Source organism: Scatophagus argus, chromosome 8 (genome assembly GCF_020382885.2).
Source record: "Scatophagus argus isolate fScaArg1 chromosome 8, fScaArg1.pri, whole genome shotgun sequence".
In the NCBI taxonomy this organism is placed as follows: domain Eukaryota; kingdom Metazoa; phylum Chordata; class Actinopteri; family Scatophagidae; genus Scatophagus; species Scatophagus argus.
In genome coordinates this window covers 15578567-16618558 of record NC_058500.1, presented here as the reverse complement: position 1 = coordinate 16618558, position 1039992 = coordinate 15578567, and the positions used below count along the sequence as shown (strand labels likewise).

The 1039992-nt window shown below is 40.5% G+C and overlaps 42 protein-coding genes and 3 long non-coding RNA genes across 108 annotated transcripts; 19 read left to right on the top strand and 26 right to left on the bottom strand.

Annotated features, from left to right (window-relative positions):
* Positions 1-11130: 11130 nt before the first annotated feature.
* Positions 11131-12768, top strand: LOC124063526 (transcription factor HES-2-like). Its single transcript, XM_046397268.1, has 3 exons — positions 11131-11562; positions 11675-11858; positions 11973-12768. The coding sequence occupies exons 1-3, from the start codon at positions 11335-11337 to the stop codon at positions 12302-12304; spliced, it is 744 nt and encodes a 247-aa protein (XP_046253224.1). The 5' UTR covers positions 11131-11334; the 3' UTR covers positions 12305-12768.
* Positions 12769-19655: 6887 nt separating this feature from the next.
* On the top strand, positions 19656-21432 carry LOC124063472 (transcription factor HES-2-like). The gene is made up of 4 exons (XM_046397162.1): positions 19656-20131; positions 20223-20318; positions 20430-20517; positions 20627-21432. The coding sequence occupies exons 1-4, from the start codon at positions 20042-20044 to the stop codon at positions 20956-20958; spliced, it is 606 nt and encodes a 201-aa protein (XP_046253118.1). The 5' UTR covers positions 19656-20041; the 3' UTR covers positions 20959-21432.
* A 476-nt stretch (positions 21433-21908) lies between these two features.
* On the top strand, positions 21909-72081 carry acot7 (acyl-CoA thioesterase 7). Of its 4 annotated transcripts, none has more exons than XM_046397186.1 (10): positions 21910-22271; positions 28715-28832; positions 31044-31200; positions 40104-40195; positions 40838-40952; positions 41437-41451; positions 41561-41647; positions 54869-54985; positions 61197-61381; positions 71612-72081. In XM_046397186.1, exons 1-10 carry the CDS (start codon positions 22222-22224, stop codon positions 71708-71710), a joined length of 1035 nt encoding a protein of 344 aa, XP_046253142.1. In that variant the 5' UTR covers positions 21910-22221; the 3' UTR covers positions 71711-72081. The 4 variants fall into 4 exon arrangements, with proteins under 4 accessions (XP_046253143.1, XP_046253142.1, XP_046253141.1 ...); XM_046397184.1 differs by lacking the exon at positions 21910-22271 and adding an exon at positions 26963-27270; XM_046397187.1 differs by lacking the exon at positions 41437-41451 and having other exon boundaries at positions 21909-22271.
* Positions 72082-76606: 4525 nt separating this feature from the next.
* On the top strand, positions 76607-110723 carry LOC124063322 (probable G-protein coupled receptor 153). The gene is made up of 6 exons (XM_046396864.1): positions 76607-77080; positions 92099-92729; positions 96073-96502; positions 101600-101789; positions 105103-105287; positions 107755-110723. Exons 2-6 carry the CDS (start codon positions 92356-92358, stop codon positions 108604-108606), a joined length of 2031 nt encoding a protein of 676 aa, XP_046252820.1. The 5' UTR covers positions 76607-77080; positions 92099-92355; the 3' UTR covers positions 108607-110723.
* A 4349-nt stretch (positions 110724-115072) lies between these two features.
* On the bottom strand, positions 115073-116455 carry her3 (hairy-related 3). Its single transcript, XM_046397817.1, has 4 exons — positions 116232-116455; positions 116034-116129; positions 115821-115902; positions 115073-115686 (listed from the first exon to the last, which is right to left on the bottom strand). Exons 1-4 carry the CDS (start codon positions 116283-116285, stop codon positions 115208-115210), a joined length of 711 nt encoding a protein of 236 aa, XP_046253773.1. The 5' UTR covers positions 116286-116455; the 3' UTR covers positions 115073-115207.
* Positions 116456-123203: 6748 nt separating this feature from the next.
* LOC124063789 (taste receptor type 1 member 1-like) lies at positions 123204-127807 on the bottom strand. Its single transcript, XM_046397802.1, has 6 exons — positions 127529-127807; positions 126919-127216; positions 126081-126806; positions 125752-125958; positions 125263-125383; positions 123204-124696 (listed from the first exon to the last, which is right to left on the bottom strand). The coding sequence occupies exons 1-6, from the start codon at positions 127708-127710 to the stop codon at positions 123768-123770; spliced, it is 2463 nt and encodes an 820-aa protein (XP_046253758.1). The 5' UTR covers positions 127711-127807; the 3' UTR covers positions 123204-123767.
* A 3150-nt stretch (positions 127808-130957) lies between these two features.
* Positions 130958-135719, bottom strand: LOC124063788 (taste receptor type 1 member 1-like). Its single transcript, XM_046397801.1, has 6 exons — positions 135538-135719; positions 134851-135157; positions 134026-134751; positions 133336-133542; positions 132889-133009; positions 130958-132471 (listed from the first exon to the last, which is right to left on the bottom strand). Exons 1-6 carry the CDS (start codon positions 135717-135719, stop codon positions 131543-131545), a joined length of 2472 nt encoding a protein of 823 aa, XP_046253757.1. The 3' UTR covers positions 130958-131542.
* Positions 135720-140402: 4683 nt separating this feature from the next.
* Positions 140403-144600, bottom strand: LOC124063790 (taste receptor type 1 member 1-like). The gene is made up of 6 exons (XM_046397803.1): positions 144419-144600; positions 143835-144132; positions 142965-143690; positions 142328-142534; positions 141833-141953; positions 140403-141376 (listed from the first exon to the last, which is right to left on the bottom strand). Exons 1-6 carry the CDS (start codon positions 144598-144600, stop codon positions 140448-140450), a joined length of 2463 nt encoding a protein of 820 aa, XP_046253759.1. The 3' UTR covers positions 140403-140447.
* A 4516-nt stretch (positions 144601-149116) lies between these two features.
* On the bottom strand, positions 149117-153086 carry LOC124063792 (taste receptor type 1 member 1-like). Its single transcript, XM_046397810.1, is given in 7 exon segments — positions 149117-149389; positions 149392-149769; positions 150614-150734; positions 150932-151138; positions 151446-152171; positions 152267-152564; positions 152864-153086. Coding segments are annotated over 7 exon segments (2043 nt in total). The 5' UTR covers positions 153046-153086; the 3' UTR covers positions 149117-149258.
* A 2197-nt stretch (positions 153087-155283) lies between these two features.
* Positions 155284-161750, bottom strand: rer1 (retention in endoplasmic reticulum sorting receptor 1). 3 transcript variants are annotated; one of them, XM_046397816.1, is made up of 8 exons: positions 161595-161750; positions 159897-159978; positions 159393-159497; positions 158901-158997; positions 158416-158494; positions 157472-157607; positions 157284-157338; positions 155284-155834 (listed from the first exon to the last, which is right to left on the bottom strand). In XM_046397816.1, the coding sequence occupies exons 2-8, from the start codon at positions 159975-159977 to the stop codon at positions 155824-155826; spliced, it is 564 nt and encodes a 187-aa protein (XP_046253772.1). In that variant the 5' UTR covers position 159978; positions 161595-161750; the 3' UTR covers positions 155284-155823. The 3 variants fall into 3 exon arrangements, with proteins under 3 accessions (XP_046253772.1, XP_046253770.1, XP_046253771.1); XM_046397814.1 differs by having other exon boundaries at positions 155284-157338; XM_046397815.1 differs by lacking the exon at positions 161595-161750 and adding an exon at positions 161103-161516 and having other exon boundaries at positions 155284-157338.
* Positions 161751-161949: 199 nt separating this feature from the next.
* tp73 (tumor protein p73) lies at positions 161950-188783 on the bottom strand. Of its 5 annotated transcripts, none has more exons than XM_046397804.1 (14): positions 188625-188783; positions 183008-183103; positions 182062-182218; positions 176573-176821; positions 168765-168951; positions 168441-168556; positions 167675-167784; positions 167060-167202; positions 166737-166825; positions 166459-166586; positions 165996-166150; positions 165672-165804; positions 164332-164425; positions 161950-164050 (listed from the first exon to the last, which is right to left on the bottom strand). In XM_046397804.1, the coding sequence occupies exons 1-14, from the start codon at positions 188654-188656 to the stop codon at positions 163652-163654; spliced, it is 2088 nt and encodes a 695-aa protein (XP_046253760.1). In that variant the 5' UTR covers positions 188657-188783; the 3' UTR covers positions 161950-163651. The 5 variants fall into 5 exon arrangements, with proteins under 5 accessions (XP_046253760.1, XP_046253762.1, XP_046253761.1 ...); XM_046397806.1 differs by lacking the exon at positions 188625-188783 and adding an exon at positions 185906-186175; XM_046397805.1 differs by lacking the exon at positions 188625-188783 and adding an exon at positions 183728-184744.
* wrap73 (WD repeat containing, antisense to TP73) lies at positions 186636-200268 on the top strand. The gene is made up of 13 exons (XM_046397811.1): positions 186636-186825; positions 187432-187519; positions 187728-187880; positions 188766-188882; positions 195610-195682; positions 196283-196386; positions 196730-196816; positions 197278-197412; positions 197954-198031; positions 198107-198209; positions 198309-198434; positions 198593-198784; positions 199289-200268. The coding sequence occupies exons 2-13, from the start codon at positions 187451-187453 to the stop codon at positions 199390-199392; spliced, it is 1341 nt and encodes a 446-aa protein (XP_046253767.1). The 5' UTR covers positions 186636-186825; positions 187432-187450; the 3' UTR covers positions 199393-200268.
* On the bottom strand, positions 196172-205841 carry tprg1l (tumor protein p63 regulated 1-like). 4 transcript variants are annotated; one of them, XR_006844155.1, is made up of 8 exons: positions 205454-205841; positions 205154-205245; positions 204961-205011; positions 203707-203832; positions 203335-203488; positions 202540-202735; positions 201788-201900; positions 196172-199052 (listed from the first exon to the last, which is right to left on the bottom strand). XR_006844155.1 is itself a non-coding variant. In XM_046397813.1 (7 exons), exons 1-6 carry the CDS (start codon positions 205679-205681, stop codon positions 202541-202543), a joined length of 846 nt encoding a protein of 281 aa, XP_046253769.1. In that variant the 5' UTR covers positions 205682-205841; the 3' UTR covers positions 200430-201900; position 202540. The 4 variants fall into 4 exon arrangements, 2 of the variants coding, with proteins under 2 accessions (XP_046253769.1, XP_046253768.1); XR_006844154.1 differs by having other exon boundaries at positions 201788-202735; positions 205454-205840; XM_046397813.1 differs by lacking the exon at positions 196172-199052 and having other exon boundaries at positions 200430-201900.
* A 3855-nt stretch (positions 205842-209696) lies between these two features.
* prdm16 (PR domain containing 16) lies at positions 209697-395549 on the bottom strand. Of its 8 annotated transcripts, XM_046397932.1 has the most exons (18): positions 395436-395549; positions 394824-394994; positions 324923-325389; positions 291139-291189; positions 233792-233932; positions 228075-228177; positions 223946-224147; positions 223660-223825; positions 223290-223443; positions 221147-222791; positions 220894-220981; positions 218797-218969; positions 218592-218669; positions 217398-217567; positions 215763-215934; positions 212542-212799; positions 211843-212023; positions 209697-211281 (listed from the first exon to the last, which is right to left on the bottom strand). In XM_046397932.1, the coding sequence occupies exons 2-18, from the start codon at positions 394849-394851 to the stop codon at positions 211147-211149; spliced, it is 4212 nt and encodes a 1403-aa protein (XP_046253888.1). In that variant the 5' UTR covers positions 394852-394994; positions 395436-395549; the 3' UTR covers positions 209697-211146. The 8 variants fall into 8 exon arrangements, with proteins under 8 accessions (XP_046253888.1, XP_046253885.1, XP_046253886.1 ...); XM_046397929.1 differs by lacking the exons at positions 394824-394994; positions 395436-395549 and adding an exon at positions 382162-382426; XM_046397930.1 differs by lacking the exons at positions 394824-394994; positions 395436-395549 and adding an exon at positions 382162-382426 and having other exon boundaries at positions 220894-220978.
* A 2170-nt stretch (positions 395550-397719) lies between these two features.
* Positions 397720-453107, bottom strand: LOC124063715. Of its 3 annotated transcripts, none has more exons than XR_006844136.1 (4): positions 452985-453107; positions 452773-452814; positions 426216-426380; positions 397720-397841 (listed from the first exon to the last, which is right to left on the bottom strand). It is a non-coding gene; the product is annotated as an uncharacterized LOC124063715 (long non-coding RNA). The 3 variants fall into 3 exon arrangements; XR_006844135.1 differs by lacking the exon at positions 397720-397841 and adding an exon at positions 420940-421407; XR_006844137.1 differs by lacking the exon at positions 397720-397841 and adding an exon at positions 423036-423348.
* A 2322-nt stretch (positions 453108-455429) lies between these two features.
* LOC124063312 (chymotrypsin-like elastase family member 2A) lies at positions 455430-458140 on the bottom strand. The gene is made up of 8 exons (XM_046396835.1): positions 457987-458140; positions 457713-457801; positions 457530-457627; positions 456937-457056; positions 456613-456749; positions 456136-456281; positions 455893-456045; positions 455430-455509 (listed from the first exon to the last, which is right to left on the bottom strand). Exons 1-8 carry the CDS (start codon positions 458021-458023, stop codon positions 455492-455494), a joined length of 798 nt encoding a protein of 265 aa, XP_046252791.1. The 5' UTR covers positions 458024-458140; the 3' UTR covers positions 455430-455491.
* A 1485-nt stretch (positions 458141-459625) lies between these two features.
* LOC124063311 (chymotrypsin-C-like) lies at positions 459626-462437 on the top strand. The gene is made up of 8 exons (XM_046396834.1): positions 459626-459672; positions 459777-459865; positions 460279-460376; positions 460720-460842; positions 460974-461110; positions 461482-461627; positions 461995-462147; positions 462331-462437. Exons 1-8 carry the CDS (start codon positions 459633-459635, stop codon positions 462346-462348), a joined length of 804 nt encoding a protein of 267 aa, XP_046252790.1. The 5' UTR covers positions 459626-459632; the 3' UTR covers positions 462349-462437.
* Positions 462438-462815: 378 nt separating this feature from the next.
* LOC124063995 (chymotrypsin-like elastase family member 2A) lies at positions 462816-466117 on the top strand. Its single transcript, XM_046398167.1, has 8 exons — positions 462816-462845; positions 463030-463161; positions 463403-463500; positions 464082-464204; positions 464433-464569; positions 465433-465578; positions 465820-465972; positions 466100-466117. Exons 1-8 carry the CDS (start codon positions 462816-462818, stop codon positions 466115-466117), a joined length of 837 nt encoding a protein of 278 aa, XP_046254123.1.
* A 2345-nt stretch (positions 466118-468462) lies between these two features.
* Positions 468463-472640, bottom strand: tmem51a (transmembrane protein 51a). 2 transcript variants are annotated; one of them, XM_046396836.1, is made up of 3 exons: positions 472417-472640; positions 470376-470828; positions 468463-469668 (listed from the first exon to the last, which is right to left on the bottom strand). In XM_046396836.1, exons 2-3 carry the CDS (start codon positions 470777-470779, stop codon positions 469281-469283), a joined length of 792 nt encoding a protein of 263 aa, XP_046252792.1. In that variant the 5' UTR covers positions 470780-470828; positions 472417-472640; the 3' UTR covers positions 468463-469280. The 2 variants fall into 2 exon arrangements, with proteins under 2 accessions (XP_046252792.1, XP_046252793.1); XM_046396837.1 differs by lacking the exon at positions 472417-472640 and adding an exon at positions 471010-471492.
* A 2059-nt stretch (positions 472641-474699) lies between these two features.
* Positions 474700-483055, bottom strand: LOC124063991 (kazrin-A-like). The gene is made up of 8 exons (XM_046398163.1): positions 483048-483055; positions 478907-479270; positions 478648-478766; positions 477698-477929; positions 477491-477592; positions 476649-476815; positions 476340-476481; positions 474700-476065 (listed from the first exon to the last, which is right to left on the bottom strand). The coding sequence occupies exons 1-8, from the start codon at positions 483053-483055 to the stop codon at positions 475907-475909; spliced, it is 1293 nt and encodes a 430-aa protein (XP_046254119.1). The 3' UTR covers positions 474700-475906.
* On the bottom strand, positions 482185-634435 carry LOC124063310 (kazrin-like). Of its 6 annotated transcripts, none has more exons than XM_046396829.1 (11): positions 634069-634435; positions 615421-615578; positions 581838-582024; positions 523227-523334; positions 498957-499148; positions 488699-488835; positions 488113-488280; positions 487737-487820; positions 486496-486685; positions 485002-485138; positions 482185-484617 (listed from the first exon to the last, which is right to left on the bottom strand). In XM_046396829.1, the coding sequence occupies exons 1-11, from the start codon at positions 634142-634144 to the stop codon at positions 484447-484449; spliced, it is 1608 nt and encodes a 535-aa protein (XP_046252785.1). In that variant the 5' UTR covers positions 634145-634435; the 3' UTR covers positions 482185-484446. The 6 variants fall into 6 exon arrangements, with proteins under 6 accessions (XP_046252785.1, XP_046252784.1, XP_046252787.1 ...); XM_046396828.1 differs by having other exon boundaries at positions 488113-488283; positions 634069-634083; XM_046396831.1 differs by lacking the exon at positions 634069-634435 and adding an exon at positions 626977-627251 and having other exon boundaries at positions 488113-488283.
* Positions 634436-641080: 6645 nt separating this feature from the next.
* prdm2a (PR domain containing 2, with ZNF domain a) lies at positions 641081-649669 on the bottom strand. Of its 10 annotated transcripts, none has more exons than XM_046396868.1 (5): positions 649195-649656; positions 648559-648620; positions 648080-648142; positions 643237-647540; positions 641081-643042 (listed from the first exon to the last, which is right to left on the bottom strand). In XM_046396868.1, exon 4 carries the CDS (start codon positions 647472-647474, stop codon positions 643269-643271), a length of 4206 nt encoding a protein of 1401 aa, XP_046252824.1. In that variant the 5' UTR covers positions 647475-647540; positions 648080-648142; positions 648559-648620; positions 649195-649656; the 3' UTR covers positions 641081-643042; positions 643237-643268. The 10 variants fall into 10 exon arrangements, with proteins under 10 accessions (XP_046252824.1, XP_046252828.1, XP_046252823.1 ...); XM_046396872.1 differs by having other exon boundaries at positions 649559-649629; XM_046396867.1 differs by lacking the exon at positions 648559-648620 and having other exon boundaries at positions 649559-649669.
* Positions 649670-655296: 5627 nt separating this feature from the next.
* Positions 655297-665080, bottom strand: si:ch211-156j16.1 (uncharacterized protein LOC564557 homolog). The gene is made up of 4 exons (XM_046397532.1): positions 664649-665080; positions 658471-658863; positions 658143-658257; positions 655297-656885 (listed from the first exon to the last, which is right to left on the bottom strand). Exons 1-4 carry the CDS (start codon positions 664710-664712, stop codon positions 656879-656881), a joined length of 579 nt encoding a protein of 192 aa, XP_046253488.1. The 5' UTR covers positions 664713-665080; the 3' UTR covers positions 655297-656878.
* A 1003-nt stretch (positions 665081-666083) lies between these two features.
* On the bottom strand, positions 666084-723251 carry LOC124063365 (forkhead box protein J3-like). Of its 4 annotated transcripts, none has more exons than XM_046396954.1 (14): positions 722938-723251; positions 712586-712709; positions 711814-712288; positions 694420-694494; positions 691586-691669; positions 686196-686276; positions 684161-684262; positions 680337-680495; positions 676312-676525; positions 673463-673720; positions 671157-671258; positions 669614-669886; positions 668873-668974; positions 666084-668145 (listed from the first exon to the last, which is right to left on the bottom strand). In XM_046396954.1, the coding sequence occupies exons 3-14, from the start codon at positions 712171-712173 to the stop codon at positions 668021-668023; spliced, it is 1935 nt and encodes a 644-aa protein (XP_046252910.1). In that variant the 5' UTR covers positions 712174-712288; positions 712586-712709; positions 722938-723251; the 3' UTR covers positions 666084-668020. The 4 variants fall into 4 exon arrangements, with proteins under 4 accessions (XP_046252910.1, XP_046252911.1, XP_046252912.1 ...); XM_046396955.1 differs by having other exon boundaries at positions 712586-712706; XM_046396956.1 differs by lacking the exon at positions 722938-723251 and adding an exon at positions 722792-722884.
* Positions 723252-728667: 5416 nt separating this feature from the next.
* On the top strand, positions 728668-746402 carry rimkla (ribosomal modification protein rimK-like family member A). 2 transcript variants are annotated; one of them, XM_046398199.1, is made up of 5 exons: positions 728668-729054; positions 740113-740343; positions 741830-741916; positions 743116-743319; positions 744171-746402. In XM_046398199.1, exons 1-5 carry the CDS (start codon positions 728892-728894, stop codon positions 744680-744682), a joined length of 1197 nt encoding a protein of 398 aa, XP_046254155.1. In that variant the 5' UTR covers positions 728668-728891; the 3' UTR covers positions 744683-746402. The 2 variants fall into 2 exon arrangements, with proteins under 2 accessions (XP_046254155.1, XP_046254154.1); XM_046398198.1 differs by lacking the exon at positions 728668-729054 and adding an exon at positions 731158-732520.
* A 2079-nt stretch (positions 746403-748481) lies between these two features.
* On the bottom strand, positions 748482-754116 carry zmynd12 (zinc finger, MYND-type containing 12). 2 transcript variants are annotated; one of them, XM_046398201.1, is made up of 8 exons: positions 753835-754116; positions 752248-752377; positions 751593-751764; positions 751317-751486; positions 750928-751050; positions 750747-750840; positions 750024-750169; positions 748482-748864 (listed from the first exon to the last, which is right to left on the bottom strand). In XM_046398201.1, the coding sequence occupies exons 1-8, from the start codon at positions 753966-753968 to the stop codon at positions 748733-748735; spliced, it is 1101 nt and encodes a 366-aa protein (XP_046254157.1). In that variant the 5' UTR covers positions 753969-754116; the 3' UTR covers positions 748482-748732. The 2 variants fall into 2 exon arrangements, with proteins under 2 accessions (XP_046254157.1, XP_046254156.1); XM_046398200.1 differs by lacking the exon at positions 753835-754116 and adding an exon at positions 753452-753609.
* Positions 754117-754199: 83 nt separating this feature from the next.
* On the bottom strand, positions 754200-757470 carry LOC124064020 (epithelial membrane protein 3-like). Its single transcript, XM_046398202.1, has 5 exons — positions 757060-757470; positions 755959-756046; positions 755765-755867; positions 755543-755683; positions 754200-754839 (listed from the first exon to the last, which is right to left on the bottom strand). The coding sequence occupies exons 2-5, from the start codon at positions 756034-756036 to the stop codon at positions 754664-754666; spliced, it is 498 nt and encodes a 165-aa protein (XP_046254158.1). The 5' UTR covers positions 756037-756046; positions 757060-757470; the 3' UTR covers positions 754200-754663.
* A 302-nt stretch (positions 757471-757772) lies between these two features.
* Positions 757773-772663, top strand: ccdc30 (coiled-coil domain containing 30). 3 transcript variants are annotated; one of them, XM_046398189.1, is made up of 27 exons: positions 757773-758108; positions 758906-759135; positions 760184-760366; positions 760535-760655; positions 760952-761142; positions 761607-761681; positions 762144-762300; positions 762812-762883; positions 763721-763836; positions 763923-764017; positions 764113-764305; positions 764540-764638; positions 765511-765639; positions 765724-765861; positions 766188-766366; positions 766571-766838; positions 767146-767268; positions 767523-767693; positions 767961-768170; positions 768560-768717; positions 768836-769001; positions 769463-769584; positions 769730-769871; positions 769987-770123; positions 770405-770522; positions 770795-770862; positions 771028-772663. In XM_046398189.1, exons 2-27 carry the CDS (start codon positions 759115-759117, stop codon positions 771233-771235), a joined length of 3660 nt encoding a protein of 1219 aa, XP_046254145.1. In that variant the 5' UTR covers positions 757773-758108; positions 758906-759114; the 3' UTR covers positions 771236-772663. The 3 variants fall into 3 exon arrangements, with proteins under 3 accessions (XP_046254145.1, XP_046254146.1, XP_046254147.1); XM_046398190.1 differs by having other exon boundaries at positions 757774-758108; positions 770798-770862; XM_046398191.1 differs by lacking the exon at positions 761607-761681 and having other exon boundaries at positions 757775-758108.
* An 84-nt stretch (positions 772664-772747) lies between these two features.
* Positions 772748-780598, bottom strand: znf362b (zinc finger protein 362b). 6 transcript variants are annotated; one of them, XM_046398195.1, is made up of 9 exons: positions 780363-780598; positions 778458-778521; positions 777919-778153; positions 777628-777732; positions 777129-777447; positions 776164-776388; positions 775740-775818; positions 775403-775561; positions 772748-774926 (listed from the first exon to the last, which is right to left on the bottom strand). In XM_046398195.1, the coding sequence occupies exons 2-9, from the start codon at positions 778518-778520 to the stop codon at positions 774810-774812; spliced, it is 1302 nt and encodes a 433-aa protein (XP_046254151.1). In that variant the 5' UTR covers position 778521; positions 780363-780598; the 3' UTR covers positions 772748-774809. The 6 variants fall into 6 exon arrangements, with proteins under 6 accessions (XP_046254151.1, XP_046254148.1, XP_046254152.1 ...); XM_046398192.1 differs by having other exon boundaries at positions 777919-778180; positions 780363-780595; XM_046398196.1 differs by lacking the exon at positions 780363-780598 and adding an exon at positions 779718-780327.
* Positions 780599-782866: 2268 nt separating this feature from the next.
* On the top strand, positions 782867-792935 carry si:ch211-112c15.8 (tumor necrosis factor receptor superfamily member 1A). Of its 3 annotated transcripts, none has more exons than XM_046397613.1 (10): positions 782867-783142; positions 785043-785130; positions 785233-785338; positions 785762-785893; positions 786021-786042; positions 786957-787120; positions 787961-788125; positions 788387-788424; positions 788737-788845; positions 791152-792935. In XM_046397613.1, the coding sequence occupies exons 2-10, from the start codon at positions 785104-785106 to the stop codon at positions 791472-791474; spliced, it is 1086 nt and encodes a 361-aa protein (XP_046253569.1). In that variant the 5' UTR covers positions 782867-783142; positions 785043-785103; the 3' UTR covers positions 791475-792935. The 3 variants fall into 3 exon arrangements, with proteins under 3 accessions (XP_046253569.1, XP_046253568.1, XP_046253570.1); XM_046397612.1 differs by having other exon boundaries at positions 785233-785355; XM_046397614.1 differs by lacking the exon at positions 782867-783142 and having other exon boundaries at positions 783831-785130.
* Positions 792936-793370: 435 nt separating this feature from the next.
* On the top strand, positions 793371-800687 carry ttc34 (tetratricopeptide repeat domain 34). The gene is made up of 8 exons (XM_046397109.1): positions 793371-794006; positions 794576-796344; positions 796713-796935; positions 797516-797708; positions 797924-798090; positions 798394-798667; positions 798856-799070; positions 800019-800687. Exons 2-8 carry the CDS (start codon positions 794630-794632, stop codon positions 800562-800564), a joined length of 3333 nt encoding a protein of 1110 aa, XP_046253065.1. The 5' UTR covers positions 793371-794006; positions 794576-794629; the 3' UTR covers positions 800565-800687.
* A 143-nt stretch (positions 800688-800830) lies between these two features.
* On the bottom strand, positions 800831-808048 carry alas2 (aminolevulinate, delta-, synthase 2). Of its 2 annotated transcripts, XM_046397111.1 has the most exons (11): positions 807901-808048; positions 806621-806755; positions 806415-806563; positions 806233-806328; positions 805888-806110; positions 805047-805231; positions 804735-804914; positions 803707-803871; positions 802382-802650; positions 801667-801829; positions 800831-801336 (listed from the first exon to the last, which is right to left on the bottom strand). In XM_046397111.1, exons 2-11 carry the CDS (start codon positions 806743-806745, stop codon positions 801173-801175), a joined length of 1719 nt encoding a protein of 572 aa, XP_046253067.1. In that variant the 5' UTR covers positions 806746-806755; positions 807901-808048; the 3' UTR covers positions 800831-801172. The 2 variants fall into 2 exon arrangements, with proteins under 2 accessions (XP_046253067.1, XP_046253066.1); XM_046397110.1 differs by having other exon boundaries at positions 806415-806755.
* A 940-nt stretch (positions 808049-808988) lies between these two features.
* On the top strand, positions 808989-827570 carry LOC124063836 (N-terminal EF-hand calcium-binding protein 1-like). Its single transcript, XM_046397900.1, has 12 exons — positions 808989-809462; positions 813432-813456; positions 818011-818119; positions 818934-818959; positions 819282-819379; positions 822562-822820; positions 822961-823040; positions 824239-824292; positions 824568-824680; positions 824851-824928; positions 825104-825195; positions 825949-827570. Exons 1-12 carry the CDS (start codon positions 809346-809348, stop codon positions 825975-825977), a joined length of 1080 nt encoding a protein of 359 aa, XP_046253856.1. The 5' UTR covers positions 808989-809345; the 3' UTR covers positions 825978-827570.
* Positions 827571-833709: 6139 nt separating this feature from the next.
* Positions 833710-844089, top strand: LOC124062826 (large neutral amino acids transporter small subunit 1-like). 2 transcript variants are annotated; one of them, XM_046395827.1, is made up of 11 exons: positions 833710-835008; positions 835589-836119; positions 836259-836384; positions 838235-838340; positions 838498-838542; positions 839007-839130; positions 839230-839333; positions 839523-839619; positions 840175-840324; positions 841404-841578; positions 841844-844089. In XM_046395827.1, the coding sequence occupies exons 1-11, from the start codon at positions 834933-834935 to the stop codon at positions 841918-841920; spliced, it is 1611 nt and encodes a 536-aa protein (XP_046251783.1). In that variant the 5' UTR covers positions 833710-834932; the 3' UTR covers positions 841921-844089. The 2 variants fall into 2 exon arrangements, with proteins under 2 accessions (XP_046251783.1, XP_046251781.1); XM_046395825.1 differs by having other exon boundaries at positions 835586-836119.
* A 3109-nt stretch (positions 844090-847198) lies between these two features.
* Positions 847199-920444, bottom strand: LOC124062827 (TOX high mobility group box family member 2-like). Of its 4 annotated transcripts, XM_046395831.1 has the most exons (10): positions 919593-919696; positions 918395-918491; positions 892441-892533; positions 884008-884067; positions 871233-871490; positions 854851-855081; positions 852350-852430; positions 849839-850237; positions 849294-849433; positions 847199-848356 (listed from the first exon to the last, which is right to left on the bottom strand). In XM_046395831.1, the coding sequence occupies exons 4-10, from the start codon at positions 884050-884052 to the stop codon at positions 848314-848316; spliced, it is 1197 nt and encodes a 398-aa protein (XP_046251787.1). In that variant the 5' UTR covers positions 884053-884067; positions 892441-892533; positions 918395-918491; positions 919593-919696; the 3' UTR covers positions 847199-848313. The 4 variants fall into 4 exon arrangements, with proteins under 4 accessions (XP_046251787.1, XP_046251785.1, XP_046251784.1 ...); XM_046395829.1 differs by lacking the exon at positions 918395-918491 and having other exon boundaries at positions 847199-848353; positions 919593-920444; XM_046395828.1 differs by lacking the exon at positions 918395-918491 and having other exon boundaries at positions 919593-920443.
* LOC124062829 lies at positions 861941-866863 on the top strand. Its single transcript, XR_006844011.1, has 3 exons — positions 861941-862004; positions 864456-864523; positions 864683-866863. It is a non-coding gene; the product is annotated as an uncharacterized LOC124062829 (long non-coding RNA).
* On the top strand, positions 918287-941128 carry LOC124062828. 2 transcript variants are annotated; one of them, XR_006844009.1, is made up of 4 exons: positions 918287-918518; positions 919539-919542; positions 937883-938117; positions 940068-941128. It is a non-coding gene; the product is annotated as an uncharacterized LOC124062828 (long non-coding RNA). The 2 variants fall into 2 exon arrangements; XR_006844010.1 differs by lacking the exon at positions 919539-919542.
* Positions 941129-954435: 13307 nt separating this feature from the next.
* Positions 954436-955872, top strand: wfdc2 (WAP four-disulfide core domain 2). Of its 2 annotated transcripts, XM_046397305.1 has the most exons (4): positions 954436-954596; positions 954773-954916; positions 955038-955175; positions 955281-955872. In XM_046397305.1, the coding sequence occupies exons 1-4, from the start codon at positions 954497-954499 to the stop codon at positions 955412-955414; spliced, it is 516 nt and encodes a 171-aa protein (XP_046253261.1). In that variant the 5' UTR covers positions 954436-954496; the 3' UTR covers positions 955415-955872. The 2 variants fall into 2 exon arrangements, with proteins under 2 accessions (XP_046253261.1, XP_046253262.1); XM_046397306.1 differs by lacking the exon at positions 954773-954916 and having other exon boundaries at positions 954440-954596.
* Positions 955873-956675: 803 nt separating this feature from the next.
* Positions 956676-964311, bottom strand: pigt (phosphatidylinositol glycan anchor biosynthesis, class T). Its single transcript, XM_046397303.1, has 11 exons — positions 963891-964311; positions 963007-963184; positions 962321-962448; positions 962098-962198; positions 961653-961827; positions 961422-961519; positions 960980-961136; positions 959905-960105; positions 958979-959144; positions 958753-958836; positions 956676-958641 (listed from the first exon to the last, which is right to left on the bottom strand). The coding sequence occupies exons 1-11, from the start codon at positions 964294-964296 to the stop codon at positions 958392-958394; spliced, it is 1944 nt and encodes a 647-aa protein (XP_046253259.1). The 5' UTR covers positions 964297-964311; the 3' UTR covers positions 956676-958391.
* An 828-nt stretch (positions 964312-965139) lies between these two features.
* On the top strand, positions 965140-995849 carry phactr3a (phosphatase and actin regulator 3a). Of its 2 annotated transcripts, none has more exons than XM_046397363.1 (12): positions 965140-965461; positions 984103-984267; positions 985157-985324; positions 986103-986315; positions 987071-987299; positions 987625-987875; positions 988777-988930; positions 993491-993546; positions 993971-994032; positions 994183-994323; positions 994688-994764; positions 995217-995849. In XM_046397363.1, the coding sequence occupies exons 1-12, from the start codon at positions 965359-965361 to the stop codon at positions 995230-995232; spliced, it is 1635 nt and encodes a 544-aa protein (XP_046253319.1). In that variant the 5' UTR covers positions 965140-965358; the 3' UTR covers positions 995233-995849. The 2 variants fall into 2 exon arrangements, with proteins under 2 accessions (XP_046253319.1, XP_046253318.1); XM_046397362.1 differs by having other exon boundaries at positions 965141-965461; positions 986100-986315.
* Positions 995850-996011: 162 nt separating this feature from the next.
* On the bottom strand, positions 996012-1013527 carry LOC124063576 (synaptonemal complex protein 2-like). The gene is given in 46 exon segments (XM_046397364.1): positions 996012-996382; positions 996612-996668; positions 996977-997055; positions 998111-998169; positions 998375-998474; positions 998793-998887; positions 998977-999161; positions 999853-999981; positions 1000125-1000173; positions 1000334-1000606; positions 1001393-1001685; positions 1002351-1002504; positions 1002997-1003149; positions 1003729-1003890; positions 1003984-1004157; positions 1004241-1004305; positions 1004435-1004594; positions 1004860-1004920; positions 1005035-1005217; positions 1005308-1005378; positions 1005457-1005493; positions 1005612-1005727; positions 1005820-1006196; positions 1006357-1006430; positions 1006565-1006610; positions 1006718-1006781; positions 1007088-1007138; positions 1007230-1007387; positions 1008141-1008249; positions 1008687-1008755; positions 1009176-1009250; positions 1009376-1009524; positions 1009779-1009839; positions 1009953-1010057; positions 1010316-1010361; positions 1010646-1010698; positions 1010843-1010985; positions 1011072-1011106; positions 1011206-1011300; positions 1011392-1011477; positions 1011957-1011981; positions 1012099-1012203; positions 1012296-1012427; positions 1012514-1012654; positions 1012759-1012848; positions 1013371-1013527. Coding segments are annotated over 45 exon segments (4935 nt in total). The 5' UTR covers positions 1012783-1012848; positions 1013371-1013527; the 3' UTR covers positions 996012-996325.
* Positions 1013528-1013802: 275 nt separating this feature from the next.
* ppp1r3da (protein phosphatase 1, regulatory subunit 3Da) lies at positions 1013803-1015959 on the bottom strand. Of its 3 annotated transcripts, none has more exons than XM_046397144.1 (2): positions 1015599-1015959; positions 1013803-1015328 (listed from the first exon to the last, which is right to left on the bottom strand). In XM_046397144.1, exon 2 carries the CDS (start codon positions 1015282-1015284, stop codon positions 1014361-1014363), a length of 924 nt encoding a protein of 307 aa, XP_046253100.1. In that variant the 5' UTR covers positions 1015285-1015328; positions 1015599-1015959; the 3' UTR covers positions 1013803-1014360. The 3 variants fall into 3 exon arrangements, with proteins under 3 accessions (XP_046253100.1, XP_046253099.1, XP_046253101.1); XM_046397143.1 differs by having other exon boundaries at positions 1013803-1015312; XM_046397145.1 differs by having other exon boundaries at positions 1013803-1015312; positions 1015781-1015959.
* A 159-nt stretch (positions 1015960-1016118) lies between these two features.
* fam217ba (family with sequence similarity 217 member Ba) lies at positions 1016119-1019882 on the top strand. Of its 3 annotated transcripts, XM_046397142.1 has the most exons (5): positions 1016119-1016594; positions 1016704-1016803; positions 1016905-1016969; positions 1017076-1018231; positions 1019125-1019882. In XM_046397142.1, exons 1-5 carry the CDS (start codon positions 1016488-1016490, stop codon positions 1019137-1019139), a joined length of 1443 nt encoding a protein of 480 aa, XP_046253098.1. In that variant the 5' UTR covers positions 1016119-1016487; the 3' UTR covers positions 1019140-1019882. The 3 variants fall into 3 exon arrangements, with proteins under 3 accessions (XP_046253098.1, XP_046253097.1, XP_046253096.1); XM_046397141.1 differs by having other exon boundaries at positions 1016119-1016559; positions 1016657-1016803; positions 1017076-1019882; XM_046397140.1 differs by having other exon boundaries at positions 1016120-1016594; positions 1017076-1019882.
* Positions 1019883-1019935: 53 nt separating this feature from the next.
* On the bottom strand, positions 1019936-1024241 carry ttll9 (tubulin tyrosine ligase-like family, member 9). The gene is made up of 14 exons (XM_046397147.1): positions 1024062-1024241; positions 1023703-1023749; positions 1023523-1023615; positions 1023210-1023321; positions 1022900-1023085; positions 1022709-1022777; positions 1022514-1022601; positions 1022320-1022360; positions 1022127-1022214; positions 1021840-1021898; positions 1021503-1021699; positions 1020933-1021046; positions 1020475-1020599; positions 1019936-1020293 (listed from the first exon to the last, which is right to left on the bottom strand). Exons 1-14 carry the CDS (start codon positions 1024074-1024076, stop codon positions 1020223-1020225), a joined length of 1305 nt encoding a protein of 434 aa, XP_046253103.1. The 5' UTR covers positions 1024077-1024241; the 3' UTR covers positions 1019936-1020222.
* A 6557-nt stretch (positions 1024242-1030798) lies between these two features.
* Positions 1030799-1039281, top strand: edn3b (endothelin 3b). 2 transcript variants are annotated; one of them, XM_046397693.1, is made up of 5 exons: positions 1030805-1030917; positions 1031095-1031192; positions 1031402-1031612; positions 1035989-1036147; positions 1037250-1039281. In XM_046397693.1, exons 2-5 carry the CDS (start codon positions 1031123-1031125, stop codon positions 1037302-1037304), a joined length of 495 nt encoding a protein of 164 aa, XP_046253649.1. In that variant the 5' UTR covers positions 1030805-1030917; positions 1031095-1031122; the 3' UTR covers positions 1037305-1039281. The 2 variants fall into 2 exon arrangements, with proteins under 2 accessions (XP_046253648.1, XP_046253649.1); XM_046397692.1 differs by having other exon boundaries at positions 1030799-1031192.
* The last annotated feature ends 711 nt before the right edge of the window (positions 1039282-1039992 follow it).

Genomic DNA, 1039992 nt, shown 5'->3' with positions numbered 1-1039992 from the left:
GTCTTGTAATTATTATAATTATGTCTTACGATGTCAATGCCAGGACCCTGATGAGAAGGTTTGATGTTGCAGCTTACCACCAGCTTTTTCTTATTATTGTTGTTTCTGAAAATTCAGTAAAAATTTAAAGGGCAAAATATGACAGTTGGATTACTTAACAGTTTGTTCTTTTTCCAAGGATGCTTAATTATAAATTATGTAGGCCTGTTACCAAGTTTATTCAATGAAGTTCCGACAGTATGTGCGATAGGTGCAGCTGCAGCCTAAACGTGCCTGTATTGAAGGTGTAACACTGGGTTTAATCGTGTGTAGGTGACCTGGAGTCTTTTCCCAGGGTTTGTTAAAGACACGCCCGCTACTTCAAGCACCGAGAAGCAACATCCCTATTGAAGTGGAAAGGGCCTGCCAACGGTTTTCCTACAACGCCTGGGAAAGCTGGGATATTTCTTGCACGCGTCAGACGTGCGACAGTTATTCAAATTGGGCTCAATTATTCAGGCGTGGGGCCCGTCTATTGTGTGGTCACATCTGCTGCTGCGCGGGAACATTCAAATTAGGACATTTTCTGCACAAGTTCAATCTGCTCATAACCTGAGACACTGTCTGCTGGCAGGGGTAAACAGCCCCGAAACACCTCAGAATACGACCATGAGGAAATCACCAAATCCGGAGATACAAGTGAACAATTCAATAGTATGCTCCTTAAAACTGTTCACAGCCGACCGTGCAGGTCACAGAAATAATAGATAAATATAATATATATATAATATATACATATATTATATTATTATATAATAATATACTTCACAACCAACTTACTAAGAGGAAAAATGTGACCACTAGAAAATTTGAGCTCGAGTTTCAATTTTCCGATGAGTCAGTAGGAACAACAATAATAACACCACTGATAATATTAATATAAAATAATATTGATATCAACTCATTGTTTAAATCTTAGTTTATCAAGAAGCGTCACGATTTTTAAACCTTTAAAACGAGGTTAAAATTAAAGTAGTAGACCTGTGTTTATATCGAGCAGATCCTCGCGCATCACTCTGCGACGGCCCAGCTGGTTGGCGCGTGCCATCAACTAATTGCTTTCGCTTGAGTAAACCAGGGCGCGTGCAGGGAGGATGCCTTCAGTGTATGTTGAACCGCAGACAGAGACGTGTCTTCACTTTAATACATGGGCCAAAATACTAAAAGGCCTCCAAACAACAATGGTAGTAATGAATCAGGCGCATATTGTGTAATAATAATAATATAAAGACTAAAATTCATACAACTGTTGTCCACCGTGACAGATAATAAGACCCATAATGCTTAGAAATGATGAGACCAGACAAGTTAAACTTTATTAAGCAGCTGAAAGAAGACCAAAGCACACCATGAGAAAAATGACTTTATTTCATCTTTTCCACCCTCCCATCCCCGATTTCTTTCTTTCTTTCTTTGTCCTTCCTTTCAGCATTACAGTACAGTCTTTTCTCTCTCTCTCTCTCTCTCTCTAGCAAATTTAAACCATCAGGGAAACACCTGAAAGCAGCGTCCTGCATGTGAGGACCTTAAAAACAGCTCGTTTTAAATTCAGATTCTTGGTGGTTATGTTGACCACAGTAAATCACTTTGGTTCTGATCTCCAGTGATTTTGCCATTATTTGGAATAGCCTTTAATCACTCCAAAGCCTGTCTTAACTAACATGAAAACCCTATACAAGCCTCCATCTTTTATGGCTCAGTGGTTATTTAAAGCTACAAACATCTTTCATATTACTGTGTAAATTTCTGTCATGTCCCTTAATGAAGATTGTTCCAATCTTTGCATTGCTGTATTTAACAGTTTCCTTCTGTTTTTAGACAGACATACAGTATATCTCTTTCATGTAATTGCCATAGATAGATTTATACATTTTCTGTATAAACTTTGATCATATACTTCTGTTAACTTACATTTTGTAGTTGTTTCCCTCACGATAATCTCTATACTTGTATTCTACACAAATTTCTAGAGAGATCCACCAGCATTATAATAAAAGTAGGAGTTAAACATGCTCGTTTAATAAAGTAACAGGTGTCTATGTGTGCTCGCATTTTCTGAAGTCCATCTTGATCCTTCTGTCTCTCTCACAGCCTTGAGACATACGTGTAGATGTTTTGTGTCCCCTTGAACTCACCCTGCAGGCGTGATGTGTGTCCCACAGAGACCCGGTCAACCGTGAGCTGCGCTGAGAATTTCTGCGCTCAGACTTTCTCACACTCGGCCTCATTAGTGACTGACAGAAACAGGACACGTAATTTGACAAGACGTGCGTTTCAACAATGCAGCGTTTACAGTGTAATGTCAAAACAGTTTTAGACCACTCTGGCGTTCCTGGAAGGAGCTAATGTGTGGAGTTTAATGGTTTCTCTTTGTTTGTAAGTTAATTTGACTGTAGTCTACAACAACAAGGCAGCCGAACACCCCCGTACAAGTGATGTAAAGAAGATTATATGCATGTCACAGCGTTATAAAATCCAATTCACACAGTCACAGTCACATGTTACCCTTTAAACAGCCTGGTTATGAATGTCACTTTCAATTTGTTGGATAAATCCCATTATTTTAGAGCGGACAGAATTACATCAAACAGGCTGCTGATGCAATAATATATTCCATATGAAGTCATAATTATGTATCAAATTAAAACAGCAAACTGAGGTAGGATATGTAGCTGACATATGTAAATCACGGTGTCTTGAGATTAAATTAAGTCCTACGTACTGATGTGACATGTTCAAAACCACAGCAGGTGTGGATAAAATATTATCCATAACATTTTTAACATGAAATAAATAACATACCTGGGTGTGACTTGCTTGTCCCTCATGCCGTGGAACAGTGCGTGCAGGCCGTCGCTGATTGAAGACTGCAGTTGTATTGAGCGCCCTTTTGCCAACACGAGCTCAGTGGCTCAGTGACGGGGACGCGTGCTGGCTGTGGGCGGACACCTCGTGTAGGCCACGCCCATCTGTGGCTTGGTTGGACTCCACGGCTGTAGGACTGTGCAGAAGCAAGCAAAAAAAAAAAAAAAAAACAGACCGAAAAGTATATAAAATATATAATAATATTAAGATTTCCAATTCAATCAAAGGCTGATTTTTAAAGACTGCATCTGGGACTCTTTGCAAAGAGACCAGAAGAAGAGCAATTTAAATGTTTATTTAATGTTTATCAGATTCCTTTTCGATTCAAAATGTAATCAAAAGCATCAATTTCCTCCAGAAAGATGAAAATAGCCATACATCCATCATTTTCTTCATCCACACATTATTCAGCTACATATTGAATAGCCTGCCTAAATCGCCTGCTTCACCGCTTTTTTTGTTGTTGTTGTTTTTTGTTTTTGTGGTGCCTCTATTTTTATTGTTATAAGCCTTTACAACAATGAAATGAGAAATAGGTAACTTCTGAAACATAACAACTAAAAAATCTATTTTAGCATCAGCAGCACACTGTGAGAATATTTTCTCTAAACTGAACATAGCTCTGCTATAGACTATCTTAGTGTTAGATTAAATGCATTTTCGTGATTAACACCCCTCACACACACACACACACACACACACTCCCTCTCTCTTTAATATCCCCAGGACAACTCTTAATGGCCCCTGTGTCTCTGTAACCTCAAAATAATTCATCGGAGCAGGAAAGCCATCTGCTGCCTTTGTTCGTCTGGCTCGTGCTGTTCTCGTGCCTGATATGGCAGCACAATGGATTCCCCTCAGAAACCCAGTGTTCAAAAAAACCCGCCAACGAGCCACATGTCCTGCCTGTGCAATACCTCGCCTGTCGCTGGGGCAGCTCCAGTCCCAAACATCCTCTGTTCTGTCTGGCATGCTATCATTCACGCATGATCCATAAACTTTAGTTCAACAGAGTGTCAGACTGCTGGCTGCACATGAACGAGAGGAGCGTGAGGAGAAGTCTGTCGGAGCTGGAAACGACAGCTATTGGTGGAGAAGCCTGCGTGACGCCATAAGTTTACCTTTTGTTAACTTTAAAGAGCAAAACAAATTTGCGCCACCAGATGCGAGCCCTGTGTTCCAGCTTGGCTTTTGGCTTGGTTATGGCTTGGTTGGATATTCAGATCCTGTCTCTCGAGCCATCACTCTGATTTATGCAACGTACAATTAGGAAAAAGTAGATGAAAACGACGCCAGGCGATGCTCTGCACCGTAATAGACTGTGTTGTCAAAGCGGAAGAATGACAGCGTTATAAGAGCACATTTAGTGTTTGCACAACATCCTCAAAACCTCTCCAGTCTTTATGTCTTTCGGACACTCTTTACGTAGACAGTCATAATTTAATAATCTTTGAGCTTTCATTTAATATTTCTGTGATTATCTTTGTCTGCCTTTCACAGCATTTTTGTTTATTGATGTTTCTAACTGTATAGGATGCTGGATTTCTACCATTTGTTTCAATAGGTCCAGTAACAAGCTATAAACATTTATCTTTTAAAACAAATAACCTCCAGAGAGCACAACACCTGAGGAAATCACTGTTCAGACGATGTAAAGCATCGGAAATAAGCTTGTTTAAGACTCTTGGATCTGAAAGGCCTTTTTACCAAGTTAATAAAGAGGTATTAATGCATCATTTGGACTGCTTAATTAATGATGTTTGTACTTACAGATTACTATAATTCATCAGTAGGCTCTCTGTTGTTAGCGTCTCATGAGGCACGTGACCTGTATGGTTGCTGACGCAGATTTTGAGACAGAATCAGTGACGTCAAATGGACTTCGTGCAGGGGAAAAAAAAGTTCACATTTTCGTCATTGGCGCGGCAGATGCTTTATGAAAACGGCGTTGGTTTACGCGTGCAGAAGCTTTTTGGCAAATTTTGATAGGTCTTCTTTTTGCATCCCCAGGGAGACAGTGACAGTGTCGCATCAGTGCTTGGACAGAACAAACAGCACAAAACAACGCGATGCAAAAACATTTGCAAACTAATATTTCACTGTTAAGGTAAAATGAAACATTTTTATATATCTAGAAAGAAGCCTTTACGTCCTTCTTTGATACCTCCACCCACCTACACCTGCCATAGAAACAGTAAGGAGGTGGACAAATGGTCAAAGCAGACAGAAATATACTCTCATTGAACACTTTGTACTATTTGATATGATGCAATACAGTACAATAGTTCTGCCATGAATTCCACTTTTATGAAGTTTATTTTCAGTTCACATACATCAGGATGCAAAACATTAGAAACACCTTTCAGTGTAATGCACTGATGTACAACAGCATCAGCCTCTACAACCTCCATTATAAACATAAAGAGGAATTATCACCTTTCCATCTTCAGGGTCCTGTTGCCGAATGGTTAATAGCACTTTGTTGCACATCATTCAGGATAAGATACTCAGCACATGACCAAAGTAAGACTTACTAAGAGGTGTTTTTTTTTTTTATTTGAGTGTTTCCTAATGAAATCCAACTTGAAAGGTGTCCCTTATATACTGATAATAGAGCTGATGTGTTGGTGTTGGAGAGTTCATTCATTCAGACAGGGTGTTATTTAGTCCCATCCGGTCCAAACACAGAAATTCCTTCTCCATTTCATTGAAATACATCTGAAATGCAAAATACATGCAAATTTTCAGGTAGGTAAGAAGTAATTCTGAGCATCTAAACAAGAGAAAAAGCAGTTAGCCCCAGTCCCTCACAGCTTTTGTTATCCTGAGCCTACCAAAACAAAACAGCATGTACTGTTAAGTTTGAACATATGACTTTAGAGCCAGAATCTAGCAGCACAAATGGCTTTCATCAAACACCCTGTCCCTCTTCTGTGACTGTGGTCACCTTTAAAAAGCATCACCACATGGAAAAAAGTGTCAGCCAGTCACCTACACCTGACACCTCTTGATCAGAGATGCGACGGTCCTTAAGACAGAGCCAGAGAAAGAAATGTATAACTGTACAACAGCTTCCTTAATATACATATAACATTTATTTAACCAGAAAGTCACACTTGGATTTAAAATGTCTTGCAAGTCAGACTTGGTCATGACAGGATCAAGCAGTGGCATCAAGCACCCGACAAGACAACAACCTCAAGTCATAATAGCAACAATAATTACAGCCAAAATACATTTCATAATGCAGTGCAAAACAACACAAAATAGACACATGTGAAACAAACAGCTTTCAGTGGCCACTTCCATTATTTTAAGTTTAAATTCATTTAATGAGACAAAAGTCTCCAGTCTGAGGTTGCCCTGCAGGTTGTTTCAGGACCAAGAACGATACTAGAATGGCTTTGTTATCTCAACCCCTAATCTAACACTAACTGAAGCTATTTGTGTGATGTAAGATTATGATTGCTTTGCAACACTAAAGACTTTTGGTTTAAGTAAATAGGAAATTTGCTTAAGCCATTAGGTTAATATGTACCAGTATTGCAGTCTACGTAAAGTGAGGAATGTGATGCTTTCTAAAACTAGAATTAGTCACATTACTTCGAACTGAGTGACACAGGGGGTCAAGCTTGTACAAGGTGTAACCTTGTACCTGTAAATAGTACAGCTGTGATTGATCAGAAAGACCCAGCGACTACTTCGACTATTCCTTAATGGCATGGAAACACATTACTTCAGCCTATACAGAAAGTCAAATGTGCATATTACTTTCTCTGCAAGATATTTGACAAAATATTTAAAATTTAAACTTTTGTCCAACCGAATTCCCAGGTATTCTTAGTTTTCGACTGACTGAATAGGAATACCATCAAGAATATTGATGGAGAGGATTTTAACCTTTGTTTGCTCAGGGAGAAAAAGTCATGTTTTAAGTTTTGAATGTAAAAGCAATTTCACAGTGACCACATTGTGTGCTGAAATCAGTCTGCAGATCTAAAAAAAAACCAAAATCCATCTACATGACTGTGTCATCTACAGATGGTACTTGCAGAATTTGAACTTATCACAAATATTGTTAATATAAACTATAAAAAGAATGGAGTCCTAAGTCGGATCTTTGTGGAACACCCTTTGTAACAACGACTGGATCGGACGAGACACTGCCATGTTTAACAATCTGAGAGTGCTTAGTCAGAAATCTATAAGGAAAAACTTTGCATCTAATACTAACATTCAGACAGAATCACAACACGTTTGTTACTGCACAAGCATGATATCAGTGCACATGTAGCATCCTGTCATATTAATGGAGAAGAAGAGAAGAATGAAGATGCTCATGAAGCTCTCTTTGCTCATGGTCCTCAATATTATAGTCACGTGACTCATCGACTCATCAGAAATTTCATATCCTTCAATAATTAATAAACAAAAATTATTAGAGATTCTAAAGGGAAAGGAAAGAAATTATTTAATTGAATCCTCTCCACTGTCTGTGTTTTTGTCAGAACCAAAAATAAGTGCAACACAATCATCCAGCTGGTTTTAAAGTACAGCTGTACACTATGGTTTGAGCTGAAAGGGCATTAGTTCTGGCTATACAACAAGTAGAGAGATGTGCCCAAGAGTCAAGAGAAAGCTGTTGTCTAAAGCACTCAGCACACTCTCCTGAGCTGTCTAGCTTCATGTTGCTTAAGTGTTAGTGCAGGGGGCTAAGCTGTTAACATTGGAGCTGGAGCAGCAAGTACAACAACAACAAACTAAAAGTGCAGATGTATGCAGATGTAGTTTTCAATCCACTAACAATAAAGGATAATTTGTGAGAAAAGGCTTATATCAACAGTCTAAGTATAACTGTGAATTAGTGATGTACTCATTGGTACCACAGCCTTTTAGAAAACCATCAGTCCTGCTAACAGTCCAGGGATTAGCCCAGACCAAACCAGCCATGTGTGTTATGAGGTGAAAAGCAGCACATCCTCCTCCTCTGGTGATTCTGAGAACGGGGACAGCAACCTTCAGAGGATAATAAAAACATTTGAAAACCTGGATTGTCCCAGCGTTGTAGTCAAGTCACCAAACTTCGAGTCTGAGTCCAGTTTTCAAATTCCTAGTGTTCAAGTCCAAGCCATTAAAGAAAAATCTGAGTCGTGTCCAATCCAAATATATTATTGTATAATTGTTATATATATTGAACTTAACGTAGATGTTATCTTATGCCAAATCACTATGGCATATTACATAAAATGAAATAAAAATCTGAGGACTTGTCTCCGATTTACTGAGTCCGAATGCAGTTAATGCACAAGTCCGAGTCAAGTCACAAGTCCTTAACATTAAAAAAAGCTATTAAATTGTTTGTAAAAGTTATTTTTTATATTTTAGCTATTATAATGTGAGACTGTTTCAAACCTCAATCTCAATATGATTATTTTAAGAAAATACCATTCTGCTCTTCACTGTATGTCAGAGTCATTTATAAGTTATAACATTTTAGGATTGTGACTGTGGTAACAATGTAATATTCTACCCTACAGATATTAAAATGCAGTTTACTCACAGACCTGTACTAATGAGCTTTTCTAAGGAAATGAAGGAACAGATGTGAGTGTTACTCTTATTTCTTTAAATAAGTTAACACATTTTAATAAACTGACACAGAAAAGAAGTCTCTCACTGCAGCCTTTCATTGGATGTTGTTTCCAGATGTCAAACTTGGTTCAAGGATATGAGGAAATGTCCTCCTCGTTATTTAAAACAAAACAGAAGTGACAGTTATGGAACTGCATCTAAACACACCTTGCACAATGTGGAACCAATTCTGAAATCATACACTGTTAACTTCTTTTAGTAATTTAGGTGAAAACAGTAATGCCATTATATTAGGGGTTCAATGCCCGGCGTAATGCTGAAATGTTTCATTTTTTTAAATAAACAACTGGGAACAACAGGATTTTTGATGAAACTTGTACTTGTTTTGTCTCAGTGCTGTACTCAAACACCAGCCAGCAGGCCCATACTAATGCTTCAGTAAATAATGTTGGCGTAGATTTTAGCTTGGGATGCCAGACATCTTTTCAGTCCCGGTGACAAGTCGAAGGCTGGAAAACCTGTATGTCTGGAAGCGTCCGTGAAGCCGTGATGGAGACGATCACCTTCAGCAAGGCAGAGTCCGTCGACGCTTTTGGTTTCACGCATCAATAAAGTTGCGCAGGCTCCATCTGTCTGAGCTCTCTGGCTCGTGTCAGTCTCATGCCGTTTATACCACCAAAATGTCACCCATCAGGATTTTATTCTCGGTCTCACAGATAAAGATGTAGGATGTTATCGGGGGGGAAATACAAAAGAAACCTTTTTCACCTTTTGCTCCGCACACACACACACACACACACACACACACACTGTGGTGTGGTGTGGTAATGTTGTTAGGTGAGTAATCCTTCATAATCTAAACATGCAGCTTGATAAAACATTTTTAGAGTTTTTCCTTCTATCTGATCTGACTGACATGTAACATGACATTAACAGTCAGGCAATGAGTTCAGTGGTCTGTAGTTTTACTTGAAGAAAACAATGAAACTAATCATATCTCTTTCCATAGACTTGCTGGAAAATTCTTCTCGATCCACTTTCAGCCTGCGTCTTTCAACAAAGGATCACTGTGCTCTCAGCTTGCACAGATGGATACCCACGCCGAGACTAGGACAAAAAAGGGTCCCAACCGAAGCCTCTCCTGGACTTTTTTTGTCTTATCTGTAAGGGCCGGTTCCCATACTGGACTTGATGGCAGTTATTTAGGGCCCCATGGGGCAGGACGCGTGCAAAACCGCGCATCTTTAATGCTTTGAAAAAAACAAAGCAAAACCCTGAGGCCACAGCACAGCTTGCAGCTGAGGAGCAGCGTTAGCTTCACCAAAAAGCTGAACTAGCTGCTAAATAAATAAACTTAACATGTTGAACATTTCCTGCTCTTCATTATTCCCCTTCAGTCATAAGGTTAGGAGCGCTTCAGCAAACCTTTTCTTGCTTAAAGCCGGTATTTGCCATATCTGTAATGTATTCTTTAATCATTTTCAGCACAAACACAATTAGTTTCATTTGACATTTTTCCTGTGGACTTAGGCCTGTGGTTTTAGAACTCCCTTATCCTATTGTGCAGTTTTGTTATACGAACCGCATTAACATAGCATTACTATAACTGCGCCTTTGTGTTTATGCGCTGACCCAAGCCTCCCCGTTTTTTAAAAAAAAAAATGTTCATGGGGCACAAGAACTGGAGCGGGAGCCGGGATGCTGATGGGAGCAGAGAGTGGGAGACAGGGGGCGGGTGTGGTGTGTAGAGATGGAAGATGAGAGGAAAGGGGGGAGGGGGTCCCATCTGTTGCGCGGCCGTGGCGCGTGCCGAACGCGTGAATCCCATGGCAGTTCAGTGCATTGCAAAGTGGTCAGCAGCGGAGATAGAAACACGCTGAGTAAAATAAACTATAAACAAATCCACAATGTTATATTTGATATAGTGTTTACAGAAGTTTTAAGGAGGTGTCACTTTCAAAGGGTTCCAGTCTTTTACTGAATTAAAAGCCTGGTCCTCGTTGTGTTATCCAAGCAGTTTAAGAGCAGAGGTGGTGGCTGTCCTGTTTATAGTCTTATATCCGTGTGTGTATCTTCGTGCTCCACAGATGCACACATCTCTCTGCTTGTGTTGCAGGTTGTCCACATCACTCTCAATCAGTCTCCTCCCCCATACTCCAGGTAGACATCGTGTTGTTGGTATTGGAAACAAGCTGCTGAGGCTCCACAAGCAGATGTTAATCCATACATAGCGTGGCTTGGGTATCTGCGTTATTAATTATAGGAATAGATTAGTCCTGTCACCTCAGAATCACTTATCTGGTTCTGTATTGCTGTTGTCGTGGCGCGTAGGCAAGTCCAGACAAAACGCAGAAATAAACTCCCCGAATTTAAATTTATTGTTATTTTTATTGTTTTGATTCAACTTTTTAAGTGTTTATTCAAACCAGTGCAACATACGGGTGTTCATCAAACTAAAATGGTCTTTTGCGGATTTGGTCACTCATTTGTGGGGATTTTTTGATGCAAAATAAATAATAGATCACAAAAATATATATACATATACTGATGTAATAACAAAGCCAGGCGAAATAAAAGAAGCAAGCCTTAGTGTGGGAACTTACGAAAGAGCAGCTATCCGAGCCTACACGTGAATGAAAGCAGCAGCTTTATGTGTTTTGTGTGCGTAATTCGATCCTGGATGAACGTTAAAGTCTTAAATTTTAAACGCAATAAAGCGCAACATCATCACGGAAACTCTGCATACCAGCGGTAGACCCAGTGGGACCAGATGGCCCAGACAGTGGCACCTCTCATCTCCCAAAGGCAACGCCCTCCTGTGTCAAATCCCCAAGCAGGATGGCTTGTGTTCCCTCCCCTTTGACGCGCCGGACTCCCATAAAGAGGAGGCTCTTCAGCTCTGCGGCACACTCGAGCTCAGCCGCTCCAAGAGCAAGTATCTCCCTTCAAAAAGCACAACAACAAGCAGCAAACAACATGAGTCCCAGCATCACTACTGAGGCCAACCAGCCTGTCACTGCAAGGTCCACTGTGGCACAGAGAAAACAAGCCAACGAACTGAGAAAGGTAAGGGAAAGAGAGACAGTGCATATCTGTTTTGTCACTGGAAATGTTATTTTTTCCTGATTTGACTCTATCAAAGCACAGCCGAATAACCGGTTTTCATGTTTTCTTCTAGACTCTTAAGCCCTTGCTGGAGAAGAGAAGACGTGCTCGTATCAACGACAGTCTTGCTCATTTGAAAAACCTGATTCTTCCTCTTGTTGGCAAAGACAACGCGCGCTACTCCAAGCTGGAGAAAGCTGACATTCTGGAAATGACCGTCCGTTTCCTCCGAGACCTCCCTGCCTCTCCTGTCAAAGGTGAGCATCTTCTCTTAAACTATGAAATGTGTTGCACACACAATCTGTCTGATTGATGAGATTCTGGACTACACATGAAATTCAAATCACTAATCAAATCTATTTTTCGTCCAGATTCCGCAGACAGTTACAGAGAAGGCTACAAAGCCTGCCTCCAGCGCGTCTCCGCTCTGCTTCCCCAAACGAGCCTGGATCAAGACGCGTGCCAGCGGGTGAAAGACTTCATCCAGCAATCCTCGTCCTCCACCGTCACCCCAACCTGCCTGAACTGCTGCGCTCAAAGCTCCAGGACTTTCCCTGCGATCCAACAGAGACTCCTGAGCCTCAAATCCAGCTTCAGCTCCAGGCTGGATAGCCAGTCCCGCAGCAGCAGCGGCGCAGTGGCTCCCGTCCGAGAGCAGCCATTCCCACAGGCAGTGAACGCTGCCATGTGGAGACCTTGGTAGATTAGATGGACATTTATCTCATGTGTGTTATTTATTTTTGTGATGTTATTTATCTTACTTGTATTTCAATAACCGTATAGCCTTAGAGATGAAGAACCGTTGGAGTTGCTGTGTAATAATCTAATTCAGTATTTGGCTCATTTGCTTTTAATGCCAGAGAGCACGCGAGCACAGATCTCAAAGAAACTGAAGTCTATGAACGTTTATAAATGCAATCCTCTTTGGGGTTTCAGAGATATGGGTTGTAGACAACACTTTTGTAAAACCCCAAGGGTTATTTTGTTTGAGGTTTGCACGATGGACTTAAAAGTATTTTGGTCTGTGCAAAAGAATAGTCTGTAAACACTATGTGTTAAGTAGGATTATTATTATTATTCACTGACATTATGTAATTAAAAAAAACACACGCGTTGTGACACCTTCACATGTTTTGTCATTGACAAAAGCTCGTCAATAAATGTACTCCTGACGAAGATGGTTGTGTTGTTTGATCTCTTTATTTGCGGTGGGCTAAGGATCTCAAGTCAAACCCAGACGTCTCCATGACGGGAACGTCAGTGATGTGAAGGGAATGAAAAAAGGCGCGCAAACGCACAAAGCCACGGGTCGGCCTGAGCCCATTGATGCCGATGAGCAGCTGCTCCATTGTTGCTGATGTGAGGCGCCTCTATAGTTGCCGCCAAAGTGGTGGGAAGAAGTTAGGCTGGTTGTGTGATGGGACACACACTGAGATGACTGCTGTCCTGAATCAAAATGGCAGAGTCGACCCCAAAAATACACACTTGTTGTAATTTTACCAATAGCGGGCCCAAACATAAGTTTACAGACACTCTGCTAGTCAGACTATCTTACATAAACCCATTCCTCTAAGCTTTGAAACTGAATATTCTGAATTTTGATCATTTATGAAATAATATTAGAAGTTAGTGCTTCTCTTTCCAGTGTGTTTACTCTTTATCTTAGCATACGGGATGTAGTTGATGCTTCTTATTGCAGCCCTTTGGTATATGAGTCACATTCAAAAGCCTCTTTCAGTTAAGGCACACAGTTATGACGAGCTCTGAGTCTCACATAGAAGTCTGTTTAACAACAAAATAGTTCGCCACATAACAGAAAATGAGGTGTGTTTACCAACAACATTCTCCAGTGATAAATATGTCACATCACTTTCAATATTTCAGTGAACATGGACTAACACCATTTAACTTTGTAACACACTATAAACCATATAAACATGTTGTGACAGGATGTGAACTTGTTGTAAAGAGTGACATGGGGTTTGATTTCTTAGCTTTTAAGTAGCCATTAGTTTAATCACTTTAAAATTGATATGAAAATAAACTTGCGTAGCCCTCAAATACATCTGACACATTATTTAATTAATTTTAGTTTGAATTTTACTCAGCCTGATACTCCTCTGGTGCTGCAGGACCCATTGTTGGTGCAACCACAGCTTTTTAAAGGTAACAAACAAATTCAGATTTTCCTTTTTACAATATTCAGGATCTTCTGATGATGTGGTTGTTTATGTCTTTAGGCAGACAAGTTAGGTGGACCAGCAGAAGAACAGACAGATTCTTTAATAGATTGTGTCTGAACACACATACGCATGCGCATTTTGTTTCTCTCCAGGTTTCACTGTCCAAGTGTGCTGCAATAAAGCTATCTGAAAACAATACTTGCACACATCCTTGATGCAATACAGATGTGAAGAGACCTATTCTTGTAAGTGCTGAAGCTTTATACATATGAAACTTCCTCTCTGTGGTCCTACACAGTGTGGTGGAGGGACAGTAGCACCACACGTCATTTATATGACTTACAGACTGCTGAATCTTCATGTTAACTTTCACTTAAAAATTTATTTTTTTCACAGGATGAGGTACTGTCCCTCATCTCTTATATTAACATCACTCCAGGACGGGATCTCTTGACCAGTATGACCAGGAGCAATGATTATAGTGACCAGTAATTCTTTCTTTGTACATATGGGGATGTGAGTAATGGAGTAATGTGTTAAGACTCTGAGAAAATATGAACCTTTAAAAATAGTTAATCCTCCATGGCTGTTTTAAATTTGAGTCACTTTGGGCAAAAGTGTCAGTCCAAACATGATATCCACTCAGTTCATTAGGCACACTAACTGCAAACTAATGTAACATAATACAACAGAAATATAAATATGCATTCTTCATGGAAGTTAAAAAGGTCTTTGTAAATATTTTTAGAGAGGTCTTGACTCTGCTTAATGATCATTTTTGAGGCTGGAGTTTGTGGTGTACTGGGTGTTCTGGGTTATAATGTCACGTTCTTCCAATATTTAGTCTTCCCTCAGTGATATAAAGGCAAAATGCAAAAGACAAAGATGAAAAAGACAGAATATACTTCTCTTTATAATGCACAAGAACTTGGCAGCACCACAAAATGACTGTGGAAGTCAATCAGCACCTTTTGAATACTGCTTCAACAAAACTTGACATTATATTCTTACTGAAGATTTACTGCAGGACATTTATAGATATGGTACAATATATATATGTATATATAGATGTAGCGATCCCAAGCGACAGCAGCATCAAGAAGAGCTTGAAAAATACCAACAGCTGAAAGAGGAGCCAGACAAGATGTGGCAAGTAAAAGCAACAGTGGTCCCAGTGGAAGTCTGGAAGGGCAGATTCCAGGTCTCTGTCCAGGAGAGCGCAGTCCTAGGAACAGCTGAGATACTGCTGCACAGAACCCTCAAACTTCCAGGCCTCTGGTAGAGAACCTGAGCTTGAGGAAGACACACACCACCCCAGAGAGGATGAGAGGGGGATTTAAATATAAATCCCTAACTCTAGATATAATGTTTTTGCCCCTTTAACTGGGCAAAAATGGAAGAAAACCTCAAAAAGAAGAAGACAGATCTCTCTCCCAGGATGAACAGCATTAAAGATATATAACAAAACATACTTAAACAATATGGATCTGGGAGGTTGATTAGCAACTACACACACAAGAGAGAAAATTCAAGCTTGCAGGACAACATGCACACAAATGAGAGAGAGAATGTGAAGAGGGATGTTGAATCTCCTTGAGGATGAAGATCCAGATTTAAAACATCTGGACCGAGGCACTGACAGCCAGCAGAGAAAGAGAGAGAGAGAGAGGTCAGTGGATAGCAGAGAGAGAAAGAGCTGTGCATGTAGGTTAACACAGGCCTACAGGGATGTAGCATTTTCAGAAAGTTTGCTGTATTCTTGTAAACAGAACAAACGTGGGCTAAAAGTTCCAGGCTTAATAGGTTCATTGAGAATGAGACCGACCTGACATGGTAGCAGGTACAAAGATATCAAAAACAAAACATAAGCTGAAAGTTAAGGTGAAAACAGCTCAACAGAACTGAGCTGATGTTAATCCTGAAAGGGAATGATAGTAAAAGACCTCGCAGGCAGCTGACTGTTTTTCACCCCTGTGGACAGACAGGAGCTCCCTGTTCTGAGAGCGAGAGCATGGGATGAAACAAGGTTTAAGGAGATCAGACAGGTATGAAAGGACATGTCCATTTGCATTGAAATCAAGACAAGCTCCTTAAAGCCTGAAGTTGGGAACCAGTGAAGAGAAGCCAAAATTGTTGCCATGTGGTCAAACTTCTTGATAAGTTTAAATTCCATCTGCAGCATTTTGAATCATTTGAAGACTTTTAGTGCTGGCATGTAGCAGACAAAATACACACACAGTAACTGAGTCTGGGTGAAACAAAGATGTGACTATGGCCTGACATCTCAGGTCCATCAGTATATATGAGGAACAAATTAGGTGACATGTAGTTTTTCACAAGCAGACAAGCTGGCCTCTAATCATTAGTGAATGGTCATGTGCCTTTACAGGCGCATGCAGCTGAGGATCATCAGCACAGCAGTGAGTCGAGAAGGGGGCCCTGTGGAACCTCATGTTTCAAATCAGAAAATTCTGATGTAGCATAAATGTGAAACACACTGTGTTCTATCAGGTAAGTAGGACTTTAACCATGCAAGAGCCAGGGCAGAAACACCAAATTGATTTTCTATTTGCAACACTTAGAAGCACTGAGGCTGAATCTGAATCCATAGTATTATTTACCTCTTTAGTGACTGTGTTTTAGTGAAGTGGTAGACCCTGTAGGCAGATTTCAGTGGTTGCTGAAGGTTGTTTATTAAGTAAAAGTCTTACCACAACAGTTTTAAAGCCATAGTGGACTTTGACAAATGAACAATATTCGGCACCATAGGTTTCAGAAATGTCCACAGATCAATGAGAAGGTTAGCTGATGGGGGTGGGTTTTGAGGCTAACACCAGCTTGGACAATATTTTGAGAGAGTCTAGCCTGAAGTTTCATAAGAACCAAGAGCCTAACCAGGATTCAACATGTGAATACTGTAGGGTCAGTTTTACAGAGTAGCTGGAGATGAGGAGTTTATTTTGTACATAATCTCATCTATTTTTATGCTAACAGAGTCTAAAAACCAAGAATCACAAAGTGTGAACAGTTTAACAGATGGCTTGATTGTCCACAGTGTCAGAGAGAAATTAATTTTGTATTTGTTACTGATAAAGAAAGACAAGTAAGCTGCTTTGGCAGCAGACAGAATGTGCTTGTAATTTAATCCATTTGAGATACATATCCAGATCCAGCTTGCTTCCTCCTGACAAAGTAAGGGCTTGAAGGCTTTGTTCCGTACACGCTTTGGCATAGTCATTCAACTCTTGCAGTTGTTGTGTATGCATTTCCTTTCCAGTTTTCTGACAAACATCAATATTTTTATTCTATTTTTGTTTTGATAGGACAAGTCTCACATAAAAACACAAAAATAATAATATCAGTGATGCACAACATTTATATACAAACGGCTCCATGTTAACCACAAAGATAAAATCAAAGTATCAAGAGTAATAAGTTTGACCTGAGAAGACCACTTGCGAGGACATTCACCTGAAAAACACTAGTCTTATTAACGTTACATTTCACTATAAATGGGATAGTTACTTAATTCGACCTGTTTTACTCCCTTAAGAGCAGTGATGTCCATACCTAAAATAAAATAATCCATTGTCCCACAGTGGAGAGTGGTGCTCAGACTTGCTTTCATTACATGTTGAGAAAAATAAGGGGCATCCTGTATACATCACATCAGTACATTCTCTTTCATTTAACTGAAGTGAACCTGTTTAGACCTGCTGATGGTCACACGTTCGGGATCAGGCGTCGTTTACAGCTGTTACAGTTGGATGTATGGTGTTATCTACTCAGACCCAGGATAAACCCGGTTTTCTCTCAGCTCTCATCACCCTGCGGCAAAAGTCAGGTGCAGTCCCGTTCGCTGTTGCTCCCCCATCTCACAGCCCACATGTGACTCTTAATTCCCATGAAGTGTTGGAACATTTTCAAACAAAGGCTCCCTGTTATCCGGCCGGCACAGATGGGTTACCGACGCCGAATTTGCTTGAAAAGACAAAAGAAGACTCTAACCGTAAGAGCAAAGCTGAGGAGAAGTGTACCTCCCGCCCCAACCCCCCCCCCCTCTTCATCAACATCAGCCCTCCGTCCCTGTGGGCCGGTGAGGGGCGCGTGCAGCAAGTGTGCCTCTCAGTTTCAGGGCAGCGCGGGGCATTGTGGGAGCAGCAACACGAAGATCACGTCGACATGGTGATGACCTTCACATGTCGATTCTGTACACGTTGTTTTCATTTCAAGTAGTGGAAATACTCGAAGATATGCGTTGCTGAACGGCCGCAAAATTGCATTAAACGTTCATATCCTATTGCGCAATGAAATGTGAAATCATGTGAATCAAACTGCATTGAGTTGCGCAAGCTGAAAAACAAGTTAAAGCTTAAATTGGCGCATATGGAGTCACTTTGCAGGGCCTTTTGTGTCAAAATAAAACTCTTTCAAAAAGAATCGTCATGCAATCTGCTCTTCCAGACAGGCAGCTTTCATCGCCATCTGAGCTTTGTGTTTAGTCGTCACCATATAATATTGATAAACAAGCATCTCGTGGTAGCTTGGACGCTGAAATATCCAGGAGTCAAGCCGGAGGAGACAATTGCTTTGCAAACAGGGGGGTGAGAATGGTTTGTTTCAACTGAACACTAACAACATGGACCCATAAGAAGCATGCAGATGGGGTACCCACGCCAAAACTGCGTGGAGATCATGTGTCGTGCGTGTAAAGTTTATAGAAAAAGCTTGAATGTGTGTGTGTGTGTGTGTGTGTGTGTGTGTGTGTGTGTGTGTGTGTGTGTGTGAGATAAAGTGTGTGAGTACGGACAAATGGATGAGAGGGAGGTTGGTTCTTCAGAACGCTGCTGGTGCCGGAGGAGTATGGGGGTGGGGAGGTCGGTAAAGGGAGGTTTCGGGGGTGGGGTGGGGTAGGCTCGGTAACAGACAGCCATCTGGTCGCCGTGGCGCGTGCTGAGCGCGTGGGTCCCCTGAGTGCAGTGGTATTTGATGGGTCGTCATGTCTCTCCAGTTTTTATTTAAAATCTGAAAGTATTCAAGATATAAGTCAAAGTTTGATTCATACCTCGCAGGGAGTGATGCTTCACTATTAAACCAAATCCACAGGTAAATAACCGAAATATTTATAACACCTAGTGAAACCCAGGCTCATTTTTTATTCGCTGTTGTGACAGAAGTACATGCTCCCCCACTTCCCACCCTCTGCTTTTCAGCCCCCCCTGCCCTGCATGAGGCGTTAACAGCAGCGGTAAACCCTACAGGTAGGGACTCCCCCGGGCAGAAAAAGCAAAAAAAAAAAAAAAAAAAACCAAAAGAAAAAACGTCATATGCAAAATTATTGTTGTCAAAATCTGCGAGCAGATGTCATTTGAAAGTAGCGTGGCTTGGGTATGAGATTGGACTAAGAGTCTGGTGTATCCCTGTGGACACTTTTCCTTACACGCAAGCCTGACCCCTGTGCCAGCAAAGTATGTATTACACCCTGTTGTTGTAAGTGTGCGTATATTTGTTTAAAAACTATATATTTAATCTCAACGATATGTGAGCAAACTTGGGGCGAATTACACACGATAAAGTACAATAAAACCTAATAAAAACGAATCTCAGTCATGCGACCTGAAAAACTGCTGCGGATAAAATATTTTTACTGTATTGGGTTATATTTATAGTTAAAATCACAAAATGAATGAATGTTCTATACAACCTGCATTTTGTACTGCACCTTTTGTATAACATTGCGTAATTATTCACCAATACCTCCATATGTATGCTGTACATATTTGTGTTTGTGTGCGCTTATTTTACAAACAACATTCCATCTATATATAAAATAATGAAGCTTATTTTGCGCTTTTTAATATTTTCTAAATTGGACAGTTTGTCGAACTTTTATTCTGAAAATAGGCATTTGGTGCATCCAGACTTTAAGCTTCTTTACGCACATAATTCTTCAGGTTTTTGACGCAAATTTGGTTTGATTTGGTCGATTCATCACAACGCAGACACGCACTGCAGTTGTTACCCATGGATTAGAGAAGAAGACAGATGGTTATCTTACTATTTTCTGATAGTTTTGTGTTGTTTTCATCGAATACGAGGCCGGGTCGAATTGTTTGGTGTTGGCTTGGGGGCGTACCCTTGACGCACGGAAACCGACGCCACGGACCTGGATATATACCGCAGCCCTTGGCCGTTACAGACACATCTTCTCCGATTTCTGTCTCGGACACTTCTCTGGCACAAAGACGACGCTGAAAATGTCTCCAAACATGGCTTGTGAAGCTCTGCAGTCTTTTTCTCCGAGGCTAACTATGGCCAAAAGAAAAGAGGCTCTTGAGCTCAGAAAGGTAAGCGAAACCACTGATTTTCCCTTCATTATTTTCTCTGCAATGCCCTCCATTTAACGAATGAATGCTAAATGTCATGTGTTCTCTTCAGACTATGAAGCCTTTGATGGAAAAAAGAAGGCGCGCCCGTATCAACGACAGCCTGAACCGTTTGAAAAATCTCATCCTTCCCCTCACAGGCAGAGATGTAAGTTATTATATACATCCCAATGTAAATGGAAACACTTTTAAGATATAATAAAGTCAAGACAACCTTTATGCTCATATGTTTAACAATTATTTTGATTGTTTTCTCTAGAAGACTCGCTACTCCAAGCTTGAGAAAGCCGACATCCTGGAGATGACAGTGAGGTTCCTCAGTGATGCTCCCCCAGTGAACACTAAAAGTGAGTTATGTTTCTACTTGTTTTCGTTTGTTTGTTTTGTTTTTGTATAAATAAATACGTGTAAACGGGCTGTTACCACTACAAAGCTAACGTTTCACTTCCTTTTTAGATTCCGCAGACAGTTACAGAGAAGGCTACAAAGCCTGCCTCCAGCGCGTCTCCGCTCTGCTTCCCCAAACGAGCCTGGATCAAGACGCGTGCCAGCGGGTGAAAGACTTCATCCAGCAATCCTTGTCCTCCACCGTCACCCCAACCTGCCTGAACTGCTGCGCTCAAAGCTCTAGGACTTTCCCTGCGATCCAACAGAGACTCCTGAGCCTCAAATCCAGCTTCAGCTCCAGACTGGAGAGCCAGTCCCGCAGCAGCAGCGGCGCAGTGGCTCCCATCCGAGAGCAGCCATTCCCACAGGCGGTGAACGCTGCCATGTGGAGACCTTGGTAGATTTGCTATGTTGAATTTGCCGAATCTATCAAAAGCTTGTGAGAAGACTGTAAGGTGTTTCATATGTACACAACATATCTTGAAAACGTCACTTGTAAATATGCACAGTGATTCACTGCTGATGAAAAGCCAGAGTTCATCGTTTAAATCGTACTGATTGAGTATTATATACTTACGTTTTGCGCACGAGTCTGTTGTCCTGTATAAGTTGACAAGTTTAGACAGTCGTATTTTTTTAAATCTGCATGTATGTATCCGTTAAATATTTAGTCCTCTTTGCGGACTAAGTGATTAAGGGCTATTGAAACAGCCCAGTAAGACCCAAAGGGTCAGTGTGTATGCATTTGCACGATAGACTTCAATGTGCTGAGTCTGTGCAGATGAACTTTGTAGACACATTTTGTGTCAGTGCAAGTATATCTGTTGGGATGTGTTTTATCTTTGCTATTTACAGCAAATGGTGTATATATGTTATATAACAACAAATAAAAACTGCGATGTCGTGGTTAAATCTTGTTTTCTTGATTTGATCTTTTTTTAAGAATATTGGTCTTTACTCTTTAACCCATCTATAAAAGGTCATATGATGGCCCCACTATAGAAAAGAAAAAAGAAAAAGTTATTTAGTTGACACACACAACTCAGTGTGCTTTGCATTAAAATGAGAAAAATCACAACCAATAGCACACAGCCAAGTGCATAAATACCATACGCTCAGATATTTCTGCCTCCTTCCAACAACAGCAGCACGTAACTCGTTTCATCAGACTTAGAAGTGAACCCTGACGCAGCAAAGAACAAAAACCGTTGGACAGCGTGGCTCCGGGGTGGATGTTGTGGTCAAACGCGACCACAACAGGCAACATGGAGTACTGCCTCTGCGTCCCCTGTGGTCTCTGCTGCCCCCGCCCGACTCTTCTCTTTAATGACACGGTTTTGGTGCCGTTTCTCTTCTACCTCTTCCCGGAAAGACACCGATCATCACATGAGCTAAATCCCTGCTGTTTGGTTTTCTTCACCTTGTATTAATTAAGCTTAGTGTAAAAGTAAATCTTAATGAAGTATTATTATTTATTTATTTTTGCCGAACAAAACCCTTCTCGGTTTTCCATGAAGTAGTTTTCCTCCACATTTCTCAAAGAGGCTGTGACCGGAGCAGCCGGAGGACATAGCCTGATTTCCCCTCACATCACACAGATCTCGCTGCACCACGAGACCTACAAACCCCGAGACCTTCTCATCATCATCATCATCATCATCACCATGTCGGTACCGCAGCAGCGCGAGGCAGTGTCCTCCCTCCAGTTATGCAGGTAGGACGTATGATACGACACATTAACACATGTGTGAGCAGCCTTCACATGCTAACAACGCGCTGTCGATCATCAGATGACGAGAAACGAGCGCGGCTACCGGCGTCGTCGCTCTCAGGACGGATAACCCTGATAATCCGCTTCATGTCGCGGTGTAATGCACAGGACGCTACCGTCTGTACGGAGTCGGACTGCGTCCTGCCGGTGCTTGTTTGTTTCATGTTTCATTTCAACCAGTGTGTGACAGATCAAACGACGCGGTCTCAGGCTGTTTAGCCGGCGAGGTCCCGGCGGAGGTGCAGACCGCCTGTGCCGCATGGCGTCTGTGATGACCTCAACGCCGGTAGAAGGACATATTAATTTCGCCACCATTTACCGAAACTCCATTGAAAGTTTTATCTGATAGCGTGAGCTTGAATAATGCAGCGTCATAGTTTGTCTGGTGTGTGACAGTAAACCTTTATTTAATTTAATCCCTTGTTTATTTCAACCAAATATAATAACCAGAGGAAGAACACCCAAAGTAAACAGTCAGCAGTGTGCACAAAGGTAATGACTGCTATTAAAATACCTTTGGGATGAATTGGTTTTGCCAGCAGCATGCTGAGCTTGTTATACTCGTGGTCGCCTATGGGTGGCGCTATATCTCAGCACAACAGCTTAGCTCTCACTGAGCCGCTTCAGTTTAGGTGAAAATAACTGAAACATGTAGTGTTATCATAGTCCACTAAATGTCTGTACTGGTTAGTATATTTGAATGTGTTTAACAACAAATGTCTAAACATAATTCCCCCCATATCCACCAGGGTCACGCTTTGCTGGCCTACAAGCTTTAAAGAATTTCCCTTTGGGGATAAATAAAAGAATTCTGATTCTGATTCTGAAGCTGCATGACAGCTAAAAGTTACTGCTTTCTCCACATATTAGACTGTTCAACACAAGTAAAATGAGCAGTGAAAATATCCACCTGTTCAGTTGTCTATGCAGACAACTTGACTAACTAAAAGTTAGAATACAAAGCTGAGAAGCCTTCTTGACTTGATGTGGTTTGGCTGTACAAGTCTTTAAATGACGTGACAGTTTCTGTGTTGCGTTAAGGTTCCATATTTGAGTCATGCGACAGTATGGTGTGGACAACTCTTAAGCCCAGATGCTATCTGAGTGGAAATCTATTTCTTTCAAGCTGCCTTGACTACATTGGAAATGAATTACCACACTTCCCACAGTGACACTTACCTTCATGTTCACACAATGTGAACAGTTAAGGGTGTGTGTGTGTGTGTGTGTGTGTATGCAAATAGAGTGAGATTGTTTGATTTCAGAATGTGAAATGGTGTACCTGACAGCTGAAACCAAACTTAACAGGACATTTCTGTGCTTCTGCTCTCCAACTCTCCTCCACTCTACCTTGTTGAGACAAAAATATGACTTTCCTAATCTGGGACTTTGCAGATCTAATTGCCAGTGATACACTTCCTGCACCATTGTAGCTTCCTCCCATAAACATTCATTCACTTACACACTCTTTCTCTTGGATAGCCATTCAAATAAATTCAAACATCCTGCCACTTAAGCCACCCTGGGATATATAGCCCTCCAGTTCCTGTTGCCTTTTCTGGACTCTCCTTCACTCCAACTCCCTGTGATGAAATACCTCTGCTGCACTTCCCTGGAAAAAAAAACGAGTGATGTCGTGTCTTCTCTTCTTAAGAAAAACCCGATTATGCAAACTTTAATGTTGTCCACTCTTCCTGACTATAATTACTATGTCCCTTTTGTTTTTCCAATGCAGAAATATTTCAGAGATGCATGTGTTGTCCATGTGATTTCTTATCTTCCTCTCAGGACCACACACACCTTCAGCTACTATATTGTTTCATCGGTAGTGATGAACAGAGCAGACCAACTGTGCTGTAAATAAACTGGATTTATCATGTCTAAACCTTGAGAAATGCCATCTTCATTTGTTTTCAGTGCATTCGGAAATGCTGTAGGCTCTTTATTGTTTTGGTCTGGGATATAACTTGATTAGGGCTCTGCACTGTAGGTAACACAAGTGAAGCATCCAGTACATGATCCTCATTCTGGAAAGTCTACACTATATAGACAAAAGTATTGGAACACCTGACCAGTACATCAACAGGGACTTTAATGACATCATGTTCTAAGTACATAGACAGCTTTGCAGCTGTAACAGCTGGGAAGGCTTTACACAACATTTTGGTATTTCTGTCAGAATTTTTACTCATTCTCCATTCCAGTTCACCCCAAAGGTGTTGGATGGGGTTGAGGTCAGGGTTTTGTGCGTACCAGTCAAGTTCTTCCACACCAAGCTCATCCAGCCATGTCTTTATGGACTTTGCTTAGTCATGCTGGAATAGAAAAGGACCTTCCCCAAACTGTTGCCACAAAGTGGGAAGCCCAGCATTGCCCAAAATGTCTTGGTATGCTGAAGCATTAAGATTTCCCTTCACTGACAGCAAGTGTCCTAGTCCAACCCCTGAAAAACAACTTCATACAACACCTGAATTCTGTAATAACAAGGTTTATCTGAATACTTTTGTCTTTATAGTGTAACTTGATTTTAAGTTGCACAGTGGTGCAGTGGTTAACAGTGAGGGTTTTAGGTTTGAATCCCAGTCTGGGCCCTTCTGTGTGGAGTTTGCACGTTCTCCCTGTGCCTGTGTGGGTTTTCTGTGGTTACTCCAACTTCCTATCACAGTCCCCAGAACATACACATCAGTGTAACTGGCTACTCTTCTGCACACCTTTGACCACTTGCGCATTATGCGTTGTGGTACCTTTGCTTACTACTGCTTGCTTCCAAAAAAAGGTAATTGCAGTTTGAATTCACTCTGCTCAATTGCAAGTCTCTTTGTGTGCTCCATTCATGTGCAAACATTCATTAATACAAATGTGGGCTCGAGGTGTGTGTTTTTACGTCTGTGTTTATACAGTTGTGAGTGTTTGATAAATGCTTGCTTTGCCTGGTAGTGTAAGATTGCCCGTGTAAAATGAATTCAAGCCTGATTACGATGTGCTGAGCTCCCTCCACCCCAGTCAGTTGTTTGTGCTTTGCTGTGTTTTTACACTGTTGGGACTTGAGACAGAAATGACACCAAGGCTAAAGACCAAGCTAATTCACAGTTTTCGCCAGCATTCTTCTTGGCACAGGTAAATGTGATTTTGTGGTTTATATGCTTGTTCATAGAAATATGGGGCTTTTTCAGTTAGTCGTTTGCTATATTTTAATGCTGCAGCTTTTCCAACCAGTGAGCTTTAATGTGAAAAAATTTGTCCAGCCTTCAAATGAAGCTTGCACATATAAAAGCCAGAAAAGTCTGTATATCTGTCAGAAAATATGTGCATTGTATATTGTTATATGTATATTGATATAAATGTACATAGTTGTGTACATTGACATCTTTTTAACACTAACAACTTTCTCATCTGTCTCTGCTAATTATGTCTAGCTCACATGTTGCTGGGTTCTTTTATCAACCCAGACCTCTAATTCTCAGTGATAAATTACTTTATGTTGTCAGGGCTTTGCAAAACAGCACACAAACGCTGTGGATTTATGTTGTGCTGCACTGTAGGTAACAGAAGTGAACCATCCAGTGTGTGATCCTCATTCTGGAGGGCCTGTGTGAACAAGATTAAAGAGCAGAAGGATTTTCAGACTAGCAGGCACCACTGTAACCCTTCTTCATCAGTTTATTTGGACATTATTGTGTGTCTGTTAGGGGAGTGTTTCTAAAAAAACGTATGACTAGATATATGTGGATTAAGTTTAACAGTCAGATCTTGTTGATATATAGTTGTTTTGGCTGTGGTCTTAGGCTGGTATTTTTTCACTCTTCACATTCTGGACACTGTTAAAGAAAAATCCCATGCTTTCATAAATTTCAAATTTCAAAAATATATACGCTCTATGTTTTGTGGAAGGGATTTGAATCAGTGGGTGGATACACAAACTACATGAGTAGGCAAGGTGGCTCCTCCTCAAGAGGTGGCTGAGAGATCTAGACAGTGAATGAAGAGAGGGAACAGCTTTAGTGACAATAAAACATTATTTTCCATACTTCAGCACACCAAGACATTTTGGACAATACTATGCTTCCAACTTTGTGGCAACAGTTTGAAGGCCCTTTTCTATTCTAGCATGACTGTGTCCCAGTGCACAAAGCAAAGCTCCATAAAGACATGGTTGGATGAGTTTGGTGTGGAAGAGCTTGACTGGCTCACATGGAGCCCTGACCTCAACCCCACTGAACACCTTTGAGGTGAACCGGAACAGAGACTGTGAACCAGGACTTCATCAGTGTCTGACCTCACAAATGCTGTACTGCATGAATTCCTACAGAAACACTCCAAAATGTTGTGGAAAGGCTTCCCACAAGCTGTTATAGCTGCAAAGCTGTCTATGTATTTCTAATACAATATCATTTAAGTCCCTGTTGGTGTAATGATCAGGTGCCCCAATACTTTTGTCTATATAGCGTATATTGAAAGGACACTCTGATATTAATATGTCATTTACATACATAAAGAAATATATGAAACAGTTTATATTGCTATTCAATCAACTGCACCACACACTACAGACTCAGAGACACCTGGGTGTGATGACGACAGACTATTGGCTGAATGCTGTCTGTTTATGTATCAGCAGGTGTGTTGTGATCCAGTTTGGCCAGTGCCTGACGCCTAAGGCGGGTTCAACTGCATGACGTCACTCACTGCAGCAATGTCAGGGCCCAAAATCTTGGCTGATGTGAATGAGGAGATCATAATGAAGAAAAGTGGCTTAGAGAGAGAGACTAAGAGCCAGTCAGAGTGCGAAGATGCGTTGCTTTAGGCCTCGGAGCAGCAGGGCAGCAGATGATAAGACAGCTGCAGTGGTGGAGCAGCGCCAGGCGAGTCAGCAAGTGAGCAGACATGTCAGGGAAGATGGGGAGACAGGAGCTCAGCAGGGCTCTAAATATCAACTCAGCAGGTAGTTCATCTCTGACACACACACACACACACACAGCCTTATTTCCATCACTTTTGGGGACATTATATAAGGTTACATTCATTTCCTGGTGGTTCAACCACCACCTAAGCATGACAGTAAACATTACTTGCCTAATCCTAACTCTTAACTAACCCTCAACCTAACCTTACAGCAAGTCTTCACCCTAATATTTAATGATTTACATTGTAGGGACATTTTGTAAGGTCATAATTAAGGTGTTGCCTCACAGCGACTGTGTAAACACATTTTTGTCTCCACAACTACAGAAATATGCGTACACACACACACACACAACCAGTGATGCTGAACAAACAGGCGACGAGTTTACTCCACAAAATTTGTGTTTTTTGAAAAGCTAAAGTCATTGGAAGAATGCTATTTTTGTAAAATGTTTTGTTTTGATATCAGTATCAGAGTGTCCTTTCAATATACTGTATACTACATGTCATATATGCTGTTCAACACAAGGGTAAGCTCTGACACTACACATTTCACAGCAACAGTGTCCTTTTGAGTGAAGTGCCAAGTGTAGAGCTCCTACTCTGTTCCTAATGTTGATGAACTGTCAGAGTTGCAGTTGTAAAGTCCCTCACACGGTTAAGCTCTAACTCAAACTGTTTGTAGAAGAAGTCACCCAAAGAAGCAAACAGTTCATCCTGTTAAGAATGGGGATTGTTAATGATGTCAAGATGTCTATTCTCTTGCTTCCTCTTGCCCTCATAGCCCCCCCCCCGCCCCCACACACACACAAACACACACACACACACACACACACACACACACACACACACACACACACACACACACACACACACACACACACACACACACACACACACACACACACACACACACACATTGTACTCAGACACTCCTTACTGTCTGATTCACATGGTTAGTTGGATCTCAAAATGCATTCCTTCTGTGTTTGTGAAAGCAGATTAGATTCTAACTGGAAAGACTGGTTTAATCCACACATGAAAGAATAGGAAACAGCTGATGTACATGACAGCATACTGTGCTGTCAGTTATGGTGATGCAGTATGTTGTCATCAGATAGACATATCAACTCTCCACAGCAGACGTTCACCTGATGAGTCACTATCCAGGATCTAACCATAGATTCTTTTCACAGATATTGTTTCAACAAACAATTTGTCACACATCAAAGCCTTGCTTCAACTAAATATCAACTCATTTGACTGAGCACATTATGTAACTAGTATATTATATATATGTCAGAAATAATTTCTGAACGATATGTCTGCTTCCCACTCAAAATTGTGTAAAAAATAAAAAATAAATAAATAAATAAAAAATTTGCATTTCCAACAGGATGCCAAAAGTCTTATGACCCAAGATGCTAGTTATAGTGTAGTAAGGACATTTACAGTCATGCTAACTAATATTCTTTTATCTGCAGGATCATGCGGCCAGACGACGCCAACATTGTGGGCAACGTCCACGGCGGCATAATCCTCAAGATGATTGAGGAAGCTGGATGCATTGTTGGCACACGACACTGCAACACACAGAATGGGGTAAGAAACCAGAACTACATCCTGACCCTTTTATTATCCCACCGTGGGTCCATAGAGATTACAAGAGAGGAGAGGAGACTCCTTATGTTGTTGTAAGGTTCTTTTGTAGTAACAAAATATGTGAAGTCAAAGATTTGTCTTGTTTTCGTCTTTCAACACAGGAATGAACAGACTAACGTATAATCTATGTAATAGTACAGTGCAGAAATTGTCTGCATAGTAAATTAAATGTGAATTGTATTGCAGATATTATCACGATTTTCATTAATATGGAAAATATGAAAAAATAGGAAAAAGTGAAATGTAGGCAAATGAAGAACTTGAAAGGGAAACATGATTTTTTTTTTTTTGCTGCTTCTTTCTCTAGAATCTGTTTAGTGTTTCAGAACACTACTTCAGAGAACATCAACTGTTTCAGTTTTTCCAGCGTTAAAAATAGTTGATTTCTTTAATCTGAGACAGAGGTCTTCCAGATATGAGAGGCACGGCACACAGTTCCACAGTTCATCTTGTTTATTGAGAGGGAATAGCAGATTTGAAGTGTCGTTATGCAGTAATCTTGTTTTTATTCAGTATTGCCTCACCAGTCTTGGTTCTACCTTTCACCTGGTGAACTTTAACCGACTTTTGATTTGAATCATTCTCACCTGCTTGTGCTGCTGTCCTATATTTCACTGATAAGACATAAAGACAAACACATTTGTCACACACAGTGTGTTTCCTTTTGCATATTCTACAGCAGTATAATCAATATTGTAGCGCTTTTCGTGACAAGGTTACAAAGTGTTTCACACAGACATGTTGAACTACTGTAAAAAAGAATGAAAGCAGTACATTCTTGAAGTGATGTAAAACATTAAAATCAGGTGAAATTCAGAAGTGACCTTTAAGCTCATACCAGTCAGAGATACCCTCACAATCAGTCAGACTTTATTTTTTATCACACCTTTCACAGTAAATAAAACAGTAAAAATCAAATTTCGGAATACCATCATATAAGAGAAATGAAATTTAAAAATAAATAAATAAAATTGTGCCAGGATAATTTTGTTCTGGTGCTTGCTATTAACCTATGTTGAAGCATTTAAAATTTCTGACCGCTCAAGTTGACACATAAAGAACTAATTCACCTTAAATGTTTTGAACAATTGTTTCATTAAGTACACTTCTTCATAAGCAATCATCATAATCAAGTACTGACTGGCACATCTGTGCTCAACGTTCCTACTCTTATTTACACTGATTGCAAAAGTTGCACATATTTTCTGTGTGTGTTTTGTATTTATCTTTTGTAGACATCATGGTTCCTAAAAACTGATCAACATCTCTGTAGTGTGGAGACATGACGGTCAAATGTTTATGTCTCTTCTCCTGGCTTTTAATTAAAGGTGTAAAAATGCCCAATTAAAATTAAGTGATTTTAGTCCAGATTAAAACATCTAATAAATCACTGAATTGCCATGAGGTTTTGTACAGTCTTTTATATTTCCCCAGTGATGTCTCTGGATGATTTTGGTTGTCACCTGAATTTCCTCTGTCACCACCATGAAGTTGGTTATGAGTAAAATGGTTCTCTAGAATCGATTGCAATGGCATTTGGTGCAGATATTCATGGTCTGCAGAAGATGAATCTCAGTGACTTTGGGTGATACTCTAACTTTTCACTTGGCACCCTCAACAGGTTACAAATGAAATTATTGGATAATAAAATGCTAATGCAAATGCCAATTACAGGCCTGTAATGTCAGAGCATTTGATTTAGTGATAACTGTCAAGATTTTAAGAGATTTTCTAGAAAAATAACAAAAAATATTTTTAAAACAGCTTACCAACCCTAAGTCAGTCATAGCACATAGTCTGCCCTACATAATCCGTACTCTAATCCACATTCAAAGCAAGTCAGACTAGATCTTACATCTAAATATGAAATGATCTCATTTACTTAGAAATACAGCTTTTGTAGAGCTACTGTTGTAGAAATCATTAGTTCCAGTGGGCCTAAATATTTTCAATGGGTATTAAGTTTAAATTTGTTATTAGATTTTTATTTGCCCTGCAACCACATTACACCGGTAGTGGATTCACACCAATGACTGATTTCCTTTTGGAACAAACAGAAGCTTGTTAATGTTGATTGTTTCCTTAAAGGCGTGTTTTTCTTTCTTAAATGTGTGTTTGATATTTGTTTTGGGTTTGCTGTCTCCTCTGCAGGACCGCTGTTTGGCAGCTCTGGTTCGGGTGGAAAAGACGGAGTTCCTGTCCCCTGCGTTCATTGGCGAGGTCGCCCACGTCTCTGCTGAGATCACTTACGCCTCCAAGCACTCCCTGGAGGTGCAGGTCAAAGTCTTGACCGAGAACATCCTCACAGGTGATTTGGTTTGATGCTTGACACTTTTACAACAGGCTCATACACATAGTAACATTCAGGCTCTCTCTAACTCTTCAGTAGTATGTTTAAGTAAATTTTGTTCAAGGCAAACATCATAATGCATGATGATGTTGATGTATAATGCTGGTTAGAATTTTAATGAGACTTTGCTTTGTTCTGTTTGAATCTGCCTGCTCACCTGTGCAGCACTGTTCACCTTTAGCCTCATTTTCACCCCCATCACTGCAGAATAGCAAAAAGAATGACAGATATTCAGGTGCATGGGTGTTCACAGACATACACAGACTCAGTGATATAATGAATGAACAACAAGAACTGAAGAAGAAAAAAAAAACCCTCCAGCATTGAGATCCCAAACTGATTTGAAATTTGATTTTCTTAAGGTGAAATCTTCACTGTAGCTGCTGAGCTAAAAGCAATAACATACACCTTATCTGAAGTGGGCAGACAAGCTCGAATGAATGTACATTCTCTGCTAGATGAGATCAACAAGAACTCAAAAAATCTACCTCATTGTTTACCTGCCTGTTATGTGGAAGCTTGCGTCACCCACAATAGAGTGTAGATCTGATTTGTACCAACAGCACAGCACAATGGATTACCTGCAAAAGTGCAAAACTTGCTCAAAATCTTAAGCTTTTCATAAAAGTGAATATTCATGTCAATAATCATATTTATGCCTTCACAGTGACCAGTACTTGTTTCATTGTTTACAGACAAGATAGCTGAACTGCTTAGACATTTTGTCAGTGCTGCATTGTGCTGTAAGTGTTTTCTGCTGTAAACAATGCCTCAGGCTTTGATGGCAATGGTTGAAAAACCTCAAGGCTGCACTTTCTCTGTATGGCGTATATCAGTTTCAACAGTACAAAGGTGCACGTTTCTGTATGTATTTTTGAATTATAATTTGTTGACAGACAACATCATTTGATACAGAGGCTTGCGTAATCCTAACCCTAAGGCAAGTGTTCACCCTAATATTTAATGATTTACGTTGGGGGAACTTGCATTTTGTCCCCATAAGTAAGACAGGTCCTCACAATGTGACTGTGTAAACCCATTCTTGTCCCCACAACTACAGGAATACCCCCCCCCCCCCACTCACATGCACAAATATTGAATGAAATCTAGAAAGTCTCAACCCTGAGGTTCACTGCATTCAGTCTTTCATGCTGAAACACGGAGTACATTTGCTGTAAAAGTGCTGCAATCATTAATCTAACTCTTATTGTCACTGTACACCATAGATTTTTCATTTTTATTTTAAGTTAACTAATCACTTTATCTATTATCCCATTGTCATTTCTTTGTGTTTCTGGTCAGAGGTTTTTAAATTAAGGAAAGTGTGCTTGCCAGGAGAAAAACAAACCCTCCTGTAATGTTCTGCTGTTTGTTCAGAAGAGGGCAGCACATAATAAGCAACACAGCCCCGAGACACATGGAAGATTAAACAAAGCTTTTATGAGGTGCTGCATTACAAGCTGTGACAGGGGAACAGAAACTAGAGCTCTTGGTTTCCAGTTTTAGAAGATTTACCAAGTGATGCAGTCTGTAATACTGAGATATGTGCACATTTAATGTGTGCTGTGTACGCATAAAAGCATGCACATGCATATACTGCATGTATGAAGGCTTACACGCGTGCACGCACACACACACGTGCACCCATGCATACACACGCATGCACACACACTGCCCAGAGTCCCTTGAGTAAAGACACAGGGAGGATCACATTGGGCTGACCTAGCATTATCTCTGAACCTTTAAATGCTAGTGGCAGCAGCGATGCCCGTAACAACTAAATGTAATGTGCTGACCGTACAGTAACTGCATGAAATGAAGACACACAATATATCACAGTAGTGCTGGTTGTAAATGAATATCAGTAACATAGAGTTTCTAAGTAATAAAAGAAACTTCACTTTGCATTTTTTAATGAATTTAGTAGTTTGAAGACACTGTAGCATGAGTGAGAAAGAGTAAGAGAGACAGAGAAAGATGCAGAGTATGGGAGAAAAATGGAGTGAGACAGATGTGAGGAGAGAGACAGACAGACATATCGATGGGCAAGAAGACAGCAGAGAAGAGCAAGAAAGAGTGAGAGTAGGAAAGAGATAGAAAGAAGGATGAAGGAAATGAGGTGTGAGAAACAAAAGAAGTATCCCCTAGACAGCCGTTGCCCTAGCAACAAGCTTGTACTGGTTGGTTGGCTGGTTGCTGGGCTGGAAGCTGGTTGACGGAGGCGGAGGCAGAGATATGAGATGACAGGTGGAGAGCAGTGTACGAGCATACAGGCGTCTGCACGGGCAACCCAATACAATACATGGCCTGTCAAGAAGGACCCTGAAGATGGGAGATCAGGAAGAACGAACACTCTCAGTGCGCTGTTTGGCTTGGTGTACTGTATATTGCAGGATAATATAATATAGAAGACATATTTGCTCCTTTGTGTCTTTTGGAAGCATATTTTAACAGTTTTTTTTTTTACTAATTTAGCATAAGTAAAATACAAACCTCAGCTCCACATTTCATGAATATGTTTTAGCATCAGAAAATGAACATTTTCAGTGCTGTGCATATATGAACTAAAAAATTGTGCGGTCTAAAGGTAGGTTTAGTGTCAGGGCTGTGTACTTTTCTGTATATGTCATCCCGATTCACAGTATGTAACAGCATATATTAACCATTACCTCAAGCTAGGAATGAATGAATGAATGAATGAATTAGAATGACAGTTTATAATAAGGATTATTTTCCAGTACTGTGTAGTAGAAAAGTTTATGTCCTGATATGAGAAATACAAGCAGCCTCAACATTAAAAGAAGAGTGAGCAGAGAGGCAGCCACTCAACCTACTAGGACACACTGTAGCTAAAGGAAGTAGGCCTCATTCGTGTAAGTGTATGGGTGTGTGTTGGAGTTGACATCACAGTTAATCATCTAAACGTCTGGATGCCTGTGTGTTTTAATGGATTTATTTTTATGCAACCCTCAAAGAAAATGTCAGTATGTGAGGCCGTGTAAATAAATGACTGCATGCATGTTTTGGTTTATGTGCATGTACAGATGATTTGTGCAGAGGCCCACTCATATGTCAAAAACTGTGGGAAAAGTCACGTTAGATATGTGTGTTTCTCTTTGCATCTTGCAGTTAGATGCGTAAGTTGATGTATGTTTATTTGCATGGAGCACACATGTGACACAGTATGTATATGCACAGCGAGTGTGCACGTACATACTGTATACGTGTGTGTGTGTGTGCATGTGAGATTTCATCAGTGTTTGGCCCTTTAAAAGGTTCCTGCGGGGCCGAGGGGGAAGAGAAGATAACGGGAGCAGACATTATTTGCTTCTGTCATGTCGGCTTAGCGTCAGGCCTCACACACTGTGGCCCAGTCAGACACAGATGCCAAGTGGATGTACCTGCACACATGCTCCTACAAGAAGCACACACATACCCAAGATAGACCGTCACACACATGCAACTTGTGCGCATAGAGTCTGATAAGCACATGCTGACACATTCTGCATAGAAAAAGTCACACACCTACTCATTCTCACACCCACACAGACGCACAGTGTGCATACACACTTCCCTTCTTTCTAAAAGAAGTCTCATACTGAGGCACGAGTGGCAGGCTTTTAATGATTCCTGGCTAAATTTTTTTGCCAGGCAAGAAACTGAAGGATGACATGAACTGAAACACAGAAGAAGGGATGTTAGTGTTTGGTTGTAGACTTGCAGACTTGGTTTCTGTTAATATTTTTGTATGCATTAAAGAGTCTGTGCAGTTTGTGCAGCACTGCATGCTTTTGCAGCTTTGCCTATGTGTAAACGTGCATACCCCTTATACTTTACTGCAACAGTATTTATAATACGTTCTGCATGTATCTTAGTATTTATGCATTCATGTTTGTTCCATTTGTGTGCATGCATGGGTGTGAGATTGTGTGCATGTGTGCATGTGTGTGTGCGTGTGTGTGTGTGTGTGTGTTGGGAGGAAGAAAGGATCCAGGTTCCACAGTCAGTCAGGCAGCATCTCGTCAGGCAGGCCTCAGTCATGGCCCCCCAGGGGAAAGCTGCCTACTGTGGGCACGAGCCGTGATGATTGTCCCTGCTGGGGGGATTGCACATGCGCACTCACATACACACATGCGCACTCACACATAGACCCACACACATGGGCACGCACAGATTTGCATATTCCCATGTTTGTGCAAATATGCATGAAGATACCCGTACATACCGAGAAAACTGCACATGTAAACTCTACATGCACTCTCATACACAAATTGTAAACTACACAATCACACTCACACACGCATAGCTTCTACATGACTGTGCACGCATGCTGACATACAGTCACACACACACACACACACACACACACACAGTCACAAAGCTCTGTAGTTACACTTGGGACAAATACACACATACACAAAAGTCCAACAGAGGTAATAATGCTTGTATTGCATGCACACTCAGACACATATTTGTATAATCACAGCATACACAGATTGTTCCCCCTCACCACGCACACACACAAACACACACACACACACACACACACACACACACACACACACACACTTGCATAGACTGAGCTGAGAACATTGCATTGTGGGTTGAGGCTTAAGCATCCTGGTGGGTCACAGAACTGTGTGAACAGAAAGAGTGCTATATTAACATACACATACACAAATGCAAGTGCACTGTTTTGGGTTTATGTTAAGCTCACTGCACACAACTTTGTCACTTTTATGATGTCTGATGTATCAAATCTAATTTGAACATCTTAATTTAAACACACACAGATATGCATGGATAGGATATACTGTTACATAAAATCTTAATATTGTGTCCATGTCTAAGTCCTGAATTGACTTGAATAAAAGATGTAAAAACAAACTACTTTAAGACCTTTAACATTAAGTATGAGGCTGGCTTGACTTTTGGAGCACAGAAGAATTTCTTGAGGGCATAACTGAGATCCGTAACAGGACAGAAAACTGTGGAATGGCTTTTTCTTTTACAGACAGATGAGTTTTCTCGAAGAAGAGATGCTCAGAATAACAATATTACGTCACAGTACGTCTGGAGCAGTAGAAATATACTGTAATGCTTAAACTGAACATTGGTTATACCTTTTCTGTCAAAATGCTTCATCCCAAAGCTCTACTCGTGGCATGATTACATCTATTCCTCACATCCCACAGTGGGGCTATAGTGTAGTTAAATGTAATGGAGCCTTGGCTCAGCGCAATGGAAAATCTGTGGTTTTCATCATAGAGATCAAGCACTAAGAATGACCCTCACTGCACTGTCTCTGAGTCTGGAAAAGGCCGTTCAGCGAGGAGAGAGGAAAACAAGGAAGGTTTTTCTGCTCAGAGGAAGAATGAAGAGTAGTGGGCAATGGGTGCAAGGGGAGCAAAGGGGTGAACGAGTAAGATACAGCAATAAATCAAGTGAAACTGCTTGAGGTGAAAGAAATGGATGGGCGGAACAAGAAAGAAATTGGGGAGAAAGAGAGAATAAAAGAGAAGGGGAACAAGATGAGAGATGACAGTTTTTGGGATGGTGCAGACTGGGACCTTAAGAACAGAAAATGTGCATTTAGGAAATTTTAAGAATGGTATGAAGTAATGATTGATGCCTTAAACTTAGATTAAAGGGGATTGGATGATGCGTAAGTAGTGCTGGAGGGATGTTTCCACACTTAAGCACCCATGTGAATACTCAAATCAGTGCCATAAAAGGCTCTTATTTATAATTAAAAATGACAGAGCAGAGTGTTTGGGAATTCTGCTGCCTATCAAACAGTTAAAAAGCTCAGTCTGCCTGTGTGCCCGCTCCATAACAGCTACTGGTGCTGTATGATATGCTGGATTTTGGTCTTGAAAGTTGAAAGTTTTGGGCTAGACACACCATGATGGATGGATTTTGGTTTGCATTGTTTTTGCTCGTGACACGGCAGATGGCCACACTCTGAGGCTGCGTCTTCCATTGTTGCTATGCTTACATCAGTATGTTTTATTACTGCTTATGCTAAATCGTGTTCTGTTTGCTGTTGTTATGTGACTCTGTAAAATCATCCAAGTGATGTTAGTTTGTCTGCTGTGCAATATCCTTCCACACACAGTCATGCAGTTGTCCTCTTGCATATTGGTGCGCTCACTGCACTGCTGCACCAATAGTCAGGTGCCATTTGTCTCAGCTGTCATTGTAGCTGCTAGTGTGTCCCTTTACCTTCATGGAGCTCCTTGTTCTAAAACTGCAACCAAATAGACTTGGAAAACCACATTGTGCCATCATGTGTGGAAATTCGAGTGAGCAAAAGAAGCCAAAGCCTTCTTATTCACTAATTCATTAATGCTAACTAAGTATGCCAGCTGTCCCTGCTGCTATCTGAGAACCCTCCTTTGCGACTGAATTCACTTCCTTCTAATCACACAGAATCCAGCACAAAAAGGAACCCATTCCTCAGTATTGATCACATTTTACAATTCAAACAAAACAAATTAAATGGAGATAGATATTCGATATTTAATAGTGAGCTGGATGTTTTGGCTGTAGTCTGTTATATGTGCCGCTCTTGTAGACGTGCTGTGAGGTTAGTTGGGTGCAGTCCAGGCAAGGACATGGTCAAACATTGACATTGTCTTCAATTGATGCAGAGGGATTTGAAATTCAAAGCCAGTTCCCTGGTTACATTCTGGTCATAAAGGTCATCAGTCGGACCGGGAATGGTTCTTAGCCAGCCGGTTCATTCCAGCACTTTACCCTCCGTCCCTCTCCTCCTCCTCATCCTCCTCCTTGTCCTCCCTCCATCCTAAACACAGTTCACTTGAAAGGTCCAGCAGGAGCTAATAATAGACTGGAGTCACTCAGTCTTGGTAGAGTCAAGGATATGTAAATATGCCTCCTATGGGCAACTTCCTGGTTGCTGGCATGGGTGGGAGCCAATGAGAGGAGGAGGATAGAAGCGCGGTCGACATGGCAACGCGGCCTGGCTGTCAGCATGGTTTTAATTCGGGTGTAGAATGCAAATGTTATTCCCCAAGAGTCGCCTGCCATAAGCCGCTGCTCCCACTCTCTTCTCATAGCTTCACATTTCCTTCTGCAAAGTCTCAGTCTGGCTTTACAGTGGATAACAGTGCACACTGTGGTGTCACAGTTCTTCATTTTCACCAAGTTTTTAACTTACAGATGACCTATTTTTATGTCCACGTAGATGCAGTGCACACTTATACAGCTACATGTGTCTGTACATCTAAGACAAGCAAGTACAATAAAAATATGGGCAAAGGAACAATTAAAGCAGCACACAGCAATTCCACAGCAATAAATAAATCAATCTGAATGTAAGCACCATCGGTCCAAATGAAACACATTAACCCACTGAGTTCATCAGATGGTGAAGCCACATGTAATAACCATTAACGTGTCAAGACTGTGATTTCATCTGACCCTGCTGTCCCTGTGCTCTCTTTAATCTGCTAGTCTCCCTTGTCTTGTGTGCCATAACCACACAACCTCAAAATAGACCCCCCCCCCCCCCCACCACCACCACCCTGTTAGTGAATTAAGAGGAAAAGTGTAGGCAGAATAGAACAGATATCTCTATGGCAACCTCTCCGTCTGATTGCTATGAGATGTGATTTCCACGAGTTTTATCTTCTGTTCTTCTGCTTCTTAACTTTCTGTAGGAAGGCAGAGCTCTGCTTTACATGGAAGTACAGGGAAATATCAGACACTGTATTTATTTACAGGAAGACTTGTGCATGTTTCAGTGATGAACTACTCAAATAACTGTACATTATTTTAAAAGGAGTACCAGACCGTTTCAACAATGAGCACTATTTGCATTATCAGTAAATGGCCCCTTTTCCCCAAAGGATTGGCTTAGACATGACTATGGCTGCCACTAATGATTATTTCCTTGATTAATTAGTCATTTACTCCATAAAATGTCAATAAATTGTGAAAGTTTCTCATCACAGTTTCCCAGTACTCAAAGTGACATCTTCAGACTGCTGCTTTTCTCCAGCAAACAGCCCAAAGCCCAAAGACTCTTGATTTACTATCATAAAACAGCAAATCCGTATGTTCAAGAAGCTGAAGCCATTTGACGTTTTTGTTTGAAAAATGAAATCAGTTGATAAAGTTTCTCAGTTAATTTTCTAATTAGTCAACTAATTGATTAACTGACTAATCATGGCAGCTCTAGAAATGACCTGTAGAAATTACTCAGGATTTCAGTAGTTTTATTCAGTGCTTATGCAATCAAACTAATCACTGATCCATAGCTGTCATAAACAACATGATTAACACCCAATATGTTATGGCCATATTGTGATAGATGGTGCACTGAAATGATAATTTTGTCAGAAGACTGACAAAAACTCAGTGAATATTTGTTCATGAGGGAGATGACTATGTGCATCCATTTTATAATTACACGAAAAATGCAAAAAGTTCAGGATTTAGGCTTTATGCTAACTTTGTACTAACTGAGGAGTTGGGTTTAGCCAATGTGAGCGCGTGTTGTTCTGAAGAGACAAGACTGATTGTCTCTGAACAAAGACCGTGTTTGTTTTTGGTTCCTTTGTTTGCAGAAAAAAGACTAATCTTCAGGCAGCGCCTCTAGATTTGTTAAAAACTGGATGAGCTTTTATTGGGGTGGTAATAAAAGCGTCTGTTTTGACAACAGCTATTTCAAAAGTGTTTGCTCCATTGTTGTTTTAAGAACGTGTCAAAACTTCTTGCTTGTCGATCAATAGTCACGAAACTCAGTGTCAGTTTATATGGTGGAAGAAAGCTTTAAAATTCCTGACTGACATTTTCCTCAGTGGAAAAATTCAACCTTTTCTCTTTGACTGCAGGTGCCAAAAAGCTGGCCAACAAAGCAGCGCTGTGGTACGTCCCCTGTTCTCTGCAGAATGTCGACAAGATCATGGAGGTGCCGCCCATCAAGGTACATGGAAACTTGGTTGCTCTGACCTTCATGGTCTGAAGTTTGGCATTTCACCTGTCAGCTTCTCTCTGTCTCTATCTGGCTCTGTCCCTCCCCATCAGAAATGACAGAGGAGAGGGAATCCATGAGAGAGGCCATCTGGTCAAGATAAAAATATTCACATTTAACAGTATAATAAGTACATTTCATGTGCTTTGTTTGAGCTGAATGTCAATTTGATAAAAAAAAAACTCTCTGCTTACACTGTGTGCATGAATACAGGGACAGGTATATCTGTGCATATGTTCATTAGGACTGCAGTGAACATTTACATTTGCTGTTGATTCCTTTGTTGATCACTTTGTTCCTTAATCTGTTAGCTGTTGTGTTCATAAAATGTCAGAAAATGTTGATTACTTCTTTCCAAAGCTCAAGGTGACTTTTTAAAATTATCTCGTTTTGTCCACAAACCAAAGACAATCAGTTTATTGCCATACTAAAGTACTAAAGAAACCAGAAAACATTAAAAGAATATGGATATTTATTTTCTAAGAAAAGAAAATTCAAAACAATTTATTGATTATCAAAATATTTAGCTGTTAATTTAATAGTTGACAACTAATCAGTTAATCATTCTAATGTTCATATTGTATCTGTCTGTAGTACATCAGTTCAGAGCAGGAGGAGGAGGGCAGAAAGCGCTACGAGGCTCAGAAGATGGAAAGACTTGAGACCAAAGCGAGGACTGAAGAGGTGGTGTCACCTCCACCCAACCCAGGTAATACAGCCAACATATGCATAACAGAAATCTGAGGTGCAGATAATGTCCTTCCCCCAATGTGGATTAAGAGATGGTGCAAATACCAGCTGATGTTCTTTCTGATGTCTGTTATTGATGCTAATATTTTAACTGAAAATGTCATTATGGTGCCTGCAAATACGTTAACACCTCCAGTTAACACCGAGACACTGCACAGATCTGTTTGAGCTCAAATGACTAAGTTTTTCTAATATCAGGAGAGCATTGACGTAACACAGAGCGCCATGTTCTATCCAAAGCTAATCTTCTTCTCTGATTGTTGTTAAAAATGCCTAAATGGTTTGGAAATTCATACAAATGAGATTTTTCTGAGAACAAACAATTATTTATGTTGACCTACTGTTGTTAAATACAGAGGTAAAATACAGGGTTTCTTGATGAATGCATTCATAGCAACGCTGATGACTGTTTCTCTTATTTTGTCATGCTTACTCAACCGCAGAGGATCTACCAAAAGGTATGTTAGCTTGACTGGCAGGCTACATGTCATACAGGAGCATACGGGAGCAAATTAGCATTTTTTTCACATTTCTATTGTTGTGGGTGTGTGTTTGTTTGCATTGCAGAGCAACACACAGTTGGCTTCAGCCAGTCCAGCCTGATCCATTTGGTGGGCCCTTCTGACTGCACACTACACAACTACGTTCATGGAGGTGATTCTTTCTTCCTTTCTTCCTTTTCCAGATTGTATGTCAGCAGGTCATTAAGTGGATGATTGAATTTCTGTCTTAATACCAAAAAGCTGTAAAGTCGGTTCCATAACATCTATCTGTAACATGTAGCTGAGACAAAGGAATCTTCAGGACATCAAAGTGTGTTCTACCTGCAATGTGAGACGGGTTATTTTACAGTAACACAGTCAAACCCTTGAAGAACTCACACCCAGCTAGCTCATTGTTTTGGTGCTTCTACCACAGGCTGTCTGGTGTACTCTCACAGTTTCCTTTTCAGCTGTAGGCAGTTGTTATGAGAAAACAAGCTCAGAGAAGCTGAAGCTGAAGGGCCACTGAATACTTGACAGCTGCAAGCTCATGTTCTGTCCGTTCCTGCTGGATGTGAAAGTTGCTAACCGATTAACACATGGGAAGTATCTCAGGGCTGTTGCTGTGTTTGTACTCGTATGTTGTCAACTCTGGACTCGGAGTGACATCACATCCATTAAAAACCGAGAGGAATGCGTTCTATTTGCCACAACACAAGACAGCTCATTTGCAACGTTATTCAGACATTGTGTTTATATTGACTGGTTACAAGCAGCACCAGTTGATAAACAACACATTACGCAGTATTTCACGCCTAACCAGACCACAGCTATTTGCCTATATATAAGACAGCATTGTGTATACGGCTTACTAAATTGGACACAAAAAAGACAAAAGCACTAAAAACATGCAAAACCACAGCTTTTATTTACAGTCGATGCTCTGTGCAGCCATCTTGGTTTGTGAACCCGGTTTCCTCTGAGGACGACCAAGTTGACGAGTTGGAATTCCGGGTGGCGTTCCTTTTGTCACCTCTGGCTTCAGAAGTCAGAAAACAACTTGGAAAGTGACTTACGAGTTCAAATCGAACGCAGCATGTGATTCTGAGAGCATGTTTTTTTAGTTTTTTAGTTTTTATGCCCCCTGGTGGTAGTAAGTCAGCTATGAATGGTGAACAAAGTGCTCCAATGCAAGAGGAGATACGATGCGAGACGAATCTAAGAAACTCAAAACGCACTGAAGTGTAGACCGGAGAACATAAATTTATTTGATACTCTTAGTATTCAGATTGGTGCACATGCTACTGCTTTCTGTTATTTTTTACAGACTATATTTATTTTAAATATTTTATTTATTATATTCAAAGTTCAAATGTACAACTGCACTGTGACTGATCAAGTATTAATAGCCGCTGACAAGCTGCTTCAGAGTTCAGTGTTTCCAAATGGCCCACTGCCACTGAGATTCCAGTATGTGTCAGATTTCCTTGTCATTCTCACACGTGAAACAAGAAGAACTCATGTACAGCATCAGGTTGTTTGGTATTCAAGGCAGGGATAGATGTGACAATCCATGGCCTCGGTACAGTATGGAAGTCCTGCAGAGAAGAGGATCAAACAAAGACACCTACAGCAGAGAACAAACAGAAAGGAGCTGAACGACACAGACAGCTGGGTGGAGGGAGAGACATAAAGGGGAGGAGATGAAGAAATATATTTCATTCATGTCACAGTCACATATACAGTCTATTCATGTATGTTTACTATATCCACCTTATTCCGTCTATTCTGCTCTACACCAGAAAGGTTTTTCTCAGTCTTTTAACCTTTTGCATAGGATGTTCTGTGGCAGCACTGCAGAGGCACAGAAGAAGAAATACTGCTTAACATAATCCAAAGTGAAACGTCCTTCAGAGACAGTTTTATGGATTTTTGCATTTTTGTTCTCCTAAATGAATTCATGAAGGATGTAAAAGTAAAAATGTGTGTCAGTTTCTGTAATGTCTCATAGTTTTTGGAGTAATTACTTGTAGTGAGTGATTGTTGTGTGTGTGTGTGCGTGCGTTTGTGCGAGTGTGCGTGTACTGTGTACTGCGTTGGTGAAGTAACTGCTTGGCTTGCTGTACTTATGTGTTACTTGCAATGACAGCACTCTGTGCTGTTATGAGCATGGCAGTAATGGTCAAGAACCGAATGACAAGGACGAGGCAGGAAATAGAACAACAAATGGAAAATAGAGAAATAAATGGGAAAGTTATGGTGCTGCTGCTGTTCCAGTGCTGCGCTCTGCTGACAAACTAGATGACTAAGGGGCTTAAATTGTCCCTCTGTGTCTTGACCTTGTTAAAATTTCCAACCAGAACTATTCAATCATCTTTAAGTAGAAAGACTAGTTTTATCATTAGGATGCACATATTCACACAGCCCTTTAGTTGAACCACATATATATATAAGATAAGATAAGATAAGATAAGAACTTTATTGATCCCGCAGGAAATTGTTGTGCCAGGGTTGCAATACAAAGAAACATACAAAAGTAGCAAGTAATTTTTCACATAAAATATAAAAATAACAGAGTAATATATTAAAAAAAATAACAGGGTACTATAAAAAATAACAGAGTATATACATGAGGTTTAGATAGATAACGGCAGATAAGGTGCAGAATGGCAACGGATAAAGTGTGGATACAATCTTAAAGTGTTGTAGTATTGTAGTGCAGGATAAATTGTTTTTGTCCTATGTGGAGAAAGGGGATCAGTTGAAGAGTGTGATAGCCACATGGAGGAAGGACTTCCTGTGGCATTCTGTGGAGCACCTCAGTGGTCTCAGTTTACGACTGAAGGTGCTGCAGTGGGATTCCAGTGTGGCATGCAGGGTGTGTGACTTGTTGTTTAGGATCCTCTGCTTAGACACCTATGCCAGAGACTGCACTTCCACTCCCAGGATAGAGCCAGCTCTCCTGATGAGCTTATCGAGCCTGTTGGCATCAGCTGTCTTCACCCTGCTGCCCCAGCACACCGCAGCGTAGAAAATGACACTGGAGACCACTGAGTGGTAAAACATCTGCAGCATTGTCCTGCAGACATTAAAAGACCTGAGTCTCCTCAGGAGGAAAAAGCGACTCTGCCCTTTCTTGTAGAGGGCATTGGTGTTGACTGTCCAGTCCAGTTTATTGTCTATGTGGACCCCTAGATACGTGTAGCAGTCCACAATGTCCACCTCAGTACCCCTGATGTTGATAGGGTTGTGGGGGGTACTCATCTTCCTGAAGTCCACCCGCAGCTCTTTAGTTTATATATATATTCCTCTCTGGTGTGTTTCTTCCTCAAGCTCGGGTTCTCTACCAGAGGCCTGGGAGTTTGAGGGTTCTGTGCAGCAGTATCTCAACTGTTCCTAGGACTGTGCTCTTCTGGACAGAGACCACCGATGTTGTGCCTGGAATCTGCTGAAGCCGCTCTTCCAGCCTTCCACTGGCACCCCTGTTGCTTTTACTTGCCACATCTTGCCTGGTATTTCATGGCACCTCATGTTCCTTCTTCTTGATGTTGCTGTCTCTTGGGATTGATGCATCCATCACCACTGCCTTCTTCTGGTGTTTGTCAACCACCACAGTGTCAGCCTGGCTTGTGATCACCATTTTCATCAATATATTATACATGTCTCTGGGCCCTTTCTTCTAGCTGGATTTAATCCAGATACCTAAAAACAAAATTTATGAAGTACTTTTGAAAAATGACACAGCACACAACAAACAGTACAGAAAGCAGCAAACTAAGATTAAAAGCTAGATAAACAATTTAATGAGTGTACATCCAGATTTGATGATTTAGCCAACTGAACCAAAAAACTGGTCATCTTATGTTCCAAGAGACATAAGAAAGCAAACCCTCAATGGAAACCTTCCTGGCTGCATCTGTAACAAATGCAACATTTTATCAGCACTAAACAGACGCTTTTTATCAGTTGAGGTATATTGTTTCTGGCAAGATATCTCTGTCTCATGCTGCCATTTATATTGAGGTCAGCTATGTAAAGAGGCCATCAGAGAGACACCAGATAGTAAGGAAGAGCAGAAGAGAGATGTCGACTTAGAAGGAGAGGCAATGAAAAGGAGACAGGACAGGACAGGATGGGAGGAGGAGGAAGGAGCAGGGCGGGACAGGTAAGTGCTGCACATGTCATGGCTGCCTTTCTAATTTGGTGAATTCGCAGAGAAATCTGTCCAATTAAAAACCAAATGTGGAACAAGCATGAGGGCCATTTAGTGCATACAAACACACTGCTGCTCTGGCTCCCTTTACGTGCCATTGCTCATTAGGCAATGTTCCCTGTTGTTCGCTGCTGCTGCTTTCACTACATTTATTTTGTTTACATAACGGTCAGGTCAGGCAGCCAGCGTGCTCTCTCTCTCTCTCTCTCTCTCTCTCTCTCTCTCTCTCTCTCTCTCTCTCTCTCACTCGCTGTGTCTTACTCTCTCTTGCTCCCTCATTCTTAATCTACTTTAGTTGAAGAAAAGCGCACTGACTTCCACATGACAATGCCAGGCTATTAATTTACTGTATGTCTTCCCTTTCATGGTGTGGAAATGTGATGTACTTAGTTTTAAGACGTGGATGCATGTTCAGATTATGAATGGACACAGTGAATGCATATGCGCTGTGCCAACGATTCTTTACTTCCTGTTTAAAACATCATCACATCTCATTAAATACTTCTCATCACTACTCATTGACCAGTCATCGACTGACAGCAGATGTAATATCAGAGCGAGAATGTGATATCATATCCATCCACTCAGAGACTTGATGATTGTTACTGATGCTAAAACAAGCTAATACAACTGTGTCAATGGAATACCATCTATGTGGTCAGGAGGGATGTGACAGTTGTTCTGGATCCCATTCTGTGTTGTGCGGGCATCCCATTACTTCCCATGGAAGTAAGAACAGGTGTGCAGTTAGATGTGGCATTCAGGAAAGGAGGGAAAGTCTGGCGAAAAAGGGGAGAAAGGCATTGAATGTGTCTCAAGATGTAGGAATGTGGCTGGAGGGACAGAGAGACAGACCGTGATGCATTCTTTATTTCTCTTACTTTCCTTTTCTCTGTTGCTTATTCTGTACCATGTGCCCACTTGTCCTCATTATCTCATGCACTCTCTTCCTTCTCTCCCTACTCGCTCCCTTCCTTCCTCCGTGTTCTAAGGAAGCGTACCACCTGTTTCCATGGAAACAGCAGTTGATTGCCACAGGTGGACAGCACTCAGGTCTTATTAAAACAAATAGACCAACAAATGAAAAATTACTTCATAAAATGTCATAAAATGTTTTGATCGGTCCAGTCTTTTTTTGTTTTCATCTGTGCACAAAAAATAACTGGCTTAGCTGTGAATGTGTGTGTTAAGCTTTATTTGTGTGTGTGTGTGTGTGTGTGTGTGTGTGTGTGTGTGTGTATGTGAGAGAGAGAGAGAAAGAGAGAGAGAGAGAGAGAGATGGATGGATGTGTGCCTATAAGGTGTTTGGTGTGCATAGATTCCATGCAGGATGAGTGTGTGTGTGTGTGTGTGTGTGTGTGTGTGTATGGGAGACAGAGCCTGAGTGCAGGAACACATTCATCATTGTGGCCCTATATTATGTGTCCTCTGCTCTGATCTGTGCTCAGTGGGTATATAAACATGTCACTGCCTGAGACACAGGAATTCAGAGAGACATGGATATGTCCACTGGAGCTTGTGTGATCGACCTTTCTGGGGTGTGTGGAGGGTGTGTGTTTGTGTGTGTGTGCGTGTGTGTGTGTGTATTGCTTCCACTACATCTACCGCTATCCTCTCTCTCCTCCAAAGTTAACATTGGTTTGGAAATAAAGTACTTTTATTTTCTAAATCAAGTCTTCAAATATCAAGACATCCAGGTGGGTCTTTCTACCCTGTTAAATTGAATATTAATTGACAGATTGACAGATCTGTTGTCTGTAACTGTCACTGCACTGTACTAAGCTGAGCTGAAGAACGAGGCAGTGCACGTTCGTGTGTTTTGATTGAGTGGCTTTGTAAGATGCCTGAAGGCATGGGGCGGGATTTTTTTTTTTTCTCAGCTGGATAAAATCTAGCTTACTCTTGCTGGTTTCTCCAATGTTACCAGCTGGAGCTGTACCTACCTCTAGTATACACCTACGTTTACAGTATATTGTCATGGCATATGGTGCAGAGGCCTGGCTGACGAACAACAGATATCAGGGCTTAAAAGATACCTCCAGATATACCTATAAATATATATCGTCAAACGTTGAAGTGTGGCTGTTGAACTGCACAATCTGGTTTATTGCTCATACACGAGTATTGATGTCAAGTTTGCTTTAAAGCAGCTTGCTAAACATAACCTTATCTATGGCATCAGTTTTTTCCTCGGCCCATAACGTGAATATGGTGTATAGAAAGTGTGGAATCATACTTTCATTTTTTTTCTTTTTCGAATTAATGAAATGGCCCTGATTTGACTCCAGTATTTTTATACACTCAGAGCCTCTCCAGTCTAAATTTTGACAATTGGAAGGCAAGAGGAGACTTTTAGAGACAATTTTTGAAAAGGGGTGGTGACTTTACCTGCTACCAGTTTTACCTACTAACTATATATAATTATATATAACTATAACATGCTGACATTAGCCAGACACAAAATGGACCTAATATTTTAGTGGTGAAATGAACATCACCCGGTTAAGAAGAGAATGGAAATCAACCATACATATTACTATTATGAAGGCTAAGATCATTTAATCTGAAAGTCCTTTATCTGACAGAATTTCCATTACAGGAATTACATATATTATATGATTTTCCCTGGCCTGTGGAGTGCATTGAATTGATATTTTAACAGTAACCACAATAGTGTTCAATTTGCAGAACTTAAGACCACACACAAATTTGTTTAGTACAACTCAACACAGCTGGAATGGTAAAATAAGAGACAAAAAATGCAGCCTATAGGACTTTCTTAGGGGATGTGGGTGGATTGCTGCTCGCCAGTAATACTAACAGGAGCTGTTTCTATAGTAACAGCTCATTAGAAGTCAGTTTGTGCCGTTTGATACTGTCCATGATTAAAGCACTTGTTGGGGAGGGGATGAGAAGGACAGAAAGAGATAGGGTATTGTCAGTAGTGAGAAAAGGTGAGCAAAAACAGGAAAGAGAGGGAAGAAATATAAACACAAAGATGAAAGGAGAAAGTTTCACAAGGGATACGAGAATATGTGAACGAGGCAGAGGTTACACATGCTTTGCTGTTAATATCTGTTGATATCCACACTCTCTCCTCCTTACATCAGTGGGTGTCTTGTGCAGTGTGCTTTGTCTGAGCTGGTTCTAATTAAAAGGGCTTGAAGTTAGTGGACAGAGTTGATGGGCAATGAGACCTGCCTGGAAGACTACCTTTATTGTTGTCATCCCTGTTGCTGATGAATGGCATTATGCGTGAAGATTTGGGGAAATCGTCAGAAGGAATCTAATCACAGATGTATTCCGCCCCGAGGCCAACTGGGCTGCACTAGGGACTTGGTTACTAATTGCCCTTTTTTCCCCATTTGGAGTGAGCTGTCTTTCCTTTTCATACACAGCAACTCCGAAACCCCACTCCTCCCCCCACCTTTCGAGTTCCCACCCTACGGCGAAGGGAGAGTCATAGTGTGCCATGTCACCCTGTGAATGTGTAACACCATGCCCAGGGCTGTCTTGGCCTTGCTTGTCCTCATTTGCAGTCTCACATTGCCACACTTCAGCCTTTTACATTGCCTGTACAAGAGGAGTTGCATTAGTAGTTCCACTGATGGAAGTGATTAGTAAAGACAAGCATCTTTGGTACTTAAAGACAGTGCAGTCCTCTGCTTGGTTTGGCTCAACATTTTAATACGTGCCCTGCATCTGCAAGATGAATATAGCACATGAAACATGGGGGCAGTATATAAGCAAGGTCAGAAACAGTACTGAAAAGAAACTAATAGAGCTTTCCCACAGTTATTTGCATGTATGGGATATCACTCCAATTTTAACAACCTTAACGATATTTCAGTTAGAGTTTTATCGTCTTTAGTTTTATTGATACAGAATCAGATGGTGTCAAGACAGTTGTGTCAGGTGTTGGCTATGAACAATGTGTCTCTTATCTCCCTCCTGGTAGATGTACCTTATAATGTTTCAGGTGCACACAAAGTATGAGAGTAAGCCTATGAGCAGTGCTGCTGCCATTGCAGACGCCTGTTTACACAAAAGTGTTGTTGGAAAGCGACTATGTAAAAGCTCTTAACTAAGTACTTACAGGTGAAGACAATTAAAATGCTATTTAGAAGGGTTATTTGTCAGCAGATGTCTTGTATGTGCAGTATGTTTACATTACATATTGCATTTTGTGTATAAATAACAAGGAAAAACAAGGAAAGTTTTTCCAAATGTGACAACTCCATAACAAACAGCCTGACATATAATTGCTTTCTAAAGTTGTTATAGCTATTGTTGACAAACAGTTGTGTGTATGGTCACCTCATGAAAATCAGTCTTTTGTTCTTCTAGATCTGGTTTGTGCCAACTCATTAGAAAAATGTTTGTCTCTTAAACTACTATATGTTTCACTTTCTATGCCAGTTTGGGACTTGAGCCAAGGAGTCTGTGGATCACATCTACCTTTGTCCTTCATTTCCTCTTAAGCTCTTAATGAAATGATAATATTCCCCTGAAATGAAGAGATATCTATCTATACTTGTACAGTCATTTTGCTACCGCCAATGGGGAATGCTAATGAACCATTTTGGGGAATGAAAGTGAAGCTTTCTCCCACAAAGTGACAACTGTGCAGTGAGGAAAGGTAAGCAACAAAATTCCAACAATTTAGATAATGTAGACCTTTATCAATGACATGCGTTACTGCCTGCTAGCGCTATACCATCAGAACTACTAACTAGCTAAACAGCAGTGGCTTCAAACACCCACACTTTCTACTACTTATAGCTCTTCATAGACTGTGGGAAGTCTCCCAGGGCATGAACATGAGCAAACTGGGGTAATCATTTCCCATATTCCCATCAGCCTTGTTTTCTCAAGGCATCTGGAGAGCTGCTAATGCTGGAGAGCAGGAGATCAATGGAAGCCATGGAAGCCCACTCTCGCTCCTTTGCTCCATCTCAAAATCCCTCAGAAATACACTGTCCAGTCCACAAATAACCACATCCTTAGTCCATTTCTATTTTTGCTTTTCTGACAAAGATACAGAGTTCATGTCATGTCATATAATGATACTCTTGACTGCTCCAGTCTAGCCATGTAGCACATTAGCATTCACTTCATACCATAGCGTGTTGAGCAGGGCTTTTTCTCCGTCCCTTATGATTGCTTTATTTACTCCAAAATGACCTAAAGATAATTTAATTCTGATGAGAGCCCTCATGCTATTACAGATAAAAAGAATGAAAACGGCATCTAATTTTTACTATGTGATATTTGCAAATGTAAGATCAAATAGGATGAAATGTCAAAAACGCAGGGTCAGTTGTTTCAAGTATAAATATCAGTGGATGCATGACTGATGTTCCCAGAACTGCGTTTTTGCACCACAGCTGTGAGGTTAAGACAGAAAACAGATGGAAAAAAGGTCACAGTAATACATTGTTTAGTATAGTTCACATGTCTCAGATTATCTGACTGAAAGCTACTTTTAGATTTAATTTGAAATTGTCACTTGTTGTTGTGTCATGACAAAATTCATAGTCTTAAAATGTACTTTTCTCCTCATATTATCAGCTTTTAAGTTGTTACAGAGAAAATGTTAGCAAACTTGAGATTTTTTTTTACACATCCAACAGATACAGTGCAACATTAACATTAATTTGGATTTGTGTGTCTGTCCACCAAGCAAATGTGAGTCCAATATTCACTCTCTTTTAGCTGTGTTTTGGTGTCTATCAACTCCTGAGGGAAATGTCTGACTCTAATGCTGCTAAAAGTTGCCTTGTGTTCACCACTCATTTTTCTGTCTGTCATTTGGTGCTGAGAAAATAGGAGATGGACACAGTGCTGATAATGGTCTGACTGAACCAAGACAACTGGCTAAAATTTGCTATAAAGTTCTGTAGAGTTGAGAGGAAGCACAGAGTTGGCTGATAACTCCTGTCACATATAGATAATCACATTGATTATTGCTAATTTAAGTCATACTTAGCTTATTGTCAATGTTTTGAAGTCAACGCAGTTTAAATATAACTTTAAATAATTGTGTCATTGAGTTGTGAAACAATTTCAGGCAGGAGTAACTATAACAAGTTCAAGCAGCATGCCTTTAAATGTAATCAAAATGCTTAGACTCAGTTTAGTGTAGTTCATTGTTTATGTTCAACTTCATCATCTTGTCAGGTCATGATCCATCTCCATTAAGTATTGCATGCTCAGACACGACCATTTAGGGCTTTGAATAGCAGCAGCCTGCTGTGCCTTTTACTCAGGGGAAATTTTCAATCTTAGGTGAGATCCCATCAATTTTCACAACATAGCAGAGATGCAGGGGAAAAAACATGATGGGTTTTGGAAAATACCTCACAACAAGCTTTAGGAAGGGAGTGATATATTTCCTTGCTCACACACATACTTTAAGTTTGAGATGCTGTTGTCACCTCTCTGACTATTGGTCACATCATCATCCTTAATCAGAGAGCGATTTTGATGGTTATGCTTCCCCGATCAACAGGGTTTTGGTTTGGAGCCTTTCATCTCACATCAAAGTCAGAGCTTAATTCAATTTCTCTAGCATAGAGTCAGTTTCTATTTTGAAACATCCTGTTGCCTTTTTCATTTTTGTCTTTCTTACCCCTGGATGAGCCTGGACAAAAAAAACATGAGTTTTCTTTCCAAAACAAACCTTTGTATACATCACTATTATCAGCAAAATGAAGTGGAAGTGATGCTCCAGCCATTTGGGATAAGACGATGTCAAAGTAATGGCATGTTTAATTCTTAATCAACTCAGTGGGCCCACTTTTACAGTGAATGCTGCATTTGGGAGCAAGCAGCACATTCTGTTTGTACTCCCACACATTTGGCTGTCATAAATAGAGCCACACAGTGCAGATGGTAGGAGCCTTTTGGAGCCAAACCAGCCATCAGCAAGAAGAATTATTGATTTTCTGTAGCATGGGAGGTACAAAAAAGCAACTCAGGGGGAGTGACTGGGGCAACTGGAGTGTCTAGTGAACATTTGAATGTCTTTAAATGAGCATGCGTTCACAAACATACGCACATCGCACATGCACGCACATTTTCGCACAGATGAGAAACAGATGCCACCCTCTTCCTCTCTTTTCTCGTCTCAAACCCACCCACTCCATCCGAGATGCTCCACTTTCTGCGAGAAACCCACAAACAACTGTTTCCTTCACACGACATGAGCTACAAAGGCTGTATGTATGGCACACACCGAGAAAAAAACTCTGTAAACTCTGCTGCTGTATAAATAATGGGCTTCAAGCCCTACTGTAATCTGCAGCTTTGATTTTAGGCTTAAAGTGTTTCTTTGCTCTTCAGCTCATTTGCAAGCTTTTAGTGTGTCAATTGGCAAAGTGTTCCATAAACTTTTTAAAGATGGATTATTTGATCTGTGCTCATATTTTAACAATGACATTGCACCCAAAGTGTATCTATTCATTTTCACATTCTCACTTACTGTAGGATTGAAAGATGGCTTTCATCTCTCCAACAGAAAAGCTTGGATTCATTTCATTCACAGTGAATTCATATCGTGATAAGTTTTTATGACAGTATAAATTGTCAAATAACCATTAAAATCTAGAAAGAAGGCCTTAATAATATGCAGTAACTAACTTCAGATGCAGGGCATGTGCTTCAGACCTCATCTGCTGAGAATCCTTCCCAGGACTCTCCTGCATTATGTTTTCTAGTGCACTTACATGTGCACTAATTTTATTCAGATTAGACTCAACATGCTGGTGAAACACAAGTGTTTAACTAATTGTGACTAACTAACTGACACATTTATTATTCCGACATGTTCATATACTTTTTTTTTTTTTTTTGCGAGAGTTAGATGAAAAAATTGATAAAGATTGACACCACTCATGTGCTAGACAATTTTTTTGGCCAGAAGCAGTGACATCCTGGACTCTGTGCTGGTTGCCTGCCAACCTCACTTTGATCACAGTCTGTCAGGAAGTTACTGAGGAAATTACTATCACATTGTGATGTTTTTACACTTTGTTTTTGTCCTCTCCCCTCAGACTCTTGACAAGACATCAAATAAGCAAACTCCTTGAAATTTTGAAATATTATTTCATAATAATATTCCTTTAAAAGAAACCAACGGGGACACTGGCTTCTTTTTGTGCAGGTGTAGCAACATCACGCTGCTTTCGTCTTTGCTGCATAGAGAGGACGGTTATCATTCACATGAGCACAACAGGTTGCTTTTAAGGAAAAAAATAATGAGGTCATTTTAAACATTAAAATAAATTACTAATGCTGTTGATGTTCTGATGGGAACACTTTTAATGGACAGTAAATAGCTGATATATTATGCACAAGGTTTGAAGCATTTAAATGTTGTCGGTTTGTCAGTCTGTTGAAACACTTCTGGTTGGCAGCCAGTTGATACTCTATCAACATTGGACTAATGACTTGTGAAGCTAATGTTGAGGAAATGGCAAGGAGACTCATTCATAATTTAGCTTCAGGTGGATAGTTTTCTAATTGCACCAGGAAATCCATTAGGTTTGATTTCAAACATTCTCATCTCAGTGAAATAGTGTGTCAAACATAATGACTACATTTACCCATAAAGGCTTGTTCTGACTTAAAGAGAAATGTGATGTTTTATTGGTGATGACAGGAGTGCAGAAAGCCAAATGTTTCTGTTGGTTGTAAATTCAACAATGTGAAGGCAATACAATTGTTTCATCAGACAGACCTAAAAGCTCAGTTTCATCTCTAGTCCCTGTGTGGAGGTCACTGTTTTTCACCAGATCGTATTCCCTCAAAAGTCATGGATCTGTACATGTATATGTTCACATTTTAAAATGATAATTTGATGACTGATAACATACTGTAATGGTATTTTATTAATAAGAAGACAGAAAATTGTATGAAGTTACATTGAAGCTTTTGTGTTTGTCTGCTGTGTCAGGGCTACTTTTTCAGTTGTCAGCCAACCAAAATACTTGAGGCTGTTTTGTGACATTATGTGTGTGTGATGTACATGACAGATTCTGTGTTGAGGTAACCTGCTCTTTATAATGTTGTGAAATCAAGGAACAAAGCAGAAATAAATAAGTAGAAAATCTATCCATTAATCTTCCAGTATATATCCCGAGTATGTCTTATATAAGGTAAACTGTGTCTCTGCAACAGGTGTGACCATGAAGCTGATGGATGAGGTCGCTGGCATTGTGGCAGCTCGGCACTGCAACACCAACATTGTCACTGCCTCTGTGGAAGCCATCAACTTCCATCGCAAGATCAAGAAAGGTGAGGATGATGTTTAAAAGACACTTTTTAAGCTTCAAACCACTCATACATAAAGATATTCACAGGCTGAAGGATACATTCCTCCAAAACATGTACTGCAGTGTTGCTAATAGGCTGGAGGAGGCTGCCTCTCCACCTTTCATGATGCTGCTTTTCTTATACTTTTGCCTCTTGCCCATTAATGAACATCACTCTCTCAAAACCCAATTACACTGTGATATGGAACAAGCTCAGCAGTGTACCATCTGAGCCTCAGATAGTGTTGTTTTAAATTGGGCTAGCTGATGTTAACAGTTTGTCACACTGTTGCTTATCAAGAGCAGTTGTGTTCTGTGGGGCTACTGCAGCATCTGGAAAAACACATCATTGTTATGACTGAACTATTTTCCATTACCAAGCTTTTCCTCTGAGCTGTTTCCCCGCTGTTAAAGTGAGGATTCATTTATACTGCGTTTACCACAAGACATCTTGGTCTGTGAGGTCCAGATTTCCATGTGGACAAATTCTAAGCCTCTTATTTTAAAATTCATTCAAGGATTTGGGGTTAATGAGTGGAAAAAGTTGGGGTTAAAGGCTTTATTGGCGGCACAATTTGGACAAAAAAGTTAATCCAAAGTTCTTGTCAGGACACTTAGTTACAAAGATAAAGTGCATCAGTCCAAGAAGGAACAAACTACAGATACACATCTACAGACAAAATGGGTCAAAGCAAGAGGTGTGTTAGAGATACAAGACATCCCAAGCACATTTCTTAAGTGATTAGTAATGCAATGAGGAATTAAATACTGCTCTCCTAGTGGGCATACGCAAATGCAGATAATTTTGTTTGCTCATTGCTGAAGTATTTTTCTCTAGAAGGACTGAGGATGGAATGAGTGGCTGACGAGGAAACCATGTAAAATGCACCTTTCTGGGAGTTTCAGGACCAGAAAACTGAACAGTACAGACTGGTTGAAATCCATGTCCACATCTTTCAGCTGCTTCTAGTCGTTTCAGCTGCTGCCTCTGTCTGTCCTCTGAGTTTAGGAGGTGTTGACATGATTTCCCCAGGCTTCCACAGTGGCTTAGGTGTTATGTCACCAGTAGATTTCCCATTTTGCTTAAGGTGGTCATGCAAAAAACTCAGAAGGTATGCTTAGGAAAATAAGGGTTAAGGCTCATAGCTAAAAGGCACCGAAAAACAGCTGGTGGCAATTTAGGCTGCACCTTTGGATTTATATTTTCAATTTATGTTTTATGTTTCATCATTTTCTACAGCTGGCCTACTATCAGTGGGAAGCATCAGGCTTTGGATGGAAAACTAAACTTTAGTTGTTCATGATAAAGTTGTTGATATCTGGTGGATGGCGAAACAAAACAGGAAATTTTACTTTAAGTGCCCATCGATGCTTTGCCATAAACAGTGAAGAGTATGAGAATGTTTGACTCATACATTTGCCATGCAAACATGTGAAGCTAGAAGACCACACAGCAGCAAACACACAGACTAAAAGAATAATAAAAAATAAAAATGAAGAGATGTGAAGTTAAGAGCCAGGAAGTTAAACAGCTCTGAGGTCTGTGTCTATACATGGCTCATGCTGAGGACGTTCAGATGATTTGTTTATGAATTTTTTCTGAGCTTGAACAGTCCACTTCACCAGTTGGACAGAATTTTGGTCACATGGGGGTTCAGCAGAAGAAAAATCACTGTAGAACAGGGAAGGTTAACAATGTAAACACACACCAGCAGTGAGGAAAACCACACAAGCTGTGCATTTAAAGAAAAGTAAAGTAAAGCAGATTTTCAGAATGAAAGTTTCTTGTTTTCAGAGATGAAAAAATATCCCAGATTTTAACTTGCCATTCTTGACGTGGCCCAGACTTGACCAATACAATATATGTACCGGATACAGCGAAATGCAGAGAAAGATGGCACCATGGCTCGAAACATTTGCTTTCATGCATTACTGACACAGAAACAGAATAAGTTAATGAAGTTCATTAATTCAGGAATGTATCTCTTAAGTAAATAACTAAACAAATTGGTGAGCGCAGTGTGACTGAAGGGTTAGTGTGAAGCATCACACTATGGCAGCGTGCCAACTTCGAGGAGGGTTTAATGAATTGATCCATTAACTGATACATTTCAAGACAATTTAGAAATTGATTGCATTTTCAATCAATGTATGCAATTGAAAACATTATCAAAAGCCTTCAGCATTAAATTCAGCATTGAATTAAGCTGTTATGATGTGTTGTAATTTTTCTTTATTCACTAATGTGTCTTCCTATCATATTCCATGTACCACCTCATTTGTCACTTAATTTACTGCTTACACTTTCTGTTTTGTCAGCACTTGAAGCTGTCCAGTGACTTGTTATACTTCATCACGTTTCTTTTTTATGTGCAGTAAAAACATGCAGACTGAGCGTGCAGACATGCTGTTTTGATTTGCTGTTGAAGACAGTGAAGGTTTTCCAAGATTAAGTCTGTGTGTTTGCACATTATCCTGTTGGCAACACTTTTCTTGTGCATGTTTTGAGATAAAATGCAGTCTCTGGCATAGATTAGATGTTCTATAATAATGCTTGGAGTGAAACTCTCAGCGTGAGAGCTAAAGCACCAGTGTCATACTGAAATGACACAAAAATGACATCTACGTTGAGTGGTTTTGATTTTCCTTTGCAGGCACATTTGAGTAGTTAACCTCAGTGTGTAACTTCAGCCCAGGTGGAGTCGAGACACTTCATTGTCTTTTAAAGATCAGAAAATGGCCACACTTGTGTCATAGTCACTTGTGTCTTCTCTTTTTCTTAGCCTACACTGTTTCATTTCTTCCCCCTCAACCACAGGCTTTGTGAAAAAGTAAAGCTGCCATGTCATACTGAACACTAATGTGAATTATTTGAACATAAGTCAGCGAGGTGCTGCCCATTGATGTACCAAAGCAGTGTTCAATCACTGCTCTTCTCCATTATGTATGCCCAGAGGTTTAAAGAATGAGAAGAAAGGCTTCAAAAGGTGAATATTGGATGAAAGAAGATTTTAGGGAGAGAGATGGGAGCGCTAAAGGTGAGAAAGAAAGTTACAGAGATAAAAAAGGGAACCATACTGCATAATGAATACACAGCACTGATTTTCACGTTCATTTCAAATTTAATTTAACTGATCAAGCACAATTTGCTCAAATAAGTAAAGACAGTAGATGGAAGGAATGATGTGTGATCCCTTGGTTTTGTTTCAGGGCTTGAACATTTCGGTTTTCTGTGTTTTCTGTGTTTCATCAGTGAATTATTTCTTTGAGTATTCAGTCATTGTGAGTATGTTTCCCACCTTCAGTTGTCAGGTGGTCTGCATCTCTTTCCTAGTCCTGCGTTTGTCACTTGTGTTCCTCACCTCACCTTGGTGCGGAGCAAATGTACAGTACAGTGTGTGTCTGAATATGAGACACTTTCTTTGATTCCCAGCAACAAAAGAAACAATCTTGTCTGTGTAATGTGTTTCTGAAGAAGTTGTCTGAAGTGGGGGCTGTTATTTCTGCCTGCATATTGCCATGTTTCCTTCCACTGTGTCCTCCTCTGGCCACTTGTTAATTCAAAAATGTGATTTCCAGGAATAGAAAAGAGAAGTATAAGACTTTACTCATGCAGACTGTAGCTAAAATGGTGAAACTTTGTCTCAAAGGTACAATCCCAGCTTAGTGCATACATCATGAAGCTCTGGCATAGACTCTGCTCCCAGCAGATTGGCTACTCAGAGATTGGATTCAGTGGCTGACCTTCAGTCCAACATCTACTTACAGCATAAATCAATTATTAATCACGAAGGTCTTTAAAAAAATCGCCCAGTTTCCTCAAGGCTCATTTTTTGTGTAATGCCAGTGAGCGTAGCATGCTTCACTGAGCCTAATACATGCGTGCCGGAGGTAGTTTACTTTAATGAGACTGGACTCAGCCCTGACAGTAACACGCAAAAACACTCAATGGACCAACAACAAGGAAAAGAATAAATACTTTCAGTGTGTGCTTGGGTTTTGAAAGCTGTATGGAAACAAATGGGCAGTTACTTTGCTGTAACCTGATTTCTAATGCAATTATTAGCTTTAATCACCTTGTCACACCACTTCACTCAGTGGAATTTCTATGTGTAAGCTCTTTCATCATGGTGATGTATTTTCATAGAATCTATCTGAAGGGTAGTAATAAGGTTAGTCATGTTAGATATTTTTTCTTGTTTCTTTCTAACCAACCAATCTGATTTGCAGCTGTCATGTTTTCCCCAGTGCACGCAATATATAAAGAGGAAAGGCAGCTGGGTGGAGTCAGGAATAGAAAGCACAGCTTTATTCCTGTTGATGGTCAGACGTATCCTCACAGTGTGGTTTTTAAAAGGTGCTAAAGGAAGTCTGCTGAAAATGAATTTTAAGAGCAGTAGCCAAGAGGATCAACACAAATTAATTACCACAAACAAATTTAGTAACAGTTTTTGTTACATCTGCTAACATTCGGTGATCACCACCTCACACTTGAAGAATGTGTGAAAGATGACGGAGGATTTTCAGTAATTATTGAGATACTATTGTGCACTGTCATAATTTCTCTCAAATTAGTATTTATTTCTTTTTATTCGCTCACAGCATTTTGCAAAACATGCACAAATGCAGTCACACGAAATAACTTTAGATAATGAGTTGCCTGCACGAGTACATTTCAAGCATAATTCTCACTGAAATTGTTTGCAGCATGTACTTTGATAAGAGCTCTCATTCCATTTCCCATGTATATCTTTTACTACTTATGACTGGCTGTTTTATAAGATCTCAGCCCCAGACTCCAGATGTGTCACTGCAGGGATAACACCTTCGCTCCTTGTCTCTATGGCAGCAGCAGTAAGAATACAGTACATACACATCAAAGAGAATAAAGAAACACATTGGCACTGTCCAGCACTATTGGCTGACTGTTTTTATTTTTTTTAACATCTTCCCTGCAGTGACAAAAGGACAGGAGCACAAATTTTCACATTAGATGGATTAGATGGGGCTCAGGTTAAAAATCAGAAACGGGATAGCAAATGCTCTGTAGCAGTGGAGATGATGGTCATAAACAATAAATATTTACAAATATTAACATCTAAAGCAAACACTAATAAAAACATCTCTATTCTTTCTGTCTTTAAACGCAAACAAGCTTTGTTTTCAGATGTGCCGATTAGCAGGAACCTCCTCTTCGGCCCGTCTCACTCCGCTGACCCTCTCAGTGAAACAGACTTCATGAAGCTCATGATGCAACAAAGTGAAGCAGACTGCAATAGCACATTCAATGTTTTCCTCGGCTGACTACGTCAATAGACCTGCTTGTTTTATGTTGTTCGGGTTCAAACTGTACGGTAGTTTGATTTTAGCTTTCGTTATTTAAAGTGAATACTGAATAACAACTGTGTTAATTCAGAGTTCTAACAAGATTTGAAACTTTTGGTGCAAGATAGATACAATGCAACACGTCTGGTTTTTATAACTCTCAAAACCTCTTTTTTATCCTTTTAAAAACTTTACCTTGAACTTTTTGAAATTTCCCCCAGTCATCACTTTTGACCCTCTAGAAGTGTGTGGTTCTGTCTGTAGCTGCCCTTTTCCTGTATTTCCTTATTTTATTCGTACTCTGTTGCATTGGAACGCTTCTGGGTGTCAGCCTTTGTGTAGTGGTGTGCAGCCCAAAGCCAGTAACTCTATGAAACCTTGCGACCAGGTTTCGGCTGTCTCCATTTCTCAGAGAGGCAGGATGAAGCCTACGCTGTGTATATTCACACAAAACCTAGAGGGTTGTGCTGAGGTTTGGGTGTGTTTATTTATCTCAATAAGAGTTCAACCACTGTGAAACAATGGGACATTTTATTTCTCTGATTCACTTCTCTACATTTTCTCTGTAGCTCACATAACCACCACATCTCTCTCTATATATATTCTGTTTATTGTGACTTTAAATAACAACAAAATGGATATTCTGTGAAGGACAAAAGGACAGAGTAGATTGAATCAAACAAGAGAGTTTAAGTTGGGAGATGATACTGAATCACAATGAGTTTTGATTTGATTGTTTTTCTGTTTTTTTTCTGTTTTGTTGCTGAATTGAAAATGTCCTTTATGGCAGCATACTTACGTGCTCTTAAGAACGCCAGTATCTGAACCAACAAACATATTTTTGTCTTCTTTTTCCTCTTCTCCCCAAGGCTGTGTGGTGACGGTGACTGGGCGGCTCACGTTTGTCAGCAACAAGTCCATGGAAATTGAAGTGTTGGTAGATGCTTGTTCGCTGGTGGAACCAGAGCAAGGGAAATATCGTGCTGTCTCTGCCTTCTTCACCTTCATCTCGCTGGACAAGGACAATAAGCCTCTGCCTGTACCTCCTCTTAAGGTTGGTGCCACCCTGTCTCCACTTTTAGAAGTCCCTCAGTTTATTTAAAACCTGAATTTAGAACTAATTTTATCCTATACATCACTCTATATCCACATAAGGCTGAATTGACTTACACAGTTTGAAAGGTCTCGCACAGACTGTTTAAATGAACTTTTTTGAGCACAGGTTTATTTAAACAGAGGTTTGTAGTTCCTTGTTTTTGTATGGTGAAAAAATCAGGCCATGGATTTTAAGCATTCCTTTTCTGCTGAGCCTTTACCTTTAAATTCTGTACAGTGTTTTCGGGTTTGTTTTGAAGAAGCGCAGATAAAGATTTAGCTGGAAACTTGTCCTTAGGCGACTTACTGAATAAAAAAACATGAAGAAACAAAAAATTACCTTCACAGACCAGACGTTATTTTGACTAGTCTGTATTTTTACCAAAAAGACACAAGAAAGAATTTTCACAGGCTATCAAAAATAAACTTTATATAAAAAGATTATCATTGTACTCACAGCAGCTTTATTATACTGAACTAAGATGAATGCAATTCATTGACTCATGATTTTATTGTCCAGTTAGTTTGCGGTGAAAGTGTTGAAGTCTTCATCCCACTTCAACATTCACAGACCCTGATATTAACATTCCTTCAGTTGGTGACACCCGTGACTTTTGGAAAGCTCACAGCGTGAGAGAACATTGTCTATTATTGTGTGCATTAAATTCTTTGCTGTGTCTGCATATTATCTGTAAGCACTGAGGGCCAGTTGCTAATATCTCTACAACATCCCCGGACATCAAAGTCCACTTGACTCAGCACTTATTGTCAGGATATGAAGCGTGTTTACCTGCAGACTGGAGAGAGACGCCTGCTGTTTGTTCTATCTCAGCAGTACACAGTGATCCAAACCCTGTTTATATGCAAACACTGTGCACACAGGCCATCTGTTTAACTCAGCATTTAAATTATTTCCTGGCACCATCCACACGCCCTGATTGTCTCTGTGATGACTGCCTCAAAAACTCATCCAACTTTGGTGTGGGAGTTGGATTTAGACAATTGAACACATTCAGAGCGCCAAGTAAGGCATTCAGAGGAGCATTCAAATAAGTTTTAACTTGAACATTTGTTTAATTTTATTTTATTTAATTTTAATTTATTTAATTTGGGGACAGCCGTGGCCTAAAGGTTGGAGAAGTCGCTTATGATCGGAAGATCACCGGTTTGATTATCCCACCGGACGGGCAGGAAAAATTTGGGTGTGGTTGAGTGATTAATGGGAAAAATGCTCACCCTCTCCATTAGCCAGCTGATGTGCCCTTTAGCAAGGCACTTAACCCCCAATTTGCTTCCTGGGCACTTGATGCAGCCCACTGCTCCTATGTGTTTCACTGCATGTTGCATGTGTGTGTGTTTCAATCAGTGATGGGTTAAATGCAGAGAAGTAATTTCCCAGCTTGGGATTAATAAAGTCAATAAAATTAAAAAAAATTTAAAAATTAAAGGTTATCACTTGGGACAATTCATATTGTATTTGATGTCGCTGGCCACATCTTGTTTGTGGTTGTGATGGTGCCTCGCACGACACGGTGTAAACCAGCAGACAGCACTGACTTTGCTTTTTAGCTGAGCAAAGTTCATAGGCTGGCAAAAGGCTGAGTGGGCAGCTTCAGTGAAATTTTACAGACCAACAGCAGGTCATTATTCTCTCAAGTGCACACTTGTACAAAATTCAGAGAGTTTGCACCTGAGCTAATCATTAAACTTGTGTGGAATACTTAGTAAGCTAGGAAAATGCATTAAAAGACCAAGCAGCAATATTTAAAGTAACACAAGTCAAGTCAAGCACAGTTATTTTCTGTATTAACCTGCTTCTAATCTCCTGCTTAAACCAAAATAACGAAACTGAAAGCTTGTAGAATAATGATATAGTGTTGGTTAAAGTACAAATAGCTGTCTAACTCACCACGAGATCTTAAAAATAGAAAATGTGGTGTCTAACAACATGTCCTGTCGTGCTTCAAGTCACACAAGCGTGTAATAAGAAATTTTCAAGAAGAAAGCCAAGCTCGGCAGTGTGGAGGGAAGCATGGAAAAGGGTTGTCATAGGTGTGTTGTCATGCCGCCAGGTGCCTCATTGACCCGTCTTGCCGCAAATATTCACACAACACTTAAAGCTGCAGCATCAGCCTTTAACACTGCAATATGACTGTTTGAAAAAAAGACGTCTCTGCTTCCGCCCCTGCCAGACAGCAATGTACATCGAATGTGTGTCTCGGCTTTTTAAAAGCGCCCGTCAGTCCCCCCAATTTCCATTTCACAAAACCCCACATTTGGTTTGCCCATTGTCTATCTCCCTCCATGAATTTATTACCTGGTTTTCCATCTCGCTCAGGCTGCTTGTGGCTTTTGTTTTAATGGCAGGGAATTGCAGCTATGATTATAGACATTATAATTTCTCTGCTCACCTTAATTTTATGAAAAGAAAGGCTAAAAAAAATCTCCCATTGATTTTAATAATTCATGCTCAACATTATAAATAGAAATCTAAATGGAGTCTGGGCTGCCAGGGATCTGATGTAGCATGTCAGATAAACAAGGGGAGGAATAAGGAAATTTGTGTGTGTGCATGCGTTAGCGAGACAGTGTTGGACAGAGATGCAACATAGACAGACCTCATGTGTTTGTGTGTGACAGAAAGAGAAGTAAAGCTCTATTGCATGTGTAGGTTTGTGAGAGAGTTGGCTTTGCATGTGGACATGCACATGCTTGAACAGATCACTGAACACAATTGCATTTGACGGAGCAACAGAAGGAGGGTGAGGCTCAATCATGGCTTTTTCTGCCTTTATAACTATTCACTGTTCTCTTGAATGAAGGTGGTGCCCATCCTAACTCTCGTTGAGTGGTGAACCTATTCATAGACACCAGTCCCTTGGTGGATCAAAGAGATGCATCACATCCAGGAAATAAGGTTTAACACGTCAATCCAATTAACACCTGAATTTCTCCTAACAGTGGGGATGGGACTGTGAGGGATGGAGGTGCAACGATGACATTAATTAGTCTACTAAGCCAGATAACACAGAGTTGAGCCAAGCGTGACAAACATTTGGCCTTCCTATCCTTCCATTTGAGTTCACCTGGTGCCACTACTGCCATCTATCATTGTAGTCATATCAAGTTGCATTTATACACAGGCTTGTTGTGATAAGCTGAAAAGACAACCAAACAAAAAATAAAAAAGTAAAAATCATAAAATGAATTAGCCTGTACTTCCATATATTTCTGTATCATGATGTGGTTGGATATTATTTTTGGCCAGCATGATTCGCTTATCCCTGAGGTATACTATGGTAGTGATTTCAGTGCTTTATTTTAAACTCTTCTTCTCATGTCTTGTCAAAGAAATAATTTCACTTGTGTAGTTAGTTAGAGTTAGATGAGACAAGACAAGACAACTTTATTAGTATAGCCCATTTTTACAAGCAGTTTGTCTCAAAGGGCTTTACATATGCGATTGAGATACAGATGAGAAGACTGATGTCACTCTGGGTAACAAAATGTGCCTGCTAGCACCTTTTAAAGAAGGTTATGTGTGTGACTAAAATTACTACACCTGCCCAAGAAATTGGTTATTCTCACACATCACCCCCATAAAACCAAAATTTGAATTTGTTGTCTTCAGTTTTTTTAGGGATTAAACAAACAAGATGTTAACTGTTTATCTGCGATTTTATAGATGCTGGTAGTCGGGTTTTACTGTGTTGGGACTTGGCGAAGTTAGCTGTTTCAAGTCTTTTTGCTAAGCTAAGTTAACTGGTTGTTGGCTGTAGCTTCATATTTACTGTACAGGCATAATAGTGGTATCAGTCTTTTCATCTAACTCTCACTGGCATCTGCCAGCAAATTAAAATTAACATATTTCCTTACACAGTGCCGAATTATCATGCTAAGCTATCTTGAAAGATTTTCTGGAAATAAATCTGCATTCATGCCCTTTCCTGCTCCCTCATCGCCCTTAGCCAAAAAGCCCTCCCCTCTTCCTCATATCATCTTCATCTGCTTGTGTTGAAAATCCTCATGTCTTACGATCAACCAAAAGTGTGTTTTTCTACTTTTTAATCCAGGTGTATCCTCTTTACCCAGGTGTGATTCTAGTGAGGAGGGTTTTCAACATGGAAGCCCTGACGTTTTCTTTGGTATTTCTCTCAGTTCTGCAGCAGAGGCTTCATGTTTGTTCCTGGATCCTCCATATAAAGCTCACATGAACCAAACCATTCAACTGAAAGATAAAAACACCCCCCATGTCTAATGTTCACTAATGAAATTTTCATGACATTGTGGCAGATTTGTGCAGTTTTGGTCTATAAATAGTCTGACTGAAAGGACAGCTTCTGCTATTTTTACTGCAGGTGCTTTTCCCCCTCATTCTCCCATCTTTGCTTTCTCTTGAGTGAGCCCATTGCATTCACTATTTTTAGATTTTCCTGATTTAGCTCAGTGGGGGGTTAGGGGCTCTGTGTAGGGGGTTGTAGTTGGGCTGTCACTAACGTTAGTGTACTGTGGGTAATGCTGAAGTAGGGAAAGAGGACAGCATGAGCACAAGGGAGGATGTCAGGGGGATGCCTTGCCTCTCTGCAGCAGTACCCTTGGAACGTACTGAAATAATATATGTGCACACTGGGGCATGTAGCATAGGAATAATCGAAAATGCCTTGAAGCACATTTGAGCAGCGTATGTCTTTGTTGCATTTCTGATGATTTTAATGGGATAGCAGTTTCCTGAAGGTTAGAAAAACTGGCTCGTTACCAGAATGTCAGCACTCTGAATCCTCAGCCAGTGGACAGTGTACTGAACACCAGCTGGTAGTGCAAGGATGTGGTTGTATTGTGGTCACACTGAGGTCTCTGCCAAGTGTGGATACAGTATAATGAAAAGGTGGTTGTGGTTTAAAACTCTGTGCACATTCAGCAACCCTTCTGCAGAGAAATGAAGGTTAAATTAAGTTAGTTAATAAGTGAATGTATACCCAATGACCATACAGTAGGTTTCATCCTTGTTCCGTTTTGCTTTCTCTTGATGTCTCTTCCTCTTTGCTCTTTGTTTCATCGCATCTCTCCTTCCTGCCCTCTCCTATTCCACCTCTCCCTTAATCTCTCATTCCATCCCTCCTTTCACCCCCCCCTTCCTCATCTCTCCCTCCTGCCTTCTACATCTCCCTCCCTCCTCGCTGGCAGAGACTCAGCTGGCCTCCTGTGACACAAAAACAAGCATGGTTGTCATGGCAACGTGCTGTAGTCCACATGAAGTAATGCACATTTATTTTTAGATGCCTCTCATTCAAGACAATCAGCAACGGGTTAACGGGTATACTCGTGCCAGAGTTGCAGATATTTCTGACTCTGTGCTAATCCAAGGCACAGCATGGAGAACATACCGATGACTTCTCTCATCACGTCTCACTTCATGAATTTCTAAACGATGGTTTATAATGAATTTTATGAGTTTTTCATCACATTTCTCATGAGTTTCCATACAAGGATATAATGTTATACATCTGTCACCCATAGGAAATTTCAGCTAGTTCTCAGTCTGCTTTGTGAGGAAACACAATATGGCACAATCCATTTGTAAGAGTGCCATTTGTAGTACACATAGAGCAAATACTGTTCTTTTTCACTACAGACAGACAAAGCATGAGAGGTGATGTAAGTTTTTGGTATACTGAATCTCTTCCTTTTCTAGGTCCGTTTTTAATTTCTTGCACAGCTTTGGGTGACCCTAAGCAGTGCCAGAGCAGGAAAGTGTCACTTTTAGGCAAACAACCGGAGTGAGCTAGTATTTGTACTCATTTATAACACAAAGTTCGATACAGAGTACAACATATACGATGCTGAAGAAGATTTTTCAGGTTATTATTAATTTTTGAAAATCAACTTTGAGCTGGGTAATTTAGTTCTTTGAGTATTGATAGCTGATCGCTGCCTGGATTCTGGCTTATTGTGCATTTACTTACTGCTTTGCATACCATGATGTCAGAAAAAAACAAAACCAAACTCTGTTATCACTTAAGCATCACTTCCACTGCTGAAACTGTGATGAAGACCTGATTATTAAACATGTGAAATGACTGCTGCAGCCTGAACTACAGACAGAAATAAAAAGCATAAAATATTAATGTGTTCTGAAGAGACAGATCCATGGACAGCACGGATCCTTTCAGCTTCCAGGAAAAGCCAGCATAGATTGTTCCAAATCATTCATTTTATGTCTACCAGTGAAACACCTTTCAGCATTGTCTAAAATGTCATCTTTTGTGTGAGTCTCTCTCTCTTTCTTGCTCTCTCTGTCACACACTAACATACAGGTTACACCCACGCCAGTACAGATGGCTATTATTTTTCTTGAGCCATTTTATGCTTACAGCTTAGTGCTACTTTTAAGACACTGGCATTTGGCAGTGGCACTGATGCCCCGTGCCCACTCTAATAACAGCTTGTGCCAACACAAAGGAACCCCTCTGGCATTTTGCTGGCATTGTCCGAGCAGTCCCTTTTACAAGCTTTGTCCCTGTTCTAGGTTTACACCATTTGTTTTGTCACACTTCATTCAACTTTCCACCTGATGGTCAACCAGCACATCAGGTGAAACAGCTGTTTTTCCTGGCTGTTAGCTCAGCCAAAGCTCTGAGGTCTGACTTGGTTCCCTGTAGACAACATTTGAATGGTTAATTTCAAGTATTCGAGGGCAATCTGTTGCAACGAACACTTCAAATATATATTTTTGTATTGTAACAAATGTGGGGAGGGTTTATTAGCCAAGCCAACATGGCTCTAGGGATACAAACATCAGTCTGTAGGTCTATAGGTCAGTCAGAAAACTTGGTGCACACATTGATAACTTTGGATTTATGAATATACACATGGTACAGATGGTGTTTGTTGTTACAAGAATGCCAAATTTGCAAGTTAAAGCAGAGTACAGAATTTTCATGTTGCCTGGAATGTAAATAGCAATGAGATTGGAGACAAATCATTCGGAAGACATTATAATACATGCATGGCTTCTTTTTGCAAAGTTGGTTCAGAGTCACCAGTCATAGTTGATAATTCTGAATAATCATAGCTACTATACTGGAGCCACTGTGGGAATACTAATTAAACGGGGACACCAAAAGGACATTTTGAGCCTATCACGGAATTGTCTCATTGAGTTATGCAAATGTTATTCGCATGAGCATTAACATATGCATGCACACGTGCAGCCTAGCAGGAATGCACACACAGTATAAGCAGGACAAATAATGTGTATGCATAGACAGACACGTGGCCAAAAAAAAGTAAAAACACTAGCATTTTGTAGACCTGATAGTTCTGATGTTACGGTTCCCTTGAAAGATAATCTTCTAATGTAAAAGAGTGAAGAAGCCACTTTAAAAGCTAAGCAATATTAACTATTTGTATTTTTTATTCATTTATACATATACTTTGTGTTTAAGCCAGCAGCTGGAAGTTATAGTGACAGACTGAATCCCCTCAGTGTCAGCACTATTTTTTCTGTATAACTTGGAATAAAAAATAGTCATAGGAAGATTAAGGCCTTTACTTTTGTTTGGCCAGTTTTATGAGTGAAGACTGATTTAATTTTAACTGCAGAAAAACAGTGTCTGGAAATATCTTCTTGGAAACCAGTTAACTGCAAATGAAAATGCAGCTTGAGCCAATCAGTAGAAATAAAGTCAATACCACAGAGAGGAAAAAGTTTGAAATATAATAGAGTAACTCCAGTATATTAATAGTCATAGCTTACATGAAACTGTCCTTCACTCAAACACACATTTCACTCCTGACCGACTCATCTGTGTCCTTTGCCTTGAAACTTTATATCACATTGTTATTAACAGTCATTCTTCATTAGCAGTAGTCAGGTGTCCCTTTTAATTGGCGCATTCATTAAACCATATCAGTTGAAGCTCACTGTGGCTTTAAAATGTGTAATTAAATCATGTTCAGGTCCTCAAGGGTTTAACCAAGAGGGAGGAAGAAAGTGAGGAATATGAGGGGTTTGACGCAGAGAAAGAATGGGAATAAAAAGTATAAAGAGCCTGACAGACATGTTAATAACTATACCATAAAGGTCAAAATGGCTGCTTTTTACAGTACAGTATGTATATTACAAATCCATAGCTACTCTAATGGCTTTGTTGCTTGTTATCATGTTATTCGGTGACACCTTGTGTCAAATGGATGTTTGTGGTGACTGCAGAGAAATGCAATAAACCAGTAACATTTTTAGCACGATTTCACTGTTTCCACCAGTCAAATGTAATCTCACCAGCTGACCATTTTTGTTTTATTATATATTTTTTTTCTTTATTATTACAGGCCCAGTCCTTCTTAACTATATTTGGGCTTGTAATGAAATACTTTCACCTCAGTGTTTTGTGTTAAATGATGGATGACTTGGGTGCGTGCAGCAGTCCTGCTGAAGTAGGATGATTAATAAACCTCTCTTTGGTATCAGGGCACCAAATCACCTTGCCTGGGCTTATTTTAATAATACTGTAATGACCAGCTCCCCGTACGTTTTGCTGTCTGCTTTCCACCTAGAAACTCATAGCCTAATATTCCTGTCTAATTACTATATTTTGTGAATAAAAATAAACATTGTAAAATTAATGTTATAATAATAGACGTCTTGTTTGTGTAGCCCTCTGCCTTCCAACATGGCCATGGGTTGGCAACCATTTCCAAAGAAAATACATTTTTGTGTGCAGTGATGAAGTAGGAAGTGTATGATGATTCCTCACAACATACAGAACATGAAATCTCTTTAATATGCCGCTTGAATATGTTAATATATTTGCCGTATATGAATAAAGGGCAAAACAAACTTCCAACACCATAAAGGAATACAACTTCTTTTCCTCAATACACCATTTGTAATTTGATTCCATACTTTAATTAGGTGTGTGACTTTACACATTTGATTTTTTTTTTTACAAAAATAGATAGAGTGGCACTTCTATTTAAAATGTACTGTGGCAAAACTTTCTTTATTTCCTTTCTTTCTTTCTTTCTTTTGGAAGTCAATGAACTGGAATTATCCATTACTTTCAGTTGAACGGCAAAAGTAAAATTGACTGAGCAGTATGTTGACTGTTATATAACCAGTACTACAGCCAAGCCTGCTTCCCTACAGAGAAGATATTATGACCTGTGCTGTGTTTGTGGCTGGGCATCACTATTTTAATATCCTCATCACATTAGAGTCGTGACCCCTGGGCTTGGCCCTGCCATGATGTTTTGTCATATCTTTTACCACCCTGCTCTCGCCGTTAAGTTAAGGCGCCATGTGTTAGCTTTGCACCCTGGTGTGGTGCTGAGTGGCAGGTGCTCTTGAATCTGTCCACCACCTGGTGTGTGCACAAAGAGCCTCCATCTGAACATGTCATTAGTGCTACATTTTACATACAAAAACAGAAACACATATATGTACATGTTTACATGCAACATACTCCCCTGCTCCCTTACAAGAGCATGCAGATGAGGGAGTGGGAGAGCGGGGAGCACCATAACAGTAAAAGACACTGGGGATGGGGGTGTTGACACTGTCTCTGGTGTTGGTATTATTGCTTAAGTCACGAGGTTGCCAGGCAATCAAATTAAACTGTGCAGGTTAGCAAGAGCTTCCTCCCACGAATCAGCGTGCAAACCGAACTAAGTGAAGGAGAGAGAGAAGAATTGTTCTTCACAGACTGGAAGGTGCTGCTCTGAATGAAAAGAGCTGCAAATTCAACCACAATTCCTGGATGTTGAAACCAATGGATTTTGTATACAGTATGATAAAACTGATTGAGACTACGATACGACGTTATAGAAGCAGAACAATACGGTACAGTGGCACAGCTGAAAATATTGGGATTCATTCAGCTGGGAAATGTGAATATTCTCATCCATTTTGATAGAAACATGCAAATTAAGAGTGATGAAAGTCCAGCAGTCACCAAAAACTTTTCCTAAATGCAGTCTACTGCATACTTATTGTATGCAATATATGTACTGCAATATTCAATCATTAATGGCAATTACAGTAGAGCAGACTGTTAAATTAGATCAGAGCTTCAAGCTCACGGTTATTAAAATAACAGCATGGGGAAACATTCCAGTGCACAATACATGTAAGTGATGAACGTGTCTGAAAACAAATCTTTTGTCCTTTTTCTTTTTTCGTTTCCTTCAGCTCAACGGAGAGGAGGAGCAGAGACGTTTCGAGGAGGGAAAAGCGCGTTACCTCCAGAATAAAGCAAAGAGACTGGCTGATAAGGAGCGCCAGCAGTGATGCCACTGCTCACCAGAGTTTAACGCCTGCAACAACAGTATATCAACCCCACAGAACACATTCAGCCTCCTGTTAAATCTAAACCCGTGATTATTTGTTCCCTGTGCTATGCACCAAAGTGTCCACATCTACCTGCATATGTATGTAAAAGTAAGAGTAGATATTTTTATTGATGTAACAAGACTATTTATGATCACTGTGCAAAGTGACAGTCTGACTGTATCTAGAAGTAAGAGTACCATTATATTTTAAGAAGATTTTTAAGTATGAAGACTTCATGATCAGCGTCAGTGTGAAGTGATCTGAGTCTGAGCTCAACAAAAATGATGAATAAGTGAGTGAATAATAATGAATAAAAGATCCAAGTGTGAGTCTGGGGCTCTTGCCTCGTGTCCTTGTGAGTTTTGATGATGGTGATGTCATTGTCTTGGGCATGCCTTGGCAGAGAGGGCACACGCTATCTATCTTTTCAGCACTGTGTCTTTCACAGGGAAATCAGGGGAGCTCGGGGGCTTTGACTCAACTTGCAGCTCTCCCACGCCTCCATCCCCCTTCCTCTCCTCCTCCTCCTCCTCTGCCTGTCTGTCTGTCACACTGACTCCAGTGTTGGCTCTGCCTTAACGTGCTCTCCTTTCCCTCTCCTGCTTAATGCCATGTCCTCATCTGTCTCCATTCTCTTGCAATGTCACTTTTCTTCCTCCTCTCATTCACTCCATTTGTCCCTCTGTCTCACCCAATCTTCTCACTGTCTCACTTCCCTTGTCTCCAGATGCGATCTGAGGACTCATAGGAACCAGAACTGTAAAGGGCATCTTTCTCTTTGCCTGTCTCCTGTGTTTGTGCATGCGTGCACAAAGAAAGATGAGAAATATGAATTGAGGTCAGCAGCATGCAGCGAGAAATCAATATCCATATGGCCATGTACGGACTGAAAAGGCTGTGATTATTAACCAGCCATAAAAAACTACTGTTCAAATATTTAGCAGGATTGGTTTTTCATTTGGGTTTTGACAACAGTCTAAGACTTAAACCTCATCAAGAGGAGCAGATAGGTAGGGTTCGGTCCTGTGCAACAGATGGAAACAACTATTTTGAGATCAAAACCAAAGTGAAATGAAAAGATTAAAGCCCAGTGAGTGAGCTCTATGAAGAACAGAGAGCCACATGGGTCTAAACCAACAAAATGCCTTTTTGTTTGAACCTTTGCTGCCCCTTGTATTGTTTCCTTACGCAGGCTGAAACTGATTTGTCATTGGCTCTTGAAGGTTATTGTTTTTTCCGTCAGTCCCTCCAGTGTGTGTGCTTTTCATTTCCCCCATGAAAATAAAGTTAGGCTCAAACTGCTCTGGGGGGATATGTCTATTTTTAACCCCAGTGAAGTCGAAGCATCTCGTGGGAGGAGAGAGAGGATAGGAAAAACACAGTACAAGGAGACAAAATCCATCTAAGATGGTAAGACAAGACTTTGGGAAAATATTAGCTTATTGAAAAGCATCTGACTAATGTACATCATGTGCGCAGGCATGCCTGACTGTTCCTGTCCTGAAATTATTCAAAAACAATATCATTTGTCATCATTCACAGCAATGATCATTACCGTCTGTGGCCATTTCAGCTGGTAGCAGCTGGCTTTTATACATAGCGATACAATATGGTAACCATGGTTACTTAATGTGGAAGAACAGACTTGAAATGGAAGAAATGGCATTATCAGAGATAGATGTTTCTCTTCAAGGTAGAGAGAAAAATGTTGAAATCTTTAAATTGCATAATTCAAGGCTCTCATGTACGTAAATTTTGTACCCGCCGGGAACTGCACTGTAGAGGCTATTCAGTACAAAGACTAACTGTTTTTTTCCCCATCAGAGAATATTGAAATGAAGGTATAAAGTTGATCTCAAATTTCCTCTCATGTCTTTGCATCTAAATTAGGGGACTAGCTGTCCTCTCACTGCTGTATTCCAGTGTAGAGACTGACAAGGCTACTGAGAAGATGAATGATCCCCTGCTGCAGGAGAAAAACCATTAAGGATTCTGACGGGAGGATAAACGATAAAGCGAGCCGGTGTTCAGAAAACTCGGCTTTTATTACGCTTCGAATTTTCTCCTTGTCTCCGTCGTCAGTCATTTTCTGACAGAGGGGGGCTTTACTTCCACACGTGAAACTAGACACAGAAACCTGAACCATGTTCCAAGGTCATTCCTGACAATATGTATGCCAATATTTGTATGAGACATCGATTCTGTGAAGTGAGTCGACCGAAGTTGCCGATGCTCAAATACTTGATCCTCACCCAGACAGCGGTTAGGCAATTCAACATTTCCCTTTCTTTTTTGTAAACGCTGTTTTGTTTGTGCTTCCTGGAACACCTTCACAGATACAAATCCTACATTCAGCCCTCCTCTGTTATCTGGGCTTGGAGCCAGCAGGGCTTTCCTTGCAGAGGAGTAGGTGATGGGCCGTTACTTTGTCTGGCCTGGAACCTCCCTTTCTTTCAGCCACAGGGGACCTTACTGAGAGTACTACTGAATTAGGCTACCTCTGACTGTAAGGCACACAAACCTGTCCACACAGAGAGGTGGCAATGCTGAGAGCACTGTCAGAGAGCACATCGGCAGGACATTCATGTTAAGTATTTAAGGACTGCTGTAAGTGTGTGTGTGTGAGAGAGTGAGAGAGATGTGGTATGGTGTGTGGTCGTGGAGGGGCAGCCCGGTGCCAGTGGAGCCAGTGGGCGGGAATGCCTTCTGTTGCTTTTTACTTCCAGGTCACCTAGCATCACACAGGAGAGGCTAGAGACGGACAGTCTCATTCTTTTAACAAACTCTCCTGCCATGCCCACTTCTAATGATGGTCTCATTTAAATCTGAAATAAATAAATATATAAGCACCCATAACAGACAGCACCACTTGTCTTAATCCATGCACCATCATACCCATGAAAGAATCTCTGCTCATTTTGTTACTAAGCCATTCATTAAGCATAGGAGGCCAGAATTAAATGATGCTCATTGAGATTTTGTAAATGAATTGCTAATTCATGCAGCCGATTTGCTGAAGCGGTCCTGACTCACTTTACTCTGATGGCTTAATAATGAAAATCAGTACGAGTCTCAGACATAAAGGTAGATTAGACTCCTGCAGAGTCATGCACATGTAAATGTAATACTGCTGATCACTGAAATGATGCTTTGAACACATTTGTGAATCAAATTGCATTATTTCCTTAAAGAAAAACCTCAAACATATTAAATCTGACATCATGTAGGGAAGATTTGTACTGATTTGCCTTTCTGCCTTTTGTTCTCTTTGTCACACACACACACACACACACACACACACACACACACACACACACACACACACACCCTATTCATTGCACACAAAATCAGCTTCTGTCTTTTCATCTTTTTTTCAGTCTCTCAGGTTCGGTTGCATCAAAAGGGTCTTTCCCTTAGCTTTGAATCCTCAAGGAACCCTAACAAAATGAGGGAAGTCTCTTTAAATATCAAACTGGGCCCTTACAAAATAAAACACAAAGGCTGTGCATTGCGGCAGTGTTAATAACACAATTGTAAATGATCTGGTTTTATGAGCTAAAAAAAGGATAAAAGCATCAACATGCTTTACCTCTGAAAAAGGTAAATCATCTTTAACTAAAGTGAGAATTGGAATAAGAAAAATTGTACCTGAGAGTAGATGACGCAGTGACAGCATTAGACATCACAGCCTTACAATAAAGTCTAGTAGGTCAAGCATCAAGACACAAATTGGAGTTTTACCTCTATTTTACCAAACTTATTTAAGCAACTTATTTTGAATGGAAAACAAAATTCTGACACTTGGAAAGCTGTGTGATGTAGCCGTCCATTGCGCACAATACCTGTAGGTAAGTTCAGTTCAGTTCACCAGAAGTGCTGTGGTAGATATGACAGCATTTGGTAACACTGGAAACATCAGTTTTTACACCTCAACATCTTTTTCACGCAGTTTTGTCTTTCTATCAACCGTCCCCAGCTTTTCCTCACTCAAAACATGGGTCTAGAAAAGGGGACAAAACTATGGGCCTAACTGAAACCTGTCCGAGGATTTTTAATGGCCGCTTTTGTAAATCTCATCAGTAAAGTTAACTGAGTGTAACCATGACTTAGGACCAGAGCAGCTTTTATTTTTAAGACACTTCAGTACTGTCCAGCCTGGCTGTTTTTTTTCTGCATGGTCAGCTCCAAGGTGCGGTGTGTGTATCTGTTTTAATGAATGGGAAGCACAAAGAGTGTGCACTGCACACTGTCCACCAAGTAAATGAAAATAATCCTTATAATAGTTGAAAAATAAAAAACAAGGCACCAGGGATCTCTGTGTGTCTGTGCTCTCATAGGGCCTATTAGTTTTCTCAGTGGGTACAATCTAAGCCCTGAGGGAGGAAAGCCGCTCTTACAGAATCATCCAGGGAAGTCTTACATAACAAGTCGTATAATGTCAATGAAAAAGGGCCCATTTAAAGGAGCATGAATAACATGAGAAAATAACGTGCGTTGGTGCGATTGACAAATATGAGAGAGGTTCATTGCAGAAGTCATTTTAAAAAAATGTAAAACAAAAACAAAAATACACATAAAAATAAAAATGAACACGGATGCTATGTCGCAAATTACATTCAGTGCAATTTAGAGACTACATTATCCTCTTATCAAGGCATTAAGTCAGTTTATAATCAACTCTTAGACCTTTGATGAAAAATGTGCCCTCGTGTTTATCAGATGACTGCGGGAATCAAACGGTTTTTATTATTCAAAGCAAATGTGCAACATGCAGGATCAGTTCTCGCTCTGTCAAAATGCCGACCTCTTTTCCATGAATTATTTCTTACTGCGGTTCACTCCCACGGCCACGGAGCGTCTGACCCGCGAACGAGCCTGTGCTGTCGTGAGCGCGCGGCAATCATGCCTCATCCGTTGCTCGCCTCGCCAGTATCGGAGAATAGAAGAAGAAATTGGTCTTTTACCTACAATTAGCGCGTCTTTTCGCGCTCATGCTGTCGCGCGACTGGCCGCTTCGTTGTGAAGAAGACATTTTTTTAAATATCCAGATTCGTCGGTAATTTGTCATTTTCTCCCTCCCCGTCAATGAGTCAAAGAGGGTAGAAGATAGGAGTAGCTACAGCTGTGGTGATGTGGTGTTTCGGGGCTCACCCTTCATTTCGCAGGTCATTCTTTTAAGTCGACGCTGTCGACACTTCCGACGCTGTTCAGTTTGGGGATGTAAACGCCGGGAAGCCACTTTACCGGAGCTGAACTGATGTGACTCAACGAGTGTTTTCACCCACCCAGCAACAATGAGCCGCTACGAGCCTAAGCGTGCTGTGAGAGGTAAGATAAAGACTCACACAGCTGATTATTAAAACGTCACACTCACTGGTGATTAGTTCATTTTGATTAGAAAACAACATCAAGGTTTCTGACAAAACAGGTGGTGTCCTGCAGCGCCGGCAGCTCAACTAACGAGAGGGGAAAACTATGTACATTTGAATTAAAACGTGAAATTGCCGTGGACCTAACGTGCACATCCGACCTGTTTTGATGATTAGAATCAAAATGCGCGCAAGACAAATGCGGACGAGGAAGTGGTCTGCTTGAAAAGACACACACACTCACACACTGTAGGCTCCGTTATAGCTACACTAATTTAACCGAGTGAGGAGGTAAATTTGAGGTTACATCACATCTGTGTGCGGGATTAAGAAAGGTAATTACAGAGAGCTGCAGAGTGTGGGATTAAAGATGGCCATGATTAGTCACTGAGTGACTTACCAGTGTTGGTAATGCATAGAAAAACGCATCACTTAATTGGAACAAACCTCACAGATAGTGTACTTTTACTGATTATAGGCAGTTGGTGTCATAAGAATACTCAGTATGATACAAGTGTATAACACATAAACAAAAACTTATGCAGATAATTCCTGTGAGCAAAACTTTACACCTCCACTTTTGTTTTAAGAAATACAGCGCATGTGTTCCTTGTTTCTTCATTTCTGCTTTGTTCTGATTGAATAGAGAATCTGATGTTTTAATTTGGAATATTAGAATGTGATTGGCCAATAATCCAAATGAAGCTGCTGCTAAAGTGAATTTCCCCACTGCGGGATCAATAAAGTTCATCTTATCTTATCTTAAAAAGAAATAAAAAAATAGACTACACTCTAAGTGTTGAGTATAGCTGCATATTGACACCTGCTCTTACATAGCACTTACAGTAATGGTGGACATAACCAGCCATAATTCACACTGATTAGGACATTTACAACTCCCACACGAGGCCAAATGAGTTACCCATTCAGTTCCAACGAACCAAATGACTGGTTCAGAGTCAGTGAAGTCCCGGTTTAAGTTCATTTACATTGTGTGCCTTAGATGTGTACTCGAATCAATAGCATTTTTTTTCTTTTACTGAAGCTCATATATTTTTAAAAATACTGTTTTGATAAATATCTCATTAGAGACATTGTGGTAGAACAGGACATGCCGTCACAGGTCAGAAAGTGGCAATGCAAGCCAATGATCGCATTCACTGCTCGGACAAAATGCTGTGGCCTACATGTGACAGTTGCTGCTACACCACAAACCCTCACAACAGATCTCAGTGTTTCGCAGGGCATATGTGACATTTTGTTTGTCACACGTTTGGCTCTGTCATTTTGTGACCGCGTTAGCCTGTCTTCGCACTATTCTATTTTTCACTCACACACAACACATTGCTGCCATCCCTTAGACAGTATCAGCATGACAATAATAAAGATTCTAATTCTGGGTGCTTTAAGTCACTGGAACCAGTTGAATTTAATATTCAGTTTTTTAAAAATGACACTATTCTACAACCTTAATTTACTTAAACTGTAGGCCTGTTTCCAAAACAAACTCTCAGCCCTCTGCCATATGGTGCCCAGTGATCCAGCTACAGTCATAGCTGGAGGTAGCTTAACATAAACAGGAAGAGAGCCTCTAGGGTTACATTTGTGATGGAAAATTCAGCTACTTACTCATGTGACATGTTGCTCAGCTAAGAAAAGTGCTGAAATTGTGCCTTAGGAACATCAAACAGCATGTTGAATTCTGGCGTGTGACCTTTTAAAACCTTTTTTAGTAAATTTCTGGCATCTTATTTACACTGATTTCACCAGTACGGCTGTTTATTTTAGGTAGTTACTGCAGCTTTGTGTGACTGCAAAATCAAGTGCAGGGAGGGAGTTATGGAAATCACAGGAGATATGACATGTCAGTGCTATGAACTCGCTTTTCAATGCAGTATTTAAGGAAATTATGTCACGCTTCCTTTGTTTGTCAATGCATTCTCACAGGCCCAACATAATAATAGTCCCTTTTGATGTTGATCGATCAAAGTCTTCTGAAACTACTTAGTTTTCTTCATACCAGCAAATTACAAATAATTCCCTAATTACCTGCACTATAGATTTTAGAAGTTTTACCCCTGGAAGCGAATACACACTGATGAGGTCTTGGTAAAAGAATGCAACAGACTCCATTTCACTGCGCTATGAAAGCCAATTCGAGCTGGACTATTTCATTTCCTATGTATGATTACGACTCCTACCATGGTGAAAGCACCTCAGTGTACACTACTATTGATAGTATCTGCTGGGTATTCAATCAGTGATATGTAACCTAATGCTCTTTGATATATTAAAAGGCATGCAGCATCGGTGTGATTGTGCTTGAATCGATGGTTGCAGCCTTAAGACAGTTTTCCTCAGAGGCTCTGACATCCCCTCCTAATCAAACCTGATTCATTAATGGTGATTTGGTGTTTTAATCAGCTTCCTGTTGTAAAGTAACAGGCTGGTGTTTTACTGTGTTTTGATACTGGTCCCATTATGATACTGAAATGGCTTTCAAAATGGATACAAAAAATGTTTTACTTATTTTACAGGATATTAACATGTTTCTTTTTCAAAAGTGTGCCATTTAAGATTGACCAAAAAAAAAGGATGTAAAGTACATTTACTCAACTGTATGTAAGTCTTAATTTCAGACACACTTCTACTTCTACTCCACTACAATTCAAGTCTTAATTATATGACGGTGATAGTTATTAATTGCTATACAAGTAATCTAATAGTGTTCTATACAATAATAAATAAATAGGCATATTATATATACTCTGATACCCTGATTTCTCTGCATTCTTTGCAGTACTTTAACTTCTTGATATTTTAGGAACATTTTCCTGATGACTCTTTTTTTCTCTTACATAAAGAAACATTTTCTTTTACTTTTACTAACAATATTTTTACAGTGTAGTATTAGATCTTAAGTAAAGAATCTGGATACGCTGGTTGGTTCTGGGGAGAATTTAAGTCATACTCAGAAAGTGTTGAGTTTAGTCAGCCTTTTGGCATGTTGATCAGGGAGGTTTCCTAGCATCTGATTGCTTACGGGTTTGATGTTGACGCTATAGTAGGAGGATACTGATTCAGAAGAGAAATTGTCTAAGCTTACCTCTCTTGACAGGAGGGTCAGAGGTCCAGGTCACTTGAGCACCTCTAGAGCTTATTATTTTCTGATGACTGGAGCTGATAGTGTTTCACTGGCTCAGTTTAGAGACTTCAGGGGGAGCAGAGCTGACACAGGCGCTTGAATCTATGTCCTCTGGTTGTAGAGCAGGCTGCCAACTCACTCTGCCTTCCTGCTGTGCCTTAGTGAAATACTGTGATTAAACAAAAGGTGCATTTGCTCACAACATGTTATTGCTTTAGTTCTTGAGTATAAGTGCTTGTCCGTATTTGCTGCTGGGTATCATATTCTGTAAGTGGATACTTTACAATGTTACTGACTAGGAAGATCATTATACAGATGTATAAAATGTAAGCTCTCGTTTCTCATGAAGATTCAGAAGTGTGACTTAACTACTCATATAAACTGTGTTTCCAAGACAATGTTTCATTCCTGCTTGAAAATGCAGAAGCTATTGCAAACTGACCCTTTAAGCAAAGCAGAATGATGCGGACCCAAAGCTGTGAGAAAATGGATTTGAGCAGCTTTTATCTTTCCCAGCATGCAACTGATGAATGTTTTTACCCATTCATCAAGTTTGAAAGACCAGACAGGATGTCAAAAGACTTACTGTTGTTATAGATGTAATTGAACTTTCATTGTGACGCAGGTTTGGGCTGTTCTGGGGCAAGTGAACCCCCCCTGAAGTGCAGTTCAAGATTCCTAACTGTGAGAGAAAACAAAAAAAAAAGTGATTGTAGTGATTTGATTTGGTACAGTATGTGGAAGTAGTGTCTCAAACAATATTGGGCAATCCTCTGTATAATTGAATCCAGGTGTGTTTTTTTTTTTTTTTTTTTTTGGTTGTACTGGGCTCTTTACCCCTTTACTTCTTGTGAAGGGAAATTTTACTGCTTCAGCATACCAAGACATTCTGAACAATGCTGGGCTTCCAACTTTGTGGCAACAGTTTGAGGAAGGTCCTTTTCTATTCCAGCATGACTGTGTCCCAGTGCACAAAGCAAAGCTCCGTAAAGACGTGGTTGGATGAGTTTGGTGTGGAAGAAATTGACTGGCCTGCACAAAACCCTGACCTCACCCTCACTGAACACATTTGGCATGAACTGGAATGGAGATTGCAAGCCAGGCCTTTTGGGCCAACATCAGTGCCTGACCTCACAAATGCTCTACTGCATAAAGGGGCAAAAATTCTTGCAGAAACACAGCCTTTCCAGAAGGATGGAAGCAGTTGTAGCTGTAAAGCTGTCTGTATGTTTAGAATGTAGTGTCATCAAAGTCCCTGTTGGTGTAATGGTGAGGTGCCCCAATACTTTTGTCTATACAGTATATTGACTGCGGTAAATTACACATACCAGCAAAGTAATGAAGTTGAAATTAAATCATGCTATATTTGAACAGAAAATATATAGAATCAACCAACTTCAAAAACAGCCTAAAATATGAATGATTTGTTGTTGAACATATTTTTTGCGATGAGAACTGTTTAGGCTGAACTCCAAACTACATCTTTGTTCATGCATCAAAAGAAGGAAACTTGGCTGTTTTGTTGTTGTTTGACTAGAGCTTTGTGAAAGTCAGTTGCCTAATGATGATGTCATTATTGTAAAGAAACTGACTCAGGGATCTTGGGAAATGTAGGGAAATGCAATGTGTTGTTATCCTGTAATTACCACATTGTGATATTTTGAAGTTACACTGACTTGATTTAGGAAGTAACACATGAGAGGGAGTGCTAGTAGACCAGCACAACAGTTCCAGTTTAACAGTTTAACATTGAGATACTATTTCACAATAAAACCTTAATTAAGGATTTATTTTAAACTTCTGTCCAACAGAGTGTAACAAGTTGACAATTCAGTCTGACAAATTTTACGATCCATATTTTTTTTTATGAATGTCTTTTTTGCCAAGACTGATGCAGTTGCTATGCAACATGCACAATAAGACATTCAGTCTGGTTCCAGTACAGCAGAGCCGTGTGCCTAATGTTATAGTAGTTTACTGGTGGCTGATCTTGTGAATAGATCATAAGAACATGTCAGTTAATGGTGACACAATAAGCCCCCTGACTGTCAGGTAAATGAAGACAGTGTTGCTGTGAAGGATGTTGACTGTGGTGGGAAGATCATATTTTTGCTTGAAAGTCGAGCTGGTCACTTGTGGTTGCTTTATAAAGTTTGTAATATTGACTGTGCTCACTCCTTTGGGTATAGAGCCCAGTCTGAGCACACTGAGAGAGGACAGACAGAAGAGGACAGACTTTAATTAAGCATCAGCCCATTTTGGGCTTTCATACGTGTGTATTCTTAATGGAACTACATATAATAACTTAAGGAGACAGATAAGTTAATTAATTGAGACCATAGAGTAGCTAGGCGATCCTGGATGACTCCAGCAACAGGGGTGAAAGACTTTTTTATTGTTTGTGTTAAACCCTGTGTTAAACCCGCCAATGCGCTGTTACCTGTTTTTCATTTTTCCAAGGAGCATTTTATGTTTAAAAATCTAAACAATCTATTTTTTGGGGGTCGCAAATATCAGCCTCCTGGCTGCTGAAGTGTTTAATCACCTTTGTTGTCAGAGAAATCACTTTCTGCAGGATAGTGGGTTAAAGCTGGTCATGCTGATGATTTGTCATGCAAGGAAGAACCTCTCTTGGACTCTTATTGATAACTAGATAATGAGCACTCACTGGAGATGAGTAAGATTGATAGTGTTTGGCCCCTGAGGGCCATTGTAATCCCTCATGGGGTAAAGGAGAGCTCTTCACTGCACCATGTGTAAACTGATAGCAACTATAATAACAGACTTAAAATATAATAAAGTAGTTGTAAGACTGTTTTATATTATATATACATTTTTATTGCTTTAAATTATTTTATTATTTTTTGAGTTGTTTTCCTTTTATTCATATAGAACAGCTTAAGATATGACAGGAAAGGGGGGCAGAGAGAGGGGATAACACACAGCAAATGAGCCATAGGCAGCAGTCGAACCTGTGGTCACCCCAGAGGACAGTCATCCTCAGTACATGGGTTGCATACTCAACCAACTGAGCTACAGGGGCACCCCTGCTTCTGTAAATAATTGAACAATATTGTTATTCCAAAATTAAAATGAAATATACATTTGGTTCTGTAAACCTTTATAAGTCGTTATCAATATGTGTTATAATTCTAATGATCTAAATGATAATCAATAATTAATTGTCATATCCTTTTTTTTATCATTTCCTTCTCACACTTGCATAACCTCAATTTGCTCTCAGCAGGAGGCTGAGACTGAATATTTTTTATAAAATTTAACAACCCCCTTTAAAAACAGAAAAGTCCCTCTGGTCAATCATCTCCATTCCTGAATGATCCTTCGATACATACAGCGAGTAAATGCAAAGCCTGCGGACTAAAACGTTTGCTTAACATAAAAGGCTTTGTGAAGGAGTAGAACTTCAGCAAGTAGGATATACTGTATGTATGTGGCATTTCTCCAGGCTAGTCGTTCAAGCCCACCACCAGCAGCGTGAATGACTGACGTCCAGTGGCACTTATATCTGTTGTCATGAAGTGCTTCGAGAAACTGGTCTGGAGTCACATCATCTCAGCCTCCCACCCACTTTGTACACACACCAGTGTGCCTACACAGCTAACAGGTTCACAGGGGACACCATTGCCGTGACTCTCCACACTGCTCTGACCCACCCAGAGCAGCAGGGGAAACTACATGATGTTCTTCATAGATTTTAGCTCTGCTTTTAATACCATCCTTCCCCCATGGACTGGTGACCAAATTGGCAGAACTATTCATCTACAGGACAATCAAAATATGGACTAAGATGATTGCCTTTCGGTAAGTATCAAACAAGTATGTATGTATTTTAATCGTAAATTATTGATACATGGACTTACAGGCAAAAGCCAAATAGAAGTAGCCAAGAGTCCACAGGTTACGAAAAGTTAGGCAGGGAAAAGGTGCAGGCAGAGGAGGTTGGGAAACAAAGGCACTACACAACATTGACAATCTGACAACCGAGGAATAAACACTGACAGGGTGAGGAGAATGAGACACAGGTGAGCAGGTGGATGTATGAGTCAGATGACTGGGACAGGTGAGAAAGTATGAGGGCATCTGGTGGAAAGAGGGAGAATGGCAATGACTACAAAACTCCATTGAAATGCAGGAACCTGGGCAAATGGAAATGTGGCTGAACAGAGGGACTGGGAGACAGAATGAACAAAACCGGCCTGAGGAAGTCAGGCTACAGTTCTGATCGCATTGGTCAATGATGGTCATCTGATCAACACTTGGACAGAAGAGTAACCAAGATATGTTATAGATAGGTTTGTGAAAAGAAATTTGTCTTTTTTAATCTATGGATAAGGTTTATTCACTTTTTTTAAGTATTAGCCTCCGTGATTTAGGAACATACTGTAAATCCACAATAATTCTAGAGATAGGCCAACATACGTAAGCAAAATGTAAACATGATGTTTACAGACAATAAAAAATATTTATGTAACTGTAAATCAGACAGCACTGCAGAACCTCTAGACATTTTAGATATTTTGTAACTGCTATTAAGCGGGATGGGGAGATAAATGGCCGCCCCTGACATTTCCTGTATTGGACACTTAACCCTCAAAGCTGCAGAGGGCTGTACTTGTACTGGGTAGCTTCCTAGCATTAATATTTGTAACTGTGTAAGTGTGGAGCAGGTTGCTACTGCAAAAAGCATACCTGCTGACTCGACTTTCAAAGTAAAGCACCTGTCAAATGTAAGCATCAGAGATGTAATATTAAACACTGGGGCTGTGCTCAGGGGAAATCTGTGCAGTCTCCACGGGCACTTCGTCACTATTTTCCTCTCTGACAGCGCCAGGGACGAGTGGCTCGTTGGGCAATAAGACCCCATGCATCACACCTGTCAACAGGGAGCTTATAAAGAGTCCAATCCCTTCGCCTACTCCAGCTCCTGCCAATTTGAAGCTCAGAGATGTGGACCGCACCACACACATGTGCCAGTTTTCACTTTGTACCACACCCAACACACTGACTGACATTATGCCTCTGAGCATGGTTACACTGAGCCTTAAAAATCGTCTTGCTCCTTGGAACAGGTCTCCATGTAATTACTGGTCTGATCTCACTCAGACATACTGTCATCCAGTTTGGCCTTTGTTGTAACAGATAAATCCATGTTGATGCCTGCCAAAATCTGTCGGGGCATACACAGAGGGCATACCTCTCTGTATCTCAGCAGAATATAGTTAGAGGTGGAGAATGAGCAAGTTTTTGATATCTTTTTTTTCAGCAATCCAGCAATTTATGTTACATAGACAGAAACATGATGGTAGAAAGTAACTTATGCTGTGTGTAGAAATGATAAAAGCAAAGCTGAGTAGTTGAACAAACTAAAGATAATATACTTTGACAACAGGGTAAAAAGTATTTGGTATACACAGGTAAGCCATTAGGAGTTCTTTTGGTGGTTTTTAATATTTTCTATAGCTTGATGTGGAAAGTTAGCTAAGAGAACTAATAGAAAAACAAAACACAAAACCATATATTACTTTTATCTTTAGTCAGTTCTCACTATAATGTGGTAAAACATTAGTGGTATACAATATTAAGAAGAGAAATTGGAACCACAACTTGTTACACCCAAAAGCATAATTCCTTTCATTTAGAATTTCAAACAAAAGCTCTTAGGTCTTTCGGTGGTTATAGGTAAAGAAACAAGCATTTTTGGTGGCAGAGGTTTAATAGGTCAAAATATAAATTCTAACTTAGTTTTGCTCTGAACTGATTCTTCAGGTTTGAATGCATGTGAACAGTTAGGCAAAGTGCAAAATATGTAAGCTTACATGACACGTTCCTGTTTCTCGATCCTCCTTGTATCAACACCTCAGTAAATCTGTGCTTCAGTATCTTGGTGTTAGAGAGAGAAAGTCTTGTGTGTATGTGTGTGTGTGTATGTGTAATTGTCAGGGCTGATTTGCCCTGTGTAGAGGACAAATTTGGCTTGGAGGCCCAGGGGATTGTGGGTGGTTGAGCTGTTAGTTCCACTATGGTTAGAAAGCCCGTCAGTCAAGTGTTTAAATAAAACCAGTGCTACAACTACTACCACTGCTATTCCTGTTACTATCACTAATACTCTGACGACAACCCCTGCTTCTACTTCTACGACTACTGTACTCTTAGTACTACTCATGTATTACTACTATCACAGCAAATAACAGCTTTGTCCTGCTTCCAAACGAGCCTGGAAAGCTTTCTCTTGTAGGGTGAAAGCAAATCAATCAACAACTAATCAATACATCTGCTGGTTGTGAAACTGGTTCAGGAAGCGATCTTATAAGTGATCTGTATGAGTCTTGTGTGTATTTATGCAGATCATTTTGTATTCCGTGTACTTTTTCAGTTCATGCCTTTTAAAAAGTGTGTGTGACAGCAGTCCCACAGTAATTAGCCCTGAATCAATAGTGTACAAGACACCTTGTTTTTTCATCCTGTCTGTACGTGTCTGTAGTCATTATTCATAACTGTTGATTGGCAGTTAAAGAATACTGATGATGCACTGGTGAATTGCCAAAACAGTCCAATCAACAAGTTACCTGTCAATCTGTGTAATTTAATTTTAATATTGTTGGGAAAACACCTCTGTCCTCTGCCAGCATTTTCTAATTTTCTTATTATTTTTGTAGTGTTTGGGGTGTTTATTTGTGTCAATGATTTTGTGGAAAGATAGTTGATAATGGAGTCCATACTGAAGTTTTGGGTTGGTGGCTATTTTACCTGGAAATGAGATTCAGCAGTCAGTAACCTTTCTTGTTTTCGGCTGTGTTTACAAAGAGCAGCTGACAAATTCTGCATAGTATACCTTGATACAACAGTGTTGGCACCACATATTTAAAGATTTACTAATGAGAGTGAGAGAGTTAATGTGCAGCCAAATCCTTCTTGACCTTTCATTTTCTGAGTCTTGTTTTTCTCAACTGTTTCATGTTTCCTTCAGTCTGCTTTCCAAGCAGAAGATAAGTTTTTATCTCAGCCTAATCCTCCCCTATGCTTTCTCCTCAGTACAGTAGGCCTAGTTGTTAACAATAGCAATAACTAATTGGGTAAATACATAAGTAAACATTATCACTGGTTTTCCCTCTGATGTTCTAATGCTGTTCTGCACTCTCTACTCTTGGTGATTTACAGAGTTTAAAAGAGTACAAAAGCTGTCAATCAAGCTTCAGAAAGGGTGTGCAAATGAGTATTCCTAAGAGGACGAGTCCATACCTCTTGATCTAATTCGCTGTCTAAGCAGGTGTTGTATATTTTTTATTTTTTATTCTATTCTATTCTATTCTATTTTTTAACTTTTTATCTTTTATCTCATGTAAATTGTATTTTTATTATTTTGCACAGTTGTAAAAAGGAGTGTTGTTTTTTTCATTTCACTGTGGATGCACATCCACATGTGACAAATAAAGAATTCTGATTCTGATTCTCAGGTTGTATTACAGAGTTTGCCCAATACATCGTGGTAGACTTAACAGACTGTGTCTGCATTTTCCAGTTCTGATATCTGAGTTTGTGTTGTGGAAACATCATTTTGAAGGCAGTGCAGCACAGCACAGTGATTTGATGCATTTCAATCAACTTTTCCTGCATGTTTTGGGGTTAATTTTAGTCAGAATGATGTTGAGTGTAAATGTGTACAAATAGGACTGATAAGATGCAGGAGACTTGTGCTCTGTATCAACAGTGATGTTAATAGGCTCACAAACAATCATGAAGTCTTCTGTGTGAGTTCTGAATCTTGCACTGTAACACTCCTACCCCCAATACCCGTAAACAAATCTTATTTCTGAATATGTGAACAAAAGGTGCATGTTAACTAACTCAGTCCGAGGTAGAGAGAAATCTACACAGAGGCTGGAATGATCAAAATGAGAAAAAGACACAAACGGGATCAAAGTTCACATTACCGGTTAAAAGTACAATCCATGTATCTTCACAGTACCTCCAGCAGTTCTCAGAAGAAGGAACACTGCAGTTCCTTGCAAACGTCCTGGAATAACATTGTTAGACCTTATTGCAATTTCTTGTATTAATTGAAAGCTGCCATTGCTCCCCTGGAGCCTCATGAGTCACCCAAGCAGAAGGGCTCTCACTGTATTTTCTGCTGCTCTCTGCCTGCACTGGCAAATTACAAACACAGCTGTACAGATAGAAAGGGAGCTGGTTTTGTTTTGCCTATGCTGAAACGTGACTTGGAGTGTGCACCCTGTTCATTAAGCGGTCCTCTCTGTAGTGTCTGGCAGCAAAAGGTATTATGTGACATTTTTTGAGCAATTTCAGAACAATAGACATGAAAGTCAGTAGCACAGCTTCTGATTGGTCGACAGACTCAACCAAGGCATCGTAAGCTGGCCAGTGGACGCCTAACATGCTAACAATGACAATAACTGTTTTCAGCACAGAAAATGGATAATTGATTGTTTCAGCTGTACTATGAAATAATTCCTTAAAGAGTGGGCTTCCAGTGCAGAAGTTGGTATAAAGCCTGTGGAGTTGAGGTGAGCTTATAATTCTGTGTTGGTTTGTCGCTGTGAACATACAACAAGTCATGTGATAACTACTTTATACATTATGTGTCCCAATGTACTCATGTTGAGGGTTTTAATGGAAAAAATGTTGAAAGGGTTGGGTACATTGAGCTTGAATGTATGTAGTGCTTTTCTGGGGCTCAGTGAATCTATTTCATGCTGTTCACTAAACAGTTACCTGGACTGAAGATAATACTGCACATGCATTAGGAGAAAAGGGTCAGGGTGACACGTCATCCTCCCACTGTGGGGAATGGAGAAGAGGAGTGGGTGGGGTAAACGACTGAGAAAACCCAGGCGCTGCAATACTGGCAGCAGCTGTCTGGTTGCAAGAAATATGAAAAGGTGAAATTATGTTTTATCAAATAATACCAAAGGCTGTGATGAAGCTAATGATCCACTCCAGGTCTAAGATCTAAAAAGACTGAGAGTCACACAAATACTTCCCAATAGCTTCACAGTTTGTTAGTTTACCTACACTAATTTGTCTATCAATCAACTTCCTATTCTGAAATAAAATTCAGATAATGAAAAACATTTCTGAATTTTTGGTGTTTGTGACAGTGTATTAAAAACAGAAATATAGCTGTTTGTTTATTGAGTTTGGGCCTCAGAAAAGGATTTATGTTGTTTCCTAGTAGCATATCATTAGTAGTAGTAATCATTTCATATTATGAGTCAAATAAAAAAGAGGACCCGTTCGTGACCTGTGCTTATTTACAGACTGATCACAGCCTAACATGTAACTCAAATATTTGTAGAATTTCAAGCCTTTTCCTTTAAATTCCATATTTTGATTTTTATTTGTCATTTCAGAATAGGAAATTGAGATCAGAGGAAAGCAGATGAAGGTACACAGATTTACACTCTGTTGTACTACTTGAACAGATTCCCTGTGTTTGTCTTTTAGATCCAGTTAAGGTGTACTTGGGAGAGATTTGGTTCAAGCTGTGGTGGGTTGTGTGGTACTGTTGTGTTTTGTGTTTGACTCAACTAGGGTTTCAGTCCACGGTCAACAGACAGACTGCAGCTCGGTCCATCCCAGCCACCCGGGGATTCCTGGATCAAAGCTGTGAATCGTTCCTTTCATACCCCAGCTTGGTTTAATGTGTTTTTTATGGTTTTTCAAAAGTGTGATAATGCTTCTTAACACAGTGTGTTTTCTCTTTTTGATTGTCCCCATAGTCAGAAGTTGCTTTATTATTTGGTTTGTACAGTTGAACATTTGAATATTACAGTTGGACAACTAGTTAACAAAAGTCACATGGACCAAAAGTAGCTTGTTTATAAGACAGAGCTGGTAACCTGTTTTTGGTTCAGGTTAGGTTCTGGTTTGGACGTAATGAAATAAGACCAGAAATTAGATATTATGTGTATCATTTGGCAGACTGGCAGTCCGACCAGCAGCCATAATTAAGTTTTACGTTTTTGTTCAGTAGTACTGCTCTGTTAACTAAAAGTTGTCTAGTTGACGATTATGATGAGGATGAACCTATAGACCGTTTACTTTCAAAATGCCAGAGGTCCAAGGATGTGTGGAGGAAAATGACAGGTGATGGTCTTAATATTAATGTGAATTATAAAGCAGCGATATATAGTGTTTTTCAAGGAAATGGAAAATTAAAGTTGCATGGAAACTTTCACTGGATGACAATATGCCTTGTTGTCTCAAATATATGGAAGATGAGGTGTGCAGTGACTGTTCTGAATATTGAGTGATGCCTGTTTATTTTGTGGTTTTCAAATTTTCAAAAATGAGACACTACTGACTGTCACATGTCTTTTTGACCTCATTTTCAATAGAAGGCCTGATGGTGCACAACTGTTTTTCACTTCAAGCAAACTGTGCCATACCCAGACAGACAGTGTGTAGGGTTTAGAGGGATTTGTTGACAGAAATGGAATACATTATTCATAATTATGTTTTTGTTACCTTAGAATGAACCTTTTATATCTACAGGTATGGTGGAATCTGACATGTTACACCTCCGTATTTCTATTGTAGCCCACAACAGACAAACCAAACGCTGTCTCTAGTCTTTTGTTTTTTATATGGTGCCTGAAGGCCACCATAGGTTCTCATACACACTGTGAAAGGAAGGGTTGAAGGGAAGGGTATTCCTTTGCTTGCAGTCCACTAAATCGTCCATACTGGACCTTTTATTGAAGCAGCTCCCCCTTTGCCAAACACTGTTGTAAAGTTGGCGTCAGATGCTTTGTATGAACGTGCAATATTTTTTCAGTGATTTATAACTGCCTGCACTAGCAGGTCTGTATCGGACTGGCTGACAGGGTTTTTCGGGTGCAGTCGGAGGGGAGAGATTTAGAGAGGAGGATCAGATCAGTGGAAGTGAGAGCAGGGTGATGATGATGTGGTTCTTGTCATTTCCACTGTCCCCTCTCAGGGGTCTTGCCTTCAGCACATCAGTGTTTGGACAAGCCAAAAGACAGGAAATAGATGTGACAACACGCTTCAGCTGTGCCAAGCATTTTTCACTCCTCAGTGGGGGAACTAAAGTCATCCTCTTCTGACGATTCTCTGGCTGGAGCTGTGTTGTGCTGGAAGTGGCCTTAAAAAAAAGAGAAAGAAAAAAAAAGACCAGAATTGTAGCTCTCTATTTTTTATTCTTTTTGATGTCTCCTTGTAACAAGATTGTGTAAGAGGTGATTTAAAAGCAGCAAATGTTTACATTCCAGGAGCTGGAAACAGATCATGTTTTACATTTTGGGAGGTTTCTTGATGAATGACTTAAGTAACGAATTGATTGTCAACATTTTTGTAACTTGCTGTTTTTAACTGATTAATTGACTAATTGTTTCACCCCTACAGATCCTATAGGACTGCAATTTATGGTTTCTGTTATTTTGTCCAACTCCGGTAGTCTATTGGTTCCCATCATTCAGTATTTCTTTCTTCTGGCACAGTTGTGGCTATTAGCAGCAGTGTCTGTAACATAGCAGTTGCATGTAACTGTAGCTTTGTGCTATTCTCTTTAATATTGCTTGCAGTATGTTTAAAATAAGTCCTGCTGACCGATTACTGTTCTGCCTTCCCTTAATCACATGAAATGGATGACTTTCAGTATTACAGTAATTGTTCAACTGTTGTGATAACATAACCCTATTAGTTCACTGGAATGAGGGATTATGTATGATGAAGGATTATTTTGAATTGGACTGACTCATAATTTTCTTTACATTCTCTATCCCTCTGTCTCTGATCACTGTGCCTCCCTCTTCTCTCTCTCCCCCTCTCCAGCCTCAGGCTTGTAAGGGATCTGGCTCGGCTCTTCCATCGTCCCCCTCTAACATCCCACTGTGTCACATCACTGCCATGTCCTTTCCCTGCTGTGCCCATCCCATGGAGAGTGCACGCTCACCCAGATAGGATGCCTGCCTTGCCCGACGCCCTGCATCCCCTCCTGCCCATCACCACCTCCTCCTTCTCCTTGTGTGTACCTGCTTTTACCGACAGTTCCTTGCGGCCCCCCAGGCTCCGCCCTGCCCCACTCCAACATGGGGGATGAGGTAACTACCATGAAGGATGATGTCATCAACGCCAACACGCTGGCTTGGCTGGTCTGCTCGGGCGTGTCCATCTTGGCCAACACTTGGAGCATCCTTAGCGTCAGCGCCAAGCAGAAAAAGTGGAAACCACTGGAGTTCCTCATCTGCACGCTGGCAGGCACGCACATCCTCAACATGGCCATCCCCATCACCATGTACTGTGTCATAACGCTGCGCCGTCAGCACTCCAACTACGAGTGGAACGAGGGTCTGTGCAAGGTGTTTGTCTCCACCTTCTACACTCTTACGTTGGTCACCTGCTTCTCCGTGACTTCGCTCTCTTATCACCGCATGTGGATGGTACGCTGGCCTGTAAACTACAGGTAAGACAGCTGAGTCTGGTGTCTGTTAATTGTTCTGTAATCGCCTGTTCAGATTATGCTTAATTTAGGTGGTACAGTTTCTTGAAGGGTAATTTCACCTATAGTGCACTTTTAAGCCAGGTATCATACCACTAGTGATAATTTTGCTTATGTTCAGGTTTTGAGATATATGTGTCTTGTATTTTGAGATTTCTGTCTCCACTGCAGTACAATAAAAGTGAATGTCAGTGAATGCAGTTTTTTTAGTGGTGCCCAAAGCATTAAACTGGAATTTAGAAGATTCTACAGAAGTAAAATCAGTCTGTGTACTAATCTAGATACTGATGTACTGTAAATGAAATACCTTTTTGTAGATTCAAATCAGGCTACTGTACTTTTGCCTTTTTTACCTTCAGTACCTTCATTGGCAGGAGAATAAATTTAATCTGCCACCATCTGCCAAAGTTCCTTCAAAGACAGCAGTCTGACATTTAAGCTGCAAATCTTGAGCCCCTTGCTGTGTTTCTGAGCAGGTCCCTCACATGGGATGGGGATGGTGTTTATATTGGTGTCACTTGTCAGCCTGTTTACACTGGTTTTCTAGAACGAAGCTCTGCATCAGGTGAAATCTCTTTCTGCTGCCAACACATCTGCTGGTTGCAGTTATTTGGGGTAACACCATGTAAAACCCTCCAGACTGAGCATCTGCCAGCTCCAGCTTCCAGCTTCATTTGGCTCCTCACAGCAAGTGATATATATCACTAAGTAACACTGAATAATAAAGATTGTGTTCACCTCATATTACCAGTCAGCATCCTGCTGCAGTAACACCATTTTGGTCTCGTTAGACTCTCAAGACATCTGCTGTTCACACTTAATCAGATGTTCTGAGGAACATTGCTGCTTCCTTTGAAACAAGATTTTGATGCTCTTCCTGTCTGTTTTTATGTATGTTCAAGTGCCGATATATCGTTCCCTTTTTTATGATTATTGTTAACAAACAGCTATTATTTTGTTCTTATGAGATCCCATGCTTTTTGCTACTCTATGATTTAAAAATTACATTTAATAACAAAATAATACTATCATGTTGGCATTTATCTTGCATCATTCTCATGAAGGAAGATGAAACTATTTCTATTGCTTAGATTTCAAAATTTTTGCATTCATTTCTCATTTTAGAGCCAGAAATTTGCTATTGTCTTTGATTCAAGCTTGGAAAAATTAGAACAGTAGTTGTACAGCAACCACCCTAAAAGCATACTGATCATACAGTGTTAAGAGATTAAATACCAGTTGGTGATGTGGGCATCTCACCTTGAAGCACACCTTAGGGGTCTTGGCTTTGCTATTTTCTGGTCAGAACAATCATTTGCAGATGAATGCATTTTTAGGGCAACTACTGTGGCAAATACAGATGGGGCGCAAATGAAACCTGCTTTCATTTTTGCACAACAGAAACACAATGCTATGTGAGCTATTGAAATGATTCAGAAACTGGCACTGTGGTATATGTGGTGAGGATCAGTAGTGTGTTGCCTCGGTTTTCTTCCCCTGCAGAAAAACAAAGAGTTGTTACTCTTTCAAGAGTTGTTAGTTGCCTGCATCAGGCCTACAGATGAACAGCCAGCAGCCAGCTTGGCCAGTTTTGCAGATAAGCAGATGTTCAAATAGATATGCAAACTTCCATTTAAATCTCTTCTCAGTCTTGCTATCTGTATTGATTGCACATCTGCCATTATTGGCTGATTCCCTCACAGAGATATCAGGCTTTACACCAATGCTTTTATCTTCCTTGTCTGTTCTCTCACCCATCTGATTGTATTCTTTCCCGTCTGGAAACAGAGACTTTCCTCTCAGCATCTTCTCTTCTTTTTTTTTTTAGTCACTTTTAACAATGATATGGTGAAGTGATAGCTCAGGCGATGCACCATGTAATTGCTGTTCATCTTTCATTTAAATCGTTCCACGTTTGCCCTGCTGAGGTAGCATGGCTGCCTTGTCTCTGACATTAACACACACCGAAGGCCTGAATTATGAATTCCAGCCTTGTACTTCGGCAGCTGCTCTCATCACCCTGCGCTCACTATCTCTTAGGAGCTTTTTCCCTCACAACATTCTCTCTCTCTCTCTCTCTCTCTCTCTCTCTGGTAATAGATTCAAGCAGTTTGGTGACGTAACCTCCCCATCATATGTACCCCAAGCACATTCAGGAAAGGCTAGCATAATTACTCACAGTGACAACAAGACCTACTTGTCTTTGCACGAAACCATAGTGCAAAGAGAGAGATGAGGCTAGAGAGAGGGAGGCTACTGCTGCCCCCTTTGTGCCACTCATATTGTTTCAGCACATGTAAACTAATGCATTACTAGTTACAAAATGATTCAAAAATAATATTTATATGTGAGGGGATATGTCCTATATCAAGCCAGGGCTCCAGAAGATTTTAATGAGTAGAAGAAGAGGATAGCTGACATATCCTCTGGCTCTCTTGAGGAAGACAGATTGAGTTTCCTGCCAAAACTGCTAATGGACAACTGATGCTTAACAGAGAATTTACTGTATTCATTTCCAGCACAAGTGAAGGAGGAGAAGTACATTTATGTAAACTGTAGCTTTCTGTCTCCATTTTCCATAACATTATGTCACCTCTTGAAGGAGGCATGTTTATAGATTCTGGACTGAAGTGATCCAATTAAAAAGTTTCAAAAGTCATTCAATGGACCATATCTAGATGTTCTCTCTATGTATGATTTGTTGCTGATGCCTTGGAAAGTTCAGCACGAATTGAAGTGCAAATGTTTTAGCAGGATATCACAGTCGTTTGTCAAGTTTGAGAACACCCGAATCTGCCTGCCATATTTTTAGATGTACGTGTGCTGTGGAAAACCTTGAAAAGTGCCGCACCGCCAGAGGACACAAACGCATCCAGCAAATTGCTCGACTGTAACAATTACTTGGAAGTGAGAAGAAATAGAAATCCCTTCCTCCTGAAATAGGTCTTGCTGACAAATAGTCCAAGGGACATGAAAAGCAGTCTATTGCCATCAGCAAAACATTGGGTTCCGACCATTCAACTCCAGTTTACCTAAGTAATGACTATGTGAGATTGTAGGAGTGCTTTTTTCACCTCATAGGTGCAGGTCTGCCATTTTGTGTCATTTACAGCATTTTGTCATAGCTGAGGTGTGTAGTTTTGTTTCCATTCTTTCCACTGACTTTCTTGGTCGGATGCATTTTTTACTCAGTCTGTTTATAAAATATGACTATACTGCCAGAGTTGTCATTAGTGCCTATTTGCACTGATTTGATTTGGAAGCTATTCAGCTTACTTTATGCTAAAATCCGTGGTTATCTTTCCAGGTTGAGTAACACCAAGAAGCAGGCAGTACATACAGTGATGGGCATCTGGATGGTCTCCTTCATCCTGTCCACTCTCCCAGCAGTGGGATGGCACGACACCATTGACCGCTTCTATACCTCCGACTGCCGGTTTATTGTGACTGAGATTGGTCTGGGCTTCGGAGTGTGCTTTCTCCTGCTGATCGGAGGCAGCGTTGCCATGGGCGTGATCTGCATCGGCATCGCTCTTTTCCAGACCTTCTCCATTCAGGCGGGCCACAATGCAGACAAGAACAAGTTCAACGTCCCCACCATAGTGGTGGAAGATGCCCAGGGGAAACGCAGGTCATCCATCGATGGATCGGAGCCTCTCAAGACATCCCTGCAGATCACCTACCTGATCAGTGGTATCGTTTTCATCTACGACTTCCTGACTGGCTTCCCCATACTGGTGAGTTCACTGACTGAATATGATTACAATTAATAATGAAGATGATCGAAGAACCAGGTAGTTAAAAGGTCTGGTTGATGAAGCAAAAATTCTGAATGGCTCCTTCATACCGGCTAACAGGTCAAAATAAAGACCAGGATTAAACTGTTGGATCAATCATGAAGCTTCTGATTGTCCCTATCATGTTTCCTCATGACATTTAATTCTCAGAGCTGCTTCTGTTTTTTTCTAAAACACTAATCCTTAGTGATCTTTCAAAAATCCAGAAGATTGTCTAACAACACTGCCTGCTGGTTTGGAGGTATTTACAGAACTCTGAGATTCCTCTGCAAGATAATGTGCACTTACCCTCCAAATCAACATGATGGCTGCAAGAAAAGATACCTCCTTGCTTGTTTCATTATCCTGAAAAAAAATGATAAATGCAATACATCCAAGATGAATTAATTTTAGCACACCTATAGACTAAGTTAAGTTAGGACAGCTTGTGTTATGATTATGACTTACCGCTACTCACAGTAAGAACTTCTGTGTACTGCATTTTCATGTTAGTTTTTCAGATATTGTGTGGATCAAATTGTTGCCATCCTTTAAGAAAACAAGAAACACTAACATACAGCGAGGTCAGGGTGATGGCAGCCTTTTTTGTGACCTCTTCATCTCTCAAACTTGTTAGGGTGAGGAAGGTACTGCAGAGAGGAACAGGATGGCTTGGGGTAAAAATTAAAAATTAAGGTGAAAATAGCAGTTTTAGGGTATAGTTTATCCACTGTAGCTCCTGTAACCATGCCATGCTGTTTTATTATTTATATGAACTTAAATATTTCTGCTCATCTGGGGATGTAAGTAGGTCAGGCTAAGCATGTGCAGTGTGACTGGTATATGTGTGTGTGTGTGTGTGTCTTTATATTCAGTCTATAGTACGTGATTATTGGAGGAGGGGTAAGGGGTGCTTCTTGCATTCTGTCTATGATAATAACAGAAGAATATGTTGGCAAACACAATTAGAAAAAGCCTCAACACTCTCATGTATATAGGGTACAGATCTGGCCCGGCTGTTCCAAGTACATATTACAGCTAAGAATCATCCTCCCTCAGTTGTCTTTTGCCGAAATCCAGACTTTAACAACAGAGTGTAACTTCTCCCTCTACTCCCTTCAAGTGCATTATCAATGGGTGAAGGAGTGAGCTCTGTTTCAGTGTGATGCCATTTGGTTTGCAAATTCCACCCCCAGGTTCTCATCCATTTTTAAACAATTCATTGGTTTTCTGTGCAGACTTGAGAGGCTGTAGAAAGCTCAAGGCTTATTGCTTGTAATGCAGCCAAATCAACCGTCCTGTCATCTTAAAAGCAAGTCACTTTGGGAGAGCTTTTTCCGTAAGGAAAATGTCCTTTTGACAGCTTGTGTTTATGTTAAAGAAAGTACCCTCTGCTTATGTTTAAGCCACATGTCTGTCCACAGTCTGAACCCTTTTGTTCCAAGTGTGTTTTAATGGTAGAGGTTCTGTTAAATGAGATTTGACTAGTATTTTGAATCACTCTATTACATCTAAGTGGGAGAACATTATGTGTGACAAAGTGCCTCAGTGTCAGTTTATCTATAATACATTGCCTCAGTTCTGTTATCATTTGTACAAGCCATCTGTTAGTAGTCATTTTCACATTAGACAAACCTTTTTAATTAAGAGTTGCACACCTCAGGCAGGCCAAACAAAAACTTCTGCACAAAGCATCACAATCTGCACAAGCCTTTAATACTGAAACATGAAGCACACAGCAAGATATCTAGTGCTTTGCTGCATAATCATAGGATATATATGCAAAGTGCAAAGAAACACCTCACATCCTGCTGTGGGAACTAATCACAGACCTCCAAGCAATGTGGCCATTTGAGTTTCACACAACAACTGCTTCAAAGATACACAGATGATTGTATTGTTATTTGTGTTTTGTTGCCTGAATGAGAACAGGAGTGCTGGAGAATCCATAACCATAATATCTTATTCACAAGCAAATTCATGTAATTCATTGTTTTATATTGAAATAAAGTGTTACACTTTCTCTCAAAAGCCTCCAGTGAGATTCTGATGTTACTGATACATGAATTCTCACTAAGAAACTATTTTGGCTTTAAAACTGATCTGAAATTATGCCTTAAAGTCATACCTTCTGTTTTCTGTAGAAATATGCAGATCTGTTGCCATCTGCCCCACAAGAGATGACCTATAACAAACCTTCCCAAAAACTCAAGAATGATCTCTCTTTTAATAAAGTGACGAGTCGACTGCTTTTTCCATGTCTTTACTTCTACCGCAAACCTCGTTGTCTCTTAGTCTTACCAATGTAGTCATCCCCAAAAAGAGGCTTCCGAGAAAGAATGAACTCCATTATTAAATGCAAAGAGCAAATTATGCAACACTGATGAGCTCACGGGCACCACAGCTGCTGTTTGCTGTTCAGAAAGAATCAGAACACTGGGACATGCTTTTTATGAATTAGTGAATTTAAGCGTGAGATGAAACATGAGTAGTAGAAATTCATAGGTCGCCGTGCGCTACTTAATTAATGCGTGTCAGATTTTTACCTGTAAGCTTTAGCAACAGCATGCCTCCATACTGAGATGTTTGAATTCAAGATCAGAGGTGAAATTGCATTCACTCTGCACAGTGGGGTATCACTTTCATAACAACATCCTATTGGTTTTGGTATGTGTGTACATAGAGAGAGGGTATTATAGTACTAGCAAAAGATCACATTTAGAGTGTTGTGGCAGAAACAGCAAAAGGACTGCTAGCAATCTTTATGACATGATGTAATGAGCTATTTAAATGCATGGAAAGCTTTAACACACAAACAAATGTATGGTATTACACAGAGAAATACTGAAGAATAGATATATATGAAATGGACATAATAAAATCACCAACATGGAAAAACCATATAGATGCTAAAAAACAAAACAAAAGAAGAACTGTTTACATGAACATATACTCAAGCACTGGTCAGTGAGTTGCTGTACTAATTCTCCCAACATTTTCCTATACAAGTGAAAGTCATCTTTAAGCAAAATGGTGGCCACCATATATGTGTTTATCTAAGAAGTTACAATTATGCAACACTCATTACATAACTCAGAGAAGTAGTAGTAGTTACGTCATTAACTCTGCAAATAGTCTCATATTAAAGTTCATACAGGTCACTTTGGCTTTGCACTGATAAGAGCGTAAGGATTTGTCATTGAAAAAGTAACAGCTAATGTAATGTTGTTTTTCCAGAAGCGTAATGTGTTGTAATACGTTCCGAGATTTCCGTCATAAAACTGATGTGTTGTAACTCTAATGTTCATTTATTCTGAAAACAAAATCTGTGTTGACCAGCAACGTCTTTTGTAGTCTCCACTATCCATGGTTTGCCTGGCAGTTTTCAGATCGGGTCTGTTCAGTGGTCAAACTGAGATCAGTTTTAGGGTGAGATTTCATGGCTGGTGTTTGCGTTAAGGATGTGACTAGAGGAGATGACACAGTGAGACTGAGTTAATCAATCTGATCAGTGTGCTGGATCAGTGCATTAGAGCTGAGGATTTGTCAACTGTAATGACCAGATAATGCACTCTATTAATTCACTGAGGTGAAGAATCCACGTCCACTCTAATGCTAAAACAGGTTATGCCAAAAACAAGGTCACCTTTCCTTACACGTGCGGTGAAAATGAACGAACCTGATACTTAGTCGCAACTACTTTCAGATAAAATCCAGCGGTGTCCTGAATGCATCTGTACCACTTATGAGAATTGTTAGAAAGCACAATCACAAAGCATCTGAATTTTGTATTACTCATTTCAGTGGAGGCCTGTACATAAAGCTTTCAGCTGAGACCTTGCTGTTTCTAATCAGTATTCCCTGAGCTCTATGAATAGGACATGAGTTTGCTTTTCGATACACAATATGAAACCTATAATTCCTCATAATTGGTTCAAATCATATATTTTGATTGGGAGTTTACATGCAGCTTAGTATTCATTAGGTAATTAGGTTACATAGTCAGTGGTGGAGCTCAGTCGTGATGTGAATATATATTGCATCTCACGTTTAGTCAAATTTCCAACTTGCTACTGAGGGCTGAAATGATTAGTCAATTAATCAATTAGTCAGTTGTTAGAAAAATATTCACTGACTGTTGTTGACTGTTTTGATAGTTGATTATTTGTTGAAATCTTTGCTTTGCCAGCTTATCACATCTGAGAAGTGTGATGCTTTAATCCACTGCAAGTAAAATTTTGTGACATTGTCAGTGACATTTGATATTTTGTTGACATTTTGTAGACCTAATGATTAATCCATTTATTGAAACATTAATGACCAGATAAACAGTAAGTAAGTAAGTAAGTTGTTAGTGCTCTTGCCTTTACATTGTCATATTTGCTGTAACACAGATCTGAGGGATTCTCTCAATTGGACCATGAGCCACTTTGCTGAGTAGAAAAGTTATTAGATGCCCTAAGTAAAGTAGCAGGAGTAGGTAATTAGTTTTGCTTATGATCTATTAATGTACAGAACGTTGCTTTGCTGTGGTTCAGTCTCTGACCTTCTCAGTGGGCTCTTTCACACAGTGAATGACCTAACTGATATATGGATGCTCTTACACTTTGCTTATTTAACCTTATCAGTGATATGATCTGGTGATCCCAAAGACTGACTCTAGTGCAAAGTCACCACTTTATTATAGTGTGTTATTGTCCTCAAGTCTGATGTCTGATTTTTCTGTTCTCTACCACGTCTGTACTAAATTACAACCTACTCAACTACATGCAGCAGGGAGTTTTGGAAAGTCATCGTTAGGGTCATCACTGAAATAACATGATCCATTAAAATGAAATAATGCAATCCATTTCAATGCAGTCTTTTTGCTTGTCGATGAGATTTATTATTGCTTAACTTTTAAACAGAACATGCGAGTTTTTCTTAGAGCATCAATCGGTGTATTAACTGTGTTAGACTGCCTGATTGTAGAACAGATTTTAATGAGGCTGCATTTTAGTTGTCATACAGTGTAATAGCTGATTGTATTTTTTATAACTCCTCGCTGACCCTGTGCAGGTGGTCAGCTTTGCCAGTCTGAAGTTTGACCGTTCCTACAACTGGATGGTGTTGTGTGTGCTGTGGTGCTCCATTGCCCAGTCCATCCTGCTGCCCATGTTTCTCTGGGCTTGTGACCGCTATCGGGCTGACATCCGCATGGTGTGGGAGAAGTGCGTCGCCATCATGTCCAACGACGACGTGGATGAGGGTAAGCAGCATTCAGGTGTCTTCCTCCTGTCCTTCCTGCCTCATTTTCCCTCCTCTTCACCTGATGATGTGAATGTGGATGTTTATTCCTATTTCCCAAGACAGCTGAAAATTTATATAATTAGCAAAGGTGGTTCCAAAGATAATTTTGTATATTTTTGCAGACACACCCTGAAGTAAATTGCCTGAGTTTACAAAATTCAAATGACAGTTAAAGACTTGCCATAACACTGTAAATTGAGGGTTTGAAGACCCAAACTCGTTTGTTTGGAGAAGTGTCCCGAACTGTCTTTGGCCATAGGAATGACGGTGTCAAATGTGATTTATCAACCTAAATAGTTTGTCTCTTAGCCTAGGGAGTAATAGTACTGGGGAAATAGAGGGCAGCAATATTGCAGGAAGGGAATAGAGGTGAGTATCAATCGCAAAAATCTTTTGTTTATAGCCTAATGTGTGTTAAAGCTCTTCACCGCTGGTTCTTGAGGTATAGTAAGGTGTCAGAAGCAAATTTATTCACACCACATTTGTTCATTAGCAGCCAAGACCAGCTTTACAATAGCAATTTCCACATAACTTATGGTTGAGAATCCAGTGGTCATGATGAGGCATGTGAAAAAGTAACCTCATAAAATCATCGGACCTCCGAGTAAGCCAGTTGACATCAAAGATTTATGACGAGAAAAGCAAACTTTTCTGAATGTTGTGAGAAAAGGTGCAGTGCTGTGCCTTTCTCAGTGTGTTTGAAGATAACTGAGATATCGCAATGTAACTTTGAGAACAAGATGTATGTCAGCCAATCACAAGCACATTATGTACAAATCTGGATGTACTTTGAACCAAGTTGTTCTTTTGACAGCTGAAGAATGGTTTTAGGGAGTTTCTATTAATGTTTTGGCACTATTTTTTGTCTCTGTCCCTCTTTCTAGTCTACAGAGGGCAGCAGATGGTGGTCTTGTAATAGCTGACTGACTAAATATAAGCTAGGATTCTCAAAATCAGAGGTTTAAAATCTCAGTTTAATTCAGATTTAGAAACTGAGATATTAGAAGGAAGATGGAAGTTGGAAGTGAAGGAAGATAATGCATTCTCAGCTTCTGCCTCATGATACGGATTTAAATTGCTCCTTGACTCTGAAGCACCCAAGATTACTGCAGCTCCACATCTTCACTCTAACACAGTATTAAACTGTGCAATTAGACTCTGTTGCCGCTATTTTCTGACAGATCAATCAAGCCGTGAATTGACTGATGCTACATAATTATTGTTGTGAAAACTTTAAACTGGCTGTGTTAGTGTTATTGATCTTAGCTTGTCCCCAGTCTTTGATCTGAACTGGCTTTAGCATCACACAGCATGACCTCAGTATATCATATACCTAGAAAAATGCTACAAATCTCTACATTGCAAAATACTGAAATTAGTTTTTGAAGTGTTTTTTTTTTAAGTGATTGAGTGACTGTATTTATATATATTTATAATACAGAGGCTGAAAATAACAGATAATTATGAATAATATTTTATAATAACGATAAAAGATAAAAATAATCACAAAATGACATTTATTACATTTCCAGCCATTTGGTTAAATATTATGGATCTTTTTACCAAAGCAATCATGATTTTGGCTGATACATACGTAGTTTCTTCTCATTACTTATGATGTTTGGTTGTAGTTTGAGGTCTGAAATCGGTGGTCGAATGTTATCATGTGACCTATCATGTGACCTTTGTTGTCAGGAGATGAAACTGAAATGACAAGTGTCTGTGTAACAACTTTCTATATATGAAAATATATTTTTTTGTGTTTATGTTCATGTGTGTGGTTTATAAAATGCTTTACCTGCTATGAGATTGATGTCATTTCAAAAGTATATATATTTATTTATTGCTGGACAAAGGACTCTTGCAGCAGTTTTTTTTTTCTTGGTCACTCCAATGCATTTAAACTGTGCAATCTTCCTCTAGAATTTCCCGGTGTGAGAGAACCATAAAATAAATGGCTCCTCATTTATTTGTAAGGATGAACTGAAATGATTGCATTAAAGCTGAAAAGCATTTTCATGTCACTATGATGGTCATATTTCCCTCAAGTCACAATGGATGCCCCAGTTTTTTTTTGACTGGAAACACAACTGAAATAGAGATATAATTAATTATTTTCACATATGTTTATTTTGATTTGTTTTTTCTTTTGTTGATTTGTTTTAATTTCCTTTAATTTGTGTGATGTGGGCTCACACCTAAAGGTCAGATTATAGGGACTTAAGGAAAATTATGGTCTATTTTAAGGCAGAGGTCTTAATGAAACTGCATGTAGTAAATATCTCACCAATAGGCTGAAGAGGAAGAAAGTGGTCCAAGACTTGCGACTTCCAAATAAAAATGAATTCCAAGGGGGATGAAAATGAAACATTTCGCCAAAGAATCACAGACACTTCAACAAAATTTGGTCCCAAAATTAGGTCACATGATAATCAGAAAGGCTTATGGACTGCATCCATGACCAGATCTCCACAATTCATGTGAACTGTTGAGAGTATGAACAATCTGTCTTTATTTTCTATTGGCACTGTTTAAACTCAACCCGGTCTGAACCCCTTTTCTCCCATTTCTAACCCTCCAAGCCTTTTGATCCTCTCCCTTTGACACCCTCCCTGATAACTGCTCGTTGTCCAGCAGGAGCCATAAAACAACACAGGGCTGTCCATATTCTGTGTGATATTAACACTGCCAGTTCTCTGCTTTTTTCCAGAGGGCTTGCCATGTATAACTCATCTCAGTTGTATGTATAAGGATTGTTTCCTGTTTTTCCAAAGCTACTGACCTGCATGTCAAGCTGCCTGTGCAAACAGCCACTTTCATCTTTCATTTTTTTTGGCCAACATTTTCCACAAGACCAGCATTTTACACCCATCTCCAATTGATCTTTTATGAGCATGAATGCAGTAATTGGAAAAATTATTTTGGTAGATGGGTATTTATATACCAAGAATACTTGTATTATTTTGTTGTTCAGAAAGTAAGCCCTGCACATTCAAAGATTTTTTATGCAATATTTGGCATAGTTTCTGAATTCAGAACCAGTTGGGAGCTTTTTTCTATCCCTTGTTTAAACTTTTAAATTACTGGTCATTTTTCTAGCCAAACATTTTGATCTAGAACTCATATTACTGAGCAAAACCATTGGAAAATTCAACAAATCAGAGAACAATTGAACTTGTCTCTCTTATCTATTCGTCTGTCTGTCTGTCTGTCTTGTGTATTGAGTTCATTGCACTCTAATCCTGACGCTCGTGCTTTTCTGCACTTTGCAGAAAACAGCCAAGATGGAGGAATTCATGCCGACTTAATATATGACAGACCATATGACTATAGCTCGGCGCCTGAAATCGTGACGGTAGACCGTAATGCCAAGTATGAGTTCTCAACCTTAGAAAGGGGGGTTCTGCAAGGGTATCCATTGAGGGAACAACAGGAAGATAAAATGCAGTATTTGCAGGTATATTTTCATTGATTTTCTTCATTTCTTTTACTTGATCAGTTGAACTATTTTGACACTTCATTGCTTATGTGCATGATGAAATGGCCTCGTGGGCCTTGACAGTATCTTGTTTGAATTCTCTGGACTCAGCAGACATTTTGTGAAACTATCTTTCCCGATATGGCACAAATTTTTTGTCTTTTTTTACGTGAATCAAAAATATACTCCTGCTGACTAATGTTTGGTAAATATGACCATCGGCAGATCCATCAACATATTAGATGTGCTTCATTTATTGACTAGTGTGTCCTAGCCATGCAATTGATGACTTTTTTTGTAAGAAGGTAACAGTTTAATAACTGACTTACCTTCTACATTTCAGGAATCCCTCAAGGTTTCAGGAAAGCATTATACACATGTGCTCATGTTCTATGCAGAAGCATTGTGTCCATGTATCCAGCATCCATCCCTGTCAGATGCAGAGCTATGAAATGCTCCTTTTCATTCTGCATTAACACAACAGTCTGTTCTAACAATGCAGCCTTCTAGGGCAAATCAACAAAGTCTTATTTTCTGCTTTGGTTACAATACTGACTTAACTCTGTAAAGTAAAGTAAAATTCTGGACCAGAATCAGATATTGAATCAATACTGATAAACTTTATTGATTAAAGCAGTGGTGATGATAAAAATCATGCTGGACTTGGCCTGGAAGACTGTGGTGAGGATATGTAACTTTAGAGTCAACCGATGCAACCTACACAACATTAACTTTTACAAACACTGTGTCATCTTTGTCAGAAACAACTTAACAAGGGCTTCAGTTTTCTCAATACGACCTGCAGCCCAAACAGTTTGCATTTACTGGAATAATTTGCTTTGTAGATGTCCAGCATTATAATGGACATTTCAAAGACCAAAGTTTATACAGGATTGGCTCTGTATTCCGTATGACTTGTTAAGAAGCCTAGAAACAGAGATGTATACAGTAGCTATCACCTCAAGACACCGAACCATTTTCCACCCATTGTTTTGTGTCCGATATCCCTCTCCACATGATACCCATGATAGTATACTAATTTGATTGTAAAGTAATATTTAGCTGTGTTCTTCCTGGCTGTGTATGGGTAATGGTGAAATGAATAAGGTGTGTTTTTGATTTCAGTTACAGGAAGACTGGCTGAGATATGATACAGTCACACTATTTGTGTTGCTGCTAGAAGGGTTAAGGTCCAATTAGACCATGAATCAACAAAACCCTTCAAATTATTATCAAGTAGCACCACTATTTGTGAAGTGCTGTGTCACTTCTCAAATGGTTTGATTGTAGAATAAAGTCTCTTTGGCTTTATGAGTTTGTTGTGTGTTTGTCACTATGTGTTTGTCTCTCGCACACACACACACACACACACATACACATTTATGTTTTCATGCCCTATGGGGACATTACATAGATTTACATTTCAAGGAGAATTACTCTAACCATAACCATGACCATTACTTGCCTAGCCCTAATATTTACCCTAACATTAACCTAAACCTAACCCTAAAATAATGAAAATTGTTTGAAAATTAATAATTTTCTTATGGGGACTTGCATTTTGACCCCAAAAGGCAGGTGAGTTATCACATGTAACTGTGTAAACAGGTGTTTGTCCCCGCAAGGTAAGAAAAACACAAGTACACACACACACAAACACACACACACACACACACACACACGCTCCCTGCCAAGTCTGTCCTGCATCTTAATTCATTGTAATGCTTGTGCTGCCCTCTGCTGTTAAGTCCTCTCACTTAACTCACTCAATGCTACTGTATCATCTGCTGTCTCATTTTTCTGCATTTACTAAAACCCACCACAGGGGGGCAGGCTGATATCAGTCTTGTGGCTCTTGACCTCACCTTGACAAACCCTCTCTCTCTTGCATAGTTGTCAGAACAGAATGGAATGTGAGTATAACATATAGCATAACATGCTGTTTTGATCTCCAAGTAATGGAGGTGAATAATAGTTAAGTCATGTATGTTATCATGGTAAAAGTTTCATGTTTGAGGAATTAACTAGAAAAAATAAGTTTACATCTTGGACAAACAACTTAAATAAACAACATGTAGGATTTTCCCCAATGTTACAGAAGAATTAGGGAACCATAAACAGAATGAATTCTGAAACTGTGCAGACATTGTAAAAAGAAAAACTGAATCTAAATATTAACACAAAACAGTTGATTGGGATCAGTGCAAATTATTGTTAGTGCTAAAATTGCACTGTATCGCAGTGGCATTTACAGCCACGTAACCTTGAAGAATCCTACATGTAATATCATATTATAATGTAGGTGTAGTAAAACCTGTAATGATGTTATATGGCCAAACGTGCAGTGCCACAATGCTTATTGATTCTGTGTTGCTGTAGAATTCTAGGTGAATGAAAGCCAAATTTATTGATAGACTGAAGGGCTTGGTCTGTGTGTTGCCTCCAGGTGCCCCCTACAAGAAGATACTCCCACGACGAAACCGACATGTGGACCAGCGACCGGATCCCCTCATATCTTCACAGATGGGGCTCCACCGAGGACATGATAGTGAGTGCCCACTACAGCTCCACCTTACCGCGCCACGAGAGGCGCAGGAGCAGCCTGGTCTCCTACCACGAGGAGAGCCATCATCACCATCATCCACACCGCAAGCGGCGACGCTCTGAGGACAGCATGCACTCCCTCAAGCATCTGCCACGTGTGGTCTGTGGTGGGGAGTGCTATGAGGATGAGCTGCGGTGTTTCAGCCGCGATGAGGTGATTAACTTTATAGATGAGACGCCACTGCCAAGCCCTAGGAAGAGTCCGCGGCGCACATCCACCATCTCACTTATCCCCAATGTGTATGAACAGCAGACAGTCATCCTTCCTCACTTCCCGCTCACAGACTTTGAACGTGAGCCTCAGGCGCTCAGGCGACTCTCAGAGCACAAAAGGAGCAGTAGTCGGGGCAACACGCCTGAGGGTTCCCCCAAACCAGACAGACCTGGTGGAAAGAAGAGCCCCGGGGCTTGTGGCTCTGGTAAAGGCTCCCGGGAGCGCTTGCAAGATCTGAAACAACAGCGTGAAGTGGGCTCACCTGGGCGCAGACAGCAGACTCCAGGACACTCGAGGCCAAGGACAAGTGGTGGAGACGGGGCTGGTGCTGGGGGTGGAGCTGGAGCTGACTGGGGGCATCACAAGCACCTGAGCAAAGCTGAGAGTAAAGGAAGCACAAACAGTTTTGTAAGCACACCTTCTGTATCATCCTCGGGATATATCACCTTTCACTCTGATTCTGTCGGCTCCACAACCTAAATGCAAGTTTCCCCTTGTTAATATCAACATTATACTAAAGTTATTATCTTAATGAAAACCACTGGAATATTTGCCGTTATGAGAAAGTGACAGACTTGATTATTTGGCCTTTTTACGTGTGCCACTTTTGCGTTTTATTATATATACCACCAATAGCTGTTATGCTAAATGGCCTTTGGAGTTTTCAACTTACCAGGCCTAACTGCAGGATGGTGAAAAGGTTGAGTGGTCCTGTTATTCAGTTTTCACAGCACAGAATATCCACTGAGGATACTTTTTCCAGCACTGGCACAAATAAGCATTATAAATGGCGTGAACATTCCCACACCTTGTTTTTGTTGTTTGATGTTGTTTCTTAAGAAATGCTGAAAGAATTGGAGGAGGTAGTTTTTAGGGAGGTGTTTCTTTATTTTTTTTCACTTAAGAACTTGAACTTAATTTGCATTTTATTTGACATGTAATGGATGTTTGTTTTGTTGTATGGACACATTTGCTTTCAAACTAGATCTTCCTGAAAACTGCCCATTTACCTTTAGACTGACTTAAGGATATCACACGATGCATATTTCTTTTATTTGATCATGACGTACAACTTTTTTTATTCAAAACACATTGAACGCTTTTTTCAAACACCCTGTGCTGGAGTAAACTGAAAGTGGTTAATCCAAACTCTTTCCAGATGTAATGCCTAATAGTTTTACAGTTAGTGTGAGAGATATTGAGATATAACATGAAGGCCCCTAAATTCTTAATGAAAATGTGAAGTTAATTTTGAAGGATTGACATGTATATATGAAGGATATTGGGTGTATGGTTTTGGTGTTCTTTTTTGTTTAATGAAAATTTTGCTTCTAACATAGTTCACAGTCCTTAATATTCCAGTGTTTGTGTTCCCTTAGAAGATCATGAGGCACAACAGTCACTCAGCACAACGGATATTTACATACAGGACATCAGAAATGAAATTATTCTCTGTCTTGCCCAACTGAGTGTGTCAGCCTGACCTCCTCTTATTTGTTTCGGCAGCACCAATAGCGATTTTCTTTAAAAGAACCAACTAAGAGAAACCTTCAAAAGATGTTAAAATGCCTGATAGTCTAATAATTACAGACTTCAGACTGACTACATGTAGCTTAACTGAAATGCTGATGTTGCACCTAAATAAAATTAGGAACAAATTAAGGGACATTGAGAACTGAATGGAATTTGATTAGAATTGCACATTGTATGTACAGCCATGTTAACCAAATTTAAGCATTCCTATAGCCCTGAGGGAATGCTGTTTGGAAAATTAAGGTTTAGTTTCTATAAATGCAGCCTATATTTGGAGAGAGAATGTGATTACTTCACATCATAGCAAGACATAAAAGATCATGGACAAAAATAGTACTACTAAATTATGAGTGAAATGCCCTCCATTGCCACATAAATGCCTCATAATTTTGAGAAATTCTCGCTTAACACACACTAACAATGGGCACTGGAGTGAACGTTACAATATCTTTACACAGCACACTTTTAAATTGACAAATTACTTATATTTACCAAATGTGACAATTTGCTGGCTAAAAGAGGAAAATTCTTATTGAGATGTAACAGCAGTAATAGCTTTGGGCTTTGACCTCTCATAGACAGTAACTGCTAACATGAATGTATTTGCACCAATTAGGTGTATGTTTTCAAAGAACTTTTTAAGACTACAAGAACAACATGAAAGGAAAATATCCCCTTTGACAGTTTTATTAGTTGTGAATCCTCTCTGCTATTACCATTCAAGTCATAAAGTTGCATATACATTTTTGCTCATCTATGGTCATTTAAATTTTTTAAGTTTAAATTTTCATGTATTAGTGTACCTCGCACTCATTGCAGCCCTTTTCAGTTGTACAAATGAGTTGAACTGTATGTTTCTGTGGAGGCAAAACATCACATTCCCCTGTCAAACTTTGCTATGGCTGAGATTTTTGCATTTTGTTGTGTTTACAATATTAAAATATAATTTTGTAACATATTCAAAGATTTACAACTCAAATATGAATGATGTTAAATATTATGATTTTCTTGTTCCAATGATGACTTTGTTAAAAGATGTGACTGATTAAATTCACAAGATGATGCTTCAGAGTGTGTTTTTAAAATTTTACAGCAGATGCGCTTTATTTGTTACTGTCAAATGCTTGTTGAGGAGAAGTAGCATGAAGCAATCTGAGAGTCTGTCTTTGCTTTATGCTGATTTCGTAGCAGCAGTCTGCGCTCACCATGACTGACAGAATGAACGTTCTTCTACTTGTGGCCACATGAAAGTGAAGCCCAGCGATGTCCCCAGAAGAGACCAAGGTTTGCTGTCTTCCTAAACGCAATATGATCGATCAACCTCCATTTTGGTAATACAATGCTTTCAGTAGGATAGGACAAATTTTCTGCATTTACCTTTAAACATTTAGGATAAACTCTAAAACCCTAGTATATTTTCTCTTATTTGTCCCCAATTTCCATGGCAACACTGAAGAAAATGAATGAATGAAACAACAATGAAAATTTAATTATTACTAAAGTTTCCCATAAAACTTCTAAACACCAAGATAGATAGATAGATGCACTATGCTGATCAGCCACCAGACCATTACACCAACAGGGACTTTAATGGCATTGCCTTCTAAATACACAGACAGCTTTGCAGCTATAACAGCTTTCACTCTTCTGGGAAGGCTTTCCACAAGATTTTGGAGTGTTTCTGTGGGAATTTTTTGCCCATTCTTGCAGTAGAGCATTTGTGAGGTCAGGCACTGATGTTGGACGAAAAGTCCTGCCTCACAATCTCTGTTCCAGTTCATCCCAAAGGTGTTTGATGAGTTTGAGGTCAGGGCTCCGTGTGGGCCAGTCAAATTCTTCCACACCAAACTCATCCAACCATGTCTTTATGGACTTTGCTTTGGGCACCGGAGTGCAGTCGTGCTGGAATAGAAAATGTCTTGGTATGCCCAAGTATTAAGATTTCAATTCACTGGAACCCCTGAAAAGCAGCCCCATTCCAAAACTTTTGTCTTTATAGTGTAGATACTATCTATACATAGTCTCTTATCTTTGTCACATGAGCAAGGTAGAGACACTCGGGCAATTGACAACAAGTGTTGTGGCGCCCCCTGCAGTAAGTTGAGTCCAGATTGTAGCATTCCTGGATAGATTCCAGCCCGGGCACTTTGGAGCATGACATCTCCAGTCTCTCTCTCCTGTCTTCATGTCTGTCTTCAACTGCCTTAAGCTCATCTAAATAAAGCAGAAATACCTAAATAAAAACTAGTGTTTTGGCCTTCGCTACATCACAGTTATGATCCCCCATAAACATTTTTCACAGAAAAGGAGTGTCGGTTGCTCTTAACAAGCTGTTAATTACTGACAGGTGGAGGTTATTTGTTCCCTGGTGTGTTAACAAGTAGGTTAGCTATGTTACAGCGTTTCACGTCGTTGTTCTCCCTGCACACCGAGGGAGAATGTTTTGTGTTTGTTAAGTTTATGTATCATTAGTCTTTATTTTGCTTCAGAACACACGAAGTACAATTCAGGTCAGCTCCGTTATTTAATGTGTTTTTACTTGAAGTGTATGTGAAGTACTGTGAAGTACAAATACTGTGAATGGATAGCGTCATCACGCTAGCTAATGGTAACGTTTCAGTAAAAGGCTAACATTCTGTATAGGGTAATGATGCTTTAACATAACTTATAAGACTGACATTAGCTATATAAAGAACTGCTTGACCAGTTATACTGTTAACCTGTTTATTTTTAAATGGAGTTCCCGTCATCACACAAAAACACCTGCGAAGATTAACGATATTCATATCCGTTTTTACCAATAACTTCTTAGTTATGTTATGAACATGAAGCAACACGTGTTTCTCTTGTCAGTAGGCTATGTTTTATGCTTGCAGACACGGGCAATAAAAATCCAATGGATAAAGTCATGAAATTCAATGGACCGCTTTTCAGGGTGTTTAAGTGATACTGGGAAGGTGAAGAGAGAGCAGGTGTGCAGCAGAGTGGCGCAGAGGAAGCGTGCTGGGCCCATAACCCAGAGGTCGATGGATCGAAACCATCCTCTGCTATAAACGAATGGTGGCTTTTGCGTTTCATCCGGATAAATTACAATACGTTTACCAGTTCATCCCTAAACTAACGTTGACCTGTCTGCACGCCTGGGAATATTTGTAGGAGTCCATTGGATTTCCCCCCCAAGAACTCAATTAGTTGCTGCTAAGGTGGTTACTAGTGATTTAAACCTGTAGCTGTTTTTTGAATTATGAAAAGTGAATGGTGAATACCTAAATTCAGTTACGTGATCTGTTCTTGTCGTAGGCACTTTGGACTACTGTTTGCAAAACACAAGATGAATGTTTCAATTTGGTGTAAGGATAATATTATTCACGTTTAAAGGAAGAGCACAGTGCTATGTCTTCTGTTGTTGGTGTCTCTAATCAGTGCAGCCCCTAGAGCTTTGTATGGCTTCAGTGAGCACGGACACGGTTCTTTCTGCGTGCCAAAAGGTAATTCCACGGTGTGCTGTAGGTCTAGCTGGAAACGTCACGGAACCAAAGCTCTTTTGCGCAAGAGTCACTCGTAACCTAGTGAGAGCTGCTGTATGTTTCAGTTGCACAAGTCACTGAGTGATGGTAACACTGTATGCAGCTGCGGCAGAGGGTGTTCAGCAATTGTGCTCAATCTGTCTTGGCAAGGACACACCAGCAAAATAAGCAGGGAACGAAATAGTCTGCAGCGCACTCCATCCACGTCTGCTCTCTTAAGAACGCCTGGCTGATCCCACTCTGATGCTAATAACTTATTCTCTTCCTCCCTTCGCTTCTCAGCTCTGATATGTGTCGCTACAATAGTAGCAAACCAAACAATGTTGAGAAGAGTTCATAGAGATTCCTAGAAAAGGTTTAAGGGCATTCAGTGTCGAAGTCACGTGGCATTTTCTTTCTTGGACAAAACAAACTTTTCTTTTGCCACAGAACTCTGTTGGTCACATCAAAAGAGTAGCTTTGACTTTGCGGGAAGAGGTTATTAAAAAGATTTACAGGCGCAGTTGATGAGCTGAGCAGACTAAACGAAAAAGTTGCAGTAACAAATACTCCGCATAAGGAGGGGTTGGAGCTGTGACTTTATTTGTTACTTTGAGGGTAAAAAAACTTGAACCAGTACTGTTTTGTCCTTTTGCACTGCACAGGAGCCCCGGTCCTCCACGGGACAGCAGTGTCTCTTCAGCATGTACCATCTGAAAGAGCTGTGGGCGTTTCAGCGATTCTCCTCGCTGCAAGGTGCCATCCTTTCCAGCGTTGCTCCTTAAGAATGGAGAAAGCACTTTATGACAGCCCTGCCAAAGCAGCGGAAGAAAACTATAGGGCACTTCAAAAGAGCTGAATGACAGACAGGTTTGCTGTCTTGCGCATATGGCCCATGTAGTGTATAACTGCCGTACAAAGACGTACAAATGCTATCACTATTATACTGCTACACAAAAATATAAGTCGGCTATGGTTTTATCCAACAAGTTGTTCCTTGTAGGCCTACTCCAAGTTCTCATTTATTAGTTAAGTTAGTTACCCTGGTTCTGGGGCTGCAAAGTAGTTTACTGTGGACTGATATCTATGCGCTTTTGCTTTAATTTAAACAAACATTACATGACATGAAACCTATTTACTCCTACTTGATAGGAAGAACAATAGTTAATGAGGACTTGGGTCTTGCGCGCCATGCAGGGAGTAGGCTTAATATGCGGTTAATACGAGGTTGCTTTTGTCACGAGTGTGGTAGGCTACGTGGGCCCATAGATGCTGAGCTGTTATAAACGACGTTCCAGACAAGCCTAACATTGGCATAAATGCATTCAGGTTCAACTTCAAGCTGAAATTTTAACTGCATTTAACAACCCGTCTTTTCTTAAATTATAGCCTATACGGCGTGCAGTCGTCTCCAAGTCCAGAGGAGACAGAGAAGACAGACACGGTGTGTCGTTGGCAGGGGGAAATTGTGCTGTCCGGCAAGGATCGGATTTTCCCGCTACTCTTGCGGAATTTATGCGCGAAAACAGGGACGAATAGTGGAAAAGACAGCCAACCAATCTTCCGAATATTTTTTTTCCTCATAACTCAAAAAATGATGGAGTTTATATAACGAATTCATGAAAACACATTTTGAGAAACATCAGATAGAATTAAAGTCCATACCCACACGTCTACTTTGGTTCTACAAAATACGAAAATGCACACATAGTCTTTTGAGACAGGTTTTGTTTCAGTTTGACTGATTCAGTAAATCAGATTAGTTTCTGAGGCCTATATAACGGGTACCCAACGATAATGACTTGCTATCAAACTACCACATGTTGTATCAAACATGCCATTTTCACAGGATACAGGAACAATACACAGCTGAATAAACAGACAACGTGTTCTTTCTTTCGCCATAATTTTATTAAGAAAATAAAACATATACAGTGTTTATAGGTAATAGCATATTGTGGAAATGTATAGGCTACAGTGCAATTGTAAACATTCAGTCAAGCTATGACTTAGGATATCTACATGTTTTCATCAGCTCCAGGCTACCAAGGTCGCCACACGTTGTTCTGAGCGTTTGCGGCTTCATTTCTGTGACTGACCGAGTGAAACTTCTTGTGACTGGAACTCTTGTCCTGACTATTTTGTGTGGGGGCCACAACAAGGACAGCCTGTTTGTTTCCAGTAGGCTGCCGTGTGTCTTCACTCGGTGAAGAAGGAGACGTGTTGGGGCAACTGAGTTTCAGAGCTTTAGATGTGGCCGTTTTTCTCTCCTCAGGTGCCACTGCCGATGGAAAGAGATCCCGCTCCTCCTCCTGTGTGTCCGCCTGGCACTGGCCGCTGTCCGTGGTGCTGAAGACTTCCTCCCGTCCCCGGGAGCGGTGGAGTTTATTAGAAAGCTGCGATAACGTCCAGCGGTCGCTCCCGTTCAGGTTATCCGCCATCAGCAGATACTGGTTGACATTCGCCAGGCAGCGGCGGAAGCCACTTTGGTAATCAGAAAACTCGGAAGCAGCGGCAGTGCCTGAAAGCAAGGGAAACACATCACGAGGTGAGAAAAACTCAGGATATGTCCATTAAGTTGTCTTTGAAGTATTCATACAGTAATCTTGAGTCAGACGAGTTGGTACATTTTACGGCTCTGGGGTTATAACTCACAGCTGTGGATCTTTTGGAGGTTCCTTAGGTGGTTCACGGTGAGCTCCAAGATGTCGGCCTTTTCCAGTTTGCGCTTTCGAATCTGAGTAAAGAAAATCAAACTTGTTTTGAGATATTTTCTCTAGATCTAGAAGCATCAAAAGTGATAAGTCTGGTCAGTATAAAATGTTTATGTTGTGATCGAAATTCGAGAGTTACGGCCCACACGCTTACACTGGTGCTGTAGTAGCTCTCCAGAAGAGATTTTAACTGGTCCAAACTCTTGTTTATGCGTGCTCTTCGTTTCTTTTCCATGACTGGTTTGGACACCTGTAGGAAGAGGGTAAAATTAATATTGCGAAACACTTCAACACGTCATTTTGTCGTATTTAATGTCCTACCCAGTTCCTCCTATTGCGGTATTGTACTTACCTTGTTTCCAGCGAAGGGTTTGGATTTTTCTGCGCAGTCTGTCGTCGCCACCATTCTGTTTTCCTGAGTTCCTTGAAGTTAATCTCTTTCTCCCCTTCTGGCGCACAAGTGAAGGAGTTGACCCTGAGTGGATTTATATAGAGACAGCCCACTTAACATCTCAATGCAAACAGTCCCGCCTGTCTCTTGCGCTCAAATGAGCAACACTGGCGTCATTTGACAGCCAGAACCATCCAAAGGCTTGGGAGCGCCATAGGAAAGTGAAAAATGCTGTTTTAAAAAAGATTTGAAAATTGCTAAATGTTTTGTAATGTGTAACCTTCATTACCTGGAAGGTTTTTTTTTCTGAATTTCTTCAGTTGTTTATTTTTTTCCAGCTAAACACAACCTGTAACTTGTAACCCCTGCAGACTGACATCACAGTTTGCATGCACAAAAATGTAGTTTTCCCTTTGGTATCTATCTATCTATCTGTATTGCTTCAGATTTTAAAGCACAAAACATACACAGACTACAGTATTTGGCCTAGTGCCTAATAGATAGGACCTATAGGGTACCCAATAAACAACGTGTGGGGCAAAAAACTGGAAAAAGAAGCGTAAAAATCATAAACAGAATGTGTAATCATAATGGTTCTGCTTGGTAAGCATGGTGTGGGCACTATTGACTCCTGTATTCAATCTTTTATATGTGAGTTTCACGCCACCAGGGCGAAGGCAGCACCGTGATAATTCCCTACGTGTCCCCACAACATTTCGATTTTCTGGTGGCCACTTGTGGTAAAAGTGTCACACCTGCAAAATGTCAACTCATCGGCTAACCTACACTCTTTAGGCAAAGGGTGCAGCTACGCTTATGTTTATACACATCAAACACCAAACGTGTAAAGCACGAAAACCAAAGGAGATTTTGAAAAACTGTTAAAACTTTGGGATTCTTTGACTATTGTGCGTCCCCAGTTTTTTGTCTTCATACCAGGCGCGGTGAGGCACCGAGGAGAATCGCGGGCCGCCCCTTGTCCTTGGTCCCTCGCCTCCCGATTTTCCACACTGCTTCCTCAAAGGAGTGAAGGCTTGGGAAAGTCATACCAACTGAAACAATGTATTGACTATAGGCAGTCCGCGGCGCATCTTGTGCTCACACACAGACCTTCTGAAAATACTGAATGGAGGTCAATTAAAGCTGTAGACACTTAACTCCACATATGTGTTATTTAGAAGTGGAGAATGAAAGTTGCTTTAAATTACGCGTTTTGGAAGACACACAACAACGCCGAGAAACGTTTTCTTAAATTGTCCAAGTCTTCTTGTTTGAGCCGGTCCTCAAAGCGTGTGTGAAAATGATCGAGGCTCTGCGTAAAGGAGGCGCATTTGGACTCGGCCTGGGCGAGCGCGCATTAGAGGCCGGTGCATGGTCTTTTCTTTTCGTCTACTTTGTGACCGCAAACGTGTGGGCATCAAAAGATCCCCTCAACAAAGTAAACCAACGTAACAACTGTAGCTCAAATTGATAATTCTCTTTATTAAATGGTAGATGATTGTTCTAACATTCATATGTTTTTCTAATATTAAATATTGATTAGCCCCGAGCACAGTTTCACTTCGAGGCTATGATAATTCAACACTACAACAACAACAACTACAATTGAAGCCCAGACATGGCAGGCTTTTGTCAGAAAACACTAATTGCGTAAAATGTACCGAAAACCTGCCGTGCACAATTGTGGTGCTATATACTGAAGAATTTAATTGGTATGAAATTTGGCCGATGTGCTGTGGTGTAAGTGAGCTTTCTGGTGTCTTTTGTCCTCTATGGACGCCACATTATCTGCCTTTTCACGCTTGGTTTTAACACAAGACCGTGGAAGGCTGATTCCAGCATGGAGTCGTGGCATCACAACAGTCGCCTGTCTTGTTATTCTGTGCCACAGAGTAGAGATTTCACCGTTGATTATTCGCTATAATTCCAATTAGTGTTTGCTCTCTGAGGTCAAAAACGGCAACGGAGATTTTCAAAATGAAAGGAGGGGTTGGTGTCTCTTTCTGGTCTGACGAAATGCAGCCACGCTTTAAAATTGTTTCCCTCCAAAGCCACCTCACTTCTCACAGAAGTTGTTATGTCATCATCTATCCATAAGAATGGCGCAACGAGAAACTTGTGTCCCAAGTGAACATGATAATACAAGTGCCATTAAAGAACAAGTTAAATGTATGTTTATAAAAGGGCTCGGGCTCTCGCTCCACTTTCACTTTTCAGCCCCAGGTCATTCATTAACCCTATCGGACCTTTGTCATGGATGCCTGCCGGCGGAGACCTGACAATGCTGTTGTAATAATTGGACTATTGGGGAACTTGTTAACAACAATTAGTGAAGCAATTATGCAATTACTGCAATAAACTATTTTCTCTTTAGAGGGAAACAGATTCATTTGCAAGCCAATGGTCTACACCCAAATGGTATAATACAAGTATAAATACAGAGGTTACCTACATCTTCAATTTAGGATACTTCTGAAGAAAACTATTCTTCAAGACCATGCAAATTCCCCTCACTGTAATCACTGGCTATAAAATATTATGCATTCTGAAGGCATCCATCTAAATATCAAATAAGAAATATGTATGAGTTGTAGGCTGCAGGTCTCATTTTGCAAAGCATATTTTAAATTGACAAGTGTTGTAAGGAGTTTATACCATGTCTGCAGGCCGTAGCAGAACGCGCTTCAAATATGCAAACGCAGTGCCATAATTTGGCACACCGTGAGCGGAGCAAATCGATGTACCGCCTTCCATTCAGACGGACCTGAGGCAGCACTGGTGTGACCAAAACGCTCATTGTGAGTAACAAGGTCACAGTAACAAAAAGAGCAGGTACATGGACAGATGCGCACTGGAAAAATATTAGAAATATAGACAGGATTTTCTGAAAAGCCACGCGACGGACCTGTTGACGAAGCTCTGATCAAACATCAAAAAGAAATCGCATCATGAATTTCTATAGACTGGTCCTCGGGTTATTTAAAGCCTTCTTACTTTGGTTAGAGGACACAAAGGCCGCTGTTGGCCTGTGTGTGCCGGGGTTACCGCATGAAAAGACTAGAGGTGCACATTAACATCGCTTAGGGTTTTCTCAAGGGTCGAAATGAACTGACTGGAAAGTAACTTTATAACTCGCTGGAGGATGAAGCCTTTGTCGAGCTCTGAACTGAAAGACACAAGTGCCTAACAAAAGGGGAGCGCCATTGTTAAACACTAAAGCGCATGGGTATTGATGCGCCTTGAATTGCAAAACATCTGCCATTTACTCTGAACCACTCGAGCAAGATTTGAATGAGAATAACCAAGTACTCTTTAGCAGTAAGTAAAACAACAGACAGTCTACCAGACATATGATCAACGTGGAAATGAAACGTTTGATATGAGATTAAGAGCATATCAACCTAAGAGGAAACTATCTAGTCTTTTCCCCATATTGCCACATTACCTCAGTGCTGACTGTGGCTCCAGATGGATGGACGGACGCCGTTCTTCCTAAATTGCTTGGTTGCAATATCAGCGTTTACGTGTTCTGGAAAAGTTATATTGTCAAATGTATTTTATTTTCGGTTTGGTGGATTTATGACTATGAACTATACAGATATCGCTCTGTTGTGGTGAGATCCATCCCTACGCACAACGCCAGCCTCTGTAGATAAAACCCACCTTTAGCTTTGAACAAAAGCACTGGACTAAAAATTAACTCCATCTGATTGTCATTGCTGAAAGAAGTCCGACTGTATTGACAGTGAGTATATGCAAAGATACTCAGGCCCACTTAAACATGAATTTATCTGATCATTATCCGTTCTCTCTGTTAATAATTACACAGATGTTTTCTCAAAGGGAGGGCCAGTGCTTTAGTAGTGTTTCAAATAAATTGGGCCTAAAAATTATGTTTCACAATTACTGATCATTAAATGTGGAGATGGGAGCAATAGAGGCTATTTGAATTGTAGCGATAGGAGGCCAGATCTGTCAACATCATCTTCTCTGACCGGCGAAGGACCTGTTAGCCCATTTTACTGATTGAAAAGAAGCCCATTTTTAAGGCGAATCCCGTATGGCAACCAAACGCAAATGGCCTCCACTTAAAGTGCGTTTTGTTTTTGCTTTGGACCCAAAAGGAGGACCAGTTGCCGGGCAAGATTTCCCAGGGTTTTCTCTTTATCTGACCAAAGTGGAAAATTGAAAGGTACAAGTGAAAAGCCATGGGGCGTTCCTCCGATTTTCCTCGCTCCATATTTTGTTAAACAGAAATATGTGTCCCCTCAACAGAAATGCTGCCTCCCTCGACTTGAACAGAATAACAAATTCTCAAAAAATAAAACTATTCGTTTTATTTAAGATACGTTGGCCGTTATAAAACACAAAATTACAGTGTTGTAAGTCTCAACAATATATGAGCAGATACTATTATTTCGCATGTTTTGAGTCTTATAAAGTCTGAACTATCTATCATCACGTAACTTTAAATAGCTTATGTTGTTTTAATTACGCCATTGCGGGCTTCACACAAGTGGATACACCAAAATCCTGCGTGACAACGTGTGTGGCGAATGTAACACTGAAATTGGTATGAAATTGTCAATTTGTTGGTGTCAGCGTTCAGCTCTCCAAACGTGCCATATGCCATGCTAAGTGGCACTATTTACCAATTCGTTCCTAGTTTCACGGTCCATCCTCCCCTTCTCCCTGCCAGGAAACTGAATAGCCACAACAAAATGGCAATTTACCCTCTGGAATTGTCACATACCCCCTGCGGTAAGGCTCTTTCCGTTTCACTTTGTGGGGCACACCAGCCCAACTGAGCGTCACGGCGTGAAACTTTCACTTTCAAATGGAGACAGAAAATGGTCGACTTAGGTCAGCGTTTATGACGCTTTCATTTTGCCTCCGTGGCCTGCTGTCAGCCAGCGTTAACTTCATCTCATTAGATACACGAATTAAAGCGAGGAAAATGTGGCAAGGTCGACATAATATAATATAACAAAAAAATTTGAAAAATGAATTTTATGTCAATGTGACAGGAAGCCCCTGACACTTATTTGAGGTAAAACATTTTCCTATTGGAATCAGTAAAGGGGGTCACTATCTTTAAGGTCACTCAGATGAACACAAAATAAATGACAATTTCAGTTCAGCATTCAAAACTTTTTTGTCATATGCACAGTAAGGAAACGGGCTTCCCTGTACAATGAAATTATTACTTTGCCATCCACACTGAATGCCATAGAAGTTTAAGGTATATTAAAAAATAGAATAATTTAACAAAATAGGCAATTTGAAAAGAGCATGCAAAAGTAAACCTAAAAAAATAAACTATTAGTAAGTAAGGTAAATGTGCATGTGTGCTACATCAGCTGTTGTGCAAAATTCAGCAGGGAATGCATGCTTGTGCAAAAACTGTCAGGAGGTGAATAGCATGGTACATGTGCAGTTATTGAATATTAAGGTGCATGAACAGTAGACAATATTGCAGTTGCTGTGTTACTGGATGTAAACAGTCAGTGTGTGCAAGCGTACAGTCCATTGTTACAGACTCCTGTCAGTTGTTGAGGAGTCTGATGGCAGAGGGAAGGAAATAGTTCCTGAGTCTGGTGGTCTCCTGTACCCCCGGCCCGAGGGGAGGAGAGTGAGCAGACCTTGCTGGGAGTGGGTGCGCTCCTTGATGATGGAGGCAGCTCTCCTGCGGACTCTGCGCTGGTAGAAGACATAGTCTTCACCACTCTCTGCAGGCGTTTGCCGTCCGTGACTGTAGATCTGCTGTACCACAGGGTGATGCAGCTGGTCAGGATAGACTCAACAATGCAGCTGTAGAAGTTGCTGAGGATTTTTGTTGACATGCCAAACTTCCTCAGCCCTCTCAGGAAGTACAGCCTGCTGAGCTTTCTTCATAAGCCGTGTGGTGTTGAGAGTCCAGGTGAGGTTCTCGCTGATGTGGACCTCCAGATATTTAAAGCTGCTCACCCTTTCCACTTTCAGTCCCTGGATAAGCAGTGGCTGATGAGGGCTCCTCTCCTTCCTCATGTCCACTATGATCTCCTTGGTCTTATCTGTGTTGAGGGTGAGGTTGTTGTCCTCACAACATGTCACTAGAGTGGCCACCTCCCTCCTGTAGGCCGCCTCGCCTCCACTTCAGGATGATGTTGTCCTTGTGGGAGGCCAAACAGTCGTGGGTGAGCAGGTTTCACTGATTGCAGAGGTATTTGATGCTCTAGAGATGTATTTCACATGTTTTCACTTTACTATATTTAGCATTACTGCTCCTGTGGCTTATACCAATGATATCTGTGACAGGTGGTATAGTTACCTGGTAGCTTGTTATGTCGGACATCATTTGTAATTTACTGAGAAGAGTCAGAAGAAATCTGTTCCAACAGTGAAATGACAGGTAATAAACTCGGATAACTGCACTTAGCAAAGGAGGTTCATCATCACTTCAGGCTTCCACAAATGGAGATTTAATCTGTCCTTAAGGGTACCTCACCACCACACTAACTTGAACCTCAATACAGCAGTTCTTCACTGAGTGGTGTTAGAACTGATTTCTCTTCAGCGTTTAATTTACATCATCCAATTTGATGTATTTTAAACATTTTCTTTGTCAAAGCAATGCCCTCACAGAGAGTATGGCTTAAAGGTAAAGAGGTGAAAATAAAACTATATGTTCATTATTAGGCTTTAACTTTGGTGGATACTGACAGAGGAAAATTAAGTCATACAAGTGTGTGTGTGGAAGTGTAGTCCAGCCCGTAGAAAGCATCAATACGAAGTGGTGCCCTCATGTGGTGATAGTGGTGTAACAGCAATCTCAAAAACCAATTGAACAGATAAAAACACATTCCATTTATGTTTTTATTGCATCAGTCTCACTGTTACATAACTACTGAACATGTGCATGTGCAAAGAATTGTTCTGCTTGACACAGAATTTATTTTAGCATTGACGTCAGTGAAAGGTATAGCATGAGGAGACATAAAATGGTTGTTTCATCTTCATTTAGTTTGTTAAAACTGTCTAAACAATGTGGAGGGAAACCATTAGAGTTCATATTCCTCCTATAGCAACATAACTATATCTATAATACAGCCTGTCTACTTTGTAATGATACCCAAACAGTTAGGCAGTATCATCAAATATGACTTATTTCATCTTGATTAATGTCTCTTCTTGATTAATGTCACTTACTGAGTACAGATTTCAGCAATATACAGGCTATTGAAAAGGCTACTGGATTAATCATAAGGACCTACCAACTATCTCTGAAACAGTAATTTTATTTATTTATTTTTTTTACAATTCTTTTTTTCAGTTGTTTGTGGCTAAGTTAAAGATTTTGTCATTGTCAACACATTCTTTGTAAGTCAACAAGATAAATGTTCAGGACTATTTATTTAAAAAACAAAACAAAAACAATTAGCAGTGTACTGAAAATTTTCAAGAGTTCCAAGGCACCGCACCATTCTCTCTGTAGAGACAAATATCTACTGGTGGCAGCTACTGGCCAATTGTTTTGGTATAATTCTGAATGAGACCTTGGAAGTACTGCTTTGTGTTTTTGTGGGGTTGAAAAATGATGATGTAACATTTTGGGAGGAAATACCACAACAGAAAGGAGTAGAGACTGCAGAGTATTGCCAGGGCGTTAAGAGTTTGGATGTGCTTTCCATGGTAAAGTGCATATACAGTGGCAAACATGATCCAGGTGAGGATCAGCAGGAGCAGACAGAAGGTGATTGTTTTGGCCTCATTGTAATTTTTTGGGAGGTCTTTTCCCATGTAGGAGAAAATGAAGCAAAGGGTACACAAAGACACAAGAAAAACCACAGAAGTAGAGGTTGCTTTAAGATTAATGTCACAACCAAGTATGATTTTGTCTGGGTACCAAACTGTTCCGTTGTAGGGCTTGGGAGGGTCATAAGAATAACCAATAACAAGTAAAAGTGCCTGAGTAACAAATGCAACAGTGATGACCAGCCACTGGCCGTGATATTTCAACCACCAACTGTGGAGCCCGGGGAACTTGGCAGCTATTTTGAAAATGCAAACAATTTGAAAAGAGCGAACAACAAAACATGTGACACACACGGTGTAGAACAAAACAAATGGCAAGAACCTTAAGATACAAAAGGAAACTGTTGGCTTGTCAAAGTAAAAGAACACACTCAGACTACTCAGACTGAGGCAGCCTAAAATTAGGAAGCACATTGGTCCCCCAGCAGATCTGACAACAGGTGTGTTGTAGTTGATGGCAAAGAGAACAGACGTGATTAGTGTGAGTCCCACCAAAGCCCAGGCCCCAACCATGATCAGTATAGCTCCGCTGTCTGTGAATGGGATGTACTCCACCACCCGTAGTTTACATGATGTACTTCCTACTGCAGACCACTCTGTTTCCTTACAGTTGATGCACTTGTAGGGATCTTCTGTTTTACGTGAGAGATCGGCAAGTTAGTAATTTTAACTTAATTAAAGTTAAAATTTTGAGAAAATATCATATCGCTGAGACAGCAGTGTTTTAGTCCTTGATAGTATATGTTCTCTTAAGGTAAGTTTTTAATTTTAATAAAAAACAGAGGACAAAATCTTGAGTTTATTTATTCATTTAGTCTGTAATATAGACATGAAAGCAGACAGATAGGGTGCCAGGCTACCAGTCTGACTGGATCGCAGGTCAGCTTTCATTTTCTAACCGGCTTTCTAGATTTTCTACCTGTTGGCAGACAAAATTGCAAAGTGAAAGTGAGCATCCCTGTTTGCGTGCTCCTTCTCTCACCCCTGCCCCCAACCAGACAAGGCAGATGGCTGCCCACCTGGAGCCGGGCCAAAATTTAATCAAAGAGTTTGGTCTACACCTGCTCTAATTGATCATTGCCATGAGATAACTTTGAATTGGCGCTATGTAAATAAACTAAGTTGAATTGAATTTAGTTTTGTAGCTGTGCCCAGTAAACATGAAATGGCTGTTACTCATTTTCTTGTAATAGTTTACCTGTGCTGTTGACATACGTTCCATTTGGACAGATTTCGCAATTGAAGCAGCATTTGTGGATTCCATTTTGCTTTTTTGCATGTCCTACAGGACACTCTGGGGAACACACTGAAGTAGGCACCTGTACAAAACAATTATTTACCAACAAATCAATTATCAATAAAGCCAAAAGGAATACTGTGCAGGGTGGAGAAAAAAGACAGAGAAGTGTCAATAAGCAGGCCTGCATAGAATTTAAAAACTCGGAAGACATCTTTTAGAATGTAACTATATTATTAGACATTGAGTATTATATTTGGATGCCCCTGCTCACTACACTATTAACAAGCACCATTGGCTTCCTGCTATTGCAATTTAACCCTGTCACAGTTCATTACTAAACAAACATGCATATCTTTGGGCATATGTACAACTCACACACACATAGTCACAGATCTCTTCATATACTGTATTATACTATACATAATTTAGCAGGGAAAAACAACTTACATCTCCTTTCATATGCCACTTAATTTTGCTGTTGTTGATGAAGAAACTGATTGATGGATGAAAATGATAAAAGCCAATGTCCTCTGCATCACCACTGTGGTTCCAGAAAACTATAGAATAGGATCCAAACTTGGGGTCACCATTTTCATCAAACTGAATACTCTGGTTTAAAAGTGTAAAGTTGGACTTCTTCAGCTCTGCTAGAACCTGATGTGGGTACACAAATTTCAAAAACAAAAACAAACAAAAAAATCCCTTAGTGCTGAAGGCTGAAAATTGTCATTTTGTCAGGATTTGTCAGGGCTTTGTTACATTATTTAAGTACTTACCACATGTGGGTACACTGTAATGTTGCTGTTACAGCTGCCAGTTCCACATTTTAAGGCATTGTGTAAGGCATGTGCGATAGCATACACAGCAGAATAAACTGGAAATGCGTAAGTTGGGTCTGCAGCAATGACATCTTCTGCACTCAGGTTACTGCAGTTGCAAATCTGGTCACAAAACTTCTGTTGTTCTGCATTTTCATCATGACTCTGGCTTTCGGTAGAATAAATGAAATCACTGTAACCAGGTATTGTCACTCCGGGTTGAGACACCCCAAGTACGGTTCCAATATTTTTTATTCCTTTCTCCTTGGGAAGCCTCTTGTTTAAGGACCATGATTCTCCTGCTATCCACACTTTGTTTGTGATATGCAGTTGCATTGCTGAGTCAATGAGAGCTTCAACAATCTTTTCAGCAGCAAAAACAATAATGATACTTATCCTCTGTGCCTCGATCTGTTTGAACATTTGAGGGTAATTTGTATCATCATCAAGACCTTTGGTATATGCCAGGCAGATGTCAGTATCCTTAATCCTCTTTATGAACAATTCCTGTCCGTCAGTGCCAAAATCATTATCACTGTTAAGGAAAGCGACCCAGCGCCAGTTGAAGTGCTGCAAGATCTTAACAATCACTTCTACGCTGTTTTTATTCGGGTTTACTGTTCGTAGGAAAGAGGGGAATGTTGTTTTTTTTGAAAAGACAGAGCTAGAAGCCCCATAACTGACCTGTTAAAATAATCAGAGATAAATTCACTGTCGATAAATAATAAAAACTGTTTCAAATCAAAGAAATGCTAATGACATAAAATGATAAAATAAGACTGAAAAAAAAATGTACCATCGGAATGAGATCCACCATGAATAATGGAGCTACAGTCAGGGTGCTAGTAGTTGTAAAAGGACCGACTACTGCTTTCACTTTGGACAGTTTTTTGTCTGGTTCACTCCAAGGCTGGATCAAATGATTGACTGAGATGAGGTTTAAAATTCCAGGAAAACCCCGTGTATCTGAGCAGTGGTCAAAAATTTCATAGCCAAGAGACACATTTGGCAGTAGATTGGTAGAGTTATTGATTTCCTCTACAGAGAATCTCATCAACTGAAACCTCCGATAATTTGACAGCATGAAGGATTGACTGAGGACCGAGAATGACAACAAGAGAGATTATTAACTTTAAGAATTTGAAGTGTAGTTTCAAATCCTCTTCATTGCAAGTGTTGGTTCAGTGCTTTATGCATTAATAAGATTGAAATAGCACTATCATTTTAGGAACTCCTGTAGAGAAACATGTTATGCAAGGTGAATTTAATGAACAAATAGTCAGATTACACTTAATGTTGCTTGTGTAGCAATTAATTGGGTTGATTTAAATACTATTTAAAGTACTGTATTATTTTAATGTTCTTAACTTCATAAGATATCAACCAAGATTTATCTTAAGACTTACCTGGAGCACTCGATGGCTTCTGGCCTGTCATGAAAAACAGTTTCACTGACTTGATGAATATCAAAAAGTCCACCGATTATATAATCTCCTTCCAGCTGAAACTGTGATGCTGGGACAGTGTATGGAGCCAGGGCTTGTAGAAGACATCCCAGGAAGCAAAGAAAAGAAAGACATTGTTTCATTGTTGTAGTTATTGTTTGCTGATGTGAACTTTAATGTGATTTGACTCTTCCTTTAGTAGTTTATGAGACGTTGGTGATGACAAAGCCTCGGTGATCATTTCCATGCATGTGAGAATGTGATAAATACATCCCTATGGTTGGAGGAGAATTCACAAATCAGTATGCAAAAGCATGTAAACAGCTGCTGCATAATCTCCGTGTGATGACTGCACTGAGTTTAACAGCCATAATGAGCAAGCAAGTCAAATACTTTGGTCAGTAATAAATCTTTTAATTCTTGTAAACAATATAGATGTTCCTTCCTTCAGTAACAATTACAAATTCACTTGAGTTTTTCAGTTCACTGTGTGACAGATATGAGGATGACAAAAAAAGAGAGAAAACACAGAAAATACATGTATATTTAAAAATTCTGGAGACATGGCTCCTTTGCTACAACATTTGTGTCAGGAAAATGCGTCACTGATGCAGAGGGCTGAACCCCGATGCAGAGTCACAGAGAGGCTGGCAGGCAGTGCTTCAAAATAATAGTCTTTTAATAATAAAAAACTCAAAATCACACACTTACTGTGGCAAAAGGATTAAGAAAAACTGTGGTGACGAAAAACTTTGACATGACGTGGCAAGACAAAACATGGTATGACAAAAAGCATAGCATCCAGACGAAAGAAAAAGCAATCAGGATAAACTAAAGCAAAGCTACATGAAACTGACACACAGGGGAAGTGACACTTTCAAAATAAAACAGGACATGACAAAAACCTGGAACATAATACATTAAACATGACATGAGGATTAGAAAGCAAAAGACAAAGCATAACCAAAACTAACACAGTGTGACAGTTTGGTATACAACTGAACTTCCTTTGATATAGTCCCCTAGTTTGAAGAAGTAATTAATTTCAGAAACAAAAAAATAGTAACAATATGTCATTAGGCACTTGACCAAAGAGCAAAGTATATGAATAACTAATAGTTACTAAATAATAACTAACCAGTTTTAACCTGTGCATATCATAGTGCAGAACAAATAGCAGCTGTTATATTATTTAGAGAACATTAAAAATATTATCGCATTTTGACATAACGAACAGACTCAAAGGAAATAGACTATAAAGATATAAAGGCATTAAAATAACAAAATCTGTTGCATCTCAAATCATGAGATGCAATGATGTCCAATCCAAAGGCACAACAAATTAAAAAATGTTTATAAAGAAGGGTTTCTATTTCAAAAAAAATAAATACAGCTGTTTTCTAACACATTGGTACATTGTTTTTCCTTTATCCTCATTTCACATTCATCAAACTGTTTTTATCTTGATATGTCAGTTTTATAATAACTAAAACATTTTAAGGCTCTTAACCAACAACTTTTGCTGTTGCAAGGAATGTTTCATACTTGAATGGCCTTCTAGAATTAAGTTATACAGTAAGAACAATGTCACAATAACAAATGAGCCTATAAGATCAGTCACAACCAAATACACACAGATTAAAATAATTCAACCCATAACTTTGGCTGAGGCTAAAATGTCACCTCCTCTTACAAATGATCCCTGCACAGCTGAACCACAGAGGAAATTGAAATAGGAAAATTTGTAGTCACTCTGCAGATGAAAGTGATAAATGGCTACAACTCACCAGAATTTGAATTCAGGCAACCTGAAAGGGCGGAACTGGCATGTGTTGTTCTGCATGAAGGGATAGGCCTTCATTAAGTAAGACAAATTGAGACACTGAAGTTAGTAAAAATGTGAATCAGCTATGAGCTTTAATTCATTTGATTCAACATGAAGTAAAAAAAAAAACACTAAAAGTTCACAAAAGAGTGTCTCCTAAAAAGTAAACAAGATCATGTTTTAATTTTTATAAAGGTCCCAATTACTGTATAACTGACATTATTCTGAAAAATGGTCACAATCTGCACCAATAGGTTATGTTATTAAGAAAGTTAAATGGACAGTACCAAATGGATCATTTAACTCTAGCCAGGGTGCAGAGAACCTGGTTAGGTTATCCCATGTTTCACTGAAGCAACAATTATAGGCAGTTCAGGCTTGAATGAAGCAACAGGCTTCAGCAAATCAGACTGTTTCTGGTTGTGTGGCAGCTCTGCTCTCAAAATGGCTAGCTCTCACAGTACCTCGCAGCATACACACTCACTAATGTCTAACAGCTGCATTGCTACTAATTGTTTGGCAAAGAGTGCAAATTTAAAATAAAATACATGAAATTCATAAAATTTTGAATGAATGAATGAATATATAGTATTAATTTAATATTATAAAATTACCAGTTTTGCTCTGAGTGTGTCATGTGTCCCATGAGCTGGTGTAATGGATTTGATTTAATCTACAGACTGCAAACATAGATTAAAAAGGAAGATACTACAAGGATTTTAGTAATGAAGTTCACTGGAGCACATTCCTGCAGTGCACTGAGTTTCCTTTGGAGAAAATGTTGAGCCCTCATGATTGTCATTGTATAAATCACACTCTGTGAGAGACGTTATATTTGAGTAAAACAATGCTTAGGTCTTGTGCCAAATAGTGTGTTATCATTTTTGCAACCCACACAGGAATCTAAATCAAACCTAGACCTAATGTAGACCAAAGGTGCATTTAGAAATGTAATTTTAAACTGTCAAAAAGATGTGTTTTTTTTGTTTTTTTTGCATGAACTTATAACTTTGAATTAAGTGTTGATGGCATGGATTTCACCATTCAGTTCTGTTTGCGATTAGGTATGCAACCTCCACTGCGTATGTAAACTACCTGAATTTTTCATGTTAGATACCAGCAGTACAGTTGTAGAATGATGTTACTGGATCACCAGACTGGCACAGCAGATGATCAGTTTACTTGTTCATATGAAAATCAACAAACAGAAAATAAGTTCTCACTGTTCCAACATAAAATACTGTAATATGATAGCATCCACAATTCATTTTACTCAACATACACCAACAAACTTCTAAATGCTTTCGTGTCTGTCTCTGTTATAAACTAGATAGCCCAACCTAGTAAGTAATACAATTATTGATATTAAAGTAAATATGAGCCATTCAAGTATATCAGGTATGCTTGTTGTCAAGCCTGGAGACAGTCAAGTGGTGCCATCATGTGGTGAGATCTGGCAGTACAGCAATCTCACTAAACAGGTGAACAAAGAGAAACACACACATCCCATTTTATATCTTTATTGAATCACTATTAAGTACTATATTTAAAGTATAGTGTACATTTAATCTTACAGTTTAAAAAAGTTTATCCATACGCCAACAAATTTACAAGCACGGGTTGTCTCGGGTTTAGTTATTCGTGAACCGATGAAGTAGTTCAGTAATGTAGAACTTTCAAGTAACGGTGCAGGAGTGCAGAGATTTATTTTTCTCACCAAGAATTTACATGAATGATTCAGTCTATTAAGGTCTGAAAGTTTTGGCATGAGGACACATGCAAGTGTATCCACTATAGTGTATCAGCTTTATCTATATCTGTTTGATTATTAATTTGGTAAAATACTTGGCAGTTCCCTGTTTCAGGAGACTTTGGACATCCATTTTTGACATTTCAGAACATGTGCTTACTAGAATGTTTGTTATTGTGTACAAGATCGTGTTATTGTTGCTTATTATTGCTTATTGATGTATAACTTAGAAAATATATAGCAACAGTCAAAAACATGCTTCAGATTTATATCTTGAGGAAGAAAAGGACAAAAGTGACAAAAATTCAAACTACTTTGTGTATAGAATTGCATTGTAGATATTCAGAGGGCCTAAAGCACAACAGTTCTTCTGTCAGTAGAGTATATTTTCTGAAGGCAGCTATTGGCTAATTGTTTTGGTATAATTCTGAATGAGACCTTGGAAGTACTGCTGTGTGTTTTTGTGGGGTTGAAAAATGATGATGTAACATTTTGGGAGGAAATACCACAACAGAAAGGAGTAGAGACTGGAGAGTACTGCCAGAGCGTTAAGAGTTTGGATGTGCTTTCCATGGTAAAGTGCATATACAGTGGCAAACATGATCCAGGTGAGGATCAGCAGGAGCAGACAGAAGGTGATTGTTTTGGCCTCATTGTAATTTTTTGGGAGGTCTTTTCCCATGTAGGAGAAAATGAAGCAAAGGGTACACAAAGACGCAAGAAAAACCATCGAAGTAGAGGTTGCTTTAAGATTAATGTCACAACCAAGTATGATTTTGTCTGGGTACCAAACTGTTTCATTGTAGAGCTTGGGTGGGTCATAAGAATAACCAATAACAAGTAAAAGTGCCTGAGTAACAAATGCAACAGTGATGACCAGCCACTGGCCGTGATATTTCAACCACCAACTGTGGAGCCCGGGGAACTTGGCAGCTATTTTGAAAATGCAAACAATTTGAAAAGAGCGAACAACAAAACATGTGACACACACAGTGTAGAACAAAACAAATGGCAAGAACCTTAAGATACAAAAGGAAACTGTTGGCTTGTCAAAGTAAAAGAACACACTCAGACTACTCAGACTGAGGCAGCCTAAAATTAGGAAGCACATTGGTCCCCCAGCAGATCTGACAACAGGTGTGTTGTAGTTGATGGCAAAGAGAACAGACGTGATTAGTGTGAGTCCCACCAAAGCCCAGGCCCCAACCATGATCAGTATAGCTCCGCTGTCTGTGAATGGGATGTACTCCACCACCCGTAGTTTACATGATGTACTTCCTACTGCAGACCACTCTGTTTTCTTACAGTTGATGCACTTGTAGGGATCCTCTGTTTTACATAGGCAATAGGCAATTTGTCAGTAAAGTTAAAGTTAAAGTTAAAATGTTTACTGGTGAGACAGTAATGCTTTAATCCTTTATAATGTATGTTCTTTTAAGATTAAAAAAAAATAAATAATAATAATGTTCTTAGAGGCAATTTTATAACGTCAGCAATGATAACAGGAAGCTGGTTCAATGTTAATTTGAAGAGAGCATTATATACATGGCAGATTTATTTAATAACCACTGTTGACTCAACAAGCTCAGGATTCATTGGCATATTCCGTCATCAGAGTGCAAACAGCAATCTATAGGTGTGTGCATTTTACTTCTTTTTAGCCATCAGAAAAAGTCATTCAGCAGCAAGTAAAGAATGACAGCACTGCTTTTATTTATTTTCCGCCACTTTTATACAATAATTTACCTGTGCTGTTGACATATGTTCCATTTGGACAGATTTCACAATTGAAGCAGCATTTATGGATTCCAATATGGTTTTTTGCATGTCCTGCTGGACACTCTGGGGAACACAGTGAAGTAGGCACCTGTACAAAACAAGTGCAACATGTAAGCACTGTGAAGCACTGAAAATAATGTAGACAATACCTTCTTGTGCTGCAAAAAGGAGGAACGTGCATTTTAAATCTATGAACAGGTTTTGGAACCAACCTAACAAATGCTTTGTGTTTAGACATCCCTGCAAACGGAACCATAAAGAATCAACTGATTTGGTCTTTTAAACTAAACAAATGTAACTTTCTACATGTCTTCACCGAACATAAACAAAACATTTTTGGTCAAAATATATTGTAGAAACAGTTGATGTAGTATATTATACTGCACATATTATAATCAGGAAAAAATAACTCACCTCTCCTATTGTGTACCACTGAATTTTGCTGTTGTTGATGTAGAAATTGACTGATGGGTGAAAATGATAAAAGCCAACCTCCTCTGCATCACCACTGTGGTTCCAGAAAACTATAGAATAGGATCCAAAGGTGGGATCACCATTCTCATCAAACTGAATACTCTGGTTTAAAAGTGTAAAGTTGGACTTCTTCAGCTCTGCTAGAACCTGATGTGAGCACACAAGTTCAGATGATCTTTAGGCTACTTATATGTGTCCACAATGGACATACGATGTATTTATCAAATAGTTTTTTTTTAATCTGTAGGGAGTTACTGCGATGTCATTAGACCCACTTTAGAAGTTTTGGGAAGACGTTTATCAGATGATAAATTGAGGTGAACACAGCATTGAATGCAGACATCCAAAGATCTTTTGCAGATTTACAAGTACTGGATCAATTAACTGGACTGGTGGAAATGTTTGCACATTGTGGTTTTAGCTTTCGATAAAGTAAATTTTAACTGTAGCATGTTAATCTGTTACCTGAAAAATTAAAAATATTTAAGATAAAAATATGCTTCAAATGTTATGTTTACATCTATTATAACATAGCTTAAGAAAATAACATTACCTTCTGAAAGACTTATCTTTAAGTTAAACAGCCAGAAACATAAATAATCAAATTAAGAAAATTCTCTGTATACTTACCATATGTGGGTACACAGTAATATTGCTGTTACAGCTGCCAGTTCCACATTTCAAGGCATTGTGTAAGGCATGAGCTATGGCATATACAGCAGAATAAACAGAAAAAGAGAAAGTTGGGTCTGCAGTAATGACATCTTCTGCACTCAGGCTACTGCAGTTGCAAATCTGGTCACAAAACCTCTGCTGTTCTGCATTTTCACAATGCCTCTGGCTTTTGGCAGAATAGATGAAATCATTAAAACCAGGTATTGTCACTAGTGGTTGAGACACCCCAATTACAGTTCCAATATTTTTTATTCCTTTCTCCTTGGGAAGCCTCTTGTTTAAGGACCATCCATCATCTGCTATCCATACCTTGTTTGTGATATTTAGTTGTATTGCTGAGTCAATGAGAGCTTCGACATTCACTTTTGTAGCAAAAACAATAATGGTGCGTACTTTCTGAGCCTCGATCTGTTTGAACAATTGATAATAATTTGTTTTTTCATTAAGATCTTCTGTGTACGCTAGGCAAATATCTGTATCCTGAATCCTCTTTTTGAAAAATTCCCGTCCATCAGTGCCAAAATCATTATCACTGTTAAGGAAAGCGACCCAGCGCCAGTTGAAGTGCTGCACAATGTTAACAATCACTTCTATGACATCTTTATTGGGATGGACTGTTCGTAGGAAAGAGGGAAAATTTTGTTTTCTTGAAAAGACAGAACTAGAAGCTCCATAACTGACCTGTTAAAACAACAGAAGAGAAATTAATAATTTTAAGTGACAAAAAATTGTAAAAGTTGTCTGAAAAAATCACTAAAATACAGTGATTAGCAAATTTACCATAGAAATAAAATCCACCATGAACAATGGGGCTGCACTCAAACTCTGAGTGCTTGTAAAAGGACCGACCACTGCTATCACTTTGGACACCTTGGACAGATTCTTGTCTAGTTCACTCCAAGGCTGGATCAAGCCATTGACTGAGACAAGGTTTAAAATTCCAGGAAAACTCTGTGTATCTGAGCAGTGGTCAAATATTTCATAGCCGAGAGACACATTTGGTAATAGGTTGGTAGAGTTATTGATTTCCTCTACAGAGAATCTCATCAACTGAAAGTTCCGATAACTTGGGAAAAGGAAGGGTTGACTGAGGACAGAGAAAGGACAACAGGGGAAAAATGTATTTGCAAGTTTTACCACATTGCTTTCAGCATTACTGTTAGGTAATTGTAAAGGTTTAAATAATATATTTCTTGAGACCACTATGAACAGGTATGGATTGCATGCTTAATTTGTCAGGCTTAACATCATACAGCAACATTAGGGATTAGGTTAGGGGGGGAAATGTAAAGTAAACTGCCACATACTTAGCTCATGTTTGTGGCAGTTTTTAATGTACATCAGATATGTTACACTAGTCTCCTTAGTTTTAACTTCAGAAGATACCCATTCATATTTGTTATATGACTCACCTAAAGTATTCAAAAACTTGAGACTTAAGTTATTCAAACTTGTTATCAGACTTACCTGGAGCAGTCGGTGGCTTTTGGTTTGTCATGATAAACAGGGGAATTAACATGATGAATATCAAAAAGTCCACCTATCATATAATCTCCTTCCAGATGAAACTCTGAAACTGGGACAGTGTACAGAGCCAAGGCATGTAGAAGAAGTCCCAGGAGACAAAGAAAAGCAAGAAAATGTTCCATTTTTGCAGTTGCCCTTTACCAATCTGATGTGAACTCTAATGGGATTTGCTTGGTAATGACTAAGCCTCAGTGATCATTTCCATGTATGTGGGAATTATATACATATCTTCAAATGGTTGGAGGAGAATTCACAAATTAGTATGCAAAAGCTGCTGCTGCACAGACTCTTTGCAATGTATATATGGAGGGTTTAACATCATCATGAGCAAATTGTAATGCTTCAAACAGCAATGAATTTAGTAATTGAGCCACCACCGTTTTCAGTGGCTGCTAAAAAATATTATAATTAGATGAATATTAATAACAGATACTAACATAGAATGAGAAAAAAAGGAAAAGAAAACAAGAGACAGAGGAACAGAAAGAATGGACACAACAGTAAAAGGAGACACTTAGAGGAGGGGAAATACCTGCTCAATATTTTGTGGGTACCCTTTTTGCTGCAAAAACAGCCCTGACCTGTTAGGGGAAGGGAAACAGGATCAGATACAGTGGCTTGCAAAAGTATTCATATCCCTGGAACTTTTCCACATTTCTACATTTTTTTCGCAAATAAAAAACTGCAAAGTGTGGCATGCAAAGGTATTTAGTCCCCCGAGTCAATACTTTGTGGAACCACCTTTCGCTGCAATTACAGCTGCAAGTCTTTTGGGGTATGTCTCTACCAGCTTTGCACATGTACAGACTGAAATTTTTGCCCATTCTTCTTTGTAAGACAGCTCAAGCTCAGTCAGATTAGCTGGAGAGCATTTGTGAACAGCAGTTTCAGATCTTCAGATTCTTGATTGGATTTAGGTCTGGACTTTGGCTAGGCCATTCTAACACATGAATATATTTTGTTTTAAACCATTCCATTGTAGCTCTGGCTTTATGTTTTTATGTTTTTTACGTCGACGGGTTTTCTTCCCAGATTGCCCTGTATTTGGCTCTATCCATCTTCTCATCAGCTCTGACCACCTTTCCTGTGCCTGCTGAAGAAAAGCACCCCCACAGCATGATGCTGCCACCACCATGTTTGACAGTGGGGATGGTGTGTTCAGAGTGAGTGTTAGTTTTCTGACACTCATAGCGTTTTGCTTTTAGGCCAAAAATTTCAATTTTGGTCTCATCAGACCAGAACACCTTCTTCCACATGTTTGCTTTGTCCCCCACGTGGCTTCTGGCAAACTGCAAACAAGACTTCTTATGACTTTTTTTTCAACAATGACCTTCTTCTTGCTACTCTTCCAAAAAGGCCAGATTTGTGTAGTGCACGACTAATAGTTGTCCTGTGGACAGATTCCCCCACCTGAGCTGTGCGTCTCTGCAGCTCCTCCAGAGTTACTGTGGGCCTCTTGGCTGCATCGCTGATCAATGCTCTCCTTGTTCAGCCTGTAAGTTTAGATGGACAGCCATGTCTTGGTAGGTTTGTAGTTGTGCCATACTCTTTTCATTTCTGGATGATGGATTGAACAGTGCTCTGTGAGATGTTCAAAGCTTGGGTGGTCTTTTTATAACCTAACCCTGCTTTAATCTTCTCCACAACTTTATCCCTGACCTGTCTGGTGTGTTCCTTGGACTTCATGGTGCTGTTTTGCTCCCCAACATTCTCTTGACAAACGTCTGTGGCCTTCACAGAATAGCTGTATTTATACTGAGATTAGATTGCACACAGGTAGACTATTTAATCATTAGGTCAATATTTGAACATTCAGCAATCATCAGGCAACTTCAGACGGCTATTGGTTTCACTCAGGGAAAAGGGACCTGAATACTTTTGCACGCCACACTTTTCAGTTTTTTATTTGTAAATAAATTTGGAAATCGTATATAATTTTCCTTCTAGTTCACAATTGTGTGCCACTTTGTGTTGGTCTTTCAAATAAAATGCCAATAAAATTTATTTATGTTTGTGGTCGTGACATGACAATATGTGGAAAAGTTCCAGGGGTATGAATACTTTTACAAGCCACTGTAGTAGAAGAAAACAGAAGTATAGTAATAAGTGATGAAGGTAAAATTTACAATAGAAACAAAATATGTAGACATACATAGAGTATGGCTGTGATGTATTAAATACTAAATAAAAACAAAACAAACAAAATAAATCCCAAGCACAAGCTGAATTGCATTTAAGGTGGAGTGATTCTGCAGAAAGATAGGTGGTTGTCCAGTTCATCAAAAACTGGCACACTGCAGTGGTGATTAATGGCATGTGTGGTCTCAGTGAATCGTTTTTAAACACACATGATATTTGACTGGAGTTTCTTACCTTTGTCCAGAATAGATATGTCTAGTCTCGTGGACTGGCACAAGCGTTTTCTAATGGACACTTTACTATAGACCTCTTGCACTTTGGATCCTTGTATCAATCATATTTAGGGGCAGTCCTAGCCCTAGAGGAGATTTCTGAGGAGTGGAAGCAACCACGGCCTTACCGCCAGCAGAGTAATTTTCGTTCCATACCATAACCCTGCTGACACACTCACCCATGTAGCCTTCATTCTGTCACAAGGTTGGTTATGCATGAAGAGTGAATTGGTTCAGGTAAGAATATCAGAGTAAGTCAATCAGAGGGAGAGTAGATGCATGAAAAATAAGTTCAACTGTTTTCTGCACCAGCACATTGATGCGTTAATGTCTCTTCACCTTGAAAAGACAATTCTTGCCGTTGCAGGTAATGTTTCATAATTGAATGACTCGTATACTGTAAGAACAATCTCATTAAGTACAGATTAATTTGTAAGATCACACAGGATGTCACAAGCAAATACCCAAAAACATTAATTCTGTGGTTAAGGCTAAGAGGCCACCTCCTCTTACAAATGATCCCTGCACAATTGAACATTGGACCACACCGGTAAATTGAAAAAGGAAAATTTGCAATTGCTCAGCAGGTGAATTGGACTCTCCGCAGAATTTGAATTCAGGCAACCTGCTGGTGGGAGGGCGGAACTTGTCGTTATGGTTGGTCGAAAGGGATAGGCCTTCATCAAGTGAGACAAACTGAGACACAGTGACTTTAATAAAACAGGTGAATCAGCTTTAAACTTTAACCATGACTGAGCATTAGTACCAAAATCCTCACTAAAGCACATTAGGACTACAAAACAATATACATAAGTTTAAGTCAAATTTTCTCTCTTTGTAAGACTCAGTTATGATAAAACATACATTTGTCTGGAAAATGAACAAGAATTCCATTACTTTCTCTGTCATATCATGCTCTTTCCAACCATTCATCCATACAATAACGGCATAATATGCAGAGTATTTTGGTTGCTGTTTAAAAAACAATTCAACGAGTTTGCCACTCGTGCATGGCCAAATGGTCGAAAAAGAGAGAGCAGAGGTGATCAAGTGAGCGACAGAGTGAATGAAAAGAGAGAGCAGTTATTATTATGAACAGAGCAGTGAATTAGAGAAATAAAACATTGTATAACCTCTCTGCTTCTGACTGTGTGCAGTTCACACAGACAGACCCAATTGTTGCCTCATAGTTTTACAATTGATTTTAAGTTTTTACAATTTTATTTCTGACTTTTAAGCTAGTAAGACTGTATAACTAGCCAACGAACAAAAATACCAAAAGAAATGTAGAAGTGAAAAAGACAGGTGCCCTGAGCAAGAAGGGCACCTGAGGAACCTCATGAATGCAGGACACAGCACTCATGAGGTTCCTCATATGCCCTTCTTGCTCAGGGTCGACTCTGGATAAAACAAGTAGCCCGACAAACTATTAGTAAGTTGCAGCACATTGTTATCTGTTGTAGCCATGTTTCTCCTGTGCTCTCCGGTTCCTTTGGAAGCCGGAAGCTGTACTCGCATAGGCACACCTCCCGGCTTATTAGCATTTAAGGTGACGGCGCTCAAAACTACTTTTTTAGAGGGTGTAAAAGGGAGGCTGTTTCTCAAGGGTAAATACATTTTTGATCTGGTAGTAGTCATGAACTGATAAGTAGTACAATATCGCAGATTGTTATTCTTCACTAAAAAATATATTTTTCATATGAACATTGTGGATGATTCAGTACTTGTCAAGTAAGGCCACAATAGTCAATATCTGTAATTTGCTTTCTAATTTAGCTAAATTGGCTAAACACTTACTATTCACTCCATCTATCAAGAAAAATTTCAACAGAAGATTGATAAAACCACTATCTGTTTATTAAGAGAAACTTAGCATATAGACTGGAAGTATTGGGAAACAGCTAACATGGCTCTGTCCAAAGGTCACTACCCCGAAAGCTCACTACTGAATATATTTCAAATAAAATTAAGTATGAACATGACTGTTGTAGCTTCATATTAAAAAAAAAAAATATGAGAGAGTTGTATAGAGCTCAATAAGCAAACAAAGTTTACGATACCTGTCCCAAAATACTGAAATATTCCTTAAATGAACATGATTGAGCTGTGTCATTAAAAGTGACTTATCCTTTCACAGTAATTGTTACAATCACAGAGAGGCAACCTTCCCCATTACTGATTAAAAGCCCTATGCATAAAGGCTGATAGTCACAGCAAAATGTTCTGTTTAGCAATGGGAAATGCTGTTTTTTTTAATAATGGTGTATTCATTAGTTGATTCATTAGTGAACAAACTGGAATACACATGGACATAAAACATTAGCATTAGCTTGGATAAAAACACAAAAAGTTTAATACACTTTTGAAAGCAGAGTTATCGGCAGAAGATCTCAGCCACATTGTCTTTTCAATCGTCAGAAATACAACAACTGAAGGCAGCTACTGGCTAATTGTTTTGGTATAATTCTGAATGAGACCTTGGAAGTACTGCTGTGTGTTTTTGTGGGGTTGAAAAATGATGATGTAACATTTTGGGAGGAAATACCACAACAGAAAGAAGTAGAGACTGCAGAGTATTGACAGGGCGTTAAGAGTTTGGATGTGCTTTCCATGGTAAAGTGCATATACAGTGGCAAACATGATCCAGGTGAGGATCAGCAGGAGCAGACAGAAGGTGATTGTTTTGGCCTCATTGTAATTTTTTGGGAGGTCTTTTCCCATGTAGGAGAAAATGAAGCAAAGGGTACACAAAGACACAAGGAAAACCACAGAAGTAGAGGTTGCTTTAAGATTAATGTCACAACCAAGTATGATTTTGTCTGGGTACCAAACTGTTTCATTGTAGAGCTTGGGTGGGTCATAAGAATAACCAATAACAAGTAAAAGTGCCTGAGTAACAAATGCAACAGTGATGACCAGCCACTGGCCATGATATTTCAGCCACCAACTGTGGAGCCCGGGGAACTTGGCAGCTATTTTGAAAATGCAAACAATTTGAAAAGAGCGAACAACAAAACATGTGAGACACACAGTGTAGAACAAAACAAATGGCAAGAACCTTAAGATACAAAAGGAAACTGTTGGCTTGTCAAAGTAAAAGAACACACTCAGACTACTCAGACTGAGGCAGCCTAAAATTAGGAAGCACATTGGTCCCCCAGCAGATCTGACAACAGGTGTGTTGTAGTTGATGGCAAAGAGAACAGACGTGGTTAGTGTGAGTCCCACCAAAGCCCAGGCCCCAACCATGATCAGTATAGCTCCGCTGTCTGTGAATGGGATGTACTCCACCACCCGTAGTTTACATGATGTACTTCCTACTGCAGACCACTCTGTTTCCTTACAGTTGATGCACTTGTAGGGATCCTCTGTTTTACATAAGAGATAAACAGTTTGTCAGTAAAGTTAAAGTTATATATATATAAAAAAAAGATCACACAGCTGAGAAATCAGTGTTAAAGTTTTACATGAGAAAGGGATGAATTCATTAAACTGACATATGATGAATGCTCTTGGGGGGAGTTGTACTTTGATGAATAACCAGTCTAGTTCATTTTTACAAGAGAAGAACACATCGTATGCAATCATGCATGTGATGCAGAAGAAAATATATATATATATATTTAAATCTTTTACTGAATAAGCTCACAATTTATCGTAAATTCACAAAAGACTGGACATTAAAGCATAAACAGCTCTGTCCAGTTAACACAAAAACTGTTAAACTCTGCACAATGTAAAAATCCTTTAAAACCGTCTAAAATGAGATATGAATGGTAGCCATGCTTTTACTTATTTTCTTCCTTTCATGTATAATAATTTACCTGTGCTGTTGACATAAGTTCCATTTGGACAGATTTCACAGTTGAAGCAGCATTTATGGATTCCTTTTTGGTTTTTTGCATGTCCTACAGGACATTCTGGGGAGCACAGTGAAGTAGGCACCTGTACAAAACAATTATTTACAAACAAGCAAAATATAAATGAAACATTGACAATGAGGTGAAGGATTGAGGCAAAGAACAGAGAAGTCACTACTTCTTACGCCACTGAAATTTGTAAAATTTGTATAATATGAACATCTTATTAGACGCTGAGTAATATGTTTAGATAACCCCTGAAATTTCACCAGTGAACAACTATCATCTGATAATGTGTGATAATGTAATTAGCCACTGCCACTGCTATTACCAAGCCAGTGTGTATTTGTGTACACATGCAAAGATCTCTGTGGAAGAAGGAGGAAGGAAAACATTTTCAATCACAATATACTTGATATACTGTATTACACTGCATATAATAATGAAAAGACAACTTACTTCTTCCTGTGTGTACCACTGAATTTTGGTGATGTTAATGAAAACATTTGCTGACTGGTGAGAGTCATAGAAGCCAATCTCCTCTGCATCACCATTATGGTTCCAAAAAACTATAGAATAAGATCCAAACTTGGGGTCACCGTTCTCATCAAACTGGATACTCTGGTTTAACAGTGTGAATTTGGACTTCTTCAGCTCTGCTAGAACCTGATATGAGTACATGAAGTTCAGATGGCCATTATTTCTTTTGCTTTCATACTAATGAAATAGATTGTTAAAATATTTGTGAGCATAGAAATCATCTTCATTTTTCTTTCTCTTTCAGAGGTGGTTTTGAACAGAATAGATTTTTCTATTTTGGAAATGTCTTGTCTGAGACTTCAATGCCAAGTCATCATTTGACAAGAAATATAACTTTTTATTGGACTTTGAGGGTATGAAGTTTAATATGATATGTTATATTCAGTATTTATGTGATGACAGAACAAACTTTAGACCAATATTTTGTGTTATGATGGACTTATTTTCAGATCAGTAGACATTCATAGACATAACTACTTGTCAACTTATTTGCTGTCATAATTATACATTTGAATTGTTTAGTTGGTTAAATTAACTGAATTATCTGTATACTTACCATGTGTGGGTACACGGTAATGTTGTCATTACATTTATCCACTCCACATTGCAAGGCATTGTGTAAGGCATGAGCTATAGCGTACACAGCAGAATAAACTGGAAAAGAGAAAGATGGGTCCATAGCAAGGATGTCTTCTGCACTCAGGTTACTGCAATTGCAAACCTGGTTACAAAACGTCTGTTGTTCTGCATTTTCACAATGCCTCTGGCTTTTGGCAGAATAGATAAAATCAGTGAAACCAGGTATTGTCATTCCTGGTTGAGACACCCCAATTACAGTTCCAATGTTTTTGATTCCTTTCTCCTTGGGGAGCCTCTTGTTTAAGGACCAGGTGTCCCCTGCTATCCACACCTTGTCTGAGACATTTAGTTGTATTGCCGAGTCGATAACAGCTTCAGCAGTCATTTTTGGAGTGAAAACAATAATGACATGTATGTTCTGGGTCTCGATCTGTTTGAACATCTGGAAACAATCTGTGTTGATGTTGACGTCTTTCGAGTACGCAAGGCAGATCTCAGTATCCTGAATCCTCTTTATGAACAGATCCAGGCCATCTTTGCCAAAATCATTATCACTGTTAAGGAAAGCGACCCAGCGCCAGTTAAAGTGCAGTATGATCTGAACAATCACTTCTATGATGTCTTTATTGGAATGGACTGTTCGTAGGAAAGAAGGAAATCTCACTTTCTCTGTAAAGGCAGAGGCAGCAGATCCATAACTGACCTGATAATTGAGTAATAGAGGGAAAGTCATCATCAAAACATCAAAACTCAAATGTCAATTTAAAAGATCAATTTTAAAAAGTTTAAAAATGTCAGTACTTATATTCAGTATGGTGTTTAAAACCCACACAACTGGCAAACTTACCATAGGAATGAGATCCATCATGAACAGTGGGGCTACAGTCAGTGAGTCAGTGCTTGAAAAAGAGCCGACCACTGCTATCATTTTGGACAAATTCTTGTGTGGTTCATCCCAAAGTTGGATCAAGCCATCAGTTGAGATGAGTTTCAAAATTCCTGGAAAAATATCTGTATTTGAGCAGTGATCAAATATTTCATAGCCGAGAGACACATTTGGCAATAGTTTGGTAGAGTTATTGATTTCCTCGACAGAGAATCTCATTAACTGAAACCTTCGATAACTTGATGGAATGAAGATTTGACTGTGAACAGACAAAGAACAGTAGGAGAATAGGATTACATTTCCATCAACAGTATCAACATTCAGAGCTTTACACAGATATGGATGTTAGAAATGGGGATTTCATTCAGCAAGCACTGGAGTTATTTGAAGTTGAACAGGGACTTGAAAAATCAGCAATCAAGTGGATCAAAATAATCTTCAGTGTGCTACTGAGCAGTCGGTACTTTGCATTTAGATAAAATTCTGAAGTGTTTAAAAATGTAAGACTTAAGTAGGTATTTATTGAAATTAATTATGAAACTTACCTGGAGCACTCGATGGCTTCTGGTCTGTCATGATAAACAGGGGAATTGACATGATGAATATCAAAAAGTCCACCTATCATATAATCTCCTTCCAGCTGAAACTCAGAGGCTGGGACAGTGTATTCAGCCAAGGCATGTAGAAAACATCCCAGCTGACAAAGAAAAGCAAGGAAATATGTCATTGTTGTACTAACCATTTCCCAGTCTGATGAGAATTTTAATTGGATTAGCCTGTACCTTTAATAAGCAATGCAGAGCGTGAAACAGCAGAGCCCCAGTTTTCATTTTCATGTTCACTGGAATGCATGACTTCAAAAGATCAAATACATATTTGTAAATGGTTGGGGAGAACAAACAAATCAGTATGCAAAAAACATCTAAGCTGCACTCATTCTTCGTGGTTAGTTTAGCAATATATTATTATGTACCATGAAAAAAATCTTATTGTGAAATGATATATTTTAGAAGTACTGTAGAATTTTGGTCTTTTGTCCATATTTGAGTACCTGCAGAACACTGTTTAAACTAAATGGGTGTTAAGATAACAAAGTTGATGTCATTGTTTAATTAACAGTACAGTCTCTATAGAAAGAATGCACTGAGTCACCATTCATTCATTCATTTATTTGCAGGCCAGAAAAAAATATCTTTCAGTGCTTTATACTGGGTGTACATCAGGGTTCCTTCAGAACTTCCTCAGCGGTTTGACATCATACTTGATCAAAACTGTTCTGTTGAGAAATCAGTCTAGAAAGAATTATTATCATATCCCACTGACAATTTGAGATGCGGTTTTCAGTTCAATTTGATGGCTGAAATGAAACCTTTTAATTAGATCGTTCTTGTGCTTTGGCAAGATCTCTGAAAAGGAATTCTAATTCTAATTCCTCTACCATCTCCTCCATCTTGTCCACTGTAGGATTTATTGTTTCAGCAGCAGTAGATGTCACCTCTGGTCCAGTTCTGGAGTTTGGTATTTGGCTGCCTGCCAAGTGGTGTTCATGGATGATATCATAGTAACAACTTAAAACATATGGGACGATGTTGCACAGATAGATATGCATTGCAACAGCGATAATAAAAGAGTACTCGAACTATAAAGAAACAGTAATATTAATAATGATGATAGTAGTAGTAATAGTAATAGTAGTAATAATAACAATGTAGAATATAAGAGGTGGTATTAACAATCGCTGGTGTCAAGCAGGAATACAGCAAGAGGTCTAGACATGATCCATGGGAACCTGTGAAACAAGAATATAAATGTCTGGAAAGCACAATATATCTATTCATACCCCAGGAGAATGCCAGCGATATGTTAACTAATGCCAAATCAAATTTTATTTGTAACAAGTAAAGCTCTGAAACAATAACTCATGGTTGTCAGAGTGAAAGTTTCAAATGTCTAATAAAATGTTTTAAAATTGTATCAATGTATACTATAGCATTGTATTTGCTATAGAGATGATCTATGGATGACAGGGAAGAAGTAAAAATAAAGTACAAATGACGTGCAAGATTAGATTGGGTCATAAACAAATACACACAAATTAATTAATTAATTCAACCAGGTTTTTACTATGCTTCTTTGGTGTGCTATGCTAAAATGCAACATCCTCTTACAAATGTGCTCTGCATGACTTGTCCTTTGACCACACAGTCCATTTGGAAGGAGATGATTTGCAAACACTGCGGATGAAAGTAATACCCACACCATGAGCTGGATTCATACAAAAGTTTGAATCCAGTAACCTTTGGATGAAAGGACAGAATGTCATTGCTGTGAAAGGTTTGCACTGTGCTTCTAAGAGATCCCTCATTCATTAGTAGTTTAACCTGTAGTGTGGCATTTTGCATGTTAAAGGTGTAATTTGTACGATCTGTTCAGAATTTTTGTTTGAAATTATCAAAATTGAAACAAACATTGTCAACAGAATATGGAGAAGCAACATTGTCGATGTTACCATGTTTGAAAAAGTATTGGGACACCTGAACATTACACCAGCAGTCACTTTAATGACATTTCCCACTCTTCCGGGAAGGCTTTCCTTCTTTTTGTTTTTGTGCAATTTTTTGCCTATTTATGCAGTAGAGCATTTGTGAGGTCAGGCACTGATTCGCACTCTGCGTTCCAGCTTTTCACAAATGTGTTCAATGGGATTGAGGTCAGGACTCCCCATCAAACTCATCCAACCATGTCTTTATGAACCTTAGTTTGTGCACTGGGGCACAGTCATGCTGGAACAGAGAAGGACTTTCCCCATGTCGAACATGTTTATGTTTTGTCTTGCGGAGACAGAGGCGGTAGTCCAATAGCCCACCGTTGTTTCAGATGGGAAATATATACAAGCAGCAAGATGGCCAAGTTTCACAAGCTTTCTTATCGTCAGTCTAATAAGTAAGCCTAACTAAACAAAAAATACAACCAAAACCCACCCTCTGAATTCAAGTTTCTCTCTTTTATTAAACTAAGACAAGTTTAATTGCCTTGTTAACTAATTGTGAAATACAATTCAGATATAGTGATATAAATGAAATAAAACTCAATTATAATGGGGTGAATTCAGATGGGGAGCTGCACTGTCTGTATCTGTAAGGTACACAAACAGGCAGTGCACAGAGAGACCAGAGTGATATCCACGCAGGCTACAGACATGGTTGCAAAGGGCCAGAGAACAAAAAGGACTGGGTTAATTAGTATGTCAAGTGGCTACAACTAGGTGATCAGAATGAGATACATGGTTGAAATACTGTTAACAGGCCTGCATTATGTAAATGAAAACACAAAAGGGAATATAAGTACAGATTCAAAAATATGTTTAAAAAATGTATGTATGTATATGTAAAAGAAAACATCTAAAACCATGCAGGCATATTTTACAAGAAGCATGACTTTGACCAATGTTGCTTTTTTTTCATGTGGTGACATACTGTTATGGCACACTCAAAAAATTGTTCAACAGAAAAGAAATCACACACATTCCATTTTATGTCTTTATTGAATCACTCGTCCTTGTATATGATGTATATATAAATTAGTACTGGGCTTAACAGAATAAACCATGTGGATTATGACTAAATGTCCAGAGGCCATCTAATAACATAAGCCCTATTAAGATTTTAAAGTGTATGTTTAAAGCATAGTGTACACTGAATTTAACTGTTGTAGAAGTTTTAAATCTACGTGCGCCACTTTCTCTTTGATGTAGTTATAAGTGCAGAGGTACTTTCTCATATACAAATACATTTGTGACCTGTTATGATTTGAAGTAAATGAATGGAGATACTGTTTTTCCTCCCCATAGTATGGATGATGATACTCTAGAGGGTCATAACTTCATAAATTACCATGTTAAAATATGCTATATAATATCCACCTTCTCTTTAAAGAAGCCTGTACACAGAGAGTCCTAATGCTAGCAGCTCTGAGAGGTTATACGTATGTACAGGGCTGTTTTCCATTGAAATTCTGAAGTTAGCATGTTACATGGTAACAGTGACATTAACATTAGAAAATGTTGCCTTTCTTAAAAATTACTATTTATGAAGTATAGTATAGTATTATAAACTACTAAACTTATTGTTAGTTTTTGATTTTTATGATTATACAAAAGGTGATATCAGTAGTATTTAACTTAAAGGGAGGCACTTTTCTACACTACTTATACTAGAGCCAGTAAAATATCTCAACATCTTCTAGATGGATTAGCATAATATTTTGTACAGGTGTTCATTGTTCCCACAGGATGTACCCCAGAGACTAAGCATTCACAGTTGTGGTTTAGAGCAAAATGTCTCAACTACTGATTACACTGTATATCAATGTTCACCTCAGAAAGAATTTTAATTACTTTCATTTTCCTTACAACTTTCTATGTAATGCTAACACTGGTCAAAATTTCTTGGTGCATGACTCAGTTGCTCTAATGACATTCCTATCAGCCTTGGTGCCTTTTAGCAGATATTAGCATGATAACAGGCTGAACCAAGATGGTGGCAAAGTAAACATTATACCTGCTTACCATCAGCATGTAAGCATTGTAATTGTGGGCAATTTAACATACTGATGTTAGAATTGAGTTCAAAGCACTGCTGACCAGATACTGTAAGTATCACAGAGCCACAAGCAGGGCTGTAGCTGTAGCTGTCCTTTTTAGTAATGTTAATCACAGTATATCACAGTATATTCTTATAGCAATATCAAGCTTATTAATGCATCCTTAAGTAAAACAAGCTAATAACCAATAAAAAGTGTTTTAACATGATTAGGTTACAACAAAAAAAGACAAAAATTACAGTACTGTGCACTTTTTTGAGCGTCTACTCTAAAAAGCCAAATTATTATCCTCTCATTGAAAATATTCTGAAAACCTAAAGCACATCAGTTCTTCCTTATACTATATATACTGTATACTGTAACAGCTACTGGCTAATTGTTTTGGTATAATTCTGAATGAGACCTTGGAAGTACTGCTGTGTGTTTTTATATGATTGAAAAATAATGATGTAACATTTTGGGAGGAAATAAAATAACAGAAAGGAGTAGAGACTGCAGAGTATTGCCAGAGCGTTAAGAGTTTGGATGTATTTTCCATGGTAAAGCAAGTACACGGTGGAAAACATGGTCCAGGTGAGGATCAGCAGGAGCAGACAGAAGGTGATTGCTTTGGCTTCATTGTAATTTTTTGGGAGGTCTTTTCCCATGTAGGAGAAAATGAAGCAAAGGGAACACAAAGACACAAGAAAAACCACAGAAGTCAAGTTTGATTTAAGATTAATGTCACAACCAAGTATGATTTTGTCTGGGTACCAAACTGTTCCATTGTAGGGCTTGGGTGGGTCATAAGAATAACCAATAACAAGTAATAGTGCCTGAGTAACAAATGCAACAGTGATGACCAGCCACTGGCCGTGATATTTCAACCACCAACTGTGGAGCCCGGGGAACTTGGCAGCTATTTTGAAAATGCAAACAATTTGAAAAGAGCGAACAACAAAACATGTGAGACACACAGTGTAGAACAAAACAAATGGCAAGAACCTTAAGATACAAAAGGAAACTGTTGGCTTGTCAAAGTAAAAGAACACACTCAGACTACTCAGACTGAGGCAGCCTAAAATTAGGAAGCACATTGGTCCCCCAGCAGATCTGACAACAGGTGTGTTGTAGTTGATGGCAAAGAGAACAGATGTGGTTAGTGTGAGTCCCACCAAAGCCCAGGCCCCAACCATGATCAGTATAGCTCCGCTGTCTGTGAATGGGATGTACTCCACCACCCGTAGTTTACATGATGTACTTCCTACTGCAGACCACTCTGTTTTCTTACAGTTGATGCACTTGTAGGGATCCTCTGTTTTACATAAAAGCAGGACCAATTGTCAATAAAGTTAACTTTAGAAAAATGCTGTATGGGAAAATACAGATCAGGTTAGGAAGCAGTATTAGATGTTCAATCTGTGTAATCTGTGTACGTTCTCCTAAGATAAACTTTTTGTCAGACTTGATTTGTACTTCAGAGTGGTATACCCTTGAGGTAACCGTAACAAGATGAACAACTTGCTCTAGATCATCTCAGTTGCTTTGGCTTTTTTCCACTGGTGTTCCTTATGTATTCAGATTCAAATATCCAAATATGTATGTTTTAGCATCATGTGACTTCACAAGTTTCTGATGATGACATTGCCTTTTGTGCACAGCAGGTATGAGTCTATTTGAACATGGCTGGATGCATGGTTTAATTACAAGCACAGACACTTGAGCCATCCACACACAGTGGACAGGATAAAATGTGCACTTTGGCTGAATTCACACAGGACCCGGCAATCTAGCGCCTTCCCACAAGATTGCTTTTGTGCTTTAGAATATAATAATGTTGTTTTAATTTCACTAATATTAATGGTTCATTTCTCTCCCTCCCTCCATTCACTCTATAACTCAGTTAACCAGTTCTGTTGTCTGCCTCTCTGTCTCCCTTGTTGAGCCTTGTTTAAACTGTCAGTAAACTTCTGTGTGCATAAAATCCTGGAATAACATGTATGGATTCGCACTGTAATTGACATATGCAGTATTCACAGTAAAAATGTATAGCTGTGTCCAGTCAACATGAAATGACTGTTAAACCCTCTTAGTCATAATAAATGCTGAGAAAATTAATGAGCAGCTCTCATCAAGGCCTCTCAGGTATAACAATTTACCTGTGTTGTTGACATAAGTTCCATTTGGACAGATTTCACAAGTGAAGCAACATTTGTGGATTCCATCTTGCTTCTTTTTATATCCTGCGGAGCATTCTTCAGAACATAGTGAAGTAGGTACCTGCACAAGGCAATTATTAATTATATTATTATTATTGTTAAGTATTAATTTATCAGAATAGTAAAAGTAAGTGGAAGATTATGCTGTAGATGCAAGTAATAGAAAAGTAACAGCAATTAGGCCTATGCAACTTTTGTACCTTTTTAAACTTTTGTAACTTTTGTATATGAACTCTTGGTATGAAAAAAACAACTCACTGTGTCATTTGTGTACCACTGAATTTTGCTGTTGTTGATGAAGAAATGGAAAGATGGGCGAAAATTATTAAAGCCCACCTCCTCTGCATCACCACTGTGGTTCCAGAAAACTATAGCGTATGATCCGTACTTGGGGTCACCGTTCTCATCAAACTGAATAGTCCGGTTTAAAAGTGTAAAGTTGGACTTCTTCAGCTCTGCTAGAACCTGATGTGGGTACACAAAGTTCAAATTATTTCCGTGTGTTTACAATGAAAATATCAAGTGTTGATTAAATAGGTTGATTAAATAGAGATTTTGATACCAAAGTAGAATTTACAAGGTCATAAGAGTAGAGATAAAACATTTGCACACTGTGCTGGTAGCTCCAGTTAAATTACATTTGATACAGCAATGTTTCAAATAGGCAAAAAGGCTTATATGTAAGATAAACTTGCCGCAGACACAAATAGCAAAGAATGAGATTGTGAGAATCAATTAAATAATTTCTAATAATAATTTGTTGTATACTTACCACATGTGGGTGAACTGTAATGTTGCTGTTACATCTGCCAGTTCCACATTTCAGGGTGTTGTGTAAGGCATAAGCTATGGCATATACAGCAGAATAAACTGGAAATGAGAAAGATGGGTCTGCAGCAATGACATCTTCTGCACTCAGGCTACTGCAGTTGCAAGCCTGGTTACAAAACTTCTGTTGTTCTGCATTTTCACCATGACTCTGGCTTTTGGCAGAATAGATAAAATCAGTGAAACCAGGTATTGTCGCAACTTGCTCAGCAACCCCAAGTACGGTTCCAATACTTTTGATTCCTTTCTCCTTCGGGAGCCTCTTGTTTAAGGACCATGCATCTCCTGCTATCCACACCTTGTTAGTGATATTTAATTGTATTGCCGACTTAATGAGAGCTTCAGCAGTCCATTCAGGAGCAAAAACAATAATGATACGTATCCTCTGTGCCTTGATCTGGTTAAATACTGCTGAATAATCTGTATAATAATTGAGGCTTTTGGTGTATGCCAGGCAGATCTCAGTGTCTTTAATCCCCTTTATGAACAAAGTCAGTCCATCATTGCCATAATCATCATCGATGTTAAGGAAAGCGACCCAGCGCCAGTTGAAGTGCTGCACAATGTTAACAATCACTTCTATGACATCTTTATTGGGATGGACTGTTCGTAGGAAAGAGGGAAAATTTTGTTTTCTTGAAAAGACAGAACTAGCAGCTCCATAACTGACCTGTTAAAATAGTCATAGAGAAATTAATGCTTTCAGTGACAATAAATTCTCAAATTGAAAAGCTTTTATATATCTAACTTTATAACAATAGTTACCATGGGAATAAGATTCATCATGAGCAGTGGGGCTACAGTTCGTGTCGCAGTGCTCGTGTAAGTGCCGACCACTGCTATCACTTTGGACAGATTCTTTTGTGGTTCATCCCAAGGTTGGATCAAGCCGTCGACTGAGATGAATTTCAAAATTCCAGGAAAACTCTGTGTATCTGAGCAGTGGTCAAATATTTCATAGCCGAGAGACACATTTGGCAGTAGGTTGGTAGAGTTATTGATTTCCTCTACAGAGAATCTCATCAGCTGAAACCTCCGATAACTTGACAAAATGAAGGGTTTACTGTGGACAGATATGGTGTAAGAATTAGTTTAATCGTCAAAGTATTACTGTTTGTGAAGGCTGTAGATATTCAGAAGGATTTCATGGAAAAAGGACTGAAGCTGATAATTTATCTTCTTCAAATTACTCTTCAAGTTTGATAATAGGGCAATTAATTAAATTGGTTTGGGGAAAGCTATGCATGAGCAACATTCAGCATCCACTGAATGAAATTTGAAGCAAAACTTGATGTTATAATGTGGTACCCTTCATTAGTTAAATCTTTAGAAGGTCTCCATAGGATTAATTGTAAGACTCACCTGGAGCACTTGATGGCTTCTGGCCTGTCGTGAGAAACATTTGCACTAACATGATGAATATCAAAAAGTCCACCTATCAAATAATCTCCTTCCAGCTGAAACTCTGATGCTGGGACAGTGTATGGAGCCAGGGCTTGTAGAAGACATCCCAGGAAACAAAGAGAAGCAAGACGGTGTTTCATTGCTGTAGTTATTGTTTATCAGTCTCATATGAACTTTTAAGTCACCTCTGAGTCTAAGAGACACAATTGATGACTGAGCTCCAGTGATCATTTCCATGAATTTGGAAGTGCATAGAGGGAGAGCTGGCTGGAGGAGAATACACAAATGAGTATGCAAAAAACATCTAAACTGTTTCTACAGTATTATCGGTGTTGTGAGCAAACAAGTTTATTTTATTTCAAATTTATTTATTACAAACCTGGTAATCCTGGAAATTACACATTCCTTCTTCCTCAAATAACCAACCCAAGTTTTAAACTTATGTATGACAAGTATTAAAGTTAGAAATATGTTTAACAAGCACAAGAGACACTTTCAAAACAAGTTGAGTTCGGCATTTAGATTCCAATATTTATCCAACATTTAAACCCAGAGAAATCCATATTTTAATTTAAGGTAAGGGTGTGCTTCATTCGGCTGCTTGTTGCCAGGACTTCCAAGAGAGAGCCAGAGAGTGAGGAAGGGAGTTGGCCAAGGTGACTAAAAGTAACAAAAATTCCACTTTAAAACATTACCTTGTCCATAGGCATTTCAGCCTTAATCATGTCAGAGAGATTTTCACTGGCAATGGTGGTTGTTCTCTGATGAAAACAAGAACTCCCACAATCCCTCACACCTTTGCTGTCATCAAACTGCGTCTTTTGGTGGCAGAAATTACATACTGTGTGTTTAATGACTTTTGTCAGTAGAAACAGGAGGATGTTGGCTAAACTTAATATATTTTGATTTTTCAAATTGAGTTGACACATTAATGGCATATTCAGACAGAATGCGAAGCGCAATTTCTCCTAATGTTAAACATTCTCATTTCATGTGAATAGTGTGGATAAAGTGAATCTTGCATAATTTGCATTGTGCTGTCATTCGCGTCACCCAGCATGAAAGATGCACATTCACTTCCCAATAGATCATTACATTAACTTTGTATGCAATCTAGACAAGTGAAAATTTAAGTTGCTTTTTGCGTGGACACACCATAAATCTTACAACAATTGATGAATAAACTGTTTGGTACCATTACAGTTATCTCACAGTTTTTGAAAACGACATGATCATGTCTTTGACAGTGCAAAGATGAACCATATGTAAAGAGGAACCAAAGATTATCTTAAAATAACACCAGGCAAATGTCATCTGTGTGGTGACTGATGCAGAACCACTGTTCTATCTTCCTGCTTTTAGCACACAGGAATACACAGAGTTTGCATAAACACCTGACAGACAGGAAAAAGCTTTTGGTCCAGACCTCCTGGAGAGATAGGTTATAGGGTGATGTTGTGGTTGATAAACAGTATAGAGTTTCATGAAAGCCACACGAGGAGGGTAAATTTCTTTACAATGTTTGCATTTTACTTGGGCAAGATGCATTGCTAATCAATAGTGTGGCAGACCCTGTGACGTGTTTCCCTGTACATTAAGTTTAAGTTTGCCTTTCTAAATGCAGTGCTCTTTTCTTTGTTTGTGTCTCATGACCTTTATTCTGTATTCTAAATAAAAGATCAAGATCAAATTATATTCTACTTCACTTGTCCTCTGCCTAACTGACAAGTGGAGTTGGACAATCTGATGGTCAACTTCCCACTTTTTTTCAGTGCCAAAGCAAACACAGAGTACAACAATAAGTGAAATTTTCATAGAACAGAAGAATATTACTTCTAGGAAACTGAAACAAACAAAAAAAATGACTACACTTGCATTACACTGGTGTTGTCCTGAGCTAGACATGTAAACATTCACTTCACATTTGTAGTGGTCGTTTTCAGCTTTCATATTAAAGTACCAAATTCCCTAAGATTCTGGTAAAAAGGAAATACATAAACCAGATAACTAGATCTCCAAAGTGTAAACATAAAGGAAGGAGAGATGACATGAACGTCTCTGTCTGGGCAGCATCAACATGATCAATTTATTCAGAAATTCAAAATGAAGGTACCAAGACATAATCCATCCAAAAACAACCATTAAACACTGAATGTTGTCTTCACAGCTGTATCAGTGTACAATGACAACATAATCAGTATCAGTATTATATCAGTTATCCAGGGTCACCCTAGTAGAGAATGTTGAGTGAATGATGAACTCTATCAAAAGGGAGCCAACTATAAGGAAAGGTGTCATAACACCCTGGACCCTAATCAAATTGTTTGTCTTCTAACTCTCTGTGAGTACTTACAAATCATGAAGCAGAGACACCTATGTACTGTTTGGAGGAACACGGCCTTTTTAATAGCATTTGGAGTGAAAAAATTACACTTAAGTTATTAAAATCATGTTTTTGTTGATATCTGTAGCACAAGAAAACAATGACATGCAAATCCATGGGAAACAATATTTAATCCATCAAATCTAGAACCCAGTTAACCAGTTCTGCTTTCACCAATTTCAACAGAAGTGGATTTAAACACTTGGAAACAGTATGGTGGCTGGAAGAAAAACAAAAAATAAAAATAATCTAAAAAAACAAAAAAAAAAAAACAAAAATCATTTTAAAATATATATATATATATATATATGTATATATACACAAATCCTCCAGACAGTCTTTTGAAACACAAACTTTTTACAGGAAAATGTTTTGATCCCTTACTGCAGTGCTGATCAAAGTTTTGTAATGACAGATAATCCTCAGCATGACAAAAATGGAGGAAAAAAAAAATCAACAAGTTAATAGTAAAGAAAATGTGATCACCACCCACTTCATCCATTTGTTTTAATAAAAGCTCTCAATCTCTGTTTTCTTATGTCTCCTCTGCAAAAGAAAGAGAACAAAGGTTTGCTTGGAATGACTATATTTACTATGACTTTTTTCAAAGTAAACACAAATTAGAGTACAACAGATGGTCTACACAAATCAAGTGGACCCCAGGCCTTGAAACACAGATGGTTAGATATTTCAAAGTCAGAAGGTCATTGTGGTAAATGTGTGATTGCTTTACTATTATCTCAGATTAGACCACATTATGACTTGGCCTTGAATACTGGTTGTGCAGTTTGAAGAAACATTACATCTTGAATAATTATCCACATAATGGTGTGAAAATCTGAGGTAAAGCAAAGTCATTTATTTGCCATTGCAAGCTAAATCCCCCCTAAAAGAATGAAGAAGAAGCCTGGTTTATATGGGAGTTCAATGACACAGTATCCTGTCTGTAAAATATAACAAAGGCGCAACAGTGGAAAGAACAGATTTAAAGTTAGACTACAGGCTATAGGAGACTAAATAGGGTTAGGGTTAGTAACACTCATTCTAAATTATGCACTGTGATGTGGTGGGTGGCTGAAGATTCAAACAAAGTCACTGAAAATCAATGATACTGATCTTATTGTAGTCAGAATCACGTAATACATAGGGACGCAGTTGCCAATTCAAGATAAACATTGATTAAATATTATTTGTGCTGAGTTTAATCATTCAAGAGATGAATTATGATAGACATTTTTTTTGACTATCATGAATGTATATTGAAGTGAAATGTGATTAATTTATGTGTCTGCATTTAGGACAACTGACTGAGACATTTGTAAGTCAGTGCAGCCACACACTTTTATCACAAAAGATGAAATGATTCAACTTGAAGACTGTTGCATTTCCTTCATTTCTTCTTACACATCTAATCATGTTATTTTGCTGCTAACACTACTGACTTTCAATGTTTATTATTATTTTTTTTTTTTTTTACAAATAAATCAGTACCAATATATTAAATCAAAGGTTGGCAGATTTATCTCACTTGTGTACTGGGATCAGAAGAAAAAAAAATTATACTGCATTTTTTTTTTTTCCCCCAGTGTGGTTCATTCTTGATGACTTTATACTTACCCCATGGGGTTAAAAAGGCAAAAGGCAGCACTGAGTCTCACCTACTACAGAACAAATCCAGACCAATCCTAAAATGAGGATAGTGGTCCTCACAAAAAAAAAGAAAAAAAAAAGAAAAGAAAACTACCCTAACAGACAAAGGCAATATTCCCCGATCAATTTGATCCGTGCTGCTCCTCAACCTTCACTGTGAACCACGGATCAAAAGTTGTATTTTTCAAGTTATGTTTTCATGTAACTGTCCGGCTTACAAAAAAAGAAAATAAAACTCTAACCCTGGTCACTCCTCACTAGCTGTGACAGATAAATTTCAAATGAGAAGGAGGGGGAGGTTATGTGGTTTTTAACTAGCAAAAGCTTTCCCTGTGTCTTCCTTGCCTTTGTATGTCCTCTTCCCATGTGTGAAGGGCAGGTATCTGTACTTGATCATGTGCTAGAGACAATGGGGAAGAAAAAGAGGACAAATTAACAACAGCTATTTCTATGGTATGCTCAAATATTGAGTCATCTCTACTTTAATTCCTGTATTGCATTATATGGTCTGGTGTTATTGTAGACTTTTTTACCTTGATCTGCCTCTTCATGGTGATGCAGAAGAGCATGATGAAGTACATGACAAGTATAGGCCAGAACACTGGCACATTGAAGGCATCAAAAAATGTGCAAATCATGGCGATGACGATGCCTTTTGTCGCCGAATGCCTGCCAAGGAAAGTGATGTAACCTCAGTTAAAACAGTGTAACCATCTTTGTGATGTTGTTTACGCATAAATTAACAACATCCTCAACTCTAAAAAAAGTAATTTCCAGGATGTCTCATGTCTAGACCGATAGCAGATTTTCAAAGGCCCACATAATAACAACAGGTTTTAGCAAGAAAAAGGGGATAACCAATTTATCAACCGATATCACCCGCCAACCCCAATGAAAAAATTTGATACTGATGGAAAAATCTTTGACTTAATCAGAAATTGAAAAACTGTTGAACTGAACATTTAAGTCAAAGTGTTCAATATGTAAATCATATTTTTTTGAGCTGCTGTTTTCCCTCAAAGTCAGCAAAGCCAGTTGAGAAGTTGATTGGTGGAGGCCGTGCAGCCTTTAACAACTACTAAAACCAAGTTCCACTGATACTGATTGTACTGTTTGTAAAATGTTCTATCTGTGTTGTTTAATTGGTCAACATCAAGACAAGACTAAAGGATATTTAATTTTTCAATCAATGTGGCAGTGAGTAATTTGAGGAAGTTAATACATAAACCCATATAGGAAAATGCAAGAAAGTACAAATGGAAAACAAATTTAACTAGCTAAATAGTGGAGATTAAGATGACATGAGGATGTAAGATCACATACGGTCACAATTAAATACGAACAGATTAATTCGATCCAGTATCTTTGGTTTAAGATAAAATGCTACCTTCCTTTTAGAAATGAGCTCTGTATGACCTAGACTTTCAAATGAATGTGGATGAAAGTCTTAGATATCCGGGGCAAAAGGTGGACTCACCAGAATTTGAATTCAGGCAACCTCCTGATGAAAGGGCGGAACTCCTCGTTCTGCTTGGTAGGAAGGGATGGGCCCTCATCTGCAGGAGAGAGATTAGTTGTAGGGTAATGTAGAAGTAACTCAATTGAGGAATCAGCATTATCAATCAAATCACCAACAATTTCTGGGCCAAAACACACACACACAAAAAAGATCTGATCTTAATTCTAAAACGTTTTCACAATATAACAATTTATGTTCTAATGCCACGTAAGGTGAACAAACTGTTTACTAATAGGTTTTGGAACAAAACAATCATTGCTGTGATATATTTGTACTTTCATTTCAAATGATCACTTTCTAAACATGGACATTTAATTATTATTGATATTGAACTCAACTGCAAATTGTCAAAACCATAAATGAAATGTAACCTACTGACAAGTACACAACACTTACGAAACACTTACACAAATAACGAATCTGATTTAATTGTGTCAACTCACCTTCTTCAAGCAGTGAAGGATCCACTTTTGGCGATAGAAAAGCAATGAACAGGTTGAGATGGTAGATTCCCAAAGCATATGTTACTATATACCAACCCTGAAAAGAAGCATAGCAGAAACATCACCACATTAAAAGGCTATAAGTGCACCTTTGTTTGTAAAAGTTCCCTTTTGTAGCAAAATGCATCTAGATGTAACTGTATTATACAGTCAGTTTGATTTCATTAAAGCTGCTTTGTAAAGGCTTGCAATTACATACATACATACATACAATACATTCCTAACAACCATGGCTGGTGCCATAATGAAGAACTGGCTGTATAGAAATACTGTCTATATAAAATACAACTGGAGAAAGACATTACCTGGAAAGGCTCACTCAGACGGTCTCAAAAACTTGGACATGGAAATGCTTTTATTGCGACTACTGACATTCTCTGATTTCCGTGAACAAAGAAGAATATTGTAAATTGGAAAAACAATATAATTTACCTGTAGTATGTACACTCTGATCATGTAGACAGCAGTGAGTAGTAGAGTTGCTGCCCATCGCACTGCATAGAATGGCGTTGACTTGTCTAGCCATGACTGATAGATCTGTCACACAAAATAAAGGAAACCTCTGAAAAACACTTTGTTGAGAGACAGTGATACTTTACACTATCAGTGCCATGATTACAACTGATAGAAAATGAATATTTGAAGATGGGCACTGTGATAACAGGCAGAGCAGCACTGGCCTTGTAACATTGCAGTGCAGAAGCATTTCTGAAAGTAAAATGCCACTGGCATAACTAATACATTCCATAGAAATGACTTTCACCAACACCAGTTTAATTGATACTCTTTAAAACTTTAGCAGCAAAACCCCTTATTTAAAGCTTTGCCTTGTTATGCATATAAGTGGTTTGGTTGCTTAATGGTCATGCGATACACAATTCAGTGTTTAGGTAATAGACACCTCCCTTATGATGAGTGATGTGACAGAGATATTACCTGTCCAATCCGTGTGAAAAAGACAGCGACTACAGATGGTTTCCCATGGATTGACTCTCCAACACTGTCCCCTTCTGACATTCTGCCAATAAAGATGAGGAAAAGACATTTTGTTTAGTGCTATATTAATATATGCTACATGACTAATCTAATTGAAACATACTAAAAAGCTGAGGCTTACTTCATGTTTGTAGAAACTGCATAGAGCTGTTTCCAGCAAACACAGTTTTGGTGAAGAAACACTTCACACATATCAACAATCACTTCATTTGTTAGTCATTATCCTTTTATATTACTGTTTGACTTCTTATCATGTCTAAGAGTGTAAAGCCAGTCCTTTTAAATATTTGTTTTTCCCTGAATTTGAGCTATAAATTACACTAAACTGCCCTAAAATATAATGGTATGTTATCCTGAAACTGTAAAGTCTGAAACATGTATCATTTCTGGCCTCATCTATAACTTTCTGTATGCACTAGCATACTGGGTGTTTTCTAAATTTCAAATATACTTTCTTTTGTTTGCTTTTTACTGAAAGTAATGTCAATTAGCCTGCAGTAAGACTGGTTAAGAATGGAATGTGTCTATTAAAATAGCGATCTGCTTTAAAAAAAAGAACCAGTTATTTGCAGCTGTAAAGAGCAGTCTCTATATGATGTGCTCTTTCAGACGCGATGAAGTAAATCAGTACACATGGCCAGCGGACGGGGACATCAGAATGATGTTCATGTAACATTATATTGTTTATATGGGGTAAATGGCCAAATCTGGTCGTCTTTCAGGAGAAAATTAACATACTTGATAACGTCTTTCCAGAGATACACTGGCTTCGTAGCGAGTAGTTCATGGATGATTTAGGTAACGTAAGGTGGTTGTTCACCTATACCATGATAGTTTGGGATAATTTTTCAGATATTTAATTACCAGCTTTCACGGTGTTACTGTAACAATAAAATGGCATTTTAGTTAGTCGTTCTGATACTCATCGTTAGCTAAAAAAGACGGTCTACAACTGTTTGAGGTTATGGCTAACACTAGCTACATAACTAGCCAACAGGCTTAAGTTAGCCGTTGGTGAGGCTGCTAGTATATCATATTTACCAAAACAGGTTCTCTGTGAAAACCACAATATGGCTACGGTAAAAACAAATGTTGTAGTGACGATCATTAATGTTTCGTCAGTGATCTTATTTGGGAATTACTCACGTTAGCTTACAAATTAGCCCTCAGAGTAGCTAACAAGTCAACCTTTGGCCCAAATTACCGCTTCTATGGGTTATGTAGTTTTATTGAAGCTTCAGTTAACCTGCAGCGGCCCTAGCATGAATTTATGTAACTACATTTCCCACAACTCAAGCGAAGCGCGCCTTAAATCCTGTCATAAGAAAATGTAGTTCATGACTCAAGCTCTTTCTATTACAATCATAGTTTAACAGGAAAACGTTGAACTACAAATACCAGCAAGAATTGGCTAATGTGACAACTCACTTCCGGAGATACAGTACTACTACGATGCCAACGGCTACATGGCTAGTCAGCTAGCCCAGTTACAAATGAAACTATTCTCTAATAACCATATACTTACTAACTGAATAATACAGTTATTTTGAAATGTGCTTCCTACTTTCAATATCTGACAGCACCTCTGCATTATGCTTACGATTACACTGAAAATAATTAATGGCAGTCCTTTCTTACCTGATACAGCCGCTGTGTCACTAACCCGGCACTACCTAGCTAGCTAAACTAGCCACTTCTCATGAAATCTGGTATGAACACGTCAGTACTTCCGCGAGGATTCGAACATACGACAGGCAGAGCAGTCGATCCCCGAAAACGAAACTGTGTAGCTGATATGACTGAAGGCTAGAGAAAAGAGCCCACCAAACCACACGAGCGAATGTACTTCCCTGTTCGAGTAAAACAAATATGTTTTAGTGCATGTCTTATTAAGTAAAAATATCTAGATGCAGGCCTTTCCCTAGACTTAACTGTTGATTTAATTAAAACTCAGACTGGTATAACCTTTACTGAATTTGACAAAGAGACAACAAAGAAAGGCAAATGTTTTAATCTCCATGATCCATGAAAAAACACAACTTTACAACCTTAGAAACTAATGGATTCTGATGAACAGCAATAGTTATACAAGAACACATCTTAATAATCTTGACAAAACCGATAACAAAAAGCTCACCAGTAACATCAAAACAAGCACGATTTCTATTTACATCGTGGTAATGCATAATACTGATCCTAAGCACAAATAACCCTAAATTATTTTACTTTTAAAGCATTAAAGTGCTTTTTCTTTGACCAGTTGTTATTTTCTAGGTGAAAGTATGTATGTCTTTGTAAGTAAGAAGGCCTTTATAAAAAAAAGATCGCTGCAAGTTAAGCACAAATTATTATCATGGTACAAAGTCATGTAGTTACTACAAACAGTTTTGACACATTACTAGAACTGCACCATGGTTAATCATGCTGGATGATAATCTAGAAATTAAACTGGAATGTCATTAAATATACACAGACAAGTGCCATGAAGATAGGCTACATACTAAGTACATCACTAACTATAATCAATATATGAGAACCTTGCCCTGCAAGGTTTTTCAAAATGCAAAGAGGAAGAAAATGCTACTGTATTGTCTTGTGTCTTGGTAAACAGGGATGTGATTCTCAATTTATTATTCACTATTCTGATTAGATCCCTGCTATTAACTTATAATACTGATTTTGATATTTTGTCTCTCTACTGTTTTGCAATGTGCATCTATACAAGAAGTAACACAGTATTTCTGTGACTTAATAAAAAAGTAATGGATGCAATGTCTTACATATGATATTGCATGTGCATGACTGTGATTTCCATTAGGAGTTTTTATGATTACACACTATTAATACCAAAACCCACTGAACAATTTTTTTAACAATGAAATGATGAAGGCATACTGAACTAGAGGTCATCACATTATCGAAGTCATTAAAAATATACAGAACTATATGTTCCCTTAGCTGTGAGTTTGTGTTACCATTCAATTCTATACATTTGGGTCAATTGGGAGATACACCGTTTTGAATATGAATACCCCTTTTCAACCACATCTATTCCAAAACATTTACAAGATATAGTATATACATTTTTACAAGTAAAGGAGAACGGGGAGAACAATAAATAAGTCAGCTGAGTACCTATTTTGTAATCAAACACAAAATTGCAATTAGTGAGTTATGAAATGGTGATCTACATCTATTGTGACATTTGTGCGATTGTGCAGTTGCTACATTTTATTTCCACTATAAATGTAATTAGAGGCTGAAAATGTGTCATGTATTATTGCACAGTGCAACCAAACAAAATCCTGTTAAATGTATTTCCCTGTTTAACACGCACTTATCGGAGTCCCCAAAGGTATAGTCCATGCCATTTGTGTTTAGCACTGCCTTGACAATGCTAATGTCATAGTGGTGTTTAGGATTGAGAACTCCTTTCATTTTCAATATTCTGCATGGAGCAAGTGTTGAAGCACAAAATAAAGACAGCACACGAAAGTGCATCAATATACTGAGAATGTGCCACACTCAAAACTAAGTTTGATTCTCTGCAAAATCAGTGAAATTTCATTCACGACTGAAATATAACAGCAACACTTAAAAGCACATTTAAAGACCCTATCCACATGCTTTTACTGAGTAAATAGGCTGATGCTGACAATAATATTGGCAAAACAGTCCAAAGATTCCTTTCGGGCTCAGTGAACATCACTTTCCATGAACTCCTCTTTGATGGAGTGCTTGCTCCGTGACAGCTTGCAGTCGGGCATATCAAAACCAAAATCAGCCCACTCATCAGTAGCAGCCGCCATCCCTGATGTCCCAACAACACCTGACCTGTTGGGGATGGTGATGGTGTGGCGGACACGAAAGTGCACAGCCTCCATGACACGCTGGCGTTGCAGTTCCCCGCCTGCTCCAATGGCTGCCATGGCAGAGGCAGCCATGTTGCTGCTGGAGCGAAGAAGCTGCTGGCCATGATAGTCATGGTGATGAGTAGAGGCAGGCAGTTGAAGGGAAGCACTTTGTTTCATGTCCTGCAGTCCTCGCCAGATGGCAAGACGGGACTGCTCGGGTATCTTCATTGCACCTAAATCCTGGTGAAGGCACAGTTAGATATTAGAGGAGTATAAATGCGTTCGCTTATAGATGCAAAAATATGGAAGAAGCACCAGAAAGACTAGACGGAATAACTTTACGTCTTGTTTTGATAGTTTTCTGTTTAATATTCACTATTTGTTGTTCTTGTTTTGTTTTTATTGTTCAATTTCCTATTTTTCCCCTGTTTTTTATGCAGTTCTAAACACATACTAAACAATTTGTTATTCTAATTATCATTTTCATTGTAAGATTGTGAGTGCAGGAACAGGGTGGTTACCTCCATGGAGAGAGTCTGGAGATGGTAGATAGACTGGAGGCCTTGGGAGGTGAAGTACTCAATGAAGTTCTGACAGCCCAGACTGGTTAGAAAACTGCATGGGGAAAAAAGCAGGGCTGCTTAGACTGCCATTAGACCACAGCTACAAAGCTTAAAGTAGGACTATAATATAAAAAACAACTTCGTTAACACTGATGAAAGAGTAGAATAAAGTATATTTTAACTTGATAAACAGATTTTTTAATCACTTATTTTTAGACAGAACTGAATGGAAAAGCACCTCTTTCTATTATGTTACATCATTATCTCACTATCTGCTAAAGCTATTATGAGTCAAAACTCAGTGAAAGAATTAGGACACAGATCACGTCTAAGTGTACGTAAACTATATTTCTTGATGGGTGCAGAGGTAGTAAAATCATAAACATGCATTTTTATTAATGATTCATAAGGCCATGCTTGCTTTGATGAAGAACCTTTATTATAAATACATGAAATGTTAAAGTTTTGTCAACATACAGTGTGATCAAAAAATAGGCTAACTGTGGAGTTTAACTGCACAATAAATTTAACAGTGTAAAAATATGTCAAAAAATTTCAAAAGTATTAAAATGACTGCTTGACACATTATCAAAAAATATGAAAAACAATTTCAAATTAAAATTGAACAGAACTTAAACAATGGAAATTTCTTTCGAAGAAATTCTATGTAGTGCATTGCAAAGGCTGGCTGTATACACAGTGACAATGTGAATGATTTTAGATGCAAGTGTGTGACACACATTTGGGCTTTTGGGTGACATAAGAAACCCTCTGGCAGCCATAGTGGAACACTACAATTCTGGAGCAGCTTGGCTGTATGACCAGAGTAAATAACATGATTAATGTGCTCTTTTGAGGGGGGGGGGGTTTACTTAACCCCCCTGTTATGTTACAGGTCAAACTGACCCTGTTATAACAGGAGGGTTAAAACATCACTGAATTAACTCCCATACCACAGCCTTTCCAGGTAATGTCTTTCTCCAGTTGTATTCTATATAGACAGCATTTCCATGCAGCCAGTTCTCCAGTGGACCTTCATTATGGCACCAGCCATGGTTGTTAGGAATTGATTGCAAGCATTTACAAAGCAGCTTTAATCAAATCAAACTGTATAATACAGTTACATCTAGATGCATTTTGCTACAAAAGGAACTTTCCCAAAAAGCTGTTTGTGAAAAAGTTTCTACATTTTGGCCTCAACATGACACCCACTCGTATTTAACCCAAAAAGTGCATCTGATTGTCTGCTGGCCCTTTACAGGAGAATAAAGAAGGAGTGTCATTGGAGGGTGAGGTACCTGACAAGGCTGGGGTCAGGATTATACGGAGGGGGCGGGCTGCAGTGGGGAGCAGACACTATAGTCTGACTGCTGTGGCCACCATTCATATCACCATTGGCCTGCATGTGGTGGCTGTTGAGCATGTTTGAACCTGTGAGAAAGACAAGGACGATCAGTAAAATAACGAGCAGCAAAATAGCACAAAGAACTGCAGAGCAATGGCACCAGCAAGTTTTGTTAGTGTTGATATTTTTTAATCTCTTTTTTTTTTTTTTTTTGACAAACTGGTTGGTTGGAAGCAAATTATGACTATATCTGATTTGGTCTGACCTAGAAACTCACCCATATGAGCTATAGAGGTGGGGGCAGTAGGGTGTTGCTGGGACTGCTGCCCCACCAGCTGGTTGACTGAGGGCGGTTTGCTGAGGCCTCCATGGACATGAAGCTTGTTCATGTTGGACAGTGGAGAGTAAGAGGAGGGGGATGCTATATGGCTCCTAGAGAAAAGAGGAGAATGTGGCTGAGGTCAGAGGTTGTTTGAACACTTCGATAAAGTCAGCAAATTTAGCTTTTCATAAGGCTTATTGTGTTCTATTGTGAAGTTATAACTTTACCTTTTTAAGCACAGATTTCATCTGAAAGTTAGTCTGAATGAAAGGGGCATTTGTGTGTTTTTATGTGCCTTTTTGTGTGTGTGTTTGAGTTAATCATTTCTTTTCACTCTCCCATTTATGTACAGTGTGGATGTGTGTGTAGCAACAGCTATCTGTGCGCTTGTACACATGTCAGTATTGGGGTAACTCACGGTCTCTGCAGAAGTTGCTGCTGTGTTTGTTGTCTGTAGGAGTCCACCAGTTGTTGTGGTACCAGATCCACCAGCTCCAAGCTGTCTTTAATCTTCATCAGCAGCTCAAAATTCTCCCGACCACGAACCTACGCACAAACACAACACATGCAATTTCATAACATATTTTCCCAGTCGAGGACTGACTTGTGACCCCCCCCCCCAAACAGTGGTAGTGGTAGACCATTTAAATATTTATATTTAAGTCTGAATTATCCAACTGTGTGAAATGCTCTTACAGGAATATAGTAAACCTCTTCTTCTCCATGACGCCTCTTCCTCGTGTTAATATTTGGGCTGGGAATATTTGGCGGACTCTGTTTGAAGTCTGCAGATGACAGGAAAACAATTCTAATTAATCAGATTTGTAACACATTTCACAATCTCATTATTTTTTAGGACCTAGATCTGTCGGACCTCTTTGGTCAGTGTTGATAAATGAATGCATGCCAACAGCTAGACAGCTGGACAAATATCATAATATATGAAAAAATCATTGATCTTTATCAGTTGAACTAGATGTAGTTAACGTGAATGTGTTATTCACTTGAGTTCAACTCACTGCGCTTGTTGGCACTGCCATTTTTGGACACACTTTCATTCAGGGCCTGTTGTTCCCTGAAGTGGTCCTCATCTGCTTTTCGGTCTCGGCCAGGACATGCACATATCCGACCTTCAAACGACCTTCTGCCCAACACTTGACCACTGCAGAGATGACAGGGGACAGAAAATATATTCATCAAGTTAAGTTTAAGAAAACCTGGTAAATGCAGGTTCTCTAACAATCCAAATGCAGTCAAAGTATGTTTTTGCTATTCAGTGTTGGTTAAATTGGTTTTGGTATTGTATTATTGGTATTGTTTGCACTATACTTTACATTCTGCTATCTGTATTGTATTTTATACTTCCTGTCCAAAGACATTGTAAGCTTGTTTAGGAAGGTGTTATATAAATAATAATAATATTTTTTATTAGTAGTAGTATTAATAGTAGTAGTAGTATACTTTACATTTGTAAATTCACAAAATGGAAGCACCTAGTGCCAGAAAGAACAAAGATAGCTTTAGTCCATTTGACAAGAGCTGGATTGAATTGTAGGACAGAATTGTTGGTTGAATTCAAAAGAAGCACCTTGTCTTAAGTGTCTTTGTGTATGAATTGTGAATTCCTGACTTACTCTCTGGTTTCCAAGGTGATGATGATGAGGATAGGTCTCCTGTTCATTCCGCCCACACAGCTGCTGTTGCACATGAAGTTATAGAGGATGGTTGTAAACTCAGTCCCCACCTGAAAACAGAAAGCAAAGAATCAAACTAATAAGTGGATGCTGAGGGATTTAAAGGTCATTGGTTCAGTTGTTTGGTTTCTGACACTTATAAAGGAATTCCACTATCTTTTTTTGGCTCAAACAATTTCTTTCAATCTGCACACAGGCAAACCTCTCAGAATAAATGTGACCAACCCACCATCAGAGGGCAGTGTTGTGGCACATGTTAAATCTGCTTTTCATTAACCTCCTCAGGTGCAGTCACACTCATGATGATTTCTCACTCTGGTGCCTGTTTGGACATGCCTGGTATCTGTATTCAGAGATGCGCTTTCTATGAACTACCTTACCGGAATGGACTGTTTCTTTGGTATAAAATTGACTCATCTATCGTGCGTCTTGAATAACATTTGACCTTAATGTACAAAATATTTGGAAAAATATTTTATATAATGAGATTTGTAAACATTTGCACAATTTAACAATTTTTAATTTCTGTTTTTATATAACATCAGCCCCATTTTTAATAATATCAACCTCACTGGTATGATTCATAACATGAAGGTATAAATATCTATATATATTTACTTTAGACCATAATTCTTGAGGTGTAAAATCACGAATCCTGTCTCCAAGGGACCTAACATAAAGCTGTGATGCAGACTGAAGCACCAACCTGTGGAGCCTCATAGGGCACAAATACACTCTGTCGACCAGTGACGGGATCATCCACGTACTGACTGAGGTTATTCCCCTCCACTCGGATCAGGTGACTGGCTGGGGCTGCTTGGCCTGTGGAGAGAATGATGGAACAAAGATGAGGACTCTAGTGAAGTGCAAAATTCACATCATAGCTATGATTATGTATTATGTAGTGCTTCCCCTCTGCTTTCACAGTCACTGACACCATAATTCACAGTTATGGGTTTATTTTTTTAAAGTTTGAAAGTATAAAATAACCCAGTGCAGTCAGTTCAAGTCAAAGAACCAGGCCTCATACCATCATTGAAGTCTCGTCCTAGTTCATGGTTGGGGCAGCGTTTGACTACTTCTGTGACGTGCTCTGCCTTCTTGTAGATGGGCATGGCTCTGATGATGCTGCCATGTGGAGGAGAGGAGGACACTTTGATTTGGATTGGACACGTCTTGGCAATCTGACAGTAGAGCTTCTTCAGCAACGGAGAGTACTGGGTGGGAAAAAAAACATAGACACAGGGCCGGAGGGGTTCGAGTCAGAGATTTGGATCTGCATGTATGTATGTTAGAAAGTGTCGTCTGCCTCGGGTATTCTCCCAACATCACAATCAGTCCCTTACATGAGAGTGTGAACTAATGTCGACTGTAGGACGGTTTTCTTTACCCTTTCAATTTAACTTCCAGTTTACAGTTCAGATACAGTTTTTGGAATAATCTACTGCAAATCAAACTTAGGACATTAAATACACACAAATGGAGTGCTGTGTCATCTCAGTTTCACATAAACAATTTGTCGCTAAGGATAAATGTAAGGAGGAAAAGAATCTGTGGCTGTGCACTGACATCACAACAAAAATCATATTTCAGGACTTGGAATTGCTGAAATAACAATTTGCTTTGATTCATTAAGTCACCTATCAGCACGGCAGCTAAAAGAGTATCTTAAACAGTAGATGACAAGGTGGACCAATGGAGAGCTGGGTGATAATATGATGATAAAATAATGGGGTGTTACCACAGGACATTGTAATTATCACATAAAATCATGACTGCATAACAAAGAGAGAGTATGAAAGGAATGTGAAAGGGAAAATACAAGAGGGCTGTAAAACAGCCAGCAGTAAAATTACGTTTGTGTAGTAATTACTGTGTTATTAGAATGAACAAATGATTATTATCCAGCAGACTGGGTTTGTGGGTAGAACAGTGTGGTGCTGGCTTGTGAGATATGACAGCCGGCAGAGGAGAATAATACGTTTAAGAAGACAGATTTGGAAAAATGGTGTCAGATAAACAAACCACAAAAAAACAAAAATATTTTTCACTACTGTCAATCAGCTTTTTCAATCATTGTTCATTGAGTTCATTGAGAATTTGTCGAGCTGTCTGCAATGATTCCTCAGTTTAAAAGCATTTCAACATGCGTGTAAACACCAGTACAGATGCATCCAAAGACATCGGAACAAGGGACGGAAAAAGCCTTAACATGCCCCAACACAATCACGAAATCTCAAAAATCTTCCCTGTGAAATCAAACAGGGACGTTCCAGAAAAAACTAAGAAGACAATTGTCCTGTGTGGACTTGCTATAATGGGCCTGAATACAAATGTAACAGTGCATCCTATGGCAGATATACAGTGCATGCACCTTAAAGTCTGTTTTGCTGCATATGATCATATTTGACTGGCATTCAGGTGAGATTTCAAGCTCTGAGTTTTTATCTGGAAGAATTCATCAGATAATATACCATTTGGTGAATGCTTTTATGTAAGGAAAAAAATCATAGATGAGTATGCTTTTAGCATTGGAGCTAAATCCTGAAGCCTACTAACACCTAGATCTCAGCAAAGTATTAATTATCTGCTGTCATCACTGATTTTTATTACAAGATAAACATGTTATCTTGGAAGTATTTACATCAAAATCCATCAAAAGTTCAGTTTATTAAATTCAGTTCATTTAAGATTCTATTGCAATAACATTGGTTAAATTATTAAAAATTAAATGTAATAACTTTTAAAAATTTTCCACTGACTATCCACACTCCGATTAGACTGTCCCACCAGACTGCCTCTGGCCCAGTGATGGCTGGGAGTCAGTCCAACACCAAAAACCACTTGGATTCCTTGTTGTGACACCGTTACTAAGCCCCTCATGTGCACACACACACACACACACACACACATACACACACACCCTTAGTCATGAATGAGCACTCCCTTGAGGCTAATGGAAATACCTGTGCACAACATTACCTATTCCCACCTAGATTTCCCTGACAAGTCTCAACAGCCCGTCCATACCATGAATAAATAATTTCTCTGAGATTAACAGCCAGACAGTCACTGGAATCTGTTCATGATGGTGGTTTAATGTGTTTGTGTAGAAGATCCAGGCAGCACACTGAGTTTCTGATTTAGTATCTTTACCCTGCATCACCAATGCAATGCTTTTCGGCAACTTACTGGCAAATGTCAGATGTGGAGACAACATGAAGAGCTTGTAAAGTATCATGGACATGTTCAGTCCTGTGAGGCAATTAGTCATTTACAAAGACCAGAAACCTTTTCTGCCAGTTAACTGAGTAACTGGGTACTCAGGGTCAAAGACTAAAGTGTAAAGACAAGACCTGTGTCCTGGTTCATACAAACACCACTCTACACTAACCATTTACCCTTACCTGGAACACTGTTAACTGACTCACACTCACGCAACCACAACTCATAAGTACTGTGTCTTATATGCAGACACAGTACTATGATTTGTGGTAAATAATTCATCCAGTCTAAAGTCTTGATGGTCCAGTTTTAAAAGGCACCACTGCAAAAAAACCAAAAAAAAACCCAAAAATGTTTGGTTCTTTATCCACAAAAAGGGTTGATAATGTTGATGATCAGTTGGGATCAGCATTTGTTTTTGAACACCTCGGACTACATGAAAAAGTCATAAATTACATTTTATGTTGTCAGTCTTCCCATGGGATGCCATGGGAGAAGTCTCAACTCGTCCACCACGCAGACTAGTGTGCACATGCACCGATGACACATTTGCGAATCTGTGAGTCCAGAAGTGAAGTGCAGCATTAAAAAAAGAATTACAGTATCTGACGTCTGTCTTCTTGTACAAACCATGAGCGATGGATAAACTGGACTTTGTTTGAGGGCATAGAGAAGGGTGAGGAATGGAGAGGAAGGACAAAAGATGGCGAGAGAGCAAATACAATTAGAAACTAATGTGATTATTTGTCGATGATGTGGAAAAAATATCCAAGGTGAGAAGGAGGAACTAAGAAACTGAGAAAAAAAATTTATATTAAAAAAGACAAAAACTGCACCACAAACCATTGCCAGTAGCCTCACTTTTCACCTATTTTAAATGAAATCTGTAAACAAATTTGTGACTACCTGTCACAAACACGTGTTGCAAAGACTATGCTTTTTATTACTAAGCATTGTGGACTGCAGACTCCCAGGTCATAAGTCTAGGGCAGACTGTGATGTCGACTTTATTTAATTTGCATGCTGGACTTCCAGAGGCTATCAGGTTTTGTGGTTAAGTTATTCTACAACAAAAAGTCTACAACTACAGTCCAATTTGAGCGACAAAGGTATGCTGGTCGTCTGAACAAAGATGTCCAGCAGTTTATCCCAAAATGTGGTGTGGCGATCAGGATTTAACAAGAGTGGTGTATAATCTTCCAACAAGCTATTTGCTTGTCAATTTTCATTGCAGTCCCATTGATCAGTCCATCAATTCAGCCATCTATCAATCCATCCATCCCTGCCTCTACATAGTGGACCAGTGGAGACAGGCCCAGACAGGCTCCTGAAGACAGGGTGATAATTGCCAGACCGTCATCCACATACACAAGCAAGAGCTTGCCCATGGCAAATTTGCTTAACTGTCCAAATATCGAATACGTTTGAGTACACACAGAGGCACACAGTATGCATGTTGTACAGTCTGTAATTATACTGGATTCAAATCAGTATAGAAAATTGGAGAATCTCCTTCACTCTCTTTGACGTCATGGTAATTGCTGTTTTCTGACTATTAAGGAAATAAAGAAAGGTGCAATGACCTTTTTTTTAACCACAGGTATTATTTAAACTCTGTTGTGTGTAGTTACAGATTTAAACCTGAAATAATTGATGAGTCATTCAAACCTATTATTTTTCTGGAAAAGAAAATCTTCAGAGAGCAGCAAATTGAAAGGTTCACTGAGAAGTGTTGAGGGAACCATTTGAGACACTTGTGATCTGAAAATAAGAATTCTGACACATATAACTTGTTGACAGATCACATAGTTCAACTTGACTTATATTCATTGTACTCTCAAGGATACATTTACAGTACTGACACAGTACATGGATAATGAAGTACAGTCTTCTTGACATGATGGCGGACACACACTGTTACACAATGTGTTAAGGGAGACACAGCAGAATAGAGCAAATAGTGTATTAGTTTCCTGGTTGATGGCATCCGACATACAGAACATTTCCTGACTGATGTTGATGCTGGATCGGGTACAATGTAGAAAACAATCCAGGAGGTCTGTACTTCATCTGCTACTTCAAAAATCATTTGCATTTGCAGTGAAAATTGTTCTGAATCACACAAACCCATGTGCGAGCAACATTATGTATCTTCTTGTGTATTTCCGAGATCCGTTGCTCGGCCAGAGGTGATGTGGCTGCAGATGATGCATAGAGAAATGAAGGGAAGGATGTACTGTGCAGGGCGTGTTGGGACTTGTGTCCTAACGGAGAGAGGCTAATAGCTGGGAAGAGCAGCTTCTGACAAGCCGCCTTGCAGTGCATGCTCGAGCCCGCAGCCACCGCATCACACCCCCCTCCCTCTCCTGACACATACTGTACACACACACGCACAAACTTAAGTCTGACTGTATGGAAAGAAGTCTTATTATCTGACAAGACTGGGGTGTTAGATCACATTTCCAGCCCCAGTGCATCCAAGCCAAGAATCATCCTCAAGAGGCAAGAGACTGGCAGAGTTTCAGAGTTATTATCACTAATGTATGGTATCTTGACGAGACAGGAGGGGGACTGGAGGATTACCAGACTAGCTTAACATGGGCTTGAATGGGCTTACTGTATGAGGAAACATTATGATTGTGTTTTTTGTTCCCATCAGTTTCATGCTGGTTTCTCTTCTCTTCTCTTCTCTTCTCTTCTCTTCTCTTCTCTTCTCTTCTCTTCTCTTCTCTTTCACTCTCACACTATCTTTCTCTAGTTGTGTACAGACACAAACCTAGCCTCTTGTCAGTCATTCATTTGACAGCTTGAGAAGGTGGGATTTGACGAGAAATGCTTGATGCAACAGGAATTTCTCGTAATCTCCTAAAGCACTGCGAGTCACCCCAGTGGGAGGCGGAGGGGTTGTGATGGGGGGCAGCTACTGATTATAGTCAATATGCCCCTATGGCACATGGCATTCCCCAACTGCCTGAGGCCACAAGAAATCAGCCAGAAAGCCAGTTTACTCCTTCACTCAAACAAGGAGGCTCATTCTGGTCCACAGTCATCCTTTTTTCAAGCATGTTCAAACCTGGGCCTTGCGCTGAATTTTGAATAAATGTATACACCCAGATGTGCATGCATATTACAAAGCAGAAACACAAATATCCTTATGCACCCCCTGCGTTATTTTTGGGAAATTCCCTGCCATTCACAGAAAGACATTCATTCTGAGAGAACTAGCGATAATCTCTTTTCTTTTCAACACTGACACCTCTAAAATAAGTTGCTGACATGATCTGAGCCCTCAAAAACATTTTGCCACTGAGCTCAAATCTAGAATAGAAAACCGTTATGTACACTGGGTTTGTTTTATCTGTGAAACATGAACCAACTCCTGCCTTGGAGTGATTCTCTTTTTTGCATTTCAAGAAAATGTTTTAAAGAAAAAAACCTTTTTAACATTTGTTAGGCTTCCTGGAAGTCCATCAATGATATCGTACGTTATGTCCTACAGGATCACACATGCATCGTTTCACACATCAAAAATGTTGTTGTTCCGTATCTGCTGTATAATAACACTTTAGTACATCCTCTGATACTTTGCCAATCTTCTAATCAGGAGTGCAAGATAAAAACAAAGCATTACAGTAAACTCTATAACAGCTAAGAGCAATCACCCTGTCTTTCTCTTTTTCTAATCTCTCCAGTTTAATGGCAGCAGAGGCATCTGAATAATCACAGGTTTCCTCACAATCCTTTTTCTGCTGCACCATCATCTATATCTTAAGTCGTGTGCCAGTCAAAAACGCCTTTGTCTCTCCTCCCGCTGGTAAAAAAAACTGCTGGCAGGTGAATTCAAAGCTGTCTTCTTTGTTCATAAAATTGGGATCATTTTCAAACTATTATCCCTGCAAACCAAAGCCGATAAGAGGAGTTTATTTTGTTGCAAATGGGGTAGGAGGGACTGCAGCAGGGTGGTGTAATGAGAGAAGATATCTGTTGGCAAGAGCCTTTCAATTCAAAGGAAAAAAAATATGATTTGATTTGATTTATTTCCTTACGTTATTAGAAAAATTTGAAACTTAAAACTAATGGGATGTCAGGGACAGTAAACTGAGTTAATCTGAAGAGCAGATTAGCATGTATCATGCTTAACCTAACAGGTTGAAACACGCTTCTGTCATATTTCATTTCATTGCAGTAATTTTTCTCAGGTAAAACAAACTCATAATTTTGGTCCATGTTTTCCTTTGTTTCTGGCACTGCGGTTTTGCCGTGTGAAAGCCCTGAGTCAGAGAATGGAAGTGAGAGAGAGGAGATGATGGACATATGAGAGGACAGGACGAAACTTTAGGCGCCAGAAGTGACAGCTATAAGTGTGTGTTAAAAGCGGAGGAAGAAAGAGACAGAGGAAGAAAAGCAGCAGGTCAAAGACCACCGCTCTAATGTCCAGAGGGGATCTTCTTACATCACTGAGGGCTGAGTAAAGAAGCACACCACGCATGGTTACTTTCAGCAAACACAGCCGCGGAGGAGCCCCTCAGTCGATCACACAGGGACATTCACAGGCCTGAACGCTTACCCACACACACGCAGTTTGTCTCTTGGATCTCTTGTTCCAGGGAGGTCAACTGTGTGACACTCAGAGGTGACACCTCTCTAGCAGGAGACCTCTCATTGGGTCATGACAAATTATACAGCTTCCATTTCGCTTGTCTGTCACCACCATCACAATACAAAGTAGAGGTGTGGTTTGTTGAAGTGTTGACTTAAGCTCCCATGTTCTTTTTTTTTAATTTATTTTGTTTATTATCTATGAAATGAAACTACTGTACTGCTGCTAATACTACTGCTGCTATCATGTAGTAAGAGCAACAATTTTCTGACCTTTATGCTTGTTATATTAATATGTGTTATATACAGTCCAACATGTGGAGGACACGTGAGACTCATGTCCTAAAAGTTCAAATCAAATACTAGATAGTGACTGATATAATATCATTACAATGTATTGTAACTGCACTGATCTCTGCACTGTGCAGCAACACATGATGCAACAATTCCTAGATTTATATTACTCTCACTGTAGGGGAATCTATTAATAGCTTCTTACATTATATTGAACCACGTACTTTACAAGACAAAATGCTCTCTAACAACAGCCTCAGAAACCAAAATGTTGTTATTGACAAAAACTTGTCAAAAACAGCAACAAAGACTCAAACATTGTTCTCTTTTAACAGAGTGAGTGCTAAAACTGTCTAAAAAGACAAACACGCACAGATGAAAAACTGTCTCGACCACATGCCAAACTTTCCCTGTTGCGCTCATCACGTTATATTTGACTACAGGAGGTGAGCAGAGGACAAGATGAATCACTGAATGATGCACTGCTTTCTCTTGCATGCGACACGCCCGCACATGTGCTGGCTTGAGTGAACGTGTGTACATACAGTGTGTAAAATTATGTCTTTGTGTTCTTGTTTATGTGTGAGCGTAAGATAGTCACTGGGTAAAAGAAAGGGTCCAAAAGAAAGAAAGAAAAAAGAAGCAGAAAGACAGACAGATAGAGAGAGAGAGGGAGAGAGAGAGTGACAGAGACCATGCCAAGAAAGTGTGTGTACTCACGGTCCATGTGGCTGACTTGGCGGTGCTAGACTGTTGGAAGGACACCTGGAAGGTGTGCGGTCCCGGGTAGTCGGTGTTGGAGGGGATGGCCGGGGCAGGCGACAGGCCCTCGAAGGTGGAGTTGGGCTGGGAGTAGGGTGAGGGGGTGGGCACGGCCGACGAGGAGGCGTTCTCGGAGCTGTAGGGGCTGGCGGACGTTGCACGGCTCCCCAGGCTCTCCATGCTGCTGCTCAGCAAGTTGTATTGGGACTGGAGAGAAAAGAAAAGATAAGAGAATAAGGGAGGCGAAGAGGGAGGGAGGAAAGAAACGAAGGGAGGGCACAGGTAGAGGTGCTGGAGAGACACGGGCTTGGAGGCTTTGAGGGAGGTCAGATTACACTGGGATGAGAGAGTTGCACGAAGTGTGTGTGTGTGCGTGTGTGTGTGTGTGTGGGAGCGAGAGAGAGAGAGAAAGAGAGAGAGACTGCATATGTCCCACACATATGCAGTCTCTCTCTCTTTCATGCATGTGTAACTATCCATAACCAACAATGAGCACATTTTGTGTGATTTATAAATGAAAAATGAGATTTGGTGTTAAAGTCATGCAAAGCTAAGGAAGACTTGTGTGTGTGTGTGTGGGTTTGTGTGTGTGTGTGTGTGTGTGTGTGTGTGTTGGGGGGGTGAGTTATGGTTGCAGTGAGGTCCCAACAGTAGCCTCCTTGGGGCTACATGAAGCAAGTTGTAAAACACAGGCGTAATCTGCCTAATTGCCTGCCATTCCCCTCTTGTCCTTTCTGCTGTGTTTGAACAGAGGGAAGATTTGTTGCACTGTCACAGTTGACACACTCTGTGAGGCCCGTATATAGTTAGCTCAGAAGTTACTGAAGAAGGAAAACTCATGCATGTTCATTTGTTGATTTCTTCTCACACTACTTGAACAAACACAAAGACAAGTCAAACAGCCAACTAGAGTTCTTGGAAGAAATATGAGTCAATTATCCCATCAATTTAACATCACTTGATTCAGATTCAACAAGACAAACCAACCGCTAAATGAACACACAAATAATTTAAATCATGAATTCAAAAAATGATATTCTCAGATTTATCCCTGCTGTTTGTACTGTACATATATGTGTCAAATAGCTGACACTGATGCCATGCTCACATTTAAAGAGTCACAGCTTTGCACACCACACACCCACACACACACACACACACAGACCCCTCAATTATTGCAGAAAAAGCAGAGCAGAAAAAAATATTTTTTACCTTCTTTTTCACGTAGTACATCCTCTAGAGCTTTAGTCTCATTTGTCAGGTCTTCAGTCAGAAAAGAACAAACACAGCAAAGCAAAGAGAGCGAGAGACCACAGCCTAACCAGAAAGTTCAAGCAAGGTGTGCATCAGTGGACACACTGCGCACACACTCACACACACACAGACACATGTGCAGTCAGGGACAGACAGGGAAAAAGGTGAGGACTGGTGTGGAGAGAGAGAAACTGTAGACTGAGAGGAGGAGAGAGAATGAGAGAGAGAAAGAGAGGGATGGGAACCCAAAAAATGGTACGACGTTCTAATTATGGCATGCCCGGACATAGACGGCAATGCTGGGACGCATGTACACACACGCTCCAAAACACCTTGTGAAGGCCTGCACTGAGTAAACACTGTCTGGTCTAACGGAGAGTCAAAGAGACAGAGAGAGACAGACAAAGAGAGAGAGAGAGAAAACACATGAAAGAACAAGAGTTCAAGGGTCAGACTCCCTCACTTAGTATTGTACATCAATACAGCATTAAATCAGCTTTCAGGTCTGAATATATTTAAAGACAGGGACTCTTAAACACTTAAAACACCTTGGAACAAATCATTGATACTGGATAGAAGTTATGTTTGTAAATGATCTATTTTAACTGTACATATTATGGATGTTTTAAATCCAAACTGAAGACTTTCCTGTTTCCTTTTTTACTCCACCTTTAGCCAGAATCCAAACTATAATACTAAAGTACAATATAGTATGAATATTATTTAGCAAATTACTGCCCTATTTGGGGTATTAATATTTAGTTTGTATGCAAAAAATGTCACCAGTCCAAAAATGCATCTTATGCTTAAACCTTGTCAGTGTGGACTAATGAGATTCTGACATGCCCTCCTCACCTGTGATTGTAAGCAAAATGATTACAAAATCATGACATTTAACAGAAAATGACCTTGGTCCTGGTGACCTGTTAGTCACTTGGTTGTTCAAAAAGCACAGACAGTACAACAGATAATAAGAGTATGTCAGGTGAAAACAGTACTGTCCCCTCACTGCACACCTCATGTCCATTTAGACTCTGGATGCTGGATCATTTCCTCATTATTTTTTCTTGTCATATTCACTTACACTTGACTTAAAGTTATAAATCTCCTGTCTGAAGCACAACACTTCTCCTTGCAGTACTGCTCCTCCGCTCTGCTTTGTGTTTTTTACCTCAGACACTGACAAAGAGCACAGACACAAAACCGAGACAAAGTTACACAAGATGTATTGTATGCCAACTTGTGTTTCAATGCCATGGTTCATCAGATGACATCAAAGCAGCGGGTCAATGTCCTAGACCTAATACAAACTCTATAGGTTAAATGAGGAAACACACATGCGTGGATGTATGGATCTATATGTTGACTCTAACTCAGGTGCATGCAGGACAACACCTTATGGGGCACAGCTGGGTTCAAAACACCCAATGCTGTATAGTGGAGATGTTCACTTGTTTACATTCTGGGTGGGCAGCCTCACATATGTGGCAACATTTCCTATTTAATCATGTACTGTATATCGAATGTCAAACCGAAATCATTAATCACTCTATTGCTCAGTTGATAGAGAGTTAGTTGGAAACAATTTTGAGAAACTATTAATCCTTCCAGTTATTATTTTTAAGCAAAAATGCCTCAAGTTCACTGCTTTTCAAATGTGTTTTGGTTTTCTTTCTCATATGGGATAACTAACTGAATATCTTTGGGGTTTGGAATGTAGGTTTGGATCAAAAATTAAATTTGAAGATGTCACCTTGAGCATTTTTTTTTTTACTATTAACAGAGAAAATAATTATTTGTTAGTGGCAAAGTATAATTTGCTGAGATACACGTGCTCACCCTCATGAAAAGTATGAAGGTAACTAGCTGGGCTTTACCACCTTTGAAACCTTCCTCTAACAGGTATTGCCAAAGGTCCAGTGAGAGGTGTATGTGAAAAAAAAAAAAAAAAAAAAAAAAAAAACACTTCACATACACACACCTACTGTCACACAGACACATGTGCTCACAGGTGTGCTCACTCTTAATACCTGAACTTGATCCGCAACAAGTTGAAACAGAGCTAAAACCTCCGCCCCCACTGTGTAAGCAAGAGTGTGTGTGTGTTCGCTGTGCCTAAGTGTTTGAGCCTCTCATCCCGACAGCATCTTATGTCCCCTATGGGCAGCCATAGAGGTAGCTGCCACTCAAAGCCAAACTTTAAAGGCTTAAATCATTTAGAAATGTAGATAAGCTGGCCACAACATCCGTTGCTTGTCAAGATGAGTGAAAAACACAAGAGGCTGAGGATAAGGAGAGGTTCACCCTGCTAGTGACCTCTGTTTACAGCCGCTCATTAACTGAACTTTATTAAACAGCACACTCAGTTAACAACACGGACTCACACTTTGTCATGCGGCCCTGCTGAAGTTAGGAAACAACATGATCAAAATGAAAAGTTAGGCTATGTAAATGAATGGCACAGTATCATATGAAAAGTGGAGCATGTCTCGACGAGGTCAGTTATGTTACACGGAGGTGATGATGAGAGGATTTAAAACGTGCACTGATGTGCAAGAAGGCTGCCCTCTGTTGGGAATGTTTGGCAAATACTGGATATATCATTCATTCTCAAGAGGTCCACATTCACAACTACCTGTAGAATACTTGTAGATATACAACACATTTCAAGTAGTAATAGATTTCTATAACATCTTCAGAGTTAATTCCTAAACACTTCACGATACTTCAAAGTTGAAACAGCAAGCCATTGCATCATGTGGTTGCATCAGTGTTTCTGGTGCCTGTGTCATCCATCTGTGCAAACGAATCCATCTTGTCGTGTGATGTAATGATAACCAAACCAGTCTAACCATAGTAGCATACATATCGGTCTATTAAGCACACAAATTCAAATTCAATTAGCCATGGCCACTTAGCCATGAGTGAAAAAAACAAGAGAGCGCTGGTCTGCCAAGCAGCCTGATGAGTCATGAGCATATAGTCTGTGACGTATTCGACTGCCACCAACCTGAACTGAAGTAATGCTAGAACTTCCACACCTCAAAACACCAAGCACCTCCAAAAGAGCAGTCAGATGCTATTTTCACAATATTTTAAATCAAAGTTCTGAATATGCCCGAACATAAACAGCTCACTCGTCCACTTACCACACCCCACAGCATCTTAAGGCTCCTGAAAGATAAGATGGGGGAGTTTCTATGATGTCCCTGTTTCCCGGCTCTCATTGGACTTACACTTTGCTGTGGTCAAGTGTGACTGTAAGAGTCGAATCCTCCATGGCCAACTGACCCTTCTGTGGAGCAAGACATGATGGAGGATGCAGGAGACGTCCTACTTCTCCTCTCCTCCACTTGTTTCCCTTGCCTGACTGGGCCTCACAACTTGCTTTGCATCTAACAACAAATCATCGCTCCGCCCCCCTTTTTCTGTCATGACTATTCATTAACTGGCCAGGCAGGTCCAGGCTTGCCCGCTTAGATTAGATCCTACCAATATTCCAGATAAGATGGGGATGGAAACATAGGTGTGTTTAAGAATGACTTCATATTTGGAGGACAAAAATGGAACAGAGTGAACAAATGTGCAAGATGACCCTGCAAACACTGACAATCAGTAAAAGACGGTGGCATTGGTCTCTGTAGGCCCATTAATTCTTTTTAAATGTAATGTTCTTCATGGTGGTCAAGCTGAAAACTGGACTGTTTGTCTTTATTCATAAAAAGTAAAAAGTTACATACTTCCTGTGCATACGAAAAATATGCAGGTGCATACACCTGCAAGCATATGTGCATGTTTGTTAATGCACAGAGACACACCCCTGCCTACAGATGGCTCTACAGCAAGGGGTCCTGGCTTGGGGTTTAATTAGCCCTCCCTCAACACACACTCACACACACTCACACACACACAGTCCCTGCAGACCGCTCAGCAGGGAGACAGAGAGAGGGAAACGGCTGCAGAGGAGAGGGAAACTACATAGGAGGGAATCTCCTCAACACTGGAGGGAAACTGTGAAAGGGTACAACAAACAAAATGGGATCCTGGGAATCTGTGTGTGTGTGTTTGTGTGTGTGTGTGTGTGTGTGTGTGTGTCTGTCTGACACAGAAGAGAAAAACACCCAACAGATTAATAAGCAGCAGATTTCCAAAAGAAAAAGTAAACACTGACCGCAAAGCTACAAAGTCCCTACCATCACATTATCATTATCGTTCATGTCCCTCAGGTAGTAGACTTCCATGGAGCCCTCAGCAGTGCTGCGATGGCTGCCCGGGGTGCTGGTAGAAGGCAGTGGACGCTCACCTGGCTGGCTGCCCGGGGGAAGCTCAAAGTAGGTGCTATCTGGCTCCCTGTGAACATACAACACCATGGACACAAGTTGATGAGGGATGAGTTTTCAGAAAATAATGAAAAATTAACAGCACAGCAATGTCTTGTAAAGTACAGACAGGCAGACATTTAAAGTCATCCGAATAATTTTCAAGTATTAGCCAATTGGTGTTGAGGTAAAGCATTTTTTTTGTAGATTAAAAATAGAGTATTTTGGTGCTGCTTGTCTCATTACAGGGAAGCAAAGTGTTATTTCCAAGTATAGAAAAGCTGTAGTATACTACCAGCTTTACCCCAACATTAGACTCACGTGATACTGTTTAAAGACTTTTAATGCACTGAGAAAGGTTGGCTCCAGTCCCAACATACAAGCAACATTTAGAAAGAAATGAAAGCACCTTGGCTGAAGAATGAAAGGATTTATTATATATTATGTCATGTGAAGAAATCATTTAAGTGGCAGAAAACCCAGACAACTGTTGGTCTTTGACTCCTCGATTATCTCTGCACACCAGAAGTTATCTACATATTTTCATTTTTTTTCAAAATGTTCTGACATTGCTTCCGTCACAAGCCTCTACAGACTGCTGGTACCAACATAAAACTCACTCTGGGTTAGTAAATTGCAATAAATCCTACCCTGCTTCGCTCTTAAAATAATTCAGCAAATGCCGGAATCATCTGTGTTTTGTGTTCATTTTCAAATGCATTTTAATTTTTTTAATAAAACCATTACGTCATTTGGAAAAAATGAGTATTACAGTCTTGGGAAAGTAAACCAGTTGTCAGCAGGTGTTGTTGACACTCACAGGGAGCTCCACAGGTGCTCGAAGGTGCCTCCTTCTTCGGTAGCAGTGGACTGGGACATCTTAGAGGATGGATAGTCTGGTGAGGGGCAGATCACTCTGCAGAACCCCCCCACCCACACACACACGTACAAACACACACACACACACAAACAATCCTTTAGAACAGCATCATTGCGTGAAACAATACTGAATGAAATAATTACAGTCACAGAATTTTAACATGTTAAAAAGGATACACAAGTGGAAACAAACTGCACATGTCATCATTTTAGGATTTTATCAGTGAAAGGAGATGAAGCGGTTCAAAACACACACACACACACACACACACACACACACACACACACACTCATCCAGGTGTGATCACACCAATGTAATTCCAGTGAGGTGGCACGAGGTGTCAGGGGGCCTGGGCGGGCCCAGACCTGCCCGCCTCATCACCGTCTCACTCCGAAGGGAAACGTCCTTCCCTTCTGCAAAGTCTGAGCATCACCGCCTCCGCCTCTGTCTCAAAATAACACAGCCTGCTCTCTGCTTCTTTAAAATGTGTTCACACATTATGGAACTATTATGTCAAATATACAGTGGAGCTACTGCGGATTGCGTTTCAGTGTACCACGTCTTACTCCGGTTGTCAAAACACAGTGCCTGAAAACTCTGTGCCACAGTTTGACAGAGCAGAGGATGAAAGACTTTGGAGAGTTTGAAAATGTAAGCTACCTGCGAGGAGGACATCCGGGCCTCTCTGTGGTGGTTTAAGTCAAAACACTCGGGGATTGTCAGATAAATCCGTGCTTGTCATGAGCGCAAACTGAAAGTCAAATGGACTGCAGGTCTGTCGCGTAAAGCAGACAAAGACAGGTCTCCATCTTCCAGTTCGATGTGGCAATGATCACATCTAGCACAAAACCCCGTCGAGCATATTTGTTCGTACCAAAGTTTACTATGTTCACAGTGTCGCACCACAGCAGCGTCATATCTCCTTAGTAACCCCCTCTGTAGGACTGCACAAGAAAAATGTGTGGCAAGGGTGCAAGGCTTTAAAGATGCACGACGCAATAAATCACCATAAATGCAAACTATTTTTCTGAAATTAATGGCTTTTAACTGAACTGATTGTTGCGGCCCTGTCCATTTTCTCCGCACTCATGTGACCCTTTTCACTTTGCTCTGCACGGAATCGATTGGAGATTCGGCTCAGTAAACATCTGAAGTGATGTCATGACTGTTGAACAAAGGCCGATTTTTATCTTTTCTCCAAAGCTGATCCTGTGGCTTTTACCACGATTCTTCTAATAGGCCGACAGTTTAGATTCATGCGAAATGATCCAATGGACTGACACAAAAAAGAAATGGAACACAGGCGACATGCAGGCCTGCAGCGGCGTGGCTGCACTTTCCCGCTGCCCCAGAGGTGTGTGCCGCCGCAGAAACCACATCCCAGAGCAGGGGATCTAAGAAGACGCCTCTGCGGGATGACCAGAGGAAGCTGGCCTTAAGAGCTCTGCTGTGCAATTTAATTGCGATTCCACCTGGACACAGACGACTTTTTTTATTTACTTAGCCTGCAGCTTCTTTTCCCGACCAGAAATAACCGCAGAAAACCTCCTGTCCAACAACGCTTACACTGATTATTCATTAGCCTTTATGTTCTAAGGTAAAGTGTATGTACACGTCATGGTTACCTCAAAGGTGGGGAAATAGGAATACTCTACGATTTGCAGGTAAAGAAAACATAACCTACGATATCCAGTATTAGGCCTATTGCATCTGAAGGCATATAGAACAAACATTGTGCGTGCCTAAGAAACGTTGAAGAGAGACACAGAGTCTGGCATAGAAGACTCCTATGATAAAATATATAATTTGTAATTTGAACAAAAACATCGCGTATTTGGTTAAAATATTTAATAATATGGCTTGCACTTATAAGCAACATTTTTATTTTAACATTCCAAACAACACGCCTGTGTTATTTCTGTAAAGCACGGCCTCTGCTGGTTCTCTGTCCAAATGTCACTCCGTCCATTTAGGACTGACAGTACACTTCACCTGTCTCTACGGTGCGTCTCCACACCCGGGTTACGGCACCCATGACAACACACTCCGACATACACACAGTGCTTTCCCAAGGGCCATTTTATGCAAGAAAATCCACAGTCCCAACTGAGAAGAAATTAATTTTAAAATTGTTTTAGATTCGATCCTCCACAGCCCCAAGTGAAATATTTCTTATGCCATGAGGATTCAAAGGACGAGCTCGTCCCTATTGAGTTCATTGGGTGTCGCTCGTTATCAAAGCTATGAAATTTACTGAAATAACAGCAAGTAGTCTATAAAAATAAGTAAATGCTAAATATCTCAGCCTTTTGTGAATATGATACTGAACTATAGTCATGATACATTAAAAATGACCAACACCTTTTCGACTTTTCCAAATGCAGCATACATGTGTTGTCTAATGTGAATACAAAAATCCAAGGGACACTAATATTAAAACTGCATATGTCTGTTGTTGGTGTTATTTCCAAGGCCTATTTATATTAAGATTTTTATTATTAGGCCTGTTTACTGCACTGTCCCAAGAATACGCAGCCAAACGCACACCTTTAAAAAACAATCACCCAAACCACGATCATCTGCACAATCAGCCCAGCGAAACAACCTGAAAGATTGCAACCGTTTAATTATTTGGAGTCACATCCAGCTTTAGCAAATTCTCAAGACAGCTGGGCCTTTTATTTGTCTGTAAGCTACATTTTTCGAAAATTGTTTGGATGTTTATCACATTTCGCAAAACAAAAAGCCGACAAACTGATAGATAAAAACACGAATTAAGAATCCAAATCACTGCTCATTAATCTATTCTATATAGCTCATTAAAATAAACCAACGTACCTGAAGGTTATTATTATTCCAATCCAAACACCCAAGAATTATGTTGCGCCGAGCACCTGCCAGTTTATTATCAAACATGCCAAAAGAGTGACCCTCCATAAAAACAGCAACAACAAAAAACAAAAAAAAATATCGACCGAGTTTACATTATGATAATAACAGCTGGAGATGATTGATTTTTCGAAGAAACAAAATTAACTGCGAGGAAACAGGAGGAAAGCTGATTTGCATGCTGTTCAGGGAAGTGTGAGCTTTGCTGAGGGAGACCAAGGAGGAGTTGAAGCGTTTTTTGCGCTGGGTGAAGCAGGGAGGCGGTAGCGCGGTTTGGGCGCACATAAGCGGGAAACCGTTTCCACCTCAGCAGGGACAGTATTGGGTAATATAGCTGATAGATGTTCCGAACTTAAAGTACAACACAACTTTGTGTGAATAAAACATAAGCCATAGACTAGAACCATTAAGAATGAAATAAAAATTAAATTAAAACATGGTGGGAAATACAAAAATGGGCCTGTTTCAAATATATGAGCCTACACAATGCAAACTTCCAAGTTGACTAGCTTGTAATACAAAATTATATTGTCAATTATACGTGCCTTCTATATTAATTTGATACACGCATACACGCACACACGCTCACAAACAGGAAAAAAGGAGAAATTAGAATAATGGACTACGTTTCCCAGAAGGCAAAAGGTAAAAGCCCGATGATGATTGGACAATAGCGTTGTGTCGTCATTCGCTCATACAAACAAACTATTAACAGTTAGACGTACAGCCTGTGCCCCGAAGACAATCATGTGAAGAAAAAACGTTTTCTAAACTAACTGTGGGACATTTAGCATTTCTCGTCTCATCGACGACAGCAACACAATTGCTAGTAGAGTTAAGTTTCACCTTTGAGTGGGAAGATAGTGAAGGTAAGCTACCTGCTAAGTTGTTAGTAGCGTTAACTTTACTTGCTAACGTTATTGTTGAATGAGTCCGTTGACATTTATGGTAACGACCAGGAACGTCAAGTTAACAGCTAACTCAGCGTGTAGTTTTCGCTTCTGTCCATCTACTGGCCTATATAACTTAAAACATAGTGATAGCAAGACGATAGAGTGACAACAACCTCTCTATTTAGACCGGGCCTATGTGGTATTGTTTTGCTTTCAGGCGTTCTTAATTGCGAGCCAGCTAGCATTAGCTATGCTAACTTAACTACCTGTTAATGTAAGCCAACTCTTTCTGCTTAGGTCGTATTTTGAAACTAACTTCAATGTTTGCGTCGGGAAGCATATGCCTTTTGATATGTTTTGTCTTGCATGGACAAAGATCTGTTTCTCTATGTGCATGTTTACAACGTAAAGTGTGTTTATTTATTGGATTTGTGGCGCCATCTTGTGGTAGCAGAAGGAAACAACAACCATTTATTCGTGATAATATACCAAAACCACCAATTTCATAAGCATTTAAAGTTTTGAAGAGACTGAGATGTGTGTATGTTAATGTAATTTTATGTTATTATGTCTCTTGTGTAGGAACAGTTGTGATTGTAAGATGAATTTCTCTGAGGTCTTCAAGCAATCCAACCAACTTTGTAAAGTTTCCCCAGATGGGAAATACTTGGTGAGTGGCTGAGATATCTTTTTTGTTTTATAATAGTTGCTAATTTTTAGTTTTGTCGTGTTTTGTAAGTGTAATGCAGTAGAAATAATACTTTTAACTCTGATTTAACTGGTTAGGTTTCTAGTTACGCATGACTGTGAGTATGTTAGAAGTCTTGTGGTTTTTATGAATTCTAATATATTGGAATGTATTTGGCTGTATTCCTCAGGCTACCTGTGTGCAATACAGGCTGGTGGTGCGAGACATGAGCACCCTACAGATCTTGCAGCTTTACACCTGCCTGGACCAGATATCCCACATGGACTGGTCGTCTGACTCTCTTTTTATCCTCTGTGCTATGTACAAGAGAGGACTGGTGCAGGTAGGCTGTTAGAAAGGAACAATAATGTTTGTATATCACTCAGCATGTAGTGTACATGCTGGTGATACTTGATAGTTCAAAGTCAGTCTTATTTGTTACTGGTGCTATAATTAATTAGTTGCTATTGTTTGTACTAGTTAGATTAACCAACAACTAAAACAGTTTATCGCATCCTCGAAAAGAAAACACAAAGCAGATTTCCATTGCTTGCAGTATAAATTAAAAAAAAATTGCTATGGTTTTCAAACAAGTTGAATAGTACAGAGAGATATGATTATCAAAGTGAAGGTGTATTTGATTGTTTTGAGTTTGACTACTTTTGTACATACTTAAATACTGCGCAGTCACTTCACGCATGGTGTATATTATGCCATAGTTGATTGTCATTTTGAAAATGGCTTTTCTGTAAAATTACAGTTCACTTTACTGAAAACTACACAGCACTGCACATCACTTTAGATTAAAAATATTCACATGTATCTATAAGTTTACAACATTTTTTTGGATTTTATCTGTAGAAATCTCACATTGTACTTCAGTGTGTGTACTACTTAATTAGACATGTTGCTAAGTAGTGTTTCAGCATTACACCGTTTCAACATGAAGACCAAACGTAAGATATAATTTAACTCAAGTAAAAATGATTTCTGACCGGTTTTTAACATTAACACTAATTACTCTTTCTTTAAATTAGTTGCAGTGTTTAAAACAATTTTCATGTTCATCACAGGGTAAGTAGTTTACCTTTGAAGGGGTATCCAGCGCCAGTCTTTCATGGTTTGTGATGCTCAAATCTATCTTCTGTCGGAATTCAAGTTCAGGGAGGGATGTCATCAGTGATGGCTGATTGCTGTCCTTCTGTAACTCTGTGTCTTTTCTCTTCAGGTGTGGTCTCTCGAACAACCAGACTGGCACTGTAAGATTGATGAGGGCTCAATAGGACTACTCTCCTCACGCTGGAGTCCAGATGGACGTCACATTCTGAACACCACCGAGTTCCACGTAAGTGTGAAGTCGGAGCGTGCATGGGTGCATGCTTTCACGCGCACAGAAGTGTGTTTATGCATATGCTTGTCTGGTTTCAACTGTTGCTGGCTCGCAAGGAAGAGGGACCTGAAAATAGACAGACACCAGAGCCTTTCTTGACTGCCCCTACACCCCCCAGCCACCCGATGCATGTATTCAGCCTGATTTCATAGCTCCCCTTCTGTTAGCATCCTGTCATACATGGGTCTCAAGTACCTCGGGAACATGGGTGCAATGTGTATGTTCCCTCTCAATATAGCTCTGGTATTTTCTTTGGCGGCAAGTCCTACTAATTATGTTCTGTTGCCCAAATCCTAATTGTAAACTCAGTTCAATCACAGTGAAAAAAAAAACACTCAAATAAAATAAGTTGTCATATAAAGAGAGGATAAAATACTAATTTAAAGATCAGCGGAAAAGTTTAAAAATTATTTCTAAAGCAGTGATTGATCAGCCAACCTGAACACCCAAAATGCCCATGTTTTGTCCTTACATTCAGTGTAAGCACAGTGATTACAAAACCACAGGTCACACAAGCAAAGGATGAAAAGGAGTTCATTCTGATCTTTCTCACACAAGGAAGCAAGACCACATGACTTAATTTATTCATTTAAACAGAAATGCTGTTAAAATTTCACTTCTTGGTACACAGTTTGACTTAATACTAGGGCCATATTAAACAAGGGCCAATATGCAGTGGGGACGTTTGAAACCGAACTTGACTTGAGTTGGACTTGGCTCTTTTCTCCAGTGTAATGAAAAGCCACACTTTGATAGTAAGTGTGGCTAGTGGAAACTTTTTCATACTTCGGTATGAACTTAGGTACACATAGTCATATTTGCCACCAGAAAACATTCATTTCTTTAAGTTAAGTGCTTGAAAGCTGCGTCATGCAAAAGTTTCTGCTTGTATTGCAATAAAATGACTACTGATCGCTCCTACCAAAGACAGGCTCATGAAGAAAGAGTCAGGCAGTGTTGAGTGTTGTTAATGACAGTCTGCAGAATGAAACCCAGACTAATAAAGATGCATTTAGTACCATTCTGTACCTCTTGACTCCTGTTTTAAATTCACTCCCTAGTAAGCACGTGTTGCGAGGGGTGAGAAGCTATAGCAGCTACCCTGTGGCCATGTGGAAAACGACGGGGGCCACTGTGGTGGCCTGTGTCTGTCATGCCGAAGCTGACTCCAGGAATCCCTTGACAGGTGTTGCGGCCTGTCACACAACTGTGTCTGGTCTGGAGAAGGGTGCAGGGAGTTCAAGTGTCTGTGGCTTGTCTGCTTTCTTTGTGTCTGTCTGCATCTTCAAAAAAAAACAGAAGTAGGATAGAAATGAAGGGAGGCTCATTTCCTGAAGAGATACTGCATGTCATCTGCATAGAACAATGTAGTTTGGGTCTTAGAACATCTGAGTGTGTTTTGCTGTCATCTTGGCAAGTATGTAAAGAATCTGTGTCAAATGATTCGTGGTTATAGCCATCAGATCACTTCATAACACTTTTGAACTGCTTACTGTCATTCGTTTCCTTCTGTGATGTTTTCGTGAAAGAGAGAAGAGAAAATAGCAGCAAATATGATATTTGTTCATTTGTTTCAAAGTCATATTTCCAGTAAAAATGATTTTTTTTCAGCTCAGTTGTGAATGTTCAATTCAATTCAGTTTATTTATATAGCGCCAATTCACAACAAAAGTTATCTCATGACACTTTCCAATTAGAGCAGGTCTAGACCAAACTCTTTAATTAAACTGTAATACAGAGAGCCCAACATTCCCACTTGAGCAAGCACTTGGCGACAGTGGCGAGGAAAAACTGCCTTGTAGTCAAGTGGAGTTTGATGGCAGTTCTATGAGAAAATGATAAGCAGATTAATCAATAACAAGGATAATTGTTACCTCTGTTACCCTAAAGCACCTCTTCAGATGTTTTGTGGGGCTTGTTTTTTTCCCTACCTTTGAGGCAACAGTTTATTTCCTGTTAATTATATGTTAGGTGATCCAGTACTGGAAAATGACACAGGTCAGACAATTATACATTGAACATTTACTTTAACACAAGTATGACCTATAAGTCTCACTGGGAATGGCAGTTAAATTCTGTTTAAGCAAGCCAATCCAAAGTTTCTAGGTTTGAAGACCTGACACTGTGCCTTTCATGTTACATCATCACTGTCATAGCCAGATTTTTCAGAAATTAGTGACAGGTATTTTATTGTTTAACAATGACAGGCTTTTCAAGGGAGTGCATGTCGCAGCATCCTCTCACATGTGGTGTTCCGCATTCAAAATCCTGTTACTCACTGCTGTTATCACCTGGCCACATGTGAGCAGTCAAGTACTACTTACTGTTACTGAGCATCCTTTGGTAGTTGAGGTTACAAGACTACTATACCAGATGCAAAGTGGGCACTGGCTACCACGTTGCCAAGGGGCCCACTGAACTTACCTTCACCCCAGCCCAAGATTTCATTAAGGCTGTGCCAGACGGGTGTTGGTTTCGGGCTTGAATTTCATCCCTACTCATAAACAGCCTGCTATATTAACTTGTTTAGGGACAGCTGTCTGTGTGTGTGTCTGGATGTCTCTTTGTAGCTGTTGCAGAGTCTTTTTCTTTTTTAACCCCAAACACAGTATCATCAGGCCTTCCTGATTTGCAATTTATTAGCTCACAGCTAACATTGTAACAGGAGCAGAATGGCTAAGGATGTCATTTTCTAGTGGTAACAAGAATTTCACTGGCAGCCCTAAACAGACTACAGGTGAGCACCTCTTTTTCTGTTCTTGAGCTATTCCTTAAAGGCTTGAAGGCAGAATATTTTTGGAGGTAGACATTAAGAAAGAAAAAAATAAAACACCTGTTTTCACATAATGGGTTGGCGCCATGCCACAGACTTAGCAGAATTTCACATTTCTGAAACCTAGCCTATGTATTATGAGACTTCATGCAAGTCATCTCCTGTTTGAATTCACATCGTTTATCTTAGGACCTCACAAAATGCCACTCACACATCCATGTTAATCCACCTTTACCAACTGAGGGGTGATAAACTGAGGGTGGAAAAACTCCAGCCAAGGACATCATTGAGCTTGACTTCTCTAATGGTTTTTACATTGTTGGGATCAGATTAGCAGTAGCGTTCTTGGCCAGTACGGCTGGAGCCTTGCTAACGTGCGGCACTGTTGGCAACAACGCTACCGGACTCAGCTGTAAACTTAGGCAGCTGCTGCACTGCAACGTGGGACAATAGCTCAGCCATACCTATGTGTGGGCTGCTAGAGGCTCCAGTTCCTTGGTAGAATCATGAGGCTGTAACAGGAGAAATAGGCTATATTGGTTTGAGATGGCTTCCTATGTGGAATGCCTGCAGTGTAATCCTCTGCTGACAGATAGGCCCATAAGGCATCAAATACACTCGCCCATTCTCTCGTACCGGCCAAGGCGCGCAACAAGAATGGCTGATCGTTAGGTTTGTATTCCAGGTTGCTGTCAGTAACTTTGGCCTACAACTGATCATGGTCATCATGTTTCCCCACAGGCTGTCCTGTTGGGAATGTTCCCTAATTTTGTGGTTTTCTTGTTATGAATACTTGCTAATAGGTGTGGATGATGGTCAAAATTAACGCACTTGTCCCATTTGGCAGTATCTTAAGAAGATTGTCTTGTCAGGCCAAGTAAAGTTTATTTGTACAGCTCTTAATTATAGTTACATTCTCAAAGGGTTTCACAATGGCTCTATTATGAAACAGTTAATTGTAGCCCCTCCACTGTTCTTGTCAAAAGCCTCCCAATAACAGTATTTGGTGAAAACGTGAACATTAGGAAGCATCTCCTGTTGAGCAGTCCTTGTACACGTAGTGACCACACCAATGCTAAAATAAAAAGATGTCTGTAATTACAGCCTGTACAGATCAGCAGTTGCAGTTATGCTAACCCCAGGCACATACGTGAATTTTTCCATCTCTGATGGATAAACAGCAGCTGCAGTAGTGGACTTTTGCCTTTTCACACCACCTTCAAGCCCCTTGCCACATCTCTGAGCTGAGCTGCTGTTCACCTTTGGTGAGGATACTTCTTCTAAAGTGTAGCTTTACCAACTAAGGATCTCATTGCATAGCACCCCACATGGAAAAGCATTTCCCACCTATTTTCTTCATGCTACCCTTCCTCCACACCGTTTAAAGTTACACTGCCTTTCGGGTCTTGATCTCCCTGCATCCCCTGTGTCGTGGGTTCAGGGCATCTAAGAAGTTTAAGTGTGTTTGTGTTTGAGCACTGTTGCTATTGGTTGCCATGGCACCATGTCTGAGGGGATGTCCAGGAAGCGTGTACTGAGGTGATATTACAGGGTCTCCACAGCTGGATGTCTTGACCAAACAGGAGGGTTGACACTTCAACCCAGTTAGGTGACAGACTTGTCCCAGTTCAAATGTCTGTCTGGACATTATGATGAAAACTATGTCACTTCAGAAGTTTCAGTTTTAAACATTCAAAGCATGATCAGACAGGGCTACATGAACCTAGACTATATAAGCAAAAATATTGGGACACCTGACCTTTACACCAACGGGGACATTAATGACATTATGTTCTAAAGGTGGTGTTTCTGTGGGAATTTTTTGCCCATTCATGCAATACAGCATTTGTGTGTCAGGCACTGATGCTGGACTAAAAAGCCTGGTTCACAATCTCCGTTCCAGTTCATCCCAAAGGTGTTCGATGAGGTTAAGGTCTCTGTGTGGGCCGGTCAAGTTCTTCCACACCAGACTCATTCAGTCATGTCTTTATGGACTTTGCTTTGTGCACTGGGGCACAGTCATGCTGGAATAGAAAAAGGCCTTCACCAAACTGTTGCCACAAAGTTGGAGGCATAGCATTGTCCAGAATGTCTTGGTATGCTGAAGCATTAAAATTTCCCCTCACTTGAAGTTACCATATTTATAACCATATTTATTTCAATTTGAAAAATCAGGTCTCCATACTTTAAGGGCAAGATGCCACCTGTCATACTGGTCTTTGGTTCAAAATATGCAGCACTGTTGGCTGAGTGCCACCTGCTTTTGTTGGCATCAGTCTTGTTGAAGTGAGACCGGTGGGTATTTGAGTGACTGCTGTCAAAACTGAACATTAACACATGTGGTCTGCCTGTTATGCCGACTTGTGGCCAGACAGTTTTTCTTTAGTGCTGCTTCTCATTTGTGGGACACATCCTGCTGGCTATGCAACTTGCTGTTAATTTGTCACATTTGGAGCAAACATGTCTAGCATTACATTATGGCTACTAAATGGATCGGTCCTACTTTCCCTGCTATGTGTCAAATGTTGCTGTGGATCTGTTAATTTAATACATGCTCAAGTCCTAATTTTATCGCTTTAACCTTTTTATATCCCTGACTGCAATCCTTAAACATATGTGTTCATGTAGAAATCCACTGACAGACAACACTCTACACACTCCATCCATCTAGTGATTTCATTAGGATTCCATGTCAGTGTCTTATATCCCTTACAGAGCTCCATCATAGACCCCTTCAAAGACATAAGGCACTCTGTCCACAGCCATTAAAGGGCATGATGGATTGTGCTACCCTTAACTGTAGTCTGGATTTCCCCAGATGATGGAAAAATTGTTAGGTATAGAGGCCTCACTGAGATATTGGCCTCCATGATTGAGCTCTTGCTAGGTTGCTGTTGACATGCAGTCCCCATATGCAACATTTATTAGATAACAGTCACAGTTACAATTTTTCCCCATGTAGATTTAAGTGTAGTAGAAAGGATGTCTGGTCAAAATGTCTCAAAGTGGCTTGTGAAACCACTGTTTGATCTTTAGTTTAGTCTGATGAAGGTATGTTTGAGGACATTTAGAGCATGGTTACAATTGCACATTTGATCCTTCTTTTGATACCACAGCAAAAAGAAAAGAAAAAGTGTTAGACCCATAAAATAGGGGAAAAAATTCTGTACCTACTCACAGTGCTGGTGCAGACACTTAAGTCACTGAACACATACCAACATGTGCAATAATGTTAACATCTGTGCAGCCTTGGATTGAAAATCTGATTGCAGATCTGTTTTTCTTTTTTCTTTGATTCTTTCGACACTATCAAATGGTGATATTGTATCATTTTAAACACATGATATAAAGAAAGTATTGAATTGTTTATACTTTTGACCAGGGATGCACAATATTTATCAGACAGATAAACTGTTGACTCGATAATAAGAAATTTTATGTTGTCAAATATCGGCTGATAATGAAATTATAACCAATAAATAGAACTGATAATGTGAATGCAAATTGCTTTCATTAATTTCATAAGAACAGCATCTACTCACACTGATACAGTGAGTGGCGATATGCACATTTAAAGGAGAAGAATAGATGTTTCACAAGGGTTCATAGAGGATAGAAAAGATAGAAAAGTCTGGTTTAAGTCTTATTCTTACTTACCTATTCTTACTGCGAAATTATTGGTTATCTTGAAAAACAGATGATTATTGGTTGAAAAAAATTACATATTGTGCATCCCTGCTTTTGACAGCCTCAATAGAAGGCAGTGAAAGTTTTCTCTGGCACTAACTCGGGTATGTTTATTCTCTTTGCGTTGCCTGGCAGTGTAGTGTGCTTGTCATACTTTCACTTGGAGATAATCCACAGTATTTTGTTGTGTCCCCCCCCCCCTTTCCTCTGGCTCCTTGACAGGTGAGAATCACCATATGGTCCCTGTGCACCAAAGCTGTATCTTACATCAAGTATCCCAAAGCATGTCAGAAGGGTCAGTATGAGAATAACATTGTTTTGTTTGTTTTCTTGTGGCTTATGAGTGTACATGTAACACCAGGAGTACCTGAGGACAGGGCCAGTGGTCCGGGTGCCTTGGCACGTCCCATGAATCACATACCGTTCTCTACCTTGTGGCACGACCCAGGGTATGTAGCCAAACTATGGTCCTCTTTGCTGACAGCTGTGTCCCTCTTAAATGGGGCATGCTCCTCATAACAGGCCTGTCAGCAGCCTGAGGAAAAATGATTGTCTATGACTCTCCCCATTTTCCACATGCAATACTGTGCCCTCCTGTAACCCCTGTATCCTTCCAGCCGTCGTATAAATAATATGACCATGATAGTTACATACCACCGACCTAATGGTGCCAGAGTGCCACATAATTACAGTCGATGAAAAACACACAGAGTCACAAAGTTACAAATTCACTTTCATGGTGGATTTCTTCTTCTTTTTTAACGTGCTATATTTTTCAGTTCTGTGATTTTTTTTTTTGTGTGAAATAACTTTTTTATGATACTTGTAACTAGTTGCCATAACTTGTGATTGCCTGTAAAATCTTAGCTGTCATCCTGTCATCTTTCTCCCACAGGTATGGATTTCAGCAGAGATGGCTGCTATATGGCTTTGGCTGAACGCCGTGATTGCAAAGACTATGTTAGTGTATTTGTATGTGACGACTGGCATTTACTCAGGGTAAGGATGACATTAGAATTTGACTTGAGTTTTATGACAGTGATTACACATTTATATTTAAGTTAAATAAGTAAGAAACGGTGGAAGAAGCCAGAAAGATGTGCAGTAAGAATGTAATTTAATAAAACTGATCAAGATGGACAGTAAGCTTTTATCATTTGAGATGCCATGCAAATGTTTTCAGAGACGCATTGAGGACAAACAAAATACTTTTTTATTCCTTGACAGCATGAACATGTTCATTATTTGTTACTCCGTCTTTTGAGGCACATGTTTATGTTTTATTTAGTTTTTGTAAATGTATATTATAAATTCATTGTGGTTTAACTTAAATCTGTCACAGCATTTTGAGACTGAGACTCAGGACTTGGCAGGGTTGGAGTGGTCTCCTAATGGCTGTGTGCTGGCAGTGTGGGATAGCTGTCTGGAGGTGAGTCAGTTGTCTTATAACCTCAAAGTACAACAAGAAAACGTGATAGATTACTTCAGCCATCATTAGTCAAACCACATTTCAACAGTTTGAATTTGAGGTCTGTTTGTTATGTGCAACGTCCTTTTTTGCATCATATTATACTTATTAACAAATACACGTAAAGTGCAGATGACTGACAGCAGTAGATGTTTGTTCTTATCATCAGTGTATAGTACATTTACAAAGTGTGCATATTTATAAGGTTGTTGAGAATATACTACACATAGAAGCAGCAACAGAAAAAAACCTTGACATCCTGTCAAATCCTCCTGTAATGTAAGTGTGAAGTAAGTGACACATTTTGAAGAAATCACCTGTTAATGTTGTGATCCATCCTTATTGTCAAAGCACTGCAATATTCCGCTTGACAAAGCCTCGTGGGGACATAATGGTTTCATGTGTGTGTATCATCTGCACAGTACAAGGTGGTACTGTATTCTTTGGACGGCCGGTTACTGTCAACCTACAGTGCCTATGAGTGGTCGCTGGGTGTCAAGTCTGTGACCTGGAGCCCCAGCAGCCAGTTCCTGGCCATTGGCAGCTACGATGAAAAAGTATGGAGAAACTTCTTAAAAAATTATGTCTGTCTGATGACAGTGAGATATAAAATATCACTTTATAGCTTGATAAAATGTAACTAACACAACGTACAAGCACTGCAAAGCCACATCTTAAAAGAGTACTCCACTCATTTAACACTGTCTGACTAAAGTCAAAACCTGATACCTTCATTACCCACAGTGAAACTTGACCGCCAACAGTTCATGCAGTGATCTGCATGTGTTAAGGTAATAGTAGCTAATGTAGCCTTGAGCTGTTAGCCTCAAGCAGCAATGGAGGAATGGGCTACAGAGGTCTGATAAACTTGCATTTTTCATCTTTCTGACTCCACAACCACAGATTGTTTTCAATCTGATTTTTCAAGAATAGGTTAATAAATAAATAAATACTTAAATTGGTGGAGTTCCCCTTTAAGAAATGGATTCACTCATTTCTGTAACAAATGAATAGTATAAACTTAAAAGTGTCAATCATGTTTCTGTGGTTTGTAATTTGTTGTGTGCATTCGTTAATATTTTACTTCCCTCTTGTCAGGTGCGCATCCTCAATCATATCACATGGAAGAAAGTCACACAGTTTGAGCACCCAGCAGCCATCAACAACACAAAAGCTGTGAGTATTTTCAACTTTTATGAAGAGCCTTGAGGACATTGCAGTTTAATTGCTTACGGTTTGTTGTGTCTCTAGGTTGTGTATAAGGAAGTGGAGAGAAGGCCAGCTGTTGGCAGCGATGACCTGTCTCTGCACAACATCACAATTGGCACCACCCTCTTCAATACCCAAAGCAAATGTATGTCAGCGTTTGCAATTAATAAATTACAGTATTGGACTTGGAGTAACCAACTTTGTCGAATCATAAACACTCATTCGTTGTGGTTGCCTTCTCCAGATGAGATCTGCTCGCTGCCAGTTCAAATTCCTGTGGTCAAACCAGACCCAGACCGTGCCAACCCCAAGATTGGTGTCTCTACTTTGGCATTCAGCTCAGACAGTCGTTATCTGGCCACCAAAAACGGTAAGACTTCACAGCTGCTCATTTTACATTCATTGCAAACCCAACTTTTCTTTGGGTGGGGTGGGGGGTGACTTTGTTTCTTTTTTTACTTTGGAGGTGACTTCTTTTGCCGCAAAGTTAGTGGCTTTATGTGTGCCTCTGTGTTTCTGTGACTGTAGACAACATGGCCAGTGTTGTCTGGGTATGGGACATGCAGAAGATGAGCCTGGAGGCTGTGCTTGAACAGACATCAGCTGTGCGTTGCTTCCAGTGGGACCCCAGACGCCCCCGGCTGGCATTGTGTACTGGCAACAGCAAACTCTATTTGTGGTCCCCAGCGGGCTGCGTATCTGTCCAGGTTCCAACTGAAGGTAACATGCTTGCTCACCGAGAGTTGGAACCCTCACACAGCTGGGATACACAGCTCCTTTATTTTGTTCTCAGATGTAGCACAGGACCAGCACACTGTAGTGTTTTTATCATCAGGTTTATTTAGGTTTCACAAGGCAACATTTACATGTTGGCAGCAGGAGGTCACTGTTTCAGCTGTAAAGGTGAACGAACCTGGAGCTCATGTGTTATGATACTGCCTTGATCACAAGGGTTGGGCTCAGGTATTTATTTTCCAATCATTTCTTCCTGGGCAAAGGGAAGATGCCATCATTAGTGGTTCAGCGTCAGCAATTAAAATGCTAAAAGTCTCAGTTTATAACCTATGTGACTCTCATTTGTGTTGCATTCTGTAAAGGTTGAGGTTTGTAAAGGGTTTATAAACAGAAGAAAGTTGAACATGGATTCTTAAAATGCATGATGTTTTTTCACTGTGTGTACAGCTGTATTTATCATCACACTTGTCCCTCTCTCTACACTGCCAGGTGGTTTCCAGGTGCAGTCACTAAACTGGCACTGCAGTGGGGACTCTCTGATCCTGCTTGGAAAGGAGCAGCTTTGTTTGTGCTACATGGAGACTGACCAGTAAAACACACAAACACACAAAAAGTGGGGAATGTTTTAAGATGATGACCGAACGTCTGGTGGGATGACTCCTCGAAATCTCAATTTACACATGCTGAACTGTAGCTGCTCGTAGCTGAAGGCCCTCAGTGCAGGTTACTGGGATGCTCCTTTTCTCGTCAAGTTGAAAACATTTGAAACACTTGACATGACATTCCTCCTGAGAGATGTTGAATGAATTTCTAAATGCATATTGAAGCATTAGTTTCAAGCACTGTGAGATGATAGATGTTTACAGTTTTTATACATTTCACTACTCTTTTAGTTTTAAGTATTTTGTATGTGTTTTACCTTGAAATTTTGAAATGACTGTGAATAAATTTAGTTCAAAGTAATGCAGCATAAAGTGTATTAATTAAACTTTTTCATGTAAATCTTTCATTTATCAAAACAGTTTATGTAACTACATTAAATAGTGTATTTTCCCCACAGATGATTTTACCTCAAATTTGGAAATGCAGTTAACCACCCTGTATTCCTAAAATTAATCTGATCTCACATGGGCACTAAGTGTGTTTTAGCAACAGTACATTTGTAGCTTATTGTCCCTCTTGATGCTGCAAAAGGTTCCAACTGCTGACTGTTTGACTCCACAAAGCTTTAACATTTGTGGTGATGAATCTCCTCAGTGGAACAAAGACACATTTAAAACAATGTACAGTGTGGTATTCTTAAAGTGCTCTTATCTTTAAACTGGAAATATGGCATCATTACTATTAAGATTTAATGTTATTACCTGCCATGACCAAACCGAAATGCCAGTAAGAATTCCAGCAACAAACAGGCAGTACTAAATACATCAGGACCATATTATAGGGCCAGAAGCCAGCATTTGTCTGTATGTTGTCCCATTTATAAAAGCATTTGTATCATGAGAATTGTATCATTGTACAATTGTATCATTGTACAGGAACCTCAACTGTAACTTCATCACTTTGTTGCAGTCCTTGGCAGTACAAACGCAATGTAAATGCACTTCAAAACAATGACCTGAGCCAAAGCTTCGACAAGAACATGTAGTTATTTATTATTATCCATTGTGGCTACTGTGCTACAGATATGTATCTAGAACAAAAAGTAAACCTTTACATCCTTTGTATTAAGTTGATGTCTTTTAAAACCACAAAGTAAAAATATTTAAGACCTGGCAATGAAATATTCATTTTCTAGAACCATTCATGAGTTAGCCGCATCAAAATAACAGCAAATAAATATAACCTAATTAGTGTTTCAAATCCAAGTAGGGTCTTCTTTTAAAAAACATCTGTCATGCAAACTCAACGTGCAGGAAACATGCACAAGTTACGACCAGAAAAAGGCATTTTAGGACACAATAATCACTTGCATTATTGAGCATGAAAAAGGCCTGTTACCTTTGGTAGCACAATGATTTACAAAAAAAAAAAAAAATCACCTAAATCTTGTTCATATGATACATCCAGTATGTAGTTAATGAACTGATGCAAATCTTTGTTTGCATATGTATAATTCTATAACCCAAGCCAGTGCAAAACTGCCTAAAACAAATGCAGGACCTTTAAGGCAACTAGCAAACAAACATAAAGCCATGGTTTGCACGCTCATGTTGCATAAAACATCTGTAACATACAAGAACATTTTAGCTGTGATGTGGCTAATGCTCCAAATGGTACATCAGCTCACTACTCTGAGCAATGACATAATTATTAAGGGCGAATGTAAGCTTATAGAGCACAGCATTGGCCCGTGAGAGCGGAAGGTAACAACATAATTTACTGAACAAGTCTCATGGATGCTGAATAATGTTACATAGCTGAGTAACACAGCTGAGCCTAGAGCTTTTCACTGTAGGAGTGCACATCCTGGAACAGCGTCCTTATTCGTAACATTTCTTACAACTAGAGCAGTGCCATTCAAAAAGTACCTGTACAGAATGGCTGCTTGCTGCAATACAACTGACCTGCAGGGCCGGAGAGCTCCCACACTTCACACAGACACAACACTTCCAGACCCATGGTTTTATTTTTTTCCCCTTTTTTAAAGACTTAATTACCAACACAGTGATGTTACGATACGCTACAGGTTTTAGACAGTTTGAGGTGAACCTTACCCCTAAATTCTTCTTAATATTCATTGTTGTATTTTCTGTTTCTTGATATTTAATTGACTGAGTATATACGCTAAAGACACACGGCACACTCTAAACGCAAATCGTAAAATCATTTAATGCAGCATAAGCTAAGCACTGCTGTGCAGGGTTATCATAAAGTTAACATTAAAACTCAAATGATCAATGATCAAAAAACAACAGTGTGGCGAGAGAGGGTTAACCCCCAACTCTCTTTAATGACAGTCACTGACTGTCATTTAAACTTGCCTACCTAGAAAAGTGTCGGTGTAGAACTGCAGGGGCTCTCTCTCCAGCTCTGCAGGGTGACGTTCTTCTTTGCAGCTTCCTCGAGAACCACTCATCCAAACTGCTTCACACTCAACACTGGTCCTCGGAAATAAAATAAAAGTGGGTCACTGAACATTTGATCTGAATAGTGCAATCCTTCTTTTCATACCATATTAATTAAGCAAATGTGGTACATATTCTCAGCAGATGTTAAAGCATCAATGCTCTCCTGTGAATGGCATTCTTTCCTGCAGAAAAGCACATCTTTAAACCAGAAATGACAACCTTTAAGCTTGCATTCCACCACCAAATCTAAACATTACATTAGCATTGATAGTGGTTAAACAAGGAGCATTTGACAATAAAGATTTCAATAAAGAATAAGTACAGAGGTGATAAACTGATGCAAATGCTGTGTCATTTCTCATCAATTTATGTCACATGGGCATACACTCCTGAGGGCCCTTGTGTGTTTGCAGATCTGGGAGCAGCTCTTGGAAGGAAATGGACTGGGGACACAAAAACAAGTACACGGTCCATGCAATGCTGTGCATCATTTACCTCCAGCAGGCTGACCACTTGTCTGCAACACCAATCTCTGGAGTTGTAGACTTCTCATGAGCTGAAGATTGGTTGCACATTAGACTGTAGTGGACTGACAGCTTCCCTCACACAGCACAGTGTTAACACAGACACATGGGTTAAACTCTGTTGTAAGGTGGAGGAACAGTTCACCTTAGAAGCCGATCTTCCCACGGGTCATGGAGTAGCCCAGCTTGGCCTCATTATTGATGAAGGACATGATGCCCAGATAGGTCTCGATGAGCAGGGGTCTCTCCAGGATCAGGACACCATTAGCTCGACCGGGGATGGGGTGCTCCTTATGGGCTTTCTTAACTGCCTGCACCAGCTGAGTCCTGAAGTTGTCCAACTATGCAAGTCAAAGAAAAAAGAACATGAAACCAGAACACCTCTTGAAAAGCTTCCAAGTACTGATAGTTGCTTTTTTTTCACACAGTAAACAATTTATCTGTATATAAAACTAGCACTCAATTTCTGGAATAAAATGGACAGCTCCTGTGGCTGCTACAAAGTGTAGAATAATGGTGACGATTGAGTCTTTACACCATTTAAATCCCCAGAAAACTGCCCCAGGTCCTGTTGTTGCCCTGCCAATAAGAACTAAACAAACAGCTTTGAAAATAACTGATCAGACACAAAGTCGTGACTACACACTTATATGAAAGACTGGCTTTCTCTCAAGGGATGAATGTCATTTCTAAGGCCGCAGTCTGTCTTTTGTTTTCAGTTGGACTGTGACTGCAAGGGCTGTTTCTGCTGCCTGCTGTGCATGAATGACCTGCTACACCACTGGACACCACTGTTTGTGAAATAAGGGAGCCAAGAAAGAAAATGTTAAACCATCTTATATTTAATGTCTGGAATCCTCAAATGTTTTCAAAACGTCCAAGCCATTAAATTATTAACTTAAAATGCACTTCTAGCCTTATTAAGTTAAAGGGATTATACCTGGCAGAGAGAGGCCACCTTCTCATCAGCGTGGGCCATGGGGTGCTCTGTGAAGGTGGCGTAGGGCATGTCCGTCGACCAGGGGTTCCAGCGGTTTAAAAACGAGGCCCGTGGACGTTTGTCCCATTGGACACGTATCCCGTAGCCTTCTCTTCTGTAAGAAAACATGACATCATAAGAGCAAAGATCAACCAGTTACAAGCAGTACACCAAAACACCTCTGCCACATAATCACAATTAATTTGATTGTGTAAGATTTATTTTTAATCCTTTCCAATTCTAAAATAACAACAAGATGACCAATAATATGTTACTTGAGAGATACTGTAATGATTACTAATGTTCTGCTGTCAGATTAAATATACGGCGTACTTGTTTAGGGATTTGGGTGGGAACTCAAACTCGCCCACTGAGATGGTGTCCACAGCGTTGAGGGAGACCCTGACGACCTGCTGACACAACAGGTTGATGAAGTCGTACTTGCACACCAGCAGCGACCTGCACACACACACACAATCAAAAGCATGTCAAATGTTCAATAAACCACCCTTTAAAAGTTTGGAATCATCTGTTTCATCAGTGTTTTTCTTCTTTGATTCAATAATGGCTATTCCAGCAAGAACACATCAGTATTATTCAGACACCAAATGTATTGTCTACATTTGAATACTTTTGTCCTCCTAAAAACAGTCAGTGTTCCCACAGTGTTGCACGACAGGGAAAACACTGTTGTGACCATTTTTCCACCAAGAGAAAAAAAAGACAACTTCATTAACTTCCAAGACTGTTTGTGCTAATGAAACAACAAACAACAGCATGGAGCCTGTGAATATTCTCATTCATCCAGGTCATGGTTATCTCAAGGAAATTCAATCGAACGCAACTGGACGTAGTTATTTGTCTTTGAAGACGTTTCACCTCTCATCCAAAAGGCTTCATCAGTTCATGCTCGCTTGACTAAAATAAATAATAATAATAATAATAAAATAACTTAAATAAGTCTAGTTGCGTTCGATTGAATTTCCTTGAGATAAACAACAGCATGGACATACATGACTGCACGTTCAGAAATGGAGAGCTGATCCCGGTCCCGATCACCTCCCCCTGTACCGGGTCGCTCACCTGCCATATATGTCTTCCTGCACCACCTCCGCCCACTGTTTCAAAAGTGAATTATAAAAAACTAAACTGATAATCCATCCCTGCATAATGATTTGTCAGGTCTTAGTATCTTCAGCTGATATTCTGTGGTCATATTGCAGCAGTGCTAAACCTGCTACAGACTGTTCTTCTATTCTTGTTGCTGATGCAGTATGTCTGTTATTTCCTCTGATGCCAGGGTTCCAGGCTGTTTTACCAGTAACTGAAGAGCTTTTACACTCTTGCTTAGGTATCTTTGTCTGTCTCTTTAGTTGTCAGTCTGATTGAACTATTTTACAGCCTTTTGATCTCCATGTACAAAACATGATCTTTTTTTTTTTTTTGAAATACATGAACGACCATTCAGAAGTACAGAGAAGTCCCCTCAGCCACCTGACAAATCAAGGTAATGCAGTGTGTAAACAGTGTGTGTTGTGCAGTGTTTTACCTTGCAAATATACAGTAAGTCAAGTCTTTTTGACTTACCTATCAGTTATGAGCACAAGTCTCTCCCTCTCATTGTTCCAGTGGTCGATTCTGTAGAAACAGAAGAGAAACAGGAGAAACTACCAGCTACATTGTTACAGTCATAAGGCACAATGAAAACGCTGGCCTTTAACATTTGTCCTTTACCCAGCTGTGTGTGTGTGTGTGTGTGTGTGTGTGCTGAGAGACTCACTCTGCCAGCAGCCACACGCTGAGCACCTCTCCATCCTCAGAGGGCAGCGCCACCGTCCTGATGTCGCTCACCGCCTGCTCGATGGTACCTGGCTGAGATCAGCATCACACAGCCGTCAGTCATCAGCACCATCCCTGCGATGTGCTGCTGTAGCTGTGGCCTGGCTGGCTGCAACTACGTGTTAAAAGCGTGCGAGTACTGAAGGAGGTTATTTTGAGGAAAACATTATGGTCAAATTCTAAACAAACCGCGCCTGGGTGCCGATTAACGCGAGTCGTTTTCTGTTACGGAGCAACTTACCCTGAACACGAAGTAGTCCTTCACTTTCGCTTGGATTGTGGGGTTGTGCACATGAAAAGGCGTCAGCGTTTGTAACGGAGGGCAGCAGGCCACGGAGGCTCCGTGTCCGAGGCTTCGTCCGGCCTCCGGCGGCGTGAAGGCGACCTCGACCCCCTCCTCCGTTTCTGCGGTGTGGAGAATCGCAGCGCCCGGACTGTCCGGCTCCACCGTGTCGTTCAGCTGAAGCATGGTGCAGTGGTGCTCCCCGACAATGTGCGCCAAGTGTTAGATGAGAAAATGTCCTTTCGGGGATGCAGACTCACCCATTGCGCACGAATATTGTTTTGGTTGTGGGAGCTACGAGGAAGTAGGCTCGTACCCTCTTACTTCACTTCCCCCCTTCGGTTCTTTCCTCTTAAAGGGACACGTTGTGTCCTCAGCCTTGCAAATTACGAAACTGGTGCTCAGAGAGGATGAACCACCAAGCAGGGTGTCCGTTTTATTTTCAATAAAAGTTAGGTTGTTCTGTTTGATAGACAAAAGAGAGAGACAGAAGGAGGGAAAGCAGCTGGTCAGTAGAGGCGACACGCTTAGAGTTAGATTGAAAAGCTGATTATAAAGTGTCAGAGTGCAGATTCTCATATCAGTTTATACTCTTAAACTTAGGCCAGGATGACAACTTTATCGATCTAGTGCTGTTTTGATAATCCAAATTGTAATTGTACACTATTGAGAATAAATACACTTTTGGTAGACTTAATATTCAAGGATTTCAAGCTGCATTTCATTGTAGAGGTACTAATACATAACATCATAAAATAACACAGTACTCACTGACGCCAAACCTTTGACTTTTCATACTTTATGCCTTAGTACTTGTGTGCCAGTGGATGTTTTTGTAACTTTGTGTTATTGCTCCTCAAAAGCGGGACTTGTCCTGTGCCAGAGAGGAAAAAAATATTGTTCATTGGTCTTCATGGTCTATAGTCCTGTTTTATCTCAATGACCAGCCTAAAGTCACCATATCTAACTGAGTGGTGAGATTTCCTTGGCATATGCACTTAAAATAATTATTATATAATAATAATTTGGGGATTGGGAGCTACATTCAAACATACGGGTACTCATAGATCCTTTGATGTTTGTGTGCTGCGTTTTCAGTTTTGTTTTCTAGGTGATCAAGTGAAGTGTTACCAGTCACATCCCACTGAAATTCCTGGTAATGATTGATCACCCTCAGACACTATTTAAAGCTGAGATTAACAGAGAAACCACAAAGTTAAGCTGCACAGACTTTCAGTTTGAGAATGGAGATGACAGTGTGTATTCCTCTGCTGCTGCTGCTGGTCGGCCGAGCTACAAACAGAGACTGACAATGAAATTGTTCCACTTGGGAAGCAAACTCAGCCAGAGAGAAGAGGAACAACAGATGCCTCTGACCGCCAACAGACCTGCACACAAGACATCCATGCTGTGCTGAGAGAGATGAGCGCCTCGCTGGCTGAGCAGAGGGTGCAGATCGGACACTTACAGAGAGGGAATGAAGGTACACACCTGCAGTATGTAAGGTAGTGAGGGAAGCAAGATCAAGTAGAGCAGCTACATTGTTACTGATAAAAACAGAAACATTGTTTTCAAAGAATATGTCACATCTTTTAATCCCTATACAAAATACTCACATTTTGGATCCAAGTTTTTCAGGAGTTGTGTTCCTTTTTATTTGAATAAAGGGATTATTAATATATTATTCCAGCACTACTTGTAGACATTTCTTTAACACACACTCATTTTTGTCTTACAATCAAACATCCATCTCTTAACAGAAAACTAAATGAAATTATCCTAACTATTCAAGATATATTGAGTTATTAGTATTTTTGATCAATGATGATACTCACTATCTTATCTCAACATACTGTGTACTTTTTATGTGAGTAACTATTAAATTTAGTGTTTAAACTGGCTGTATGACTATAATGACATGATATGGACCATATTATTGGTCTTCACACTCTCATAATAAGTACATACTGTACCTGATGTAATCTGTGTACCTGTAATCTGATGTTGTAGACATTTTCATACAATATTTTCAGTGGACACATTGACAAAACAAAAAGAGCAGGAAGTAAAAAGAAATAGTTTTAGTATTGTGAGCTATTCATGGCAAGAGGTTTATTTATTGATTTATTTATTTGGCCACTTGGGGCCAGAAACACATTGTGAATACAATGTTGACGTATCACATATTACTGTGTCTGAGATATACTGGAGTAGAAGTATAAAGTTGCATAAAATGTAAATACACAAGAAACAACAAGTAGCTGAGGTACTTACCGGAGGTACTTACATACAGTATTGGAGTACATGTACATGTACTGTGCCACACAGATGCGTGTCATAATCGTGATCGCTGGTCACTGTCATAGGTCACAAATACACGGTGGACATCCAGTTTAAAAAGCACACAGGTTTTATTGCATATCAATTTCATGTATAAATTCTTCATAGCATTGGAAAGATTACATTTGGTATACATTGCTATTCTACAGAATTAACATCAGAGTCATATCTTTTCAATGAAATTTCTCTAAAGTACATCTTCAATAATCACAAGCATCAAAAGAACTGCAATTTCAGAATTGTTCAATATTATTCTAAAATCCTTTATTGTTTTTCATTATGTCTTGTCCCACAAGTCTTTTCTATGTCTTTCAGAGCCACCTGTAAGGCAGTCAAAAACTTGAAGTCAAACCTACTAACCTAACCACATGTACAATAAGTGCATCTACGGATTTATTTTTTCTTTTCTTTTTTTTTTTCTTCATTTTTTGATTTGATACACATTTCACAAATGGACATCATTATGACTGCTAAACACGTCATGCACAATATCTTTTTTTTTTGTTTGTTTTCAATAAACATAACAGAGGCGATATACAACTCAGATCCAAACAAAACAAGCACCATCCATTTAAACCCATATTTTTCAATGATTTTTTTTTCTTCAGACAAATGCATCAATGTTTTTCATTCTTTAAAATACTATACAGTTAAAAAGAAACAATATGTATATTTTTACTTTCTCCTGTAACAGTGGGGGGAAAAACAGCAACCATGTTCTCTTACGCTGAAACATATCTCAGCAACCATCTGCCAGAATACTTTCTGAACTTGGCAAAATGGAATACTTCAATGCCTTCAATTGCTTTGCTTTACACAGCGCGTACTTATTACAGTAGTCCATGACATGAATTACTACATATAGTCAACCTAAAGACTTAGCAACCCAAGTCTTTACATTTTATAACCACGAGTTGGAAAACAATGCGTTTACCATGAATGAGATCTCATTCAGTAGAATTATTTAAAAAAAAAAGACTTCTGTCTTTAGAAAAATGAGATGATGCATCAGTCCTCGCATCACACCACCACCTGCTGTGGTGAAGAGAAATTACAGTGCTTCTGTTTCAGATTTTTCTTCTCTCTCCCTGTTGAGCACAAGTTGCTCATCTACTGAAAATGAGCCTAGTCTGAAAATCTGTGTTTTATGTTCTGGAGACCTAAGCCTGGTCAATCTGTGGCTTGGACCCATACGGTTTAAGTACTAGTTTGAAAATACAGCATTAGGTCTAGTTCTGAAATTCCCAGTACGCAGAGAGGATCAAGGCAACAATGATCAACAATGCCCCCCACCCCCCCCTTCCTACAGCTATCTACAGTTATCTACAGTAAATGACTCATGCCCTCCATGGCACAGCTACCTTGTAGACCACATGGAATGAGTTTTCAGCATGATCTCGCAAGAAGAACAGGGAATAATATAAGGTTCAACTCATGATCAAGTGTTTCTGTTTTCACTGTTCAGAATCAAGTACATATTTTGTACGTGTGTTGGAAAAGACCCACCAGCAGAATTATGATGTCCATTTTGACACTTTCTCTAGTTGAGTTTACTCTCTCTCTCTTTTTGGTTTCATGAGTTTTTGCCTTTCTTCTTGCATGACCAGCGATTTTGTGACTCAAATGCAGCAGAAACCGGATGTTAATGCAGACATGACTGTGTGTTTTAGACGTTGGGACCATGTAACACAGGAGAACTTATTGTAAAAAGAATGTTATGTAAAACAGAAGGAAAAGGGAGCTTTATGTGGTAGGAACTAGTCAGAGTCAATAGCGTGACAACGTAATGCCCTTTTTCTGACATTCATAGTGAAAGTTGTCCGTGTACCCTCCCTCCCTCCCTCCCCCAATAACACTTGAGCCAATTTGAACAAGACACATTCAGCATACTGGGTAAAACGGTTGAACTGAAACAAGAAAAAAAAAAACCCTAAACACTGCAAGATGTTACAATGCCAAATAGGACCTAAAACTAACTACAACTAACTTTCACTATAAATAAAAACAATTAATTTCATGGGTTCTTTCCATTTTGGCACACTAACGCATCAAAACCAGAGATTAAGAATCTCCCTCATGCTCTGATAGGCGTTCATTCCTTCAGCAACAAGAAGAGGGATAAAATGACTTTTCTTCATTTTCACTCCTCCAGTCATGACAAAACAACCAAAAAAATAAATACATACACACTTCTGAAATCAAATTTATAATAAGAGTAATACGAAAAAACAAACAAACTATGAGAGCAAAGGCAAGCCTCTTGGAAATGAAATGATTGTCAGAGAACAAAACATTTTCTATGGGTTATTTGGCACATACCACTCTTGCTATGAACATCTAGGTTATTTTGTACATCATATGACAATATCATACAATTTTGGTCCTTCTCTAAAATAATTATATTAACAATTTAGCACTGTGGTGCCTACAAAGAAACAATACTGTTGTATCTAAGAAGAAAGTAAATAAAATTAACAAATGAAGATGAAATAAACAAGCAGAGAAAGACTTTCCTCATTTTTTGAGTATGATTTAAGTTCATTATCAGCATGATCAAACTGGGCGACCAACTGTGATGGCTAGCGTCCCAGATAGCTCATTCAAATCGCCACTTGCTGTGCACATTTGAACATCATTCTCCATGTAATCATTCAAAAATCAACAGTCTACTGGAACTGTCATTTCCTCAAGTAACATTTAGCGTGGTGCTACTGTTGATTCTGCAGTTATAACTGAAACAAGATCAGTAAATGAGTCGCCCGTGAATGATGGGGGAAACCTGGAGACAAACAGCGCACGCGCCCACTATGTTCCTAGTGAAACAGCACCACCTTGTGGACATGCAGTGCTAATGCAGTGCTGATGTTGCAGTGCTTGTAGTAGGCGGTGTACACAGACTTTAGAGACATACAAGTCATTAAGTGTCTTTATGAGAGCCTTACATAGGGTCTCTGTGGTGCTGGGGTGAGCCTTGTGGACTTTGGGAGGATCAGAGTAATGCAGAGTTTCAATGCTGCTGAGAAGCATTCATCGTGTCCTTCACATCAACAGGAGCTTAGCAGTGCTTTCTCTTTGACAGAGTCTTGCGAGACGCCTCAACATGGACAGTCTCTTCCTCCTTTCTCTCAGTCACTCACACACACAAACACACACAAATGAACACACACATATCCACACGAACATATCCTTCCTATCTTGAATGTACGTGACACTGAATTCTTCTCCAGTCTCCACGTCTTCTCACTACTCATGTCCACTCAGTCTCTTGCTTCCATACTCGTCCTCCCACTTCCTCTCTATCTCTTTCTTGTCTAGATGTGGTTGAGCGGGTGAAAGCTGCTCGTCTCAGACGGTCCACCTCCCATGCTCAGCCAAGCATCCAGAGAGTTCTGGGAGGGCCCGTGCAAAGGGTTGTTTTCCGAGAGAGACAGCATCATTGCATAAGCCTGTGGGAGAAGACAAGTGACTTTTAACTCAAGGAAACTGCATGATTTCTCTTTTTAGCAACATTTCTCTCTCTCCAATAACCTGTCAAGATATTAAAGGACAGTTTTGGTTTATTACATCTTGAGATTCGTGAACGTGACAACATCGGTACAAAATTAGTCCAATGATCCAACGGTTTCTTGCACCATTGGACTAATTTTGTACCAATGTTGTCACGTTCATGAATCTCAAGATGTAATGAACTGTAATTATCCTTTAATTTCTTGACATTATACTATATAGTTATGTTTAATTAGACAGTTTTAAGACTGAAGACAAGAAAGGTAAGAGTATAAAGGTAATATGTTAGTACGTTCAGTGAGCAGAAAAGACGTGAAGGATCAGGACAAGAGTCACTTTTAACTACAGTTTCAGCCAGTGTTAACTTGATGAAAAACTTTTTCTTTATCAAGCAACTGAACATGTGAATGGATCCCTCTCATACTTCATCTCTGTGTCAGTTTTTTATGCCTTTCCTGTCCCTCCCTCTTTTGGTTGACATCCAAAAGCCAGTCACATACCTGGGTTTTAGCCTGCCTGTACAATGTCTCTTTCAATGCCTCCGACTCTAGTGAAGTATTAAATATGTCTTTAACATCAAATGGTTGCTGGCCACTGGCTGCTTTACGTAACCCCTCCAGGCTCTTGGGAAAGCTCGGCAGACCCTCCAGGTCCAAGAGAGAACCCTCCTCCTCTATACACCTGCACACCGAGGGACGGACGGATAGCACAAGAAGGGTAGCATGGACAGGACGGTTGGTGGACGGATGAATGGGTAAATGGATTGAGAGGTAAACACAGGGAAGGGATAGATGTATAATCAATGCGATGGAGGTGGGAAGGAAAATTAATGAGGGAAGTAGATGAAAGAAAGCATGAAGAGAAGAGAAGAGATGTACAATTAATAAAAGGACAGGTAGGGGGAATAAACTGGAGTAAGAAAAAGGAGAGAAGAGGAGGAGCAGAAGCTGACCTCACATCAGCTGAACTGATACACTGACTCATAAGCCTCTGTGAAGGGAATCTACACATTCAATCTGTCCTTTCACTATGTAGTGTTATTTCATATTGACATTAGTTAGGATGAAAGAAGATATAACAGGTGGTTTCTATCATTAGATACACTACATGTTGGATATTTGCGGTGGTTGTTCGCTGTAGATTCAGGCAAAGAGTGTTCAAGAATCCTGACTTTTCTCTTAAGTTAACAAAATGAATACCTGCGAGTGTGTTCATAGCTCATAGCTAATGGAGCCGTCTCCGTCTCTTCCTCCTCCTCGTCCTCCTCATACACTCCGGTTGTGATGGGAGATGGGGACTCGGGCGCCTCATCGTGAGACTTCTCTGTCAGGCTGCCTTCCTCTTCCTCCTCATCATCGCCCTCCACTTCCTCTTCCTCCTCCTCCAGCCCCTGGAGCCCTAGCTTAGAGTTGGACAAACTGTGGCTGGGTGGGTGCTCCTCCTCAGTCTGGTCTGACCTGTAGAGGGTTCAAAGGTCAAAGCAGAGAGGAAGTGTTACTAATGTTGGCAACTGTTTGTGAAACCACTGCCTCGTTCTAGTGTCCTAGTGACATTTCAGTGCAAGAAACAGGCATTTTTAGCTCATGTAAACTTATGTTTACCCACTCTGTGGAGCTGCGAGTTCTCAAACATTGTTACAAAAGCCAAAAAAAAAAAGAATAAACGTTTCTAAAATTGTGAAAGGCAAAAAATATAAACCGTGTGAAGCTGTTTTTCACTCAAAGAACAACTTTTAGCCAAGTCTGTTAGCTCTGGAACAAGTGGACACGAGTATGGGTAGTCAGGGAGAGTCTAAAGAAAAACACAATAAATCTAAATCATGGGTAGTGTAGCAGCCAGGGTTTTCAGAGCAATCTGCATTGAGGAACCAACAGGGAGCATATTTTTGGTTCTACATTGATATTTTCTACAAACTGTCTGGGAGTGTTTCAACCTTATTTCCAAATTTATATCAAAGAGTGCTATTTAATAGTTTGCAATCGATAATTTAAAGTGAGAAGGGCTTATTTTAGCTTGTTCTCTGAGCAGCTTGTCCAGTCTGTGGCTGGGTGGCTGTTACCATTTCCGGACAGTCTAAAGACATGACTCATCACAGGCAGAGACAGAAACATAAATACTCTGTTGACAGCATGCACAGTCCAACTCCAGTGTCCACACAAACAACATGGGTGCTGACAGTCTGCTCAGAGTGCTTTTCAAACGGCCTGCACATGATTAATTTGCCATCTCCTCAGACACGGAGCAGGAGATGCCCCGCTTCAGACTGGTTCCCCTACACCCTGCAATGATGGAACATACTTTGTGTGACTGAAGGAAGACGATGGCTGATCTGCAAACAGACTATCAGCACACCACCATTACGACCTGCCATCTGTACATTTTCCAGCCAGTATCCCAACTCCCCTCTCCATCACCCCTAGACCACGATGTCATGGCTCATGATATCATTTCCTTTGGGACGGCAAATTTACCCTTTCCATTTTTTGCCACATAGTGGACATTTATCAAATCAGACAGGATTACCTCAGGGAAGGGGTGCACAGGGACAGGATTGGGTCACACACAGTGGGTGGGTAAATGCGGGCAGGGGGACTTTGGGGGGAGAAAAAAAGTTCTCCTCTTTCAATCTAGATTAAATATCACCATAATCAAATTGCAGAGCTAGTTGGCGGGGAAAAAGTCCATGTCTGTGTACGGAGAAAGAAGCGTAGCTCTGACACAGGGGGCCCTGGGTTTTGTCATTTAGTCTAAACACGTCAGTTGGGTGTTTGTGTTAGCGGGCTGGGGGTATGGATATAGCGGGTGGATGGGGGAAGAGCTCCATCATCAGTGGATCTCCTAGATAAATGCCTTAACCTGAGTCCCCCTCAGGGTCCAAACTGCCAGGCATTGTAGCCCAGTCCCAGACAAGGAGCCAGCTCCATCTGATGTTTTACCCAAACCATACAGCTCAAGCCATGGCCTGGGTATGGCCAGGATTGTGGTCCAGAGGAGACAGAAACCTCTTAGTCCTTCATCACTGCAGTGCTGGAAATATCTGTGTACATCTAAACCCTCTAACTTTTTTGTTTGAAATTCCCACCCTCAGAGCAGCAGTGCTGCCTCAGCATCTACAGCATCCCCGGCATGGAAACTGGTCAAACAAAGTTTTTATGTCAAAACAAGAGCTACCAGGGACTTTTATTTTGACTGGCTATGATACTGAAAAAGAAGTTCTAAAGGGGGAGAAACTATGTTGCAAGAGCGGTTAAGAGCGATTACAGATAGTCGTCCCTGAATGTGTGTTTGCGCTCGGCATTTCACTTCAGTCACTCAGAGGGAGAATAAACAGTGGGCTGTCTGGTGGGAGGACAGAAAGCACAATACTTAGTCTGAATTACAGATATTAAAATGTCAGGCCAGCCTGTTGTGGATGAGACTCACTATTGATCCCAGATGGCAGAGGGGCTAAATTGCCACTGGGTCTGCTGGCCATAATGCATGTTGACAAGAGGGAGGGGGGATGATGGAAGAAGAGACAGACAGAAAGTGAGACTACTAGAAAGGAATTCACTTTGAGAATGAGAGAGAGAGAGAGAGAGAGAGAGAGAGGACAGAGAGTCAAGGAAAGAGGCAAACCACTGACTGAAAGAGAAAACATTTTTTATTTCTTGTCTTTTCCGATACCCTCTTCTTGCCTGAAACCTCTGAAGCTTCCCAACAACTGAGAAACTACCACTGAAAACCTTTCAGGACTTAAAGCAGGGAGCATGTGTCTAACTGGAAAAACTTTGTTGGTTGAGATGGACTCAGACTGCGTTCCAACTCCAATTCCATAAACTATTGTCCCATAATGCAATGGACAAAACAGAATTAGAAGTAACAAAAAGCCGCAAACGTTAAAACAAATTGTCGATTTTATCAAAAAAACTGCAGACAGATCTTAGAAAACAAACAAGAACAAATAAAATAAAAGCATTAGATCTTAGAAAAAAACATTTTAGTTTTGTCAAAAGCAATGAGTGGGTTGGCTTTTGGTTGGTAGTTAAATTATCTGTCAGTAACTAACTGTTATTTGAACCAATGGCAAGTACAGTGTGTTAGTGCACAATATGAAACTGGGATTTAGCTGTGACTATTGCTATACAGATTTATGCCACTAGAGAGCACTGTGCACCAAGTGTTGAGTACAGGGAAAGGGAAGAAGAACTATGAGCAGGACTACATGCCACGATGAGATGAGAGATATAAAAAATGTCTTAAAGTCCAAAAGGACTGCTAAAATGTCCTCAGTACATATGGATATAGTATAAGGTTGGGGCAAGAATTAGAGCGTGGCAAGAAGAGTGGAGGGCTGGACTCACGGCTCAAATGCAATCACTGAAGGTCTTTGCAAAAATCTAAGTTAGGTGTGGACCGTGCAAGCCGGTTTTCTTGTTACCTCTTATCCGTGGAGCTGGAGGCCTGGTTCATCTCACTGTTGGAAATGAAGTTGCGGATTTCTGAGAAGTATGAGTCCTCCTTCTCATCTAAAAGTGCATGATTGTCTGGCTCGGAATTTGGGGAGGAGATGGTGGTTCCTAGGTTGGAAAGCATCCCGGACTGTTGGCTCACTGTTGGGAAAAAGCGTGCAGACATGCACATCGACACACATAAACACACATGGACAGACACCGGTCACACATGCACACACAACCAAATACACAAGCATTAGTTTGATGATCATCAGGCATACATAAAAGACAAGTTTGAGAAAAAAAGTGTTGAACATCACGAGGGTTATTATGCACATTTAAATATTTAATATTTCCACATCTTAAATAGCTGAGATTGTGCAATTTTTTGTTTGTTTTTTTGACAAAACGTTTTGACAGACAGGTTTTTACATAATTTGTGTTGTTGTATTTTCCTCTTTTCAGTAAAGAGGAACACCACAGCTACATGCTATATGCCAGTCTGAGGAAATGTATTTCTTTAGCTTATTTGCAATTTCAGCACTTTGAGAAAATCAAACACTTAAATTTTGCCAAAAACAAAAAAAAAAAAAAAAAAAAATCCAATCAAATAAATAACCCACAAACAGCAGTTTTTTGCTGTATTTTGGGGATATGTTTATGTCTTTATTAGATAGAAAGATGACTGGGAGAAGTTTCTTGGACAGCTTTTTAAACTCAAACCACCAAAGCAGCCATAATTTTGTCTGTTTTTTTTTTTTGTTTTTCATCAAGGAACACAAAGGGAGGATGTGACACTGTCCTGGAAGAACCAAACTAAACTGCACTGGTTATTTTTTCCTGTGAAAGACACGTTTGACTCGTAGAATGTCAGATTCCCATTAGCTTTGCTCCTGCTGTCTTGCTCCTGTGTATACACTGGGCCATGCCTCTTGTGTACAGTAGTCAGAGCCAGTCATGTTCTTTACTGGCAGCATCCAGCTGAACATTCAGACACAGTCACACACAGGAGATGGCCATTTCAACCACAGTCTTCTACTCCAGGCTCTAATATGTAGTCAAACCTAACTTCATATTTAGAAGGCATTTAGTTCAGAAAAGTTCAGAAAAATATTTTCCCTACATGCTGTTTTATTTCTGCTCTCTTTGTCTATAACACTGCTCTAGGATGAATCACAGTGGTAGTCAAAGGGAAAAGATGGTGTAATTTACAAAATATAATAAAACCTGTGCTTTGTGTTAAGGATGGTGCTGAAGTGCACGTAATATTTTGAATAAAGGATAATATTCTGCAAATATGTCATGTCAGCAGGAGCCACTAAGTATTTGTATCTAATTTGACTCAGAATAAAGGTACATCAGGAAGCAAATGTGGTCACTCTTCCACAAGGAACTTGCCAATGAATTGCCTCTTATTATCATACATAGTGAGTGAGTTCCATGTAGAAGGAAAATCAAATGTTAATTCTTTTACTTGGTTTTCCTACTTCAAATAATTCATAGCACAAAGTAAAACATTCATTGAGGTGAAGATTTAAAATGTCCCAGTTTTATAACTACATTCACAACATACGTACACAAGTTCTCACTTTTCTCACAGAAAACAGATATTGCGGACTGACCAGGAATGTTCTCGTGTTCATGCTTCTTGAGATGACGGTCGAGGTTGGTTTGCTGACCAAAGCAGCGGTTGCACAAGTGACACTTGAAGGGTTTCTCCTTGTTATGGATGTTGCGAACGTGGCGTTGAAGATTGGATGAGATGCTGAATGAGCGGTCACAGTATTTACACCTGACAAAGGAGAACAGAAAGGTGTGAATGTGGGTTAAAAAAAAAAAACAGCACAGATGCATAGTTGACCAGGGGCTGCCCTCCCACCACACATCAAGGTGAGGTTCATTGTAACTTTAAGTAAGCAAATGGTCTGTTTATTGGTTAAAAAATAATTGGAATTTTAAGAAAATTGCAAATCGGTTCGAATCCCGGTCTGGGCCCTTCTCTGTGGAGTTCTCCCTGTGCCTGCATGGGTTTTCTCTGGGTACTCCAGCTTCCTCCCAGCCTCAAAAATCAGGCACATTAGGTTAACTGGCTACTCTACATTGCCCCTCTGTGTGAGTGTGTGGTTGTCTGTCTTTCTGTTTCAGCCCTGGGATTGACTGGCGACCAGTCCAGGTTGTTTCCCCCGCCTCTCGCCCACAGTCAGCTGGGATGGGCTCCAGCACATTTTCATTTATTCCAAAAAGAAGCAGTAGGAATAGGTACCATTTCAAATATTTTAATGTGGTAAACTTTTATAATTTTTTAAAATATAAAATTCATGTCAAACACGCATTAGAGTATTGTTATGCGAGATCACTGATTACTTTGCCCAGTGTCAGTATGTATGCCTTAATACATACCTTTAATGAATGTAACTGATAGAGGACACAGTGAATTTAAAGATATGCAGATTGCTCATATTTGGCTGATACCTTACCATCTTAATAAGACCAGCACTGCCCCGTGAATACCCAAGTGGCAGATCGTATAGGTACAGCCCTTTATTTTGCACCTTGTTTAGAACAAAACACAGATACATTCCTGGATATTTTAGAATGAATAGAAAACAACAAGACCTTTGTCTCCTGTTGATTCAGCCTCAGGACAAACAAAATAAAACCTCAGAAAAAGTAGTGCCAAACAAAGGGATGTCAAGAGTAGCGAATAGCAGTAAGATATGCAGACAAAAGGAAATACATCAACAACAGCATCTGCGGGAGCAAAGAGCCTTTCACAAAGATTAAAGACCAGACCGAACTTGAATATAATAGAATACCTGTAGGGTTGTTCCCCTGTGTGTGTCCGCAAGTGTCTGGTGAGGTTTGCCGAACGAGGGAAGATTTTCCCACAGTACCTGGAGGGCAGAATATACAGAAAGGGAGGAGAAAAGAAGTTTTAACATTATACGTAACATAATGCAGGTTCATGCATGTAAAAGATGATCAACAAAGGAAATAACACGCTGCACCACAAACTCTTACCTGCAAGCGTAACGCTCCTTGCCCTTGCGGAGGATGGCGTCTGAGAGGGAAGGCGGTGGCGAGCGAAAATTGAACAGTGGATGAGCAGAGTGTTGCAGTGAATTGGGCGGCGCATCCAGTTTTAGAGCACCAAAGCTCTCCAGCTTCTCTGTCATGTTCTCCATGGCCGACATCTTTGAAGGTGGGTAAGTGAGATAGCAAACAGATGAGATTAAATATTGGATGAGAATCAAGAGACCCCATTTTTTTGTTTAATAAAGTAGATTGCTTTCACTTAGCCAGATTTTGGTATTATGTGTGTATTAAGTGTTTAAATAGAAAACTTGTAGTGAGAACTTCAGTGTAGCTGTTCTGCAATGACACCTTAAGAGAAGTTCAGTGGAAATGGGTTGGTATATACAGTACATATTATGTATTCTTGTGTGTGTGTGTGTGTGTGTGTGTGCACGCGTGTGTGTCTGTGTGTGAGTAAGTGTTAAAAGAGAAAAGGAAGCATTGAAAACAAAGGCACAATGTCAGAAACAAGGAGTGAGGGAAAGAGACAGAGAGCGGAAGCAGTATATCAGAGGTAAGCCTTGTTTTTTGTGCTAAAGGCGAGTCACCTCCATGACCTATAACACATTCACGAATGCTCAAGTACCATTGCTCCAGTGCCCCCCTCCATTCACCCTCACCTCCAACTTCAGCAAGGGCTTTGTTTTCCACCTTTTGCCTTCATCTGCTGAAGCTCCTATTGCAGGCTGGCAAACTGGCCAAATGAGGCATTCAAGAGCCCGGACTGGAGCTGTACAATATAGTCTGAGATACCCCCAACTGATAGCTACTTCCCCTCCCATAGAAGCTTGTGAACAAAGGAGTCCGATTATGTAGGAGTTTATTTGCCAAAAACAGCTTACATCCTTCCTTTTTTAGTGAATACGGGATGGGAGAGACAGAGGGACAGACACTCCGTCTCAATGTGTTTATTCGCAGTCTGAGAACGGTTGGGTGGGGGGATTCCATCATGAGACTGAATTAGAGGTCGCATTGTGTTTGGATCACTGGGAGTATCACAGCTGAGACACTCTGAGATCAGAAGTTTTCAAGAGGAAGACAGTGAAAATATTTCATTCTGGGAATATTAATCAGTAACAACTGGATGCCTACAAAAAGCTGGCAAAGAGAAAATTGTAGCTGAAGTCATTGTGTTTTCATCCACTGATGAATAATGTCATATTCAGTTATACAACAAATAATTTGTTAAGGACAACTACACACGTATGAGTAATGTGATATATGTTAATGCATGTTTAGATGTAAATTTATCTGTGTGCATATGTACCAAATAAGTGTATTGCAAAGTCACTTTTGATAATCGACACAGATTTCCAGGTCAGATTAAACCGTTTCCCCAACGAGAGCCCCCCATTCTCCTGGAGACAAACACAGGATGTCCTTGATGGACACGGTGCTATTATCTAGCCAGCCAGCCAGCCACAGAGAAAAAAACTTGGAGGGGGTTGACTTATTAGCTGGCCTGTGGGCTTCCAGTACATGAAACAATGCCACAACTAAGATTAGCATGGCCAAGAGAGGCAGTTTGTTATAATTCAAACGGTTATTATTCTCTCTTTTATTAATACTATCATTCCTTGTAATCAAGAATTGCAGAGGTAGGGAGGGTCTGGGGACAGTCAAACAATGTGACTGATTATCAAAGGGGCTGCGATAACAGACTGTGTCTTCTGAAAAAGGTAGAAGTGACGAGGTACACAGGCGCCATTCAGTAAACAAAGGAAGAAATCATACAGAACCCTTGAGAAAATAACATCAACACTGTGGAATGATGGTGCATAGGGCCCTATCAATTCAGGCTGAAGCGGCGTGGGAGGCAGCAGTGAGGTATTTTCACATAATACATGGTTTGAAAATAATAGTCGATAGCATCTGGGAATAATCAGCCTGCATGCAATACCTGGCGGTCAGTTCCCCTGTTTGCGGTAGTGCTTTGCGGTAGTTTTTGTTTAAAGTACATGTACCATTTAGTGTTTATACCTAATATTAAACCAAGTGTTTTCCTGGTTTTAAAATCTACATGTGTGTGTGCTGTAAGCCCACCTGTGGATGGAAGAGTGGTGGTGAGGGCCGAAGGAACTTTTCCTTCAGAGCTCCTACAGGGTCAAGTAACTTCCTCTTCTCCACCCTGCTGGACCAATGACAAGGTAGAGGGTTACGTACCAAGGTCAGAGTTCACCTACAAACTCCAACCATGCACTAAACATCAACCTCTTGTCAGTGCGTCAACACAGAAGCACCGATGTTGCTCATGTAAAAAAAAAAGCAGTTTCTGGTCTAATCGGGGCTGAAATACCTGTATATGGGGTCCATGAAGAATGCTGAGGGCTTGGCGTAGTGCAAGGGTGGCGGCTGGTGTGGCTGTGTCTGAGGCTGCTGGTGCTGGGCAATGGAGGATTGGTGCAATAACTGGGAATGAGGGTGTGGAAAACCAGCTGGGGTTTCGTCTTTGATGGAGACCCCCTTTCCAACACCAAAGATGTGGTTTTTTCTATTCTGTGGCTCAGCTGCCACACCATTCTGACCACCTCGACTCCGGCTGCCAATGCTGAGGTCTAATGGCTGTTCTTCACTGCTAGATATTGCTAAATTTCCACCACTGCTCTCAGTACTACTGTTGGGGTTAGAGGGCTTTGTTGGTGTTGGAGGAGCCAACTTTGTCTCCTTGGGCTTTATGGTAAGATCAAATGGTGAATCAGCTGTTGAAGCAGGAGCTCCTGGGGTACCAGAAACCATTTTGTGCAGCTGCTCACGTGGTGACTTGGGCTCCGCCTTAAAGAACATGCTAGGATTGAGGGCACCTCGATCAGCGCTGAAGGGATAGAGCGAGTTGTGGAAGTTGGGCAGGAACTGGAAGGGAAACATGGAATGGTAGGGCAATGGACCCATCTTCTTCTCCTGATGGAGACCAATCAAACCTGGACCAAAATATTTCTCAGCAATAGAGGCTATGGCTTTGATGGAATCTGTGGTGGCAGCATTGGCATTTGTGGTAGTAGGTGGGAGGGCTTGTTCATCAGGCGGTGGGAAGAAGGAGTGCTGGGATGATACAGGAGAAAGAAAGGAACGATCAACAGCGAGGTTCCCCGAACTAGACACACCTGATATCAATGCACTGTTTGTGTCTTCTAACTGGTGGCCTTCTTGATTTGATACGGCCCCAGATGGCTTCCTTCTTTTACCACTTCGTTCACGTTCACTATCTCCATCGCTGTCCAGGTCTGAACCATCACCTGAAGCAGTACCAGTGGTGGTGTCCAAATCTGTCCCACTTGTGGTATTAACATCTTCAAGGTCACTACCGTCAGACATGTCGGCCATCTTGGATTTTGTTTTCATTTCTCCACTTGAAGACAAATCCAGTTTGTTCTCTTTTTCTTTATCTTCTGGCTGACTGAAACTGTTTCCTCCATTGCTGTTTGTGGAGCTGACCAAGGACAGTGGAGGGGCATCAAGTGGACTCCGAGGAAGTTTCACTTCCTGACTGCTGCTCAGCGGGCTCTTTATCAACGGACTTGCCGGCAATAAAGGTGGTCGTGGATACAGTGATGGGGGGAATATACCTGGGAAGCCATGTGGTAGGGATGGGAAGCCATGGGGTCCTGGGGAGAAGGGCAAGCCAGCATGAGGGTTAGGTCGGGAGGGAAAGTATTCAGTGAAGCCTAAACCTGACTGGTTTAGACCTGCAAGGTGGGGATGGTGGGACTTGGCCTTGGCCATGATGGGGCTGGAGCTCATGGGGATGCCAGGGTTGAACATTCCTGCGGGAGAACCATAATGGTTTTTTCCCTCACAGAATCGACGATGCTTGTTGAGGGAGGAGGTAGTGCTGAACAACTGCCCACAGTCCTTACACTTGATCTGGGTGCGGCAGTCAGCATGCATACGCTTGTGACGGCAGAGGTTGGAGAACTGGGTGTAGGATTTGTGGCACACTTCGCCTGGGGGAGCAAAAAGACGCAGCCCATCAGGGCCTGGTTAAACCCATTTTAACACTGTCTCTTACTTTGTAAACCAATTCAATAGTAGCACATACATCTGAATGGAAACTGACGATTTAGCAGTTCTAGAAAGAGTTTGTTTTCTGTTTTCTAGGAGAGAAACCAATCCTTTATTCTGCAAACTGAAACTGTCAAATCATTCATTATTTACTATATCTGCATTGTATGTATTTCCTTCCAAATATTTACTGAACATATGTAATAAAATCCATGAAATGCTTTTGTATTTGATTACTGTAAAGAGCAAGAGAAAAATAAAACAAATATATTATTTACAGTATATCATCAAATCGATAACAATACAAGTATGATCCCTGAACCTGTGTGATTTGTCCAGAAGACGTAAACAGGATAAAAAATTTGGTGTGTGATGGAGAAGAAGATGAGATGCGAAGAAAAAAAGGGATTAAGTCATTAACTACCAAAGCTGTCACTTACAGATAAAGGGTTTGACACTGCTGTGGATGTGCTTATGCTGCTTGAGGCCTGACGAAGTGGCAAAGGTCTTGCCACACTCAGGACATGTGTGAGCGCGTGCCCCCACGTGCTGAGAGCGGATGTGGCGCTGAAGGTTGCTGGGATCTGTGAACACCTGAAATTTGAAAAAAGCAGGGAAAAATACAATGTTTGTCAAAGAAAACAAAATAAATAATTTCCCCTATGTCTATTATTTATATATATGTATATGTATATTTTTGTTTTATCAAAAAATCTTTTTAAAAAAGTATTAAGTAAAACCGATGCTTAAAAACAAGACCAGCAGAATTTCTGAAGCAGATAAAGCCTGTGTGTCCAGTGCACAACTTACGTGCTGGGTATGCTGTACCTTATCACAGTTTTCACACTCAAAGCGCTTGCCACTGTCATGTGACATCTGGTGACGGATGAGGTTGGACTTCCAGTTGAAGGCTTTGGGGCACTGGTCACACTTGTACTCTCTCTCCTCGGTATGGACTATCATGTGTTGGCCCAGACTTGTTAAAGAAAGCACAAACTCATCACTGCATTCAGTCAGTAATACAATTCACATTTGTTACCCACAGGATGAGTGGACTGTATGTGTTGCATGTGTATATCTTCATGTGTCTGTGTACCTGTACTCATTTGGGAAGATCTTCTCACAGTCTTTACACTCGTGGACAGGCTCGTCGCTGTCCTCGCGTTCCTGTTTGAAGTCTTCTCTCAGTGTGTCAAAGATGGAGCCGGTGCTGGAGCACGAATACTTCTGGTGCCGCCGCAGCTCAAGTGTTGACGAGAACAGTTCATCGCAGTCTTCACAGCGATACATCTGCTCGTCTGAACATACGCACACAAACACACACACATTTGTTTAGCGTCACACAGTGGAGCTCCCTGAAGTAGGCAGTATCCATTGAAATCCATCCTAAATGCTTGATGAAAACTCTTACAAATTTTTGACATGAATAGTTTAACATCAGACTTTAAGTGATATAGTAGACATCAGGAATCTGCCTAAAACTTATATGTTCCTTTTATCAAACCTGTATTTTGCAGTTTCACCATTTCTCATTCTTTAAAAAAAAAAAAAACCTTTCATAAATATCATCCTTTAAAAATATTTTAAATTAAAAAGTGAAGCAGTTTTATTTTCCCATTAAAATATATGAAAGTAAAATATCAGTATCATCTCGAAGTAAAATTCTTCAATTTTATTTTCACACATACCAACTTTAATTTTTATTTTTTTTATACTTTAAGATTGTGCACATTGTAGACAGCAAATGAGACAATGATGTTAATGGAGGACCTTTTTTTTTTTTTTCCCCAAATGTGTTTTAATGTCTGCAAACATACAGTTCATTGGAGTGAAAATAAAACCAGCTATTCTGTGCACAAGCCAACAGTTATGCACTAGTATGCATTGTGCTATTTACTCACTCCTGTTGGTTGCATCATCCTGAAGATGCAGAAACAAGTATCCAATTGTATTAAAAAAAACTGTAGATACTAAAGAACAAAATCGATCTGTGCGTTAATTACAGTTAAATAGACTCCCATTCAAGTGTTAAAAGAAACAATCTTGCAATTGACATTTACATAAAACGGAGATCAATTAGCAGTGAAATGTGGCCTTCATTAACACAGTTAATTGCTTGTTGAAGCAAGTGTTTGCTTGAGACTTTGGGTGTAATAGCACACAGGGGAAACAATAGGGGCTGGTCTTCCTCTTCCATGTTGATAACCTTTACAATACTTCTCACCACCAAGGTCAAATGCATAAAACTCGGGACAGCTTTTTCAATAGCGAGTTCCTGATTCAGAAGCCAAGTTCAACAGATCAGGGGAAAGCCCAGCGGAGTCTCTTTGTGCGTGGGCATATACGTGTGTGTATGTGTGTATGAGTGCATGTGTTTATGTGAACGTTTTCCAAAAGGAACAGAGGTGAGCAGGGGCACAGTGGCGCCAACCCCATGGTGATTTCAGCGCCAACCTGCCATACCCTCTTTGCCATGACCCAAGCAGCCAGTGCCTGAGCCGGCCCCCCAGGTGTCCCGACACGCCATACACAGCCATCCATCATTTCAAGCTGCACTAAATGAGTTTATCCAAAATGACTTACAGTGCATGGCTCACCTGTTTTCTACTTCATATGACCGTTTATCCAGCTGGAACTTCTTGGACACATTAAAAGGGCATTAGTGTAGCAACATCAATGTGTCTAACCTTGGGGAGAAGGATAAATGACCTTCTGGTCAATGGGCCATTACACTGAGCTCATATGCTAAACTAACTCGCTCACTTTGACACCAGAGTGCACACATTTCATGGAGAGTGAGTGTTTTACTGTGAGAGTGTTGGTTATCATTTGCTCAAACATCTCAACACTCCGCTACTTTTTTGTCTGACACTGTTAAGAGTGGAAAATATTTTTGGAAAAAAAGATGGGTCATGCACAACTAAAATAAACTTTGTTGATTATAAAAACATGGAAATACGTGTGTGTATGGCAAAAATACTTAAACGCTTCTCTTGAAAAGGAAAGAGAAAATCTGAGTGGACACTCAGGCGCACATGTGTGTTTCAGTGACGATCCATATAAATAAAGGTGCTGGCGTGTGTGCATCAGCATCCCTGTGTTTTTTCAGTTAGTCTGGTCTGGGTGAGTGGGGTGGGGTAGTGGGTGAGTGAGGGGGGTAGTTATAAAGGGGAGACTAATAGCTCTCTGGGAGACGAAGGGAAGCACAATTATGTGCAGTTTAGCAGCTAATCTGGGAGCATGGGTGAGGTCTCAGGGGACTCCTCAAGTCCTCTACTTCAAATTCCTTCTCCGATAAGCCAGGCACACAGAGCAGGGCTGCACTGCCAAGCTCCCACTCAGCTCTGCTACCTTTCTCTGTCTCACACACACAGACACACACAAATACATTGAGACAGGCACACAAAACAGACACCCTTATCCCTACAGCAGGCTGAGCGTCTCTTTCTGTCCTCTTCTCTTTCTGCCTTTCTGCCTCTCTCACTCGCAAATAAACATGTTAAAACAGCAGATGAATGTTGTGCTTATTATTTCTGCTTTTCTCCCTCTCTCACACCAATACTTTGGCTCTGAGATACTCGTTCTGGCAGGTGAAGAGTCTCTCTGTCTGCTTCCATTCCTCTAAATTTCACATACATGCACACAGAGGAATTGAACAAATCATTTACAAGTCTGCTTCATCTTTAATGCACTCCTACAACATGCCAATCTGCTTCTTTTCAATAATCAAGCTTGCTTTGAGCTCCTGTTTCCTCCCATTCCTTTGGAATGGAGATCTGTGCATCACGCAGGGGGAAAAACCTGGTGAACTGCAGAACATCTCACGAACATCTTGTTCTCCCCTGGACCATTTTATAATCAATGACAAGTAACAGTAATCAGATTTTTTTTTTCATCCATGGTTCCAGAAAGACTGGAAACACAACAAAACAATGTTACCTGACAACAGCAGTTCAGCACAATAAGTCCAAGATGTTTAAAGAAAAACAACGGATCTACGGCCCCTTTTCCGCTTAAGTGAACTTTGAAAGAGAAGTTCAGATTGACAGCGAACAGCTGTCCAAGTTAGATTAAGAGATAAAATATTGGACATATTCAGTCTGACGTATGGAGGCACAGTTGAAAGGTAGTGAGCACAGTGAATCAGGTTACCCACGCAGAAGACGGGCGGGTGAGAGCACCTAAAAACATGACTCCCTTTGAAATGTGAGCCAATTTGCAGACAAGAGTGTACAGCAAGGTGCAACGGAGCACTCAACACACACCATCTCTCAGATGTTGGTGTTAAATCTCAAAAGAAAATATAAAGAAATTTATCTAGAAGAAAGATATAACTAAACTGACCAGACAGCCAGTGTTAGGGGGTCTTACCCCCCCTCCATCATCAGGTTTAATTTGCATAATCTTGAACACGTCTAACTCAAAAGGGGGCTAAAAAAACAATGGAATAAATAGAAAAAGAGCTAACAAGATTTCAGGGTGCCATCCGGTTAAATCAACTTGCAGCTTTTCAATAACTGAAAAATGCTTGATCTCATGTGCCGCTTCTGTTTCTATTGTCGAAGAGAGATATTAAACGCTCCACTAAACACAACTTAAATAGAGTCTGATACGCTGTAGGCCTTAATGGTCACAGGCTGAATTTCTGGAGACAAACTGCAACACTGATTTAAGAACAATAGTATATTTTTATCGTTATTCTTTGGTCGATGCGATGAACAGAATTCCAGATTCTCGGCTTAAATATCTTAAGTGCTCCCATGTAACGTGTTCTGAGGGATATGGCTTCCTAATAATTTCTGTTTGATCCTGGCTTTCCGTTCACAGAAAATTTCTACTCACTTTGGATGGAATATGACAAGTGCCAATTGACGCCCTAATACAGTATTTCAGGCAAAGGGGCCCATTACATCGCAGCCTTCACTGTAAGCGCACAATTCAGACCAGACTCAACGAGTAGCCTTCATTATTGGCAGGCCTATTTTAAATGACAGGTCCAAAACGGTTTTCAAGCAGATGCTTTAATGCGGGATTTAATTCTATTCTGGAAATTTATGATTCGAATAATTCACATTTCTTTGAGGGGGAAAAAAAAACTTGGAGGGAGATGGTGTCTTTTTCTCGCCCGATTAGCGAGGTTATGGAGTGTGTTGGCCGCGAAAGCAGCACAGGATGCAGGTTGGAGTTTGTTTAAAATGTGCGCTAATGACGCGCATTAATCTTACCTTGTAGGTTGGGTGCCATGGATCCCTCGGGGAAAATACCGTCCTTCATATACACTAAAAGCTCCTCCCCTGCTTCAATGTCCCGGACAGCTTTATAATAAACCTGAGGAGACAGAGAAAGAAAGAGGGAGACTTTAACTTAAGGTCAAGATTGAATTAATAAGTCTGAACGCCCACATCGTCATTATCGGGTCTAACGTTGTTGTGATATTATTAGCATATTAATATGGCTGTTATTAAGAAAATGAAACATCATGTATGCCTAAAACGGGCCTTTATGGCCTCTTATATAGCTATATATATCGGATGCAGCAGAGATATGGAAAATTTTGTTCATAAATAAGCTATTTTAATTTATTTGTAGCCTACTAATTAAAGTCCGGGCCGTCAGGTGTTATTTAAATAGCTACGTGCTGCACACACAATGATTTGTTTTATTCCACATTTACTGAGACTTTCTAAAATAAACAAAACGAACACAATCCCCCCCCCTCGTTCAATTTACATCAGAGACAGCAAAACAGGTCTGCGTTCCTTCACGAAGAATTACTCAAACATTCAAAGAAAAGAAAAGAAAATGCAGAACAAACCCAAAGGACACAAATACTGCTGAAATAAGTCTAAACAGTCTGAAAGAAAAGTGGTGAGTGAAACGAAAATAAACACCAAACCGCTCAGCTGCTCATTTACGGCTGCAGCAAACCGGGGAAAGTCGGGTCTTTATCCGCATACAACGATTCGTTTGATTGAGGTAATTTGGCTTATTTGATCCGGCATAAATTACTGCTAGACGGTCGAGGGTTTTTTCAGCAAGAAGTACAGTCAGGGAAAACTGAGAAAACAGGAATGATGGCAATATTCGAGAACATTAATATATAAGAGCTTAGGCCTTATCAAGACTCCGTCCAACATACAGAAACTTTGCGCACCAAACTGGCATTACACACACATGCACGCACACATACGCGCGCACACATATACGCACACACATGCGTAGTCTAAAGAAAACTCGCTCACAGCTAACGTGAAAAGTTTCCCAATAACAATGCCGTATCACAGCTTCTCTGTGCATCACAATACACCACAGCGCAAAACTGCCACTTCAAGCTGGAAGCCGAAGGTGTGATCTGTGAACGCATGGGGGCGCTCTACACCAATTCAACGATGTCACCACAACCAGGGAGGCTGACCACACTCATTCACACACACCGAATCATACACACACACAAAGGCCGGCGAGACTTCCAAGACTTAGTGCTCTTAAGACGAAACAAGGAGCAAAGATTTAATTTATTAAATTATTATTAATATTGTTAATATTCTTATTATTATCATTATTGTAGGCTATTTGCGACAGTTACGCAGGACGCGACGACCTGACCTTTCTTTTCTCCGTGAGACGAAAGAGTTGAGAAAGTTGCGCGGCGCTGCGCAGAGCCTCCAGCTGCAGTAGCACTTCAGTCCCGGCGGAGTCGGCGACACAACCCATAGTAGGTCTACCGGAGAGGGAGCGGGGCGCTGGGGCGGACAGGGCCGGAGAGAAGAGGTCGCAGAGCGGACAGGCGCGCTGCGGACGGGCGCTGATCGTTCCCTCTGGCTGGATGAAGCCCGACGCTCCTCAGCTGAGCTACTCTCTAATCTAGTCAGTGAGCGCGTCTTTGATGATGATGATGATGATGATGATGATCTCTCTCTCTCTCTTTCTCTCTCTCTTTCTGACTCTCTCTCTCTCATTAGTGATTCCCTATTGCCCCTTGGTGCTCTCTCGGTTACCCGTCGGCCACTCCTCCTCGTCTTATCTCCAGCCAAAAGGATTGAGGGATCTGCGGCGCAGACCCCTCCCCGCATCTCCGATCCCAGCCGCCGCTTTGGTAGCTTGATAAATCTATTATTGATGTAAATAATGGATGAAGCAGCCGGACTGACTTGCACTCGCCCTGTCAGTCACTCGATCACTCTCAAACACACCCATGCAGCTAAGCACGGACACGCTCACGAATACAGACTATAGATAAGCAGAGAATATCCAAGACTTTCATTAATTCATATTACTTAAGTTTTCTTCAAAATGCACGAACATTATTTCGTTCCTTTTTCCCAGTCTGGCTTAAACGTAACTATACGATAACGAGTGGGATAAAATAGTAACTTGATAAACTGGAATGTTTTAAGATTATATTTTAATACAGTTTATTAAAAATATACATGTCGCTTTTTATGCATTCATATTCGAATATGTATTAAAAAACGGTATTAATTATTAACATCATTATCTGATTGCCTCTCGATTATTTTAATTTTATTTACAGCTGGAAAAAAAATGGCCAACACACAAGACACGCAAATGCTCGCCTTTGAAAAACACTTGTTATAAATTATAAAGGATCGACAACGTTTGAATACCTTATTTAAATACTTCGATGATTTTTATACATTATGCAGCTTAAGATAAATTCATTTGCGATATTAATGACATATTTATCATTATTATGTCAGGATTATTAGTAGAAGTTATATATTTTATTCTTTTTAATTAATACAGCCATTTGATAAGAAAAATTTAATCAAAATAATATTTATATTGTCTGCAGCATGTGTGTGTGTGTGTGTGTGTGTGTGTGTGTGTATTCTACAGTAAGGCCTGTACACTCAGGCCTGTCTTGACCTTTTCCCATCTCTGTCCAGCATTCAGGGGACAGATGCCTCATCGATCATTGCCAGCCGCAGGGCCCGGCATAATCCCCCACTGTGGCCTCATACATACTCTCTCTCTCTCTCTCTCTGTCCCTCTCTCTCTCACACACACACCCCAGTGTCTATTTATTGATGGATCCATCGTGGGGTAGAAGGGCAGATCAAACAGTGTTAGAAAGGCCTCCACTCCAAAACACAAAAGATGAAGGACTGACAAGAAGGTGGACAAGGTTCATCTTCTCTTCAAACCAGCATACCCCCCCTACACACACACATACACGCACACACACACGCACACACACACACTCACACACACACACACACACACACACACAAAACAACACCCCCTGCACTCTTTCTGCCATTTCATTCACTAGATGCAACTTGGCCTTAGAAACACTCAATGGTTTTACTAACACACTAGTTTTGGGCGATTGTTGGCATTCTAAATGAATGGAAACTATTTCATTTGTGTGCACACACACGCACACGCGCGCACACACACACACACACACACACACACACACACACACACACACACACACAGGAAACTGTTGATTTGCCTTGTTTTGTTGGGCCATAATTTAAGGTGCTTGAATATTGCATTGGGATGAAATTGCAAACAATGTGTGTGTGTATGAAGGGAGTGAAAAAAAGTGCATCTTTCTGACACACATTTCTCCACAGATAGAAAAAGTCACAACCCAACAGCATTGCTGCAAAGTGTGTACAGAGCACATTTACTGTATGCACCTGATGTGGAAACAAATATATAAAATAATAACAACTTACTGCATGACCATGAATATCTGAATTATGCATGAACATGAACACATTTGTTCACCTTACATCATTAATGGCAAACAAATAAACAAATAAATTATCCACTTGCTTTTTAAAAGGTTACTGCCTGCATTTGAATTTGCCCCGTGTGCACATATTTCCATAAACTCATGCATTGTGCAAAAGAAAAGAAAAATCACTGAATAGTCTGTTAAATTATACATTTTAGCATTGAGTGGCCTTGTACATTTGTACATATATGTGTGTGTGTGTGTGTGTGTGTGTGGTGTTTGTAAATAAATGATAGGGTCATACTTGTGAGTCACTACAACAAGCAACTGGTCTGGCAAACACAAGCAATGGCAAAACGCATCAGAAAACAATTGTGCATGTGGCCTTTTCTGGGTCTAATAATTCTACACAATTTTTGCCGGTGCCCTGATTCTTTTTTGACATTGTGTGGCAGTGGCAGGGGGCACTGATGTGAAAATCTTAAAAGGATTAGACGGGTTGGTGTTGCCAGCCAATTGGTGCTTGTCAATCTCGGAGGCCCCTGTGTGTTCCCTCTCTTACTTGGTCCAAGCCCCTTTTCTCTCTATCGGTCAGGCTTAATGTCTGAAGCTTAAATGGACACACCAGCCTGTCCCCTCGATGTGACAGAGTGACAGGTGGCAGATCAAGACTTGAGGACAGAGAAAGGAGACAAAGACAGCACAAAACAGGCGGCTAGAGACCGAGACAGGCGGGGGAGAGAGCCATGTAGGCAGGGATTAGGAAACAAATAAGAGCAGAGTGACAGGAATGTGGAAACACACGGGCAAGTCATATGGATGCATTTGCCTACTGTCATACTGCCATCATGTTTTCAGGGTTATTTCTTTGCGTTTGAGTTGACAAGCTTTCATTCTCATTACTCATTTGGATGCATTTTTGGGGCCTTTTTTTGGCGGTAGCAGCATTAATATTTAATTTAAAGAAACTGAGACAAAAAATAGCTTCTACAGGATAAACAGAAACAGAGAAATTGCTACTATATTGCAGCAGTAAGCTGTGGCACACACATTGCATGGGGTTGGGGTTAGGGAATAGTTAAGCAGTTGGGGTTTTTATGGGCACTGGCTGGGCATCTTTCCAAAAGTATCTGATGCCTTCCCCAGGCTTTTTTTCAGAGGGAGAGAGAGATGGGACGTAAGAACCAAAAACAAGTAGAAACTGCTGCCTCCACAGAAGAGGACTGTGCCTTGGATAACGGTTATTATGGGACTCCAGAGTGTCAGGCCATTCTTCATCCTCTTTACATGGGTCATTTCCTAACAGCACTGGCAACTGGCCCAGCCACAGACACACAATAGAGCCATTCCTTAGTCATTACCAGTGCACACATTTTGCTACCTCAATGGTAAACACACACACACACACACACACACACACACACACAGATTCACAGAGTTAAACCCAGCATCTCCCCATGGCACCCTTGTCTCTGCCTCTTGCTGACCACACTGTGCCGTTTGTCTCATATCTGGACTACATCTCTATCATGTTTACATTATTTGTGTGTTTGTACCATTCCTTATGCCAAAGCTGTGATTGATTGAATCTGCCATGTGGTAATATATGCAATTGCCACTGACGAAGGGAAATTTCTCAAACGTTCTCCCACCTCCAGAGTGGACCCCACTATGTTATGATGAGGATGATTTTGTTTGAATAGTTGACTTCTTTTTCTGATATGACCTGCTGGAATTAGATGAAATTAGGCCTTTGCTGATTCTGAACACCATTATGCTAATGACAATGATTAGGGATTATGATTATTATGATACTTAAAAAAAATGTTTTTTTTGGTAGGCACAGTCTTCTCAAAGGAGAAAAACATAATGGAAATGCCTGCGTGTGCAGATGCTTTGATGTGTTTATACTTTGGTGTGCTGTCCAAGTTAGAGACAGGAAGTGTGAACAACTCTGTGAAGCAAGAGGCTGCCAAGGCCTCACTCAGTGTCCAAGGACAGGACAAGATAAAGCAGTTAGGTTTGCTCTGTTATATCACCGAAGAAGCTGTTTCTCACCAGTCAGAGATAATGAGTAAGTCATGCCTTGTTTGAAGTTAGTACAAAAGAACTGGTATCCCCTGTGTTCAGGGCTCAGCCCACGTGTTTGACCGAGTAGCGGATCCATCTGAAGATGTTGGAGTCTCGGTTTGATGTGTTTCATTTAACAGAAATTGCCATCACACTCACCTGGTCTCCAGTGAGGTGACAGGCTGCAAGATTCTGCTCCTCAAATGACGGGGCAGAGCGGACATATTTGAGCCAGCTGTTGCTGTTGGTGTCCGGGCCTGTGTCCAGTGCAAACTTGATGTTGCCCATGTCATCTACCACCTGTTGGACGCAGAGGCAAAATAGAAGCTAAATAATAGAAGAGGGACAAAAAACACATTTACAAACAATGGGCTATCTTCAACTGCCAAATCACTTGGAATATTTCTACAGTTACATTTTCTATGGAGATTCAGTTGAAAATGCAACAGTTTCAGGGTATTCAAAGGCTGTGCCAGGAGTTTGATGTCAGTCAACTTTGAGTCACAAAGAGGCAACATGTCAGTGGGTGTTAGGGCCACCTAACCCTGTCAATCCGGACAACAAGAAGAGGAAAGAGGAAAAGGAGGAGAAAGGAGGAGGGAGTAGACAAACTGTGGCTTCTTTCACTTGTCTAAAGACTTTCTCTGGCACGTATTGATCACCCTTTGTAACCCCCATGCCCCCCTGAGACACAGAGAGCAGGTTTCATGTTACCCGCTTTCACAGCGAATAGAGGAACGTGGAGGTAGAGGCGAAGGAGGGAGAGGAGGAGGAGGAGGAGCAGAGAAGAGGGGCTCATGGTGGAGCAAAGGGGAAAACCACAAAGGGGTATCAATGACTTAAGTATGTATATAAAAATGGGAGATCATCCTTTAAAAAAATGTTAATTATGACACATTTTGAATGGTACTGAATGAGGAAAAAGTCCTTAATCCCTCCTGCTCTTGGCTCCTTTGACTGCGTTTCAGTGTATGTGTGTCTCTTTCTTTCTTTCTGTCTGCGTGTGTTTGTGGTGGAGTTTGGTGGTGCTGCGGAATCTGGGGGTGGCTGGACTGAAACCCCTACACTCACCCTATGCACCAAGTTGAGGTCGAAGCTCCGATTTCTCCCCAGCGCTGCATGTGATACTGAGCCTGTGCGAATCCTCTGGGGAGAACTGGCTTGAGACAGAGCAACCCCTCTAATTACAACTCCCAATCAGGCTGGCCTGAGTTCAGCGCTGACCTCTAGCTTGACTCTCTGCACTCCTAATCACAGTCAAATGTCTGCTGAAGGAAACTGAGGTGTGATGGAGAAGAACCAACAAACCATCTGACGTTTTTAGATTTGCAAAGTTCGTGAACCTCTAACCGGCTGCTTTTCTGAAGGCATGTTAGTGTTTTTTCCCCAGCTCGTAAAGTGTGAATGGTCATGTTCTTGTTGTCTTGTGAACGCATGCAGAAGGTGTATTTTCGTGGGTGGGGGTGCAGGTGCCAAGTTTGGTGAGTAAATATGTAAAGGGTCTGGCTGGAGGTGTGGAAGAACTGCCATGTGCTTGTTTGTATAAATACGGCAACTGCTTTTGGTGAATGCATGTGCGCATGGTGGAGTTAACAGCTTGAGGTAACAGAAATGTTGTGCTACATTTGAGCCAAGGTGTGAGTTTACCCTCTTCACTAAATGTGCCTGCTTTAGAATAAGAATGCCTGTTAGTGCCTTGGCTAAAAATAATCAAAACCTTGGCCTATGTTTAAAAAACCTGTTCCACAAGCCTGAAATAAAAACTGTGGCTACTGCTTATGTAAATATATTTGCTGATTGTGAGAGTGGGAAAAAAGACCGTTTATGCAAATAAGTTCCTGTTATGTAGTTTTCTGTAATTCACACTGAGATACTCACAAGAAAATAATGTGCTAATGTCAACTGGAAGAGGATATAAATAAAAAGCTGTATCTTATCCTTTCCCCACACACTCCTCTAACATCTACGGCTACTGCCTCTTCTGCTTCCAGTTTACAATAACCGGCTTGATCGAGTCCAGGCCTTTATTTTATGTGTGAAAGCAGTCACTAAAAACTAACCAGGCGTACCCCCATCCTACGCACCCACTATTCCACCCAATATCTTTTCTGCAGGCAGAGGCGTGCACTTGTCATGAGGTTGCCGCAGAGTGACAGGTATCATACATGTTTCATGAACACATGGAGAAAAGCTGGGATCCAGGTGCAGTCAAGGTGGGATTATTTTGAAAGGGGGATAGGTGTTTGAAGGGAGGTGGGGAACTGCACATACTGACACACATCTATGAATACTGCCAGGCCTACATAGTGGGCACACACACACACACACAGAAATTTTGGTTCCCCCTAAACAGAAACTCAGAGGGTCTGATCATGAGCCTAATGAGCAGCAGACCTGTGTGTGTTGTGTGTTTTTGTGTGAGCATGTGTGTGTGTGTGTTGCCGAGGAGGCCTGCTAACACCCTGTCTCCGGGTGGAAGCCTGATTTATAAGGCTTCAAATGAGGTGCAACAGAGAGGGAGAGCCAGAACAAGCCGGTGGCTGATTGTTTGTTTATTTACCTTTCTTTTCCATTCTTCCCTCCTCCCTACGTCACATGTGGAGGAGGACCTGGGTGAAAATCATCAGCTTCACGAGCAAAAGGGTTTCAACAAAAAGCAAACCAAGCTTCTCAAAGTTCCCCTCCTACTTGAGATTCAGAGGCCAGAAACTATGACACTTAAGATTCCAAGAATACTGTTTTTACATTTTTATATATCAAGGATTTTATTCACACTTTCATGCCTTTTCATAGTACTGCCATAGTTCATATCCATTTCTTATTAACATCAAGTAAATTGTATTCACTGCATAAACTTGCTGAAACACCAGCAGACACACAATCAAAGAAATACCCAGGTTAAGCTTATTTGGAAGAGAAAATAAAGGCAAACAGCAAATTTATTACCCAAGCTGCCCATTGTAAACATCCATCCCTCTATCCAAGTTTAGAGATCTATTTGCTAGCTCAACTTTGACCTACAAATTTGCTGTGATCACGCACTACCCCTTTGTAATGAGGGATTACTGTTGACATCTCAGGGTTTGACAAGTGGTTTAGACAATGAGGCTAAAATGTTTGCTTGTTTACAACTTGTCTGATGATGGACTGCTTGCTTTTGTTGCTTGTCAAACTTCATCATGATAATTTTGCTGTCTTTCTTATCTCAGTGAGTAAAAGGTTGAAACCGATGAAAATAAGATCAGAGTTGTAATAATTATCCTTTAAGGCTATAAGGAGAATAAAACACTGACCCTTATGTTTATTACTGTCCCTGCCCCAAGCTAGATGACCTATCATTTTAATTGATTGAACATCAAGCATCCAAAAATGATTCATATGATAGCACATGTACAAACACACACACACACTCACACATATGTACTGACCCATAAATGTGCACAAAGACACAATGAGACTTCAGTGAAAGAGAAGCAGTTCTGAGTGGACAGGATGCAGAGCAACTCCACAGGAAGCCCCGATAAGAGCACGACACTTATATCGCTCCTCACAACACAAAGGGGAACCTTTGACAGCTAGGAACCTTTAATGGATGTCTCGGCATGCCCTCTCCTCCACCAGTTATATCTGACGGATGTGTGTGGCATGCAGGGCTGAATTAGAAGAGGAAAGTTGCTTGTATGTGTAGACACTGGTGACAAGGTACATATTATTTTCTGTTTGACGGAGAGTAGAAAATGGAAATGGCAGCTCAGAGCGCAGTGGTGATTATGATTTTGATGTGAGATGGAGATAGAAGCAGACTTACAGTATGTGAAATATAACTGTTAGGTTATTGTGCGTCTCTAAGGGAATATTTTTATGAAGTGTGATCTTAGTGCTTTGTTGCACTCCCCCGGGGTTTCAATGTGTGAACACACCCTAGTTTGCATGCATTTGTATGTGTGGCTGTGATAAAGAGTAGTTGTTTTCATAGCATCACTTCAAATTTAAAAAAAAAAAATGCAACTTCATTCTGACTTGTTCAGAGAAAACAGGTATTGGAAATAAGTTTTTTATAAATGAAATGCTTCAGGAAATTTAAAGATCTGTGATCAATTGTGCCTTATTTCACATCAACGTTTAACAAGCCATGGCCATCCACCTACCGGTACATTAAAATTGAACAAACATCTTTTGGTTTCAGGTAGTCAAGTAATAATCACACAAAGACACACACACACAAAGGTTGATGCTTTTTTCAACAAAGATAAAAGATAGCTGAAAGATGTCTCTAAACTGAGGGTTTTTCCACCTGTGGAAAACAGGAAAACAGCACTTTGAACATGCAAGAGAAGGCTGACCCTCCTCTGTTTCACTGGTTCATATCCTGAGGAAGTGGCTAACAAATGAAAAAAGGCTGTTTGAAAGAGAAAGAGCAAAGAACATGTGTGTGTGTTCGATATGGATCTTGATTTTAATCTGTCTAGATCAAGAATATGTGAAAATGTGGAGAGAGAGACAATTGGAGGGAGCCGAGGAATAAAAAGAAGGGGATGCAGGATAGCATGCACTTCTTCTTGAAGCAGCTAGGGGGCAGCGTGGAATGAAATGTCTCCAGGTAGAAGAGCAGAAGTGGAAATGAAACTTCCCTCCTCTCTCTGCAGCTGCACACACACATATATACAAAATTACAGGGTAAGAACTGCATGCACACACACAAACACAAACACCCACATGCACACTGTTACACCGATGAGAGGGCCAGTCATGGAAACAGACCAGTGACAGTGACAGATTGAGTGGCTGTGAAGTGGGCTGCGGAGCTGGTTGTTAGAGGTGTTGCAAATTAAGGTGCAGGACGACTAACAAGAAATAAAGAAGTGTGTGTGAGAGTGTGTATCCTTTCTGGAGAAGGGTCTGTTTCCAGTTGGGAGGCCCCTTAATATACACACGCACACACACACACACACACAGACTAATAAAGCGTCTGACAGAGTGCAGATCCACACTGTGTGTGTGTGTGTGTGTGTGTGTGTGTGTGTGTGTGTGTGTGTGTGTGCATGATGGATGGGGGCCTGCAGAGATGACCCTACCCTGCCACATCACTCAACAGTCTAAATGAGTGTGCCTGTCCACATTTGTGTGTGTGTGTGTGTGTGTGGAGGTGAGAGGTGGACAGGAACACAAGGGGTCCTGTCAATAAACCTTCTTATAGAGCAGGAAGGAAAAACACGGAGAATAAAGGACAGAAAGAAGTAGAGAGAATGAGAAATTATTCATATTTATTAACTTCATTGGACTCTCAGTGAAGATGATGTGACTCTGGAGGCAGTGAAGGATGAAGGGTAAAACGAAGGAGGAAAGACGTGTACACAAACTGATCTACTGTATCTATCTCTTAATTCTGTTGTTATTATGTTAGTAAACTTGGTGGGAAGGAGTTTCCAAAACTTCATATACAACCAAAAGTTAGAGATTATTTATGACAATAATTTCACAGGCTAAAAATTTTACCAAGCTTTATTTGAGTCCATAGAAAACACTACATTGTTTCAACATAGTGAAACAACATCCTTGTTTCACTATGTCAAAAAATGCAAAATTGATTTGGAGGTAACCAATCATCAGAGCAGGTATCGGAAGTCTCCAGTCCTTGATAATGTTTCATTTAATTTCATTTAATTCAAAATCAAATTTCCATCAGAGTATAACATTTATCAGTTGAGGGAAATTTGCTCTTTTCAGCGCTGCTCTGATCGTGACGTCGACAGCATTTGTCAAACATGACTCATTAATATTCTTATCCAAATTTCCCCAGCCAGACCAAAGACTTAAACAAACACAATGAGCTGGTGTTAATGCTGCACATTCTCCTATGAGGGTCTTTCTTTTGAAAGTTTAAATGTTCTTTTTCTTCTCTTCCTTATAGCATCTTCTCATTCCTTATTTTTGATGCTTTTACTGTATGTACACAAAACACATCAAACCACCTTCATTCTACAGCAACAAAACACAAAAGTCACAAATGTCAAAGCCAAGAATTAGTGTGCTCAGCTTAAGTTAGATTACATCCAAATATTTTTCAAACATGTTCTTCAAGCAGCTTAAATCTGAGAAGACATATGCACTTCAACCATCTTCTTTATTAATACACAGGTTTAAGAATTTAAACCAAATCAAAGATTTAGCTGCCACTTACACATGCTTGTATTAAAATTAAAGATTTAAAATATTACCAGTCAAAATATGTGAGTCCAAATAAAGAAAATGAGCAGCAGAACCAAAGTGTTTCGTCAGGAGGAGCCATACTGTGAGTATAGATTGGGCCTTTAAACGTGTATTTGTGTGTGCCAATTACTGATGCTTGTAATAGTACACCTGTGTAGCCATGTCTGGCAGCCTAATGACAGCTAAAGAGGAAACAAGCCGTAAATCTGCACACACACACACACACACACACACATACACACACACACACACACCTTTATTGAGGTTAGAGCTCTTGTGTTGAATATCACATATTTACTGTGTGTCTCGGTCAAAGACACAAGTGAATATCACTGTAAAAATTGTGGACATCAGTTGCATCAGTACTCTGTATCAAAGGTGGTGGAGTGTGTGTTTGCAGTGTTTGCAGTATGTGAGTCTATGTGTGGTGTGTGTGTGTGTGTGTGTGTGAAGGTGAGTGAAGGCGTGTTAAATGTGACCCATTTTATCTGGGCCGGGCAGCCATCGACATAATTAAAAACCAGGCAGGCAGGCCGGGCAGGGCCTGGGGCCTTGTAAAAGCCATCTGGGTTGTAGTGTGTGTGTGTTTCATTGTGAGTGTCACTATGTAGCCCAGCTCACTAATGACCCAACTTGCTTCTCTTAAATCAGCATCTCCACAGCCAGCATCACACAGCTATCATTTGTGGTGAGTGTGCATGTGCTGCTCTGCAAACGGCATGTGAAAAGTTCTGATTTCTATGTCCCACGCGCAAAATCACTGTAAAGTCAAACCTCGTTTTGTTTGAGTTCGACCCACCCAACTTCTCCCTTTAAGTGAGACAACAGCTCCCATGCAGGTGGGAGTACAAGGCTAAATGTGGTGATTTATGATAACAGTTCAACTTCAGAACTGCTCACTGTAGTAGATGAACACAAAGAAACAGACAGGATGACAGGATAAATATTAAAAAAATATTTCCGATAATTGTTTTGTTGTATCTGGTAACATAATAATCCTCTGATAATGTAATAGCATTTTGTTTACCTTCTGGATCAAGTGATAATAAAACATAAACATAATAAAACACAAGGTCATAATATCAGGTTTTAGTACATTTTGTCTTATTAGTCAGTTAGGGTTCCCAGCAGTCATGACCTTGTCAATAGATTTACATTATATAGTCTGCAACTACATAGGATTTTTAGTGGCCGCTTACTTCAACAGACTAAGACCACTTAGCTTGTATAGACGGTAAACTTATTGACGCGTGTCTCACCATAGTATGGTCAATTCCAAAGGACTTAGAACTGTGCAGGTATCTTGAGTGAACGTTTATTGATCATTCCTCAGTTACAGCAGCAAGTCCACATTAATGTCTCAGCCTGATCCAGTACTGAACGGATGACATATCCGCACCTGGTTAACCTCCTAAAACACAGTCATTTTAAATGACTCTTCACACGGTCAAAAACTTGTACCTTCCACTCTATGCAAGCTGCCATGTTAATCACAAAGCATTGTGTTGCTCTCAGTAGTACAATGTCAGTCACATCGTACGGCACCATTCGTTAAAGTTAACTGCAATACTCTAAGGCATGATAATGCAAACAAAAATATAATCTTAGCACAGAACAAAATATTAATTTCTGTATATGAATTCAAATATACCATAGCCTTACATACAAAATGTTCTTAAATGGCTCTTACAGGAATTATGACCTCTGCTACGCTTTTTCTTAACAGCAGGAGGTCAGACATCAATTGTTCAAAATGTACTAATAACCCTTTTTCAATGATTTGCTAATATGTCTAATTGAAACAGGACAGGCGCCTTTCATGTGTGCAGCTAGTGATTACATTTCTGCAGCCACGGCTGTGTTATTTTTAGCATCACGCCACCATGTCAACCTCCGCACCCCTGCAGCTCATCTGAATGAACAGGTTGCCATGTGCGGGGTTGCCAGGTTAGGGTAACTTTAAACAGGAAGTGTGCAGGCTTTAAAAGAAGAGAGGCAGTGAGTTTTCAGGCTGGACCTCGTTAATGAAATGGCTTTGTGTTATTTACAACCCCTTGTTAAAAGGCTGGATGTGTGTGTGTGTGTATGCTCGCTCATGCTTGTATATGCCACCATATTTATGTTGTGTGTAATGTGCAGGTGTATGCGTTAAGATGCATGATTTTTTTGCCTGTGTACATGTGTGTTTTTATATATGTGTGATGTGTTTAGTGTATATGTGTGCGTGTGTGTGTGCAGAGGTTACCATCATGCCATGTCTGTTTTACTGTAGGACAGCCTTTCACAGACCAGGCTTTATGATATGTATTTAGGGCAATTAGTGGGCAGATATATTGGCTCATTATAGTAAGGCAGGTGCAGTGTAAATGGAGAAATATATGAACAGTACATCAGGGTCACACACTCTGTCTGTGGTGTTTGAAAGCTGACAGCAAGACTTATGTCTGTGAAAAATATGAGCACACACACACACATTCACTCACACACACACACACGCACGAAGCCAGACTGAGGAAACATTTTCTCATACTAGCCTCTGTCAAAGAAATCATAAAAGCATTTATCATATTTTAAAATGAGAAAAATAATTGTTAACAGGCTCAAGAGGAGAACAAAGTGAGTAAAACTGGTTGAATATTAACTGAGAGGGAGGCAGAGTTAGTAAAGTATGTGTTTATTGGCTGGAAAGAATGCACAGAGAGCAAAGCGGTTGTTTATTGGTGACAGGGACAAATGTTTGGTGGTGCTGCTGTGCTTATTTTCAAGATGAGTTCACACACACACACACACACACACACACACACACGTAATGAATTTCTACATGCATATGCTGCCACTATGTGTGGGATTCATAAGAGATTTTTTTTTCTCCAGATGTTCTAATGTCCTGAGTTTTTTTTAAAAAACAATTTATTTATTAATCAGTTTATTAATTTTTAAGGAATCTATCCCAATGAAACACATTAATGTAAAAAACTCCACATCAGTGTTGCCACAGTTTATAATTCTTAAATTTTACATTCAGTATTTTCCAGAGCAAAAGCACCTGAGTGTATGTGTGTGTGTGTGTGTGTGTGTGTTTTCATGTCACTGTACTGCACAGTTTTTAAGCTTGCACAGTTTGCAAAAGCTGGAAAGAAATGCTGGTTATGTGCTGCAAAGAATCTATATATTCCTGCAAGCCACTCTGGTGAATTCTAAAACCTGAAATATGTACTTAATGAAAGATCAAAATCAGAAGGTTAAAATGTGGAGCTCCAAAAAAAAAAAAAAAAAAGAACATAAAATGCACATCAGCAATCATAAGTTTTTCTATTATGTGTTCTCTAATAGAGCTGATGTAAAATAAAATTTCCTGAGCTCAAGCACAGCATCTAAATCAATCAAGCCCAATGCATCTATGCCAAGAATAATGGGAAATAATAAGGCGAGGAAGCTTGCATTCAACACCGACACAACTTGACCTCCACTCTATCGACTGACATCGGAAGTGAAACACAAAATGGGACAATTCCTGGAACTGTGCAAACACAAATAGGGAAGTGGTGCTCAGTATAAATTTGTAGAGCATGTAACACTATCAATTATTTATTAACACCAATAAAGGAATACTTCCTTCAATAACATTTGCTTTTGTGATACAATGGGGAATGATAGAAGCAAAGACTAAGAGACACAGAAACGCAATGACACTATTCATTGACAATCAGATTTCAAGTGATCTAAGCCAGACAACAGGGGTTTCCAATATGAACTGAAAGAAAATTTTTTCCTTTGCATGTAAGTTTCTGCTCAGTATCAAATCAACGCTGGCCTCAACATTTATCCCTTTGACTACGTCAGTCCTTGAATCTCAGAGAAGACACAAAACAGAAGATGTTATGTCTGTTTCTAACCATCACCTTTAAATTTTATTATCTTGCAGAATGTCATTTGGCCCTTTGGTTGTAGACAGCTGCAGCATCCATTTGAGTTGCAAAATCAATCAGTTGGCACAGACAGCAGAGAGCTGAGAAAGGGTAAACATAAACTCCATGAGGTACACAACATTCAAACTGAAGAAAGCCTGCAAGAGAATGAGACATTCAAACACTCCTCCTCCATCTAGCTTTGAAGTCTTTCTCACCTCATCGTCTTCCATACTCTACCTGGGTTTACGCAGGAGGTTTGAATTTGAGTTAGCTCAAATTGCCAAAAATGCATTGTGCAGTAAATTTGTGCCCAAAAACTTAAAAAAAAGCATTTTCAGCAGCTGGCCAGAACAGCATGTGGCAGAAGCCCTGTGCGGCGGCAGGCCTGGGACTTATTGGAACCATCTGAGCAGATCAGTTCATCTACTGTAACAACCAAACTCCACCTTGTCCTCTCACCAACTCCTCTCTCATCCTCCTCACCTGTAGCAAGTAGCCAGGCTCTTGCCCCTTAGCAACAGAAAATTTCTGCATGTTAAAACATGACAATCTGACAGTTTTTGGGATCACAAACTGTAGACAAACAGGTAGAAACCCGCTAGCGCAGGGTAGAAACAACCATAATACAATCCTGTTAGTACACAGGCCAACTCTAGTCCTTGCATATAATGAAAACCCAACTTTTTTGTGAGAAGTCCAGAGAAAAAAATACAGTGCTGACATTCAGGCCAAATGGTATCCATTAACATGGATATGAGAGATATGAAAAGATAAAGCTATTTTTCTAAAAGACACAACCTCATTGACTTGATGTTGCACATCATTATTGTTACCAGAGCAAAGTAACTAAAGCCAGTTACATATATCTTAAAAGCCCACCCCTCCTCTCCTTTTTTTGTAAAAGATTAAAGTAAAGAGAAAAAATAAAGCACATCCTGACTCTGTCTGGTGGTTGTGAGGAGAGGTGCTCTGCCCACAAGGATTAGCTGTAGCCATGGAAGGATATGTGATGCTATGAGACGTGTTACTCTCCTCGAACAGGATTAGAAGAATATCTGGCTATTCTCATTTCTACCAAAGGATAATTAGATGTGTGCGTTCTCATCTGTGCTCTGTGTGTGGCTGCTGAACATAGGTCTGCCTGTCAGAGTGCTTCTCAGTCCAACACTAGCCTCTATGTCTGTCCACACACACGTCGGCCCGACCGAGGCCTCCCCTCCTCTGCCTTACCAGGGGCTGAAACTAGCCAGGACAGGAGGGCCAATAAAGCTTATTCTCTGAGTGTTGGGCCTGCTGGCGAGAAGCAGAGGAAAAGACCTATTTCACTGTTGTGTAAACCATTGTTTCATTTCCACACTTCTCTCTCCTTCTCTCTGCACTGATATTTCACAGGGTTTTTGGCCCCTGTTCAAGTGTGAACACAATACAGCTATTGAGATCATGACTCACACCTCCTGGTCTGAGCCAGGACCGGCACTAGCTTTTGCGCTCACAGCTACCACCTCGTGCTCAATAAACCGCCTTAAGTACGTCTTCCTCTTCCTTTCCTATCTGCAGTTTTTGCTTTGACTCAGACAGACTCACCACTCCCCCCCATGCTTCATCCCCCATCTCGTCATCTTCAGCCTTCAAGTCTGGCTCGGGCCCCAATGTGCAGGTAATGGATCCTGCTTGAGCACCTCCACCCAGAGGACCATATATCCAACTTTTAATTAAGAACGCTCATCCGCTGTCCTGAGAGAGAGAGGCAAACGGTAGAATAGGCTGGGGTTGCAGAGTGTGAGTGAGTGTATGTGTGTGTGTGTGTGTGTGTGTTGCAGAAGAGCCCTGCAACCATCTGGTTTGTGTTAGACACAATATTAAGAGTGTGTCAGTGGCCAAGACCTGGCTGATGGCTATCAATCTGCCCTTTAATGTATGACGGGATATATGGAGGGATGGATGGATATGGGCCCCCCTCAGAGAAGCTAATGGCTAAACAGACGCATTAAGGTGATGGGGCCCAGATTGGAGCTGTACGAGGAGGCTTGAGGGCCTTCTTATGTCCTATAGCCTTAAAGCTACTGGAAACTGAAAAGATGGAGGGAGGAAGACACAGAGTGGAGATAGATAGGCAAACCGTAACATTAAAACAACAGGAAATCTATGCAGAAATGAATAATCAGTTAAAAAAACTGACTGATTAATCAATTTTGAAAATTATTACCTAAAAAAAAGTTCTTTTATTTGTTAACTGCTTAACAGGCAAACAAAAAGTAATCAGCAAATCAGCAATCACGCATGATGATAGGCAAACACTGCATGAGCTTTTCATTTGGGAGAAAGAAGGTAGGAAGAAAGGACAGAGAGATAAATGTGGAGGAGGAGCAGCTGTTGACACAGACCCTCTCCTCTCTGTCAGATAAGAGATAACTGGGCTGCCAGTGTTTAGACACACTGTTAGTAGTGTCATCAATCACACACACACACACATGCACACACAGAGTGAGGTGAGTGGGGAGGTGGGGGTGATGATACAACATACTGCTCTATTACTGCTTCAGCCTTGTTGGAATCCTTTTCTTTTAAGCTCATCTCTCTCTCTGAAACACGCACGCACACGCACACACACACACACACACACACACTCCTTCAATCCCGTTCACAGTAAGCCAGCCAGCCAGCCAGCCTTGGAGACTTGGTGTTGGCAGCATATTCAAAATTCAAAGCATTTATTTTCAAATGCACTGTAAAGAAACATGTTCTCTGCGCAATGAAATTCTTCCTTTGCTTTATGAATGCTGCCAGAGGTAGAAAATTAAAGCAAGAAAACAGAATAATTTAAGGATAAAGATGAAAGATATTATATATATATATATATATATATATATATATTATTATAAAGAGAAGCCAATGCAATGCAGAATGTTTAATATCAGTACCAAATGTGCAACATTCACTCCAGTGGTAAGTATATACAATGTCCGGTTTTATATAATATTAGATATTATATAGTGTAATATTGCTCCTGATATACTGCATTGTTAATTTTAGGGTAAGAGAATTAATCGACACCAGAGTTCCAGCATGCAATCAGAGTTACGTGTACAGAGAAAGGGCTGAGGACACAGGGGTCATGAAGGACAGAGAAAGGGCACAGATCCAACTTTAACTCCCACCTGGAAACCTCTCATTATGGCTCAAACGGCCCACGGCATCCAGGTCGCCATTAAAGTCACACTAGCAAATAACAATGACTTTCAAACTATCCTTTGACTAATAACGCTGTCACTACAAGTTACTCATGGCTTTGCAAAGACCAAAAAACTTTTTTGGAGTGGTCCTGGCCTCCCCATGGTCACATAAAAGCTAAGGCATAATTTGTCCGTTCACTAACAACTCTTAGAGAATGCTTCCCTCAAGGAACACAATCAGGCATAATTGGCCAATCAACATTGGGAACAAACAATATACAACAATATACCTCACACAGTGAGGCTGTTGGGTACAGTCATGTGGACAAGACTTCAAACTCAAAAATAAGTGCAGTACTACTGCTATTCCCTTGAGAATACACTGTTTTGTTTGAAGAATGACTGACTGAAAATATGATCGACACAATCTATTTTGTTCTTGAAGCAGGGAGAGGTAGAGGTCAGTAGAGAGATATTAGAAAAAAGCCATAACTTTTCAGTGCTTTCATTGCTTCCTCACTTGATTTCCAATATGTTGTGGTCCACGCTGAGCCATCAGGCACAGGTCAAATCAATAATATTTATGACCACAGAAATTACAGATATGGTGACATATGTGCAATGTGCAAAGTTGCACATTTGGAGAAATGAGGCTTTCACCCAACAACAGGGACATGAATAAAAGTGATGCCAGTAAAGAGAGGCTGATCTATGAGGTTGTTTGAGTATGATCAATAACACTGAGGACGCTTAAGATGCCGTGTCTCATCGCTCAGCACTTAGACATCATTATCTGTTATTGACCAGCTATCGATTAGTTCAGCTAAAAGAAGTCAATAGCAGACTTAATTTGATAGACTTGGTAAAGTCGATAGAAAATATTTTCATTAGATGACAGAAGAAGGTTAACTCAAACCCTCTGCATTTGTCTGGGCAGTGTTTTAGTACTTCAAGTCTTCCTAAACATACATTAGTTTGTATATATTATATGTATGTATTGCAGCTTCTATAAAAATAAACAAAGTGTAATGCATTTATGTGAATCACGTCTATATGAGTTGTATGCAAGTACGTGTGTGTGTGTGTGTGTGTGTATGTACAGTATATATCTTAATGTGGGCTTGAGCTTGTTAGTTGTACTAATTATTCCAAACAACAAAATGGGTCTTTTTGGCCTGAGGGGCGTATTCACTATGACCTCCTCGCGTGCTGGAGCTCAGTGGTCCTGGGGGGTATTTAGGAGGTAAACATGTTGACTGCACCTCTACCCCACTGTACCACCATCCACTTACTTCCCCACACATCCAATTAATGAGCCACTAGCTAATTTGGGGTTGGTGCGTGTATGTAAATGAAAGGCAAACAAAAGGATTGGGTGATGGATGACAAGAAAGCGGGCTTGGGAAAGATCCATGTAGGACACTTAGCACTGCAACACTAATTAAAAAGCCATAGCACTGAGAACACTGAGGTGACTCATTAGCCGCAACCTGCTTCCGAGCCACACGGCACACTGTGCTAATGCTACCTAGCTGTGAAAGACGGAAGGCCACAAAGAGAAAGAGAGGAAAAAAGCAGTAAGGGAATGATGGACGTGGGCATTGTGCTAGACTGAGGTGTCCATGTGGGCATATAAGCCCAGACAAATTAGCTTGGTTGCATTAGCCCTCCTGTGCCATTACCCATTAGTTTAGTGCAGGGGGTAGCAAGCTGAAGAAAGGTTACCATAAGCATGGCAATTAGGGCTATAATAGGATAAACAACAAGCTGGCTGATGGAGGGAGTGAAGCAGAACACAGTGTAGGGAATGATTACAGAGGCCAAGTGCGTGGAGGTTGGGGACTTTAGCTATATTGATCAGTGGCACTGCTGTGGAGGGAGCTCAAAGTGGCACCCACTGAGCCTGCACGGCCTCTCTACTCAGTGGAGACAGTGCCAACAGTGTATCCACATGAAAACACAGGCACAAACAGATGTGCACAGGCTATCATTCTTTCCTGCCTGCTGGCATGTAAGTACACACACACACACACACACACAGTGCATGTACATGATTTGTGTGTGTACAGTATGCAACATGCCTTGTATGAATGACCCCTCTCCACCAGTGTCTAGGCCCGTGGTGTGTTTCTCCTCTGGCAATTCATTTCATCTCAGTATGAATCGTCACGGTCTTTCCCCTGCTGCTCTTTATAAAGCGCAGCCATCTCCTAACATTTACTTCATCGTTTAACAACAAAACCTCCAGAAAAAAACATTTTCATAGAAGAAAACCAGGAGGAAGAAAAAAAAAACAGAGGGGAGAAACGAGTGCTGTGGGATCAATGGTGCAAAAAATTGTTTTTATTGAATGCTGTGTGGTTCACATTTCCTGCAGAAACAGATAAGAGATAAGAATGGGAGTGAGCAGACAATAGTATGTGTGTGTGTGTGTGTGTGTGTGTGTATGTGTTAGTTGGGTGAGTGAAAAAGGGGGGCAAGAAAATAAATGAGATTATTGATGTTACATGTCAAATATAATTGCTAAGATTTGAGCAGAGAGGAGAGGAGGGTAGGCTGATGGGCTCACTGATCCGTGGAATGCTTCATTTGGAAGAAGGGCCAACAAGTCACAGAATTTGGATTGTGACCTCGGGTGCATACATGTGGGGTTTTTTGTGTGATGCTGTCTGGGAATGAGAACGCTTAGCCTCAAAACTGAGTTGTTAACTTTTAAACTTTAACACTAACTCACCCACACACATATCTATTGCCTATAATCCCAAAACAAGGCATCAGAGTCACAGTCTGTCAGATGTAATTATGCTCCAATGTCTGCATGTGCAGACTCGTGCTCTTGATTTTTCACCTCTAAAGTCAGACTTTTTGGAAAGACCAACCATATTTGATTCTCTCAGGTCCAAAAACATGCATGTTTTATTTCTCCTGTGGATCAAGCTTAAATCAGAGAAGAGCTGAATGATAACCTGTGTTTGCCGACACACTGTTTCAAAGCAGTACAGGATCTATATATGTGATGAAAAAATCATCTTACAGAATACTGGAACTGGGGAATTTGTAAACTGGGAAATAAAATCTGGTTAGACTTTCAAGAAGACTTGATCAGATACAGTGACATGTTGCTACATTATATCAACTTTTAAATCCATTACCAGAAATACAGAAATATGTTCATTACATCAGATTTCAATCCATCAGGCCTTTTCATAGTGAGATTCAAAACTACTCAATTATATGAGATGAAAAAGACTACAGCAAAAGTTTAGCTAAAGATGGATTAATAGATGGATGAATGGATATGTGTGTGTGTGTGTGTGTGTGTGTGTGTGTGTGTGTGTGTGTGTGTGTGTGTGTGTGTGTGTGTGTGTGTGCGTGCGCGCGCGCGCTTTGGATAGTGGCTGCAACCCCAAAGAGAGAGAGATGTTCAGAAACTGTATGAAATTACAGATCATTTAGAAGGCCAAGTGGACATCGTGCCCTGGTGTGTGTGTGTGTGTGTGTGTGTCCACTCACAAAGACACATTCAGAGGCTCTATGGCTCCAGAGAGGTTTTGGGCTTCGTGATGGAGTCAGAAATCTCATCTCATTCACAAAGCAAACATTCCAACTTTGCACCGCTTTTCAACACTTTCCACTAATTCTGCTCATTTCCAGGGTACATCATCTTCATGAGTAAACAGCTGCTTTCTCCTGAAGGAAAATCTTAAATCCTAACTTATCCCTCTTAAAAGGTAACATTTTCCAGCTCAGTGGCCAAGATGGCCCTCTGGCTCGATCATTATTTAAATGTCAAATGTGAGCATTGGCTTCAGGACAACTTGTTCCTTTAAACAGAGAGATGTGTTTGTGGCAACAGAGAAAAATTACAAAAAGACGTGAGAGAATAAGAGCTCCACCTGATGTCGTGATTTAGCTTGAACTACCCATGGCCACATTGCATTCGTTATGAACTGTCATATTACGATGTTGTAGCTGCATTGTGGTGCTATTACGACGCACAAATATCAAAACACAAACACACTTATTTAAAAAATAATTAAAAATGAAAGATATAATTTATTAAATGTGTCCTTCGATCTTTCCACTTCTTATGCCAATGTACAGCTTTCAATGAGCTTGTGGTCTGGTTATGTGTTTATTTTATTTATTTATTATCTCTTTGAAGAACATCCTGTCCATCCCCAGTTAAAGCAGACCAATTTGCAATAGGATCCCAAAGGTAGTGGGTTTCCCCCTGCCATGTCTCTCATATTTTCAAGCTGACCGTTTTATGGCAAGATCTGTAAGACAAGCCCTCCACTTTGGCCTTGGGTTCACACCACCTACATAAATACTGAGCTTAGGACAACAAGGGACAAGGGTCAGGCCAGATTGAGAGTGGTAGCTGTCAGAGAGCATCTTCAAGCCAAATGCTTTTGTTAGATTTCTTACATTTTTTTGTTGCAATTTAATTCCTGATTTACTTCCCCTTCACAGCACACTTTTCAAAAAAATGGATGATCACAAATGTGTTCATAGTGATTTGCAGTTGTAAGCCAGCAATCACTTTATGGTCTGAAGTGTTGCATTTTAAACTTGGCAGATGTGTATTTCACCATGCTGCCTCTCTTCACTGTGCTCCCATCTCTTTCTGTCCGTAAACACTGCACGCTCTTTCCTGTTTGTGTTTTTGTGTGTATTCAGATGCTGTTTGAGAATGTACCTAATGACTCCAGCACTGCCCTATCCATCAACGGCCTTATGTGGACAGTGAAAATCAATGGTTCCACACAGAGCTACCTGAGGTCCCACACACTTCCTTTGTCATAACCGCTCAATAAGTCAATGAGCAGAAACTACAACACATTTAAGTCAGGAGGCTTTTGGCAAGCGTAGTGGGTGTAAATCTTTTTGGTGTTTTCCAATGATTGTGAACTTCTCCATTTCAAAGCAGCATTGTGTTGTGTCAAAGATCACCTATTCAAGTCTGCGACTGTAGTCTTTCTTTCATTGATAATTCATTCTTCCGTACTCTTTGTTCCCCACAGCCTCTCATGCTTTGCGTGCATGATCTTTCTTTTGATGGATTCAATTTATTCTCTCTTTCCTGTCTAAATTTCTCCCTCGAATGCTCTCCTTCCAGCTCCTAACTCTCTTCTCTCTGGGCGCTTATTGACATTTCCCTGCTAACCTTCTCTTTTACGCTCACCTTAATGTGGGTTGGCTTATCAGATGCGCAGGTGGTTTGGAGTTTCATTCGACCTCACTCCCTACTCTCCTCCTTTCCTCTGGGTTATTCATCCCTCCTTCCTGTGCTCTGAAAGTCAAGCTTTCCTTTACAAAACCCCTGCGGTCTTATCTGGGAGACCCCGCGACCCCACAGTCATTGCAGCAGCCAGGGAGAGAATAGAGACCACAGCTCCCCTGGGAAGAGGAAAACGGGACCAAAGTGTGTGTGTGTGTGTGTGTGTGTGTGTGTGTGTGTGTGAGAGAGAGAGAGAGAGAGAGAGAGAGAGAGAGAGAGAGAGTTCAGTGCCATTAGAGCAGTCTATTTACTGTCCAACTGTCTAAACACTTGTGATAACACACAGTGGTGCAGCAGCAGACTACAGCACTCCAGGGATAGTGTTGATGCTTCTCAGTATGGAGTGAAAACAAAAATTATGGCTGCAGCTTAGAGTTATTTTCAATATTGATTAATCCATTGATTGATTATTTTTTTTATTAACTGATTTATTGGATTGTCTAGAAAATGTTGCAGGTTACCAGAGCCCAAGGTGCGAGCCCAACTGCGGGTTCAAAACAGTCCAAAACCCAAAGCATTTTTTTTTAAAATATACTGATACAAAGATGCTGGCATTTATATTTTCACATTAATTTTCTGTTGATCTGTCAATTCAATTGATTGGTCATTTCAGGACTAATAAACCATTTGCCACGGTTAACAAAGATGCAAAAATCTGTTTCTGCAGATTTTTTTTCTGCAGAACCAAGCTGCTAAATAAAACCATGTTGTTATTTCTTTTCTTACTGAGTAACAGAGAGAGAGAGATAGTGACCAAATTAAAGAGGAGCTGCCAGGATTTCACAACACTGACACCTTGATAACGTGCTGTCACGTTGTTTTTTGACCATTTGTCAAAGAGTCAATAAAATCCAGTGATATGTGCGACAGAATTTCACATTACCTCCCAGTGTCGTTCATTTGTGTGTGTGTTCATGCTTGTGTTTGTGTGTGCATGTCTGGTCTTTTTCATGGTTTGTACAGGTGCAACACAGTGCACATATCCTATAGTTATATTTATATCCCTATTCTATTCTGACCAAGAGTGGTTCCCAAGGAGAGCACCTGCCACACACACACACACACACACACACACACACACAAACACAGATCTTGATTAATGGAGAGAACAATGGAGAAAATATGCATGGAAGAGCAGGAAAGAAACCAACACCAGAGGGAATATAGAGGAACCAGAATGATATGAATGGGTATTGAAAATACAATGAACCCTCAAGTTCAACAAAGAAGGCTGCTCAAGCAAGTTAAGAAGTGATCAATTACCAAATAACGATCAAATGAAATCACAGGAACAGAAAACTCAAGCTTTAAAAGCATAACACATTCTAAGAATTGTTGACTTATAAGTCAAAGAGTGTTACATTTTTTATTTTACACAAAGACTATGTAACAGTGTCTTCATATATGACTATTTAAGGTCATACATTCCAAAATGGTGAGATGGGTAGAGATAGACAGACAAGGCTTGGCTGCTGCTGCTGCTGCTGCTGCTACGTGTATTTATAGGCATTATCATCCAGCCTGTAATGCTGGCCATCTATGCTGAAGCCATGCTATTAGGTTACAACGGGAGAATGACATCACATCAAAACGAGAAGGACAGATGATCAAGACATTACGGCTGCTCACAAAACTTTAGCTCAATTGCCCTTTTTGGAAAAAAAAAGCTTCCTCGCATGAGATCAGATGCCAGATCTTTTCTGAAAACTGAACATGGGAAACAGTCATGAGCTCATTGTTACAGATGCAACAAACCAGTTCCTTTATAGCTTCCTACAAAGGTTTTAGTTTTTTGACAAACTGATTACAGAGTGTGGCAACATGTTGTTTTCACCCAGTGTCAGCAAAGTACACAATGAAAAATGGTAGAGTGGGGACAGGAAGGAGCAGGGTTGCAGGAGGTCCGTTGCAAAAGGAAAAATAAAAGCACTAACACTGACCTGAAGTGAGACATGGGGGAGTTTTTGCTAACAGAGCCCAGAGAAACACCACAAGATCACTGCAATTCACTCTGTGTAAACTCAATGTAATTCACTCTAACTAAAAGAATATTATTAATACCATATTAGAGGTGGCATATATGCCTGCAATAATGTCACAAAACTTAAGACAACTTGTCACAAATACACTGCACACTTGCCTTTTTGGACCTTCCACTTCAGTTATAGCGTACTACAAAACATGTCATTTGCACCATATTAAGGACAATGCAAACTTTTCTAAATGTCACAAATATTTTAAATAGTAGTTCTGTCCCACTTTGTCATGGATTATGAAATGCATTACTGTATACGTGGAACTATTTCAGATGCGACTGTAATATAATATATATCTAGTCACTGGTCATTTGGGCAAAGTACCATGTTATAAGAATGCCAAACTGTGACATACTGAGGTATCAGGAGGGTGTTTTTATCTGTTTTAAAAGGACATGCTGTTTACAATGTTGAATCAATAGTGTATAGTGTAAAAAGAGTAAATCTCAGTAACATGCAACATGAGACTGATACTTTTCACTACTATATGAACTTTGAAAATCATGTTGAAAACAATATTTTTTAGCATTAATACAATTTATGCCACGGGGCAGCCGTGGCCTAGGGGTCCAAGAAGCGGCTTGTGATCAGAGGGTCGCCGGTTCGATTCCCCCACCGGATGGGCAGGAAAAATTTGGGTGTGGTGGAGTGATTAATGCAAAAAAAAAAAGCGCCCCCCCCCTTCATTAGCCGGCTGATATGCCCTTGAGCAAGGCACTTAACCCCCCAATATGCTCCCCGGGCGCTTGATGCTGCCCACTGCTCCTGTGTGTGTTTCACTGCATGTAATTTGCCGTGTGTTGCATGTGTGTGTTCAACTAAGGATGGGATAAATGCAGTAGTCAAATTCAATATGTGTGTACGTAAAAAAATATATATATACTGCCAATAAAAGTTGATTCTTCTTCTTCTTCTTCTTTTGTAGAATAGAGCAGCAACTGCCTACATCTATAGCTTGAGCATGATAAGGGTCACATAAAGAAAGAAAGAGGAATATGAATATAAATTAGAAAGTACAGAGAGAGTGGGAGAGCACTATTTGAAGCTGAAGGCAGGAGGTGAGAGCCTGAAGCAGCATAATGCAGGAAGTGACAATTTGGTTGTCACAGAGCGCTCTATAATCTACACCTCAATCTGCTACTATGCTCTGCCTGTTGGACACTGCCCAAGGTCTGTGTGTGTGTGTGTGTGTGTGTGCACGCCAACATTGCATGTCCAGTTTGTAATAGGGGATAGTGTTTCAGTGCATATAAAATATAAGCTTATTTCTCTGGAGGTTAACGGTTGACTTTGTTTGTGTGTGTGTCATATAGCTACAGTACATGTCTGACACAAAACAGAAGATAAAACATTTCTCACAAGCGAACACTCATCGTGCTCTATTCTGTTTATATATTTTTTAAAGACATTACCTAGGATGTCTCACCTTCTTCACTCCTTGTTTCTCCCCATTTTATCCCCTACTAGCTGTCCTTCTCTCATTTTTTTCTTTACCTTCCTAGACTACATCCGTCACCTTTTGTCATGATGACACCCTGTGTAATATATTTATCCTATTGTGTAAAGTTTCTGAATAGAGCTGATAACTGTAAACTGTGCACAGTACTGCTTCTTGTCTATCCACTCTCACATTAATTAAACTCAACTGTAATCCAGCTGTTGTACTTATCCTCACAATGCAGATTTCATCTGCTACACCATATACCATTACTTCACTTCTCTAATGCTTGTGCAAGCTTTTATATGCACTTCATACATTGTGCTTATACACGTCCATGTTTTTGTTTAAGTTCATGTGAACACAAAGCCTCTCTGTATCAAATAAAGATTAATATGTGAGGCTCAGTGTATGATAACCAGCAATCTAGCGAGACAGTTTGTTACTGAGACCTGGGGATCTGTGAAACTGCCGAGACGCCAGCATGGATTAAGTTGACATGTTTGCAGAGTGGTACTAAGAGTCCACATGTGCACACACGTGCACACTCACGCCGGTGACATCATAATCCAGACAGTCAAAAGTTTGATGACAAACTAAGGCCAAAGGCACTACGAAGAGGAATGTGTGTGAAATGAGGATGTTTTTTGTATTAGTTGACACATATATATTATATATCACACACACACATATGTGTCTGTCACACCTAAACACCCTCTATACACTGAACAACCAGCTGAAGGATACAGTAGCTAAACTCCCAGACAGAAGAGAAGTCTTGCCTTTCACCTAAACACTAAAGGTTCTCTGTCTTTTCAACTATTAGCCCAGGGGCCAACAGATATGTTGTTAATGGCTAAAATAAATGGTTCTCCAATCATGGAGGGTGAGCGGTGGAGGTTATCATCCTCGATGTAGGGAGAGCGAGAGAGAGACGGCTTAATTCCTTCCAGCTGTAAGGCTGTGTGTGTATGTGAGTGAGTGAGTGACTGAATGTTCAGGGGCTAAAATGACAGATTTACTTGGCCCCTTAAACGCACCAGACAGGCCTGGCTTCAGATACTGCAAGAGAGGCCTTGTTAGAAAAAGAGGAGGCCCCTCAGACCAGACTGTGCGCATGTGTGTGTATGTGTGCTTATGTTTAAGTGATCAAATGAAGTGATTCTACTCTAATTAATTTAGTGCTGCTGTTTTGTGAGAATCTTGCAGCGCTGAGATATTTTCTCCACTCAAACCAATGAGTGTGTGTGTTTAATTTGAATAAAGCAGGCACCTGCACACATACACCGTTTACACACACCTCTCCCATGTCCACTTAATTCATTTCCTCACTTATGTAGTTACAGTAGTGAGACCACCACAACCTCTCCTGCAAAGCCCACCTTGTGGCGAGAGGCACCTGGTTCACAGCCTCACACAAACACATAAACACACACACACACACACTAAGTGGATTTCCCAGACCTATACGTTGCTCTTGGCTAGTGCCTTGCGAAACACATACTGTACGAGCGAGGTTGGCTGCACTCACACTGTAAGTACGCCACACATTTGAAGAGGGAGAGGAAGGAAGTGTGTGTGTGTGTGTGTGTAGGAGAAAAGGAAAAGTCCCATCTTTCCTCTCATTTGTGGTTTGAAGAGATGGTCCTGTGTTTGTCCCCAAGGTGACATCTTCAACTAGCTTATTCTGTCAGACCAATAGTCTAAACCCCAAAAATATTCAATTGTTCAACAATAATATAAATCAGTGAAAAACAGAAAAGACCCACATTTGACATGCTGGAACCAGAGAATGACCTGTCTCCTTAAACATCTACTAAAATAGTAACTGATTAATTTTCTTTTGCTGAACCATCTCAGTATTTCTGCAGATATTCTCAAAATTCATATCTAACTCTGGTACTTCCATAACTCTACTATCATGTAAGTATAGCTTAGATGCAGTTAATTAATCCAGGAATGCAAAATATATGCAGTACACAGACAGACACACACAGCAAAGGTGCATGGATGCTGGACTTCCACACACACATTCCACATGAATGCATTCAGGCACACGGCCAAAAGCACACATTAAGACACACAGTGTACATTTGGTCCCTTGACATGTTAGCATATGTACAGACACAAAGAGAAAGAAAAAAAAGACAGAGGGGGAGCACAGAAGAAAATGCAAAGGGTATAATTTTCCACAATCAGCCTCTGCTTGAAACAAGTAATTAGGGGAATGTGCAGAGCATCCCCATGTTCTGGGGGAGGCTCACTATGTGTGTGTGTGTGTGAGTGTGTGTGTCCATGTTTGTGTAGGCCTTTCGTCTCCTCCTCTGGGCCTTTCTTGTGGTCGGGTAGGCTGGTTCAGGGGCAGTGCACAGCAAATTCGATAATTCCACCACCAAATGGGCCAGAGCGTGCCCTCATATCACAGCTATCCCACACAGCATCGCAATACGGTTTATCTGTTATAGTCCCGCCAAAGTACAAACAATATTCATGTATTAAACAGGTTCTAGAGCATGTTAAATAAATACCCCAGAAAACTGTTTTGGCTGCCTACCCAGGATGCTTATTATAAGATAAATAGTTACATTTCTCTGATAGTTTTATTACTATTATGGAATAATATACTTGATTAATAGCTGAAATATACAATAAAGAAAAAATACGATAAAAAACGACCTCAATATCTAAGAATAGTGTCATATTTCTGCTTTACTGTAAATTCTACAAACACTCTCTTTTAGACTCACAAAAAAACTCACATAGTAGGACATAATAATATATTGCACATCATAAATGGATAATACCTATTAGGGTTCGTCTTGCTGATGAAGAGAAGAGAAGCAATGATACAAGACAAGCAGAACAGAAATATATTGTTGGAGACAGCCATGGCAGTAAATTGGGGAAACACAAGCCTTAATCCCAAAGGTGGAGTTTCCTCCTTCAGGTTCCTTCAGGAGGAAAAAGAACAGAGCACGCTCTTTTATCTGTGTGGTCCACCGGCTCAGCTTTCTTTCTCTCTGTCTGTCTCTGTCCCTCTTTTCCCTCCTGTTATGCCTCGTTCACAGTTCACAGATACGGTTTGTTCTCTGTTCAGGTATTGTGTGTGTGTACATGTGCAGTCTGATCTGCTTCCCCGAGATGCCTTTGTACCCCTCAAGTCACCTGTATGACCTGCCCTTCCTATTAGTTTTAACTATCTAAAAAAAACCAAACAAAACAAAACATATTTTAACCCTAAATTTCTAATAAAAACCATGTTCCACATCTGAGTTCCTTCAACCTTTATTTTGTCTCGTGACCTTTAACCTTTCCGCCCACCAGAGTCCATCTCATGCTATCGCAGAACATGTGAAGTAACCAGATATGAGGTGGCTGCTATCACCTTGCAGCCTTGACTGTCTACAGAACAGACACCAGTGTTTGTCCTCCAGATCGCTTCGATACATGTTCCCATCCAAAGTACACAGTAGCGGTAGGATATTACATCCCTTAAAACCCGCATTCTATGGCATAATTATTTTTCTACAGAGCACTTCTGCCTAACACATGTGTATGTGTGACGCTGTATGTTATTCTTAGATTAATTACCAAGACCTGTTTGTCTGCAGAAAGAAGTGAGTGTGCATATATGTGTGCGCATGTGTGAATATGTGTGTGTGCAGCGTCCAGGGGTCAGGTTTATTGAAAGCCGCCGTCCCTCAGATAAACATACAAGCACCGACAAGATTCTCCAAAGAGGAACAAGGTGTCATGGGAGATGCAGGGAAAATAATCGGCTGAGTTCAGAGGTGGAGAAAAGAAAAGTGCGGAGGAGAGAAGAGCATGAAAACAACATGAGAGAAAAATAAACGGCAGGTGTTTGAGAGGATTTAGTGTAGCACTTGTGAAAACGGGAAACGAGTTCATGAGGAGGAGGTGGAGGAGGAATTCCACATTGTTGGGAAAAGACTAGTGTCTGGGGTACTTTGGAGTAGCAAAGCAGGCGGGGAGACTAAACGCAAACCTTTCTCTATTGTTATGCTACACTCCCCGTCTTGCTTGGAAAAACACAAGGTAATTCAATAAACATTTATTGCTTGAACAGGAGGGGGCTCACTCCTACTGCAATCTGCAGACTGGAGGAGAATTGTGCACCCAAATGGCAGCTGGATTGAGGCTGGCCGGGTTTTGCTCTACGGGCCGGTATTAAAATGAAGTGCTTGTGGCTGGTGTGCAGAGAGTGAGGCATCTGATATGGGGTCTGTAAATGGGAGCAGTAAAGGATGGAGACTCATTCCACCTCCTCATTTGGGGGAATTACAGTGACAGAGAGCAGGCCTAGCAAAACCAGCACCATCCTGCCTGCACACGCATGCGCGCACATACACACATGCACACATATGTGAGAAATAAAAACAGACGCACACCACACTGAAGAATTCTCAAGCATCTCTGTTTAAAAGTGTCACTCATTGACTGCATTCTCCACTGTGAGTGAAGGAAAAAAAAAAAAACTGTGCCACGATTCAATAAAAACTTTGTAGTTCAGTCCTAGCAGGAACACAGATTGAAATAGGAACACCTCACAAACCATAGACCTGCTTTGTTGGAGAGAAATTCTCAGAAACTCCCAGAGGGGGAACAACAGGGCAACGCATGGAGAAGACAGAGAAAGAAAACCTCAAAAACAGTTGCCTTACTTAAGAGGTTCTTCCTTGCCGCCATGGCAGCAAAAGCCACAAAGCAAAGGCAGTACCTGCTTCCCAGGACTGGAAATACGAGCACTCCTAAAATAAACCTTTAACTCTTGCCACCAGGCAAAAAATGGGCACTCAATAGGGTTTTCAAAACAGCAACAGCTAAAAATACAATATTGGTGGAGTGTGAGGCCCAGCAGCTGTGCATGTGTGTGTGTAAGAGAGAAAGAGAGGCTGGCATTTCTGTGGTGGGCCACGAAGCATGAGCCAAAGGACCCGAGGCAGGCTAGCCACTGGAATGCTCGGGCCAACCACCGGTTTCCTCCTAACAGTTATTGACAAGTCGCTGCTGGCACCTGCTAGGGACAGCAAGAACCCTCTCTCCTCCCCTTTTCTCTGTTCTCAGAGCAAGATGGCAAATGAACGTCATGTTCAATCATGGGGCATCTTTTCTGTATTACTAAATATAACCTGTTTATTATATAACACAGGGAAGCATAACAGAAGCATTATTTCATTCAAAGGGCTTTATGGTTCATCAGGTGTAGACGTAATCAACCTCAAATTAAATCTGAGAGTCAGGGCTGTGATCTCTCAGACATTGTTTTATTTTACTTTAAATGTTTTGAGATTAAATTATTTTTAAGTGTTTAATCAGTACAGAATGTGATTATTACTTGCAATCTAATACCCCAAAAATATAATATGCAGAGATCATGCAAAGGCACAATGTGTGTTGATATTTCCCCACTTCAGTGAAACAATATTTAATGTTAGTCAATGGAAAAAAACAGAGTTGTCACTTTCCCTCCTGATGCTGACTTGGTCTATAGCTATGGACAGGGAGATTGAATCAGGGAAAAGATTTGTGGAGCATGCCAGGTAAAATATGAGTCATGTTTCTTTTGGCCAAATGGAGGCTAATGGGGAGGATTTGGAGGTTTAATGGGGGGGCGATGGCCGGAGCATCTGCAAGCTCTGTCAGCGTCTGGCATAACATCTTCCCTTGTTTTAGGAGGCCAGGAGAAATCATTGTGTGCCTTTGAGTGTGTGTGTGCTCTGGGCCCATCTCCAGAACCAATGTATTACAAGTGTTCCCACTGTAAGATTATATTTGGATTCTGCAGGCCCGCTTCCAATTATTACTGGCACTTAATACTTTTCGCACCATTCACAGATCCCCTTACCTCACCAGTCATCATCTCTCTCTCTCTCTCTCTCTCTGGCTGTCTCTCTCTCGCTCCCTCACACACACACACACACACACCTGATCTGCAGCTTTTGAACTTTTCATCGTTTTAGGAAAACATGCATAGGGGCAAAAGATTGAATAAGGAGCCTAATTGAATGATTTAGGCGGAGACACAAATGTTACATGAAAAGCATTTGGGAAAATAGATCATACAGTTCTAGCTGGTGAGTTCATTCACAAGAGAATTCAATGTGGAAACAACATTTCACTAGAGACAGACAGCATCTTCTGTTAAGCTTTAAAGGAAAGAGATTATAGTCTGTTTAAGATCTGACTTTAAGATCTGTTTGACATACACAAACAATGACATTAAGTAGTGCAGTTCCACTGAGAAAAGAGGAAAACAGAGGAAGAGACTCTCCGGCTAGAAAGTGAGACAGCAGGGGTGAAAGAATGAAAGAGGAGAGGCACAGACTCTTCTGGATGAGAGTGAATGGCAGGCTGTAACAGAATGTGGACTGTTTCAGCGCTGATCTGTTTTTCATTACACTGGAGGTGTGTGTATGTGTTTGTGTGTGTGAGTGTGGAAAAGGGAAGGCTATCAAAGACAACATTAGTTTTACCATCTTTCATATTACACGCAATGTGTGCGTGTAAACTTGTGCATTAATAACTGAAGAGGTGTGAAATAAACAGCTGTGAGTGCAAGGTTCATCACACACATTTGCAAAAAATGTGCGTATTTTCAGAAAAACATCCAAAAGCAGCATATTATTATCCAAAGTGTTCATTCCATCATCATCATCCCAAAGCAATGATGAGACATTCTTTTCAGTCCAGTAAAACATTTTAAGAAGTTGTTTTGCCATTAGGAAAACCCTGAGCTGGGAAAAGACAGAAACTGTAATGATGTTATTTTTCTTTCCTAGCGTGCAACTGTGCCAAATGCAGTCTCTTTTAACAGTGCTTGTTTGGATTTTATTACATTAACAATAGAACAGCACAGCTAAAGGGACATAACTAGGTGAAAGCCTGTGGAAATTCAGCCTTTTTCAAGTGCAACGTCTACTCCATAAATCAAACTCAGTTTTATTTAACTATATAAATGTGTGTGGTAGCTGTTATAAGCTATTGTTAACGTGTTGACTTGGCAAAAATCCAGTCAGGATAAGAACATTGTTTTACCTTTTATATCAAACTGTGGACAGAACTTGGTACGCAGGCAATACTCTTGATGAATCTTTTTATCTTCAACCATAAGCACCCATTAACTCTCAAAGGTACTTGACAGGCTATAAATTAGACTGCTTGTCTGTAAGTGCAAGTAAGGTATTATGATTATTTCCACTGCAGATGAGAGAGAAAGTGAGAATGCACCACCAGGGAGACCTAATATCTGGTCAGTACTCATTTTGCTATGGATATTTTTCTATTATATCATTAATATGACAGTGGTGATTGAAATGATGTCATGCAAATAGAATCCATAGCCTGCTTCTGTTATTACTACTATGCCGTAGAGGGACAGGTGTTTCACACAGTCGTAGCAGTAAAGGCTTTGATTAGGTTGAGCACCAAGATGCAGGAGCTACCAAAGTGTGCTTGGTCGGCAGAACACTGAAGCTCCGTCTTTGAAGTTCAACCAAGTTGTATTTCATGGGACAGTAAGACACGCTCTGACTTCTGCAAGGTCTGCTTGGTATCCAGCAGCACACCTGGTGGGATCAAAGCTTTGTGTTCTCATCCTTAGAGAGCGGGGCTTTGTTCTTATTTATTCAACAAGCCTGAAAATAAATGCACAATCGAGCAACATGACATGTGCATTAAGGAGTTATTACAAAGAGGTATAAGGTATACTTCAGTTCACAGATGCTCAAACACTCATACCAATCAATTGGCCATGCCCCCTGAGAGCACACCTTTCTTGGAGGGGGAAAAAGAATTATAATAATTCAATAAATAAAGAGGTGTATTTCCCAAGTCAGCAGAAATAGTATATTCCTTTGTGTGTGTGTGTGTGTGTGTGTGTGTGCAAGATTCCTTTTAGCTCACAAAGGTAAAACATCCCCTGCACCAACAAACACACACACATACACACACACAAACAGCCTGTGTCTCATCATCTGTGAAGAAATAATGGAATTATATATATTTTTTCCCCTGCGCGCGGCGAAGCATCAAAGTTCAGTGCTGTGATAAGTTGCCTGTGTGCTTTGCCCCTGGCCATAACGGTGTGTGGTGTTTTCCTATTACTGGCATGTCCTGTTTCATAGATGGATGGACCTCAGGCTGACGTCTGCCACTGCCTCTGCTCTGCTCTCCGTGTTATTACCAAAATCGATGTCCATGTCTGCCACCATTTATTATCCCCCCACCACCCCAAAAAACAACCACACACACACACACACACACACTGAAACAAGATGAAGGGGGAATATTGGGAAGTTCTATAGAATGGAAATTCTGCTGGGCTTGTGAATCTCTGAGTGTGTGAGTGTGTGTGTGTGTGTGTGTGTGTGTGTGTGTGTGTGTGTGTGTGTCTGCGCGTGCGTCAGAGCACACTTGTGCCCCAAGATAAGCAATGGTTTGCAGATTCTGAAAAGTAAGTAATGTTGTTTGTCTCACAGCGCCTGTTTCTTCCTTCCAGTTTAACTTGCTCCGTACTCATAGCCCATAATTTACTTTTTCTATTGTTTCTCATAACATGAGATCATCGTAACGAGGCCAAAGGTACACATCTTAATGAGTAGAACTAATGAAAACCAAATTTATTAAGTTAATGTGCAGTTTTATGAATACAGAGATCAGATGACATCTTCACTGATCATAAACATATTATAAATTCAACTGCACTGACACAAAGTCTTTTGTGGGGCAAGTAGGCAAGAAAGCCTTTGTAATATATATATTTTATATATATAACTGGATATTTGTTTTACCTTTATATGTACAATTTTACAGAGTCCACTATCATTTCACCAGCACTGATAATACTCATATTTCAGCACTGTTTTTTGTGCACATTCTTTACAGGCACTGTGGGCAGAGTGATGCACCATGTGTAGTATTGGCATGTAGTAACGGTACTTCAAAACTCCATCTATACATAAAGTTGGACTCTTTACTGTCACATTAACAGAAAAACCCCTACACCTGCACCCTACACAGTGGCAGAATAATCTGACATTTTCAGCTCCCTTTGAGTCATACAGTAACAGAAGGTCGAGTTAAAAAAAACTGGGATGTTTTAAGCTCCATCGGGACATATGCATGAGTCGTTGTGTTTGCTTATATGTACATGTACAGACTGTGTGGGTCAGTTTGAATGCACGTGTCCTTGTCCATGTGTGTTATGTGAAGGTAGCGTCTCAGCAGAGCCCCTGCGGTTCTCTGGCCCTTCTGTCCTCCCCTCATAACCCCACAAAGACACTAATAAGCCCCCCGATGATGGACGCTTATGGATTTCTGCACCGCTAATTTCCGTAACTATCACTGTTTGAAAGATAGCTGAGGGATTTAGCAGAGGGGGCCTAGAGAAGGCCCCCTTGTATTCTGTGGGAACACAAGAGCTTTATTATGTGATATAAAAAAATGGAACGTCCCCCCTTTTCTCTCCCTCAGGCTAAGTCCATGATATTTATCTACACACGGTCACATGAGACCATTATGTTTATGGAATATCAAATGGAGCCCAACACTGTTGTATTGAGTCGAGTCTATGTAATTACCAGGGGGATGCACAGGTTTTCTACCACAAACCACTCATTCAGAGGTGATATTTGAACTTTGGCTAATAGTCTGAGATAAATTTGTCTGGCCCTCTGAGTGCAAAGTGCAACAGCTTACTAATATTACAGTTAAACATATCAGCAATATACACTTGGATGGCAACAACGGTGTCTCCTAATAAACACACACAGAAGAACAGGCCAATGTAAATCAAATCTTTCAAAAGCAACAACCCGTAAGGTGGCTGCAAAATGAATTAAGTTTCCACAATTGATTTGCTAATAGATTTCCTATCAAGCGCCTAGTTCTCCAAGCAAGAGGAGTTAGTCATTCTGAGGCCGTAGGCCCCAAAAATCCCTTAATTACATTGTAAAGACAAATGCAGGTGAACTCCTGTAACCCTATCCCATGCAGCTGAACCAAACACTGGCCAGAGACTGCACTGCCTGACAAAGGCAATGAGCCAGAGAACAACTTTTCTTTCACGTGCACCACAAAACAAAATGTCCTATTTCCAACTTTGTGTTTAATGTTAAATAGCTGTTTACATTTCCACTTTAAGAGAGATTAAATCTTGCTTATTTGTGCTGTTTCTAATTTCCACTAATGTGACCATGTTCACGTTCTTTTCTCAAGCTTTCACAGAGATTCAGACAAGATACAGTCTTTAGAAAGTGAATGTGGAACTGGTTTGCCCCCACATCCCCACTTACTGCTAAACACCATCCATCACTGCCTGTCATATCAACATGCTACAGAGCTCACTGGATACATCAGTCGAGGTAAGTCAGACCACATGCACAGTAGTTACACACACCAAGTGTATGTCAGTGTATGGGTGTGTGTGTGTGTTTTCTCTTCCACTTGCATTAATTATTTTGTCATCGCCAGTTATCCCTCCCCCGCTTGCACAGTGGATGGATCCTCCCTGTGCTCCAGTTGTGCTATGGTGAGTTTTGCTACCTGGGCCTTTTGCAGGGGTGGTCAGGGGCCAACTTTCTGTCAGTGAGGAATGTAATTAGGGAGAATTAAGCGGCATGAGGCTACAAGGGAGGTCAGGAAGAGCTGGCAGGGTCGAGGCGGGTCACTACCAAGCATTCTCTCTCTTTCTGCCTTTCTCTCTCTCTCTTACTGTTCTCTTGTAAGAGAGGGTCAGGGTGAAGAGGTGTCATATTTAGTCCTTCGCTGCACTGTGGGAGGCTGAAACAATAGGCCATGGATCTTTTCTCTCTTCTTCTTCTTAGTTCCACCAGGTCTACTGTCCCCTGCACTCATGTGTTCCCTTGGCTTTAAGATATGACTCTTGACTCTCATTGTGTCCAGGTCAGCTACAAAATTCCTGAATGTTTACTGACTGAAGGTCACAGATGATTCTGATAGTCATGTCAGGTTTCTTTGTATAGTACCGTATCTAGTTAAATTACAATGTCATAGGATTTACATTCTCACAACAGTGGGATCATATTCAGATCTTTGTGGTCACTTGGTCTTCCCACCCCAGGTCCATTCACACATAATCCAGTTCACCAAATCTGGCATCTTTTGCTATAATAACAAGCAAAGAGGGCATGACTGTTGAACCCATGGATGTATCAAGAAACCTGGATACTACATCTTCCAAGATGGTGCCACATTCATTTGTACGAAAGAGCATACTGAGCTTACTGAGCATACACAGTACGGAATAAGGCCAAGCTGGTTCCTTTTACCAAAATATTCTGTTGGTTCCCCAGCAAAATTAAACAAGTTAATCATTTGGCTCTCCTACGATTAGGTATACTAGGTCTAGTAGACTTTTTAAAATTTTACAGGACACAACGGATTCAATTCTGATCTTAAATTATAGTATTTTACAGCAGTTTTACAAAGATGCATTTTCTTATCATTATGCATGGAAAGTGCAGTATCAGTGAAAATTTTACTGATACTGCACTACCAAGTGTGACTCTACATACCATATGTCTCATAGCCCAGAGCTGCAACTGGGGGCCAGAAAAAAAATCAATATCCAAGTATCAAAGCATCCCCTCAAAGGCCTGTCAATGACGCCACACTTGCTAGATCCATATTTTTGTACAGTCTATGCATCTGGCACAAGTTAAAATATTTTCCAACCAGAAAATTATCTACAAAGAGAAACAAAAAACGAATATGAGTTTTGGTGTCCAATATAAAGTCATGTACAAATGCACTAGTAAATTATACTTCTACAATATTCCAGTTCTTTTGGACATCTGCAGTACAATCCCAGGAGGGTAGGTGTGTATGCAAGGATGCAAGTGTGTGTGTTTGTGTGTAAGACATAAAAACCACATGTGTGTTAAGGCCATCAGATACAGTGTGGAACAATATTAAGACAAAATCAGGCAGGAAGCCCCAGCCTGAATACATCCAAACGAACAGAACCGCTCCCGGCAATCTGACAGAGTGGGAGGCCTATATGACTCTGAATATATTAGGGTCTGTGTGTGTGTGTGTGTGTGTGTGTGTGTGTGTGTGTGTGTGTGTGTGAGAGAGAGAGAGAGAGAGAGAGAGAGAGAGTGAGAGAGAGAGAGGGAGCATCTGTGTGTTCCAGCAGAAGGTCTGTATAAGTGCTTTGGATGACATAATATAGACAGGGAGTCCTCAGGGTAGAATGCACTGTATAAACTGAATACACCCCTCTGACTGTCTCAATTACACTGCACACACACACACACACACGCACACACACACACACACAGTGCAGCTGGGTGATTTTATTGAATGTGTGCACAGAGGGGATTTCCCCACTCATCTCCGGTTCAGTCTGTCTGTCATTGGGCTACTCACTCGCTAACTCACCCTACCCTCCTCTCTCTCGGGACGTCTCCTCTTGCGCTGCCTCTGCATCTCCTTGTCTCCTTCCTTCCTTGATTTTGGCTCTCACTCTTTTTCTTTCTTTTGGCTCAGTCTGTATTTTCCTTCTTGTTCTCTCTCTCTCTCTCTCTCTTGCTTGTCCTAGAGCTCCACTCCTGATCTGCTGCTTCACCTGCACTTTGGTTCTCTTCTGTCATCTTTGCCCCAGTTCGGTCTCTCGTTGTCAGCATGTGCTCTTCTTGACTAATAAAGGACTGTTTCTCGTCTGTTCTTTGAAATAATTTGATAATCTTAAGGCCAGCTTTTGAGGACCTTAGAACAACTGGATAGTTCTAAATTTGATGACTAAACACTTTTGAAATTCTGGAATTTGTTTTGCATAGAATCAGCCCGGTTTCCTCACTGATGGCTCAACTGAGCCAATCAGAGCTGAATAGGTGGAATTAAGACAGATGATGTCTTCCCCCTGTGCCAAAACCACAAAAAATGGCTCCAAGAATCGATAACTTTGACACAACTATAAAGGTTGCTTAAAGCCAAGTTACATTAGTAAAAGCCTGTTTCCAGCCTATTTGTTTAAGCAGTATGACGTTAACTGTGCAAAGCAACCACTACTGTAGCTTCTGCGTCAACTGAAAATGGCATCTAAAGGGATGAATACATTAGTCACCACTAATCTGTTAGGGTAAAACACGCAGTCCCACACTGAAAATGAAGACTAAGGGATGAAGGGAAAATGAAATGGCAATTCAGGACTTCAGTGGTTTTGAATAGGATTCACAGCTTCACCTATGACACACACTAACTGTCAACTCAAATAAAAACATGTAAAATAACGTGCTTAAAGTCTGTTCTGTGACAGGAGGGGGAATTCCTTTGTGATCTAACCAGGGCTTTACAACATAGCAGTGAAAACAAATACCCCTTTCCCTTCCTTTCTCCTCCCAACAACTCCTTCTCCCCCTTGCTTTCTAAAAGCTGATGAGACTGACAGGCCGCAGTGTGTGTTTTGCACTCTTCTCCTTCTTTGGCTTATGGCAACTGCCAAATCCTCTGAGGTAAAAGTGGAGGGGGTGATTGAAGGAGAGGGAGGAGAGAGAAGGAAAAGTCCTCAAGTTTGTGTTGTGTCTGCTGGATCCAATGAGAGCATAGATGGGAAGAGACAAGGACTGGCTAGACTGACAGTGAAAAAGTAGATGGAGGGATATTTCATGAAGTTCAAATCATGCCAGGTTCCATGTCAAAATGAAGGAATTGGCGACTATTTGAAAAAGAATGAATCTTAGTACACTGCATGAGAAATTCCAAGTGGTTTCTAACTGAAACTAGACAGTAGTTTGGCCATTTATATCATATCAGTGTAGCTTTTAGAATAATGGTTGTATTGTATTTTACATTTATAACACAAAGTCAAAAACAATTTCAGTAGCCAGGTGCTGTATTTGTGTGGGCAAAGAAACAATAAATATCTCTATCTTGGTCAAATTGGCTTTGAGTGAGTCTATACTCAACGCCTCCTGTCCTCCATATGTTTTATACAGCTGGAGAGAATTACAACTATGTAAGGTCTTGGAAAACGATTCAGAGGTTTTGAAGAGACAAGCCAGATTTAGGACAAACATACAGTGTTTTAGACCATAATTACATATGTATAGTATAATGGTCCAAAATAGAAAAGCATAATTAGGAAGAAGTGCTGCTGTTGGTGACATAGTCTGGGGCTGGAGCTTGTGGTACCAAAAGGTGACTGTGATTTATTGGTGGTGGTTACTGGATAATTTCTGAAATTACTTTCTAAACTACAAAAATAAAAAAAGCCATGTGAAAATCTGAAAATCACTCCTGAGAAAGGACTGAGAACAATTGCTTCATTATATAGGTACAAATCATCGTGCTTCTTTATCATGAGAATGATGTACTGCATTGTAGCATCCAGCTTGTAAGAGATATGTCACGTCTGAGTATAACAATTGTTTTACAGTTTCAGTAAAATTAACAAGTTTAGTTCAGGTTTTATCTTTCGATTTCGGTACTGAAGACAGATATATTGCCCAGGTCTTCAACTCTCAACTTCCTGTTTCTGTAGTAAAACCTGAGGTTGCCAATCATGTTTTTGCAATTCAATCTTGCTGCTGAAGTTGAGGCAATAACACACAGGGACACACACACACATATACATAAACACACGCTAACAAGTATCATTACGCGACGGATGGTTCTATGGGATGGTGTTTCTGTAGAAACAGTGGGGGGAAATTGGAGCCAGACGTGTGGAGCTGTCAGGGTCTAGTGATAGGAGAAGGTGTCAGTCACATCCCAGGGGTCCACACACACACACACACACACACACACAGATGAGTGTGATTTGATGTGCTGTAGCAGATGTAAGTGGACACCCTCATTCTCTTTAATGAAGATATATTCCTGGCCAAGGGTGGATGTGGGGCTCTGACTCTGCACCTTTACCATGCAGGTCTCGGTGCACATCTGCTTCCCATCAGCCACAAGGCTTACCTTTTTAAGGCAGAGGCGAGGGCGGGCGGGGAAATGAAGCAGCGTTTGGTTGTGGCTTGATTCAATTACTAGCACCATCGTGAGAGAACATTCCCCCTCGGATGTCTAACTCTGTGCATGTGTGCATGTGTATGCATGTGTCTGCGCTGAAAGCAGACGAGGTATCAGTCTTAGATTGCGTGTGTGTGCAGTGGTTGACAAAACAGAGTAATTGACATGTTGGCTGGTCAGTCAGTGACCCACTAAGGCCCATGAAAATGTTTCTGGTCTTTTTACTATTTCTCACATAGTAATATGCCTGATATTTCACTGGCTCAGTGGCTTTCAGTGGCTCGGTCGTCTCTCTGACAAATCAGGATGGATGTTTCTTCCGAATTAGTGTAGAAAAAGAGTGGATCTGGTTTGCGGAATTAGTGGAGAAAAGACTATTACTTTATTTATGGAAGCATTTTATTTGTGTTGGGAAAAAAAGGGATAAATCCCAATTCGTACCAACTTTTGGGCATTTAATAACAGTTAAAAACTGGCATAGGCTTTTAAGAGTGCTGGCAGTTACCACAAATATTCTCTCAGTACCCATGATAACAGCCAGCAGCACATGGCCTGTGTGTTGGCAAAAGAAGGTAGCTGACAACTACTCATCAGGCCCCTTTAAAATAAAGTGGATGAATACAGACCAGACAGAGTCCTCCTTCTGGATTATGTTATTTTCATGTTACTGCTGCATACAATTACAGAAAAGGCTGAGCTAGTTATGAGGGCTCATCTATGACCACAATGTTGGCAAAGGAGCCACTTCATTATTTATCTAACTGTTGTCAGGAGCTATACATTTGGAATTTGTCCACATTTCATCCATTAATTATATTCCTTGTGGACAGGCAACTGTGTCATAATTAGCACAACCACCACAGGTTACACACTGTCACATTTTGTAATGATCCATCACCTAAATGTGTGAAAAAGTGGTTACTTTCATCTTCGTTGTGATTGTGTAACACACACATTTACAAAAAGAGCCCCCCCACCACCACCACACACACACACACACACACACACACACACACACACACAAATATGTGACATTTTCCTTTTCATTAATGTCATACTGATAAGGAGTAAAGGTTAGCCATCTATGGGCTGGGATAGATTGCAGAACTGTTGCACCGCTACCTCCTGTATATATATGTATGAATGAGTGATGACAAAGGTGCCGTCTCGACATCTTTTATGGAGGCTATATGCATATAGCTAAGTTATACTAGCCTGCAACCAACCCCCATGGCAAACATTGGTAGATATAATGTGTATCTACACTAATCACCAAAACATGCAAGACTACTTCTATTTGTGGCACCTCAACAGATCTCAAGTACAGATAGAATTGCAAGGGTGTACAACTTCCATCAATCATCACAGCAATTAATAGATGTTTTTATGCTGCTCTACAGACTCCATATGGAACACGTACAGAAATGCAAACTCTCCATATACACCATGAAGCATATAAAATCTAACTGCAACATTAACCTATTGTAGCATGTCCTTCTATATCTCACAGATACACACACACTCTTCTCTCTGTTTCTCCACTGTGGCATGCATGAGTTTCAGAGAGCGGTTGCCTGATGGGTTCCACTTTTTTTTTCTTTTCTTTTTTTTGAAGGGGGGGTGCCGGTGTCTGAGATGGTGAACAATGGCCAAACTGTTGAGCAGCGACTTGACTCAGCCCAGAGGATTTCCTCCTCAACCCTGGACAACCTAATACTATATGACACGCTACATCATGTGGAGAGGAGACACGCATTAAAAAAACACAGGCAAGGAGAAAGTGAGATACATTCTATGTTGTTTTGTCTTTTTTGCTTTATTTGGGGACTGGAAACTATCCCAGCTGACAAGCAGCGATAGATAATGAATGGATGAATGACAAAAAATAAATCTTTAATACTCAAATTTTCTTATTCCTCTGAAAAACACTGATTTTGGCCATTGGTATTAACTGAGAAGACACGTGTAACTTTAAAGAAGTAGTAAACAGACAGACAAACTGTTAGAACTCTCACTACACAAACACACACACACACACACACACTTACCTTCTCTGCACACATCATCATCAAACAGACTATTTGACTCACACATGGGTTCTCTTCTATTGCTTCCCCAGCCCAAACGCTTTTACATCATAAATCAGTAGTAAAAACATCGCTCTGTGTAGCAGCTCCACTCGTCACATGACTAGCTTTGACCTTCTCCATCAAATATCTCCCACCTCAGCCTACTGTAGCCTTTAGCAGCACTGCTAACCAGACACAGATGTATATTTACAACAGACAGCAGATGGAAAGAACTTCACACTCTTGCATCTCAGCCTCTAAGCCGTAGCTTCACATTTGTGTTAGGCCCAGTTTTTACATTCATGTGTCCTGTGTGTGGCTAAAATCCAAAACCTCTTGGGTATACAGCTCATGGATTATTATTAGCTGATATAACTAATAAGAAGTTTGCATTAATACATCTAATGGCAGTTTATAATCAAAGATCTTAAAAATCTGTTTGCATTTCTCAGCTCATTGACGGTGTACTTTACCTGTGACGACAATGAGGTATTTCTATGAAACATGAACTTATTATCTTATTTACTCAAGTTCGTAATTCAAAGCTTGAGTGTCATTATGTACACTTCATCTGCAGTTCAGCAGCATCATCATGTCCATTATTTTGCCTTTTCTCTCCACTCCACACTCTCCTGTCTCCTTGTAAGCCCACCTACCCTAAACACACCCAGGGCTGTCCTTCGGTGGGCAGACAGAGCTTAGGACCAGGGATAAGAGAAAGTGCTTGGTAGACAACGTGGGCTAATTTGTAAAAGATACAGCGGCTGCATGGCTTTCCAAGACGCTGTGGGGGAACCAAAACATTCAGCAGTTGTCCAAACAGATTCCTCGCTCTACTCCGCAGTGGACGATACAGCACTGCTATAATTTACACACTTACACACACACACGCACACACACACAGAGGCTCTCTTTTTCCTCCAGCGCAGGAATTTATTTTGCTTGGGGTGATTGCTGTGTCTGCAAGTTTTGAAGCCTTGTTAATGAATTTGAAACGGGGTCACGCTGGGATTGATGGGTGAGAATTAAGTGTGTGTGTGTGTGTGTGTTTGTGCTGCGGGAAACGATAGTGATGTGTGGAGCTATTATGAGACCACGCAAGCTAAGCACCTTTGTTTCACTATAAAGTCTGGCTCTATTGTGATAAGGATGATCCCTGTGGCAGATAACATGACTGTTGCTGCATGCATTTATGTAAACGTTCTGTGCGTTCACATGTGTAACTTTTCACTTGTTTGTTTTCTGCAGAGAGGAAAGTGAAAGGTACTAAGCAACAGGGGGCGCCTGCACACAGCTGGACATTCAAGTAATGCCACTGCATCCACACACAGGACAGACAGACAGACACACGCACATATACACGCGCGCGCACACACACACTGTGACAAGAGAAAATAGTCTTTGAACCCTTTGTTTCCCAAGTCACTCATTATCTTTGATTAAATATATATTCAAACATTAATAGTAAATATCCTGGTTGAGTAATGTTTTTCAACATTAATAACTTAGGCATAATGTTGGATCTGTTCTTTGTGCACAAGCTGTGCCAGTGTGTGTGTTTCTGTGTGTATGTGTGCGTGACCACCGCTGCCCTTCTCATATCTGTCTCCCATCGCTCTGTCTTATCACAGCACACATACCTCAGCATTGCCTCCTGTGATTGTGTAAAAAGCCTGGAGCTTTTTTTCCACGCCACAGAGACAAGGAGAGGAAAAGTGAGCCTAGTTATTTGTGACAATACCAGGGTGAACGGGCGCTGCGGTGCTTGAGAGATTCTGTTGTTATAGGGACAAAACAAATAAAGTGTCAGCCATTCAAAAGATGGCTCGGCTCAAGAGGGTCAGGCCAAGCTAATTCCTTTAGAAAACAATCAGCTGCCATCTCGTTCTCACCCTCAGCTGCTGTCTTGAATCTTTTTCTTAGAGAAAGTGATGGACCCTTTAGAAAACTCTCCAGTAGTTGTACCAAGGTCAGTCATTGCGTTACAAGCTAATAAATACAATGAAACTAGACGTTAAAAGGTAATTTCATCCAGATTTTGAGATATCTGTTAGATTTCTGAGACCCCTCACATGTGATGATCACACCTTTAAAAATGACATTGAAAAAATCACCAGGAACGTATATTCACAGCATCACTGTCCCCATTACTTTGGGTATTCTACATATGCCTCTGTGAACAGTGTTAATTGGGACCACAGAAGAAATATAAAACTACTGATGATGTGCTCTGTGGACTGGTAGAATCTGTGGAAAGTTGTTTCTAAAAATACACTTAACTTGGGTAAACTATTATTTAAAAAAAAACAAGAACATTTTTGTTTGGCAAAAAGGTTTGTGCACACTGCACAGTTGTTAAGCGGACTGTGCCACTTTAAAATTTCCAACATTTGCTCGAACATTTGATGCCAGGTTAGGCAGGTTGCCAGTTCATCCTCAGCCTGCCATGTTGTTTGCAGGCAACAGGCCAGAATCTCTCTTTACCTCTCAGTGAGAGCCAGTGCTTTTAACTTGTGTTAGCACTGGAAATGACTGTGGTAGCAGGCTCAATACATAGGTCAGCCAGGATAACCCCCATATCCTGATTACTGACACAGAGTGCCCTCTGGAACACAGGCCAGCAATAAAAAAGGCTTCAGTGAGCTGCTGCAAACCCGCCTGCATGGCTTGTAGCCTATGGCTGACTGAGACAGAAGCTGTAACTATGAAGAGAGGGATTTATTTACTGTGGAGAAAAATATGATGCTGTGCTATGTGCTCAGCTACTGACAGCAGACTCATAAAACCCCCCCCAAAACCCCCCAAAAAACTTAAAACTGAATATGTATGTGCGTAGAAATCAACAGGATGTCAAGCCAAAGAGGGACTAGTCACAGTGGTTATGTGGCCAGGACATCGAAGTGCTTTTTGTTTCCCCTGCCTTCACTTTGACTAAGCAGGCTGAAAAACTGATGGTGAGAAAAGGAGTAAAAAAAAACAAAAAAACAAAAACAAAAAAAAACCCAGAGGCACACAGAAAGAGTGTGACAGGCTGTGTTTAAGGAGAAATAAACAGGGCTTTTATATCTTCACCTGATATACAGCAGAGGGAGAGCCCCCCCCCCCCCCCCCCAACACACACACATGTCTATGAATATCTCTTTTATTACTATTGACCTCTATGCCTTAAAGAACAGCAGGGGCTCTGCATTACTCAAGTCACAGAATTACTCTGCTACTACAAAAGGGCAGCGGTCTGACGAACACACAAACAAATACACACTGCTGCATACACTTCATTGTACCCACTGACATCAAACTCCTCTCACAGTTACAATATTGGTTTGCGTTAATTCATTACAATGATTCAAAAGACTAACACATACAAATGTACAGAGTACAGCCAAAACTCTTCACACCTGTAACACATAAAATAAATAACGTTTTTGAGTTTAAAATTTAAAATTGCTTACAAACATTAATTTGGACATTAAAAATGTAACAATAACACACTATGTTCATACTATTCAGAACAATTCCTCTGAAAGATTGTACATGATAATAACAGTGAGCGACAAAGCTTCATGTTCAACAGGAAGAGAAATATGCGAAGATTCAAAGTTGGAGTAGACGCATTGTACTACAAGCGAACAGCATTTTCCAGCACTTAGACAATACTCTGGCACAGTTCCTCTATGTGTGTGTGTGTGTGTGTGTGTGTGTGTGCGTGTGTGTGCATGCATGTACTGGGGGGGACACTTTGATAAATGGCCAGTTTATGGTGCTGTCACATTGAGGATGTCTATGGGGAAATACTTCCCCACAAGCACTAGTGTGTGTGTGTGTGTGTGTGTGTGTGTGTCTCTGTGTGTGTGTGTGTGTGTGTGTTTATGTGTGGAGTGAGGTACAATGCTCTGGTCATCTGATTGCAAGACTGTGGTCTGGCCCATGATTAATCAAACTGATTGGATAGGGCAAATATGGTTTGTGATAGCACAAAGAGAGAGAGGGTCAGAGAGAGAAATGGATTACTCTGTTGTATGTGAAGATGTATGCCTGGGTGTGTTTGTGGTTGTGTGTGTGTGTGTGTTTGTATGACGATGCAGAGGTGTGTGTGAAAGGGGCTGAAGTGAAGCTGCAGTGTGTTTGAGGGTCAGGGGTCGAATAAATGGAACATGAAAGACTAGAAACACAACGCGGCGCTGCTGACACAGCCATAACCCTGTTAATATCTCACAGGGGCTGCACTCTCGCTGTGAGTACACAGACTTTTTTCGTGTGCGCACACACATTCACACACGCACACACACACACTCACAAACACATGTATTCCAACGTGGTACACAGCAATGCTTTAGTAATTGAGCTGTGCCATTACTGGGTAGTAGTTGCTGACATGTCTTTACATAGCTTTTGTGCTTGAACAATTCAGTGTCTGGACTAAGTTGTCGCTAGACACAGGAAAGGAGAAGAGAGAGAGAGAGAGAGAGAGAGAGAGGGAGAGAGAGAGAGAGAGAGAGAGAGAGAGAGAGAGAGAGGGAGAGAGAGAGCAAACAAGCAGCTTGGTCTGCATGTATGGGTGCCACCTGGTCTTAGATCAATGCACTGACACATAGGTCATTTTTAATATGCTTTGATCTGTCACCCCAGCTGGGTCGTGTGTGTGTGTGTGTGTGTGGGTGTGTTTAAAAGGGGGGGGGTCCTGGATGTGCTCTATCAAGCACATCTTGTTTCACGATGCCAGACATGGTGTGTGAACTATTAAATTGTCCCTTTAATAGCCTCATTCTTCTTCGCTCATTATCTCTCTAACTGCCTCCCTGGAGATGTGGAGGGGCAGAATGAGATGGACTAACAATTTGAAGAAGCAGTGTCATGGGAGTAATTTTATGTAGTTATTAATAGGAAATTAATTCTGTTCATTAGTGAAATATTTCTAAACATATACATATTTGTGATTTGACAACCAGGCCACAAAAGTTATCGGAGCTTGTTTTTCAATTACTACAGACTTTCTGTCATATTTTAAGGCCCATAAAATCATTTATGTTAGCTAAGTCAAAACACAGCACTTATCACAGCTCTTAAAAAAATTAAAACTGAAGCTCAGATAAACATCTTTTTATGTTTCTACGGTTTTCCACATTTCCACAAACACAAACCGGAAACAAAGTCCATCTTATTTCTTTCATCCTCACATTGTTCTCCCCTTGTACCACAGCACCCTTGTCAATCATGAGCCATATGTGAGAAAAACAGCTCATAATTGTGAGAAAGAGGTGGTGGCACATAAGAGCATCCCTCGGTTTACTGATTCATTGCACCCAATCAGCAAGACATGAAGATAATAATACACATTCTCCGTCTTTCTTTACTTCTCACTTGCTTTCATTTTCTTGTCTCTTTCTCTCTGTCTCTTTCCTCCTTTCTCTCATTAAATCTGTTCCACCCTTTAACCCTGTGGGCAGGTGCTACTGTAATTAGCCATTATTTGACTATCAAAAGTCAGGAGTTGATTAAATGGCCGCGAAGCAGCACGCAGAGCACTTTCCCTCTGAGCCCAGCCCCATAATTTCAAAAGCTTCTTGCTACCTGCTGAGGGCCTTTCAGGTCTGTGAGACGCCGCTTCCGACCGCTGGTAAGAGCCTGTTGCCGGTGGTAATCAAAACTGATAATCTTACAGGAGAGAAAAGGGGGGGTGTGGGGAGAGGGGTGTGGGTGGAGGAGAGAAAAGAGAGCGAAAGAAAGAAATGGTTGGGGGCTTTCGGGAGGTTGGAGCTCAAGCAGAGAGCCTTCCATTAGAAATGTGTTGTGGCTCTGAGGGGGCCGGTGGCCAGCAAGCGGTGAAAAATGCTGCCTTCTTAAGGCAAGTGAATGGCATCTCTTTAGTGATTAGGAGCCGTAATAATGGGCACCCCTGCCTCTTACCCCTAAGTCCATTTTATTGCTAATTCATTTACCTGTTATTTCAGACAAACTTGACAGGAGTCACCTGCTAAGAAGTCATGTTTGTCAGGCAGGTATGCCCATTAGCTGGGGATCTTAAATCAGCCTCACAATGGTGCCGGTAGGGGAGTAGAAAGGCTGGCCCTGTTGTTAGCAGATAACACCACACCACAGTTATCCTGACCAACATGGAAATTTTTTTCTGCTCCAAAAATAATTAGACTTCACACCCGGAGCGATTCTTAATTAATGCTTTTTTTTCCATTGTAAGTGGATTTTAAGCCAAGCTGATCTGCTTTTGTGCTGTGAAAATCCTGTACACTGGAGGAAAAATATTACAACTTAGCCGGTGCATTAAGAAAAAACAGCTGACTGAAAATGAGTTATGAAAACAGGTAATAATCTCTTTTTATGTGAAATTTAATGTAGCTTTTGGACCTTAAAGAACAGATTTCTTATTTGATATAGTTTCTGTTGAGGACCGACCTTTTTGCATTTTCATGGCAGAATCCCGTTTCACTGAGCAAAGCCATTAACATCCAAATAAATATTTGACTAGATATAGTTTATATTAGAATAAATCATGTCATATACATGCTATTATATTCCCCAAGGAGAATTGGGGCAAAATAATCACTCCCTGGTTAATGTTCTGGATAATTCTCCCCATGGAAACACTCTCTATGATAATATCCTGATATGAGCATCTCAATCTGAAATGTCACAGCTGAGAGTAGAGTGGGGTTGACTCCCACTGTATTCCCATGTAGTGTGGAAAAAATGAAATATGCTTTGGTATTAACATAGCGGAGTGAAGAAGCACAACAAAATATGTAAATGTCTACAAAGATTTGATTAGATTATTACATTTAGGTATAGAATTTTTCTGTTAAAGTTTGAGACAATCATCACCACTGAAAAAAGAAGTGGGTGTAATTGCATTTAAATGAAGTCCCCACCAACATCTCAGTATTGAGTCTTAAATGGCCCTCTCCTTCAGTGCCCAGGCCACAGTCATTGTCTGTGAAGGTTTGTATCAGCAGAGTTTCAGGTCACTCTCTCTGACCGCACCGTTTCAATGTTGTTAGCTGAATAAAAGGATTATCCACTATGAATTAGTACTAAGACACAGAGAACCCCTCTCTCGGGATGATGCTCTGTGTATGTGTGTGTGTGTGTGTGCGCCTGCCTCTCCCGGGATCCCCCACTCGGCCTAATCATTGTTTCTCTAACAGATAATTCTCCATGTCCTCACACGTGTCTGTGTGTGTGTTTGTGTATGTGTTAATTAGCACTGCGCCGGCTGAGTGTGCTCTTCCTTGTAATCACTTAATTAGGGGTGACGGCCCTGATGCTTGTTTACTCAATTAGCCATCCTCTTTAATTATCTAATTCACAGCAAGTCAACTGTCCTTGTTAGCGAGCTCGGCGAAGGAGCGATACAATGTGTTTGCTTAAAAATGTACTGAGCATGACCGTGTGTGCACAGATGTGTATGAGAGAAATTTTTTGATGGTCAAGCCATGGGACAATTAAACCCAAAATGCAAAAAAAAGGAAGCTGAAGCCATGTAAAATAGTCTCTGTGTCACCTTCCTCTCAAGAGAACGCATCATCAGACACTAGGTTATGCTCACGGCCTGCCTATGAGCGCTGAGCCACATGCCTCAGATTACTGTCGCTCTGACTCCCTGAATGTGGTCATTAATGATAAAAATCTATGTCAAAAAAGAAAGAAAGTGAAATCTCATGGTGGGTATGATTGATGGTTGCTTTAAATGGAGGGGTCCAGAGCCAGCTCTATTGTTTCTCCTGACCAGCCTTACCACCTACTCCAACACTTCCACCCCCGCTCCTTCATGTGGATTAAGGCCCGCCGTTTATTTAACAGTTCATTTGAGCGAAGGGGTGACCAAGGTGAAGCCCGTGGGGTGAGGGGGGGGGGGGGTTGGCAGGGGTGTCTGCGCTGTGCCTTTGCGGGACGTCCCTTGCGGGACAGTGCCAGGCTGCGCTGTGGGGAGACGAGACAGGGCCTCCCCAGTGGACTAATGCCCTGTAATGAAGATTAAGACTCAGTCAAAGACCATACTGTTCAGTGGAGATTGGAGGGACGGAGAGAGGGATGGAAGGAGGGGGAGAGAGAAGGAAGTGAGGATAAAGGATAAAGGAGGGATAGAGAGGACAGAAATCCTGGTTTTCAGAATGTGTTTGGGGGGGGGATTATCCTAATTTGCAGCAACAGGTACACATACCGCCAAGTATAGAAAAAAATGAATGGATAAAATGCTGTGATTAATGAAAGGAAGTATGTCTTCTAGTGCACACTTAATCAGAACTGGTGAACCTACAAACAAAAGTAGATTTTCATCACCATTACAGTGATTGAATTACGGGATATTAGAAGTTATCACCTTCATCACTGGAGGCACAAACCATCAAAGAAAAATTCTATGACACAAAAACCGTTTGTGCAAACTAGGAACAACAAAAACTTTCATTTGGATAAGAATGGTGATGTTATTTGAGCCATGCTTCAATTGCACATTTCCATACTAAAAATATACTAAGCTACTAAAAAACATATATATGCGGAAGTAGTGGGAGAACTGAGCTGAGCTAAGAGCAGAAGGAATTTTATTAACTCATAAACACATTTTTGTCAAGTAAAAGCACTCACATCAAGACTCACACTATAGGCCTGATATATTAGTAGTGTTAAAAGTTGTTACAGCTAATGTGCTGTTTACCTGCTCATCTAGTACAGCATCACTATCCTCCCACAATAATGTGAAAATCCTTTTTCACTGTCCTTTTAGCTTGGGTCCTCAGGTAAAACTGCTAGATGTTCAACAGACACATGAAGCCTCTAACTGTTGGCTGTGCTGCTTAGTGCAAGCAGGTGTATTGCTGAGCTATAAGACTAAATCATATAGGAACATTGCATAAAACCAAGACCACACAGCTGGCTGATAATTCTTCTTTAAAGTCATTACATATTTGACTCAGTGCTACCTTAAAAGTATTTGTTAATGCAGGTTTAAGTAGAAGGAAATGACTTAAAAGCTTAGTTTTATTTTGTAAAGAATGGTTTCCTTGCAATAGCTATTTTGGGAGCATCTGCGATCTTGAGGAGCAACTCGTGTTCTAGATCACACTGTGTGAGAAACTGACTGATTCTAATTTTAAGGTCTCATTCTAAAAATGAACCTGGGTGTGATTTTGGTGAGAGTAGCTGCTGAATTTTGAAAATTTCCCATCCCTACAGTCTAAAAACAAACTGTACATTTTCTGGCCTGTCTCGGAGCAGATACTAAAACACATGAGCAGCATTATGCACACATGTGTCTGTGTCTGTGGCTCTCATTCCAAGTATGAAGACAGTTAACCAGAGCGGCCTCAACACACAGCGCGCTTCACTTACCACTCTGTGGCTAAAAGCTCCCCTAAGACCTGTTAGGTCCAGACACACTTCCACTGTCTCCCGCCATCTCCTCATTGAGTCTGCTCTCTCCACTCCTATCCTCGTCTTTTCTTTTTTCCTGAACAATTTTCAAATGTTTTGTCTACCTAAAATATTCAAGGGGGCAGAGTGATGTGTGGACATAGGAATGGACGGCTGGATGGATGGGTAGGTGGGTGGGTGGAGGAAGGGGGATCCTTTTTCACATGACCTTGTGTTGGTGAGGCCAGCCTCTAACCCCCACTGTCTCTCTCCTCCAGACGGGCCGTGTCTGTGACTGGGTTGGCAGTTCTTGCCTCTCTTGGGCATTCTGGCATTCCTCCGCGTCGGGCCTCCCCCCGCATCCCCTGCCTCCGGCTGTCTCTTACCCTCTGAGGGTTTCCATCTTTTTTGATGCTCACTCTCCTGCTTGAGCTCCATCTGTGCCCATCTATATATAGACATGTGTTGTGTCAGCATCTTGCCATCTCTGTTTCTCTGGCAGTTTTTCGTCTTTCCAGCGTTTGGACTGATTAATAAGTGAGTGAGAAGTGAGAAATAACAACAAAGATGAGCATTACAGAAACGTAAATGCATGTAGCTATACATGTGATCCTTTATAAATCTTTCAGAGATCACATGCACGGCTTCCCTCAAAGCACACAATGCTAAGTATATTGTGAGACATTGAGGTTGACGTGTCTGCAGTGTGTGACAGAGGACTTTTCTAACACAGAAGAAGATTACCCTTGCGATTGAATTTCAGTTGTTCTCACGCATGGATAAACTTTTATCAGAATACTTTATCTCTTTATCTCCCTTTTCTGACATGTGAAAATATTTTTGACAAGCAGGACCACACAACTCTCTGTTCTCCACCTCCCCCTTGCTCCTCGGTCTCCATGGCAACGCCATGTGGGTCCTCACGTTATTATCACCAGTGCTTGACCAGCCGGCCCTCTGCTTTCACTCCATCTGCCTTAATGGACTCTGCTTTTTTGACAGACAAGACAGGGTTTTGTGTGTGTGTCTCTATGTGTGTTTTTGTGTCCTTTTTGAAGTTATTAGCACTGAAAATGACATCCTCAAATGACAATCCTCCAAAGTGGGGATATTTCTACCAATAAGTGGGTAGAGATGCCAAGTAAAGTTTTTTTTTTAATTTTAGAATAACTCAGCTTTTAAAATACCCATTTATTCACAACTCAAAATATGAGTAGTTTATAGAAGTGCAAGGGTTAAAGGATGTTTAAAAGATCCCCGGAGGAATGAAGTGTTGAAATGTGACTGTGGTTTATTGAATCTACTGTTTGTGCCTCTGTGGATATACATCACGGCTGAGTATAATCAAAAATTGTGAGGCCAGACACCACCCTTTCTGGACAGATCTCTGCTGTAAAACACCTTTCCAGCTGCAAAACACTTACACATGACAGTAGTGAGAGCCGGTGGTTGACATTGTGTCCACAGGAACAGAAAAGAAAAATTAAATGATACATCAAAACGTATGGCACTTTAACAACAAAATAAAAATATTTCTCAAGGATTTCAGAGGGCTGAACTTTGCATCCTTACATTTGTAGTGGGTGATAATTAGGGAGTAAAATGTCCTCATATGGATAGTAAAAACAAATGTGCAAAAACTTGCGTGTGCGTGTACGAGTGTGTGAGGAAACTCATATGACAGCCCCCACAACTGTCAGACTATTGCCCTCCTCCTTTTGTTGGGTGACCCTGGAGAATGTGGTGGGAATGGCCACTGGGAGAGAGATTATGGAGTGACAAAGACAGCAAGAAAGGGAATGAGAGAAGGACAGAAAGAGTGAAAGGCGAAAGAACAGGCAGAGAGGGAGAGAAAGAGAAAAGAGAGAGAGGGAGAGAGGTCGGAGCCAGCTGATGTGAAAGTGCCTCTGATCACCTCGTGCTTCTCCTCCACCCCCTCGTTCTGTCTCTCTCTATCTGTTCCACTCTTTCTTTCTTTCATTCCCACTTGAATTCCTCTCCCAGCGCTTCACTCCATTGTGACACTGGGTTTCGATCGGCGATAACAACAGAGATGCGTCAGTCAGGGCCCACACACACACACACACACACACACGCACGCACTAACACACACACAAGTTAAAAGTGCAACTGCAAGTTAAAAAGTGGCCCTCACACACACATCCACACTCACACACATACATGAACACAGTGACACACAGCAGTGGCCTTTGAGTGAATGCTCCTCACAAGGCATAATGACAGCATTCTGCAATAACCATAGCTGGGACAGTTCCCACAGACAACACAGGCAGAGAGAGAGTGAAAAGCCATTTCTTTCTGTTTTCACCTCTCCTCCTACTCTCCACCTCCTCCCTAACAACCCTGACTTTGTCCAGACCATGTGACCTTCTACAGATCAACCCTACTGGTTTACAAAGTCTGAAAAGATAAATCTTCTAATGCAATCAGGGATTACAGACATATTAAAGGAATACTCCACCAAAAATATTTTGAGTTTCAAATACTCTCCTCTTGTGAGCTTGAAAAATTCAAACCACATGTACAGCATAAACAGTGCATATTCAATTATTACTCAGCAAATAGCTCAATATGATACCTCTGGCTGGGTTTTCAAGCAAGTGGGAGACATTAGCAGGACACAAAAGGAATGCATTTAGCTTCATTGTGTGCAAATTTTGAATGTTTGGACCGTCTGAAATAGAGAGCAACAGCAGAGCACTGTCGTGATGTTGATTTTGCTGCAGATGTTGTTTGAGATGGATCTTTGTAAACAGTGAGATCCATGCATCCTCTGCAAAGGAGCAAGATATGAGCTCCCCCTTTTAAACTTCCATGCAGTGAGTTCATTATTCCTTCAGCTAACGTTTATTGTCAATTTAACCTTCTCTACACACAGAACAATGTTGGGAGGCAAATGATCTGCTGAGAAAGCTTGTCCTGCCTTGGGATCCAAACACTCCCAGCATACATGTTTTCCACCAAGTGAGCTCAGCCTCTGCATATTTGTCTGTCTGTCCGCCATGGACCATTCTCCATCCCCTACCACACCAACACTACATGGAAGCTCAGTTCTGACTGCATCCGGTTTCAAACCACATCTTTTTTCTCATTTGACCTGACAGTGCAGGATTTGGCAGTGTATATTTTGAAGCGGGGATGGGGATGAACGTGGTGAGGGTGGTGCCGGTGGTGGTGCTGGATGGGGGGGCAGGTTACGGAGCCAAATGAAAACATGTCACTCAGGGCCCATTAAAATGTAACCCTGCCCAGCAGAAGAAAGGGACCCATATCATCATTAAGTCATCTCGGGGCGAAGTGAAAACCACAAATATTATTCCTGCACCCCCTCACCATACCCAATACACACATGCTCACACACTTCTCCCCTTATTTTCCTTCAAATGACAGAGAAGACGGGATGATTGGATCCACGATGTGTTTGCTTACTGCCTGAGAATGACAGGAAGATGTTTGGGAGATCAGGGAAAGTTTGTATGATTTCTAGAACAGACATGAAGTTATTCATACAGGTAAAGCCTGTTTTTCTCGCTTTGTGCAGACAAACCTATCTATCTATCTATCATAGATAATGAATCCATTAATTATTTAATTTAGTCAATTAAATGTCTGAAAAAAATTGAAAATCCACTTACAGTCCAAAAAACATATTCTAACAAACACATATTCAGCTTATAACAATATAAAACAAAGAAACAGAATAGCATCAAAAACCTACATTTTAAAAGCAGGAACCAGCCAATGATTGGCAGTCTTTCATAATAAATGTCATAACGACCATTGAAATCTGCATTGATTAGTTTTCTGTTGATCAACTTAAAACTGCAGTGCCGAACTTCTGCCTGCCCTTTTTGCCAGTGAAAGTAATTATACAAACAATGCTGACGTGCTTGTAGTGCTGTGGGCTTTGCCGTACTGCTATTTTCTGTATCCCACTTTGTCACTACAGTTGCTCCTCCTTTAAGTTGAGACAAAACAAAGTTGTTGGTTGAAGTGAAATGCGGAGTGACCAGCGTGACACTGTGGAAAAGTTGTCACTGAGGCTTAATCAGCACTGTGTGAACTCATTTGGCAAGGGCTTGAATGTAACAGATGTTTGTTTACATGAAAAAAGTCCCGCACTCCAGGTTTGATTAGCTCTACATCCATCCATGCTTCCCTCTGCAGTCTCTAGGCCACACCGAGTGGAATTCACACTGATGTTTAACAGAGACATTTTGGTAAAATCCAACTTTCTAGGCTGACACGATAGGCTTTGTAATTATGTGTGTGTGTGTGTGTGTGCATGTGTGTGCGCGTGTCTGTGTCTGTGTTCAGGCTATTTCCTGCTCTTTGGGCTCATCACTCCACAGTCAAGTCATGGCCCTGGGGAGCCTACTGCCAAGCCCTGGGCATTCATACCCCCACAAATAGATAAACACACACATACACAAAGAACCACCCCTGTGACCAGGGGGCATTTGTGACGTTCAGCGGTATGAAAAATGACTTGCCCCCGTGGCACACCAGGGTGGCAGTGATTATAATATCCAGATAATCATTTCAAACAAATTATCATAATTATCAATCAATCATGAGCCTATTTAAGCAGGGGGAGGGATGGGGGAGTGTGGTGCTCTTGGCAGGGGGTAAACTATGGCCCAGAGCGCTGGATCACTTCTGTGACCCATGAGCCTCCCTCTGTCCACATAATAGCCCTCATACATTTAGGGTCATTTAGCTAGCATATTTAGAGACTCAATTCCCCAGCTTGATATTGGAAAAAAAAATTCACACACAACTGCTGACTCTATTGGTCACATACGCGCCAACAGAGTCACAGCTGCAGCTGACCCCCATTTGGTGCTCTAGTCTTTCAACATGGAGTGGGAAAACCTACTTATGGGTCAGAGTTCATATCTAACCCTCTCATTATCCCATTTACTGTTGTATCTAAAACACACATTTACTAAATGTTTTGCATCATGAAGCAGATGGAACAATATCTAGTTCTAAAAGAACATGAAAGGACATCTCTGTCAAGTGAAGACAAAGACATTTATTATTATCTGGAAATCTTCTGTTCTCAAGAGAAACATGTTCACTCAGACAAATAAGAGAATGACACAAACTTGATCATCTTAAAGAGATATTCCACTGTATCTTTTCACAGTAAATCCTCTATGAAAAGCAGCATGAATTGATTCAATCTCAGTGGTCCTGAGAGGTGAATGAATGGGACTCAGTGAGAAAGAGTGAGAGAGAGAAAGAGAGATAAAAGGAGAGATAGATAGATAGTAGCCTTCAGGGGGAGATGATCGTCTTGGGAAAAAAGCAATCAGTGCTCATTGATTTTCTCCGCTGGTTGAATGGAGGGTGTCTATCTGGAAGTCATTATCTGCCATCTGATCTGCTGGAGTGTTTACACACGTAGGGATGGACAGCGTTGCTCCTCTGAAGATGAGGATTAACACACGCACACACACAGACACACACACACACACACACACATACAAACAAACACACAGAGCGTAGCCTTCTTTCCACTTGCTTCCTACCCAGCTACCACTTTTAAATCCAAGGAATCCAAAAAAGTAACACAAGTCGTCCAATACCCTATTAACTTGCGTGCACACACACACACACACACATACACATACGTAAGCAGGGCCTAGACAGCTAAACAGACAGATAGTCCTATTTTGTATTGCCGGACCAGACCAAACCAAACAATCCCTGATCCTATCACCAATAGCCACTGATAGCAATCTATACGTCCAATAACACCATGCTGTCTGCTGAGAGAAAGCGGGAGATGAAATGAGTTGAAGGGGGTGGATGAAATAAGCAGAGAAGGGATTCAGATAACACATCTTTTTATTTTCTGTCTGTGGGTGAGGCGTGAAGATGCATATGTGTAAGCCAATACGGCTCAATCCACGTCTAAGCAAGCGCAGGATATGAATCCAAGGCCTTAAACCCCTCTGTCTCCATCACACACATCCACACACACACACACACACACAGTTGTAAGCTCTGTGCAGCTTTCAATAAGTGGGCTTGTGAAGCTACAATAACATCTTTGCTTCTGTTTTATCCATCGCCTTAACCCTGACTCTACCAGTGCCCCTGCTTGCAGCGTGGAATGAGCCTGTGTTTGTGTTGGATGGGGACAGGTTTCGATATTAAGTATCTCATTACTGTAAGATTATTAAAAATTATTTGATCAGAGAGAATATGACTTTTTTTTTCCTCTTTTTATTTCTGTCATTATGTTTATTCAAATTTTATTTTCTTTCATTTCAGATGACTAGAATTAGTGTAATTTGGTTCATCATAAAGGTAATGATTTTATATTTGCTTCATTGAATCACTTTCTCTCTTAGTTTGGTAGTAGCATATGTAGCTTAGGTTATAATACAATAATTAATACTTACTTAATTATAATAATTAAGTTTGACAATGAACTCCACCAACTCCAAAAATCGTTCTTTCTAGTATGTCAGCAGGTTTGTGTGGAAGGTGTAGTAAAGTTGCCACATACTAAATACTGTATTATATTAAATACTAAATACCAATATTAATAGTTACTAAATATTGCATTGCTTATCAAATATTTAAGACAGCGTCTCTGGAGTTAACTAACAGAGAAGCCATAAGTAAATCCTCTTCATGCCCTCCAGTGCTTATACATCTGTTGTCACCCATTAATCCATCCATTTACTCTGCCTGTTTTGTGCAAGTGCTGACAGCCTGCCTTTATAAAATTAACCTGTGACTAAAAAAGCGGATAAAATGCCTCTCAATAAAGCTTCCTGGAGTCGCATGTGTATAAACAGAGCTACTTCTCTGCTTTACTGTAAGGTAAAGCTTAGCAATCAACAAAAACTATTAACATACACAGTTATGCACACACACACACACAGACACACACACACACCCCTTTCAGCAGTGAACTAGTTTATTCACAAGCTACAACTCAATTAACATTTTGCCTTAATCAAGCATAGCAATGGTAATGACATGGTGGAGGCAGGAGAAGTCAATGTTTACGTGTGTGTGCATTTGTGTGCGTGACCATGCCCTGTGTTGTGTGTGTATGTGTGTGCATGTGTGTGTGACTGCATGATGTAGATGAATGAGTCATGTCATAAGGAATGGCTCATGCATAATTTCATTCATATTCATAACAGGCCTGTGGTCTGCCACCGCCCGATGAGGGCCCACCGCAACTCACACTCTGCATAATGAGACATGGCCAGAGTATGTGTATCTGTGTGTGTGCCTGTATTTTATGCACAGTAGGTAAGTGCACTGTATGTCTGTATTCTGTCATCTGTGTGTGTGCAATGACTTTATGCACCGATCAGTGCATGGATATGTGTATGCATGTCATTGCACTTGCGGGTGTGTGAATGAGTGTGCGTGCGGAGCGGAGTACATGGATCACTCGTGTGGAAGGTGGTTAGGTAGTTTATAAAACCGTCTAGGTTTTTCCACATTGTACGAACATGTGGAGAACAGGGAACAGCCCAAACCACCTGCGGTCAACTCCTAAAATAAGCTCATTGACTAATGTAGGATTTCAAATCAACCAAGCAGTGTGTGATTTGCATGCCTGCCTGTTCATAGAGGGCACAGCAACAAGACCCTTGACCTGAGATACAAATGAGGGAACTCAAGTGATTTTGTATTTCGAAGGGCCAAATTGGTCATAGTCATAAATTAGGCCAAAAGAGATCTGAGGTGAAATACGTATTGTAAAGCACACGAAGCAGCACTGTATGACCTACATGTTCTCTCCTCTCATACACTGCTTTCATTAAGAGGTAGCTGAATTTGGTATAAAACGTCCACCATTTTTTCTTCTTCTTGTTTTGACAACCGTGTCATGTAAGATTAGACGAAGGCGCTTGCAGATTTTGGAGACTAGGCCTAAATCTCAGTTTTAATTTCTCTGATCGCTAAATCAACGATGAAAACATTTCACTCATGTGACAATGACTGTTTTTAGCTCTGTTTTGTCAACATTAATCACCTCACATAAGAACTGCAAACAAATGTTTATTTCATTTTTGGAAAATCCCATACTCATGGCTATTGTATTGCAATGTCAGCCAATCAATTTTGAAGTGAAGAAGAAAGAAAAATCAAATCAAGACAATACCATGAGTGGAATTTGGATCAAATATGGATTGGTCCTCTAAAATTCAAATCTGATAAAAACCCCACATAATATAAAGCTGTCCAATTTTCAACCATTGATTTGGGTTTCAATTGCCCTGCCATTGACTTGAGCTGTGCTTCCATGGCTTCAGTTATTCTTAGAAAAAGGGGCCACTTTGCTGCAGCCATTGTTCTTTCATGGACCATTAGATGGACATGAACTCTCTCACTGTCCCGTCTTGACCCGCTGACACTGACAAAAAAAAACAGACTGCCCCAGCTCTTCAATAAATTTATCACCTCATGAAATGGTCAGTGACTGGTCAGTGGAACATATCAGTCACAGTGTGTATGAGTTACTGATGCCCTTACCAATGAATCCAATGTAAATGATTTATGCATCCAAGCCTTAATCTATAATTTTCATCATATGTTTTGCAGAAGGAGCAGCAAATTTAATACCAATAAAAATATTTCATGATGCTAATGTAACCATCATAGCCAAGTCAAATCATGCTGATGATCTTTTTCTGTGCACCCAATAGATGTTTTATTTAGTTCGATATGCTGCATTTATTCAGGAAATCTCACTGACATCATCATCTCTTTTGGAAGAGAAACCTGAGAAAATGATACAAGATCAAGACAAGACAATTCTACTAAAGCTTCAAAATCTGTCAAAGTTGGTATCAGGAACCTTTAAAGCCAAGCTGACCTGTGATGTGGTGTCATGGCTATAGTTTTTAATTTACCCTTATGGTAACCAGGGGGGCAGTTATCTTGCAGGTAGAGGTACAGAGACAAGACTCATAAAACTAGGTGGAACTAAAACCAGGTAGAACTGTCCTACCTTTTTGATGCAACTGTCGGGGGAGGCTTCTTCATGGTCATTCATCATCTGCTAAGAAAAACAAAAAATATAAAAATTCAAATTCACACCTATATTCGATTTCGAATCTATAATCTGTTGATTAAAACATTAAAGGAGAGTATTGAGCCCTGCTCTTCATAGCGCCTAGGCCATGGGTTGTGACCGTCACCACTTGATGACATGAGCACAGGGTGTTCACAGTTCACCACACAGACCCTCTGGGCTACAAATGTGACCATATAATAATGGACTGAGAGGTCACAAAAACACACAGAAGCAAACATAACACTACACACACACCCACTCTGATGAATGAATGCCCCACAGATTTGACGTTAATTCTCCGCATCAGCGTTGCAGGAAATTTTCGCTGAGACTGTGTCTGTGTGTGTGTGTGTGTATAATTAAGCCTTCAAGCAATATTTACTGGGGGCAGATGGGTGGTAGAATGCTCTCAGTGTCTGCCAGAGGAAATGAAGGAAGTGGGGGAATGATGAAGAGATGGGGCTGCTTTGGTGCAATGAGGGGGCATTTCACATATAATGGCATCCCAGAGTCTCTCCATCTTTCTCTCCCTCTCTGAAGCCCATTGATGGCAACTGAGGATCAAAGACGAGATGCAGACTGTTTTCAGAGCAGTTTTAGGTGGGTGGGGGATCAGCATGGTACTTTACAGAGCTGAAGTGAAATTAGGCCTATAAAACTTCCTCAAGCACAGACATATGGCATATCTGAGCCTCCCTTTTCCTGCTCCCTATCCTCCCCATCTGCCCTTGAACAGTAGGTGTGTTGTTTGGGTGTTGTGTGACAAGACTGGCTGCCTTTATATTAGAGCTGACATATTAAAGTTTGTATTTCCTAAACCAATGTGGCCCACCATGATTGGGAAAGAGACATTTATCTGTTGTGGAATCTGCCATGGAAACTGTGGGGCTTTTCTTTGGCATACAGCAACTTCTTTTATGCACCTTTCTATACAAGGCCTCAATTCACAGGAAGTAATTATAAATTGTGTGTATGAGCTTGCGTTTACATTTGCCACAAGATAACGGTGCCCATAGGTTTGTTGATAAGAGTTTGATTCATCATTAAATATAAGCAGTTATCTGTAAACATAGTAACACATAGAAGTTCATTCCCTCTTCCTTCTTCTCACTAAGCAGTGAACCAGATGGGCCATATGTGCGTTGATGTACCATACGCCATGGTTTCCTACATTAAGCTGTCAAGGGATCTGTTTCTCAGTCTCACAAATGGGAGCAATTACACCAAAGATACTTACAGCAGTGTTCTCAGCCTACTTACACATCATCTAAACCTTTACAGAAGCATCCTGTTCCTGAAATCAAACAGTAAACATGTCATCCCCCACAAGAGTTGCAGTCTCCCTCATGGCCAATGTAATTTGTCACATTGTATTGACTTGTAAATGTTGCGTCTTTATTTGAGTGGCAAAGCGAATGAAAGATTCATCAAAATTTGATGTGTATGCCCATGATCAACAAACAAATAAATCAATAAAGAGTCTGGTCTATAGTTTCTTCTCAGTTTTTCAGGACCTTCTTATTTATTTCAGCAATGCCACAACTGAGTTGAGTAAAGTACAAGAAATATTTAATAGAAAGAAATATAAATTACGGTTAATGCATCTGCTCTGTCAATAAAAAATGTGCATGTAAATTTTAAACATGGCAATGGAGTAGACAGTGAAATAGGAAGAGAGAGAGAGAGAGAGAGAGAGAGAGAGAGAGAGAGAGAGAGGGAGAGAGGACTTCCCCTTTCTTGTAATGCAGAAGACCAGCTGCAACAGTTTACAAAACCAACAGCTTGGCTGGGTCGTCTAAAATGCTACCAGGCGTTCAACAACTACAGGACAATTTCTGGACTTTCCCCCTGCTCTGTTCAGCTACATGCCAAGTGTAAATATGTGTGTGTATCCAATTGTGCAAGAGAAACCTAAAACTGTAGGAGACATGCAAGCAGACATGAGTGGTTTTACTGATGCCTTAATGTGTTTCAGCTTCAGGTGGGGGGCCGGGACGCTGTGGGCTTTCTATCTTCCAAACCTCATTTTTGGATCCAGAAACACTAAACTGACTGTCAGGAAAATGCTAATTATAAAACTTCCTGGCTTTGAATTCTATGTCACTTTAATCCAAATTGTTTGTCTGTTGAAAAGTTAGTAACCCAATGATGTTTTTGTTTTGTTTTTATTTTGTTAAAACATAACATTTAAGATTGTAGTTAACAGGGTTTCCAGTGGTAAAAGCAAAGGCTTGTGCAATGATGACAATAACTGCAACACAAAGGCAGGTGGAGATGCTCTTTCAACGCTGCCATACACACATATATACTGACACACATACCAGACAAGCACACACACAGACAAAAACACACAGAGAATAACTTAAGTCTTGCAGCAGGACCCCGCCAAGCAAATAAATAAGCTATTAATTAGGGAAGGAAAATGTGATTGGCCACTGACTAGAGGGGCTATGATTTATTGCACGTGTCACCGTCATCTCAAAGTGACTTTTACTCTGGGTTAGTGAGACAGGTCCAAATAGAGACTGGCCTATGCAGAGAGGCATAGATTTTCCACTACACAGAGAGAGGTAAAATTCTCCATTTGTTCTGTATCTAGCCTCCTGAATGCTGACATGTCAATATGTCTTATGGAAAAGAGAAAACACTGAAGCAAGGGTAATTAGAAAGTGTGTGTAAGTGTGTGTCTGGGCACACAAACTTCTCTCTCTGGCCCATATGACCTCAAACATAAACAAACCCAGTCGTGGCTTGATGAAAGTGCAGCCACCTGCAGAATCCTTCCACCAAGAGCTGTCCAGACCCTCAGTACAGTTATGCTTAAATGTGTGTGTTCCCGTATGTGCGAATGTGTGCGTGTGTATGTGTCTCTCACCATGTCTGTGGTGTGTGCTTTCACACTAGGTAGGAGGGAAAACCTCACCATTATTAGTGTTTCATAGCACAGCTTTTGTTATTGGACAGGGTCAGGCATTTTTCAACACCACTTTAGCACCATTCGTATTGACATGTCATGATGACCAAGCAGACAAAAGAAAACACAACGTGGGGAGAGACACTCAGTGAGTAGACTGCCTCATTGTTTTTACAAGACCTGTCACATCCTAAAACCCATGATGGAGCGAAAGGCTCAATTTATTTCCAGAACACATTTATATATACAACAAAAAACAACAACAACAAAAAAAAACCCTGGAGAAATGCCCAAACGGTGAGGGGGTTCTGTATGCAACCCATAAAGCATATCTGGTTTTGCATGTACATTTCAAGTCAAACCTTGACAGAATGATCCGTCCAGTAATCTTCTGGTCACACAATTTACCAACTAGAAGACAGGGTATGTAGCTATAGCAACCAAATGAAGGACCTTTCAAAGTTTGCTCATCATCGTGCTCTTGGGGGGGTGGGAAGAGGGCCCCACTTGGAGGTTTGCGTCGTAGGAAAATGTTAGCGTTCTGTTGCCAAAAACAATTCTCCTCAACTCCGGATAATATGAGGCAATACAGTAACATGGCCCAATGGATGGCTGCGGATGTCACAAAGCCACAAGTTTCCAAAAAGAACCAGCAGCAAACAAACCTCAGGGCTTTTTGAACCAGGGCCCTGACTGACAATCCATTGGCTGCAAGAGCCACACCAAGAAAGCCACAAATTTAAAGTTTTGTTATGCATTTATTGAGAAGTTTTGCAGCTTCTTGGCACGCTGACAGGATTTCATTGTGGTGGCAATGCCCTAGACAGGTTATCGATCTTTTAGATGTATAGATGGGCGAGGAAGCAGTCTGTTATTGTGGCCAGTATTGAATAATAAACTGCAGAGAAAGTGTATTTCTGTCACACAGCAAGGAAGAAAAAGAGAGAAAAAGACTGTTTTTCATTGCTGGACATTTAAAATAGGAGCTAACTATCATGTCAAACATGATCTCAACAAATGGATCTGACTCCTGTGACTCCAAGATACAAGCAGTTCTGATCGGAACACCACAATCAATGAAACGTCATGACTGCCCCAAAAAAGGAAGAAAAATAAGTGGAGATATCAGGTCTGCAGTATTTTTTCTCTGGGGTCTCTTGCTATCATATTATTAACTCTATGATAACAAACCTTTTACACGTTCCTGCCAGAATCTGCTAGATTGTTTGACTAAGGATACATGTCTGGTTCAGTCTGCTTTTTAGCATCAAGTCAAATGGTGCCTGGTTGTGGTTCCAAGTCCTTTCTCTAGCTTGTACTTTAAAAGGGTGTAAATGGGGCTATTTTGGGACTTCCCAGAGATAGAGGCCTTGACAGCTGACCCAAAACAAGACCAGAGCTGTGACTTCTTAAAAACATGCCTCAACAATGAGGTTGCTCACAGAGCTTAAGTAGGGAGCTGAGAAGACTAAGGCAGGAGAGGAGGAATGAGGGTATAAATGTGCACTGCTAAATACCAGGAAGCTGGGCGTCCATCAGATAGAATATATTTATGAAGACTTTAATAAGCGGAAGACTTGAGGTGCTTGAGGCCAAGGCAAACATAAAGGGGAGTGCTGATAGTAAACTTTCCCTCTCTTTCTCTGTCGTAGTTGATAAAGAAGGTAATTATGAATGTAATCACAGTTTAGTTCCTTATCTCCATCTCCACTTTGCTGTGAAGCTTAATGTGAGAAAATTATACAGTTCATTGGCAAAACCAAAAGAAACTGATGCCAAAGGAATGCATGTGATGCCATTGTCTGAGAGAAAGAGGAGAGGCAGACACTTATCACACCACGCTAAAGCTAACACTGTTACCCAACCCTACATCCAGATGGGTCTATGCAGGGTGCGGTCTATGACGGTACTAAGAACTGTTGGTGAGATAGAGCTTAGCACACAAAGGTTAGCTTTGGAAGGCAAACACTCAGAACTATTGTGCGACTCTGGAAAGTCACAGCCACTTGTCAAATACAAACGGCTGTTATTTACAGAACGAACATTGACCCCATATGTCCTAAGAGTCGTTGTGTGATTTATGAAGAAAATGTCATAGTGAAATATCCTGGCAGGGTTTACATTGACTTCGGACAGGCTTGCCTCATCATTTCAATGTCCTGTATGATTCACAGGTCTTGCACAGACATGTGCGGCCTAGGTACCACACACTGCGCGCCTGGTACAAATGAGCGATTCAAATATTTGCATTCATACATCTGACGGTGTGACAGCGTTTGAAGTCATTTCTCTGTAAGAAAGTGATGTCTCAAGGCGAGGTTTGCACTTAGTCAGCAAACAAACCTCGGGAAAGAAGCTCACTTTCATGGAAAAAAAAAAATGTGAGAAGAATGCAAAGGGAGGTGGAGGGAGGAGAAAGAGAGCAGGATTCTGCAAATTTATTAAAAGGGTCATATTTTCACGGTGGCCTTGTACAACCATCCATCACGCAATGGCCAAGGCCCCTTATCCTTTTAAGGCCGTTGACTCTGAACTTGATATCGACAGAACCATACAGATAAATTATCTGCTTGGCCTCCGCTTTATTGATAAGTCATTTGGGCAGATGATCAGTAATAATCATAAGTGAATAAGGGGGTGCCAATAGATCTTCTGCCAGCAGATGCTGTGACAGCCGCAGGGTTGAGACCCAATAAATAACCCTACCTTTTGGTCTAAGAGGATTGCCTACACAGCATCGGCAGCCGCTGTGGCATGCCTTTCAGATAATGATATATCACATCCTCCCTCTTCATTTTGATAAAGGTTGCAGTTTATCAATACATGGCAGCAGGAAGAAAAATAATATCACCTTATTTTTAATGATCTTCTATTCTTCCCATGACACATATTGCCTCTTAGCAAGCAGGGGGTTATGGAAGTAAGATTTAGGGTCTTGACTTGGGGGCATATAGATCGAATCAAAGGTCATGCCATGGATACTTTTCATTTCACATACCTCAGTTGTGTGAGATGCCTATGCAGCCTATACATAGATGAATGTTTACATTTATGTACTACATAAATCTGATATTGGCTTTTCAGCTGAGCAATGTCATATGTTTCATATCTCCATTTCCCCTTGCGAGCTGAATTTGTGTATTTAGAAACATACACCAGACCACACTGTCTGTTCCTCTGTCTAGCTCCAATATGAATCCTAATTCAAACCAGGAATTCCTTTAGGTAGGTAGAAAAAGACACGGAAACACAGAGAGGGGGATCTCTCATCACATCGGGGGATTTTCTGGACAGCAGCCACTGAGATATTGTCACGTGACGATGGATAACTGGCGAGTAAATTGCATATCGTTTGTCGGGGTCCGGCTAAATATTTACAGCGATCGCATATTTCAACATAAACAAAGGGGTTTTGGTAGCTTTTCATTCCTCTTCTCTCTTACTTCAAATCCAATGTATGTACTGGAAAGACAAGCTGGCTTAAACAAGGGAGCTAGCAAGAGAAGCAAGACAAGATGGAAGATCAAAGGAAATGAGAGGACAGGAAGACATTTTGAGAAGTTTGAGTTTTTGCTTCACAGAGTGCATTTCTTTTTTTTATCTGTATTTGCGTGTATTAGTTGGTCAGGCATCTTCCTGCAAATCCATCCAGTGGCTTTTCTGCATTTTTGGACCACACACAAACACACTTATACACAAGGAGCTTGGGTGCAAGCCCAAACATAGAAGTGAAAAGTCTCTAGTGACTTGGAAGCTAAGTGCAGAGGGTGCCTGGTACAAGCAAGGGCTTTCTTCGGGGCTCCAAGGGTTTATACCGAGGTCAAGCCCTATACACAGTGATGATGATAATCATGGTGATGCTTGAGAAGGCCGAAGCCATGCCAAGTGACTCGTTGATGAGATTTCTCTAGCAGATAAATAAACAAGGCCTAACCGTGGATTTCCTGCTCAGGGGTATGAACGTGTTTTCGTTTGTCTGCAACAGCAGGGCACTTGGATATATGAGTTTGATCTGATGCACTAAACAGAGACAAATTATACACATACTGAAAGCATTACATAATTACAGTCGTAACAGCTATGCAGATCAGTTATCAAACACCTCCCACAGGTCCTGTTTTCTGTACGCTTGAAGTATCCAGTTAGTTGTTGAGCCTGTCTTCACTCTTTCAAAGGTCTTTTTGTCCTGCTATGGCCTCTGTGCTTACAGGGAAGAGTTTAGAACTTAGGTCATCAGTAGGACAGAGGTGAATAGTGTGGCATGTGCTGAGGAAAGAGTAAACAGATCCTGGTGTTCATAACACGCTCTTTGTTTGATAGCCTGTGTTTTTTTTTTTTTAACTTGCTTTTATTGCACTAATACACTTAAACACACTCTTTTTCATATGTTTTATTAACCACAACAAACATTAAACCAAAATGACTGTGCATCTGTAAGGCATGACGCTGTCTTCACTTTAACTGAAACTGATCCACGGAAAAAAAAGAGCGTGTCTCTGCATTTTATTATTGATTTGATATTCTACAATGCTAGATCAAAACATTTTTTTTAAGGTTTACTTCAAACGCAATTACCACTGACTGAAGCACGTACGCGATATAAATACCAACAATAATAACAGCAGCTTAGAAGTAATGGCTGCCATTAGTATGTGTATTATTTTGAGTATGATGTGGAGATAAAACACAAAAAGCGTTTGTGTATAACAAATGGACCCTAACTACTGCACTGTTTATCCTTGTGATTTCTTCTGGTGGCCAATCAGATTATTTACATGGTGGAAACATATAAAAGCCAGAGCAGTTAGGGGAGCTGCTACTGCCAAAAGATACTGTCTGGAGATACTGCCTAAAAATGGTTTCTTTCACTGTGTTGGTCAATGAGGTTGCATGAGGTTTATGCAAAAAAAACAAAACACCTCCCTCCCTTGAAAAAAAAAAAAAACTTGATTGCTAAATACATATAACGGCCCATAAATCATGAAGACTGGTTAATTTTCAAATTGTGTTCTTCCACCAGTCGTTAAGAGCATGAACAATTACATACGTCCCAAACAATGGCATAAAAGCTTCCACAGTCTCTCAGACTATAACTGAATAACCAACAATATAATTGTAACCCTCTTTAAATTATTTTCTGACAGATCTTATTACAACTAATAATTTTGTAAAATCCACATGTAAAAAAAAAAACAAAAAAAAAAAAACAAAAACTGCTACAAAATGACACATTCTAAAGTACTGAAAAATACACTACCTGGAAACATCAAGGTGACAGAAATAAATGACTGAGTGAACCCACTGTGCAAATGAACCATCCACCATTGTGCACTCATTGATTCGCTCAGTGTAACATTTGTTGCTGCACAGCAACCTCTTTGGGGCTCTCGTGCTCCGTGTCCAGTTTTTCTTTATTTCCAACCCTCCCTCTGTCTTTCCGAACACACACTCTATTTATCCTTGCTCTCAAGAGATAGCAACATTTATCACCATGAGAGCTGTCTCCAAGTCCACAGGATCAACCCATCACCTCCACAATAAATGTCAAGCTGTCATGATTTATGCAGCTAATGAAATTGATTAGATGGCTGCAGAACATTGTAATCGCATGATTCACTACTGTCCTGTTTACACAACTTGCATGAAGGACAAGTGTGTGTCCTGATGAAACCAGCACTGGGTTGTAACAGCAAGTTTTGGGATGTCTTGTCATCCACAGCTTGGTAGTGTACAGCTACATTTTTGGAGCCTCAGCCATCAGTCTTTATGATTTGGCCTTGAGGACTCGACGAAGAAGATATAATTGAGTGGAGATAATGTGGCGGGCCCACTCCCTCGTACAAAGGCCATTGTCTGATGTTTTTGCCATCAAAACCCAAGATGAGTTGAAGTGTTACTGACACTGATAATTTCAGGGATGGTCTCAGACTTCAAAAGACTGCGTGGTAATGATGTTGCAAAAGCGATGATATGATGCTGTTGGCTATCCTCGGGCACTGAATGGAAAAACTGTGAGTGGACTTTGTGGTGTAAGACACTGCCAAGTAGGATCTTAATATCTGACAGATATCAATCCAAAGTTCAATCTTTCTTATGACCTACAAACTGAAATCTGTCATCAATACCCAAGATCACAATTTTGAGCACTCCATCACAATTGGCTGTCTGATTCTATGTCAGGCTGACAGACACTCTTTACTTTTTAAAGACAAGACCTCTAATATGCAGGTGAATATCCAGTCAGTTGACCTTCGGGCTCATCACAAATGAGTTTATTAGCCGGGCCATATACGGTGAAGGCCCTTTACAACCATATTAGTGCAAAGCAGAGACTATCTCTGTCACAAAGATTGATGTTCCCCCTCTTATCGAGCGCTTCCGTTATCAGCACAAACCTTCAGCAAGGGATACTAAGTCCCATTTGCACACCTCAGACTTGAGACTCATCAAACCTCAAAGGTCTTTATCACTGGCATCAACTGTTAAAAACTCTTATCGTTCTTTCATTGGTGTCACTGATACCATTTTTATTTTTTAATGTAGATCTATCATCACCATACTATCTATTAGAATAACATACGTATAGATAGGATGCTCTGCCGTGGTCTCTGAACCCTGGTTTATAGCTGTCTGTCTGGCCACTCCATGGGATGATGACAGATGACTTTATTGGGGGAGTTGCATGGTCACAACTTGCAGCTGGGACTTTCCATTAGTCATCTAACTAGAGCAATCAGCATGGAAAATGTTTGCGAACACCCTCTTGACCTTTTTTTTGTTGTTTTTATATCTGCAAAGCCAGAACGTAAGCTATTCTTCGCCCACGTCCTTGGTCAACTTCAGTGAAAACAAAGAAAAAATGACCAAACAAACAAGGAGCAGGGAAGAAACTGATTTTAATTTCATCTCATTTTCCCTGCGGTTGTAATACATGACTTAAGGAGAGAGTTATTGGACAAAGGAGAAGGGAGGGCGAGGGGTGAGTTTGGTGAGAGGAAACTTATCTGTCCTTGGGCTGTGGGACAGAACACAGTGCCGGCTTTATTCAGCGTCTCGGCCCTGTCATTAAGGAACGATGACACACTCCTCCAGGCCCACATTAATCTTTAACAGTGTGATTTCTAAAATAACACCAATGTTTTCCCTACGGCACGTGGGGAAAGAGAAAGCCCAGTTCATTCCTGCTGAGCTCAGTCAAGTTTTGTTTTGTTTTTTTCCCCCCACAGTTAGCATCGGCAAAGCAGAGAACACGGGAGGGGCTGAGAAAACTCAAAAGATGGACAAGAGTTTGAACTGGGGGGAAGAAGAGCCACATTAAATGGGAGAACAGGGAGCATAAAATGAAACTGGAGCAGATTTGATGCAACGTCACTGGATGTTAAAAGCCCTTGACCTCACTTATTCACCCTGAGAGTGGCAGCTCCAGTGGCTCCCTCACACCACACATTACTGTTGTTAACAGTGTTATCACAGGGCTGCCCTGGGCAAGATAAAGACTGTAGCCGTTGATTGGCCTTAAGTGAATGAGGGACTGGCTGCGGACACATACATGGAGAGGGGAGTGTCAGTCAGCCTGCCTCTGCTTAATGACAGTGGAGAGATAGAAGCTGAAACAACAACATTTTGTGGGGAACTGTGTGTGCTTAACAGCAAGCTGGAAAAGGGAGCACTGGAGAAATAGGACGGTGCCACTAATGTTGTTTGGGTTGGGGAGCCAGACAGGAATCTCTCTTTCTCTATTCCTATCGGGGCCTCGAGAGGTAGCGTGGTCCCTTGCTAGTGACCGTTACACAGCATGATAGCGCTGCAGCTTTGAGGTTTCCCATCAGGACACGCTGGGGGCCTCATAAGGCACAAAGAAAAAGATGGAAGATCCAGTGAGCTGATTTTGACAGATAACTACAGCCAAAACCACTAGCTTATGACGCCAACGTATTCTTGCAAATGTCTTACAAAATAGCATCTCACTCCCTTTATCTCTCTCCTTCTCACCCGCTGTCTAAATACAGCATATCTTGTTTCACAGCATTTTTAATTCAGTAGATGCAAGAGTGATAGGAGTTTCCCCTTTATGAGACTTTTTAAGACGATTTCAAAGCTGTTAAGCTGTCGGATAGGCTTATCCTTTCTGTAACTTTCAATAACTTCCATGTGCATTTAATTTTTCATCTCCTCCCTCCTTCCTCTGTCTCCTTTCCACTGAGTGCTCCACACAGTATACATAAGGTTGCGCCAAGGCTAACATGTATCTGTAATGTGTTCGTCTCAGGCAGCCCCCTGAGGAGTGGAGCGCTGCTTCGGCTCCTTGGCACAGCGGACAATGTGGGTGTTGTGTGAGGGAGCTGACTGGCTGTAGGCTCACAGATGAGTCAGTCTGGGGCCACTTCTGAACTGCTGCCTGTCCTGCAGCTCTAATGCCTCAATAAGACCCCTCTTCTCTGATTTCTTTTTTTAAACGTGCTTCCCTTATTTGTTTTGTGTATTTCTTTTTAAAAAATGACTTAACATTTTATTCTGCTCCTCATGCTGGATTTGATCTGTTCTCACCCCTCACACTCAGTGCAGCATGTTTTCTTTTATGGGCTTGTGTGTCTCCATAAGCGTGTGTGTGTGTGTGTGTGTGCTTACATGAGAGTACTCCTTTTCACAGTGCTGACACCCGGCAGATTGAGACATCAGGCGCCTGCTCGCTGTGGTAAATTAGCCATTCTTCTCAGGGGCTAATTGGAAATCTAAATGTTTTGCAGGGGGAGAGAGGAGCTGTGAAGGAATGTGGTCTGCCTGGGAGCGGAAAATCAGATTACAGACTTTTTTTTGAATATATTTTTTTCAGTGATATTTGATATAAATTTACTATGCTCATCGCTATGTTGAGGGAAGTCCCAAAGAACAAAACATATTTAACAAAAAGTGTAGTGGAACGCAGCAAACAATGCTTGAAACCCTTTGTGGAGATGTATTCCCATATTGGGACCCTTGACACTGTTAATGAGTACTCCAAGCTCTGAATTAGAGGGAAATGCATTTCCATGCATAATGACCCAACCAACAAAAGAAAAAAAAGAAGCATTAATTATAGAGCCTCCATCTACATAATTCAGAATAAAATATGAAACAAAAAATGCCACTAACACTAATTGACTAATTCATCACGGGACCTTGTTGGTAAATGTTCTTCCCTGCTTGAGTAGTTTCGGCAAAATGAAAACATTTGCATAAAGTTACAGTTTAGGCTTGGCCGTAAACACTGAAAAGTACGACAAAATATTGTTAAACAATTTAGCATTTCATGATGTAGTAATTATGAATACCATTTTCTTAACTCGGTGGTAATGAGTTGAATTAAGCATTAAAAAAATAAATGTATCTCTTCAAGAAAATTGTGCAGTTAATTTCATATTGCATAGCTGCAATATGCGGAGAATGCAAAAAAGGAGCAGATGTATACATTTCATTTATTCAAATTTATATTAAAAAAATTTGTTTGCAATGATTTCCTGGCAGGCATCATCTTCAAAGTTTCTTGACAAGTCAAAGTTCTCCATCTTTGTTCATTATGAACAGACAGTCCTGTGAATGCGGCCTAAGGCTGGCCCGTGCACAGTCATGGGCGGTACTCCCCGTTGTTGGGGGTGAGTTTGAGGTGCTGGGAAAAAGGGCTGTGCATTCACAGTAAATGAAGCCTTGTGAGTAACCGTGGAGAGTGTTTCTTAACTGATGAGTCCAGAGACAACTTCCCAGATCTTCTCTGCCACATGGAGACACCCACAATGCTAAAGACCTACTGCCATCTTTAGAGCAAGCCGCAGAGAACCTCTGAATAGCTTAGTTATAGCCTCGGCCATGAAAACAAATCTAAACACTGTGAACTGAGTTTTGTGTCATTCTTCTTAATTGGCAGCAACAGGTTTTTGCCTCTTTTTCTTCTCCGTTCAATATGAATAAATGCAACAAGCTTCTGATCCCGGCTTTTCAGCCTCTGACTGTTTATTTATCTATTTCAACTACACCCAAGGGAACAAAAGGCATGCAGAATGGCCACTGACAGCCATGTCGAATATCTCTTTCTGCCAAAACTGGCTGTTTTCTCTCACTGCTGTCACTTGATGTCTTTATGCAAGGCTGAGAGTTCGCCACTATGAAAAGGGTGGGGGCGAGCTGAGTGAGTGACCCCCACAGGAGGGGAGTATTAAAAGTAAAAAAGAGAGCGAAAGCAAGGGATGGATGAACCATAAGGCGAGAGAAAAGTGGAAGGGGGAGAGGGGGCACCCCTGCCGGGTCCCAGGCATCTCGGCTGGCAGTCCCCATCTTGGCTTCAGACGGCTTTTGTCAAAGAGGGGAAAAGAGGGTCTCTTCTTCACTTGGGCATGGGAGAATAGATGTTTTGTCAGTCAGGGAGGGGGTGTCAGTGGGGGAGATGGAAGGATGCTGAAAGAGGAATAAAGCCAAAGACCCATCTTCACAAGGGGTGGGGTGGTGGCGGTGGGCAGCCCTTTAGGAGTGGGCAGATGTTGAAATGAGGATGATTTATTAGCCTTAGTGTCCTTGGTGGCACTTGGCCACCATCCCAGATTTAGGAGTGAGAGAGGGACTGAGAGTACGAGACATGGGGAACAGGAGGAGGAGGAGGAGGAGGAGAGCAGCTATGTATCAGAGACATCTTAATACCTTCTATGGGCATGGGGCACTTCTTGCTCTCCGACCGTCATGGTATTTTTGTCCAATTCTCTCGTAGAAAAATAACTTGGTTGGGAGTCATCTGCATCACTGAGCTGGACTTTGTCACCCAGAATTACCCTCTCTCTCCACCTCCACCAACAAATCCAAACACACAAACTGTGTGTGCTGCACCACCACAATCACCACCATCCCAACCCTACCTCTAAAAAACAACAAATTACCAAATTAACATTCCCAACAGTCTTCACTCTCCACCCTCAAACTTGCCAGAAAACAAGTATAAAAGAGAAAATGTTGGTTATGGTTACATGTGGCTGCATGTATGTGTGTGTGTATGCACTATACATGTTTCGCATGTCTGTATGGGAAAGAAATAGTTGCTCCTGATGCTTAAGAAAGCAAAAAATATAAGAACGATGTGTGTAATTATGTGTTATATGTATTTCTGAGTGTCTTAGATTTAGCCCTGAAGCGTGCTGTACTTGAGAGGTGTCACATGGTTTAAGTCACAGCATGTCACCTAGTCATGCCACCCATGAAGACCCATGAGTCTACTTGTGTTGGTGCCTGTGTGTGTGTCAGGAGGTACTGAACCTAAAGTGAGAAGAAATATTACACATTCCTCAGTGCAAGCCTTCCTTAACAGTTTTCCATTTTTTGTATGAGTGCCCCTTGCCATCCCCAGCACATCTCTGCTGTTCTTTAATCCAAACTCCGCTGCCCACTCCTCTCACACATACAAACATTTTTCCCCAAACTTGACCTCCCAATTTCTGTCCCTGCTTCCTACGATCTTCTCTTGTTATTTTGTACTCTCCTTTCCTCTTTCCTCCCAGCAACATTTAATCTTGCGACTTGTTTGTCCACCCTACTTCCCAGCCCTCTGCTGACAAATTGTAGGAGGGTTACTTAAAGTAGTGGGGGAAAGTTTGGACAGCTTTCATCATGGGTACCCAGGGGGAAGATTGATTGGCAAAGTAATTTACTGCCCAGTGTCCATTCCGCACTCCTCTACCTCTCTCCCCCTTTCTCCTGATCCGTCTATCCCTCCATTCATTGGTCTCCAATTCTTTACAAATCCATATCTGCTGCCTGGAGGTAAAGGTCTCAGTGGAAGTGACAATGAGTGTGCGTGTCTGTATGTGTGTGTGTGTATCTGTGACAAGTTTTTCAGGTGTACATGTAAGGGTGAGAGGTTGGAGTCTCGGTAACCACTGGCAAAGATGAAAAAGACTGATTGTCTTTGGGTTGACGAGTAGATTGACTGGACAGCTGCAATAGTGTGTGTACGTGGCGTGCCCATGCATGTGTGTATGTGTGCATGTAGACAATAGACATGTGACTTTGGAGGTCTGAGAGGGCAAGAGCTTTTGACATGAATGAGAGGGAGGGTCATCTATCATCTACAGAGTAGGGTTGAGGAGGGGCTGGGGTTAAAGGAAAGAGAAAGGAGGGAAGAGGTTGCAGGGTCAAGTCTCCATCACTCTCACTGTCTTCTGTTCTCTCACTGTCAACCTCATGGCGGCTGACCACTCAGTGGTCCCCACTTGAGACTTGCTTCATCTGTTCTCCTTAACAGCCTGTTCCCTACTTCCACAGGGCCCCCGGAAACTTTTGTTCCGTTCATTAGTACAACAAATACATACAGATGCTTGGGAAGGAGGATGCGTAGAGAGAAAGGATCTCTAAGCACATGTCCCCCATTCAAATGACTCCTGACTTGGAGACAATCTGCTTCTTTGTAAACAAACGGCATACTGAGGAGTTCATGTGAGAAGCGGTGTCATTATTTAATGTAAACGTGAACAGTTAAGAGTTTAAAAAGGGTATTAGTGATAGGATGGTCTGTGGTTTTCTTTACTTATTTTCAGGTTAAGGAACTGCAGTATGAGAAAAAAATAGCAAATGTGGCGTGTGACAGTAAAAGACACCCACAAGTAATGATAAACTGGCAAGTGCTCATGGGACTTCTACAAGTGCTGGAGGTGCTGGTTTTATGTGTTTGTGAGGGTCTTACATGTGTGAATATCACTTGAACATGCCTGAGAATGAGTCTTTATGGCTAACATCAGCATCACATCACCATAATCAAGTTTAATTTCATCTAAGAAAAGCACTGCCTCTCCCCTCCTCTGCTTTGACAGCTACAGTACGTTCAGGTTAATGACTTTTGCCTCTGAGGTGTCCATCATGTCTATATCAGCAAAAAAAAAAGGATATGAAACATCCATTTCCCTGGTTTGCCAAGACATGATGAAATGATTTCTTTCCCATGGAGAAATGTCTTGATAGGAAGAGAGGCGGCTGACTTAGACCAGAGGTTAATGACGAACATGGGACAATGACTGTGTGTGTGGGGAGTGGTGATGAATGGAGAGAAGCAGGGAAGATGGGTCCAAGGGCACAAAGACTGGCATACATATCCCTCCACCCCCTGTGACCGCTCCATCCAAACTTTTTTTTTTTTTTTACCACTCAATGGCCCGTTTTCTCCTGTGTGTCCCATGAATTATGTAAACGACTATAGAATCCCTTTCTTCCCTTGGCTGGAGGAAGGCAGGAAAAGGGAGAAAGAAAAGACAGAAGTGAGAGAAATGCCTCCTCCTCACTTTTTTTCTCTTCCTTACGCTGCCTCTGAACAACCTTTCATGTTGGCAGTGTGGGCCTGGTTTTCAGCTCCGCGGCCATGTGAAAGGATGATGGTGGCCGCTGAGCTGGTGGAGGGGGAGGGTCAGGGCACAATGACATATACGAGGAACTGAGGAGGCAGGCAGGGAAAGAATGCCGGCCTTGTTGTTGGACGGCTTGACATTGATTAATGAGAGAGAGAGAAAGACACAGAGAGAGGAGAGAAAATAAGAAGAGAGGGGTGGCACTGGTATAGTAGGCCAGATGGGGGGGGGCGGGGGTTTGGTCTCTGGTAGGGGTGAGAGACTCCGGAAGAGCCCCGGGCTGCACTGCTGATCAGGAAGAGGGTAGCTGCAGTGTAACACCACCCATCAGAAAATGTGCGCTTGGTGATACCCTGACTATTTAGCCTGAGGGATTGTCTGTATTCTCTCATACACAAAAACACATGTATGCACACAAAATTCAGCATAGGTCACATCAATCCTCATCCATCAAAGTACTCCTAAAAGACTGCCATCATTATCATTATCATTAGGAGTTGCTTTGCTGTCAGTTTGTCCCACGCACTTAAGAAGCTCAGCTGCTCCCCGGAGAGGAAAAACAGCAGTAATCGGAGCTTTACAGTGCATGGATGTTTGTTTTTAAATTACATGTACATACTTGCAGTGAAACAGTTAGCAGCATCAACTAAATTCTGAGAATGGAATATAATAAGGTGCATTTGCAAAGACAGTTGGAAGAGAATGAAATTCAGAATCATTTTGATCCCGACTGAGCATGTAAGTTGATTAATAAAGTGTAACATTAGGCATTGAAAGTTACATCTGCAACTTTGTTGTTATAACAACAACCTTTTAGAAGCAATTTAAAATAAGCAAATAGCCCACAGGGCATAGGAAAAGGGCATTAACAGTGCCAGCAGTTTGTAGTTAAAGTGGTGAGCAAAAAGTGGTTTATGGTGGCGTGGAAAGCTTCTGAATGTTTTGATACTTTTTTCCTCAGTCAAATTGTATCAGTTCAAGCTGACTACAGCAAGGAAATGAAAACTTTAATCAGCCACTTTTCAAAGATACAGTTAATATCTGATACTAAAAAGACAGGTTTGGCAATGGAGTATCACTTTAGAAATTTGCTATAACACATATTAAAAGCACCATAACTAACAGGCTTTTAGTAAAGTAACGTAACTCTTTGTTGATTCTGAGTTCCAGTCACTCTTTTTGGAAATACAATTTTTTAAAATCCATTTCTAATCTGTCTGATCTTTTCCAACCTTCCAAATTCTCAAGTTAAATCTCTTCTATTCAGTGTCTGTGCAGACTGAGTACTGTTGACCTTTTCTACACCAGGAGCTACTCCAGGCTGCCTCCATCTCCAGCCAAGAGGGATTTCAAAGCCTCTCCTGGATGTCCCAGGATCCTTTGTGTCCACTCTCATCTATAGGTAAGCAGAGTGTGCACCCCCTTCCCCACCACCAGCCTCTTCAAAACTCTGCACAATAGCCAGATTTCCTCCCAATTTGCTCGTAAAGAATAGGAGGCTCAGGAACTCCTTTCAGTAGCTTTGAATGGTGGGCCTAATTCAGACTCAATCTTTGGGTTTGCCAGGCCTCATCCCAACCTTAGCTGGCCTTACTTTGGAGCTCCTGACTTTGGCTAATGCTAGGGCAAGCCCACTGTTGAGGCACATTTTGCCTCTTTGGCAAAACACACCGGCTTGCATTTATACTTTTGTGTATGCCAAGTGATATTTTAAATCTTACTCACCAAGGGTAACCTTACCAAGGGCAATGTTATGCTTCACATGCTTACACTCATTTCCATGTAGGTTCTACTCATTAGAACCTCAGGCCTCTGTTGTTGGCTCTGACTGGGGAGAACTAGCAACTTCTTTTTCCATCACAGCTTCACTTGTCAAACCTCAAAATGACCAGTGTCCTTAAACATACATATATATGTAGTGAGTGTTTGTGTGTTTTTTTAATAGACTTTGAGTTCACTTGGCTGACCATTTGTTCTACTTGACCTCACTGCACTCCACTCTGCCCCAATTATGCAAGCACACACATCCACTTTGCATATTTGTACTTCTTTTTCTCCTGACACTCTTGAGGTCAGTTCTAATCAACCACCCTTAGGTCGTGCACACAATGCACATACACACACACACACACATACACACACACCATTCTCACCAGAGTTCCTTAAAGACGCCCACCTTCCAGGTCCAAGGACTACCATTAAAGCAATCAGGAGCTTTCTATGCTAGGTCAAGAGCAAGGTGCTCACATGGGGATTCTGATTTGAATTATGCAAAGGGGAATAGGAGGAGAAGGAGGAAAAGAAAAAGAAAGCCACGGAGAGAAAAAGGAGAAAGAAAACAACCAAGCCTTTTGTAGTCACACAGAGGTGAAATCTTGCTAACAAAAGAAACAGTAGAAGTGAAAGCGATAAAGGTGAGCAAGTGACTTCTGATGAGACAAAAGGGACTGAAACAGTGAGGAATTTAAAAGATTAGTCTTAAGTCCAAGATGCTGACCTTCAGACCTGATGAAGTATTAGAAACACAGTGAAGACTGAAATGGTAGGACCACACGCGGTTGTGTGTGTGTGTATGTATGAATGTGCTTACTTGTGTGTGAATATGTCTCTGAGAGCTCAGCTTTCCCTGTGGTCCATTCAGTGTCTAGTGGCTCAGGATACTGAGACAAGAAGAGCGAGAGGAGAGAGAATTATCTTGAAATACGACTGCATCCTGTGTGTGTGTGTGTGTGTGTGTGTGTGTATGTGTATGTGTGTGTGTGCCCACAGAAGAGACAGTAAGAGAAAGAGAGTAAGTGAAAGGAGACAGTAAACATGGTAACTGTAGAACTGATAAAGTGGCGAGTAGCAAAATGGGACAAGCAGGCTAAGTGTGCCTACTTTGTGTGAACCTGACATTATGTGTGTGTATGTGCATGTATGCATATGTGCGTGCTTAGGCATGTTCATCAATTAAAATCAGTGTGAGTGTGAAAGGCTGACTTCACCCTTTACAAAAACAATATGCTGATTAAAAAAAATATTGAAATACTTCTCAAAGCTGTGAGAACCACAAAAATGAATCTACCTTCAGTGAAAATACAGGTTTACTAGTAGTAGTAGTTCTCTGTGGGTGTTTGACAAAAACAAGTGACAATGATACATCATTGGAATGCATCACGACAATGAAACTGAAATTAAATTACAATAAGAAAAATCTGTCACCAAAAAACTAACCGCAAACTTGGCAGTCTTGGCAAGAGACTGAAAATGTAACTAACTTGTGGAAAATATAGGCCTATAATTTCCCTGGTGTCAACATATGTCATCGTATGAGTATCCCTTTGTGTGTATAGTTGAGTGTCCTCTGGCCAAGCCTACCCTGCGGTGAACATAATCATGGCCCTGTCGTCCCCAGGTTAAAGGCTCACTGCTGGGTCTTCTGGCACTAATGCAGTGCCAAACTATAGGGGTCGCATTAGCCAGGGCTACTTCAGCATGCATTACAGTAGAAAGAACTCCATTCCCCATTAAAAGCCACCAGCAGGCTATGATGTGGGCCTAAATGTGATGGCCTAAATGAGTCACTTAATGATAGCTGTGCTGCAGGGAAGGAGTGCTCAGACAAAGAAATACTGATTGGATACTGATTTAGAGCGAGGGTCAGAAAAATATGACCCAGTGTATCATATCAGTTCTGTCACTTTTGTCACTTCATGAATAGCAGGGGTCCAAGGTTTGAGTGAATATTATTAAAGATCACATACTTTACATACTTTTTGTTACTTTTAGACACAATAATACACTGTGCAGGCAACTGTATGTGCTGCTAAACTGTAAGTGCTTTTAAATTCTGACCAGAACTTTCATAATGTGGCTGTTAGACCGAAGGTATAACCGCTTGACACTGTGGCTACAACTAGCAGTTATTTGCATTATCAGTTAATCAACCGGATCTTTTCTGATGTATCGATTAGTCAGTGGGTTGCGGTGGCTCAAGAGGTAGAGCAGGTTATCTACTAACCGGGTTGGCAGCTTAAGTGCAATGGTGTGGGCGAATGGGTGAACGAGGCCAATTATAACGCACTTTGTTACAATTTGCACTCTGTTAGTAAGTGGAAATGCAATACAAGTGCAGTTTGTTTACCATTCAATTGTTTAATCTACAAAATGTCAGAAATTTTTAGATAGGCAATCTTCAGATTTGCCAGACCAACAGCTGAATACTCAAAAGGTTTTGAGTTTACAATCAGAGAGCAGCAGAAATTCCCAACATTTGAGCAGCTTGAACCACTAAATGTTTGGCACTTATTTCTTGGTGAATTACTTTCATTCATTCATTCATTTTCTATACCACTTATCTGTCAGGGTCGCGAGGGTGAATTGCTTAAACAATTAATCCATTATCAGAATTGTTGATTGTTTTCTATCAATCAACTGATCAACAAAAAATTTCTGTACTATTTGACACTGATACCAGCACTCAAATACATCATTATTGGTGAATACAGTTTCTTTTATTTCTCCACTGGACTTCTGCTGTGTATCTTGGTCTTTCTTTATGTTGAAAACATAAACCACCTGTGAGTCATTGTAAGATCATTGGAGTCCTGTTCATCTTTCTATGAGTTTGTCTATTTGTCCAGTAAACCAGGAAGAAGGCCCACAACATCGTGGAGGACAGAAATAAAGTCTTGAATTCCCCAGGGTCCATCAGCAAGGTCAAGTGCACAGCAAATAGGTTCAGATCCTCCTTGGAGTCTGGGGCCATATGGTAGTAAGCAGCATGATTAATGAGAAATCTGTGCTGATGTTAGGTTTAATTGACTGTTAGTCACCTCTCAGTTACTAAACAGATGTAGTGTTTTTAGATGATAATAATGACTGTTTGCATTCATGCCTTCATATTACCTTTTTCAACTTAAGCAGTCAAGCAAACCATAGGTGTTTCAAATGTGCTGTCTTATGCCTGTGGCCTTGTACAAAGCTTTCTCCTCTAATTCCATCAATCTTTCTTCCTTTTGTTGTCTATATACTTTTCTTTTCACATCTGTTGTCTTATTCTCACTTGAAGTCCTTTTATTGTGCAAGAAAGCAAATACATCATGGAAATTAATGACACCGAGCTCTGAAAACAGTAGATTAAATACCTGACCTAGGGTTTGTTTATTTGAAATTGATTAGCATTCACACTGGATTTGGTTCATCTCAGAGGACCTTTAGAGAGAAATTGGGTGTAAACATCAATGAAAACTTTCTCAATGGATGTTTGTTTCCTAGGTGAGTGGTGTGGGAAGAGAGAGTGAGTGTGTCCCTGCAGCAGAGATGAGAAAAGGGTAAGTGAGCCATGTGGAGGAAGCCAGAGGGTGAGTGGTGATCTGTAAGACAATACCCTGCTACCTTCCCTGACCCCCCTGTCGGGCCACTCTGTTACCTGGACAAGATGGGAGGTATTAAGTGGCCTGCTGTCCCGCTAGGTTGAGTTGCTGATCCGTTAGCCAGAGAGGAAAGCCAACCCCTACTCCCATCTTCACTTCAGTGGGAGCGTTTGTTTTGATTTTTGTCCTCTGTTTCTCACAGACAAACCTGAGAGGCCCAATTTATCTGGGATAGAGTGAGGGGAAATAGGGCGCCTTGCCACTTGAACACTAGAACTTTAAGCCGGCAACGGTTCGCCGACTCTCTCTGCCAATGTCTTCTTTGACTGAAATGCAATGCTGACATACACAGAACAACAGATTTTTTGGTAATACATCAGTGATATATTAATAAATAATAAATCATAAAATAATCATAAAATTGTAGAAAACTGGAACCAGTGACTGAATCTTGTGGTACTTTGATGGATCTGGCATCCAAACACCAAAAAGCAGATTTTTTTTCTTTTAAACAAGAGGACATCTCTGGGTTTCCTGTGAGGAGTCAACAGTGTGTGCTGGTGCCCACCCACATCTTTAGGCTGGGCAACACCGGGACTGCCGAGAGAACAGGAGGAACAATTTGCTCATTCTCAACCAAGACATGGGGGCTTTGGGCAAAGAAAAAAAAGACACCCAATATCCAAAATCCCTCTCTCAGGGCCATCATGTGAAGAATTCCCCCTCTTCTCCTCCTCCTGCCCTCCCTCCCCCCATCCCTCCTTTCCTCTTCTCTTCTTTTCTTTTTTAATCAAGCCGTCTGGGGTTGTCAGGTCTTTTGAGACGAGGACTCCCAGCCATGTGAAAAGTTAATCCCTTGTGGGCCTTCTTCTCCGTGGCGCTCATCTCCCTGGGAACACTGGTGGTGGCTTGCAGGCAGGTGGTGGTGGGTGGGGGGGAAGTGGAAAGGAGGAGGGATGGATGGAGGGATGAAGGGTGGGATAAACATAAGGCCAGCCTGACCAACAGATCAAGAGGTGCAGATTCTCTCCCATCCATCATTAACTCTGAAGCCCACACCTGAACTTAGGGTCCTGTTATCCCCCCCTCCCCAACGCGCTACCCCGACTCTACACTAACTACACTTCTTTCCTCCCCTCTTCTCCACATCCACCCACTCTGCCTCAATCCCCAGCTCCAAGACCTTTTGATGAGGTTCCCTGCCTGACCGACAGACGGCGGGAATAGAGTGCAGAGAGGATTTACGGCATGGAGAGCTAGTTGAGTGGCTTCTGAAGGATGACAGTGGTTCACAGTGGAGAGGGTAACTCCTGTTGCATTGTGCGCCAAACCTCCCTAGCACAGAATCGACCCCCACCCCATTCACCCCACAGCCACTTGGCTTAAACTGTTCCTCTCTAGCCGTTTCACTGTGTGTCAAAGCAACAATCCTGACAGACTCCTCTTGGGCCTTCTGCCAAGGAATGGAGGACATGATAGATAACAATGGAGGTAAGACAAGGGTTCAGCAGTGCTTTTGTAAGGATTCTCTCAATGAGCCATTTCAGGGACATGAACAGCAAGTGTGAAGAACAAGGCTTCAAGCTGTCTTTTACTGTTATGACAAAGAAATCATATTTCTGGTTGAACATTGAAGGCAGGAAGGTCAGAGAATGTGACACACAAAAGCCTTCTCTAGCAGCCTGAAGGAGCCAGAAAAATGCACACTTGAATGCTTTGCTTGCAGTGCACTTTTTCCCTCCTCGACCTCCCTCTCAGAGCAAAGTGCCATTGGAAATATAGACAGGCTCAGTCAGCCATCTTAATCCCTCTCCCCTGTCCATCTTACGCTCACTCACTCAATCCACCCTGACCCCACACACTCTCCCCTCTTTCACACACACATGCACACACAGTCATCTGCCTTCTCCCTCCCACTTGATGCCCCCCACCCCAAGGAAAGAGCCTTAGGCAGAGAGAATCTCTGTTGGAGGGGCGCACAGAGCGAGATTTGAGAGTTTGTAAAGGTCAGCGCGGACTTTGTTCAATCTGAAGGTTTATCTCAGCAACAGCAGGGCTGGACAATGGGGCCGCTCGCCGTGCAACAGAAACCCAAGCTGTGGCAGCTAAATTACTTCACTGATAAGGCCGAATTAGAAGCACTGGGACCCCAGAGGCCAGGAAAAGAGGAGGAGGGAGCAAAAAGAAAAAAGGAAAGGGGAAATATAAAGGGAGGGCACACATGATTGAGAAAGGGGGTTGAAAATCAATGGATCACAAAAAAAAATTCTGTGTCTGTCGTTTAACGCACGTGCCCTGTATTTTGTCATAAAAGCACATCACATCTACTGCACAGATGCCAACATTTGACATTACATTCATATGCAAAAAGAAAGAAAGTTTGCTGTCTACAAATATAATGGGACATTAAGATGTTTGTATATGTATGTAGCTGAACACAAGTCTCTGTGAGGGAAGCATAGAAGGAACTGTGATGAACCGTCATGTGTCATGTGTATACATAGATAGATAGATATGCAAGTGAACAGGGCAAAAAAGATTTTTTTAATAAAGCAGTGTAAAGACAGAAAGTGACTCTGGTCATCCCCCACTGCACTGGAGAGGAAGAAGAAAAAAGGCTGGAAAAAAGCTGACTTGTACTTCTTGAGTGGTTTGGTAGGCACCATGCTTTAAGTGTGAGTGTGTGCACTTTGTGTTTGCTGGCATGCTCTTATACTGTACGCTTTCTACAGTTGTACTAGAATATCTGCCTCTCTCTCTCCCTGCCTGAATAAACAATGTCGGCCACACAGCTTTCGAAGTACTTAGAACTTGTTCAGAAAGTGGCATTTTGAGCCCTTGGCCAGCAGAGGGGAGCAGGCTTTGTCACCAGAAACGCTCGAGCCCAATAAAATAACAGCAGACAAAATGACTTTCATTATACACCAGGGTGTCCAGTATTTTGTCTCGACTATTAAATAATGAAGACTAGTATGTAACATATAGACATGGTAGGGAAAAAAAGGAGGGTGGACATAATCACAAGATGATAATTAGATTTTGCAACCATCATGTGATGCAACAGATTCATTTTAAAAACTAATATTATCTCGGGTAAGGGTGGGGTCATGTGTGGATACAGTCACACTCTCACACAGTGTGACAATGCTTTTGTTCTGTTGTTTGGCATAACTTCTGTATCACATGGCTCAAGCTTTAGAGGCTCACATTACTTGAATATTTTTTTGTTATTAATATTTTTCCACCCTTCCGTGATACAGGGTGGCATGCTGGGTACCGCTGTGTACCAGCTGCACCAACTTCAGCTCACCTGCTCTCCAGAAAGGGACACAGAGTAGAATCTTAAGCCACTTACAGAGGACAGAATGACTGAGAGGTTGTAGTGCACTGTTCTGAGCATTAAGAAGACTTGCAGAAATCAACTTAGTCTCTCTCACCTTTCACTTTTCTCTAGGCACCCGATTTGATAGCCAGGTAATTGTTCTCCAAGGTGAGGACAAAGTTAGGACTAGACTGATATGTGTTCGCTTGCTTATTCATTTGTTCACCGTCTATCAGGTATTAGTGTATTGACAGTGTGTCAAGTATTGACAGTGACTGCATATCAACCCCTTTGAAGGGTTCTGAAGCAGTACTCCAGTAAATAGCCATTTTACTGGACTAGTAAAAAGTGATTTCCTCACAAACAAAAGGCTACATGGAAAAATATTTGTCATCAGAGTCTGTTTCACAGCTACATGTAAAGAAAAAACCAGTCTTTGTGACAGCTGTTTTGTAAGTAAGTAAGAAAAAACTGCTGACGTCATCAATTAATATATTAAATAAATTCTTAAGATATGATTAAAGAATAAACTTACACAGTGTCACACAGTTATTTTTAAAGAATTTCATTCTGACATTATTCTAAAAAATAAAAATTAAATAAAATAAATATGTCAGTAAACATTATTAGTATAATGCTTACAAAATGAATAAGGGAATGATATCTAATTTATGAAATGATTGGAAAATATATATTTAAACTTTTATTTATCATCTTGACATCAGCACTTTGGGAAATTTGACAGATCTAGGATTATGTGGTAGGTGAAGCAAGGTGATTAAAAGACAGAAATGTGAAAAAGTGTTTCTGTGTGCATGGAGACACACACACAAGTGCACCTCTACAAATCTCAACTCTGTCAAACCCTCCTTGTTGTCTCATGCAAACAAGACTCCCAATGACAGCTGTGGAGAAAATGAGCGAGAATCACTCGAGTGAATCCGGAGACTTTCCAAAGTAAAGATGTCCCGGTGTGTTCGACACTTCAACGATTCAGCACTGTTTTTAGATCTAATGTCGTCATCGTGCTTAGCTTCTCACTCTACCCTGTTATTATAAATGACCGAGTGGAGGAAAGAATAACATGGGAGAATGTCTTTTGCTTGCCTGTCTGTGACTCTTTATATTTGTGAGGACATCTGCGTGTGTGGCAATGCACTGTTTATATGTCTGTACATTTTTGCATTGAACCACATTAGCATATACACATACATACCCAGAAATACAGTACATTAATATCAAGCTTTTAAAATAAGATTAACTCTGATAATAGGAACGTTACCTGAACATTTACATTATTATATAAGATGACTGGCTGGTGAGAGTCCTCCATCTCTTTTTACCAATCATATGCTTATGAGGACCCTTTATACTCTCTGCTCTATTCCATAACTGTTTGACTCTGACACACACTGTGCCGAAATGTTAGTCCTTTAACCCAATAAAGATTAATTAAAAGTCACAGCTGTGTGTTCCAGTTTCCTCCTGGGCGCACTACTCATGGACTGAACTCTACAATACAGCACAAGATCTGCAAGGAGTTAAAGAAAAGAAGTATTTCTACAGCCAAGGCTTTTGGGCCATGTTGTGTATCTGATTATGGAAAATGGCAACCACAACAGCCACGGGAACCTGATTAATAGGTCACCACCTCCTGCTTGAGTCACAGAAATGTTAAGCAGCACAGGGGATTGAGATTTAAAGTGAAGGAGAAAGGTAAAATGGAGTGAAAATGGAAGAAAGTGTGAGCGATCTGTGACTAACACAGCTCTAACATTGGACAGCTTGCATCTACACATTTATAGACACAAAGAACACGTGCACAGATACTTGGTAACATTTGAAAAGTAAGATGAGCCTCATTTTATGACTAATTTATAAATGTCAGCCGAGTAGCAAAAGCTAGGAAAGCAGAAAAGAGTATGTTTACATAACAGCATAAATCTAATAATCACTATAAACAGCGTTTGACAAATGTCATCATCTTCCACTGTGGCAAAGAACAGTGTCATTGTCTGCTCCTGCCCTGAGGTCCAAATTGATGGGACTATTCATCAGGGTAATGAAGAACAATGGGGTTTCACGAGACATGTAGTGAAAGATAGGAGGGAGAGGGGGATTGGAGAAGAGTTACCTGCGTTTCACCACAGAGGACTGATGGGCCAGTGTAAAGGTTTTTAACTTAACGTTTAAAGCACCTCTGCAAAGAAAAACCTCATGCAATAAAGGACAGCATTGTGGTGGTGATGCGTGAGGAGACTGTGGAGGGGTTATTCAGTCAAACAAGAGGTTCCATTGAGAATGCTTGGCTGGAGTGGCTGAGGTCTGAAACCAATGACCAAGTAATAACAGCCCAAATCCCAGGGACAATATTTGTTGAGTTCCACTCTCTTCAAAGATGGATGACTTTGCCCGATGTACTTCCTTGGGAGCCTGTGCACCTTTCATCTGAGCCCTGCAGATTAATTTATTAACTAATTAACAGATGTTGGTAACGAGTTATGAACAAATGATAAGGTATCAGGCTTCTAATCAAATCTGACATTTAATTTGCTGCCCTGCTTCCTCGTTATCAATTATCGTGTTCATTGAAGATAATTGACAATGGTTTGCACTGGGACACAGGAGGCTTGTCTTTAACAGCTTTCTTAAAAAAACAGACTGCCGTGGTGTTTCTAGGGGCAACGACGACCATATGTTTAATATTAGATGGAATCTGTTCCACTGGAGTGCTCCGAAAGCTGGGAAAATTGGATTAAATTGACTAATGGCATGTTTAAAACCTACATAAAATGAACGTGAATGGAAGATATTACAGCACCCAGGCCCAAGACTTGTGGTGTTACGCTCTCTCTCTGATGTTTTTGCTCCGTGTGTAAACTTGGGGTTTCTGTCAAAGTCAAATAATGATGACAGAAAACCGCACACTATTGGTCAATACTGTTATTAGAGACCACAGGTTTGATATCCTTTTCATTACAATGTGGGACTAAAAGCCCATGTGCCAAAGCAACTCCTTATATTAACACATAATTTCATTTAACTAATTATGAAAAATCTGCACATAGTTGAAAATATATACCATGAAGTATGTATCATAACTTTCAAAAGATTTTCATCACAGCACACAACACAAAATCAGAATACTTCACATATTCATTCACACCGTATGACCACCCTGCCTGTTTGTACTTAAATACATCATTAAATGTTGTAGCTTAAACATCAACCTCATGTTATTAAAATTAAAATAGTGGATATTTTGTGCAAAATGTTAAAGGAACTGTCCCTGGAATTATAAAAACATTTTTGTGTTAATCCCTGGTATTTGATAGCCAATCTTAGTATTGGCTCAGAAACATTGGCTCATCAATCAAAATGTGTTTTCTCGGTGTGTGAATTTGGTGAACTGACCCTTTAATATTTATACATTTATGCAATGAAACTAGATCTGAGGAGGTAAAACTACAGAGGCCTACTGTTTTACGTGTTATGGTTTTCAGAAGTACTCTCAGCTTAAGGCCATGCTCATCAGAGCATGGTCCTGATTTGATTACTAAAAGACATGATAATGACTCCATTTACTTAAAGAGCGTCATTCCTGCTATACAATAGTCTAAACAGCAGGGGTTCAAGTTAAGTACGGGTAATGTTAGGTCTGATTGTCTAAAAATGGATGATGATGATGAACAAATGGATTCCTGCGTTTTGGTTGGTGAATACTTACTTTCTCTGACCTTAACCAACACTCATAATTGAAGCAACAGAACATAACTGTCATTGTGAGAACACTGGAAAGCACATTAGTCAAATCAAGCAGGAAACAACTCATTCTCTCTTTATCTCAATCCCACTCTTTTTTTACTCTGTCACTTAACTTACCATTCACTTGGTGTGACTACTGTCTCCTGGCAGTCCCAGGGACTTTCTGCCTTATCAGTTTGGTACCAGTCACCTTAAGGGCCAAACATCAAGATAAGGAACACCTTTCTGTGGAGGGCAAACAGATCAGACAAGTTCCAAGCTGCACCTTGAATTCCCTGTAGGGATATCATGCAGCATAAGAACTTGGCCATCCGCCCTCCTCAGGCAAAACACAAAAGGTGAGCAAATACTTAAGGAGGCGAGAGCTGGGTCAGGACAGATAAGTGTGAGGGTGCGCCAGGACTTCTTCGCCCTAAAGTTTGGTGACAAGGACGTTAGGTCAGCGACTGAGTAGAGAACAAAAAGAGCACAGCGTCAACATGAAAAGCGACCTGTCAAGGTGGAGATTAAGCATCTGACACAGGGCGAGGGAGATGCATGATGCCATGATCGGAAGATATCTGTCACACTGAACCTTGGCCACACGAGAGAACCCGCCAGATGTCTTAACCTATCACTAAGTCAATAACAGGGTAAACAGAAGAGCTAGCATACTTTTCTCCTATTTCCACACATCGCTGGATGAATGATAATGATACTGATATGGAAAATCACCCCACAAAAAGTAAACAGAGAAAGAATGAGGGACAGAGAAAAAGAAGTTTGCCTGGCAATAAAGTCATCCCAAGGTCCACTGCTGCAAAGAGACAAATGTGGCTGCGGGGCTGACACAGAGTCTGTGATACATGTTTTTGTGTATGAAAGCATTTGTGTTGACCTTGTGTAAGGGGTCTACATCCGTGCACATCTCTAAAATAAAAACACAAAATGTGTCCTTCTCATTTCCTCATATGATGCCACAGAGTATACCCTGAAGGTACTGCTCTTTCTACCATTTATATTCTACAAATTGACAATGGCAGAGCACCAAGATTGGTAATTAAGTTAAACAGGTAGTAAACTGTCCAAAACTGACTCCATCTTCTCACATCCAAGTGACTCCGTCTTCTCACAGTTGGTGAGTTTGTACTGCCACACCTCTTGTGCGTTGAACTTCAAGCGAAAACTTTGTGAGACAGCAAACACTCAAGCTGCAGAAACAAAAGATAGCGAGAAAAGACAAAGCTAACAGGTGATCGAGGAGTTACGATAGCATTGATTCAAACGTACAAGGACACGCCCAGTGGTCATATGGTGTGAAGTGAGAGTAAACACCATATCATATCGCTTCAAGAGAGCTTGCCCATATCCTCTGTGTCCACTTCATGAATGTTCTGAATATAGACACGACTTAAGAGATCAAAGTCAAGTTACTGTAGGAAGGATTTAATGTCGCTCATAGGTCCTATAGCTGTTTGTCTGCAGTTTCTTATCATGCACTGCTTCCTCCCTAAATCTGGTGTGTACTTTCCTGCCATCTGAACACATAAGGGAGGGAGATCAGCGAGTCCTTTCATCACCAGTCAGTGAAGAGCACAATACCTCCAGCCATTGTATGGTGACACGACTCTATCAATAGGCAAGTCAGGTCAATCTACTGGCCAGATAATAGCAGCAGTCGCCCTGACAGTAGATCCCCACAGAGGACTCTCTGAGGGCCTTGCCTCCCTCTGCTTGCTCAGGCCTTCCTACCCTCAGGGGTTGGCAGCCCTACACACACACACACACACACACACACACACACATACTAAGAGAGAGACACACACACATACGGTAGACCTGGGGCCCTGGCGTTCTATCATGTTGTGCTAAAGGGGGAGCATAATGGTTTTTAAATGGATGACTCGGTGCTGGCCCAGAGAGGGAGGCTGAGACAGAAGAGAATGGCCATGGCCTGCAGCGAAGCAGCTCTTAGATTGAGCTGTCCGTCTCACTGAAATGAGTCTGAGTTAACACCTCTTCCAGTCCCCGGTGCCCCAGGACAGACAATAGTAGGCTTCCTCTTTCTTCTTTCTCTCACTCTGACTCTTTCACTCTCTCTTTCCATTACTCCCTCTGTTAGAGCTGTTTGGCTTCGTTGGTAGACCGCGGTGCTCGCAAAGCCAACATAATGAGTTATTGCCAGTCTTAGTAAAAAATCCACAAAAATGCAATCAATGTCATTCAACTGTTCTGAATTTGAGTGTACTTCTGCAGATGGCATATATCACTGTTGATGTGTAAAAACCTTGTAACTGTGTTTTAATGATTTCATGAGTCTAAGGATTAAAGGGATGTGTGTACAATGCAGTCCACATCTTTTAATTTTAAGATAACTCAATCTACTTAAAATGATGTTGCCATCAAGAAAAAAATAAGGCTGTTACAGCAGTGTACAACAAGACTGTATACTGCAATTAATTATGAAGTGGAATGACAATTAAAATAATCACTCTAATAACTTATTTCAGCACTTAATTCAATGTTTTCTTCCTAACTAGAAGGGTTAAGCCATGGTGTAAGAGGCCTTGGTTAGATACGATCACATTTACACCACAGTGATCTCAGATGACATCACTTATTACCTCTCATAACACATCCCTCTGTTTTGGCAGGGGACTGGTGTAACACACACATTCACAGAATTTCCATGAAGAGTGTCAGACTCCTTTAATGTTTCTGATGCTCCAAAAATATATTTATTGCATCTTTTTTTCTTACTTTCTCCATCCCCATTAAGCCCTGTTCCTCCCTGTTTTTTGTTTTTTACATCTTTCTTCTTGCAGACATACTGCTGTCACTCCATTACTTGTCTATTTGTCTAAGACCAGAAGCAGTCGATGAGTAGAGGGCTACATGGTAAAAAGGGGGAGAAAGGGGGTGTATGGGACTCCTATGGGAGTCTGTTGATGACTATCAACAGACTGACTGTTATGACTATCTGTGATAAGAGTCTGGGAGAGGAGAGTCCCCAAAGGCTTCCAGCCCCAAACCAGACACAATATCTTAAAAATAATAATACAGACTCAGAGTGAGTCCTCCAACAACTCAGCAGGAAAAGAAAATGGATTAATCATTCACTCTTAAAAGGCTGGGAGGCAAAGACCAAAGATTTTACTTTTAAGTGAAACAAATGTGTCCTCAGTATAACAAAAACACACACCTTATCAATGTGAAAAAATTGAACTGATGGCAAACAAAATTTCCAAAATGTCACCAAAAGACCAAAGATATGTTAAAGTCAGTTGTAGAATCTGGACTGTGTCCATCTACATATTGTACTGTAGTATTTTATGTAATGAAACATCATCGTTACTTCAAACTCCCTATGAAAGTGACAAACTCTTAAAAGTGCCACAATATACTCAGTTTCCCTTTGTGTGTGTGTGTGTGTGTGTGTGTGTGTGTGTGTGTGTGTGTGTGTGTGTATGCCAGGCTCACATATCTGTGAGCACGTGTGAATGTACCTCTTTAGAGCTGAAGGTGGCCTTTTCTACTACAGGCCAGAGAACTAAAGCTTTGCTGCTGAATATGCATTAGTTGGGTGTCTGGGGAGAAAAAAGGAAGAAGGCAGAAAACAGAGAGAAAACATGAGAGCTAAGGGGAGAGTGTAGCTTTTGGAGAGGTGCCCTTTGCACTCCGAATGGCTAGCCATAGTATGAACTTTAAAACAAAAATGTTCAGCCTGGCATACTGCCACATAGCGTGTGCCGGTATGTTCTAATCGCCTGCTCCTACAACTGTTAAGATGAAAACAGGGTGAAAAAGAAATGAAAGCTTTCCAGCAGCTCAGGGAGCCCTTACAGGTTCATTTAAGAACTTGTCAATAAGGGATTCACAGAGACTTACATTTTTTTCTATTTACAATGTATTTCCAATGGGAGCCTATGAAAAAACAAGCCACATGCTTTGAGAATATAACTGCCAATATTGCTTGTAAACGCCTTGAATTCTAAAGGCATACTCTCCGATATCTTCACACTCAGATTTACTACTCCCTGGTCTATAAGTACATTCTGCTTTATTTCATCAATATATATATGCCCCTAAATGTTAATAATCAATATAAATTTGCTTAAAATGCCCAAATTGTTGTGGTCTTCTGAATGCACAGTTACCGGAAACTATGATAAACGTTGTGAACATTCTCACAAAAATCACTATGAGGCGTGATGGTCCACATCTGAAACTGTGTACATCAGATGGTGGTGTCTAATTTACCTACATCATACCCTTTCCAACACGGCGCTCCTATGATTAACTTCTACAGTCAAAGTCTCTATACTAAATTACGGACAAATGTAATATTAGACGATGTGAATGACCGGCCCCCTAAAAATGAAGAGTCAAGGAGTCAGTGAAATGAAAAGCAGGCCAGTATATTTCATCTCTGATTAGGCATAGGAGAAAGAGAAAGGTAGACAGAGAGAGAGAGACAGAGATCGGGAGTTTCTCTTTTTTTCTAATGAGCTTACTGAAGCAACTTCAATATCCTCTAATGTCATGTTGAAATGAAAATTAATAGTTCAATATGCCGCCACCGCATTGGGCCATGCTTCTTCCATTTCCATATCGGATGGCGTGACCAAATGAGTGTGCTCGCTCGGACTGACGCCCAGAAAAGCTGATACCTCCACTAATCAGCCAGATTTTTCCATCCAACATCACTGTGCTGCTGGGATTTTGGAGTGTGCTTTGGATGTCTATGTATGTCTGTGTGTATGTGCAGGATCAAAGATGTGGTCCATTCATGAAGGGAGTGAAAATGGACAGGGCATCTTCAGAATGATGATGATCACCTGTGAATTAACAGTGATGGCTAGAAATGTGTGAATGAAGAGTAGTTTGTTTGTTTCCTTGCCCTCTTCAGAGCTGCTTCATTGTTTCTATCACTCTTTCATTTCATATCTTACTGCACATTCGTATTTGTGCCACAAAATATGCAACGGGGCTGTACATCCCAGAGAAGCATAAAGAAGCTGCTTCCTACCTCCCATCCAAAGGAGCTGTCTTTGCCTGTGGCCCCATGATGCAGCGTGCTGTGCAGACCAAACCTCTCGCCAGCACCAATGCGGGTCTTGGCCCAAACACCAAGGCCAGCACCGGGCACAGAGGACTCCCGCAGCTCCAGGTCACTGGGAATGGGAATGTCATCTGGAATGTAGACAGGCGCCTCATACGGCGAGCCTTCCTTGGGTGTGGTGAAGTCCTGGTCATTACTGCTGCTGTTGCTGTTGTTGTGAAGGTGGTGGTGGTGGGTGGCGTAGATGTGGGGGTGCAGCAGGTGGTGATGGTTGTTGTTTGGATGGGAAGGAGTCGGTGAGGGCAAGGGGGACATGTTGACGATGCCGTCTTCTGCATCATCTTCTGGGCTGTCGGCACCACCTCCGCTTCCGGCCACTAAACCGGGAAGGTCAGCCTCTGTGTCGTACATACTGTCCACTGGCTCACTGTCATCTGTGAAGCAAAACACATACAGGAACAATTATCAATAGGCAGGTCAAGCAAATAAAACACAACATACAATTTTTTAGGAGATTACAGCATGGATATCATGTATGTCCCATAAGCTTCATTAGAAAAAGAGAAAAGCTCTGTTTAATCCATCCAAATTATTTTGAAATTTGAACTACAAAAACAGAAATACTGCAAGTGGGGGTGAAGACAAAAAAGAGCCCTACACTAAAACCACACAGGGGGCTGTACTGGTTGGTTGTTTAAGGTATCAGTGAGGCACAATAATCCAGGAAGACAAGTTTGAGTTTGAGTGGAAACGCTTATCAGAGGTTTATTTTTGAACTCAGGGCAATTGGCAGTCTGAACGCAGCCTAAATCATATCTCCATCCTCAGTCTACACTAAGCACCCAATGACTTGTTGACCTTGAATTAAAAAAAAAATAAAAAATTCATTCAGTCTCCAAACCTCTAAACCGTTAGAAAACCACACCGTGCAATAAGAGATTTTGGGAATTTGGGGTTCCTAAGAAAAGAATACCTACCCATCTCATGGCCTTCAGCTACAAGAAGCTGGGCTCACAGATTTGTGAACTATGTAAGAAGAGCCAGACAGACGCAGAAAAGAAGCTTTAGGTTAGCCAAGTTCTTGATGGGAAAAGTTTTCAACTCCATTGCTGTCACTGTTTTCTGCCAGGACTCATCTTACAAATAATGGCCATGTCTATCACTGACCTGGTTAGCCTCATCACCTATCATTATTGTCACATCCACGGATTGACAATATGATTGCGCCCGCACTCCAGGATTCCACCATTCTAGCATAAGTGAATAATGATGAGCACTATAAGTGTGTGCGTGTATGTTTGGATACTCATAACATTTGGCTTTAAGTTTCACACCATTTTTCTAAGTGTGTTATTGAGGTTTGTGAATGTGCAAATGCAACTTGGTATGATGCTTCATCAGTGCTGAAACAATACCCGAGATTACTTACTGATACAGACAGGATACTTGTATTTTGAGAAATGCAAATATGTTTTCAACAAAAGTGATTTTTTTCATTTAACAAAAGAAGCTCAACGTCAACTTCTCAACCTAAGAAGCTCCATCATTGAACACAAGCGACCACACAAGAACTTTGCCTTGATAAAACAGCATACAACTAGTAAAGTTAGAAATAATCTGAACAAAGAATAAGGAAGCTCACAAAACTGACCAGAAGTCTGATGCCATACTTGACCGTTTTTAATGTTCGGTTCTACCAGTATAATTCGGTCAGTAACAAAAAAAGTATACACCAGCCTGAGTCTGTATTTGTTTGTGTGCGTGTTTGCCTCAGCACATCTATGTGTGTCTCCTTCTTTGCCAGATCCTGGTGTCTTTAGTCAAAGCACCACTGCAGTTTTACTATCTAAACACAGGGTCTGGCAATCAGCAGGCTAACTAGGCCCAAAATTACAGCAAAGGTGGTTCCAATCAAGCTCTCTCCCTCTGTTAGCCTCCATCGAGCCTGCTGCCAAGCCTGCTGCCGCTTCCCAGGTTTGAGCTAGAGCTGCAACATGACATTTTGAATAATTTGCTTGTTAGTACATGGAAGTATATTAGGTAACAACGAAAGTTTGTGGGTTGAATTTTAATAAAAGTTGACGTAAGGGATATGCATCATTAATAAGGTTAAGTAAAACAATTAACAACATTTTATTTCTATTTTAAGAGTGTACTAATTTCTAAACAATTTTTTGTGCGTGTTTGATAAGGAGAGGAGGGAAACACTGAGATTTGTAAACTGTAGGAAGATTTAATGAGCTAATCAAGAAACCAAAGTAGAAAAAGTCGTGATATTGTACAAGAGCACATTCATCGTACAGTGTATCAATTTTTTGTTCTTTGGTAAATATTTGGATTTCTGTCCAGTCACAGATGTGGACCGTGAAAGTTGTTAAATTAACTGACATGTAAGTTTTAAATGTGAAATGTGAAACTACGAAAGCATGCGACAAGGGCTTTTCAGCGCCTGGCAAACCTGCAGCCTGTCCAAGCAGATCCGGGAAACTTATCATATAAAGCTGCAGCAGTAAAATCCAGTCTTTTATGACTGATTCTGCGTCATCCAGTGATTTTGACTGGAAAAGAACCCATTTTTTAATGATCACTGTTTCATAGGGGCTCAGACCAGGCGTGCAATTAAGCATTGGAACATGTGAGCCAGCAGTAGCTTCCACTTTTCACAGATCAATTAAAGTTTTATAACTCAGCCCTATCTGCTGCTCCCTCTGCACAATCAAAAGTGTTTTCAGACAGTTAAACACTTTTTTTTCACTCACTTTCCCTCTTCACTGCCCCTACTCTCACTGGCACTTGAACCATTGAGAGCAATTTTGACAAGCAGAAAGACAGCCTTGGAAAATCTATTAAGTAGTATTTGGCTTTAAGAGCCTCTGTGCACAAAAATGCACAGATTGCTACATTAAATAATTAAGTTACAAGGAGAAAGAGGAAAAAACTCTTAATTGTAATGAACAAAACATCTTTTGTAAGACACATGACACAGAAAAGTGAAGCAGAAATGTCAGACGCAGTGAGATATTAAACAAGTTCAAGCCTCAGTTGAAACTTAGTTAATTCATAAAAATCTTGCCTGGAGGAAAAACTGGCAAATTTTTTAGATTACTTGCCACAAGAGACAAGCTGTCTCTCTCATGCCCTCAGTAAGACAAGTCGACCATGTTCGACCAGCACAGAAAAACGTTGCAGATGAGAAAAGTAAGCAGGAAAGTAATGAAAGGGGCCAGGAGGAGGACAAAGAGGAGGAGGCACAGAGTCTAAAAACTGACGACTGAGCTGCTTTTAAACAGCTGTGTGTTAGCTCTGGGTCTCAGAAGACCCAGAAAGAGATGTTAGCTTCGTCTCCCTCAGGGCTTCTTAAAAAACACCCAGGCCAGATAGTGCCTTCCTCTCCCTGGCTCCTCGTGTTGTTCTTTCTCTCTCTGTTCCTCACGCCATCTCTTTCTCTTTTACGGGGAGCTATTTATCCTGATTACATCAGGGGTCAATCATTAATTCGCACCTTGGGGGTCCCGGTGCTGGCTGTGGTTACAATGGGCTGCTTGTTCAGCGGCTGTTATTCCAGTGGAAAACTACGCTGCTCTGTCTGAGAGCCGGGCCCAGGCCACATGAAGGCATCCCATTTATTTGATAAATTGTAAATGCGTGCCATAAACGGAGCCCTTCTCTTTGTAGCATGGCTTGCAATAACAAAGATTTTAGGGCACGTATGAACACAGATGCAGGCTATCTCACTCATTCACACACACACACACACACACACACATCTGTCTGCAACAGCAGAAGCTGTTACTGTACACTAAACACATGTGCAAGGGATCAGATGGTGTTGTAGGTAAAGATGATATCTCATAATTACTGCAGGTCGCAGGGAAATTACAAGATATGACATAGATATGACATTTATAGACCTCCAAAATACACATTTAACAATGTCAGATATTTCACCAAACAAGCACATAACACTGACACAAGCTATTACAAGAAAATCTGACTATACTTCCTTTCAATAGTCAAGTCTGAAATACTAAAAATACTTAAAAAAAAATATATATATATATATATATGAAAAGCTGATAACATTGTAATCAGTGTTGCCATGGTAAAATAACTTGACACGGTGCTGAAAATCAGCGGTTTAATCGGAGGGCCTTACAACAGGCAAATTGTTCTGTGGTTGTGTTTAATCAGAGCACTCTAGACTTAAATGCAGAAAGATAGAGATCTGGAGTCATTTTCTGCCGTCTGCCTGGACACACACAAACACATGTGCCTTGTGGCATATAGACTGAGCTGTATTATTGACGTAGTCTGGGTAGAAAGAAACAGCACTGACTGCATGCAGGAATTCTGGGAAAGGAACCTATAAATACTGCATCAAATAAGGACCCACTAAGTCTTTGAAAGCAGTCAAGCATTCTTTGAGGAAAATCATAATTGTAGTTAAAGGTGCATTTTTACGTGTATATAGGAGATGCACATATCGTAAAGCATTGCAAACCACAGGCTAGAATAGATGCCAACGACAGCTTGAGCATTCAGAGCCAGGTGCAAGCAGCACAGTGGAGCCATGGCTGTGGCTATGATAACAATAAAAGAGAGCTAGAAATAGGACGTGTGCGCCAGTGATGGCCATCATAAAGCATACACGTCTTATTTCCCTCACTGCCTTCCCTCTCCAATACACACAGAGACCGTATCTTTGTCTGGCCGTAAATTGATCTGGTTCAGTTCAAAAGTAAAAGCCAGCCACTGATGAAAAGACAGTATCCAGGGAAAAGGCAAAACTATGCAAAATTCTGCATGGGCTCCAAATATGGGGAGAACAGATCGCCTGGTGAAAGAGAAAAATTGAAGGCGGAGGGAGAATGTGTGGACCATGACAGATATGAAAAATGGGTAACTGGTTGAGCAATAAATGACTAAACATTTTGATGTGGGAGCTCTGTGCATACATGTGTACATATGTGTACAAGTGTGTGAGCAGCGGTATATAAACCCAAGCTTAATCTGATGTTTGTGCTGCTATATTGTGTCAATATGGTCCCACTTAGCTGCCTTATTCGGAGTAATACTGGTACCTGTTCCTCTGTAGTAAGCAGGCCTTTAATGATTCTGCCTCCACACAAAGGAGCTGAAACACCAACTACTTTAAAACAGGAGGGGCAGAGGATAGAGGCAGCTGTAAAAATCAAACAAGTGCAAATCAAGGTGAGAGTGAGAGGTGAAAAACTGTACAATGGTGTACTTTTCCATGGTGGCACCATATATTCAAAATGACGTATAAATGGAAGCATGTGATGAGGCACCCAAAGGAGGGCGTTCAGGGGAAAAGGTGTGTGTTTAGTGTGTGTGTGTGTGTGTGTTGTGTGTGTGTGTGTGCGAGTGAGCGAGCAACAGAGGCACGGTTGGCTACAATAGCAGCAAGCCTCTCCGAATGAAACGCCACACGGTTTCCCCCTTGTAAAAGCACCAGGGAACATTTCCAAGCAACAAATAAGACACGGCTACAACATGGCTTCTTCAGGAGTGAGGAAGGAAAGAAAGAAAGAAAGAAAGAAAGAAAGAAATAAAGAAAGAAAGAAAGAAAATGGCCAAGGATGATATAGAAACCGTAAAATCTGAAGACCTGTGTTCACCCACATTCGTATCTGCTGTTTGAATGTACGTTTTTACCCTGCAGGTTTGCACATGTACTGATGCTGTGCACAATCATTACTCATTAACCATAACCTGTTTAACTAATTACTAAGTTTATGCTACTGTGACAAAAAATGAGAAACTGTTTTCATTTGTTATCTATGCAAATGCACAGTGTATGAACTTGTTCAAAGGTTGAAATCCAGACATACGCTCAGTTCATGGTCTTTTATGTATGTATCTGTATCTGCGTGTGTGTGTGTGTGTGAGTCTCTACGGGTGTTCTTATCTGTCTATAAAAGCTGCTAGGGGGAGCTGTCCCTAGTCGGTTTTTTCTCTCTCTTTGCTTTAGTTTGTTCCTTACTTTCTTTCCCTTGCAGTAGTGGACAGCAAAAAAAAAAACTATAATCACAGCACTTGTAAACAGTTCAACATTTCCACATAAAAACAACAGACAACTGGACTGAATTTCGTCACTGCAGCTCAATAAGGACTGGAGTGACTGGAGCTTTTGTGTGTTTATATGTGAGTGTACAATTTTGTGTTTGTGTGTAGCGCCGATACAACGCGCCTGATGTATTGATGTGTTATTTGTGCTGAGCAGCCTAGAGGTATTCTGTGTTCCACTAGTGTGTATGTGTCTGTGTGTGGGTGTACGTGTCTGTGTATGCCTGTGTGTATTTGTGAACGTGTGTGTATGCAGAGATCAAGCCTCCAGGCAAATAGGAGACAGCAGGCAACCTCCTGCAGCTGAGGGCAGATGTGTGTGTGTGTTTGTGTGCGCACGTGTGGTGGCCCAGTAGTCCCAAGGGGCCCAGGGCCCAGGCTACCGCAGACATTTATTAACAGGGCAGATTAATAGCACTGGAAGAAAACATGTTCACAAACATGATAAATATTAATAATAATCAATATCGAGTTACATTTGCCAAATTGAGTTGCAAACATCACCCAGGGGGAAGGGAGAGAGAGGGAGAGAGGGGAGGGCAAGGAGGAGAAGCTCAGAGGATGGAAAGAGAAAGAAGCAGAATAAACAGGAAGAAGAGAGGGTAAGAAGGGGATTCGGCAGGTAAAAATGAGAAAGTGAAAAGGACGAATCATATGCAAAAAGGACAAGAAGAGAGTAAAATAGAAAGAGATATGAAACACGATGATATGGATAAATCATTTTTTCATTTTTGTCCATTTTTACATCTGTACATCTAATCTTTACAGTCAATCAGATATTTACATGAGGGTCAGAGTCAGCTTTACTGTGACAACAACAAGTGTGTCACCAGGATCATTTAGAGTTCTTTAAACACACAGATTGCTTTACGTAAGATGGCCTAACAGCTACTGAGAGTAATGCTTTTCTAGACAAACACTACTATTTAAATATATTATTTCCCTTCCTGCAAGGTCACTGGATATGAGAAACATCCGCTGGACCAAACCAATGACATCATCAGCCCTTAAAAATATTCACAAACAAGGTGGTGCAGTAAAGTTTGAATGTCCACCACCATATTCAAATCTAAAACAATTCATAAATCAGTTTTATAGCTTATGTCCTGTTTCACTATGGTAGGATTTTGAAATGGAAAATCTGATTCATGAACACATCTGTCAGCGTAAGGAAAAGCGAGTGTCAATTTCCAGAGAAACGATGAAAATCAATAAAATCTTTGGACCATAATTTCAATTTAAGACAGTTTTTCAACAACATGAAGTCAAATATAGAGTGTATAATTAGAGAAAATTAAATGTTAAAGAAAAATATCATTTACAGACCCTACTAACGAATTCTCCAGTATGGAATTGATGCAGTTGTCCCAGATAACAGGACAAAAGTATAAGAGCACCTTCAGCTATGCAGGAACAAACCACAGCACTGCTCCTCAGTGTCTCTTTCCTTTTCCTCTCTTCATCTGTGTGTGTGTGTGTGTGTGTGTGTGTGTGTGTTCCTACACTGACTTCTGGTGCAGCTTCATTTAGCAAGCCACTCGGGAGGCCAGACAAGGGTAGGAGTGCACCAAAGCAGACAGCGTGCAGAACAAACCCATCTATTCTTATAAACAGGGAGGGGAGAGGGTTAGTTTGTGTGTCTGTTTATGTGCACATCAGTGGGCATATGTGTGAAGGAGGCATCTTCTTGGCAACATTTATTTCAGTGTTAATTCTTAGTCTAAAGAGTGAAGTAGTGGTCACACTTTTTGTTTGATTCAATAACATCTCTTGAAATCATCTTGATCAGTCTCCTGTCACATCCATCTTGGTATCACACTGTACGTCTCAAATCATCAAAAAATCTGTACAATATCTTATGCAAGGCAATGTGAAGCATAGAGAAAACGGTTTGCAGATTTTCTTTTTTTTTTCCATCTGTTTTGGTAATTTTGTTGAAAAATGAACCAGTCCTCCCTGACAAGCCATGGTGACAAACATACCACTGCAACATTTTCAGGGCCCAGTCATCCTTTTTTTTCATTTCCACCATTTTTACTGATCATCATGGCTGTCCACTCCACACTAATGCCATTAAAAACCTTTCAAATGCAAATGAGTGTCGCTAACCCAGAAATAAACTCAATTTCACTCACACCAAAACTTACGGCTGACGTTTCAAATGAAACATAATTTATCTTTTCAGGAAAAGTATGTCATACTTGAAATTTTTTTTTTAGCCTGGTTAACTATTTCATTAAAGTGTCATTAATATATCTTTTTTTATATATATATATAAATATTTAGCCATGCCAAAACATGTCCACTGCACATGAATACAGTTATGTGCCAAAACCTCAGCAGAGTGACATGTGCCTGTATGTGTGGTCGCACATGTGAATGTGTGTGCAACATCCAAGCTCTTTCTGGTTTACTATACAGTAGCTGTACTTCTAAGATTGTACTGTGGGGGCTGGTGTTGGTGTGGATTGATGGGGGAGGTTGAGGGTGATGATATTCACCTCTGCCAATGGAAGCAGCCTACACCCATACATCAGTCTATTACTCTGCAGCCTCGCTCCGCTCTGCTCCTCTCTTCTTCTCACACGCTCTCTCTCCAGTCATTAGCCAGTGAATTAACGACAATACAGCATGCTATTAATCACCCTGACAAAAGTGTTAGCATTGCCTGACCAGGCCGGCACGAGACTGTGGAGGAGGAGGGCGGCAGTGGGGAAAGAAGAGAGTGAGAAAGAGAGAATGAGTGAACTAGAAGGGTCAGGAGCCTAGAGAGGCTGTGCTGTAGGAGAGGAGAAGGCTGGAAAGGCAGGAAAGGAGAGGACGAGGTGCGAGAGAGGCAAGGAGGGTAAGATCAAGAGGAGTACTGTCGAGCTGTGGAAGCGGGGAAGGCTGTTGTGGGCGAGAGAAAGAAAAGACAAGGAATATATCTGTGTGTGTGCATGAATGTATTTGATTTTGGATTTCCGTTCTGTAACAGTTACAGACAGTTAAATATAGTTACAGAAAGCAAACTGCACTGGTTGACCAGTGGTGGTCTCATGGAGCTGCTGAACCGCAATTTGCAGTTCCACTATTTTTACACATAACACTCATAATACAATTACTTTATTTTTAATCCGATGTCAGACATGTCTACATATTATGTAATCATGCATTTAAAGCTAATATGTGAATGCACAATATATGTGCTTCTATATAAAATTACTGTTTTGTCTTGGCCTTGTCCTTGTCATGCTCATTCTGTCAGCAACATACAAATAAATGTATGGTCTACTCTAGTCTTTTGGCATCAGCGGATTTAAGTAAGTATAAAGTCTGTTAAAAGGATCATGTAAGATGCTCCATTAGAATATTGCAGGCTCATATACCAGATATATATTTTTCATTCATTTACTTACTACGCTAATGATTTTTTATTGTGCTAACATAACTAATATTTTGCAGATAGGAGGAACAAAATTCACAGACAAAATAAATAAATAAATATTATGCTAGTGCTTTGTTTACCGAAGAAAAAAGCTGGGCTCAGTGACAAAAAAAGCATCAGTACTGTGTACCTAAAACTGCCAAGAGCATGACTTTACCTTCCATAACCCAATCTCTGTCTCCCTCCTCTCCCTCATCTCTCAGTCTCTCTCTCTCTCTCTCTCTCTCCCAGAGTCAGACCACCTGCTGGGAGGCCTGAGCCGAGGACGTCAGGTGGGTCACGGCCGTCACACAGTCCCATGTCATCAGGCTGTCACAGTGAATGGAGCTGACATGGGAGATATGCTAATCCACTTAGCTTCAAACTCAGCCAGGAGGCCAGTACGCAGCCCTGTCTCAGCTCGCAATGAGCAGCACACACACACACACACATCTGAGGCGGACACATTAAGTCGTGTAAAACTGAACTTTCCAGAATATGTATATTAGGCTAAATCAAATGAGGCTTAAATGATCCCTGTGGGGATATTAAGCTGGTACTCAATAGGACATATGTGATAAAGGAAGAATAGGACATAGAGGGGATGGACATATTAACACAAACACCTACAGCTTCCCAGGTATGATGATGATTTTCTCAGTTAGTTCAGTTAGTATTCTAAACTGAATATCATATTTAAAGTTTGTTGGACATGTAATTTTGAGATGTAAACCGTGGTTGTCTGAGACTTGAATGGCTGTGTTTGAGCTCTTTTTAGGATAATAAATTAATCGTTTAAGTAAAATAACAAAGCAGAAATGTCCTCTGATTGCAGCTTTCCAAATATGAGGATGTTTCTTTTTTTTTCTTTTTTTTTACTTTCAGAGAGTAAATGTTAGTAGTAAGCAGAATAACTGACATGAAAATAATAGTTCACTGCAGCCTTTGAACTGATGCATCTGCAGCACAAGCTACATAGAGCTGAATGTCTCTGACTATTATTAATTCCTTATTATTATTATTGTTAATATGATTTTATTATGCTGACCCCATATAAAAGAGAATGAAGTTAAGCACAGGTCTCATAAACATTAACTGACTGCAATGACATCTGGAAGAAAAGAACAAATGCTGATTAAATCAGAGTAAAAAGCAAAACGCAGAGAACTGCAGCAGTACAGTAGATTACATCTTGCACGTACACACACACACACACACACCAAAGTGATCAAAGTCAGCCAGTGAGCTACTAGGTGTCAGAGTTCAAAACTATTGCACCACTCAGCCAGATGATATCTCAAACCGATCCATCGTATTTCCCGACCATGACTTCCCCTATTAGGAGACGTGGCGGTGCTATTGCTAATCTGTTCACTATCCCACAGAAACAGGAAGGAAGAGAGGGAAACAGATGGGAAGGCAGGAGAATGGCGAGCAAGGGACACAATGCTTACTGCTCCCTTCCTCCTCCTCCTCATCCCCTCTCCCATCGTCTCCCTCCTCTACTCTGCTTTCTCTCTAGCCGTCCACGGAGCGCGAGAGAGCGGAGGCTCACAATCAGTCTGACAATACTGTATACAAGTGGTGGCGAACAATGGAGGCCAACCACAAAGAATTCTGGGAACAGGGGCACAGCCCTTCTTCTCCTTCGGGTGGCTCCTGCATGCCGGACCCATCGATACACATCAGCCTGCTGAGACTGCCCGGTGCCAAACAGAGAGAGAGAGAGAGAGAGAGAGAGGGAGAGAGAGAGAGAGAGAGAGAGAGAGAGAAAGAGAAAGAGAGAGAGAGAGAGAGAGAGCTGCATTATAACATTTCTGTGGGCATGTGTGTGAAAATGGCAATAATAAAACTGCTTCCTGTTTCTTACAATCGAATACATATGCATGCACGCACACACACACACACACACACACACAGGGTCAGTGTACAATCTTTCTATAATTAGACCACTTAATTAACAACCAAAGGGCCACAGAGTGAACAGGGAATAAATATGAAGCGTGTGTCATCATGTTTGTGTGTGTGTGGTTGGGTGGGTGGAATGACGGCAAAGTCTGCAACAATAAGTGCAATTTTTTTTCGCAGTGGGTAAAGAAAATGTGCTGAAACAAGAGAAAGAAAGAGGAAAAGAAAGACAGGTAGTCTATTTGGAAGAACGAATCAGTAAGATGGGGGGGGGGGGGGTATTTTGTCCCTCTGCTCTCTCCTCCTCTGAGTGTGCAGGGTGTGGGGTGAATGTGGTCCATTTGGAAATAATTGGCTGGTAATTAGGCGGGGGTCGACAGGTCGATTTGGGAACAAATGGCTGTCTTTAGCTCAGGTGGCCCTCCATACGAGATAATGGGACCTTTCCCTCCACCCCCCTCCTCTCCACTTTGCTCTCCCCTCCTGTCCTCTCCCTTTCCTATTCTTTGACTTCTATTCGTGTCTATGAAGAACACTTAAGCCATGCTGACATTCTGTTGCCAGTGTCTAAAATACCTAAAATAATAACACACTAATATGACTCTTTCTGTATTTCTATTAGTTAGACCAGCAGTAACACTTTGTCCTGATATTCTAGCAAAAGTCATTTTCACATCTGTAGCGCTGCAGCTTCAGGACAGAAGCAGAGGAGGGAGGGATAGTTTACATGTAGACCAATCATGCAAAAACACAGCAAATTCACCAATTAATCTTGTGAATTTTGAAAGTGTATCTGCATGCACATACACATTGAGATGACACACAAAATGTGCACAACAGCATTTTTAAATATTAAAATACCATATACTGGTTGTGTTGTGATTTGTTTTCCTGTGTAAATTTATGACACATGAAAGAATGCCAGCTGTTGTCCTCTGTCACATGCCAATAATATTGCCACCATAATTATTTTAACATCATTTTTCCCTGAACCATCCCCTCAGCTACAACAGGATGTTACTGACAAACCCCCTCCTCTGGCATTTTGCTCTGCATGAATTTAAAGTAAAAGTGATAAACATGCTGTAAATGGTTTTTGATTGGCTTTTGCTCGATGGTCTTAAAGATTCAGCTTTGTTGACAAATTATATTCCAAGTTAATGTTAATATGTTATATACGTTATTCAAATCCCTGTATCTCTTGTCTACAGAATAGCAACATGCACACTGTACTGGCTAATTGCAAAGTGGAAATGCCCCAGTTTATGGGCCCCTGAGTTTTACTTAACCTTTATTTAAATCACAGAGAACAACGTCAAGGGTGGAGAGCTCTCACTTACAATGGTGCTGTGTCGTAACAGCATAATAAGAGAGCAAAGTAAGAAAAAATGAAGGCAACTGCCATTCACTCAAAACTAAACAGAGAATTAAAGAATTAAAATACTACAGTCTTTTCACACTTTTAGGTTTTAGCTGTTATTTATACATCACAGAGGATACTTTGGAGTTTCTTAAGGCCAAAACATTGTCAGTACACACAGAAATATACATGATTCAGCACCTTAGCAGAGTGTGTGAGTACGTATGTGTGTTGGCCAAATCCAGTCCCCCAACAACAGGGTCTCTCACCCACTCTGTCACTTTCTGTCCCCCTCTCTCTCTCTCCCTCTCCCGTCCTCCCATTCAGCAGCGCTGGGGTCTTGTTTGGCTTCCTGCTGTTTGTGTCCAGACAAGGCCTTGATTTGAATACTGATTCCCCATTGATAGGCCCGCACTTCCGATCTAATTAACTTGTTTTGTCTTTGGCTAAATGGAAACGTCCAAGGGAGGGTGAGAGAGAGAGAAAAGAGGAGCGACACCAAACAATGTCACAGATCTTAGCAGGAGACGCGCCGTAAATAACAACAAGTAAATACAAACAGGATGGAGGTTAAGGGAGGACATGTTGAGAATAATAATAATAAAAAGAACTCTCTGTGTGCACTTTAAAAGAATTACAATTGCTTAAAGGATATGCCTTTATCATGAACGACTGAGAGGATATCACTTAATTTAAAGCATCACTGATAATAAGCAGAGAAGCGCTGCAGTCGGAATTAGGTGCACATTCACCGAGTCTGGAGTGGTAGCTCTAGCTTTCATAAATATGATTAAAAAGGGTAAATGTAATTTCAAAAGACAGAGTCTTGGGGCGTGAAGGCAGAGTTGCCATTGTGTGGCCGTTTTTGACACAGCCGGGAGAAAGATCAAGGAGGATTTTCTTTTGTAACTTATTTAACCCAGATGTTTTATGACTTCATGGTCAAAATATCATCACACATCAACAACATCAACTCAACATCTCTTTCAATTTGATGTAATGTCCAGTCCGATGCATGTATGTCCTCTCAGAAGTATTTATTTGGTTTAATTTATGTCTAGCTGTTGATTCTGTAGTCATTTAATGGTGAGAACAAGTAAAACAAGTGTGCATGGGGTTTCCCTGCTGTGTATTGTCCTGTGGTCCCCTGTGTGTGTCTATTTGTGGGCCTATGTGGACCTTGCAGCTATTTAGCCTACCCTCATAGTGGGATACAGGGCACCAGAGGGCAACACACAACATAAAACACACACATGTACAGTGTGGAGGAGAAGAGAGGCAGCCAGAGGGAAAGATGACAATGACGAGAGAGGCTACTGACTAGAAAGGCAGGAAGGCGAAGGGGTGGAGGAGCAGATAATGACAAACAACCCCAAAATAAACTGCAAAAACAAAAGAAAGAGAGGCTGAGACAAGCTAAAAGAAGAGGAGAGGGGGAGACGGAAGAAGGATCAAAGGGGATGTCCGCTGCTGATACTGCACCTCAGATAATGTGTGGCGCAATTAGTGCGCTGTGATGATTTCCATTAGGGCTAATCAAATATTTATACTGCCTTCTGAGCATGTCACAATGCTGCCCTGGCCTTTCATATCAATGTGACAAATGCCTAATGAAAGAGCGGGCGTATGGACAGTGAGAGGTGGTGGCGAAACAGAGAGAAAGAAAGGGAGGGAAAGAAGGAGGGGAGGAGGAAATGTGTTAGGAGCAGAGTTTGCTCTGTCTCCCATTTCAACATTTGGATTGCAAATGCTCAGCCCTCTGTCATCAATTACAAGGCTGGTCTGGTGGCAATGAGTGGCTATGTGTGTGTGTGTATGAGAGAGAGAGATGAAACAAGGACAAGGCAGTGCTGATGCTACCTCAACTAGAGCCATTAATCAAACAGGGCTGCCTGCAGAGCCAGTCAAAATTGGGCTCATCAGTCTGAGCATTAAGCAGGAATCAAGGTACAAGGACAGGGAGAGGAGGGGTGGGGAGAGGAGGGGTGAGGTGGGACAATGTGGGATGAAAGAAATTTAAGTCTACACTATTTTACTTTTATACTCATCTGTAATGGTGTCGCTCCCCTCGACAGAATAATGTTCTTCAGTTTTAATGATATATCTTTGATCTTTGACTCATGACTGAAACTTGCTTGAGATGTGCTGAGTGTAACTGACTGACCCAACACGTACAAAGTAACAGCATATCAGTCATTTTAGGACCTGACTGTGGCAGAGGTTCTGATGTTGTGTTAACAATAGGGAACATGAGATAAAAATTTCAAAGTGTTCAACCATATCTGTTTCGTTTAAAATTATCCGAGTGAATCCTACTCTGTGGCATTACTCTACTCCACTCCCCTATCCAACCAAGTGCAGACAATTTATCTTAACATTAACATTTATTTTAAAATAACACAAGAGCCATAATTTAGTTTATTGACCCAAAGTGATTTTCTTTATGCCATTTTAAAGTTGGCTTTCAAAAATTTTCTGTGAACCTTGTTCCATAAACTTTCTGTTTTCTGAGAGTGAAAAAAGACACATTAACTGCTGCTGGTCAGTGACACAATCAACTGAGGGTTAGGGGTAACAAGATGGGCGGGCCTCCAGAGGTGAGAGGTCAAGTCCTGGCCTGACAGACAGATGGAGGAGAGTGGTCAGGACTTGAAGGATGAGAAAGGAATGAAGGATGGACCTAGTTGGGTGCTGTGACAGTCTGGGATATGGATGACCCTCCACACCAATGTGACAGAAACACGATCCTACGTTAACAAGACGTATACCTTTTTTGTGCTTTTAATGCAGTTGTTTTAATAGAGGGATGTAGAAGAAAGATTTTTTAAAACTTAACAGCCAGCATAGAAAAACATCCACACAGCACTGAGACCAACAGTGCAACATGAAAATCAAAAAAAGAGAAAATCTACTGATGGTATTAACAAACAGACGACAGCAGAGTTCATACTTGGCCATAACACAAGGTTGTGATACATGATATAAATGCGTGTGGTAAAACATTAAATGCAGCACCTGCTCATAAGAGTGCTGCTTTCTGTCAAACACATTGAACTCAATGTGCTTTAATAAAAACAGGCAAAATTGGGCTATATTCAAGTTTTTTTAATTAAGAAAATCTGCTAGAAATACAAAAAACCTCCTCCCTAAGTCACTGAAAACTATTTATTCAATGTGATGAAACCTGACAAGTCTAGAAAGCACTGAGATAGACTTCTCCTTCTAACCTACATAGCTCAGGATAACAGAAAATGTCAGGATAAGATGCTACAGTGGGCTAATCCCCAGCACAAGTGATAACATTCAGTGGGAGAAACCGTGACAGATGAGTATTGATCCTAGTTGTTGAAGGGGGTAAAATAGATAACTAGAGCACTTTATTCATATTGATTGAAGAATCAAAGAGGGGAAATAACGTCCCTAAAAAACAAAACAAAACAAACAAAAACCCTTGCTGAACTATCATGCAGTTAATGTGGATTAGGTTCAGTCGAGGAAAAAAATGCAAGACTGACCTTTTATATATGTGTCAACTGGAAGTGTTAGCATTTGGCAACCTGCTAGCGAGCTGTGTGTGAATTAAAGCAACTTCACATGCATACACACACACTATTTGGTATTATACAAAGTTGTTAGCATTTAAACCGCATCTGCAGCAACCTTAATCACATACAGCGTCCTGCTTCAAACATACATCACACACGCTCAGAGATCTGGTCATAACTTACCAAAAGCCGACATATTATCTCACGCGTCTTCTCGCTGCAATGAAGTCGAACTATTAGCCCCCGACTGCCCATAAACTCTAGTTACCAATTAACCCTGTGTGTGTGTGTGTGTGTGTGTGTGAAGAGATACTAGGAGAGCACAGGGGTGTCTGGCAGGCCTATCTGTGGCGCTGCGATGCGCTAACGTGAAAGAATGCCAGTGTCAATGTGACAGAGATAGGGGAAGTGCAGGGGGCCAGAGGGCTGAGTGAAGGTCGATGTCGAGGTCAAGTCCTGAAGTGGTGGACACCAGCGACCGCCACGCTGAGACACCTCTTATTGTAGTTTGCTTTGAAAAATATGTAATGCTAAAGCAACACAAATGTGACATTTGAGACTCTCAGTGAAGTGGGTTTGTTCAGGTCGTGTGGCAGCTGCTGTGAGCAAAGGTGTGAGCAGCACTTCTGGATGAAATCCACGTTCTGTTGGCACATTTTCTGAAGCCTTTTCAACACCGTCTCCTGGATATATTCCTACTTCTGTCAAATGCTACCTTTTGCTGTCATTAAAACACATTTCTCATTTTCACCATCTTCTTTAGCCTGACTGAATATCTGCACCGTTCACCACAACATCTGCACTGGCAGGAGACAGGGCTGTTTTGGATATGTCAATGTCAAGTCTTGAGTTATTCTAGAAATGTTCAGGTCAAGATTTGAGTCACTGAAGACAAGACTTTCACGGTATTCAAGTTGAAGTTACAAGTGCTCATCGTTGTGACTTAAGTCCAGTGTCAGGTAAAGCTCTGGCGTGATATGACTAGAGGGGTGAATGGGTGTGTGGATGGGTAAAGCCATGGGACACTGGGAGCTGGAACAGACCAGCATTGCTTATGAAGGGATGATACGGGCCAGGACGGAGTGATGTGGAGTGGGGGCTAGTGGAGTGGGGGCTAGAGGACTGGGTGGCAGAGGGTGGGCACAGAGCTGCAGGGAGGGGGGGGGGTCATTAGCACTAAATCTGTTCCATATGACACACACTCACATGGCCTCTGTCTGGACGCTCTCTCTCTTTCTGTCTGTCTGACTGTCTCCCCACCTCTCTCTGTCTCTCTGAGCTGTGCAATAAAGCAAAGGAGGTGGGGGGTGAAGGACGGGTGGAGATGGATATTTCTCAGCCACAACAGGAGCTTTGTGATGACAGGGGCCAGGCCATGTCACACACCAGGGATTCTGGTGGCTCTCCTTATCACGCAGAGAGGGCTTCATTAAATACCCTCTTCTTTCCCTTCTTATCTCTCTCTTTGTCTCTGCAGCTCAACAAAAGCAACACACCACTGCTGAGGACAAACTCAGTCGCTGTGCGGCCAAAATACACTCAGTATGGCCACGCATACTTTCTGTCTGTGCACTTACACAGTCAGAGATGAATGCAAATTTCATAAACAATGAATAGCCTCCAAGTCAAATAACAACTCAGTGTTTTAGGTTCAGTAATTCAGATGGGAGGGTGATGTTTTCATGTTTCAGAGCTGAACCTACACTGCATACCTTTCACCTCCACTGGAGACAGTTAGAGTTGGCCTCGTGGGTGGCCGCTTTGGTTATCCCTATTGCCCTGAAGCTATTGGATATTTTATAAAAGTGCATCTCAAAATCTGGAGACGTATTATTGTTGCCCAGGGTTATGAACAACAAACCATTAGTGACATTTGTTTGAATCACTTTATGTACAACATTCTGTTTAAAAAAAATCCATGTTTGTTCATCATCTGTGCACAAGGTGTCTTTTTTTAAATTTTTCTTTTTTACATGAATACATTTGTGTTCAACATCTGTCCTGAAGGCCTGAAAAGTCAGACTTGCACATGATGGCCAGACTCATATAAACACTCTTACTATGTTAGCGCAGTGTGTTATCATTCAAAGTAAGCTCTATTGCAAGCAGTGTACTTCAGTTTTATTTCGATCAATATTGATTGCATTTCTTTGAAGTTGGTCACATTTTTAAGACTGTAAATTCAGTAAATTCAATATGAACATGTATGACTGTTAATGATCATTAACAAAGGTGCCACATAATGTAAACACTTTAATTGATTAACTATTCTGTCTTCCCTGTATTACTCTCCTATCATCTATCATTTCTTTCCCTCTCATGAGTGAAAGGTAAGGAAGACCGTAATCTGATTGCTAATACCTGGCCTGATTGTTACACAGCCACCACACACACAGGATCAGTCTTGTCCCCTCATTCTGCACACCACAGGCCCAATGACTCTCCATCACACACACACACACACACACACACACACAGACTAATCACACGGTGCTCCCTGCCTCTGCCTGTGAAACAAAAGCTGGCCTTGTCTGACCAGGTCCAGCGCTTGTACAAGAGGCTTAGGGACATTTTTCTCATTTTTGAACAGCTAATATCTTGCAAAAGTTGTCTAATCTCTTTGCGTTTAAGTTGAGATTTGTGCGCCCCCTTCCCGCAACACCCCCACCTTCTCCACATGCCTAACACCTACCCCTGCTAGGCCTTGACGCATGGTGCTTAACCAGGCCATTTTAATTAGGTTAGGTGTGCATGTGTGTGTGTGTGTGTGTGTGTGTGTGTGTGTGTGCGTGCGTGTGCGTGTGCGTGTGTGTTTTGTCAGCATCAGGGCCCTGTAGACTTACAAACTGATATAATGAAACACAGCAGGTGATGAAAAGATCAGGATCGCTTTGAAATGAACCAACTCAGAGAGACTCAACAAATATGAAGTGGTTCCAAGACAAAAACAATGCCCAGTATATTTTTTCATTTAGGCTTCAAACATATCTTCCAAACTATAATCTTTAATTAAATTATACATCATACCTTGTGTATACATTATGTACTTAATATTGAGCCCATATTCTATTTCTTTGATATTGTAATCCTAATCTGTCACTTTTCCTACAGTTTCTCCCTTCTGTTCTTTCATGGTATATTTTTTCCTGTAAAAAATTTTATTGTTTTTATTGAGACTGTAAAGCCTTTAATACAATCTTGTAATTAGGACAAAACTGACTTGGCTTGACTTGATTTGTGTCCATTTCTCAAAACCATATCAATGCATGCGCACAAAATATGATAGCAGATAAACACAGTTTTCACAAAAACTGACGCAAGAAAACAAAACACATCGTAAATTGTAATTTTAACTCAAGGCAAAGAAGTTGCACTGAATCCAATTTAGTCTCTCTCCTTGCCTACAGCATGAAAGGGACCATAGACACTAAAGCCAGACAATGCACTGGGAGCTGCAGTGCAACTACAAACCAATTCGCTCAGTGAAAGGAATAAAGGCTACCAGGGTTACAGGAAGTACAACCAAGTTGGACAGTGACAAAGAGACGCAAAAAGGAAAAAGAGAGAGGGGAAAAGAAAGAGAAGAAGAAGGGCTGCTTTCGAGAACCGAGAGACAGACGGGCTGTTTTCCGACACTTTGCCATGCCAGCTCCAAGTGTGCTGACGGCTGTGATTTCTAACAAGCTTTAAAGAGGGTCATTTTCTGGGCTCTGCTTCTCTTTGTCTGTCTGCCTCACAATCTATCCTCCTCTATTTGTCATTCTTAATGCCATTCTGTCTGCTATGCTATCTTGCTGTCTGTATGTGCACAAGATTGTGTGTGTCTGTGTGTGTATCTATGTACATCTGTGCCAGTGCCAGACAAAGTAAGATTGAAAAGGCAAGGATAGGGAAAGGGCATTTGTATAAATGTTCCAAAAATGTGCTGTTTTTTTTCCTTTTCTCTGTGTGTGTAAGTGTGTGTGTGTTGCCAGTGTGAGCCATGTTCTGGTATTGGGGCACTGCGCTCTACAAAGGCAGCTGATTAGAAACAGTAGGTGAGCTTTGCTAACAATTCGCAGTGAATATGCAAAAGAGGACAGTCGAAAGAAAGAGATGGAGAGAGAAATAGTGAGGAGAGAGGATAAAGGAGCCGCAGAGGAAAAAAAAGTCAGGGATACGTAGAGATTTCAGCCAGATGAAAAAGAGAAAGGCTCGGCTCTGTTTCTGTTTCTCCTGACTCCTCTATGCAAGTTCTACTGCAGCTTTTACACTAAGACCTTATAAGGCATCATTACGTGCACACATACAGCTTACACTGCATATATACTTGGAAAAAAATAAGTCATAAAAAACTTGAGCCACATGACCCTGGTTACTCCTGAGCCCAACATCTCTCTCCACTGGAACATACTAAATGATAAAAGAGAGCTGCTTATGTTTTATTTATTTTTTTCCACCTGAAAAGAAACACACACTCTCTTTCAAACTCTTTCAGCGCTACCAAACGATCTGTATATCAAGTGAAAGTTTAATAAAAGTTGGACTTGCCACACCTTTCTTTTTTTTTTTACTTCAACACCTAAACATGCATTGTGCTCAAGGTTTACAGCACATCCATAATTGTATTAAATCAAATGCATGTGGGAGAAGCCTGTGATTACTATTTGCTTTCTTGTGTTTGCCAAAAATTACATATTCTCCTGTAGTATTACCGAGAAGCGTGAGGGTTGCTGATAGAGTCCTTTCCAGGTTCTGCGAGAGAGAGACTGATCCAAAAAGAAGTCAAACTGATTCCAGAACAGCACTTACACTCTCAAGAGCTCACCTTCCATCCCTATTACTAGAATCAAACACTGTAGATGGAAACTTTACACAGCTGCTGAAACACTGAAACTGAAATCAGGCAAAGCAGGCTCTTAAACAACATAGTACTTTGCGTAGAGGTAATCACGCTAATAATCTTCATTACTTCTACCTGTCTCCTCTGTCTTTAAAGTGTAACAGAAATCAACTCTTTCTGAGTTTAAGTCAGCGTCTGTCTTCATAATAAAAATACCAATTCTTCCCTCCGCTTGGGAAGTTGGCAGGCTACTCTAGTAGACATTCTCTTCCCGTTGCTTCATGTTTTTGGATGGGGGCAGCGTGTACCCTTGACTCATTGCCTTAGAAATTCTAAATAAGATGTGTTTGAGCTATTTTAGAGCCTGATATGTTTTCAGCCCTCTTTAGCTCCTTAGACAGGCCTAGGGTCAATGATAAAAGAAGGAAAGTTAGAGATAAATAAGGATCGAAGCTGGGCAAGGAAAGACCAATTCCTAAAATGAACACATCCTCTCTCATAAAGCCTTTTTTTGTGTTTCAGCAGTCAGCATGTGAGCATGTGTGCCGGTGCGTCTGCATGTCTCAGCAGGGCACTTGTATTCAGGGTTGCAGGGTACCTCCTCATCAGCTGCTCTGATTAGAGCTTTAATTAAAAGCTGTGTTAATTGGTGTTGAGGCCAACACTGGCCACCCAGTTCATTAAGGACCTCTATACAATTCTCCTTCAGCATTCCACTGAATGGTGAGAGAACTAGCATTATTAATCTGCTATACCCAGGGGACAGGTCAAGTGTGAAGGAGAGGGAGAGACAGCCAAACAAAGAAAGATCGCCTTCTATATCGATCTGGCAGATCTGTGCTTTGTCAATGTTTAAAGACAAAAGGATCACAGAGATACACTGAAGCAAACTGGAGAAATATCAGAGGGGAGCTGAGAAGTTACTTCGCTGAATGTATCAAAAGTTAAGTCGCAAAAAATCTGAAGGATTAAACTCTAAATACATAAGAAATGCAATTTCGTAGTTTTCACTACAACCTTTTACTGAATAATGAACATATATGAATCCTTATGTCTGTCTCTAACACACAAACACCTGCACATTTCATCTCCTCCCTGTGAAAGTTAAATCAAAATACATTAAGGCCAATAGGATGTAAGTGAGTTTTAACAGAGAAATTTCCAACCTGGTTATGGCCTTTTTAACTATATGTGTGCTAGTTAATTGGTTTCAATTGTAAGCACACCACTTTATTCATCTGCAGGAGCAATAGGACAAGTCGGTCTATTCTATTGACAAACCGACTGAGCACCTTCTAATGTCTATACTAACCTCCATCTGATTTTGCTAATTGCACTCAAGTGCCGAGTTACCGGCAGTCTCATTATCACCCATTTCCCCAAATTACTAATCAAGATCCAAGAAACAATTACTTTTCACAGGTTTGCCACAGTGAGAGCGAAAACACGTGGTGCCGATAATTTTCTCTACTGGTTCTTGCCCACACCTTATTCATTCTGGTGTGTGTATGTGTGTTGTAGGTTTGGTGGGGTCTCTACAGATATCTATCTCAGTGCCCTGCCTTCCAGGAGCAAGCTCAAGAAAAGCATTCATGCTTGAAGGAATGCCACTTTCTGCCAAACAGACCAACAATCTTTAGCAAATGTACCAGCGGAAGTCTGTGATACCTGAAAAGTCTTTAACTCCTCAATGCCAATATTCACCGGGGCCAACATTAAGACCTTGTTTTCTACATCAATTTCCTGCCCTCCTTCACTCCTGCGGGAACAATGTGTTTTTTCATACCTGTCTTGTGAATGTGATACATCTGCACAGCGACATCACTGTAAGAAACCTATAAGGATAGGATCTCAGCACCCTTCGTGACAAAAATGTTGTTTTACTGATTAGTTAAGTGGGTGCATGTAAAGGTGAAGTGCACATTAAATAACTGCCTTGTATGCCGCTCCCTTTGTCAGTAAATAGTCTAGACTGTGGCCCCTGTTTCCTCGTGGAGCTCGCCGGCTAAAATGTTGACACAATGAATCCCTCGCAATAACACTTTTGTTTTTGCGCCCTCTCCGGTCTTGCTTACATTCACCAAGCTCACAGACAAGGAAGCTGTTCAGTGTCCAATGGCCAAAGGTTCTGTATGTGAGTGCGCTGGTGGAGGGAGGAGAAGAGGGAGGAGACGCAGGAGGAGGGTCCTGGTAATTTCCCATTTCTTTTTGACATCAGGAGGGTGGAACGACAGGTACAGAGGAGAAAAAGAGCGAACAAACAGGAGGGAACAAAAGGGAGGAGCTTCAGACTTTTTCAGGTGTCCGACATTTGGACGTAGTGGAGGGAACTCGAGTTTCAACCAGCCTTCCCAAGGTCAGACGCTGCTTTTCATGCAGCCTGGCCTGGAACAAACACCTGGCTCACTCTAGAGACAGGACACTAGCCGTGCCCAGCATTTGTTAGTCATTACTGGCAGGGCAGCATGGCTCTGCCATTATCATTTAAATTTCCACACCGGTCACATTTTGCATGGAAGTTTATGATTAACAATCTAAATCGAATGACACAACAAATGCAGTAATCATAAAAAGTAAAGAGAAACAGGTTGACTGTATTGATGTGTTTAATGCATCCATGACATGTTTTGAGGAGTATGCAGCGGGGCTACAGCTCCATCATGTTTGAATCAAAAGTAAGCTGCAGCCCTTCCTCATACACTAAGCAAACACAAGCCAGCATTCCTCTGTGTCTGCCATTTTAGCTCCAGTCAAACCCCACGTCGATGCGAGGGCATTAAAGCATTAGTGCCTAATGTTTTTAAAAGTGTACGGTATCTTGGTGGGATTCGGGAGGTGGGCTCCATGTGCGTGTGTGTAATGGTGGATGAGATGGGCCCGCACATGGCAACCATTACACACACAGCCCCTCTAATCGCTGCCGACCTGCCTCCTCGCCTGCAGCCATCCCACCTCTGACTGGTGTGTCTGTATGTGTGTGTGTCATGGGGCATCCCAGGTTCAGGAGGGCATAGTGTTCACATAGATGCATATTTTGCCACATTAACACACCCTTTACCACACACACACACACACACACACTTTGAATATTTTAGACAAAACTTTCTGCAAATAAATAAATATGTAATAACATACATAAATAAACATAACACTCCTCTAACAACTCCCAGCTTTCTCCAGTCAATGAAGCACTGCCTGCGTTCAACTGACTGTGTTTGCTTGTGTTGATGAAAAGAAGCTGCGAGAAACTTTGGCAGACAGAGAGGGCAAAAATGAAGAATGGACAGAGTGAGGGAGACTCGTGAGGAAGCAGGGAGAAATTAAAAAGAGATATGTGGGAGAGCTGGAAAGACTGGTGACTTAATGGCTGTAACGTAAAAAAAAAACTGAATCTGATCAATGAATGAATAATTTAGAAAGGCTTTGTTGTCTCTTTAGAGATATCTGGCAAGAACAGATAAAAGTAAAGACTGATAGATAAATCAATGGGTGGACAGAACTTTGTGAGATTTTCTTCAAAGTAAACTTTTTTTGAATACCTTCCTTTGAGTAATATAAACACTTTCTTTCTCCTTCTATGATTTAAAAAGAAGAAAATGTTTTCCTAAATAAAATAAAGTACCATCTCAATGGTTGAATTATGAGATCAGAAAGCAAGAATATAGAACAGCAGTGGTATTCTATGCAAGGTTTCCAATACTCAATGCATAGTCTGCACCAAAAAGGTACTGAGGATCGATATACAGACGTATGGATGGATGGATGGATGCTTGGATGGATGGATGGATGGGTGGAGGATAGGTCGTCAGACTGACAGAGCACTAAAGCTGCTGTATACTGAAACTTTTCAGAGTGTGAGACGGAAACAAAAACAGATACGAAGCCAGACGGAACGAACCAAGAACAATGTGTCTTAGTGTGTATATACATGGGTGTGCAAGTCTGGAGTTGTGTGCATTGGGGAAATATCAAAATATTATGGAAGATTTTGTTGTATGTTTATGTCTTGAATCTCTGTATATGTGTGTGTCTATGTGCACATGTGTACTGGACATTAGCGAGAAGAGCACTGTGCACCAAAAAATTCATAAAAGTCCATCACGTGTTGAACCTACACCTACTCGTCTCCATGAAGACACACACACACGCACAACAAATATACATACACTGCCTCAGGTGACCGTGTGTGTGATCTGGAGGGGGATAACTCTGTGGTGAGACCACACAGGAGACAGCTTTCAACTGAGTAAACACCACATCAAACACACACACGCTCTCTCTCTTTCACACGCGCGCACACACACACACACACTGGATACAGTTTGCCTGTCTCCCTCCTGCGTAATTGAGAAAAGCTGCCGTCCATTAAAACTTGCTGACATCACTTAGACAACTAAATATGCAGGGAGCTAACGAGCTAGTGGGGCCTTTGATTGAGCTCCCAAACAGGTTCAAACTTTATCACCAGCTACCCGCAGGACAAGACACAGGGCCTGCCACACACTTGCAATTGAGCATCTCAAACAAACAATCCCAGACACCAGGTGCGTAGGTAAATACCTGCAGAAACTGTTGTTTCCCATCCTCTGTTCATGCAACTTTGTCTATCATGGTGTGCCCACTCTAAACAGCAGGCGGCATCACAAATTCAGCTTTTGTGTGGTTGTGTAGGTTTACTGCCGCATCTGTGTGGACTTGCTTCAGTTTGAATGTTTCGTGTTTGTGTGTGTGTGCGTGTGTTTTAGAGGTGCAGCCAGCCAACACGCAAGGGGCCTGACTGCAATCTTCAATTCCTCCCCCACATCCCTCCACCTCTCGCTTGCTGCATCACCTCAGAGAAAGACATAAGGTTGGCTGGAGCCTGAGCAAGCCTAATTAAGTCTGGTTAACTTAGCTCTGAGACTTCTATTACACGCATGCACACACACACACAAGAAACACACACTCATACGCACACTCTTACTGTGGCTCTCGCCTCTCTCTATTAACACCTGCTTCTTTTCCAATTAGCCCTCCAAATAGAGACAAATGGGCCAGAGGGGTCTGATTAATTCACTTCTGTCAAGGACTCTGCTGCACAATGCCATCAGGGCGCTCACACAGCCGTGGACCTGTGCATGTGCTACGCGTGCACAAGGTTATGCTGAGCACATAGCATCAAAAACACAAGACCAATAATGCCCCAAAATAGTTGACCTTTGTAACACAAAAATACATCATAGTCTGTGATCATACCAATGAATTGGACTTTTGAACAAGATACTTCTGTTTGTCATCCAGACCTGAATAAAGAAAGGTAGGATGTGTCACTGAAAAATATAGACAGGAACTTATCCTCCTTTTAATCCTCTTGTGCAGATCGACGGTTTATCTCCACCACTCCTCTTCCGGGGACAAATTCCTCTCGTCTTTGCTCAAGTGAGTTTGTGAGTGTATATGTGCATCTGCTTACACGTGTGTGTTTATACATGTGTATGTAAGCTGCGTGGATCCCATCATTAGTCTTGCTCTTCTGTCCTCCCCTGTTTGCTTAAGTGGAGCTTTGTGTTTGCTTGGAGCTGCATGTCCTCCAAAGTGAATGCTACAATGCAACCGCTTCAAAACCTAACCTGTTCCCTCTCCACACACCTACACACACAACACTAGCAGGTAGCACATAGACAGGCCATGGCTTGTTAAACTGTGACTTAGACTTTTCAAGGCACTCATCTTATTGATAAACACCCAAGGTTTTGTCTGAAGATATCCGTGTGCAACCATTTAATGTTTAATATCTCATGCAGCTTCAGTTTGCATTGACATTGTAATCAAACACAAAGATTGTCAGTATCCTGGAAAATATTCAGAATGACTTCACGGCAAACCTTGAAACTTACAAATTCTTCAAACTACACCTTTTTACAATGACAGCTGAGTGGAAAATATTTGTATGTATAAGTGTAAAAATGTATCGGACTGGATAGATAGAGAGTTGACCTTGCTGGCTCAATTTGATAAATAGCTCCAGAGGAAGACATGACAATCTCACCTTTGAACTATGAATGATGAAGACCGATCTTTTTATGAAGATTACCGCTGTGTACTCAGTGGGTGGAGGCTTGCATTTCTCTCAGGGTGACAGAATGATGTAATGCTTTCTACTTTTCAAAAAGGCAGGTGCCTATTTGCATGTTTTCTTTGCCTACAATATGCTTACATCCACCTAAAAATAGAAAGCTCAGACTTGCTCTTTGGCATGTATAAAAAAGCTGCAATCCTGGAAGAAGAGTATCTTCAATTGAAAGAAAAATCTATGGGTGTGTCCCTTTGCCATACATTTATTGGTTTTCTGACAGAAGACAATTCAGTCAGCCCAAGTTTTCAGTGGTCTTGAAATGGTATTAGCACCCGAGTCTGCTGACCACCAGCTTATCCAAGCACACAGCAATTCAAACACAATGCTAACATCGCACCAAATCTCTGCACAATGGTGCGGCCGCACATTAGTTCCACACCAAATAAATAGCCGCTGCTTCACTTCATAAACTCTGGGTTCAAAGGTTGAGCTATGTCAAGTAGGGTGCTGAATGAGACGCCATGGGATAAAAGGAGGACAGAGAAAGGGATTTAGACGAGGAGGAGGGTGGGGGTGCTTGTAGAATACCCCGGCATCTCCCTTTCTCCGGTCCACCCGTTGAGTCTCAAATGCCACTCTACCGTTCGCCCCATTGTGCGTCCGTCTCAAAGAGCTTGTCTTCAATTAGCCTGATAAGAGGAGAGATGACGAGGGTGGGGCAGACCTGGGGGGGTTACCTGGGCAGGCAGTAATCACTTTGATGCCAGTCGGTCCTTGGTTGCTTTTGTCTTTTTTGCCCCCTGCATTGATGCTAAATTTGAGTGTGCGATTTATCTTGTGGCCAGGGCAAATGGCAGTCTTGGAAGGAGCCGCCTTTACTTTTGTTGTTTTAGTGACATCAGCTTGATCACGTAAGAGAGACAACAGTCAAAAAGATGCTTGAACACTCGGCAGCATGTTTATAATAATGTTAATTCATGTGCATTGTGTGCATAAAAATATAACAATTAAATAAATAAATAAATAAAAATCATGCCATGTGCAGGTGCAAGGACCAGAGAAGAATATGTGGGTGAAGTCATTCTCATGTCTCCTTAGGTTGGGGATGTGAAAAAAGAAAGACAGAGGGAGGCAAAGAGAGAAGAGCAGAGTAGAAAGTGTGCAAGTGAAATGTCATTACCAGCGACGTCTGCTGATTGCATTCGGCAGGGAATAGGAAATGGGCAGCCAATGAATCATCTAAACTCTGTGCTCAAAGATTCTACTGATGCAGGGTGGGGTGGGGGGTGGTGTTAAAAAGAAAGTATAGGAAAAAGAGAGTAAGTATGCAGACAAAGTCAGGCCACTAATAAACACGAAAATATGCAAAATACCTCACGAATTCTTTGATTTCTCCATTGCTTCACTTTGATGAGAAAAACCATTACCTGCAGCCACTGTGGATCACCTTAATGAAGATCCCTTCCTGCAGAGACTCTAATGTGTATCTGACTATAGGGCCTGTGTAGACCTTTTCGACTGTTACTGTCTCCAAGGGCTCTTCAAATAAGCCTGACTTCAAATATTACATCTCTTGTCATCATCACTACAAATTGTGCTTGCTGGTTCTTCAGAGTAGTTTAGCCACAGAATATATTTCACCTTGCAGCTTCTTTACTGCCCCTGCTCTTCACCTGTTGAGAGTATAAGCTGGTGTGACAATCCACCAACACTGTCTGCCAGTATCTTGTCAATGTGTTATCACCATGAGGCCCAATTTGGCAAGGCCACAGGCAGTCACAGCTGTAAACTCTCACACACAAACACATACTCTGCAGGCAAGCAATGCCACTGACCCAGCACATCACAATTCAAACCATAAATATAACTGTCATTATCTAAAGCCACGACTGTCATATCAAGCCTTCAGGTATTTATGTTTAACTGAAAAAGAAAATATACCTTCATTTTTGATACATACTGTTATATGAAATGCACCTGAGAGTGGTTTGTATGTCCCACCAATGCTCACATCTCATTATCGCACACCCCACAGTCAGTGCTGCAATCCTCCTAGTCTGCTAGTAAACAGCTGAAACAAACACAAAGTGTACTGTACCTCACACTAATAACAGAAAGCAATTAGCTTAGCTGTTTGCTAATACAGGTATGGAATGTGCTAAGCCAGGGAGCGTGGGGGTCCATGTGTGTGTGCTAGATGGCAGAGCAAGCATTGTGTGCGTCCTGCCTAATCACCGTCATATGGAAGGGATTGAAGTGACCACTGCCACGCAATGGGGTGGACCACATCACATCTGTCACCAGCTAGGTCCCCAGTGTGTGTGTGTGTGTGTGTGTGTGTGTGTGTGTGTGTGTGTGTTTGTATGAAACATCGAGCAGTCTCTTACCAGACTGAACAACAGGGAAAGAACAGGTAGTGTCTTTCTCAAGGACACAGATAATACATGCAATCTTCCAGTTATGTGACCATTGCTTTAATGCACATGGCAACCCTGCGTGTGTGTATTATATCTGTTCAAGGGTGTTTGCCAGGGTTTCCCAAATACCTCCCATTTTAAAAATACTAGCATAAAGCTCTTTTCAGTTCAGTGCGAAATGACACAGATGATAGACACCAGGAAGATCCCCTGTTTACCGACAGACACAAAACTGGTCTTGTCAATCATGTGGCAATTTTAGCACATAAGAAACAACTCAGTGTCTGCGTACACCTTCAAGTCTCAGGTCATCTTTCTGTCAACAGACAGAGGGAGTGCATTATCTCCCGAACGTCTGAAAGGTAATGAATCACCTTCGCAGCATGACAGGGCTAGCAACCCATCTGTAAATGCTTATCGTGATGGATCCAGCTCTCTAACCACACATTTAGCTGCTCGAGAGGGACGGAGATAGAGGGACACAGAGAAGACTGAGGTCATGAGAAATGAGACAGATGACAGAGGACAGACAAGCCCAGAGAGTAGAGGCTGGGCAAAGCTGAGGCCTACATATTTTTCTAAACCCCCTTCCTAAATAAAGAGCACATTACAGGCCTTTGTATCAGCCAAAACAAAAAATGTGTAATTAAATAAGGGACTACAGAGAGGAAGACATTTGGTGGGTGGACAGCTATTTAGTTAGATTTGAAATACTAGATCAGAATTTACAAAATAATCCATCATGACTCTTGATGCTTGAATCAATACTTAAGTATTCTCTCTTCTGGTACTCTATGTCTCTGATTTAATTCAGAGGTCAGTTTATTAATTCAGTTTTCAGTTCATTGTAGAATAGTTTTGTTTTGCATCACATTGTTTTTACATGTGACCCCTTGAGTTTGAACGTCAAAGCGTCGTGACCAGTTCAACTGCTGATTTTTCAACTTTATTCATGTGAATATTTTTAGAGGCCTGATGGAGTAAAATTATTTATTGATTTCAACATAGAAGAAGTAAAGATAAAAGACAACAAACAGACATAGTGTGTTATAATATAATAATATCATTTTCTACCCCTCGTCCCTTATAACCCTCTGTGAAGATCCTAACCCCCCCCAGACAGGAACTATGAACCAGGAACAAGCCACAGAATTGCTCTTGTGCAGACACGTTCCCACAATGACGGCTGCCACCTCTGACCCTGCACACCCAAACACTGATCAGCAGACCATTTGTCCCTGCACCACACCAACCAACTGCCCGAGTCTCCCTGTTCCTTTGGCCAACCCCATTTCCTCCCCTGAAAACAAGTCACCACCCCCTCCTAAACCCTCTACCACCCCGAGTATCTGGCAGAACATGAGGCCCTGCACCAGCCACCAAGAGTCCCGTTTTTGTTGTGCCTTCTTCCTGCTGTACTTTTCTCCTGCCCCCCTGTTGTTGTCTTTCCTCTGTCACCCCCAGCCTCTTCCTCTTCTCCACCCCCCATACCACCCCTCCCTCCACCAATCCCTGTTTCGTGCTAATTAATTTAATCCTGTAAGCAGGTGTAAGCCCCGTCATTAAGTGGAGCCAAGTCACAGTAAATGGGGTTGAAGAGAAGGAGGGGTGCATTGTGAAAACAAGGACAGAGTGGGAATAAACAACAAATGGGGAAATTGGTGGCAAAGCGGAAAAATCCTGTTTTTTCATACAAGGGGCAACAGGCGGAGGATATAGAGACACAAGGGAGGCAAATCTTGTTTTCACTGTATCGCTTTATCTGTCTCTCTCACCATCCATTGCTCTCACTTTCTCTCTTTCTCTTTTGTGTCTCTTCCAGGAGATGCCTCCAATGGGGGTAGAGTGAAAAAGAAAGGGAGAAAGGGATGAAAAATGGGATGCAAGGCTTGTTTTTTTTGTTACTTGGGACAAACAGACCAGGGGCATGGCCCTGGGTCTGCACAAGTTCTTTATATTTGCCAACCATCCTTTCTCTGTCTATGTCTATCCCTTTTCGTGGGACCAGGGGGGTCTGAATTGAATCTGTTGGGAGGGGGTGGGGGGGTATCCAAGTGTTGTGAAGCAGTGGGTCTTAGCAACTGCTGATGCCCCCTGGACTGGAGTTAGAGAGATGCTGCTGTAGCAACAGGGGGAAAGTAAGGGGAAGAAAGGGAAGGAGTGGGTGAGTTTGTTAGGTGGCATCCAGACCTTGTGCCAGGAGCTCCCAAGTGGTTTCTTCCGCTGGGGCTCCTCTGTCTGTCCTCCAATGGGGCAGCAGTTTACCATGCTGCTCGCAACCCCAGAGAAAGAAGACTGAGCGGGCTGCTATTCTTCTCCGCTGGCCTCAATCCCCCGGCTGCAGTCAATCAATCCTGCTCTCCCGTCTCCAGCATCTATTGGCACCTCAATCTACCTCCCAGCGCACATCCTCTGGCAAAATAGAGGTCGCAATTCAGGCCCTCACTTTCTCTCACTCTCTCTTTTCCCCCCTAATTCCTTTTTAACTCAGTGAGCGGGTGTCAGGGATACAACTTGGTGCATTCCTGCCTGGCTTGTAGCGCAACAAGCTTTTGAGCAGGAGATAAGCCTCTCTTTTAGGAGGGGTTGAGGAGAATTGAATTCAGGCCCTGAGTGACGGGAGGAGGAAGATTTATCCCCGTCGTCGGACAATGCTCCCTTTTCGGGGACTTTAATCTCCCCAGTACAATGGGCCTGGTTTTCCTCCTATGACCAACTCCAACACCACCGCCACCACCGTCCCCCTGTGTTTTTCCCACGATGGTCGCTGATTAGCACCACGGGCCGATTGGACATAAGCCATTATCTCTATCTTGTTGGAGTTTTTTTTTTTTTTCAAGGGAACTCATCTATGCTTTTGTCAAGAGAGGAACACAGCAGCTTGAAGGAAAGTGATAAAAAAAAAAAAGACAGCGAGAGGATAAAAGATTTGTAAGGCAATGAAGAGAAATGAGGAGACAGACAGACAGGGAAGAGAAAAAGAAAGGAGGTTGAGAGTGGTGAAAAAGGTGGCGTGACCGCCAAGTTCATCGAGTGTGCCCAGGACAGAAGATGATTCCAATAGTCAGCTGGGTAGACACTCGCACAAACACATGCACAGTCATTACTATGAGGCATGCAACCCAGAAGAGAAGAGGAAGGAGTGGAAAAGGATTTTCTAGGATTTGCGGTGGGGTAGAGTTCGTATAAGGTAACCTGCACTGTAGAGTTGGAAGATAACTTAAGACTTTTTCTCCCAATTAATCGTTGACTAATCTTTTAATGGGTTAAAAGGAAAACTGTGAAAGTCCGATCACAATTTCCGAGAGATAAGAAAAGCAGCAAATCCGTACATGATCAGTTATCAAAACTGTTGTTGATTATTTACTGATCATTTAATTAATTACTAGTTCCAGCTCTAGGATTTACATGTGGAAGCACAATCCTATCTGAAATTTGCAGAGTTAACATTTTCAAGTTATGAATGGAAATTGATGAAAAAAATTGAATTTGACCTTGTGTAAGGCAACACACACACTAAATTTATGAACATCTGAAGTGGCTAAAAAGTCAAAGGCATGTCTGGGTCAGTGTTACATAATGAAATGAGATGTTATAATATCAAATCTCCATCTCTTGGCATTGGCGAGACTCAATCTGTCGAGCGTTTAGCCCGCTGTGAAAAGTTACAGCCTTACTCCCTTTCTCCTCTACTTGCACTCAGAGCTGTGCACACTCACGCAGACACACACACACACACACACACTTCCTCCACATTACATTAAACCTCTGAATTATGGGTTACCAATTTCTAGTCAATGTACTGTGCGCCCTTTTTTCTGCTAAGCCGGATTTCTTCAGCGGAGTGTGTTTCCACGTCCAAAACCACACCACGGGACGCTCCTAACCCAGCGGGACGATCTGAAAAAATAAATACTGCCATAATTACAGAAGAGAAAGACATGGGCCATGTCTGACATGACAAACCCCAGATGGATATCTCAGGCTGACCCAGTGTGTGTTTATGTATGTGTGTGTGTGTGTGTGCGTGTGTGTGTGTGTGTGTGGTAAGCATGTTTGTGTATATGTTTGTGCCCCCTTTTGTGTGAGTTGGTGTGTGTGAGTGCTGTGTGAGTGGAAACTTGACCTTAGTTCCACGTCTACATGGGCCCCTGCTCTGCCGTGTGCTTTGTGGGGGACCGTGATGGAGAGAAGTCGAGTCAATGAACCAATGCAAAGAGAAAGAAGACAGAGGGACAGAGTCATGAGGGAAAAAAGCAGTAGGGGGACAGACAGTCTGAAATACAGGGGAACAGAAACCGAGGACAAGCTAAGAAGAGACAGAAAGCACAGACAGAAACCTCTGGATGCGATTTGGAGAAGCTTAGAGTAAATATTTATTTCCCATCGCTGGGCCTGTCAGTGGTAGCGTGATGGATTCACCGCCTGATGTCTCCCAACACACACTGCTGCTATTCAAAGACGCCTGTCCCCCCCCCCCCTCATGTTTATGGTGGCATGACTTGCACTGTGGCAGACTGCTACACAATGCAAACATAAAATGAGATACTTATGGTGTGGGTGTACGCATACACAGTCAAAGTCCCACACATTTACACAGACAAACAGACAAATACATGTGTCCCGTAAAAGCATTCCTTTGTTGAAGAGAAGATTACCAACTCGGCTTATCCCCACTTTTGGCTCTTTCTCCTTCTGTGCCTACATGTGTTTTACCTGTAGTTGTGGCTGTGCACTGTGCTGAGTCCAACATATCTCTCACACACATACTTATGTGCTTGTTTGAAATCTCTGTGTCTCTATGTTTGTTATTATTTTAAGAAGAGGAAACAAGAGAAGTTAAAACCATTGCGTAAGGAGAGAATAACAGAATAAATCTTAGCTATATTCTATCTAATGATTTTCAGCCAGCATATTCATCCTTTCCATTTCTGTCACTGCTCAAAACGCTTTCTCAGTGTTTCTCACTCTTTCAGAGTTGTGAAATCCTGTCCGGGAAGCCTGCACAAAGCTCAGTCTCAGGAGGCCATTTTCCCAGGGAAAGCCAAATCTTTCGCTCATCTCTCGTTCAACACGTCGCAATTGGACAGGCCAGTCTGTGAGTCTCTGTGGACTCCCTGTCCCTCTGCACACCCCCTTCTGGTCATCCTCAAGATCTCCGTTTTTGTTTCCCTCCCATCTTCCGAAATAGTCTTCCTAACGAGTGTTGGCCCATCCCTGTTCCCAGCTATAAAAACAGGCTCCGGTGGCCGAAGATGCTTAGAGAATGTGGTTATTATTGCACATACACACACACACACACATACACAGGGGCCCCTCTCCAGTAGTTTGGTAAATGATGCCCCAAACTTAGCTCGAAGCAGGAATGAGTCCAAGGTTTCTTCTCATCATCATCATCATCATCATCATCATCATTCCTCGGCAGGCCCATGACTCAGCCCGAGTCACATTATTTGTTCCAGAGAAAACATATTTTTTTTTCTGTCAAGCTCTCTCCCTCCCTCTGTTTTCTCTCTAGCTAACTTGTGCTGTTATTCTTTCTTTTCATATCTTCCTATGTCTTTATCTCTTTCGCTCCTGCTGTAAATTACCTCTCCTGCCTTTCTTTTTCCTCATTTCTCCCCCTGTCTGTGTCTCGCTTTTCTTACTCAATACATGCTCTCTCTGCCCACTGTTTTTTTTTTTTTTTCCATGGGCAGCCCTTCTTTAAGAAGCAGGCCGGAGTAATTCAAACAACATGGCTCTAATTTGCTATGACATGTTTCATTTCTGACCTCACTTCAGATAACCATCTTGCTCTCTCGCTTTCTTTCTGCATGTCTCTCTCTCTCTCTCACATCCAGGGACATGCTTTGGAAGAGGCTGGCCTATTTGTAGAGGATTCTTCTAACCATGCCCTCATGCTCACGGTTTTGTGGGTACTCGAAAAAAAACTAAAATGTCTGCTTTTTCTTCATAGCACATTTAAACAAATGTATTCCTCAAGAGACAAAATTACTGCAGGCTCCATGAGCTGTCAGTCAATTTCTTATCTGGATTTGAGAGGTTTTCAGTGGTCATGTGTTTTGGAGGACCACATTCTTCATACGTTCAGCACGGGCATCTACTATGCAGAGGAAAAGAAGCACTATGGGGTATGCTGTTGCTCCGACGGAATCAACAATGAAATTTGACATTATTGGCAAATATGGGATAGGGAGGTGGTTGAGGGGGGATGACAGGAAATGACTGAACAGTTCAATTTGGGTGCTGGGGTAAGTCGGAGTGAAAAAACTTGACAGGCGCAGCACACTCTGTTGCCAACCCCGAAAGCCACAAATATGAGCGTGTTCCCTGAGAAGTCGGCCATGTGAAAACAAAAGTGCCTGGCAGCGGGCAGCGGAGAGAGGTTGAGGGAGGAGAGGAGAGCAAACTGTGGAAGTTTAATTTGGGTGAGAGGTCAAAATGAAGCCAAAACCAAAGGACACTCACTGAAGATGAGCTCCCGTTGACCAACACGCATATAAACATGTTGACTCCTTCTTTTGCTCTGACCTACACGTTCATATAGCACATCAGGGCCTTTGTCGCTGTTTTTTTGTCCTATTCCTGTGTGCTCGCATCCTCAAATGAGGAGCCAGAATGGCAGGCAAGTTCGTGCGCACTATGGAAAGGTCAAAAGAGCTGTCACACAAACACAGCATCACACCACAACCACAGGGAGGGAAAAACATCTGTCTTAAAACATTATTGTTGTTGTGTTTTTTTTAAAACTGCTGCATAACACAGAAAATGCTAATTGAGTAATGTTTTACACTTTTCAGTCACAATTGTCTGAAGAGTAAAAAAAGCGAAAAAGTGGTGATGTGTGACATGTAAATAGCCTGTTCAACAATATGCTGTAAAAATTATTACGCTCCAGCCTGTGAAAGTTGCTTTTTGGAGCTCTCCAAACTGGCCAACTTTTATGACTGAACTGCGGAAGGGAACAATTCATGAAATTACAGCCATCACAACACACATCATAAATATGCCAATCACTGTGTATGTGAAACAGCCATTGTAGATGAGGCTGTTGACGGCTGTCATTGAAAGACCCCGTCCAGGACACTGATGTGGACCACGTTCATGTCTAACAGAAGCTGTATTATTCGAGTATGAAAGTATCATACAGTAGGCATCACTGTGGCACAATGTGGCATCAGTGTGGAAAGTATCCCATATTAACTTAAAAGTGACCTTTGATTCCCACCAGAAACAAAGCCAGTCGACATCCATGCGTTCTGAACTTGTATGTGCTTATTCTTTGTGAGCAGCTCACTGTAGGTCACTCTGAAAAAAAAGTGTCGCTGAATGGATAGAATGCCTGCGAAACAACATCTGAGAGAGCTGCACATGCTAACTCATTTGTCATTTCACACAGTTTTTTTTTTCTTACAATGTCTAAAAAGAACAGAGGCAACTGATTTTTCCTCAGCATGTAATCCACCCAACAGCAATGTGCATCCAACCTCCTTCTGACTAATTTAAAAACTGTGATTCCCATCCGGTTGGTGAACAATAGGACAGATGCTTGGTATCTATCACATGGCCTGTATTCCCCCTGGAAATCCAAGAGCACTGCAAATGGCTAGCAACCACACAAACACACATCAAACTACACTGGTGCAATGTAAAGCTGCTGAACTGTACCAGCTAATGCCCTCGGCTGCTTCAACAGCTGCACTGCGCTGCCTCGTCCCTCATGTGCAAGTGATGTGTGCGTAAATGCAAGTGTGTGTTTTCCTGAGAGGGGAGGCGCTTTGTGTGTGTGGGTGTGTGTGTGTGTGCACCAAGTACATGTGTGTGTATGCATGCAACTATTTGCATAGAGCTGGCCATAAGAAAGACTTCATTCACTGCATTTGTGAAGTTAGCCAGAGGCTCACCTCAAGATGTTCACACTCCATACCTGCCAATTGTAAACAGACTCAACTCTGTCTCTCTGAATTTACTCTGTTTCTCACTCGTTCTCCGGTTGTTTTTTTTTGATGGGATGCCTAAGAGTTAGCTCAAAGAACCAGCAGTTTCAGACAAGTTTCATTTCTGGAATTTAAGCTTATTAAACTGTAAATTTGTGTGTTTTTATCAATTAAATTTATGTAAAAGAGGATATGAGATTGAATAATTAACAGTGCACCCGTAACTGATAAATTCCAGCATTTAGTTGTCCCTGCCCACTTAAGATTACATTTTTGTTTGTTTAATTTGATGAACTTGTCCTGTGGAGTATTTTTACTTTCACTGAGGTGACGGAGACAGACGGATCGCAATCAGCACACACATATCAAACAGCCTTGCTTTTTTAATGTCTATTTTGTACTTCATTTCTATTTTGGAATTCTGGTAAAGCGGAGGCACACAGCAGTCAGTGGCAGCATGGTGATAGTGTTTCTGTGGGAATTTTTGCCCATTCATGCAGTATAACATTTGTGAGGTCAGGCACTGATGTTGGATGAAAAGTCCTGGCTCACAATCTCTGTTCCAGTTCATCCCAAAGGTGTTTGTAGAGGTACCTCACATGGGACAGCATAGGTTTGGAAAATGTTTTTAATGTCTGTTTCTCAACATGGCAACTTTTCCACCTCAGCCATCTATGCTGTGGCACAAGATGAATAGTAGTGTTCTTCACAGGTTTATCTTTTATATGTTGTCTGAACACCACTTGAATTTAAAAGGTTTATTATTATATCAAAGAATTTTTTTCCACTTCATGACATTTTCTCTGAAGCCTAGCATTGAACCAATGACCTCTCAATGGCCGGCACTTCCTCTGATGGCAGAAAACCTGCAGAGTCAATTTGATTAGCCGCCACTCTTTCTTGCCATACAGCCTCAGGTAATGAGGTATGTCTGGAAGAAGGCAAGGCAAGATAAAGTGCGGGTATTGGCATGGGGGGGGGGGTTGGCTGAGGAAGGCGTGTGGAGGAGAAAAGGGACCCTTCAAACTTCAAAGGCTTCAGATTGGACACAAAACACACGTTTCGAAGGGGGGGGGGGAGAGGAGGGACCACACAAATCTAATTTTCCTAAAAAGGGGAAATGCAGACAATGAGGAGGTGGAGGTAAACTACTTGTGACCCCACTTCTACCTGGTTACCCCCACCTTTCTGTTCCTCAACCCTTCCTCCCTCCCTCTCTCCTTTCCAGATCTGATTAAGCCTCGGTGGAAGGGAGCCTCCACTCGTTAAGGAACCCTGTCATGACAAATAGAAACACAAAGCATGACCTGCCTTCAATTGGAAATGGATCCACGGTGGAGGGGCAAATAGGAGTGGGGGCAGAGGAAGAGAAAGAGGCCTAAAGATGGAGATAATTGAATCAAGGCTGTGGGGGAAGACAGATAAATCTTATTATTGATACTTCAGTTAAGCAGAGAGACACAGACAGGAGAGAGAGAGATCAGTCTCACTTCATTAAAAGACAGCTAATATATCTGGGTCATTTAGCTGCTTGCTGAAGTTTAGAAAGTATGTGGACAGGGCAGAGCATGACTGTGCATGTACATGTATATGTGTGCACGTGTGTGCGTGTCTGTTGTTCTGTTTTTATATGGATTTATACACAAGCTTCTGTTTTAATTTTAGTGAAGCACACATTTTTTGTAGCATCCAAACTGCACATTAACTTTGCCCTTAATCCATATGTCAACTCAAAAACTCACACAGAGTATCCTGTGCTGTAAAACACACCACTTTACTTCTTATTACATCTCCCATTATGCCTCTGAAAGACTTCCAATCACAGAAGATGGAAAATAAAGGTGGAAAGCAAACTCTGAATTGTCTTTTCCCAAAACAAGGTATTCTGTCCAGAACAAATACAGAACAAATGTGTCATTTTTCTAGCTTTCCAGCTTTCCAACTGGCTAATTTGTTGAGGCCTCATGTTGTTATTCTAATGTCCCTCTTAAGAGAAATGCCAGCTAAAACAATTGTTGTCTTGGTAACCATGTTCAGATAGGTGGCTGCGCAGTTACTTTACTTCGCTCACTCCACTGAACTGCTGAGCTCCAGCACCTGAGCTGGAGGAAATAAACTACAAACGTATAGTCTGCGTATTTCTAGATGTGTGCGTGTGTGTGTGTGTGTGTGTGTGTGTGTGAGAAAGAAAGACTGAGTGAAAGTGTCTGAATGTAGGAGCCAGTGTTCGACTTCTCAGCAGTGCTGAGGAAACAACTTACGAATCTGTAAATTATCCCGATGACAGTTTATACTCCGCAGTGGTCACCTCGGCCACATCGATGAGCTCATACCACACACGCTTAAGCATGCGTGCATGCACATACACACACACACACACACCAGTGGTTTGACTCCTCAGAGAGACTTAGGAAAATAAATGTGCTCTTCTCCTTAGAGAGCCACATTGAAGTTGTAACGAGTTCGAGAGGCTGGTGTGAAAGAATGTGGTCAATAATGGATGAAGAGGACAGCAAGGACAACTAGCTATGTGGAAACTCAAGAGGCAGGTGAGCTGACGAAACTGTCTCACTGACTGATCCTCTGCTGTCGCTCTCTCGCTCTCAGACTCTTTATCTCTCACATGCAAACATGCACTGCACTAGCTGGCATGTACATCGGGGAGCAAACACAGCATATATGCAGACGTGCGCACAGAGACACACAAACACACATAGAGCCAGCTGCCATTTGAAAGATTCTGAAGTGTAAATAAACAGCTAAGAGCTTTCCAGCCAAACAAAACCAATTTCTAAAGCTCTACAAACAGCGTCAGACCAGTCATGACACTGGCCTTTCTTTTCTTTAGAGGAACCGCTCAATTAATATGTCACCACAAGTCAAGACCACGAGACCCTGCTAAAATAAGTGAGCCACTTCAGCCCTCGCCCCTGGAGAGGGACGAGAGAGGGACATAAATTGCCCTCTTTAGAGTAAAAGAGTCATCCAAAAAACCAATAAGCTGTGAGCAGGCACCTGCGGCACTGAAAATAAATAAGTTGCCTTTTTTTTTGCCATTCCCACTCTCCTTATTCCCTCATCGCCCCACAAGCAACCTGTGGAAACAACTGTATTTATCTACTTTCATCAGGTATTCCTTTAATCTCTGCAACCTCCTACATCACTTTTCCACGTAGGGTCTGCTTTCTATGCCAGTGCTTTCACCAATTCTGACCTCTCCATTGAAAATATATTCTTAATTCAGCTGTCATCAGTCTTATTTAGTCATTAAATCATGTCTTTTAAATTTGAGATTTAATGAGCACCAACATGCTGGTTAGGTCAGGACTGCAGTACCAAATTATTTGAAAAGTCTTGTGCCTGTAAACTGTTTTGGTACAGAAAAATGATGCGTGTGTGTGGTATTTCTAAACCCAACCTATGAATGAAATTACTTGGAAAATTGGAGTAAAATTACTTAAGATACCCATGAGGATGATAAATGTATTATTTGATTTACTTGGCAATTTACCAAATATTTTCTCTCAAATAAATGACATCACTGGTGACAGGAGGGCCTCTTTTGCTCCAACACTGGACTTTTTGGCCAGCAATGTTCCTCCCACGCGCCGTAACTGCAGGTGATGAAAGAGGAGAGGAGCAGCTTTGAGGAGCGCACCGCCGCTGTCACTGTCACAGACACCGAGTTGGCTCGCTGCTACGCATCTCTGCATTGTTCCCCGCTACACCTGACACTGCCCCTGAGCATGTGTGTGTATGAGTGCTCTGAACATGAACACAATGAAGGTATAAAGAGTGGAGGAAGTGATCAAAGTGTCAACCAGAAAACCCTGATACTGCCTACCGCTCAGATATGTTATCTACACAGGTAAGTAATTTAAATACCCACATAGAAAGCTTTGATGCTACTTTAATGGGGGATTCAGGTTTTAGTCATATTAATTCTACTACACATACCAACAGTATTCTTTCATAACAACTAATAAAGAACCTTGAAGCCTTTCACTGGCTTTGCAGCCTTAACACTGGCCAGAAGGAATAAGACTGAACTATCTTTCATCTTTAAATTTACAAAAGGATACCAGCTTGATCGCAGTCTTCTGAGGAATCTAACAGCTGCAGTTTGGATGCTGATCCACCTGAACCTGAACATTTCATTAAGCATCCAATACCGATTCAAGAGCCTGCTAAAATAAAGTCCTTACAAACAGATTTGAAGTGAAAGTTGAGATTTGTTGTATTTATCTGTGATTGCTACTGTAGCTGCATTATTTACCTACACCCCAAATTAACATTCAGACACAAGACAACAGTTGTTAAAGCTGTTTAAAAATGATTATTTTGGAACTCGCTCTTACACCTAGCACCTCTTAGCACCTCTGCTCTACTGTCCGAATAAATTACTACTACTTATTAAATTATTATAACTATTACAAAACTTCCTTGAGAGAAAAACAGGATTTGATTTGTTATGTAAAAAGAGCAAACAGTTAAGAACATATGCGGTGGAGTCCATTTATTGCTTCACGTCTGTGTGTTACAGGTTTCAAAGGTGCAGTCGTAAGTCAGAGACACAGGTTATAGCATGAGGATCCGTGAACTTAACTGTGTTTTGTGTGTGTATATGTGCGTCCCTTGGCAGACCCAGATGGCAGGCGGGCAAGGGGGAAGGCGGACAGGAAGCGGACAGGAAGCAGTGAAGGTGAGTTCTGGTTACAAGGATCAGACGGCAGGATGAACCATGCTCAAAGCTCCCGCCGCTACTGTGCTAAAGGTGTGGGTTACACTCCTGGACACAGGGGACACACACTCATTCTTGTGTGTAAGCTCCCCAAAGGATACCGTGCTGGTGTGCGTGTGTGTGTGCATGTGTGCGTGTGTCCTCATTAACATGCAAAGGCAAATGTGAACACGCACACATACACACGGCCGTGCATTCGCTCACACACAGGCTCTCACATGCCCCGCCTTGCTGCACCCCCTCCTCAACCAAGCAGATCCACTTAAAAGGGTTCGTATCAATTGTCAACGGCCATGTTTAGTTGTTTAGATCCCTTCTCTCCGCTGATGAGGACCAGACCATGGCAAATGCAGCCACCCATTAGCCACATGTTGCTTCTAATACCGAACCAATAAAAGGCCATTCCCCCTGCCACGGAGAGTTCATCTGGCCTACCACACAGAGAGGGATAAGGAGACAGGAAACAAAAATTTAAGAAGCAAGGGACATGAGAGACAGAAGGAGGCGCTTACATATAAAGATGTAACAGTGTCAAAGAAAAAGGGAAGCGCATGGGCCTGCTGCTAATTTCCCGCTCTGAGTGCAGTAATCTGAGGGGAAGATTAAGGTGAAGGAGTTATTCCTGACTATTTTATTAAGAGGTGCTTTAGGCGCTGGAAGAAGGGGCTTTAGCGCTCCTCCAGCAGCGTGCCATACAATACAAGACAAACATTTGCTGTTATTTCACCAAAGTACTCTCAGATGTGCTGGGTCGGGGCCTTGCCTTTTGCTGCAGAGGAACTTGGCATCAAAGTTCCCTGCCGTTCTCTGAAAACAAAACTCTGCCCTTCTTTTCCGCAGGTCCTGCCCTGAGCCAGTGTCCGACAGATAAATAGCGAGGTGTAAAAAGAGAAGAACAGCAAAACTTCACACCTAGTTTCAATTAAACTGTGGGAGAGCAGTGCGGATGAACAGGGAGAAGAGTCAGAGAGCGACGCAATAAATCTGGTCCTCACATTAGAAAACACTGTGTCAGGCAAAATGTAAACTTGGGGATCTGAATACTTAAATTAACAATGTAATTTTATCTTAATAATATACATACAGTTATAAAGTTTTAAAAGATCCCTAATGGCCTCACAGTCAAAGATCAAGTTTATAAAATATCACCAGCAACGAAGGAATGAATGAAGCCATCTTTTTTAAAAATATGTCCAAAAGATATATATTCATACTTTAGCTTCTAGTTCACAAATCAGTATAAGAAATTCTCTTTTTATGCCATACAAAACAAAAAGGACAGTGCAGTATATTTAAAAAAAAACAAACTTTTAAAATCAAGCCAAGGCCGGCGATAAGCCAGCAGCCGCCTCACCCACCTGCCTCTTTTGTTTGCTTTGTCATTGCTTCACCGTGCCATTCTTACACTTACTGCTCTTCAGTGCTGCCGAAAAACAAGATGCCTCTGTCAGCGAATGTGTGTGTGTATGTGTGTGTGTGTGTGTGTGTGTGTGTGTGCATACGGTCATACAAGTGAGCTTGTCCTACATTCAGGGAAACAGAAGAGAAACAGATTTGCACAGCCAGCGTGGCGCTGAAACAAAGTAATAACAGTAACACCAAGATTCATGTCTTCAGCTGCCCCCAAGCTTTGAACAGCATGCAGGTTCCTAGAGCACAAACATTTGTTTGGAATAACATCTGCCCAATTAAAACAGCCTAATTGACATGTCTCAAAAACCTCAGGAACTTTGAGATGAACAGTCAGCGCGGACAGACAAAAACCACAGAAGTGGCCGTTTCAACCACTCATAAAATACAATTCATAAACCGGATCTTCTGCTTTCCTTTTCTGTACTCGAAAGAGAGGATGTGGCTAGACTTGATGAGGAGAGAGGTGGAGATTGAGGGAGACATGAGACTCGGGAAACCTCTCCCTAAACTAAACTATAGATAAAAACTATAAACGTGCCACCTCAGGATTTGGAGAAGAGTAAAGTCCAACTGGTTAAGCTTTTAAAAACCACACATGACAAAAGTTTCATTTAGGAGTCAACTCAGAGGTGCTTTTGTTAGAAGAGGAATCCATCATACTATGAAAGAAGATATTAGTGTTTAGTGTTTGAAGACTAATGCTCTTACTCAACAGTAATGACTCATTTCAGTGGAACAAATCCATGCACACTGTCTATTAAAATGTACCCTGAGCAAAAAAAAAAAAAGAAAAAAAAAAGTTGGAATGGATCAAATATCACAAATTGATATCAAAAGTGCAAAAAGTACCCGACTGTGGAACTTCAATTTAATGTGTGAATGATCCAACATAGACATCATCTTCAGCCCAGTTCATGACATCATTCGAGTCCTATAGGTGATGATGTGTGAATTGTACAGGGAAGGGCAGCTGTGGCCGGGAAATGGCAACAACAAAGAGGATGTCCAGACTGGATGGCAGGCGATGTTTAGGACAGTTCAATCATTTGCTCTTAATAAAACTAACATTAGCAGCCACAATAGCTGCTGGTTTGGCTGAGTGATCATAAACTTCTAAATTCAATCTCATTTACTTCTAATGAGAGCTACATAAATGTTCCAGTAATTTTTTTTTATGTTTACATCCAGAAACAGTAAAAGCCAGTCAAAACATTTTAAGCTTGCTGAGACACTGTCCATCTAATTCTAAATCTTGGCAGCATTAATGTCATCTGCACACAATCTAAGCCCTTCTCAGTCTAACAAAGCTAAAACTTTGCCACACTAGTGTAACTGGTCTGGGCGTGTGCAGCTCCTCATGCCATCGATCGCTAGCTGCCTGCGATGTGCTGGAGCCAATACAGGACATGCAACCGCTGCCGCACCCCCCCCCACCACCACCAGGGTGTGTTTGTGTGTGTATTTTCACTATAATTCCATCTCAAATATCTAAATATGATAATCAAACAATATAATTCTTTATACTTATTATGTATATCTTGGCGGTAAAAAGGTTTGCTGGGTGAATGAACTGCATGGTGCACTGACACTTAAGTTACATATAAGGCAATACACAAACTAACAAAAACTGTAACAATTAGCCCATTGCAGCTCTTCAGAAAAATCAAAGCAGCCTGCAAATTTATCGACTTAACCTATTCTCATTGCTGCTTTTCAGGAAGATTTTGTCCACATTTGTGCAGTGCTCTTATTTCTGGACTCTGCTAGGTGAACCTGTGCTACGCTGACAACCTCCCCTTTTGTCTGGAGAACATACAATTAATACAGGCCAAGCACTTTGCCTTTGGGACATTGAGCATCACAGAGACGAAAGCTTGTAATAGAGCTATTTGTTTTCCTAAGAAAGCTGTCCAAATGCCCGCGCTGGGATCACAGGACTACACAAAGGCGAGCTATGAATTGGTCAAATCCACTGGGGCAGGCTATTGATTAGGCCTATGGCTGTTAGAACACAAATATGCAACTAAATTAGATATTTGTGTTTGTGTGTGCGTGCATGTGGTGTGTATTACTGTTGCAGCAACATCTTAATCTGCATGAACAGCTGGTCAACTTATATAAACCACAGACCTCTACATGCAATGCATACATGCATCACTTTCAAAAGTGAGGGCATCAAAAACTGACTCAGCACCTAAATGGAGGCATCGGTCCTGCAAAGGTGTGATTTTTATCATCATTCATTTTTATTTTTTTATTTGATTCGTTTATTTAGCAGGGGTGGTGCCTGCTGATCAAGAGAAATAGAAAAAAATGTAAATGAGCCATAAGAGTCACAAATTTTCATCTTTTAACTCTGCAAGATCTACCAACTATGAAGGCATTTTCAAAGAGAAAAACATTATTTTGTTCCTGCTGACCAATTATTAGTTAAAAGTAAAAACACCATATCCATTCTCCTTATGTTGCAACTGAGGTTAGTGATGGGTTGGCTGTTCTTCAGAATCTGACAAAATGTATAATGGACTTTAGTCGGATGCACATATAACAACTTTCTAGTGCCTCCCTCGCTTCTTCCATTTCTTGCTCACATCCGCTGCCCTCCCTCTTCAACATCTCCCTTTTCAACAAGAGCAGTTTGTCAGGGTCAGAAAGCAATTTAAAACCTCTAGTAATGAGAGTCAGTGAGAGAGAGAGAGAAGTGAGAGAGGGAGAAGTTAAAGAGAGGGAGGGAGAGAAAGAGAGATGAGGTAGTGGGGCGGAGAGAAGAAGAGGATGAGGAAGGAGGGAGGGGTAGGCTGGGGTGTCAGCCATCAAAGCAGGCCAGGAGAAAAGAAGGCCAGGTGCTGGTTGTGGGAATGTGCCGTCCATGGTTCCAGGGTCCAGGGAGCTTGTGGGGTGGAGGTGGGGGGGCGCAGAGTGGTAATTAGCCAAGCCTGGAGGAGAGAGAGGGCCCTCCAGGGCCCGCGGGGATAGCCCCTCCGAGAGGATACCATTTGCACTTCTACAGGAGCCGCCAGCCCCGGGCCACAAAGAAGGGGAAAAGGGGAACTATGGCATCCTTTATCAGGCCAGACAAAGACGCCGCATCTTTTCAAAGGAGACCGGAGAGAGAGAGAAACTCCAGTGCTCCAGAGAAGGAGGGGAAAAAGAGAAGAGAAGAAAGAATCCTAGTACTGGTCAGGAGAGAGACGGAGAGAGAGATGCCAGTGTGTGGGTTGCAAAGCGAGACAGGAGGTTACGGTCATACTGTGACCCAGTCAGTCCTCTGAGACATCAGAAATTCACTAGTGTCCCACACACACACACTTAGATAACACATAGAGCTGAGTTACACAACTATATTCCCAGTGCATAGCAACTAAAAACAATACCATGTTGTTTTTTCACATTTCTATCATTTTCCTTCTCAGTTCCCATCAGCTTTGGAGGCATGAAAGTATAAAATGTCTCTTCATCCAAAAGAATAGTTTTGCCACAAAAGAGGTTTGCTTTACACTTTACCTCCTGGGAGCTAAGTAGAGTCAGTGGATAAGGAGCCAAAATGGCCACCCTCTACCTTTGACATTATCAGGGAATCTTAAGAGTTTTGCCCTCCTGTAGAGGGAAGGAAAGTGGAGGTCACTGACATTACTTTTACCTATTACCTTTGGAGTACGGCCGCACAGGGGGGTGAATGGTGGCCTTTGAGGCTTTGTGCTCCCTGCTGGAGAGCAACCTGACAGCCTTAGCTGAGTGGGGGCCAAAGGTTAGACAGGTCATGTGATAAGGCATTTCAGACCCAGACTGAGAAGTCCTGAAAAATCTCCTCTTCCTTTCTCTTTCCCCTCTCTGTCCCCTCTTTTCTCTCTCTCTCTGGACACAAAATGCCATTTGTTGTCCGTCAGTCAGTAGCACAGGGCCCGGGTCGGGCCCGGCGCTGAAAGCTCCATTCACACACCCTCTCACCCAGGGATGTTTTTGCAATTCAATATTTTCACACGCAGGCAGCTTCGTCGTTACTTTGGAACCGTACACTTGGCAGGATGAGGCTGGGGGCCTCTGGGACAGAGGGGCTGAGAGGTGGAGGGGTGGAGTAGAGGGGGTCAGCACAGAGGAATCCTAGTGTCGGGAGGGGATGGTCTACGCCAGCTAATGGGCCATCTTGAAATATTTTAGCCAAGACCCCTCCAACACCTACACAGACACACACACTCTTGAATGGTAACATGCATACACTTTCTGCCCAACTCATCGCCTCACAACCAATCTGTCTCCAGGTTAACAAGGAGGGCTCTTACTTCCTTCATCAAAATTTCTGTCCCAATACAGTCAGTCTCTCCCACCAAAAGACTTTCTTTCCCCTCCATCGCTCACAACACATAACAGCTTTGTACTCCCGACTGAAATACACAGCTCACACAGCTCTTAGTAACAACCAAATAAGAATGGCCATACATTATTGAAGCAAAATACATATCTGTCAAAAGGCAGCAGATTCATGAAAAATAAGTTCTGAGAACATGTATTTGTTTTTCAACAGGTGCTGTACACAGATTATCAGAGCAAACACAAAATAACATGTCAGAAAACAAGAAACGTCTGAGAACAGAAGTATGAACTTCAGTGAAATGTGCCTCAATTTGACCAAACCATTTAAGGAGACTTGTTCCAATTGTATAACTGTGACACCGAAGGATCTGCTTAGCATACAGAGTAGCTGAGGTAAATGAAAGTCTGCAATGAGAGGGAGCTCTTAATATATTTATCCTGTGCACCACACTCTACTTAATGAAATTAAACCACACCAATAGTGGCCCCTTGCCTCTGGGGACTTCAGTAATCAACATGCCACCAGTTTTCATTTTGTATGAAAATAAATGGCAGCCGGTGATATGGGCCTAATTGTGTTGCACCCGGGAGGAGCTTGGTGAGAAAAGAAACTTGCACTTGCAGTGATGTAGTGGAGCCCATTTTCATGGACAGCGGCGCTCAGAAGAGGTGGTCAAATCAGCAGAGGCATTCATCTGGGGAGCAGTACCCCGTTTCCACTATCAGCCCCCCTCCCTCTTTCTATCTATCATACTCACAAAGAAAGTTAGCCAAGTATTAAACAAATAGAGAACTGGTGAGCCCTACGCACTAGAGCCTGGCGAGGCCACTGGATAATGACAGCTCAATTAAGGTGAATCTCCTTGTCCAACCCCCAGTACAATCCCCACAGCCGCCCCACCCAACACGGCAAATTTGTCAGACTCACCAAAACGATGGGTCTGACAGTGTAATCGCTAACCGTCCCCACCAACATGAAAGAGGTCTTTATCTGGCTAAATCAAAGAACCTGATCTCTCAGAGAATGGGGTGGGGGGCTAGAGAAGAGAAATGTCTCGCTCGGCCCCTGTGAGACTTGGAGATGTCTCTAATCCGCTTTAATGAGACACTGCGTGCCCATCTTTGTGGTAATGACAAAACACAGTGAGAAAATGGTGGGAGGGAAGGAGGAGTGGGAGAGATAGAAGTAAAGATGGAGCCAAGGCTTTGAACTGGCGGCCTGATGAAAGGGGAAGCAGGCGGAGGGAGTTTAGAGCCACGCTGCTGCTGCAAACCACTGTCTGTTTCTGACACAGACGGACAGACAGCCCAGGGGACAGAGCAGTTTGTCTACTTATCATATCTGGACAGGATGGGCCATCAGCAGCAGCGTCGGGGACTGGAGGATGTCTGTTATGTGTGTGTGTGTGTGTGTGTGTTTGTGTGTAGCTACAACTTGTGAAACCACAAGATCAGAGGAAGAAAACTTTTGAAAGAATTAGTTCTGTTCCATGCTGTTTGCTAAGAATTTCAAGATAAAGAAGTGTCACTTTTCATGTTTGTTTGATTACCTACTAGCAAAGATAGGCTTGCTTGTCATGAATACACAACAACTTGAGGTGGTTTTGTGTTGCTTTATCAGTATACTGTCCATGTATTTTATAAGAGGTCCACCAGCACTGCATTAGCTGATTTTAAGGCTGGACAGCATACATACAGAAATATTCCGGTTACATACATCTCATCATATTTTGACTTCCACTGTAGTGCTTTACATAAGACCAAACTGAACATGAGTGTGAACAACTGTTTGTTTTTCTTGTGTTTTTTTTTTGTTTTGTTTTGTTTTTTTTAATTTTCCTCAGGTCTCACAACCCTCATGCATGAGCGGTATATAGAGGATGGGTGGAAGGATTTTCCTCAAGATTATTCATTGATAAATAACAACATTAAGTTATCGTCCAACTCTTGTTAATTCAGGCTGGAATTTTGTCTTCAAACCAAGACGTAAAGTGTTCCCGCACAGAATGCATGGCGTAAAGGAAACAGAGGACGACATAATGGAAACGGAAAGTTCAAGAATGGATAAAAGGAAAATAGCAGGTTAAGGACAAATGAAGAAATGAAAGAAAAGAGGGAGAAAGTGTGCAGGCTAATACCAAACAAATCAGGATTAGACCCAGATAAGACTAGTCACAATGCTGAGCAATCCCTGGGATATCTCAGTGCATGGGGGAATCATGAGGACCGCTAAAACACGCTAATTAGGGACTCGACACATTTGCCCCTTGTTTTGCAAACAACACACACTGTTCAGCAGCGGGTGGTGCGCAATCACACCAAACACACAGAGAGATAATCATTTAGCGTTAATCAGCACACTCCAATGGGATGACTCCAGCAGTCGGCGTGTATTCTTAGCCCTGAGAATCTGGATGGAATCTTCTGGTCACGGCCCAGCAGTGATGCGACGTAACGCGATAAGCAGCCGCAGGTCAAGACACAATGCATTTAACTGCAGTGTAATGGCTTTTCTTTTTTGAACCCCGTTTTTGCCAACACATACCGCTGTTCGAACGCTGCTCGGCTATTTTTAACAAGACCCTGCCCCCCATCTGCAGGCTGAAAAATGAGGGCCATGAGGAGAGACGAAAAACAGGGGGGCTGCTAAAAAAGAAAACATCAGGGATATATCTTAAACTCTCTCGGGCATGCCACAGCCTCCGCTGCCAAATGATTGGGAGATTGCTGTGTTTTTACAAACATGGCGGATGAGGTCATGGTGCAAAGAGGCATATTTGCCAACGGGATAATATGAGGTCAATGTATCAATGGAATGAATGGGATTTAGAGCCATGTGCAAGAGCTTAATGCAGTGGTATTTGTATGTCAACTCAAAAATTGACTTAGCCAGCATGAGACCAGGCAGGAAGCATGGGGCTGAAATGCGTGTGTGTGTGTGTGTGCGTGTGTGTGTGTGTGTGTTAGTGTCCATCCAGGTGTAAGACATGCCCACCCACTGCTGTGCCAGACTTGGCCAAGGTCAAAGCTCAGAACAGTGACAGGACCGCCAACAACTGTACAAAATAGTGCACACACTGGTCCACACACACACACACACACACACACACACACACACACATTTAGCCAGTCAACAGTGCCAGCTCCTGCTGTTTGGATGACATTTACACTCAACCTCTGTAGTTTGTGATTGATTGGGGTTAAATCCCAACATTGCCCAAAAATCTGTCACCACTAAGGTGTGTGTGTGTGTGTGTGTCCATCCAGGATCCTTCTGTATCACTGTGTATATTTAGTTATGTGTGCATGCACATGTGTCACAGCACTAAGCCAGTCAAATGTTTTCACTGTTTTCATGAGTCTCAGTTGACGCTTCGAGTCAATGTGACTTCAACATTCTGCCAAACTGCACATGGAATATCTGCTTACTTCAAAAACCACAGCTCTGTCTTCATTTCTATCTCGTTGACTGTAGCTGTCTTAAATGAGAGCGTGTTGACCATTTATTAAATCAAATTAATTAAAGTGATGAAATTTGAATATAAAAGTGCAATGTGAGTCTTGTTGGAGGCTCACAGGGCCAGAATATATACATGGAAGGCAAATGTGAGATCATATCAGAGAGAGTAAAACACTGGGGATGCCTAAAAAAGCTAAATGATTAATAACACCCTCAAGCTATTGAGGGGATCTCTGATCTTTCTAAATTATTTTCACACTTTATGGCACCTGTACAGGACCAGAGTGGAGACATCTTTTTTTCCAAGGGCCAGAACAGCAGTAGAACATTTACAGGAGTAGCTGACTGCATAACAATAAAAGCATTTCCCCTGAGATAAAAGATTGTGTCTGGGGAGCCAGAGAGGGTGTCACTGATAGTGAAAGAAAACATTAAAAAGCTGGCAGTGGAACGGTCATAAAACAGACTTTTTAAACCATTTATTACCATACTGTGACGAAGTTAACCTTCCCTCTTTAAGCTTTAGAGTTCAGGTAATTCAGAGTAACCAGCTCCTTACATTGTAATTCTTTCTTCAGTTTACTCCCTACACAGGTGGAACAGATCATGAACGTTTTCTTTACTGGCTGACTGTTTCAAAGATTTAGGACTAGTAAGCAGACTTCAGACTACAATGTCTTGCACATTTCAGGGTAATATGAACACTTTACTGGAAAGAACATTCTTCAAGAGTCTGCTCTCACAGCAAATTTGAAGATAATGTTACCAAAAGCAATGCATCTTTATTTGTATCATATTATGTGAATCAAATATGGACCATATGTTACTGAAACAGACAGTGGCTTGACATTGAACCAACTGTGACCAAAACCTTACCCTAAGCTTAACCATAGTCACTTCCCCTATGACAGATTAATATGTTACAAATAGGCAGATTTATGGCTATGTTATGAATAAAAGTACCTTAACTTTTTGGACGTTTGAAAGAAAAGGCCGCTCCTTTGGCTATGAGGATACAGCTGTCTTTCGTGTACAGTACAAAGATATTTCACTGCATTCACAAGGATAAAGATGAGGAAATAAACATGGAGAGATAACTAGGAGCCTCAAAACACACACTTAACTGCATCATACATGTGTGCACACTAGTAAGAGGACCTCACATCCAACAAACTTCCATAATCAAGTACTTATGCATCATATGTGACCGTGCCAAATGTGGGCTGATGCAATTAGTTAGGCTACACAATTTTTCAGTCCTTCAGAAATTGACACAAATGGTCCTAAAATCAGTCCAAATGCTCAGAAAAAAAATCCCATTAACATGAAAAAGAGAGGAAATGATGCCTTTCTGTATTAAAAATCTGATTTAACATCATCATCCTGAGTGGATCTTGAACAGTATGTTCTGTAAACTGAGAAGAAAAGACCAGAGCAAAGAACCAACACACACAACGTGACATCACCTGAATGGCTTCAGTTTTCTAGGTGCAAAAAGAAAGAGTGTGATTCTCACAGTGATCGCTGTATTCATTTTAGACAAAAATGTTAAACTGCAGAACTGGTGTCGCCTGATTCAGAGTGCTGCTAAGATCATTTCACATCATCACACATAAATGCAAATGGGCTCTGTGGAACCACAAGAGTCTCAGGTTTCACTCCGTGTTTTATCTATGAAAGGCATGACTCACATTCAAAGCAAAATAAAAGTAAGAATAAAAACAAACGACGTGATGTCTAAATGCACTGCAAGGCCAACTGCCATCGTTTAGCAACAGTGTCAAACTAAAGCAGTCAAAATTACCTGCACCACGAGGAAGTCTTCTAAAAGCAAAGGTCATCAGTGAGATTTCTATGAATTTCTGTTGTGCTCGGTGGTTGACTGATGCACTAACAGAGTAGTTCACAGTTTCATAAAAATGCAACAACAACAACAACAAAAAAAACTCAGTGAAATGCAGTCTCTGCCATACACTGTGGTGACATTACATTTCCTTTTAATTTGATGATGCTATCATTTTTATGTTCTGGCTCTAATCTGTGAACATGGTCGAGTGCTATCTGACAAACATTACAGCTGCATAGCAGTAATACACGGGAGCCTGCCACCCTGAACGTTTAGCCAGAAGTTCAACATAGCTACCATTGTTGGTTTTAAAGTGTTATGGGTCAGGTTTTATTACTTCTGTCAAAACATCAGAAGCTGTTGAGCCAGGCCAAGTTCATGACTGGGAGTCCATCTAATAAGGGGCATTCAACACAAAGATCAATAGGATATCTGGCAATTAGTATATAGGCCAGGAAGAGAGGGACAGAGACAGAGAGAGAGAGAGAAGTGTAGCCCAGGCCTACACGAGAGAACAACTGCAAGAACTTGTCTGCATTTGTTCAGTATGGTGGGTTATGGGGGGGAGGGGTGGGGGTGGGGATATGGGGGACTGGAGGTGCTGGAGGGATCATTTTGTGACAACTGAAAAAATGAATACAAAATATATGTATACATGCATCAGGTGGGGGGGAAACGTTTTATTGACTTGATAAGGAAGAAACTAAAATAGTTTTTTAAAAAATCAATAAGGCGTGCAAGTTGCGGTCAGAGTCAGTATGCAGTCAACACCTATCTGTTTCTCCAAGTGCGTCAAGAGCTGTTACATGCTTTTTATTTTTTAATTTTTATTCTGTTTTGGATTTTTTATATATATATATATATATATTTCTGTGCAGACGTCATTGCGCGTGCAGCAGAGCGAGCGAGCAGCTTCCGCTTCGTGTTCGCGCGCTGGTTTCACCTGCACGCTGAAAAATACCGGGGGAGGGGGGAACTCACTCAACTGCACGTCTTAATTGACCCCAAACACAATTTTACAGCCCCATATGGATCCAGTGGATGTAAATCAGTCGCAAGGTGTTCAACACAAACACACACAAAACAAAGTCACTCTGCTGTATTCTCTGTTACATTGCCTGTATCGATTTTTAATTTTTAAGATAGCTAGAGGCCATATCTTATATCGAAGAAGTTGTCTAAAAAAAATAAAAATGAAATGTTGTGTTAGTCCTCATGAGTGTTGGAGGATTTCGTCACTGAATAAAAGAAAATGATCTGGGAAAATATGTAACACTTCAAATTCATAATAACCAACAAATTGCTGTACTGCAGAGAGAACGCTGGTCCAGACACAATTACATATAATCAAAAACAAAAGGTTTTACGACGTGAAGCATTTGATCTCGAATCAAAGTCTGGAAGGCCAATAAGAGGTCCAGTAACACACAGAAATGAATGTGGTGGGAACAGAGCAGGTATGGTGATATTTCTTTCTTCCATTTTCTTTCTTTTCTTTTTTTTTTTAAAGTGCCCACCTTGTGAGGTCGATATCACTTTATAATCCAAACAGTCAAACACTCACTTAATCCTGACCCCAGAAGCAGTCTGTAAACAAACCAGAGCGACTGCGTCCTAATCAATGCGAATCTCTATTAAAACACACACATTCATATTCAACAGACGGGACTGCGGCGTTTCTACATAATCGTGGCCTTAAACGTGTCGAGTCTGTGTGCAATCTGCCCAGAGAAATAATATATATATATATATATACATATACATATACAAGAGAGCAAAAAAATAAATGGCAACGCAGCTGGTGAACACTGTCGTGGGCCTTCTGTGTGCAGCTACAGCAGAGTATTTTACCTCAGCGCCAGAAAGAAAAAAAGGAGGGTGGGATACACTCCCACACGTCGTATTCAAAAGTTGTGGGCCTGCATGTTTTGAATGTTAAGAAGAACAAGATATTTTTCATGCCTGCTGTCTGCTCTGTTTTTCTCTGCTGTCGCTGCAACACAACAGATCCGAGGCCTCCGGGCTGCAGAGGCTGCAGAGGTCCGGTGTGAGAGTGCTACAAAGCCAGGTATTTGTGTTCATTAGCACCCGGATCAACACACTATCAAGGCTGTTTAGAGATCAAGACCAAGTGCAATTACAGGACCAGAAGCAGGATCCTCAACACGTTTAAGCATTTTCACAAAGCAGCCCAATTAGTGTTATGCGTTTCCTCTTTATTCCATTTTCTTCCGTCTTTGTTTTAAACATTTAACTTGATCCCCTGTGCACCAATCATACAGAACACGCAACAGTGCAACAGTAATAAGGTAATAACAAAAACATGACAGCAAAAAAACCAAAAGAAAAAACTATCTTGGTTATTCAGTTTATTCTTATTATTTATCTGCAATTGTTCTTAAAAACGCTTCCTGAATATCTAATAAAAAATCGCAACAGATGTAACAGCAATTTTTAAATGCATCGTAAGAAGTTCACGCTTATTTAAAATAAACACGTTTCAGGTTTGTTTCAAAAGCTGTGCACAGCAAATATTTGTTCCACTTAAGGTCTGAAATGTGATTAGTGTTTTTTTTTTAAAAGCATGAATTATGAAGATCCAGATTCACGTTGAATTAAGGCCAGTGACTTTGGCAAAGTTACAAAGTTTTATAGGCCTGTAAACATGCAGTCAAGCATACCAACGTGAAAACAACATCAGATATATTTTAAAATTATTTTTTTTAATGAACTTGTCCTAAAATAAATAAATAAATAAAAATACAAGGCTAAACGTGTCCTGTGTTTTAGCTCTGAGTTTTGACAAAAATACAATTGATCAAATATAACAAAGATATTAGGAAATGCCAAGAGGCCCACATAAATCCCTAACTTGTTCAGCAATCGACTTGCAAATGAATTGTGGATAAAAAAGCAGACTGACCCTCACAGAAAAGGTGCATTCATGCAGAAATAAATAAATAAATAAAAAAAAGACGGTGCAAATTAGCGCGATTCATAAAACCAACCCACCAACAATAAACAAATGTCAAACAATAAACATGGTCCATTTCCGACAACAAAGCGCTCATGTTCACAAAACTGAATACATGAATTTGTCCGAGTGACGCGATCAGCAGTCCACTAAGGTAGTATGGGCGCTTTCTTGCACAAGACGCATTATTGATTGGCATTCCCTGGAGGAGGAACCAGCCTGCAGCGGTCCGAGGGCCCTGGGACAAAACAAAGTTGCCTGAGAGCGATATCTTTTGCACTTCAAGCAGGATCGACTGAAAAAAAAAAATCTGCATAAAAATATTGCTCTTTCTGTCGAAATTCACATCTTGGCGTCTCCGTCCGCAGGCGAGTGAATAGAGTGCGCTCAGCTCGGTGTGAGCTGTGCAGCAGCTCGTAGCAGAGAGCGGTGCCACAGCGCCCACTATTTCAGAAGCCGGGAATATTATTTCACAAGACTTGGTACGGCGCTATAAAAAAAGTTACTATCCATTTCGACAAGTTTTCTTGGTGACTTTAGGAGAACGAATGCGCGCCTCTTCTGAACCTCCAACACCCAGAAAAAAGAGCAAATTTACAAGACCGAGCTCAGATTTTTTGAACGGCAATGTGCAGGCTTTGTGGGAGCGTTATCAACTAAAACACCAGCGGCGTTTCTCATCACACATGAAACTTTCTAACGCCGGGAGAACAACGAAGCCCAAACCGAAGCATGCAGGGAAACGAGACAGAGCAGCTGGAGCGGGACACATTTTTAGAAGAAAAGTTTACACTGGACAAAGAGTCGCCCCCTCCTCTCTTAAGGATATGACAAATGACAAGGACACATTGGACATCTAGAGACGCAGGAGTTTGGAGCCGGCGGCTGAAAGCGATAGGAAGGAGCAGAAAGAACACCTACTTTTGGCCAGTTTTCTCGCCCTCGCCTTGGATCTCATCTTGTCGGCTTGTAGATTCCTCTCGTCGTCCTCCGTGAGCCCAGAAGCAGCAACAACACTATCTTCATCTCACCAGCATTGTCAGTTTGGACACCTTCGCACATGCGCACAGGCCATTCAATCTGACACCCTCGCCGGGGCCAAAAAACTTTCCAATGTATTCATCATCATCACTTTTTTGTCCTATCGTCTCCCCTTTAGATCACTTATCTCTTCCCCTCCTCCTCTTCCTCCTCCTCCTGCTCTCTCCTCACCATCTCACCCCCACCCCCCCACCCCCTACCCTCGTCCCCCTCCGCACCCCTCCCCACCCCCCACCCCCACCCCATTCAGCTCTTGCCAGCACCTTCTTGGAGTTTTTATCCTTTTAACAGCGACAATTTGGTTTTCTCCAACCGGCGGCCGACACCGTGAGTAAAGACAGGTCAGCGTCGTGTTTTTATATGGAAATCCACCTGAATTATTCTTAGTATTGATGATTATTCAATCCTTGCTTGTAGCTATTATTTCCCCCAAAATGTATATATATATATCTGTCATAAAGTGTTAACAAAAATAATTTTCTCTCTGAATTTACAGACTCGAAGAAACTTTGCATTTAAGCCGGTGAGGCAGCTGACGTTGTGCCAAAAAGTCCTCGAGCTGCAGAGGTTATTTTTAACTTCATTAATGCACATGCGGGTGTAAATAGTTGCAAGACGATTGGAGTTACATTTTACAGGCTATGATTTGTGTGTGAGTGAGTGTGTGTGTGTGTGTGTGTGTGTGAACCTTGCTGCCCTCAGGACAAGAAGCGGCCAGCAGCTGTTTGACGCATGCATGGAGCCTCCACCGGCAGAATCCAGGCTTTTTTTTCCTCCTTCCCTCCAATGTGTTCACATTTGTAACAATCGTATTTGCAGCAGTTATTTGTTGGAGACGTGTTTGTGTTGGCTGTTAGGACCACCGTGCCGCGTAAAGTTAAGCGTAGATCACCTGAACGGATGAAGAGACTGCAGACTTTCTCTTTGTGAGTGTGACTTTTGCCTTGCACCTGTTTGTTTGTTTACTGCAGGCGGGAGGACAGCGGCTTTACGTTACTCCGTGCACCCTGATGTAACCTGAAGGACTACAAGGTAATTTTCTAGATTTTTATTTAGGAAAAAATGTTATTTGTTTTTATTCAAATATCAGGCAAACATCAGACAAATATCAGACGAGTACATAATTCTGCAGCGCTACTTAAATAAAACAACGTGTATGTTAATATTTAGGATCTAGTTCAGGCAACGCACTGTGTTTATAAGAGGCATAAGAGTAACATTTTATGACACTATTTATTCATCCTATTGCAACTGCTATAGATGCATGATTTGCAGCATGTCAAATTTATAATATATTTGATGCATGCAAATAATAACACTAATTACTCTTATTGTTATTATTGATAATAATAAAAATAATAATAACGGGCAGTAATAATAATTCGTTAAATAATATTGTATTAATAAATTAACCCTCTGTTTTTGTTAGTATTTAATATTTAACTTAATAAAAAAACCTAACTTTTAAGAAAGAAAGAAAAAGCAGACTGTGGATATTCAAATGAATTTGTATTTAACTGTTGCTAAAGGTGGTCAGATAAAGTCCATTCTGACTGGTGGTGGCAGGCTGCTCGTCGTATAGCCTACATGTGGTGCCTGGGCCTGTGGCCTACATGTCATATGGGAATGGTTTCCGTCTAGTTTGACTGAATAAAGGCGGCTCTATGTTGGAGCCTATTAAATATCGGTGGTGATGGAGCAACTGCAGTCTGCTGGGAGAGCGGCGGAGATCAATTCTCTGCACACTAATCACACCGCACTTTTATGGGTTACTTTCAAATTTAAGCATCCAGAATTATTATTAGTAGTACTGTGATTATTACATGTTATCATTTTGTTATTATTTATTTTATATTTTTATAATTATTTATTTTATTTCTAGTCAAATTTGCTTTATTTATTTTTTATTTATTTATTTTTTTGCTTAACATCACATTGGCATAAAACCACTGTAATTAAGTCGCGGTCTGCTTGACATTTCTTTGGTTTTGTGCTCCGTGCTTGCACCGCAGCTCATTATGATGCACATGAAAGCAACAACTGATTTGAATAAAGACTCGAGTTCATCAAACACGTCTTCAGCCTATGTTGGACACAAATTGCCGTGGGATGTTATCCCTTGAGTTGAGGTACAATGAATCATTAATCAATAATAATCAGCAGTAATTAGCATACATTATCTGTGTATTAGGGAGTTTGTCTTTGCAGCATGAGGCGGGGAGGTTAATTTTATTGGCTTTGCAGAATGCAGGAAACGTGTTTTCAGACCTTTAGGGAGTGTGAAGTGTCAGGAGGTGGCCACCGCACACGGACCTGCAACATTTTCTCTGCAACCCTCTGTGTTTCTATTCTTACAACAACAACAAAAACCTAAAAACTTTTAATGCACATACAAAATCTACAGCTAATTTTCAAAGAACCAAGCTTCACGGCCTTGAAGGCAGCACAGACGTAAGAAGAGAGAAACAGGTCGATAAACAAATAATAAATTATGTGAATAACGGTGGTGTACAAAGGTTTTGTTTACTCCTTTGTGTCTGAAGAGAGCGTGGGAGCGTGGCTATCAATAATCCATTGTCTTAATCGATTGGCTCCATCGATACCGCGTCCTTCACCGGCTTCAGTCAGAGGAAAACTGAAAAAAAAAAAAATCTTTTCCCACTAGTTTGTGGAAATTATTTCCATCAGCCACCCGAGACAGTTCAGGCCAAGAGTCTGAATATTTCCTGCACATCAGGTTGGACAAATGATTTCACACGGTGCAACACCTTTTTAAAAGGAGCAATTAACTGTGATTACGCTTGCAAAGGAAAGTGTTGCTCTCCGACACTGGCCCGTTGGGGAATACTTTTCTGCGTCATTTAAACGTCGACCTTCAGCGGGTTTGTGGAAACGCAGAACGGCTGCGCAGCACAAGCTGGCGTTCTGTCGTGCGCGCTTTCCAGAAATGTGGCTCTTTTTTCCTCTTTTGTTGCGCGGCTGGAGGGAGCGCAGGAAGGCTGAGCCACTGGCTCCGTCCCCGGAAGAGAGGTGCGCTGCTGCACTCTTGTTCCATCATCTGCACAGGACCCCTCTCTGTTTCATTAATCCGTCTAATTAGACTAAAGAGAGGCAGATTAATCATCAGCTGAGAGTGGAAATAATAGCACGACAGAGTTAAGTAAAACGCAAAGAATTAGGCCATTAATTCCCCTTGTATGGTTTATATATCATTTTGTCCCTTTTCTTTATTCTGCTAACGGCTTGACTGCTCCTATGAAGGACACAGTGTGACCTCTGTGGCAGGTAATCTGCAGATATACTCTTCTATACCCGGCACTGTTTGTATGTCAAGATCCCGTCTCCACGGCTCCTATATCACATAAGGCCCCATGCACGCAGGCCTATTTCCGTACTAATTGTCTGTCGGCTTGTACAATCTGTAACAGACACAAAGTGCGTCAAGTCGGTTCAGTTTCCTTAATCTCAGCTGGATAAAGACACGATGTCTACACCTGAACTGACAGCAGGCCCGTATAACCGTCTCTCACAAAACGTGTTACGTCTTAGCTTAGTTTTTCTTGTTCCGTACACTACAGACTTCATACTGCATGTTACAACCGTAAGAACACACCGTGGGCTGCTTATCGCAACAGCATTGGCAGACGTGGCAAATCGGTCCGTCAGAAAATAATTAAATTAGAGCCAAGAGGATGGGATGGCTGTTAATTAAGGTTAACTTATAGCAGTTTATGGATTAGCCTACACATATGTACCAGAACTGTAGGCTTTTTGTTGTGAAAGGAAAAGATTAATCTTAGATGATTCTTACACAAATAAACATAATCTTTGTCACCGTCAACATTACCGTAAATCATTAGGAGCGCGCTCTGAGGACGACGGTAGGTGTGTGGGTGGGGTACAGAAGTTTATACACTGTGGATTGGTGTGGTCACACTGCGGTGACTGTACACCCCCACCCGACCCACCCACTCACATACGCCCACACACACACACACACAGGCCGCTGAAACCCAAGCTTTATCCACGGTGGAAAAGGCTCTGGGTCTCTGGATTAGACGTTACGCGCAGATAACATCAGCGCACATTAGATATGTGAAACGGAGCACCTCGTGGCCGGGCCTGCGGATGAGGCGGATGGAGGGCACATCAAAAAGCCGCAGTGGGCCCTTTGGTGAGCGCTGTGAGCATTTTAAATTTGCTAACTGTAATTGTGCCACAGTGGGTGTAATGGGAGGGTAAACACGGTAACACAACTAGCTGCTGCAGAGCGCGCGGACTCCCCTGCGCTGTGCGTGACACGACGTGACCGCATGCAGGAGGAGGGAACGACGACACGTTGTCACTTTGTCATATCAGACAGACAGACAGGAGCGTAATGATAAACACAATAACAATCACTTGCAACAGCACATTTAGTTTTCATAGATCGATAAATACAAATTCCCCAACATCCCAGCAACTAATCAATTAGAGGAAAGAGAGGCAGAGGGGGCCGGCGCTTTTCTTCTCCCTTTCTAAAGTATTAAGTTTGGAGTGGCACTCCACAGCGGGCCGCTCCCTCCTTCCCACTAATGAAGTCCCCAGAAGCGGTCATAGGGAAGTTGCCTTGGTAATTATTAGCCATTAATTGGGTTCAGGACCTTGTGAGTCTATGGGAAATGGGAAATCTGACCGCTAATCCAAGACGTTTCTTCAGGGCCTTTTGCAGTGCTGTTAACATGCTGTCAGAGACGGGCGGGCGCTGCGCCACAGCTACCGATAGCACGAACATGAAGGTTAGAGGGCAGCGGCTGTGCAGATACAGACACACTGCAGGGGGCCCGCACCGCACTGGAGCGGAGCTTCTAACTGGCTGCACATTTGGAGAGCTATAATAAAGCTGAAGCAGGCTACAACATGTGTCGTGTGTGTGTGTGTTGAACAGACAGACTGTTGGTTTTGAAATGAATCGATGAAATGTCCAGTTTGATACAAACGGACGGTAAATCTGAATCTTTTCATTCTCGATTCATGTTCATCGTTTAGCACCTCGAATCTACTGGCTACACGTACGCGTAAAGGTTAACATTCTCTTATTGGGCTGTTCAGCTGTGTGTCAGTTCAGTGATGTCTGAAAACATGCATTCAGCTGTCAGTTCAGTTCAAACACCACAGACTCGATCCGGCCAAAAACCAAGCACAAATAAAGCGCCTATAATCATTTCGGGTTTACCCTGAGAAAAAAAAAAAGAAAAAAAGAAAACGATATGTTATGATTCTACCTGATTTATTTTCAGTGGCTAATTCTGCATTAAAATGAGAAGTCATATTTAATGGCAGTCGTGAAAATTACAGGGTATCCGTGACAATATTTTCTTAAGACAAACGCCAAGGAATATATAATTTCAAACATCATCACCAAGTGGTTGAATTAAAAATATGTGGTATTTTGAATTATTGGTCAACAAGCGACATTCGTTTCAAGCAAAAATGAAACCACAACTGACGATCAATTTGCTGCATGCAGGCCTAAATACCAAATATGCAAAGTGTGACTGAATCTGGTGTGGGATTTAGATGTTTCTTCAAAACACGGCAAAGCATCCTGTCCGATCATCATCATCATCATCGTCGTCAGTGTTTTTGTTTTTAATTAATCGCTCGTTAATGTCGCCATCCATTTCCCCGGAGATCAGAGGAGCGACGAGCCGACAACCCCGCCAAACAAATGCACATTAAAATAACGCCGCGAGGCTCGGGTGAAAATTACCCCGATGCAGAAATGACCTTAATATGATGTAATCAATCAAGCTGTCTGCTGGGACACCGGGAATCATAATGTTAATCTTTTAGTTTGGAGTAGCGGGGGAAAATAGCCTGTCATATTTTACATCTCAGCCAAAGAGAACACACTTTACGCAAGTTCAGTGACATGCACGGGAAAAGTCCACTGCAGCAGCATGCGGCTGACAGTCCTGCACAGAATATATTCACATTTTCTATTCACAGGGAGGCTCTGTGTTATGGGCCTAAAGGCCTTTTGGGCCTGTGGTTGTTACATTTTTTTTGTTTGTTTGTTTTAAATGTGTTACCTCAGTGACACCAAAGTGTTTGTTACTGAAAGCAAAATAATGAAAAACATTTAGCATTTGGTGGGTTATTTATTTTAATATTATAAGGTCCATAGTTAAAAGGGAAATCATATCAAATTGATTCTACAATTTAGGGAAAAAAAATAAATCTTCAAACAAAAGGACCTCAATTCACCTTAAATTCAACAAAATAAAGAAATAAATAAATCCATAAATATTTAAAGAAAATATATGAGTCTCTGTTTCTCTGTTGAATTAAAATACACTTTACTCACTAAGAAAACTGTTGTCAAATTTGACGTTGAACAAGCTAGAATGAGGTTTCACTGGCCTCGGTAAAGCACATGAAGAGAATAAAGAAAAAAAGGTGAGTGTATCTACAGGATAAATCTATGACTGCTGCAGGAACAAAGACCGCTGTCAACAGCAATTTCCCCCGTTAAACCCAGAGAGCGGTTATGCAGAATCAGTCCTGTAGGTACCGAACACGAGTGCAGAAGTATTAGCACCGAGAACATACGCACAAGTTGGCAGGCGACAAGAGGCTCATGTGGGCAGCATCAAGTGCTGAGGCCAGCGCATGTTATCATTAACAACTGTGGACAGATCGAACAGGCCGAGCCCACAAGTGTCCATTTCACACCAGCCTGGCATGGCAGCGGGTTAGGACTCCAGAGAGCCGTCTGCCACCCCTCAGCAGCTCTTTGAAGCACACCAGCTTCTGGGATTTCTGGTTCTCAACTTTGAAACAAACCCCCTTGATGTTTTCCAACCTGAGATGTGTGTTCTCACCTCTAGTGAAGATCTGATCTGGGATTTTGCTCTCATCATACCAGCCTCAGTGGGCTTTGATAACACACTGAGGCTTAGGGAAATGCGTAGTTACGAGGTGCAATGGACAGAGGTTGCTGTATATCAGTAGTAATTTAGCCTACAATACACAATAGCTGTAACTAATCTTAATTAACTGAAAGTCACAGGCAAATAAATACAAAAATACATAAACCCAACAAGCACAAAAGCTGTAAAATCTTAGGCCAAATGGCTAAGAAGTACTAGTGAAAATGAATATTCCCTTTCAGGAATAAAGAGCTCCAGATCCCACGGTCTCCATGCGACCAGTGAACCAGCCCTGGTGTATAATACTGTATGTGGGTAGTGACGTCACTGCAGAAAGCTATAGTGGGGCCCCACAGCACAACACACACATATTCACGGTGGTGAAAATGCTTAGCAAGAGGGATGGGAAAGGTTCAGCACTGAGCATTTTCTCCACCCAGTCTAAAAGCAAAATCAATGCCGAAGCATGTGCAGCGTGGACACAGTGAACACGCTGTGTAATGACGCACTTCCAGTGTGCTTGAATAGAATAAATATTCTTAAGTGTGTCCCTCAAATTTATTCAGGAAAAGAAGCTGCTCACTGTAGCGCTTTTATCATCTCTTACCCAAATCCACAAGTCTTGTTGACATTCTCAGGCTAAGTGGATCTGCTTTTCAGTAATATGTTTCAACTGCCAAGGTACGCCGACCTTCAGTCCAAGGGGCACTGTAAGGGATTTAAGCAAATCACAAAAAAATGGCTAAAAACTCAACCTGATATACACCCACATAGACGCACCCTTCTTAATGTGTATGCACGGACTCACACCAATAGAGTGGTGTGTTGTACTCGGAGGCAAACATTTTCAAGTTAGCCTCTTTCTCCCACAGGAGCAGGTTACTTCCCAGCACGAGGGAAAAAATAACTTAGGCCAAGCTGCACACTTACACTATAAGCCTGACATCACATAGGAAACAAATCATAAAACACCAAACGGTCTACAACCCAACAAAGACCAATAAAGGTTTCAACGACCGAAGCACAAACACTGCAAGCAGCAAACAAACCAGGCAGCTTTCCTGCACCGTTTTCATTTCCATAGAGATTATTTTCTCATTCTCTCTTTAGACTCCTGCAGCCTGCCAGTGACCAGCTGCATTATTTATTTGTTTGTGTTGTGTTGCTGCACAGTGTGTATATATGTGGTGGTGGTGGTGTGTCTGTGGCAACAAAGCATATGTGCGTGTTGCTGGACTGACAGGATGATTAATAGGAGCTCTGGGGGCGGGGTGATGGTAATGGTGAGTGGAGGTGGAGGTGGGGGCTGGCTGCGACTTCAGCAACACATCAAAAACAACAGCACTTCCCGGGGTTTGCCGCCACTTCCTCTGTATGAGCCACCCCACTCCCCGAAATCTCCCTGCACATAACCCCTGGGTGGCTGAATGGGGATGAACAGAAGAGTTAATGAAGATTTTCCTTTTTTAAACATACACATCCAGATAAACAGGCTGGATTATCTGCAAAATGTGCCTATCGCAAAAAGAGGTGGAAGAAACACATGCAGAGGAATTTCAATGTCCATCAGAGCAGCATGTTGTTTATTGAACTGGCAAAGCAAGTGCTTCACGTGCAACCTGGATAAACATTGACTCTGGACACATTTCACATATGAGAGCTCAAGCAGGAGTTGTGAGCGTGCCCGGCCGACAAGGGTGAGGGAGGGACAGGTGATGTAGAGGTGGTGACAGGAGGAGGTGACTGTTGAACTTGATCAACAGTTGGGCAAGAGAGGTAGAGAGCAAAGAGAAGTCAGAGTCGAGTTCTGAGGCTGAAGCAGAGACACATTCTCTCTCTCTCTTGTTGGGGATGAAACAATGAAGAGACGATCTGGTAAGAAAATTTACCAAGTGACATCATTGTAAGAAAACATTTACAACTGCTAAAGGCCCAGAGCTGAGAGCATGGTGCGCCTAAAGCTTTGAAGCTTTGAAAGACTGCCCTCCTGTGTCAGATGCACAAACACACGTTGCACAACAGACCTGTGCTCAGCCTCACTCTGTCTCTCCACTGACTGAAAAGTGACGTCCTTCAGCAGAGTGCATATGTGAATACATCATTTAAGTTACAGGATCTGGATGCATGTTGAAATTAAGGAGAGCTTTCACTCATCATTTGTATACAGTGTATGCATTTATAAAATGTCTGCATGTGATTCAAGGATGAAAATCTTTGAATTTACAACATCCACCTAAACGCATCGACATCGACCTGCTTCATATGTTCAGATCATCGGTGTTCCTTGCTCTATCTAATCAAGAGGGAGACAAACAAACACTGGATTTTAACAGGTTGGTACCCTCCACTCCTGCTCTATTCTAGAGGAGAGCTTGCTGCCAAATCTGTAAGCATGCTTAACAATTCCATTACAGCCATGCAGAACACCCACACTACCCTTTTGAAGCCAGGGCATTTTAGAGAAGAAGAGTTTATTGACTTCAAATTGTTACCACTTGGGCAAGCTCCTCTTATTTCTCAAAGAAAGAAAGAAAACAAAGACAATAAACCTGCGTGTCAAAGTGCAATGTGTGTAGCTCTGAGGTGAATTTTACGCGATGCTTGTTCAGATGAGGTCGGGGAGGAGGAGGAGCGCACCGTGACAGTCACTCAGTGGGATGCCAATGTGCAAATGTTAGCCCGCACACTAATGCTGATTGCTCATCATTGGAAGGATTTTATTCAGCAGTGTGGTTTCTGTTAACATCCACTGGCTTGTTTTACAATGGAGCTCATCTGTGCACCAAATGTGTCACACAGTAAGATGGGAAAGATTCGGTCTTTCTGGTCGTGCTAATAAAGTGTGACAGACGATTGGATTCGCGATCCGCCCTGTCCTCGCTTGCCATTTTCATAAGCCCATATATGTCACACAGTGACATTTGCCATGTGGTAAAACTGGACAGCTTGCCCCTCTATTTTGAGGATTTTTTTTTTCCACTCCCACCATCACGTCACACTTATGCTGAAAATAATGTTTTGTTGTAACCCATGCAGTGTAACCTTTGAAGTCGTCAGTTGGAACAAGGCTACTGTGAGACACTTATAGCCTGTCAGCTGCTGGGACTTTTGTGCGTGGAAGACTGGGCTTACAGAGCCCCGTAGGCCCAGGGTCATGGTGGCACCTCTCAACTTTCTCAGTCCTGTGGGATGTTCGCTTCTGTAACTCTAAACTGTAACTACATGTAAGTAAACAAATCTCAAAACTAATTTTCCCAGAATCCCTCCACAATAATGTCGTTTTATTTTGAAATTAAACTGTCACTGTTTCCATCTGGACTCTATTGCCATATGAGGATCTACTTAACGGAAAGGTTATTGCAATGTAAAACTGAGTTTTATCCCTCTGTCCTGTGCTCGACTGTGTTCACACCATCAGACGCCACATGACGGCATAGTGATTTATAACAGCCAGTTGTTAGCGTTATCCTCGTGTGTGATGTCATCTAACAGTTCAGCTACAGTCAACTTTATATCGTCAGCGAGGAGGAAATGAAGTGACCACAGTTAACATCAGCTGACGTCTTTCTGGTACTTAAAACTAAATGGATTTCTGGTTTCTGGCTGCCTCTCCAGTTTGTCCAGAATCTTGCTGTTCTTTCAATGTTGTGTAGTGATTTTGCAATCAAAGTCAAAGCCCACAAACAATTTATTTTCGTCATACTGCATCTTGGTAAACAAACTGCTGCATCCATTGTTGCCACATAGAAAAAATATGTGAGTAAAAAATGATTTTGTTATGCCGATTTCCAATGAGAGCCAGACTTTACCAGTGTTTATGGGATGGAAGGCAAAGGGAAGAGTTTGTTTGCAGAATGTTTTAAGTCCATTTTGCAAAGAAGAATGAACTAAGGTTTATCACTCAATATCTCTGGAATATAAATGACTTAGAGTCTAACTACACAGACATGTTTTTCTCTCCTTTTGGAAGCTCAAATGGAAAGTACCGAGTCAATTACAGAGAAATCAAAGCAAATTGAAAAGAAAATGCATTTACTGTATGTTGCATGTAAGTGTGTGTATGTGCATGTGTGTGCATGCCCATGTCTTACACAGACAGCGTGAGACGGGTGTTGACGCAGTGGCACCAGTCATCACTCGCAAAGTAAAATACGGTGGCACTTATATCCAGGCAGATTGATCTGTTTCCTCACATTCAAAATCGGCTGCTGTCTGCTCCCAGCAGCCCAGCTCTGCTCTGCCCTGCCTGGAGGACTGTCTGCACTGTGAAACTCAGGATCTTCACCTACACTATACGAACTGAAAAGGCACAATCAGAGCGAAAGAGGAAAATCACACTTGTCTTTGCTCCATCGTGTACTGAGCATTAGATCAAGACAGGAGAGATGGTGGGAAGAAACAAGGAGGTGTACAATAAAGCAATAAACATGCATGTGTGTATGTATGGTGGGTGTGCGGGGGGGATTCTCTGCCACTGGGTGAGCTTATCCAGAGGATCTGTTCTACTTCAAGAGAAGGAGAGAGAGGTCTGATAGGAACAGAGTGTGCCACACACTTGCACTGAGACAAACACACACAAGCCAGGACTTTGTCAGTCTTACCTACCGCCGAGTGCATGAGCGCCCCAGTTCCAAAATCAGAGCTCCAATAACAAACTCTACCAGCTCCTCTGATTGGTCGTGACGAATGCTCTCTCCTCACTGGACCCGGCTAATGTCTGCCACGAGGGATCTGACAGCCTGTCACATCATTCATGCAAGTTTGTGACTATGTGTGATTACGTGTGTGTCCATAAAGATCATTTTTTCCCCAGTCAACATACAGAACATACACATGTAGATATCATAAGCCGTAAGTAATGTTTGTCTGAACCATCCATAGTACAAAAAGTAAAAAGAATAAACCTTTCAGAGAATACGATCCATTTATTTATTCAAGTTGTTTTGCCTTGGATTTAATTAAAAAGCACTTTGTCTTTTATTGCAGAGTGGGCAGGGGAGTGTGGGGGACTTTATTCTACCCTTTACCCTTTATTCTGTCCACCACCTTTTTCAGTGAGGAAAGCCAGTAGGTGCCAAACGGCAAAGCCTGCTGGATCATTATTTGAGTGCCAAAACGGCAGGAGAGGAAAAGGCAGCAGAAAGCCGGTCATTAAAATTCCTACCACCTTGTTGACTGCATCTCCCCAACCAGCTTTCATTTCCCTTTCAGGACTTGGATGCAAGGAGATGGTGAAGGAGTGCAGCTTGGCTTAAGACTAGAGAGACAATCTTTAAACTGGACTTGGAACTGATGGCCTGGAAAACAGTTCTAAACACTGACATGTATCTAAGAGTAAAATGATGCTGACCTAAGATCTGAAGGAGTTTGTGAGTCAGAGGTTGGAGAAAGGAACACAGAGATACTGGATCAGTTCTTGCCAATGGTAATTAAGAAAGAAAAGAAAGATGATCTCTAGGAAAACATCCCATTTTTTCCATTAATCCATTCACAGAACATTAGCTAAGAGAGAAGCTTACTTCCTATCTAAATTCCTCTGAGCACATTTCAGTCTCTGCCATAGATACAGGAAAGGTGACCACCAGAAAAAAGCACAGCATCTCAGACAGCGATGTCAGCTCTCCTTACCGTTTCCTCTTTGCTGTTGATGGAACATGGAGGCGGACCACACAGAGAGCTGCCGCAGACAGTAGGTGCGTATTAACGGACAGGCTGGCACTGAAGGGGATTTGAGCTGTGAACCCTGGAGGCTCTCAGGGGTTTGGTGACCTTCAGTAATGGTGACAGCGACACTAGCGACTGGGGAAAAAGGAAGCAATCATATGGCATCCATAAAATGTTTTTTCTTTCAGTTACATTTAACAGTTAATTCAACAGGATTTCCATTGTGTAGCCAGCACCCGCTTCTAATTTTAAATGCAGCTTAAAAAAAGGTTGTATGTAACTTTTGACCTGCACGTGATCATCAAATTGTATGCGAATTAGCTATGTTAAATACTCACAGCTTATCACAGTATTTTAGTACTTCTGCAGTTAGTAGTACTCTGTTGTGAAGAGACGCATCTACTATCCACAACTTTTGGAGAGATTTGTACAAATTACTCTCAGATCTGATGGCTAAACATAAAAACATACATTAAACAACAGAGGTGGCCGGCCTCTAAGTGTGTGTGTGTGTGTGTGTGTGTGTGTGTGTGTGTGTGTGTGTGTGTGCATAGAACCCCCTCTAGTCTAAATTACCTGCTGACGGACAGGCCAATGGTTGTCAGCGAGGATGTGCTGACGGGCAAACAGTGATGCACCGCTCCCCCTGTCGCCACCAATCCCGTCCCATCAGTCGATCCTCCCTCCTCCCCTCTCGCTTCAGCCTTCCTATGTGCCCCGTGATGCACTGTGGTAGGTCAGGTAGATAGAGACAGCGAGCAAAAAGAGAGAAAGGGAGAGAAGCAGAAAGGCAGGTGAAAGGAGAGACTTTTATTATCACCATTGTTTCAAGCTCACTGATTTCCCCCCACCACCCCATCGCTGACTGCTCAAATGTCCTGTCTTTTCAACACACCTGAGCTCTCCCCTCACTCTCCTCACCCCTCCGTCCCCACTGCTACCCTCCTCTTTCTTTCTCTCTCGAATCTCCGTCCCACAAATCCCTCCTTACCCTCACACAACTCCTCCACTCCCCATTTGCTCCTCTCCTGTTTCTACCTTCCCTCTCAATGGGCTCACACTGCGTTTGGAGGACTGGGGAGAGGGGGAGGAAAACAGGGGGACAGAGGTAGAGAGAGAGAGAGAGAAGAGGGAGAGCAGTAGGCCTCTGGCTGTACAGGAGAGTGCACCTGGATGGGCAGGCTTCCTGGACACGCTGTGAGGGGCTATTGTCCTGCATGTCAGCAGCCCCTCTCTTTTAATGGGGCCCGTATATCATCATTCTGATTATGGCAGATGACTGGGACTTCGGGGAGGAGGGGTGGAGATGGTAGATCTTGGAGAGACGTACATGTGTGTGTGAGAGTGTGAGAGTGAAAGAAAGAGAGTGTGTCTTGGGGAGGGAGGTGGGAAGAAGGCGAGGTTTGGGGACAGAGGCTTAACAACGCAGGGACCCCCAAATCCCCCATCGACTGAAATCCTAGCACTTAACCCCAGCTATGGCATTGTGTGCTGCCGTGGGGATTTTTTCCTCTCTCTTACTTTTCTGTGGCCGTCATTCTTTTTAATGGACTCTCTTGCTCCATCTACGCCTTCGTCTCTCCATTCACCGGGTGGATTCTTTAGCTGAAAAACTTTTTTTTTGTTTTTGGCTTTTGGTTTATGACTTTGTTTCAGGGGTAAGAAGGAAGGGAGGTGAAGACCGGTCACCTGTCCTCTCTGACCAGAACACCCTCTCAGACCAGAGCCTATTAACTGATTTCACAAAGGAAAGAACCATGGTGACTTTTGCAATGAACCCTTCTTTTCAACATACTCAGTTTTATTTTTTGCGCCCGTGTAAATGTCAGACAGTGACAAGTAGCAGGAGTTCCACACATCGACCTTATAGAGTTATTAACCTAATGAAAAATCTTACTCTGTGAGTAATGAAATTATCCATGATACATGACATGCTTAGCACAGTACATTTAACTCTGCCCCAGCCTAGTAGAGTCAGAATTCATCATTTATTTACTATGGACACAGGGGGGATTCAAAGGAAAATCAGGAAAGGAGAAGAGAGATTTCAGAATAGTTTTCCTCTTTATATCAAATTGCATGAATTCTTTACATTACAGGCAGGCTTTATTTAAAATAAACTTTCATATTTAATTTCTTTCTTACTGTGTTCCTCTTGCTAATGAAACAGCACACAATGCTTTTGACAGACCAATACAGAGACTCTTTAATGAAGTAAATTTCAGTAAATCTGAACTACTCCTTTAACAATCTGCCATGCAACTAATGTCATTCAATTTGCTGTTAAATCCCAAAGGCTAAACATGTTCCAACAAAGACCCTTTGAAAAACGTTTTTATTCATACGGTTTGTACAACTAAGCCATTTAAATAACACGTGCACTAGCATGCGAGTGTGAAGTATTTCAGCACCTCACTTGTGGAAGATCTTATTCAAGTCAACGGCAGATCAAAGTGCTTGTGTTTTGGGTGACCGAGGAGAGAGCGAGTCATTCATTTCAAGAGGACAAATGGCAGCTAATTGAGTAGGTGCTGTAAGAGCTTGTCTGGATACCTTTCAAATGAGTAAAGGGTCATTTCCCCCATAATTAGCTACCTTCGCTGGATTTTGTACGTCGTGTGTGTGTGTGTGTGTGTGTGTGTGTGTAGGGGTGTTAAGGTTGTATATATCTGGAAATATAATGGGTGTGAATCAGGGTGTTGAACCAAGTTAAGCCATTCTTAAAGATAGTAAAAGAATGAAAATGAAACTTTACTGACAGCAAAACTAAGATTGTATTTTTGTAAACATGCATGACAACAACAGTATCTTTTTTAACATGTACTTGCCAAATATCTTAGTAAACCATCTAAAAAAGTTGGTGCACATTTATTTAAACATTTCAACAACTAGTTTGTGTGTCCAAATACGTGCCTGAGCATGTGTGTTCATTTCCCAGGGCTGATTAGGTGACAGGGGCCATACATCACACGGTGACCTGTGCTGGAACAAATATTTACACAATTAGACCAAAGCAACAACCACACTGCTTTCATATTTTTTAAATAATCTGTTCAATTCTTAGTAGTATTAAATTACTAGAATGCTAAATTCATGATTGCTTCACATTTGTTGAGAGCCTGAAATATTACCTGAAAACATTATGGTATATGGCTGGTAAAGCTGTGTACAGGCTGTGTTTCTTTGAAGTTACAGACGAGCTGGCATTGCAGATGGTATGTTTTGCTTAGGAAGAGTTTGAGGTTCATTACTTTTCTGCACAGACGGAACTTTATGCAATTTTTCTACATTTCTTTAAACCCAAATATTGTGGCTGACAAAAAAAAAGAAAAAAAAAAAGAAAAGATGAACATTATAGTAGATCATGTATTCCTTTTTATTTTTCCAAGAAAAAATGTGAGGTGGTAGATTTACAGAGTGTGAGTGCATGTCAGAGTACTTCCTATTTGGATGGAGGTAGTCACATAGAGGGCAGAAAGAAACCTATAATCCCTCTATGCTGCTTGAATAGAGTCATTCTGAAAACAGTGAGTCAGTGTCCGCTCACTGCTTGGTGCGTCAGATGAGAAGCAGTTAATGTGTCAGTAATTGGACAAGCAGTATATTTTGGGAAAAGCCCTTTATAAAAATATCCACCCCACAGACTCAAAGAGAGAGAGAAAGTGTGTGTGGGTGTGTGTTTCTGTGTTGGGGGCAGAAAAACAAACAAACAAACAGAAAAGAAGAGATGCAGAGGCAGAAATAGCAGCTGTATTCTTCTGGTGTGTCCAACTGGCAGCTCTTGCAGAATTGACGGGATTAAGTGAGAGCTGCAGATGACATCACGGGCAAGGACGGCCGCTTGAATCGTAAAGTGCCCCTCGGTTTGTGCATCTACAGGCCGGGTGCCAGATCCAGGGTGTGGGCAAGGAGGGGTGAGGGGGATCATTAGTGAGGTTTTATTGGAGCACTGGGGAGGAACTGCTGGTACATGGGTGCAGACTCACAGGAAAACAGGATTCAGACAGGCTCTGTAGTGCAGCTATTTGATTGCTCCCAGACCCTCATTGCAGTGTGAGAGAGTGTGTGTGTGTGTGTGTGTGTGTGTGTGTGTGTGTGTGTGTGAGAGAGAGAGAGAGAGAGGCAGAGAGAGAGAGAAGGGACTGTGTTTTTGATAAGAGACTGATACACATGTTGTGGAAGCCGGTGTGTTTTCACTTGTACTTGTGTTTGAGGCACATAACCAACTTGGGGTGTGTGTGTGTGTGCTTGCAAGGATTTGTTGGCACGTGTGTATAATTGTCCTTTTATAGATGCTTGTGCTCGTTCATGCACGCGTCTTTCCTCGTGATGGAAACCAGAGGTATCCTATAGCCGTGGGGGCCTGATCTGCGAGTGGGCTGTCCAATGACGTTTGCTCCGAGTTTCTCATAAAATGCATGAGGCAAAATCCAGAATTCCTCTTGGTTTCCACAGCCACACCCAACTGCCTGCACCCCTCAACCCTTCCCATACACAACTCCTCCTCCCTCGCCTCTTTCTCCTTACGAACGTATAAAAGACGACAGTAAGGATATCCAGTGCTGGCTGATACAAATCCCACTCAGTCACCTCCAGATGGGATGGCTGCCTTTTACATTGAGAGCTCAGCAGTAGCCCATCCTGACTCATTGTTACACTCCATATAAAATGAAATCAACCACATCTTCTGGGGGTGGCTAACTACTAGCTACCTTTTCCAGTTATGCCGCAACAGATCCCTTTTGAGTGATCTGAGGACATCTCAGAGGACATCTGCCACACTGGAACGGCTCACAATGACCCATGTGGTGTTCGGTACATGAAGCAGGGCTCACAGTCAGTGGTCTGACACGCTCTTTAAGATTTGCTCTGTCTGTGTGTCTCGTCACTGACAGCCTGGAGGAAAGGTTAGAGGAACTGTATCCTCTCCATCATGCCACGGCTAGGAAATGAGCCATTCATTCTGACCACTGCTGTCGAGCCGTCTGACCTCTCATGGCTGGAAGGCCCGCTGTGGTCTCATAAAAAATGCCAGTCATAAAACAGCTGAGGGGGTAAGTCACTCTTGAGCTATTAGCTGGTGATACTGGATGAGATTTCAGTAGGTGTCAGGGTGTAAGACTGGACGAGGCTACGAGGTAGGCTTGTGTCTCAGAAATGACAGATATGCTGAGCGCGGTGAAAACATCAGACCATGCAGAGGTGAGCTTAAAGTTATTAACTTGATCATTACAGCACCTCCATAAGCCTTTTATTTACAATATTAGCTGCACAGCCCATTTAACATAAATATGTCAGCCATGGCAGCCCAAAAAGAACAGAGTTGCCCTTAAAACAAACAGTAATAGCATCATTAGTTCACTTTCCCAAAGTTTGCATTCAAACATATCACTACGCACACACGCTCTCAAAGCACTAAACGCACTTGTTATCAAATGGGGGAAAGGCATTATTACCTATTAGCCGTTTTAATGGTGCAAACAGGGGCACACAAAGTAAATACTGAGGTTTATGACTTCCCCTACTCCAGAACAGCATACGTTTGATTGTGGTTGCTAATGTTAAACTAATTAGAGGAGTCTGAGCTGAAATACTATGCAGAACATTCATGTTCACTCATTTGTGACTAAACACAGGTTAACTGTGAACAGAGAGAGGGACCATCAGTTCTTAATAATGGACTAATAATGGACTGTTTTTAAATAAAGAAAACAAATAATAATAGATTTTGTATTTGTCTGTTATGGCTAAACACAGTTAATCGGCCATTAGAGAGGAAGTAGGATGGAGTTTTCCTACAGAGGTTTTTTTTTTCTTTTTGCACTGTGGATACATATTGTTTTGCAAAGAATGTTAAGTAGAGGCTTATTTGAAGAAACACATCTGGGGGATAATGTTGGCCAGTGATTTCCCAGTGATAACAAAACAACATTTCATTTCCACAGCCATTAGTTGCCACCTGTTTTTTGAGCATTAACTCTTCTGCATAGCTTTGAGCACAGCAGAAACTGATTGTGGATGATATGATGTTTAAGCACATTTCAGGTAGTTTTAATACTGAATGATTTCATGCTATCTGGAAAAAAAAATTCACACTCAAAGTAGTAAAATTTGAGGAATTTGATAGATTAAGTTGCTTAAATTTTATGTAGGACAGAATTGCTGTGTGAATTGCTTAAATTGAGAATGTATATAAATGAAAAAGAAAATGTATATATAAATATATTTGTAAATTCAGTTGGCCATGACCTAAGGTTTTCTGTGCGTATATCTTGATTAATACATCAGAATAAAACAAAGGATAAAATCTATATAACAAATAAATAAAAATAAATAAATAATAATAACAGTTTAGGGGTGTCATGTTCTTTTATATCCCTATAAGGGATTTTTACAGTAGGTAATATTTTTCGTCATTAAAGGCCTGTCTAGAATATGTTTCCTTATAAAGGTACAGGAGTCTAACAAAAACAAGTGTTCATGCTAGGGTCTCACCTTATCAAAATTTGGAAACATTCTTTTCAAACATGGCAAAGCTCTTAGGTCAGGTCAACAAACGGACTTATCTTAAAACACCAGAACAGGAGAGTCTATTTTTCTGTACTGCGGTTTCTCAAGGAGAGAGCATGATGAAAGAGACAGGCAACCACAGTGACGTCAGATACTATGAGAATAGTGATGGTCAAAAACAAAATCAACTTCAGACATCTCTTTATTTTATTGTGGTCCTTTGACTCCTCTTCGAAAATTACATATTCCTCATGGATCCCGCAGGAAAATCAGGATTTTACTAGGGACATTTTACTGGCAGCTGAGTGTGTGTGTGTGTGTTTATATAGTGTACAGTACTAGCCTGGAGGAGTGACAGAGAAACAGTGCTGGCATTTATTCATAGACTAGTTTCCTTCAACAAGGAAAGAAAATGAGGAAAAAGACTGCACACCATTTCCAAAGCACTCCACTCAGCAGAAAATCTGCCTGGGTAGTATATCAGCTGACCCCTATCACACACATATGCGCACACACACACACAAACACACACACACAGTATTCGTGACCCTCCCCACCATCCTCTTAATCTCGTAAATGTTTTTACAAGTCGGCCTGTCACTGAGGGCGCTGGACACTGAGGTGTTTACATTAGGCTAACCAGGCTAGCTAGCAGCGCTGAACACAGCATGGTCGTCTATCACAGTGAGCATGCTCTCATAAACACGCTAATTAGGCTGTGCTTTATTGTTGTTTAGCCCACAGATCATCGAGTTAGTGTAAACCAATATATTAACTCCTGCTTAGGTTGGCTCTGCTAATACCGTGTCATCACTAAGCCACATTCATCATAGCACCTCCCGTAATATTTATCATAGGGTCAGTCACCTGTAGCAGTAATGAACGGCTCATTAATCATGTTAATATCCCAAATTACAATTTAGATGAATTATGGTAGCATAGCAGCCACTAAATGTTAGGTAAGTAATTTTTTAAACCTTCAGATGAAGTTAATAACATTATAAAAACATGAATGATTTTTATGCATGCATGTGTGTGTATGTTACACGAATGCAGCTGTGAGTGCTTTTCACATATCTGCAGGCTTCTTACTTAGCTGTAATTCAGTAAGCCAAGGACTAACAACGGCTTACTGATCAAATTTAGCCAAATATAATTCTAATGTTGAAGCAAAAGTACAGTTCTTTGAGTTTGTGTTTTTGGGCTAGCAGCTCTCACTTCAATATCACTTACAGTGTACACAGCCTCTAGGGTTGCTCTAAATAGTGAAAACTGTTTAATGCGCTGTCTTTGATGCATTTTCTATTTTTCAGTTACCTCCTGCTGCCACCGAAGTGCAATGTCATCACATACCTTAAAAATATTTTTCAGAAAACACAGATCATGTGCTTCACACGGGGAACAGCAGCAAACAGAACTGGGACAAAATGTGCATCTTCATTGCACTTAAAAATGTGTGTTTTTGCATCAGTTCTGGAAGTATGACTTCTTACTCTATATACTCCAGTTAAGAGGCCAATGAAAGAAAAAGTAAAAATCTGAGAAATCTGTCTAGTTTAGATTCGAATGCAGCAAATGTGTTTATGAGCAACACTGCATACCTATAGATTTGTGACAAACAAAAAGAAATACACTTATACTTCCTGAGTCGGGAAGTATTCTAATGGGAAAATATGCTGTTCGGGTCATTGCCCTTAAATGAAAGGCTCTGAGAACCAATGAGTCTGGATCTAATATAACACAAAGTTTTAAAAGTTAGATTCTAACCACAAAAACAGTTAAACTGAGGGAAAGATCACATACTGTGAATTAAGTCTTTACGACACTACCACGACTCCTCTGAATTTAGAAGAGTTTAATCGGGATATCAAACTTTTTTTGGAAAAGAATCTATTGTCTCCTCAATTTGCAAACAACTTGCGCAGACAATATGAAATGCAGAACTCCACTCACTGGCTAATGACATTTCATTGATATGAGAAGAGCAGCCTGCTGTTAGGCATTATGGTACAGGAAACTTAAAATATTTAATTAGCAGATATCTGGGAACAAGCTGTCTTGGCTGCACCCTTAATCATCTTCTGGAAACATCATCAACAAGCTAACATGTTGCATACATTTTCATTATCTGTTACTTAATGCCAAAGGCTGAGTGTGAACACTTGTCTTGTCGACGCTACATAAGAAAGTTTTCCATTGGGATTTTTAGCCAAAATAATAAAATAAAAAAACAAAACAAAAAAACAAACAAAAAAAAACACACTTAAACAAATGATCTTTGCATGCAGCATGTATTTCATTAAAGATTCAGAGGTAAAAAAGCACAAAACTAAGTGATCTTGCACAGGATGTGGCTTTTTTTTTTTTTTTGGCATTTTGTAGAATTCAGCACAGCACCAAGTGAGCTCTTCCTAAGTAATTGTTATGTTCTGACCTTCTACATTTTTTAATGATTAAATGAGCTAGACAGTACAATAGTGCAACAGAACACACATATTTTACAAGTAAACGCGAGCTTTCAGTGGAAATATAAACTGCCATTCTGCCATTGCTTAATTGTCTCAAACATACAGGCAACAAAATACAGAGACGCAAACCACAACTTAATGGTTTGCCTTTAATTTATTTGATGCTCATAAGATAAAACCACTGCTCCCTCAGAGTGACCCACAAGTCTGTGATTACACTGATCACTGGCTATTGGTTAATAAACATGAGAGGAAAAGTGCTGTCCACCCATGGCTGTACATTTCTCACATTACCTGCAGTCACACGGATCATGCCTAATTAGTGCCTTTTTGCAACCATGTTGCAACCATGTCCCTTTGTTGTTATGAGTCACTTCAAGTGTATTTGTATTATTTTTGATCAGAAATGCAATGATCCATAAAACACAACAGTAATGGTATACACACAGCCCTTGCATGGAGCATTAAATGATGTTTATTACATTTAATTAGAAAAGTCTAATACTTTGGTGTATTCACGTGTTATTTTAGAAGCTCAGACATTTGATGGGTGTTTTACAGCAGCCTCTGAGATACAAGTAGTTCCCATACTCACAAAATCCTTTTACAACATCTACCTTTGCTTACAGTTTTTCTTCAGGTTTAATGTCTGATGTCAGAGCTTGTGAATGCAGCGCTGCAGCAACGCAACACCAACAACACAAACAGAGCTTGCTGTATACATCACGTCTTTTGTTTTCCACTCTGGCTCAGACCACAAGCATGACTATTCAGATTTGGCTTTCGGATTCTGAACTGACCCCAACTTGACTCAGGGATCATCATGTGTGGATCAGGATCAGCACAGGAAGTTGCATTTTTTTTTTTTCATGTGTGCCTGTTTAATTAAAAGATACACCTAGATACTAAAACTAAACATGGGAGTCCTGGCACACCTGCTTTATGAGTATTGTTGTATAATAAGCATTATTACTATAAGTTTATTTGTAAAAGACAAGCACAAAAACACTGTGAGCTGCTCAGGCTAATTTCGAACACTAGTCTCTCAATTTGATACTAAAACAAACAGGAATATAACAAACAGACTAAATTCAGCACATTTATGGCATGAACTCAAATACACAAACAATTGGGGTCATGATTACAGTTCTTCTTGCCAAGTTTTAACCAGAACTTGACAGAAATATTTTAAAATCCTAAAGCTGCTTTGAACTGGCAGGTAGAGAATTCCAGATGGTTGACTCTTTAACTGAAAATGCAGTTTGTACAAAAATATTCTTACAATGTCTCATCCTCCAGTTTCCTTATAATACATTTCAGATGTTGTGGCAGTATAACGAAGTCTATTTATGAAAGTGCTGAAAATGGGTGGAGCAAGATGGCTGACATTTAAGTGTATGTGTGAGGTTGAGGTAATTGATGAAATTGAAACTAAGAAGATTATATTCCTTTAGAATATTCAGTGATCAAATTTTTGTGTTCTTTTGTCCAGAACTTTGACAACTTGTTTGTACAGACATGTTAATGGATTTAATAGCAGTGGAGTCCAGTGGCTGACCGTTTGTGTGTGTGATTCTCAAGTTCAGCGGGGCTTTGGCTGGGGTCAGTGTCTGCTTGAGAAGTTCCAGGATCTGAACATAAATTCAAGATCATTTTCTCAGATTTTATTACTACGTGCATATACTGTACAATGCTGGATCAAATTGCATTTCAATCATGTTCTTGATGATTTATGCAAGCCATTATCAAGTTTGAAGCTTCCTTCTGCTAAACAATGAAATCCAAAAAATCTACAGACAGATTATTCTAAATCCAGAGGATGGTTTTGTGATTACACTAATGACTTGAAATAGCACATAATGACAGATGTAGTGGAACAACATGCAGCAGGAAAAAAGCTCGAGGGGAGAACTCTGTTTGGGAGAATGCTGTTACTGACATTACACCGCTTTTTACACACATCTTCATTATCCATCACTGGCTTTCACTGAGAGGGATCAGAGGGAAATAATCCAGATGAGTGAAAGGCCTCCAATTTCAGGTTCGACAGTGAATTATTCTTATTTTTTTAAATAACATTTTAAGGAGGCGTGGATGCTTGTGTGCAAATGTATGTACAGGTATGCATGCTGTAGCTCTCTCTCTCTCTGTGTGTGTGTGTGTGTGTGTGTGTGTGTGTGTATGTGTGTGTGTGTGTGTAGGGAAGAAAACTCTGGGACTGAGTAGATCTTTGCGTGAGTGTCTATAATTGGCAGCAGAGGGAGAATCTGTGAGCTGACATCTGCAGTTGATTTTTGGTGATAATAAATCAGGTTTCTTTCTCCGCTGGTGTGTGTCCACACAGCTCTCGCTCTCTCTCGTCTGTGTTTCTCTACGAATTACACACGCTCTCTCTCTTCCTCTTCTCCTTCTCATTTCCTCAAGCTTGTGGAAACCCAAAGACTAGCTGTACAGAGTTCCTGCAAAACTTTGGACTCAGCCTCACTTTTTGGGTGGCCACACAAGCTGAGTTGTGAAAGCTCCTTCCTGGCCAAAGCTGTAGTGGGAGAAAAGGGAAAGGAGTGTAAAAAGGAGAGACCTGCTTTGTGATTATCAGCCAGTGGAGGTGGATGGAGACAACGAGGTGTGAACAGGCCACAGCTGAGGGGAGCAGAGTCTGGCAAAACCTAAAACTGCCTGCGAGTCCAATTGTTGTTGACTGCACCTATCTCTACCATACATGACCGAGTTAATAGTAAAGGTTTGCCACTGAGCCATTTCTCTGCACATCAATTTCCTGTCTAGCCACAGCCTTGACACCAGATTTAGGGCTCAACGACTGCTGTTTTGATTACCCTTGTTCTTGTTGGATTAAACATGATCTGAAGTTGGACAGAGTGAAAAAATAAGAGAAAATCCTTTTGATGCACAGTTTGAGGTGGCCAGAGTTGTTGGGGTTACTCTCAATGCATCTTCTACTGCGACTACAGAATTCATACTCTGAAATGTAATCTGTATTGCAAAAGACTACCGAAGCTAAACATTGTACAAATTTTTGATTACTGTGTTTTTTCGTTGAACAAAGTGATTAAATAAAGCATTTCTTCTTTTTGGTTACTTGAAATGTTTAGTATCTTCAACTGCATTGTGTACAATGTGGCAGGATCTTTACAAAAAGGAACATGTTTGGTTTAAAAAAGCCTGCCAGATCCTGAATACTACCACAAATCGATGTGGAACACTTTGCCTCATCAAGAGCCTCATATCTTAACTGGATTTACCGCCTTGCAGTTGTTTGCCTCCGCACACCAGATGTAGTTTACATTATTTTTTGTTGTAATGTTACACATTAGTTCAGTTCAAGTTATCAGGCATTTAGTTTTTGTTTTCAGATAAGCAGTCACTTACTTTAAAATACTACCATATTTCTCTGGTTCTTTTGTAGCCATCAATTGAATGTTTGTTGAAACATGATGTACTATGGGCTCTATGAGCCCATGTTTTCTTGTGTGAATAAATGTCAGCCTAGGCTGTGCTTATACGCCTGTTCCCAGTTTGCGGTCACATCATTAACAGCCAAAAGGCTGTGCTGATGCCACCTGTCAGGTATGTTACTAGGGTTGGGCGACTGGATGAACATTGGCTATTGGTAAACATCACCAGTTAGTGATTTGGAGGTCATTTTTGTGAAGCTGCTGAGAGGTAGAGAGAGAGAAAGCAGGTGAAAACAGCATGTGGAGCCAGAATACATTTTCACACCTTAACTCTGTGAATTTAGGATTGATTTAGACCAAGTTGGTGATTGTTGGGACAGTGGAAAGATTAGCCAAGGCAGTTTTGGTGAGTTTTTACCTCTGCTGAGTCTGAATGAAGTGTGTTCTGTGAGTTAACAAGGTAGTTAAGCTCACCTTGTTTGTCAAAGGGTAAAGCTATAACTTGCTACTTTTTAATGGCTATGAAAACTGCACAGGACTGACAGAGATCTTCGATATTTGGTACATTTGGTACAGTCACCTAAAAACACCACAAAAAACAATCAAGTCAAATTTCTTGTATGTGTTCACATACATGTCCAGTAAAGCTGATTCAGATAGACAACGAAAAAGCTACAAATTCTAATGTCTACTTCCTCTTGGAAAAATATTTTTGAAAAGGAACCACGCATCGTCATTTGGGTCGGTAGTTGTTCTCTAACTGTAGAGTTGTAGAGTTTTCAGCAGGGTTGCGGTTAGCATGGACCACTTCTTCAAAGCTGTGTATAACATGAGGAAAAATGATGTACAACCAGCCATACCTCAGTATTTACTATGGCACAAAACCTGTGCCTGTGCGCAGGTACACATACAGGAATGCAGGACTGGAGCATGAATATGGATGTGTTGGTATGTGTATTTGGATGAGTACAGTGTGCAATTGTGAATGTAAAACATTACCAAATCCAGGGGACCGGGTAAAAAGGTCTTTATTATTCACACAGTGCTTCAGCACACTGACACTACGTTTCCTTGGATCATTTCCATTACAGCAGTTTTATGCATCAACTCTCTTCATCAGTGTATCCTATGCAGGTGAAATGATCAGGCTTTAAACCTGGCTGATCTCCAACTATCAAGATGAAAAGGTCAGATCAATTGTTGGATCAATAAATGTCTCATGGAATGCAACTTTCTGCCTCATCTGTCAAAACTTCAAACAGAAAGAGAAGAGCATTTCTTATAAACTGAAATATTCACAGCTGAAAAAGAAAAAAAAAAAAAAAAGACGGGACAGGAAGACTAACGCTTTCAGTGCTCAGTGAAGCCAGTTATGAAATTCACTGCAGGATAATGTGAAAAAGCTGGGGTGGAGGAAGCTCTCAGCTCTTGTACTTAAATGAAAGTAGCAAAACCACAGTGTTGTAATACTGTGTTACAAGCAAGAGAAATGCATGTAAATTCTCACTAAAGTAAATTTACAAAAGCAGTTGAAATAAGATATACCTGAAGAATCAAAAGTGCAAAAACTTATCATGCAGACTGACATATTTCAGAACAATGTATTTTATATTATTGGATAAGTACTGATGCAATGTGTTCTTCACTTTAATGCTGAAGCTGGTAAAGGATGCTGAACTACTTTATTTATCTACTGAGTTGCTTGTGAATGAGAGGATCAATAAAGGTTTATTTTAAATTAAAATAGTACACCATAATTTATTAGTTGATTATATTGTTTTATTAAACTAAATCTGCAAAGCAACTGGCATTGCAAGTCAGTTGTAACTGATTTATTTATTTCATTAAGCTTTTGACAAGAATAAATCTTCAGCTGATTTCCTGTGAGAGTCCATCTGTGGAGGGTGTTGTTGTTTTTGTGCATCGAGTCATCTTTTCTTCATAACCAAAAAGAAGCATCCTTCCCTCAGGCAACTGTAAACATTGGGCCTCAGCCTGTCAACGCTGTTGTGTGTTTAGACATCTGTTTCAACCACAACTTTGCACTGATCGTCAGTATCATGTGGCTGTAGTCTGGGGTTACATCCGCACTCCCAAATACATGTTGTCTATTACCACATTTGGATCTAATTCTAAGGAGTGTTTAGCGGTTGCGGTGGTGAAAGACCTATCCTCTCTTGTTGTTAAGAAATTTGTAAGAGACGGTTAGCATCAGACTATGCATGTGGTGCGTTCTTACAGAATTAGTCATGTGTTCTGAATGATAAAATAATGTAAATTTATCTGACAATAGTACAAGCAATGTATCATCACAGGTTGTAAATTGTTCTGTGAGTAGTGATATGCTTAACACACATTTAGCTGACTATGAATTCCACTAGAGCCGCGATCCCCAAAGTGAGGTATGAGTACCCCCAGAGGTACGAAAAGTGACGTACGTGGTACACTTTCAAACTGACTTATAAACAGACACGCACTTTGAAATAGTCTGAATAGCCCGGTGAAACTGCCAAAATTCCATTCATGTATACCCTCTAGTGTTCAGAAAAATAATCACACTGCCAAAAATAGGAGGGTTAGTAAAGCCAAAACCCAACATAACGATTAGCTCCTTCACTGTGCTGCGCTCATTTCAGTTACAAGAAAATGGACCTTTTGCCCCCTGACATGGTAAGGCAAGCTGCGGCAGGCGGAGAAGCTACCTGTACATTACCAAAAAGCTGTAAATATGCTTGTTGAATACACTGCTTTGGGATTCACTTGTATGGGTACCGGTGCATTTACTTTGCCACAGTGTGTTACAAGTGCAAGAGAACCATCTTACAACTCAATGAAAAGTGGAAGCTCTGGTTAGACTGCATGAACAACAACAAAACAAAGGCCTTCCCGATGTTGCAAGGTTTTTTTCTGTGTGCAAATCAACTTGCTGTGACAACAGTGTCAAATGCGACATAACTGCGCATCTCAGTGAACCAGCTGCACAGCTGCACATGTAGCCTACTTCACCCAAACTGACCATTTGGACAGCTAGGTAAGCTGTGCCTGCTGTCCAACTGGCATCCAAACAGGAGAGCCTCAGTCGCAACAAGTGGATCCATAAAAACTGAATCCAAATGGATTTGCTGGAGTGCCCTATTGGACTGTACACAGAGTACCCTGCACTGGATAATCTTCCTGTCAAGAATTCAATACCCTTTGTCATCACATACATACGTGAGAATGGATTCTCGGCTATGTCAAACATGCAAACAAAATACAGGCACAGAATTTCTGTGGAAAACAATTTAAGACTCAGCCAGAATTCAGCCAAACGTCACAGATTTATATACCTCAACCTCACTGTTATTGAGTAATGTGTTGTGTGTGTGTGTGTGTGTGTGTGTGTGTGTGTGTGAGGCAGGGGGTCTTACAAACATGAAAACAAATCATACAGGTCGGGTATGTAACTGGAAGCTGAATATCTGAAGGGGCAGGCGACTGTAAAAAGTAAACATTGTACTAGATGTAATTCCTTTTAAAAATGTTGTCTCATTTTCTTTAAATTCATTTTACAATTTTACTGTGAGCCCAGTCTTTAAAAGTTTCATGCAATTTGGGACATCATTTCAGTATTTCTTTTTTTTTTTTAAATAATAATTTCATAAATATGACTATGGACAGAAAATGTCTCTTTCTTTCATTACTGGAGATGGGACTCATTAACATACACACAGTACTCACTTGCTGGACCACAAATCTCACCCCCCTACCTTACTTTTTTGAATCTCTCATAAGAGGAGAAATATATGACCTGGTCTGGTGTAACATTAAAGTATATAGAGCATTAACCATACTGCACCTAGAGGCCCTGCCACAGTTTTATTGCAGGTTTACAGCCCGCTGGTGGAATAACAGCAGCTTGTTTCCTTAGGTGGAAGATGGGAAAAGAGGAGTAGAGCATGTGTGTGCCTATGAGGACCAGGTGTACCATAAGAGACAAAGTAGCTAAAAGTAGTGGTCTGAAAGTCAGTCAGTCCATCATTAGTCAAGATTATGATGTTAAAACGCTGCAACAAATTCTGCATGCACAGCGTCAAATGCCGAATCCAAAACAGTATATTCATTACATTCATCATTGCGGAACGACCACATTTTCAGCATTTTTGTGATTATGCCCAATAAACACATTGCAAAAGACTGCCTGAAAGGGGATCGAAAAAAAACTCATTTTATTTACATGCAACACATCTGGCCTATCAGATGGAGCCCTGGATACACGTGCCATGCATTCAAAGCATTTGGCCAATCAGGTGACATCCCAGCTAGCTGTCAGCTCCCCTCAGACTAATTGATGTCAATTTGGTGGGCAACTATGAAGTTAGCTTGCACGATGGTTGAAGGAGGACAGAAGAGCTAATGTGGACATATCACTATGTGTTTCATTATAGCGAGTCATATAGTCATTACAACACTGAACAATTTTATTATATATTGCAGATCTTCCTCAGATTGTGTAAGCTTACAAACAACGCAGATCCCACCAGCAAACCAATTACAAGTTCAAATTATTTTAATACAACCTCTGAGCCAATACCCATCATTAACTGTGTCATTATCTGCTGGGAGCTGTAAGCAGCCAAAAACTGCGAATAAACATTAAACGTCTTGAACTGATACGCACATTCTATCAGCTGCCAGCTATTAGACGGACAAGTTACACATCACTACAGGCATTAATGTCAGTTATGTAAAAAAAAAAACATAACTTTTTTGTACTAAACCTACTTTTTTTTTTTTTTTTACATAATTAGCACTGCATATTCAACAAGATTCTAGCCTCACTGAAAAAGAACCCTGAACCACTTTTCTATTTTGAAGTAAGAAGTATTAAGTAGTATTAAGAAGTATTAATACACACACATGTGTATAAAGTGTGTGTAAATGCTCCTTTGACACCAGAGTAATTGTTAATTGCTCATGTCTTCTGTGTAAGATGCTGTACTTTCCAAGAATGGGAAGAGAATTTATTTTCAACGGGTGCACTGTGGCAAAAAAAGTAATTTTTCAGAGTAGTTAAGCAGAAGTGCTGTTATGGTTTTATGAACATTTCTGAGGATTCTGTAGGATACACTAGTGTGTAGAATTGTAACATCTACCAGTAACCACAAGAAGGAAAAATGCCAGACAGACAGATTCTAAGTTGACTCAGACATGTGAAAATGGACCCAGTGTCAAGCCCTGTGTATTGCTCAAGGGTGAATTTCACTACTCATACAGTAAGTAATCACATTAATCTCTCTAATGGCAATAGATCTCAAATAACCTATGTGTCCTGGAAAACAATACCTGTTAAAAGCCCTTTTATATCTATACAATGCAGGACTTGTGGCTTAATCGCACGATTGAGGTTGTTAATCTACATAGAACTAAATCAATACTGGACGGTAAATGTGGTGGGATCAATTCCCTGAGGGGGAGGTTTGCCATTGAACATGACACCAAGGGACGAGCGTGCCTAATCCATGTTTGAACTTTAAGTGAGCATGGGCCTCTCTCTTCTTGACCACTCCATTCCAACAGACCCCTCCAACACTGACATGGTTACTCAGTGATCATATGAGTCCAGTGGCCACGTGTAAGATTGGGACTGGACCAGCCTCTGCTCAATATCCACTCATTCAGCTAAATGTCTACCAGCTCCCTGAGAAAAGCAAATTTTCCCTGCACTCACATAGTTCCAGGTGTTTTGCTCATTAGGGCCTCTGGCTATTAGAAGCGCCGTGGTGCTTGCTTAACGGTTATAAGGCCAACCGTCGTGCTCGGATCACACCTCCACAGCTGTAAAGAGTGGCGGGGAGGGGTGGCAGCCGGGGAGGCATGCGCAAGGGGGGGACCGGGCCAAAACGCTCGCTTTGTTCTCTGGGGGCTCCAGTTACCCCCAGCTCTCCCCACAGCCCGCGTGACATTCAATACTGCAACTGTAAATTTTACATTAAGCGTGTGAAATCACAGATGCACATGTCACAGCAGTGTCATAAAGTGAATTTACTTAGCTCGACTTCAGCACGCACCTTAACTCTTTAAGTCTCTGTAGGGGGGCAGCTGGGGGTGGGGATGGTGGGCAAAATTACAGCAATTAATTTTTAAAAATGGCTCCCAAAAAGCACACTATATGTTGATTTGTTCAGAGTGCACACCTGGTCCTATTCACCTTATTAACAAGATCTCGCCATCGTTATATTTTTTCTGGTACTGCATATTAAAGAACAATTGATACTCAGTCTTGGCTTACAGCTTGTTAAAGCTTTAATGGTCTGTGAATGTGAATAATATCTAAGGGTGAAAACTAAGAGAGTGAGAATGACCTTTACAGTACACACAAATAGCACAGTAGAGGAGTAATGTGTACACATACAAACAAACACAAACACAGTACACAAATTGTGGAACAGGATATGAGGTTTGAATATGCAACAGACTGTAAAGTTTATGTGCTATGGTACAAATTTAGGACTCTCAAATTCAGGAGTTACAACACTTTACTTCAGTCCAACAGCATTTTAAACATTCACAGAGAAGAGAGCTGCAAATCTGTGTGCTTACTGGTGACAGAGCTCGAGTCCACCTGTTCACTCTCAGATCATCCCTCCTCTAAAAATACAAAGAGAGGAATCCAGACAAGTCTCAGTCGTAAACAGCAACCAAGGCAGACCCATACATAATGTGCCTCCATACTTGCATTAAGCAACCGTGACTGTGCAACTGCCAGAATTATGCTTTGATTATGTCACCCACTACAGAATTTGGTCATTCACAACTCTTTGATATTTGGATACTTTTTAAAATTCAGTATTAAGTCAGCAGTACCCAACATGTGGTCCACCACATTGTGTGTGACTCTGCATAGAGACTTGGAAAAAACAACACCTTATGGAGGGTCAGTCACATGCAACTTCCCCACTTCCTATGCATAAAATCCTGAATATGACTAATTCATGCATTCCCTTAACCCCCACAGTTCATTTGGCAATGACTCAATAAATCCTGCAGAGCACCTCATGCCGCCTACCCTGTAAGACTATTCCCCTGCTCAAAGGGTAAGGGGGAGCAAACATTAAGACTGGTGGCTTGTAAAGTGAGCTGGGAAGTTTAATTGATCTAAAAGAATTTAATGTGGCGTAGTGAATCGCGGCAGACAGCATGGATTTATATTGCAACTCTGCAGAAACGAACATAATATTGCCAGGGTTTTACAGCAGAAAGGGGATTTTTTTTTTTTAATTGTGGTCACAAAAGTGATTGACTTTGTGTTGAGTAAAACTGCAGTTCAATAACAGCCCTGAATGCCCACTTTAATTCCCACTGTAGCGTAAAAAGTTGTGGAAAGTCTAAGACAATACACTTTACTTCAAATCTACATACGTTTTTTTAGAAAGATAGATTTAGAGTATTAATTAAAGCCATCACACTTGTAGAAGACTATTTTTTTGGCACTGACCCATTTCACACATCACAAAGCAATATTCACGCCTGAGCTGTATCATTTTAAACTAAGCTCTTGCTCTCTCAAGTGTTAAGTCCATCCTGCATGGACCTCTATGAAAGCACAGAGAGCTCTGCAATGTGTTAGAGATTTTGAATGTAAAACCAAGATTACCACACAGCCACAGGGAAGGGGATTCAGCACAATCCCCACAGGATGTGTAGCGGCCAAGCCAAACAAGAGAGCCGATATTTACTAATATGTTCTGGATACTGCGGCCACACAGATCTAGAGATGCACACAACAAATAATGGATGGATGTTAATAGCGACGTTTCTTTTATTTTCTGTATACGGTATGTTGTCTAGTGCATGGGATTTTGCAGATTTGTGGCTATAGAGTAAAGGATGCATAAATCTTTAAATGAGCATGATTTGAACAAGCTTCAGTTTGTATTTTTTGGTTCTGCTTGGGCCTACAGCTCTGCAATAACGTAGGACTCACTCCATCCGTAAGTGTGCAGGATACAGTGGATCAGTAGTCTTAATGAATCACTATATTAACTATTTTTCTGATCACTTTGCCACCTTATCCTACTTTTTCCACTTAGTGAGCAATAATCATTATAATTAAACTTATAAATTAAATATTAATACATTTTAAAAAGCACCAAAAAAGCATGAGCCATCAAAATAAGCAAGGGCGACTCTGCTGCCCAAGCTGTTAGTGCTACGCACAATTTCATGTCTGACACAGAAGAATAACAGGATGGATGCAAAATGTACTTCATCGTATTTTCTCCCACTGAACAGTAAAAAAGTACCACACTGAGGTGCTCTGACTGTCTGAAAGATTTCATCTATGTGATAAGTGAATTGGTACCAAACTTAATACATAACGGTGCAATATGGTTCTTTTGAATATTAGTGCTAATGAGGAGTGTCAGGCATTATATATATTATATATAATACTGCAAATACATGTTATGCTAAAAGACAGGATATCAGATATTTTGGCACAAATTTATAACCAGTGTTTGCATTGTCAATCTGTGCTGGACTTGACAAATGCTGTAAACTGTTTTTATTATTATTATTGTTATTGTTATAATATAACTTTATTTTTTTAAACATGTGCACCTAAAGTTGTCTTTTGAAGGCAAAGAAATGATTTAGGCACCAATTTGCATCAAATATTGACTGAGGTGATCATTAGGCCAACCTCCCAAATAACTGCTAAAGCAGATTTGTACTGTCTAAACCCATTTTAAACCCAAAAATGTATTACACTGATAAATGCCTGATGCGTAAAATTTTAGCATGTAACTAAGCATAATCTGAAGCGCAGCTAATACTCTTGTTGACATAGCTTAGCCATCCTATCTGGGAAAAACCAGATAGACCACAGCTCAGCAAAACTTATTTACATTACAGTAGGGAGGACCGGATAAGGAAAATTGAGTCAGGGAAAATGTACGATGTATCATAAAAAAAAATGTGATTCTTCTCCAAGGGAAAAAATGTTCCACTGTGACTTCCCGTTGGAATGATTTTCAGACAGACACAAGCTCATGGGAGGAAACCAAGCACTCGTTAAACCTACCAGACCTGGCTCAGACCACACCTAGACCTGGCCATCCATCAGACTGACTGGACAGAATTTACAGTGTGACCTGATCGGCCATCATTTATTACTTTTACTGGTCCTAAGTGGAGGCAATCACCGGCTGGTGTTTGTGTAAGAGGAGACCTCCACCTGCAAGGGGTCTCCCATTAACACAAAACTAACTTCGAGGGAGATATGTCATCTGTCGGTGTACTTTTGGACTTGGCCTGGAGCTTTCCCTGATAGAATTATAGGGAGGAGTTTTTCTGCATACATGAGATGCTGGGTATTATGCTTTAATCAAAGAAGATCATTGACCAGTCTGGGTGCGTAATACTGTAATGCCCTTTAACAACTTCTCAGAATCATTACTATTCTCATGCAGAAACTGCTTTCAACCAGTCATCTGGAACACTATCAAAGACAAAGATGTGCAACTCAATTACCATATCTTAGCATTTAAAACAGCAAACAGAGAACAATAGACAGAAACTGCAAAACAGAAATCGATCATGTGTGCAAAACACTAGCTCTCAACCAGATCTTGCTGCGGTCTTATCCTCTTGATCAGTGAAAGATCTAAGTGAGAGGTCGAACTGAAAAACCACAGACTGGATGATGGTATGACTACGGGAGCCAGTAACACAGCTTCCTTCAGGCAAGTGTCACCTCAGGGGGTAGAGGAGGCTTGTGGCTTTGAAGTGCAGCTGATATTGACTTCTGTTCAAGCTCATGACACGTCCTTTGGACGCTTCACTGAACTTGATCAGTCATTCAGCAAATCAATGTACAACCAAAGAGAGGGACAAAAAGGGAAAGGTAAAGAGGGGGAAGCAAATGTAAAAAAACAACACCCGGGTGAGACACACACACAAAAAAGTTCACAGAAGGTCATGCCCTTCTGGGTAGTTCCACTAAGTTCATGTTGCACACAGTTCATTATTGGGTCGGGGTGCTAATGTTTCAAATAAGGAAAGAAAAGAAAGAGGAAACAGAGAGAGTGAGATCCAGTGCCAGGGCATCTGATGAAAATATGTTTGGCCCTGCACCACATCCCTCTTTTGGATGTTCATCAATTAGCCAAATTTGATCAAATGCCACAGGTGATGCACTGCAGCGTGTGCACCCTGACTCTCTCTACTTCACTACACAAGGCTAATTCCACATAATGGGCCTCGAGGGGACCTGTAGGGGGTGGGGGGGTTACAACTGGCAGAGAGAAAGAGAGTAATAGAAATAGAGAATAATGGACAGACGTGCACCTGAGGCTCACCTTCACTTCCCTGTCTAATCACTAGCACATGTTGATGAGAGGAACATGGGAAGTCTCTCCAAAAAATACACATTCTTGCTCATTCACCTCACTTCCAAGATTTTGAGGGGTTTGGGATTTGCTATTTGATATTTTTATATCATCAAGTTACTCAGTGTGTGTCTGAGTCATAGCTGTAGTTGTAACTACCATCTAACTTCAAAAGCTCATATTAACTGAAATAACTACTAAATGAAAATTCAGAACTGGGAATTCTAATGTTGAAATAGTATTGATAATGACTGTAAGAGAAGTGAATTCCATTAACCTCATGGTGTCCCAGACAGGTTAAAACCACTAAAAGGCAGAAAAGTAGCTCTTTCTGGCTCAGGCGTTTAAAAAAAGCCTCACCAAAAGCAACCTTAACTGTCCCGGTGAAGGTGTGGGAACACAAGCCACAACTTGGCATTGCACAGCTGACAAATAAATAGCATGCCCTACCTCAACTCTCATCTAATTACAGGTATGGTTTACCAGCTACGGCTTATTAGTGTTTCCTTAGCAAACTATAAAAACTAATGACACCATTTTGTAGTTGCCTTGGTTTTCTTGCACCTCCCTTTCTTTCCATGTTCTTGGACAGCGCAGCTTATTTTTAGCCCTGACTGGTGAGAGTTAAACACTCACAGCCAAAGCTAACGTCTGTTTTCTCCCTGGGTCAGCATTTAACATCCTGCAGAGTTTCGCTTTGAGTTTTAAGACACTGCGGGTACTTTGACTGAAACCAAGACGGAGCATATTTGTAACAAAATAATACCTGTACAGCTGCGGTGGAAGTGTCTCTCAGATTTTAGAAAAAATAAACGACTGTATGCTTTGATAGTGAAATGATAATAAAGGTAAAACGGATAATAAATTTTTCTTTAAATGAATTCACCACAGAAACCACTGCAAATTCACCACTGTCTTCCACCTCAGTACAACACTGCTCTCACACAGCAGTCCTCTGTAGTGAGTACTTCTAATGGACTTGCTCCACCTAGTGCCGGGGGCTTTAACTTCAGTCGAAGCTGTTCTAAATCTGCATGTTGCTTTTTTTTTGTCAAAAGGCTGGTTCTTTCAAACATCTGTGCTTATCACAGGTTATCATTTAAGAGTATACACACTAAAATACAGACGGTAGGCAAAGCTCCACAGCTTTTATTTATTTATTTTTTTCTGCTTCTTGCATTTGGACTTTCTTAAGCCATGTATATGCAGTACCAATTGTATTTAAATATTGTGAAACTTTGGTCAAACAATAAGGCCAAGGCCACCGTGTGAGTGATCAGAGAGCACAGGCTTGCACTCAGTTTCACTGCCACAGGTCATACTTAAGTTGTGCGCGAGTATCAGGATGTCTGGACACTAAAACAGGCTTGAATGAGTTTAGTGCTGTCCTCAGGGCAGCCAGAGTGCTCTGACCTTCCTGAAAACACTTCACAGACAGTGCTGCTGAATACTTTGCAGCCATTAACGTTCGGTTCTGCTTGGGCAGGAATGGACACAACACGACGGTAGAAAATAAGACTAAAGGTCAGCACAAGCTGAATCGAGTCACACTTGAAAAATAAATGATTGGAAGGAATTTTCTTTCACGGGTTATTATTAGAAAGAATGTGTTTTAACATCATTTGTGTATTCGCGTCCGCCTTGATAAGCAGGAAACACATGAATTTCTCATGAGATGTTCACAGATGAGCAAGTCTACCTGTGTGAGCACTGAAACGTGGGTTTCAAAAATACATTAAGATTAGTGAAACATCATCACAAAAAATACAAGCAAGCAAAACTGTCACAGTCCTTTTGTCTAGAAAACCATGTGCATGTTATCGCACATCCATTATCAAACATTCACCACCAACGTCCATTAAAAACATCTTGTTTGCTTGTTTGTTTACTTGTCTATGCAGAAGCCTGCAAGTTGTCACCACCTCATATACATTCCACCCATTCAGCGGTGTTACAATATTCACAGTGATGTAAAACATGCATATCCAATATATTATTTAGTCATATTCCCCTGTAATAAAACACATTTTTGATTCTCTCTCTGTTGTGATCCCGACATTGTATTTCCATTATTTTCTCTTTAAACATTAACCACGGCTTTGTTGGGATGCATTCCATCTTCTTCTTCTGCTTAAAGATTCAAATGGCCTGCTGGTCAGGACAGGCAGGCCATAATGTTTAAACAGAGCTGACAGAGGAAGCAGTGGAAGGAATGTTTTGCCTAAAATCTGCTGAAAATTCACTTTTTCCAGTTCTCTCTCTCCCCCATTACGGTACAGTGCCATGACTGCATTTTGAGGCTTGCTGGGTGCTGAGTGGGGACTTCTTCCCCACTCAGGCTGATAATAACCTCTCATAACACACATACACTAACACACACGCACTTTATGTATTGTATGTTAACTGACCTTTACAGTAAAATGAGTCTCTCAAATGCACTGACAGTGTAAGTAGGAATATTCACATTATATAACATATTAGTTTTAACACAACTGAGATTCAAGTAATAATGTAAAAATACTGTATGTGGTAATAAGGAGACAATAAACATTAAACTTCAAACATTTTGACTATGCTGGCTTGTAGCTAAAATATATTACAAATCATTGTATACATCATAACAAGAGCCCTCTGAAGCATTGCTTCTTTTTTAAAGCCTGGATATTGCTAAAAAGCTAGTACTAGTGAGGTAATGTATTTATCTACCTCTGACCATTAAAAGCCATGCACATTCGGTACTTGATCTAATATGGAAAATAATAGAATTTGTGTGCTGTGATTTAATGAATTCTGAGGAAGTGTCTTGAGTACACTGTTTCACAGCACACAGTACTGAAACAGATTGCTGTAATTGGGGTACAGAACAATGATAGTTTATTCCCCTGTATGGCATACTCATTAGTCAATCTGTTCTTTTAATTCTTAAAATTGAATTGAATAGCCTAGTCTTATTTTACTGTTTAATTCCTTAATGAATCCACAACATATTAAACAATTAAACATCCCTTAATTTAGTTTGGCTAAATATTTCGAAACCACTTGATTGAAAGTCATTGCAAAAGATGTGTTTTTAATTGCAATACATTTGTTTATTTTAATGAATGAGACTTTATAGCGACCAAGTGACTTGCTAGAATATTTTTGGTAAAACATAAATGTCAACTCCCTGAATTAAAAATCTGTAACCACTGATGAACATCAAAATTCTTTTGATATTCTACAAGCAAAGATATTTACGAATGAATTCAGAATATATAATTTATAATTTTATTACCAAAAATATCCCATGTCATGTCCAAAAAAAAAAAAGTTACTTCCTGAATCACTTGACCAAGGTCTTACAAGTGTCAAGACCACCCTGCAGGTGGAAGAAAAGAGCCTTGTTATCCCAAAAGTTCCTATTCTGTTTCAGTGATTATAGAAGCCACGGGTCTCCTCCAGAAGCGCTGGATGTCCCCTCTTGCTGCTAGTCGGCTGATTGGCGAGCTCCCAGAGGCCTTTCTCACATGGCGTCCTGACTGAATCTGAATCAGATCCTGATTACATCAAATTGCAGAGAGAAACCTGTGTACTCCTGTGTGCCCACCTTCGTGTCGCCTCAGTGCCAGCAGTCAAATTGGACTTATGGAGGTAGGGAAGCCCTGTCTTTGACATCTCTGGGATAATGAAATCTATGGGGTTTTGTATCTGCCTGTCATGTGCATAGGAGCTCAGACTTGAGGTGTCTTGCCACCAATTTAATCCCAGCTGGCAGCGGAGAACAAGATGGAGGTATAGCACACACAAACTAGGAACACAAAATATTGCACAGTTACTCCTCAACGTTTGTCTAGTCTTTGACCTTTGGTCTATGAAAAAGCAGTGGCTGTAAATTCTCCATTATGACATTCGCACATCGTCACAAGCTAATTTTACAGGCACAGAGGGGCAGAGCAACAGCCTGGCTTGTTAGCATTACAAATGAGCGACACGTGTCTCTGTCTCATCCTTTACCTGTCAGGCAAACTCTCAGGATGTTCATGCAGCTCAGGCAAAAGACTGAATTTATACAGCAGAAATGTTAATGAGAGAATGGAAACAAAGATGGCAGGATAGGGGGAAAGGGCAGAGATGTACAAGTGAACTCTCTCTCTATAATATTTTTATTATAAGTGCAGCTCATTATGAGCGAAGGAGACAGCAGGGTAATGAATTACACAAATAGCAAACAGACGTCCTTCTTCGGCTGACAGACACGGCAGTTGAAGGACCATCCTCTTGGGACGGAGAGTAGAGGAATCTGTGTGTATGTGCGCGCACACATACATGTGTCATGAGTGTCAGAATGCATGTGCATGTAAAGGCAAAAGAGCCATAGGGAGAAACTGAAAAAAAAGAGACAGGAGTAGAGGAAAAAAGATGATGATCATTAGCTTTTGATGGATCTAATGACGGGCTGGATTTATGTAAAGCGGAGCTGGATAATGGGAAAGAGGCGAGGAGAGGGGGAAAATCATTTAGAAGAAGAGAGGAGGAGGGAGGGTATATCAATGGCATGCTGAGGGGCTAATGACAACAAGCTGAGAGGCATCATGACCAAAGATATAGATCAATAACTCCTCCATTATGTTATGAATAACAGGGAGATGAGAAGAGGAGGGGGCGGCAATGGAGGAATAATTTGCTTGATAAGTACACAGGGGAGATGTTACTGACAGGGTCACATAAACAAGTGGCAGCATCTCTCCCCAGAGGACCAGCAGTGATGATGAGGAGAGGAGGTGCCGCTGGAGTCTAGAGGGGTGAACGGCGGGACGCGCTCCAGCAGCATCCCTCTCTTGGCAGGTAAAAATAAAAGTCAACAGGAAAAGGCTGGCGCACGGCTGCTGCCGTGATAGCTGCCATCCGTTATGGGTAAATTGAACTGTCAACCCCTCGGTGTCATTTCCATGGCTGGATGAGAGGGAGAGGCAGAGGCAGAGAGAATTATGGGGGTATTCACTAGGTGATCACAGTGTGCAGCGGGAATGTTCCGGCAAATTAACTCCCGATGGAGAGGGGGAACGATGTTACGGCTGTCAGGGAGACAGAAGGATCGGAGGATAAACAGGCAGAGGGCAGGAGAGAAAATGTGTGCCCGCATCTGTGAAAAGATATCTGCCCTGTTTTTCTTTTGCTCAGTTATAGTGTTAAAACACATATTGTCAGTGGATGCATTCGGTTCATGTTAGCACCTTGCATGCAGCTAAAACTTGACTGGTGTTTACATTCTATCAGTAGGACTGCCAAAGCTGGGGATTGCTTTGTTTACAAAAAGGGTTGCAGCTCCAAATCTGATTGCCTGTAATTTGAGGCATATACTATGTGCAAAAATGAAAACATTTAATCAGTTTCACTTAAAGTTACATTTCTGACACATCGATTATAGAATTGTCTACATATAAACACATACATCCTCTTATAGGTGCAACAAAAAACTATTAATCTGTGTGAGTGTTCATATGTACCAGTGTTACTTTGTGCAGTCAGTAGTACATGGAGCGGAGCTGACTTTTTGTCCCAACCCCTCTATCTTCTTACTTAAATATTTATAAAGATTCCTATTATTGTATTAACTATTTATTGATTTATAATTTAAAAGATTTATACTGAGCCTCTAGAACTGCAGGCGGAGAGTGTCTTTCCCCTTTAAGAGGTAGACATCCATCGCTATTATTCCATTCCGTGTTAAACCTGTGCCCGTTTGCCTCTTGGCATTCAGAAGCAGAGAAAGACAGGCACACAGAGAGGAAGACAGAGACAAAGAAAATGATTAGGAAGGACAACCTGGCTCAATAATGCTCCTGGTTAGATGTTGTCGAGCGCCATCTCCCACTGGAGCAGGTCACGCACTGGCAGTCCAGATAGAGCCACAACAATGAAAATGTATCGCCTTGCTTCATCACTTATTGATTTACAACCTAACGCTGTGTGGATGTAAAGGGCTCTTCTCCAGAACTTCAGCTCTCCCCTCTGCTGTCAGAGAGCAGCATGTGTCTTGCGACTAACCAACTGGCATTTGACAAATTTCATCTAAAGATCAGAGAAAAAGCTTGAAGTTATTAAATGTTTATTAAATGTCAGCTATCACACTGAATCAAAATCTCTAAGATAAACTGCGGCTGGAACAAAACCAGTTTATCACTAGCATTGCATCATCATCGTTTTCCATACTGTGAACTTAGATTTTATAAGGAGGTGTTAAAGCCCATGTTTTTCCCCACTAGTGTTTTGAATTTGTGACTCTCACATTTGTTTTAACGCTGCAGTTTGTAGGGGAAACTATGTTTACGCACAGAGGACTGGAAAAAAAGGGGTCTTACAAACAACAGCTACTTGGCAAGTCCAGAGTCTGTTTAGTAAAACAGTATTATAGTTAACACGACTGCAGCAAGTGACTAATTTGTTCTCTCATTACGGAGGAGTGGAAGAGCCTTCTAAAGCAAACAAGGGGCAGATTCATTATAATTCAAGGGCTCAATCAAAAGACAAGGAATCGGGGGAGGGAATAAAAGAAGAAATCTGTGGTGGTCAGCAGGAGGAAGGATGCTTGGGTCTAGGAGTGGTGGGCTAGGGTAGGAGGGATGGAGCAGAAAGAAAGAAAGGTGTTGGGAGTGAAAAGCAGAGCGTGCTTTTATGCAGTGCCCGGTGAGTGACAAGGAAACCATTAACGGAGTAGCGCTGGCCAAAGGGATTAAGTCCACACATGCATGGCTATTATTCAAGCTAATTAAAGGCTCTTTTTTCTGGGAGGCCAGGTTTACCTCTACAACAAAGCCAGCAGATAAAGAAGCAGGAAACAGCTCAGGCGGTTTTGCTTAGCTTGCAAATCTTTAGCATACGTTGATCCGGGGGGGACAATGATTTGAACAATTTGTCTGTCCTATGGTAGAAATCTAATAAATGACAAACAGTTTAAAGATCTGCACCAAAGGACTGATATTTCACCAGCTTTCATTCAGTCCATTCACATGTGTTAATGTTGAATACACTGACATTTTCTTAGCCCACTCCACTAAAAGATAGGATATTGACTGTAACACCTCTCTTGCTCTGCTGGCGAATTTAAACTTAAATAAAAAAAAATATGCAACAGACAAGCACACAAACACAGTATGATGATGTGATGGTCAAAGGTCTATTGAATGTCAGCATATTAAACAACATGTACCAAAAAAAAAAAAAAATCACTATTGCTGTAACAGTGATTTACATTGGGGACGTTTGATGATAAAGTTGCAACATATAGAACAGAAAAAAAAAGAGCAATGGCTTTCTCAGGTGGCCACCCGCCTGCCCAGTTTGCTGAGAGGCTACGTGGGTGATGCAGAGGGCTACTGGAAGAATGTACCACAGACAGATGAAAACATTTTTGGTTCAAATGAGAAGCATCATGTTTGGCAAAAAACCAAACACTACACTACACACAATCTAAAGACCTCATCCCAACTGCAATGCACGATGGTGGCAGTTTGGGGCTGTAATGCTGCCTCGGGACCAGCACGGCTTGCAATTACTGACAGAACTATGAATTCTGGATTGTAACAGCATATGTCAGTTGTACCAACCGTGTCAGTGTATCCATTCATAAACTGCAGCTCAACAAAGGTTGTGCAATGAAACGAGACAGTGACCCTAAACACACAAGTCAAGGCTGGAAAAAAAAATTTAATTTAGAAATGGTTGAGTCTAAGTCCAGACCTTGATCCAAAACCTGAAGAGTGCAGTTCATGCAAGGAAGCCCATCAATGTCACTTGAAGCAGTTTTGTAAGGAGGAATAGGCCAAAGTTCCTCAAGCTGATATGTGGGACTGATCAATAGTTAGGAAACTTTTGGTCCAACTTACCATTATCAGCTTTAAAAATCCAGCATATTCCAGACTCAACCTTTTCCTTATGAGATTGTGGTTAAATCACATTACATTATATTGAATCTAGCCAACTACGTGAACAGGCCACCTGTCTCTTGCGAAACTCAACAACCAGACCCAAACCCTTAACTCTGTCATAATGACTCTTATTCTGGATGAAAGATGGGGTAGATGTTGACTGGTTGCTGGCATCAGCATTAGTAGCTGGAGGCAGCATGCTACAGGTGCAGCTAATTGAGTTAATAAAGAGCACAATAATGAGTAACTGGCCTTTGTGTGATTAAAGAATAGCTGTTTTCTGCTTAGGTTTTAGGTTTGATTGGATAGTGTGATCAAGAAAGATTTGCCCCTTGCATTTGAAAGTAATAACAGTTATGTAACAACAGTTTTATAAAATAAAGTAACATTATTAAAGAGGCATTCCATCAATTTTACATTCTTATTTACTTGTGATGAGGAGTACTACCGTGAAAACTGTTTTGTGTGCTATTTAAATTGCTTTTTTCTTTTTCATTCTTATGGTTGCTATCAGAGTAATATAGAATATTGAGTTATGAGGGAGTCTTTCTGATGTCTAACATGGCAACCACAAGCCTTGAAAGAAAAAGCCAGTCACTCAAGCATCACTACAGACTCAGTCTGTCAAAAATAAGGGCTGGAGGATTGAAACCCATGAAAGACCTGGGAGACACAGTCTGCTACTCACCATCAGCGGCACTACAACAGCGGGATCAGCAGAGGTTCTGTCCCTAGTGGCTGTAAATGGCTGCCAAGTATCTTTGCTGGGGGGATTTCACCCTAACAGCTCTTTGGAGACTGCTGAGGGCCTGCTGGCCTCTCAGCGAGCAGGAGCTTTACCAATGCAGACGGCCTGCAGAGAGGGAGGGAGGGAGGGAGGGATGTGGGAGAAAGAGAGGGGAGCAAGCAGGGGACATCACTTTACTGGTTTTACACCAACGCACACGCCACAGCGGATCAGTCAGTTGAGATTGCACCTGACACTTGACATGCAGCCAACAAAGCAGGCAAGCTTGGAGGGATGAGAGACAGAGTGTGAGGAGAAGGAGAATGGCGAAGAGAGAGGGAGTGGATGTTGGAGCTCAGTGAATGACAGACAACAAGCTGATGGGAAGAGGCGGGTGTAATGGGGTGTGAAGTGGAAGACCTCGAGAGACAGCGAGAGAGACCATCTGCCTGTCAGCATAGCACAGACTCTCCTCTCTCTCTCCCTCCATCATTTACTGTCTTTTTCAGTCTGCCATTCACACACACAGACACTCGAGCAAACACACCCCTCAGGTCAAGAGAGTCAAATTAACAAGACAGTCCCCATTCACCTCCTTAACTGGCTGACACTTGTAGGAAATAGGCTGATTGTCACTAAACTGCAACACCTGAACTGTAGTTGCGAGCATAATGTAATAGTTGACAGAAGCAACGTGAGAGGACTTAGAAAAAAGTCCTGCTAGAATTTGGATCTGGCTTTAAGGAAACATAAGATAAGAGATTGTTGGTCTTCTCCATTCATCACACAGGAATGATCAATTTGCCGGGGACATATGTAAATATCTTCCAGAGTTAAAGTACGTGAATAACTGGTCAGTCTTTCCTCTTCTGTTCTTGGCACATATGATTTTATTAGACATTCAATCACTCAGTTCTTAGGAATATTAATTGCCTTAAAAAATATACTGCTACACTGCACCAGGTAAGCTGTAAATTATTTGAAGACTGAATGAAAATATCACAATGTATTTAATTGCAATCATGACCCACAATCTAAACTGCAATATTTTTTAACTGTGGCATCTTAATTCAGCATAGCTCTCCACCTTAAAAGCACATCTAGTATTTATTTACAGATGACTGGTTTGTCCCACCTCTTTGCGTTTCTCTCACCCTGTGTCTGCTCTTTCTGGCTGGATGTTTAATAAAGGTAAAATAATAATAATAATAAAAAAAACCCTTGCATTTTGGATTTTTTCATCCACACATTCATTTTCAGTAGGTGAGCTGTGTTTGGAGAAGCTTGTTGTTAATGATATAGCCCACTGAAATGGTCAAAACCAACATGGCACCAAATGACTCTGCCCCAACAAGATGCATGTACAAGCTTTTACCCAAGGACATAGTACCAGAAAATATATCTCTCTCTTTTCTCTTTTTCTGCAGAGCATGTGTGATCATCAGTAGATGGGAGAGTAAGAAGAGACTATCCACTAATCCACACAAGTCTGCCCAAACTGAAATTAGTCAACACTTGGCAGCTGTCAAATCATTTGTCTTTTTAGTCTTTACATAAAAAAACTCCTCCAACTAAACAAATGTGCAATATGCTGACACAGTAATAGATTTTTCCATCATGTAGTAAAGTTTAGACGCAGACATATTTAGTTTCCAACTTCATCAATCAACTCTGACATTTAAGTAACTACCTTTTATTGAAGTATGGAATTTGTTTTATCGGCATGGTAATCCACAAAAAAATAAACAATCTACAAAACTACAGGCTCAACGGTCAACTGACAAAACCACCTACTCCATGGTCATTGCGGGTAGCAGGACAACATTTAATAAATAAGTAATCTCTCTGTTATATTGTCTCAGAAACAGTAAAAAAATGCTCTAGGTTTTACTATATGGAAGGCATGCAATTTTTCACTTAGAGTTCTTACTTAATCAGAGTTTTTTGGTTTTTATAAAATCCATGAACAGTCAGAATAGCAGGTGAGTATCGGCTCCCAAATATGGACAGTGGCATAGGTGTGGGTATAACTGACAGTGACCAAATTACATATAAGATTGCATAGATTTTGCAATCTGTATATGTGACAGGCACTAGTTGGAGTAAGCCATTTACTGGGTTATTACTGCCACTGAGTGACATATATGACATATTTATCTAATACCTGATGAACTCTACATTGTGTGATTATAGGAATTCCTTAAAGGATTACAGTCTGGAATGTTCCTCTAACTGTGTCATTTATTTGTGGCTAGACAGTGCCTAACTTGTCTCATTGTTCATATAACATTATCTTATGGTTGCATTGTAGTAATTATCTACATCTATATATCCAAGTGGATCAGGTAAGGATGACATTCATACCACTAATAATAATAATAATTTGCTGTGGTGATGATATTTCTTGTGTTGATTAAGAACAGCTGTTGGCAGATACCAACATATAGAAGAGATATGCAATAATTCTCTTGTCTGTTGTGTCCATCCATCCATGGTTTCTTATAAAGAGATCTGTTTTTGTTGCCCAATTACCTCTCCCCACCTTCTGTTTCTCTCTTCATCAGTCTCTCTCTCTCTGTCTCTCTCTCCCTCTCGCCGTGATAAAAAACAGTAACACGGGAGGGGAACCAAACTGCTTCTTAATTTTCCCTGACAGCCTCCTTTAAACACACGGGCCCAAATCCACACTCTAATTGAAAGCACATTCCTATTCCAAACAAATTAAGCACAATTAAGGTCCCTGAGTTATGAGTATCTATCACTGTGCGATGTTTTTGTAAAAATCACTGCGCTCTAGATCAAAGTCTCTCGACCCCTCAGCTTAATTGCCTCATTAAGAGCCCCCTTCTTTGTGCTACGGGCTTCATAAATACAGGGTCTGCTCGTTTCATTTGGGAATTACACTAAAAGACGCCCCTTAAACTAATCACTTCCACGTTTTCAATAAAAGTTCATCTGTTTTTAGGTAAAGAACAGAATGAGATTTTCGTCCATTTATAGAGCATAATTTGCAAGGCCCTTTTAGCTCAGAGTGTGATATATCATTTCAGTGTCTGTGACAAGGCACAAACCTGTAACCATGTTTAGCTACTTCATAACACGTGTTAAAAAGAGCTTCCATAACATGTAGTTAAACTGAGAAAAAAAAAAAAAAAGCAAAAGCTCATAACCCATGGATACATTAGCTTTAGGGTCTTAGGTGTGGCATTTGACACATCATAGCAGGTGACAGGAAGAAGGTGTCACCACCGGGAACCAGCAAATCACATGACAGGAAGATGATTGTGTGCAGCTGAAACGGTTCCCTCCTCCCTTAACCTCCCGCCTCCTTCTCCTCATCATCACAAAATGCCATCCGAGCATGGCTGGCTTTTAATTTAATCTTATAAATGAGGTGCGCACTCCGAGACAACATGCTGTTCCAATTTGAAATGGCTGCTTTATTGGGGGACAGCGACACAGAGAGGGGGGAAGTGAGAGAGAGAGTGGGAGAGATAGAATGGGGGGTGGTGGCGGGTGGGTCATGGCGGAAAAAAAAAAGCCAGGGGAAAGACGGTGGTATGGAACATTTGTTAGTAATCCAATTCCACATACCATATGGCTTCATTACCATTATGCGGGAGAGAAGACTTCAGTCAGTCTGAAAATAAAGACCTACTTAGCCCCATCCAAACTGACCCCAAATGAGACATGTTTGTCTCCGTGTGACAGTGTTAGTGTTATTGCCCTGCTCTTGCATTCTTTGTGGTCGGTTTAGATTGAGCCTGCAGCTGTGCATGGTTTCAGTGTGTGGGTATGTGTGCGTGCACGTGGTCGCCTGTGTCTGGGTGTGTGTAAGATAGGGATCGGGCGGTTTCCCAGTGACTGATTATTACGGAAGACAGTCCTTAGTCATTACTACAGAGAAGAGAGAGAGAGGCAGAGAGAAGGCCCATAAGCCAGCTCCATTCAGATGTGAAGATGACTGATAATGCAGGAGCAGCAGGACCCCTCGCTGGGTTCATTGGCCCCTAAGTGCTCCTTTGCTGAATGTGTCCCTTATCTTGCCCTGACAGCAGTAATAGAATATGCATAGCTCTATTAGCATACAAGGTAATGGCACCCTTGAGGGAGGGCACTGACATAAAACTTTAAGTAGAAATCAAAACATTGGTGAAGGCAGAAGCAGAATAAAAGGGGTTATTGTCACCCAGTGCAAACACGGCCCGAGGCCTTGACTGTGACTGCGTGCAAGGTATGCTCCGTTTTACGCTTCCATGCTCATGTGTCTGCACACACACGCCCTCTCACACACGGATACACAGAAAATTTAATAAGCTTGGTATACCCATACATACAAATATGTGTCATTTTATCATACACAAAGAACACATTACATATGATGTATACACTTTGCATGTAGGCATGCACAAATACAATCATCTACTGAATCATCCTCCTCAGGGCATCTAAGTAAATGAAATGAAATGTGGTGCAAAAAATGGCACTGTACCATCTCACCTCAGACCCTTCAAATAAAAGAGAATAATGGCGAATTTATGGCAAAAGAAAAAACATTTGCCATTTTCATGAACATTCACCCAATATAACAGACCTGAGAAACCTCAAAATCTCTGCTGAAGTGCCAAACTGAGCTGTAATGAAAACGTTTTAAGCAGAAATAAAACAGCCCTCGAAGAAGCCTGTGGAGAAATTTGGCTGACATGAGAGGCTGACGAGAAGAAAGGGAGGGAAGTGATGGGTAAGGTAAGGTGATGGAAGGGTTGCACACACACATTATCTGACTGCAGTTTCCAGCAAACCTCGGGCCACAGCTACGAAAGTTTAAATCAGAACAGGTCAGAAAAACAGCACAAAGCCGTCTGCAGAACCAACATTCAGCATAAGAAAGCAATTTACTGCTCGTCACACGTCACACAAAGAAATCAGACAAAGAGAGAGAGAGAGGCCAGGTCCAGTGAAAAGTCTAATTTAGCCTGGTGGGACAGACCCGGAGAGTGTTAGCTTTTCCACATATTAACTTTTATTAAAGATATTAACCTTGAGGATGAGGCCAAGGAAGCTGTGTCAGTGGAGGTTAAGAATTAACGCCACCAAGGCAAGCAGTTAAAGAGGCATATTAGTGCTCACGTACAGCACAATCTCTTTCTTTTCTCTTTTTCTTTGTTCAGCTTTGGTAAGTGTACAAAACAAAATCAACACTAACAAGGCAATAATATCTGTAATTGCATCCTCATTTGTAATTATGGTGATTATGTAGTCCTCTTTGATATGCAGTTCTGCTCCCCTGTCGATACGAGCCATATGTGAACATGGGACAATTATGCTAATCATTCCACATCCAAGCATGTAATTCTAAAGTGAAATAAAGTTCACCTCCTTGAGTAGGAAAGGCTAGTAAAGAATGCCCCCCTATGTTGAAACTTGGACCATTAAGAAATAAAAATGAGGGTACGGTCAGTCACCGGTGTAGGTCTCTGAAGGAGTAAAGGAAGGAGTGATTGACCAGTCACTGACTGTTTTATGTTAATTACCATTAAGACACAGGCTAAATATCAACTATAGAGCAATGTTGACACATTCCAAAATACTTAATATTATAAGACTGGCACATAATTAGACTTGGCCCAACTTTTATGGGCTATTTTGGCCCCTGCTAATGGCTCTGAGCTCGGACTCAAACAGACCAATAAAGCATAGTCTAGCGTTGTAGACACCATTAAGAGTCATCAAATCCATCTCAAACTGGGCAGCACGATTTGTTTGCTGTGAGACCGGTAAAACAAAAAGACAGCCTTTTCTAATCTGTGGTTGATTTAATATGTTTATTGCATGGGTGGCCAGTTTAATGAGCAGTCTGTGGGCTGCATCTCTTCAGGAATATAATAGCGATCCATTCCAGCAAGAATCCACCAGGCAAATACAGCACAACAACTGCGTAATGTTACAAATATTTTGTCTCCATGGTAACCCTACAGGATTCATATATGCAGTGGATGTTCATTGAAGGTGGCTTTTTCATCATTAAGGGCTTCAACATTCAGTTTAGGCTGTGGGGTCCCGCTGGTAGGTTGCCCCTGCTGGTTGGTCGGTTTAGTTAAAGATGGATGGGAGCAGAGCAAATACTGTTCTGACTTCCCTTCTGGTCTATACACATGGTTTGGCAGAGTGACAAGACAAACTGGGCCTGGCATCAAACCCCAACCTCTATTTCATGGTGGCTTAGCACTTTCTCCCTCACTAGATTACACTTGCCGCGTTATGAGGGTCCAGCCCTTCAGACTGATTTACCAATCCAATGACCAATCCATTTTACCAGATATTATTGTGGAGAGCTTGTGAGAGGGGAGCAAATACAAACTGATTAAAGATGCCAAATTCCAGTTCAATCTACAACTTTCTTCAATTGATGCAACTGCAATTCATTTTGAAGGTGTGGTGTTAATGTCAAGAACGATCTGTTGATTAGAACCATCACTACTACACTGAGTGCGTGCTTGACTCAGAGAGCACGGTGCTGTGTAATGTGATATGCATTGCGCAAATGACTGTTGGAGTGTCTCTGTACATGGCCTTTCGTCTAGGCCCAAGGCTGAAAGCTGCTAACACATAAAGTGCACGGTACACACCATACATACAGCAAAGACATCTTTTCAAGAAACGGGATCAGAGCCTAGGATTTCCTGGATTTCGTTGTGGGCCTCTTTCTCCACTGTATATACACATGCATGAGTGGCCACACAAAACCACACACACACAGACACAAACACAGATTTAGTCTGCATAGGGACAGGCCAAGGAATGAGGTGACTCATGCTGGTCTATTAACTGTAGTGGGTGAAATGTGATGGTGCCTCAGATCTGCTTCACAAAGACCACAAACCAACAGTGGAGATTATGAGGATTTGAAAATGAGACTACTGAGCATTGTGAGTATTTTAAACACCATACTTGAAGGTATGGGAGTGACCACATCCCTATGTGTCTCTTCTGAGATACCAATAAAGATTAATTTTAAGAAAAATATTTTACTCAGTGGCATCAGCTGCATATTTAATTAAACACAAAAATAAAGATTTCCTCGGTAGTAAAAAACAACTAAAAACAGAGTTCCACATATGAAACAAGACAGAGACAAGACTAGAGAAAACTAGCAACTCAACTCGCCTTAAAACATTTTCCAGCACATAATGGACACCTTCAACATTCCAGGAATTAATTTAAACTCTCCGAGTGCCTTCAGTATGGCCAATGTTGTGAAATTTCTGATCTGATGGGGATGTTTTTATTTTTTGGTGTGTATTCTGTATAACAGTATCTCTGATAATGTATTTGGATATTCCTTTATACACATTTGATATGCATATATGTACATGGTCGGTTTCATCAACAACAATGTGTCCGATGTGTCCTGCATGCATGTTTTACTTATTTGTCTTGAACTACTGATTGGTGAAATAAAATTCAAAGAGAAAGATGAGAGGACTGTATCCATATTTTAATACAGCAGTTATATCAATAGCTGTGTCAGACTATGTGATAGTTACTACATCATTTGGGCAAATATAACATCTACACTTCATACCGTGATAAAACAAGCAAGGTACCAACATTTGATGCCCTTTTACTTTGTCTGCCCCTCTCACATTCTCTCTACCTCTTTGCTGATGTATTCATCAAAACCACCAGGTGTCCAAAGGGGATTCTACCCAAGCACAGCCATGGCTCACTTAACCATGAGATTGAGTGGAGTATGCATACACACAGAAGGCACTATTTTGATTACTTATTACTTAACCTGTAATGTATTCTACCCCTTTTTTGTCTTCATGTCCTGCCTCCCCACCATTCCCCCCACCCCAAATAAATGGAAAAATATTCACTGCCCTGGGCTACTGCTGAACTTCTCACTCTCTGCATCCAATTTGAAGCAGAGCTGCTGTGATGTCACCAGAGCGTCCAAACAGAAAGAGGAAAGGGGAGGAGGCCGGTAGGGAGGGGAAAAAAGAGAGAAGAGCTGGCAACCTTCAGACCTCCAAGGTCACACTTCTTAACCCCACTGCTAAAAATCCAATAACACTTTATGAATGTTTTAGTTAGAAGTCGTTAATGCAGCCGAGCATCTGTTTCGAAAAGAATACAAATGAGGTGCTGTCTTGCTTTGCACTTTCCCAGCTTCTCTCTCTCTCACACACACACACACAAACACACTGTGCCTCTGGGCACAACATCGTGATGTTCAGGAAAAAAGTGGCCCCCAGGACCTGGACTACACAGTGCTAAGCCAGAACCATCTCTTTGGATTTGACTGGCTGCATATTTAAAAATCACTAGTCAGGTTAAACATCTGGCCTTTCACATTCAAAGCTATGCAGGAGCTCTGTTACAAACCAACTTGCTGGATCGCATTACCTCTTACTGAAGTTGCAGCTCAAGAACAAAGGGTCTGCTATGTACCGACTGTTTAATAGCAAATATTAAAATAACAAAGGTTCAGACTTTACTGTTGTATACATAAATATATACACACACCACTCTATGTACCAAGTGTGAGCCAGGTAAAGTGAAAGAAACTTGGTCTCAATGTCAAGGTCGGCTGATATATTCTGTGACGAAATCATCTCAGAGGTTTTAGTGGCGAAGGCTTCCAGCAGAGGTCTGAGTGCTGCAGACCTCAGAGTGGATTAAGTGGTAGACCTATATTTCCAGATAGAACAGTCTCTCAAGCATGACTCAATACCAAGCACTCCCCGACACACTCTGCAAGCTACATGCTCAATCCAACTGGTAGAAATAAATTCAATACAACACTATAAAAAAGCCCGCATTAAAGGAGGGAGCGGGTGTTTGTGTGTCTGTGTGTGTGTTGTGCACATGAGCGTCCCTACAGCACAAAAGTGAGTAAGAAGGCTCGGCAGTTTAAATATGCCAACAGGGTTGTGTACCCTCCCGTTTACCCGTGTGGGAGCTTGTGGTCACAGGAGAAAAGGCCACGGGGAAGAAGGGAATAGAGGTGTCGCAGTGGCCATGATGATGATGGAGTGTCTACAAATATGACTCCAAACAGGGTCATTTTGATTTGGCGGCAAGACGCAAAGGCTGGCCCGTTAACTCCTGACCTTTTGAGTGTGACCTGTGGGGGAGGGGTCTATCCACCAGGAGAGGACAGAAAGAAAGGGAGAAAGAGAGGGGCTGTGCAGTGTCAGGCCCATTATGACCCGCTAAAAACTCGGGCCGCTCTCCAGCGAGGAGCCATCCATCATCCAGGCCCCTCTAATCAGCATGTTTGTCACTGTAACTAAACAGTGGGCTGAGCCACATCGCCACGCTATTGGCCCTGACAGGGAGAAATAAATCTGCTGCCGGCCAATGGGCTGCAGGCAGCCGAGCGTGACAGGAAAGGTGACAGACTCTTGAGGTCTCAACTAGTGCGAGATTAGAGGGAACTAGTCCAGACTCTGGGGCGGAGGAAACATTTGAACAGTTTTACTGGTCTTTAGGCAGCAGTCAGGGCTGGGGGCTGCAGTGGCGTGGGTGTTGAAAGTGAGAATGCCTTTGTCCCCCTCTCTCACAAGACAGGTCCATTTGTTCAGTTAGGAGGAACTCGGGTTCCCTTTGTAAAAGGTAACAGATAGGTGTTCTGTTCGCTTTCCCCATGACATCTCAGGAGTGAAAATCCTTTCTGCTGCGGTCACACAGGATTAATCCTGTCGCATTGTACAGGAGAAAAACATTAGTTTTAGTTCAGTGCATGTGATATTATGATATTACCACAAATTGATCACCATTGCATATTTACCTCCAAAATTTTATACGCCTACTCAAAATGTGTTACACTTATGATGGACAAAAAGTCCAATAAATCTTGACAATACATATTTTATAAATACCAGGAGAAAAAATTATTTCTCACCATCTCTCTACCCAAGATTATCCCACATTTTGCAAAGGCAATCCCATCTTTTGAGCCCGCTTACTGTTGTTTTGTTTGGTTTTGTCAGGCCCCTTGCTTACATCTCAGCAGGCGGGCTGTACACAGAAGCTAAAGAGCTGCAGTTATTTGACCACTTGGAGCAGGCACCTTTTTTCCACTAACAGCGGCTAACAGCTTAAAAAGGGGGAAAACAAAATTTTCCTGACGATGCAATGCCGTTTACTACCAGCAGCTTCAAACAAAAACTCTGGGAAATCTCAGGAAATCACAACTGGCACTGTTATTTTGAAGGTTTGATAGCTTACATCATAACATTGTACTTCTTGCTTTTTAGACTAGTCCTCAAAAAACTTGGCTGGTGGTTGTGCTTTACTGCATTCTATGCGTCCTGGATTCCTCCCAAATATACATTTTACGTGCAGCCTTCTGCTAACAGGCTGAGAAGAACACTAATGCACATCAGTCCTTTCACAGTGTGTGGAGTCACAGTCAACACAATATGTGGAGAAGCCTCAAAATTCAAGTTTCTGAAACACAAAGTCTTAGTAACATGGAACTACAGCTGCACTGCTTGTGTGCTGTGAATACTCAGAGTGGTGAATAGAATTTGAAAGGTTGGAGTTAAAATAAACTGAGCTGGAGTCCAAGGTCTTAAGGATGTCAGACGTTATTAAAAAAAACTGCTCATATAGTCAATAGAGCACAAAAACTGTCTCTTGCTCCTAAAAACACAGTATGATTTATTCATGAAGGTTTTGCGTTGGAAGAAACAATGACAGATGATTGATTGTCTTTGATATGAACTTTTTATTAATCACCACAGACTTACAGTATATATTTAAACCTCAAATACCTTAAATTCTGAGAAATGTCATAAATGTCACAATATTGTAATGGAAAGATTTTAACCTATTTTGATGAATGTAGGGTTTTTTTTCCAGTATATTTCAATGATTCAACGATGAACAAGGGATAATATGTTTAATATACCCCCTTTATGCAAGCTCTACAAAACACATGGTACCTTGTCTTCTTATCACGTATACAATGAACTATTCTCTGAGTGAAAAAATATCTTGAAGCGCCAATCAATAATCTTCTTGTATCAGTAGATAATCATTTAATAATAAGTGTGTTCTTTTTTAACAGCACTGGTAGTAACCCTGGATCGCATTTCACACTCCATGGGTTACAGTGGTGGCAGTGGCGGAGTGCAGAAAGGAGGAGAACATGCATATGTATGTCATTTCTGCAAAGTAAAATGACTCTATATCAAATCAAGCATTTCCATATGTGGACTGTTGCTGCTGTTGTGGGTCTGGCGGCATCCAGATTCAGGGAAAGAGACCAAAAGATGGGCTGTGGTCTTTGGCTTAGTGAGAGACAAGACTATTCTGTGATCTCTGGAGCCTCCTACTGAGAAAAAATAGGAAGTGCCCTCACCTTCTAAGCTTCTGAGCTGTCCCAAAACTAGTGAGCGTCAGATGTAAGGCAGCAATCCATTTCTGGTCCTTAGTCTACAGAATCGAGACAATACTGACTAATACTGAAACACTAACGGGCGTATCGTAAAACAACATCAGCTGCATGAAAACACAGTTATAAAATTACTTTTTTTCTCCAAATCCCCTGCTCTGTAGAGCAGCTGCAGCCATTGTTAATCAGGCAATTAAAGTAAGCTTGGGCAGACACAGAAATGAAGGGGGACATGGGTGCATGAGTATGAGAGACAGACTTACTTTGAAAAGTTAATAACTTCTACATTACCATTAGATGTGGGAATTTGGGCCATAAATCTCTAGGGCACTCTAGACCTGTCTGGAGGTCAGCTTAGATAATTGGCCGGTGTTGTGCAGTTTTGGGCTTTCTATTATAAGAGGATGTGTTTTGTGTATTACGAAGCCACGTTATCAACCGTTGCAGATTCACAGCAAAGGTCAGCAAGACCCTCTTTAATCTCATCACAAGTTGTCTGGATGAAGGCAGGAAAAAAAACATTCACGAGAACATCTGCATAGACCCAAAGTTTCCAAGATGGCAGATCTTTTTCTTTTCGTGGTAACAGAGACATTACTGCTTCCTTCTCCCATCTAAAAGAAATTAAATTAGCCACTTTGCCGCAGTGTGGGTCAGTGGCTCAGGCAACGGCCTTTTACTGGAAGCTCCCCTTTGCCAGCCTTGTCTTTACAGACATAAATTAGGCCAGGAGTGCTTGGCTTAAACATGTCAGGGGCTAAACGAAGATTGAGTGATGAGGTCGAACAGGGGAGACTGAGGACCAGGAGGACTGGCGGAATGGAGAAACTCTTGTCCTTCACCCCTCCCTTGCTGAACTCCCCCCCCCCCCATCCACCCGAAATAAAGGAGGAGGGGACCTCCAGTTCTCCAGTACATGAGTTGGCACAAGTTAGAGCTCAGGAAGTCCAGGAGACGCCTCTGCCTGCCCTGAGAGAGAAACCTAAAACCAGTGACATAGCCAATACATGTCATATTCTTTCAGTCAAGAATGGTTTATTTTTCAAGGAATTTCAACCTAAAACCTGTTCTTCATAATTATCCTGATTTGTTTGAAAAACCAAGGTGGATAGGTCTGGCCCAATTGCCAACAAGAGACCACTGTTATGTTTGGTTACTAAAAAAATATATGCTTTTCGGTAAGACATAATTTTTCACATTTCCAAAACAATGACAAAATGTCTTGTTCTGCAGTGGAAGCAGTATATATCTTCCCAGCAGTTGTGGTTACCGAGTCAAAAATTCAGTCAAATTCAAACCTATTCAAAAAGAGAGAATACCGGGGCACAACATGGAACAACATCCATGTAGTAAAGGTAGCCAGAGTCATACATCCAGTCTGAGAGCCTACGGGTGTTTGGAGCAAGTCCAGGTGCTGTTCTCCATCTAAATAACCGAAGTCATTGAAAAAGCCCAGGGAGAGCCTGATCCAATTGCTCCCTGCTTTTGGCGAAATTTCACTACAGGTCTCAAAGAGACGTTTTCTCTTAAAGAACAACGAGAATTACTGGACATCCTCCCAGAGCTGTGTTGAAACAGATTGCAGGAAACATATTCAAACTTGTGCAACTGAAAGGTTTAAATTGTCTATAAAATCTGCTTCTCCTCATTTTCAATAACAAACACAAGTATCTCTTTCTACCAATGAACTGCTAATGCTTCATCATATAATAATTACTGACTTCCTGTGGTGTATATGGAATGTGGAAAGACCTATTATGGATGGAAGTACAGTATTTATGTCCCAGAAAGAACTTTGTGCTTTTTCTGTTTCAGATTTTATCAGCAATAATTTTACTGCACATTGGCACATTTCACTGCAATTATTACTCATATGGCAACAAGAAAGGAAATATTAGTACACTATTATGCCATTCATAAAAGTGCATACATTTTGATATTAGTCAGATGTCAGCATAATGTGCAAGAGACACTCAGGTTAAGTTTCAGCAGAAACATGACATACTTTAAATTATATTAACGTCACAATTTGCATCTGCAGCCTGACTCTTCTCTAACGTACAACTCCCAGGTCTCATCAGGGTCCAGAACTAATTTTTTTGTCTATCTGCTTATGGCTAACACAGAGTTTCTTTTGGATGGTTTCCTGTATGGCAGTGTTATCGCGGAGTATCAGGTATTTTCACGGTAATTCAAAAAAATGAATAAACCATGTTCCAGTTCCACCAATGTGAAGATCTGCTGTTTTTTCTATTACTTTCTTTAACAATTTCAGTATATTTTTGATAATTTCAGGTTTGACTGTTAGTTGGACACAAACATTACTGAAGTCTCTCTTGGCTTTGAGTAATTTTGATGGCATTTCTCACTATTAAATAATATATAAAATAATCATTAATTCATTATAAAAATAACTTCACCATTGCCCCTCTCTGACTATCTTAATAATTATATGAATTACTATGGTTTCTTTTCATTGTAGGTTTTTTTTTTTGTGTTGTTGTCGTTTTTTTTTTTTTGTTTTTTTTTAACAAGTTAGGTTAGCCCACCTACAGTCCAAATGCGCCAGCCCCTTCAGGAAGCCTTTTATCCTTGTGCATGCGACGTAGGCAGGCGGGTTTCTTTTCAGTGTGAGTCTCTTCTGGTATGTGAGAGAAGTAACTTACAAGCATGTTGCTGCATTCACAGAAAAGTGTTTCATGCTATTAATGGTATTAAAGTTACTTTAGTCAGCTGTAACATGGCTGGGTAAGCATAATAGTTACTTAAAGCACCCATATCTGCTTAACCAGGGATAAATGTTACCAGTGGCAAACTGATACTTAGATAAACATAAAAAAGAAAGTGGGCAGTGAGGGTCCATCAAAGAATTGCTATACAATTACTGATGCCGAGATCAGCCATTTTTCCACTGCAGGGTTTGGCTCAACTCAATACGCTACATGCCGCCACAGTGTTCGAAGTCGACGCAAAACAAAACATGGACAATCAATTTACGTAGGTCTACTTTACAACACACCTTTACATTTGCTCGCTTTGGACCCTAGGTTTTCATGCTCCAATGTCACTGACAGGATGATTAATAATATTATATACAGAAATTATATATAGTATTATATAGTACTATTACAGAGAATGATTATGCACAAAGATATGAAAATATCAGCATGTTGGAAAATGACTTTCATCCACACTGTTGACAGGATAACACAAGCTCAATATCACTAAAATCAGCAATCAAAATGAACATGAAAGCAATAATGGGTATAAAAGTAAAGACAATCCCGGTCTTTCATTGTTTATAGTCAGTAAAAAATATGCCTGTCCCTTTAAAAGTTCCTGTTCCACTATTAACACCAAGTTGGTGAAGCTTGGCGTAGAATGGGTGGGGGCTGGGGGGGGGCTCCGCTCTCCTGTTTAAAAAACCCTGAGGTATTAGGGTGGACTAATCTTTAAAAGGTTAATTTATTCATAGAGATTTTGACAGAGATGTATGGCCGAACCAACATCTCAGGCACCTCTTCCCAGAGGGAGACGACTTGTGCAAAGAACAGAGAGGGAGAAAAAGGGAAGAGGTGGAGGGAGGAGGAGGAGGAGGTCGGAGAGTCAGGCAGAAAGATGGAGTGCAAAGGAGAGACAGAGTGGGAAGTCAACATGTTCTAAACACAAACACATAATTACCTCATAGGTGCTGACAATGACTCTGGCCTTTAACCCAGTACATTTAGATCTCTCTGGTCTCTCCTTTTAGCTCAGGAAGAGAAATGGACTAAGTGCAACTTCTACTCAGGCTAACATAATGTTTAAGAAATAAGAGCAGACCACATGTGTTTGGATGGTGTGAGAAATTTGGTTCTGTACAGATTTGTTTTAAATTTCTGTATTGGCAGTTGAATATTTACAGAACAACAAGACAAAGGGGTTTAAGTATGACTGTACCCAAACCAGACGTTTCCAGTAATTATTTACAATGATTTTAATCACTTTGTGTGTGGAGTTGGTGTGGATGGATGGCCAACACTGATTGGATATTTTTTGTCATTTCACAGAAAGCTTTTACACTGATGAATGAAATGTTCCCACTTTTAGCATATACTCAATTAAACAACAAAGAGACGTATTCAAAACCTTGTTTTTTACCACACTATCAGACCAAATTGACAAAATAAGAGAAGAAATGCTGTTCACTGTGCAGGATTACATTCAACATAAAACTTTCATTTCTACCCTGTTTTCAAGATGTTTCTTAAATGGAAGCCAAGGTACACCCATTAGCACTGTTTAATTTTAAAAAAGTGCTTCTCTGGGCTGCTTGTATCACACTATTACACGTTTACCAACTGTAAAAGCAATCCTGTCATCCTTTGAATAACAAATACTGTAAACCAGTGACATGAAGCCACTGTCCTACTGCAACGAAATGGCCAAGATTTTAGATGAAAACATGAGTGGAAGCCAGCAGCACTTGGCAATGAGACAAAACAACAAAACTATCAGTGCTATTCAAATGAAATAACAATGAAGTGATGGTGGGGTCAGCAATTCGAACCCAATACAATTTTGGACAAATTCAGAGAATATCTCCTCATGGTTCACACCGTGTCACACGACAGTATTTACAGAAGGAATTTAACAATTCAATTGGGAAACCAGTGATTCAAAAAATGTGGGTTCTTGGACAGATTTGTATGATTAGATACAACTTTTTCTTAGATTTGACTTATCTGTGTAAAAAGAAAAGCAGTCAGCTATATTAATGGAAAAACATCTAACATCTTTTAAAGCTACAATTCCATTTAATATTAGCTGTTAAATATTCAAGCCTCTTGGTGTAGCAACATTTCATCAGACATAGTGAGAGTTTATGACCTCTTTGAAAGTTATATACAAATGTCCATAGGAGTCAGCTTTTAAAACAGACAGGAGCCAACTGCAAGAATAAAACAGCATGCATATAAACGCTTCAGTTTGAGTTAAATGATGCTGAAAGCATAATATAGAAGTCTAAGACTGTCAGTCTTTTACGGTGGAAGGTTTCCTCTAAAATATTTAGAGACTGTGAAAATAAACAACAAATTCTAAACAATCAGGGCTTTTGCCTGGTCGTGCCAGCAAAGACCTAAACACAGGAGGGACTGATGTGGTGTTTCATACAAAAGGCCAGTGCTCTGGATCAGCAAGATGAGGAAATGAAGCGATGCCTTGTAAGACTCCATTTACAACATCTGTGGGGGTCTGAGAGACAACAGCTAAATTTGGAGTGCTCATATTATGTCATTTCAAATGCATTCCTGTTTATGTACAGTACATCATCAACATTTTGTAACATCAGCTATTTCAATTTATCAAGCAAATCTCTAAGAAAATTTTAGCAAGAACATTGAGTTCTATAAAACCTAAAGAAAATCAAAATCACTTTCTCTCATTAGATAACTGAGAAAAAAAAAAAAACAATCACGTCATCAGAAAAACACCTGGTGTATTTCTGCATGTCACTCACCACTCAGAGCCATAACTTAATGTGCACCGTGAGGGGTTTTTCCTCAAAGTGGCCACGCAGCACAGCACAGGGTCACATTTTTAGCTTTCCTGGTCTCTTCTTGGGTTATCATGTACTGCAAACTGCTGAATTGTTCCATCTGCCTTAAATATTTAATGTTTTAGACGGTTATCATGACTAATTTTTCACTTTTTCCACATATGACCTTTCTAATTTGACCTTCTCAATTTGGTAATACATTGTGAAACTACCTAAATACGGAAAATGGCATGTGTGCTGTTTGTAAGGCAGGCAGTGGGGGAACTGCAAACCCCAGACAGACAGGCCATGTACATTTGCACAGTTGAAACATGTCAATAATGATGTATGACAGCTACTGTACGATGTTAAGAGGGCCAGCTCCAGGTCATCAGGCAGACACATTCTGGCTGCAGAACATGCTGAGGTTAATCCTCAGTGTGTGCAGTGGGCAGCATGCCCAGCGGTTGTCACAAACACGAGTGTCACGGCTGAAAAGTTCCAGCTCCCCAGATGAATTACATCTGTGCTGTTCTAGGTATTCAGACAAGAAGGGACGTGATACAACTGGCATGTAAATCCTGGTCCAGTGTGAATGTGCCATCTCTGATTACGGCTGAGACTGTGTGACACACCAGCCATCATATCCAGAACTCCCTCTGAGGACATGCGAAGGACACTGAAAGTTGTTACGTTTTAGCCTGCCAGTCCCGAATGCTTTACACTGGTCTCGTCTAATTAATTGAAATCACACTATATTTTGATAGTAGCCATTTTTCTTTTACAAAAACATTTTAAACCTGCAGTCCAGGGCTTGAACATAAAAATGAACATCTGTTACATTCAAGCCCTTGCCAAAGGAGTTCACACAATGCTGATTAAGCCTATCACAGCCAGACAAATCTCTCTGGATTTTGCAGTACCGGAGTTTTTCAATCTGGAGTCTGTGGCTACTTTCCCACAGTGGCGCACCTGTAGTGATGCGTTTGCCAGAGTTGAAGGGGGGTAGTGTGGGTGGGGGGGCAAAACAAGCTAGTATGGGAAAGTGTATGTCATAAGTCATAAGCATGCCGTCAACAGCGTTTCTGCAGTTACTCTCATTACCAGATGGGGGAGAGTGAGTTAGTGTGTATGCACTGAAACAAACAAATGTTTTATTTCTCCGACCCTGATGGCAAAAGTACCCAGGAGGTTACAGGGGTGGGCTGTGATTAAAACGGTTGTTGATGGGCCCTTGAGTGAGGCACTTTACTTGCAATTAATCCAATAGGACAGACAGTGGTCATCAAGTCGGGCAGTGTTTGAGGGCATCACTGGAAAGAGAAAGCAAGCTCAGTCCACTTTAACTTGATAAACGCAGGTTAAAACCGGAAATAAATAAGTCGGTAGTTCTACTGTCATTACGTGTTGGCGCTCATGACATGGATATGCTGTATTGCGACAGACAGACATGACTGGAACAGCTCAGGCTTTGGCACTGACATGCAGGAAGAGGAGGAGGTGGGAACACAATCCTAACTTCTCTTTCACCTTTCCTCCCTCCTTCGCCCAGACGTTTTGGGCCATGCTCGTCTCTCACCCTCCCTGTCTCCCCAGTACCTTTGCTCTGGGCGCATCTAATTGAAAGCGATCTTGAGGCTGAGAGAGTTCCGTTTCTTCTATAATCCTTCCACTGGGGAAGGCTCACATGGTCTCAATTACCCCCACCCTACTCCAGAACACTGGGTCCCCTCTCTCTCTATCCGTCTCACCGGCCTGCTCCTCTGCCAGTGCACCGGCCCGGGCCCTTTTTCAGCAGTTTATGTTATTAAGCACACACTGCAGAGTTCCTGTCCTTCACAGGGGCCTGGAGATGTTATCTCCCCTGCCGCCGTATACAGTTACCTCCAAAATATTCCATAAATTAGATTGGGATTGGCAATTCAGAATATAGAGGTGGAGGCTGAAGTGGTCAGGGATTGGCTGGGGATGGGGTGGAGGGGTGATGGGGATGAGAATCGGGGAAGTGCAGCGTAAGTAATAGCATAGGAGGATCTCCTTGTGTTTACACTGGATGAAGAACCACTGGGAGGTATGTCATTGGCAAAGTGAAGGTGAACAGGAGAGAAGTGGAGGGTGCTTAAGGGCTTTGGGATAAGGAGGAGAGGAGACCCAAATCCATTTCCTATTTTGATAGAGATTCTTTTGTAGGTGGAGTTGAATATCTGTTGGGGGAAGGGGTGATGCATGCATCCCCTCCTGTAATTAAACATGGCTGTATTTGGACAAGTAACTTTTCAAGGCCTGAACAGCTCTGTCAATCCGCAGAGCATGGAGAAAGGTCCTGAGCCAGGACATCCGTGGCCAATTAGATTAGGAGGAACCTGTGAGGTCTTCAAACAATGGACTCTCAGAGGATCTGCAATAACACAAACATGGCCCCTGACACACAGCCCCAGCACTTCAAAAGAAAGCATTACCGGTCTTAGCTGAAGCAGTTAAAGACACATTAACTATCACAAATTAATTACACTGGCCCCCTAACTGCAAAAGTTCAAGGCTGTTTTGACTCCAGAGATGATCTGTAGTCGATTAAACAGCTTGTCTTACAGACAGTGACTGTATTCATAATAATTGGCTGGTTAATAACCATTAAACTGCATACACAGCTGTTTAAGGAGCATCTGTCTTTCAATTATTATTTAACCTTATAACCTAGCTTTCATCTAACACAAACAAAACACTGAAACAGCAACCTGAAGCAGTGCTTAAAAAAAAAACAATCACAAAGAGAAACATGTTTTGAATTCCATCAAGGGGTTCCCTGATATGAGCCAAAAAAATATTCTAAGTTTAAAAGAAAGATGGAAAAAAACAGAGAGTGTGAGAGAGACCAAATGAGACATTATTTGGTTCTTGGTTCAGGTGTATGTGGTCAGGCATTCAGCTAAGCTACATGTAAGTAACCAGGGTATGAGCAAGTATTAAAAAGGGGGAAACAGGGGCAGTGGGTTTGGGTCAATGGTTCAGCCTTAACCTTGGGGGATGACTGATCTAAATTATGTTACCAGCTTGACTCTATGCACGGATAATGTGGCACACTGTCCCCTTAATTAGGGCTGACCTCCTAAGGAGGCAGCAGTAATTAAAAGCATTTCAAGATATGGCATGTTATGATCTGAGAGGGGGAATCAATTGAAAATGAGCTCCTACCAACTTGCTAATTACCGCAGTGCAAAATCAGCAAGAGCTCTATGACGGCACTATAAAACTTTATTAGAGTGGGAGAAGAATGGAAACACAACACTGAACAACAGAAATGAATCAGGAGCTCCACACTGGACATCAGTTTTATGAAGGAAAACACCACAACCAACGTATTCTACAATAATTTAGATAGTCACCATTGAGTAAACGCAGCAGCTCTTGTAACAAGCTACGGAAAAAAGTTTTGGAAGGATTTTTTTTTGCATCCAATTGCCAAATTTTATCAAAATCACCTGTGGTAAATTGAATAATTCTGTTGCCTTTAACCCTTAGCACTGACCTTACCTCTTGACTGTAAAGCATAGGTAAGTTTTTCACCCACCAAATAAGATTTTGCTAATGATCTGTTTCATAAGTGGCTCAATAAAGGTATCAATGCATTATTGATTCCATGGCTGTCTGGCATGTTTGACATGTTCTGTTAGTGACTGTGAGCCACATTTTAACAACACATACAATGTTATACTGATATCAAAGATAAGTGCACATTTCTTAAACACGTGAAGAATTTTTTAAAACAGCAGCAAATAACATGTACTATTCTTAAAATGTGTCAAACCAAATAATGTGTGCCTTTTTTCTCTTCCCTCAAACACCCGTCTGCATCTTCTTGCAACATTTTTGTCAGGGGAAATCTGTTCTTGATTTGGGTTTCCTGATACATATAAAACGCACTATGTTGAATAACAGTGTTGCACTGAAGTCAAAAAGGAGCCCCTCAGCCCCTGATGGTAGGGCACCAACTCCTGATGTGGAGCTGCAGAGGCTGCCTGTGTTTGTCTGTCCTCCACTCTGGAACATGTGGTTTTAGTTACAGAATGTTTTACTGCTCAACAATGTTTCTGCCTTGGAGCTCGGCACACTGCATAAAGACTACTTTGTCCCCTGATGCCCACATGGGAAGAGTCTGCCTCATTGTACACACACATGCACACAGGGTGATGATGACATCAGCAAGGCCATTGAGCCCATGTTGATAAAGGTACTATTTTCCCCCTAGACTGTAACACTTTAACTGTATTGCCCCATTGTACCCCTTCTAAAACAGCTCAACTAAAAGTCAAAACTAATATTCTCAATACTGTCCATTTCCACTGTGCTGGTAATAAAGCCTGTCTGTCTGCATGTCCACTATACACTGCAGCGCCAATGGACGCTAAAATAGCACATGGGACCAAATCCCAGGCCTATGACAGATGGACCACTGGCCAAAAGTAAGTACAGGCGTGCCACCATGCCTTGTGCGTAATGCTGAAACTAATAAAAAGGTAAAAAGATCAGACATATTGAGTAGTGCATTTAATAAAAATAAGAGTGAAACAAAATCTCAGGAAAAAGTGGAATCACACATGTGAATATGAAAGCAAATAATATTCCAGTGCTGAACTGTACATAACTGAATTGAAATAACCATCTCTCACCGGCCAATAATCCTGTTTGGAAAGGCGTACAAAGTCAAGGGGGTGACAAGTGAGCACACTTAATGTCACTAACACGACATCACACCTGCAGCCCTTTTCATTCACAGTGGTCTTTTACAACAAGAAAATGTGACTGTGATCTCATGGCCCTGTTTGAAGAAGGTGATTAGCACACCCAGGAGTGCAAAGTGAAAGGCTTCGGGCGAGCTGGAGGATGTCTGGCATGAAGTCACTGTGGTTGTCACTTGGCACACTCAAGTCAGGTTCTTCAGAGCCGAAGTGGTACTGAACACTGGTCGTGTGCTCTGACAGAGCGGGTGCAGAGGGGCCACTTAACAACTTCTACCCTGTGCTGGGATTAAACTCCATTTCCCAGCGCATTCACCCCATTTCCCTTTTCTTTCTTTGTTTTCTGCTTGTTTTTTTTTCCACATTGTTGAACTGAGATGTCAGAAATATTAAACCAGGAACTGACAGATAATTAATTTTTAAATTGTAGCTGTAAAGGAAGTGAAATGGCTACATCAGATACATTGCATATACAGTTGGTTTAACTGTGCTTGAACTTGAAAGGTCCACACATAGGCCAGATGTCCACCCTGAGAGTTCATCACTGCATCCATCTCACACCCAAAACATTTGGCCTACACCCCGAGGCCAACAACATGTGTAGCATTCGGTAGCCTTCTGACCCTGGACATGGTAACAGATGGGCGCGGGTCAGAGCCGATTCAGACAGAGACATCCAGGAATTCTACACTGTGCCAATAACATCTCATCGCAGCACAGGAGAGGCTGAAAGGCTACATTTGTTCAACATTACTGCTTGTTGGGGTTGGTGAACGGAATAAAAAGCTCACACCTGCTGGTGTCCGAGACTCAGCCAGCCAAAGCTGTGACTCAGTCTTCTTCGTGTCACAGAAATTCTGTTCAACAACCACACAGATTTTGGTTTTCTGTAAAATAAAGCTATTGTAATTTCATTTCTGTGAGACAGTGTCACATGTTCACACACACACACCATCTGATTGGTGTTAAATCAGAAATTACTGCGAGCTCGGTAGGCGTTTTGGTGACCCTGTATGGTTATCCAACAACGCATCACAGTGACAGCAAAAACCTTGTGGGAAACGTTACAGTATGTCGCTGATTTTAGCAAATAGAAGGAAATGCAGTTCTAAAATAAAAATCGAAAAAAATAGTAGTGTTTTAAAATAATGCTGCCTTAAATAAATGCACAGCATAAACGAGCCAAGGAGACATAAAATAAATATTCTACATCATCCAGTCTACTGTAATGATGTGAATAATTTATTGCTTTACCTTACAGTTTTTAAAATGTTAAGTAATGCTTTTTAACCATAGCCTGAAAGGGATCTCTTCATTAATGAAATGACTGCCATGGTGAAATCAGTGCATTTTAAAAAGGTGTAAATCTTTTTTAATATCATTTTAAGTAATAAGTAGTGGCTTACAAGCTATAGTATAAATCTTTGTCTTATGTGCTACTGTAGTCCAATTCCAGTGTGGTCTAACACACTGATCAAATTCATAGTTTGGACAAAGGCAATGCAGCCTTTTTGCTGCTCCAAAACAGTAATCTGTCGCCATCTTGTGGCAAAAGAAAATAATTTTCAGATACCATTGGACGCTTTTAATTTTTCAGTAAAAGGGCAAATATCAGCTGCCAAGCTGGGCATTGATTTTCATCATTTTCTGGACATAAAGTACAAATACTGACATACAAATATTCACTTGGGAATATCGTGTATAATAATATGCAAATCATCCTCTGCAAAGGTTACAAGAAGCAAATCAAAGCCTTCCAAAACTCCATGAGCATCTGTCCAGTAAAGTGCTCCTTCATGAAATTCCACCCAGTGTAACCTAGAAATGCATAAAACCAACTGACGACCTTTATTCAGTTTTATGCTAAATAGGTAGAATAAAAATAAAGCTGTGGACCACTCACCAACAGAATAATAATAAATCATAAAAGAATCTGCCCAAAGCTTAACTCTCAGAAATATTTACAAACAAATCTGTTATTAGGAAGACTTTAAACACACAAGTGATTAAACAATCATCACAAATATCATTCTATGTTTCATAATAAATTACATAATGATCTTTCATGTCAGTTTGCTGTATACTGAGCTGTACAATTTTCTCTAAACTTTAAATACAGGCACTCCAGTAGGCTCATCAAAGTGAGACTGACATATTTCTGTTCATTGTTGATCTAGCCCGAATGAATTAAGCTGCTTAAAAAAAAAATAAAATAAAAATTGCAATATGTAGTCTACCAGAAATAGAGGATGTGACCAAAATGCTAACAACCAAGGTGAAAGCTAGTGATCTCAGGTGAAAGTAATGTGCATATATCAGAGCAATGGCAGAGGAGCAACAAAGATGAGGAAGAGGATTTAAGGTTGCTGCCATGACTTGTTTTCTTGTGTTGCTAATGATAATTAACATGCAAATGAGTCCTGGGAGCAAAATAGGGGCAGAGTGGTTTCTGTTAATAATTACTGTGGAACATTGTGGTTATAAATGAGCCATTTCCAGGTAAAAGACAGGACAGTAATTGGGGTTGTGACTGCACCTGTAACAATACTATTGGACAGTGGGTATAATAATGGTTTCTGCTCATTTTACACTTGTTAGCTCCTAGGGGAAGATGCATAGGATATGGTTCTCATTAAAAACATTTTTTGGTCTATTAAAGTTGCTTACATACATCTGTTCTAAGATGCTGTGACAAACTTTACTTTGTGGAATCAGTAGAGTCTTATACAAAATAATGTTCTACTCGCAAACCTGTAAATGAAAGTAAAAAATTATAATGGAAACAAACAGAAGCTTTTTGCACTTACTTGGCCTATTTGTTGTTCAAAATGCCTTGTCCTTTGTTGTAGAACAATAATTTTGAACAATATATATAGTGAAATTAGTGCCAACTTCCCAGATTTAAAATTAAGTAATCAGAAAAGAGAGAGTAACAGTCCTTTACTGACCCCAAGAGGGGAAACTGTACTAATTTCCCATGCCCACCTCCATGCCAACCCAAATGTGGCCTAACACACAAAGCAATGTCCACAAAGTCATGGCCAGATGATTCTGGTGCAGAAGAACCCGACAAGCCCACACAGAGCCGTGACCTCAATCCCATCAAACACCCCCAGGATGAACCGGAACATCAATGCCTGATCCCACAAACGCTCCACTGCACGAATGACCAAACAAAACCACAAATGATAAAGTCACAAAGGCAGGAGCGTTCATGCACTTAGAATACGATGTCAGTCTCAGTTAGTGTAATGATCAGGTGCCCCTATGCTATGTCTATATAGTGTATGTTGTACATGCTAAAACTGCGTCAGAATATAAAATTAAAACAGTGTTTTACTGTGGAATGGAAAGCTATCAAAGAAAAAGAGCTAATTTAGAAAAGACCTGAGATACCATACATAAGAATACTTATGAAACTTATGATACTGTGAGTACTTGTAATCAATGTCTTGAAATATTTTGCTCTGTAGTAACTGGTGAAGATGTTTCACTGACATTCACAATCTTTTTTTTTTTTTTTATCTTTTACTGTGTCCACATATAGCGTGAAGCTGCTCCTCACAATGCAGGTATGGATACAGCGGAAGGTAACAAATTCTAAAAAGAAGCTATGAATTTTTTATTTTACTAACAAAATAACAACATGTTTTAGGACCTCATCTTGTCTGAAAGCCACAGAGGATACAAACAGGCTCTGCTGTCTAGAGTTAAATGGACCAAATTTACATATATTTAATCAGATCTACAGCTATGAATTGAAACAACAACAACAACAACAACAGCAAAACAGCTCCACCTCCAGCAGGTAACTACTGGTTTAACTACCATTTTTGCAGCAGCTTGCTGGTAGCGGATTCAAACATTCATATCTGCATAGTCGTACAAGAAGCACAATTACTTATTTATTTATTTTGCCATTTTTGTGTGACTGCTGAAGCTACTAACAAGTTTGGGCCATAAAAGAAGATGAAAACTTTAATACATTAGTAATCATAAGTATTGATTATTGCTATTCATTAACAAAAGTTCAGAGAAGCTTTTACATGTCATTTTAGAGGTTGCCTGTCTATCTGAGTGCAATAGGTCCAACTGGTGGACACTGCTGTGTACAAAACCAAAGCTGACACTTCTTAACACTTTCCCATGAACAGCATGGCATTTTATTATTCTTGGTTCATGAATGACTTGTGAATCAGTTGGAACTTTTTGCAACATACTCAACTGAGTTGCATTTTTAGCTAGCATGTGTTTCTGTACCGTATTTTCTTATAATTTCACATCACATATACAACGCCATTACCATTGTCATTGTTTTAGTATACTGCTTGGCTTTAGTTAACCAAACACATTTCTCCCTGTGGTAGCCTTATTACATTTAAAACTTCCGGTGTGAAGTCATTGGTAGCTTATTGTCTTGCATGCGTTGAAACTAGCGTCCCAACACAGTCTGTCTACATCCCATCTCTAAACGTCTTAAACTGGACCAAATTTGGCAGCAATATATTTTTTTATTCCTATTTTTTAGTTCATTTCCGCTGGTGAAAGCTGAAAGTATTTTTGAGTGTTTTTGTCACATCAGTGATAATTTGTTTGGCCTGCTTCCACCAACTTCTCAAGAGTAGTTTTGACCCACATAGTGTTACAATACTGAACCAGAGAAATGAAAGCCCTATACTTTTCAAGTCTTGAAAATGCACTTGTGTTAAACCAAACGAAGAACGACATCGTTTTAATGCTAACTGGGTAGATGAAGTCGCACACTTGCCAAGCTAGCTTATGTTCCACTTATCACAGGGCAACAAACTCAAACTTTTCATAGGGGTGAATGAGCCTACAGGTGTTTCAGAATACCTGGTGTCGGAGTTTTCTGTCCACATTCTGCCGAACTGGTATCTGCGAGTGTCGAATGAAATGTGATCACCTTTCCATTTTAATAAAAACAACTGTCATTTTGCTAGCGTTCAAAATTACCTTATTTAAAGAAAGCAATTATTACAAACATCTGGTGATAATTAAGTTCTTTAAATGACAAATGGACAAAGTTGGTTAAACAAACGACCTACCTGGCAAACTTCTCAGCGATGATACAGGAGAAGTCACCTCGAGCACAGGTGCGTAATTAAGACGAAGTGACAACCTTCCCAAGAAGGTCTACCTGCGGGCCCACGGTATCTACAGGACACGCCCACTCCATCATACCCAGGTGGACACCAAAAGCGCTTGAGTAGAAAAAGATCACGTGATATTTGAGGTTAGCTGTATAGTAAATATGTAAGTCAGAGAAATGTAGTCTACTACTTTTTGCCATATGGGATGTTAAGTTGAACATATCGTTCATATCGTTTCAAATTATGAAAAAAGAAAAATAATTGGACTTGCTTACTTCTAATGTTATAGATAAATAATGTTATATATAAATCCATGAGGATAGTGTTTCCAGGTTCTGATATTTGAGGTGCTTGCCTCACTGAAAAACACATTTAGAAAAGTATCCATTATAGCATATTAACAGCAATATACCTTTTCAGGAACAATTTCCCAGTTCCTTTGGATGATCCATAGTACCACTGCAAAGTTTTCATAAGAACAGCAGATATTACCATATAAAACTGTTGCTGAAGTTTAAAAATTATCTAGAGTATCTAGAAGTGTGAACTGTAATTGCATCTGTGAAGAAGTGTTATTGTTATGATCTAAAACAAACAGATATGTTACAGGGATTGCTGCGACAGTATAAACTATATTCTAAAATCTCCAAAAAGACAAATTGATATAGATATTCAGTTCATTGAAATATTAAAATTGTAATACGGCCAAGTGAAATATCTGACTCACAGGAACGGTGATTTCTTTAATAGAGGAAAAATGTTTCACAATCATTATAAATGAAGCAATGTGGTGTATTCGAGATGCAAGGCTTGTTTTCTCTTTGAGGGGTTGCAGATAAATGTGACCTGGTGCCATGATAACAGACTGCAATACAACCACCTATGTGGAACATTGAGACAAGAAGAGAAGGGGAAAAAGGGAAGAAAACAAGCAACTGAAGGAGCAGCTATGAACATCAAACTTTAATACAGGACTGCTGTCACTGAAAGTTTTCATTTGGCCATTAAACATTGTTAAAAGAAGCGCTGTTGCTCTAGAGGAGAGATACCTTGCTGAGAAATTTTGAGTTTCTCTCTTTACTGCTTGAGAAATCAACAGAGAGTGGATACCTGTGTTTTCTTCTCTGGTGCGTCCTCTTATGATCTGCAAGTTTATGGTTTATGAAGTGTTGGTGTACTGCTGACTGCAATGAAATTTTGAAAAGAGAGAACCTGAAACCTGATCACACAAGTGGCAATCTAGGACCTGTTTCAAGAAGGAGGTTCAGAGCTTAAACCCTGAGTTGATCTTCTCTGAGTTTCTAGTTTCAGAACAGCTGATCTGAGTTAGTTCAGTCAACTCTGATTAGGCTGACTCTGTTTACCATGACTATAAAAAGCCATTATCAATGGCGCCCCGCTCCGATGATTCACCGTGGCAACGGCCAGTGAGAAAAAGATGGCCCTCTATTCTTCGTGTGTAGAATTACAGGTCTTCATGCAGGCATATGCTGACTAAGCCGCAAAAGCAACACAGCAGCAGCAGGGAAGGACAGGGAGTTTGCATGGGAAATAAAGATATAAAAATTACAAAAGAATGTGGAAGCAGCTAAAAATGAAATATTAAAACATTACTCAATTGGGTAAGGCTTATGGTTGTACTATACTGTAATAACGTCTGTCATATTAAACAAAGTAAACATCATTCAGTGGTTATTTCAATGTGAGGAATATCTATCTATCTATCTATCTATATATATATATATATATATATATATATATATTTTGTATATATACGACTGAATGAAAGAATGAATGAGGAAATGAGGGGAGGAGACAGACAGAAACTCGGGGTTCACTGAAGTTCACTAAAGAAAACCTGCTCCTGACCAGGTTATGCTCACAGACTAAGTTACCTCTCTGAAATCGGCTTAAGTTACCCCTTTCTCTCGGGTTTGAGTTACCTTCTTTACTGAAACGGTTAACCCAGAGTTACCCTCATTTCAGGCTTAACTTACTCAGAGTTTTCATTAACTTTAACTTTAATGGTGGGTTTGGAGGTAGCACCTCCTTGGCATTACAGTCTGGCTTTGTCAGGTTTGCCTTGAGAGAAGAACTGGCAAGTGCCAATTCTGTGTTTGACAAAAGAAAAGTGGCATTTGTCCCCTTCCTGATACTGTCTCCATCCACATAGAGTGAGAGAGCAGGTGCTTTAAAATCTGTCAGACACTCAGCAGTTTATCAAACCCAACTCGTAGTAGGTTGTTGTTGTTCTCTGAACTGCAGCACTGCTCTAGAGATTTCTGTTTCTAAATGGACAACACAATATTATGACTGTAAAATAATGTGGGATATTTTGCTGCAGTTGCCTAACCAACACATGAAAACAATTTTAATGTCTGATAGACAAAACACAGAAGATGCTGGATTAGCCACTATATTCTTTATTTGATGGTCATGTGCAACAGTCAAACAATGACATCTTAGTTGCTGGTCATCACCTGGGGAATAAGAAAAAGGAAAAGCATAAAGAGAATGTTTTAAGATGCTCCACTAGAGGAAACCAGAGTGCTTGTGTTTATAACATTATCTCCACTCTTCTCTGCTGAGTTACTGAGCAACTCGGGTGGGAATAAAAATAGAGATGTGGTATTCCATAAAGGCAGATTATTGACTTTTTAAAATTAAAATAAATGAAGTGAATAAAACAATTTCTCAATTCTTTTCTCTACTATAAGGAGCCATACAATAAGCAGAAATAAATGGCTGTCCATCAGGAATTTAAGGTCTTTCTGTCTTCTGATTTTAGTATAAATCCAGTTAACAGCGAGGGCCTCCATCTCCTTTCCATAAACATTTTACTATCTGGTTCTTTTTCACTTACGTTGTTGATCCAACCGATGTAGGCGCTGACCCTAGTGAAGACAGAGGGCTTCTTGGGGTAGTTGCAGCCCAGGCTTGAGCCGAAGCTCACCACACCGTGGACATCCCAGGAGCCATCAGAGTTCCTACAGTTCAGAGGACCGCCAGAGTCTCCCTAATAGGGAAAACAGAGACAAATGTGAATGTAAAGCTTGGAATTAGTTTTGGGACTTTAGGTTTGTAAAATCAAAAGAATCTGACTCACGTTGCAGCTGGCAAGCTGTCCATCTCCTCCAGCACAGACCATGTTGCTGGTGACCAGGCTGCCCCACCAGTCGGGTTTGGTGCAGGTGGCGTAGTCAACCACAGGAAGGAGGGCCTGCTGCAGGACGTCAGCAATGGGACCTCCAGCTTTAAAAGAGAACACGACAATCAGATTCAAGGCCATATTTCAGGACTAGGATAACTAGGTGCAGTTTCTATTCAAGAAGAGATGAGACCTTTCCAACTGAGGTGTCTTAAAGGCCACCAAGTTCTGTAAGGATTAACAGAGATTATACATTCTGTGTGTTCGTGTGAGTTTGTCTCTATCTAATCGACGTGTTCCTCAAGATCTTCAACTTTTTTATATTTGGATTAGAGGAGCAACAAACTTCAACTTCATAAACGATAGACAAGTCATAGAACTATGACGCAGAGACATTTCCTTTGGCAGGAAAATTGTTCTTAGTTTTTTACTTACTCCAGAGACGACCCCAGCCGGTGACATAGCAGGGATAGTTGTTAGGCAGGATTTCACCAGATGCGGGAAGACAGGCAGGCGTGATGGAATTACTCAATTTAACAGGAGTCGACAGCTTGATCAGGGCAATGTCGTTACTGGGAAATGAATTCAAATACCACATTTAGAAACAGAGGGTTAACAAGCATGTAATATATATATATATATATATATATATATATATATATATATATATATATATATGTATATATATATATGTATAATAATTATTATTTTTTAAGTCACAGCAGCATTATATATATGCCACAAGATGACCAAGCCCACCGGATTCTGTAAGAGTCCCAGTTCTCATGGACGATGATCTTGGAAGGGCTGATGGCGATGGAACCAAGTTCATTGTTCTTCAGATTGTGTTTTCCCAGGTAGACTCTGTAGGTGAAACTGCTGCTTGGCCACAAAACACACAGAAACACAGGTCAGCGTTGTTACAGTCTGGGATCTATACAAGTACTCTTTTATTAAATTAAATGACCTCTGATACCACTATATTATGAGAGGAATAATGCTGCTCACATACAACATTCCTTTATAAAGTGTAGCCTGATATTTGTAAAATGGCTAATTATGATTCCTAAATTACTTTATTGAATAAAAGTAAGAATATTAATAATCAGTGAATGCAGCTTATCTAAGTCTTCTTCAGTTTAAAGACCAAACTGCATTTTTATTCTATTAATTTTTTCTATGAGTATTTTACTTATCAGACCGCTAAAGTATAAGTTCATGTAAACATTTTTAAACCAGAAAGCAAACCTGTTGTTGCCCCTAACCCCCCCCCCCCTGTCTACCACAGGCCTGGCTTTCCTTGTCTCCTGTGCCATGCACACCTTCATATTTCTTTAATTTATTAGCCATACCCGATGCAGTGAGCAGCAGTGAGGACCCACTGGCTGGAGATCAGGGTGCCACCGCAGGTGTGGTAGAAGTTTCCTCCACTCTGGTACTGCAGAGACACCTGAGAAGAGCAAACAGCACATGAATGTTTCAGGACTTAACGCAACTGACAGGAGTTAAAGGACAAGTATATTAAAGGAGTTTACCTGCCAGGGCCAGCTGTTCTCACGGACATCTTGCCCGCCAACCACCCTGGAGACAATGGGAGGGAAGGTGGGCCTGCCACACCCGTAGGCTAAGACATAGCAGTACAGAATATGGTGATTTGTCTTAACAAAATTAAAATTTAGTTTTTATAACTATCAAAACTGTTTCAATGTTTTTAACATAAAATTGGGAATCAATAAATATGAAAACAATGTGGACAATCGTATGTAGTGACACATTTAATGGTCCGGTCAGAAGAGTCTCAGAACTTACCACCAACAACAAACAAAGCCAAGATCAAGAGATTCATCGTGACTGTCTTCAGCTGAAGTTCAAGCAGACCTGCTCCTCATTATATAGTGTTTAAGAGACCTGTCTGACACCCTGAAATGTGTTGCTTAACATTTGCCCCAGGACAGAAAGAAAAAGTTGGTAGGAAAAATAAACCAACCTTGGAGATAAGTAACTCAAAATATCCCCAAATACAACTTATCTCCCCAACTCCGCCTCTGTGTGAAGCTCACAGGTGTCTCACAGTGACCTGAGAGGGTCAGATCTTTTAACTTTATGTAAGAGTTGATGTTCACACTCCATAGTTAAATGTTCATTCAATTTAGTCAGTCCTTTTGTATTGTTCTGTCAAAGCAAACAAAAGTACAAGCCCATTTTTTGTATGGAAGCCTACACAATGTTCACAGTAAACCTAAAACATCCACGCTTTTACCACAGAAGTCAGTTTCTGCAATCTTGCTTGCATATGGACATAAACAATCTCAGATATATACAACAAACAATACTTTTTTTCTTAGTTGTATAGTGGTTTAATGTGATTATATAATATGTTATTTAGACATGTCAAAAAATGCAAATGTCATAAAATATTATCAATTTGTAGATGAAAATATTAAACTAAAATGTAAAATAATAATAATAAAAATTATTATTATTGTTGTTGCTGTTTTGTTTAATATTATAATTTTATATCTATAATTGATATTTCAGAAAAGTTGGGAATTGATATAAATTATTTAATAATCTGTTGTGCAATAAAGTTGCATTTTACTGTCATATTTTAGAAATATTTGTTGCAGCAGTTTTTTTTAAAATAGTTTGGTTTCTGTGGCAGCTTACTGTATGAGTACTGCAGTTGTACTGTAGTGGTATTCCTCTATAGGTGCTAAAGTTATGAAAAGCATGATTTTTTTGCACCAATTTTGATATTCTTGTAAAAACACATATGCAGTCAAATGTTGCAATAATTCTGCTGCATTGCGAAATTTAGTGGATCATTGCAATCAGTGTTTTATCCACTACATTTAAGAGCTGATACTGCAATCAAACAAGGTGGTATTACAAGGTTCAAGGTTTATACATTTGGCATTCACAACACAGGATTTCACAATTTTACTAATAACCTTGTATTACTTAACTGCACTTAATTGCAGGAAACATTCGGTGCTTTGACGGGAAATGTCCAAAGGAAACATTCAGTCCTTTCATGAGCAATGGAAACCTCAGACAGTTTTCTTTGTAAAGGGAAGTAGCGTGGAGAGGGCCACATTTGATATGGAACATTGCTCTTTGTGTAAGCTCCAGCTCTAGATGATAAAAGCTAAGAAGTCTTCATTCCACTGACTTGTTCAACAGATTTAAAGTTTTTAATTTAACAGTTTTAAATTTATATAAAACTCTGAGACAGTTTGGCCTTGACCTAGTATCCCTGGTCATAGATTGGTCCAAGGGAAAATTTTCCAAGAATTTGATCCAGTTTTCCTGCAACCCTGCAAAGGATAAGCAGTAGATAGATAATGAATGGATGGATGGATTGATCCAGTTTTACTAGGTTGCATAACATCATGAAAGGTATAAATATATATCAGATGTCGACTGCAAACTGTAGAGACATCAAAGACAAAGACATGATGAAGTTTGTGGTTCTTGCTCTCTTTGTTGCTGGTGGTAAGTAAGCCCTTTTTCCACACAACACCATTGCAGTTTACATACAGTATTTCAGTTTTCAGATGCAGATTAACACTTAAAAATGTCTCCGTCTGTTCTCTCAGCCTACGGGTGTGGCCAGCCCACCTACCGACCCGTATTGTCCAGGGTGGTTGGAGGAGAGGATGTCAGGCCTCACAGCTGGCCCTGGCAGGTAAAATACGCCGAGAAGTTTCACTCGGAAAACATGAACTCAACTGTTTGAAAAAGAAAAATGTAAGATGCCAGATGGCAGTAAGATGCTCTCAAATTCAATAAAGAAAACACAAGTGCAGCAAGAAAATAATTAAAGGCACAGACAAACACAAGTTTTAATCAAGACATCAAAGTAGGTGAAATCAGGTTGCATTTAATACTGGAAAGAGACACCTCAGTGGAGGAACTCCCATCAGGACATGCAGAGTGTAAACAGCATTAAAAGAGCCCTATTCATAACAAGGACAACAACAAAAAAGAGGAGGGGTGCAAGGGGCGTTCAAGCTGCCTGTAAGCTGTACGTTTTTGAAGTCAGAAAATAAAAAAAATAATGGGTAGAGAAAGTTGACCATGTTCATGTGTGTGTTTTAGATTTCCCTGCAGTACAACAGACAGGGAGAGTGGAGACACACCTGTGGAGGTACTCTCATCTCTAACGAGTGGGTCCTCACTGCTGCTCACTGTATCAGGTATGAAAGAGTCCACAGCCTGATTCAGGACAGGTTGTCATTATGCAGCACAGACACAAATATTTGTATTAGCTTATCAGTGGCATGGAGTTAACTGTAGAGGAAAATGATTCAGCTGATTGGAAACTGACAGGTGAATAATCTCAACACGCACATTTCTCTGTCTTTTGACTTTTGGGACTTAAAAGTAGATTAAAATGCTGGTTAGGATTTTCATATACGATCCTCAAAACTGGTTGCTAATTTGCTAATGTTTTTTTTAAGTTTCAGCAAAGGTTTAAACAAAAAGGATCTTTGAGCTAATCTATCACTGCTCCACATTCTTCTCTTCATCGACGTGCAGCAGCGGCATGGAGTACAGAGTGGCCCTGGGAAAACATGACCTAATACAGAATGAGGAGAGTGCTGTGTTCAAGGGCACGGGTACCATCATTGTGCATGAGAATTGGAACCCCTTCTTTATCCGGTAAAAAAATTACTTGGCTATGAATTGCAAGATTTTCCTAACAACCAAAAGGCTCAGATCATTTCAGTCAAGAATAAAGGCAATAAGGCCTACGAGGAATCTAAATGTGTGACCATGTCTTTCCTCTGCAGTAATGACATTGCCCTGATCAAGCTGGAGTCCCCTGTCACCTTCTCCGACACCATCCAGGCTGCTTGTGTCCCTCCTGCTGGCTTCATCCTCCCCAACAACGCACCCTGCTACGTTACTGGATGGGGTCGCCTCTACAGTGAGTGCAGTATCCTCTCTCTCTTTAAGACGTGAATTACTGCAGTCTGTAATTGTGGCAGTTGCAGCTGAGACAATATTTATTTACTGAAATTTGAATAAAATATTACACAAAAGGGTTTCTTATTACTATAAACATATAAAGAAAGAAAGAAAGTGGCTTCTGTGCAGACACTAAAACCTAGTTTACCATTTGGTATGGGTGTAGTAATAGTCATTGTCATGTCAGATTGATGGCCTGTGTTTAAAAGGAGGTATAGATCATTTTATCTGTTACTGTTCTCCTGTCTACCACGGTTGTGTTTCTTGAGTTTAGCACCAGTCTTTTACCTGGGCTGGACTTGAGCTTGTATCCATCTCTCCTCCACACAGCTGGAGGTCCCATTGCTGACATCCTGCAGCAGGCTCTCCTGCCCGTGGTGGACTACGCCACCTGCACACAGTCCGACTGGTGGGGTAGTCAGGTGAAGGACACCATGGTCTGCGCAGGTGGAGATGGAGTCGTGTCTGGTTGCAACGTGAGTCTAAAATAATTAATGACACATCATATTGCAGTACCAGTGCCTTCTGATATTGGTAAACTGGACACAGTAAGCACTGGTGTTTCCTTAAGCTGTCATGTGTTGTGTATTTTGTTAAGTTTTAATTCTGTACTTACTGTGGATATTTTTCACTTCACTACTTAGTTTTTATCACTTCTATGTACACTTCCAACACAACATTTCACACAAAATATAAGCATACAAGGTAGAGAAAGACAATCATCAGAAAGTTAATCATTTTGAAAATTGTTCAAGATATTTTTTTTAAGAAACCTGGTGAATATTCACTGGTTCCAGCTTCTCAGATATGAACTCTGATCATGTTTTCTGTCACGTGAACCAGGGAGACTCTGGTGGCCCTTTGAACTGCCAGAACAAGGCTGGTATCTGGGAGGTTCACGGTATCGTCAGCTTTGGCTCTGGGCTCAGCTGCAATTACCCCAAGAAGCCCACCGTCTTCACCCAAGTCAGCTCCTACATGGACTGGATCAACGCTGTAAGCTCCTGAACCTCTCACTGAATCACTTTAGAGACTGAAGTCAAGAATAAGATGTTTAACTTTTGACTTATTTCAGTCAGGTTTCAAGAATAACAAAGAAGCTGGATCACTAACCAATTATTCCATGTGACAACATGTTGCTGAACTAAATCTAACGCATCTCTATCCTTTCTTTTACAGAACATTGTGGCCAACTGAGAGGAAAGACTTTTTTGATCAAAGCCACTATGTGTACATAAAAAATAAATAAAATGCAGAATGATAAATGAAATAAAATGTCAGCATATTGTGTTGTTCTGTGGTCTTTGTTGGGTTAGCAGCTTCTGAAAATACTGAAAATACTAACTGAATCTTAGGCCTAAAGAGCCAGGAGCCTGAATAATGAGTTACTCTTATTCTAGTGGATATATTATCTTTTAAGTTTCATCAGTGATACTTACATAGCAGAAAATAATCTCGTGTTCCTCAGCATGAGTGGTGATGGGAAATTCCTATCACCAACCACATGCTGTGTCCTCAGTTGGTACCACTTATTTGTCTTTCTGCATGGGTCAGCCAGGTTTCCCGTGACAGTCTATTTTCTGCTTAGAAGTTGCTAACATACAGTATAAATACAAGCTTCCTCTTAGAACAAGATTTAGGATTGGACCACATACTCTACAGTCATGAGGAGCGTGCTGGTTCTCACTTTTCTGGTATCTAGTGGTAAGACAGTTTTTAATCTTCTCACACAAGTTACCTGAAACTCAGCAGTTTGTCTCAGTAAAAATAACTAATGATCACACTTTATTTAAAAACATATCGTATAAGTTTGACTTGCCTATAATTAATCAAAAGCAACTACCACAATTTGGTAATTACTTACCTTTTCATGAATAGCCTGGTGCAAGAGTCATACTATATGTTGCTAAACTTGTCCCAGCCTGTGGATGTGGCCTTCCCACTGTCCCTCCTGTCCTCAGCAGAGTGGTGGCAGGAGAGGACGTCAGGCCTCACAGCTGGCCCTGGCAGGTAAGATCTGATCTAAATGTGCAAAAACACATTCACTCTGATGACCACAGCACGGTGTGAACATTTTCATTTTCCAAAGAGAAAAAGTGATGGCTATTTTATTTTTCACAAATTTACTCTCTGAATCTTCTGTTGATGATTCCTCCTCCAGAGCAGATATCCAGCACGAAGAGACAAGAGATGGAATGTATTTGTTGGGTGATGGAGAGACATTTAATGGTTCATATTATGCTCTGCTCAGATCTCACTCCAGTCAGACAGCAGTGGGCGCTGGAGGCACGTCTGTGGAGGCACCCTCATCTCCTCTGACTGGGTCCTCACCGCCGCACACTGCATTAAGTATGTCACTGGGGAGGGTAAAATTTACAGTACAGCATGCACATCTGTTTGAAAGGCTAACAAACACAGGGTGGGAAATATGGTTTTTGGTTGGTTTTTCACACAAGTGTTTATGGGTACAACTGTTAAGTTTATCATCCCTAGCAGTTTTATATAATTAAGAACATTCACTTCATTATTCATTTAGACACATTAATTATTCATGTTCATGAAAGCGTTCATAATTGCTATGCTAAACCAAAGGTCTGTACTCCCCATACTGCCCAATGTAAAATGAAGCATTTTGCTTGCTCTGTGAATCTCAGGGCTGTTGGCCCAGTTCATCTAGAATCTATAGCAATGGCCAATATGCCAGAGAAAGAAAAAAAGTGGGATGTACATAAGTTCAGACCTCTCAATAAAGAGATTTTTTTGTCAGAAAGACACATGACTTATAAATCTCAGGAGATCTGCAACAGCAAATTTAAAATTGTCTGGATAAACAACCTCATTACCTCTGCAGCTGTGTTCATTTCATTTGCAATCCACCTTCATCTTAATCACAGCCTTGTGGAAATACTGTGTCAACTGCCATCCCACAGTGACCGCTACAACTACAGAGTGGAGCTGGGCAAACACAGCCTGAAGACGAGTGAGGAGGGCTCAGCGGCTCGGAAGGCAGAGACAATCATCACTCATGAAGATTACAACATCCTGCTTAGTCGGTAACAGCAACAGCCACCCACGCAGCTCAGCATCACCTCATGAGTCCAAGTGAAGAGCAGCAGGTCACCATATATAAGCAGAGTATCAGTTAACTGGTGTATTATTGTTTGGTTTTTTGGGGCTTTTTTAAAAGTGAAGCTAATGTAGCAAAAACATTAACACTGCATAAACCTTGTTTTACTTGGCATTACTTCCTAAATGTAGCTGTATTTCTTTGCCCTCTGCAGTAACGACATTGCCCTTCTCAAGCTGTCTTCTCCTGTCACCTTCTCTGACACAATCATGCCTGCCTGCCTCCCAGAGCGGGCCGTCATCCTGCCCCACGGTGCTCCTTGCTATGTCACCGGCTGGGGTCGACTCTCCAGTGAGTGACTACGCCTCAGCTGAACGAATCACTGTGAATCTGCATTACAAATTTTTCACACTGGACTTACTGAATGCCAGCTTAATGGTGTTTAGACAGTGTCTATGCACCTGTCAGCCATATTTAGGTCAAATATTGAGGTCAACAGAGAAAATATTCCACAACCATTAAAACAGATGTGACTTACAACCATCAGCCTTCTAAATAAGCAGTAGAGCACTGAGATTCATTTTGCAGTGAAGCTACCAAGTGTCAATCTATGATCATCTTTTAACACAAACGAAAAAAGTTATGGTAGATTTTATTTTGCAAGAGAAAATGCATGAAAAAAGAGTTAAGGTAGACACAAAGCAATTTGAACGCAACTGCCCATCAGATATTTTTGCATGAGTGAATTCACTATGTTATAAATAATGATCAAAATGAATCTCAGGCCACATTACGCTAACCAGGTCCATGTATACATTAGAGAAAAAAAAAAGAAAGAACTGTTAAATCAGATCCTATTAAAACAGTAGCTTTAGTTTCAAGGGACAGGCTACACTGCTTCACTGGTCTGTTCTATTAATGAAAAAGAAAAACAAACCATGCCTGTTATTAGGTCTGGTATTAGATTTAACTGACTTTATGTGACTGTCCTGTGAGCTTCTTGTTTTTTTACTGAAGATGAGGGCATATAGTGCACCACCAAACAGTTTTTCAGCTCGGAAACTGCAACAGAGGGGAGAATGACTGACTAAAAATGAGCGCTATACACAATTATGAATGGTGGGATATAACAAAAGTACTGCCATAAGCCCCCCCCCCCAAAAAAAAGCAAAGTCTGGGTCCTTACCTGAGTTGAGCATGTTCCTTCCCCGCAGCCAACGGTCCTGCGGCTGACATCCTGCAGCAGGCTTTCCTGCCTGTGGTTGGCCATGACACCTGCTCACAGCCTGACTGGTGGAGCGTCCTGGCGACAGACAAGATGGTCTGTGCCGGAGGCGATGGCATCACTGCTGGGTGTAATGTGAGTTCATACAAGGAAGCATTGGCTTAATATGCAATTGTTATTTAGAGCTCAATTACAGCAATGAGTTATGGCATATATGTAACATTTTTATCTAACAGAAGATTTAAGATTTAAGGAGAAGAGATTTATTTTGAAATAATGTGAAAGAAAATTCAGCATAACCAACTGATCATCAGTAACCATACCTCTGCATCTGTACACATTTTAGCCAACAGTGTGTGTGTGCGCTTACCCACAGGGAGACTCTGGTGGGCCCCTGAATTGTCAGAACCCTGATGGCTCCTGGGACGTCCACGGTGTGGTGAGCTTCGGTTCTGGTCAGGGCTGCAATGTCCTCCAGAAGCCCACTGTCTTTACACAAGTCAGCTCCTACCTCGAGTGGGTGAACACAGTGAGGAACATTTTCATTTTGTGTTTACCTTGCCAGCATAAACAATGTAATCTAAAGCAAACAAAAGCCTCAGATTCCAAAAACAGGAAGTGTGTTATAATTTTGTTTCCTGTCGTTTACTCTGCAGGTATTGACCACCTACTGAAGAAGCTGTTTAAGTGCTTTGGTCTGCGGTATCAACAACAAGTATAATTTATAATGTGCTGTCTGATTTGTTTACTGCAAGGTGACAAAGAAAACGCTGTTCGTCAGTGCCAAGAAGTGGAGTACAAGGCCACTGTCCTGAACCTTATAAAGAAAAAGCCCTTTCTTAACTTTGCCATGCAGGGCCTTAACTATTAGATTCACTCACTTTCAGCTTCCAATACAGTAGCTGCTCATTAACTAAGAACAGGTGAACAATAACAAAGTTTGAAAATGTTAACATATTCAGGGGATTATCACATGGGATTATAGCAATTCCAAAGCAAAATACACTTTGTAATCAGTGAGTTAATTAAGAAATACTTCTTTTTATTTCTCATAAAATATTCATGAGTGTGAAAACAAGTGTATAACACATGTTTTCACTCTTCAGAAAAATAGACAGGAAAAGAGTTATCATAGACACACATTTTCACAGTACATATAAAAGTAATACAGATTGAAGTAATAAAAAAGCAATAATAAATGAGACAGACAACAATAAGCATAGTTTGGGCACTCTTCAAAATAAAACAGAAAGTCACTGATAAATCAAAACACTCCATGTTTGATCAATGTAAAACATTTTGACCACATAGTAATAAAATCAATCATGTAGTTGACTGGTCCTTTACAGATGAGGTACAATGACTTTGTCTGCAGCACTGAACATGACAAAAAAAAATAAAGAATTCATACACTGTGTGGTGAGATTCAACTTCAAAAACAAGAGATGTAGACACACTGCAGCAATGACAAACCTGAAGTGTCTCAGTGACTTAGTGTTGCAGCTGGCTTGACAGCAAAGCTGGCAAGATGTATTATGACCAGCTGACAATCACTGAGTAGCTTTTTTGCATAAAGTAGATTGAGTTTACTCAAAGTGTACAAGTGAAGAACTGGGTGATTGGGTCATGAAGGAGCATTGTCTTTTGATCAACAAAACAAAGACACTCAACATTTAGTTGAAAGGATTCATGAATCCATTTAGTTTCTGCTGTTCATATGTATCTGTTTAAACAAGTTAGACTGAATTAGATATGATGGAAGTCACACTCTTTGCCTGTGCAGAGCTGTCTGCATAGGTTGAAATAAAAACAGGACAGCAAATAGCTGCGGTTGGAGAAATGGTGATGAGCAAACAAGTGAGCAATAGTTGCTGTTATTATGGCACAGCTGCACAGTCAAAGAGTCTTTTTGTTTGTCATCTCTAGCAAGAACAAAAACGAGCTCAGAGAGAAGAGGAGCCTACACTGCTGCCTTCACAGCACAATGTTTCACCATGGCTACAAGGCAAAGGCTTTCAACTATTCACGAGCTCCTTCCATCATGCTCACACATGGAACAAAAGCAACACTGCTTTGGAAAAACAAGTCTAGAGCTGAGGTTCAGTCATGTAATGTCTTTTGAAATGTTTTCGAAGAACAGCAGCGTTGTTATAAACACAAAGCTACTAAATTATACCTTAATGTGTACACCTTGAGGACAAACTCGGTGAGCTTCATTCAATTGGCAATACCACTCCTTAAAGATTCCACGAAATGTGACCTTGATCTTCCGGGATAATGGTTTCTTCCTAGAAAGTAATCTCTCTTAAAAAGTAACCTAATGGTTACCGCTGGTATAAATAGGAATTTCAAGCATTAAATCCACCAGAAATGCTTGAACAGCAACCCCACCCATTCTGTCCTTAGGCTGTATGAATTGGTCTTATAAGACATGCTGACTACATGGTGTGTTTCTTACACAAAGCATCAGAGAGTTAAACAAGTTCATCATGAGGACAATTTAGCATTTAACAAACTGTAGACCCAGAAACCCTTTTGGGGGATTCCATGCCAGAGCTGAAAGACAAACAAAAGTTGTATATTTACCGGTTAGGCAAGCTAATTTCATTCTGTAGGTGGTAGCTGTCGGTAGGCAGCTGTTTGCTAACTCATTAGCCATAACAAATTGATTAACTACTGGCTTATCAGGGCTGTGTTTCTAAATGCAGAAATTTTGTACTTTAATTTGTATTTTTCTAAAGAGAAACATAACTAGGATTGCCTCTTGTTAAATAAATACTGCCGTACGAGAAGGCAACATTCAAGTGCCTTGATTATAACTAAGAAAACAAGTAATATTTTCTTTGCATTCAACAACTATATTTCCTATTAGGTTTTAGTAAAGTGGTTAAGAGTCATATGGGGGCAGTAACTGATAAATGCTAATAAAGCTTAGTTTATCTTAGTTAAAAATAGAGCTATTAAAAGCAGGTGTCCTGTAGCTACCCTATCTTAGAATATGTAGAGAAAATCCCAGTACCATGTTTCATCTTTTTAATGAGAAAGATAAAGAAAACCCTTTGAACTAGCTAGTGAAAGCTAGTGAAAAGAAAACTAACATGACTCTCTCTCCAACACCAGTCAACATTTATCAAAACTGTGTCCAATTTACCAAAAAGCTCCAAAAGACAAGGCAAGACAATACTGTTGACACTGAGGGAGATTTTCTGTGTATAACACATCAGGTCAATCCAGCATTGTACATATAAGCAGTCCTCAGTCACTCAGCATGGAGCCTACATCTGGTAAATCATTGGCAGTAGTAATCCAAAGCTCCCCAGTGTGAAATGATACTTGAAAATGAGCACCCTGTACATATCTATTTAACTGTGCGAACAAATCCTCACCCTAACCACTCAGTGATGTCCTATGATCTCTTCCACTAACACATACAGTTAGTGCACGGGTGGGGTCAGTTACATAAAGATAACGCATATTGGTAATAGAAAACTCAGCTGATGTAGGAAAACTGCATTTGGTGTTTGCTTTAAACCCAAAGTGTCAAAGTGCGACAAATTCTGTCATGGTAAAGAGGGATCCAGCAGCTATCTCCGTCACTATCCGTCTGGATCTGTTTGAGAGATCCAGTGACATCCTAAATTAATAAACAAAACAGTGCTTTGGAGTGGCGTGGCAGGAATGATGTGGCTGTAACAAAGTGCCACTGAGAGTTTTCTCCAAAAAGAGCCACCTTCAAGTCTTGGATGTACAAGGCAGATCCGGATCCATAAAAGGTGATCGGAGTCACCTAAATTCCAGGAATTTCAGTACACAGTTTTGAACGTGATCAGCGTGGTCTTAAATTGGAGGCACTTTATCCTCATACTGTGGCGGTGGTGTAAGTGGTTCTATACTGATTCCAGCTGCTGGCTGAGAGCTATCAATGCTTTTCATGTGCAGCTTCTCTGATTTAATCCTGCGGATCTTGATGGGGAGGAGCTTGCGCTTACGATTTGATGTAGAAGCGGCTACAGTTGGAGCAGCGGGTGCCAGAGTAGGTTGTGATCCAGCTGTGACCTCTGACCCCTCAGTTTCATACTGTACACCATCTACTTGGACAAGGTCATCGTAGGAAGGTAGCTGGGAGATGCTTGGGCGTAAGTTGCTCTGACGGACAGGGTACTGGCCACTGCCTACTGCCTCTTCATAGGTTGGTACAGCGTAACGCTGGGCTTGTTCTTCAGCACTGCAGACATTTTTAAAAACATACAGACACAAATGATTAATCATTATGTATGCCGCTGGGTCCTGTATTGTAGCTAATAAATATATTCTATATTATTGTTGTCAAATGTTTCATGTAAAATGTAGAGTGTACTGCATGTTTCATCAAAAATCACGTACTGTGATTACCGTCAAATACGTGATAGCTAGTGGGAAACATTCAAAACATGAGCTGCCACCCAGCTGCCAAGTCTCGACTGGCTATGATGTCAGTTTAAAAAAAAAAAAAAAGCCAGTCACTTCTTAGCTTTAATTAAATATTTGGCAGACAAATTTCTTAAGTCTCAGATATCACCCAATCATTAATACTTTGACAAAACTTTGACAAAATGCTGCACATGATTTTCAGTATCTATCTTCTGTATCTATCTAATCACTGATTTTCACAATGCTCTTAAAATGACACAAAGTCCAATGTGACCACTGTAAAAGGAAAACGTATGATCGTTAAAGAGCATTTCTGTGCAATTGAAATTATGTTCAAAATAAACCAGCAAGCTTTTTCTCACTCATCCTCATTTACATGGCCAAATCAGTTCTCCACTTGCACATCTAAAAACATCATAAGACAGCCATCTGGGAAAATCAATGCATTTATACCTATGGTCTCCCAATAATATATATTTGTTTCCTAATTTTTTTAAACTAGAAAGTTACAAAAGGACTCACGTTTCTCTTTCCTCCTGCGGACGGGCTGCAGCTCCTCTGTGGTTCTGGGACTGCTGGAGCCTCAGCTGTTCCCGCTGCTTGTTCCTCATTCCCAGACACAAGGACAGTAACAGCATGGCCACCCCAGACCCCACCAACACAAACGCCACAGAAGATACTTTATTTTTCCTTTTATTAGTTTCCCCATGTACTCCTGAACTGCTGCTATTACTGGCCGTGTCCGCAGGTACCACGCTCCACACAATCATCACAATGCCGAGGGCGACGAGCCCGACCCCCAGGGCACACAGTGCATACTGAGAACCTGAGTTTCCACTGTCTTCACTGCTGTTGTTGTTATTGCTGTTGCTGTCGATGCCTCCTCTGTCAAGGTGGTTTGGTGGTCTGTCCACAGTGGAATTCATCTCGTCAGTCCCTACACTTAAGTCACACCAGCTCCAGTGAGGTCAAATCCTGTAGAGAGAAAAGTATGGGAGGCTGGTCACAAACTGAAAGGATTAAACCATACAAAAATCACACATTCATATCCAGAAAAATGTTGTCATTCCTGGCCTTTCTGCAGAAAAAAAAAAGAAAAGACACCAAACATTTCCTTTACTCTGTGAGCTAGTATCTGAAGTGGAATGGCTCTTACCAGTCAGAGCTCCTGTGATGAAATAAACGTTAACTATGAAGTTGCTACCAGATTTGTTCTTTATGAGAGCCCAAGCCCATTTTTAATGGTAGGAGAGACTTCTGTGAATAGGTGTGTTGCGTGGTAAAAATTTACAGCAGACTTGCCTTCAAAGTCACTAGTTACCCAATGTCAACACATTACGACGGTAGATAAGGACAGCTATGTTGACTGTAAGACAAGGACGGGAAATAATATCTTGGCTTTACAATACACAGGTTTGCTATATTATTTACTCCCTTTTTTCCAGATAAATCACATTAATCATTACATGGTTTCAAAATCAAACATTATGGGAAATTTTGGCAGTTTAACATCCATTTAATGTTTGCACACAGTAAAATTATTCTCTGAAATGCAACTAGCACTACCGATGAGAAAACTCGTACACCAACTGCATTCTTGGAACGTTCCATTGATTACAAGGCCAGCCTGCAGTATAACTTTTTTTAGATCAGAAAGTAGATGAGAGCTACTGGGAATTATAAATAATCTCAAACAAAACTCCAAGAGACGAACTCTCTATATATAACATGCGTGAAAGTGCGAGAATGTCTTTATGACATGCTCATACACTAGATTCTTCCTTGGATACACCAACTAGTCATCACACTGTATAGTTTCCAAACATGCTTGGGCCTGTTGGAAGTGAAGGGGACAGGTTTAAGTAGATAAAACCAGCTCTAGTTTAGGAACACTCACTGAAAGAATGCATGGTATGAGACTGGACCGTGCTCACCATGACAGCTGGACCAGCTGGACACACTGGCCTGTTAACCCCCGTCCACTGACAATCAGTCACAAGCCTGTTGACTGTTGTGCAATCCAGGGGTGCAAAGGGACATTCATGTGAAGATATCACACAATAGACGTGTGTGGGGCTTGTTATACAGTCCAGCCTAAAGGTTACATTTTACCAGAGGCCCGGTTTTTACAGTTAAGTAAGACATTAACATCCCTGCTTATGAAAGCTTTTCTCCCACAAAGTCATGTGCGTAAAGTGGGGTTTCACCACGGTCGGCGATGGTTCTGCCCCTGCAGCCAGCTGTTTACAAAATCTCTCTTACATAGCTCGGCTCAAAGCTCAACACACCGTAGATGCTATTTGGGAGTCTACATGGTGGGGTCCAATCTGTTTGAGGACTCGCTGCTCATATTAAACCCATTTCACTGCTGTTTCGCCAACACATCGTCCGCTTGACTAAAAACAGTGGGCGGGTTTCTTACGTTGACAACAGTATGACACGTTACACGCTGCAATAAAACTCCTGAAAGCCTTACAAACTTCGGCCTTTGTGTAACTTTTAGTAAGCGTTCAGCGTTACGGATGAATACTTCATCGAGCGAGCCTATCAGCTTTACACTCACCTCCGCATCGTTTAACAACAAGTAACTCTTCTCCTTCTTCTTTTTCTTCTCCCTCTCAAAGCTGCGAGGTTTATTTTTTAACTCTGCCAACGCTGACAGCAGTTTATGTGGCATAATTCGGTGACAAACCGCATTAGACGGTCAGGAAGTTTCCTCAGAGAAGGATGGGCCCAAGAGAAGGGAGGGAGAAGCGGGAAGGAGGGGGCTCAGTGCTTCACTTCCAGTTTCATTAACCCTTTAACTGTCAAGCCTGTTGCTCGATGGAGAGGAACCACGAAATATTTTTGGTATTTTACCTCTGCTGGTAAAAGTGAGCCTCTTGGGAGGCCACTATTTGGCACCGTCGGAGGGAGGGATGTCTTCGTCACGATTTCTTTTACATGTACTCATTGTGGAAGGAACGCACGATGTTTTCATCAAAGACCTAGAGAAATCATCTCTGGAGAGGTGGTACCGGGGGGATTTTGGATTGTGAACAGAAGTATGGAATGAACTGAATGAAAATCCCAGAATGGTCATTTGTTGACCTGAAGTCGTGAGATGTGTTTATTGTTTGTGACAACCATACAGCCAGCCTGATAATCCTTCTATTTGTTGTCAGGTATCATTCTGACTATCACGCTTGCATCAGAATAGTAAAAAGGAGTCCAAAAGTCCCATGACCAGTAGAGGTCACTGAAGGGGCTGGCTTTCAATGTAAAGGTTGCCATTAACTGTTTCATCTAAGTGCTTAAAAGTTATCTATGCGTTTTTATATAGATGTGTAGCAGTTATAACAGCCACATAAAACAGTTTTAATCTCAACCAGGGTTGGTAACTGAATGTTGGTACTCTTTTTATTTTGTTCACCCCTGCCCCTCAGACAGTCCACCACAGCAGGATGGTTAACAGTAACTTTCCCTGTTCTCCACAAATGATTTATTTGTTACTGACTCACCCTTTGCGCAGTACTTCCACAGTCAGTATAAATAAAAGAGTCAGACAGTTTTGTGTAAGTCGTACGTGATCAGACTTTCACTTCCTCTTTGTAAATTCAACACCTACTCATGGTCACTCTGAGCCCTTTGGACACAAGCAACCACGAATACTCACGCAGCCGACATTCACATGACACAGGTGGTCTTCCCCCATGCACAGTACAGACGTCTGTGAGTTGTGTGCATGTCAGTAACATGCTGGAAGTTACCCAGACAGTAAAAATGGGCTCCACTTCCTTGTCCCAGTGTCCCCCTCTGTAGAATGAGAAATGGGTTATTTTATAGTAATGACAAAACCAGCCCCAACCTGACCATTCACTGCATTGTTCCTTTTGAGTGAGGCAGCCCTGTTGTTCTGGGCTCTGGGGAGGTTTTCTTCCTCCCAAGCTTTTGTCTGGTTCCTCTGTTTCAGCACACACAGACACTCACACAGGGAAAGATAGACAGATAACCACAGTGAACACGCCTTGACTACATCTGGAAGTCTGCCTTGATCTCCTATCACTGTCAGCCCATAGTCAAATCAAATGATTTATCGCCGGCTACAAAGTAGAAGTGAGATAAATTTGATATTGCATGGCCTCATAGCTTTAAGTGTCACAAACAAAATGTGGCATTAAATGTTTGCAGGCAGTATTTTGTTAAAACCATACATAATTCAAATTAAGTAACCATTGGCCCCAAATTCATTCACATCCTCTCTTTTTATGGCCACTACTTGAACATGTAAATGTATTTCTCCACCGAATATTGCCCTGACAAGTAGTTAGGCTCATTTCTTAGGTGGAACTTCACCTGGCTGGCATGTCATATCTCAGATATCCCAGGGTGTGGTGAAAGAGTGAAGTGCCTGTTTTATTTTTCCCGATCCTGGGTGGATTCCCAGAAAGGTTGTAGATGAGGTATTCAAAAGGTAGCCATCTGGTTTGGCTCTGTGTCATCGTGAGCTTGAAAATGATTGAACCACAGTGAGTAAGAGAAGGAAGTTGCGCCATGTATTGCACCGAGGTCTAAACAGACACTTGAGCTAACATGTCCAACAATGAGCAAAGAAAAGGAAGAACTCTGGGGTGGCTCACCAAAATACTGTTTTCAGTCAATTTGAGCACACAAGGGTAATCTGAATTTTGTATTACCCTCCCATTAGCATTACAGCGGGGAAGTGAACCACACACATTTCCTAATGCAGATGCGTTCAATAAAGAGGCTTGTTTCCCTGTTTGCTGTTTGCTTCCTCTAACAGTGAATTTTCACTATCTAATGCCCCCCCCTCCCGTAAACATCCTTTATTCATAAATCTCCAGTGTCTATGGTTTCCTCTTTCTCCATCTGTCATTCATAAATTTCATTCACTACCACACACATGAAGTTGTTCTAACGTTTTAGCGAACAGTTGCCCACATAAAAATCAAGCAGTGGCAGTGCAACATTAGTTTTCATTTGGTGTTTGATTTCTGAATAACTGATGAATTTGTCTTAGCTCTGATTCCATTAACTCCTGAGAAAAATAGCTATCTTTTTAGAACTGTGAAAAGTTTAAGTGGAGTGCATATAACGTGATTCTAATTCAGTTCTCTCTGCAGTTATCTCAGTTCATAACAAATATTCTGATTCTTTCAGAAAACGGATTTTTATTGAACTTTCTGCTCAAGATGTGTGCAACAGGACCACCAAATATGAGATGTCATCTTTATTCCATTAAAAGGAGCTCCTTCATTTTCATATAAACGCATTCTCCCAAATATCAGGCCTCTGTGGACATACAGCTCTGCAGTCATCTTTTGCTGGCATTGTTCAAATTTTTTTCCATGTTTACTGCACAGTATAAAACACTGGAAGAGGGTGCTACATTTGTTTAGACACAACTGTGTAAATGTGCAAGATGAAAACTGACTATCAAACATAAACTCTAGAACTGAAAATTCAGTTCATCTTTTTTCTTCTGTTGTCTTTAGCTACACTGACAAGGCATCACAAAGAGCAGAACTGAATGAAACAAGAACAACTTACACTGATATGAAACTTTTTTTCATGTTATCATGAAGTACCCTGTATTTTACAAACAGTCACTTTTATTCTTTAAATCTCACTACGCTCAGAGAAACGGACAGTCTGTCAACCGCTACTAGTCAACATAAACGAGTCACATCCAGGTTCACGGAGAACCGCTTACACTCAGAAAAATAGAAAAAAATAATCATTTAGCTTGAATGCTTTATCTCTGGATTCTGGCATTGGCTGAGGGAAGTTACTGCCCTCAAAACATCAAAATATCACATGCCCACAGTGAGTCTTATAAAGTTTCTCTTAAACCAGGAAACTTGCAAAAAAGAATCCTGTCTCAATTAAAAAGTGCAATCTGTCCTGTAAAGGCTCATCTTTAGCAAAAATAATAATAATAATAATGATCATAATAACCATCCCATGTTCAGATAAACGTGGAAGCCAAAGGTCCATGATGTAGATTTAGCTGTGATGAAACTGATGACTGGTGTGTATCAGTTCTACTGTCGTCACACGTTGGTGACCTCGATGCTGGTGTAACCACGGATCGGGCTTCCCTCCGTTCTGGGCGGTGTCTGGTCTCGAACTTCCCGTGGCAGGGAGCCATAGCTGCTATGGCAGCTCAGGTCCCGCCCACTGCGTGCTTTGGGGCTGAACCCTGCTGGAGGCTAGAACAGAAACACAAATACACTCAAATAAGGCTTCCTTTTTTTTCTTTTTTCTTTTTTAGCCTGTTGCCAAACAGGATGTTTTGTCTGCACTGTCAGTGCTGTACAAGTGTTATGTCAAATACTGCGTCACATTCTTCTCAGGTTTTGTAATGTGTTAGAACAAAGCTGCAGAGTAATGGCCATGCTTGATTTGGATTCATACATGAAAACATATGCTGAAATCAAGGGAAACATCTCCTGAAAGTTTCCAATATGGAAACATTTCCCCCACCTTGACAACCCTCCTCCTCAGTGAGCCTTCATCATCAGTGTGTCGGCTGGTAGAGCTGGGCGGTCTGCCCAGGGAGTTCTGGCGAAGGAGTGTTGGTGGTGTTCCCAGGCCTAGATGTTCATAGTCCTGCTTGGCATCTGCCCTGCAGGGAACATGGGAAAGAGCACTAGATTACACCACTGGAAAACATTTACAGACAAATATAGCAGGGCTCTCAGTTTAAGGAGTCTTTAATTCCTCATTGACCAAGGCTACAGTAAATGTGATTCTGGGTTCTGTCTGAGTGTCTATTTGAATGTCTCCATTCACCTGGCCGAGCCAATAAGGGTTGTCATCTCCTCAACAAGGTGTCGGCGAACCATGTGCTTGCTGTTCGGGATCCCCAGTGCGGTTGCCATGGCATCAGTGTTAAAAGTGGGGTCAAGCACCATGACAGCACCGTGAACTCCACTATTTAGAAGATTTTCAGCAAACTCCTGTACAGGTGGGTGGAGATAAGGCCAAAGAGTGATTCCTTTCATTCATATCATTTAATCTAAAATGATCTGATGTAGTACTGTGGCCATTACTGGCTAAATGAAAAGACCTCCATACCAACAGTCTCACAAAAATTATGTTAAATTCACTTCAAGACAAAGAATGGATTGATTAATTTGTGGCATAACTTCATACCCCTGAGGGTATTAACAGGTCGGTCCAGACAAGCTCATCTCTACACACCCCGAATGTGATCATGCCTCATAACGGAAGCGTGTTGTTATGCCAAAGCAGCAGACAGTGTTGACTGGGGATATTCATATTGCACCATAAAGGCTGTAATCTGAAAGGCTTTGTAATCAACCACTAGCAGCTTAGAAGTCCAATAATAAAGGTCTTCTATCACTCTGTGGAGATAGGAAGCGCTGAGTAAACACTTTATTCACAGTGCCACGTGATAGTGTTCTTATAATGCTCAACGCATTAGTATCTTGTGGTAAGTAATATTTAATCAAAAATAATTGCTTTTCTGCAATATCTGGAGGGCTTGACAATTTGTCAGCTTCAGTTTTTGCTGAGTTTAAAAAAAGATAACAGACTTTATTGCTTACAGTGTTTTACATGTGTTCAGTCTGATTGGTACAGGTGCATTCATTTTTTTTCTCTGCTCTCACCTTCAGGTCAATATCTCTAATCCATTTGATGACCCGATGAGAGGTCCATACCAGTGGATCCACGTTCTGGTGCTCACACTGTACCCGGCGAGCCTGCAGCGCCTGGGAACGATGTTAACAAACACCTCAGCTGGAAGGTACTATTTTCATCTACTGCTAGAGCATACCCAAGTATATACACTGTTGATGGTTAGGATTCTTACTTACCTCCTTGTCGAAACTGAGTAAGTGCAGCAGTTCGATGCCCAGCAGCAAGCTGACCTGGTGGAACTTCTTGGTGATGCTGAGGTGACGTTCAAGGTCACGACGTGTCAGGGAGTTCAGCATGCGTCCATCTACCAAGTGGTTGTGAAAGGCCTGAGAGTACTGAGGCAAGCCCACGTCACTTAACCAGGCCTTGGCCACCCAGTGGTGATCCATATCTGCGGCCTTGGACAGCCTGCAGACAAACAGTCAACAACAACCGTTTCATAAAAGTTCACTTCACCCAAATCACAAAATACCCCACATTTATCACTTTGCATCTGTCCATGAATTACCAGTGGTGTGGCTTTATGGACGGCAGTGTCTATTGGATGGCTTGCCATGACATTGTTTACATAGTTTCATGTTCCTCAAACATGACTGACTCACCCAGCCTTTGGTGAACACCACCATGAGGTTGACATTTGCGGTTTGGAGTGAAATGTCTCAACAACCATTGGAAGTTTGATATCAAATGCTATCAAATTTGATTCAGATGCTCATGTTACTTTCATAATGAACTGTAATAACTATAACAAGAGCCATCATCAGATCAGAATTTCTACAGACATGAGTGACAAATTTGATCATCAAATTATCAAACAGTTTAAGTCGTTTTTTAATTAAACATTCCAACAAATTCAGTGATTGCAGTTTATCAGACAAGAATTGCATTGGTTCTAAAAAAGTGTTGCGAAAACCTTAAAACTGATGCATTTGCTGAAACTTTATGTCTAAACATTTATCTCTCTATTTAAAGTCAATATAATATTATGACTTGTGGGAGTTAAATGGAGAAGTGATCCCACACTACATTTTGCAAATGTTGTTACTATAAATCACCAGCAGATGGCCATCTTGCACTACGATGTCACACCCAGTTTAGAAATGTATTCTCTCTTTATCATCCTCACCCTCCACCATTCTCAGCATCTCTGTAGTCCTCGATGGCTAGGCGGAGTTTCCGGCGATGCATTAAGTTGCTGACACCTAAACCCAGCTCAAGGTCTTCATCTGTTAGCCCAAGTAAAACCTGCAAAAGGTCAAAGAAGCCTGTTACAGTTTACTGCACCTAAATCCACACAGCTTTAGTGTCCTACAAACAAACAGGCAGCTTTCAGAACAATGGATTGAACAATCTACATTCTAGTCCACCTGCATCATTTTTCCTACCTTTCCACTCTTTACATTTTCTGAGCAGGTGCGGATGTACATCGGCATCGCCATGACAACCTCCAGCCAGGCCTGCACAGTGCCCGCCCTCCACTGGGACATGGGTGTTGTCCGGGCCAGCTCCACCTGCTGGAGGCGGTCCAGCTGGTCCTCTGAGCCATCTGACAGGCTAAGGCTGAGGCGGGTGGGGCTGGATAGGCTGTCTGAGTCTGAGTGGGGAGAGGGGTGGGGTGAGGGGAGGGGATGGGGGGAACATGTGGATGATGCAGTTGAGGGTGTGAGTGAAGGCCGAGGTGATAGTGGGCATAGTGAGCAATGAAAAAACAAAATGTTAACTCCAAAATGGTGCAACGAACGAAAATGACTTCAACATAAAATCAGCCCAGTGGGGGAATGTAACTAGACAGTGAGTCATTTCTTCAAAACAAACACGCTTTTAACACCATCCTCAGCTTTTGGCCACATGACAGCAAGCTCAGCTTTTGCCAGTGATGCTGTAAACAAAGTTGCAGCTTTTATAAACAAGGTCCCCACTTAAGAAGTCCATTAAACGGACAGCTGTTTAAGCTGTTGAATTAACATGACTCATCTGTCTAAATTAGCCTCCAGCAACAGCTTGCTGAAAACAAACAAACAAAAAAAAACGCTCAATTTTGATGCATTACGATCACATGAAATCTGCCTCACATTATCACAATTCCCTGTGTTTAAATTCTGCTTTGAAATTGCAATGTGTCCTTTAAATGCTCCATAAATTATTCCCTATGGTCTCATATTGTGTACCAGTTGACCCAAATGTTTCCTGTTTACATTTTTGTTAACATTTCAATGTCTGGTGGAATCAGGCCAAGAAATGACTTGTCAATAATGCAGTGCACTTCGTTTCTCCATTTCTCTGTCTTTACCAGCAAGTGGCAGCCTTGCACCAGTTCTCTGCTCAGCAGCTGGTACAGCATTGTGTGTTGGTTTTAATATTGAACATATTATAACAACAACATATACACGTGTACAATACACTGATCCACCTGAGATGCGAGGGCAATCAGAGAAATAGTCCTGTTGGTGCAGCAACCCTTAATTTGTTCTATTTGAAACGAAAAAAATGACTCCTTCAAAGTCACCTGCCTCATCTAGGATATTTCTGGAAACCTCTACATCAGCTGAAATACTGGACTGCTCTTCTTTAGTTCTCACAGTATAGCAGTACTGTCAGAGATTGGACAAAAAGCATTCATCTGAGAGTTCATAGCTGAAATGTTTAGACCATTGATTTGCCAAAAACGCTAATTGTAATTGTCTGTAATTGTGAGTTTGAATTATGCTCCCTTTCAGAATCATTCAGCAAACACACCAAAAGTAAATAAGCAAGGTCTTTGTTTCCTCTGTGGTTCTGTCTCTTTGTGTCTCCTTGCTCCCAGCAAAGACAGCAAATGGAAACCCTAATCTGGCAGGCTTTACCGTATGACTGTGTGTTTACTTAAAAAAGAGATCTGCGATTCAGTGACTGTAGGGGCCATATAAACATCTTCTGATTCATCTCACCTTCAGCAGTTCATCTCAAGCTGGATATTTTTATGTGCCCTTCTAAGAGCAAAACATGAACTGAAGGGGCACTTCTAAGTGCCCCTCTGAGAGCAATTCATATTAAGGTGACTATATCTGCTCTTTGGGCAGAGTGCAATCACAACTAAGGTGTGTCACATTAAGAACAGCAGAACCGACTGTCTGACATCCGACTGAGGGCTAAACTCCTAGAGAGTGCATCCTCTGTGATCTGAGAGCTGGGTCCTCCTGTGGGGCTGACCCTATTATGCCTGTTTCAAAGCCACTGAAAGTGGAGTGGATGAGAAGAACATCCAATGATTGCGTTATTGTAAAGAATTTTGTGCTATGTATCAGAGCCCATGAGTGTTTTGTAAACAACCACAATGAACTGCTAATCCTTTTGTGTGCAATAAATAGCTGTAAATGTCACTTAAGAAACGTTTTTGTTCACACAATCATACAACACAACATACCCTTGAGTGCCATGGATGTTATTGCTACAATGCAGCAGTATTTCTGATGGAGCAGGAAGTGCTGTGTAGCAAGATGCACATGATACAACTGTAGGTTGTGATGCCACTCTCATGTCTACACAGTGAATATGAAGCTACAGCCCGTCTGTTTCTATTCTATGCCAAGCTAAGCTAAGCTAAGCAGTTGCTGGGCTTAGCTTGTATTTAGCTTGCAGACATGGAAATCATATCAGCACTCAACAAGAAAGCAATTAGTAAGGGTATTTTGCAAAATGTAAAAGTATTCATTTAACCGCAAAAATTCAAGGGTCTTGCTCTTTAGACATTTGGTAAAAACATCAATTCTAACAAAAAGTTGCAGGAAGAGACTTTCAGAAAGATGTTGTCAGCAAGAAACAAACAAACAAACAAAAAAAAACCCCACACAAAACACTTTGCCTCCATGTTTTCCAAGGGTTTTCATCAGAATTAGGTTCAACTTGAAGAAGTGCGAAGGTCATTTTGTGATGATGTCTGAGAGTTAGATGGCATCTGCAAACACAGCTTGCAACCCAGCAGAGCTCATTTTTAAAGCAACTGAGACTACCTTGGTCTCATGGACTCTGACTGGTCACCTCTTGGGTCACTTCACTGTGTTGAGAGTCCGGTGAAGGTCAGATAAAAAGGGTCAGTGTTAAAAGTCAGGGGTCAAATCAAAGCAGAACATTATTGACACCATGTGCTGACATATGAGTTCTGTTCCAACAATCTGGTAAGGCTTCCTTTCCTCTCGTCTCTATTTTCTGATTGTTGAGTTCAATATCACGGGGGAGAAGAGGGCAAAAATGCTCTTCAGTGTAAATAAGCAGCTAAAATTGGGAAAGAGAGGAAAGGAGACCATTTGGAAGCTTTTGGGATGCAGTCCTGTCACAGATGGACTTGCAGGGCTGAGGGAAGCTAACGCATATGTTAAAGATGACAGCTGCCCCCTTAGCATTAGGGGACGAATCAGGATTAGAGCAATACCACAACACATGAACACATACACAAACAAACACTGACACAGGGAAAGAGAGGACAGCCACATGGAAATTCAGCGTTATTCATTTTATTTTAAAATAATCTTACTTGTCTCATTTAGTTCTTTTGAGCGTAATTTTGTGCCATGCCTTTAAAAGTTAGCTACTGCCCACTTCTAAACATCTCAGGACCTTGCAATAGAAGTCCTCCACTTCAGCCTATATCTTTGACTTTAAATAAAACTCTTTAATAATAATATTATTATTTTTATTTCTGTAATGTTATCTCATTTACAAAAAGTAAAATATTTGTGAGAAAAAAAATATCCATGGCTCAAAACATAACCCATACAATGTATTTCATTTGATATGTTTTTCCCCCCTCATCAGCGGAGGATCATAATGCTTGGTTAAATGAAAAAACAAAAAACAAACAAAAAAAAGCCTAGATTTTCATACATTTCATTAAATGTTTAATGAAATAAACTGCTTGAGCTGTTTTTATTATGCATACAATTTAATACATGATGACTTATCTCTGAATTACCTTAGTGATTCATCTCTAAATCCAATGTCTGTGAGACCATATGTAGGTTGAGCTATGGGTTAAAATAATCCCCTCACTGCATACGCTTTTTGACAAGCACTGTGGTTACACACAGCTCCAATGTAATCTGTGACTCTACAGTGTTTCAGATGAGACCGACAAATACCCAGTGTTAGTCTAATATCACAGACAGAAAAGATTTCCTGAGGGTGGCAGTGCAGACTCCGGCTCAATCCAATGAAAGGGTGAAAATAATCCAATGTCTTTAGTCATTCTTTTGCTTTAAGAAATGTTATTAACCTTTGGCACAAAGTTAATTGCTTTTTTCAGGAATGGCTTGAACTCTGCGTCTGAATCTTTTGGTGAGTTCATAGGGTCACGGGAGAAAGTATGTATTTGCTTCAGTTTGATTAGCCCCCTTAAATCTGAATTTCAACCTCCAGAGTTGGCACTTGTTAATGTTATAACAGTTCATTTAACGCCTGCTCTGAGCTCAGGCCTCTAAAATGAAGCTCTGATTTGACCATTAGTCTGATATCTACTATGTCAGTTTAAATGATGTTTAAGCTATCACTCACTTTGCCATTATAGCTTTCACTTTCAGGCTAACTTTTCCCAGAATAAATCTACTCTCAACAGCCTTTTTAACCATTAATGAAATGATAGCTACAAGCAGTAAGATTCTGAAATAATTATTTAATAATTTTGAGAGTAGTGCTGCAGTAGTGCTTTTCTTTGTGGCTGTTGTCGTTGCTGACCTTTAATGTTGCAGATGTGTATCTACATAAAGAGCCTTGCAGGTGCAGATTAAAATGTTCTATGTTTAGTTTGGGAAAATGTTAAGCTCTTGAACATTAATCAGAACGCTTTCTGCATAACAAATCTACTAAATTCAATTGAAATGGAGGAAATCATGAATAAACATCATGAAATCAGCAACTGACCTCTCTCTCTCCCTCTCTCCCTCTCTTTTTTTAAACAGACAGTTTATCACCTCCTTGACGACATACCCAGAGAAAGACATATCTGTTTAGTAGGGTTTTGTTCAACATGCATTCGGGGACTGGGACTATGTGCATGCATGTCACACATGTATCTTACACATGTACCTTCTATCTGAACAGATAGAAAACACATTTCATTTCCTGTTTGGCTTCATGTTGCCGTGGAACAAACTGTTCTGCATAGAATGTTCATTCCTCGCTCAGCAGCATCTTTGAAGTCTCATTTGAGCAAACATCAAGGAGCACACAGTTTTCTTAGCGGCTTGAGGGACATGTTGGATAACCGAATTAGAGGTGGATTTGAGGAGTCTGCATGTTGCCTACAGGAAACTGTTCTCGTCATGGCAGTGTGAGAGGAGGGGGGAGGATGGACCAGGCAGGACAATAAACAGGGAAGAGTTTAAGTTGAACGGTAGTGAGAGGAGGGGAGTACATGTCAAAAATAACAAAGGGCATTCAGGACAAGAAGACATTTACAAGCACAAAGTGCACATCAACTGTTGTTATTTACAAGTACAGCAGTCCTTCAAGTTTCCAGTTGAGTGAAAACACAAAGTCAAAATTTAAAGAACAATTAAAAGATCCGATAACACAGCCATTTTGGAGGGCAGATACAACAGAACATGTCCACATTGTCGCTGTGTCACACTGTCCACTCTATTTACAGGGCTGTACATACATACAGGTGCAATTTACTCTTTAGGGTTTACACTTCAGTGAAGCAAGATGCGCCTCCGGCTTCTGACATGGCCTCTGACCATGGACGATGCATGCATGCACACACACGCACACACACACACATATATGCACGCAACTATGCATGCATGTGAGACTTCACATGCACACGTTACTATACCTGTACACACTGACATCAAACACTCACACATCCTCACACGCACACTTCAGTACAATGCTGTCTTCTGATAACTGCCACAAAGGCTCTCCAGGTGGCTCTCTCGGACATTGTGTGCTTTTACCAGTCTGCATCTTCCTCTATGTAATAATCAGGCGTTGAAGTACCATCAAACAAACCAGGGTCGAGGGATTTGCGCTGCTTTCCCCGGGCGAAGACGCGGGACAGAGAGCCCAGCCCCATCTTCTCTTTCTTCTTCTTACGCTTCGCCTCCTCCAGATCTTCTAGGGACTGGAGAAAGAAAGAAAAAGAAAGAGCAGAGGGAGGAACAAGATGAGGAAATGGGTGAAGGAACAGAAGGATGCAAAACCAGACAAATCAGTGAAGGGGTGCAGAGTGGGCGATAAAGACCAAGATCGATAAAAATCACAGCACAGAGGGGAAGTGACACTTGACATGCTGCCAGACATGCACATATTCAATAACCACGACTGGTTTTCACATAAATTCAAGTCACAGCTGTAGAGTGGGTACATGACAGGCTGCGTGGGGCACACATGAATTCAGCCAGAACGATGGCGAAAGGGAAACGGCAAAGGCCAGGGAGCAGGACAGCCAGCTATTACTACAAAGGAGGTGATTACTTGGGAGGGTGCAGTGGTGGGCAGCTCTTACATTGCAGAGGGAGTGAGTCCGGTGGCGTGGCGAGTTGATGTCGCTGGGTGTGGACGACCGGTCTCCCTCCACCGCTGAGGCGTCAGAGATGATAGAGGGCTGACGCGAGTGGCATGGGCTCACCCGCACGGCAGCCACTAAAACGGGATGAGAGGGAAAAGAGAAAATGCTTGTTTTCTTTGGGGTGTGTTTGGGCACCGAAAGAAGTGAACAGGGACAATCTGATTCGTCTCAACAATGCCACAACACCCTTAAAAAAAAAAAAAATCTCAAAAGCCTGAAATAATTTGCAATCATCTGCAGTTGCTAAGCAACAGAGAAAACAGCTTCACAGAGGTTGAGTGTGTGTGGTGTGTGTGTGTGTGTGTGTGTGTGTGTATACCAGTGACACTGATACATACAGTACATCCAATTGCACAGCAATTTGGGGGTTTGTGACTGTTCACACGTTTTCCTTGCTTTTTTTTTTGTCTTTGTTTTCTTTGTCTGCTTCTTCCTCCAAATGTCTCCAGTGGGCAGCCACCTGTTTGAAACTGTAGCTGCCCTTTAAAACAGGCTCTGGGCGGATTGAGATAAACTCCTACTCTGGCAAAACCAAAGCTAATTTGTGTAGAACCTTGTTTTTACACTGGGAGGTACCAGTACTTCAGTTTTTTCTCTAAGGTTGACAGCTGGGGAGCCACCAACTTGGATGGCACACGCTATTCAATTGTACATTCTGTCGCTGTAACATTACCTTCGGACTAGATTTGTTTCAAAATAATCATTTTTCATAGCAATATTAATAATAACGCTAATGTTTTTGTTATTTGTGTATTATTACATGTTGATCACCTCATGTACAACATACTGAACCCTGCAAACTGTTTCTAAAAATTTTCTCTGGAATTTTGGAAACAGCCTCTCTGCTTTATATCACAAAAAGCCACAACTAGCTGTTTGCATTTTTGTATGGAGTTTGCATTTCAAAAAAAAAAAAAAAATGTCAGTCCATGGGATGAGCCATGGTGTACACCTGCAGAATGTTCCCACTTTCAATGGGAAAGCTACAGCAGCAAATGTTGTCCAAAAAAAGGTTGAAAAAGGTTGTCTCCCTCCGATCCTCAAATCAAGTTACTGCAACATCACAAATAGAGTGTATGAATTCCATTTACTTCTCGTTTTTTGTGGAAATTCATTGATCCAGGCAAACAGTTAAGACCCAACTGATCCTCAGTTGGCACCATTCTCCAAAGCAGAGAAAACATTTTTGTGTGGCAAAGACAAATGGGGGCCATAAAGCCAAAAATATGTTCGCTGTAATGGCTACATCAAGCGCATGAAATGTCACAACCAGAGCATCATCAGAGGCCAACGAAGTGGTCATACTGAGCAGATGACAGGAGTGAATGTGTGTGAAGCAGGTTCACACAAGCATGCAGGGGGATAAACGATGGTATAACCACCTGGTGTGAGTCACTTCATGTACAGGATGAAGGTGTCATGTTGGCCTACCTTGTCTGTCAGAGGGATGTCCCGTGTGGACGTAGAGGGTCTGCTGACTCTGTCTGATGGCAGCAGTCAGGGGAAGGTCAGCCTGCATCACCCATTCCTGATTGTTGCCGTTGACAACAGTTTCCGTTGGCATGGCCAGAGAGTGACGTTTGGGCACGTCCTTGGTCAGGGTGGCTAGTGACTGTTTGGCCTTAAGAAGGTAGACAGTCAGATGCAATCAGTCAGGAAGCAAATAAGCAACAATCCTGGAGAGAAATGCCACACTTATGCTGCAGTTTCTGGGTTGTTTTTGACTGAGTTGGTGTTATTGTAGTTTCTATTTATGCATATATGTGTGCGCACATGTGCATATTGAGTTATGTATCAAGAATCCTATGACAATCCTCTCTGAGTGTATGCAAACGTGAGTTGTCTCCCCTGGGCTCCTCGTGTGGTTGTTGTCTCATGAAAAATGCAGCTGCACTCATGTTGGTCTTTTGTTGTGTGAAATCTCTTGTTACCACTCCTGAGAGTAGGAAGGAAAAAAAATACCTTTCTGAGATGGAAGTTAGGGGTTGCTGGGGTGTAAACATGGAGAAACTGGAAATAATGAGGTTTTTCTATAAGTTTAATGAATAGATTTGCTCTGTAGAGCAGCGCCACAAAGCACAGTTCATCACATTTTAGCAGGAACTACAATGAGTTGTGAGAGCCTCGGGAGATGTGTTTGTGCATGTGAATTTTGTGTCTGTCAAAAGTTTTTTTTTTTGAAAATTTCTTTGTGTAAATGTTTTCTGATAAGCCTTGACATGTCGGCGTTGTACAAATGCTTGAAACCTTGTTATTGTGTGAATCTTATCATCATGCCAAGCTACAGCAAGCTGCAAATCAACAACGGCACAATCAGCTTCATTGCAATCATCTCTACCTGTCAGCAGTCAAACGATTATCAGTCATAGTCTTGGACATGCAAAAAATCCTTTAGTGCAATCATTAGTTGTCAGAATACTGACGCATTTTTCCGCAGATGTTTCTTTGCTCAATTAAACCTTTATCACACCGAGATCAATCACAGTGGGACTCCATAGGATCACTGATGTTAGGATCACTGGGATCAGTAGGGGTTGGCTGAGGGTTAGTCAAAAACGTGCAGCTGCGGAGGGGCTTTCCAAAACCACAAATAGGTCACAAGTAGGAGAGATTTTCGAGGAGTGGGAGGGTCAACGAAAGGTCAAAATTTAAAGCTGGGGGGCCCATCTTACCGCCATGACCCTAGAAGAGTAGTCCCTGTCTGCAACCCGCTCAAACACCCGGAACTCCATTCTCTGATTGACACAGTTACTCATCTGGGGGTTGGAGACATGAGGGATGGCTATACTGTACATTCAAAGGCAGTGATGTCATCCTTTCCTTCTTGTTCTGATCGGTAGTTTCAACACATGTGATGTCTCAGCCTTGATAACTGTACTTCGCTGCAGTTCAGTATCCATTTATAGTGTCTATATTTTACACATAAAAAGAAAGCGCTATCTTCAAAGAAAATGAATTGTAAAGTAACCTTTACATACATACATACAACATTTTCTAAAGCCACTGAAGACAATCTGCCTGCCCCTGCTGTCTTTCTGTCAGTCTCACCATGGCCAGCTCAGCCTCCAGCTCCTTGATGCGGTTCTCCTTGAGGTCTAGCTGGGAGCGCAGCATGCCCGTGTGCTCTGTGGCTTCCTTTGTCTGCCGCCGCAGGTCCCACTTCTCTCTCTCCAGCAGGTCCTTCTCTTTAGCCAACGCCTTCACCGCATCCTCGCTCTCCTAACAGACACAGAGACCCTGATGGGTTGGTTCACACATCAACTTGAAGAAATAGCCCGAAAAGGGTGTAAGTTGCTACTTTCACTCCCTCCTGTATTGTATTGTGAGTGATTACTGTTCAAATTATTGTTCTGTAACAGAGTTAAAGACTAATTCAGTGGCCTTTGCTTGAATGACAGGTTCCACAACCATCTGAAACTGTACCCGTTACCCGTACGTTACCCGTAAACTATTTGATTGTATTTAAACTAAATTAGTACTCTACATGTACAATGCACACTCATTTAACTGGTTGTATTGTTGTTGGACATGTGCTTTGTGCATCCAAACCCACACAACTACAAAAGAACATATTTATTTTTCTTCCTTTTTATAGATCTTTTTGTGTGAGACTGTATGCGGTTGGGTGCTCTACTTTTCTGTGCTGCTCATAGTTGCGTATGAAGTCACGGAGCTGCTCCTCCCGGCTCTCCAGCGTGGCATAAAGCTGCTGCATCTGGTTCACCAGGTCAGCTTTCTCCGCCTTCAGACGCTTACGGTCCGACTTCATGGCTGAAAGGAAAGATGAGAGAGAGAGAAAGAGAGATAGAAATAGTGATTGTTCTTTATCATCAGAGAACTAACAACAATTGGTTGTGCGGTGAAAGGTCTCTGTGTCGGTGTTTGTCCGTGGATGCTAGCAAAATTTAAATATTAACTGTGGAAATTAAAAAGTGAAAGTACTTTACTTACACTGCTGTTGGCATGCTTTGAGGGGATTCACATACAGCATTTCTTTTTTTTTAAGTCAGTATGTGTACTTCATGACTCAAGATTGTAGCAGTTTATTTAAGAAGAATAACTAAGTCATTAATCACTTTCAGAAATTAAGCTTTTTAAGAAAAAGCACTAAATGCACCTGCTGTTTCTGGTCTAATGTGGTGTGACTGCATGTTGATAAAGGGGTGAATCACACATGAACCCTCCTGTCAATCTCCTCTCTGCTGCTGGATTTGTTAGAGGCCGGGTCTCTCTTTTCAGCTATCTCTCAGCCACACACTCTCTCTAATCCCCTGGCACCTCACCCACGCATCATGATAAAGAATGTGGTTCAGTGTAGTTATTCACAGAAGCTCTAATTTTCTCAAAGACAACATATCCTTTTTTTCTCTCCTCTGCATCTGCCTCCTCTCTTGCTTTCTCTTGATTTTCATGCAAGGCAGTTTTCCAGACATCTGCTTGCTTAAAGCTGAGTTCCCCTCCAGCTATCTTTTCAAACTGACAATATAGGCTTTATTTACACTTTATGTATTCTCTCTGTTACCGTTCACCTTTGTCTCCTCCACTCTGACATCTATTTCCATACAGCACAGCAGCTCTAACTACTGGATATTTTATAACATCACACAGTTTCTCTGCTTTCTTTGAAGCTTGTTATCATGTCTTCACCTTTCTTTTTCTTCTCTCTTTCCTCCCCTCTGAGCCAGCTGTGTGTCATTAATTAACTTATATCACAGCCTGGTTAATTGCTTGACATTCACAAGTTGCGTCTGGGGAGCATGCTCAGGCATGTGGAATGGAAGAGCAGTTTTACAAGGACAGATTCACCCTCTCGCTTGCTCTATTTCATTTTTCTCCCGTCACACTTTCATATGACTCCCTTTCACCCGTTCCTGAGAGGTGGAATTCCCAAGCGAGAGGGATACTCGAGCCAAACTAGCCAGAAAACGAATAGACAAGAAACACCCCTCACTGGCCAAAGGAAACAGGAAACCTCCCAGCACCTGCCTCAGGAAGTGTAATCAAAGCCGTCTTTGGGATGAGCCAAAAATGCTGCTGCTGCTGCCTCACATCCTGCACCTGTGACCGTTTGGCAACATCAACTCTACTGGTGTTGAACACAAGAAAGCACTCACTGTGACTTGGTAAAAGGGTCTATTCACACTTGCGAATTATGTTAGCACTGCTACCTACCATTTGTAACCCATGCATGAAGACTTTTAATGAACAAGGATAGCCAAGGAGCCTGTCACTAGCTACCTTACACTTGACAATGTAAGTGAGATGGGGAAGTACTAGCATTCCTCCTTCTGCTGACAGCCATATACATGCCAACATACTCCATTGCCCGGTTCAAGTCTGCAAGAATTATTACCAGATGAAACAAGAAGGAACCACCTGGGAACCATACAGAGCTGAAGCGAATGTGTAATGAGCTGGAGGAGGAGGAAGACACAGAGCGATGGCGAGGCTTCGCATTAATGGTCTTTTCATGAAGGAGTGATATCTGTGCAAACACCAGTCTCCTTTCTTTCCATGCCCTGTATCCATATATTTTATTGGTATTTTCAGTATTTGTGTACTTAGTTTAGTTAAAATGTGCTAAATTCTGTGTGTCTGCATGCAAATTCAGATGCTAAAAGCTACTTCATGATAGCAGTCCAGGTCTCATGCACACAAATGTTCACCCATCAAAAGTCGAAGGCAACATTCCCACAGCCCAGTGTTAAAAACACCTACCTGAATCATGCTCTCCTGACACTCTAAAATCTGTATAAGTGGGGTTTTTTTTTAGCTCATCACACAAAAGCTCTTCTGCTACGAAAGCCCTTGTGCTTTGAAGTAGTTTAACGTGAGTATCTACTGTAGTGGGCTAAAAGCTTATGTCTGCTGTACTCTTCTATGATGCTTTTCCATACAGGACGGCTTAAATTTCCTGCAATGAGTGAGCCAACTTATTAGTTACCAAACAGGAACACTGAACTCCTCAGAGTTCCTGTTGACTGGAGGCACTTCTGTATCAAAAGTAAGTTCAAGGAATATTTTAAAATTTAACACTTATTTGCATTCTTTCTGAGACTTAGATGAGATGGTTGATATCACTCTCATTCTGTACAAAACAGCAACAACAACAATGACAATAATAATAATGATAATAATGATATGAAGGTATTTAGCTTTGCATAAAAATTGGAAACACTGGAGCCTCGTAGAAATTACTGCAGACAGCAAAGCAACAATCCTGCATCAAACTCAGATTTTGTTACCTTTAGACAGAGGCAAACTAGCTGTGTCCCCCTGCTCTCAGTCTTTATGGCAGGCTTCAGCTTCATATTTAGCATATAGATATGAGGGCAGGGCACCAGTCTTTTCATCTAACTCTGCACAAGAAAGTGAATCAGCATACTTTCCAAATATTCAAACTATTTAAATAAATATATGGATGGATAAATGCAGAGACACACACCTCTTAATAATAGTAATAGGGTTAAGATTATACTGCTGGAGGAGAGATTTTTGGTATGTTTTGGTATTTGTTTCCTACTGTGAAAAAATGTCACCACAGCTGCTGTTGCGTGTGAAGAAGCAAACTGCAAACTGTTTGCAGCTACCTTTCAGGCCTGGGGGAGGGGTTACTGTTTGATGCTCAAAGAACAGATTTTTGGTGGACTACCACTTTAAAATATTGCATGGATATATGTTATACTCTGTGGGTAAGTATCAAATAATATTCATGCTCCAAGGAAAGACTTTCTGACAGATCAGTGGCTGTAAAGAAGCAAAATCAACATCAGGCATCTTGTTCACTGTGTGTCACTGTGATACACTTTTCACATCCCACTCACTGCTTCTCTGTGGTTAAATAACAACCCTCATTATCTGGTGTGCACCATCTATTATCGGACCAATATAACAAGATGCCAGCAATGATTTCAGCTAAATAACATGGCTTTCTACATGGATAAATGGCGAGAGAGTATGGCAACAATCCAGCGGGCTTTGAGGAATTAATGTCTGCAGCGTATGCAATTTTTCAAGTTCAGTTTACCTGCCACAACAGACATCAGGATCACAAAGAGAGAGCCACTTATCAGCACCCCCTCAGAAAATGATGTTCTTCACATTAATGAATGAAACTACTCCACACCGACACAACTCCATATAACTTCAGCCCTAAAGAGAAGGGACAGGCTTTTAGACGGCTCTTAATATAATTATTTGGGGAGAGAACAAAAGAGACATTGGCTCATTGGATGAAGTCCAGTGTTCGCGGTTTGGGATTTTAAATCTGCTAGCTGAATAATGAAGTAGGAGCCTCAGAGCTACTGCTACTGCTAACCTCCGCACTTCCTCAGTATAGTCCTTATGAGGTTGATATCATGTTACTACTGTATCACACTTCTTAGCAGTCATGGTGATATTCCAACATGGTAATTAAAAGTTAATTAAAGTTTCATCATGAATCTACAAACCTCAGCAATGACATTTGACCCCTTTTTAGAGGTTTCTGCACAGCCTATGAGGTAGCCATTAAAAATAGATCAAATATTCCTCACTAATAGGTGATCTGTGGGGGCCTGTGTGTGTGCTTTAATATGTGAATGAGTGTGTGTACAAGCTATTTAAACATCAGAATGGACACACCAGGGAATCGTGAGGAGAATCATGCTTTGATCCTATAACAGCGCCTCATTACTCACCTCTCTGTCTTCACTGGATTCACAACCAAATTAACCTGCACAGCAGAAGGCAGAGCCTGAGCTACGTAACACAGCTGTAACAGGCGAGTGCAAAGAGTAAGTCAGCTGCGATTTATTCTGACACAGCAGTGCTGCCTGAGGCACACTCAATTACCACTAGGGGACACTGTGAACCAAACACGTGTTCTCGCTGGGGAAAATCAAATTTGAATACACTGAGGTGCAAATTAAATTGCAAAACCTTCCTCATTACCTGTTATGATGAAGCTGCTGCCAGCACTGAAGGTATAAGTCACAAAAGATTTGCAAACACACACTAGCCCACAATGATTTTCCTCATTTCCAGAATTAAATAATAAAAAAAATATAATTAATTTGTTTAAAAATAGACATCACCAAAATCGCTGCAGTTATTTTAATGTTATCTATTTAAGTAGCCTGATGAGAAGTGGCAACAGTGTGTGCGTCTGAAAAAGTGCCAACAGTGTGTGCGTCTGTGTGTGTGTGTGTGGTGCACTGTTTAAACACCTAGTGAAGGAAGAGGCCTTGTAGTCAAGGGCAGAGCTGCTTTCAGAGTACAGCGTAGCGTGAAATGACACTAAACAGAGCGGGCAGACTGTGCTTTGATGATACATACAGTAGCTGTCTGCTGCTTTCATTTGAGCTCTGGATTGACTGGAAGTCCCTCAGTGATAGTAATTAGCCAAAGCAGAAATAGTTAAGTGAAAACAGCAGAGAAGGCCAGCCATAGTTTGAAATTTCATTAAAGACAACTTTGATGAGCAGGTCCAAATAAGAGTTGGGCAAACCTATATATACTTTTGACACTCCAACTGCACTGACACTTCATAACACTTTATTTTGTCATTGTTCCTTTATTTTAGGCTTTGTGTGAAACTGTGAGGACAGTTTCAGTTCATTGACATTTGAAATGACTCCAAGCTGCAGCTCTTGGGTTGGACCAAGCACCCACGGACATCATAACAAAACCTGCAATTTTAAGAGGTTGGCAATTACTCATCATTACAATTACAGGGCTCACAGCCTAATGTCTGGCACACAGTGGGAGTGAGCTCAGGCCTTAACACTGAAACGGTGATGTGGGCATCACACCAAACAAAGGCAGAGGGGAACACAGAGAAAGAGACAACGGGGGAGAAAAACGAATAATAACTAGAGAGAAAACAAACTGAAAAATACTGTTCCTCTTTGAGTTCCCATTTTGTATTCACAGGCTCCCGCAAAATCTGCATGTAATTTTGTCACAAGCCGTCTGAACTGAGGTAAGAAGTGGAGACACAGTTTCTGCGAACCATTCCCAAAGTAAACAGGTATTATCTCAAGTGGCAGAGAGCAAAAGAGGGGATGATGCATTTGGTTCACGCTACTTTATCACTCCAGTCTTGCTTGCCTTTTCATCCAAAGAACAACAGCAAAATAAATAAATAAAGAACAAAATAAAAAACATAGCTACTCTGCTTCACAATAATTGTTTGTAGGCCCCCCAGGGTGCATAAGTTCTCCAAACATTGCACTCATTCTTTGAGAAAAAGACTTCTGCCTCTGGCAAGCATCTGGCAGGATGTTCACAATATGCCAGTCTTATGAAAACTGGGGGAAATCAAACAGAGTCAACATCTTGCCTCCAATCAATTGGCAGCATATGGAAATTGCTGTAGTTAATGAGGTATTCTCAGCACATTTGGCCTATGTTCTTTTTTCCTTCAGAAGCCACTTTAAAACACAGCTATTCACAACTTTGACAACTAATGAGTATTTTTTTGTTGCACTAAAAAAAAGAAACTCCTAAAATAACAATAATGCAATCAACGTATGTTGAAGAACCTTAAGAATGAACATAAAATGAGTCTTGGATTTGAGCTGGGTCAGCAACCACAGCTGTGAACAAGGTCACCGTGGGACACTGACTTGAGTTTACCGAACACCTAAGATCCAACCATGCACTGAATCTATGGCTCATCAATTTTATCTTGCAAGTAGTTCAAAATGTAACATTAAAGAAAAATCTAATCTCATGAAGGAAAAAATATTCTCTTTCTCACGTGTAAACAAATGCATCAATCTCACAAGTAAATGAGTCATAGTAAAGACCTCAGTATGCTTCAGCTTAAGGGCTTGAGGGAATGTTAAATGGTATCCGAAATCCCTTTCAAAGAGAATCGAATGGGACATGAAAATGCCTGTGGCTTACTGAAACACAGAACACAACCATGACAACCACATCATTCAGTGGAGATTGTTAAAGTAAAACTCTCTTTTTCTCATAATCAACATGACTGTCTTTCACTTGTGTACACCCGTGGTCGACACCATGGATGCCTTTTGGTATTAGAGGCATTTGCCCTTGAGTGTGGGCATTCAAAACAGATATAAACTCTTCTGCCTTTGGATTTGGGCAGACATGGATGTTGTGGATGACCTTTTGCACCTGTGTTACAGGCACAGATGACCCCTTCTATCCCAGAAACTTGCTAAAAGCTGTCTCAAACGTCTTCGTGCATCTGGCCCACAATGCACTTTAACAGCCCTAAAATCTTTAATCATGACACTTGCTTTGCCATTAAAAAAAAATTAACAGCTTGTTATTATGACATTCTTCTACTTCACATTCACCGTGTTCACTATCCCTCATGCCACTGAGATTTCATTAACATATTAACATAAGCACAATAAACAAGTCTTTTCATGACTTTCAAAATCTCCCTCTGCATGCTGTCCTCATCAATTTAAACCCAGACACCACAATTATCACCAGTGCTGTCAGGTCCACGGCCAAATATCTGCCACGCAGAACATGAATGCATTTGGTGGAAGCAGCCGTAAAAGCAACACAAACATGAAAATGAGAGAAAATGGGATGACAAATGTGTTTCCACTTTGTGCTTGGAAACAGTCATAAATATTACTGGGGAAAAAGCCAAAATTCACTTGCTGCTACACCCACCTCATGTGGATGCTATGAGAGCAAGAAGCTGGCTGATGCTGTTGCCGGTCTTTCACAGCTGTCTTAAAAAAATAGCATCCTTGGAATCTGAGCAAGCTACAGTGTCAGTGTGACAACCATGGACTAACAAAAGAGCTGAGAACCAGCTACTGCTGTACAATGGAAAATAGCAATAAAAAACACTAAATAATTCAGAAATCTTTCTATGTTCACCACTGAAGGAAAATTTATTTATTTTCTCAAGGGTCACTTTCTGGCCAAATTCTGTACTTGAACCCCACCTTCCATATATAAAAGAGCTTTGAAAAACATAAAACAGCAACAAGACTCAACTTCACAGTCACTTCGTGTCTCTCTCAACCTACTTCAGCAGAACAAAACTCCAATATGACAACAGCCAATTTCCTGCAGACCAGATCCACCCTGCTTAACATTTCTGGGCCTTGTAAGCCACCCAAAGTCCGCCTTTATAAAGCTTTCATTAGTTGCCGATTGCTGTCAGTGCCAGCAGAGCTTGGTAGGTTTTGGCCTTCATTAACAGACCTGAGTCATAGAAATTACTGTATGAGCCTTCGTGCAGTCTGTTCAGAAAGCCAAACATCCAGCTGAAGAAGAGATTAGGTATTTATTTTGAAGTGTGCTCTATTGGGCTCTGCCCCAGTCCATTTTGTTTTTGTTCAGTTCTTCCAAAAAGCGTAGGCTGCAAGTGTCAAGTGAAATGTCGCAGCAACAAAATCCCCTGACAGCATGTCATGCGTTTGTCTGATACCAAATGGTGGTTTTGTGCTCTGCCTCATTCCATGGGTGATAATTCTTTGAAAAGAATGATTCACTGCCACACTGATGACATCTCTGCTGATGCCCTGCAATCCACTCTGCACTGTCTGGCAGAACTTGTTCATTACTTTACCCTGTGCAAAGACTCCAGGGAAGCAATATGTTAGTGTATTTCCATTTTGCATTCACTCATGGATAAAACAGAGTACGAAATAGTGTGGGAGTTGGTCATTAACAAAGATGAATCTGTACTGTATTACTTCATCAGTTCTGAAAAGGCAATTATTGAATGTTAAAGGTTAAATATATGAGACATTAATACAGCTGCAAACAACTATTTGCTATGAAAGGCTTATTAGAGTAATGGCATCCTTAACAGAGAACGACATCACACTCCCTCTGTGTGTTGTAACGTGAGCTTCTTTGTTCTTTGTTTAGGTAGTCGATCTGACTTCACATGCATGTTAGTGCATGAGAGTGAATTGTCCTCCTCATGTCTTTTTCAACATAGAGGCCTGGTAAGAAAAGCTTAACAGTACACTTAATATTTCTGAGGAGGCATATAGAGGAGGCCATATTTCTGAAGCAAGGATTAGGCTATATAGTAATGAAATGTGATTCCATGTTTGATTAGCACTGTCTAATTTTACAGTTTAATCTGCATTCCCTTTTTTTTCATCTTTACTGACTGGACAACGCTTGCATTTGCTTTGGTCTGAGATGCTGGTGTTCTAGTAAGACGTGCAGTGGCAGTAAATATTGTAAATTTTACATTCAAGGTACTCTCCAACATGCTCTCGTTTGCAAATAAAATCTTCTTGGTAACCTGTAGTTAGAAAGGTAATGAATATATAGTTACATTTAACCCATATTAAAATATTAATACAAATCTTTCATAGCAGCCTTTTCCTTCTTATTAAGCTATTAGTCAACATAATAGTCAAGTCTGTGCCAAAATATCCATATTTCACCCCTGAATATTATGTCACGCCTTAATCTAATTATCACTTCCAAGTACTTGACTTGGTGTGTAAACACGACAAGAAGTACAAATCTCGAAGTCTCTGAATGCTGATCATTTCCATGGCACATTTGCCTTTGAATTTGTTAACATTGTTTTGTTGCACTACTCTCATAATTAAATATTCAAGGTCTGAAATGAAGGACCTAATTATTACTGCAATGAATATGATTTATTGTGTTGTATACTGGATAGCGATGATGTGAAGATGTTGAAAGAGATCTCAGCTGACACCGTCTTGTATAAGAAGTTTATTACAAGAAGCTCAGCATCAAATTAAACGAGTTCATGTGAAAGGATCCCAGTCAATAAGGATCACTCTGCCGAATCATCTCTAACCGCTTGCTTATATAGGTTGGTTGTTTACATGGACAAGAGATAAAACATCTGTCAATCATCAACTAACCCTTAGTTCTATGTTGAAACAGAAAGAGGGAAAAAAGATCCTCTTCCCGTATGGCATATACCCATGAATCTAAGACCCCTCTCTAATCACGATTCCAAGAAAATGTTAACCATACTGAACTGCAGATACTACAGTTGCTCATTTTTTTACTAATTTAAAACATGAGACTTGAATGTTTTTACTTGTAAGTCAAATCAACAGAGAGTCAAATCTCAAGGAAGTTGTCTCACAGCATTCAAGTCCAAGTCAAGTCTTCAGTCCCTATTTTTGTGAAGTCAAGTCTTAGTTTGTACAGCTTCTACAAAAAAAAGTCAGTCATCTTCAAATTCAGCATCCAGCACCATTCCGATGACAGAGTGGAGCTGCCTCGGCACACTGTGCTGTATGTACATCAGGGTACGTGGGCGGTGTAGAGTGGGAACAGAGCTGCAGGGTTTGCCTGCAGTGTGCCGTGGCTTTTTTAAAAAGTCAAAGCATCAGTGTTCTCTCTCAACCCCAAGATACCACTCCATCTCTCGAGCAGAACACATGCTAATGGACCATAATACTGCTAATGGGCAGCATTAACCACGTTGTTACAGACACTCATGTTAACATTATGGTGAAAAGAAAAATGCAGTGGTTTCAAGGTCTATGGAGCAAAATGTTTTGAGCAGGAAAAGAGATTGATGTAACTTGACAAGCATTTTCACATTTTCCACCAAACAGGGCAAAACTTTTGTTGTGTTCATAAACGTCTCAGTAGACCACTTGATAGACCCAAGTTTTTAGGTTGCCATTTGGACATCAAATATAAGCATAAACATTTACTACTTTGGCTAACTTAATAGATTTTAGTAGTAAATATTTTCAAGTCAAATAAAAGCAAATGGCTTCCAGATGTAGAGAAACAAGTAAAAGGATAACTTCTGTTTTTCCCGTAATAACAGCATGTAAAAATGAACAGGAATATTAAGATGAAAGACTGTATCAGAAAACTGGCTAATCATTCACAGTTGTTTTCACTGACACACAGAGCACAATGTTCACTCTCAAGGTCCTTACCTTGCAGAGCCTCCTTGGCTCGGTCCAACTCCTGCTCTTTCTGGGCCAACTGCACGCGGAGCTCGGTGGCGGAGAGCACGTCGGCCGAGCAGCCTCCCTGGGTCTCCTCCAGGTCCTTGCTCAACATGTCCTTCATCTGTCGCAGCAGGTGCACCTCCTCCTGGAGCTGGGCCACTTCCTCTCGCAGCAGGACTACAACATACAGAAAGAAAAGGGAGCTATAGCAAACTGACCCCTAATCATGGTCCAGTTTATTCTTAGTCATATCCTTAACGGTGAATCAGTCGTCAGGCCAAAGTAAAAATGTAATTCTATGAGCTAGAGAAGGGTCATATGCAAACTGGGATCCAATCTCACAAAGGCGGGTTCACTTTGAAAAACTGCAAGACAGCAGGAATGGTTATGTCTGAAATGCAAAATCGATTTAACATCACCATAGGAGGTTATGGTTCCATTTGTAATTGAAATAACTGCAGTGCCAAATTACTGTGGGTAATAAGCATCACAGGGGTAGGTGGGGTCCAGGCGATGAGCAGATACAGGACATTGATATTATAATGAAATTTGTCTTTGTAGCTGCCTGTTGAACCTGCTCTATGTTGGCAGAAATGATAAGAAAAGGAAGGTGTATCCACCTAATATTCAGTGACTGGTACTATGAGGAGCTCCTGCCTGCAGTTGTCACAAAGATACAAACAATAAAATGAAAACAGCAGCAGAGAAAAGTAGACTTTTTCTCGCAATCTGACTCACTGAAAATGTTTCAAAGTGCTTTCAAAGCATCTGCAGCAGCAGACAGACTTCACACGCTTTTAGAACAAGCCACAACACATAAATGTCACACTTCAGTTTCTCGCTTCAATCCCCAAAAGAGAAATATTTAATCGAAAAATATGTCTTTTCTGCACAGTGAATGTGCTTGTCTAGGTGGTGCATATGGAGAGTAATTTATATAAGGATGAGTGGAGTCATTCTGCTCAATTTCATGCATCCTGAGGGCAAGAGGGCGGGTGGGGGGTGAGGAAAACTGCTCAGCTCCATCTCACATGGCTCCACTATCAAATGCCTCGCATATATCACACTTCATACTCTCATATGCCGGCTCCAATATAACTGTCTGAAAATCTAAAATCAATCAGAGATGAATTGAAGAGCTCTGAATAGGAGACCGAATATGACAAACTGCTGTGAAAGGAACAGACAAATTAAACACAGAATACAGACTGCACTTTAGCTTTTTAATTGTACTTAAGGGTAAGATGATTAGCTTCAAGTGTGACAATGTAAACGCAGGATCAACATGCAGAGTAGAAAGTGGATTTCCAGCAATGTTTACAAATTCACCAAATCAGAAAATGCTTTACATCCTGCAGATCATCAGTGAAAATAATCCTCTCATACTGTAAGTTGATTGCCAGTTGAATAGTGCGTGGTGTCTTCCGCCATAACCACACCACAGCATCAGTGAGATTAAGAAATCTGTAAATGATCATTTAGAAAATGATGAGCAACATTACATCTCTACCAAACAATATCTGGCTACGCTAGTTCAGTATTACTCCACTTAAAATAACAAGTAAGTGAGCATCTTCCTCTAAAGTTTTATTATTTCAGGTATTTTGCACTGAATTCACACTGCTGTGCATGTTCACTCCTTTTCACTCCTCTTCTTAAGGCAGACCTGGTGTTCCACTCACGTCTTCCCCTCCTGCGCCTGCAGTTGTGACTGATATGTCACTCAGATAAACTAGATGCTTCAACACTACAACAACCTGTTTCAACAAGCCATAATGGAGGATATGTGGTGCGTACAGCTGTTCAGTGCTACATGGATCACTTTAGCTCTCACCTTTCCTCCCCTGAAACTGAAATGGCCCTTTAAGACAAGTTCACTGTCCGTACAGGGTGCACCTGCTTCCCTGGTCTTTTGAGTCCTTTAATTTGTGTTCACTGACTAAATGTAAGTGGCTGAGGATAAGGGCTGCCCACTAAATAACGAAAATGAAATGTAAAAGTAGTTATTAGGAGAAGGGTCGAGAGAAAAACGTCGGCAAGTGGAGTGTCATTACACAGAGGTATACTTAATGGACCCGATAATAGAACCACATTTTACGGCGCAACTCAAGCAGCACCAGCCTTATTGGCAAATCAAGGAGTCGGCCCGTTCTAGGAACAACTGACTGCAAGATACAGTTCATTAGTGTTTAAAAATCCTATAATGGTCACAGACTCGATTAGTTATTCATTAAGTTTGCATGTATTGATCGAGCAAAGGCAGCATAACGGGGAGTCATAAATAAGGGACAAGGGCACTGAAAATGTAGTTTTTGTCTTTAAAAGCCAACCCATAAATCCTGGCTAACAATTAAGGTTTATATGGCGCTCGCTCCCTTATAGAATTAAACCGTTGCTTCCATTACTGAGGCCTCATATGTTTAAAATTTGGGAGATAAAGTCATAACTACAGATATCGAAATACAAAATATAGCTGTTTTGTTTTACCTGATTTTTAATGTAAGGTTATCACTATCGTTACCTCCCACAGAAAGTGATAACAACAAGCATGAAAATTGATTTCGCCACGACAACAAAGAAAAAACTTCACTTGTTATTGCATTTCCTGCTCTTTATCACAGGAGGATACTGCAAAATTGCAAATAAATACCATATCATCAATGTAACAGATGGAAACATGATAAATTGGCTGCTGAGCATTTGCTGTTTGGTTACTGTTGAGTCCAAACTAAATATAGAAAAAGAGCATTAGTCCATGCACACAGTTATGGTTAAAAACTGATGTTCTTCGCCGACATGCTGAACTTCCTTCTGTTTATTATGATTTTATCATTTTTACCTATTTAATTTTGTGTCTTATGGTCTTAATGTTTAATGCACCGTGTGCAACACTTTGGATTATCCTTGTGAATGAAATGTGGCGTATTCATGAATTTCCCTTGCCTTAGTGAATCGCTTGACTTGTCTCTGGTAAATTTACATTCACATTACATTATATTAGTTTGGCAGACTCCTGTCCATAGCAACTGCAGTCAAGCTCCACTGGAGAGCATAAGAGCTACAGCAGAACAGAGCATGTTCAGCCCTACACCACTTCTTCAGAGTTTTTGAGACATCAGTAAGCATGTAATATACAGACATATGTGACTGAAAATGTGTTGTGTACAAGAACTATCATGAAAATATTATTAAGTGGACTATTTGTACATATTAGAATGGCTATGTAAAGTTAGATTGAATATACCAAGTACAGAACATAAGTATGAAGAAAAAAAACATTGCTGTCTTTAAATTGTACATTCTCATGTAGAGAACATGTAGCAGATCAGTATATTACAATTATGGTAGATTCATGAGGACACAGATGCTTCAATAAACCTTTGGAAAATATGGAGAAAATATACATTTTACATCCTGTTACTGCTGCTTCCTGATTGAAAACACTCTGTGACTCGGTTATGTGTCATAACACTGCAGTCCATACAGAAAACAGTCTGAAGTGATTAAATTCCTACTCTTTACCAGCGAGAGGACCCCCAACATATACGATAGGAAATGTGAGATTAACTGTCTAAGTATGTCACAGTAGTTATTAGGGTGTGTGAGGTGGAAACAGATATGTTATTGTCTTCTCCAGCTTTCTGTGGGCAAGCACATTGCTGAGGCTCTCCAGATAAGACAGTCAGAGCTTCTGCAGAGGTTTGTGTGGGGAGGGGGGAGGTGGTGGTGGTGGTGAAGACTACCACCTATTTTTCAATGTCCGCATTGCCTCTAGGTTGGCAAGAAGCGTGCACTGTAGCTCAGCATTACACATGACAGTGAAGAGTGGGAGCTTCCTGATAAGTGCAATCTCTTCTGCTCTCCCCCTCAGGATTGCAGCCCTAACTGCACCCCCACTGAGACAAGCAGTTCATTCCCATGGAGGGTCGTGCCAGCAACGTTTGTTAACTTGTGTGTCATGGAAAGTAATGTTAGCATGTATGCACATATTAAGATTATCATGTTGTGTATTACATTTTGCCTCCCATTTAACAAACTTTATTTCTATTTTAATGGTGTGTAAAGAAACACACATAATCTTTCAAATGTGTATGACACAGAGCGCTTTCAAACAAAAGGACTTCTCTCTTATTTATAAACTGGTGAGAGAAAAGCCAAAAATATGACAGCTACAGCATGCATTCGCAAAATAGATGTCTAGAATGCAAATTAAGCAGGAACCTTAAACAGGAACATTTTTTAAGTAACTGTAAAGAATGTAGGAATATGAACAAGTTTCCAAGTTTGTGTTAATGAAATCATTTCACCACAGTCAGCAACCACAGCCAAATGTTAATACATCTCCACCAAGGCTGCTGTTTTTAGCTCCACCTGCGCTCACCTGTCAACAAAATCCTCCTGACATTACCTCTCTACACAACCAGGAAAAAAAAAAACAAGATGACAAAAATAAGAAAAGCTGTTTTTGTCAGTGTGTAGAACTACGAGCACGCAGAAAGTTTGGCAACACAAGGCTGTGTTTTCGTGTGCAGTTTTGTGAGTCTGTTACCATCACAACCTCAGTACTGGCAGGGATGAGAGGATGCAACAGGGGTGGATGTTTGCTGCCTCTCTGCTGTTAGTCCAGCCTTCAACACCACCTGCTCCCTGCTGACTGACAGAGGCAACACATTTTTTTTTTTGCTTCTAAATGACAGCTACCACCCAAGTCTGACATATAGAATTGTGATAAAACTGGTATTTCCACTTTCCAGTTTTGTAGGTCATCCTTTGTAATTCTGGCCATTATTTCTGTTAGTTATGATTACATTTTACTCATCAAAGTAACTGCTGATTGCACAGTATATCATGGTATTGCTATACCAATAGCAATGATAGTCAAACCTACTAAAGTAAAATGAAATAAACACAAACCTGATATGGCACCAGTGTATTTGAGCCTGTCCTAGTTGACTTCAATTCTACAGACAAATGTAATACTTAATATATGGCATGTTTTTTTAAAAAAAAGGCTGTGGGAGTGAAACTAAAACTTAATGGAAAAGTAAATAAAACTGGGTGAGGCATTAGCTTAGTGTCTACATTTTCTTCTTCCGATACCCAGAAATACACAAAATTGTGAACAGGGAGTTTATTTAAATAATACAAGTGTAATGTGTTTTTAAGACTGAAGTCTTATGCAACTGTGAAGCACCACAGGGATTAAACTGAGGCTAATGACGACTGATCTTTGTCTTGGACTCGATCAGTGAAGAAATATGTGCATTCATTGACCATTCCTCCATCTCTGCCTCCATTCCATTCCAATTCCCCACACAGGCTCGCCTCGAGTTATTATGATTCATCGAAACAGTAAATAAAATCTCCGTCCTCGGCCACTGATGTAAATGACTAGCTAAATGTGTGCATTTGCATAATAGCGGCCATGCATCAGCTGACATGCAGTTGGTGCCAGTGAATTGTGAAGCTGATCAGTGTCACTTTCTATTTGTATGATTTAAGCAAAATAGCTGAAACTGTCGTCCTAAATAATCCCGCAGCCTTTGTGCAACAGCTTCGGTATGTCATAAAACTGTTGCAAAATATCAGCACTTCTCTGGCGACACAGGATGTGTCACCCCTTCTCCTGCATTTAATGGTGCGAAGAAAGAGATTAAACACAGAAAAAACTAGACCCTTTTTTCCCAAAAGTTACAACAGCTCCTTCCAACTGAGGGTGAACAGTTTTTTAGACCATAAGATTTTATTTTAGATTCTAAAGTAACACATGTTTCTCTGGGGGCATCTTTTTGGTGATTACATCACTCAGCAGTGTCTCCCAGAAAGTCTCTCTTGCCCTGCTGTTTGTCCCTCTTCAACTTCCTCCTTTCCCACTTCTACAAAAACAACAAGACTCAGAAACCAAAGTTGCAAAAGATCCAGCAATCTGACAGAGTCCAGTGGCCACGAGGCAGCTGAAATTGGACTCGGCTAGAACGGGATTGGAGGTCGAAAATTGATAGGGAATGACAGTAAGTGTCTAGAGGGGTAAATTTTTAGATTGGTTCTCCCTCTTCAGAGCGGGTGGGAGGGAAAGACAGGGTGGAGTTCAATTTTTGCCTGTTACTGGAGACAAAATCAATTAACGGGACTATTGTTCCCGCAGAATTCTCATTCAGCCAGCTGGCAGTGGGAGGACATACAGCACAGGCCAGCAGTATAGAGCTGACGATGGCTGCTGCTGTGACAGACAGTGCATACTGCATGCAGACTGCTCAGTGATGTATAAATAATGGAGCAGGCACACTAACTGAGGAAAATTTTAATATTTACTTCACATAATAAGTAGGTGATTTAGAAACATTGTGTGTACTGCTTCGATTAATTGAATCTTTCCAAACATATATGTAGCGTAAAACCTTATCTGCAGTCTGAATTCAGAGCATACTGTACGACAGGACAAAGGAACAACCCAAATCAGGAATGTGTCCAATAAAAAAAAGGGAATGAGAGAGCAGTCAGGGTCAAGAATGTGAGTGGCAAGTGCTTTCATGACGGGAGGCAACAGCCCACATCCTCCTGTTTGTTTTGGACTTGGCAGCTCAGCTGAGGCCCTGCTTGAATAATTACATTCAAACAGATTCTCTCTAAAAACTCCATTCAGAGATGCCACGCTGGGTTAAAAGCTTAATGCTTCACAGCATTCATTTGAACATACTTAAAATAAACAAATGATAGATCTTAGGATGCTTGTGCTAACGTGATTATATTATTTAAGCAGAATTTTAAAAACATTCTTCTTTAACTAAATATTGTACAGAAGGCGGAAAAAGAGATGATGGCAAAAACCTTGTAAGCTCCACTGGGCAGCAGTTCATCAAGCTCTTTTCAGCTGTGTCAACTTCCACCTCCGACCAAATGCAAAACTGCACAGTGTCACCTATTTATGCACACTTCATTACAGTGGTGAGATCAGAATGATGCACTTTGTAATTCTGAATCCTGTAAGGCTTATTGTCCTTGTTAAAGATAATAATAATTACATACAGATGTTTATCTATAAGACACCTCAAGCTGGGGTCCTAAGGTTCAGTCATTATTTTGACTCTCTCTGCATCCTCAACAGTCTTTGTGACAGAGCAAAGAGGACCCAAGCCGGCACCTACCAGCTAGACTCCAATAAAATCCATGAGAATCAGCAGTGTTAGTCCTTTGTACATGCAAGAGAGGCCTAAGGCTAATGCACCCACTCCGACACGGTTCCATGTCCCCGTAGTGATTAAATCCAAGGAAGCACATGAATTTCATGGATTTTATCCACAATCTACAGAGTTAGAAAACTGACAGAGAGACCTGAAAATTTTATGCACTCAATGGAGTTACAGATGCCTTTACAGACACACAGAGTTTCAAGAGCTTCTACTTTTAATTTGATTAACTATTTATTTTTTTTTCTCTTACTTAAGCAGGAATGTTGATACTGGGAGAAAATCTGAGTTATGTAAAACATTCTTCCACGCACACATACTCCGGTAGGTACTGTATATATGCACACTGCCGCACATTACTAAATGCATGATGGTATAGTGATTAATGTTTGCCCTTTGCAGGCATGTATCCAAACAGCACCATTATCTGACCTTTCCTTCCCAAGGGAACCCGTGTCCCCAGGACAAAAACCTGCATTGCAAATGAAGTTTAAAAACGTTTCTACTTTTTCTTCCTTAAAGACCCATACAAGTGAATTAAGGTCATTTACAACAAAGAATATATATTTGCCATCATAAGTTACGATTTTGTAAATTATGCTGCTGCGTATAAAAAAGTTGAATAGCTTTGTTTTGAGTTTCACTGCTTTTCAATCAGTGTAGCTATGGTGTGAAAATTATTCACGGACGTAGGTTTGCCTCTTTTATTTTGATAGTTCATTCTCCCCATGTGTGATGTTTTGTTTTGTTTCCTGCCTTTGTCTCTTCCCCACCTGTTTTCTGCCACCTTTGTTGTGTTTGTTAATTAGTTCCTTGTATATTCAGTTGGTGTGTCTTTGCCTTCAAGTCCTTATCAGCATGTCTGCGTTCATTTCTTGTGTTCTTTGCTAGAATTTCTCCCTGTGTTCCTTGTGCCATACAGTTTGTTTATGGTTTGTATCTTTTGTTGTCTTGGATTTGCTTTAGTCTGCACCCTCAGCTTTTGTTGCCTGCCTGTTCACTAACTGGAAGCAGCATATGTTAATAAAACTTGCTTTTGTCTTTTAACCTGACTGCCTGCTGTCCTGCATTTGGGTCCTTTTTTGAACCGAACAAAACACCATTAACACACTCTAAGTTGTTACTTAAGGTAGTGCACAGTGAAATAATGCAGTGCTGACATTTTTAAATCAATGTGCACAACTGTAACACTGACAAAGATAATGTCTAATGCTATGAAGAGTTTTAGGATTCTGCTAATTGATGCTTATATTGCACAGAAATTAATGGAAACTGAAAGTTGCCTGGATTGATGTCCCCCCAGAAAATGTACAGAATACATTTGAAAATGGTCTGCATAAACAGACATCACTGAAGACAGGAAAGTGCAAACACATTGATATGGTTGCAAATATTAGTTGCAAAATGGTTGTCGCTGTGAGTTGAGCTTTTTTAATATATATATTATTCTAGTGTTAAACAGACTGAGTGAGAGAGAGTGATTATCACAGGTACAAATGAGGTGTTGATGAAATCGCCAGAAGGGCAGCAAAGGTGAAATGCTTCACTATCACATGCTGATCCTCATGAAGGTGAAAGCACATATACACACTTCCACATCCGATTCTGCACACTTTATTCATGACAGGTGGCAAAAATATTCTATAGAGCCTTTTATCTTAAATGAGAGGCTGGAGTCATTAATAAAAGTCAGAGTGGGTGTCTGTCTCTATGCCTTGCATACACACATACACACACGTGCACACACACACAAACTCATCTTTATGGACCATTGATAGCAAATTCATCAGTGGCTCATGACGGTAGCAGCGCCTAAGCTCTGACTGATGAAGGCAGCCCGCAGTGTCTGCTCTGTATAGGAGTGCTTTGCTCTGGATTAGCTAGTCAATTCTCATGAACAGAACAATCTCCCTGTGTCGCCTGAGGAGATGACAGGGTCACGCCTGATGAAAATGGAAAAAAAGAGAAAAAACACACCTTGCTTTGGGGCACTCCATCATAGAAATTAGACACTAATATTCTGTATTAGCAGAGACAGTGATGAAGAGATATTGGTATTCAGGATAACACATAAGGAGATGGATTGCTATTTATTGATGATCCTCATATAAACTCATGATTGTTCTGAAGTTGGGTCATAAAAAGAACACTATGAAGATGTCACTGGAGCTCATCACACTGCCAATGTAAAGGATCATTTAGCCAAATGTCAGAAAATGGTCCTTATAATTTGCCCAGCAGAAAGGTGATAAACTGATGGTGGTGATAGCTCTAAAATATTAATTGTATAAAACAGAAAAAATTCTCAAATATGAGAACCTTGAGATCATTTCTGATTAATGTGCATCAATTAACCAAACTAATGGTTTCAACCATAATGAAGTTCATCTCATGTTACTTGATGCTTTTACTATACAAACTACAGCCTGAATTCCACAGAATTGGAGCCTGTCAGTGCAAATTCACATCAAAGGCATTTAAATGGACATGTCATTCACTGCATGAGTCCCTCGCTTCTTGTCAGCCAGTGTCGATCAAGTAGTCCATGCTTTAACATCACAGAATCTGACATCCACATGCTTGCAAGCCTATTTCATGCTTCAGGTCCTAAGAGTAATGGGGGCTGAACTTGTGTGAGAGTGGGGTTAGAACAGAGCTCGAAAGTGAACACAAAAACTGATCAAAGAGAAAGATAGGCAGTAATCTCAGCCGCATTCCACCGCGATCTGCGTCTGGTTTAAAACCAGACACCTGTGGATAGCATCAGTCACACTTGCCAAAGCTTGTATTGTTGTTCTCAGAATATACAGTATGCAAGTATATTTGCAGTTACTATGACTAAAAAGAAAAAAAAGGACAGATTTGTATTTTTATTTCAAAAATCTTCATTGGGTTGACTGAGCATAAGAGATTTACAACCCTCACTTTTGGTGGAGTTACATAAGCAGCCCTCTCTCTCATTTTCACAGTCTGCGCTTGTGCCAAACTGACAGTAATCCGTCAAAAAAATGTGTTTGTTTTAAAGTCTGTCTCCCGTCTATGACGTGAAAAACCACAAACAGAGAGATTACTGTCACTCTCGGGCTGCAGATGGACAGATATAGTGGACAGCTTTTTCCAATTTCTTTGTCATGGAGATTAACAGCAGAGTTTCCATGAAACTGGAAGAGGTGATGCATAGGTCATGAGGGACGGACAGTTGGATGGAAGATAAGATAGCTGCTACACAAGGATGGATGGATGGAGCCATTAAAATACAACTGGGGCAGTCAGAGACTGCAAATGAGCCCAAATGGAAACCCTTCCACAGAAGTGATAATGAAGGTGCAGGCTGGCCACTATCCTCTTCGTGATCTTCTTATTAGCTACATGCTATTTATCATCCTCCGGCAGTTTGTATTAGTAGGCATTCAGGAGGCGAACAATACTGCGAGAATACCCACAGAGCTAATTCTAGGATATTGTAACTGCAGAAATATGCAGTATTTGCTTATTTTGCAGGACAGTTACTTACATTGCTGTCTGAGTTGGGAGCACTAATGAATTTGTACTTCCTCTTGTGGTTTTATTCTGGACAGCTTGGCCCAAACATGATGAGAACAATAATTGGTTGCATCAGGCCATGCAATAATTGCTGCCATGGTTACAGTTGATGAGCTGTGCTGGTACTATAATGAGAACAAGAACATGCCATTCATTCAGTCACGCCACGGAACAGGTCGGCGAACATACGCAAGCTATCAGCCTTAAGCTCATTTTGTAACTTCTGCTTTCCATCTGTTTCCATTTAAGATTTACCCGTTGTCAACATTGTGCGATTGCTATGTTTACCTAATTTTCTCTGGCTGCTATTTGTTAGCATACTACTAACAAATAAACAGTTATTATGAGAGAATACTCTTGTTGCGTGAGTGTCAATCAAGTAGATAAAGCAATCTCTGATGTGACAGGAAAAATAAACAAGTTCTGATTTGGAGATATTTCCGTTTTCAAATTCAACTGATGCTTCTTATTAGGTGGATAAACGGATTACGTGAGACAAGGACGTAAGAGGTGTTCGGATGTGTGTCCATGCTCGTGTAACAGAGTAGGGTATGTGCTTGTGTGCATATAGAGCTGGGAAATGACCTTTGGTGCCGAAGGCTACTGGTTCAGTTATTTATAGTCTGGGCCAAATGGAAGGGCACTCACAGTGTCAGCATAGATATTTCATCCAACTGTGGATTACTCCACACACAAAAAAATCTAGGTACCTGTACGAGGTGGCTCCTAACACTGCACTCCCTCAAATTTTTTTTTTTTTTTTAATTTATTTTTTATTTAACAGGGACAAGTGCAATCAAACATAGTTACAAAAAATTACCAACATCGCCAAACATTCACTGAAGTCCAGACAATGATAACCTGGCAGACAAATTAGGAGTTTGGAGGTGCCAAAACAATCCAAGCTGCCTCCTGAGATACTCCATAAGATTCTGGCTGGGACTGAAATATGTAGCTAATAATTGTAGAGTTACATTCGTCCCCAGTTTTCAAAATGAGCCCATCATCTGCTGACAGCTTCAGAAAATAAAGCTGCCAGGCTGAAATATCTGGAAAGTGTGAGTTACCTTTTCGATGACTTACAGAAAACAAGTTCTGTCATCCATCCATATATATCTGATGAGCAGAGGAGGAATAGACGGTGTCTGCAAACAGCACCCAGCAATGGGATGAACTTGATTTGTGATAGTGGCAGAATAAGCGGTCAAATTAATCTTTTCTTTAGAGTAAATGTGATTAGGCACCGAGGTGCTCAAACAGAGGGAGCTGGCTGGAATCAGTCTATCCTCGCTGAAATACAAAATTACTTCATGCTCTCAGAAAACAGTGGAAAATCTGAGTTAGCATGGCTCATGGTTATTACACTTTCTATACCATCATCTCTGACTTGATTCTGACAGGAAACTGACTGTCTTCAACTCGTTCAAATTGTCTGCCATGACGGGGAAGAATTCGGCTAGAGCCCAGTGAGAGAGAGCCATTCACCTGCAGTACAGTCAGTGAAAGAAGGCAATTACAAACCTAGGACCAAACTCAGCTGCACTCACAATTGTGCTGTCAAACTGATTCTGTTGGAAGCATGCGCAGCCACTCACATGTATGCACAGATGGACATGTGCAATGCATTCGGATACATTTACATGCAGGTACACACTCACAGCCCTGGCCTGGTCCTGAGTGAGTGTTAGGTCAGTGGAAGACAGCAGCAGCTTCAGTCTTACAGCTTGGTTCTCAGACGGCGTTAATCCATGAGGTTAAGCCTCCTCCAACATCATGTCAGTCATCTGAAAACCCTGCTTTTCTTTGAGTGACAGCCATGAGACATAAAGGAGCGAAGTAATCTAAATGATTTGGGTTGTCGCTGCTTGACTGGACAGCCCAGAAGAGCGGAGGATTTTGGATTTTTGTTTGATGTGAATTCAACACAAAAGAAGACCAAAAGCAAATAATTGTTCTGTTATTCTGCTTGGTAATCAACAACAATATAATTAGAAATGATCTGCTGCTATCCTTACAAGCAATAATGGCCGCATGGCTAATTTTGTCCAATTTCAGTTTGCAAAGACAGACCATAAATTACCTAAGCGGTAATCACAGAGGCTGTCACAGAAATGTGAGACGGAAAACTGAGTAACTGCGAACACAAGTAAGATAGTAAAGCTTAGCTATAAACAGCCACCTGTAGCCTCCAGGTGTTTGTTTTGCTTTGAGAGCACTAATTGTGTCACAACCACACTTCATGGTTAAGCTAAGTATTTATATGACGTGCTTGAAAAACATATACCGCAGTTTGACCAGTTTTACTGCAACATGGTAGTTCCACAAAACACAACTGGCAAAAACCATGTGGTTTATCTGTACAGTCATGTGAACTTTTACCTCTGTGTTTGGGCTATTTTGAGGCCAAGGTTGAAGGGCAGGTGAGCTACCAGTATATAGACAAAAATGCAGGTATTTGGAGGCAAAACAGCAGAGAAGAAAACCTATGGTTGTTCACACATTCATAACATTTCAGCTGTCGTAATTTAACACTTTTCGGTTAAAAAAGTCTAAACCAGCTGGACTGACACAGCAAGAATTCCAGTGTGGATGTGAAATGTGCACTCAGGCTCAAAACTGCAGGCAGAAACCTCAGAACACATGTTTACAATAGAAACAGAACACAGTGTCTTTACATGTCCAAAGAACACTGCTGTTTGGAGACTTACTGTACAAATCCCCAAGACTCTGCTCTAATTATTGACGGGCAACAAAACCCGCTCAAAACCAACTAAAAAAACCAGACTGCCTCTGTCCTGAATCAATGTTTTTCTATCTGCTGATTTTATGGTCAGAGGTTGGATCCCCACATTAATGTCTGCAGTACAATACGAGAAAAAACAGCTATGTACCAGCTCATTTGTTGGAGTTAAGTCTGGAAAAAGAGTCTCAGGTCAAACTAACATTAATAGTGGAGTCCAAGGCCATGTGTTCACACAGTAACAACTACTCTGAGGTCAGTGCAGGTTAAAGTCTCCCAACGGCTCTGCACCAAAACAGGTGACTCACTATTAGACATGACACCTGCCAACACGTGAACATGTCACTCCTCAAGCTAAAATGCAGACACGCAGCATGTCTCCTCCTGGGATCTTTAGTCCATAAAGACACTGAATAAACAGCTTTCTCCTTTTCACTGGAAAACCTTCACAAGCACAGGACTGAACCTCAAATTGTACTAATGTCTAATAAGGCACACAGTAGCAGCTGCACTTGTCATCTCCACTAACTCACCAGACTTTCCTTGCTCCCCGTCTGACTTCATCCCCTCCTCCGAGGGGAGTTTTCCAGGGGATTCCAGGATCTGTCAGGTGTGCTCTGACACAAAGACAAAATGCCAAAAAACCTCCTTTCTAAAGTGGTCCTGACTCAAACCACAATCTTCTTTACTGTTTATTCCCCATTAAAATCGGGCTCAGTTGCCACCAGGAAATATATCCAGGAGCTGTCGCTGTGTCTTTCCCACTCTGAGTGTACCTGTTCAAAGTGACTCCCACGGGTTCAGTGACACAGTATATTCAGTCCCTCCCCCTCGGTTCAAATAGTATACTAGGTAAGGAAGAGGAGGAGGAGCAGCTCGGTGGAGCTGTCACTAGGATTTTCCCACATTACTCAAACACACACACGAATGAGGGGAGGAGCCCAGCCTAGGTGTGGGCTTGCAGGCAGGTGAGCGTCGATGTGTGTGTGTGTGTGTAGTGTAATACCGTCAGTCAACACAGCAACAGGTCTGCCAGCTGTTGACTTGCCTGAGGGTCTCAGTAACCTTATACCTTTAAAATAACGACTATGGTATCATGAAAACCTTGAGCTCCATTAAAATGACCACTGCAGTGGGAAACACTGTGACATTTGTTGTCTGGGTTTAGGATCAGTCAGGAAAAAAAAATTAGGTTGATGTTTTTTGTTTTCATTCAAAGTCATCAGTCCACATTTTTATTGAACAAACTGCAGAAAGGGATTCAAACAGAGTAAAACAAGTCAAGGAACCGTCAGAAAGGGTGGATTTAGACCTGGATCCATGAAAAACAGGATGCTGTCATAATTTCATGGATTTACTGGATATAGCTCCCTTTAAAAGTGTAATAAAGTAGATATGTTTATATTTCATTGTAAAAGCTACAGTATCTTTTAAAGCCTTCTACATTTCAGTTTAATTACGCCCCTTTTAATTTCTCTGTTTGGCATGGAAAGTAAGCCAAATAACTTTCAGTCAGAGGTGCATATTATTTGTTCACACATGCTTGTTTTATTCAGCCATCCTTGCAGTAACATGTAGTTTAAAGCAGGCGACTGAGGAACTGATGTTTAAGTTGTCAGACTGAAGAAGCCCTGATTTTAAACAAAGGAGCCCAGGTATTAATGAAACCTTATTCATCTGCCTGCAAGGACAGAAGATGCAACCTCCTGAAATAAGCAGAACAGTGAGTCAGCCCATAAATGCTTTCCCTTCAACTAAAACGCACGTGCAGAAGTAGTCATAAAGGCAAAACACTGGACTGATTGAATGGTATATTGAAAGTATTTTCTTTTCATCCTTGTGATTATTTAGAATGAAGCAGTGTTCTCTGCAGAGCCTTTGTATGCTCACATGAATATTATCACTGAATATTATTACAAATAAATAATATTTTAGCGGTCACATTCAAATAGGACCATTTATTTTATTTATTATTTAATTTTAAGTTTTCCCATCTCGCCTATAAACGTGAAGTCTTATGTATTTCCATTCAGCATGTGGACCACACAGCCGGTGTGCTGCTGCAGCATGTCTGCAGGTGCACCACCCTTTAGTGTTGTAACAGGAGTCTGCGCTGGCCTCTGGGCAGTGTGTGCTGATGGCAGATTCTCTCCAGCTCCTTTAATCAACAAGGCCACTTTATATTCAATTTTATACAAATGCTGCCACCAAAACAGTGTGGCAGAATAATGCAGGTTGTAAAATGTGAATTTAATTAAACTCCAAAAATTGTTTCAATGTATCAATTAATTAATCAGCAATAATTGCTGCTAAACTGCTGAATGTCAGTATGCTTGATTACAAGGGACACTGGAGCCTCATGTTCTCTGACAAATCATGAAACTGTGTAAATAATTTAAACTGATGGGGATTTTATTGCTTTATAGCTGATCTTAGTATCAAAGGATCATATGTACATTTCAGTACAATGAACTAGCATCACAAAAGTGATGTCTGATACCAAATATGCCAGAAACCCTGATTAAGCTCTCTGCTAATCATCATTCATCAGATCATCATCATCATGATCACTGTGCAGTGTATTGTCCCTCTCTACAGACAATAAAACAGCTAAAGAAAATCTTTTGTTGTTGATTGAGTCCATGCATAATGGACAAAGTCAGAGAAGTGAATACTGCTTACTCAAAGTCATGATTGTGGCCAGTGGAGGCCTCCAGCTTAGCTGCCTTCTCCTCCATCTACGCTCAACTGATCTGCATCAAATTAAAAGCTGAAGATACAGCAACAATATGCTACAAGCTACATTTTTGTGAGGCCAGATGATAGCATGAAGCATTGTGTTGTGACATTTCACTTCATGGTAAGTCCAAGGTAAGGATATTGAGCAGACTGCAGGGCTGCTGAGCGCCTTTGTATTACACAATTGGAATCCAGTTATTGATTTTTGCTGAACTGTATTTTCCTCTTACAGTCACAAGGCCATTTCATGAAATGAAATGGTAATGCCACTGAAGAGGATGGCTGAAGTAGTTCTCTATTGACTATTAAGAACATCATGTCCCCCTGTCCACTACCAAGAAATTTCTGAAGACTACAGATCCATGGACGACTCCAGATATTACCCATTCTCAAAAAAGAAAACACCTGAAGAACCTTGAAAAAAAATAGAATTGTGTAACTTATTGTGTGAAGCTGTAACTATAAAATTATAAACAATCATGCTGGTAAATACTTGACTGCACGAAAAATGATTGCAGGGCAGTTCACTAAATGATGAATGGCCTGGGAGAAAGTGAGTTAATTAAAGCAGAGTTTCAAAATCTAAAATGACGTCGTGCTAGCAGAATATCGCTATTATTATCAACTGCAGTGAAAGTGAAAAAGCTTGCATATTTAACAAATACAGTAAACTTAAAAGTAATGTGCATGATTCACCTTAACAAAATCATCTTTGTTTGCTTAGTAGATGTCAGACTACAACATATTAATTACACTGTTCTTGCTCCAGAGCTGTTGGGATGTTAGGCAGTGGTTCAGCTGCAGCGCAGACCCAGACACTTATGAAGATAAAGTGCTAATCAGCCGGCCTGTTGGGCTTCCTAATTAAAAGAATGTACTTGGCACATGGCTGGCTATTTGCACTACATTAAGACAGCATCAAATCACACTACAGGGACCGGTACACAGCAGAAAATTAGCTTTGTGTGGCACGCATGGCTTGGGATGCATGACAATGCAGTGAAAAATAGATTTATGAGTACAAAGGAGTTTAGGGGAAATGTCTGGATGCAGCATCACATACAAGCACATGCACATGTTTCTAAGTTTGGGATGCCTGGAGGTGATGAGCTGAGAATGCTATGCCTTAAACGAAAATCAATGGAAGGAGCCAATCTCTCTCTCTCTGCACTCAGTTTACACAATACCTCAGAGGAGAGCAGAACCAACTCACACTGCCAAGAAGATGTCAAACCTTCATTGTTTATGTGAGAGAGAGACGAGAGTAAAAGGGAGACAATAAGAGAAAGATTAGAAATTAATTCAACTTGTCTGCATGCATGCATGAAGGGTTGCAAAGGGCTTTTTTTTTTTTTTTTAATCACTGCAGCCTTTTTCTGTGGCTTGTGAACGAGGAGGTGTCCATCTTTTTAATGCCTGTCTTCAGCTCGGCCTAACTGCACCTTGTTACAGCACACAATGCACGTGTTAATGGACGTCCTGTCCTCATAAATTCACACTTTCCCGTTTTCCTATTCCCATAATTTTTCCTAACACTGCAGCTTACACTGCAAAACCTTGAAACAACTCTGTGGCAAAGATCAGCACAGGAGTCACAAATTGTGAAGTAGCGGAGAAACAAAACTGCCAGTGAACAGTAAAGATAGGATGTATAATGTAAGAATGGTTTATTATTACCTGCACTACAGAAAATAATGGAGGGAAATATTGCAGTCATGTAGTGGTAACAGCAGACTGCTGTAATGTTGTAATTGTGTGAATATTCAAGAATGTCGGATTTTTAGCCACAATCCAATCAGCAAAGTCGAAGCAGGTGTTTTCCTTTAGGGGTAAAAGAGCTAATCTGCTCTATATGATTTACATTTTAACAGACACATCTTCACTGTGGATGCTCATATTGGGTCTGCAGTAGAGTTAGGCCCTTCAGAATACAAATGGGGCTGCATTAAAAAAAACAAAGGGGTCGCATTGGTGATTCACTGAAGTACTGTAGTGAAGTTCAAGTGCTTCACTTAATTACTTCCATTTTATGCGACCTTATACTTCTACCACACTACATCTCAGAGAGAGACATTTAACTTTTTACTGCACTACTTTACTTTAAATATTACTGTAGTCACAGATTACAGATTAGTTGGCAGGTTAGCATCCATGCAAACATTCCTCTAAGCATACATTGTTAATCATCCAAATGGTATATAAAACACTTAAAACAAGTTTGCTTCTGATTTGTTGCAGGTTGTGCTGCCAATCTTGATCGGACAAGTGAGAGAGTCGGCTGACTGCTGAGTTTTTTGTGTTGCAACATTTCAGCGTATACTTAAAGTGGGTCACTCTCGAAAGGTGCAAGGGTTTAACAAGGAATGTTTAATAAGGAACTTGTTATGAGCTTCAAGAGGGTGTCGCTTCCTCTCCCATAACCTCTTTCACCAACCCTCTCACCTTTTTAGTCTTTTACCTCAGGCAAAGCACTTATGTGTGGAGGGTGGGTCAACATTAAAACGTCAACTTGAAGTCTTTTGTTTGAAAGGACACCTAAGGGTGTGCAACCTTATATTGTTGGGCTATTGTGAGTTAAAAGTTGCTGCACTTAATTTTCTCTAGCTTACTTGCTTAATCATCTGACTCTCTGAGTCTCCTCATCCCTGTTACTGTACTAGCATGTTTTATTTATACCTTTCCATGTACTCAATCTAACCGCCTCCTTCGATCTTTATCATCAGCTATGTTATTTGCATTCATATTCTCCCACCTTCCAACCTTCATGTTCAATAATCAGTGAGAAGGAAGTGCCAGCCACCAGGTACTCAGCCCCCATCCAGATCTGCTGGCTCTGACAGCCACCATCCCTCTGCACCATCACCTCCGCTGCCAATTCACAACTGCCAGATGTCAGCTCAGATTAGCTGCTGCTGCCCGTGGGCCTTTTTAGCAGCCATTCGAAGGGCAAGCAGAATTTATTACAACCACTGACCGGTTGTACCAGTTCAAGGTGGAATTCAGAAATACAAAATAGAACTCTAGTAGTACCTTGGCACAGTGCTGTACCAGGGTATAAATCCCAAACCTAATTAAGTTGAGGGGAAAATTCTGGAATGGTTTTTTGGCTGCAAAACAAACACAAACCGAACATAATGTATAAATGACAGAGAATATAGGGAAGTGTATATATCTGAGTTCTTTGGTGAGTTGATTAAACAGGAACAGCAGAGGAAGAGGAGCACCATGTCTAAGTCCAAACACCATGCACAGTGTATTTCTATTTGGATGACCACAGATGAGGGCTGTAAAGAAGATGAACTGATAAATTGAGAACAACTTCAGGTTCAGCTCTTTCTTTAATGCAGTTGTCCGGTACACTGCCCACATGTACGCCGAAGCCATGCCTCTCCGTCTGTCAAATTTTGCACCATAGCCTCATATTTGGAAGTGCTGATTCCTGAACAAATCAACCCAGTGCGCAGCAGAGGTCACGATCCACTGAAGCCAAGAGAAGTAGTTCACAGAGTAAGCAGAAATGCAAACCGTGCCACAGCCCAATGCTCACTGACATAGCATTCACCCCAGATACAGGAGGACAAGGACACCCAGTGAGACATTGTTAAAAGTCTTCTCCAAACCTTCACACCACACTGGGTGAGCAAACCCTCCTGTATCCCTGTGAGACTAAAGCTGGTCCATACTTCACAACTGGATGTTGGCATGGAACCAAGCCTCCTTCTTCACAACGGCTTTTTTCGTTCTTGGGGTTACATTTTTCTGGTTTTAGGAAAAGTTCATATTTAATAGATTAAATGTAAAAAAGAAAGAAATATACGTGCTTTATTTACTTCGGGTATTGGTGTGCTTCAAAATTCACTTGGTGTCAGTTGGGGTGATAATACTACCAGCAGACTGAAGGTCACTGAATGCAATGAATTTGCTGTTCCTGGACGATTTACTAAAGAGAAAGGGATGTGCTTACAAGAAAAATTTCAGACAGTCTGAGACCTGGCAATTTTAGGTCCACTGATGACTGACACATAACATATATTCAGCCCTGCAGCAGGGACTCGTACTTAGCAACTGTCACTGTGATGAAATGAATGAAAACACGTAGTGTGTGCTGGACCGACATGTGCTCAGGCATATTTTTAGTGCTGCGTTTCAAATATGAAAGTTGCAAGAGTACATAAATGATTGATTGATTAATTGATTGAACAGCACAGCTCCAAATCTAAAACCATAATGCAGCTCAGGGAAAAGTTCAATGTAACACTTCAGAAAGCTTTTTTTATTTATTTATATATGCCTTGGTGGTGTAACCTGCTGCTCAATGGATTCTCACGAAAGAGAAAAAGAAAACAGCAAGGGCAAATAATGCTTCCTTTCTAAGTCTTGAAATCTAACTTTCTGACATTCTGACCTTTGAGCTCCACTTGTCAGCAGCCCTCTTTAATAAAGAAGTTAGAAAGTGACAAAAACTGCAGATAATCAGACTGCTGCTCAGGGCCCTTTGTCAGTTTCAACTCAGTAACCTTTAGTAGAAAGGCCACAGGAAGCACAAAGACACCGAAAACCCTTTGTCTGTGAATGTCGTGGCACAGTTTTTCAGATTTCATGAGATCACACGTCTGTGGATCCACAGTGTGCAACTCCCATTCCATGTCTATGATGATTACCTTTCACCTTTTCTCTCTTTTTTTTGCCAAAAGAGCAGTCTGCCAGGATGTTGATCACAAAGTAAGCGTGACCACTTTCACATGTTATTTTGAAGATGACAATACAAACAATATCCGGTTACTGGATTCTGGCATAATTAAATGAGTCACATTTCTAACAAGTCTAACTACAGCCATTGTGTTTGAGCATTTCTGAGTAGCTATTTCTAATGTGTGTAAATTACAGTGGAGAGGCCTGGATATTGTTGCTGGAGGCAATTGAAGTGCCACTCTCCCAATTGCTTTAAGAGGGCTTTGGTGGGGGCAGGTGTTTTGGAAAGTGTCAGCGCATGAGAAAAATGAAAGTGCTCAGCAGAGACCACTGCACCCACACATCCCCATACACCCTCACGTTCTCCCTTTCTTTATTGTCCTTTTTTCATTTCTGTCTCTCTCTCTGCTCCTCCTTCGCTGTATGATTGTCCCTCATTAATCAGAATACATTTCCAGGCAAAACTATGTCCTCATGCAATCTATCACCTTGTCCTCCTCCTCCTCATGGTGCTCTTCACTGTTTTATCCACTTATTTTCCCCTGTCCTTCTCTGTCTCTCCCTTGCCTAAGCCTATTTTTTTTTCTGAGTGCCCTGTTTGACTTCTTTGCACTGACCTTTCTATTTAAACAAGCCCACAAGCCCAGCTTCACCCAGCTGACATCACTGCCAGTTAATGTGCAGTGCCGAAGCAGCACCTCTCTCCATAATAATGCAGTGCTCTCTGCTTACGTTTGTTCCCCTCTCAGTCCCTGTCTCTCTGTTACTGCAGACCCAAGATAACCCAGCCCCTTAGTTCCCTGCTCTCATTCTGATGAAACTTGCAGAGATATACGTGGCCTTGGCCAGTGCAGGGTCTGTTGGTGTGTGCATTGTGCTCTTCCTGTCTGCACATTTACACCATCCAGGAAATGAGCACAGATCTAATGCACCAGCTGGTATAAGCCTGTATTGGTATGAACACAACATGAAATCCATAATGATAAATAGATGCTCCCCTAGAAACTTCACTCAGACCTCCACTTACACAAATATAAATAGAACAGTACAGGAATCAGTCAGAGCTCAAAACAAAACCCGAAGTTCAACTAATAAAAAACATTTGGCCAATGAAAATAAACCCCAGTGGCTTCTTTTGTATTGAAAAGACAGAACAGATTCTCCTACAACAGCAGTTATCTACTTTCAAACCATGACTCATGAACGCTTTCCCTATCATCACAACATTGACTAATGCCAGCAGGAGAGAAGAGAGCATTGGCAACCAAAAAGACCCCTTAGCAGGAAAGGGGCTCTCTGGGCGACATGAGAGATCCATATTGGACCTGGCAACTATACAGAATCCACAGAATCCATGAGATGTGTTTGTATTGGTGCCATGGTTATCTACTTTGATAGTCTCTACAAGAATCCAACTGCTTGAAAGGGCTGGATCATGGAAACAGACAACAGATAGGGTAACTTTGTCTGGAGAGCTGATGACGTGAGGTCCGACTGACCACCCGCTTAGATAAGAGTCTAGGAATAAATAAAAACATTAAAGTTTATAGGCTGCTTGTGGGGATGGTTCATGGTGACTGAGCACTAACAGCAGAATTGTTAAAACAGAGTATGGAGTTTGATAGTATTCACTGTTGACAGAGCCTGAATGTAGCATCTTTTTACGAGAGGGCTGGAAGGTATGAATGCATTAAATGCAGAAGCAATAACAATTCAGATTGTCCTGATAAGAACCAGGAAAAAGCCTCCACTAGCTGAGAGCTAGCTAAAAAAAAGGTAACTACTGACTCAGCTCACTGAATTGAAACATTTTTCTGATGAATTTTCAATTTATAATTTACAAAGTGCTTACACAGCTGGTGCAAGAGGCTTAAAGGCACCATATTTAAGATTATAATGGCTGTTGTATAGTCAACTGAAAACATAAACTGACCATTCAAAGAGATCTGAGAGTTATGAAACATAGAGACTGAACTTTAAATTACCCCTGTGTGTGTACCTCTACAGCATTGTATTGTGATTGAATCTTACATGGTGTATCTTTAACAAAAATTGCATAAAATGTGAATACATTTCAGTTAATTGTAAATAAATTGCTTTAGAACATCATGCGAAACTAGTTGCATAAAACCTACACTTACCGAGTGCTGAGTTGTTACATTCTTCATTTATGCTTTTAAATACGTACTTAGAATGTCCAGGACTATTATTTACTCAGTGTATTATCACTATGCAATCCGCAGTGAGAGTTATAATTTGTGCCTGGTAACTGCAAGAGCACAAGCTGCACAGAAACAAATTAATGAATGTTCTGTTCCCAAGTCAATAGCAATGTACACACAAAGTAAATTAGATTGCAGATTTTTGTTATAGTCTCATTATTTCAAAATGCTGCTTGTGATTCAGTAGCAGAATTTACTGGCTAGCAACTGACATCTACTAAGGTGCTACCATTCTTGTTCTCACCTCGGTTTGAAACCCTGGTTCAGCCTTGGTAAAAGCACTTTATCTCAAGCTCTTGTGGATTCCCTATAGAGAAATGTATTTGCAGGTGCAAATATCTGCATATATAAAGTATAATTGTATTCTAGGTTGCATATGTTTGCCTGGCCTCATTATAACATCCTCCTGTCATGGCAGTGCAGGAAAACATGTATGCTATATTGACAAAAGTATTAGGACACCTGACCATTACACCGACAGGGACTTTAATGACACTGCATTCTACTGTATATACACAGACAGCTTTGCAGCTATAACAGCTTTCACTCTTCTGGAAAGGCTTTCCACAAGATTTTGGAGTGTTTCTATGGGAATTTTTGCCTGTTCATGCAGTAGGGTTTTTGTGAGGTCAGGTCATGCTAGAACGGAAAAAGGTCTTCCCCAAACTGTTGCCACAAAGTTGGAAGCATAGCATTGTCCAAAATGTCTTAGTGTGCTGAAACATTAAGATTTCCCTTCACTGGAGGTAAGGTGGCACAGCGGTTAGCGCTGTCGCCTCATAGCAAGAGGGTTCGAGATTAGAGGGTTCTGGATACTCCTGCTTCCTGCCACAATCCCAAAAAACATTCACATGAGGTTAATTAGGCTAACTGGCACATACATTGCCCCTAGGTGTGAGTGTGTGCATGTGCGGTCGTCTGTCTTTGTGTGTCAGCAGTGTGACTGACTGTCGACCAGCGCAGCTGGGATAGGCTCCAGCAGACCCTCACGGATAAGCGGTATAGAAAATGGATGGATGGATGGATGGATAGATGTAAGTAAGGGCTCAACCCCTGAAAAACAGCCCAACACCAATACTTTTGTCCATATAATGTACATTTATCTTTTTCAGCGGCATTGATTAGGTCTTACCTTTATCCAGTGAAGCATCAGGAGAGTTGAAGTCCATTAGGCTGGTGATTTCTGTCTTGTAGCAGAGGTCAGTGGCCGGCGGCTTCTGTCTCGGTTGGGAAGAGGGATCTGTGAGAAAAACAAATGACAAACAGGGTCAATTTAACAGACAACATAGAAAGGGATTTAGACTGATAACAGAGGTAGAGAGACAGAGGAATTCATCTGTGTTCCTGAAAATAAGGTTTGTACTCAAGGACGTGTAGCAAAATCACGTAAGTACACAAAATAATTTCAAATAAATACAAAGAGGAAGGGACTGACCTGTCTGACATTTTCATTTCTCTCACTGATTACTGACTTAACTTGTGTTCCTGTGGGTGGATGATGTCTGTTGAAGCAACTGGAGCTTTAAACTGCATTTCTAACACTTAACACAACAACTAATGACTATGGAGACAGCAGTAACAAAACGAGGAAAAGACAAAATGCCTGTGTACACCCAAAATGCATGAAAGAATTCTATTTTCAATTCATCACCAGTGTAAGTTTTCCTGCATGCACAGAATGCAGGAAAACATTTGGGAAACAAAATGATTAATGCGACACACCACACCATCCCTCTCAATACATACACAATGAACTTTTACTCCTCACTCTTTACTCTGTACTAACTCCACAGCGGCTTACCATTCATCAGCACAGCTTCTGTCTCTGGGGGAGCATGAACACACCACTGTAGCGAAAGCATGCAAGCTTTAACACATGCAGGCGCACAAACAAAGTCGCTGCTTTGAGAGGCTGCTGCATATAAATATTAGCATTTTTATGAGCAGACTGTGATTTGATTTCTGGTGAGGTTCAGTGGTTTCTAATATAGCTTTGGTCAGCCTCACCAGTGGGATGCAGCGAATGCATATTGAATACATTGCTCCAGGTCACCTCATATAAAAAGGTTTGCTAAAATGACTTTGTCACTTCAGCATGTGCAGTCCATTCCTGCCCTCCTCTCAGTCCAGCCCACAGATGCATGGAGAGTTTTATTCCAAAGTAAAATTCGCAAAAGGTCACTCCAAATGTTACTGCGCCTTGTTCTGAAGAAAAGTAGTCTTTGGCTGGCAAAAAACCAAAAAGATTTTCAAAGATTTAAGAGTCCGATTTGCCCAGCAAACTAAATCCTTTCCACATCATCCTTCGACCTGTGCTCCTCTCTGGCTCCCTCCTCCTCCTCCTCCTCGCTTTCCCTTCGCCGTCAGTCTACCACCCACCTACTAAGATGCTGATAGTTAGATAGATGGTTGAATATTTGTTCTAATTTAGCACACATGTGTTTGGGTAAAGTGCACAAGATTTAGGCGTGAGTGTGTTTATGTGCTGTCCTTATGGAAAGATTAGTCATCATGCTTGTTGAGCTGGACTTTACAGGACTACAAATAACAACATGGCTGCCTGTCCTCACCTAAGGTGGCAAGATTGGCTGTTTTTTAAAATTGCACATAATACTGTACTTTGTCACCCAACACCTTGAAATGTTTTTTCAAATGCGCCCACAGTGCAGCCTTTGGCACTGGGAACACAGTTGTCTTTTTTCTTTTTTTTTGAATAATAAAAAATTCACAGCGCATACTTATCTGCTAGCCTCAAGCTGCTGCCAAGCCAGTGGCTTCATGAAAATGTTTTATCTTCTCTGCATCGTGCCCTTGAGAGGCTCTCACCAACATTTAGAAACTTATCATGGGAAAAGAGGAAGAGTTTGGTGGAATGAATGCAAAGAAACAAGTAAACGATGAAGGCTGCTTGGGCAGGGGAATATTCTACAGCGTGAGCTCAGGTGTGACACTTTGTTTACGGTCTATGCAATAATGTTAGGCTGACAATAAAATATTTGATGGAATACTTTCAAATGACAGCAGAGAACTTGATTTATTACTTAACTCTGCATTGTCTTTATTCACTAAGACAACTCAGATCATTTTAAATCAGGTTTAAATGGTGGCATTTTCATACATTTTGGCTTTCCCTATTTTTTCTTTGTATCAAAGTGACCTAAATTTCACACTGCAACTGATTCAACAACTTATCTGTCATGGTCATTGCTCAAAATGTACATGTTGGCTGACTGAAAAAAACTATTTTGTTATTTATTTATTTATTGTTTGACCGATTTCGCACTAATTTGGATTTTCTGAGTCACGATAAGTTAGGGAAAGATGTTTTTCAACACTGCAGCTCTACTTTGTGATTTCAGCTGTTCAACTGTTTTTTCAATGAAATCGTGCAGAACCAAGCATCTTTATAAGAACCGGCTCATCTGGTTCAAACATATTTGTGGTGATTTCTGTCGTTTGGTAGATCAATTGGATGTTAGAAGTAAGGAGAGGTCAGGCTGCTGTGATTATTATCACTTCAGCTTTCAGACCTTGTATTGATGTGTTCAGTGATTTGTGCTTGTGTGAATAGCAAGTACATAGAAAAGAAAACTTTCATTTTTAAGTACTTTGGGGTATCAAGTGGGTAATTGCACTCTCAAATATTTTCTTGGTCACTGTCAATGAATCATTGTCCCTTTCAGCACACTAAATATTTGGGTCTGGTGAGGTTCAAGTGCCTCATATTGATCTTTTTGTGTTTATCTAAGAAACACCATAGACAGTGACACACAGAGCAGACAGACAGGCAGTGGGTGGGAGGATAAGACGATATCAGGGGCTTACAGCATAGAGGAGCTATAGAAATAATAAAAACCATAATCTCTTTTGTTGCTCTGGCTCCCTGAATTTGCTACCTGCTACAATGCATCTTGAATGTCAGTGAAGCTTTCTACAAACCTTTACTTAGGCTTGTCATATGAATCATGTTTGGGGTGATATGTTGAGGATTTAAGATAAGTATCATTTCCTCTCTCTGCTTCCATCATTTCTCTGTTCTTTCCTCATTTCCTCACATGTCAGGCGGAATATTATCTGACAAAGATTCAAGCTCACCTATCATCTCCCTGCATATGTTAATTTTAAAATTAGATTAAAAAATAGACATATGTTTGCAGGAGTAAGACAACGCAAACATTATAGTAACAGAAAATAACATGACATCAAAGGTGTCTGAAGGTCCTCTTTTAAGCAATAAGAGAACAGACAGCTTGTGGGAAATAATTATACGTTCAAATCACGTTTATTGGCTCTGTCCTGACTGCTTCCTCACACTTAAGTTATATTTATTCTTTGTTTCTGTTTTATGTGGACACAACAGCAGCACATTGCATTCAAACATTTTTTCAAGATATATAGATTTGATGAGAAAGCAATGAACTGCACTACACAGAGACTTTAAAAAATGCTAATAAAAATGTATCAAACTTTATGGCTTGGTTCCATTTTCCTCACCATCAAACTTCCTCTGTTCACTTTATCAATGAAAAGCTGCTTAACCAGCCGAGCAAAGGTAATGCTGCTGTAATGAAATAAATAATGATTTGGCACAGAGACTAAAACAACTGTTGTACACCATGTGGCGATGCAATGATGTAATTATCCAAATCACTATGTCCTTGCCAAACAGGATCTATTTGCGTTGAAAGAACAACTGTCTGAAAACAGCTTGTCTGAAAACAGCGTGTACAACATACAGAAAACGAACTTTTTTTTTTAATTAACTTCCTTTTGTCACTGAAAATTGAATCTCTAAAGGTTTTGAGTTGTTGGTTGGACAAAAACAAGCAATCTAAAGATGTGACATAGAAAGGGAAAAAGATATAGTTTACACAGATTAATTAGATTGGTTGCATCCCGAACTGTGTTTTAATGATCTTGCTAAATGACTGAATGAATCCTGTTGCTTACTATGTACAGTCACTCCACTTACTCTTTGCTAATGTATGTGGTCAACCATCTTCTCCAGGTTAACTCAATATTTTTCTCAAAACATATAAACTATTATAATCTTCTGCTTGAGAGAGACAACAGATGCACGTCTTATTCTCAGTGACCCCACCTGACTATTGACTGACTATTCCTATGGGAGTCTGATGCTAACCTTTACAACCTTGCAGTAAAATTTAAATCGAGGATTGAGGTTTTGTCAACAAGAGCCCCCTGTTGTTCCTCTTCTCAGCAGGGATGAAGCACAAAATCATTGTCAGAGAGAAATGCATCTCCCAAAATAAACTATTCCCTCAAAATAGAGGCAGACGAGCCTCCTTTGCCTCAATGAATGTGGAGGAAGATTTTGTTCAAACTACAGACTTCATTGTGCATTTTTTTCCTCCAGAACTCAGACAATTGCTTATGTGGATCCATATTTTTAGTAGTCGATCAGAAGATAATCTGTGAAGCTGAGGGAAATGTTCAGGCACTACTTTGACAGTTGTTATTATTATGGTTGCTGTGGGTGCCACTGAAAATAGGTCTCATTATTTCCCACGGTTTAATGCACAGGATTGTTAACTGGGGCTTCACTGTACTTCAAGATGAGCACAGGTAGGAATGCATCAGCATATTTACACAGGCTCATGTGTCAAACTCGACAGGATGAAGTGACAGCAGTTTATAAATCACTGAGTATTTCTCTATAATCGCCATGTGAACACTGTAATGATCACTGTTGTGACCAGTATCAGAACTGGTTACCTGTTATGGTCCTCAGCTGTTAGCACAAACACATGCAAAATATTCCTCTTGTTTTATCCCCTCTGTTAGGCCCTGACAGGTCCAAGCACTCAGGATGATTTTACTCTCATTGGAACACACTAAGCTGACATAATGATAACAGACTCCATCCTATGGAAGACAATGATACCTTTACCTAGCAGCAAGAGCTGCTCTGTCAAGAAGCAGAACGATTGAATCAAACCTCCACATCCAGTTTCTGCACTAAAACGCATTACTTTACATTCACTCAAAGTTCAAGTTCACAGGTTTGCAGGCATTATTATAGACGTAATTCAAGCAGTCACAGCTCTAATGAGATAAACTCCAGTTATGGTATTAAACGTCCCATACTGCAATGCCCTTCTGGTTGAGTGTTTCAGCAGTCCTTAAGGAAAGATCGAGAGGAATTACTAGCCTTCATGGTCAGACAGTTCTCTCTCTCTTTCTGTGTCTCATACTCCTGTCATCACCTCTGTCTCTTGAGTCCTCTCTTCTTCCTTAGCTGACTGACTCCACCACTCCAACGTCACCTCTCCTTTCCCCCTCCTCATTTTCTATCCTTTCTCTGTCATCATTTAATGGGGTTCCCCAAGCACTTCTCTCGTCAGAGCCTGCCATATTTTATCTCCTGGCACAGCGCAGGAAAAGACGACGGCTGGAACAAAAGAAGGCCCTAATGAGTAGTGGAGGTGATTAAGGAATGAATAGGCGCTGCTGCTGGAACCTTCACCGAACCGCCCATGTTCCCCGGTTCATTCTGCAATCTGCAGATAGGCTCTGCCTCTCTTTTCTTACATCTGCCACCCGCCTTTAATTGCACTGACATTCTCCAGTCCCGAGGCTGCCGGACTTGTGATAAAGCTTGCATATTCATGCATTAATCACCACCAGCCAGGACAGGGTTTTGCCCCTCTGCATCACCTGCCTGCAGACCCCAATTCAAGGTGTCCTTTAAATATCTTTCAGACAAATTGAACTAATGGACCAGGGGTGTGAATGGGGGCTTAACGTTTAGTCACCCACACTAACCATCCGTGATCTCCAGACGACTTGTCAATTCATATTGTAATGGAAGGCTACTGAATGTACTAGGCGTGCCATTCAAAGGAAGTGTGTAGGCTGGGGATGTTATTAGTTGGTGTAAGGGGGACTCTGGAGAAAATGAGCTGCTGCCTGAGAGACTAAACCAAGGAAAAACAGGCTTTTGTTAACGCGTGAATGTCATTTTCATAGTGGTCATCAGAGGAATGAACACATCACTACTGTATGCAGGGTGAAAAATGGCCCATTTGCAAAGCTCCATCACAGACAGAGACAGGTGCCTGCAAGCACTACAGCTCTAAAATGACCTGAGCATGGCCACTTCAACACCATATTTGTCCCTGAAATCAAAGCACTTTGAGAGATGGAGAGCTGTGTGACAGCTCTTATCAGATAACTGAATGGTGATGAAACTTGTGCCCACTGACATCGTGCTGCACTTAGATCTCATTTGATAGGCCAGATTGTACCCCCTCCACTATGTTCTCATCTTTACTGATGCTCTTCAACAGCCAGCTTTAGCTTGAGGATGTTTATATTATGTATACAGAGATAATGGGAGATTGCAAGTTGAAATTTTCAGGGATGTGCAGAGGATGTTAGAGAGGAGATTTTTGCAAATAACTGAATAAATAAAAGCCTGGTAGGAGTATTTTTGCAACAGTGTTAAAGGGATATTAAAAGTGAGCATAAAAGGAAAATACATGCAATTTTGTATGCATGCATTTTTTCAAAAATGATTGGTGTCCACAAAGGGTGCATTACTGTGGCAGGAAAGCAGGAGGGAGGGTACAATTGCAATATAAATGTATTTATTTATATTTTTTCAAAAAAGCATCCAGGAAAAGGGCAGAGATGTCATGGGGATAAATTAAAGAACAAACTTTTGTCAGTTTCACATCAAACATAATTACAGGACAGTTTGTTGTTGAAAATCTAAAATAAGGTTTTTGAAGCAATAAGGATAAAAAAATTAAATTGTCATCAAGGTATAATTCAGTAGTACATTTTTTTGTTAAATGAGAAGATTGATATCATTTCATATCTGTCCGTCAAGCCAATGAAGCATATTTCCCAAAACTATTCCCTTAAACCAAGAATATTCAGTTAGTCAAACTGCATTAATGATATTCTGACTAAACATCCTTACAATATTAGCAAAATACACCCTGGGACTTAGTATTACACCACATTACTTTCACCAACCACGTTATGATAGAAAACAGAGAAACTGCTTACTGCTTACTTAATACTTAATAAACTAATTTGAAATTTGCCTAAAGAATGAATATGGAGATATTTGAATAATTATCCCAATGCAATTATGCAAAAATCCTAGAAGGTAAAATTGAAAATAACTCCTCTGCAGCACCCCTAAATTTGTTCAGAATCAATTTAATAAATACTATCTCTAGCAAATGTATTTCATGAGCAGTTGTTAGCAGCAATTATGACTCAAAGACGATGTAAAATTATTCAAGTTTAGTATTCTCCAAAGGACCTTGGGAGGATGAAGGGTTTTTTTTTTCCATATCCCCTTGCTTTGGCAAATCACATTAAACAATGACATTATGTGCATTGTTTGCAGCTTGTATTTTAGTACTGTTAAGTGTTATAGTGCATAATGTGATAATCTGCTAGCATTTCATAACATTTCATCTGAAACTGCCCTTACATAGCAACGTGTCTGGTGAAGAAATGTTTTATTCTGCTTCTGCCACATTAATGGGTTTCTGTTTGGAGTCTCTTGCACTGTGAGGTGGTTTTGACTGGAAAAGTTCAGTCAAAAAGAACAATGTAATTAATCAAAATTGTTTTGATCTACTGTGTGACCATGATCAAGTCCAGCTTAAACTGAAGGTGTTTGATCTGGTAGTCATTATTAGTTGTCTGGTCTTGTCCATTTTTGTTTCTTTATTCACGCAGGGCAGTGTGAATTAACAGCATTTTAAATGTGTCAGGGTTTGTTCAACACCTTATGCACATCCAAAGCTCTATCATAACTAAAAATAGACGAAGCCAGTAAAACATAAATGACACAAAAGGCTTATCCTTCCACTGGATAAGGGACAATGGGAGGAGACACACAGTGCATCATTACATTTCAGAACTTACTTAGAATGTGTACTGGTGCATTTTGCCAAGTATCCTCTGTTGTCATTATCCTTTTTAGCCGCATGAATGGCATGAAATATAAACACTGCAAAGAAAATGATTGTTAGAGCTGTTTGCCGTTGGGTGATTATCCAGTCTTAAGATCTTTGTTTACAGACATATATTAAAGACATTTTGTACTTAATGACCACCACCACATCAACCATGATTACTGAATGTTGACTGTTCAAGTAAATTCCAAATAAATCATCCATGATGAATGACTTGAAAAATTAACGACGGTACTTATTTTTTTATAATACTAATGGTACTTTGTGAAGGGTAATACTTTTCTTAGTTGACAAAAGAACAATATTGTAAGGACACAGAGATATCTGGAGCAGGAGGAGGAGACAATTTACGGCTGTGAAGCTTTGAACTATTTACAAAACTAAAACATAATTATAAAACCAAAGTTTTATGTGCAAAATAGAGGAATAAGGAAAAGACTTGCACCACTCACAAGGCTGTCATTGTTATGCATATTCAAAAATGACAGATTTTGCTGTACAGCTCCAGTCTGGATGCTTCAACTTAGCAGAGCATGGGCATCTACTTCAATAAACCGTTTCAGCACATGCCACATGATGCAGAAAAGTATGCACACTAATTTCACTGCTCGTTTTGTCTGTTTGCAAAAACTGCTAAACAGAACAATTAGAAAAAGGTAAATAGGCAAGAGTAACAACCAAAGATTTCACAGAAGAAAGCTATGTTTCAGTGCTGCAAACAATGTCACAAAAACTTAAATATTGATGGGTGATGGGTGTCAGTTAAGAGTCAATCTGACCTCATCTAATCCTGAGGCTTATATAAGGAGGAACTGCAGCTGTTCGGGAAGGTATTTCTGGCTCTTTTAGGTGCATCATCACTCAGGCAAAGATGTGTGCATTTAATTTGAGGTCATGTCATTTCTCTTAGATGAGCGTCTGTCCTCGAATTCCCATCCTGTCGTTATTAATGCCACAATGTCACAAAATGTGGTCCTATGTCAGTCTCTCCTTCCATATGATGAAAAGCTTGGCACATGGAGAAGGACAGTAGGGAATCTGGTCTGGGGCTTCATGTGCCAACGAGTGGACAGAAAGAAAGAAGTGAGAGGGAGAAAGAGATTAAATGCCAGCAGATATGTCAAGTGAGAGCGTGAGAGATGGGAAAGGAGGGAAGAGGGAGAAAATGAGAGGAGGAGAGATGCAGGAAGTAACATCCGAGCAGGAGGAAGGTTAAGAGGGAGAGATGGCAAAGAGTAAAGACAATATATGAAGATAAGGTTTTCCTCTCCTAAATCAAGGAATAATGCAAGTATAAGGTGGGTGGGAAGGATGGAAAGAGCTCAGCTCTCAAAGAGAAATAAAGCAGCTGTCACATTTGAATGTGCTATATGGGTTTGGATGTGTTTGTACCATAAATTCTCACATATTTATCATAAATGCAGAGAAATCCAGACCTTTATTTGCAATAACTTAATATGAATGAATATTAATGCATATTTTAATAAGAAAGCACCTTGTTTTCACATCTGGTTTTCTTTTAAGTATCTATCTATCTATCTATCTATCTTTTAGTTTATGCATTGAATGAACACTCATTTCTTGGATTTCTATGTTTTTCAATACCTCAACTTTCATTGTAAAATGTCATTCAGTGTAGAAGGCAGAGGAAGAATTTATTTTGCTTTACTTCTGACAATAAACTCATTGACTTTGATATGTACCTGCTGCTTTGATAAATTCTGTGTAATTCAGCAGTACAACACATACTCCACACTAGCCTTTGTTTCTTGTTTTAAGAGAAACATAATGCCATCCATCTGTTTCCAACTGATTCCATGTTACTGCTATCAAGAATAAAACTCAACACTCTGTTCCCAAAAGACTTTGCTTTGCCCAGACACCCATGTGTGTGTACATGTACAAACTGATACAAGTTTGTACATGTACAAGTATATGTTAGCTCTAATACCAAAATACTGCTGCCCAGTAGTTTCAACTCTGCAGCTGTGAGAAAAAGACACACACACACACACTTCCCATTATGATATGAAGCTCCCACTCCTCTGCAACTCATCCCAGACTGTAACAACTCTTCTATCCCTCTCTGATGAGAGGCTATCAGCTGAGGCTCTCCTTCGCTCCACTTTCTCCTTTCACTCTCAAACTCACTAACACCTGACAAATACCCATCTCTGTTTCCTCACTTTCTCTTTCATCCGCTGACTTTAGATCATTTCTCTCAGACTCTCCTCCTCCAAATCTCGGATCATTCCCCGTCTCCTTGTCTGTCTCTGCTTCCCCCTCACCTTCTGCTCATTCAGCCTTTTCTGACTTCATCCTCCTCTTTGGTCCATTTTAACCCCCCACTCTCAGTTCATTTCAGTGTCTGGTTGCTCTCTTTTCTTTCTCCTCACATGCTCTCTGCATGTCTCTTCTTTTGGAGAGGATTTTTAGGCTTTTAGGAGGTCATTTCTGTCCAGTATTTTTTTTCTTCTCATGTCTCTCTAACATACACACATACAAATTGTGTTTCAGTCTGTTTAGCTCCAACCTTTAATGCTCCCTTTGCCTTGAATAATTTTTGGGCGAGTATCAAAGCCCATATTGAGTGATAACAGCTCACTATCTTCCAAGCACAATAACAACATCAACTTAATATGTGAATTAGACACAAGCAGAAAAGCTGGCACACTGATGGATTCCGTAACGTCTGTACCTTTTGCCGTGTGAAAATGTGAACCAAAGCACAGAAGCACCAAAAAGATTCTGGACACTGGAGAATATTGCCACTGACCACTACATCTGTGTTTCTACATGTACTTTCCAGGATGCAACACACAGTCCATTAACTGGCCCTAAGCACTGAAGTGACTGCAGTGTCTGTAGAAAAGCATTGTGGCCAACGTAAATGGAAGCAAAGTAGGTCTGATCTTTAAGAAATTGCTAAGTGGCCTCAGAAAACAGAATCATCATCACTGAAAAATAACATCAGCAACATAACATAATAACTCCTGCTTCATATTAGTTTCTTGTCAACCAGCAACAGCAAAGACAACAGCTGTGCTAAAGTGGCCATTCTTTATCCAGAGGTCTACTAAAACACACGCTGTTCATCACTGATACACAAACAAACTGGTCTGATTGATGTTTTTTAGTGCAATATAGAGGATGAACTGAGTTTAATGCTGACTGAAGTCCTTGAAAACCAGCAGCCAATCACAGTTTGACATGTATTATAGCCTCCAGTGTTGTGTTTTAATGTAATGTGCAAAAATTAGCCAAGATCTAGATGTATTACGGAATCAACACATTGAACTGACAGTGAACCCACTTGTGTATCTCATATTTAAAAAAAAAAGAAAGATGATTATCTGTAGATCTTTTCGGTCCTGCATGCTCAGTGTTTTTATTTGGATTGGACTATAGGTGACAGACACCAGGAGAGGGCAGTGAAAACTGGCCTGGCAATGTCTCTTTCTTCCTACTGATGTGGCTGAGTCTTTGGCAGACAGATATGATGCCATATTGAAGACATTAAACTGCCTGCTGCGCTTTTTCTCTCAAAGTGGGGAGCCTGGACTCATCCAGGCAAACCATGCTGTTCGACATTAAACTGGTAGTGTCCATCGGGGAGTTTTAAACTGGGCTAAACACCGAGTCTGTGTGAATGATGGTTCAACATTTAGGGACATTTGAAAATTTTAAACTTCTGTTAATCTAAACTATGAAGTTGCTTATTGCTAGTTTAAGTCAAACAAGGATATTGTTGTTATAATGCTGTTATTCCTGTAGTATCATTCATTTCATAATGTTTGGGCAGTCCATAAACATGTTTATCTTTAGATGAATGTCATCCTCTGGCATGGTGCTCTGTTGATCCTTAAAGCCCACAGGTGAGACATCACTGAGCAGAGTCCCTGGAGTGGCTAGCACTTTATTGTCTTTGTGAACTCATTCAGCTTGATAATCTGCTCCTGGTGCTCCAACAGGAAAACAAGGGAATAAAATTACAGTCGGAAACTGAAGCATCAAACAGCTCTTACATGATAAAGACTTGGCTAAGAATGAGAAATGATCAAGAGGGATTTGGGCAAATTTATCCTTGCTGTGAGCAATACGTTTGGTCGATACACAGAACTGCAGTATGCACTCATGAATTGGATCTCTTTTCCCAATTAAGACCGTTGAAGGCAACAAGATTCTGTCCATTCGGGGATTATTATGCATGCCTCTGTGCCTCCGTGCGTGGCACGTGCATCATGTGATAGATGTGCCCAGAAGCAGCAACAAATATTCTCAATTATAAGACAACATGTGAAAACTGACAGGGATGGAATGAAAAGGAGAGATAGAGCAAAGCCCGTGGGTAGTGTGCAAAGCAAAACGTGTGTTTATGTGTGTGTACTGCATCCATGGCGGGTCTACTTTGATGAGTGTGTATTTTGAGGTGTTATTTTAAATTATTCATACTATTCTGTTCACTTGAATAAACACACTGTTGATTCAGAACCAGACGGACGATTCTGTATTAATGCTGAATTGATATTATGAGTCACAGACTTAGTGGGATCTGCCTGCACAAATTTCAACAGTACAAATAGAAAGATAAATTTCATATAATGTTTACGTATGCTTGTCTGGATCTGAAAGTTGAATGAGACTAATAAATTGTGTATCTCAGTTATAGTATCTGAAATGTGCTCCTCATGTGTAAGAATGCTCTGAGAAGAGAGAGCTGACGTCTCTGCTCTGCCGACTCATGTGGCTGCTGTTTAACAGTGTAAGATTATCACTCAGAAATAACTTTTCAAAAATCAATATAACAAAATCAATTATTGAAACCATGTGAAACTGCATACACACAACATTATAGCAGAACAACAACAATGGCCTGCTTACAAGGATTAACTGGGCTCTGGACTGGCTGATAATTGTTTTTCACAAATTAAATTTTTTTTTCTGTTTTTCTTCTTTTATATATATGTATATGGGTTAATTTTTGCCTCAAGTCTTTTTTCCACAGATTGTGTGAGACATTTTTAAAAATATATGTGTTATAATGTATACTGCATAGCACTGACAAGGGAAAAAACATTATCTTAGTACATGAATGGATTCTGTGTAAAGGTGCACATTAAATTGGTCTCAGAAGGGAAGAAGCAGAGCTCCACAGAGAGCAAAGCCATACAGATACAGCAAATCAAACAGGTTACCAAAGTACCATGAAGCTCACGGAGCATGACGGTGCCCAGCGCTACACTGCTTATTCAGGATCTCAGACTGCAAAACAAATTGCCAGTAAAGCATCACTAACCCCTCCTCAAGGCCAACCAACTGTCAGACATAAACTTCAGTGGGCTCTGAGGCGTCTTACACATCAGGCAAAATCTTTTCACAACTCAGCACTTCAGTCATCGACCGGGGAAAATCCTGTATCATGAATACCAAATGATGATCGTGGTATTCCCTACGAGTTCTGGAGGACATGAGATATGGATAGTGGAACAAACTACTCTAGTCTCTGTCTCTTGGTAGCTGCAAACTATAAATTTTCCATACTGTGTACTGTATGTGTAAAAAACAGTGCAAAGAAAGTGGTTTATACTGTAATTTAAATTGTGTTAAAGGCAAACTGAACAGTAAAAGAAAACAAACTGTAAGTTTAAAGTGACAAAATTAACAATTTTTTTGCACATAATTCGTGAATATATGAGGAATTAGATCTCACAATATGTGATGTCTACATCCAAAGAAATGCTGGCTGATGTTGACGATGTCTCCTTTGTTGTCCTACAATATTTATCATGCAGCAGCTGAACTATTCAACCTATTTTATCATTACAGTTCTATATCTCACACCTCATACTACTATATGCTATATCTCATTCACTCACTGAATATTTTTGACAGGTCCACCACAGGACACCTTGTTGGGGTCCTACACACTACCCGGTTGCTACTAAACATTTTATTGAAACAAATATGAATGAAGCAAATATAACATACAGTAACACGTCTTTGACCTCGCTCAGGTACGAGATACCATGAAGTGAGATGAAATACCTGCCGCCCCGCCCACACGGTGGCAACTGAGACAACGGCGGCTCAGTGGGTTCAGATGACAGACCAGTTCAGGCAATGTGGGTGGGGAAAGAGAAAAAGTTCCCCCTCCATTAACAGATACAGATGAAGTTCGTGTTCAATAAGCCACTTAAACCCCCGCTGTTCCGGTGGAATGGTTCAACAGCAGATAGCTGAGGAAGAATTGAAGGAAACAACTACCAGATGCTCGTAGAAGAGGGTCGGCATGTGGGTGGGAAAAGAGGAAAGAGCCAGGGCTTATCAACTTTATCTGAATTAATGGTGCACATTATTTATGTGGACTGACTTGACATAAAACATTAGAGAAAGATGGATATTATGAAAGATTTGGGCCATGGGTATAAAACCATTCTGCTGGATTAAAACAGTGACTAATTTGTGTGCCTCATTATAGTGTTTATCTTCTGAATCACCTTTTTCTTTTCTCACACACACACACACACACATAGTCAAAGAAATAATGGCTCCAATGGCCTGCGTAAAAGTTTGGCCATAACCACCCAGCATTGTCAGATGCTCGTGTGACGGCTGTTAGGTTCTATAAAGCCAAACAAACCCTCTTCATCGCTCCAGCAAAGCACTCAGCAACAGTCGCATTGACGTGGCAACCATTCAGGTGTGTCTTAGAGCTTTATCGATTGGCTAATGGGGAAGGGAGAGGACTGGGGGGAACTGTAGTTGGGGGGGGGGCGTTCAGTGTGTGGAAAACTCAGCATGGGGTAGCAGGCTTCAGTCAGCATCAATCAGCATCTAAGCGCCAGTAATGTTCTTGTGTACGATGGATCAATCCACACGCACAGTGTCTGTGGATTATGTTATGCGATATACTGTGTTTACATATTTATGTATTATGTAATATATGGAAACAATTTAAAAAAAATTTCATTTTTTCATTTAAAGATTTTCTGGCATAATAAAAATTTACACTTGACCACATTTGCATATTTATTTTGTGTGCGTTTGAAAGAAACTAAGAGGTCACCAAGTTGAAGCCTAAAGTTAGTAAAGTCCCAAATAGAAAAGGCAGTTAGAACGGGAAAAAAAGAAAAACAGTAACTTTTCCAGCTTCCAGGGAACAGGCAATAGCGTCTGGGTCACTGCAGGTCTGTGACTAACAAGCTCCTAAGAGACATATTGGTTGGGGGTTGGCATTGGAGCAGTCACATTAGTCAGTGTGCCATGAGAGAACGGAGTGGAAAACTCAGTGGCTGTAAAACCTTTCCTTCTAGCAAGACGAATGTACAAGACCGTGAATTAACCCTAAACTATGGAACATCCTCCATCCCCATATAACCCTTAAACAGCACTATGCTTATATCTTTACACTAGCTTTGACAGTATAATGGCATCCAGGGGGGAAATATATACATTTACACAGTAGCGTATTATACATGCAGTTCTCCTGACTTATCTTTGTAGTGGCTGACTATGGCTGTAGGGCTCAGGCCTTTTGTTGAATATGCCTTCATCGGGACAGAAATATCTGACATTTTCGATCCAAATCACGTATGTATGCCAACAGTCTAAATAACTTAAAGCGTTTGCAAAATATGTTTGATCACAGTGCCAACACTTGATATTTATCTATTTAAGTCAAAAGCCATTTCAGTGTATTGACACAAATAAGAACAAAAAATGAACACAAAGTGATAATATGTTGTTCTCCAAGGCAATCATTTGAAACAAACTGTAATCTCAATCTCAAAATTTGCCACTTAAGTTTGTGTTTTACTGGTGTTAAGGGTTTTATATGATTTCTTGTTGTAAGATCATTGCAATGGCAAAAGATTACATTAACTGACATTAAGTCATACTAAACATGCCCTATATGCGAGACATATACACTGCACACTCAGGCACAGAAGACCCATAGCAGATAATAACTGATATCCCCACACTGAAATGCAACCACCTATCACCAAATAGCAGCACAGAGTGCACACATTCATGAGCCTCTGTGTGCATACGACTGTGTGACTGTTAAATTGCCGTACCTAATACAGGAAATTTTTCATCATTCATGCCATCTGGGATTCATGGAAAGGGTAGGCAAAGAAAACAGGTGGTGCATTCAGGATACTCCTGAAATTGTAAGAAGGCAAATATAACTGGGGAAAATGAGATGTTTGAGAACAATTGAGAATACAGTACATATTCACCACTAAATTAATATTCTGATCCTTGTGTACACTATATTGTGATAGTTAAATTTATAATGAAAAGCAAATGCGGGGGCTAATTAAGCTCCCTGTTGCCCTGCTAATATAATAAATGACACAAAGCTCTATTCCTATAACAGATAGTCTGAAGACATATGTTTCCAATGGAGAAGCCATTAACAATGAGAGATGTCATTTACAAGAGACAGAAACCAGGAAATTCATGACTGCTGCCTGGAAGGGAAGAAATTGGATTGCTGGCATCCACCACAAGCCAGCATACACAGGTAATGATGCTCAGGCACCACTGTCTGGTTGGCTTGAACATCAGACATATTTACTGCACTTACTCAAGAGAACATGCGGCCATCAGAGCCACAAAAAAAAACCCCACAAAAACCCCATTCACTTGCCCATTCACAAATAACATCAAAAAATGGGGCCTCATTATTGTCAGCTGGAGGCTTTTTTGAGCATTTCCTGTCACTTTTTCATATTCCATGCTTTGTCTTTTTCAATTTGGAGATAGCTGCTTGAGAGGACTGTAGCAGAACATCGTGCCAGCGAGCTTGGTGATGTAAACTGTCACTGCAATGTGTTGCTAGGCAAAGAAGTGGAGGGAGTTTCTAAGTGCGTTGGTTACTGAGTGTTGACATATCTGTCTGTCTGTCATCAACAAGAAGACCTGTTTTGGGTAAACATTGCCAACAACAGCAGGAGATCAACAGGCCGAGGTTGGTGCTCTTTGAACCATGGCACTGCCAGGTTTTTGACCCTGTCAAGTACATCTATTGCTATATTTGCCCCTGTGCTATTCAGCAACTGTCCTTGTCAAACTGCTGTCCTGTCCTGCCAATTATTTGTCTCATTTCCACCACAGCTGACATACAGCATAACTGTCAGTACAACTGCTCATAGCTGTTTAACCAGTAACCTCTTGAGGCTTCAGACCTTGTTTCATTCTGCATGTCCTGCAACTAAAGAATGAGAGTTGATTAGTATTGAAATTAATTATTTGTCATTATTGAAGCTAAATTCAGTGATTAAAGCTTCTCAAATGTGAGGAACTGCTGCGTTATCTCATCATCTTTAGATTTTGGACTGTTGGTTGGAAAAAATAAGCAATTTGAAGAAGTCCCTTTGGTGTCTGGGAAATTGTGATGAGCATTTCTCACTATTTTCTGATATTTACGGGCTACATAATTGATCAGTTAATCCCCCAAATAACTGACAGATTCACTAACAACGATAATAGTCATCTACAAGGGATTGCCTGATTGGTTGACATTTTTGGTAAATACACAGTCGAGGCAGCAGGCTGAAAACCTCACATTTAACATTTAGCTGGAAGATTTCAGATATTGAACTATTTGTAGTTGTGCTGAAAAATGTACTTTAGGCTAATAGTAATCTGTGGGATATGAGAGAAGAAAAGCTGCAAACTGCACAGACTCTCAGTAAAGCACATTTCAGAACCTTCAATCACTTTTGAGCTAACACGCATTTAAAACAAAAACAGATGACAACTGTATGCAGGGTCAGAGGTGTGACATGAAGGGGCTGACTAAGTAGACTTGATAGTGTCCCATATCCAAAATCCAAAATAGCAAAGTGGAGCATCCAATCCAACAGTTCGGTCACAGGTCACACACAGTGGCGTCTCAGCTGATTTGGTTGGGGATGGGGGTTTAAAAACAGCATCGTGTAATGGATACTACACTACAGCATCACCACTGGGGTCAGTGTCATTTACACTCAGGCTATGTGGTAGAATGTTTGGTATTCACCTCCATTTTTTATGAATAAAGAAGCCTCTTGTGTACAGCATGCTCAAGCAATTCATGTTTTCACTGACAAACAAAAGAGTTCACCCTCATTACAACCTCAAGACGGTGAGTGGGACAACTTTGGTCAAGGTCACACAACAGGCAAATCACCCCTCTCAGTGCTCTCCAGCTCTGTGGCCCTTTAGTCTGTCTCTATACTCGCTACACCTGTGTCCTAGTTGATAGTCCTAAATATGTCCAGTGAATAAGTCCACAGTGCCTAACGCAGAGCCAGCTTGTCTCAAGAGCCACAGGAGACCCCCTTCAGCTTCCTGCAGTACTCCCTCCTCCTTTCCAGTCTTCACATATTCATAGGTATACATGAAACTCTTCCCCTCAGGTCCGTCTCCATCTAGTTGCATTTCGGGCATTATAGAATTTAGATTTTTGCCCGCCAGCAGGGCAAGGGAAACCAGCAATAGTGAAAACAGCTGCGTGTGTCTTGGTAAACAAGCTTAGGGTCTGACCTGGCATCATTAATCCCTCTGCAGCAGGTTTGCAGGCCCGAAGGCTTGCCTGCCCTAAAAACTCTCTTTTTTAGGTCTGCCGTACGCTCCGTTACTGTGTCACTTTCCCTCTCTGCCTCTTTAGATCTCCTGTTCTCTTTCGCCGTGTCTCTGGCTGTCTCCGCACCTCTCTGGCTCTAGATCTCCCCTGTGAATCGCCTTCTGTCACTCCGGGCTCTCCTTCACTTCAAGGATACACATCCAACAAGTCAGCACTTTGTGAGAGTTGAGGTTCTTTGTCTGTTGTTTTTTTGTCAGTTTACCGACACCTAGCTGTCGTTTGCTTTTCCCTTCTAAACTTCCTTGCACGTTCTTGGCACTTCAACAAAGATTTCAGATCAATTTCCATGATGTTTATTTGTTTCTTGGACAATTTTTCCTCGTGCTGTGTCGCTGGTGTGTGAATATTACTAATGTACTGTGTTTACTGTACTGTGTTTACTGTACTTGTAAACCGTTAATTTATTACTCTATATTTTTTTTTGCTTTTTGTACTCTTTTTCTGTTCTTGTGAGGTGCCACGACAAGTGAATTTCCATAATGCGGGATCAACAAAGTTCATCTTATCTTATCTTATATTAGCCTGTTACACCTCTGCAACATGCTGCATGTTTGTACTCTTATTGCTGTCTCATGCTATCATGTTTTATTTTCTGCATGACATATTGCTTCATTTCATCCTATGATTGATTACTGATTAGTTAGATCTGGATACACTCATCTATATTACATGTTAATCAATTTCAGACACATTAGCAATAACAAGCTATTTAAATAAATGAACTGGAAATTAAGCTGCCAATTATTACCCTGAAAATAAATATCCTCCATTTGGCCACAGTGGTAAATGGAGTAATGGTAATACTCAGTAGGTGCCATTCCTTAGAGGCAAGACAGCAGTTTTCACTCAAGAGTTGTGGATTAATGAAGGGCTTTGATACTTTTTCAATAAGTGATTCATAGTGTACATAGCTCAGATTCTCTTTTCATCAGCTCATCATCTTCACACAAATAATACCTTGTCAGTACAGCTATTGTACTGCCTTCATGCAGTGCAATAGCTACACACTGCTGTACTTTAAGGAAAGTTTTCCCACTGGGATAATTATACACTGGCACATTTTATCAAGCTAAGAACTTGTGGGTATTACACAAGGTATTTTCTGATTAATTTTTCTGTAATTAACTTATAGGAGTTCCAGTTTATCTCAGATGGGTTGGGTTATAATTTGTACAGCTGATGTGGTGTATTGCATATCGTATGGTGTTTTTGAATGCAGTATGACAAAACCGTATAATATATCCCAAAAATTACTGCAGCGGTGCTGGATCAGAAACTCTCACTTTTGTTGACACAATGCGAGCATTATGAGCTTTATAAAGACAGATTCATTATAGTCTCATTGTGTCTGATTGCAGCAGCAAAGATAACAGAGAGCGAGCTCATTCAGACAAAACAAAAATTAGTGACAATGCACACACACACACAGGCTACCGTCAGTGTACATTTTGTTATTGTTATTTCAGTGATGAATTTCTTCCTATGACATGATATCACTTCATGTCAAGCTGCAATTAACGATGATGCTCATCATTAATTAATCAGATGAAGACAAGACAGCAAATTCTGGTCATTTTTGTCATAGTTCCTTGTGCAATAGCCTACTTAAACTATTAATCAATTATTAGAATAGTGCCTGAGTAATTTTCTGTCAGTCAACAATTAATTGACTGAAACAATTAATCGACTAATTGTTTCAGCTCTCATGTCACATGAGTGTGTATGCACAACATGCGCAACCAAATAACAAAAAAAGACCAAGAAATGCAAAGTGCATCACCCATACATACCCATTTGGCTGCAAGGGTGTCTGTATTTTTTTAGCTATTTATATTGTATTTTTAAATAGCTTCCATTTACAGTAATCCCATTCTTTTTTCATCTCTCTACACATCTCTCCTCCATCCTGCGACTCTGCGTCAATTGATCTTCTCCTGTCCCTTCTGTCCAGCTGTCTCTGATTACTGTTATGTCCTCACTCTCTATACAAGAATAGGCTGCTCTCATCCGGCCCATGTTCGTGTCAGACAGGTTCCCATGAAAATTAGACAATGATAGCTTCTCCTCTCCTCCTCTCATCTCTTTCCCCCAAAGCCAAGCAAAAGCTGCCATTAGCTCAAATCAAATGATGGAAACCAAATGAAAAAATCTCACTGCCAAAGATGACACTGTGCCTCACAACTCTTACATCACTGATGTGACAAAGTGACAAAATGTTGTGCTCTATAATGATTCCCCTGCTAACTTTGTCAGTAACACAAGCATCTCACTGGGTGTAAATAAGTGCCTTGATGTTGAATTCATAACTGAAAACTGTGGGACGTGTACAGACAAAACAGACTCTGTACCTCCTTAGCCTCCCCACCTTATCATTTAGACAAACGTGTGACAGATTACTCCATTTGTGAAGATGTAAAGACTTACAATGAAAGCCTGACTGAGCATGTCGAAAGTCAATCTGACACCTTGTGTGTAGATTCTAATTAGGTTGGTGCCAGCTGACACCTTTTCAGAAAAAAAGGGAAAAGACAGAGGGTGTCTGAAGACAGATAATATGATGAATTAAGCCCTGTACACTAAAAAGCTGGTGTATTACAGGAGCAAATAAGGGTCTTTTATCTGTCTGCACTGAGATCCACAAGCCAGATAAACCATCCAGCAATAATATCTAAAAAAACAACAATGAATTCAGATTTTAAAAACGATTGGGTATAGAGTACTAGGGGTGGAGCTGAACCTGAATATAGTATTCAGCACAGCACAAATTGTGTTTTTACAATATGATTAGTCTGATGAACATATAGGTAAAACATAGTACAATTCTGACACTATTTTGCTTTGACCAGGTGTTCTTTACCTTAACTGGTTTGCTGAGGTAGTTTCTGAAGCGGGGTTTGTTTGACCAGGAAGAGGGGATTGGCCTATGTTAGCTGGGACAGCATAGCTGCCACCTCATGCAAGTTCACCTCAGTCACACAGTTTCAGATGTCACACTATACATATAAAGTGCTATAAATAGCACTCTATTCTAGCAAACAGAGCATTTGACAGTGTGGCTGTGTGTTTACCTTTGGATTATTGTTTTGTTTCAAACTGTATCTACACTTGGCAAGCAGTGAAATATTTACTCTCATTTTAACAGACAGATAGATCTCTAGTTAGTTCCCATTGTTAGCCCTATTGTCAATGTCTAACTTACTAATTACCTCCATAGTTAGCAGCTTATTTATTCCACCACTCTTTTCTGTCCATCTAACATTACCGGATTTCCCAGCATGGATTTGGAAAACAAAAAAGAGGAGGGTGCTGCTGAACCTACAAGTGCTGGAGGAGCAACATGGGTAGTTGAGTCAGGACTTGGCAGTCTGTATAGATCTATGCCAGATAATTTGTAAAATGTGCAAAAGTTAATTCAGCAGAGACAAAGATGTTACACAACTGCCCTCAACTGCAGCGCACAATAACTTGCATTTCAAGCATCCTACCCTGATATCCACTTAACTCCCACACAAAGTACTACATCAACAATGGAGCCATGTCCTATCCCTGCACGTCACTCTTGTGCATCACCTGTCTTGAGATGCTTTTAATGCAAAAACAAAAACAAGAGTGTTAACGCCTATTTATACTTTTATTCAAACACAAATACAAAATATTTTGCTGTTTAAATAAGTACAAATACAGATACAAATACAAATGCTTTACTGCACGTTCCTACATCCTGCAAAAGGATCATCAGTTATACATTGGGACTAATCAGTTGCAAGATTTATTTTCAGCAAAAAGATCATTACCAAAAAAAACCCATTTAGACTGCAGGTTTTCTTGCTTCTTCTTTGCTTGTAGGATTTGGGATGGTAGAGCTATTCTAAGAGATAAAGGGTATGGTTACGAATAAAAGCAAACACTCAACATTTTGTACTTTGACAAGAGCAAGTATATGAAACTGAAAAATGATTGGGTATACACAAACAAGACTCAGAGACTAAAGCTACGCTAGCAGCTCTGTGAGGCTGTGTTTTGGTACAGCACTGCCTTGAGCTAAATACTTAACTTCAGCATACTAATATGCACACAATAAAAAAGCGAGAATGATGATATAATGTTAACCTTAAAATTTAGGCTTTCACCATTTAAGTTTAGCACTATAGCATGCTAATTTTTGCTCATTTGCAAATTTACACTAAACAGTAAATATAGCTGACATTTATTTTGCAGACATTATCTGACCTGATGACGGTGCCACTGATGTGAAGATTTGGAAGAAGCTGCTAGTAACCTTATGCACATATAGTTGACTCGTTTTAACGATAAAAGACACATTTACAAAAGGCAAAGAGTAGAGGTCAAAGCGCACAGCTACATGGCTGACCTGGAACAATCCTGTCATTGCCTCAGCGACTGTCACAGATGCCAGTGTGTCTGTGTGTGTGTGCGTGTGTGTGTGTGTTGGGTTGGGGGGGACCTGCATGTCTGGGCAAAGCAGAGTCCTTTGGGAACAGAGTCAAAAAAAAGAAACAGTCTCAAATGATAAGCCATGGCATGACTCCAAACTACTGGATTCTCTGACTCCATTATGGCACAGGTTATTGTAAGATACACCAAAGTTCAACTAATTTTCTTAGATACTGCAACAAAACATGTGTCTGAGATGGAAGAAGAAAAATACATCAGTCCACCCACACTGACTAACCTTTAAACAAAAAGCTGGAATGGAAAAGCTAAAAAAAAAAAAAAAAAAAAACAAGTTGGAGAGTGAGGAGCAACAACAGAAACAGGACTTTTAATTAAGAGAATTCAGAAAACAACATCACAAGCATGAAGTTGACATTTAGAGTAAAGGAAGAAAAGGAGCAATAAAATGAAAAACACAGTCCTATCTGACAGAAACTCCCCAGAGCAGAGGGAGGGAAATGAGATGGAGAAGAAGAGGACAGCAAAAGTCACTCCAAACCCTTTTTTTTCTTAAAGTTTAATGTGAACTCGAAGTCGTCATCACCAAACACCAAACAAACACAATATTTTAACTTTAAATTTTACCTGACCTGATGACCAAAATGTAAATAATAAAAGAGACAAACATGAAAATGAAAATGAAAATACTGCAATCATAACGAAGTCTATAATGTCTGACTTTGCCAAAGCTGATCAATAACAGGAAATTTCAACCATCAAATGAAAACCATCCACCGAAAGCATTGCTGTTTTTCTGGTTTGTGGGCATTAATCACATTATGAAACAGTATGTTCCAGAGCAAACATACTTTCTATTTTCTCAGTAATCCAGGAACAAAAATTGATTTGGTAGAACCCAAAGCTGGCTGTAACTACCAATTTGATTTGCTGTATATCAGCAAATTGTTCTTCCCAAAGAGATAGCATTCTGGTAATCAAACAGCAATTTGTAACATCACTCTGCCTGTTTGTATTTCATTTCCAAATTCATTAGGTAGCAAATATGTTTAACAAATTGCTTTTGGCAATATCAGCAAAGATTGTCACTCTGAGCTGCACCTTCAGTACTGACAGACAGGGAAGAAACACACTTTCAGTCCTGCTGCCTTTTAATATTTACGGAACTCTGGTTTATCTGTTGGCATCGGGATGAATATTAGCACCACAGTTTACTTAAGACTGACTTTGTTTGCTGCAATTTGCTTGTTGAAAGGATGACAGTGTTGACAGTGTAAAGCAAGGTCAGGAAGTCTGTAGCTACATACAGTAGATGCATGGTAAACCAGTCCTGCAAAGGTGGCTACCTGAGAGCTGTCTATTTAATGAGGTCATAATATAACCGAATGCTTTTTCATTCACTGCCAACACTGTGGTGGAGTGATATATAGGTCTGATTTGTCTGCTAAGTCTGAGAACTGGGATTTACACGCAGCAACCGAACCTGTCTGGAGAGCTTAGCATCAGTTTTGCAATGAGGATCAATACCCTAAGAGGCTTCATGTCTTTTGCATGGTGTACGGTTTACCACAGTGAACTGTACCTGTGACAAATGCAGCCTCTTGGCTCCCTTGGTACTACATATTAGAGGCTGTCTTGACTGCCGGAGCCATTTTAGCCTATAATAATGATGGGATGCGTTGGTGAGAATAAAAGCGTAGCAATACTTTATGTGATACATTAGGCACTTAGGCACAAATAAAACAAACTGAACGTGCTTGTTCCCAGTCAAGAAAGGTGATAAATACTTTCTGGAGGCAAGAAAAATAGGGACGTTAAAGTGAAATTATTCTTCATCAGGACAAGGGTGATTGGCTAAAAAGTGCGGGGTGGCTATGAAACAAGAACTGTACACTGTTGGATTGAGGTTACAAATAATCCATAATTATGTCTTCATTCTCACTCTCAGAATGCAGACTATCAAATACAAAATTATGATTTCCTATGCCTTCTCGTAGATACTACATGAACTCGGACATGAATTCATGTGATACAAATTCAAAAAGGAAGAGAAATAAGAATAAGAATGAGAGAAAAGATGCTGCTAATCAAAACAGGTCAAACTTCTAAATTGTACATCATGGATCATCATCAAATGGTAAATGACAACTGCGTGTCGATTTCACATTTAGATTCACGTCTTTCCTCCCTCATGCGCACCTTACAGCTCTTATGAACGGCCATCTATTTCAATATGGCAGCCAGCATCACCCATGGTGGGGGGGGTAATGTTTGTAAGAAGACACAGCTGCAGTTCACACCGGAGTCATTGATTTGGCCCTCAGCTCCACAGGACAGTTAGGTCCCCAAAGGAGATGGCACAAGGGCAATTGCAGGACTCAGCTGGCCCTTTGGCCCCCCTGCATTAATAATCATTCCAATTAGAAAAAAAAACGTCCAGATGCTCATCTGGTTACATAACGGTTCTTCTCTCCTGTTCGATGGGTAGCTGGATTTTCAGACACTGTCTGTTTTGAGGACACCATTTGGGATGGACTCACTCTGATGGTCTTTTTCCTTCTCACGGCTCGTTTCAGTCCATTTGAGGATAAATAGGTAACTGGATAACCTGCTGCCTCCCAACCAGTTTCTGACAGTGCAGCACAGAGACAAAACTTCCTCCAAGTTTAACTCTTACAAATGTCTTTTTTCACTATAAATTGACTCCAGAATCTCGAGAACACAAAAAACTACCAGCCAGATCTTAGAGAATGTGAAACAGGGATGTGCATGGGATATGTCTGAAGAGGGTAAGCCACCCCTGTGACTTCAGATGCATCTTTTTAAAGAAGGATTCCCTCTTGTGTTGTGGAGCCTTTGATTTATCCAGCAGAGATGGTGACAGCATATTTTACATTTTCCATACGTCTTTCTTTGTGTCTTCTCCTCACAGAATGCCTCATCAAAAGCACCTCACAGCCAAAACACGGCTTCATGCTTCAGAAGCCCAGAAAAGACACTTGTCTGATATTTCATAAGACTGCCCTATGAAAGAACCTCTGTTCAGAGAACCTCTGAACAACAGCAGGATTATTGCGCTTACTAGCAGCATTAATTTAGCAAATTGTATTCAGGCTTTTCTCATTACTTTCCATGCATGTCTCATCTCAGGTTCATATTTGTATTGTTAGTACAGAGGGAAGGCTGGAGATGAGATCATTATGTACAAGACAAAATGTAATGTTGATCCTCTCACTATTGTATACCCTACTGGTACATCCTCTCAAGAATAAGCTCACAGTAGCCTTCACACAACAAACAATGTTAATGTCACAGTCCATCTGTAATGTAAACAAATTTTTTTGCTTATATTCAACCTGTACACCAACCTGTGCAAGTTTCGCAAGCCGATACCTTTAGGTCTTACTGTTGACATGATTACTTTATCTATGAAAAAAATGTAAATTGAATATCTTTCAATTTTGAATTATTGGTCTGACAAAACAAGTAATGTGAAGATGGCACTTTAGACTTTGAGATGTTGTGGTGGCTTTTAATAGACCAAAACTTTAATCTTTTAATCAGTAATTGAAATATGCATTATTTGCAGACCTATTACCATATGTTAGGAAAACATTTACTATTGACATATATATTTAAAAACATATTTCTTGCACTCTGCATGTTTGAACCAGTTTCAGCTGTTCTGTGTTGTGGCACTTTGGTTGTTAAGATCTGGGTTTTGATACCAATGAATGTGTGGCTGAACATCCTCAGCCCAATCCCAGTATTAGCCCTGCAGTGGTCTGATGTCTGCAGCCTTCTCCATGTAATCTCTGATTAAGCCATTCGTTACACTCAGGCCCTAATTTGCACAGCACTTCCCTCAAGTGCAATTTGCGCCTACTTTTAAAAACGGAGACATGAAGGATAGATCAAAAAACAAGGCACGTGTTTAGTGAAGGAAAAGATGCAGCCAGAAATATCTGTGTTTATCTTTGATGTGAGATGTTTATTCCTTGTCCCAGTAAAATCATGTAAACTGCATTATCAGCCAAGTTTATGCTTTATAAATGCTGGCCTCTATTTTCACTCCAAGACTTAAGTGTGATGAAAGGCCTGTCTTCATTAGTGGCAGCTGGTCCTCTCTTGGCCTACTGGGTGATGTTTCTTATCTTGTAGAAGACGGGCAGCTGGAGGATCCGATAGGCCGCCTGTCAACTGATGTGCCGATTGTCAGCTTCCTGTCGAATTGCACATGGCCTCTCTGACTGATTAACTCATTGTGACTACTACTGTAATAAAATGACATTTCCTTCCCATATGTTTTCGCCCAGTCACTTGTGTCAGTAGTTTCAAAAGCAAAACAGCACTGAGGCCTCTAAAGACTTACATACATTGTCCATGTGACTGATACGAGATATTGCTATGACTGTTCTGATCAGACTGTAACATCTGAGGGTCAGTGTAGAGTTTTCCATACATTCATTTATTTGTGACGACCCGTCAGAATATCAGCATTGCCCATTGCGTATTGCGTATTAATATTTTCACTTTGCTGTGCCCCCATCGCCACAAACATTCACAATCATGTGTTCCAAACACATTTTACCTGAACAGCTATCGACATACATGTTTAACAGTTTTTCTATTTATTCTTTTATAAGTCAAACAATCTGCAATCAGTTAACTAGTGGACAATCCACTCTCTCTCTCTCTCTCTCTCACACACACACACACACACTCTGTCAGCCTGTGTGAGTGTCAGTTGACTGGTGGGGTAGGATAAGGGGAGATTGGGGGAGACTGTCCACTAAGTTAACTGAGAGAGAAAGAGACTGCGCTGATTGTGGTGTGACCTCTCCTGTTAAATGCAGGCGTACTTATACCATTGTTAAAAGCTTGCAAGTGCACCTGGTTTGGTTGGTTTCGATCAGCTACGTTATTAACAACAAGTCTCCTACACCCGCAGCTCAGTGGCCGACATTTTAAAACGTGCTGCTGACAAAGTAAACAGAGCAGAAACAGGGAGGGAGAAACAGAAAGAAATGGAGGGGGAAAGCTGGTGTGTGTGCAGCCAGAGACCTGAGGTGTTGGTGTGTGTTGGGGGGGGGGGGGGGGGGGGGGCAAACAGTATCTAAGTAAATTATAAAATAAGGTTGACAATTAAGTACAATTTAAATGTAAACACAAGCACAGAACTGGAAATAGAAATTGGGCAATAGTAGCTTAATAGGTAATACTAGAAATAAAACTGCCCCCTCCATCTGTGTTCAACACCGTATACACCATTCCTACCTGTCTGATTTCACTCCACCGCAAAGAAGTGGAATCCTCAACATTAAATGTGAGCTGACTTGACTATACACAAAACTCCACTCAGCTTAAAACAAACATCAAGGCCAATAACAACTTACATTTTGTTTGCAAACATCATCAAATGGAAGGAACTGTTTTTTCTTTCACTCTGCTTTACAGAGAAACTGTAAGGAAAACAGGGCCTATTCAGACGTATCTGGCCTCATTACCATCTCACAACCTCTCATCCTTCATGTGTGGCAGCAATTCATGTGAAGCATCTTTTGACAGCTTGTGCATAAAATTCAAGCACTTGGCTTGTATGAGAAATGTCATCTGACCCCCCCCCCCCAAAACAAAACAGCCTCTTTCAGTATTTAACATATTTTAATGGAAGTTACCACAGGAACCCAAAAAGAGTTAAAACTGAAAGCCCGGCTGCACATCCCCAGTGAATGGTATCATTAAAGCTTGGCTGGTGCTTTGGCAGCTGGGTATTGATGGTCCATTTCATCATGTGACTGGGGAGTTAGGGTGAGGGGCCAGGGAGGTAGGTGGGTGGGGGGGTGGGGGCAGAAGCTGTGCTAATGTGATTCAAACACGCCCTTCTTATAATAGGGCTTGTCCCTGTGCCACGGGAAGCGGGTGGCATAAACTAGTGGGTGATTACGTTAAACAAATGACTGCCTCATTAGATAGACCCCCTGAGTGCTGCATGCATATATACAAACAGAGACACAAACTGTCCCTCATACACACACACACACACACATTCAGACATTTACACTGACATAAGCATTAGGCTGGCTTTGTACACAGAAAAGGGCAGCGCACAAAGGCAATACTCAGGAGGGTACAAGCTCCATCCAATAGACTAATTAACATCTCCCAATTACACCAGCCAGCACTCTATGGTGCTCCAGTTAGCTTTGGATGATACTACACAATACAACAGAATGTGTCACCATGAACGTCCATGTCCAAACAAGATCTGAGCAGCTCCCCTAAAGCCAAGCTAATGACTGCAATTAGCATCATGGGATTCCGAGCTCAGGCCTCAGCTGGTGTAAACTTGGACAGAAATTTTATGGTTTGTACCACACGGCTCAATGTATGAAAATTAGGGACAAACCATTTAGCTTGTTGTTTATGCAACAGTATAATGAGAGAAGCTAAACTGATGTCTCAGGTCCCTGTCCTTTTTGGAGTGTTTCTGTGGGAATTTTTGTCCACTCATGCAGTACAGCATTTGTGAGGTCAGGCACTGATGTTGGACCAAAACTCCTGGCTCACAATCTCCGTTCCAGTTCATCCCAAAGATGTTTGATGGGGTTGAGGTCAGGATTCTGTGTGGGCCAGTCAAGCTCTTCCACACCAAACTCGTCCAACCATGTCTTTATGGCCGTTGTTTTGTGCACTGGGACACAGTCATGCTGGAATAGAAAAGGGCCTTTGACCTCTCTGTTTGCTTCTCTGTTAACATTAACAGGAGCATTAACTGTATGCATGAACCTGACATTTAATATACTTATATGAAGCAATGCTTTAATATTTGAAAATGCACACACGGTGCTTTGAGGTGCTGACGTGGCCAGTATGACTTTTTTTTTCTTTTGATCATGTAAATGTGATGGTTATTTCTGCACTCAGATTCAGATATTAGCCCTTGAAACTGTGGGTGGCTGCAGGCTTTCTCACATAAGCCTCTGGGAGGCCACAGTAACTACTAGGTACCCAGAAGAAGATAACCAGAAAAAACACAGTGAGCTCACTAAGCTGCGGAGAGGAACATCACTGATCTTATCTTTTGAAGTGATTGAGAGGTGAAGAGGGTAGCTTTTGCCCACTGGGACATCGGTCTCAGTACAAGCACTCCAGCATCTGCCACCTGACCATTAGCTAAATAATGCATGGTGCTTGTGTGAGGCCTGTCACAGCTAGCCTCATACTCATTACTGCTGCAGAGTGGTGTGAAGAGTCAAATCAGCGATGCGCTGGAACAGGAGAGACATGCGATGCATGCAAACATACACAGAACCAAACATATACACACAAACAGACATGCAAAGTATAGCTTGCAGAGGCTTACAGTGAAAGCTTGCAGACATCCACAGATTAAAGAGTGTTCTTGAGATTATGTAGATGTAGAAAGGCTATGTGTGGACAGATTAAACCCACTATCAAGAAAGTGACCAAAGTTTAGGACATGAGCAGTTCAACTGTCAATCTCCCTCGCAGGGACAAGATTAAGCACTGCATGTCGCAAAATAAGTAAGTGAGTGTGTATGTCTGTGTGGGGATATTTGTTTGTTTGTTTGAGTCTCACAGCTAAAGCAGGCCTTTGAACACTGAACAACAGGAAATACTTGCAGTATATCCACATCTCTGCAGTCACAGTGACCCAGGGCTCTCTCCCTTCAGGAGAATTTCCCATCAGAAGCCTGTTACACCGCAAAGGCCATTTTACTCCCAGAATAGCAAATCTGAGGAAATGTGATCTTTGAAGTCTCCGCTAAAATAGCATGACAAAGTCATTTTCTGGCAGAGCAACAGAAGGAAAGCTCAGACACTGGACCCAAATTTCAAATGACACACTTGGAGGCCAAATGGGGGGAAATAAGAAAGACTTTTACATTATTGGTCTGACATTGCTGTTGGTTGAGCCACAGCACAATGCTTTTTGAATGCAGTATATTACATTAAAGTCTCTGGCAGATTTCCATAGTCAAGTAAAGCCAGTGTCATTAGCAAGTGGCACTTCAAATTTCTTCATCACTCTACTGATTTTCATAAAAAGGCAGAGAGTGGTGAAAATGCAGATGCACAAGATATTTAATTCATACTGATATAACACAGAGAAAAGCAACAGTCCCTCACATTTAAGAAGCTGGAATTAGAGAATGCACATGACTACAACTGTATAACACTCCACTGAAGTGCCCCTATCCCCCTGCCACTCATCCCATCCTCATCAACTCCCCCATGCTCTGGATAATTAAAAACTAGCAAAGGCCTAATCGTGTGGACAGGGGAACTGATTTGATCTAACCTTGGTTTAACTGGGAGAACCTCCTGAGACACTGGCTGGAGTTCTGCACAACTGACATGAATGATAAAGACACTGACAGACAAGCAGTGGAAATTCATAAGAGGCATCAGCTGCTCTCCCAATGTGGTGAGGTGACTGTGTGCGACAACAGGGCTATGAACAAGATGAAGGTTTCTACATATACATTACTTCATATACTTGTACATACACACACACACAGACAAGCACATGCACATTCACAAACAAGTATGGACAGCCTATCTATACCCACACACATCCAGCTTTATCTGATCTGCCCCACTGAACAAACCATCTGGACTTTTGTTCAGTCTATACATTGTACATACATAATATTCAATGACAGTAACTGTAATTAAATAAGTTGTTTTCCTCAAAGACTCGCATTTCTGACAGAGAAAAAGCAGCACTTCTTTCAGACCACAAACACCATGACCTTACACCTCAATTACATACTTTACATATACATTCAGCGCATAGGTTACAAATGTCGAGGGCTATATAATCACTTCCATCTGACTAAACTCTGAAATCACACTACACAGATATCTCACAATAGACTACAACTGATCTTCTAAACCCAGCAACCGAGGTGCGCTGTGCAGTGGAGGCAGCAGCAGTAGGCAAAAAACACTGGATGAAAACAAAAACCAAGAAAAAAAAAAGCAGACTAGAAGAAAACATCTTACATCTTGCTCAGAAAGCAGTTCACAAGGTTCCCTACACTTCCAGAGCCTAACAGAGTGTGTATGTGCACTGTGTCGTCATAAACCAGGAGGAGCAGTTGACAAAGGATTTTTCTGAAACCCAAACAACTGCTTTTGGATGTCAAATCTTCTTGGACATGAAAGGGAACAATTCCAGAGAATCAGACAAATAAAACCTTTACACGTCAAAAGTTAAGCAAAAAAAAAAAAAAAAAAGTGAACAAAATGTGTCTAGACACTCAAGTCGATATTCCTTATTCCTTTGGAGGCATTTTTCTTTTATATATATATATATATATATATATTTGGGATAAAATATTCTCTTGACAATTCTTTTTTTTGTTTTTTTTTGGCCCATGCAGTTTTTGCACAGCATGTTCAGTGACAAGACGTCTGTCCTAGAAATGTCAAGGTGCCAAAATGGCAGAGGGATCACAATTAACTCTTTGCTTTGTAATTGTTTAAGTCTGTAGTGACACTGAAATAAAGGTTCCAGTGTGGTTATACTGAGTTGGGCAACAAAACGGGTTCAGAAGATGACAACCTTTGAAAGCCTTGAGATGAAAGTGGATTTTGAGTGTCATAATTCAATCTGCAACCCAACCTGCATCAAGCCCTACCTATTAGTTTTGACTTGGACAGATGAGGCACAGGCTAATGTGTCTGACACTACAGTGGCATTGAATGAAGTGTAACTGCTGTAATTAGTCCTCCCTATCTGTCATGCACTTCTTTCTTTACACATTCATTGTTTTATCAGACAAACAATTAACAACATTAACACTTTTGCATTCAGGCACTTACCAACCCAGAAACTAACCCCACAATTCAAGACCAAGCAGTAACACAGCCAATTAGGTTATGACCATTTTAACAGTTAATGTGTTTCCCTTTCATCGAAACAAAGTAGTGGAGGATTAATGTGGCAGATCACTGTTATCTACCCTAATGACAATGGTTTCATTGCTTCATAACTGACTATCAGCATCATGCCATCTGGCCTCATAATGTACTGTACAACAAGGGAGCATGTCGCAGCATAATACCTCTGCTCCTGTTTCATCTAAGACATGACTCAGTTAACTGCTGTGCCACATCTGAATCGCTGCAAATCATGTCACTTCAAACAGCACAGTGTATGATTTTTCTCTACGTTTTCTGAATTTTAACAGCACCAATGCTCTACAGTGTCACTTGTTTAATTTGTCACTGTAAGAAAGACATGGGATTTCCCAGGCATCCCAATAATTTCTTTATTCCAGGCCAGAAGTGAAGTAGTTTGACCTCACTATTCCCTTTGCTGTTTGCTGCAGGAAAAACAAAACACACAGGCAGCCATGTATAGTATATGTGTGTGTCTGTTACCTCTACTGTTCCCCATTCTCCCAGGTTCAGGGCTGATGCATATCCAACGTGGCAGCCGGTCGCCAACACTGTGCCGGGACGAATAGTTTGTCATCCTCGCTTCCCTCTCTCCCTCTCCACTCTGCTCTCTGCCTCTTGCCGGAGCTGTTTGCTCAGCTGTTCCCCTCTCTGACCGCATTTATCCCAGATGAGCGGCACAGCTTACCCTGTTAATCTGTGTGTGAGCGCGTCTGTGAGCCTGCGTGCGTGTGTGTATGTGTGTGTCTCTCCAATCCAGGCATCCTCTCATTGGCCCCCTGATGACCATCTGAAGACACGCCCTGATCAGAGGGGGATGCACACACACACACACACACACCCCCACACAGGAGACAAAGGCAGCACTAACAGGACAGGCATTGTGCTAAAGTAGAGGTCATTTAGATCACATCTGAGGTTCATAAAATGTCTACAGAGATGTCACAGCCCATAAATGTCTGATGAATCCTCTTGACAGTGTCGACTCCATTCCTATTCCCCATCCATACAGCAAGGCTACAATAGTATTCCCTAAACAGTGGTGAAACTAAGGAATGTTTATATGTGTGTTGTTGCTTGATTAAAGAGCTGACACCCACCTGAGACCTGATATTAGTGCCATGATGTATTTCCCAATCTGTCCCTCCCCCTAAGGCTGAAGCCATAAAACTATGCAGTAAGAACAAGAAGGTCTCTGCTTCATTCCATACACCCATTCTTCAGATTATTGTTTGTGTACATGGTGACTGCAGGAGAAACAGTGCTGAATGACAACAATCAGTGTGGCGGTGCAATACCAAAAAATATGTATTTTCAAATCCTGAATGTAGTGTGATATATGGCAGACTGTGGATTTGACATCAGTCACAAGTAAATCTTTTCAACTGACTCACAAACTGGGGTTCTGCACAGAGACAAGTGCATCAGGCAAGAGATACGAGTTTATATGCAACTCTCAACAGAGATAATAGGGAAGCAAGAGGGCTCACTCCTGAGTTACTTCCATCATTAGCTCCCAAAAAAACACTAGATGTTCAGTTCTTTGTTAAACACCTATTCAGTCAGACGAGTTACTAGCCAAACAAGGTATTTCACTTACCCTGAGCAAGCTGGCAATCTTGAACCCTGAGTAATCTGCTCACCTACATTACGTCCAGAAGTCTGCATTATGTTTCTATTGACTCTGCATTCATGCAACATCTAAATTCCTTCTCACACTATATAATGCAGCTGAACAGCTGCAGCAATAAAGGTTTAATAATTGGGCTGTGCACTCATCTAAGGAATATTTAAAGAATTTTAGTCCATCCAAGTTCGAGCATTTCTACAGTGTCTGGAGTCAGAAGCTTATTGTGTCATTTACTTGTCACGTATAAATCTTTGCATTTTGTATCTAAACCTGTGAGGTACTTTAATACACTTTTAATACATCTTTTATCCAAGAAGGAACAAAAAAATACATTTTCACCTGCACTAAGCTGACTGTACATCCCTGTTACTGCTTAAGACATTTGCAACTAGCTGAAAAAGACACTCAGATTCCCTCATGTATGTGTTGTGTGAAGTACAAGAACTTTGTGTGTCTGGTACAAACACAGCACATGCTTTCATAAACTGGAAATAAACAGTGTCTTCCTCTCCACAGACTGCATGGCTGGCTGCAGTTAACATGGCAGTGGCCAGACATGAGCAGCTGTTGTTGTGGTTGAACCAATCCCCAGCTACCTATTTATCTGCCAATGTGTGAGTGTGTGTTTGTGTGTGTGTGAGAGAGAGAGAGTACATGTGTGCTCAGAAAGAGACAAATGACACGCAATGTCTGTTCCTTTTTGTTTTTCTGATTACAATCTACTATTGTACAGAACAGAAATACCATTCATCCTTTCAGTACATTCAGTATTCAGAATATACAGTATGTGTGTTGTTTTACTGTTAAGGAAAGTGTACTTACATACCATTTCAGTCAGCCTACACACTCATGATGCCTGCCAATTTGACATTGTCTTCAAAAATCAAGTAACAAAGTACATCTACTGCTTAAGTGCATTTTCCAAGTATCTGTACTTATATTTCTAAAATGCAACAGGCCATTCGTAGTGTTCATCACAGGAGAAAAGTCAATTACAGTAAATTATTTTGGTGGCAAACAATTATATTCCTACACCTGCCAGCCATGTTAATGCTGCATTTTTTGAAAAGTTAAGTTTAAACTTATGATGATTCCTCAACACGAGAGCATTTATAGACATCATATGTAAAATCTATGTTTTAGATTTCTTTTCAGATATTTCAGGATAGACTACAGCCGACCTCCTAAACCCAGCAACCAAGGTGCGCTGTGCAGGGGAGTCAGCAGCAGTAGGCAAAAAACACTGGATGAAAACAAAAACCAAGAAAAAAAGCAGACTAGAAGAAAACATCTTACATCTTGCTCAGAAAGCAGTTCACAAGGTTCCCTACACTTCCAGAGCCCAATATGGTCGTTAGCCAAATCTACAAACATTTGGAGGCAGTTAACATCAATGCAATGAAATTAAAAAGAAAAAGTATGTCTGAATACTCATCAAGTACACCAGTACTTTAATTAAATTTAAAAGATTTTAGTAGTATTTGAATAATATCTGAGTAAGAGTATCTATATTTGACTCAAATAATGGGGTTGTGTACTTTGTCCAGACAGGTGTAATAGCCACCCACCTTCAACGGACTCCTCTTAAAGTGAAACAAATAACCCCTCTCACCCCTCTCAGAGGAGGCATTCTGTATGCCTTGACTGAGATTTATGCCATGGACAACAGAAAAAAACAGTGGGCAGCTTGGAGCTTAAATGCTGGCTTTGTTTTTCTAGACACTGGCTGTTTTGCGATCCATCATGCTTGTGAGGGAGAATTTTGACTCGGCTGTTTCGACTCCACAGCCTACTGTTTGTTTCAGTCAGAGGTAAGACAGATTGCTCCTTTGACACGTTTCATTTACTGTAATTGATTATAATCATCTTACATATACAATATATGTAAGATGATTATAATCATCATTATACACAAAATGCACATAATTAATATTACAGATAGATTTACAGATTTTCCATATGGGATGAGATGAAACATCTCACTGAAGTGCAAATTAATAACGAAGTTAGCAAAGGGAACTGAAAATAGGGCACCTACATCACTCTCTTGAATAGAAGCTTCAGAGTTCTTCACTTCTAAAACAAATATTATTAGAAAATATTATTACTCACCTCCTTTCTGCTGAAATGCATTGAGAAATTGATTCTCTAGTAAATCACAGACAACATTCCAGCCACAACTCATACTCTCTCAGTTTGCATTCAGAACAAACAAATATGCCATCTCCATGCACTCCACTCAGTCTTTCGAAGTCATAACAACACCTACATCAGAATGCTGTGTATTGATTTCAGATCAGCATTCAGCACAATCTCGCCCATGAAAGTGATTGGCTAACTTAACGCTTTGGACTTCAGTACCAGATTCTTCAGCTGGATATTAGACTTCCTCACTACAGCGCCCAGACAGTTCTGATTGGCTGTCACACCTTCTTCACTGTAGTGTTCATAGTGTTCAACACTGGAGCTCCCAAGACTGTGCTCAGCCCCCATCTGTTCACACTGTACACCCATGACTGCAAACTAGTTTGCAGACATCACCACCATGATTGGGTAGATTACAAAAAATGATGAGAATTGAAATATGTATAACCTACTGCAACTGCAAAACCAAGGATCTGATTGTTAAGGAAAAGGAGAACATGAGGTGAAGCATGTGAACAGTTTTAGGTTCCTTGGAATGTACATCACATCGGTCATGTTTGTCACGCAACTCCACCCTGGCAGAAAGTTCAGAAACGACTGCACATCTTTGGGAAACTTAAGAATGCTCAATGCTTGTGCCATGTTTTTGTTAACTTTTACAGAAAGGAGTAGATAGACAGATATGACATCCTGACTGGAAACATCATGAACTGGCTCATGAACAACCAAGCACAATATTTAATTTTAATTTAATTAAATGTTTTAATTTAAGTTACTTTATTAATCCCAAAATGGGATTAGAAATTACTTCTCTCCATTTAACCCATCACTGATACACAACCACGCAACATGCAACATTCAACATGCAGTATGCAGTGAAACACACAGTAGCAGTGGGCTGCATCAAGCGCCCGGGGAGCATATATTGGGGGTTACGTGCCTTGCTCAAGGGCACATCAGCCAATGGGGGGTGGGGACATTATAACTCCACCACACCCAAATTTTTCCTGCCCGTCTGGTGGGGGAATCGAACCAGCGACCTTCTGATCACAAGCCGCTTCTCCAACCTCTAGGCCACGACTGCCCCCCGTGGCTCTGCAGAAGGTGATCAAAACCAAACAGAACACCATCAGTACTCAACTACACAGCACCAGTGATATCAGGGAGGTGAGGTGTTTGGAGAGGTGTGGAGAGCCCAAGTGATAGTAAAAGGCAACACCCACCGTGACCACAGTCTGTTCACCCTGCTGCCATTTGCCAAGTGATACAGAAGTATCCACCGCTGCACCACCAGACTACAGAGTAGCTACTTTCATCTTAATGTCAGAGTCCTGAACTCTTTCCTCCACTCTCCACCACGTACACACAAAATAATTTATCTTTATGACTTATTAATCATCCATTAATAATTTTTGTTTTTGTGACTAGCATAAAGGGAATATAACTCCACTGTACAATTCATTGTTGTATGGTAAACAAATTGACCTAGTACCTTGTGCTTAAATCATAGTGGGAAATTTGAAACTCTAGAGTTGTAATAAGGGATTTCGTGAGAGACAAAGATGACTTTGCCCTGTTCAAATGCTTCTAATATCAAAGCAAAAAACATGTCAAAATCAAAATACTGTTTGCACCTGCCATAGAATCTACACTCTGAGCTGGATAACCCAGTGGTTCACCGGCTTATTTCAAATGTGGCACTCCTACATAGTGTTTTTTGGTTGTTTTTTTTTTTCCCTCATAGCTTCCCACCAGCACACACTGTATTTTGTCTTAACATGGCTCCTGTGCTTACTCTGGACCATTGCCGCATTTAATAGCTTTTCCCTGCAGATAGAGCATTCACAGTCAATCTCAGTCGATCTCCTTCAAATTGTATCATACATACAATGTATGCCACAATTCTGATGATTTGTTGTATACTTTGACATTATTTTGCTTCAGTTCCTCTAACAATGACAGTCACACTAAAGTGTGGGGTCTCAACAGAGAAGGAAAGAAATGAAAAGGCTGCCAAACAAAAAAGCATTCATCATCTTGGCTATCTGTGGTCAAAGAGAAAACAAAAGATAGCCCTGAATGACCAGGGAGACGTATTTGTGGGATGTTGTGTGTGGGCTGCATGAGTGAGTCAGAGTTTTTTGTTGTTGTTGTTTGGTTCATCAGTCAAGTCCTTTCTGAAAATCGTTTTGAATGTAAACAAAAGTGCTAGTGTAGCGAAAATTCTGTGGGAGGTGCAGGTTGTATCTTGCATCCTGAGAACTATTTTGCGTGTGCAAATAATTCATGCAGTGAAGCTCAGAGAAAAACTGTGTGCCCCTGAGGGATCCTGATGGGTTTGGAGAATATCAGAGAATAAAATGTGAACGTCTGAAGACGGTAGCCTAATTCTGTTTGCAGGAACAGACATTGCACCTCACTAGAGTTCCAGTATCTACAACTGCCATGCATTAAGGTACCATCCACACTCACATTACTCATAGTTGACGGTCATTTAGAAAGTTTATAGAGTAGCTGTCCATTTTCAGCATCACACTGAGGCCATCTTCTCTGGTTCAGTATGCAGAGCACTACATCTGCTTGAGAAACCCCACTGCTAATAATGCTGTATTGAGATGCAATGGCCAGCTCTCAGTTTTAATGGTGACTGATGGAGGCTGCCAATGCAGTATTTCTTGTTGTTCATCAAGTTAACTTTGCACATTAGGAAGTTGAATGAGTTTCTAGGAGATTCTAACAGTAATAATTAGAGGGTGAGCTAGGTTTTTTGGGGGGTGGGTGGGGGTGGGGTTCAGTGGGTTAACCCTTTTTCCTGACCAGGGTGTGGCCTGAAAGTGCAGATCTGGTTAGCGCTCACCACAAAATTAAGCTTGATGAAGAGCACTAGATTTTCATGCAAGCACTAAAAGGTGAACCAGGAATGATCATGAGGAAGTGCTAGAACACATTGACCAAACAGAGAGGATTTTGACTTTTCTGTTTCTGTGCATATTTTATGTCATGTATTTCTGAGTATTTCACTCTGCCTCCTCTCTGTGTATCGTTGCCTTCTATCTCCTCATTGAATGTTTGTCACTTTCTTTCTCAGCCCCTCTCTCAGCCTTCCTTCTCCTACATTTCTCTTTTCCAATTTCCGGTCTCCTCTCCTGCAGATTGCAGTAAACCTAGAAAATCCTCTTCATCACACAGTGCAAATACCATCTGTATTGGGTTTACCCTCAGCCCCAATTCATGGCTAGATATTTGCCCCGTAAAGTCTGGGACGGTGTTGGACACTCTGACACGTGAACTGCACAATTTATACACAAACACAGCATCGCAGGGCAGGATCTGAAGCACCTGCACAGTTACAAGCCTGTAGGATCCCATATGCTACTAAATGTTGTAGCTACACAGCTTGAAAACAATGTCTGAATTTAGATGTTGTTCAGTCTCAACACACTAGTCTAACATTGGCTATAAAGTAGACTTTGGGAGAAAGTAAAACATTAACTCTACCATTTTGTCTGATCTTTACAGATTAGAAGTGCTGCTTAATCCCTATTAGTCATGAACTATATAAACAATTGTAGGGAGTTTGGTTTTTAGAAAGATTGTATGGGTGTGACCTAAAATGAAAGTGCTTTAATTGAGTGGGCTCGTGGATTTAGCTTTCCATTTTTTTCTGGTGTTGTTTGCTGTTGGAGCAGCAGACAGCAGCAGATCAATGACTGCAACTTAATCCAAAAGTATTTAAACTGTTTTCTTATTGTGCTGATAAAAACATCATCAGGCAGCATTATGGTTCTTTCAATATATATGTGTTGCTGTTACAAACTGGTGGCAAACAAGCATAATTCTTGCACTCAGGGTTGTACAGTGTTATTGTGCAGGTTCAGAAGTAATGGTGGCTTATTTATTTCTGTTTAGTTCCATGGTTTAGTCTACATTGAGGTGGAAATGGCTGCAGCTAATCTTCAATGCTCACTGTGTTGTGATATTTCCAAGACAGAGCTTTGCACACACCAGCTCCAGATATGACCTAACATACACTGAGCTCACAATGCAAGAGAGGTGAAATGTGACAAACCCACCCTTCTGTGCTTTGTGTGTGGGCAGGTGCTTCAGTGTATAATTGGCCAAATAGTAATGACTTGTGACTCTGCAGCAGCAACTGTGGTAGTGAGAGAGTGACTCAGAGCTCAAAGGCATACATAAACGACATAGCAGCTTTGTTCTCTCATCTAGAATTAAGAACATTAATAATTAAACTGAACAATAAATGGAGGTGGTCCAGGGGTGGTGGTGGTGGTGTGGGGGGACAACAGGCAGCAGAAGGACAAATAGGTCATTTAATAGCACAAAATTCTAACAACATAGTGCTAAGGCATATGACTAAATAGAAACCTTAGAGCTAGATCCACTAAAGGAACCCAGAAAACAAGTGCACATTATATATGCTGGGGTGAGGCTGTATGGAGATGTAGCTGTAGCTATTCATCTGTGCATGGGAAATAAAAGGGCTTTAGTAAAGGTCACTCAGGGACGAGGTGAAAAATAAAACACATGGAGAGCAAGTTAGAGGTTAGCACTCAACAAAATGAGTTGGGAGGTAAGTCACGTTGAGGGTGGTCTAGTGAGTCTAATGAAAAGGTACTGGATGAAAAAGATCCAAGCTCCCACAACATCCTCAAACACTGCAGTGTGTCTTTGTGGTTGCAGATGCTGAAACAGACCCCTAGAAGCATTAACCTTGGCACTGTTTACTCAAGCCGGGGGCCTTCACAGACACTAGGCCCATGCAGTGCCAGCAACTTTACCTCAGTCTCCATGTCAACGGTGTACTTTTGACTGGGAATTTTCCAGGCTCATTACCAGATGAGGTAGTGGGTTATATCTTGCTGCCTTGCTCTATTTGCTTCCATTCCACTCATGGATCCACAGAAATACAAGAGAGGGGGGCAAACAGAGCGGGAGAAAGGAGCTGGAAGAAAATATTGCCTGAATGAAACTGCAAGTCACGAAAGGACTGCGGGAAAGGACGGCAAATGAGAGAAAAGAGAGACATGAGAATGTAGTGGCAGGAGAAGAGGGAGAAAGAAAGGTTAACCAGCAAGAACAATGAAGAAGAGGAATGACTAAAGGCGATGCTTCTTAAATGTCGTCCATCCCCAGAGCTCCACAATGGCCACTGTGTTGCTAATGGTCTGTTTGGAGAGAAGGGGAGGACAGCAGAGGGATGGATTGAGACAGTGGACTTGCTGCACTGAGGGTCACATCTTTAAGGATCTGTAATTATCAGATTTGGGCAGTGGTTGCAAAGTTCATACTAAAAGGTTTTAAAAAATCTTCCTTTTGATAAATCATAATGACAGAAAATTGAAAGTGCTTTTGTGCTGTGAGTGCTCAGAGAATCCAGCCTAAAGCATCCGCTAATGACCTCACCCGGATACATATTTCACTGCTCTCTAAAGCCAGAAGCACCATAAACACCACAGAAATTAAAATACACTCAAACTTTGCAAAGAATAACCTGCACAGCTGGCATGTAAGGCTCATCGGGTAAGAGGCTGAGGAGTGAGGGGCCTTGAAAAACAGAAGAGAGATGATGAAAGCGGGAGGACAAGCAGCCACTCGGCCACTGACAGACTAACCACATGAAGTGAGTCAGACTAATGGAGCAGAAAATAGAAGAATCATGAGCCTCTTATCTCTCTACTAATCACAGTCAGAACAACCGAACCAAAAGGAGATAACAGAGAGAGGAAAGATGGAGTGAAAAGAGAGAGCAGAGAAAAGCTTAAGGGTTTCTCTAATCTTCATCCTTCCCAATCACAACCAAAACCTCTTCTTATTGTTATCAGCATTCCTAAATACTTGCCATCATTACCAGACGAGGTCCTTCACTATTACTTCACTATCATTCTCCCAGGCGCCTCTCTATCTGCAATCCAGTCAGACAGCCCCATTTAGCATGTCCAGTCTTACAGGGCCAGCATCCCTTCCCTTCCCTTCCCTTCCCTTCCCTTGCCCACTGGTGCTCTGGACTACAGTTTGGTTTTGATCTATTCCTGGCCCTCCTCTGCCTCTCTCTCATCAGTTCTTCACATCTCAGCCTTGCTCGGCGGCCACTGCAGAATCCTAATGAGCAGAGAAAAGTCACAAGTCTTCTCTAGGTGCCCTCGGCAAGCATGCTGCCATGGACTCCTATCTTACATCGACATGGATGCTGTCACTGAAACTCCACATATGTGGAACCATCAGGTGCACCTGCGGACATTCTGTGTGATTGTGAGTCTCTTCATCTGGTGGAGCTGTTAAGATGTTAAAAGAGTTGGCAGACACTTGTGCTGAGGCATGAGCACTAGATTTGATGGTGCGATGCGATCATGTGGCTGCAATAACCGTGATGCTGGATTGGAGACAACTGCTTAGAAAATGACTTTAATCCTTTAGCAATGTTCTCATCTGGTGCAGCAAAGCAAAGCTCTCACCTGCTGAAAGAGAGCATGAAGTTTTGTGCAAAGAGTCCACAAGGTATAATATAAATGAACGAATGAATGTATGAATTTTTCTATAGTTTACAGATATACTCACACTGAATAAAGTGTTAAACAATGGCATCCAGTAAAGTCAGTGAGAAAAAACCTGAACTGCACTAAACTGAACTAAATTGTAGTTGTGAAATCGTTCTCTAGTGTAATAATATGACGTGATAGGAGCAGCATGTCGCAGCGTCTTGTCCAGTGCTGTTTCCACTGGATGGTCACCATTCAATTTCCTCTTAAACAGCCCAATGGCCATTTCCTATAACCACTATCACATATTTACCTTCCTCCTACTGAGCAGCTCCACGTCTCAGAAAAGATGAGCAGGAACAAGTTGTAATTGAACTCAAAAACATCGAGGAGTTGACCTTACATGAGATAACATTTATTCAAAACACATTCATTTTTAACAAGTCATTTCTTAAGACAGTTACTGCTTCAAATCATTTGTAAGAATTGTCAGTATGGGAAGGGTGCTTTATTCTCCCCAGCAACACCCAAACAATGACCAGCACTGGGTATTGTTTAAAAGTCATTTATTAGTAGTGCCAATCATCTAGGTTTTTACAAAGATACAAAGGCTGTTTTCTAGCATTTTAATTTCACAAATATAAAAAAGTTTTTCTATAAAAATATTTTGATTTCATTATAGTTGAAGTCAAAGTTCTTAACTTGACATAAGAGACTGAAAAATAGAGTTGAAAATAGGGCAATAATTTGCTTTAAATCAGGAACAGTTTAATCATGCATGAAGTAAACCTAGAGAGAGTAAGAGAGAAAGCGTAAGTGAAAGTAAGATTACACATCTGACACTCAATGCTCTCAGTCAGTAACAGTTATCATTATTATTATTATTACTGAATTTCCCTCGGGATCAATAAAGTATCTATCTATCTATCTATCTATCTATCTATCTATCTATCTATCTATCAGTTCTCAGTAATCTGTGGTATGGACACATTCTATTCATCAAAAAATTACTGAGGTTTAACACCCAGCCCTCCAACTCAAACATTCCCAACAAACTTCTAATATCATCTTGTCATCATATATCATAACAATCTAAATGACTTTATTTGGGCGAGCAGCTCACAGTGCCTTTGCTATATGCTCATGATTAAACTAGAACATTTTGTTCTAGGAGGGTACAAAAGAGAGCTGCCATACCTGCTTGTGACTCTTTAAAATAACTTAACTGTCTCTAAATGTACTTGAATGCCAATTTGTTTTTCATAAACCCCTCAACCACACTGAAAATGACACAGTGTGTGGTAGATGTACCGAATACTAAGAGACTGATAATCAGTGAATCATTGATACACCTTGACATCACGAGGTGAAGCATAAGGCTGGGAATAGTTGTCTGATGCCCTGAGCAACAGAGCAATACCTGAGCACTAAGCTCTATGTAAGTCAATTTTGTGGAGGGAGACAGACAATGCACAGGCTGGCATGCCACTCCTGACAAGGATCGATTGTCTATGAGGCGAGAGACTTTATTCCTCCTCACAAGCTGCTTCGCTGGCCACTGAGTGCCGTCTATCCATCTACCCACTCAAGTAAGATATGCAAATGGAAAACATTGATCGCATTACAAGTTGCAGATTTATTAGACATTATAAGGTTGAGGGTTTTGGCGATCCACCAGTGAATTTTTGAAGCATCCAGATAAAGTTTGTGTGAATGGTCTGATTATGGATTATGGAAGGAAAGCCAAGATGTTGTTTGGTGATCTGAAGGGTTTAAAATCTAATATAAGCAGCTTATTGCTTTGGAGCCAGATACTCTGAGACATCAATTCCAGGGATATTCTTACAATAACAAGACATAATGACAGGGATCCAAACACAGATACAGGCACATACCCTCAACATGATGCTTTATGCAGTCTAAAGCTACTCTTTATTATAATAAGAGCACTGGTATTTACTGTGATTATGAATGCAATTGTAGCTACTCAAAAAAGAACATCCGTCAAGGCTTTAGGACATCTTTACAGCAGTTTGCAACTGACCGAACACTTTTCCTCCAATTACTATGCATACACTCCACGTTAAATCTTGTTTGGTGGAAATCATTGTTGCATCAAGCTCCATGGCTGAAGTGTCAAATTTGTTGCACATTCAACTCTTATTCACTTAGCTTTGCTAAAGGAAAATTTGGAAAAAACACAAAGAGAGAAAATATATAAGACGGTTTCCCAAAAAGCTGAATGATTGCTTTAATGCTTAATGATGTCCTGTCAAGTTTTCTTTGACAAAAATAAAATAAAAGTAATGTTTACATTCCAAATACATGTGTATTCTTCATCTATAGTCACAGAACTTTTACAAAGCTGAGTTGTTCATTATCCACATCCATGTTTAGATGCAGTCTTCTTCATTGCTTAATTTGTTTGTACACTACAGCCTATCTTGGTGTTTCAGTGGAAGGTCGGAGGCAGGAACGTGTATTGGAACATGCACATTGGACTGTGTATTGCTCCATAGCACTACTAGAGGTAAAAAACTTTACATTTACTAACTGTCTGACTTTTATGAACACATCACATCCTTTCAGTTTAACTTGCTAAAGTAGAGGCAAACATTTCTGGGTATCTTCACCACAACTCAACTTTGTTAATACAGCAGAAATAACACAGTAATTAGAATTAAACAACCTACCAGGATGAAGATCATTCTCCCAAAAACATGTATAGCAAATTGCCACAGTAGAGTTGGGACGGTAGTAGCACAACAGCCTATTAGGTTATCGCAGAATAAAGTTGTTTTTTCTATATCCATTACTTTATCCATGAATCTATTTAATGGTGGCATCCACCTCCTTTCAAGGTAACAGCCTTGTAGGTTCTGACAATGAGAAGTTGTAGCATTGTGCTTTATGGCCTGTACAAGAAATCAATTCTGTCCACACAGCCAACACATGGATACTCACGGCACAAAGCAAATAACTTGTGTGTGTGTGTGTGTGTGTGTGAAAGAGAGAGAGACAGAAAGAGAGAGAGAGATAACGAGAGCAAGAGAGTGACTGACAGAGAGAGAAAATGCATGTGTGCCCCCATACACACAATAAAGAGCCTTGCTGAAGGGCATCAAGCCACCAGGTCCATGTTAACCTTATCAAAGTTCAGTAACTGGCATTGAGTCCCAGTGAGATGCAAGGCTTATCATGCTGTCATCATTTTTTCTCTCAGTCTATCATCTGAAACTCTGCAAGATTAACAAGTGCTGTTTTTGCTCGCCATTATTACTATTACCATTACATGTTTTTTTCATTGGCCAGGTGGATTGTACAGCATTTCTCCCCAGTCTTTGAAAAATAAAATTGTTCCCCTGAGGCTTGCTGAGTCAAAGGTCCCTCTTGATATTCCCTGAAAGATGCCAAAGCCTTCTTGACAGCATACTTGTTTCAAACAAGAAGGGCTGGTGGAATGAAGTATCTGCAACCTACCAGCTGTCAAACCAAACACTTCTTTTGCCAGGTGGGGAGTAACTGACACAGGGGGAAGCGAAAACCTCGCTCTCCCACTCAACTTCCTTTTGAACTCTGGCTGAACTCTGCTTGTTTGGATGGGGGATACAAGACAATGCCTGAAGTGTCATCACTACTTCTAGACTGACAGAGCAGCTGGCAGTACCTGTCCCTTTGTTATGTCTCAGATAAGAACCGACTTCTGAAATACAAATAAGACATGTCACAACATTTTAGAGGCTTTTTCTGTGGTAAGAGACATTTTCATGGCTCAATTTTTCAGTCAGTAATTTACAGCTTTTTGATGCAACCAAGGAAATGCAACAATTAAAGGTCAAGTAAAGGGCAGAAAATATCTATACACAATAACTGAAAAAGCTTGCTAATAACAGCAGTAATGCAATACAGACATTTTGTGAAGAGGTGAAGAATCAGTGTGAAAAATATAACTTTCTACTATTGGGAAATTGAAATTTAAAGGTGTTACAATGTCAGTCACACTCTTGTAGCACCATCCTCCCTCTTTAAGAAGTGGAAAATTCAGCTATGTGGGGGTTTGTTTACAACAGGATGTGCCAGTATGTGCAACTCTGAATGCCAGAAATCACAACTAAGAGTAAAGTAATCATTATAGCATACGCCTGTGGTTTCACAGTACGACGGTTTAATAATACTGCCACAATCTTACCTAGTGTACATTTATGAGTTTTAAAAAATGAACAATTTCAGTCCGTTGCATTTAGCTTTGTAAACAATAGCTCAAAACAGAAGGTCTGAAACTGTTTCTTGAAGACTGCTTATAAAAGACGCATTTAGTAATGGTAAGTCTTCTATCCCTTTTCCTCTGCCTATTGATCAGACATCTGCTTAGCTTCCTCCCGATAAAGATACAATAGGCTTTAAACAGGTATAGTGACACAGTGAACACTTTCTAATGGCTGTACTAGGACGTCACATCCTCCATTTGGACGTCATGGGGTCCATGGTCAGCTGGATGTCAAAGGATGCCTTCAGATTCATCGACCCTCATCCAACACTCTTGCATGCTGAGTCTTTGAGGCCATTCACATTCCCTGCATCGAGATGGGCTCCCTCAGACCAGCAGCCCAAACAATCAATATCAGTTAAATTCAATTAACAATGCAGAGAGACTGCTGACTGCTCTCAACATATCATATCTTTTTATTCGCCATGTAATGTCTTCATTATGACCACTGTGACGGTCACCGCAGTATTATTCCAATCAATAAAATGAAAGGCAATAGATGCTTAAGGATAGATCCTTAAGTGGGATACAGATCTCCATCAGCCAACAGAGGTTTGTTGGGTTTTTTTTTTTGTTTTGTTTTGGGTTTTTTTGCCAAACCAGTAAATCAATTTGAATTAAGGAATCCTCATACATGACAAACTCTTAGTACTGTTAGAAAAAGGTTGGTCCTTGCAAATCAGGAGAAACATTTTGAGTTAATTCCAACTTTTCTGATGTGAAACCAACTGTGAGTAATCTGTAATTGCTTTAGTTTAGAGCAATTATGCTTCAGCTTGCTGATGAAGGTTTGATGCAAGGATGCAAAATTGTTCAATGCACACCTGCAGTTTCTTTGACAGTAAACCACATATTTGTTTTTTTTGGTTTTAGTTTTTTTAAATAAACGTTGTCTTGGTTGGCCTTGGTTGCTTCCAGAAAAGTACACATTTGATCATCATTTTAACTTACAGTCACCTATGCACACCCTACACAAAATAATATTCCAACACTGTTCACTCACTGAACAGGCTCTGCGCAAATTGTTATGCACTGCATGGTTTCTTATTGCGACAGAACAGTGTTTCCAACCTGACACTGCAAGTCTGTGTGCACAAAATGCATCAGTATGACTTTCAATTCATTTTTTTCATACTAGGCAAGAGGAGCAGAAAGCCAAAAAAAAAAACAAAAGTTCACGAGAAGTGGAAATAAACTAATGAGGTAGAGGATGAAGAGTATCCCCAGACAGAGATGGTGTACATGTGAAAGTAACAGCATAGGCAGCATTTTATAGCCTTGTTACTGAAGGGCAGGTCCTCTCTCTTCTCTCTCTGTCTCATACACAGAACACATCTACAGGGTCTGCTTACGTCCATTCATATAAAGAAGTACTTCCTCTCCTTCAGCATGATGCCAGGATTGTGATGACACACACATCTGCTCCTCGCCACCCCTCTCTCCCTCCCACCCTGTGCCCACTCCACCCACTGTGCCGGTCCTCTTCATATGTCAGCATTGCACTGGCACTGCCCTTCCTATCCACTGGAGGCTTTATCCAATTTGTCAGGGTTGGCATACACATGGCTCAAGATGGCCCCCTCTCTCCTCTGCCACACATGCCCCATCTATTCCTCATCACTCTGAGACGGCCCCGTCTGTGCCAGTGGGCATTACGGTACCTAATGGCAGGGCCCACCTGCCACCACGCCGACTTCCAGGCTTGTCCAATCTGCCGACAACCCAGCAGGCACCAGCTGGCCGGACAGCCTGCATGCTGATAGATGGACAATTGTAGGCTGGATGATCACTCATGTTCACAACAGCCAGGCCTGACTGACGGACTAGAACAGACACAGAAACAGCATTGCGTCTGTGTTTGTTGATTGTTGTTATAATAATTAAAAAAGAAAATAGAGTTAAGATAACAAGAAACACATGAACAGAAAAGCAGATTTGAGAATGTGTGTCGTTGTCAATTTATACTTGTTTTTCAATATGTTGGTCTCTTCCAAGCAAAGTGCACATTGCATTGCATTGAGTGCACTTTAGGGATAGTGAAAAGTAAAAAAGTAGTTTTGCTGACTTAGGTTTGATTAATCATGTGGAAACTTTGAAATGGCCGAGCAGCAAATACACTCCCTTACTTTGTCATGCCAACCAATGACTCTTTATCCTTGTAATCAAGAGTAATAACAGCAATCACCAACTTTCTCATAGCCATTATTTTTCAACAGTTATCCCCTTTGTTAAGTCCACTTAGCTACCTCATCCAACTTGGATAGCTTGCTATTTATCAAATGTTTTGATGCATAGCAATAGCTATAATGATGTAATGTGTCTACAGCTATTGACCTCTGGATCTCTGTCAGTAGCAATGCTCACAGCTGCACGTATTGTCAAAGCACAAGCGGACAACTGTAATCCCAAAATCTTTCTTGTGACCTCCAACTCAGGAATGACACGACATAAAGCCAAAGACATTCTAAGGCCAAGGTGATGAGTACCTATATCACAGAAAAAGCAGGAAGCAAACTGTTGTTAGTATTCCTCATGAGTGACTAAACAACACTATCATCAAGATTTAAGGGCATCACTCCAAGCAGCATGTCAAGTACAAAATGTGGGAGTTGGAGGGGAGTGTTTAATACTCAAATAGCTACGTCAGTGTCTGCTGTTCATGAGCACCTCCACACTCCCACTGAACCTTGTACATAAACATTGAGCGTCATCGGTTTAGGCCAAGAACATAACATCCTGTGCCCTTTTCCAAAAGCAATTTCAAGGCAATGTCTCAAACACACTTTGAAACACCTTCGCAGCTCCCTTGACTGGCCCTTGTGAGCTGGTGGAAGCCGTTTGGCACAGCAGAGTAGAGGCTTTACAGAATCACTGATCCGACATCCCACTCTATTTGTCAGCTCCTAAACGGTTGCAGTGGGATGTGTGTGAGGAGAAATCTGACCCAGGACCAGTACATATGTCTGAAAATGCTCTGAGGCAAGCCAATGCCTCTGCAGAGCTATGCAGTAATTCTATTCCGCTATACCTACACCCAAAATACCCTTAACATCTTGGGTTGCTCGGACCATGTACGCCTGCAGCCAGAATCCAAAATTAACACCCTGTTGCAGAAGTGGACCTTAAGAAGATGAACATTGCTCTGCATTAAATGTCATGAATGTTATTTCTTGCCTTTTAAATTATTTCAGTATGTGATACAGTGTGTGGACATTTCATGCTTAGTAATGTTTCTTTGGATGGCCTGCATGTCTGTCATGTAAAATAATTTGTACTCAACTGTGGGACCTGCACAGAAATGAAGTATAAGGATGATGTCTAGATTTGCAATGGTCAAACACATATACTACACACAATCTGCCTTATGGAACAGAGGACAGAAATACGCAAAACTCACATCCTTTCAATCTACCGCTGCAAGAAATCCAAGATGAACAGAGGATATGTCATTTCATCATTGCTTCTGTCACAGCCATGTGTGTGTCTGCACCTCATTGTGAATAATTGCTGACAAAATCTTAGGAAGCCCCGCAGTGGACGCCCTCCTTCCCAGTCCCCGTCACATCACATCATTCAAAAATAACTGGGGGGGCTCTGCGGCTGACGAGCACACACTTTCCTCATCTCCGATCTCAGCCTATTAGAAGCCATTCTCTGCGGCAACAGAGCAGACCTATCAGCTTCCACCGTGCAAATTTCTACACCAGTGTCCCATCTGATGTAATTACAGTATAGACTGGCATCGGTTCAGCTGCTCTCATTTCCCTTTCTATTTCCTTTATAATCACTGGCACAGTTACGAGTGATTCTCGTCCATATTATCTAGAGAAATAAGTTTGTTCTAGTATGTTTGCAAGGCCTTGTGGCAAACATGCAAAATGAAGGCCATCAAAAGACTAAAAACAGTAGTGCCCACCACCCACCATCACCCACTAATGAAACTTTCCATCAAATTAATGAGAATTTTAATCATTGTTCACAGTAGTCTATCCACGTGGTATGCTATCCATTAAACTGGTCTGTAACCGTCATGGAGCTACAGAATTCTAAATCCTCCCTAAAAAATCTTTCAGTGGGAAAAGTGACATTTATATCGTCACTTAAAGCAACCTTTTTCCACTTTTTTTCTGGAACTCTGCTTCCACAGTTCTGCATGACACAGCTCAGCCTTTGCACTTCACGGCATCTGAATATGCGGAATGTCACCGATTACTGAGCACACGCACTTGTGCCATCTGCTGCTGTGTGTGAGAGTACTGTTAGCATCAGTTTTCAGGAAAGGCAGGCTGAAGGACAGAGGGCAACTTGCATTTACATACCCGAGAGCCACTCAAACTCATTAATGCATACTGTGACCAACCCAAAACATCAAAAATACACTGCAGACCTGACCTACCCAAATGCAAAAAAAAGGGCATCAGACTGTGTTCAGGTAGAGAATAAATAATGTGTCGTGGGGGTGCAAGTTAATTAGCATTAGAATTGTAACTTCAAACAAAGCCACTGCTACATAACTGAAACATACTTTCCCCCTTTGCTCAATAATTTTTGACAAGGCCACAGAGAGTAGTGGAAGGCCACAGAGAGTTGTGTGTGTGCGCACGTGTGTGTGTGTGTGTTTGCATGAGCTCTGTGAATACACACCCAGAATATTGTGAACACACAGAGCACATCATATGCTGTATTATATACTACATAGTAATCAGTGTAATTCACAAGGTTGTCTCACTCAGCTGATGACAACATGTACATCTAAATGAATGACCTTTAAACATATAGTTAAAGACTGACATCACTCATCATTAACATGTTTTATAGGCAAGTAATGACTACGCTCAACCACATGTTCGGGTCTCAGCCTTATTAATTATATCGACATGGGTCATTCCATTTGAAATACAACCTCCAGTGGGTGGTGAGACATTCTAAACTTGGGATTCATTAGGAAACCTACTGCAACTGATGCCAGGAGAGGAGCTAAATGAAGTTTGCCAAAGGCAATTGTGGCTTTTCCAAGCTTTGTGGTAGTGCTTGAGGACTGCTTTCATGGGCAACCATCTGTTGGACTACTTTGTCAGATAAATGTCCATAAAACACACTATAAACATGAAACCTTAGGAGGACTATCATTTTCCTTACACAAGTCATTAAGTTTCTCATTGCCATAGACAGAGAGGGATTCAAAAGCTATCTCCATCGACAAAATCACTAATGAGATTTGGTGCCATTTTCACAGCTTGAGGTAATTCATTGCATGCCTCTAGGACTGCATTACCCTGTTATATCTTTCCTGTCTTTTTGTTTCTTTGTTTTTCAGACACCCTGCTGGCATTCTGCATCAAATGCCTCTCTGAGCGACAGCAGCTTTACACCTATCCCCCTTCATCAAATCAATGATAGGGAGTGTGAGGGGGTACAAAAGTAATGGCATGTCAGGTTTTCCAGACCTTGGTTGTGTAGACAAAAGACAGCAGAAAATGCAATTCATGGAAAAACCTGTTATCTATGTGAGAACAGTCTACACTTGAGTGGATCTACTGGGATTTTGACAGGGCCACAACTTAACAATAAAAGAATGGTGGAAATTATCTTTATGCCCTGGGGCTTGATGCAGCAAAGACAGTGATCAAATTTTCAGCGCTTTGGCATCTAAAATGTGTTGGTTTCCCACTGGTTTAAAAAAATATGTTTAAACTTGTTGTGTTTGTTATAAACTAGGCAGTCATATATTATTCAGAAGTCGTAATATTTATACCAGATATTTCCTTCAGATTTTATAAATAACTGAAATAAACTGAAATAATTAGAATTTATTCAACACAATTTATTTCACACACTGTTGATAAGTATTCATAAACAGGAGTGCAGTCTAAAGTAACAAATTGAGCACTAAAATCACTATTAAAAGAAAGCAGTGACATTTGAAGCAACTCAAGCAAAATTCATGCCAAAGACCCCTTTGTGCATACATTACCCTAACTGAAGAGGGTAGAACATTTAAGTGAAAGCCTGTTGACATTTTCAAATAGCTGAGGTATAAAAGTGTCTTTCCAAATTATGCAAATCCCATCTTTACTCGATATATTTAAGTTATGAATCACAAGGCTTTTCTTATAAAACTGTTGTACCTTTCAGGAGAGTTAATCTTCATTTTTTTTATACTGTCCTGGAAATTACATGTAGAAAAATTTTAGCAGATAATAAGCAGCCTTGGAATGACATCCTCTGAATCAGTGGTTTTCAAAGCAGGGTCTGACATAATAACAACCAACGGTTACCCAAAATTTGATTAAATGGCATTTTGTGGTCTAAGAAGCCGCTGGTGGAGACACTGGGAGGATCCTGTCAAGCTGAAGAAGGAGATCTTTCTGCGTCAGTTGGTAAAAGCATCTTCTGAAACAGCAGACAGGTTAAAGGGGGGTCCAATGGGCTGCAGCCGTGGCAGTTGCTGAAGCAAAAGCACAGGTGAGGGAGTGCAATGGAGACTCAGGAAGGGAAAGTAGGACTTTGCCCACGCTGTGGAAAGAACAGGCTGTGAACCCAACTATCACACACCCTGTGGACATCTGAAGAACTGGGGCTTGTGTGTTGATTACTGAAGATTCAGGATGAGCAATGCAGATTCTATCCAAGCCATGGAATAGTGGACCAGCTTTTTACCCCTGCATTTTTGCTGGGAGGTCAGCATTTTTGCCGGGAGTTTGCTCAACCAATCTTTTGTGGACTTGGAGACTCCCCCAATGTATTCTCTTATCTCTATTTCCTGAGCTGAGTTGAGGAGAGTGTCTGCTGTGGGAACCTCATTATTGCATTGCAGCCAACTGTGAAGTGGTCAGGATGAAAGTCAGCACCTCCAACTCTGAGGCCAAGCCAGACAATTGTGAATTGCTTGCTCCGGTTTGGGAGTGAGTTGCTACCCCAAGCAAGAAGTGGGCTATGGATACAATCGGCCAAAATGAGTTCTTATCTGGCCTGGGAATGCCTCAAGATCACCCAAGGAGGAACTGGAAAACGTTGCTGGGGAGAGGGACATCTGGAATACCCTGCTTAGCCTGCTTCCACCATGACCAGACCCCAGATAAGCAAAATAAAATGGTTTGTGGGAATTGGGGGTGTGTGCTACATGTGTCAGTGTATGCATGTGTGTATGCCACACTCCGCAGTACTGCAAATGTCCAAGCTCCGTGAGACATAGTGAGACATTTACTGTACAAGAAAAATTTCTCTACGTCTCTTTACATTAATGGTGTACACAGAATGACAGAAGCCTCATTGAGCAGAGGATTTGCTCTCATACATAAAAACTGCAATCACAAAGCAAAGTAATTTCACTGAAATGCCATGTTACCTTCTTAAGCTTAAGGTTTGATACCAGGGAAGTCAATACATTAGTTTTTGTTCCACAAAATGTAAAATTGAGGGACATGAGACATTTCTGTAGTGGTTTATGAATAGTCTGGTACTCACAAGCACAGAGAAGAAGCATACATTTTCTCCCTCTTGCCCACTGTATGGGTTCTGCCATACAGCTGGCACAGAAAAGCTTAGACTCTTGCATTCACTTTCGAAATCCTCTATCGATGAATGCCATCACAATGCTGCATCAATCTGAAGACTGCAGGTGGGGCCAGTCAGAGAAAGGTGTGGGCTGTCCCACTTGCTTTAAGCTGCTTGTAAAATAGTATAGTATAAAATAGTATAAAATAAAAGACACACCCAACACCACATGCTGTGCAGATGCTGGGCTATAGTAAAGGTGCTTTTCATTGCAATTTAAGCCCTAGTTAATAACATTAAAAGCATGAGTAGTCTTGTCATGTCTCCATTGCTCTTCTCTTCACCTCTAAAGGAGCTACTACTTTTTAAAGAGACAGCCTCGCAACAAATAGCCTTTGTCCTATTTAATATCTAATGTCAGTGACCAAGGAAGCTTTTCATGAACAGAATTACAGAACAACAAATGTAGTCTCAGTAGCTTTAAAACATGCAGGGCTTGTCTTCTCATTAGTGATGTAAAGAGAATAAAGATCTTCCATACTAAATGATATAATAGGCCTCATTCATTCTTGATCTTCTGGTTATCCTTTCCTTGAATATTAATATATTTTTGTTTTTTTAATTACCATGAGGATAAAATCTGTGATTAAATCAAATAATTACACTGACATCCTGTGAAGCCTTTTATTGAGCAGCAGATGAATAAGCATGCAGTTTGCATTTAGGCAGCAATGTATTCGATAATTTTGTAAATGCTATATGATACTCTAAATCTTAACTTCAAGAATGCGTGAGTCATTAAATGCAACAAGAGAGACCTTGTCTCAACTTCTAAATGCTGAATCAATAAACATTATCATTCCTCATGAGAGGCGGTTGGAAAACAATTAGCAACAGAAAAATATCCCATGTTTTATCCAAAACTTGCATTTCTACCAGTATTGGCAGATTTTCACTCTCAGACCAAAAGTGAGTTCTGGAGAAGTCAGTGACATTCAGCTAATGATCAGGTAATAAGGTTGCTAAACACTAAGAAAGTATATTCAGTAGTTCCAGTTTACACTGCTTGCTTCCACTTTTCAATGTTTCTTTTGGAAAAAGAATTAAAATAGTAGCTGACCAAAATGTTTTATGATTTCTTAAAGTTGAAGCATTAGATTTATGGTAAATTAAACAAATTGGAAGCTGCATATAGAAAAGTTTCTCCACCTGTATGTACCTCTATTAAATGGGCGGTATGAATCTCATTTCTTAATTTGAAATAATTAGAATAAAAGTTTATTGTCCACTACAACCACTACTGAGCACTAACTGAAAAGTAAAATGAAATATACTTCAACAGCATCTCTAGTTAAAAGGTCACCACAAAGAAATATAAGGCAGAATGAGCACTAGAATGGGCTCCTCATTCACTTTACTGATTTCCATAGTGAAGCTGGAGGTGACATTTTCACCCACACACAAAGACAAAATGAGAACAGCACAAACTGCGGCTATAGGCAAAAGTTTTGAGCCAGTTTCATGGCTACTCTGCATTTTTCTAAATAAGCAGCCCTTCAGTGCCACAACAAAGCTAAATGCAGTCTATTTAAGTCCAGGGGGACACTCATGAACTACCACATGAGTATCCTCCAGTGAGCTCAGAGGATAAAACGTGGTACAAGATGGATTGAGAGAGGTAGGGTTTTAGAAACAATTGTGAGCCTATACCTCTCCACAGACTTCCACAAAAAGATTGCACATTAAGCACTCCCATTTATTCACAATTTTTTGCACTTCCTGGGATGAATGTAACATGCAAATGCAAATCAACAGGCAGCAGAAATGCAATTAAGGCAAGCTAGCCTGTTATCAAGGTTTGTGTTGCTGGTAGTGAAGTGCCAGGTACCACCTCCAACACAGCTTCCCTCAGGACTCCCACTCTGCCGGCTGCGCAATGAACCAGCGACCCTTCGCACACACATCCTTTCTCAACACAGTCACTGGTGATAAATTACCTAATCCCCCATCCCCAGCCGTTTCTATTATACATCCCTGGGCTTGTAAAGAACAGCGATGAGGATAGAAAGGGGGTTGAGAAAAGACAGTGAAAGGAGGGTGTGAAGCGAAAAAAAAAAGACTTATTGACAGAGATACGATGACAGTATAAGATATGCAGACCAAACAAAGGCTGGAAAAAGCAAGCTTAAATCTTCAGTATGAAAAAGATATTTTTTGAGGTTGAAAAAAGAGCCACTCTGAAGCACTTAACACTGTATTTCTAGACGATAATATCTGACAAAAGACCTCGAGAGAGCTCTGCAGATAGGTGTAAGATAGGTGATAGGTGTTTCTCAAAGTGTATCATTTCAGACAGGCTGTGAACATTTTAAAAAATGTGCCATTTACATGAGTTACATTAATCTTCTCTGCTGATGAACATCACAGAACACGCACATTTTGAGCATCATTTCAGCTGAGCAGAGAAGCAGCTACAAGGGACAATGACATCAGTGCACAAACACTCCCAGAGGAATGTTTGTCGTCACTCACGCGAGCACACACACACACTACTATGGAAACGGCAGGAGTGTGAGCATGCATCAGGGTTAAAGGGACACCGCAAAGCTTACACACACACACATACACAGGCAGAGTGAAATAACTGAAAAACAAAGCGACAGGGGCAGTGCATTGTAAAACAATACTGACACATGACCAAACTGTTCCTGTCCAGTTGTGTAAGGCAGCCTGTGCTCACATTTTCCTCTTTTAAAAAAAAAAAAAAAAAAAACACTACAGAGGTCAAGTGAGGACTAAATAACTCTCTGTCACTGTAAAAAGAAGTTAGCCTACAGTTTTTCCCTGTGAATGTAAGACAAGAAATTCAGCAGACCTTTTACTGAGCTTGATCTCAGTTTGTAAGACAGACATGGTTTCAGAATAGAGTGCTGTCAGTCGGGAGGAACGTATGCTATCAGTCAGTTAACTGTACCAGCTGACTGCTATGGAAACAGCAAAAGTAGGTGCATGCCAGAAGTTATATGACATGACAGCCCATGAGCACATGTGCTAATGCAGCCAACAATGCTTGTGCATATACACAAGCACAAAAACATGAATGTGTAACTTATCTGTGCTTCAAAGCGGATGCAAAAAAAAAAAAAAAAAATTGGAAAAGGGCAAACAGAGCAGCTGTAGCACACACACACACACACACACACACACACACACACTCAGAGGACAGCATTCTACAGTCTAGGCAGCCATTGAAACAGCTCTCAGTAACAGTAACCCACAGCAACCCCTAAAACCAGCCCCCTTTGCCTTCCTGCTCAAGAAACACAGATCCATTGCCCGGTTAAAGGAGAACCGAATGAACATGCAGACAGAGTGCCAGGCAGTTAAAAAGAGCTTGTAACTTTACCCACTCTGCCCTTACTAAAGTGCAGCACTACCCCCCTCTTAAAGGTTCAGGAGGTTAATTATTCAACATGAGAGGGAATTTGTGGGAGAGCTAAGTGTAGACAAAAGCCAGAACAAACTCCCAACCTCTTTTGTTCAACTCAGCCGCTTACTGACTTTCAAATATGCACTTCTGCCCATGAACAGAGAGAGTTTTTCAACTTTCACCATACATCACACACAGAGACACATGCACAAATATACACTTGGGCTCACACAGATACACAGATGCATCAGCGTGCACTTCTCCTTCTACACATGCTTGTAGCTTCTCAGCACACAGTAAGTCTCACTTCACTGTCTGAGCAGCTCTCCTACCGTTGTGGTTGTGCTGCAGGGTCTCAAGCATGCTGGCAGATTCGGCTGCCCCCAGCTCGGCCAGTCTGCGGCTGGTGGCGCTCAGCTCCGAGCGCAGGTTGGTCACCTCCTGGCTGGCGGACTGAATGGCCCCATCGATGCGCTGGGCCAGCTGCTTGTTGTCATCCATCATTTTCAGGATTTTTGCCTGAAGAGGAGAGGGGAATCCAGACAAGGTGTCATGCTGACAAGTTGACCATTTCCTGGGAAGGAAGGTGTCCCCAAATAAATCCCTCCTCTTTCCCTTTTCTGTCTGTTCTCGCTCCTTTTTTTGTGAGAAAGCCAAGTTAAATCCTCAAAGCAATTTGTCCTTTCCTTAAAAGAGAGGCATCCGGCAGGGGAAATGTGTATCTGCTGAGAGGAGTGTACGCTTCGGAGATGGTGTATGTGTGGTGTGTGTGTCAGTGGGTGAGTGTGTGTGTCTAAGAGTTCCGTAACAGCATGACAGTGTGCGCGTCTGTGTGTGCATGTGTGTGTGTCTGTGTGTGTGTTAGAGAACCAGCAGTGCCCCTGTGAAATGTGCTCCCTGCAGCTGATTGTTGAAAGGACACAGAGCACTGAGAGATGACAAGCACCTTTTTAAATGGACTGTACCATTTGAAGAGAAACTGGGAGGGGGGACTGAGCTAGACCATATGAGTACATGCAAGGTCCTCAGCACATCTGTCTTCTGGAGATATTGTTGTAAGGTTCTGGGACTGTGTGTTTGACTGAACTGACACACCAGGAATTTGACTAAGCCTGTGAAAATGGACTTCAGAAAAATACTGCAGCTTGTCCTCTTTCTCCCTCTCTGTGAGTCTGCACGTACCTCCCTCAATGGACTTGTGGACAAAAGGAAGGAAATCATTAGCTTGACAAAGAAACACTTGTGAAAAGTAAACCATAATAGTTATGCAAACAAAACTTTCATCACAGTATCACAGAATAGTTTTCTTCCAGCAAATAAATGCATTTTTAAAGTTCAGCTGTGGTGTTTGTGAAAAGCTAAACAAGACAGCTTGAGTTGTCCGGCTAAGGCTAAGGAAGGTTTATAGTTGTGCATGCATTCAAGTGTGCACAGGAATGTGGCAGTGATGTATTTCCATTAAAACTGAACATAATGTTGTCCAAAAACTATAATATAAAATTAAAAAAAAATAATATTTAAGGTATTAGTCGATTAATGAATCATTATTTCATTGTGATGGGCATTTTCCACTATTTTGAAACATTTTCTACATTAAACAGTTAATCAAGAAAAAGATTCATAACTGATTTCACAACAATATTACTTACTTTTGGGTACGGAGCCTCCATGTGGAAAGTGCATGGTCATCTGCAACTATTGTAGCCAAGCTCCACCAAAAAAGAAAGTTTTTAAGAAGTCCTATCAGTACTGAATAATTGGCAAAACCAATAAATCAGCTGACCTCTACCCAAAAGGATGCTCATTATTATATTTATGGTTTCTGTTTTTTTCCTCTTTATTAAGCGGGAGAATTTAAGAATTGATGTGCTTCATGTGCTTCAAGGTCATGTGCTTTTGTTCATTCATTGTGGGAGAGGGGATGATGCTGCTAAGCTTTCCAACCCAAATTTTCCCCATCAGGATGGTGAGTTATACCATCTTCCTAAATGTAGAGATGACTGTCACAGCTCAAAAGGACCTCTGGTGAACAATGTAACACAAATGCACCTTTCAGCAGCCTATACCTTACATCAAACCCTTCCTCTGTTTTGCTCTGCCCCCCCCCCCCAACTTTATAAAAGATTAAAAGGCTGCAGATACAGGCTGCAGACACAATGACTGCCACCTATTTACAGATAAGGCTAATCACTCACAGCGTATTAAACATTAATTCTTCTCCCTCCGCTTTGCAGCCCCACAGAGGCGTGTTGTCAAAAGTATCTGCATCAGAGTGTGAAAACTGCTGCTTTCGAAGCATTGCAGGCCTAAGACATTATTTCCATATGTCAAATATACCCCAGAAATCAAATTAGAGACAGACAGATACTACAAGCTAACTGGACACACAATGAATCGATAGTAGCTCAGTACTGATTGCAAAGCTGACAGAGCATTAACATGTTTGTCAATAGGAATCAGACACAAACAGGACATAGTGGATAGAAATGTGTGCTTTGCTCAACAGTGTATCTCGATAGTGTATTTACTATTGTATCTCTATTTTGATTCAAATGATGTATCATTTTCGAGTATGCAATACTGAAAAAAGAGGCAATATTGAAAGCACGGTCTCTAAAATTTCCATACATCTACATACTATCGTTTGACAAACTTCGAACAATTTCAGTTTTGTGCTTCGTTTTGTGTTTTGTGCGAGAGATTTCTCGATGTTTGTATTTATTTTTTCTGTATTTGTGTTTTGTCTGTGCTCTTCTCACTTGCAGAGCTGTGTTGGGAAAGGATGATGTATTTCCAATCAAATTCAACAGTATGACACTCTGAGTGAGAATCTAATGAGGGGCAGTTTGTTCATGTTGCCAAGGAGACAACAATGTCAATCAAATCTGAGCCAATCATGCCCACACAGTCCTACAGAGGCTGAGTTCACACTTACCTCAAATAATAAGGCAAGTGTGAACTCAGCCTCTGTAGGACTGTGTAAAATAGGATGTTTTGCTCCTAAACAGCGGATAGTCATAAATATGTAATTATATTCAGAAAATACCTAAAGCTGCATCAATCCACGTCATTATACTAGTAACAGAAAACATGACTGTAAGTAATAAAAATGACAAAGAAAATGATCTTGTATAGTGACGTACCCACAGAATCATCATCTCTGCAGTTCTGTAGCTCCACAGAGTGTTCAGCCTCTTTTAGTTGATTGTTTTGCTTTTACCATCTTGGTTCAGTCACACAACTCAAACCACTCTCATCAGTCAAACCTGCCTGCAGGCAGCAACAGGCAGCTGTTTTCAATGAATCCCACTGTACACTCCCATTCAGCAAATAGAAAAAGTCAGCAACAACCTGGTGAACATTGTAAGACTTTGGTGGAGGCCAAAAAATGCAGCTAAAAGAACAGTAAATATTGCACTTACATTTGCCAGTTTGCCAGAAACACAGCTTCTGATTCTAGTACTGCTCTGTGGTTACTGAGTGAGTAAGCAAACTGCAAAAAAATTATAAAAATGATAAAATAATGTTGTGTTTACAGTTTGTTGCGCTGCCCCCAAACCAGGACATGACATGAAACCAGGCATTCAGTTTTTAGAAAGGAGAGTTCCAAAGCTGGACTTCTTCCCCTCCACAAACAACAGGTAAGATACAAATAATTATCCATGAATGGTAGAGATTAAGTGACTGTTTAAAGGACACGCGGGGCAGGGGGCTTGAACCCAGGACTTCTGGCCAACAAGCAGTGTAACTGCTAAATGCATTGAACTGCTACGTTACAGAATGTTGGAGAGAAAAGTTTTATAAGAAGTTTCACAGAAAAAAACTTTAAAATAAAAAAAGCACTTGTGATGAACTACTCTGTATAGCTGTTTATCGGCCCTAGGACAGAGGAAAACTGCCCCAGTTCCCACCCAACACCCTGACGCAGTCCAGCATTTCTCAGCTATAATCCGACATTCGGCTGTCAAAGCATGCCCACTCACTCAGCAGTACAGCTGTTATTGTTTCCCAAGGTTATGTGAACTCAGACCCCAACCCATCCTGCATGTGGTAAACATGAATCAGCCACCATATCGCACAAGCTGGAGTAGAGAGAAACTGTTTTGTGCTCCCAGAAAATGTTACCGTAGCCTCAGGCACTTTGTGTAAGTATGTGTGTGGGTAACTGACCGCCTACTACAATATGGAAGCAAGGAGATGGGGAACAATACACACATACACACACACTCCACCAGTTCATCCATCTGCCCAGACACAAGTCACCCCTCCCGCTCAGCAAATGAACATCATGTTGTTATTTATAGACGACCCTGTTGCCGCATATGATACATTAGTCACAGGGGAGGGCAGGCACAGACACACACACTTACTGCACACTCATTCACAAACACATGTACACTTGGGGGCTAATAATCCCAAAGTCATTTGATGTTCATTAATGAAATTCATGTCTTGTCAGGTGTCATTAAAGTCTCTTCGAGTGTTGTGGGTGATTAAGATGATGTAGTGTTTAAATTTGAAGGAGGATTTATTTTTTATCTGTTTATATATCTTACTCTTACCCTGGCTGTCTTTCCTCAGAAACATGTATCTCACATTACCTCTCAGTAAATGCAAATATACTGTATGTTACACATCTGCCTAGGGCTGGTAGTTTAGTATGGGGTGGCTGTTGTTCATGTGGAAGTGGCACTGAATATTGGAGTGAAATATATATACAGTATTTACATAATTAAAGGTGAAGCCGATTGGAGAAGAGACAATGCTGAATGTTTATAAAAAATGAAAAATATATATGAAAGAATCTCAAACCATATGTGCACATGAGTTTCTCCTCAAAACGTTCACATTTACATGACTGACCTTGAATAATTATGATATTTAACCCCTCCGCCCACATTTAGCCTGAAACATCTTGTTTCCTTTGGTTATATTTATTACGAGAGGCTGAAAGCCACTTAGAGCAGTTTAACAGTGAACTACAGTACATAGAAATTTTTAGGGCTGTTTTGAGTTGGTGGTTCAGTTACATCCTCACTTTCAACAACTTAGAATCTAAGAATGGTCAGTGCTTTGTTGTGAGTTAACCTCCAAATATATAAACATGAGTTGCAAATGGTATTGAATGGGTCGACTTGTCAGTGGAGTGAATCAGAACCTACTGGCTGACCAAGGATCCATAATTAGAGGGTGGGCTGGGGTAATATTAACATATGAATAGAGACAGTGGGAGTGGAATCATTCTTCATTGTGCTACTGCAGACACAGTAGGCCCTTGGCAGGCAAGTCACTAAATTCAACTCAAGTCATGCAAAAAGTTGCAGCACTGAGGTCTGCATACAGGAGTTTTTACGCCTCACTTATTAAACTGTTTTACTCTCTGGTACAGCATTTGTTGCTTGTCAACAACAAAAACTTCTGTGCTTTCATTCAAAACCATTATGTGCAAAACTACCAAACTATGAAAATACTTAACAAATGAAAATAATAATAATAACAATAATAATAATAATAATGAAAAAATGAAATGCATTAGCCTAATTGTTTTCACTTTTTAGCTTTTTAGCTGATAGCTTTTTTTCTATCAACTTCTTAACAGTTGAAGGTGTAAATAAGTAAACAGGACATGAGAAAAAGGGGGGCTATCGACAGAAAAGGTTCTTTACGGAATCTTATAGTGGCATATGTGCAGAAATATTACTAGGCAAGATTTTTCTTCTACAGTGTCATAAAATTGCTAGAGAAAAAATCAGACTGACAGCCATGGACTGAGATAAGGTATTAAGTTTTCTCCCTCAAGATAACCTTCATTAATTAATCTGTGACTTGCATGCAGAAGACACAGAGAAACCATGTATATATGTTGAGTCTTTGGGGTTCTTATAGTAAAGAAAACATTTTATGTGCATCATTCAAATGTGAACAAACATTTGGATAACTCCAAATATGACACTAATCAAAATCAGATTTTTCACCTCTAGAAAAGAGAATGTTTGATATTTAGGGCACTTCCTGCTTTCAATAGTCATGGCTCTGCATCTAAGTCAGGATTATTGATGTGAAAATAGCCTAAATACAATGCAAAGATAGCTACACCACAATCTGTACTCAGTGATTCAGACTATGCCTCTGCAATGCAGAACTTATGGGCTGCACCAAAATCACCTGCTCATTGATAGCATCTGGAAAGGCCAGCCAATGAGCTGCAAAAAGATGCTTTAATGCAGAGTCTTGCTGATGTGAGCTCTTGGGTTGCTCAATTTTTATTTATTTATTTATTTTTTTTGTTTGTTTTCTTACAAGCAAACGGAAATGGTTTCATGTCCCTGGAGGGGGAAGAAAATGGAGTTTTCGTAGCTAAACTATATCTTGATCTCTTATCAAGATTATCTTATCTTATGGGAGGATGGGGTTCAGCAAAAAAGTCTTTCTCTGTAGAATCAGCACACACACTACACACACACACAATACACAACAAACTCACAGAGGTAGATGGGGGAGGGGGCATTGAGGAAAAAATAGAAAGAAAAAGAGACTGAGGTTAGAGAGATGGTCATTTATGACCACTGTTGTGCACAAACTCTGACATCTTGTCACTTGTGGGTAGAAGCTACAGACAGCACCCAAAGGAGAGAAACTGAACATAACCTCAGGCTCCCTCTACAAATAGAGAGCTCACACTGGGGCAACAGATCCTGCTTGACAGGATCACAATGATCAGAAACTACTGTGTTCTTCTTCCCATGAGTCACTACCATAAGCAAACAGGCTGATATTTTCCAGAAAATCTTTATCAAAGTTTTTGCTATACAGGATGACATCCAAAAATGCCATATAGAGACATTTTTATTTACTCTTGCTGGGTTGTGATTTTATAGATCTGCTTTTTTATATATTTGACAAAATGGCTAGACTGGGTTTAAGGTCAATCTTGCTGTTAAAGGTAATGCAATGTTAAAAGCTCTACATAATGAACTCACTCACAACAACATAGCGCTCACAGACTGCCCACCCTCTATCAGCTGCTACCCAATGTAATCACTGAAGGTTTATAAGTCCTGCTACTGTACATACAGAGAAAAAATATTTGCAAAGACTAAGATGTTTGAAACAAGTAATTTGTAAGGATATGCAGTAAGGGACAATAACGGGACAAGAATCAAATCGTGAAAGTATACAGGACTTCAGTTAGTCTGGTAATAAACACAGATGTTAACAATGAGGTGGGATCCACAGGCTTTACTCATACAAGGCATACCCAGATGACTCAACTGCAAAGTGATAGACTGCAGCTTTGGGCCCAAGTTTCTTAAAAGCAGTTTTCCACAACCACAGAAAAGCACACTATCTCAGTTATGCATAAAAGATCATTTCTGTAAAGAAGGAGTAGACAAGTTACTGGTTGATACAAGATGCACTATGAGCTCATTTCACAAGGGTGGGTCAAACCAAGACAAAGAACAGATACATAACAGTCTTATGAAAACACAAAATTATGTTTAGTGGACTAATCTGTTTATTCTCAGCCCCCCTCCTCCACCTACTTCCCTGTTTATACTATCTGAAAAGGAATAATACTGCAACTGGAAGAGAGACAGCTCTGAGTCGTGGCAACTGTCTATATAACCCCGAGGGATTACACACACGGTTGTGTAACTAAAAGGTCACCAGTTTCACACCAAGTGTTAGTCCAGGCCAGATGAATTCCCAAAGCGTTTGTGATGGAGACTTACTTGAGTTCCTTATTTCTGAAGATAAACAAAGTTTAGAACTAGCTGGTCAACACATTGGGGCATTTAGCAGCTAAGAGTCAGATATTTTTCTCAGGAGTTGGAGAAAAATGCAGAGCTGAAAAGTGTGTGAATATTAGCGGAATCCAACCCTAACTGGGAATGAGTTTGACTTACTGCTGGCAATGTGAACCAAGCTCTCACTCTGATGATACAGAGATTGAGATGGCCCATAGCAACAGGCCATCCACCCCATATTCCCAGAGAACCCCTTACAGGATGCCTCAAGGGACACGGTCCTAAGCCTTTTCCAAGTCCACAAAACACACATTTAGCTGTTTAACTACCTCATCGACATCCGCCCCAGCAATAGGAGAGCCCACCCCCAAGTCCTCCGGCTCTGTTTCCTTGACAGAATACATGTTGGTGGGATTAAGGAGATCCTCGAAGTTTTCCTTCAACCGTCCGACTATCCTCAGTCGAGGTCAGCAGTTCCCAATCTGCATTGTAAACAGCGTGGATGCAGTGCAGCTTCTACTTTCTGAGTTGCTGGATGGTTTGCTAGAACTTCTTCAAAGCTGACCGAAGGTCTCTCTCCAAGGTCCAATAACTGAACATCACTCGGGCGCTCAAACCTCTCCATCACAACAACGTGGTGGTTCATGGAGGGAATGGCACAAATTCTAAATTAAGTCGCAATGCACAGAGTGGTTATATTTTGTCTCATAATTAGTCATGTGTGTGTTTTGGGGCATAAAATGACTTAAACTAGTCAGAGTGTCATGTTCCCTGGTACAAACCAGTTGGAAATCCCTGTCTAAGCAACTGGCACTCGTCTTCACTGAGGGATGTATGTGGTCCTTGGCCAGTGGATGCGCTGCTTCCACCATCTCCCAATCATCTGTCCCATCAAAAACTCCAGTTGACTGCATATAATTGTACAAATATTTAACTGAGGAGCAAGAGGAGGAGGTGAGCTGCAGTGCCTCCTTGTGTCAGTCAGTTTTAGGGTTGGGTTGTGATATGATTTTGTCAAATATCAATCCAGAATCAAATCAGTTTGTCAATTCTGAATCCTTCCATATCTCTCACAGAACCTACATTTTGCTTTCATTGCATCAGTAACAAACTCTGGTGTGTTGCTTTTACCTTACCTAACTTACCTTTTATTCATGAGCTGTTTCCAAATACTGATTTATTAACTTGATGAGGTCAAATTGTTCACTCACTGAAGAGTCAACCCCAGCTAAGTCAGTGTTTCTTTCTCTAAAAGAGCATCTTTGGGATTTAGTTATACAATTCATGGTAATTATTTACAATGATATAATTTACCAATATCAACATTTGTCATTTTAAATGGCAAAAGCATTGTTTGTTTTGTACATTGCTCTTTACTGGTAAATTAAAAGTGAAGAGATGTTAAATAGAGAAATAAATTTGTTGAGCTTTAATACTGAATGCATGTTTTCTGCCAGCCAACAATGGAAGCGGTTATTGGAAACCAGTCTTGTTCAACTGCCAAAACTGACTGCAGAGCCCTGACATTTTTTAACATTTCTCAATTTTGTGAATTTATAAACACAAAAGTTCAAATTTCTCTGTTGATGAAAGAGATAAATTTGATTAAGTCAAGATGCTGCTTTAAATCTCTAAAGCGATGATTCTCTTACTTTTAATTTCACCTGTTTTTCTTTTGTTCCATCTGTTTCTTTCCCTCATCCCTGATTTTCTACCCTAAAGATGAAAAATGAGGGACTGGGGTAGCTAATATCTCATGGCAAGGAGCAAACTGGCTCCTAGTGAATGATATCAATGCCTCTGCTGTCCTTGCAACTGCCAATGCTTCATGTACCACGAGTAAAGAAACAAAAAACACAGATACAGCAGGATAAAAACAGTAGGTTGACACACAGATAAGTTTCCCATTTTGTCTGACAGGGGTTGGAAGGCAGGGAAGTGTGCTATTGCCGTATCCTGTATCCTCATCTCAACTCTCTCAGGTGCTCTAGTCTCTTGTTCCATTCAGTCTAAGCTATTGCTCACATCCTTCTGCTTTCACATGGCCTCTGTCTGTGTGAGGCAGATCCAGACAGCGATGGCAAACAGACATTTTCAATCACGTCATAACGCCAAATGGACCCTGGCTCCATCATAAAGGCTCAAGGCTAAACTCAGACCCAAACAGATTTGCAGGCTTTGATGAGAATTTAGATACATGATCCTTTGAAGTGAGACAAGCAGGGAACGAAGATCTCCTACAGGTTTATAGGCAAAGGAGCAAAATGCTTTTATGTCAGTTTGAATCCGGTTGTGCAATATCTTCAACGGCTTCTCACTAAAGGCGGTGGAGATTTTGTTTGTGTTAGAGATGATGGAAGTGGATTTTATGCCCAAGCAAACATTTTAACCTTCAAACACAAAATCCACCTTTGAAAAACCTTCAAAATGAATACAGTTTATACATACATACATCTGAATACATTAAATACAAAACTCATATTTCATCCCGAGCTTCTCGTGGCTGCCCCATTAGGAAATTTCTACTCCATTTTAGGTACGTGGTAGCATCTACCTAATAACCAGGATGGACTGGAGTTATCTGTGTATGAGCAGACGCCCAGTATTAAAGGATTCGGATCAGGACTGGGGACCCAAGAAAAAATAAATAGACTGGGACATTCAATAGAGCAGAAGTCAACTTTCCATAAAGTGTTCTTTCAAACTAAGCAATTTGGTGATCAGACGACTGCATTTTTTTTTCAACAGCATCAGAACAAAATCTCATTTTGATGATGACTATGTGTTTTTACCACCTCCGTACATTTGTTCAGAGATGATTGTAGTTAATGGTATAACATAGTGGAGAAATTAGTGAAGTTTAGTTCTGTTAAAAGGCTCTTCTCACATTCACACACAGATGTTTGCAAAACAACACGAACAAAAAAGCCTTTTCAAACACCAAATGCTGTTGACGGCTACAACAAAGATTCAAAATGCAGTTCACGACTGCCATTAAAATGAGTCTTAAACAAAGCCATTGGCTGGTGGCCTGAAGAGCTCACAGATGGTCCATTTTTCCTGCTGAAAGGGAGTGTGTGGATGCACGTCTGATGCTGTTAGTGTTCTGTGCACTAAAATCCATGCGTAGGTGTATGCTGTTTTGCTTAGTGGGGTTAATTGCACGTATGAATGTGTGTATGTATGGGTGTGTGTGACTGAATGACTGGCTGACTGGGGGGGTGAGGGGGGGTGTCAGAGAGAGAATAATTGTGTGTTTTGAGGGGCAGCTACTGTCTCTTCTTCTCAGTATTCAGCAGCCGTCGTCTCTGTGACGAGAATGTAGAGAAGCTCTGTTTAGGTGCTGTAGGGGAGTTGACGCTGGCTGACAGGATGCATTCTTTCAAAACCACTTTCTTTCAAAGGCACAGCACAGGAATGACAAGCCTTTCTACACTTCAACAACAAAGGTGGAGAAAAAAAATAATGAAAATATATTCTTTCATTTGTAAGAATATGACAGGAAGAGATTTTATGATACAGAGACCCTCTTCTTTAAGACCCTGTTTAAAGCCATTCAAATATGTATAGCATCCTGATATAAAATAATACATTTCATTTATGTAACATTGGTGATTGCTTCCACTTGTGTATTTAAATAGTTGCTTTTTTTAAAAAAAAAAAAAAAAAAAGTCAGTTATCAGTTATCAATTGACAGTGCCCTGTACATAACCTTTTGCTCTTAGCTACCACTGACAATGTTACTGGTTGATACAAGATGAATGTTACTGTACTTTAATTTGATCAGTGCATCTGTCTGGGAGAGGATAATTTATCATTTCACTTCCAACAGTCTAATGAGCTTTTAATCAATTGGTGGACCAAAGATGTTATCTCCTGATTTTTATCATCTGTGATTTCAACTTCATGTCACCATTAGTCTGATACTCTGCGATTTGAATATTGACACAATATAACACAGGAAGTGATGAGGTCAAAGGTCTTCTTCTCACTTAGAGCTTTTACAGTCTGGTCATTTGCTTGACCCCCTTCTTTATGCAATGAAGGATGAGCATAGCAGTGTTGAATACTGGAAGTTTACAAGTAAGTCTTGTTTATGAGCCACAGCATGCCCCCTGGCTACCCAGAGGCAGAGACTACAAATCCAAGCTGAGATAACCTGTAACTCTTCCTTGATACCAAGTACCTCACAGGTGTTGGAATAGATTTCACAGCAGAACTCAGCTTTCTCTGCTAATATAACACGCATTGAGGAAATTATTGCTTCCACTGACTACAACCTTAGCAAATAGCAAGTTTGCTAACTGAATTTGACGTACCGAGATGAGCTTAATTGTCTTGTTAAACCAATAAAAACACACAAACGCAGCAAATATGCGCAACCGCAATAGCCCCGAGTTTGTCAAAATAAATCCTAAATTTACAGAGTAAATCACTAAGTCTGTTGCTGTGTCTTGCCGTACGCAGGAGGAAACACAGCGCGGTAAAAAAAATTTTAGCATAAATGAAAACACTAAAATGATGTGGATTAACGGTTTGCTTCTTTATAATATTCATGTGTGATTCAGCTCAGTGCCACATGAGCTGATCAAGTGGAGTGTACAAAACTTAATTTTGAAAATGAATGCATTGCATATCAATACCTAATGATGTTTACACTTGATTCATTTGCTGCAGAATTAAGTAGGCTCCCATTCTCGTTATTAGAAAGAAGAAAAAAGAATTGGTTACAGGAATGGGGAGAGGAGCCTCTAACACACCTCAGGGAATCAGCTTTTCCATCACTCTTGGTGTTTTGCATTGTACTTCTCAAAATATGCAGATTCTTGCAAATGAACTCATTACCTCCAGTATTAAATTAGTGTAGAGTGTTTGCCAACAGCAGAAAGTGCTGATTATAGGAACAATGGGATGTGGACACCTATGTGTGCTTTGTACTTCTAGCCTAAGTCAAGCAGGCAGAGACAAGCCAAAATCAGCACCTGTATTGTCTGAGGTCAGGGGTTCTAGGTCCTTGTTTGGTGCGACTCTTGACAGCAATACTGGTGTGCAAGACTGTGGACACTTTGCACTCATTCTTGTTTTTCAAAAGACAAGTGATTAAAACAAAATGCAGACCTGCTGAAAATGGAGTGGACAGCTGGTTTTCTAAAAGAAAACCCCAAACCCTTTGACAGTAAAGAGGAGGAACATTAGGACATAAGTAATGAATTCCTTTCTTGTGAATTTAATATCAGATTTCAAATGGAGATGGTTAATGATTATAAAGACAATCACAGCCCTATTAAGTAAATGGCTATATTGTACAAACCTGCGTCTGATCAATGTGGACTTAACAGATAGAGGCGTTTTTGAGTTGTGTGTTGTCCTAAGTTTGTAATTTCTTTAATCATTTATTAATCTAAAGAAAATTAGACAAAACCGTTGGACAGGATCTGGACTTTGGGTTTGTTGTGTTCACTGAAAAGGATGTAAGGACAGCCTTTTTGGAAAAGTGAATATGTGAATTTTTGAGAGACTTTTTCTTTCCTGTGTTACCCAAAGGTTTGGAAGTTTGATTAATATCATCCATCAATAAAATCAATACTCTACATATGTAAATATCTTTAGATTTTCTCAGTAAATTTTCATTAAGTGTCAGTTAAGTAAAACTAATTAACCTCTACATTTACGAAGCCAGATATTTGAAGGCACTAATGCTGCATGACAAGTCACAAACTCACACACTAAAGGACATGATGAAGGTGACATACACGGTCATGGGTGCGTGGCTCACAGTCAATAAAAAGATTGTTTCTTTTTTTTGTGAAAGCAAACCACAGTAATGACTGCACAGATTCAAATATCTGGACCAGGTGTGAAAATGCTGCACTGAAGTTCATGAAATTGTGACAAACAGATTAATGTCCATATTTCCCTCTTTCCAGCTGCCTATGAAGATGTTAAATGCTTCATATGCTAATCTAGAAAGTAATTCCTCCTGTCTGTGTAGAGCCAGACAAAGGGTCATCTCTGTTTGACCCTGAGTTGACAGAGCAGAGCATGGCTCAACATCCTCCAGCACTTCACAGCTGGGTTTGGAAAGCAAATGAAGAACAGGGCGGCATTAATGAAGTGGTGAATGATGAGCTAAGAAGTGTGATTAAAAAAAGGGCTTTTAGAGACTAATCCAAGTTTGGCCAGTGGGGAGATGAAGCACCAACGTTTGAGGATGCCTAACAGCTGTTACCAGTCTGGTCCAGAGTTCTGTATGGGTGGGATTAGTTTGCTAGCTGTGTATCCAAATATGATTTTCTAACTCAGTGAGCACAGTGAGCCTCACTGTGTAGTCAATTATAAAGGAAAAAGTCTTAAAGAAGTGAAATAAGCAGAGAAGCAAGGTGAGTAAATAACATGTCAGTCACTCAGCTTGCTAGCTGTGTGTATATGTGTGTGTATACATGTGTGCGCGTGTGTGTGCACTCATACACAGCTAGTCAGCACGCATTCATTCGGAGTCACAGGAGTAAAAACTGAGAAAAACATTCAGGACCTTGGTGATGTGAAATCTGCAGTATCTGAGATCACATAAGTTCACCTGACCTGATATTTTATTGAGTTCTGTTTGCTTGACCTCTCGTCCACAAGGAAGACCCTCCAGCTCAAATTCATGCCAGCAAAAAAGTTTTTTAGAAAATTATAACAAATATCCAAATCAATAATATACCATGTAAAATAATCTGCCCTTAACTGAGTTTACAATTACAGTCCAGTTATCAGAGTCTGGAATATGCCATCAGTATCATTAGATTTTTCAGTTTTAATAACAATAAATACATTCATATATGAAAGTAATCACAAATGGATTCATATATGCATTAAATCATGCATTCTAAAATACAAAACAATCACATTCTCCAAACAATAATTATACTAATTTAATCTGTCTTTAAAAGACAAATTAATAACTTTATCTTAAAAAGGCTATCATCCCATGTCTTTACACATCTTCTATTGCAGAACTGCTATAATTCTTCTTAATTTATATCAGTGTGACAAGACTCACAGGTGGACCTCAAAGGCACATGAGTGATCAATCATCAGTGTGAGGGGCCTGGAGAGGAGAATTACCATGATTTATGGCCTTTTTCACTGTTATTTACTACTTGTGTCAAAAGCAGCCACATAGAGGTTAACTCATGGGAGCATCCTGATGAGGGCAGAGGAAATCAAATATAGCTAAGGGGTAATTATCTGAGAGTGAGAGAAGAAGATGATGATGGAGAGGAGAAGTAGCACGACCGAAATTTTCTTTTCTCTTTGTGTCAATATTTGTGTGTCTACAGCTGAACACAAAGGGTCAATAAACTGAGTTAGACAGTATATGGTGAAACATCCCATGAAACAAGTACGTATTTCATATTAAATTCTGACAACTTTAAATAAACTTGAATAAGGAAGAAGGAATACATGTATGATGCAGAGGCAGAAGGCAGAAGAAAAGATTGGGAAGTGTACTGTGCAGGGCTCAGTCAAGTGAGTGATCAATATTCAGCAACACTCTTCTGTGATGAGTCATTCAACAAATGATACAACCCGGATCAATGGTCTGCGGCTGCAAAATTCAAGCTATTCTTATTCTAAACTTCTTGCACACCCTCAGCAAACATAATGAATATTTCATGACAGTGACACATTCTGACATCAGAGCAGCTTCTGACTGTGCTGTTTGCTTTCTTTTCCGTTAAAATTTGGAGAATTTCTTAGCATCATTTATAGTGCCGAGGCAGAATCTCATAGTTCAAAGTGACTGATAAGAGAAATAAATAATGTGTAATTGTCAGTAAGGACACTTCCACTTCTCCTTTGTCAGCAGTGATTCTCATATATTTTCGTTTATTTCGGATCAATCTGACAGGTTTCTGCTTTTGTTGTGTTTGCTGTCTGAGGATTCACATACTGCCAAGGAAATGTGCTATTAAACATGCTGTGTTAACTGGCTCAACAAAATGCATAAAATTTAGCAAAGTCACAAAAGCAGAGCATCAGTTAATGCTTATTCAATTTAAAACCTATGTTACCTAACAATCTAGAAAAGTCTGGTGTATTTTGAACAATAACAGCCACATGACGCATTAAAGAGAGGCAAGTTGTCTCATTCTAACGCTGTTGTTTACATACCGTGATCATCTGACCTTTTCAAACAGAGCCAGAGCATGGCAAACACAGGCAGGAAGTCAGATGAGGAAACTGACCTTTTTTAATTTGGCATGAGCTCAGTCTGATAGTGAAGTTATCAGACCTTTCCATCAAAATTAATATGAATCGACTTCAATCAAAAATTACTCAGCTTTCATTCACTCTTCCAGTTATAGCTGAGTAATCGACCCCCCTAAGAACCTCAAATAGATCATGGTAATTCTAACTCAGTTAGGGTCATTTCCATTTCATCCACTTAATTAATGCCCAAAATACATTAAATTAATCTTACCGTATTTATTGAAATCTGTCAATCACTTTGCTGCACAATTCACCAGCCGTGATTTGCATATGACTAATTTCTCATACAGTGTCTGGAATTGAAATGCAAATTACTGGAAGCCATTAATATCCATACGCAAACCAGGGGGGACCAATAGCTCACCCTTATTTGATAATGAATAACGTTGTCTTCACAGGGAGGTCACACCGCAGCTAAATGGCTGAGGACAGATTGTGCAGCATGGTGCAACATTAGCCATTACACTCCAGGTGCAGTACTCTCACTGTGGGTTATTCATGCTTAAAAATAACAGGCTAGAGAGGTAGAAATTAGCATACTGCAGACAAGAAAATATATTTTATTTTTTTTCAAATCCATATGGTCTCAAAACAGAGGCTTTGCTGCTGCATTGCATATGCATCAACAAGAGACTGCTCTCTCCCTAAAAATGACATTAATCACTCTTTCAAAAAAGATCATACCCAATCATGCTATTATCAATTCTTACCTACTCTAACCTGTTTACCCATAAAATGTTTATTTTGTTTTTTAATTTTCTCCACAACTTTCCAAGTGTTTTGCTGCCTCTGTTCCAAGCTGTTTGAAACGTGTTGTTGACATCAGATTCAGAATAATTATAATTATATATACAAAAATCAAGTTGACGAGGTAAAACATGAAATATATTGTCTTTGTACTGTTTGCAGTTGAGGACTGGCAAATTATAACACTGTTTGATTGTGTTTTACAAAGTGTTTCTGATTTTTTTGGGTTGTACTTTAAGACAGAACACCTTCAGTATATAATAAACAAAACACAGAAAGTTGGCTTGATAAGAGTTTTGGGAAACAAATAAATACAACACACCAGATATATAGACAGGCCAGCAGACAGATAGGATCAACATTGCAGGGATTGATTTAGCAGCATCATAGGAAATTGCATACTTGCTTCAGGATATTGCTCTGACTGCGCCATGCTGAGGTCTTGCTGCTGCTACCCAAAGAGATATGAGCCATTTGCAGCATGGCACTACGTTCCTATCACACAAACCATCTAATAACTTCTGCCAGATAGTCAGATGCTACACTATGGTATCTTTATCCAGAACAGATCAACCCAGGAGCGACACCCAATCAAACTCCTTTGTCTTTAGCCATCCAAATCACACTATACTAATAATGTTATACACTTAAACAGGCTTACAGGATTACAACCTTTACATTTTTCATGTAAAAGTAAAAGCATTACAGCAAACTAAATCTAGTTTTAATTTGAAAAGCCCATCTGAAATCCTATCCTCCACATTAATGAGGAATATTCATAAATGCAGTTATATTCACTGAAAAAAATGTGGTGCATTTTGTAGCTTGGGACCCCAGTTTGGATACAAATAGCTGATCTGAAAAACATCCGGTTATCCACGTGAAGCAGCTGGATGGCTGCCACCAATAACACAAAGGGTGTTCGTTTAGCAGTTCAAATGTGTTGGTGTGTGTTTTGTGTTTTTTATTCCTAATTACAGATAGCAGCAATGGTTGCTTAGTTGAAGCTGAAAGCCTCAGGGGAAGAGGACACAATTGCCTGGTGAGAAAGTGAGAGTCATTTGTTCTAATTTAATATTTATCTGTTGGAGGAGGCTGAGCTATCTGAAGGAGCTAAATTAAAAGATGCCCAAGCATGCCCCGACAGAGTCAGCAAAACATACCGAATAATAGGCAGCTCTGATGACCCTGAAACAGAAAGTGAAGAAATAGTGTGGCAGAAGATAGGGACCCTCAATGTTTGTGTGAGAGAGACTATGAGGGAGGCAGGAGAAAGAGGAGGACTTTGGACATATGAACACAACAGCAGGAATCAAGCACTTTGTGCCCTCTATGACTGTACAGTCACAAATCCATAGCAATAAACGCCCTTATGACAATGCACAATCTGAATGTACAGCCAGAGCCTGCTTTGACTCAGTGTCATGGTATCTCAGTCAGAGATATGAGAGGTTCATTTGCAATAACTGATATCTCCATTTTGATTTACTTTCCTAAATCATGTTTGTTGTTGTGTACTAAAGGAAATACAATTCAAAAAAATTCAACAATTCAAAAAAAAAAAAGAAAAAAAAAATCTCGTCACTATAAACCACAAAGGAAAAACATTGCACAAGCTGTCCTGACAAGACAGCGATATCTGGATCTGGAGCAGAAGAAAACCACATCCCCACTCTTACTCCCACCTATAAAGCTCTTACTGGCTTTGTTGTCCTTCCAGTCAGGGAAACAGTTGTCCACAGGCAAAGCACCACATGTGCTGCACTTGAATAGCTGAAATAATAATACTGTAGATGTGGACAGTAATTCAGGGGTCTGAAACCAGCCGATAACCCTGCTTGAAGAATTTTAAAAGGAAATTCCAGGCTTTTATTCAATTAAAAAAATGTGCAAGATTTTGTCACAATTAGCATATGAAATCTTGAGTTTTGGCTAAAATGTGATTCCAGTTCTTTCTTGGATCCAAGTCGACATTGGTGCCAGATTTGAAGAAATTTCCTCAATGCTTTCCTGAGATAATGGATTCATGAGGATAGGCCAGAATGAAAGGGATAGATGTATGGACGAACCAAAATTGCAGCTATCACCAGCAAGGAGGCATAATAAATCAATTTAGGAATTATAACAAAAGAAAAAATTCATTGAGTGAATCAATTTTTCACAACCCCCTCACAATTACAATAATATCAAAATAAACTAGATGAAGACCCCTCCAAAGATGTGATAGACAACAATTAGCAACAATTAATTTTGAATGTGCAGCGACCAATGAGTCAACCCTTGGACCAACACTTGGCTGGCTGGACCAAGCATGTAACTCCATCATTAAGTCACTTAGTCACAGACAACCCCTCTGTTGGGCTGGCATCTGCAGCCCAGCCAAAAACAAATCCGAGGTCAAAAAAATTAAAAAAGTACAGTCTCATGCCCTCATGTCAGAACTGTCGGGAGGAGGCAAGGGTGGTGCTGTGACACGTTTTACTGTCTGGTACAATGTCATTATTTGCAGTATCATGGATCATGTGCGTGACACCTTTATGTACACGTCTAAGAGAAACCAGGGATTTGTTCAGAAACTACAAAAGCCTTCTTTTTGTTTTACATCTTGGTCATGGAATAACCTTTGGGAAAACACAGCTATGGTTCTTTTTGACAGAAAAAAACTCCTCCAATTTGGCATATAAGCCCCTGTATTTTCTTGCCCTCAGTGTCTAATTTATTAAACAGTGGATAGCCTATTTTGGCATAAAACTAGCTCTTAGGTCAGACACAAAGCTCTCTGAACTCAAATGATAAGTATGGTCTAGTTGACTGTAGTACCATCTGGGGACCAGTGCAGCAACCCCCACTAAACTCTTTCAATAAAATACATGAATTTATTGTTCTGCTCAGAATTACAAAAATCAATTAAAGCCAACGTAAGATCTCTTTTATGCAAATCCGGTCTACTGTCCAGGTAACTCCTTTGAAAAATGCTTCAGTGAAATTAGAAAGAGTTAGAGATGCACATACAGTAGCACTCTGAGCAAAGGAAAAGTCTGTCTATTACTCTGTCAGCACTGCATTCATCCTGAGTGCGTCAGCTTTGTAGGAAGGCTCAGCAAAACCTCATGGGAAACTGCAATTTAATCCCATTTACTCTGGTATTTAACCACAAGGAAATCTATCCTGTCTACTTTTACAGTCTGTAATTGCTGCCCAAGATCAAAGAAAAGACTTATCTCACTCCACATTAGGAATAATATATTTTTTTTTATGCAAAGCAAAAGACAAAGGACAGAAAAAAGTGAACACAAGAGCGAGCTTGGACCACTTGTTTATCAGGGCTCAATTTACCTATTTGAAGTGTGCAATTTTGGTCCTCAGCGTTTGCTGTTGTTTGAAGTGTTATTTTTGTGTCACATTTGGAAGGAACAGGCTTGACAAACAAATATGCCCAAGGGAGGAGGCACTTAAATGTTTCTGAAAGTATAAGTACAAATATGCATCAGAAATGTGTTATGGCAATCGAACAGTTGAAATGAAATATAAGAAGCAAGTGTGACGGCAGTAAGACTAGACTGTATTCTGAAAGGTGTGGTTGTTTCATTTCATTTTTTAATTTGGATGGTTGGTTGATTTGCCACAAGTATTACCACAATTCAGTGCACCACCCTTGACTTTGGAGATCTGCAATAAATCTGCATCAGAGGCATGAGAGAAAGATGTACTTTGTGTTCATATGTGGGTGGATCTATTGTGAGGAATGGATATTAATTTAAAAAAAATAAAAAAAGTTTGGCCATTGCACCAGGAGCACAACATAGTTTACAAAGCAGGAAAGTCCAAAGTGGGCTGGAGGTCAGGACTGACTTAAATCTAACACCCTACATGAGCAGAACGTGACATTTGGGTCGCTGAATTGCTGTGTCTTGCACGTCATTGATGATGATCGATAATGATGAGTATGATCATCATTTTTGTTTACCCTCATTCAAAGGAAGCAAAGCGAAAGAGAGAGAGAGAGAGAGAGAGAGAAAGAGAGAGAGAGAGAGAGAGAGAGAGAGCACCTGAGATAATAGTGTCCACTTATAGACACTGAACTTGCAATGAAATACTGATATGATGTTGATCCATGAATCATTTTCAGGTTTGCTTTTGCTGAGAAAGTTAGGTAAAGGTAATAGTAAAAAATGCTGCTCAAGCTGCTGGCGTGTCCCTGCCATAACCAAGTAGTTTTTATGGCTAAATTTAACCAAATTGCTGTTTCATACTAAAAACATGTTAGATAGACATCGACATCGAAGGCTTTGAGCATCGCACACAGACGGTGTAGGGTGTCTGCATAAGAAGCAGAGGGGAGGTACGTTACAAAGAGGCGTTGTCCAGGCCTGTGGGGCCCCTGGTCTGTCTTGTGTTTGCCTAGAGCTGGGTGTGGCTACCTGCTCCTGACCCTCCTCCTGCACACTTATGGCTCATTTAATCCAATCCATCCAATCCATGTTCGTGGTAAAACTCTTTTGATGTTCTTGCTTGTTACTTGTGCTTTTTATTTACTCCTGTTTCCTTGTGCCCAGGTTCACCTTCGGCTCTTCCCCTGACCACCGTGCCCAGCTCTGCATTGCCTGATTGTCTTCTCAAATCCTCGTGGACCCACATTCTTATTGGACATCGCCATCTTGTCTACTACTGCCCTGACCATGCCAGCGGACCTCCATGGATTCTGGATTTTAAACTTTCTCTACAGTTAGTTAGTGAAATGAACTTTGTTTGTTTGTTTGGAAAAAAATTATCAGAAGATTTGGACTGAGCATTTTGTTCCTGTTTTTTGTCTTACTGAAGATTTGGTTTTTGATATCTTTCTGAGACTCTCCTTGATCTCATTAACGGAGCTTTTACTGTTCATCTGTGTCCGTGTGTGTGTGTGTGTGTGTGTGTGTCTTCTGCTTTGTGGGTACAGTTCAATTTCAGAGCTAAACCTAACAGGCGTGGGTATCTGACAACATGGGATTAGAAAGTGATGCTTCACCACAGGCTAACTTGGTGTTTCAAAAGACAGTTTGTATTGGTAAAGAACTCAATCCATCAATAATAATAATGATAATAACAATAACAATTGTAACCCAAAGTCAAGTGATGCATTGGGTGTTCTTATCTCAAGGCTACCATGTGATCCAATAAGCTTTTTCCACAGCTGTACCACACTGATAAATTCTCCAAAACTGTTGAAATGGAGAGGGTTGCCCTCCATTCATGCTTCAGCACAACATGTTAATGATTTCAAAGATAATACATCCTTTAATTATTTTTTCACTATGAGCCACTGGAAAGTGATTATTCTGAAACTAAACACTGCTGAGCTGGGTATTGTTCATTTCGCCCTCTATTTATTGATTCTTTGAAACCTCATTCAAGAGCAAATAATCCAAAGTGATGAGAGGGCTTTGATGACAGCATCAGTGCTTTTCAAATCATGGATTAGGTCCATGTGAATTGTTCTATTTCATCTCCTGCTGACTCACCAAGCAGGCTTTACTAGAGCTATTGGTGTCAGAAACGTGATGCCCACCTCCTCACTTTAATCACATATTTCAAAAACACTTTATCATCATTCAATCAGTACAGCAAGGCTCCCACTCAGCGAGTTGTTTCTACCAAGACTCACACGAAATGAGCAGCTCAGGGCTAAACAATTTCTGTTGTGTTTAAAAGAGAGTGAAGAAGGTTTAGAAGGGTAAGAAATATCTGATGTGAAGGGAAATCTATTTGTTCATAAGTCTAACATTGAAAGGCTAACAACAACAGGTTTGGTAGAAGGAAGGAAAGTACAGTTCATCAAAAACTTATTGATTCCTCTCTGTGCAACCTAAAATGTCATTGCGCACTTTCTCAGCAGCCCCCAGCTGTGAATGGGCCAATGAATTTTTTGTCTGTCTGTTTTTGTTAGCTTGAGACTGGTGACCTGTCCTGAACTGTATCTCACCCAGTGATGCTGGGACAGGTTTCAGCTCCACTGCAATGCTACCAACTCTTTCTAATGCAAAATAGTTAAACCTGCTCCAATGGTAATTTATATTTCACCCCATCACAACATGCCATGTTGTTAAATTGCAAAGATGCCTATCAAAGTGACATAAAATCGTAATCAAGTAGTTTTTGTGTCTAAATTTAACCAGTGCTGTTTCACATTAGTGTCAGATACATGCTGTGGCAGATAGCCTTTGAGCATTTTATTTAGTCCAAATGACTTAACAGCCTACCTGCCTATCCACCTACACAGCTGCCTACCTGCACACATTCTGCTTGTGCTTTTATTGTGCATGACGGCAGTCTTCCACAAGGCTAGGCGGATATATTGTTAGAGCTTTCAGCGAGTTAGAAGCACAAAAACTACATAGAAAGTGCAGCCAAAACTTCCCAATACTATCATGCAAGCTTGACAGCTGTGTATGTTAACCACAGCCATCTTGCTTGTTTTCGTTCATTACGACATTGTTAGGCGTTTCCTTTCCTGTGACATGAGTTAGCTGGATGGTGGTTAGAAGTTACTTTCCAGGTCTGTTGAATATCCAGCCTATAACAAGGCGCTGCATTGCTCTCACAGTTGAGTTATGCTTTTTTTTGCTCCATCAACAACACAAGAAAAAAAACAAGAAAAATCTATTTTTTACATTTGCAAATCAATGCGAGTTGTCCACATCCACATCACATGCATGCTTTGATCAAAGGGTTTGTCATCTACAAAAATGTTTTATCCAGAAACAGATACTGCAAAAGAATGGCAGCTATCTTGTAATAAGCATCATCTAATACTCTGGCCAAAAAAGTACACCGTGTGAAACGTGAATCCCATTGTACCGAAGGAGTGCAGAGTCACTGTATTAAGCCTCCTCACTCACAATTCAGATTTCAGTCTTTCTAAGTCACATCTATGCTACACTTTACACCACGTCCTGCTGTCATTAGCTTGATTTACTTTCTAAAGCCTTCTAACCTTGATAGAACCAGCTGCTACCAGGGATACTGCAGCGTACTTGACAGTTGGATGCAAAGTCAAAGTTAATTTTGGATGGCACAAATACAAGGAAAAGGTCAGAGCAGTCATTGGCAGTTACAGGTTGAGGCAAAATACAGAAAGGGACACAACAGTGACCCCATATGCATGTTTGTACACAAACACATTCATGACACTAATGTTTAAAGGCAGGAAACGGAACAAAAAGATGAAGCAAGAGGGACTAACAAAAACTTATATATATTACCTCCCTCCTCTTATATCTCCTTTTAATGCCATGCAAATAATCTTTCGATGGCCTGTTTCCATAGTAACTGCACCCTGTGCATATGTGTGCACACAAACACACATCTGAGGCAGCAGCCCAGTCACCTATTGTTTCCACTGCATCAGCAGATGAGCAACGTCGATCAGGAGAGCACTGTACCTGAAGTGGCCTGGCCTCACTGAGACAGAGTCTGCTCTCCACGTGAAGAGGGAGATGGATTCATCCCATAGCTGGCATTCTTCTCTTAGTTTGTGATCTTCTACGTTTAACCATGACATACTTTAGCTGGCTTCAGGTAAAGTGTCACACGTTAGGGCTGAAATACGAGGCATGGATATAAGCTATCACAGAGAGAAGGCACAGTGACTTTTATTTTATTTATTTAATTTTTTTGTTCTGTCTTTACAGCAAGGGGCTTCACCGTGTGCATGATGAGTTCTGCCAAGTGATAATGCAGTTGGTTATGCAGGGTTTGGAAGTGTGGGCTATATTAACTGAATAAATCATTTTAACCACAGGCTCGTGGGTACACATTGATTTGACTGATTTATTTTAATATGCAATGTAAAAACAGAGAGTTTGCTGCGAGAGTCTGCTATGCTGTATGGGCTCTGATACAATGAGATATTTATTTCTCTGTGCAGAGTTTAAAAAAAAAATCAACCAGCTATTAAAAAATAGAGATGAGCCATGCAAAGTTCACGTTGTGTTGAGTTCGTGTGGTTTCAGTGTTTAGTGGAACCGTCTCAACTGGTTACAATGGACGCACTCTTCTGTGGGCATGCTGCAGCAGATGTGCCACATGGACTTCAGCCGCGATGCAAATACTTCCACTCAACATCCAAACACCCACAAGTTATTTAGTTGAATCTCTCTTAAGTGACAAATACTGGGTCATTGGAGACAATCATAAATGCATTTTTAAACAGTCTCAGAGGTCTAATATAATTCTTCATCCTCACCAAAATGCTTTCACAGTTTAAAATAAATACAAAGAATTTGTCCACAAGCCACTTAATACACAGCATTCTACTGGATAAAGCGAATCTGTATATCAGCTTCATTATTTATTCTGATCCCTTTCTAATTGTAACAGCAGGCACTGCATCTCTTTGAAGACATTCTCATGTGGGTTTCACAACCAGTCGATGCAGCATGATGAAGATGACATGAACCGCTCACTCAATACCAAAATCAAGACCATTTTTTGAGCAGGACAAATCCAGTATTTCATGCCAAGGTCAGACATTTTGTTGATTAGTACATCGGGGATGACTGTGTTGAAGATGTTAGTGAATACCGGTGAGAGCTTGATTACAGTCCCAGTTATGATATGGACTCCTTCAGGATGAGCCTGCACCTGTTTGCTCATGTTGCTGTACATGCGGTCAAGTGCAGTGCTAATGTTAGCATCTGGAGAAATATTAATATCTGTAACAATCACTGCCGTCAGCTCCCTTGGTAAATAAAAGGGTATGCAAATGACTGACGGAGCCTCTAAATCAGGGGAAGGATGCACATTTATCTTTCTGTATACCAGGAGATCAGAAAGGACATTTAGTCATTGTTGTAGCCGTGTTCAGAGACCAATTCAAAGAGGTGGTAGTCTCAGAATCTCTGAGGCATTGCATTGTGGATCAATGCAGACTATTAACCATGTTGTACTGCTATTCCCACAGCTTGCGTTTGTCTATATAAAGACCTTGACCTCTAATGGTAAGGGCTAAAGCTTGTTGAGAAAATGGATTCAGGAACTGTGCAGCGTGTTAAAGGTTTGCACAATCATCAGCTCTCCCTGGAACCATTAAGCGTACTCCCCAAATCAATAGAGTAGTCATTTTAAGTTTTCATTTCAGGGAGCTAGCTTGAAACATGCCATTATTTATTCCATGTAATGGGTCTTTAGATGAAAGGTGAGTGGAAAGACTCTCTGCCAGCAGTCTGTGGGAAAGTATACGTAGGCTACATCCACACTAGTGTGTTTTCTTTTTTTTTTTTTTTAAATCAAAAATAAGATCTGTCCAGATAAGTGTTATAGCAACTTTTTAGATCTGATTTCTGTGCAGAGAAACACACACTTCTGAAATCTATCATGTGACCATTCACATACACTGGGCATGCACAGGGTAGTGGAAACAGGAATCAGATACCGGTAGTCTACTCTCCTTTCTTAGTAGCAGAAAATCAAAAATGAAAAAAAAAAAATCACTTTTGCTTTTTTTTTCACTTTCTAACATATGACACAAGTACTAAGGCAACAGATATTGTTTCTGAAAACAGGACAAAAATGATGAGGCAGTTAAATGCTCTACAAAAAAATTCATTCATTCATTCATACATTCATTTTCTATACCGCTTATCCGTCAGGGTCGCCGGGGGACTGGAGCCTTTCCCAGCAGACTAAGGACAAGAGGCGAGGTACACCCTGGACTGGATGCCAGTCTCTACAAAAATCCTCTACAAAAGGATTTTTTTTTTTTTTCTTTTATCTGTCTTTTTATTTTTTTGTCTTTTTTTCATCATTGTATTTTCAATGTGTTTTTGTATCTTTCCAAACAAATAAACAATGTCAAAAAGTCAGACTCACCATAATATCACAAAATGTACTCAGTGTTCGCATTTAAAAAGTGCTGCTTATAGCCTACATACACATGTGCTCTTTTGGTTTATATTTGCAAATTTAATTCAAATTGCCTTTGAATTATAGATTATATGCAAATACAATTATTACTATTACTATCTAGCTGCACTGCTAAATGTTAACAGAGGAACAGTGAAGTAGACTAATGTTAGATAACACATGCAAAATAGGCTAATCAAGCTACTGTATATTAGCACACTTTCAGACACGGATGCATAGAAACGAATTCATTATTCCAAAGTCCACATTCATTTGCAGTTTGTCAGAGTCTTCCCTCATTGATAAAATTATCCCACCCAACACTGTTTCTTCCTGGCTTCATCCAAAACCAGCAGATTCCACCGGACACGGGAATCACTGGAGTAATACACCGCCATGTGCAGAAAAGTTTTTCAAGTGTTAGGGGACTGACAAATCAGGGAAGGGGATGCACTGGCTCATCCAATCAGGATTTCCATCCAGACTAAAACACAACCCTGGCATTTTGAAACTGTAACAGGGTCAGCAGTGTTTCCCAATGTCTCTGTTTCAGTTCAGCTCTACAACAGGGGAAAGGTGTGAAGGCACGGTGCAAACATAACAAAAGTTATGCATTTTTAAAACAAAAACTTACTAGCATGAATGTAGCCTCAGGATTTTGTGCAAAAACACTAACAAATACCCAAAACATGATTCACACAGCTAAGTCAAAAACAAAAAAAGAGAAACAGAAAATCGAATTCAGAATCATTCAGAATACTAAATAGCTCTTTGTTGGACCACAAAAAGAACACAAAAGACACTGTTGGCCAAGGTAAGCAGGACATATTGCAGGCGCAGGCAAACAAACTTTCTTGTTAGTCATCGGCTAACATACAATGTGTGCTGATGCTGATATATATAAACTATAATCTGCCAGTACTCTTCAGCCCTTACTCAACTGTGTATCTTCAATATAGTTTGTGCACTATGTCTAATTCTTCTGTCTGCTGACCTTTAATGGCAGCTCAGCCACTCAATGTCACTGCTGATACTTTTGCAATGTTTAGTGGTCACGTCATTCACTCTGATGTGCCGTTCAAACTGCAGAAAGACAGAACTAATTATCATGCCTGTCAGGTAACAGACAATACACAGTGTAGAATAATGAGAAGTTGTGTTCTTCTTGAGTTTTGGCATCTGAGGGGGCACAGTAATGGATCTATTATTTAGATTGGCTTCACTTGATATTATTTCATCAATGCAGCCTCTTGTTTTTGTTTTTTTGTTTTTTTAATACAGAGTGTTTTTGGTCGGCTTATAAAACACAGGGAACATGAAGTTAAAGATTCATAGTTAAGGCAAAGAGCCTAAATCAGCCAGTGACTAAAGCTCACCATAGCTTTTCCTTTTTTTGTAATACTGTTTGGCAGCTTTCACCTGAGCTCATCAGATTCAATCTGCTCAAAATTGATTTTTATGGAGAGAAAATATTAAGGCAAGCAAGAGGTTATGTCTTTGTAAAATGTTTACTGCTGGGTAAACTTCAAATACTGAACTGCATAAAAAGTATTCAAAAATTTTTGATTTTTGATTAATTTGTTATACGTGCGTTATGTCTGACTCGCCTACACTGATTTATCAGACAAGTGAAGTTTCTTACATGATAAGATTTTCTACTAACTCGTGACAAGTCCCATACTATTACTGTATCACTATGGTAGGCAGGCAATATTCATAACTGTATTTCTATAATGAAATGGTTTTCAATTTATTACTTAGAGATAGGAAGATAGGCCATCATTCTCGATCTGTTGAGCATGCAAATCCACCAGATAGAAGAGGAAAATCGTAATATCATGCATCTCACAAGGAACAATTAAACTTAAAAAAAAAAGAAAATAAGACAATAAAGAGTAAAACATATGATTTTCCATATTCCTTCTGGATACTATCCACTCAAAGAATGAAATATCCCGGGGTGAATTCATCAAGTGCAATGTTCTTGACCACAACAGCATTAAAAATTACAAGGGTTTGACTTTGTTTGTGTAAGTACCCTTACTTCAAATAACATTCTCAGAGATCAGGCAATTATAACTTGGAGGAAAGGCAAAGAGTGTCAAGAATGAATCTGAAGTGTGGAAATGATAGAGGTTTCTAAACAAATGACCTTAAGTTCAAGCTCGCTGCCTTTGATGTGAAAGAATCATTTTCAAATTCAAAGAACACAGTCAAGCCATGAACTTGAACTTTGGGTAAGCTAATTCCAGTATTTTGAAAATGCTGGTGGATATTTTGACAACAGAATAAAACCCAGGAAACACTCCGCCTCTTTCCAACAATAGATGAAGACAGAACTTTGAACCAAATTACCCAATTTCCATTCTCATTTGTCACACTCTCGGATTCAGCTGAGGCACAATAAGCCATCAGCACAGTAGCACATGGCACCATATCTGACTGGCCCTGAGTGGCGCAGGGCCTATTAGACAGGCCCGGTGCAGTCAGAGGAAGGGTTGAGAGGGCAGATGGGACCGAGGTGATGTATTATGCATGGGTAAGAACCATACTCTGGAGGGCCAGCTGAGGCCCCAGTCGGAGAGGGACAGGCTGACCCAGCCAGACCCATCACGCACTCAATCCTCCTCCCAGTCCTTTGAGACCGTGGGCAGCCTGTGCTCTTCCATGACCCTGGGCACAGGTCCAACACTATTGACTAATATATGTGGAAGTCAGTCTTTTGTGCTGAAATATTAATTTGGATAGTTCCAAGAGAGGCATTTGATTCAATAAAACAGACTAAAACAGATTTATCTAATCTACACTAACTGCAGACAGGGGATTATTAATTTAGCATATGCTCTGATTTAAGTAGTATTGTTTTGTTTTGTTTTTTTTAGGTACTTATGGGCAGAAGGACAAACGGGACACACAATGCTGACATCATAACACACTGACATGTAACAGACATGCATGTTAGAGAACATTTGCACATCCAGCAGAGAGACACTGGTGTAAAGATGAGCTGAGTTTAACAGCTGACTGCTAGTCAAGGGCTCATCAAAAAGAGAGAATCCTTTTACACTACACATCATTTGATCTGTTGTTAATATGAAAATAACACAAATGTTTTCAGTGGTTTATATAATTCTGCAGTCATGTAAAGGTTCAGAAAAAGGAGACTTTGTAAATCTACAACAGTTAATGGCAAAGCTGAGTCTGTATGCTTTACAGCCGTACAATATTGATTCTCTCAGAACAACTGGCAATACCAGCAATATTGATTCGGCCTGTGTTGACAATTACTGGCTTTTTGTGAGAATTTCATCACATGAAATATTGATCTGATGTTTCTATGTTCATTGTGTTTAGCTCTTAAATTTTGTGTAATTCTGTACTTGTTATAAAGTGACCACTGTGTGTATGAATCAGCTTTACTTCTCCTGTAAGACTGATGGACGTGTCTGCAGCTCTCCACTGATGATTACAGCAGAGCTGAGGTCGGAGGGAAGCAGACAGATCTTATTTATCAGCGTCTCTACTCAGCCATTGTCACAACTCCCCATTCCCTATGTCCCCCTGTTCTTAAACTCTTCCTTTCTAACACCTCCACCCTGCCCATTTCACTCCACTCATGAGTGACAGCTCCGCTAACGTAGCCACAGCCAGATACAGCACGGGGAATGGGAGATACAGGGAGGGTCGGTGTCAAAAGCTCAGCAACCAATCTCCTCCCAGCTTGATTGCAGGATACACAACAGATGGACCTTTGGAGGACAAGGAGGACTCACAGAAAGCAGCTCTGCAGTGAGCTGTCTCTTGCAGGACAAAGGTTGCCCCGTTTGTGTTGACAATAACGGTTCGTTTAAATTGTCATGTTTTCATGATTTGTCATGATAAATATGAGTGAGGTGGTTTTGAGAACCTTAAGTTTTTCAGAGATTTGTGGTCAACCACTTCATTAAGTCAGGGTGTTTCTCGGCTGGTGTGTTTCAACCAATTTAAATTTCCAGGTCTGTGATATTTCCAGGGTTTCCATGACCACAGAAACAGTCAAATTACAGTTTCTATTTACTACAGGTTGTACCAAATATTCTCTATACTGATTATCCACTTTACACATGCATTGAGCTTCTCGTTTTGAGGCAACAAAGAGGACAGGATATCCTTGCCAGCAGACACCTGCTCCATGACATTTTACTTGTGCTATGACTAAATTGAAAAGAAAAACATTCGAGAGTGCTGACAGAATGAGAAGTACCTGGACTGCAAGTAAATTAACAAGACAGAGTTGGCTGTGTTGCCTGAAAGAAAGATGGCTACCTGTCTTGAAGAGGGAGAATGAGAGATGAAGTGATAAAGTGAAAAAAGGAGGAGAAAGGCGTGTTCAGTGTCAGTCAGCAGTCTCTCAGTAGTCTCCACGTCTCCTCTCCTTGCGTGCATGTGGATTTTCCTTGGGTTTTGAGCATTAGACACACTTATTAGACTGAGACGACGAGAGACTGAGAAAATCAAAGAAGCAAAAATGCTAGGTGGGCACACTTTGTTTGGATCTATGTGGTCACCCAGTTTGTATAAACCATACGCATATAATAATGAACAAACAGAGGGAACCAATGAGCACCTTGTATATTACAGTTGATGGTTTTATTCAACAACATCTGTGACGTTGTGGCTCACACAATACATTCCTCAGTACAAGTGAATCTGTATTTTTGTGAGGAAACACAAACGATACCGTAACAAATTAACACAGCAAGCATATGCGTATTAAATCGCCAACAGCTCAATCCCACATTGACATTGCCACTCCAGCTGGCAGCATCCTCCCTCCCTTCCTCTCCTAAACTGAAGCTCCTGCCTCTAATTTCCTCCTCTTCCCTCGCAAAGGTTACACGAAATTATCAACAGGAACATGAGCGAAACCGGAAGAGAAAGCGGAGGGGGGGAGAATACATGTGGGTGGGTGGGTGGCGCTGTTAATGACATGTCCCCATCGTCTCTATTTGACACAGCAATAATGGTTCAGTAAGTTCATTTATTAACAAAAACTGCCACACTGGCATTTCACAAGCATCAACCCTCAAACATTTTCACAGCTGCTTACTTGAGTGATTGATGACCCAGAAAATTCATTTTGAGGACACTGAGGTCAGCTCTGAGAAAAAGAACACTTGGAGGAAAATTCAGTCAAAGACGGGCGCGGCAGTAATAAAAAACAAATTAACTGTAAGAATACTTTCCAGCACTATGTTTGTATTCAGCAGACCCATCACTGAGCTGAGGGAATTTCAGTGGACACTGACGCAGATGGAGGAAATGTAACCTTGTTGTTGCACCCCTATTACACACAGTCAATATTGTCACTTCATCTGTGGCCCTTTGCCGGAGCTGCTCACAAATGGCATTCTGTGTCTAAAGAAGCAATTTGCGTTGATACAAAGTGAAGCATGAAGTTTACTCTTACACTCAGGGTCTGCCAGGCGTCAGCACAAACTCTGTATTATTTTTTTATCTTTGTTCTTCAAGATCACATTATCCAGCAATTTATGAGGTGGATTAAATGCATCTGGTCTTTATCAGTCCTGGATAATCTCACCGCACTGCACACAGGTCTGCGACTAAAGTTTATTTTCAAACTGATTATCCCTCCGTCATGGTATAAAATTATCAAGCAAGTAATCATTCAGTGTGAAAATGCTCAGCACAACTTACCTAACGTCTTTACATTTGGTTAGGACCAAAAAACAAAAACACAAAAGCACTGAATTTACAGCGATATGTAACAGAGAAAACCAACAAATGTTTGAATGTGTTCAGCTGCAGCAAGCAATTGACTTAAATGACTGATGAATTATCTTAAGTGCTGTTGAGTAAATTCCTGCTGACTGACTAATCAACTGACTTATGTTTTTTAAGTACTAATCGCACATACATATTATATTACTGCAATCAGACCTTGGAACAAGAAAAAAACGGACGTTCAATTTTAGCTTTGCTCAGTAGGCAGCTCAGAGGCATCAGTTGTGTCTGCGTTGGCTATGCAGCCATGAAGACTCGGTCAGCTAACAGACTAACATCAGTGTCTCTCCAACAGGCTGACAGCATCATTAGCTTCTCCAACAGTTATGGTTTGAGTAGATTTTCAATCATAATGTTTGAGTGATCACAATGTTGCCAAATTTTATTGCCTTTGCCATGCAGACCTAACAATACTGGCAGTTAATTTAAATTTAGCAAAGGGTCTATGTAACAGCTAAATTCTTGTTTTAAGATAGAATTTTTTTTTTCTCCGTGCAGTTAGGAATTGTTTCTGTCATGCCAAAAATCCTTTAATCCATTAAGATAGGATTTCAGACTGAGGACGTTTCTGTAATGATGTCATTAATTCAAGTCACCAGTTGAGAAGACCGTGAGTCTTCTTGCACTTCAAGTGAAAGTGATTTAACCGAATCACTTTCTTGTTTTTGCTGTGTCACTGTACACAGAGCAGGACAGGAGCGTCAGCATGGCAAGCTATAAATTCTACAAAATTACCTCATCACAAAAGTAAAACTGTGAAGAAAGCAGAGATGGGTACTAGAATTGGCAGCAGTAGAATTGGCAGCATGACGGCAGACAGCACAAGGCAAAGCAGCGTGACTCCAGCTCTCTGCTCCTGTGAGGACTGTCAGCCAAGTCACTTCTGAACCGGACAGTGGTGCATCTTCCTCTACTGCCGGCCGTCCACTGCGAGCGGCTCTCCGGCTGACAGTGCCATCAGCTGCCTGGCAGGAGAGAAGCTCTGTGGTGTGCTGGGGATGGAACTATGACGCATATTTCTGTTTTCTCTTACTAGAAATCTGATATTTTCACATCCACAGTTGATGAGGAAAGACAATGAAATGTGAGTCTAACAGGTAAAAAAAAAAATTATTATTGAAGGCTGAAGTAGAAGTTTAGTGTGGCACTGCACTAACACTAACTGGGCAGGAGACTGAAGGTATGAATTTCATTTCTGTGGGTCAGGTGCATTGAAAAGACATCAGTAATCACACTGCATGTTTATAAAAAGAAATGTACTCATATATGATTCAGAAAAAGAATAAACCAATGAACCATAAGCACGTGATTAATTAATAAACAGAAGACTCCTGATTCAGGGAAATTTCCACAAATTTCACTGCTGAGTGGAAGAAGCCATATGGAACTAAGTCCCCCAACATGTATACAACAACTATCATGTCAGAGGTGAGCCTCCCTTTCAGCAGCCCACCCTTCCTTCATCCTGAGCTAACAAATGTACTGGCTCATGTACCTGTGCATCCACAAGGAGGTGCCTCATCAGGGTCATGGACTTCTGCAGTGACTCCTTCTCGGGAGGACGGAAGGCATGCTCCTCCTGCTCCAGGGCCTTGGGTCCAGTCACCATGAAGCTTGCAATCTGGTCATTCAGGCTGTTCAGAGACTGCACAGCTAGAGGGACACACAAAAATAAATGTCATCACAGAAAGGCTGTTAACACATACAGCATTTGTACTGTATGTAATTAAGAAAAATATCCAGTCATTAATCTGGTGAATTTAAACTCAACGGCACTCAACTTGCTCCTCCAGGAAAAAGATGACACTACCAAAGACAATTAAAAAGTAAAAATTATAGCTTTTTATAGGCCCTCTCTATCAGAGCGCAGGCAGGCTTAAGTGGATCATAAAATGCTCTCAATACCGAAGCGTCACTACACACACACACACACACTATCTCTTCTTCCTTTGTGGATTTAAAGCCACTACTGAGCAGGAAAAGCAGAGATAACACAGTGGAAGAACACAGTTTCCTACTGTCATACTGTCACCGACTTTCTCTGTCAACACCCTTTCTAGTCCAGAATGTTCTTTGTCGGCCTGAGAGCCATCCTGTTTTTGTTTCCCTGTTCTTGCCCTTGTGTGTCCCTGGCAAACCTCTCCTTTCAGGTTTCCTCCCCAGCTAGGCTTCCACATTAAAAACTAGCCAACCCTACTGTATTTCCGTCTTCTCACACACATACACACTCACAGACTTCCTTGATCCTTTTCCATTTGCCATAAATCCCCTTTAGTCTCTGAAAGGTCAGCACAACTATTTCCGAGGCCACCCACATGGTGGAAATGTTGGATAAGTGAAAGAGCTGGAGAAAAAGCAATTTCCATATTTTTAGCATAAGTATCTTTTGTATTTTTCATGAGCTTAAACACTAACCCCTAATGTCTCATTATCCATTTTCCCCACTTTAAAACTTTGCTAAAATCTCAAACTTACAGCATTGTCAGTTATAAAGGGAGACAGAGGTGTGGTGATCAAGGACTGGCCTTCTGTCCAGAGGCCATCTGATACACACTCCTACATCTGTGTCCTGCTGGAGTCATGCACGGTCTCATTTCTGCCAAATAAAGAAAATCAACCTGCTAAATCCACGTAGAAAAGGTTGATTTTAGGCCAAGAATCTGGATAGGGTCGTTTCAGGATGAAAATATAAAACCTCTTTCACACACAAAAGCCCACGCTAAAAAAAAAAAAAAGAGAGAGAGAGAGAGAGAGAGAGAGAGAGAGAGCATAGATTAATGTGTTACATAACCAAAAAATTCTTTCACCGTAGTTGACATTTCCAAGCAAATAAGCTTTGAGTAGGAAATTTGACAAGTTGGCACTGAAGGCGGAGGAGATAAGAAGGGAAAGAGGGAAGAGTGTGTCCCCTCGAGGTGAGAGTTGAGCACATGTCAGATGTCTGAATACGTGAGTGAGCTGCTTGTTGAGTTCACAGACACTCCAGGTTCACCTCTCTAAACACTTAACACATAAGCAGATGGACTACAATAGGCTGGTAACTGAGCAGGAGTCTGTCCTTGCACATTTTGCATATAATTGTGGTCGATTTAAAGGCAAAGGGCCATGTTTTCTTTTCCGTCAAATTTTAGCTTTGACTGAAGACGAAACCACACAGACGTGCATTAGCAGTCATGTATGAAGCCTCCTCTAGTCTTCGGTTGAGCTTGAGTGGATATGATTTCAGCTGCTTACTCATAGTGCCCTCTACTGGCCAGCTGATGAACAACCAGGCAGTTGTGACTCAGAAACTGGGTAATGCCGATCACTTTAGTTTTTCCATTCTGAAAACACACCTTGTGTAATGTAGGGCCGGCAGATAAGATTGGTGAAGCAATACTTTTTGTTTTTGGTAGTTTTTTTTGTTTGTTTGTTTTATAAAGGGCTTGCTCAACCGTTTGCACTTTAAGTAACCACTAATTTATCAGACCCTTTGTAATAAGCATAAATTTTCCTTTTAGGGTTAAATGTCAAACTAATACACTCCGTGTCCACTTTCTTAGGTACACCTGTAAATTCTGATGCAGCCGAATACAACAGCGCAGCTCTAAATTCTACCTTTACAAAAATAATGTTTCAACAAAAACACTGCAAACTTCATGAACATTTACAGAACATTGTAGAATACTGTATATTGTTGCATATACAATATACAGTATATACAATATAATATACAAGCCTTATTGTCTATATAACTCCGTCCAGTTCAACATCACTGCAAACTACAACTCGTGTAATTTGGAAACCACGTCTCATTTCTGTCTGTAATTAATATCTACCAATCAAAAATGAACATCAGAATCGTTATAAAAGGTAGAAATTATCTGTGACTGCATGAGATTTTAAAAGTGTTATCTGAAATTGTGTTATCATAGAATAATCAGTTCACTCAATTCCACATGAATCACAAGGATTCATGTATTGTGAGCAATGAAGACATTTTAAAACTAACAACACATTAACTGCCACTGTGAACATAATTGATAAAACCAGAATTCATAGTCACTGATCATGAAAGCTACGCTATGCTCTGAAATCAATACAGATCACGCACACACACACACACACACACACACACACACACACACACACAGTGAACTTTGCCATGCATATTCAATATCTTAAACTGACTGCACAGTGGCCGGCCGTGCAATCATTAAGCCTTTGAAGCAGCAAAATACAGCCAAATGGTTTGGACGCATTAGGCATCATTTCACAGGCAAGCTATCAACCAGTTTAATGAAGCACATATAACTAAGATCAATACAATTTTTAAATGGTGTACCTCCCATGTGTATCAACAAAAATCAATTCAGGACAATGACCACATACACACATAACACGTCATCCTACATACTGCACTCCTGTCAACAGTAGAACAAACAGCTACAATTATTGACTATATTACAGATTATATTACACATCAATACTAACAGGTCAGGTCCTATAACAACAAACATTACAATATAGCATTCAGCATTTTTATAGGTTATACTAGCTACATAAAGTGAAACTGTGTAAAACTGTGTTTCCAAAGTGACCCAATTTATCACTCAGACAGAAAGAGTAATGCAATGTCACTGCTGGCAAGGATAACAATGCAAAATACACCAAATTATATGACTGTCATTCTGTGTCTTCATCTGCAAACTGAAATAGATTTCACCTGCAGCTTGCCTTCAGCAAATCTGAAGGCTGATAAAAGAAAAGCAAAACTATGGAGGTGGGAAAGGAAAGGCAAGATAAAATTGCAGTAGTTTAGGTTACAATGGACACAAAGAAGATAAAATTGTCATTCCAGCTCAGCCCTTGCACATTTCCTGTCTCCCTGTCTCCTGTCTTTCTGTCTTCTCTCTTTTTTTCTATCTGTGTCTCGCCGGCATAGGCAAATCTCAAAGTGCCTTACATGTCCTCCTATAGAGCAGAAACAGCACAACAAATGAGGAGGAGAGGCCACAGCAGCTCCCTGACAGGCCTTTATCTGTTCAGGAGGGAAAACTCTGGGTGCCAGGGGAAATAAGATCACTACAGATGAAAAATGTTTGAAAGAATGTATGCAGCAAACCTAATAGGATAAGGTGCAGCAGTCAGGCTAAAGTCGAGATAAAAGGAGCTTATTTCATGGTAACTGTTCACAGCACACATGAAATCTTGGAGAAATGTTGAGAAACATGGAGTGTGATGGGCCAAAATTCATTTCTGGGGTTTCTGATGTCACACTTATATTTGCTGCTGTACTGAGCTGTACAAGGTCACACTCACCCAAGTTCTCCATTTTGGTGTGAAAAACTTTACTCAACTCTGCACATAATGTGTATGCAGTATGTGAAATAGTGTGCAGTTGTAGTCAGAACTTTAAACTGACTCTGTTCGTGACCTAAAATGCTTTGTTGAAAAGTAAAAAGGTTTAAAAAGGGAAAAAAGTATTGATTTGGCATTTGAAACTCTCTTGTATGAACCAGTATTGAACTCTTCACACAATATCCAGGCATTAAAATTGCATCTCTCCAAGATGCTGCTGATGTGTAACAATGTATAGCTTCACTTGTCCTGTGACTGATTATTAATTAGTCAGATCTAAACAGGCCTCTTCTCTCCTGTACAATTATTTGTGAAGCCATAGAACAAAAAGAAACTTCTTTCCCTCAGCAATCACCAATGAGAGCGGGCAACAATTTCACACACCCACAGCCAGTGTGAAATAAAAACAGTAACTTTTCTTAAACAGACAAAGGGCATGCGTCCCTTTTTGATCTGAAAGGAACTCGCTTGCCGTTTACTCCCACTGACACAATAAAACACAAAGAAGCTTGTTGCTTTTTTCTAAAATTGTATTTTCCAGACGGGTTTGATGTCTGGAAGTATCCAACAGTCACATCACGGGAGGCAGTTAAAACCAGAAAATAGTCCTCCTTGTATTCATATTCGTGAAACTAATTCCTTTGGTGCTTAACAGGAAGCCTGGCATGTGGTTGAGTGTATGCACAATTAAGCACAGTTTAAAATGATGCACTTCTTAAACAACTGGTAAATGGAACAGATGGTCTATAAGAGCTGTAAAGATAAAACTAATGAATTCAAACATTAATGGCATCATTAACATCATAATAATAGAGTTATTTAGGGAAGTAGCAAACTCCTGTTAGGCAGTATGGAAGCAATATTCAGTATGGAGAGGTTTCATTGATTTCACATTAACAATTCATATTGTCACGTAGATAATGTTATTCTAACATTACATTTGACAGGAAAAATAAAGAGACAAAGCATTTACAGCAGAGGGTGAGCCACAATGACTGAAGGTGACTGAAGAAACTAGGACAGGAAACACCCATTCTTCAAGTGTGAAGAGTTAAAACTGACCCCAGCTGAGTCCTGATCTAAGATGTTTATAAAGATCAAATTTATGGCACAGATTTAATTGAGGGACTGCAACATCCAAATTCATTTTGGCAGAGTAAACGCTTGGTACTAGTGCTGTGCAATACTGCCTCCTAATGATAAAAAAAAAATAAAACACCACAGTACTGCACTATTGCTCTTCTTGAAACACTCAGCACTCCTGTTTAACTTAATTACACTGTGAAATAAATGGAAATCAGTCAAATCACTGGAATAAGAAACACACCCAGGCTTCATGTCACGAAGGAAGAAAACAGCAAAACAGTCTTTAAATTAATTTCAACTTTAGGTCTGTTGGAGTAAAGAAAAATATGACATGCACACGCACATGCTCATGCACAGTTTTGTCTCATGAGGGTACATCCAGTGCTTTGTAAGAATGTTTTCAGCACATTATGTCTTCTTGAGTGATGTTGTACCTGCTCGACACATGGTGTGTGTTCAGCTGATGTTTGAAATGTGTTGAGAAGTTCTCTGTGGGTTTTCGAGTGTGGAGGCTGTTGAGAGACATGAAGGTGGGCCATCAAAAGGAACCGCATTCACTGAAAACGAGGCAGGCCCGAGCGTCAGCATACAATATGCATGAACACATGATGAAAAATCCTCCAAAGTGATACATGATTCAAAATGAACGAAAGGTAAAAAATATTGAAGCAACAGAACACTCGCGGAGGATTTTTGGTTTTCCTCATCCAGAGCAAGGGTTTAAAATTCTTGTGATTTTGAGATGTAATAACCTTTGACTGAAAGTTAATGTCGTGGATATACAGTATTGTGACTTATTAAGAACACAGTCAAACATGATCACACTGAAATTAAGCTGATCAATGGATCAGTGGATTAACAGTTCTGATAATCAATCAATCGTTAAAGTCGAACAAAAATGTATTTCCTGGTTACAGTTTCTCATGGGTGAGCATTTGCTGCTTTTCTGTTCTTTTGTGAAATTGTGATGGCCATTTTTCACAGTCGTCTGACACTTTTAGGCGAAGTGATAAAGCCGAGTAATAAAAATAATGATTATTGCAACTGTATTCAGCATTCATTCTTCCTTGCACACGTGAAAACTCAACACAGAACAGTATTCAACATTCATGATTAAACTGCAGGTCGAGGACACATCATAAACAGTTTACGCATGTTTACAAGTATGTACGTAAATGCATGTAATGCAAGCCGACTTCCCACCTGCAAGATTTACACACTGATGATAAAAAGACTGAGATGGCGCAGGAACATCACATCACGCTTGGTGGAGCTGAACCCCGGGGGTTCTGTAGCTGTGAAGCAGAGAGCAGCGAGCAGCGAGCAGAACTCTCATCTCTGCAGAGCTCATTAAACTCCACTAATCGTATCTGTTACCACTGTAATGGGTGGAATAAAAGGAGAGCAGCAGAAATGAGATGTGCTTTCCTGGAGGTGGTTGGCTGTGCACTTAAAAAATGGTTTGTGTAAGAGTGTGCGCCTATGTGGGTGTATTTGTGGCATTCTTATGTGTGTGTTTGTGTGTTTTCCCATGACAGAAAAATCCAGCGCTGGCTCACCGTATCTGCCTATTTCTCCCTCCAGGAGAGGATGCATCCCCCTCGATTTTTCCCTTCTGTTTTCTGCTGAGCTTTAATCGAGCTCTCCTTCTTCTCTCTGCCCTCATTCTTGTGCTTTTCTGCTGCACTTGTAACAACATCCTCAATTGTTGAATGGATTACAGAGACGCTTGTGCTTGTACTTGCATTTCAGCATGAGAGACAGACTCACAAAAAGCAGTATCTGATATCTGGGCATAAAGGGACAGCAGCTGTAACATAATTAGACTAATATTGTTTGTGCATTAACTTAATCTTCTAATAACGTAGCCTCATAAACACGGTCGGCTCATAAACAGACTCGAGACTCTTAAGTTGAAAGGAAAAGATTTGTGTCTACTGCTTTGTACAAAGTTCTGCACAAACAGGAAGGATTCAATACAAAGACCCCACTGCCCAAGACTCGATGAGATGGAACTCCAAACTCTCTGCTGTTTATGCTTTGAGAACATTATTTAGTGTTTTCATAGAGACTGGGTGGTCTGACATTGTGCTGTCACAGCGCATCTCTTGTAAATACTGTCAAAGATTGGATCTAGGCCAAGTATCTAGAGGCTGATGAATCTCTGCCTGTGTTTGTTGTAAAAACATTTGTTTATTGTTTTTTTCTGCCCAAACTGCCATGATTAAAATGTGGATCCCAGGATAAACACCTCTAACTGAAATTCAAAGTTCCAACTTCTGAGCACTCCACGAATGTCTCACATCCACAGGCAGCACTTCTGAATGCGGCACTCTTTCTCTGCAACGCTGTGTGAAATGTAGAAGACAAAAAAATGCCCTCACTGTGAAATGATTTAAAATGCTCTCTAACAGGATTATGCACTTTCTCTGAACTCTCAGAAGAACAGTTAACTGCTAATGCTGAGTGCATTAGTAGAATCATTATGGCAAATGAAAGCAAAGGAAATCTGAGTCTGACTAGAGAAACTGACCTTAATATTTGGATGTTTTTAGATAAAACGAACTAAAACTACTCCCACAGATCACAGAACCCCTACTCTCTTAAATATTTATGGGAGTGTTTTTAGTGAAAAAGGTGTTGGTCAGTGAAAATGATGCTCTGAATGAGAAACAGTCTGTAATGCGAGTAGACATATCTGCTGTACTGCTGCTTCTCATGCTACACTTCAGAAGTCTGAATATTGGCACCAGGAGAGGAGCTGGGGGATGAGGGGAGGCATGAATCACACTTGACAAGACCATTTCCTTTCACTGTCATCCCTGCTGATTTGGCTGTGGGGCCTGGAAGCTGCTGCCAAAACACAAACAAGAGGGATTACATGGATAATGACAGACCTCTGTCAGGGTTTAATGTTTAAGTTCAGTTTCATCAGGGAACGTTCATGTAATGAAGCAGTTTCTGTGCACCTGTGATCACTGATACCAAAAAGTCTGCTACGATTCCATTTGGACTGGATTCAGTTCAGTCGTCTGTGACTAATATGAGACAATATCTTATGTACATTTAACACAGTCTGTGACAGAAGAAAGCTGCCACCATTTTCTGCTCTGCTTTCGGCATTTGTTTAAGTCTAAGACGCTGGTGCTCTGATGTGATATCTAGGGGCAGTAAATGTTGTACACTTCACCTTGTTTTTAAGTAAATTTACCAAATGTTGGTACACCTTGTTCAGTGCGAGTATTTACTGCTTTCTTGGGTCTTCAGAGATATGAACACGTGTAGGCTCTTGAATGTTGGACAGAGATAATGAAAAAGTCTGAAGAGTGTATTATACTGCAGTCACAATGCTTATTATTCATAAGCATAATAAAAGGAATACAGTGTGATGAATCTATCAAACAGATGTTGAACAAGCACAGCAGTTGCAGAGCACTTGATATCTTTGGCCACTCTGCCACACCCAAGACCAGAAACAAAATAAATCCACCTGAGAAGGTTTTAATCCCAGTGATTTGAATAAATTACATGGCAAGCTCACTTGTATTGCTTTGTTAAGGCAGATATGTAAAGCTTGTTTGCAAAGTCAAATGTTTATGTGTGGCCTCGAGATATTTTTAATCACTAAATATATTCTGAAACATGTTGAAATGTTTATTACATCACATTATTCTAATCTTCAAATAGGCAGCATTATCAAATTATATATCGTGATATATTTTGATATTGATCAACGTACCTCTTGCATGTTGCCACGGAAAAGTTGAGTCAACATTGTGTACTTAGCTGTTCAGACGTGACAGATCTTTGAGGTCAGCTCAGTCTAACAGCTCCGTGTAGTTTTCTAGCCCGCTGTGATGTTCCACCCTAACACTTCAGTGAGAGTGAGATTACTCCCTTAGGCTGTGGGGTTTCTGATAATTACAGTGGAAGGTGAGATTTTAAGGCTCTTCACACATCCCGAGAGTGAAAGATACTCTTCTAATCTTGGTTGGATGATACAGTGTATCATTTTTATTATGTTTTTGCCTGATAACCTGCAACTGCAACTATTTAATTAGAGTATTCAGCTTTTAATTAATGTTTATCACTTAATGAGAGCATTATTTGCTGTTCTCATTAATCAATGAGAGAAAGTAAGCAAGCAAGCAAACCTGAGAACTAGAACTAGATTTATTGTCATTATATTGATATTGATATAACATTTGGGTTGGCTGCTGAACTTGGTACTTTAACAACATTCTGACTGACAGAATCAGTGCTGATCAGTGAGCGCCCAATTTCGATACCAGAGAGCACATCTTTAGGGCATCGAGACAAAGAGAGTGAAACCGCGTCACCCCTGTAGCTTGTTCAAGTCACACTGAGTCAGGGTTAGAGCTTGGAACACAGTACTTTTGTGTACCGAGCAAATCACTTCTGTACTGCTGAGTACCGATTCACATTAAATTAACAGGTGCCACATTTCGGCCCCTGAACGCATGTCTTGGTGAGACAGTAACTTTGTAGTATGGAGAGAAAGAGACAACTTGGTCTGGTTGGATATTTTCTTGGAAAATTATTACCGCAAGTGAATCACAAAAGTTCCCACTTCAGCGTTCTTAAAATCATAGCAGGTACTATTGTTTTTCTTTAAATGTGCAACTTCCTATGCTGTATAATCCTGTATGTGTTTGGGATTAAAGCCTAAGCTTTATCACTCATCAATGATCTCTCGTCTCACAGAGGAAAGCTTGGCGGAGATGGATTGTCTTGACGAGAGAGCATAGACGCCTGAAGTGAGGATTTAGAAGCAGGAAAGTGAAGGATTAGAGACTAGGATTGACGTGATGGGCAGAAAAATCACATGCTGCTGCTGCTGACGCATCATCCACCTGCCACTGCAGATAAATGCAGCCAACAGGAAAAAAAAAGCAAGGGAAAGAAACACGAGTCGTATGAATACCAAAGAATACCAAACATTCTGTGAATCAATCACAACTGCAAACATAATCAACTTTAAGTGATTAGTAAGGATTACAGTCATCTTGCAGATGAGCCAGAGGAGAAATTGTTTGTCCTAAAACATGGCATGACTCCCCATGATCCCCCAAACAGAGTTAAACCGACACTTTGTCAAGTTTAATCTGAATCCCATAATTCTATTGTGAGCGGGATGGGAAAATCTGACATAACACTCCTCAGAGCACTATGTGCCCTCTCTCATACATGAAAAACTGTGACAGCCTGTCAAATCTGTACCATCCTGAGAGAATTGTTTTTTTGTTTTTTTTTTACACCTTCAGTGTAAGTTTCACCTGTGGTCTTCCTGCTATATAAAGCTAAAATGTCACAAACTAAGAGCTTTGTTCCATGGCACTTAGTCTGTGAAAAAGTCTCCAAAAAGTAAAACACAGGTCACAGTCCGCGGCTGTAGAAAAGAAGCAGCAGCTGAGGCTGCTGCTGCGGCTGTGGCTTCTGTCTGGCTGCCATCCAGCCTTGTCAGCTTGTGTCTGGCCTGTGGTGCTGCTCTGCATCACTGCTCGCTGATATGATAATCACAGAACCATTGAGAGCCAACTGGTAGCTCGCACACTGGTCGGACACTTGAGCCAACAAAAATCGAGTTATTACACTGCAGTGAGTTTTAGTACGGACTGTTTATGTTGGACTCTGTAGCCGGCACCTGTGCAGTTTTAGTGGTATGTAGTTTATAGCATGTGGCAATGTGAGTGCCACTTCTATCGGCAGCACCGGAGCAATAACACACTCAATATTTCAATATTTATCTCAATATTTTAAGAATCTGAAAAGACTGGAGCCAAGGATGAATTACCTACAACAGCTACTTAAAAGACATTTATCAGAATGATAAAGTAATCCATAATCAGAATGCACTGGTTTTCACTCAGGTCCTACAGATATCAGTGAGAGACCTCAGTCTAATTTAAAGTGACCCCCTTGGGTTCATGACGACATTACTTAATATTATAAATTATTTCTTAACAAGATAGATAGCTGTATAATCTTTTAAGTACTTACCTCAAAAAGTGACACGATAAAATAAAAGAAGTCCTAGTACCTACTCACCTAAAACATCAATAACTACAAACGCTTCATCGTAATACAACAGTATTTCCAGCAATTTAAACTTGTGGAAAATGTTATTTCACACACATCCATGGGCCGACACACAACTCCAGCCTCTCTACTGTCCCCTTAGCCTCTGCAGCGTCCGTCTCTCAAAGCTGGACAAAAGATAGCTAACAACAAACAGCAGAGACCCCCTGACCCAAAAAGCCTGCAGGAAAGTCAACAAAAGCATAAACATCTTATGTCCAATGCAAAAACACAGGGCTGCATTTTATACACAGGCAAGGCTCCACTCATAAGCACCTGTCTGCATAAATACAGGTTTTCATCAATAAAAATTAAATCAGCTGCAAGAGAACATCAAAGGCTCTGCATACACCTGTGGATCACTCATCACACATCTGCTGGTCACTCTGATATATAACAACAAAATGTTGTATTCTTCCAGTCTAAATTTATCAGTATGCCTGGCAGTCTTTTGCTGTTTGCTCACTGAGCTGCACAAACTGTTTCATTGCAATAATCATTAGCATTAGCACTAGAGACGTCTTACCTTAGAGCAGGTGTCCTCTGCACTGAGACAGTACAGCACTGGCCACTGAGCATATAACTCCCATGAAGACAGGACTGCTGTTTGGTATTATTAGTTTGTTCTTTTATCCACACATTCAAGCTTGGATAATTGACTGGCTACCTGTTAGCTGGAGTAAATACATGTCTAGTGGTTCACAGCAGGGCTAACATCAGCTAACATCAGAGTCATACTCTTACTGCCATTTTTAAAACAATGAACATGTGAGTCAAACAGCCTGTTTCCACTAACCAGGATGTATTTACTTCACCATTTCAAATTTCTCTCAGCTGCGGTTCATTAATCCGTATTTGCAACAGCGCCACCGCATGTCGGATGTCTAAAAGCAGGATGTCTGAAGCTTACAGGGGCTGGTCAACAGGACGAGAGTAAATAAAGAAAATAAAAAATATAATGTAGAAAGATAGTTCTCTTCCCAGAGACAATATCCCAGTTATTCAACACAATTGACTGAAAACACCTTTGGGACTCTTTGGTAAAAAGTAGATCTGGTAATTTGGGTGAACTGTCCACTAAATGAATCTTGTTTCCTTTGGAAATAACTCTTCAGACAATCCTTAGAGACAAAAGAGGCGTTTATCAGCTGTGTTGTATTCTAATGGTACATGTAATACTTTTAAATAACATTTGTCAGGCAGCAAGGAACAGAATATATTATTGCATTCCTTTATCTTGTTTGATACACAGATGTAGAAGAACATGACTAACATCACAAGTGACTGGGAACAACAGTGAGTGAAGCAAACTGAAATTTCATGGTAAGAAAGAGCTTTTCATAGCCACGGCCTTTGATATATTTGTAAAAAAATATATGAATCAGTTGATATTCACACCATTTTTTGCCCTAAAAGCCATCAAAAACGATGGCAAAATGTTCCTTTGGAAAAATACACATTCATTAAGGGCTGTAACTTTCCAAAGTAAAACACCTTCAGAGGCAGCAAACGTGGTGCGTTCATGCCAAATGATTTGCTGTTAAACAAAGTATACATACATCAAAGTTGATGGTAAGAAGAGGAGGATGTAAAAAAAGGTTACAGAAACAAATACTCCATGAAATGTGACATCTGTCTGATGCTCCAATGCACAGATATTATCTACTGTAATGTCCTTGAGAGTATCTTGTGGCTTTCCTATAGGACAGAATTTCCATCCTCTCTGCAGCACCACATCCTTGCCCTATCAAACATGTTATCTTTTTATGGCTTTCACTGCACTGTAGATAAAATCAGTAGGCTGGGGTGTCTTTTTGTTAACCTGGTTTGTACTGGTCCTATATCTCTTGTAAATGCTCTTGAGGGAATGAAAAACACCTCAACAATTTTTAACGCACAGAATTTGTAATCAGAATGACTTCTGTATGCGACAGGAGGTGCTAATACACAAAGGGTATATTAGAAAGGTGGCTGAGAAAAGGACGGACGTGAGAGCAGGAAGAATGAGACGGAGGAGATGCAGACACAAAGCCTGCTGACCCCAACACTGCTTTCAATCAGGCTTCTCTGGCAGCGTGTTAATTCATCTGAAGGTGAATGGACGTTGGAGAAGTTCAGTTCTAAATACAGGAACAGTTAGGAGGGGGTGGCATTGTAAATTTTTCAGAGTGTGCCAGGTGTCCCATGGTCCACCGCTTAAACTGAAACGACTGCTTTGACAGCAGTTTTCCCCTGTCAGGAGTTTTGAATGAGAAACTAGGAGAGTGTGTGCTATTCCCGGAACAACTTGACACAAAGTTTTTTGTTGCCACTGAGGAAAAAATCTGAAGAGTTTCAGGCACCCATCATCGTATAAGTAATTTCAAAAAATAATTTGCGTAGTTCCGCCACCCTGATGGATGGATGGATGGATGGATGGATGGATGGATGGATGGAATCTGCATAGCTCATGTAGTCTTCTGCTTGGGTGACTGGGTGAACAAGCTCTGTATTTCACATGTGATCCTGATGCTCTAGTGGAAGTTAGCTTTGCAGATAGTAATACCATGGTTTCTAACTCATGTGAGGAAGAGCAGAGCCACCGGTGCAGATGAATGACCTGCACTCATCTGTGACTGACCTGTCAATAACAGGTCTGGACATAAAGTACATCAGGGCAGATTACATCACTACAATGTCTTTCTTTTCCTGTGAGACAGACCTCTGTTTTTGTTATTTAGTCATGTTTAAGGTCACAAATTTACCGTTAGTCCAGACTTTTCAAAAAGAAGAGATCCAGTAAGGTGAAAATTAGTTCCCCAGAGAAATATCAGCTGACACAACATTACAGTGTTAATAACATTATCTGAGCTGTGGTCTTAATAACTTGTCATATTTTTGTGAGCACAACATTATATATTTGGTATGATGTTAACACAGTTTTCAGAGTGACATTAATAAAGAAACATAACACTTAACATAATACACAACTATGCAATATTCCTCAGGAATATTCAAATGTCTGTGCAGTACTGTACAGGGTCAAATGAAAAAGAAAATAAGCAAACTCTACACCGTTCACTTCAATTGTTCCCATTCAACTGAAAATAAAACATATATATTACCCCAACATGCCAACATCTACCAGCTAAGTGCAGAAACGCTGTGAAGTATGTACCATTGTACATCCCAAAGTACTGCACAGGGTGTTTTGGAAATTACCACTTGCTTGTGGTCTCTGTGAGCATTAAAATTAATTTCTAGTGTGGTGAAACATTTTTCCCTCTGATGAAGACTGTGTGATGTGATTCTAAATCTGGCTGAGTGCTAATGTATCTCCAGTGGCTTCATTTCTTCAATTAAGGTCTATGAATTTATGTTAATGCACATCAAAATGACAGATGGAGCATGAATGATAGCATCAATAGAGTCACAGTGTGATGTTTCATTTTCATCAATCAACAGTTTCCCTTCAGAGCAAACAAAATAAATAGGTATAAATAAATCAAAATCTTGAAAACAGCCCAAATGTGACTCACTGTGTGTGAGTGTGTGTGTGTGCGTGTGTGTGCGTGTGTGTGTGTGTGTGGGGGGGGGGGGGGGGGGGGGGGGGCAGGTTACCTTGAGTGCTGACTGCACATACTGACTGTACCGGCAAACTTCTTGCAACGTGACTTCTTCTACATGATTAGCAACACCAGGAGCATGAAGCTAATCTCTCACTGCAGGAAAGCCCACTGGGTAAGGATGTGTGAGGAATCTGTGAGTGTGCTGGAGCCATAACACAAGTGGAAGAAGGAGAGGAATTAATCGCTTCAAAGAAGACCAAAATATGATCTACACCTGCAGTGGTCATGTATTAAAACTTCAAATCACGTTCACCTCCTGAGCAGGGATTTACCAGTGTTTTTTTTTTTTTTTTGGGGGGGGGGGGGTACTAAGGAATATTCAAGGATAAAGTGTCGATAACAGTCTTTGACTACTAAACTGATACATACTGATATATGCTCTGCAGTGTTTGTTATTTCTAAAAGTCATACAGCCACAATGATGTTAATCATCAACATCTGTAAGTGACAGTCAATATTCATCATAATTTCAGAGAGGTCACATTCTTAATACTAATGTACTGTTATGTAAGCTGCTTTAAAGGGATTTAAATTTATTTGTTATCTATTTTGTCAGATACTCTGCTTTTCTCATGGGTTTAGATAATACGTCTCATGTATTTTAACACATCACAGTGGAAATAGTGGAAGCAATTTATGTATTTATTATTCATTGGAGCTCAGAAAACAACAAAATCCACCTCAACACATAAAGAAATGCACAACAGAGGAAAACAAAAATAGCCCAAATTAGTGTTGGACATTAATCATTTTACATGCTGATTTATTTCCAGGCAGACTGAGGTTTTAAATCTGGAATTTGGGCCAAGAAACAATAGCAGACATGAGAAAACAGGAAGCTTTTGTTTAAATTGAGCAAGAGCCAGAGATCTCAGGTCCTGCTGAAGTGGTATTATTGATACACAATCCTATCAACAGCCTATGGGTGCACTTGAAATGATTTCCTGCTGCTGAGCAGTAAACTTGCTTATTGGGTTTTTAAACAGACATTATGGCGTTGGGAAATGTCTTTGATCCTCAAGAGGAATAAGACCTTTATATTTCCGCTGCAAGAACAAAAAGTGCAGTTGAAGGCAAGGTTATAGGCAATGGGTGAATGAAAGAACGCTCTACCTTGAATGAACCTTGAAAAGTCATACACATAAGAAATGAACTTTCCCTGCATATTCTAGCTATTTGAAAGCACGGGAACTAAGTTGTCACGTTCCCCTGACAAACAGGAGCAGCGGCTGCTCGGGGACTTTTGACAACACATCACAACAACGAGCACAGAACAAATCACACCTCCAGTGGGGAGTAAGAGAATTGTAGCAGGATTATGCACCTGGCACTGCCACGTGAATGTGATTCATGAGTGAAAAAAAAAAAATATTCCGTCAAGTGTTTATTCTGCCAGGGTACCACCAGAAGGTTGTTAATATGCAGGTCCTTGGGCATGTGCAACACTCATGTAATGGATTTTCTCTCTGCAATCCAGGCAGGCCTTTGCATATAGCTGAGGGACTTCTGATCCAATGATGGGTGACAGCCAAAGATAACAAAAAAATCCCCCTCTAATTACTGTTCATTCATATTGCCAGCTAGTGCTACTGTGGATTAGTTTTCCAGCCGCTGTGTAACAGTGTGTACGGTTGCTGCTAAAAATAGAAAAAAAAAACACCCATCTCTTATTCACGCAATTTGCCGCTTGCTCACTTTTTTGCCCCCATCCCCGCCGCTCGCTCTTCTCTTCTTCCCCTTCCCTTCGCTCTCTCACACATCCGAAATCACAGACATGCAGCACAAGCTTCAAAGAGCATAGATAACTTGGGGAGCACAAGACTGCCTGTAATTCACCACAACACATGCAATGATAATGTCATTTTGCATAACCACAGAGAGTGGCATTTAGGTTTAATTCACCCAGCACTCTCACCTATGCTCTGACAGATGAGGCACTGTGAATGAGCCCCACAGTTCAGACTTCAAGCTGTTTTTAAGTTTGGCTTGAATAGGAAAGCGACAGACAGGGAGCACAGTAATACCCCTTGGGCAAATGTAAAATAAATGTGCAACAAAGACTGAACATTCAGTGTTTGTATTTTCAGGATGTGATAGTCCGCAAACAAATTTCAAAAGGAAGTTTGACGTACCTCCAAACATTTAAACAGTCTTTGGTTTTCCACAGTGTCACGCTGCCTGCTGTGTGCTCCACTCCTGCCTGAATGTGAAGTGCGTAATCATTTCAATTGTTCAGTTCAGGAAATCTATCCAACCTAAGCAACTCTGATTACAGCCGACAAGGCCGACAAACACGCTGCAGCGGTTAACCCCACAAGCAGGATAAATGACAGTTCTGCGAAAAGAAGCGATTCAAAAGAGTTCCTGTTGCACATAGGAATAAATCAAATATCTGCTTTGTTATCGCACGACAGCAAACAGCCTAAAAGCAAATCATTATTTATTGATCAATAACAAAATACAGCCAGACAAGGTACAGCTCAACTTAATGCTGAAAAGAGAGCCAAAGGTCCGGCCTCATGTTGAAACTGAACTGAAAATAAGCAAAGCTTTTTTGTACCACAGTGGACGAACATGCCCTGCAGATACAAGCACCTATATACAATCATCTACATCTGCAGCAAACCTGTGAAAAATCACAACTTGCTATGGCTTGCATCAGGTCAGCCATGGCCGAAGGGTGCCATTTTCTGTTTTAGGAATTACGTGACACCTTGTAAGAGAACACCGGAGGTGGATTTTGTCATGCTTTGAGGTTTGATCCTGAAAAAAGAAAAAAAAACTTGGCCTCAAAGCTCACACACTCTCACAAGTCATGTTCAAAGAGCACACATATGCATCCACACAGTTTGTGTGTTACTGCAGAAAATGCCCTTCAAATATTGATAAAAAAAAAAATTCCCATAAAGTATATAACCATAATCCCAAGTAAACATCATCTATTTTTCATTACTAATTCATTCAGCAGCCTCAGACATTGCAGAGATTTGCAAAGATGAAAATCTCCCAAAATTAATTTGTGAGATTCAGCATTTAATGCAGAAGCACTTGAATTAAATTAGTCAATAAAATATGCTAATTCTCAGTTCACTGGAAATCAACACTGCATTTTTTTATCAACCAGGGGGACATAAACCGGACATTTTAAACTTTCCACAGGTATTCAGCACCTCGGGCCTATCCTCATATTCCTGAATTTGATTTGATTATTTTTTTATATACCTTTTAGACCTGTGGCATATTCAGTCAGAGATCAAAGGTTTGTACTCATGCATGAAAGGTAAGCTCCAATCTCTCTTGTCTCTCTCTTGCGCACATACACACACACACACACACACACACACACACACACACATACAGGCACACAACACCACTCACACATATATTCACACCTGACATCTTTCTTGTGCAGGAGAGGAGCATCACATTCGATCAGCATGAACACATCACTGTGTCAAACTTCATTAGACCAGAAATAATTCAATATGAAAAATCTAAAACAAATTACATTACTTACATTTGAAGTCATGCTGCATGAAGTAGCGTGAAATATAAATTCTCTCTGTTTCACAAGTGATTTCACAACAAAGGAGACAGATAAAATACACTGACAGCTCTTATAAAGGATAAAAGTGTTACATGATTAAAATATTGAGAGAACTGAATGATTAATTGCACCAGAAACTGCTTTAAAAGGAAAACAATGTTTAAAAAATGATTCCTATCCATTTTTTGGAGAAACTGGGACACACATCTTAAACTGCTGCCTCCCTAAATGCCTTGATTTTGCATAACATTATTGTTGGATCTAAATTTCTGTGTCATTATCAGAACAGTCTACTTTTAAAGACTCTCTGTCACGGCTTCTCTGTATCTGGTTTTATCCTTAAATACAAAAGAACAGTGGGATCACCAAATATTAAATCACTGCAGGCAATAGAGTTAAACTTAATTAGGATCAAAATAAAAGTTTAATTTTTGATATTTTTCAGCGTGTAGGTGGCACTCACTGGCTTGCATGAGCTGACCCTGACGCCCAAACACCTGGGAGAAAGGGCTGCGGCTGCAGGTGAGCATCTCCTCCATGGCTGAATTCCTCCAGGAGGGGAAAGGTCCTTCGCCTTCAGGAAGAGAGAGTGCGCGAGCCCGAGAGTGGAGAAGGTGGACTGTTGCACTGGAGCACTCCTCTCCTCTCACTCTTTCAACTGGCTGTTAATTCGCAGCTGGAGACACCTCACGACCTCTCCTACGCCTTTCCCAGGACTGTCATTTGCTTTTACAGCTCCCTCCCTACTGACTGCAGATCAGAGCTGTGTTCGTCGCCTCAGATGCCGTCAGAGTTGCTGCTGCTCTTCAGCTGATGGGAGATCTGCGTTGGGTTGCTCTCAGCCTGCTCATTAGTGCTCCAGTGTGGTGCTGCTTCAGACAGAGAGCACAGGCAAACACAGCATGAACAAAGCCAGAGAGAGAGAGAGAGAGAGAGAGAGAGAGAGAGAGAGAGAGAGAGAGTAAGCGATGAGAGGGAGAAGCCTGCTGCAGAGAGAAGACAGACTCTCTCCCCTGACGAAAGAGAGACTAGAGATGACAATGTGTGCATGTGTGAAAGTGTGTGTATGGTCGGTTCTAACAGTATTCTGAAGCTGCTGCTGCTGCTGCTGCTGCTGCTGCTGTAAGTCTTTGGCTGGTATCCTCTTTCTGCTTTATCTCCCTCTTCTAAATCCAATCTGAATCCTCTACAGTGGTGTTGGGATACACAACAGATAAGCACAATAACATCTGTATTAGGCAGAAGACTATAACATGAGCTAAGTTTATAGACTGCAGGCAAATACTGGCATACTCTCAAAGTGGCCTGAGGTTCGTTCATTCAGAGGCGTCATTATTATACAGGAGCTTGGAAGTGACAGAGAGGGAAAACAAGACTTAAAAACAAGAGCTAAACACAAAACGTAGAGAAGACTTTGCTGACCAGTTGCAGAGAAAGGTGCACTGGGGTGGGGGGAGCATGAAGAAGATAAATGCCAGTCTCATATGTGTTAAAGGGTTTCCATTTGGGAGGCACCTCCACCATCATGTTTGTTCTCTGCGATCTACTTGGGGTGTCTGATGCGTGGCTTCAAACCAAATTTCCTTCAGTACAGGAAAGTTTTCCTTTCGTTCTTACCCCTCCTCCCCCAACCCACTTCAGTATTACTCTCCAAATATAGACAGAGCAGGCTAATCCTACATCTCTCTGTCTCTCACTCACACACAAACAGTCAGGTGTATGCAGGTCTTATGCGGCATTTTGCTTGTGCAGGCAAAAAAAAAAAAAGAAAGAAAGAAAGAAAGAAAAAAGCACATTCTCGACTTCCTCTCAAAGCAAAACGCGGGTGGATTCTGAGCAGAAAACTAAACCATGGACACAAAAGTCAGTCTCGAGCTAAAGGGGCCAGTGGATCATTAAAAATGGATCCACATCCTTTATTAATGTCCTCATTACCATGTCTGTTCTGCTCCCACACGAACAGCATGCAGAGAGGGAAGAAGAGACTTGTACAAAAGTATTTTATCCCCGTATCCTGTTTGTATTATTGCTTCCACTCAATGCTGCTCGGAGGGGTTTGGTTACCTCTGTGATTCCACAGATGGGTTTGTCTTTCCCCTGAACTGAGTCTTACATGAGTTGTCGAAGGCAGTAAATTAGCTGTATTACAGTCTTCAAATATTTGAAATTGACTTAACTAGCTAACTTTTGTTGAGATTAAGAGTGTGTTTTTCCAGATACCTTACCAAAGCTGCTGTGACTGCACCAAAACGACAAGAAAAAGAAAGAAACATGACAAAGAAGAAACAAACAATGTTAATGTTCACTTAAGTGACACCCTAACAATGTCCACCTCAAAAGAGCATCATTGTCAGCTCGGCCCGGGACAAGAAGAGCCAGACTGGGACTCAGCTCTGTTGTGTGTCTGCACCTGTGATCCTGACAGGTCACTGTCATCATTTGATGCATTGTTCACCTGTACATGCAAAGTTAATCAGTGCCAGATGACACACCGCATCATCCAAACTCAACTCATCTTTTTTTTTTTTCCTTTGCACACGTAGGGTGCAGCATGAACTTCCAAATCACCTGGGAGGGAAAAAAAATTGTTTCGTCTCACATCATTTTAGTGGTCTCGGTTCAGCGTTAATATTGTTTACCAAATGTTCAGTAATGATGATGAAATTAATGAGAAGGAGATCAAAGGTTTCTCCTCAGACTTCTGAGATGCATGTTTTTGTTTTCAATCATCTCTGATCATGTGTCTTCACTTTTCATATTAACTTCCTGTGAGAATTCAACATGGCCCTGGGCTGAGATCCTAAGCTGTGTTGAGCATATAAATGCAGCATCGCAGTTTGAAGTTAGTGCTGAGCTTGTGAGCTCTGGGAGATCCTGTACCTCAGGGCTGTGGTTCGTCGCTATACACTGTACACTGGAACAACTCCTAATGAAAAATCATCTGCCCGGCTTAAATCACATGAAGGTCCATGTCTTACACCTCGAGACAGTAATTTCATTTTTCATCATTTTGGAATTCTAAACACTGAAAGAATGAATCCTTATCTGTACCTGAAAGCTCTTGGTTTTCCTCACTGTAATTAAAAAGTCACATAACAACATGTGTTCTCAACCTTATGTGTTCAGCTTTATAAAAAATACATTTGCTGGAGCTTTGAATTTGTCTGAGAAAAAAAAAAATCCCCTAAAACCAAACCACTTGAGTCAATTTGTCACAAAAGCACTAAAAAACCTCTGAAGAGTGAAAATATAATCTTCACCAGAGGGAGAACAATCCTTTACATATGAGAACACAGCAGGCTTGCTTCACCTGCTGCTGCTCAGTTGTTTGCATCTGTGTTACATTACAGTTTTGGCTATAGCCATAGCACATGGGGAAGGGGGGAATTACAGTGATATGTCAATGTCACACTGATGTTCACCACAGCTACTGTTTCCAAGGCAGTCTCATATTGAAGAATCATAAAAAAAATGATCTTTCCCCTGTATATAATTTGCCTGTAGCAAATAAAACATCCCACATAACTGCCAAAATTCCAATTAAAGTAAAGCCCACTGCACTGCCTGTTGATGAACAATTAAATTCAGGCAGAGATTACTTTTTCTCTGGTAGTGTTTTACAGCACATGAACCTTCCTCATCCCTACAGACAGCAGTAGTCAACGCTAAAGTCATTATAAACTTTAGATTTAAAAGGGCCGAGGGTTTGTTATCTTGATAAAATAAATGAAAGAATGAATGAATAAATACATAAATAAATAAAAATGCTGATGTACACTATGTAGACAAAAGTATGCAGACAGACCTTTTTATGGGGTTGTTTGTCAGGGATTGGGCTGGGATCCTTACTTCCAGAGAAGGGAAATCTTAATGCTTCAGTATATCAAGACATTTTTGTCAATGCTGTGCTTCCAACTGTGTGGCAACAGTTTGGAGAAGGCTCTTTTCTGTTCCAGCATGACAGTGCCCCAGTGCACAAAGCAAAGTCCATAAAGACATGACTGGATGAGTCTGGTGTTTAAGAACTTGACTGGGCCACACAGAACCCTGACCTCAACCCCATCAAACACCTTTGGGATGAACTGGAGTGAAGATTGTACGCCAAGACTTTTGGTCCAACATCAGTGTCTGACCTCACAAATGCTGCACTGCATGAATGGGCAAAAATCCTTACAGAAACACTCCATAATCTTGTGGAAAGTCTTTCCAGAAGGGTAGAAGCAATTGTAGCTGTAACTCTGTCTATGTATTTAGAATGCAATGTCACTAAAGTCCCCGTTGGTGTAATGGTCAAGTATTCCATTACTGTATTTACACATAGCACAATGTTTCTTCTTTGTTCTTCCACACCAAAGTCACAGTCATGAGGGGCACAGTCATGCTGGAATAGAAAAGGGCCTTCCCCAAACTGTTGCCACAAAGTTGGAAGCATAGCATTGTCCAAAATGTCTTGATATGCTGAAGCATCAAGATTTCCCTTCACTGGAAGTAAGGGACCGAGCCCAACCCCTGAAAAACAGCCCCATAAAGAGTTGTATAGATCTTTTGTGCTACTGGGTAGAGGATGTGTGTGAAGCATCCATGTTTTAGTATCTATAGCTTTGTGTTCTATCAGAGTCTGCTTTATTTTCCTAACATGAGAACGTATACAGGAGTTAGACTCTATTTACGCTGCTTACTCTCCTGTCGTCCACCACAAGCTCATTGGTTTAGCCGACACTCCATGAGACTAAGCCCTCGGCCAGTCCTATTTACTCCTCTGTAAAAAAGAGCCTCAAAGTGAAGACAGCATGTTTCTCACTGGTAATTACTCCCTGGAATTACATGTCATTACGGTAATGACTACACTTATTATCTTTTGTCAAGTTCCTTCCAAGGCTTCACTATATAAGTTATATGAGTCTGAATATGGGTGTGAACTTCAACTTGACTGGAGCGTGAAGGTATACAACCATGAGGAGGTAATTCTACTTTCATACTGTTGTGTTTCCCCAAATTTAAACATAGTGCACACATATTTTATTTCAGCTTGTCCAGCTGCTCACTGCTGCAACTCACTAAATAATCAAAGTGATACAGTGTTTTCCTCTGACGGTTGGTTGAGTAAGAGATGTGATTAGCTCAGGGGTTTGTGTTCCCTCACAGACAGAAGAGCCTGAGTTTAGTTCCACTGTGGCAGATTCTTTTTAATTTACAGCTTCTCAAGCAAAGTATCTTCCGACAATCTCTGCTTCCCTACTTTCACCATTTGCTCATTTATTTTTTACGTTTTTCACCAACTCAACTTTTTGCGCTTCTCCTTCACTCAGTGGCAGATTCAGGCTCAGGGAACTATTAACTGTTTAACCATTTGAAAGCACACACAGGCCAAATCATTTCCTAGGATGTAAGTCAGCCTATATTTCACTGCACTGCGTTTTCTCCACTGAAATGGCACCTTAGAAGGCACTTCAAGTATTTTCTTCATTTTAAAGGCACCCAACAGGGCACATTCCTGTCATACAAAGGGATGACAGAAATATGTGAGCGGGTCTGAGAACTCCATGGATGGTTAATGGTTGCTTTTACTTTGTCTCCAAACAAACAACATTATCATCATTTAAACATAAACTTTGTCAGAAAATCACAGTTTTCTACTATAAATCTTTGAAAGGGAAACATCAACCAGTGACTTTTTGCATGTGGACCTTTACTGAATACCTACTGTCGTTGACAAAATGCTTTTTTTTTTTGGAATTAAGTGACATTTGTACTCCTTTTTGACATTTGTTCTCTGTGCATTTTACCCTTGACACCTTGTGATCTGGCAGAATTCACTGATGTCCACAGATGTGCACCATGAGCTTAATAAACCATAAGTTTCATATGTTCATTTATTAATAATAATAATAATAATAATAATGATCTGATGATCAGACAATGACCATTTTATAGGGGATAAGTCAGGTCATTTTTGTCACCAGACTGACTGCAAAAGCCTGAGGCACCCAGGCAGATGAATTCATCTGTATCATTTGTTTGGGAAGAGAAGAAACAACTAAACAAGTAAATGAGAGGAAATAGGAAAAGAAAAGGAAAAAAAAGCACATTGCACACTTTTTTGTCATTATTTTAGGTAGGTAAGTGGAGATTTTATTTGTGATTGTTTACCTTGGGGCAGAACTCTCTTTCTAAAACAAATTTTGTATGAGGCTTGTTAAATTTTGCACACATGCACATCTAATGATTATGCTATTTGATCAAACTAGTTTTAAGAGCTTTATTAATTTAGGAAATATTGTACTCACAAGTTGGATATTCCTAATAAAGTTTTACTTATTCAAATTGCACAAACTAGAAGATTTTGGATTGTTCTAACAAAACAGGACTAGTTTCTCTGAACTTGATGTCAACTTCAAAGCCAGAGCACTTAGACACTGTGCAGAGGGAACAAGTTGGGTGGTCTGTTTTGGTCAGGTTAATCAGGACTCTGATTAAGTATGAAAGAAGGAGGAAGAACAAACAACGCATTTGCTTGTTGAATTGTAACAAGGCTGCATATACAGACACGCTTCCAGGAGCCATCAGTATAGAGACGGAAACCAAACTTTATCGCAGTTTACAGAGCTAACTTTGCTAATTAGACATTTCTTCACAAAACTGAGCTTGTGTAGATCAGTTTTCTTGACATGGTGGGTCACTGTTGTCTCACAGTCTGAGGGTTTTTGGTTTGACCTCTTGCTGTAAAAGGCACTGTGCTGAGTGGTTGAGACTTGAAGCACTTATTTTCAGCTAAAGCAAGAGCACATACATTTTGCTGCATACATTTTCCCATTGTAGATTTTTGACACTCACTCACTCTCATAGCTTTTTTTTTTTTTTTTTTTATGTAAATGTCTTAATTTTCACCCCAGTATGTGATTACAAAACAGTGGCTAATATGACATGAGAGGCACAAACTGGATCTGCTTTAATGTTAACAGCTGAGGTCTCAATGTTGCAAAGAATACATTGTAAAGAAAAACTGTTTTAAGTGTGTGTGTTTTTAGCAATGTCATACTTGCACATATTTAGATGCTAAATATGCAGGATAAAAACGAGATGAACACACATTAACAGTTAATAGCTACTCCACAAAATTATTCACTGCTTTCTCAGAAAAATGGGTCACAGGCTTGTGGCTCTGGATACCTTTGTTAGGAGACTTTTTGGCATCCAGATAGATGCTAATTGCTAAAATACTGATGGTGGAGAGAATGTTTTAAAAATAGCATAAAAGTGTGTGTCACTGTAAACGGATTTTTCAAAGAGAATGTGGGAGTGCAAAAGAGATGCAGAGGTATTATACAATTCCCTCAAATCCACCGCTTCATGGTTTATGTAAAGGAAAGTGTGCCACCAGCTGGACATCTTGTTATTATTGCAGGCTACTACATACAAGTCAAACAATTCGGCAAACATACTTCTACATAAAGAATTTACCTACAAAAATGTGATTACTCTGATTTGTTTATTAAAGAAGGTTTCACACAAACTTCACATATAACCTTAACATTCTCCATTTATTTTGAATACTCACTTGAAAAACTTTTAGTGCAAATCATACAGAAGAACTGTTCAGAGATTGATAAGATGATTTTAAATTATTAATAAATATACATGACTCAATTTACACTTCAAAATGCTACAAGCACTTTTCACAGTTAAATAACAGTCTCCCAAACGGCCCTGTACATCCAACACATTTCAGTCCGTCTCCATGAAGGAACTATTACCAGGGAGGGTTAAAAAAAACAAAGTAAAATAGAAGTGCTGTTACTCTCTCTCTCAGACACTTTAATTTAATCATAATGAAATAACTACCCTGTAAATCACTGGATCATCACACTAGTAGCTTATAAAAAAAAAATAATCAAACAGATCATGGGTCACTATGGGGTTTGAGCAAAAATTACCCCACAATCTTACAGTTGCAAACTTGCAATGCTTTATGCATGTTGGAATTTGCTGTACACACTTCACACAACAAACTGTTATACAACAACTGTTATACAGATTAAAAGCACTGATGAAGTGCTTGTATGCTACAGATGACAAAGACCTTAACAGATTGTACCTAAATGACAATTTCTAGTCATCGAATGAGAAAATAAACAACACGCAAAATCATACTTCTGACAAGCATTTTGTGAAACAGGCACAAAGTAAAGCCTACAAGCAAAGTGGACTGTGAGTATTTGAGGATTTCAGAGGAAATTAAGTGTGGCCGAGCACTGGAACTGGCTCAGTCATTGCGGTTTTGAATTGAAGTTTTATTATTGTAAAAGTGGCAATGATGCTTCCAAGATGTCCAGAGTATGACATAGCACTTCTGTTTGGGATTGCAGTGCAAATACATCAAACTGCAGTGTTTCCCAGAAGTTGAAATTTATTTGTGGAGGCCTGTGAGATTATACTGCTCAGCGAATCCCTTTGAAACAAATGCAATTTTTAAGTAATCTGTACTTTCAAGTGCAGATCCACGTAGAACACTGAAGAGACAAACAAATTAATTTATTTGGGGGGGACAACCAAAATAATTTCCATATATGGGAACTCAACTTCCTCACCACCTTCATGCCACATTTAGTCATATTATATACATTTGATGGCACATAAAGAGTATTATTCTCAAAACCTTCATACATATACAAAGCTGCTGAGCAATCCAGATTATGTACAATTTTGATTTGCAAAGATTGAAGCATTAAATTTACCAATATGACGTTCACTGACTTCTCTAGATGTGATCAACAGTGCCGTTATTTTAAAATTTGAAAGTTACACTACTATACAGTGTGTTAGTTTTCTATGATTCTGCAGTCTTGCACTTCAAAGCAATTATTATGTGTCTTCCATGTAACTAAACTGGTTATTGTCAATGAGAGCAACATCAGATTCAGTGTTTAAGGCCTAACTGCATCAACACAATCCATTTGAAGTTAATGTAGCCACCGTACTGGCTCACAGCATGCAGTAAGAATTTAGAGCAAAAGGCCACAGACAACAGATAAGGAAAAGTGCAAATGCATGCTGAAAATGATTGCCACCTGCCATCCTCTCTACATCACCCACCAAGAATGAAATGAGAGCAGCTTCCAAGCTCAATTCCTCCCACTTCCTTTCCAATTTGTGACACGTAGCAGTCAGATTAACTTCAAAGTGCAAATCCAAGCCGCTGACAGAAAGTTTACGAAACGCAAGAGAAACTTACAAAACTCTAAGTTACTACAAAAGCATTCAAATACTCAGTTGAACACATCCACTCACTGCAGTATCCTTCGCTGACTGTTTTATCTGTCTTCAGTCCAGTCATTAGTTGTTCTGTATGATGCAATCTGTAAGGGCATGTGGTTTACAGTGTGATTAGCAGTCACCTCCCTTTAGTATCAATTTGATGTCTTCCACACAGCAAGATCCTGAAAATGAAAGAACATCTTTTGAGAAAGACACAGACGTGAGGTTATTTCAGATCATCTGGTTGTTGGGTTTTTGTTTTTAATCTGCATTACTTGCTTATACTGAACAAATGAGGATTTACTGTGAAATTACGAAATTGCATCATTCGATTATTATTAGCGTTTCACAAATACATTTAATCTATTATAAATACCTGATGATCTGCAGTGAGCTGCTGAGATGACCTCAAGCTGTAGGACTCTGCTCAGCGTTGCTGGAAATGGTTCCGGTTGGTTCTTCTCGGTTCTGGATGGGAGGCAGCTCATCCTTCTGTGGTGCAGTGTGTTGTGGTTTGACTATGGTGATTTTAATGGGGATTCCTTTGACGCTATGCTGAACTCTGCTATACTGACGCATAGAGGGGTTGAAAGTGCGAACAATGGGAAGTTCATTCAGAGTTGATGCCTCTTGTTTTGGCTGCATGCTCTCTTTTATAATTATTTTACTTCTTTTGTTTGAAAAGACAGTTTGCACTGGTCGGATGGCAGGCCTCTTTGCAGGGCCAGAAGTCTGGAGTCTCGTTTTGTGCTGAGGTGAGGCTTGTCGTTTCTCTTCCAACCCTCTATGCAAGTGTCCATCATTTTCCTTTGTCACAGAGATTCCTCCTTCTTTCCGTTTCTTCACCTCTTTAGGTTTCTTGGGGCAGACTGCCATGTGTTTGGTTCTGCTGCGACGCATTGTGAACTCCCTGCTACAGTGTGGGCAGACAAAAATGTCCTGCTGCTCATCCACCTGTGCAGAAGATAATTTATTTGATGAAGGGACTGCCTTGTTCCTTTGTGGCATGACCCTTTGAACCAACTTTTTCTTCCTTCTGTTCAGTACCTTGAACTTCCCCTTTACTTGTGAGTCTTGGTTAAGTTTAGACCTGTTTGCCTGACTGGATCTGTTTGATGTGTTTAATCCATTAGTAGAGTTAGTGGTAGACAGAACTCCATTTTGAGTTTTTGCAAAGTGGCGTAGTGGGATGGGATTTTTTTTGGGTGTGTATCGCCTTTTATCACTGGCATTTGCACAAGCCAGGATATGCTTATGTAGCTCTGGCATGTTATCAAAGCTTTTTCCACACTTGGTGCACCGAATAGCTGTGCTAAAGGTTTGTGGGATGTTGTGGGTGGTGAAGTTTGTGGCTGAAGCCAATGAGCCCGCCGGTGATCTGTTATGGTAAGGAAATGGAGGTGGCTTAAAACTGGGGTAATGCTGGTTAATGCCAAGACGAACATCAGGCCCTTTTATTTTTCCTCCATCTGAGGCCATGATTTTTATTGTTGTGAATAGTTCTTCAGCAGCCACATCTACTTCACCTTCCTCCTTTTTCACCAGTTTCTTGGTTTCCTCCGGAGCATCGGGCACCGAAGACTCCATGTTGACTTTTGCTGAGTTGTTGTAGTTCTGAGGTCTTAGTTTTCCCTTTTCTTCTTCAGTGTACGTACACTGCTGGCCGGGATGTAATTCTTCCTGATGCTGTTTGAGATTGCAAAGGTAGACAAATTCTTTTGTACATGCACTGCAAACGTACGTCTTTCCGACACCATGAAGGTTGGATCGATGGTCAAGCAAATCAGAGGGTTTGCCAAAAAGCAGCACGCAGAACTCACATTTGTAGGGCCATTCATCGGCATGGTCACTGACATGGTCACCCAATTCTTTCATTGAATGGAAAAGCTTTTCACACACGTTGCAGATGAAATTCTTGGTGAACGTCTGTGGTTGTGTCTCACTTGGTGCGTTGTTCGAGGATTCATCCTCTTCAGCTTTCACAGATGAGGGTGAGGTTTTAGATAAGATTTCAGGTGTGGAAACAGTACTGTCAGCAGCTTCATCCGTTTTCATGGTTGGTGGTTCTGCATCAACAGCAAGTTCTGGGTCAGAACTTGATTCATCCACAGCAGCACAATCTGATATCACTGAGGTGGTGGTGGATAGAGTTACTGATTCTGCTATGGATGACACAAGAACAGTGGGGTCAACAGTTTGAGGGTTGGGCACTGATACAATCTGTTCCTGTTCTATATGATTAACAACCACCTGTGAAGTTGCTGGAGGCTCAGCAATGCTTTCCTGTAAGGTAATCGCAGGGGGGACTACACTTCCCGGGGCTTCAAGAGCTATTGTGCACTCTATCAACACAGTGTTGCTGGTGATATTGTAAGAATTGATGAGGGAATCATTTAAAGTTACAGTGGGCGTGAATGGCAGTTCAGACACAGGGGTAGACTCAACCATAGGTGGGTTGAGAGCTATTTGATCAGTGAGAAACACGTGGCCAGGTAGATTTAGAGTCGGGTCAAGAGGCTGAGAGAGAGTGACGAGGTTTGCAGAATTTGTAGTGGCTAATGCAGGAGTTAAATCACACTCTGAAGTATTTAATGCATTTTCTGTGCAGATTACCAAGGGCTCAGGAGATATATTTGGCGCTAATACCTGGATTGGTTGACTTGAAGGGTTAGAAATAGGTGGGGGAGCCAAAACTGTGATTAATGAAGGAGTAGTAGGGAGCATGGTATGTGAGGCTGGGGAAGCAAAAGCTATAGTGCATGGTGAAGTTCTCTGCAAGGCAACAGGGGTAAGGGAGGCGGGTGATGGAGTCAGAGAGGTGGGGGGTAGGGCAAGTCCATAAACAAGTCCTTCTGCAACAGGCTCCACTGGGGTCATCATATCTGGACCCGTAACTATGGTGAAGTCTGTGATTACAGAGGTCTCAGGATTGCCAAGGCTGACATTTTGCTCTCCAATATTCATCAAGTCCTTCTCCACTATGCATGTGTTAGGTTTTCCTTCTTTCAAAACTGCCTGTGAAACTAAATTTAATGCCAGTTCAGATTCACCAAGGGTCTTTTTTTGCAAACTCAAATCGAGCACAGCATCAGCTAAAGCTACATCTTCATTTCTTTTGACTGTATTAGAGAGATCCAGTGGTTGCTGGTTGCAGGAATTACCGCCAGTCATGGGGGGCCAGCTTTCTGTCAAAACAGGTTTCACTGCTGGATCAGCGACAGATGGAGTTGTGTCATCCTTCTCATTTGTTGCTTCATGCACCAGTGAGGAACTATGTTGGATTTCCACCTGTCCTGTACTTACAGCATCACACTCCGGAGTGTCTAGCAGTGTTTCCTCATTAAATGCTGGGTTGTGCAGTGGCGAGCTTGGTGGAGATCCAGTCCTTCTTTTAAACCTGCCCGTTCCAGCAGGCAGGACAGATAGAGAGACAGGCGAACAAGGCTTCTGACCATCTGTGATGAGGGCAAGTGTAGGTTTTAGGCCATCCTGCTTCTCCAGGAGCTGTTTAAGCTTAGGAGACAGAAACACTGTTCTTTCCTTCTGCACAATGGTAGACTCTGTATTCTGAGGAAGCAGATTCTCTATCAAGGAAGTTACAAGTGATGATGAAGATGAGGACACAACCACCTCAGACTCCAGCTCAGTTTTAATTTGTGGTAAAAGAGGTGGTGTTGCTGTTCTTCTCTTAGCCAGCGGCTGACCAGGTATCTCTTTGCCTGGAACTGAATCTGTATTCAAAACCTGGCCGATTTGTGTCGGGTCTAGAATCAAGGAATCCAGTCTGACCAAAGCTGAAGACCCAGAATGAATGTCAGCTGCTTCACAGCCACTGACTGTACTCGTTGACACAATCTTTCCATCTATGTAAAAGCTGAGATTCTCTGAAATATTGCTTGAGACATCTAGCATGTATTGTTCTGTGTGTTCTCCTTCATTTTCCAGAACAGCTGCAGGTGCTCTTCTGTCACCAAGCTCTGTTTTGGCTTGAGATGTTTCATCTGCTGTCCTCTGAAGATGTTCCTCCTGGGGCAGCTGGGTTTTTGCTGCACGTGTGAGTTGCAGTTGCTGCTCGTGGATCCTGCGCTCATGCCGTCGCTTGTTGGTATGAGTAGTGAATATCTTTTCACAGTACTTGCAAGCATGATGGCCATCTAATACATCCTGTTTGTCTGGTTGAGCAGTGTGGTCTCCAGTTGACAAAATGGAAGCATTAGAGCCAGCAGGGGATGACGTATGAAGCTGCCCAACGGAGTCCTCAGAATCCAGAGACTTCGCCTTCTCATGCTGCAGCTGACTCAGATTTGAATCAAAAGAAATGTTGCTCTTATTAATTTTGTGTGCCTGTGTCTCACTGTTTGCCAAAACGTGGATGTGCATGTGTCGTTCCAAGCCTTGTTTGCTGGTAAAATGTCTCTCACAGTGCTGGCAGGGAAAAGAGTTCCAGTCTCTCTCAGTATCGTCACTGGGAAGTTTATGAAGATCTGGGTACCGTGAGTTAATCATGTCTGGCACCATGTCAGGTTCCTCTTGAGAAATGTCCTCATCTTCACCCTCTTCCATATCCTCATTTTCTCCAAATTCAGAGATGTACAAGTGAGGGGAGTCGTCCATTTTCTGTGCAGGTTGTAACCAGTTCTCTGAAGAAAGCTTCTCAAACAGGACTTACCACAATCATACCTATTGGAAAGATAATGATATTGTCCTTTAACAAACAAATACATCATATATGTAAATCAACATATTACAAATATTTGTTTGCACTTCAAGTTAGCATTGTTAAAGTCTGTTATATCAAATTAGGATGAAAAGCAAGTTGCAATACATTCATTTAATTAGTAACACTAGTATTATTATAAGTTTATTATGATTAGTATTACTACTACTATTTTTTACATGACAGACAAAAAATTGACACAAGCTAATGCAACTCTCAACAGACATAAAGAAGTATATGGCAATAGTATTATAGTACTACATTAAGAGTTGGTGATAACAATGATATTGTGTAATTCCTATATATCATAACACAATGTTGTGCCTTTCATATTTTTTTTTTTGTTTTGAATTATTGCCTCAGCCCTCAGCATAACTGTGAGCAGCCCATTCCTCGTCTACACATTATGATTGACAAAAATTCAACAAGGAAGACCCGCCATTTCCTAAGCATAAAAAAGACAAAACTGTAGGTCGAAGTTTAAGCAATAAGCAGATCTTACCATTTTAACAGTCAGTGCAGGATACAAGGCATGTTTGTTTGAACACACAGGCTTTTCTTTCTGCTGAAGGATGAAAGAAAGAAAAGCTCAAAGGCCACATATAAAACCAACTTCAGTTCCATAATACAGAATGACACTTACACTACTGAATCATAAGAAGCACAGACCGATCAGAGTGAACAGCTGTGGTGTGGGAGTAGCACAGCCAGTGTGCTTTATCTCTTCAGTCATTTGAGTACTGAGTAAGCCTGGGGTAATGCCTTTTAACTTATGCTGATGTCCCTAGTGCATATCAAGGTTGCACTACGAACCAACAAAGACAGAATAAGTTAAGAGTGAGTACAGTCACAAAAATCTGTCCCTATGATAAACAACTACCTTAGGTACCCTGGTATGGCTGAATTACACCACATGTTACATTCATTGCAGGCCACCGCCACACACACCTCAAACATTATCATACCCTGTATGATAACTACCTTTCAGATGTTATTTTCTGTAATTGCTATGGAAACCTTACATTTTGACATCAATCAACTGCCTGGTGGGACAAAATGGCAGGTCATCATGTGAGCTCGCAGATTTGTCGCGCTCTTCCACCTGCTCCTCACTACTGCATGGGCACTCACAGCAGCAAAATCTGTTGTTCTCAACTGCTACTTCCATTTCCAGTTACAGTTTGTTAGTTATGCGCAGATGTTTTTGTTTCTGTTCATCCCGTATAATAATTTCAGTACAAGCGGTTTTTCAGACACTTGTACACAAGAGATCAAATGTAAACAAAGATCTCTTGGCTCTTGTTTATAACGTAATCTTTCAGTTATTTTAATACAATCATTTGAAGAGTCTCTGTGGCACAAATAAAACGGAGTAAGTCGCGATATAAAATTAGCAGAAGCAAATAGTGTACCAACACCATTCAACGGCCTACATTCTGAATTATCTGAGCCGGTCTCGAAATATTAAACTTATATTTTCATCCATCTGCGTTGTAACAACCTTATTTGACACTTATCACACGTCAAATATTTTTATCACAAGAATACTTATGCATTTCATATCGTCATTACAGCTCGGATTAGCTTTTAGGGTGCGTTCACACGCATCTGCTTCACCTGGTGTGATGACGCTCCGCCGTCCTTGCACCATTGCTAGTTGGTCACACAACACGTCGTCACTTTACTGTTTTGCTACAGAGGCAACTAGCTCATCCACTGAAAGGTCAACTAGCCTAGCTAACATAAACCTACTACTGCCTTCCAAACACAAGGAAGCCAAATACAAATTAAATCCTTATAGCCGTCAAGGTTCTGAGAAAGTGAAAGAATTCTGGTTTTATCGCCATTAAAGCGTTAATAACATACTGCTAGCTGCTCTCCTAGCTCACGATCGCTGCCTGTATCAGGATAAAATGTTCGACACGACTCTAACGACCACTGTCTTTTACACAAAACTGCACGTTAAAGTTATCGTACCTACTTCTGCTGGTAGTCAAACCGTACAACGGTTTGAAATATTCCTCTTGTGCAGGCTTTGGACAGTTATGTGTTGTCTTCCTTGCACCAACAAGACTCTGGCGCTCTGATTGGTCAGATTATGTTAATATCAAATTTGGACCAATCAGAAACCAGTTTGTTAAAGCGCAGGAAAAAAAAAACATCACAGCAAAAGGCAGCTGTCATCTCTGACCAAAATGAGAACATTAGAGCATTTTGTCAGCATGTATAAATTGTTTCATTAAAATGCACAGATATTAGGCTGCAGGAGATAGGTGATATCTAGATATTACAGATATTCATGCTCTCTCCATCTAAATAGATTTTAATCCGTTTTGATTTTCTAAAATTGTTAGGAAAAAACGAAATCTGTCTAAACTGTGGACCGGATAGTTTTACCTGTAGTCTACATGGTGACAATGTTTGTTTTTCATTTGAAATGCTTGAACTTCGTATAAACACTTCCGTATCTCGTATTTTATTTCTGGACAAACTCTGTCTTTGCAGTATATTGATTTGACCTGTAGAGGGCGGAATATAATAAGGAGAGGATTAAAAATAATAATAATTAAAAGAAGTTGGTAATAATTTCAGAATATTTCTGGGATATTTGCATGGCAGCAATAGTTTAACTTATCCTAACTTATAATATTAATTTTTTTACTATTATCAGTTTTACTGCAGTAGTAGCCTTGAGGTTGTTTTAAACATAGAGAACCAGATGAATGCAATAATGTCAACATGACTGCAAAACACCTAAAAGACAATTCTGATTTATTTTGATCTACACATATTCATAGACTTTGTGCTTAAATCATCTTACAAACATTCATTTCAATTGCTATTTTATTGGCAATTTTAATTCTACTGTTATGGCCAGGCCACATGTTAATATTCTGAATCCCCATTGTTATGTTTGTTTTACAGCTGTTGGGAAAACAGAAGCCAAACTGAGCTGACAAGATGAAGATTTATGATGTGCTCTAGTATGTGCTTTCTTTCCCCCTGACCAGCTCTCTGTGTTCCCCAACAATTGACAATTGAATCACAAGGCACAAGCTCATATAAAGCTCAAACCTACGCTGATAGAAAACGATCCCCTTGGTTTCTCATGTTTATTATTTCCACCCCCAGAATCATACCAACATAAAAGATATTATGTGACAGGACCTGTAGGAGTCACTTGACCCCACATGTATATATGTGACACTGTGCAGCACATGGGTGGGTGGATGTTTTTGTGGCATAGGCATGGTATGTCTGCTGAGTGGTGTTGCACTATCAAACTACATGCCAATCTTTTGCATCCTACAATGAACGATCAGAAACAACAGGCCTCTCCACTCAGGCTCTTCTCCTGCTCTCCCAAACTTTTCAGTGTAGTTGCTGCAAGTCCTGTGCAATGAACTGGCTTAACTCTTGAGGAACAAAATGTATGAGACAGCTTAGGACTCTCATGCTTAGTTAATGTAGTGTCACGTTGACCATGATCATGTTTATTTATAGATCATCACTGCGAGTCACTCTGGACATGCCCAAGGCTCCAGCACGTCTTTCACAGTTGATGGCAATTGCAGCTGTGGAATTATGATGAGTCGTCTACCGTTGGGTCTGCTGGTCAGACGCATACGTCAAATCATTGTATAAGCAGGTGCTGACCGTCTGGAAGCCGTGTCACACACATGGCTAAGTCATTCAGTGGGAATGAGTTTTGCTCGAACTGAAAGCAATTCAATACATATATATCCTTATCAGAAACTGTACTTTGTTGCATCATGGTTGGATATAGTTAGAACATCTTTGACATGAGACCTGACACTTCTGGGATAGAACGTGGGATGTCTGGTATATACATTTATATTATTTATGGGTTTATTTTCCCCTTGTCTCTCCTACCTTTCACATTTTTTTTCCTGTGTGTGTGTGTGAGGTTATACCTGCAGGTATATGTACTTATGCACACTATAGTAGTGTTGTACCTTCGATCCAAGTTGGATGTTTAGCACTTGTGGTCTCCAGTGTTTCTGCAAATGAAAGCATGATAAAAATGGAATGGGTGTAAACGACAACCAAAAAAAATACACGTAATGCAAAAAGGCCGTCAGCTGAAACACACTAAAAGCTCTAAAAGTTATTGATATTGTTGAAATCACTTTAAGGGCAAACAGGAAACTGAGTGATTGTGAGAAAAAAATGAAAGGCTGCCCCAGATTATGTGCATGGCAGCATATCCTGTGGCAGTGGGCGCCAGTGTGTGCCATTGACTTTGTCTACAATGTCTACAAAGACAGAAAGGGAGGGAGAGGTAGTCCACAACATGTCAGTGTATCAGGAGGTTCAGTAAGCAGGGCTGGGGTATGAAACAATGAGGGCGCAGCACAGACAAAGCCTTGCCTGTGATCAGACAACATGTCATGTCACTGGGACGAAATAAAGTTTTATTGCTTCATATCATAGGATGCCAGATCTGCAGAGAAGAGTGTGTAAATGTGACCCCACTTTGCAATACAAATACAAACTGTCTGGTACAAAAATCACATGATACTTTATGCTTAGTGTGCACAACTGTAGCCCCCTGTCCTGTTTATTTATGTACTCACAGTACACATGCACACACACACATACCACACCCATACTAATAATTCCCTAAAGCCCACTAAAGCCACATGCGCCTCTCAGAATCACTGCCCTTTCTCATTTCTGCACACACACATTCCAAGATGCACCCTGACCCCTATAAAGTAACACACCACGTGCAGATACTGTACACACACACACATACAAACACACACACACCAAAGTTTAGCTGGTTGCAATCAACTCTTCTTCCCTTTCACTGTCTTTGACTTCTCTGCTGCCACACAACAACACAAGCAAATTCAGTATTTCTTTGCATCATCCATCCTATCTGACCACGCACAAACACAAACACAAACCGTCTATGCCTGTCTCACAACCTGCTCCCCTCCCACCACCCCTGCTCCACCCTCTCCATCGAACCAGCTGTCTGCAGCACTCAATCGGCTGACACCTTCCTCATGACATCACAAACCCCTGCGCTCTGCAGGCTTGACATGTGGCGTTCCTCGCACGCAAACAGACCCACACACTGACACAAAGTTCCAGCCACCGTAGGATGGCATTCATTCATTATGAGTGACATAATGACACACATGGAGAGAAAAGTGCTGCTTGTTAACACTAGTGTCCTGTCTGTCATACAGTACAGTGTAAACATACTCTAAATACTCGTACTTCCTTTGTATATGTAACAATAGTCAAACCAACAAATCACTTCCTGTAGATGTAAATAAAACATCAAATTAAAACCTTTTCTCTTCAACACCACATAACATGTTTCAGATAGTGCTTTTATAAACGCACTGAACTGAGGGCATTTGACGTTCACAAACGTCTTTGCACAATCAGAGATACGCAGATCTGTTGAACTGGTGAGCCTAGACTGCCTATAGGTGTAAATGGGTCTGCCTATGTGAGCACTGCTCACCCGGTCTGAGCTGTGATGTGTGCAGACTTGGAGATGATAAGTGAATGTGGGAATGGATGGATGTTTTCAAACATTTATGTAGGAGGGATTTATTTACATAATATTCCAATGAGGTGTTGATTGACATCTGCTTTATTTTCATGAACCAAACATACTAAACATTAACCCTCAGTGGAACCCACAGTCAGTTGTTTTGGCTTTGTCCTTTAATTACTCAATTTCATCAAGAGGAAATTCTGTGTTACAAATTGAATGGATGCTATGCAGACATGGCATGTTTAGGAAATATATAAAAGTTGCCCAAATGTTGGCTTAAAAGACATTACTTGTTGAGCAGAACTGCTACATTGGATAAAAGAACAGCTAAACTTTGTCTTTTATCCAGGTTAATTACTGGTGCTGTGAGACTTTAGCAACTTAAGACACAGGAGAGGTAGAACCAAAAACAAATACCTCAAGTTTTATTGCAAGTTCAATTAATGGAAGCAACAATTATTGACATGCAGATTATAAATAAAAGTTATCAAGGCTATCTTATGGTACTTGAAAATAAATAGATAAATAAGTTAAGTTAAATTAGATTTTTATTTTAATATTATTTGCTTCTTTTTTTCATTTCTTCCTGGATGAGGAGAAGGTGATTTTGTATGACTGTAATCTGCAATCTTTTTTTCTTAATCAATTTAACATTTTATTTTTCAGTTCTCTATTGACAGGCTCTCCTGCCAAACCAAATGTACCATAAGAGAATTAGCCTAATGCCCGGTGATTATTTTAAGCCCTGCATTTGGAAAAACCTCATTCTTCTGTTGTTATACAATCTGGGCTTTCTTTACACTGTTAGGATTATAACTTGCTGAGTGGGCACCAACTGTTTTCCTACCAATAAAAATGACAACCACTTCAGACCACGGGTTTCTTCTGTGTGGAAGATATCAGTATGTACTGTATATATATATATATATATAACTACGTAAACACACATTCTTTTGTTAATCAAAATTCACCAGCTTGGTTTTATTTAGAGGGAAACACATTTCCTCATCTGTCTGTCTGTCTGCTGGAGCTGAACGGTTTCTTCCTTCCTCGGTTTCTTCCTTCCTCGTTTTTCAGTCAGCAGTTAGATGAGGGAAAGGGGACCCTGTTGCTGGGCTTTATTTTATGTGTGGATAAATAGGCCCCTATAGGAAACTGTATATGTTTTTACATAATGTGTACGACCCAGACACGCACACAAACACACACACACACACACACACACACACACACAGTAGACCACACAAACACGTTGAATATGCAGAGCCTCCACATGCTCAGCTCTTAGATATGTATGCACATCACAGGAAGCAGGTGGTTTTTGTATCTGATGATTAAATATGAGACAGTCCTGTGCGTGTGTGTGTGTCCTGTTGAAACCATGTGTCTTGAATCTGACTCTCTCAGTGAATCACACTTTTATGGTGTGCCGTAATAGCTGCTTCTGATGGGACATTTTTGCACGACCATGACTGTTGTGACATGTGTTCATGTGCACAGAGGTCACACAGTTAGTGATTTAGGTCTCTTTTAGGGTATTTCTAAGAGTGTGTGTGTGCGTGTGTGTAAATGCACAAAAACGATGCTGGGCCCACCCAGGAAGTGACTCCACCCTGTAGTGATGTACAGAATTCCCCCTTGCTGAAGTGGAGAGAGGGAGCTGCTGGCGAGCGGCTCTCCATCTGCCTCTCTCAAAAGACTCCATTGTTCCCAGAAGTCTGAGGCGAGAGAGTGAGCTAAAGAGAGCTATGAAGCTTGCCGGTGGCGCAGAGGCTTGAGGAGGTGGGCATTGGGCCGCTGCCTAAAACCACACGGAGGAGAGGAAGCCAGACACAGAGCATCTCTGTGCGGCTCACAGCCTACTGCTGGAGCCTTGCCTGAGATTAACAGCACGGTATGAAAAAGTCCACAACATGACATAAAAAACACACTTAACTGTCAGAGGGCTCAACTGACTCAACGGTTTGAGGCCATATGTTCCTCCATATTAGGTGCTGTTTGTCTCCCTGCTGAAAAGGGGTCTTTTTTTTTCAATTGAAGCATTACTTGAATGGGCCAATCAGAGTGGACTGGATGTAGCCTGCGTGGAAGCTTGTTAATTATGTGTGTGGACTGCACTTGGAAACTGAAAATAAGTGTCATGAGATTTGAACTTTCAGACCTATAGACATATTTTGTGGAGTTTTTCCAATTTTTTATTGAAACAGTATGAACAAAAACACTGCAATTAAATAAAAAGAGTTTAAACACATCAGATGGCACAAATTAAAGATCTAGAAATGGTAATATGTGGCAAAGCAGAAGGGAGGGAAGAAACACATATCGTTGCAAACATTTGCAGTGTCTAAAGCCTGTCCATTAAACATTACATCACTCATTCAGTGCACATATTAAACAAGTTTGCAAAGCAAGCAGAGCTAAGCTGAGACTTGATTATTTGTACACCCATTTAACACACTCACGATTGCAAAAATAACAAAAAAGGGCATCGCTGCCTAACACTGTGCACTAAAACTAAGTGCAACTGTATAACACCAGCCCATGCACACAATCTGGGGTTAGCTCAACTGAAAGACCGGATAGCTGTTCTGGTAATCTGACTGTTAGCAGATGTACTATGAATACATTGTCAAGACAATACTATCACTATGTCTAATAACCACTGGCTGTGTGTAAGCCTTTATAAGGAACAAGCCAGCAGTCATCCAAACTGTTCTTTTTGGAATGGGTGGCACTTAAGAAGTATAGTCAATTCACATTAATAATGCACTTCAAAAGTTTAAATCCTTCTAACTACTTAGAGAATACCAGAGACAGTGGCACAAACCCTTCTGCTAAATTTCACAGATATGTATTAGGTTTTTATATGTCAGTGTTAAAGTGGGCAGAATGTCACGTTACTCTTGCAAATGAGGCTGGCTTTCTCTTTTCTGTTAGCCCTCAGAGCTCATGCGTGTCATGTCGAAACAACGTCTGCACACTGTGCTTCATACAGTTGGACAACATATCAGGGATTCTGGCGATGTGAGAGAATGTTTTAACTGGTGCTCAGTGGGGAGGGGGGGGTGCGTTAGCCACAACAATAGTGTATTCTGTAATATCAAATGCTAGCCTATGCAACTGCAACACGAGAATGAGAGCTGAGTTAGCTGTATACTAGTAGTCCCCTTGCATTGTATATACATCCTGTGGAATTTGTTACAGTCTCTCCTGCTTTCTCTCCTGCTCCCACCATCTTTGTTGGTTTAATTTCCGTTAGTTTTATCAGTATTTTCCATTTTGAAGTCCTCTGAAACTTCCATGCAAATCTAAATCAGTCACTAAAGAGATTTTATCCCTAGATGTCAGATGATCCCTACCTTTCTTTCTCTCTCTCTATTGTTTTTTTCTTTTTTAACAAAATGCATTTGAAAAGGCCTGAAATTCTTAGTGACATCCTGCTGTCACCTTGTTTTGTTCTCTCTGAGGGAGTAGGGGAGGATGAAGCCTTTTATATCAGTGGCTGCTGGGGGTCAGGGAGGTAGCGGGGGAGGTGAGGATGTTTGCTCACGTACCCCTCTTGTCTCACATACATACAGTACATACTGAAACATAAAGAAGCCTCCCTCCCCCCTCTTTTTTGGCAACAGTCTCTAGTCCTGGTTAGATTAGTTTCATTCTGGTGTTGTGCTTATTTAAATGATCAGAAATGACGTCACAGCTCAGTAGTTCAGAATTTCCAGAACTTTGCGCGCTCCTGCTGCTTGGCCGGCTTTTTTCTCAAGGGCTGTGGGATAAAGAAAAGAGAGAGTCAGTCAGTTGAATAAGGAGGATTATTGTACATCTACAGTCACTGGAGTATCTGAGGTTCAACTTATTTTATTTCATGGTGTAAAATTCATTTCTCCACAATGAGAGCTTATGGAGAATGACAACAAAAAGGGTGTTGAAAAAATGCTAGTTTGCAGATTTAATTAAAAGATTAAAGAAGTGGGTAAATAAACAAGTTATACACGAGGTGTTGTTTATCAAATTTTTTAAAAGGGAAACATTTTGTTTTAAAGCTGGGCTGTTTGGGAGTTAACAAGATTAGTTTTTTTTTAAAATACATTTGCCCCTTTCAGAGTGTTTCTTATGTCAGCAAAGATATTAAGATGACACTGTGAGATTAACAGTAAATAATAAAATAGGTCCCAGAAAACCAAACAGAAGTTGACAACTTTGTGTTTCTGCCCCACTCCTGACAAACACAAGCTCTCTGTTTCCAGGAATCAAATCAAGCTGTTGATATAAAACCAGTCTGCTTGATGGTGACCACATAGACAGACACTGAGTCAATAAACAAGCTAATTTCAAGGCCAAATAGAGTCTCTTGTCAAAACGAATGCCCAATTTTCCTCCCAGGGCCATGGGACAGTGTGTCAGCGAAAGCAGCAACACGCATCAACCTTTGTGAGTGTTTTTTGGGGAAAAGACATCTTTAACACGTCTTACACGAGTCAGGATCACGATGGGCAAAAGGTTAAAACGATTAGCTGAAAGAATCAAATAGTGAAATTTACAGAAACCATAATGCCGTCTTTTTTCACAGGTTTTTTGTTCCTGGCGGACCTGCGACACAAGAAACATTTAGCATTAGCAAGACATGCAGCAGCTCATGGCAGTATTCTGAGAGGGGAGGGTGTGGTTTGTGAAAATGCTGTCATTTGGATGGGACCCGAATTACTCTCACAAGGATAGGCTGACTTTAAGACGTGCAGTAAAGGCCAGTAGTGGTCGAAATGGGAAGTTTGTGTTGGGCATGCAAGGTCACCTTATCTCACACAGAACAAATCTCTCTCTCTCTCTCTCTCTCTCTCTCTCCCCCCGAGACCCATTAGATCACTGCATGTGTTATTTCATCACTGGATACGTCAGTGATGACTACAAGCTCAGGCTGTTTCACTCCATATTTAGACGAAACCAGACGCGATGACTCACTGCACAACATTAACGTGATTGTTTGCTTTCACATGGATTCAACCAGCAGAGGTGAGGTACTTACGAGTATTTGCCCATCCTCCTCACCACAACAATCACCACAGCAATGATGATAACCACTGCCACCAGAGCACCAATCACGATGCCGACTACATGGCCAGAACTCATGTAGTATATCTCTGTGGGACAGAAAGACAAGAGTGAGTCCATTTTTTTCAGACTTTCAGACTTTTTCAGCATGTTACATTGACCAACGAAAGCACCTTTTCATGGCTAATTTTCACACTTTCACAATTTTTTCTCACTTGCACATTAGGCTCACATATCAGTCAATAACACCTGACGTCAAACTGAGCAACTTTACACTACACCACCACTTATGCATCCCTCACCTTCTTCGTGGTCCTCAATGACCACATCTTTGGACGAATCTGCTGTCACCATGGACTGGACGTCAGCCTCTGTTGTGTCCTTGGGAGCTGCAGTCTCCACAGCAGGATGGTCAGTGATAATGGGTTCTAGCGCTGTTGTGGCAGCGGTAACAGTGGCAGCAGCAGAGGCTTTGGTTTCAACAACGGGCTCCTCAGTTTCGGCCTTAGAGGTAAGCTGTGCCTCCTCTGTGATAGCTGTAGTTGCGACTTCTCCAGGGGCCACCTCTGGTGTGATTGTAGGAGGACCAGTGAGAACAGTAAGGTCGTATATTGAAGCATCTGTAGGGTCAGGTATGACATCTGCTACTGTCCCATTGATGCCAACATCAGAGTATGTGGGGATGACGGTGGGGCCTGGGGACAGCAATTAGAGGTCACATGCTGGTACATATGTAGGAATACAATCTGTTTCAGTGTCTGTGGAACCATGTGTGTTGTAACTGTACATATGTGATTGTTTTTGTCAAAGACTGTGTGTTTCATATGATTTGCCGAGAATGGAAGGGCAAAATGCTATTTTAATTCTCAAGTCTCAAGTATAGTCAGCCCTGTGATCCTCACAACCCTGCAAGGAAAAGCAATTTAGAAAATAGAAATGGAAAGTCTCAAGTACATACTTATTATACAAAGAAAAGGAATATAAGAAGAAAGGGAAACACACCTAAAAGCTAAATGTTTAATGGTTGTTAAAAAAAAAAAAAAATCAAAGTGTGAAATTTTCCAGTCTTGAAAACAAAGGTTGTTTTTTTTGTAGGCAGATGGATGAATTATTATCAGATTTATTAACATAGCATTACCCTGTTAAAATTAAATATCCTTATAAAAGACTCCCAGAGCAAAAAGTTACGTAATGTTTTATAGTATTTTCCGTCTAAAATCCTGGATCCTCAGGATGGGTATATAAAAAGTCAAAATGGACAAGGTAAATATTTAGATTCCTTCCTGACATCAAATGATGATGGCCCTTCCTCTTTCATGTCTTTCCCATCTCCAGTACCTGGCTACCATGACAGCATGATCACCACATCCCATGACTTCCTGAGATGTACCCCCACCCCCATCCTGTTAGGGTACTGGCATGCCGCATCCTCTGCCTCATTTCCTGTGGAGGGAGCTGCTGCAGCAGTAGCTGACATGTGAGGAAAGTGCGGGAAAAATTCTTAACCCTTAACAAGGAAGGGTGGGGCTGCACAGACAACGCCTGATAGTGTCAGGATTGTGAGACAGACCTGGATGATTTGCAGTTTTTTAAAAAAAACAAAAAAACGTCAGAAACACTAAGTCTGGCTGAAGTGGCAGATTAAACACCTTATGGAAATCATGTACCTTTAAAGCATATATAACTTTTGTTTTTCTCTCTTTGTTAATAGAGATGTGGATAATTACATCCAATATCAATACTAAATAATGTTTTCTTTATGATGAACATTTAAAATTAAGTTTTGTCAGAGCTGAAAAAACCTCTTGTGTTGTGTGTTTGCAGTAATTGAAGCCTTCCATTTTGTAGTTTAGGTACTGTATGAAGACATGTATTTATCCTTGCATCTTTCATCACAGACTGCACTATGAAACGGCCTGGATTCAACCTAATCATTTCCCTCCAATAACCCTTGCTCCATCTCCCCACGTCCAACATCCACACAGCCACAACTGAAAGCTTAGCCTGGACAGCAGTGTTTCAAAATTAAGGAGGTAGATTTCAGTGTGGCACTAAAATTACGGTCTACAGTTAACTTTCCACTGACAAGATGTTGGCCTGAAATCACTTCTTCTTTTCTGGGATCTGCTTTTCCCTCAAAACTTTCTTTCTCTAGAGACCAGAAACAAGCGTCTGTGTGAGTTTTCTAAACTTAGCGTCTGACATCATGCTCTCTCCTTCTCCCTGTTCTCCAATTGTTCTAAATACTTTAAAAAACAGAGAACACTTTACAAGGGTAAAAATAACAGTGAATGACTGGATTTGTCTAACAACTGGTGCAGTTATTCGTAGTTCTGTGCTGGCTAGCGTGTTCATTAGCAACAGGCGGGATAAATATAACAAAACATTTGTTCCCACTGCGGCAGAGTATTGAAGGGGGTTTTCAAAAGGCGACTCAGACTGTTTGTTTAGAACGTCTGTAAGCGATGATAAAATGGTCTGTGCTTCACAGCATATGGCTGTACGCTATGTGTAATCGCCCCTCAACCTCTTCTAACAATTGTTTCATTATGTGTACAGTTCCCACAATTAGCTCTGAAAAGTATTTCCTCTGCTGTACTAACAGGGTTCTAAAAACAGCTGCAATAGTGAGTAACACAGTAAGACTGTTGCGGTCTACATCCTCTCTCCTCTCTTTTCCTTTTAATCTACGTTTCGCCTGTCTTCTTCCCCATGACTCTGCCACTCCCTAAGGATAGGGTTGTTGCTGCTGAAACCTTTGAGAAGGCTGAATCCCTGTAGAGGAAGACAGGGAGGGCAGAAGGGAACGCAAAGGGTGGAGGGAAGCTCTGAGGGGGCGCAGCCCTGTGCTCTCTCTTTTGCTTGATTTCATCGTGAACGAGACCTGTATCTCTGGTTTGCTGTCTTTTTTCACAGCAAGAAGTGTGTGCAGTGGTTAGTAAGCTAATCCTCAGGGGGGTCGGATCACAGGGTCAGATCCAGAACAGGACCCTTGAACCTGGTAAGGATTTCTGCCAACACAGGGGTTTCAATCCAGGTCAACACATGACACCCATGTTTCTCATATGTTCCAGGGATGACCAGACTTATTAAAACTTCAGAGCTAAAGAGGCAGCGCGAGGAGCCTCAGCTCCATGCACTCCTCAGCAAGTAATAACACAGCAGAGCTGGAAGCAGCTCCAGCTTCTTTTTCATTTTTGCAGTCCTAGACTAAAAAACGTTTACGTAACTGTGGTGTTGTCTTTATTACTCCAAATTTTCGATGGTAAACCCAGGTCATTTTACCCATGATTACATCATTCTGACCACACTTGCAACAGCCTGAAATCACCGTGCCAATTACAAAAGTTAGCAAGTGTCAGCGAGTTCGTACTGCATGTGTTTATGTATGTGTGTGTATAGAAACCTGTTTTAGCCAATGAATGGGAATTAAAGAATTAAAGGGTTGAACTCATCCTTGCTTCACTTCCCTCACTCATTACATAAAAGCTAAGGCAATAGACAAAAGTTTATGGACAAGCGGGACACAAAAAGAACACACCAAGTAGTACAAGTAGAAAGCAAATGGTGATAACACTGGTAAAAACAGGTTCCAGAAAGTAATTCACATAACAGCGGACAACAATAAGTGTGACTGTGAATGACTGGTTTCAAATTTGGTGATGGGATGTACAGAGAGAGGTGGGGTGTAAAAGGCAGGCATGCAAAAACAGTTAAAGCAAGAGAAGCGGCAAAAGAATACAGCAAAGAGCGTCTTCTTCTCCCAATCCTGGCATAAATAAACTGTCCAGAGAGAATGAAAGTTGTTTGTGTGCGTGTGAGAGAGGGACTAATTCACAGTCCTGTGTGGAAGGGAAAGGGTCTGTGCAGACAGTGTGAGGGAGAGTGTTCCTTTGGAGCCCAGGAATGTTTTTGCAGCACCGGAGGAGGGAAATGTGTGAGAGAGATAGGTGCGCTGCCCCTCTGCACTATGATGAGATGCTGCATGGCGTAACCTCCCCCGCTCAACCAGTAGGAGTCAGCTGTGGAGATACTGAGATACCTACCATGCACTGCACACGGGGGCCTTTGTCCAGGAGTCTGACTGGAGTGGAATATTCTCCTTTACTCTTATCAAAAATGCAACACAATGAGCGCCCACACTCGGACAGGGACTCACTTTTTCCCCTGCTGGTCTCACTTAGATAGGAGTGCATGTAGTAGGTCCCATCTGGACCCTATCGCCAGGGGCAGAGACTGGTCCGGACCTAACTCAAATGGGTCTTTAATCTTAGGTCTAACAGGTCTGATTAAATTCCTAAAATGTAATGAATCAGGCCAGGGATGACGTGAAATGCAACCACTGTAGAAACGACAAAATAAACAAATCATACAGTGCCATCACTATAATCCTAGTTTATCACGCAGACTTGCTAATGTATTTCTAATCTTCTAACCTTCGAATCCAACTCCCACATCATGAAACACCCACCCAGTTGTGTAAGTGTTCCTTAGTCGGCAGCTCTATTTTTTTTTTCTAACTTTCTCCTGTACCATGTCTCACCCTGAAGCACACGTAAGTGCTACAGATATGAGACATTTGTGTCAGCACTCACAGAGGAGACAACACACACACACACACGCACGCACACACACACACACGCGCACACATAGTCAAGTCGTCAGGGCTCAATCCTGGCCAAACATGGCCTCACACTCTTTTCCATAAACAGATGTTTCTTTCTTCTTGCGGAAATTTTTGAAAGTATGACTGAGCGTTTTTCTTCTCGAAATGATACTCTGTTGACGTGAGAAGTCCTCCGTCGTCATGGTCTTTACCCACATGCGTCTCATATTTGGAGTATGAGCGCAACATTTGAGTCATTTCTAGCAGTGGGCACCAGACAAAGGGCATTGACCTCTTCCTTCAGCAGCCAGATGTGACGGGGATGTTATAGGCCCAAAGAGGCAGACAAAACTCATTAAGAAGGAGAGCAGAGGGGGTGGGGGCAACAGTGTGAGGGAGGAGGCAAAGGGTTTTACAGGATACACGGGGTTTGCTAGTTAAGTGAGCAGGCTCAAGGGACTTAAAAGACCCCATTCGTGAAGCATAGATGTGGAATGAGCTTTGTTTCCCCTTTTCTTTGGCATACTGAGATGTGGCTGAGTAAAAAATAATTCTCAAAGACTTTCAGAGTAAACCTCCATGGAAATGTGGCAGGCATGTCGTCTCCAGCCGGTAAAGGTTGTTGTTTAAAAATAGACCCACCCCTTTCTGTCCCCCCCCGTGTCCACACCAACTCTGTCCCCTGGGGTCTAGCCTCATCAAGCTGGGACAGTGAAAAGGGGCAGAGGACTGTTAAGAGGCGAGGGGATGAAGCAGGGGGGTGGGGTGGGTGGGTGTTTAAGTGGTAAAGCTTGATAACCCACCAAAGATGGGTAAATGCCAAGGGGCGTTGCACCGCATGGTCTAACAACATGTGAGTAAAAAGAGGGTGGGGCACCTCTTAAATCTCATGTACCGGGTGTTCTCTTTCTCTCTTCCCATCCCTTGCTCCTCTCTCATCCATAAGACCCTCTTAAATATAGAACCTCTCTCTATTAATACGCACAAGCACAGCAGTCCTGCTCTGCCCTACAGACCACCCCCCCAGTCAGTGCTTGCCTGCTTCCTTTGGGCAAACACTGCTGGTAAATGCAAAGGAAGGAAGCAGAATGTAAAGAAGAAAGGGAAGACATACATACACAAACGTATGCGTGCACGGAGGGAGAGACAAAGAGATGTAAGAGAAAATCAGAGAAAAAAGAGGAGCTGCACTGAGAGAGAAACAAGAGAATCAGGAGTGAATAGAGACAGTGGATAAGCTTTCAGATAAATGTGTATGGTGTATGTTACAGTGTGTTATCCACCACCACACACACACACACACACACACACACTATCCCTCCCCGTGTATGAGCACTGTTTTGGGAGCCATCCAAAGGATATTCCTTTCTTCTCTTTGCCAGTGCCAAGAATTTACAGACGCGAGGCAGCAGAGCTTCTGCTATTACATCACTTTTCAAACCTCGTGTCTGCTAATCAAACTTTTCCTCTTGTCCAGAGCTCAGGGGTAATGTGAAAACAAGAGAATGACAGAGGCAGAGGGAGGTTATCTAAAACTAAATGAACACCTTCAACCAAAGTTTTGCTTTTCAGTCAGATTCTCAGTCAAAGCATGAGGAGTTTTCAGTGATGATTAAACAGTAAAAACATAAAAAAAAAATACAAAAACCCATTAAAATAATTTGAACTTAAGAACTTCATTAATTAGTTAATGGATACACACATTGTAATTAAGTTTATTCCACCTTCTGAAACCAGCCTCTGGAGAGTTATTGTTCAATCAGCAGGGATTAAAAGCAGACAAAGAGTGGTGTGGTGTGGGCACATGGAGGCAGAGGGAGACAGGGGACACAGTGTGCTAACAGCAGGACAGTAAAAGCAGACAGTTCACTTACTTGCATGTGTGAAGGCACAGAAAGAGCCAACCAGGGCCAGCAGGAGCGGCAGATGAACATTCATTGTGTAGAAAATTTCTCTCCTTCAGTCACAACCTTTAGGGACTCCCTCAGGGCAAAGAGCAGGACACGAGAGACCTCGCACACGCCAGACACGCACCAACCAGCCTCTCCTCAGGGGAAGGGTTAAGGACACCCCCCAAAAAGGGTCAAGAATAAAAATAAAGTCTTCAGGTGGCGGGTCTGAGATCCTTGTAACTTGTGGAGGTGAAGACAAACAGTGATCGCACTCACAGCTGGAGGAGGGAGAAAAAGGGTGTTGATGGTGCGATGTAAAGAGGACAAGAGAGAAGAGAAGAGCTCTGGCCACTTTGAGGAAGTGGAGGGAGAGAGAGGGACTGGCACACAGCAGGAGAGAGAGAAGGGAGCATGTGTGATTGACCGAGCTGAGAGTGGAGGAGGGGTGCTGGTGCTGGTGGGCTGGGCGGGTTAAGGAACGAGGAGCAGGTTGGGTTAAGAGGAGGGTGTCTGCACTGGGACAGTAAGGTGGTTTCAGCGCTCATGGTTCAGCACCGTGTAGGACCGGCTCTGCTCTTGGCGCACAGCCAGCCAGCCCTCCTGTTTGCAAACCCTGTAATATCAGCAGCATACACACACACACACACACACACTTGGAAAAACGGTTAAACAGACCATTGACTTATTTATCAAGACGAAACAGATACTTCAAAATGTAGTTTAACTGGCCAACTTACACAATCAACAACAAGAACTTAAAATGCTTTCTGAATAAATGAAGTGAGATGTAAGCAGAGCTTAGGGCAATTTCAAATATTCCTTAATCACACAGTAAAGAGCCCAGGAGGTAACAGAGCACAGCTTCACTGCACGCTACCTATCAAAATCATCAACAGCATGTAGGTGAATGACACAAGCACCTTCTATGCATCCGAATCGATCCGTTCAATCATCAGTTTTACTCTTGCAAAGAAAAGCGGCAGCATACATCTGTGGCTGACGGACAGCAGCGAAAGAGCTGCTTTTGTTAAACGTGTTTTTTAAATGAAAAGGAGCCATAAATACAGTTAGAACACTGTGTGACTTTCACACAGGGAAGCACGGGTGGTCTGAGGAGTTTACATGACGGAGGGCAAACCAACTGTTGCTTGGCACTAGGCTGACACCTGTTGGACAACAGGCTACTCGGGGTCAAGTTCTCTCAGTAACATAAAATGAACTCCTTCCCAGTTGTTGATTTTTTTAACCTGAAAAATCAGATGTTCATTTCATCAAGCTCCAAGAAACTGGAGCAGCGTGTCCGACGAAGAGTCGTGTGCAGAGCAGAAACTTGTCCTGTGTCACTTAAAGTTCTTGTGTAAGATCGTTAATTCAAACATGCACAACAGCTGAAGAAATAACGACAGTGGATGCGAGGTTAGCGCAGTAAAAATGGTCAATGACATTTTAATAAACACTGAAACAGATTTTAACTGTTGAACCGCCAAACACAGATTATTTATGACACACAGTAATGCCAAAGCCAATTTTTTTCCTCACTTATTTACAATATACTGAACTTATGTACATACTGTGTCTTGTGAAGGACAAATAACAAAATACTTCTCTCTCCATTTGCAGTTTTTCTTTATATCAGTCTGTGTTTTTCAAGGGCAAACATAGGAGTAACATACGGTTATTTACAAGGACTACAACACACAAACACACAAGATATATATGCTGGTCACTGTTATACAGCATTTAATGGCAATAATAAAGAGTATTTTTCTATTTTTTTCTACAGTGAGACCTTGTATTGACCATTCGAACAATCACTGAGATCTTCCAAACCAAAGAGCACTTAATTTCTCTTTATTTTACTGTGTACCCACTTAATACAAACAAATTACTTGCTTCTTATGTGTATTTTTTTGAGCTGTACGGAGCTGTATGCTGAAGGAAATAAGAGAGGACTATACACAATTATACACACAGACAAAATTAAACATCACAGTAAAAATAAAAAAAACAGTTGAGCATTTGAAACTTTTGTTTAGTCTTTGTTCCTTTCTTGATCTATTATTTTTTTCTGTTTTTTTTTTTTTTGAAACAAAGAAATAAAATTTCACTGTTTTTCTTTACTTTCTCTTCACTAGATGCTATCAAGTTTGGTGTTGTGCAAAAACTGCTTGTTGTCTCCTACATGAGGCATCTTGAAATAATGGCCGACCTTCACTGCCTGGTCATAACTGATATGCACTTTGCCAAGAATTATAAAACTTTGAAAAACTGAATTATTTCTCAGAAAACTATGTATTATTGTTGATTACTGCTGAAAATTTCCAAGCCTAGCCAACGTCTCACTACCATTTTAATTAGTGGCTGTTGTTTGAGCGACTGAAAAGCTTATTCCACAGTATTTCATATCTGTTAGCTTATAAGCTGACAAATGACCATGATGACTTTTTGACCACAGTCATCAGTAGGCTCGCTGTCCGCCAACAGGGACACTGACAGCACAGCACGACACGCAGTAACCTCACACACTCAACACTAAATGGCTTTGTGTTGGTCAGACATGGTGAGTGAGTGTGACACCCTGAGAACATGACACGATGCACTGCTTCACACACACATTTAAAATGGTGAAATAAATTGTCCGGCATGACAGACGAAAGATAAAAGAAAGAAAACAGATTGTGATGCATAGACTGTTTTTGGGTAAAGGAAGCTATATGGTGCCCATCTCAACCAGCAGGTGGTGCTCCACTCAACCAGTTCTGATTTAAGGTGAACCCGTCCTCATTCGGTTGTTCAAAAATGTTTCTTCTAACTGTAGTTGTAAACACCCACAGCGGCAGAGATGCCCAGTATTAGAGTGATCAAAGAAATGTTCAAAGCATGAAATAGTTAGACATGCTGAATGTGTGTGAAAGACAGCTTGAACAATTTTCTGGCAAGGGTGCTGAAACTTTGCAAAAGTGGGAAACAAAAGATTTAAACAATTCACAGACAATTCGACAACACTTTGGTGACTTGTAACCCTGTTGGCACTGGGGCTGACAAAACATGAGACAATTCAGAGAGCTTCAGACGTCCTTTTGCTTTGGACATTTCCATCAAAGTCTCTTTTTTTAATGATTGTCTTTAGACTCTGTATTTACTTGTAACAGACCAAAAAGGCCAGTGAGATCAGAAAAAAATGACTTTCTGTTTTTGTTTTCTGTTGGATTGTCTTCTGTTTTTTTTTTCACACAGGTGAAAAGGAGCAGGTCGGCCAGTTCCACGCCTCACCTGTCATCACATGTCTCTCTCTCTCTCTCTCAGTTCCAGTCACTCTGTCTCTTTATCCCTTTCTTCCATCAACGGCTCAGTTTAGACAATGGAGTCCCAGTCAAAGTCATCCTGGATGTCGTCTGCAGTGAGCATGCGTCTCACCTGGAAGTGTCCCAGCGGCAGCCTGTGTTGCTGTGGCTGCTGGCTCAGCTGGCTGAGATGGCCTGAACGAGGAAGGAGAGCAAAACTTTTTAAAACACTGGTAATTCTATTGTTGTGCCACATGTAGTTCAGCACAGCATCCTGGTGATTCTGATGACACAGCGCTGTAATTTCACTTACAAACTAAATGTAGGGAGTGCATAAAATGACTTGAACATCTTGTAATACAAACCAATCCAATGCAATAAAAGCTACTGTGATTTTATGAATTTTGGAAAATTCTATCTTTAGACTGTCAGAAAGATGTTAATTCAATTACATAATAATATCTGACACTGCGTTATGTATACTATTAGTATCTTAGCACACTGCGAGCCGTCCCTGACATGGAAGGACCATCTCCAATACTGCAAACAAAACTAAATTTTATGCCTTTAAAAACAGGTCAACAAAAGAGCACAGCTTTACAGAATAGCAACACAAAATAGCTGGAGTGATGCTTTAATTGTACCTCTTCATTTGTTCATTCTCTGAGCCACTCTGTGCAGAGATTAACACTGGTGGTGAAGTGGGCCAACCTTACTGAAAACTTACTTACTGACTGAATTTAAGGTTCTTTCTCTTCTTAAAGTTGGAATATTATTACTGTCAGACAGTGACAGACCATCTACTGTTGATACACAGGAAGACATCTGACACTGACAAACACACACACACGGGTGTAAATCTGTATACACACTTTTCTTCTTGCTCCCCCCTGACCTATTAAAAGAGCAATGGAGGAGTCACCTGGTATGGCGGGGGAGGTGTTGCTCATGGGAGGCATGTGGGGATATCCTGGTGGGCCCATCAGAGAGGAAATGCTCTGTCTCGAGTCCATGTACATGTTCCCTGTTTGAGAACAGACAAAAGGGCAATGACTAACTGTCAGATTAGTATGGTGACTTTCACACATGCATCTGTGTCTCTGCAGTACAAGAGCCGCCATTATGTTCACACACGCTTTTGCTGTTATCTTTTGCTAAGCTTGAAAAGTCCTACAGAATGTGCTGTCTGGTTAAAATACCCCCGCTTCTTCATATCTCCAGTAGCCAACGAAGCTGACAACATCCACATTTCCCTTGTAAATCTAAAACGGGCAACCAGTGGCGCAGTGGGGAGAGAGGCTGACTCAACAGCAGGGAAGTGCAGAAATGTCTTTGAGCAAGACTTTGAATTTTAGCAGATTTTGTGCTTCTCTTCCGCTTAGTGTCAGAGGGAAATACTATATTGCGTTTTTATCTCCAATAAGCTTACCTGAAAGCTGGAGTAACAAGTGAAATAAACTCATAAATTATTGTTGTTTATAAAAAAAACTTTGTACAAATGTCAGAATTTAAGAAACCTACTCTTTACATTCACTATTTTAACTTTTGATACTTGATTAGACTTTAACTTCGAATACAGCATCGTAAAGTACTTCTACTTCAATAAAGGCTATAATATGAAAATTATGCATGCAGCAAAATATGTGCAAAATTCTTGACTGACCTGTGCTGATGTGTTGGTTATGTTGGTTGTGTTGTCCGTGCTGATTATGTTGGCTGGCCTTTGGGTGCATTGCCCCGTGAGGCTGAGCTGGGTGCTGCGGCGCCCCGGGTGGTGCTGGGTGTTGGACCTGAGGTTGAGGGTGTGCGGCGCCCTGAGGGGGGATGACCCCTGTGGCCGTGAAAAACTGGTTAATAGAGGAACACAGGTCGGCCATCTGGGCGGCGTCCAGTGACCAGTTGTTGAGCTCAGCCTGCCGCATGCTCTCCTTCAGACCTGGCAGACAGACAGAGGAGGTGAGTGTGGACTGGGATGGTCACTGTGGAGCCGTTGTCATTTTCACTTTCTAACCTGAACCAAAATGTCTCACATATGTCACACATGAACAGCTTAAATTTATATTAATATAAACATATTTACATTAGATAAAAACTTTAGTTGTATATAAATTCTGACTTAAATCTGCAATATCTGCCTGAGGGAGATATTACAGTACCTTACCAATTGCTATTTCCTATAACTGTACAATTGCACCAAATCTAAAATTATAAATGCACCATTTCATTCACATTTTACAGGAACTTCACTATAGTGTGAACAGTGCATATGCTTTATTGTTGCTTATATTATTTATAAGGTTAATGTTGGAGGATTAAAGATAATTGAACGGAAACACTTTTGCCTTTGTAAATTTTATTCCATCTTGATATTCTGCATTACTAATTACACTTTCTTTACATCCGAGTAACAAAGCTTCAGTCTTTCCCAGTCACTAAAATCATTTTTACTGCCTTTATTGTTCCACCTGTTCACATTTGAGATGATGCATGTCTTGAACCTACAAACACCTCCCCCTCCTATTTCCTTCTCCAAGCAAAGACACACCCATGCTTCCATTTGACAAACTACCGTCTGATATTTCCCAAAATCTAATTCATAAGGCTTGCATCTGGCAGTGACAGAGAAGAGAGGTCCGTGCTATTTGGAGGTGAGCCAGAGATGGAGGGGGATGGCTTACGGCGGCGTGAGGGAGGTCAAGCGCTGCTGGAGGACAGAGGCAGCGGGGCCTGTGTGTGTTATGAGACCAGCCGCTGTCATCCATCGTGTGTAGATGTTGCTGGCTTTGTGCGCTGACCGTGATAAGAGGCTGTTACTGAGCCGGGGCCTAATTGGATTATTCACATCATACAATTTGGTGGGAGGGAGGGAGTGTGAGTGTGTGTGTGTGTGTGTGTGTGTGTGTGAGAGAGAGAGAGAGACAGAAAGAGACAGAGAGTGGCAACATCTCAGATGCAGGATAATGACTTTTATTAGGCCAGTACTATTACGACACTGGATATTATAATATGGTGCCTCAGGGGCAAGTGCATATGAAAGCGCAGAGAGGAATCATAATGGTTTAATCAAAGTAACTGATCGGCATCACAAGCATTTGATCAATTCTCGCTGTGTTGAAACAGGCTGCATGAGACAGGCTTATCAATGTTCATTTCAGATGCTGTTCACACTGATGGCACCAAGATTCTGAGGTGTGTGTGTGTGATACCTTGAAATGGAGAGAGGTCTACGTCTGCCCAGTTGTAACTGGTAGCAATGCGGCAGCTCTCCTTCAGCCAGTCCAGGTTGGGGTACCAGTCTGAAGACATGCCTGGGAAAGAGCACACACATATACACACACACACACACACCACCACACATGCAGATATAAAAATATTTCCAATTGACTTAACAGAACAGAAGATAAAGCAAAACAAATTAGGACTGAAAATAATAATTAATTTCTATATCTGTTAAGCTGTAGATGGTTTTTTTCAGTTCTGTGATTGGTCTATAAAAGGTGAGCTTCAGATCGTTTTCCTGTCTAAATAACAGATGGAGTCCAAAAGATCTTCTATTTTCAATCATATAGAAAGAGAAAGGCAGCATATATAATTCTCACATATGAGAAACTGGAACCAGATAGTATTTTTGTTATTTTTTATAAACAGATGTCTCAAAAGATTAATCATTTATCACAGTTGTGGATTTTTTTCCAATAACTAATTGCTTCAACTCTAAAATAAATACGCAGTGTTTAATGATCTGAAACAGGTGAAAAGTTAACCTGATCCAGGTTAAAAAGTGAAATTTGTCTCCGCAGTCAACCACAAGGTGGTGTGACTTCACACAGAAAAATTCCAGCAACAGCTCTGCTTTTGAGAGAAAAAAAAACAAAAAAAGATGCAGAAGAAGAAGATGGTTTTCACCGCCTTCACCACCATAAACTAAACAACAAAACATTCTGAGGCTGTGGATCAAAGACAGAGGGATTGCTTTCATTCATCCTCAGCTTGGTTGAGGGGAATACTAACCCAGATAAATAATGTCTGCATCGTCCCTCTTCTGGTCTGAGAACTGTGTTGCAGAGACACAAAGGAAAAAAAAACAAAACAAAAGACTGGGAATATGAGCAGCAAAAGCCTTGGTGAAGCTTTGCAGATGCCTGCCTGCATCAGCCCAGCCTCATAATATCAAATGCTCCAGGACCTTATAGAGGAAAAGAGAATCATATAAATGCGATAAGTCTGTGCAGAGACAAGCCTATAATGGTGTGTTAGGTGAATTGCATTTACACCACTGCGGCTTTGGGAGTGAGGCGAAGTAAAATAACTGTTTGGTGTTGTACAGCATTAATATGATGCAGGATACTGCACACTGCACACTATGTGGGTTCCTCTCACTAGAATGAGGTGTGGGAGAGAAGGGCAAATCTTACACTGGGAATAAAGCCTTCCAAAGTAGTCCCGTTCAGTTTTCTTATTTTTCGTTTTTTGGCAGTAGCAGGAGAACTTTAAATTTCTGTTTCACTGATTAAAAAGTGAAAGGTACAATTACATGACTGTGAAAAAAAAAACTACCAGAAAAGTCAAGTACAACTCCCGTGGAGGACTGTGGTTAGAAACATCTAAGCACTTTTCATGTACCTGCAATACTGCTGGCAGGTTGAGGAGATTATATTTGAAGAAATCCTGTTAATACATTTAGTAGTTTGAATCCAATCCATCCAATTTCAGATTGATGAAATATTCTGAATATGCTATTACTCTGGTTTTATGGCTCCGGTGAAGGCTTCTCCTAATGCTGCATTCACATCACAGCACCAGAGTGGGGAAAAAAAGACATGGAATCATCCTCTTGTTGTTGATTTGGGAACCTTAACTTGCTGCAGTGTATGAAGATGGTTACCCACACGCCACGTCCTGTAGCCACACCAGATAAAGTGAAATATACTCGTAATTACCTATTTTCATGGTGGCACATATTTGTAGTAGGTTGTTAACTAGTTAAATGTATTAGATATAAAAAAAACTGTGAAGGCTCTACAGCCTCTTTTTAAATAGCTGCCATGGTGGTATGAGTGTTTAAATAGGATTTTATATGTTAAAGTGCCAGTGCCAGTAACTTCTTGCACCAGTATGTGGAAACTTTAAAGTTCTTTCGCTGGGATATTCTATAGCCATCAGAAATTCCCCATATCTCCCACTTAACTAATTGAACTGGAAGAATGGTTTTCCCATTAGGCTGCTCATACAAGGTGAATAATAACATCAGCCAAGGCTCACAGGTGCTGTAATGCGGCCATTTTCCACACGAAACTAATGGAAACAACCAGAAGATGTTGAAATATTACAAACTGATGGACAGAACTATATCCTAGAGTCCTGTTAAATAACTCAGCCAGTCTCCCATGCTGCTGTAGCAAACACGCACTAAGAGCAAATTTCAATTCTTTATGTGAGGAATATTCATGTGATAAAAGATTTTTTGAATTAAAGTTTTCCCTTGTTGAAAATTGGTCCACTTTGTTCTCACCTGTCGTAGGGCAGGTCTGTCCAGTGTGACTCTGGTGGGAGAGAGACGGGTGCTGTTGGTGCTGCCCGTGCGCCTGGTGCTGGCTGTGGGTGGAGTGAGGGGAGAGGTGCTGCTGAGGGTGGTGGGGGTGGTGCGAAGCCTGGCTGTGGTTGTGTTGGTGGTGGTGGTGGCTGCCGCCGCTTCCTGCGCCGGGAGAGTGCTGGTATGAGCAGGCGGTCCGGGCCTGCTGGCTAGAATCACCGGGCATACCCATCAAACCTGCCAGTGGGGAAAAGAACAAAACACAACATATCACAGGTGAGAACAACAAACAAGAGAACGAATAAACAAATATTGTAACAAGACAGGCAAAGTGGAAAATTGGTGTGAATGAAAGGTTATAATCCTTCCTGCTCTTTAAAGTATATTTTGGCAAACTGAATCATTTTACGAGCTAAATAAGATGTTGAAAAGCAGTTTGTGACCTGTGCCAGAGCACTAAGACTGACTTATTTCACGTGGTAAAAAGCGCAATTTTTACAAACAATAAATCACGTGTAACTGAACAGCGCTCAGAATGAAAAGAAACACTTTCTCAAAAGAGATAAACACGAAGGCCAAGTGATCTTCAGAAAAGTGCCACGAATGAAATTTAAAGAGCTGATAAGCTGTGCAGGAATGTAGCGCTCTCAGCACTGCAGCTTTCACCTTTAGGCAGAAAAGAATTATGTCCTTTATTAAGAACAAAACTGACCACTTTTCATTGGAGGATAACGACTGAGCATACATTACACCATGGGCTGAAGAGACTGAGAGTCTTTTAGTTGTTTGAGTTTCAGTTTTAATTTCAGTCAAATTACCATAATTAGAATCTTCCAAGAATCTTCCATTGTGGTACTGCCTCCAAAAATAAGTAACCCTAAACAATGTAATGATATCATTCCAGTGGCTTCTGTCATTGCTTATAAAACGCATGCACGCGCACACACACACACACACATAAACGTGCACACCTGGCCTCCCTTATAGACGTGTTTTTTGAGGGACTGGCAGCTGGAAATCCTTGTCAGTGCCAGTTTTCTGAAAGCACGGGTTCATCCCAAGAGTGCGTTTTATCTCCGTTACTTTTAATCATGGATAGTGACAGCTGCAGAAACTGTAAAATAGGCAGCTACCTTGTTAAATTTTCAGATGACGCATGTTGTCTTTTCTTCAGGCACAGAGTTGGACCATGGTGGTGTTCGTCCTTCTGTCTTCAGTGCCGTAACACAACAACATTGTTTTGCAAATGCAATTAAATTATTTATCTTTTGTTGGGACTCTTTCGTGAAAGGCAGCAACTGGCTGCACAGTACTGGGAAGATCAATGGAGTAAAACAGAGGGAGTTGAGTTCTTATCGTGACCAAAAAAATCAGACGGAAATCAATGAGCATACTGAGTCAATCTGAGCACATCCTGATGGGTGACTTTTCACTCCTGCCATCAGGCAGCCGTTAGACTTTACCTGCTTGTTAAAGGATATCTTTAATTCCAGTTCTTTCACTCTCACTACCATGTGTCTGATCACTGCTTTCTGAAAAATGCTTCATGGCAATTGTTCATGCATTTAACATTTATCAGAGGTTTGTGTGAAATTTTTAACTATCTTGGTTGGATTTTTCCTTACTAATTTCTTGTGAGTGTCGTGAGAGCAGCCACATTTCACAGGGACAAGAAAGTTCAACTGAAACACACCCATTAAATTTCTTTGATTTTAATGTGACATGAAGGATAGTAGAGTAAGGTTAAGCCTGGACTGTAAAATGAATATCGCATCTGATTTTGTATGTTGCTCAAACAAATGATTTCAAACCTCAATTGATCAATTTAATGTTCTTTTTAATGCTCTTTTGTCTGACCTGTAATTCATCAGGTTGAAGGTCTGTCTGAAATTGAATGCAACACCACCTAAATCACAGGTTGGTGTGTGGTCTTGGACTCACTTTCGGTTTGAGCTCCACTGTCTGGGTGACTCACTGTGATACAAACTCTAAGATACGATGACTGCTGACACCGCTTCCTGCTTAGCCTCACACTTAAGGGGCGTCTTTCAAGGATCTTGGGAATCCATTTTCTTCTTCTTTTTCTTTCTAAGTCTCTGTGCCATATCTGTTTTTTTGCCATCCAACCAGCATTCTCCTTGTCTTATCCTTTCTTCCTGCACAGCCCTGACCACAAATCGAACAGGACCTGGTCAGAGGGTGAGTCCAGGCAGCAGTCATGGAGCTCAACAGAGCATCAATGTCCTCATCTCCAGAACGCACACGTGGATGTGTACGGGGAGAAGAAAGCAGAGAGAGGGAAGGTGATAGGAGCCTGGTGGGGTGGGAGGGGTGGGGGGTCCAAGAGGGAGGAGGCCTGGTGACCTGAAAGCTTCAGGAAGCAATTAGCAAGATGCTACACAAACTTTAGAACCAATCTAATTAGCTGCTATCAAAGCTGCAGAATCCTTTGCTCTGCTCGACTGCAGACGTGTTTGTGAGCTTTTTTTCTCCTTATGTTGAATTCTTCCTCTTAATTGCCTTTACTCATTTGACTGAGCGAGCCGTAAAATGCAGATATGCGGAACAACAGATTGTTTTGTTTATTAGAATACAATAGAGTAGGTGTAGCGTGTGGTGGAGGTTAATACCGGAATGCTTTTACAGCTAAGAAAGCAATGTTAAATTATTTCCATTTCACTAGAAGCTTAAGCTTGACAGTTAATTATGTGCATGAAGCCTGACACAGAGGTTTACACTTATTTTATGCAAACATACGTGTCAACTAAGATGTTGCACAGTCACACATGAACGGATAATCCTCATACAAAACGATGGTCGACACCCACCTTGCTGTGCGAAGCACTGCTCAAAGACACACTTGTAAAGACTACGGAAAGAAGCGCTGAGGTCCTCGAAGTCAGAGAAACAGAGCTGCTTGTCCCGCGACTCCGGGACGGGCAAACCGTACTGTGGCTGTGGAGGGGGAGGGGGAGGTGGCGGCTGCTGGGCGGGCTGCTGAAGGCTCAGGGACTGAGACGAAGGCTCCGAGTGGCTACTCACCTTCAAGCCAGACAGAGAGGAAAAGAGAAAAGACAGATGGGCAGGCTGTGAGAGGTACATAAAGATAAACAGGGAAAATCATTGAAGGTATTGGTTTCAGAAAGCTACATCAAACTGACTGAATTCATACTGTAGCAGAAAGTGTAAGTTGCTATGAGAGAAACACAGGTTCATCAAACAAAAAGTTGATTCTGTTTTACCGCACCAAAATTCACCATGGAAGAACTATGTTGGCAAATAAAACATAGCTTAGTGTGCATTCTAGGTACTTCATTTTACTGTTGAGTCATGACACTCAAGTCAAGGTTTTCATCATTTACTGCAACAATAATACACATTTTATTTAGTGGAGTGTCTCTGCTCAAGAGATGATTTCACACAAATCTCTGCAAGCTTGACAAAGACGGTCCTTGAGATAAATTTCAAGTGCATGAGAAACACCTAAATGCTAATACAAGAGGAGGCTGTGCAGTTGGAAAGAGTTTCTGGTTGGTGGTGAAGCAGTTAGGTACACATATTTGTCAGTGTGTGTGTATGCAGACAAAACGGACACCCTGGTGTTAGAAATAAGACAAGGACATGTACAGCAGGATTGGACGGCACAGTGTATGTGAAACATGTGACCATAACATCTTCTGTGCTTACATGACCTACACTGAGTAAATAATGTAAAATTCGACACTTGGCCATGAATGCAGCCGCTGGAGTGGGACACTACCTGTCAGTCAACACTTGGGGAAGCAAAGTGTTTCTGCAGCTGAATCTCAATTGAAGGACCTGAATTTCAATTGGGAGAGCTGTATTGTAAAACAGATAAAAAAGTCTAACCCAATAATAATTACATTCAGTTTCAAGAAATTTTATTTATTTTCCAATTGTGTGATGAAATTAAATTTTCTTCTGACAAATTATTCTTCAATAAATTCAGTCGTTCACTGTGATGATCATACCAAATTCAATTTTATGCAATTCAAAGGAAATTTTGTGCTGGCACTCATTTCTTTTCATATAAACATACAAAAATAAAATAGTTAATATTTCTTTCTGAGATCATGAACGTCTCTCTCCACCCTCTATCGTCTCATCCCAACTATCACCTTCCTCATCATCCATCCAGCAAATGCAAGCAATATGTCGTGATCAGTGTGCCTTCGCAAGTATAAGCCAACTTAGCACAGCACATCCCCTACACATCTACTGCCACCTGATAATGGCAGCTTTTCCATCAACTTCCTCTGTGTCTTTGAGATCTCTGCCAGCAATGCCACCAGTAATCACCGTCAGTTAGAAAGGTATCACCTGCGCCAGGTAATGAGGCAGAACTAATCCTGATCCCCCCGGACTAGACCACAGATGAGGTCTGAGGCAATGGAGGAGGAGGAGGAGGAAGAGGGCAGACAGGTGGGGGGAGGAAATGCAGGGAGGAGGAAAACAAAAGATGGCCTCTAGAAATGAGAGGTTAACGAGATGAGATTGTACTGACCTTTGCTAATGCAGGTGGGAGGTGAGTGGGGGAAAGTGATTGATGGTAAAAAGGTGAGCAGCTGTTACAAGGGAAAAATAATGAAGAGTTGGTATTTTTCAGCACTGCTGTAATTTTGGACCAAATGCTTTTGGACCAAGATTGGCCTTTAAAATTGTGTTAGATTTGGATTAAAGGGACAGACACAAACACTTTGACAAACATGTCAGATGCACTACAAGTCGATCTATAGTCCACATAATTAGACTGAATGGAACTTAAATGACCACAATGGGCACAACAGAGTAATAGACTCTACACAACAAAAGAGACTGAACTATGATATTTTGTTTTAATGTGGATAGGATGTGGAAGTATGTGCGCGTAGGAGTGCATGTATCTATGTACTGCTACATAGAGTATGTCTATGTGTGTGGGGGTGTGTGTGTATGTTAACAATGTTTCTTTTGGTGCAATGGTTATTTGGTGCCATAAAGCATTCCGATTAAAATGATATACAAATGCAATAGATTTGCAGTTATCAGTGTTCACGTGATTAGTTTTGAAACGCCTTTTTAAATGAAACATTGGTATGAATGTATACAGTATATATGAAATGCAAGATGCCTGTCGAACCAATAAATTATCTGCCCTTTAATTGCAAATTCATATTATTGGCTGTCAATAAACCAAGCTGGTAATACAAAGCCAAACTGGAAGTAAAAGAAGAAGAAGCGCATTTAGCCAGCCAGCGTAAAATCTGTCCAAAAACATTTTAGTGTATATGTGGCCTGACAAGCCCTGGGTGTGCCCCACACCTGCCAAGACCCTTGGCACCACAACAGCAGATGACATGGGACAGCCCTGATCCAAATAAACCTCACTGTGTGTGTGTGTGTGTGTGTGTGCAGGCGTGTGTACATGTGGTAAATGGCACAGAGACAGCACAATCAAAGGATGTACACTGATCGATCACAACATTAACACAACTGACAGGTGAAGTGAATAGCATTAATCATCTGTTTAAAATGCAATGTTCAATGCACAACAACCGCCTGCAGACTCCCACCAGGTGGGAGGCTCCACCCTCCTGCACAGGACCCAAGGGATCCACCCAACATTCCAATGCCGGTGACCACAAAATACCCCAGTGGTCCTGTGAACCTTCCCCTGACAAGTCAGAGCAGCTTTGACAACACAAGGGGGACCTACAAAATACCAAGCAGGTGGTTTTAATGTTGCAGCTGATCGATTTTGCGTCCTCATCTCATATTTGTTAATACTGAAGTGGTCAAGCTTCATTTATATGCACCAGAGACGATAAATGTGAACTGTGAACACAAAGGGATGATTCTGATGTTTCCAGCTGTTTTAGTTTTGCACTTCCATCAAAGTACACCAGCATTTCCCATGGCTTTTGAATTTATTTTTGCTAGTCAACCCTGAGGGGTGTGAGGGCCTGCAAACGATAGTCGGCTGCAATACAAAATTCAATTGAAGCTAAATAATCAGTGCATATGAATGCAACATTCAACAACAAGCAACGCAGTTTTCAATCAATCTGCACTTTCAATTGCATTTCCACTCTCCTGAAAATAAGCAATGATAAATACAAAAATCTCTATGGATAGGGGCAATTTGATTTGTTAGAGGAGACAAAGTAAATTCTCTATGTGGAAAACACTGACTGAAATTGCCCTGCTAGTTTGACTGTGCATAGTAAAACAACAGCAATAAAATGGGCTATTTAGCTAGAATTTTTAATTATTTAGTGAGAGAGCATAACAGAAATGTATGAGGTTTGCAGGCTAAAAAGACAATAATCTGCCTGTTATCTACTGATATCATACAGAATAATGTATATGTTATCTAACCCCACTGAAAGTGCTGTGTAAAAGACCACTGAAAATATAATTGCTTGTAAAGTATGAACATAAGACAGACACTGGGGGTTTCAGCAGGGTACTGTGGATCCAGCGTATATGTCGTTAGCTGGTTACCACCTCCTCAGTCTGCTAAGGGTGCAGCAGACACCTTCTGTACCGACTGGAGAGTGTCTGGACCAGCGGCTGAATCATCCAAATGATGTCAGAATCAAGTGAGCACAGAACATAAAGAAAAAGAACTTCTAGTTCAAATGCTGGCAGTTTAAAAATTAACAGTGAAGGATAAAATGAAAAACAGAGGAAAAGAAGGTAAAAGCATTTTCCCAGCTGAAGTGTCCTTAAAGACATCTATACTGCAGCAGCACCACATCAGCTGTTGTCCTTGTGCAAACACACATAAAGAAAGAGATATTCTCCTGCAGCGATCATTAGATTATCTCCCATAATAAAGAGGAGGTCTTACTGGAGTGTAGCTGTGTACGTTGCTGCCGCTGCTGACGGCGGTGTTCAGGTTGTTAAGGTTGACGGACGCCAAACTCTGCTCTGAAAGACTGTTGCTCAGACTGCCGCCCAGACTCCCTGGACTCTCACTCCCTTCTGCCTCTGGGTTGTACAGTGCTACCTACACACACACACACACATACACACACACACACACACACACAAAGGATCCATGCTAATGTGAAAAAAGGACAACAGGGCTAAAATTTTGATTCAATGAACCTTATAAAGTCGTTCGATGATTCATGATTTTATTGATCCTTATTGCCCATTTTGCGACTCCCCCCCATTTTATCCATTTGCAAACTCACATCCAGGCTACAGCAAGCACTGCCCACCTCAAGAAGTTACCCATGCACCATTACCTTATGAGACAACTCATGAGGAAAAATGGAACTTTAAGTGCTGGTCTATGCAAATTGGTTCAGCTGCTGCATAAAAGCACAGGACCCAAACTAATGATTATGTTTTTCCTTTAACATGGTGATTTTGATTAAATGTCTTGACCCGGAGACCACTGGGTAGCCTCAGACATGACTTTACTGTCAAAGAGGTTGGCGACGATGAAGAAACAAGCCTTGCTTCACAGTACTGTATGCTGTCTTGTGGTGACAGATCACAAAGCTTTCAAAAGATGCCTCAGGATTATGCTGAATCTTGTTTCCCTTGTTTTGTTTAACTGTCAGTGCTTGTGAAGCAGTGCGCCAGCAGTACCTCCAGGCTACATTTAATTGTATAGACAAATGTGAAATCATAGCCTTCGGGTGAGACAACAGTAAAGGCTCTCTGGGGCAGTGCTCTAACCACTACAACATCTTGTTCTAGTGTTTTCAGAAGTAATTTTTTTAGTACAGATGTTCTGTCTTGGTGAATTTGATTATATCATAGTAAACCTGTAGTTCCCCTTGATGTGTTACTGTAGCAGCCTGGAAATGATGATTTGGTTTTGAGGTTTACATTGCATTAGAAAGGAAAAGAAAAAAATGATAATGAACAAACACCTTCAAACACTTGTTTTCAGATGATGTAATGATGATAGAACAACCTTTCTCGAGAAAAATATTTATTTATCCCAATTTCCCAGCACCATGTTATAAGAACAGCTTTCAAAAGCACAGGCACTCTCCATTGCAAATGGAATAAAGTAAATGTGTTGCTGAAGAGGCTGTGACGCACTGCTGTCCCTGCAGGACGCCACCTGTCTGGATGTGGGTGTGTATCACTGACATTGGCATCAGCATTAGTCTCATCAAGATCTTCCTCTTCCATGTTTTTTTTTTCATGTATAGTGATGACTAAGACGAGTCAAGTTTTAGTCTTTAGTGCAAACTGACATTCATCAGGTAAATGAACTGTCTTCTGTTGCCAGCTGCCTATATGACCAACCAAACTGAAACTAGAAATCCTACAGCAATAATGGCTTGACTGTTAATGACACTCGCCTCTGCTTTCTGTTGGGAAATTTTATGACTAATTTGTCTTATAAAAATAGAGAAACTTTTACAGAGTTGCTCAATCGTGTCACTGACAGCATTGTGCAAGTTATAATGATGCAAAATGTGAAGGTACAGAGTGTGGTAACGATTTGTTTTAGGAAAAAGACCTAACATAACAGTTAGTTAAATTAACTCACCGCATTTGAGCAGTTAGTTGGGCTTAAACAACAACTAAACCTTTTATATCAATTTATTATCTATATATTACTTTTCAGATTAATGTTTAAGTAGATAAAATGTAAAATTATTTAAAATTAATGACAAATGGCAATCACAATTTCTAAAAACTCAAAAAGATATTTGCCTATTTTGTCCTAATGTTTCAAACAGAGAACAAAAAGAACGTTTCAGATGCGGAGCAAAAAATAGACACCGGAAAGTGCTTAATGTTTTTACTAGATAAATGACAGATAATTGGTTATACATATAATGATGGTGAGAAAATAGACGCTTTCCAAATGACAGATGAATTCCCAAAGTGTTAAAAATCTGAGATAAAAGTGTTTCATATTGACAATTTCTGGGAAGTATGAGTCAAGATCTGTGAAAAGCACAGAATGGAAAACTGGAATAAGCTGTCAAGTCCAGACCTTCACATCACGTCCAGACCAAACACTTAACAGTTATGTGAGCTGCTGCTGTGGCACACATTTTCTCTTTGGTCGGGGTCAGACGAAAGGGTCAAATACCACACATCATTATTCTGTGTGTGTGTGTGTGTGTGTGTGTTTGCCAGATGAGAGAGGTGTCATAGGTCCCAGTTGTTGCTTGATCTCGAACTCTCATACAGACTAGTCACACCCAGTTCGGCTTTTTAGTCAGCACGGCTGTCTGTGTGTGTCTGTGTGTCTGTGTGTGTGTGTGTGTGTTTGTGTGTGTGTGTGTGTGATTGTACAGGTTGTGTGTCAAAGTGAGGAACTTTAAAACAGCCCGTCCACTGATGGTAAAGAGAAAAACAGACTCCTTCTTCTGAGTTTTCAGTCAAGTATTTCTTATACTCAGTTAGTATTAATTATAGCCTTGACAAAGTTCAACACGTTCTTCTCAACTGCAAGTACAAATGACTACACCTTCGTCTTTTGCCAAAAGTCATCATTACACATCGCTAAGAAATGAATATTCATGAGACTTAAATGGCCACTAAGTAGCATCTTTCTGAGCTTTATCAATGACCTAAAAGTTCTAACAACAGTGGCTCCTGAAGCATAATGTATCTGTAACATTACCTGCATAATGGGAGTTAGTTTATTTAAGTCTACCACTCATGGAGCTAAAAGACTTGGCTTGGACTCACATTCACCCATAAACTTTCAAAAATCACAACTAAATAGTCAGGCAGCCAACATCAGCATCAGTAGCATCACTGGTGCACCGAACTCAACACGTGAGTAACTAAATTGTTACTACTTCCATGAAAATATGATCAGCAGTGAAAACACCTTACCTACATTTGTCATCTGTTGTTTGTAGTGTTGTGTGAGTTGGTTGTCCTTTTACCAGCCTTCCTGTTTGGATTTGTATGTTTCTTAAAGCGCGAATCTGTCATCATGTGTCTCTGCTGTGTTAAACTGTAAGATCTACTCAGTAACCAACGTTTAAATGTATTTTGAGGCTGTCTTTTCTTCTTCCAGACAGGAAATGTAAAAGCATAGATACAGAACACTAGAAGTGACATGTCATAAAGACTTGCCATTCTGGGATGCGGGTTATCCCATGAGTAATGACATAGTGTCACATTTAATGTTCTATATCTACTGTATGTATGAGACATCTAAGTTACTACTTGGAAGTGGGGCCTCTTTTGTCAGACACAGCTCTGACTGTGAAATATAAATGCTCGTGCCTTTCTGCACAATAAACTATTGATGCAACTAATGATTATTTTTATTGATTTATCTTCAGATTATTTCTGCATTTGACCGATTAATTTTGTTGCCTATAAAATGTCACAAAATGCCAAATAACATGTATTCCAATTGTTTCTTTAATTAAACTGAAAAAAAAAAGACTCACAAAGAATATGACAAACAAAAGCATCACATCTTCACATTTCAGAGGATGGTACCAGCAAATGTTTGGTATCATCGGTCAAAAAATGAATAGAATGATTAATGATTCCAATAATAAAAATCAAAATTGTTGTTGATTAATCTTTGACTAATCACTGCAGCTTGACATTCTATACAGTAAACAAGCACTACTTTTGAAATATTTTTACGTATTAAGTTTTTTTTAAGTATATACGTGTATGTGTGTGTGTGTACGCGCGTGCTTGTATGTAGTGTCATACCTTGTTGGTTACAGCATTGATGGCCAGAGTCGGGGACGCCCCTCCTGACATGATGCAGTCCATTCTCAGAGACTCTGACTCCAGGCTATAAGGGGTTGATGCCTAAAAGTAGAGGACAGAAGAGTTAAAATGAGAATGGATGGATCCCTTCTCTTTATCGGCTTATCAAATAAATAATGAGGACACCAAAATAATCTATGCCTTGATGAGATCATAGCTAATAGGCCATTTACACAGCAGACATTTTCACACATCAAAGTAGAAGACCATGCTAAAGGAAGCAATGAATGATGGCTGAAATACACTTAGCTGCTTTGGTTTTAGGGTAAAATCAGTGAACCGCTAAACCCCAGGGAGACTAATGAGATTTACAGAAAATAATGAAGTTCCAGAGACCACTTTTCCATTGGAGGTGAATGTGAACAGTAAAAGACAAATAAAAATCACTGTGTACCACAATAAACACATGACCACTTAGCTGACAAAACCCACTTCAGCTGTACTAAGTTAATCATCTTTCATGGGTAAGTTAAGCAATGTAAAATGTAGTATGTAGGTGGCCTACTTCTTGAAAGTGTCACTGCAAGGGACTAAGTAGTATTTTTTTTAAGTATTTAAAATATGCTCTCCACTGATTGGATATATGCAGAGGACAGGGACAGCAAAAATGAGGAAGGAAATGAAATGTGACGCAGGTTATGAGAAGTTTTGGCACGCTGCAACTTCATGACTCTGTACAGGGCCTCCTGAATCATCAGCAGGCCCCAGGCTTCAACTATGTGTACTAGCTGAGGCACTCTTCATTTAAATTACCGGACACTTACACAGCCTGAGAAGTGGACACATCGCTCGCACTTGATAAGATAAATCAAGCTATCCTCATGCATTATTCAAGTGTTTAAAATATATTCAGCAGCAGTTCATTTTCTGCTGTCCTCACAAAGAGCTAAAGCAGGGTTAACTGAGTGTGAGGATATGAGGAGCTATTCAAAGATCGATGAGGGGCTAAATTGATGCCCACAAAGTGGCACAGGAAAAAAAATGAGGACAATTTTTTTTTTCCTTGTCTGACTCCTTTCAGGGTTCAAGACAGCTTGCCTGCCTTCCCAAACTGCTTACAGTAAGAGGATTGGTTGGTAACAATGCAATCTTTAATTTATGATAAACTCCCAGTGAAACGGGTTGTCGGTTCCCTGGCGGAGGCACTTAAAAAGAAGACAAGAGAGAGGTGAAGAGAGGAGTGAGGAAGGCTTGTGGAAGAAGGGGAAAGAAAAAGAAGAATAGGGAGTGAGATAATTGAGTGGTGACAGACAGATAGACAGGCAGACAGAGAGGCATACAGGAAATGAAAGAGAGTGATTATGCTAAGGGCAACGAAGACGCAGGTACTAAACTAAGTGTGCACTGCTTGTCTACACATTTATACAATGCATTTATGCAACTGACGTTTAGCCTCGCTGCCAGCTTCAAATCTTTTTCATTTGCACAGCCACTGTCATCAGGAGACTTTAAAGACTTTGACTGTGTAGCCCTGGTGCAACATAAAACCCCAATGAAAACAGTACGACATATTTAGCCCACCTTTTTATTTCAGATGGTAACACTGCTATAAATCTTAGCACTTAAAACCTCCCTGTTCCTCCGCAGCCCATGTGACAGCCCACAGCGTGTCTGCCAGCGGTGCAAGTGAGGCGTAAGAAAAGGGGTCGAAGGGCCCATCCATGTAAGACGAGATGACAAGGCTCTGAATTAATTAATGTTTGTAATAAAAAAATGGTGAAGAAAATATGTCTAACGGCAGCCCCGGGGCCTTCTGTGGTAATTAACTGGAACACAAGCCTAGAATACTCTGCCTCCTCTCCCTCTTTCTCCTGTTACTTTTTTCCCCTCCATCCCCTTGTAGCTTGACTTTTCCCTCTCTGTTCTCTCTACCTTGATGTCTTTTTGCCTTTTTTCTGAATCCTTCCTTCCAACCTTCTATTTTCCACCCATTTTTATAGCAAGCTCCCCTCCGCCCCACTTTTCTCTCTTTTACCTTAATATTTCCTCCAATGAGCAACTGTGATTGTGCACTTTGCTGCTCCACGTCTGCCCGAGTTCCCTGGAGAGGAGGAGGCTAAAGCAGCGATACAGACAGAAAAGGACAGCCAGAGAGAGAGTGGCAGACAAACAGATGCAAAGAAAGGCAACGGTCAAAACACAGTGAAAGATGATGAGAAAAAAGGGGAGATGACTAGTCAGGTGTACCTGCATACTGGATTTAAAGCTATCTTGTGAAATAGGCTTTACTGGTGACATTTCGACCCAGCAGGTCTTTTGCTTGGTCCACAGGATGCCAGCACATTTCACTAATTGGTTGCTCAACCTTGGCTGAAGGAAGGGTTTTCATGCTACCTGAAGCTTATGTGCTCATGTCAACCCTGTATGCACTTAACCATTTTGAGAGGAACTTAATTTCATTTAAGTCTTGGTGCACCATTACCCGGTACAGCAGCATATATAATTATTTTGTTGTTAATTGCTTCCTCCAGTCAAGGTTTATAGTATGTGTACTCTTGTCAAGTGTGGAGAACAGCTATTGGTTCATTAAAGCTCAGTGGAACTAATAGTCAAAAGAGAGTTTCATCTGTTGAATGTTTATAAAGTTATATCATCTGAATCTGATAGTTTGCTTTGGAGGTAGTGGTGTAATTTCAGTCTTTAAGCCAACACCAGTCATGAGTGTGCTCATAAACAACAGAGATTTAGGCAGATGGAGGTGATACACGAGCTGCGATACATCATGGAGCTCACTGTTTTTATATTCAGATCCTCAGATCCAGCCACATTCTGCTGGAGTGACCCAGGGCTACATACAGTATATTTATAACTTCTGTCAATCTATTTCCCCAAGCCAATTGTCATTCCTACTCTTCTCTATAGCACGTTCCTGCTGTTTCTGTCACATCTTGAAAACAGCAAATCCAGGAGCCTGTGGTTAACAGTCAGATAGCACAAAGCAAATCTGGTGTCAAGAACAAGCCTGCTAGCTCAAATCAACTCTATTGCCCCACGGAGTGCCAGAGCAGCCTATTACTCAGCATTAATTGAAGAAAATAAGAACAACTCTCTTCAGCACTGTTGCCAGACTGACAGAGAGTCATAGCGTGATTGAAACTCGTATTCCTGTAACCCTCAGTAGTAATGATTTTATGACCTTTTTTTTTTAAATGATAAAATTTTACTCATTAGAGACAAAATTCAACACCTCCTAACCTCAACCGGTACTGACCTACCTTCAAACACAGACGCCTTGGAAACAGCTGTAGGAGCAGATAATTATCTAGACTGCTTTTTCTCCCATTGACCTTCAACAACTAAACTTACTGATCTCTACAGCTAAACCAATATGTCTCCCTATTCCAACTAAGCTGCTCAAAGAAGTTTTACTTTGCACTTCCCTACTAGATATGATAAACCTGTCTTTAATAACAAGCTACCTACCACAGTCCTTTACAGTAGCTGTAATCAAAGCTCTCTTTAAAAAGCCTACTTTTGATCAAGGGGTTGTGGGCAACTATAAACCAGTATATAACCTTCCCTTTCTCTCTAAGATCCTTGAGGAAGCAGTCACTAATCAGCTGAACAACTTTTTGCATAATAATAGCTTATTTGAGGATTTCCAGTCTGGGTTTAGAGCTCATCACAGCACAGTGACAGCACTGGTCCAAGTCACAAATGACCTTCTACTTGCATCAGACAAGGATCTCGTCTCTGTAGTCGCATTGTTAGACCTTAACGGTGCATTTGATACTGTTGACCATTATATTTTATTAGACAGATTGGAATACTTAGAATACTTAATTGGCATTAAAGGAACTGCATTAAGCTGGTTTAAGTGTCTTACTTATAAGATTGAACTCTGTTCATGTCCATGATGAATCCTCCATACACACAAAAGTTAGGCACGGAGTCCCACAAGATTCTATGCTTGGACCAATATTATTCATCTTACATATGCTCGCTATTGGTGACATTATAAGGAAACATTCCATACATTTTCATTGTTACGCAGATGACACACAATTACATTTATCTGTGAAACCAGATGAAGCCAAGCAGCAAAACAAACTTCAGGCATGACTTAAAAACATTAAAACCTGGATGAATTTTCTATTTCTATACTCAGACAAAACTGAGGTTATTATGCTGGGCTCTAAACATCTGACAAACAAATTGTGTAGTGATATAGCTATCCTGGATGGAATTACCTTGGCCTCCAGCCCCATTGTAAGACATCTGGGAGTTATTTGTGATCAGGATATGTCCTTTAACTCACACATAGCTCAAATTTCAAGGATTGCCTTCTTTCACCTTCGTAACACTGCGAAATTAGGCACATCCTGTCTCAGAAAGGTGCAGAAAATTAGTCCATGCATTTATTACCTCCAGGCTGGACTATTGCAACTCCTTGTTGTCAAACTGCCCCAAAAACTCCCTAAAGACTCTTCAACTAATCCAGAATGCCGCTTTACGTGTACTGACACAAATTCATATTACAGATCATGTTTCTCCTGCATTGGCTTCTCCACACTGGCTGCCTGTAAAATTTAGAATAGAGTTTAAAATTCTCCTCTTTGCCTCTATCTTCCTTTTTGGCTACAAAAGTTATTTAAATTCCAAGATGGGCATTATAATTTAAGAGGTTTGTTTATTTTTGAAAGACATGAAGCTAGAACTAATGTTAAGCGCAGATATATTTATGTTTTAGGCATAAAACTGTGGAATTAGCTTAGTGACAAATTAAAAAAAAAAAAAAATCTTTAAAATATTAGAAGTTAATTGACAATTACCAGGAAATGTAAAATTAAAACTTAAAGGTAAACATGTAAAAAAAAAAATGCTGGTATGTAATATCATTTAGTAAGATCTTTGTTTGGCTGACTTTCTGGGTAAATTAAGAAAACTTCAGGATATGCTACAATACTACAATAAGGCGCTTCAGCCTACTCCTTTTTTGGTTTTGATGAGAATTGTTAAAATGTATTATGTATGGTGATGTATGTGACCAAAAATAAAAATTTTGAATGAATGAATAAATGAATAAACATTCATTCATTCATTCATTCCTCCTCACATATCTCATCTGGATCTCAAATGGATCAGGCTTACTTGTGGCTCCTAGGGTCACCAAAAGTAGAACGGGAACCAGAGCCTTTAGTTATCAAGCTCCCTTCCTATGGAATCATTTTCCGGTTTCAGTCCGGTAGGCAGACACCCTTTCTACATTTAAGAGAAGAGTTAAAACCTTTCTTGTTGATAAAGCTTAAAGGCTTTGTTATAGCATACAAGCCTAGCCCCTAGTTATGCTGCTATAGGCTTGGACTATCGGGGGATCTCCCATGATGCACTAAGCTTCTCTCTCCTCCTCTAACTCTCCTCCTGTACACAGTTATGTCCCATTAATGCATGTCACTAACTTGACTTCTTCCCCAGAGTCTTTGGCTTTCTTGTCTCGCAGGTTGCTTTGGATTGTGTTTGGACGATGCTGGTCCAAATCGAAACATCTCAACAATATTTGGATCGATTTTTGGAGATTTAGTGATCCTGTGACTGTTACTCCAGTGTCTTTACAACTATTAGAAGTATGTCAACAGCAATGATTGTCATGAAATTTGGTCCTGACATTCACGCCCCCCTAAGGATAAACTATAATCACTTTGGTGACCTTTGAAGCAGCATGATCAGGTCAAATTTTGAGTTAGCCCACGGCAGACTGTGACTCAGTAGGTATCCACTAATTGGAAAGTCTGTGGTTCAATCGCCTTCTCCATCAGCATGCCGAAGCATCTTTGGGCAAAATACTGAACCCCAAATTGCTGCCAATGTGAGTGTATGTGTGAATGGGTAAGCGAGGGGTTTCCACACATTCATTTATTGTGGTGGCCTGCCATAATACCAATAATGCCCACCATATATTAATTTTCTATTTTTGGAGCTGTGGAGGTGCAACTCTCTCTCTCTCTCTCTGCCTCTCTCTCTCACACACACAAACACACATGCTACTTGGGCAGGCCACTAGTATATATGGTGAACCATGCTAGCATGTTTTATATTACATTATATTCCTTCAGTCCAAGAGAATGCCATCAGCAATTGATTAACATTCTACTCTCTCCTTGCGTCTACTGCTGACAATAGCACATGCTCTGCATAGAAACAAAAAGAGAGAGAGAGACAGGAATGTTCTCTGGTCCCTCCTGTAAGTGCAATGACTTGTTTAATGTAGGCCTACTCCTACCTTTATTTTAGGCTTGTTAGTACATATGGTTGCTACAATGTCAATTCAAATACCACGATGTTCCAATCAGATACATCATTAACAACAAGCTTCCTCCACACACAGCTCACCTGCTGTTGTGAAAATGGAATAGCAGGTGAAAAAATCCATAAAGCGAGTTGTGTTTTTTGAGGCGACTTTATGAAAGGCAAACTTATAAATCACGCTGCTGGGAAAAGCATGGAGAACAGATTAGTGCGTGAGTAAACACTAAAATAATGTGAGGAATTAAATAGAACTTAAATACTGAAATAAGAAACAATCTAGATACCAGAAATGGGGGGATTGATGTATTCTCTCATATATTTTCAACATACAAATATAGCCAGCAGAATGTAACACTGGCTGGGACCCAGAAATATTGTGTAGCACAGAGGTTTGTACCTTGCATGGCAGCCACTGCCATCAGTAAATGTGTGTGAATGGGTGAATGTGGCACACGTTGTAAAGTGCTCTGAGTAATCTGTAGAATTGAAAAAGCTATATATGATTAATGATTAAATACCTGCAAAAATAATGACAGTCCCATCAGCCTCAGCCATTACTTGCTGCTAATCAGCAAATGTTAGCATAATACAGGTGGTGGTGAACATGGTGAACATTATACCTTAAGATCAGCGTGTTAGCATGTCACTGCTTGCATGCTTATGATAGCGTTTAGCAAGTATGGTCTCACAGAGCTGCCAGCATTGCATTTTTTTTTTTGCTTTATTTTTGCTTTATGGGCACCTTGCTGACATCATTACAGGATTTAAAATTTAAAAGATTATAAGTCTGTTCACAATCAAATATTTCAGTAGCATCTCAGGTGTATGAAGCAGCTTTTTTCCAATCTCTTGTTATTCTGCTCACGTTCCTTCTCAAACTGCTACATCATGAACATACCCTCTTTGATGACAGCGAGCGTGAACTGGTATAAAGAAACAATTTAATTAGGAATTTGGAAGCTAAAAGAAAGACATGCAAGATTATTGGTTTGTGGTAGTAAAAAATTCATGTAAAAAGGATTTAAAGCCTTTACTTAGTGTTAATTGAATGTAGCACTACATTATAAGGTTTCTGAGTGAGCAAGTGTTAAAAAGGGCAGGCAGGGTTAAGGTACTCACCCTTTCTCCAGAGCGTGGTCTCTTCTTCGGCCTGCTGGGTACTGCATCTTCTTTAGGATTGGTGTCAATGGCCCAGTAGGAACCCTGGAGAGGGACCCAATAAAACAAAGAGATGAGCCTTGTGTTTGATGGAAGCTGCTTTGTTTGTGTATTTCTTCAGTGCTTTTGATTGCGCTGTAGGTTAGGTAAACGTTCATATTCTTTTTTATCTTTCTTTAATAAGGAGTCAGTTTTGAAAAAGCCCTCAAATAATTGCTTTAAACAAGAATAGCAACACCACAGGGGAGGAATGGAAAATATTCCATTACAAGTAAAAGTACTGACTTCAGTTTTCGCTGGTGTTACCTGTGAAATACAAAAATGTACCTTGAAGTTTTTAGTCTATAAGTTGTAGGTAGGTGATTTCAACATAATGACCCAGGAAAACAACATAGCTGAGAACATAAACCCCTTTGAAAGGACTCCCTAATGTGTCACTTGTTAGAGACACTGAGATGGGGAACATGGATACATTAACCTCACCAACAGCTAAAGCTAGCAAGCCAATTACAAACACACAATATTTGTGTGTGATATTCCAATCAACCAACCACCCAAATCATGCCCGTCCGCCGACACACAGAGACAAAACCGATAACAACCCTGCATCTAATCCCTGAGAAGACAACAAACAACTGACCCCCACAAACTTGAGGGAATCGCGCATTATAGCCATGAGTATCTACAGTGAGATTAACAAAATTTCAAACTGTAATCCATTTTGGTTCTCTGAAAATGACTGTAACTACGTTATGTGTTACTGCCGTTGTCAAACCCTTTATAAATTCAGCTTTTTACATATGACTAATTAACCTTTTCAATTTCATATAAATATGAAGGCTCAGATATCTGTATTATGGAAATATTTTCAATTCTTTGTTATTGTATGTAATGACTTAGTTGTACAATCATAAGTAAAAGACTTATTGATGGATGCAATTTTCCTGTTTGACAGTGGCAGATTTGAACACATTTATATTACATTGCTATTCACAGTTGATTATCTGTCACTATTTCTAGAGTAATACCCATTCTATTCTTTACAGAATTTGTCTCTTACATATCTACTTCTGCTGTGCTTACTACTACAGTAAGTCTCTATTTCCTCACTTCTTCTCAGTGAGGCTGCTTCAGTCCCTTTAACGGGTGGAAACAAGTGTCACTGAACAAACAAAAAACAAATACATCAGACAGATCTCCTTTCCATTTGAATATGATAAACCAATGTATCTGTTGTTATCCCAGCACTGTACTGGATCAGTTCTCTCTTGGTTTAGTTTTCTTGTGGTGCATAGTCCTGCTTCCTTTTCCCAGAAAATCCGCAGCAATCCTTTTGATACACAATGTTAAAAACACTGTGGCCTCCAAAATAAACACATACAATAAGAGAGGAGGAAATCAATTGCTTTTAGGCTTTTGATTTCCTCCCGGTCTGATTTTATTTCCCCTTTTTCATTTTTCCTCTACCCTCCCAAGGAGGTCCAAAGCTGCGGACTGAATTCAGGAGGTTCATCTGGGCCACACACAGACAGACAGATAGACACACATGCACACACACAAACACACACACGTGCACCTCATCGCTCAACTTCTACCTCCCCCCCATCCTTGACTTCTCTCCTCCCCCTGTCTCTCAGTCCCACATCACTGAACAGTACACAGCCAATTAACGTTAGCACATGCATGATTTAGCTTCTCCTCTCTCTCTATGGCTTCAAACAGAGCTTGTACATTCAACTTCTCTACACACACATGACCTGCCCCCATACTGAGGTATCGACCACTTCGATCTACGGTGTGAATTAAGGTGCTGGTCAGGTCCAAGTCAGGCTAATCGGGGGGAGCTGCTCTCTTTGTGCCTTTGCAGACTATAGGCCTCCACTAAAGCCCAAGGATTTTCTTTGAATTATTTAAACCTCCTTCCCCCTAATTCATTTTTCAATGGCTCCAAAATCCCCTCAGTCTGGAGAAACTCCCCCTCTCCAACCCCCCCAACAAAATGAACAGAGTTTTGAGAGCTCAATGAAAAGTTTTTGCTTGTCAGTTTTCGTAAAAGTGGTGGATTGCTTCTCACATTAACCCTGTGATGAGCTGAAATGCAGACATTTGAGCTTTTATTAAAAAGTCTTGTAGGGGAAGCTTCAGTGATCAGCTGTAATTATATACTTTCTCTGTCTGAGCAATTCCTTTGATTCAGCACAAACAAGGACTTGACAAATTGTTGTTATCAAACCGGTGCTGCTGAAGTGGCCATGGCAGCTCTGCTTCCTTCCACAGTAGTAGCACTGCTGAAAAATATCTAACGCTTCCTCTGATTGTGTGTGTGTGTGTGTGAGAGTGGAACAGGGCCTAATAAAGCATAGCAGATGCGTGAACAGCCTTGCATCTGAAGGAGTGTACCTACATATACTTATTATTCATTACTCCCTGTACCACATTATTACTTGGCAGAATCAATATCGGAAGAAGGTGCATAAAATGGAGAACGCGGCATTAGGCATTCAGCTGGCTATAGAGCTACAAATTGCTTTTAAGTACAGATCCTCTGTGTGTGCATATTCGTGCATGTCTGAGACAAAGAAAGAGAACATGTGAGTATGGGTGTCTTCAGGTGCACTTATGCACAAGTGTGCACACACGCGTGGCACGAGGGCAACTAAACACGTGAAAAGTAACCGCCTTCGCCCCGGCCTTATTTGTCAGCTCTCTGAAATAGGCTTGAATTTTCATTGTGTGCTGCACCGTAATTTAAACCGGGCTTTTCAGTCATTTTACATTGTTCAAGAAATACTTACTTTTCCAGGGTCGTCTTTGGAGCGAGGCACTTTGAGAAAACACTTGTTCAAGGACAGGTTGTGTCGTATAGAGTTCTGCAGGGAGAGACAGACAGAGAGAAACAGAAAGAGAGACAGACAGGCAAAGAAAAGGCAGGAAAAAGAAGAACAGGATACATAAATAAAGTAATTCAACACTAAGTTCACTTCTGGAATATGTATATTACAATTACAGCCACTTCATTGAATTGTCAACTTATTCAGGTCATATCTTATCCTATCTCAGGTCCTATGCTTTTTTCCATAGAAGATTGCATATTCTGTTCTCCACATCAGCAGTTGGTAACCTTGGGCTCACAAGACAGTTGATGGAATAGAAGAAAATCAAAACATATTCCTGACCTCTTTTCTTGTGAAATACTGGACAGTTTTAGCCTTTCTTACAATTTTACAAGGGGAGATTACTTTAGTTGAACTGCTCATAACTCAAAGCATTTTAAACCTGTAACAGTCAGTCATTTGAGCATACATTTTGTATTCCAGACCTCCCAGAGTGCAAGGCAATGTCCCCCTTTACCAAGACATATATAAACAGAAATCAAGTGAGGATGTAGGGAGTTGTAATTACAGAGGGAGCAAGAACATCCCAATCAGAGTAGCAGTACTAGTAGTAGCAGTGGTAGTAATAGTATACAGTGTTTGTTTGGGACATCATCAACATCATCCTCATCTCAGACGCATTCGCCAACTTGCAACTCTCCATTGCCTCTGCTGCATCTGCTGAGGCTGACGTTAGTTGGAGTTTCTGGCTGTGGATCACTGTATTGGCTATTAGTGAAGGTATTTGAAAGTCATCCACTTTCCACTGTTAATCATGTCAGAGTAAAAAAAGACACTTCAAGTCAGTTACCCAAGAGTGAAATGCAACCTGTTATTCCGCGGGTGTAGACAGCTGTACTGACTAAAGCTGACACATATCTGTTCCGTCAAACACACCTAAGACTTCATGATTGAAAATGGTGGCTAAAAAATGCCTGTGTGTGTTGAAGTATAAATATGAGAAGGGAATGAGTTCAAACTAAAACAGGGTGGTGAATTGGGCATTATGAGAAGTCCGACATTCTTATAGCATATAACAACTTCAGCGTTCTGGGCATAATGAGTGGAAACTGACATTTCTACAATTTGTAACACCTCCTATTGTTTGTGAGAGAGAGAGGGAGACTGTGTGTGTGTTATGAGGGAAGAGAGACAGAGAAAGAGGGAGAGAGAAAGAGAAAGAGAAAGAGAGAGAGAGAGAGAGAGAATATAGGGGGCCCACAACAGTGTAGGCTAACCTGACATGAACCTGTTCTCCCTTCAGGCTCCCGTTCTTCACTCATCTGCTGCTGCTAATTAATACCACTGGGGAGGAGGAGGGGAGAAGACAGAGGGATGGGAGGTATTTCTCTGCTCTTTCTCCTGAGCGCTCACTGCTCAACACTGCCTTTGTTTCTCCTACAGAAAATAAATAAATAAATAAATAAATCCTTTCTCTCTCTTTCTTTCTCTCTCTGTCTCTTGCATGCCATAACAGCTTGGTCCACCTCTGCCTCGCCCTGCTCCTCCTGGAGAAAAGCACCAGCAGTTTTCAACTGCTCTACTTAGCGGGTCACTGGCTGTTTGCGGTCGTCCATCAAGGAAACGCACGGCAGTCGGGTGATGAAAATGGCAAGAAGGACTGCCATAAGCTCAGCACACAAACGCACAACCATCTGTTCAAAAAACTTTCCGGTGGGAGGAGGCGCCAGATCATTAACACAGAGTTTGCATGTCATTTCAGCAGCCAGCCCGTCTAACTTTGCTAACCCCTACCTACTGTTTGTTTATTTACACACTATTTTTATTATTACCCAAGCAGTTTTTTTCACACCTGTGCACTACTTGCAATGTCTGCACAACGCTGTATATTTCAGACTTTGCACACTCAAGCACTTTTCTCCTTCAAGCATGTGTGTTGGGACCAGATACCAAAAAGTTATCAATGCTGATGTTAAAAATCTCTCATTGGCCTGAATTTGCTCATGTCTTTGAGTTTGGTGTAAGTTTGTTTTCCACTGCATGGAATCATAAGCTGTCCTCTTTGAGTAAATGATGAGTTTCAAATTTTATTTCTTGGATTTTTTTGTGGGCACATATAGCTTGTTTTCCTCATGAGGGTGACCCTTACAATTGGTGATTTGTATGTGCACAAAAGCTAACACCCTATAACCTAAACAGATGGGAATGTTGTGATACCAGGCAGCTCATGTTTTGCATTAACACTAATTTCCTTATCTTGTTAATATTCAGGGTTTACAGTCTGGCATATTTAAAACATATTTTAGCAGCTAATTTAACACTGAATTTAGCTGCCAGTCAGACATGATGACCTTGGTATTTTCAAAACAGGGTCGAGTCACGATTGCTGTATCTGATTGATTGTTGTATTTAACTTGCTGCACAAATCTACATCGTGAATGTCTGCACCAAATTCCATGTAACTGACATTTCAGACCCACAACAGACCCACATGAGCCGACAAAAATTTAATTTTGATATCAGTCAGAATATCATTGGGAATGTGGATATCATATTGTCATGATTTTGCCCATATTTGTATACCCATTTGTGTCTTTGAGTGAAATAAACAACGAATGCCTCTGCTCCCTGATGTTCTTTCTCAAATTGTTCTTATCATTATCTTCTTAAAGCTCCAATAATCATCCACAAAATACTGTCAGCATTACCTCAATAGATTTATTCCAGGTTGGTGAAAAATACAGCGATATCTGACAAGGTTACCCATACAATATGTAATCCAAATTATAGTTAGTTTTTTTTTTCTGTTCAAATTCATTCTGATTTAATCTACTTTCTATTTCTATTCTATTTTCTAATATGATCTGCAGGGAGCCTTTGTTGCATTACGTCCACACACATACATACTCTTAGCCACTGAGACATTCTAAAGGACACACTGAACAGCTTTTGTCTTCTGAATTACAGGAAAATGTATACGAAAAAAAACCTGCCAAATTGTACCATTCACTGCTGAGAAAGCTGCTAGGACATACAAGTTCAAGATGCAAACTGTGTGTGTGTGTGTGTGTGTGGGTGTAACTGTGTACTGACAAAGGAGACTATCCTTCCACTGGGAAAACATCAGTCTGCCTGTGTGCATGTATCAGGCATGAAGACACATATATTTGTAGTAAGTACAAATGCCTTCTTTCCTACATGTTAGAAAAGCAGTAAACTCCTCTCACTGAAAGGGAATAGTCATCATCAATAAATGTACTGATTAGTGGTGCTGTGAAGTAAGATAATGAGATTCACTGCTGTGTCCTCCTTCCACCCACTCTTCACCCTGCCTGATTAATGAGCTTATTGGGCCGGGTTGAGGCCATGTCATTCCTGCCCAGTAGCTGATGGATCACACAGTCGTTGGCATTGTGTGTGAGTGTGTCTGCATGTTTGTGTGAAATGCAGGAAAGACAGTATACCTCACAAGAAGGGCTTGTCAAATTCACCCATCCCATACTTTCGAACATCAGATTAGGCCAAGACTGGCCACTTGAGTTGAAGGAGCCAAGCTTTGAATTTCTCTCTCAAGCTCTTTTTTATTTCCATTCGAGTACAACATTGTGAACATCTTCCAAAGAAGAATCTTTGTTTGTCACATACAATCATACTAAGCACAATGTAAACTCCACACTGAATGATTCTGTCCCAGCCAGCAATCGAAACCTGAACTTTCTTACTGTGAGCCAGCAGTGCCCACCAACGAGTCTCTGTGCTACCTCAAGCAACAGTCTAAAATCCAACTGTCTGAAAAACAGTGTCTGAAAAATCCCTATATTTAAACCATATCACATCTCTCCCCTCTCTATGCTGGCTTTTCACACTGACTTCCAGCATGCAGGCAGCAGGCAGTTTGTTCTGTTTGTGCATAACCCGACTCTTAGCCTCTTGAGCTCTCAAGTACCACTGTGCACAGCATTTTCAAACCCAAATAACTTTATTTTACGGTGGGACAAAAAAAAAGACTATTTAAAAAGTTTTAATTGCAGTGCACACACACACTGTATATTAGGCTGAATTCTGTGAAAATATATACACTATGATACATAAGAAAACTAAGATATTTCCCTTTGTAGAATCTTTGGTTTGAATAATGCAGTTTAGCAAGAGTAAACACTGCATATTTCAAGCTTCAAGTAAGTGCTGAAATAAGCAGATACAAGTGCTGTGGAAGAAGTGTGACTTTAAATCAATTTGAGGGAAACTCTAAAGTGAAACTTAAAACTGAAGAGATTCTGACATTGTGTTTGGCAATAATTAATGTGTAATTAACTGTGTTTCTAAAGAATCATATTGACAAGAAATAATGACATTCTAATTACCAATTCCACAGTCCAAGTTAATAATGAAGCAATAATTTTATAATTATCTAATGAAGCAACATCAGAAATATGTTTTTATATTATACTACCACATTAGTTAGACAAAAAGAAAGACGTAGTAACAAGAAGATATTTATTATTTAGATATTTGAATAGTTAGATGTGAGATTTGTTACTATTAGATATGAGCCTTTGCGCATACATGTGTGGTATGTACAGTATATACTGTTTATGTGTGTATGTGGGTGCTCATGCTGCAGTTGCTTAACATAGGGTGCGGCACTTGAAGAGGTTAGTTATATAAGGCGTGCTTGATAAGCATGAATGACTTTTTGACAAAATGCAATGTGATATAATGTGATGTGTGACAAAAAGTCAGGTTTTGGAAACATGCTTTCGGGTGAAGAGATGGAAGAAAGGGGCATAAGATGTATGTGTGTGTGTGTGTGTGTGTGCATTTATGCACGCATGGATCAGTCACAGAAAGTGATCAAAGAAAGAATGACAGGTTTGTAGGGTGACAGAAATGGTTGAAGAGGTTAAAATACGTGAATGTGTGTGCAGATGAGGTAGGGTGCAGGTTAAAAGGAGCCAGAAGGATATTCTGGCCATAGGCAGGAAGCTTGCGTGTGTGTGTGTGTGTGCGTGTGTGTGTGTGTGGAGATACACCAAGGAAACAGGTCACACGAAGAAGTCTGAAGTTACATAAGCGGGTAGGTTTGGAAGATTTGGGTCACGGCAGCTGAGTTAAATACAAAGAGGTAACATGAGATGGCATTTCCTCTAAACTGAATTAAACAGTCTTGAAAAGTCATGTTTCACAACAACACTTTTTTTACACTGAAATGGCTGATTGATGAAGTTGGGTGCAATGGAAACATACAGTACAGCCCACTGGAGTTGCAAGACAAGTCTCAAATACACAATGGCTGGAATAAAAACAGGAGGGAAACAAGTATTTTCGAGTGGCTTTTTTTTCTAAAGTAACAGTCCCTTTCATGTTCTGCATTGGATATTTAAGACAACTCATAGTTGGAGCACCCCCGTACTTATTTGGAAATGAAACTCCCCCAGATGAATCATCAGATGTTGGGAAATATCTGGTTCTTTGACCAGAAAGCAAAAGGTGTTAGTCTGTGTTCATAAAAACATATGAAGAGAGGTCAACTACAACTCGTGACAAACACAATCTTAAAGGCCCTGAAAAGTAACTATGAATGATTAGGTCATATATGATCACATTGTTTTCTGCTACAGTTTTGGATATTCCACATTAGAGATTTCTGTATTTCTTTGTTAGAAAAGGGTGATGTTAAATTGCGTGCACAGAACATGGCTTAGCAACATTAGAATCAAAACATTATGACAGCTGTGGGGCTGTTTGCTCTTGTTATCAGACCAAATCTGATCAAACCATGATCACACAGTCTTGATAAAGTGACTAGTTGATAGACTTGAGAGGGTTTTTAGCTCTTTGTGCTCTTTTTTTATTTAGTCATGAATGTTTGAAGAAACACAGAAATAAGTAAAAAAAAGCAGACATTTTCAGTAGCTTTGAAGGACAAGTTCACATTTTTTCATGTCCATCTTAACATAAAATTAACATGCCCATATGTACACTGAAGGCATTACTAGTCACTATCATTATCCCTGCTGTCCATAGAGACCCCTTTTCACAGATGTTAAAATGTAAGTGATGGGGTACAAAATAAATAGTCCTGCGTAACAATGCGTTTGTGTTCGGATAAATGAGTCTTCAGCAGTATGAGTTAGATATATCAACTGGATAAAGTTTCAATGTTCATATCATGCTGGTATTGATTGGAGATCAAGTTGAAAAAATGTGAACCTCTCCTTTAAATCTAGTTTGAGACAGTCTATTATTAGAGATATGCCTTGTTTCCAATTTTCTATGAATGATATAAAGTATATTTCAAGCAGTTCACAGACCATAATCTCTTTCTTTACCCGGAAAGCTTTTATTGTGAAACATGTGCAAGGTGTGAACAACATCATTAACAGAGAGAAGTTTGTCCAACTTATTTAAGGAGCGGTAAAGCTTAACTCCGAATTTGTGTGTGTGCAGTTCCATTCATTACTGCTATGTGAAATCAGGAATTGGGCGCACTGAGATAAACAGTTGTTGACACTTTTTTTCCCCACTCGGAGCATCAAAAGTGGCTGCAACAAGATGTGAAGTGTGTCAAATTTCAAATGAACGAAAGCAATGTGGAAAACTTGATGTAAATTTAGGATGGCTTCATGTATTGGTATGGTTAGAGTTTTCATGTATTGTTGTGGTTTTCTTGTTTTTTTTGGGGGGGGGGGGGGGTAATTTTTTAGGTTTTTGGTTTTGTTGTGTTTCCACTCAAATGCTCTTATTGTAGTATGCAAACTGAGAGCACGCAGAGAAGCAAGCAACTGGGAACACACTAAGTGTTATTGTACTGAAGGAGTAACTGCTGTAATAAGTTAATATTATGCTCATTTTATTTCTGTGGTTTTCCTTTTATCCCCTCCATTATGGATTTGAGAGGTAGACATTGTTTAAGTATGGGTTTTAAGTTTTATTTGAGAATTTACAAGACAGAACATTGGCATGTAAAGTACATGACCTGAGCTAGCAAATTCAGTTCTGCTGACAATAAGAAAATAAATCAAAAAATATTTAAAGGTAAAAAAGTTTATTTTTCATGTCAACAATTAACATATAAAAGAAAGAAACAACAAAAAAGGCTATAATTTAATTTTAAATGTAATAAAATGTGTAAATTTGTAAATAAAATGTTAAATGTTTGATTTTAAACTGACTGGGCCACTGTCATTTTGAAAATGAATGGGCCTCAGTGGCAAACATTGTAAGTTTTGGTTCTTGAATAAATTCACTAATGTGGCTTGTCTGTGACAGAAATGCACCCTTCATGTCTGCTGTTGTGTAAATCCTGCTGAAACTCCTGGTCATCTGTGTGTCTGCAGAGACTGTGGAGTCAAAGTGCAAGAGGTTTGCCATGGCATTAACCTATGGAGGGCCTATGGAGTTTGATGTGCACACACAAATGCACACCCACACAGCAGTATTCAGAGAAGTCTCTCCCATGCCCTTCAGGATGAATGCATTGTGGTGTCACAGAGGTAGTCCTTGTGCACAGGCTGTACAATAGATAAAGAAAGAGCGAAAAGGAAGGAAGATAGAGCAGGAGGGGATATTTGGAGAAAAGAGACGGAGGAGATTTTATTAACTTTCAACTGAACCCATACAGTGCATAAAGAGAGGGTAAAATGTGGAAAAGTTTGAAGGTAAGGCAGAGGAGAGGGAGGTGGGAGGAGGGAGGGAGCAAGAGGCACAAAGAAATAAAGACATGGAGTCGGCTGGAAGAGGGAGTGCGGGGGTACGCGCACATACGGACAGGTGTCTTAGATGTGAATGTCTCCTGGGTTCTGAGCATCATTGAGATGCCTTATTATATCCTGATGGTGACGGAGTGACAGACGCTCCGTGAGAATGCGAGGTTGAATACAAGTCACTACTTCAAACCCCATCTAATACATATTCATTTCATTTGATGGACCCTTCCCCCGCCCTCTTCACTCCCTCACTGAAGTACTTCGCACAAGTCATCTATAAGATTTCTGTGAGTGTGTGTGTGCGCAGTGTGTGTTTATACACTGGTATATATATGCCTGAAAGTGTGTGCATGCGGCCGTGTGTATTTCAGTGTTCACTCTGTTTTGTGCATGCATGCACCTGCACATAAGTCTATAAGTAGACAGGTGTGTGTGCACCTGTGCACGTGCATGTGACTGTGGACACATCTGTTGCGTGTGAATATGTGTGTTTACATGCATGCATGTTTAACAGCAACAGTGTGCCAGTGCTTGTCTACAGATGTGTGTGTGTGTTTGCACAAATGGCACTAAGCCATCTCAGACAAAGTGGAAGTGCGGTTGCTGTTGTCTCTCTTTTAGGAAAAAGCACCAACACAAGAATATACTCAGATTTGGTGTATCACTCCAACCAGCAGGCCCTGCTACACCAAAATATATCCTGCTAAATTGCTGTCTACTCACAAGTCCTTGTCACAGAGTACATATGTCTAGTGCTGCATTTCTCAAGTCAGTCTGCTTTTATCATTGCACACATGCATTTGCACATGCAAATTCCTGCTGTGCTGTTGTGGTCCATGATGGTCACCCTGCTAAACAAGCCATTTTTTACACAGACCAACACACATCCATACTGGCGACTCGATAACATACCTTTTTTTTTTTTTTTCAAAGTCTCTATGTGTTCATGTCTCAGTACCTGTGTAGTTTTTAACTGAATTGCGGTGGTTTGGCATTGTTTCACTCATCTGTTCCTGTTCAGTGTTGGCAAATAACCAAATACGACATGAACAAAGTTCCACATTCCACAATGACTGTCTGCGTCACCTGAATTATATACTGGCCCAAGAAGACACCATATAAGAAACACTACATAACGATGATCTGTCAAAGTGTGATTTCAAACACTGAACACCACGATGGTAAGCTGCTGGAAATGGGCCTCTCATGGGGCAAGGCCCAACTCACTGCTAAAGGCTGTGACAGGTAGAATAACATTACCAATGCCTTATGTCCCAAAGGGAGTGAAAAGAAAGTTACATGTTAAGATGCTGCACAAGCTGAACATTTCCCGCTGTTTCACATTAAAAGCTTTTCTCTGACTAACTAGCCAGAGGCTTTTATTGTGAAGCAGCTAGGCTAGAGGAACTGTTTTTATTTTACGTAATTAATGGAGCTTTGTTAGCAGTGCCATCCGCCAATAAAATGTACAAGCAGAACTTAATAGGCTTTTACTGCGTTTTCTGAAAACCAAACCAAACGACTTCTTTGACCTTGTTGTGCTGTGCAATGCAAAAAGTGTCAGCTCATGACTCAGACAAAGCTTTTTTAACACCAACAAAAAAATTACTAATGTGCAGCTCAACCAAGCAGTTCATTTAAATAGTTCTGTTTAAATCTTTTAAATCAGTCCTCGACAGTGAAAGAGCTTATGTAACTACCTCATGACCCCTCAGTTTTATCTTGTGACCCTTTAGGGTGTCCAGTTCTCTAGTTTGGTAACCATCGTCCACCAACTAGTCATACTCTACTAGTTACCATCCTCACTCTGTCACATTACTAGGATTTCTCATCTCACTACCGATTTAGAAAGAAATATTTTCAGCTGCTTTTCTATAGTGTTTCAAAAATAATACAGAGACCAAACTAGGTTGCAGAGCAGCAAGAGGTCATGATGGTACACTTTCACCATGACTATCACTCCACACTTGTGTCAAGCAAGCACTGTGGCCGAGTGAAAGCTTCTATCAGCGGCTTTCCGGGAGGTCAGTGAACAGGGAAGATGGATAAACAGGAAGAAGTACCTAGGCTGTACTCTGCATCCCAATAGGTTTGACAGTCTCCTTTTTATACCCTTATTGTTACTTGTTGAGATGAAGAACATTCTATAGTGAGGTGTCTGTAGCATAAACCTGCTCAGGCTGTTAGAGTGAAGAGTGAAGTTAAGAAGACAAATTTCTGCCACTTTCAACCCTCAGTATAACCAACATGTCAAAGTACACAACTGAGCAGTAGGAGTATATGAAATGCTGTTTGCCTTGGTTAAATAGTTATCATTCACAAGCCACGATTATATCTCTTTTATGCTAGCTCAGATGTCAGATTACAGAATTTAAAAAATCTGAAAATAACAACAAATTTGAGATTCAGCAAAGTAACCTGAGTGTTTCTCTCTCATTCTTTAGCAAATGTTGGCTATGAGGCACAACCTTGTCATTGCCATCCATAGAAGTTCTACCAAAACAACCTCAAAGTGCTACTGTGGAGGTGTGTGTTTATTCAACCGGGATGAGTTGTCAATCACATAAGGGGGTGAAGTTAAGAAGACCAATTCTGGTTCTCGTTACCTCATGCCAGTCGTTCATACTTTATCAAAGTTACATTAATTCAATACTCCCTCCCTTTCTATTGATGCTTGAATTTTCAGTTAAAATACTTACATGAATCAACCGATGACACCAGTGTCCCTCAAAGGGCACCACACGGATTTTAGTGACACAACATCAGTCCATACATTTGAGCAGGGTGTCAAATTGAACTTTGTTCTATGAAATGTTCTGATGTTATTTAGGGTTTGACAAAAGACAGGCCCATGCCTCTTTGTGGGAAACAAACCCACTGACTAGTGAATAAGCTCATTCTATGGTATAATTGTTGCATTCCAGAGTGCTACAGAAACCAGCCTTAAGCCTGTTATTAGCCATATGGAGATGCTACAGGCCTGGCTGGTTAGAGAGGGAAATGCGGTGCTGGATGGGTGCCAAATCCTCGAGGAGATTGCAAGAGAAATTCTTCGCTTTTAATTAAGAATTTAATACTGGGACTGCTATTACTGATTAGTATGTAATTAAAAGCTCTAGCAGTGTTACACATACGAGGATAATTAATAGCTGCACGTGCGTATGTATATGTGCACCAGTGTGTATGGATGGAGTCTAAAAATGATACTATGCTGGGAATCTCAATTTTGTTTTTTGGCAATAACAACAAATACCCCTGGTATATATTGCCTCATAAAGAAATGTCATCACATGAAGAAAAATCGTGGTCATTATTGTTTCACAGTTCACCTTTAACAGACTGGGTGAGAAGACAATATTTGTTGCATAATGGGTGTCCACAGCTAAAAATCTTTCCCTATTAACATTAGCCTTGTGTGTTATAAAGAATGCTTTGCTGCTCTTGCTAAAAACAATATCATTTTAAAAGCTAACATGCACTATATAGACAAAAGTATGAAGACACACCTCTTTATGGGCTGTTTGTCAGGGGTTGTACTTCCAGTGTGACAATGCTATGCCTCCAACTTTGTAGCAATAGTTTGAGGAAGACCCTTTTCTATTCCAGCTGCAAAGTAGTCTATGTGTTGAGAATGTGATCTCGTTAAAGTCGCTGCTGGTGTAATGGTCCAGTGTCCCAACATTTTTGTCTATATAGTGTATTTTGGCTCATGACATTGTGACATTAGTTTAGCTTTAAAATGTTCTAAAATGAGTGGTACAGTGATGCAGTGGTTAGCACTGTCGCCTCACAGCAAGAGGGTTCCAGGTTCAAATCCCGGTTTGGGCCCTTCTGTGTGGAGTTTGCATGTTCTCCCTTTGTGTGTCGGCCCTGCGATTGGCTGGTGACCGGTCCAGGGTGAACCCCACCTCTCGCCTGTAGTCAGATGGGATAGGCTCCAGCTCCCCTGCGACCCTGACGGATAAGCGGTATAGAAAATGGGTGGATGTTCTAAAATGCTAGATTTCTTTTAATCATGGTTGGTTTGAAGACACCATTTTAGAAGTGCACCGAGAAGCAGCAAAGTTGAAGCTGAATTCCTGCAGATCACATATAAACTTTGATGGAAGAGTAACAATGAAAATATAATTTTAGACTCAAGGCTTATTTGGAATAATTATGAATATATACTGTATAAAAATTTCTAACAATGTCAAGTCAAATGTTAAGAGGGAGTTTTTGACCTTGAGACAGACACACACACACACAGACACACGAACACTCATACGCAAACATCTGCACAGCAGACTGGTCTAACATGACGTGTAAACTGGGAATGCTGGGCTACATGTAACAGTTCTGTACATGTTTCTTAGTGACAAAGGGATCAACACAAAGTCAGAGGTGAGGCTCAGTTAAAAAAGCTGTCAGCACCATCCATCCATCCATTTTCTATACCGCTTATCCGTCAGGGTCGCGGGGGAGCTGGAGCCTATCCCAGCTGACTACGGGCGAGAGGCAGGGTACACCCTGGACTGGTCGCCAGTCAATCGCAGGGCCAACACACAAAGACAAACAACCACACACTCTCACTCTCACACCTAGGGGCAATTTTAGAGTAGCCAATTAACCTAACATGCATGTTTTTGGTATTGTGGGAGGAAGCTGGAGTACCCAGAGAAAACCCACGCAGGCACAGGGAGAACATGCAAACTCCACATAGAAGGGCCCAGACCAGGATTCGAACCTGGAACCCTCTTGCTATGAGGCGACAGTGCTAACCACTGCACCACCGTGCCGGCAATCAGCACCATCATACGACAAATGATGACAGACAGACAGGCACACACACACACACACACTGACACAAGACTTCTATAGAAGTCCAGACACATTCTGGTTCCACAGGTCAGACTGTCTCACAACAAGCACAATGATGAAATGCTCACGAGCACGAGCACAGGAGCCTCAGTGCAGCCACATAATCACTCCTAGCAGCCAATGACAACAGCCTTCCTCCATATACGTAAGTACGCTTGACAATGTGCACCAACCTCCACTGTGCTTACTCTCAGATCTCCCACAGAGCAGGCAGGAGAGGACTGGAGCCAGAATAATGGCCCAGCGCTGATTCATATCAGGTGATTGTCTGTGACATATAGTGTTCAGCCAAAGGCCAAAGGCCATCATGGAAGCAATGCCCTTTACCACGTCACATTAGGCCTTGCTAATTCGCAGGCAATTAGCCTGGCTGCATGGGAGCAAGCCCAAGGCGACGGGGGTCACAAGAGAGCGGATTAGTCAGCGCACACTGCAACAAGCTATTTGGTGAAGGTACAGGTCTAGACAGTATTTCTCAAGTGGTTAATAATGAGAAGCCCTGCACATTTTAATAATAATATAATGGTGAGGTGAGCTTTGAATAACCGACAATAACCTATCTTTATATTCAGCCTGAACAGAATGGAATAAAGCAGCACAGAGCAAAGATGAATCTATACATATTATTGATTTAATAAATTTATAATTTAGTTTTCAAAATGTCACAAATAAATATATAATATATATAATAAATATCCATCACCAATTCCCAGAGCCAAATGTGTTTTGTATGTGTTTTGTTTGACCAGCAGCCTAAAACACAAATATATCATATTTAAAAAGATATAAAATAAATCATCACATTTAAGATGAAACTACTTAATGTTTTGCTTCATAATTGACCTTAATCCATCATATTTGACCTGTCAATCGACTTACTGTTTCATAACTTAATTGAATAAAATTAAATAGAACAGCAAAGAATTTTATTATGCACCAAGGCTGAAAAACAACTGGGTAATAAAAGCTATAGCAGAATAGATAAAGAGAGAGCACTATAGAATACTAAAACACTGCATAATATAAAAGGAAAGCTAATTAAGACAAAACACAAAATACTGAATACTTCAGGGCAGATGGTGAAGGTCAGTTTTTAAAGTTGAAATTTCCAATAACGAAAGACATTCTCAAAACACCCCAAACTGATTTCACTACAGATGATTCATTGATACAAACTGACAAAGAGAAGACAAAAACAGGAAACAGAAAAGAGAAACCCTGTGTGGCTTTGGTCTCCCGCTGCATACCCATGGTGAGTTGTGGTAAAGGTGGACTGTGGAGTGGAGGGACACGTGGGTGTGAAGGGGCTGTGAGGCGGCTAAGGAGGGCATGGGAAAATAGTGTTGCCTCAGTGTAGGACACAGACAGAGAGAGGCAGAGGCTGGTGGAGATAATATAGAGGAGATAATGCTGTTCCAGTGATGCAAAATAATGACACAGCCTGATGCAGCGCTGTTTGCATTCCCCTCCTGTACACTCTAACTCCACTGCAGCTTAATCCTTTGTTTCAAAAATGGAAATGCTATGCATGCATGTTACACAAGATGAATTTAGGAGTGTCAACAAGCTCCATAAACAAATGGCTTATGCATCCGCGTGCTATTTAATTTCACGATTTTTTGTTCCAGATTGTGAACCTCCTCCACAGTTCGTTCCTTCTCCAATGAAAAGAGCTTGCTATATTCATTTCCACAAAACACACAAAAACGTCACAACCTTGGAAAGCTGCATGACTGTAACAGTGAACTAGATTTAAGTTGTTCAATGCACGGGAAAGTGTGTGTGTGTGTGTGTGTGTGTGTGTGTGTGTGTGTGAGAGAGAGAGAGAGAGAGAGAGAGAGAGAGAGAGAGAGAGTGTTGCTGCAACACATGGTGTAAGTCCATGGTGTTCAACCAGTGTACTTATTTCTGTGATTTCTAAGGATGGAGTGTGTGTGTGTGTGTGTGTGTGTGTGTGTGTGTGTGTGTGTGTGTGGTGAGTATGTATGACTGTGTGTTGTCCTGGTTTCAACTCTGCCGTTCCTGCACTCTCACATTATCATACAGAGCAGACGGAGTGCGTGTGCTGGGTAGTAAAACTCTCCTCTGCTCTCTGACAGTCTCCTCTCTCTTCTCCAACTCAACCCTGCCTCCAACCTCCCCCTCCCACCCCCCATCTCCTCTCCTGCTGAGCTCCCCATGTGTAATCTGTAGACTGCACACGTACACTGCCGACCTGAGTGGAAGTCTCTCTGTGGGTGTATGAAGCCTGTGTGTGCACACATGTGTGGCAGAGGGTGAAGGAGGTAGGAAGCACGATGGACCACGTACGAGGCGTTTTCAGAAAGCTCGAGCATTCGCCTTGAGCAGCTACATTCGGAAAACACGCGATTCAAAGCGTGCGCTTGCAACGTGTGTGTGAGCCGGCAGTGTCTGCTGAATGTGGCAGCCAGACAATCTCCGTGTCTGCGTCCCACTGTGTACAGCTGACAGCAATCACCTGAACTGGAGTGAACCGGACTTATGTAACTTTCCCTGTGACGGCTATGGCTGGTATAAAACAAGCCCCAAGTGTTGAGTCGGGTCATCCAGGAAGCAAAAGTTTACAGCTTTTTCTCCAAGACACAGAAATATAAGTTGACTTATCTTGAGTGCTCAATTTGTTACTTTACATGCTTCTAAAATGTCAGTTCATGTGTAGGCCAGAGGCTGTGAAAATGTTTTTTCTTCACAGATCTGTGTAACACTATATTAGCTATGTTTTCTTAAGTGCTCTACTTTGAACATATTCTGTCACATACTCTGACAAATAAACCACAGATTAAGAGGAAAGCAACGCAAGTTTGGGTTATGCATCAAACAACAAAGTCCGCACTGTCAAATGCCACAACATGCGAAAACATGGCCGCAGTGTCATAGTAATGTGCTTTAATGATGCCACTAGAATGCAGCCACACACACACAAATCAATGAATCTAAAGGTGCAATTATGGGTTACTAAAACATCCTGGCACTCAAATACAACCAGCAGGAGAAAGCAGTCATGAGCTGCGGCGAGAGAAAGCCTGAATGGTCTTAATAACCCCTATCCTCCCCCCCAAACAGAAAACGAATTGATTGAATCCTACATGCAGGTAAGAAGCTCTGCCAACACAACCTGGCTCGTATCATAACCTTTTTGTCTCCATTTCTGGCATGCATCTATGCTCAGGGAATAATGTGTTGAAGATTACAGATGAGGAACAAACAAGAGTTTGTGAAAGGGAAAGAAGAGGAGAGGAGTGAGTGACTAAGGGGGGAGGGGTTCTTGGGAGATGAAGATAGAAAGTGAAAAAGAGAGAAATAATGAGAGAAGAAGAAGAATGTTGCCGCTCTCAGAGAGATGAATTGGTTCATAGTTTGTAGACAGCTTTTTCAATGTGTTAGTGGAAGGACTATATCTATCCCCTTCTTCGCTAATAAGCTAGAGAATCCCCAAGACACAACCGTAGAGATCTATTCATTTGTCTCCAATAACACAGCCACCTTTCTGCTCATTTTAGCCAGGATTTGCATAGCTACATTTACATAAGGATTTAATAATGTCGTCTGAACGAGACGAAATGCATCTGTCAATCACTCCTGGTTCACTAAAAGGTTTCTCTGCTCTTCGAAGCAACCACTAGATCAGATTTGTGCATTTTTAGGACTAGTATTAGAGATGAGATTTGATCAAATCTGAATTCAGTATCTGGCTTGTTGAGTCTGATTTCTTTCAGTCTTTTACCAAAGCTAGGTGTATATATATATATATATATATATATACATAAATAACTAAACTCAAAGATTTAACTGGGATCTGTTATAATCTTTTGTTGGGTGGCCAGGTAGAAGTAATAAGCAACAATGGAATCAACCACACAAAAAGTGCAACAAGATATTGAAATAAAGGTTGTTGCCTACTTAGTTTTGCATAATTAGTTTACAAGAGCTGCTCATTCTAAAACAGAAGGTCCTCATTCAGAACTACTAAGCTGTTTAAATTATTGATATGACATATATGTGAAGGCACAAAACGGTATGTTCAGCATGATCTGAAAGAGGCCTGTGCTGAAAATTCAAGGATCAATTTTTTAAAAAGAGACTAACTCCAGCATGATGCACTATTGATTAACAAGAAGCCATGCTCAAAAAGAGCAGTAATATAATAATGTCCTAGAACAAGGTCATAAAAACTAGTCAGAAAAATACGTCTTGTATAGGATTCAAATATTTAATATCTGTGAACCAAATTCCAAACTCTAATTGTCATTTATTATCTTAAACTTTTTCCATCATTTTCTGACATTCTAAAATATTTTTTCTCACTGTGATCATGAGGAATCACGTGATCAGAGCTACAGTGCAGCAGAACCCATTTGGATCTATGAGGGTATTAGACACACAAGACTCTAGCTCTTTAAAACAAGATCTTGCCAGACCTGATTAGGCTTACTGTACTTTCAGGTCCTAGGTCTGGTCTCAGAAGTGTTTCTGTCTGCATGTCAAGTTTAATTATTAATGTATATTAGCTACAGCTGATTTAATTTGCAGTTGCTGATGTTTGTCATGCCAATGAAAGTGACAGTTAACACCAGCCAAAAAAAGAGGAAGCCTGCAATCTGAATGTTTTGTACTTTGCTCTTTTCTTACAAAAAAAAGTGTGGAGAGAATATAAAATGCCCGATAAGCAAGTATTTGTTAGCCATGAATACTTAGGAGCTTAACGCTAAAGAGCAAGATACATAGTTCATATATCACATGGTTTATCTCTCTTGTCTCGTCTTACCTTCCAGCCGCTGCCTGCCTCTCGGTAGTAAGGAAAGTTGTCACAGATCCACTGGTAGATTTCACTGAGGGTCATCCGTTTGCGCGGTGAGCCATTGATTGCAAAGGTGATGAGGCTGGCGTAGCTGTAGGGAGGTTTACCATCTCTGTGTTGCGCAGCTTCCTCCTGGTCGAGTGTTGTTCCTGGATCCAGATGGGCAATTTTCTTGCCGGGCCCATGCCCGTGATGGTGACCGTGGTGGTGGTGACCATGGTGGTGTCCGTGGTGGTGGCCTGCATCTGCCTTCTGGATGGCTGCCCTCATGCTGAGCTGGGGGAGCCAGTCCATGGAGGTCAGACTACTCTCCAGCTCAGAGGTCATGATGCTTTTAGGTCAAGGGATCAAAAGGGAAGGGTGAGGGGCTCAGCGACGTGGCGTATGGAGGATCTCCTGTTGGCTCACTGAATGGGTGCTGTGCAGCAGCCTTGGCTCAAGTCTGGAAGAGCAGGAGGTTTGTTTACTACGCCTATTCATCTCCTTTAGCTGGAGCAGAAAGCACACTTGGCAGAGACATACAGATGTTAACTTGCACATTATTTTCCACATACAGTGAAGCTGGAAAACTAAACATTTTGGCATGTTCGTCACTTTTTCTTTCACACCGCACTGCATAAGTATAATCTGTAATGTAAACTACGGATAAAAACAAACTTTATCAAACAGGTTATTTCCATTAACTACACAGTGAAAATCAAAGCAGTATGGGGGACGAAGTATGAGTTAAGTGTCTTACTCTTCCCATTCCTTTCCATCTTTCTTTGGGCCAAAGCATCTGGGGAAGTCACCGAAGTGAAAGGTAGAGTCCTTTCCTTGTGCATGTTCACAAGTTCTTCATTTAGCCTCAGCAATGGCCACTGCTGCAACGCACAAACACAAAACCACACAAGACGGTGAGCTTGCACTGCCAGACAGCCTTCATAAGATATTAATATCGCACAACTGCTCAACTGGCCTCGGCATCTGTCCAACCCGATTAAAACTCTTCTCTCTTTCTCTCACTGTGTTCTGTCTATCTGGATTGCCTCTCACTCTCGTTCCCTCCAAAGTGGAAATGGCAATTGGATCTGCAGAGTGACTAAAAGCTGGGGAATTGTTTTCACAAGTGCCTGCCAAATGGGGGGAACAGCTCGGGAGGAATTCCAACCCTCTAGAGGAGCCGAAAGGCTCGTCCCCTTTCCCTCTATGTGTAACCCCCCCACACACACCGACACACACACACACACACACACACACACTGTGTTCCCATTCTCTGACTCTCGACGTGCCTCACTCTCCTGTCAAGTCCATGCCCCCCCCCCAAACACACACACACTCCAGCATCCCGGTTCCTGCTCAGACAGACACAAACAATGAAATAACTCAAGAAGCCTCAACATTTTAATTTGGTAGCTATTTTTAGAGCTGCACTGAACTTAAAAATGTGTCCTGCATAGGAACTTTATTGTGGGGGCCCTTGCAAATAGTTTTAGTATGATTCGGGAAAAAACAAAGACAATCATTTCGTACAGAGAGAGAACTTACTCATCAATTGTTCTGTACTTCTGTCAGTCACAGAACATTCGTAGATTTGTCACTACTGGACTGAGAATGTCATGTAACTGTTACTCATCACTGGAGTGAAGATGCTGCATTCAGGCCACACTGATTCAGCAAGGAAAACTGCCTTGTTTAGTGTGTTGTGCTTTTGAAAGAAATATGTCCTTCATACTTGGATATACAGGTAAACCTACAAGTTTCATGAAAGACATGAATACAGTGCGGGCTAATGCAAGTGAATAGTTAACAATGAATGGATGATTTCAACCTCCTAAGGATACAGAAATCTACATCTATGCCTTCATCCTCATCCTATGCAGTAACCTTCGCATGTCCTTGAACAACAAAGAACCTACTGGCCCACGCATTTTCCATTCATGCTCAATGTAAATAATCAAGGTGGGAGAACTCCAATGTGCCTTCCTAACAGCAGGAACACAAACCCCCTCTGTCTCTCTTTCCTCCAATTCCCCTGAAGAGCCAGGATAAGGAAGAGGAAGGGAAATTCTCAGCTCCTGCAAAGAAAAACTTGCTTAATTATAAGTAGAAAAAAAAACAAATGTTTAGCAGCAGACTCATCAAGCCAAACAAGCCAGGCTGTGGGACTAGGGTAAGGAAAGAAGAACCAAGGGAAGCGATATGCCCGATGAGGCCTCTTGCACAACACCACCCCCATCTTCTCCTCAAGGCTCTGCCACTGTGGGAGACGCCATAGCCAACCCCCCCCTTTCAAATCCCAGGAAGCCATCTTAATTAGTGCACCTTTTTTTTCTTTTTCGTTTTTTTTTTTTTTTTGCTGAAGGGAAGGTAGCATTGCTAGTTGTAGTGGTGGTGGGTAGGTGGTGATGAGGGTGGTGTCACACAAGACACAGAACAACAAGTACTTATTTTCCCCTCATTAAAAAGGAGGCTCAAGCTGCAAATCAGCCTGCCACAAGCCCTGACCTGCTGCGCTGCCGTGGCTGTTGTTGTTGAGAAGTTTGGGAGCGTGGGCTGGCTGCATGGCGGCACGGTGTAGCTTCGCACCGCTAGCCTGGTGAGGCGTCGGGATGATGAGTAATAGAAGAGAGCGGAGAGAGAAGAGGAGGGGCATGACTTGGCTTCTGGGAAGAGGGGCCCTGTTGGGCGGGTAGACGCAACCAATTACCTAGTCGACTCAGTCAACTGGTCCCACAGTGACTGGGCTAACCTCAGCACTGTGCCTTTTGTTTCTGATACCTGCTGTGTTTGACATCAGCCTCGGAGGCCTGCATGGTATCAGGGGAGAAAAATGATCACGGCAGAGAAGACAGCTTACAGTATGTGTCTGCTTATCTTAGAGCCATCAGTTTTCTATAGAAATGCGTTGTATTTCCATAGTTAATATATTTTAGTTAAAATGTAGTTTACGTCAGATAATTGTTCATCGTTATCCGAGTGTAGCGAAACAGACATATGTGCAATATAACCCACATTAAAAAAGGGAAATTAACCCTTTTACACCATACTCAGGTTCAGGTCCATATCATCAGCAGCATGTATCAAATGCAGGTGTTTGTTTAAACACTACGTTTTTCTAATTAACTGATATTATGTTATTGTAACAGCAACTAAAACTGTGAATAGGACAATTTAAACCAAAAACTCATTAAGAATGCTAATTATCTGATTCAGAAATATAGGATTAACTACATGTTTAGAAATACAACTGAACTGACACAGTTAATTTAATGACGGTTAGAAAATTGTCCCTGAAGGAGGATCTCTTTGTCGCAGGGCGGGAGAGAACTAATTGTAATGCACTGACTGAGGGCTCATGCAGCAACCCAACTAACACAATTCCTGTGCATATGCCGGCCAAAGAGATTCAATGTTGTATCACTGACCAGAAAATATCAGAAACTTTACCAACTAGGCAGATTTCAAAGAGCTGTAGTTGAATAGAAAATAAAGGTAGTGAAGTGGGGATATTCTGGCTGCTCATCATATAAAAAAAGTGCTGTTTGATTAAACAGTTTGAATGTTTCTAGTTAAATGTGCATGAGAACAAAAATTAACAGAGATAGACTTTTGGCTAACATTTGTGTATATAAAAGAAGTTCAAAATCTGTCAAAAAAGGAAAACATTGTGGCATCTCTGATTTTCATCTTTTACCCGACCAAAAAAAAAAAAAAAAACATGTGAAAAGTTAACTTCGGGAACTTGAAAGTTGTGAGATATTAGCTGGCACTCGCAGAAAAAGATTACAAGCACTAATATAAAAAAAGAGCAAGGATTTGGATGTTTATGAACAAGAACTCTTTCTCCTCTAAAGAATTTAAATACATCACTCACCAAACTGTGGATGGAGCTTTCATGACTGGGAACATTGTCCCTTTAAAAGAGCTGAGGGTCTATGTGTGATTGAATGTATTCACCCATTAGCTGTGATGCACTCACTCGGCTGTATGCATCACTAACAGCTAACAGTCCCCCGCTGCTAGCAGGCTTTTAGACTGAGAGAGGCTTTACAGTTCTGCATTTTAATAGAGAACTCTGAATGGAGTGACGGGGGATGGGTGAGAGATGGGGGGTAGGAGGTGGGGGGAGCCAAAAGAAAGAGGCATCAAAATATTTTCTGAGGAAAATGAAGTAATGACAAAATACCCACCCAGAGTGTGCCGAGCAGAGGGGGTTTCTGGGAAGGACTGCCTTGGCAAGGGTAAGGCTAATGTGTCAAAAGAAAGTCTGTAGGCATACTGAGAGCTGTCATGTCTCTGAGTGTGGGCCATTCAAAGGAAGGAGGAAAAGGTCCAAAAAGCAGTATTGAACGTCTTAATTACTTTCTGCTTCAGTGCCAGAAAACATGCCCCTGAAAAGGTTCAATTATAAGATATCAAGGCAAATCAGCTGCCCTTATGGTGGCTTCTTGCTCATCTCTCAATGGAGCTGGGTTAAGCAATTATCGTTTGATACTGTCTACTTATTCTCAAAGGAGACCTGGAGAGGCTTCGATGTAATGCACCGTTTCAAACTGAGATACATTTTGTGTCCTTAGTCTTTCAAGCGAGTGGTCAGGCAAACTAATTCCAGAAAGGAAAAGTAAGAGGTGGGGGGGCGGGGTAACATGAAGAAAAGAAGATAATTTACCCATGACAGAACAACCGTTTCATCAGAGGTTTATGAAAATTGATGTCAATCAAGTAGCATCTCAAATGAAACAGAACATAATGATTCACACATTTTTTTCTCTCTCTGGAAGAAAATCTGATTGAAAGAAGGTAAGAAAATCAGTGGGCTCCACTGAATCCCCAAAGGCCTAGAATAAAATATTTAACTCACTAAGCCCACACAGAACATAACACCTGAAAACATCTGCCAAGGTAGAGGGAGTTAGCGACCCAGAAGACTTACCACCGCCGACTAGGAAAAAGCTATCACAATTCCAGATTCTGACAACGGCAAAGTTAAAAAGGCATATTTTGTCATAAATAAAACATTGGAGTGCAGCATTTCTCCCCCAACGAACGGTCCCAAGAGAGAGAGATGGGATGCTGTTTGTGAACTTACGCTTTGCACAGTAAAGGGGTCTACTGTATAGCACTGCGTCACCACGACACAAACTACATTCCCACATCCAGCTCTATTCAGCAAGGACTAGTCCTCTTTAAAAATTCATTAATTTACAGCAAAAATAGATTAAAGCGCCCAACTGCACCAACCTAAAAAGTTTGGCTTGTGAATAGCATTAATAATGGAAGTGAGCATCCAAAACCTCGAGGCCCTGGCTAGGAGGCATGGCTTAGGTTTTGTTGCGCTTTATAATGGAGAGTAATTTACATTTTTTAGAAGTATAACAGCTTTTTGATGCTTGTTTATAATTACATTGTTTTACATGCAAATTGGCTAACAATTGTTACTCATTAAAACATAACAACAACCTCAGCCTGTGTAAGACACAGGATTTACATCATGTTCACAATAGAGACTTAGCTCTGAACTCTTGTCGCTGGCAGCACCGCTGAGTTCAATCCAAATGACAGCCCTTTAAAAGTGATCATTCATATCTTATCTTTTACATCTTTCTCTTTCAAATCACAGCAACGCTTTACAAACAGAATCAAAGGAGATTTTGACTAGATAAAAGGATTTGCTGCATTTGAATTCAAATTATGTGTACTTTCCTGGGGACAAGACAAAACATCACAATGACTGGGAGCACTCAGAGAACTTAAAGGTACTTAAAAAAAAAGAGAGAGAGAGAGAGTCCCTCTGCTCTACTGTGCTGTCAAACTTCTCATCTCCCCAGCTTGATGACAGAGTTTCCTGTGGTGCAGTTTACAGGCAAATCAAAAAGGAACAGCCGATTTCATATTGTATTATCATTGCAGGGTTGCGCTAATTACCTCTAAAATCAGGTTATTTCAATAATCACTTTGTCTAAATTACAATTTAAACAGCTGATTATTGGTATGACCTAAGCTAATTAAAATGACTTGTTGACCTCATAATGTTGCAGTGGCCCGATAATGGAGGAAGACTAGAGGGCCTCTAGCTGAAATAAATGAGACCTCGTCCCATACTCTTTTAAAAGTTTCTGCCAAGCTATCTTTGAGCAAGGCAGTGTACCAGCCGCCCTAGCAAAGCGCTCATGGTAACGAGTAGCCGGCGGCTCCCTGGTATCACAACTGAAGGGAGTGGGTGTCGGTGTTTGCTAAAAGCATAATCTTAATTTGTAAGTTTTATCCTTCAGTAAACGACTCTTTCCGAGGCTCAGTACAAATTGTGTATAATGGCAGCGGTATGAAAAGATGAGCCCATAGCTTGTGTGTTTACAGGAATCAACTCTGTGGCTAAGACAGACAAACATTTTCCACACAGCACGTCAAAGAGGCTGGTTTGGAATTGTGAGCTGTTAAAAAAAAAAAAGGTCTTTTCAATGATACATGCTAACATTGATCACGCTGGGTTTTTCAGGAGAATTAACTCCTTATTCATGAAATGATACAAAATAAGTATGTGACAAGTCACGTAGCGAGACCTTGACTTAAAATCTTAACAGCCACGACTGACGCATATACTGGTGTAACAGAATTAACACAGTGAATGCTGTCACAGGCGGGGGCCCGGGGGCCCTGGAGCTCGGCCCCCCTTCACGAGCCACTGAGTGAAGCAGTGACGGTGGTGGAAGGGGACGCAGATAGGCAAGACACGCTGAATGACCTAGGTATGTCTTCTGTATTCTCTCGTTTGAAAAGAGAGTAAACCAAACACATTCAAGTAGGGCTGAGGTGACTCATTAACGCAAGCGATGTCACTGATTATGGAAATAAGTCAGCCTGTGTAATGTACAGCGTTATGGCTGTGTCTGCTCATGATCATCAAAAGTAATCTTACGAAAAGTTTCAACAGACGTACTTGATTTGTTTGTTTTTAAGAGAAGAAAAAAAGAGAATGTGTGATGCGCATGCGCAACGTGAGAGTCAACTAACTGAACAAACTCATCTTTACATTAATAAATAAAACAGTAAAAGTATGGTTCAGCCATACATGTGCTGCATTTAAACATTCATCTACACAAACAACTGAGATACTTTCTATTTCTTTTAATGGCTGTGTGTTCCAGTGGGGCCGCCAGCGAGCAGATGAGCGCCGTAGCTGAGCACGCCCAGCCCCAGCATCCAGCAACAACACCACTAGCTCCATTAACAACATAGCCAAGGAATGAAAAGATATAAGACTTGTTTTATGTGATATAAGCTATACGCTGAAAGAGCTACTTAAAAAAATGACTCTGACTGTATTCTATCTCCCTGACAGTTCCGTAACGAACGTGGGACAATAACAGGCATTCACACATGTTTAATAATCACAGATCCAATTAAAAATGATTCCTCATTATGCTGTACAGCATATTTGGGGGGGATATTTGCAATCACAGATACTGTACACACATTTGTATTTATTATCCTAAATCACGTTTTCCATGTGCAGTGAAACTAGTGTTTGTTTAGTCATTGTAAGAATGCTCTTAATCCATTTTTGTGAATTAACTCTCCATATGTGAGAGGTAATATACTGATTACATTTTGATTTATATTACACAATGGCATCAATTTCCTGCATTTCGTCCTGTCATCAGAGTCACAGTTTCATATTTCTCCATTTAATGTGCATGTGTGTGGGTCACAGTCTCTGTGGAGGGTAACACATTCTCCAATCAAGTTTCTTTTTTTTATAATTCCCAAAGTTTGCTTTTAAAATGGTGTAAGCCTTCCTTTGTGTGCATACACAACATGTTCACATGAGCCGCCAGAAAACCCAGTAAGTTGATAATGGGTAACCCCCTAGGAGACATCATTAAATCACACAGCCCCCTACCATCTAATGGCAGACGGGTGTGTGAAATGATTCAGTCAGAGTGCCCGTCTCTTACTTGTAACTGTAAGAGAGGGACAGGGCACCTTCACTGATCTGGAACCTGTGGAGATCCATTAGATGGCACAGCTGTCTTTACTAAGTCTGTCACAAGCACATGATACTGACATTAGAAGTGTGACCTTTGCATCTCAGGACATCTCAGCCTGTACCTGAAGACCATGTGCCAGATCAGTCTGTGACCTGTGACCTGACAGAGATTCTGCAGCTGAAGTTTCTGTTCACGTGAGACGCTGCCCTTGACACCATGACATAGACAGACAACACACTGCTGATCAGACCTCACCCACACACCACAGCCATTCCAATGCAGACAAAGGTCAGGTCCAGAGTTCACTGCCAAGTTAAACCAGAAAATAAGCTGATACAAACCATGGATGCACAGGATGCCGGTCAAGACAACTGCTGAAGCTGTTTTTTCTCACTGAACATTAAGTCAAATAACCTACCAGTACCTCCAGTAAAGATAACATTTTTACCACTGCCAGTCGCTGGAATGGGAGAGTTAAGTGCTGCTTTTCCAGTTGCTTTTTTTATTATTATTATGTTAGTTTGTTATGTTTCCTCAATTGCATACTGGGGAGTTGGAGCACAAATTTAAAATGAACTCCTCATTTTATTTTGTGAATTTTGTTCATTTTACTATTGACTTTAATGTTAAAATAAATTTTAGCATCATTTTTGTTTGACGGCTACCTGCCATTCTCAGCATGTTACCTAATGTACATTATGATATTTTGTCCATACAGGTGGCACTGTGACGCAATAATCAGCACTGCTGCCTCACAGCAAGAAGGTTCTGGGTTCAGTCCCCGGCCAGGACCCCTCGCTGGGGGGGGGGGGGGTCCTCCCACAGTTCAAATACATGCAGGTTAGGTTAACTGGTGATTCTAAATTGCTCATAGGTATGAATGTGAGCATGAATGGTTGTTTGTCTCTATTTGTTAACCCTGTGACAAACTGGCAACCTGTCCAGGGTGTACCCCACCTCCCACCCAGTGTTAGCTGGGATGAGCTCCAGCTGCCCCAACAACCCCACAAAGGCTAACTGGTGATAGATAATGGATGCATAACTGACCTGGAAACGGTACATGTGTGTGTTTTAATGTCTCTCTGCAGCTATGTCCTCTGCAGCAGCTGTAATTATGCCGTGGTTTACATTTACTATATTTTTCATGGTTTAACTTGACTCTTTGTGATAGACAGTGTTAATGTTTTTCTACTGAACCAAAAAAAAAAGAGAAAAGAAATAAAGGTTTTCCAGTCAATTTCAAAAACGCTCTGCTGATTTTCTGACACAGTTAACTCGCCGTACAATCACTGGCGAAGCCATACAGTATATACATTGTATTGTCACAGCTATGCAGTACCTGAGACATTATTAAGAACGCTGGTTTTGCATTGATCAGCATGTACAGTGACCAACCCGGACACAATATACTGTATGTGTATGTTATATTGTCTTCCTGCAGAAAGAAGAACAAATGGTGCAAATTGGTCCCATGAGTCTTTCTCATCTATGGCCAACTAACATCCGTTACACCAGCACATAGAGTTCATCTTTGTCAAAGAAACTGAAATGCATGCAGTGTATCCACAAATAGCCCTTAATTCAACTTTCAAAAAGTCATTACTACACTCGTTTCTTAGAATCGCATTTGCTGACATTGACGATAATTACAACGACCTTTCCGATGATAAAACACAAATCAGTAAAATATTATGAGGGTTCCTTCTCTTCACGTTTCATGCGATTCTGCATAACGTTTTAATGAGGCATTTAGGGGTCTATGAGTGATCTACTGAGAAAGTCTACAATGGCAATCAGCAGTGAGTGTGGCAGCTGTTCAGCAATTAAAAAGCCAAATTACCCTCAATCAACACCATTTACAAGCGCAAGTAAATCTCAGAGCAAATAATGATGAGAGAAATCTGTTCAGACAGCTCTCATCTTGATAGGAATTAGAGGCGCATCCAAATCAGGAGCAGGGTACTCTCTCAAATGCTTTCTCAGCCTGTCGCCCACAAACACACACACACACACCTCCCCTTGTCTGTGTCTTTTTGGAGAGATGAAATTGTATAGCATTGGCTGGCTCTCCACACTGCAGCATGATAAAAGATAATGACTCCTACTACAGTGTAAGATGGTCACCATTCAGGGTAAGGTTAGGGCTCTTTATGGAAAGGGATTGCACTGATTTATGTGAGGAAGCCTATGGAATAGAAATCCATAGCAAACTCAACAAACTCAGCTTGGCGTGAAACAGCGACTAACACACACACACACACACTGTTGAAAAAAGTTACAGTATATTCTGTGCTGACTGATAACTAGTCAGGTATGAACATGCATGCAAACATATTGCACACCCTCACAGTACCTACACAGACAGAAATACTGTTTAAATCTGTCCATACACGCACACATCACAGGCAAAAACAAAAACGAAAATTCACAAAAACCTATGAATACATGCCAAGGTGTTAATGACACTTTGGCATGTTTTCACACACCAACATACAAAATAAAATATTTAGCGAGACAAAGTTGGGCTAGTTGAGTGTTTTGAAGCACTCATCGTTTCCAGTGTCCTGAGTTTCCTCATTCTGTTACAACTTTTCCAACACATCAATCACGTTAATAACAAGCAACAAAAAATGCTTTGTCAGCTCGGTACCTGAATCAGCACTTGAAAGAATATTTTGCCTGTCCATACAGTTACGTTGTGGAGCTCAGGCTGAGCTCGCACTGCTGCTCGGTCAGGCTTTAAGCTTCCACTGTTATCACTTCAAAAGTGTTCACTTCATGCATATTTGCGCGTCCAATTGTCTTACTATTTTATGAAAACGCCGCTTTGTTTTGAGCCTGTTAGCCGCCAGCCCCTCTGTCTGACGGGTACCATGAGACAGTTGTTGTAAACTTAACATAAGTTGACTTTTTTTTTCTCCCTGACGGACACTGAAGGTAAAGAGAAATGCTACAGTATCTGCATGCATACATACTGTGACAGGCAGCGAACTTGTCATAGCCTTCCATTAAGTAGCCTCAAACCGCTGGCTTTTGCTAACACTTCTTTCCCGGCAAAAGCATTATATGACACAAACCTTCATGACTGACGTTCAGAAATTCTTCCGTACAGACTACTCACCGTCTTAGGTGAACATGAGCCGGCTCAGTTGTTTTTTTTTTGAACACTGCTTCAGACGCCTTATTCTGCACTTGGAAATTCCTCCCGAAGACAAAAGCTCCAGCGGCGCCTTGACGCTGTCACTCGGGCTGCATGCACGGTGCTCTGCAGGCGTCAAACTGACCGCTGCTGTGGTCATTCGACAGTCATGACAGCACAACTCGACCCGCTATTCGTGTTTGCGCTCAGCGGCACGAAGATCCCGGGTCTGTGTGCTCCGCTCGGCTGCTAAACCACCGGAACTACTTCCAACGCCAGCCGGAGCACGTTGAAGATAAATTCATGCACCACAATGGGAAAAATGAAATCACATGCATTTAACTAGTTCCCAGTTTCAATATTAATGAGATTCTGCTCGGACATCACATAGGCCTACATACTAACATTAACACTACCATTAAAATTATAATGACAATAATAATAATAATCTCATTATCAGTATGACTGTCATGCTAGGCTCATATATTTGTTAATTATTATAGTATCTAGGCTCATCATCTGATAGACCCTAATAGTAAAAATAACTCTTCTTATAATGATGATGACAAATCATTAAAAAAAATAACAGTAATTCTGACGGTTTTGCTAAAAACTACAAACTATAGAAAACACTGAATATGTGATATACAAACACACTGTAGGCATTCAGTAATGATATTTACATGCTGCTCAAAGTGTGACAAAACAGTTACACAAAGTTGCATATAGTGGCATTTAGTGGCACCCATTAAAACTGTGGTCCGACAAAGTGGAGGCTTGGGTGGTGTGCTTCTTATGTGTTACAGCTGAGGTATTCCTCGGTTAGACTGCATGCCTGCAATTTGTTAATTAAATGCTGGGAGAAGCTTGATGTGAAGCACAGCGCACCCAGCTGGACGGGACATCAGTCGACCTTTTTGAAGCTTAGGATTTCCAGCCAGACTGCAATGATTTGTTTGGTATTTTAAACTGTTAAGTTCACAAAGTCTCGAGGATGAGTATTTTAATGATTAGTCTCACTTTAGACTTTGGGCCTAGTGTTGTTGCAGTGCTGACGTAGCTGGAGTTTCAGGCATTTGGGTTCCCTCAGATACAAACAACAGATGTAGTGTTATTCAAATCATTTGCATTTTGTGTGTAAATACAAATTTTCTATGACATTTGTATGTAAAAATCACACAGCTATTATTCCCCTCAGCAGTGAAAACATTCTCAACATTCCTGTTTGGGATATCAACCAACAAATACACATACATGTACAACTCAATATTATGGCTGACGTGCCTTTGAGCAAGGCACCCCCGATCTGCTGCCCGGGCGCCTGACATGGCAGCCCACTGCTCCTGTGTGTGTGTTCACTGCATGTAATTTGCTGGGGGTAGCATGTGTGTTCAACCAAAGATGAGTTAAATACAGAGGATACATTCAGTGTATGTAAAATATGCTGCCAATAAAGCTGATTCTTTTTCTTCTTCTTTATGTCTCAAGTAAAACACCTTGAATTGTCTTGTTGTAGAGCAGAGCTGCAGCTGCTAATACTGCCATGAAAAAGTGCTTGAGGTTTTCTTGATGTCGATAAGAGCAACAAAAGAAAAGAAGAGGAAAACTTTCAGGCTGGGTTTACATTAAATCTCTGCTCCAGTAAAAAGTTTGTTTAGGTCTTACTTCACTTGGATGTTTGACCTTTAATGTGCAGAATGATGTGTGTGTAAAGTCTGACACATTTACCTGCTGAAGGAGAGATGTGTCTCGATGCTCACAATAAATCTAAGTTTATAAGACAAATGACTTTGTGGAATCACACGTCTGGAAGTTTGGTCCTGTATGCAACTCACACAAGTACGATGTGGAAACTTGAAACCCCCAAAGTACATACTGAGAATGGAGTTGTAATGAAGTAGGAGACGTCTTGTCCGACAGCTAAATTTAAATTATATTTACACAGTCATATATCATGGATTTTTTCTAAAGCGAAAAGGAGTATATGTAATTCTAAGAATTTCTGATGAGGTGCGGAAAAATAATATCAGACACAAATGAATGAGTATTGTAAAATGTCTTCATATCTTGAGGTGGTTCTTTAAGCTTCCTGAAACCACCTTGTTGTTGTCAAAACAACAAGTACGTTTTTGATCAGTATTCTTGCAATCTAATGTCTTCCTCAGTCTTTTAACACCACTACATTAAGTCAGACTTGGAACAAATGTTGTGCTTTTGGCTGTGAGCTTGGTCACATGGATCCATCCCCCACTTTTTCAGTGTTGGGTTTAAAAACTGCTCAGTGCTGCACTCGTCTGGATGGTGAGGGTACTCTACTTACAGTGGTTAATGAAGTATTTGTCATGGAATCTCAGGGCGGTGCAGCAATATATTGCAATGTATACAGCAATATAGAGACCGTAAGACTGGAATGCTTAAAATGTGTTTTGAATTACAACAATGCAGAATTATTTTGGACATTCCTAAAATGCTAAACAATTTGGTCATGTTATTAATGTGTGTGTTAGTGCTGTGTGCCTGCATGTGTGTGTAAATTTTTATTTAAGTTTCAAACATAAATATTAAAAGACAAACACAAGAAGCTGAAGACGTAAAAAACGAAAAAACCGTTTAATTTTTATTTTTTTCGGGCCCATCTTTTGTAACCTGCAAGTCCACCACCAGAGGGCTCCCTAACATAAGACAATGTGTGCAAACCGCACGGGTGGCTTCTGATATGTGCACTCATTGCGTTTTGCATTCATTCCATAAAATGTATTTAAACACCGGAAGATATGAAGCACCACGTAAAAACACCGCTGTGGTCGTCTAAGTCATTAGCTAAATAACTTCTCAAATGTCTCATCCTTGCGAAATGCAACCCTGGTGCAAAATAACCTCATAGCAAACAACAATGAAATGTTTGTTCACCCAAAATGTGAACAGCTATTAGACCCAACTGAATGTTCTGTGCTGAGTCTCTATTAAAACACTGGGCTTAAATTCAGTAAAGCAAGTAAGATTTGAAGTTAGTCCCACTTCATTTTTACAGTTCAACTAAATAGGCCTTCAGTTAACTTAGACTACCATACCCTGATGTGACCCCCAGTCCTGCCCCTAAAATTTAGGATTATTAGGGTTCATTTCTGGCACAGAATGTAATAGGGGATTATTGCAATTTCACAGTAAAATGTGTGAGATTTATACTTGTGTGGAGAACATGGCAGATGAGAGGAGAGGCTGCTCTAGCTGCAGAAAGCGTCTGTCTGTTGACAATTGTGCAACGTTCAACAAGAGGAATGTGTCCACTTTGGCGCCTCCCCTCTGCTCTGTGGTGATTGGACAGCACAATTGGCTTTGCCTGGTCGGATCCTGTTGCCTCTCTGACACGGCAAAACAGGCAGACAAATGAGAGAATAATGCAACACGCTCCGCGACATCTTAAGGCAAACATGAAGGTTTTCTATTGTGATCTCTAAAGGACAGTATGAGTCTCGACGTAGTATATTTATGACGAACTTAACACAATGGTGAAAGTAAAGATTCTCGTTTAAAGCACCGCTAAGCTGTAACTGGCCTGTCTAGACTAAATGAGTGACCAACCACTGCTGCATATGTACAATGTTTCTATTTCAATTATGTGACTAATTGTGAGGATATTTCATTACACTGGGGTTTGACCCTTTGCACAAATGTGTCAACTAAATATCTGAGAGATAAGAGATTAAAAAAAAGTTTGAGAGTCATGAAACTCCATACTTATGTGTCTCACTGATTTTTGATATGGGCAGAACAGAGAGAGGTGAGAGATTTGCATGAGCAGTTGCACTTGCTGAGTGAACTGCAACATAAGATCTTTGCCTGAAATGTTCAGGAACATTTCCTACATGGGACCACGTGTTAATGGGAACAGGGATCAATATTCAGGGAAACTGCACCTCAAGACCTCAAAACATTTTAGGAAAAAGGTCATTGCGGTCGTGTTGTGAATGAAAGCAGTGAATGTATCTGCATGAATAGTTAAAAAATGAATAGTGAAAATCACGAATTGTGTCTGAAAGAGTAACACAGTAAGTTACCAGGAAGTATACATGAAGAGGATATTTATTTATTTTTATTTTAATTTAAGTTACTTTATTAATCCCAAGCTGGGAAATCACTTTTCTGCATTTAACCCATCACTGATTGAAACACACACACATGCAACATGCAGTGAAACGCACAGGAGCAGTGCCTTGCTCAAGGGCACATCAGCCGGCTAATGGGGGGTGGGGACATTATCACTGACATTAAAGAATTTCATAATAAACATCTCACACATCCTTGTTGATAAAACGTTCTGTGATTTAGAGCCTTTGTTTTCTTAGTAAACCAAACAAACAAGCTTCAGTTCGGTGAACGCTCCCTGAAGGACCTGTGCGAAAGATGGAAGTAATTAGCAGTTATGTTGTTATCTTTTTTCTGTTTTGCTTGTTCCGATTGACTATCAATTTCATGTCAGTATCAGCTCGATGTGACTAAATGATAAATGTGTCTTGTAAACCCAGCTTTTATCCGATATTTATTTACATCGAGGCAAATGAGGAACATTGAAAGTATGTCGTCAGCTATTAGTAGTTCATGTTTGTGGTCTCAGCAAGTTCGGAGGTTATACATTGTCTTATTTTCTACGCGGAGTTTTTACTGTGAATATCGGAGTCGATGTCCTCAGAAAGTCCCATTGAATGCAAAAATGTGTTTATGTGTCTCATTCGCACAGACACACAGAGGAATAGAGGGAAGTGGGTCATTCGCATAATTTCGCACCATTAAGCCTATCACACGGAAGTGTTTTCCTTCCACTCAGCAGATACGGTTGTCCCTGGAAGGCACCGCTTGATAGTAGCCGCGGTCTTAAAACAAGTTATTTGTAAAACAAACGCTACCGTGTTTAGAAACTAAGCCAAAGGAAAAGAAAATGGGTGTTGTCTTGGTCTGTAATGACCTCGTGTCATCTTCTGCCATTTCGGCATGGAGGCTGCGTTGTCGTTATTCTCCAAACCTCCTCTTACCGTCTGGTCTGAACCGGTTCGGAAAGTGCGCGGTCTCATGCGCACTGCAGAAACCACGCACTGATTCACACACAACACTCCGCGCGCCCTCACCAGGCCCTGCCCCTCATGCCGCTTCAACCTCTCTCATTGGTCAGAATGGTCGTGGCTCGCCCACGCTTCCCGGGTTCTGTTTGGACAATGAGGAAGTCCTCGAATTTCGATTGGTCGATGCCCCTCCAAACCATTTGTTTTGGGGCGGCCCCGTTTACTGTGCGCGTGCACGCGGGGAAGTGGAGTTGTAAACGAAGCGCGTGCACTTTTCAGCACCGCGGTCTTGTGGATAGCAGCCAAACGGAGCAGAGACGGTAGTCGTTGTGGGTTAACCTTGTTTAGTTTATTGTAACGGGACAGAACGACCACTCTGTGGTTTGCAACGTCACACAGCCGCTGCGATCGCGGTAAAACTTTATTGATAGTTTTGAGTCGGCAAGTGGAGGGTAAAAAAGCAGCACAGCTCGAGCGTTGTTTGCCCCAGCGGGCAGAAAGTGCCACACGCTGCGTCCCGGGTGAAAGAGAGAAGTTTCTGCGGGCAAGTATACCGCTTTTTTCCAGTTCGCTTGTGTCGAATTCGCGCGGTCTGGTCTCAACTAACTGCGCACCGGAAGACTAAATGGCTGCACATGAAGAGAAACAAAGGTGATAACGAAGATAATTCATCCTAGCTGGTAAGCTCCAGACAGCGGTTGACTCGTGGTTGTGTTTTAGCCACATCACAGCCTGCTTGTACCGCCAGCCGCCCTGGTCTCCATTGTGTGACCATCTCTGCTATTCCGCTGCCGCCCGACCCGCCGCTACCACCACGCATCTGCCTCCTCTCAAAGCTACAGCTGTGTATTTTTGATCTCCTTTTTTTACGCATCGAAAATGTGTTCTCGAGTTTGGTTCGTGACCGACCGGCGTATCAGCCAGGAATATCCTCAACTTCAGATCCTCCGGGCTCTGAAGGAGCGCTGCGCCGACGAGGATGTTGAATTCCGCTCTCTTCTCATGGATCAAATCGTGCTAACGATCAGTGAGGGACAATTGGGTAAGCATTACAGCAGCTCATGTCTGGTCGTACGTTGTGCTGAGTTCATGGTGTGTAGTGTAACTTGGATTATTTTAGACAAATAGTGCTCTACGCTTCCCACAAAGTTAAAGCCAAGTGGTCATTGTTTAGGGACTGCACTGCCGTAAAGCAAGGCGGAGGCTAGCCTGGTGTGCCTGCTAGCAAGGAAGCGAAGTGTAACCATAGCGAAATGCAACCCTGGTGCAAAATAACCTCATAGCAAACAACAATGAAATGTTTGTTCACCCCGTCATGACAAAATGTGACCCAACTGAATGTTCTGTGCTGAGTCTCTATTAAAACACTGGGCTTAAATTTAGTAAAGCAAGTAAGATTTGAAGTTAGTCCCACTTCATTTTTACAATTCAACTAAATAGGCCTTCAGTTAACTTAGACTACCATACCCTGATGTGACCCCCAGTCCTGCCCCTAAAATTTAGGATTATTAGGGTTCATTTTTGGCATAAAATGTAACAGGGATTACTGCAATTTCACAGTAAAATGTGTGAGATTTATACTTGTGTGGAGAACATGGCAGATGAGAGGAGAGGCTGCTCTAGCTGCAGAAAGCGTCTGTCTGTTGACAATTGTGCAACGTTCAACAAGAGGAATGTGTCCACTTTGGCGCCTCCCCTCTGCTCTGTGGTGATTGGACAGCACAATTGGCTTTGCCTGGTCGGATCCTGTTGCCTCTCTGACACGGCAAAACAGGCAGACAAATGAGAGAATAATGCAACACGCGCCGCGACATCTTAAGGCAAACATGAAGGTTTTCTATTGTGATCTCTAAAGGACAGTATGAGTCTCGACGTAGTATGTTTATGACGAACTTAACACAATGGTGAAAGCAAAGATTCTCGTTTTAAAGCATCGCTAAGCTGTAACTGGCCTGTCTAGACTAAATGAGTGACGAACCACTGCTGCATATGTACAATGTTTCTATTTCAATTATGTGACTAATTGTGAGGATATTTCATTACACTGGGGTTTGACCCTTTGCACAAATGTGTCAACTAAATATCTGAGAGCTAAGAGATTTTTTAAAAAAGTTTGAGAGTCATGAAACTCCATACTTATGTGTCTCACTGATTTTTGATATGGGCAGAACAGAGAGAGGTGAGAGATTTGCATGAGCAGTTGCACTTGCTGAGTGAACTGCAACATAAGATCTTTGCCTGAAATGTTCAGGAACATTTCCTACATGGGGCCACGTGTGAATGGGAACAGGGATCAATATTCAGGGAAACTGCACCTCAAGACCTCAAAACATTTTAGGAAAAAGGTCATTGCGGTCGTGTTGTGAATGAAAGCCGTAGCCTAACGTAGCAAGTTAAGGGTTACAGCCATTTGATGAAAGACATTTTCACATAAAGCAGCCCAGGCTTGCCACGCTGCTTCTTTTTCTGGTGGTATTTCTGCCAGCTGGTGATCTTTCTCTTGCCCCGCCTATTCCGGCATTGCAACTGTAAGTGTGAAACAGTGTGAAGGATGGAAAGGATTCTGAATGTAGCTGCATGAATAGTGAAAATCACGAATTGTGTCTGGAAGGTTAACGCAGTAAGTTAACAGGAAGTATGCGCGAAGAGGATATACCAAAAATAAAGAAATAGAAGTTTGGTAGGTTTGGGTTAAAGAATTTCATTATAAACATCTCACATATCCTTGTTGATAAAACGTCCTGTGATTTAGAGCCTTTGTTTTCTTAGTAAACCAAACAAACAAGCTTCAGTTCGGTGAACGCTCCCTGAAGGACCTGTGCGAAAGATGGAAGTAATTAGCAGTTATGTTGTTATCTTTTTTTCTGTTTTGCTTGTTCCGATTGACTATCAATTTCATGTCAGTATCAGCTCGATGTGACTAAATGATAAATGTGTCTTGTAAACCCAGCTTTTATCCGATATTTATTTACATCGAGGCAAATGAGGAACATTGAAAGTATGTCGTCAGCTATTCATGTTTGTGGTCTCAGCAAGTTCGGAGGTTATACATTGTCTTATTTTCTACGCGGAGTTTTTACTGTGAATATCGGAGTCGATGTCCTCAGAAAGTCCCATTGAATGCAAAATGTGTGTGTGTCTCATTCGCACAGACACACAGAGGAATAGAGGGAAGTGGGTCATTCGCATAATTTCGCACCATTAAGCCTATCACACGGAAGTGTTTTCCTTCCACTCAGCAGATACGGTTGTCCCTGGAAGGCACCGCTTGATAGTAGCCGCGGTCTTAAAACAAGTTATTTGTAAAACAAACGCTACCGTGTTTAGAAACTAAGCCAAAGGAAAAGAAAATGGGTGGTGTCTTGGTCTGTAATGACCTCGTGTCATCTTCTGCCATTTCGGCATGGAGGCTGCGTTGTCGTTATTCTCCAAACCTCCTCTTACCGTCTGGTCTGAACCGGTTCGGAAAGTGCGCGGTCTCATGCGCACTGCAGAAACCACGCACTGATTCACACACAACACTCCGCGCGCCCTCACCAGGCCCTGCCCCTCATGCCGCTTCAACCTCTCTCATTGGTTAGAATGGTCGTGGCTCGCCCACGCTTCCCGGGTTCTGTTTGGACAATGAGGAAGTCCTCGAATTTCGATTGGTCGATGCCCCTCCAAACATTTTGTTTTGGGGCGGCCCCGTTTACTGTGCGCGTGCACGCGGAGAAGTGGAGTTGTAAACGAAGCGCGTGCACTTTTCAGCACCGCGGTCTTGTGGATAGCAGCCAAACGGAGCAGAGACGGTAGTCGTTGTGGGTTAACCTTGTTTAGTTTATTGTAACGGGACAGAACGACCACTCTGTGGTTTGCAACGTCACACAGCCGCTGCGATCGCGGTAAAACTTTATTGATAGTTTTGAGTCGGCAAGTGGAGGGTAAAAAAGCAGCACAGCTCGAGCGTTGTTTGCCCCAGCGGGCAGAAAGTGCCACACGCTGCGTCCCGGGTGAAAGAGAGAAGTTTCTGCGGGCAAGTATACCGCTTTTTTCCAGTTCGCTTGTGTCGAATTCGCGCGGTCTGGTCTCAACTAACTGCGCATCGGAAGACTAAATGGCTGCACATGACGAGAAACAAAGGTGATAACGAAGCTAGCTGGTAAGCTCGTAGTTGTGTTTTAGCCACATCACAGCCTGCTTGTACCGCCAGCCGCCCTGGTCTCCATTGTGTGACCATCTCTGCTATTCCGCTGCCGCCCGACCCCCGGACCACTCGCTACCACCACGCATCTGCCTCCTCTCAAAGCTACAGCTGTGTATTTTTGATCTCCTTTTTTTAACGTTTTGAATCCACGCATCGAAAATGTGTTCTCGAGTTTGGTTCGTGACCGACCGGCGTATCAGCCAGGAATATCCTCAACTTCAGATCCTCCGGGCTCTGAAGGAGCGCTGCGCCGACGAGGATGTTGAATTCCGCTCTCTTCTCATGGATCAAATCGTGCTAACGATCAGTGAGGGACAATTGGGTAAGCATTACAGCAGCTCATGTCTGGTCGTACGTTGTGCTGAGTTCATGGTGTGTAGTTTAACTTGGATTATTTTAGACAAATAGTGCTCTACGCTTTCCACAAAGTTAAAGCCAAGTGGTCATTGTTTAGGGACTGCACTGCCGTAAAGCAAGGCGGAGGCTAGCCTGGTGTGCCTGCTAGCAAGGAAGCGAAGTGTAACCATAGCCGTGACCGCCTAACCCACTTTCCTGCTGGGCTGGGGGAAGTGACGATGCTTGATTTCATTTTGCTAAACGGTTGCAATCGTAACAGTTTCGCACATGGTTTACATATGCTCCACAGCAACATGGGAATCTTTTGGTTTTGGTATATGACAGAAGTCCAATGTTAATGATTAAATCATAGGCATTTACAGCGAAAACAAATTTAACTGCACATTGCATCACCCCGAGGTTGTACTTGAAGTGTTTTCTGATGTGTTAACTCGGGTTTTCCATGGTGGAAATCTGGCACACGAGGCAAATTTCCTTTAGAAAAAAATTAAAAAACGTGTAAAATGTTGTGTATTGTACATGGAAGTAGACTAGTCGAGTTTGAGTGATGGAGTATTTCCCATATAAAGTTTTAAAGATAGCTTAATGGTTCATCAGATGCAACCAGTATCCAGAGTGATATCTTAAAATTGATTTCATATTCCAACCAGCATTTTAAAAACTATTAAGGTTAAATGAAGGAAAACAATAAGCAAATCTGTCTTCTGTGGAACTACAACCAAGTGCTGTTTATTGTTTTGACATGATAAATGACTTAAATGATACAGTGATTCTCAAAACTGCAGTCTGTTTTGTCAGCTTAATCTGCTGTCATTTTCTGTATATTTTACCTACATTATGTCATGATGACGTACTGTAATTCAGTCAGTCTTTCATTGCCACGCTGGTACTGCTTTGTCCAGAACACAATGTTTGTATTCTGCTTGTTATGAAATGACAATACTTTACAGTACTGACGCAGGGGGCCTTGATAAAAGGATGGTAACAGGAGGAACTCTCAGCAAAACAGACACACATGGAATTCATCAAGGCAGTGTGAAGTGGGGCCATGTCACCAGACGAGAGGCGTGTAGGTCTCAATTAACACATAAGCGGTGCAGGCTGGTGCTGGCAGAGGCTGAACTGTTGGGAGAGGATGTGGGATGAATAGGGGGTAAGATTTGGCAGCATGTCCTTTGCAGACTACATACTGTCACATCGAGTCTCCTGTCCAGCTCAGTGAGGCTGCCACAGAGTTTCAGATATCATCAATGGAGTATTAAAGTGGAAGGCAGGGCATTTTCTTGTATTTCACATACCATAGTGCAGGCAAGGGAATACTTGTGATTATAAACAAATCTCAGTCAATGATAACTGATAGCTAAATTCGACCTAAAGAATAGGCTTAACTATAGATATCATGAAATGCTAACTGCACCTTGGAAAATTAGAGGATATTTGTCAATGAAGATATGTACCGGTAGCTAAATAGCTGTCTAGACCAGTAGCTTAGCACGATACACACAACTAGAGCAGGACAGTTAGCATGACCTGTAAGCCACGGCAGCTCCATGTCTGCCTGCAGTAAATGTCTTCCGAGCCTTGACTTGACATTGCGGATTAACAGCCAGTGGACAGATTGGCCTGGCAGTCAGCTTTCAAGACAGGAATCATGAGCGCATGTATTTTGTGGCAGTGTTAGTGAGTTGCACACAGTCCCTGTACAGTAAAGTTGGGCGGTATCCAAATTTGTATACCGTCAAACATCCTCCACATTTTACCCCGGTACACGGTATTGTCGTGACCTGGGTTTCCGTTAAAATCTGCTGGTATTTTTTAACACTCCGGTCAAAATGTCTGGTGAAAATATTCCCTACAGGTACAATTTGAATTTTGAATGAAACGCATATAGCGAACAGACTTTTTTAATTTCAAGTTGGCAGCACGCCGCATGATTAAAATGATATGAGCCAGTCCAAATGTGTTTTTTGTTTGCAAATTGTCTTGTCTGAGAATAGTTCCTTTATATTCATGTTAAAATAGCGCAGCCTTGTACAGTATTTATTTTAGATGTTACGCATGGGACTCAGTTGACGGTACTTATTTTATTTGATACAGCCTATATGTTCAGAAACTGAATACCAAACACTAGTACCCAAACAATAACAGCATAACATGCACAATATTAACAACTTTTATTAGCAACAAAAGTGCAAATACAACAGTCAAACAGTTTTTGAGCATACAAATCAATTAAATTAAATCACAGCCTGAACAATAATAACAAAGCAGCTTATGAAAAAGTACAAATAGGACCACAACAGTCAACCAGAGTTGAATTAACATAAACATCCATATTATAACATTTTTATTGCACAATTTGCAAATGGCTTGGTCCGTATTTACCGCCTCTCCTTTCTCGTTGGCTTGGAAGCCAAAATACTGCAAAAACTGCAAAAGTCGTGTTCTTCTTAGGGACCAGGTCACTTATGCGCCTAGCCATCTTTCTGCCTCTCTCTTCTGTCATGTAAAGATGTCACGTTCATAAACTTTATTGTCTCCAAAAATAAAACATACTACAACAGTAAAACAGAAAAATTAACCACACACGACATTAAATATTAAATAATTATGTTTAATATTTAATCCATATCTCCTACATAAGTGCATTGCATTTTTTTGCTACTGACGGTACTGAAACTGGTACAGTTTTTAAGACCCCGCTGTGTACCTTATTACTGCCCAACCCTACTGTATGCCTACCATTACATGCAGCTTTTACAGGAATGGCCCCCATATCTGACATTTTCTTTATGAAGTTGTTAAAGTTGTTAACATAGCGGATAGAAATTTAAGTTAAAAAGCAACCGAGGCGGCATCTGTGAGTGCTTACAGTGCTCACTGTTTCTGCATTGGAACCATAAGTGGTTGACCATCATCTGATCAATAATGCCGCTGTGGTCACTAACCACCTCTTTAAGTGATTGCAGTTATTCACTGCTGCTGTCTGTTGTCTTCAGGGCATTTACATTTGAATAAAATGTGTATAAATTTGACACTTACACATAATTTGGTATTAATCAGATGATTTCAGAAATTAATTTACAAAACAGCACAGTGTGGAAGATGTAAAAGAAACATTTCATCTCAAAATGAAGAAATGACCATTCAAAGTAAAAATGGAAAAGAGACATAAAATACCATACCAGCCATACCAACTGGTTCAAATATAAACTAGGAGCTGCGTTGAAAACCTTGTGGTATTAGTTTTAAGGTAGGCCATAATGCATTCCAAATTCGAAAACTGATAACACTTTTACGGCCGGCTGTTTCAAAGGTTTCTCTTTCTTTTGCTCCTCTGTGTGTTCTCAAGTCGGGTTGAGGTCCACATTTCGCACTGAAGTTAACAGGTTCAGTGTGTCCACAATAGGGGAGATGAGCATGCAAGTGCACGTGCACGCACACAAACACACCACAGTGTTTTGTGTGATGGCCCTTCACATAAGATAGCCAAACCCCTAATTCAGCGAGACAGAGGAATTTCACATCCCATGATATGCGCAGCAAGACATCTAAACAGAGACTGGATGTGAATCCATGTTACAATCCTTTGTTTTCCCTGTGCCTGCCAGTGGGCACAATTCTTACCTCAAAGATGATAAATGTAACACTCCTATGTGAGTGAAGAGGGAGATGGAACATTAAGGTAGGCTCAGTGAATTACCACCAAACATGTGAGTGTGTATCAGCATTAGCACACTTGATGTTGAGCTATTGTAGGTTTAATGCCGATACATGTTTGGTTATTTCTGAGGCCTAGCCTCCTTATTTATGGGAAATGAGTCCATAAGAGGTGGCATAGCTTTCATTTTAATAGCATCTACTCACTGTCAGGTCTTGACAGTGAGTGAGTGAGTGACTGATATAATGATATATCCCACTGTTGCTTTTGTCACTCACACTTCAGGTTGTTTCTTACAAAATGCTTTTGACTTTGTACATGTCACAGCCCCAAAGGACAACAGTTCGCTTGTCCGTTAACCAGTAGTTTCTCATTTATCGCATGAACAGGTACATGTTTGCATTTTATCTGGTTTTCCAAAGAGCTCACAGTCCTTGCTGTGTGTGTCTGTTATTCATCAAGTTGTCCATCAAGTTTTTCAGTATTACAAGTGAATAGTACATTTTTAGTGTCACTGTTGTACCTGAAAACACTACTCCTAGAATAGCTCATCCTTAATTAATATGTGAACAGCTGACATATCTTTCCATGTCAAATCTGACTATGCTGTTATGGATGCTTGGTCTGTCTTATATGGTCAGACTACAAATAGCCACTTGTGTCTGTAATTTGCATAGTTGGAGTAGTTAAAGATAACAATGTCTGCTCTATGGCTCTTCGTACATTCTGGTGCTAAATGCTGCTACATCACCATAAAAACTGTGGTGGGCTGCAAGTGATCACAGACATTATCAAGAAAATGTATTTGTATTTTCTTTTCTGGTTGTCATACTGCCATTACAACATACATGACACCTGACAATAAAAACAATATGGGCAGCAGCCACCAGTCAGAACATGTATTACTATGTATACTGGAGTATTTTAATATTTGTGATACTGATTCATTACTACAGTACTATATATATAATGAACAAACTGATGTTCACATTTCAAGAGTGATGAGAAGTTTAATACTTTCCAGAGCATTAACAGTTAAGAGTAGTAGGGTCATGTGAAAGCTCATCTGAAATATATTAAACAGTAATATTTGAATAATTCCCAGCCCTTAACCAGATGACTCTTCTAATGAATGTGTTCTGAGTTTGAACAATTCATTCTGAGAATTTTTTGGGGGCGGTTTTAAAAGCTGTTTACATTTGATTCAGCCTTGCTTGTGCTAAATATTTTTTGTTGCCTCATGATAATGTCTTTCCTGATTCAGTTAGCTACTTTGCCGTTTGCAGTATTTTAACCACCACCCATACAGCCATGGTTAGCTCACAGAGGATGTGCAGGTTTACATGGCCTCTGTGTCTGATGAACAAAGATGTGTTTTTTTTCTTTCCTGATGTGTTCCACTGGCGACAGATGTGTAAACAGACCACTGAAGGGGCTCTTAGACCAAGCCGAACCAGAAGAAACTGTCAGGGAAGCTGCAGCCCCATCAGGCTAATTTAGAACGATTACCCAGACTGAGTCCGTATTCAGGGTTGGCAGGACCCACCAGCCAAACACTGGCACAGCGTTTGTCGGCATCGCCTGCTTTGTGACGTTGCAGCGGTATGCATAGAATGCTTGTTATGCTTGTTAGCTTTGTCAGGCAGACTGAAAATGGGATGCGCATACACAGTCCATTGAACCATAAAAACATTACGGTCTGTCATTGAGGTAAGAAAAAAAATCAGTTGTAGCTATAAACAGGTCACACCCACACTAAATGTAGACAGTAATCCAAAAAGCAATGTCGCCTTTGTTATACACCAAAATGGTCACATGGGTTTCTGAATGTTTTTGGAACAGTCACATGACAGGCAGCACAGTGTACAGGTATACTTGCACAAATGAATAGGACTGATTCATCCAGCTGCCGCATTGGTCTCTGTTTGGTTCCCCTAGAGATGGAGACGAGCAGTGTGAACAGTGAATACTGTCTGTCAAAAACCATGAGACCACATCCTCTGACACGTCCCACTGTAACACCACTCACAGAGCTCTCTGGCTGCACAATCAGAGCAGTGTGTGAGAGAGCTGAATAGGGATAGAGACGGGGGGGAGAGACAGAGAGACAGTGAATCCTCCTTCTTCTATTGTGAGAATAGAAGCAGAAGATTGTAAGGTTTCATGCTCCTTTTTGTGGGCCTCCATTTCCCCCTTCCCCCGTCCCTTCCTCACTGTTCAAGCTACAAGACATCCCCAACCTTTTCAGTCTGCTGTCTCCACCTGTTTGTGTACACGACCGTCTTTGGTCATACCATAGTGTGTGCTTGCTGCACAGTGCATCCGCCGGCACACCAGTAGCTGTCTGATGTTATTACATATGCAGCAGCAATCATGCTGCTCATGACCTCTCATGATCTCAGCCAGTGGTGCTGTCACTGTTGTGAGCCTGCAGATTCTAAGATGGCTGAGAATCAGGTCATGGTGGATGTGGAAGTCTATGTCTGCACCCCTCTTTCCTGTGCATATATGCTGTATATATATATATATATATATATATATATATATACACACACACATATATGTATAGATATATATGTATATATATATCTACATATATATGTGCATACCCACAAAAACCACCAGGTTTTTTTGTTTCCACCAAGTATATTCTTTCTGAGATTTTATTGCGTCGCCTGCTCAGTCTGTCTGTGACTGTCAGGGTGACAGTAACACCAGTTACCAGTAAAATGCTGCCAAATCTTGGCTTGTGTCTGGTCAATTTGCCATCTGTGTTTGGCACATCTCTCAATCCAATAGTCTATTTTTTTTCAGTGTCTTCTGAAATTCTGTTCTGCAGATCTAGTTGGTAGAGACTGGAGATGACTAGTGAATGTCAAAACCTGCCAGATTTGTAGCCTTGTGAAAAGTTAGTGTATACAGTCAGATCAGCTTTATTCTCACCATCATACTCTACAAGCTGCTCTTTATCAAATCCTGTGTTTTCTGTGACTTACATGCTGTGCTGAAGTCAAATGGCTGGTTGTTGACCTATTTGGATGTGTTCAGTTAGCCAGTCATGTTTCTTTATCTCACATTTACATAATAAAAATGGCGTCGAGCTGACACATTGAAAGCAAATGTCAGTCTGACTTTCAACAAAACAAAACACCGTGATTTCAATGTAACAGTCACTAGATGACAACAAAATCATTTAATTTAAGGTGTAGTCAAAAAGTATCCTGAACTAATATTTTGTTGCATACATTTTAGTGTTCTAATCATACTTTTCTCCCTCTCCTGCAAACATACAACCTTGGGGTTTCATACATCTCTCCCTACCCCACTGCCCTACATTGACACAAAGTGGCGTATCAACAAGGTTATGCAGTATCCTTCTCAGTCAAAGAGGAAAACAGGAGGTGGAGAAGAGAACTAGAGGAGGTGGCACTGTCTAAATATTCATAACAGCTAGGAGGGCTGGTCCCACATTCATGGTTTAGCAGTGCCAGCCTTGGAGCTGGCTGCTTCTGCCTTTTCCTGTAAACCGGCCAATTCTAAGTGAGTGCGGTGGTGACCAGAGCAGTGTCCTCAAATAGCCTCCATAAGAGAAGTAATGTTTTCCACCAGGAGATGATGAATTCTTAATCTCACCAACCACTTTCACAATGTTCCCAGCTACTTTAAATGATATTTTTAGGATGTAATGGTAGCTATAAACAATAACTGTCTTACAAACCAGGTGTTGCCTGAAAGAACTTAATATATGTTTGAGAGTGATGTTTTTATACAAACAGGCAGACAAACTAGTTTCTAACAAAGATAGGATTTTATTTTCATGATGGTCATCTTGTTTCTATCCTCTGTTCTCCAATCACTCCTCCTTCCACTGCCCACCACAAAATGTCACCCTGCAGGTCTGCGAGTGGAGCAGGAATTGGTGACATCTTATCCACAGGTGGTGGTGGTTCGGGTGCCCACACCCTGGGTGCAGTCAGATAGTGACATCACCGTGCTGCGACACCTGGAGAAGATGGGCTGTCGACTGATTAACCGACCCCAGGCTATACTCAACTGTGTCAACAAGTTCTGGACCTTTCAAGAGCTGGCTGGCCATGGGGTGCCTCTTCCTGACACCTTCTCCTACGGTAAATAAGGGCCTGACGGTTTTTCACACTGTTGATGTGTTTTGCTGGCACCTCTATTGTTGTAACTAAGACATCTGAAGCAGTGTGTTTCTCCATGATGTGTGATGCAGCTAACCCTAACCCTAACCCTGCATAGTAAGACCTCTGGACAGACTTCAGCTCTGTACAGGCTACAAAATGCAGTATGTAATTCCCTGGGCAGAGTACGGTACATCAGAGAAGTGTTAAGCACAAATGCATAAATGAATAAGCACCCTGACACTAATGGAGGTGTCCATCACAGCACTCGTTCTGCTCATAGACCCAGTTAACCCAGCTTCTGATGTCAGTTTCTTTATGAAATGTTTCCATCACCCAGGCTGTAGATAATGGAGAACAAAACAAATTAAACAAAATAGTGTATTTATGTATGTATGGTCAATTCCTCATAGCTGTCCACTAAACCATAACATAAACCATAAATCATCATCTCAGAAACTCTTTTTGCCCTGCTGTTGATGAAAGCAGGGTACATATGGATGAAGGCCACACAACATGAGCCAAGTTTCTGTTTTCATTTGTTGTAGTTTGTTGATTTTATAAGTCAAAATAAAGGGTGACAACCAACACTGCAATTTTATTCCTGTTTTCCAAAAGTCTGCAGTGCTGTGGTGTTAGTGAGCGGAAAGACAGAGAGAAAGAAAGAGGAGGGGGGTGTTTGGCCTACATTCCATTCGTCTCTCTGCACAGTAGGCCAGGTGATGCATACAGAGCGGCTGGAGAGCTTATGTAACACCCCTATCCCCACCCCACCATGTGCCCTTCTCATGATTTTTCAAAATAAAAGATGCCAGTGGCTCCCTCTTGATCTTCACCTCGGCAGCTGATGACGTAGTTGCACCCACATTTGCCATCCAGTCTCTCCCTCCTCTGTCCCCTCTGCTGTTTCTCCCTCCAACACATGTGAAACAGTGCATCTAGAAAAAGAAGTGCGACAGGGTAGTTCACATCTGTTCCCTTGGCCGAAAGCCAGATAAGACCAGACAGTTACACAGAGAGGAGAAGGAGGAGAAGACGAGGAAGTGGAGATGCAGGGAGCCAGGCGAAAGAAGTTAGCAACACTTTTTTTCATATTTCTAACACACTTTTCAAGAACTTCTCAAGCCAAAACAGAGAAAGCTGAAGCTCAGCTGTTGCTACAAGCTGCCGTTCTGAATCAGATATGGTCAGCTGCTTCACATGAATGCCTTCCTCACTGACTGCTCTGTTCTAATCCCATGAATCAAGCAGCAAAACTCAGGACAGCACTCCCACAGCCTTACTGTTTTGAGTCATTTCTGTTGCTGTAGCAACATGCCACATTCCCTCCCCCTACTTTACTCAGTCAGCTGTAATGTGTGAATCATGCTGTCGAAACACAGACAAGTTTTTAACATACTTTACACCTCTGTGTTGGCGTATGTTTGTGTGCGTGCTTGTCCACTTTGTGTGCATGGGCGTTTCCCAGGAGGACACGACAACTTCCGTAAGATGATTGATGAGGCAGAGCCGCTGGGCTACCCCGTGGTGGTGAAGAATGCTCGTGGCCACAGAGGTAAGGCCATCAGTCTGTTTCTGTAATCAGTTATTACAGTCAGCAGATCAGTTCACTACACCACACATCAAAAATATGTACACTGAAGGCCCCTAATGGCATCTCACCCTGCCCTTATATGAAGTGCTAATAATTAGGACTGTGGTGATGCATCAAACACAAAACAGGAGCTTGTATGCATTGCACTGTGGCTCCTACATTAGTTTATCAATTGACTCTTGTTTTCTCATTTTGCCTCAATTCACAGGGGACTTGGTGCGAAGTTTTGTCATTAATGTTGTGAGAGAGATAAGCCCCAATGTCTGCTGACCCATTAGCCCTCTCCCATTCATAGTTATCGACACTTGACTGACTTTGCCATTGTGTGAAGGAATAACAATGGATGTGACTACCCCCGACGGCCATCGTAGTGCATTGTTAGGAAAACAGCCGTTGGTCAGCCACCAACTTGACCCTTTTATGGAGCTGGGATCTCAGGGTTGCTTTCCTCCCCTCTGCAATTTGCCATGGACATTGGCTGCAGTCCAGTATGCCTTCCCTCACATGAGCAAACAAATGCGAACAAATGTAAAAGGCTGTTTCTTTTGTTGTATCATTGTGCTAGTAGGTAATCCGAAATGCAAATTTCACGCACTCCTCCTGGCAAGTTGTCGGAATGTGAAATGAAAAGTTCATGTATCAATACAAAGAAGTCATGTTCATTTGTCTCACTAAGTCACAAGACCATAATTCCTTGCTTGTCTTGTTTTTGACTTGACATTAGACTGTCCATCTTCACATCTTTATGATGTTAAGGGATTGCCTTGCCACTTTGTTGGGAATGTCACTTGGATACAATGTGCACCTACTCACACAGAAGGCACATGATTTTCCCTGGTGCTGTAACAGGGCTCAGAGGGCTTGACCACCAGGAGACAGAGCCAAAAGGTGCTAATTAAAACGGGCTTCTTCTATCCTCCGTGAGAAGCAATTCTGTGGCTGCTAAGAGGAGTGTCCTATTTGTTAAGTGAGAAACAGGAACTGACATGAGACTTGGTCAGCAGAAGCACCTACTTGTCAGCAAAACTCTGAGGAAGTTGCCCAAACTCAGCTGCTATAATCAGAGCCTGCAAGAATCTTATTTACATGATAATATAAACATACCTTGTAGTCTTGCCAGCCTGAAAAGTAGCTCACGTTTTCTCCCTTTGCTTTCCCAGGCAAGGCCGTGTTCTTGGCTCGGGACAAACACCACCTGACGGATCTATGCCACTTGATCCGCCACGATACCCCCTACCTGTTTCAGGAGTACGTCAAGGAGTCGCATGGCCGTGATGTGCGGGTGGTCTTGGTGGGCGGCCGTGTCATCGGCTCAATGCTACGCTGCTCCACTGATGGCCGCATGCAGAGCAACTGCTCCCTGGGTAGGCAGACCACCACAGTCTATGATGATTAATGCTAAATTTCTCAACTATTATACATAATCATACACAGGTTACATTACTGGACTCCCTCTTTCTCAGATTACCAGCAGTACCAGAACTGCTACACTGGAACGGTTCTTCTTGAGTTTATAAGACTCATCTTTTTTTTAGTGTGGCTAATATACTTATTATTTGGATCACATGAAATGTGTCTTGAGTTGCCTTGGGTCTTGTAATGTTTTATTGTCTTATGATTAAATGGTCCCACTGTTTGTGGAGAACCAAAGCTGTTTTGGTTATTATGAAGATTTAAAATCAGATAAGTTCTACAAGTCTTTTTTAAGTATGTAAAAGTAAATGCAAAAGACAAGCATTCATTATTCAAAAAGACCATAAGAAAAAACATGATTTACTGCTTTTTGTGCCACATTTGAAGTGTCTGCCCCATAAACCAATTTGGGGAAATGCCGCCAAGTCAACAAGCTTGTCCTGAATCTGCCCATGAGACATCAGCGTTCCAGCTGATGAGACTGACTTTCAGTGTCAGAGCATGAGCAGTTGTGGTGTAGTTTAAGCTGTAATTTGCTGTGACATATTTGGGACATCAGTCATCAGATTATTCTGTTTATGTAACACATTATGTTGACAGTTGCACTGACTCTACCCAGATCTGATGTTGTATTTGATTTTATGATATTGAAATATTCAAACATAGCAAAAAGAAAATGTAAAAATCATTCACATATTGTTTTTGCTCTTTGAAAAAACAAAAGTATTTTTGACAATGAGGATGGAACCACAGGTGGTGGTGGGTCTTAACCAATTTGACGTCTCTTTCTCTGGATTTTTAGGTGGTGTAGGTATGATGTGCCCACTGACAGAGCAAGGCAAGCAGCTGGCCATAGAGGTGTCCAACATTCTCGGCATGGATGTGTGTGGCATTGACCTCCTGCAGCTCAATGATGGCTCATTTGTGGTCTGCGAGGCCAATGCCAACGTAGGATTCATCGCCTTCGACCAGGCCTGTGGCATTGATGTGGCGGGTATCGTTGCTGACTATGCCCTGTCGATGCTCCCCAGCCGCCTCACCCGTAAGATGTCCCTGCTCTCCGTTGTGTCGAGTACCAGTGAGACCAGCAGTGAGCCTGAGGTGTGCCCCGTGCCCACTGGCGGTGGCTCGCTACCCGAGGCGGTCTGTAACATGAGCGTGGGTTCCACTTCCAGCGAGAGTGATCCAGAGCTGGCCGAGCCCTCCCAGTCCTCACCCCGCCAGTCCACGGCACCCAACCTGCCTGATCTCCCTGATCCAGCCTACAACTTCAACACTCTCATTGCCAATGAGATCAAGTTATTGACTGAGTGAGATTCAAGCATCTTCATGCACCCACAAACACGACAATTACATAACACTCTCACATACACTCCACATGGCAACAGACATTCCTTTTTAAAATGCATATCAGTCCAATACAATTAAAATATTGGGTGTTAAAACAAGAGCAGAAATGAAAACAGACAACAAAGATCTGAGGCTGCTCCCCTGACTCTCTTTGCGTTGCACCTCTAGTCCCAAACCTCACTATCCAAACCTAGTTTACACTGCTACAAAGTGGTGAGCATGGGATCTAGTACATACAAACAGCCAAATTAGCCTCTGCTAGTTCCTTTTTTTGCAAAATAGTGAGGGTGATGGTGAAGGTATGTTTTTTTTTTGAGGGTTGGTGTGGAATTCCTATGGAGGCGTACACCTGACATAATTTTATCCTTGCAATACCACAGCATTATTTAAAGAAGAATCAACAGCATGTCGTCAGATTTGATGGATGGGAGGGTAAAATTTTGTGTTTTGAGTGATACTCATGCTAGGCTAATTATACTGTCAGTTCCAATGTAGCGACCCTGTTAGAGACACAGAACAGGATGGGAAACATCCTGCAGCAACTGGAGAAGGAGTAATTCCAAATTCAAATTCACTGCTGTTTGTAATTCATTAGTGATGAATTTGATCCTCACTACATGATGATGTGTTTACATTGTAAACACAACTCAAATGTATTATATACGCATTTCATTTTTTGATGAGGTTAAGGTAAAATAAATTATTTTTCTTAAAAACACACTGATATTAAAATGTAGCTGTGACATTGACAGATTGCATACACATAGCGCCAGAAAATCATGCTGGGTGCCATCACAGCATCCTTCAATGCATGTCTCAAATGCCTGTGCAAGATAGTAGAAATAACAAATAGTACTTCTGTTTAGTCACAATCCTGGATATAAAAGTGAATTGAGTGCCATTACTCCATTTTTAATTTTTCCTAGATGGCTCGTTCAATTAGCCTTGACACCACCACCAGCAGCAGCAGCAGCAGCAATCTCCTGCTTTTTAAAATTCATTCATTGTCTAGCACTTTATGATAAACAGATGCATTTTTTTCTCGCTCAGATCTCTCAACACATATTTTCTGCATATTTAGGAAACATGAGACAGAGTGTGAACAAAATATACCTCAAAACAGTGACTTCTCACTGCCATACAATGACCTAGATATTCAAACGTAAAATACATATCAGCCAGGATCCCTGTGGTTTTCAAATGACCCCTGATATACCAGGTGTTCCTTCCCTTTATGAATGAAAACTAAAAAGGTAGTTGTGTAGTATTTTCTACTTCTTTTTCTTTTTTCTTTTTTTTCCCTTCAGTTTTTTGTAAATATTTAGGTAGTGGATTAGCTTAAATGTATACCAGTATCCAGCTGATGAAACTGGACCGGCTGAAATAACTGCCAATGTTGAAATTTTCATAAGCTATTGTGGACACACTTGTTTGTACAGACCTTCAGTATTGTAAGGTTGGAACTGAAATTTGGTGCTAACATTTCTTGATTTGGTTAGATGTGATTTCTCAGTCATTCAATTTGTAGATTTTACTTTATTGTTTTCGTATTGTTTCTGATTGAAAAAAAAGTAAAGTATCCTAATACCCCGAATATGTACAAATAAAAAAATGGAAAGTATATTTTTGCAGTCTCTTTGGATAGAATGTTAGGCTACTTTTTCTTTCCTTAAAAAAGAAAGGAGAAAAATTAATGGATTTCAGGAGCTTATTGCTTACAGTTTTTGTTCCTGTTGATTTATCGCCCGTACGCTTTCTGAAGTAACTATCGGCACCGAGGTAGAGTGAACTGGGCCAAACGCCAGTCATTAAGAACAGTTTACAGCTCTGATCAAAAGCACAAACGGAAAACCTATGTTGTTCCACATAGTGACGTCCACATGTATAGGCTCATAACCCTTTCTGTTGAGCACAACTCAGGGAAGCAGCCTGGATCTCATCCCTGACCCCCAAAGGCACGACACAACACATACCTACAGGTAGACAAAAAGATACACAAACAACAATGAAAAAAAGGTTGTAAACCTACAGTATAAAACAATGTGGTGTATACCATGGTTAACATGCACTTTTTTTCCTTGCTTGTTTTATATTGTTCCTTGTTTTCTTCCTAATTTATGGTATTTTTAAAGAAAAAAGTGGTTTATGTGCACTAATATTGTCTCAAAGTGAAACTGCTGTGAAGCTTGATTTTATTTTCCTTTATTTTGTGGGCTGAATTTACTAACTGTCTGGAATCTAATGGGGCCTGCTTGAGCCTGCCAAATCTGAACCCAGCAAAGAGGAAAAGGTATCTTTTATTTAAAGTCTGCAGTCAAGTGTTCACAGCAGCTCCACTGAGAGAATAACAACATTTACACTACTGTGATGTTGTTCGGTATCTATATACCGTAATGAAAGTATCTAACAAATAAAACTGTGAAATCAGCTGATGTCCACTCTCCTGAAATGCAAGAACCAAGTCACATCCCAACATGAAATCTTGGCTTAAATCTCTCCAGTTGTTGTTGTTGTCCCCTACTTTTTGATGTCTTTGTCTTTGTATTGATGCCTGTGTCATTTTACATTGTGTACATCAGAATGAATCAAAGATCCCACATCCTCTCAAGACATTAAAAAGCCAGCCATAGCAAAGAGAGAAAAATGTTCACTTCTCTCTAACAGCCCTTGTTATTTAAATCTGTATTTTACACATCATCCTTATGCAGACAGAGCACATCTAGCCAAGGCTCATTTAAATGTGCCCTAACAGTTTTCAAAATGCCTTTTCATTCTCTGGTTTCCTTTGGGAGAATTAATTTAAGGATCGTAGTTGAGTCAGGGTCCCAAATCAGGTGGGTTTCTCTCTGCTCTGTCTTTTCAGATCAGTGATTAAGTGAGTACAAGAATGGAAGCAACTGAAAGAAATGAGTGCTGAATGCAAGTGACACAAGGAAGGAAGGAAGAAATGTGTAAATCTTGAAATGCTTGAAAGTGTTGCAGTTTGTGTAATGCTTGGCCAGCCTGGAACACACATGTAGTGAACCCTGGAATAGCCGCTGTGTAAACAACAGGGCACAAGGTTACTATTTAATTCCGAACTGCTGCTATTGTATATTTGGCTCAAAAATGAGAAAGGGAATATGTGGAAACCCAAGTGTTTCCATATTTTACTGCCTCTCATCACATGAAAATGAATCTGAATGCCAAAAAAACAAACATTTTGTTGTATAATTCAGTATTAATAACACTGTTCGTGAAATGATTTTAAAAGTGATTCTTTGTTTTGATATAATGAATAAATGTATCAGAATTGTATATAATATGTAGGATTTCACTGCAATCACTGGGTTCATTTTATGTCAGCGTGTTTTCAGATGACCCTGAGGTTTGCTTAAAGGTTTACAATCTACTTTGATTTGCGGGAGGAAAATGCAATGTTCATGCTTCAGTGACATAATGCAGCTCTCTGTTGATGATGCATAGACATTAGAAATCTTATCTTTAATTCTATCTGCATATGGTGAATTGTTGAAGAGGTTCTGAACATTAAGTATGAGATAAGCAAAAACATTGCATTAAAAAGGTTTTTAGCAAAAGCCCTCACCATCATTCTGTCCTGTATCATTATGACAGTGTTACAAAGTGGATTCCAAAATCATGTAACTCACAAATGTGCAAAATGATGTAAATATATATCCCTCTTTTTTTTAGATTCAAATAAAGATGAGTCATTATTCAAAACCAATGAAAATCCCCTCCGACTTTTACTGCTTTCATCAAACATTTCCATATTGGTTTGTAAATGCCTAGAAGTATAGAACTACAAACTACATTTCCTGTTATTTTTTCATTATCTTACCTACAATACCAGTACACAAGGCTAAATGAAATCATAAGCTCTGTACTTCATTTTTTTTATTTATTTATTTTGTTCCTACATATACATGCAGTAAATTGGTGAGGGATTAAATCAGACGTCCTGATGGTGCGGATCTCCAAGCAGAGCGTGGGTGGGGCAGGTACAGTCAGTGACTAGTCAGAACCAGGATGTGGTTCTGCCCGCGCACTCTGTACCAGCTGCAGCAGGCCCTGGATGGGATCTGTCAGGTCATGGTTTGGTATCAGCTGGCTGGCCTGCAGAGCCGTGCTGCAAAATCCCAGTGCCTGGCAAACAAACAAAACGGAAACAAACAGCAGCTGCAGCTGTTAGACTCTCTGGGGAGAGCAAAGCTGACTTATATAATAATATCATGGAATTGGGCTGCAACCCAGTCAGCTCAACTTATCCCGCTTCACCCTTCTGACAACCTGATCTGCTAGGGTGCCCTTTATAATTTATAACTGAGAGAAAATAAGTATATAAAAGCAGCGTTTACAAAACCACGCATGCTTTGATGGAAATATGCCAACCTCAATGTGGCATTCATTGAGGTTTGTGTTCTGACATTCATGAAATTCCTTCAGTTTTTCTGGATTTGTAAACAGCTGGGAATATGCATTGCATGTGTATTACTCAAGTGTTCAGTGTAATATCCACCCACAGGTCTCTCAGCAGTAGCCTGAGAGTTGACACACTAAGCTATGGGGTGTTTCTTTTATCCTTGCAACAACAACTTGCAAGGATAACACTGATAAAACATGAATTTAACCCACAAAGTAACATGCTAATGATAACCACTGTATGTTCTTACAAATATGTACTTTTTAAAAGCAGGAAGATGGCAGAAGTCAAACTACAACCACAATTACCATCATGCACTATGACATCAAAAGAGGGAAAGTGATCATTACAACTCCATGACCAGTTATTTTAGCTTAGTAGTTCAATAAATATAAGGGAAAAGAAGCAGTTGGACATAACAGTACAGTTGTGGCTGGGTGGCACCATTTGAGCAAAACATCCTTCAAAACAAGGTACCCTGATGTGTCAGGAAGCATCCAGTTCTTCACAGTGAAGAAGTCTGAACTACTGTGTACTGTGTGTAACTACTTGTGCTTTGCCATAGGTTTAAAGTCTGGTAGCCTACTTTCTGGTATAACGAGACAACTACCTGTATAGTCAGTGGAACAAACACATTCACAACACCACTGATGCCTCATCACCTCAGCTGGCATGACACATGAGAGAATGGCTCATTCATCCAACATCTCAAGAGGTGACAGTTTACGCAAACAAATAGCCTCCAGTCGTATCACAGAGAGACTGGAAACCAAAGTGTTGAGATCATTGCATCAACTAGAGATTAGAGGTAATCCCATTTTGAGACGAGGGCAATGAGGAAATGTGTCACTGTGTCAAACTGCATCTGCCTGTTCACCTCACCTTCTGGGAGTCTCCTCGCAGGAACCACAGCATTGCCAGGCAGTGGGCCAGCAGGGCAATCTGAGCTGAGTCTTTTTTGGGGTTGTTCTGCTCAAACTCCAACATGGTTCTTAACATTTCATCCACTTCAACTCGCTGGGCTTCATCTGATTGAAAGTTGTGGACAGAGACAAATGTGCAAATGTGTTTTAGCTTGAACAGGATATTACCATGGGCATAAATACACTATACACATGAACATTTTGAGAAAAAACTATGGACGCATTGTAAAAAATTAGGTCTGTCTATAGTTTCTGTATATTTCTGTAAGGATTCTTCCTTTGAAAAACCTACTTTTCCACAGGAAACATCCGAGAAAGCCTGAGAAACTGTATTGCAGCTAACAGGCTTAACGTCATATGTAGGCCAGCAGCTGCGATACAGGGTAGTGGTGCGGATGCTGCACAGCCAGAGATGTGTCAGCATGGTCTCTAGTCAGCCCTAAGCATGGTAGTGTAAATCTGGGGTTTAGCTCACGGATTGCACAGCAAGACAGCTCGGCTAAATATAGTACTGTTGACCTTATTTCTTTGGTGATACGCTAGTGGATCTCTCCACTGTGAGTGTGTGTTTAGTGATTCTGCGCCATGCTAGTACAGTAGAAGAGGATAGTTGGACAAAACCCAAATGACTGGTTTTATATTGTGGGTTTTTATGATGCATATTTGACATGAAAAGACGTACCATAAGAGGGCTCCGACGCCATGTCAGGATCCTGAACATGTTGGATGTGGGTCTCAGTGAGTTTGGTAAGATGACAGTGCCAAATGCGTGCCACCTACAACATGAGCAACAGGGGATGAAACGCAATCAAAAATAGATTTGGTCAAATTGCCATGTCATAATCACATCTATTTTATTCTACCTCAAAGTACAGAGAACAAGCGATGGACATCTTCCCCTGTCTGGCGAACACATTGGCCATGAGAAAGTAGCCTGTGCAGGTGACTGTGCTATCCACACCGTACTCCTCACTGGCAAAGTATATCTGAAAAAGTATAAGAGAAATTAGATTTTAACTTAAATTAGATTTTTATTTATTTATTTATTTTTTGTACAAAGTGCACTCATATATAGTGTGAATTTTCAACGTTGGGTCAATGTCCACGGGTGGGTGGATGAGGGATGGCCCATGAACCTCACATACTGTTAATCTTACTCAAGTTTAAAACTATTTACAAACAAAGTGCAGAAACAAATATTCATTTTGCTTCTCACAATATCAGTTAATTATGTACTAATTATGACACAGACATCATTTGCGAAGTTAAACAGAGCTGCCTCCAGGTTTCCAGTCGCTGTGTGGAGGCGGCCCAGACTCCTGTGCAGCCGGTGGTGGACTGCATGACCACATTCGGGGCTCTTCAACACTGCCCACTCTGCCTGGGACAGGAGCTCTGCCACCAGACCAAGATTACCCAAACCTGGAAACACAAGTACAAATACACACACACGGTCATGTATTTAAGATATGGGAAGAAAAAAACAAGACAATTTGAGCTGAGAAACCATTTTATGCTTGCTCCTCACCCATGTTGGCCTCAGCCAGCAGCAGGTAGGCAGGGACCAATTGCACAGAACTGGGGCCATGGACGTCTATGGAGCAACGCAGGGAGGACTGGGCAGCAGGCAGAGCCTCCTGGTGTTTCCCCTCAGACAGCTTGCTCTGAGCCACCAACCTGCAAATCTCAATCAGCTCCACCTAAGAAGGGAACCAATTGGTAGAATACAACTGAAAACAACACAGATCCAGGGTTCCTGTGTGCGTTTGCTGTTTAAATTCTGTGACTTCCCCTCTACAATTGTTAGTCAGTTAATTCTACCATTTTATTGTGTGTCCCAGGTTTGGATTTTACATTTCATATGAACTTAGGAAAGCTAAAACTAAAAACCAGGAAGGTAAAAACTAGACCATTTGAACAAAATAATAAATGGCATGGAGATTGAGATTTACAGAGAATTTGTGTTTTTCTTTGCATTTTCAAAGTCTCACAGACTTAGAGTTCAAACAAGATGTCTACACTATGTTTCATATTCTTTCATATTCTTTCACATAAGTCTCATACATTTGGGCTTATACTGGGACCGGGGAAACTAATTTCGTTCCACTCATGTTCTACGTGTGTGAAATGACAATAAAGCTCCTTGAATCCTTGAATCCTTGAATCCTTACATTCACCCTCACCTTTTTAAGCTGTGTTTCAATGCATTCGTCCTGGTGGAGGCTAAAGAGTGTCGGAGTGCGAATGGGAACAAGCAACTGACAAATTCTCTCATGGATCCCCACCCAGTCAGCCAGCTGGTGCTCTGCATCACTGAGGAATAAAAAGAAAAAAAGGACTGCAATTCTCTTTCTTGCTTGTGGCTTGTGAAACTTGCTTTTTTATGCAAATGGAGCCTCCCCTCAGTGGTTGATGTTGGCTCAGACATCAAGCTGTTGATCAAAAACCTTTTCTCCATGCTATGATCTTAACCGCTGAGCTGCATTTTACACTGTAACTGCAGAACAGTTGTCTTGGTGAGAATGGTTTAAAAGTACAGATCAAATTGACTTCAGATCAGATAGACAGATAATGTGTACCAATAACTGTGAAAGGTTCATTTGCAGTATATATATCAGTTGGATTAAATTGAAGTGTTAACATCTACAAAGCAGAGCTGCTATCCCATTTAGAAAATCGGAGTATACAGAGGGTATGCTAAATTGTATGCTATTACATAACTGGTCTGTAATTTAGTTCCCCTGGCTCAGCTCTCCTGCACACTCCTGTGGAAACTGTCTTGGTTTTCCTTGCATTTTTTTCTACTGAGGAGCATGTGGCTGACTCCAGTGTGTTTGTGTTTCAAACTAAGGGGTCTTGTGAGGACACAGCAGCCATTTGACTCTATTGTCTCTATTGAGCATTCTTTGCATAATAATTCCCAGTCTGCCTGATAATAAACTGTCACCACAAACTGTGGATACTACCCCACCTTAAAAATGTGACATTTGCTCTGATAAAACATTTCACCCTAACTCAACTCTTTACTGGCATTATGTATTAACTATGTTGCTTAAGCTCAAATGGGAACTCTTTTTCCCTCTATCCTTTGTAGCTGAATAATGCGTAGACTGAAATGTTTCATCTAATTCTAGAAGTGTCCTTGACTTGTAGCTCATTTTAAAGCCTGAGGGGGAAGCAAGCACAATAAGTGTCTGTAAGCTCCATTTAAGAGAATGGATTTAGTGGCTCATCCCTTTACATAAATCCTTCCAGGGCGGGATGTCGCCACATGCTCCTCTTCACTCCCCCATACTGTGCTAACGAGGATTCCACCCAGCACCATTTTATGATCTGTAACTGAGTCTCTAGAGATGTCCACCAAAGACAGAGGTAATGGTATCTTACATAAAAAGGCTGATGCCGGACATTTGAAATGATCCAACAGACGCAGGCAACAATTCCCTAACAGTCACATGAATAAAAATAACTGCTGGGGTAATTTCATTTCCAGTTGTTCCTCCACACCCCCGGCCAGCAGACACGGTCACATGAGTGCTCCTCATGTCGACGTGTTGTGATTTCTATTTTGCTCTGGAAAAAAAAACAATATGGCAAACACTGCCACCTAGCGTCCAGACTGCGGACAGGGTTTAAATAGGTGTATACAAAATGAACACAAGGCTGCCATATGGCTTTAAGAAACTTTGCTGTCATAAATATGCAGCCTGGCAGCCATTAACACATCAACGCGGTGAAACAGCTTGCTAGCCAGGATAACTCGATCTTACCAGTAAAAGGTGACCCGACATTGGGTGCATTGCAGGTAGGCTCTTCTTTGACAAAGTTCGCATAGCTTTTCCGTTCCTTTGGGTAAGGCAAGAGGATTTAACTTGGATGTTGTCCCCAGAACTTGAGCCTCCATTATTACAAGAAAGTCCGTTTGAGATGGGTGCACAAGACGACCGGCATTAGCTAGTTTTTCGACATAAAATGAGCTAAACGAAGCTAACAGCAGTTGTTGAGAAACTAAGTTTGCGTTCTCTATGGCAACCACCTCAGCAGATTCCTCTCGGATGGCAAAGCCTTATGTTATAACAGTGTACAACAACAACAACAACAACAACAAGAGAGATGACGCCTTTACACATTTATTGGGTATCAAGTGTTCAATTTATTTTGATCACGAATGAAAACACATTTTAAGGTAACAACAATGGACTGCACATAATCTACACGTGTTGTTTCTTTATGAGAAACAGCTATATTCTATATTTTAACATTTAAGTACTATATATATATATATATATATATATATATATATATGTCCGAGAAGCAATTCAAATATTTAGTAAGGACCACATCACAAAGTAATGCTGCTTTGGCATTTTCAAAACAAAAGCCTCTCACGGGCAGAAGGTGAGCATTATATACTGGATTGATAACACAGCGTAGTCTTATTTTTCCACTGTACATGTATCTACAATTCAAAAACATTATCATATTAACTGGAGCCCGAGCAGAAAAACAATAACACTGTTATACTGTTATTTATAATCATTTAGAAGTCAAGAAAAAAAAAATCCATCCCTGTTATTGACATGATTTTCCTTTTTCTGGTCACTCTTTCTTCCGCAGGTGGATGTATATGACCCCGCTACACAACAACAAGGGGACACACACCCAGGCCAGGATGAAACAGTAGCCAAAATGTCCTGAAGTCAGTTCTCTGGAATCTTGAAGGATTTCCTTATTGTGTAATGCATAGATGAGAGCTCCAGAAAAGGCAGCCAGCCCTAAAAAAAAAGAAAAAAAGGGAAAAAAGTTTTATTTTAGGAGCAGGCTGTGTAGAAAGGTTTGCTTCATTTCATATTCCTATTGATCAATGTCACACTAAAGTGATAGGGGATGGGCAAAACAACATGACAACAATGACACAATATTATTAACTTATCTGTTGAGACTGTGTCAAGGAAATGTTAATATTGGTGAGAGATGCAGAATCTGTGGCAGTGTTTGTGTTACTCATTCAATATAGACTTTCACCAAATAGAGGTGTGCCACTGTGATTTGCCACAAACAGTTGATTTGTAAGCCATCATGCGCCTCAGATATATTCCTTATCCACCATATTACACAAATTTGTACCTATTCAGCCATAACTAGGAGTAAGCTAAAGGCACAGCCACTGTAGTCAGTGATTATACCATTGTGTAAGAGTATGTTTTGGTTTTATTTCAAAAAGTACAAATGTTAGGGGTGCAAAAATGTATCAGGTACAGTATCAGGTTCTTCCCCACCAACAAACTCTTATACTTGAGAACTATAATTCTCTGGTTCTGCTGTACTTGAAGGGTCCTGTCTCTAAACATTTATTACTAATAAAGCAAGTTGGAAATGCGTTTCTTCTCTCAGTGGCTAAGAGTAAACAACACACCTTTCCAATGGCATCATCACACAGAGCAATGTCAGTGGCACATTGTTTCACTCCACCGTTACCTGCGAAGACTTGACACAGCCCTGTGAAGTAGAAGAGTCCACCCTTGGACATGGTGAACAGCTGACCCAGGAACACCAAGAAGGAGACCGCGGAGAAGACCACCGAGAGAACCATCAGGACCTGCACTGCCTGAAGCCACTCTGAGTGCAGAAAACATCCTCACATTAAAAATAATTCTATTTAGCTTTTTATGGGGCTTTATAAATAAAACTGTGGCTTACCAGTTTCTTTGGAGGATGCACACAACCAAGTTCCTGTGAAGTTGTCGAACCTACAGTTGTACCACAGGTCTGAGTTCACCATGTCATCCCATTCCCACCAGGACTGCAAAGAAAGGACAGACATGATACACATGGCTGGATATGTTGCACACTTATGACATAAACAGACATTGTGTCCTAAATATGACTATCACCTTCTCCATGGTTGCAATGAACAGCATTGCCAGTGTGATGAGATGCAGCAGGGTCACAAACATAAGCAGGTACGCCATTTTCAATTACCTGCCGAGAAAAAAAAAAGGCTTAAATTTGGGATTCCCAAGCAACTGCATCCAACTTTACAGTTAGCGGGTAGTTTAACAAGACCGTTGGTTCCAGAATAAAAATCGGGATTTGGGAACTGTTTTGCCTTGAAACATAAAATGGAAAATCTGAGGGGCTCAACAGAGTATAGTCTGTTGTGTAAGACTACGCTTCAAAACGGTGCGCTGAGTTATTTCTGAAGCTTCTCTTTGACTGGTCTGTGTGTTGCCATCACACAACAAACATACAGAGAACCTGGGCGGGCCTGCTGAAATCTAAATGGTTCCAAAATATTTACCCAATTAACCTCTCTGCCCTGTTGAATGGTTGTTTTTTTTTCATTGCACAGGGTAAAAAGTCTGTAATTCAATGCATGTTTGGATTTCATTAAGCTGCTCCACTTGTAAACCGAGAGGAATTTAAAGTCTGAGGAAAAGCCTGTGATTCTACAAGGCTATTTGACTTTGCAGCACCAGTTGTAAAGCACAAGCGAACACGTTGATCCACATTAAGGAGACATGTAGCGAGACAAGAAAGGATGGAAATAAGAGGATGAAATTGTCTGTGTCGATCTTTATCTGTAGAGGTCTGTTTGGGTGGGTGGTGGAGACATGATTGCTGACAAATTATGTCATTACACTAGATCTCATCCATCACATCCATCCATCCATCACATGAAAGTGAAGGGTAAAAAAAATCAGTGAAAATACTTTTGAAAAGCATCACTTTTGTTTACGGAATCAAATCTTAAACGTATGACAGAAAACAGGATATTTGAATACATCTTATTTTGAGGTTGTTCTGAAAGTTACCTCACCATGGCACAAAAAACATGTATAACTTGAGATAGCATGATTTTCACTACCCATTGCTTGTAGAACATTACAGAAGAAATACTACAATGTCATCTTTGTTGTAATGTTAACTGGAAGCAAGGCTTTGAGAATATATATGTTTAAATTCCATGAAAACTAAACGAAATATCTACTCACTGGGTAATGCTTGTTCTTCTGGATAAGATCTCCGGAGCAGCCTAGAAGCAACTTCACCACTCCACAACACTGTGCCCCTCTTGGTGGTCCTCTCATTTCAAGCCTTGCCACACCTCCTTTATTTTTTCAGTCACTGCATCCAAACTTTCCAAGGAGAACGCCCATTTCCTCTGTGCGGAACAGAGCTCCCTTTAGCTCGGCCTCGTAGTCCCTCGGTACAACATCACCATCCAAAAGAGACTCAAATGAGACCCACCCATGGGCAGTGGAGGCACGTAAAACCACATGAAACCACCTCCTCTGTAAACAGTCCACTCGGAGTGCTCTTCTGCACGATGAGTATTTCACCATACCTCTTCCATTCGTGATCTTATTAGAGCAGATTTTAAAAACAAAGACACAACTGCAGCACGGCTGTACCACAGAAAACATGTCGACGGGACACTCCTTGCAAACATGCATTAGTTCACGTTTAAAGTTTCTAAAACGCCTGGTAAAAAATAAATAAACAAATAAGCATTACATTAATTAAAAAATCTTGTATTATTGTCTCTAACTTACCTGTCCGCTAAATCTAAGAGGAAAATGTCATTAATATTAATTATTATTAGCAGTATTAGTATTATTAATAGTAGTAGTAGAAATTGTTTTACTGTTATTATTATCATTATTGCAGGAAGATTGAGCATAGTCCGAATACTGATCTTTCACCTTTCAGGAGGAAAGAAAAAATGTTAAGTTTGTCGCCCCCTGGTGTTTACATTCATGGATTAATGAGAAATCCTTCACCAAAACAGTGCGTATTAACTACGACTGAGAACAGTGGATAAAACAGGATATTGATTGGTACCGCATATATAAACAGATTATCTCGTGTTACTAATCTTAAACGAACGTCAACAAATTGGTAGATTCCAGCTATCTCGGTCTGCTGTTCCCTGCAACATTTCAATGGTACGGTCCGTTGCCTAGGTGCTAGTAGAAGCCAATTCACTCCACCACGCCTGTTCTCAGTACTTGGCTTTCTTGTCCCATTTGTCCTTTGAAAGGTAAGTAAATATTTAAACGCACACTGCATATCCACCTTAACCAGTGCAAAGAAGTTAGAATTCAAGCAGGAGTTTTCACCATTTGCTGTCAAGCGGTCACTGTAGAAAGCTACGGCTAACGTTAGCGGGTTAGCTTTAGCCGAACTTGAAGTATACGTTACTACGTTAACTTTGGAACTAACTTTGCTAACTATTTAGCCCAGATGATGGTCACAGTTTTCAGTGTTGGTTATTTTCAAGCTCACTATAACACAGCTTGAAGCAAATCTGTGATTCTTAGCTATGCACATCTTTTTGACTAGTGAGCTTGCGTGGTCAAAAGGAATGCAAGTGGCTGTTGTCCTACAAAACCATCGCTTGCTCCTCCTCGTCAGACATTTTGGGTATAGTAGTTAGCTGGAAAACAAAGATTTTTAACACCACAGTCGTTACTTGTTGGGAATAATATTATCAGCACTGTCCTCATTGCAGGTAATTTGTGTACATTTCGTTGCTAAATGCAACACTTTGTAGTGCAGTACAGTATAAACAGATGCTTCGATAGCAGAAATGTCACCCATATTGCTGTCCATGTTAAATTCCTATTGAAAACATTGTAACAGAAAACATAACTAATCAGTTTGGAGCTTTGCATAGCCACAGAAGATGAAATGTAACTCAGCTGTAAAACTGTACCTGTCTGCGCCTGTCTAAGCTGAGGTACAGTAGTTAGTCTAATCTTTAACTTTGCGACTGCAGGTCCTAACATGACTTGAGAGGATTGTTCTAAAGTGTCTGATTTTTATGTTTTTTCACAGGGGAGCTCAGTTACAAGAGATGTTTCCATGGATGAATCGCAACAACAATGGGAGTGATAAAGTTTGAGCATTTGCTGATCGTTGCCACACCATTGAAAACTTGAGTTATGTTGGTTACCATGTAGACTAAATTGTCATTTGGGATCAGGGCTTTCACCATTGAGGAAAAGGTTCAACATTCACAGATGCAACTTCATGAAACCTAATGTATGACCATGGATCATGAAGAGGTAACATTTATCGCTGTGAATTTGCTTACAGATAACATAGTCCTAGTCACTGTGAGATGCTTTGTTCCAGTGTTCCACACCAGAAATATTTAATAGAAATTGTGTGAACTCTTTCAAACTACTCAAACTGTGACTTTGTTTAGTTGTTTTCAGCTGCCTTTTTTGTCCACTTGGCCACAGTGCCTGTTGGTAATTTTTATTTTGTGATCAGCTTAACAATATTATACTTATTAAGCTGATTGAGTTCCATGAGAAAGTGGCTGTTGGAATATTACAGTTCAGTATTAGGACAGTGGTTGTAGTTAGTGTCTGATCTTTTAATTCCACCACGGCCAGAGCGAAGACCAGTTGGTGCGATGTTTAAGTACAACAGGCATGTGAGACCTGATACCCAGCTTGTGACAATATGGTGTATGTTGTTGGTGCAGTGACCACTCCTGGAGTAATTTAAATGCTTCATGGGGGGCCTGCTCATGTTACATACTCTACAGTGTACAGTATTGAATTCAGTAACAGGTGTTTAGTGCTGGCATGCTACTCTGATGTTGTGGCTCTCTCCTGTTTGTCACTCATATGGATCAGTTTTCAGCAAGACCAGCAACCTTGATGTTGAATACTTTGGTTAATGTTGGGGTTTACAGAATAGTTTACTGGATCATTGTTAGTCAGTAATTAAAAAGTAAAGTAAAAAGTAAAATTATGTTGCTATTTATAGTGCAGGTGTGTCACATATTTAAAAGCCATGTACAGCAGCTTAAAGCATTCAAAGTCAAGGAAATTCAGCGCATGTAGCTCTGAAATTCAGAATATCAACTTTTAGCTAAATGACACTTTAGTGGAATAAGCATTATGCTATAACAAGTAAAGCCTTATAATGACAAGCAGTATGAGCAAAGCTACTCATTCACACACGTTTATTTTGAGAATAGTTCTGGATTCAAAATCGTACAAGCTGCAGCTTTGTAGTTCAATTCCTTACTTACTAATTCCTTACTACCTAATATGATATCTGCTTACAAAACATTCGGCCCCTTCTCTGGGTTCTCAGGCACGGACAGAGCTGGACCAGATTTCTAGGCGGCTTCAGGAGGATGGCTTGCCTCCAGGGGCCAGTGTTGAGGACCGGCAGCGCCACCTGTGGCAGCAGTTGCTCAACAGTGAGGCAAAGCTACGGTCAGCCAGTGAGGAGCTGGGGACTTTACGTACCCAGCAGGCCAATGAGATGGAGGAGGTGAACACTTTCTTTCCACTTTTAGTTCATCAACTGTGACATCATCGTGGAACCTTTGACCTGATTGTCTTTGATGAAAGATTAATTAACACTTACACATATCTCTGAAATGGATACAGAACAATGCCAGTTGCCTAAAATGGCATGTTTTGTTCTTTCATCTGCCAGGTGGAAAGCTATGTTGCACATATTCGTGGGTTGCTGGAAGAGCGTGAGTGTCTGACTGCAGATTATGAGAGGGACAATGAACACTTGCGACAAGAGCTTCACCAGATCAGACAGCAACAAGGTGAATTCAGCGCAAATGGGATGCATGCTTACCTTTGGTTCTTTCCTAGTTGTAGCCTAGAATGGATTACAATGACGGCTCCTTAGCAGAATATTTCACACCCAGCTCACAACTTTTATTTGCCATGAATGGTTTGAAATTGGTTTGTGAATATATCAGAGCATATATTACATACAAGTTAGATATTTACTTTATATTTATAGTGAATCTGCTGCCATACCACGTCACTTGTGCTAAATGTTATTTCACAGTCTTGCTGGACAAACTACCGACCATAGACCTCCTCTTTCTTCCAGAGAGTCAAAGCAAGGAGCTGGCAGAGATGCTGGCTCAGGAGGACCTTGGAGAGATGGGTTTGAGCAGCCCCAGTGAACAGGTGGCTTACTTGCTGGTGGAGAGGGCCACACTGCTGGAAAGGCTGGAGGCTGCTGAGAGGAGACTGGAAAGTCAGAGCCTCACTGATAGCTTGAGGGAGGTCCAGCACCAGGTAAAAGACTGATGTGCATATATCAGAGGTGGTGGCTTGTTACTGTGGTGTAATTCCTTTTCACCATTCCACTGAAAGTGCTCAGCCTCTACCATCTTGACTAGTGAATGTACAGTCTACAGTTGGATTGAATTTTCATATTTACCTATTTTAACAAAAGGTCAATGCCAAGATCATATAAATGTGGTTAAGTGAGTCCCTGTGTCTCTGTGACATATATTTTCCACACGATGGTGGAAGAGCTAAGGCAGCAGAGGGACGATATATAGAAAACCACAGATAATGTGACAAAGGTGAGACAACTGTCATTGTGGCTTAGCTGAGGTACAGGTCAGTATAACTTCAGGTTGTGTTATTAAGTTTGCGGAGAAAAGAAGGACCTGATTTTTACAAGATACAGGGAAACTCTATTATCTAGCAGTGTTGGTTGTGATTCCACACAAATTGGTCTTTCCTCTCAGCAGTGTTCATCCCAGAGTCCATTGAAGAAGCTGTTTGGGCTGCGCAGGTCTGGTCAGAGCAAACACAATATTACTCCTGTAGGTGTCTATCTCGCAGCTTGTACTAACTAAGTAACTAACGCTGAGGTTGCGGTAAAGAGCATTGCTGGCTTGTTTCAGAGTGCCACTTCTTTTTGAAACATGCAGACAGTGTGCCCTGACATGCGCATGACTGCTATGATGCAGATGACACTGCTTGTCTCAGCTACATGTATATGAATGTAGTTTTCTAACAGAGCGCTTGGATGGATGGAATAGTAATGGCATGCCACGGGTAACAGCATGTGTACGTTTTGTCCCACTGGCATCACTTTGAGCACAGACATTCTACAAGATTTTATCTTATTGCTCTCGGTCCTTTCCAGGCTTGCAGTGATGATGAATCTAAACCTAATAATGCATGTCTCTTACAGCAGCATTTTGGGCCACTTGCTTCTCCAGTCTTCATTCCTGCTGAACTCCTCCCACTCTAACCATCCACATGCCATTCTTTTGCATCAGGCCCACAGTGAGGAAATTTCTCGGGAGCGAAATGAGCGTCAGCGGCTAGAGCGGGACCTCGAAGAGGCGTCTAGGAGGCTGGCAATGGCTCATCAGGACATCCGCAGACTCACCAATGAGCTGGATGCTGCCAAGAACAATAACCTAGACATAAGTGGTATGTTGCAAAGACTTGAAGTATGTGTCCCTAAAAGAACTGTTTGATGTGATGTTTCTAACGACTTAATACACTTTTCGTTTTGTATATTGTTTTTTGAATTAAAGGAATAATATGCAACAATCCCCATACCCTGGAATAACAATTTATAGACTCAGATTTAGTTTCTCTTACCTGTGACTAATCATCTTAAAGTGTGTAGTGGTGCCTTCTGCCCGTATTTTCTTTTTACTTTGCTGTGCTGGAACAACACTGTTCTACATACACATGATGGTGTTAAATATATGGTGGCATTAGGTGAATTGTACATGTCTGCCCAGCTGGTTGCCTCAGACCTTGCTGACATATCAGTATTACTTTATGTCAGGCTACAGATTTGGTTAACAACTTCACATTCTAATCTGTTCACAACATATGAAATGATGAATGAAATGTTGTAAAAAGCATGAAAGAGTAGAAAATGTATATTCAGCCTCATGAAATAAAATATAAAATATGCTTATAATCTCAGGATCTGAGCTTCAGGGAACGGTCCAGGAAGTAGAGAACCTGAGGAAGGAAGTGGACAAACTGAAACACTGTGGTGAGACAGACTTGAGTGTGATTTTAAAAACTGCCATTCAGTGAGTGATGTTAACACCAGATCCAATGTTTGGACATATTAATGTATATTACATATTCATTCTTATATACATATAACATACTGGTTGGCTGGAGAGTTTTGAAATTGGTATGTGAATTTTGGGATTTGCAATAGGAAAGAATATTGTTGGGATATTATTTATTTTCATATTTTTCATGCTTAGATAAATTTCTAACCTAGTAACTGATGTAATGGCTGTAAATCAGATAATGAATAAGTTACTACCACATGTATTACCTGACTAAGAAGCTGATTTACTCAGTGGCCCTGAAAAATAGGACCCTCTGTTGTTCCTTATATCAGACTGGAGAGAAATGCTTCATTATGTTGGCTTTTGTTTCCCTATTCCTTCATACTCTTCGTGTTTTGACTTAATCTTTGACTTTCTGAGGACACTTAATCAAATCTTAGAGCAGCTACCAAATGCATCCATGGTTTGGCAAGACATTTGACTAGTAAACAGTGTCACATACACTAGACAGTTGGACAAAGTCACTAATGTAACATTAGTTTGTGCTAAGGAATAAACAAGTAAATCTGAAACTTGCTGAGCAAAACACCTGTTTCAACACAATGTCTTTATTAAAAAGCCACTCTCCAAGACTGTGACCACATTCAATTAATTGCCGCAGTCTGTTATAAGTATTATCATAATAATTAAATAATGTAAAATGTTGAATAATGCCGTGATGTAATCACATTTTAAAAGGAAACCTGTGCAGAACGTCAGATATAATTTTCTTCGATATTCATAGCCATCATTTTGTCTCTTTGCAGATATGATGAAGCTGCAGCAAGCCAAAGAGCAAAATGACAGACTAGATACTGAGAACAGAGCTCTGAGGGAGAGAGTTCACATTTTAGAGTCTGAGAAGAAAAACCTCCTGGACCAGGTTGGCATTTCACTGAATTACTCCATTAAAATAAAAAGAAATGTTGTTACAGCAGCTAGGCATTGTTCGGTTCTCTGTTTGTCCAGCTGGCAATAAATGATGCAGATGGCAAGGACATGAGCATCAGCAGTGAATCTCAAAACAATCTGTCTTGCAACGAAAAGGATTACATTCACAAACGGTAAATACACTGATTTCTCAACAACTGCATCAGGGTTGATAATGTGATAAAATTCCCACGTGCTCTTTATGATTTGAGTCACCGTCCTCTGTCAGGTGTCGTGAGGCGATGGAAGATGGCCTTGTACAGATGAGGGAGTTGCAACGGCAACTCCAGAAGCTACGCAGGGACCAGGAAGAGCTGGAGGAGAGGAACGAGGAGCTGGAGGCCCTGCTGGGGGAGGCCCAGAACGCCAGCAAGGAGGAGAGGCACCGCCATGAGGGAGAACTGGAGGGACTTCACAGGCGGGTAATGAACAGCACAAAATTTATGCTCAAAATCTTGATCCATTTTCTTAGCGGGATAAAGGGGTGGTGGACCATTTTTGTGGTTTGTAAGCATTTCACGTAAGAGGGTGAAGAAAGCTAGTTTGACGGTTATTGATTAGTGTCAGTCCTTGACCAGAATAACTTAGTCCAGGACCTGTCTCAGAAATATCTGCCTCTCCAGTGGTTGAGTAATAATGTTAACTGGTCAACACAGATCAAAGGCCTGGAGGCAGAGCTGAAGAAGCAGGATGCCCAAGAAAAAATGTTGAATAATGGAGAAGAGGTCAAGCCCACTGAGTCCTACTTGCAGCTGGTAAGAAATTACTCACTTTTGAATATCATTATTTCTGCTGTGTTCATAACAAAATAATCAAGTTTATTTAAAAACAGTTACAAAGTGCTTCACAAATAGGATGAAATACACATGCAAATTCAAGTATACGTACATATATGTATGTATATACACACACACACACATGCATGTACATATGAATGATACATAGACAAACAAAGTGAGGTACATGATCAAAATAAACAGAACTAAAGGCAAACAGAGTATTTAGTCATATTTAAGAGGGCTAACCAACAGAAATGAGTTTTCAGCAAGCACTTAAAGAAATCCATAGATTCAGCAGATCTGATGGAATGGTAAAGTTTAGGAGCTGCAACCACAAAACCTGGTCACCTCTGGTTTTAAAATAGGAACAGAGAACAGCTCTGATCAGATGATCAGAATGGCCAACAGCTCGAACAGAGCAACAGCTCATCTTTGTGTCTTTGTGGTAAAATAGGTATAATACCATATAAAATTGGTCTATGTGGCTTATTCAAAGCTCCTTCTGAAGTACATCGAGGTGTAATCCTAATGCTTATAATGTACAAGAAAGTTTGAATTGTTCTTTTAATGATGAGAAGCAACAGGACATTAAAGAGACAGATACTGCCATCAACACGTGCAGCAAAAATGAGAGGTTACATTATATAGTAATTTTTACACATAGAATAATATAGAAACAACTTTTACTTTACAGTAAAATTCTTGTTATCCTTTCCTCTCAGATTGCCATATGTAGAAAGTTAAATTTGAGAAAGAATATAAGTCAAAAGAGTTTATTTCTCTGCAAATTCTATGGCTCACTGCAACCTTTAAATACTCTGTGTGTCCCCCTGTGTCCACGTATGAAGCACCTGAGGGACAGCAGCCAGGAGAGACTGGCTTTGTTAGAGGCTCGTCTGACTGAGGAGAAGGACTGGAGGAAACAGCTGGAGATAGACCTCAGTGCTGCTCAAGCCGCCCTCAAAAAAGACAAGGAGGTAAAGACTGCACATATGTATGTAATTCTACAGTTATAAGCCACACAGAAACTGTATATGATTCCCTAAATCTCTGCACCAAAGACTTTGCAGATAGGTGAGCGAGAGCTGAAGAAGCTGAGACTTGAGGTCAACAGCCTTCAGACAGAATGTCAACAAGGAAAAACACTCATCAAGAGCCTCACACAAGTCAAGGGGGAGAAAGCAGTTCTGGAGGAAAAGGTGTGTTAATTCTACAATTCTACTAGTGTGCTTTCCATTGCTAATACATTTCATAAGTAAAACACCCAGAATAGACCACAGCTTCAGTGTGTGTTGTGCAAAATAGAGCAGTAAAGCATAATGTTAATAAGCAAATGTATGTCTCCTGTAAATAATGACAAATGATTATTGTTTACATAAAAGCGGCAGCTTGAACATAATATGAAAATAGCCTATATTTAGTATCTATACATCAAAATGGTAAGTTTACAGCATGCATCATTTTGACATCGACGTCACTAAAATGAGTTTTTCTCAGTCTATCTGGTTTCCTCTCTGCCTTATAGTTGGCCCAGATGGAGCGTGCCCACAACAGACTCCAGAGCGAGCTGGAAAGCTACAAGGACAGTAACAGGACCCAGGAGGACCTCAGGGAAAACAGGTTTCAGGTTGACCAGCTGCAGGAGCAGGCTGACAGGCTAACTGCTGAACTCAGCAGCCTCCAGACGGCACACAGTGCCTTGAGGTTATTATCAGCCAAGTGTTCACAGGGTGAAATGTATTGACTCATGCAGTAGTAATTCTGAGACATGGGTTGAAATGGATTGATGTTGGGATAGAAGTGGTAGTGCTGCTTCAAATAGTAATTCTGTCTTGTATCATGGCCAGTTAAAAGACAGGATAGGAGCACCAGAGCTTATTTGTTTTGCAAAATGTGTATATTTCCCAGGTCTGAGATGGTTTCTGAGCGACAGCAGACTACCGAGCTCCAGACCAAGCTGAGCTTCAGTATCCAGGAGAAGCTGACAGCTGAGGGGGGAAGACAGAGGCTGGAGCTTGAGATACAGCACCTCAAAGAGCAGCTCAAGTGGCATCAAGAGCAGCTCTCCACTACAAAGGAAGCACTTATTAGCAACCAGACGCCTAACCTGCACACAGCTCAAGTAGAAGCCAGGTGCAGTCCAGTGGAGAGGAGCACAGATGAGTGCATGGATCAGGTACCTGGATTATATGTCTTTGATAGGGTCATTCGATTTATATTTTTTAAGTGAATCATATTTTATAAGTGAATCAGTCATCTTGTATGACTATTGCATTATTTAGATGTTCAGAAATTGGGCATACCAGGGTGGAGTAAAATGTCCTGCAACATTACAGCCCTGGTTCAAAGTACTCTGGTTCAAACACTGAAACTGATCTTAACCTTTGACCTGCCAGTAGAGGGAGGCAAGCACAAAGGGAATTTGTTCTGCCAGAATCACATATTCATGTGTATGTGTGTGTGTGCGTGTGCTGTGTTCGTAGCTTTCATGTTTGAAGCAGGAGCTGAATCATCTGCAGAACAAGCTGGAGGAGGAGCGGAGGCTGGCCTCTCAACACCAACTGGCCCTGCAGGCTCAGGCCAATGAAGCAGAGGCACGAATCAAGGTATGTGTGATTATAACACATCCTGTTGTTGCTTCTGCAGCTCAGTTTAAAATCTCTAATAATTACTGTCCCTTCAGATCTGTAGTTCCAGCATTGTATCATGCTTTTTATGGAATTTGAATCTTCATTTAATTATTGTGAAACTGACTTGATATATAGCAGACAAAAATATTAGCTGGGTACACTTGCCTATATTTTTCTGTACTCCCCTTGAGCGTAAACCTATCCAAACTGTCTTTCTTGTGCCTCTTCAGTCCCAGGACTTAGTCCTGAGCCAGAAGGCAGATGAGGCGAAACAGATGAAGCAGGACCTGCAGAGGACCCAGAGTCTGTTCGCCTCAGCAGAGAGAGAGCTGCGCTATGAGAAGGAGAAAAACATGGACCTGAAGAGACACAACACTCTGTTGGACCAGGAAAAACTCAAGGTCAGTATCTAAATACACAACTGCTCGTTGGAAATTTCTGAATACCTCTGACATTTATAATTTAATCATCATACTAACTGCTCTCTTATTCACCCAGCCACCTCACGGTGAATGTAAATTACCATGAGCAAATGTGAAACTGTAACCTAAATGTTAACACGTAAGAAAAGTGCCACAAAAAAGCTGTGATTGTCAGAATAGTTGTTACACTGGTGTTGAGCATCTGTTCCTGAGAGCACATTCTGTTATTTCATGTGCTTCCCTCAGCTTTGTGCAGAGCTGAAGCAGGTCCAGACTAAACTGGTCCAGGTGGAGCAGAGCGTCCACACTCAGGTGGCTGAGTGTGAACGTCAGCAGCAGAAAATAAGGGAACTGGAGTTGGAACTGGCACGCAACTCTACAAACCGCAGCGCTACCACCAGTCTGCAGGAGGACCTGCAGACAGAGAGGGCGCGGCTCATTGCTGCTGACAAGAAGGTCAGTTTCTTCCAGGGAATTATGCTAAATCTGGTTCTCTGGTTCTGCCAGTGTTGCAAGTTATTGATTTATAATTACAAATTCCACTATTTCCACTCTGTCATTCTTTGGCTAACTGAGACCTGCATTCTGAGTCTTTAATAGAGTATGGTTTCCCATCTCTTGAAAATGCTGTACAGATGAAGATGTGGTATTGCAACTAACCAATTTAAATATATTGCATATCGCCATGCATATCATTACATAGTAATACATGATTTCTGTGACATAATATGCCCTTGAGTTTTAATAATGTTGATCCTTCAAGAAATCGGCCCTTAGGATACTGTGGTGCTCATGTTGTCTGTTTGTGTCACTGAGTGAAGTGTGTGGCTCTGCTGTGATGGCAGGTGTTGGAGCTGCAGCAGCAGTTAAAGAGTGTCCAGCACCAGCTGCGCATTGAGGAAGCCCGGGCTGGCGAGAGCAGCCGCCTGGAGAGGGACAGCAGAGATCTGTCTGACACCTTGTCAGCCCTGAGAGCCAAACAGCAGGAAGAGCACATCACCAGGTCACAAAAACTACAATGCAGCTGAATCCACCCAAGTTTTACTTGGTTTACTTGGTTCTGATTCATTCTCTTGTTGACAGTCTTTCTGTCCATCTTTCCACATTTTTTTAAATCTCAGGAAGCTGTTAGAGCAGCGTGAAGAGGAGCTGCTGCAGCAGGTGCGCTCCCTGAGGCTGAACGAGGCCTCCCTGATCAGGACCAATGCAGAGCTCAGCCACCGTGCCCAACAACTGGACACCCGTTTGGCCATTCTGGAGGCTGAACTTAGCAAGGCCAGAGAGGAGGTAATCAGCAGCAGTTCTAACAGTTCATCGGATGCCATTGCTACTGCCGGGCTTTGAACATGGTTGGCCAATGTCAATTTCAAAATTTTGATCAATTATGATTCTCATCTTAAATTCATTGACGTTCTCAGCCTTTATTTAGCTTTTCAATGTAATTTGACTGACACGGGATTCAAATTTTGATCTTTTGATGTTTTGAAATCTTGCGTTTCTTAAGTACAAGTTCTGATCAATTAATAGTATTAGTGATGTTAAATAAGGTAAGTTGTTGTGCTGACAGCTCATCTCCAAACAATGGTTATGTGGACTCTGAGCTTAAACATAGCTGCAACCCAGTAGGTTCCTGATAAGACAGAATTATTTTTTACTCCTGTTGTATGTTTTTCAAAAAGCTGAGTGCTCCTGACTGATCCTGATTAATATTGAAATATACATACATTGTTGTTACTTTTGTCCTACAGGCAAGAGAAAGCCAGAAGTCAAGCCACAAACTGCAGGAGGACTTGGTGGCTAGTCAGCAGGAGTGTGACAGACTACAGGGGGAGCTGCAGCAAGTTCTCCTCCAACTGGACACACACGTCAGGTGGGATTATATTATAAAATGATCTCTGGCAACAAGTTATTATGTATTTTCTGATCTGAATAAGGTTGTAGCATAATAAGTAATTAAGACACGTGGAGAAATTGTAGCTTTTGCTGTGGTTAACTTCCTCTGCACCCCCAACCAGGAAGTACAACGAAAAGCAGAGTCAGCACAAAACCAAGCTGCGACAGGCCAAGCAGGTCTTTCTAAAGGCAACTACACAGAGGGACCGCATAATCCAAAAACTGGAGAATGACCTGGTGCTGGCATCCAGCCTTTCGCACAAGGTCGCACACACAATGCAGAACACTCTTTGAGACCGTTTACTTCTAAATATGACATGTTTGTGTCAGAGAAAGAAAAATATCTTTTGCCTCTTGACTCCTCCCTGCCGGCTTTCAGGAAAAGGAGAGGATCCATACAGTGACAGAGGAAAATGAGAAGCTTTTGGAGGAGAAGAGGGAGCTGTTACAGAAGATAAATGAAGCAGAGGAAATGGGCACTAAAGGCATGAGGACGGCCTCCACTGTCCAACACAGGTATCTTAATGAATCACACTCATGAAATGCTTTTTATACTGCTATCTGATGCCATTTATTTTGAAGTGGCAGCTTCAGGGCTTTTTTTTTTTCAAAAGGAATTAAAGTATTTTGCTTGAATATCAAATCTGTACATGTATATTAAGTGGAGTGAAGAAGCTCATTGCTGCTGTCATTGACCAGGATCTCAGCTAAGATTTGAAATATTGTTAAGGAAAACTACTTGATCATTGAACACAGTAAAAAGAAAGAGCGAGTGTGAATTTTAATGTGTGATCTAGGGTCAACGTCTTAGAAGTGGAAAACAGACAACTTCAGGATAGAACCCTAAAGCTCTCCAATCAAGTCAGTTCCTTAGAGCGTGCCCTGAGGAACGTTCAGTCATTCTACGGCCTGGAGGTAACACCATACAGATCTTTTATGCCTCGATGGGACATGCCACCAAAATTTCAAGGTTTCCTTTATTGCTTCAAAAAGATGTTAGTGAGATGAACTCCTAATTGAAGTGTGTGCTGTTTGACTGAAAATGGTGTAGGGATTCTATCGCAGCTGAGTCTGTATGTTTTAAAGATAAGAGAAGCATCTAGATCAAACGGGTGGTGTGTCCCTTCATCCATCACAATAAAAAAAAACTTTGGTGTGTTGTGATTATAAATGGTTCAAATGCTCAGCAGAATACCAAGAAAGCACTCCCCTCTGAAAGTCTCTGTGATGGCATCCTGCATACATCTACACTAAGGTAAGATGGTTTGGCAGAACAAAAGGTTTTGTTGAAATTATTTATTGATTGATATTTATAATTTGGGTTCTAGCTTAGAATTCCCAACTTCATTTTCTTGTTTTCTAGGCTTACGTATAAGATGTTCGAATGTGAACTTTTCTCACTATATGTGTGTGTCACCAGCGTAACGTCAGGTTCTTGTGACCCATTGGACATCCTGGATGCAATATGCCGCGTCAAGGTGGGGGAGCGTGTGGTGGTGGACAACACTCGAGCGTCTGTCTCCACACACCAGCCGCCAGAACAGGGATACCTGAATCTCACCTCCCCATTGGTTCCTCTAGACACCAAAAACATGGAGGAGAGCTCTAATAACAATGACCAGGTATGAGAGGTTGGAGGTTGCCGTCTGTGTAACAGCAGTGAGCCACCAGCAAGTGGAACTACAGCATCCGCCCACTTCCTTGGGAGTCAAAAATCAGAATAAAGGAATGAAAAAATATGCAGAATGCAAATAATTTTTGTTAAAATTCAACAATAATGAAAGGGAGCTTCCACTGCAGTTCTGCTCAGGGTGATATCTCTGTTTTTTTGAAGAGCAGGTTCTTATTTGACCTTCAAGTACTGTTTTATGGATCCAGGTTCAGAATGAAGGTTAAATTTTGGGGGATTTGAAAAGAAAAAAAAAGCATGTGCAAATGTTAATCATATATTTTTGACTGATTTTAAAGGGAACAGAATATAATACAGTATTTAATTTGGAAACTAAACATGTGACACAATATTGTTTGTATACACATACGTGTGCATGTGTCTGAAGAAGTTTGTTGTCGCTTGTTGGCGTCAGCACACCAAAGCAAATTAGAAAGCTTGAAAGCTTCTTGTTGTCTTATGGAAAAGATTATTATGATTTTTTTTTTTATGTGATGGTACAAGATAAAGCCATGTAAATGTCAAGAAGACATTTCAGGAGGGAGATCTGATTGAGAGCAGTTTAAACTGAGCACTTTATAAGAAGTTTGACTTTTGTTTACATTTTTTGAAAATGTAGCAGTGGAATACAACAGTGGGTATAATAGTATATTAATGGCACGTATTTCACCCCAGTTAAATTAAATCTTGGCAGTGTTTTCAATTGAAAGAACACCTATGGCGTTATACCTTTAAGGATTTACTGTGCCAAAAAAAAAAAAATCAGCATTTTCACTAGTTTACAAAATCATGCATAGGAATAACATTAATACTACAGAGTTACTTTATGTCTAATAACAGTGTAGTAAACAGTCTCGATATAGGGGTCTTTTCTGAGATCTGTCACTCCTATTGCTTGTCAGCTATAGCCACTCCTGTGTTGTATGTACAACAGGATGTGCAGATTTGCTTGTAGTTAGTTAAAAACAGCCAAAATGAAAAAAGCCACCAAATTCCAGAAGCTTTTCTGTGTGTATTTTTAACATCCTGAGCTGTTTTTTTGACATGGGTCAACCTTGGTGGTTCTCTCCAGCGACACTCAATCAGAAGGTACTTGTACTCTTGTACAAAGACACGCACATGACATGGGAGTAAAACACACATTCACCATTTCATGCCACTATTATTATTTTGTGTCAATAGTAGAGTTGTACACTGTGGAAAACAATGTCTGTTTGTCTTCAATGTGCCTAAAATGATGAAGTATTTATCTTGCTGCTGCATGACTAAATCGAATAACAAAAGCCTTTTTGTGACAGACATGGAGCACGAAACTTTGACTTTTGTATCTGTTTGAATACATTTTTAAACAAAGATATTTTCATAAATAAAGTGAATAGATAACAAACTGTTTGATTTTTTTCCCCCAATGTCTCACGCTGTCTAAAAATAAATAAAACGCAGTTACAGGTTTTGAAAAATCAATCACAGATGAATTTATAACAGTCTGTTTATTAAACAAGGTAAAGATACAAAGCTTTTTTTTACTTTTTTAAACATTGATAACCTTAGTTTAACTTCTCAGTCTTGGCTGTGCATATTTAGTTGTCTAGAAACTGTATATGAAACCACAATGCAAGACAGGAAAAAGTGTAATAAATCTACGCAATATCTTTTCATAGAGAACATGGGTTAAACAGTTATCATACAGATTACAGCTCAGGAACTCCATGCGGAAGGAAAAAAATAAAAATGTTTACACGACTGAATACTGCAGAACACAATACAGAGTAATGGAAATGGGATGATAAAACAGTTAAGGCTTACATGTAAATAACTGATATAAAACATGAATATTAATAACATACGGGTAGACTAAAATAATTACAGTAAGCTCATACGTAAATTTACGAAATCCAAACAGAACATGTTTATGAAAACTTAAAGTAGGTACTATAAATGAGTAACATGTTTTACAGTACAGCAACATGTACATTTTCCCATTATCTCAAAAGAGAGAGTGAGAGAGAGAGAGAAAGTAAGTTGAAGAGGCAGGGTCTGTTGTTGGCGTAAATGTTGTCAGGCCAGTGGCTTGAGTAATAAGTTTTTATTCTTTTGAAAACATACTATATACTGTATATGTAATTTACATTATTCTCAGTTCCATCTCCAACGTAACGCCTAGCTGTAGCACCTTTTCTGAAGTGCCCTGAAGAATGCAGGGTACCCTAGTAGTACCATCCAGAGGTTAAAGTTACAGTAAAAATACAACAATACTGTGTACAATAAAAAGAATACTAAAGAGAAAAGAAAAATCAAAAGGAGAAGCATTATCTCCACATCAACTCATAATATACCTATGGAATATGACTTATACTGCAGTTTATTCCAAATGGGTAAAGCTTATTAAGGATTTTAAAAAAAAAATACTTAACTGGGTCAGAGTAGCTGTACAGTAACTTCACATTTTGGTCCAATGTTTAGATTTTAAATTTAATTTCGGCTGAGGTGTATTTTGAAAGTAGGGCTGAGGAAAGTAGAGCTGGCACTGACAAATGTGCAATGTATTCAGCCTCTAATAATTAGAAAACAAGAGTCAACGCTAAGCTGAGCAGCGAAAACTGACGCACTCTATGACAAGATTTGCTTTCTCTTTAAACCTCTACAAGGTTCATATATATGGCACTAGTCAATGGGACGTGTTGAAAACATAATGTAAGAAGCAGTGTTTCTTTGATCATATGCTATGATCATAAAGGTGCCATAAAAGGTGAACATCAAATATGGAGTGAAAGGTTTTGGAAATTAAAAAATAAAAACAAACATTCATCCTTCTTCCCTTACATGTTGCTCTGTCGTCTTTTGCTCCCCAAATCAATAATACAACTCCTTAATACAATCATTAAAATTGTCATCTACCGATTGCCTTTCTTTTTAGATGACCCTGTAAATGTGAGTAAAAACAGTGAAAGTAACAGAAAAGACTGTTATTTATACACAGTCAGTACTCTTAGCTGCCACAATTAATGCCCTTTGGCATTATCCATCCAACAAGATTGAAACAATTTGAGCCAAAACCACAAGGCCTAAAAGTGCTTTAAGATTATCTTTGGATGTCTCCAGAATACACCCAGCAAACATTTTTTTCTACTTTCTCAATTCTTTATAAGGGCAAATATCATCTGGCACATTTTGGAAACCCATTTCATGGAAGAGAGAGAAAACAACTAAACTAAAACATTTCTTATGGCCAATGCATCCGGCAGTTTACATGACGCTTACGAAAGTGCTTATTAAATCTGACGCAAGACATTCTTTGCCACTCGATCCTCCGGACAACATCTAGCTGTACTGTTACATTCACAAAATAACGCTGTGCTCATTTTTGACAGATGGCCTGTGTCAAGATGGATGGAGGCAGCCAGTTTACTGAATGCTTATGTCAGCTGTCATAATGCTAATGTAAGCCTTATGTAGATGGCTGTGGGTGCAGGGCCTCATAAGCTCCAGCTGCTAGACTTTGATTCTGACCTGCTGCTGAGCGGGTGGGGAGCTCAGATTAGGGAGATACGTATTGGGATGCTGGGCGACTCGGTCCTCTGAGGCGACTGGTGGCTCACTAGGTGCTCCACCACTGTGTGTTTGGACATGTGCTTCATAAGGTAAGTCTCCTAAAAAGACAAGAAAACACACCAAATGGTCCAAAATGAAATAGCAGCCATTAAAACAACAGTCTGGACATCAGCCTAAAATACCCTGCCCTCCCTTAAATTCAAATATTTATTAGCAATCACAGAAAATTTCTTAAATTACTGCTTACTGACATTTTTTTGACATTAGTGGATCGAGCAAGGCGGGCTTGTTAAAAAATAATAAGCTCCTCTCAAGGAGCCTGACTTTGTCTTAAGAAAAACTTTTAAAAGGCTGCAGCTATCAATTATTTTTAGATTAGTCTGCAGAATATTTTCTTGATTAATCACACACACACACACACACACACACATATATATATATACATATATATATATGTGGTGAATAGTTATATATCACATTAATAGTTCTACTAAGATATAACCCATCCATCTAAGGGCATATCTGTATCTGACATACAAGAAGATGCTAAACAGATAACCTTTGATTTACTCACTGAGGTGTATGCCCGGCCACACATACTACAGCAGTAGGCCTTAGCGTTTTTGATGGCGTGCGCCGACAAGTGGATCTGCAGAGATGCTGAGTCTGAGTAGGCACGATAGCAATTAGGACATTTATACGGCTTGTCTTTATTGTGTTGCCTCTGGTGAGACTGTTAGAAAAGAAACACAGACAAACATTGATTTGAACATCTGTAATTCACAAATCAATTAACATGTGTATGTCTTTGCTACACTGTGCACTCTGGTGTTGTCTGCCTCAGTGTAACATAACAGCTGATGCTGTAATATCTAGCAATGCAGAATTAATGTTTGTGACCACATGCTGACCTGGAGGTTGGACAGTTGGGTAAAAGCCTTTTCACATCCGGGGTGAGCACATTTATAAGGTCTGTCGCCAGTGTGGATTCTGTGGCAAAGAATGGGATCAAAAAAGTTAGAATTAACACACGATTTTGCTTTTATTGACTTTTATTGATGAGACACGACCGCAAATGAACAGATTCTATAATCTGAACTTCACGTCACATATTTCTGATTTCAGATTTGATTGAGAAAAGTGATGTAAGCACATAATTTCTCAGCAGGAAGAACTCCATCAGAATGGGGCACAAACTAGTAATCTGTCACCATTTTGTGTCACTTTTCAGTTGCCCAAGTATAACACAGCATGTTAGCAGGACCTGCTCAGTGGCTTTATATTTTCCCCTCATTAACCACACTTCCCCTGCTTTGTGTTCACAGCTGGACTAACCTGGTGTGCTGTTGGAGGTGTGACAGCTGACGGAATGAGTTCTCGCAGTAAGAACAGTGGTAGGGTTTGATCCCCAGGTGGATGCGCAGGTGCTGGGACAGGTAGGAGGCATTAGCGAATGTCTTGGAGCAGTGGGGACACTTGTGTGGTTTGGCCTCCGTGTGGGACTTGGAGTGAATCTGCATCTCTGACTTGGTTAAGAAAGTGAGTGGGCACACTTTGCATCTTGGTGACGGAGAAGGGACACAAAAATATATAAACATGATCAGATTGGGCCATTGCAGTCAAGTGAAGTTCAAACATGGTTACAAAGGAGACTGAAAGAGACTATACAGCATAACAAGCTTAATTTTTTCAAAAGTTTTAAAGCATTCCTGTCCAAATACCAAAAGACTTCATTTTCAAGTCACGTAAAGCAAAGTAATTCTGAATCATTATCTACATCCAAACTAGGAGGGTAGGAACTGAAGTCAATTCTTAAGAAGTACGTAATGGTTTAGTATCCAATTATTTACAGAAATTCCAACAGACCTGCACTGTTAACCTCACAAATTAAGTCTTACAAGCCCATGTTTTACTATAAGGTTTTACTGAGGAAAACAATTTAACGAGAATCACTTCAGTTTGCCTGGAAGTTGGATCATTAAAATAACTATGTGAGTCAGTGCCTCTGAATTGCCGTGTTTTTCCAGGAGATAAGGAAAAGATCTACTGACAGTCCACTGAGTGAAGCATTCACCCAGTTAGGTAAAGATGGTTTATATTGACATGCAGGTGAAAAGGAGCACATCGGCATCATCTACAGTCTACTTAAAACTTGTCTCAAGCAAATGTCTATTGATCTTTTGCAGACCACAATTAAATCTTTGAATTGGCTTTGCAAGACCAGCAGTAAAAGTTAATATCCTTCTCCCTGTGCAGCAGTAAAGGCTTGAAAATGAGAGCAGCAGCTTCTTGTGGCCAACCTGTAGGTTTTGCCCTCTTTGGGTGCGACGGTGACACAGCCCTGGTCAGCTAGGATTGGGTATGGCACAACCAGCAGAGGACCAGAGGGGTTTTCAGCTTTGATCTTCTTCCGTCCCCGGGGTGCCTTGGGTGGTGGGCCCAAGAGCCCAGCCAGGCCTCCAGCTTTCATGTGGTCCATGCCAGGGCCACTCGCCAGCCCAGAGATGATATTCACAGAGGGAGCTCCGCCCAGACGGTTGTGGCTGCTGGAGGTTGGAGTTGTGGGGGTCAGGGCCTCTGAGGTGTTGTGGCTGTCGGGTCGGGACGAAGGAGCCAGACCTGTGCAAGTGAAAACCAAAACTGGTGTAACACCAACACCTAGAGCAACAACAGTATTTTAATCACCCCGTCATTGTTTTTGAAAGTTTTAGTGATAAACTAAATATTTTAGGGACAATTTTTCTTCAGAGCCTGATGTTCTTCAAGACATTTCACCATGTCAGCAGATGATTGCAGTACCTGGGCGATGGTTGATCCGGCCTTGTTGCTCGCTGAGTTGTCTCATGTGCCAGTCCTCCCACAGTCCTTTGGCCTTCACTGCTGACTTGTCGTCCATATTTCCATCTGGAAGTTGTCAGGTGATGGCAGTTTAAATCAGTGAACGGTAAAACATGTATCGACATAGACAGACCTTATGCTGTCTTATGATCACACCTAAGTATACCGCACAATGTTGAGTCAATCATAGTGGTCTATAGAAACTAGAGGTCCTCATTTATAATTATTTGATGAAGAAAGTGAAGACTGTACCTGGTCCAGAGCTGGAGGCAGGGCGAGCATGCAGAGCGATGTCTGGTTGTCCAGAGCCCTGCGGCTGTGGGTGGTGGCTCGGCACCTGCTGTGGCTGAGGCTTTGGCACCGACATGCCGTGCTGAGCGCTACCATCCGGGGATGAGGTTGGCACCAGCAAAGGCTGCTGGGAAGGGGTGGAGGTAGGCGGCAGGTGCAGGGGTCGGATCTTCTCAGCCATCAGCTGCTCCTTGATCTTGTTAATGAGCACCAGGTTATCCAGCTGAAAGGGTTAACGGGTCATGCTCAACAGAAAACAGTCACCGTGTGTGAATGTCATTCACGCCCCAGAAACACATCCCAGGACAGAAAACACTGACCAGCACACAGTACAATCCATTTTTTTGTTTAATCTACAAGAACCAACTGTGACTGAATCATTTTGAGAGTTTATTTCACTGACAGACAGTGCTGACAGGTGAACAGACATTCACACATGGACACAAATGGCAATTAAAGGTGGAAATGTCACAGTAATTACATGTTAAGAGTGGACTTACCTGGCCTGGCATGGATGGAGGTGGCGGCCAGAAATACGGGTTGTTAAATCGAGGCTCTGCCATCCTGAAATGAATAACATTCATTGCAGCCACATTCAAAAGTCAAGTTAAACTTAACGAGCTGTTATTTTACTACACATTTATTAGCTGCTATCAGAGAGGAGTTAATGATGGAAAGCACTGCTTTTCAAACTGCAAAGTGAACAAATATATTCTAAACAAAATATGTAGTGCTCCACTTGTCCACCAAGCACAGATTTTGTTCAGACTCAGACTGAGCACTGATAGATAACAGAAAGTTTGACCATTTTAAGACTACTGCAAGACTAAATATAAATATGTGTGAGACAGATTTTGGGACACATTACTTTCACTGAATAGGGGACATTATTATATATCTTTTCCATAAGCATAGCATACCAATTCTTAATTTAATTACCAATTGAGTGATTTTGCATTTTCCTCAACAGCAAGTAGAGAGGACAGTGGGTTAATCAAGAAAGCCACGTGTATGCATGTAAAAGTTTGGCTTTGGGTTTTACGGGCTTATGTGCACAATGAATGCAAAGTGAAGGTGATTTAATGTCATTTAGGCTGGTGTTGAATAGACTGAAGATTAGATTGAAGATTTCACTTGAAAGGTTCACTTTCTACATTTTTCATCTGCTTTCATCTGCATCTCATGGCTTTCCCTGGCAGATGGAGTTTGCACACATGTCATAAAGAGGGCTCAGTTATCATGAACAAACTTAATCCACTGAGGAAGCTCATGGGATTCAGTTAAAAAGAAAAAAAAAAAAGAAAAAACATAGTAAGTGGACCTTGAGTTAAAATTTGTTTGATTATTAAGATTATTCATAAGGTTATTTTAAATAGGACTTGCACTAACCTCGCAGGTAAAATGAATAATTTAATTAAAAAATGTCCTCGAATAAAGATGTTAGGGCTAAAACACTGTAAAAACTTGCTATGTTACATTTATGCTAATAGCGTGTGTATAAATTAGGCCTACGGTGTCACCTTTAACTTTACACAGGTCAAACAGCGAAATGTCACCTAGAAATATCCTGTCACTTATAAAAACACATTAGCCTGACTGTGCCTTAGCCGTTTAGCTTGGAGATTTAGCCTCTCAGTTCCTTTTGTCTGAGGGTGAATTCCTGAAAATAAGTGGACGTCGCTTTAAATTTTCAGACAAACGCAATGAAAAAAAACTTTCCATTCGTTGACTTTTCGGACGTGTCGCCTGTCTGAGATCACCTCTGGCCTCACACTGAGACAGGGGCTCACGGATAGACACTGCCGGTGCGGCTCAGACATTCTCAGACAGTTTTCTTTAAACATTTCCAGACAAAAGAGAAACAAAAATGGCAGCCTTATTTTTATAAGGCGGGACGCCATATTCTGCAGACCCCAAAAATTTAGGAGCATGAAGATTCTGTCATGAGGACGGTGATGGGGATGAGAAACGGCCGACGGGAGCACAAAGGTGTGTTTATCATGTCAAAGGCATGAATGATTGTTTACGGCGAATTGCAGGTTTGAATAGCCCGGCCTCCCCACCTCTTAAAAAAACTGACACTTCCTACAACAACCATGCAATGCAAAGACAGCACGGAAACGGACAAGATGCAGGCTCGACCCAAAACACCATACCGATTAAAACAACCGTACCAATGCGTTAAGGTCAACACATAACGGACGCACAACGCTCTGTGTCCCGAAATACGCTGTGCCATCTTAAACAAATTTCACTTTTAGGGCTGCTTTTTTTCCCACATTCTGCAACTTTTGGGCGAATCAAAGGACAGCAATTGCATTTTGTGCACAATGCACGCGTTTAGTAGACTATCGCCTTTTAGAGAAATGCACAGCGTGAAGACACGAAAAGACATGCACAAATACCTTGTGTCCTGATTGCAGATATTGTCTTGCGAGTACAGCTTTAATATAAAAGGTTGATGTTCTTTCTGCCTGCCTCTAGTCGGACCACCGCTTCCGGGTCGCTTTGTTCACTTCTGGGTGCTGCTGCAGGCTCAGTACGACACAGACAGATAGTGGGATATATCCTGCTAATGTTGCTTTTGGTCTTTTACACGGTGACACACTTAATTCACGTTTAATGGCCAGCGCATCTATGATGAGTCTAATAACGTTATTTCAGCGTGTGTTTGGGTTGGATTTAGACAGCAGATTTGCAGTGGTGGAAGTAGCACTCAGTCATGACATATCAACGAAACAGCAACAAATCACATCCATAAAAATGTGTATTAATGCAACGTAAAAATTGAGGTAGGATGCAATATATATATATATACATATAAATAAATACAACCCTGCAGATTTCTAGTATTATTTTTTATTTTTACATTTTCGTGCTGTCATTTTTATGTGTTTTTCATGTCTTTTAGCTTGTACATATGTCCTGCTGAGGTGAGTATAGGCTACTGCTGTCTATAACAACTTGTCTCTGGATAATAAAGACATCCTTGTTCCTTGATTTTTTATTTATTTATTTATTTTTTTCAGTTTTTATGTTACAATTGGAAAATACAGTATTTTTTTATTGTGCTCATGTCTGTATCTTTTTAAATATACAATTTACTAGAATGTTGAAAGATACTGTAATTGTACTAGTAATTTTAAAAGTCCTGTTGGATTCAGAAGAGTGTTTGTGTGAAACATGTTGGGTTGACCATGGCATGTCAAAGGGTTTGTTAGGGGTACGTTTGAGACCAAACAGCTGGTTTGGTTACATTTATCCAGCAGCCACTTCATTAATTTTAATTTTCTGGAAGTTTCTCTTCTTTTGCTGCCAGCACTTCGCACAACACACAGGAGCTATTCTTATTAACAGTATTTCGTAGTCTGATTGTTGTGTATTAAGTTAGAAATTTATGTCATTGTGATAAAATTTCAGTGTCCTCTGTGACAAATACCAAAACCTGCATGGTGTGAAACACTGGAATGGCTTCAAAACCAGTAACTTGTTCTGTTAACCATAACAGTTATTCATTGAAAAGTATATTTTTCTGTTTGGTTATTCACTTTATCATTGTGACTAACTAAGCTGAACTGCTGAACTAAGCCTTAATTCTGTTGAGAGAAATCTGTCATTTGCCTTTTAGCCAAGCGAGGTAGTGCATGAGAAGAGAAACAGAAGTGAGAAAAACTACACTGGAATGTCTGTACTGTGTCAACAAGTGGTTGACACTTGAGTACAGTGTTTCTGTAACTGGAATGTTCCAATGTGCAGTTATAACTTGGTTTACATTGAATTAATGTTGAAGTTGTATGTTGTTCAGACATAAAAACATTCACCCTTTGCCTGAATTTTTTTTACCAAGTTTTAGCTTTTACATCCAGACATCTTTTGATCTTCAGATAACCAAACTGATGCTCACTGCTACTTCCTGAATAACCACCTGTGTTCTAGTGCATTTCAAGCGTGTTACTTTATGCCACCACTTTTGTCAATTTGTTACATCTCATCTGTAGCCCATACCATGTCAGCTTTATTTTGTTAACAGCCTGAATGAATAACTCAAAACATTTGAATCTAATAATAATAATAATAATTTAACTTAGTTGCCTTAATTTCAGAGTTTGAGGCAATTTGAGTGTCATCAGAATCAGAATGTAACAAACAGGATGTTTTTATCAAGAAATTGATACTTCTTCTTCTAGTCTTGCAGCAACTTTCAGGCTTGATAATAACTTTTTTTTAGGAAGCAGATGAAACAAATGGCCCCAATTTTTAAGAGTTTATATGTGAATAGACTTAATGATTTTACTGTAGGACGTCATTTAGCCTGCTGTTACTCATTATTACGTCTTAAGTTGTTAACAGATCAAGACTGAGGGGTTTTTCTTTTTTTTTTCAGTTAACACACAGTAGTTTATAAAGCACACTGAAGGTTATTACAGCAGATTTTCACTAATGTGTGTTCTGAAAAGCTTTTCGACAGTCAAGTAGACTTTAAAATCAATATTCACCCCTCTGCTGGGGGCTTGAGTTTACTGATTGATCCTCACTTCTATTCTCTGCCTACTGTCTCATTTAAATTTGAATCATAAGGAAAAGGGAGTTGTACTGAACCTCCTAATGTGCCAAATACAACCACCCTCCCCTTAACACAACTGCCCCCACCTACGGCATCTGGCTCATGAATTATACCCGTGTAAATCACCAGTCACTGTATGCTAACCATGTTATTATGTGAGAGTGGAGTTGTAGGAAACATTCAGACGTAGAGACCCATGCACTGATATGCTGATGTAGTCAGCAGCATTCATGTCACTGAGTGTTTATATGTGTGTGTGTGAGAGAGAGAGAGAAGTGTGTGTGTGTGTGTGTGTGTGGGGGGGGGGGGGGGGTAAGTGATCTCACAGTGATCTCACTGTGTTTCCTGTTTCATGTACCAGTTCTCTGAAGATTCCAAAGAACTGACAACTCTGACCCACAAACACACACAAACAGGCTTCATATAGTGCTTTTATTTGACTCAGTATTAAAAGGAAATCTACACTTGACTTCAAATGCCTCATCCTGTTGATGAATTTAGTGGCGTCGCCTGGTGATACACTATCGACTTTATTTTTTTCCAGTGAGTGAAATTAACACTTAGCTGAAGATTGTTGTTTAACAGCTCACAGCTGACTTCTCCATCATGGACTTTGTATTGGTAAGTTTCATTTCAGATGTTTCATTTGGATCATTTTCATAGCTGTTTCAGGGATGCTTTCAGTTTGTTTGTGTGTGTGGATTCTATGTAATTATCACTCATTGTGACTGGAAATGTTGTCACAATTGAAAGTGACCAAACAAACACACAGCATGTCTACATGTTTGCATGAGTACTGTGAGACAGATATACACTCTACAGTGTGTATAGTTTTACTTTTGTGGTTTCAGTTTTTCATAGTTGAAGGTGAGCCTTATGTACTGCTTCTTATCTTCCGCTAGTAAATTTGTTTGTACTTAATATTATTGTTTCACTTACCTGTTCTTTTGCTACTTAATAGTTTGTAAAATATTGAAAAATGGCTTAAGACCGAAAAATCAATTCACCTTTAAGGGACTGAAACCATCAAATGTGTCGAAAGCCATTATTGCAAATTAGTTTTCTATATTTGGATTAAGCGGTTAATCAGCCAACCATTTCAGCTCTGAGATGTACATATTTAGATGTCTCTGTGACACAGTTAATTGCATTTCGTTTTGCTATGAATTGAAGATAGTTCCGGATAAAGCCACGCAAAAATGACTGATCATTGAGCGCATTTTCTTTTGTTGGTTGGCATATTTAACTTTGTAAAAATAATGTCATTTTTCAAGGTGTTTCATAAAAAACACATTTGTTCATTTGTTCATTTGGTGTTATCTGGCCAAAATTTAGTGGTAAAGGAATTCAATCCCCAATGGTTACAATCCTGCAACCTTGCTACACTCTGTGTTTGACACCTTTGTGAAGCTCCTCTTTATATCAACAAGTAGTTTTGTCTCATTCTAACAACCTACAAGTTAGGAGTTTTCGATTCATTTTAATTTATTTATATAGCGCCAAATCACAACAAAAGTTTTCTCATGACACATTAGGGCAGGTAGAGACAAAACTCTTTTATTTAGTTTTTAGTACAGGGGGACCCAACAAAACTCCCATGAGCAAGCACTTGGTGACAGTGGTGAAGAAAAACATCCTTTTAGAAGACAGAAACCTTGGAGCAGACCCCGGCTCTATGTGGGCGGCCATCTGCCTTGACCAGTTGGATTGTGAAAGAGAGGACTCACAGACAGAGATACGTTGCTACAACAATGATAACAGTATTGTAATACTAGTAACAATTATGTAGGAATATAACAAGTGGTAATAATAGCAGTCAGTGTCAGCAGGAGCATAACAGGAGGTCCAAACACAATCCACAGCAACTGCGAGATGAGAAAGCCAAAGACTCCGGGGAAGAAGTCAAGTTACTGACATGAATTAATGGGACATAAGTGTGTACAGAAGGAGAGTTAGAGGAGGAGAGAGAAGCTTGGTGCATCATGGGAGCAGTCTAAGCCTATAGCATCATAACTAGGATCAAGCCTAGGCCTGTGTGCTATATCAAAGCCTTTAAGCTTTATCACAAAGGAAAGTTTTAAATCTACTCTTGATCGTAGAGAGGGTGTCTGCCTACCGACTGAAACTGGAAGATGATTCCATATGAAGGGAGCTTGATAACTAAAGGCTCTGGTTCCAGTTTTACTTTGGTGACTCTAGGAACCACAAGTAAGCCTGCATCCAGGTGACGAAGATGGCACCTGACCATGTAGGGCTTTGTATGTGAGGAGAAGAATTTTAAACTCTATTCTGAATTTTACAGGCTACCAGTGCAGAGAAGCCAATGCAGGAGAAACATGATCTGTAATATGAGTTTTTGTCAGTACATGTAAAGCAGCATTCTGGATTAGTTGAAGAGTCTTTAGGGACTTTTTGGGGCAAAAGATGCCCGTGCAATGACTTAATTAGTTGAACTGAACCATACGGGCTTCTTCCTCTTTGCGCAACACCTCACAATGCCAAACCTCATCTTTTGTTTCAGGTTTTCTCACTGATGCTTAGCTTCCTTTGCACTGGACAGATTTACACTGAGGCAACCAATAATGATTGTATGCGAATGTGTGAACCTGGTAAGTTATAACAAGAAGCTGTATACATTGTAGCTGTGTTGTGTGGTCAATGTGAGATTATAACATCTAATTTCCTTACTTCTTTTCTCCACTGTCTCCCAGGATATCATAAAGTTGGTAATTGTGAAGATCCAACAATGTATAGATGTGGAAAATGTGCTAATAACACATTCACAGAAATACGAAACATTATACCTACATGCAACAGGTGTGACATATGTAGTCGTAAGTATCTAGTTCGAGCACCATTAATTTGGTTGGGTGGTAGAACCGTATGCTGTCATCTGGTGGGATATTATGTAAACTTCTAAATTTGGCCAAAACAGTGGATTGACATTTTCCAGTTACTTGAAGAGTATGGGACTCTGTTGCAGTTAATACTAACTTCTCTTAATTCTGTCGTGCTATTCTGATGGGGGTTGGCATACATGTAGAAATTAGCCATGTGCTAACTGATATAGTGTGAAAGTTGATGAAAACAGTCCTTGAATCATTTCATTTTTAGTCAATTTGTTGTTTAATTTCCCAAGTTTTATTGTACAGTATGAAATCGTGTGGCCACCTTGTCAGTACTGTGAGTTAATGCCGTGGATTGAGAGTGAAAACACTGTGTTTTTATTCCTTCCCCCAGATTATGAGGTGGAAATAGAGCACTGCTCCTTTAATAGGAATGTGGTATGTGACTGTAAAGATAAATACTACAATGTAAACTTAGATCCCAACAAAAGGGATTGCCAGCCATGCCCCTGTGAAGACTGTAAGGGTAAGTGAATATGAAAGGAGTTAAAGCCCTTGGCTGGTGTTTGCGACTGCCTTATTCAATATAACGTCTTCAAAAAGAAGCATAAAGATTTTGGAATTCTTACTGTCACCCTCATGTTTTCTTTCAGGGGATGGCAACAAAATGGACAAGTAAGTAAGGTCAAGTAAAGTATGTTGTTTGCCATTAATCCTTTTCTGTCTGATATATCATCACCCACTGTACTGTATTACAAGACATTTGAAGATATATTCATAGACTAAACAAGATGAAAAAAAAAAACATCTCTTGTGATCTTCTAACTGTCTAAAAGGGATGTTTGATCTAAAATGTATCCCCACGGTCAAATCAAACACGTCAGGATTTAGATCAGCAGGTAAGTTGTCTTCTCGTCAGAGAGGTGGAAAATTCTACTGCAAATTTCCATTTTCCCTCTCATCTGTTTTAGACACACAGTACCTGTGGTTTTATTGAGGCTTTCCAGGATGTGTGCTGAACAGTTGCTGTGGTAGTTTTGTCAAGACTGTTAGCCTTACTGATACATTGTTAATGAACACACAATATTGTGTTTTGCCTTTCAAAAAATCTGACATTAAGGAGGTATCAGCCTGGAAACTATGGCCAGGTACCCATATGAGCATTGAAACAGTTTGCTGTAATCAAAGGACACTTCCCAATGGTCCTTTTATGTAAGCAATGGGGAGACAAAATTCACAGTTTTCTTTCAAAAATGTATAGTAACGTTTAAGCAAATGTGGCTTCATTTGTCAGAGTTAGGCAAATAAATCACCCAGTATTTTCAGTACAAAGTTCTCTCTTTTTGTAACATCCTTCCACTACAATTTTGCAGTCCCTTTCCAGACAAACACAAAGAGAGAAGAGTGACATTTTAATGGCCAGTATGAACCAGAGGAGGCACTACAGCAAGCAAAAACTGTTTCAACATTCATAACGTGACCCTGACTATCATTCTGAGACTTGAGAAACTGTGAACCTGCCCTTAATGTATGGGTAGATATGTTGTCAGACTCCACTGTTGTCAATATTAATCTCTCCCTTTTCTTAGGTGTTTGGAAAATCCAGAATGCAGGAGGAAATGTACATCAACTACAGTCCCACCTAATGTAACTCCATCTGCAACTACAACTATATTTATGACTGCATCTGAAACAGCTACAGCTAAAAGAACCACATCTTCAAGCAGCACATTAAATCCAGGTGGAAATAACTGTAAGTCTTAAATTACTCAATATAGACAGTAGTATAGGGACCATTAAATCAACAGGGACTTAAATGACATTGTGTGCTATATACACAGACAGCTTTGCACCTATAACAGCTTCTACCATTCTGGGAAAGCTTTCCTCAAGATTTTGGAGTGTTTCTAAGTATTCTGTGGCAGTTTTTCCTCATTCATGCAGTAGAGCATTTGTGAGGTCAGGCACTGATGTTGGACCAAAAGTTCTGGCTCACAATCTCTGTTCCAGTTCATCCCAAAGGTGTTCGGTGAGATTGAGGTCAGGGTTCTGTGCGGGCCAGTCAAGTTTTTCCTCACCTAACACATCCAACCATGCCTTCATGGCCTTTGCTTTGTGCACTGGGGCACAGTCATGCTGGAATAGAAAAGGGCCTTCCCCAGACCATTGCCACAAAGTTGAAAGCACAGCATTGACCAGAATGTCTTGATATACTGAAGCATTAAGATTTCCCTTCACTGGAAGTAAAAGGAACAGCCCAACCCCTGACAAACAGCCCCATCCCAATACTTTTGTCCATATAGTATGTGTATTATAAATATGTACTTTAACAAGTGAAAATAATCACTGGTCTCTGATTTTGTAGTTTTAGGACTTGTGTGCCATATAGACTTACATTAGATGTGGGTATTTTATTGATTGTAACAGTCTAGTTGTTCGCTCTTGTGCAGCACCCTTTGTGTTTGGTTCTGAATTATTCAAGTCAAGATAGGAGGATTATTCATATTTTTATCATCATCATCATTGTCACTGTTTTCAGACAGTTAAAAATGATGAGTGGTGGAATGATGTCAGTCTTGCTTTGTGTCCACAGTCAACCCACAGTACTGGGTGTTTCTCATGGGGTTTGTGATGTTATTCCTGGTATTCTTTTGGCTCATGCTGCTCTTCACCAGGAGTCCAATCAGGAACTGTGACAGTCCCTGCTGGAGAGCAAAAAAAGACCTGGAGCTGCCAGCTGAGAATTCCAAATTCAACGGTAACCAGTGGTGGAAACACTGTTCTTAAATACAGTTTTTCTGATACTTGCACTTAACTTGGGTGCTGTAATAGTGCATTTATAATAATTTAACATTTAACAGTAGTAAACTCTCATATATGTTTCCTTACACCTTTAACGTATGTGAATAATATTTACGTTTAAGAAACATTTAGTGCCACAGAAAGGATTTTCATTTTTAAACATGCTTCCTCTGCTGAACACTAAGCTTACTGATAGTATCTTCTTTTCTTCTAACAGAACAATACCATCATCAAGACAGCAGTGTGTCCACGCTGGTTTGTGCTCAGTGTCATGCATTTTGTACGCAGTTGAGATAGAGCTCTAGACTGTAGTAGTGCTGTAGGTGGACAATCAGATAGTCTTGTGAGAGAAAAAAAATCAAACAAACAAACACGTAAAGGCCAGTAAGTGCAAATGTTTATGTAAGTTTAGCAATTTATAGTTAAATTGCACTGAAGTACTAAATTATAAAGGTGATTTACTGGTGTTTTAGGAAGGCTGAAGAATTTCACCTATCACTCTCTAACACTAACACGTTGCTCGTGACAAAGATTTTTACCTTCCCTTTCTTGTTTGTCCTTTTAAAGACATTTAAGATATCTGAGGAAACTCCCATGATGACTCTCAGTCAGAGTCCAGCCACAACAGAACTTCCTGCCCACATTACTCCTATACTGCCAGATGCTGAACACAAAGGTAAGACTGAGTAATTGTTGCCCAGCTATGATACACAGCCTGTGTTCAGTACATCACTGATCCTCTCCAACAGTGGATAGAATCTGGGAAGTGGGTAGCAAAAAAAACATTATATTACTAATATGCTGTCCAAAACATTACAGCACTATGCAAATTAAACAAGTGCTTGTATGGTTGTCAGAGGTATGTACTCCACATGCAAAATGTGTAATTTGTATTAATATCTTTTCATCATCTTCTTCATCAGAAGCTTGCATTGCATTGTAACATTAACATGCTTGGAGGGCTAACAGTGATTTGCATGTATCTAGTATCAAAGCTACTAACAATCAATATATAATGTAAAATGTGACAGTGCTTTGATCTACACCTCATTCTTTAGAAAGGGAAGTCTGATGCCATTTCATTATAAGTATCACTACTACCGCTGTTACCACAACTTGTGCTACTGCTGCTACCACTACTACTGCAAATAACAATATCAAGTCATCGGATAAAAATAGAAAAAGGAAGACACGTATCAGAGTCACCTCAAAGGTATTTTCATCCATTCTGAATCAAGCTGGAATGAAATCATCACCCTCTAAGCGTTTTGGTACCGTGGTGAGATGTGAAGCCAGACGCATATTATCAAAGAGACAGTTGTGGAGAAACTACTCTCTCTGTTGTAGAGAAACTACTTTCTCTGCAACTGCAAAAACATTTGTGAAACTGGTCTAAAGTGGAGTTGAGTCAAGACTTCTTCGCAAGTGTTCATTGAAATGCGTTTTATGAAACAGTGTGTTTGTCAGTGTGATTAGCCATGTTTTACAGTAAATAAACATAGAATCGAGTAAAATGCATTTATGATCAATAATGTACTCTGTTGAATGTAGGCGTTATATGAGGCATGAGTCATTACACACCCCAGAGTTAACTCCTTTATGTTGGCAATTTAGATATTGAAAAATCAATCGAGAGGTTTTAGTTCAATAAAACTGTAACTTTACATTAAATGATGAATATAAATAAAGTTAATATTATTATTATATTATTATGTTATTATTATTCTGCCACTTGGGCGAAATGTCTTGTGAAGAACACTTGAAAAAAAAATTGAAGTGATGCTTTCTTCCATCTGATTAATGTTGCGGTGTACTATCTTCAGCTGCAGTGTTTTCACACTCAGAACAGGAGCCTTTTCATCTCTGCTTGTTCAGCATACTATTTATCACTGATCAGCTACGTGGAGGTGGAAACTGGGAAACAGGACGCCCTCACTTTTTCACATCAGTCTGCTGTTCAACATTAGGGGAAATGGCAAATCAGATACTGAGTTCAAGTCATTCAACTGTGAATGATTTGCATCCCTGTACATCGTGTTTGAAGTCCTTTGAAATTGTCAACATAACACGTTCAGAGGTTACTTATAGAATATGGAGTGTGAAAGGTTAAGCAAGCTACATGGATTTTCCACAGGTTCTGTTTTGTAAAAATTTATTTGTTTCCTACGTTTCAAACCACTTGTTGTAGATCAGAGTTTCACTCTTGATAGTTTCACTTGTCATTCACTAATTGCCCTATGTTACTAGGCAAACAACAATTCATTTATTTCTTTGAAAAATAAAATGTTTTTGGGACACTGCACTTCCAGTTACCAGTGATGTCATATTGTTGCCTCTGGCATTTGGCTGAGTTAAAAATCCCCTTGTGGTCGTAGTGTTGACAGTATTGTGGTTCTCTGTTCCTATCCAGAAGGTAAAAAAAAAGAAAAAAAAGATAGTTGTTTGCTTTGTTTTTATTGTATTTTCTATGTTGGGGCACTTTATTAGGTGGACACATTATGACAAACTTGAAAATATATTGACAAATCCACCTAATATATGTTGTTGACTGTCCTGTGCACTTTGTTGTTCTTTATCATTGAGTGGCTGTGTGGCTGCCACATGTTATAGACTACGTTTTATGTCTTTTTTTCCTTTGGTATGCAGAATGAGAAAGACATCTTGATTATAATCTCGTGTATGTGTCAGCTTTTTGTTGGGTGTTTGATACAGACAGAGAAATGTGCTGCATCAGACCTTGGCCACGCATACAACAGATGTTTGTTATTGTCTTTTCATTAAATTTGTTGGCAATGAGAAGAACAGAAAATGTCACCAAAGTTATCTCTTAAGAGCACCTGAACTTTCATAGTGAATGTAGTCAGTGCATCTCCTGACCTGGTCTGCTCAAGGGCATCTGCATGGTTTCTGTATCTTGTTGACCTTTAGCTTAGCTTTTACACATCCATTGTCCTCTGATTGTCTCTGAATCTCTCCTTCCAGCTGCCATACAAGATGAGCAAACAGAGCACTGGCCAGCCGTCGTCCTCTACGCAATCATCAAGGAGGTGCCCTTGCGTAGGTGGAAGGAGTTCTTGCGTCTGCTCTCAGTGGGTGATCAACAGCTGGAGCGGGTGGAGCTAGAGGCCGGTTTGGGTCTGGGTTCCATAGAGAAGCAGTACCAGATGCTCAGGCTGTGGAGCCAGCGCGCCTCTGCGAGCCTGAATGAAGTCTTCTCGGCCTTGCACTACATGGATTTATCTGGCTGTGCTCAGCTGCTGCAGGAAAGCCTAGAGAAGCTGCAGTGCAGACCTGAACAGAAATAAGGTTTCACAGACCAGGGTTTCAGTAGAGCAATGCAGGACACCTGAGGCTCCACCTGGGGTTTCAAGTGCCACACTGTCATGCAGCGAGAGACACCAGTACTTCAGCCTTGGATTCATAAGACTAGATGCTCCTTTTTTGGGATCTTGTATCAGTTCCTGGAAAGGTCATTACTAACTGTAGTGACTACAAGTTGCAACCACACATTGCAATGATGTCACAAATGAATTACTGAGTAATGTAAATGTATACTACAGCCTAGCTATGAGTTACATGGCGCTATAGAACACTGTAGAGACCCTGATACGCCCAACTTTAATTGGAGCATTTTCTCTTTTCCTACTTGTTTTAATAGTTACAAATGATCAGATACACTCAAGACAAATGTGTAATATTAGTTTTTATTAAGTTGAGCTTTGTTTTACCTACCTTTCTCAATGGCAAGTGAAAACATCAACAGCTTCTTTTAAGAATGATGTCATGACCTGTTAAATGCATAGGTATAACTCTAGTTATCTATTTGGAGAAAATTCGTTAAGAGAAGAATTGAGGGAAATCCCCCGCTGTCGGAATGCCATTTAGCACACTACAGCTTCTCGTGTGGAGTACCTTAAAGGCCAACAATGGAGGGCTGTGGTTTTACAGCAGAGTGTTGACATCTAAATGTCAGTAACCCTATGTGTATGTGAGTGAAGAATACACAGGAAGTGGTGAAAAGGAAGAAAAACTTCCTTGTTTGATTTATAAAGAAATCAGCAGTCAGCTTGTGTTTTTTAAGCATTTAAGTAGTCCCCTATTTAAAGTTCCTTCTTCCAGTATGAGTACATAAACTCTGTGAACATTTCAGTGCTTGATGTATGTTGTTTGAGCAGCACTGTTACAGATCATTTCACTATATCTAACATCTCTTTCATCATGTTGCATGTGAAATTCTTGTACATCAGTTCAGCCACTTGCTGTGCATCCTTGCAAGTAATGAAAACTGAAATCCCCATAGGACGTCAGATTTTCAGTTTCATGCCAATAAATGGTGTCAGTGTGCAGTAGAGGCTGGGTTTTTCCTCACCACACATATTCCATCCAAAATGATGGTTTTCTCTTGTGAGATTGAGGTATCTCACTTTAGGAGTTTTCATGTGTCAGTTCAGTTGCTGACAGTAAAGGAGGTGGACTTTCCAATTAATGTTTATTACTGAATGGTTTACTCAAATGTATATCTGAATTTTTTTTGTCTTGGGCTGTGACACATATTTATGTATATGTTTTATAATTATTATTTTTCATTTGCTGAAACTACCCATACCCATCTATATAATGAGTGGATTATGATATAGAAACAGTTTTGGTGAGGGATTTTATCATCACCAAAGTCACCTGCTGCACAAATGTATGGTAATATGGTACTGTTAGAGCCTTGAGAATTTCTTGACTGCAGGACTAATAAAGACCTATCTTATCTTCCAGTAGTGTCGTTCTAATCTACAGTATTGTATATAATGAATAAAATACTTGGCCACAAGGTGGGAGTATTGGCTGAGTGTTTAAACAGCAGCTGCTGCGCGGTTTGAAGCACAGGACCCCATACAAAGAAGTGCTCGAGTGTGTTTCATTCTTGAGGTGGATTAGTCTCATGAATTGCAAATTCTGCTTCATCACAAAGAACAGCTGTCCCGCATTGTCCATGTGCTCTGAATAGAAAAAAGCGTAGATCCTACACACAGGGAGATTTGTTATATTCATAACATGTTTACAGACATACAAACAACAAAATTCACCTGATTCTTTATTTATTTATTTTTTTGCTCAGTGCAAACACATGCTCGTGTGCTGCAGTAACATTTACAGCAGTGTGTAATTGCGGCATTTTGGTAGATTTTTCCATCGGTTCACATTTTCACCTGCTTCCATGCTGACGTTTGATAAAAGGCGTGCAATACAAAAACTAAAATTATGACCTCTAAACTATTAAACTCTTTGTAAAGGTGTCTGTAGTGAGAACAATGAACGCATTTCTATTTAAATGACCTATTTTCATGTTCACAACTTTTTTTCTCTCGCCTTCAGGATTCCAAGAGGCAACATCCGTGTGGTTTCTTGTGAGGTAACGTAAAGGAAGAGATTTAATCGTCGATTTTTTGTAGACTAAGCGAGAATTTCAAACTGTGAAACAATGTTGCAGTGGTGTTGTGGTCTCCCTCTGAGGACGAGCGTTAGTGGTTTCCACTGGCAACCGGACCCGTGCTCACGAGAACAGCAACTCGCGCATCATGAACATCCAGATAACAGAAGCAACAGAGATGGGAGATCACCGTGCAAAACTAGTTTTGCTTAGTTTGTTCTTATCTTGATGGGTTTTTTTCCGAGTATTTCCTCCTGTTACATACTTAGGTAGAACTTCGTTTTGTTGTACGAGCGGATACGCCGTGTTGCCCCGGAAACCTTGAGCCGAGAGCATTGAATTACAAAAATGGGGCCCAGGTTTTCTGTTCTCTGAACCTTCAGTTACAGAAAATGACCTGACAGCGACCGTGTCGGTGAGTTGTTTCCTTACAATAAAGTAATAAGAATAATAGAAAAAAAAAACTTAATTCGTTTTTGCTCACGTTTTGGTGCTATTTGGCAACAAAAGCCAAAGGGGCAGGTAGGTGAACCATGGGCCACAGAAAGCTAGTTCTCTCCACAATGTTTAACATATATGTAAAAAGATTAGCTAAACACACTTCCAGTGTTTATGAAGATTACTTTCTTATTTTGCACTCCTCCTTCAAAGCAGATTTTAAGATTTTCAAACATGCTGGACTGGAGGTATGGCACCAGTGCCACAATGGGGCAAATAGCAACAGTAAAAATAATATTGAACCAGATTATAACATAACTGATTTTTGTTTAGCTGTTTCAGTTTTATGGATCCCGGTCCTGCATGCTTACTCACTGCCATGGCTTACTGGGACCCTTAAATAAGACTGATACTGATAAGTAAAAATGCCTGTTGTGTGACATGATTTATTTCAATATGCAGTGCTGATAATTCTGTTGTATAACTTGCAGAATTTGAAAGTTTAAAATTAAATTATCCAGTTTTCCTTTTTTTTTTAACCCTCAGGTGACATCACTGTGGGCAGGTGAAGAGAGAAAAACACAAAGAGAGGGCCTGTGGATGATCATGACTGCTGTGGTTCGACCTGGCGTAAATGTTTCAGAGCTCTGTGAGGAAGGAGACAAGTTCCTTGAGGCCGGTGAGCTCGGAAGGGCTACATCTCTTTACATGTCTGCCTTTAGGACTCATGCCGCCTCAACTGTGTCCCACATGAGGAACTTAAAGTCCGATCTTGGTGGGGTGGTCGCCACTCTAGAAGGTTGGCTTGACAGTAACGAGGAGAATCAGCCTACTGAGAGTCTTAATAAAGGTCTTGCAGCAGTGTTCCTGTCCACGCTATGTCCTAACAATCTGTCAGCCACCATTTTCAAAATGGAGTCTCTCCTTCAGAGTGGCGGACATGGCTGCGAGGAGATTTTTGCTCGCTGCACTGCTCTGCTTGATGGGAAGCGAAACCCTCATCCACAAGGTACAACTGCCATGATTTTGGAATTAACTCGTGCCCTGGCCTGCTTGTTCTCAGAGCCTCATAGTATCAAAGGGCTCAAGCTTTACCTCAAGGCTTACCAGAGTAACAAATGTGAAACTGTCACCCTGGTTAAAAACAGACAAGCTCAGCACCTACCAAAAATAGTGAGGTCCTTTACAGACCAAATACTGAACAAGTACCCTTCGCTGATGCTTGACAGCAACTCTGCAGTTACAGCAAAGGAAAATGATGAGCTAGATAAAGAAGCTTCTTCTACAGTTATTGAGTTTTTGATGGCTATAGCACCCAGTAATAGGGAAGTTCACGAGCTTCAAGCCACATATTTATTTTTGACAGGCAGATTTGGGGACAGCGCAGAGGTGTACTCTGCTCTCTTGCATCACGGTCAATGTCAGAAAACGATTAGTGCAGACAAGTCATTCCAAGACACTCCTGAGAAGAGGGCTGCACTCCTAACCGGTCGAGCTGCTGCGTGTTTGTCAGCAGGTGGGCGAACTGCAGAGGCGTGCAGGGATCTGGGTGAGGCATTTGAGATCCATCCTGCCACTGCTCGACTTTATTTCCAGAAGCTATTCACAGATCAAGGTACAGGGATGGCTGCTCGCACCCATCTTCGGCAGCAGGCAGAGAGAGGCTTGTCTGGTTATAGAGAAAGGGTCCTCACCCGTTCAGACCTGCGGTCCACTGAAGGAGTTGAACTCCTGGACCCTGTGATCACTCAGTTACGGACTCTGTGCCGTTTAGAGCCTGATGGGGGAGGCAGAGAGTTGCGGGTACGACTCGCTGACTGTCTTCTCCTCAGAGGGGAACACAAAGAGGCTCTCTCTATCTGTAGCCAGCTGGCTGCCGCGCAAGGTCAGCAGAGCTACCAAAACACAGTGCAGGTTCTTCGTGGATATGCACGACTTCTCTCTGATGACCACAAGGGGGCATTGGAAGACTTCCAGGCTGTAATTGAACACAACGCCCCCCACCCATCCAGCTGTGTGCGGGCACTATGTGGTAGGGGCCTCCTGCGCATGATGGGTGGATTAAACTACCTCACAGCTCTAGACTATGTGACAGCCAGCAGGCTGCAGCCTCAGGAAACAGCACTGACTGTTCGCTGCTTGGTGCCATGGAACTACCGGGGGCTGCTGTTCACTGTTTTACTGGAGCAGGGACGAGTCATGCTGGAGGGGACTGGAGAACACGAATCTAAATCCAGTTCCAGTGAAAACTCCCTTCAGCACCAGCAGGGGGATCAGCTGCAGGCCCCGTCAAAAAGAGACAACCACAGATCAGGGTATGATGTTTGTGTCAATTGGCCTTTTTGAAAGACATGTTGACATGTGACAGTATAAAAAGCACAGGTGTACTAGTGAATTCCATTTATTCCATTCCGTTCTTACTGAAACTTGAAAAAAACACTGAGCTAATGTTAACTTTAACAGTTGCACCTGTGCTTTTCCGAGAGTAAAGTGAATATATCAGCAGTGAAAAAGGCCTGTTGCATGTCACCTGTGCAAAGCACATGCAAAGTTTACTTTGCAATTTTAATTTGATTTCTGTTTTTTTTTTTTTGGGGGGGGGGGGTTAAAGTTCATCTCATTCATGTTTTCTCAAGTAAGCACATTTTCTTGGTGTTGCACTTTTTCCTGCTCTCTGCATTAGAAATCCTGCCGGTGTCCATTCCCTGGCTGTGCTGCTGATGGAGCTCCAGCCCGGTGCTGATGGGTGTCAGATCCTGGCAGCAGATGCCTTGTACCAGCTTGGCCGGGTGGAGGAGGCCTACCGGTTACTGCTATCAGTTGGGCCCAGCAGTCCTCGGGCACCAGTTCTGGCTCGCCTCGCCCTGATGCAGCTGCACAGAGGCTTTCTTTATGATACCAATCAAGTATGAAGGTTTGGGGCTGTGGGTCCAACAGGCAACAATATGTTTTTTCAAGGGATACAAAATGTGTTCCCATCTAATAAGGAAAAGTATAATTTCATTATTATTTATTGTGAAAATGGTTTCATTAGCCATAATAATTGTAATTTCTGCACATCTATCAGTTATCTGTGGGACGAAATCTTGAAAGTTCTGATCTTTTCCAAGTATTTATGTAGTCAGATTTACATTTGGATGAAAATATTTGATATATTTGATATAATCTTTGAGTTTTGGATGCAATGGTGCATTGTAACCTCTTTCAGTAACTGAAAATGGTCAGACCTTCTATTAAAAATAGACTGGGGAACTGAGTGAAAAAAACCCCCAACCCAACAAAACAATGCTCATTAGCTGTTTTTAAATCACTGTACACTGTAATCTCTCAGGGCTTGTTGCTTGAAAAGGTACTGAACTGTTAAAAAAATGTTTTTACTTTACTGAACAGCAACAATAAACTAACAACCCAGTGGTGTATTAGCTCATTGTATTACTTTGTTAATTTTACAGTGGAAGATTTCATATCTGTGCATTTTCCCTGCAGCTGCTGAAAAAGCTCATTCATTGTGGTGATACAAGCTGCTTGTGCCCCCTGTTGGCTGTGGCACAACAGAAGGACCGGGCACTGCTGCAGGCGCACTGTCATTCTGCTGCAAAACGCATCCTGGAGGGCACACGAGAGGAGAGAGCTGTCAGGGAGGCTGTGGCATATCTCTCCATCGCTATCATGGCCTCTGGTGATTAGAGTTATTGATGAGATATTGATGTTTGTTACTGGTCTGAGTCTGACTGTGTGTCTGACTTATTTAATAGGTGATCATACTTTAGATAGGGAACAGGGTTACAGGGATAAGCAGATATATAGATATATTATAGATAAGTAAAGAAAATAATAATGTTGTGAATATTGTGAAACCAATCAAATATTGTTTTTTTGTTTGTTTTTTTCAAGGTGGAGAGGGAGCAAACGCTTTGCTTGAAAGAGCAAGATGTTATGCCCTGCTGGGCCAAAGAAAGACAGCCATCTTTGATTTTAATGCCATTCTGAAGGAGCACCCAAAACATGTTCAGGCCCTCTGTGGACGAGGCTTCACGTATCTCATGCTGAACCAACAAAAGGTACTCTTGAGTTCTTTTTCTAGGATGCAGTGGTGCATGCAATGGTACCTACATGAGGTACCTGTATACTTTATACTATTTAGTGGCTGCAGCTGGCAGTGAAAAGTAACTATCTAACCAGTATAATGCTTATATTGACCAACATGGACAGGAAAATACAGAGGAAATGTTGGATTGGAAGTCAACACTCTGGACAAACAGAATCTTGATAAGATAGATGTATTTTTAAATGAAATTGGTTGGTGCAGCTGTAGGTGATATGTTCAGTTTACATTTAAAATTCAAAATGCCTTCTTCCCTTAGGAGTGCACTCATGATATCCTGGCAGCACTTCAGATAAACACTGACATAGTACTCAAAGACATCCTGTCACTCAAGGACAAGGCACGAAAGCTGGTCTGTGATTGGATGCATCAGTTCTGTCGAACCAATCTGTCAGATATCCTGATTGCTAATGCTGTCCCCTGCCACGAAGAACAACTCAGAGAGGTTTTTATAATTGTTGGAGCTCTGATGAGGACTGACTGCAGAGACCCCAGATGGCATCTCCTCTATGTGGACACACTCTTAGCTAAAGGTAACATGGGAACTTTGCCAGCTCTTGTTGCTGGAATTCTTGGTGGGATCCCTGTTGTCACTGGAACTGGAACTGGTTAGGAAATTATGGTTTAGGTTGTGTGGATTTTTTTTTTCATTTTGATAAAAAGAACCATTGAATGTTTCTCCATAGTCCTTACTCCTGCTCTTATGGTCCCTCTGATCTAGGTGATGTTAAGGCAGCAGGCGCTCATCTGTGTCAGGTGTTTGGTCAGGAGCCAAGAGATGCAGTTGCCCAGGCCAGGGTGGGTGTGGTGGAGGCCTGGCAACAGAACTACCACAGTGCAGCTCGCAGGCTCAGCAAGCTGACAGAGAAAGATTCATCCAGTCTGGGCCTCTTGCTGGCCCTGATCCCATTCATTCAGCGAAAACGCATGGCGCAGGTACTGTGCAGGAATCCAAAATTCTGTTTAGAATGAGCAAAGTTGTTTGTGTTGGCTATGGCTGAATTTTTCAAATAAATAAAAAAATATACCATATAAAATGAAAAAAATGATGCCTATTATTAATTAGAATGTGTTCAATTCTACAGCAATGACACTGCACATTGGAACAGGCCTGTAGGATTTATGTTTACCTCTGAGGAGGTCATGTTTTTGGTCGGATTGTTGGTTTGTCCGGCCATTATGGTTACTGTGTAAAGAAGAAATAAACACACCCACACCTTCTTACAACCCGAAAGGAAGATGCCACAATGCAAATTTTTGTAGGAAGTCAAACAAAGTGCACCACACCCAAACTTGCAGCTCTTTATACATCCATCACACAGTCAGAACAAAGGGGAAACTACATATTTATTGCACTGTAGAAAAAAACTCACTGCACTGCACTCACAAATCAATCAATCAGCACCACACTGACGCACTGAGCTGAGCTCCTCTGTGATTCTGTGAAGTTCCTGGTATTATCTCTCTCAAGATAATTTCTGATTTTACTTGCGTGAAATTTTGTTTTAATCTCTTCAGTCTGATATATTTACATGGTATTGTTCTTATTTACTTCATCTTTAACAAGATTCTGACTATAATATATGAAAAAATACCTAAAATAATGGCAGTGGCACCTCCATTTATTTAGGAGGTTCTCTCTGAGCATATCATAATCAGTGATTCACATTCATGGAGTGGACAGTAAAGTCAGAAAGATGGAAAAGTATGCATAATGAACGATGATGGAGAACATCATTAAACAAGTTTACAGTGCTTACTAGGAAGGGCAACAACATATTTCTTAACTCAAGCTAAATAATTTTGAATGAGTGTAAATGAGTATGAGTATGAGTATGCATTTGTAAAGTGTACATGAATTGCTCTGCATCTATACTGTAACAGGCAGCAGCACAGGAGGCCAGCAGTGTGTCTTCAGGTGGCCAGTGGGATCAGGCCGTCACACTCCTGACTGTGGCAGTAGAAGCAGTGGGCAATCACAGAGTCCAGTATCTTCGCCAGCGCGCCGCCTGTCTCGCTCAGCTGGGTTTACATGAACGGGCCATAGCTGACCTGGATAAAGTTATCCAGAGACACAGTGGATCTGACTCCAGCTGCTCAGAGGACCCCCAAATCTGGGTGGAGGACCTGTGTCGACGAGGCCGCAGCTTGGTGCTCTGTTCCAAAGAAGGAGCAGCTCTGGAGGACTTCACTCGGGCACTGGAGCTCCACAGCAACCGGGCCATCCAGTGTGTGGAGGCTGGTCTGGGGAGGCAACGTCTGGCTGAGTGCTTCCTGCGGGGGGCGCTGCAGCATTACGGGGAGCAGCAGCTCAGTAAAGCCTGGACTTTTATTGAATGTGGCCTTATTGTGGACAGTGAGAACACAGAGCTTCGCAGACTTAGGGCAAGAGTCAAACGAGAAGTAGCCAGCCCCTGCAATGTCAACTAGTACTTCTAGTCAGAATCACACAGGGAGCAGGAGCTCCAGCTGAGCTTACATAATGAAGCTGTGCCAGTGCCCGTGCCTTCAGATGTCGTACTGTGGAGTTCTTTGAGGACACAGAGCTTTGGTCTTCCAATTTAAGCAGCAAAGCACTATATGAAATATGAGAGGACTTTTTAACACCAGTGGACACCGGTAATTGAATTATTGAGGAAATGAATACAAAACATGATGATTATTTGGCAATTTGGCATGAAGGAAATCACGCAACATGAAATTAAAAAGCATAGTTTAATTCAAACCATCACAACTAGATAAGATATTTAAGAAAGTGCCCATTGTGCAGGTTTTATGCTTTTAAAATGGAGGATGCACAACTTTATTTAATCATATCCTTGATGGCAAACACACTTTAGTAAGCATAAATGCAGGAAAAGAGAAATACTGGAATTTGGTCCAAACCACTGACATTAAAGAATGTTTAAATACTTTAGTACTCTTTTCAATGTACATGAAGTAGTACTTTATCATTTAAAAGGATGTTGAATATAGCATTAAATTTACACTTAGCATATGTATGTAGCTTGTGTTAAGGCCCTATGTGTACTTTGGCATTATGCAGACACAGTAATGTATTGTGGTTCCATGTTGCCAAAGTAAGATTTCTCCCACTCGCTCATAAGGTCAAAGTGCAGCGGACGGTCACAGAAGGTGCAGGAAGCTGTCGCTGGGCGGCTGAGCAGGAGCCCTGCTTCCTGCCACACCTCCACCAGTTTTTCTGTGAGTGAAACACAAACATTTGTAAGAATAAACAATTAAATGCCAATATATATATTTCTCTCTGTACAAAAATGTTATGCCTGGTCATTTTGGCGAGCACACACAAGGTTATGGTGTTCATTTTGCTACTAAGATTTCTTTGTCACTTTGCTGCATTGCAGTATATGGTGACAGGTGGATAGCAAGAGACTCATAAATGCTTGCAGAGCAAAGAGACTGACTAAGAACAAACATAAATCACTTGTACTGGCCATTGACCCCACTTTACTTGATTGGACTATCACTAGAACAACTCTGACCTAATTTTGGTAAGGATCCGGACACTCACCCACAAAGTACTTCATCATGGCGGGGTCATGGTGAGGAGACGGAGCCAGACGCAACAGCTCCTCACCACGAGGCACTGTGGGGTAGTTGATGGCCTGCACGTAGATGTTGTGCCTTTCCAGCAGGATGTCACACACCTTGGTGTTCAGTTCAGCATTGCCCACCTAGAAAATGGATCATGAAAGATGATATGAGCCGTTTAGCAGATACTTTCACTCAGCACAATCAGGCGCTGAAGTTGAATTTAATTAGAATTTAAATGATGCATTAAAAAACTGCGTATTCATATAGAATAACAAAATAAATGGTATCACAAAAAGATGCAATTTTGCATAATTTAAATGCAAATTCAGTCAACTTAATTACTGAGAATTTTTGGAAAATGGTTAATTAGATTCTAATTAAACAACACTAAAGTTTCACTGGCACATGACAGACTCCTTATGTTCTGTGCTGTTTTTGTTGAGTTGTAAAGGAGTATGTGCAAGGCCTTTTCACAGATGACATTTTGACTTGTCATAGTGAGAAGAGTACAGGTGTTAATAATAATAATTATGAAAGCCTGCACACTACCATTCCCCCATCACACCACCAATAATACTAACAATAACTCAGTTTTATATTTTTTTGTTATTTCTTTAACCACATAATCAGGATTAGAAGAAGTGTGGTGAGATATGGTAGTGGAGGCAGGAAGCACTGCTAAGCCTTCGTACGTGTATGGGGATGATGTGGCTGGGACAGTTGACCACAGGCAGGCCGTTGTCCATGAGCAGCTGCCTCATGTGTTTGACGTTCCTCTGGTGGGCTCTGCGGAGGGCCTGCCCCTCTGGGCTCTTCAGGATCCGGACAGACTCCAGGGCTCCAGACAGGACCATTGGGGGCAGGGCAGTGGTGAAGATGAAACCAGCTGCGTAGGAGCGCACTGTGTCCACCAGGGCGGCGCTGCTGGCAATATATCCTCCAACACAGCCAAAGGCTTTGCCTGGAACAGCAGGAGATGATGGAGGGCATGTGAGGTGAGGAGACTGATGGAAATGCAACAGCTTAACTTGAGATAGCTTTATAGCATTTCAGAGAGGACAAATTTTACCCCAATTACTTAACAGCCGAAGTAACCTCATAGATTAATATTTTGCAAGCAACATATTGCATGATGGCCATGTAAAATATGCATTGTTATAGATTAAGCCACCCAGCAGTATATAAAAATATTATATTAGTGATTATGTAACATTTACAATAACAAAACTGTTGGAAAAAGGCATTCTGCATTTACTTGTGATACATTTATAGAATCATTAATGATGTAATGTTGAATGCCAGTTGATGGTAATGATGTTTTTTTATAGTGTTGCTGCTTCTACTCAAATAATGAATCTTCCTCACTCCAACACAGGAACAATGTATGTATGTTCTTTCATCTTAGTGCCTGGAAATAGGTAAAATCGATGTTTTCTGATTCACAGGGATGTACTTAACATATTCACTTGTTCAATACAAGGCTCTAATAGAATGGTGTATGTAGTGTATGTACTCTGTGTTTTGTTGTGTTTTTGAGTCAGCTGAGATGAAACTAACTCTTTTTTTTGACACCACATCATTTTTTTGTAATACAGGATTAGTTTACACTTCATGTGTGCTTGACAAGGATTTCTACCTACAACCCTACAGCTGTCATAAAGCTACAAACAGCGCAGCCCCTCTGATGATGGTCTTATCAGTAGGACCAGAGAGGGAGTAGAGCCGGCACCCAACTGATAAAACCTCTGCTTCCTCTGATGGGCGCCCACTCCTCTCCTGCCCTCATTTAACCAACATGGGAGCAGTATTGTGCTTGTTAGGGGCTATTGCTGCCATGTTGGCAATATGACCGTGTCCGTTAGTGCAAGTGCCTGTAAATGGGAGTTTGGCCAAGAAGAGAGTCAATTCATCTATGACGGTTTGAATCTGTTTGCCTTGCCCTTTCAGAGTAATAGTGTTATCTTTATTAACAAAACTAGAAAAGGACACAAAGTGGGTTTTTTCAAGAGATACTCACCTAAGGTCCCAGAGACAATGTCAATTTTGTGCATAACATTGTCCCTCTCACCCACTCCAGCTCCGTGGGCTCCATACAGGCCCACAGCATGAACTTCATCAACAAATGTCAGGGCTCCATAACGATGAGCTACATCGCACAGTTCTTCCAGAGGACATATGGCACCTGAGAGCCCCCAGAGAATGAGATGTTATAATTAGAACTGTGCAATACAGGTGAACAACAGGAAATCCGTGCTGCAAATGTCAGTACTGTGCAAAATCTAGACATATAGCAGAGAGGGAGCTATTTGTACTATATGCAAATATTAAAATCTCTCTGACATTTCATGAAAGCAACCTTTTAGTTTCAGTCTTGGATATGTTCACAGTCATCCATTCAGTCTACTTCAGCTTATGTTTTATGGAGCTGTCGGTGGTGTAATAGAGCTGAGGGGGGAAACTATTTTCTCTCATGGGAGACAGTGATGAATGAGATGATTAGATAGACTGAGTAATTATAGACTATAGAAATATATATAGTACAAACATGTTTTTTTTGTTGTTGTTATAGAAGTATGTCTTCTCATTAATGGCTCCTAAAACACTGTTTTGTGTTGTTTTTTGAGGTATCAGAATAATTGGTAATCTTGGGATTTCTTGGCTCAGGTGCCAATTTTAAGATGAGATAAGATAAGAACGTTATTGATCCCACAGGACACTGTTGAATCCCGCAGGAAATATCCCCTTATATCCCCTTTTTAGTTTATGGAGCATTTTATTCTTAAAACTACTCATTCACTCTGTGAGCTGGAGATTTTCAGAACCACATACCACCAATTTACAGTAAAGATAATTCCACCAATAAAAATATTTACGTTTATGTATTTTTTAAAAAACTACTGCACACATTATTATTACTCAGATTAGTCTGAGTAAATAAATATCAAGATTTACACCTGTTGACACTGGATATAATTGATTATGTCTAATAAATAAATCAAAAATAATTTCCTCTATCACTCCAAATTAATATTTCATTGTACTCACCGTCCATTGAGTGCACTGTCTCAAATGCCACTATTTTAGGTGTCTTGGGGTCAGACTGTTGCAGGAGCTCCTCCAGGTGTTGGCTGTCATTGTGGCGGAAGATGAAGCGTTTGGCTCTGCTGTTCCTGATGCCCTGAATCATCGATGCGTGGTTCCCTGCGTCAGAGTAGATCTCGCACCCTGTAAGCCACAGTGCACACATCATGAGTCCCTCTAAAGAGTATCAACCCTGAGATACTGATCATATTTTCTAAAATGTAATATAATTATAGTACATCTAGAAAGGCCTTTTGCTCAGAGGTCAGTATTTACCTGGAAGCATTTTAGCCATAGTGAAGAGAGTGGAGTCATTTGCCACAAAGCAAGAGGAGAAGACCAGTGCTGCATCCTTTTGGTGTAATTGGGCCAGTTCCTTCTCCAGAGACACATGGAAGTTACTGGTGCCTGAGATGTTCCTGGTCCCTCCTGCTCCTGCACCATGCCTGTCCAGGGCATCCCTGAGACCATCCAGAACAAAATAATAAAGCATGACATAACACATGTCATGAAAAGTCTCCCATAATTCTATTTCAAATTTAAGCAGTTCAAAATGCCATGAAACACATTAAGTAGTAAAAAGGAAAAGTGTCTTTATTCATTATTTCATATAACAGGTATATTCAGATAGAAGATGAGAATAGTTTGACTCTCACATGTACATGTGATGTCAAAATACAAATAATCCTATGACTGGATTCAGCGTCAGGTTTGCTTCTTGCCACAGTTCAGTGCAGAGAAATCAGACCAAGAAACTGGACTTGGATGGTAAAACTAGATTAACTTAGCATTTGCCTCCTTGAGTTGACTTGGAACCTGAAAACAACCTGGCATTACCTTGCAATAATATAAAATAAATAAGACAGTGAGATGCACAATACACCTTGATAAATGAATTATTAGGCCTGCATAGTAAAAGGACAAACTTTTAACATGACTTTGAAAGGAAAATGCAGAGTCAGGCAACTGATAGGCTTCCAAAGTAGCAGTTTCCCTACGTAATTTGTCTGCTTGATGATTGATTTGGATTGCTTTGACAAGAAATGAGATTTATGTCAGCTGTCCCGAGACTTAATGTGGGCTTACTTAAGAAGACTTAGAGACCAGATCATCTTACCTGATTGCACCGAGGACCCGGGGATGGCGACTCATCCCCAGGTAGTCGTTGCTACACCAGACGGACACCTGCGAGCCCTCCCGCCCAGTGATGGAGTAATCCTCAGCAAACGGGAAGGCCTCAGTGCTCCTGTTTACGGTCTTAAAAACTCTGTATGTGTGGTCTTTCCTTTTCTCAGCAATCTTCTCAGTGAAGAAGCTGTCATAGTCGAAGCTGGGGCCATCTGCAGGGGAGATAGTTTGAATCACTTACAGCACTTGATGAGCAGCTATCTGATACGGCAATTAAGCATGTGCTTCAGGACTGTATCATTTTAGGGGCTTTCAGCTCATCTGTGAAACATACCCATGTTGTCTTTGAGGAGATGGGTGACACTGCTTGTTTGAACCGATGTTGGGAGGACTGATTCCTTTAAACCCTTCAACAGTGAAGCCATCAAACCTGTGAAAGAGAAGTGGAAGGCTGTCAGTGTGAGATGTTGCTATAATTGCTGTCTGTCTGGTGTACAGATGGTCCCTTCCTCCTACCTTCTTGGAGGTCCTCCTGTACTTCAGGGCTGGCACGGACCATCCCAATCTGAGAATTTACAAAAGGGCAACCCTTTGAAGCAGTCACAGCCACCTGAGCAGCCGTTTGAGCAAAACGTCTCTTTTCGTCGACAGTGGGAAGTTGGTTGGTCTTCAGTGTGATAGGTGAGACGCTCAGCTTGGCATCCAGGTTGGCTGGGCAACTCACACTGATCTGACGGGCGATGATGGGGCATCGATTGGCCAGAGACAGGAAGGTGGCCCCTGTCCTCCGCAAAGCTGGCTTTGGGACGGACTTCAGGAAGGGGCAGTGATGAAGGAAGGCAGCCATCGTACTGCACCTGTTTTTAGTTAGAGTTAATATAGAAGACTGGAAATTAATTTATCTATAAAACATTCAACATCATGCAGTTATACATTTTTAAAGACTATCGATTAAAATGTTGTCAGGAGGGAAAATGTTTGTTCTTGAAAAAATCAGAAAAACTAATCTCATCACTTATAAATTCAGATGACCAAAATGTTAAATGAGGATGACTTTGGAATTTGCATGAAACTGAAATCCCACTAAAATTCCTGAACTTAAAAATGTTCACAAGGTCTGGACATGTATGTAGTGGTTCAGTTCATCTACAGGGAGCAGTCAGCGCCTCCTCCAGGGTGTGGCAGGTTGTTGCTTATCTTCACCCTGCAGGCGCTCAAGTGCTGCCCTGACAGACGTCATCAGAGGATTACTGCTGTACCTATCAAATAATCCTCCATAAAACCCAGCAGGAATGCATCTAATTTTTTCGATAAATGACTGTTTTCCCTGCTGTTAATTGTACCGCTCAGCTGATGAATAATCCACCACATGGTGACAAAACAATAGCTGATCCAGGTTTTAATTCGCTGATGAGCACCTGCGTGCGTAGTAAAGTTTGCAAACAGAGACCAGTTGTATCATTTCCCTCAAAATCTCCTGTGGTTAGCAGATAAGATAGTTCTTGGGCTCTGCGGCTTTCTCTTGTGGGTAGATGTTATCTTATGTTGGTCTGTCAAAGACCTGTGTCTTATAAACACCACAAGCATTTCAAAAGATTCTTTTATCTTAGTGAAGTCTGGTTGTTGTTGAATACATGCCGTAAGCCACTCATTCTTTAGGTAGTTTTAGGCTGCTGTATCCACATCTTCACACTGACTGATCAACAAATGTTTAGGAATAAGCTGTGAGTACATAAATAATCTTGGTGAGTTCGCCGCTATATGAATGAATAAAGTAAACATGCATAAATATAGCAATTTATGTCATATTTTTAATATATGTATAATTTATGACCAGAAATATTTTTATATAGTGTTTATAACAACAACACGGCTACTAAAAATATTACTACTACAAAAATTATAATAATATTAATGCTGATAATAACAACATCAATGATAGTAATAGTAACACTAAAAAATGTTGTAATAATAATAATATAGAAACACACGAGAAGCTCACCTGTTGACCTGCACTGAGGACGAACTTCAAAAGAGCAAATAGACAGAAAGTTAGAAAGTGTGAACAGTTATTGGTCAGATGTTCAAGAGCATTATGCAATCAGCTCAGCTCCCACCCCTCAGAGATGCCATATGGCATTTACTTTAGGGGCCACCCAGAGAAGAGTGTGTGTATGTGTGTGTGTGTGTGTATGGGAGGTGCAAAGATGCTGATAGGGCTCCGCTGGAGTCACTCGCTTTGTAAAATGACTTCATTTATGTTGAACATTTCACTGTGATGTCTCAGCTGTTAAAGCAGTGATGCTACATATTCAGAAACAAACACACATACACATACTTATACATTTAAATGTGGATTATTCTTCTTCATATAAATGCAGACATTGGCACCATGTCCTGAGGCAGAAAACATGCGTCTGTTGTTGGCTGTAAACTTGTCACCCTGGAGGAGGCGGTAGAGGAGAGGATGCTGGCAAAACTGCTGGCAATCAAGGACAATCCCTCTCACCCCCTCCACGAAACACTGGACGAGCTAAAGAGCAGCTTCAGCAGCAGACCCATCCAACCCCGCTGCTCTAAGGAACGATACAGGAAATCGTTCCTACCTACTGCCATCAGACTTTAGAACTCATCTACCTCTGTCAGAGCCACGATTACACACCTGGAATAAATCTACCTCTCACCTTTTTGCACTCTGAAAAAATGGTATATTCTGATACTGTTTTTACTATTATTTATTTTCATACAAGTGGCCTTTAGTGTATTTTATTCTTCTTTTTATACCCAGTATTTTGTGTCATTGTGTGTTTTACTGTATTGAAGTATACTGGACTGCTATGACAACCTAATTTCCCCTCGGGGATGAATAAAGTCATCTATCTATCTATCTATAGAAATTCACCAGAATGTTTGATGCTCAAAGTTTCGTGTTGGAGGACCCCCACGTCCCTCCTGTTTCATGTGTGTCCCCACCAATGTTGAAACTCCCTTGCCTGAACCGAGAGAGATTACAGTGCAAGACAACAACAAAAGATATCAGGAGGTAAATACAGCCTGTCAGCTCTTTCCTTTGTTCGGCTTGTTCTCTGTAAAACTCGCTCCCTGTCAGCCAGCCTGTAATTAACCGTTTGCCGAAGTGTGTGTCTCTTCACCAGCAGATGGTGCATTCCTCGGCCTCTTACGAATCGCTGCTGCTTCTTGCGTTGGAGGCGGAGTTTTGCTCTGCTGTCGTCGTGTCGACGCGCAGGCGGCGAGCAGCAGGCGGAGGGCACAGTGCTGGGTCCATCTCCATCCCGACTGGATCACAGGACCGACATCATCACACACACACACCCCCACCCCCCACGTCCACCCTGACAAGGACAACCGCTCCCCGAAATAAGAATACACCGACAGGACCTTTTTCTTCTGAGAATCAAAGGTAGAGATCTCATCGAAAGCAGCGAGATGCTGGCCTGCACGGAGATGATAACCATGTGTCTTCAGTCTGCCAAGCACGAACACATGAGAAAACAGCAGGAGCTTGACCACAACCAAAATCAAGGCTTCTCTCTCGTCCAGGATGTAAGTACTCTCTGGTTTCTGTCATCAGCAAACGGGATTGTAGCTTCAAAATTCACCTTGTTATGATTTCTTACTATAACATCAATCATAAACATTTTTGGCTAATTATACGCATGATTGTATGCATATTTAGACACGTTCACGTCTTGGAGGTTCATCTTACAAAGGCACAGAGTGAGCAGTACTCTGCTCTTTATGAATGGTTCATATTGAGGCAATGCGTGTCAAGCCCCCCATTCACACTGATGCTTGATGTACAGTAGAGATGCCACAATTAGTCGGTTAGTCGATCGAAAGAAAAGGAGTTACCGGCTATTTTGACAATCGATTTATCATTCTGGTCATTTTTAAAGCTAAAACAAAACAAAAAAATAAAAGGTCAAACACTTGCAGCTTTTCTCTGTCTTTTATGATAGTAAATGTAGAGTCTTCAGATTTTGGGCTGTTGATTGGACAAGGGAAGCTATTTGAAAATGTCATTTTATGTTCTTCTAAATTGTGGTAAGAATTTTCTTCTTTTTTTTCCAATTTTCTGACATTTTATATTCTAAAATGATCTAAAATGATTTGCAGATTAATCGATAATGAAAATAATACATCAGTTGTAGCCCTAATGCACTGCAGCCTTATTACATAAGAAAGGTGAGTGCATGCCCATTAGTGCGTGAATAACAAAGGAGGTGCCACAACACAGCCGTTTGACATAATGGTGCTTTGGTTCATTTGACCTTTTTAACCTGCAAAGCATTACGATGGAGGTGTTTTAATCTGGTTGTTTTAATGAAAATGAAAAAAATGAAACATGCCGAGAGTCTGTATAAAACAGCCTTGCCGTCACACAGCTCCAAACAGATGTATAAAAATAGAAAGGGCTGAAGTTGTGAATGATTCAACCACCGCTTCACAGATGCACAGTTGACAGGGGGTTGTATTTACATGTGCAGAAATGTTCTTCCTCCTCATGCAGCAGTCAGTGCTAGAGCGCACATGCAGTATTTATATTTTAAAACACCGTATTCAGTGATTGGATCCTCTGTGGCCCTTTTTGCCTCTGGTCTGCTGAGGACACCAGATAATGCAAGCAGCGTCATTTCCCAGCCTTGGACTTCCTGACAGCTGTCTGTGAATTAAATTCTCCAGTTTCCTTGAGGCACATTATTGGCCAGTGAGGGAACATTAGACTGCAGCAAAGTACGCATTGGGTTTAAAAGCATTTAGCATCCATTCTCTCCAACCCGTTGCTGCATAACCTGCAGTTCTTGACTCAGGCTGTTACACTGGCTAATCTTGCTCGTCATTTATTCTTTAATGCCTGCATAAATTTAGAATGTAATCACTTGAAGGGAACCTATCAGACCACCTGCACTGAGTCTTTTCTTTTTTATTCCTCTGACTTCCCTTCAGTTAAACCATGCTGGTGCTTACATTCGTGTTTGCTGCATTTTACAAAAAAAAAAGTGAGCCTGTGTTTGGTTTTCATCCTCTGCCCAAGCTCATGACAGCTTACTTGCTTCTGGTGTGTCTTTGCTTTTGTCTGCATCTCTCTAAAAACAGACCGGCTGTCTGTTTATTTTAGTTCAAAGACTCATTGTTTGATATAAAAGGCTTACAGTTGTGCGAAGGCTTTGAGCTTTTATATCCCTGAGAAGTATTTTGCAGCTCTTTTTTGAGATAATAATTTGCTTCCGAGGCTGATGGGAAGCATTTCATACAGAGTCAGGGATGCTCTAGATGTTCAGTGAGTGCCAGTTACTCCTCCTGCTGTAGTTTTATTGTGTTCATTAGGACTCAGCATGACATATTAAGAGGCCCCAGGGAGTGGCTGAGATAGATATTACAACCGAGCATCATCCGTGTAGCTAATACTGCCTTTGACAAGATCCTCATTGGTTGCGGCATGACAACAGCTCCCATCGACTCTGCTAACCTCCCACCTGCCAGCACAAAGGAGGACGAAAGGCCAATAAATCTCCAGTTTCATCAGAGCTGGTGTTTATCGCTCTCACTGTGTTTCCCCGATTTTATGGAGCAGCTCCCTGTTGGTTTCCTCTGATGTGTGTCACACAAGATGCTTACATCAGCACCTCTTATGGTTTAGGGAGATTTGACAGTGATTTTGCAGCATCCAGGTTGCATGCCATCACCTGCTTTCGAAAGTCAGTTCAGAGAGGTTTAAGGACCATACCAGCTGCTTTTGCATGGTTCAGTCCATCCAAATGACCTGCAGTTTTTTCTTATTACAAATATTCCGATTAGTTATTCAATAAAGAAATGCAAAGTTATGTTTTAAAATGTGCTTTTGGATGGATTTCAATTTGTTGAAAAAAAAATGTGTTAGAATTTCTTATACTTAATAAATGCTGACAAAGTAAGTACAAATAGGTATTAGTAATTAATTTAGTCATTGGTGACAGGCTCTTGTAAGGAGCCCCTAAAATGACAGAAAAATTTTCGGTGAATGCACAGCACAGCACAGCATTTAATGTTTTTTGTTTGTTTGTATTTGTTCCAGGTTAGTTGATTATAGTTCTTATGTTATTACTTGTGATTTAATTTACAGCTGGTTTAACTTTTACATTTTACTGTTAAGGTTTTTCTTGTGTTTTTGAACTGTAAAGTGTCCTACTCAATACACGTGTTGGTCACAAATGTTCCACAGACAAACATAAGGAACCTTTAGCAAAAATGTTTATTTATGTTATGGCTTTATCTTAAAAACAGATGATCAGTATTGGTATTAAACAGTCTAAACTCTGCCTGTCTGGCTCTAGTTTGAATCTTGGTTCCTGACAGCCTCTGGTTTCTGTTTATTTCTGTATCATATCAAAGTGCTGACTCTTGAATCTGTGTGACCTGATCAGTGAACCTCACATCTGCATTCATTTCAGTCAGTGTCACATTACTGTTTTGAGGTAAGACAGCATCACTGTGTAATGATGGTGTAACTGCTTTGATCTGAAACCACAAAGGAGGAAATGGAAACCAGCAGCTGCCTGCAAATGTAAGGAAATACACTTGTATAGCTCTTTAGGGGCACTCTGAATGGCACAATCAGGATCAAATGTTTTCCAGGTTCCTGAGATATTTGGTTTACCTAATTCTATGACAGATGTTCAGTGCCTTTTTTTCTCGTGATCAATTTGTGTGAGGCTCAGTGTGTGTCTTGAATGGAGGAGGGATGTCGTTAAAAAATGAGATGTGAGCAGAGCGTGTCCGGGCCTTCACACTCCGATGTGCTTGAAAGCTGACAGTCAGACATGAGTGCGCAGCTCCGCTCTGATGATACACTTAATCAACCAGCCACTCGAACTCTGTTGGTCCACATGGGGTGATTGAGCAGAAGAAAAAGGTGCCACTATGATCTCACAAACAGCAGTTCACGCTCCACAAGCATCTGACTGACTTATCACGGGTTCTGTAATACTCTGTGATGAGGGTGGAGATTTTAATGGTGTTTTTATTACCGCGTTTGCAGCATGAGTTAAAGAGCACAAAGGACTGACAAAAACTGGGGAAATATCTGAAAATGCTGTGGTTGTTTTCAGTGCCTGGGGAGAAAGAATTCATTCCTCTTCATGGGTGCATATAAATGTTAGAGTTTCATTTCCTGAGATGATTTTATTATTGAAAAACGGAAATTACATCTTTTAAATATTCCCTGGTGCACAAAGAATGAGCAATATCCCAAAATATAAAGCAATTCTTATACAGATGAATTGCTTCTCAATTGTGGCTACTTACCAGTTAGCTTGCTTCACTGCATCTCGGCACAAATCTTTGCATTTGGTTTGCATTTGATCTCAGATTATTAAAATGAATTGTTACCATAGGTGTATGGTATGTTATGTTGTTATGTTATGCAATATGTAATGTTACCATAATGTATTATTCTTTCTCTTGGTGTACATTCTTCCTTCTTTCCTCCACCCTGTCTTTTGTCTTTAACGCAGTCTTCTCCTTTTGTTACAGATATTCCGCCGGGCAGACAAAAATGGTAAGTAAGCAAAATATGTTGCCAATTATATTACACAGCTAATTAAAACTCCCTTAAAAATTTCTTTGAAAGAGCAGCTGCGTACACAAATGCACCAGTGACAAAATACAGGCACCACTTTGATGGCTCTGTTCAGGAGGGACTCACGTGACTCTGGTGGAATTTATTTTTCTGTTTTGTTGCCATTCTTGAAAGAAATAGATAGAAAGCACATAAATAACCAAGTTCAGGTGCAGCTGCATCTTTTTGGTTTTGTGATGTGATTGGAGCTGACAGGATGAACTTCGATGCAGCCGCTCAGCATGCAGTACTCATCGGGGTGATATGAATAGTAGCAGCATGCCATCCATCCATCCATTTTCTATACCGCTTATCCGTCAGGGTCACGGGGGGGCTGGAGCCTATCCCAGCTGACTACGGGCGAGAGGCGGGGTTCACCCTGGACTGGTCGCCAGTCAATCGCAGGGCCAACACACAAAGACAAACAACCACGCACTCTCACACTCACACCTAGGGGCAATTTAGAGTAGCCCGTTAACCTAATGTGCATGTTTTTGGTATTGTGGGAGGAAGCCGGAGTACCCGGAGAAAACCCATGCAGGCACAGGGAGAACATGCAAACTCCACATAGAAGGGCCCAGACCGGGATTCGAACCTGGAACCCTCTTGCTATGAGGCGACAGTGCTAACCACTGCACCACCGTGCAGTAGCAGCATGCATTGCTGCAAAACCTGAACAATGTATCAGGTGCATGGTAGTTATTTATTATAATAAATATGGAGATTATTTATCTGTGAGTTTATTTTTATCTCAGTAACATCCAGTGTCGTATATCCTCAGTGCGACTGCACCATATGCACACACTCTTTTGTAGTATAAGTAATCTAATGTGGATTTAATGTTCTCCCCTGCAAACGCGTGACTGCTACATTTGATTAATGAGCTGCAGTGTTACATTTAAATCCGCTCTTTACTTCAAAAAAAATCCTCCCCCTAAAATATCTCCTGGGAAAACACAGAACGTTCAGCTGTGCCTGGAACAACAGTGCCGACAAACAGGAAGATGTTTTTGCTTTTACATTTTTTATTCATGCGCTGCATCTCCACCTAATGGAATGTAAAATGCAAGAGGGGCAAGTGATTAATGCATGTAGAGTATCTTCAAACTCAGATCAGCTCTTCCTCGGAGGAGGGTGAATGTGTTACATAACAGGAGGATTAATGATGCAACGTGTGCCGCCATGAGCAGGGGTTGTCTGCGGTGCCTCGCAGCTCGTATGGAGACATTTGGATACAAAAAAATTGTGAATTATGAAAGAACGCTTAAAAGATGCCTTTTCCTTGCGGCTGTTGTGTAGGAAAATAGAACGAACAGGGCGGGAGGATTTTTATTTCCTCAAGTTGTGTTTCGTCTCAGGCGATTACTTTGTAAATTAGTGGCTGAAAGCACAACAGAGGCGTCACATTTTAATAGTAATAGATGCTGACTCCAGAAAGGATTTATATTAAATTTTTGTGAAGCCAAAAGTCCGTTCCTTGTGTGCTTTCGTTCCACCCGCTGCCCTCCAGCACTCACACAAAGCTTTTATTTTTCACTCTTTGGAGAACGAAGGAAGACAAAGGGAGAGAAAAGAACTCTGTTTCATGTTTGTGACAGTTATCTTCACTTTGCAGCCGAGCTTCGCTTTGGTTCACGTCTTCACAAACTCACTGAGTCGTGCGCCCGAGAGGGAAGTGCCTCCTACCAATCAGCACTGAGTGGGCTGCTGTGATACTCCTCGAGCACTGCGGATTTACCACATAATGAGGGCTGACTATCAACCCACTACACTCTGTTTCTTCAAGCTATTGTAATGAGGAATTCAGTTTTTTTAAAAGCAAAAAACAATTCATAACATCAAAAGAATATAAATTAGATGCTGAGAGTTTCTGCACACTGACATGCATTTGAAAATTTACAATGTTGCAAGATGAAATTGTGATCAGTGATTTTACAATTCAATAAATGAGCAGTTAGGTTTTGCCTTTTAAAATCTAACAAAGTCTTGATGCATTGAGTTGAATGTGATAAGTCGCGTCACTGTCAAAAGCATTGTCGTCTGAGCTGAATTGCTGTTACATGAAAATACATGAATTGCTGTAAAATGATTGGTCAGGGCCATTTCCTGGTTTCACATACTGCACCAGTTTTATAAGATGGCCGGGTATTGTTTGACTTTATAAAAGTGTCAGTTCAAATCTAAGGTGCAGGATGTGGCTTTGCTTTTTCTCTGTAGATAATAAGAATCACTGTGAGGTTTCTGCCTCACGTACTTGTTTATTTGCAGTTTTTTAACTGATGCATCTTCAGCTCTCATTTATCCACTGACTGTTTTAGCAACTTAATTTGTCCAACAAACTTTTAACACCTCAAATTTGGACAACACACTTATACAGAGTGTTTGTTTATTTATAAACTAAATATGCTCCACAATGCTGAAAATAACTCCAGGAGTGTCTATTTTTCAGTCTGTTCTTATTTCTTACATTCTCCTGAATTGTTCTGTTGAGCTTCATGAATTATTGGTGCATCTACACTGTTAGCACTTTCAGCTTTAGGATTCCCTGATGAGAAAACATTCCTGGGAAGATACAAGCTTCAGTACAGGGAGAGATTTTGCAGGTGCAGTTTTATTCAGTGTGAATCGAGACAGTTAAAGCTAGTAAGCTGCCTCACTTCCGTCGTGAGGGACTTATTTATCACCCACCCGAACAACACTTTAATTTCCCTCAAGATGTGTCGTATTGACACTCACAAAGCCTCTGAATCAGTTGCTGCAAATTCTCCATATTCATGCATAGCTGAAACCTATAAAATTGACCTATTAAATTGATATATAACAGAAAGAAGAAAGTAAATGTTTGCCATACTTGCTTGATACATTTTAACAGATTATCAAAATTGTTGTTGATGGATTAATCCAACAATTTTTCGACATAAACAACAAAACGGGTTCGTACTTTCCTGATCTGGTTTCTATGTGGTTAAGTTGTCATTAAGGTTTGCTTTGGCAGCTAGAACCTAAAACCTAAAAAACAAACAAGCAAACAAACAAACAATAAAAAATACATAACTCTACTTCAGCCAGGAGTCAGGAGTCTTTTTTCCCACGAAGTCTGCCCAAACATTCGTCAAACTGTCTATAGCCTGAAGCTCAGCCATTCTACTAGTACAGCTCTGTTCTCTGAGAAACAGTGAACACTTGCACATTATACCATCTGAGCGGCACTCTAACTATTCGGTTTTCTTATTGGGTGTGAATCTACACCAAAGCAGTTCTCATGGAGGAGGCTGAGGAATGAGTCAGAGCTGCAACAGATTGTGTTTACTCCTACATCATGTGGAAAGACGATTTTTACAGGGAAGTTTGAGAAAAGAGTTACAGTTCTGCCTCCCTGCAATATTTGTGTCTTCCAGCAGAGTTTTAACATTGCTAAGCCACAACAAATGTTTAGTAAACACACAGATTTCCATCTTCAGGGTGTGATCGCTATTTAATGATTAGTGATAAAGCGACTGCAGCCTCTTCTGGACATGTGTCACTTTGCTAATAAGCCCTTGATGAAAATGCATGATGTCCAGAGATGTCTGCCATGTAAGCTTTCAAGAAATAAAATAGTCCTTACAGACTTACAAATGATATGGGTTACTGTTGGCTCAGGCTTGTCAGTCTGAGCTCTGTTGCCTGGTGGGGATCTTAAAGCCAGGTTTCAAAAGGTTTCAGTGCTTGCAGAGGAAAGCTTACACAGGCGATATCTCATTATTGTCTGAGGTTTGTTCTGCCTGCTGAAACTAGTCGTGAGTCCTTTGATCCCAATTTCTTCAGGACATTGCAGCCCCAGACACTGCTAATCAGATGCAGACCATGCTCACCTTCAGCAGAGACGTTTGTGTTAACCCTGTGAGCTGCCGGACACACGCTGCGAGAAGACTGGTTTATGTGCAGATTGCGTTAATGTGATTGTGACAGAATTATAATGAAAATGAATAATGATAATGAATGAAATAAGTTCTAGCAAAAATCTAAACAGTGGGTGTATTATTTTGCATCAAGTCTCAGCTGCGAGGAAATAAAAGCAGTATTATGGACTTAATTAAAAAAGAAAATGTGTCACTCAATTAGGTCATTATTACTCCTAAGAGAACAAATTGGATTTGTAGCCACATCACATCTCTTCAGCAAATAATCATTTGCTGTAGTAATGGAGTTAGATAAGAGGAAATTACTATAGTTGAATTCAGTTTTATGGGAAAGTGTACTTTATTTGCCAAAAGTTTTTCTCTTGCTGGAAATGTTTAAGCTTAATAAAGACAGAGTTTAGGCCCGTGCCGATTGATGTAACGTATTTTCATATGCAGCATCTCTGAACTTGTCACTGGAATTACTTTAATGTTGCGAAGCCAAAGTAACTTGTTTTGTTGTATTGAATACTGGATGAAGACGTCATTATGTTTAGAAAACCTCTCAGGCTTCACTGAGGTTTAATTTTTTTGTGGCTTTGTCTCTTTTCAGATGACGGGAAGCTGTCCTTGGAGGAATTCCAGTCGTACTTCACTGATGGTATCCTCACTGAAGAGCAGATGCAGGAGCTGTATTGCTCCATCGACAGGCAGCGGACAGAGTAAGCTTATCTTCCATTTGAATGTCTTCCAGTTCTGCTGCCATCTGTAGCCCCTCCTGCTCTCCTGCTGCCTGGCAGTAGGATCTCAACACCTCACTTCAGTGAGGATGGAGTCAATATTCCATAGAGAGTCTTAATTCTGGTGTGAAAGTGCCAGAGTTTGAAACACTCTGTTTGTACACTGATGAGCTCAAATTAGACTGAAATATGTAAACATTTGCCTTTGCCTTTGGCTTACAGTCAAACCGAGGCAAATTCCTCGAATGTGTACACATACTTGAACAAAAAGCCAGTTTTGTTTCTAATTATGAAACTTGAAAAATGTTTACTCGAAGAAAACATGTTGTTAATATAGTAAAACATTCCCAAGAGGGTATTCTTTGCTGTGTCTGAGGGCACTAATTAAATAGAAATGATTAAATAGAAATAAGATATCACAGGCTCACTGAAGTACTGACCAATCACAGTTATGAATGAAGTCTCAGGTGTTTGCAGCTTTAGTTACATTCTTGAATGTGCATGTTGATGTTAAGCAGGTTTAAAGTTCGCAGGTGTAATGTTTGCCATGTTTGTTTGTTTGTTAATTAGAATTAACCACAAATACTTTTGAGGATGATGAGAATGTCTGGATTTATATTCCGGTGAAAAATTTTATGACGGACTCTCCAGTCAGATTGTCACATTGCAATTCCGAGAGTCGTGCTGCTAGCGTGGCTAAAAGGACAAAAAGACGAGACTGTTTAAAATTAAAATTCCTTCTGACTTATTTAATTAACATGTCTTTTTCTTTATTCTTGTTCCCATTAATTCTCAGCAACTTGGACATAGACAAACTGTCAGGTAATTATTTGTCATTCTTGCTTTATTTCACTGACTGGGCCAATGAAACCACTCAAAATGTTAGACACAGCACATGATGTTACCTTTATGTATCACAAAAGCCCAGAATTTCATGCTTTTAGCTGTTGCTGTTGGCTCAAGCTGTCTGGTGAGCGTAACTGAAACACAGGCACGTAAACAATTGGTAGTCAAACTGCTAATTCTAATTAACGCCATCAGCGTCGTATCGGTTTGCATCCTTCTTGTGGAAAACACAATGACCAAGGTGCTGATCAGACACAAAGCATGTTGAAAGTGCTTAACAAATCCTTTTTTCCACCAGAGTACTTCACTCCACACCTGGGAGAATATGTCAATGTCCTGTCTGCTCTGGAAAAGCTAAATGTGGCCATTTTGAAGGCCATGGACAAAACTAAAGAGGTGGGTGATCACCTGCACTGTGCTAAATTAAACACTACTTTAAAGGTAACGCAACACCAGCAGACTATTATCCATTTCAGCAGCTTTTAGGACTTTTGTAGACATCCCTCATGCCTCCAAGTGTTTAGACAAGCTTTTTTCTTTGTGCCTCAGTTGTCAGTTTGAAACTCTCTCAGAGGACTTTGAGATCACCCTGCTGAGCAAAGAAACCTGGTCAGCTTGACTGACTCTGCTTGCTGTATCTGCTCTGCCTCTCTTCACTGACAATGTGATGTTTCAGTGTTTTAAACATGAGCTCACACAACCTTACTACATGAGCCGTGCTTTTTAAAACAGGGCCCCCTCTAATAAGACAGTTATTGTAAGCCTGTTGGGATGAAAAACATGGCAGCTGTTGGTGTTGGTAAAGAAATGAGGATGGTGTAGGTGCGGTAAAAATATTGATTTCTATAGGAGTAACAGAGCTGTGACTTCCATTTTTGAATGATCTGCTGGTTAGTTTTCTTTTTATTGTACTAACCGCCTACTCGAATAACAAAATGTCAGATATAAAATAGTGCAAAATACACAATACACAGAGCTTAAGGGGATATTTTTATATCACAAGATTATTCTTGATAATTCATGAAGCCTAACAAGATTGCATTATGAAGGAACATACAGCTGTGGCTGGTGAGAATGTTGTTATTTATTTTTAAATTTAAAAGTTTGACCTCATGATGATGCTTAATAAGTCGTGAAGTTATTACAATTCATCGTGAGGGCGACATGAACAAAAACCACAAATATGAACTCAATGTGTATGCCAATCATTTCTGTAGATGTTGAAATATTTCGCTGGAAAGCCAAAAGGATAAGATGTTCAGGCACCATGAATGTCTTTATCACGCCTATGTAATATTATCTGAGATGTCTAGACCAAAGTGGTGGACCAACTGACAACATTACGATCTCTAGAGCCGTGCTGGCTAGCGTGACTGTTTCTGTCGATCAGCTATTAAATGAATGTGGGCAAGTTTTCAGTATAAATGCAGACCATTATATTGACATCTATTCAGCATTATAACATTTGTTGTTTTTTTCTTGTTGTGTGTCATGTGCAGCAATTAAGTCACTGTCACATGGTAACAGGATTACCGCTGTTTACTTGTGTATCTAACATGTTCACATGATAGTGTTTATTACATTGCTTCGGCCATTTGACATTACACTGAGTATTTTTTCACTTTTTATTTAAAAAAGTATCATAGCATGTTTTCATCAAGTTTGCCTCTTTTTGGTTTGCTACCCAAATGTCCTTTCCTTATTGTAAACGAAAGGGAGATCAGTGCTGTTCGGTTCAAAAGAGTGAAACGCACCAGTGGTTCTTTTACATGTATTTCCAGATAATGAGACACAGCCCTTCGTGAAATCATCAGCCTTGAATTGTGAAACATGCTAATTGGAGCGTTATGAAATCCTGTGATGAAGCCTGGTTGAGCAGAACTGCATGCTGTATATTCCATGAGATGTGTAGGGATTACAGTGTCTACCCCTGACACACAGGGCCCTAATCCTGTCGCTTTAGGCACACACCTAAGACAGATAAATATTAGAGAACTTCCACTAAGACATAATCAATAGCTCAGCTCACTCTTTATTGATCTCACCCAACCCTCCATGTTAAAGCAAGCGGTGAATATTTATTTATATTCGCAAAGGAAACGTGCGCACTATGAATAGAATGGTGCTTGGATGTGGTTGCAGACTTATAAGAAGGCTGTTTGTATATGTGGTATGCAGGAGGAAGTGGGTGTTACTGACAGGAGAGCATAGGGCATAGAAGATGACAGTAACTGAGGCTGACAAACCCCCCAGCTGTCCAACTAGTCTGACGTCAGATGTCCTCCACATACTGCACCACAAACGCACAATCATTTTTCAGATGCTCTAGTCTCCTTGGTTTTCAGTTTCTTTCCCTCTTTTTAATCTGCGTCTATTTTCAGCTCAGGTGCGTTCTTCTCTTTCTTTGTTTTATCTCCTTTCACACTACATCCATCTTCTCTGACATTGTCTTCCTGTGTGGATTTTTTTCTCTTTCTCTTGTACTGTCCCTGTCACCCCTTCCTTTCTAAAGCTCATGCATTTTTCATGTTCCTATTAGTCAGTGAAAAAGCTTCCTTTGCCCTGAAGAGGAGATGTTTTTTTTTTTGCCAACATTGGCCTTATTTGCTAAATTCTTATTGCAAAAAAAAAAAAAAAAAAGAAAAAAAAATTGGCCATCAAGGCTGCCGTATAACTTCAGGCCAAAAGAAATGCGTAAAGCTTTTACATGAACTCTGGTTTACAATGCTCCCATAATGCCTCGAAAAATTGATGAAACTAAAATGTATTTTCTGTGTTGTTGTGGTGCCCTCAAGATGAAAAAGAAAACATTCATTCTGGTGTGTCAACACTTCTGTTTCGAAAGGAAAGGGAGCAGAAACTGAGAAAAAGGTTCATTACTCATGTAGGGCAGTGTCTCCACTGCTGAGAAAACAGAGCACATAGAAACGAGGATCCCAACAAGCTCGATGGTCATGTTTCAAATGTCTCTCTGTGATTTTTTTCCTGAACTCTATTTCGTTACACCACAGGGCACTGGTGAGGTTGACGGAGTTCTTTAGCTACAAAAAGTTGGCAAAAACAACAGCAGCCACTGCACTGAAACTCAGAGCTCTCAGAGAGGTCTCGGCCCCAGATATCCACACATTATCATAACATCACCTTCAGGTTCATGGAATAGAGTCGGATTTGCATTCATTAAATCAGGCCATCTACACAGTGACACGTTCGCACCACGCGTGTTTCTGTGTGTATGTGATAGCTGATAAATGAAGCTCTCATTCCTTTTCTCAAAGGGAAGTGAGAATGTAAACCTAACAAACCACAAACAATGTTGACATACAAGTTTTAGGGTATAAGGAGATTATCTGAGAACCAGCAGTAGTCATGTTGAGTAGAATATGAACCAAGAAAGCACTGATGTCTCAACTTGCCGCTATTTCTTCATGTCAATACAATCCAATACAATCAAACATTTCTTGGACCAAAGATAGGATAGGAAATAAAATTAAAATTAAAGTGAAGGATGATGAAAATATGTTTTCCTCACATCATAGCTGATTCTCTCCTTTCGTGTTTACTCTTCCTCTTCCAATCAGGAGTATCAGGGTTCGTCAGTGCTGGGTCAGTTTGTGACACGCTTCCTGCTGAGGGAGACCTCCACCCAGCTGCAGTCCCTTCAGTCATCACTGGACTGCGCTATGGAGGCTGTTCATGACCAGGGCTGCACAGGGAGGAGGATAGTGAGGACGCCTGAGGACCTGCCTATCCAGAGGGTCCCCAAACGCCCCGGCAGACGCATTCAGAAGAACATGTGTCTCTCCCCTACTGACCCCTACTCTGGCATGCTCACCACAGGTATGTTTCAGGAACAGGTAAAGGTAGAGTAAAATCTGTGCTCAGGAGGACACTTCCAGGAGGTCATCCAACACAAAACATGCATCACTTTGATATACTGTCATTGTTCACATGTCCTGTGTTGTGTTTTCTCGGATCAGGGGTAAGCGTGGAGCCAGACAACCATTGGGGCTCCCAGATCAACCAATTGGAGCAGCTCATAGACAAGCTGGAGTGTGAGGTTTGTATGAAATCTGTTTTCATGCCAACAGTCTTCATGCTAAACTAGGATAATTGTCATATTTGGTGAACAGACATAAGAGTGGTATCAATTCTTTCATCCTAACTCCAGAAATCAAATAAGCAGGTTTTCCAAAATGTTTATCTGTATCTTTACTAGATAATATTTTTATCACTGTAGAATAATAGATAATTGTACAAACATCGGCTTGAATTGTTCACCTCAAAATGCAGGCTGAAAGCGATTCAAAAGTTGTGGGAATCTCAACTCTAAACTTCAAAGAAAGTTTTTTAAAACTTAAAAAAGTTTTTTAAATTTCTTTGTAATTAACTTAAATTTAGGGCTTTTTAAATAGCAGCTGCTATTTATAGAGTGGGGGCAACAGGCCCACATCAGCCCTGTACCAGAGCCCTGTGCAGAGACATGTTTTCATCTCAGTTTCATGTGTTAGAAAGACACATTTCTCATCAAAAAGCTTGTCTCGGAGAAATGCTCTTCGTGAAGTTTAACTTCAGAGGCTCAGCTGTTGCAGACCCTGTTTAGACCTGCTGCGCGTTTGCAGATTTGTACAGAGTTCGGTATGGGATCCTGCCTGTTGTCAGAGAGGATCATTTGCGAAACGTGCATGTGGGTGTTGAGGTGAGCGGTACAAAGCCGCACTGAACTACACACACGGTCATGCATAAGTTATCATCCTGTGCACGTGTTGTACTTGACTCTTCTACTTGACCAGACTCTAAGGGGTAGCTTTGAGTGAGCTGATGAGAATTTCCAATTTCTTCAAATTCGCAAAAAACCAACAACATTTTGCTTGTAGGTCTAAAGAGGCAAAAATAAATAAATATACAAATAAATAATAATTTCTCTGTGCTGCTGTGGGATTTATTTCATTATTAATTTTCCAGGTTATTACAGATAAAGCATTTTCCAAGCTTAGATATCAGCACTGCAAGAATAATAAGCCAGCGTGCTAATACACAAATAATTACATTTTTCTATCTTGGCCATGCAGACAAAAACATGGCGTGTCCACAGGGCCGCAGTGAGGTTGCTTGAAGGTTACCATGAATATGTCCATGTCTTCCACATGAAAGTCAATGCTTTCACAAGGATTTTGCTGGATTTTGTTGAGCCAGTCCTGCTGATAATTTCTGTTCTGCTCATGGCTGACTGGAATATTTATGCTCCCCATTTTCAGAGTCCACATCTTGAACCTCTCAAAGAGGACACATTGGCAGGAACGTATAAATCGGTGAGTCCAACTTGTACTCAATATAGGTGGTCTGTAAGATTGTAGCAGATTATATAAGATCCAGGCCCACGTTTTCTTTCAGTTGTTTAGGTGTTATGTATATTTTTTGATGTATTTCATTTATACTTGCTGTTGCGTATTCTAATATTATAGTATGTGATGTTTTGAATGCCTAAAAATCATCATGCAAATGCGGCAAACATTTAAATGAAATGGGATTTATTGAAATTATTCGAAGATGTTATTATGACTTGTTTTCTCTGTTCCCTCTCTAGAACATACTTCTGGTTCAGAGACAAATGTCTGTTAAGGAAAGGGTTGTGGAGCAGTTTCAGCAAGCTCTTAAAGTCTACACAGATGCCACCTGCAGCCAGCTAAACAACCTGCAGTATGTCCTTTTGTCTGCCTTGGTGCCTTTGTCTGCCTCAGGGTCTCTCTGTGATCTGATACAGGCATTTCAAATTGCTTCGGCTTTCCCAAACATAAGATATATAACCCCTACTACCCTCTTTTTCCCTCTCTCGTTCGCTCTCTTGGTCTGTCTCATTTTATTGTTAGCGTTTCAGTCCAGAACCTGCCAGACAGATCATGCTTCATCATGTACGAATTTTGGCAGGACCGTCTCTCCTGGATGAGGTAGGATCAGAGGGGCTTCACGACGTATTAGGCTAGAAAACACGTTCTGAGAATCTCACTGCTTCACCAAAATTTGCACAGCACACCAGGCTGCTCGCAGGCTCTCTTTGAAGCAGTGTTGCTTTGCTGAGTGGCGAATGGCAGTCTCATCTATTTTATCCCTCTTTCCTCTCAGCTACCTGCAGTCGTCCATCAGTAAGACCTTCCAGCGCTGCATTATCGACTCACTGGAAGAGCCAGAGATGATCTCCACCATGCTGCTCCCAGGTACAAACCGGACACCTAAACATTCATCACCAGCTATTTCATGCAGAAAATCTCACTTAAATCCAATTTGATTTAGTAGATGAAGATTAAGAAGTAATGATAACTATTCTCAGTAGAACTCATGTACTTTACAGGTACCCTTTAATGTGTACTTGAAAGGATTTGCTCAAAGTGATGAGCCCACAGATAATCACTGCCTGTCTCTGCAGTTCCCCTCAGTTCTAACAGAGTATCTTCTCTCAGCTTATTGCTTTGATTTTAAAAAAGCTCTGATAAACCCTCTGTGTGCTACTTGCTCAGCAGCGAATGGCAGACAAAGTCAGCAAACAGCTGGCCAACATAGTGAAACATTTAGCAACTCTACTACAAGATATTTTCCAGAGTGAATAATTAACTTTTGTAACATGCCCAGAAACATGACTACACATCAATAATGTTGCATCATCAAAGACAACTGCTAGCTAGCAAGCCCACCATATAAACTTAAAAGATGAAAAACAGCTGTGTGGTGTTTGCATGCTGTTTCTGCTACCTACGAGTGGCCAAAAAATCAGTTAATGAAGGCTCAGTGTGTGAGATACGCTGGATTAGATAATGATTTGTATGATCAGGAGGGCATTATGTTTCTCAGAATAAATAGAAATAGATGTTTATTGGTATATTTAGCTTGTCTTCCCGTTGTCATAGCTCATTTGTTTGGCTCAAGCAAAGAACATAAAAATATTGATGCTTAATTATTGTTTCATTTAACAGCTTCTTGGTGGATTATGAACAACAACTGACAGAGTGAAGCTGCTGCTATTCAACACAATAAAAGCAGGAGGAAGAGGCCATTGTATAATCGTTTTATTTTTGTTCTTTGATATTCACTTTTTCCTCGTGGCATGAGCAGGATTGTTTTCGCCAAGCTTTGCTCTGAGTTTATAAAAATGAAGATTGCTTGGATAAATCAGTCAACGGTGAAACAAATTAAACCCTTGAATGAATTGAGGTAATGCAATATTTTATGGTGCAATCAGGATATGTGCCAACATTCATGTAAAATCCATGTATGTTATGTTATGTATTGGCACATTTCTGATTTAATAGAAAAAAAGATTTGCATGATTTCTTGTTTCTCAGTGCTGGTTTATTTTGATCAAAACTGCATCTTAGAATAGATAAAATGTCAGTGATGCCACAAAAATAGAAACACATAAATGACAACTGATTTTTCCATCTGTCTCTATCAATAAGTCATTCTTCAGTACGGGCAAAAACTGAAATAGTGGCAGGGTTAACCTGCATTTCCTCTTGTTCTCTCTGTGGTTTTGTGCTTTGCTGTCTTCTTCAGAGCTTTGCTATCAAGCGTCTTTTTCTTGATGGGTTACACAGCCATTAGATAGAACATAGTTAATGAACAGTTATGGTCCACATCTGAGCTGTTGTCATGTGTGTGTCACTCCTGCACTTTAGAGAAACATAAAACATGGACCTAATTGTGAAGAATGGATATTTATTGTAGATTTGTTGAAAATGTAGTATAACAAGCCAAGCTGCACTGATGTGTAGCGACACATTAACGGAATATAACAATTAACCAAATAATTCTGCGGTTTGTCTGTACTGTTACTCTAGAAATAAAAGTCAAAAGCCATTATTTTACATTTGCAGTGTGTAATCAGAAGAGTTTGACAGTACAACACACACAAATAGGAGTTTATATTTTCAGTACAGAAATTAAGCAGAAAATGTTTAGTATAATGCCATGAGAAATAAAGTCATTTCAGATTGTGTACAGTAGTAATTGAAAGCTGTAAGATAAAAATACTTGTTGTGGTAAATGTACAGTAAATGTACAGGAGGAATGAATGTGTTCACTCTTTCTTTGCAGTGTTTATCAGTTCTTTCTGAAGAATATACAGTTGATATGTGGCTACTATGTTTGTTTTCTGGCATGAAATAAAGTTCATGACTTGTTGATGGCATGAAATGATGCATTAACTGCCCCACTGCTTAAGAAGAGTATAGTTTTTAAAAAACTGAAGGCATTTCTAAGTAAACTAATAATAAAATATGGTTCACTGTATTATGTATGAAATTTTAGAGGGAATATACTGCCTGAGGAAAAATTAGCAACTTGACTAAACACTGGCTTTAATGTTGAATTTTGTGATTAAATTGCATTAGAATATAATTTACATGCACAGCAACCCTCAGAGAAACTGAAAAAGAACAACAATATTTTCCATCTCCTTGATTGAATAAGACTGACAGACTAAAATCATTTGTAAATATAAGCTCATGATATCAGCAGCTGTAACCTTTGAGAATTGTCAACAAAACAATGGAACAATTTCAGACCCACCTTGTGTTGGCTGCTTTTTGCTCTTCGAAGCCGGTTTTCTCTTTTAGCCAAGTCATTCTCCTCAAACACACTCTGAAACAGCTCTAAGTTTCAGCCGAGAGTTTCCACCTACAGCAGAAGCAGCTCACAGCTCACATTCACTCTATATTTGAAGTCTTAAAAAAACACATCAAGTTATATTTGACTTGACGACATCTTTATCTCAGAGTGCATTAACTTCCGAAAATAAGCAGCGTAAGTTGGGGAAGGTTTGGACTCTGTGCCTCCTAATACATAACATATGTACAATGTGTCACAAAGGATTTCTGTTTTGTACTTACACTCATCATCCGTAAGTGGATCTTCAGACTTCAAAAACAGGACAATGTAATGTGTTATCTCACATTATAGCAGATTAAATCATTACTAAGAACTTCATATGTGAGTTTTTTATTTACATATCTCACATGATAAAAAAAAAAGCTTAATAGGTTGAAGGCAGTGGATGGAAAGAATTCTCTGAGACAGAAGCAGCAGGAAGTGAAGATGATGGAGAGAAATTTTTCTGATGCTTGAGATCTCACATCCTGATCCTCTCCTGCTGTTATTTTCTTCTCAGTGTGAGGTTTCTGCAGCGATGTCGGGGACAAAACCACAGCGAGCTATGTGAGCAAAAAAAAAAAACATGTTCATATGTTCAGTGTGTATGTCAGGTCTCCCATGGTCAAGGATGGTATATTATCAGTCCCCTTTGGAACATATGCAAAACATTTACACCATTATTTCTTTTTGTGCAGTTCCCTAGTTCAAAGTGGGCAGAGAATAGAATAGAGAATATTTCTGCAGGACACTGAGCAGACCTTAATGAATTTAAGGTGGATGTAAGCAAAGGCAAGTCAGTCTGGTTCCAATTGATTACCTGTAAATGGATGCCATTTGTGATGCTTGGCACCCATTAACAGATCAGGCTTTTCTGTCCACGACATTAACGTACCGCAGCGTCACTACACAGCTATTTGATAAATTAGGAGCTTATGAGCCAGTGTGTATAATTAAGAATAAGTGGTCAGAATAATTGCAGACAGGGCGAGAGGGAATGAACCGGTCAGTAACACCGAATGAAAAAGAAGAAAAGGGAAGACAGCAGAAGAAGAAGTGATGTGTGAGGAGAGTATAACGGAAGAAAATCAGGGTCAACTGTCACGCCAAAGTAACACACACACGCACGCACGCGCACATACACAGAGGAGGAAGTGGGAGTATAGGATACAAAAAATGCAGTGATGAATGTAGTTTCATTTTCCAGGCCAGCTTAGTGACAGCTGATCAAGGAGGGATTACTGACAGCCCAAGGCGCAAAATATATTTCTGGAATTAGAGGGTGTTTGATGTGGCTTATCAGATGGGCGCCGTTGCCTACTTTCACTGGCCACACATTCGCTACAGCAACGGCGTAGGATGACACAAACACAAGTGGAGGAGTGCACCATCTCAATAGTAGAACTATGGAGCTCCTCGAGATTTTTTTTTTTTAATTTAATGGTGCAGATCTGAATAAAAGAGAAATCATTACGTCATGAAGTTTGTGTTCCTCGTCTCACCAATAAATGTGGAGTATGATAGATTATGTGGTTTCAGTAAAGAGATTTTGAACGAGTGGAAAGGTGCTGCACCCAACACATCATTTCATTTTACTGGCTGCTTCAAGCCAGTGCTATATTGTGGTATCACTAACTGGCATCATAACCATATACCATGAAAACCGATTCTTAAGCCCCTTGTTGTGTCCCTGCTTAACAAGTTCCAGATTACTTCAGCTTCATACAACTCCAGTATGTTTGTGTGACTGAAGAAGAAGAAGAAGACATCACAGTTTAATTATTATATCCAGCGTCTGTATGTCTGGCCAGAAATAAAAAAAGAAACCCACTCGATCAATCACAGAGAAGGTGGAGAGGTTGAAGATTGCCTAAAAGCACCACAGTGACAAGCACCATCAGGATGGTAATCAGATTGGGAAGGAAATACCTCCGTCAGAGGTAGACGGAGAGAACATGGAGGTAAAATAAACCAAATTTGCAGCAGCAGTATCATCTTGTACAGGCACAGTGGGGTTATCAGGGGGAAATGCAGGAGGTTCTGGTGTAGGAGGCCTGATGAAAAGAAATATGAAATGAAGAGAAATGCCAGTGGGTGATGAAAACAAGGGCGAGGATGTTCTTTGAAGAGTGGATAGATGGTAAATTGGCACCAAGAAATAAAAGATAAAACAACGAGGAGAGGAGGTGAAAATGAAGAGGTATAAAAAACTGAGGAGAAGGGAATATATGAATGAAATGAAAGGACATGTGGGGTAAGATGCCACGTGACAAAGTAATGAGAATAGCGAAATTTATTTTTAAAAAATAGCTGAAAAAAGGATGCAGAATATGAAATCCTGTGTGGAAAACCTGCAGTATTACAGATGCATCTACACTACATGGTCAAAAGCAGATGGACAACTGTGGATATATAAATGTGTATATTTATGGGCTTATTTGCTATGATTTGTGCTTTACTTCTTATTTTCAAGAAAATATTACAGCATCCATATTTTGTACAGTGGTGTGCTTCAAATGCAACAAATTTGTATGATTATTATACTACAAAGCCTGCTAACTCTACTACCTCTACCAAGTGAAAATACATGTAATCAAATGAGAAATATATTGGTATTATTTTCGTGACACTAGTATTTTTTGTATCTCTGTTTGTTCAGTTTGCATCACATTTTCTCCCTGACCTCAACCCCAACCAACATCTCTGCAAATGAACTGGAACATTTACAGCAAGCCGACATCAGTGCCTGAATTCGCTAATGCTTTTGAGTCAGAATGAGGGCAAACCCCTGCAGTCGGGCCCTCACAGAGAGTGGGGGCTGTTATAGCGGCGCATTAAAGCCTGCTTTCACTCACATATGGATGTGTAGTTCATCTCTGCACATTTTCATGCATAATATTTTTGCCATGTAGCACAACCAACTCTGTTAAATGAAAAGTAAAGTTATGTCTTAATTGTATTAGAAGAAACTAATATAAAACTAACATGGACAGCTGTGAAGTTCTGGTTCATTTCAGAGCTTTGAGAACTGAGGCTCAGTGAAAAAACACTCATCATGAAGTAATCACTGTCTCTGCTCCTTTATAAACAGCAATAAAAAACAAAGTGGAAAAGCATAGGATGGAAGAGTGGAGGCGGACAGATCAGAGAGCAAGAAAATGAGAAACTGAGTGGAGAGAACGGAGTGAAAAAGAAATTTGCTGGTAAAAAAGATAAAAAAAAAGAAACTGATAGGATTAAAAAATGAAAACAGAGATGATTGAAGCCTTCTGTGATATTAGGCTACAGATATCAGATGACTTTGTGAGGAAGAGAGGAGAGAGAGAGAGAAAAGCAGAAAAGCAACAAGAGAACAATGAAGAGCAGTAAAAATAGAACGGACAAAAATAAGTGACAGAAAACTGAGGAAAAACATTGAAAATGACATGACTAAGACAGCTGAGAAAATTAACATATTTGATAAGGAAGAAGTTGTGAAAGGCGGACAGTGAGATGAGCTTCTGATGTATTCCAATGTATGAGGAAAATTGAAATGGATTTCAATGAAACATTTTGTGGTGATGTTCTGGTGCCCTTGTTTTTGTTGATCTTTGATCTTGCAGACAAAGTTCCAGCTTGGACATGACTTATTAGATAAATATAAATGACACATCATTTATATGTTTAGCTCCATTAGGACCTGCCACAACATTTGAATACATCTTATTCACTAATAATTCAGCCATGTGAAAGGGCTCCTTCTTCACAACGACTGCTTTAACATTCGAGTACATTGTGAACGTTCCGGGTGTGAATAGGTTAAATGTGTGCTTTTACTCAAATCCAAATAAGGTTTGAAGAAAAACAGGTTTCAATCTACCAATGGTTTTAATCTATTTTTAAACTCTATGTCAAAAAATGCTTTCTTAACACATCATCTCCTGAAGTACATGAGCACAAACTGTCTCAACTCAGTGATGGAGAAGACATGTGAAGTGGTGGCAGGTTGATTGTGTGCCTGCTGACTGTCATGATGTTGCCTGAGAAAAACTCCACGCTGCTCACATTTGCGTGTGGGCTGCAGCACGACCTGTCTTTCCATCAGAATGTGCCATCACTGTCTGCACATGCTGTAATTAATGTGCCATCATATTGGTGCAACATATTTGGTATAATTTTCATATCAGTCCAATCATGCAAGCAATATATCATTAAGCAATCATTGCCTGAAAATTTCAGCAGTGCCATTATCATGTCACCTCACAGAAGTGCATGATGGGAGAAAAGCTTCTCTTTAAGTTATGAATCATTGCAATTAACAAGAGAAATGTGTTATTATTATTATTCTTAAAAACACTAACCAGCAGGGTTCCCAGAGTGCTTAAATATGCAATTTGCCAGCAGTGGAAAGCTACACACCAGGCCTACCTTTTACTTAAGTACAATTCTGAGATACTATAGTTTTTCCATTTTCTACTCCTCACGACATGAGGAGGTAGCACCTTTCGCATATATTGTATAGCTGCAGTTTGTAAGATTTTATAAAGAAAATATTGGATCGGGGCATTTTTAAGGTTTGATGCACTGTTATAGATTGAATCACAATATACAGTATAAAGTAGTTCAACTACAGAGTTACATACTGTTTGCACAATGATATATCAATGTATTAGTAATATGTTTTATCCTATTTACACTAACATCCTTGAAGGAACTACTGTGTAAATGAGTACTTTGAATTGCTGAGTACATTTTGCTGTAGCCTAATCTAACTTTAAACACAGCACCTTTGCTTGGATTGCAGTATATATATATTTTTGATGATATAATATGCTTTCAATTAAAACATTTGAATACCTTTACCACTGTTACAGGTGATTTAAATAAAAAGAAAGCCTGCAGGTTTTTTTTATTTTAATTTTGTTCCACTTGGCAGTAACAGCTGCTGACCACCTGTACTAAACGACTTTACTCTCACCTTCGGTTCTGTCTGCTGGACCTGGGTAATGATTCATGTTTTTAGCCTGTTTGAATGACAATAAACTTCACCTTGAACCTTGACCCCATTAATGCACCACATAAGGCAAGAAAGAAAATGCAAAGCTATTATCCCAATAAAAATACCATGAATTAGATTATTTCCTGCATTGAGAGCAATAAAAGATTGTATGGGGGAACAACATGCGTCCTTTGTTTGGATTTTAACTTGTTTTGGTTAGTGTTTTGAATAATCAGTTTTCTAGGCTTCATTCATCCTGTGCTTTTTCTTTCATATTCTTCTTCACGTAATAAGATATGGGCCTATTTGGCAACAGCAACTGCAGAGTTGACATTAAAATGCATGACTTTGATATTTGTTGGCTTCCCTGAGCCTTCCTACGTTTGTTCTCTGAACATAAATATGAACTGAACTTGAAGAGACGTGTGTATCAATTTTGAAATGAAAGCAGTCAGGTTCCTATTCAATCTCTTGTGTTACGACTCTTAATGTTGCGCACATTTTGTGGCTGTGCAAACAACTAACAACTTTGTATCATATCTGCGACTTGTTTGGGCTCTGCGTCTTTAAATTTTCCCATGATTCCTCGGGGTTGCGAAGGTTGAATTCAAGAAATAGACACTTACAAATAATTGACATTTCAGTAGGAGTCTGGCTGTCAGTCTGACTTTAACAGATTAACTCCACTGTACATTACCCCTACACTATGAAATGCTTTTGCAACGCTTTTTGACACCGTGATTGTGAATTCCGGACGGCTCTCTACCTTCTTAAACGTCGTTTCGCTCATGTTACATCCGGGCATTCGGAAGGCTTGCACTCTGGGCTACATGCTGAGGACCTGGTTTCTCTATACTCGCCCAGGGGAAAGTCCCCGGACTCGAGGCAGAAAGTGCCCTGGGTGGATCCAGCGTCGACTTGCGCTACACCGCTACAAAGCCAAGACGTTCGCATGAGCAGAGCTTGGTGATCGCTTGTCGACTTTGTCAGCTGTCATAGTAATGCAAGTGAGCAACTACTGACGCCAAAACAGAACGGGGCTCATTCTCGGAATGCACATTTTACATTGCTAACCATTTTCCCCTGTGAGCGGAAGCGGAACGGAGTTACATAGGAAGACATCAAGTGCTGGTTTGCTGGGATGCAGTGTGTGTGTATTTGGTTGGTATTTCACAGAAACCCAAAATGCAAATTCAGTTTGTTCACAGATGCAGATGAATGATGCGTTTTATATGTGGCCTGCACAGCCTCCCTCTTGTGCATTAATTTTATTTCAACGTCAGTTTCACCATGAAGAGCCAGAAACAAGTTCCTCATTTGAAACGTTTAGGTCGCCATCTAGTGGTGAAAAATGCGACGTGCAAGTCACTGGATTCCAGCCAAGTTGAAGGGATAAATACAGGCAAATCACACACATTATGGCTGTGCAAATGCAAATGAAAACAACTAATAGAACAACTAATAGATAACTAATGTCACCGCCTCTAAACGTTCTAATAAATTTGCGATATTTCAGTACAAATATTTACCAGTGAATGTTTCACATTCCCTGCAAGCTGTATTCCCTGTGTAGGTTTGGCCCTATAAAATGTCACAATTTGTGGTTAGCAAAAATAAAACGGTGGGAACAGCATCACTGGATACAGAAATATCATGCATCTCAATCAGGTCACTCATTATTATCTTCACTGAATGTGGCCAGTGCATCTCCATTTTCTCTGTGGTGCCACCTTTCTGCATGACAGAGGGAGAACAAAGACGCTTGTTTTATCATGTTCCCACCACAGGAGGGAGTACTAACTTTACAACATCCCTCCTAATACACTCTGACATGAAAGCACACACTGACACACACAGACATACTGTATGGCACTGGATTAGGCAGCACACAGAAAGATTACAGCGTCACATGGTGGCCCCTCCAAATGGTGCCTGCCTGTAACCTGCTTCCCCTCTGCTGCTCTATCCCATCATTCATTTGGAGTGGGCGTAGGCTCAGGCAGCAGCAGCATCACAAAGGTTCAGCTCCTCCCTGCTGTGTCCTGGAGGAAGGGAGAGACACAGAGAGGATCAGGGTCAGATGATATTCCAGTCTGAGTGACGAAGGCAATGTTTGCAGTACAGCGTGTGTGCACGTGTGTGAGAGACGACAAATCAGAGAGGGTTAGTGAGGTTTAAGGGGGGTGGGTTGTGTGTGTGTGTGTGTGTGTGAGAGAGAGACAGGGACAGACAGAGAGGAAATCTAAGCAGAAGGAGGAAAGGGACATAAAGAGAGGAAGGAAAAAGGGGCACAAGAAAAAAGACAAGACAAGAGGATCCAGATTAAGAGGGAAGATGGCTGAGCCGGAGCTGAAATCACGGAGCAGTAGAGAGAGCGTTGCCAAGGCGGCGAGCCAGGAGAAGATGGAGGGTAGGTATAGTGCATGCTCACACTCCTGTAGAAACCACATGGTGCAGGGCTGCATTATTCCGCCATGCGCTCTGATGCAACATTGCCTGATGCTAAATTCAGACTGATGTTTATGGAGATGCATGATGGTGTTTTACGTGTGTGTCTGTGTGTGTGTGTAGGAAATTCTGCTCATATTACACAGAAATAGAGCTTATGTGCCTCACGTGTACTTTAATAGGAGGGTAAACACAGCTACCTGACAGTGTCGTGTTAACAGAGGGAGAGGAAAATTAGGAAGATAAGGTGTCATTCTTTAGAAACAGGTTTCAGAATCACCCCGGTCAGCCTGTTTAACCTGCTTGAGAATGGGCCATTCCACAGCTGATACTGCTGCATTTAACCTATTATACAGACCGGCATTAGAAAAGAAATGTCTGTTTTATTCTTGTTTCCACCTGTGTGTTGTGATACAAGTTTGCTAAATGAACCAGTGCCTAGAATGTCTCAGGCCAGGTACCATCAGAGAAAACTTTGGTGATTTTCACTTTTTTTTGTGAACTCTGTCTCATCTCCTTCTCTGCTGTCTTCCCTCCAGCAGCTGAAGCTGACCCAGAACAAGATGATCTTATTGTAGATCAGCCAGCGTCTCCATCAACCCCCATGGTCCCTGCTGCCACTGCCGCGAGCCCTGCTGATGGCTCATCTGGCAAAGCGGAGAAGATTGTACTCAAACGTAGCATCACCCTCTTCAATGGTGTGGGAATGATCATAGGTACCATCATCGGCTCTGGCATTTTCGTCACTCCGACAGGCGTGGTCAAAGAGACCGGTTCAGCTGGACTCTCCCTGATTGTCTGGTCTGTCTGTGGAGTGATCTCTACCATGGGTGCCCTGTGCTACGCCGAGCTGGGAACAACCATCACCAAGTCGGGGGGAGACTACACTTACATCCTGGAGGTGTACGGCGAACTGGCGGCCTTTCTAAAGCTGTGGGTGGAAATGCTCATCATCCGGCCGTCATCGCAGTATGTGGTGTCGCTGGTGTTTGCTACCTACCTTCTGAAACCTCTCTACCCAAACTGCAGTGTGCCCGACAGTGCCGCAAAGCTCATTGCCTGCCTGTGTCTTAGTGAGTAAAAGAGTGGTTGCCCTGCAAACACTAACTGTACAAATATATTCTCTTTCTTTACAGAATGCAAATAGTAAAAATTCTCTTTTGGTTTATCCCCATAATTCCTGATGGCACTCTTTTTTTGTATCTCATGTAGCCTCCCTGACGTTTGTTAACTGTATCAGCGTGAAAGCGGCCACCAAGGTCCAGGATTTGTTCACTGCCTCCAAATTGCTGGCCCTGGCCATCATCATTCTTTTTGGGTTCATCCAGATTTTCACAGGTGAGTCCTACTGACGGTCTCAAAGTCACAAATCCTTATTGGCTTTATTTTTCTGTAGTATGTAGATTTTTGTGTTGGTCAGGCTCTTTCAGGGATTTACATGGCACTGTGTTGTATAGCATTCTGTGGCTCGATTGATCACAGAGACAAAAAAACAGTGATTACAAACTGAAATTTTAAAACTCCTTACAAGACTGTGCAAACAAAGTTGTTCATCATCACTTTGTGTGAAAGTAAACCGGTTCTTGTTTGATGTGTGTGCGTGTGTGTGTGAGGGAAGGGGGAGGGTCCAGTATGAACGCTAAAAGCACATTTATCATGGCTAAGAAACACCTACCACTAACCCAGCAAATTACTTCTATGCAATGTTTAAGCGATATTAGAATTTACTTAAAGGATCAGAAACATTCTCTACAATTTCAAGCTCAGTGTTTTTGTACTGCTGCCTTTGCTGTCTATGAAAAATGCGTGTTTCCCAGCATGCGCCTTTGTACAGTGTGTTAAACCAACTCCTGCTTCTTGTTGTTGTGGTTTATTGCCCCAATGATGCATAAACTATACCATACCATTACCATGTGTAGGTTTATCGAAGTATAGTTCACATCCATTATTTTGCCATCCTTATGTGTGTGCTTCTGACACAGCAGGTTCATTTCTCATGTCTCTAATGATCAACAAATTGTTGACTAACACTAATGTGTCCAGTCAAGCAAACTGCCCTCCTTTCAGTTTGTTAGCACAGTTGCTGAATTTGAACACAAGGCTTATCTGTTTGCAGCCATGTGATTGAGTCTGAGCAAGTGTGCAACCATGTGCATAGTGTGTGTCTATGTGCTTGTGTGAAGCTGAGCACTGCTAAGCACAGTTAGTTACATATGTAATTCATCTGCACAGTATGAACATTACAGATTGGATCTGGGCATATAGGAGAAATAGTGCAAATTTTAGAAACGCTGATGATTACTGCACAACAATTTTTCTGCCTGCATTAATTCACTGTCCTTATAATGAAGCCTTAAACATGAAGGCAACCACTGCCGTTGTGACTCACATGTGCAAGGTCAGCTCCATTTGGAATAGCAAGAGACATTCAAAGCTGAATCAACTCGGCCATTCAAACTGAAAGAGCGCGGGAAGACAGTGAGGCCATCGTTCGCTCCATGCTGCATCTGCTACTCCCCCACCTTTTTTCCAACGTCACGCCCACAACCATTGTGCTCAACGCTGTGTTACCATGGAAACTAGGCGGCGAAGCTCGTCGCCTGTTGTCACACTGTGGTCTTTCAGAGTGCCGGGACAGAAAGACTGAGTGAGAAAATAATGTGTGTGTAACAGGCCTCACGGAAAGTAGAGTCATTACCATGTGAAAGCGACAGGTAGAGGAGAGAGTCGAGCACAACCAAGATTTCAAGCACACGCACACACACACACACACACACTTGACAGTTGCCATTTCTGATGATGCATTGGAGTTGTTAGCTGCTGTGGATAAATGAGTGGACTGAGGTTTACCTATCAAAAGATATTTCCTCTTTTTAAATGTCAGCCCTAACGGACCTGATTGTGCTTCAGTACACGAAAGCAGATGCTCAAACCTGGAGGCCAAGTGCTCAGATGAAGTCCCAACTGGCTCGAAAATGTCATGCCTATCAAAGGGCAGGCAGCAACACACTGGCCTTTATGCAAGAAATTAAAAAAAAAAAACAACAACAAAAAAAAGTGTCAGCAGCTGTGAGTGAGAATCCAAAAAACACAAGATTAGTTCATGAACTAAAGCTGTTGGTGTTCAGAGAGGATTGTTTCTCTTTCAGTTGTTAAGATTCCTTCACCTTCTGTCTGTTTGAGTGCAGGCGATGTGCCGTACCTGACGCCAGAAAAGGCCTTTGAAGGCAGCAAAATGGGAGTGGACAACATTGTCTTGGCTCTGTACAGTGGTCTCTTTGCTTTTGGAGGCTGGTGAGGCATTTGTGACCTATTCTGATACAATTACACACCAAAAATAGAAATGATTTTTTTCATAGCTGCTAACTGTTAGCTTTTGCATTACAATATACAGTCATTCAAGTGTTTATCCAATCCCTAAAATAGTGCTGTGCTCTTTATTTTCTTGTAGGAATTATCTGAATTATGTAACAGAGGAGATGATCAACCCTGAGAGGTGACGTGAATGTGATCACAGTTGTTTTGAAGACAGACAACAGCATGACTACGCTCATCCATGATTGTGCTGCCAGATGCTTGCAGATGATTACATGAATGATGATTACATTAACAGCTCTTTGACAGTCTTGACAAAAGCAAATCAAGTTGAATTGCAATGGATTGGATTGCATCAAATATTAAGCAGTTGGCTTTTCTTTCCTCTTTATGATACCTGAAAGATGTTGAGAGAGGGATTTGATGCTTATACCTTTAAATATTTTATAATCTAGCATGACTGAACACTGTATGCAACTAATCAGACATGAAATATGATGGCCACCTTTGCCAGCTACATTGTATAAAATTGAACACAAATTCAATTACTGATCTCATAAAAAAACAGTGGAAACAATGACCCGTTACTAAAAAACATGTTGGGTGTTTGTCCCTCACATGACCTGACCTTTGCCCCCATCATAGGAACCTGCCATTGTCCATCATCATCTCCATGCCTATAGTGACGGTGGTGTACGTCCTGACCAACCTGGCCTACTTCACCACCATCTCTCCTCAGGTCATGATTGAGTCCGAAGCTGTTGCTGTGGTGAGGAACACGCAGCCTGTTACACATAGCCATCAGCTGCATCTGTAGGTGTGTTGGTAAAGTGTGAGCCGCCTTCATATACGCTGTGCTGTGCCACAGAGTTTTGGGGAGTACCATCTTGGTGTGATGTACTGGCTGATTCCTGTCTTTGTGGGACTGTCCTGCTTTGGAGCCGTCAATGGATCCCTGTTCACCTCGGCACGGTGCGTGTTTACACCTGACAGCATTTTGCTGCAAACAATTGATACAAATGTGTTTGGCATGGCAAGTAAGGTTAGATAATGCTTCTTCGCTGGATGTCTACAAATTTTCCAGAAATATATGTAGGATTAAATTGTGGACAAATACTGAATTTAAATTTGAACAGTCATAGATGACTTCTTTATTTTTAGGTTGTTTTATGCTGGAGCTCGAGAGGGTCAGCTCCCTGCTGCTCTCGGATTGGTTCACACCGAGCTCTTCACACCAGTCCCATCCCTCATCTTCACGGTAAGACTCTGTTGCGACATTAACAGGTTTCTGTTCACTTTTACGCACCTGAATAAAATTATTAACTAAAAAAAGAGATTGCAGGACATAAATCTGCTCTCCCAGCTGAAAATCTTGGCACAAAGAATTATTTATTCTACGGGCAATATTTATTTTATAATAAACCCTCTAAAACTAGTTACAGCTCTCTTTCTACTCTCTGTTTACATTAGCATTTAGCATAGCCCAAAAATAACCCTTAAAGAGGCAGTGCGTATGGCACCTAGCGGTGAAATTGCAACCAGCTGTGTACCTCTCAATCTCCCTTTCCAAACTTTAAAGAGAAAATACAAGGGCTGCTAAAAGGGCCCTCTCTAGAGCCAGTGTTTGGTTTGTCTGCTCTGGGCTACCCTAGAAACATGGCAGACTCCATAGAGGAGGACTCATTCCCTCTGTGGATATAACGGGCTCATTCTATAACAAAAACACCAAATAAGTATAATTTGTGTGTGTGTGTTTTCACATGCTATGTATGCAGGACTAATACAGAGTTGTCTCCCTTTTCCCTTGTGTCAGTGTTTGCTATCCATGATGTACGCCATCTCCCAGGACATCTTCTCTGTCATCAATCTCTTCAGCTTCTTCACCTGGCTGTGTGTTGGTATGGCCATTGCTGGCATGCTTTGGCTGCGCTTTACTAAGCCCGACCTACGAAGGCCCATTAAGGTATCCATGAGTATCAATGTCTGAAAGCCTGTATTCCAGGTAGTAAATGTTTGTTGCTCTGAAGATTTGTCTGTGAAAAGTCTTTGGGACACACTGAAAGGCACACAAGTGATGTAAGAACTTTGTTTTACCTGAACTTCAGCCAGGTTCTTTGTCTGCCCAAAATATCAACATGTCTTCTGGTTTCATAGAGCTTCCACTATTTTTTATTTTATTTATTATCTTTTCAGTGAAAGCACCATTGTAACACTGTTCTTGTTATGAGTTGGAAGGGGAGCCATATTGTGTTTCCAGGATAGGAGGGAGTTGCTCTTTGTCTCTGTTTCATCAGGGGAATATTACTTTGGTTGACCAGAGTCTTTCATCTTTCCTTTGAGTGTTTCCCAGAGTGCTCTCAGCCCATTTGTTTTCTAAAATTAATCTCTAACAAGTAAACCATTCATGAAATACGACAGCTTGACTATTTCTTAGATCTAATTCAGAGCCACTGCCAGGATAACAATGCATTTCGCTTCATTAACTCGTGACACTCATTTTACTGGGAAACTGAATTTCCAGAATACTGTATGTAGGCCTGCTTGTGATGATAATGTAAGTATTGTTTCTCAGAAGGTTTCACATTTATAAAAGTTTAATAATACCTGGTAGAATGTCATAAATGACTATGTAACATTATTACTAGAACTGGTGTTTGTCACTTCATGAAGGGTGAAAAGAGGAAGTATTCTGCTGAAGTAAAAGTAATAGTAGAGTGTAAGAATATTCTGTTATAAGTAAAAGTTGTGAACTCGCCTAATGTTGCTGAAGTAAATGTATAAAATAATTAGCATCAAAACAAAGAAGCAAAATTAAAAATACCGATTACGCCAGAAGAGTTACTTTACATGCTGCTGGGCATCAGAATTTCTTAGTTGATTATATTTTGTATTATCGGTTTAAGTTGCATTATCATGGAGTGACGATGCCACACTACTATGAGTGCATTTCTGACGATCTAAAAATGCAGGGATTTTAGTATTTTATCTGCTCTCTCTCGGACAGTAACAAACAGCTACACCAATTGTATTTTCTCTCTGCAGTTCCCTCTGGTCATCCCTGTGACTTTTGTTTTGGGCTGCGTCTTCATGATCATTGTGTCCTTCTGGGCGGCTCCGTTTGAGTGCCTGATAGGCAGCAGCATCATTCTCACAGGCGCCCCAGCGTACCTACTGGGCTACAAGTGGAAGAAACCCCATGTGGTCAAGAAAGTGCTGGGTGAGCGAGACATTTTTGTTTTTTTTTTTAATATCGCTTATCTCTATTTGCCCAAGCAAGGCTGGGAAAGCATTCATTACAGTCTGTTATGATATTCCTGTGAGAATATCTGCTGGAGTCTGTTTATATAGTTGTTGCGACGAACTCAAACCAAGATGTTGATCTGATGTTCAATAAAAAAAAAAAAAAAACCTGAAGACCTGACCTGTAGTAACCCAGTAAAGGAAAACAAACACGGCTAATGTGACGAGTTGTTTCTCCTCAGAAATCTTCACCATGTTCTGTCAGAAGATCTTCATGTCTGTTCCTGAGGAGAGGGAGCAACATGAGGCGGCTGAATAATGCTGGACACGCTGAACAACATGAGGGACTGGCTCAACATTATCGTCTGAACATTCTTTACATGTTTACATTCATTCACCTGTGGTTTGGCTACAGTAGTTTTGTTTTTTGTTTTTTATTTTTTTAGTAAAACTTTTGTCTAAATAGCTGGGTAAGAAATTTACAAGCGTGGCCCTGGCAGTCTTAGTCATGGCTTTTAGATATTTTCCACTGCTTTTAATCTAAATCTGTTTGACAGTTTTATTTCCTTTAATGCTAAAACATGCTTATACATAGCATGTTTTTAACGGAGAGTCGTGTATTCTAGAAAACATGGCATCAGAAGCTGCGTACAATATACTCTAGTGGCCTAAAACACAGAAGTTATCATCGCTTGCCTCAAGTATACAAAAGAGCAGCTCAGTGAGACGAAGAAAACTTTTTAAAAAACTTTTTTCAGATTTTAATAAATTCTACCAACCAAAATGGGTGTAGTTTATTATAATTTACAGATTTATTGAATATGAATCCTGTGAGTTAAACTTTCTGTTACTGTTGATGATGTCTGGGCTGATTTGTGAAAAAAGACCTCAGATAAGAACCAATCACTGACAGTAGTTTTCCATAAGATTATGGCTGAAGGAGGAGATGGTTAACTAGCATAACGCGTTTCACGCATAGGCTACTAACTTTTATGGTTGATCAATTGATTCAATATTTCTTTTGTATTCATTTGTAAAATGAGTCCAGAGCACAGTCTTAAAGCACAAACTAGGTGATGCAGTGTGTGTAATGTTTCCTTAAGGTGTGCTGCTGTGAATATGTTCTGTTTCTTGTATGATTCTGTTCTCACATCAGTCCGTGTCAGATATGTGATGATGTTTGATGAAATGACCACGGATGCTGGCACCTCTTTGTGAGGTATCATTATAAGAAGCTGAAGACCTGTATAGATATCATTCTGGTTGTATTTAGTGAACTCCATTGTAGTGTTAGTGTTTTGTATTGCGTGCATCTATAATCTGTGGCAGACATGTCAGTGCTGATATTCCAGTTGTTTTGTTTTATTGTCACTGTAAGACCAGAATGAATGTTACGGATTTAGTGACACCAGCTTTGCTTTTATTATTATTATTATTTTTAGGAAATATACCTTTAAAATCTTACTTTTACAGTGAATATCTTAGGTTTTCTCAAAGTTACTGCAAGCACTTTCCCAGTCTTTTCAAGATCCAAGAGGGGAAAAAGTCTGTGAGGAAAATGAAAGAGGGCATGAGTGTAGGGGTTGGGAAAAGTTTGTGGATTTTCCACAGTCCTCTTAAATATCAACCGCTGGTCAGTAGATTGTCAACGTCTACTTGTTGCTCTGATAATCAAGGTTTTGCAGGAAAGATCAAAAGGAAATCCATTTACTAGAATTGGAAGAAAATGCAAACTGAATTGCACAAAACCGAACAAATGATAGCCACTCTACCCACATAAATGGAGTTAAAGCTTTCAGAATTTCTTACAATGACAGACAGCAGAATGTGGAAAAGCCTTGTAGAAAAAATACCTACAGCACATTCATTTACCAGAACATCCTTTTTAAGATGAAATGTGATTTTTCTCTTCTGAGAAACATCATCATCTTATTTGTTAAGGGAAATTGCTACTGTAAACTACTCCCTCATTACAACAAGATGCAGCTGAAATCAAGTTTACCACTTAATGAAAACTGGACCATGAAATCATAATTACAGTTATACACACACACACACACACACACACATATATATAAATTACCACCTGATGGTGATATTTCTCAAAAGCATCTGATCTGTTCAGTCTAGACTTTAAGAAACATAATATAATACACCTTTTCCACTTCCACAGTCAGATAGCACACCATGAATCAGCACAATACTTTAAAGAAGAATTCTGTATGTGTGCTTCATAAATCTAAATTAAAACAGAGGGCAGAAACACTCACTTGATTGTGATATGAAGATAAACAGCAGAGCCTGTCATATGTTCTGTTTGTTCCATAACATACTGTATTACTTTGTGGAAAGTATTACTATATGTATGTGAAGTAATAATACCATTCTTGGTATATGCCTATAAGTTGTTACAGAGACAAAAGGTAATTTTTTTAATCTTCAAAACTGAATGTCAGTTATTGTAACTCTTATATGTCAGTGACCATGGCGGGTGCACATAACAATAAAAATATTTTTGTTCAAAGTTTTCCTGGTTGTTTGTGTTATGTAAAGCCATAGCCAACAAAACTAGTATTACTCAGGAGGTTAAAATCAGATCTCTCACTCCTGTGTTCATGTAGTGTCCTAATATCTTGCATGACTTAACAAAAGGCCTGCCCCAGCCTCTCTACAGATAACTCTTTCAAAAAGAACAAGCAATCCCAAAGCACAAGATAGCTTCTATCCAAATGAGGATGTTTCACGAGCACGATTCTCTCAAAATGTCGTCCAACAGTGTTATCATCTTAGCCATCAAGTGTTTGGTTAGTGATCTGTATGAAATGCTCTGTCCTTCCCTGTTTGCCTTGTCTTGTTTGCTGGCTGTCAGACAATGATGCTGCTGATGCCTGTGCTGTCAGGAGAGTTCATATCCGTCTGAAGAGGAAATGAGAGGGTCTGATGGCTCCTGATGAAACCAGCATCAGAGCTGCTGGAGACAATATTAGTGATGGGAGATTGGACAGGCAAGGAGCCAATATCGCACAAGTGACAAGAGAGTTGTTTTTTTTTTTTTTTTAATCCTTTAGCGAAAAGGATTAGTATCAGTCATGGGTTTGACCAGTTCATTTAATTTGTAGTATAATAAATCAGCACATACAGTAAAGCCCAGCTGCAGAGGAGCAAAATCTAATATTCTACAGACTGCAGGACTTATTGAGTACAGATACAAAAAAAATGATCGTGAAGTTGATTTATTTCACAAAGCAGAAGTCAGTCAGGTAATATTAAAACATACTGAAGTTTGGATCATTATTTCCTTACATACAAAATGCATGTTCTTTTTTTGTGTTTGACAAATTTAAATAACTGTACGCATATATCATTTTTAACAGTTTTCTGCTAAGTGCTCTGCTTTGGGAGCCCCTCAGCAAAACTATATCTGAAACACTGAGTTTCAGTCACACATAACTTGCTGAGATGGGATTCAAACCCACAACAAAATGCATCATCATCAACATCAATCTACGCATAATTTAGTTATTGTACTGAGCATTTCAAGATCTATTTGTCACGTGGAATAAATCTGCTGAGAACTGGTACTTGTTTAAGAATGATCTTGAAATATAATCTTGTCTTTTTAAAAGCTTACCTCAATTCTAGTTTAGCTTTGGTGGCTTTGGTTAGGCTAAATGATTTTTTCGCATGGTGAAACAGCCTTAAAAAGACAATTAACAAAGGACCTTACTGTGTTTTCTCTTCATATGGTATATCCATTATTTTGCATGTCTGAAACATATACAACGCAGATGTAGGGACTAGGTTCATCCTAACAGAACCAGACTTACAACCAGGACTAGATGTCACCAGCAGATGGGGATAGAGGAACATCAATGGGAGAAAACAGAGAGGCCCAGTCCATTACTGCTGTTGGTAATCAGCTATAACAGTGTTTGTATATGAAACAGTATCTGTCTTTAAAGCTATGTGCAGTGTGACATCTTTTATTTCTTTCCTCACTTGCTCACATTTAGATGATATTCTGCTCCCATGTGTTCAGAAGTGACACATCCCAAATGTTCATTTTATTCAACTTTTGAATTAATTTACAGGTACTTTTGCTCTCTTTTCTCCCAGAATGCCCTCTTTTATTCCTGTTCACACTCACACTGTTAGACACATCTGGAACGTGCTCAGTAAAACCACAGCCGAGGGATCACGGCCTTGCCCAGTGGCATCTCTGTGCTGGTAAAGACAGTGAGGCGAGGACCTGTGATATCCTTTAATGTCATTAAAACACATCAGCATTAAACTTCATCCCCTGTCTAAAATTAATAGAGCAAGCTTAAGAGCAAGCTGATCGCTATTTGGGTTGAGGAGCCAAACAATGTGGCAATTTTTATGAATCAACTCTAGGGGGCACTGCATCATCATCATCATCACTGTCATCATCATGCAGAGAAAGAGAGAAAGAGAGAGAGAGGGACAGAGAGGGATGGAGGGGTGGGGGTGGGGGTGTGGGTGATAGAGTCCATTTCTTTTCTACCTTTAATCCAACTGTGAAATTCATAAGTGAAAGGCAACATTTTTTTCATGTTCTCTGAAAGACTGTGTACTACTGCATCAACTCAACATCATCACACCTTTACCAAAAAAAAGAAAAAAAAAAAAACATAACCAGCGGACAGAAAGATGTTGCTTGATATACAATATTGATCATATCTGGAAAAAGTAAGAAGAAGAAAAAAAAACTCTAAAAAGGTTAAAGTTGATTAGATGAAGGTACAGTGAGAAACCTGAACTCCTCACCTAATGAGCTGTGTGACAGCAGCCATGCTGACTTTTCTACAGCATCAAAGATAAATCTCCTAATTAACCTCAGACACATGCAGGGGAGTGCAAAGTTATGCTTAAAGCCTACCGTGGATATCACGTGCTACTCATATAATTATAATGAATGTGTTGTGACTCTGTAATGTAAACACGGCAAAACAAACGATGAAAATAAGAAGACATGCATGTCTATTTCTCCACTTTAAACATTTTATTACAGACAAAAGAAAACAAAAGAATTATTTGTGACACAAAATGAATCTAATGCTGGTACACCAGTGTTGCACCAACAACAATTTCTGAAAAAATATTTATTATTCTAATAATCATGGTATTTGATCAATAATAATAATAATAATAATAATTATAATAGTAATGCACCCTGATGAAAATAAGCCAAAATGTTACTTCATATCATTCATAAATAGATGTGAAACCTGCAACCAAATTAAATAGAATGACCATATTGTAAAACATATGATATTCAACAAAACAAAATGGGTTCTCTCATCACTGGCTTTACAAATTAAAGAAGTACATTTGGCAGGTTTATACACAAAATTAATAGATCTACCCCCATGACTGTTCCTCCAAAACGCAAATCCTGCTACAGTGAAAAAAAAAAAAACAAAACAAAAAAAACGAAACAAAAACAAAATCTTCAGAAATTTTTTTCTTCACAAAAAATGATAAAGATGAGTTCAACACAATTCTAAAACACCTAATAAAACTAGTCAAAAACTTTAAAACCCACTGTTATTTTTTTTCTTTAGTAACATTTCACATTTAGCAACTTTTTTTTTTTTTATTCACCTGTACAAGTGGTGTAGGGACTAACGAGAGGTGGGCGGGGTTACAGGTGGGAGGGCGGTCCTTACTGACCGAGAGGAGGAGGAGGAGGAGGAGCTAAAAGGAGAGGTATCAACCTTTGACCTCTACAGTTCTGCAACGTCCTGAGGCCATGTGAAGAGAGTGACACTCTCTAGTTAAGGAGGAAATGGAGCGCTTTTTTAGTCTTTTTTCTCTCTCGCTTGGAGAGAAGCAAGACCAGTGAACACAGTTTCAACACAACTTTTAGTGTGTGTATTCCCTCACTGAATCCGCCTGCACGGAAATCACATAACCAAAAACAAAAAGAATGTTTAAAAAAAAAAAAAGAAAGCAAGGGACTGCAGCTAAATACACACATAAGAGGGATCCATTTTGGTGATATTTACAATCACTCTGTGATAAAGAAAGGAAAGGAGTCCTTTACTATGGGCAAGGATGATTTACAAATGTCTTATGTGTTTGTGACTATCTTTATTAAAATTTCACTTTGCTGTCACTCAGTTGGGGTGTTTCAGCTTGTCCTCAAGTACATCCATCCCCTCTGAGGTGACTATATTCTGGTTTCCTGCATTAGCTTTTCTATCCAGCGCCCCTCCACTTTGAGTATGCTCAGAGCATTTCATCTCCCCGATGAGGGCAGTCCATGGCAAACAGAGTAATGGAGTGAAAGCAGGAGAGAAAGCATCTCTAAAAAAAAAAACTCAAAAAAATTCAAAACAAAATGAGAAGACATTTTTTTTGGTCTTCATTTCCAGTATGTTGGCATGAGCTTAAAGCACACTGCCCACCCCCCTAAAAAAAAGAAAAAAAAAGTGATGCTCGCTGATAAGAAAAAAAATAGAGGAAGAAGAAGAAAAAACAAGAGAAGTGCTTCAGGCTTCTGGCCGATCTAAGTGCTTGGCAAATAGGTGAAGTTACTGTAGCAGTCTTTGGGATTTTCAAAATCCATTTCAAAAAAAAAAGAAAGAAAGAAAGAAAGAAAGAAAAACAAAATGGTCTAGAAGCCGATACATCGATGACGTTATCTTGGAAAGCTCCCTGGAGTCTGACATTTGGAGGTCTTTCAACTTCAAGTGAGGTAGAGAGGCTTGTCCCGAGCTCCCATACCACTGCTGAGGAAGAAGAAGCAGTATTAATGTATGTCTGGATACCTGTGAATTCAACACTATTTCCTCTGTATCCTATATTTTCACCTGGAAATCCTGGACAGATTATGAATCAAGGAAGATCTGGCTAAGAAAGCAGCTCAAAAAACAAACAAACAAACTCTGTCACCACATGAAAGTCAATCAATTAATATAAAGAAAATACAAAAGCCAAAAGTCAAAGTCAAAAAAAAGAATCTGCAGATCACTTGGTATTTAAATGTCAAATGTGAAGTCTGTTCTCCAGTTACCCACACACTGAAAATAATTCAGCTCACTCCAAAACTGCAAACTACAATGACCTGACACTGAGGGAGAAAATTTTAAGCACAGACTCAATCTACTTCAAAAAGCATCAAACATCATTTGACCAAGACGTGATCCCATTTGACGTACAGCTCTGAATACAGGAGATACTGACTTCCAGCTCTGCTGCCCCTTGGAACAGCAACACCAGGTTTCAGGTGTGAGACAAAACAACATTCCTCTTGTACCTGCTTGAATAGCTTGATTCAATAAGGCAGTGGGTGCTGAGCGAAACGCAGGGAAACTTAATTGGATGTCACACCTTTTCCGAGCTGGGTAATAGCATTGTTCTACTGCTGCATTACTCATTTCAATTTCAAGGAGATGCTTTGCTTTAGCAGGGAAATCGCAGCTTATGATTAATACTGTCTGAGTCTCTGAGTGTGAAAGTGAAGTAGTTTAGCACAACTCATTTGGAAAATGAGTAACTGTCAGACAACTACTTCATATTCTCGACAACTGAACGTCCCAGATTGGATTTATAGAGATGAAGATATTCTTATTTAGGCTAACTCAGTGGGATTTCTTCTTCTTTATTACAATCTTAACTTTCAGCACCACCATAACACAACACTGGCAACTGATGTGACAAACTCACCCGCAGTGGTTGGGTCCGCAGTCCCTGTTGCAGTACTCGCTGTCCCAGTCAGGATTCTGGCCGTGCACTGGGTTCGGGGCCCCTGGAGACTGTGAGCCTCCAACACTGTTCTGGTAATCAGCCTGCATGTGGGAGAATCCCTGTTGATCGAAGAAGCGAAGAGGGGAGAGGAAATGCTTTGAGCTGGCCGGCCATTTGAGTTTGCTGAGCCATGATGCTGTATGAGGCCAACTGTTGTCAGAAGACTTTATCAGATAAGTGTGTAAGTAGAACAAGCACTTTTTTCTCTCTCTCAATTTACTCTCATCACTTGGTTAGCGTGATGAGAACAAACAACAACAACATGACCCCCTGCTGGACTGAGACATCACACACTCAGAAGGAAACTGAACATGGTCAGTTTGCCACTAAATCACTAATTAAAAATAATTAGTCATGTGATTACATGTGATAATATCTGTACTTTCTGGTGATTATATGAGGAGTTTTAGCAGATGGATGTGTGTCATCGTTTTTCACAGATTTTTAATAATGGTCAGACCAACCTGTTGGCTGAGAGGAGGGGAATGCAGAGGTGCCTGAAGCCCCATTTGGTGCGAGATGATTGGCTGCGACTGCTGCATGCGGATTGGCTGGTTGAGCAGGGGGCTCTGATGCAGGGAGAGCTGGGCATGAGGGTGCAGGGGTGGGCTGATCTGGAAGGGAGCCGGGGGAGAGGCACTCATGCTAGGCGGCAGCATCTGGGATTGGCTGAGGGTTGGGGCCAGGGTGTGGCGGGGTGGTCCGGCATAGCTCTGGAGGTCCGAAAGGGGGAAGGAGCCTGGCGGGCCCAGGTAGGGTGAGGAGGGCTGTGGGGGCACGCTGTACAGGGGCTGCTTTGGGGGCAGCAGGTGGGAGGGCTGGCTCGTCTGCTGGGCACTTTTTGGTTCAGGGTCGTTGTAAGTCTGTTGATGAATAAAAGAGAATTTTAATAACTTTCAATTAATGACATGTACCTGGAACCTGAAACCTTCAACACAACACGATAACACATCAATCACCATTCATGAGTTCCTGATCACAGCACAGCTCTTCTCTTGTTTTTAATTGCAGCATCCATTACACTTAAAACAAGACTTCAGCCCTGATCTGCATCTTAAAGGGAAATTCTGCTCTTTGTCAATCCGGGTCTTACTTTACAGCTGGTAAGTCAGACAAGTTGAAAGGGATGTAGATCACTATGCTATGCTGTTTGTTACAGCAGCTGCAGGGACTTCCAGGAGACTACTTTGTGTCTTTACTTTTTGTTGAAGACGAGGTTTTAAAGTATTATTCCCTTTCTGGCCAAGAGATGGATGAGAATATTGACATAGCGAGCTGTTTCCCCTTGATTCCAGTTTTTATTTCACGCTAAGATAAACCATCTCTTGGCTTCAGCTTCATAGCAAGTTGATGGACACAAGAGTGCTTTCTGTCTTCTCCCGTAAGAAGATGAATTATTATATTTCCCAAAACATTTATCTATTCATTTCACATTCAATTTATTGTAGATTATTTTTGGAAAGCTTGCACTCCTGCTTGCCAAATCTCTACAACAGAGGCGGTGTGTCAAATGCTATCGTGATGAAATGTCATAATTGACAAATATTTGAAATTAAATCCAGGCTGACAAATACTAGAGTTTCCCTTTAAACATTTCCTCACTGCTTTCTCAGTGCTGGTCAGTTCTGTTCAAATTCTTGTCACCTCCTTCACTACAGAGCTGCTTGTTTCTTGCTTGTCTGGTACGTCTGTCCAATACAGTTTAAACAGGACAGCTGACACTCAAATCTCCTAACAGCAAATCTTTTTTCAATTAATGAGACTGTATATATTTAATTTTCACTCCATCCTCTGCCTGACAGCTTTCACTATTTATTTTGCATCACTTCACATACACGCACACACACACACACGCACAGGTTGACAGATGGCTAAACAGGGTCAAGGTTGAATAGAAATGCAAGGCTTTAAAGTAGAACTCCAAACGTCACAAAAATTGCCCAAACTTCACCTTTTCTTATTTTGAACAGTATCGCCCTGAGCAGGTGCAGAACCCAAGAAATACCCTACCTCCACCTCCATCCCCACCCCACCCTCTTCAGGACCCTATGATAAGCTGTCAGATTGCTCATCTTCAGCCATCATTGTTGATTAGAAGGTAATAGAGCCCATTTGTATGAATAGAGCTGGGGCTGAGGTAATGATCAATAGACACCTTGACAGATAGATGGGAAAAGGAGAGGGACGCGTGCGCAGACACACACACTCGCACACATGCACGCACGCACACCCACACACACACATGCACACATATGCAGGGGCCCAGGCAGAGAAATGAGGCTGTTTGCCTGCAGAACAAATGGAATGACAAAAGGAATCTTCCCCACAATACATTGTGTGTTGTTAATACAAGACGGCACTAAACAATGCAATCCACAGCCCTTCTTCTTGCCTTTATTTATTCCCAAAGCTACTATGCTGGTGTATGCAAGGTGCCATCATTCACTGGGCAAAAGGGATGTCATAGATCTGAATTAGCAGGAAGGTGTCAGAGAAACAGCAGGAAATCTTATGATTGCTTGCGTTGATTTGGATGTATTTCCTGTTGTACATGATAAGGTGGAGGAAATCAGTGATCTAATGCTTGACGTGGGTGTGTGCCGGCATAGCATAATTGTACAGTTTTCTACAAATACATAGAAAACAGACTTAAACCTGAGATCATGTATGACACACGAGAGAGCCATCATTTTCTATCCTCCATCTCTGTTAGATGTTATGGTCATATGTCTGTGTGCTGTGATTGGCTGACCCCTCCCCCAACCATATCACCATACCAACTACAATCCCCATCCCCCAACATCTGCACCCTATGGAAATCAGGTATTGTTCCAAATATGGCTAGCTCTTTTTGCATCAGATGCCCCCACCCTCCACCACCTCATCCCAAGGAAGCCCCACCCAGACCATTAGCAGGGATTTTCCATCCAATCCATCATCAGTCTTAGCCAGGGCTTGTGTGTCATAAGTGTTACCTTGGAAACGAGACTGGCTCGGTACGCGGCCAAGGCTTTCAGGTACTCTTTCTTAGCCGCCTCTGTTTTCCTCTTGTACCCCTGTGAAGAAAAAACAAAAACAAATCAAAACAAGAGGCTTCGGGTGAGAGGAGAGGTTGACATGCTCATAAATGAGCGCACATACTTGTCTGTCTCTCAATACACACACACACACTCACCACTTTTTATCTAACAATTTCTTAAACACATCATGCACCACACACACACACACGAACAACGTCCTTAATGTTTCCCTTTCCATCAGAGCCAATGGTACAGAACATCTCCATTTCCTCATCAGAGCACTAAAACTCCCTCATCTCAGTGTGTCTCCCTCTATTGTAGCAACACATCATTTCCATTCCAATCCACCTAGAGAAATGAACTGGAACTTCTCTGTCTCTCTCTCCTTTTAGCTCCGCAATAACACTCCTATCAGCATACTGACATTAGTGATACACCAGAATGGTTGTTGTCATTTGGCACATTAGGATATGAACCCTGCCTGTGTATGAGTTTTGTTTGAAACTGCCTTCCATATTGTTACTGTGATGTACGAACCTCTGTTGTCATGCAACTAACTGCTGCTGCTGCTGTGTTTGAATCAACTCAGTTTGCTTGCATAAAAAATGTAGATCTATGAGTGCATATGGGTGTGTGTTTTTACATGCGAGTTTGTGCACGCAGGTGGTGTCTGTGTAGGATGTGGAGTGCCCGAAAATGAGGCTATTTGCTCTAAAGGATACAAGCAAAACCATGTGTATTAGGCAAAACAGAAAGGGAAGGAAGTGGGCTTTTCAGCAGGGAATCAAAGAACTTATCAATCATGCTTTTTGTGTATGGCTGGGTATCTAAATGTATTCATACTAGTATTATTGTCACCACTGGTACTGATTTGATTATTTTATCAAAACCTAAATATAAACATTTTTTTAAAAATGATGTCTGAACAAATGCAACAGTACAACAACAGTAAAACTGTGATCTAAATCAGAAAAATAATCTGATCGAATAAAAATGAATGAATTTAATGACGCCAGCTTTTGTTACTTGTCAATGCTACGGACACATTTGGTCTGTGGCAACAAAGCACAGAGTTTCATCCTGTCCTGTTTCTATGTGTCACAGAGCTGATGCTCCACACTAACAAGAAGCAGCACTCTTAAATACGTGTCAAATACTACTCATTACAGTATCCTTTCTCATTACAGTATCCTTTCTTAAAAGCAAACCTTCTTCACCAAGAATTGCTAATAGCATAATAAACCATCAGCTGTGGTTTCTCTTGGAGTTGAATACCCGTGAGAAAAAAAAACATGAACTCCCATTACTCAGTCAACATTAGAATTTCCTACCTAGCACTGCTGAGCTGGAGATGACGTTAAATAGCAACAAAAAAAACTACTCTTCCTGGACAGCGGAGATGCCCTTCAGGTAAATCCAAGGACAAGACAATAGCGGTGGGGGGGGGGTCACTAATTCTGTATTCTACACAGGATCAAAATAGCAGGCGAGAGATATAAATAAAGAGAGTGGAAATGAGAACTTCACACAACCCTGCTTGTCAGAGAGCCAATGAAGATACATGGTGTGGAGGCATAAGCAACAGAGGCTGGAGGGACACAGGAGGTGTGGACCTCACCGGAGCCTGGAGCTCTGCGGGAATTTGAGGACAATTTTTGCTTTTTCAACTGGAAAATCCTGGTTAGTTTTTATGGATGCTGCTAGAGAAAAACTCAGAAGACACTTTTTGTATTGTGACAGTTAAGTTGTGTGTGTATTCATATCTGACTATTTGCTTTTGCAGGGATGCACTAGCATGTGGGTATGAGAGTATCTACACCTTGCATAACATATCAGTGCTAGATTCCTGAAATCTCCCTAGGTGCATTTGTATTGTTCCCATGATGACCATTTCTTGCCTGTGAAAAGTCCAACTTTGTTAGTCAAAGACTGTTCTACTGGCTGCTGTTCCACAGACTACTGCTCCACCCCCTCCTCTCTTGGCCTTTGCTAGAATTAAATTTAGAAAGAAAATCATTTTTATGAGAGTCAGGGGAGTGGGGATAAGCGGATGGATTATCTTTAGAAAGAGAAGAAGTAGCTCATTAAGGTGAGCTGTATCTCACAGCAATGTTCTGGTAATTACACAGCACATAATACGAGAGAAAGGCTGCTCGCCAGCTGCAGTGTACATGCCATCTACTGGTTGTACCAGAATGTGTGTGTTTGCGCCCATGAATTTGCATGAACATGAGTGCTTGTTTCTTTGTCTGTCTCTGTGCAAACATGGGAATTATATATAAGTTTACATACAGGATATGTGTGGACACGCTAGTCACCAACATAAATGCTGATAGTGCCAATGAAATGACACCCAAAAAAACCTCCTTTTAATCACTTCTGCAATTTTCACCATAGATTTCTGAGTGTTTCTCCATTCATTTTATTTAGGTATTCTAGACCTCCATATTTTGTACCTGCTTCTGTTCCTCTCCTAGGCTGTCCCACATGGAGGCCACAATCTTGGACACGTCCCCAAAGGTGGCGTTGGGGTTTTGGCCCTTGATGGCCGCCTGGGTGTCTCTGAAGAAGAGCGCATAGGCTGACACAGGTTTCTGTGGCTCGTTGGGGTCCTTCTTCTTCTTCTTCTTTTGAGGTTTAGGTTTGGGCTTCATCATTTCTGCTGAGGCCCGCTTCTCACTACTTATCTGGAGGTAAAATGAGAGAAGGGGGGGAAAGAGACAAAAATGGCAATGCTGGTCAGAAATCAGTTGAAGAAAGTAACCCAGTTGCTGCAGCTACTACAGAAAGAACCTCGAGGAGTGTTTAAGGACATGATGCAATGATTGCATGAGGAAGTCTAGATATTGTTTTGAGCTTAAATAATCACCATTAACAACTATGCACATTGCATCACACACCATCAATGAAACAGCCAAATAGAACATTGAATAAATGCTGGGCAGAGGGTGAAAACAGTAGAGTTCTGTGAAGAGCAGCAGCAGGCTTGTTCCGAGAAAAGAAAACAGATCAATTTACGGACATGGGTGAATGAAGACTAACAGGACGTCAGTGAGACAGGTTAGCCTCTGGGGTTTAGGATGGGTGTAGAAAGGTGTGGTTCTGGAGAAACAACATGAGATGAAGGAGGGAGACAGTGTTGGGTTAATTAAAATCGCATTGGTAGCAGTTGCACTTGTTTTCACATGAGTATGAAAGACTTCTTCAGTTGTTAAGTTGCTGTATTTGTGGATATTTTCTGGAGTTTTCTTTCAATCTTCATTTTGTCTTTGATGTAGATCACAAAGAATTCAGTTCCCTTTTCTGGGGAAACCATAAAAAGATTAAATCTATATATTTCATAGTGTGTACCCAGTTGGTTTGTCAACAATAACACACTGCAATCTCACTACATTTTCAGGAGGCAAAAACCGCTCACATCTGTGTGATGCACTCGATCCAATACACATGAATACTTTTTCATTTTCCGTGCAGGGACTTTGACTGGGAGTCAAATCCAGGTCACCTGATCCTGGTTGTGATTTTATATGGAAATTGGCTTCTTTGCTGAGGAGAGAACACATCAAGCACAGAAGAAAAAGGGAGAAAAGGGAGAGGAAAGGGAGTGGGGAGTGAGAGACAGAGATAAGGAGAAAGAGAGAGAGAAGAGGTGCAGCTGAGGGAAGACGGTGAGGTGGAAGTGACGGCTTGATGTTGCTATTAGTATCGGTGGAACATAAGTTAACCTGATTTCTTGGCTGCTATAAAGGCAGGAAAAAACAATCCAATCTCCATCCATATAATAGAACATATAATGACATATAGAATATATAATGATATACATAGCTATTATGTTCAGTGATAGATATTTATGGGTTATGGAGAGGAGCTCAAATGTTGTTAGGGGCTTGAGCAAAGTGAGGGTGAACACATCTCCAAGACCAAGTTCTTATGTCATCAGGTTGCATTTTAGAAATTTTAAACAGCTTTGAATGTTCTCCATCCACTGATCCTGGGCTTCACTGTTAAAACTCAGCGGGGGGGGGGGGGGGCAATGTAAAAGATTTGTCCCCATGTGAGTATCAAACAGCAACTTGAGGACATTTAAAGATGTTCACTTCCATCTAATGTATACTTATCACAGGATTAAGAAACAACCATGTTTCCCCATTTAACTGTCAATTGGAAAACAGGAAATGATTGCCTCTGAAAATCGCATTGTTTCAGCAAAGCATTTGCGGCCCAACAACACACTGTATTCCACCCAGCATGAAATTAACTAATCAAAATTCAAGGTCCAGGAGCACATTTGGCAGCTAAAGAAAAACTTCAAAATGGCTTTTGTGGTGTGCGGAAATGAATGGATGTTCTCATTCAGGGTGATGTGAAAGTATTGCTTGTCTATTTCACAGCTTACAGGTAATTTTTTTTGTGTGTGTGTGAGTATGCCTGGTTTCATTAAAAAATAATCATCCCTCACTTTTAGGCAATGAGGCAGAAGACAGGCATTTGAAACGACATCTGTTCCAACCGAGCCTTTGAAGTGAAAATAGAATAAACTGAAGGTAGAGCTAATGGAATGACAAAATAAAAAAAAAAAAAAGAAGGCAAAATAATCTCCGGGAAAATTCACATGTATTCACACAGAGAAGAGAGTGATGACACTTGACAGCTTGCAGCTACATTGAATCAACCAAGAGAAGGGTATATTCTTCCTTTATTTTTTTTAATTTTCCTCTCTTATTGGAAGACATTCATCAGGGCTTATAGGAGGCTGAGAGAGGAAGATGAAATATCAGTGAAAGACTAAAAAAAAAATTAATACAGATTTAAAAAAAAATAAATGATGATGACTCAACGTACTTCACAAAGGAGTATAGTAAGCCAGAGCTAACCTCAGCCCAGTGAAACAGTGTTAAGAATTTTTCTTCAGAAGCAGAGACAGAGGACAAAATCACGCTTACATGCTCTGTTAGATACATAAGCAATCTTTCACATTTCCTCAATCTGTCTAATCAGCATCTTCCTACTTTTCCCAGAATACCTTTGGAAAAAACATAAGAGTCGGGGTAAAATTCACTGCACAGAGTCCTATTTAAAAAATATAAAAAAAATATAAAAAATAATTGCATTACAATAATTAACTAGCTTCATGGTTACTGAATTTGATTTCTCTACTAAGCTATTCAGTCAATTTGTGATGATTTGATCTTATTAGAGATGACAAAAAGTAAAAGTGAAAAATGAAGAGAAACAACTGCGCATTCATACTGTATTCAGTAAGAAAGACTTATGAGGTCAGATTGTGTTTCACAGCGGTCTGATTTTTAGGTTAGTTTCAAGAAATCTCACGTATCTGATTTAATCTACTGTATCAATTAAATTGGATAATCGACTGTGCATTTCAATAATTTCATGTGGATAAAATACGGATAAATTCACTCAAATATTGCTGAAGTATCATGTTACTTTTGTATCTTCCTCTTTAATCACAAACACATTCATCTGTATGGTTTTACTTGCTGGCTCTACAAGTCATTGATGGTGGATAATGAAATATCCACCATGCATCCACTATACAGAATCAAGCTTATTCTCCCTAGTTTTCTCTTTTGCAGGGACCAGTAAGGATCATGACAGCTGCTGTTGTCAGTCAAGAAAAAGAGATAGTCAACATCCCTCATTCATAACACAACATCTGCACGGCATTCTGGTCTATTTTCTGATACCGTCGGAGCAGAGATTGCTATCTGGTTCTTTTCTACGATGGATGCCTCCTTGTGTGACTATTGATGCAAATTGGTGCGTCTGTAAAGTAGCTCTTTGATTCTGATGTGCTGAAGTCTACCATTTGTATTTTAGACCGCTGGACATTTATCTCCTGTCCTGCAACACTGTAGTTGTGGTGGAGATATTGTGATGTGACATGATGTTATTTATTCTACTTTTAGGCCAGACATTCCAAGTAATATGAGAAATACAAGTATATCCTCTGAACAACAGAACGGATCACAGTCGTACACGATAGTTTGCTTATAGGAATCCACACATGACAGTAGTAAGGTGTGCTTAGCTACATTTGATCACTAGATATTCTAAACACATACAAAGATTTAAATTAATCTTTAACACAAATGTGTATCAGATCCAAATATTGGTAACTAGCCCTGAAAAAAGAAAAAGAAAAGAAAAAAAAAAGCAGCCAATCCTGAATCTGAGGTCAGGTTTATTTAATTAGCCCCAAATCACAAATACATCTCAGAAATATAGATCTGAAATATCCCCTCAGCTCAGGAACCCAAACAGGCTCCACTTCTTTATAAATATTAACTATTTAAGTTATAATACTGAGTGTCAGATGAGTTGGCAGGGGGAGGGAGGTGCTGAATGGTCACAACACTTAACATGAACTGCAGTGAATATGCGCTGGGGTCTGCTTCAGGTCATCGTCTTTTCCTGCTCTTGCACTACTTTAACTGGAGCTTTAGCTTTAGGTTGCCAGCCAAACTACAGACATGTTTTGTCTAAAAGGGGGTAATTAAGACGCAGTAACATTTCCATGTCAAAGAAAAATTGCCTGCACACAGACAAAAAAAAAAAAAAAAAAGGCAGGAGAGGCTTTTCAGATGCAAAACAAAAGAATTTATTTATTAAGTCAATGTTCTGGTCAAAGGACCATTTATATGATGTACTTCTAGAGGTGTAAATCTGATAGTTACACCATATTACACAAGTGTCAAACAAAGTCTCAAAAGTTAAATATTGTCTAAACACAAACAGCCATTCAGGAACTCTGTCTAAAATTGACAACATTTTGATTTAAATCAGCGACTTGCCAGTCACAGATAAAGAAGATTGTAAATCTGTGCAAATATTCTATGCCAGCTTTCAGCACATGACAGTTTATAATACTTAATGCAATGTATAAACACTCAGATCTGTAAAGAGCATGTGGCTGTTACTAGCTGAAACCACCATGTCCTATACAGATCAGCAGAGTCTAAATGTACTTTGTTTATAGTTTACAAACAAAAGACTGAACTATAGTGTCAGCTGTAGCTTGCTCATCCCATCAGCACTTCTGTTGTCTGAGAGAGAGGGAGAGAGGGAGAGAGAGAGAGAGAGAGAGAGAAGGAGAAAGAGAGGGGGTTAGAGAGAGGGAGAGAGAGAGAGAGAGAGGGACAGAGGGGGGAGTTGGGGGGTAGATGGAAGAGGTGGTGGATGTGGGGAAAGAGAGATAGGGAGGAGGGGGTAGCTGTAATTCTGAATGGACAGCTCTGCACTGGCAAGACAAGATTAGAATTGACAGCCTGATAACTGCGTCACTATCAAAACAGCAGAGACAGAGAGAGAGAGAGAGAGAGAGAGTGAGAGCAGAGTGGAGAGTGTGAGAGATGCAAAGGAAAGGGGGGGGAGAAAGAGAGAGAGTGAGAGAGTGAGTAGATGTAGAGAGAGCAGATAAAAGGAGGAGGGGAGGTGGAGTGATGTAGAGAGAAGAGAGTTGATAACAAAAAGAAGGACAGGCGCACACGCAGAGTCCGACAGAGTTGAAGAGACATGAAAATTAGACAATAAAACCAGGTAATAGTATGGGGGAGTATAAACATGTCCAATCACAGCCTCCTGAATATATGCATCATCATCATCATACACACTGAGCAGCAAAGTGGAGAGTGCTGCATGGTGTATCGATTTCAAAAGGTCATAAAAACAAACAGGAACTGCTCAGAAGGTGACACACAGATACACTCTCTCTTTACAGCACCAAAACATCATGCAGATACTGAGCACGGCACTAAATCAAATCTGAACGCCATCCACTTCCAAAGTCCATGGATTTCCAGCCAAACAAATATACCATGGGAAAAAAATAAAACACATCAGTGACTTTCCGTATGGAGTTTGCATCAACAGAGAATGCATGATAAGAATAATAAAAAAAAAGGCAGGGAAATATTGTGTGAATGTGCACTGGCTTGAAGAATTAGACAAAATACACATAATACTCAGCAGGTGACAGTGATGCAAAGAGTCCTTAAAACAACAGTCGGAGTGAGATAGTCTTGGAACTTGGACAAAATCCAGTAAAAAGAGTTTCAATGGGCGGACTTTCCAATAACAAGACCACATTTAGCACTGAGCTGCCCAAATGCTCTCATAAGAACAGACTTTTTAAAGTATGCTTTTCAAGAGGCATGAAAGAAGCTTGCGGTTTATTTTGAATGAATGAGTGTTTAGAGCAGCTGTCATTGAGGAGAGCAACAGCAATAGCAAGCTGATGCTACAAAACACAGTAGCTACAGTAAAGAAAGGACCAGCTTTATTTTAACAAATACCAATCCTTTAAAAAAATGCCCATATAGGTCCTGATAGGGTAATGAGGACCAGTTAGCCACCATAAGCTAGTTTACTGTGGACCAGGTAGAGCTGTAGCAGCAAATTCCTTAATTGTTTTAAATTGAGCAAGCATGCCTTTAGAATTTTTTTCAACTGCTGTTTTTGTCCACTTGATGAAAGTGCAGTATTAAAACCCTTTAGTAACTAAATGCGTCCCTGTGCTCACCAGCTATTCACTAACTTTGCCGCTGTTGCCTTTGAGTCTTTGGGTCAAAAACAAGATTGGTGAGAGTGCTGAGAGTGAACAAGAACAGTAAAGATGTGGAGCGGAAAAGCAGAACAATGACTGAAAGATGCTATTAAACTCCTTAGAACTAAGAGGAACTGCAGTGTGGCGATAACACATGATGGGTTTGTCACCACACAACAACCTTTCACAAGCACTCATGTGATCCATTGTTTATCTAAAAAAAAAATATTGATTCTAGCTGCTTTGAATCGACATTGCATCAACATTAGTCTCGACGTAAATGGATCTCGTCCAACAACTTTGAACACCTACTCTGGTGAAAGTGCTCAAACTAACCACGAGGCATAATGTACAGGTGATTCAAGCTACTCAAGCTTCAAGCTTTTTAGTTTTATATATTTTAAAGACACTGACCAAGGAAATTAAATAATGATATTTGAAAGAAAAATGTATATGCAGTACGGTCCCTCAGATCCCTCAGAATAGATCCCTCAGATCTCCTCAGCAGTACAAGCACGGACCTCGCCATGCCAGCATACAGGAGACAAGCACAGCTTAGTGCAGCTGTTACAGACTCTAAGCCTTTGTGGGTTTATAAATAGATAAATGGCCATGGTTAGAGAAGCAGCACTGAGAATAATGTAATTTCAAGATGCCATATATAATTTTTCTGCGATTTTCACCACCAGCTCTAACTCTCAGCCTTAAGGAAAAAAGCGGTTTGCTGATGGTTGTGTTGTGCAATGTAAATATCATAACATGAAGCCACTGAGGCTCAGGTCTTTTCACGAAAGGCTATGAAATCAGTGGGTTTAACGATAAAAAAGCATGACTGTCGGCTCAGTCATTCATCCAGTTGTTAGCTGCAGCTTGTAAGGATTCAGGCAGTGCAGAAACATATGATAAATGATTAACACTATCCAAAGTTTTTCCAGACAAAGTCATGTTTTTAAAATGACTTTTGGCTGTTATGTCTACCTGACTGCATGATCAGATGATTTTGGAGTGGAAGAGAAGAAATGCTGAAGCGGGTTTCGGGAGAGAGTAAGCAAGTCTGTTAAGTTTCCATAATTAAGGCTGCGGCTTGCATTTTGGTTTTTATTACATGCATTTGGTTATTATGTTATAGATATCTGTTTCACTTAAGATTTCAAAGTGCCCCTGTATGTAATGCTGTCAAGATTGTGGCCTTAAAAAATGTTGGCAAGCAAGATGTTTGACATCTGAATGATTCAACCTTCTCTAAACTAAGGCTGACTCTAAAAGCCATGAAAGGAATCCAAAATACAAAACGCTTGTGAAAACACTTCACAAGCATCTTCTGTTTGAATATTGTGATAGTCAACTTAAAGTACAAGTTTGTAGGTTATATTACACCTGGCCTTTGTAGTCTTGTCTTTGTGTCTTTATCTAGTTCACCATGAGGGCTTGATGGATAAAAAATATGCTTAAATATATACTGTGCCCTCCTCATATGGAAGTGATTACAGCTCCATGTCAGACCGCCCATCTGTAAGCAATGAGCAGGACTGCATGTCAAAGCCGCCGCACAGATCTCTGAGTAGAACCAGGCACTTGTCCAGAGAGCAGCACTCATCAAAAAAAAAATACAGCCCAGCCAAAACAATAATGAACCGGAAGTGAAGAATCATGGCCATGGATTAAAGGACATGAAAAGACATCAGTGGGAATTGCAGTGACCTGATCCATAAAGAGCCTATTATGGAATTTGTATCCAGTTCTGATACCATGCCATTACAAATGCACAAGGTCTTTATGATGTGGAGTACTTCATTAGTGTTTTTGTACTACTAAGCTCACAATGTGGATTTGATTTCAACCAATATTCCCACTGCAGATATCTGAATTCAAACTTGAGCCCAAAGCTATTGCTGAACTAAGCTGCATGATTTATCTGACTCTGGAAAATGACTGACAGCTTTGAGGAGCTCCTCCCCACAAGCTCTGCCTGACAGCACTGGACCTACTTAATCAGCCTAAATTGCAAAGTCGAGGCCCTTGTATTTGGTAATGTGGTGAAAACAGTGGCAAGTGAGAGCTAATTAGATTAACGGCAGTTTAACGAGCTGTTGGAGGGGCCCCCGCAGATTGGATTTTAATAAATAGTGGCAAAAGCATCTGCTATGCACTTCCTGGCTCTGCTGGCATCCTAATTGGCCCCAGTGGGTTGCTGTAGCTCAGTACTGCACAGTGCAATTTAGGAGGGGGGAAAAAGGCAAAATGCTAATCTTCAGTCCAGGTAAGTCTGGTAAACGACAAAAAAACAGTCTTTATGATTGTATGACTTCAAAGGCAAGGCTTTATCAACATTAATACTGCACTAACGCAGTATTAATATTAAGACTTTAATCACCATAGAACATCCACAAAATATCCACAAAACAGGAAGGGACAAATTTGGACATATTCATCTGTTCCTATTGTTTGTTTTCAAGATGAAATGTTCCCATGATGAGGTCTTTGTAGAGGCAACAGCACAGAAAGGAAAAACAATTAATCAAACATGAATGAGCGACCATAGCAGGGTTATTTCCATAGCAACAGCCCGAGGGGACAACTTGAACCCTTTAATGTGAGCTGGTGATGTCTCTTTGTAAACATCTGCGCAGCGGGGGGAGAAAGCCAATGAGAGAGCCTGGCAACAGAGGCATCACAGGGCAGCAACCTCTTGGTAACAATCGAAGTTTCCATTATCTAGTGTTGAAAGGACCTAAAAGTGCTTAGAAATATTGTATTCTGGAACATTTGAAGTTGATAAGCGTCTTTGTACTACTGCTGTTAAGTGTCCAAAGACATTGAGGCAGTTTACATTGAAGCTTGTAGCTGCTAAAAACAACATGCAAATGAGAAAGAACTGAACTGACATCAAAGCCACAAACCACAAATAAATTTCTTGACGTTATTCCTCTTATAACAGGCAACAAATCACAGTCAGAATTTCTCTCATACTCCTGCCTTATGCAACCTGCAACCAGTAGGCTGTTTCAGCTTCCTGCTGTGAACAACAGAAGGCAAGATGCAACTGTACGCAACCAGTACAAATGGTGATTATTAAGGGTCGCTTGCTAGTGGTCATACAGACACTAAACTAATTGTCATTTCACAAGTCTCTGATAGACAGTGAGGGAGTTGTTGTTAAAGTAAAACTTTTAGAGGTATAAGACTAGCGTATGAGCTGGCTTGTGGCTTGTGCACAAAGTTCAGAAGGTAACCTGATTGCAGTGTATAAATGACAAGAGAAGAGCAAGTATACAGCAGCAGAACAGTAATTCAGTCAACCACTATGCTTTCAACATGTAAACAGGAACAAGAACAGTCTATAGTTCGTAGTGCTCCATGCTCAGATGCAACAGTCCCTTGTGCTAATCTCCAGTCAGTTCTCAGTCAATCGTATGAAAATGTCAAGATTTCAGAAACAACAAAGCCAGCAACAGTCCAGAGCAGAAGCGTGAATATTTTTTTTCTCTCCCTCAGTGCTGAAACAACTCATCAGTGACTGGGCAACATGTGGAGCCTGGCAGCACCACCACTGGCAGGAGCAGGTATCCATAAACCTTTTACAAACACTCTTGTCCCAAACCTCAGAGGCTCCTTGGGTGAGAGTAATGGCTTCTTTGCACTGGGCTGCGCTGTGCTATTGTAGAATCACAGAGCGGTTAATTGAAACAAATGACTCTAATAATGGGACATTATCCCCACAGGCTGACTTTGTGGTGGGCCTAATTAGCGTCGCGGTGGTTGCAAGGAGGACGAGTCACCACGCTGATCCCTCAAAGGCAGCAGCCGAGGCCCCTTTTTCAGTGGGCAGTATGGAATTCTCCTACTTGCAGCATGTAAGGGTGTCAGGCTTTTTCCAAAACCAGCGTGGTAAATGTAAACATGCATAGTAACCCCCCCTGGATCCCCCTGAGGACGAACCTCTTAGCCGCTGTGCTGGGGCTGCTTTGCCTTTCTTGTTGTTCTACTCAGCCTGGATAAGGGAGCTAAAAATTTTGAGGTCAAAATAAGAAAATAGATGGGTATTTTACCAAATTTGATCAGGAATGCAACGTGAGATCATTTTCTTCATTGATGGATCACAGTTTCCCAAAGTTACATCTTTAAAATTGTTTCTTTTGCCCAAGCAAAACAGTTCAAACCTAAAAGGTATTCAATTTACATTAAATAAGACAATGACAAACAGCAAAGTTTTTCAGAGAATATTTTCTTTTTCTTGACTAGTTGATTAATCGACTAATCATTATGATTACTGCCAGCTCTTCACCATACTGTCCTCTTGCATGTCATCACGTTCTTCTTTGGAGCGTCAATGACCTGAAACTAATATGACAACATGAGATATTGTTTTCCAGATGTATTTTGATCACCACTGAAATCTGTTTTTGCCATTTCTAATTGTTTACCCTTGTACACGATGATCCCAGAAAGTCAGCTGTAATGCAGTGTTCAAATCTCTGTGACCAAGCTGTTTTAAATATTCATTAGCTGTAACAGTCGCCTAAGGTTATTTGAATTAGTGCCATGAATATTCATGCCCTGCAATGAATGAGCATTTGTTTTTAATGCTCAATTCGTTAATACTCCTCTTCATTATTTCACTCCAAACCCAGCATGATAACCTGCGCAAAACAAAGCTTTACTTTTCAAAAAGCACAATCTCTCCGGAAGGCTATTTGTTTCAGTTTAAATGAAACAGGAGTGCCCTCCCAATTATCTTGCTGTCATTTCTCTTGACAACTACAAGACACATTGTTCACCCCTGTTGTGGAGCGCAGCACTGAAGGGCATCTGTCTTGTTTTGAAATGAAAAGCCACAACACAAAACATTTCTACTGTTACAAAAAGTGATTTATCTGGGAACGTCACTGAGATGTCATATCTATTCCAGTGAAAGGCAGCAGAGCAAGCAGGTCATATGAGATATGTCTAAAACCTACACTGGAAAAAAAGATTGCTGTTTCAATTTAAAAAAAAAAAAAAGAAAAAAAAAGTAATCCAGCTGCACTGAGCATGTGAAGTCAAGTCGAACTGAAATTTTCAGCAACATCTTTTTAAAGATAAAGTTTATTTTCAGGCAGTTATCATTAGATTGTACGTAGTGGATGGGACCTGGGAAACGGAAAAGGTGATCTTCCGCTCACAAACATACATGGTGTCCACCTTAGTTCACTGAGGAGATTTCACTGTGTATACAACACATTATACCACAAACACTTACTTCATATTCACCATTTTGTTTTCGGTGCATTTCATATTTGTCTGATTATCACTTGTTTTAATTGTTTTGCAATACATTTGTGTACACTGTTGATAAGCTTACTCTGACCTTTTTAATGGCTTGATAGGGCCTCTATTGTGCTGTCTATAACCACAGCTCTCGATAGAGTTTTTATGTCGCTGCATTAAAATAGTTATGGCCTTTCCCCCAGTTCTGTCTATGCCCTAAATACCAAGCGATGCAAAATAAATTTCTCTTCACCGACTAAATGAAGTCAAATTAAGTCAAGCTCACATAACCTTGTAGCAGTCAGCGACTCTGACAAAGACTGATCCTGTAAACAAAGTCACACACATACATGTAATAAACACACATGGAAGCTAACGTAGTTGAGCATGCTCCACAGTGCAAACACACTGTACTTGTGCACTGGGCATGAAGGGCTGGGATGATGTAGGTTTTATATATACATATATACATCCTGATAATGTTTGCTATAATCTAAAACTGAGGTAAAGCCAGTTTCTACCTCTATTATTTTCAACAAAACAACTCCATCAGAATGTGTCATGTGTGCTAAAGACCAAACTGCAGACAAACAAAGTCAGCAGCTACAATATGCAGACAAAAGTATTGGGAACATTACACCAACAGGGACTTGAATGGCATCACATTCTAAACACACAGACAGCTTTGCAGCTGTAACAGCTTTCACTCTTCTGGGAAGGCTTTCCACAAGATTCTGGAGTGTTTCTGTGGGAGTTTCTGTGAGGTCAGACACTGATGGTGTCCTGGCCCGCAATCTTCATTCCAGTTCATCCCAAAGGTGTTTGATGGGGTTGAGGTCAGGGTTCTGTGTGGGCCAGTCAAGTTCTTCCGCACCAAACTCATCCAGTCATGTCTTTATGGACTTTGCTTTGTGCACTGGGGCACAGTCATGCTGGAATAGAAAAGGACCTTCCCCAAACTGTTGCCACACAGTTGGAAGCACAGCATTGACCAAAATGTCTTGGTATAATGAAGTATTGAGATTTCCCTTCACTGGAAGTAAGGGTCCGAGCCCAGCCCCTGAAAAACAACCCCATACAACACCTGAATTCAACAATAAAGAGGTATGTCCAAAGACTTTGGTCTATATTGCATAGCTGGGAAAGTCAGACATCTAGCAGTCAAAGATTGAGATGCTTTCCTTATGAGTCAGTGAACACTAAATGAGATCATGACCAAGCAGAGTGGCTGTTATGAAGATTTCCATCAGGTGGCCACCAACATGATTCTAAATGAATGCTAAAGCCGCTCCAGTGTTTGCTAACATGTACACAATAACGACTCTAGAAAGTGATAATATGCCAGGGTAATGTGTCTGCCAGGTTACTGCGGAGTTTTTCTGCCCTCAAGTGGCCAGAAAAAAGCCCTAAACCCCCCAAAACAAAATAATCTGTTAATGCAGATGTAAAAATAAATAACTTGAGCAATATCTCCAACTGACACAGTTTCCATTATTTATATATAATAATTTGTCAAAATAACTTGTCATCGTCTCAGCACAGCGCAGTGTTAAAATTGGCTGCTGGGGGCCTGTCACACATTATACATCCTGCCAGAATTAATAATCTGGCACCAGATGTTTAACAAAACTGAACATCACGAGTCATCTGACTGAATGTGCGACATAAACTTAGAAAACTGGCAGATGCTTTTTTGGCAGAACTGGCTTTCCTTCCTCCCTGACTAGCCTCATTACACTGGTAATGAGACAGGAGCTGGTGCTCTATTTCAAAATTTAAACGCATTGGCACCCCTCAAGGCTCCATGTTGGGGCTGTTCTGCAAACTCCTCCATGACCCCTCATTACTGTCTGCTGGTGAGCGCCACTCCTCCTCTTTTTTTTTCAAAGGGCTAGGTCTTGCTTGCATCTCCCCCCCACCAGCCAGACCTGAACGATCAGGGAGCTTGTTGAACACGAGACCCCTAGATGCCACTTCTTCCCCGAGTGCTGGGGTGGCAGAAACACTGACAGCTAAGGGTGAGACAGGGATTCTCCCTCAGTAACGAGCATTCACACGACGGCATGTTACATTTCACAGTATCCAGTCATCCAAGACTTGGCCCTCTCTGCCTCGATTTAAAAGAGCTGACAGAGTGGGTCAGTGTTGTGGAGCCAATGTAAGAACATTTCTGACTGACAGCTCTGTCTTTTATAACACCGATGTTGATCCCTCTGCTTTTTGGAGTCCTTGTAAATGCTGCAATTTCTAGAGAGAAGTGGTTTGAAACTGGCAGTTAAGGCTATTATGAGCAACATGCGACTGAGGGAGAAAGGACTGAACCCTACACCTGAACAAAGCTAATTATTAAAGCTGAAAATAAACAGGAAAAACAAACCTCAATGTATATCAAATGTTAAAGCTCTGAAATTTGCTTAAAACTCAATGCATGATTTTGACATCTGTTTTATCAGTCTGCTACATCTACGACAAGAGGAGGTTGTCAGACAGAATACATTTAGCTAGGAAAAATGGCTCTTGCAGGACAGAAGTCATAAGATTATATAGTCATATAATCGGCTCTAAATGAGCAGATATTAGTCTTTAAAGCATCGCAGACAAACTGATGCAAAATTGCGTGCCTATGCCGCATCATGATGATCAATCCACTGCTCTCAATCTAGTAATGATTTAACTGTGTTTGCTGTAGGATCGATGTGTGCTGAAAAAGAGAATCCCAAAGCAGGGAGAAGTTTACAGAGTTTTAGCCTTAGGCTAAATGTTGTACAAAAACCAGCAACAGCATCCCTTGAGATGAAGTGTATCTGTTGCTCCAGCTGAGCTTGTACTTGTAGGAGGTTTATATGTGCACTGAAGGATAGCTTTTATTGAAGAGAAGTGTATCCTTAAGGTAACGCTGTCGACTTTTTATTTGCTTCTTCAGCGATGGTGAAAGACGACTGTTGAACGATTAGCGTTTTGCTTTTCCAGCTATCTCCTCCAATTTTTCTCTGTAAGGCTTTTGTTAAAACAACACAACAAAGGTAAAGGCTTGTCTCTTCATTTCCGACCCGGTTACACTGAGAGCCTGTTTCCATCCGCCCTTATTATTCTTTAACCATTCAGCAGACATAAATTCAATCTTCCTTATTATGCCTTTATCAGTATAAAATTAAAGTTAATTGACTTTGTTGGGGAAGCATCAAATGACACATCCCTAATGGAACCAAAATGAAAATAACGTCATGTTCAATTGCTTTAAAATATTTCTCAATATACATTCTACTTTCCTATTCCGCAGCCTCAGAAATAAGCTCCTCTTGTCCCAGGAGATAATAAATGAATTGAATCCCCTCACTCCACCCCCCCATCCCCCAACCGCCACCCCCTTCCTTATCGGTCATCTATTTTTCCAGAGTAAGCTATTACTTGCTGCGGTTGCTAGGCAACAAGAAATATTAATAGCGGCTATTATTAGCCAGGCTCTGCTAGAGTAGTACTAAAATGTGGAAGTGGGAAACATGAATGTGTTACATAAATCTCTGGACCTTTCACAGTGTGTGCAACTCTCTGTTTGTACGGTGATTTATTGCAATGACGGTTCATTTATGAGAAAAGGGGGTGTGAAATAAGAAAATGGAACATTACCCTGAAGGGCTATTTGAGAATAAATAATTGCAAAGGTGAAACAAAAGCTGTGGAAGATGCAGGCACTCCCTCTCTGTTTCCTTCTAAAACACTATTGGCCAAAAGAGGCTGCTTTGTTACATCTACTTGTGCATGGACATCTCACAAAGCCTAAACTTTATACATAAATACCACATGCAAGCATCCACTCAGACTCTTCTACTAAAATCAACCCATCTGAGTAATTGTATAGGTTTCCAGCTACTGGGACTAAAAAGGAGATTGACTGCAAATGTTCCTGTCAACAGCATCTTTCTCCTGCACCAAGCATATTCAGCACAGTAGCCAATGGATTGTGACCTAATCCTGAAGACTGGCTTTACTAGAGGCCTTAGCTACCACCCACAGGAAAAAAATGGAGCCTGCAACTTATGCAGTTTGATTCTGAAAATCACATAAGACCTGATTAACGGAGGATAAATGCCACGGATGCTCACATTAAAGCATAAATATTCATGATGGAGGGCAGAGAGAAAAAAGTAATATTTATGTCAGATGAAAGTATATAACGTTGAATAATTCACCACACAGGCCATCTATAATTCATCTGGTTCGATCCTATGATTAAAGCATTTGAATGTGTTCGCCAGAGGTGTTTACATGTTCAGTCTGAAGCATGTTTAACACAAGCAAAAGTCCCTTTACTGGATGGGGGAATGAAGGTCCTCAGCATCCTTTTGAAAATAAAAAGTAGCTGACAAGGAATACCCCCCCCACTCCTCATCCTTGTCAAGATTTTCTGTTCAAACCCAACCCCCCCATCCCACCCCATTCCTTTCTTGCTTTGCCGATCATAACGAATGGAAAAGTGCAGTGCGGAGTTTTTTGCTCCCTCTCTCAGCTCACTTTGAGGCGATGAAATCTTCGAGTTGTGCGGCTGAATAGATATTAAAGGAATTCTGCTGTAAAGGTCTGGGTGTTAAGGAGGCAGCAGCTCTCTGTATTTATAAATGTTGCATGTACAGACCCTGGCCTTGCTCAGACTTCACTGTCTCAGCTCTCTTGGCCTCTAACCAGGCTAATTATCTCTCTAATAGACCAATGGTTTGCCATAATAAAAATATTATCTGAGTGTATTAAGAGTGGCACAAGGAAGAATTTGTCATTTTACTGTTCCACTGTTGTTTATGTGAGCTTATAGCTTCAACTGAGTATCATAAGATCAATAATTTTTGGAAACGTTCAGAAAAGATTGAACTCTCCATGACACACACATGTGAAACCTTTAACGATATTGTTTTCTGCACCGACTTCCAGCCTTCTGACCATGAAGACTAATAGTCTTCTCCGCAGTGCTTGACTTGCACCATCAGAAGGGGCCACGGCTAAAAAGGGATGGACAAAAAAAGATGTACTCACCGAGTGCACAGGCCCCGAGAGAAGGTGGGTGTCCTGACCCAGCATGTTGGACATCATGAGGGCGGGCAGCTCGGGGTAGGAGTAAGTGTTGAGTAGACCGTTGTGAGGCAGGGAGTGGAAGGGGTAACCTGACTCGTGCTCCATGAGGTGCAGCAGAGAAGGGTCGGCGTGGTTGGGGGGTGTGATTGGGGGAATCTCATAGTCTTCATCCCCTGCTCCTCCTCCGCCACTGCTGCCTCTGCCCTGACTGGAGTAGCTCTGCAAAGGCAAAGAAAGGAGTGTTTTTAGAAAATGTGTGGATTAAATTTTCAAAGATTGCAATGTTGACTCGTTTGCTAATTTTTGCTACAATCTGAGAGTTGCAAGTGGATTTAATTTGTTTTCGGTGTATATAAAAAAAACAAAGGAAAATGCCAGAACAGCTCACAATTAGACAGACACATTAATATTTATGGGTATTTTAGAGTCTAAAACCCACCGACAGTAATTTTCATATCTTTGGTATGGGTGAGGAAACACACAGACAAAATCCACATGTATACAACATAACAATGTAAATACATCTCATTTAGCATAAATAATATAAGAGGGTGTTTCAGCACTTGAATCTCTCAGAAAAAATATACCCATCAGGCTGTTATACATTTTAATGGCAAACTGAATTTCAGTAACAATCTGGGAGAGAAGCAGCCAACAAAGGCTGATCAGGAATAATTAAAAAGCTTCATAGCAGGCTTTTAAATGCACCTGTTGATTTTTGTTGTTCAGATTTCTGTCTGCAGCAGACGGTTTACTGCAGCAGTCATTTCAGGCTGTTTTTATTTTTTTCTGAAAATAAAAATAATTAGAAATGCAAATTGTTGTGTTTACAAAAGTGTAAAGAATTAATTCAACACAAATGTACACAGCAAATTAATTAGAGTTAGACAACAACAGCTGCTGTACAGAGTAATTTGTTTCAGAAATCCTGACAGCTTTAAAGCAACATATTGTCAGCCTGCACGCCTTTAAAATACAGTTAATCAAATTCATTAAGTGGGAAAACACCAATGACACTCATTTAGTGGCTATTTTATAATCTCATAATTATAATGCAAATCATGTTTTAGAAAAAAAGAGAAACTGGACTAAACAAACATCACATCCCTCATCGTGAAATGCATCCAGTATGTCCAAATGACCCCCACCAAGTAAAACAGCACAGATTTTATGGTTCTAATAAGGTGATACATGAGCAGAGTCTGTGCTTGTCTTTTCCAGGGCCTATCTTGACATAATATTACGCTGAGAAATATGGTTTTGTGCTCTCAAAAAGCATACTGATGGTATTCACCAGGGAATGAAAAGCAATTTTGTCAGAAGCAATCTGATGCCAACTCCCCTTTATAATGACTGAAGAAAATTAATCATCACAAATAATATTCCAGTGTCAGCCATTCAAGAGCTTTTTAATAGAATTTTTATTATTCATGTCTCGTGGTACACATCAACTAGTCCGTTCTGCAACATTTCAGAAATCAATTCAATATCATCTTCGTGTAGGCTGTCATCTCGCCTGCCAGTGCAGCAATTCATCTTGCAAACAAATACTTTTAGCAAACAAATGGCAAGAAACGTCGAGGAACAGCTACAATGTCCCCACTAACAGAACTGCTACTTGAAGATAGGATAAAAGTCTCATAATATGCACTATCATTAGGGAGAAAATAATAATAATAAACGAGAGTATGTTTACTGTCGGGGGGTGATGTGCTATCTTCTCTTCCCATAACACTCACTCTCCCCGTTTGGTTCCTTGCTCAGAAATATTATCACTGACAATTCCTTTTCCCGCAGTAAAGGTTTTACTTGTCTGTCTCTTCGTTGTCTAACATTTATTGTTGTTGTTCATTTGTTATTATTGTTTGCAAGCATAGGGCATGCACTAGCTTTAATTCAATCAAAAATAAAACCAAATCTTCATCTGGTATATTGGACTATATAGAGTACAACATCTGAATGTTCATACATTAAACAGGCCATAGACAGACCATGAGGTAAATGGAAAATGAAAGGTTTAGTCTCTTGATATACAACCCTTGTCTTTCTGGTTGTCATCCCCTGCAAGCTGAAGGAAATCAGTTCTGTACATGCTAAAATAATGAACGTCTACAGATAAAAAGAAAAACCAGATTAGCCCAGCACACGCAACATTTTGTCCCTTTACTGCAGTATTTCCCTACTTGGAAACTGTTATGGTGATTCATAATGAGAAATGAATTAGTTCATTGAGAAAATGATTCAATGATGATGAAAAATATCATTAGTTGTGGCCCTACGAAAGTAGAAATTTGAGGGTTTGCAAGGCAGCACAAAATAGCAAAGAAGAAGAAGAAACACATTTAAAGGTGCACATAATTACTGTTAACATAGCAACATATTTACTGTTGTTTTGTTAGTATGTTTGTAATAGGAAAGTCTTGTTTAGAAAGGAAGAGTAATTTAACATGTTGAGATGTGTACCAAGATTTAAATGCTGTCAAAGGCTACTTTACAACCCTGCCTTTCATCGCTTTGGTGATTTTCTTATGATGCCCTTGGAGATAAGACACAGGACAAGGACATCACAAGTTTAATATTTTCAAACACAGATAAATAATTCATAAATATACTGTCTTTCATGACATGGAGGAGAGTGGATAAAAGAGAGAGGCCAAACGCCAAATGTTGATTCAGCCTTCTTTCGCCAACCTTCACCCCCTTCCCTCCAGAGGTAAAATTTAAGCAATATGTCATTTTCCTGGACAAGGACATTACTTTGGATCTTTGAAGAATCTACCCATCACTTCTTTCCTTATTTTCTTTCTGTAACTTTAACATCATATTGCTGAGCTCCTTTTGTGTATCACTTGTGATTTGACATCAGAACTCCATATTGCTCTAACATAGTTTATAGATGTGAGATATTGCTCCGAGGCATATTGACTATCATCACACATAAAGCAGACCCTGGTTCTTTGAAAGAAAAACAGGGAGATGATTCACCCCATGGGAACAGTGTTGATCTATGGAAGATCCAGACATACAAAATGTGTTGATGTGTGTTCTGATGTTTTAGTCTATCATTTAGAACAAAAATATACATTAAAAACTGGTTTCAAGATTAATTTAAAGCACACTTACTGCTGGCTTTTATCCTAACATAGCATTTTTAAATTAATAAGTCACTGAGGTGTAACAAGCTCAATGGAACTTATGACATTCGGTCTTGCACAACTTACTCCAAAGCTTAATTAATGCTACGTAACAGATGGAAAAAGAAAGAAAGTGTTAGCTAGGTAGCAGGTGACTGTTATAAAAAAACGGTCAAATATTTAAACTCGACACCAGTGTCTTGTCACATTCACACAGACTGCGTGAGCAGTGTGTGACGGTGGTGTTGCTGAGTTCCTGCAGCTTGCACACACGTTTGTGTCCACACAGAAATCATTGCTGCTATGATTCTGCTCCTGCCAACCTTGTCTTTCCACATTCCTTTGATAATGATCAAAAATTATACGAATAATAATTAGAACTTCTCACCTTGCTGCTTCAAGGTGTGTCAATAATGTCACTGTCAGACACGTTACAGGTGAACACAAGACACTTCTGATCACACCCAAGAGAGATGAAACATTTAACCAGAGAGGGCAGTAAAAGTCTTTCCAACCAAACATAGCTCCACCTTGTCAACTTATCCTCAGCAATTAAATTATCCTAAGTGGAAACAAATTTATCAACTGAGTTAAAAGTTTTCTTGACACAAATGGCTGGGAAGATGAGATGAAGTCATTAGCTTGGTGATGGAGTCATTCGTGGCCTATGAGGTGTTTAGTGGAAGACAGCTCATCTGGGAACAATGATGTGTTCGTCAAAGGGAGGAGAATGAAAATGTTGCACAGTACAACAGTGAGCCTGTCATGGCTGAGGGAGGGGCAAATTGTCCAAAGACGAGAGCTGTCTGTCTCTGAGGAACTTTGTTAATACAGTTTCACTGAGTTACACACTGAAAATCTGTCCTGTAATACAAAAAGCTTCAAGAAGTAACTAATCAGAAAAAAACAAGCCTTTGGCATCATAAAACAACATAACTTTGAATGAGTGTACAGTGTCCTATGGAAAGTCATCCAGCCATATGCTACTTTGTGAAAAAAATGACAGAGCAGCATGGTTTTAGCGACAAACAACAGCTGGCCATGCATGCATAAAGGTCTTCATGTCCACTCAGTGTATTCCAGATAGACGGATGGCAACGGTAAATCTTTGAAACATCTTATAGGGAATTTCAAAATTCACCTTCAAAGATCAACCTTGCAGAGCAGAGAAAGGGCAGAAATCAAACTCATCATCAGCAGGTGTTGAACAGAGCTGAGATGTGCTGCACAAGTGACCATTACTTCGATGGTCTGCAGGGTCCACAAAGGCTATCTGACCTTACTCTGAAACGACAAGGAACTCCATTTGGGTGATGTATCAAGAGAAGCAGTCAGAGCAATACAATAGAAGGAGAAAGGAATAGCAGACCCACCGAGCTGACTGACAGCAAGACAGAACTGGGATAAGTGAAGTGTGCAAGGAGGGGTGGAGTGGTGGGGGGGTGTTTCACCATAACCGATAGTAGCTCAGGGTCATTCGTACTGTCCGTCACTAAAGGTGGGATGTGGTATGCTTGAACCAATGGCAAAGCAGTAAGCTAACCTCTTCCCTGCTCCCCCATGCACTGGTAATTCCCTCAAATGTCACATCAGAATGGATCTCATTTAGGTGGGTAAAAGGGACCTGACTCTCCATTGCAGATGTGGGTGGACCTTTGCAAAGCAAACATAGCTGCAAAGGAAGTATTTCGAAAAGGTGAGAAAAATGACCATGTGCCATCTCAATCAAAAAGAAAAGTCAAAAAAACAAATGACACGGTTATAGAGCGAAGGTGAAGGGTGAAAAATGATCTTTCCGGAAGAGAGAGAAATAGAAAATTCTTTAATGTTTGGACCAAAGGATGTGTTTTCTTTTGCTTTTTTTGACAAGGGAGGCAATACTGTTGTCTCAGCCACATTTCAAATTCTTATTCATTAGAGAGAATCATATAAATAAATAAAATATGTTGTCTCGTAGTCACTCATCCCCCCCAAGGGAACATGGAAGCCCCAGTAATCACGTAAGGCACAATAGCTCTCCCATAATCCCCTTTATTTTTATTTTCATGATGTCACTCTCTTTAAGCCCCTTGCTTTATGAGTCGCAAACGGAGTGGAGAGGGGAGGAGAGGAGGAGTGGAGTGGAGAGGAAAAAGCAAGGGAGGGGTGAAAACAAATGATGTGGATCCCTCATTGTTCTTTCTCTATGCCCTCATTCCAGTCAGGGTAATAAGAGAACATTGTGATTTACTGTCAGTGAAGCGCAAGAGTGCATCAGAGAGAATCCACTGCGGCAGGGGCCATTAAAATAGATTTAACTTCCCACAGTATTAGGCCAGATGTCTACACTTCTATTATATTTCAATCAGCCATGACCTTGGTCTCCATATGATGAGAAAGATCACTGAGAGAGGGGGAAAGAGAGAGCGAAAATACACGCAGAAAACCAATAGAAATATCAAACTACTTAGTCCCACTAAATCCCTCTGCTCCGTCGTGCAGCATACGCAGAGAGAAGCCGGGACCAAAATAGAGCCAAGGTCTCAAGTTCTCTTAAAAGAGAGTATGAATCACTGAGCACACTCTCTCTGTTCATAAGTTGCTGTTTTTATTTTTTTTTGTTTGTTTGTTTTTGGGTTTTTTTGTTTTGGTCTGCAGGCTATGAACTCGAGGAGGGACTGAGGGAGTGGGACAGCGGGTCAGTTTGATGTTCTTTAAAGCCTCTGAAATTGACAGACATCATTAAAGATCAGACATTTTACATTCTGTGAGTAAGGGATACAGTGACTTCTCATAACACCACGCATCCCTGTCTTTGATATTTTTATCTAATATTTTTTCATCCTGTTGTTTACTCTTGACTAATGCCTCCCTATTGTCAATAAATAAAATCTCTGTTTTGCTACAGAGTAAAAATTTCCATCCATTTCAGCTCCATGAAAGCAGAGCAGAGGTCATAGCTTTTTCTCTTTCAGAGGCTGATGGTAATTGAACTTATTGGCTGACATGGGCTGACCTACATAAAGAACTACCGATCCCTGGTTACAACTGTAACTTACTACCCCCCCCCCAGCATGGGCGTGGATGTTGTGCTGATGCTCGTCTGATGTTCCTCCAGCACTGTTTTCAGATATTGATGCCCCATTGCTGGTTGAGAACTGAAAACTGTTTTCAGCCTGAATTCATGCTGCTGAAATCGTACGCTCTGTTGAAATTTAAATACCTTACAATATGTATCTCTACTTCTTTCTCACAACCTTGCCAGCGGCTCCGTACAGTCTCAAAGAGGCAGTGAGATGTGTGTTGGCGTTTTCAGACCCTCAATTTTCATTTTTCATCCTTTGTCTCAAATGCCCCCCTAACTTTTCTTGCAGGGAAAGGATGCAAAGGTAGGGGATAGAAAGAGAAATATCCTGACTGAAGTATGGTGGGGGGGGGGGGGGTGGTTGTGAAGTACGGAGAGTGTTGCAGTTGTGGTGGGGGTATAATGGTGCACTGCATGAGTCACTGTTAAGTAACGGTGCCTTTTCACATCAGCATCGCCCACATTGCGTGCACAGTACCAGGGTATACAGAAGTGTCTGCCTCACTGAGAGAGGGAGGGAGAAAGAGAGAGAGAAAGAGAAGGGGTGAAGTGCTACAGCATCAGGCCCAACAACATCTATTAATGGCTGATTGACAAAACAAAATAGATTTTAAATAGCTATACATTTTGAGAAAAATATTAAAAAATCAATACCACTTCCATGTTTATGGTAAATTTGAATCTACATCCAGCAGATGGTTAGCCTAGCTTGAGCAAACAAGTTATAATGTGTTAACTTGTGAGCATGTACACTCTGTATGTTATGCTAAACTAACCGGCTGCTGGCTCCAGCTTTATATGTAATGCACAGACATGATAGTGATATCTCATCTAACTCTCGCAAAAAAAGATAACAGGTGTAAATCTCCAAATCTGTCGCTATTCCTTTCAGTATGTTTCATTTGTTCTACACACTTGAATTCCCTTATTAATTAAATTAACCAACTAACTCATCTTTTCTCATTTAATCAGAGTATTTAGATTAGTTTTTCCAATCTCTTAAAGTGTCTAGTCCTCCCATTCAAAGCCATATCAGAACTTCTAATCACAAGTTCAAAATTTTTTTTAACATAAAATTAATGAACAGTTGAATAAATGTTTACATAACTCACCACATACAAACAGGTTAGCTTAACGCAGGGACTGGAAACAGGACTAAACTACTAGCCTATAATAACTTTGTGTCTATGTGCACATGCTTAGCCAACAGCTTTTTGGATCAAGACATAATGCCAATAAAGCTTCAATGAATTGAGCAAAAGTGAACTGAGAGTTTGAAGGGATGTATGAGTTGTGTGTATGAAGTTTAGTTGAGGTATGTGCAGGACATATATTTTCAGAAAGGAATCGCGTAGGTGAATGTGGGTGAGGAAACAGAGGGAGAAGGAGAGAGCACAGCGCAGGGGAGAGTCACAGTTAAGAAATACATAAAAATAAACAGACAGACAGAGAAAAACAATGAGAAAGAGAGAGTCTGTATCCAACAAGTGAGGTTTCTATTCTAATCTCAACCATTAGCCACTGTTCTCTTGCAGCCGGCCAAATCGATAGAGACACATGGCTCAGCAAGACACCTGGAAACAGTAAACACAGAGGCACAAACAGGCTGAAACTTGCTGCTTCTCCAAAGACTAGTGGCCCCTGAGCTTCCTCTCCTGTACAGGAACACAATGCAATGAGTACGACATAAGAGAGGAAGAGACATGCAAAATTGCTCTCTCTCTCTCTTTCTCTCTCTCTCTCTCCCTCTTCCTGCCCCTGGCTTGTTTTCTCTTTAAGGCTTCCTCTGTAACCAGCTATTTTTTTAGGTCTCTAATTTTCCTTAATCTATCGTATGCACATATATACACATGGACATGCATCCACAAGATGTAGAGACTGATTATAGGGTGAAGACAAGCAAGCCAAAACACACAAAAATACACATGGAGGTACAAGTCTGCACAATCAGATCAGGCCTGATATGAATCTAAATGAAGCACACTAATTGCCCTTTATACAAAATTAGAATATGTGTGGGTGTGGCTGAAGGCCGCCATTTTGTTTTGGCTATGATCATTCATGCAGCTATTGTAGTTCAGCGAAAACATACTCTGCAGTTAGTATTATTTGGTATGTATTTGCATGGTGGCCTGAAATCGTGAGCGTGATGTGTTTATCCTGTCTGTTGTCACAGAAGCTGCAGTTGTTTGAGCACTTTTTTCCCATTTCTTGGAAGAACTATGCTGATTTTATCAGCAGTCAATGAACACATACCAGACCTGCATGAGATGTGGGTGTTTCTGGCTTCTGGATCAAGTCCATATGAGAGACTATAAAAGCTGTATGGCTCACAAGAATATTATCGGTCAATCAGGATAATTGAGATGTTTAATAATCTTTAATTCAACAAACTATCCTCTTAGTAGCTTTGTGTGTGGGTGGATGTCAACAATGCTGATCAACAAAATAGCATGCCCACACTTTTGTATATAGGCCGAAACCTCAACAGATGAACCGAATGGAAAACATCAATATTATCAAAACGTCTGGGAGTCCCATATGTGCTGCCCTTATGCATATCTCGTACAGAAACCATACAGTATTCAAACCCTTGAAAACATCTTGTTTGAATGGACAGATTGTGTCCAAGCATACAGTAAACGGCCCCTTTAAAGCTGTTTCTGATTAGTGGTTTTCTTTTTTAAAAGCTCAGAGATGTTATGTGTAATGCAATCTCCTGGCTGTGTCAAACTGCTACCTCAGTGTGTACACTGTGGAAGACCCAGAGACATGCAAACAAAGGAGTCTCTGTTCTGGCTATGCGCACCTTTTTCACAGGCACACATCATGTAAAGGGTCGGGTGGGCATCTCAACGCAGTGTTAAAACTTGCATTAAGGCATGCAGAGTCATCCTTTCACAATATGTTTGACCATCGTAGAGGTACTGTGAGCTCTTAGTATTTATTCGAGAACCAAAGAATTAAAGTCTTGACTGCCGTGCGGTGCACACGGAGTAAACAGAAGAGAAATAGTAGAAATGCTAGAAATGCTGCTTCCCATCTTGTTCTTTTACCAACACAGCTGGGGAATGAAAGGAGGAACACATTAAAAAAAATAACATATAGACACTTCCGAATGTAGGCTCGTATTTAGCATGTTCATTAGCGAGTAAACACCATTTCAGATTGATGCAGAAAATTATTCCTTACTTAAACCTCCAATTTGTCTGATTTAACGTCAAAAGGAAGCTGCATGTGACAGCGCACAGCACAATTGACGCATACAATAAAGCATCAGTCAAGAAATGATCGGCTCACATGCACAGCATGAAGCCAGAGTGTTGAATTTTGAGTGAAGTATAAAGAAAATGCAGATATTCCTCAGATGTGGTGCCTTTGAGGATATTTCTGGGTTAACCTTGTTAAAATCTTTAGCAGGTTAACAGCTGAAAATGCATCGCCTTAATTGAAGCCATGTACAGGTCTGAAGGAATCATTAACTCCGGTGAACATTTGAGGACATAAGCAAAAACAACAGGAAAATAATAGTTTGGCACACAACTGAATGGAAAATTTTGGGAGGTTTAACATTATCAAAAAGATAAAAACGTTGTGCATAGAGATCAAGATCAGTGCTAGCCACTCAGGTATTCATCGTTATCCTGCAACTAATGATTACTCACTTAAAACATATGCTAAACGCTCTACGAAACATTCAACTTCAGAGCGACAGAGCACATCCTCCCTCTTCTAAATTTCAAATTAAATCTGCTGTCTTAAAAAATCGGAGGCCAGTGAACTGTGTGTTCTGTGGGCTATTCAGAACTGGTGCGTAAGCTTCTATTTGACAGCACTGACAGAGCATCAACTGCAACTGACATGTTGTGAAAAGCCCAAATTGCCTTATCCACTAAGAAGGTATTTGTTGACACAACAGTGCAAACCTGGAGAGGGTGTTGATGATTGACACATGACCGCTGCAGCAGAGAAACTACAAAGCTGGACATTTATCCCATTAGCACACAACCATGTATGCAAGCAAAGTGACATAATTAGGGCAGTTTAGGAAATGTGGCTAACAACGATGAACCTCATAGTCTGCAATGTGTGTTATAAGTAGACAATAAGCTGCTCAAGCTCCCCTCGAACCCTCATTATAGTCACTCAATCCCAACATCAAAGAAAAGACAACCTTATGGCTATAGGATGACGGTGTGTGTGTGTGCGTGCATGGGTTTATGAGAATATGTGTGTGTGTGTGTGTGTGTGTGTTTATGTGCATACACATGTGTTTTTGTTCGTCAGTCTTTGCAAGGGCCAATTTTACACTCTGGCAGTAAGCATATTTTTGGAAAGTGAGGACATTTTGGCTGGTCTTCACTTCTTCAAAGGGCTGTTTAAAGGTTACGATGTGGTTTTAGATGTTAAAGTTGTAATTAAGTTTTGTTTAAAGGGTCAGGTCAGTTCACACAAATTACTAAAACATTCAGGTTTGTAGATTTATCCAGACTAACAAAAAAGTTGTTTTTGGAGAGGAAGGTGTCAGTTGAGTTCTCTGAACGTGAGTGTTCATGTTTAGAGGAGTACACATTAAATTTCATTTGTCCCCGTTGTATTGCAGCTGTAGAAGATGTTTCAGCACATTTATTTCAGACTCTCAGCACCTAATACCAAAACCACATTCACGCCCAGACACTACCTAGGGTAAGTGAGAAAATATGACTTTTTGTAAATTTGCCGAACTGACCTTTTAATGTTAGGAAGTGGGTTAGGTAGGTGTGAAGGTTACATTTATGAATACAGGCAAGGGATTGCCATATAAGATAAGATGAACTTTATTGATCCCGTAGTGGGGAAATTCACTTGTCGTGGCACTGCAGGTGCTAACAAATACAGAAGCATGAACATATAATGCATGGTTTGTACAGTACATTAGTGAAATAAACTGAAATTGAAGGTGTCTACTGCACATGTGCATATGACTTATGAATAACTTTGTGTCAGAAATGTGTCACTTCCTATTACAGTGTCTGTGTGTGTGTGTTTGTGTGTGTGTGTGTGTGTGTGTGGCGTCCTCAGCCTTCTGGCCTTGTCCTGTGACTCTGTGACAGTATTTGGCGAGGCGCTAATTGACAAGGAGCCTCCACCTCGTTGTGTTTTGTCAGAACATGAAGGCCTAGTTGCCGGATCAACAAATCCTGGAGCTCCAAATTCTGCCATATGTCCAGCCATGTGCTCTGAACTACCAGCTGGGAGCACTCAGTGCTGTGCCTGTCTAACTCACTGACAGAGTGACTGGGACTTTGCTGCTCCAGACTGGGGCCAGTACTTCAATGAGGCTGGAATGGTGAAACATTAGTGCAAGTTTATCTGTGAGGAACCTGTTTAGCTCGCTGTTTCGACATTGCGCTAACACCATGGGGTTTGATATTTTAATCCCTCTAATGTTAAAGATATATGCTACGTTAATATGCTTTGGATGAAAAGCACATGTTAGATGGATGGATACTTTGGCTTATGAGGATTTAAATGTTTTGTCCTACTTAGCAAGAGGGGCTCATAGGCATGTACGCCTTTTTCAGAGTGATGCTCCGAATAGGTCTTCAAGGCCACCCATAGGCTACCAGCACCTTATTTAATATTTGAATGAATTGATATGACACAGCAAATTGTTCATTAGTTGGTGTTATAATGATTATTTAGAGAAATCTTAAACGAGAAAAACAGCCTAAACACCAAGCAGCGGGGATAACCATGATGGATGAGGGTGTGAAAACACATCTTGAATTATGGTGAATTCTTTGCCTCACACTTGTTTGTTCCGTAGGAAATTTTAAAGACTTCTGACCGAGTCATTTGTACTGATTATAAGATAAACAAAGTTTTTTAAGTTTAAAGGTATGCTCAAGGGAGAGATCAGTTCAACTCGTATAGGATAATTATAAGGTAATTCCTCCTGTAGCTCCTCATGTTTCCCAGTTTAGGGGAACAAAACTTTATACTTTTCCTCATAATGATCATCTAATTAAATAATATATTTCCTTCAAGCGTTCATATGTTCATATATATTTTCAGCTTAGTTCATATGAACCCACAGTCACCGGGGCACAAAAAGGGATAATAATGCGTTTTGTTAGTACTAGTCCTGTCTTTTAGAATAATCTTTTAAGAAACTTAACATTACGCTAATGAGAACAATGATAAGAGTATTTTAAAACGAGTTACAAGACAAGTTTTCAGAGTTTTTCAATGTGAAAATGTAATTTGACGTGTCTTTCCCACAGCAGATAATGATGACAGAGAGACTACACACCACTGTCACTTGAGTTTCCGCTCACATTAATCACACTTATTAATTTCTGTTTACAGCTAATCTCACCTTTAACGAGCACCTTTACTGGCAAACATTATATTTTTCCTAACATTTACCTGAACCTCTAATTCTATGAACTCTTCTTGTTAAAGCTGACACCTGCAAAATTGAAGCTAATAACACCATTATTTCCCAGACATTTATTTATACAAGTCTGCGAGAATAAGACATGGGCTGTCTTACCTGGTTTGGTGACCGAAACTCTTGATTATTGTCATTCATGTACATGTTGTCACCATCAAACTGTGGACAGAAACAGAGAGAAGAAATAAACATAGCATACATGAAGAGGTATGAAAAGACAAAAACACTGGGGGCCGGGAAGGAGGTGTGAAGAGGAAAAACTCTTTACGGGTGGCCTGAACTGTGAGACTAATGACTTTGTCACTTTGGTTAAACCTTGTGGTGGCATGGCAGCACGGGTAATTACTGTTCGTCAGCGGGCCGGTAATTAGGCTACATGAGCACAGTGACGAGAGATGGGCTTTTCCCTGTGGGCTCTGCTTTGTGTATGAGAGAGAGAATGAGTGTGAATGAATCTGTGAGCGCATACAGTAGAAAAGAGTGTGTGTGCCTCTCTGCGAGGCTGAGGATCCAGTGTGTGTGTGTATGTGTGCTGCAAAGCGAAGGCAAGCTGTGTCTTCAGGACTGAGTTAATCGAGCAGTGAAAGATCACTTGCTGCAGGTGCCAAAACACTGTTTGACACGGGGGTAAGGACTCAAGGAACAACAAATGACCTTAGACCCCCCCAAGGGTGCTGGGAAACAACGCCAGGTCACCAGTTGAGCGCAACACGCTAGCTCTGATGTCTAGAGCGTTGGTGAGTTAAATCCTTGAAGAATTCCTCACTGAGATCAGCTTTGACTGGGCTACAAGTGAAGAAAAGACAACACTGATTCTGATTTTAGCTCCAGACAATTTAGATTCTTCTCCACAAACAGCACTTTAACTGATCCTGTGCAGTGTCAAGGTGACTGAGAAACTGCTACCATGTTAAGAGGAGCCATACTGGCTTCCAAAGGCGTAAAGCTTTGTCATACATGAACAAACCCCGACTGGCCAGGATGATAACACACACACACACAGACATAACACACACATACACACACACACACACACAAAGAAAAACAATGTGTCAAATAAAGCCTCCTTTTTGTTTGATGACGGAGGTCATCCTTTGTAAAATCAATGCACAGAAGACTCGGGAGAGAGAGACAGCAGAGACAATATGATCAAGCTAGACAGCATTCCATATCAGCTTCCTCAGATGTAAAGATAAGGGGGGCCTTTTTCATTTGGGGGTGGTCTGGTTTTTACCCATGGAGTGATCAACCAAAGGCTTAAAAGAAAAACACAAGCGAGATATAAGTGAGCACAACTGGACCCTAAGACATACCTGTTTAAAAACAATGTCCAACTAGGAAGACTAATGGAAATGGGAAGAATTCCCGGGGGTGAAATCTAATATGTACACTAGAAGAGAAGAAAAAAATTGAAGTACATAAATGAGCATGTGAGTGGTGAGAAAGAGAAATTACTGTACATTATTGCAGAAGAAAGACCAGAGGGAATGAGCACGTGCCTCAGGGCAATGCTTGGTTAACGATGCATATCATGGAAGCCCTTGTGAGGATTCACTTGGTTATTCTAATGATTGCATTTACATTCAACCACAGATGCAAAAGCGAAACTGAACTGAGACAAGCACTTGCATTTAAGCCTCATTCACACCTCACAAGTTTAATCTGAAAAACTAACACCAGCAATAAAAACAGCATCAAGTGAAACTAAACGTTGACTAATTGTTCAACGCTACACGCTGGAGATACAGACAATAATTTGCTTAATGAAGCATGACAGCGTCTATATCCTGACAGCACGAAGAGACTGTTGCTCACTGAGAGGGCCAAAGTGATGTTGACCTTGGTGACCTATCTACAATAAACTCTCTGCTCCTCACATGAAAGCCTCTTGTGCTCACCTAACTGAGCAATTTCATTCCACTGAAATCCACTTTGATATCACTGTTGAGGTAAAGCCATTTTGAGAGTTTCTTTGGGATAAGATTCTCTCGGGTGAAAGGAGAGCACAGTCACTGAATAATGCCAAATGGTGCCAGAGCACCTATTTTGTGAGTGAATTGTTGAAGTCTAAAGATTTATTGCTGTTTCTTTCCGCTCTAAATGAAGCAATGAATTCAGACAGTGCTCATTTTCACCAGTTTCATCTGTGATATAATATTCACGAAAAAGGCCACATGCAGCCTAAAAAGGTCAGCCATTTTGTGCTGCAACATGGCTGCCCATATTTTTCAATGTAAAGCTGCTTCCCCTTGCTCCTCTATCAATTGCTCCTCTTTGCACTGCTTTGCTCTCTCACTTAAAATGCCAATTTATCCTCGGCTCAATGCTATCAGCTCTGCCATTACTGCAGAAATCATCTTTCTCTGTTGTTCCCTTTCTCTTCATTTTCTGCCTCTTACTCATTTCTCTCACTCTCTCCATCTTTCTCTTTACACTCCCCCTTATGTTTCACTGTCTCTTCCTATTTTCTATTTAGCCACCTTGCTGCCTTTTCTTGTCCCTTCTGCTGTTCCCTTTCCCCTGTTATAGTCGTCCCCTACTCTCTCCATGTTACAACCTCCCTCTATTTCTCCATCTCCCTCCTCACCCCTCCTTCCACCCCTTCCCTCTCTTTCTTCAGTGGGCCTTGGCATCGCTTTCTCATCGGCAGTCTAATTGGGCATTCTGCCTGAGACAAGGGCCTCATTAAGCAGTAATTACACACATGTTGTTTTCGGCAAACATCTCTATTTGGATTGCTTTGCATGGTAATTGTTCAGCGGGGACCACTGCTTGCGATGTTTCCCTCCCTGACACACGTGGTGCTGGGAGAGTGGAATAAATATATGGAGAAGAGGGATAGAGAGGCAGGGAGGGTAAGACAGAGAAAGGGGGATGTGAGAAAAGAGGAAAATAATAATGGGCTGTGGAAGGGAGACAAATTGAGAAATAAAGAATACATACATGAGAGAGAAGGAGGATGAGAGTAAGAGAGGCAGAAGAGAAGGCAGACTAAAAGGATGAAGGCGACGCTGGGGCAGTAAATAGAGAAAGACAATGAATAAATGACAAAGAAGGAGGTAGACAGATTCTGTGTGAGAAGAAAATGAGGTGGAGGGGTAGAGATAGATTGAAAAAGGCGTAGAAAATGAGTAAATGAGGAAGAAAAGTGAGAAGGTAAAGACAGCAAAAGAGAGAGACACAGCAAGAGAGAGAGAGAGAGAGAGAGAGAGAGAGAGAGAGAGAGAGAGTGAGAGAGAGTGAGAGTCCCATAACTAGGTCATGGCTTGCAATCATCGACAAAGCTGAGCATTTCAAAAATAATGAAGCCACAAGGTGGAAGTAATGCTAACTAGCATATCCAGGGAAAACATGTAATATTTACACAGTGCTAATGGTGCAACACAATGCTGGGATCTTTTTATTTTGAAGTGAACCGGTAAGACAGTTGATGGCAGGATTGGATGCAAAATTACATCTCCACCGAACCAGTGAAGACTGTAAACTGTTTTTGATTGAAGAACAATTCATATAAGCTCCTCATAAAGCCTTCTAGGCAACATCTGTTTGTGAAGAGGGTGGGGGTCATGGGGTGGAGATGAACTGCTTTGTGCCTGTGTAATGCGAAGACTGTCCAATCATTAGAGAGAAAAATGACCTTGTAATGAACAGGACAAAAAACTTCATTTTGAAAGACAGGAAACCAATTATGCAGGAAGCAAGATAAAATAACGTTTGTCCAAACTTACATAACTTGATTACCACAGTAACATGTTTACATGTTTTCTGCTCATATTACAGGTTTATTTATGTAACATTATTTATATAACATTATCATAAGCTTGTCTCCTGAGTGGCAGAGAGTAAGAACATTTGCTCAAGCACTGTGCTTACATAAAAGTTTTAAGTACTGTGAGTATTTCCTTTTTATGTCACTTTCTTGTTCCAGCTACATTTTAGAGGTAAACACTGCACTTTTCAGTCCACCGCATTCATTTCACAGCTATACTTAACTGGTTTCTTCACTGCAGATGAGGATTTTACATACAAATCAGCCTGTAAAACATGATGCATTACCACAGATTATACTACTCAAAGGTATATAATGCAGTTTAAAATCTACCTTGACCAGATGCAACATTAAAATGCTGCTTATGAGTTCACACATGAATATTAATAAGCCAATAATAAATAATACACACTCTGAAAGGGGGCTTTCTCTTACCTACCCCACTTTTCACAGTTTTATAGGGCATTTTTACATTGTAATAGTACTACTTTTAGTACTATCCACTTTTCATGCAGTTCATGCAGTATGGTGTATATTATGACAACATGTAGGTGAGGGTGAATTTCACTTTTGACAAATCAACATTCAAGCCGAGCATTGCAACATCTGTACGGTAAAAAAAAACATACAGTATCACACTAAAGAACAACCACAACAAACTTTTAGAACTTTTCAGTTTATAAAAGGGAATCTATAAGCAGAATGTGTAATACTTCTGACTTTAAAAGCCTTTACCAGTACACCAAGTCTCTAAAAATAATTCTCTCACCGAGCGGAATTAATAAGCCCAGAACAGCCCAGAACAGTACGCAGCCATTCTGTGAAGAAAGGGGTGTGGTGGTGGTGGTGGTGGTGGTGAAGGTGGTGGTGGGGGGGCAACTCATGCAATATGTATGCTTGTTTGAGCACCCTTCTTCCTCATCTTCCCCCTCTTCTCTTTATTCCTCTTTTTGCATCTCTCTCTCTCTCTCTCTCTCTCTCTCTCTCACTCTGTTCAATTAAGCCGTAGGAGAAACCTAACAAACCCAAACCTGGGACAATGTGCCACTGAATTTTGATGTTGCCCAACTTGTCACTGCTGGTTCAAAGCCAGACGAGAGGATGAGACAGAAAGAAAGACAGACAGAGAGACACACTTGTGTGCACACAAACATGCAAACACACACAAATGCACAAAACAGAGGAAGAGTAAAGAACAAAGAGGTTAAGACGCAGAAAGAGACAGAATGGAAAGCAAGTGAGAAAGAAAGAATCATAGAATAGATAGATTTCAGAGTTGGAGGAAGAGAGAAAGAGGAAAGAGAGAAGAGACTATAGTAACAATTCTGGTGTTGCACCACGCCCCAAGCAAACAATGAACATGGGCAAACAATGAACATGGCACACACACACTCGCACATATGTACACACACACACACACACACACACACAAAGCCCATAAAAAGCGCAGCCTGTGGCCATGGCGACACATGCTCTGTTGTCGTTAGATAAGGGAAACAGGGCCTCTTCCTGGGTGTGAGAGTTTGATTCTGCACACACACACAAACACACATTACAACATGCGCACACTCAGCTGCAGCAGCACTGGGCTCACATCCACCACCGCCCAGCATCTTATGCATCCTCACCTTTATCAGCTGAATGGCTCATTTTCATATGCAAAAACCCAGGCTATGTTTATCTGGACAGTTTGTGCTCCAGTCAGTGGACCACATACACGACATGATCAGATATCAACAAGATACACGCAGCAGCTCCCCGTATCTCTCAGAGGGATTTTGATGGAATTCTGTTTGGAATTTGCCGGCCTCACATCATGGTAAAAAGTACTGAGTTAGACAAAATGGAAACATATATACGGTGCAGCGTTGCATTTCCTCAAAGGACTGTTTCAAAAATCTTTAAGACCATACATTACTTCTCTGTCTTTTTCACATTTTTACAAAAGATATCACACAAGTTCCAACTGCTTCCGGCTCCACCTATACCTTGTGATGTGTAAAAATAAAAAGGCAGACTGCAGCTCTCATTCATCCACTTTCTGTTGCACTGCTGCAACCACAAAAGAGAACCAACAGTCAACAGCAGAGATGGGAGGAGAGATTGAAGAGAAAGGCAGTGTGTGTGTCTGTGTGTGTGTGTGTGTGTGAGAGAGAGAGAGAGAGAGAGAGAGAGAGAGAGAGAGAGAGAGGAGGGAGGCCAGGTGGGGTGGTGCTAAATAAGGTTTTGTTTCCACAGTGAACTCGAGTTCACTGTGAGTTAGCGAGTTCACAACAGCATAAGAAAAATCTACATGGTGCTGGTGACGCACGATAACTCACACTGTTTAAACAGACACCACAGTTTTTTAAAACATTGCCTTCGTCCCTCTTCTTTGACAAAATACTTTCATGAAGGAATAATTTCTAATGATATGATTTCTGTTCCAAAATGAGTCAAATTATGATACTGTGTGAAACTGAAGCTTAATAGTTTTCACAATTGTGGCCACACACGGCAGAAACAAACAAAAAAAAGTTTCAAAAAATTAAATTTAATACACAGAAATCATGTGACATTTAGTCAAACAACACACAGCTGACTCACGTATACAAACCTGCCAACTCTGCGATTGTTTCAGAGAGCGGTCGAAAAAATATCCACATGGTCTCAGTGCTTTTTAGGAAACAAATATGCTCCACTTCTATCCACTAAAGCTATTGTAAGCTATCTGGAATTCAATAGAGTGGTTGTAATCAGTATTTTCATATCAAAAATCAGTCAGATGACCACAATGTGAAAGTGCTCACTAGCAGAGTCAAATGTGCAGAGAATCAACCAACTCTGCACCTGCCCTCCAGCAAAAGGTAGACAAAGTTAGCAACTAGCTAGTGAGCACAGTGGATCAACTGGCTAAGAAAATTTGTTATGGCAGGTTTATAAGTCAAATGTACATCTGTCGGGTGCAGGTTCAGCTCGATGCTTTTCTGCCTACTGAACTCCCTGTACATGGCTGAGACGTCTTTCATGATGTACAGTATTGCAAGATTCAGCTTGATTGTGTATCATCAGTACAATAGCTTACTATGTAGTATCTAAAGCAGAATGCAAAGGGGTCGTAAACATGTGTACCACTTGTGTGTGCATGCATGTGCAAGGGTATAACAGAGAAAAACTGTGTCAGACCAAAGTGCCACCCACATGGCCTCCCTCATCCTGCTGCGGTGGCCTTCAACACTCTGTCTGCTAACCAGTGCTAGGAAACACCTACTTAGCATCAAGTTCAGTATCATCACATGCAATTCGCAGCTAGCCCCAGCAGGAGCAGTAGTGCTGTACTTAACAACATGGCTGCTACTCGGGGGGCAAAGTGGTTATTCCTCAAGTCTACCTGACACATTCACTATCTGGTTCGCACTGTGAAAGTGCATGTGCATTTGTGTGTGTGTGTGTATTTGCACATTTTTTGGGTCTGTGTGTACAATAGGCCTACATGTATCCATACAGCAAGTCATGGCTGTGTGAGTCTATGTTAGTGAGGTTTCTCTGGCAGCAGGAGAGGATGCAGAGCACAAGCCACTTTTAACTGACTGGGATAAAGAGCGATGAGAGAAGATAAAGGGCAGAATGAATGTCACATTACCCCAGCCCTTTGCCTCTGCTCACCGCAACATCAGATAACTGCAGCAGGAAAAAAAAAAGTCTGGTTTCCTCTAGCATATAATTGGTTATCTTATTGCAATCTACTGCTCTCTTGCCTTGCCTCTGCACAGAATAAAGTATGAAAGAGCAAAGGGAGAAGCACAAAAAAAGTTTGAATTCTGACTGCTCTGTTGGTGACTAAAATAGATCATTACAGGCATATGAAACACATCAGTCTATTTCTATAGGTGTCTTCTTTGTCGAGACACAAAAAGTGGTCTGTCTGTGCGCTGGGGTTAGTCTCCTACCTGCACTAACATGGCATGGACTACAACGTGCAGCAGAGAACTTACAGTTATAGAAGGCGGGAGGGAAGTGTTGTAATTGTTGAATTACTTTTGCTGATAATCAGGCTGTGGTGTACTGTAATTTCACTAAATACTTTTAGCACTAGTAATACATGCACAGATGTTTACAGAAAAACACTTCACAGTTTTACAGTTTATCAAAAAGGGAAGTGTGCTATATTATTAAAAATAAATCACACAGTGTAGCTTTAACAAATGGCATGAAATTCACAGAAATGACACGTTGTGTTGCAAATGTTCTGCACTATTTGCATTTTCTCTGTATAATAATTTTATCATCATTCAATGAAAGTGCTTAAGAATAGCTTTAAAGATGGTAGATAGATACTTTCAGATTCAGACTAAATTTGTTTCTATAGATGCCCAGTGTAACCGTACAACTACAGAGGCTTCTTTTACACTTTGCATGCAATTACGAAACTTAAGAAGCTCCTGGTTTCATCTGTGAATTCCAATAAGTGTGCTTATCTATTTGAACACAAATTCACACAATACTTACCTTGTCCAGTGGAAAATATAAAATAATGAGTTTTTCTAATATATTCACACATGTAAGCATATGTAGGCATATGCACAGCGTTTGCATATATGTGTTCAAGCAAAAATCTCTCTCCATGAAGAGCAGTCTCATCAAATGTGTTGATAGTCTCATTTGGGAGCCTCCAAAATACCACTGCACCCAGGTCAGTACCTTGAGGTAAAACTTTCTAAGTCAATTGGCTAGCACAAAAAGATGATGTTTCAGAAATTTAAAGCTTGGCTACTGTATCTCACCACAGCAGTGGGCAGTCTTTTCCTAGCTGGATTGATGCCTGGGGGGGGTGCAGTATGAAGCCTAACCCCTCGTTCACCCACACTGTACCGGGCCTGTGGTTAGAGAGAGAGACAGCAGGGAGAGAAAGAGAAAAGACAGAGAAGACAAAAGTGGGGAAGGAAACGAGATGGCGGGGCTTTAGTTTTTGCTCAATACAAGCAGAGCATTTGTAAAGGAACATGTCAAGCCCTCCCTCCCAAGCCTCCCTCGTGAACCTTTTCCCCTCCTTCTCCCTTTCTCTCCTCTTCCCCTCATGCCCAGCACACGCGTGCAGGGGGAGGAGTAATGACATGAAACTTACACAGCAACTCTAGGCAGCGCCATGCTAGGAGAAGAATGGAGGTTAATGAGCTGACATCCCCTCCACCCCAAAACACGCCTCCTCCCTATGCCCACCTCCCTACTCTCTTACACACACTGACAAGCATATACACAAGCCTCCGACAAGACAGTGGGGATGAATGCTGGCTCTGAGCCAAGGATCTGGAGACTGAAGGAGTATCATGAAGTGGTTTTTCACTGCCTTCATGTACATTAAACACAGCTCACAGCAATCACCGGGTTATGAACAGCTGAGAAAATAATCTAATCTACATTATAAATATGACCTGCAAACATCAGCTCACAAAATCAAAACCACATTACATTGTAAACTTCAGCCACATCAGTAGCTCAGTGAAGCTGAAATGCAAATAACTCACAGGAAAAACTTTTTGGGATGGTTGAAAAATGTATGAGGCAAAAAGTGAAGTTTAGTACGTGGGTGGCACCATATCACCTAAATCAAAATGGTTCATCCTCTGTACACAAACGGATTTAAGATATTTTACACTCTCATTCGTTTTAGAGGTATCCTGTCCGCAAACATTGGAGAAGTGAAACTTTTGACATACTTGTGGCACTCGTGAAAAGTAAGGGAATAACCAAAGTCATTAGGATTCATCCTCTGAGGGCCACAAATGTTTGTACCAAAGGTCAATCAATTCAGCATTTTGCTCTGAAAGTGTTTTTTCCCTGAAGACAAGACACTTAGTTGGACAAGCTAACGCTGTCACCCCTAAAGTCACGCTTCTAGGGGGGGAAAAAACAATCAAACCACATGTTTCAGCACCTTACAAAATACTGCACAAACTATACACAACTTGACTTGTTAAGGATAGACATGTTGCAGCCAGACCACAGACCACTGGCTAAACACATCACGCTGTTACAGTGTGCTCACCGTTGTGAATAAGATTAGACCTTCAAATGCTCCTCCATTTCTTGGTTGTCACATGGTGATGAGTGGGTGTTTAAGATGTTACATAAAACCTCAGTGCCCTTTAAGTTGCATCACCGGAAAACCAACATGTAAAGGTGACAATATTTAAAAGATAAGAGTTGAAGCAAAAACATGCACAAACAAAAGACACAAAAGACGCAAAAAAAAAAGAGGTAAGGCTTTGGAAAACCTTTAAGCAGATAAAAACTCTGAATGCACATTAATGTAAAAAAAGACATTTGCATGAGCCTGTCTAAGGCAAAAATAAAGATGCAGGTGCAATAAACACTGACATGAGGCAGATTTATTAGTTTGTCGATGAGACATCCCACGGCCGCTGATGTTTGATCTATGTACAACATAATACCTTGCTATTCATATAGCACCATATTGGCTTGCTGCACATTTGGTTGACAGCTTCATTACACCTTTCACACTGCTTCTTGAGAGACTGGATGCTACCATTTAAGCTACAAGCTTTCAAAACACAGACTTTTATTTATTTTTTTTTTAACAAAATGGAAGAGATTAATTGCCTCAAATAAAACAAGTAAAAAATGTAAAAAATATGAAGGTAAAATATCACCCTTCATTAAATAAAAAAAAAAATACCAAAAGCACAAACAGAATTCATAATGGTGCGGCGAAACACTTTTACAGAGCTTGAAAACAATGGAAGATGGATGATTAGTGATTAGCGCCCATTGTGAATCTTTCCAGTGAGTAATTTGTGGAAAGGCTTGTGCATTTTTAATATTCTTAAACTGAAAAGCCCTAAGAACACAAACTCCATAAAATAATAACAGGCATTTCACCTTAGCACTATCCGAGCTTCTCAATTATTTACCACTAATGAATAGCCGCAGGCAATATTCTTCCTAAGTACAATATCAACCATCCCAGAGAGACTGAACCAGCTCGCTCAAATACTTAAATACATTTACTCAATTATGCTCACTGTCCCTAAAATGAAAAAGACAAGGATGTACAAGCTTTCTTCTCTCTGCCGTTTCATATGCTCTGATTCAGCTTTTATATTTCAGCAAAATCCTCACATCCATAACAACTGCTATAATGATTAATAAAACATTTCCACAGAAAAAAAAGCAGTGATAAACTTTTCCTCTTTTTTTGCATCTGCGGTGTGGGGGGGGATATAACAGAAAGATACTTCTTGTTGTGTTGTGTATGTCCTCAGTAGCATAACAGTACTGTGGCCAGTTACTGTGCATCCACCAGGCTTTGGACGTTGCAGCCTAACATGCCACCTAGAAATATCTTGTTGTTGCCGCATAGCTGATGAGCCTTCAAGAGCCTGAGGGAGCCTTGGAGCAGAGTGTGGGGCATCATACCACCAGCTCCCAAGACAGGTAACCAACAGGTAGAAAAATGATGGAAATGGAAGGGAGGGAAGGCAGAGTAAGAGTATGCAGTGTCTCCCACACATACACTTTATTTGAGCAGGTAAATTAATAATAAAGTATATTGTAATGAATGAGAATGAAAAGATTGCCATCCGCAATTGATTAACTTGTGGACAATTTCAGATTAAAAAAAAAAAAAATAAAAGAACTTGTGCCAGTGATCCAGTGCTCATTATGCTCATATTTATCATTTGTGAAAGCGAAAATGAGAACCCTGAAGAGGCACATGCATACATACGCCTTTCAGATGGTTCATGTGACAACAATTTCACAAATAGGGGAGATATTTAAAAACCCAATTTTTTTGATGATGATTGTAACAAATGTTATATATATTGCAAATTACACATAAGCTAGAAGTGTTGGCCCAAAGCTTAAATCTAATACAAGTGCCGTAGTCCTGTAATTCAGTGCTTCTCTCTGTTTCTTACATCCAGCGTGCTTGAGCATGTGCAAGTGTTTATAAATGCGCATATTTTATTTCCGCAGTCCACTCAAAGTGCAAACTGAGCATTCGGCTCTATTTTTATGATTGACATTGTTATCACCATTCAATCAGAAAGACTTCACAACCATGATCCTTCCATTGCATATCAGAACAGTTCAGGCCCGACAAGCTTTAGTCAATTCCATGCTATCCGGATATAATCATCAATCTTTGGCTGTAACTACACCAGAGAGAAATTTAAGTGCAAAGGATTCTGTTCCTAGACAGCTGGTAGTTGTAAATTCCTATCAGGGAATAAAAAACAGAGAGGGAGGGAGAGAGTTCGAAAGAAAACATATACTATTTTCATTTCAACTGCTTTAGGGATTAAGGCCCGGAGCTCTAGAAAAAAAAATGCATTAAAATAATCCACCATTTGCATGTTTTATCTTACAAAGGAGGTTCACATAGACACACACACACACACACACACACACATACACACACCAACCCCCACTCTCCCTTCCTCCTCCCTTCTTCTGTTCCTTCCCCTCCCCCATTCTGGGTGAGCACACACACACACAGACACACACAGATGCACGTCACACATATACACACTGTCATCATTAAACACACACACACACATATCGAGATCAACCTACTGCCATCTGCTCTACGCGCTCTGTACAATCCTCGCAGAATACATTATTCACTACAATACATCACATCACATTCCCTCAATGTCACAGCCTTGTGCTGGAGAGGAGTGAGAGAGAGAGAGAGACAGAGAATGGAGGAGAGCAGAGAGCAAAACAGCTATTGTACTGTGAGGGGAGAGACAAGAGAAAGAGAGAGACAGAAAGAAAGAAAGAGAAAGGAGATTTGGTCTGTTACATGGTACAGTGGTAGAGAAAATTAAAGACAGTTTGATTTGGCTTTTAGTGGAGACAGGGTTGTCAGCGAAACTTGTTCCAGTTACAGCCACCAGGTTAGATTAAAAATACAGACAGGGAGGTTAGTGTATGAAAGTCGAGGATAAGAGTGGCAGACAAAGTGAGAGGAAGACAGTGACAGACACAGGTAGTGAGAGAGAGAGAGAGAAACTGGCATAACTGGCACGGGAATACAGTTGCTGTCATTCACATAGACATATTTCCTGTGAGATCTTTTTGTTTATTACTTCTGTAAGCATTTTAAGTATTTTCAAGTGTTAATATGGCAGGTGCTATTTGATAATGAAAGAAAAAGACCAGAACCAATAATGTGTTAGTCCATTCCTCTATATTTTCTTCCAACTTTCCTAACCTGTCTGGGTCATGTTCCCATAAGAACATGTCAATCGTGGGTCACCAATACATTCAGGTTTTTCTTAAACAAGCTACTCTAATCTATAAACATTTTACATGAACAACAGATCAGAAAGCCGTTGGGGTCATCCATGTCAGCTGGAGGTGTAAACATGCAACAGTTGCTAGAAACTTCACCATTGCTGGGTGTATCACTTATTACACAAATGCGTGAGGGCAAAAAATCTATTTATTTAGGTTTACCATTTCTCAAGCATGAGGGATAGGATAGAAGGATATTTTCAGCTGCAGATTAATACTCATTTGAGTGAGTCATTACAGCAACAAGACTGTGTGGTTTATTCAAGTGTTTTTGTTATTTTAGGCATCAATGGAAGGCTATGGCACACAGCAGTAATCTACATCAGGCTTTGGCTAGAGGTAATACTTGTTAGTTAACTTCATCACTGGTTTTGGTCTTTTCATGGAATTTGTCAAAAATATGAAAAATATACAACAAATCCGGCCTTCAAGTGTTACCAGCAGTGAACATACTGTATTTCTCTCTGTTTGTGCACATGCTTCACTGAATTGAATTCAAATAAAAAAATGTACAGAATGAAATAGATTTTGATTTGCTTTGTTTACATGTTTAACTCCCCTGTCCCCCTTATTTCTTGTGTGCAAAGCATGGACACGTGTGTGTGTGTGTGTGTGTGTCCTGTCCCCATTATTTCTTGTGTGCAAAGCATGGACATGTGTGTGTGTGTGTGTGTGTCACCATTTCGCATTGATGGTAGAGCAGAGAGAGTGAACAGCTGGCGGGCCCGCATGTCTATGTATTGACCTGCTTTGCATTCACCTGTTATTCAGTCAAACCTAATGTTTCCACTTGGCTCTGCTGCAGCTGAGCTACAATTAACCTCGCTGTGAGAGTAGGGCGAGGTAGACTTAAGTAGTTTGTCAAAGTGGGTGTGCTGAACTTTGTTAAATGTCATTCTACATAATCCTGTAATATTAATTGTTTTTTACTTAAATTTTCACACTTTAAAAAAAAGAAACTTTTTCCCATATAAGGACTTTGACCCTTCACACATTTACAGCATTTGTAAATGCAGCTAACATTCAATACATCTCGAACATACTATTTTTAACGCTTGACGGGGTGCAGGTGATCTCCTGACTGCACATAATTAGCCTTTGAAAATTCCATTTGCCTATCCGAACACACCATTTAAATTGGAGAAAGTGTGGTGGCATTAGATGGTTCCCTTCTCTCCACTCCACTACTCCTCCTCTTCGCCCTCCTCTCATTTTTCCCACCCTCCACCCCCCCCTTTCGCAGATGCTCTCTCGGCTCTTGTCTGTGTTTGGGCTGCGACTGTGAGGGGTCACCGCCTGCCTTGTTCTCACACGTGGAGCACTGAGCCTATGTGTGTTTGTATGTGTGTGTGAAAGAGAGAGAGACACAGCGCACACTGTGGGTGATTATGGGTGATTGTATGAATGGGATATTATATGAATGAGTGTGTGTGTGCAAAAATGTCAAAAATGAGCTGTTTAAGTGTGTGAATTTATCCAAATGTCTGTGCAGCTGAGTGCCTTTCCCACTGTGTGTGTTTCAAAGTGTTTGAGTGTGTATCTTGTGTGAGTGTGTGTGTGTGTGAAAGAGAGTGTGCGTGTGTGTGCCTTGCTAGCTCAGTGCCAGGTCTCTCTAATGAGTCTGTCAGGCGCTGTTAGCGACGGCGTGCTCCCCTGGCTCAGCGCACTCCTACAGACACACTGTGATTAGCCGGGCCAACGGCACGCCACCGGGCCAGATTAAACACTCACCATGCCGCCAGGGAACACACACACACACACACACACAGACACAGACGTAGTTAGACACACAGAGCTTCATCATCATTGTGCCTATTAGCCTGCTCCGATACAGTAACATGTACTCGCCCATCAGAGTCAGGTGTTGATGCCGCTGGAATTACAAATGAATGCCACCTATTAACACAATACAAGCCATATATGGCACCAGCAGAAAAAAAGTTAATATTTCATTAATATTCCTGCCTTTATTGAATTCCTGTCTGCCACTAATCTTGAACATCGCTCAGAATTAAGGCCAGCCCTTCTGGCTCCAGCAGCTTTCAACATCTTCATTAAAGCGACATGATTCACTAATTACAGGTAATTACCCTTTAATGAGCAGCGCAGATGAATGAGCAGATATGCAGAGGAGGGGCTGGCCAGAGAAGTCATCGTTTATCAACTCCTGAAGGGCCAAGAGCAGACTCTGACTGGGTGTTGCAGCTCAACCGTTACCCGGCACATCTTTTGGGCATTACCCTGGTGTATGATGCAGGGTACTGAACATACACTATGTGGACAAAAGTATTCGGACAAACCTCTTTATTATTGAATTCAGATGTTGTATGGGGTTGTTTTTCAGGGGTTGGGTTTGGCCCCTTACTTCCAGGGAAGGGAAATCTTAATGCTTCAGCATAACACAACATTCTGGTCAATGCTGTGCTTCCAACTTTGTGGCAACAGTTTGGGGAAGGACCTTTTCTATTCCAGCATGACTGTGCTCCAATGCACGAAGTAAGATTCATAAAGACATGGTTGGATGAGTTTGATGTAGAAGAACTTGACTGGCCCACACAGAGCCCTGACCTCAACCACATCGAACACCTTTGGGATGAACTGGAATGCAGATTGCACGCCAGGTCTTTTGGTCCAACATCAGTGCCTGACCTCACAAATGCTGCACTGCATGAATGGGCAAAAATTCCTTACAGAAACACTCCTTCCCAGAAAAGTAGAAGCAAAGGGGGGACCAACTCCATATTAATGTCTGTGTATTTAGAATGTGACGTCATTAAAGTCCCTATTGGTGTAATAATCGTCCCAATAATCATGTCCCAATACTATTGTCTGTATAGTGTATGTCAGACTTTTTGGTTTGAAGCACTGTCTACCTATGACAGGCTGCATATGTCTATAAATTTTCACCATTAAAAGCTCCATTCCCAAAGTTTATCCGAGGCTAACATGAGGCTTCAGCTGTCTGAGTTAGTCAAATCAGTGGTTATCTTCTAGGTACAGCCTTTTTAGTACAAAATTCTTTCTTTGTGTTTCCTTGGACAGTGTTTCCCTGTTGAGCTGCAGTGGAACGGTATTAACAAAAGAGATGCACTCATGTGCTTCTTAGTCAGTTCAGATAAACTTTTAAGAACATTTTTACACTGAATGAGGACTGTGGATTCTGTCCCCCATCGGTTACACATTGTAAGCAGATTATGAAGGAATCTCTTAATGCTCAGTAAGAGAAGGAGAGATAATTAGAGCAAACAAACCTACAGCAATATATTGAAATGGGCACCTGACTATTGTTTTGAGATGTCCTTTAATTTAAGCAAAAAAAAAGCAAAAATTAGTGAAAATTCACATAGTGAATCATCGTTTCTGTAGCTGAATAATGTTTGTCTTTCTTTCCTATAACATAAACCATTTTTTAGAGCCTTCAGATAAGTCTAAAGCACACTGGATAGGTCTCAACCCGCAGTCTGGGATCCACTGTTGACTTTATATGAAAGTAACAGGACTGTTGTTTTCCCATGTCGTTACCAGTAGCTGCTGCACTGTTGTTTTTATACATAATTTAAGTTACAGTTGGGTGACTGTTATGTTAAAACATCTGTGGGTTTAAGAAACATGACAAGTAACATCCAGTAAGCAGTCTGTAATGGGGTTTAGTATTTGACTTAAGAAGTGCTGTGATCCTCACCAGTGTTGGGTAACAAGTAATAACAGCTGTGATGGGCCTTGACACCAATGACAAACGCGGGTTTTTCCTGGGTCAACGTTTAGCAGAACAATTACTGACACTGTTAACGAGTGAGATTTGTAACACACTTAAGTTGGTAATGGGTTAATGTGGGCAGCTTTTCCAACTGTGAAGGTGTAGGAGGTGCAGACTGTAAACTCAAAAGAGAGACGTGTTCATCTGTTGTTTCTCTCTCAGTAAACGAACAAGTGAAAATGAGATCTAACAACTTTCCAACATTAAAGAGTGAATATTCTTATCTCGGCCCAACAGAAGAAAGTCCCTATATGAAGACAATGTGCACCAATTTTCCCCTCTTTCATCTTCTCCCACTCTCTTGCTGACTCTCGTGCCAGGTGGCCTATTTTTACCCCTTGGTGTGGCATTTCATGGTTTTCCTTGTCACCACATTTCCTGCCATCAGTTTGTAGGTACGGTTGAACGGTGCAGTTACTGAAAAGGCCCTGACACTGTCTGTCTAACTGTCTCTCTCTCTCTCTTAGATGTGGCCACAGATCTTTGTCTTCCTATCCAAGGTAGTGCAGCCTTTTTCAGTTCATGAACTGGGAGTTAATTTCCTCTATATTGTATGTCAGATACATTAAAGAGGAATTATAAAGACAAAGTATTGGAAAAATTTCTTGGTTGAATGTCTTCTGTTTGATTGCGTTTAATCCAGGCCCATGGGATTAGGATGTTTACAAAAATAACCCTTTGTTTACAATACGCTAATCCAATCAGCACGCATTTACTTTGTGCCCTGACAGTGACCCTGCCTCCTCCCTCCGTAACCCTCCGCCTCTAAAGCATATTTATCATGATGCCATATGCCGCAACACAACACTGCATCTTTTCTCTGGCTGAAATGTGCAGAATGTGAAATACTGTACTGTGTGGCACAATGTAGTAATTGTATTTTGTCCCTAGAGGGGAAATATGAGAAGAGGAGAAATATCAGCGCGGGATGCATGTGTTCCAGCCTCGTAAGATGACGCAGTTGTGAGTGAGGGCGACTCATGGAGATATAAATGAGCAACTTGATTTCTCAGATGTAATTGTGTTGCCTGACCTCTATTACAACAGGCTTTGGTGGCTTTCTTAGCTTTTTAATGTCAAGCCATGTCATTTTTTTTTTCTTTTTTGCAGCACTTTGCTACAATACATTTTGATACCCTTTCTCTCTGTAGGGTATGTTAGGCCTATATATTTCAGACTATGCAAAATCAGTCCCAGATGTACACGAGTGGCTAAAATTCTTTTGTAAAAGAAAAATATACGGTTGGACTTGAAATGATAAACAATGAAATGCCAATAGACTGCATGAAGTTAACTGTCCTCTTTGTACTGCACCTCTCCTCTAGCATGACGCACAGTGCCTCTTTTGTTCTGCCACTCACTGCTTATGTTACTGTAGAGCACTAATGCACACAGATCGATAGCATACTTTCCATTTCAACACATTGAACTGATGTACGGACACACAGTTGGAATTGATCCTGTCCTGTCAACACAAAGTTTTAGCTCTGTATGTCTTTTTCCTGCAGCAAAATAAATGGTGTTTAAATAAAAGGCTTTTTTCATGGCATGTCCACAGTCTCAAAGCGCTGTGTAGCTTGACATCTCTGTATTACACAGTGAATAACTGCATTGCTGATGATGATGTAAGACAAGGTGGGTGGGAGACAGTGCAACAGAAGCATAGACACAACACATCAAGATCAGATCAGAACATCTGGCTCCTTCATATGAACCAAATCTACAAACATCACTTCTAAATGCATTCTCTTGCATATTGCAGATCTTTTATGATTCAGAAAAAAAACCTGAAAAAAAATCATCCTGGCTCAAAATAAAACTACTCTGAAAAACTGTGAAGTCCAAACAGCCATAAAACATGTTAATACACCAATAAAACAATCGATATGAAATGCTGTGAAACAACAACAAAAAAAAAGAAAGAAAAGGAACAATGCATGTCGCATGTCAGTCTAGAACAAACAAACCCAGCAAAATCAATTTCCTCCCCCACAGGATGTCCACCATATGCTTGCTGGTTTTTACGACCATGGCTGAAAGGTGCAAAAACACCAAGCATGTTTCAAGCAAACCAAACTATCAATCTGCACTTTTAACAAGCTCACAGTACAAGGTGCACACTGTCTGAATATGGTCTGAAACCTTTACTGTCGTGACTGCTGAAAGCAGGAACTAGCTGGTCTCACTCAAACAGGTCACTGTGTGACATACACTGTATGGTGTCTAAGAAGAAATGAGTGATTTGATGGACACTTTCGAGAACTTCAATCTTGAGTGTGATGCACAGCAACTTTTTTGATTTGTTTCTGCAAAAAAAACAAAAGAAATAAAAAACAAATCACAAATGTTTGCTTTTCTCTTCTCGTCATTAATGTGACAAACTTCTGTTAAAACAGATGTACCCTCTTAGACTGAAAGTGAAAAATGCCACCCCATGCCATGTATTCAACCCCCCAACCCCGCCCAAAAAAATAAAAAAAATCATATGGTGGTCTTCTAAAATGATATGTTGTAGGAGGGAAGTCTTTAAATTTTGTGAGGTTCTCAGCCCACACACACAATACAGTAGGTGCTTCTGAGACCAAGATAAAATGTTTTCAGTGATAACAATAAAACAGCTCTTCTTGGTTCGATGAACCAAACCATCAGCTTCTGAAAGGCAGAGATGGAGAGAGAAACAGAGAGAGGAAGAGCACTAATCTCATTACCTTCTCTTCCTGGCATGAGAGAATATTCATCTCTCTGTGGCAACCGGCAGGAGGGTGACGACAGAACAAAAAAAAAAAATTCAATCGCACATCCCACCATTTCATTTTGCATGTAATTAAATCAGTTAAATGTTATAAAAACATGTAAACTCCGTCAATGACTTTAAGCCATTTGCATTTTTAATCAGGCCAGATTAATTCTATTAAGCGAGCTGGGCTAAGGCGATGACAGAGCAGGCCTATTGTGTGTCTGTCACACTCATTTAATTCTGTCATTATGTCCCATATCCTATTATGATAATTGGCTTTTTATTCTCAATCAACAACCAGACAAGGCTATTAAGTAATAATCTCTGACTAGTGCACTTTTAACCTAAATGTGTTAGAAGTTTGCCACCTTCAAAACAAATACCAAGCTGATAAAAGAAGGGAAAGCGCAGAAGCAGTGCCATGCGCTGGCTTTTCCAACCCACCTGCTTTCTCCAAATGAAAAATGACTGTCAAGAAACTGCATGTTGACACTTGGCATAGGGTGTAAAAGCAAACACATTAGACGGAGGAAATGGGTATCACCGTCTTCGCCCCTGCAAGGTAACTAAGCACAGAAGACAAATGTGCCTGATGTGTTCAGCCATTTCCCCTGCTCCATCTCTGGGGAGTCACTCGAAAATGAAATCTCTGAAGAAACTAGCCGTGCTGTTTAATTGAAAGACATTGGCGCAAACAAACAGGAAAAGTGCTAACAGATTACAGCTGGAGAGACATGCAGCAAGTCAAATATCTCTGTCAAAGAGATGATTATACTGTAAATATCAGATGCAGTCTTAACCATACACAGGGAGTTGCAAATATAATTGCAACTGCAAACACCACCTGGAACAACAGGTCATTAATTAGAGATTGTTTTAAGGTTATAATGGCATTTCTTTAAAGCAGGACAGCTATGTTATCAGGCAGTGTGAGTCAAAACATAATGAGTCAGTGGTTGCAATAACACAACTTTTTTTACGTTGCTGTATGTAAATCACAAAATTGAACAGCAAAGTAGTGAATCTAAATATAGAAAACACAAACAATCATAAAAAAGCAATGATCAATATGGCAACATGAAGCTAATCAGTCTTATTTATTATCTTATGGTGTTTGCTCGCACAACTAGTCTATGTTTGGGTGGTAACCTATGTTTAATGTAGTTAAACTGTACTGTCATTACTTCACATCACTTCAGGTCTGAGTGCATCCTCAGCTCCACCCGTTAAGGTTTAAATGAACCAAATATCATCTCTGCCTCTGATAAATACCTTTACAAATAAAACTTCATTTTACACATCTATTCCTGGACTGTGTGTCTATTGTCGTAACATAATTAGATCTATTCTCATGTGGGGGCACGCTCTGCCAAAGAAGGTTTTCTACATCCCAATGCTTCTTTGCACAGCAGCAATCACCAATTGTACCCCCAGATTGCTGCCTCAGCATCATTACCAAAGAGGAGCAGTCACATGCAATGTGTGTGTGTGTGTGTGTAGGCGTGTGTTAATGCAAGGATGTAGGACAGAAAATGCAAACATTCACATCACTAGTCGCCATGCAGGAACCGCGGTTTCAAACGTGGTGAGGGACATTTTGAGTCCAGTCACAATATGTCAGCGGTTAAGATATGTGGATTGTCGTTGAAATAGTCTAACAGAAAATGCACTGCGAGCTGCTACAGAAATTGAAATGTTTTTCTCACAAGACAATAAAGAAGTGGACAGTGGCAGAAATCTGAGGAAAAAGATATATTTCACAACCTTTATATAATTCAAATAACCTTTATATAACCTTTATATAATATTCTCATATTCTTATTCAAACAATAATTCAACATTTACAGATTTTGTTGTTGTATTATCAAAGTCAATCTAGACCAGTCAAGCTGAAGCAGTACAAGAAGTCTTTGTATTATCTAAACTTTGCTCCATTACATTTAACGCTCAAAATGAAAAACTAATAGAACACATTTTTGCTTTCATAAGAGTAAATGTCTTCCTATGAGTTTGAATGTAAATAGCACAGACTGCGGTACTCCCACTGTTATCATTCTTTTTCTGTCTTTTGTTCAAGTTTGCTTTGTTTTAATGAATACCATACTCCTTCTTCTCAACTACAAACAGTAGTTTTCGTATACTAATTTTTCTTTTTATATCCAAGTAAAGCATTTCTCCGCGATTGTCTGTGTTCTGTTAATTTTTTTATGAAATTAAAGTTGGCTTAAAGGCTTGTACAACCAAAATAGTATTTTACGCACCAAACTCATCGATACAATATAGAACATTTATAGTCATCTGTGACATTGTCAGTCCTGTGGTCAGAAGCCAGGACAATAATAATGGAAAAAAATGTCATCCATTCAAATAGCTCAAACTGTACTGTAAACAATGCCAGGAAAGCAGTGGGGGCTAGGAAGACTTTGTCTCAACAGAAGCCTCTCTGATGCAATTGACGGTTAGACCTTTAATGTTCACAGTCTCTGACTGGCTGCCCTCCTCCAACAAAATGCTTGTGCAGTCATCTCATTCTTATTCTTAACTCTAAAATTAGCCATGGAGTGCAGCAGGCTGTCAGTGCAGATTCAGTTGGACAGGTACAGCTAGAATGTATTAATTTTCTCATATAGGAGAAAAGTGCTTTTCCAGGTTTCAGTGCCCCCCCACTTTGCCTATATCCAAATGCATTAGTTACCTTTTGAGATGCCGCTTTTTTTTTTCTAGAAGAGATTTGAGAGACTTTCTACAGCCACAAAAGGCCAGTGCAAAAAAAGCAAAGTACAGCCTCAGTACAACAGTATAATAACATATGTTCTGCTTTATCAAAGACACAGAAAGCCGCAGTTTCTCAACTCTCACTCACTAATGCTATGAGTAAGTCAGATGTCTATCCTCCTCAGTGTGCAGCCGTTTCACACTCCCACAAGTCAATTTCACTTTTAGCACTCTAAAGACAAGATTTAATAAACCTTTTTCATTTCACAGTCAGACCCTAGGAAAGTGCTGTATGGACTCACAATTTAGATTTTACTCACTATTTATCAGTAAGGAGGACTTAATAAGTTCCGTCTTGAGTACACACAAGGTGGGTGTTACTATGGGGATGCAGAGTGCTCCTCTGTGACACTGAGGCCTGTTCCATTGTGGCGAGAGACAACAGCTGTCTTTACCTTTGGCAGGCAAACAGGCTCATTAAGGGCGGCCATGTTTGTTTTTGTGCCCGATACCTAGCCCTAAGCAAACACTGCCATATCTCCACTCCACAGCCCTCGCAGCCTCAACATTTCCTTCCCTATTGTGGAGGGAGGCTCTGGCACTTGAGCCTGCTGTACATTTTTTTTCCCTGTGAGCTCTGGACAAGCTGCCAATGGCTCTCAAAGAATGCGTGCTTAATTGAGAAATTTAGTTGAGGTTCGAGCTGATGAAATGCTGAAATGCAGCTAGTGCACTGCTGAGATGCTATGAATTTTGTGCATGTGTTATAGACATAATGTATGTCATTATACTGCCTGATTTCACATCTTGTGGTATGTCACAAGAAAGCCTTCTTTGTTTGTTGTGCCGTAGACGTGATAAAGGCATCATTATTTGGTCTGCTCTCAGCTAACAGTAAAATCTGCAGTGAAAGGTTTCATTCGCATATTTTCTCCTCTCTCAGCACTGTCTGTGGCTTGAGTGACAAGGCAGGTTGAATTCATAACGCTTTGACAAAAATTCCATTTAAGAGGGAAAATGGCATTGAATGTCATTCCATTACTGCAGACGGCAAACATGGGAACACTTTAACCCAGAAGGCATTCACATTAACTTATACAAAACAGCAGAAACACAATTTTTTGGCTTTCCTATAATATATGTACAGTACTTCAGTATTTTCAGCCAAAGCATTTCAAGAGTAGTCTTCCAAAATGTAGTCACTTATTTGATTTCATCCGTTTTCACCATTTGTCAAGCCCAAAGTCACAATGCATTTTGAAATGAGTTCTTAATGTGGAGTAATGAGGCTGTCATGGCAAAGCAGTCTCTGCTTGTTTGAATTTGACTCATGTCGTAGATTCAATTAAATCAGCTGAAGTCAAGCTGGCCCCAGGCCAGATCGGTAATGGGTGACCTCATTCAAACAATGCTCTGACATATTGAAACAATAAGAGGAAAGGCCTTGAGCCAGTTGCAAAAGCAAACTCCACTCCGAGCGATAAGGTAGAAAAATTACAGTGAAGCAACCAAAGTGTTTGAAATATTCATGCAGTCATGTGTCTTCTGGGGTGCCTATGTAGTTTTCTTTTTTATCTTTTTCATGCCAAAGTTCTTACTTGCGTAACACCTCATAGGACAAGTTGACTACTCTGTCTGTGTGTGTGTTTTAAATTGCAGACCAATTAGAGTGTGATAATACTCAAAATGCAGCAAATACGAATGTGGCAAAAGCAATCTTTTACTGTAAAGGTAAACATCCCTATTGATAATATGGTAAACCACACAGGCTTTGTAAACTTTGACTCATACTTCCTGTGCCAAATAATTGAAGCTAAAATTTCTCAAGCGTTAGAGACAACACTACCTTATAGATTTTAAACACAGCCGGCCCTTTTCTCCTTTTGGAGGTTTACTTGTCCTCAGAAGTCTAAACTGATTTATTTGGATGTTGAAATGCCTGAAATCCAAATCATGACACAAACACTCCCAAGGCTATGTAAACAACCTTTCTAGTTCCAGTCTGCAGCCACGCTTTCTGAGCAATAACTCGAGAGCCAAGGGTAAAAGCACTTCTCACATTTAGAAGGTTCTCCACTGTCACACAGTTATTAAAAGAAGGCACTCCTCAGTTTGTATACAAGGAGTAGGTACCATTAAAAGGTGTATTCTGACTCTATTGTCAATGTACAGTTCTGTCATATATTTCATGGTACAGTCACCATTTATTATGTGTAAATTTACTATCTGGAAAGACATCTTCAGTACTTTGGTAAAAAAAAAAAAATGTAAATGAATGGTAAATGAATCAAAAAAAATCTTCTTGCTTTACTCATTCTTGTTTCTCTATTCACCAGGGCAATAGCAGTAACAGTAAACAGATAAAAGAGCATGTACACACACACACACACACACACACCATCTCTAACTAGTAACTGCATCTCATTAGGTGGCATTCCCTCTGGCCCTTATTCCATTAGAAATTAAAACTCAGGACAATTAGTGGCAAATTGGTCTCAGCTCAAGGCTCTGAGATGACTTAATTACAGGCTCATCTGAAACCTGTGCAATGGCGCTGTGCTGGAGCAGTGAATGCCTGGATTAAGGGTCAGTCACAGTTAAGTTCAATATATGAAGCATTAACTTCTGGTCTAACGCTGTATACCAGAAAAAAGGCATTGCAAAGGCAGATAGGCTTTAATAAAGCGTTGGCTGTGAGGAGGGATATGTGATAATAAAACTGTTTCTTGTTGTTGTTTTTGTGCAACCCTGCTGGTCATTTCTACCAAAGGATACCCAGAGAGATGAGAGAGGCTAAAGGTCAAATGTTGGTGAGTTCAGATCTGTCTGGACAGAACACTTTTCCCTGTTTATGAGAGACTGTCTGGTTTTTCACTCTTAAGTTTGTCACTTATTACAAATGGAGGGATGTACACATCTGATGAGTGGCACTTCTGCTAGTAAGGAAGTGACGCTCTTCTAGAGTGCAGTCCCATGTAGTCATTTAAGCTGACTATACAGGTGTATTTTTATAGAAAACATTAAGTAGTACAACTTCAATTTAGTGGTCAGACCTAAATAAAGAGTCCTTGCCCCACCACAGTATGACTCCATGGACACACTGAGCACAGGTAAAGGTAGGTATAAATCCTGAAGGCACATGGATAACTAACTTATTTTTTCATCTGCTTCATCACTCTGCTTATGACAAGGACACAAAGCGCATTTTTCTGTAATTGAACCAACTGTAGTTTATGTAACGACTGACCGTTCTGCCCTTCAAGCTAGAGAGAGAGACAGAGAGAGCGATTTGATAGCTCCATGTACTTGCTCTTGTCACGTGACACCTTGTCCCATTATACTGTGATGTTGTCATAGGAGGAGAGGAAATGAAATGCCTTGAAGCTGTATCGCAAGTGTGTATGTGCGTTTGTGGCTGGATGGTGGGGGATTCGTACACACAAAAATGACCCCGATTGTGTGTGTGTGTGTGCGTTTGTTGTTTATGACATAGGCTACTTTCAAGGACAATGTTCAGACTAAAGACCAGTTGACTGGAGATGGCTTGTCAAACTGCAGACGGAAGTTGTGACCCCAATTGTGAAAAAGCAGTTTTTCGGGGTTAGTGGTTAAGGTTAGGGTTAGTCTATGGTTGGGTTAGGATTGGGCAAGTAGTAATTGGGGTTATGGTAAGTCTCTAGGAAATGAATGCAATTGAATATAATGTTTCCAAAAGTGAAAGTCAATACGTGTGTACACACGGTGTGTAGGTGTGTATTCCTGTAGTTGTGGGGACAAAAATCTGTTTAGATAGTCACATTGTTAGGACCCACCTTACTTATGGGGACAAAACACAAGTCCCCACAACATAAGTTGCATAAGTAAATATTAGGGTGATTAGAGTTAGGATTAGGCAAGTCATGTTTATTGTTATGGTCAGGTGGGTTGGGGTGGGGTTTCATCCTAAAGGAAATTAATGTCTGCAAAAGTGATGAAACAAGACTTTCTGTGTGTGTGTGTGTGTGTGTGTGTGTGTGTGAGACTAGTGCTGTCGGGTTTAAAATATGTTGATGGCCAGGAGTATATATAGACATTAAAAATTAAAGAATCAATTGTCCAACTAGTCACAGGTGTTGTAAAACTTTGAATTTTTGTGTATGGTAATGCCTGGCAACCACTGAACCAAACTGCTAATTGATAACTGGAGCCACTCAAACCAGAAGAAACAGGAAAAAGTTGTCAAAATTCCCAAGACCTCAAGACTTAAAATGATGCAAAATGAGAGTCCAATTCATTTTCTACTTATCAACTTCACATGTGTTTTCCTGCTTTATTTTTGTCTCTACCCACACCCTCAAAAAACACCCACAAGCAGATTGAGATAAAGAGCTAGTGGTACCTATTAGCTACCTCAGCTCTTAAAAGCCTTCTAGTTCTGCCAATAATCAACATGCAACTTCAACGCTTTGAATATATCTCAGTTTTGCATTTTGATAAATTTTTATGCAAATGTAATGCCTGATGGTTCCCCACATGCCAGCAAAATGAACAGATAACTCTATGAAACACCGTGCCTGTCTCATCTGTGTCTGAATAAATGATCATCTTAAGACCTCCTCGGGTGGCTCTGAAGAGGCTGAGGAGGTTAATGAGTTCATTGTGGGAGTGGATAACAGTACATTACAGAAGTACTGTTTTTACTTTATATTATTTTTGCATGGTGATAGTATCATTATCATATGTACTCATAAAGCTAAAATTCAAAACAGTTTACTGATATTTTTCCTTCAATGATTCATGTAGTGCCTACTGTAGGATGTTTATTAGCTGTCAATGAGATATGAAGGAGATGCATGCATACTGTTTATATATGGTTGGTTTTATTATTGCTGTCATGCCTTTCTTTATGTAAAGGGGACTTTTAGCTGAAACCACCGGGCGTGACAAATATTTTAGGGGAAGCACTGCATCCACCTATAGAGCTTCTTGAGTTTAAGGTGGGAGGCAGCTGATGCTTTCGCTCTAAAACCGTACCAGACTGCATCATTATTTTCCACATGATTTGTAGACAGTTTAATGGAGTTGCTGTCATAATACCAGCAAAGCCAGTAATTAAATAACTCTGTGTATGTAAACATGGCTAATGTTTTACACATGGTGATAGCCAGTACCAGCAGCACACAAAGGGGAAATGTTTCTTGGTTTTTAACAATGGAAAAATTGGGGACAATGAGCGATGAAAGAAGGTGCTAGGTTTTTTTTTTGTGTGAGTGTGTTTTTTGTTTTTGTTTTTTTTTCAACAAGTCACCGTGTCAGTTCAGAATCTCCTTTGCGTATGTCCCTGTGTTTGGGATGTGTTGCATGAATGGGGAGTCAGCATTTAGGGTTCAAAAGAAAACATCAGCCTGAGCTTCTGCCTGTGTGAAAACCAAGGCTACGGTGCTCTGTATCAAGTGCCATTGTTTTGGTAATAGTAAACCTGGGGCACTTGCCAGGAGGCATTAGTCATTCATCTAACAAGTTCCACAAAACAAACCACAAAGTGCTCCACTGTCGACTTCCTCTTATTGAATTCTGAGCACATGAGCACATTTTTAAGTGTCTTACAGCAAGGTACAGACTTTATGAAGACTAGCTACCTGAAGTATGGCTGCCATGTTTGTTTATTTGTGCGTTTTCCTGACAGGAAGCCAGCTCATTTGGAAGCATGACAGGGTTTTTTGTGAGGGAGAGAATGAAGAGGGAGAAGAAGGGAGGTGGCGGGTGAAAGGCGGATAGGAGAGGATTAGGGCGGAGTGCAATTTTTCAGCAGGCCAGGCATACGACATGATCTCTAATTACCCACAAAGCACTGTGTAACCCGAGCCACAGATTAGGCTGCATTATCAGGCTTAATAAAACATGACCATCTCTCAGTTTCACTCCCTTTCCCTGTCCCGCTGCCGCAAAACATTTGTTCCTGGTTATGACATTCTCACTACCTGTGTGTGTGTGTAACTGCGCTGACTGTACCTGTTGCTGTTCTGTATCTGCAGAACTTCAGAATTTGAGATGCATAAGATGATTAGTCGGGTTAATAGCCAACGAATAAAAAAGGGTCTGGCACACAAATAGGAATTATTTTCTTATGTATTTTTTGTGAAATATTGGAGAGTTTTACCTCTTTGTTCCTCAAGCAGTTATGTCAATAAAAGGGCAAGTCACTCTTTAAAACCACTAGTATATTATATAAAATGACTTTGTACTTTTAAGCTTAGTGTAAATGTAGTGGAGTAAGATTTCAGTGAAACGTAGTTCTCTGACATGTAGTAAAACTGAAGCATAAGGTGGAAATACATAAAACGTGGAGGTGGAAACATAAAATGGAAATACTTAAGTAAAGTACATGTACCTCAAATTTGTAACACAACACAAAAGCATCTATACACACTCATATGCACATGCATATACATACACTTACTTGCTTTATTTCACTTGGGTTGTGCCAGTAAGTGCTGCTTTAGGCTATGGTTTTTCACTACTGTCTACTGTGTTATTAACAATTCTATAAAAAGATCTGCTCAAGTTTCCCTTTCCTGTGTGTTAACAACCCTTCTGTACTGCAACTGCAAGGTTGTTGAGGGCTAGTTAAAAGCAAGACAGAGTCCTATCGCATAACACCTCTTGACCGTATATCATAATTTCCAAAATCCTATTTTTCTTTTCTCTGTTTGTTTTTCTTAGCGACACCACTCATCGACATGGCTCATGGCCAGCTTGGGACTAAATAGGTCGACAACAGAGAGGGCCTCTTTCTCTCACTTTCTTTCTCTCTTTTCTCAACCCACAAGTCTCCTCTATACTCTCTGCCTCCCTTTTTCTTTAACTTCTATGTCTATTCTTTTCTCTATCAATAACTCTATGGCAACTTTTAAGTTTCTTTTGGTTTTAGGTGGTCATCATGTCTTAAACCAAAGATAAATACCAATGCAAGACCTACAATCATGGTATTATCACTGTACTTAGTGTCACACTCAGCGTCTCTCTGCCCATTGTAAACCATCATGGAGCTCATCATTAGCTCTCAAACAGAAAGAATGAGCCACAGTTTGATTACCTCGGTCGCTCTGTGGGCTCCCGCAGTCTCTGCTGACTGAATTGGACGCAGACGATTACAGCCTTGCACAGGCAATTATATCTGCCTGCTAAATATGTCACACATAATAAACACATGCTCCTGACAGACGAGGGACAAGGCGAGACAGTCACAGCTGGGGAAGGAGGAAAGAGAGCAAATTCAGGATCATATGGATTTATCAATCCTGTCTTCCTCAAGTGGAAACCTCTCGCAGTCCAAATCAATGCATGTCACTGAACTAATGGAAGACACCAACGTTCAGGTTAAAAGTCAAAGATCTGCTAATGAATGGCAACTTGAAAAAATATTCTGATTCATAATTTTCTCCCAAAAGAACAAGAACTTTGATCTATACAGTTAAGGCACAGTCTGATTTAAAAAAAAAAGAAACTCAGATCATTGCTGAGTTTCTGTGTTAGTCTGGACTCGGACCACTCGGACCTTGAACTTTCATGTGGTTACTGTCCCTTCAGGCTACAGCGCAAACGTGGTGCTGACACCATGCCGATAATATTTGTAAAGGATATTCAGTGAAAACAAGGGAGGGAAAGAGCCGTATATCCCAGGCAAGAAGCTTATACTGTGGCCCACGGTGTTTGCACAGGACATACCTCAGGAAGCTGAGACAACTGGGAATGTTTGTCCAGCTTCCAGCCTCTTCCATGCATACATACATACAGCACAGTGCGTACATATACACAGGCATACAATGGAACATAGACTGCAAATTATACATAAATACACACAAGTACGTACACAGGCCATTCAACAGTCAAAACTCAAAGATTTTACATTAATAATTGATATAAAACACATTAACATTTTCTGTCCACTAACCAATTCATCAGCACATACATGCAGTGCACAGTATACAGTCTACAGTACATGCTCCATAGAAAACATGTACTCTTGGCACACTTACACTCCTTTCTATTTGTCGACATTTGTTTGCCTTCAGCATAGATACACTGGCTGGGTACTGTACAAACTCAGATGTACAATATCTGAGGAATATTGTATATTGTAGTTTACTCAATCGTCCTTGTTTTTTTTCCCTATCTTAAACAAAATAAAATTGATGTAACTTGGAGGTGTCATGTTAAAATCTGTAAAATCTGGATAGCTCAAAGCTCCAGTAATCTTTTCAGTGAAATTGAGCTTAAACCACAAAAAAAAAACAGTACGGCGACAACAATTATGCTTGTTATTAATTATTACGAGAGATGACAAACCTCTGATGAACTAGATAGATAGATAGATAGATAGATAGATAGATAGATAGATAGCTGGGGTGTATTATTTGTAAATGGACTTCAGTGCACTGTCATGCATCATTCCTTCTGAGTGTTTGCAGACATTAACAAACATAATCAACATTTAACTAAACACCCAGGGGCCTACTCTGCAGCAGGTGCTGGCCCTGTTTCTTTTCTTTCTTCTTCTGCAGTAAGAATGAGAATGCCTTCGCACTGCCCCATGGGAAGGCTCAGGCTGACTAATGTAAGCATACTACAGTGGGGCGGCTGGTCTTAATTACGGTAACAGACGCTGAGGGGGACGCACTGCTACCCACCAGCGAGCAAGTAGCTTAGCACTGCCAGGTCCAATAATTAGCACATGGGTAGCCCCCCACCACCAGCACTACCACACACACACATTCATACTGTCACACTTACAACCTACCTCAAACACAAACATTCAAAGGCCAAACAAAGAGACACAGGGCATTTAAATAGTGAAAAAGCCATTCATAAACCTGCATGTGGTGTGACAGCATCACGTGTCTCATTTCCTTTCAGCAATATTTATGTCTGTCTACATCTATCAGAGCTTATCTCATAAAGTCACAAAAACAAAGCCACAAAAAACCCACTGATGTAGGCACTTCATGGTTGGTGGGGAAAAGGCCTTTTCACACAGTCACCAACGTAAAAAAAAATTACAAGGCAAGATATCTCTGTGCCATATGCTGGCTCTGTGACTCAGCCAATGTCAGAGCCAATTTCAGTTTTATTGAAATGATTTCAAATGGTTGGAATCCCTATTAAAAATCTCGCCCGTGTGTCAGGGCAGGGAGAATATGATTTAGTGGCTGTTTTTGCCCCTGCTCGCTCTGTGTCACTAGCACTTACTGTGGTATGCATGGCCTTCCTCTGCACGGGGCTATGAAAGCAATTGTGATTGTGATTCCGTAGTCAGCAAAACGCTTGAATGGCCCCGAGTTAGCGTGCACAAGCGCATGCACACACACACACACACACCCACACACACACACTCACACTGTCCCCATACTGGGCCACTGATTACTTCAACCCATTTGACTCTCACTCATCCTTTGATTCTCCCTTTCTGCCTCTCTGTCACATACCACAGAGTTTGTCATTAGCTAATAGCAACAACAGCACTCACTATGAACATAACACTACAGCCTGCATTACAGGCACTGGTTAATTTGTCAATCCTGCTTAATACTCAAGATATTAAAAAATAACCATTGGACATTTAGCCAAAATTAACAGTAAACATGTTTGTGGTTACTCAAAAGCTTGTTTGACTTGAGGACGATCAGCTGATGGAAACTCACTGAGTATGTTAAAGCGAAACCATCAAACTTTGCATAGCATACACATTTCAGTGCTGCAATAAAAAAAATTAAGAAATTAAGATAAAGCATTCAAATGGAGCGCATCATTTTCCAGCTTATCTGAGGCAGAGGAGACCACCAACTAACAAAGCCAGCTCCTTAGTCATTCCCTATCTAAGCAGATATCAGTTGTTGGGAGGATATATGAGCTGGGTGCAGCCTGGATGTATAAACAAGGGGCCTACTCTGCCTGTACTCTATACTACTGCCATACTGTAGGCAGCACCTCGCCTCACCTCAGCAGCAGCAGCAGCAGCAGCAGCAGTGTTTGATTAAGGTATTCAAATAAAGGAGCAGACATTGTGTTCCCATTTCACAGAGGAAACTAAATGTGCCTGACAAACAAGTTGCCACAATACAATTTGTCGCATATGACAAGATGCATCTTTATATTTTCAGTGCCTTTTATGATACTGTGAAGTGTAAATTAGCGCAATATTTGCTCAGTATGTACATGTAATCCCTTTCCACGCAGGCCGTAAGGTAGGAGACAGCATAGTAACGTGGCACAGTTTAACATGACCATCAGAGCACAAAGCTGATATAATAGTATTTTTCTGTGTAATTTCTCCTTGACTCTGGGAGTGCACCACAGCAATAAAAGACGCGTACACTCACAGTGAAATAAAGTGAGTATTGAAAGTATTGAAGTAGACATCTTCTGGGTTATTTATGGATCTCTGAATCATGCCAGTCTCCTCTTGAAGTACATTCTCTGCTCATTTATGCATGTCTTTCTTTGCATTCTTCACCTTTTCTCTGCTTTACCATACCAAACTGCTCAGTGCACACAGGCTCAGCACAAACTGATTTGGCTTGCAGAATGATTCATGTTATTTAAGCACCAGTCGATGTCAGAATTTGGCTGCCCAATCTGGGAAAAAGGTTCGCATTTCTTCTTTGCAAGACATTTTTGTTGATCGCGGACTACACTGCCTAAGTAATGAAAGCGAATGGTGATCACATTAATTATCAGCACACTGAATAAGGTAAAAGAAAGAATATATCCAGAAGCATGCATGCGCACCAACAATTATGAGCGAAACAAGCTGCAGCTCCAAATGAGCAGTGTTCCAAAGGCTGAGAGTATGAAAGCAGCACACGTGTTCCCTGGAAGTCACATAAACTTGCTAATTACTCAAACTAGGCTTGTGTCCATGCAAAGCATCCAGAGTGAGCCAGTGGCACACAAAACAGGTTTGCAAATAAACAGACTGTAAAGCAAAAATAACAGCACGTGTGAATTTTATCCAATTAAGCGCGTGTAACTCAGATTAACACTGTAAACTTCACAGAGATAAAAGGAAAAAAAAAACATTTTCTCAGACTGAAAATCACTTTTTTTTTTTTTTAAATTTGTGCTAAATTTGAATAAGGATGCCAAATTGCAACCACCACAACCAACCAAGCTTCTTTTTTCTTCAAATTATGTAGACTCTCTTCCAAAATTATTATCCCCAAAGAATACTGTCAAACTAACGAAGAAGCCAACAAATACAACTTCTAAAAAAGTAAACCCAGAAAAATAACTGACCCTAATGCTATGATTAGCCTTTCACCTCCATGCTGCTTTCAGATAGTGGCCTGGGCAGAATTTGAAATTAGCCAGCCAGGGCTGTCAGAGATGATTAGCAGCAAGCAGATCTGATCCATAGATGCAGTACCTACACAACAAATCAGAAGTGTCTTTAATGCCATAGCCAGTTCGACAAGCATTTGAGGAGAGGATCTTGACCTCATACGCTGTGTTAACAGGATACCAAATGATCCCCGCTGCTCCTGGCCTCATTTGCATTGCTAGTGAAGGTAGTTAGTGTTACACATGTGATGATAGCAAATTATACCTCCCCTTGTGAGAAGAATCCCCACCCTCACCATCACCACCACCACACACTCCGTCAAGCAAAGAGAAGATTTCAATAATTCAAATGAACACTTGTGATTTTGAGGGCTGCCACACTTTTGTATCAGTGACAGTAGTTGGTGTCACTTTCTCCCTTGTAAAAGCCCTTTATAACACTTAATATCTGGCGGCTTTGTCTCCAGGATTCATGCTGAGTGTGGCTATCAGCATATCAGCATATTCTTGGGATCATCCGAATGGAAAATGATCCTAATTTGTTTGACCCACAAAAACGTTGTCTGGGCAGAGAAGACAGTTACACGAGCACCTTTTTGTCACGGATGTAAACCTGCCTTATCAGTAAATGTTTTTTTATAGGCCTTGTTTTATCTGATCCAATCAGGCTAAATAAAAGTATCTGCTCATTGTTTTTTTTTTCCCCCTACAAACACTCTTTGTGCTACCAAACCTGAACAAAGAGTGTCATTTTTTAAATACCAGATCAGGAAGATGATGTTTTCTGTTGATGACTAGAATTTTCCGTTCAGTTACAGAGATTTTCCATTGCCCACACAGTGAAAGACAAACATCCCCAACTGCATGATTCCCTTCATTTTCATACCTGCAGCCATCTTTAGATGAGAGAACAAGCCAAAGAACTCCAAACCATCTTTATCTCCTAAGAACTTCATCCATAGCAGCAGGTCAGCAGCGAGAGCCTGTTGATATGTAATATTCCCACTACGGTAAGTGACAACAACAAAGTCTAATTCTGTGATTGCAGATGGCTGAGATGCTGGTGGCACTAGTGGGGGCTGTAAGTCTGTTAATTAAACAGTTTAAAATAGTTTTCCTAGTCTTTCCACAGGGCATATCTTGTATTTGTGCTACTCATTAGCACTTTTGCTGTGAGCTTATCTTAATTTGTGGTGCTTTTATCACCTATTGTTGGCTTTCAATTCAACACACCCTAAGATTTATAGTGTTGCCCCCATCCTTCTTTATGACAAGATTTTTTGGTCTGGGTTGTTTTTCGCAGGGGATGACGATTTTATTTTATTCTATTCTCAAAAAATGTCAAACTCTCAAACATTATCAGCCTAATGTTGCTTTAAAAGCCACCTGCGCACTTGGTAATGGAGTCAATGCAGGTCACAAGCCAAAAGCCACGGGGTGTCAAAACTGACACAGAAAAGAGTGATACTTGTACTCTCCAGACTTTGTGGTTTCACCTTACAAAGTATTTAACAGTACATTATTGGCACAAGTCCATTTAATCGTTGAACCCCCAGCGGAAAAACCACGTAAGCTATAAGAAATCATTGAGAGGGAAGATAATGTTGGAGCAGGGAGCAGAGTGGGGCAGTATGGATTCTATATAGCCCCTGGTATTCCACATCGGGTGGGACACTTAATGCCAGCTTTGTGCAAAACACAACTGCACGGTCTCACCGGGGAAATAACATAATAACTACGTTGGTTAGAGAAGAAAAAAAAGTTGAACTACACATTTTCGTTCAACGGCAAAATAGAATGATTGCAGGCTTCAGTCTAAACTAGCAGTAAATAAAAATTCTCTGGCCTGCTCCAAACTAAATTAAAACCAGTCCATCCTAGCTCAGGTCACTCCTTCTTGCTGACACTTGACATTTTTTTGGAGAGTGTGTAGCTGTGGAGCGAAGTGAGTGTCCGTGGATAAAACGCGTCCAAAGCATGCGTTTGGCATTGCGTGAATATTGCAAAATGTGTTGGGCTCATATCGACAGACAGGTGAGACGCAAACCATTTCAATGCACGAGGAAACACAGTTTGTTATTTACCTTGTTCGAGTGGTAATAGTCCAACGAGCTCAGGCAACTTGGATCAGTCGGTAGGGAGCATGAACCCACATTTGCCGGGGGCGCAGGATAAAATCTCACGTCCATCTCAGGTTGTGCGAGACTGAAGGCATGAAATCACTTTCAGCGTCTTTGACTCACTATTGTCTCAGCAAACGCAACGCCGAAGCAGGAGAAACACACGAAAAAGAAGTGGGGGAGTTTTACTCGGTGCACTCTTCTCTCACATCCGACCGTGGTCGAACTTCGGCACCAACTCTGGTGATGCGCAGTCCTCCTCAGAGCCCCGCACCAGGATGCGAAACACTCACTCACTCACTCACTCACTCACAACGCAGAGTACAAATTTCATGGACACAAACGTGCTGGTAAAACTATCCAGTTGTTCCAGAACAAATAAAAACAAGACCTTCAACTTAGATCCTCTCTTTTAAAAGCCTTTTCAACTGCTGAACTGAAGCCCACAAATTTGCAGGCTCTTGTTTTCCCACTGCTCTCAGGACTCCACACGGGCTTTGTTATGGAGGTGCATATTCTTGCATTGGTTCCAGTACAGAAGTGGTTGGACTTCCCTCTGCCATGCGACCTCTGCCGATAATAAACGGGAAAGAGGAACGGAGGGAGAAGGGGGAGGGGAGATGTGGCTGCCTTGGCAACCGCTCTCCTTTCTGCAACTGCGCGCTTCTGATTAGCTGGAAATGTAGTAGTGTGCACGGCTGTGCATTATAAAGCGCACTCTGCTTCCATCAGTGCTTCATAAAGGCTTCCATTTGGGTTATTGTGCCAAGGCGGATGGGAGGAGGTTGCGCAAAGACTCTCTGTAGTTCGACTGTTTTTATGTATTTTTATGTTTCATTTGCATGACTACAAACTGAAACTGTGGTGTTTGATGGCAATATCACCTAATCTTATAAAACCCATCACGGTCTGCAGCCTAAATCAGTGAGCAAAATTCATTTGGATGGGCCTCTGCACTCCATTTTACTCATGCCTCTGAAGAAGTTGTGCTAAGCTGTGAAAGCACAAACACAACTCTGTGAGATATTTTTGAGTTTTTTTAAGAGTTCAAATGTGTGGTTAGTAATATATATATATATATATATATATATATGAAGACAGTTTTAATAACAATAAAGTTGTTTTTGTCTCTAGTGGTGCTTGCATACTAAGTTTTGGTTTTATTTTGATTAAAAGATCATGTAAAAATGAAGTCTTACAGTAATCGCACACTATGAAAAACACAGACTTCCTACTGTGGGCACTTTCGAAACTGTGTAAAATAGTATGCTCTGAGGGGAATATGTACAGAGAGGTTTAATCTTGTATTGCCATGCAGTTGCAAATGTGTGTGGAGAGAAGCCGGGGCTGTGAGAGCTGCCTCTGACAGCTCACTGAATGTGATGGATAGCACACCCCTGCCCTGTGATGTGCATGCACATTTGATGTTGAAATGGCCTATCCATGGGACCATTGTCTTTCAATCATGTCAAGGCAAAGTACAGAACAGAGCACATTTTCTGCTGCCTGGCGTTATTACTATGCCACAGTTTACAGCACAATCCATACACCCTGCCTGCACAGAAATGTCCTTTATTCTCCCGACCCTGTTCAGTTTAAAGATAATTAGATCTGTTTTTGGGATGCAGCAGCATTAAAACACTGATAATATATCCCCTTTATCACTGCTCAACAATATTGCAGGCAGGCTTTCATTAGGTGAAACTGGATGTGAATAAAGGAGCATGTGATACTGAGAAGGGTACAATTGTTTTTACACAAACAGTGAGAGCAGCATCTGCCCACTGCTGCAGCTCTTATGTTCCCAACCTTCAGAAATGTAAAAAGCTGGTCATTATTTTAGCAGGTCTATTATGTTACAGTGCAACCTCTTTATTTTCCAGAGTGGGCCCTCGCTGGTAGGCACAGTCTGCCAGTCTCCCCGGCCCAGCACACAGAGGGTTAACCACATGGCTCGGTGCCATGGCTTCATGGGAATGGAATGTGGAGTGCTGTGTGTGCAGGGCTCCTTTCCCAGCATCCCTCACTGCCCAGGCGCATGCTAATGATCAGTATTATTGAAGCACAATTGATGGGCTAGCAACCAAACAAGAGAAACTAATTACTACTAAGGCTTTATTGTCCTTTAATTACTGAAGCTCTATGGCAATTAGTGCTGCACAAAGACACAGCCCTACTTTAATCTCAAATAAAATGTGATGCAGATGAAAAAATTTGGGAGATGAAAGGTGGATAAGATAATTTGGCTGTCAGTTCGTCCTGCAGAAATGATGACTGATTTGAGTAAAGCGTGGGAGAACAAAAGAAGTGCTGAGGTTTGTGCCAGTTTAAACAGAAAATCATCTCCAAACTGAATCAGCACAGGATATTTCCGTGACCTTGAATACCTAAATGAAAAAAATAAAAAGAGAATATTGAACAGCTCTTTCACGAAGTTACAGCAGAACATAGTAAACCAATTTGTGATGTCACTAAGCGATGACTTGCAAAGCTGCTATTACAACAAAGTCAGCAACTTTTGCAGATGGTGTGTACTTGCATGAGTTTAATTTTATACTTTAGAGCAAAGTGGGCAGAGCTGTTGTGCGCCAGCAAAGTGGCATCCGGAGCTTCCATAGCGGCTGTGTACGTTGTTTCCAACAATAATACAGTTAATGTTATGCTACATCGAATGTTTCTCAAGGAAAACTGTCTGTATTTACTTGAATCTTTATCTGATTTGGAACCACATGATCATAGGTTACATGCAAATCTTCTTCTGTATCATTTAATTTAGTCTTGTGAGTTCTTTTCCTGTCTCAGTTTGATCATTCATACGGAGGATTGAGTCCAGTGTCACATTATTGTAGGGCTGTTGCTTTTTCTTGTGTTAAAAATATCATGGCCTTTCAAACATCATTAGATTGATGCATTGTTAAAATTTCAAAACAAAGTGATCACAGAATAACATAGCCTGGTCTTACATGTGTACATGTACTCTAAGCCTCTATACAGATATATTGTAATATTATAATACTGAGACTTCTCAGTCAACTGCCTCACATAGCATGACACAAAAGAAGGACATTTGCATCATATTTTAGTTTAGCAGAAAGTTCTGTTTGTCAAAATGTTCAAGTTACAGATATTCAAAAGGTTTTTTTAAATTTTAATTTGTAAAAAGCTTGCCTTGTTATGCCAGGTTTATTTATATTATCACAATCTGAGTTTCTGGCTGCCAACTGTTAAGGTCTGGGTATTATTTAAAACAAAATACTAAAAATAATGTTGTTTTTAGAGCTGTTATCAGCAGCATTTTGCAAGTATTTGAGATTGCTGATATGTTTAAGGTGGAATGTGGAAAAAAAAAAATATATACTGTGAATTATGTTGTTGGATATCATGACCATAAATTCAAATAACAACAGATGCTTTATCAAGTCAAGCCAAATTTTATTTATCACAATGCCTCAATGACCCTCAACATGCTAGTTCTCACTCACTATTTTCATACACAGAAATTCTGTCAAACCAGTTTTTGTTCCTGATGCACAACTTGTCTGACATACCGCGGAAGTGCAGTACTTGCTGTACTTGTACTATCTAGCATTTAGCACAATCTGATGTGTTTATGCAAACCGCAATGTCTAAGAGCAGCTGTGGTAAGGTACATCCAAATGATACCATTAGGTTACTTTTGCTCTGACTCAAGAAATTCTAAAAACTCAGAATTTTCCCCACATATAAACCAAGAATCATTAGTCTGTCATTCATATAATATATGAATATAGGTAACAATATATGTCACAGTTCATGTTACAATATAAAGTCTCAGCTCTGCATTTGGTTTTACTATATATATTATTTTATTTTTGCTGTCATGTCACTACCTGCTGTTATACGTGCAGTATACAAAATACCTTGAATTGTATGTCCCAGTGAGCTCTGTTTATTTCTAAACCCATGCTACCTGTCTGTTGTACCTGTAGCTGCGGTGCAGTAATGAGCTGTACAGTAAGCCTGCAGGGAATTTGGAGCTAAATTAGTCTCAGGGCCAAGAAATAAACGTTAAAAATTATTCATTTACTGGGAATCAGTGTTAATTCATTGTGGATCTGTCTCACTGCTCCCCTTTGGATGTAATTAAGAAAAAGGAATATAAAAATATGAATTGCTTCTGGTGCAATAACTTACAATAATACTTTTGGGATGTGCGCAGAGACACTTCAGGACTTGCTGAAACTGATTTTAAATCTGTGACCTAAAGGAAACTTGGGGGCATTTTTTCTAGCCCAGCCTGCTGACCTTTGACCCCTGTGCCAGGTTACACTGACCCTGTTTGATTCAGTAGGGCATGTGAACCAGCAGTGTGTCCAGAGTGTGTCAACAAGCTTGTCCAAGAGCACAAACAGCAGCTAAGATAATGATTGCAGGATCATTCATTTTTCCCAGGACAAAAGAATGAGTTGTAATTTTCCATCTATCTTGTTTGATCTTGTGTTGTTTTAACTTTGGTCATATACAGAGTCAAACATAAACTATCATCTTCTTCCTTCCAGAATCCACTTTGGAATAAATGTAGTGATCCTATAATGTCCTATGCGTAGCTCTGCAGACAAGGAGGTCATGACCTAGTTTTCCCAGGGGTCAGCTCCCATACTCTGCAGGACTTTAAGCCTCTGACATGTCAACCACTAACAGATTATGTTCATGTGTGGATTTTCTTGATTTATTCCATACATGGAAAACGCTGACTCCATGAACAGAACTCAGATCAGTACAGTATGCCAGTAAATTGAGCTTTGTAGTGAAGAAAAATACTGGGATATTATTTGACTGACATCATGTCCTCATTGTGTCATCCACCTTGCAAATCACCCTGAAGCATAATTAAGGAAAATCACCCCAGGGCTTACATGCACTGACTCTTGATTTGGCAAAAAGAGATGCGTATACCTTTCCCCTCTGAATGAAGAGCTGCAGGAGGACAGAGAAGCTCAGTGAAAAAGAGAGCAGACTTGTTAGTCTGACCACGTTTCATTTAGCACTTCATTTCAAGGAAATTCTAGAGACTCTTCTAATTGCCTATAGCATTTCAGCTCTCATTTGGCCAAGAATGTATTGCAGTCTGCAGGAGCTTAACTCAGTGTTTTCATATCTTTAAAAAGGCCCACATTTGCCCACAGTGATAATGTCAAGTGAGTTAAAGTTGCATACTTTTAAACCGGGGCTAAAAAACAGGGAAAGTGTGTGTTGTTGTGATTGCCAGTGTTTGGTGCATGCATGATCAAAACAAGTTGGTAACATTTGTTTTGTTTTTTGTTTTTTTGTTTTTTTTTCATTTTGGACACAATTTACCTCATGCATATGACTGAGTGAATGTTTTGTGCACATCGGAAAACAGGATCTATTCTTATTTCCACTCAACAAGACACATGGAATCATTTGCCAGAGAAAATTGTTTGTCATTCAAGCGGAGGAATTGTGAGTCATTCCTATATAAAGAAATTCAAGCATCCAATCATGGTCCCTTTCAGATGAGCAATTAGGATTCTTTTTGAGTAGCTGAAATTATAGATGTTTCTACCGTGAGGGAGAAAAAAGAGAGGAGAAAAGAAAAAAATTAGGCTAATTTGAATTCGGGATTTTTTTTTTTTTTTAGTGTGGCCTAACAGCAATAACAACCATTAAATACATTTTATTTCCCAATGACTGCACATTTGGAAATTTATTTGGTCAGAAGTCAGCATTTTATTTATGTATAACCCTTTTTCAGGAGCTCTTAACCTTCACAGCCTTGCAGTAAACAGACGCTAAAATCCACTATTTATGCAGATCTGCAGATATGATACCAGCGTCATTTTCTGTAAAAACCCTCTCCATTTTCACTCTCTGATGATGTCAAGACATGCGGGTCCTGTGTAATCTCTATCATGCATGGTTGTGAAACAATGCTTTTGCTTCTCATGTACCATCCACTGATTAAATGAAGCATACTTGATCTTTATCTGGGTTGAAGGATGATGCCTGCTCTGGCCTCTATCCAGGTCCTGTAGGCTGTGAAATAAGAAGAAAAACACAAAACATTTACTAGAGACATTAAAATGGTTTGCATGGCCTCAAACCTGTGGATGAACTCCATAAGTTGACGATAAAGGAGAATTTTACTAAAACATTGCCAAGCACACTAGATGTTGTACCTCAAATATTCCAAGTGAGGGTCTGCTAAATCTTGTCATGGACTCTGTCCTGCCCTCGATTGGATTTGGAAGTTTGAAGTTTAAACCACAGCTAAACCCATTAGACTATTGTCATACTGCTAATAATAGGGCAATCTAGTTCCTCACTGCAATACAAGAACAACCTTTTTCTTTGTTTCCATACCTTACATAGATCATTAGCTGGTGAGTATCTTACCTTCGCTCAGGACATCAGCTTTAGCCTCAGTCTAGCGCAATATCATTTGTGAAGCAACAAAGAGCCAATTTGAGACTCATTTTACAGGGTTTTATAACAGTTTTCATTGCAGTTGGAAAAACTGGCGCTGAAAATCGAGAAACTAGGGTTTGAGCTGAAAAACAAAAACAATCTGCCACCATTATTACTGTAAACTGCGTAAGCTATGTGTCATACCAGAACAAAAGTTTGATGGGCAGGACTATCAAACATACTGAATGCAAATACGACCAATTATTAAATTTACTGAATATCTGAGGAATATTTCATCCAAAAAATATATTATACACTGCGCAATGAAGGAATATTTCTCCTAAATATTAGTAGTTCTGAAAAATATTGAATCTCAAAGATAAAGATAAAAAATATATTACTTGATGGGTGATAAAAGAATATCTCACCCAAATATCACATACTTTCAAACATTTTTTTAAAGCCTGAAGTAACAGGAATTTCAAATTCAACATGAGGGGCCCCATTTTATATACCAACAGTAAAACTATGCCAACGTGTTTAACAACATCTCAGGCTGAGGAAACTGTATGTGAGGGCTGTTGAAAAAAGACAATGGTGAACACACTGGTGGAACAGATTTACCTTTTTTGAATATATCTGGATAAACTTTTGCAGGTGTTAAAATGTTTTTGTACAGTTAAATAATGTTTTGGAATTTTTAAAAGTGAAATATTTCTTTAATCTAAGAGATTGGACATCCTGACTAACACCTTATTCTGGGAAAGTATTTCCCCACAACTAAAAGGCCACTGTACTAATATATCACTACATTTCACTGAAGGTTGAGTAAAAGAAGCAGAATGAAATCTTTTCAGTCAGTTGAGTGCAGAAGTTAGTGTTCTCACAATTCAAGGCTGCGTTACTAAAACCTTCTCACCTTGGCTTTATAAAAGGACAAGTCATATTATAATCTCATTCTACAAGTGGATTCATGTGGTGAGAAATGTCAGTGATTGCAAGATGTGTAGAAAAATGTGTTTCATGGTCAAATTCTTATGAAGGCTTGAAGGCTGCTCATTCTCATGCTTGTAATATACAATATTGGACAAATGATTTCAACTTTTCACTGGTACAATGACGTGTACTGAACAATCTAAGGTTTGGTGTACCACAAGCTCTTGTGCAGCTGACCAATATCCCATATGTTTGACAGAGTACCAGTCCAGGTTCTCTCTGCAGTTTTGACTTCCTTCCTCTTCTTTTTCCCTGGCATTAAACAGTTAGAAGATTTGAATGCAGTCTTGATTGCAAAGAAGATACCTGTTGGGGGGCCTGTGTGCCTTACAAGCACACTTTGTACTGACAGCTTAGACCTCCATCAGCCTTGGAAGGAGTGACATTGTTGCACAATGGAAAACAGGATGGAGAAAATAAGTTTCTCATTGGATCCCTTGAGAGATTGAAGATTTATTTAAGTTTTATCTACTTCACCTTGCAACAGGATGATAATTTTCTCCCTGAGACAAGCAGAGTTGAACTGAAGTCTATGTACAGTATGGGTCTCTGTGTTGGACATGACTGCCCGCATGAATAAAATATAGCGGTTGACATTGCTGTTCAACATTCCTTGGGAACAACAATATCCTTTTAAGAGTAAATATACTTGGGCCGTGTGTCCTCACCAGCCTCACCCCTTCTTTTTCTTCTTTCGCAGACACAAACAAACACACACACACACTCACATTTTCAAGGGTGCGAGAGTGCTACATTGCTATTACCAGTGAACATAGAGGGGAAGAGAGAAGAAAGAAGGATGGGGGAGGGATGGGATAAAATCCATCAGATTTGATGGCATGGTGATGTAGATAATGTTTTCTCTTTTCGGCTCAGCTCAGAGAAAAGAAGGCACAACACAAGCACTTTCACTCTCTCACACCCTCTGCTTTGAGAGAAAGGGAGCACAGTGTACCGAGTTTGTGTGTCTAACACATTTCTTTGTGCACAAACACTGTGCACTTTTACCTATCAGAATGATTGCCCCACCATTATGTGATTTAATGGTAAAACACACATACTGGCTACACATTAATCTGGCTACACCACTCAGGCAGACGGGCTGGGCTTATCGTCGGGGTTGGGGGGGGGTTGGGTGCATAATTATCCAGTTTCTCATCTGTTTGCACAAATACGACGGAAAACCCCTCAAAAAAATATGCAATGCTACGGTAATTTGCCGCACAGAAACATTGGAAAACAAATGCGTTCAGGAAATGTAGATGGGTTTTTGAGGTCTGAAAGCCACAGCTGCTTGGCAAGCAGAAGCTGGCTCCTTTTGTCTTTTATCTTCTTGTGTAATGTGCACAGGTGCTGCTTAATTCAATTGGAGAACGTTGCCATGGTTTTACATTAATATATTTCCATGTTACCATTACGACTGTTGTCATGGAGATGATAGGACCTATTTGAACTGAAAGCAGAGATGGTTTTATGGGGGTATTGCTCTCTCTCTCTCTCTCTCTCTCTCCTTCACTCTTTTTCTCTTTCTGTCTCGCTCTCTCTTTTTCATTCTGTTGCTCCATGTCAAGTCACATGGTATGCAGCCAGATTTAAGGCTTGACTTCACTGTTCATTTTTATCCTTTTCTTTTTCTTTTTGTTTCTTTTTTTTCTTTACTGGTTCCAACTCAGTATTGCTGGGACAGAAGATGCATTTCAATTGTACCTGCCAAACAATAGGGATAAAACACAGTTCTTATTTGCTTTTTGTACACGATGCACAAATTGAACCCTGTATTGTGCAGAAGAATCATTTAAACATGTGACATTGAAAAGAATTTCCACTAATGTTCCCATTGACTGTTTTCATTACAGTTCAGCCCATGTTGAGTAAATGTCTTCTGAATTAGAAGAGAAAATGGTTACAGAGGAAAATGAACAGGCTAATCAGGTACAAAGGTTGGGCTGCACTGGAAATGGAATGTGCTCAAAATCAAAACAACTGTAAAATGCAGACATTTTTTTGAACATAGCCTACTACAAACATCTAATCGAGACACGGTTATCCCAATTAAAGTAATTGCACAGTTTCATAAAATCAATACTGCTCCCCGGTACCGTAATTGCTTCTTTCAATCAATTTGATGCATTTTCTAGAACAAAAGGCAAAGCAGGGGTATTCAATTTACTCAAGCATACCAAAGTTGATGGAATGATTGTATTGGCTATTAAGGCATTGGTTGTTTTCTTCTTCTTAAGGATGCCAGTGGAATATCTTCGGAGGCAAGTTCAAAGTCACCTTGTTATCTCTGAATTTTGTCTTGGATACCACTGTAACTCATTATAGCTATACACACAAGAGAAGAAACATATTAGTACCCTGGCACCTTCTTGAAATGAGATGCAAAATGTATCACAATATGCAGTAACTTTGTTGAAATCGACCTTAGTTTCTGCTAATGAACATGCTTACACACAGACGCACACACCTTTGTCGGAGGTCCAAACAAATATAGAGAAAATCTAACTAAAGCACCTATGAGAAACTGGGCTATTCTGACAGCTTTGATCCATCAGCAAACGACGATGCAAAGCAAAGTCAAATGTGTCCTACTTTTCTTAGCATTAACTGAGCTCAAAACATTTCACGTTTTTGCACATGCTGTATTTTAGGCAGCTCTGCCCTCAGTGCTGTTGTGAAATGTAGTAACTTAGAATTAGAAATGAGCTACAGTCTGTCTCTTTCGTCCTCTCACTCTAGCTCAGTCACACACACATACACATTCTGCACAGACAGAGAGACAAACCCATGTTTAAAGGGAAAGTTCACCTAAAAATAAAAGTAAATACATATATTTTTTTTTTCTCTTACATGTAGTGTTATTTATCCATCTAGATCATTTTGGTCCAAGAGATGGCTGCCTTCTCTCAAATATAATGGAATAATGGAAATAGATGACACCTTGCTCTTGGTGCCCAAAGCCCAAGATAATAATCTTGACTAGAATAATCTGGTCATAATTTCAGTTTTTTTTTTTTATATGTATTTTTTTGTTGCTTCCAGCATCTTAAAGTGCCATATAGTTCCATTATGTTCAAAAGAAGACAGACATCTCTGTGGGTGATATCTCCAAAACTCCAAAATTTGATGGATGGATAAATAGCACTACAGGTTAGAGGAAAAATATGTATTTTTGATTTTGGGGTGAACTGTCCCTTTAAGCCACCACCATTTTCTCTTTCTCTGCATTTCATTCCCTTTTATGATATGAAACTCTTGACTTGCAGCGTAGCACCCAGCTTTCTGCTATTCTTATACAAACACAAAGTGACAAGATGGTTACTCTCTCTGCACACTGACAGTTCATTCCGGACTAGGAAAAATGTCAAAAATGTTTAGTCACGGCTGAGTGGACTTAATTACCGTCCTCTAGGCTGCCTCAGAACTCAGTGCCACTAATGGTCCCGAGCTACAGATAAAATTCCATTTACAAGAATGTTGCAGCCACAAGATCTGATTTGGCCAATATGAAATATTTACATTGATGTAATTAAAGTGACAAAGCTTATCACCCACTTTGGCCCAAAAAAAGAAGGAATTGCCTGGCTTAGATAAATATGAAAACAATAATTTTTGGAGTCTTGGATCAAGATGAGATATAAATTTAACATTTGTATTGTATCTAGGGATAATTGGAACAGTGTTATAATGAATGCAGATTTTCAAATTTTATGAATATTTGCTGTGAAAATGTGATTCCTAGCTTCCCGAAAATGTGATTCCTAAGGCTACTTACAGCAGGTAAGCATATTTTTAAAGAGTCAAACCAGATTTAATGTTGTTACATGCAATAATACTTGATAAGATTATCAATTATTTTTACATTTTAAGTCTGTGAGTTCTATCCTTCTTTAAAGGTAAAATTTGTAGACTAAACAAAAAAAAAAACAACAACCTCAGACTGGAAAAACCAAACCAACACCAATCAAGCCAAAATTATTCAAGGTTTTCTAGTGCTCTTCAGGGTTTAGTAATGCTTGCAAAACTTCTGTGAATTATCTGTGAATTAAAAACACATGCAAACTTCAAACCTACAAGTCCAACTCTGATAATATATGCAAATATAACTGCAATTTTTAAGGTCAAAACAGTACAGAATGAGTCTTTAATTTATGACTGCCACACAACAATGTGTATTTTTGAATATGAATACAATAAAAGTGGTGTTTAATATTACAGCTGTAATCATCATGACCTCCTGTTCAGTCAGATATGGAGGAACTACCTTGTCATTGACAGAAATGCTGTGATTTGATTTATTCATTGCAACAGGGAAACTCAATCATACAGCATCAAAGGTTTATGAAAGTCTCCTAACCCAAACTATGGTCAGTTCATCTCAACACATGCAAATGTAGGCAGTGTCATGGTATTATTGTAAAAAATAAAACAAGGTATTAGCACATTTCAGTCCATTCAGTCACATTTAAACATTTTTTTCTGTTGTATGAAAGCATACACTTTACATAAGAGTTTCACTCATGGGAGCATGGCTGATGTCTACCTGCTGGGCTACTCCAGACTCTAGTGTGTGAAAATAGTCCTCCAGGGGCCCAACTCATATATAATTTTTCAAATAACTGTTGTAGAGCTGACATGGGGTTGCCTTTGAAAGAACTGGTTTGCCTAACTTGGAAAAAAAAAAACAGCCAAATTTTACATATATTGCCATATAACTATGAACATTTTTAGATATCTGTCTTTGAGATTTTTGGCACCACTTCACTACAGTAGAGTTGAATTGAATTTTGATTGTAATTCAAAAATTGCATAAAAAATAAACAATTTTATAGTATGATTCACAGTATCACTGTACTAGTATAACTGTATCACTGTTTTAAGCAGGGACAGGGACATTGCTTATGCACATTTATCTTCGCACCATAAACTAAATTCATTCACCTCCATTATATTGATGTGGAGACAGAATTCTGAGTGCCAGATATCTAATTAATTGAACAAGCATGGCTGGATACCACACAGAGTTAAGTAGGAACAAATCTTTTATGCCAAGTTGTGAGGGTCATATGATATGATTAATGATATCAGCACTCCTATCTTTTAAAAACCAAAATATAAAGACAGTCTGCAGCCATGCTAGTGGCTCTGTGAGACCATACATGCTAATGCTTTATTTTATGATCTTTGTAATAAGGGTTAGTTAATAGTTAGTTAATTACTAAATCTGCAGTATTACAACACAGAGGTAAATTATATTACTGTTTTATATTGGAAAAGACATCCTGAAATCCTCGTATAAAACATTACTAATCACATCAACACAGTGACAAACTATCACAAATGGAGCTTAAAAACTGAGGTAGGTTTTAGTCTTAAAAAAAGCCAAACATTAAATTGTGTATTCCATTCCAAATGTATTAACAATAAATTACGATGACAGCAATCTATCTTGCAACACAGCTGTCTGTAACGATAGTAATAACTTTCAAAAGAAAAATGGTCATTTCTGCATGGCGGTAGAGTAGGTAAATCACTATGAAAGCATATTATTGTTCCACTGCTACTTGTTCACAGGACACCATTCGATTACATTTTTGTTGATATTTTACTAATATATCAACACATAGCAAACCTTGTACCGTTTCTTTGCTAATAGCACCTACTGTGTTTGCCAACATGGATTAACAATGGGTATTTCAAACCTTTGAGAAAGGCCTCTATCTGTCAAACAAAGATGTCTGATGCCATTATGCACACAGATATATTGTACATTCCTAATATAAAGATTATGTTATGTAACAAACAGTTAAAAACAATTAATATAATGTTTTCAAAGAAAACAACAGAGGCATGGATAGTTTCGATTCAGTAACAGCACTCACTCCAAGTGTGTAGGTATTCAACAGCCCATTATTTCAAATGTAGGATCACTTAGCAGCATGTAACTTCCCACAGTTTGTGGGACAGTTATTAGATCATCTCATAGATAAATAGTCAGTAATTGACATTTGATTGCTAAATGTCAATCAGTAACAGATCTTGCTGGTGAGTGTTAATCTGTAAATCTTTTAACAAATGCTTGAAGGGGTATTTAGGATGTATGTATAATAGAGACCTTGAGGCGTTGCGATTGTCAGTGTATCCTCCACGCTGAAAGAGATTAGCCCACATGTATGAAAGAGCAGTTTCTATGCAATGATATTAGAAATATATTAATTGAAATTTTTACACAGTTTTTACTGAAGTTAAAACCTTACACAGTTTTTAATTGCACTATATTTGTAAATATTTTCAGAATGACATTTACAGTATACAATTTACTTCTGTGTTAATGTATAACTGTGCAACCAATAACTGCAGTTTTTTCAAAGGCCTCTTTGAAGCTATTTTTTGTGCAAAAAGAAAACAAAATATAAAACCCTTCTAATTGCGTTGTGTATGTCCTTCAAGTAGTTGTGGAGACATTTCACTCAAAACCACAAATGTGAACTTTGTGGTGGCACTAAAGGAGAAATTAGGGGATCACAAAAGGTATTAGGAATCGTCCTCTGGGCACTATGAATGTAAAGTACATCCAATGGTTGTTTCTATATTTCTGTCTGGACCAAAGTGGTGAACTGGCTGTACTGTCAGAGCAACACTGTCATCCTTAGAGTCACACTGCTAACATGGCTACATTACAGTACAATATATACATGATGTGATGTTTCACGATAAAACATGCAGGAAGCTACTGTTTTCACACTTATAGATGAGCTTTTGTATGAGGCCACTGTTCTTCTCCTGCACCCTTAACATTCATCATGTGAAAATGAGTTCATATGCATCACTGCCAGCATAATGTTCTTAAGAGGCTGAGAGAGAGGCTCACCTAACATGCAGGATGACACAATAAAGAAGAACCCACTGACATTAATGAAAATGTATACCATTTAAAACTAGTAGAGGCAATGGCTAAAAGGAAGAAAGAGCATTATTTATTAATAGAAAATGGCTAAGTGACTGCCTGTTGATGGCAGGGGCTATTTTCATACCATCTCCGTATACTTGATGTTCTTTTCTTGTTGCCAAGTTTTTGTAAAGGAAAGAAAACTGCATTATTGTGTTCTGTTGCTTATTGGTGTAATTGGCATTGCATCCAGTATTTTTGGATAATTTCTGTCTTTTTCCAAAAGGCTTTAATGTGTGAAATATTGACTATAGAATCCTGTTACATAAAGAAAAGCCTACAGCCAAAAAGCAGGAGCTTCGCAGATATATTGCACAGATATTTTAGGATCTTGATGTGAGTAACCAACCCACATGAATCTATAAGCCTAAGTGCAGAAAATTTTTTGGCAAGATTAAAATCATTTAAAAGAGAGCAATTAAATGACTCTCCAAAATCTATAGATGTTAACCGATAGGAATTGCCATGACAAGTTCAATAGAACATTTAAGAGTGCAAATTAATGACATTATATAGTGGTTAAAGGTTGAAAAACAAGTACGAGCGCAGTATTGTATTGCTGTTTTACAATTTATTCCTCCTCAGTCCTAGTTTTACAGGTCCATATTTACCTCAGTGAGACTAACATGCAAACGCCCCGCTGTGCACTGTCTTCATCCTCATCCTCCCTCCCACCCTGCTCTCTCTCTCGCCTCATCTCCCTCAGCTTGTAACCTGAATTCAGTAGCGCAGTGGACCAATCGATCACAGGGAGTCCTTTTTTTTTCATCCCAGCAATTTTCCTCTGAGGAAAGAGGGAATCATGTGAGCTAACAGTGTGGAAAATCAATGCTCCACTGGCATAGAATAACTTGGAGTCTGGCTGGCAGAGAGCACTGGGCTCCATGAGGCCAGTTGGAGTGATAAAGAAGCCCCACGGCCCGTCTCTCATCCTGCATGATATGCAGCCACCCCTGCCGAGCCACACTCACTCTCAACAGTGGGTTAACAGTTTTATTCCCCAAATCCTGTGGATTTATAAGGTGCTTGCTGGAGCTACGAGCTTTTGTGTGCATAATGGCTGTGTGACTGCCACTGTGTCTGCTGTATGCACGTTTTTGTATGTTCAGTGTCGTATATGCTCTATACCACAGGGCTGTACCATGTGCTGAAGACCTCTAACATGTAAACCACTCCAACCTGTCGGTGGTTCAGTAATTACAAACTTATGATGTGCAGCCAAACATTGTTCAAAACCACAGAGCTTTATTTTAAACTCTAGTGAGGAAAGTTTCCAGAGATGTAAAATAGGTCAGGCTGAATTTTGAGGAAAGTGTGTGTTTAAAATGCTGCAGAAAATATTTAGAATATATCCCTTTGATGGCAAGGTGCATCCATAAAAAACATTTGTTTTGGGGTTTGAATAGAGCTGGAACAAGTCAGTACTGCTAGACTGTGCTGAATAAAAAGATATTTTTTCAATCTTAAAGTCCCCCTACGCTTAAAAATATGTTTTTCTTCTTGTTCCTACAGTTGAATGCTTGAGCTTTACTGAGTAGAATGATGTATGTGTAGAGTCTGACATTAGAAGGCTGTTTTCACTTTCTTCTACTTAAAGTGTAAATTGTTCTCTGTGCTCACTGAAAATTAGATTTTAAAGGGCGGGCTTGCGAGCAACATTTGTGATGTCACAAATATTTCGAGAGCTAGTCTTGATCAAATATTCTAGTTTCAATAGTGTGATGTGGAAACCAGAAGCCTCCAGTGCACATACAATGACAATAAACTTTACAGTGACGGAGGAAACACCGGTTGTACAGCTGAATGACTTTAGAAATGAAATGAAATGCCTTCATAGATTCTTAAATGTTTAATGAAAAAGTTAAAATGCATTCATTCTTCAGGATTTTAATGAAATAATTACGCGTTTTGTTGGGAACTTTTTAATCTTTGAAAAAACATATAAGACGTACATTATTCTTCCAAGCAGACTATACATCTGAAGGGGAAAATGAAAGATGAAACGGGATGTTGAGAGGTTAAAAGGCATTTCAAAGGATTCAAATTTTATTTAAATGGAAGAAATTCATTTGTACCTACCTTTAGAGTTCACCATCAGGAGTGACACTGAGAAGCTGTCACTCAAGTTAGCAAGAAACTTGTGAACGTACAAAGTTTGGACACATGCAACGCTGCAGGAAACAGTGCTTCAGTGTGTGAAATAAGTTTCATAATCAACAAGAAACTGTTTGACACACTGTCATCATAACAGTACTGTCACAGGTACACCGCAAAGCGTGCTTGTTTGCATATACGTGCGTGTCTGTTTGTCCTTTCAGTGGGATGCCATCCCTTCTTCAGCACCACCCACACTGACCCAGACTGTCTCAAAGCTGCTGGTAGTGTTTTCAGTAAAGTTTCTTCTTTCAGATCTGCTCAGAGGGAGACAAAAGGATTAGACAACTTTACAAAAATACAAAGCAAATAGAGACATCATAGATAGATAGATAGATAGATAGATAGATAGATAGATAGAAAGATAGATAGATAGATAGATAGATAGATAGATAGATAGATAGATAGATAGATAGATAGATTTTGTTTGCTTGCACGGTGGTCAGTGTTGCAATTAAAACACAACATCAAGTGAGCTGGCGGCCCCTTCATTAAGAACTGCGTGTTGTAACAAAGCATAGATACACTTGGGAGACGCCAGTCACATCTTGTCTTGCCAATTACACTTTGCATGATTCCTCCCCCAAATTAGGATGAGCCAAGATGGAAAATGATTCTTGGCATGTTGTGGGCCCTAATTATCCATTGAACAAATGGAAATATCATTGATGTTGTGTTCTTAATCCAGCCGTAAACGGCGAGAAACAGAGCACACTGACAGCTTTTTGGCTTGTGAAATATAATGTTAGAGTGGCCGACAATTTGTTGTGATGAGGAGGCTGAGAGCTGAAACACATACCTTGTCATTGAAAGTGTATTTGTGGCAGGTGCAGATCTGTAACTTCATCATGTTGTTCTGATGGGATAACATGGTCTGTTGCTGATGCATAACTTGACAAAGACATCATGAACATTAAGCTCCTTGGTGCTGGAGAGTGACAAACACCATGAAATACAAACAGCACTGTACTGCAGGAAGTTTTCAATTGTGTTGTTGTCTTTGAAGAGCAGAACCTGAATCAAGAGAACATACTCAGAGTGAATACAAGAAAAATACAACCTCTCAAACAAAGATTGGAGAAAGAAAATATCACCCATCCATTTTTCAAGCATCACTTTCTTAGTGAGCCTCCAACAGATCTCAGCAGTTACCGCCAAACCCTTGGCTTGTTATTCACAAATACACACCACAATGAGACAAATATTATTTTAAAAGAAACTTTAGATATGTTGTGCATCTGCAAATTTGACTTTATAGGAAAAGCAGTGAAATAACATTACCATAAGCTTGGTGCAATGCATGCATAATAGATTGTTGTTTTCACTCTGCATATGGTAGGAGCTGGATTCGCTTCAAAGTGCACCAAATTTGCATGATTCGATGTGAGGGATTCTGGGATTAGAGAACACCACTTCCTCCCCCCACCCCTCTTTCACTCAGCTATAGAAAGGTATCACATTCCCACAGATGGTGGGGAACATTGAGAAAATATTGCCATTACGATACAAAAGAGTAAGGACAGGAAAATGAGAAAATAAACACACCAAGATCTTTTTTTTTTCTTTCCTCTAATGTAACAGTTTAATTCTGATACATTCTTTTAATTAAATACATGTTACCAATAAGTTATGGCACTGATATTTTTCAGATTCTCAATAATATTTACAAACTGAAATGTATTATTCTACTTTGATTTTTACAAGATTTTAAATATCATTTCTGCTTCTTTGCTTTCACACTCAGATTTTGCGATTGAGAGGAAAAGTGACAGCTCTTACATGTGCTAGGAGAGACCAGCATCAAAAGACGACACACTCCTGTGCAGCTGCTTGTTGCCGACATCCCTCACCCTTGTCTTCCATCTCTTAAAACTGACAGAAAACAGAGAGGGTGAGGAAAAAGCCTGTTTGACTGTAGACAAGCCCTAGAGGCTGCTACTGAACGCTGTCTGGCAAACAAGAACAAACTGATACAAAAGGTATTAACAGAGCTCAGAGCTGCAGTATTTATGAAAAAACAAACAAATGTTTCTTTACAATGCTTGTGAATCATTTTCCTTTTTTTGTGTGTCTATGGTCTTGTCACCCTGTGATTTAGGCACTGTGCATTCCTAGATAAAGTGAACTAAAGGCGTATGTCACTGCCCTTGGGGGTTTTCACAGTAGTATGTACTTTTATGCAAATTACATGGCCATCATTGATGAGCTGTCCCTCTTCTCACTGGATAACCTGATTATAATTTAGATCAGGATGTCCATCTGTTAGGTGAACACCCACGCACAGCGTTGAGCATATAGGATGAATGAAACTGCCACATGGTTTTCCCCCATTTCTTACCGAGAAACAATGTCTGAGAAGGCAGTCAAAGAGAATTGGTTTTGTTTATGCTTGTCTCCCACAGTTTTGTCTCCTGTTCCTGTTTATTTGTAGAATTTTGAACCAAACCGAATGGCTTAGCACTGAGATGACACGGCGTGAGAATAGCAGAGCACTGTCTCACAGTGAGAAAACCTTAACAAACCAAATCCAGTTTCTAATGATGAAACCAAAATCAGGTTATGGATTCTGTGGAGAAGAACACAAAACATTCAACCAAAAGTAATGTCCTTTCAAATAATTGCCAAACAGCATACTCACAATGACAATGCTAACATTATAAGCAGGTATAATGTTTACCACGTTCACCATCGTAGTTTAGTGTGTAAGCATGCTAACATTCATTAATTACCTCAAAACACAGACCAGCTGATGAAAGTATCCTTTGTTTTGTAGGCATTTCATTGCAAGTTTGTCCTGATGAGGCCTCTAAATGAAAAGCTAAGGGAACTCCGAGCCAAAAGTTACTTAAACATTTCAAGAGACCAGCTCCAGGTGGTGCTAGAGGAAATGTCAGGGGATCAGCAGTGTCTTTCGGATCCAGCCTTGTAGGACCATGAACATCCAGGATTAGGTCAAGATACTTTGAAATGCAGCCTGAATATAACTTACACGGTAATGTTGTAATTAGTAACGTAATCCACTGAATGACAAAAATAGTTAGATAATGTTATTACTTTTGGATTACTTCAAACATCAAACAGTGGGACAATATTGGATCTTGTACTAAAAAAAAATGGATCCAGTCACAAAAAATTGAGTTGAAATTCTTTTCTCTCTTGAAACACCTCAAAACATTTTCAGTGCAAATTAAAAGGCATTGCATATTCAACATCAGTTGGTCAAATCAAATTACCCTTACAAAAACAGTGCTGGCACAAACTGCAGGTGCACTGTGTGTATTCTACAACATGTGGGATGCTGTTTCTTTGCTTTTTTGCTGCTGCTGTTTTTTTAACACATTAAGGACTTTGCTCTGATAATGCAAGAGGCGAATGCTATTTTCACCGTTAAAAACTAAAAAAAAAAATAATAATAACTGATGTGCTTCGCATCATCATCAATGAAAACAAAAACAAATATTTAAATTAACAAACTGGCAACTTGAAAGGAGCACTACATCATATAATTATATACAATGTATTGATATTTTTAGTAAGAATTAATAATCTGGCCTGATTACAATTACCTATTTTTTTTGTAATGTGATTACTTAATCCTGATTACATGTAATGAATATATAAAAAGGGGTGAGAAAATAAGTTCTCATACAATTTAGGTGACCTGACTTTCCAGAATTCAGTTATCCTGTATCATATCACTGCCTTTTCCATCTGTTATGTTCAAAACAAAGCAAGCTTTATTAACTGTTGTGTGCTCTGAGTGTTTTTTCCTCCCCTGCTTTCCTGCTGTTATTATCTGTGCTCATATTTTGGATTAAAAAAAATCGTTTGATCAGCAAACCAAAGATTTTTACAAATCCACAGGTGAGGTATCTCCCATCAGCAGCAGGGATAATCTGACTCTCTGCAAAATGATTTCCTCCATGCAGGTAAACCAGAGAATCTGAAGGAGAATGAGACAAGCTGTTGATGTGTATCCTTCTGTCAGGTGGTGGAGGATCGGATCTTGTGATGTTCCCAACCTAATATGGCCAGGTCAGGACTATCAGCTGAGAATCAGGTGCTCGCTAAATATTTAGGAGGATGAAGACTTTGTGCTGGGTGGAAGCACTCATCATAAGGTTCGGCTCAAGGCTGCCTGTGTCTTGTGTGGTGGAATGGTGGAATGTAACTATGTACAAATCCTGTGTTTAAGTGAAATTTTATATACATTTTATACTTCTTATCCATTACACTTCAGAAGGAAATATTGTATGTTTTTCTTCGCAGCATTTGAAGGCTTTAATTACTGTGTTTTTTTGTTTGTTTGTTTTTTAACAAAGATTTTAAAGTAAAACATGTCATGATCTTAAACATGGCTGATCACGATTAAACTACTCAACAGTATATTAAATTATCTCAACCTTGATAGCATTAAATGTTGCTTACATGAACATTCATCCTCACAAATAGTCAAACAACATGTATTAACATTATGAACAGTGTCATTTTAATAATGAGTCCTTTTAGGTACTCAAAGTACTGTAAAACACTGTGTACTGCTCTGTACTTTTACCGAAGTAAAATTTTGAATGGGAGTAAGTATTTTCTCACTGTGTCTTTTACTACTGCTGCTACTTTTACTAAAGTCAAAGAGCTATATATATACACTTCTTCCACTCTGTTTTCTCTCTCCTCAAACCACTTCGTGCTCGCTCTTTGTCTTCTTTGTGTCTTTTTTGTTTCACCGCTGTTTTCCTCTTTTCTGCAAATGATCGCATCTAGGCATCCTAGAGATTTTGTGTAGGCAGAAAATATTCTGCGTAGGAAGAAATAGTTTTAAAAACAAAGGCCTTCAGTTCTCTAGAAGTATTTCAAATGTCCTTTTAACCATTTGTAATGTTAGAGGTGAGAGGCATGTTGCTTATTTCTAATCGTTCTCATTGTTAATAACTAAAGATTTCTTTCACTGAGTAATTTGTTGCTGAAAAGTTTTTTTTTTATTTCACAGTTGTTGTTCGTCCACTCATTGAACTAAACAGAATCTGGAATTAAGTAGTATGAACCTAATTAAGGAAAAAACATATTTTTTGATTTTAAATTTAAATTAACTCTGATGATGAGACTAAAAACTCTTCCACAGAACGTGTTCTGCTGCCTTCCTCCACACAGTCCACACAGTTTGTCACTGAATCCACTGCCACTGATTATATTCCACCCTAAATGATTATACTTAATGAAATGCAAGCAATTAAGGTAAAAGCCTGATCAAATGGTTGCTGACGGTCAGTCAAATATACTGACATGTAATTGAAAATGTTCCCTTTCTCTTGCTCTCCACTGCCCCTGTAACATGAACATGTTTAAAAACAGATCAGGTTTCCGGAGGCAACAGGGGAGTAGATGATACTTAATCAACTAATTGACACAGCAAAGACCTTTTCGCATGTGTGTGTTCAATAACACCTGGCCCTTCTCATGTTTAATGCTAAATTATTCACCAGGATGACTTTTTTTTTTTTTTTTTTTTTTTTTTTTTAGCTGTAACTGTAACTTCACAGCTGCTGGTGAACATGTCAAGCAGCAAAGATTAAACTAAAGTAAAGTAAGCTAAAGTAAACTTACAATATCGAAGGTGTAACTCACAATTTCTCTTTGTGAATATGATAATACATGAGCAGGCACCTTCTGACAAACCACCTCATCGAACAAGAAAAACATGGAACCTCAGTCTCATTGATCAGCTATAGCATTAAATGTTATTACTCGTCAGGCTTTTTGGATCAAAGGCAATTATTCATAATTCACCTTTCCAAAATCCTGTGGTGTCGCTCTGTACTACAAAAGCAACAGAGAACACGGAATACAATTTAATGGATTATCATTTTTTTTCTTGTGCCTTATGACACAATGACACAATTACCTTGAAGCTTATTTTTGAGGCGGGAGAAAGAGGATTGGGTGACAGAAAAATAAGGTGGATAATATGCTCTCTTGTATTTAACTTTGACAAACTTACAGGCTCGAGGCGTAACCGTTTCCTAGTCCTTTTTGTCATGCTTGGGAGAGTGGGAAGGGCCCTGTATACTGTAGCTACAGGTCATTGTTGCCGTACAGATGAACTAAGTGACAATAATTGAGTTAAGAGGGGAAACAAATGATGTCATGAGTGCATGAACTGGAAAGAGTCGACTGATTTATTTTCCAAAACAATACATGCCAGAGCAAATCAGTTTTATTGGGAGGTGCTGGGGGGGGGGGGTTCAGACTGTAGATTTGGTTCACTAGGCATCACCACAGTGCCACAGAGAGCAACTGTGTGCACTAAGGACTAACTGCTCCACAACAAGGCAATAAGTCAGTGTTAATGGAGATAGTAGCAGTAGCAGAGCAGCAGAGCAAATAGCGACAAGTCAGGAAGCAATCAAAAGAAGTGTTCACATATTTTACTTAAAGTAATGAAAGACAGCAACATGACTCTACAGTGCAATAGTCAAAAAGTGTAAAAGTTTTATCAGCAAAATATTATGTCAAGGAATACGTGGGTGTGATTAGAAAAGCTTTTATGGAACAAATTCAGCAAAAAGTCATGTGATATTTAACACCAGTACATAAGATACAACAGTCACACTTATTGAAAAAAAAAATGTAGAAAAAGAAGTATGAAACCAAAAATCTAGTGGGTGTGCAGGAAAACAACAAAACATGAGCCGTTTAACAGTGTATAATGTGTGTGTTTGTCATTCAACCAACAGAATAAAGATATCACATCAAAGTGTTTCATACAGTAATGAACTATTGTGACCTCAGAAAAACCAAAAAACAAAACATGTACCCTTTTTGGTTTTGGATGCTTCTGGTACTTTTACTAATAAATAGATACAATAATAAATGTGCTAAGTTGATATTTCTAAACTCACAGCTTATTCTATATTTTATGAATTTTGTGCAGGTCAACAGTCTTGGGATGACATATATATTATATATATAGAAATATAATTACACTGTGCAACTATAATATCACTAATTGTGTAAGCAAATGAAAAGGAAACTTGTTGCTAATGTTAGCTGCAGTAGAATCTGACACTACAGAGTGCTTTTAAAGCATTTTTTCTGTTGTAGTGTAACTGCTGTCTCAGGATCTGTGTTGGAAATAACATAAACACATCGCAAAGTGCTTCTAATGCCCCTAGACATACAGCACAGGTCGGCAATGTCACAGTATCACCTCAAAGAAGAGCACTAATGATGTGAAATAAGTCTGAGGGACACAGTGAGTTGTTGACATTCAGCTGTAGGAAAGTCGTTCCATTCCAGTGTGGAAAAAAACGCAGAGGAATGATTAAAGTGACAAAGGTTCTGACTGCTCTTGTCCTTTATCTGACTGACGACTTCACAGAAGGGAGACTAATTGCGCGGGGGATGAAAGTGGCCACAATTATTTCCCTATAATGGCACAGATGCATCCATTTCAAAGAGAGTTTGCAACTACAGATGAAGTTTACTTAATTAAGTCTGAGTCTGAGGATTTGTTCCTGCATGTTTATGTTGGAGTGTTTGTGCATTTGTGAATCTACATACAAGAAAATGATTCAAAATGATCTATCTATACTAGCTTTAAATGTAATACAAAAACACAAAATGAAATTTTGAAAGAAATGCAAAGCTTGAAAGGTCAAAGGCTTCACATCAGTCACCATCTCCTCACAACCATTGAGATTGTTTACTCCTCTAAAGTTTGAACTTAAACTTGATCCAATCACATCTGTTGAACATTTGGGCTGCACTACAAAAGAACTCGATTGTCCCAGTTTTAGTTTTTCGTTGACAGTCACAGGCAAGCTGAGGCAGTAACTTCAGCCTGTGAAAAGTTTCCCTGTCTGTAGGTGTGTGGTGAAGCTGGGGCTCTTGGCATACTGAATATGACTCATAATCTCAAATGACTCATGTGGTGCATTGAAGTCACACTTATGTTCGCAGTACACCATGATTTTCATACCGATATGGGATGGGTACAGCGTTGACAGTGTTGGAGCTTCCTCTTTTTGTTCCACTTTTTAATTCTTCTTTTGGGAGGGGTTGGTGGAAGTTCTTAAACTGTGTTCTGAGACAGACTTATCTCTGAAAAGCTCTGAATAACTATGTAGGAGAAACTAGAGAGTCTGTTAAATATGCACTTAACTGCAACAAGAAATACACTGGGTGAAAACTAGCTTAAAGGGATATGGTAGCTTTAGATATCACAGCAAATGATGTGCTGTGAACACAGTCCTTGCCTGGGGCCAACACGGTGACTAATGCATTTAGCTGCGATTAAACAGCCTATATATTTAATGTGAAAACTGGTCATGTTTTACAAGAAGGAAAAGGGAGAGCATCAAACTTGTGCTGGCCAAGAAAATGGTTATATAACATTATCTGAGCAGATGCCAGTTAAAAAAGAAAAAAAAAACTAGTAACTTAATAATCATTTAAATAGCTATTCTTGTGTTTTCAGTACAAAGCAGTGCATTGTGCGAAGAATTTACTGTTTATGTGTTATTGCCCGCATAGCTTTTTCCATTGTTTGTCGCAGTCCAGTCGTACAGTGGAACAAAGGGATGTCTACTACAGGAGGTCTGAGCCCAGGAAAATGTGTGGCCATGTCGGAAATGTATCATTAATGTGTTCTCAGTCTTACACAAAAACATACACACACACACATGCACATGCACATGCACGCACTCACCATGATTTAAATAAATGTAACTGTAAATACTGTGTATCTTTGCACTTTTCAAATACCACTGGGAAAATGTAGTTTCTGGGTCACAGCGTGGGAAAGAAGGGCCGAGGAAAATGCATTTAATAGACTTGACTTTCCAATACTGCACAGATACATGCATACTGTACTGTATGTGATTTGTTATAATAATAAAAAAAAAACAAAAAACTCTTTTATGTCCTCTCACTTATAAAACCACCTCACATGTCCTGCATCTTTAGTCTAAATTTACTGATCACATCTCCGATTTTAATGTAGTTTACTGTGTATCTTGCTGTGAAACACTGTAAAGCTGCATTCAGCAAGAACTATACATATGCATTATATCTGACAGTGCATCATCCAAACATAAAATATCTGTGTGGAAACCTATGGTCATGTTCCGATTTTGAACAGAAACTACATCCGATCACAGTGTTGACACTGGATTTATTGAGGTTTGCTTGCAACATATCCAGGACAGACACGGACAATGTTAATGCCATACTTGAAGTAGCTCATTCCCTCGGTATTCCCTTCCTGGTTTCAGGTCAGTGGCTTTCATCAGATGTAATGGGGAGGGGGCGTTAAATTATGAATGAAGAACCACTCTGTGGACGATGAGGACGATGCAGATTATTCATCCCTGCTTCCTTCGATGCCACTTCTCAGCAGAGGGATTTCACACAAGAGGGATGAGGACTGTATTACTCAGAAGTGTAAACTAAGTAGATTATAGACGGCAGCCAACGGCTGCTATCAACACCTGGATTATAGTTTGGATCAGAGGTTCCCAAACATTTAATGTCAGACTGTAGTGTAAGACTCACACATCAATATGCATTGTATGAAAAAGATTTTATCCGAAATATCGTCTTTGTGGATTTGTTTTGCAGTAGTGTCTTACTGACACTCTAAGCGTCATTTAAAGATCCAGCGTTTAGGATTTACTCACTCCCCCGCAGTGTCACGAAAAATATAAAAAAAACGTGAAAAGCCGTCTCTGGAACCAATGTTTGGTGTGTCCCTTTCGGGCCACTGTAGAAACATGGTGGTGCAACATGGCTGACTCATTGCAAGAAGACCTGCTCCCTGTGTAGAAAAGACAGTGATTCTTAGTTCCAGGTGATTATAAACTAATGAAAACATAATTATGAACATACTGTATTTTATTTTCTCTTAGATATCTGAGATCAGGATGTCTTGACCAAATTGACAGTACGTTTTACAGAAAAAAAAAGATGCAACAACATGAAAGTAGACTGTGTGGATTAACAAAAACATATGACAAAGGGCCAAAGTGCAATCCTGATTCATTAAAAGCTGAGATGCTGTGTAAAATATAAATAAAGACAGAATGCAATGATTAGCAATGCAATGCAATGATTGGCAGTTCCATTTCAACCTATATCTCTCAAGATATTTATTTGTTGTACAAAATGTCACACTTTATTGCTCTAAGAAAATATACACTCATTCTGAATTTGATACACATTTGTATCATGAATGGATATGAAGGGGGCATCCTTTCATCCTTTTTGGAAAGTGTGGATGTTGTGTCCTCTGCACTGGAAATAAGTAGGACCACTCAGATTGTTAGCATCAAAAAGTTCAAAAAGCAACATCTGTGACAGTGTGGAAGTGTGTTAGTGCCCATGGCCTGTGTGTTCTGCACCTCTGTGAAGGCAACATTAGTGCTGAATGCTACATACAGGTTTTGGAGCAACACATGCTGCCATCAAGTCTTTATCAGGGACATTGTGGTCATACTGTGGTTATTCCAGCAAGACAATGCCAAGCCACATTCTGCACAGATGACAACAGAGTGGCTTTGTAGTTAAAGAGTGTTGGCATTGGATTGGCCTGCCTGCAGTCCAGATCTATTTCCCACTGAAAATGTGTGGAGCATAATGAAATGCAAAGCAGGACAGCGAAGACCCCAGACAGCTGAGCACCTAAAGTCGTATATTAAGCAAGAAGGGGAAAGAGTTTCATTTTCAAAACTTCTTCAAACACTCACTGAGGGTTGTTAAAAAAAAAAGGTGATGTAACACCGAGGTAAACATTCCCTTGTCCAACTTTTTCATAGCATGTTGCAGGCTTCAAATTCAGAATGAGTGTGTATTTACAAAAATAATAAAGTTTATCAGTCTAAGCATTAAATAGCTTTTGAAAACAATTCACGCACCATCGGATTCTGTTTTCGTTTACATTTTACACAGCATTCAAGGTTTACTTGTAATCAAGGTAGTACACGACAGATGATGAGATGATGACAACATTGTTTAGTTGAAGGAATTCCATAAAAGTGAAAAAAAGCTAAATTAAGTTAGTCCTCATTATTTTGCTAGGATTTTTGTGTCAAGGTTAGATCATAACATCACTATCACATTATCGCATGTCTAATTTTTAAATATTCTTTTAATTCAGTCCTGACAACAGAGTTAAGGGGAAATAGGAAACTATATAGCAGAATATACAGAACAAAACAACAAAGATGTCATATTATCAAAATACACAGTGTGGATTAACAGAATAAACAAATACACTGACAGATAATTACAGGTTAGTACTGTCAGTGGAGTGAGAACAAGCTGCAGAAACCCCCAGTATGTGGAAAAAATTAAACAAAAACAAACTAGATCTAATTTAATCTGCGCTCCTTCTGCAGAAAATAAATGGCCAATGCAAGTAACATGGATCCTAGCTTTGGAAAACACCTAAAGACGATGACGATGATGATGATGACACTGATGATGCGTAGGAGGAGGAGGAGGAGCAGAAACAGCATGAAAATGATGATAATGGTGAATTTCATCCTCCATCCTCATTTCCTCTGTTTGTCATGACTACAAGCAAGCTATTTAGCAGCAGAATAAATGTTTTTAATTTACTTTTAAAACACAGCCTCAGGCTAAACATCAGCGGCGTAGCGGAGGAAGAATGATTGCTGCTGATCATACAATATGCTGCCTGCTGATGACTTTATCGGAACAGATCAAGTTATGGGTGATTAATTTAGACACTGAATCAATGCTTGCTGTAGGCTTCATCAGGGCCTCGTGACCTTGGAGGCCTTCATTAGGTATTGTAAAGTGACATATGTAAAAGGCTTCCCTGCTTTTGAAATGGCTGATTACTTAAGAAGAAATGAGATGTCACTCTCAACATCTCATTGTCCTCTAAAGTGAGCTTAAACCACTCTTCATTCACATCTCTACTGTAACTTTATTTACCTCATGTAGGCCAATAGTGAATCAATACTTGCACCAGTAAGTCAATATTTGCCCTCAACTTCTGCTAAAATATCTTGCTTGTGTCCCAACTCCTGCCTCATGATTATACATACATATCAGTGAGCAGCCACCTGATAATAAACACTGATACAGTAGATGTTCAGTTCTGAAAGCTGGAGTCTGATCCTGCACTGTCTCCTCTCTGCTATCTGATGGAGGTGTAGGAGGAGGGAGGCAGGGAGGGGCGAGGAGAGGAGAAATGAGGTTGAGCTCTGATGAGGATGAATAGTGAAAAGAGGAAGAGGAAAAAGAGGAGGAGGATGGGGTAAAGAGGAGAGGGTGGTGGGCACCGAGAGGAGGGGAGAAACGGGGGAACAGAGGGGAAAGAAAGGGGAGATGGGGAGGGAGAGAAGGGGTGCTGAGAGGGGTCTGACTCTGGCATAAAAGTAAATTCAAATGCATTATTCATGGCTCTCTGTGTCAAAATATCATTTACGTGTGCTGTGTTGACTCATGGCTCGTAAAATGAGAAGGACATGAAAAGAAAGAAAGGATGGTGGAAATAAACAACTCAGGAGGCTTTCTCTATTCTTGGCCCTGATATAAAAAAGGAGCTCTAGCGCACTCTCCCTCAACTTATTAGGCATCAATTATTTATTTTACTCTCTTTTCTATTCTTTATCTGTGTAATAAGCAGCCACCTTGTCAGAGAAAGTCTCAAATCTATCTTCAAAGTTTGAAAGAGACTGAAGAAGTGTATTTCACAGTGTAGAAATATTCCAGACAAAAAACCCTTTACCTCATTATTGACCTTACAACCTAACACAGTGTGTGCATATATGAGGTTGACAATTTTCCAATCAACCCCATTCCTCAAATAAAATAAATCTTTGAGTCTTCATTTGTTTGCTTAAAATCTGGGCCAAGATAACCAGCTGTTTGTGAGATCTTTTATTTCCATTTTAATTTTGGGGATTTTCTGTATAATGAGTGAGAATGACTGCTACCAGCACCAAGCTTCCTGGCTCTCCTTTTGGGACCATTGATTTCATGCATTAAATCTACTGACACCACAGCAGCCCCTACAGGCAGAGACTGGTACTGCCACATATTCATCTTCAATCGTGTTTTAGCACACTTAAGAGTCGTTTCCAAAATTCCATACAAAGTGGCCTGCAAGATACAAGTGGGGGCTCATGAGATGATTAACACTGTATAAAGGCAGAAAAAAACAAAAGAAAATGCATTTTTTCAGGAGTTTATCAAATTTTCTGCTTTTTCTTGTGAGTTGCATGACTGTTTTGCCTCTTAGGCCTCTAAAAATAGTCAAATAGAAAAAAAAATCACTCACAAGAAGTACTTTGCAGTTGGCCTGGTTACGTAGTCATATGCAACCATGGTGATGGGTCACAAGCAGACGTTACAAGGTAAAGAAAAGTTTGGTAAAATAACTGTTGTCCCCGTTGGACACTTTTGACACCCAGTATACTTGGACACATAAAGATTAAGTTCAAGATGTCAATAAGAAATTAGACAAGATAAGATAAGACATTATGCTTTCTACAGATAGCATACAAGTATACAGGTTTTCCCCTATTTCCCCCACCTTCTTCTCCTTCTTTCACCACTGTATTAGTATGCATGCATGCGTGTGTGTGTGTGTATACATAAAAATGTATGCGTGTGTATGTGTGTGTGCATGGTGAGGGTGGGGGCACATATGACCTGCTCCACTTTTATTTTGATTTATAAGGCTGGTGGAGAGCATCATCACAGAATCGCTTCATCTTCTCTCCTTTATTACACCACATTTGTTTTCATTTTACTCCCAAGGCCTGGCTGAATACATTACAGATTTCCCATGGGGCCGCGGGGCCAGCTCCTCCACCACAGGAGACAATGGGATGACGAGAAGGGATTTCTGAGCATGCTTCATCATTAGTGGCATTAGCATTATTTTGACTTCAAAACATTATCACAAGATTGTCATTATTCTTGGTATTAGTGAGATAAGTAGACACATTTGTGGGAGTGTCGGTCAAGTGTATTTGGTTGTAATAATAAAAGTAATAATTGCTTAGGCCAGTAAGAGATAATTAGAGACATTTAAACTGTCAACTGTCACAAAAGACTTTTCTAAAGAGCTTTTTTAAAAAATAAATGCACTGTTTCTAATGGAAAATTATAATAATGATTCTTACATGAATTTGCCTTTCTCCCCAACCTGAAACTTTCCTTTCCAGTAGCAGAAAAATAATGGCCTCAGTCTGCTTTACTGATGCAGCTTCTACCACAATTCCCATTTTTGGTGATTTCGATGAGGCTTCCCCCCCCCACCCTCCCCCCACATCCATCCATAGGACCATGCAGTCAATTGAGACTTTTTTGATGCCTGAGGGTAAAGTGGGACACAAAATCTGATTCAGTCTTGGGAAGATAACTAAGAGTAGAACATTACGGTGGAGATAATATGGCAATTGGGTTTAGCATACAGAGGTCAATGGCGGGTTAATGCACAATATAATACATGAATGACTATAGGAGTCCGGTGGGGAGGGGCCTTGAGGTCAAGGGGTGATGTTAAGACTCGTTTTGGGTCAGTCTGGAAACAATATGAGCACAAGGTGAGGAATTATGGCCATTTATCATGTTTGTCATATGACTTTGGCCAAAAAGATTTCTATTCCACATTATAATTTGTTTCCATAACACTGTGTCCTTTTTTGAACAAGGAAACTGATGTTTTCCATTCATTTAATATTGCTAAAATAAACATGTAGCCATTTTTTCATATCCTCAACAGAATGATTTGCTTTAATATTTGTCTTTGTCACACAAGAGGTAGATATTGAATTTTAGAGAGCCTGTAGTAAACTACTAATACTTGCTGACACGTCTTCGTTTTACTTCATCTCAGCCATATTTTCTTTTTTCTTGTTTCCATTATGCAAGCATATCAGTTTGCTATTGTTCGTCTACATCTTTCATCTTCGAGTCTGTCTTTGGAGACAATAAAAAAGCACAAGGAAGTCATAAAAATGGGCAAATTGCCTTTTTTAACCTTTCAACATTTCCCACAACTCCAGTCTTCACCAAATGTGCTCCAACTTTCACTTACAGTCATTCTGAATCGTCTTTTTCTCCAGCTCACTCACATGTTCAACATTCACAGCCAGCAGTGAAAATGATAGCATCTACATCATTTCAAGGACATACAATAACACCCAGTAGCCCAGCCTTGTTACATGAATACATAGAGGAAAGGTTTCCAGCAACATTATTCCATGATTGAATTCCCAAGGACAAGAGGAAAAAGAAAAAATGGAAAATGGGGGGGTTGGAGAGGGAGGGAGGGGAGAGGAGTGGGTGCAAGGTGCTTCTAAGGTTTGGTTTGGTGAGAAAGAAACATTATATATGTATATATATGTATATATATATATATATATATATATATAATAACCTTGTTTATATGTACCTGTACATACATGTTTAAACTTTAAACACACAGGCACTCTTGTCATGCCAGATAGAGTGTGATAGGAACAAATATTAGATCTTAAAAAGCTCACAGCTAAGATCCCACTGGCTACTGATCTGCCTATAAGCAATGCAGCTGGACTTGTAAATTGCATGGCCTTTCCACTTCTGGGGGTAAAATCTCTCCTGACTGCTCACTGCACCCTGTATAATAACCCTCTGGATCCTCCCTGTTTGAGAGTTGAGGGGATAGCTGTCAATCAAATCAAAGCCAGACAGAATACATTTACATAGTTACACTTCATTGCAACATCTGAGAGACACTGAAAAGACATATTTCACAAAAAAAAAAAGATCAGAATCAGATCAAAGAAATATATATTAGCACATTTGATCATTTTGACATAAACGTATATTAAATCACACTAATGCTGAAGCATGTCTATTGTGTTTGGCTGTAATGATGTTTCATTAAAGAACTTATTTGACTTCAGTGACAATGCTGGGATTGGTGGAAGATTAAAGACAGTCCCAGGATGCTGAGATTGTTAAGTAGAGATCCCCACCCAGAGGTTATGAATGGTAGTGCACCTCGAGCATAGCACTCGTGTTGTTCTCACACCAACCTATAACGACCCTGTGCGTGCAGTGCTTGGTTAATGGTTTGGTTTGAGTTCAACACAAACCATATAATATCAGTAATATCAAACAATACAAATTTTAGAGTGGTATAAATTGACATCCCTTTGACCAACTACAACATTAAAATGCTGTTCATGTGTTAATGCATTAAAAATAATAATGCAATAAGAGAATATATATTGATATGTCACTTACAGGAGCCATTCTGCTGTACACTTCAAATACATTTTTACATACAAGAACATACATTACATACAAGAATTTCTCTCCAATTTTACTTCTGGAATTTGAATATGGACTACGCAGTATTATCTGTTCTACTATTTCTACAACAGATCTGAATTTTGCATTCTCACTAGTACAATGGAGATGAATAATTCATGAAAGATTATATTTAAAAAAGGTATTACAGCAAATCTTTCCAGAAACAGTGGCCCTATTACTCACAATAACTAACAATCACTATTGTGAATAGTTTTCATTGGAGCTTTTTTCTATCTTTTTCCTACTCAATAGACAGTCATTATGAAATCTATCTGTGTGGGGCTTGTGAATCTTTAGTTTTGTCCTGTACTAGCTGGTGCACCATGACACAGTACAGGAGACTGCGTGTGTTGGCACCACCTTATCAGGATCAGGGGGACTGAATCAGAGAGACAGTCCAGTCTCATTACAATCGGAGCTTGGCCAGACTCGTCTGAAATGAAGTACACGCTGTCTCGTGGAGAAACAAAATGTAATTGTGCAGACTATCTCATTAATTTGTCACTATCACAGCATCTGGACACAGTGTTGTTCTTTTTGTTTTGAACCACAGAAGTCAGACATCATGTACGGCAGATAGAAGACAATACTGAAAGCAACAAGCAGAGACATATGTTTCTGTTCATGACTGGTCAGTGTGAGACCTGGAGTGTACATTTTATTGACCAGTACATCATTGACATCAATTTAGCAGGATACATGGAGAGTATTTCAGAGTGCTACAGGGAGGGAAAAAAGAATAAGAAATACAACAGAAGAAGATATGGAACAGGGGGATTATAAGTATGTATAGTATATAAGAATAAGAAAGAAAAAGGAAAAATGGTTTATGAAACAGTTTAACTCCCAGGAACAAGCTGATTCAGCTTATTGAGCTTGTCCTGCTCCTTTCCATGTAAATTTTATGAGAACAGCTCATAAGTGTGCAATCAGCTCCCTCCCTTCAAAATGGTAAGCATACACATTGACTACACTGAGAAAAAACAATAGTCTGATTGCACTTTAACCCTAATGGTCCCTTAAAAACGTGCCTGGACAAGCATGATCCAGACTTTAAAGGAAAGGGACAAGGCAGAGAGTAAAAGGAAAATATCAGGACAAGCAGAGTTCAAATAAACACCACAGTTAAACCTGTCATTTCTCCTCTTTCTCAGTCTGGCACATGTGGCTTGTTAAAATACACACTCTATATAAGCATGCAATGTGATTTTGAACCAGATGTGCCGTGTTAAGAACATAGTTAGGAGAGTTTTTTTGTTGCGCAACTAAATCTAAATGTCTGTGAGAACATAATTAAACCACCTTATACTGAACAGCTTCAGTGGTTTTTATTGGTACAAAAACAAAACAGTAGTGACTTTACATATATAACAATGATAGAAACAGGGATTAAAAGTGCATGGAGAGAGGGAAAAAATAACCGCTTACAAGAAACTCTTGATCATGGCAATACTTTAATAGGAGCAATTGATTATGACTTTGTAAACTAAAAGTAAACATATCAAAGTTTAATGTTATTATGTGTGTGCTTTTGCAACACACAGAAACAGCATTAAACATATCAAATACGTTATATGTAACTGCGCACTAACTGCAAGTCATCACGTGGGAAGAAAATTAATTGAAGCACTACGGTGAAGTGCAGAAACCTGATCAATAACAGCTGCTACTGATCATTTATTTCTAACATATATTTATGTCTTATATACATTTACACATATTTATAGCATACATTTTTGGCAACACAAACATTTTTAAAAATACAAACTATAACATAAACTTTGTGTCATTTAGAAAAAATAAAACCCTCGCTGTCAGTAAGTCCTAATGAAACCATAAGATCCAACTGATGAGGAAAGTGTGCCTCCAGTCACATCCCATCAGAAAGCTCAGAGATGGGAACAAAACTCTACAGGCACAAGGACCCAGCATCCTCTGACCGGGCTGCTCAGCCTACAGGTTGTGTACTGGTATATTTGTCCAAACAGGAGTACATTCTTGTGTACAAGATTTTAACATGGAGAAACACTGGTCCACAGTTTGTGCACTGATAACACTCGGTGCATTTGTGCACTTTAACATTGCTCTTGCTGCAGAAGCTGACGGCAATTTAACAGGTAAGTTTGTTTCTGACTCAGTCTTTATGTATGATCTGTCAATTCAGTGTTTACCTGTGGAAAAAAAACGCATGTTTGTCTGGTTCATTCCACAAAGTTGTTTGGCAATCAGACACCTTATGTAGTTAGCACAGCTGATCTTTCTCCTTCTTGGCTTCGCTGTCTCTTTCTGTCAGTGATTCTTCCAAAACCAGGCCACTGCCCACGTCTCCTTAATGTTGTCCCATCACATAAGGGCTGTGTGTGTGATGAAGACTGTCCTGCAGACCACAAATGCTGTGTCTTTGACTGTGGAGCTGTCTGTGTCCCCCCTGCTTTCAGTATGAGCCACAAAGTTTAAATATTTATCTAGTGGGCAGCTGCCCTTTCCATTCAAAAAACGTGTTTTTAAATTAGACTTTTAATCCTTTTTGTATATATTAATTTCTCTTGTGCCTTCAGCCAAGCCAGGCGTGTGTCCTCGTAGGCGCTGGGGTGCAGGGTTGTGTGCGGAATTTTGCTCTAATGACAGCGACTGCCCCAATGAGGAGAAATGCTGCCACAATGGATGTGGACATGAGTGCATTGCACCATACAAAGGTTAGATATGATGAAATCTCCCAAATATTTACCCAATAGTATTTGCGTGATCACACAGATGAGTGTGAATAATTTAAAACCATGTTCTTGTCTCTGATGTGTCAGTGAAGCGGGGCCGCTGTGCTCTGCCCCAGGGAACACCCATGTGTGCTGAGTACTGCTATCATGACGGTCAGTGTCCAGGAGAGCAGAAGTGCTGCAAGACAACCTGTGGACATGCCTGCAGCGAGCCCTGCTGATTGGACAGCCACATCAGCTACATGTACGCACTTGTTGTTGGTGTCAACAACAGAGTGAAGACAAAACGCATCATGTTCACTTCTTCTGCCCTTTCAACTCAGTAGTGGCACACATCGGTCCAACATTTGAGCACCGGTTTGAACAAAGTCAGATTCTTTGACGGAGAAAGTAAATCACTCTGCTTAGTAAGTAGTTAAGCCATTTCGTGTGTGCGTATGTGTGTATACTTTAAGTACCTACAAAAATCAGTTCTCGAAAGACCTGCAGTGTTTGTGTTTGAACTTGATGAGTTTACTTATGTAATCAAGTATTTCATATTAGTAATAATGTATATTCTATTATAAATTAATGAAAATGTAGTGTACCTACATATCTGTTGCTAGTAGACTTTAAAGGTATGAAACAAATTATATTTCTCTGTATTTCAACCAATAAACAAGTTTGAGGAACCCAGAAATGTGTTGGGTGTTCATCACCTTGTTGGTCTCTTTTATGGGCTTTTTAGGCAAGAGCTTGGCTGGAAAAAAAAGGAAAAACAAATGATGAAATACACCAGGAATGGAAAGTGCTTACTGGCTCAAAACAAGGCTATTTAAAGAGATGGCCAAGAATGTCTGCTGCACAAAGATTTCAACACTGTTGCACCACTCACTCTCATACTGCTTTTTATATAAACAGCCATATTTCATTTTGTAATTCACAAAAGTCTGACTAAAATGTATACTTGGCTAGCTAAGCACAAACATATGTGCTAAACAAAGTGAAGGCCACTTATCATTGAAACACAGACCCTGAAGGACTGAGCCTGTGCAGCTCTGCTCTCTGGCCATGTCCTTCCACTTGCTTGTAAAGATAGCATACATGCAGCTGACCAGATATGAACATCACTTGTGTGGAATGCTGCTTTTTTTTCCCCCTCCCCATTTGTTTTTGTTCCAGGCTGATGCCAAACGTGCAGGGGTGAGAATCACTGAGCGACCAAATACAGAGACGTCTGTGTTTGTTCTCCCAGAGTCTGCCAGAAGTGGGGCCAAGTTTGTTTACACAAAAATGTGGGCATTCAGCGGGAAGTAATACAGCTCCAGCTCGGCTGTTGCAGTTAAGGGCAGTGGACCTTCCATCACAGCTAATCATTTGAATAAAATGATACAAATACGTTTATCAGTTTATTGAAGAGGCAATATAGAACATTTTAAACTTTCACACACACACACACACACACACAGTACCGTTTCATATGTTCACATTTTTCATTTTTTCCCACCGAATGAAACCTGACAAACTAAAGGCAATTAATTGTGAAGAGACCTGCAGACAGTCGCAATTAACATTCAAGCATGCACCCGACAACCAGGCAGTGCAAAATAAATGTTTGCTAAGTGGAGAGTTCTGTTGTTCCAGAAGGGTGATTTAATTGCTCATGCCTAACTCAGACTTGTGTCAGAAACTAATAACAAAAATAAACTGTTTTGGTAACTTTTCAGCAGTTTTGTTGCCATGTGTTCTTTTCACATATATATTTATATTTCACATATAAAACATGTCTCAGATAAAAGAAATGAAAATGAAACATTAAATAAAGATGACATGCTTCTGGATTTTCACTCTGTACTCTCTGCACTCATACTTTAGAGTTATTTAATGCCACTGCCATAACTGAGATTTGAGCAAATGTGACATTCTGAGTTAGTTTATCTTTCCTGGCATGGAGACAGCAATCAACAAGTCAGGGACACAGTGTGAGAACAAAGATGATCTTCCTTTTCCCATGTGAGCTCTGAGGCTTTATAATGTGTGAGGTCAACAGGCTGATATCTGTGGAAATTTTATCACAGCAGGAGCAGACAGAAACAAAGTACATTTACTTGAAAACTGTACTTAACTTCAGTACAGTCCAGTATGTGTACTTCATCTGGCTATTATTTTTTTGTAAACGTATGACAGTTACTCCATTACATTTGAAACACAAATATTGTTGTTGTTGTTGTTCAGATACTTGCAAACGCAGATTTTCTTCTCTTTTCTAAACTGCAGTAGGCCATAAGGTGTGTTTGTCAGAGGAGAGAAGCCAATCACAGTAAAGTGCTCCTCTTACACCTGTCAGCCAGATTCAAAAGTGCTTGCTTCATTTATTGAGCGCTGCAATTTGAACTTGGCGGTGATGATGACAGATAAAGATAAATCACTGCCTAGAAAGATTTCCCATTCAACCTGAGAAGCAAATCGGGTTGAGACATTTTAAATGAGTTGTTTGTGCTTGTGCTAGTTGCAGTTTTTATGCTGTGGCTGGTCAAATCAAATTACATTTTAATGTATCTGCATGCCAAGTAGTGGTATTGCAACTGGGTCCTGTTGAACCCACTGTTGACGTATACAATAGTTAGCTAAATTCAGAGTTAACATTACTGTCTGAAGTTCTACAAGAAATATATGTTTTAATGTTGTCATATAACCAGAGTACTGTCAGTAGGAACAGAACAGTAGCTGGGACAGAAAAAAAAATATTTAAAAAGAAAATATGTTAGTATACTTTTGTAATCAAGCAGGCCAATATTTTAACTGAACTGACTCAACAACTTTCAACCTAAGCAATGGAGTTGTGTACTTTGTCCATCACTGCCCCACAGCAACAAAATGCCTCAGAGACACTGATATTATGATGTTCTGGAAACAAACAATAAAATCAAAAACTCTCTGATGAAGTTACCACTGCAGCAAACTGCAAAGCTTTGGTTCCTTCTGGTTGTTAGACAATAACAAAACTCTGGGTTTCCATCCAAGTAAACAAATGTCTACATTTTCTTTATGCTGTCCTTAGCCAGCAGAAAATCTTCCAGAATACCAGCAAAACCTTCAAGTTGACCGTTTTAAAAACATTCAGACCAGTGCTCAGTTCTTCCTGAATATCACCAGTGGTTTCACCAAAAGGAAAAGTTCCCTTCTAAAAGCAGAGTCAACTGGCATGCATGTCCAGCCTCAGAGTGGCGGCACGCCCCTCATCTTCCGGATGATGTTGGCTATCCGCTTGGCAAGTCCGGGGCTGGGCTCTTCTATCTGGAAACTGCGGGTCAGGAGGTTGTAGAGGGAGCCGTAGCCCACGGCCACCACGGTGCAGGTCAGGCAGATGACATTATAAGGCATGCTGAAGTCTGGAGTGGGCAGGTTGACCAGCAGAGGCTCTGTGTAGATGCGTACAAAGTAGCTGGACTCCTCTTTACAGGGGAAACTGGAGGGAGATGAGGAAATGAAATCATTTGACTTTCCAGAGCAATGCATTCTCTACAAAAACTCAAACAAAACATGAACAAGTGGCAATAAGAAATACTTCTATACTTACAAGCTGCTGAAAAGTGGGCGATCCTGAGTGATATTTGTATCCATGGCGACAACACTTGGTACAAGAGAGCTGATTACTGAAGATCTATTATGTTGAAGGAATGCATTGTATTAATGAAATGAAAAATCCTATGAACAAATAAAGAATCTACAAACAAAGATCAAACAACATCTACAATGTTTGAGGGGACATGAGAAGCGACATGTGTGCAACTCTACACGCTTACCCAACGTAGAAGCCATGGTTGGGATCTGGGGTGTATTCAGTCCACTTGAGCAGCGCCCTCTCAAACTGCACTGTGACCTCAGTGACAGAGTTGGGGGGAAGTTGAATCAGCATCTCCAGCAGGTGGGGCTTCACACGGTCCTTGGATGGCTGGTAGTGGATGTAGCCTGGAGGATGAAGAAAAACACGAGTGATTACTGATCCATTTATTTATTATTAATATTATTAATTTTACTAAGTTGTGTGTACATCTGATACAATGTGACAACACTGCATAAATAATAACCCTTGTTTCGTAACATGTGCATACAATGCTTGAGGAAAAGCTGAGCACCACGCAAGCTCAGCAGGTTGACAACAAAAAAAAAAGCTTCCATGACAGAAAATATGACTCTTGTTCTCCTCCTTCTGGTGAAAAGAAGCATCAATGTGGAATTACATGAAACAAAGAAACACTACTGGGAAAGTACAGTATGTGTAACTGTTAATGAATCCAGTAGAATATTTTTTTACCTATCTGTGTAATGTTAATAATTTTAGGCAAAAAAATTATACAATCAAAAAGTTAGTATAAGTACAGTGCTTTCTTAAAAAGTCAACAGTTATCACAGCACACTTCCACTGCAGCTCCACTTTCCTCTTGGAATGAAATGTAAGCACTGTGGATCAACTTATTCATGTAACACATAAATAAATAAGTTAAGTACTTACCATGAAACTGTTGACCTAAAGGGTCATTTCACTAATCCTCTTTATGTGAGACTGATGTGATTTCTAAAATCTCAAAAAGTAACCAGCTGAGAGTGTTTTTTTATTCATTTCTCAAACACACATAAGGTGTTTCAACATTTGGCGCACGTGTAGTTAATGTCAGACCTTGATTGCAATTTTACGTGAAAACCTTCTCTGCTTTCTAAAGTGACTCACTGGGCTTGTTGTCCTTTCCCTTGCTGGTCACGGTGAGTGTGTGGATGTAGAGACGGAGATACCAAGGAACCGAGTCCAGCAGCAGCACTGGGAAAGACCTGAAAGGGTGGTTGTTGTAAATCAGCGTGTGAATCTCTCCTGTCTGAAGCCCATAGCCAGCCACGTAACGCTCAGCGTGAAGCAGGGGGCGCAGCATGTCACCTGGAGGAGGATGAGTATGAGATGAGGATGTTTAGTGGTCGACCACGTTGAAAACAATGCAGCAGAGACAAGAAATATGAGAAGGGATACTGCTAATATTGAAGTTTAAAGGTTGGAGAATCCAGTCTGTTTTTCTTCACAGCTTTGTTAAAAACATCTTTTGCTAACCAAGTGTCACCTTAATGTTTTACAAATTACCAGAGGATTATGTAACAGAAATAAACAAATGTTTCTTTGGCACAAAACACACCAATCTCTGGCAAAAAAAAATGTGGTTTTCCTAAAAACAGCCATACAACATTAAAAGGCAAACACAAAGACAACCCTGCGTTCAGATGTTTAGTAGTTACGAGATGTAACCAAGTACACTATATACATCTCGTGCATTTTTTTTAAAGGTATAATATGTAGCATTTCTGCATTACAATTTCTATGAAATACTTGACCTTAGTTATAAAATTGTTGCTGTGTGTATGTATATGTTGTGGACTTACATCATACCAAACTTTTCAAAAAAATGCTAAATCCCAAAGAAACTCGGAATTTAATCAGGGAACCCCAGTATTTCAGATGGTCACCTGTCACTATAACTTCAGGGAAAGAATCACAGAGTGCGAAAGGAATAAAACTTGAAAACATTATCTATTCTGTGAACATTTCTCCCTGAGTCATGTAAGATTGCTTTTCATTGGTAATGGTGGTGGTTTAACAGCAAAGACAATGTATCCCATGATCCCGCACTACTTTTGTTTTTATTGACACTACTTATTGTGCATTTCACTCCTTAATAGGCTTTCCTGTTGCATTAAATAATGAAGACTAGTGTACTAGACTAGTGACCAGCTTCTTACGCCATGCTGCTGCTCTCACTCACCCTCACTGGATTTCCAGCGGATCAGTAGGTTGAGGGAGTGCACAGTACCAAAGGTGATTTGTTGGGTCAGATCATAGATGGAAAAGGTTCGTCTGTCCCCCAGAACCACTGCCTGGCCCAGCAGGGGAGTGGCTGGGCTCACCTCAAACTGCTCCCCCTGCAAAATGACATCAGATTTCTCTTACTCATACATGTTGCACATCAACTTCATAAATACTGTTAAATCTGTAATCTGTAACATCTATTTTAAATTATCATAAAATGTATGTTGCAGAGATTTTTGCGTGCCAAACACAAAAAGTTATCTTTGCATGCAGTTTTTTATATATTTTAAATCCCGCATTCCTGCCTATAGGTATCTCCACCTTGATAGTGCTGTGAAAGTTAAAACTTGTCCCTTTTTGGTGAAATTTCTTTTTGGTTTATTATGTAGGAATCGAACCTGAGGGTTGTCTGTGATGTCAACGTAGATTTTACTGGAGGAGGCAAGTGGACAAGCTTCCGTCAGGGTCCGAGAGAACATCTTAAACAAAGACCACTCTGAAGGAACAAACAGTTTAAGTTAATGACGGCCAGGGAGACGTTTTTTTTTCTACTGCCAAACACAACAAAGCTCAGAAACAATAAATCTCAATGTGGGATGAAAGAAAGGAAGTGCTTTATTTTTCCTCACCACGTTTGCCCTGTGCAGAGGTGTGCAGGTCAAAGACCACATTCAGTGTCTGTCTCAGCTCCCAGGATGTGGTTTTGCACTCCCAGTCCTGACACACAGGTCTGATGTGCACTGCCTGGGAATGAAAACTGCTGTGGAAAAGTTTCTCTGACTTCAACAGGACAGCAAGACCAGCCTGCAAGTGCAACATGGCCACACACACACAAAAAGACAGAAGAACAAACTGAGTTAGCTGCAGTCACGGAAATGCAAACACTGAAAGTGACTTTAAATATAAGACTGTGACAATTTCTGCCTCATATGAAGTATTCAAGACTTAAGATCATGCATGTCAGTTTAGGAATCATGTACAAGAGCACACAAAGCATTCCAAATATGCTGTGTTTTGTTTTTTTAAGACATAAATAAACAAAAAAACCACACACACAAACACACAGATACTCACCTTGGATCCACATGGCAAGAGCTTCTTCCAGGGCGTCAAATTCTCAGTGCAAACAATCTCTCGTGGGAGGGTGGCATAGCGAAGGAAGCGATGATCTGTCTCTTCAAGTTCAACACAAAAAAACAAAATCAGTCTATGTGCAGAGCAGTGCATCTTGGAAAGAATTTATACAGGATCATCACCTTGCAAAATGCAAAGGGACACTGAAAAAGCCTCTCTTTACCATTGCCTATACCCAGTGGTTTGAAGGATGCACTGGGCTGAACTGTGTTGGTGGAGTCAATGAAGTTGAGTGAAGCGCAGAAGATCCCCGACAAAACATTGGTCAGCTCCTTCCATGTGCTATCCACACTAAAAAGGATGAAACAATGGTATGAACAAGCATCAAAAGTACAGAAACTAATAATAATAGTTATTTGCATAGTAAAACTGACACTCTGCCCAGTCCTTGGATTCTCATTGGTCTCACTGGACTAATAAAGGATTATCTTATCTTAATCTATCTTATCTTTACTTTTGGGTGAGGCTGGTTTTCCCTCAGTTATTACCTACATTTCCAAATGCCATGACTTTTACCAATTTCCAGAGAGCAGAGAGGGCATAAAAAATATAAAAGCATACAAGCAAGCCTATTTGTCTTTGCATGACGATGCAGAATGATATGTTGGAAAAGGCTCTGATATTTCTGTAGCACGAAATCCTGATGTTCACTACAAGTACCAGTTATAGAAAGCTTCTGACATCAGGCTGGCATAACTGATTGATGTCCACGTTATTAGGGTCTGGCCAGTAATGCAAAGGATTCTGAAAAAGGTACTTTGAGACCAACTTTTTTTTCTTTTAAATCCACCAGTACACAGCATTTATTTCACCTGTGATGCTCTGCTGCCACCAGAGGGCTGTACTCACTCTGTCACAGAGTCCTGAAACCACACCCAGAGCTCAGCCCCAGGAGGAGATGGCTGAAACGGCTGCCCCCACTGCATGGTCCTCCAGTAGCCCTGTGTGAAGGAGATGTGCAGCTCTCGCACCGAAAACTTGGAGATGACTTGGCCCAGAGACTTGGGGAATAGCCGGTAGTGTGACACTAAAATAATAATAAATATTGCACAGTTCAGCATTAGTGTGAGCAAAGTCATTGAGTAATGGCATGTACACGAAAAAACAATATAAAAACTAGTACTTCTGGAATATGTATGAAGTCTATTTAATGTTCTTTGACAGGCTAGCGTGAGACGGCTACAGTTGTGGTGAAAATGCCTGAATGAATTAACAGGTCTTATGTTTTATCACTTTTACTTTACCAAAATGTCAACACTAATTTAATATAGTCACCAAAATAATGAGAATAATTGATGTAAGAACAGATACTCGGAGTTGTACAGAGCAACGTGCCTGGAAAGAGTGTAGAGTTTTAACATCTTATGGTGTCAGTGAGAAAAGAAAGTAAAGCAAAATTAAAAACTGATTAAACTACAGAAAAAACATTCTGGGATCTTTTCAGGGAACTAAGTGCTCATCAAATCACTAGTGGATCAAGAAACAACTTGGAAAACTGGACACTAAACATAAAAGCTTTTCCATCGCAGACACGGATGCAAATAAATTATAACATTGTAGGATATTTTTTTTCCCACAACTTCCAAATGCACTGAGATAATCACCATCATTAAAACTGAATGTAAGAATTTCCACATGCATTCTATTACTGTAACAAAAATTAGCACGTCTATATTTCTGGCTCCAAATGAATGATGAATGACATGTCTAATGAATGCTAACAATTAGCTTACCTTTGTTTCCTCTTATGAAATCAGTTTCCCACAGGGTGCGGAACTGGAAGCTGGCATAAATATCTCCCGAGTGCAGTGGTCTGATGACCAGTTCCTCCTGAAAATCATCTTTGGGCTGTGGTACCGATGAGGGGACCACGTTTTCAGGGGCAGAAGTGTCCTGTTTGTCGGTTGCAGCATCATCCGGAGTTGCCTCTTCAACCTCAGTTGCTTCCCACCGCCTTTCCTCCACTGCAGGTTGTTCGGCGGTTTGTTCCGCAGGTTCAGTGACTGTTTGTGGCTTGTCGACAGCAGTGGCATGATGACCACCATTTAGTGTCCTGTCTCGACTGTCTGCGACAATAAACACTGATAGACTACAAATAATAACTAGCACAGCCGCGTAACCGCACCTGAGAGCTGCCATTTTTCTCTTCCGGGGGCTCACTTCCGCATTGACGCGTCCTGCGTAAGACCAGCCAATGGGCTGCTTCCATTTGGATTTCCGTGGCAGTGACATGAACCCGGTCTGGTTTAAGCAAAAATGTTTTCATTTGTATCATTTTACTGTTTAATGCTAATATGAAAACACCATATACTTTATCTTAAGCAATTATAAAAAAAAAAATAAAGATATTTTAATTCATTTTAGAGTTGTTTTTTAATGTAGGGGCAGCAGCAGATTTTGTTGATTGCATTTTAGATGTAGGGGTTTTCATGTAGACGTACGTTGTATTTTTAACAATATGCAGAGCGTGTTTGACGGAGGGCTTACTGATTATGTATAAGAGATTAAAATACACAGATTTGTGCATTCCTCTTTAATACCGTGCTTTGTAGACCTGGTGGAAAATCGAAACAATACAGAAATTACCAAGGCAGTTGAATATATTTCCATGTTTATCTCGGAGAACAGCAAATAGACATTATCATTTGACCAACAACATTTATCCATTAGCGAATTTTAACTGATCATAATGCTTGCTTGATTTCATTTAATAGCGTTGCCTGGGCTGTTTCAATGAACAATAAAGCTTATAGATCCTAAATTCATGATGCAAATTCCCCCCCTTAAGGGAGGAAGGAGTACGGGTTGGGGGCATATAAAAATACTTGTGAGTTGCCAGAATCTGTGAAATATATAACATTCACTATAAGCTCCAAAGTATCAATGTGTGCAGCATGTTAGTTGGTGTGTTGCATATTTGGTTATGTTGCTGGACAGGGACGGGCATCATCGGGGGCACATCTCCCCTCCCACATCCACACATCATCATGCACACAGCCCAGACACACGCGCGCGCGCACTCACTCACACACACGCACACACACACAGAATTTCTGCTCAGCCATGGCTCCCTGGTAGATGCTCAAAGCGGCTGTTGTCAGAGCGAATTAAATCTGCACTCGCTCGGTGCTTTCCTCCTGACCTTGCCTGCCTCTGGTTGGGTTTTCAATATTTTATTCAGGATTCCTGTGCTGTCTCCCCATGGCTACATCGGATGGACTAGACGGCTGTCTGCAACGAGGCAGATCTCAAAGTGACCCGAACATACTCACCGAACCGGGCATCGATTTGGCTCACGGCACAGGTAAGACAGACGCGTCATTGTCTGGATATTTATTTGCTACATAGGAAATGTTTATATGTTGCCGCTTCTTTGGAGATGCAGCGGTTTCCAAAAGGCATCCTTGCTTGCTCAGTGGGATATTACAACACCACGGGGTAATTAGCGCATATGCCTCTACCTTGGACGTAAAATACAGACTGTAACACCGAATCGTGGAGCTGCAAATTGAAAATTAATGTGCCATATCAGTCTATGAACGGCTGCATGCCCCTCTAGACGATAAAGACGCCTGTAGCCCATTGGGCTGTTATGGCTGCAAGTAGTATTTGGGAACCACTGTGTTGGCCATTTAATTTAATATCAACGTGTGCAACAATTACAGTATCTAATGCCTTCTGCATGATGCCAACCTCCCTATTCGGCTCGTATGTTTATCATCACGAAATCCGCATGCATGTGTGATCCATGATACCAGCCTGAACGTATTTGTTGTCTTATCTAAGCCACCATTGTAGCCTCAGCAGCCACATGGTTTTTGGCGTTTGGTTTTTAGTGTGTTGCATTTAAACATGCACATCTTTTTGTATGAACCTCTGACTTAGCGTGCTGACAGCTGTGTCACCCCCACCCCCTGTTCCCCATACTGAACAGATCACTGTTGTGATCAATGACGTGATGGAGCCTATAGGTGGAAATATCCCCAATTCAGCACAGCTATGCACTCACAAGAGATAAAAACACCTATTTGTGAATTCTGCACAAGACCTTGTTTATCTCTGTGCCCTGTTAGTCATCCCCTCTGCATATGGAATAATGAATTGATCTTTCATTAATAAGAAGACAACACCAGGGAGCAGTCATGTTCTACACTTCTCTCATGAACTCCTGCAAAAAGACTTAATGTGTTTCTTGTTCTATTTACTGTACATGCTCTCTCTCTCTCTCTCTCTCTCTCTCTCTCTTGTTACCAATATTCAGAAGAACACAGTTTAATTTTTATGTAAGTGAGGCTATTTATGGTCATATTGCGTGGGCTTGGAAAGAGTCATTGCTTACACCCACACATAGTGAGTTTTACGCAAATGAACAATGCTTGACTGAATGATTCAGAAAAAAGTGTCATTCACCTTTCAACTGTTCACTAATGAGACTCGGTGTTTTCCACATCTCCAAATCATACCTGTCTACACTGGTCAGCTGCCCATAGCACATTTTTTATGGATCCTTGCGAAACTCAATCCTCCTATGGATGATTTCATTCACACTTAGGTAGATGTGATAATGCCATGCTGGGTCACACCTGAATAAACAACACAGCAGCAGGACAGAGCAGCCATACTAGCGATGAGAACTAAGGTTATTAGGGAACATTGAATATAAGCCTTTTATGCTGGGATATGCACAACTGTCTCAGATGTGAATATACTATGCATTTAAAGACAATAAATGCAATTGTCACTGCAATTACAATGTCAGTGTCTGGTGACCCAAAGTACACAACATCGCCCACCTCCTCTTTGTGTGGATCATCACTGCGCTAGCGTCTGGGACACTAGTCTTTGCCAAAGGATTACTTTGGCGGAGACAGCCTTTTCTCCCCCCAACACAGTGGCCCTTGCAGCTGCAGCGGCTGACACTGTATTCATCCACTCAACACTGGGGAGAAGAGTCAATAGAGACAGCAGTTACAGTTGACCATCACAGAGAATCGGAGCAATGTTTTCTCTTGAATGAAAGTGCAGTAATCACAGAGAAGGAGCCTCAGAGAAGTCAGTGCACAACAAGTGTCCGACAGTCCAACACCACTTTTTTTATTAAAGTGTGAGAAATAATGCTTCAAAGTGTTTAGGTTCAACTCAGATAATCTTTTCTCAATTCTTTTATTATGAGATCTTGTCTTGCTCAGTTTCCAAATGGAGGCATCCTCTTTGAGCTGCTGATTTACAACTATATTTCAAAGTTATTTAGGTACGTAAGTCAGGTAATGGGAGCAGCAGTATAAAAACTTGTTTAGTGAGTTTGTTCAGACAAGGACCCTTTAGATTCTCCTGCTAATAAAATGTCACTTTCACTCACACTTCCACTTAGTCATTGCAGAGTGTCAACCAAGGTAATGGTGTGGAGAGGACACCTTGAAACCTTGCGGACAGGGAGTGTGTCCAAGCAGGGCTGTCTCTGTGCCTTTATTCCATAAAGTAATTCGTCTGTCCTATAGAAAGATATACACAGCTAGAGGAGCACAGAGTGAGGAAGATTTAGGAAGGTTTGGAAAGAGTTACATCAGGCACATATAAGGAGAGAGCAGAATAGGAATATCAGTGCTAATTCAACATAAATGTGCAAATATGATACAGACCACAGCTGCAAATTACCTCCTTCATCACTTAATTTGTTTTTATGACTTAAGCATTCATATTTTGGTCTACGAAAGGTCATGAAAGAGTAAAAAAGTGAACTTGAAGTGGATGTCCTCATAGTACTTGTTTTGTTATCTTACGTTATTGTAAATGGACTTTTGTGTATCGACTATTTGATTGTTCAACTAATTGTTTAAGCATTACTGTATGTCCAAATGACTAACTATTCCATTCCACTCAAATAAAAAGAAAGAAAGAGCTGTAATAGTTCATGGAGAAAATCGCTTTTTCACTTGTCCTCCCTCTTGGGAAGTCAGAGAGCATTGTAAATGAAAGAACAGTGTCCATAGAGCTCACAGGAATTAATCATCTTGCTCAAGGCAAGTTCAGCATGGTGGATCTTCGCTGACATGGCGGCTTAAACCTGTGAATGGTCGGCCCCAATTTGTTCGGTTATAGCAAAGTGTCTCTTAGCGCCAGTGTCCACTGATCAGTATTTTTTTAGGTATCATCCTTCTCTGCCGGTCTTACTGATACCTGGATAATCCTCTCAGATCTGACATCAGAAGAATCTCTGAGGATTGCAGGTATAAGTGGACACCCCCCACCCTTCACCCCACCCCAACGAACAAGAAGATATATCAAACCCTGTGAAAGCTGATATCGAGCCGTGACAATGACTCACCCCAAACCAGAGAAATGTCTTGAACATAATACCTCCGCTATGCTCAGACCATGATGAGTAAATATGGGAAATTCTGAGTCAGCGAGTCTTATATAATGTGCTCCCCATTTAACAAGGAAGTCATAATTAGTGCCACAAGAAATTTCTCACATAATGCATAAAGCGAGTTGTTTTTAAGATGTTAATTAATTGCTGTAGCATGAAACGTAAGCCTGTTGTGGACATTGTGGACCTGGTAGTGATTCGCTGTCTTTCTCACTTTTTTAAGCTTAACATTAAGACTGAAAACAGGGGTGTCCAAGGGTGTTAAATTCTTTCAAAAAATCATGAAGCTACAGCCAGCAATCAGCTAATTATCCTTACAGCAAAGACTTGGGGCAACTATGGCTAGCCTGCCTCAGACCAGTAACTTAGTTAAGTCTCTCTAGGTTCCCTGGTAACTAGTCCCAAGGCAGGCTAGTTGTTTCCCTGTGGTTCCAGTCTTTGTGCCAACTTAGCCCTTTGCTGGCTGTAGCCTTATATTAACTGCACAGTCTTGAAAAAACAGTTAAGAATAGATGTACTTCCCAAAATGCCTTTTTCTGTAAATGGACAGGGACTCATTTGAACACTGCTGACACAAGTCATGGACAAACTGAATTGAAGTATCTATCTCTCTTTGTTTTTCTGAATGGTTTCCAACATTTAAGTTAAGAGACAGGTTGTGAACTTGTAGCTTTTCAGCTGTAGATGAAACAACAGCCAGATCATCAGTGACTGAAAAGTGAGTGTGAAGAAGTGAGAATCAGGCACCAGAAGAGCTATTACAGTGCAAATCGTTAAATATATTGGTATGACATCATACTGTCTTTTACTAACCGTTAATGAACAGAAAGACACTGACACAGTCGAATTAAGTAAACCAAGAAATACAAAGTGTGCAAGTATAGTTAACAAATCTCTACAGACCGAGAAATTTGGTTGTTATTGTAGGACAAATACTCATTTTAATATTTCCATTTTTTTACAGTTGGCTCCATAATATGTAGCCTATAGTACTTTCAGGTTGTAACGCAAACAAAATGCATTCTTACTAGAGCTGAAACATTATATTGAGTCATGGACTGAAATGAACTGACACCAATTTTGAAAACCAATACATTGAGTCATTTTTTAAGCAAAAAATGTCATATATTCAGTGTTTCCAGCTTATTAAATGATGGAAATTCCTGTTTTTTATTTCATACTACTGAATATCTTTTGGTTCTGGGCTCTTTGGTGCACAAAAACATGAAAATACCTTTGGACTTGAAATTGTTAGGGATATTTATTGCTATTTGATGACATTTTAAGGACAAAAAATATCTCTTTTTCTAGAATATAATCAGCAGATTATCAGCAGCAGTGAATTTTGGGGCTTCATATTTGTGCTCATTGGCCAAGTCCCCATGTAATGCAGCTTTGAATGACAAGTAAACTTGGGGAAAAAAGGATGTTCTTTTGTTTTTGAAATGCTGTTTAGCTCATCGAGGAGAGTACTAGAACACACTGAGCTACATTCACACTCACAGATGATAGACACAGACAAATTTGTGATATAGGATATACTGAGGTTACTTTTGGTCTTCAAAAGAATCACCAGCACCTTAATCAAGCCCAACCTAATTAAGCTTTTACTTCCTGTGTATTGGAGCTGCAATTCACACCAGAGTCACGACTCATTCGTCATGGTCGGCCTGAAGCGACTGTGAGTCAGTCAAGGCCACCTGTTGGTAGTAGCCACTGGAGAGCTATTCATTTCACTCCCCCATGATGCACAAAGGTCCCCACAGACGCAAAGGAGCAACACTCAGCCATCTAGAGGCTGAGTGCAACTTTCAGGTTGCTTCACAAAATATCTTCTCTTACCATCATGAAAGTTTTACTGTTGTTTATTATTAATTGATGTACTTGAGACTGTGAGAAGTAAATCAAACAGAACTGCTGCACATTTGAAAGTTAAGTCTTGAAGATAGTGATACATATCAGTCAGTCCATGACTACAAGCACTGTCAGTCATTTTATAGTTTGCTGTGCTTGGTGGTGGTGGCTGATATGAAATGGGAAATAACACTGAATGATTTATTTAATGCCTGAGAGATGGGTGACAGCTTAAAGAAAAACGCAGTATAAATGAGTTTAAAAAAAAAAAAACAACAACGTGAGGAGAGGAGGAGAGGAGATCTGAACTAAGCCAGCCGAGCACCTACTGAAAGGGAGATTTTGGAGGAATATATGTTGGAGGAATGATGTTCATACCTCCAGCTAGGCCAAGAATAATTGAAGCTGTTCTTACTGTTTTGGTTGTTTTGACACACATCTGATTATTGGCATTGCTAGGTTCATGGAAATCCAATTAGAAAATTCCTGCCATGAAGCCATTAATGTATAATGTAGCCATTAAAGGAATAACTTTGTTGAAAGTCTATAGCAGTATCTTTGCATGACAAATTTTTATTTATTGTATCATTAACAGGGCTGCAACTAACTAATTTTTGTCATGTATACAGCAACATACATTGCTTTTTCAATGATTTATGCAGTCTGTTACAAAATGTGAAAAACATCAACACAATTTCAACACTGAAGAGACTGTAAATGTCTTGTTTTGTCCAATCAGCTGTCCAAACCAAAGCTTTGTGTTAGTCTTAATCATTCAGTCTTTAATATAGCTATTACATCCACAACCACTGAGAGGTGAATCGGGGGATAAGCTGCATCTGGACACCTTGTTGAGCTCTGTTCTCTGTGGACGCCTTAACTATCTTTCAGCCGCCCATGAAAATGGATCACAAAAATGACAACAACAACAAAAAGCTCTACATCATACCCACTCCCTGTGGATGCGGGAGCAAATAAGGCATTTGACAGCGTTTGAGCCATGTGTTGTTTGCATGTGTTTACCTGCGTGTTTGCATGATTTTTGGTGTGTGCATCCATGTGGGCCTTGATCTGCAGGAGAATTGGCAGGTCTGTGCAAACTCGTGCAATGAAAAAAAAAATATCACAAAGCCACAGCCGGAATATGCTAGAACAAGACAGTCAGGCAGTTGAATAGACAGCCCTTGGAGAACAGAGAATGAAGACCCAAGCAGCCCTGAACACCTGTCAGAGACCCCAGCGTAAAGGCAGAATGTAATGGAGCTATTTAGTCTTTAAAGGCTGAGGTTAAATGGAGTTCAGGAAGTTGCATGCTCTATGCTGCGAAGGGTGAAGAGCTAAGAGAGGAAACTCCTCTGGGCACCGAGTCTGCAGAACAGTGGAGAGGTTTTTTTGGAGGAAAGGAGAAGAAAAGGAGCTGCAGACTGAATTAGTGAAGCAGAGAGGAGGGCTGAAGAGAGGGAAACAGTGCGAGGAGAAAAAAAAGGATGGGGAAGCTACGGACCTTATTGAAAGAAAGCCAAGAAGTTGTCCTTATTGCTAACTGGCCACATTGAGATGATGGGTGGTCTATAGGAAGCCATTAACAAAGAGGCAGTTGCTGTGTGGGTCTGATTTGGGAAGTCTGTGCATGAGCTCAGGTACAGGGCCAGTTTTTCCAAGGATCCCATGTAGAACAAGGCATGACATAGTGAAACCAAGCATACGGAATTCCTCTCTTTTTTTGATTGATTTGATGGATTGATTTCTCCCTTTCAGGTAGCCGAGAATCAACTTGCACAGACTATAAATAGCAAGTGTCAAATTTTTGCTTGATGATTGATAATTAAGCATTTTTCTAAATGTTTTGAGATGAACCTCATAATAATCAACAGATTATTTTAGTATTAGTGACTTGAGTTCACCAGGTTACTTCTTTCCTAAAGGGCTGTGTGAAAAGTGTAAAAGAACTGTGGAATGGTGAGCAGTAGTATAAAATCTGATTTATAGCCCATGTGCTACATCATACATAGCCATTGTATATTGTCCTTTAAACCAGGAAAGCCGTGTTTGCCACACTGACCGTTCATTTTCATTTCAGTCTTCTTGATTTCCACCCCCTGCATGGTTGTTGGCCAGCAGTTGCCTTTAGATATTAGATACAAAACAATATTAGCATTAATTTAGAGTTACATTTATGTTTGCCTGATTTAAGTCCAACATCGCGTCTCCTTTCACGGTAGCTCTGTTTTTGGTCTCCACCAACTGCTTAGAGCAGTTATCTGACACTTTATTTTCTAAATGGTCTATATGTTTAAAAGTAAAGTAAAAAATGTGTCTCTTTGCTCACAACCTCTTATAATGCGTATGTTTGTAACGCCCCCAAAAAAAGCACTCCCGGTGTCTCTCTATCTCTCTCTCCTCCTCTCTCACACAGAGACACTCATAAAATCGATGTATTGTATCCACACACCTGTTTGTCGCTGCAGCATCCCTCTCTCCTAACGAACCTGCCAGATTCAGTCAGAGATAGATGAAGAGGGCAGACGGGAATGCTGGGTCCTATCACAGATAAATGCTCGTGTCTGGGATGGAGAAACATAGGGGAAAGGTAGGCAGGGGGCACAGATTAAGGCTAGAGTGAGAAAGAAAGAAGAAAGTACCTATCTACCCAAGGCATGGAGGTATGATGAGGCAGATTTTAAACCACCACAGAGATGAGAGAAAGTGGTGTTAGACTGTTTGATAGGCACTTATACTACAGTATTATTGAACATCTCCGCCAGGGCCTCTCAGGGGCTGGTAAATTAAATACACAGGCAGATCAGATAACTGTACTAGAAGGTATAGCATCATAAAAAGGAAATGAATCGAAGCTTTTCATTGTGTTGTTGGACTGACTGTGTGTGAGGTAAAGAATCTGGGGGAAAGTGAGTGAAGAGTCTTTGTCTGTGTCAAAATCACTTTATTCAGTATTCCCTACATAATGAACAATCTATATTTTTAAATGGATTTTAAAGATTGTTTTAAAGAAAGAAGTACCTGGCATTTACCAAAGCCAAATACCACAGCATTTAAAGACACCTGGCCATAGATGGGCCTTTTTACAGCCATAATAAAACCTAATGAATGATGTTACTGTATATTGCTGTATAACTTGCTGTATGTATTTTTTACATTTACATTTGACACTTATTATTGACAGGTGACTACACATGGGCTTCTACCAAATGGGGAGTGCATAGATACATTGCAAGACAAAGTCAAAAATCTTTTCAGATATGAAGGTCACTTTCCTCTCATCTGGCAGCTGGCTAAATGTACATTTCTTCACTGTCTGCACAATGCATGGCGGTGAATAAATCTTTGAATAAACAGTACCCTACACATTGTGTTGGGCGATAACTTAAAGTCTGCTATAAGGTAAAACACACAAAGCAATACTATCTTTATGAGTAATCAATCTTTACATTTTAAAGACAAAATTCCTATTACCATACCATTTTTTTTTGTAATTTTTTTATGTGACTGATCCAAACCAAAACCCCAAAATATTACATTTGCATTCTGATAAAGAGAAAATCAGCAGGCTAGTAGATTACAATTTAGGACTTACTGTTATAAATCTTCTCCATCACTGACTGCTTAATTAAACCATAACAATTTTTACATCTATGGTATATAGTTCAAATGATTCATCAATTAGTCATGCGACAGAAATTGACTGGGCAGCTGTTTTGATAATGGATGAATAAATTAGCATTTATCAGGCAACATACCAGTCATTTTCTGGTTCCAGCTCCTCCAATGTGAGGATGTGCTCCTTTATTCTGTTCTGTATTGTTGTAGCCTGAGTGTTAGGACTGTTGCTCTGACAAAACAAACAATTTGGAGACTCTGAACTTGAGTTTGGCCTGCTGTATCACTATTTCTTAACATTCATAGACTAAATGATCAGTTGATTAATTGAGAACTTGAGAACATACAGTAATAATCAGATTCATCTAAAACCAAAACCAGCGCTTAGTTGCAGCCTTACTATGCTGAACACACTATCTGGTGGATACTGAGTAGTGATACTTGCAGACAGAGAGAGGTTTTCAGGGCACTATAGCGGATCATTTTTTACACCAAGAATTTGCACGCTCAAATAAAAAGGTGTAGAGGAAATATATTGCACTAGGGTGTGAACAGAGCATGATGTTGAATTTGAAGTCCCTGTATTATAGCAGGGTGAGTTTCAGCACCGTGGACAGCACCAGCCTTTGCATCGCAGCAGCAGCCTGCTGGACTGAGCAGATCCGTGTTCTGAGTGCTGATGAGTCTGTCCTGGATCACATAAGCCGCAACTTAACTGGTATGGCTTTTTTTTTTTCTCATTAATGATGACACATTAATGAGAAGAGCACACTACAGATCCTGGAACAAATTCCATTTAATTTAATCATCCCATACATCCATGTAAGCCAAAAGCTCCAATCCAATCCCATTAAACCTGCTATTAGAACTGTGGCCAAGCCTGTAGTAGAGAGTCTGTGGTCATCATTGATGAGTGAGTGGCTTCTAGCAGCTTCTTCATCAACACTGATTCATCATATTGCCCAAACCTGTTTGACTACCAGATAATGTCTTTTTCACTGTGGCAGCTTTCCTCTGGCACAGAGCGACTGCAGGCAAGCTTGTGTGGTCACACAAAGTGAATGTGTTTTTGTAACTGGACAAAAAATTTTGTAGACACTTTTCCTGTCCCAGACGACTTTCACAACAGATTGTACTGTAGGACTGAATCATTTATGCATCAGTCAGACCAAAAATAATTTTTAAAATGGTAAAATTTTCTTCTATTAACATCATTTCAGGCAAGAGATAAAGAATAGTCATATTAATCTGGATTTACTTGTTAGTTTAAGTAATCTTGCGTAAAATCATGGCAGGAGCAGACAGCTATCTTTCATCAATCAGTTATTTTTTAATAATTCCAATATCACATAGCAGACATCAAGCTTCCTATCTCTCGTCTCTCAGAAGAACCAGCAGGCAGTGTATTTGTTTGAACCCATATCCTCAGTATGTCTTCCATGATATGCATGAAATGGCTATTGACATGGTTATTACATGGTATATCCATATGTCCATGACAAATGAGGCTACCGGAGTTAGCGCACTGACACATGTTCATACTGTCTGGCGTCACAAAATGAGCTGCTGGCCACTGTTCATCCTGGCCCGGCCGTGATCTGTCAGAGGTCCAGCACATGGGATGAACACAGCTTTTCGGACAGTAACATGATGAAAAATGTTATGCTATTTTTTGCTCGTTTGTGTTTCCCTTGAGGAGTAGCAGCTTTGAGTGCGCTGCTGTAAACTATGGCTCCCTGTTCCAGTTCCAGCTGCTGCTCAAGCAGTTACACCAAATTGTTTTTAATAGGCTCAAACCGTCCCACGCTCACTTTGCCGCACACTTGAGGGAATCAAAATGTGAGTGCCGTTCTTGCTGTGGGAACTTGTTTGGAGATTACAGCGCAAACAGTAATGATTTGTACTGTTCCTCTGTGCACCTCCCATCGTCTTTCCTGCCTGGAGACCATGGTGTGCTCTCCTCCCTGCCGAGTGATGGGAGCCCAGTGGAACTGCGCTATCGGCTTCTGTATCAAGTGTAGACACAAAAATGTGCCCACAAACATTGGTCTAGTGGCACACATTGTGGGTTCAGTGAACATTTACTCTCATATGCTCTTAGTATGCTTTATATAGATGTTTCAGGCACTGACCCAAATCAGTAGAAATAACAGGAACAAATTACACACCATTGCTCACCCACCTGACTCCTGTTTCTGCAGTCTATAACTAGCCTTGCTGACTGAAAACACCCACGCCCCATTGAAGACGCACGGCTAACTCACCTCTGCATAAACTTTGAGAGTACCAGCAGCCGTGACTGCTTTCATTTGTTGTTATCTCAAGGAAAAAGGCAAAGGCAAGTAAGAAGGAGTTCAGGATGTTGTTCAAGGGCACTTTTTTGAAGCGGCGACCTTTTGGTTTGTGGGGAAACACAAGCTCACCTGCCGTGTTTTAGACAGCAGGGTCTAAAAGTGTAATTTTATAATTAAACCCTCTCCGTGAGGAGGCGTATCTTTTGCAAGCAGCACTTCTGAGGATATAAAAGAAGCTGAATGAGTCAATATTAATCTCGCAGTTTGTTAGATTAATGTGATAGACTGCAGGAACAGTCCAAAGTACAAACGGTGAACCAAGACTTCCATTACCTGATTGGAGGGAAATTTTTGATGTAATAAGATGAGATTTCTCATAATGGGAACGTACCCAAAAACATACGTAGGGACTGAAAGTCTTCTTGGACGCATTCAGAGTCTTGTTCTTCTTCTCCTTCTTCTCTCTTCTTCTTGCCGTCGTTGCTGAGAAAGCAGGTTGAAAGCATATTTCCTGAGGCTTGCCCTATTGTGTGGGTGACAGGAAAAGCACTTTTAGCAGAAACATTTTTGCCACACTGGGTCAATGTGATGGCTGTAGTGAGGCTTTCACAGTCGGTCAAAGATAGCTTGTCTTTTTTTGGATGAAATGCAGAGGCATGTCTGTGTTTAAATTTATCACATGTGTATCAGATTATTTGTGTGTCTCAAAGAACTATCAGTCCTATTTTTTATTTTTAACATGAATTGTCAGCTCAATTTAAAAACTCCTGAAGAGTGCAAATCTGTGCTTGTGTTAAAAGAATTCTTACGTTTTTGTTCACTCCTGTTAAAGTTAATTTTCTATTAAATGCCTGATTTCTTAACTCAGCAAACCAAAGCTGCTTACAAAGTAGTGTGTTGTTTGCTTGTGTTTCCAACATTTCAGTAAAATATGATCAAACTCCTACCATACAATCCTGAATGAGCAGATTAAATATTTTTTCCACATTTTAACTTGGATGATGCTGCTTTTTAAGCCATGAAAATAGTTACTTTAAATAGTTACAAACAGAAAAGAAAGAAATGATTTATCATATACTTTTTTAGACTATTCCAACAAAATTTGAGATACTTCTCAGATATTACCCTTTGACATTTATTTTGAGTAAAATGAAGATGTTTTTTCAAAGAGATAAGAGAAAAATACTACCGAAGTGGCACTTGTGGCAGACCGAACAGTCAGCTACAGAAGGTGAGACATCATGACTATCAGTCCCTAATAAGAGTCAAGCTCTAAAAATGTCATGGCCACAATTTGTAACAAAGGCTCAGTCTCAAAGTCAAGCCCACTGACCCTGATGATGTCACTTAGGGGTAATTTTTTTCAGACTTGAAGAAGCTTCTCCACAACGTCAGCAGACATCCAGTACACAAGATGAGTAAAAGTACTGTATTTCCATGATGAGTAAACTGACTTTCATACATAAAATCATTGCCCCTTTCATATTAAAGACTTTTAATATAACTTTTGTACAAAATTATGCGAGATTATCAAAGAGCTTTCTAGCAATCACTGCAAAAACTGAATCAGTTTCTACCAGCATGTATCTGTCCACCAACGTTCATGAAAGTCAGAACAGAGAAACGGCCTTTCATCGGAAACTAAGAATGAATTAGATTGTTGGTTCTCTTTTTTGATGCTGCAGCAAAGGCTTACACATGAAGCCATCCACAAGTCCTCATTCTCAACAGCAACATATGGTAACAAACAAGGGCCTCAGGCATTTCCTATTGGTTGCTGGCCTCACTGACATCATTTCACTCTCTTGATGCCAGCATCCCACATGCTAGAGTTTCACACTTGGGCTGTAATCACTTTGATGATCCGGAGGCTTGACCTTTGTAGACTCATGTTGCCTTACACCAGGATATTCTGTTTTCCCAGAAATTAGTTTAATTCCCAAGCACATGCAGTACACAGCATACATGTTGGCAGTTTTATTTAGGGTACATTGTAAAACGAGAATGTTGCACTCTACACTGGCCTGTCATTTGAGAAACATCTATTCTTTGCCTTCTTGATGAAGTACATTGGGTTATGAAAAATGGAAATGAACAAACATGAAAAACCAGAATAACAAGGACATGACCTGTGTGTCTTCAGTGGTGACTATGGTTCTCTGCCTAATGCATTTACAGGTGCAAAATTGTTTAAAATGCAGTTTATAATGCCATTGCTCTGAAAAGAGGAGAGATTTTTTCGCTTCTTAATAAATTTATTTGTGATGTATTGTTGAAATATATAAATTGGAATATCTTGCACCTGATTGGTTATGAAAATGTGTACTAAGGTTCAGAGGAGCAAAATAAATTATACAGAAGAAAGAAATTTTTATTTTCAAGGCCCAATTCAGGTAGACCTTTTTTTTTTTTAAGAACAGAATCATTTTGTGAAGGTGTTCATTATTCTCTCCACTTTTCTGTAAATGAATCACTCTGTACTTAACCGCTACCATTCTTGATCTTAACTTTTCTTTTCTCATTCATTCTCTTCTCACTTTACATTGCTTCAGCCCTTCTGCTCCTCATTCATCCCCTGCAAGTCATTAGCTGTGTGCCCTGACTGTGGCCGGGCCCCTGAGGCAGCAGGGCTACAGACAGATGGCAGCACAGTTGTAAAGCCAGGGGGTAAAGTGAGGAGGTTAGCTGGCATGGCAGCGGGTAAGGAGGTGGTCCATTCAAGGGCACATTGTCAGTTGCATGGGAGGAAGGAGCAGGGAGGCTGAAGCGAAGAGCCGAGGCTCTGATGGGATTCAAGGGTCAGTCTGATGTTGTTTATTTATTTAGCAGGGAAGGTTGCACAATGATATAGTTTTATTTTGAGTCACAGGTTAGGAGCAAATTGCCAGTGCTGGCATGGCAACATGTTCAAAACATGCTCATGTTTAACAGGTAGGATGTTCACTGGGTTTGGTATTTTAGTTTGGCTGTTATGCTACATGGATATGTGGTCATAAGTCAAAGTATTGGACTAGTAGAAAATTTGTGAACCTCTTGGTAGCACCGGAGGAAAAGTCGGGGTGCTTTTCATCCTCTGGGAACCATGAATGTACTGATAGACACGGAGATATTTTACAGGATTAGAGAAATCCAGTGAACTTGAACAGTTAGAGTATTACCAGCATCATTAACTTTAATCCTCATGGCCCAATGAAAGGTTTCAGGGGACCCCATAAGCATCTGGACAAAACCTCTTACCAGGTACTGCAGTAGTTATTGAGAGATTTCAGTCAGGACCAAGGTGATTTACTGACCAACTGATGGATAGACGCTGTCATAGTCATGGCTACGAAATGAAACTGTAACTGATGTGCAGGGTCTAACAGATCAACAAATAAAGAAATGTACTGCAGACTGTACTCAAAGTTATGAATGTTACACTAACTCTAAGGACAGATAGTAATTTCTAATTCACGTGAAAACCCTCCAAGGTCTTTTCAGCATTGCTTCTCCAGAGTTCTGAGGGCTGATTGTGTTTGAAAGGATTATGCCTGCTTGTAAAATGAGATGTCACATGATAAATACTTGAATGTGCATTTTACTTGTAATGTAGGCAAGTGGTGCAGTTATTGAGACAATATGTGTCCCAGAAAACTATTAGATTAACACAATGTGTTGTTTTGTTCTGATTTGTCTTTTAATACTACAGAGGAAGTTTCAAAAGCACAAACCCACTCATTAGATGGGCCTGTCAGGTGATTCAGCAGAGCCTACCTCTCAGTGTGAATCCCTTTCACTGCAAAATCTGAAAAGGTCACAGACAAATTCAGTTGCATTCATTGCTTGCTCACATTCTTCGTCTTTGTGCTTGTCAGTATTGCAATAGAGCAGGAAAAGTGGGTGATTGGCACTTTCTCATTGACAAAGCCCCTTTTTAAAAAGGGACTTTTCACTTTTAGATGTCCTTTGTTTTAATAGAACATCTTCCTGTTGATTAGCTCACCTTAGGCACTTGAGAAGGGGGATATGCTCATATGGGGGGAGGGGGTGGGATCTTGTGCTCCTGAATGTGCTGACAAGCTGGTTAAGCGGGGTGTGGTCCCTGGTGGCACACTGACACTCTGTGTTGTAGTTTTCTTGCCAAGTCACATTATCATATTGCCATCATATTGCCCCCTTTATTTCACTCTTAAATCATTTTTGAGTTTGCACTGTACTGATGCAGTACAGAGTGTTGCATTCAGAGTTTATGTATTCCTGAGAAAATGTATTTTATGAATTTTTTGTTGGGATTTTATTTTTGTCTTATCTGAAACCACCCCTGACTGGAATTACAGTGTGTGCAGACTTCTGCTGGAGAGAGCAATGGACATACAGCAAACAGACTATTGGTCCACTGCATCAGCATGACACATGGATTTAATAAATCCTATTTAGCAATGGCATATTAATTAGGATGGCACATCATCGCCGCATGGTGCGTGTAGCCCATTCATGCTTATCTGACACACATTTCGATACATCCTCATCTGGTGGATAGAACAAATCTCCTTGTGCATGCATATGTTTTCATCTAATTCCTGTGCTCTATCCAGAGTCCTGTCATTTTCTCTGAAAAACCACCTCTTCTATGAAAAATGAAGAGTTACTTGATATGCATTATAAATAGCTGATCCATGATTGGACGAGCCCAGACTCTCCTGCAAGCTCTTCCGTATAGCAACAGCCCCCTCCCATCTCTTCTTCTCGCCTCTTCTCCCTGGAATCCCCCTCCTCCTCCTCCTCCTCTCTCCTCCTGCTCCTATCTCCTTCCCCCTTTCAAAATGCAGACAGATCCTCCACGTGGCTTCACCCCCCTACCCACAATGCACTGGGTGCTGCCACTGGCTTTAGATGTGGCAGGCAGTGTCTGTGCAGGGGGCTCTTCTGCTCGTCTCTCCTCCTCTTCTCTAAGCTACAGACTGACTCGCTCCTCCCGCCGGCTCCCACTGCTGCGGCAGCATCTGGATGTGGTCGCCATGGCAACAGCAGCGGGCCTGACCCCACCTCCTCTCCCCTTCTCTTTCCTCTCTCCACACACACGCACTCACACACCGACTCGCTCTCTCTCCCTCTCACAGAAACACAACGCCTCTACCCCTCCTACTCCCCCCTTTCCTTCTCTTAAGCCTTTTTTTCTTCAGTGTGATTGGGTGCGTTTCCTTCAAGCTTGACCTGGATTCTGCGTGCGGTGCCACGTCTGCCACGCTGCATGTGTGACAGTAGTAGTGATGGTGACAAGATGAGACGGGTGTGCATGGTCAACTGACCTGTTTCCTGGAACTTTTATGGTCAAACACCAAATCAGAAATTACCTCCTTTCATCTTGTCTATTCTCCTTTAATTCTTCCTCTGTTTTCTGTCTTTAATTACTTTCCTATTCATTAATTCTCCCTCCATTTTTTTCTCTTGCCACTACCTTTTTTCCTTTTCTTTTCTCACTTTTCCTCCTCTCCTCTTTTTTCTTGCTTCTTTCTTTCTTGTTTTTTTTTCTTGTCTTGTCTCTGTGTTTCTTCTCCCCTTGTTTCCGCTGATTTCCTTGTTTCTCCTCTCATGCCCATGTTTCTCCTTTTTTTTACTCTCCTCATCTTCCCCAATCACTAATATCATCCTATTTCTACTCCCTTCCCATGTGCTTCAGAGAAGGAGCAAAGGGGTTGCAAAAAAGCAAGAAAAGGAGTCAGCTGTATCCTCCCTCCTCCATTACTGTACTCCATATCACACCCTGAGCCAATCTGCAACTCCCCCCACCTCCCCCATCACAAATCCTTGTCTTCTCCTCAGCTGAATATTTGAACAAAGATATCAGCCCCCTGAAGGCAGATATTGCTGTGTTTTTGTCACATTGACGTATGTAGCTCTTAAATACTTGACATTTATTGTACAGTTTCTCTTTCTTGGCTTTTTCTTTTTGTCTTTTGCAACCCAGCAGCAATGTGCACACATAGATATGTAGATCCGCACTTTGCCTGATATGAGTCACAGCCATCATTCACTGAAATCCAAGTTTGGCTTTAAACAAAGAAAAGGGCTCTCTGTGCACTGATAGCAGCGCAGACAACAGCTCATTTATTAGGTATTGTAGATAAATTAGTATGTGCATTCATCATAGATTTATGCATATTGCTCTAATTGTTTTAATTCTGTTAATCTATTTTACAGCTTTTTAGACAAACGCAAAGACAAAGTTTCCTTATCATTTGTAGCAAAATTCCATTGTTTTTTACTCAAATAGAAATTCAAAATCACATTTTTGCGATTTCCAGTTTGTCATTTAACACACTTTATTCACCTGGAAAACCTTGGCCTTCAAAATGTCACAGCCTAATTACCAATTGGTCTCACTCACTTCTCTGCTGTTCAAACTTAATTGGCAAAACACCACAATAATTTTTCAATGCAATAAAGGGCCTGAGATGACCTCTGCTGTGTTGTAGAAAAAAATGGAGCAGCATGGAGAACAGAGAGGAGGAGGAGGAAGAAGAGGGAGTGCAGAAATCCGTGCAGGTTGACCGTGTACTCAGTGAAGATCCAACAATGTTACCTTATGTTTGTTACCTTATGCATGATTTCATCATTACAGCAAAAGGGACAAAAAGGAAACAATTCCTACTCAGTTTTATACTTTTGAATGATGTATTGTGGCCTCATGAAGTCAAAACATATACAAACAGTATTTTGATGGTGGTGTTTTAAAATTATGACACCAGTGTTTAAATCCACGCTGTTCCAGAGATATTCATATGGTGGATCTGTGGATCATTTGTTGGAAAGAATCAGTTCTCAGAAGAGATGGTTTTTGAGTTTCATTTTGTGGAGAACTGACTACATGCCGAACTGTTCTCTATTAAGACACTTTTTTTTCATTTTTCTTAATTTGCATTTGAAAAATCAGCTCACAATATGATGTTCATAGTATGTTTGGTTAGCAGTTGTGCATTATCATTATTATTATTATTATTATTTTATGTGGACTCCTCAAAGACCAACAAGCATTGCATAAAGCAAGCATGAAGAACATAAGCACATGTGGTTCACCTATCCTCTTCAGACTCAGACACACCCAAAAAATGTGGGCTGATCACAGCAGAGTTTACTGGCTGCCATGTGTTGTGCCTGTTTTGTGGTCATATGGAAGAAATGGTGCAAAGATGCACTTCTGAAAACACTGATCACTTGTGTGTCTTTGTGTGAGCTCAGACAGGTAACATATTTTGAAGCAGAATAACACAGCAGTCTATTGGATAAAACGGTTGACACAATAAAACAATTAGCCCTGCTTTATCAGGCAGCCGAGCTGAATGCCGTTTCTGGGAAAACAGTGAGGCTGGCACACCTGTTGGTCTCCGGGGAAATGCATCTTTTGTAGTCTTATGAGATCTGTCTGTGTGCTCTCATGCTCCCTCCAAATTTGGACTGTGAGAGTTATTTATTTTGATATATGACGTATAGCTCAGTGGGAGGGGATTTGCAGGGAAAAAACAGCCGTGAGGGAGTGTGCCTTTATCACATTAGTCTTTATAATTCAATCTGTGCACAGCACTTGGAGTCCATCATGGTTTATTCAGTAAGGTGAACATACTAATTGTGCTCTGGTCTTGCTCTCCCTCTTTTCTCTGTCTCCTCTCACCTACTTTTATATACTTGGTAATTGTTTTCTACATCCCTTCATTCGCCACGCACATTTTGTCCAATCTCTGCTTTCTTTTACACACCCGTACTGTTCTTTCCTCGCCACATGTCATCCTCTTGTAACAACCATTCTCTTTTCCATCCCCGCTGTGTCTGTAGTAGAGTTGGTGGACCAGCAGAGGGTGCTGAGGACCGGTTGCCTGGTGTCTGGGGTTCACACTCCACCCATCCGACGTAACAGCAAGCTGGCCACCCTGGGGCGCATCTTCAAGCCCTGGAAGTGGAGGAAAAAGAAAAATGAGAAGCTCAAGCAGAGTTCCACAGGTACAGTTCCTGAAGGTTGGATGGGTGAATGTAGATTCTCGAGTTCACATCCAAGAACAGCTGCACACACATTGAAATTCCGAGTAATAAGTTCCTAGGGCATCTGGACCCGTTAGGGTTCTTGAAGACGTTTCGCTTCTCATCCAAGACATTTCACCTCTCACCCAAACAAGTCCAGATGCCCTGGGAATTTACTACTCAGCCCATGATCTGGATGACTGAGAACCTTCACTGACACATTCAAATTCCCTAATTTCTCCACATCTCTAATGTATTAGCTTAGGAAAAGATAATAAGATTCATCTACCGTTGTTCCAACGGTATTTCCAAAATCATCTTGGATTTTTCAAGTATTGCCCATTATTTAGCTCTCGCAAACCTGGACGCTTAGTTTTATGATTTGATTGTAACACCTGAGATACATATGAGAGAGAAAGCTGTAAAACAAAAAGTCTTTAATGACAGTTAGCTCCTAATCTTTAATTTGTACATTATAATTTTGTAAAATGATGCCACAATGTGATCAGTTTCACTCAAAGAGTAACTTTGACTTTTCGGACAGTCACCTTGTGTGTCTGCTTTTAAAAGCAGGCGCCGCAGGCACCTACAGTATGTGGTGCATTATATTTGCTGAACACAAAGCTAAATGTGATGCTCTTGCTGTAATGGAGAGTGCTGTTGAATCAAGGTGACATAAAGACTGAATGTCACTGCACTCATCAGGAATCAAGGAAGTAAGATTTCGGCTGTTTGATTAAGCAACAAAGATGAGCAGCATCAACATCAGATATTCCTTTCTGTGAGAGATAATTCATGTAAGTGTCACATAATTTTATTTGTCCACAACACAGAAACCACGACAGCTTCATACCTTCTTATACTCTCACAGATGTAGCATTATCCAGCGGCCTTCTATGCCATGACCCGAGCTCCCCCACCCAGGGCTGCTGCTCAGATGGTACAGTCCTGCTTGGAGGATTTGGGGGACCTTTGAACCCGAACCTTACCGTCAGTAGCGTGGAATACCTTGGCCCTGAGGAGGAGCAGCCCCCTCCAGGTAGGACAATGTCCCGCTCTATACTCACAGTCAACTAATCAATGGATATTATAGAGCTGTAAAAAGCAACAATCAAGGGAAAAATTGATTATTAGGGTGTGTGAGTGTCTTTTCCTCAGCTGTATAGAAGATCAATATGAGAGTGTATAAGATTCCTGTGATCAATTTGATAAAATGCTTGAATCCAATCTGAATGAGGATGGAGGGATTTTTTATGCTGTTTCCTTACAACAAAAGTTGGTGCAACATAAGTAAAGGTTTGAATATAAAGTGAGCATTTTTCATTCAATACACAAAGTCATGATGCTGATGAAACTGAGACATTTGTGTGTGGATTAATACTCTGCAGATGAACCATTAGAGGGCAGCAAAGACAATTCATTGATGTTCTTTGCCTCCTCTCACGTCTACCATAAGAGGTCTCCAATGTTCAGTATATTTATGTAGAAATGAGTACAGTTCATTTTGTAGAGTTGGACATTGCAGAAATTGTCACCAGTAGAACCAATGTAGGTAGGAAAAAAATGTTACAAACTGAATTACTGTTTTATTCATTTTAGAATATGTTAAAGCTTCTGCAGGTTATATTTCAATAATATTTGTGATGCTTTTAATTCCAGTTAATATTGTTCAAACTTATGTATGCTTGTTTCTTTTTCACTAGCCATGTTAATTATAACCGCCATGATCTTCAAAACATTCCTTTGTAAGATGTTTTGACCAACTGTCCTCCTTTTAACAGTGACATTAGTTTTCCTTCCTTGATGTTCTCCAGTAGCTGCCCCTCTCCAGGACTGTGAGCGTGTGGAGGAGAGCATACCACTACCGGAGGAGGATAGAGGAGAGGAGGTGCACCCTGCTGGGGATTTACCTGAGGGGCTGCAGGATGTGGGGGAGCAGATGGAAGACAGACCAGAGGAGGAGATTCCTCCAGGAACCTCCCCACCACAAGTACCTCTGAAGCATCTGCCTCAGCTCAGTGCTGGAGATGGTGAGTCTCTTGTCTCTCCTATAAAGGAAATGTGCACTCACAGAGTGGCTGTATGAAACCTGTTTCTGCTCAGTGTCAACTATAGCCGAGCAAAACTTTAAGAAAAACTGAATAAATGAGTGGCGAAAAGTCACAAATACTGTTACATCTACTTTGTACTCTACAATTTGTTAGTCTAGTCCAGCTGTTTCCAACCTGGGTGTCAGCCAGATAAACCTGAGGTGTCATGAGATGCTTCATATGACATATAAAGAAGAAAAAAATGATTTTTATTACTTTTTTATTTTAAATATTGGACCTATTTTACCTCTTAGGGCTATGAACTATTTTCTCTTTGGTGGAACTACTGATTACTCCTACGCATCTGAAAGTCTAAGTACTTACAGAACTCACAACCGTACTTAAGTACAGTAATGAAGTAAATGACCTTCACTGTGGAAAATCTAAATGAGGGAGAAAGAATGGTGGTAAAAATGGTGAATGGTGGTGTTTCCGTCAGATGTTCAAATTTCCTCTTCCAGTATATTAAACAGCTGTGCAGCTCAACTAAACTGGAGATTCTAAATCCCCAGAAGTCCAAATGTAAATGTGTTTCACAAACTTCAGCTCAGCATCCTATGATAAACTCCAGCCCACATGACCTAGCAATCAAATATCAGGATAAGAAAATGGGAAAAAAGAAACCTATTATAAGAGACCTATATAAAAGATCTATTCTGTTAACTAACTTCCAATGTTTATCTGGTCCCTTCCAGATTCAGGCCCTGTGTCGCTCCCCACTCATCTGCCCAACTCGTACCTCCCCAAGGAGCCTCTACCCAGGGCCACAGAAAGCCTCTCTTCAATGACCCTGCCACTGCGAGGACCCCTGGCCAACTCCTCAGGGTCTCCACATCTAGGCAAAATGATGCACCCTCCCATGCCCCCTAGCTGCATTATGGAGGAACTGCAGAGAGCCTTTGCTTCCAAGAACAGACAGGAGAGGTGAGTCCCCAAATTGACCCCCATACATCTCGATGTTAGCTTCCTCACTCAGACATACTGATACCATGAAACACAATTACGTTGGTTTGTTTGTTGTCTTACTGGGGTTTGGGGTCACTGTGGCTCAGGAGACGAAGTAGGCGTCCACTAATGAGAAGGTTGGTGATTCTGTCCCTGGCTCCAGCTGCCCAAGTGTCAAGAGATTGTTCCTCTGTGTATGAGTGTGTATGTAAAAGGCTCAGCGTGAAAATATTGTGGGGCACTTTGGATAGAAAGTGCCCACAACTATCAACGTTAATTTGCCCTCCTGCCTGTGTCCCCTCAGTGTCCATGAAGGGTGTGAGCAGGGCTCACCCCCGAGGCTGTGGTGCTCTGATGGACGGCTCTCTCGCTCCTGCAGCTCCGAGAATCAACACACATCGTCTATGGGGGTTGGCTGTGTGGGAGGTGGAGGGTCTGACTGGCCCAAGAAGGAGGCGGAGGAGAATAAGGAGAATGTGCGGCTGGACCAGTGCTTCTCCAATACCTCAGGCCTCCCCACTGACTTGGATGGCTGGAATGAATCTGTCATCTCTGGTGGGTTGAAAAGCTTAAACATGACAAACGTGGCAAACGTGACAGTGCAGTGTGTTGTGTTGTGTTGTGTTTGGCCACTGTACATGTTGAATTTTAAAAAAAATGACCATAATATTTGAATTTTAACCACAGCAGGCAGCATATTTGACCAAAAATGCAATGATAAATCCACTTTCTGATCATCACGAAACAAGAGACAAATTCAGCGACTGTCTGGAGAACATTGTGGTGCATTTAGCAGCTAAAGAACTTATCTCCTCCAGGAGTTAAAATGAAAGTAATCTATCTATCTGTCTATCTAATATCACTCTGTGGCTGTTGGGTGTGTAAGTAGGCAACTGATGCTAACACATTCACCATAACAATCTAAAACAGCAATTATTGCAATTTTACTGCAATCATACAAGCTAACAGAATAATGTATTTCAGGTCCCTCTACAAAAAAGGATCTCCTGTAATTCCTCATGTCCTTATTATTTCAGTAAATATTGAGCTTGACAAAGCTGACACTGAATCTATGGCTTTTGGAGCTCAGGAAGATCTGAGTCTTTGGAGCGGTAGCCTGGTTTAGGCTGTTCATAAAAACATTCTCAAACACCCTTAAAGTGGAGAGGTGGTGGCACTTTAACTGATCATCAGTGTCTCATTTCAACTCCAATACGCTACAGTACAGAGAAGAAAAGGAATGTGTCTTTGCTCAAACACTTCTTATCTGCAGTGTAAATAACAATCACTTGGTGTGGATGTTTGCTAAGATTAAGTGGTCACTGGCATTAGGGATGAGTGATAGAAGGCTTTATTCATCTACAGTACAAATTTGCATATAGTTAAATGTTCAGAGACCACAACAGATGATAAGTTAGAGTTTGCTGTGTGTTGATGTGTGTATGCGTGGTTGCAGGCACACTTCCTCGCAGGCTAAGGAAGGAGTTGCTGGCTGTCAAACTACGAAACAGGCCCAGCAAGCAGGAGCTGGAGGACCGGAATATCTTCCCTGCAAGGAGCGACCAGGAGCGCCAGGAAATTCGTCAGCAGATTGAAATGAAACTTGCCAAGTAAGCGATGAAATCTTCTCTACATTTCTATGCGTGTTTCTGGAGTATTTGTGATGTATTTTGCATTGATCATTGTTGAACACTGGGTCGTACAATGGATTTTGTTTTGTGAAATATGAAATGTTTTAAATTAGACTTCTTTACAATCCCTTATTTACTCTGTTTACTCCAGTTGATGATTCCCATGTTAATCACGGTGCAACAGGGCATGGCGGATCTGGGCAGGGTAAACCTATATGCTTAATTGCTGCAGTTACATAACACCCAAGAGTAGGAGGTGAGATACAAAAACCAAACCTAAGCGGATCATAAGTGGATTGTTTTGCACAGACTTGATTTATGTTGTGTAAATTGCTGCTGCTCAGAGGATACCGTTGGGGTGTAGTCTTATACTTGTTACTCAAGGCCAGTCCTCATACTGGAAATCCTTTGTATCATATTCCAGTGTAGCAACTGCTGTAAAACTGAGAAGATCCTCTGACGTAGAGAGATGATTTATCTATTCAAACCAAATGGAATAAAGCCCCAGAAATCCTTTGGCACAAGGTGTTTAGTGTATTCCTGGATGCTTTCAAAACAATCATTCTCAGGTTATGGAGTGCAACAAGTACAGACAGATGCTGCTTCCACCACTGACGTTTGCACCTGAGCTCCCCTGCTAGGACATTAATAGAACATTTTCTAATGCAACTGAGAAACGTAATGTCCACAGACTGACAGTAGCGCTCTTGTATGTGAATGTGTCACAAGACCCAGGTTCTTTAACACCAGTGTATCAAACCAGGGTACAACACAGTGTTACATAACCTGCTGTGCAATAACACCGCCAAGCACAGAGCGCCACCCACACTTTGTAAAGAAGACAAATCGTCTGTCTGTGAGACAACTAAGAGTACTGCCTTCCTGATCTATTCTTAGATTAACTGGAATGACACATTTTATTGTTATTTGAGAAAAAGGTGCATAGGTGCGCACGAGTTCACAGTCAGAACAGCTTATGAAAAGGTGAGGATGGAGTCTGTAGCTTGTGTAAGAGCCAGCAGGGTCCGTGTCTTAAAAGACAGAGAGGTTCCGCCTGCAGCACAGCAGTGAGACAAGCGGCTTGTTACGTAAAAACTGAATTCTACATTAACACTGGCTTCAGTTGAGTTACTTCCTTTGATTTGTAGCTGTTTAGATTTCTCTACAAATACATAATAAATGAATGATCTCAGGAGGGATCAACAAGTACTCTTAAAGCAGCCATATTGATGTAAAAGTTATTTATCTATATTTCAGAATCTGTAAAGCCTGAAGTAAGGTAGTAAGTTATTTAACTATTTCTCCACGTACACTGTCAATCTTATCCAAGAAAATGCGCTTTCATCCTACAGTACAGTAATTACATAAATTGAAGCTATACCGCCATTTTCTAAGGAAATCCTGGCTAAATATAGCTGGGAGTGGTGGAGAGGAGGGGGGGAAAGAAAGCTCATTTCCCCTGAGAATTCATATTGAATGACAAAACAATCCATCACACACTCCTCTGGATTTCTTTGGGTGACTCCCACCGTAGATTCAATATGTTCTTTTTGGCTTCCATCCGATCTGCAGCTCACAGTGAGAACCTACTGTTACATTTGCTGCCGATCAAGCAGAAAATACCATCAGGACTTATGGTGGACAGTGACACCTTGCCTGTCCATTGTGTCACTGATAGATGACCTTTCTATCTTTAGAGGCTCCCCGCCTGGCATTGGTGCTGCAGCCGCACTTCGCTGTTTCTAATCTTAGCCTCTGAAACTGTTCAATAATGCATCTCCCCATGCGCTCCCCTCTCTCCACAAATGTGTTGTCAGGCAGTCATCTCAGCAGAAATAATGGGGGGCGGGGGCTGCTGCTGTACTTGAAAAAGGAAGAAAGCTGGGAATGGCCAATTTTGTCTCTCTGCACAGTTGGCAGCTGATACAAAAGAAAGGGCTGAAAGCCTCTGCCACCCACTCATTGGTTTTTCATTCCTTTGTTTGGATTTTTCATTCCTCCCTGGCATAGTTAGACTTTCTATTCTAACTGATTTTATTACAGAACATCCAGAGTGGCAAATGGAAACCCTTATGCCAACGGGGCTTTATGCGTCATCATAGTATGCTTGGGATACCTCTCAAATATTTGTTTCAGCAATAAAAGCCAGATCAGTGGGTGAGAAACTTGTGCAGTGAGTCAGTGTGTTGTCTTAGGTTTCAGTTATCACAAATCAGTGGTGGAAGAAGCACTCAGATTCTTTGCTTAAGTAAAAGTACTAACACCACACTGTCCTGTCCTGCATTCAATGCCTTCCCTAAGTACTAGTATGTATTATGAGCAGAATTTAAAGTATCATAAGTAAAAGTAGTTGTTTCTGCGGAAGACTGGAGATGCATCTGCAACAAGTCAAATTTTAATTCGCTCATGCAGAAAAAGAGCCTTGTTTTCAGCTTTGTGATGATGCATTATCCAACTATAAATCTTATTTTTCTAAGTGCTTTACTTGTTTGAGAATTTTCTGAACTGATAAAGGAACAGGTAATCGTTCAGTTTATCAGAAAAATTGAAAATCATCAAATTTGGAGTTTGGGGGTTGGGGAATAGACATAAGTAGACATATGAGGTTTTGTGTCTGACTTTGTTACTGACAGTGATCTGTGGTTTGTTCAGCTCTCTGAATAAAAGAAGGTGGACGGTTTCTAAAAATAGCCACAGGTTCTGTGTAAAGCACATACAGCTCAAACATTAGCGTGTTGCCAGGCAGAAGTGAAAATTTTCGGTGTGAGGATTCTATTGTCTCAAAGATACCAAGTGTTGTTGCTAGGCAACTCAGAGACCTGGTCAATAATTCTGTGGATGGTCGTATACGCTGGGGCTTTGGAAGTGATTTTCTGTTTCATCATACTGTAAAGGATGGGAACGTTTTGTTCGTTTATCAAAGAGTCGTGAAACACATTAGTCGTGAGGGTCTCTTCAGCCGCTGATGATTTGACGCTGGTGGCCTGATCTGAGCAAAGACTAGGCTCCTGAAGGGTTCTCCTTTCATCAGTGGCGAGAGGAGAAAGATACTAATGCAAACAGAAACTGATCCAAATCTTGACTATGTGTAAAACGCATAAAGTGTTCTCAACAACTATCTTTAGCTTTTTTATTCCTTTCCTTTTGAAAGCTTGGGGAGTCAGAGTATTGAATTATTCCTCATGCTGGACCTTAGTCACGCATGTGCTAATTGACACCAACTGACTTATGGTCTGTACTCACTAAGTACTGTATAAAAATATACAAATTTAGTTTCTGTCCTCAGCTATTGCTGCTTCGCTGATGTAGAACAAACACAAACGTGAATTACATAATGCAGCTGGGTACTCATGCCTTTTAAATAGTTGAATCTGCAAAATTGGTTTTAGTCAAATAGTAGACCAATTAACACAGTTCAGAAGATTAAAATAATTTTGTGAGATTTTTCAGTGCCCAGTGAACCAGTGGCACCAAACACACACACATCAGGCCACCTGCCCCGTGGGTGTCTGGGTCTCAGCACGTGTGACCTAACTTTGATCTTTTACAGGACAGAACTTTAAAGTGTCCAGTGCTATCTTGACTGAGGGAATAAAGAGAGTCCTGCTATGCAGCGACATTTTGCCCTCTCTGTCCTTTCCACCTCTGGAGGTGCTCTGCTGTGTGCTGTGCCACATGCCGTCTGGAGCTGAGTCCTGTTGTGCAGCTTGCATTTATTATTTACTCCATGTATGAATACTTCACACGCACAGGGGACTCCGGGAAAACATTGGATTTCTGAGACCTTTTGGACGCTTTGATGGTGAAGTGACAGCTTGTAGTAAATGTATCCTACTTAAATACATAAATCTGAATGCTTAAAGTATAGCAAACAAAATTCTCAATTTGTGCTATATCACACACTAGGCTGCAGTAGTTTAATCTATAATTATCTTTTTTATTTCCTGTTGGAAATAGTTTCTTTTTTTCTCTTCCCCTTCAAAAAGATGTCTCTTCTGTTACTAAAAATAAAACTGGTGCAACGTGGGTAAAATGACTGTGTGCCAGTAGCCCAGTGTACAGCAGGAGGAGGTTGGGGATGCCGTGAGTGGGAGCCCATTAGGCTCCGCCTTCAACAAATTATGCATGCAGTAACCAGGGAAACTAGGGAAGTCGCGCCACGACAGCCCATCACGACCCAGTTCAAAAGCGCCTGTAGTCTGTGGCGGATAGTACAGAGGAGTGCCTGAGCTGCTCCTGTGGCGACGTACAGTAAACGCAACACGACGGCGGCTGCACCTGAGATGCAGCATCTTGAAATCGAAGATTAATTTGGTGGAGAGTTCTCAAATAGGAGAATAGCGCTTCTTCGACTATTCCAGATGTGGGGAGCGCCTCTGCCGAAGCACCACAGCCGCGGTTTGGATGCGAGATGGAGACATAGGGGATTCCTCTCGAGAACGCGCACAGTGAAGAAACTACAGCCGGTTTAAAAGAGGATAGGACAGGGACGGATCGAGTCAAAATGGTTCAGAATGTGGTTTTGGTGTTTCTTCGCAGGAGGCTGAGCCAGAGACCGAACGTGGAGGAGCTGGAGAGTCGGAACATCCTGAAACGTAAGATCAAACACTCCAGTGATGTTTCCAAACTGCCGTGTCTACTAACGTGTACAGCTAAAATACACTGTAAATTTATTTGTAAAAGCCCTGATCAAAACGACTTAAAACAGGTCAATGTGATGCATTGATAATAGCGCACACTGGCCAGTGTAGTACATAATTCAGGAGCAATAGAACGCATGAGTGCACATTCCTTCCCTTCACCGTGAAGCCTTTTAAGACTGGTGGGAAGTGAGTTTGTTTGAGAGAAGGCGTGATAAACTTCCTATGGCCTTCATGTATTTACATCTTTTATATCAATTTAATTACAGGATATGAAATCATTTAATTAAAAATGATCCCTGTAGTGCCTTTAGTATTTTTTAGAATAGGTACTCGCTGATACAGTGAATGAATTTTAAATGTGTTTTCTTTTCCCCAGAGAGAAACGATCAGACAGAGCAAGAGGAGAGAAGAGAGATCAAACAGCGGCTAAACAGAAAGGTACAAATGTACATTTATTTGAAAGCATTTGTTTGTGCTAACAGCACCAGTAGAACATCGTACACAGGAGGCACATGGGAGACTCTGGTTAATAAACACCGAATAGCAGTCGGCCCATAAAATGTTTTTCCAATTTCTTCCACGTTCCAGCTCAACCAGCGGCCCACAGTAGACGAACTACGAGACAGAAAGATTCTGATCCGCTTCAGTGACTATGTGGAGGTGGCCAAAGCTCAGGACTATGACAGGAGAGCAGACAAGCCCTGGACGCGGCTCTCAGCAGCAGACAAGGTGTGTTTGTGTGTGGACATATAATGTTTGACGTTGAGGAAACTTTTTTGAATTAACAGCATGCGTGTCAGCCTTTATGACCTGTCATATCATTTGGACTTGACCAAATCACCAAAATAGGTTTACTAGTTAGGCCAGTCTTGTTCCAGAATTTCTCAAATTCTAAGACCATCAAGACTATTAGCACTGAATGACGCTGTTGTCAGCTTATCTTAAAATGTCATGCTCTTTATTTTTTGTTTTTAAGGCTGATTATATTCTCTCTTCCTCCTGCTGTCACTTTGCTGTTCAAAGGTTGCAGCACCCCAGTGGTTCAGGATGTACTTAGGGATGAACTAATGCTGTTTTTCCCTCTTCCCCACAGGCTGCAATCCGAAAAGAGCTGAACGAGTTTAAAAGCACTGAGATGGAAGTGCACGCCTCAAGCAAACACCTAACGAGGTCAGCACTGTGTGTAATATGTGTTTGAGAAAGCATGTGTGCACTATTCTGGGAAGCAGCTCTCTAAATTTAGCTCTCCTTGCTCATCCATAGAACACCACGGAGCTAAAGATAGATGGGAGTGCTGCTCGAAGTGTGTGTGTGTTGGGGGGGGTGTTACCGTAGCACAGGCTGTCATCGCTCGTAGAGAGAGAAATGACAAAATGCCACGGCGTCCTTGGCTAAGCTTGTTTGGAAAAGCTGGGGTCCTTGTTTTGAGCTGTAACAGTGACCCAGTGGGAGGAGTGCGTGCCCAGCCCCTCAGCGCATTTAATGGTTGTGCTAAAAATAGCCCCACAGCACTGATTAATAGCTGCAGTCGTGGCTGGGCACAATGACAAAGACACCCTGTGCTCTCATGGTTTGTGGTTCTCCCCTTTTACACAATCTCTCTGCATGTTTTGTCTCTCCAGGTTCCACCGGCCATGAAAGCAGGGACTTTCTTCTGTGAAGAAATGCTGAGCTTGGAAATTTTGCGATGCTGCTAGAAGCTGCTCAGCGGTGACGGATCAAAGAGCCTGGAGCCTTTTCGTCTTCAGCGCGTCTTTAACATTCTTCCGGCACCCTTGACTATCATACCACTGGTGTGAGAGCACGGGTGTGGGAGAGAAGATGAGGGTAATGTTTGCGGCAGTGTGTCCTGGAGACTACTGAACGTCGCCACATGGATGGCTGTGGAAGAGGACTGTGGTGGAGCCTCTGACTCTCAGGACGAGAGCAGAGGGGGAAAACAATCCTGTCATTCAGTCAGTGTTTTTTTTTTTTTTTTTGTACTATTTCATGGACTCCTTTGACAAGACGGTGTGAATCCGTGTAGTGGGAGGAAGTTGTGCATGTGACCAGCTTCACCTTTTCTTAACTGATGAATAATGTGTCACTTAGACTGTATAAAGACTGTAGAGGTGGAGGTGGTATTTGGGGATGAATTTGATATTAACTGTACATACAGTATGTCAGTCTGAATGAGACCGTCAATGTCTTCACTGAAAAGAGAAATACCTTTGTAAGCATTACTTGTCTTCAAAATACAAGGTCTTTTTTAAAAATGGCTTATCTCTTTTTTCAAACTGTTTTATTTTTGATTAAGGCTGAAAAAGGTATTTAAAAACAACTGACAGATTTAACATTTTAAATATTTAGTTTCATGGTATTTAACCTACATAAATAAATTAGAAATTTGTATTAAAAATATTACAGAGCCAAGAAAATTGAAGACATGGAAAAGCAGCTTATTTTTCCTTACTTCCAAAGAACACTAAGAAAAGACTGAATGTATAAATTTCAACAGTTAACACATATAAGAATAACAGGACATTTCTAATAAACACAAACCTACAGCAACAACACATGCAGGTCAGCATAAACCAAACACATCCACATTCAATAAAGACAGAACCAGAAAAATCAACACTTCAGGCAAACGCTTGGAAATGAAATCAGCACAACTGAGGTACACCGCACAGTGTGCACTGTGTGGTAAAATACACAACCTTGTTTATAGTGGAAAGAGTGAAAACCTCCATCAGGGGAAAAACAGAGCATGCAGACCTCTCTTCACACTCAGGATCTCCACCTCTTGCTACAAAAGGTATACAAGCACAAAAAAAAGCATTCAGGAAAGAATCTTCATTTCAGACCGTACACAACATCATCAAGCACTAACACTTTATGTTACCTACAGGGTTTCAATGGAGAATTGTACTGCTGCTAGAATGAAGGGCACAAAATGAAAGATAGACCAAAAAAAAAAGACGTCTAATTGTTGTGGTTTAATCCAGGCTGAAGTGTAACATGTCGAGACTACTCACCATCTGACAGAGGAGTCTGTCCTGGAATGACTTCATATCTTTTCTCACCAGGCCCATCTGAAAACACCAGGCAGAGCAGTGGGGTTTTCAGTGATGGCAACACAGAATATGAGACAGTTAGGACAAGCAGGGAATGAGGTGACACATGAGACAATGAGATAAGCAAAACATCGTAAAGGCCACTCAGCAAAACAAAAAACAGAAAGACTGGCCAGTTTATTAAGAAATTGGCTAAATTCTGAATGAATTTTCTTCATGAGCACCTTAGCTCTGGATGCACACAGCTACTGAGAAGTCTAACACTTGGGCAACAAATGAAGCACATATTCGATGTCAGCTGTGAAGTTCAAGTGTGAGGAACAGACCTGGGACGTGAACAGTCTCTCCTCATACTCCAAGCTGTGACACACATTACTCTGAAGCGCTTTCGCCACGGACTCGTTTCTGGAGGGAAGGAGACAGAGAGTAAGAAGAAGTAGTTAAGTTTAAGTTTAAAGATGTGGCTCGATTTAGTAAACAGGCTTTTCTTGATGACACAGCAACTTAAAAGTCCACCACTGACACACTTTGTCCGATGTTAGTGATCAAGAAGCAAACACATTTCTAGTAATGTCCGGTAAAGCAGAAAGTCTAAATGTCTGTGGAAATGAAATGGAACTGAAAGTAAGATGACTGGAGACTATGGACAAACTATGGTAAAAGGCCTTGCCACAAAGACAACAGGCATTTACTGTAATCATGTCACATGAAATCTTTGCTGTCCAAAAAGAAGCCACAGCTCACCCATCTAACACCAAACACACTTCTCTGAATAATGGAGGTGATAGGATGATACACATGGTGCCTCTCAGCAGAAGATACTGAGACACTCATATATGAGCAGAGGGAAGAATGAACGGGGTCAACTCAAAAACTACGCATTTTGAGCAAAGGCAGATTATTAGCTTGCAGCTACTTGCATCTATGCCAGGACACTGCTCACATCATGTGTTATTTAAAGTACAGAGAGAGGTGAAGTATGTTGATGAATTTGGAAGCTCTATATTAATATGGAATATATTCATTTTTCAAAGGTGCGAACTGTTACAAACCACTGTACAACAGAATGGCCCTTTGCAGTCAGGGCAGCACTGCTTGTCTGGGTAATAGTGGGGGAAATGCTTGCTAAATAAACATCAGTGAACTCTATTTAATCATATGAAAAAGCACTGGCCACATTCTTCAAAAAATAGCTTCTGTTGTCAGGTGCGTACCTAGCTTATGATCATAAGTCTGAGGAAAATATTTTTTTCCAATCAATCTTTTTAATCTGTTTTCTAATGAATAAACAAGGATGTTATTCAACCTTTTACAGAGCATATGATTTTAAGCCTGTGGCAAAACCATTGATAAGAAAGTAGGAGGAAAATGGCATCAAACTAACAACACGGCTATTTCAGTGCTCTCTCTCTCTCTCTCTCTCTCACACACACACACACACACACAGGCTTTAGTTTCACCTCCTGTTTTCCAGCTCCTTGTAAGAATGGAACGCCATGCTCTGCTTTTTCCAGTACATCTGTGAGAAGACAGAGACCAAACACTGGTCAAATCAACACACAGAACACATCATAGTTATTGGCAGTCTCATTTAACAGAATATTGAATGATGGGATAGTTTGCTTTTGATCATATTGCTTTCACATTCTCCCCTGAACTGTTACAAAGTAAGAGGCTGTGTGTGTGTTAGAGGCAGACAGACTAAGAGATACAGAGTGACATACAGCCAGGTCTTTCTCCATGCTTTTCAGCGTAGTGTCATCCTGCTCCAATTTGTGAATCTCTTCCAAGAGGACCTCCTGAACCTTCTTACGCCTCTGACTCCTATACAGACGAGAGAGAATTAATCAGTGAAATAGCAATGTAAATCAAACACAGAAGTGACTGTTTTCAGATTGCAGGAAGACAGAACAGCGGAGAGTACTGCGGAGAATACATCAGTGTCAGAATAAATTTAGAACACTGAGTCCTTGTGCTGTCTTTTTGTCTAAAACACACATTTGTGGGCAACCTGCCATCACAACAAACTATATGCTGATGGTAAAAAACAGCACATTTGTACATTAATTTTGTATTCTACTAGCCAACATGACCAGTGAAGGGAAAGGTCATGCCTGCCATACTAACTACATACTAAATGACCTGTATTTGGTAACTTGCATGTTGAAGGAGGAGAAGTGTTGCTGGACGGTCTTCAAAGACTGCTTGCTGTAAACCTCCATCATCTTAGAACGGTCCTGAATACAAGCACATTTAATAGATATTATTTTCTTGTATTGTTGACAATTTAAATGTGTGTGTGTGTGTGTGTGTGTGTGCATCCAACCTTAACTTTCTTCAGCTCAGAGCTGAACTGCTGGCAGAGGTGACTTGGGTTTACATCAGCTTTTGGCAACTCCAAATTCTTGTCCACGTCCTCATCCCCAACTTCAGCCTCCCAGTGACTAGAGCTCACCATGTCGGATGAAGACATCACTTGGATCACCTCACTCTCAGCAGACACCTCAGCGACTGAGGGTGACAGACCCATCCACAAATCCGTTAATTCAAATATATATCAAATTCTATACATAATGTATATAATCATCATTAAGTAAGCAAAACGGATTTTCCTTCAAAATTCTTTGCACATCTTCATTGCATGGCTATCTTTACAAAGTCTATCCATCCATTTTCTATAAACACTTTATCCCACACAGGCACAGGGAGAACATGCAAACTCCCCACAGAAGGGCCCAGACCTCACTGTGCTATGAGTTGTCTCTGTGTTGATGTTAATTTTGTTCTGATATTGTTCTGATATTCTTTCCTTTGTAACCTGTTATCCTTTGGCCTACTTTCCTTGTTTTTCTCTAAACTACATTGCTATCCCCAAATCTGGGCATGATCGTGAGGTCCAGTTTCTGGAACAATGAAGAAATACTATTTACGTAGGAGTCAATGGAAATATCAGAGGGAAAACAATCAAAAGTAGCCATATTTTAGTACCTCGCAGTCACTCCAGCTGACCTTAAGTACAGCTTAATACACAGACAATTTAAACCAAAAAGATCAGGAAATGCTGAAATGCATTTATGCAATTATGAAATGCTGACATGGTGACATTCATGATACTCTGTGTGATTAATGCTTGTGAAAAAATTAAATTTACCACCATTCCACATTTTAGATTTTACACTAATTTACAAGTAGCAAGTCTTACAGGACTTAAACAACTTTCTTGGCTTCATTCGAGGAGAATGCTGCTCTCTCATCTTGCTTTTCTTCCTCTCTTCCTTCTGTTCTCCTTCACACTTATGGGATGAGGACACACAGCGCTTGAGACTGGGTCCTATAATAAGAAACAGCATCACCATTTAAGGTAATTTGTACTCAGAATGAATATTGCAAGATTGGTTAGGTGTAGAGGAAACGCAGCTGTGAGGTCAGACAGCAGCAACTGAGAAATCCAGTTGGATGCAAAAGGCCTCTTACCTGAGACATGAAGCTGTGGCTTAAGGTCCCAGCTTGAAGGTGGAGATTTCTGTCAGAATGGACAGAGATGCATTAGTCATTTGATGGCTACAGCCATGTAAATATTACAATAACTCGGTAAATAGTCAATATTGGTCTTTCCGCCCATCCACCTACCCATCCAATTATAATTGACAAATCATAAAACATGAAGTGCAGTAAAGTCCTACCTCTTTTTTGATAGCCAGGACAGCAGTGGGGCTGTCCTCAGCTCTACTACTGAGTACTGATGACTGAGTGGATGACAGGCTCAATGAAACCTGGGATTCTGAACACATTTTTCTAAAATCATAGTGGCAGCCATGGGTGAAGCTGTCTTCAGGGAATGGCGATTCAGGAGGAGAGGGCATAGACGGCTTGTCCAGCTCAAGCATTGTCAACAGAGGCAGAGTGGGCAAACGAGATGGCGGTGGTGAGGTTCGGCTCTGCTGGACTGGGCTCATCTGGACACAGATTAAGAATGGAAAAGGACAGAAGGTGATGAGGAAACAATGGATAAGAATAAATATAGCACCTCATTTAGTGATTATCTAATCGCCATGTCTCTCAGTGTGCAGTGGCATTAAAATGATAAAGACATTTTCTACGATGCATTAAGGGGCAGAGATGAAGTGCTGAGTGTCATTATCTGCTCTGACTGGAGTTACATAGGTCATTTCAATCACGCTGCTCAATCATTCACTAATAATGGCTTTACAAAGTTCAGACTTCCACTGTAACCACTAACAGCTCCGATCAGTTCAGGATTGAGCAATGTGAGATCCAATAGAACCAAAAGAGCTTAAAGACAAAACCTCAAACTCTTACAGGTTGAAGGGTTTCTTCTTTACTTTCTCTACACATTTTCTCAGCTGGTCTGGGAATTTCAACCAGCAATGCTTAGGTCACAAACCTACTTCCTTACATTCTAGGTTACCATTTAGGAACACCTTCAGTCATCTCATAACATATACCTCCATTCACATCACTCTAGTGATTCTCACATGACCGCCAAGTGACGTCAATGACTTCCATGCAGGGTAAAGGTGTGTGAATCACTCAAAGATGTTAAATACCAGGAAACTCCCCGTTCATTAGAACTGAAGAAGATTCTGAGATGGTCTGTTTAACATGTGCAGCATGTGGTATTATTCTCCATCAAAAATTTCTGAATGTGCTTCTAACCTTTAACACAGAATCCACATATGAGCATGCGACCTACATAAGGTGTCAGAGAGGTGATGTTTTACCTGCGCTGCACGAGGTCCAGTGGGAGTTTGACCTACAGGGGTCAGGGAAGGGAGAGAGATGACAGACTCGGTGGATTGAGTCTTGGATGAGCCGTGCTTCTTTTCTGCACTATAGACGGATGAGGGCTTGAAGTTTCCTTTATTGTTGACTGTAGAGCAAGGTTTGGGTAGCAGCAGGATTGGCGAGGGGGTGTCCTGGCAGGCAAGGTCGGGGGAGGCAGGGAGTGGGGATCCCAACGGGGTGAGGAGAGGGGAGCAGCTTAAACCCAAGGTTGGATCTGACCTCTCAGCAGCTGTGAGGGTCAAAAATAAGCACAGATGTTCAAACAGCTGGCCTCAGAAGTTGGACAGAGAGTATAAGGTCAATATATACATGCTTTTCTACATATCAATTTACAGTTAAGAGGTTGGAGAGTAATGGGGTCATTTATGTAACAGCTTTAAAACAGTCTCCAAAGAAGTGGTGACAATATGAGTGAAAATATGTCTAGTGCAAACATAGATGGATGCAAAGCATCTCATACAATCTGAGTTTTAAGTGAAGAATTCTGTTGTACATGTAACCATTCCACGTTGAACAAATTTGAATTGTCTTTCTGTTACTATACATAAAAGTGACAAAGTGACTTTCTGACATCAGTAAATGAAGCTAGGCCCTCCATCAGCCTGAATAAACTCCAAAGTCAGGCAGCATTCACTCTTAAACTAGTTAAACAGACATACAATGTTGTTATACTAAGTGAAAAATCAAACACTGTCTTTCTCTAAAATCTATTAGAATTAAGCAAAATCCAAGCAAAAGCAATGTCTATTTTCAGTTTAGAAACCAAAGTTTCCAAAGGGCTATTAAGTGGCCAAATTGTTTAATTGACCATGAAGCAATTAATAACTGATGTCAAAGGAGTCAAATGACTGTTATCTAACTGTTATGTTGGCGAGTGGTTTTCCACATTCTTACATCTCATCCTCTCACTGAAAATAGGGGATGGAGAAAAAGAGGCCTGGCGGGCAGCCCAGGAATTCTTCAGTGCATTTGTCTGCTCTTGAACAAGGGAGACATTTGTCTTCTTTAACTTCGAAATTTCCGGATCAACATTCTCGGGTCTCTGTTGCTGAAAAACAGAGTGTTTCTGTTATATGAAGCGGCGATCACTTTCTGAACCACAAGACAAATAATCACATTCAAGATTGTGGCTCATTCCCAGCTTAATTCACTTCGAACTACAGGAGATACACTTCTCATGTTAAATGATACACTGTATGACAGATTGCAGAAACGGCTTTTGGGACGTCTTTAGTTGGGAACAGTAATTGTAAACCAATAAGTTAATAAGTTTACAAAAATAAGTTTAATTCATAAATGCCACAACAGCACTTTTTATTTGCACTGTATTAGGACCGCTATCAACTGTCTAATATGGTGAGAAAACTATAATATATTTTATTTATATCTATATTCTATATATTTCTCTCTGAAAGATTACACTTTTCAGAATAAGCCTGAATCACGATAAACCTAGTATCATCAGATGTGATAATTCACCAGGCCTAAGACTGTTCAAAGGGAATGCTGGAGTGACCTAAAGAGAAGGCTGGGCTCCCACCTTGAGACCAGAAGGCTTTTTCAGAGCTGACTGGCTGTTGATGTCCACTCTCCTATAGGAATCAGTGGATTGCTCAGAGGAGGTGTGTTTTCTCTTCTTTCCCTTTGGAACCTCTGAACAGGTATTCTTATGTCTTTGTCTCACAAAGCATTTCTGTTGGCAGACAAACCAAAAAAAGAAAATGAGAATAATGATACAACTTTGATCACAACTAGATTTCAAAAATGATTCCACAGTGACTACATTAAAAAATTATTTTATCACCATATTTATTATTGTATTGTGTTTATCATATTTATTTAGCACCATTTTGAAATGGCTGCTGTGCTTTCAAAAGAAAGCTACGATTTTCTCATTTGAAACTGCACACAACACAGCAAATGAACAAACTTAGGCTACACTAAATAAGATAAGAATACTGCTGTGTGATTTTAGCTAATGTGCCTTTGCCGCTGTGATATGCACGTCTGCGCTTAAAATCGTGCTGGTGCTACAGGGTGAACTTGTAGTCTTAGGAGTCATTGTTTAATTTGGCATATGAATTGACTGTGCTTATTCTATCACTCAAATACATAAGGTAGCATTTGAAGGTGTACCAATGCTTGATCCCCCCCCCAACCCCAATTCAGGCACTTCAAGCACCTTGGGTGAAGCCTGATGTGATATAAAGAAGGTTTATTGAATGAATTACCACTTTACAAGAATAACATGTCATATAAACTCACTGACTACCTTGGAAGGGGGTGACAGCTCTGACACCGACTCTGACTGGATATCATTGTTCTCAGGCTTCGTATAGTTTTTGGTTGGTTGTTTGCTGGCAGTCTTTTTGCTCTTCACTTGAGCAACCTCATGTTTTTTCTCAGCATTCTCCAAATGATCTATGGGGGTGTGCTATTATTATTGGACAAAGACAGTATGATTTTAGTCAGTTTGCAACAGCACTATAACTAAAGGATGGTATGAGATATAGATATAGACTTTTGCCTTGGAAACAGAAGGCATCTCTGATTCTGACTGGCTGTCATCGGTGTCTGGCTCCTTGTAGCTCTTGGTAGAGATGGCTGCAGCTCTCTGGGGCCTCCTGTCTGCTGTAGGTGCCGCTGCAGGCTTCACTCTTTTCTTTGGCTGCTCCACTCCCTCCTTCACATTCGTCTTCCTCTGTTTAAATAACAATGCCACGCTGTGGCTAACTCGGATAGTGCATCACAGGCACATTATTTAGAAAAACAATATTTCCTTACCTTCTTAGGTTTGCTTTCACACTTTTCAGGTTTTTGAGAGGATGGGGGTAAGTCTGGGGATCCATCTGCAAGGAAGAAAATCCTTTTCTGTTTATGAAAATAGTACTATATTTAAATAATTGTATGAATATCCAGGCTTAATGTGACAAAATTCAGACTGTGAGCAGCATGAATGCGTGGCTTTAATGGCCTACATGAAGTACAAGGTGATGCAGGTTTAGGTTTGATGGGCTTGGGGTATTTGATAACTTTAGGTTTGGGTTTCCTGCTTGACTCCCTCAGCCAGCTGACATCTGTCGTGGCATAGTCTGTGTCCGTGTCACTGAACAGATGCTTCTTCACATGGCGCTTCTCCTCCAACAAAATAGTGAAAGACAGAGAGGCAGGTAAAAATAAAGAGAGTAGAAAAGTGACATGCTTTACTAGGTAGCACATGGTGGACTTTAGTTTAACAATGAGTGCTGCATATTAACTTTTTCAAAGTGAAATATTTCCTTATTTTGGAAGATCATTGTGGTTTCCTCCCTTTTTCCTGACAAGAGCAGGACTACATGAGAAAACATGCAGCAAGGATAGACACACAACATTTATACAACACTAGAGTACAATGAAAGTATACTTTTGTCACAGGTTGTTCTTTCTTGGTTGTGCTGTGGAGTTCTGAGGAGTAACAGATACCACTGTCAAACAATATGGAGAGTATGAAATTAGACAGTTATATCGCAAATTCTTGAGAAGATGTTACTGTTTCAAATGTTCAAAGCCCAAAGGCCATTTTCAACAGTAAGACCTACCTGCTTGATATGCCAGAAGCATTCATAAAGGTTTTGTTCTTTCCCTAAAGTGCAATAAAACAGACTTCAAACACTACACTGGATACCAAGGTACAAGTTATAGAAGATATAAAATAACTAACACTAGTAATATTTACCTCAGTACTCAATGGTGCATCAGGGCTGAATGTAAAAACATCTTTTCTATGCAACAGAAAAAAAAGGCATTGAACACATCCTGTAATGCATTGAAAAACAGTGAAATATCCAAAGAATTGAACTGAATTATATTACTTCTGCCTTGTAGAGGTTGCTGTAGTTTTCTTGCGGGATTTCTTTAGGATTTCAGCTTCAGACACTTCTCTCTACAGCAGATAAAGATCATCTTAAGTAAATCAAGCCAGAGAGAAGTACCTTAAAGTTACACCTCAATGATCACTTACTTTACCAGCTGGTAACCAGCTCATATTGAAGATCGGTCTATTACAAAATCACAATAAATAAACAGTCAATAGGTGGCAGAATTATGATAGTTGCGGCATCTGTATATTTACGACACTACAACATAATGTAGCCCTAAAATCATCAATATGTAGACCTGTTGAGAAAAGGACGATTCCAGCTTTGACCGGCATTTTCTACAGCAACTTTGGCTGTGGACTCATAACGGCTAGAGATGAGCTTCACCATGCTGCCTGCAATCTCTGCATCTCTCTGAGTAGAGACAGTAAATGGTGTGAGAACCAAAACATGCTATTTTACCTTAGAAAAGACATTTAGCTGCTTAAAGCTTACAGAACACACACCTTCTGTTTGCTTGAAAGGGTCCTGTTAGCTTCAGCCTTAATGCTGGGTGGTACTGCCTCCTTCCGAGCTTTGTTTGTGAAAGCAGTGGTTGGTGCGTTCACTGGAGCAGAATCCACATCCAGTGACACCTGGCCTTTGCTCTTCGCTTTGGCCAGGCCATTTCTATGGAACTGCTGCTCTGTGGAGCCTCTGTCTTTAGACTCCTCTCTGACATCAGACATTTTTCTCTGGGGTACAGCTGGCTCCTGAGGTGCAGGATCTTGGCTCCTCTCATTGAGGACCTGTTGTAGGCGCTGAGTGAGTACAGTATGGAGTTGCTTTTGGTTGTTTGGGCCAATAACTGGAACTGATAATCTATGTGCTGAGGAACAAGGCTCTAAAGGAAAGAAATTATTTAATTTAATAACAAAACAAGTGAGGTGACACACATTTTCTTTTATACACGTAGGGTTTTTGCATGTTACTGGCTTTTAATGTGCAAAACAATTAGTGACATCCTAGAAATAGTAAAGATATTTGATGAATTTTTAACTTACCGGGTCGAGAACTGATTTTCTGAGTGGGCATCATGAGCATTTCAGACACTGACAGCTTGTTCCAGTTTAAAGTGCTGAAGTTTAAACAAAGATGTTAAGTTATACACTATGAAGACAGACCACATAGGCACAAATGCACACAAAATTACCCATCAGAGCATTGGTTACTCTGATGGCAGTAAATGTGCAACTGCTGTGGAGTGCTTACGTGTTTCTTCCACTTCTGGGTTGGGTGTCAGGCACAAAACCTTGCTCTGTAAGTAAACACATCAGTGGTTGGTTCAAGGATCTCTGATGAAAAACAGTTTAGCTTTATTTCTGGGTTATGCAAAAGTCAAAAGTCACTATAGCATTGTAATACCGAGAGAGTGTTCTTCTCCCTGTCCAGCTAGAACCACATCTACAGCTTTTCCCTCTGTAATGTTCTGTAGGACAAGCAGAGTCAACAAATACAAAAGAATGATATGTTTTGTTTAAATACAACATTCTTTCCCTTAAGTAACATGCAAAATAGCAGATGTTCCTGACAGCTGGTATAGAAGGACCTGGGGCTATCAGATTTAATCTTGATATTTAATACATGCAATCACTAAAAAGATTCAAAAGCACTATTACTATGTTCATAGCTGTGGTACCATACCCCTGTGATCACAACAATTCAGAAGGATTGTACCACAGTAAACATATACAACTGTAATATCTGGTCATTATATATATTTTTGTTGACCAACCTTATTCTTACTGGCCTGTTTGGAAGTCGCACTCTGTAGAGATGTATCACTCTGACAGACAGACACCATGAAATCAAGGTCACATTCCAAAAGCAAAAACAATATCACATTTTGCCCGCAGGAGGTTCACCATGTGTCATACCTGCCCCATCATGACACATGCTGTTGTGCTGGTAGGTGTTGTGCCATAACTGGATGTCTTCACACTCTTGGTTGGCTCTCCCAAGTAAAGTTCAGCCTTCCTATCACATGAACGGACCATCTCCAGAGATGGCTTCCCTCTCCCTTTGGCTGGAGTGTCTAAAAGTGAGAAAAGAACAATGTCAATGCTGAGCATCGAAAATACATGCATTGCTTTAACATATCTTCACAGACATTAAGAAAGAAAGAAGGAAAGGATAGAAACCAATTTAGAGCTTCCATCACATGGGACAAACTGCCTGGAGTGGTTTAGCTACAGTACTGTGGATGTGGATAAAGATACCGGTATGTTGAATCAAGAAACATGTGAAGCAAATGTGTCACTAAGAAATAATTTGACAATTGGAAAAATACTAACTCACGTACAATCACACAATTAACTTAATCACCAAAGACAGGAAAGAGCTATTTGAGGTTTAGGCCCCATCCCTTTATGTGCTGTTTCAACTGTGCACTTCTTTTGACTCTATGTATCAACAAAAGCCACTGGACAAAACTGTCAAAAATATCTTTGAAGACAGTCTAAGTCTGGTTTACCTTAATCTAACCATCTTATTTCTCCATGGCCCGGTAGTTATGCACCGTTATGCAATCTTGAAAGAAAAACTTGACATGACATCAGTAATCTTATCAAAAGTCAACAGTAAACACTAATCTTTCCCTCCCACATCAGAAAGGCTTAGGAGGCCCTGTAACAAGGAACATTAAATCCAAGAGGTTTAGTAAAGGAGATTTAATGCAAAATAATATGTCAGCATATTGCACATTTTAAACCCTGGATTTTTTCACAAGAACACAGTAACATTGAAGCTGGTTTGATAGCAATTCCTGACTATTTCCAGTGTTACCTACCTGATGGCATAACAGCAGAGAAGGTCCTGGCACCACACACTCTTCTTCCCGCACTGCTGCTGATGGCGGTGGAAGACTCTGAAATCCTCTTCGTGGCTGGGGTCACCATCTGGATGGAAAACAATAATGACTGTCTGAACCAAAAACTCAAACATGATATTGATAGTTTCCTTGCTCTCTACACCCCCTACTGGCCCTTCTTATGGTATTACAGTCAGCTATCTAATTGTCAATGCATGTTATCACAACAGAACCACAATCAACAACTGCACTTCTTCAGTGTAATATTACTGATTACCTGTGAGTCATCTTTAACAGTCATGAAGCTTATTGATCTTATGTACTGTATTTTTACATGAAATCAATTATTTTATACAAAATAAATTAGCATTAACTACTGTGACCACAAAAATCCACAAGATCTGCAAAGCCTGGTAATGTATGTTCATGAACTCACTGAGCTGTCAAAAGAAGTAATCACTAATACCTAACTGCTACATATTGGACTTAATGTAGAGTATAGTGTGCAGTACAAAACTCTTTCACCTGGACAGGGGCAGATGAGGCAGTAATTGTCTCACTTTCTCCAGGGGGCAGCTGACTCTCTGGAACGACCTGGACAGAAAGTGATAAAGCATAGCAAAGTAGTGCAGCATACATACAAATGGCACACAGCTGTAATGTTGGTTTGCACAGTAATATCACACTGATGTAAACCTTATTTCTAAGGCCAAACACCAGACAAAAGAGTTTTTATGTGCCACCATACCTCATTTACTGAAATAATTATACCTTGACAATACGATCTAAGCCAATCTCAAACATAAGTCAGTTTCATTCATAACCAGGCATCCACCCAAACTGTCTCCAGATTAGTACATTATAGCTTTTGTAATGGGCCCTGTGACTGGTGACCAGTCCACCCCAGTGCACCCCACCTCTCACCCCGTCAGCTGGGCTAGGCTCCAGCTCCCTCGCGACCCTGACAGATAAAGCACTATAGAAAATGAATGGATGAATAAATAGGCTTTTTACCTGAGAGCTGCTATCTTCCATTATAATTCTAACTGTTGTCTCCACTACAGATGTGCCTGTCTTTCCCACAAAGCCCTGACAGGAAGAGATGTTTGTTAATGCAAATTACCAAAAAATGTTACCTACACTATTAATACTATACTATTACTTATACTTATTAATATTGTGTGTCAATTAGGAGTGAATAAACCATGACCTACTTTGTTTTTGCTGTGTCCATAGACACTACGAGCAGCCCGCAGGATGTCCAGGGAGGAGCTGAAGTGGATGGTAAGACTGGATCCTTCCACCGCACCCACGACCACCATCTCTGACAACTTTAACCGCAAAACGTGCCTCTTGCCCTCCTCTGGAGATTAATAACACTCTGTATGTTATGCATGTTTCCTGATGAAACCAAAAGTCTTTAAAAACAAATAAATCTGTCAAGTTCATTCATGCATCAAAAGGCTTGTGGTTTGACATACAAGTTTGACTTTCCTGTCTGCCCCTTTTATAGATGGATGCATGGAATACCGTAATACACTTCATATCGTTATGTTTGGTTGAAATTTGCTGCTGAGGGATCAAATACAAACACAGTTGTCCTTGTGTTCTGATTACCTGTGACAGTGTAGCTTTGGACTTCATCCTCAGTGATACATATTGTTTCCCACTGACTTTCCTTCATGAAGGGGAAACCATACTACATTAGGCTCAAGCAGATACACTGTACGTCTTCTGCTGATTATGATATGATTATTATGATATTCACTTTCATCAGTGATCTCAAGGTACCTCAGCTTCATCATCAGCCAAAGAGAAGTAAAAGGAGATGCTGCGACTGCCAAGGTTGAAATCAATCCAAAATTCTTCCAGCTTCTCATCAGAGGGTATCAGCAGCTGACAACATAACCACAGTCCTTGGGACACATCTACTGACACACTTAAGAGTATAATATGGATTGTGAAATTCTGCCTTACATGCGACCTAGCTTAATATTTAATGGATCGTTAACTGCACCAAAAAGAAAAAGAAAAAGAGTTCTATGTCATTTCCTTAAATGTGCTGTCAGACCAAATCTGTACTGTTAATTTGCATCTTTGGGCATTCACTTACTATGCTGTAATTTGAACCAAAGTAATCATGTAAATACCAACCTCATACTTGTCCAGATAAACCTCCAAACAAGGATAAGAAAACACACTATAATATAGAGAGGACATCATTATTCAGGTATGTGCATCTGTCATTAGCACTGTATGTGTTTCCTACCCCCAAATACTGTACACATTTAGAGGACATAATGAAAAGATAATGTTAGAAATTGCACAGAGTCTGTGTTTATTCTATACTTGTGCAATATCACTGGGGAGAGAGGAAGAATAGTCACTCTTATTTATTTTCTGATTCACTGTGTTGGAGTCAATGGTGTAAGGTGAATAAAAAAATAAATATTCGGGATAAGCCGAGTTATGGTATGTGTGTACCTTCTCCTGTCGCCCTGCATCCCATTCACCATGTTCAGAAACTTACGACAATCCTGGAAACACACACATTTATATTAAAGTTTCTGGCTGAACTCAAATTGGAATGTTATTATAATACATTATCACTTTAGCACAGCTAAATTTAAATCCAAATAAGAGGCAAAGGTGACACATTTGGATAATCTACAAGTTTTCACCGTCTCAAACTCAGAATCACGGATCTTGACAAAGGCACTGGCCACATGCTCCATGCTGAACCAGTGATCTGCCAGCTCCTTCCTCTGGTCAGGAGTGACCATTCTGCACAATGCCTCCATCTGGGCTGTCTGGAAGTCGTAATCTGAAACAAACACACAGATGTACATTTTTTATAGTGTTTATGTATGGTTCTGGGTGAAGAGACAGTGCTATACATGAAAAACGTACCACTACCCTCCAATATCTGACGAGCCAGCTTGACCCTGAAAGAAATATGATGAACAAGCAAAAGCTCATAAGTATGTGAATGCTACTAAAAATGAGTAATAATGACTCACTATGAGGAATCCAGCATGACATACATGATATCTGAGGCCTCCTGTGATGTTAGGATCTTCGTGTTTTTGGTGAGCTCCACAGGGATTTTGTCCAGAATTAGGTTAAATTTACGAATAGCCTGTTAGAACATTATTAGCAAGTTAATTTCTGAGCAAACACATGACTCAAGGTTGTTAATGCTACTCCAAAGGAGTAGAACTACTTCAAACCTCTTTTTGGATCAGGATGTAGATTCTGGGGTCTACTGCTAATTGACCAACACGATACAGGAAGGACTCTGTGATCTTGCATGCTCCTGTAAAAAAAAAAAATAATAGAGACAATGTTTTATCTAATATTCTTTCATTCATCATTAAAGTAGTGAATCTTAAGCCTTGACATGGTTCAAAGAAGCTTCGTGTGATGAATCTTTCACATTAATCTGTTCCTACAAACTCTCAGTCTATAAGTGGCAGAATCTCCTCGAAACAATGTCAAGAGCACCTGATTCGAAAGTGTCCTCAAACAAGTGGGATAGTGGGATCAAAACTACACATTTTGACCCCAGTGAGAGGAGATTTTAACAATTACCTGTCAGTGGAACAAGGAGATTCAAGTAGTACTGTGATTGTAAGATTAGACTTTTTCAGGTAAATAATGAAATTTCTAAACATTTGACAATTCAAGGTGTAATATCAGTTTTAATTATACTTTTCTCTGGGTCCTAAGAATGGCTAATTGAAGGTGAAAAACATACTGACGTTGGAAGACAAATAAAGAAATGTATAAGTGTACCTGCTTTGCACGAGTCATGAACCACCTGCAACAGAGAAGAAACACATTTTACATTTTTTACATTATGAGCACTAACATGATTAGTAAATGTTACAGTAGTTTTATTATACACACTGTGCTTCACTGTTAGACATCAGCTTACCATCAAGACATCAAAGAAGTCCTCTGAAAGGTTGAACAAGTTCTCATCCCACTGAGGGCCACACTGGATCCACAGCTTCCTGCACTTCTCAAACCACTGCACCATCTGCACAAAACCAGGTTCAATTGACAACTGACTAAGTACAGTTACTTAAACAGCATTCACATGCTGTGTGTGGGAATAATATGTATACTTATCTTTTTGAGCAGGCCTTGATCTATTAATCCTGGCAGCCCTTGACAATCACGTGGTAGTTTTAGGTTCTTCCCACACTTGCAGAGGATAGCAAGACCCAAATGTGCTGACCTGGAATCTTTTGTATCTAGACTCTACATTAACAATATAATGTTTTAATTAACCCCACAAGCAACAGAGCATCATGGCATATTAGTTACTATACATGGCTACATCTTACCTTGCAGACAAGTTTATCTAATTTGGTGAGAAACTGTTGGGAACATTTTATGGAGGTTCCTTCCACTATATTCCATTGCAAGAATGCATCCAGTGCTTGGACATCCCCACTCTTTAACACCTCATCAATGACTTTCTCCAGCTGCACATGAAAAGAGTTCACCAAAGTTTGCTTTTCACTTCAGCAAAAAATATTTAAGCAGCTTTACTTTATGTTACATTCAGATTTATAAGATTTACTCCCACCTGTGTGTCCTGAATCGGTGCCATTCTTCCTTCCGAGGAACAGATTTTACGTTAGCGTAATAAACTTGGTCTCTGCGGTCTTCAAAATGACTGTAAAGGTAGATGCAAACATCAACCTGCCAGTCTTCACGCTAACATTATTCATTATTATGCCTTGATGAAGGTCAACATGGCGTTATTTATTAAGCTAGGCAATCGATAAAACTCCATGTGCAGCTGATTTTAAACAATGACTGGCTCAGTAGTATCGTTTTTAAACCTTAATGAGATGACTTTGAACGTTAACTAACGTTAGCTAACAGGTGACAGCCTAAGCCTGTTACTTTTGCCTGTCAACACTGCTATCGTTGTAAATTAAATGTGACACAAATTAATATCACCTATTTATGGACAGCTGACTTTCAAAAACGAACCACATTAATGGCCATACCACTTACTATTTTCGACGTTAAAAGTTAGCTATCTTTGGTTTAAACATACTTGCTGTTGATGCCAACTAATGTTAGTTACCACTCACAACTGACGATAATTTCCGAAATTAATCTTCAGCAGGCACTGAATAACGAAAATCGTGATGATATCGAATTTTGTTCTTCTTGTGATATTACTTACTGTGATGTGGAATATCAAAAACATGATACCTTTTAACTGACAGATTTGACAGGTTTACAATCGATCCAACGCAAAACGCGCGAAGTCTATTCTTCACGCAGGCGCATAGGAGACCGCTGACGTCCATCAGCTTCCTCTGTTTCCCTACTATAGAACTACAGAGGCTTCTGTATTCTTTAGGCCCTCTGTTTTTCTTCTTCTTCTCATTTTTTCCTTAGCAGACGTCTATTCGTATTCTGAATGGCACATTTAGAGCGAGTCTTCACTTTCACATGAATCAAAATCAATAGCTATATTTTCCCCGTCAGCTTTAGCAGCTTCTGTGATCGGTTTCTATGTAACAGTAGTTACATGTTGTTGTACTGTAGTTAGCTGATAATTACACCTAAGAACAATGTTTTCAAATATTTAAAATAAAGCTAGAGGAAGTTCTGTAGCAATTGTGCTTTATTATATAACAAAATAAGCATTCATTTTGTTTCAATAAAAGGTATTCGACTTGTGCCTGATTGCATGGTCTGAATATTTGGTTTGCTAACTTTTGACTCAAAAATAAACTCTGAATACAGAGAAAAATGGTTCAGCAGACCAAACTCTTGTGTATAAAACAATTTTCTATGTCAAAGACGCAACTGGAAGAATGTGCATTAATTTCAGTTTTACAGCATATTTAAGTAATGCTTGGTGGGTATCACTTCCATTGGAGGGTCCCACATTAAAGTGCAATTTCTTGAAAGAGCTAGGAAAATCAAACAATACAGTGCATTTTTTAAACATAAAAGTGGCACTAAATTTGGCATCAGATATAAGTGCACTAGCATTTGCTAATATCACTCTGGCAAAGAAGGTCCAGAGTTAAAGGTTTATCTTGAACAAAGAAAACTGTTAGCACTAGTCTAACAAAATCATGTGTTACAGTGTGGTTATACATTTTAAACAAGCCTAGCTGACAGTCATCATATAAGTGCTCTTCTACCTTTAGTCAGCATCCTAAATAAAGTGCACCATACTATCCTCACATTCTTTGGGCACAGTCAGCTTGTAGTTATGGCACACTAACTTATAATTCTCTCCATTATTGTTGTCCCAGTATTCAGCCCCACAGACTTTGTACTGGATGGCAAACTGTAACACTGCCCCAGGCTGCAGGAATGGTGGAACAGGCAGGTGAAACCGAAATGTATCACAATTAAGTTGCCCCCCTCCTCCTTCCCAAGTCTTGGTGATGGTGGACACCCAAGAGGCCTTAGTTTCTGCGCAGCTCTTCCACTCTGTAAATGAATACCGAGCTGTGACATCTTTCTCAAAGTCCAAATTTAGGACCTGGGTGATTCCAACAACCCCCAGTTCAAAACATAAGACTCTCTCCAGACACACTTTCTGCTCATAGAGACGATGCAGGAATTCTGGCTGGTCTCCAGGTTGTTGGGCAAAAACTGGCTTCAGGTATGGCAGGGATATCTCCAGATGCCTTCCATCTGCTAACTCTGCACTCATCAATAACCTAAAGGTAACATGTTGTGGTATAAACGGATCCTCCCCAGATCTGAAAAGCCTGATGTCTTCCAGATCAACCCCCAAAGAGTCAACAAACCGCACACCAACATTTCTGCATTGCTTCTTCTTCTCTGTGGCGGAGGGCAGAGAGTGTGACCGTCGTCGGATAATGGGCTTAGGGGTGGGTTCGCAGGACAAACTGCGGTGGAACTCTTGCTCCTTTTTCTGAGAGACTCTGGGGCTTGGGGGACGGATCGGAATTGGCTTCTTCACAGCATTAGGTTTGTCAGCTCGGAGCATTTCAGTCAGGTTGACAGTCATGCAGGGTCTTGAGATGCTGCAGCAAGAGCTGGACTTCTGCTCTTCAGATTTTGTTGAAGGAATCCTCTCATGTCCAATGAACCACTCTCTATCCATGTTATGTGAGATCTGGTGTCCTCATCAACTGTAAAGAAAGTTTACTGTATTGATTGTATTAGTCACAATTCATCCCAAAATAAGTGCACTCTATTTCTCTAAAAAAAACTGTGCTGCAAATTTAACGAATAAAACTATTCTGCTCGTGTAAACTTGCCAACAGAAAAGCAATCACAGCAATAAATTAGTGGGCGTGTGCTCTGGGAGTACGTGCCTGAATGCATACAGCCTACTTCTTTATCTCTTAGAACTGTAGCATTATTTACATTGTCTTTACTTATGATGCAATAAATACAAAGTTCATAGTTCCTCACCATAAGATATGACGCTAGCTACATTTACGCTGCAAGACGAAGCCTAATCTCGAGCCTCCATTTAAAGCAGTATTTATTGAAGCTGCGCGTTTCCTCGCGTCACGGAGACTCCCCTATTGGTCGCAATCACATAACCTGATCTGTAACAGGTAGTCGCCACCATTTTTGTCAAACGAACATACATGTCAGTAGTGTGCTGTCTCGGTGGAGATCTGCGAATATACGCGCAGTTAGCAGGAAGCTCCAAAGCCACCACAGTATCGCTGATGTTGCATGGTGGGAGAATGAGTGATTATGAGTAATTGTTGCATTAAAAAAATATTCTGACATATTTCCTCAAAAACAGCGTTGGCAGTTTCGTCATTTTTATTCCCCATTGTTTTTGAGGAGTAAGTAGACTCAGTAAAGAGCGTCTGTATTTGCCGTTGAGAGAAGGACTGGTGTTGAATTCACTTCAAGTCCCATGTTGCACCGCGCATGCCCACTTCGACACAAGCTGCGAGCCAGTCAGCACCAGGTAAACAAACCTATCTGACTGGGAGCCAAACAAAGCGTATGCGCCGTTTGCCCGTCTTACATTTTTAATGACGAGGATGATGACAGTCGAAAAAACGATACGTGTGCTGTCTCTAATTCTTTAAAAATAATCGTTGAATTGTTATTCAACAGAGAGGCGAGTCGACGACAAAGAGAAGGAGTTTAACCTGCGGCGGAGAAACGATTGTCGACATCTGCGCATGATGCATTGCAGTACTTTTGCCAAAATGGGTGTTTTTAGTCTGATTCTCAGAATAGATTATCTGTTCCCAGATGTTGGTTGGGTTCTTTAGCTACCGCATCATTTGGTTGTGCTGGACTTAAAACAACATCCCCTCTGGCGACCTGCAGCATGGGGCCCATCATGCAGGAACGCACAGCATCCACGACACTGAAACGCGTCGTCTCCAAAGAGAAGATTCGGGTAAAAAATACTGAAAATAGCGCACCAGTAACCAGGTAGGCCTCATTATACACTGTCACTTCTAAGACAAAATTAAACTTACCATGTTTTGTCCCAGACATAGGTTAGAGGCGAGCCTGACGCACCACTATCATGTTTCCACAGTTCAAAGAAAGGTAACAAGATGAAGAAAGCAGTGGGCCAAATGAAAAATGGCCTCCCAGGACCAGGTCAGGAAAAGGACACACTTACAGCAGTGCAGAGGGTGAGTGAGTGTTTTGGCTTTGATGTCCTTTGCGAGATAGATTGAAGGAAATTTACTGTTGCAGTAATAATCAAAGAATTTCCACAATGAATGGTTTTCAGGGTGCACAGTCAAAGAGTGGTAGGGTCAAATCTGGCACTACACGGAATACAAGCAAACTATCCAGGTATGTGTGGAGAGGGGTTTGTAGTCTTACTGAATACTTTGCTTCAGATACAGTAAATCCCTAAATCCCCAACAGATTTTCCTTAGTCTCGTCTGTCTCTTTGCAGCCCTGAAGAAGCAGGAGATATGAGACCTCAACTCCGCAAGCACTTATCTGTTCACAGGAAAGAGGAGAAATGCGAAAGTCAGTGGATGTCCAAATGCACCAGTGAGCTCCACCAAAATCGTGGGGCAATGGGGAAAAATCGGCGTGCACTCTCCCTGCCTCTCTCCCCAATATCAGGGCTTCGTCACATGCCAGCACACCCCCTAACACATTCCCCAGTCCCCACCCCAGAGGCACTACAGCAGCACTACAACCAGAAGGATGTTGACACCGACAGTGCCAGTGATCTGTCAGACTCTGAGAGACTGCCCGTACTGCCTTCTCCCTGTACACCCTGCACCCCTCCTCACCTCAACCTTCGGGCTGAGGTCATCAACACCAGTGACTTTCCTCCAGACTTCCCCGGACCCCGTGGGACGGTGGGCGATGAAGGTGAGGGTGAAAAACCCATCTACAGTTACTCAGATTTTCTGCCTCCGCCCTTCAACAGCTGGAGCCTGAGACAGCTGGCAGTGTTCCTTCACACAGAGGGCCGTGGAGCTCCCCGGCCCAAGCCTGTGGGACCCTTAGAAAAGTACCTGGAGAGGCTACTGCAGCTGGAGTGGCTTCAGATCCAAACGGTGCAAGCAGAAAGCAGCCGACCGCCTGGGAGCCGTCCAAGGCCTCAGGGATTCCCATCTGCCACCACTGCTCACCCGCCAAGGCCTCACACAGCACCACCATCCCGACTCAACTCCCCCAAGGGGCTGCGGCACACTCAGCGAGCATTCCCATTTACACCTGTCAACAACCCTCCATCACCTGCCTCAGCCCAGCACCAGCACTCCCGCTTCCCAGTTTGCCCTCACTGTCACATTCGCTACCCATTGTGCAATGGAAGCTGCTCAGCCTATGCCTACCAGCGGCATTCGCGTCTCAGCCCACTGCTTGAGCGCAAGGCCAGGCCTGGGGTACCAGCAAAGAGGAGCAGCAGTGAGACCCGGGCAACTTCCACTGAAGGCAGAAGCCCAGGAGGTCAAGGCGGTGGAGGAGGAGGTGGAGCCCAGACCCCAGTTAGTCCTTCAACTGGCAGGAGTCATATCAAGCACATGCAGGCTGCAGGCAATGCTCGTAAACAACCCCAGGAATCTGGAACTAATCTGAACAGCAGAGGTCAGGTGAGAAAAAGCCGTGTCAGAGCTAACTCTGAGACAGATGTAAAAAAGGAGCCTGGTGGCTATAAGGCAGCTAGTTCAGAGAAACGTGTTGTTGCTGCAAGTAAGAGAGAGGTCCTCACCTCCAAAAGAGCAGAAAAGGACTGGCAGAGGACCGAGGCAGGAGGTCAGACCTCTAAAACTGCAATGAAAAGAGCTGCTAAAGAGCCACCGTCTCTCTCCAAAGCACCGCTTAGTAGTAAGCAGAATGGCAAAACAAAAAATGTGCACTTTGTTGCAAAGTAACCCCTAAAGACCTACAGTATAGTGCTTTACTTTACTAGTTACTTGGTACAGGAGCTTGAACCTATGCTTGCTTTCTGTGTAATCTGTGTAATACTAACATGTTGTAACTGTTGTACAGCAGTCTAGGTAAATCAGTCATGTACAGCCTTCAAAAGGTCAAAACTAACTAAGAGGTTGAGCAGCTAGAATAGAGATAAAACAGCAATCATTTCGCAACATAATATGACACAGAGCAGAATTCTAAATACATACAATATTTCATTCCAGATGTATATATACAGTCATAATGTTGAACTGTCTTTTGACAGAAGGCTCATTATGACCTTAAACACTAGTAGGATTCAGGATAGCTCCTGTGTAAACTAAACTCTTTTGCACTGCGCAGTCATCTCTGAGTGTGCTAGTAATGTTGAAATAGGCATAAAATAAGCAACTACTCTGCCACTGGCCGGCTTTCAGCATAAGCAATCCATAGTGAATTTAAACACAGAGTATTACATTTCAGTCATCGAGTACAACCATATCTGTGACTAGTGGAGTTTTTGATGTTGGAATGTATTTATTTTCATTGCTCTTACTTTACTTGTTGTTGCTTTTTGTCTTTTCTTTAGTGCCTCATGTTTTAGGACATATGTTCAGTTGAAGCATATTGGGTTGAAAAGAAGGAGGCGCAACAAGTGGTGGTGCAGCAGTAATGTAATTTGTTTCAGATATATCTGTGCAATGGTATTGCATTTTTGGTTTCAAGGGCTTTTCATGTTCGAACCGCTTGAATACGTATATTGTATTTTGCATAGAGCTGAGCTGTTTCTGTCATTGAAGACAGTGTAATGTTTGCTACGAATGTAAATGCATATTTTTCCAAATTTTATATACCATAGTTATATTTATGAAAAGTGTTGTGGTTGACTTGTATTCATTAATTTTCATTATGTTTACATCATCATGCACAAAAACAAAATATTTAGTAAAAGAGCTGAATGTAACTTAGTGTCTAGTGTGTGGTACCATTGGTCAAAACTAGGATTCAGTGGAACTTCTACACATCATAGTGGTTAGGCTGTACCATGGTGATATACATATCCTCATATCCCACTGCATACTTGAAGTCTTTAGAACACTGTTTACATTAGAGTGTCTTATCTGTTGTGATTTACCACTACTTCAATGTAAATAATGTGATCCGTATTCCGATTGCACCTCTTTATTCATGTAAAGTATCAAAGCCATAGATAAGGGGCCAGGAGGGGCAATATTATTTTAAATGTGTACATTATGTTGACACGCACGCAGAAAGATTGTGGTATTTTCTCAATGTTGGATGCAAGTATTTGTAAGGCATAGAAATAAATGTTTTGCACTCAAAGTACTTTGATCTGTTTGCCGTTCTTAGAAATACATGAAGAAATTACACACAGTTCACACTTACACTTGTGGTTAGTAATCATGCCAAATACTGCATTTATAAGAAAAAACATTTGTATACTAGTATACTTGTCTTTAAACTATTACAAGTTTTGCTGTAGTTTTCAGGAAATTTAATTTGCATATTCACATAACCAAAGTGCTTGGATTGTGATCAAATCATCACAGAGTTGTGAAATGTGAAATTGCAAATATTTTACAGTTACTTGTGATCACTGGAGCCTGTCTTATCCCAGACATACACCAAGTGCTTTAGTGGTGGGAACATAAAAATGATGAGTGTGTTAGATCCTCTTCTGGCCTGGAAATGGTTTCAGAAGCTGGCGAAGCTGCTTCTCTCTGTCATTCACACACCCTGCAGCAAAGAGCAGGCATATATTGCAGCAATTACCAATAAAGTAATAATTATCAAATATCCATATAATCAAATACTGTGATTTTAATTGCTTATATATATTTACACCTTTATTGGAATGCCTAAAAGATGTGGACAATTGTTGCCTGTAAAACTTGGCATTAGCAGCATGGTCAGGTACCTAAGTGTGTATTGGCAGTGAAACATAAACTGCCAAATGTTTCTAAGTTGACATCCTCTCTGTAGACTGGCCCATCGTTCCACATGAGATCATAGCCACCCACCCTTTTCTCCTTGCCAGTCAGCCTAATGAGAAAACAGTTAATTAGAGTGCAGCACCAGTGTGGCAGAGAGAGAAAAAAAACCCTCATCATCTGTTACTGTATAAAGCATTCACTTTGGGGTCCATGGAAAATGGTATTTAGTTGTTCATTGTTATGACACAATCTGTTAAAGTGTATCTCAAAAGTGTCTCTTTCCAATGATGTTCTTAACTTTCAAATAAGCAATAACCCGGACTCCAAAGATTATATTTCCAAATTTCTATAGATGAGTGAAGATCAATAAAAAATGGTGGTGGTGTCTAAAATAAATATAGGGACACAGAGCCTCTACAGCTGATGAGAAAGAGATTTCTACCTTCCCTCCATGTCGATAACATTCAGAGTGTCTTCCAGCAGTCGGTACTTCATTTCGTAATCCTCCCGACTACTTGGCGTGTGTGACGGAGAGGCATTCACCTCAATCAACCACCTGCAAAGAGATGGAGGGTGATGACACTCACCAAACATTTACTTAGCCTTCTGAGCCAGCATTATGCCAATCCATGAGGAACAGCAAACAGCTCAATAAAGATTGTTAGGTAGGCACAAGTAAATGAATGGATGTTACAATATTTGTATTTGAGAGAGGCACTGTCATTTGTGTGTGTGTGTGTGTGTGTGTGTATTATTTACAGCAGGATTACTGCATACCTGTCAGGATTTTGAGATATACTGTGCAGATTTATGAGGTTTTCTTACATGGTAATTTCTAGGGCCTAACACTAGCAGATTTACTGCTTTGTTTTTAAATACCCAGGAAGGCAAGTCAGATGTGTGCCATGTTTGCTTGTCTGTGCATGTGTTCTTCTGTATTTGTCCATGAGCATGCAAGCTTCATTGTATGTTTTCAAGTGGATGCATTGATGTAGGCCTGACAAGCACTTACGGTTTGAGGTTCTGATCCAGAAGTATGTCATAGCCATAGAGCTCAAAGCAGTGTTTGTCATTGATAATGACCTTTTGTACACTCTGTAGACTGCGGATGAATATGTTATCCATCTCTTTAAACAGAGTTTCTATTGTCTCTCTGCCATGTTTTGCAGTCAGGTATCTTCGAAGCTGCTGCATCTGCCATTTGCATCCCTATGTAGAGACGAATAAAGCAATGCAGGAATAAAGAGAGAGAATTTGTTAAAGGGGGTACATTTCATTTCATTTCAAAATTGACATAAATTTACAGCTACTGGATCCGTTAACTTGTTTGAGATTCTTGAATTACACACCTTTTCAGGATCATAGTCTGGTGCTGTTTTCTGAACAGCCACATTGGTGAGGTGCATATCTGAAAAGAAGCACTAAGCAGAATTCTAGAACTTTGATGACGTAATCCATCCTTCCATGGGGAAGTGGATGAAAGGGACAAAATTAGGAACAACAGCCTCAGAAATTGGGTCAAACCAGGCTATTTAAAACTGAATTTGCTTGAATATTTCACTAGATAAAGGCTCATATGTGGCAAGGGACGACTGGCACATTGGTACTAACTGTTATGATATCCAGAAAAGGATACACTTGTCATCGATAGCACTAAGGGAAAAGCGAGTGCTCGAGAAGCGGGCAAAGCCATCTCGATAAAGCCAGGCCTTCAAGGGAACATACTGAAACACAAATACAAATACATGCATGCATGCATGCTGATTCATGCATGCAACAAAATTTACACTGTGTACAAAACACTGTGATTTGCAAGGTTCGGTACGTACTGATGTAACCAGCACATAGACCCTCAGATCAAATTTCCTGCCTGTGAGGACAAAAAACATAAAAAGTACTTGAATATAAAGGAAATAAAGATTTTATCAGAATCCTCATCCATTATTAGCTTTTGTTAAATTGTTTGTTATCACATTTGATGATTTTACTAAAATGAAAGTGTATTTTATGGTCAGTTCATTACCATTAATTAAGTAGGGGTTCTCTATATAGCGTTGTGCCACATAGCTTTCTACTTGAGCTGCGTCCTTCTCCTCTGAGCGGGTGCCATCCTGTGTAAGTACAATTATCAATCTGAATATGTGGGTTTGTATGTAGAATATCTGTCTTTAGTCATTTAATTTACAACAAACTACTTGGCAAAATAAATAAACAATACCTTTTTCCAATCCATGATGTCTTTCAGTTTCTTGAACAGGAAAATGCCTTTCCCTTGAGATTTTGCTACCTAAGTAAACACATTAGTTGATTTTTATGACGTGGTGCCACTTAACCTTTGTTTCTGGGACATTGAAGATCAAACAAACATTGAAGCTCATTTTATTGTACTAGATTACATCTGTGGCTAACCGGCTTCATGATCCAGGTGCTGCCAGGGCTTCTTTTGAACTCCTCTACAAAGAGATGATACTCGCTGGGCAGTGCAAAGGTGCAGGGAAAAAAATCACATTTGGATGCCTCCATGCGGCCAACATCTCTTTCAAGATTTTTCCGATATCTTTTAAGGTTTTTCACCATGAGGTTTTTGCGAGACAGCTGAAACACAAGACATAAATACACAGAAAAAAGACTAGCTGAAATGACCTTTGATTTGAATGATTTTTGCTGTTGAAATATCCTATTTATAATCTCAAAGCATGGTAGACTGACACTGACTCACCTCATAATGGTTGCGAAAGTGGTTTATCCTTACATGTTCCTCCATATATGAGTGGTCAAAATTCTCCCTCAGCCAGCCCACATCACACCAATTGAAGTCCCATTCTCCATCACTGTGGGACAAAGGTCAGTGTGACTTTTGGTCATTGGATTTTCTTCTGAGAAACAGGTATTGAAAAACAAAACAAAACAAACAAAAAACAGTGGTTATTTGATGTTTGTTTTAAAATGCAAAATAATAAATGTACATAAAGGGTTGAGTATATGTGATGACAGTGAAGCTGATGTGATCATAAACAGACAATCCTACTCACTCTTTGACTTCCACCCAACCTGGTCTTAGGCGCAATACATCCTGTATGGTGTTGAGTAGGCCACATCTGTAACGCACAAAACTTCTTCCCTCCCTGAGGAAACATTACAATATCGTCACTGTCAGCAGTACATGTAAACAATTGTTCAATTACAAGCAACTAATGAGGAGTAACACTCACCGCTCCTCACTTTTTGTAAAGTCATGTGAACCTTTGTATCCAGATGTCTGCAAAGGTGGCAAAGCAAACTAAGATTTAGCTGAAATTTTATTTTATAACACACTTAACGTTAAGTTAAGTTAAAAACTCCAATGGTTTGCTAATTACTAGCTAACTAGTTGACCCCAACCCGCTGCCACTACCTAAACAATGTGTATAATAGCTAGTCTTTATTACAACTATCTACAATAACTTTGTACGCAGCAACGCTAGTTGTAATTTTGCTAACGCAATCGAACTCGTCAACGATAGTTACATCTGTTATCTTGTCAGTACAGCCTATAAGACAACAAAATATTCACACAATGCTTTCGGTATACCTTATACTTTGACATGGTGGCGCACACTATAAAATATTAAAAGCTCAGGGTAGCGAACTATATTAAAATATGAGTACGGTAGGTAATAAGTAACATCTAAACAGCAGTTAGCTAGTCCTAGCAGTGTTTGACAAATGCTGCCATGGTAACCACACCACCATGTCACGAATGTCCCAGTGTGCTTTCCGTAGCTTCTTACTTACTACTCTTACTATCTACCAAATGTCAAATTTATGCCATTATGAAATCCAGTTGAAAGAGTGCAGATGGCCTAAATAATGTAATTATTGATTACTGTGTCAGTATGTCTCAGTCAAGAAACGTAAACCCACCCACAATTTCAAGAGCAGAATTAAATTTCGCAGTCATCGTTATTATTATTATTATTTACTGTATTTTTACTTCTAAGAAAAATGTGGAAATCTTCTAATGAGTTATAGAATCGTGACAAAATTGTATCTTTAACTTTGCTAATGAATGTTTATTCAGTATTATTTATGAGACATTTATCACGATTTTAAAAATTAGTCTTAATCTATCTGACATTACGATTGTCAGAAGTTTGAGTTTACCTTACAGCGTCACCCGTCACATTTATAAAGAAGCAAAAACAGCAAGAACATCACAGTTACCATCTACCATAAACTTTACCATTAAATTACCACTTGGTGGTGCCCAAACCCAATCTAATCGAGTATAATAGTGCTTCTCTTTGTAGCATATGTTGATTCATTCATTGATTTTAACTTATCAGTGTTTTGTAAATGTGAATACTTAAACAACTTGCAAATCCCCAGTTACAGTTGATGGTAAAGGTCAGATCAACACAAATATTGATACTGTTTCTGATGTACATACAAAGAATACTCACTGTTAGGATATTTCTAAAGGTAACACCAATGTTGTCTTGTTTGATTGTGTATTATTTTCCTCAAAGAAATTAGCAGGACAAGGGGGTGGAGTACAGGATTTGGAATTTCCTCTGTCTCAGGGGTATAATAACACTCACTCTGTTCATAAACATGTTTACATATGTTGTTTTATGTAACTTGTTGTGAGTATTGCACACTTGACACCTGACTGTCAGATTCCTGGTCCAAACTAAATAAATGTGTAGACATCCTTTTGGTTGTTTTCTCTCTTTCAGCCACCCACCACTAATCAAACCATCAGACTCTGGCAAAAAATAATCAGACTGGCTGCTATTAAAAGGGCTTTAAATTAATGTATGGTTTGGCTTACTGCCAAAGTGTCCATAAGAACAGATAAGTATAGAATAACATAGTATAGAGTCAGGTTCTTTATTTGTATGTTACTCAATGGAAATTACATTACATTATTATAGTGTTGCAAAACAAATGGTTACAAGAACTGATTTTCTACTAGCTACTGTCATACAGGAATTTGGGGATTTGGTGTTTCTAACAATAAGAAGACCAGAAAGAACAGACCAGAAAATCCAGTGATATGTGGCAGTGCTAATACCATATTTCAAATCTAAAACAGCTGGCTATAAGATGCTATCAGTTTTCTTTCAAATTTCATCCATATCATTTCCTTGGACAAGCCTCAGACAAGAAAACCATGCACTAGCATCATTCCTTCTTGTCATGTTGTGCTGCAGAGAAGATGTATAGGCTAGCATTAACTTACGTTCTGAAAAAAGTGCCATAAATATATTCATCCCCTCAAAATCTGCTATGAATGTCATATCTAATGATGGCTGGTTTGAATAAACAAGGATGTGATTATAGCAATCAATCAAACGTTATCATGCTGGGAATTGGTAGCTGACGAATTCCCCAAATAGTTATATGGATAGTCATATAGAGGTAATGTCATGTTATCCCAAATCTGCTTAGTGACAAACTGCATTAAATCAGCTTGAAGATGCAAAGAAAATTCTGTTTTCAAAGTCATCTGTACATCTAAGCTATACATTTTAAGTTCTCAGTTACTCACAGATAGGCTTACTCAACATTTCATCCCTCCCACAAATCTTTTTGTATTTAAACAAAATATAGTTAAATTACTGCATTATCCCAAATTGCTCTCTCTTCCAAAATCAAAACCAAAATTAGTCTTTTGCCTAGAGTTTCAGTTTTCATGAACAAATCCCTGGGAGACATGGGAGACAACAGTTTTGTCCTTGAAGCATATTTTTCACTCCAAGTCTAGCCTCTGTAAGACTCAATTTCTTAACCCCTGTAACGTGTTAAGTCACTGGAGCCAATCTGGGGTCAAACCCTCACCAAGCTTATTTTGAGGCAAATTTGCTGCATTTTTTTCTGTGCAGTTTTTGGTTTGGCAGTCATCCCAGAATGTCAGTCTCTAGTAGCCACTGTACCTATTATGCTCATAATTTCTGGCTTACCACTTATGTCCTTTGTCCATATGCAACATGGGAAAAAAAATTGTGATCACCAGTATCTTGGAATGAAAATGTAATGTTAGAAAGTTTTTGAGAACCAACCCATGTCTGTGTGCAACATGTTGCTCATTTTTTGTATGAATCTTAACTTAAATTCTAACACTACTGATTGTCATTTTAGATCTTGAAGCATCCCAAAGTCATACAATTTCCAGTGGCTGGTAGTCATCAACTCTGGTCAACTAAAATACTCCCCGGGCTAAACTAAAATGCTCCCCGGGCGCTTGATGCTGCCCACTGCTCCTGTGTGTGTTTCACTGCATGTAATTTGCCGGGTGTTGCATGTGTGTTCAACTAAGGATGGGATAAATGCAGAAGTCAATTTCAGTATGTGTGTATGTAAAAATATATATACTGCCAATAAAGTTGATTCTTCTTCTTCTACTCCTGAGCAGTGACCACAAAGCAGGGAATTTATGTGATCCAGGGGCATCAGCTGTTACTCATAAGTGAGGCATATTGCTGACTTTAGTGCAATAATCCTCACCTTGGAATCATGTTGTGTTTGGTGGAAAGTTCATCTCAGTCCTAGATCTCTCTGTTCAAAGGCCTCTGATTCAGGTCAAGGAACTACAAGGGTAGAAGCATTAAAAGGTAAAAGGGGAAATGGGTCTGAGCTGACATCCGTACACTGTAATGTACCATGAACATGACATAGTTTGAGATCAAACCTATGAATGTGATGTGATGGTCCTGCATATCATCTCTCTATATACCACAAAAACAACATCTGTCCCACTGATATGGATACCTATTCTCGTCTGTAAGAGGGCAGGATGGGATTAAAGAACAGGTAGTGTGGTTTTTGTCGATACTAAAAAAACTTTCCATGTATCAGCGCCTCTTTTCTTGAAATCCACTTCTTTTCTGTGCTTGGTTTTCTTACCTTTATCAGATGTGTAGAACCGTTTTATGAGTCCCTCACTCTCATTTTAATAGGCCTACATATGTGCACCGTCTGAGATGTTAATTCCACCCACTTATTTCTCCGCTACATATCTCAGTTATTCCAGGTATGAAAGTCTTTAAATTCCTAGGTTTCATGCACCCATTTTTTTTAAACAAAACATCCAAAGAGCCCAAGTTAAACAGGACGAAGTGGCAGATGGGATCCTGTTAAAACCTTTTACATCCCCAGTTGTCTCCCAGTTAAGCCTTGACTCCACTGCAATAAGCCTCCCTCTGCTGGCTACTTTAGATCAAGAGTGGCTATAATCAACACTAGGCAAACAGTTGGCAGGCACACAGTGAATATACAATAGATGTGTTTTAGTATGAAAACATATGTTTGAGTTTGAGGTAAAGCATGAGGAAAACCAAAAGGAAAAATATGATAAATTATCACTGTGACCTGTGAAATACCAGAAAACTTGTTAGGTCCAGGGGGAACTGTTTATATAATGGAATTGCTGATGAAAATGAGGTTAGCAATTTAAATAGGAAAATGTGTTGCATAATGCAGTGACAATAAACTGCGAAAAACCTGTAGAAATGAGATCCATTATTAGATTTTACACCTCAATCCATTTTATTACCATGACTGGCTATGCCAAACCAACACATCCATAGAATTTTTTTATCATGCATTTACATTTTAATGGCGTTTTTAGTATTAGCTAAAGTGATAAACTAAATGCTTGAAATCGTGAACTCACATTACAACATCAGATTCACCAGACCAGGTTGTAAGATGTCTCCCACTGAAAACCCCACAATGACACCATGGAAGCATGCACATATCATGTGACCACTAAACCACATGCAGTCAGCTTTCTGATAGCATTCTGTCTCCACAACTCTGGTCAGGAGAAAGAAAACAGAATATGGTCTTCATTTATATGGAATTTTTCTCTGTTTCCCAGCTTGGGGAAAGTGCCAGAGAAGTGGGGTATGGCACAAAACCCTAGCCTTGGGGAATTTGGAAGGGAACCAGAGGGCAGTCATGAGTCAAACAGATCTAGGTTTACTTGTTGACTTTGTTGCAAAGTGCAAATCCAGGGCAGTTAAAACATACAACCCGGAGACACAGCAAACAATATGGGAGACCCTGGATCATAATCATTGTAAGTCTTTCGATCTAAATAAAAGCTCCCAGTCTTCCCATGAAGGTATTGTTTCACGTAAGCGTGTTTCTGTTTTCCTACCGGCAGTGTTTCTCTGTATGCGTGGGCATGTTCAAGCTCCGCAGGGAAGACAACCTTTTATGTCAAATACTTGCATTTAAAATGATTTTCATTATTTCCAGAGGGAATGGAAAAACAATATAGTCAGACAAGAACATTACAGAAAATCTAAAGAGATTAACAGGTTTCCTCTGTTTCTGTCTTTTATGGTAGTCTGGTGTTTCATAGTAATGATCACCCCAGGAGGCAACAGAAAATGAAAGGAAATTGGAATTGGAGGGTCAGTGAGGCATATTTGTTTTCATAAGATCTGATCTGAGCAGAACTGTAGGTACACCCTCATTAAATCTCCTGCTGCCCTTCTCTCTGTTTTCCTACCCACAGAAACCATTTCTCCAAAGGTGTTCCCATCTAGCTCCCTTTATTACTTCATGTAGCTTTGTGTGTGCTGTGTTCCATAGAATCAGCACTTTGGAAACACATACACACTCACAGTGATTTTATTAACAGAGTGGATCAACTAAAAGGAGCTGAATTCAATTACTGGGTGGCCGGGTGTTGTTTCACCACAGTTGGATGGCATTTTATATTTGGTTGCAAATCAGTCTCACAAACATCACCAGACACCTCTTCTGGTGATACTATGCCAGGCCTGAACTGCCGTTTATTTGTGTGATCTTCATTGCAAGACACACTACATGCTAAATTTGAAAGTTGGTTGACTGACTCAGTCAGTTAAATCATCCCGCTGTTTGACATATTGGGCTCTATGCAGTGGAACACCTTGGTTGTCCCTCCTGCAGAATGACCTCCTCCTCCTCACCCATGTCTGACAGATGAGGTGGTTTGCCTGTAATGATGAGCTGTTCTCTCCCCCTCCATACTTCCCATCATACTGGAATAGATAGAGAGTAGAATAGATAATAGTCCAAAACTCTGCAGTTCACCGTCAGTTCATCTGCAACTGCTGAGCACACCAGAACAGACATTTTCAATTCTCAAGAGTTCATTTCAACACATTTGAAGTTTTTGGCTAATTGATTTGTTCTGGTGTTTCATTTTCTCAGTGGTCAGCTTTACTCGCACTGACTCAGTCTTCATGTTGGGAGACAACAGCAACATTGCATGGCAAAACTTCATCTTCAGACCAGACCGAAAGATCACACAATTACCTATGGGGTTCCTCTATTTGAAGAGAAAATAGACCACCCCTGACCACCACCACCACCACCACCAATAGCATGCACATGTAGGCCTTGATTTGGAGGTACTCCAACTCCAACAGCTATTTGCTATCACAACAGTTACACCATCCATGGAGAATACTAAACTATTCGATATTTATGCACCCCATTTTCCTTTTATATGATACTATTTCAAACACAGCACATCACGACACATGACTACACATGTAGTTTATAGCTCTCCCTAAAACAGACATAATTACTGCAAATGTTAAAACAACAGTGTGTGTGACGCCCTGAGGAGGATTTGTCTAGACCAGTAAACTTTAGAACAGTGACTTTACTCAGATCCTCAGAGGTGATGTACGCTTTCACATGTTGTTAGGATGGTGAGAGTGTTTCCTCCGGGTCACAGCACCACCACCACTGACTGGAGGCATCTTCCTTGAATCTTCATTGTCAAGACGCATAAGGCAAAAATATCTTTGTTAATAATGTTAAAGAATCAGCACCTCAGCTGGTCTTAAGGCAGGCTTTTCTAGACCGACTCTCATGCTAGGAAATATAGTGTATAGGTGTGAAGTTAAAATTATATATATTATTGTAAAATTATTGCTCCACATTCACTGTGTATTGTGAGATGTGTTCGTCTGCCTGTACAATCAACTGGTTCTGTTTCGTAAGGAAATTACAGCGACAAAAAAGGGGAAATACCTTCATTATACCGTTGGGTTAATGTGCGGTATGAGAGATAATAATTACTAGCCCAGGGGCCCATGTTGAGTGTGTTCCTGAATGATCTGTTGTGCGATCTTTAACCAAGACATCATTATCCTATATGTCATGCATCAACAGGAACACGAGTGGGAGAGTTCATCTGAACACACGCTGCCGTGCTGCTGCGTTTGACTCAGGGCTGTGGGTGGGTGTGTAGGGGGGGGGGCGTGTACCCAAACCTAGCCAAAGCCCGTGAACATTTGGGCATTTAGAAACCGAACTGACTTGGAGGAGCATCACCACTCTGTTAAAGCGATCACCTTTACGAGGCGAATTTTGCTGGAGAGCAATTTGTAGGAAGGAAACCGCAGTTTCCTCCCACTTCACTGCGCGCCACACAGGTAGGATTTATGACAACAAGCTATAAGTATGAAAGAAAGTGCGCGACAAACATCTTCTGAACCCGACGTGTGGACCATATGAGATGAGCAGCAGGCGGACATCTACCTTGAAGTTGATGGATTTTCACTCGATGCTGGCGGGAGATTAATTTGACAAGTGCGCTGCATCCTCATCAGGCTATGGTTCATTTTGGGAATATCTGACATGGCAAGGATATTATCCGTCCTGGCGAAAATCATGCTCTTCAAAATACTGGCACTGATTCTCCTACAAGGTGCGTTTAATGTCAGAAAGCTGCAAATAACTTTTGCAACAAAACAATCATAACAATAAGAATAATAATGATAATATAGTGGTAATAAATGTTATTGTGGGAATTAAATGCGTTTGCAGTGTTATTATTTTTATGTTATCATTCGTTCGTCCATTGAGGCTGCCCATTTAAGGCTACTAATCTTATTACTAACATGTCTCTTGTACAAGGTGTCTTCGATGCTCTGGTCATATCCGAGGTCAACCCCGCAGATCTCCCAGACTCCAACAGGAAGTCTGACTCCGGGATGTCCGCGGGTCCACAGCTGTCTGAGGCAATGGAGACAAAGTCCAGACCCAAGCGCTGCACGTGTTATTCCTACAAGGATAAAGAGTGCGTCTACTACTGCCACTTGGACATCATCTGGATCAACACTCCTGAGTAAGACAGGCTTTGATAAGTGCTGTTAGATCTCTGTAACTCTCCAACACGATCGTAATGCGGCCAAGACGTGCTGTTGTTGTGCAATCATCGACTGTTCTGAGCAGGGACAAAGAGTGGGTAATTAAGATTATTTAAAGCGCAGATCGGCATGTGGCCTGTTTGTGCAACTCAAATGGGAGTCGAGCACTGAAGCCAGTACAGTGTAGCAAGTCACGCCCTGAGGCGCAAGACTCAATCGCGGTTCAAGTGATGACAAGCTCAGTCGAAGCTAACGCGCGCAGCAAAGTCAGTGGTTTTGACACCAGAGGAGCGGATTGCAGAACCTAATGTGCTCTCGCTGGTGTTGTGAGCTGTTTTGCCATCTCTCTCACTCAGTGGCTCAACATGCGAGTTATCAAATGCAGAATGATCGATGTCCATGTTACTGTGTTGAGGTAAACTGAGGTAAAAAAAAAAAGAAAGAAAAAAAAATATGTTTTACAAATAAGAGAAAGGAGAATGCAGATAACAATCCAAATCTTTATCTTGATGTCTTTATCAAATTCATATATTAATTTGCATGCATGTTTCATGTGCATCAACAGCACCAGAATCACTAAAATCCAAAAACACAGTCTAATCAGACGTAGTTAGATCCTCTCTCTATGCACTCTCAACTCTGGGCAAAAATGAACAGAAATCAGCGGTAAAGTATCATTACTCATGGCCTTGAAGATGTGATAATATATGTGGCTACTGTGAAACGTCCCTGTTATGAGCTAACAAAGCCTCAGGGGTCCCAAGCATCTGAGCTACCTTTTATCTGCAGTGTGAATATTGAACAGAAAGAGGTCAGGGGGAATCTGAGCCAACTCTTCATTTTCTTCATGATGGATCCGACCAATATTAAAATTCTCTGGTCATCTCAAATTAAGGCCAGACTTCATCAACTGAAGTTTTCTGATCACTAAAAGATTCTTGAACTAACTCATAATTTAGATTAATTGACTTTTTCTTTAAAAAAGAGGCAGAACTGGCTTGTGCCATGCTCATGCCGTGGAAAGAAGGCAAAATAGTGGAGGTATTGTAACTCCTGATGCTGGAAGTAATTTGGTGGTTTGGTCCTGGGACCACCAACGCAGTCATGTTCCCGTCACAGAAGACCAGGGCTCCGTCCTGGCCAGAGGTATGCCAGCTGCACTTCAGGAGTTATGCTGGCTCTGCAGGTGATGAGAAACCATGAAAAGGGAGCAGTCAAGCATAATCACAGTCATTGGCACTTTTTCCACAGTTTGTGCTTGCACAGATTGTGTTCAACATGTGGATGAGCATACCGCACATTAGTAGCAATACCTTTAAATATGTTTTCCAACACCCTTTTTGTTTTCTTGCATTTGTTTTGCTACCTCCAAACCGCATATTAAAATTCTTGGCAAGACAATCGGAAAGCATTCTTTCTTCCTTTGTCTTCTTGGGCCAAGACTGCTGTGGGCTGTTTCAGATAAACAGTACACTTTATTACTGCTTAGCAAGTTGGGACAAATTGACATATTTTAAAGACTGGGTGAGATAGTAACATATTCCACAATGTTAATATAGAAGCAGCTATTATGTGCTCACATTGTGGGTACTGTCTGCTATAATAGATAAACTCCCACATAAATGCTGTGGTTCTTTTCACCCAAAGTTTCATAATATCTCAGTATGGAAAGAAAACAAGAGAGCGTCACGTCTCTCCACAGCCACTCATTATTGGCTCATACTCTAGGTAGCTTCCTGGTGTCGCCGTGGTTACGTACGACTTCCCTCCCTACAGGTTAAATTAAAGTGCTTTTATTCAGCTTCCTTCCACTTTTCTCATAGTCGTTGTTCTACAGTCAGGTAATAGTCCCCAGCTGACGCCAACAGTTCCAGACCCATTTATGATTCCTTAACTCTGACTCACAGCAGCCACTTCAGATTTAAAATGGATGAAGTTGAAAGGCTTTTTACACCAAAGTCATGCATTTCTGGATTTGTAAACGGAAAGGCTGCAGGATCAGGTGAATGATGTGGAAGAGGGTAGGACATCACCAAGGCTAGTCGCTCAGGTGAAGGCGGTCCGACATAATCTGTGGGGAAAGCCATTTAGTAAATTACTGCTAACCAATGTCTTATTTCAAAAGGAAATAGATGTGATTGATTCTTTTTGCACTGCAGAAATGAGACAGAAATGAGTTAACATTTTGGCACTTCTGGTTCCCTCGCCTCATGGTCACTGGTTTTTTTTTTTAATGGTTTTGATTATAAACCTGAAAGAAGGTTTATGATCAGGACAAATGCCAGAGATTTCTACGTTTTGTTCCGGAACATGATATATGTCAGTAAATAACCCACTTGTGAAGCTTTTATGTGTCTTTAAAAAGGCAGTTGCTAACATATGGCTAAATGACTATAGGGATATTCAGTGTCACCATGCCGAACACAGACAATAATCTACTCACTAGCCTTCTTTTACTTTGTGCTAATAAGGACAATCTCGCAAATTTTAACATTTTTAACTGATATGCTCTGTATCATGTTGTGACTTTCCAAATGCATAAATTAATTATTAATTTCGGTAATTTCTGCAGACCCACAATTGCCAGACATCCCTTCCGGATGTGCACAAATCCCACTCGGATACTCAAAATGGTTTTAGAACAGCTTCTCCTTCCTCTTTTCCCATTAAGGTTTTATAGCTCCTAAAGCCACACCACACCCGTATTTTTTTTTCTACAAGATTCATCACAGATGTTCAAAAAAAGATGAGTGGAATGAAAAAAATGGAGAGATAAGTGATGCCAGCCTGACACTCAAAGCATCAACAATGATATCCAGATGGTTTAAGTGTAAAGTGATGAATTCTCTGACTTTGTTAATCTGATCAATTTACATTTTTCAAGTCTATAACAGATTGTAAAATAGGAGAATATTCAGTTTGCAACTTTTCAGAAACCTTATTATAATCTAAAAGAAAAGAGAGATTTTATACATATTCTTAAAGTCATGTTTTTTTTATCACTTTCCATTCATGTTCATGTTTTGCACTGAAATCTAAACTGCTGTAATATTATTTCTGATTATTATGTCAAAATAATCTAGGCAGAGCCATCACTCCTTGGTGTGAAAATGCAGAGACATTCAGTGACATTCATTTTGACTCCACACCACACCATGATTTGACAGCTTTTTTGAATAGGTTCTTTACAAACAATGATTTTTTTTGTACACAAAACACACAAAAATGTTACAGCTTTTTAGTACAGCTAAAACTATTGGCTTAGTCAGGAGAGACTTCATCTGAATGAATGAATAATTTCCATGATAAAGATAAAAACAAAAAAAAAGTCTTTGGCAATTAGGTCCCATTGTGAAATCATTGTATTGTAAGAGGGGATGAGAAGCTGCTAGTAGTATAGGAAACCTAGACACTGGTTGGGGTGGCAGTGGAGATGGGATGAAAAGAATGTTCAATCTGGATATGATGAGGACTGGACTCTGATGAGCTCAGTCTGGGCCCCGGATATGATGGGCTGGAGGTGAAAGGGGTGAAGGAGGGCCACAACCACTTCACACTGAAATGACAGCTGACAGAACCAGAGGGGAGAACAGCTTTAAAGTTTGGCAAAAACAAAATGAGTGGCTGATTAAAATCATAGCAAAATCTGCTTGTAATTGAGGAAGAATTAAGAATAGTTCAGCGTAGAAGACTGAACTTACGCTGGCAGAAGATTAATCTGCAACAGTTTTGATTATTGTCAAAGGTTGTTTTTCATGTAAAAACATTTCATGGTTTCATCTTCTCAAGTGTGAGGATTTGCCACTTTTAATTAGTTAATAATATTAATTTGTTCTTAATAAGGTTTGGACTGTTGGACTGTGTCACTTTGCACTTTGTATAATGGGATGTCTTTGTATTTTCAGAATTTAAGTTATACTTAAGTGACATCTTCAATGCAGGACTTACAGCATCATATTTTTTTACATATGGTTTTAGTAATTTTATTTGAAATAGGAATATATGACCGCTGGCTTGAGGGCTGCTGGAAAATATGACCAAGCACTCTCTAAATCGGTGATCTTCAAAATCTTTCATGTCAGTTTTCCATAAACTGACATAAATTAGTCTATAGACCTCCATTTGATAGGATTTTGTTCCATGATCTCTCATCTGCTAAGAATTTTGCTCTTGGATGTTTTATTTTTTATTACACAAAGTATATGAAATCCATGACCAAAACAGTTATACGTTTTATGGGATCCCCTAAAGGAGAACCACTACTCTATATGTCTCATATTTGATGTTAGGGAATGTGCAATAGCTCACATTTTTTCTACCACTGAAAAAGATGGCCTCTGAATTATCTTCTCAGACGCACTGTGCCCTATGGAATGTCGAGCTACAGAGGACCTCAGCGAATAAGACGTGCTGTTGGTGGACCAACAACTGACTGCAAGGAGGCAAAGACTCAGCGCTGTGTTTGTGCTGTGCTTGACACAGATACTGAGTGCCATAATTTTTGTCTGTCAAGGTCAGTCTGATTCTTTCTATAAACAGGACACTCACTGGATCTTTCTTACTGTGTAGATTTTACATGAACACATCAAGATAATTATAAGTGAAACGAATTCACTGAATGTCATGGCAGGAGCTGAGAAGAAACAACAAGCGTGGCCATTTTTGGTCACTGTTTCATGCTGCTTTGCTCTAAAGATGTTTCATATATATATATATATATATATATATATGAATTTTCTGGTGTCAAGTAATAAAACACGCTTGTTTTATGTGGTTACTGTTAATATTCAAGTAAATGCAATTACAGCCGTAGCACCATCATTTTGAAATCCACCTTTAGCAATCTGTGGTGATGAGGTGTACTGAGGCCTGAATCAATTGTCTGCATACTATTGGTCGCATGCCATCAGGGGCCCAGATCTCATTACACCTTATTGGTGTATTGAGAAAGATAGTGTGCTCTGGACTGGGCGGTGGGGTTTCGGCGGTGGGGTTTCGGGGGTGGGTGGGTAGGGGGTTTGTTTTGATGTAGCAATCAGTGTCGTGCCAAGGAAGTCATGTTAGGGGAGTGTACTTATGGTCTGTAATGCATTTCTGACATTTATGATTTATGCCGCTCTGACGAAACCAAACCGCGGCCTTTATTTTCATGGTTGTTTGTGCTTATTAGGTAACCTTTTTACAATCAGCTGAGACAAGTAGAAAACATATTGGTTTTAGCTCCCATTCCTACATTACTTCATGCTGTTTGCAAAGTTTATTATTAGAAGGTAGATCAGGAGCGTAAACAATACATTCAAAGAGTGTTTTGTACATATGAGAATTATTTCAAATATAGAGTCAGCATCTGTTATGGGCACATTTTCAGGTACACTTTACAATTTATTTAGAAATGATTTATTGGGGGGACAACTTCATTTCTCTTTGATTTTTTAGTCCATTTTTTAACCTTGTACTAAGGATACAGTTAGCTTGAAACCCAGTTACTGAGATATCAGTACTTTTTTTAAAAAAAAATCTGTCTCTTGTGATTTTTCTACCCTTACTGAAATGAAATTAATCACTGGATTGGCCTTTAAATATTACATTTTTGACGTGAAACGTTCTCTTCAAAGCCCCATGCAGACAGTGCCAATCAGGAGTTTCCTCAGAGTGCCCGGTCCAGGATGATAGTTTGATGCCTCTCCATCTTCTGCTCTTCTCCTGTGAGGGAATGGACCTTCCTATCATCTTCAGCCCCTTCACTCTTCTTTTGGCACTCTTGCCTCCACATGTACACTCACATTCAAGAAAAGAGCTTTGGAGTTTGACAATACCGACATTCTTCAGCATCATAACTCTTGGAGCAAGTTCCATCAAGCTGAGCGGTTTAAAGAACTCTTCAGTAAATTCGATACAGATCCCTTGAGGCTCTTTTGTTCCCTCTTGAGAGTAGCAAGAGGATTATTTTCACCATAACATAACAGACAATGTCCTTGCTTCTGTTAAGCATGATCATTTTTTTCACACCAAACAACACAGTGTGTTGGATTACACTTGACTCTCTCTTTCAAAACAGTGAGATAAGCTTGTATCAGTCTTTCAGGGACAACAAAGACATACACAGCAGAAAGACCATGGAAAGTAGGAGTAAGGCATGACCATCTTGTATCACTCCTTAAAAAATACCAAAACATGCAAAAAAAAAAAAAAAAAAAAAAAAAAAATTAAAAAAAGGGGGAAAGTTTTTGAGCGCCTGTTTCATGGGGCATATCGCTGAGCTTTGAAGTATGAGACGATGTGCAGTCTGTCTGGAAAGCATTCATGCCCTGCATATTTTGTTCATAGCACTTCTTTCAGCAATAATATATCAATCTGTTATTACAGTATCAGTCATATTTTGAGCTTTTACCCCAGTGCCTCACTGTGAACAAATTTTGAAAAGACCAAAACCAATTATGAATATGTTTTTTCGATCTTGATATCTTATTCCTCTGTGCCATAGTTGTCCATTGTTGTCCCAGAGCTATTAAAAATACATTAATGAACCACACTGTGGAACTGGGTGACATGTTCCCTCATCATAAATAACACAGGCACTGTAGTATATATATATATGTATAGTGTATATTAATCCCCAGCTGAAAATGGTCCCCTATAAATGCAGTATGTGCTCCATTTGTGAAAAAAACTGAAGTATCCAGCTGTTTCGGGATAATACTCAGCTTTTATAAAAGATTAAACTATATATTTATGACTCATTTTTACAGATTTATATTTTCTTAGAAATAAATGGACGAGGGACTGAATGTTACAGGCTGGATAGGGAAGATGGAAAGCACTGAGAGTGTCTGAAAATACTAAATAATTCCAGATTTATCTTTCCAGGCTAAATGGCTTTGATTGGGAGCCACATTTTAACAAATTACAACTCCTTAGTGAATTAATTCAATGACTCTATGGAGTAAAGAAAAAACTGAATGCACCATGTAGCTCTAATTCGAAACAGACTGTGGTATAAGCATGTTGAATTCTGGGAAACTATACTGCTATCAGAGTTTAAAATTATATAAACATTCAGTTGATTGATTCTTTTCCTTCCTTTTGGGGCTACATGTGCTCTTCCATCAGTAATCAAATCCTTCCGGTTTCTCTCTCCTGTGCCTCCATGAGTCTGCGTCCCTGTCCAGTTTGTCACATAGTTCTTTTGGCTGCTTCCGAGCTATCTACTTATTTATCTTATTAAAATGTGTGCACCTTGTATAATTTTCCACCAAAAACAGAAATAGCTCTCCTGCCAAAAGAACAGTGTTTTTTTTTTTTTGTTTTTTTTTTGTCTCTGATTTGTTTTTTGGGGGGTTTTTTGGTCATTTTTTTTTGTCTAGGAGCATTGTGTTTCAACAAACCAAACAGTTTAGAAAATTATGTGGTCCACTGTCAAAAATAAACGGGCACAACAGAAAGAGTAAGTGGACATGTATTTGTTACTGTCTCTTGGTTTGTGGCCAGTGTGGTTACATTACACTGGGAGTATTTCCATGAAGATCAAATTTAATGTGAGGAGACAACACACTCTGTTTGGCACAACCTTTCCGGTGTGCCTTGAGGCTTAAAATGGGAATACAGGTTTCTTTTCTATATTTAGAATTACATGTATAATTTGCTGCCAAGAATGCATCACAAACCATTGAATGTTGCTTAGCAGTTTAATAAAAATACCACAAAGAGAACTGTAGCTGCTATTGTTGCCTTTTTGTGCATGGTGCAGCTTGGATCAAAAAGTGGACATCCGATACATATTTAGTTCCTGACAATTTCAGTGTTATTATGTCGCTCCATCTTCAAAGGTGTACTATGCAAGTATTTCCTAAAAACAGTGTATAAGCTCATACAAAAATAGTCCTTCTCAAACATCACCTATGACCCAGCAGAACTTTGTAGTGGTGTCTATATCTACTCTCTGCCTGTATTATCATATAATATTTCTGTGTTTGGGATGTTTTGGGGCATCAACAGCTCTGGAGAAAAACTGTTGAGTCTCATTCTCAGTTTGCCAAAAACCAATGATTTGGGTTGGCAAACCACCAACCTGGCAAGCAAATGATGAATGGATCACCATTACAAATCAACAGTGATGTTCAAAAAAACTGTAAAGAATCATTACTTTATATAACATGAACAGGATTTACATAACATAACAAATATTACAAAACACAACCAGAACAAAATAGTAATTGTGCAGGTCGTGGTGTTGATGTTGATGGCAGAACATACTATAATTGGTGTGCGTGTGAAAGAGAAATGTATACTTTAAATAGCCAAAAGCTATTACGTGTTTTCAAAACATAGAAGAGTTTCTCATTCAGTGAGTAACTACAG

Bases quoted from the DNA above. Each gene is read 5' to 3' on its own strand.
- LOC124063310 (XM_046396829.1), bottom strand. From the start codon at position 634,144: ATGGAGGAGATGCTCACCTGCAGCCGCAGCCCTTTCTCCCAGGTGTTT. The intron at 486,686-487,736 runs GTAAGATGGGCC...TACCTTCTTAAG, and splicing joins ACTCTTCTAGGGTCATGGCG to GCCAAACAGTCACTAGCCAC. The intron at 485,139-486,495 runs GTAGGCCAACAT...ATCCCGTTTTAG, and splicing joins ACATCCCTCTGACAGACAAG to TGGCTGCCGTGCGGGTGAGC.
- zmynd12 (XM_046398200.1), bottom strand. From the start codon at position 753,609: ATGAGGAGCACTCATGTGACCGTGTCTGCTGGCCGGGGGTGTGGAGGA. The intron at 750,170-750,746 runs GTACGTCTTTTC...ACTTTCAATCAG, and splicing joins GGCGTCGGAGCCCTCTTATG to ATGAAGCCCAGCGAGTTGAA. The intron at 748,865-750,023 runs GTGAGGTGAACA...TTTGTTTGCCAG, and splicing joins TGCGAGGAGACTCCCAGAAG to GCACTGGGATTTTGCAGCAC.
- LOC124062827 (XM_046395828.1), bottom strand. From the start codon at position 919,697: ATGGACGTGAGATTTTATCCTGCGCCCCCGGCAAATGTGGGTTCATGC. The intron at 852,431-854,850 runs GTACAAAATATG...TTTTCTTCACAG, and splicing joins TAGGAGAGGAACAGAAGCAG to GGGTACAAGAGGAAAACAGA. The intron at 850,238-852,349 runs GTAACACTTATG...ATTCATCAACAG, and splicing joins GAGCCAGTCTCGTTTCCAAG to ACTTACAACGACCCTGAACC.
- pigt (XM_046397303.1), bottom strand. From the start codon at position 964,296: ATGGCAGCTCTCAGGTGCGGTTACGCGGCTGTGCTAGTTATTATTTGT. The intron at 960,106-960,979 runs GTGAGTGAGAGC...ATCCTCCTCCAG, and splicing joins CCGCTGGAAATCCAGTGAGG to GTGACATGCTGCGCCCCCTG. The intron at 958,642-958,752 runs GTAAGTATAGAA...ATCTCCCTCCAG, and splicing joins CGCCCACTTTTCAGCAGCTT to TTTCCCCTGTAAAGAGGAGT.
- LOC124063995 (XM_046398167.1), top strand. From the start codon at position 462,816: ATGAGGAGCGTGCTGGTTCTCACTTTTCTG. The intron at 463,162-463,402 runs GTAAGATCTGAT...TGCTCTGCTCAG, and splicing joins CTCACAGCTGGCCCTGGCAG to ATCTCACTCCAGTCAGACAG. The intron at 464,570-465,432 runs GTGAGTGACTAC...CCTTCCCCGCAG, and splicing joins CGGCTGGGGTCGACTCTCCA to CCAACGGTCCTGCGGCTGAC.
- rimkla (XM_046398199.1), top strand. From the start codon at position 728,892: ATGTGTTCTCGAGTTTGGTTCGTGACCGACCGGCGTATCAGCCAGGAA. The intron at 729,055-740,112 runs GTAAGCATTACA...GTCACCCTGCAG, and splicing joins GATCAGTGAGGGACAATTGG to GTCTGCGAGTGGAGCAGGAA. The intron at 743,320-744,170 runs GTAGGCAGACCA...CTGGATTTTTAG, and splicing joins GCAGAGCAACTGCTCCCTGG to GTGGTGTAGGTATGATGTGC.
- tmem51a (XM_046396836.1), bottom strand. From the start codon at position 470,779: ATGAATTCCACTGTGGACAGACCACCAAACCACCTTGACAGAGGAGGC. The intron at 469,669-470,375 runs GTGAGTCCTTTT...AAATGTCTGCAG, and splicing joins CCGCAGGAGGAAAGAGAAAC to TGCTGAAGAACAAGCCCAGC.
- wrap73 (XM_046397811.1), top strand. From the start codon at position 187,451: ATGAATTTCTCTGAGGTCTTCAAGCAATCCAACCAACTTTGTAAAGTT. The intron at 195,683-196,282 runs GTCAGTATGAGA...TTTCTCCCACAG, and splicing joins TCCCAAAGCATGTCAGAAGG to GTATGGATTTCAGCAGAGAT. The intron at 196,817-197,277 runs GTGAGTCAGTTG...TCATCTGCACAG, and splicing joins TGTGGGATAGCTGTCTGGAG to TACAAGGTGGTACTGTATTC.
- her3 (XM_046397817.1), bottom strand. From the start codon at position 116,285: ATGGTGGCGACGACAGACTGCGCAGAAAAATCCAAACCCTTCGCTGGA. The intron at 116,130-116,231 runs GTAAGTACAATA...CTCTTCCTACAG, and splicing joins AACCCTTCGCTGGAAACAAG to GTGTCCAAACCAGTCATGGA. The intron at 115,687-115,820 runs GTGAGTTATAAC...CCTTGCTTTCAG, and splicing joins CCTCCAAAAGATCCACAGCT to GCACTGCCGCTGCTTCCGAG.
- si:ch211-156j16.1 (XM_046397532.1), bottom strand. From the start codon at position 664,712: ATGAATGTTCATCTGCCGCTCCTGCTGGCCCTGGTTGGCTCTTTCTGT. The intron at 658,864-664,648 runs GTAAGTGAACTG...TGCTGTCCCCAG, and splicing joins CTGTGCCTTCACACATGCAA to GCCCCACCGTCATCCCCACA. The intron at 658,258-658,470 runs GTGAGGGATGCA...TCTGTCCCACAG, and splicing joins CATTGAGGACCACGAAGAAG to AGATATACTACATGAGTTCT.
- LOC124063312 (XM_046396835.1), bottom strand. From the start codon at position 458,023: ATGAATCTCTTGATCTTGGCTTTGTTTGTTGTTGGTG. The intron at 457,802-457,986 runs GTAAGTTCTGAG...GCTATGTCTTAG, and splicing joins GGCTTTGTTTGTTGTTGGTG to CCTACGGGTGTGGCAGGCCC. The intron at 456,282-456,612 runs GTAAGTAAAAAA...TCTCTTTTAAAG, and splicing joins CGGCTGGGGTCGTCTCTGGA to CTGGAGGTCCCATTGCTGAC.
- LOC124063365 (XM_046396954.1), bottom strand. From the start codon at position 712,173: ATGACCTCTGAGCTGGAGAGTAGTCTGACCTCCATGGACTGGCTCCCC. The intron at 671,259-673,462 runs GTGAGAACAAAG...GCTCTTTCCCAG, and splicing joins ACAGACCTGCCCTACGACAG to GCATGTCTTCAGACTGGTAC. The intron at 669,887-671,156 runs GTATCACACACA...TCTGTCTGCCAG, and splicing joins AGACCTCTCTCCATTTCAAG to GTCTGAAGGAGAGCATGCGG.
- prdm2a (XM_046396867.1), bottom strand. From the start codon at position 647,474: ATGGACGACTCCCCTCACTTGTACATCTCTGAATTTGGAGAAAATGAG.
- phactr3a (XM_046397362.1), top strand. From the start codon at position 965,359: ATGGCTACATCGGATGGACTAGACGGCTGTCTGCAACGAGGCAGATCT. The intron at 965,462-984,102 runs GTAAGACAGACG...CTGTGTCTGTAG, and splicing joins CGATTTGGCTCACGGCACAG to TAGAGTTGGTGGACCAGCAG. The intron at 994,324-994,687 runs GTGTGTTTGTGT...TCTTCCCCACAG, and splicing joins GGCTCTCAGCAGCAGACAAG to GCTGCAATCCGAAAAGAGCT.
- fam217ba (XM_046397140.1), top strand. From the start codon at position 1,016,488: ATGGGGCCCATCATGCAGGAACGCACAGCATCCACGACACTGAAACGC. The intron at 1,016,595-1,016,703 runs GTAGGCCTCATT...ATGTTTCCACAG, and splicing joins AATAGCGCACCAGTAACCAG to TTCAAAGAAAGGTAACAAGA. The intron at 1,016,804-1,016,904 runs GTGAGTGAGTGT...AATGGTTTTCAG, and splicing joins CACTTACAGCAGTGCAGAGG to GGTGCACAGTCAAAGAGTGG.
- LOC124063322 (XM_046396864.1), top strand. From the start codon at position 92,356: ATGGGGGATGAGGTAACTACCATGAAGGATGATGTCATCAACGCCAAC. The intron at 92,730-96,072 runs GTAAGACAGCTG...TTATCTTTCCAG, and splicing joins CGCTGGCCTGTAAACTACAG to GTTGAGTAACACCAAGAAGC. The intron at 96,503-101,599 runs GTGAGTTCACTG...GACCCTGTGCAG, and splicing joins TGACTGGCTTCCCCATACTG to GTGGTCAGCTTTGCCAGTCT.
- LOC124063836 (XM_046397900.1), top strand. From the start codon at position 809,346: ATGCTGGCCTGCACGGAGATGATAACCATGTGTCTTCAGTCTGCCAAG. The intron at 818,120-818,933 runs GTAAGCTTATCT...ATTAATTCTCAG, and splicing joins ATCGACAGGCAGCGGACAGA to CAACTTGGACATAGACAAAC. The intron at 825,196-825,948 runs GTACAAACCGGA...TTCATTTAACAG, and splicing joins CTCCACCATGCTGCTCCCAG to CTTCTTGGTGGATTATGAAC.
- ccdc30 (XM_046398189.1), top strand. From the start codon at position 759,115: ATGACCATGGATCATGAAGAG. The intron at 762,301-762,811 runs GTATGTTGCAAA...TTATAATCTCAG, and splicing joins CAATAACCTAGACATAAGTG to GATCTGAGCTTCAGGGAACG. The intron at 762,884-763,720 runs GTGAGACAGACT...GTCTCTTTGCAG, and splicing joins GGACAAACTGAAACACTGTG to ATATGATGAAGCTGCAGCAA.
- LOC124063788 (XM_046397801.1), bottom strand. From the start codon at position 135,719: ATGGAACATTTTCTTGCTTTTCTTTGTCTCCTGGGACTTCTTCTACAT. The intron at 134,752-134,850 runs GTAAATTTGCTA...TTGTTTTAACAG, and splicing joins TGGTGGATTTTATTTCTATG to GTCAGTTATGGAGCTTCTAG. The intron at 132,472-132,888 runs GTAAATTATTGT...TATGTAAAACAG, and splicing joins AACATATGTCAACAGCACAG to AGGATCCCTACAAGTGCATC.
- si:ch211-112c15.8 (XM_046397612.1), top strand. The intron at 785,131-785,232 runs GTAAGTTATAAC...ACTGTCTCCCAG, and splicing joins TATGCGAATGTGTGAACCTG to GATATCATAAAGTTGGTAAT. The intron at 788,425-788,736 runs GTTTGTGCTCAG...GTCCTTTTAAAG, and splicing joins ACAGCAGTGTGTCCACGCTG to ACATTTAAGATATCTGAGGA.
- ttc34 (XM_046397109.1), top strand. From the start codon at position 794,630: ATGATCATGACTGCTGTGGTTCGACCTGGCGTAAATGTTTCAGAGCTC. The intron at 796,936-797,515 runs GTATGAAGGTTT...TTTTCCCTGCAG, and splicing joins TTCTTTATGATACCAATCAA to CTGCTGAAAAAGCTCATTCA. The intron at 798,668-798,855 runs GTAACATGGGAA...CCTCTGATCTAG, and splicing joins GGACACACTCTTAGCTAAAG to GTGATGTTAAGGCAGCAGGC.
- LOC124063472 (XM_046397162.1), top strand. From the start codon at position 20,042: ATGTCTCCAAACATGGCTTGTGAAGCTCTGCAGTCTTTTTCTCCGAGG. The intron at 20,319-20,429 runs GTAAGTTATTAT...TGTTTTCTCTAG, and splicing joins TTCCCCTCACAGGCAGAGAT to AAGACTCGCTACTCCAAGCT. The intron at 20,518-20,626 runs GTGAGTTATGTT...CTTCCTTTTTAG, and splicing joins TCCCCCAGTGAACACTAAAA to ATTCCGCAGACAGTTACAGA.
- prdm16 (XM_046397929.1), bottom strand. From the start codon at position 382,198: ATGAGATCCAAGGCGAGGGCGAGAAAACTGGCCAAAA. The intron at 325,390-382,161 runs GTAGGTGTTCTT...TTTGCTTCACAG, and splicing joins GGCGAGAAAACTGGCCAAAA to ATGACAGTGAGCCAGTGGAC. The intron at 218,970-220,893 runs GTGGGCTTACAG...CCACCTTCAAAG, and splicing joins CACCACTCTTCCATCCACAG to ATGTCGGCCATGGAGAACAT.
- edn3b (XM_046397692.1), top strand. From the start codon at position 1,031,123: ATGGCAAGGATATTATCCGTCCTGGCGAAAATCATGCTCTTCAAAATA. The intron at 1,031,193-1,031,401 runs GTGCGTTTAATG...CTCTTGTACAAG, and splicing joins GGCACTGATTCTCCTACAAG to GTGTCTTCGATGCTCTGGTC. The intron at 1,031,613-1,035,988 runs GTAAGACAGGCT...TTATCTTCTCAG, and splicing joins ATCTGGATCAACACTCCTGA to ACGCACTGTGCCCTATGGAA.
- ppp1r3da (XM_046397144.1), bottom strand. From the start codon at position 1,015,284: ATGGATAGAGAGTGGTTCATTGGACATGAGAGGATTCCTTCAACAAAA.
- LOC124063991 (XM_046398163.1), bottom strand. The intron at 476,816-477,490 runs GTGAGAGCAGAG...CCACCTGTACAG, and splicing joins TTAGAGATATTGACCTGAAG to GAGTTTGCTGAAAATCTTCT. The intron at 476,066-476,339 runs GTGGGGGAAATG...TTTCTGTTCTAG, and splicing joins TGAGGAGGAGGGTTGTCAAG to CCTCCAGCAGGGTTCAGCCC.
- rer1 (XM_046397814.1), bottom strand. From the start codon at position 159,977: ATGTCAGAAGGGGACAGTGTTGGAGAGTCAATCCATGGGAAACCATCT. The intron at 158,998-159,392 runs GTAAATTATATT...GCTTCTTTTCAG, and splicing joins TCAGAGTGTACATACTACAG to GGTTGGTATATAGTAACATA. The intron at 158,495-158,900 runs GTGAGTTGACAC...TCTCTCCTGCAG, and splicing joins TCCTTCACTGCTTGAAGAAG to ATGAGGGCCCATCCCTTCCT.
- LOC124063789 (XM_046397802.1), bottom strand. From the start codon at position 127,710: ATGAAACAATGTCTTTCTTTTCTTTGCTTCCTGGGATGTCTTCTACAA. The intron at 126,807-126,918 runs GTACATTTTTTT...TTATTTTAACAG, and splicing joins TGGTGGATCTCATTCCGATG to GTCAGTTATGGGGCTTCTAG. The intron at 124,697-125,262 runs GTAAACTATTAC...CACGTAAAACAG, and splicing joins AACGTATGTCAACAGCACAG to AAGATCCCTACAAGTGCATC.
- LOC124062826 (XM_046395825.1), top strand. From the start codon at position 834,933: ATGGCTGAGCCGGAGCTGAAATCACGGAGCAGTAGAGAGAGCGTTGCC. The intron at 838,341-838,497 runs GTGAGGCATTTG...ATTTTCTTGTAG, and splicing joins CTCTTTGCTTTTGGAGGCTG to GAATTATCTGAATTATGTAA. The intron at 841,579-841,843 runs GTGAGCGAGACA...GTTTCTCCTCAG, and splicing joins TGTGGTCAAGAAAGTGCTGG to AAATCTTCACCATGTTCTGT.
- LOC124063311 (XM_046396834.1), top strand. From the start codon at position 459,633: ATGATGAAGTTTGTGGTTCTTGCTCTCTTTGTTGCTGGTG. The intron at 460,843-460,973 runs GTAAAAAAATTA...TTTCCTCTGCAG, and splicing joins TGGAACCCCTTCTTTATCCG to TAATGACATTGCCCTGATCA. The intron at 461,111-461,481 runs GTGAGTGCAGTA...TCCTCCACACAG, and splicing joins TGGATGGGGTCGCCTCTACA to CTGGAGGTCCCATTGCTGAC.
- znf362b (XM_046398192.1), bottom strand. From the start codon at position 778,520: ATGGCAGAGCCTCGATTTAACAACCCGTATTTCTGGCCGCCACCTCCA. The intron at 777,733-777,918 runs GTACAGTCTTCA...GACAACTTCCAG, and splicing joins TGCCTCCAGCTCTGGACCAG to ATGGAAATATGGACGACAAG. The intron at 775,562-775,739 runs GTCAGCATGTGG...CTTTTCTAACAG, and splicing joins CCCAACTGTCCAACCTCCAG to TCTCACCAGAGGCAACACAA.
- LOC124064020 (XM_046398202.1), bottom strand. From the start codon at position 756,036: ATGGCGTACCTGCTTATGTTTGTGACCCTGCTGCATCTCATCACACTG. The intron at 755,868-755,958 runs GTGATAGTCATA...CTTTCTTTGCAG, and splicing joins TCATTGCAACCATGGAGAAG to TCCTGGTGGGAATGGGATGA. The intron at 755,684-755,764 runs GTAAGCCACAGT...TTCTGCACTCAG, and splicing joins TGCATCCTCCAAAGAAACTG to AGTGGCTTCAGGCAGTGCAG.
- LOC124063526 (XM_046397268.1), top strand. From the start codon at position 11,335: ATGGCTTGTGTTCCCTCCCCTTTGACGCGCCGGACTCCCATAAAGAGG. The intron at 11,563-11,674 runs GTAAGGGAAAGA...GTTTTCTTCTAG, and splicing joins AAGCCAACGAACTGAGAAAG to ACTCTTAAGCCCTTGCTGGA. The intron at 11,859-11,972 runs GTGAGCATCTTC...TTTTTCGTCCAG, and splicing joins CCCTGCCTCTCCTGTCAAAG to ATTCCGCAGACAGTTACAGA.
- tprg1l (XM_046397813.1), bottom strand. From the start codon at position 205,681: ATGCTTCAGCTGAACGACACGGTGGAGCCGGACAGTCCGGGCGCTGCG. The intron at 203,833-204,960 runs GTAAGTCAAAAA...GTGTGTGTGCAG, and splicing joins CTTGTGCTCATAACTGATAG to GTCGCTGCTGGTGTGCAAGT. The intron at 202,736-203,334 runs GTATAATCCCTT...TGACTTGCATAG, and splicing joins AGGTGGCCTCTCTCTGCCAG to TTGGACAACTTCAGGACTCA.
- alas2 (XM_046397110.1), bottom strand. From the start codon at position 806,745: ATGGCTGCCTTCCTTCATCACTGCCCCTTCCTGAAGTCCGTCCCAAAG. The intron at 806,111-806,232 runs GTATGTTTCACA...TCTCCCCTGCAG, and splicing joins TCTCCTCAAAGACAACATGG to ATGGCCCCAGCTTCGACTAT. The intron at 801,830-802,381 runs GTACGAAGGCTT...TCCATTTTCTAG, and splicing joins GCCACATCATCCCCATACAC to GTGGGCAATGCTGAACTGAA.
- LOC124063790 (XM_046397803.1), bottom strand. From the start codon at position 144,600: ATGACATATTTCCTTGCTTTTCTTTGTCAGCTGGGATGTTTTCTACAT. The intron at 144,133-144,418 runs GTAAGTTTCATA...GTCTGTTCACAG, and splicing joins GAAGCCATCGAGTGCTCCAG to TCAAATCTTCATTCCATCAA. The intron at 141,954-142,327 runs GTAAGTTGTCTT...TGTTTTGTACAG, and splicing joins AGTGGTACACACAGGAAGAA to GTGCCTACTTCACTGTGCTC.
- tp73 (XM_046397804.1), bottom strand. From the start codon at position 188,656: ATGAAAGACTGGCGCTGGATACCCCTTCAAAG. The intron at 182,219-183,007 runs GTGAGTGTCAAC...GTATGTTCACAG, and splicing joins GAGCACCTGTGGAGCTCCCT to GGAGCCAGATAGCACCTACT. The intron at 164,426-165,671 runs GTACCTCACCCT...TTCCCCATGCAG, and splicing joins CCTGACCCCAGCCTTGTCAG to TTTTCTAACCAGTCTGGGCT.
- ttll9 (XM_046397147.1), bottom strand. The intron at 1,022,215-1,022,319 runs GTACGTACCGAA...TTTGTGTTTCAG, and splicing joins TCTATGTGCTGGTTACATCA to TATGTTCCCTTGAAGGCCTG. The intron at 1,021,047-1,021,502 runs GTAAGTGCTTGT...ATCTCTTTGCAG, and splicing joins CTGGATCAGAACCTCAAACC to GTGGTTGATTGAGGTGAATG.
- wfdc2 (XM_046397305.1), top strand. From the start codon at position 954,497: ATGGAGAAACACTGGTCCACAGTTTGTGCACTGATAACACTCGGTGCA. The intron at 954,917-955,037 runs GTATGAGCCACA...TTGTGCCTTCAG, and splicing joins CTGTGTCCCCCCTGCTTTCA to CCAAGCCAGGCGTGTGTCCT. The intron at 955,176-955,280 runs GTTAGATATGAT...CTGATGTGTCAG, and splicing joins GTGCATTGCACCATACAAAG to TGAAGCGGGGCCGCTGTGCT.
- acot7 (XM_046397184.1), top strand. From the start codon at position 27,119: ATGCGTTGCTTTAGGCCTCGGAGCAGCAGGGCAGCAGATGATAAGACA. The intron at 27,271-28,714 runs GTAGTTCATCTC...TTTTATCTGCAG, and splicing joins TCTAAATATCAACTCAGCAG to GATCATGCGGCCAGACGACG. The intron at 28,833-31,043 runs GTAAGAAACCAG...TCTCCTCTGCAG, and splicing joins ACTGCAACACACAGAATGGG to GACCGCTGTTTGGCAGCTCT.